Genomic DNA, 1,153,433 nt, shown 5'->3' with positions numbered 1-1,153,433 from the left:
TAAGTAGATTGCAACATAGAGAGCTAATTTTGACACTGCACAATTCTGAAAGCAAGATCAGTCATCTCCAAACAGTTCAAAGATCTCCAATCAGTTACTACTTGTTTCTACTTATAAAACAGAGCCAGGCCTTAGCAGGACAATTATTTATGTCAATCATAACACATAGGGCCAGCTTGACCGAGATTAAACAGAATCTTTCTATGAGGCACTAAGAAAGTGTCTTAGCCATAACAGAGGGAAAATTCCCACATTTGTTGAAAAGTGGAAACAAACCATGGGTATTTAAGAGTCATCCCTGTTAATTGTGCTCACTCCAACAGTAATAACATTAAAATGTCATAGAATTTCAAAATTTAAGAACCCAACATGATGATATCTGCCATACTCTAGTGTTGTGCATAACCAACATCAAACATACTCTTAAAATCAAAATATGATTTTAAAATTTCCATTTTAAGCATAGATATGATTTGTTTCAAGTCATTACAACATGCTCTTTCTTCAACATGTTGAGATGAGAGAAGCTTGGGACTTCCATGGAGTTTCCTTATCGTCCAACCTTCTCAGTACCAAGTTCCACTCTGAGTACTGAAGTGCCAATGTCTCTGCTATGCAGCACAAACCCCTCCTGACCAATTGCATCTTTCAATCCACTGCAAAGTCAGTAGCACAAATTCAACTACCACGTAACTTTATTAATCTTTTAAAAGTAGTCAGATGAGTATACTTTTAATCAATGAAGAATTAGCTTTGCCATCCCTTTTGTTTACTCTTGTGTTTCTTCACACTGTACCCTTTGGATACATGGATTTAAAATCTGTGAAGTCAATGGAAGCAGAATAATATACTTAACACAGCAGGCTCTGGAGTTAAATCCTGGTTATACCATGCCTTTTAGTGATGTCTTAAGCAAGTGAATGCATATAATATTCTGTTGAATGGGAATTTAAAAAAAATAAACACCAATAGTTTCTTAGGTTTGCTGTAAGAGTTGACAGAAGGCACATCAGAGCTCCTGGTACTGTGGCTGGCACATAGTCAATGTCTGAAAAATAGGTAGTTATTACTGCAAATGATATTTAACACATGTAGATCCTCAGTCATTGTTGACTGATAGGTAGATAGATAGATAGATAGATAGATAGATAGATAGATAGATAGATAGACAGACAGATGGTTGGTTGAAACAATTGGTGCCTGCAGGCAAACAGCTCATGGTATAAACATAACTCTCTCTCTTAATCTGCTCACCATTGTTCATCTGTCTGGACAGACTGTGGATACCAGAAATTTGAACAAAACAATTCCGAGAAAACATCAGCACAGCAGATTCATTCAAGAGCATTGGGGTGGCTAGATTGATCAGTTCTGCCAGTTCTAAGTTCTGTTTCCTCATGTTTTTAGTAAACATAGATCATTTTCCCCTTTTATTCAAAATACACTTTCTATCCTGATTATGGTTTCCCCTCCTTCTACTCCTCCCAGTTTCTCCTCACCTCCCCTTCAATAAATATCCACAAACAGCCTTCTAAGGGATAATAATATAATAAATTATAATATGATAAAACAAAAACCAACACATCAAAATTGGACAAACAAACAAACAGAAGGAAACTACCTCAGAAGAAAGTAAAAGAAACAGAATGAACACAGGTTCACACACTCAGGAATCCCATAAAAACACTAAACTGGATGCCGATATGCATGCTGCTTCTGTCATCTGAGCTTTGATTATGTTGGTCTAGAGGGCCTTGTTATCTTGTTGTCCTCCATACCCCCTGCCTCTTACACTCTCTCTGCCTCCTCTTCTATGGGGCTCCCTGAGCATTGAGAAGAGGAATTTAATGGAGACATCCCTTTTATTCTCTACATACTGTCTGGCTGTGTATCTATCTATTTGTTCCCATCTGCTATTGAAGAAATCTTCTCTATGGTGGCTGAGAAAGGCACTGATCTACATGTATAGCAGAATGTCATTAGGAATCATTTTATTGCTACTTTTTTAGAAGAGTGGGAAACAGTAATGTTTGGCTTTCCCCTAGGTCTCTGGGCTGTTTAGTCTCAGGTGCAGTATATAGGTTCCATCTCATGGAATGAGCCTTAAGTCAAATCAGATATTGGGTGGTTATTCTCACAAGTTTTGTACCATCATTGCACAGCCATATCTTGCAGACAGACCTATTATAGATGAAAGGGTTTGTTGCTGGGTTGGTGTTTACATTTCTCTTTTGGTAGTGTGCAGAGTACCTTTTTGTACCAAAGATGTTAGACTATTGGGATGAGGGTGCTATGTAGGCACCAACTCAACTTTTCCATGAGGGTGCTATGTAGGCACCAACTCAACTTTTCCATGTTCAATGAGTTGTGTAGGTGTTATCTTCAGCAATGAAGTCTTACCTTTAGTTTGCCAGCAACCTATAATTTTGGCAACAATGTGTGTTATTTGAAATTCCCATGGGACCCTTTTGGCCAACAACACAATTATATATAATCCAATCTTGGGACTGTATACTTCATTTGGTGACAAGAGATAGACATTTGAAGCTCTGGCTTCTCCCATTATTTGGTAATTTCAGATATATTGTCTTCATAAATGTATATATTTTAGGAAGCTTTTACTGTATTAGGTTCATGTTCTACCACTCAAAAGGCCCTTAATTTTAGCTGTCTCTCCCCATATTCCCTCCCTTTCTCTCCTCTCTTCTTACCCTCCCCACTTACCATCATGCTCCAAAAACCTCCATCCATCCATAACTATCTATTCTGTTTCTGTTTTCTAATGAGATCTATCTCTTTTCGCTGGCCCTTATTCTATATCTAACCTCTATGGTTCTATGGATTATAGCTTGATTATCACTGTCTCAACAGCTAATATGCACATATATTATTTAATGCATATAATATCAAATAGATATTATATTTCTCTTTCTGGGTCTGGATTAACTCACTCAGGATGATTTTTTTCCTAGTTCAACCCATTTACTTGCAAATTGCTTGATTTCATTTTTTTTAACAGCTCAAAATTACTCCATTGTGTAAATGTATCACATTATCTTTATCCATTCTTCTGTTAAGGGACATCAAGCATGTTTCTGATCACTGGCTATTATGAATAGAGCAGCAATTAACACGGTTGAGCAAGTCTTTTTATGGTAGCATGAAGCATCTTTTGGGTATATGCATAAGAGTGGTATAGCTGGGTCTGAGAGTAGATAGATTCCTATCTTCTTCAGGAACTGCCATACTTATATCCATTGTGAATGTCCATGTTTGCACTCCCACCAGCAATAGATGAGTGTTCCCTTTATTCCACATCCTTGCTAGCATGAGTTTTCATTGTGTTTTATTTATTTATAGGCATTCTGATGAATTTAAGATGAAATCTCAAAGTAGTTTTAATTTGCATTTCTCTGATGACTAAGGATGTTAAACATTTTTTTAGGTGTTTCTCAGCCATTTGAGTTTCCTCTTTTGAGAATTCTCTGTTTAGAGCTGTACCCCATTTTTAATTGGGATATTTGTTTACTTAATATCTAGTTTTTATTTCTTTATATATTTTAAATATTAGTCCTCTATTGTATGTGGAGTTGGGAAAAATAAATTCTCCTACTCTGTAGGCTGCTGCTTTGTCCTAATGACATGCCATTTGCTGTGCAGTTTCATGAGTTCCCATTTATTAAAAGTTGATTTTAGCATCTGTGCTAATGGTGTTCTGTTCAGAAAATCTTTCTGTTCCAATTAGCACAACTCTGTTCCCCACTTTCTCTTCTATCAGGTTCTTTGTACCTGGTTTTATAAAGAGGTCTTTGGTCATTGGACTTGAGTTTTGTGCTGGGTGAAAAATAAGGGTCTGTTTGCATTCTTCTTCATGCAGACATGCAGTTTTACTAGCAACATGTGTTGAAGATCCTTTTTTCTGATGCATATTTTTGGTTGCTTTCCAAAAATAATCAGGTATCCATGAATGTGTGGATTTATGTCAGTGTCTTCAATTCAATTCCATTAATCAATATGTTTGGTTTTGTGCCAATAACATGCTGGTTCTCCCCCTCCCCTTTACTAAAAATGGATTATTTTCTCACACAATATATCCTGGTTATGATTTACTCTCCATGTACTCCTTCCAGTCCTGCACTACCTGCCCTCTCACCTGGATCCACTCCTTGATTGTCTCTCCTTAGCAAAGAACAGGTTTCTTTACATTATCTCTCATAAACTAGGCTGCAACTTGGAATTAGGGATAGTGATTCTGCCCACGGTTCTTTTATTCTTTAAGATTGTTTTAGCTATCCTGGACTTTTTGTAGTTCCAAATGAGTTTAAAATTGTCCTTTCTGGATCTGTAAAGAATTGTGTTGGAATTTTGATGGGGACTGCATTGAATCTGTAGATTGCTTTTGGTAGGTTGGCCGTTTTTACTGTATTAATCCTACTGATCCATGGGCATGGATAAGCTTTCCATCTTCTGATATCTTCTTCCATTTCTTATGTCAGTGACTTGAAGTTTTTATCATAGGAGTCATTCATTTATTTGGTTTCTTGGTCTATTTGTCATTTGTATATAGGAGGGCTACTGATTTTTATGACTTAATTTTGTATTCACCTACTTTCCTGAAAGTGTTTATCAGCTGTAGGAGTTGGGCAGAAATTTTAGGGTCACTTATGTATACTATTCAACTTACATAAATTGGTAAATATAATCCATCTTATAAATAAATTGAAAAACAATATCTATATGAACATCTTATTAAGTGCAGAAAAGGAATACCTTTGACAAAAATCCAACACCCCTTCATAATAAAAGTCCAGGAGATATTAGGAACATGAGGGACATACCTCAACATAATAAAGGCAGTTTACAGGAAGCCTATATCACATATCAACTTAAATGAAGAGAAACTCAAAGCAATTCTACTAAAATCAGGAACAAGACAAGGCTGTCCACTCTCTCCATATATGTTCAATGTAGCACTTGAAGTCTTAGCTGGATCAATAAGACAAATGAAGGAGATCAAGAGGATACAATTTGGAAAAGAAGTCAAAGTATCTTTATCTTTATAAAATATTTTTACTAATTTTCCTTTCATTTATAAAGCACTGACTTCCAGCTGTGGTTTCTAATTACTAATCATCTAGTAGTGCTTCCTGGTGTCTTCATGATACCACTCCTAATCTCCCCCTGAAGAGATAACTGGCCAAGATTTCGTTATGCTCACTTGTTTCCATTATTAGCTCTAGGAGTTCCCAGTGGAGTTTTTAGGGTCACGTATGTATACTATGATATCATCTGCAAATAAAGATATTTTGACTTTTTCCTTTCCAGTTTATATCAGTGGCCTATGGGTTCCCAGGCAGTGCTTGCTGTAGTTAGAGGATAAATTAAAGCAATGGGGGTGTAGGGGTTTAGGAGGAAAAGATTTGTGTGATCCAGTGAAGATGGGAGGGGGCCGTGGTCTCAGCAGATGGTCTTCTGCAGAGCTAGAGATGAGACTGGAAGATACTATTTGCAGGAGCTGAGGAAGAGGTGAAGACATGCAGTTAGCCTTCCTGCTTTCCTGGCTGGTGTTTTAATTGGTAGGTAAAATTATTTCCATTTTAGGTGTTCCCTCCCAGGCTCTGAAGAGTTTTAAAACATGCTCCACTATGGACATTGATTTTTGTGAACTAAGAGAAAGACACTTTCAACACCTACAATGCATAAAATGTTCCTTACATCTCTCTTAACTACATAGAAATAAGGCATAAACTTCCCTTTTGTAAAAGAAATGACATTTATCAAGGTAATTTCCTTTGTTTACCTAATGCAGATACCAGGAAAAGATTTTCTGGGACATCTTCTATTACCTGACAGATTTTTAGCTACAGAACAACAATTTACAGATATTTGTTTGGTGCACATTCCCACATCCTTTCAATTTCCGTAATTTGTCAGCCCACTCCCACTTAATATGCTAAGCCGATATCTCCTTAGCTCTTCCTCCAGTTCAGCACAATAGGATGCATGTCCTAGTTTCCTTTCTGTTACTGTGATAAAACACTCTTACCATAAGCTGCTTGTGTGAAGACAGGTTTATTTTGCTTACACTTCCAGGCCACAGTTCATCACTGAGGGAAGTCAAGAAGGCATTCAAGCAGAAACCATGTAGGAAAGCTGTTTACTGGCTCTTTCATGTGCTCTTTCTCACAAGACCCAGAACCACCTGCCCAGGAATATTACCTCCAGATCTACAGGGTCCTTCTTCATCAATTAAGGCAATCAAGAAATCCCTCACAGACATGCCCAGAGACCAACCTGATAAAGATTCTTACTAAGTTAAGAATCACGTTGTAGGTGATTCTAGGCTGTATTAAGCTGGCAGTTAAATGTTCACTATGATTGTATAAACCTCAATCAGTTGGTCTGTTCTTTGTGTTGCTCGTTTTTATAAGACTTGTGTGTGTGTAATTAATTAATTTCCATAATCTTTTGTCATAGCTGTTACATGCATGAATTTACAACAGGTGTGGGCACCTGAAGAAGATCTGCTCAAGATCATGCCAGAATTAAGAAAAACAAAAAGAAAAAAAAAATCCAACATGAAGAAGGGAGAAATTTCCAATGCCCTGCCTCCTAGCTGAAGAGCTATTGGCAGCTGATAGCTACTTGAGGGTTCACTGGTAGGTTTTGCATGAACCAGTGGATGACCCCATACCCATACACTAATTGGACCAGTGAGTTACTAAAATAAAAAAATAGAACAATAATCTCTTTCAGAAGGGGAAGCTACAGGAAAGAGTTGAGGTGTCAATTATGATTAAGATGCATTATTTAGAGTCTTCATAGATTACACTTCAGTTAAGAACACTGGCTGTTGTTTTAGAGGACACAGACTTGATTCCCAACACATACATGGCCACTCATACATATCACTCCAGTTCCAGAGGTATCCAATGTCCTTTTATGGCCTTGGAGGGCACCGGAAATAGAGACAAGTATATTTCCCGTGCCCTCCATACACATAAAAGTAAAATAAGAGATTCTATGACATTCTCAAAGAGTAATTGAAAATTTTTAATAAGTTATTGATAAATAAATGATTGGAATATGTTCAAAAACACCTTTTGTCAATTTAACTCATAGAACATCCAAAGACCCTAGAAGGATATAAGGAAGCATTTTTTTCTAAGGAGGTACTGACTTTTAAATTTTCATCTAAAGTTCTGTTGCATTTATAGTAATGGTCTGTTCCTCATTTTCAATTCAAAGCACTAGTAAGTCTTCTGTTTTATAGATTAATAAATCAGGAGGTAGGGTGATTCAGGTAATTGTTCAAATATATGCCTACCAAAGGGTAGACTCAGACCTCAATTCCAAACCATAGAATTTAGCACCAGTATGGTTTGAGCATTATTTTAACAATAAGAAGATTTTAATCCTTTCTACATATAATGACAACATCAATCCATGTGCGAATGTGAATGGGAGACATCTCACAAGGATCCATCCCTAGATGGAAAGCAATGGTCAGTGGCTGTTTAAGAAGAATCAGTTTTAACCCTGGGATAAGCTCCTTGATGGGTTATTCATTCAATTTAAAGTGTCCATTCCCTAACCACATATACTTAAGAACAATACTAAATGGACTCTGTAGGGTGTGTGTGTGTGTGTGTGTGTGTGTGTGTGTGTGTGTGTGTGATATCAGAGAGAACATGTTTATGTGTGCCACAGTGGGCATATGGAACTCAGAAAGAGTTTCTTCCACCATGTACCCTGGGGGTCACACTCAGGTCTTCAAAGGTAAAGTGATCAGCATGTGTTTCTACTTGCCAGTCTATTACAAGCCATTTAAACAGAAAGTCAGCTAAACTTTTGAGAAAATGTAGTGGGTGGGGTAGTTTTAAGGACATCAATGATTAGATGTATAGAAGGCCTCAATCTCTAGAGATGGATATCTGAAAACAAACAGGAAGCCTGGGCAGCAGAAGTTGTTTCCATCTAGGAGTGGAACAATACAAGGACGGTTGTTCTCTTTGCTCCCCTATGATTCCCAGATTGTGCCACATGGAGTAGTATTATATGCATTTATTTTTAAATTTCCCTTGGCATAGTGTCTTTTGGTTAAAATATATCTATAAAGAGCATTTGAAACAAGCCAGGAGCAGAATTTAACACACAAAGCACATATTTTGAAATGAGATGGAGAATTTTCAAATTGCATTTAAGTCAATACAACTTCTAAAGCTAATGAAAGAACAACAAAGATGAGCTCAAATTAGTTGCTGTTGATCTTCAGCTCTTTGCCTTGCCATGACTGGAGCTCCTTCCCCTTAGGTATGCTGAGCAGATGTTAAATCATTACACACAACGACCTTGTCCTGCTTCTTCAGTCTACCTGCTGTCAAGGCCCCTGTGCCCCAAGGCGCAAGAGCTCAGCCACTTTATACATGCCAAGTCCAATCTCAGTGACAGGTAATGATGCCCATGGTCCTCAGCTCTTGTTGGAAAGAAATGGATCTAGAAGGTGAACTTGCCTAGGGGAATAGGGAAAATGACAAAACCTATGTGCTGGCTCAGACTGTGGCACAGCTACTGATCATCAAAGAGGGACCAGAAGGCCAGCCTCATGAGTCAGAAAGATGGAAAGAGGCGATTCCAGCTATTTGGGAAGCAAAGACACAGAAAGTTTTGTCTTCAGCCAAGGTTAGACACTCAGTCATCTGAGGCAATGCCACCATGTATCTACCCTGTCAATAAGGTGAAAGACAGAGGAGATAGAGAAAAGGATATGGTGGCCCACTGCTGGTGGTGTCTCGCAGAGGGACAATTCAGAATTATTTCTGCACAATTCTTTCTTTCCCAAGGCTTTCTCATTTACTACAAAGTGTTGGTTACATCTGACCTTGTATACAAATGCCCAAAGTGACTCTGAGTTATTTCAAAATCCAAAATGCATCCCACATTTCCCAGCTGGAGCCCTGGACTGACAGAGTGGAGAACATGGCCCAACCACCAGCTTCCATCTCTCTGCTTCCTGACTTCAGACACAATGTGGCCAGCCACCTGTGTTCTCACTGCCATGCCTTTCCCACCCTGAGGGACTGCATGCTCTAAACCATGAGCCAACATATGTCCTTCCTTCTTAAGTTGTTTGTATCTTGTCACAGCAATGAGACAAGTCACATTATATCCAAGCATACTTTTTTTTTAAACCATTCTTTAAGCTAGTAGCTAGTCTACTAAGACCTGCAGACAAAAAGCAGGCTGACAGTAAGGGGAAAATTTAGTTATTTTAGGTTGGAAGTAGAACAGGATTCAGAAGGAAACAAGTACACAGGTAGACTACTCCAAACAGATTTTAGAATAACAAGGATAAAATAAAAATAAGAACAGAAAAGCCTCCATAGAGATGAAACGATAATGTTCTTCAAATGAATAATAATCTAACTGGTTAAATAATTGTTACCAGAAACATCAGGGGCTGATACAAGCAGTACAAGTACACTCTACTACCTAGAAGATTAAGGAACAAAACCATTAACATTTTTGAAAAAAATAAACCGTTTACAATTGGAAATGTGTCTCATTAAATTTGAGAATACTTTTAAAATTTATAGCTAATGAAAACATTTTACTTTTTCAGACAAAAAAAATATACTTGCATATGTGTTCAGCTAGACAACTTAAACTTAAGCAAGACATTAGTTTCATACTGTATGAACCTAATCAAAATAATTCACTCGAATGAGATGGAAACCTGTGCATCAGCGCAAGGACCCACAGGTCTCTGTGTATCGCATATTTGCAGAGCCCAGTAAGGGGAGGTTGCTAATGGAGAGTGTTGGTCAGTTTTATGTTGCTTTGACCAAAAGAAAGAGGAAAGCAACTTAAGGGAAAAAATGTTATTTGCCACCATGATTTCAGGGCATTCAGAGCATGGCAAGATGCATCCATTGCTTTGTGCATGACGTGAGGCAGAGGATCTTGGTGCCTCATGGCGTCTGAGAAGCAGAGAACAGGAAAGGGGCTAGGCAAAAGTTATGTCTTTCCAGGGTATGTCACTGGTCACCAGTAACTTCCTACAACTATATAATCCCACTTCCTAATTCCACCACCTTCCCCAAATGCCACTTTACTGTGATCCCATCAGTGGGTGGATTACAGGAAAAGTTTATTCATGAACAGTAAATCTTATTCTCATGTACTTTTTAAGTGTCATACAATACTATTTACACTTTATTTTTTAATAGTGTGGATTATAAATATTAGCCAAGAATGATACCTATTATCCCAGGCTCTGGAAGCTGAGGAAATAGGAGTGATTTTGAGGTTACACTGGGCTACCAAGCGAGTTCAAATCTATCTTGGACTACAGAAGGAGACAGTCTCAAAAACCATACCTAAGTGCATATGTGTGTTTACATCTATATTAAATAAATATATTTATGCTATTAATGTAAATACATAGCTCATAGGCTGTACCTCTCTTGATGATAAAAACTAGAAAGCTAAGAAGAGATGTGTCTGAGGGTGAATATAAAACATCTATTTATCCTTACATGATTACATAATATTTTAATTTATTTTACCTATTACTCATTATAATTAGCACTGACTGAGGGATTTGTAATCCACAATATTAAAAAGACTATAAAATTTCTAAAGAATCAATAACATGAGATGGTCTGATTTGCTGCTCTTAGTAGAGTGGTTCACAACCTGTGGGTCACAACCCCCTTAGGGGGTCACACATCAGATGCCCTGTATATCAGATATTAATGTTACAATTTATAACAGTTTCAAAATTACAGTTGTGAAGTAGCAATGAAATAATTTTATGGTTGGGGATCACCACAACATGAGGAACTATATTAAAGATTCGCAGCATTAGGAAGTTTGAGAACCACTGCCTTGGCTTGATCAAGCACTTCTGAGAGCAGGGGCTCCTTGTTAACCAAGGGGACTGGATGGGAGATGTAGGCTGAATCCGGGTGGAACAGAAAGGATTCCAGGTCATAGGAGAAGCAGGTTGAGTAGCAAGAGCACTGAGAGCTGAATGAGTGACCCAAGCAGTGGGGATGGTGCTCAGCCTAAATAGCAGAAGTGGAAAGGTCAGAGGGTTCTTAATCTCTGGCCCCTGGATGTGGGGTAAATATAGTCATATGCGAGGGCCATGTTTTGGTCAACAACAGACCACAAATCTGACAGCAGCCCCTTAAGTTTACCATGAAGCAGAAAAAAGTTACATCATCCTAATTTAGTTTTTGTTTGTTTTCCTATTGCTGTGATAAAATACTCTTATAAAAGCAACTCAAGGAAGAGTTCATCTGGCTAACGTTTCCAGATTACAGTCTATCACAGTAGGAAAGTCATAATCTTCAGTCAGGGGAAGAAAGCAATGAATGTTTGCATTTGTGCCTCTCAGCTTGCTGTCTCCACTCACACAGTCCAGGGGCTGCCTAAGAAATGGTGCCACCCACAGTACACAAGTCTTCCTTCTTCAATCAATGTATTCAGGATAACTCCCCATAAACATGCCCAGAGGTCCATCTCTTAGAAGATTCTGGATTCTATCAAGTTGGCAATTAACACTTTACATCACACTCAGTGTTTATCATTTTGTCACAAGTGTCTACAGTATTCATCAGAGTAGATGCTATGCAGGTTGTGGCCTAGGGGCAGTTGCTATCCCACAGTACCTTCAGATGTAGCAGGATACATGCAGTGCAGTGACTATGTTTCTGTAGGTACAGTCTATGATGTTCATGCAATCAAATTAACTGATGTGCCTTTCTTAGAATAGATCCCACTGTTAAGGAGATATGTAAGTCAAAGCATATATCTGTACCAACAGATGGACAAAAGAGCAGTCTAGTCACAAGTAATATGCATCAAGTTCTACTATAAATAAGTAAATTTATATTTGTCTTAAAATACTAATAAATTAGTCTAAATTGTATTGTTTCTATTAAAATACCATTTCTCCAATAGAGAAGTAAACAATTTTTTGATCGTTAAATGAGATTTTGACACAGATAAAGTCAGGAAGGTGCATATTACTAAAAACAGGAGGGTCTATCCTCCTACCAAATCTCACCAAGAAACTGACACTGCTACATAAAGCATCAGAGCATGCCAGCCACACCACAGAATAAAAACACTCTTCTAAGTGACACATGGGTGACAGAGACAATAAAGCAGAAACTCTCAGGCTTTCTAGAAAGGAACAAAAAATAAGTTACCTGTTAAAACCTCTAGGCCAAGATGAGAACAAGTTTTAGCCTCTTCCAAGAAATGCAAATTTTCAAAATTCAATTTTAAAGGAAATGGAAAAACCCAAATGGTCCTTAAAACACAAACAGTACTGAAAATGCTTTTAAGTAGCCACATTTCAAAAGGACTGTCCTTCTAAAGGATAGATTATGCCTGTCATGTTTAAACTGCTTCAAAGAATATGAAATGATAACCATTTTCTAACAAAAATTATAAGAGCAGCATAACCTAGATACTAAAATTGGAAATGGATAAGAAAAGAAAATAGAATCATAGACAAATATGGCTTATGAATGAGGTGCTAATAGGCAGTGTTTTATGCATGGAGGCATTGAAGCCATCCTTATTATAATAAATAACATGTAATGACCATGTAGGTCTTACTCTGGGATGTTTCAATATTAGGGGGAAAGGCATATAAATAAATCAAAGAAAAAACACCAATCTATCATGTCCATAATTAGCCCCACCTCAATTCCACAATGGAAATTTATACTTTAATACTATCTGATTAAGAAAATGTAGACTAAGACATCATAAATGGATTGGGTAACACTTTTAAATGAGTTTGACCTCCCTTAATTATATCAGCTAATTTGATAAATACAGTGAGCAGAAGCTTCAACAAGCTCATAGTGAAACATTAGGAAGATAACTATCAACTTCATGACTAACACAAGAAAATCTGTGAAACTGAGGTTGTTCTAGAATTTAAAAGGGGGCAGGATTCCTTACAACATAAGTTTATTTCTCATACTTGGTGGTATTTACTTTAAGTCTGAATGGGCCCCCACTGTTGTGGAATATTTGTTTAGCTATGCAAAGATGTGTAGTATTTAATCATGAAAAGATGTGTTGCTGTTTTTACCTTGCCTTCCTAAGTCACCTGATTGGTCTAATAGAAAGCCAATAGTGAAGATGAGGTATAGGCAGGACTTCAGGGCAGGGAAAGTAGGAGGAGGCATTTAGGCTCAAGGGAAAGAAAGAAAAAGAGATGCCAGTGAGACACCAGGGGCCAGCCAGATATGGAGGTAGCATGAAAGTAGGACAGAAAGGAAGGAAGAAAGAAAGAAAGAAAGAAAGAAAGAAAGAAAGAAAGAAGGGAGGGAGGGAGGGAGGGAGGGAGGGAGGGAGGAAGGGAGGGAGGGAGGGAGGGAGGGGAGGAAGAAAAAAAAAAACCATGGCAAAATGCAGATGAATAAAAACAGGTTAAGTTAAAAGAGCTAGTGGGACAAACATAAGCTAAGGCCAAGCATACATAATAAGTCTCTGAGTCTTTATGTGGGAGCTGATTGGTGGCCCAGAGAAAATTCCAGCTAACCTGCAATATTTGGGGATGCCAAATTCTTTTTCCTTAGTCCTTATTTAACAATTATGCAAATACATGCACAATATTTAGTTTAAAGATGTTTCCTGAAACTTTGCTTATACAAAAGTTTGGAAGCATCTTAGAATCTCAGTCATTGTCCCTCTTGTTCTGTGGCAGCTTCGGCTCCTTGGGTTCAGTGGTCCCTTCTTTACTGACAGTCCCACCTCTGGTCACATGAGACAATCTAACGTATGTCCTTAGGATCCCTTGTAGAGTGTTCTGGTCCCCTAGAGACCCATGACAAATACAACTTCAGATGTCTAGACAGTCACCTTGTTTGCACATGTGAAGAAAAAACAAAGCTCTCTTTCTTGAGCCACCAGATTCTGTGGTCTCTTGGCTACAGAAAGTCCTCATCAACCCTCTTATCAAATTACCCTTTTACTCCCAAACCTTAAGGCATCATGTGCATTCATACCTTCTCTCCCTCCACTCAGAGAGCAGCCTCTAGTAAAAGCAATTAGTGCTAGTAAACTAATTCCAATGGCTAGCACATACTAAGATAAGCCCTGTCAGGGCACTTGATTTTAAAGATATCGCCAGAAGGTTGGCTTCCTGCTTAATTTAAAGCTTAATTTTAAAAAGATGAATAAGATATTTCTTCCAAAATTTTAATAGATGTTCACCCTCTCATTTCAAGGAAAGTGACAACAAACAGCAGAGCTCCTAGTAAAATGCTGAAATGTTATAAGGGAATGTCAGAACGATTAAGGAATTCATTTATCAGGTCAATTCCAGACACTTTCAAGATGTATATGATCACCTCTGGAATGAACCTCCTGACAATCTAGAAAGTTGCTTTTATTCCCAGTAACCTGAGAGGAGAGCTGCAACCCTGCAATGGCTTAATTTACCAATTATTTAATGACCATTTAAGGAAAGAACAGGAAGCCACCCCTGTCTGAAAATGTCTGCCTGCATCTAATAAACAAAATGTTTTATTCTATGAAAATGAACTTTGTGTCAGCATCCCCCTCTGTGGCTTTTCATTTCAATGGTGAATCACTGTGTTCAGGCTCACAGCAATGCAAGTCAACATTTACATAATGATGTGACCCATGTTATTGAAGCAATGTCAACACACACGAACCGCTCTCACAAAAGTGCCCGAACTCCATTATGTCAGGGCAAATTCCAGTCAGCATATGAACGACCTTGGGAACTAAGAGCATCCTGGGAGAAATTGAGATGTATTCACAGTGGACAGATAAGTAACCCCAAGGCCAGGCCATGGGGAATGGGAATGGGAACTGTTGCCTAACTCCCCCCAAGAAATGTAGAAGAAATATCTATTCACCTTCCCAAAGAAAACAAAGGAAGTGTGGTGGTTTAAATAGCAATAACCCCTCCAGCCATAGTGCTCCACCTGAAAGTCAAGGTTGGTGCCACCTAAGTGGGTTTCTGCCACAAGGAATTTGAGGGAATCCTCCTCCTTCATCTGCAGGACATTAAGGGCTCCAAATATTGTTTAAGTTTCCCTTTAAGTTATGATGGAATTGAGAAAGATGTATGGGCCCATTCAAGGGTATCATGGAAAGGTGGCTCAAATATTTGAATGCTTGGTCATCAGGGAGTAGTGCTAGGTGACAGGAATTAAGAGGTGTGGCCTTGTTGGAGTATGTGTGATCTTGAAGGTGTGTCACTGGGAGTGGGCTTTGGGCTTTCAAACACTCAAGCCAGGCCCAGTCTCTGTCTCTGTCTTTCTTTCTCATCCCTCTGTGTCTCTGTATCTCTGTCTCTGTCTCTCTCTGTCTCTGTCTCTCTCTCTGCCTGCTGCCTGTGAATCAGTATATAGAACCCACAGCTACACTCCAGCACCATATCTGCCTGCCTGCAGGTCAATATGCTCCCTGCCCGTTGACAGTGGTCTAGACCTCTAAGCTGTAAGCCAGACCCAATTAAATGCTTTCCTTTATAAGAGTTGCCATGGTCATGGTGTCTCTTCACAACAATAGAACACTGACCAATATGGGAAGATTCTATCAAGTCTGGCTTAGTAAAATGAGTAAGTTTATTAGCTTATAGCAGCATAGGTCACACATGAGCAGTGGCACAGCCAAAAAGTTCTACTTCCAGTCCAAAGCAGACCATGAATGAAAGAAATGCCTTAACCAATCTATCCCGATTACATCTTTATTTCATTTTAACCATCTGGGTGTTTTGCCTACACAGAAGCCAGAGGAAGGCACATCAGAGCTCCTGGAACTGCAGTTATAGATAAAGGTGACAGGACTCAAACCTGAGTTCTCTGCAAGATTAGCCAGTGCTCTTAACTGCAGAGCCAGCTTCCCCACTCCTTGATATTTTTCTCACATTCAGCAGGTATTTTGGAGTACATACTTATGTTCTAATACAACTATAGGCAGATGTCTTCAGGAAACTCACTTTTGATGGGACTACTATTTTTGTCCCTAATTTAAGATTAGTAAAAACATTAAACCTAAAGATGTTTAATTAGAGAGTCACAACTTTCTCATCCTACGGTCCAGGTAAGAAGCACGTCCAGTGAAGACATGACAAAACACAGCCCTTCTCACAACGAATGTCACGGTCCTCACATAGAAAGCACACTGACAAGTGTGATCAGCTGTTTTTAGCACAACACCTTTTTTAGAACATTTGTGGTAGTTAATTATGACCATTTCTAGCTCACAGATGGTATGTGAAATTGAAGTGCTATGTTTTAGGTAACAGGGGGGGGGGTGGTATAATAAATAAATCATTGTGAAATCAAAGGGCACAGTTGGTGAGGAGCGTGATGGATGGCTGTTTACACCGCCCAGCACCTTGGCTGTTAACAGTGCTTTCTACTCGGTTTCTCAGCACTGTTACATCTGCCTCTCCATCTTTTGCATGGTCTCCAACACATTTCTCTTCAGTGTCTCCTTTTCTACTTGTCCTGTCATACCTGGATCCTTCCACCTGGGGTCAAGCCTTCATGGTCAGACACAAACTCATCACTTGAAATCATTTCCCTCTGTGCTCAACAAGCACCCATGCCTTCTGCTCATTGCCCAAGAAGGATCCTGCTAATGAATTCCCACCAAATACATATATAGTCTATTCTCCTTCCTTCTACCAAAATACACCTTAACATACCAGCATCTCCAAGAAGTAGTACCAATTCACCAATCACCACAGTTTCCTGAGTTCCAAGCATATACACAGAATGAGCCACCTAGTTTTACATCCACTGATCCATGACTATGGATCATGCAGATCTTAGCTAAGGAAGAGTACACCTGCCATGCTCTTCTGTGACCCAGCAGATGCAAATATCAGAGGAGGAAGAGCAGGAGGTCAATAAATATCTATCAGGTGTCTAACATATACAGAGTTTCAGGACTTTCTGGTTTATTTTCTTAAAGCACATGGAATCCAGCTGCTAATAGAAGGGTTCCACTGCTCATACAATAATCCTGAAATATACTGGCCTACAGGCTGTCAAGGGCCTCTTCAAGTTGTCAGCTGCAAAGACTTGGTGTTCAAAGGCTCCAGTGGTCAATATAACTTGGGCTGTGCAATCCAAGTGACACTGTTCAAATAAAGGGAAGCATCTCTCTAGGAACCAGCAGCTATCAGTAACTATTTAGGGCCATGTGTGTTGAGCCATGAATTTGGCACAGACTTTTGGTGATCCCTCCTAATTCACCCAATACTACAGAGTATCTACTGTTGAGAATATTTAAATTGTTAGGAGATTCAATCTGTTATAAAATGATTAACACTTCAAACACTTAAGGTTTGAAAACAAAAATTTGTCATAGACTATTATAAATGAAGAAAGAAGGATGTATCTGTATAAGGAGTGGTTATATATATATATATATATACATATATATATATATATATATGTGTGTGTGTGTGTGTGTGTGTGTGTGTGTGTGTGTGTGTGTGTGTGTGTGCATATATATGTATATATGAGAAAGAGAGAGAGATGAATCAACTCTAATGGAGATTCACAAGGGTAGCCTAGATCATGCTGTAACATTGTTCCTTACATTCCATCTTGACTTGGAGCCCCACAGTCCTCTTCACCTGCTTCACCTGTGTGTGCTTTCCTAATGTAGTTATTCCAAGCATTCCTTCTGGAACAAGCTCTTCCTTAGAACCTGGGATAAGAATCAATGGAAAACACCCAAGTGACAGCAATGACACACCTACAGGCAGTCTATATTGACAGCTTAGGTGAGGGAAGTCAGCTGGGCTCCTCCTCCTGCAGTTCCTGTAATTGTTCACACTTTAATTAGCCCAGTAGCCACCATGGAACCTGCCTTGCCAGAAAAGCTGTGTTGAAAGGAGAGGCTGCTCACAGGCATATCCCTCTCAGAATGCACTTTCAGTCCTTTCTCTAAGTTTCCATTCTATCCATGTGACATCTTTTATTCTAAATAACATAGATGTCTCAAAATGCAAGCCAAGTTTCCTATTGCTGTGTATGCATGACAAGGTTGGTATAGTGTGGAACAAACTAGATGCAGTAAGATGCATACTTTGCAGTTCATTGTGTTATAACCAAATCTATAAACCTTGTGCATAAGGAAGTAGTGTATAAGTAAATGAAGAGAGAATAATCTATTTTTATAGATCCAATTACTAACTGCTATATTTCCTATTGACAGTTTCCTCAGCAATAACAACATATTTGAGAAATTTGAGATTTTTCTATTCAAAGACATCAGCTAATGATGGACACCCGTGCCTTTTAAAAAGAGAGATTTCTTTATGGGTAAGAGGTTTTCCTGCATGTCTTAATGGGATGTCTTCTGTACTGGGTGGTTTTGTGTGTCAATTGACACAAGCCAGAGTCATCAGAGGAAGGAGTCTCAGCTGAGGAAATGCCTCCTTGAGATCCAGCTGCAAGGCATTTTCTCATTTGTGATCAATGGGGGAGGGCCCAGCCCATGACGGGAGGTGCCATCCCTGGGCTTGGGTTCTGAGGAAGTCATGGGTAGGAAACCTGTAAGCAGCTCCCCTCCATGGCCTCTGCAACAGCTCCTGCCCCGGGATCCTGCCCTGTTTAATTTCCTTTCTGACTTCCTTCAGTGATAAACAATAATGCTGAAGCGTTAGCCAAATAAACCTTTTCCTCCCCCAACCTGCCTTTTGGTCATGGCGTTTCGTCACAGCAATAGAATCCCTAAGATAATGTCCATGCAGTGTCCACAGAGGCCAGAAGAGGTCATTGGATCTGCATGCACTGAAGCTACAGACAGTTTCAAGCCACCATGTAAATGCTGGAAACAGAACCTAGGTCCTTTACAAGAACAGCCCATGTTAGATCCCACGAAGGCAGCAGCCTGCCTCAGCCACTGAAGCAGTTCCATCATGACCTGTCACCAGGTGCCTTTCTGCCAACGGCTATATAACATGTGCACCCTTTAAAAGTGTCTGCCAGCCACAGCCCCTTGTCTCTACTCTCTCTTGCTCCTCCTTTCTTGCTCCTCCTTTACTTTTCTTGCCTCTCTTGCCTTTCTTGCCTCTTGCTCCTCCTCCCTGTTGTCTGTCTGTCTGTCTGCCTGCCTGCCTCTCTCATGACCCCACTCTAGCACTCTCCCTCCTATCTCCCCCTATATACCTCATGCACGAACTCTTTTGCATGTGGCTTGTTTGCTTAGTGGCATACCTTGGCAGGGTCCGCTGGAAGGTGCCCACTTGCTTTCCTTTTTTAAAATCATACAGCCAGTGCTCTTAACTGTGCATCCCTACACATGCCTTTTTTTTTTTTTTTAATGTGGGTAAATTTTATTTTTCATGACTCTCTTGCCCATTCTTCTCCCTTCACATTCTTTCTTGCACCCAATTTTGGTTGACTCTCTTGACACACATAAACTTATTCAAGTTTCAAGAGACACTTTTTGAGCATGATTCCTAGCTACTATTCCCCAAACTAAAGATAACAACTAATAAAGTACAGAACGGCTAAGGATGTGAAATTGCCTGTGAGACTGACAGCCCCTGGTGACATGAATGAAGGCTGAGTGAGACACTGCTACCAGAAACCAGCTTTGAGTATCTGAAGAAAAGCCAGGACCAGCTAAAGGACTATGTCTTCCACTGCCTTCTGTTAAAACAAATACTGTTTTCTATCCAGAAGTTCTTTTGAAGACAAAGGAGACTATAAATGGAATAACAGGTGTGTGGGCACCATGTGTAATTATGTACTAATAGAAGATTCCTTTCCTATAAGGTTCACTATGATTGAGGGTGTAGTATATAGTTTGTTTTTAATTACAATCATTTTCTCCTTGACATTCTGGTAAAGTGCCACTATTTTTAGGTCTATGACAAATCATATATTCTGTACTAATTCAGAAATGTTTTTCATTAAATAGCTTTTATCAAATGCTGCTTCAAGGAAGATACAAATCCTCCTGGGATCCAGTGGATTGGCCCCACTTCAAACAGAAAGGAAATTGAGTCCATTTGAAAAGTTAACCCCATGGTGAGAGATACAGGAAATACCAATCTTAAGACTAAGTCAAGAAGTCACACATAACATTTGAAATAGACCCACACCCACAGTATGGCTCCCCAGTGGAGTTGTTTATTATTGAATTTCCTTAAACAAAAAGATGGTTTGGAAGATGCAGTACTTCATGCCTATAATCCTAGTACTGACACATGAGAGGCTGAGGCAGGAGAATAGGAAGTTTGAAGCCAACCTGAGCTACATCCTTGTCTCAAAAACAAATAATAAAGTAAAATATAGTCCTACCTCTAAATTACTGTTGAAATACAAATAGTTCTGGGCATGCCTATACGTAAGTCTATGTACTAGAGTGAAATGATATCAGCTGTTTCCTGATATAAGTTATGGGAGAACTCATTAGAAAAGAGGGCAGGGAAAAAGAAAAACGTTCTTCAAAACTGAAGTTTAGGTTAGAACTGATACTGCTTTGGGGTTGGGTTTCTTGGTTTCACATTGTCAATTACCTAAATTTTGGTATGAGAGGATTTTAATTTCTATCACACACACACACACACACACACACACACACACACACACACACACACATTCATACACATGGGGAGAGTTATATGTTCAAATCTTCATGGAACTTATGGTTTGCTTTAAGGCTAGTGTTTAAAACAAGTGTACAGTGATGTTTCTAAAGTTCTATTCATGACACAAATGTAATTATCCTTTTGCCACATGGAAAAAAAAAAAAAAAAAAAAAACAGGCCTCCTCAGATGGTCCTCAATTCACCCACACAGGCTGGTCTGCCAAGCTGTTAGTAACTAAAATACCAGATGAATGAGTCAATGAAAGAAAGCAGAAGCAAGACCGGAAGCTGCTCAGTAAGAACCTGATGCTAACTAATTACACCATTCTCCATATACCACTTCCACCACTATGGACCTGCATGGCTCTTCAGTTCTGCCTGTGAGGAAGCCCTTACTTACTACGGTTAAAGCATTGAATGGTGACACAAAGATTTACATGTTTGATGTTCTGTCATCATCTAGGAGTACTGGGGGTGGGGAGTTCATGTAACTTCAGGAGGGATGGAGGCTAACTGAAGGAAATCTCCCTTTCTCTCACCCTTCCCTTCCCTTCCACGCTGCCTCCTTTTCTTTTTCTAACCTTCTCTGCTTAAATGTCCAGGCATGAACTGGTTTGCTCTGCCCTCACCTCCCCCACCATAATGGACTGATTCCTCCAAAACTATGAGCCAAAATAAACCCTTGGTTAGGTTGTTCCCATCGGATATTTAGTTACAGCAACACAAAAGCCTGACCAGTACACCACTTTTATTGTCACACCATAAAGTCAGAATACTAAGCCAGATAGTAACAGCTGCAGTGAATACTGTCACCCCAGTCTACCTGCATGATGCCCACAGTGTCACCCCCAGCCTAACTGAAAGGCATTTACCATGACACCCCCAGGCTACCTGCAGGCTGCCTACAATGTCACCTTCATGAGGCTTCTCAGCCTTCATGCTCAACACATTGCTATATCAAGCAGAAAGACATCAATGGAAGGTAGAGATTACAGTACCAAGCCAAGTAGAATTCTTGTGGGTGCTAATTTCCTTGAAGATCCTTTTGTGCTGTTACTCTGAAGACTTTGATGTGGTCGAAAATCAATCTCTCACACTCCCTTCACACAATTTTGTTGATTTTTTTTTTTTTGACATCCCACATATGCAAAAAAAAAAAAAGAAAAAAAGAAAAAGAAAAAAAAAAAGAAGAAAAAGAAAAAAAAATCATTTACTCAAAGTGCTTGAGAGGTGGAAAAATTAGAGTTTCATGCTCTGTGGACTGAAATTTATATAGATTTTTTTAGAGCTTTGCTTTTAAAGAAAAGAAAACGTTTTTTGCACTCTAACAGATGGGCCTATCTCTTCTACTGCTGTTCCTAGTTGGTTTATGGGTAAAGGACTCTGGACATGGTTATAAATTTGAGATTACAGGAACAACTGAGGGGAGGGTTCCTTCCTTCCTTCCTTTTTTCCTTTTTTTTCATTCTTCCTTTCTTCCCTTCTTGCCTGTTAGCCTGCTTGCTTGCTTGCTTTAAAATACAATGGCGGTAAATTACAATGAGGACACAGTGGTAGGATCTAGAAATTGAGGGAATGTAAAAACCATAAAAAGAGTAGCTTCCTTTTCCTTCTTTGAGATGTGAGCAGTGAAACATCAGTTAAGTTTATCTAGTCTCCTATTATTTATAATGATTAATCTGAGGCCATTTTCCCAGGAGGGTAATTAGCTAGGCAATTACTTCAGTGTGAATCAGCATTCTGATTAAGTATAGCTTTACACTTACACATATCCAAACATCCAATAAAGCACAGAACAGGGCTTGCTTGCTAGATCGCTTGCTTTCCTTTTTCTTTTTTTTTTTTTTTTTTTTTTAATTTTATTTCTTCATCTATTTATTTATTGTAGCTGAGAGGCATTGGATCAACAGAAATATGGTAGGAATAGCAGGCCCATCTAACTCCAATGAAATGTTGAGACAAGTAGGAATCCTATTAAACAGGAGCCAACAATGAAATACTTTCTGTTCTGTTATGTTAGGCTTCTGTACATTTTGTCTATTCCATGCTCAACCTACAGCCATGTCCCCGGTGCATACACAAGTTTTAAATGGTGAACTCATACCTATCTGTCCATTAAGGTGTTTGAGGGTTACTTACCAGTCCCCCGCTTCCCTATTATTTCTAATATATTGCTACCAAGAGCAGAACTCCCAATAGCCAACTCATACTCTATTAATCATTGGGTAAAAATCTCTTGAGAAATAGTTCCTCTGGAACCACAGAGTCAAGCCAAATCTTCCTAGAACAGCCTGGACTATTCTTGGCCTGGATGCCACCTACTCTTCTGTAAGTGCTGGCCCCAATGGATTCTTGTTTGTTTGATTGATTGGTTGATTGATTGATTGATTGATTGATTGATTGATTGATTGATTGATTATGCTGCTGGTGGTGCTGTTGTCTGCTTGGTTTCTCATTGGCCCAGAGATCTCTAATAAAACGAAGCTGGCTGTGTGGCCCAGGGATCTTGATATGTTCACTTCCCCAGCACTGGGATTACATGTGTAACATCAAGCCCAGCTTTTCCTCTGAGTTCAGGGGATGGAATTTGGGACCTTATGCTTGCAAGGCAAGCACTTTACTGGCTAGATTATCTCCTCAGCCAGGAAGTATATGTAAACTGTTGTTTTAAAGGCTTCATTGTTTATAATATACACAAAAGAAAGTATCTTCTCTGTTTTTAAACCTGATATCCATTGTTTATTTGTTTTAACTTAGTCTACAAAATAAAAGTGGCTCATTAACAAATATAACATATCATGCTCATTTTGATATGTAAATGAAATGTTAAATACAAAGTGTACATGATTAAAACATCAAATGACATACAAAAAGGAAATGTCTTCAGGACCAGACTCTGGAAAACTGTCCACAGTGTGGTCAACAAGCTGATTTTACACATCATGTTTGCTTTCAGAAAGTCATCAATAAACTGATTCTACACACATTATATTCTTTCTAAACCTAATATAAAAGTGACTGTGTTATGAGTTCTACCATCAGAATAAGCCCAGGATCTTGTCTCTTGTCACCTCCATAGAAGCCAACTGTCCTTAGAATATTTCCATGGGCCTGCAAATCCAAGGCCTTTGCATGCTGTGAAAGCCCTATGGCCTACTTTGAACACAGCCCTGATGCTTCCATATACTCCTTGGCTCAAGGTCTTCAATGATGCCTCCCTCAAGAGGCTTTTGGAACCAGGTTTCATTAACTTGACTCTAGACCAGTAGGTAGCCTAGCTCTTACAAAAACTTGACAGTCTTATTTACTATGTAATGATTGGGTTCAATTTCTGTACAACCTTAATCACCACCCTCACAAGTCCACTTTTTGCCTAATGGCTTCTAGGTCCACACACACACACACACACACACACACACACACACACACACACACACACACACATTTGAGAGCCATCAACATGTCTTGGCAGGTACAGATACTTTTCACCAAGACTGATGACCTGTGTTCCATCCTGGGATAAGTAGGAGACATGAGGTCCTTGTGTTCACAAGTAAGTGCTAGGAAAACCAGGAATGTTAAATATGGAGAGCTATCTCTACAAAGGAAGAGGCATATTACCTGTCTTCTGCCCTGAAGGCTGGGAATGGATGTGCTTAATAGCCTGGTGATCTCTGCACCATGGGTTTGGCCAGGCTGGTTTCCCCAAGTTTATCTTAGTCAATCTATCCCCTCCTAGACTCTTCTCACAAGCTGTTTACCTTGACCCTGCATTCCCAGTCAACCTATAGATCTCAATTTTATGGAAGAAGTCACACATACTTAAAGAGTTTTCGTATAACCATGTCTTATACTTCATCATACACACAGCATTGAGTTAATTATCACCAAGAAACTTTTTCCAAATTGTACTGTGCTTAAATGTGCCTGAAATAAACTCCTCAGTGTCTTGTTGAATCAGACTTCCTTCGCCATGGTATTTACAGAGATCCCCACAGGGACCCACATAGTAGAAAGTCAAAACTGACTTCTATATATTGCACTCTTGCCTCTACAGATACATGGTAACATACATGCTTATCCTCCACCCACCAACCACACACACACACACACACACACACACACACACACACACACACACGCATGCACACAAATAAATGTAATTTAATATTAGAATTTTCAACAGCATTGATTTTTGTCAGTGAATATTTCTAAAGTGATGTGAGATGAAATTATATGTGTTGGTTCATAACAAGGTAATAGTATGCTCTGTAATGGCACTATTAGTCTATTCAGAGTTTTGGATTTCTATGACACAATAACTTGGGCTGGGTAATTTATAAAAAACAGAAATATATTTCCTCATAGTTCTGAAATCTAGGAAATCCAAAATGAATGTGCTGACAGGGTTGGTTGTTTGCAGACTGATGCTCCAAGATCTTACCCATGTTCTCCAGCTGAGAAGCATAGTGTATTCACACACAAAAGATGGAAAAGCTAGCTAAGGCATGACACAAAAAGCCTTCTGTACCCAATCAAAGGCAAGTATCCTCATATCTAGTCACCTCTTAGAATTCCCACCTCCTACCACCTGAGTGTTAGAGGGACAAGTTCAAACCATAGCAGGCACCAATTTAACTCTGTTCTCATACCTCGTTACTGCACTCTGAAGTGGGAGAGATAGCTTCACTTGAGGATGTTTTCAGGATTAGCAAGTTGGCTCAGGGGGTAAAAGCACTTTACAGCACAAGCCTAATGACCCAACCTGGAGTCTTGGATCCTCATAATCCACAGTAAAAGACAAGAACCATCTCACTCACACACACGTAATAACAATAAAATAAAACTAACAGTACTGGTTTTCATTTTGTTGCTGTCAGCTTTGACTATACCGTTTTCTTCTACTCTAGGAGATAAAGAGGGATGTATACACAAAGCATCTTGCCAGGTCTGGGGCACTTATATATGTTAAACACCATTTTTTTTTTTTTTTTTTTTTTTTTTTTTTTACTTAAAAGAACAGTTGATAGACAAGCTATCATTGTTCATGTTGTGTCTCTGGGAGATGCCTTGCTGAAAAAAAAAAAATGAACAAATGATCTTGTCACTTCAAAGAAAGGAAGCCACAGAAATTGGCACTAATATTAAAATTTAAGATATCAAGGGAAAATGAGAATTTTAGAAGACTCACATCCACCATTGTGAGATTTGACAGCTTTTGAATACTTATAAACTTTTTTGATGAGGTTGGTGATATCAGTGAACATAGTCTTTATCATGTACAATAAAATGTGTCAACATTTAGGAAAAACTTTGTAATTCAGCATAACAATATTTTCTAAATGACAACTTCATAATCTTACCAAATTAGTCATCAGTAAAATGCATTCATAGTAAAATACAGACAAATGTATTTTGGTGTAACATAGAACAAAAAGTTAATAAATATAGTTTTAGATTCTGTCATAAGGTAACCTTGAAATTTTGGCACAAAATCAGAGTAATGTCCTCAATTATCATAAATTCCTACCTTTCCCAAGAGTGCATCTTTATCTCATATGCAGAACCTAAATTTGAAATAATGTGTGTGTTTATATTTGCATAGCCATAGGTCACAAAACTAGAAAGGGAATTTTGAGAGGGGACAAAAAGATAATCAGGTAGCTGGGAATCCATCTATGGGACTGACTCAGGCCCCCCTGAATATGGGTCTCAGCCAGAAGGACTGAGCAGTCTAAGAGACCTCAGACAGTGGAGCCAGGATGTATCCCTGGTGCACAAAAGAACTTTGCGAACATATCCCCCATGGAGGGATAACTGCCTTAATCTAGAGACAGGAGAGAAGCCCTAGTCCCTACTTCACAGGACCTGTCAGATCTACATGACCCCAACTGGATGGCATTCCCCTACATATGGAATTGGGGTGGGGGGATGGGAGGGTGTTTAGAGTGCATGTGAGAGGGCAGAGAGGATAAAAGGGAAGGAAGGAGAGAGGGAGGATTGGGGGGAGGGAGGGAGGGAGGGAGGGAGAGGGAACTGGGATCGACATGTAAAATAATAAATTAAATTACAGACAAGTTTCTACAGCAGGTACAGAAATTGCTGGGTACCTATGCTCACCTTTGTGTTTTAACTCCTGAGGTCTTCTGTGACCACTGAAGTTTCTATGACTGCTTAAAACAACTCCCTCAGGCCCTTCTTTCATTTTGGTTTTCTACATTTATTATCATCTCATATACTATATATTTTATCTTTTTTTAGTTGTGTTGTCTGTCTTTCTGCTCTTGAGCCCAGGGTCATGGAAGACAGGAATTCTATTTTCCACTATATCTCACAGGCTCTCTAGAAATGCTGAAGAAGTCTAGACCTGCTGCAGAGATTCCTTATTGGTCTTTGTAAGAATGGCAAGGAGAAAAGACAGGAAAGGAGAAGAGCAACCCAACCCCAGTACAGGCTTTATGGGAAAGGACCAGTGGCGAGATATCTAGTATAAGAACCAGAGAACCAGAGATCACTGTCCATTTACAGGCTCAGTCGTTGGTATAGCTAAGAAGGTGGGGTGTGTAGTGCATTGAAGGCTACTAGACTGACAATGAACAAGTCTTCTGGCCAGCCACTACTACAGTCAACAGGGCAGGGAGGTAAGAATCTAGAAAAACAGGTTGGAACCAAGTTACTTTTCATTTGGAGGATTGTCATTATTTAACTAAAATAGGATAGCTTTTCAAAATAGTGTGACCATGATTAAGAGTCTTGAGGAAGCCAGGCAGTGCACCTTTAGTCCTGGTGCTCAAGAGGCAGAGGCAGGTGGATCTCTGTGAGTTCAAGGCCAGCATGGTCTATAAAGCTACACAGAGAAACCCTATCTCAAAAAGCCAAAAAGAAAAGAAAAAAGAAAAAAGTCTTGAAGAACCTAATCTTTTCCAGTCTTATCTTGAATCAGATCTAGATAAACAACATAGGCACCCAGGCCTATGCCATCCTAAACCTGTGATCTGAAGACCATGCTTCTCTACAACTGCTTTCTGTGAGTTTTGGTCAAGCTGCATGCCTACATGGTTGCTCTGCTAGGGTACCTCTGCTTAATGCTATAGCCCATATGTCACTTTAGACTGGCCAAAGAGCCTTAGCTCACACCCATCCTTTCCTTTTAAAACATCTCCTTCTTTACAATCCTCTAACTTTCTGCTCTCTTTAGGTTAATTCCAAGCACAGTAGTGCTGTCCAAAAGAACATTCTACAAGGATCTCTAATCACAGAGGTGGTCTGTCTCTGTACTGTCCTCTATGACAGCTATTGGACAAATGTATCTACTAAGTACTGGCTACCACAGTTGAGTTGATTTTTTTTGTTGTTGTTGTTGCTGTTGTGGTCATTTAAATTTGAACAGCCACATATATATATAGTGGCTACTATATAAGACAGAATAACATTATAATTATAGATCAGCCCAATTCTCCAGATTTTCAGACCACAGAAGAGTCTGAGCTATTGTACCCTAACACTGGTTCATTAACTTAGAACAGACCCAATGAATCTGGCCTGTTTCAAACACACCTGGACAGCAAGAATTGTCCATATAAATAAAATAATTGTAAATGAATTAATAGGGGCTATCTAAAAGGGTCTTTGGATATTAAACTAAATCCAAAGACAAATCTTATCCGAAATTTCAATCATAACCAAAATTATCCTATTAGGAAGGAATATGAAGCCAAGGATCTTTTATGATTGAGCTGGAGCTCCCTAAGGCTCTGCTAACAACAGGGGCTGTCCCTAAAAAAAGTGGTCTGCAGTAAGAAAGCTATTGAGGTTAGCATCCGGTACATCTTTATATGATCCTACTATTAACCTACTAGCTTCACTACCATTTATGGAGAACATAAGGAAAGAACTTCATCTAATAATCTATCATTATCTTCACAACAATCCAGTAAGTAAAAATAGCTACCCCATTTCTCAGAATTATTTGGACTCTGAGAAGCATGTTTTAAACTCCCCAAGTTGGTAAATGTTGGAGGCAGTTCACACGACAACCTAGGTGACCTGGAAACTTTTTTCCTTTCTCTTGTCATGTCATTATGCAGGTAAGAAGCATGAAGGTCACTGGGAGTCATCTGAATATCATGCTTCATTGCCTCCTACTCCGTAGCCTCCCTGAATATGAAGAAGGAACATCTGGGTTAATTCCTAGGCAGAAATACCCAGGAGAGCTTTGAACAGAAGTAAGATCCCTTACAATATAGACAGCCCCCAAAGGAACCCATCTTAAAGTGAACACAACAGCAAATTATATTCATATTTAAGGAGAGGGGTCTTGTAAAGACAACCTAAAATATGCCACTACAATTCTTTGGAATGTGTTCAGGAGGTGAAAATAACTGAAGAAATTGGCTCCCTTTTCTTATCACACAGTATTCCCAGCCATCTGCTGTGTGTGCTTATGAAGATGGTGTGCAGTGCTTAAAATTCTCATCAAAGGAAATGTGAATAACCAATTTACAACCTGTGAGGGAAAAGGAAGGGATCTGTCCTTCCCATCCCCACAGTTCAGATTTATAGTGAGCATGTGTAGTTGTGGGTGGCTGTGCTTGTTGCTTTAAAGAAGATTAAATTGCACATACCACAAAATAACAAAACAAAAGGGGGAAAATGTGTGTGGGAGAAGGGAGTGAGATGCTAGAATAATTTAATTACTGTCAGGTGGTTTTCAAGCTGTACTGGGGTGAGGGGAGCCTTGAATAGAATCTATTACAGAAAAAAACAAATGAGCTTACATCTTTATACTCATTTTTATTGCATGATACCAAATGGTTTTAAGGACATAAAAACTAAAGGCTATGATGCTAAATGGAATAAAGAGAGTGGTAACCTCAAGACAAGACCCCACCCAGCTAAGCCTCCAATTTGTGGAAAGAATAAAGAAAAGCTTAAGCAGTGAAGGAAACCATCAACAACAGAAACCTGATGCAAATGTAATTGAATGAGGGGTTCAAGTTCCAGCCCCAGCAAGCAGCAGAACTTGGCACCTTCAGCCATGTGGTTCTGGCTTCAGAATCAAGAATTCAAGAATCTTCCTCTGTGACCAAAGAAAGCTGCTGAAGCCTGGAGTGTCCATGCAAAAGAGGCCCAGAGAAGCCATTTCATTAATCTGTGGGGGTTAGCCTGAATTGTGTTGATGACCCCCCAAGATGTTGGAGATGCCAGAGTCATGGGATACCTCCTAAGGAAAGCTGCAGACTATGTATGGAATCAGCCAAAGAAAGAAAAGTATTTTTTCAACAAAGTCAACATAACTGGATGGAGTTTTGACATCAGACATGGAGATGCAGAATTTGGAATCTCCCTGCTGGTTTTGTGAGTCCCAGAGCAGTTTGGCTATATTGCTGCCATGACAGGCTCAATAGAAGCCAATCAAAGAATAGGCCTAAATTTCAGTTTATCTTCAGGTAATACCTACTTCCAGGAAAGACCACAAACTGAGGCCACCCAGGCACCATCCAGGAATGGGCCAATCAGCATACAAAGGGAAAATACCTAACATTCTAAAGGAAATACCCATTCTTCCAACTTCCAACCATTGTGGACAGGATCACCAGTTGCCTTAGCCCAGAATACAACTATTACCTCTTGATAAGATACCCCTAGACAACTGTCAGCCAATCAGGGGTCATGAACCTTAGAAATCCCTTCATCCCAACCTCTGCTATGATCAAAAAAAAAAAACAAACAAACAAACAAAAACAAAAACAAAACTTCACCCCAACTGAGCTCAAAGCTCTCCAGTCTCATACCACTAAATTGGACAAGCAGATGGTCTAAGCCCAAGCTTGAATAAAAGCTCTTTGCTTTTGTATATGGATTCCGACTCCTTGGTGGTCTTTGGGGGACTCCATGACCCGGGCATAACAGTTTTTGGTTTTTTCTTTTCTTTTTTCTTTTTTCTTTTTTTTTTTTTTTTTTTGTCCAGTTCTTCCTCATTATGTTGTCTTTCCTCCCTTTTGGAATAGTAATATATATTCTGTGCTGTTGTATGTTGGAAGCATGTGATGTGCTTTTTTAATTTGATTTTACAGAGGGTTATAATTAAGAGACTGTTCTGAAGAGACTTTGAACTTTTAAACAGTGTTGGGACTGATAGACTACAGGGACTTTTGAAGCTAGGCTATAATTGGCTACTGGCCAATCAGTGTTGTATTCATCAACCAATAAGAGAAACATATATACAGAAATATTAGGAGGTATGACCTTGTTGGAGGAAGTATGTCACTGGAGATGGGCTTTGAGATTTCAAAAGCTCATGCCAGGCACAGTGTCACTCTCTGCGCCTGGGGATCAGGATTTAGAACTTTCACCTAGTTCTTCAGAACCGTGTCTGCCTGTGTGCCACCATGCTCCCCTCCATCATGATAATTGGCTAACCTCTGGAACTGTAAGCAAAATCACTATTAAATGCTCTCTTTTATAGGAAATAAACAAACAGACTTAAGGCTGTTAGATGAATCAGTTGTTATTTTTCTCTTGGGACAAATCTAAAGCAGTCAAAGTCTCTAATTAGGGATCTATAAGTAGCTTCTATCCTGTAATATAACTACAAGTTGTTTTATAGGATGCTGACCATGGGAACACCATCTAATCCCTATCCCAACACCACACTTACCATACTGTGTACCATCCCATGAACCTTAGGTGCCAGGGTTCAGATAAAGAATGGAAAGTTTGCATTTATCTATGTGGAGACCCAAGATTTTGAAAGAGGGGCTCATTTTGCTGTGATAGGCTCATGAGTACTGTGTTATGGAACTGAAATGTCACTCAAAGACCATGTGGTAAAAGCTTAATTACTAACCTGTGGTGATACTGGGGGTGCTGCATCTTTTACAAAGAAGTAAAAGGAAGTTAGATCCTTGGGAGTGGGCTAATGAAGTCTCTCTATCTGTCTCTAACTCTGTCTGTGCTCTTCCCTTCTCAATTACCCCTCTCCTCTTTCCTCCCCTTGCTTCCCTGCTGTCATGGGGTGAGCAGCATTTTGGCCACACACTCCCCACAGCAATGATTCCCCATGCAAAAATGAACATGAACAAAGCCAAGGGCCCAAGTAAACCTTCCCTAGTTTTTTTTTTTTTTTTTTTTTTTTTTGAGTGATTATTTCATTTGCTTTATCACAGTATCTGAAACCTTAATAACATTAAGGGTGACTAAGATAGTGTAAATAGCTTCCCAACAACAGAAAATAGTCTTCCCTAATAATAGAGATTAAAGTACATATCTCAATATGAGCCGAGACCAATGGGGTATGGCCTACTTTACTTTTCGGTGATGACACTAAAATAGAACATGGACATAGCCATGTGTCCTGAAGAGTAACCAGACAGGGCACTCAGCCTTGAGTTCTGTTGTGACCACATGCCACACTTTTGTAAGGCTGGGATTTATGTGAGCCTGAAGGCTCTGGCAGTGACAATCTCTGTAGCAGTAGAGTGCTCAAAGACCTGTTGCAGGGAAATTCAGTACTGGATTGGTAACTTGGGCCATTCACCAGCCTTAGAAAAAATAATTTACACATCTTCTGGGGTGACAGTGGATAGAACGACGACTCTGAATCTCAGCATGCTAACAACGTGGACCACCCTCACCTCATTTCTTTTCTCACAACCACCCTCCAGATTAGACTCTAATGTAAGAATCAGCTACTAAAAAAAAGGTAAATAAATAAAACTTTTTGAAATGCAATCAATATACCTTTTGAATTTGGCTACCAACAGATCATAAATGTTGGCAATAGCCATCAAAATACTAAAATGTCATCACAAAAAAACTATTTACAAACAATATCAAGGCCTGTATATATTTTTGAAAAAGCCAAAGATTACAACTGTCACCTACACACATTACTACGTTAATTATATACTAATAAAGGTCTCTGTGGGCATGGGCAAGGGGGAGATATACCCCTACACCTCTCCACTCCTCATCTCCACTCCCCACCCCCTCATCCTTCCATCCTCATCCACCCCTACCTCCCAGCTTACAACCATCTTTAGTTCTAGTTCCAGGAGATCTGTTCCCCAAAGACACTGAATGCATATGGTATATGCACATGGGCGTGTGTGTGTGTGTGTGTGTGTGTGTGTGTGTGTGTGTGTGTGTGATAGAAATTAAAATCCTGTTTAAACATGTATACACACACACACACACACATTCAGGCAAAACACCCATAAACATTAAATAAAAAATAATTTTTAACTATGCTTAATTTTAGGAAATTCTTAATAAACATGTTGAAAGAAATAAGCCCTGGAATAAAAAATAAGGTTTTTATTCTCACTACCTGTGCTACTTGGACACATTACTTAACCTTTCTGAGCATCAGTGAGAATAATTATTCCCATTCTCCAGCATTTCTGTAAAATCCAGACAAAGCTAAGTTCTATAAAGTATGCATTATGCAAGTCAGCGGTTACTGCCTGGTGGAAGCTTTTTGCTATACATGCAGGGAAATGTTTCAGAGACCCACTTTTGGCAACAAATTCTGGCTGGTCAGAGTGATTCTAGATTTAGCCAGATTCCTGGAGAGACCAGTGCCCATCAGGAGGCCACCACGCTCTTCAGTACAACTGCTGAGGAGCCTCCAACATCAGAATGACTTGTGACACCCAGAAGTTATGGGGATTGATATCTCCAGGCCTGTCAGATTTGGTTTGCTAAAGTTCTCAGGTCACTCAGTCTTACAATTAATACATTTTTTTTTTTTAAACAAATAAGAAGCTTTGTTAAGTACTGTCTAACCACAGTCAGGTCCATACCCCAGAAGCATGTTCATTAGTTACATTAGTCAGGGGCTTATAAAGGCAAAACTCATAAAGCTGCATACTTCTTGCCATCATCCAATAAGAGGCAAGCATACATCCTGATGCACTTCCTTCCTACATACTTCCTGCCTACCTGTGATAAAGCATGCAATCTGCAATTGGGGCAACCAAGCTTGTTTACAGAGTGAAAACAGGCAGGCTTGTTCAGGTCAGCTGTTTCTGTGGGTTTTTCCAGGCAGGTCTTCACTCCTTTGCTCATCACTGCTCCCTATCCGCAACTGGATTCCAAGAGTTCAGCTCAGTGTTAAGCCGTGGGTGTCTGCTTCTGCTTCCATCAGCTACGGGATGAAGGCTTTAGGATGGCATATAAGGTAGTCATCAATCTCATTATCGTGGAAGGGCATTTAAGGTAGCCTTTTCACTATTGCTTTGATTGTTAGTTATGGTCATCCTGAACATTTCCCCAGTGCCAGATTTCCCTTTAAACCTATAATGGCTCCCTCTATTATAGTATCTCTTTTCTTGCTCTCCTCTATTCTTTCCCTGACTCAATCTTCCTGCTCCCTCATGTCCTTCTCTCCTCTCCTCCTCTCCCCTTCTCTTTCTCCTGACTCCCTCTCCCCTCCTACCCCGCTGCTCCCAAATTGCTCAGGTCCCCCTTCTCTGGGGAACCATGTATGTCTCTCTGAGGGTCCTCCTTGTTTCCTAGCTTCTCTGGCGGTGTGAACTGTAGGCTGGTGATCCTTTGCTCTATATTTAAACTCCATATACGAGTGAATACATAGCATGTTTGTCTTTTTGTGACTGGGTTACCTCGCTTAGGATAGTTTCTTCTAGGTCCATCCATTTGCCTGCGAAATTCAAGATTCCACTTTTTTATTTTTTGTGATGGGAGATGCCATTATGTATATATGTTTCTCATACTAGTTAATGAATAAAGCACTGTTGGCCAATAGAAAAGGAAGATAGGAGGGACTAGGAGACAAGGAGGAGAAGAAGTAGTAAGGAGGAGTCAGCATGGAGAGTCTGGAGAAAGCAGAATGCCGGCCAACTCCCCAGTAACAGAAGACTACATGAAAATACATAGATCAGCAGAAATGGGTTAATACTTAAGACAGAGCTAGCCGATAAGAAACTAGTACGGGGCCAATTGCATTATATCAAATACAGAGTCTCAGTGTGTTATTTGGGGCTGGCGCGGCGGCGTGACAAGACCAGCGGAGGGCGGAAAAACCTACTCCTTACATTTTTGTTTGTTTTGTTTTGTTCTTTTCTGAGTAGTTACTCCATTATATAAATGTACCACTGTAAGGAGTATGGTTTTTCCACCCGCCGCCGCTGGTCTTGTCCTGCTGCCGTGCCAGCCCCAATTAACACACAGAGACTCTGTATTTGATATAATCCTGTTGGCCAGTTACTAGTTTCTTATCGGCTAGCTCTATCTTAATTATTAACCCATTTCTATGTATTTCCACATGGTCTTACCGAGAACAGAGGAATGGCGGTTCTGTTCTCTCCAGACTCTCCATCTTGACCCCTCCTTCCTACTTCCTATTTTCTCCTTATCTCCTAGCCCCTCCTATCTTCCTTTCCTATGGGCCAACAGTACTTTATTCATTAACCAGTATGAGAAGCATATACAGAATGACATCTCCCATCATACCACATCTTTATCCATTCTTCAGTTGGGGGTATTTAGGTTGCATCCAGGTTCTGGCTATTACAAATAATGCTGCTGTGAACATAGTTGAACAGATGTGCTTGTTGCACAGATGTGCATCTTCAGGGTATATGCCTAAGAGTGGAATTGCTGGATCTTATAGTAGACTGATTCCTATTTTCCTGAGGAACCTCCATACTGATTTCCAAAGTTTGCACTCTCACCAACAGTGGAGGAGTGTTCCCCTATCTCCACATCTTCTCCAGCATAAATTGTCCTTGGTGTTTATGATTTTAGCCATTTATAGGTCTCTTAATCACAGATTTTTAAACTTAAAACATAATATTAGCCATCATAGGCTAATTTTTTTCTTTACACATTAAAATTACCATCACATAAGCAAGATGAGTGATTCAGATTGAAAAGTACAATGATGAAGCTTCACAGTTACATTAGTGTGAAAATATTTTCATTAAATGAAACAGGTTGGGATATAGGGAGACTAAAAGCTTGTGTGTGCTACAGGCTCTTCCTGCAAATCTGTGGGCCTTCTCAGTAAAATAAGCATTTGCATGCAACACCTGGCTACTCATTAACAAACAACGTTTGTGTGTGTGTTGATGCCTTTCTGTTTAGAATTGTGCATTATAAAGAGAAAGAGGCTCCAGATCACCACTCATTTCTTAGGTAACTAGCTGACCTGTCAGTTTAACAGTTGGATAGGTGGTGGAAGTTTTCAAGAAAGACAATTTTCAATTGCTGTTGTGTGTCCCTCTTTAGCATTTGTAACCTCTTGGCAAAGAGGCTGCTTTCCTAATCCCACAGGAAACAAAAGGTGTTCTTTTCAGTTTTCTGCCTGGCTTGCATAAAGGACCACACAGAGAGAGGATTTCAAGTGGCCAACATATTTTTGCTTCTCCACCTCTCTGCTCAGAACAGACTGATCCCAGGAAGTTGGAGGATGGGGGCTGAGGTTGAGTCCAGATGGCTCTACCCTCAGAGCTGTCTGTCTCCATGGAGACAAAGGTATGCACAACAGAAGACACCCAGCAGGTAGAGCCTGTGCAACTGGGAGGTGGTGAAAACAAAGGAGAATCTGGGTTGTAGCTGGAGGGAGAATTTCCTTCCTGGTTTTTTTTTTGTTTGTTTGTTTTGTTTTTTGTTTGTTTGTTTTTTAAGAAGAAATAGAGGGAAGAAAGGGAAGGGAGGGGAGGGTAGAGGAGAAGAGGAAACCTCAAGCTTTCACTGTTAATTTAATTACAGTCTCCTCTGGGTCAGAGTGTTCTGTAATCATGTGAGAGCTTATAATTGTGGATCTGCTTGGCTTCATCCTGGAGAAGTAGCTGCAAGAAAGTGGTTGATTGTGAGAACTACTGCCCACACTCAGCACACTGTCAGTCCCAGTGTAAAGCCCCCATACAGCCCTGCACATGATGCAATCTGCTTGGTTCCTTCCTTTTCTAGCATCGCATTAATTTCAGAGATGATTTCTAATGATTGAATCTCAGAAATTGTCAAGAATCATTTGGTTTTTTTTTTTTTTCATTTTTTTTCTTTCTTTCTCCTTTTGTTGCTTGTTGCCAAGCAAGAACAATCTTGTAATGACACCACTCACTTCAACATGTATTTTCATAATGAGTAGTCTTTAGGGGGATGTGCAACTTATGAGAATTAAGAAAACAGCCTGCTACATTCCATAACATCAAAACCATAGAAACGTAGTTCTGCATGCATAATACCATATGGTAATATTGTCTGCAGCATGTGAGGCTGTACCCTGCATAAACTGTGAGCTATCACGGATTCAAACAAGTACAGTATTGCACTTGCAAATAAGCACATATTAAAATAATTAATATCATTTGTTAGCATTTCTAAGGACTGGAGAATAAAAGATAAATGAAAAACATCAAAGCAGTCTTAGCCACAGTCTTAGCCACACCCCCCACAATTCTACTAATTCGTCATGTGTCACAAAAGCTAATGCCTAAAAGGCAGGAAAAATGGGTTTTTGTTACATTTTACCACCCTGAGGATTAAATTGTCTTAAGAATTGCTTTCAAAATAAATTAGTGAATGATGATCAATGAACGAAAAATAAGCTTGTCAATGGCATGTGCTTATCTATAACTCTCTATCATTAGAGAGCAAGAATGGCTTTCAGCTTGGGACTGGCAGAGCAGAGCTGACGGTCACTGTCATAGTAGTCAAAGGAGAAAGGCACTGATGGTCTTGAAATACTGCAGGATGCCTTTTTAAAAATGGCCTTTAAGTTTATTCTGGGGAAACAACATTTTTTATGATATTGCAACATGAGCATGTCACATCTAAAAACTGTTAGATACAGCTCAGACCTGGGATGCCTCAAAATATTTTAAAAGGCCTGATATTTCATCTTATTAAGTACACCCACAACCAAAACTTGAGGACACTCTAATTTCCCCTGTTCGGTATCATGGTTAAGTTTAATTCATGTGATCAAAGTTGGGTCCTGAATGTTTGAGCCAAAGGAAAATATCCTTAAGCCCAAAAGATACTCTTTGCTCTATGGGAAGTCATGTTCATTGAACTCATACAAATCTAACTAGGATATCTTGGTTACCAACATTTTGGCAATTTCAGCAAAGCTGCTGAGATCAACGGTGAGCAGGTTTTGAGAGGGACACGAGTATCCAATTCATCTGAGTAACTACCAAGAAGTATGATTGCTGGATCCTGTGTAAGAGTATTTTTAGTTTTGTAATAAACTTCCAGAATTATTATTTTTACAAGGTAAAAACTGAGATTTGTCAGATCCCAGAGAAACCCAGGACAAGTCTCCCTCAGCTTCTGTGGCTCCTCCCAGCACTTCTCACTTCTCTTCCCTAAACCTCTCCAGTCCTGAGTCTGGGCTTCACTTCCTCCAGGCTTGCCTTTTTTCTATAAACCCCAGCCATTTTGACCACACTCTCTCTTGGTTCCCACATGCCCTCTTGGCTCCTGGCTGGCTTGCTTTTGGCCTCTTTGCCCTCTCTCTTCTCTCTGCCCCTCCACTACTCTCCTAACCCAGTTTAGTCTGATCCCTTCTAGATGCCTCTGGCTGAGCTCTCTCTCATATCTACAAAGAAATACTTCTCCTCAGCCATACCTAGGAGCAGTCATGCCCTCATTTTCATTCAAGATTCAGACAGAAACAAAGCTGGTATGTTTTAACATGAACCCTTTTCCCAGCTTAGGGGACTGTTTTGAGGAGCTCTAGAAGCTTTGGCTTTGGAAGGTGGAACCTGCCTGGAGGAAGTAGGTCACAGAACAGGTGGGGGGGGGGCCTAGGAGTGCCTCATCCTGGCTCTTCTCACACCTGCTATTTCCTATCCATCTAGAAGTACAGAAGAGTCAACGGCTTCAATGTTCACTGGACTGAGAAACAGATCATTTTAACTGTGAGCCAAGATTTATCCTTTCTCTTCTAACTTGTTTCTGTCAGGTACTTTGCTCATAGCAACAAAAAACTATCTGATAGAACAAGGATATATTTGGAACTCACTATTTCAGCTTTAAATGACATTGCCAAAAAACAAAGAAATCAAACACTACAGAATTTCAAACATGCAGAATTGTAACATAGGACTTCCTTGCAGGTGAGACGGTGGTCACGGAGGAATGATATTGTTCTTAGAGAGTTATGCACTTAGACATTTGTTTCCTAAGTCACTTTCTTGTGGAGATTACTTTAAATGAACTCTGTGTGCTTATAGTATAGCGCTGTAGCTCTCAGCCTTTGTAATGCTGTGATACTCTAATACAGTTCCTCATGTTGTAGTGACCTCCAACCATAAAATTATTTTGTTAATTCTTCATAACTGAATTTTGCTACTTTTATGAGTTGTAATGCAAACATATGTGTTTCCCAATGATCTTGGGTGATCCTTATAAAATGGTCAATTGAGCCAGGTGTTGGTGGCACACGCCTTTAATCCCAGCACTCGGGAGGCAGAGGCAAGTGGATCTCTGTGAGTTCAAGACCAGCCTGATCTACAGAGCTAGTTCCAGGACAGGCTCCAAAGCAATACAGAGAAACCCTGTCTTGAAAAACCAAAAAAAAAAAAAAGCCAAAAAGGGTCAATTGACCCTCAAAGGGATCACAACCTACAGGTTGAGAACTACTGGTATAGAGAAAACTAAGGGTACTAAGGATACAAACATGAAGAAATTACTGTATGTCCTTTCTAATGACAGAAAATCCTGTATTTCATGTATAAATAAGAGAATCCTCTAAGTGATATTTGTCTTAGTTACAACCACTGATTGGTCAGTGTCTGCTTCTCCCATGATAGTCCATGGTCCTTACTCATGAGCAGAGTGTGCCCTGCTCACTTTGTAGATGCCTGGGTCAACAACAACAATGCCTGACACCAAAGCAGGGCTTAGTTCCTTATGTGATGATGGCAGTGAACAGATGAGTCTGCAGCTTGGTCTCTGACTACACTTTGTGACATGAATCATTTTGTAAATCCTGACAGGGCAAGGACAATTTCACACCCTTTTCCACATTATTCAAGTCTCCAAACAGGATGACACAGATACTATATGCTGGGTTATTGGAATGAATCCCATGCCTCTCCTCAAGCCCCTACCAGAGTATGGCACACCTATTTTCCATTGTCATGATTCTGTATATGCAACTTGAGCCCATGATTCTTTTCCCAGCATCTCTGTTCTAATAACCACAGCCTTCTAGGACCCAGTACTGTCTCTTCAATAGGCATTTAAGGCAGGATTTGCTGTTGCCATAGCAACCAGCCTGCTTGCAACCAAATTATTGGCTTATTCATCTGTTTCATACATTAAATAGGTTCTTTGAAGGCTGTGCTTTTGACTTTCTTGATTTTTAGTAACATGTTATCTCACCCATAATGAATGTTCATTAAATAGTTGTTAAATGAGTAAAGTCTCTAAAAAAAATAAATCAGTGGACTTTCTGAAAAAAAACTACATAAACACATAAGTTGTTGTTTATCTATTAATAACATGTAGACCAACTATTAGCCAAATTGGAAGTAGCAAACAGAAATTAAATGTCATATACCAACAGAGGAACTGAAGTTGGACTCAGAGTAGGGAACCATTTTGTTTTGTCTGTGTCTCCAAGTTACACTGCTCTCAGTTTGGTCTGAGAAGCACAGCTTAAGATTAAACTACATCATACTGAAATTATTCTCGGTCTTTTTGCTGTAGCCATGACAATCCACAGCTTTAAATTCTTTCTTCAAAATTAGGAGATGAGAGGAGGACATTTTCCTAGCATCTTTTAAACTTCATCTAATTACTAGTCACATCAAGAAAGTATTCCTTATCAAAATTTTCCTTTGGTCTATTGTACTAGGTTCATTTTCTCTGTCATGTGAAAGTGCTATAAATTTTGATAGAGGACCCAATTATAGTTTTCACAAGGAAGGTTAGTAAATCTTTTAAAATATCTGTTCAAGAGAAAAGCTGATGCATTTTTAGACATAGACACTGCTAGCTGTATTTGTCTTGTAATGGGTTTCTTTTTCTCGAATTTACTTTTGTTGATTTTTTTTTTTTTTTTTTTTTTTTTTTTTTTGCCCATTTTCCTAATCTTGAAAGCCTGAGATAATCTAATCTTACCTACATTCCTGCCAGCAACTGTTCACACATGAAGAGGACTGGAATACACACCCTTTGCTTAAGAAAGTATGAATTTGAGGCAAAGAAAGTTATGAGAATTAGCATGACCCGGCATACTAAAAATAATTCAAAATTAATACCACAAATTAATCTTGGAAATGTTATAAAGTGGTGAATGGTTTAGAGCTTTCAACCAGGAATCTGATGGAGACGGGAAAAGCCAAGGCGTAAGCTAGGCTGAATGATTCTTTTTAACCTAACCAAAATGAGGGTGCCCTAGAAAACAGACTTCAAATTCTATTTTTGACAATGTCAAATCCATTTTGTGAAATTGAAAAGTTCTACTAGCAGCTGAACATTAGAGCATGGAAAGAATTGCCCAGGACATCATTTCTTAAGGCAACATGTGTTAGTTCTCCACCTACAAACAAAAGAAACAGAAATCCTGTGATTATCTTGATTGTAATGATGTTTGAATAATTATTGTAATTTTTAATACTCTTAGATCATACTGATCTGCTCTTGGTAAACTACAAATTTGAGAACAAGAGTCAGAGGTCTGGGGGGAGGAGCTTCACACCTAATGTTTGAGCCCACTGTTCCTATGGATAACTCCTTTTGTTGTTGTTTGTTTAGGGTTCCAATTTATCTGTTCAGAAAGTGAAGAGTCTGAATAAAATCATCCTAGCACATGTTTTGTAACTAGAGGTTAAGTTTAGTTACCTTTAAAAATTAGACTTGCTTTAGACTTAGAAACTCGAACAAGACAAAGTTCTGGCAAAAGAGAAAAATGAAGAATTGAGTTAAAAGACGAAAAGTAGGGCTGGAGCTAGAACAAGTAAGAGTGCATTGTCCTTGCAGAGGACCTGACTTCTGTTCTCAACACCCACACCAGAATGTTCACAACTACCTTTAACTCCAGCATCAAAGGATCTGATGCCCTCTTCTGACCTCAACAGATACCTACACTCACAAGCACATACCCCCACACAGACAGACATAAATACTTAATCAAAAAATAAAATAAAAATATTTTATTAAAAGGAGAGCAACATGTATACATGTATTGTTATGCGGATATCTGTACATAAGATAAAAGTTCAATAGAGAAAAAAGAAGTTTAAATCTAAAAGGGTAAATTAATTTCTAACTACCTGTCTATTCCACTTAGGTTGGGAGAGGCCAGTCTAGAACAGAGCTTTTTAAACTATGGGTCTTGACTTCAAATGTGGTCTCATAACTGAATGTGGAGACACAAAATTTTGAAATCAGCAATAGGTTTCTTAATGCTCAAAAGTTAAAAAAAAAAAAAAAAAAAAAAAAAAAAAAAGCTTAAAATATAATGAACCTAGAATGTTTCTGTTCTGGCTGGCCAACATAGCTTCATACTGGACAGCAATCTTGGTTCTGAACACACAACCCAGATGCTTTGCACTGAAAATACTCTCATGCCACAGAACACAAATACACACTGCTGTATTTGTGCTAGAGAGATGGCTCGGAGGTTAAGAGTACTGACTGCTCTTCCAGAGGTCCTGAGTTCAGTTCCCAGCAACCACATGGTGGCTCACAACAATCTACAGAACACTGTATATATAATAAATAAATAAATAACTACATCTTAAAAACAAACAAATACATACTTCCTGAAACACCATGGATCAAATTCATGACTATACTGTGAATGGCAGTTTTCACTATCCACATAAACCTTTACTCTAATGGAAACACAGTGTTCCATTTACACAAACAATGACTGTTGCACTGACCTCTCATCATCCTTCACATGTAGCAAGCAAGTGTACTTTTAGTTGTATTATGTTAGGATATTTGATTTTTTAAAACATTGCTGCTGAGTTCCTGATGGATTTCATTTTAAAAAATCATTAAATAACTTTTGGCTTAAGATTAGAACACAACTTCTAATAATTTATAAAATGTTCCTAAACACACTTCTGCCATTTTGTCCTACATATCTATGTAAAGTGGCATTCCTAACACTGACAATTAGATAACAAAAAATATTGATCAACTCTGAAAAGCATTGATGATGATCTATATGCCATAGTATTAAGTATTCAGGCAAGATTTAATATTTTTTTCTGTACCTAAGTATTTGTATATGAGTGCATGGTATATTTATATAAGCCTATGGTCAGAGGGAGGCTTTCTGGGGTCTGTTATTACCTTTTCCTTTATGTAAATTCCAGGGATGGACCTTTGTTCTTTGGGCTTGTAGAGCAAATCCTTTATCCATTGAGATATCTTGTAAAGCCCAAGCTCTAATTCTTTACATATAAAAATCAACAAGAGTACCAATTTCATTCATATACAAATCAGCTTTCATCTTTAATAAATGATAGATATGTATATAAAAGAACATTCTAAAATAAATTTATTTATGATTTATTGTCAATAAATATTAACCTTGAATACTCATTTTAGGTTCTCATGTCCCTGGATCATGTACAAATTTTTCAGGAAAAAATGGTTCCCAATTGGTTAAAATTTAAGAAGTCCTTGTCAGAAAAGAAAAGAGTCTAAAGTCGAGACTCAGTCTAATGGGAAAGGATTCTGTGTTCTGTTAGTAATGTCTGCAAAAACTAGGGAGATGAGGGAGGAACATGAGCAATAATTATCACTTAAATTCTCAAAAGTGTCTTAACTATGTTTAGTACACACTTGTCATTCTTTTCTGAATATGTCCAAAGTCCTTAGCTCTATCCACAAATAATACAGCATATAATCTGTCATAAAAATATAATAAAATAGAACTCTATAATCCAAGTAACTCGTTTTAGACCTTACTGCTCTATAAATACAAGATGAAAACTGAAAACAAGTGAAAGGAGCAATTGTCTACACATCTCCTAATTTTCAGTACTAATAGGAGCCCCAATTTCATTTCAGCATACCTATCTAGAATAAATACACAAAGCATATAATGTTTTGGTCAACAATGCGCATATGACAGTGGTCCCCTAAGATTACAATACAGCTTATGGGAATAGGCTCTCACATATAGGTTTGTTCTGTGGTATTTGTACTACAATGAAATCACCCAGAGAGGATTTCTCAGAATGTTAGGCTATACATGACTGTGCTATTTCTGAGTTTCTCTTGCCAATAGATGGGACTAGGTGACTAAGTGCTGACCAATGAGGTGCGTGCAGAAGTGATAATGAGATATTTCTACATTGGAACCAGAAATGGAAGGACTACATCTACCTTCCATTCTTCTCTTCTTTCTGCTGTCCAAGGCAGATTGGCTAGTGGTGAGCCATGAAGGGTGTGAAGATGAGGCAACACCCCGGAGTCACCTACAGAAGTCACATCTAATAGGTATTACTTTCTGGCATCCTGAGCTATTATTAATTTAGGTTTCTGGTAGACCAACAAGATTCTGCTATTTCTAATAAAATTTACCTTGGAGTGTAATGGGAATATGCATAAAATTTTATGCCTTCTTATGGGAAATGTGACATCACTGATGAATTGATTTCCAATGAGTATACATTTTTTTTTTTCCTGGAAGTGATAGCAGGTGAAGGGAGTAGAGAAGTCGATGAACCAAGATTTTATTAGAGTTGAGAAACTGTGGCCCTGGGTCAAGTTAAGCCTGTATTTATAAACAGGAAACTTACCATACTTGCTTACACTTTGTGTCTGCAGTTGCTTATCAAGTTGCAGTGACAAAGCTAAGTTGCTGTGACAGAGAATATGGCCCTTTGATAGTTATTCTTGACTGTCAACTGGACTGGGTTGAGAAATGCCTAAGTAAAGCACACTAAGAGACCACAGATGCCAGCCCAGACCACTATACCCAGCAAAGCTTTCAATCACTATAGATGGAGAAACCAAGATATTCCATGACAAAACCAGATTTAAACAATACTTACCAACTAATCTAGCCCTAAAGAAAGTTCTGGAAAGAATACTCCAACCCAGAGAAGTCAACTATACCCATAAAAACATCCCAATTTACCGACAGCCAAAAGAAAAATGGGGGGAAATCCACACCTAACAGCAACAAATCCAAAACAAACAAGAATTAACAATCAATGGTCATTGATACCCTCAATATTAATGATCTTAAATCGCCTATAAAAAGAGACAGGCTAACAGAATGGATACAAAGACAGAATCCATCCTTCTGCATATAAGAAACCTTCCTCAGCTTCAAAGACAGACAATACTTCAGAGTTAAGGAGTGGGAAAACATTTTCCAATCAAATGGACCCAAGAAACAAGAGGGTGTAGCAATCATAATGTCTATCAAATTAGACTTTAAACTAAAATCAATCAAAAGAGATAAATATCAGTTCTTTTCATCACAGGAGAAATCCACCAAGATAAAGTCTCAATTCTGAATATCTGTGCCCCAAATACAAAGAAGAAATAATACTAAAACTCAAGTCACACATGAAACTTCACACTCCTATAGTAGGAGATTTTAATACCCAACTCTCAACACTAAACAGGTCCATCAGCCAGAAACTTAACAGAGAAACAAAGGAACCAACAGAAGTTTTGACCCAATTGAGTTTAACAGACATTTATAGAACATTCCATCCAAACACAAAAGAATATACCTTCTTCTCAGTGCTACATGGAACCTTCTCTAAAGTCAGCCACATACTCAGCAATATAGTATACCTAAATAGGTACAAAAAAATTGGAATAACCCCCTGTATCCTATCAGACCACCATGCTTTAAAGTTAGAATTCAACAACAACACAAATTGCAGAAACCCTACAAACTCATGGAAATTGCACAATGGGAAACTGCATTATCATTCCTGGGTCAAGGAAGAAATAAAGAAAGTATATACTTCCTAGAATTTAAGGACAATGAAGATACAACATACCCAAACTTATGGGACACTTAGAAAGAAGTACTAAGAGGAAAGTCCATAGTACTAAGTGATCACATGAAGAATTTTATTGATTTCAGCCCTCACTCTGATTATTCTCTGGCATCTACTCCTCTGGGGTGAGTTTGTTTATTTTTGCTCTAGGGCTTTCAGTTGTGCTGTTAATTCTACTAGGAAACAATACAAAGGAAATGGACAAATTTCTGGATAGATATCACTTACCAAAATTAAACCAAGAACAGATAAGGAATTTAAATAGACCTATAAACCCTAATGCAATAGAAGCAGTCAGCAAAAGCCTCCCAACCAAAAACAAAAACAAAAACAAAAAAACAAAACAAAACAAAACAAAAAAAAAAAAAAAAACCAAAAAAAAAAAAAACACTAAAATCAGCCCAGGGCCAGATGGCTTCAGTGCAGAATTCTACCACAAATTCAAAGTATAAATAATACCAATACTCCTCAAAGTGTTCCACACAATTGAAGCAGAAGGGTCATTGCCAAACTCTTTTTACAAGGCTACAATTACCTTAGTACTCAAGCCACACAAAAACACACAACTAAGAAAGAGAACTGCAGACCAATATCCCTCATGAACATTGATGCAAAAATACTCAAGAAAATACTGGCAAATCAAATTAAAGAACACATCAGAGAAATCTTTCACCATTACCAAGTAGGCTTCATCCTGGCGATACAGGTTCAACATATAAAAATCTATCAATGTAATCTACCATATAAACAAACTGGAAAAGAAAAGCCACGTGATCATTTCTCTAGATGTTGAAGAAGCCTTTGAGAAAATACAACACCCCTTCATGATTAAGGTATTGAAGAGATTAGGAACAACAGGAACATACCTAAACATAATAAAAACAATATACAGCAAACCAACAGACAACATCAAATTAAATGGACAGAAACTCAATGCAATTCCTGAAAATCAGGAACAAGACAAGGCTGTCCACTCTCTTCATATCTCTTCAAAACTGTACTTGAAGTTCTAGCTAGAGCAGCAAGAAAATAAAAGGAGATCATGAGAATACAAATTAGAAAGGAAGAAGTCAAACTCTCACTATTTGCAGATATGATAGTTTAAGTAAGAGACCTTAAAAACTCTACCAGGGAACTTCTACAGATGATAAACACCTTCGGCAAAGTGGCAAGATGCAAGCTTAAATAAAAAAATCATTAGCCTTACTATATAGAGACTATAAAGAAGCTGAGAAAAATTCAGAGAAACATCACCTTTTACAATAGCTCCAAACAACATAAAATATCTTGAGATAATGCTAACCAAACAAGTGAAAGACCTATATAATAAGAACTTTGAATCTTTAAAGAAATTAAAGAAGACACCAGAAATGGAAAGGTCTCCCATGCTCTTGGATGAGTAGGATAAACATAGTAAAAATGGCAGTCTTGCCGAAAAGCATTCTACAGATTAAATGCAATCCCCATCAAATTCCCAGTACAATTCTTCACAGACCTTGAAAAATATACTCAATTTTATATGTAAAAACAAAAGACCCAGGATAGCCAAAAACAACCCTGTATAATAAAGGAACTTCCAGAAGCATCACCATCTCTGACTTTGAGCTCTATTATATAGTTCTGAAAACAGCTTGGTATTGTCATATAAACAGACAGGTAAACCAATGGAACTGAACTGAAGACCCTAATATTAACCCACACACCTACATATACAATGGAAAAAAGAAAGCATCTTCATCAAATAGTGCTGGCATAACTGGATGCTGACCTGTAGAATACTGTAGATAGATCTATATGTTTTGTCATGTACAAAACTTAACTCCAAATAGATCAAAGACCTCAACATAAATCCAGCCACACTGAATTTCTTAGAAAAGAAAGTGGGAGGTACCCTTGAACAAATTGGTACAGGAGACTGCTTCATGAACATTAACACCAGTAACACACTAAGATCAACAATTAATAAATGGGACCTCCTGAAATTGAAAAGCTTCTGTAAGGCAAAGGACACAGTCAACAAGACAAAATAGCAGCCCACAGAATGGGAGAAGATCTGTACCAACCCTACATCTGACAGAGGGCTGATTTCCAAAATATACAAAGAAAACAAGAAGCTAGTTATCAAAACACCAAACAATCCAATTAAAAAGTGGGGTACAGAACTAAACAGAGTTCTCAATAGAGGAATCTAAAATGGCTGAAAGACGCTTATGAAAGTACTCAACATCCTTAGCAATCAGGAAAATGCAAATAAAAACAACTCTGATATACTATCTTACTCCTGTTAGAATGGTTAAAATCAAAAACACCAAAGACAGTTTATGCTGGAGAGGATGTGGACAAAGGGGAACCCTGCTCCGCTGCTGGTGGAAGTACAAGCTCATACAGCCACTTTGGAAATCAGTATGACTGTTCCTCAGGAAAATCAGAACCAGTCTACCTCAAGATCCAGTAATTCCACTCTTAGGCATATACCCAAAAGGTGCACATTCATACAAGGACATCCATTTAACTATTTTCATAGCAGCATTATTTGTAATAGGCAGAATCTGGAAGGATTCTAAATGCCCCTCAACTGAAGAATGGATAGAGAAAAATTGGTACATTTACACACACAAAAAAAAAAAAAAGAACAATGGAATCTTAAAATCTGCAAGTAAATGGATGGAACTAGAAGAAACCATCCTGAGTGAGGTAATCCACTCATGAAAAGACAAACATGGTATTTACGCATATATGGATTTTAGACATAGAGCAAAAGATTACCAGCCTACAACATACACTGCCAGAAAAGCTAGGAAACAAAAAGGACCCTAAAAAAGACATACACAGTCCCCTGGAGAAGGGGAAAGGGACAAGATCACCCAAGCAAATTGGGAGCATGAGGGGGAGGGGAGAGGGAGTTAAGAGGAAGAGGAGGGGAGAGGTGGGCATGAGGGAACAGGAATATTGAGTCAGGGAAAGAACAGAGGAGAGCAAGAATAGAGATACTATAATAGAGGGAGCCATTATAGGTTTTGACAGAAATCTGGCATTAGGGAAATATCCAGAGACCTTCAAGGATGACCCCAACTAATAATCTAAGCAATAGTGGACAGGCTACCTTAAATGTCCTTCTTTGATAATGAGATGGATGAATACCTTATATGCCATCCAAGAGCCTTCATCAAGTAGTTGGAGGAAGCAGAAGCAAACATCCACAGCTAAACACTGAGCCAAACTCCTGGAATTCAGTTTCAGAGAGGGAGGAGTGATGAGCAAAGGGGCTCAAGACCAGGCTAGAGACAGAAACAGCTGACCCAAACAAGAGGGAGCTCATGGACTCTCTCTCTTCTGATAGTTGGGAAACCACCATAGGACTGACCCAGACTTCCTGAACTTAAGTGTCAATTAGGAGGACTGGGCAGTCTATGGGGCCTCTTGTAGTGGATCAGTGTTTATCCCTAGTATACAAATTGACTTTGGGAGCCCATTCTGCCTAGATAGATACTCCCTCAGCCTAGACACATGGGGGAGGTCCTGAGCCTTGCTTCAAATGATATGATGGACTTTGAATATTCCCCATTGAAGGCCTCACCCTTCCTGGGGAGAAGTAAGGGATTGGGATGGGAGTTGGTGAGGGGAACATGGGAGGATGGAAGGGTACGAGAACTGAGAATGATATATAAAACAAGATCATTTCAAATTTAAATAAAATAATTATATAAAATATTTGATGGATGCAAAATGAGCGAGCACAGTACTATTCCATCACACACACACACACACACACACACACACACACACACACACACATATATATATATATATATGAATGAAAACATTTGAGTCCTTAAGAAGTAACAGAAACTTCACAAAAACAAAATCTTTTGTTAAAAATAATAAGAAAATGTAACTTGGTTACTACATGAATACTAGTCAATACAAGAGGAATATATTGTTCCTTTATTTTAATAGATTTTAAAACTTAGATTCATTTCATTTTAAATGTTCATAACTCATGACACAATATATTTATTACTTGTAAGACTCCAAAATCCAAATTCCATAATTAAATATGTATATGTGCGTATGTTCAGAAATATTGTCAGAAGTATGCTATATGCATTAAAGTCATCATAATTGTAGTGTTCATGTTGTCTCATAAACCCAGACTTCCTAGTAAGGTAGATGCCAGTCACATGTTTGAAGTCCTATTAATATGGCAAACGAGGCCCATGATCATATGGCAAACATTGTGGCTATTGAAGATTTAGATAAAAAAAACAACATAAAATATTACAAACGTCTTACTTTTGATTATAAGTTGAAATATATTGGAATAGGTAATGTACTATTGATGTCAGTAGTTTAGCTTTTCAGCTATGACTACTGGAAGAGTTTAAATTATATGTGAGGCTTGTATTGTATTTCATCTGGGCTGCACAGCTCTGGAAGATCATAAAAGATTCTTTCTCAGAGGCAAATGCCAGCTTACAGAATATAAGAAGCAACCATGACAACAATACTGGCAATCATAAAAATTGAATTTTATATCAGTTACTTTACTGAGATGAGAAGTCATTTTGTGTAATCCCAAAGATCCTAATTAGGAATGCAAGAATATCATATCCAAATTCTAGCATTCTATTCCTCTCATTTTAATATTATTGATCCCAAAGAGGATATTTTATATATATTCAGTGCAAAATGTGTGTCTTAGTTAGAGTTTCTATTACTGCAAAGAGACACCATGACCGAGGTAACTCTTATTAAAAAAAAAAAAAAAAAAAAAAAAAAAAAAGAGAGAGAGAGAGAGAAACATTTAATTGGTGTGGCTTACATTTTTAGAGGTTTAGTTCATTATCATGGTGCAACATGGTGGTGTGCACACAGAAATGGTGCAGGAAAAGTAGCCAAGTGTCCTACATCTTTCAGAAACAGGAAGTGAACTGAGTCATTGGACAGTACCTTGAGCATACATGAGACCTCAAAACCTGCCTTGACAGTGACATACTTCCTCCAATAAGACAACACCTACTCCAACTAGGCCATACCTCTTAAAAACACCACTCCCTTTGGGGGCCTATTTCTTTCAATCCATACAAAGTGTTTATTTGTTATAAGCAGTTGTTCTTCACTTTCCTAATGCTACAACAGTTCTTCATGCTGTAGTGACCCCCAACCATAAAATTATTTTCATTTCTACTTCATAACTGTAATTTTGCTACTGTTGTGAATCATAATGTAAATATGGAGATAGAGGTTTGCCAAGTGGGTCTCAATTCACAGGCTGAGAACCACTGGTTATAAGAGAAGCACTAGATGGCCAAATGCAGCTAAATAGAAGGAAGAAGGCATCCAAGCAAATCAAGATAGCTTGACCCAACTTAACCAAAAAAAAAATTACTTTGAAGAACAAGACTTCAGTACTTTACACATCTCCATACATGAAAACTGTTTTCATTGTTGCTCATCTACAACCAGAGCAGAGTGCTAACTTCACAGGTCATAGAAGGACAAATCTCCCACCGAAAACTGTGGCTACCTCTCAAGTCCCTCCCATGCTTGGCTCTCCACAGATGATTGACACAATCTCATTCAGCTATGGATCTTACAACAGCAATTTAAGAGTACCTTCCTTTGCAGAAGGAGTTCAAAACTTCTAACATGCTTTCTGCCTTCTGGGTTTGCCTTTCTTGAAGTGTATCACATAACAGATTGGCAAGTAACAGCTCTCAGCATGCCCTGAATGACTGTATCGGGCTGTTTCCATTGTTTTCAGTGGCTTATGCAGGACACAGACACTTGACCCACTGAAAGGCCATCTTTTAGACTTCCTCCTAAGACCCACTTGAAAGTTACCTACCACTGCTTTTTAAGTGTCAGGCACTGCCAAGAATAAAAGTTCTAAGTCCCTCACTCCATTGGTTTTTACTTTTGTCCCCAAATCAATGTAAAGTCCTTGTTCTTACTTCTAACACAGCTCCTAGTTCAGCTCCCAGGAGTAAGAATGCCTAACAGACTGCATTTTTTTAAATTGATCATACATTTTATAGACACTTTTATACATTGTATAATTGATTATATATTTAAAGTTATATTCATTTTTATATAGTTGGGGAAAATACCCTAAATATGAGAATGCTGCTTCTTAGTTGTTGAAGTCTTGAGGCCAAAAAAGAAGCAATATTCTTCCAAACTCAAAAATGTAAAAGACACTGCATTTTCTTCATTTAATGTTAATTGATAAGACAACTAGTAGGTGCACAGAGTACTAGTAATGAGAACAAGAAAGACCTTATTCCATTCCATTATGTTTCTGGTGTTGTAAAGGTAACAAAGGGTACCACTGAACTGGAAGCCACAACATGTGTGCAGAGGATCTGGTGCAGACCTGTGCATGCTGCCTCAGTCTCTAAGTTCTTATGAGCTTTGACTGTGTTGATTTAGACCTCCATCCCCTCTGGCTTTTGTATTTTTTTCTGCCTCCTCTTCTTGAGGTTCTTTAAGCCCTGAGAGGAGGGATTTGATAGAGACATCCCATTTTTGGCAGAGTGTTCTAAGGTCTCTCACTCTCTGTATAATGTCTGGCTGTGTGCTCCCATCTGCTGCAGGAGGAAGCTTCTTTGACACCAAAATTTAAGTTTCCCCTCCTTATTAAAAACAAAACAAACCCAAAAAGAGACAAAGGGCAAAAGTTCCTTCCAGCTTAACCAACCTGCTACAGGATTATACAAGTCTTATACACTCAACCTGGAACTGCCCATGGGATCAGTATGCAGGCTTCTAGGATTAGAGTGATAGAAATGAGGACAGCTTGTATAAGGGCAGTGTGAGAGAAGAAATAAGAGTGGAAAAGTCATGATGTGACAGTTATTACCAACTAATTTCTAAGACTTCATCTAGTCTAGTGCTCCCCAGAAACAGATGGCAAAGTCCTCATTATGTTGAGATATGGTCCTTCTCTTCTTAGTTTTTTCAGGTGTCTGTCAAAAAGGTATGAGATAGGGCTGGAAGAGATGGCTTCTCTGTCAGAGGACCCAAGTTCAACTCCCAGCACATACATGGAGGCTTACAAGCATCCATAACTCTATTTCTAGGGATCATAAACTCTCTTCTGACTTCTATTGGTGGCAGGAATACATATGGTTCACAGATATATATGCAGGCAAAACACCCACATACATGAAATGAAAATAAATAAATCTTTTTACAAAAGCATGATGTGACTTTCTGCAAACCTAAAGGCTACTTCATTATGAACTTCATTATTTTATGTCATTTTCTGAAATTTAACAAAAATAGGCAGAAAGATAACAAATAGAAATGATATGGGCAATTTGATGAGAAAAGTTGTGATACAAACTGAAATATAAGTGTCTAAGGAGCTGACCCAGATATATATGCAGATGTGGTAAAGTCAGACTGGGATGGGATGGTGTGGTGAGGATGGCCCATGACTAAAGGAAACTGAAGCATTAAGAGTGTGTGTCCTAGATACCACGATTACTCCCTTCCTGTATGGATCTCATGTTTTCCCGTTGTAGTCCTATTGTTCTGTGGTCACATCTTAGCAACTGCAAAGTCAATGTGTTGCCTTAAACATAAAATCTCTTCAATAAAGAAAAAGAAACATTTTTGAGATGATTGCTGTGTACTGTTGTCTCAATCTCTGTGCAGCAATACACCATGAGATTGTGATTGATATCAACAAAGATGAATTATGGTATGGAATCTGTCCCGCTTACAAAATGTTCTGTGGGTATCAGCTGTGGCCTGTGCAGCCAGGGCAGTATCAGGTAAGTAGATGGCAGAGATGGTCAAATAGGAAGAAGTCTGAGGCAAGGTGTGAGTGCTTCAGAAACTTAGGAGATTCTGAGGAAAGAGAGAAAAGTAGATGCATTGTGAGGTTTCCTAGTTTATTCTCAGAGCCTGGAGGAGCCAAATGACTTCAGATTATGGGAAATTTTCTATCAGAAAATAGAGGTCAGAATGTTTGGAACAATAAGCAGAGAAAATAAAAACCATCCTTACATTTCAGATTAGAATGTTTCAATTCAGTAGCTATTTAAATATTTATTACATTATTACTAGATTGATGTGGTGTTCATGAATGTAATAATAATTTGGAGGATGAATCATTTTAAATTTTTCCAAGGAAAGGTTATACTGAAACCAACCTGTTAAAAAAAAATCCTGATTAAAACACTGCCAAATAAATACAGCTATTATAGTTGTGGATTTCCTCATGTGGACTAAAATTTATATATATATATATATATATATTGTCACTACATCTCTACTGATATTTAATAGTGATGTGTTTTGAGATTTGTCCCAGGAGCTCAATAAGAACAGGATGCCTTGATTTGTACTTCACATGTTACTTAAGAATACTCAGGTCTCTTATAGAAGACCAAAAAGTAACAAGAAGTTCTGAGCTCATAAATTGTTGGTTCACAAAAGACAAAAGAAATAAGCAATACTCAGAAAACAAATCAAGTATAGATAATGAGTAAACAAGGAACTTGTAAGGCATAGGAAGAATTCATGTGCTATGTTAAATATAGGCAGTAATGTATGCCAACCATCAGTCCATGGGATAAATTCAAAATATGTTAGAGAAAATTGATCTTCTTAAATAGAAAGTGATGTGAAAATAAAATTTTTCCCTCTCTAGGATAACAGCTTAGGTGAATCTAAATTCGGCATCCATTGATGATACCAAGTATTATCTCAAACAGACTCATGTCAGCCCAAGTAGAGGAGCTATATACAATTATTACAGGACTTATGAATCTTCTGATATTCACTAGAACAGCATCATTGGGGAATAATGTATCCTTACCTTCTCTCATTTCCTCACTAACAGACAAGGTATATGAACAATAGGATGGCCAAGATTCAGATATTGTGTCATCTCCAGTTACTTGAACCCTAAACTTAGCCCATGTTCTTACCCTGGCTTTCCTTGTGTGCTGACCCAATAAACCATGGGACTCTACTGTTCCATTTAATTTGGAGCCTTTATGCCCTATGGCCTCTAAGTTAGCGATCTCACAGTGTGCTTAGATGCTCTCCCTGATCCAGTATAAATCCCTATGTGATGGGTCTGATCCAAGTTGTTCTGATCATTTAGGTGAGTATCATGTAATCCAGCCAGCCCTGTCCTCAGTCACCTTGGTTTAACACAGTAAGTTCAACTCATGTAAAGTTTCAATAAAAATAAAGACCAATAAGATGAACTCAAGTCTTCAGCTTTGAAGAAATGTCTCATATCTGTTTCTGGAATCTTTCTAAGAGCCATCAAAGGCAAAAGTCATATTTATCTATTGTGGTTATTTGTATAAGAATGGTCCCTTGGGCTTAGTCACCAGGGAGTGTAACTCTTTGAAAGGAGTGGAAGAATTAGGAAGTATAGCCTTGTTGGAGGAACTGTATCATTAGAGGTAGGCTTTGAGGTTTCAAGAGCCCATGCTAAGCTCAGTCTCTTTCTCTCTGCCTGCAGATCAAGATACAGCTTTCAATTACTGCTCCAGCACCTGCCTGTCTGCCACCATTTCCCTAAACCTCTGAAGCTGTAAACAAGGTCCCAATTAAATGCTTTCTCTTATAAGAGTTGCCATAGTTATGGTGTCTCTTCACACCAATGAAACAATGACTAAGATATCTATATATCTTCATACCAACTGTCATTAGTAACAGTATGAATACTCATTGCACTCCTATTAAATTAAAGAGTGTTAGTACATTTTCATAATGGAGTCATTTTCATACTGATATTTGTTGACTTCGACAAAGCTCATTAACATACCCAGAAAATGGCTTTGTTGAAAATTACAGGTATTAAATCAATCATTCAGGCGGTGACTGTCATAAGGAACAGCTGATGTCTGTTTGGATTAGTTAGACATATGAAAATGACTTCAGAGGACCAGTAAACCTCAAGTCATGTTTCAGTAGATTATGAAAAATATCCTAAATCCACTATTCATTGTCAAAGTGTGTGAACAAATAAATCTGACAATCACAGATATGGATTGGCAAACCCATGGCATCAGGCGCTGTTTGCTCAGGCACAGTGGCATAGAGTCAATGTGAGCATTAGGGCAAGGTCCAGCTGTGGTACATGAAACAAAGTGAGGTGTGGAGAGAAAGCAAAATGGAAGTCTCCCAGGTTGTGAATTTTCTCAGGTGTTTGTTCAATCAAGGACATGTCAGATGGACTACAGTTTGTTCATACAACAGAATATCTATAGCAGTTTAAGGAGATGGAAAATGGCTTATGGAATGATACAAACAGTCTACTAGATCCATTACAAATAGAAGTTCAAGGACAGAAGGAGTTTGTATGGCATGTCTTATGTTTCAAAATATAAATACTACTTACACATGTGTACAACTCCAGAGAGAACATGCAGTTCTCTGCTTATATTGTTTACCCTAGGATGAAGACTCAGGTACATGAGATGTACTGCAAAGATAAGTAATGTTTCATTTTTGTGCAGTTTTACATTTTTTTATACTTTTTATTCATTGTGCTTTGGTTCAAAAAGTAAAAGAATAAAATAATTTGTTAAAATTCAAGTTGATTTTTTCTAAAATGCTCCCTAATTAAAACTGTGAAGCTGAATCTAGGAAGCAAATATGTTCCTCAGTGTATTTATGTCTACAGCATCCTGGAAAAGACAGTAGGCAAGTCTTTACTTATTGTCTGATAAAACTCCCAAAGTCAAGCCAAGTGTGGTGGCTCATGTCTATAATTCTTGCACTGGGCAAGCAGAAGCAGAAAGACATCCGAGGCCAGCCTGGGCTACAGAACAAGACCCTGTCTCAAGAAATGAAAGGAAATGTCTCTTCTAATTATGTTAATTGAGTTAAACCTAGTGTTGAATATTTAAGTGTTTGGAACATTTTATTTACACTTCAATGGCTATGCCACTAAGGACATTGGTTTACCATCTCTATTCAGCTTGGAAGTTTCAGTAGCATTGATTGGACAACTTTTAAAAGCACAGAAAATCTTTCTGCAAAATAAGACTGAATGCTTCATAGGGTCCTCATGAAGTCCCAGGCTGGACTTGATTCCTCACAAACACTGGGGAAGAAAATGAAAGATACAAAACTCTGTTTCGTCATCTATGAAATGAGAATAATAAGAGTGCCTAGCTTGATAAAACACACACACACACACACACACACACACACACACACACACACACAAAAATAAATAAATGGTAGTTGTAAATAATACAGCTTAGCAGGCAAGGGAAGATAGGTCTGTTCTGAGTAAATATTTAAACTAAATATAAGCTTATTGTCTTATTTAAATAAAACTGGACCTGGTTAATAGTGCTTAGCAACGGCCATTGCCCGCCCTTAATAGCTTGCTAAATATCTCTCCCAAATATCTATGATTACTGGTTTGAATCAGAAAAGCTCATCTCCCAGTGTATTAACAACTAGCTGCTTTTGATGGTGTTGCAAAGCCAAATAAGCCAGTTATAGTTCAAATTTTTTGTTGTGAGAATAACTAAAATAGCTTCTAACAATGTAGAAGGTAAAAGAAACTTAAAGATTTGCCATAGGAGTGAGGAAAAACTAGAATTAAGATAATAAAAATAACAAGAACTCATGTTTAAGAAGTAAGAATTAAATGTATCTTTCTAAAGCCTGATATGAAGATGAGTTTGAAAACAATTCATTCTGATTCGGTTAAATTGACCACGTAATGGCCCCACAGTCTATTTTCATTGTGCTGGTAAACACTGACACAGAATCGTTTATTTGGAACTACAGTGAAGAATCATGTTGGTGTCTAAAACCATCTGAAGAAGCTTATGTGTAAATTATTAGTCCCTGAAAACAGAGACAAACCAGACTCAATCACCTTTGGGTATACACACTGTCAGCCAGCAATTATCAGATCAATCTTTTGCTTATGCCTGAAACACAAACTAATTACTTTGAAAATGATCAGCCATGGCTGTTTTATGAACATCCTGATCTATTGTCTTACAAGGGAGAGAGAAACAAGCAGACCTAAGCAGACTGAAGACACACAATTAGAAAAGAAGATAATGACACACAATTAGACAAGAAGATAAAGCACAGGCATGGGGTGTTCACCACCAAAGAATGAGGAACCAGTGAGCTCTGACTTCTTCCACACCCCTAGTGATGCTGCCCCAACCAGGTTCACACCCCAGAAAGGAAAAGCCCAGCAGCAGCTGCTTCTAAGTGCTCATTACCTGTCAGTGACACTAGCAGTATTCAGCAGCACTTCCTTAGCTAGAGTGAAGTTCTCCTGTAGTCAGCCAAGAGCCTCCATCCAAAAATAGTAGATGACAAATTTCAGAAGTGAAAAAGCCCTAATTGTGTTTTCATCACATGAGGAGCAGGCAGCTATGACACTAAGAACGTGGGGGGGGGGGGATTTGTGCCTCAGAAAAAAACAGCCATTGTGACTTCTATCAGATGAGAACTTGCCTAGACTCAAACTATCTGAAGCCCCAAAGGGTGCATTTTAAAGCTATACCTTACAGACAGGGTAATATCTCTCTTTTAAGCCTCTGGAAGTGGTCTTAGGACAGCAAAGGCCATCACATATTAACAGAAACACCACTTCAACCATAACATTTATGGTGAAAACCATTTCAACAGCCATTACCACTGAATTATGAAAAGAAAATGAGAACATATTTAACCTCTTGACCTAAACTCAGAGACACTGAAAGTCATGGGTTACCAGAAAATCAATAGAATGTTCCAAGTCTTCTCACAGGCAGAAAGAGCCTGTTATTTTTTCCTCTGATGTTTTCATCTGATCTCAGAGACAGGGCTCTACTGTGTGTGGGGCCTTCCTGTATAACTCATAATCACAACAGAGGAGGGATTTAGAATGGGAAAGCATGAAAGAAGGGCCTAACACTGTTATTGGTATACAAAGCTGTAAGCATAGGTAAGTATAAATCTTTCAAGGGCTGTCAAGTCTGGAAAGGGGAGAGTTAGTTATATAATAGAATTCGAGAGAGGAGGGCTGAGGTCCTCATGCAGATGCAAGCTGATTAAAATTAGCACTTCATGAAATTGCTTTTTTTTTTAAATGAAAAGTGATTGTAAGTGGGACATAGCTATAAAAGTAAAAAGCCCTCATTTTTCAGTCTTTGCTAAAGGTTCTTTGCATGTGTGACCTTATTTGGTGTTTCAGTGTAAGGCAGCAAGAACTTTTAAAGGTCCTTCCCCCTTTTTTCTTTTTTCCTGTATTGTCATGAAAAAAAAAATGATTCTGTGGAGTCAGGGTAGATATGGTTCTAGAAAGAGAACTAACATAACTGTGGACAACTGCCCTATGCTCTAGTGGGAGATTCTTCAGTGTCCATCCATGAAGGTGCTAAGAGAAGGTGAGTGCACACGTAACAGCCCACTTTTCCCAGGGCCTGGCACTGCCCTGTCATTACCAGTATATAATATCAATGGCAGTAGGGCCAGTGACATTTCTCTTGCTGTCCCCTCACATTTGTCATCTGTCCTATCCTCCCAGCCAAACAAGCCCCTCTTCATGAGTTCAGCTGTGTTTACTCACAAAAGATCATCACAGATTGATTTATCACCTGCTGACCATCCCGCACAAAGGGGTGGGACCAGGAGGGTTACTACTAGGCTCTTACCCAAGTGTCAGCCCACTCTTCTAAACCGAGTTGCATGCATTCTATTCCGATTGCATGTGGCCTCTGGGTCTCAGAGAAGAGCTAGCTTACAATGGATAGGAAGGATTGAAGGAAGGGGCTCCATTCCCGCAGCCTTGGGAAAGAGACTATCCGTGCTGGTGGCAGATCCTTCCTGTGCAGCTAGCTGCCTTGAGGCCACCCCAGATATTGTCTACAAACTTTCCTCCATGCTTTGGAAGTAAGATCAATAAAAGCGTAAGTTCCCCAGGGTGAATTTGGTTTTTCATTAGAGCTGTAGAAGGAGAGTGAGGCATTGCCTAGTCACTCAGGGAAAAATTTTCATGACAGGTGGACAGAAAGGTAAATTAACCAGAGAAGAACAAACAGTTGTATTGACATAATAGCCCATATACACTTGGGAGCAATCAGTGATGACAGCCTCAAAGGTGAGCTAGAACTGGGACCTCTACAGACTCTCTTTGTGGTGAATGAGACAGAAAGCAGAGACTTGGATCTCCTCAGGGTACTTAGAATCAATGACAGTTGAGGGATCACCTCTAAATAGGACATTTATGCCACCACCTGTAAGGCTCTGGGGGACAACCCATAGGATACAGTAGAATATAAAAGCTAAATGATAGAGAGAAGCGCTATGAAATGCCATATTCAGAGTATGACTCAGCCATCGCAAACAAGATCTCACTGTAGCTCTGGTTTACTCCACTGGGTCTGCAGAAATATGGACCTGTTAACAGACAATTATGGGTCAGGAAGAGGGAGTGAGGGTCTACTCCCTGCTGAATTATTGGCTGCTGGTGGATTCTGAGTAAGGGAAAGTCATTGTTTTCGGTTGTGTATCCAATGTGAGCTCACCAGGGTCCAGTGGATACTTCCAAACCCACTGGCACACACAGGAGGTCCTGCTTATACTCAGTGCATAACAAAACAAAACAAAAAGTCATAAACATGGAAAAGGAGCCTATAGGGGGACAGGGAATGACAGGTGTGGAAGCAAGACAAAAGGGGTGGGGCTGAGTAAACTAGGTGCTGTATATATGCATGAGATTGTCAAAGAACAAATTTAACAAACCAAGCAAAATAGTCAGGGAAGTGCAATCAGTGATCAATAGAGCATTGAAACAAATGGAAGGTACGAGCAGATTTGATTTGCAGATCCCGCTGGCCTTGTTCCTGGGCAACACATCTATAACCTCATGCCTTTGTATAAAAAGAAACAGAAATTGATGAAAGACAAAGGGCTTATTTACAGTTTGACTAAACTGGGAAGACAGAGATAGCCTGCATTCCCTCCACTTGTCCTGTAGTCACGTTATAGTTTTATAGAAAAGAAGAAACAAACACCAAGGAATTGTTAATTAAACTGTGAGACAAGTTGTCAGAACTGTGTGAAAGCTCTTCTGAGGCACAATCTTCCTCGGGCTGGTGCTCTGACTCCAGGCTTTTGAGTCTTTCTGGGCTTCAGAGAGGGAAGCTTTTATCCTTTGGGGTCCATGTTTTGGGGTTCCTATTTCAGCAGTCTAATTGCTGAAGGGCAGGGCCCCAATGTTGCAAAGGTTTCCATGTGAGACACAAATGGCATTGTCCATGGGCTGTGCCTCTGGTGACTAATTTCTGTCCTTCCCGAGAAAGAGGCAAAATCTGTGCATTCATGTCCCACTTCAAGGCAAGGGGGGGGGGACCATTTTATTCATATCTGCTTCATTCATATCAGAGCTTTATTCATATCTGTTTCTCATTTACATTCACCTCTAAATAGTCCTGTGGCAAAGGTGTGAGCTGCCCTTTTCCCACCCTGAGTTATTTGAACTCAGCTAACTTGATTGGCTACCTATACTATATCAGGTGCTGTCCACTTACCTGCAAGAAATTCATGACTTCACAATTACGCAAATAACTTGAGTCCATCTGATTTGAAAAGAGAGAAGAGGTTAAGATCAAGAAGGAAATGTAATTAAAATTGAAATTCCCCCAGACTGTTGAGTCAAATCCATTACTGTGTACTGTAGTGATACTGCCGAGGCTACAATCTAGAGCTTCTAAAAATCCACAGCAGGAGATTTAAAAAAAAAAAAAAAAAAAAAAAAGGTTTGTTTCAAGCCTACTTTGTCCCATTAGTATTTCTGCAATTGCATATCCTTCTGAGCTACCCTCTTATGTGGTCAAGCTAATTGATGTATACCCTGTGAACTTCACCAATTACTCCCAAGTGTCTTCTATCACATACTTGGACGATGTCTGATGTCTGTTTAAGCTTGCTCTGTTCTGCTGACTCATCACCATCAAAAGGATTTCATACCACCATCCCTGGCACTTTTCAGAGACATATAAATTGGACTGAAATACTGACAATTAATATCTCCACTCTTCCTGGCATGACACATGCAATATTGTAAGTGGTACTTTACTTGTGTAGAAATGAAAGGAAGTTACAGAAAAAGATGAACTTTTTAAAAAGACCAAAATCAGTGGCAGGTACATTTTACTTCCACTTGTGCTTATAGAGAATAAAGACAATGTCAGAAGTGTGCTATATCAGAAATGTAGACAGACATACTTATATCTTTCTACAATGTCAGAATTTATTATTACTAAACATCCTTGGCTTCAACTTGCTAAGTAGTCCCCATTCATCTTCCTAACAGCTAGGAAAGCACAGGTCCTTCTAGTTCAGATATATATATATATATATATATATATATATATATATATATATATATATGTATGTATGTATGTTGCGAGCCTAGCCTTTAATGGCTGAGCCATTTCTCCAGCCCTAGTCCAAACTATTAATATTAACTCTCAGATTATACACCACACAGTGTCTACAGCTACATTTATGCATATGTGAAGGTTACAGAATGGCCACAAACAGAGGCCCTGGCATAGCACAAGGAGTCCAAAGAGGCCTTATAGAAAGAGCAGGTTAAAAGTTGATAGTGATTCACAAATAGTCTCTGCGAAGGTTAGACAAGAAACCTTGCTGGAGACATCCTGAAAGCCACACCATTTGGGGTTATAAGTTGGATCAGAGCCTCAGGATTAAACTTGAGCAGCAGAAGTAAAATGCAGGATTGCAGAGGATACAAATTTGATTAAACATACTGATAGAAACTTAAGAGTGTGAAATCACAGCTTGATTCTTCAATTATTGTGCATGTAAACAGCACCACTTGTTTACACTGATAAAAAACATATCCTAGAGTCAAATGCTGCTTAGAACACTTCTCAGGCAAGGCACAGCCTGGAAAGTCACTGTTTTACATAAGACACCCTCATTTAGGGCAGCACACAACTTGAACTTAGCCTATCATAGAGTGAGGTTCATTTCTTATCACTTTTTTTTTGAAAACAACTTAAACAAGACATGAAATTGTACCCCTGCCATTACATCATTTTAAAATCCATAAAAGGACCTGATGAGTGGTTTCTCATTTGAATGCTAGAATTACAAAGCACGTGACATGAAAGTAACACTCCCCACCCCCACTCCTTACAAATTATAGTCACACCCAAACTTTATCAGCCTTCTTTGGCATCACGGATGACAATGTGGTAGCATGCCCAAAGCTCTGCCTCTGGTAGCGTTCAGGCCCATGTTGGTCTGTGAGATATTTTTCCTCCACACCCTTCCCTTGGAGGGGTCTGGAGGACAATTATGACTCCTTCCTCACCTCCTTCAAATCTTTACCGAAATGTTACTTCCATGAGCAATTCTAGGCTACCTGTCTTAAAAATGCTAACACCCCACAGTTCCCTCCCCTGCTTGATTCTTTTCACTACTTCCCATCTTTAACACACTTGACATATTTATAACCCTTTCTTCTAGAATTAAAACATTGCTGCTTATCATCTCCCTCTCTCAATGAACTCTGTAGTCCATTAGAGATTTTTGCCTATGTGGGTCATTGTTACATCCCCAGGGCTCCATGATACATAAGAGAAAATAATGTTTGTTGAATGCATGAAAAGATACCTAGACCTAGACCTTTGGAGTTTTCAGACCCCTGCAAGTTCCCTAGGGCTGCCTACCAAGGTATCTTACATTGATAAAACTAACAAAAACTTGGAAATAAGTCTGCTTACCTGCCCACACGGCTGTTTCTGTGATGAAGCCAGTGACTGAGTATTACCTAGTGGGGATGAAATCACACCAAGGAACAGTACCAATTGTCCTTAGGACTGAACTCCATGCAGCACCTATTGGAGCCAAGACAAGCTAAGTAAAGGGAACACAAAGCACCTGTGTGAATTCTTACTCAGAGCAGGTGTGTCATAAACTAGAGGCTGGAACCCACTTTCAGAGGCACATCCAGATATCAAGTCAGATCCAGAGTAGAGGCCAGAGCTAAAGCAAAAACAGCATGTACATCCAGAGCTAGAACTAAAGTCAGAGTCAGACCCAGACCCAGACCCAGATTGTGGTTCAAAATCATCAAAAGAAGGGCTTGGAAGGATGGGCTGGTAGGCAAGAATGCTCCTACGTGCATGAGAATTTCTTTATTCAAAATGCAAATAACCAGTTTTTTTGTGTTGCTTTTTTAATGAGCATATTTTGGCATTTTGGTCAAAGATCAATGGCTGTTGCCATGTGGATTTATATCTGGAGCCTCCATTCTGTTCCACCAATTGATCAATATCCATAGCCATCAGGAAAATGAATTTCAAAACTATTTTGAGACTCCATCTGACCCACATCAGAAGGGCTATCATCAAGACAACAAATGACAAAAAATGCTGGCAAAGATGTAGGGAAAGGAAAAGTGTGATTCGCTATTGTTGGGAATATAAACTGATTCAGGGACACTAAGAAAATCAGTGTGGATGTTTCTCAGAAAGATAAAAATAGAACTGCTGTATGACCCGTCTATATTGCTCCTGCTCCTGGATAAATATAACCAAAGGACTTTATATTTGCATATCTGTGCCTACTCCAGCTCTGTTCACTATAACAAAGAAATAGTCCACATAGATGTCCATCAACAGATAAATGGATGATGAAAATGTGATAATGTACACAATGGAATTTTATTTAGCCATGAAAAACAAAACAAAACTATGACATTTTCAGGAAAATGGATGGATCTAGAAATTATGAAATAAAGTAACCCAGACTGAAAAAGACAAATACTGGATGGTTTCTTATTTGTTGTTGTCTTAAGCTTCCGTTGCTGTGATAAACTGACCAAAAACAACTTAGGAGGAAAGGGCTTATTTGGTTTACAGTCCATCATCAAGGAAAGTCAGGGCAGGAACTCAAAACAGGAACCTGGAGGCAGAAACTGAAGCAAAGACCGTTGAGGAGTGCTGTCAATGGGCTTGCTTTCCATAGCTTACCCAAGAGCTTTTGTACATCCAGGACCACCTGCCCTGGAGCAGCACTGCTCACTGTGTACGAGGGTGCTGGGCGTTCTTCCATCAATTGGCAATCCAAAACATGTCATACAGAAATATCCACATGCCATTTTGATGGTGGTAATTTCTCACTGAGATCCCCTTTTCTCAGACAAGCCAAATAGATAAGCAATAATAGCTATCTTAAATCTATCCCTTTGTCAACTTAACATACAAACATTATTTTAAGCCTACTTTTTTCTTTCTTTTTGTCCCTATAATCTCACATTGATATCAGGATATAAAATATAAGTTTAAAAGTCCCAGTGTTTAAAAATTCTAATGGTTTAAAAGTTCAGTATCCACTTAAAATATCCAAAGTCTGTTAACTGTGGACTCCTATTTAAAAAAAAAAAAATGAAATGCTTTCTCATTCTAAAAAGTAAGAACCAGGGGCTGGAGAAATGGTTTGGTGGTTAACACCACTTGCTGCTCTAGCAGAGGACCCAATTGTGGTTCCCAGCATTTTTATGGTGGCTCAAATTATCAACTCCAGGTCTGGAGGTCTTGATGCCCTCAGGGGTATTGTAGGCATGTAGTGTATAAACATGCATGCGGGCAAAACATCAATACACATATAATAAATGAATCTTTTAAAAAATTGGCAAGAAGCAGAGCACAAAAACATACCAGTTAAATGAAACCAAAGTCCAAGCATGTAGCTCAATGTCTGAAATCTGGGACTTACGATGTTCTGGATTCCAAAAGCCTCAGGCAGTCCTTCCTCTCCAGCTCTGTCATCCACAGCACACTCAGCCTCTGCTGAGGATGGTTCCATACTTGCCACTGTTTTTACTAGACACTGTAGACATCCAAAACCCTGGAAACTCTGAGATCTCAAAATCTTCACTACAATTCACAAATGGACTCTCCTAGCCTTACATGATGCCAAGTTTCAGTAGCTCTCCACAACACATTCAATCTTACAGTTTTCTTGACACCAAAACCAATGCCACAGGGGACACTTACGCACATTATCAAGTTCAGTTGAAATGCAGTGGTGGCACCTTCTGGACCACAGGGTGCTGACTCTGAGAAAATGTTCCCTAAAAATTTTTCACCCCAGTGATGCTGATATCTTCTTGATAGCAGCTCATCAGTATCAGTTGTATTAGTAACACTTCCACAGATGTCATGTAAACAGCCTGGTAGAGTCTTTGCTTTCCTCAGAAAGTTCACAAGTCTGGCTTCCACCTGAAGTCTCTCAGAATTGTCTTCCAAGTTCATTATGCCTGATTTTTCCAGGCCAGAGTTCCAAATTCCCACAACTCTCCAAAATAGATAGGTCCCTCACAGCAATTTCCTACTTACTAGGACTAGTTTTCTGTTCTAGCAGGCTTTTAAGTTGTTGTGATAAAATACTGACCAAAGTATATTGGGGAGGCAAGGGAGGCTTACAGATTACAATCCATTATCAAGGAAAGACATCTTAATTAATATTCTTTTGCTGTGAATAGACACCATGACCAGGGCATCTCTTATAAAAGAAAGCATTTACCTGGTGGCTTGCTTACAGTTTTAGCGGCCATGATCATCATGGATGGGAGTAAGCAAGCATGGCACTGGTGGAACAGTAGCTGAGAGTTTTACACCTGATCCAAAGGTAACCAGCAGGGGTAGGGGCACTGAGCCTGAAGTGAGCTTTTGAAACCTCTAAGCCCATCCCCAGTGACATACCTCCTCTGACAAGGCCATTTCTCCCAACCCTTCCTATACAGTTCAACTAACTGGTGACTAATCATTCAAATATATGAATCTATGGGGGCCGTTCTCATTCAAATCACCATAGAAGCCAAGAGAGGAACTAAAACAGACATTATGTAGAAATGCTGTTTATGTTGCTTCCTGCTTCTGCTCAGCTAACTTCCTTATACAGCTCAGGACCACCAGCCCAAAGGTGGCACTACCTACAATGGGCTGGGCTCTTCTGCATCTATTAGTCATCAAGGAAAGGCCCCATAGACACACCAACAGACCAATCCATCTAAAGGATACATTTCTTCCATTGAGGTTCCCTTTCCCATGTGTGTCAAGTTGACAACCATGAATAGCCATCACATATATACCTAGTTTTAAATTTATTTGTAGATTCTAGTTTTTAATTTATTTGTGTGTGTGTGTGTGTGTGTGTGTGTGTGTGTGAGAGAGAGAGAGAGAGAGAGAGAGAGAGAGAGAGAGAGAGAGAGATGGCTCAGCAGTTAAGGGTGCATACTGTTCTTCCAGTTAACCAGAGGTGTTTTGTTTTGTTTTGTTTGCCAGCACCCACTTAAAGTTCACAACCACCTCCAACTCCAGTTCTGGGAAACTGATGCCATCTTCCACCTGTGCAGTTATCTTCACTTACAAGCACATACCCACAGATATCATTTAAAAATAATATTTTATAAAGAAATCTTTTTCAAAAAAGTCAAAATCTTAAATAATTCTTAGCATATAAAATTTTTGATCATTCTTGAAAACTCTACTGCCTTGGGTCAAAAGCATTGTTAAGTTAAACTCTTGATTTTTATATAAGCATAAGGTAGAGAGACACAGCAAAACTTGTTTATGCATTAACCAATGAAAGAACAAAGAACCAGAGAAATATTCTAGGAGTATCGAAATAAATTTTGTAGATCAGTGCATTTGTAGGTTAGAATAATGCTGAAGACAGACAAACAAACAAACAAATGCAAATTGGCATCTATGAGGAAAAGATTGTCTCTCCAGTAGAAAGGTGCAGTTTCTGTATATGTTCATGAATAAATCCATTTATGCAGCTAGTTACTTACAGCTAATGGGGTTAGCTCTAAGCCAATGAAAGGCAGACATAGTCTGGAGGGTGCAGAGACTAGAATATTTGATCTTTATTTACCCTGTTTCTAAATCTTTTTCAGTTTACCTTCCTATTCGGACACCCAGTCCTGCCCTCTCCTTTTTCTGCTCCATGAAATTTGGACTGACTGTCCCTTTGCCACATTAGCACATTGATCCACATTTGCACTAAGAAATCAGAATGGAGTGCTCCCATTCTGCTAATTTTTTCACAGCTGTGTGCAATTACCTTACGAGGTGTGTTGCAGCTTCTTCCACTTTACCCACGTAGTCCAGCTGAGAGACTCCCGAAGACTCTGAATTGATTGGAAAAGAAGATATTGATGGAAAGTAACTAGTCATTTGTTAATCAGATATGAAAGCCTCTCTTGCCTCTGACAGTAAAAAAAAAAGAACCAAAGTCAGTACTTTCTTAACTCTACCCAAGGCTCTTAGACACAACCCAGAGGGTCGATGTGCCTTGCTTCAGGCTATGAACAGATGGTGCTCCAGACTCTCAGGACCCTGGCCTCTTCTCCAGGATCTGGCTAGTAGGAGAACCCTTGATCTTGCGTACTTCTTTTGTTCTCTATGTTACTTTAAATACTACATTCTGCTTCCATGTTGATGAGCCTGAAGGCAAGAGCTGCAATTGGCTAAAGGCATCCATTACGTATTTCATGAAGACATATGCAAATATATACAAGTAAAGCACACCACAGAGTATTTAAGAAAAAAAATAGTATTAAATAGAACACCAAATAATAGTCTTAGAAGACATAATTAAGTGTATTGTCTAAAACCACTTCTTTTGTTAGCTGACTTTTTTCTCAAATAAAGAGGCGAGTCTTTTTCTTAGCTTCTCTGACAGAAAGACAATAAAAAAAAAGAAATGGATTTGCTGTTAGCCTCATTATTACCTACAACAATATAACCAAACAATTTTATTAACTAGAGAAAAAGTAAAGCAGAAATGAGGCAACAGTCATGAGGCTTTTCATGATCTAGCTGTTGTTCACCATTCCAGTCTCCCTTCATCCCTAGGCTCTTTCACAATCTTCAGCCACTTCTACACTGCTTCTTCAGATCACACAATCTTGTCATCTTAGCCTACTGCCCTGTGCAAGGTCATCTTTCTCCAGGTGAGAAGCTAGAATTCTAGAACACAATACCTGCTGTGAAGGCTACTGGCATAGGGTTAATATTCCTTTTGTATTTAATGTTTGAATGCATATGCCTCATTCCTAATCTGATCCCCATTCTTTCCCCAACCCTCCACATTCTCTGGGATATGTTATGTTAGGGATTCAAACTTAGGTCTTCATGCTTGCACAGCAAATACTTTATCCATGTCTGTTAGGAATTAGCAGCCAGCTGACCCCCGCCCCCAACGATGGGCTGGATGCCCATGGCCATGGCATCGCTATGTCAAGTTTACCTGGCTTCCAGAGGACTTAGTTATACATGTGCAAGCCCCCTTTTAAAGCAAGTGTGCCAAGCGCACCTCTCTCTCTCTCTCTTCCTCCCCTGCTTTCAGTTGGCCACCAGCTACCCCCTTTCTCTCCCTTCCCTCAATAAACTCCATGTAGGCGCTGAGTCTCGGGTTTGGGTTTCTTAGGCAATAGTTGTATCAAAAGAACAACAATGTCCCCAGCCTAAAGTGTCTTTAGTAAAACTGTAATCTCCAAACTGGCTAGTCCTGAAATTATTCTTCTGTGTTAAGCCACAAACCCTAGGTTGAAGTTCCTAAAACATTAAGAGAATTTCTCAAACTGTTGAGGGTGACAACCTGGAGTTGTGCCTCTGTCCTGCCACCTTGGTAAAGTAACCTATTGAAGATGTGCTTTGGAAGTGAGCTTTTTCATTCCCTTGTATTCTCTACTGTACAAACCTGATTCACAAGCCCAAGACTGAGTTAAGTGCCTTTTGGGTTTACAGATTCCCAAACTTTTAGATGATGAAGACGTTTACTTGTGTTGCTTTTCTACTCTGGTAGTTAATTAGAGCTTTCTCAAAATTTTTGCAAGAGTTATGTCAAAGGAATAGTCTAGTCCACTCACTTTTTGAAATAATGGAGTGACTGACTGACAGAGATCCTTTGTTTCATGAAACTGTAGTTATGCTTCTAAACCATCTCCAAACTCATCTGTGTACTTCCTGGCAAAGTACAATTTATCATTTTGGCAAGTAGTACCCCATCTGTAATATCACCTTCCACGTGTGATCAGGTGATGTCTGTTCACCTTGCCCTTCTTCATGGCCATCCTATTAAGTCATTTGAGCTAGAATCTTCTTTATCATGTTACTTCCTCTTAGTAATTGTCTACCCAGGGCCCTGACCCTGCTGCTTGGCTCGCTATTAATCCCAATTGCCCATGATCTACTGGCAATTAAATCCAGTTCTATGATGAGATCTTTTTCATATCATATTCTTGCAATACTCTCAAATAATGTTTTTCCTCTCTAATTTAACCTCTGTGATGTCCCGGGTGTTTCTTTGATTTTACCCAAGTCCCATGGCTGATTGGTAGAAGAGCTGGAATGTGATTTCTAATGCCAATTTCTATTGCTGCATCCTTTCCACCACACCACTCTACTTTAGGTCTCTCAGCCTTGCATTTGCTTGTAAATATTTAAACAGCCCTCTACAGGGCTACAGGAGAACAAAGAAACCATGCTTTAAACAATCTAGTCTTATCCCCAAAGGTCCATTAGAGCCCAAACCATGAAATTAATAGTTACTTACTTACTTAGGATCAATACATTCCTTGGCTGAGATGACGGATTGTTTTTTAACATAGCATAAATGAGATGGAGAAAACTTGGCAATGCTGACAGATAGAAAAGCAAAGTAAATTTTGGGGTGCCTACAAAAGCAAAAGGGGCAGACACTAGCTCTAGCCATGCCAGGCCTCCAAATCTGTGGCCTCACATGTCCCTAAGGTGGATAGAGATGGGAAATGAGGAACTGAGCCCTTGAGACTAGGAACTCTGGGTCAGAAAACTTTTAAAAAACCTAGTCTTAGGTCTGAGCCTCCATATTGTCAGGATCTTCTAATTTGAGACTCAATACATAAATCAACAATTTTTAATTGATCAGTCTTTGTGAATGTCCCAAAGCATAAAGTGGATCTGATCTAAAACCTATTAAAAGAAAAGAAAGCTGGGGATTGTAGGGCATGTCTATAATTTCAATACTTAGAAAGCCAGGATCTCAAAGTTAAATCCTGTCTCAACACACACACACACACACACACACACACACACACACACACACACACACACACGAGATTATCCACATAGTATAGCCCTAGTTTAGGATAAAACATATATAGGTTGTAAAAATTCCTGAAATAAAACAGCCTCAATCAAATTACTTTATCACACAATAAGAAACATCTTAAAACATCATCATAAGAATGATTCTAACGTAAAATTCCCTGTTCTTTGTGATCCAGCTCCTCATTTGAACTATGTCAAGAACAGACTGAATGCATCCCTTTTAGAGACAGAAATAGTAAGTACACCTTTCCCATGTTAACTATATTCTTACTACATAGAAATAGCATAATCAACATTTTAGGGTGTCTATTTTCATCTTGATCAATGTGTTCATTACATTCATGAGTTACCTATAGTAGTGTCTTCTCCATTTTTCTCCTTTTAATTAAAAAATTAACTTGATGAATGTAGGAAGACAAAAGTTTCTGTCCAGCCAGGTCCCACTGCCCTTTAGCCCCAAATAAGCATGGGATGCTATATTAATTTATACATTGTTGGCCAATTGCTAGGGCTATATCTGTCTTAATTATTAATATATAACTATTAATCTATATATTTTCACGTGGTCTTGGCTTACCAGAGAAAGGCAGGACCTGTTACTCCTTTTGAGGCTACATGATGTCATCTTCCACAGCCTCTCTCTGCCTTCTCCCTGCAGAATTCTCCTGGTCTCCTAGCCCCACCTATCTTACTGATTGGCCAATAGAGAAACATATACAGAAGGACATCCCCTATCAAATGTACAATAAAAATGTGCTATTTTTGCTGCTCTATTACTTATAAAATATATTCCTTGAATATTTTAATATTTTAACATTATTGAGTAACAATTGTTCTTTATAGTGTTGAGAATCCAGGACTTTCCAAAAGATGATTTAGTTGATATATGTCCTAGATATATGTGGTAAACTCTGCAAGTAAATGTTTTCTCTGTATTTATTGTTTATTTCAGAGAATTATATACAATGACCATACTTTTGGTTTTAAGTGAATGAGTTAAGTATATAGTAAGCCAGAGTAAAAGAAGACATAGCAAGACATAGATATATGATAGACAAACAGATAACAAAATGCCATTGAACTGGGTGCTCTGAAAGACCAGAAAAAAATCCATGTCAGGAAGCCCCATTGTAGTAATCAGCAGGAGTTCCCATTTAAGAGCCCCAGGCAGAACAGAAAGTCTCCTCAGGTTGAAGGGTTTAAGCTTTCCAACTGGTACAACTGAATTTAGGTTTCAGTTCTCTGAGAGGGGCAAACAGATGTCTCTCCAAGCAAAGGGCCATTTATCAACAAATTACATCCAGGGTCCAGGGGAGAGATCAAAAGCAAGGCCCGAGTCAACCCCACAATGTCTCAAAGGCAGTTCCTGCAAGCCCCTTAAAACTTACCCAAGTATGTCCAAAGATAAACCTCAGCCAATTAAAAGTATAAGAACTGCTGCTTACATAACCATTTATGTTTGAAATGACCTAACCACTCCTGAAATTCCCTTAGCTGTGCTCAAAAGAGGCTGCACACTTCTCTGGGCTGTGTCCATTTTGTACAGGTGAAACACCCCACATATGCTGTTATAAGGATTAACAATCTTTGCTCTTGCATACTATTTGTGTCTGGGGTCTTCCTTCAGCATTTCTTCGTGAGGTTTCCAAGTGAAGAACTACAGCAACAGATGGAGATCACATAATCAAATCAGGTATTTACAACATTCTGCAGACACCTGCTGGGGAAGCTGAGGTATCAGCTGGAGTTCTGGACTGAGCTTTTTCTCCATGGCTGAACTTCTGGCTTCCCTTTCCCACTGTGGATCCTTCTTTATCATCAACTTCCGATCTGGTTTTCAAGGACATGATGTTTCCACTCAGGCTGTTCTGTCCTCTTCCCCCTCCCCTAACACAGTTGGGGTAACCCATGCCCTAAGACAAGGGGCCTTGGAGGATACTTTGAGACACACAAGGGTCTGAAATGAGGGCAGCAGGGATATAGAGGGCCTTCAAAGATCTCTAATAGTCCATGACTATTTATCAATATGATGTAATTACAGTTTTTTAAAAGGTAATTTTCAGGAAAAAGTAAAGTCATTATCTTTCATTACAGATATGAAAACAATTGTGAATTTTTCAAATGTTACTCATTATTAGCAAGCTAGGTAACAAAGACTTTCTCCTTGACCAAATTCAGGTTTCTCTGAGATCTTTTCTAGACTAGGCTCAAACTTACTTCATACCCTTGCCAAGTTTTCATGGCCCAGGATTGGTAAGAAACTGCTAAGGCAATTTACAGAGATTTACCCTTGATATCTGATCACCATGACTGACCTTGGCCAAGATTCCTGTTCTGTGGGTTCAGCAAGACTCTCCCCTGCCTGTTGATGTCTCACTCAGCCTCACTCTACCTATAGGTGGCCTTTGTTGCACTTGGAGTTGAGTTTCTCACCTCTGTTGAGAAAGCCATGGGACAGCTGGGCATAGCTGCATGCCTTTAATCCCAGCACTCCAGAAGCAGGGGGATTCAAGAGTTCAAAGTCAGCCAGAGCTACAAAGAGAAACCCTGTCCTAAAAAACAAAACAAAACAAAAAGCCATGAGTCATGTTGTGATGGTTCCGAAAAGAGCCTTCCTTGCTTTTAATAGCATATGTTTAATCCCAGACAGACTTACTACCAGTTCAAAGGAAACATTTAGAAACCAAATATTTTTTAAAGAGTAACGGAATCAAATTATAAATAAAAGAAAAACTTTTTTTTTCTTCAAGTCTGCAGGTGGCAGGGAAATTTTTTGGGGAGGATAGAAGCTGCGAATCAGTCCTTGATCACTTTCTAAGACTTCACAAACCCCTGCAAGGGTACGCTATATATGATATTGTTTTCCATAAAAATGTTTCCATCCTAGATCACAGCATTGTGACTGTATTAGCTACATTTGTTGCTGCTGCTGCTGCTGCTGTAATTTAATTCCATGGCCAAAGGCAATTTAAGAAGAATTTATTTCAGCTTGCAGTTTCAGAGGGCCATTATGGCAGGAAAGGCAATAAAGCAGAAGCAGTAAGGTGAGAGATCACATCTCCACTGCACACAAGAAGCAGTGAAAACTGGAAGTGGGCAAGGATATAAACTTTCAAAGCCCAGCCTGTTACATACTTCCCCCAGCAAGGGTTCCATCTTGAAAGTTGCATAACATCCCCAAACAGTACCACCAACAGACACCTGAGCCTGATTTCCATTCAAACCACCACAGAGCTTAACATCCCTTAAACATCAGTGTTGCATCCATCCTCTCTGAAGAACTCACAGCATGATTTCTTGTGACCTGACTACCCATGATCCATTAGGAAACTGGCATTTGAGGTCCTCAATGAAGCATGCTCTATACAATTTGACAAGAATTGTCTAATCCACAGAACATTATTACTGAGAAAACTGATTTAGTAAAAGCTATGAAGATCACCTAGTAAGAACAAGGAAGTTAGGAACTGAAGTCGTTATGGGGAAAGAAAAGACAGTTTTTCAGGGACCGAGTTAAATAAGGAAGGGGAAATTACCCTTATTACACTGACTCTGTACTGGTACTTTCTCAGTTCAGAAAAACATCACTTCTAAAGTCACCAGCTCTATAGGAACCTCTTACCTCTCACATAGTCCATGTGAACTGAGTGGTTGAAGATTGGTGCAACAAGGAAGGGTTCTATTCAGACTTCAGGGCTTTCTCCCCAAGGAACTCATATTGGAACATAATTTCCATTGTAGCAGTGTAAGGAGATGGGAGTTTTCTATGGTGGTTAGGCCACCAGGGTTCTGTGGGATTGCTCCTGGTATAAGAGGACCAGACAGTTTCTCATTCTTTCTGCCCACCTGCCATGTTATACTGTTGTGGTTTTATGACAGAACAGGGATGTGCTTCCAGCTGATGTGAGCATCTTGATAATGGCCCCTAGAGTACTAAGGTAACAAATTTCTGTTTATCATAAATTACTCACTTTAGCTAGCTGTGACGGTATCTGCCTGTAATCCCAGTACTCAATAGGCTGAGGAAGAAGATTGCAAGTTCAAGACCAGCCTGAGCTGCACAGCAAGATCCCATCTCAAAACCAAATAAAATTTATATTACATAATAAAGTTTATATTATGTTTTTATAGCTCAGGTATTCTGTAGTATACAATGCACTAAGACAGTTTTCCTATAGTGTAAGCCAAGTGCCAATTTCCACGAGGTTCTCTCTTTACCGAGAAATTTAATTTAAAAATCGCTTTTAGATGTCATGACCAATTGATGTTTATTAGGGGACCCTGTGATGGGCATTTCATTTATTTTTTCTTATAATATCTGCAACAGTCCCTGGAGGCTATCCTCATTTTATTAGAAATGGGATGGGAGAAAGTTTCACTTTGCTACCTAGATACAATGTTGTGTATTTTGTGTCTGTGCCATTGCCTCCTTTCTGGGATTAAACTCAGCCATCCCACTGCTATTTATAAGACTACTATCTTGTAAAAAGGAGGTTTCACATAGGGAAGTTTTAAAAAAAGGTCTACAAGTATCTATAAAGTCTCATTGTACTGAGGATCTTAGCCTGTTCCAACCAGCTCAGCAGAGATTCCTTGAGAATAGGACAGATTTCCAGCACCCTCAGCCCAGATATACTATAGGATCTAGCCCAGTTGCAGAGGTTTTGCAGACCTGGCTTGCTTTCATGGGGCTGGAGAGTACAAGCTTATATGGCCACCTCTGTTCTCCTCTGTTTACTATCCAAGCACAAGTTGCCTACCTTGTCTCAACACAATTCTGCATCCTGATTTCCTTTGTGGGGCAGTTTCTGTCTTGAATGTTAAGAAGATTTTCCCTTTCCCCTCTAAGCTCTTAAAAATGAAAAGTATTAACTTTCTAAACTGGTGTGTTCCTCACATGGGACTCAGGGCTTATTCTAGCTATCAAAAACCGAACACCCTTTTGTAGAAAAGAGTCCAAATTCTCCCAAGACTATTTGAAGGACTCCAAGTAATACAAGCAAGGAGTATTTTGGGTAAAAGACCAAATTGTATTTTAGGATTGTGGGCCATAAAGAGTCTCATCAAATAGTGACCTGTTTCATTTGAGTTTTTTGAAACCACAGGAACCATTCTTCACTCCAGCATGTTCTATGGGCCACAGGATTCACTTGGTGACCCGTATTAAAGAAAAAGGCAAGTTCAGGGCATTTCTTTGTCTATTTGTCTATACTGTGTTCAAACAAATTCAGAATTTCAGAACCAATTGTAGTAGTTCTTAGACTGGTAAATTCTGTATTTCAGTACTTATGTCTGATCTATGCCCAAAATTGTAAAATTAGGTTACAAAAGGCTCCTTTCTAAATATCCAAATGTATTTCTATGTCTTTTCTGTATGTTGTATACATATAACTCAGAAAAGTCCTAAAATTATTGTGCAAATTCTAATTCTTTCTTATCTTGTAAATTAGATTATAAAATCTCTTAAATTAAAAGACCTCTATCGTGACTGACTTCCAGAGATAAGTGTTTATAAAATTAAACATTCCTAAAACTTCCAAATGTGAAGGAAATTGAATTTCCTATAATTTCAGTGTTCTAAAAAAAGAATTCTTAATGCAACTAATTTATATAATTACTTACATAATTCAGCAAGTCTTTTGCAAATGAGACTAATTTATTATTGTTGGTTTAATAAAAACAAATTATGTCTTCTCTGAGTTATCAGCATTAATTAACATACAAGACTACATTTTTATTCTATGTCAGTGCACAGTTCATGAGCTTCTGCAGGTTTATTGATAGCATAAACTAACATAGCTTCTACTAAATATTTAAGATTATGAAAAATGCAAATATGTGTTTGACTAAATTAAATCATCATTCCAACTAGATTTATTCCTATTGTATTTACATTTTGTGATATGCTGGATGGGTATCTTCCAAGGTCTTTAGGTGACCCAGAGTCTGAGCTCATAGATACTAACCTAAATATGGATGGATATTCACTGGCTCTTTGGATCATTTCCAAGTCAAATGGAATGGAGAAGCAGTAATCACTAAACATAATTTAGTGTTTTGCTTTTTATTGCTTATTTTTATATGGTATAGAGAAGTTAATTTTTTTTACTACAGAAATGCATGCATTCATTTTGCCACTTTAAAAAAAATTATACTGAAAGGACACATGCAGACAGAAAATTGCATAGATTATACTTGGCTATAGGTTGATGGATTTATTTATAAAATTTTCCAAAGAAATCCCTAATATCAAATGTTATATTGGGGAAGAATTAAAGTTTAGATTTATCTTTTAAAATTGCAAAGCCTTCTTGGATTACTATTTGGATCATATAGGCAGTTCTAAGTATGTATGTATGTTTTTCATATAATCTGCCAAGGTTACAAGCTTCTATAGCACATGTCTTTATTATTTAATTATATTTCTTAGGAGCAAGATAAAACTCTTTTCAATAGTGGTAGCTATTATATTTATCAGAGTTTTCCAGAAAAAAAGTAGAAGCTACAGAAGGAAATTTATCACATGGATCAGCTCTCAGGATTATGGATAATGTCTCAGAAACAGGAGGGAGAATAAGCTAGGTCCCGTTTTGAGCTGGAACATCTACCCATCTTTCCCCATCCAGAGACACTGTGTCTTCTCATTTCCTACCCTTGGAACTCCAGCAGGACAGGACTTACTTCACAGGCTCTCCTGGCTCTAGCGTCTTTGAGCTAGGACTGCAAGCATATCACCAGCTTTGCCAGACCATCTCCCTGACAAAATGCTAATACCTTCTGCGAACATGCTCACAAATATACTCAAAAATAATGCTTTTCCACCTATATGAGCATCCAGTCATGTTGCTTAAAATTAAGCAGTATAGTTCTGTGAATAGGTAGGTCTATCATGACTCTAAATAGTTGGGGAAAAAAATACAAGTCACTCTGTAGTATCCTTTGACTTCATCCTAATCGAGAATTCAAAGCTCCCAAAAGATTTTCATACTTGACTTTCCAAACTTCAAAACCTCGATCATATCCCTTGTACCTTGAAAACATATCTGAAATAGCCCAGAGGTTGTCCCTGGAAAATCACAAGGAATTTGTTCTTTTGTGAGTGAAAACAGAAAGCACTATAGATAATGCTTATTTCTGTTACTTTAAGTTTTGTGGACTGACATATCAAGGCAGAAGGCTAAGAGAATTATCCATCCCATGTGACTCAAAGCTTACTTGTAGAAATAGTTGAGTTATTGTACGCTGATGGGAGCTTCCTTAAGAACTTCCTATATCCTTACCACTGATGACATGCATCTATTAATCAGTATCTTTGTACTGGTTTCCCTACTGACAGCTTATAAATAGTAATTTCAGCTATTTTAAAATGTTACGGGGTGGCAACATCTTTGATTTGATGTAGCATCTTTTGAGTCCAGTGCTTTCCTTTAAAGTTTTACATTGCTTATCTACATTTTATTAACACACAGAGGCTAAAGATCTGCATCAAACTCACCAAATATCTTACTTTATTCTTTATGTGTCCTTAATATTTTTGGTGTATATTTTTATTAATTTTGTATGTATGAGTATATTTCATGTATGTATGTATGCATATACGTATGTATGTTTGTATGACCACCACATGTGTGCAGTGCCTGCAGAGGCCTTCAAAAGGCCCTGGATCCCGTGAAATTGGAGTTACAGATGGTTGTGAGCCATCATGTGGGTCCTCAGCATAGGCTGAACCATCTCCCCAGCCCCTGAAAGTAAGTTTGTTATATCTATAGATATTTTAAGTGAATCATATTATTATGTTTTGGCAGCTATAAAAGCAACCAAACTCCTCCTCGACCCTATTACTCTTGGAATGAAGTCCCATTAGAAGATATACTTTTGAAATGCCTCACTCAGTTGCTGAGTGTAGCAACTTAAACCTTGTCTCAGATAGTTTCAATTTTACTTTGATGTTCTACTGAAAGCATAAGCCCCTATAGGACAAGGTGTCTGCTCTTCAATAAGAAGTATCATTCCAGAACTTGCTCACCAGGTTGTTCTCAACTTCATAACTGTCTTGCCTCAGCTTCCTGAGCCACAGGGAGTGACAAGCATCAGCCACCACCCTGGCTCTCTGTACTTCCTGATAGCTAAATTTTGAATGAACCTCCAGTCTGCAAATGCCCCTTTTAGTCTTTCTAGCTTCATTCTTTTTATATTATTCTGCTGTTACTTAGTAGAACTTTAAGAAAGCATAAAATCTATATTCAATTTGCTTAGTCTTTTTTTCCCCACCACCCTCCTTCTACCCCTGCTTTCATATTCCAAAGAAAATGTCAAACTACTGTTATGCATAAAACTTACAACGATGTTCTAGTTTCCTTATGCTTAATGCATTTTTATTTGTAACATCAAAAGTTGTCAACTTTAGATGTTCACCAAGAAAAATGTATCTGTGACTCTGAAAGCCCTCTCAGTTGAGAGAATTCAGCTCCCAGGTCTATAACTCTCTGGAAGACATTATCAGTGAGAAGCCCAGTGTTTGGAAAGGCATGTCAAGTGTGTGTCTAAACCTTAATTTGTTGATGGTAGTTTCTAGCCACCTAATGAGCTCTGAGCAGGCATGTTGCAGAAACTATGGTGAAAGTCAGAATAGGAACACGAAGCAGGGCCCACCGCAAATAAACACAGTGGACATGCCCATTTGCTCACAGATGAATGGCACAAACCATTGAAATCTTTTCTAAATTTTTCTACAAACATGAGCAAAAATAACAACAGTGGAACAGGCATGATCTTTCACTGCTTCTCATTTTTAATGGACTGCTTGGGTCTGGTCATTGGATACCTGGCAGGGAGCATACTTCATGAAAATTTGAATGCCCTAGAGTTTTGCATGTGATGGAAATAAAGTAAAGGGAAGATTAGAATAGTTTCCCAGGAAAACCGAAAGGCTTTGTAATTCTGGGGCATCCCACCTACAGGAGAAAAGAAGTGGTAAGAGCACTGTACCAATGATGGGGAGCAAGCCCCCATTCTAGGATCATGCTCTTGAACAAGTTCCCAATGTATTCCCTGAACTAAGATCTAGCTATGAAGTGATGTAACACTGAGTAGGAGGACCAAAGGGATTGACATGCAAATATGCTCTCTAGGCAACCTACAAGGCTTAAATTCTGCTCAGGCAGGAATATTTGGGGTGCTCATTTGCATTGCATTGGTTAGTTACCAAAAAGTACATTGGGTTCCCAGACACTTTAAAACACTCCTTGTCAGATCCTGAGAACAAATGAAAATGTCTGAACAAAGGTGACTGAGCAGTGACTTCTCCATCTTAAGTCAGAGAAAGACAATACTCCTTCTGTTGGGAACATAAATGTTCTCTTTCCATATGCATCACACAGAGGCCACAGACTAGTGTGACTACCTCTTCTTAAAACAAAACTCTTAGACCTTTTAGCTCCTTTTCAGGCATAATCTCTGGTCCCGCATGTCACAGTGCTTCCAATTGAGTTCCTCTTGGAGTCATAGCTCAGACTAATGTTGTTGCATCTTCTTCCAATTTATAAAAGTGCACTTTAGGAAATGCTCCTTTCTTTAATTCACAACAGTATTTATTGCTTCAGGGAAACCCTAGGCTTGTCCTTTGGCAAGCTCTCGGCTCTCAATTTAAACAGGCAAAGCAATGCATTTCTTTCCTTCTTTAAATGGAGACTTTGTCTCTGCAGAGTTTGGCTACTTCATTGTCAATTTTTTAAAAAGTGAAAATAAAAACCATGAAATAAAATGATCATCTTAAAGTCAGGTCATTCCCAGAAGGTTCTTTTCTACAGAATCTTTGTATATAGCATTTCAGCTTTTGTGGTTATTCTTGGAATCGTTCTGTTTATTGTTTTGCTTAGGTTTGGTTAAGTTTCATTTTTGAGATGGGGCTTCTCACACTATAGTCCAAGCTTGCCTCAGACTCAATCCATCTGCCTCAGTCTCCCAAATATTAAGGTTACAGGTATGAGCCACAATACACAGCTTACTCTTGTCGTTTCAGTGGCTATGGTACCTGACCTGTGCCAGCTGCTGTTCAGAGTACCTGACTTTTTGCTCTCTAGCTTCCAACACTTTCTGGGAAAATAAACTAGATCCATTCAGTAATATACATTAGAATACTTTCTCATAAGGGGACACAGTCTTCTCTGTAAGAGTCTCAGAAGTTTCTGTTTCTGTGATAAACACCACTACCAAAAGCAAATTATGGAGAAAAGGGTTTCTTGGCTTACAGTTTACACTCCATCATCAAGGGGAGCCAGTAAGGAACTCAAGAACCTGGAAGCTGTCACTGAAGCAGAAGCCATGGAAGAATGCTGCTTACTTACTTGCTGCTTCTGGCTTGTTCAGTACATTTGTTACACAGGCCAGTGCCACCATCCTAGAGATGGAACTGCCCACAGTGGGCTCAGCCCTCCTATATCAATTAGCAATTAAGGCAATTCCCTACATGTTAATTTAATAGAGGAGGTTCCTCCATTGAGGTTCTTTCTTCCCAAATGTGACAAACTGACAACCAAGATGGTGAATGGAGATGGCATGAAGGTATTTGCTTATAAATATGATGGATCAATCATAACAAATCATTCTGTTGGACTGGGGGAGGTTGTTTTATTACAATGGCCACTTTGGCTATGAATAAAAAAGAGCTGAGAACTCCCTGCTTCTATTTTGTATGTACAAGGCTAGTTTTCCAGAAATGTGTATGTAAAGGGGCATAATTATTTCAAGCATGCTTGTGTAATAGACCATATCAGTCCCATTAACAACACTCATTTCATGTGGCTCTACTACCAAGTATACTTTGAGAATTCCCTGGAGTTAAATCCTAGTTGCTTTAACTAGCAATACTCAGGAAGAGACAAGGATTTGATTTCTCAACTTTGAAGTAAAGGTCAAGGCACATAAAACACACAAAAGTAGCCCAATAGATCACATGATTATTCACAATATCCTGCAAGCAGACACCTGTTACAAGCAGTTTCCTGCCAGCCTGGTCCCAGAGCTGCATCAGTCTAAATATAACACACAGAGACACTGTATTAATTATGAAACTGTTGGCCAGATACTAGTGTTTCTTATTGCCTAGCACTGTCTTAAATATTAACTCATTTCTATCAATCTAAGTGTTTCCATGTGGTCTTCTCTTACCAAAGAAAGGGTCCCAGACCTCTTCTGTCACATCCTACATCTTGACTCCTCTCTACTACATCTCCAAGAATCCTCCTTGCCTCCTAGTCCTGCCTATCTTGCTTTCCTATTGGCCAACAGGGCTTTATTCATTAACCAATAAGAGAAAAATATTTACAGAATGACATCTCCCATCATCTCCTCCTTTCTGTCTAAAATAAAAAGAAGGGATTTAACTATAACATAGTAAAGTTACATATGACAAAACAGTTATCAAATAAGAACTATAGTTAACAATATTTAGCCCATTAACATTATCAGGAAGTAAAGAAAATTCTATCATCTTTCCTATCTTTGTGAGTCTAAAGTTTTATATGCAACTTATCTTTAATCCTAAGGAAAACTACAACCATAACTATCTGTCTTCAACTCCATCAAAGACCACTGAAGGATAATATATAAACTCTAGAAATAGCAGAGACAACTTGGTGCCTGGGAAGTCACCTGAAGTTCTTCTGCAATGGTCTATCTTCAGCCTATAGGCCATAGTGTGTTTGGCAAACTCCTCAGCAAAGCAGGAAACTTTAAATTGTCCACTTGTATTGGCAGTTTGTCAGTCAATTTTCTCCGTGACCTGCAGATTGTCTGGCAGACTCTTCCATGAAGCAGGAACCTGGTAGCACTGTCCATCTTGTTTTAGCAGTCACTTTTCTGTGGTTCCTGCATGTTCAGTTTATACAGCACAAAGTCAAACAGTCCAGACAAGAGCAATATCTTGCCCAAATGGCTAGTCTCAGCATATTGAAAGCAAACTCCATAACAAGTTTTTTTGATATCCATCTTCCTTTCTGACACAGTTGGTGTTGCCAGTAGCAATTGTGCCTCACTGTTAAGAAAAACCCTAAACCATTTTAAATTCCATATTCTGGGGGTCTTTGAAAGGTTTGAAGAATGCCTATTCTATTGAACTATATCTCTAAATATCTAGAAAACCTAACCAACCTAACTATGAGCTTTGACTATCACAGGTAACTATCTACAATCTGTACTTAATTATATATTACATTATTAAATGAGCTACATAAACATAATACCTAAACAAGAGGAAAAATATACATATCACAAAATTGACCCTAAATTGTTTCAATAAATGGAAATTCATTCCAAACAAAGTATTCATTTCTACACCCTAATCCTCTTTTTACCTTTAAGAAGAAATTGGTTTGATCATTAACCATTTATAACCAACCCCATTTAAATTAAAACAAACATGTATAAACAATATTTGGGAATTTAGATGTATTTATTTCTAAACTGCTTCCTGTTGGTTGGGGATGCTGTAATACCATGGGAATCTTAAGAAGTTACAGAAATCCTGGCTATAGTCTGCAAGGCTGCCTTGTCCCAGCTGTTTTGAATGTTGAATCTCCTGGGACACTCTTTCAGGTCTTGCTTGATCAAACCATGTTAATGTGGAAGGAATCCACAGCTTTTCATTTTCTGTGGAAACAAAAATAGAAATTCTTTTCCCCAGTAACATGTCCTTAGATTTAAATTTTAAAGTCAAAGCATTTTTAAGACATATAAATTGGATTAATTGATAATCAAGTGTGTTTTAGCAGTTGTTGTTCCTTCCTTAGCAATTGAACAATTCAAATGCAACACGATAGCATACAGTATCCAGACTCTCCGTGTATTTCTCATCTTTAGATAGCATTTTTTATTACTCTATTTCTTTTATTTTTATTTTTTTATTTTTTGAGACAGGGTTTCTCTGTGTAATGTTGGCTGCCCTGGAATTCACTCTGTACATCAGGCTGGCCTTGAAATCGCAAAGATCTACTTGCTTCTGCCTCCTGAATGCTGGAATTAAAAGTGTATACCACCACACTCAGCTACTCTCCTTCTTTTCTTTCCTTTCCTTTTCTTTTTTTCTCTCCCAAGCCTATGTATATTTTTGAACATATATTTTTAAACACACTGTAAACCTTTGGAAGTTTTTCTTTACCTAAATCTGTCTTTACTGTAAATCTTTATCTTTTTCTGGCCACAAGTCTTTTATCTGCTAAACAACATTGCTAAAATTAAAGTCGCAGCTGTTTTAGCCACAGGCTTTCCAATATGGCAGGGGTGCATTTACCACCAGCACTGAGAGCTGTGCTCACTGCCTTGGTCTATGCTGCCACCAAGCACCATGCTGCCAGCTTGGACATGTGGTCACTGCCACTGTCAGCTCTTGTACACACCATTGAATTGTTTAACAAGCAGGGCTTGTTAAAAGAGCCATGAGGTTTTTTTGTTTTGTTGTTTTAGTTAGTTTGTTTGTTTTTGCCACTTATACTGAGTCAAGAAATCTCCCTTAAAGGAGTCACACAAGTCTCTCTGCTTGTCTCTAGCAAAACAGAGCCCACTCGAGAAAAATGTTGCTACCAAGAAGCCTTGCTTGTATCTGTTCTTTTGCTTTGAAATCCTTTTTTAAGCTTTTGTTAAGTTTTAAGTGTAAGTCTTAGTACCCACGTTGTCGGTGCCATTTTGTTATGAGCAGTTTCCTGTCACCTGGTCCCACAGCTGCTTCAGCCCCAACACACAGAGATGCTATATTAATTATGAAACTGTTAACTGTTTACTAGCATTTGTTATTGGCTAGCACTGTCTTAAATATTAACTCATTTCTATCCATCTAAGTGTCCCCATGTGGTTTTATCTTACCAGAGAGAGAGTCTCGGACCTCTTACTCCTCTTGTTCCTACATTTCAACTCCTCTTTTCTACTTCTCCCAGAATCCTCTTAGTCCCATCTATCTTGCCTTCCTATTCGCCAACAGTGCTTTATTCATTAGCCAATAAGAAAAACTTATATATAGAATGACATTTCCCATCAGCTACCCTTTAAAGGAAGCTTTCCTATGTTCGTTTTTGATCATCACATACTTTTGGTCTAGGAGTTCCACTCCACTTGGGCACAGTGCAAAAAAAATTTTTTACAACAAGCAAACAAGAGCATAGCATACTTTCTAACTTTATAGTCCCGTGCAAATATTTGACATTGATCTCTTTTTCTTATCTTCAAAGGACTTCTATGTTAGACAAATAGTTTTTAGTTTTATTCAGTAGACAAAAGAATAGATGAGAGATTCTAAAATAAAAATAGAAATGAATACAAATATGGTCTGTGGCAAAGCTAAAATCTGAATTAGAAATGAATAAGGTATACTATTCTCATCAATGTGGGTATAGCCATACAGTTCTTGACCAGAAAAAGCCACCGAGGGAGTACTATTCTGTGGGAAATATGTACTCTACAATGTTTCATTGGTTAGAAATTGAAAAAGTGTCTTTTCTCCTAAATCAGTTGTTGTTCCTATATCTTCACCAAATTGAACAAAATACAATCAATGTCACAATTATCTTCAGTCTTTGCAGTTCTTGAAGATAATCTGATGAATGGATTTTAAATTCTGTACTGGTTTTGAGTGACATTGTTATAGCTGGATGTTGTAAGGTCTTAGTCTGTTTTGTGCCTCTTTAACAGAATTTTTATAAGTGAGTGATTTAGAAATAATAGAAATGTGTTTCTCACCATCTTGAGGTTGGGAATCTCAAGCCAAAGTGCCATCATCTACCTGGTAGCAGTCTTTTTGGTGAGTTATTCCATGGCAGTGGCATAAGAGCAATGGAGACCACTCCTACAAGCACACATCCACACAACAACACTGATGAATCCATAAAGAGATGCATCCAATGTCTGAACTTCATGTTCCAAATATGTGGGCTTCAGGGGACATCCTCAGAGCACAGTGGCATTTAAGCAGCAGCTTCTTATATATGAAGGTAAAATATTCAAACTTTTAAGCTATTCCAAGTGCTTACCAGACCAACAACAAAACTACTAAAATATTTAAATGCTTTTTGACATTGACAGTACTTAGCAGGAGTAAAAATTTGATCAACAGAGAAATCTTTTCACAAAGCTAACATTTATAATATTAATAATGTTTAACATGCTGAGTTATTTGAAATAATTCATACTTCTTAGGCACTTAATACTTTCTAAGCAGAAAGTCCTATTCTATTAACCATTTAATTTAGGTATGAAATCAATTCCTTTTCTAAAAGCAAATTCTGTTCAAAAGGATCATGATTTCAGAATCTAGAGAAGGATTAATTTCTATAGAAAACTTAACTATTTGAGGCAATCATATTGTTAAAGACACATCTTTAGTTTTATTTTTACAAAAGTTCTGACACAGTGAACCAAAAGCAAAAAGAGACAAAAAGATGTACTTGAAAACCATGTATACACAATGTCTTTCATTTTCCCTAATGAAAAGCTATGGACACATATCAGTTCTCCCTCGATTAAAACAAGATCATTTTCCCTATTTTCATATTGGTTTCCCATCATGGCCACCATTTCCCAGTCTGACAAGAAACAAAACTTTAAGAGTGATTGAATTACAGAGAGGAGAAGAAATAAAATATCTGTGAGTCCCAGAGAAATGAACCAGGCTTGAATGACATGAAAAGATCAACTTGGAAAGAAAGAAACAAATAAATGAATAAATTAATACATAATAATGTCTCCAACCAGGCACATTTACAAAGTTTACAGCCATGTTGTCACTTGTTAAGGATCTCACAGGCTCCAAAGAGTAGAAACAGAAAGAAAGACCCACAGGGCTCAGTGCTAGGATGGAAGGCTGCTCTTCACCTTTCAGGCACATAGCTTCAGTCTTTCAGCTGCTCTGCTATGGCTACAGCTGTAGATTTGTAGATTGTGACATATGCTAGGAGGCTGAAGCAAAAGAATCAAGAGTTTGAGGTCACTTGAGCTACATAGCAAACCTTATCTCAAAATAAAGGGAAAAAAAAAAAAAGCAAAAATCTGCTATTTCTTCCCTGAATCCTTGACAGGTAGCCTCTCACTCCAGAGCTGCGTGAGAAAACTCATTCTGACTGCCCCAGCTGGGGCTATGCATCCAGATTGCAATGGTTTGGATACCTGTCCACCAAGGACTCTGTGTTAAAGCATTAGTTCCCAGGTGGGGGTACAAGAAAGTGTACTTGAGGAGGACATTTAGGACCTATTGAAAAATTCTCAAGTCACTGAGGATGTGAATTCAAAAGAGATGACAGATCATGCCTTATTCCCCGTTCTCTCTTCTTGCTTTGCTGACATGAGATGACAAGTTTTCCTCTACCACTTCCTCCTCACCCAGGTGCAAAGCAAAAGGAACCAACCAAAAACAGTCTGGAACCCCCAAAATGAACCTCTCATTATAAATTGAATATCTCAGGTATTTTGTTACAGTGGTTGAAAGCTGGCTAACCCATCCCTTGTTAGCCAATGCACACACCTTTCCAATTAGCTCCACTAAAGATACAAATCATACATTAATGATGTTGTCCCTTCTGAACTATATGAGAGCCAGGAAGTATGTGACAGCACTAAATAACCAGCATCCACTTACTTCATTGAATAAACACTGAGGATTTATAGAAAAACTTCTATTTGTTTACCAAATTCAATCATTGTATTGAAAGTTTGTTGTTAAAACTGACAGTGAAGAGGTAATAGGATCAGGCCAGTCATTTTAAAAAAAAAGGGGGGGGGTAAATGGGAGATGTCATTCTGTAAATATGTTTCTCTTATTTGTTAATGAATAAAGCACTGTTGGCCAATAAGAAAGCAAGATAGGCGGGACTAGGAGACAAGGAGGAGAGAGGAAGTAGTAAGGAGGAGTCAACATGGAGAGATGGGAGAGAACAGAACCAATGGCCCCCTCTCTCAGGTAAGATGAAAACATGTGGAAATACTTAGATTAATAGAAATGGGTTAGTATTTAAGACAGAGCTAGCTGATAAGAAACTAGTAACTGACCAACAGATTTATATCAAATACAGAGTCTCTGTGTGTTATTTGGGGCTGGCGCAGCAATGTGGTCAGACTGGCAGGGGGAAAACCTTACTAGTAACGGAGGGGGGGTGTAATTTAAATTAGCTATAAGAAATATAAAACAGGAGCTCTTAGATGATGGCCAGAGCAGCACACACAATAGACCTTGTGTGTTATTTTTGCTTAGAAGAGAATATTACTCACTACCTTTTTACAGCATATTGTACTACAGAGATTGGTATTTGTAAAATGCTGTAAATAAAAGCTGTTAACTATTATGTATGAGACAAAAGGAAGGCTATTAGGACAAATATCCAAAGATCACAAGGCAAAATGGTCATGTATAAAACCAGAACCTTAAGGGCAAATCTGTAATCTTCTCTGAGTTACTATGTTTAATAAGTTTACAAAAATGAATAAACCTTTGATATGTATTTGATGCAAAATTCCTTAAACATCAAAAGAATTGGAGCTTTCTCTTTGGAAAGCATTAATGGTTTATGATACCTTTAATGTGTCAAATACAGATTTTTCTCAAATAAAGCTAACTTTACTCTCTTGGTTTTTTTTTCAGAACTCATTTGTAGGTAAAACACATTAAATGATTGTCTCCAAACAGTTTTAATAGTTTTTAATGTGTTAAGGAATAGTAATAAATTAAGTTAAGCTTGGCATATTAATGGAAGATATTACTGAAAGGGTCTTTTCTTTTGGTTTTTGTTTTGATTTGTTAGAACGTTTCCCATGTCCATGCATTTAAAGCTTCTTTAATCTTTGACATTTAACCTTGTAGCAAGAGGAAGCTCCATACTGTATGTACTACATTTGTTCCTTCAAAACTACATGTGAGCAGCGAGGGCCAAAGCAGACTCATGAGCATCATCAGCATGAAGAAGTCTGCATATAAACTTCTGAGATGCTTATTACACTCATCAATGTCTGCAACATTGCATGCATGTATGTGTACATACAATATATGTATTAGTACAATAACAAGTTTACAAAAAGCTATCCCTATGCAATATTGTCCAGTGTTTTCATTTCTTTTCCCATCCCAGTCCCTCTTCTAAAAAACACTCATCACAAGCCTGTAAATTGATTCCACAAGCCACTAATGAGTTGCAATCTATAGTTTGAGAAACAATGGTCCAAACCAATTAAATATTGTACTTTACTCTGAAAGTCTTCGATTAATTGGGCACACCTGGAGGCAGATGCTGCCATTTGGAAATGATAGCCTAGGCCAAATTATGGTCATAAATGTTCTTCCTAGCAACCTATGAAGCCTTTCTCTGCAAATTAGTATGGCTGGTGTCACTGTAAATCTTGAAAGCATTTCCTTTATCTGAAGAAAGTATCTGCTTTCAAATGGTGAAGAGAATCCCCACTGAAAAACAAGCCAAGCCACATAGTAAATCCAACAAAACGTGACTAATGGAACTGGCTGTCAGCAGAGTCCAGCTTTCTTCCCTTAAGAAGTATAAATAGGACCTCAAATCCATCTCTCTCACTGTTTCCACATAGGGTGGTGGTCCAGAGATACATTTGCTAGTTAATCATTAATCAGAAGACTCACTGCCAGTGGCCCAGAAGGGAAAATGAGTGGGTAGGGTTTTTTCTACATAGAGACAGCTTTCCGGCAATGGCACCATATCATGATGTCTTAAAGATATAGGAACAATAACACTTAGAAAATCTGAGCTATGTTGCAGATTTAAAAAAATGTAATCAAGTGTTGTTCTCACTAACCCAGCAATGCTCGCTAATACACAGCACCAACCTTCCTGGCCACACACTTGCTAAACCATTTCTATTGTACAATGTTCTGAACTTGTCCGTTAGAACATTTTCTTTTTTTTGACACTGCAATTAATTATTCTTTTGTGGCTTCTTTAGGGTCTTCTATCCAACTTAAGGAAACTCATCTAATTCATTCTGGAGTCCATCCTGCCCAGTGGCCAGAACAAGACTAATACTCAGTATACATTTGTTAGGGAGGAGAGAGGCTGACAGACACAAAGCACTTCTTAAACCTGACCAGCAAAGTTTGATTCCCAGATCCCACAGTAAGACAGAAACAACGCCCAAAAGAGCTGGAAGCTACAGTTACAAGCAATGGCTGCTTTTCTAGAAGATCTTTGTTCAAATCCTAGCACCCATATGGTAGCTCACAACCATCTGCTCTCTTCTGGCCTCTTCAGGCACCAGGTATGAATATGGTACACAGACATACATGCAAACAAAGTACCTAAACTCAGGAAATATTTTTTTCAATTGTTCTTTATTTTCTAACACACTGTGGCACACATGGACACACAGACACATGGGAACACACAAATAATGACTAATGTTTTAAAATTATAAATAAATATTTGGTAAATGAGTAAATTGGTAGATTAAAGTGAATGAATATACTGACAACTCAGATTACCTTTTGCTTTGTACTCAGAAAGAGACATAGAGAGATCAAGCACCTTGGTGATGGGAGATGTCATTGCGTAAATATGTTTCTCATACTGGCTAATGAATAAAGCACTGTTGGCCAATAGAAAAGGAAGATAGGAGGGACTAGGAGACAAGGAGGATTTGAGGAAGTACTAAGGAGGAGTCAGCATGGAGAGAAGGAAGAGAACAGAACCTCTGGCCCCTGCTCTCCAGTAAGACCATGTGGAAATACATAGAAATGGGTTAATAATTAAGACAGAGCTAGCCAATAAGAAACTAGTAGCTGGCCAACAGCATTATATCAAATACAGAGTCTCGGTGTATTAATTGGGGCTGGCACGGTGGCAGGACAAGACCAGTGGCAGGAGGAAAAAACCATACTCCTTACACCTTGGCACACTGTTCATCCACTGAATTTCCTCCTATTAAGTGAGCCACTCTGATTATGGTCATTCACACACACACACACACACACACACACACACACACACACACACCACAAACACACACTTTTGCCTCTGCATTCCATTTAACTAGTCCTTATTGGGTTCCCACCACTGGCCACAAAACAAAGTATCTTTCTGATATATCTTTTCCTCTCCATTTCTTGTTCCACAGCCTCAACACTTCTTTTGGATGATTTCAATAGCCTTTGAAATCTTCCCATCATTCTTCTTTCAGTGGTACCCAAGCCGCAGACTTTTTGACTGCCCAAGTAATCTTTCAAATATATGTGTATATATGTATGTATGTACATATATATGTATGTATGTATGTGTGTATCTGCTAAAAATAATTCTCAAATCTAAACATCTAGGTGTAGAGTACAAGGCTCCTCTGTTATCTGGTTCATCCCTTTATCAATTCTATACCTCACTTAAATCGCAAAACCTTTGCACTTTGCTGAAGGATCCATGTTGATGTATCACACTATAATGTGGGAATTCTACTGCTTTTAATTTACTATTCCTCCCACTTTCTGTAATGAGATATTTCTATTCTGTTTTAAAGATCCATGGCTGGGTGTGGTGGCACATGATTTTAATGGCAGCATTTAGGATCTCTGAGTATGAGGCCAGCCAAGAAAAAAAAAAAAAATCCAAAGAATTCACTTGTTTTCCAGTCAATCAGTCAATCATCTCTGATCCAATTATTCTTCTAGACCACTACTCCTTATTGGGGTCTGTTTCATGAAGCTTTAACAGTCATTTTCCTATTAAAATGCACTGTTGTTAATTTACACAGCTGTTGTTGCCTTTCTCTGTATGACTGCAGAGTTGTTTGAGATTAAATCAAAGCAAGCAAGGATTGAACATGAATCCAGTTTTGCATCTGGGGTACCTACCATAGATAGTGGTATCCACCGTTTCTAGAAATATGCATTGCAGCTATTTAAGCAAGAAGAAAATTATTTCAAGGTTCTAATGACTACAAAACTCAGGAGACACCAGGTTGTGTAGCTGGGATGCCCCTCAACTAACTAGTCTCGGTGAACAGAACACTCGGTTACTGAAATAGACAGCTCTGGCTGAAATCTCACTTCCACTGTTTCAGACTTGTGACGTTATCATCTACAGTTCCTTCATCAGAGTTACCCATGAAGAATCAAACACTTTACCATCAAATACCAGAAGATTCTTTACCATCCATACTTCTTCCTTCCAAATCTTGCCCACAAAAAGATTGTCACACTGCTCTGTACAAACCCAAAAGGAGTCATCTCATCATAAGGCACTTATAAAGCATGCTATATGGCTCCTATGTAGAGTCCTCGTTGTAAAGGTCTGGGAAAATGTATTTTGTATAGCTTCCTTAAATTGTCTTGGGAGCCATGCTAGAAGTGAACTAAAGTGGATGATAAATTAGAAAGCCATTTTGAAATTCCTCTCATGTAAATGTTTACTAGGGATTGGAGAGCTGGCTCAGAGGTTTAGAGCACTGGCTGCTCTTCCAGAGGTCCTAAGTTCAATGCTCAACAGCCATGTGTTGGCTCATAACCATCTGTAATGAGATCTCCTGACCTCTTCTAGCATGCAGGCAAACATGCAGGCAGAATACTGTATACATAATAAATAAATCTTTAAGTAAATAAATAAATGTTTACTAAATGATGAGCTAGAAAGAGGAACTATGGGCTGGAGGGATGTTCTACAGTTAGAAACACAGACCACTCTTGCAGAGAATGCGGGCTTGGTTTCCAGCATACACGGTGACTCATAACTTCCTGTACTTCCAGTTCCAAGGTACCGGATGCCTCTTCTGGCCTCTGTAGACACACATGTTACACACACATAGATGTGAGTGAACACTTAGCACATTACCTATAATTAAAAACAGATGAACTACAGAGACCATAGTTATTATTTTAATTCAGTACATTAAAGATAAGCATTTCCTTTTTAAAGTATTGTATATCAGAAAATTATTTTTGCCTGGCCTTTAATGAATCAAAGGCTTCTAACATTTTCTAATTCGCTTCTTATGTGTTTCTTCTATTTCAACTTATCAGTTAAAACACATTGTATTTTTTATTTGTATGTAGACATGAGCCCTTTAATTATAACACATATTGATTCTGACAATAAGAGACGCTTCAAGTATAAAACCATAACACAAAACACTTATTTCTGCGAGAACAGGTAACATTATTTATTTCTCCTTTGTACTTGGTACCTATACAGTACATTAATAACAACAATTAACCTGTCTATTTTAGACACACTAAGTATAATATTAATGTATTTTGGATATAGGAACTACAAAACACTTTTTAAAAATCCCCATAAGCACAAATATATTCCTTTTAACTCATATTTTCAGTTTAACTTTTTTCCCATGGATCAAGCCCCCAGTTCACAATCTTCTGACACAGTTACAAGGCATGTCATTTTGAAGACCCAGATCAAGTTTCCAAAGATGGGACTCAATCCCCACAAAGACACTCTGCTAGCCACATCATGTGGTTGATGCCACTGTCTGCTGGATTAACAGCAGGCCCCTTTGATGTACAGCCACAGTGATCTCTGCACACCTGGTCCACTGAGCACAGTGCAGTGGGTCTTAATGAACAGATTCCCAGGGAGTCTATATAAGCAGGGAACACTGTAGGTACTCACTTTTCAAAAGAGTCTCTCAGATGGGTTTATTGTTTCATATCCCAAGACTAAGGTGGGTCATCTCTGTTCAGCTTTGAGATAGCCTGTTGCTGTTACATGGATTCTTTTTCATGGTTTCTTTTGAATGGTACTGATCTCTTCAGAAACCATGTCCTCCTTGGCTCCAACTCTACATTAGATTTTTTTGGCCACACCATAAGATTTTTAGACCCTTTTCCTCTGTTTTTCACTCTCAAGTCTTTTCCTTTGTAATTTAATTTTTCTTATATATGATGATTTGTCTTTATATATGTGTGTGAATACCATGTGCATGCCTGGTGTGGTAGAGGCTAGAAAGGGTTGTCAGATTTCCCCCACCCCTGAAAATGGAGTTATAAATGGTTAGGAGACACCAAGTGGGTTCTAGGAATTGAACCCAGGTCCTCTGGAAGAGCAGTAGGTGCTCATAAACATTGAATTATCTCTGCAGCCTCTTGTTGTCTATTCTAATATGAATTTGGCTAATAGCATCCAGCACGGTCTAAATTCTGTTCTGCCTTGAAATTTTCTGCACCCAGTTAATTAGTCTGTCATCTTCAAACTCTGTCTCTCTCAAAGTCTTGGGTCTGGGACAAGATCTTTACTGTAATGTAACCCGATGGCCTCTCCTACCATTCCTCTTTGTTTCTATCTGAGATCTCAAGAGTCTTTACTGTTTATGCTTATACTGGCATCCTAGACTGCTGCACTCCCAACAGACACACATGTTCACCCTTACAGAATTCTGTAGCTTCTCTATTGCACATCTCTAAAGTCTTTCAAATCCTCCTGAAAATCAAATTAAGAACATAGTTAGTTTAGTCACAACAACAGCCCACTTCTCTGAGGCCAGCATTCTTGGGTGGTTTGGTTTGTTCATTGTGACAAAATATCTGACATAAACAACTTAAATGGGTTCTTGTTGTTGCCTGAGTGAGTGAAGGTTCACGGGGAAATGACAAAGCATTCCCCTAGTCCATGTGTGGATTTTGATGGTGTGTGTATATGTCCACCATTGCTTTCTCCCCAAGATGTTTACAGTATGAAGACTCCTCCCTATAGAGTCAGTTACGACCAAGATCGACTAAACCTGTCTCCTTGTTCAGTTGTATATAATACCCTGCTTCTTTATCTGCATGTACTAAACCTGCCTCCTTGTCAGCTGTATGCAATAACCCTACTACTTAGTTCAACTCCATATTATAAATGCTCTGTGTTCCCTGGACACCTGGGCTTCTCTAGCCAAGAGCCTAGACCACCTAATCCCAGATTTGTCTATCCAGGTGTCTGTCTTTTCTTCATTCCCCTGCTGTCCCAAGCCCTGTAGCCATGCTCAAAGTTTCAAAAGTTTGAATCTACATTCTTTTTCTTTGGGTTTTTTGTTTTGTTTTGGTTTGGTTTGTTTTTTTTTTTTGTTGTTGTTGTTTGTTTGTTTGTTTTGTTTTGTTTTGTTTTTATGGTTCTGGGCCTGTGGTGAGACAGAGTATAGCAAAGTCACAATGGTCATGGTCAAGATAGCCTCAAGGACCCAACCCTAGCACTTAATTCCTCTGGGCCTTATTCCAAAATAGTGTCAGCAGGTAGGAACCAGACCTCCAGTACCCAAGTTTTGGGGAAAAATGTTTTATACTGAAACCATAACAGCCACTAATCTTTATTGTCCAATACTTCGGAACTATGTGACAGGTAGTATTTTAACTGTAGAAAAGCTTTTGAAAAATAACAATAAAACTGGTTCAGTAGGATCAAGTGAATATTTTATTATAAGAATAAATATACAACTTCATTTTTATATAATCCCTTAATTTTTTAGAAGCATTTCTTCTATTTGTCACATTTCTGATAAGCAATCAGGGATTATGTCCATTTTGAAGACATTTAAGTTAAGTTTCAAATATAACTCAAATCAATGGAAGATAAAATTAATTTTGAGCAGCTAGAATACACTAACCCCTGGAGTAGGTGCTCTGAGACAAAGTGGGAAGGTTAATGTAATTAAACCCTGTTAAGCATCGAGGTAGAGTTGGATGAATGCCCTCACTGAATAGAGCAAACCCACAAGTCAACTCAGCCTAGGCTTCCTGAAAAAGCAAAAGTAGTATCTGAACAATGTTAGCCAAACCATGGGAATCTGGGAGTCCACTTGACCCATCTTACCCACTTCCCAATACCTGACAACATCTGAACATACTCGAAATACATTCTCATTCATCTTCCTTCCCATCTCCTTTCCTCTTTTCTAGTGATGCTGAGGCTTGAACCCAGGGCCTTCTACACACTAGGTAAAAGCTCTACCACTAGGCCACATCCCTGGTTACTGTCACAACAATCAAAGAAATTTCACTGGTCCCTAATGTGAAGCCTCTTTCCTGGTGTTCCCCTTTGGACAAACCCTTTACAACAGCACAGAAAAAAAAAAAAAAAAAAAAAAAAAAAAAAACATTCCAAATGTTCCCACCACAGCTGAGACCTGACTTGAGAGAAGGAATGGAGGAGGTGACTAGGTGAGTAACAGTGCAGGCAGGATGGAGAGGGTAGAGAGCAGCAGCATTCTAGAGAGGGTCTTGTGAAGGAGATCATTGACAGTTTATTCACTCACCAATGTTTTTATGTTAAAATACACACAGTGTGTAATTTGCCAATTTAACCATCAAGTACTAGGTTCTGTGATGTTAAATATATTCAAAACTGTCACAATCATCTGTCTCCAAGCCTTCCATCTTTCCACTAAATTCTGTATCCACTAAACACTAATTTCTAAGTCTACCCGCTCCTCAAAACCTCAAAACCTGGCACATACCACCCAAGTTTCTATCTCTTTGAACTGAACTTCTCTGAGAAGTAAGAATGGCGTATTTCACTACAGCCTCATGTGGTGATGTATTATTTATGATTTGATAAAGATTGCCTGAAGTATCAGAAAGAAAATCCAGCCACACTAGTTAGCTATAGAAGCTAGGCAGTGGTGGCACACACCTTTAATCCCAGGACTCAGGAGATAGGCAGATGGATCTCTCTGAGTTCAAGGCCACCCTGGCCTACACAAGAGTAAAGAGTAAGAGAGCTCATACCTTTCATCCCAGTTCTCGGGAGGGGGAGACAGGAGGATATGGCTTGGTGAAGAAAGAATATAAGAAGGAGGAGGCAGGAATTCAGAGATTTTGCCTCTGAGGATTCATGGAGACAGGATTGTCATTTCAGCTTGATAGAGGTGAGATTTACTGGCTTGGCTGCTTTGCTTCTCTGATCTTCAGTTTGAGGTTTGAACCCCAACATCTGTCTGAGTTACAGCCCTACTTTAAAATAAACAAGTTCTACTCTGCTCAAAACAAAACAAGACTTTGGGTACTGGTGATTCATGCCTTTAATTCCAACACTCAGGAGACAGAAGCAGGAGAATCTATGTGAGGTTGAGGACAGTTTGGTCTACAGAGTGAGTTCCAGGAAGCCCAAGACAGCCAGACAAACCTAACTTGGAAAGAAGAAAGGGAGGGAGGGAGGGAGGGAGGGAGGAAGGGAGGGAAGGAGGGAAGGAATCAAAACTAAATAAGACTTTCATATGACCCAAGTGCATAGTATCTGTAGATCATGCTCTGTGAAACAAATAGAACAGTTTCCTCACACCCAAGACAACACTTATGTAAATATTGTTTAAAACCTACTTTGAAATGAATGACTGTCTACAATGATCTACAAAGATACACACTTCCATTGCCAAAGACTTCCTGCTCAAATAACACAAGTTCTGATATTTTCAACAAGATGACATTTCCCTCTAGGTGAATGAACACATCCTCTCCTGTAGAACTAAGACCTTGACACCATTCATGTGTAAAGATCTATCAAAAGTTTTCCATGAAAGAATGTGAAAGTGACAAGGTCTGCCATAATCCAGCTTAAAGTACAAACTGCACTTTTTCCTGAACAAGATGAATAAGTGATGTTATAATGTTTATATTGGGAGATAATAAAATTACTTTCTGTTTTGTTAAACTCTCATTTTATCTTTTACTATAATGCAAGATGCTGATGAAGTAAATAGCGAATCAATATTCTTAGTCTTTAAAGCACTTATTAAAAAGGGGCCAGTTTTGCTTAATGTATTTACTCCATCAACAAACAGTGGCTGAATACCTACATGAAAAGCATGGCAGGAGCTATGAAAATTGTTATGTAGCACCATAAAACTAAACATTTGCCTACATACGTTAGCTGATTGCTTTAGAATAAGTTTCAAAAACACTGCATGTGAAAATATTTAACATGCATCAGAGAAGCCTTAACCTATTAAGGATCTCTTCATTACTACCAGGGCATGTACCTCTTACATTCATCATCTAGCACTCAAATAGATAAGTTCACAAATATATCCTTAATAAAAGATTATAGAAGTAAAAAAGGACTTTGACTGCCTTGTATCTCAAGGAATCTCTCCTAGTAACTCGTTTCTTTTGTAACTCCTCTGCCTTCTTTGTTAGTAAACAGTCAATACATTCTTACTGATTGCCAAACACCGTGCTCAACATTGAAGATGCAAAGAGAAGTGAGAAGGATGAGGTGGATGAGGCATGATATTTACAATCTGTTGGGGGAGGCTGCTTTAAAAGAAAACAAAGTCACAAAATTCCCAGACACCTGGGGGAGAAGGTGAGTTATCCATGAGCATCAAAACCATTACATCCAGCATAGTAGTTAGAGATGGACAAGAGAAATAGTTGGGGAAGATGAATTTGATTCATCCCTCAGTCTCATCATGAGGAGGGGGAAACTAGGTTTTGGACCTAGAGTTTGTGCACAGATCTATTTGACTCTTGGTTGCCATACAACTGTTACTTTCAACCAGCTCACTCTTGGTCTTGTTGCTTCAAATCTATCGCCTGAGAAATTTGTGGCAGGTCCAGGGCATATACCTAAAAGGCTGCAATGTTGTCTTCTCACTCTCAATGTTTTCCTGCCTTGAATTTAGCAGTGGATTTCAATTCTTCCTGGGAATGTGACAGTCTTCTAATACCAAGCAGTTTATCCAGTTCCTGGGTCCACTGCCTAGCTCCAGCCAAATTCTTTTATTATCTTTCCACTCTTCTCAACCATCTAAGGCAGTGGTTCTCATCCTTCCTAATACTGTGTCCCTTTAATACAGTTCCTTATGTTGTGCTGACTCCAACCATAAAGTTATTTCATTGCTATTTCATAACTGTAGTCTTGCTACTTTTAGGAATCATAATACAAAAATATCTAGCATGCAAGATATCCAATATGCAGAACCCAAAGGAATAACAAGCCGTAAGTTGAGAACCACTGATCTGTCCTGAAAGTCTTTGCTGTGGGATAGATGCCAGAAAAACTCAGCCAGAAGTCTTAAAAATCATCCTTAATCATGTAGGGTTATGTGCATCACTTAGTCACAAAGTTGTAACCCAAACAAGTCATTTGAGCTTGTTTGAGAAAAGGAAAACACATATACACATTGGAAATAAATTGAGTACTTAGAGAACTAAAAGAAAATCTAAAACAACTCCAAACTTTTGTTTTTTAAGTCAAATAAAAAAAAAAGATGTTCCAAGTGTGAAGGTAAAGGAAAGATGGGATGGCCTCTCGAGGAGGCCATAAGCAGGATGAACAACTGAGAACACACCTCCCAGACTCACACATCATGTCCATTGCTGCAGAACCTAAATGGCCCATTAGAACCAGTTTTGTTTCTTGAGAGGTGGGGGTTGCTCTTCTGAGTTGCAGTTCAGAAGTTTCATAGCTCTTCTTTGTATTTACTTAAATAATAGAATTTAGACACGCCCTTCTAAACAGGTCCACCAGGGCTGTCAGCATCTTCCCACCAGGAATCTGACTCTGCAACGAACATTTGCAAATAAGGACGTATGGACTAAGGGTATACTGTGTGACTCACTATGTCACACCACAATTTCATGACAAGATTTTTCTTTCCTTTCATGTTTTTGTTTTTCTCTTTTCTTTTAAATTTTATCTTGTTTTGTTTTTGGAGGGGTGGTTGCAGGCACAAGGGCAGATGGGGGGATGCAAAGATAGTGGGACTGAGATGCATGTTGTGAAATCCACAAAGAATCAATAAAAAGTTAAATTAGGAAAAAAGTATATGAAGTGTAGATGGGTGGTGGTGCACTCCTTTAATCCCAGCAATCAGGAGGCAGAAGTAGGAAGGTCTCTGTGAGTTCAAGGCCAGCCTGGTCTACAATTGGAGTTCTAGGACAGTTACACAGAGAAATCCTGTCTCAAACAAACAAACACAAAACCCCAAAGCAAAATGAACGAACAAAAATGTGAAGTATAAAACAGGAAGAGAAACTATTTTAGGAAAAACTTTAGGACCAGCCACATGGAGAACCCACTGACAAATCTTGTTATGGGCTTTCTTTTAATCTATGTTCTTATTATCTATAACAAATCCTTGGGGAGAAAGTTCATGACAAGTGCTGGGTCCACTCCTCAACAGTGTGTCAGTGCTCACTGATAAGCCCTCTTTCTACGGAGGATCTAAGAGCTTTTTTGAACCATTTCCGGTTTGCATTTCTAGGAACTTTCTAAATAAACAGGGCATACATTTTTTTCCCACTGGGCTCTCCCCATTAACCCTCACATTTACACATATGTTCCACAAGGTATCTATTCATTCTTTCTTCTTGTTTTCTGAAACAATTTTGAGAAAGGGTAGGAAACACTAGAATCTGTTTTCCATTTTAATTTTCATTTAATCAGTAGTTCCTGAATGTTGGTCTTAGTGACAAGTTACAGTGGGTTTTTGTTGTTGTTTTTGTTGTTCATTACCTGAATATGCAAGGCCTGATACTTGTCACTGTGTCAAACTTCAGAACAGAGAATCCTAAGGAAAACGGTGATGTTAATAGTCAACATGCATAAACATCTACTATGCAGCTGCTAACTGAAGCATTTTGTGTGCATTATACTTCCATTCCAGTGGAGGTGAACTAGGAACAAAGGGAAACAGAAACAGGAGAAGGGAAAATCACTGGGATCAAATCTAAGCAGATGCAAGTGATGAGACTATGGAATTCAGAGTTCTGTGTTTGACAATTCAATACTTTGCTGCATAGTATCTGTTAAAGAAATGAGCAGATGGGGCTGGAGAGATGTTCCAGTGGTTAAGATTACTGGCTGTTCTTATAGAGGATCTGAATTTGGCTCCCAGCACCAACAATGGTGGCTCACAACCACTTGAAACTGTACTCTCAGTAGGTCTGATGCTCTCTTCGGGCCTCTGAGGGCACCTGCATGAATGAACACACACACATAAAACAATACTAACACATTTTTTGTCAAAGGAAGAGATGAATAGAGGATCCACTAACATACATATCACATATATGTCGGTTGTCCTAACATAGTAACACACCCTTGTTCATTGTATTCCCATCTCTGCTCTGTGTTATTGGAGAGGGGAAATCTCAATGTCTGTCCTGCTTTTGAAATGTGGTATTAAGTGTTCTCACAGAACAAGCAAGACACCACAACTGCTCTGTTCCAGTGTATTCCCAGTAAGCAGAGAAAAAAAAAATAAAAAAATAAAAGAAAAAAAGAAAAACCCTCAAACACTTAAGGGATCTCAGTGTCTAGTATTGACTGATTCTTTCCAGCATAAAGAAGATTAAAATACATCCACTCTTTCTCAAATTTCTTACAGCTAATTTCTCACTAATAGCTTTATGGCATCTTCATTTGCATTTAATTCTTTTCATTGTGTGTGCATGTGTGCTTGTGTAGCACTTACATTAAATCTGAAATGCTCTTAAGAAAGTGTCTGGAAAAGTAGGTGGAGAAATACAAGTTCTAGAAACTGTGTTTATCACTACATTCCAGTAACCCTTATAGAACACCTCCTCTTTGTTAAATGTTAGAATTACACTAAGTGTTGCATTAAGCATTGCTCAGTCTTAAACTGTGAAATAATAAAAATGATCCATTTCCCTATTTAGTTCAAATATGGGTCACATTGAATATTCTTCCTTGAGAAGCAAAACAGAAGAATGCTGAATTATGAATTAGTGAATATTAAGTTTTGATGCTCCATATATCTAGGTCCTTATGGATGGTGGGGGGGTGGGTGAGTAACAGTGTAACCTATCCCAGCTCCTTGCCTAGATCAGGGTGTAATTTCTTTAACAAAAACTATGATGCCTCAGGAAGTGCTGGTTGCAAAGTAAAAACATCATTGTCAATTTACTTGACTGAGAAGGCTACTTGGCATTTCTCATATTTCTTTCATTTTCTTTGATAGCGTCTCCACTATGGAGGCAAAGCTTTCAACTGTGAGCACTAGGAAAAAGAGTAGAAGCCTCTTAAATAATCAACAGAGAAGAATTAATAGTAAACAATTTAACTGTCAATTATATTAAGTAAGTCATGTTCTACATATAGAATGAAACAGTCTGTTCTTCTCTAAGGGAATCGTGGAGGTCACAGGGTTATTCTGAGCCATGCCATAGGAGCCAGGCCCTCTCCTGGGCCCTATCAACTGTGTTCATCAGGATTCTCACAAAACACTCTGAGTGTTATAAACCCCTCTTTAAAAAGAGATGTTGAATATTGAGGACATCTAGTCCCATATTGTATTAAAATAATGTATCTTCAAATTTTTATCATTACTGAAAGTGTGTGTGTGTGTACATGTATACACATGCACTGTGGCAAAGGAAGACCATGAAAATAGAAAAAGGAAGATCTCAGATAAATGAATGGTAAATAGGAGGACATGACTTTATATGTTTGAAGGATTCTAACAGTATTATTTGACGTAATGTAGTGGTAAAAGTCAAGGGGAAAATGTCCTCAAGCATCAGATTGGGTGAAAATTGTTATATCCCAAACACAAGGCCAAAATTGTAGAAAAATTTGAACAAACAGATGACCTAGTTAATTTCTTTATCAACGAAGGACTAGAGACACAGCTCATAGTTACGAGTGTATATGTCAAAGGACTTGAGTTTAGTTCTCAGCACCTATGTCAGGCAGCTCACAATCACCTTTAATTCCAGTTCTAGGGTATCTAGTGCCCTCTTCTGGTCTCCACAGGCACCTTCACCCACATGCACATACCCATACGTAGACAGATACACATAATTCACATAATTAAAAATAAATCTCTAAAAGAATCCGTTATATAGAAAATGGGTAGTGCCAATATTAGTGAACACAAAGAAATTAGCAACAGGAAGGATACTGAACAATTGCCATTCAGGAAAAGGTGAGGGCCAGAGAGGGTTGATGTGTCAAACAGTCCAGTTTGTTGAGACTGAGCCAACAGAGCTTCAAAAAAAAAAAAAAAAAAAAAAAAAAAAAAAAAGATGTTGGATGTTGGAGAAAAAGCCTAAGTGACCCCAGGATTTGCCAGAGCCACAGATACAGTATTTGTCACCAAAACAGAAAACACCAAGGAGGGTCTGCTAATGAGAATACAAGGAAAAGCTTATATTTCATCCTGTTTGAGGTAGCCAGTAACATCTAAGTAAAGATGTCAACTACTGGGGAAAGAGGTTGGAGTTTGCCACGTGTGACATCAGGCACCCTTAACTGCAGCACTTGGGAGGCAAAGCAGGGTGTGTGTGTGTGTGTGTGTGTGTGTGTGTGTGTGTGTGTGTGTGTGTGTGTGTTCCAGGCCAGTCTGATTTACTTAGTGATTTTGACTGCATAAAAACTTTTGACTTTATGGTAAACAAAATAAAAAGACACATCACACCCTGAAATAGCATACTCAACACTATGCTTACAATAAACATAACTCATAGAGTAGTATGTAGAAAATGTAAGGAATTCTAGTATGTCGTGAGAAAAGTAACCTCATGGATAGATGGGTGAAAGGTTTGAGTAATCTTACTATGAAAGGAGCTTCCAAGGGACTGATAGTTCCTGTTAGTCTTACAGAACCAAGATGGAACTAGAATGTAAGAAATTCGTCAGTTCAAGTCCCAGCACAGAGGAGGGAAAATGGTCACAAAGACCCACCGAAGCCAAGAAGCTATACAACTGCCAGGAGAGCAAAATCCATTTTCCTCCATGGATTACACTGGGTATTACCAACCAACCACACTCCAGAGCAGGCCCCATGCTCAGGAATAGCTAGCTGGCCAGCATAAACACGAATCCATGTTTTTTTTTTTTTTTTTTGTGCTTTGTTTTGGTTTTGAGTTATGTTTTTTAGTTTCTTTTAAGACAAAGAAAGAACAGGAAGTTGAGTGGGGTAGGGAAGTGGAGGAGCATCTGGGAGGAGTTGGAGGAAGAGAAAACTGTGATCGGAATATATTAAATGTAATTCTCAAGGAATAAATAAAAACATTTTAAAAAAAGAAAATGAAATTTGTTAGCAACAATGACTGTGAAGGACAGAGGGAAGAAACAGGCAGGGTAAGTTACCATAAAGTTAGAGGTTTTCATGGTGTCAAAGTCACTATGTAAATCAGCTATCCTGGAACTCAGCCATCTACTGACTCTGCCTCCCAAGAAAGGGAAGCAACAGGGATGAAGTGGGAGGTGGGGCACAGACTGCAGCATCCTCTGAGGAAGTTGTAGTTGAAATGGTTAGGAATCCTTGACTCAGAGTCACAGCTGTGGTTTGACTGTATCTCCAACTCATGTACAACACCTGAACTAGTGCTGAAAATCAGTTAGAAATGAAGACCAGGTCAGGAATGTCAGGATCACAGGGGTGGGACTTCATGAAAGGATTAGTGTCTCCCTGAGATAATTGTGTGAGCTGGCTCCAGATAGACTTCTCACTTTTGTGTGATCTCTCTTGCACTTTCTACTCAAGTTGAAGCACCACAAGGCCCTCCACCAGAAGCCAAGCAGATTCTAGATTAATGCTCTTATGTGTCCCAGTTTGTAGAGCCATAAAATTAGCTTCTTGATACATTAGCCAGGCATCCTGTTAGAACAACAGTAAAGTGTAAGGGAGTCGGGGTGTGGAAGTAACACGAGAGAGAAAAAGAAACTCTAAATTTATTTGTGGTATTTTTCTTTTCTTCTGAAGTTCAGTAGGAGAGACAAATTATTACCATGTTCTCTAACTGGTTGACTGATTTGCTGTGAATATGGGTTTAAGACATGAAAACAAGGATTTTATAGAGCCCAGAAATGGGATCAAGAGCTACCTACCAACTATGGCCTTCAGTTGCTGGTCTAGTTTACTGGGAAATGTTGAAACATAGGGGGGGAAATGTCACAAATTAAAGCTTTTTGTATGATTACAGGATGTATACCAATGCTCAAAGGAGACAAGATCATCTCAGAGGGCTAAACTCAAGAGGAAAAAGAGAGAGATAAGCAAGTTTTCCAATGATGGGTATTTCTCAGTGAGAAGCAAGCTGCTTGGCTAAGAGAAAAAAGGGAAGTGGTTTTGGAGGTTGGAGAAGAGTATAATTGCTAGGCACTCCCTAGGGCTTACTTGAGGTTTGCGGTGAGTGATTTGAAATACCACTTGGCAGGCTGGCTGCTCCCTCCAGCCGTGATAAGCCAGGGATGACACTGTTGTTTAATCCAGGCAAGGTTTTTCCAAACAAGTAATAGAAAGAGGAGATGAAATATGTGAGGGATTTGAGAGGCAGGAAAGGAAGTATCCAGAGAATGGAAGAGACAATTACAATAGTGGTGGGAATAGGAAAGCCAACAAGAAGAGAAAGGACTGGGCATCCCTAGCACTGGGTCAATGAACAGGACAAGTGGCACAGCTAAGAAACAATGGTCAAGTACGTGCTGCTGAAAACTGTGAAACTGGAGGAGTAGCATTAAAAGGGAGTTGGGGTGTGTGTTGACAGGGAGAGAGGACTGGGACAAGTCAATGAAGAAACCCAGAGGCTCTTGTAGTGGACATCTGTTTGTATGGATATCAAAGTCACTCGATCTAAGGACAGTTGCAAAAGTGAAGGAGATGCTGAGCCAAGTTCTAAAGTGTTCAGTGACTAAGCGAAAGTGATTAAAAGAACTACAAACTAGAACCAGAAAACTTTAACCAAAATGTGCAAAAGTAGGATTTGTTGGCAAGGATAAAATGTTTTTCTTGGACAATAATTTTCTTCTATTTTTTATTGTCTTATTTGAGGCTGTCTTTGAAATATTCCTTTAAGACTTTTTAAAATTTGTATTACTTCAAATTTAAATTGTGTGTGTCATTAGTATAGCACCTGCTGAGGCCAGATGAGAGTATTAGTTTCCCTGGAAATGGAGTCATAGGTGGTTATAAGCACCTCAACACACACACACACACACACACAACACACACACAAACCACCTCATACATATGCACACATATACACAATAATAGAAATAAATAATAACAAAATTTTAAGACCCAGAAAGGTCTTGAACCTCACAACATTCACTTGGCCCCTCCCCAAGTTTACATGAGCCATAACAACTTCTGAGAAAGGAGACTCTGTCAGCTGGCCGTATTTGTCCAGGAAGCTCCAGGGATGTGATTTTTATGAGTTGTTACCCATGCTGGCTGGACTTCTAAGTGGTAGAGCCTTTCACTCTCCCATGCTCCTGTAAGTAACCCCTTCATTATTATGCCTATACATAACCCCACTAAATTCACTAGTTCACTAAGCTGATCTAGGAGAATCATTTACTTGGTCCTGTCATAGGTGCCCTATCTGGGGGTGAATAGAGATTTGATCACATTTCCTTAAGTATTCCAATTTCATATTCAAATTTCTCTAATTATTCCAAAAAATTTTGAAAAGCTTATTTGCTCTAAATTGGTTTCAATCAAGAATCTCACACGGTATTCATCTGTTGTGTCTCTTAAGCATCTTTATAAACAATGAAAATTTCTCCTCCCAATATATGAAGACATTTTTATGACACTGAATTGTTACATATAAATCCAGGCCACACTTCCTGCCAAATGGTCTGCTTTGTGTATCTTATTGCTCTTCGTGGTAGCATTCAAATCTTTTTTTTTTTCCCTCTTTCTCTCTTTCCATAGTATTTTCTGCAAGCTGGAAGTCAGAGCTAAAAGCTGGATTTGTTTCAGCTAAGCAAATCTGGACAGAATAGTTTGTAGGTGAAGCTGTGAATCTCTTCTTGCCCTACATCAGGACCACAAAAGGTCCATCCCACTGGTTTTGATTCTAAGATTTATCCCCAAGAAAACAATAAGTAAACAGGGGAACCCACTGCAAAGTCTTGCTCTGAATATGTGAGCCTTTAATTTTGTTCAAAACACAAGTAAATAAGGTCTAGGAAGCAAGAATATGGAACAAACATAAAAGATTCAAGAAAAGGTTACAGGAGTTTTGACCCTGAAGAATCCACTTGCTGGAGGCAATTTTATAGTTGTGGTTATTAGAAGAGAGAGACCTCCATGTGGGAAAATTATGAAGACCAAGGGAATATTATGTGTTAATCTACCCCCTTCCATTATTACTCCAAACCTTTTGCTAAGTGACAGCTAAAATATAGATCCTCTATGAGAAAAAAGAAAAAATTTAAATCCATGAATCAGGCTAAGAATGATTTTAAAACACTACTATATACACTGACTAAATAACTAATTCTTGAGCTGTGTCTGGGAAAACAAGACCAAGAATTAGTAAAAATTCCTTCTGGTATTTTTTTTTTTTTTTTTTTTTTTTGGTAAAAATCCTGGGAGGTCAAAGACCAAAGAAAGAAACAATAAAAACACATTTTATATGGTTTGTTAACAGTTCTATGGATACAGAAACTATTTCAGCCCTCCCATGACTAGGACAGACTGCAAAATTAACTTTAAACATACAGTTTCCGAGATCAGACAAGATCGGGTGTGTTCAAGGTGGTATGGCTATAAACGGAACATACATTTCTTGAATGTGAACTTAATCAACAGAGCTCAGAGGCTGTCAACCTGCTAATGGCAGCTTCCTGCTGTATACTGGCGGCCTATTTGAGGAAGCAGAAGGAAGCCTTTCTAACGTCAGGTGTGCTAGGCCAGCAATGGCCCTGATAGCCTTGGCACCATCCTCAACTGATAACAAGGAGAGACATTTGGGGGTCTCACCTGGGATAGTGCTCTGGAGATGTTCTCTGTGCATCCTCAACTGAGGGATGAGTTCTAAGAGAGTCAGGATTCAGATATGACACAGACTGCTTTGTTCTGCCCTCCCTCCCACACTACAGCTGAAATGAGAGCAACTGCTTCTCTGGCCAGGCTCAACTCTCAGCCACCAGGGAGCAGAAGAAAATTATAAATTCTCTGCCCTTATCTGCCTGTGATTTTACTGACAAATCTGAGAAGAGGCCCAGATTTCTGGAGCAGAGCCCTCCAACAAAAGCAGCACCCTCCCCAGATTTCCCCAGTAGAACCCTCTAACAAAACAACACCCTCCCCAGAACAGGTTGTTCTAACGTTCCTTGTTTGCCCACGGTAGCAACCATGGCAACCTCCTCTGATCATACCAAGTGTTCCAATTCCTATTTTCCATATTGAGACATCTCTCCAAATAGAAATTTTTCTGATCAATCTTAGGTTGGAATTCTGTAATACACAAATGAGCTACACCAGGAGCTAAAGGGACAGAACACTGATTTTATATTTGATGCTCATTTTTGTCACTTTGGATCTGACTAATTTTTTTTTTTTTTTTGGTTGGTTGGTTTTGTTTTTTGGAGTTTCTCTGTGTAGCCCTGGCTGTCCTGGAACTCACTCTGTAGACCAGGCTTGCCTGAAACTGAGAGAGATCCACCTGCCTCTGCCTCCCGAGTACGAATACTGGAATTAAAGGTATGTGCCACCACTTCCCAGAGGATCTGACTAAGTCTTTTAAAAATAAGTAACAGATTTACCTTTTTATCCCAATTACTGATCTATATAATTTAGTGGGTAAATGTCCACAATTGTCTTGGTAAATGTTGTCCTTCTCATGTTTATTGCCTATGACTGCTTTTGTTTCTTTCATCTACTCTTACTTTGTTGTCATTGTTGAGGTCAGTCTTTGTTTCTTCCCTTCTTCCTACCAAAATTAATTTACAGTTTTCTCTCTCCTTTCAAATGCACTTGTGGCCTATATCTTTAGTAACAACTTCTTCCATCAAGATGTTTTCACTGTCAACCTTCCCTCAGCTCTGAAAACTAAATATGAGCCTACGCTTACCCCTAACTTAATTTCCTCACATCACTGCTACCTTTAATTTCTTTCTGTGTTTGACCAAGATCATCTAGAACATCAGCTTAGTTTGTCACTGGGTCTTCTCTTACATGTCTCAAAATGCTACTTGCATTAACATTTTCCATTGATATTACAAGTATCAATTCAGTTATGCAACATACAGAAAATAGATTAGACCGGTAGATGGCAGTTGATAGATAGATGATAGACAAGAGAGAGATGATTGATAGAGTAATGATAGAAAATAAAGATGATAGAGGATACATAGGTAATAGACAGATGATAGATAGATAGATAGATAGATAGATAGATAGATAGATAGATAGATGGTAGACAGACAAATAAATGAGAGAGGAAGGAAGAAAGGAAGGAAGAAAGGAAGGAAGGAAGGAAGGAAGGAAGGAAGGAAGGAAGGAAGGAAAGAAGGAAGGAAGGCAGATAGGCAACATTTTTTTCTTCCTGTGTGGAAAAACTACCTTCATCAAATCACTAATATTTTCATGTTATTCATTTTATTTTTAAGTGATTTTCTTCCTCAAAATAAATAAATAAAAGTTTTCTTCAGCTAGGCATAGTGGAACACCTCTGCAACTTTAGCTGCTTAACAACCCGAGGGAAAGAATCACTTGAGGTCCAGGAGTTCAAAGCCAATCTGGATAGCATAGCAGAATCCCACCTAAAAACTTATCTCCTTTAAAAAGTGTATATGTGATGGAACCAGATGTAGAGATCCACAACCAAGAACCAGGCTGAGCTCCTAGAATCCAGTCAAAGAGAAGGGGGAGGGAATATATGAGCAAGGGTAGTCAAGATCATGAGGGAAAATCTACAGATAGCCAAACTAAGCTCATGGAAACTCATGAACTCTAGATTGTCACCTGAGGGGCTTCCATGGGACTGAACTAGGTCCTCCATATGTTGGAGACAGTTGTGAAGCTTGAACTATCTGAGGGATCCCTGGCAATAGGACAAGATCTAACCCTGGCACATGAGCTCACTTATAAGGAGCCCTTTCCTTATGGTGGGATGCTATGCTCACTCAGTCTTAATGCAGTGGGGAGGGGCTTTGTCCTGCCCCAACTTAATATGCCAGACTTTGACTCCCATTGGGAAGAGCAGATGGGCTGGAGAGGGCAAAGGAGTGTGGGAGGGGAAAACTGTGTTTGAAATGTAAAATAAAATTTAAAAAATAAATTAAAAAAGCAAACATTCATATACATAAAAAAGAAAGTATGTGAGAGTGTAGTTTTTTATAGGTATACATCTGTGAATAAACAGCCTATAGTAATTGATAAAGATCTATGTTAATTTTTCTGGGGGAGTGGTACATGTGCCATGGCAAAAGTGTGGTGGTCAGAGCAAAACTTGCTAGAGTTTTTCCAGCTTGTGTGTCCCAGGGATCAAACTCAAGTCATCAGGCTTGGCAGCAAGTACCTTTATGCACTGAGCCATGTCAGCTGCCTCTGCTTATTTATTTATTTATTTATTTTATATAACCAAGTCCATTTAAATGAAAACAAACATTTATAGACAATATTTGGGAATTTGGGTGTTGTTCTTTCCAAACTGCTTCCTGCTGGTAAGGGGCGCTGTCATGGGGGATTCGAAGAAGATTCAGAAATCCTGGCTGTAGTCTGTAAGGCTGCTTTGTCCAGCTGTTTTGAATGTAGGATTACCTGGTACTCTGTTTCAGGTGGTCTGGCTTGACCAAACCACATTAGTCTGGAAGGAATCCACATCTTTTCATTTTCTGTGGAAACAAAAATAGAAATCCTTTCCCCAGTAACTTGTCCTTGAACTTAAATTTTGGAGTCAAAGCACTTTTTTTTTTAATTTAATTTATTATTTTACATGTCGATCCCAGTTCCCTCTCCCTCCCTTCCTCCCTCCCTCCTTCCCTCCCTTTTACCCTCTCTGCCCTCTCACATGCACTCTAACCACCCTCCCCTCCTATCCCCCCACCCCAATTCTATATGTAGGGGAATGCCATCCAGTTGGGGTCATGTAGGTCTGACAGGTCATGTGAAGTAGGGATCAGGGCTTCTCTCCTGTCTCTAGATTAAGGCAGTTATCCCTCCATGGGGGATGTGTTTGCAAAGTCCTTTTGTGCACCAGGGATACATCCTGGCTCCACTGTCTGAGGTCTCTTAGACTGCTCAGTCCTTCTGGCTGAGACCCATATTCAGGGGGGCCTGAGTCAGTCCCATGCTGGCTTCCCAGCTATCAGTCTGGTGGCCCGTTAGCTCCTCCTTGTTCAGGTAAGCTGTCTGTATGTGTTTCTGCTACCTGGTCTTGTTCTCTCCATCTGCATCTGAGTTCTACTTCAACTCAGTGTTTATGTATGGGTGTTTGCTCCTGTTTCCAACAGGCATTAGTTGAGGGCTCCATGGATAAGTTAGTTGTTGAGATCTCTGCACACCATCTTAACCACATAAATTTCCCTTAAATCACAGTCCATATCAGATTTAATCCCTACTGTCTAGCAAATGCAAGTCTTATGCAGCCTCTACCATCCTTAATGATTTGCCTTTGTCTCTTCTTGGTTTATTTTCCTTTATAATAATTTTATTTCAATTTCTTCTTTGACTCTAGAAATCCAAAAGATTTTTAATCAATCTTGGAATTTAGAAATATCTCCAGCATATACCCATGTATGTGCCTTTTACACTTATTATTAATAATGAGTTATTATTAATATTAACTTTTATTGTTAGCAATATTAAGATACATCTGGGCTTTATATATATATTTTCAATGCATTATATCAAGTATTTTTTTTTTAGTTTTTCATAAGCTTGAGGAAATTTCTTGTTTTATTCTTACTTTTCTGTCAGCCTACATCTTAATATCTTTCTCTCTCTCCCTCTATTTCTCTCCTATCCTGAAATCCTACTATGACACAAGTTAATCTCTATAAACATACCCTTCTTGTCAATGCCTATCTAGTCTTTACTTTTACATGACATTCTAAGGTATTTTCTCAGTCAATCTCCAGAATTCTCAGCAATGGGTAATTGCTTCTCAAAGTCACTTGTGAGTTTTTAGTTTGGAAAACTGCAGGTGTCTTCTATTCATATCCAGTAAGCTGTCTTATGATCTTGTATTTCCTTGGGAGTCATTATATTTTTTGTTTTCAGTCTTCAGTTAGCTGCTCCTACTCTGGTCACTAGGCTTTGTCCCCCTCCCTCAGGTGACTATGACCTCTTTCATCTACTACCCTACCTGATGTGCATGTCTCATGTTTATTATGTGTGTGCTGTCTGGTTCTCTCCCCAAAATGCAAGTTAACGAGATGGGAAACTTTGTTTTCTTCCTATTCTACAACAGAACATGGAATGCATTGGTTGTTTACTACACATTTTTAAATAAATGCTGATTAAGTGGCTTGTAGCCAGACAAAGTGGCTTACATCTTAATCCTAGCCCTCAGAAGCTGAAGCAAGAGGACCAATCATGGGTTATAAACCAACCTTCTCTACACAGTTAGATTAAGGCCATCCTATGTATATATACACCCAGAAACTCTCTCAAACGAAGGTTTTAGATGATTATTTGTGCTGTGTACCTGCCAATCCTGTAGTAGCCATTCATATTTACGGATGCAGGCAGCTGGGGTGGGTTCTCTATATATACAAAGATCTACCCTTTTGGGGTAGGCAATGTTTCATCTGTGTACTTGGAGATGAGGCATTGTGGACATTGGACCATGACCAAACTCCACCACAGCCAGTATAGTCCAGCTCTTTAGGTCAGCATGATGAGAGCCAGATCCTGGTGTGGCAGAGTCAATACCACATCTCCAGAGAGTAAATCATTTCTTTGAGGTACAGTTCTGAGTTTTGTATGAAGATTGAACAAACAAGGTCAGGGACTCCTTGTGTGGTTGATGGAAGGATAAACAACAGTAAGAGAGGAAGGACCAGGACATCTCTTTCTAGCATCTTCCTTTACATGATAGTCCCAGTAAGTACCTCCTTGCAATTTTGCTCATGTCTATGGACAGTCTTGTCCTCTGAGTGATGAGCATTCTTAAGAAGGGACTGTTCTGCACTGCAGACTTCTGCACATGTTTGAGATAAAGTACCTTCTACTTTTGTGTATTCCTCTGTGTGGTCCTGTCTGCTTTCATTCTTCCAGAATGTTTTCTATTAAATGCCTACCTGCTGATGCTGCTGTGCACACTGTCATCTTCTCCTTATGAGCTGCCCTGCTGCTGTTGCCCCCACTGCTTTTGCCCCACCCCCATTCTATGGTTTAACCATGGAATGCAACAAGCTGGCTGAATAAAGAATGCTTGTTCTTATCTTGCACCAGAAAAATCCTCTGAGGAAATAGTGGTACTAGTTACAAAGAAAAGATTTTATTTGTAGTAGATTTCCCCCAAAACTGAAGTGAACTCTATATAATATAATGAACTTTAACTTAATAGGTTTGGCATGGTTTGGTTTGAGACAGATCTTCACATAGCCTAATCATGATGTAGTTAAGGATGGATGGCCATTGAACTCCTGATTCTCCTGCTTTCACTTGCCAAATCCTGGGATTACAAGTGAGTACTAATACTGATTTAATAGTATTAAACATCCAAGATGGATATATAGTCATATATATGGATATATATAGTCATAGTGATGCCTAAGCTACTCTTTCCCCAAAGGTCATAGTCACCATCCACATCAATTTGAGAACAGCTTATAAAAATGGGTAAGATAGGATTGAGCAGCAGAATGATTCTACCATCCACTTAGAAAGCTCTGAAGTCATGCACTTGACATACATGTCATACAAAAATCACCTATCTGGCTTACTGCAGAATTCTTTATAGAGATTACATAAATCCTTTAGTTTAATACCATCTTTGTATTCACAATACCCAAAAGGCAATAGCAAAATTGATTTTCTAACAAATGCCATCATTTTAAAATATGATGCTTTTTATCCTCAGTAATAACAACAAAATGTTAAGCTGGCAGTTTTTAAATGTATGTCAACTTCCTTTTGTGATCACAGAATTGGAAAATATTTTTAAATGTGCTCCCCAGTGATAACTGACAGTGCCTTTGGAATTCTAAAATCTTTGATTCAAATATGTCAGAATTCTTAAGAAACATATTTCAGAATAAATTTTTTGAAGATTAAAATTTCCTTATATATTTAGCTTTATCTAGTGGTATGACTGCTCTGAATTTGCCCTAAGTTAATTGTAAAATAGGGTAATTATGAACTAGATTGCATTACAATAAAAGTGACATGAAGTGCTTATGGTTTTCCATGTTAGGTGATATTTTATTTATGATCTAACAAATAAACCTTGCCTGAAGATCAGAAAAGCAAGACTAAACTTTACCTCTTCCTCAGATGTAAAGGGCAATCCTGCCTTTAGGAATCCTCAGATTCCTCTCCACTGCTCAGACTCACTGAGACTGCACTGAGCTCCTGCCTTATATTCCTCTCTAGTGCTGGGATTAAAGGCATGTCATCCCAAGTGCTGGCATCAAAAGTATGAGCTCTGTTTCTCTTTTAGACTGATTCACTCTTGTGTAACCCAGGGTAGCTTTGAACTCACAGAGATCCATTTGCCTGTCTCCCGAGTGCTGGGATTAAAGGTGTGGCTACCACTGCCTGTCCTCTATGGCTAACTAGTGCCTTAAGTGTGTGGCTAATTAGTGTCTTAGCTCTGCATTCTGATCTCCAGGCAAGGTTTATTAGATCATAAACAATATATTACCATATCCACACAAATACTTCAGATACTGTCTCCCTAAGACATGTAGTTTTCTCCAACAGAAGTAGAATCTGCTCTCATGTAACTGTAAAGCACTCTGCACAGTAACATACAAAATGTTGCTTCGGGTATTGCTTTAAAGTCTTAGCTGAAAACCAAGGAAAGAGCAGCATCCACTAACAAACCAAGTGACTGTATGCATGGCTTGATTTGCAGGTGGCTCCAAGCCCTTCCTGTGACTGAAGTGTCATTCCTTCGAATTCATAAGTTGGGAACCATTCTCTTTAGGAGGTTCCTAGAAAGACTGAAAATGTCTTGGAAAGTAGAACTCAGTACAGGAGAGAGCTCAAGAACTGTGCATGCCTGATTTTGCCCCCAGCTGTTAGCAATAATACCATCAACACATCTGTAACTCTCCTATTTCATTTAAGGCTAATATAAATTAATTTTAAACCTTGACTCCTTTAGAGAGAGAATTTAGTTTTGTTTGTTTGTTTTTGCCTTTTGTTTTTTCAAGACTGGGTTTCTCTGTATTGCTTTGGAAACTGTCCTGGAAATAGCTCTTGTAGACCAGGCTGGTCTCAAACTCACAGAGATCCTCCTGCCTCTGCCTCCTGAGTGCTGGGATTACAGAAGTATGCCACCACCGCCCGGCTGAGAGAATTTGTTTTAAATTCAGTTTATTATCATTGGAAGCCAAGAAAGAAAAATCTGGGTTCAAGGATGGGAAGAGTCAAGGCAAGAGTGAGGGAGAGTTGCCCTCTCTCCACCTCTCTCCACTTTCCGTTCCTGGGCACATTTGACGTTCAGTTTCTCTGCTTACATGGCAGCTCCTCATGGGACCCATAAATTTTATTAAAGCTACTTCCTGCCATTATCCCCCCTACACACAAGGTACTTAGTTCACAATTAAAGATTGTCAAAGCATAGCATGTGATGATTTGACCTACATAAGTATTTTGTAAATGGAACCCCAATCAAGTTACCTAATACACAGATAGCTACTGCAGCCCGTGAGTTCAGGCCTGGAGCTCTTTGACTTACACCTTCCCACAGCCTTTTCCCCAAGGCCTGTGTAATTACCATCCTATTCTGCTCCTAAGAGTTCGGCTTTTGAAAATTCCAAATGAAGTGAGATCATACAAGATTTTTCTGTGTGGCTTCTTTCATGTGGCACAGTATCCTCTGAGTTCATCCATATTGTCACAAGGTACAAGATTTTCTTATTTTTTTGTGGCTGAATAATATCTATATTATATAGACAGAGATAGGGATGTACATGTAGATACATATCCAGTCATGCACTATTCAACACAGGGGGCACTTTACTGTCTTATCTATTGTGAATGATGCTGCAATGAAGGTTGGGGTACACATTAGTAGATTTCTCTGGTTTGGATCCAGAAGGTAAAAATAAGATTATGTTTGCTTGTCTTTCCAGACTAGACCATTCACTCAAGCCTTGGATCGCATGTATCAGTCCTGAGCCATGACCCAACCCCTGCAGCCCCTAGGAAGGAATATGGCTACACAGATATGGCCCATCCTGCTGAAGGGCTCAGATAGCACTGAGGCAGAAGTATCTAAGTCTTTAAAATACTTTCTTAGTCTCAATTTCTCATGTAAGGAGTGTGGTTTTTCCACCCGCTGCCTGGTCTTGTCCCGCTGCCGCGCCAGCCCCAATTAACACACTGAGACTCTGTATTTGATATAATTCTGTTGGCCCATTACTTGTTTCTCATCGGCTAGCTCCGTCTTAAGTATTAACCCATTTCTGCATTTCTGTTGATCTATGTATTTCTCTTACCGGGGAGCCGGCCAGCATTCTGCTTTCTCCAGACTCTCCATCTTGGCTCCTCCTTACTACTTCCTCTTTCCTCCTTGTCTCCCAGTCCCTCCTATCTTCCTTTCCTATTGGCCAACAGTGCTTTATTCATTAACCAGTATGAGAAACATATACAGAATGACATCTCCCATCATTCTCATCTCTAAAATATAGACAAATAATCTCTCACACACATTTTCCTTAGGATCAAGCTCTTTTGTTGACTTTCTACATTAGAATGGAATATTATCTTTCAGTGCTTTTTCAGCAAATGCCACTGACTTAATTAATTTAATATAATGGACATCACAATGGTGACTGTCCTCACATTTAGTAGACATTCTATATTAGCATGTGTATAGTTGAGGCCAAAGTACAGAGATCTTGCCTAACTTCTTAGCTTTAGTGAGATCAGTTTAACTTTCCTTCTATAAATCAATTATAACCTACAAAGCCCTCTGGATTGACATCATTATTTCTGTGACAATCTTAGTGGTTGTGGAAGACATAGCACTACTTCTTTCCAAGGCCTTGTGTTTCTGTTTCTGCTGAATCGAAGTTGCCCTGGATGTGCTGTTGAGGTATATTCAAGACAGAAAGCTGCCAGATGTGTAATACATAATTCCATTTTTAAAGTGATTTAAAAAATGCTGGTCAAGTATAGTAACACACACTTTTAATTTCAGCAGAAAATATTTGAGTTCAAGGCCAACCTGATCTATATAGCAGCTCCAGGATAGCCAAGGCTACATAGTGAGAGCCAAATAATACTGTTCTGCTAAAGTAACAGGAATGTAGCAATAAAAGTACTAATGATATTCTGCTATACTCATAGATCAGTGCCTTGCTCATCCATTAGCAGAGAAGCTTCCTCCTGCAATGGATGGGAACAAACACAGAAACCCACTACTGGATATTTTGTAGAGAGTGAGAGACCTTGAAACAAACATTCCTAAAAGTATGCCTCCATCAAACTCTCACTTCAGGGTTCAGGGAACTCTGAGCAAAGGGAGTCAGAAAGAGTTTAAGAGCCCGAGAGGGTGGAGGACACCAAGGAAACAAGGCCCTCTGAACACAGCAGGACACATGAACTCATGGACCCTGTGGCAGCATGCATAGAAGCTGCATAGATCCATACCGGAGGATGGGGTCCTAGAGCTGAGGAAGTAGACACACGCCCTTATCCCTAACCCAGAAACTATCTCCAATTGATAACTACTTGCAAATGAAAAATTAGGTTTCTCCATGCACTGGAGAAACAAACCACACTTAAACATAGGACCCATGTCCAGCAATAGATGGGCAACCCAAAATGAGTAGCATCTTTGGAGGTTCTTTGTCTCATATCATTGTGTCAGGGTGTTTTTGTTTTCTTTTTAATACACAAGTCCTTTGTATATATATTGTGGATTCTGTTTTTGTGTTTTGGGGGAATCCTGTGTATGTAAATGCATATGTCTCTGCATATATATGCTTTTCTCATGTCATTTCTCTGGCTCTTCTATTTGTTTGTTTTCAGTTTTGTTTTCTATTGTTTTATTCAGTTTTATTATTATTGTTTCTTAGATGACTGTTTCCTAACAAGAGACAGAAAAGGTGTGGATTTGGATGGGAGAAGTGGGAGGAAGGAACTGGGAAGAGTTGGAGGGAAAACCATAATCAGGATATATTGTATGAGAAAAAAAAATGTTTTCAATAAAAGAAAAATAATTAAAAAACAAACAAAAAGAACCAGGCACCTGAAGAAGGCAGCACTTTAAAGACCTACCCCCTGTCTCTCCTCTCTCTGTCTCTGCCTGTCTCTGCCTCTGCCTCTGTCTATCTGTCTCTGTCTTGTTTGTGAAATCCTATATAGAAAATGGCATTCACATATAATAGGACCCATTAATTCGATCATGGATTCAATATAACACATGAATTCTATAACATAATACAATGGCAATTTTGACTGGAAGTGTTTCTTATCAGTGGTTTCCAAACTCATCAATTATTAAAAGATTTGAAGCAGAAGCTAGGTCTCCAGTGTCTGAAACATTTATTTGAAACTACAATAAGAACACAGAGAAAGAAGGGCAGGAAAGGAAAGCAAGCCAGCACCCCTGTGGTATTCTAGATGGAAATGCAGAAAGGTAATCAGACAGTCTTGCCTAGCTGTGTCTTTTGTTCTCCAGTCCCTCAGACTATTCTTATCCTTGTCAGGAATGATAGGAACATGTGCTATCTTGGCTCTTTGCGTGACTGGTGCTGGTTCCCCATCATTCTCTCTCTCTCTCTCTCTCTCTCTCTCTCTCTCTCTCTCTCTCTCTCTCTCTCTCTCCCTTCCTCCTTTCCTTTTTTTCCTGTCTTTCTAGTAGTGGAAAGAGAATGAGAGAGAGAGAGAATTTATTCAATGTGTCCACATTGGGAAGAGGGACAAAGAGATCACCCTAAACCCACAACTCTTACCTTCAGTGTCCTGATGTGAGATCAAAATTTAACTAGAAAGCCAAGGACATGCACTTCTAAGCAGACCCAGTCAAGCTGTGGGACTGCCCACAATTGACTCATTCTCCCTAGGGCTTCATTCACATCCTATAAGGTGGTCAGACAAGTTATTAGAACTGCATGGAATATTTTTCCAGCAGACAAGTCCCATTAGGTGGGAGGCTTTTCCCTCTTCCCATGTGAGATTCGTGGGTAAATTCTTATTTCTTTGGGTTCTTGTTTCAATAGTCTGATAATTACATGGAGCAATTATCATATGATAATTACAAATGTCTCTTTAGGATATCTTCATTTCTGCCAAGACAGTCATATATCCCCACTTACTGTTTGAACATCTCCACCATGAGGCAGAATATGTCTGTGTCTGAATCAAACACAATAAACAGAATTTGAGTGGGACCAAGGTCAGAAGACATTGAGCCATACATAAGAACATTTTTTTCATAATCTCTTAGCTTTTAGTTACTTTTAGATGGGCTGGAAAAAAGCAACTTCCTCTTACTGGCTTTAGACAGGGTGTCCCCATGAAGTTCAGGCATCCTCAAACTAGTATTACAGGCAAGGACTACCTTGTCCATCATGTTATTTAATCTTGGCCTGATCACTTAAGTGAGCATCTGGTAATACCTGATTGACAGTCTGTTGAAGATAGTAAGTAGCATCAAGCACAAGAAACAGTGCTAAAAAGCTAAGACTTTCTCTTCAAAAGCTGAAAGTAAAAGTGGATTTATTTTTCTCCAGAAGCCAACAAATATGATTTGGTTTGGTTTCCTTTGTAAGTTTGTTTTTTTATATGTTCGTGGTTTGTAGAGCTGGTTATGGTTTTTTTTCCTTTGTTATTTTGTTTTCTCTTAGTCTGCAAGCTAAGTCATTTTCATTTTTCAGCTACCAGCAGCATGGGAAGGTGTACTCTACATGTGGTGCATTCCCTCTAGATCACCCTACCAGCTTTCCCTGGTTTCTGCTTCCACTATTCTTAATGCATGCCCGGATTTTACTGGTGTTTTTCTCAAGGTTCTTCAGCTTCTGGCTGTAGTCCAATTTCATAGCAAAGGCCACACATAGGATTTTATTATGAAAATGATTACTTCTAGGACTCAAGTCTTTTGTGATTATCTCTATCTGCATTAATGAACCAAAACTCCAAAATTCAGTAGCATTAAAAAAAAATCAAAACCAAACATTAAGTTATTATGTTTGTTCATAAGTGAATATTTCAGTGATTGGTGCTTATTAGGTTTTTCAAAATATATGTAGAATTGGTTAAATAAGCATCAAGTGTTTAATAACTATGCACTGACATCTTTTCTGACCCATTTCCTGGATAAACATGGTGTCTGTGGTTTACACAGTCTTGATCTAACAACCCCTTTCTTGTTTTCCTGTCCTGGTTGGCCAGAATTAAGAAGCTACAAGTGGGCAGACTGCCACTGCCCAGGAGCATCTATGTATAGGAAATATATACACACTTGACCTCACATACCTGTACAACTGATTTCATAAAGGCATGTAATAGCACTCCTGTGCTGGCTAATTTTATGTCTACTTGACATAAACTAGAGTCATGGGGGCGCGGAACTCAGTTGAGAAAATATCCCCACCAGACAGATTGGCCTGTGGGCAAGCCGTAGGTGAGTTTTCTTTATTGATGTAGGAGGGCTCAGCCTGCCATGGGTACAGCCACCTCTGAACTGTTGGTCCTAGGTTCTATAAAAAAGTGGGCTGAGCAAACCATGAGGAACAAGCAGTAAGCAGCATCCTCCACAGCCTCTGCTTCAGTTCTTGCCTTGAGTTTCTGCCCTGACTGTACTGGATGATGGACCACAGCTATAAACTGAAATAAAGCCTGTCTCCCTCACATTTCTTTGGGTCATGTTCTTTCAAAACAGTACTAGAAACTCTAAGACAACCCCTTTCTATACAGCTAATGAAAAGGTTGTATCAGTGGCCAGTGGCACCTAATATAATTTTTTCATTCCTTTTGGTCACCTTTCCTGAATCTATAGAGTTCAGAATCCTTACCTCAAGGTGAGCATGGTAGTACTTTGGAGGCAAAATCAGGCAGGTCTCCATGAGTTCTAGGCCAGCCTGGCCTATGTAAAGTGAGTTACAGGATAGCCTTGGATAAATAAATAGATGATATATATATAGATAGATGATAGATTAAAATTAATTATAATTATTCATAAAATACAATTATTCATATTATACACATTATTATAATATATAAATTATTTATATGTATAAATAATTATTTAATTATCTGTTTGTTTATTTATGGACTCTTGCCTGAGTTCTTTATGCTTGTGTAGTATGGTAGCAAGGAACAGAATTCAATGTTGAAATGTGTCTGCCCACTATCAGTTTCTCTATGACCAAATCATCCCGATGAGTTTCCAAAGTGCTCTTAATCACAAGCATCTGGAAAATAATTCCAATGATTTTTTCAGTCAAATTTTTAAACATAAATATGGTGAATAAAAGCCATATCACCAAATTCAAGGCTAAATTTAACCCTGATAGTGTCCACCTTGCTTCTGCTTCTGTTGCAACACAGAATAGTTTTACAGTCTTAATAAAATTTCAAATGTGGAAACTAAAAGCCAGAAATCAATCGAGGGATTGTGAATATACGCTTATAGAAACAGAGCAAATTTATATATTTAAGGATTCTTCAAAAAGATTATTAAACTACAATATTTACAGTGATTGGACTTTGAAGCCAAACAAACAGAAATCAAAACAGAACATCATCTGGAAGAGGTAAAGCCTCTGCAAAACGCATGCATCTTCTTATATAAGATACTAGAAGATTAAGACTCCCAGAATTGGCATGGGAAGCCCCTTAAAAGTGCAATCTTCAGATGTAGATTGCTCTAGGTAGGGAGTCAATATTTTTACTGAGTCTGTTTTAGTTGTCATCTATTGGAAAGGAATACAAAAATAAAATAATGTCTGGAGAAAGAAACATTCTTTGGTGTCAAAGAGTAGAGATGAGCAAGTGTGTGTAGGAGACAGTAGAGCAGTAAGTAAGGACACCAAACTTGTACAAATCAAATCAGAACAACACCATGCAAATCCAAATTCTTCTATTTACCTGTATTCTGAGGTCAGAAATTTCACTGAAATTTTTCAATCATCTCTTTTCTTCCAAGAATGGAAATAATAGTACCATATAATGTAAGGAGTAGGTTTTTCTGCCTGCCGCTGGTCTTGTCCCGCCACTGCGCCAGCCCCAATTAACACACCAAGACTCTGTGTTTGATATAATGCTATTGGCCATGTACTAGTTTCTTATCAGCTAGCTCTGTCTTAAATATTTCTATTAATCCAAATATTTCCACGCGGTCTTATCTTACCGGAGAGAGGGAACTGGCGGTTCTGCTCTCTCCAGTCTCTCCATCCTGACTCCTCCTTACTACTTCCTCGAATCCTCCTCATCTCCTAGTCCAGCCTATCTTGCTTTCCTATTGGCCAACAGTGCTTTAGTCATCATTAACCAGTATGAGAAACATATTTACAGAATGACATCTCCCATCAATATAAAATCATTTTGGAGTTAATGTGAACATAAAACCAATTGAGATAATTCATCCAATAGAGTCTTCCAAATCTAAAACACCCCAAACATTATCATTACCACATACTATAATTTTACAACTTTACCCTCCACACACTAACAAAATTAAAACAAAAATCATCATCTGTAATGTTGTTGCTAGAAGTTCTTCCTAAGGGGAGACATGATCAATATCTACCCTTTACCCAGTCCCAATGGTAAACCCAGGCACTTTCATCCAAAATTCACCCTGGGGAAACAGTGGGTTAATCAGGCTTCCTTACAGACCGCAGGTGAATGGTTACATACAGGGTAGAGGGTCCTCCTCCCCCTACAGACAGGCTGTTTCTGGAAAGTCTTTACCCAGCAGAGACAGGGGTTTCCCAGAGCTGCATAAATGTAGTTCCTCTCCCCTAGTGTCCCTCAGGCTATATATTCTAGCCCTCCCAAGGGCACTTGCAATTAAGATAGAGTTGCATACCATAGGTGGTAGTGAGGAATGAGATACTCAGGTAAGGGTCTTTTGACCCAGCCATCCCTCCATCAGGGATGTAAATAGTCAACAAGTCAAGCTAGTGTGATTCTTTTGTAAGAGTGCACAGATGAACTCTCCAGGATAATGGTACTTGGCTTGGGGGATAGTCATATACAACATATGTTATAGGAAATTTCAAGTCATATGAAAATTAACACATTCATATTGCTTCCCAATGGTGTCCTATTTTATAAGAAAAATAAATCACTGCAAGTCAGTTATAACAGATAACTGGGACTCATAAACAAATAATGTTAGAGTGGTAAGAGGGAAGAGGCAAGACTATGACCTTAAGACTAGGGAAGGGACTCACTGGAGAAATTCCTTGGTTCTAGAATTACAGACATTTTAGAGTAACAGACAATCTGTCTAAAATGTAAAACAGCTCTGGGAAATGAAATATGTCACCAAATCCATCACAAAACAATTAAGAAAGCATAAAAGCTAAATCATAGTTTAATATATCTAAGCAATAATTGGATATTTCATTTTTCACAATAAAATGCTAAACTGTGAAGAATGGTTCCATAGTAATAGCAGTGATATTAGGTAAATAAGTTAGAGTCCAGACCACAAGATTCAGCTTTCATTCAGGTTCCCAAGACTGACATGACTTGAATGCTGGTTTTTCAGTTTTTGTTTGTCTTTTGTGGTTGTTCTTCTTCATTTCTATTATTACAAAATGCAAAATAAATGTAAGTTGACTTCCCAAATATCAAATTCTTTCAAGATTCAGAGAAGAAATTGATATACGGTCTCAGTGTCCCCTAGAGTAAGGACACCTCTCTTTTTATTATTTTATGTACATGGTATTTTGCCTACATGTGTATCTGTGTACTGTTTGTGCCTGATATCAGAAGAGTGTATTATATCCTTTAAAACTGGAGTTATAGATATTTGTGAGCCACCGTGTGGGTGCTGAAAACTGAACCTGGGTTCTTTGAACAAACAGCCTGTGTTTTTTCTCTTAACTGAGACAATATCTCTACAATACTCAGAAGAACCCTTTTTAGCAGCATGAAATAATCCTCAACAAGATCATTCTTAACTGAAGAATGAAGAGGGAAGATCTCTCATGGGAAAACTGTGAAGGAATAGGGCCATCCTCACTTCAGTCCATTGACCTCTGAAATTCCATACTTGCAAGGGGTTTTGCAGTTGTTTGTCCAGTGTTGTGATGGTTTTAATGTAAACTTAACAGGACCTGGAATCACCTGGAGACATGCCCCCCACCCAGGCACACTTTGGCTGATGAGCCCTTGCCAGTACCCAACCTAGAAATGAGTACAAGTACAATTCTGATCAGTGAGACATAAGATAGATGGTATATTCTGGGGGGACCTTACTCATTGACTTAAAACAAAAGAGTGACACAAAACAAAGACTCTTCTAGTACAGTGTTTTCTGATTCCTATAATACCTAGAGCTATCTGTGGTCATATGCAAAATTGTTCTATGGATGAACCAGTATATCAATGACAGCAAAGGATAAAATGGAAATAACTCACATCCTTGATGATTGTGAACTAATTTTGTCCTAACACAACCCTACCCATGGACCTCTTGTTATGTAGGATAGCACATATTACTGCATGGCTCACTTAAGTTGGAATTTCTCTATAATTTGAAGTAGGACTTTATACAGAACTTGTTGATAGTAGCAATGTATTTGTGAATTATCTCAATCCCCCTTCACATCTGGTAGAGAAACATGGATTGAAAGATACTTTAACTTGTGTGGGCCTTAGAGGATTCCATAATTGGGAGTAGTCTTTACCAATCTGTCTCTGAAGTAGTTTTGTCCTTAGCTTTTTCTATCACATATTGTCATCAATAACTAATGAATACATAGACAACATAAAACACAGCCTGTAAGCCATTCTAATAAATCATATAATATATGTGTTATTATATACAATCACAATATATACATATATTTTATACATAATATATGCATCATATATATATATATATATATATATATATATATATTACCAATTCTGTTCCTCTTGAGAACCCTGACTAATACAGTGATTAATACAGAGACCCACAACTGGTCAGTATGCAGAGAATAGGAAACTTCTGGGAGCTCACCCTTGAATGGGACATCTGTACCACACCCCTTCCTTTCCAACTCTCACTTCAGAAAGTAGAACATATAGATTGTAGGAGATGGAGGTGAGAGTGATTTCTAGATATAACAGGGCAGTTGCATGGATGAACTCATGGTAGTTGAGACATTATGCACCAGGCCTACACAAGTTCAATGGAAACAATCCGGCACAGAGAGAGGAGGTGTGTGGGCGAAGTCCCACGTCTGGTTGAGGAGCTATTGACAGCTTCTAGAGGAGGGAAAGTCAAAGGTTGTTGTTATTGTTGTTGTTTTAAGGCTCTGACTCCTGTGAGGTCAATCAAACATTACAGGAGGATCTTGTGCCCAGAATATTCAGGCATCAAAAATTGGACTCCACAGGTTTCAAAAAAAGGAAGACACGTAATTGGGGATGGCATAGTAGGTGGGAATGAACTGGGAAGGGATGAATATGATCAAAACATACTATATAGAATCCTCAAACAATAATAGAAGTAGTATTAAAATAAAAACTTCAAAAGGAATTAGAAAAATAAAGACAGAAAATTTGAGTTCATATTCAGTAAAATGGAGGAGTAAAGAATATCTCAGCTGCTGTTCTTCTGACTTAGCCTTGTTCTGTTGCTTCTGTGATCCATTCATATATGTGTTTGTACATTCATGGCCAGCAGAATATTATAAATGGTCCATGTGTTTCACAACCTTCAAAACAGCTCTTGACAGCACATCGAATAACTTGTGTTATGCTTTAAATACCAATTACTATGTACTTCCATCCCTGTGAAGTCACCTGGTAACCTGGACAGAGTAAGTTGAGCCTTCAGCATCTCTGCAAAGACCTGTGCCATACAGTGGCGTTGTGGAGTACCTAGTAATAAAATGTAGCCCCTGTGTATACTCCTATTCCTTCAAGAGGCTATTTATAACATTTCACTTTCCAACATCTTCTACTGCTCCTTTTCACAGGATCATGAGAAAACCTAAAACGGGAGATTTAGGCTATGTGTTAACCCTGTATAATCAAGTTCAATTATATGCTTCTGGAATACTTAACCATTACAAAAATGCTGTATGTGTTAAGAATTAAAGAAATCTAACCAATTAATTTCAGAGGAAAATACAGAAGTATTGTTTTCAGAGAATGGAAAGAGTCACAGAAATGAATGCTTTGTTTTAAATCAAAGACTCATTCATTACAAATCAAATCAGACTACTAAGTCTGTTTGCTGAATAACAAAAACCTAACATAAGACTTTTATTTCATCATCAGCATGATATTCTCTACATGGGATGGGCCTTTGGTCATGATCTTATTTAAAACTGTCTTATTTACAGATAGGTAAAAGTTAAGCCAAGAACAAGCATGAGTTTAAATGGCTGAACATTCATTATGCATACATACACCCAAGAAAATACAAATTTACTTCAAATCAGAAGAGATGACTGTTGTGGAATATTACTTTAACTAGTTAAAGATGTATTACATTTGTTTATGCTGATTGACTGACAGATGTGCAACAAACCTTTCACGCTATTATTAATGAATATTGTATTATTTACCTTTCTAATTGGTATGACAAAACTCAAGACAAAAGCAATGTAAGAAAGGAAAAGTTTATTTGGACTGGCAGTTTGGGATTATAATGGAATGTGACACAAAACGTATGGAGGCAGGAACATGAAATAGCTGGTCACATTACATTCACAATCATGAAGCAGAGAGAGATGAATTCTGGTTCTCTACCATCTTTTTCCTTTATATTTTGTCCTAGAGCTCAGCCCAAGATGAACTGCAACAAATGTAATAGATATAATAAATATAAAAGCTAATAAATGATGAGTTATCATAATAAACAGGGTCTTTACAAAACAAAGAACCTGAAGAGACAGCTCAGTGTATAAGAGCACTGGCTGCTCTTCTAGAGATCCCAGATTAAGTTACCAGTACCCACACTGTGGCTCACAACTATCTGTAACTCCAGTTCTGGGGAACTACCTGATTCTTTGGGTGTATGGCCTTACCCTGGTTTTTTTTTTTTTCTATAAACATTTGAACATATCTGCTCTCATCTTTCTCTGACCAGTTACATTATGCCAGTCATACACACACTTTTTTCTTATAATGTTTTATTCTTATAATTGAAGAATGTTGAAGAAAACATTTTTAGCTTGCCCAGATGAGGGAAAAAAAATCTCTCTAAATGAAAGGAAAAAAAGGACAAAGTGAAAAGCAAACATTTGACTTCATAAAAATAGAAACCTCCCATGTGTTAGAAGAACCAAATTAGTTAAATTAAAACTGAGGAATAACATAATAAAAAAACCCTTTCTAGCTATTATGCAAATAATTCATGCAAATCATTAATGAAACTCTAGCTTTCTGGTAGAAATCTGAACTAAGATATAAACAGATAATTTACAATATTAGTCAGAGAAATCATTGCAAATTTAAACTATAAACCCTTTCTGTCCTAGCAAGCTAGCAAATAGCTGTTTTAGACTGGTCAAGTTTGATTAAGACCTAGATTCATATTCCTTTGAAGAACTTGGTCTAATTTCCCAGAAATTAACATGGTTACATAAATGAGAAGTTATAAAAATATTTCCAATCCAGAATCTAAGGAAACTTAATTATAAATAAATAACCACATTCCCAACAATCAAGGTAAATTGGTATTTGTGTGTGTGTGAGTATATGGTTTTATCACTTCAAGTATTTCCTAATAAGCTGAGAACATGAAGGCAAAATAATGAGAGTGAGGGGGTAAAGGATATTCTGAGAGTACCTTCTGAGTGTCAGTAGTCAAAGTGTGGGGTGCTGCGAGGGACATTTTTATCTGCAATACTGTTGGGGTCCAGAAAAGGGGACCGTGGTCACTACCTGCCAGAGGCACGAACAGAGCCTTGGCAGCCCACACTCACTTTTGTGGCAGCCCAGGAGTTTCAAACACTAATTTGCATACATGTATATGCAAAATCACTAAACCATGATTCCAGATAGTGAGATTAAGCTAATTCAGTTTCCTTTAAGCTTTTAAATTTTTCAGTGCTTTTGTGATGAGGCATACCGCCCTGCCCTGAAACACGGTTCCTTGGCATATTGACTTTTTAAGATAAAGGAATTTGAGAAAGTGTGTATCCAGGAAGGATCCTTGGTTCTCTGATGCAGGTTGGTGAGACACTCAAGTGAAAGGTGCTCTCTCCCTGCAGTGAATAACGGAGTTTCCTAGCCTCTGAAGCCAAGAGGCACTCAGAAGCCTGAACAGGCCCGCAGCTCATACCCCAATGGGACCCACCCCATTCCTGTGGAAGGTTCGGCTCTTCGCCAAACTCTCCATAAAAAAATATTCAGGTTTGACCTCAGCTTTCATGGTGTTTCCCATGTCACAGGAAACTTAGGATTTAGGTAAGTACAGTGTCCTAGGTATGCTGAGGCTTGGAGGCCTTGGGTCCTGGAAAATCAAAAGTAACCATATGTTAGCAACCTGTGGGTTTTTGCCTGGTGAATTCAAAGGACAAAATTCATCATATAGAAGAGTGCGTTTCAGAAAGTAATTTTACTATAGGAATGTGAGTGGGTAGAGCAGGAACAGGTCACCCAAAATGGGATACCATTGAGCTCTTAGTACAGAGGATTTTTTTACAAGCTTTACAGTAACAGAAACTGCAATGGGACATGGGGAGGAATAAGCTGTTTAGTCCAATTGGTCAATCTTCCTCTTAGTCTTGATCTCATCTTCATGAGGGGCAGTGTTTCTCAATCTGCAGGTTACTATCACTTGGGGATTGAGTGACCCTTTCACAGGGGTCACCTAAGACCATCAGAAAACAGATATTAACATTATGATTCATAGCAGCAGCAAAATTACAGTTATGATGAAGCAATGAAAATATTATGTTTGGGGTCACCACTACATGAGGAACTGTATTAAAGGGTTGCAGCATTGAGAAGTTGAGAGCCATTGAGAGTCTCCAGGCAAGCATATTCACTTAGAGTGAAACCAGACCTCCTTTCTGGCATTCCTGGCCTTTGGTAAGGACAGACTTGCTGACAGGATTGTGCTGGTTCGATTTTTGTTTGTTTGTTCCTTTTTGGTAACTTGACACAAGCTAGAGTCATCCAAGAATAGGGAACTTGGATTGTGGGATGGTCTCCATCAGATTGCCAATAGGCAGTCTATTAGGATTTTTCATAATTAATGACTGATGTAGGAGGGCCAAGCCCACTGTGGGTGGTAGCACCCCAGGGGGTAGTCCTAGATGTCATAGGAAAGCAGGTTTTGCAAGCCAGTAAGCAGCATCCCTCTGAGGTCCCTGCCTGTTTCTGTTTGAGTTATTGCCCTGCTTCTGTCAGTGTCTCTGATGGAGACATGTAAGCCAAATAAATTCCTTTCTCCACAGTGACTTTTGGTGATGGTATTTATCACAGCAATAGAAAGCTAACTAGGATAAGGACGAAGGATGGGTCCAATGACAAGTGTCAAGACTGCTAGTTCTCAACAGTCATTCTCTTCATACTACCTGGCCAGTCCCTAGTTCCTGTGTCCATCACTTATGTTTAATACTATGCAGGCTTTTCTCTTATCAATCTGCCTTTTGTTACAAAGGTTCCAGTCGATGACCTGGTCAAGGCAGAAGAAAGCACTCCTTTTCTGCTGCTTCCACACTGAATGCATATTGCTTTTTCAGTTTTGATTTAATCCTCAAATTGTCCAAGTGATGTTTTAACCAGTGTCACATTCAGTCTAGGGAAAGCTATAAAGTTCAAGAAATAAAACACAACTGCAAATGAATTGCAGAGACATTCTGAACATACTTTTCTTTCTTCTTCCAGAATAAATTATTAGAGGTAGAAATGTCTTTCCCTGTACAGGTTAGCTCTAAATCTCTTCCAATTTGGTTATGAATATGAATGTGACCTTTTGTCTCCTATAGATATCCAAGCACTTAAAAGAAGATTTCTGTGAATGAGCTAAAAAAAGAATGCAGTTTTTTTTGTCAGTATAAATAGCCAAAGGACCTGAAACTAATGAGTTCTACATTTGAAAGCACTGGTCTTCTGATGAGAAGTTAAAATTTCAAAGCAACGAGTGACAATTTGAGGTTCTCTTACTGATTTGTAAACTGCTGTGTCATCCCCATTGAAAGCTAATTTTGATATATTCTCAGTTCAGATTTCTGTGCAGAGAGCACCTACCAGAAGAAGCAACAGCAAGCATGATTTTGTAGGATGCCTTCTGGTTGTGAGGCAGCATCACATAAGCTTTGGGGAAACCATAAGCTTTGGGGAGTGAGGGTCATTAAAACTCATGTGTAGCTTCACTTTAATTACCTCTGTGACCCAAGACAAGTCAATCGTTCTGTTCTTATTCAGATTTTCCACATCTGCAGTATGAACATATACTGCTACTTGCCCTCCAAAGCATTATATATGGGCATGAATTGAGTAAAAAATGTAAGCGCCAGAAGCCAGCAGGCAGCAATCTTTCCTGACTCCCAGACAACTACATACAAATGCCTCCTAGGGTGCTAGCTGATGATTAGGATGTTAACTAGCACCCAAGAAGCTGGGGGAGATTTGTACTTCTAAAGTGGAATTAATGGAACTGTCCAAAATATGAGGATTGATCAGCAGGGCCAAGATGGTCCAGTATGGACTCCTGGGAGCTCAGTGGGGGAAATCAGTTACAGTCCCTCATTGGCTTCCCCTCCATCTTGTGAAATGAAAAAGTCTACAGGATGGTTATGTGCTGTGCTCTATGAATTCACATTTACCAGAGTTAAGTGACTTCTTTACTTTGGTCTCAGTGGGTCCTTGCCTTCATCAGCTCTTTCAGCTTGGTCCTAGAAATGCCTGAGTAAGTGTTAATACTAACCATAGTTTAAAATAGGATCTGTATGGATTTTGGGGTGATATGTAAAAATGAATATGACAAGATGGCCAAAATTCACATTGCAGAGTCAGACAGACACAGCCTATTGAATCTAAAGACACACACACACACACACACACACACACACACACACATACACATACACACACAAAAACCATCACTATAAACAAAGGCAAAAACCAAACACGATTGAAGATAGTTAACATCTAACAAGTTGATATCTGTAGTTTCTTTCTTTCTTTCTTTTTTGCATATCCTAAACTAATCACTTAATACATTACATGTGTTTCCTGAGAAGCCCTGTGACATAGCACCTCTGTCCAGCTCACCTCATATGTACCTGTGCTCCTAGAAGATTCCACAACTGCTTAGCCTTCACAGCCATTACAAGACATATAACAGACACATGAACAGATAAAGGACACCACCACCATCTTTCTCATGGACTGTTTACTTCTTTCTTCACACAGCTTCTATTTCTACATTGCAGACTTTTTTTGTAATTATTTAAATCCAAACTGCCCAAAGCATGAAAGGACTTGCTTTTGACTTGTGTAAATTTTAATAAGATATATATGCTAGATGATTTTAACTTTTATAAAAAATAGTTTAATTGTATTAAAACTATGCTCTAAGCCAGATATGGTGATATAGGCCTATAATCCCAGCACTTGGGAAGCTGAGGCATGAAGACACAGAACACATATTTTAAAAAACATAAACAAATAAAAGTATGATACACATCTACCTATTAGGGGAAAGGTAGCACAAACTTTGTAATATAAAACAAAACTAAAAGGGCTGGAGATATGGTTCCGTGGTCAAGAGCACTGGCTGCTCTTTTAGAGGACCCAGGTTCAGTCCCCAGTACTCACATGGTAGCTTACAACCATCTGTAGAGTGCTAGGAACTCTATAACCACTTCTGGCAGCACCAGGCATGCGTGTTAGACATACATGAAGATTTAGGCAAACTACTGAAACAAATAAAATAAATTCTCCTAACTCCTCAAACAAACATGAAGGATAACGTGAGGGATCAGGAAGATCAAGTCAAGGGAAGAATAGAGAATGAGAGCAAGAAAAGAGATACAATAATACAGGGAGCTATTATATGTTTAAGAAGAAATCCGGCACTAGGGAAATGTTCAGAAGCCTACAAGGATGATCCCAACTAAGAATTTAAAGAAAGGTCTAGAGACCTACAAGACTGCCGCCAACTAACAATTTAAGCAACTGTGGAAAGGCTACCATAAATGTCCTTCCTGGATAGTGAGATCAACAACTAACTTGTCCACCATCATGGAGCCCTCATCTAGTACCTGTTGGAAACAGAAGCAAACACCCATACCTAAACACTGAGTCGAACTAGAATCCATATGCAGAGAGAGAGAGGACAAGACCAGGTTGCAGAAACACATAGAGACAGCTGACCTGAACAAGGAGTAGCTAACGGGCCCTCAGACTGATAGCTGGGAATCCAGCATGGGACTGACTCAGACTCCCTGAATATGGGTCTCAGCCAGAAGAACTGAGCAGTCTAAGGGACCTCAGACAGTGGAACCAGGATGTATTCCTGGTGCACAAAAGGTCCTTGCAGACACATCCCCCATGGAGGGATACTGCCTTAACCTGGAGACAGGAGAGAAGTCCTAGTCCCTACTTCAAATGACTTGTCAGATTTACATGACCCCACCTAGATGGCATTGCCCTACATGTGGAAATTGGATGGGGGGATGGGAGGGGAGGGTGGTCAGGGTACATGTGAGGGGGAGAAAGGGTAAGAGGGAGAGAGGAAGGGAGGGAGGGAGGGAGGGAGAGGGAACTGGGATCGACATGTAAAATAAAGAATATTAATAATTTTTAAACAAGGGGAAAAAAAAGAATCTAAGCAATAGTGGAGAGGCTACCTTAAATGCCCTTCCCTTATAATGAGAATGATGACTACCTTAAATGCCATCCTATAACCTTCACCCAATAGCTGATGGAAGCAGAAGCAGAGATTCACAACTAAACACTGAGCCAAACTCCTGGAACAGTTGTAGAGATGGAGGAGAGATGAGCAAAGGGTTCAAGACCAGGCTGGGAAAACCCACAGAAATAGCTGACCTGAGCAAGTGGGAGCTCACAGTCTGACAGCTGCAAAATCTGTGATGTCAGTTGGGAGGACTGGGCAGTCTATGGGGCCTCTGGCAGTGGAACCTGTATTTATCCCTAGTGCACAAATGGGCTTTAGGAGCCCATTCCCCATGGAGGGATACTCTCCCAGCCTAGATACATGGGGGGGGGGTGGCTAGACCCTGCCCAAATGATGTGACAGACATTGATGATCCCTCATAGAAGGCCTCATCTTCCCTGGGGAGTAGATAGACAGTGGGATGGCCACAGGAGGAAGGGAGGGAGAGGAAATGGGTTGGTATGTAAAATAAGATTGTTTTTAACTTAAATAAAAATTTATAAAATAAAAATAAAATAAATTAATTTTAAAAGTCTTAAATTTTAAAAAATCAGAATGAATACATACATGGCAATAGAGCTTATGATGATGTTTATATAGGACTAATGGGGGAGCTTCTAAGATGGATTACTGGGTAAGAACATTGCTGTAAAAGCACAAAGCTCTGGGTTCAAAACCCGAACATCCACATGAAATATCTAGGCTTTGCTGTACATGCCTATAGCCCAACACTAAGAGGCACAAACAGGCAGAGGTTCACAGGCCAGACAGCCTAGCCGAAAAGGTGAACTCTTGCCTCTGTGAGAGACACTGTCTCAAGGCAGTAAGGCAGAGAGTGATACACACATGCACCTGCACAGTCACAGCATGCAAACACAACTCTCACATGTGCAAATTAAAGACATTATTCAAACTTCCTTCTGTTCCAAGGATGTCTATTTATTTACAACTCAAGTTTACTATTACCATGAAATGTTGAAAAGAACAAAAGCCAAAAGCTCACCCAACGGGAAAAGCCTCTCAGAGATTTTAAGTGTCATTTGTGTGAATACCTTTTTAAAACAATTTTTATTTGTTGAGACAGAGTCTCACCATGTAGAATTTGCTGACCTGGAACTCATTATGTAGACCACAGGTCAGCCTCACTCACCTGCCTCTGTTTCTCTGGGATTCGAATCATGCACCACCCCACATAGCTGTGCATATGTCTTCTAAAAAGTGGTTATTCTCCATAAAGGTGACTAGAGACAGACCATTTATCCTATGCTTGGCTTATTAGAAGCAATACTTTTTCAACTATGCAGTCTTATAACCATTTTCTATGAAATACTAAACCCTGAATTTCTCCTCTTCTCAGGTATCTCTCTTCCTTGTTATTGCTATATTCCTTCTCTGAAAAAAAATAACTAATTAAAAAAATACAGTCCAAGTCTTCAAGAGACCAAGTAACTCTGGAATTATATTTTGTGCTCTACTACACTGCATTTATTCCTGGGAAGTGACTGTATACTTGCAACAAGTTAGGTGATCGTGTATCATGCCAAACAAACCATGAGGTAAACCCCACCCTAGACTGCCATGAAATTGCTGCCAAGAAGGAGCCAATTAGACTCCTGGAAGAGCAGGGGCTTCTTGGAGCCACATGGAAGAACATAATTGGTGGCATGGAAGGTTCTAGGGTATAAACTAGTAGCAGGGACATAAATGAAATATGTCAGAAGGGGAAGGTTCAGATATAGGTAAGACTGCCTCTGAGCTTTAGTGTGCATGTGTGTTTATGAATAGTTTAATGTGGTGGGAATGTTCACAGACAGTTTCTCAGGCATAATGTAATGCCCTGGGCATAAAGTTATAAAGATAGGCTTTCTTCTTGTCCATGGACAATGTCCATTCTTTATGAAAGGCTTCCTTTGTAGTAGACTTGACACACTGGAAAGACAGGTTAAGGTTATTTCCTGGCAACTCAAAGGCAAATGCCCTCTCACTTGTTGGTAAGTTCCAGTCCTCTCTATTGTGTTTCTACTCCAATCAGGGTTAAACATACCATTCTAAGTTTAAGATTAGTAAGTTTGGGGGATGTATTCATGACTTTTCTTTTGCTGTGTTAACATACCAGAAACAAATTTTAAGAAATAGAGGGTTTATTTTAGGCTTATGGATCGAGAGGACAAATCCATAAAGGCAGGGGAGGCACAGAAGCAAATAACTGGTACAGAAAGCTAAAAGATCATATCTTCACCACAAAGACAAAGCAGAGAAAGAACTAGAAGCAGGGTGAGGCTATAAACTCTCAAAGTTATCCCCACTTATACTTACTACAGCAAGACTGTACCTACTCCCAAAACAGCACCAACAACTGGGGATCAAGTGTTCCAATACCCAGGCCTATAGAGGACTCCTTTTTATCAAAACCACCAGGACTAATTTCATGTGAATCTTACAGAACACTGCAGGAATATGTCATACATCCTTCCCTCATTTACCACACTATGTAAAAACAAAGAACAAGGGAGCACTGAAAATTATTTTAAGGAACTGGGAAGATGGATCAGTTGATAAAACACTTGCCACACTTTATCTAGATCCCCAGAACCAAGGTAAACTATAGGCGGGTATAGTGGCTCACTTGTAATTTCAACACTAGGAAGGTTAAGGCAGAGGAATCCACAGAGACAGAAGTATCTGTCCAGCAAGAGAATAATCAAGAAAGACATGTGCCCATGTAAACATGCTCACTGACACACTTGTGAGCATGTATATACAAATACTATAAACACATACATATGCCAAAAAGAAAAATATGTCATACACACACACACACATTGCCTTCAAATCCAGCATTTATTCATCATCTATAGGAGAGTGAATCCTATGCAAGACACAAAAGTCATCTGATTTAGTAGAAAAAGAAACAAGACAGCAAAACTATAACCTCAAAATTCATAGCAAAGCATTGGAAATGATAGCAAGGTATTAGTAAGCACACCAGGAGAGCAATAGTCAGAACTAGCCCAGAGGTATGAGGAAGTGTCCTGTGCCTTTCACTGACTTGAGTCACTTGGTTGAGTAAGAGTCTCTTGTGCAGATGAGAATGACCAACTGCTTCCTTACTGCTTCTATTTCCTCCCAGTTCCTGTTCAGCATGCAGCATGAACCTTCTAACCTACAGGTTGGAGAGAGGCCAGCAAACAGGGGATGGTGTAGTGCTGGTTCTTCTGGGTCCAGGCCAAAAGTTTCCACCCATTCTTGCCCCTTTTTTCATTCAGGACATGGGAGACTGGAGTCAAGTGGGAAGATCATAACATAGTGACTTCTGTAAAGACCATTGCTGGAAGACATGAATGACACCATAACCATAATAACTTGTATAAAAGAAAGCATTAATTGAAGTTTGCTTACAGTTTCAGAGTTTTAGTCCATCATCCTCATGGCAGGGAACATGGCAGCATGTAGGTAGGCATGGAGCTGTAAAAGTTGAGCATTCTATATCTGGATCCACAGTCAATACGCAGAAAGAGAGAGACACTGGGCCTTGCTTGAGCTTTTGAACTCCAAAGCTCACCCCTGACACCCCAGTGACACACTTCCTCCAAAAGGCCATGCCTACCCCACAAGGCCCCTCTCCTAATACCTCTCAAGTAGCTCCACTCCCTAATGAGCAAGTATTCAAATATATGAGCCCATGGGTGCCATGCCTATTCAAAGCACCACAAATGCTAATAACACGAAAACTAAAAAGGAAAATAAGCCCTTGCAAAAATCCAGAAAACCCTGCTGGAGATTAAGAGTCGAAACAGAAAAGGGGAATTCACAGACATGTACAAGAAGAACATTGTTAACACGATAAAATGCTGCTGAGGAATCAAATAAGATAATTATGGAGAATGTTCATTAGTTTTAGGGACACAGAGGCCACTGATGGCTTTGCAAAGAGCAGTTTTAATGAGATAATAAGAGCAGAAAACAAATTAGAGTGCCTTGTGGAGAAAGAACTTGAAATGCAGGCACCAAGTATGCACAATTGATTTGCTAAGTATGCCTTTGAAGGAGAGGGGAAAAAAGAGTAGATAGAACAATACATGCAATGGACATGGTGTGACAATGGAGACAGAACATCAGTAATAAAACAACAGTGTTGAGCTAAAAAGCATACAGATGTGAACCAGACCAATCACAATGGACAAGGGAAAGGAGGAAATTGGAGCAAATGAGCAACCAATGAGCACTTGACTGTCTACAGCCTAGAAAAAGGGCACCCTGGAAGTCAAGTCACTTGAATTCTAACTCTTTATCATTTTTCTTTTATGTGTATGAGTATTTTGCCTGCAGGTATGTCTGTGTACCATGTTCAGGAAGATCATAGAGGGCATCAGAACTGGAATTGCAGATGGTCATGATTTGTAGGTGCTGGGAATTGAATAGTAACTGTTCTTATCTGCTGAGACATCTTTGAAGATCCAAGTTCAAATTCTTGTTCTGGCATATATTAGCTTCTTTCATCTTTGAAATAGGAATAATCTCTTATTTTTTCCAAACCATCCATTTTAAAAGTACATTTTGCCATCCAATTAAAAATGTATGGCACACACCCAAAATCTGTATGATACATTAGGTATCACTTTTTCTTTCTGTATGTTAAAACAAATGTTCAAGAAGAATTGAATATAACATAGATATGTAAAACACATCTTCATATATGAATTCTAACATTGTCATAGTTGACTGGTTTGCACATTTTTGGTTTGTTGTTTTTCCTATGTAAGACATGCCTTCTCTGTGTAACAGTTCTGGCTGTCCTGGAACTTGTTGTGTAGACCCGACTAGCCTCAAACTCAAAGGGCTCTGCCTGCCTCTGCCTCCAGAATATTGGTGTTAAAGGTGTGTGCTACCACACCGAGCACCTTGTCCTATTTGAAATGTGCTGTGTTGTAGGATATTGTCACGGTATGCTGATTATTTTACATCACTTTAAAACACAGTCCTTTACTTCACTTTTATCTCTCCACAACTCTGTGAAGCAAGTAGGGCAGGTGCTATTGTGCCTTGTTACAGATAAAGAAACTGGGGCAGGCTGAGGTGAAGAAGCCAGGCCTCAAGAGCCCAGCCTCAGCGGCTCAGTGATGGCTGGACAGCATCCGTTCCTGGAGTCTTGGGCTCTCCTTTCATTCTGTAATACATAAGTCGGGACCCTTTCAGGAATCAGCAGTGCATAGAACAGTGGTGAAATTCATTATTTCTTGCACTTGGATTTTTCAGGGGGTAATACAGCACATCAATTTAAGTTTTCTTCAACCATAGTTTTCCCAAGTATCCCCAGAGTGACTACTTCTCTGGCATTGCATTCTCCTTGCACTGAACCTGGCTGAGCACTACTAGCCTCATCACTGTAAAGATCTGGGGAAAGAAGGTGAACAAGGGAATCATGGGTCCATCTAATAGGAATACAGTGTCAAGGAGGGAGGAAGTCTCTAGCTAGAGGAAACTACAAAGAATACAGACACCAAACCAAAATACTGCCACCCTAGGAACAACAGCTATTTATGCAACATTATTTTAGTGACAAATATGTCAATGAAGACCTATTCATGAATAGGTGGATGAACATGTTTATCTGCAACTTTAAGTGAAATGTAGTCATTATGGGGGAGCTCATGGACTCCAGTCTGATAGATGAGAAACCAGCAAAGGACCGATCCAGACTCTCTGAATGTGGGTGTCAGTTAGGAGGACTGGGCAGTCTATGGGGCCTCTGGTAATAGATCAATATTTATCCCTAGTATACGAATGGACTCTGGGAGCCCACCCCAAATATAGGGATACTCTGTCAGCCTAGACACATAAGGAAGGGCCTAGGCCCTGCTCCAAATGATATGACAGACTTTGAAGACTCCCCATGGAAGGCCTCACCCTCCCTGGGGAGCAGAAAGGGCATGGGGTGGGGGTTGGTGGGGGGAAGGACAGAAGAGGACAAAAGTGTGCAGTAACTTGGATTGACATGTAAAATAAGCTTGTTTCAAATTTAAATTTAAAAAATTATCAAAAATAGAACACTGTAGAAAAGGAAACATAAAAGGAAAAAATTAAGTAAAATAGTTAATTGGATCTATTCCTTGAAATATAGATAATGAGAAAGGCAAGATGGAACTATAAACAACAGGATAATATACACAATATATATTCTTGGTCTGTCTCTATGTGTCTCTCTCTCTGCCCCTCTCTGTGTATGTGTGTGTGTGTCTCTCTCTCTGTCTCTCTGTCTCTGTGTGTGTGTGTGTGTGTGTGTGTGTGTGTGTGTTTACTTTCAAGTCTTCTCAGTCTTTGTATTTGATATTCCCCACTTTGAATAATTTTCCTTCTTATTCTCTCTTTTTACCTAGGAAATTTATAGCCCTCTTTCCCAGCCCCATCTAAGGGCCATATTCTCAGGAATTGATTCCCCCATCTCTTGGCTAAATTTAGGGCCCCTCCTTATTAACTTCCTTATAATAGCAATTCCTCTATTAGAGCTCTTGTAGCACACTGTAATGATTGTTGGGATTGTCCACATTTCCCACTAAAGTATGCTTTGTGCAAAGACAGACTTGTTACTAGTAGTTTTTCCCTGCCACCAGTCCCACCATCACACCAGCCCCAAATAACACACAGAGACTCTGTATTTGATATAATACTGTTAGCCAGTTACTTGTTTCCTTTCAGCTAGCTCTGTCTTAAGTATTAACCCATTTCTATTAATCTAAGTATTTCCACATGGTCTCATCTTACCGGAGAGCAGCCTGGTGTTCTGCTCTCTCCAGTCTCCCCATGCTGACTCCTCCCTACTACTTCCTATTTCCTCCTTGTCTCCTAGTCCCTCCTATCTTCCTTTCCTATTGGCCAACAGTGCTTTATTCATTAACAAATAAGAGAAACATATTTACAGAATGACATCTCCCAGCACAGACTCCTGATATTAACTGGGGGCTCAGAACTCAATTAATATTGACTGGATGATTGCATGGTTCCCTTTAAGCATCTCAAGGATATTGGTGACATCACTTCATAGATGTCTTGTTCCACTCTTAGAGAGTGTTCTGGAGTCTACTACCTCAACAAGATCTTACTTATTAAATGAATTTACATGTACTACAATCTTGATATGTGGATGATATGACTGTGTCCAATAACTGACATAAATGATATTCAAGATGCAAGACAGTAGGAGGTAAGAGAGAGAAAGAGAGAGAAAGAGAGAGAGAGGGGGGGGATGGGAGCAATGAACAAGACCTTTAAGGACTAGGACATATCATAATGGTGTAAGTCTGACTTGAGGCAGATTAACTGTAATTTTTCCTTTGCAGATCATTTGACTATTATGGAATATGTCTACACATAGTAGTCTCAGTGAAGGGATGGGTTTCTGCAGCCTCTGTACACCTTGTGGCCATGTGCCTACTACACCTATATGTAAAGCATAGGCACATGGCCCAAAATGTCTACTTTTATTTTCTCCCAAAATGAAGAACTGAGAGACTCTAGGGCTAAATAATACTCAAAATTGGGGCCAATTCTGCATGAAGCCAAGGAAACATCCATGTGGAGAGAGAAGAAAGGCACCTGTTCACAGCAAAGAGAAGCGGATAAATGGGAAATGCCAGCAGGGATGACTGATTATCCAGTATAAAGAGATGCAAAGATAGTAGTCCCACTTATCTGCCCATGCACTCATCCATTCAGATATCTGGTGCATTTGCTAGCAATCCTATACTACTACAAGTTCTGAGGACACAGGACTGGATGGAATAATCAAATGGGGCTTGAAGTCCTATGAAAGCTGCTATGATAAAGAGTCACAAGTATTATGACAGGGAAATTTAGGAAGCTATAGAAACATTAGCACTCATCTTTGTGTAGTATCTGGGAAGGCTTCTCAGTCTCTACACCATGGAGACCCATTGTCTTTAATTTTGTCTCTCAGTTCCTGTGAGGTTCTTCTATTGCTTCTACCATGTGTTGCTTCTCCCTGTGGACTGGTTAATAGATTCCTGATTTCATCTAGTCAGCATCTCCTAGCTGTTGTCCCATCAGGAACTGGTTTTCTCTGCCTGATGGAGCTGTTGATCATAAGAGACCACCTCTCTTGCCCTTTCAACCAGCTGATTAAACCCTCCATGTTTTGAGTGAGATGATTGGCTCAGATGTTGGCACAAAGACTACTGTGGATGACTCAGTGCTTATTTGTGAGGACTGATTGGGGAAATGTGAAAAGTGTCTGCCCTTCTGAAACTGCAAGCACAGGGTCTTTTGGAGTTCAGTGTTCATTGCTAGCATTAAAGAGCACTTTCCTATGTATGAGGACAACAGGGCCCAAAGATGGTGACAGCTCTTTAAGCACCTCTTAATCTTCCTAATTCCCTGAGACAATCAGTTCCCTTTCCTGTAACATATTTGAGTTTCTTTTATTCATAACCAGAAGTATTTACAATATTATACCTGTCTTATATATATTTCTGTTCTATGCCCAAATAATGTGTAACCATGAATATAGTGGGCTGGGTATATCGAGAACAAAGTTGACTTATGCTCTCTTTATTTCACTTTTTCTCAGATTGTGAAAGCTCAATGTGTAACCCTTAACACAATAGTTCTTCAAACAGTTTCCAATAGCAACATTGGAGAGACGGTGTCATGGCTATTCCTATCCCGTGGTGTTTTTCTAAGGATAATTAGCTACAAACTGGCTGGTTTGGTACCTGCAATGTGTTCTGGCACCAATGTCTGCCACATCCCTCATAACTGCTCTGCCTGAATCTTATCCCTCTATGATAAGCCTAGTATATTTAGTCCTCTGCTTCAGCTCTGTTCTCTTGGTGTGCAAACTAAAACATGCCAACTGGAACATTATGAATCTATTTAATTATCCTTTTGAAAAATTAAAACCATAACATAATTTTTATTACTCTGTTAGAGTCAAATTTTCATATGCAAATTTTAATACATTAATAGTATAATCAGATTTCCAAGGCATTTAAATTGTGCCAGTTTACATTTTAATGCAGAGGACAAATGCATTTCTTTGAAACGTGATAAAAAATAATCTGGAAATAGTTACAGCAACAATCAGATGCAGGTATCCATCACATGAAAGAAAAATCACTTTTGTCCAGATTCCTTCCTCTCTGTAATACACAGCAGTCCTGAGCTAAAAATAGAGAAAACTGTAGCTTTCTATTTTTTAAAAGAAAATTTCCCAGTAGTGGTATTAGATCAATCCTTAAAACTATGTATGAGATTTGGGAGAGAGAAAAAAGTTTTCCTTCTATAACTTTAAAATATTCCAAAGAAACATTAAGTTGGAACATTTAAAACACTATTTATTTCTAATTTTTATGGTTATTAAACTGATATTAAAAAATTATCACACTTCAGTTTCCAGACAACTCAACCAAACTAAACTCTGTTATAATTACAGAAGTTTAGAATTCCATTTGGATAGTATGTTTGTAATTGTTATTTTTTTTTTTTTTTGTCACCTTGACCCAAACCTACACATACCTGGGACTAGGGAATCCTAATTGAGGAATTGCCTCCATCAGACTGGCCTGTGAGCATGTGTGTGAGAATTTTATTAATTGATAATTTATGTGTAAGGGCCCAGTCTACCGCAGGCAGTGCCATCCCTGGGCAGTCAGTCCTGAGTTTCATAAGAAAAATAGCTGAGCAAGCCACAAAGAGCAAGCCAGTAAGCAGCACTCCTCCATGGCCTCTGCTTCTGTTCCTGGTTTCAGGATCCTGCCTTGGCTTCCCTCAGTGAAAGACTGTGACCTGTAAGCCAAATAAACCCTTTCCTTTCCTTTTTTGGTCAAAGTGTTCTGCCACAGCTACTGAGAAGCATTATAGGACAATATTGCTATTTTTTGCCAGTCCTTGAAGAATGACATAAGACAGATACACTCTAGTAATCATACCAGTACATAGAGGCCATCCCCACTTTGTGTGTGTATAGGGGGTGTGTGTACATGCACAGGTCACAGCACTTGTGTGGAGGTCAGAGGACAACTTTCAGGTGTCTATTCTCTCCTTCTGCTATGGTGGCTGCAAGATCAAATACAGATAAGGCAAGTACCTTTACCTACCAAGTCATCTTGCTGGTCCTTCCAGCTTTATTTTAAAATATAAAGCATTGCTATATTTATGCACAAACATAGAGGACATTCATATTTGTATTCATAAGTCATATATTCTTTGTTAAAATATTGTATTTAATATATGAAATAAAAAGAATGGATGAATAATTTTCCCCAAGCCCTTTAAGAAACCCTATTTTTTTGGCTGGATATATGGATAAGCCATTAAAGGATAAGCTTACAACAAAAACAATTAAAAACTCTTTCTTGGTTTTTTAAAGATAAATATTTAAAAATTTATCTGAACTTATCTCTATTTTGTCTATGTGAAGATTACCCATGAGACAATGTACAAACCAAGCAGACATAGTTCTGTGGGGTAACTATCTAAGCACTATGATTCTGGAAAATCTCCATCTCTCAATATTAATAATACTTAATACTGTCTGAGAATAGAGACCTTGATGCCTCCTTATACTATTGTGGTCAACCACTAAAGTCTGACCACAACAAACAAATCATGATTCCTCTAAGTGTGGTATGCTAAAGGACCAGAGAAGATACAGATGAGAATAGATTAGTAGAGTAGAAGCAGAAAAGAAAGCTCCAGAATTATCTGGAATGATCTCTGAGCTGCCAGGGAGCATCAGAGAGGCCCTAGATCCCCAACCTCCAAGGGAGCAGGGAAGGCACCCAGTGAAAGAGATCAACAAATCATTAATTTTACATTTTAGATATAACTAGTTCTATTATATTTTATAACATTTTCTAAATATGCTATTGGGATCATGGCATTGACAGCAGACTTTGAATTAAGGGACATTTTTTTTCTCTTGCTGATTAATTAATGCTTTCCTTAATTAATTATCAAAGATAGTTGGCTGACTCTGGCAATGACATTATTCTTTATTCCATTCTCTCCTATGCACATGCTGCTACACCTTACTAAACAAGCTGAAAATTCAATAAATAAATGCATTTGTTAATGATTTAGTGGAATGCAAAAGGAAAGGAAAGTTGCCAGATCCACACCATGGGTCTCCTACTTTGCCAAAAACGATTACAGTGGTGTCAGGGCTATTGATGCGAACCCAACTGCAGGAGGCAAGGATACTGGGGAGGCTGCTGTTTCTGCAGCTGTTACCCTCAGAGCCCTGCTAATGGGGGCTGCTCCAGCCCCAGAATCTGCACACTTGTGAACGATAAGCCAGAGGTTTGAACATGTTCATGTCAGGGTTTCTTCCTTCTGCCCCTTCATACACAGTGAAGATATTCTACTGAAATTCAAGACATCAGCTTAGAATATGTTAATGTTCATAAATTAAATTGCTCACAGAAGGTGATCAATTTTTAATGTTTACACTCAAGATGTTCTTTTTAATTAACACTTAGCTACATTTGTTCTCTGTGTGATGCAGAAAAATGTCTGAACTTGCAGAGAACTGCAGTAAGTTGTTATACATCAAACTGCAGTAATTTCCATAGTTGCACCCTTCCACTGAAGAAAAATGGCTTAGCTTCAGATGGCTGACAGCACAAAGAAACCTGAGTTATACTCAGAAGTAGCAGGAAGTTATTCAGTAAACACAGACATTTTTGGAAAATTACTCAAATTCCTGATAAAGAGGTGGAAAAATATCCCTCCCAATGACCTGGGTTGCACTTAAAGATAGATATTTGAAAATTGAAAGAGATTTCTCTATTCAGCCCAACTTAATTAATTTAGAATCCACTTATATGACTAGTTAGCTGTATAGAAATAGCATAAAAAAGATGAGACTGTTCATTGGTAGTGTGATCATGGCCAACTCCTTAGGAAAAAAAAAACATGGTCTGTGATGAAAACAGATATATGTTCATGGGCCAAAATGGGCAAAGTAGCTTCCATGATAGTGTTGCCAAGTGTCTTAGTTTAGGTTCTTTTGTAGTAATAAAGACTATTACCAGAAACAACTTAGGTAGGAAAGGGTCTATTTGGCTTATATGTCCACTAAGGCAGGAATTCAAGGCAGGAACATGGAAGCAGGAATTAAAGCAGAGGCCATGGATGAATGCTGCTTACTGGTTTGCTCACTGTGATTTCCTCAGCTTACTTTCTTATAAAAGCCAAGGGTGGCATCAACCACAGTGGGTTTGTCTCCTCACATCAAACATTAATCAAGAAAATATCCCACAGCTTTGTTTACCAGCTGATCTGATAGAGACATTTTCTCAATTAAGTCACTTCTTCCTAAATGACCTTGGTTTGTGTCAGGTTGACAAAACAACAACAATAAAACAAACAACAAAAAAAATGAGATCAGAAGGAATAGCTTCTGGGCCAATGAGATGGCTCAGTGAGTAAAGACACTGCTGCCAAGCCTGATGACCTGAGTTCCATCCCCAGGACCTGTCCAATGAAAGGAGAGGACTGACTTTAACAAGCTGTCCTTATACTCCACATGCATGCCATGGCACACCATACCCCTCTCTCCACACATGCACACAAAATAAATAAATATGCAATTTAAGAATATATATATATATAATGATTTCAAGTCTTAGTTGATGGTACAGAACAACTCTGGCATAAATTATGACAATAATTGGCACAAGTGTGAGTGTTGGGAACAAGACAGACTTTGAGGGTGATGGAAGTGTGATTTTGAAAAAAAAAGTGGATAGAAATTTCCATTTATGCATATGTTCCAACTAGATGTTGGGTTGACAAATACTTCACATAAATGTTCATGCTTCACTAATAACTGACTAGCTAGATAAGAAGATGCTAAGCCACATATTTTCTACTTAGAATCCTCAAGTATGAATTTCTAGACTTATAAATACTTTCCATTATGCAAACAAAATTCTAATAATTCACATAAACCTTGCTTACAGGTATATATGCAAAATGTTAGTATGTGACCTACTAAAATTACTACTTAAATCCACAACAAGTCAGACTATATATGATGTGGTGATATATTGTTTATGCTTTATAAAAGCTTGCCTGAGGATTCAGAAAGCAAAGTCAGCCACAAGCTATAGAAGCCAGGCAATCACCTTTAATCCTAGAAGCCAGGATTAAGAGATAGATGGATCTCTGTGAGTCTAAGGCCACCTAGATCTACACAGGACTGAATCAGTCTAAAAGAGAATTATAGCTCACACCTTTAATCCCAACACTAGGGTGGTATATATGATAGAAGAAAGTTCTCAGAGAGACATTCATTCTCCAGCCATGCTAAGGAAAGGTTACAGTCTGAGGCTTGGTGCAAGCTCTTGGAGACAGGACCAGCCCATTCAGCCTGAGGTAGAGGTAAGAAGCTAGAGGCCAGCTGCTTTGCTTTTCTGATATTCAGCTTGGAGCTTGAATCCCAACATCAGTCTCTTAGTCATTTATTTATTCATGTTACAATATGAGACAGGAATAGTATATTCCTTTCTGATCCTGAAAATCAGTGTTGGGAGAAGCTTCCTAGTCCATATTTCTGGGGTATATTATAATTTATTACACATGAAACTAGAAAGTCAAAATGATTCATTTTAGCTTATCCAAATTTTCTTTTCTTTTATTTACAAGAAATTTCCTCAAATTGTTAATTGGGGTCAGTCTTGTAGGTCTCTGGACATTTCTCCAGAGTCAGTTTTCTCTTCAAACCTATAATGACTCCCTCTTTTATGCTCTCTCTCTCTCTCTCTTTCTCTCATCTATTCTTCCTCTGACTCAATCTTCTAGTCCCGTGTGTTTTTCTCTCCTCCCCTTCTCTTTCTCCTAGCTCCCTCTCCACTCACTGCCCCCCCCCACTTCCAATATGCTCAGGATCAGGATACATTGTCCCTTTACCCTTCTGTGAGGGACCTTATATGAACCTCTTAGAATCATCCTTGATCCTAGTTTCTCTGGAGGCGTGAATTATAGGCTGGTGATCCTTTGTTCTATGTCTAAAATCCATATATGAGCCAGTGCATACCATGTTACTCTTTTTGTGACTGGGTTACCTCATTCAGGATGTTTTTTTTTTTTTTTTTCAAGTTCCATCCATTTTTGTCTGTGAATTTCAAGATTCCATTGTTTTTTTTTCCTCCACAGAGTAGTATTCCATTGTGTAAATGTGCCACATCTTCTTTATCCAGAAAGGCTACCATAAATGCCCTTCCCTGATAATGAGATTGATGACTTAACTTATTCACCATCATAGCGCCCTCATCTAGTAGCTGATGGAAACAGAAGCAGACACCCACAGCTAAACACTGAGCTGGACTGGAATCCAGATTGGGAGGATAAGACCATGCTACAGAAACCCACAGAGACAGCTGACCTGAACAAGGAGGAGCTAATGGGCCCCCAGCCTAATAGCTGGGAAACTGGCATTGGACCGACTAAGACCCCCTGAATATGGGTCTCAGCTAGAAGGCCTGGGCAGTCTAAGGGACCTCTGACAGTGGAACAAGAATGTATCCCTGGTGCATGAAAAGACTTTGGGAGCACATTCCCCATGGAGGGATACTCCCTTAACCTAGAGGCAGGATGGAGGGCCTAGTCCCAATACCAAATGACTTGACAGATTTAGATGCCCCCTCCTGGAAGGCATCACCCTACATGTGGAGTGGAAGGGGGGAATGGGATGGGAGGGTGGTCGGGGGGCATTATGGAGGGGAAAAGCTACAAATAGTGCAAGTCTAAAAGACCTTGATGGTAGTCTCTGTAGCACACCACCTGACCATCCACTCTCTCTCTCCCCCCTCTCTCTTACACACACACACTAACATTTGTAGTTTTATCATGATAGCCTAAAATATTACTTATTTTAAAAAATGCTGTAGTGGATTAGCCAACTAAGTAGCTAATGTATATGGTTATTAAAGAAACTGCATAAATAAGAATGATCAAAATAATAACTGCTATGCTTTTGATGAGATTATCATTTCTAAAGGGCGGTTATTAGTGAATTTCATTAACTATTATCTAAGCTAGCTAATATAACTTTATAAATTATGCCTAGCAAGTACAAAATGATCACATAAAAATTTCCTAGCGCTCAATGCTAGAATACAGGAACTGTTTAATTGTTTCATAGGATATAGCACAGTCATCAGTGGGACATGCTGGGCATACTGGGTGTCTTATTGCTGTGAAGAGATACCACAGCCATGGCAGCTCTTATATAGGAAAACATTTTATTGAAGTTTGCCTACACTTTGAGAGGTTTAGTTCATTGGTATCACTGCAGAAAGCATGGTGGTATGTAGGCAGACATCATGATGGAGAAATAGCTGACAGTTCTATACAAGGATCCACAGCCAGCAGGAAGAAACAAAGACACTGGGCCTGGCATTTGAAACCCCCAAAGCCTAAACCCAGTGACACACTTTTTCTAACAAGGCCACACCTAGTCCAAAAAAGCCAGACCTTAAATCCCTCTCAAGCAGCACCACTCCCTAATGATCAAGCATTCAAATATGTGAGCCTATGAGGGCCATTCTCACTCAAACTTCATATATATGCAGAAAGGGGTCTATTATAATGATTTACAGGTTATAGTCCAGCTAATCAAACAATGCCTGTCTATGAACAGAAGGTTCAAGAATCCAGTAGTTGATTTGTCCATGAGACAGATGGTCCTCTGTACATGCTGAAATCTTGAAGAAGTAAACTCTAATGCCAGCAAAGGAATAGGCTTGCTATCCAGGACAAAGTAGTGAGATTTCCTTCTTGTGTGTCCTTTACAAGGCCTTCTAGAAGGTATGGCCCAGATTAGAGACAGGATTTCCCAATTCAAAGATCCAGATTAGAAGTGAATCTTCCCATTTAAAAATGATTTAATTAACAAAACATTCCTCACAAGTATTCACAGCCATTTTGGGGTTTTAGTTAATTCAAGATGTAGTGAAGTGGACAACTATATATCCATCACACTGGGTATATACAGGGTCCCTCTCCTCTGTAGGCAATGAATAACTAATAAATTATAACTGTGCTCAAATGTGATCTCACAGCATTTCTTAATATGGTTCTAGGTACACACACACACACACACACACACACACACAGCTCTTTTCTCCATGGATCTGAATGTAATTCCATCGCCACACTGAAGAGTATGCTGATCTGCAGAGGTAACAGTGAGTCACATGTCACATTAGAGGTTCAGAGCATGGTAGCCAGCCATGTCTCCAAGGCAGGCAGGCAGGATTTTGTATAGCACATTTGAAAGAAAGCAGATTCTCCAGTCAACAGATAAAAAGTTGGTAGCTAAAAACTGTTCTTTGAGCTTATTCAAATGGAAATACTCAAAAATTTTCAACATCTAAAATAAACCCTGAAGCACAGATTTTAAGGTTGCTAGTAAGGAACTAAGATATCAAGCATGTAAAGGATGTTCTAAACTGGTCCCGAGCTGTAGTGATTAAATGAGATGCCTCCCCATGGTCTTGGGCATTTGAACACTTGGTCCCCAGTTGATGTTGCTGTATGGAGAAGTTGGAGAGGTGTAGCCTTGATGCAGGAAATATGTTACTGCATGTTCCTCTCTGATAGCTGATGCTGGCTGTCTCTCAAGCAATCTCTGTCTCCATCACTTGATGTCTCATGTGCTAGATGAACTTCCTTCATAAGATGATGTGGGGTACATTCTGAGAGAACAAAGATCAAGGCAACAAAGCTTAGAAGTTACCCTTACACAAGGCATATTAGGTACATTGTATGGATCAAAGTAAGACTTTGAAAGTAGAGGAAAAAGACTCCACCTCTTAGAGGTAGAGGCTACAAAATGATGATGTTGTATTTTTCAGTCTGCACTACTAGTGGGACTGTAGTCTTCATTAACATATTCCCTTTTTTTATTGTTAAATCCCAAATGAAGATCTTCTAATTAGCAAATGCTGGTTAGCAGAACTAGGTGAGGCCTCTGATACTATCTTAAGAACCTGATTTTCAGAGTAAGTGTTGATGAGTGGGGTGAGGATGAGTGGGTATGGAAGAGTGAGTGTGGGTAAGTGGTTGTGGATGAGTGGGTAATCTAATAAGGGTCTTTCAGAATAAAACTTTCTTCTTTCTCCTTCACTTCCTGGTTTATTTAATCAGTTTTAAAGAAAAGACCTTATATGGCATCCAACTCCATAAGACAGTCAGTTCAGTGTGGCGCATATTTTTTACTTCTTTAAAATAATAGGTGAAAGTCCATGGAGGAGGGTTCTATTTTCTACAAATAGATAACCTTCTTTAATAAAGAATATATGCAGTGAGTTTTTTGTTTGTTTGTTGGGCACCAGAGTTATAATATCTAGCTATAATTGATTTAGACAAAAAAAGGCAAGCATCAAGACCACAGTTTTGTTCTTCTGGATGAGAAACAGGGACAGGAAGTTCAAGGACACAAACCTACCTAATAGAAAAACTGATGCCTTACATCATCAGTATTGGTGCCATTTTGAGTTTATTGCCTGAGTGATGGTTAGCAGCCCTTTCCTGTAGAAAGCAAGATAATATTTCAGACTCTGCAGGTCACATGAGCTTGTGCAGTTCTATGCAGCTCTGCCAATCACACAGAGCAAACATGGACAATGCAACTAAAAAGGAGCATACTTGTGGACCAATAAAACATCATAAAAATGGACAAATTCTAGAGAGAAAGGACAGTTGGTGTCTCCTGTGTACTTCCCTGGTTCCTGCCCTGTAAACCTTCTGTCTATGCTGGTTTTAATGGGTGCACTTTTCCTCGAATGAGTTATACAATTGTGAGTGTAAGAAAGAGCTTTTCTAAATTTTGTGACTAATATTGAAACTGAAGTTGTGGGGAACACAAAACATAGAATTTTTATCAAGCATACATAAATGGAAAAGTTAAGAGTGGAGTTAATAAAGTCACCCTTAAATACACATGTAAGGATCATATCCTATTCTGCTGTCCATCTGTTATCAGTCTAGGAACAATGCCCATGTGAATACCTCCCAGGCTCCTGTATAGTGTGCAAACCACTGTGACAGGTGAGAACCAGAGAGACTATAACACGTAATCATGTCTTTTTTAAAACTCTCCAGGAGATGGTGGTGGCACACACCTTTAGTCCCAGTACTCGGGAGGCAGAGGCAGGCAGATCTCTATGAGTTTGAGGCCAGCCTGGTCTACAAATCTACACAGAGAAACCCTGTGTTGAAAAAAAATCTCCAGGAAATCCTAATATGGCATCAAAAATGGGTTGACACCCTGTTGCCCTGGTGCCTGGAGTAGCTCCCTAGAGGAGGTGATTCCTCCCAGGAAAAGATGTAGTATTTGCTCTGATGCCTTATTACACAATTGAAGCCAGGGATATTTAGGTCCTGGCTTTTATTTCAGCCTTTCTACAAACTATAGCATGGTTACAGAGAAGGCAGAGAGAAACTCAGAACTTTTTTCTGTTCTGGACCAAAGTATGAATATACCCATTTCCTTTACTGATTCCTGTCTCCCCAGTTGTTTGTTTTGATAAGCTGAAGTAAGTAGTATGCAAAGCCCAAGATTCCTGTAGCTTTAGGTCCCTCTTTTTGGTAAGGGGATATCAACATTATCACTGGTTCCCTGACCTATTACACAGAAAGCTTGCCTTCTAGGTTCTTCCTAGACTAGGGGTCACATTTTCAGATGAGCCATTTATTTTCTGTGAGTCACTGAACAAAAGCCACACACTCTCTCTGGACTTAGTTCCTTTCTCTAACAGAAAAAGCAGCAATGACTACAAAAATGACTGTAAAATTCAACAGAGACAATGTATGTGTAAAGGAGTAAATACGCTACAGTTCATATACCACTAATCTCCTTGCCAAAAAAGATACCGTCTTCTGGGTCCATCTCTTTCCCCTCTCCCCCTTCTCAGGAGGATTCTGATTCCCATGTTCAACATTGTGGTGATATACAATCACTAGAAAGAAAATGTTAGAAGGAGAGGTGGCTAGGCTATGGAGCATGGAAGAAAAAGAAGGTGCGGCATAAAAGGGAGGGGCTTGGGAAAATGTTTCTTCTATAAAACATTTGAGAGGCATAAATATGGACCACTAGACTAACAACTTATACCCAATCTTAGTTGACAGAAAACAAAGAGGGTTGTTGGGGGAATAATCTCTCTGTTTCCTCTGTGGGTTGAACCAGATAATCCCAAAATACCTGCACTCCAATTTGATTTGTTTCCAGATTCTCATTGAGCTCTCCTTAAGTTCTATGTCCCTTTTGAATTTTTAGATGTATTTATTGTTATTCTATAGGTGAGTGTTTTGCCTGCGGGTGTGTATATGTGCAACATGCATGCAATGCTTGCAGAGGCTCCAAGAGAGCATTAGATCCCTTAGAACTGGAGTTTTATCTCAAGGTGTGAGCCACTCTGTGGATGCTAGGAACCCAATCCCAGTCCTCTGCAAAAGTGGAAAGTGTCTTTAACTATTCACCAGCTCTCCAGTTGGAGCTCTGAAGCTCTGATTTGGGCTTCTAAACATTTTTAGAAAAGAGTATTTTTTTTTAATATAGAGACTTTTCAGTGCAATGAAACATGAGGTACTGCATTCATAACTTAATGCCAGAAAAATTTTATTTCCATAAAAATATAGTGTCCCTCCCCCTATATGACTATTGATGGCTCAGATCAGAGCCAAATTTGTAGTTCAAGCATAATGATTTAAGCTCTAAGTTCTTTCTGTCTGCATTTGAACTGCCTTCTTGCTTCTGTGGTCAGACAATCAGGAAGAAACAAGGATTTTGAAGTTGCCGTGAGAGTGTGTGGACCAGATGGCATTCCTTTGTGTGGCAGCAGGACAAAGTATCAGTGCAAGTAGACTTCAAACATGTGAAAACAAACTGATTCGGCAAGCCAGCAACAACCGAGCAGTCGGGAAACGCAACACAAAAGACCTGGTGATGCAAATAAATAGAGTATTTTGGTTTTTAGAATTTAGAATTTCTCTGTGCAAGAACTCAATTCGTGATCAGGTTGTTGCCAAGTATGTTTTTTTTTCAATTCTAGAACACCAAGTAACTGAACTTTGGGTCCTGCTGTCCCCCACTCCCCATCTCCTCATCCCCCCGGAAGAATATAAACGCATTTAAGGATTATGGTTTAGAGGTTTAATCAGTGGGATGTGAAACAGTGTGCACCTGAGCAGCCTAGAGCTATGGTTCTCCACCTTCCCAATGCTGTGACCCTTTAATACAGTCCCTCATGTTGTAGTGACCCCAACCATAAAATTATTTTTGTTGCTACTTTATAACTATAATGTTGTTATGGTTTTGAATCATAATGTAAATATTTTTGGAGATAGAGGTTTTTCAAGGTGGTTGCAACCCACAGGTTAAGATCCACTGACATAGATGGTTATGTGAAATACCTGCAGAGTACCCAGAACTTGTCTGTTATTATAGTATCAAACAAAGACCTTGATTTAAAGTGAAGCAACCATTTGAATTTAATGCTACAGAACCTAATACAACAAGGTGTGTGTGTGTGTTTCTTGTTTTGGGGGGGAGGGGTAGAATGGGGTAAAATTGGCTTCATTAACAAAACCCTATCCATCTACTTCAGTTCCCCTGAGCTGAGACTTTAGTGTTCACTACACAAGCTCCCTGTTTAGTCAGAAAAGCATAGTTTTCTGCTTCAAACAATTTGAAGCTACTTTTGCTGCAAAACAAAGACCCAACAGTCAATTCTTCATGCTATCCAGGTGATGGTTAATTTTTATTGTAGAATGTAGAATCACTGGAGACAAGAGTCTCAGTGAGGCATTTATCTAGTTAAGTTGGCCTGTCTGTGGGGCATCATCTTGGTTATGCTACTTGGTGGGAAGACTAACCCATTGTGGGTGACTACAAGCTCTAGGCAAGGAATTCTTGGATTGTGTACAGGGTGGAGAAAGCAAGCATGAATATGTTAATTCTTTGCCCTCTGCTCTTGACTCTGGATGTAATGTGTCTAGCTACTTCAAGTTCCTGTCACTTTGTATTCCTCATAATGATGGACCTTATATAACCCGAAGCTGGGAACCTTCCTCCTTTTTGCTTTTGCCAGGGCATTTTACCAAAGCAAGATTAAAAGAACTTCACAATTTACACTTGCATTTCCCCCAACCACATCTAAATTATTCAACTTGAACACTTTAGATTTGAAGTGCCTTCACAACTTAAATATCCCTTAAAGTTCCCAAGCCTCTTTATTGAGCATATTTGTTAACAAATGTCATTTTAGAACTTGTTACTATATGTCTTTATGCATCTCTTCTGTGGTTTTTTTTTTTTTTTTTTTTTTTTTTTTTTTTTTGACTCAAGATTTTCTTTGAAATCTCCTTATACCAGTATTTTTACATTTTCCAGCAAAAATTCAGTTGGTTCTTTTAATTTCAGAAATGGAATCTACAACTATCCATTGTCTCTTCCTCAGCATGGAAAGCAGATTCTTTGGTTGGCACCCTACTTTTCCTTGCACTCTCTCCCACCCCAGGCTGTTTTCAGTAAGTCTTCTGTGTCCTTGTTTTCATTCCACTCCACGTACCTGTGCCATTTACCCAATCACCTCAGCCAAGTGCAAGGAAAGATGGAGAGCTGGATCAAAGGCACATATGAGAGTATTACAGCTATTGTTTGAGAATCATGATTAGCCTGACAGTGGTGGTGTATGCCTTTAATCTCAGCACTTGGGTGGAAAAGGCAGGTGGACCTCTGTAAGTTTGAGGCCAGCCTGGTCTACAGAGCAAGTTCCAGGACAGCTTTTACACAGAAAAGCCCTGTCTCAAAATACATAACAAACAGAAACAATCATGATTAGTGGGATAAGTGGCATATACTTGTAATTCCAATACTTGGAAAGTATAAACTGGAGGATCAGGAGTTCAAGGCCAGCTTCAGATACATAATTTGAGCCCAGCCTGAGGTCAAAACAATAATAAATAAATAAGAATCATTATTAAGTTCTGTTTTGTTTACTTAGGTCTCATGTACCCCAGGCTGATCCTCCTGCCTCCAGCTTCCCAGTGCTGGGGTTATGGTTATTTGCTATCACACCATTTTACCCAGAGTTGAGAAATGAATCAGAGCTTCATGCATCCTAGGCAAATATTCTATCAACTGAACTACATTCCCAACTCCTATTTTATTGTTATTAATCCTTAGTGGATCCCATTCATTTGGACTCTGCTCTTGCAACCTGTCTCCCCCCCCCAAAAAAAATTAAATTTAAAAGAAAAAATCTCTTATCATACAGTATGCTCTTTTTAGTTCACACATCTTTACTTGCAATGAGTCATTGGTCTGGTTCGAGGTCTCTGGTTTCTGCTACACTATGGATACTGGGGTCTCACTGGGACTCTTCATGGATATCCTATTGTTGCCTTGTGTCATGAAGATTCTGCAGCTTTGGATCTGCTGGATGGCCCCTTCACATGCTCCAACAGATCATAGATGGGGTGGATGTTGTGGTGATCCAAGTCATAGCTTGGTTCTGGGCCTAGGTGGTAGCTGGGTTGGTCAGCCTGCCACCTCTCACTTATATCAACACCAGGGTGAACTCTCCAGCACTGCTCCAGCTAGCTCATCCAATGAAGCATGCAGCAAGAGGTAGGGCCAGTACTCCTGCTCTCATGCCCTCAGGTATTGATGTTTAATAAGGATCAGGAGAAAACAGGCTGAATAGACATTCATTCAGGGAGAAATAACTTACAACATAGACAGATGAACACCATCAGGTTCATGGTCCCAAGGATGCCTCCGGAAGTGCTCCTGTCCCTGTGCTGCAAGCAAGAGAACTCTCCGAGCCCACTCCTCAGACTTAGATCCCCCAGGTAATGTCCAGCCCTGTCTCTACCCCCAATGGGCGTGGTCTATGCCACAGGTACCCCACAAGGTGAATATCTCACTACACTCAGGGCCAGCTCTATTGCGCTGCTCAGCGGAGGTGCTGGGTCTGCTTTCTGGAGTATTGCAGCTAGTGACCAGCAAGGCTAGCTCTTTCGTTCTCATGACCCTGAGGCCAGCTCTTCTGCCTGCTGCAGGTGGGCAATGGGCAATGGGCAATGGGGGGCACCTTTCTCTTGCCCACACCACCATATGGCAAATGGAGGGGTGGAACTAACTTTCCCACTCTCTTGCCCTCTGGGCCTGCTCACCCTCACCCTGATAACAGGGCCACCCCTACTGTGCTGTTCTGCTCTCTTGACGGAGACAGCCAGTAAGTGGCAGGACTCTGTGCAGGCCTTGGCTATCAAAATGATCCCAGATGGCAGTCCAGACCAGGGACATCCATATGGCCTTTGGTGGTGACATGGGCCATTGACATCGACACAGACCACTACTGTTGCATGGCCACAGACCCAGACATAGCCCCCAATGATTGCCCAGGTCAGGACTTCACCGTGGTCTCAAGTGGCTTCACAGGCTGCTCATGTGAGCTGTTTGCTCAACCTTCAAGCTTCCAGTTCCACCTTACTTCATAGTGCAAACTGCTCCCACCTATTTGCTTGCTTTCTCTCCCATCACTCCACAGCCTACTTACTCACTTCCTACCATGCCCTGGGCCACAGTGTTGTCTGTTGTTGCACTTGGAGGAATACCTGACCCTTCCCTCCACCCAGGCAGCATGGCTGGCTTCCACCTACCCCTATTTTATTTCTTAATAATATACTCTCTATCAACATACAAAGGACAAAGTTTCTATTGTTTCATTTTTATTTTTCATTATTTGTCCTTGCTTTATAAGAATAGTACTTTTGCTCTATTTTTTACAGAAGGAATATAATAAAAGGTAATGAATATTTTTACCATTAAGGGTTAATTAAAATAGGTAGCTCATTTTCTCAAAGTCTGAAATTATAGAAGACATTTTGCAAGGATTAAATCCTCAAGGTGTTAGTGAGCTAAGATCTAGAAATTTCTCGCAGATTCAGTCAGAGATGCAAGCAGTAATAACATAGAATAGCTTTCATTCCTTCCCTTGATTAGGTCCTTATTATGAGATATAATATGAAAAACTGTTCAATTTTATGTTGTTTTTCAATCCTCTTCTTAGCAAATTTGTTGCCATTTAGTATTCAACAGAAGCTACAATTTAGATTATTGCTTTCTCCTTAAAAAGTTTTTCAATCTGTTATTATCTCTAGTATCCCTTCATCCTTAGAGTTGGTTTCAGGGTGTCAATTTTCAATCCTATCATTAATTCTTCTCAGAATACCTCAGGAGCATGTGTCTCAAGGTGGCAATTCTGAAGTCCAGCCTACAGTGCACAGCCCTAAAAATCCAGGCTATGTTAGAGCTCTTGATATTCTCATTCTTGTTCTTTGACCTCCTGGTCTACAGCATCTGTTATATTGAAATTATGCTCATTTAATTGCTCCATGTATACATGAATTAAATGACTGTGTTAGTGTAGTTTTGTGTTGCATTATACTTCTGATTATTGTTCTGTGCATATACCTTTAAAATCATAAGTCCTATTAATTCTTAGCAACTTTATTATTCCTTAAAACAATTTGCATAGTAATCATGTGAATTGCATCATAATAAGTATATACTTTTGATAATAACCGCCTACTTTTGCTTATGGTAAAACCAGATTCTTTTTCTCTTTTTGCCCTTCCCCCTTCTTTTTTCTTTCTTTGCTTCTGATTTATACCAAATACCATTTCCTCGCTTTCTCTTCTTTTTTTTTCCTTTATCCATTCCTCTGTCCCTCCCTCCTTTCAACCCTCCTTCCCTTGCTCCCTTCATTCCTTCCTTCCTCCTAATTGTACATCATTAAACAACCCAATTTGGAGCCAATGAGATGGCTCAGTAGATAAAGGCACTTGTTACCAAGCTTGGTGGCTTGCATTCAATCCTGGCACCCCACATGGTAGAAGGAGAGGATGTGTGCCAGAACATATGATGCCCACCTCCATCCTAACCCTGCCACACACAACGGATAAACGTTTTAAATAATAAAACAACCTGATTCTTTCAAAGTTTTGTCTCATTGAATCAAAATTCTCAAAGTGGGGGAAATGATGTTTTCTAACTTTCTTTTCCTCCTTCTACTTTAGTTTTCTGGTAAAGTTATATGAGAAAGATACATTTTTTTGTTGTTTTTGTTTTGTTTTTCTGTCTAAGGTTATCAGCCTGACAAGGGCCCACATTTCCTGCACCTTCTCCCTTCTTTGCGCAGATTAGCCAATGACATCAAGTTAGGCATCCACCAATTGACTGAGATATTATCACTACATATGTCAAGAGTTAAAAGACAGAGGTCATTTTGAGGAATGTGTTCAGTTTCGTCTCTTGGCATCCTTTTTGCTAAAATAAATCAGCTTAAGGAGTTACTTTTGTGTTGTTTGACTGCTTCTTCCTTGTGTATGTTCTTGACTGATTCTCATTTGAACTCTGGGTATTCATAACATCATGAACAATTAATAAATAGCTATTTCTAAATTAATAAGCTTTGTCAATTATTATAAAACATAGTTTGTAATGAGCAACAGTCTTGGGTGATGGTACTCTTTGACTGTTTATTATATTTCAACAAATATCACCAAACATATCTCTAGTCATTAATGTCATTTTTAATAGATTCAGATATACTTAATGAGAAGTCCTTAGATTGTTCAAGTGAGGCTTTATACAAAACTGAAATATTAAAATCTTACCTTTCTACAAAAGCTGCCATTAAATAAATTTCTTGAAACAATGCTTTAGTTTTCTGGTGCTGTAATGATGTTAATGGTTTCACACATGACAAGACATGGTCTGCTCAGCTTTGTTCCAATTGCTTAGTTGTTGTCCTTCACATTTTCTCTACTCCTCTGCAGTATTAACAACTTAGAAATTTTTTTCCTGTCCACATGAATATTGAAAGCTGTTTTTACTCTTATGGATCTTTAGCATTTTTTGGCTTTTGGAGGGGCCCACCACCAAACTCCCAAATATATCCCACCTGGAGGCTTATTCTTAGTTGTTAATGCCTGGCCTTAGCTTGGTTTGTTTCTTGTAGCTTTCCTTATCTTAAATTATCCCATCTATCTTTTCCCTCTGGCCTTTTGTCCTTCTTATTTCTGTATATCTTACTTTCCTTCTTACTTGCTGGTTGGCTGGCTGGCTGGCCAGCTTTGCTATCCTCCTCTCCTTGTTCTCTGGTTGCTCCTTTCATTTCTCCTTCTATTTATACTCTGTGCTTGCCAGCCCCGCCTATCCTTGCTACTATTGGCCATTCAGTTCTTTATTAGACCATCTGGTATTTTAGACAGGCACAGAATCACAGCTTCACAGAGTTAAACAAATGCAACTTAAACAAAAGTTACATACCTGAAAATGATATTCTACCACACATGAATGCCTATTTTCTTCTTTCTTGTTGAAATACCCTTCCACCTGACATGGTGAGGGTGCTTAACTTATTATATTGCTTTCTGTATTCAGCAAGCACTGGATTTAGTTGCTGTAGTCTGGACACATTTTATTCAATCCAGAAATGTGAACAGCCTGGTGCTATTATGTCACTTCTTCTGTCATGTCTTATATTACTCAGTAAAGTCATTTCTCTTTATGGTCATGCTTGGCTTTATTCTTGATAACCTTCTATGATGATCACTGCATACTGAGTTAAAATAGATGAACATATCATTTAAACTTATTTTTCAGCCCTCTAACAGGCTTTGCCTGCTGCTTAAGGCTTAGAAACTAAGTGGTAATGACTTATACAATAAAATAATTCATGTTCATAGTTCTCTCTGAGTAGGATTTCTTAGCACATTAGAGACATTTTTTTTTCCTTTATAGAGCAGAGGATAGTGAGCATCCCTTGTCTGAATGCTGGAAGTTACAGAAAAGAGAACCCATTCCCAAACGAGTTAGGGTTCAGCCTTTCACCTTACCAGTGGGGCCACTATCCAACTTATAAACAAGAAAGCCAAAAAGCTCCTTTTATTACTGGCTTCCCTCTGTTCCAAGACTACAGAGAACAGTAGGAATAACTAAAATACAGAGCCCATTTACAAGGTTACAGTGGGTTACTCCCATGTTCTCATTTATTTGTAACTTTTCATATTCTCCTTTCTAAAACATAAACTTTGAAAATGTAAAAATGACTCCCTGTTTCCTTTTCCTTCAGGTATCAAAATGAGTGGCCCCAAGCCTGGCACAACTGTGCCCTCTATGTTAAACTGGCTTGTACTCTGTTCTCAGGTGACCTCTCATTGTTTTTGTATCTTGAATGTGTTTATCTAAATGATAAAGAAAGCATTTCCCAGAAGGTAGATCAGAGATTCTGCCATCCCTTTACAGCAATTTCTTGTAGTTTTTAAATAATGAAAGTTGACGGAGGGAGCTTTTTATGCCATCCCTGTTCCCAGAGTTTTCCCCTTAGGGAGGTGGGTTCTGTGAAAACAGAAACTACTTCTCAGTCTGTGAAACCCTGTCTTAGGCACCCTGTCCAAGTCATTTTCATTTATTCGGTATAGATCTGTTGAATGCCACCTGTGTAAGCGATGCTATCTGGGACGTTTCAGGGCAAAGGAAAGCCCCTTCTCCAGCTATGAGAAAGAACACTCAAGATGAACAAATGATGAGGTTAAATGGGCATGAGCCAGCTATCAGCAATGTAAAAGGAAAGGTGAATCAACAATCACTGAACTATACTCACACTCCAAAGGAAGAGTGCCTCAGGTATGATAGACTAGTAATCCTGGCTGTCAACTTGACACACCTGGAAAGAGGGAGCCTCAATAGATATATCAGCTTCAACAGGCTGACTTATGGGCATGTGTGTGAGCATAGATTCCAGAAGGCTAAAATAAACTCTTTCCTTGGTCTTGGAAAGCTAACTAGAACAACAGACAAATGTGAACAGCAGGCACAGGCTGGGGCTGGAGCATGCCCAGGTCTTAGAAGAACAGCAAGGAGGCCAAGGTCAGAACCTGAAACTATAGCACTTAGGTCTCCTGTGACTGGTAGTTCCTTGAAATCCATAAGAAGAAAAAGAGAGAGAGAAGATTGAATAGAACTTGCTCAATGTCTTCAAGCTTTCTTGATCCTTCTTGTATTTGAGGTCTCTGAGCTGTCTAGGGGCACTTTAGCACATACCTGGCATTAGACACTTTCTCCATGATTCCTGAAGCTTAAGGCAGTTTATTCTAAGAGCAACCACTGTTGCTCTTCTGTTTCTTCTAAGTGTACTGTCACTAATGAAACATGGTGGGCATCAAGTTTGGTTTTTCTTACTCCTGGCTGTGTTGTTAATTGCTAATGATGGCATCTCACTGACAGATGCAAAGCTGCTGAGATCATGCCAGTCTCACTAAAATAAAACTGGCTGGCATCTGAGGGGACCTTGCCTGGTCTTCTGGACTCTCTCTCTATGCTCTCACTCTATGCTTATCTGTGCCCTACTTTCAGAACCTAACTACTAAGGGAAGATGTTGAGTTACAGGAATTCCTATCGAATATTTCTCAGCTCTGATGATATCTTAGGACCATAAAGTAGGGACAAGATTCAGCCCCCAAACAAGGGCCTCATGAGGGAAGGTAGAGAAGTGGAGATGGTGGTAGTGTGCCAATGTCTGCAGAGGTTTTGTCTATCAAGAAAAAGAGGAGAATGAGTGAGAACCATAGTAGCTTCTGCATCTTTAGTTCATTCTCAGATCTCACCATTGCTGCAGTGGGTGTGTGTTGGGGGGGGTTGCTGTCTTCAACTTTGATTTCAGGAGGAGAAAATAATAGTTAAGCAAGGATGGCTTTTATCTAAAAGACTAAAGATGGCAAGTGCTGGTAAGATGTAAAGAGAAGGAATGTTTGTACAATCCTGCTACAATTAGTAAAGCCATATGGAAAGCAATATAAATGAAGATTCATCAAAAAATTAAAATAGCTACCAGTGACCCAGGGATCTCACTTATTAGGATACATTTCCAAAAGAAATAAAATCAGTGTCTGTGTTCATTTAAGCACTCTTCATAATAGTGAAGAGATAGACCACCCCAGTAAGACAATGACATTGCCATCTCAGTGACCCAACTGGTACCTAGAGGGCTGGAGGAGGCTGGTTTCTTTGCTCCATCTGGCTGCTGTCTGGATTCCTGACCTAGTTTGACTGTGGCTCTGGATTTAATCCCCGCCAGCACTTTGAAGTGTTACATTCAATGGTTAATTGTCTGGAAAGGCCTTGAGAAGCCTCTTGGATTGAGTAATCTTATACCAGAATCCCTGTGTTGTGAGCACTGTAAGATCTACCTATTCCACAGCCTCAGTTTTCCTCCTGGGAGGCCTCTAAGAAGGTTTCTCAATCTGTGGGTCAAGACCCCTTTGGGGGGTTGGACAACCCTTCCACAAGGGTCACCTAAGACCACTGGAAAATAGATACTTACATTACAATTCATAACAGCAGCAAAATTACAGTTATGAAAATAATGTTATGGTTGGGGTCATCACACCATGAGGAACTGTATTAAAGGGTCACAGCATTAGGAAGATTGAGGATTACTGCCCTGATGGCTTCTACATCCAAAGGGAGTCTGTGGATTTCCCAGGCTCAACTTGACTCCAGGCTGGGGGTGATCTTAGCCCTCTGCTCACTTTACCATCTCATCAAGGTCCTTCATGCTCCAAAGGCAGCCGAGGACTTTGCAGATTCTGTTGCTCAGCAAATTAGAAATGGTGTGTCAGATCCTTACTCAATTGCCTACAGCTGCAAAACTAAAAATGGTGGTTTACAATGTTTCCCCCTTATAGTCATGTGGTCAGAACAAATCTTCCACTCATATAAATGACCTCTTTTCCCTCTGTGTGCCCTCTCCTGAAGTCTTCTTTTGGCAGCAAAGACAAGGATTGCTCTGTGCTGGCTTTATTTGCTTCCTCCAAGGTATGTGTGTCTATATGAGTTCATGTATATTCTGCCTTCTCTCTTACATGACATTGCATAGCCAACATTTGGTTTAGATGCATATATGATTGTTCTCTCAGTCTCTGCTGCACAAACGCCTTCTCTTGTAAGTTCTAAAAGGGTCAGGCCACTTTCTTGTTTATAATCTTCAAGGTCCTATCACTTTCAGGATGAGGTGTCAATTTTTTGGCTTAGCTCACAATACCCATCAAAGTCCACTGTCTACTTATCCTAATGAATAGTATAGATACAGAAATAGAGACAAGTTGCTTAACTGTTTTGTGCCTTTGTTTCCATCCCTTGTAAAATAGATACACAAATAGCACATAAATATATGATTATTACAAGTGTTGGATGACACTGGGAGTAGAAAAATACTTAGGCAGTGTCTAGCACACAGAAAGCAAGCTGTTTCTGTTTACACTGAATATCCGGCACATAGGTAACACCAAACTATCATTATTAGCATCCTTTTCATCTCATCTCCCTTTCTGCCTCCTGCCATTGGCTATATTGTCTTCTTTTCAGAATACAGCTTGTGACATGATTTTGGAGGAGTACTTGTGTTGCTTTCTCTGTTTTCAATGCCTTGTCTCTTTCCTTCCTCTACCTAATACTTTGTCTCAAAGACACTGAACATATAGCATCTTCCAGGAAACCTGCCTGCACCTTTCTGCTCCAACCCACTGTGCTGCCATAGCTGATTAATAACTCATTCACTATGCTGAAATGAAGGCTTCACCACAAGTCTGTTTCCAAGACAAGATCAGGTCCCTTAGAGACAGGAGGCAGTCACAGGCCCGCATTTCCCAGAAAGCACTGATGTTGTTGAACTAGGGGATTAATGAATGGTTGTTGGAGGCTGGAAAGATGGCTTAGCATGATAGCTCTTCCTGCACCTCAAGAGAACCCAGGTTAAGTTTCCAGCAACTATATATAAAACCACCCATAACTACAAGATTTTGCATTATTAGTTTATTGTTAGTGATGAAACTAAGCTGGCCAATAGAAAATTAATCAATTATAATTATATATATTATATATATAATATATAATATATAAAAAATTAATAAATATATTTTTTAAAAGGATGTTCACATTATTTTTAAATGAAGGACTTCTTACAACAGTATGAAGTCTACTGATGGTGTTTGTATTAGTTGCTTTTATATGGCTATGTTAAAACCATGCAAAAGACAACTTGGAAGAGTTTATTTATGCTTACAGTTCTAGAGGAATAAGAGTCCACAGAGGAAGGGCATGGTGGTTAGAGCAGGAAGCTGAGGGCTCACAACTTGAACCAGAAGTAGTAATCTGAGACAGTAACTTTGAAATAGCACAAATATTTACATTCTCAAAGCCTGCCTCCAGTTACATACTTCCTCCAACAAGCTATACCTCCTATAGTACCACTAATGGAAACACAAACATTCAGATGCCTGAGACTACACAGGACATATTCAAACCACCACAGTATACTAATTCAATTTTTAAAATTGTGTGTGTGTGTGTGTGTGTGTGTGTGTGTGTGTGAGAGAGAGAGAGAGAGAGAGAGAGAGAGAGAGAGAGAGAGAGAGAGGAAGGGAGGGAGGGAGGGAGGGAGGGAGGGAGAGAGAGAGATGTTGGGCATTAGGAGTATTCCTGCCATTGTGCATGTGTGGAGGTCAGAGAACAGCTTTGTGAAGTTGGTTAACTTCTACTTCTACTTGGGTTCCAAGGATCAAACTCAGGTTGCAAGTCTTCTACAGAAAGTATTTGCCCACTGAGCCATTTCTTTCAGGCTCAATGTTTTTATACAGATAGCAGTACAATGAGGTAGGGTATTCATTCTATGTGGGAGTATCTTAAAGGTCTTCAAATAACACTAAGTGAATGTATTAGTCAGGGTCCTGTAGAACAGTGTTCTCAACCTGTGCATTGTAAGTCCTTTGGGGGGGTCACACGACCCTTTCACAGGGTCACCAAAGACCACGGAAAAGCACAGGTACTTACATAACTCATAACAGTAGCAAAATCACAGTTATGAAGTAGCAATGGAAATAGTTTTATGGTTGTGGGTCACCATAACATGAGGTACTATATTAAAGGGTCTCAGCTTTAGGAAGGTTGAGAACTACTGCAGTAGAGGAACAGAAACAATAGGATGTGTATACATACATACATGCATACATACATACACACACACACACACACACACACACACACGTTTGTTTTAAGTCAGCTAACATGGAAATATTAACAATAGCTGTCTTATGTGTGAGAGGCTGAGAACCTACTAGTTGTTTGGTCCTTGAGCCTTAGTGCCTCAGCAGTTCCAATCTGTCATTAAAGACTGAGAAGTTTCCTGGAGAGCCATGGGTCCTTAGTCAGCTATGGACTCCTGGAAACACTGTTTCTGATATCAGTGAAGGGAACATCATCATTAGCATTATCAGGAACAGGATAAATCATCTTGGTATCGAGAGGGAAGACCAACCAAGCAAAGGGTGAGTCTCCTGCCACACTCTTCTAGGCTACTAGCAGATGATCCCATCATACTTGAGTTAGATCTTCTAATATCAATTAACAATCCTCCAAGTGAGGATCTCAGATCACTCTAATTTGTGTCAATTTGATATTAAAACTCACCATCAAAATAGATGTCAAACCTCATAGCTGTGGACCTATTACATGAAGGGTTTCAAATGAGAAAGCATCTAGAAGCTTTTCATAATTAAGCTGAGGCATCGGAGCAAAATCAATAATAAAAATGCAGCACAGCTATAAAAAGGAATAAAATCCTGATGCATGCTACATATGAAATGAAAGATGACAGACAAAAAGCCATATCTTACATTAATTCACTTTTATGGAATGTCTACTATAGACAAATACATCCAGACAGAAAGTATGCTTGAGCTGGGGAAATGGAGAGTGATTCCAATGAGTTTCTTTAGAGGCTGATAAAAATGTTCCAGAATTAGACAGTGGTTGTGGGTGCACAACCTTGTGAATATATTAAAAGTCACTGCATTGTACATCTTGTATGGGTCATATTTATGGTGTGTTGAATTATGTCACAATAAAAACATGCAAAAAAAACTCAGCAAAGTGATACACCAAAATAATTACAAAGAATGGGGGAAAAAAAACAACACATGCCATTTTATCATTGCTATTAAAAGACCCACAAATAAAACCACATTTTCAAAATATGAAGGATTATGTAGCCAGCCACTTAATGGCATCTATAAAGCATTTTTATATTTCTTTTCCTCGAGTTTCCCAGAAGTCATCTGCTATACTGTTCCTCTCATTCAAGGGCTCCAAAGACTGCAACTGTCAGTTGGCTGGTATATTGTTTTTTGTTTTAAACTTTCAAGGTTTCTTTAAGTAATTTCTTTTGGCTTTATTATGTTCCCTGTTAAGTCCATTCAATAATATATTAAAACCAATGCTAGTTTTAGTTAAATTGAAATGTTCCTATGAATATTAATTATATATATGTACATATATGTATATATATATTTATGCCAATGTGACAGAATGATATAATTAATAACATTTTATGCTTATTTGTATTTACCATTCTCACATTTACCATTCTTCCCATTACTGATCACTATAAATGTCAGTTGGAAAGAGGCACAAGCTGAGACATTCTTTAGAAGAGAGAAAAAGTATTGGTATCTTGCTTTTAATCTCTTTCTCAAAGATAACATGAAGCTGAGAGGTCATGTGTAGGCGATGGCTCTCAGCTTGCCATAGTTCAGAGTGTGTCTTGAAATACAGCTATTCTGATTCACAGGTTCAGAAAGTTTTAATGCATCACATAAGTCAGCAATAATAATATGCTAGTCCAACAATCTAATGTCCCCCAGTGTCTATACAAGTCTCCACTGTCCAGTTGGTTGCATTCTTGTGCTGAAGACTTAGGATGGAAAGTGGGGTTTCCTTTACTGTATTCTTTTGCATATTTAAAGCAAGGGTTATGTTATGTAAGAGTAAACACCCATAACCCAGCTATCTCTAAAAATGTCTAAAATGTTTCTATTCTATTTTCTGCTAATAGCAATCGTAGTTCCTCTTTTGCAAACCTGAGATGACATCACCAACCTCCTCCATCAATACTTCCTTCACATGCAGGAAGTGCATATTCACCCCATTGCCTCAGTTATTTGACTTTGACTCATTCTGTTAGTTTCAAAGCACCAAAATCTAATCCAGGACTCTGTATCAGCCAACCTGAACTGCCATAATAAAATAGCACAGATTGTGTGACTTAAATAAGAGGCCCTGGCTTTCTGACAGTACTGGGTTCTGGCCAGGTTCAGGGTAGAAAGAACTTCCTGGCTTTCATGTAACTGCTTTTGTCTATGACCTCACTTGGTACAGAGAGCTCTGGTGTCCCTCCTTTTTTCATGAGGCCACAAGCCCTAGTAAATCAAGACCCTATCTTTATTGTGACATTATTCAACCTTTGTTACCCCTTCATGCAGGCACACTGGGGATAGTGCTTCAACATTTTGAAATCTGAGGAAAAGGCATAGTTTAATTTATAACATTTCATTCCTGGCCCTCCAAAATACATGTCCTACTCACATGCAAAATAGATCAATTTCAGCCCCAAAGCTCCAAAGTTCTTAACTCATACCAATATCAACTTTTAAGTCTTGAGCCCAAAGCATCTATGTTAGATATGAGTGAGACATATTTTATCCTGAAGCTAAATTCCTTTGTTTCCCCCGAGCCCATGAAACCAAATGAGGCATTATCTTCAAACATAGAACTGTGGACAGAGTAAGATAGGCAGTCACATTCTGAAGGGGAGAAGCTGTACAAAAGAAAAGGATTCCAGATCACAAGTGTGTGTGTTAGTTATCTTTCTCACCACTGTGACAAAAGACAGAAGCAGTTTAAAGGTCTATTTGGGCTCAGGGTTTACAAGGGTATAGACTATCATGGCAGGGAAGGCAAGGCTGTTAGAGGGCTACAACTTAACAGTCTGAAGCAGGGCTGGGCTATTTATTGCATTTAAAGAACTATCCCCAGTGACTCACTTCTGCTAGCCAGGCCCCACCTCCTCGAGGTTCCATAATCTTCGAAAACAGTAACACTACCTGAAGACCAGGTGTTCAAAAGTAAGACCTTGAAGGGTCAGGGGAAATTATGGATTTTGATGTGATTTTCTGTCTATCAGGCCTATTGGAATGACTGTATGACCCTGTGGACATCTCTGGCTGGGCAGTAGGTGGAAGCATACCTACCTACTGCAGCCAAGTAGAAAACCAAGGTCGATTCAGTCTTGTCTTGCAGGGTTGTGGTGGGAAGGACCTTTAAGTGACTTTCACTTCAGGGTTCTTTAACTGGAAGAATAAAGTAGGCTCACAATCAAATAGGTTTTATCACCTGACCAATAAGACCTAAGTTCTCCTTAATATTGCTTCAGTGCTCAAGTGATAGTCCTGGCACACCCTCGCCATTCTCTTTTGAGTAGTCTTTTTCATTCTGTGCAATATGAACAGGATGAGGATTTCCCATGGCTTTAAATTCTGGTTCCTCACAATCTTGTCATTGTCCTTTTACATTTCACCATAGTGAAAGGAGTCAGGCCACATCTTCAGCATTTTGACGAGAAAAATGACTCAGGCAGATACATGTCTAATTTTATTATATATCACTTCTATCTCCTGCAGTGTATTGGAACAGCCCAGTACTTTGTCCCATTATAATAAAGACCACCATTATTCCACAAGAAAGCTTCTTGTTCTTACCTGGGGCCTACTCAGGTGAGTTCTTGTTCTGTCCTGGGCTTTAATATCTATGTTTCACCAACACCCTGCTCAGGGGGATGCAGTTTCTTTAAGTTTTACCCACTGTTGAAGCACTTAGGTTGACAGCAGTACCCCACTTTATGGTACCAAGTCTACAGTAATAAAGGTTTTCTGTAAAGAAGTGGAAACCACTTCATTTTTTTATTTACACATGTGTTTATACATATAATACAATATATAATGAGTTTTATATTCACATGTATTTGTATAGTTACATGAAGAGATTTATAATGAGAAATTGGTTCACACAGTTATACAAAATCTCAGCTCTGAAGTCAGTGGCTGTGGAGACCCAAGAGGTTTGATGATGTGGTTACATTTGTAGAAAAACTCCTGCTGAAAATTCTCATCTGAACGTTAATGGGTTTAGGATTCAAGAAGAACTGATATACCAGCTCATGTAAGAAGGTGGGGAAAAGCTGGCACTTCCTGATAGGCAGGAAGAGTATCTCTGTCCTCTTGTACTACTCTGGCCTTGCTGATTACATGAGGGCTATTCACATTAAAGAAGGCCATCTGCTGTACTCAGTGTATGAGTTCACACATTAATGCCACCCAAACACACCCTCATAGCCACAGAGTAATGCCTGATTGAATATCTGGGCATTGTGTGACCTAGTTGTCATCTTGACACCATAAATGGATGGGTCACAAAATGCTGATAGGCCAGATACAAGAAAAATGGGACAGATGTACAAAAGAGAGATGGTTTTACTTAGGTTTCTGTGTCCTATGGTGCTAAGGCACCTGGGGTACCAGGCTCACTTTACTGTCTTCCAGGCCATTGTTATTTTCAACATCAAATACCACCATGCTGCATGTGAATTTTGCAATTGTGCTAGATGGTAAACACAGCTGTAGTCCTTTTTTTTTTTTTTTTTTTTTTTTTTTTTTTTGAGAAATTAACACTTTTTCTTTCTTGGGTGTTTTTAAGATCCTGTTTTAATGCAATTTTTGAGACTGTCAAGTAGAAAAATTATACCTTATCCTATACAGCATAAGACCATGCATGTGGTGGCAAGGTGCATCCTTCATTATGTGACAGGATACATCTGTATACCATTGCAGCATGGATAGGAAACACACTCAGGTTTTCACCACACTCCTTGAGAATCCTGAAAGGCAGATCATTGTAAGGATGGCAATAAGGAAAGTGAATAAGGTATCGGCATTATCACTTTCAAGGAGTTTCAGATTCATTTGGGGAGAATAAAATTTACAGGTTAAAAATTATAAAATAATACAAAGTTCTTCAAGAGCCACAAAAGTGGATGTCACAAATATTTGGAAAGGGCTTTTGTAGAAACTGGTTGTACGGTTGAACTTTGAAGGGTGCTTTGGGGCAGACAATGAGAGGAAAAGAGTGGTGGGGGAGGGGCAAAAGAGGAGGTGGGGACAGAGAAGATTGTGGCTGTAAGTTGAGTACTTAATATCAGAAAGGGCTGACTTGCAAAAAAAACAAAAAACAAAAAACAAAAACAAAAACCAAGAATGGCTTTATTTTCCTGCTTTTATATAATTTTTAATGAATCCACAATCCCGGCTTTAGTGTTAAAAATAAATCAGAAATCTAGATGCAAGGCCTTGTTCTTGCCCACAAGCTTCAGTTATATGAGGTAGAAGACAAAACCACAAGATTAGAAGGGATGACAATTATACTTGCAAAATGCCTGTGGAGTCCCTATGGGAGAATGGGATGCTGAAGCAGACAGAGTAAGGAGGAACAGACTAGAGATGTTACAGATGCTTAACTATGTCTTTTTGTTTGTTTGAGATAGAGTCTCACTATATAATTCTGGCTGTACTAGAACACACTTTGTAAATCAGGCTGGCCTCAAATTCATAGAGATCCACCTGTCTCTGCCTTCTGAGAGCTGGGATTAAATGTATGGATCATTATGTCCAATTCAGAAGTTTTGTTACCTCTTGTGCTCATATTACTCTGAAATTTTAACTTTTTCAGCTGCTGTCACTGACTTTTGATTCTCCTAAAATTATTTCTCTTCATAGTCTTGAATGATGTTTTGCATGTATAATTTTGGATTAGTAAATATGAGAATCTTGTTGATATAAAAGTGGATCTGTAGAATAGCATCTTAGGCTGCTTTCTTCTGTTGTACAGTACAGTAGTGTTCAAGAACACGGATTTATTTCTCAGAATTCTAAAAGCTGGTAGGATGACAGGGGAAGGGGCCATCACAGCACAAGACAGAGCAAGGATGCTAGCTTAGGATATTTTTTTCTTTTTTTTCTTATAAAGCAATCATGTGCCTTCATGACCTCATCCAACCCAAGTTTCCCTCTCCATATACCACCAACATATAAATTTGGGGGTTAAGTTTATAAACTATGAGCTTCTGTGGAACACAGCAAATCATGACACTCAGGATTTCTGGCCTAGATCCCCAGGTTAACCAGCTGCCTACCTTGTATGTTCACCTCACAAGGGCTTCATAAGCATTCTGTAAATCATCATTTTCATCATCAGCCTCTGACCCTGTTTACCCTCTCATAAGGTTGCAAAAGCAGTTTTACACAGAACAAATTATAGATAAATGAGAGCAAAAATATCACTCCATGAATGGCTGGAAAAATGCCTGATACAGCAAGGACAGCCTTTTTAAGAAGTCTGGATTGGAGACAGGTTTATATTAGGCAGCCTATTCTGAGCTTTCCATCCAACTCAGTCTGTATCCTTGCCTCCTATATATGCCTGCATACCCTCCTGGGCACAAATTTATGAGTGTCTGGAGCAAAAGAGGCACAGAGACACAGAGAGAGTGACAGAAGCAGAAGTACACACAGAGAGTACTGAGAAATACATAGGGAGAGAAAATGCAGAATAGTGTGGCATAGAGACACACTAAAAAAAGAAAGAGAAAGAGAGAAATTAAGTAGTCAGTGTGATATAGAGACACGTACACAGAGACGGAGGACAGAAACAGAGAAAGGGAGAGATAGTGTTAGAGAGAGAAAGGCAGACACACAGAGAGGACAGACACAGAAACACACAAAGCAAATGCTAAGGACTCAGCATGGTACACACATACACACAGAGAAGACAGAGAGAGAAACATGTAGACACACATATATACACAAACATATACATACACACAAACACACATATGCAGAGAGAGAGAGAGAGAGAGAGAGAGAGAGAGAACACTAAGTAGTCAATATGGTAGTTATCAAGGTGATCATTTATCAATCAATAGACAATCCTAGGAGGAAACATAGTAGAGAAAGAGAAAAACCTGTCTGAGCTCATGCAAAATGAAGATCCTAAATAGTCTATATCCTATGAAAGCCAGTTTGAGTGTCTCAAAGGCTTCATGTCCTGAAAGTCAAGCCCTGTTGAAAGGCATTACTAACATAGAAGTAGTCATAATGTTTAGTTCAGATGTGTGGGTAGGAGAGTGATTAGGGTTAGACTCGGTCCTTATGGTGGAGCTGCATAACTGAATCCTGGAAGCTCTTTAAGAACAAGGGAGAGCAAACAGAGACATATTCTACCTCTTTGTTGCAATGTAATTCCATGTGTCACCTGGTAACTGTCAACAAGAAAGCCATCTTCATGTTAACCTGCCTTGGGTATTTCATTAAAGTGATGAAAAATTAATTAGAAAGGATGACAAGGAGGAGATTATTACCATAACTATACCTAAAAATGTGGAGGCAGGGTGAGAGCTGGGAACACTGGCGGAGGTTGGATGATTTTAGAGGAACAATCTAGAAATAGTCTAAAATGTTGAAAGGAGAACATTGTGGATGATTTTTAGTGAGGGCTCAGAGGAAGGGAAATCTAGGCTAGAGCTGGAACCGGCTCTTCAAAATGTCATGCTAACACATTCGCAGATGCAGCTGTTAGGAACTGGGGTAAAAGCCACCCTTGTCACAACATCACAAAATACTCTGCCTGAACAGTATCTGTGCCCTAGAACTTTAAGGAAAGCTGAAGTTACTATGATGCACTAGGGTGTCTGGTGGATCAAATATCTACACAAAAGAATCCAGGTTGCTGCTTGGTTATAGTAGGATTAGGGAACAATGTCAGGACTCAAGGGCAGAATGTATAATTACAAGAAAGCAGAGTGGAAAGATTTGGAAAAGCCACAGCCTGGCACAGGAAGGAAGGCAGAAAAAGTGAGGGTTGCCTAGAGAAAGTGCTTGCTAAAGTGATTAGCAGCATAAAAGAGAGCTAGTGCTTTGCATCACAGCAAGAAAAAGGGCCTGAGGGCATCTCCATGCTCTCAAAGGCTGCACAGCCACAAGGCATCTCAGTAAGAGTTTTCCTGTGAAGTTCCAAGGCACTCAGAAGGGATTTAAAAATATTTGTTTTCTTTTTATTTATGTGTCTCTGTATGTGGGTATCCCTAGAAGCCAGACCAGGGTGTCAGATGCCCTAGAGCTGGAGTTACAGGGGATTGTGGTTCTGAGAACCAACCTGGGCAAGAACAGCAAAGCTCTTAACTACCAAGTCTTCTTTCCAGCCAGCCCCAAGAAAGGATTCTTTATTGGAGCTCAGTGTTGCCCAAGGATTCTGGTCAAGTACCACAAGTCCTGTGAAGGCTTGGTTCACATGGGCCTAGGTGTGGCTTCTGCTGGTTGTAAACATGGATGGCATCCACACGAGCAAAATGTAAGTTCTGAGATTGTGGCAAATTCCACTGAGATTTCAGAAGTCATAGGAGTCTGGACAGAAGCCTGCTATAGTTGGAACCTTTGCAGGGAGAAGTTGATAGGTCCTTGCCTGTAAGTGCAAACCCTAGGAAGGAAGCCATATTAACAAAGCCAGTCCTGGAAACCCAGCAATAGTAATGTCCAGCTCTGTAGAACAGCCATGGGTATTGGAAACAGAACCATCCTAGGAATAGGCTACCCCAAGCTCTAGGGCCCAGCCTATGCTGTAATGTGTACAAGATACCATATTGGAGCTTCAAGATTTAACATATGTCTGGCTCGGCTTTAGTCTTGCTTTTAGACCCAGTATTCCCTTCTTCTTGCCTGTTTCTTGAAATTTCATTGAATCATCACTAGATCTGACTACTTGTTTGTTCTGTCAGGCCCCTATAGGGTAGGCCCATGAGAGCACTATCTCCTACACTGTGAGATCTCTAGTACTTAGAATAAGTAACCCCTTATAAACCTCTGTTGACGAATACCCTAAGCAGGTTATCCCCAAAGGGAAGAGAAGGCATTTCTCTGGACGTTTGTGAGGAAATCAGCATTTATTCTAAATTGGAGTCTTACATGGAGAAACATAGACTAATATGAGGACTTGCCTCATGCTCCTGACCTTACTCTAGGGCAGACACTCAAGATCCTCTTGCCTTTTATTTTCACAGCTGAGTTACTACGGTTCTAACTCCAGCAATGATAATCTGGATTCTTTCTAGGATATCTCTATCTCTATATTTATATGTATCATCCCACTTCCTTTTCCTGGATCTCTTTGTGGGAGATTTTTATTTGGTGCTGTCCATGAGTATGGACAAAATAAAATTATGCCATCATTTTAGGTTTAAGAATCTCCTCTACAACTGGAGGAACTGCTTACAACATCTGAAGAAGCCATATGTGGCACAATTGTTGCTCCCTCAAGAAAGTTGTGTCCAGGACTCTGAAACACCCTCAGTGCACAGTTTGTAAATTGCCTAGTTAAGTCTGAACTCAAACTGTGTTCCCCACTTTTAAACTGTGTTAGATTCCTTAGCACTTTATAGAGTTGATAAGCTGAGCCCATTACTGTAACAAAAAGATTACCTTTAAGTTGATGCTTTACTATAAGTAACTATTTTCCTTTAGTGGGTCTAAGAAAAGAGGGTTATCGTTTATTACCTGTGGGCGAGATTAAAGAAATCTCTGAACTACGTGGATTCCACCAAGGCAAATAAAACCAACTTTCAGTATCCACCGGGGTTTGACTGTAGGTTCTCTAAAAATAAAATACATATATGTACAAGTCCTTCAATAAGACAGCACAGATTTGCATATGTTATATGCAACTCCCTGTATTCCTTAAATCATCCCTCCATTGTTCATAATACTTAATGCAATGTAAATGCTATGTAAATGCTCCTATACTGCACCAATTAAGGCACAAAGAGAAAGATGATGGGCCTATTCCATTAAGATGCAATTACAAAATGTTTGATCCAAAGTTGTTTAAATCCACAGATACAGACTTTATGGACGTAGAGGACCAACTGCAGCTGTGTTTTTGCACATGGTTTAAATTAAATTGGTGTTATCCTGGAAATATCAACATTGGGTATTGATAGGTATTCAAAAACATATCATATTGTATGAACTTAAATTAAAAAAATTGAAAATACTTTCTCCTGATAGACATAAGTTTAACTATTTAACATTCTTAAATAACAATAGCTTTGAAATTAGTACTCATTAAAAATGTTGGCAAGCATAGCAGTAACTATTAAAGACTGACATTTAAAAAAATTAATAGTCAAAGGATAGACCTCTTCAAATTGCATTTATTTATTTATTTGTATGTTGTCATTAATATTATTTTTAGTCTCCTTTTCATGACAATGCTAATTTCCTTTAGTGTAACCTTTTTCTTCCTATAAATATTCCTTTTCTACATTCCTCTGGAAGTTGAGATCCATGCCAAAAATTCTCTGAAGTAGTCTCTGTATTTTACATTGTATTTTTCAAAAATCTCTTGGGATTTGGGCCATCTATGTGCCACTTAATTTTGCTGTAGTCTTTTAGAAGTGTTCTAACCCCTAGAGTCTCATCACACTTCACATGTCTTTCTTGAGAAACTGGCATTGGATTTCATGTTGATTTTTTTTGAGATCCCTTGGCAGGCATGCTTCTTGAAGGCAACACTTGATTCTAATGGGAAAAGGCACTGCTAAATGATATAGGAAAGACATATCTGAATGGTGAGGCTCACTAAAAACTGATAGTAGGTTCTCTTAGTGGACAAGATTTTATTTTATTAACAAAGGGAACTTATTTTATTTCTTATGATGACATCAGAGAATTTTGCTGTTATTTAAACCCAAGCTCCTACCTTCCACCAAATAATTAACTTCAGGAAATGGGGGTGCTAGCAATGAACTTATTGTATACTTTGGAAGAAAAAAACCCTAGGGTTTTTGTGGGGTCAGTCCTATACATACTTCTTTAGAGGACCCATAGTTTCATAACCTTAAGGATGACATGTGGTGATATTTTGTTTATAATAAACAAATAAAGCTTGTTTGAAGATCAGAGAGGCAAAGCACAAGAGAGGTGGAGACAGGAATGATATGGCTGGGCGGAGAGAGGAATAAATATAAGGCAGGAAGAGACAGCGGGAGCTAAATGACTCCTAAGGTTTGGTAGAGAGGAGTACAGTCAGAGGAGCAATGGAGTGTGGAGAAGCAATTTGAGGACAGGGTGGCCCCTTTGGTCTGAGCATTGGTAGAGGTGAGAACTGTCTAGTGGCTAGCTGCTTTGCTTCTCTGATCTTAAGGCAAGATTTGTGTTATATGATAAACAAAATATCACCACATTGATGTGAAAAAATAGTAGGCAACTAACTTCAAAGCATTTTGTTTTTCTGTTTGCTTGAAACCCAGGTCATTTATCCTATACACTCATCTCTGTACTCCCTTGCTAACCAGATTTCTTTTCCTCTGAAATGTTTCCATTGAAATTTCTAGCCCTCTGATATGCTTCTATTGAAATTTCTAGAAACTTCATTTTAGGACATTCACTCCACTCATTTGTTTTCATTTAATAATCATTCCTTTTTTATTTCATGTGGTTTCCCTTGAAAAAACATTCAATTGGTCGTTTCCCCAAAGACTGTGGAATGTCATATAATGTAAAAGTGTGTTGCTATATTTTTAGGTCAGTGTTGCCTATTTCAATTTGATGCCCCTCTACTATAAAGAACTTCATCTTTAAGGATCTATCCATGGCCATGGTTATGACAGAATATCCTCTCCAGCCAACAGCCATGATTTTCACTTGGCTTTTCCAAAGCCTCAAATTTACAGAATTCTTGATGTGTTCAGCTCTGAAACCTGCACTGTTTCTTGCATTCAATCCCTTTTTGTCTACATTCTATACACTTTATGGCCTCCATGATTTACAATATAAATCATAAACTTTAGTACTCATACCTCTGATGCTCATGTTGATCCTCAGATTATACCATTCCTTATTTCCACTCTACTTGTTCTCTGATCTCAGAATAATCTATATTTCTTGTCAATTTCCAAACTCACTAACTACTTCTGCCTTAAATTTCTTGTTTCTTTAGACTGAATCACATGCTATTTTACATTATATAACACAAAATCTAACCACACCTAAGTGATGTCTTTAATAGCTTTATTATGCAGGTGTGAGTTATCTAGAAATGTTCTAACAAACAATTGTCAGCTTCTCTGTTTTCATGGACATTGCTGGAGGGCACCCAGGGTGCATGAAGATGTGGTTCTGTATCTTTACAATCTCTACTCAGATGATTCCCTACCAGTCCGTTCATGTAGTTGAATATATAACATTCCATCTATCACTGGTTCACTTTTAACACCACTAACTTCCCTCTCATTCTACCACAGGTTTCTTTATTCTCATCAGACCACATCCTCTATCATGAGATTAATTTAGAAAACCTCAAAGAGGGGAAACGGGTACAGTTTAAATAAATCATTTTTAGCTCAAACTACCAATCAATGATCTAGGAATAGTATTTTTGGCCATTGCTTAGAAGTTAGTAATCTTTGCTGAATAATGTGTTTGTGTGAGAGAGAGAGAGAGAGAGAGAGAGAGAGAGAGATTGAAAATATGTGTATTTGTTTATATGTTGGCTAGGTGTACATGTGCATGAGTAGGGAAACTAGAAGTAAATCTTGGACATTGCTATTTAGGAGTCATTTACTTTGCTTTTGAGACAGTATCTCTCAGTAGGTGTGTTAATTTGAATGAGAATGGTCCCCATAGGCTCATATTTGAATGTTTGGTCCCTAGTCAGTGGAACTGTTTGGGAAGAACTGGGAGGTGTTATCTTGTTAGAGGAGGTGTGCCACAGGGGTGTTGTTTTAAAAGCCCATGCCATTCCCAGTTCTCTCTCTTTCCCTCTTCCTCCCTCTTCCTCCTTCCCTCTTTCTCCTCTCTCTTTCTCTCTCTCTCTCTCTCTCTCTCTCTCTCTCTCTCTCACACACACACACACACACACACACACACACACATGCATATACCCTTCCCCACCTTTCTCTCTATCTGCCTCATGCTTGTTGATCATATATATGCTCTCAGCTACTTCAGCTACTTCTCCAGGACCATGGGCACCTTCCTGCTGCTATGTACCCAGTCATGGGTCCTAACCTTCTAGAACACTGAGCACCAATTAAATGCTTTTGTTCAAGTTTCCTCAGTTGTAGTATTTTGTCATGGCAATAGAAAAGTAATTAAGAGACTGGGGCTCACCAGCTTAGGTCTGGCTGCTCAGTGAGCACCAGTAACCCTTCTACTTTCACATCTCCATGGTTGGGATTACAAATGCACAGCACCATGCCTAGCTGCCCAGGAACTCTCCTATTTCCTCTTCCCATTTCTGTGAAAGTAGCATTATTACACAAGAAGTTTTAATAGAATTATGGTAAGAAATTAAGAAAAGCCAGAAATCATTTGAAGCATTATAATCTTTCTCATTCTTGCCTCATAGAAAACAATTCTACTTTCTACAAACCCTGGGGTCATTCTTAGAAAAATAGTACAAAAATAGAGGACAGACGGACACACACACACACACACACACACACACACATGCTGAGAGAGAGAGAGAGAAAGAGAGAGACAGCCTGTTTCTATATACTGAACTCTTCATTGTCTATAAGTTCAGTATATCTACTTGTGTGTAAGAATGTATAATATTATAGCCACATAGTTTTTCCTTTGAAAAATGTCATGTTATAAGTAAGCCTTTAAATGGAAGTGAATGATGGTGTTCTCAGTTTCCTAGTTTTTATCCTCACCCCAAAGAAAACTATGAGAATGGGCCTTTCCACAGTAGTCTTTCCAGTGACTTCTGCCACTTTTAATAGAATGTTTAATTAAGCCAGTTATATTAGTTAAGATGTAACTTTGGCTGATATTTCAAATGTCTAAATTAACAGAAAGTTCCCAAGATGGAATTCTGTGTCTTTCTCATTTTACCATCCTAGGTGGCATTGTGGTTTTGTTCTACGTTCACCCAATGACCATACCCCTTTTGTATGCTTTGACTAGGGTGGTGTCTTAATTTGGATGGCATCAGGTAGCTTGCTAGCATCTTCACTAACCAGTGGAAAGGGGAGTAGACTGCTGTAAAGGATTTCTTAGATAATAAAGGCCTTGCTTTTGCTTTATTGGTTGTACTCTGTGCACAGTCATTTTGAAGAGGTTAGCTAGTGTAATGTTTATCAGGAATAGTCAGAAGTCCACTCATTGTATTACTATACTCTTTAAAAAAAGAAAAGAAAAGAAATAGAAAGAGGCCAGGCATTGGTAGTGCATGCCTTTAATCCCAGCACTTGGGAGGCAGAGGCAGGTGGATCTCTGTGCTGTTCGAGGTCAACCTGGTCTACAGAGTGAGTTCCATGACAGCTAGGGCTACACAGAGAAATCCCATCTCATAAAGACAAAAACTAAAAGGGGAAAAGATACTGAGAAACTGTTGGTTCTCTTTCCCATCACCCTATCGTCTCTTCAGCAGCCCCAGCATTCATACCTGTCCTTTTTTCTATAAGTGGGGTATGCTAAGTCTACATAGTCCACAAATAGCACTTTATAAATTAAAGGCCAAGTTATGAACTTCCTCTGTATTGGATCATACACTAAGAACAAGATAGCTATACTAAAGACTTTCTTTGGGGTAGGAAAAACTAATAAACATACAGATTCCTTTAGCTTTTATTAGTTATAAAATACTGGCAATTATCAAATGCTCAGATTTCCTGTCCTGGAACTAAAATTCCTTGATTGGCCTCTGAATTTACTCTTTGGTCCTCCATGGCCAATATTTAGAAGGTCTTCCCTGCCTTGTCTATATAGGAATTGGCAAAGAGAACAAATTCCTCTGGGGTGCCAAGGATGGGGTTGGGGGGGGTGGGACGAAGAGAACACATAGTTCTGTAGCTGCCTTATGACAGGGATATTGGGGCCCAAGATTTGTTTTAAGATTATATCTGTATGATTTAAAAACTTTTAGGTTTTTATTATGATGGTGTGTGTGTGTGTGTGTGTTTACGTTAGTATATGTGCATGATGTGTGTGTGGTGCACATGCCATACTGCATATAAGAAGGTCAAACAACAACTTTGTGGAGTTGGTTATTTCCTTTCACCTTTACCCAGATTCCCAGGGAAATACCCAGGCCACCAGGAATGCACAGCGAGTGCCTTTACCCTCTAAACCATGTTGCTGACCTAGTTTTCTGTGTAATTTTTGAAGGACAGATATATAATTCTTTCAGAATTGTAGTAGATTGCCAATATATTTGCTTTTGATCATTTAGTAGGTAAGCTAACCCTGCCAAAGATCTTATTTCAGTAAGATTACATCTGAGAACATGCTGACTTTTAGTAGCTTTGGGGCTCTGTCTCTTTCCCAAACATCTGTCAGTAATAGCAGCACTTCCAGGCAGATGTCTGGTGTAAAGGCAACACTTTTATTCTGATGTTTTCCACTGAGTAGGAGAGGCTGGGCCATCTTAGTTTTGGGCCAACCACTTCTCTCTTTCTAAAGTAGGCAAGTTGTTGATTGCTTTCCTGTGCAGCTCCTCCAGATATCATCCAATTCAGTGCACAGGCCATAGGTAGAGAACCTTTGTAATCACAGCTGTGACACTTTCCTCTGTCAGGCTTTAGTAGACTAACTCCAACATCAGCCTCAATTTTCAGTTTGCTACAAGTATCCTGATATCTTTGGAGTAGTACACTCAGTTGGCGCATGCTTACATGCCATGACATCACAGATCACAGGTTATACCTTTTTGTTTTGTTTTTGAAACAGGTTTTCTCTGCATTGTGTAGACCAGGCTGGCTTTGAACTCACTGAGATTAAAGGCACGCTCCTCCACTGCCTGGTTGTAGTATTGTGGATTGTTTTCCATGGCTTAGCAGGATTAACCATTTATATCACTCTCACAAGTTCAGAGAAGAATAAGATAATGCCATATATTTTTGATCCAGGGTTCTGCTCTTCTTACAGATACTGAATTTTACATCATGGTATAGGTTTGGTGGTTATGATATTTTCAGTAAGATGTTCAAGGAGTAACTATCAGCCTATCACCCTCATCTACTCTAATACGGAGACATGTGAGACAGGTCTTAATTAATATTCATAAATTGGGTGAGTTGGAAAAAATAAACAAAAACTAAACAAGCAAATACAATCAAAGATCATTTTAAACTCTATACTTTTACCCTATTGACTGATGAACTTTCAGCTTAACAGAAATAAGAGGCAAGAAATAGCAGGTTAGAAAGATTTTGATTTAACTTTGCTTTCAAAATACTTTCCTGATAAAAAATCCAAATGTTGGATAAGAACTTAAGTGTTATTTAATTCTTCCTTCCATTTAAGCATTTAAGATAGCATAGGTAATTTTCATGGGAAGACTTCCGCAGAAAGATGCTTCACAAACACTCTGTATTGAATTTAATGTCTCTACATTTTCTTGCAGAATGAATCCCTTAAGCTGTAAATTCTCCTTACATAATGATCCACACTCATGGAGAACAAATTATATATGAAACTGACATAGCACTGGCACAGAAACACTTTGTGATGTGAGGTTTGCATCTTTGTATAGGTACACAATCGGCAGTCCTTTCAGTTCAATTACTCCTTGTGTTCCTCATGAGTTTCTTGAGTGAATACTTTCCCATCTTCAATTTTGTCACTTCTAATATCTGAGAAAGGAAACCAGGACTCTACACAATGCCACATTTCATACACTGGCATGGCACCAGATATCAGAGAAGGGAAGATGGGACTCTCTTAACATTGAGTCTTCCATGACTAGAGAACAGGGAATAAAGAATAAAGAGAGGAAACAACAACAATAAAAACTAGGCATAGTGGCAGATGCCTATAATACCAGCATTTGGGAAGTAGAATTAGAAGGATCAGGAGTGTAAGGTCAGTTTCAGATACACAGGGAATTTGAGGCCATCCTGGCTTATATAAATTCATCTCTAAAATTAAAAATAAAACAACAGAGAGAGAAAGATATATGAAAAATGAGGTTTATTTTAAACTTCATAATGGGAAAATTACATATATCTTTTAAAAGAATAGAAGACTTGTCAGTTAAATAAGCATTTTTCTGTTTTAGAATCTATATTTTTTATGTATTAATATGTTTTCTGTGGATATACTACTCATTTTAAAAATAATTCATGTATTAATGTGTTAGATAATTTATACAACATAATTATGTTAGTGACATTTTAACCTGTCATATGACTATGTGTAGATGTGTAGTTTACTTCCTGTGAAAAATGATTAAGTTGTTGTTTTGGCCATGGCTATTACCTCTAATTTTGAAGATCTTCAACTTGATACATTTAGAATGACCTCTGACATTCTTCCAACTATGGTTTCTTCTAGTGGTAGGTGAGTGGGTTTTATAAATTGGTCTATACCATGTTTGAAGTCTAAAGCAGAGATGAAAAAAGAAAACTCTGAGTTTACACAAAAAACAATAACACACAATACTCCAAAATATTTCACCTAAGGAGAGGATCCTTCTCTTTCTAGTCTTATATTTCATAAGAACTCAATATTCTGGTGTATTTCTTCTAACTGTATGTATTTAGAATCAGCATGTAAGGTCATAGGTCATATCACATCTTGAAAAATTGAACAACAAAATAGTCTCAAAAATTGTCTTTAACATATTAGATTGATACATCAAATGATGTAAAAAAACATACCCCACATAATTTTTAATGTTATAGTATTCTGACATCACCTGCTTTTTACCTAAACTTTGGGATGTTCGAAGAGATAATTTAGATATAGTATTAAATAAGAGATAATAATTTTAGATGTTATGTAAGGAAATTAAAAATCTAGCCTGAATATTTTTGGTCAAAGTTACTTATTTACGGGGGGGGGGGATCATATCCCTTGGAGCCAGACTTTCAGAGTTCCCGGTGATTGTGAGCCACTCAGCATGGTGACAGGAATTGAACTTTCATCCTTTAAGGCAGCAGCAAGTGATTTTAAACACCGAGCTATCTCTCTTGCCTCCAACTGCTATTTCTTAGTTACTATTTCTGGCTATAAAATGGACAAAAAGATTATTTCAATTGTGTCTTTGGGTGTTGCCAGTTATTCACATGTTCATTCCACAGGTTTCCTTAGTGCCAACAAAGCACTGCCAGGGCCAAGATGAACATTGGAGTAGTTATCTCTCAGCTATCAGGGCTGCAATGGAGGCAGTGGAGAGAAGAGTCACAATTTCTTGTTATGTCCTAGCTACTGTGACAGATGAAATTAACCCATTTCATCATGATAACAACTCATTGAAAGAGGTGCTGTTAATCTCAGGAGGAGCTAACATTTAGAGAGATTGATTTTCTTCAAATCACAAACTGATATGCAATAGAGCCAGGAAGACAAATCCAGCTTGCCCTGCATTACAATCACTCTCTCCCTACTTCATCAAGCCTGCTGAGCTTTGTGTGCCTCTGGCACCCTGTTAACCTGACCAGGGGTCTGAAAAGATGTCATGAAGAAGGGGCAAATGGAATCTTCAGAAATGAGTAAGAATCCCAGAAATAGAGGTAGCTGTGAGAAGCTTTCCAGATTATTGAAAGAGCAGGTAAAAGACACAGGACATTATGAGAAATACCATGTATGTGTATTTTATATGATTAATTTCAGTCATCCAAAAATATCTTTTTGACATCAGCATGAAGAACAGACAGGTTCTCTGATTGTGGCAATAATACAGAGACAGTCCCAGAGGGGTATGAACTGTGCTGACACAGGAGGTCTGACAGTGCCTAGAGGGTTAGGAAGTAGTAGCTGTAGGACCTCACTGAAAGGCAGAGAGTAGGCACAAGCTAAGGAATTGGTGGTGTCAAGTCTACAATAAGAGAATACAGGAAAAGAAGCAGACTCTGGAAACATTGTTTAGATAGTAAAATCAAATCCTGTTAAAACAGTATATGAATACATTCAGTCACAAAATACAGATGCAGTTCTGTTTGAAAGAGCTACCACAAACTGAATTTGATCAATTTACTTTGGAATATGCTGTAAATGTAGCTTATCCACCAAAAATAATATTCATTAATATTTTTGTATTGCCTATGTGTGGAACTGGTAGTAAAAAATATGTTAGAATTAACAAAATATATATAATTAATGTAAAAAAAAAGAGCTACCACAGAATCTGGTAACTCTAAGTTTAAAGTTAAAAACACATTTCTGAACAAGTATCTTCATTACAGAAGAACACAGTTAATGTTTTATTGGATAAAACTAATAATATTTGATATATTTTATAGGTAGCTTTAAAAATGTTGCTAAAGGATAACTAGCCTACAATCCACACTCCAGAGAAGCGAGGAAGCAAGAAGGAGGACCCTAAGAGAGACATACATAGTTCAGGGACCCACGTGGATGACCCCAACTAAGAATCTAAGCAATAGTGGAGAGGCTAACTTAAATGTCTTTCCTGATAAGGAGATAGATGACTACCTTATATGTCATTCTAGAGCCTTCACCCAGTAACAAATAGAACTAGAGGCAGAGATTCACAGCTAAGCACTGAGCTGAACTCCTGGAATCCAGTTGTAGAGAGGGAGGAGTGATGAGCAAAGTAGTCAAGACCACACTGGGAAAACCCACAGCTAGTGGGAGCTCACAGCCTCCAGACTGACAGCTGGGGAACCATCATAAGACTGAACCATTCCCCGTGAACATTGATGTCAGTGGCGGGAGGGGCAGTCTATGGGGCTTCTGGCAGTGGAATCAGTATTTATCCCTAGTGTACAAATGGGCTTTAGGAGCCCATTCCCTATAGAGGGATACTTCCTCAGCCTAGACACAAGGGGACGGTCTGGTTCCTGTCCCAAATGATGTAACAGACTTTGGTGATCCCTCATGGAAGGCCTCACTCTCCCTGAGGAGTGGATGGGAGGTGGGATAAGGAGTTGGTGGGGGGGGGGAGGATGGGAGGACAGGAGAGAGAGAGGGAACTAGGATTGGTATGTAAAATAAGATTGTTTTTAATTTAAATAAAATTAATTTAATTAAATTAAATAAAATTAATTTAAATAAAAAATTTTGTTGCTAATTTGTTACTGGAGACAGAACTCAGGGCTTTGTACATGCTAGCAAGCACTGTACCATTAAGTACACACCAACCCTACAGGAAATTTTCTATTACACATACTTTTATGTGAGGTACAAACTCATGAAAGAGAGAGCATACACAAAGGTTAGATTAGATTTATTAGTCAAGAATGCAGTTCAAGCAAGAATAAATATTGCACATCCAAATAGGAAGAGGAATATAGTCAACACTGTCAGACCATGATAGGGTCTTCCTAAATCTAGAATGTTCTGGTCTTGCTATGAATATGTATGTGGATGACATCTCATGGTACAAACAGCCATTATTTATTGGATTATTCTACCTAGGGAGAATCTGTACCAGCCACTGCACAATCTTCTATTAATGTGGATATAGAAGAGCATAGCTGTTCCTTGGATGTAAACACAACTTAGGATCAATAAAGCAATCTTTCTGGAAAAAAAAAACAATTTCATCATATTTTAAGTCATTATAAGAATTGAATAAAAGCTAACTACTGGTAATCAAGTGTGTTTCAATGTGACTAAGCAATAAGATTGCAGGTATTTACTTTAAAACAAATCCCCTAATTCTCACACCTACAGAAATACTGCTGAACATGAACAGAGCCAACTATTTGTAGGGTAGTAAGATGTTTTCAGACATCTTGAACATTTATACATTTCTTGATGCCTTGTTCTCATTCTCTCTCTCTCCTCTCTCTCTCTCTCTCTCTCTCTGTGTGTGTGTGTGTGTGTGTGTGTGTGTGTGTGTGTGTGTGAAGGATGGGGTGTGCATGAACCACATGCCAGTGGAGGTAATAGGAAAACTTATGAGAGACATTTCCCTTCTCTCATTTTGTCATTCTGGTACTGAGAATTTAACTCAGGTCATCATGCTTAGCAATAGGCACTTTTACTTGCTGAGCTATCTTGCTAGCCCTTAATACTTTGCTTTAGGTATGAACATTTATCCAATGAATAGTTTCAATGGCAGGTTACATCTTAGAGAAACTTAAATTTTTCTTTGACAGTTTCAGCACCAGGGAGAGTAATCTTTCTGGCTACCAGTGAATATCACAATGTAGATGAGGAAATGCTAGGTTTCAAATTAATCGCTAGGTTCATATGAATGAGTATAAGATGATAATGAAGGACACAGGCACAGAGGAAATATTTGATAAATGTACCCCCCATTCTTATTGCTGCTATTCTTGTTATATGGAAAGTTTATGTAATAAAAGTACTAAAATTTCTTTGTCACAAATACCCAATATATTTGGGAAATTAGTGATCAACTATATATTTGTAGACTGTACATTCTCACCTTAAACATAGCATAAGATGGACCAGCATTTTTCAATACTAGAAAAGTACAAAACATATGCAAATCTCAAGACAGCTGGCCATGTAGCATTTGTGAGGCCTTGTGTTCATGCCTTGGGACTGAAGAAAAGTATGAATTGAATATCTTCAAAGTTCAGTAATGCTTATGAACACAAAAGTAACACATTAAAGAATAATCATTTATCTTCCTAAACATAGCTATAAGATTTCTGGGAATTATAGCTTTTCATGGAGTTTTTGGTTAGACTTTTTATATGCTTTGAAGATAAAGCAGTGATCTATTGACAAACTATATAACATGCTATATGTATTTCTAGATGGCATGGGTGGGGCAGAGACTAAAACCTTTAGGTACTAAGCTTGTAGGATTATTAGCACAAAGAAATTACCAAAAAGAAATCTATGCACTAGAATTTCCTCATTTTAACCTACCTCTTCAATGCAATTATTTTGATGGAGTTGGCCATATGAAAAAAAACAAAACTCTAACATTTAAATAAACATGTATTAATTAATAACTATTCTCCATTAGTAATGAAGTTGGGTACTGCATAATTAATGTTGCATTTGTTTGCTTACTAGTTAATATGCTAATCTAAAACATTTTGAAGTAAGCAATACCTGAGACATTTTTAATGGTGATATCTTTATATTGACACATCTTGGTTACTATGTCAATTTAAATTTAACAGATGCCTGAATGTAATGATAAAGTTGAAAAGACAGCATTTGTAAACCCAATTACCAGAAATGCTCTGTCAAATGGCTAAAATTTAGGGAATAGTCAGGCACATATTCCCAATGGTCCATTATCATCATAGCCTATAACTATTCTCATGAACTGAGGGGAACAAAGTCCTTTGGAGAAGTACAAAGTATTTGCGGAAAACAAAAAACCAAAACCCAATTTGATACTGAGCTCTGACACCTTACCAGCATGCCACTTTTCCATCATTAAGAGAGCCTGGCCTGCGGTTCATGGGTGATCCTACTAACATCTGGCTTGCACATCTGGTAGTCAGTGTTGAATTTAGAAATAGAAATCAAACAGCTACCTAATGAGCCTAATTTGTCCCCATGCACAGGAGCGTTATAGCAAGCATTTACATGAAACATTTACATGAGTTTTGCTTCAGTTTATCTGTCAACTAACTTGAGGGAGTAAGTTAGTAAATTTAGGTCATAAGACACAAGAGCAGAGAAAATGTTTTCATTTTCATCTGAAATCACACATATGGAGTTTTTAATGAGTACATAAACACCTGATTTAGTCTCGTTACTTTCAAAACATTTTACTTAATCGTGAAAGCATAGCATAACACCTAAGGGGAATCTGTCTATAGAGCCAAGAAAGCTTTGTCTTGCTGTCCAGTTTTGCCAAGGTTATTCTAGGAGAAACTTGTTGACTCTATGTAGATTTCCTTACCTCAAACAAATGCTCCAGGGCATCTGTCCTTCAGGGATTAAGGCTCATCTATGAATACCTGGAAATGAGGTGCAAAATTACCAGACAGCCTTTAAAAGCTGTCAAACTTGGCCTCTTGTTTACCTTTCATTTTATTATGTTTCCAGGTGTTTGCCCAGTCTGAGATCAGTTTTTTGCTTTGCTCTGGGGGATTCCTGGCTGCCTCAACTATCTTTTCTGGGTTTGCCCTAAGTTTGTGGGGTTTTTTTGTTTGTTTATTTTTTTGTTTGTTTTTGTCTCAGAAGTTTAGATTCTTGACCTTCGTTTCCAACCACTGGCTCTGAGCATTGAACTTGCCAATTCCCCTTTTTACAGCCCTGACACCATGTATCCACATTTTGACAAAACCGGTTTTCTGTTTGGAGTCTACTGCCCTGCATTGTTACCTGGTCTGCAGATCTAGGTGATTGGTATCTCTGTCTCACTTTAGTAGTGCCAGAATTAACATTATTCTCTCTGTGACACTGTGTACTTCTTAAAGCGTGATCACATCTAAGTTTATTATAATTCCATTACTATTTCAAGAGTAATCAAATAGATCCAAAGTTACCACACAATGATGATTACTCTGCAATTTTGAGGATTTCAATTCTTATTAATATGCATGTGTAAAGGAACAGAATCTTTTATTTTGATTTAAGAGCTGTTTCTTTTAATAGTTGAGGTCACCTACATGTAATGCAAGTAATTTATACCATATTGGTGAGACTTTTGAGTTGTTCACATTTCTATTTTGAACTTCTTTCACTTTATTTTTCCTCAATACAGACTTTATCAGTGCCACTTTAGAGCCACTGAGCTCAAACTATTGCTGAAAACTTTTGTTGGAAAGGTATAGTCTCTATATTCAAGTAGTTGCCAGCCAAGTGTAAAAGGCCTAACAAGAGACTACAACACCACAAGGTTACCATCCTCTGAAACAGTATTATTCATATAGATTAATCCAGTTCACTCTCTTCAAGATGCTGCACTCTACGCTCTTGTGACTTCTTCTATAAGCGTGGGGACTTTGTGCATTCACAGTTTTAACTCCTTTACTGTAGAACTTTCCATGTCTAGCAGAACACAATTCTGAAGGTTTGAATGTTCAAGCATTTGGGTATTTGGCCCCTGGTTTCTGGTGCTGATTAGGGAGGTTAAGGGAATTCTAGGAGGTGGAGCCTTTAGGAGAAAGTGTGTTGCTGAGGTTGGTCCTTCAGAGTGTGTAGCCTTGCCACACTTCCAGCTGTCTCTGCTTCCTGTGTATTGATAAAAACATGGGTCTGTTTTCTGCCTTCTCTGGCTTTGTGCCACCATGCCTTCACTGACATCATGGGCTTTTGTTCTGGAACCATAAGCCAAAATAAGCTCTTCTATAAACTGATTTTGGTCATGGCGTTTTATCACAAGACAGAAATATAACTAATACAATATTCAGTAGATCTGCATAGTACTGAATTCCTGTTGTCTTTTATACTTTAGTCATATTATATTTTTCACAATGAATACAAATTTTTATTCCTTTGTTTTCTTTGAGACAGGGTTTCTCTGCATAGCTGTGGAGTCTTTCGTGGAACTCACTCTGTAGACTAGGCTAGTCTCAAACTCACAGAGATCTTCCTGCCTCTGCCTCCCAAGTACTGGAATTAAAGGCATAAGCCACCACTGAATGGTGTTTTTAGTTCTTTTAAAAAAAATTTCTAGTCTTATCAAGCAGGCCATATGGTTTATATTATTCAAATAGTTTACAATATTATAAGTAATGTATATATAGTTAGATATACATAACATTTCTTTTGTTTTGTTTTGGAGGCAGGGTCTCTCTCTGTATCCCTGTCTGTCCTAGAAGTTTCTGTGTACACTCAGCGATATGCCTGCCTGTGTATCCTAAGTACTAGGATTTAAAGTATGTGTCTCCATGCTTCTTTAAAGTTGTTCTATTCATGGTTAACAGTTTTTAGGACATTCTCCAACGAACTTTTCTTTGATGGTATACAGTTGTTACTCTGTAAAATATTAATATCAGTACATTTAATTTACAGTTAATGCTTATTGAGTGGTAGGGGTCATAAAGCTCCATGGCTTGCTATTTCAAGTGTATTGACTATTTTATATTTACAGGTGCTGCATTTTAAGTTTCCATGTACCTTGTTCCTTAGCTTTTGTATCTGTGTTTTTGTTCTATTTCCCCTGGCATTTTTCTTACTTAAGGATAATAGATTATATTGTACAGTACCAGAGATGGGGTCACATCTGCACAGTTATCTTTATGAGTAGTTAATACTATCACTTACACACACACACACACACACACACACACACACACACACACACACATATATATATACCTTATAGTAATCCAATATAAGATACTCTAAATTTAGGAATCAGTAGAGGTTATTGAGACAACAAAAGACACTATAAATTTCACAGACACAGACAGCATTAGTAAAATAAGACACAGAAATACTGAGAATTCACATTTTAAAAACTGGAAGCTATATGGATAATAAGGATATGGCATAATAATTAATAATCCCATGAAATCCACAGAACCCTTTGGAAAGAAAACCAGGGACAATTCTCTATCCAGGCATGAGCTTTAAGTGGTAAGTCTATTTACAGAGAAGGCAGTACCTAAAGATTTTAATGAAAGTGAATAGTAGATAAATAATTTACAAAATAAAAGCTTGGCTTAAGCCACTGCAGACTAGTTTGGCAGATGGTTCACTCCTGGGGGTTATTAAGTTACAAAGAAATATTTCATTATTATTATTGGCTTTTTGTTTTAATAAAATCTCAGAGAAAAGTACATAGTTTATAATACCCTTTTTCTACCTATGATTAGTACAAACCAAAGTTACCTTGTTAACTTTTTTTAATTCACCTAATAGACATGACACATTTATGTTCAAGAATGAAATGGAAATTATCAGGATTACTATGAAATAATCAAATGATACACACACACATACACACACCCATGCGCACACATATATACATGTATGCTGCACTATTCATTAAAAAATAAAAAACTGAGGGAGATACATGTTCTATTTGGGTTTTGATAAAAGAGAAGTCAATAAATAAAGATAAGGTAAGTGGAAATCATATAACTTGAAAGTTCAACATATTCTCTTAACTATTTCTGTCAATTTATGAACACAATTTTTGCATCCATGGAAAGTGTCATGAATCTTTATTTTATCTCTTTAAATTCTTTAAGTGATATTCATGAGATAGTTACATAGTATTAGAGCAGTGATATAAGGTCAAGGATAATTTACCATAATTTGAGTTCAATCTGTATGTTCCCATTTTGAACCCCACTTTTCAGTCATCATGTCATAATTTTCAGATTATTTAGAGTTAGGATCAGTATGGTAAAAAAAGAAAACAATGACATGCTTGGGGAAAGAAAATGTTGGACTTTATGGCATAGTCTTGTGAGCTGTCTGTGATGTTTATGAATGAAAAAGTATGTGTTCTGAGGAAAAACTACTACTTTAGTAGGCTTTGCTAATGTATCTGGGAACATGGTAGTTAGGTGTTGTTACTGCAAACAAAATCTGGTGGAGCTTGTTTTAATATAAACAAGGAAACTGATGACACAACTATAGCCAACATATGATATTTCATTTACCTCTTGTGAGATTAGATCAAACAAAAAAGAGGCTTTATATACACCACTATGTTTATATAGCACACACCAATTGGTACATATCATTAAGCACTTTGTTCCTGGAGAACTCCTTCAGTTGTGAAATTGTGGGTGTGATTCGATCTCATGGAGATATCAACTCCATAGCAGCTCTGCAAAACAGATACCTCACAACACTTAAACTGTTAGATGAACAGAACAGGCCAGATACCATTTCTTTTTTACTCTAGTTCAGACTTCCAGTGAAGTGAAAACAAGTAAAGATAAACCCTAAGTCATCTCCATGTATGTACTAATTACTTGTACATTATGGATAATTCTTGTGATAGAATACCTGGTGAAAGCAGCTCAAGGAAGGAAATGGTTACTTTGACAATTTGGGAGTACAATCTATCCTAATGGGGGAGGGACAATAACAGGAGTGTGAGGCCCTGGTCATATTGCCTTTTCAGTCAGGAGGTAGACAAGGAAAAATGCAGGTATTCCACTAGATTTCTTCCATTTTTTATTCAGTCCAGGATCTCAGGTCATGGGAATGATGCTATTCACAATAAGGTGCTATTCTGTTCTCAGTTAAACCTCTCTGGAAATGCTCTCACAGACAAATCCAGAGATGTGCCTTCTACATGATTCTAAATGCTTTCAAATTGATGATCCAGATAGTCACAATGCAGTAACTGCTTATGTGTCAGTCAGTTGTTTCAAGTCATTGGTACAGTACTAAGCTGTGATTGATTCTATACATTGCTAACTAGTTTTGCTGGAGTTTGGTGAAGGTGCTTCCTCTTATCTAGAAGTTTCAAATAGTATGATCATCATTTCAAAGGATCCCTGGATATTTCCTCATAGCATTTCTTGTCTTCCTTCTACCCAGGGTACACATTTTATTGTTGTTTGTTTTGTTCTTGAGAGTAAGTCTGGCTGTGTAGTCTTGGCTGGCCTGAATCTTGTTACATCAACTAGATTCACCTCAAACTCAGAGATTTTCCTGCCTCTACCTCCTGAGTGCTAGGATTAAAAGTGAGAGTCCCTGTCCCTGGGGCAGTGGAGTGGGTGGGGGTTAAATCATAATTATGGAGATATGTAACAGTAATACTTTCAACAAGGCCTAGATTATTAGTGGTCAGTGAGGTACATAACAAAATCTTTACAAGTACAAGGGTTGGCATACTAAATGTGGTTTTAAAACAAAATTCTGATTAATCTTAGTGATTAACATAATTAAAGCAATTTATTTACCCCATATGATTTTTGTCAAACTAAAATGATTCCTAGGAATCAAAATGGCTAATGGGTTATTCTGACTTCAGCTGCTGGGGATGGAAGCCCAGGCATACCAGGCAAGGACTGTCAATGATTTAATAGACAGCTTTTAGTTGTGAACTTTTAAGACAGACAGAGATACAAGACCCTCTTGATCATCTCTTGGTGAGAAGCTTTATCAAAACTCACAAAACATGTATGTATACATATACATATACATATATATATATATATCTGTTGTATTGAATCTTTTCTTAATCTCATCAGTGTATTTTATCTGGTAAGATTAGTAGAAATGAAATTATGAAATTGAGGCTTTTGTCTTGATTGCATGGTGAAATGTATGAGAGACTGAGCTCAGTTAACCATAACTAGATAAAACCCTAGTTTTTCTTTTGAAAAGGGGGATAATATTTTACTCAAAACACTATAATGAGGGCTAGAAACAACACTAAATGTAAGAGTACATGGCACATATAAGAGGAATAGTGCCTGACAAATGTAACTGTTAACAGTAATTAGCCAGTAAAATCTGTATACATTGTTAACATACTTTCCTTTCTCCAGCAGATGTATACCATACCTGATATTGCTGTGGAAAACAAAACCATTTGATGTTTGTTAGTGTAAAAATATTATACATTTAATACATAGATATGTATTTTTGCTTATCAAAAAAGGGATTATATATGTGTCTACATGTATTGGCCTGTGATTTTCTTACTCTTAGCAAATAAGACAGAGAAAATGGAAGTAGTTTGTTTTATTTAAGTGAAAATTTGTCAACCTAGGCTCCTGGAAAAGCCACAAACATTTCTCTTTGAATGCTGAAAATGGGTATAGCATTTCCTGATACCTAGATGGGATCATGAATATATTCATGAAGATAGCATTTGCACTGACAGGAATTTCAATGGGGTTGATGAGGATAGTGGACAGGGATGAGAGCATAGTACAGTCTTTGGGCAAAAAGGAACTTAGGTTGGCTAAAGCTTTATTGTCTTAATCTTGGGACCTCAGAGTTATTCAAAGTGATCCATAAAGCCTTATCTACATTAGTTATTGTTTATAGACATAACAGAATCACATTTATGGTGTATGTGTGTGTGTGTGTGTGTGTGTGTGTGTGTGTGTGTGTGTGTATTAGTTTCTCAGGGCTGCTGTAACAAAGTACAAGCTCGGGTTGGGATGGGAGTAGGAGTGGCTTTAAACTGCAAAGATTCTCTCACAGTCAAATAAAGTCAAATAAAGGCCATCTCAGGCCACCTCTCTCTCTGAAGGTACTACAGGAGAGCATTTCCTGGTTTCTGGTGGTAGTCAGCAGGCTGTCTTCCTTGTCCGCCTGTGGCATAACTCCAAGGTCTAGCTGGGTATTCACATGGTGTCCTCTGTTTCTGCCTCACTTCCTCTTCTCTGCATCTTTGGCTTCTTTGTCACTTTTTATCTTAGAGGGACACTAATCCTATTCAGTTAAGACACACTCCATTCTGTACACTTGTATCTGAACTTACCTTTACAGCCATCTTCTTTTCTAAATAAGATACAAATGAAAAGTACTGGAGATTAGAACTTGAACATTTTCCTTCTAAGTATATAATAATCTAGCTCGTAATACACAAGTGTGCCCACATGCATGTGTTTTAAACATATGAGGTGTATGCTATATATAACATAACATTTTGATCTACAGACACGGCTCAGTGAGTAAAACGAGTTTGCCAAGAAACACTGACCCACCTGTGTTTATCTCCTAGATATCACAGTGGGAAGAGAGAATGTTCTCTGGTGACCTTCACACACCTGTGTACCTGTGAGTGTTGCATGCACACATACACACAAACTGGAGTGCACACACCAACACAAATAATAAAATTTAAAAAGTAAAAGTAATTTAAATGTTTATATATAATTAAAAGATGAAAGCAGTTCACTATTTTTTCCAGCTGATGGATATTAAATGCGTAAATCTCTAGGTAAGAATCTAGGAGTCGGATAAACATTTTCAAGTAATGAGAAAAGTGTGCACACTCCAAAATGTTGAGAGTCATAGATAAAAGATTCCTGTCAGAAATAGAATGAAGTAAAGCTTGAAAAAAAGCCAAAGCATGGAGGGTTTTTGGCACTCATCAGATGAGCATTCTATGTCAGAGCATTCTATGTTAGACTGGTGATGTTTTAAACAGATGATGTGGATGAAAGTAGAATTTATAGTGATTAATAAAGCAAGCATTCTAGATCACTAGCCACTCATTAAAGGCAGATTTAAAATGTATTCATGGGTTGCTGGGCTAGATAGTGGATGCGGAATTCAGAAACACTGGTATAAACTTTCTAGCAAGATAACAGTAATGAAAATGAGAAGAGTGGCATATAAGGCAGACTGTACTGCCAGGAAGGATGGGCCAAGCTACTGCTGGCTTAATGGTAGAAAGGTATGCATGTGGTACAATTGCATAATTATGCCATACATGTGTGCATTAGGGGACCTGTAATGCTCTTTGATTTTTACCTTCCAGAATACTTATTTTATAACATTGATTTGGTTCATATATATATATGTGTGTGTATATGCATATGTACATACATATATGTATGTATGTACATATGTATGTGGATATATACATATATTTCTTGGTTAGCTTTTTATGTTCAAGATAGTATTTCTTTAAATATAAAATACTAAAATCATCTATTTCAGCTAATGCTTTTCAATTTTTAAAAAAACACATGCAAGTATCTGCTGGTTGGTAATGATTAGCTTGGGTCAAATGAGATAAAAATGCTGAATTTCTGTGTTGTGTTTTTGGTCTCTGTTTAGGAGAATAATTAATAGATTTAAAAATGGGTGGAAGAGTCCAATGTTGAAAACTAAAGTTTAAATTTGATGAAGAAGTTGTAAACATGTTATAATTAGTCTTGCATGTGTATGTATATAGGTGAATCAACACACATGGTTCTGGTATATGAAAGACACAAAGATGAATTTTACTATATGCTATCTAATGCGAAACTGACATCATTTGATTGGATTCTTCCCTGTAGGATAGGTATTATGTCTGTTTAAAGAATGAGGATACTGAAGTTCACAGAGTCTAAGTAGATTGCATAGATAGTTCAAGGGTGATTCAGAGTCCTGTCCATTTTCTACACGGCAAGGGGCTGACAATCTACAGAACACTTTAATTAGCAAGCTTAAAAAAAAGTATGCAAAAGTGAGCTTTTCCTACTTTGTGTAGTGATTATTTCTTTACCTATTTGCACATCTGTAGTGAGCGAAAATGAACAAAGACCAAACATACACAAAAAACAAAATGAACACACCTATTGCTCCAGACACAAAACAGAAAATTCAGAGCTGCTAAAGGATGTTAAGCTTTTCATTAAGAGAGAAAAAGGAAACTTCAGGCTGTCAATGTCTATCAAAGCTTTCATTCAAGATGTCTAGAATAAAGCAAGAGGTACAACACACATATGTGATTTTATATATTATATATATATATAATATATATATGTGTGTGTATGATTGTGTGTGTGTGTGTGTGTGTGTGTGTGTGTGTGTGTGTGTGTGTGTACACATAGATAAAACTTTTCAGCCTGGTTTTACATGATTTAAAAGAGACACGACATTTTAAATCTGCAAATAAAATAGTTCGCATAGAACTAGATGATGCGTACCTGCAGGTAGTTCTAAACACAGGAGTTCTTGTCACACTATGAAGTCTTTTGCAAATTTCTCAAGCAGTTTCAATGACATTAGCACTTTATAATTCTTTTGCTATTTCATTTAAACGGACATATCAATTTATCACTTCTTTCAGTTATTTTTTTCTTAGCTACTTTAATAAGCACATCAATACAGTGGGAGTTTAGACTACTAACATACAACTAAGAACTAATTATAAGCACAGATATTAACAAAGTTTTCCTGTGGTACTTCAGAAATGTTTACATGATCCTATATCCTGGGAGTTGACCGAAGGTCCAACAAAGCAAGATTAATAAAAATAAAAATATGATGAATTTGTATATTGACTTTTTTTTCGTTTGAGATGATAAAATGACTTGAAAGCCCCTTAGGATTTCTAATCTTTCTGGTGACTGGCATAATAATTCTCTATTGAAAAGGGCAGACCTCTTGAAATATTAAAGAAACTACATCCTTGGTGTCAAGGAAGAAGCCAGCAGTCATGCTTGGTTTTAATTAATCGCCATCAGAGATGTTACTATGTGCGTGTTAATGTTTTTAATTAAAAGCTCTCCACCGACTAAGGCTGGTCATGACGACCCCCATACATTCTGGTAATCCAAACAAATCTTGTGAGCTGCATAAACCTGTGGAAAAGGTCGACATCACCAACCTGCATCGTACCTGAGGATCCTTGGGGATTTCTAGCCTGGGATGTTCAGCTCCCACCCAACTACCCCACCGGCTAGGCTAGGAGGCGAGTTCGAGAGCCAGCTCGGCCGGCCGGGAGGCTCCCGATTTGACAAGTTCTATTTTTAGTCAAACCTATATGCGCAGGTGTCAGCCTCCCCAGTGGCGGTGGAAAACGCATCGCGACATTGCACCTGTCTGCAGACCCCGGCAGCTAGGCGGGGTCGCGGACCCACGGGGGGGTAGGGGGGTCCAGGCGGTCCAGGAGGGGGTGGAGAGCAGGTGGCCCGCCACTCCCCGCACGTGGCTCGCCACGCAGCGAGGCTGAGAAGGACGCCGGGCTGACGCGCAAGCTGTGTCCTTCCCCTCTGGGCTCCTCCCCGCGCACCTGCTCACCTGTCTGTCCGATCCCGGCGCGTGGGGGAGGGACGAGGGGTGAGGGATGCGGAGGAGGAGCGCCGGGAGAAAGACGGGGTGCAGCGAGGGCCCCGCCCCCCTCCACCCGGACGCTGCGCGCAGGCGCAGTGGCCGCTACCGCAGGCAGGGGGCGGCAACATGGCGGAGTGAGCGGCGGCGTCGGGGCTTCACAACAACAGCGGCGCCGGACGCAGCGGCCCGAGCTTCGGCCCCCGGCGGAGGGGCGGAGGGCCGTGCGAGAGGAGGCAGCATCCCTGCGGGGGCCGGGCCGGTGGAGGCGAGCCGAAGAGACCGGCGAGGAGAGCGCCGAGGTGATCCGAGAGGCGAGCGCCGAGGCGGACCGTGCGGAGAGCTGTGGGCGACAGCTGCGGCAGCCCGTGAGGACACCCGTGAGGAGACCTGCGAGCCGGCCCCCGAGGCGCACTGCACGGCCGCCGGGCCCGGCGGAGGCGCGGACGGGAGCGGGCCCGGCGCCGCGGCGCTGGTGGATGCTGGGGCTGCGAGGCGCCGGCCGGGGGGCGGGGGCCGCGGCGGGGATAACGGAACCGGCGGAGGCGGCGCGGCGGCGCTGCGCGGCTCCTCAGCAGCAGGGCGGATGGCGAGCGACAAGCCGGGCCCGGGGCTCGAGGCGCAGCCCGCCGCTCTCCTGGCCGTCGGGGCCGGCGGCGGCGGAGGCGCCATGGGGGAGCCGCGGGGGGCGGCCGGCTCGGGCTCCGGCCCGGTGGTGCTGCCCGCGGGGATGATCAACCCTTCGGTGCCGATCCGCAACATCCGCATGAAATTCGCCGTTCTCATCGGACTCATACAGGTCGGCGAGGTCAGCAATAGGGACATCGTGGAGACCGTGCTCAACCTGGTAAGGGCCCCGCGGGCGTCCGCGCCCTGCCTCCCCGCGTCCCTCAGCCGCCCGGCCGCCTGCGCGCGGCCACGGCCATCCGCCACCTCCCTCTTGCCACCCGCACGATGCCCAACTCAGCCCGGCTTTCTAGCACTTCCGACGACCGTCCATTCGGGCCTGGACTATGAGTGGAGGGACGGAGCTGCCCTTGGGTCCTCTAGGGCTTTTTCTTCCCAGCCTCTTAATTGTCCATGCTGTGGCTGCGCGACGGTGACAGCCCGGCCCCTGGGGCAAGACACCCCCCCATCCCCCGCGCCTCCCGCTCCCCAAATGTGAGAAGCACACTCGTTCCAACTTGAGCAGCTGAGGTGCTGTTTTCCAGGGAGGGCGATGAATGATGCAGATTTTGCATCTGTCTTTAAATGCATCCCAGGCTGTGATGGAGCTTGTGGTGCCTGTACTCACCCGGATCCCCATCTCTAGGCAACCTTCCCCTCTTTGTAAAATCGCCCTAGTTACGCTGTTCTCTTAGCTTTTGGGGGGTTTGGGGCACGGAAGGTGTTAAAATGGAAGGGGCACCCGATCATACAGGTTGGTTTCTGTGGTTGCCTTCAGGAGCGTGGCTTGTGGATAAAGAACAGAGGAAAGGATTTCAAAGGCAGCCTAGGTTTTGGCTCCTTTCATGGTGAGAGAGTTACTGCAGAACTGTGTATGACTTAATGGTTTGCGCTATCTACAGGGAGTCTAAGCAGTGTTCCTGATGACAGGGAAAGAAATAAGAACAGGAAAATTCTGAATAGAGAGCATAATTAAGGGTAGTTCATAGATTCTGCGATTTGTAAATGCAGTGGTTTGTTTTTGTTGTTTGTTTTATTTTGTTTTTTTTTTTTTTTTTCTTTCTGCAGCAAAGCTTTTAAAACAGGTTCCTCTGCGATATCTAGCCTTTGACATTCAGTGAGGTTGGGTTTTGGAAGGCCAGGTGTAAACAGAGGAGCAATCAGTTGACCATTGTACTTGGTGTACTTGGTGTGAAGTCGCAGGAATAAAAAAAAAAAAAATGCTTGCTAGGGGATTTTTTTTTTTTTTTTTTACAACACTCACACACTCCGCATTTTCAGCGAAGCAATTATTTTTATTTGATGTATTGGAAAATGGAAAGAAAACTGCAGCTATGGTAGTGGTACCCTGAGACACGGATTAGATAACGTCAGTCAGTGGTATATGAACCTTTGAAATTCACAGAAAACTTGAAGCACTTGTTTTTGCTAGTGTGTTAAGTCAAAGATAGATTATATGTCTTTGCTTTCCTATATTTATGGCTGCTTGAATACAAAGCACCCCTTTTTACTTTTGTGTACCCTTCAAATAAATCACCACAAAAGTCAGTGTAAGTTTGTGAGGTTGTCATCCCCTAGGGATAACCATTTCTTTTCAAAACACTAGTGGGAATATTGTTTTCTTTTTATTTTACCTTGCTTCAAATAGGCCTATACTTATATCGCTCCTTTTTTTTTCTTAAAGAAGGTAGGCAGTCTCAAGTAATACATTCATGAGCTGCTACTCAATTTATGCATATATAAAGGAACACATACATTTTAAAGTTTTCCAATTTTTACTTTAGATGATGTGATAATGGTATTTGTGTGCTTACCTAGTACATTATAACCTGATGAGAGGCCATAGGGCTCTTATAAGCTGGAAACTGATTTGAATATGGAACCAGTATGGACTCTGCAGCAGCCTTGCCTGCTGGATCAGTTCTTAACAGATGGGTGTTTTAGATACACAGTAGACTGAAAAAAGAAGTGAAGTATTTCTCTTGTGGTAAAAAGAAATTTAACTCTTCAGTGAAATGAATTCTACCACAAAACATCTAAACATTTATTTTTCTTTTTATATATTTACTCTTAGCTTAGACATATTGAGAAACCAAAATTGTATACACCTCAGTCCCCCAGTTTGATTTTTGTGATAGAAATACTAAATTTTCTTTGCAGGGGTTTAAAGAATGAAGTCTGTTTTTAGATAGGAACTTTTTTTTTTTTTTTTTTAAGATAGGAACTTTTGGGTTAAATAGTAGATGACAAAAGGAGCTATTTATTATTATGTTACTGGCTGTATTGTAGTTCCTGAATTAGCCATATCAGGTATAGGTTTTTGAATTGTAGGTTTAAGCGTTATTGTTCAAAAATTTCCCAATTTCAAGTTGATTCTTAAAAGTATATTTGCATCACAAAACTTATCAAAGCTTCATTTTTATTTAAGAAGTAATCACAAGTAAAATCAATTTAGAGTACTGAGTGATGTGTTAGAAGTTGAGCTTTTAATATTTCTAAAATGAATTTATTTTATTTTCAATATTAAGTTCAATGTGAAAGAATAATGTAAGGTGGAAACAGTTAAATATCTGATACATTGATCCATGACAGAAAAGGAAGGCAACTAATGAAACTTTTGAGTTTTTATAGTATGCTTGGCATACTTACCTTTGGCAAAATATTTGTTTTTTTTTCCTGTTTATTCATTCATTCTGTACAATGAGAATATTAATATTTGGTCTTTAGGTGCTGTTCCACATTTCCCTTACCTGAAAAACAATTGCAAAGTAAAGTTTAGATATATAGAAAAATATAGGACTTCACTATAGGTTTGCTTGGAATTTTTCTGCTTTTTATCAAAGGCAGAGGACATTTATCCTGCTCAGGGGTTGTAGTGAAGAATCACAGTGTAATAGATAAAGTGAATGATGTCATTGTAGGTGCTTGCATTGTATATCATTATGTTGTAGGTGACGCAAGACATTCGACTATGGGACAGAGCTATCAGGAAGATGATTGAATTAGTTTGAAAATAAAGTTACATGTCGAGTATGTGGTCAAGGATTTTGCCTTGTGGCTCTGCCAGTGACAGAAACTAGTCAGGAAGATGGCTTCAGGAGGAATTTTTTATGGGGTATCATAAGAGAGTTTTGTTAAAGAGGTTATATTGGGTATCTTTCTCTTGTAAAGCAGGCATACTCAAGTCTATTGTTTCCTTTGTAAACATACTTGACATGCATTTATAGAAAGTTTCTACTTCCTTCAAGTGAATGCTATGTACATATTATGTTTATCTTTGTTTATAACATGGAAGTTTCTTTTTAAAAAAATTTTTAAGGAAAAATAAAAATAAAATTAATATTTAATGAAATAATTACAATAGTGTTTATAATTATAAATTAATTATAATTGCAGAATTTAACTATAGTCTTATAGATTTGTTTCATGAGTCATTGAATTTGATTTTTTTCATGAGTTTTTAGATTATTTTAAAGTAATTACTATGAAATGTATCATTGTGTCCTTAGTGGATGGAATAATATTACTTTAACTTCTTAAAATATATAAGTGGAATAATTGTTTAGTGTATTGAAAGATGCAACTGAATGCATAAGAACATTTAGATTAGTAAATTCCTCTGGCATATGGATCATGGTAATTTTGTGAGAAGGGATATTTTGTTATTTTTTTTAACTAAACAATGACTATAGCTCTTTTTCCTTAAGAGTCTATTTATTTGCAAGTTAATTTATATCTTACTGACATAGTTTCATAAACCAAGTATATATGAATTGAATTTATTAAATTTATATACATAAATTAAGTTTATTAAAAATATACAATTAGTAATGAAAAAAGAGGTCATGAATCTGATAGAGAGTTGGGAGGGATTATGGAAGGACTTGGGGGGAGGAAATGGATGAAGAAGCATTGAAATTAAATTAGAATCTAAAAGATAAATGACAAAAATTCACAATTGCATCTTAGAAGTTACATGAAGTTATATTAAAAATATTTCTTGCATTTTAATATATATTGACATATGAACCTATCTTTAGTACCTTGCATATTTATTCTGTGTTCAGTGTGGAAAATTAAATGTATAACTAGCATATATATATATAAAATGTAGTTTTCTGTGACCAAGTTTTTATGGTTTTAAGGAAATACTTTGTATATAGCTATTTTGGGTACCAGTTAGGCTATTGTTTGAAAGTGTCCCAAGGGTCTTTCTAGACTCTTGGTATGCATTTTCCAAGAACAGTACAGTAGATTACATAGCTGAGTTTGCTTATACTGCTTCAGGGAAGATCAAGACCCTAAGATGAGGGTTAAGGCAAGACCTATTTCTGTAAGACTGAAACTTAAAAACTGAACCTAAATTGGTATCCTGAATCTCACCAAGACTTATTGTTTTGATTACTAATTCAAGATCTTGATTGTAGTACATGACTGAAAATTCAGTAAGGTTTTAGGGAAACTACTTCCACAAAGTACTCAGCCTGATCAAAAGTCCATATTCATCTTCTTTCTTTTTTTTGGTCAGTTGTCTTTGTTATATTTCTGTTAGAACACAGCTGTATATAAAAGCAACCTTTAATGTGATAGTAGCTGAAGTTGTATCTGCTGAAATAGTAGAAATCAGCCTAGGAAGACTGATGGAGCAGAAATAATTGGCCATTCATACAGGAAAGAGCAATTGAAGAAACTATTCTATTCAATTCTTTTAATTTAGATACAGTACCCAAAAGCTGAATGGGTCATATTCTAATGATTATACTTGTTTTCATTTTATTGAAAAATAGATTTTTTTTCTTACATAATATATCCCGATTATGTTTTTTCCCTCCCTCTACTTTTCCCAATTCCCCCTCACCTTCCCTTCCCTTCTGATTCACTTCCTGTCTTATATTAGAAAACAAACAGGTTTCTAAAGGATAATAATATAATATAATATAATAAGATAAAACAAAAATTAATGCACTGGCATTGGGTAAAACAAACAGAAGGAAGTGATCCCATGGGAAGCAGAAGAAACACCGACTCATTCATTCCCACACTCAGGAATCCCACAAAAAACACTTAAGTTGGAGTCCATAATATATATGCAGAGGTAGTGTAGACCCGTGCAAGCCTTGTACACACTGCCTCAGTCTCTGTGCGTTCATATGAGCTTTGCTCATGTTGATTTGGAAGATCTTGTTTTGCTGGAGACATTCCTTTTAGGGCTGAGTGTTCCAAGGTTTCTCATTCTTGGCATTAATGTCTGGCTGTGGGTCTCTTTTCTTTGCTCCCATCTACTTCATGGGAAAGATTCTCTGATATGCAAGTTCCTATTCTATGAGTATAGCAGAATGTCATTAGGAGTTACTTTATTGGTACTTTTTTTTTTTAATTTTAAAAAGAACGTTAGTATTTGGTTTTCCCTTAGCTCCCTGGGATGTCTAGTGTCAGATACTTGGTCATCTAAGAAGTGTCCAGTTTGAGTTCCATATCGTGGAGGTGGAGTGGGTGGGCCTTATGTCAAATCAGATATTGCTTTATAAAAATCAGGTGTGCACAGGTGTGTGGATTTATGTTGGGATCTTCAATTAGGTTCCATCAACCAGTGTGTTTGTTTTTGTGCCAACCCATGCTGTTTTTATTATTAAAGCTCTGTAGTACATTTTGAACTTGGGTGTGTTGATACCTCTTGTAGTTATTTTATCATTCAGGATTGTTGTAACTGTCCAGAGGTCTTCTTGTTTGCTTTGTTTTTTACTAGGCAGTTCTTATTCTAAGCCTCTGAGACATCTCAAAGAAGTGGGATGCCTGAGCAGTAGACCTGCTAGATGAAAAATCTTGTAGGTAAGATAATGGAAAAGTGAGAGAATAAATAGGTGCTTCCAAAAGTAGCTGCCTGAAGAATTCCCATTTTCCAGAATGTGGAATTACAGCTGTTTTGATCATGGATACACATAGAATTTGGTACCATGATTTACTTTACAGTCTGTTTGGTTAAGTGACAGTAATCATGTTTTTTATTTTTTTTTTTGGTGGGGGCTTAACTATTGCATATTAGCTCTATGGAGGATATTTGAATTTTGAATTTCTTATGTAGATATATATTGTCATCTTCTGTAGTTACTACTGAGAAAGATGCATGATTTGAGGTGACTAAGAATGATCTTAGTAATAGTAAAAATTTGAGTGGGTGCAATAACTTGACATTGTGCCTTTTTTTTTAAATTTATTTTCACCTGATGATGGTAAGGTGGTGAGTATATTTTCTGTTTCAGATAAAGACAGTAAAAATATTGGCATTAAAAAGTTCTATCATCCTAGGGCAGTGAGGCACATACCTTTAATCCCCCAGCACTCTGGAGGCATAGGCAGTTGAATCTTTTTGAGTTCCAGGTCAGCCTGTTCTACAGAGCACCAGGAGAGCCAGGGCTACACAGAGAAACCTTGTCTCAAAAAACGTTCGTTCGTTCGTTCGTTCGTTCGTTCGTTCGTTCCTTCCTTCCTTCCTTCCTTCCTTCCTTCCTTCCTTCCTTCCTTCCTTCGTGTCTGTCTGTGAGTAATTTCTTGGGGCTTTCGTGGCTCAGTTCCTCTTTTTTTTTTTCTTTCTGTTAATAGTTTCTGATATTCATTTGAGGAATCATGTTTTCTTGTTTTTTATAGTTTGGAGTCAGTGAACCATACATGAAAACTGACAGTTGGTCATTAAAAACAGATACTGTTTATAAAATGTAACTATACTTTTTAGACAGTTTGATGATGTATTTTATTCTGTTTCAGGAATTTTCAATGGGGTTGTTGAAATGTTAGAATGTAAATGTAGACATGACTGGTAGTCCACCACAATGAAAGGAACAGTCTACTTGATAATGGAGGTAGCACAAAGAGATGAATCAAGAAGTGGATTATAGAGAGCATCTTTGGAACATCTCAAGTCTGTCGGTCATATGTTCAGATATTTCAGCACATTAAGCTAACACATTTCCTATTTTGCTTGTGTTTGTTTGAGTCCATTTTCTAATGATTGCATGTCAAAGACTCTTAATATTTTAAATTATTAATTGAAAAAATCCCTTAGGGTATTAAATACTATAGGATAAACAATAGAAGTATTGATTTTTCAAAGTGCTTGTTATATTCAAAAGGGAGAAATAGCATGGTTTAATTACTGTCAGCATTTACTTTCACCAAACAAGAGCATGAGGTAATAACATGAACAAAGTGATTATTGTTTGTCAGGGAATGCCAAAAATCTTAAATACTGTTGTTGAGCATAAAAAATGTTATAATTGTTCTGAATATCATTTTAGCAATATTTATCAAGAATTTGAAATAGCTTCCTGTACTTAAATCTTGTGTGTTTTCTTTTTTCTTTTTTTTTTTTTTTGTTTGATTATTTAATTTTTTTTGAGATGGGCTGTCCTAGAGTTCTCAGTGTAGCAGGATGACCATGAATTTCTGTTCTGGCTGCCTGTGCCTTCTTAGTGCTGGGAGTACAGATGTACTTAATGACACTACATTTATGTGGTGCTGGGAACTGGTACATTGTACCAACTGAACTTAATAACTTAATCCCTAGCCCTAGGCTTCTTTAGTTTAGGAAAATTTACCTTTGGACAGTTTAGAGACTAAATGTAGTTCAATGTTATAAAATAACTAACAACAATCTTAACTTTCCAGTAGTAGGAAAAAGTTAAATAATTTTACAGCCAGGTTATACTTATCAAGTGGGTTATCTACCTGATTAGATTGTTGTGTATGTAAAATGAAGTTATTACATGCAAAGAGGTTAGGGCATAGGTAATATTTACTACTTATTGTTGTTAATACTCCTGGTCTGAAAAAAAAAAAAATAACTAAAACAGATTCACAATACCTGAGCCTGGGAACCTATCAGAAAGATCTCAGGTACCTGCTTCGTATGTCCTCCTGAATCCTGCCCCCATTTCAAATGATGCCTGTGGTACTCTCCCTTCCTCTTTTCTTTTCTAATTTCCTATTTTGAGGAGTCTAGAGAATAGGAAAGGAATAGGTATGAAGTAACATATAGTTCTTGACCTCTGCTGCTCTATCCCTTTCCTCACATGGTTGAGTCTTACATGAATATACAGTAGGGCATGAATGATGATCCCAGGCAAATAGTACCTCCTTCTGGGAATATTTTCTTAAATATTTGGAAAACTAATTGTGTAACAAGCCTAAGGGGCAAGTTAGAGGATTAAATATTATTTCATGATCACTTAGTTTTAGAAAATAAATTCAGTGACTGACAGTTACAGTGCATAGTTCAGTCCTTAGACTACTGTTTCTTTTGTAGATACTGTGTTTTATAGGTAGGTTAAGAAAATAATACTGCAAGAATGGGAAGCAGTTAAACATTTTAGACAATTATTGAGGTACCAAGTAGCTTTTCTAGACTTAGATCCTTAGATTCTAAAATAAAGGTTCTTTCTCATTACTAAATAAATATTGGTACCCAGAGATCATCTCAAAAACATCATTGTGTGAGGAAATGTCAATGACTGGGAATGGGTCCCATTGGTGACCCAAGACAAGCTGAAGAGAGAAGTAAAAATGCATGCAGGATAAATGGATGGATTTACATACAAAAGTTACTTAGCAAAACATATATTGGGAGCCATTTTTGAGTTTGAAAATGATTTATTATACAGTATTGTAAATGACTTCTTTAAGTTTTTACTTTTTTACTAGGCAAAGTGGACCATATAGGTAGTGTTTGGAAACAAAATTAGTGGTATGGATTAATGTATTGCAGAGAAAAAAGTAGATTTGATGCCATTCTTGTTGAATATTAGAGGCAGTATAAGAACCATCATATACATGTGCCAGAATATGCATTGAACCACTCTACTTACTTGAATGAGTAATGTAACTTCTATTATTATGATTTCCCTCTTAATTTGCTAATGAAGAACAAACATTGATACAAAACTTTATGGGACTATAAATGTTTAGATGTGCTTCCTTTTCACAAGTTCTTTCTTTTTCTGAGGTAAATTACTTGTACTTAAAGTTGATGTATAAACATTTTTAATGTAATGCCAAGCTTTTCACTTTTGGGAGAGGAATTGGCATTTATAGGTTGGGCTTGCATCCACATTATTATTCTTAATGTTCTTTGCCAGCTCTTGGAGTAAATGGGGATTTACTATTGTTATAAACAGTTGCTTGCTTCAGGGATGCCCTTCATAACTACATATTCCATTTCCAAGTTTGTTGTTGCTTAACTTTTATAAGCAGCGTGCTAAGAACATTTATTAAATCTTTATATCTCAATTGCGTCATCATTACCTGAGATGTAAAGGCATCAAAAAGAATATTTGTTTTCCCAAGTTAAACAAATTCTTTTATGCTTACAGAGAATGAATTTTTTAAGCAATATAAACTAATGTAAGAATATATCTCCTACTTTAAGAGTTATATCATGTTGCATATTGTCTCTGAAATTATCACTTTTTCAGTTCTCATATTTTTTCTTTTGCCTAAAAAATTTCTGTTAATGTTTTAAAACTCAGTTATTAAATATTAGCTATTTAAGCAAAGTCTTCTCTGGTATCCCTCTAAAACCTGCTCCTCCCATTCTGCCCTATTGCATGTTTTGTTTATATCTCAGATTCAACACTTGCACATTCTAATTATTTGTTTATTAGTTGAACTACCTAGAGAATTATAATCCTTTGAGATCATTGTACTATTTTTTTTCACCATGATATTTTGACTATTTAACACAGAATCTGGCATTTTATGGTTACATAGTTACTCCCCTTTTCTTTCCGTGTATTTTTTCACCTTTGATATAATCTCATAAATTGGCTTGTTTTGGTCATGTTCTACTTGGGAATGAATATTATGTTTGTTTTACTTACTTATTCTTTTGATTTCTTTACTGGCCATTTGCTTTAACATTTCTGTGTTTACTATTACAAGTAGAGGGACACTAGTGATGACTAGGTTTACATAGGCATGGTTCATGTTTAACAGAAAGTTATCTGATCACTTAATATGGGTAAGGAGCCATGGTGCCTCCAGACAAGGTGAAGAGTCTGACCATTCTGTCACTTGATTAGATGAGAATGTTGTTTGCTATCCTAAGTCTTTCACAGACTAGGAATTAACCAGTTCCTTGACCTTATCCCATCCAGCATTCTTTTCTGTTCGTCTTGGTGATTAGTTCCCTTTACTTTATTTGTGGTTCTCTGGTTTATAACTTTCAAGTAGAAGCAAGCTATTTACATTTTTTTTTTGACAGATGGACTTTCTTGCCAGTTTTGTTTATTATTTATTTTTATAGGGCAAATTACATTTTTAAAAAATTATCTATCTATTTTACATAGTATTCACAGCCTCCTCCCATCCCCTTCACTCCTTCTCTGAAACTACTCCTCCTCCCACCCATTCCAAATCCTCTCCATCCAGGAAAGGGCATATTCCCCCATCAGTATCAATAAAAATGGCATATCAAATTCCCTATGTATTAAGGCTGGACAAGGCAACCCAGTATGAGGAGTAGGGTCCCAAAAGCCAGTAAAAGAGTAGGGTGACAGCCCCAGTACCTACTGTTAGGAGTTTTGTAAGGTGACCAAGCTACACAGCTGTAACATATATGCAAAGTGCTTAGGTCAGTTTTCATTCAGGCTCCCTGGTTGTAGGTTCAGTCTTTGTGAGCCCCTGTGAGCCCAGGTTAGTCGATTGTGTGAGCCTTCCTATGGTGTTCCCCCACATTCCTTTCTCCTCCTCCTCTACAGGATTCCTGAACTCAGCCTAATGTTAGGCTGTAGGTCTCAGCACTTGCCTCCATTGGTTGCTGGATGGTTCCTCTCTCAGCACCTGCCTCCATTGGTTGCTGGATGGTTCCTCTCTGATGACAGTTGGGCCAGACACACTAATCTGGTCACAAGGCATCTCTAGTTCTGGCTACTTATCTGCTATTGCTAGGAGTCTGAGCTGGAGTCTTACCCATATTCTCTGGGAAGATTCTACTGCTCCAGGCTTCCAGATCAATCTCCCTCAGCAGTCTCCTCCTCCATGTCCCGCCCCCCAGCTCTGATCCTCATGTTCAACCATCCCCACCTGTAGTGGCATCTTGTAACCTTGTCTTCACCCTCCCTCATTCCACTCACAAAATCTTTTCTATTTCCCCTTTCCAGGGAGATCTGGGTGTCCCACACAAACTCTCCTTGCTACCTAGCCTCTCTGGGACTGTGGATTATGTAGCATAATTATCCTTTACAGCCAATATCTGCTTATGTGACTAAGGTCTGGTTGACAGCTGAGTATTCTTTGGCTGAGGGATATTTAGGTTGTTTCTGTGTTCTGGCTATGGCAAGTAAAGCTGTTAATGAATATAGTTAGTAAGTGTCCTTGTGGTATGATTGAGCATCCTTTGGGATCTTGAGGTAGATTGATTCCCAGTTTTCTGAGAAACTGCCACACTGACTTCCAAAGTTTGCATTCCCACCAGTGTGGAATACAGCAGTGGAGGAATGAAACCCGTGTTCCACATCCTCTCCAGCATGAGCTGTCATTTGTTTTTAGCCATTCTGACAGGTCTAAGATGAAATCTGAGTTGTTTTGATTTTTATTTTCCTGGTGGCTAAGGATGTTGAACATTTCATTAAGTGTTTCTTGGCCATCTGAGATTCTTCTGTTGAGAATTCTGTTTAGATTTGTATCCCATTTATTATTATTATTATTATTATTATTATTATTATTATCATCATCATCATCATCATTATTATTATACATGTCAATATCATCATCATCATTATTATTATTATACATGTCAATATCACTTCCCTCTCCCTCCCATCCTTCCATGACCCCTGACCCCCATCCCTCCCATCCCATTCGCCACCCACTCCCCAGGGAGGGTGAAGCCTCCCCGGGTTCATCAAAGTCTATCAAGTCATTTGGGATAGGGCCTAGGCCCTCCCTCCTGTCTGTAGGCTAAGGGAGTAACCCTCCAAGGGGAATGTGCTCCTGAAGTCCTTTTGTATGCCAGGGATACATCTTGGTTCTACTGTCAGAGGTCCCATAGACTGCTCAAGCTGAGACCCACATTCAGGGGATCTGGGTTGGTCCTATGCTGGTTTCCCAGCTATCAGTCTGGGGTCCATGAACTCCCCCTTGTTCAGGTCAGCTGTTTCTGTGGGTTTCTGCAGCCTAGTCTTCACTTTGCTCATCATTCTTCCCTCTCTGCAACTGGATTCCAGGAGTTCGGCTCAATGTTTAGTTGCCAGTGTCTGCTTCTGTTTCAATCAGCTACTATATGAGGGCTCTAGGATAGCATATAAGGTAGTCATCAATCTCATTGTCAGGGAAGGGCATTTAAGGTAGCCTTTCCACTATTGCTCAGGTTGTTAGTTGGTTTATCCTTGTAGATCGCTGGACATTTCTCTAGTGCCAGTTTTCAAACCTATAATGGCTCCCTTTATTATGGTAACTCTTTTCTTGATCTCTGTTCCTCCCCCAACTCAATCTTCCTGGTCCCTCACCTTCTCCTCTCCCCTCCTCTTCTCCCCTTCTCTTTCTCCTAACTCCTTCTCTATTCACTGCCTCCCCCATCTCCCTCCCCCCCCCCCGCCCTGCTCCCAACATGCTCAGGAGATTTTGTCCCTTTCCCCTTCTGTGAGGGACCTTGTATGTGTCTCTTAGGGTCCTCTTTTGTATCTTAGCTTCTATGGTGGTGTGAATTGTAGGCTGGTGATCTTTTGCCCTATGTCTAAAATCCATATGAGTGAGTATGTAGCATGTTCCTCTTTTTGTGACTGGGTTACCTCACTCAGGGTGGTTTCGTCTAGTTTCATCCATTTGCCTGAAAATTTCAAGATTTCATTGTTCTTTTTTCTTTTCCAGCTGAGTAGTACTCCATTGTGTAAATGCACCACATTTTCTCCATCCATTCGTCAGTTGAGGTACATCTAGGTTGTTAGCTATTACAAATAATGCTGCTGTGAACATAGTTGAACAAATGTCTTTGTTTCATGGAGGAGCATCTTTTGGGTATATGCCTAAGAGTAGAAAGAATTGCTGGACCCTGTGGTAGAAGAACAGCCATACTGATCTCCAAAATGGCTGTACAAATTTGTAGTCCCACCAGCAGTGGAGGAGTGTTCCCCTCTCTCCACATCCTCTCCAGCATAAACTGTCATTGTGTTTCTGATTTTTTAGCCATTCTGACAGGAGTAAGATGGTATCTCAGAGTTGCCTAGATTTGCATTTCCCTGATGACTAAGGATGTTGAGGACTTTCTTAAGTGTCTTACAGCCATTTTGGATTCCTCTATTGAGAATTCTTCAGTTCTGTACCCCACTTTTTAATAGGATTATTTTGTGTTTTGGTGACTAGCTTCTTGATTTTTTGTATATTTTGGAGATCAGCCAGTCCAAATGGATCAAAGACCTCAACATAAATCCAGCTATACTGAACCTCTTAGAAGAAAAAGTGGGAGGTACTCTTGAATGAATTGGTACGGGAGATCGTTTCCTGAACATAAATAACTCCAGTAGTACAGACACTGAGATGGACAATTAATAATTGGGACCTCCAGAAACTGAGAAGCTCCTGTAAGGCAAAGGACACAGTCAACAAGACAAAACAGCAGCCCACAGAGTGGGAAAAGATCTTCACCAAACCCACATATCTGACAGGGCTGATCTCCAAATACCCCATTTTTAAATTGGGTTAAGAAGCATGCTTTTTTAAATCGAATCTGACAAGAATACTAAAAATGATTAATAATTTACTGAATAGTCCAAACTAGTGTTCTAGTGGCAAAGTGAAGACATTCATTGGCTATATAAAAACTATTATGTATTTATTTTGTTTTTTCAAGACAGGGTGTCTCTGTATTGCTTTGGAGCCTGTCCTGGAACTAGCTCTGCATACCAGGCTGGCCTGGAACTAAAAGAGATCCCCTGCCTCTGCCTCCCAAGTGCTCAGATTAAAGGCGAATGCCATCAATACACAGCATAAAAAACAATTTGTAATCTTTGCTTTCTAATAGGTGATAGAAGACAAAAAAAGATAAATTACAATAATATAAAGCAAAATTGCAGAACTATAAATGAAACTTTGTAGTGACTTACTTTATTTGGAGAAATCTTTAGTGGGTGGATGATTTGTGAATTGTTTCTTGAGCTAGTACCTGTTTCCCAGAAACGAAGGAGTAGGAATAGAACATCTCTCCAAACAAGGAGGACAGCTTTCACAGGGTCTTTATAATAATAACAACTATAGTTTTTTCTTGAAGAAACCATATTTCATCATTCTAATATTCTTTAGCTTTTATGTTATTTTTTTTAAGTTTTTTTTTTCCTTTTTGTCTTATCAAGCTTGTTCACAGGAAATGACAAAAATTTTAGGGCCCAATTTATTACATTATGTAGGAATTCTATTTCTGTATGTTACCTCTGACATACAGACTCAAACCAGTAAGAGATTTTATATATGTTAACTAAGGAATTTGCTGCAAAAGATAGTTTACATAGTTACGGAGATGAAGTCCTTAACTACATTTTTGGTGAACTTGAAATTAGGACAGATGATGGCATACATGCTTAAATTTAAAAACTTGAGAACTAACTAAGCTAATGGTGCTTATTCTACATACACAAAAACCAGAGAATAGGTGCTTGCAGGACCCTATATCCTAGCTCAAATACTTAGGAGTCAACTAGTGAGGGGGGGGTCTGCTTTTTTGTAATATTTAGGCTTTTAATTGACCCATTAGTTGCCCATATTGGGGAGGGCAATTTTCTTTGCTCTCTCTATTGATTTGCATGTTAATCTCATATGAAAACACACTTGCAGGCACACTAACTTCTGAGCATCCCATGGTTCAGTGTAGTTAACATGTGAATTAATCCTCACAGGGGATTAATAGGATATCTTTCCTATCCACTCTTCTCCTCCTCTTTTTTTGGCATTGGCTGTTGAAAGGTATATTTTGTTATACTATTTCAGAATAATTATATCCTCTTGCACTTAAGCATTCAACAAATACTGAATAAATGGCATATAAAAATAAAGAAATAATACACTGGAAAAAAATAAAGACTATAATTTTGAATATGTCATAATCCTGATATTAAAAATTAATAGATAAAAATTAGAATAGTTTATGTCCCCAATCCTTAGCTGCTACATTCTACTTTCTCTTTCAGTAATTTGACTATCTAATGTAAATGGAAAGACATAATGTTTGTTATTTTGTCTGGATTATTTCCTTTATAATAGTATCTTCAGTGAGTCAGAGGTTGTGAACCCAACCAGTGTCTATTGGCAGTAGAGATGAGATACTGCATCTATTTGTGGATGCTATGTCTGACACCCATGATTGACTGACTCAGTGTTCTAGTAGAGACAGAAATGGGCAAGTCAGTAAGAAAAAGTAATGTCTATCAGATGCTGATTCTTTTTTGCTTGTTTCTTTATTATGTGAAATAGATAACATAGACCATAGAGTCACATTTCTTTAGAAATTATATTCCCTTGTTTATTTTTTTCCCTAATGTAGATGTTTTCAGTGTATTATCTTGGCACTTCTACATATAACCCTTACTAGCCCCAACCTTGTATTATTCATAGTATTTCTTTGTCTATCTTACAAAACCTAAAATAATTAGAGTGGCAGGGTAGTCCCAAAGGGTGGGGAAGGTGAAGATTGAGCAAGAAAGCCAAAATTCTCCTGAGTAGGCACAGAGGGAAGAAAGACCGAGAACATTCTCATATTATTTTTGTCTTGTCTTCCAAAAACTTTAGTGGTAAAAGCAGTTAATTTCTTATAGGTTGCTACATATTGTGATTTTAGTTCTTTCTTGATTGTCCAACTCATTATTCATCTGAAGTGAAAGTCCTGCAACTCACCGTTTGTTTCAGAGGCTGTTAGTGTACTTATATTCGACAATGTACACTTTAAAATTAAACAAAAAGTTTATTTTACTAGCTTCTAGAAGGCATGCTCTATACCTCTTTGAACTCATTTTTACATATGTTTCTGAAGATGGGTCATTCTTTTAAAAAGTACATTTGAAAATTTGTGTATGTGCATATGGAGATGAGATGACAACTTTCAGGAGCCTGTCTGTTCTCTCCTTCCACCATTGATCTGCAGCTTATTCCTTTGTAAGCTTTATATTTGGAAAGCTTTATATTGGAAAGATAAATCTATCTTTTGTATAGTTTTGTAAGTCATAGACAACTATCATAGAGTCACCCTTTACCTTTGGAGCAGAAAAGATTTGCACTTAGAATGAATTAGAGGAAGTTCATAAGTAAAAGGTGGGTGGCAGTTTGAACATTTCACATATTTTTAAATGATTTATTTTTATTTTATGTGCATTGGTATTTTGCCTCCACATGTGTCTTGTGAGCTGCAATGTAGGTGCTGGGAGTTGAACCCTGCTCCTCTAGAAGAATAGCCAGTAATCCTAACCAGTGAGCCATCTCTCTAGCCAACATTTCAAGTTTCAATAGGAGTAAGTAAGTGATAATGGGAAGAGACCCCTGCTGAGCCATGTTGTTAGGCATGGTAACTAGTAAGTACTTTCTAAACACCAGCTTTAAAATAGTAGGTCAGGTTTTGAAGAGATAACCATGTTGAAGGTGTATTATCCCATGAGTAAGTACAGTTTTGGTTAAGATATATAGGATTGGAGTTAAGCTTTTGGTTGTTGTAGTTGTTGTAGTGTGAAATATGAGAAAAAGGAAAAGCAGAGAAATGAGTTAAAGAACTGAAAACTTAGAAATGATTTATGATTTCTAAATTGCAACAATATAAGTTTAAGTTTTCCTTAGCTGGTTTGGTGAGATTATTATTTTGTCAACTACTCATTTTTCCATAAGAAAATTTGCTCTCGTCCTTTCTTTAAGGGCAGATTTTTTTCTTTCTTTCTTCAAATTATACTTTTTCAGTTACTTTATAAAAGCGAGTATATATTATAGAAAAATAAATTGGAAATCAGGTCTGAAAAGTATATGTAATAATGCATCAATCAATTATAAGGCAATATATTTGTCTTATTGCTGCCATTATTATTGTTATTTTGGCACACTTTGTACCCCTGGCAGTCCTGAAACATGCCATATTACAAGGATAGCTTTGTATTCGCAGAGATTTGCCTGTCTCTCTCTCCTGAGAGCTGGGATTAAAGGTGTACTCTATCATGCCTGCCCTTATTTGTACTTTGTATTTTGTTTTTCAAAATAAAAAGTTTCTCTATGTAACCTGGCTATCCTGAACCTAGCTCTATAGACCTTGTTAGCCTCGAACTCATAGAGACCTTTCTGCTTTTGCCTCTTGAGTGCTGGGTTAAAGGCATGTGCTTAATACAACTTAAATACACTTCTATTTAAGTGTTGGTATTTGCCAGGATTGAGTAGCTGTAAAGGTTTTGTTCTTCGTGAGATTACTCAGAAGTGCATGTGTAAATGATATGTTGAAGAAATTGCCTTTATTCAGGTTTGTTGAGTTTTTGCATTAAAAGAGAAATTGCATATATACTGGAAATAATGCTTAACCTGATTACTGATGTTCACTCTGAAAGATAAAGTAATGTATTTTAGTTACAGCATGAGAATGACAATGGAATCCAATACATTGAAAATTATGCTGCCAAACTCTGAAGTAGAAAATATGGAGCGTAGACATCTACAGTAGAAGTTTTGACTTCAGAGTAAAAAGAATCCAATGATAATGAATTATATACTTTACAATGTTAATTTCTGTATATGAGGAAGGATAAAAGAGTTTATGAGAATAAAAATGTAATAATCAGCCTTATTGCACTTGTGGCATGGTATTAGTTGTTAAAGAGGGACTCCATAAATGTAGCCTGTTTTGAAAAAAATTCCAGAATTCTTACAAAAGCTTTCCTTTTATTATCAGTACACAGGCAAATATTATACACAAGTAAGTTTTATTTTTGAGTTACATAATTTTCCAGTTTGGGTTTAGTTATTTAGGATGAGTTACTATTTTACAGATTGTAAATGGAGTTCTTAATTGGTGTAGATAATGAAAAGCCAGAGTCAGATATAGAGAGAAATGCTGAGAGATCAGAGAGAAGGAGCAAGCCACAGCACATCTTACCTCCATAGCATCTCAGTAGACAAGAGAACAATTTCTTGTTTCTCCCTGGTTATATCCTTTTTCTGCCCAGCTACCTCACTTCCTGTCTGTCTGTACAGACCTCTAGCCCTCTATGATTAGCTAGTGGCAAGTTCCATTCTCTGACCCCTCACACAAGCTTTATTAGTTCAAGCAACATATCACCACAACAGATATTCCAGTCCTTATGTCCCCATTTCCTTATCTGTGGCCCCCATTTTACCCTCACTTTAAAAGCAGTCTGTTGGTTCTGAGTATGTGTATTCATTTCCAGTAAAATTTCAGTTTATTACACAGGTACTTATGGAATGCTTACTGTATAATCACACTAAAATCTCTGCCCTAGTGCTGTAGGATTGAAGATACAGGCAATTAAATATGTTAATTATTTTATAGAAATTAACTCAAATAGAAATGACCAATCTTTTTACAATGTGATATGATGTATTTGTCATCTACAAAGTTCATGCTCAAGAATCCTACAGTCAAGCTTAAAAAATTACCTCCCCCAATCTCATAATGTTTTAATCAAGAATTACAATGTTGTGTTGGACCAAATTCATAACTGTCCTGGGTACATATGGCCCCTTGGGCTGTAGGTTGTAGATACCTGATAACTGGCCATGGTGAAGAAAGAAGTCTTCAAAAAGAGTTAAAAAAAAAAAATAAGCCTTTCTGAGGATGAGGATTTTGAAGACTAGGTACAAAAAGTACGATATTCAGTACTAATTTCATGTTGAAATTATTTTTTTTTTGGAATTGGAATTACTAAATAATATTTAACTTCATTTATCTCTTTTTTTTTTCTTTCTACAAGGCTGATAGAAAATTTAAGTAGAGGTATGTGGGTTGTATCTGTGGCATGTTACATTTTTATTGGATACTGTTTGTTTGGAGGAAAAAAAGTTACTGAGGTACTGAGGTTTTTTTTTTTTTTTTTTTTTTTTTTTTTTTTGTCTATTCCAAATATAGAAACATACTCTAGAATGCTGTATTTCTCTATATGCCTATGCCTACATACATGAGTGTACACATGTACAAAACGTTTTTACATTGTTCAAGCCATTCATATTTTGCGCTTTCCTGTTTTGTGTCTGTAAACTTCATCCTAACTAATGGCATTGACTTAATAGCACAATTTAAAAACCACATGTCACAGGGGAAAAGCTTGTTCTCCTTGCTGTGGTAAAAATAGCCTAAATAATTCATGGAAATCAATATGGCAACAAATTAAAATGCATTTTATTGTCAGCAGATACTATGGTGGGAAAATTGTAAATGTTGCTGCAGAGTTGATGGGAAGCAATTGGTAGAATTAAGTGAAGCAGTTTCTTTTATAGTGAAAGGAAAGTACTGTTATTTCCAACATATATTGTTTATACCGTTTGCTGGAATGTATTTCTTAATGAAATAATGAAAAAAACCTGCTGTTTTTTCATATTATGCTTACCTTAAAACTAAGAAGTCAAGAAAAAAATCCTAGCATTACCTGAAAAACAGGATATTTTGTGAAGATATTTTTGGCTGTCAAAAATTAATCTATTTTGAATTAAAGTATCTCATGTCTGTATTGCTACTTTAGTATTTGTTGTTAGGGGCACTGTATTTGAAGAAGGCCTCTGAAACCTTAGAGTGTTGGAATGCTATTGTTTCATATGATTTCAAACCTCTGGATATTCAAATGTAAGGATCTGAGGAACAGAGTAGTTATAGGTCTAAATTAGGCAGCTCTATTTTTAAATTTGGGCCTTTGAATTTCTAGTGCAGCAGCAATTAAATTTTTTTTTTTTTTTTTTTTTTGGTTGTATTAACCTGGGTATCTCGTACTTAGCTGACATATTATTTTGTTAGGGCTGCCAAAAACAGATGTGGTGGCTTAAATGACAGACATTGTTTTTCTTCTAGTTCTGCTGGCTCAGGGCCCAAGGCCAAGTTACCTTCAGGGCTGGGCTCTTCTGAATGATTCTTGGACTTCAAGTTGTTTCCCTGATCTTTCTTTTGTGTGTCTGTGACTTAATCTCTGCCATATGATTAGAATCTACTCATCTGCTTCATCATTGGATCTTAATATATTATCTCTTTAAAGTTTATGTCTTCAAATTTAGTGGTGGGCTTAGGTTCTGAGAGTCAGTTCTTGATAGGATATTTGAGATGATGCAGTCCTGCCCATACAGCTAGCCTTAGCCTGAAAGATGGATGATAGGAGTGCAAGATCTTTGTTATTGAAGTGTTACTGCCATTTAAAGATGTTTTAGTCTGAATCCTCCATTCATTTCTAGTTTTCTATTTTTCTTTTCTTCCTCACATATTTGTTTTTGTATGCATTTTTCTGTGCACCCTAAGGCATAATTCACTGTTATCACCTTGAGTCCAGTTTTGATTTTTTTTCTTACTTCAGTATTATTCCATCTTTTTAAATATCTCTATAATATCCCAGAAAATGGAGACTTCTTTTTCTTTTGTGATAGCAATACTAACACTAACACTAACACCAGCACCAACAATTAGTTTCTCTTAAAGTCTTATTATCGGTTAGTGTGATAAGTGCTCTATTGGTATTAAATGTCAGGATACCCCTGAAGGATAAAAGGAGAGCAAGTAACCCCTCTCCTCTTTAGGTTTGATACTGAGGGCAGCATTTGTTATGTTTACTGCTTTAAAGTAAAAACTATATATATTTTGTTATTTTATGTGTATGTGTGTTTTGCCTGCTTTTATGTATTGATTCCCATGTAAGTAGAGTTACAGAATATGTGATCCTATGTGGGTGCTGGAAATTGAATCTGGGTCCTCTGCAAGAGTAACAAGTACTCTTAATTGCTGATCCAATTCTTCAGCCCCATACTGCTTTTAAATGAAAAAATAAAAATTAAGAATTTGATTTGCTACTTTCTCAAGTTCTAGCTATATAGTTCATTGAAATTAAGGTATGGAAATAGATTTGTACACTTGGCTGTGGAAGTTTAAATAAAAAATTTTGATTCCTTTAGCCCCCAATAATGTGTTTGTATATCTGGGTGCAAAATCATTCAGTGTCTTCTCTCAGTTTATAAGCACTGATGCCAGTAGCACATGTCATGATATGCCCTGTCTCTCTAGTGACAATTGTTTTTCATAGAGTCTACATATTTTAGTTCTATTAAACTTCTACATCTCCTTGGGGTACACATATACATCACACAGTAATATTTTTATCTTGATCATTTTGGTCCAGTCCAAGGTGTGTGTGTGTGTGTGTGTGTGTGTGTGTGTGTGTGTTTGCTTTGTTTTTGCACACTTGAGAGTGTTTTTTATCCCCCAAAGAAAATTATAAGTACAAAGTAGGAACTGTTTCCAAGCTGGTGCAGTCTGCTTAGAAAAGACTCTGCAAACTTTTATTTGTATTGAGCCACTGTAGCTTGAATGAAGGGAAACAGAATGAAGCAAGGTTGTAAAGGAAGAACACTGAGCACATCTAGATTGCTGGGCACATGCCACACTGCATCTATGGAGGTCAGAGGGCAGCTTACAGGAGTTAGTTCTCTCTTTCCACCATGTTCTTCTAAATATGTATATTGTATATCTTTATCTTAGATTGTAGTCCATTTCTCTCCAAATATTTAATTCCCCTATTAACTTAAATACATTGCCTTTTCTTGGTATTTTATGCGAACCTAGCGATAACCAAACTTGAGGGAATAGGAGGATGGAAAGATGACAGCTATATTAAGGATATCAAATTCCAATGAGATGGAAATATACATTTTAAAAAATGCTAAAACATGTTAGGGCTTTTTTGGTATAACTAATTTGCATTTAGAATTCAGCTCCTGGTTCTGCCATATCATTTTGCTTGTTACCCTGATTGCGTGTATGGATTAGATGTTGCAGCTTTCTAGGGAGTTATTAGCTACTTGGAGGAGTCAGGACAGATTTGAAGATGGAGGAGTCCCTTGCAGTTGGCTTGGGAGGATTAGTTGGACTTTACTGAGTAGACTGAGTGGAGTAAAGGCATTCTAGAGAAGGAAATTTCATCTGCACAGAGTGTTGAAATAGAGTTTGAACATTCTTAATCTCAAAATTTGAAATGTTTTTGAGAACATACATAGTTTTTGGATTAGGGATGTTCAACTCCTAAGTCTTTGTAAATATAACAAAATAACAACAAATAACAACAACAACAACAACAAAACCGAACAAACTAAAACTAAAAACTATTTAAAGAAAACTTCTCCAAAATCTGACTCATTTCTCTTCCAGTCTTCTAGTTTTTTTTTTCTTTCTTCTTCTTCTTCTTCAGATAAAGAGTACTCAACTTGTACACTTTTTTGCAAGTCCCAATATCCTTTAGGTCTAGTTTTCTTTATCTGCTATAGATTCTTTTCTAGAGGAGCCAGTTCTATCTTGAATTCTCTGTAATAAACCAGGTAACTTTTCTGGCTTGATCTTGCATTTTCTGCTTTCAGTTCCTTTAAAACCAGACTGTCTGCAGTCAGATTTATAAATCACTGTGTAAATGCTGCTTTGAATCATGCATCTTGGTTTTCTATAATAGCTTGGCCTTCATGGTTTGTCTAATGTGAGTTCAAATCCTGGCTCTGTCTTTACTTTACCTTGTGCCCTTGAGCCAAACATTACACCTTTTGAAGCCTTTATTTCTCACTCTCTTTGTAGATCTATTATTACGTATTTATGATTTTGTGTGTGTGTGTATGTGTGTATGTGTGTATATGTACATACATACATACATATCTTTAATTTATTTGAAGACAGTAAAGGGTGTTACTTTCATTTTTTCCGTTCTCAGGTGGAAACTGTATATGAGAGATGTAGATTATCTTTAATAGCTTCTCTGCAGAATGCACATTTAGTGCAGTGCTGTTCAAAATATGGTTCTCATGAGGTTTGCATATTTATGAAGAGTTCACTGTCCCAAGGGAGATAGGAAGATTGTGTCAGAATTAAAGTCAGCTGTGTGCCTGCCTAAGCTTACTGCATTTATATGGGCTACTCCATCCCACCTTGTAAGACCTTCTTGATGAAGATAGTACTATGATAACTTATTTTATTGCAGTCTTCTTATTGCTTGGCACTCCAAGTAGCATGAGTTTAGACTATTTTTAATGGCATTTAAGCAAATCTTTAGTTTTATTTGTAATACTTTCCTTTTGATTTGTATTGGTTGAAAGGTTTTGCTATCCTTAGTAATAAGATGATAAATTTGGATTGGTATTCTAATCTGCTGTTAATTCATTGGGTAAGTCATTGCCAGAATCCAGGCCTTATTTCTTGACTGTAAATGAAGTTGGGTTAGGTAATAGTTGTGGTCTCTGCAGACGTTAATATGCTAATTATCTGATTTTTAAATAGTGTTTTAAAAAACATAACTCAGGTCTAGTTAAAGTAGTCAGTGAAAAGGTAAGAAGCCGTGGAATAGAAACATTGTTTAAGAAACATCTTGTTGTTTGGATTATTAAGCTTCTGTAAGCTGAATGTTAATAAATTGGTGCTAAACATATGATTTATTATGCAGCTTGTGACCTTAATTTGTGATTTGAGTTCGTTTTTTGTTGCTATAACAGAATAGTTGTTGGTTAGTTATACAAAATAGAAATCTATATTGGCTCTTAGTTGAGTTCAAGATTAGGTGGCTTTTGGTGAAGGTCTCATGCTTTTTCTTGTGCAAAGTAGAGAAGCAGGAGGTTGTATGTGAAAGAGAGAAAATCCTTTACAACAATGCTCTTTTGATGATTAATGAATTCCATGAGAGTTAAATTCACATGAACAGAGAAAGGCACATTCCTAAGGGCTACATTTCTGTGAGCCAACATTCCCAGTGGGTCTCACCTCTCTAGTACTGATGCATAGAGGAATTAAGGTTTGACCCAGGGTTGGTGATAATGGCGGATCATTATCACCATAAAATCCAGTAAACAATAATATGCTAGGGGAAAATAGATAAACGATTCTATATCTATACATATGCAAATACATAAATATAATAGGCATCAGGTTAGACATGTAGGCCAAAAATACATGGAATATGAGAGACTTTAGACTCTACAAGCAGCAAATTTTATGTAAAGATACAGACTTTGAGGACCTTGTGCGCCACAAGTCATTTATTGCAAGTAGTCAACACTGCAATGGTAGTGGTATACAGGCAGTCCTCCAAATGAGAATACAGTATTTTCAAATACCAATTTTCTGACATGAAGTTGGTATTCTAGAATTCTATGAAGAACTGATACTGAAGTTAGTGTAGAACATTGAAAGTTAGGGCAAAAATGTTCCAATTCCAACTTAATTAGTTGAAATTAGTATAAATCCCATAAGTTGAAGGACTTACACTTCAAGACTGACTACCTGTGCTTCTGCCCTGATGACTGCATATTTCAGGGGTTCCCTCAGCCTTAATAATTGATAGAATTCCTAAGTGCCATACTTAGAATTATAATTTTATTATAAAGGATGCACTCTGGGGACAGGCACATGTTACAGGTGACATTATTGAAAGGGAATGGGCTGCAGAAAGGGTACCCTCTCTGGTCATGTACATTAGTGTGTTCACAAATCTTTGTTGAGGAGTCAACAAAGACCTAATTGAATTCAAGCCCACTCGTTTTTGCTTGATCTTTTTTCTGTGACAGTCCCTTCAGTGAAACTATCTAAGGGCTTACCTTGAGTCATGGTGTCAGAATGAACTAGGTCTAATTGAGTCTTTCAATGTTGCCATTCTTCAAATTTCAAGAACTTTTAAATCTCTGTGTCAGGAACAGGATACAAAGAATAAATAAAAATTTTAAATCATATTTAGGGGATATTACTAACATGTCAATGAATGTGTGATGGGAGATGCCATTATGTATATATGTTTCTCATACTGATTAATGAATAAAATACTGTTGGCCAATAGGAAAGGAATATAGGAGGGACTAGGAGACGAGGAGGAAAGAGGAGGTAGTAAGGAGGAGTCAATTTGGAGAGTCTGGAGAGAATAGAACCTCCAGCCGCCTCTCGCTGGTAAGACCACATAGAAATACATAGAAATGGGTTAATACTTAAGACAGAGCTAGCCTATAAGAAACAAGTAACTGGCCAACAGCATAATATCAAATACAGAGTCTCTGTGTGTTATTTGGGGCTGGTGGAGGGAGGAAAAACCTTACTCCTTACAAATGTGTGTAACTGCATTTTAATATGACCCCATTCATAGTGAGGAATCAAACTAGACGTTATCTGTAGGTAGATTTGCGGGCTTCTGTCCTAGGGAAATAGGAAATGCTTTTCAAAGGTGATATTTGAGCCATGCCTTCTATTTCTCTTAAGATTTTTGTTGATATTATATAGTATTTTATACATTTTTTATGTTATTATTATGAACAATAGTTCTCATCCTGGCATTTTTACCCATGTACATAATGTAATTCAGTTCTTACATATTCCCTTCTTATTATCATTATCCCCTTCCCACCCCAGATAGCATCTCCTTCTACTTGTATCAGTTTTGTGTGTGCTTGTGTGTGTGTGTATGTGACTCGATGAGATTTATTAATTAACAGTAATATGGGTGAGAATTTGTTTTCTGTAAAACCCTCCAGTTCATTAGAATGAATACCATATGTTAAAATGAGTTAAACTTCAAGACTTACTACCTGTACTTCTGCCCTTATGACTACATGTTCTTGGGTTTCCTCAGCCTTAATAATTGACAGAATTCCTAAGTGACATATTTGGATTTATAATTTTAATTGTAGTTGTTAGGAACTAGCAGCCAGCTGACCCCCGCCCTGACAATGGGCAGGACGCTCATGGCCCTGTCATCCCTAGGTCAGCTTTACCTGGCAGCCAGAGGACTCAGTTACACATGCACAAGCCTCTTTTAAAGCAAGCCTGCCAAGTGCTTCTCTCTCTCTGCTTCTTTGCTCTCTCTTTGCTCTCTCTCTGTTCTTTCTCTCCTGCTTTCGGTTGGTCACCAGCTACCCCCTCTTTCTCTCCCCTCTCTCAATAAACTCCACGTGGGCGCTGAGTCTCGTGTTTGTGTTTCTTAGGCATTAGCTGCAGCAAAAGAACAACAGTAGTTCTGAAATTACCACTGGAAAAAGAATTACTACCACCCATTGATCACCCATTAACTCTCGTAACTATGAGCCCTGTCCCCCTTCCAGAATAGGGTATTGACAGGGTTACTGTTTATGAAAATCACAAAGGCTGTGAATTCAGGAGTGTAACAGCTGTGTTACTTCCAGAAGTCAATATTCTATCTCCCCCTCCCCCCAACACAATACACTTCCTCTTTCAGTCCCATTTGTAGTGTTTCCTAAGCTTTTGGGGGTGTGTGATATAGATGTCCCTCTGATGGCTGAGCATCCAACATTTGTTTATTCTTAGTTCTTTGAGGCCAGTTATGAGAAGAAAATATGACTGATTAGACAAATGAATAAGTAGAAATGACCACTAATTGTATAAAAAGCAGTGTATCATTTTTAATCATGAGGGAAATGCAAGTAAGAATCATTGAAAATTTATCTCACTTCAGGTACTATAGTTTACATTAAGAAAATAAAAGATAATGTTTGCTATTAGTGGTAAATGCAAATTAATTTATCAACTATGGAGTGAGTACGAAGATTCCTCAGTAAGTTAACAATAGAAGTACCTATATACTGCTTCTGGGTATATATCCTAAGTATTAAGGTCATCCACTATAGATTCTCCTGAACACTTGTGTTTGTCACTGTACTATATGTAGTAGTGAGGTAGTGAGTTATGGAATTAGCTTACTCAATGGATGAGTAGAGGCAGTACATGATATGTGCATAGTAGAGTTTATTCATCCATAAAGAAGAATGAAAAGATAATAATCTTGGAGACTATTCTGTTAAATGAAATAAGCCAGTTTCACATATTTATCTTACATATGAAGTTTAGTTGGGGGGAGAGAACATGAACGTGAGGCTAATATGTGTGGCATTAGGGGTGGGTATAAAACCTGTTACTTTGTATAATTTAATATATGCCAATGAAGGAATGAATGGATAAAATATAGGTTCTATGTGGAAAAAGTAAAGAAATGAGGATTGTTTGCTTATATGAAATCATTCAAAAGAATGCCTACATTAAAATCCAGTCATGTCAAAGAGGTTTACACCCATCAGCTTTTTAGTTGAACAAAGGAATGAGAAAATATACTGTCAAGCAGGAGGTATTATTTTGGATGATTTTCCTAAGTATATTTTTTGTTAAGTGAAATAGAAACATTCCAGATAATGTGAATATTGCCAAGGTTGGCTCCTTCCAAGTGTTCTGTACCTCACTATACTTAATGGACCTGTACACATATTTTGCTTTCAGATTACTTTGTTTTAATATTATCTTTCAACAGTGTTTTTTATTTCCAGGTTTGTTGTATATGTGATTTGTTGTGCTTGTCTGTTACTATTTTATTACCTTTTTCCATTGGCATATAGGATCTCTTTCATGGGTTTTGATGGTTGGCTTAAGGTTTTCTTAACATCATGTATAAACTTATATAGGAAATATATATCCACTCTTATATCAGATTTTATTTATTCAGCAATTTGTATATTCATGCCATTATAGCAGTCAGAATATACATTGTTATAGAATCACCAGATTATTTGTATTATCTGTGATACCTTAATAACCGAATCTTACATAATCATGATTGATCTTGACTATTTTAAAGTCGTACTCTCCAATATTATATATGCTATTAACAGCAATAACTTTGCAATATTTTCAAAACGTTTATAAATATTAGTTTATTGTGGACAAATGGGAATATAAAAAACATAATTATAAGAAGCATTTATAATTCTCTCAAAGTGGCCACTCATAATATGTATTTTTGTTTGGTTTTAATAAAATGTTTTAATACACATTTTAAACAAGAGAGTTTTGGCAGGAAAAGAGTTACTGATGTAGAAAAGAGGAACACACCAAGAGCATCGATGTGTACTTCTTTGTGAGAATCTTACTTTATTGTTTTTATAGTGCTTGAAAGTAAGATTTTTTTAATTAAAAAGTTAGTATAATTGTATGTGTGTTTACACATTTGCATTTGTAAGCATCTGTGTGTTCATATACATAGGTAGAGATCAGAAGATAGCTTTGAGAAATTGGGGTTCTCTCCTTTTCCTGTGTTGGGCCTTGAAATCAAACTCAGATTGTCAGGTTTGCAACAAGTGCTTTTACCCACTGAGCCATCTTGCCAAAATGTTTTTGGAGAATTTGAAGCTATTATTTTCTAAATGTTGCTAGGAAACCTAAACGAGATTGCAGGGCTCCTGTGGGATACTTGACAGGCTTACAATTGATAAGGTCAAAGATTCAGAAAGGTAAGATATTTTTACTGTAAACACCGTTAATGATCTTGTTTGAGATTCCCAGAAAACATTTAAGGAAAGATATGATGTCTTACCTAAAGTAATATATAATACATTAAGTTCTTAAGCCTGGTTTTTATTTCTATGTTAAAATTAAGTCTCCCTCTGTAGAAGGAATATTATGTGTATATTATGTGTATATTACTAGCATTCATAGAATTTTTGCTTTTAAACTGGTAAGAAGCTCCTGTTTCTTTTCAAGTCCCCACATTTCCCCTCTCTTCCTACACTGCCTTAGTTTCTTCATTTGAGACTTTGATTCCTTGATAGTAAGGATGTTTTGCTTTCCAAATTTTCCATTCTGAACAGGGATGTGGGCCCTACCTACTTCAAAGGTTTCCGGTTTACCTGATCTGAAATGGGCATGAGAAAGTTGGATTGTTGTTATTTAAAGCGAATCTGGAAGAGAGAATGTTACTGAAGATACCAAACCATGTAGAATTAATAAAGCATGCAGTAGATTATTATGGCTAAGATTAGTACCAAAATAATAGCAGGACCTTTTTATCATGAGTTAACAGTATTAGTATGATCAAAACTGAAGGCAGAGTCTGACAGATTTTATTTGAATATATGTAAATCTTTGAGATCTAGCGGCATACTGTCCCAGTGATCAGGAACATACACACACACACACACACACACACACACACACACACACACACACACACACAGAGTACTCGCACAGGTTTATTACTCTTGATATTGTTAGAAGTCTTGTTAGATAGCTCTCCTTTTATTAAATAATTTCTTAACATAGGCAGTCTGTCTCAAAACTCAGATGTTTAACTCTTAAAGAACCAACTTTCATAAAGGTAATATAAAAATATGGGCCTGCCACATGTGACTCTACCTGTACTTACCTATCTATTTACATATATTTATTATATTTAAAAACACCAGCAAATTATCTGTAGCAATATTGGTTTCAGAGCACTGCACTAATATTTTTAAAGGGTTACTGAGGAATAGAATATGTCTGAATCTAGTAATATCCTTTCAGACAAATTAATGTTTTAGAACACAGTATAAATTTTGGGCACACAGGGACTCAAAAAGTATCCTGTCCAGAAATCATAGATGAATAAATTACTAACAGATGTCTTGTAGCAAGAAGTGTAGTGGAAAAAAAAATAATAATGGGCTATAAGATGTAATGATGTACAATGAAATGAATAAAACATGCTGTTAAGTTTAAATAAAATTAACAGATTTTTACCTGGGAAGTAAAGGAGAGCAAAATTAAGATTGGCTGTATTCTTTGTTGAAGAAAGGTAAATATGCTTACTGACATTAGAGCTTGCCTTGTAAGACAAAGGTAAAGAATTGAATGTGCAATTCATACATTCTTTAGGAGATGTAAGAGAGAACACTGAGATGAGGAAGTGTGAACATCAAGAGGGTATCTGAGCTTTATAGATGCTAGGAAGTGTGAACATCAAGAGGGTATCTGAGCTTTATAGATGCTTTTAAATTAAAATGTGTTTGCATATTACTTAGGTACTTTTGGTTGTAAAAATTTCATAGCATATATATGTGTTAGTGTTTTGTTATGACAAAATACATGGAATGAACAAATTAAATCAAGAAAGGTTTATTTTGGCTCATGATATCAGAGGTTGCAATTCATGTTGGCAGGGTCAGTGATTTTAGACTGGTGACATGTCAGAAAGTCATGACTGAGGAAAGTTATGATTTCATCCATGGCAGCCATAAAGGGGAAGGGAGGTTAAGGTTAAGGAAGAGACAGGTGGGGGACAGTAAAGAAGAGGGGAAAGACTCTATTAAGAAACTGTCCCAGAGACTTACTTTCAGCCAGGCATACCTTTCACAGTTTCTTCATCTCCCTATAGTGCATTGAATTGAGCACTCATGATACAATCATTTTCAAAGGCTCATCTTTGAAAATTGACTTGAACATTGAATTGGGAACCAAGACTTCAATACTTGAACCTTTTTGAGGCTACTTCATATGCAAGCTATACCAGACACAATAATGATGAAATAATTGAACACAAACATGGCACAGGGTGAGGGTAATCAGAAATACCAGCATGTAAGAAGTATAGGGAAAAGAGTGTAGGCTCAATCAGTAAAGTGATACTTGATAATAAATGATGTCTTGGGAGGGCAGAGAGGAGAAAGTGAAGCTACTACCTATCAATAACAATGCTTACAGTTGCATGCTTAGGCATACTGAGGGAGAAGATTGAATATATTACAATAAAGGGGTTTTAACAAAAATATATATATTTTTTAGTTCCACAAGAACTATAAAAAACAAAACATCAGGTAATAAAGGAACTGAAGCCTCATATTCATTTGGAGGTGCTCTTGTGAAATAACTTAGAGGGTGCATTACTAATACCAATAAAAATGGGCTTACTTCACCTCTTAAAAGTTTGAAGTTGGTTCATAGGACAGATTACAAATCTGCATACTGTGTGTGGCAGATGTGTATACTGGGTATGGAATGACAGGCTCATAATAGAAACACAGTCATAGGAAATGTAAATAAAATCACAGGAAAGATGGGCTTTTGTATTGAACAAGATGGTCTTTAAATTATAAAAAATTGAAAGAAAAATGAAAGATAATATAATACTGAAATTCATAGTCCACACTGAAATTATGAGAATTATTCTTGTACCATGTATATCAATTTTGCTCTTAAAAAGAAGAAACTGCAGAGTATATAAAAATGAGACATTGGGCAGCCTTTTCTTGTTCCTGATTTTAGAGGAATTGCATTGCCCACTCTCTCCATATCTCTTCAATATTGTAATTGAAGTACTAACTAGAGCAATATGAAAACAAAAGGAGATCAAGGGGATACAAATTGGAAAAGAAGAAGTCAAACTTTCACTATTTGCAGATGACATGATAGTTTATATTAATGACCAGAAAAACGCTACTAGGGAGCTCCTACAGCTGAAAAACACCTTCAGCAAAGTGGCAGGATACAAGATTAAATTTTAAAAAATCAGTAGCCCTACTATATACAGACGATAAAGGGGCTGACAAACAGAGAAACATCACCCTTTACAATATCTTGGGGTGACGCTAACCAAACAAGTGAAAGACCTATATAGCAAGAACTTTGTGTCCTTAAAGAAAGAAATTAAAGAATATACCAGAAAATGAAAAGATCTCCCACGCTCTTGGATATGTATGATCAACAGAGTAAAAATGGCAAGCCAAAGATTCAATGCAATCACCATCAAAATCCCAGCATAATTTTTTACAGACTTTGAAAGAACAATACTCAAGTCTTTATGGAAAAACAAAATACTGAGGATAGCCAAAACAACCCTGTACAATAAAGGAACTTCCAGAAGCATCACCATCCCTGACTTCAAGCTCTATTACAGAGTTATAGTCCTGAAAAGAGCTTGTCATTGTGAAAAAGGTGACTTTTTATTTATTTATTTTTTCAGTTCTTAAACAATATGCTTCCTTTTTTTGGAGGTGATATTCTTCTTAGTGCTTCTTTTGAAAGTGATTTTTATTCTTGTGTCCTGTCTCCCCTCCACCCCGAGAAAGTCTTTATTTGTAGCCTGGGCATGCTTTATGCTTACTGTCCTCCTGGATCAGCTCCCCAAATGCTGGGATTCAAGTGATGTGTTACCATGCCTGGCTTTTATTCTTTTCTTTTTTTCCTTCCTTCCTTCCTTCCTTCCTTCCTTCCTTCCTTCCTTCCTTCCTTCCTCCCCCTCCCTCCCTCCCTTCCTTTCTTCCTTCCTTTCTTTTCCGTATGTGTAGTTGTGGTTTTCTTTATATTGGTGAAATTGATGACAGAACAGAAGTGATTCTAGAATCTACAGCTTAATTAGTTTTTCAGAATGCTTATCCAGTTATCTTGAATCCAGTTGGTTTTGTTTTTTCTTTTCTTCTCTGCTTGTTTGGAAATATCTCAACATAGGAAAGTGTTGTGTAACAGTTTCCTTCCAGATTGAAACATACCACTTTGCAGAAATCTCCTTTAGTAGGAAGGCAAACAACTCAAACTAGGCAATCCCTGAAACTAACTGTATTCATGAGGTCCCTTTCTTGCCAGAGTAAGCAATAAAAGCTGTTAAGGCACCTCAGATGCAAGGAAGCTGAGCTGCAAAAGATTATCAATGAGGAAAGCTTCAAAGAAGAATCTAAGAAGGGGCAATTTGCTAAGAAGACTCAGACAAGCTGAGCTGCACATAGAACTCTGAGACCATACTAGCTGCCTGGAAAAAACAGAAACAGCCGAGTTGCCTGGAAGAGGTTTAGACCAATTGAGGTACCAGGATAGGATACTCACCAATTAGTTAATTGTCAATTTATTAAATACAGAATATGGGCTGGGCTCTGGCTAGATTTAGTTTCTGCAAAACAGACAAGGATTTGCTGTCAACATTTTAGGGGCAGGTGAGTACAGATACTTCTCAAATGTTTTATGTCAAATATTAAAAAAAATCATATGAACATGATAAAATAGAAAATAAGGATTGGCAATATTGCTAGATACTAGTACTGTTTTAAATGAAGTCATTTAGGAAACGCCCATTTGCTAAAATGACATTGGGAGAGAAATTGGGAAAGAGGCATATGGAAGAATGTTAGGCAGGGTTAACCTCAAGTCTAAAAACCTTGAGTCGAGAATGAGCTGAGCATATCTAAGCATTATAAAACACAACACAGAGAAACTAAGCCTTGTGGAACTGCAGGTCATGAGTACTGTTCTGCAGGGTTAGATTTAGCAGAGTTGGCAAGTCGTTGTGTTTTGGGCAAAGAAAAGACTCAGTTGATATCATTTCTACCATCAGCAGTGTTTTTAGACCTGATGTAATCATTGGGAGGTGAGGCTGGACACACAAAAACTATTGATATTCTCGAAGTAATCAGGGAATGAGGGAGGGAAAGGTGCTTCAGGTTAGAGTAATGATAATGTAGGATTTTAAGTATTTTTGCCTGCTAAAATGCTGAATTATCATAACTGTTAAATAAAAAGAATAAATGGAAGGGGGTATGTGGTAGTATAGAAAATCTGATGCAGTCCACTTAATTACTGCCAGCAGCTTGGACTCAGAATTTCTTCCTGGCCTTCTGGGTGCCTGTTGCAGTTCTAGTTGGTCCTTCATGATTGATTGGGTTAAAGGGATGGCCTTACCTCTGCAGTCCTTCAGTGAGCAGGTTATGAATGCTATTCTTCTTTCTGGGAGGTCTTGAAAGAGGTAGAGGTTGGGTTACAGATGCTTATTCTATCAGTGGGTGATATTTCACAGGTCAGGTCACAAATCCTAGTCATATTCTGGAAAGTCTGAATTTAATTGCTAATGCTTGCCCTTCTCCCAGGCTGTCCTTCCAATTGTACAACTCCCTTTGACCCAAAGTTCTTCACCAGACTTTGTTTCTGACATTGTCTGTTGCCCAGTTTTCTGTATACAGTCTCCAAATACCTGCTCTGAATTTCCCAAGAATGGGTCTGGGATTGTCAATCCTTTGACTCAGTAAGAGTGTTTTAGAAATATTCTTGCGGGTCTGGAGAAATGGTTCAGCAGTTAAAAACATTTGCTGCCCTAACAGAAGATCCTGGGTTCAGTACCCACATGATATCTCACAACCATCTGTAGCTCCAATTTCAGGAGATCCAATGCCCTCCAGGCATAAACACAGTGTATAGACATACATGCAAACAAAACATTAATATATAAAAATAAATCTTTAAAAAACCCATCTTTTTTGAACTCTGGTTGGTTAAGCACCTACAGGAGAAGGCTTTCTCAGGTACTGTCTTTATTTCTTAGCTGCTTCTGCCTGCAACTTTAACTTCCCCTTCTCCATACTCCTCCTTAAAGCATTTCTTTCTTTTTTTAAATTATTTTTTATAACCAAGTCCATTTAAATGAAAACAAACATTTATAGACAATATTTGGGAATTTGGGTGTCGTTCTTACCAAACTACTTTCTGCTGGCGCTGTCATGGGGGATTCTAAGAAGATGCAGAAATCCTGGCTGTAGTCTGCAAGGCTTCTTTTTCCAGCTGTTTTGAATGTAGGATCACCTGGTACTCTGTTTCAGGCAGTCTGGCTTGCTCAAACCACATTAGTATGGAAGGAATCCATAGCTTTTCATTTTCTGTGGAAACAAAAGTAGAAATCCTTTTCCCCAGTAACTTGTCCTTGAACTTAAATTTTGGAGTCAAAGCATTTTTTTTTATTTAATTTATTATTTTACAGGTCGATCCCAGTTCCTTCCCTCCCTCTCTCCCTCCTTCCTTCCTCCATCCCCCTTCCTCCCTCCCTCCCTTCCTCCCTCCCTCACTTTTACCCTCTCTGCCCTCTCACATGCACCCTAACCACCCTCCCCTCCCACCCCCACCCCAATTCCATATGTAGGGGAATGCCATCCAGTTGGGGTCATGTAGATCTGACAGGTCATGTAAAGTGGGGACTAGGGATTCTCTACAGTCTCTAGGTTAAGGCATTTATCCCTCCATGGGGGATGTGTTCGCAAGGTCCTTTTGTGCACCAGGGATACATCCTTGTTCCACTGTCTGAGATCCCTTAGACTGCTCAGTCCTTCTGACTAAGACCCATATTCAGGGGGGGCCTGAGTCAGTCCCATGCTGGCTTCCCAGATATCAGTTTGGTGGCCAGTTAGCTCCTCCTTGTTCAGGTCAGCTGTCTCTATGTGTTTCTGCAGCCTGGTCTTGTCCTCTCCATCTGCATCTGGGTTCTAGTTCGACTCAGTGTTTATGTAGTTTATGTATGGGTGTTTGCTCCTGTTTCCAACAGGTATTAGATGAGGGCTCCATGGATAAGTTAGTTGTTCATCTCACTATCTGGGAAGGGCATTTATAGTAGCCTTTCAAGGGATGCTCAGATTGTTAGTTGGCAGCAGTTTTGTAGTTCTCTGGATCTTTCTTTGTGTTCAATTTTATCTTCAGACCAATATTGGCTCCCTCTTTTATGCTCTCTCTCTCTCTCTCTCTCTCTCTCTCTCTCTCTCTCTCTCTCTCTGTCTGTCTGTCTCTGTCTCTCTCTCTCTCTCTCTCTCTTTCTCTCTCTCTCTCTGCTGTCTTCTATTCCTAACCAGGCTCAATCTTCCTGGTCGCACATGTTTTCCTTTCTTCCCCCTCATTTTCTCCTACTTCTCTCTCCATTCGCTGCCCCACCCCCCACTTCCCCTGTGCTCTGGGGGACTTGTCCCTTCCCGCTTCTGTGAGGGACTTTATATGAATCTCTTAGAATACACCTTGTATCCTAGTTCCTCTGGTGGTGTGACTCATAGGCTGGTGATCCTTTGCTCTAGGTCTAAAATCCATATATGAGTGAGTACATACTGTGTTCCTCGTTTTGTGACTGGGTTGCCTCATTCAGGATGTTTTTTTCAAGTGCCATCCACTTGCCTGTGAATTCCAAGATACCATTATTTTTTTTCTGCAGAGTAGTATTCCATTATGTAGATGTGCCACATCTTCATTAACTATTCTTCAATTGAGGGGCATCTAGGTTGCTTCCAGGTTCTTTTTTTTTTTTTTCCCCAGGTTCTTGCTATTACAAATAGTGCTGCTATGAACGTGGTTGAACAGATGTCTTTGTTGCATGGATGTGGATCATTTGAGTATATGCCTAAGAGGTGGATTGCCGGGTCCTGTGCTATACTGATCGCCAAAATGGCTGTACGAGTTTGCACTCCCATCTGCTTCTCATGGCTGTCAGCCTCCTTCCTTCTTTCTGTCAAAAGGAATGTTTGAATTTTTGTAAATTAATTATGCAACACCAACAAATCAATACTGAATAGAGAACAGGGGTATGAGAAACTGAGTCATACAAAAAGCCCGTGAAAAATTTGGCGACACAGAAAAATGTACAGAAGATGGGATAGTGGCAACAGGTGGGTGGATTGTTTTGGAAGTGACCCAAATATGTATATGAACAGAGCAAAGAGGAGAGATACAGGAGTCTGTAAGTAGGTAAGTCAGATATAACACAGTTAGGTATAAATTACCCATTTGGTAGATTGTGAGGATGTTTGTTTTCCACAACAAGAACTTTGGGAAGCCATTGAAGTCTTTTGGTCCCTTACAATCTGAAAGGATCTTATTGCAGGAGTGGACGCAGGCACAAAATTAAAATTTTGTTTTGAAGAGACTGGGGCTGGGAATATAGCCCAGTGATAGAGTACTTGTCTATCTTGCTTTAAGCTCTAGGTTTAGTCCCTAGATGTGTGTGTACATGCATGCATACCTCTGTGTGTGTGCTTTAAGGAAAAGTCTTTAGTGTTAATAACATCCTTACTGTTTCTGTTATTCATTTTCTTCAGTCTTCTTTCAATTATTTTCTTTTATATGTGTGTGTATTCAAATTTCAGTTTTTTTTTCTGTAGACCAAGCTGGCCTCAAACTCATGGAGAGCCGCCTGTCTCTGCCTCCCAAGTGCTGGGATTAAAGGCATGCACCACCCCCACTTGGTGAAATTTCAGTTTTTTATCTGACTGAATGACTTATAATTTTTAAAACAAAAGTCTATGAATAGGAATATTCTCAATTTTTATTTGTTTACAAAACTCCCTCCCTCACTCACTCTCTTGTTCTCATCTGTTCCTCCCCTGACTTAATCTTCTTAGTCCCCTGTGCTTTCCTCTCCTCCCCTTCTCTTTCTCCTAGCTCCCTCTCCACTCACTGCCCCACCCCCACTCCCAATATGCTCAGGAGATTTTGTTCCTTACCCCTTCTGTGAGGAACCTTGTATGAATCTCTTAGATTTCTCCTTGTATCCTAGTTTCTCTGGGGTGTGAATTATAGGCTGGTGATCCTTTGTTCTATGTCTAAAATCCATATGTGATTGAGTACATACCATGTTTTTCTTTTTGTGACTGGGTTACCTCATTCAGGATGGTTTCTTCAAGTTCCTTCCATTTGCCTGCAAATTTCAAGATTCCATTGTTTTTTCTGCTGTGTAGTACATGTACCACATCTTCTTTATCCATTCTTCAGTTGAAGAACATGTAGTTTGCTTCCAGTTTCTTGCTATTACAAATATTGCTGCTATGAACATAGTGCACAGATGTCTTTGTTGCATGAATGTGGATCATTTGGGTATGTGGCTATGTAAAGGGTGATATGTCTCTGATTTCTTTCTCACCTCATTTCTCATCTATATATAGTAGGGGTACTGATTTGTTTTAAATTTAATCTTGTATTCTACCACTTTGCTGAATGTGTTTATCAGCTGTAGGAGTTTCCTGGTGGAATTTTCTAGTCTCTTATGCAAACTATCTTATAATATGTGAATAGTGATAGTTTGACTTTTTTTTTTCCAACTTGTATCACTTTTATCTTCTTTTGTTGTTTTATTGCTCTAGCTAGAACTTCAAGTACATTATTTAAGTGATATGGAGAGATTGGGCAGCCTTGTGTTGTTCCTGATTTTAGAGGAATTGAATTGAGTTTCTCTCCATTTCATTTGATGTTGGCTGTTGGTTTGCTGTATATTGCTTTTATTATGTTTAAGTATGTTCCTGTTATCCCTGATCTCTTTAAGACCTGTATCATGAAGAGGTGTTGGATTTTGTCAAAGTCTTTTTCAGCATCTAGTGAGATGATCATGTGGTTTTTCTTTTTCAGTTTGTTTATATGGTAGATTAAAGTGATGGATTTCCATGGTGAACCATGCTATAGGTAATTTTCTTAATTGATGGGGCAAGTGATGGGGAATTGTGGAAGGGGCCACTCCTGGGGTGGTGTTACTATGTTCTATATAAAGCAGGTTGAGCTAGCCATAGAGAGCAAGGCAATAAGCAGCAGCACTCCTCCATAGCCCCTAATCAGCTCTTGCCTCCAGGTTCCTGCCCTCCTTCATTTCCTGCTTTCACTAATTTTGATGATGAACAATTATTTGGAACCTTAAGTGGAATAAACAACTTTTTCTCCAGGTTGCTTCTGATCATGTTGTATTATAACTATTGTAATCCTAACTCAGATGCCTTCCCAAGTCAAGAGTATATCCCTTCAATTTTGTTTCCTATGAAACCTTAGCAATGGAAGAATAAGGAAGGCAGCAGAGGTTCATAAAGAGTCGAAAAAAATATTTTTGGTTATGTAATTACCTCTACAGCCTTAAAAAGAAAGTTATATGTATATGGGAACAAGTAATTCATTGTTGATGGAAAATAGAAATGTCCAGTACAAAGGTTGGCATATAGCTTGAGAACTGGCCTGCAAAGTAAAGCTTTCTAACCTTCTGCCTTTCTGTCTTTTCAGTTGTGACCTCTCTTTCTCTCTGAATTATTGAATAACTTATATGTGCCTGGCTGTGTGCTTATGGTATAATATATGGTAGTGATAAGATAGAAATAATTCTTGTTCTTAAAAAGCTTAGCATAATATGTGAGATGTAAAGCAATTCCATAAAACGTGATCATGTTCTTTTCAGTCTAGAAAGCAAATTCATTATATAGTTGCCCATTTGTTTTACGTGATGTATAGTGAATCAATCCATAGAGTTCTAGAAGAAGCTTGGAGTTATTATAGTCTATTGCTATCATAATGGGTCTGGTTGAAAACATGTCTTAGAGATATTGTGGAGAGTCTATTTCACCTAGAAAAATATAGGATTTCTAATTTATATCATGATTGTTAACATAGTTGTTTTAAAGAGACTCTTGTAGAAAACTAAACTATCTTCCCAAATCAGCTAAATACTCATCCTTTCTATTTAACAAGTGATCCAATAGTTATCAGCAGCTACATCATGTAAGTAAAACCAGTCACATTATTCAAACAACAATCTATCAATATTGTAAAGAAAAAGTGTAAATGCTTTGAGAGGGAAATTGAAGACAAGTGAATTCAATTTGTCTTGCATCAGACAGAAGTGGCAGATCCTGGTTTCTTTCGTAGATAGAAAGTGTCTTTTATTTCATATAAATTCAGAAGTGTAGATGTGGAAAGCCACAGTTATATTTAACTTTAAATTTCTGTGCTTGAAATCTATAAAACAAACACTATTTTGACTGGGAACTTAAGACCACCTGACTCAGTTTTGTGGGTCTTCATCAATATTGGGTCAGATGAGTCCATATTTTAGATGGAAAATTGGGGTTTTTCCATCTCTCCTAATAACAAATTTCAAACGAATGCTTACTGTTCCTGCCACTGTGTCATGTAGTTATGTATGTGTGTGAGTTTGTGAATGTGTACATTCTTGTGTGTACACTTGTATGTGGATGCTGATGCCCAATGTTGACACTGAATAACTGTATCTTTACCTTTTTCTTTTCATTTTTCTTTTTTTAATGGGCTCATTATGCACTCCTGCTTGGCCTAAACTCACTGTGTCTATCAGCCTGGCCTCAAACTCAATAATCCACTCACCTCTGCTGAGTTTAAATATTCTACCACACTGGGCCTTTTACTTTGTTTTTTGTTTGTTTGTTTTTGCTTTTGTTTGTTTGTGTTTAGATAAGGTTCTTTCACTGAACCTGAATCTCACTGATTGTGCTAGACTGGCTGACCAGTGAGCTATAGGAATGCTGTGTCTATATACCAGACAAGGGGTGCCATGCTCAGAATTTTTTTTTTTTTTTTTTTTTTATTTAGCGTAGGCAATCTTGACCTCTCATGTCCTTATGTTTGTGTCCACCAAGCATTTCACCAACAGAGTCATCTCCCTAGGTCCCGTGCTAAGTACTTCTAGCAAAGTCAAGCTCACTTAATTCTCAGAGCAGAAAAGAGCTCCAATCACTGTTGGATTTCTGTGATTTAGAAAGTGGCTTTACCAAGGTCATATAGTACTGAGTGATTTAGATTGAATTTGAATGCAGGAAGTTTGAATTGAGAGTTAGTTGTTTAATCACTTTTGTAGCAATTTTCATAAATAGATTAGAAATAATAGTTAAGGTTATTTCAGAAGCAAAAGTGCAACTGGAGAATAGTTCAATCAAAGTTCAAAATTTATTAGAGGTGCTAGTTACTTGAAACTCAATTTTGTATCATAGGTTAAGAACCTTCATTGTACATAAATTTTAAAATTTGAGAAATATGTGTAATTTTATGACTTAGAATAATCCTAAATGATATTTTATTGCTTATACAAACTTTCATAAAGACAGTCTTTTTGTATTTGGACCTGGAGCCCCCACCTATGTTATGATAGTCCTCAAGTTATTTAATTCTGTAACTGAGATTCTTTGTGTCTAAAGTAAAGGTGATATAAGTATTTGTGTAGTACTGATGCCATGCTATGTGAGATGGTGGTGCTATTATCATTTGTCCTGTTACACCACATTTTATCTAGATTTGGTAATGCTTTTCTGTTGTAAGAAATGAGTTTTTTTTTTTTTTTTTAACTTTTAATTCCTGTCTGTTCCTAATTTTGATTTCTTTTGCTTTCACTTTTAGTAATTCTTATGCTAGCCTTGGTGCTAGCATATTTTATAGATTTGCTGGTTTTGAATATGATAGACTGCATATAAGCAACTCTTCCTGGAATTTACCACTGTTTGTGTGCTAACCTTTTCTTGTCTACTTGTATATAATAGATCTTAAAACAGTTATTACATTACATGCTTATTGAATGAAAAAATGAATATTTTCAAATATATCAATTTTTAAAATTTAATTTGTACCACATACCGTTAAAAGTCAGAAGAAACTGTTGATTTCCTGGGACTGGAGTTAAAAGTGGTTATGAGCCACCCTGTGTGCACTGGGAATTGAACTTCGGTCCTCTGAGAGAGTAATGCAAACTCTTAACCACTGAACCATTTATCCAGCTCCCAAATATATCAAGTTTTTAAAAATAAGCAATTAGTTTTCCCCAAAATATTTCATTTGGTAGACTGAAAGACTAGCCAGTTTATATTGTACACTATAAATAATGCTTCTAGCTGAATATACTATGAAGAGACACCATGCCCCCTGTAAATCTTGTAAATGAAAGCATTTAATTGGGGCTTGCTTAAACTATCTGAGGCTTAGTTCATTGTCATCATGGCAGGGGACATGGTGGCATGCAGGCAGACATAGTGCAGAAGAAATAGCTTGAGCGTTCTTCATTTGGATCTATAGGCATCAGGAAAAGAGAACCATAGGGCCTAGCTTGGGCTTTTGAAACCTCAGAACCCACCACCCCTAGTGACATACTTCCTCCAACAAGGCCACACCTCCTAATCCTTTCAAATAGTGCCACCTATGGAGGAGGCCATTCTTACTATAATTGCCACAGTTATAAATGCGTGTGACTTGATCAACAGAGAGTAAGCATATTATAGTATTTTATTCTCTGTGTGTTCATCTATTACTGTGCATTTCAGGGGGGTACTGGTAACAGTCTTTAAAGTAGCTTGTTGATTGGAATAGCAGTACCTTTTGCCACAAGTCATGATGTTGACAGTACATCATATTTCTCTGCTTCAATTTTTCTGGTTTATAAGATTATAAGTCCATATGTATTTTTTCTATACAAATTATTTTTTAATGTTTAAACATTTACTGTAAGTTGTTCTTTCATCAGTTTCTATTTCTTCATTTTCTATTTTGAAATTGAGCCAAACTACTTTTTTTTTTTACTACATCTTTCCTCCTATAACCTCAGTAATTAAAAATTAAAGTGAATTTGGCCTTAATATCTATCATTAGATACTGTATCCCTTTTAATCTTTTTAAATTGGAATTTGACTTGAATCCTACCCTGTAATTATTTGCTGTAATTTTTGTGTTTCTCTTGATTTGAATGTATTATTTTTCTCCCATCTCTGTAAAATTTAGACTTCTTCTTGCGTGTCTCTTTTCTTATATCTATAACTCTTAAACTTTGATCAAAATTTGCTTCATGCAAGATGACTTAGAAAATTTTTAGTGTTCATACTTCCTTTTACTTGATTGTTGGTATTTATTGTTCTATGTTGATGTTGTAAATCACCTCCCATGTCATTTCTACTTACTTTTATTTTTTCCTGTTTTCTTTCAGCTGGTTGGTGGGGAATTTGATTTGGAGATGAATTTTATTATCCAGGATGCTGAGAGTATAACATGCATGACAGAGCTTTTGGAACACTGTGATGTGACATGTCAAGCAGAAATATGGAGTATGTTTACAGCCATCCTACGAAAAAGTGTTCGGAATTTACAGACCAGCACAGAAGTGGGGCTGATTGAGCAAGTATTGCTGAAAATGAGTGCTGTAGATGACATGATAGCAGGTATGCCATGGCCTGACAGAGAATTAAGATTTAAATAGTTAGAAGGTTTCATGTTCTTCCTTATATTCTACAGTAAAAATGAATTTGTAGAAATTGCCTTGACTTAAAAATAAATAAATAACTAAATAAATAGGAATATATGGACAAATTGACCTTTATGTTAATGGATATGTGCAAACTGGAAGAGAAAACTGGGCAAACATTACTAGATCCCCCCCCCCCAGTTTTATTAAAACCTTGGTACTGTGAAGTACTAAGTACAATAGAAAATAATCAGAAAGATAAGCAGCATTTTGTATGTTACATATAACTAACTATAACATTTAAAATATCACAATATGTAAGTCAGACCCATTTATCAAGTTACTCAAGCTCTGTGCTTCTTGATCTGCTGTACCTGGAACCTGAAGAATCAGCAGGGTATATCTTTTCAAAGCACCTATTTTTGCCTTCATTTATTGAGGAACACTTTTCTATTAAATCATACCTAGCGTTTTTATTATTGTTATACAATGCCACAACCAAGGAAACTTACGAAAAAAAGGGTTTAATTGAATTTATGGTTTCAGAGGGTTAGGGTCCATGATTGGGGAGCAAAGACATGGCAACAAGAACAACTGCGAGCTCTCATCTGGATTTGCAAGTTAGAGGCAGAGAGAGATGCACTAATAGACTCGGCTGACACACCTCCTTTAACAAGGCCCTGCCTCCTAATACTTTCCAAACAGTTCCACCAACTGGAGGCCAAGTTTTCAAATATTTTGAGCCTATAAGGGCCAATATCACCAAACATAGCCCATATTGCGGAATAGAATATAAAATTTATATAAAGAGGGTTTATGTTGCTTATTATTTGAGATAATAACCTTGAAATCTTAGATTTATTACTACCAATTCTTAGCTGTCAGCAAGGTGCGTCTCCTCTGTGGGCGAGTATGTTTCAATAGAAATGTTTTGTCTGATGATCCCGCAAAAACAGTTATTTCTAGAAAATAAATGCACTTTTGAAAAATCTGTTTTTTGTTTTGATTGTGTTTACAAATATATATATATACATATACATACATACATATATAATATATATATTTAGGCCTTACAAATAATTCAGACCCAGAGAATTTTTTTATGTTTTCACATGTGGACTTAATTTTTAAATTTTCAGAGTAAAACATCAAGAAAGAAAGAAATGAGCAGCAAAGTTAACAAGAATGGATTTTAAATAAAAAGTCAAAATTTGGTGTTATTATTTTGAAATCATGTCCAGAGTAGCATATATTTCTGTTGAGCATGATTTTGTATGATTATAACATGACAAAAACGAGGTTAAACTTGCATTACTTTCAGAATCTAGAGTTATTTTACAGGAATTGTATAAGTGTAAGTGTGTTTGAGAATATGGTAGTATAGTATATATTGTTTAGAATATCATGACCTTTCAATCCTGATAGCTGGACTTAAGACCTTTCCCCCTTGTTGTTCTTGAATAAAGTGACTACTGCTTTATTACAGAATAGCTTTAGAGTGTTCAGAATTATATACAGAGTGGTTTATAGTAGTTACTGGAACTCAATTTATGAGCACCAAGATAAGAGAGCAGTGAAGGCATGTTTAGACATTCCCTGAGGTTCTTTAATTCTCTTCCTCCTTCTTGGTAGGATTTCCTTCCTAAAGAACTTGATAGTTGAAGTATGTGAGAAAAGAGAATGAGTGTCTTTGGGGTATAAATAACAAGCATGCTGCTTAACTACTTATAATAGAGAAATTAAAATTGGATACTTTATTGAAAGTTTAAATGAGTACAACCATACTATTAAATTCCCACCTTAGAGCTCTGTAGTATGGTCATAGAGGTACTCTAAAGTTAGTAATTTACTGTATCACTAAAATGTGGTTAAATATTTGCAATAAATTAATAACTTTTGTAGCAGTAGTAACTTTTCCATTCTTAAAAATTTTATGGTTGCAAAATTATTTACCATAATAAAATTAAACTGAACTGCTTATTTATGTGTCATGTACAAATTATAATGTACAATATATAAGAAAAATTTAAAAAGTAACTTACTACAAATTTTGTCTCCTTTATTCTGATCATTGTAAATGCAGATTTTTGAAAAAATATTTTTTATGTAAATATTTAAAGAAATCTTCAGTGATAACTATTTCAGCTAAAAGGTTCCAGCTTTTAAGATTTTTGATTTTATATAGAATTTCTTCTTTGAAAGAAGCCTGATACTATGCACTAACATTTTCGTACAATTTTATTATTTAATAATGAGACATTTGCTTCATGTAAAGATCTCTCAAAAATGGTATATACTGTCAATTTTTTTTCCATAGAGATTGCTTACTCATTGTGCTAGTAAGTAAAAATGAGTTATTTATTGCTGATAATAACTATATTGAATTTTGAAAAATGTACTTTAATTTTCTAAATTCTAGCCATTAATCTGTGTATTTGACAATTTAGATTTTATAATCTAATCTACTTTATATTAATAGGTGATAAATTTTATACACTTTTGTGTCAGTTTGCATTAGCTTGCATATGATATAAGCACTTTAAAATGTGAGATGTATCACAATCATAATATGTAGTGTAGGTTATCAGACAGATTAACTTTGTCATTATTTGGTGAGTTGTGTCTGTTACACATTCATAAGCATTCACATTAGCATAACGAAAATCACTAGCATTGTTTTTAAATTAGGTCCAGTTGTAGATTAGTGAGTGTCAGTGACAATTCATACTGCCTTGCCTTGAATACTAATTTTGCTGTTTGCTGGGCATGTGTTTTGGTTAATGTGACTAAATTATCTGGGCTATAATTAACCAATTTTAAAAAGGGATGATGTTATCTAAAATCTCATAGTCTGATTTTGAGGGTTTCTGATATTAGTACATATAAAGCACTTGGAGTATTGTCCCATGTAGAGTAAATGGTCAGAATTTTTAGTTACCCAAGAACTAAATGATTCACTATCTTGTTTTATTGGTCAGCTGCCAGTTTGAAAATAGCCAGTGTACAATGCTAAGTTTTGGTAGTTTTGAATATTTTTACTTCTTTTTCTCTACTTGTAGCAAATCTCATTATGAATCAGAATAGGGACACAGGTATATTAGATTTTTTAAATAGAAGTAATAGAAGTAATATTTGGCAACTTTCTGCCCCTTCAAAAATATAGCCCATGCCTAGAGTGTGGTAGATTAACTTCATTCTCCTCTGCAGATCTTCTAGTTGATATGCTGGGGGTTCTTGCCAGCTATAGCATCACTGTCAAGGAACTGAAGCTTTTATTCAGCATGCTTCGAGGAGAAAGTGGAATATGGGTAAGCTGTGGTCAGAGGGAGCAGTCTTTAATACTAGTACATTAATATTTAATGTTCATCAGATTGTTCCTGGGGAGCCATGTATTTGAATTGGTTATGATAACTGTTTCCTTCTTAAATCATTTAGTAAATCATTTAAGTGCAGTTTTCTCAATAGTTACCATACAGTCCACTGATTAAAACTGTTCTAGTAGGTATTGTTGCTAACTTTGTGCAATGACTATTTCTTTCATTGTTTCCTCAGCCAAGGCATGCAGTAAAATTATTGTCAGTTCTTAATCAGATGCCACAAAGGCATGGTCCTGATACATTTTTCAATTTCCCTGGGTGTAGTGCTGCGGTAAGCTTAAATACATTGTATTCATTTTTTTACTTATTTCTCTGTTACCCGAATTTATTTGGTATTCCATTAGTTTGTCCTTTCTATATTGACCTCTGCATAAAAAATGATAAAATCATATTGTATGCATCTATGGTTCTTTTATTCTTGTTTTTTGGGGAGGGGTTGTAGACAGTCTTGTTATGCAACCCTGACTGGCCTCTCCTCCACAGTCCTCCTGCCTCAGCTTTCCAGAGGCTGAGATTGTGGATATGTGCCACCATGTGCCCTGTTTACCCATTATGTTTGAGTTGGCAGTCCTTTAAAGCTTGTCCCAGACTCAATTACATTCTCCACGGCAGGTTTTCTCAGATTTACTATTCCATCTCCATTAAGAAAATGAAGTCCTACTAAAATCTAGCATAAAGCATCAGAATCAGAAAATTCTGAGGAATGTTTGTTAGTCACATGTTTATATTGTGGAATTAGAGACTGCAGCACAGTCTGGAGCCTACTTAGTGCATGCTAGAAATGATACTTAGTCTACTATGTGCTTTATCAAACAGTATATAGAGATTATTTAAATGAAATAATAGTTTATTTCTGTAGTTGTTTGATTGGGGGGGGTGGAGGGAAGTTTGACTATAGTGACTTTGTATTTCACATACTTGATAATTTACCTAATTTCATTGTCTTGTAGGCAATTGCATTGCCTCCTATTGCAAAGTGGCCTTACCAGAATGGTTTCACTCTCAACACTTGGTTTCGTATGGATCCATTAAATAATATTAATGTTGATAAGGATAAACCTTATCTTTATTGGTAAGCAATATGCTTAATTTTAGAACTTCTGTCTTTTATTATTTGAATTTTGAAATTAGAAACTACCATAAAGCCTATAAAGCTAATATTTATTTCTTTACTAATAATTCTAGGTTAGTGTCTTCATTTTTAGTTTTCCTTCCACTTACAGTATAAGAATCAAAGATAAATCTGTTAAAGGGATCATAGGATTACTAGTATCTGATGTAGTAGATATGATACCAATTCCCACTAGAGTTTGTCTTTCATTTCTATAATTGACATAGGTGTGAAAAATAATAGCCAGGAAAGAAATTGTAACCAAATAGTTATATTTATGTTTAGTATTTATGTTCTTATTTAGACATATATGTATACACACACACACACACACACACACACTCCCACACTCACTCAGCTCTCTTTTTGGTAAGATCTTTTGACATAGGAGACTAGGAACCAATTTTTTATTGTCTAGATGAACTATTTTGAAATGAGTTTTGAATGGACTAAGTGGAGATGGTCCTTCATAGTAGGTGATGTCTGCCCAGTAGATATTTTGATCATTAATTTTTTTTATGTCTATGGAGTTTTACATTTAAGTATAAAAAGTTTTTATGATCTATTATTTTTTGAATTAAGTTCCTTATATTTCAGTTACTATAACCTTATGTTTTAGTTTCTATTTGATCAATGTGTTAACTCTGACTACACCGAATTAAGTTTTATTGTGTAACGTTTTAGTAGGCATTGATATGATTCTTTTAACTAGAATTTTTCTATTCTTGTATTAATACAGTTTTCGTACTAGCAAAGGAGTTGGTTACTCTGCTCATTTTGTTGGCAACTGTTTGATAGTTACATCTCTGAAGTCCAAAGGAAAAGGTTTCCAGCACTGCGTCAAGTATGATTTCCAGCCACGCAAGGTAGGGCAGAGTAGATGCTTCCCTTGTATTCACTTTGTCCTAGTGCTTTGCTGCTTTGACTTGTGTAATATTCTTTAACTTTTCTCCTGACTTTCAGTACTTTTTTCTTTCCTATAATTTCTTCTGACCTTTATATGTGATATTTTGTAATTTGTGAGAGGTCTTTTGACCACTTGTGTTGTTTCTCTCACACTTGTTCATTTTCTGATTCTGATCGAATTCTTCCAGGAAGTATGTGCTGAATATTTACGAAATACCATATCTGTAGGCACTAGGGATGCGACAGTGGACAGAAATGGAAACATCTCTGTTTGTTTGTCTGTCTGTTTGTTTATTTATTTGCCACTTAAATCTTACTGGGGATTTTTACAAGTTTCATTATTGCTTCTACTCTTATTCTTTGTCTTCTTACCACCTGTGAGATGTTACCACTTGGATGTCTTTTCACCCCCAGATCTTAGAACATAAAATACACTGAGTTTCCTCTCTTTAAGTCCACATCCACATATGTATGAAATCCTCTGGTTTAGATGCCTACCATTTTCATTATAATTGGGGCATGTTTTTCATCTTCTTTTGATTACTTTTTCTAGTACTATATATTATGTCTCTGAAATACATCTGTTTCCATCTAAAATTTCCTTATTTGCTGCTTAACTTTTTCATATTGCCTTCTCTTTATCTGGAATGATTTTTTTCTTTCCTAAACTATTTTATACACTAATACTAGACTTATTTTCCTGCTGACATTTATTTGCTTAAGTTAATAATTAACTTTTCTGTAAGTAAAAAATAAATTAAATTTTATTGATGTGCTTTATGATCTGAATGAATTAGGTTTACTTGTTCAGACAGTTCTGTCTTTAGAATATTCTATTCTATCAGATATTCTATCAGAATATTCTACTTCACGCAACATTTCTGTGCAAACTTTTTCTGGGTTCTCTCCCTCCCATACCTTTTCCCCTCCCTCCCTCACTAGGGATCCAGCCAAGGAGATACATGTGTGCTAGTCAAGCACTATATCAAAGAGCTGTAACCCCCACCTGCCTATTATTTTCAGATATTATTAATCTATTCTTTTTATAATTAAAAAGACTTCATTATTCATTTATATGCTCATTTAGTGAGTGTTGAGATAAAAATCTGTAATGGATTCTTTTCTTTTTATCTCTCAAATGACTTACAGAATATTGAATCCAGTAGAATGTCAGTAAATTGAGTAGCTATATATAAAAACGACTTAAACAAGCTGGAGAGATGGCTCAGATATTTATGAATACTAGCTTTTCTTCTAGAGGACCACGGTTCAACTCCTAGCACACACATGGCAGTTCCCAATTGTCTTTAACTCCAGTTCCAGGGGATCCAATCCTCTCACACAGACACACATAACTTAAATAAAGAGGTTTTGCTTTCTCAAGACATATGTTTTATCAGTATCAGTTATCCTGTATATCAAATGTTTACATTATAATTCATAACGGCAACAAAATTATAGTTATAAAGTAACAATGAAATAATTGCATGGTTTGGTCACCACAACATGAGGAACTGTATTAAAGGGCACAGCATTAAGAAGGCTGAGGACCCTTGATCTAGAAAGAAATGAGATTATTAGAATTGCAAATGTTAGGAATATATATTTTTGAAAAATACTATAATGTCCGTTTTATTGGAAATGGAACTTTTTAATACAGTGTATTCTGATTGTTTGTTTCTCCTCCTCCAACTCCTCCCAGACCCTCCTACATTCACCCAAATCCTTAATGGAAAGTTTTAAGAAAGTTATCCAAAATATAACAATTACAAACATTAGCTAGAAGTTAAAAGACAAACAGGTGAAATTGTTATTAGTTGCAATCCATTTGTTCACATTTTATTTATTATTCCTGTTTGCTTATGAAAACCCACTCTTATTTCTCTTATCATTTTTTATTTAATTTATTATTTTACATGTCGATCCCAGTTCCCTCTCCCTCCCTCCCTTTCTCCCTCCCTTTCTGTCTCCCTTTCTCCCTCCCTCCCTCCCTCCCTTTTACCCTCTCTGTCCCCTCACATGCACCCTGACCACCCTTCCCTCCCATCCCCCCCCCCCAATTCCACATGTAGGGCTTCTCTTAACATTTTCAATAGAGGGATTGCAAAGGGTTTGGGGAGGAGTAGGGTCCAGGGATTACCACTTCAATAATTTTTTTCTGAAAAGATTCTAATAAACCTTGAAAATGAAAATCATAATTATAATTATTTGGCTTTGTTGTTCCTTATTAGTACAGAAAAAACTCATCTAAATGTTTTTCTTTAATTTTTCTGGAGATGTGGTAACTATATTCTTATTATGCTTCAATTAGGAAAAACTATACCTCAGTAAATGGGTTACTGGCCTTTGCTAAAAAGACATGAGCACTAAAAGTTTTGTTTGCCCATTTGTACCATTTATGAGGTTTTTGACCTTGTAAAAATTATAGTAAACATTAGCATGTTACCTGGCTTCTAGTGATATTTGTGTAAATATTATGTTGTTCTCTTTCTTATTTATCATCTGTTTTCTTTAGTTGTAATATGTACCTTAGAAATTCTTAGTATCAGTATATGTATTTTTCTTATTTCTAGTTGTACACTTTTGTATATAAGTTTTGGGGTCTCAGATTGGTCATAGTATATATGGTTAGTGTCAGTGTGTGTATATACTCTCTAGTTCTGTTACTGTCTTTAACTTAAAAGATATCAAACATTGGGGTCCTTTAATATGGTGAACACTCACTTGTATCCACTATATTTTGATGGTCTCATAAAACAAAAAAATAAATATAACTTAACTGAGTTTAACTTATCCAGTAATTTATACATTCATGTTACTTAATTATGTTTATGATCCAAAATAAATTCTGTTACAGAACTATAGACTTGTTCATCATGTTTTACTAAGTAAGTTAATGGTACCAATCCATTTAAGTAAAAGATTAGACACCATTGAAAACTTCTAGTATTCTTACTCAGTGCCTCTATTGGTGCCATTAGTTAAGTGCCCCTCCCCTCCTTTACCTTATCAGTGCATTTGTCTTCTAAGCTCAGGCTACTGTAGCTCCCTTTTTGAAATTTTATAGGTGTATCAGCATCCACTTCCCCGGCAGCTATCTCATGTCTCTCATAATCTTTACAGATTAACCATTATGCAGAAAACACAAGGCCAGTTTGCTACAGATGTTGCAACATCTAAATACTGAGGAAGGTTCATAAAGCCTCAGTTCTGAACTTTATAAGCATCCTTTTGCTTGCAACATTCTTTCCCTCTTGTTCATTCAGCATTTCCTTTTCATCCTGAGTGTTTGATATGAAGTTAATCTACTCATAGTGGTTCTTCTATGATTGCTTTCACATGTGTGTGCCTTTCCATCAGTTCATAAGCAACACTTCTTTTTCTGTTTATCAGTGTTAAGGACTGGGAGTACCCTGGCTTCTTTTTTCACCAGGGACATAAGAAATGGGAGAAAGGGATATGAGATGTAAACTCCTTGAGATCTCTTGTAGGGACGTGCAAAGGCTGTGACTGTATTTTAGACAGTAGTAACTGAACATGATATTTGACAACTTAGTTGTTGTATTGCAGTGGTACATGATCAGCATCGTCCATATCTACAATCGATGGAGAAACAGTGAGATCCGTTGTTATGTTAATGGCCAGCTGGTATCTTATGGTGACATGGCTTGGCATGTTAACACAAATGATGTAAGTTTAAATTTCTTAAATGTTTTTATAATATGTTCTCTCTCTGTAATATAAGTAATGGCTATTTTTTAGAAACATGCAAATTTCTTTTTGAAAGTTTTTATTAATTTATATTTAATACTTAATTTATATTTATATAATTTATATTTAATTTTTAATATAGTATGCATTCGTTTCAGACACATGGGTTAATGATATTTAAAAATTTAAAAATAGGATGAGGTTATGTAGTACTCTGGGATTAGGCCATATTGGTGCCTCATATGCAAACATAGGCCTGGGCTTGCCATGTGACCCAGAACAAAAAAGCCTCCCAAGTTTATATTACAAAGATTTCAGTCTGGCTGGGCATGGTGGTGCACACCTTTAATCCCAGCACTCAGGAAGCAGAGGCAGCTGGGTTTGAGTTGGAGGCCAGTCTGGTCTACAAAGTGAGTTCCAAGACAGTCAGAACTGTACATAGAAACTCTGCCTCAAAAATCCAAAAAACAAAACAAACAAACATGCAAACAAAAACAAACAACAAACAATCCAAAACAACCTCAATATGGCTGCATTACTTAGAATCCTATGGCAGAAAAGGACTGTAAAATGAGAAGGCAGATAGATGAAATACAGGATTCTCTGTTATCATAACACTGAGATACTTGCTTCACTTTGTGTGTTTGTCATGGAGCAGGTAACACTGGAGTCTAGATAGAGGAGACATGGAGTTCAAATCTCAAGAATGCTTGCTATATCTATAGTTTGGGTTTTCCCTTTTCTTCCCCCGGCATTTTAGGGCCAAGTAAAACATGGTTTGCAGGGCCAAAATTATCTTTTGAGGCCAGTGGTATACAACCCAGTGTACCTGGTTTTAATAGTGATGACTTGCTTTTAAGAAAAACAACTAAAACATCCTTCTAAATTTTGTTCACATTTCCTTTAATTCTAATTTCTTTGAGGGTAAAGGTTATGGTGTATTCTTTTGTTCTGTCTTCTCTTAAATGGATAGGATTATTTACATTGTCTCCAGTGTGTCTGTAGATCAGTGGGTGACAAGTTGTCCTCACTTGAATTTACCTTGGTTTTATATGATCTGAAACTATGATTCTTGGATTTTCACTAAGAAAATTTTTAAACGACACAGCTGAACAAAGTAAATCAATATGAATATGCACAGAAGCTACATGGACATGCAATACTTAGAAAGTTCCTGCCTATGCTTTACTGCCCAACAGTCCCACAGTGGAGCCATAGGCAAATAAGAACAACTCAAATAGAATTCTGCTTCCTGTCCACTGATGTAAGGGGGTACAGTCTCTTTATTACTCACACACAAGGAATTCCCTGTAGTTTTATTGACTGACATTAGCAGGAGAGACAGTACTTAAAACAAACAAAGATGAAAGATTTTAAATTCACTGTGATAGTACTTCAAGAAATGGAGAAGCCTGAGCATGTATACATTCTTTATGTAGTGAAAGTTTTAGTTTCCACAATTTAAATTAAACTTGTATATTTAGTGATGAGTCCTTGTTTTATATTCCATACACATTTTGTTATTGTATGAGTCACAAATGGGACTTTATATTTGGTAGATCTATCTCTCTACTAATTGATTTCTCTATGGCTCTGTCTAGATTGATAGCTGAATATTGGTGTGCTTATTAAAATTAATGTGTGGCATATCCTGAGGGAGGCCACTGGGCAGTAAGTACTGTCCCTGGCTTCAGTAGTTGGCATTGAGAGAATGTAGGTGTGCCATGCTTTTTAGATGAGAGAATGTTTAGGTGGATGATATTCTGAGCAGATTGAATTATTATTGTGTGTTTGCTTCTGTATAATTCCTACTCATAAAAGAAGAGACTAATTTTTTTTAATCATTGCTGATTTAGTACAGAAAAAGAGGATGGTATATCCATGTGGAGAAATGAAGTAGACTTTTAATAAATTTAACACTATGGATTTATTGTAAATATCTGATAAAGTTATTCCTTGGATCCACTTTAACCTCTTTAAATTTGAGCAGCTGTGAATATTAGCAAGTTAAAATTAGCTTTGCTTCAGTAAACAAGTTATAATTTGTTTTCTGAAGTATAAAATTCAATTATAAACAATTACAAACTCTTTGTCTTCAAGAGTTACACTTTCAAAAGGTGGTCAAGTCTGAGGATGTGATGGTTGTGGTTTGCTTAACTCCTATTTAACTGACTTTATTTTCTCTAAAACTTGCTCATTGACTTTTACTATTAAAATACCTGAAAAATAGCTTACATGGTGCTTTTCTCTATTATTGGTATCTTAAAATACTTCTCTTAATGAAGAAATGCATATTTAAATGTTCTGTCATTACAAAATAACAATTTAATTTTTTTTCTGTGACTTTTAAAAATAGAGCTATGACAAGTGCTTTCTTGGATCTTCAGAAACTGCTGATGCCAATAGGGTATTCTGTGGCCAACTTGGGGCTGTGTATGTGTTCAGTGAAGCTCTTAACCCAGCACAGATATTTGCAGTTCATCAGTTAGGACCTGGTTATAAGGTAGGAATAACCACATTATTATAAATTCCCTGCAGAAATCTTGTTGTATATAGTCTGCTATAACATTATAGATTTAGTGAAAATTTTTGTTCAGTATGAGTGTCATCTCAACTTTTTGAACCTTTCTGTGATGCTCCTTTTTATTTGTCCTTTCTGTTTTTAAATATTGTCCTTTCCTGAACCTTTTTTTTCACCACAGAGGTGTTCTAATATTAAAGACACGTCTTTAGTTGCCAATTTAAAAAACTGTATATTGCTTATTAAAGTGGCATTAAAAATCTCATATTTTGAAATATCTACATTATTATTATTACAAACAGACAAAATGACTTGTTATATTATAAAAGTATAAAATGACTTTTCGAGGTAACAGTGGTTAAAAGGCCTGGCTGATCTTCAGAGGTCCTTGGTGGCTTACAACTATCTATAACAAGATCTGATGCCCTCTTTTGGTATGCAGGTATACATGCAAGTAGAACACTCAAATAAAATACATACATAAATGAATCTTTAATAAAAATGACATGTTGAAAAGGGGTACCATGGAGAAAAGAGAGATTTAGAGGAAGTAGTGTCAAATGCTGTGTCCCATTGAGATCACTCATTTTATACGTTTGCATTTACTTGTTCCTTATAGTCATTAAAGAATAATGAGTATATTCTTGTCACAAAACCACAGATGCTTATTTATCATATTATTCTGATTTCTATTTAGCTTTTGAATTAGTTGCATTTTCGGCAAGATACAACATTGGCACCTATGAATTTGTTTTTAATGAGTACACTTTGGAATGTATGGGTAGATTACTTAAATCACATTTGGATTTGTGTAATTTCAGACAGTTTTGGAGGTGAGACAAAATTAGAGATTGTAAATCAAAGTTAATAATGTCAATAACATGTCTTGAGTTAAAGTGTTGCTGGTTTTTAAATGTTTAATGTTTAAATGGAAGATTGTTTTGGAAGAGTAAGAATAAGTATTAAAATATTCTTTTAAACATTTTTATATTCATATTCAGGTTATATTATTTTGTTTTGTAAGTAACAAAATTACTCTTTTAGAAAGATCTGTTTGTTCCCAGTGATTTTAAAAACCAGAATGCTTAACAAGATTCTTGCTTTTTTTATATCACAGTGACATTACATGTTGCTACCTTGTGTCATTTTTGTTTTATTTGTTTCACTGGGCCTAGATATGAATTACTCTAAGTATAGCTATGTTTCCTTCTACATCAGTCTCCTTTCTTCCTCCTCTTTTATTGAAAATAGATTCCTTTCTCACGTAATATAGCCTGATTACAGTTTTCCTTCCCCCTATTCCTTTCAGTTTCTCTCTACCTCCCCTCCCATCCAGACCCACTCCCTTTCTGTCTCACATTAGAAAACAAACAGACTTACAAGGGATAAAATAAAATAAAATAAAAGATCAAACAGACACTAATACAACAAATTTGGATCAGACAAACAAACAGAAGGAAAAGAGCCCAAGAGAAGGCACAAGCTTAGAGATTCACTCCATTCCACCCTCAAGAATCCCTTAAAAACACTAAACTGGAGGCCATACTATATGCACAGAGGACCTGGTGTAGACCTATGTAGGCCTTGTTTATATTCCTTAAGTATCTGTGAGTTCATAGAAGCTTTGATCATGTTGATTTAGAGGGCTTTGTTTTCTTGGTGTTCTCCATTTTCTCTGACTCTCTTATATTCCTCCCTTTTCCTCTTCTGCTGGGTTCTCTGAGCTCTGAGAGGAGGGAATTGAGGAATTGATGGAGACATCCCATCTAGGGCTGAGTGTTCCAAGGTCCTCTCACTCTGCCTATTGTCTGGCTGTGGGTTTTTTTTTTTTTTTTTTTGTATTTGTTTTCATTTGCTGTAGAAGGAAGTTTCTCTGATGTTGGCTGAACAAAGTGCTGATCTATGAGTGTAGCAGAATGTCATTAGGAGTCGTTTTATTGCTACTTTTTCTTTTCTTTTTTTTTTTAAAAGAACATTAGACATTAGTATTTGGTTTTCCCCTAGGTTGCTAGCCTATCTAGTGTCAGTTTCGTAGTCTCCCAAGCAGTGTTGGGTATGGGTTTCATCTTTTGGAGTGGGTATTAAGTCAAATCAGATATTAGTTGGTTACCCTCACAAGCTTTGTGCCACCATTGCAGGAGCACATCTTGCAGTTAACCCACTGTCTTGTAGCTACCAAAAACAACAAACAAACAAACAAAAACATGTAAACACCAAGTTTCTAGTAACTAGATTGGTTCCATAGTATTGAGCTGTTAGCCAATGACTTCCTATGGGAATCCCCAAATAACCCATGCTGTTGCCAAAACTATAGGTTGCTCTCCACAAACTGACAGCAAGGTCTCATTGGTGAAGACAACATCCACACAAGTCACTGAACTTGGAGAAGTTGAACTGGTGGCTACATAGAGCCTTCACCACTTGTTTTCCCTTAGATAACTTTGCATGGGGGGTCTTAATATTTTTAGTTTAGTATGTATCTAGTCTTCTGTCTTTGTTTTCTTCATAAAATATTTGAGTTAGCTTTTCTTTAAAGATTCACGTGTGTGTGTGTGTGTGTGTGTGTGTGTGTGTGTGTGTGTATGTATGTGTGTGTTGTGTTTACTTGCATTTATGTATGTACACCATGTGTGTGCCTGGTGCCCTTAGAAGCCCAAAGAAGGCACTGGTCACTTGGAACTGGACTTGCAGATGTTTCTGAGATATTGTTTGGGTTCTGGGAATTGATCCTAGGATTCCTACAAGAATAGCAAGTGCTCTTTACTGATGAGCCATCTCTCTATGCTGTGAAATAACTTTTCTTAAGCACTAATTAAGTGATATTAAATATAGTGACAAAATATAAAGGTGAGAAGGTAATAAATAATGTAAACTATAAATCTGTAATCAATGGCACCACATAAGGGAAAGAGTGAGATCTAAATGTTACACATTTCTTCATGAGCACAGATGAATATTCTCTATTGGAAATACAAAACACAGTTATTATTCAACAGCATATATATACAAAACTCTTTGATACTGACAGGTTTTTTCCCACTGGAAATTTAGATAATATAAAGAAAGAAAATAAAATCAACCACTTTCTGACAGGAATGTTTATGTACTTCACCCCAATGTCTTGGTAGTGAGCAAGTCACTACTTTCAGGAAAGCTGTAGTTAGATTATTCATAGTATGTAGGATATAGTAGTTTATTGACTCTCATGGTCCTATGTTACACACGAACACTTTGACACAAGAGCCCATTGTATGGTGTGGGCCTTACCTCCCATTCCCATTACTTTTGGACCCTTACCCCTGTATCTCTTTCCGTACCTTTTTCCATTGTGACTCATCATTGTCACCTACAAAGTTCACATTTATGAACTGTATACCATTATAGAAATTTACAACAACAAAATTCTCACAATGATATAACTAGGTATATGTCTTTATGTTTAGCTGCACTCATAGCTGCTCATGTGGGCTGTACAATCTTGCAGCAGCTTTGCTTCTACTTTTATGTCACACACAAGCATGACTTCCTTAATCTCTATAAAACACAAAATCCACAAATGACATAAAAACACCATTTTTATGAATCTGGTTCAAATTTATTAATATGATTAGCTTTTTGTTGCATCCACTTTCCTGAAAATGACACGGTTTCATTTTTTATGACTAAATAAAGGAATTCCATTGTGTATATGTGTCACATTTTCCTACCCATTATTCTGTTGTAGGACACCTGGGTTTGGTTCCATAACTTAGTTACTGTGACTACAGCGGTAATGAGAACTTATATGCAAGTGTCTCTGTGACATGTTGACTTGGAGTCCTCTGGGAAAATACCCAGGAATGTATAGTTGGGCTATAGGGTGCATCTGTTTTGCATTGGCTAATTAATTTCTATATAGATTTCTGTAGTAGTTGAACTATCTGCTTTTGGGCCAGAATCATACTAGTTTTCTTACTATGGCTCTGTGTTAGAATTTAATATAGTTATGACCATTATTCCTTTTCTTAAGTTTGTTTTGGTTGACTTTTGATTAACTTTTGGGTAACTTTTAGTTAAGTTTGATCTGCGTGTTGGGATGTCTAATATTTAAAAATAAGTGAAAGTGACAGAAAATTGTATCTGAAGTAGCAATGTAAAAATATTTCAGTTGTGATAAGTCTAAAGGCCTTGGTAACTCCACTTAAAATAATTTTAAACAGGGTTAAGCACTTGAACCACTTTGACAAAAAGATAAAACAGCTTGCATGGGGCTACTGCAAGTGCAGAATATGTGAATGCCAGCTCCAATTGAAGAAGCTGGAGTTTGCTGAGGCACAGTGCTGTTTGAAGAGCATCACATCTTGTGAGGAGTGCAGCTGGACCAGCAACTGGAAGAGATGGACAGGGTGTTCACTTTTGTGTATGCACATGCTATTGTTAAGTGCTCTTGTGTTTAAGGAAACTGTAAGAATGGTTTGATTGTATTTTGTGTGATGGCTCCATCAATTGTATCGTTAGTGCCAAGCCAGAAAAGGAAGAGGAGGTGAGGGTATACAAACACAAGACCTTTGTGGAGAAATGGGAAAAGTAGGTTGGGCATTTCCTTCTCTTCCATCTGGGAAAACAGCCAGAAATACCTTTCAGTCAGTGTCTACCAGGTATTTGAGGAGCCAGCGGATTTATGTTTCATCCTGAAAATGGAACAGGCCAAGTGTGCTCCTACCAGCCTATATTGATGCAGTTCATCTGGCAACTGGCCAAGAGCATGTATTCTTGCCAGACTGTTATCTATAAGGCCAGAAGCCAATATAGGAGGAGGAGCACAAGAAATAGCTAGGACCTGCAGACTGGACACTGGAAGTCTACCATTCTTTCCCTGCAGAACTCCAGAAGTACTTCAAGTGAGGACCTGTAAATGCTTCAGGATTCATCATTAGGATTTATACCATCAGTGCCAAATACCAGGTGCAGTGCTGCATCTAATCTGGCCTCTTGTTTCCCAAATCCAAGTTCAAGCTGGACAAGAAAGGGAGGAGGCTGGTTCTGGGGACCTATTCCTGGTCACCAACCGAAAAGCAGGTGACAATAAAGAAGTCAGTTTGTGACACAAGCCACTGCCATCACTGGCCTACAGGCCTCTGTGAAGCCAATCTCCTGTAAAGGAAACCCCAATACCATGTCTACAGCTTCCACCTTCCTCCACTTCTGCTCCTTACACCTTAGCCAAAATGCCTACAGTGTCCCAGTTGGCCCTGTCCCAAGCTGCCATCTGCCTCTCTGCTCTGAGTTAGATGGCTCAACTACCTGCATTTCTAGCTCCTTCTGTGTTGTATCCAACTCCTGGGGAGGGAGAGATATCACATGGTAAGCTACAATTACCTTGGTACTCAAGCCATGCAAAGACGCAACTAAGAAAGAACTACAGACCAATATTCCTCATGAACACTGATGCAAATACACCCAATAAAATACTGGCAAATCGAATCCAAAAACATATCAGAAAAATCACCATGATTAGGAAGGCTTCATCCCAGGGATACAGGGATGGTTTAACATACGAAAATGCATCGATATAATCCAGTACATAAACAAACTGAAAAAGAAAAGCCACATGATCATCTCACTAAATGTTGAAAAAGCCTGTGACAAAATCCAACACTCCTTCATGATAAAGGTCTTAGAGAGATCAGGGATAACAGAACATAACTAAACATAGTAAAAGCAATATACAGCAAACCAACAGCCAACATGAAACTAAATGGAGAGAAACTCAATGAGATTCCTTTAAAATAAGGAACTATTTTTCTCCATATCTCAACATTGTACTTGATGTTCTAGCTAGAACAATAACAAAACAAAAGGAGATCAAGTGGATACATATTGGAAAGTAAGAAGTCAAGCTTTCACTATTTACAGATGATATGAAAGTTTACATTAGTGACCTGAAAAACTCTACTAGCTGATAAACAAAGTGACAGGATACAATATTAAGTATAAATAAATAAATAAATAAATAACCAGTAGTCCTACATATACTTAAAATAAAGGGGCTGAGAAAGAAATCAGAGAAACATCAATCACCCTTTACAATAGCCACAAACAACATAAATTATCTTGGCGGTACCGCTAACCAAACAAATGAAAGACCTGTATAATAAGAACTGAGTCTTTAAATAAAGAATTTAAGGAAGATACCAAAAAATGGAAAGATGTCCAATGCTCTTGGATAGGATCAACATAGTAAAATGGCAATCTTGCAAAAGGTATCTACAGATTCAATGTGATCCCAATCAAAATCCCAGCACAATTCTTCTCAGACCTTTATATGGAAAAAGAAAAGGCCTTGAAAGAACAATACTTAACTTTATATGGAAAAACAAAAGACTGAGGATAGCCTATACATCCTTGAACAATAAAGGAACTTCGGGAGTCATCACCATTCCGGATTTCAAGCTCTATTATACAGCTATAGTCCTGAAAACAGTTTTGTGTTGGCACAAAAATAGACAGGTAGACCATTGGAATCTAATTGAAAACCTGCTATTAAGCCACACACCTATGAACACCTGATTTTGACAAAGAAGCTAAAATTATATGGCAGATAAAAGAAAGCATCTTCAGCAAATGGTGATGGCATAACTGAATGCTGACCTGTACAAGACTGCAGATAGATCCATTTCTGTTGCCATGCACAAAACTTAAGTCCAAATGGATCAAAGACCTCAACATAAATCCAGCCACATTGAATCTCTTAGAAGACAAAGTAGGAGGTACCCTTGAATGAATTGGCACAGGAGATTGCTTCCTCAACACAACACCAGTAGTACAACAATTAATAAATGGGGCCTTCTGAAACTTAAAAGTTTCTGTAAGGCAAAGGACACAGTCAACAAGACACAAAGGTAGTCCACAGAATGGGAAAAGATCTTCACCAACCCCACATCTGAGAGAGGGCTGATTTCCAAAATATACAACGAACTCAAAAAGGTAGTTACCAAAACACCAATTAATCTAATTAAAATTGGGGTACAGAACTAAGCAGAGAATTCTCAATAGAGGAATCTAAAATGGCTGAAAGACAATTAAAAAAGTACTCAACAACCTCAGCCATCAGGGAAATGCAAATCAAAAGAACTCTGAGATACTGTCTTCTGTAAGAATGGCTAAAATAAAAACCAAAAAGACAGTTTATGCTTGAGAAGATATGGAGAAAGGGGAACACTTCTCCATTACTGGTGGGAGTGCAAAGTCATATAGCTACTTTGGAAATCAGTATGGCGGTTCCTCTAGAAAATGGGAATCAATCTACCACAGGATCCAGCATTTCCACTCTTAGGGATATACCCAAGTGATGTACATTTATACAACAAAGACTTGTGTTCAACTGTGTTTATAGCAGCATTAGTTGTAATAGCCAGAACCTGCAAAAAACCTAAATGCCCCTCAACTGAAGAATGGATATAAAAAATGTGGTACATTTACATAGTGGAGTATTACTCAGTGGAAAAAAGAAAACAATGGAATCTTGAACTTTACAGGCAAATGGATGGAAGTAGAAGAAACCATCCTGAGTGAGGTAACCCAGCCACAAAAAGACAAACATATTATGTACTCACTCATGGATTTTAGACATAGAGCAGATGATCACCATCCTTCAATCCATACCTCCAGAAAAGCTAGGAAACACGGAGGACCTTAAGAGAGACATACATGGTCCCCCTGTGAAAGGGAAAAGATCTCCCAAGCAAATTGGGAGCATGGGGCAAGGGGAAAGGGAATTAAGAGAAAATGAAGAGAAGAGGAGGAGGAGAAGAGGACATGAGGGAGCAAGAAGATTGAGTCAGGGGAAGAATAAAGGAGAACAAGAATAGAGGGAGTCATTATGGGTTTTAAGAGAAATCCAGCAATAGGAAAATGTTCAGAGATCTACAAGGATGACCCCAACTAACAATCTAAGCAATAGTGGAGAGGCTACCTTAAATGTCCTTCCCCTATAATGAGATTGATGACTACTTTATGTGCCATCCTAGAGCCTTCATCCAGCAGTTGATGGAAGCAGAAGCAGACACTCACAGCTTAACACTTATTGGAACTCCTGGAATACAGTCTAGAAAGAGAGTAGTGAAGAGCAAAGGGGTCAAGATGAGGCTGGAAAAACCTACAGCAACAGCTGACCTGAACAAGGGGAGCTCATGGACCCCAGTCTGATAGCAGGGAATCCAGCATAGGACAGATGCAACCCCCCCGAAAGTGTGTGTTAGTCATGAGGACTAGCTAGCTGTGGGGCCTCTAGTAGTGGACCAGTATTTATTCTAGTATAAGAGTAGACTTTGGGAGTCCATTCCACTTTGAGGATACTCTTTCAGCCTAGACACACTGGGGAGAATCTAGGCCCTGCTCCAAATGATAAGACAGACTTTGAAGATCCCCCATGAAAGGCCTCACCCTCCCTAGGGAGCAGAAACGGGATGGGATAGGGGATGTCTTGGGGAAAGGGAGATGGGAAGGGTGAGGGACCTGGGATTGACATGGAAAACAAGAGTGTTCAAATTTAAATAAAACATATTTTCAGAAAACAATATTTCCATAAGATTGGGCTGTTGGTAGATAATCTATGGAACATTTTCTTAATTAGTGATTAAATTGGATGTGCCCCCCCCCCCTGGGCTGGTGGTCCTAGGTTCTTAAGAAATCAGGCTGAGGAATTCAGGAAGCAGCACTCCTCCATGGCTTCCGCATCAGGTCCTGCCTCCTACCCAGGTCAAATTTTTCCTTGACTTCCTTCAAGAGACTGTGATTCGGGATATATAAGCCAAATAAACCCTCTCCTTTTCTATAAATAAATAACAAATCACTAACAGGAAATTGGAGAGGGGCTAGAAATACTCTTATTTGCTGAATAGTTTCCACATTTAATGTTTAGAAATAAATGATTTGAGATGGACTGAAATTCAGTAGCTCATTTGAACTGAGTAAGGTCAATGTTACATGCTTTTCTTGAGCTTTGTAAATAATCAGACATTTCCTTACAGCAGACATTTTGACCTCTCAAATCAAAGGTAGCAGTTACTCAATTGAAATATGAGCAAATTAAGAGGTGTCAGATAATGGATAGGGCAAACTAAATAGGAACAATAACATTTACTGTTCCATTCATTTATTCTTTCAGTAAACATTGCATAAGTGAGCAAGAGAAATTTACAGAAGTAAATAACTTATCCTCTGTCTTAACATAAAACAAGATTTTTATTTTAGTACAGTATCTGACTGTATATCTATCCTTGCCTGGCATGCACCGTCATGGTTGGTATTTCTTGTGAAGTACAGGAGGAACACCTGGTGGTTAGCATTTAAGAGGACCAACACAGTCGGGACTTGAGAAAGCGGGTGCTATGGAAGATCTGTCTGCTGAGTTAGAAGACTTTTTTGAGAATTATTTTTGGAGATGAGCATGGTGTGACTCCATGAGTCCTAAGAAAAGCTATTGGTTTAATAGCAATACCAGGAGTTCTGTTTTTAGTTGGGGATTTTGGAGTTTTGATCCAGGGAGAGTTCATTTATATCCAAATCTGCAGATGTTCTGTAATTACTCCAAAATGAATGACAACACTTAGGAAAGAAACTACAGCTCTTTCAACTCTATGTGTGTACATTGAATATATATATATATATATAAATATATAAAATACATGTATGTATAAATTCACACTTCTTTCAGTTTGAGGCATGTCTGTAAGTTATGTCTCATAATACCAAATTATTATTCAGTCTAACTTTTTTAAGTTCTAGTCTACTAAAATACCCATCCTTCCAAGACACTACAGAAATGTTACAAATCTTTGGTTATAGTAGAAGAATCAGTTTCAGTAATGGCTTGGTAATGCAAATGAGACTCTGGAGTGTCTTTTTGTAGCCAGTGTCATTGTGTTAAATGACATTGTCCATTGGACAGTGTATTGTACTGTCCTTTTCTAAAAAAAAAAAAAAATTATGAAATGTTACAATGATTATTCAGCCAGTACTTGACACAACAGGTAAACTGATATATATGTTATCATTTTATTGGTTTAGTCATTTTTTGCTACGTTAAAATACTGACTTGAAATTTTCTTTATTAACTTTGTCATTTATTGTCAAGCTTGTAACTGTAATCCTTATTCTCTTCAGTAATCTTACATGTTTGAGGTTGATAATGTTGACTCCAGGGCACTCAATTGAAAAAATTCAATATATTCAATATTTATTAAATTCAAAGAAGTATTCTAAGCTTTGGGGATTAATATGATTTAGCTTATACTCTTATGAAAATATAATTGCATTCCTAAATATTTATAAATAAAGCTTGTTATGTGTATTAGAAAGGAAATATAATACAAGTATGATTAGATTTTTATTCTAGGATAGTTAATTTCAACCTAAAAGATTTAAGAAATCTTACAAAGACAGAAGATTTTTTTTAAGAGTTCTTAGAATAAAAGGCAGTGTCCGAGATATTTGAGATCGAGGACATGATTGATAGGATGGAAAACAAATATGTACAGGATATTAACGGGTAGACCCATGATTAGGTGTGATTTGATGGTAGAACACTTAGTGGGAACATTAGTTTTATAATGAAACTCAAGAATGATTTCAATAGAGGGAGCCATTATAGGTTTGAAGAGAGAACTAACTCTAAAGAAATGTCCAGAGACCTTCAAGGATGATTCCCAACTAACAATCTAAGCAGCAGTGGAGAGGCTACCTTAAATGCCCTTTCCTGAAAATGAGATTAATAACTAACTTATATGCCATCCTAGAACCTTCATGTAGTAGCTGTTAGAAACAGAAGCAGAAGCAATGTTTGGCTAAACATTGAGCCAAACTCCTGGAATCCAGTTTCAGAGAGGGGAGGAGTGATAAGAAAAGCGGTCAAAACCAGGCTACACAAATCCACAGAGACAGTTTACCTAATAGCTGGGAAACCAGCTTTGGACCAACTCAGACCTGGGAAGTCTGAGGGACCTCTGACAGAGGAACCAGGATGTATCCCTGGTGCACAAAAGGACTTTGGGAGCACATTCCCCATGGAGGGGTGCTCCTTTAGCCTAGAGACAGGAGGTAGGGCCTGGATCCTACTCCAAATGACTTGACAGATTTTGATGATCCCTCCTGGAAGGCCTCACCCTCCCTGTGGAGTGGGTAGGGAATGGGACTGGAGTGGGGTCTGGGGGCCTGGGAGGGAGAGAGAGGGAACTGGGATCGGTATATAAAATAAGAAAAAATAATAAATAAAAAGAGAAAGAGAAGAATGCTTTTAATAAACTTAGGTTGCTCAAGGCTTTGAATATCCAAGTACTAAGTCTGGACCATACATATATTTTGCTATAGTAGTATTCAAAAAGTTTATAGCAAGGTACTTTTCAAATACAGGGTTCAATATGCAACTTTTAGAATCTATGATTTTGTTTTTAATGACCCAAGATGGACTTTATATTTGTCTTTAAAGGGAAATTGTCAAATACACAGCTAGCACCAGGACATACTTATTGAGTATTGCAGAGTTATTATAATATTCTGTCAATAATCTTCAGTATGTGTTACGGGGAGAGTAATAGGTATTATCCTATATAAATGTGGTAGTTAGGTGTGGCTCATACCTCTTAACCCAGAAGTTTGAGGCCAGCTTGTCTCAAAAAGCAAGTAAGCAAGAAACAGAGTGCCTATATTCTTGACATTAGTAATGCTTTATGGAGATCAGTATTGCAGATACCATCCATCCTGCGACTTTCTTGGCAGTTAGACTTAGCTATTTAGTTAAGCAGCATTTTAGTACATTTTCTCATGTTTATATTAGGCAAATGACCTGATTTAGGGGTTTATGGGTCTACTAAGTGAGGCCCTTCTTCCTTAGTTATTTTACAGATACTACAAATATACAAGCTACCTGTATTATATCTTCTTGTATGTACATTGTATTAGTATGCCATCTGACTTCAAAATATGATCCTCTTGTCTTAGTCTTTTGAGTAATGGAATTTTAGATATCTATCCCAACACAACTGAAAACTTAATGCATTTTTTTTATATTTTCAAGGTTTTATTTTATTAGTTTTTCAAGCTTCTCTTCAGTAAAAAGTTTTATTGTGTATATAAATTGCTATTAAAAGTTTTCTCTGATCTTTAAGATTTTATGACTAAAAATGTCTGGATGTGATGAACAAATGTATAACCAGTAATTAATAAACACAATGGCTAGTTTTATAAAAGTAATATTTCCTTTCATGGCTTTATTTTGGTAACAAATTCATACCACTGTATAAGGAGAGACCACAGTCCTTATGATGATCTATAATAATGGTTATTTCTAAACTACTCTCAAAACTATCTGAATTGCCCATGCAATGTCATGGTCAGGAAAAAGGATTGTGCTCACCGTGAAAGTCAGACTGAACTTTTGATATTTTCTATTAAAATAATGCTTTCTTTGTTTTCTATGGGATTGTACACTGACATGATTTTAAAGTCATGTTGTGTGCTATTTGAGCATAGAAAATCAAGCTGAAGATCCTATGGGTCAGTCTGATGGAGGATATTCAGAAGGTGTAACTTGCTGGCTGTTTTCCATGCTGTCATTTATTAACATCATATACTGACTTGAAGTATCTTTCAACTTTAGTCTTTAGTGAAGGCCAACTGCTAGTCTTTTTTAAAGGAAAAATTATTATATAATTTAAAATTCATTAAAAAGGGTTGAGTTTGCCACATGTGCATATGTAATACATTTATATCCTTTGTGCATGAGTTATTAAAAATGAATGCACTAGGTAAATATGAAAAAAATTAAACTTCCACTTGGAATTCTATGTAATTCATGAACAACTGTGAAAGTCGTCTGACTGAAGGCACCCACTAAATTTGATTGCCCCTGACTTAAACTCAGATTCTCAGAGGAGTCTTTGATACATGTAAGTTGTTGAACAGAAATTTAAATTCAGAATGTTAGGGATATATGTCATCTTATACTGTTTACCTATTTATTTCAGTCTTGTTTTATATTCTCTATTAACTACTTATATTCTTTGGACATGTTTTATTTTTCATAAATCCAATAAATTTGACATAATTGGATTAAGATGCCACTGTTCTATTTCATGTCTTCTCACTGTGGCATGCTGACAGACAATGTGTGGTCTCATAGGAGTGATAATGTAGAGCAGCAATACATATTATATGTTATCTGTGTGGGAAGTTTCTATATTTACTCATATTTTGATATACATTTGTATTTTTCCTGAAAATTGGAGAAAAAATAAAGTTATAATTTTATAAATATATTATCATGTATTTAGAAAAAATTTTAAAGTACAGATCTATTTTGAAAGTTAAGACAGAAAATTTTCCACTTTTATTTTTATTATAAATAAATTCTTTATTATTATTATTTTTTATTTTGCATGTCGATACCAGTTCCTCCCCTCCCTCTTTCCTCCCCCTTCCCATCCACCCTCTCTGCCCCCTCACATGCACCCTGACCACACTCCCCTCCCATCCCCCACACCAATTCCACATGTAGGGCAATGCTATCCAGTTGGGGTCATGTAAATCTGTCAAGTCATTTGAAGTAGGGACTAGGACTTCTCTCCTATCTCTAGGTTAAGGCAGTATCCCTCCATGGGGGATGTGTCTGCAAGGTCCTTTTGTGCACCAGGGATACATCCTGGTTCCACTGTCTGAGGTCCCTTAGACTGTTCAGTCCTTCTGGCTGAGACCCATATTCAGGGGGGCCTGAGTCAGTCCCATGCTGGATTCCCAGCTATCTGTCTGGGGGGGGGGGCTGTTAGCTCCTCTCTCTATGTGTTGCTGCAACCTGGTCTTGTCCTCACTCTCTGCATCTGGATTCTAGTTCGATTCAGTGTTTAGGTGTGGGTGTTTGCTTCTGTTTCCAACAGGTACTAAATGAAGGCTCCATGATGGTGAATAAGTTAGTTGTTGATCTCATTATCCGGGAAGGGCATTTATGGTAGCCTTTCCATGGTTGCTCAGATTAGTTGGCAGCATATTTGTAGGTCTCTAGACCTTTCTTTAGGTTCAGTTTTCTCTTCAAACAAATACTGGTTTTCTATTTTATGTTCATTCTCTCTCTCTCTCTCTCTCTCTCTCTCTCTCTCTCTCTCTCTCTCTCTCTCTCTCTGTCTCTCTCTGTGTCTCTCCTGTCTTCTCTTCCTACCCTGACTCAATCTTCCTAGTGTAATGTATCTTGATTACAATTTCCCCTTCCTCTGTCCTCCCTACTCTTCCTCACCTCCCTTCTTATCTGAATCCATTCCTTTCTGTCCTTCATTAGAAAATTGCAGGCTTGTAAAAGACAACAAAACAAAATAAAATAAAATACAGTAAGATAAAACACAGTAAGAAAAAACTATCACATCAGATAAGGCAAACCAATAGAAAGAAAAGAGCCCTAAGAATCTTCACATACTCAGGAATCCCATGAAAATGCTAAACTGAAAGCTCTAATATATACTGTAGGAGTTGTTTTTTCCTGTGTGGGCACTGTGCTTGCTGCTTCAGTCACTGTAAGTTCATAAGAACTTTTCTCAGTTGATTTAGTGGGACTTGTACTCCTGAAGTCCTCCATGCCCTCTGGTTCTTACACTGTTTCAGCTCCTTTTGTGGGGTTCTCTGAGCTCTGAGGGGAGGAATTTGATGGAGACATCCCATTTGAAGGTGTGTGTTCCAAGATTTCTTACTCTTTGCATAATGTCTGGCTGTGGATCTCTGTATTTTTTTCCATCTGCTTCAGAAGGAAGCTTTTCTGATGGCTGGCTAAGCAAGGTTAAGTCAGGTTCTCTGAACCTTGAGTTTGGTAACAAGAGATGGCCAGTTGGGAGTCTGCCTCTTTCATTATTTGGAGACTTCATTAAGATTGTCTTCTTTCATTGCCTTAGGTTTCCATACTATCTGCAAATGCCCCTCAATTTTAGCTGTCTCCCCCATTCCCTTCCTCTACCCTATCTCTCCTGCCCTCCAATGCCTGATCCTCCTGTTCCCCTTCTCTTTAATCCCAAGCCATCCATAAAATCTATTCTATTCCCCTTTCCCAGAGAGATCTATGCATCACCACTTGTCCCTTACTGTATAACTTAACTTCCTGGGTCTACAGATTGTATGTAGCTTGGTTATTTTTTATGTAATGAATAATGTACACATAAGAGAATAGAAAAACTACAGCATTTATGTTTCTGGGCCTGGGGTTAAATCACTTAAGATGGTATTTTTCCTAGTTTTATTCATTTGCCTGAAATTTTTCTAATGTCATTTTTAAAAAGCAGTTCATTACTCCATTATATAAACTTGCCACATTTTCTTTATTCACTCTTCTGTTGTGCAAAATCTTGGTTGTTTCCAGTTTCTAGCTATTATGAATAGAGCAGCAGTGAACATAGTTGAGCAAGTTCTTTTATTGTTCAGGATTGTTTTAGCTCTCCTGAGTTTTTTTTTTTTTTTCCATATAAAGCTGAGAATTGTTCTTTCAAGATCTGTTAAGATTTGTGTTGGGATTTTGATGGTGATTGCATTGATTTGGGAGATTGATTTCCATAGGATGGCCATAAATTAAATTCTTATTTTATAAAATTCATATTACATATTTAGAGAAATTCTTAAAATATATATCAATTTAGAAAGTTCTTAAGAGAAATTAACATTCAAATTTTATGTGAATGAATTGAGAATCTTAGTATATTTTAAACAAGCAGGGAGTTTTATTTTTTATGTTTTTACAGCTGTGGCTTCTATTCAAGAAGCATTTTCACACATTATTGTTATATGTTAGTGTACACATTAGTGAATATGTAATTTAACTTTATTACTTGTTCATGGATTTTTACTATCCTAGTAAATGCTTATGAGTACATGTTTATGCATGGACTCATGAAGAAACAATGAGTATCTGCAGTTGAAAAATATAGTATGTTTTCAAGATCCTTATGAAAGTAGTAGAAACTCATGTTGGGGATTTATGTATATTTGATTTGCTAATTGAAAAATCAACATACTCCATTCAATTTTAGAGAATACTCATGTCTTACAATAGGAATTAAAAGAAAATCAAATAATTAGGAATCAAAAGAAAACATTTTTAAAACACTGGATCATCAGTCAGGTTATCTGATGCTTGGGACACATGCTTCAGAGGGAATGTTGCTTTCTAGGGTGCTTGGGAACAAGCCTAGCAAACATTTTTGTTTGTTTGTCTTAGGCTGTATATTGGACAGGAGTTGCCCTGATACCTTTGCAGTTTCCCCATGTAACTAGCTGCAGTAAACAAAAAATGTGAGAGACTGGATCAATGAACATGCCACACTAGTTAATCCCTTTGAGTGTAGTCTTGGACTTCCCCTTACAGTCTCATCTTAGTCTGTGGTTCAGATATCATGGAAACTCTTCCTTCATTGAAGAGGTTTGGAAGTGTGCTACTCCGGTTTTAGCTAGTGCTCCCTGTGTCTCCCTGTGCCCAGAATTGCAAGCTCTGCTCTACCTGCATACACTACAGCTCTGCTCTTGCCCACTCAGCCCTGCAGTATTCCCTCTTTTTCTGGGTGTCTTTAGTGATTCTTGATTCCTTTATCTTCCATAAGATAATTTTGTTGCTACAAATTAATTCATGCCTTATTCTCTGGTCTGCAACAAAAGTCAACATGCCAATATTATTTATTAAATGGTAGTTTAAAATTCGTAGGTTACATTTAAAAATATTTTAAGAAATTCTGTTTGCAGGTTTCTTTTGTAGTATATATTAGGGTCAAAAATAAAATTCTAGTTTTAAAATGGCATATTTTGAAACACGTTTATCTTGAGAAGTGTGAAGCAGTGAGTTTTAAAAAGTCATTAAAATTGGAAGTTTTGAGGTGAGAAATAATGTTCTATATTTTACTTAAGTAGAATGAAACATCTGATCCAAATAGGGCAGTTTCACTTAATTCTAATATTGAGATAACTAAATATATTTTAATATAAAAGTGCCATCCGTAACTTTGAATACACATGATTAATTATTCATGTTCCCTTTGTCTTGACTTACATGTAGTAATTAGTAGTTTGAAAATTACTGGTTTGTAGTCAGGCCATAGGCAGAAAACTACTAGAATTTGACAAGACATACTTGGTCTGCAGTGTTTGTAAGTATTTGGATTAATCTAAAAATCGTAGATATTCTTTAAAACATTTATTGTTAATAAATCAAACAGCTCTCAAAACTGAAGTGAAAGTAGTGAAATATATATCACTCCTGTCTAGTGCCAGATACTTGGAGGGAATGCAATAAATATTACTGTATTACTGTTTGTCTGCTTTAAAAATTCATAGTTTACTCTTATTTTAAAAAGACTTTTAATGAAGCTTTATTTTTGCAGAGTACCTTCAAGTTTAAGTCTGAGAGTGATATTCATTTGGCAGAACATCACAAACAGGTTCTGTATGATGGAAAACTTGCAAGTAGTATTGCCTTTTCATACAATGCCAAGGCTACTGATGCTCAGCTTTGCTTGGAGTCCTCACCAAAGGAAAACGCATCTATATTTGTGCATTCGCCTCATGCATTGATGCTCCAGGTAAGTGGATGGGGGTGCTCATGTTGTCAGCACTGAGAGTGTCTGCATTTCCCACAGTTAGCACTACTCACCTACAAAAATGGTTTTTTATTTTGACTTCTTAAACCAAGCTTTTGTCTTTACCTTTTTTACTTACTTATAAACTTGTTCTGTCTGTTATGTGTTTCTGTATCCTTTGAAATAAATAATCTTCTGACTTCTAAACATGAAGTTTCTACGTATAAAAAACTCTTATTTGAAAATGTCTAACCTGCCAACTTGAAAATTGCTTGAATGTCCTTAAATATTTCTTTATTCTAGAATAACTTAATTTGTCTTCATAATTTTGGGATAAAGTCTTCTCAGCTTATTGAAACTTTAAAGATGACTAGTCAAAGATACTTAATTTTTACTGTACATATGTATGTCTGTCAATAGTTAAATGCTTGAGAGCTCTTACAATATAAAAAATGCTAACCATATAAAGATGCCTGGGCTGGGGAAGGGAATAGTGATGAAAATCATGTCATGGAAGTTTACTAAATATTTTTGTCTTTGATATAGGATGTGAAAGCTATAGTGACACATTCAATCCATAGTGCAATCCATTCAATTGGAGGGATCCAAGTACTTTTCCCACTTTTTGCCCAACTGGACAATAGACAGCTCAATGATAGTCAAGTGGAAACAACTGTTTGGTAAGTTTTCTTTGAATGTACAGTATGCTACTGTTTACATGCTTAGTTTTTTCATGTATATTCCATGTTATTTAATATATTATAGTATTTGTGTCTTAAGTGCTAGTAAAAATGTTTTTAGAGCTGAGGCAGACATATATCTCCATATTATAAAAAAACCACCAATGCCTAGATTCTGATTATCATAAAAAGTCCCTCCCTTGGAAATTAAAGAAATAATTCTAGATGTAATAAATTGACTACGATATACAATTAAGAAAACTGTTTAGTCAGTTCCAACCTTACCCATGGCAAATATTCATAGTTCTGTCAGATTATATTAAAAAACTAAGGTAAGATATGTTAATAAGTTATATAGTTTATAGCCTAAAGACTTACTCATTTTATAATCCTATGTCATGATCAAAAATTAGAACAGTATTAAGTTTTTCTGTAAATATAATTCATTTTTGAGGGAACCACAAAGATGGTGGTGTGTTCATGTTCAGGTAAAGGAAATATCTTTTTAAGGAAATTGAATTAATGTTTACTTCTCATAATTTCCCTTATTTTATCAAAAATTCCTTATGTATCAAGCTCTAATTTTCTATATTTTCTAAGGTTGATGATACATTTTAACACTATATAGCTACTTTGCTTTGGATTTTAAGAGCAAGTTCTAGAGACAAATATTTTGTAGTCCAAAAAATGCTCCATTAGGATGTACATATAGTATCTTTTTAATGGGTTGTTGCATTTTAAATAAATGGCAAACTAGTAAATGAAGATGTGGGAAAAGTTTAATATTCAGTAAAATATATGGTTTTATCAGATTAGCTGAGTTGACTTGGAAAACTTCTGTGTTAGTATTGATAGTAGTGTTCTTCCTGTATTAAGAATGTTATTTTGTAAGAAACATGTTTAAATATAAAAGTGGTACTCATTTATGACATTCAGTGCCTATCTGTAGGTTATCCTTTTATTTCAATGAAATATAAAGGTTGGAATTTTGAAAGTCAAAAGCTTTGAAAGAAAAACGAAACCTGAGGTTGTGTTCTTTTGGGCTATTACTTTACAGTGACTATTTGCTTATTTTCAATCTGTGGTAGATCAGTTTAGTGAAAATAGACACATAAAAACAAACCATGCATTTATGATCCTGAATTTGACTAAAAACTGTTTTGTTGTTTATGCTTATACTTAAGGGGAGTGTGATGCATTATGACCTATATTTTAAATTAAATGCTATGAGAAAAAAAAAAATAGAGAAAATGCCTTGCAATTTAAACAGTCTTTAGGAATTACTTGGGATTCACAAATTTTTAACCTGAAAGAGATATTTTCTATAAAAGTTTAGAAACAAGAGTATAGATTGTTATAACTAAGATTACTATAATTATGTATTTCTTTATGGACAGCTGTTATAAAATTGCAAATAACACATGTCATGATTATTTAGGCCTTTTCACCAACATATGGAATTTTTTTGTGTGTGTGATATCAAACCTCATTTTAGCACTTATGTTTATTTTAATATTTAAGTTTTGTTTATTTAATCAAGGAGGTTAAAATGAAGAATTCAGCATTCTGATTTATTTATATTGTTATCATCCGAGTTCCCCCTTATGATTACTAATTCCAGCTTATTTAATTATGTGCATTATGTCCTGAGCTTACAGCTGATTGAAACATGTCACAGGGAAGATATTCTAGTCCTCTTTAATAACAATGTGTATCCACTTCTAGGACTCTGTGGGATTCCATTGTGTGCTCCCTTGAATTCTTTGTATTTTAATTCATGAGCATTTCCAAGTCCTTGATATCTGAGACATGATTTTTATAAACATTCATTGTTAGTTGTATAGTTTATTTTTAAATATTCATTCTTCACAGGGACCAGCATAAAATACAGTGTGTGTCAGCAACACCACCCTTTATACATAAAATGCTAAAAGAAACTTGTTACAGAGGATTTCTGCTTCACTTGACAAATACATGTACTTTTAGCTATATAAAGGTTTATAGAATTCCTTGTTTAATGTTTATTAATAAATAAATAAGAATGGGACCTTAAAGTAGGATTGTCATTTTAGGTTAGCCAATATTAACTTTTTCAGATAGACAAGAATCACTTTAAATTGTTTTAAGTGTCCAATGAAAATTCAGTGTGCTTTTTAAAATTTTGTGTGTTAAAAATACAACAAAATTGCAATAATTTCACATTTTCAGTGGCTTTTAAGAAAAAAATGAGCTAATCTATAATAAGGTTTTGCTGTGGTTTCTATGTTTTATTCTGAAGCATTTTGTTTTCCATGCATTAAATAGTACCTTTTTATAAAACTTTTTACTGTTTCCATAGCCTCAGTTTTGGTTGAATGTGGGGTGATGCAAAATTAAACTCCCTCACTGAGGATAAACTTGCTTTCTGGAGTTTGGATAGGTGACTTACTTGTGCAGGATGATGTTTCTATATTATTTTATACTGAATGTTGCATTATTGTGTTATTACTCAATTCCTGAACTCTCTAGTAAATCTAGGATTCAAATCTTGAGCTTAATATTGATTATTAGTGCAATTATTAACTCGTACCTCAGTTTGTGACTTTGGGACTTAGAGTTACGCAGAATAAGTACAGTAAAATATGTAGGTAGATCCCTTGTGCCTTCTAGGTTTGTTATTAGGGTAAGTGAGCTAAGTGATGCTACAAGGTTTTGTCATATGCCTTATGTATTTTCAACACTGTATATCACCATTATTTTTAAGTTAGTATAGCAAAGGCTTATAATACTTTATATGTGACCTTCTTTCTATTTATGATGTTACTTATGTTAGATAAATACTTAAATATTGAAATAGGACTAGGACTTCAGCTTTGGATTTTGATTGTTGTAATGATAGTATAGAAATCAACATTAGATTCAGAAACCGAAACATTCTAAGATGATTTTTCTTTAGTTGGCATTGGACTTGCCTTCTACTGTAGTACTTTATCTTCAGGAGTGATTGTCATGATTTACTTTTAAGAAAATACATAGTTGTAACCTTCATTAATGTGCAAAACTGAAATGGACTTGTGGATAAATAATACTGAGCAGAGCCAAAAGCTTGGTCAATACATGTAGTAATTGTTCAGGAATTACACTAGTGTGTTATATTGGTGAAATTATGTGTTCCTTAAAATCATTGACCATTTTGAGGAATTATTCATCCCCAGGAACATTAAAACATTCAAATTTCTTTGACCACATCTTTGGTTCAGATAAAATTAAATGTTTTGAAATAAGAACGAGCAGTTAAAACCATTAGGTGATACAAACAAAACAAGTATTCTTTCTTCATTGTGTGTCAGTATAAATGTGTTTTGAACCAATATTTAAGTTCATTTTTTTCTCTATGAAACAAAAAGTACATTGGAAGTGCTTAGCAGAAATTGTGTGGTACAAAGTGAAAGGTTCTTTTGGTTCCAACTCTCTTCTGTGCTCTTTGATTTCAGATCACAGAGTTGATCAGGAGTTGAAAGAAGTTGTATATAACATTCATTGAGTACTTACTCTTGCATTGTGTCTGCTTCATCCGACAGTTGTACTGTCACTTTACTAAAGATTTTTCAAATCCAAACTATCCAAATGTGATAGTTAAGTGCCAGCAATATATTATTTCTGTAAAACGTAAAGAAAATAAGCCACTATCATTTGTATTATAGCCCAATAAAATGTCTTAAATACTATAATTGTGTTATGTGACCTAACTATATTCTGATGATGATGATGAGAGTGAAATTAAACAATCATTTTTATGAGAGTGGATTTAATGGTTCTGATCATTAAGGCTTGATTTTAGAGCCATATGAAGAAACTTATGAATTCTTCTGGAATCCCATTTTAGTGATATCTTAAACTATAATATTCTATAAGTTCAACATTAATTTCAATAGTAATTTAAATGAAGTCATGTAAATCTGTTAGTATTTCCTAGACAAAGAGTCTATAATTAGACCGTAGGGTTTTTTTTTTTTTTCCTAGAATAATGGAATGTAAGACACCATTCATAGAGAATTTCACTGAACATTTGCATTGCATCAGTGATAATGTATTTCAAATGTCCTCTTACAAGGTGAAAATTGGGATTTGTTACTTAATCAAGTTAAATAATTATTTTCTTTCTGTCTTAATTCATTCTGTCTTGACTTACCAAAGTTATTTCTGTAATTAAGTTGACTTTTATATTCCCTTAGCAATAATCAGTCCTAGTTAGCTCTTTTGTCATACATAAAACGACAAAATTACCTTTAAACTTCGATGTTTCATTGTCTATTTTAATCTTATTGTATTCATAAAAGTGACATATTTTTTCATTTTTAATCCAAGAAAATATACTGCTATACATAGATTGTTAGCTTTGTAATATGTGCTTTTAATCCAACTAGCCAAAATATAACATGTGATTGTTTGTGCTTAGCCAAAGAAGTAAAACCAATATTCTTAAAAGATGGTTTCTCCTATTGGAGGTTGCCTTTGTCATTAGAAAATATAAGTAGCACTTTTTATTTTGAATTTTATTTATTTAAATACTTTATTAGATATTTACTAAAGTAGCTCATTTAATTTTCTTTTCTTGATTTTTTAAAATTCTTTTTAGGAAGAACATATTGCTGCACTTAATAATCTCATTTGCACATGGACATTATAGATGGGAAGTGGCCATTTATGTTTTATTCATGTAGACTAAAAACTGGATCATGATTAGCCTTTTCTAAATGTATTCTTAAATCCTTTATAGATTTGGGGGCTCCATAAACTATTCATTTTTAATATTGGTTGCTTTTCAGTTTTTCTTCAGGAAGATTCAGAATCTGAATGTGACTAGAGCCTGAATATTTTAGAGCATCAGTTTTATTTACCCTTCACTAGGATTGTAAGTCTTTCATTGTGTTTGAGCAAACTCATAATCAGTTGCTATGAAAGTCTCTCTGTACAGTAAGATTTTCATCACAATAAAATGCTCCTTTTTCTGTTGATTACCTGATGCAGAGAAGACCATTTGGAATAATTCTTTTGAGACTTTAATGTGAGATATCCTAAAAAGGTTAAAAAAAATACTAGTTATTTCCAAATTCAAGTGTGTTAATAATTTTTCCTTTGTGTTTCATCTGTTATATGTTATTTCAGGCAACATCATTGAGAATCTCTCCCTTGGTAATCTAACATTTAGAAACATGGAAGGCCTTTGTACAATTGCTTTTATATTACTTTGTTGGGATATCATTTAGAGGTTTTCATAATGGTCATATTTTATTTTTGGCAGACAGATTAATTTCTTTATGGCCAAGTTAATAGCAAAATCTCTGCTCATGAGTCTAATCTCTTATTACACAGTAACCCAGTCTGAAACTGAAAGGCAAGAGCACAATAAGGCAAAGATGGAAGAGAATCTTGCTAGAAAGATTTGGAGATACTGTTTCTTTAAAGTTACAGTGGGCTCAGAGCTGTTGCAGATTTTACATGGAAGCCAGGTTTACTAATTACTACTTTAGTATGTTTCAGGCACTGTTGAATTAAATAATGAGAATTCAAGGATTTCCAGTACTGATCAGTTCCTATGAAATGAGCATCTTATATAATGATCATGTGCTAACATACATAGTGCCATGAACTGGTTATTCTACCATACTTTCTTGTGTGGCTAGGAGATAATGCAACATTTCCTCTAAGTCTAAGAGGAACTTCAGTGAGGATCCATTTTCAGAGTGTAGTAGGTTCAGCCATTGGTCACCTTTATTTATAATGGAGTCCTTGTAAAAAAGGCTGTCTTGACACCATTAATTTACGATTTAAAAGCAAAATACAAAAACAAAACAAAACAAACAAAAAAAGCAGACTAGTGGATAGATTGCTGCCAAGGACACAGAAGAAAGTTTGAGATTTGTCCTCAATAATTATTTGAATATTTTTTTTCTCACAAAAGTTAAGACTATCTGTCTTTTGGACTCTGATTTCTGTATACATCCTTGACATTTTTTTTTATTCTGTTTTGTGATTTTTCTATGATACTTTGATGAAATCATTAAATTTGTTTTACTTTAGATCCTTTATTATTGAGCAAGGTTACTTTGAATCTGAGTTTTGAAGATTTTTATTGACAGCTTTTATGGATGAAGAGACTCAAAGCATATTGAAAACATATTTATGTTTTCGGGCAATTAATTCTTCATGGAGAGAAATTGTTAATATTCATTGGTTTCCAAGAAAATGAATGTGCTGTTCTTTTGTTTGTTTGTTTTTAACATGCCTATCTCAGTTGCATATCTGGTAAAAGACAGTGGGCCTGAGGGACTCAAGAAAAATTCTAGAGCATGTCAACACTCTCTATTAATTTTTTTTGTGCCAAATCTTATATAAAATAAAAGGCATTTTAAAAATATTAACTGATAGCTGTCTGTGGGTATTTGAAGAAAATTTTGTTTGTAGGAACATCTAAAACATCAGGCATTAATTAAAATATTTCTGCTAACATTGGTGCCTGGTCACACATTAGGAAAATTTAAAACTCAACTCTAGAAAAGACCAGAGGGGGAAAAATCAGTAGGTACTGAGTTTCAGATTGATGGGAATGAGTAACTCTGATGTGCTTGGTATTGAGACTCTAGAAAAGACTGCAATGAGAAGGGACCATAAGTGTCTTTACCCTGAGTGATGCATAAGGATGTAGATATCTTTTTTTTTTTTTTCCTTTCTGGTTTTAGTTTTTTAAGACAGGCTTTCTCTGTAGTTTTGGAGCCTGTCCTGGAACTTGCTTTCTACACCACGCTGTCTTTGAACTCAAAGAGATACTCCTGCCTCTGCCTCCAGAGTGTTCGGATCAAAGGCGTGCACCACCACTGCCTGACTTAATATCTTAAACTCATTTAACAGCACACAATTATACCCTGATAATATGTATAGTTATTCCTTGTTTGTGAAAAGTATTTGGAAAGAGGAACTATTATTAATACCTGGGCCAAAGTATGATCTGTAGTTAAGCCTTCATGGCCAGTTTGGTCTACAGTGAATATCCTTAACAATTATAGGAGGGAGTAGCTAGTTGTGCATTTTGATTAACATGTCATCAAAGTAACATGCAGTGAGAGTTTTATTTTAATCAAATTAGCAAATTCTTGTTACCTTGAGAAACAAGGATATATGTATGTACTGACAGCCTCAACTCCACGACTTGAATAAATTTCTCAAAATGAAACTTTATTGCTTCATGTAAGAACAGATGACCCATATAAGAACCATCTGTAGCCAGTGTCTCTTATAAACTTTAATTTAGGTACAGAAAGTTAACATGAATATTTTTGAAGTGGAATGTTTGTGCTGCCTTTTCTATTTTGATCAAGTAGTCAGGGATTTTTTATTTCTTTGCCCATAGCTGGAGGAACTGGTTGATAGGGGACACTGAGTACGGATGATATAATCCAGAGAGGAAAATCAGTTTATATTGGCTGAGCATTAAAAGGGATTTTTATCATTTGCACCTAGGTTGCACTTCATAATTTATATCTATCCCTATTTAGTGAAGTTACAGAAGCAAAAGACAGAAAAAAACAAAAACGTAGTTTTGGAGTTGAAAATTATTCTCATAAGGCAGCATTCACATATTTATTTAAATATTAATAAAATAATCTAGGTTTGGTCCTCCACAAGTCAATGTGTATGTTTGTTAACAGTGTGTAGTCGTGGTTACTGAGTATCATGAATTGCTTTTGCAAGTTATTGTAAGAACTGAGACACGTTGGGTGTTGCTATAGTTTTCTGACCAAAGTATAGTGGAATATATAATGTGAAGATAAAAAAAAAATAGAATTAAGTAGGGAGAAAATAGTGGGACAAAATGTTGAAGTACATAGTAGTATATAATGTTTTGTTTTTCCTCAGGTCTGCTTGTCTTAGGATAGGAAATGCAGTGTCAAATTATGCATGAAATTTGGTGGCTTTCTTTAAGAAAGATATATTGTTAACATGGACAGGTGCAGTTCCCTCAAAGATTTATTTTAAGTCTCTTATTCAGAGGAGCCAGTACTTATTTTATTAGAAGAAAGAGATTAGAGAATTGCACACGAACTCTCTACCTTTGTATACCACTAGAGACTCCTGTGTAAGGAGTAAGGTTTTCCGCCTACCGCTGGTCTTGTCCCACCACTGCGCCAGCCCCAATTAACACACTGAGACTTGTATTTGATATAATGCTGTTAGCCAAGTACTAGTTTCTTATTGGCTAGCTCTGTCTTAATTATTAACCCATTGCTATGTATTACCGGGAGAGGCGGCTGTCAGTTCTGCTCTCTCCAGACTCTCCATCCTGACTCTCCTTCCTCCTTCCTCTTTCCTCCTTGTCTCCTAGTCCCACCTATGTAGCTTTCCTATTGGCCAACAGTGCTTTATTCATTAACCAGTATGAGAAACATATTTACAGAATGACATCTCCCATCACTTCTGCTCTCAATTTGTTCATTTAGACCATGACTATAATGGAGCTAGGGAATTTAGCAAAGGAAGCTAATCTGGGAATTGGTAATAACTAGCATCATCTCTGGCATACTGATTTCTTATCTTGTGAATTTTATGAATTGCCATAGTTCTTGGTCAGAATTGCAGCTCAGTATTATGAAAGGATCTGAAGACAATTGGCACCATGACACTATATTCACTTGATTAACTGGTGATGTTCTGTTATCACTGGTCTTTCCCATTTGCATATGAAAATTACAATAGTGAATTACATTGGGCCATCATAGTTTGAAGATTCAATTAAATTAGTAAGAATAAAAAATTCTTATAGTGAGCATGTTCTATCTTTTTATGTCTCAGTATGTTAGAAGAATATCTTGTATTTAGCAAAATACATTGCCTTGCTCTTTGAGAGCTCTGAGAAGTACACAGTAGTAGGTAGAGTGAGTAAATAATGCAGACTTCTTCGTACATTTAAGGTAGTGTTCTTTATACTCAAGAGTGAACTATGTGCACTAGAAACCTGGAATTGAGGAAGGAGGTGTAGGTGTAGTATTTTGAGAGAAACCATAGACTATGAATGAGAATGACTATATCTCTGAGAGAAGCCCTCTATTTTTAGTATAAAAGTCACTTGTTAATTTTCCTTTCTGCATTCTGCCTTTTTTGTGTCCTAATTTCTAATAGTCGGTCTCGTCTCAGTGAAAGCCCAAACTATACCAGCCAAACCTGAGGGGGACATCCTTCCCTTTGACCAGTGAAACAAATCATCTTTGAATTTTCTTTTTAAATTTTTTTTTATTTCTTGTTGTCTTGCTTTTCCTTCTTGTATCTCTAGATATGGGAAGAATTAGAGGAAAACATAGAAGAGAGACAAACAGAAGTCTTAGTTTTTGATAGAAAACTGGAAGTGTCAGTGAGATCCTAGAAAGGGGAGAGTTCTTTACTGTGAGCCTTGGTGGTTTTTAAAGCCTCTGATGTGTTTTATAACTATATCAGTGGGTCCAGCCAATGCTATAAGACATAAAACCAATGAGTTACAGAGATTGTAAGCAGAAAATTACAATTACAATGATCAGTTTTCAAAGATGACATGAATTTGTATAAACCAATTCTCAAGGAATTGACACAGATTCAATTCTAGTTTCATTTTAGTAGTTTTACACTCTTTAGCTCGTCGTGTAAGATAAAATTTTCAGAAGCAAAATTATTTTTCTCTGTATCTATTAATGTGCTCGAGAACAATAAAAAAATACTTTCAAGATGATTTTAGAGACTAGAGAGATAGCTTAGTGTTTAAGAGAACATACTGCTCTTGCAGAGAACCTGAGAACTAAGATTGTTTCCTAGCGCCTGCATCAAGTGGTTAACATCCATGTGTAATTCCAGCTGAAGGGAACTAGTACCACTGGTCTCTGAATGTACCTGCATGCACATACTGAGAAAGGCAGACTGTGAATTTGAGGGAATTTTAATTAGCTGACTTTAGGAATTCCCATAAAGCTACAATGAAGACACATACAAACATTTGGATTTTTTCCTCTCTCTCTCTCTCTCTCTCTCTCTCTCTCTCTCTCTCTCTCTCTCTCTCTCTCTCTCTCTCTGTGTGTGTGTGTGTGTGTGTGTGTCTGTCTCGGTGCAAATACACTTTGAAATAATGCCAGGAGGGGTCTAGAGAGACAACCTGTTCTTCCAGAGGTCCTGATTCAGTCCCCAGCAGCTACATGATACCTCACAACCATCTATAATGGGATTTGTGTATATATAATAAAAGAAATATCTTTAAAAATGTCAGGAAATCACCTGTCAAAGTTAGGCAATGTATCCCATGTAAAATTTACTTTAAAAAAAATGCCTAAATAAGAGGAAATATAAGAGGAAAGGTTTGTAACAGGCTGGACAAAGTCTTTTTAGTTATGACACTAATTCATGAAAGAAAATATTCACACTGTATCATCAGAATCAATACTCCTGCTCTGGATAAAATGTGGTATAGCATGAATAATAAATCCTCACAGACAGGTATTGGGGTTAAACCTGAAGATTGAGGAACAAAGCTGCCAGCCACTAGAGTTCAGACCAAAAGGACAATCCTGTCTTCAGACTGCCTTCTACCTAGACTGCATCTGTCTCCACCAAACCTCAGACTGCCACCTGCAGTCTGTCTCCTCTGGCTTTATATTCCTCTCTTCACCTCCCTGGTGCTGGGATTAAAAGTGTGAGCTTCACATCCTAATCCCTTTTAAATAGTGTCACTCCCTGCTGACTAAGCATTCAAATATATGAACCTATGGGGTACCATTCTCATTCAAACCACCACAGTGGTGAGCAATGTCATCTGGTAGTAGCTTTTTGAGGAAGCTCTTAGCCTATTTTCATAGTGGCAGTAACAGTTTGAAAAAGCTTTATCTTCTATATAGCTTCCTAAAATGCATAATATGGCTTTTAAAAGTTTAAGGAGGTACACTGTAATGAGGGAACAGTGCCTATTCCAGATACTATAACTCAAATAAAAACTGTGGTACAAGGAATGGGTTACCTTTTTTTAGGTGTTCAGTGGGTTCTCATAGACCCTCCCCCAAATATTGCCATTGCTCTTTGTTAACCTCCAAAATTTGATTTTAAGACCCTTTTGCTGAAGACACCATATACTTGAGGTATAAAACATAAACAAATCAAGTTAGTACCCATTCAGAATCTGTATTCCTACTTGGTGTTTCTTATAAGCTGGAAGGAGTTATATACACTACTGGAGGAGGAGATTAATGATCAGTCTTACTTAGATGTGAACCCTGCAGGTGACTTTGCAAAATATGCTAACTGTTTCAGTATTGGCACACAAGTGAATAATTAATTACTTCCTAATTTTACTTAAGACTTACTCCAAAAGATGGATCTCATTCTTGGTACTATTAATGGAGCCAAGGACTTGTAGGTCATAGGCCCTAGGAGAAAACATAGATATAGAGAAATGGATACACTATTAAAGTGACTCCTAGAAAGTTATTATAGTCATAGACTAGTGAACCTTTCAGTTCACATCAGAGAAACCTCTTACTACTGTAGATGGCAGTTAATACAGAGATCCATGGCTGGTCAGAATGCAGAGAATAAGAGACTTTTGAGTGCTTGTCTCCAATTGAAACCTCTCTGTATCATACCCAATCCTCCATCCTAAGGTTCAGTAATCATCTGGGAAGACAGACAGGAAGATTCTAAGAGCAAGAGTTAGTGGAAGACTACAATGAAACTGATTCTGAACCTAACAAAAAAGCTGCACATTTGGACTCACAGTGATTGTGAGCATGCATAAGACCTAAATCCCATCATGGAGGTGCCGATGTAGTCAAGAAGATTCCACTGTAGCTGAGAAGCTATTAGCAGTTGATGACTGCTGGGAGAGAGTCAGTCAGTTTTCTTTCAGGGACTGCTCTTGAGAGGCTCACCATGCTTCAGTAGATGGTTCCACATCCATGCCATACTGGCAGCACTAAGTGGCCTTGATGAACTTAAGAAAAAGAACACATGAAAGTTGGGGAGAAGTGTGGGAAGGGAAGAACTTGATCAAAAGCATTATATACATGTATGGCATTCTCAATTTAAAAAAAATGTAATAAAAAGACATGCTTCAGATAGAAACAAGATAATATTCATTTCTTATTTGAAGAAGGGTTTCTTTCAGTTGTATACAGTGCATTGTTAGCTCTCAAATATAAAGAAAAATCCAATTAAAAATAATCAAAGAAACCTCACCTAAGGTCGAAATATTAATAAAATGAATGTGCCAGAATAGCTCAAGGTTTTCAACACAATTAGCTGATGGAGGCTATCACGTTTATGCACACCTAGTAGAATGGCCAGAGTTAAAAAGAACAACAACAACAAAAACCTCCCAAAACCAAACAAACAAAAATCCTTGGGTGCAGATGCAGGCAGTGATGTGCCACACAGCAGAAACCCAGTATTAGTGGGATTATCGAATGGTATAGCATCTTTGGAATATAGTTGGGCAGTTTTGTGTAAAGTTGGCCATGTGCATGTATATTTTATCTAACTACTCCTTGGTATTATTTATGAGAAAAGAACAGAAACTTCTCACTTGCAAACCTTCCTCTTTATTTTTGTAGTAGCTTTATTCACACTGCCATCCTGTAACCCTTGTGGTGGATGTCCAAAGTGACCATCAATTTCTACTATGAAATATTTAAAAACTAAAAATAATCTGAAATATGTATTTACCATACTTAATCTAAAATGTGGTTAATACATGTAAGTCTGGAAGAAAATCTTGGAACATCATGTACTTAAAACCACTTACATGAGTCTCTTAAGAAGTCAGAGCTGTAGTGACAGAGAAGCATTCTTGCTGCATTACAGGTGTTGAGGTGGTGTGAGTCCAAAGCAGAAGGGTGAGCACAAGGACATTTTAATTTGTGGGTGCCCAGTGGAGGCTGGAAGAGAGCACCAGATCTCCTGGAGATACAAATAAGCCACCATGTGGGTGCTGGGAACCAAACCCTAGTCCTCTGCAAGAGCAGCCAGTGCTTTTCATTGATGAGCCATCTCTCCAGGCAATGTATATATTTAACATTTTTGTTTCTTTTGTTGATATATCTAAATAGTAAAATTTAGACTTTGAAGATTTTTTTAATCAAATATAGAATGTTGAAATATAAAGTCACAACCTGCAACAGATAAAGACATAAATGCTCAGTGACTTGAGTTGTAGAACATCCTTGTCCTATCTCTTATGTATTTTCATGTTTAAATCACCTGGATGAAACTATTGAAATTAACGAGCAGAGATTTCATGGCGAAAAATACTCAAAAGATACCCTGTCTACCAGCCATTCTGTCTGTCCTTTACCAATGTTGCATTTGCTATGTCCTCTAAGCAGTTACCTTTGTTGTGAAGCTTCTGTGCACACCAAGTAAAGTGGCATTGCCTTCCTCAGTGTTTCCTTACATAACTTTGAAGTGATGTATTTAGAAGTGCCAAGTTCAAAAACTGCTAACTGTACTTGCAGTTAGAAACTTGCTTTAGGCCTTTCTCATTCTGAACTGTGAAAGAGGTTAACTTTTCTGATAAATTGATTCTTTTATTTCAAAAAAAAAAAACATTTTTAAGTGCTGGGAATTAGATCTATTGCCTTATAGCATCCTAGGCAAGCATTTCTCCCCCACCACCCACCCTCTGGCCCCCTCCCCATTTTATGTTTGTGACAGGGTCTCACAAAGTTTCTTGGATCAGCCTTGAATTTTCTTTGCAACCCACACTAATGATCCTCTTGGCTTGGGAGTGACAAATTAGTATAGAATCTGTGGTGTAGTAAGTATTTTATATGATTTTAACAATCTTTGAAAGTTTTAGTGTATTTTAACAGTAGGCTGCTTAAAGAGATGAAAACTGAAAATTTCAAAAGATTGTAAGGATCTCTTAAATCTTACTTGAGACTTAATCTACTATTGAATTTAATTTGACACTCATTTTACCTATAGAGTTTTTAAGATATTAAATACACCATTTTAAAAGTGGAGAAGAGGGTGTTGCATCTCAGCAAAAATCTTTAAGTTTTTCATAGGTTTGTTACATTCTTTTTAATAAAAAGATGCTTATTTTGAAAACCAACTTACATATATCTTTTTGTTTTAATATGAAAATCAAACATTCAGATTTTATTTTATATGGCATGGCTTTATAAATGTTCATAGATTATCTATTCATTCCTTCTAACTTGATTTTCAAGGAGGAATATCTTTGCAATATTTTGTGTATATGAACACTAAAAGTATCCAAAGATATTAAAACTCTCTTGAGTGCATCAATGAATAGTCTACGTTAGTGATTTTTGAAATAATACTTGGAAAAAGCACTGGAAATAAGTCAATCTGTATTCACATATATTTTAATGTAATGAAAATACTTGTATTTTCATTTAAAATTATTTATCATTATATATAGTAGCTAAATATTCTCGTATGTTGTTCAAGACTACTAAGATGGTGAGCAGGTCCTGACAACAAATATATGGAGTTTATGGAGTTGTTATTGTTATCATGCTACCTCTTACACCCCCTGACATTTAGCTCTCATAAATAATGATATGTGAATATTATTTGCTAACCTAATAAAGCTTATTAATAATTGGAAAATGTTAATTAAGTTTTCAGGAGAAAAGGTCCCATAGTAGATTATTAGTGTCATTGTCCTTCAAAGGAGACAGGATTTTAAATCCCCAACCATTCCTAAAGTAGGACAGTAACTTAAAAAAAAATACATTACATTACTTTTATTAGAAAAGGTTATCACTGCATAATAATCTGCCAAGGAACCTGCTGACAATGACTGTCTCTGGCTAGCTGAAGCTGTACTTTGCACAGCTGTGTTTTATGTTGTGTTGGTTTTGGCTGACAGAGCTGCTTGCCTTTTGGCTTAGTGTATATGTTTAGACCCTCTACACATGAACTGATGTGTTCTAGACAGGAAGTGGAATGGAGGAGATATAGGAATGGGCTGAAGTATGCTTTATATTTGCCTTTGTATCTAGGGGAGTTGGAAATAGGCAAGAATGGAGAGAAATTTTGTATGGCAGTACACAGAATTTTGCAAGTTTATTGTGAGCCCTGCAGCAATCCGATGCATTTTAGTTACTGGTAAGTTTGCTAAATTATGTTTGAAATTGTACATCTTCGAAGATGGCCATCTATTTACTATTAAGTCCACCATGTCAAAAACACCTTATTTTCCTTTCTTTTTTCTTTTCTTTTCTTTTTTTTTTTTTTTTTTTTTTTTTTTTTTTTTTTTGAAAAGATGTGGTACTATTACTGCATTTTGTCTTAGGTACAAATTAAAAAATATTTTAGTTAGTAAATGTATTTGAGTTTTCTGTTGTCATGGGTAATACCAAAGTGGATTCAATATTTTATGGACAACATGATGTGTTCAGATTTTGGAATCAAAACAAATCTATCTTTCTACTTTTGCACTGTAGTGGCACTGTATATAGAGGTCTGAGTTCACACATTACGTGACTGCAAATGAATAGTTGTGTGATATAGAAGATTTTTAAAAGTCCACGGCATCTTTGTAATTTTATGTGTATATGTATGTGACTTTCTCAAAGAATACTTCCAGCTTTTCTTTAATGTATCATAGGGACCACTGCAAGGCAGACTTGAGTCTTCCCTTTTGACAGTTCTGATGCTTAGGAATCAGATCCCCTAACTCCTGTGTAGGTGAAAATCCATGAATAGGTTAGAAAATTGTGGAATGTCTATGTAGTTTTCTTTATTTTTAAACATTTAAACAGAAGTGTTATGTAATAGAGGATTTAAGCACTTATTTGTGAAGTGGACTTGACTGTTGACCCAATTCATTTAAAATCAACTAGATTGCTTAATAACTTCTTTACGGAATCCCAAGGGAGTCCTTGCTAGTTGTGTTTTCTTAGAAATATTTACCTTTGGCTTAAGGACAAAGTAAAAAGAATATCACTGATTGGTAATGTAAATTTTCATTTTTGTGTGTCTGTATGTTTTAAGGATGTTGAACTAGCTAATGTGATTGAGTTTTAACTTCTTGTGATGAAGTACTTTATTTCTGGGTAGTATGTTTTTCAGAATATCAAGTAGTTTGTTTAGTCATTGATTTTTATAATGCTAGTGGTCATTTTGCTGTTGGTACTTGTTATGATAAGTTTTTATCCTAACTAATCAATAAATAAACAATAATCCAGATTACTGGAGAAGTGTGTTGTCAATACTTTTAAAACAAGGAGAGCTAAGGTAAGTGAAAATCCAATTAATTAGATTTCTTTAATAATGGTTGAGCTTTCCTCATTATCACATTTTCTTAAATATTTTTTAAGAGTGAGTACTGCTGTGTTTATTATAAATAGGCAATGTAAGCCATTTTATAAGACATTTCAGATAGATATTATTTCAATTTCAAATGAAGCCTGGTATATGTCAATTTATCATAACTGTATTAAGCGCACATAATGAATATTTTCATTCATGTGTCAGTGCTGCTGCTTGAAAATATATCTCTAACTAATGAAAAAATACATCATCAAAGCTTAATTCATTGGAATCACTTTCCTTTTGTTTCTCATTTACTCATTCAGTATACATGTAAAGTAATTATCTTTGTCTGGTATCTACCAGTATCTTATATGTTTGTGTGCACTGCATAAGTAATTTTAGCAGCTTCTCATTTCTTTTATACATGAGTCATTTATTTGCTTTGCTCTCATGAACTTTTCTGAGGGCATGTGTGGACATAAGTGGTATGTGAAATTTCTCCGGTTGATTTTTTTGTAAATAAAATAAGTGCTTATAAGTAATAATTCTAAAGTAAGTTAATGAACTGGTTTATGTTCTTCAAAAACTATTTCCTGTACATATTTAAAAATTTTGAAAGCCTGTTTCTAACTGTAATATTATGGTTTTTATATTATAAAATAGTGAGATGTATCTTTTGCTAGGTTCATTTAAAGTAGGAAGTTTGTTTTTACATGCATATAGATACATTTTATGCTTAACAGGGTTATAAATTATACAGTTTTTTTAGTTTATTGTTTTTAATTTGAAAGATAAAACTAATCACATCTTTTCTTGCTTGTGCGAAGATACATGTAGGGATATTAAAAGCCATGTAGCATTTTTTTTCACAAAATTAAATTTGAGTGCTTGTTATTGTTTTGTAAAACAAATTACTGAACTGGAGTACTATGTTTATAATAAATATATAATGACTACAAAATGAAATTGTCTGTACTTTACACACAGTGCTACTCTTTTGGCATTCCTCGTGGAACTACTCAAAAGTTCAGTAGCCATGCAAGAACAGATGCTGGGTGGAAAAGGCTTTTTAGTCATTGGCTACTTACTTGAAAAGGTAAGTGATTCATATTGATTGATGGCTTTTGTATGTACAGTTGAGAATCGCTAATCATATTTTCTTAAGTTACCTTTGGATCTGTCAGTGGTAATATTGATTGGTAATTAACGAATGCTTTATATTATGCTTTGAATGTAAGCATTGACATCGAATTTAGAAATTGTGAATGAAAGTAGAAACTGGAAACAAAATTCTCTCTGAAGCCGAGGTAGGAGAAATACAAATTAAAGATTAGTCTGGTTTATTAAGAATCTGTCTCAAGAAAAATCAATTTAAAAAGATTTTTCCCCAACCCAGTGCTTAAGGAATGACTGTGAATTACAACTTTGAGTGACCAACAGTTACGGGGGGAAATGCAAAATTTGAAGTGGGCATGTTGCTAAAATTCCAGTGTAGTAGGTGAATTTATGCACTTTTGACTTATGGTACTTTGCCTAAAGTTGTAAAGTTAGTTTACTGTAATATAACACTGTTCTGGAATACATGCACTTTTGTCTAGCTAATCCATTAATTTGAAAAGGTAGTTTTCTCCTGCACTGCAATGTCATCTTTGCTGTAAAACAGGGACCTTATTTTTTATTTTTTTTTGGCACTATATGATTTTTGTATAGCTTCTTAGTACATCTTAATAGCTGACAATTCAGTCATCTGTCTTTCCTATTGCTCTTTAAGATTGCCTAACTTCTTTTGTTATTGTATTTTCCTATATATTAACTCATCAGCTTTTACAAAACAAGCAGTTTCATTTTGTTATAGTGATATTCTTATTATGCCCTTCAGTTTATGTGTTAGTTTCATATTTTTAATGACTTATGATATCTTCTATTTTTGTATGTAGAAAATTTACCAGATTTTGATGGATTTATTTTCACCCAACATATTTAATGTTTAACCATTTCTTTTAGTTTTTGATTTGTCAAATAAGTAGAAATATAATTACTGATTAGTTCAAAAAGTTTTTGTACTGCTGATGCTACTCCTTCATTAATTATAGGCCTTTGTAAGATGTCTTAAATTTTGTTTGTAGAAGCAATATCATCCAAAACTGATGACTTCATTTCTTTTCTGGTAACTGTTTCTCATGTTGCTTTATTGTATGTAGTATCTGAAATGTCTTTTGCAGTGTTGACTAGAAGTTGAATAATTGACACCTCTTATTACTAATCTCACAGACAGCACATTTAATAATTGCAATTTAAAATATATTGTAATAGATAACATTTTATAGGTTTTTTCAAAACCCAGTTGAAGTCTTGCTTATCATTTCTAAAATTTTGTTTGTCATAATCATATTGATTTTTAAATCTTTTTTCCTGTTTGATCTTATGAAGTTCTAATGTATCTCTTACTTTGCAAACAATATTCATTGATTTCCAAATAGAAAACTTTCAATTTACTCATATACTCTTGTCCCACCAATGCTTTCAGGTCATGACCATACTTGCATTCATATTGCTGAAACCTTTGCTCCACTGACCTTGTTTTTTTCTTGGTTATTTAGTTTATTTTTATTTTACATATTGATCTCAGTTCCCTCTTCCTTCCTCCTTCTCTCCCTCTTCCCTTCTCTCCTCCCCTTCACATGCACCCTGACAACCATCCCCTGACATCCACCCCCCACTCCACATGGAGGATGATGCCATCCAGGAGGGATCATCTAAATCTGTCAAGTCATTTGAAGTAGGGACTAGGAGTTCTCTTCTGTCTCTAGGTTAAGGGAGTATCCCTCCATGGGGGATGTGCCTGTAAGGTCCTTTTGTGCACTAGGAATACATCCTAGTACCACTGTCTGATGTCCCTTAGTCTGCTCAGGCCTTCTAGCTGACCCATGTTCAGGGGTGTCTGAGTCAGTTCCATGCTGGATTCCCAGCTATCAATCTGGGGGCCCGTTATCTCCTCCTTATTCAGGTCAGCTGTCTCTATGAGTTTCTGCAGCTCCTCCCTCTCTGCCTCTGGATTGTAGTTCGGTTCAGTGTTTAGTTGTTGGTGTTTGCTTCTGTTTCTAACAGGTTCTAGATGAGGGTTCCATGATGGTGGATAAGTTAGTCGTTGATATCATCAATGATAGGCATTTATGGTAGCCTTTCCACTGTTGCTCAAATTGTTAGTCTTGTAGGTCTCTGGACATTTCTTTAGGTTCAGTTCTCTTCAAACCTATAATGTCTCCCTCTTTTATGTTCTCTCTCTCTCTCTCTCTCTCTCTCTCTCTCTCTCTCTCGTCTTCTATTCCCCCCCAACTCAATCTTTCTAATCCCACATGATTTCCTCTCCTCCCTTTCTCTTTCTCCTAGTTCCCTCTCTACTCACTGCCCCTCCCCACTCCCCATGTGCTCTGGAGATCTTGTCCCTTCTGTGAGGGGTATTATATGAATCTCTTAGATCCCACCTTGTATCCTAGTTCCTCTGGCGGTGTAAATTATAGGCTGTTGAGCCTTTGATCTAGGTCTAAAATCCATATATGAGTGAGTACATACCATGTTCCTCTTTTTGTGACTGGGTTACCTCATTCAGGATGGTTTCTTCAAGTTCCATCCACTTGCCTGCAAATTTCAAGATTCCATTGTTTTTGTCCACAGGGTAGTAATCAATTGTGTCTATGTGCCACATCTTCATTAACCATTCTTCAGTTGAGGGGCATCTAGGTTGCTTCCAGGTTCTTGCTATTACAAATAATGCTGCTATGAACATAGTTGAACACTTGTCTTTGTTGCATGAATGCCTAAGGGGGATTGCCTGGTCCTGTGGTCAACTGATTCCCATTATCCTGAGGAACCTCTATACTGACCTCCAAAATGGCTGTAGGAGTTTGCACTCCCACCAGCAGTGGAGGAGTGTTCTCCTTTCTCCACATCCTCTCCAGCATAAGTTGTCATTGGTGTTTCTACTTTTAGCCATTCTGCAACATTATATTCCAGCAATGTCTTTTTTCAGTTTTGTGTTAGTTTCTCTTAATGATTTTTTGCCTTGTTTTATTCCTACCTGTACTTCTGAATACTACAATCCGCTGGTCTCATTCTTATAAACCTTCTCTTCTATAATTCATTATTGAGATAATCCCCTTGGTTCTTGTAATTCTCTATAGATACTGATTATTCTTTTGTCGCCTTTATTTCAGTTCCACTAGGATATTCAGTGATCTGCATAAATTTCTGTAACCAAGTGGTTTCTTCTGATTTTTCTCTCAAATATTATTGTCCTTTTTATGTTAGGACCATTTAGCTACACCTAAGACTTCAATCCATTTATCTCTGGTTTTTCTTATAATAAATCCAAAAACTCAATAGTATTTTTTAGCCTTCAGAATATATCCAGAAAAAGGGACTGGAGAACACTTGTTGCTTTTTCAGAAGACCCAAATTTAGTTCTTGGTACCTGGATGGTGTTTTATAACCATCTATCATTCCAGTTACTGGGGACCCAAAGCCCTCTTGTGACTTTACTGGTCCCTGGGCATACATGTAATACACATACATACATGTAGGCAAGACATTCATACACAAAAATACAATAAATACATCTTTAAATCTTCAAATTAAGACTATATGCAGAACCCTTTACTATTTCCTATTCCTTACTCTCCTCACTACATTCATGGTTACCATCTTAGTCCCAACATCATCCTCTTTCCACATGAGTTACTTTTATAGTTTTTCATTTGTTTCAGTGTTGTGATAAAATAGTGAACAAAAGCAAGTTAACGGAGAAAGGCCTTATTTTATTATATAGGCTGCTGCGTGTCATTGAGTTAGTGAGGGCAGGAACTTAGATGGTATGGTGACTTGAAGCAGAAACCATGAAGGAATACATGCCAGCTGGGTAAGTGGGTGACTCAGACTCATGCTTAGCTAGCTTTCTTTATAGCCCATAACTACCTGCCCAGGGAATGGTGCTACTCATAGTGATCTGGGACCTCCTATATTAATTAAAAATCAATAAAGAACCCATGGGTGTGACCAAGCAAAATCTAATATGCCTAGATCATCAATTGAGTCTACATTTTTAGGTGCTTGTAGGCTGTTTCAGGGTGATGGCTAAAACTGACCAGGATATTTACATATTGCATTCTTTACTTATGATCACACTACTTCTTTAAATATCTTACTCCTTATTTAATTGAATTGTTAATCGCATGCCTCTGACATATTTTTACCACTCTCTTTGACTTCATTGTATCAGTCCTCTTTGCTGTTCTCCTAGCAATAAATATGTTCATGTGCATGCTGGTCTTTTGAAGTACCTTGCTCCACTCTTTGCTTTGCTTCTGTATGTAGCTGAATCCTTTGCATCTTTCTAGGGCATGCCTGTAGTGACTACTTCTTCTCATTAGATGCCTCTTTTTGAATATTCTATTACCTTTTATAATAGTGCTCCTATTTAGGGGATAAACCTACTGTACATGTACATGAGACTAGATAATACTTCACATTCAAATGATAACAATAGCTTATCATTCTTCATCTTGGAAAGAAGCTGACAGAATATTCAACTTGAGTTATTAACAAGAATTTAATTTCTAGCTATTTAAAAAGTAAGTTGTAAGCTTTGTTCAGGGGATTTGGCTAGATCTGGATCATGATGAGAATGATTATTTAGTTTAACTCAGAGAAGAGTGTTGTACTTGAGTCGATTGATGTCATCAGTAAAGTAATAGTGTATTGATTTGTACAACAGTGTCCCCACTTCATTTTCTTTCTGTCCGTTAATTATCTGATGATTGTCAAACTATTCAAACTTTAACTGGATACCACAGGCAAAAAACAAAAACAAAACAAAACAAAACAAAAAAAAAAACAAAAAAAAAACATAAAAACCCCACAGTGGTAAGGAATGTTACAGAGCTATCTAAACAGTGAATGCAGTGTTAGGCTTGGTTATCTAAGTCTTAAATAATATCAGACACCAGGTTTGTCTATGTCTCTTTTATGCTGTGTCTAGGATTGATTTATACTCTAGCTGATCTCCTTTGTGTCTGCAGGGCTTTTGTTCTATAACTTCACATCCCTGTTTAGAGACATATTTCCTTTCTTGTATCCATACATGATCCTTCCCTTGTAATTTATCTGTCACCCTAGATCTCACATTCCTTTGTATCTATATTTGTTTTGATGGAAATGCCAAAGTATGATTCTGGGTCTCTGAAATAAATGTTGTCACCTGACCCCCAACATCAGATGATTAATATGATTTAGATTGGTGGATCTCATCCTTGTTATCCTAGAAAAACAAAATTTAATACTAAGGTTCAATTATTTCATGATATAAATTTACCAATTAAAATAATTTCCATAGTTCTGTAACATAATTATGCATGTTTTATGTATTGAATGGTTTTTGCCATAAAGTAAAAATTTTTGGTAAGCCATTACTTCCTGTAAATGTTGCACAGATATCCTTTTATTCAAAATAAGTTGCTCCTATTATAGCAGTCAGTGCTACTATTTGCGGTGTAGTTACTTTTGAGTAGACACTGTAATTGTTTTTTCCAGTATTTCATATTCTATTTCCAGACACATTTACCTATACAGTTAATGTATTACATAGCCTTCCCCTTCCTTTCCTTTTCCTCCCTTTCTTTTTTAACTATTTACTTATTTAGTATATGGATATTTTGCCTGCATGTATTATCATTGTACCTGTTGTGTGCCTGGTGCCTGCAGAGGCAAGAAGAGTTCCCCTGGAATTGGAGCTACAAACAATTTTGATTACCATATAGATAATCAAAATTATCTACATGCTAGGTACTAGGATTTGAACCTGGATTTCTGGATAAACAATGAGCCTTCACCTCAGGCCCCTTTCTTTCCTTTTGAGATAACCTTTAGGTTGGCTTTCCTGGAAGCCATCATCATGCCTTGAGTTTCAGCTGAGATTACATGTATGCATAGCATTTGGCTTTAGGTATTTCATAAGTATGTGGTCATGGTTGGCTATGTCATGTCTAGAAGACACTGTTTTACAGCTGTCTTCCTTGACCTTTTGTAAGAAGGATTGGAACATGACATGTTGATAAGGGGTGGCAAGAATTAAAATACATAGAAAAATGTATGAAATTGTCAAATAAAATAATAAACGAAAATATTCTAATGTCATGTGACTCAAATCCAGAGTTTACACTTCTATGATGTTGATGTTCATATTGTGATGCTTCTGACTAAGATTAATTTCTATTAATTGGCCAATTAAAATTGTGTGTATATGTGTGTGTGTGTCCAAATGGCTCACACATAGGAGAGGAGCACTCTACTATTGAGCTACTCGTCTTGCTGCATCCTTTTAAAAGATTATATGAAAACAAATTGCAAAAGAGAAAAAAATGTAAAGCTATCAGTTGAAGTAAACACTTTAAGAACAATTGAATTTTTTTTATCTTTTCTCATCTCCCAGTTTATCTTTTGTGTTCTTGCTTACTTTTTTTAATTAATATCTGTAATGAGTAAGGATTTCCTGCCAGTCATGTCCCACCGCCACACCAGCCCCAATTAACACACCGAGTCTCTGTATTAGATAAAATTCTGTTGGCCAGGTACTAGTTTCTTATGGCTAGCTTGTCTTAAGTATTAATGCATTTCTATTAATCTAAGTATTTCTATGTGGTTTCATTTTAACAGAGAGAGGGGGGCCGGTGGTTCTGTTCTCTCCTGTCTCTCCATGTTGACTCCTCCTTACTACTTCCCCTTACTACTTCCTCTCTCCTCCTTGTCTCCTAGTCCCGCCTATCTTGCTTTCCTAATGGCCAACAGTGCTTTATTCATTAACCAGTATGAGAAACATATTTACAGAATGACATCTCCCATCATCTCTTCTTTTTCTGTCTAAAATAAAAAGAAGGGTTTTAACTTTAACATAGCAAAATACATCACACAAAAGTTATCAAATAAGAATCACAGTTAACAATATTTAGTCCATTAACATTTAGTAAGATTTAAGAAAATATTCTATTATCTATCCTATCTTTGTGAGTCTAAAGTCTTATATGTAATTTATCTTTAATCCTAACTAAGGAAAACTATAACCATAACTATTTGTCTTCAACTCCTTCAAAGACCACAGAAGGATACTATATAAACTCTAGAAATGACAGAGACAACTCACTGCCTGGTCAGTCACCCAAAGTTCTTCTGTAATCTTCCATCTTCAGCCCATTGGCCATAGTGTGTCTGGCAGACTCTTCAGCAAAGGAGGAAAGTTTAAACTGTCTTCTTGTATTTGCAGTTTGTCAGTCACTTTTCTCTGTGTCCTACAGACTGTCTAGCAGACTCTTCCATGAAGCAGGATCTCTGTAGCAATGTCCATCTTGAATCAGCAGTCATTTTTCTGTGGGTCCTGCATGTCCAGTTTATACAGATTAAAGTCAAACAGTCCAGACAAGAGCAGTATCTTGTCCAAATGGCTAGTCTTACCATATTGGAAATAAACTTCATAACTTCATAATCGATGTCCATCTTCCTTTCTCATGCAGGTGGTGTTTCCAGGAGCATTTATGTCTCCTGTCAAGAAAAACCCTAAACCATTTTAAATGCCATATTTTGTAGGTCTTTGAAAAGTTTGAAGAATGCCTATCTATCTCAAATACATCTCTGTGTATCTTGAAAAACCTAATTAGCTTAACTCTAAGCTTTGGCTATCATAGGTAATTATCTATAATCTGTACTACATTATATATTACATTTCTAAATGAGCTATATAAATACAATACCTAAACAAAAGGAGAAATATACTTATCTCAAGATTGACCTTAAATTTGTATCAATAAATGAAAATCCATTCCAAAACAAAATATCCATTTCTATACCACAATCCCCTTTTTACCTTTAAAGATATTGGTTGTTATCATTAACCATTTATAACCAATCCCATATAAATTAAAACAAACATTTATAAACAATAGTTAGGAATTTGGGCGTCGTTCTTTCCAAACTACTTCCTGCTGGTAAAGGGTGCTGTCATGGGGAATCCTAAGAAGATGAAGAAATCCTGGCTATAGTCTGCAAGGCTCCCTTGTCCAAGCTGTTTTGAATGTAGGATCACCAGCGACTCTGTTTCAGGGGCTCTGGCTTGATCAAACCACATTAGCTTGGAAGGAATCCACAGCTTTTTTATTTTCTGTGGAAACAAAAATAGAAATCCTTTTCCCCAGTAACTTGTCCTTAGACTTAAATTTTGAAGTCAAAGCATTTTTAAAATATATAAATTGAATTAATCCAGCAGCATTTCTTTTATCAGTTGTTATTTCCTCAGCAGTCAAACAATTTATAGACAATAGAATAGCATATAGTATCCACAGTTTTTCTGTACTTTCCATGTTTATGTGGCTTTTTTATTACTCTGTTTCTTTTACTTTTTATTAAAGAAGGGCCTGGAAGATAATAGATCAATAACATAATGTGCTCTCTTTCACAAGGAAAGAAAGGTACACAGATTACTTAGAGGGTCTGAGACATAATGAGTAAGTACCATTCATAGGCAGAAGTGAATGCTATTGCAGAGAAAGTACACATGGTAAAATTGAGTAGCCAACTAAATTTGAGTTTAATCTTTTTCTGTAAAGGTTAAGTGTGGTTCTAAAACTACTGTCCAGTAGCATTAATGAGCATAATAAGACATGCATTTTTGTGTAGAGACCCCATGTGAAGTTTTTGAGGATGCCTTTCAAGGTATTCAGCAAGTTCAAAACCTATTTGTAAACTGTGAATTACTGTCAGTTGAAAATGGTCATAATGCTTGTTGATATTGGCTGGATTTTGGTGTTTGACTTTATATTATCAGTTTTTCAGAAGAGCCATATATTTTCTATGGTATCACATTTTTGTTTGAAATTACATTATAGGGTAGCATTGACCAAAAACAGTATAACTCAAGAATCAAATGCAAATTAAAATGTTTACTAAAAAAATTATAGGTGAATAATTAATGTATTTTTTAACTGTACATCCAATATGTTATTATAGTATTTGATTAGTTTAAAAGTAAGAACACTTTAAAGCATTATTTTCCTTATATGCTATCAAAATCTTTATTATGTTCTCATAGGACATTTCACTTTGGACAGGCTTTATTTTATATGTTCATCAGTTATGTAGGATAGTGTCTACTTTATGAAATCATCTTGAAGAGTTGGCACGAGTTACAGAAGCTGTGTTTAATGATAAGTCATATATTGGTGTTAGCAGTTCAGTATTTGTGATGGGAATACTCTATATAAAAATGTTATGCAATGCTCTGAGTGTCTTCTAAAGAGATATTTCATTTGTAGTGAAAATAAGGCAGAAGTCTTGATTAATTTGAGAATTGTTAAGTAAAATGAGAACATTGTTTCTAGAAAAGTCAGGTCTGATTTTATGATGGCCTGGCAGTTTGTGCAGAGGCAAGCAAACTGTATTTGTCAGTGTTGACAATGCTTGGAGGAGTAGAACATCAGGTTCTACTGTGCTTGTTGTGAAATACTTTGAATAAAAGCACTCTTTTTCTCTGTTTTTATTATACTTATTTTATGTTAATTTCTGTAGACCTTTTGCCATTTTTGATATTCTTATTCATAATTTACTTCTTTATATTGAAATTACTTATAGATAACAAGCTGTCACTCAAAGAAATATCACAAAATTTTGTATTACTATATTTTTACTAACAGAGACAATGTAATCTTTTGTACTTTTAATTTAAACTTTTGGACTACTTGGATTAGTCCTATAAATAGTATATAATTTATAACCACGAACATTTCTAGATAGAACTTCTGTTTCTGCTTTTAGTCATCAAGAGTTCACATAACTAGAGCTGTGTTGGAGCAGTTTTTATCATTTGCAAAATACCTAGATGGCTTATCTCATGGAGCACCATTACTGAAGCAGCTTTGTGACCACATTTTATTCAACCCGGCCATCTGGATACACACACCTGCAAAGGTCTGTATCCCAGGTTTATTCATTTAATTTTAGTTTAATGTTAGAAAATAAAGCTAATGATACACTTTACAGTTATTGAATCTAACGTATCCTGTTGAAAACATTGAACAATTTTTGTTTATTTGCTAGTTAGTGAAAGGCAGAGATAAAAATTTTAGTGTGTGAATATAATAAATGAAACTATAGTTAAACATAAAACTTTATGTAGAATTTTATGTGAGCTTTTTGTTATTAGATATGACTCATACCTTGTCAACACAGAGTACTGTGTGCACTATTGAAAGACCATGGAAAGAGAATAAACATTTTGATCATTTAGACTGGGAAGTTACTTTCATTTTGAACTCAGATGTTTTATTATGACATATTTTTAAATAAGCGTACATATAAGCCACAGTTTTATTTTAGAAATTTGCATATGAGCCTTATATCATATAATTGAGTTTAATCCTAACTTATCCTAACTTCACTCTATGTGAAAGATATACTGATTTGGGGTTATCTTCTGTAGCTTTTAAATCTTTTATATCACTGAGTAATGTTTAACTCTTGGTTTTCATAGAGCTTATCTCACTATATGGTACTAAATCCACAGCTAATGTTTGTTCACCCTTCTAATCAGTGTGCTTGATTGTCATGTCCACATGGCCAAAATCTAATAATAGCTCTGTGTTATGGCAATATATGGATAAAGCAGAGTCGCACACCCTTGAGCATGTGTGATGGCAATATACTCTCTGCAGCTGCTCTTCTGGGGGAGGGCATGCTTAATGAAATGCTGACAGATCCATTTCTTAGGAACAGTCCTAGGCACCTACATCATTTTATTTCCCCTAATATTAGCCCCAAAGGCTCATTTATAACTGATAGTGGCTATTCTCTTTAGGTAGAGAACCTTTTATTCTAATTAGGTTATGTGGATTATCTTTATTGAAATCAGTTGTGTGGGGTGTTTGTTTTGATTATTACTTTTTAAAATATTAATGGCTATTACCAGAAGTTATTTTAAAATACATAATAAATTGCAATATATTATCCTTTTCCAATTTGCATTTGAATTAAAATAGAATTTATATTTAATAACAGTTTAAACTTACTTTAATTATGTATTAGGTTCAACTTTCCCTATATACCTACTTGTCTGCTGAGTTTATTGGAACTGCTACCATCTATACCACCATACGAAGAGTTGGGACAGTATTGCAGTTAATGCACACATTAAAATATTACTACTGGGTCATTAATCCTGCTGACAGCAGTGGCATTACACCAAAAGGATTAGGTAAGTACCCCTGCCACTGCATTTCCATTTTCATGTGTTTGTCTATATCCTGGGTACTAGTAGAATGGATACATGGACAAGACTAGTTACCCTTTAGCTCTTTTATTTCTTATGAGGTAGAATATTATCTTAAATTGTATATGGTTTTTTAAAAAAAATAGGTCTATGATCAGTGAGAAAGCTGGGTGCTTACAGGCATTTGACTCAAACCATGTACACTGGGTCTATTTTATTATTTACATTCCAAACAGTCTTGTTTTACATGTCAATCCCAGTTCCCTCTCCTTCCTCTCCTCCACTCTATCCCTCCACCCCCACTCCCATCTCATCCCCTTTTTGCTTCCCAGGGAGGGTGAGGTGTTCCATGGGGAATCTTCAAAGTCTGTCATATCATTTGGAGTAGGGCCTAGGCCATCCCCTATGTGTCTAGGCCGAGAGAGTGTCCCCCTATGTGGAATGGACTCCCAAAGTCCACTTGTATACTAGGGATAAATACTGATCCACTACCAGAGGTCCTATAGACTGCCCAGTCCTCCTAACTAACACCTACATTCAGGGGGTCTGTGTCAGTCCTTTGCTGGTTTCCCAGCTATCAGTCTGGGATCCATGAGCTCCCCCTTGTTCAGGTCACTTGTTTCTGTGGGTTTCTCCAGCCTGGTCTTGACCCCTTTACTTATCACTCCTCCCTCTCTGCAACTGTATTCCAGGAGTTTTGCTCAGTGTTTAGTTGTGGGTGTCTGCTTCTGCTTCCATCAGATACTAGATGAGGGCTCTATGATTGCATATAAATTAGTCATCAATCTCATTATCAGGGCAGGGCATCTAAGGTAGCCTCTCCACTATCGCTTAGATTGTTAGTTGGGGTCATCCTTATAGATCTCTGGATACTTCCCTAGTACCAGATTTCTCTTTAGGACTATAATGGCTCCCTCTATTACAGTACCTCTGTTCTTGCTCTCCTGTATTCCCCCCCCAATCAATCTTGCTGCTCCCTCACATTCTCCTCTCCCCTCCCTTCTCCCCCCATGCTCCCAATTTGCTCATGAGATCTTGTCCTTTTCCCCTTCTCTGGGGGACCATCTAGTGGTGTGGATTATAGGCTGGTAATGTGTGTCTAATATCCTTATAATGAGTGAGCGCATACCATGTTCCTCCTTTTGTGACCGGGTTACCTCACTCAGGATGTTTTCTTCTAGTTTCATCCATTTGCCTGAGAATTTCAAGATTGCTTTTTTTTTTTTTTCTGCTGAATAGTACTTCATTGTGTAAATGTACATTTTCTCTATCCATTCTTCAATTGAGGGGCATCTATCTTGCTTCCAGGTTCTGGCTATTACAAATAATGCCATTATGAATATAGCTGAACAGATATCCTTGATGTGTGAATGCGCATCCTTTGGGTATATGCCTAAGAGTGGAATTGCTGGGTCTTTATGTAGACTGATTCCCATTTTCCTGAGGAACTGCCATATTGATTTCCAAAGTGGCTGTATGAAATTTCATCCCACCAGCAGTGGAGGAGTATTCCCCTTTATGCACATCATCTCTAGTATAAACTGTCCTTGGTGATTTTGATTTTAGCCATTCTGACAGGAGTAAGGTGGTATTTCAGAATTGTTTTGATTTACATTTCCCTGATATCTGAGAATGTTGAACAATTTCTTAAGTGTCTTCCTATCCTACTTTTTAATTGGGTTGTTTGGTGTTTTGGTGAATAGCTTCTTGAGTTCTTTGCATATTTTGGAAATCAGCCCTCTGTCAGATATGGGGGGGTTGGTGAAGATTTTTTTTCTCATGCTGTGGGCTGCTGTTTTTTTTTTTTTTTTGGACTGTGTCCTTTGCCTTAAAGAAACTCATCAGTTTCAGGAGGTCCCATTTATTAATTGTTGATCTCAGTGTCTATGCTACTGGTGTTATGTTCAGGAAGTGGTCTCCTGTACCAGTCCATTCAAGGCTACCTCCAACTTTCTCTTCTAAGAGGTTCAGTGTGGCTGGATTTATGTTGAGGTCTTTGGTCCATTTGGACTTAAGTTTGTGCATGGCAATGGATATGGATCAATCTGCAATCTTCTACATGCCGGCATCCAATTATGCCTACACAATTTGCTGAAGATGCTTTCTTTTTTCTATTGTATAATTTTAGTTTCATTGTCAAAAATCAGGTGTTCATAGATGTGTGGGTTAATACTAGGGTTTTCATTTCGATTCAATTGGTCTACCTGTCTATTTTTGTGCCTGTATCAAGCTGTTTTCACGACTCTAGCTCTGTAACAGAGCTTGAAGTCAGGGATGGTGGTGCCTCTGGAAGTTCCTTTATTATACAGGGTTGTTTTGGCTATCCTGGCTCTTTTGTTTTTCCATATAAAGGTAAGAATTGTTCCTTCAAGGTCTGTGAAGAATTGTGTTGGGATTTTGATGGGGATTGCAATGAATCTGTAGATTACGTTTGTAAGATTGCCATTCTTACTATGTTGATCTTACTTATCCATATTCATGGGGGACCTTTCCATTTTCTGGTATCTTCTTTAATTTCTTTCTTTAAAGAATCAAAGTTATTGCAATTCAGGTCTTTCACTTGTTTGGTTAGCATTACTCCAAGATATTTTATGTTATTTTTGTCTATTTGTGAAGGATGATGTTCTTCTGCTTTCTTTCTGAGCCCCTTATCATCTGCATATAGTAGGACTACTGGCTTTTTGAGTTAATCTTGTATCCTGCCACTTTGCGAAGTTGTTTCTCAGCTGTAGGAGTTCCTTGGTAGAGCTTTTTGGGCCACTTTTGTAAACTATCATGTTATCTGCAAATATTGAAAGTTTAACTTTTTCCTTTCCAATTTATATCCCCTTTATCTCCTATTGTTGACTTATTGCTCTAGCTAGAATTTCAAGTACAGTATTGAAGAGTTATGGAGAGAGTGAACAGCCCTGTCTTGTCCTGGTTTTAGAGGAATCTCATTGAGTTTCTCTCCATTTAGAGTGATGTTCACTATTGTTTTACTGTATATTGCACTTATTATGTTAAGGTATGTTCCACTTATTCCTGATCTCTCCAAAACTTTTATCATGAAAGAGTGCTGGATTTTCTCAAAGGCTTTTTCAGTATCTAGTGACATGTGTTTTTCATTTTCAGTTTGTTTATATGATGGTTTAGAATGATAGATTTTCTTATGTTGAACCATCCCTGCATCCCTGCATCCTTGAGATGAAGCCTGCTTGTTCATGATGGATGATTTCTCTGATATTTTCTTGGATTCAGTTTGCCAGTATTTCATTGAGTATTTTTGCAGCAAAGTTCATGAGGGATTTTGGACTGTAGTTCTCTTTGTCCATTGTGTCATTGTGTGGCTAGGGTACCAAGGTAATATATACTGTGTCTTTGAGCCTTCTCTGATCTTTCATGTCCTTTACATTTTTGAAAAGGACAGACAAGTTTTGTAGATCCCTTCATTTGGTTTTGTTTATATTTTTACTTGGTTATTTGGTTTTTTCATTTTTGACAGGAATAGCACAGAAATCCCGTTTCTGTCTCAGCCTCGTCTATTATGGAGATAGAGGATGATCAGCTGCCTTGTGTCTAGTGGTGTTAACTGCGAATGCTTGTCTAGGGATTTGTCTCTTTGTTCAGAATGTGTACATATGCTCTTCTTCAGGAAAACATCTACTTATTTCAAGATAAATCATGATGGAATTTCTCTTGCTTTATCAGCTGTCAAGAGTGAAACTTTGTAACATAATAGTTTGCATACTGCTATCAGATAGTGTGTGTTTTTCTTCTGTATTTGTTTTTCAGGGTTTTTTTTTTAACCATTAGTATGGACTCTTGAATACCACTTTTATTCAGTTATTATATTATCAGCTGGTAGCTTTCTCTGAAAGGACCCTGTACTTTAGTTTCCTGTTGCTATAAAGTCTGTTATATACAGTGTGTTCTGTTGTGTTATTTCATAAGCACACATGAGCATGCTATACAGGAATGAGTATGGCATAGTACATTGCAGCACAGAAACAAGTTGATGTACCAGCGCCTAGATGGTATCCTTACATCTTTTGATGCTTATATTCTTCCAGATCTATTCAGTAAGAAGCTTCACAGGAAATGTACCTTTATGCAGAGATCCATAGTTTTTAGTATTTCCTTATTGCATAACACAAAATGTTTTTGATTCTTTTAATATCTTTCTTGTCCTAACCTTGGTTCTCCAAAGAACTCTTGCTTGCTTAGTGGATATGAAAAACAATATATGAGTTTAGTTGTGCCAACTGTGTTTTTTGTATATCCTCTTTTGGTACTCCTAGTGGATATGTCTAAGATAGACAACTGTATTGTTCAAACAGCTGTAGATATATACCATACCCTGTTAAAGTTAAGTGGACCAACACAGCCTTAAGGTTTTGGGTATGTGTAAACTTTTCTCCATAGTGGTAACTGGCTCCCATTAGATTTATTAATATATTAGCATATTTTCTTGTTTTACTTGTTAAACCAGTGCTTTAACATTTGTACCATTACCTTACTTTTTTGAGTTTTTTGTTTATTTTTGTTTTTTGAGACAGAGTTTCTCTGTATAGCTTTGGAGCCTATCCTGGGACTCACTCTGTATACCAGGCTGGCCTGGAACTCACAGAGATCCGCCTGCCTCTGCCTCCCAAGTGCTGGGACTAAAGATGTGTGCCACCACCGCCTGGCCCATTACCTTACTTTTAGTAATGGTGTAAAGCCAGGGTTTCTTAACCTATGGGTCACAACCCCTTTGGAGGTTCATATACCAGAAATCATGCATGACAGATATTTATGATTTATAACTAACAAATTTTGTTATGAAGTAGCAACAAAATAATTTTATGGTTGAGGTCACTACAATATGAGAAAATATATTAAAGGGTCACAGTGTTAGGAAGGCCGAGAACCACTGATATAAAGTTAGGATTTGTTCTGCAGTTAATTTTAAATTTGTTCAGTAAATCTTTTATTTTATATTTTTCTTTTATTCTACTAAAAATCGATTCATGTTAAAACAACGTGAACATAAGTGTGTTTCTCTGCAACATGCTGTTCCCATTATAAAGAGTGTGACAGTTGTATTTGAAGCTAGTAATTACTGCCTGTTTACAATTTAAATTATTGACGCACTGCCTCACTGCTTCACACATGTTTCACACACATTTTGTCCTAACATGCCTTATATTACCGAAATTCCATCAGTTTCATCCTTACAATGAAGTAAAAACTAACCAGAGACATTTGTGTATTCTTTGTATATATTATAAATCACATTGAGGCAGGCTTTTCTTTTTTAAAGTAATGTCAAATATCAATAAGAAGGGTTAGGTACTTTGCCATTGATTGATAAGTGTGGGCAAAAATATGGCCAACACCTGGAAAATATGGAACAGACTTGTTTCTAATAATAGATGAATACACTGGGTGACAGTTTGCTTGTAATTGCAGTAATTTGTATGAAATATTTGTGAGTGAATAATCATATTTAATAAAGGAATTATGCTTTAAAAGTGTATAAAGCAGTGACATTAATTCTTGTTGCCTTAAGAAATACTTGATGTCATACAGTGCACAGATCCTTTCAAATTCTTATTTTTACTGACAATTAGACATTCTCAGTTGAATCCTTTAAACATAGAAATGATGGAATTGGTAATGTATTTTAACTCCCCGAGCTTGATTTAATTCAGTGACTCAGGATTTGTTGGTGCTTACTACAGGCAGTGTGCATTTCACGTGGGTGAAAAGGGTGCAAAATTCATAATTATGGGGAAGTAGAGTGGGACACTTTTCTATATGATGCATGGGATTGAAGGAAGACTATAAATGGGGAGAAGTTTACAGGCCAGAGATATATTAGGAAATTTGTTAATAAGAATGAGAGAAAAACATCTGTGTTATCATTTAGATTTGCATTTTTCAGTGGAAATGATATATTGGAATCTTAAAGCAGCTCTTTCTCCTGAATCTAACATTCAGAAAATTTTATCGAGTTGCCAAAGACGTGAAAATAAATTTTATTCTTACATTTTTGAAATTGTAAAACAGCAACAGTAACAATTATGAGTTTAAGAACATTTAATAAATAATTCTATAGAATTGAAATATAACTGCATTAAGCTTATTTAATGGCATGACTTATTTTCTTCCCAGATGGTCCTCGGCCATCACAGAAAGAAATTATATCACTTCGTGCTTTTATGCTGCTTTTTCTGAAACAGCTCATATTAAAGGTAAAATAACTTTATTTTACAATTGCAATGATTTGGTGAAAAGGAACTATTGTCCAAGTTTAAATATCATTGTGATTAAAATATTAAGAGTGCCTTTTCCTTTATCTCTACAAACTGTAATAGTACCATTTTTGAACCTAAATTTGGTTAAATACGTATTAAGAAGTCCCATGTTAAAAGATAATTGATGTGGCATTTGATAAAAGGAACACGTGAAAAAGAATTGAAAAAAAAAACATTATTCTAGAAAATGGCTTATGTTGTTTTTTAACTAAGATTGCAGAGTCATGAAGAGTTTTCAGGAGTAAATGGTTTAAAGGCAATTCATAGGTAAAATTATATGGCAGTAAATAAAGGTGATCCCACAAGTCTTGAGTTTGCATTGCTAGATGGGAACAATAGATAACAAAATCACAGTAACATGACACAATCATAGTCTACTAACTTCTTTTGTTGAGCTGATGTCTTGTTTATGTAGTTCTAGCTGGCACTGAACTTAAGATCCACCTGCCTCTGCTTCCTGAGATCTGATATTAAACACTTGGGCAAGCACTCCTGACCTTAAGTTTAAATAGTTTCAATCAATTTAAAACATTAAATACATTTATAATTTTCTAAATAGTTAACTTTTTAAACATGAAATAAAATAGTATTTAAACTATAAAACCTGGGGTAATTTTAATGAATATATTGCTCTTAAGTTTCTGTTTGTTTGTTTGTTTGTTTATTTTTGAGACAGGATTTCTCTGTAGCTTTGGAGCCTGTCCTAGAACTCACTCTGTAGATTAGGCTGGCCTTGAACTTACAGAGATCCATCTGCCTCTTCCTCCAAGTGCTTTGATTAAAGGTGTGTGCCACCACTGCCCAGCATTTATTTTTATGTCATTGATTTTGATGCTTTTCTTTAAAGTGTTATTTCAGATTTTAACTAATTGACAAAATATTGTTAATTAGGATCGAGGCGTGAAAGAAGATGAACTTCAGAGTATATTAAATTATTTACTTACAATGCATGAGGTAGGGCATATTCTGTGTCTTTCATTTTAATTATTTTATTCAGAGATTTTTCTAAATCAGTAAAATTTTAACTAAATACTGTTATTTCTTATTATGCAGGATGAAAATATTCATGATGTATTACAGTTATTAGTGGCTTTAATGTCAGAGCATCCAGCCTCAATGATACCAGCATTTGATCAAAGAAATGGAATAAGGTATGATCTTCATACCAGTTGTATTATGCACTCTAGATCATCCTATAAATGTAAGAAGGGAGAAAAGAGAGAAGCTTCCAGTTCTCATATTCTCCTGGAGCAAATGAACTGTATAGAAGTAGTTTCAAGTATTAGGCTGAGTGATTGTGATTGCTACATTGCAGGCCTTTGCATAGTAGGAAAAGCAGATTTATTTATTTATTTTTGCAAGAGTGCAGTAAAGAACACAGTGTTTTTCAGAAAAAGAAGATGCAAAGGAATTATGGAGAGAGAGAAAGAAAGAGAGAGAGCACAAATTCAGTGACCTATATCTTGGTCGTGTGTGTGTGTGTGTGTTTATAGTCAGCAACACCAATGAGAAAAGAAAAACTAATAAAGTAAGAATACCCGAAATTATTTTACTCATTTCATTACTTAGAGGTGATATCCTAAGGCAGGTGTGGTAGTTTAGTCATGTAAATTATAGATTTGAAAGATACTGTAGAACCAATTAATATAATTTGAAAGGTGACTCTAGACTCTAGTTGTGGTAATTATGAATTATCAATAAGAGAAGCACAGTGTCTTAATTAGAATTCTCATGAACTTAACTCTATAGTTTATCTCCTAGAGATTTCCTTTAAAAATTTTTTGCAGTTTCAATAGAATGAACAAAAACTGAAAAACGGATATATATCACTTAATTCTTGATATTTTATTTATTTTATTTTACTTGTGGTGCTGGTACTCAAACCCACAGTGTTACACATGGGAGACAGAGCTTACCACTGAGCTATATCTCAATATTGCTCTTAGTCTAGTTGGACATAAGAAGCCCTGGTGATAATACACTACTTAACTGTTCAGCTAGTAATGTGACATATATATCTGAAAGGCCCACAAGTGTTTGTGGTGAATGCAGTAAACCTGAAAAGGTATGTTGGGAATATTAGTATTTATATCACATGTCAGCATTCATAAATGCATTTGTATGTGCTTTTTTTTCTCTTGATGTATTACCCTATGGTGAGTCCCTGTCCTTTTATAATATTAATAATAATCTCTAAATTTTCATGATGGAGAAATAACAAGTTAGGTGTCTGCCTGTGGTTCACTTTGCAGTTGCAGAAAATGTTGCAGTCAGCATGTTCAGGTGTTAAAGTCCTAAGAAAGGTGGAGGGAATTGGGGTATTTTGTCCAGCAATACTTTATAATGTATTTGTAAAACACAGTTTCCTTTGTCATATTAATTAGGTGCTTAAACAATCATTTGTTTTTTAGGGTGATCTACAAATTATTGGCTTCTAAAAGTGAAAGTATCTGGGTACAAGCATTGAAAGTTCTAGGATATTTTTTGAAGCATTTAGGTCACAAGTAAGTTGATGTTTTCATAATGAATTATAGAAATAAGTATTAAAATTTTTAATGAGTTTTGTATTTCATTTAGCATATGAGGTTTTATTTTAAATGACAGTATAATATGGAAAATGGAAAAATAAATGTATCATAAAATAATGTTTTATTAATAGTACATTATAGGACAAGATCACAATTTATGTAAGATAGTTTCCTCTGTCTAGTGTAAATAAATTATGAATTTTAAGAATATAATGAAATAGACTTGTTTAAATGAAGTATATATCCATATGACGTCAATGAAAATTTCTGTGACCAGGAATGCTGTGTACATTGAGTTCTCCAGGAGATGTACTCTCAGGCTTGCACACTGACATGGTAGTTTTTTTTTAAATTGTTTTGATTCTTTTCTAACAATGAGTGTCATTGATATTTTGTGATTGTACATCTTACAATAAGACATTTTCCCAAGATTCTTTTTCTGTAAGCTGCAACTGTTGGCCATCTTCTCCAGAACATAAGTATTCTCTTTAAAACAGAATTCTATGCAAATGGAAATGGTTGATACCATCATAAGTCTGATTTCCCAAATCTCAGTGTTGCCAATTTTGTTTGGCACCTCAGATTAAATTGAAAAAATGAACCTGGCTATATGTTGCTCTAAAACACAACTGAAGACTACAAACAAAAAGGATGCTGCCACAAAATTTGTGAACACACAGGGAATTGTTTCTGTGAATAATTCTTGGAAAAATTGATGCAGAGATCAGCCAATTCTAATGAGTGGAAAATACTAATTAATGCTGGCAAGTACTGAGAAAATTTAGTTGAAAGAAATAAGAGGAAAACAAGCATTTAAGTTACTAGAAAGACTAGAATTTACCCCTTTTATGAGCTAAAAATACAGAAATAACAAAACTAGAGGGACTTGGGAAAGACTTGGGAAATAGGAGCTTGGAGTAAGTCAGGAAGTCAAAGGCCTAAGTGTTTAATGGTGAGAGAGAGATTTCAAGTAACAGCAAACAGTTGACTGTTGTGACTGGTAGTTGTGAAAATGCTGTCTAAAACTGGAGCATTATTTACCATTTTTAAATTAGAAAGGTAAGTATTTTTACAAAGCTATAAAGCTTTCGAATATTGAGTATCTATGTGGATAAAACCAAGAAGAATCCATACAGTGGAACTCTTAAAAGTGAAATGTAGGGGGCTGGAGAAATGGCTCACTGGTTAAGAGCATGTACTGCTTTTCCAGAGGACTTGAGTTAGATTCCCAGCATGCTTGTCAGGTGAATCACAACCACTCTAGCTTCAGGGATCTGACACCTCTGCTTAAACACCTGCACCCATGTGCATATCTCCCCCCCCCCCAACACACACACACCCAGAGACACATAAACATAATTTAAAATCAAATAAATATTAAACAAAGAGTGAAATGCAACTTAAAATGTGGCATATGTAACAATAGACATTATTTGTAAAAGGAAATGTAAAACACTTTAAAATCATCATTCTAGGTAAAACTTTGTTCCATTTGTATGTATAATACTCAAATGACTGAGACAGAGATTTAAAAAATGAGCAGGGAAGGCCACATAAATGTAAAGCAAAACATGGACGGAATCACGATCTTTGGATTTGACCTTATTAGTATGCAAGCCAAGAAGCTTGAAAAGATGAAGTATACTTTATAATGTTGATTGTTAGAACATTATTAAAATAGGACTTAGAACCACTTGTAATTTATGGCCTTAAGATAAACTGACTACAGCTGTCTCTGTCTGCAAAAGTCAAATGAAAAGTATGTAAGATGAGCATGACATACTTTCACATGCCCATGAAAACTTTGTGAAAATTTCTAGTGTTGTAGTAGATATCAGTGAAAAATTCTAAGTTGAAACAAACTGACATTTTCTTACAGACTTGAAATAAGTTGAAATTAAAACAAAACCACAAATCAGATAGTTTTTCTATCCAAATATTTAAAAGTTGGGGCTGGATTGATGGCTCAATAGTTAAGAACACTGGCTGCTTTTTTGAGAACACAGGTTCTTTGCTGGTTTCCACAGGAGCTCACCACTGTATGTAACTGTAGTTCCTGAGCTTCTGATGCTCTCTTCTGGCCTCCATGAGCACTACATGCACATGATGTTCAAACACCTACACACATAAAATAAGTGCTTAGAGGAATATGCATAGCTGTCATTTCACAAATGGACAAGAATGATGATACAAGAGAATTTAGAACAAAACAAACTCAAATGAATGAATACAGTAAGAGAGAAGTAATAATTAATGATTCAGAAAATAGGAGATTATGAAGGTTGATTTTAATAAAAATGATAATTTATAATTTAAACACCAAGAAAATGTGAATATATAAGTCATATTTATTAGAGATATGAAAAGAGTTTTCTTCCAATAACTAATACTCCCTGAGAGCACCATTTTACCACTTAGGTTTGGTATCCTGAAGAACACTACTAAACCTAGCAAAATGATTTATAGAGTGCCATGCGTCATAATCCAGGTGTGCCATATATTGAACTATAAAACAAACTGCAGAGCCATCAAGGAAGTCTTGGATCAAATAAACTACATCTCAGACAAAACCAGTATTAAATCAGTTTAAATTAATCAGTAACAGAAATGGACATCAGAGAACTTGCAAGATACTTGAAGAGTCATCCTTATAAATATCCTCTGGTCAAAAAGGATATCACAGAAATGTAATGTACCATGTGAAAATAAACCCAGAAAATAAGATGGTTATTGAATTCTTATGGGTTTCTATAAGGGAAGTCTTCAGCAATGTTCTAAATTTTCTTATTTCTTAAGAAGCAAGAAAATAACTTAGCCTTTAGCGTGGTATTCTACTTCAGAAATTGGAAAACATGTTTGCATTTCTCATTGCTCTTGTGTATTCCCAACAATTATTTATGGTTAAGTAATGGGAAGAATCTATCATTTATGTGAATTCTCACAATAGTATGTGTGGGCAAAAATGTGCATCATTGGGAATTTGACAATTACTGAGGAAATTATATAGCAATAAACTTATGTTAGAAAACAATTTATCATTTTTTTGACATAGGATTTCTTTGTATAGGCCTAGCTACCCTTTAACTTTCTTCTTAAACCAGGCTGACTTCTAACTCACAGAGATTGGCTTGTTTTGCCTCCTGAGTGCTGGGTTTAAGGCATGTGCCACTACTGTCTGACAATGTAATAATTAAAAAAAAAAAAAAAAGACCAATACTTGTGCTGTATGCCTAAGTAATTTTTTTAATGTAGGGGATGATTTTTTAGCTGTGGAGATATCCATGCAGCATTGCTACTAATAATGAGATATTAGAGGCAACATGATAGACCATAAACAGGAGAAAAAGTGTTTAATTGGGAAGGTGTCTCAGTCAGCATGAGGACTTGAGATTGGATCCCTAGCACCTATTCAACACCAGGCCTAGTGGTACATGTCTGTAACTCTAGTGCTAGAGGAGTGGGATACAACAATGGTCTTCTAAAGGTTGTATGATCTTCCCAAACAGTAACCAAGTCTTTACATTCAAGAGCCTACACATTAATTATACATTCATACCCAAAACAGGAGGGGAACATTGGGATCAGTAGAAGTAAGCAGAGCAGTGTTATTATCATCAGTGGGCAACTGCAGATATAAGCACTGATGAGATGGAGGACTGTTTCTCTTGTAGTCCAGTATCAATTGTACATGTTCACTTTTACCATCCTTTAGATTGTTTTAATCATATTAAAATTAACTGCAGACTATATTAGAGACTGGGAATTATGTGTTCTGTGGGTTGAGGTTAAATTACTAAAACCTTTTAAATAATTACTAGGGAATGGAAATAATAGCAGTCAATCATCATGTATGATTACATAATTACAAAATATCTCATATTTTAATTAGATGGAGTATTTCCTTGAGGACTGTTTAAATAAACATGTAGGGTATTATCAGATAACTGTGTTATTAACTGTTGCTGCTTTTTATAGATGAAGTTTCATAAAATAATTAATTGTATGATTCTGCATTTGTAAGAGTTTACCTCCATTTTCTTCAGGCGAAAAGTTGAAATTATGCATACCCATAGTCTCTTCACTCTTCTTGGAGAAAGACTGATGCTGCATACAAACACTGTAACTGTCACCACCTACAACACACTTTATGAGGTAAAGTAAAAAAAAAAAAACTGTCATAAAAATTCTTAGTGTATGTGCTGGAACCCTCTGTGTATGAGGGAGATCACTGCTTAAACTAGTTAACATCCCAGTCACTACAGATGAGGATAAATACTGTGCTAGTTAGTTTTTGTCAACTTGATACAAACCTAAACAGATCTGGGAAAGGGAAATCTTAATTGAGAAAATGCTTAAGCATGTGGGAAGGCTTTTCATTAGAGATTGATGTGGAACGGTTTAATCCACTGTTGACAGTGGTAGTCCTGGGTTATATAAAAAGAAGCGGGCTGAGCATGCCAAGGGTAGCAAGCCAGGAAACAGGATTTTCCTATAGCCTCTGCTCCAGTTTCTGTGTTGAGTCTCTGCCCTGACTTCCCTCAGAAAGGGAATATGAACTAAAAGTTATAAGCTGAAACAAACCCTTCCCCCAAGTTGCTTTTGGTCATGATTTTTGTCACACTAGAAACCCTAACTAAGACAAATGCATAGTTTATATTTCCCTTCTTTTAGAAACACTTCCACATGCCTATGTTGTCTCAGGGCTTTTCTTTGAGTATAGGTTTGCTGGTTTGCTTCATGGTCTTCCCACACAGACAGTATTCACATTTATTGTGAATGTCAGCTCTAATTCACATCCAGGACTCTCCTCCATTTCTAATATGCAGTAATTACCCACCTTAAGAATGAGTTGATAGTGAGATGAAGTGTAGGTGAGAACCATTTGTAAAAGTGATGCCCTGAATTGTGTTAAACTCATCATTTCCATATAGAAACCCTCTCTCAACCCTTCTTACAAAGTGTCTTAGTCACTCTATTGCTGTGAAGAGACACCATTACCAAGACAAGTCTTTTAAAGGAAAGCATTTAGTTGGGGTGGCTCACTTACAGTTTCAGAGATTCAGTTCATTATCACATCAGGAAGCATGGCAGCATGCAGGCAGACATGGTGCTGGCTACATCTTGATCAGAAGGAAACAGGGAATAGACTGTAACACTAGGAGGTATCTTAAGCATAGAACTCAAAGCCTGCCCCCACAGTAGCACAATTCCTCCTGCAAGGCCATACCTGCTTTAACAAAGCCACAACCTTATAGTGATACTTCCTTGGGGGGCCATTTTCTTTCAGATTTCCCTCCCAAAACTTACAGCCATATCATAATGCAAAAATACACTCATTCCAACTTCAATAGGCCCTATAGTCTACTTTCGAATCCCCTATAAAATTAAAATAAAAAAGGAGATCACATACTTGTAGTAGGCTTTTTCTTTTGGACCACCAACCAGTTTCCAAATCATGACACAGAGACTTACTAGGTTTGAAAGCTCAGCCTTAGCTTAACTCCCATTTTAACCTGTTTCTCTTTATCTATGTTTTAGCTAGCTGGCTGTCCCCAGATATCTTGCTTTTTTTCCCCTTATTCTCTCCTATCATATTTTTCTATCTAGATTCCTCCTTCTATTTATTCTCTTTGCCTGCTAACCGTACCTTTCATTTTTCTACCTAGTTCTTGGCATTGAGTGTTTTATTAGACTAATCAGGTGCTTTAGGAAGGCAAGATGAAACAGTAAAACCTCTTTTTTTTTGTGATTTCCATGGTGTTTTTCTTTTTTATTGTTATTATTTTATTTAATTTTATATAACAAAGTCCAATTAAATGAAAACAAACATTTATACACAATATTTGGGAATTTGGGCTTCGTTCTTTCCAAACTACTTCCTGCTGGTAAGGGGCGCTGTCATGGGGGATTCGAAGAAGATTCAGATATCCTGGCTGTAGTCTGTAGGGCTGTTTTGTCCAGCTGTTTTGAATGTAGGATCACCTTGTACTCTGTTTCAGGCAGTCTGTCATGATCAAACCACATTAGTCTGGAAGGAATCCACATCTTTTCATTTTCTGTGGAAACAAAAATAGAAATCCTTTTCCCCAGTAACTTGTCCTTCAACTTAAATTTTGGAGTCAAAGCACTTTTTTTTTAATTTAATTTATTATTTTACATGTCGATCCCAGTTCCTTCTCCCTCCCTCTCTCCTTCCCTCCCTCCCTCCTCCATCCCTCCCCCCTCCCTCCCTCTTTCCCTCTGCCCTCTCACATGCACTCTAAACACCCTCCCCTCCCATCCCCCCACCCCAATTCCATATGTAGGGGAATGCCATCCAGTTGGGGTCATGTAGATCTGACAGGTCATATGAAGTAGGGACTAGGGCTTCTCTCCTGTCTCTAGATTAAGGCAGTTATCCCTCCATGGGGGATATTTTCGCAAAGTCCTTTTGTGCACCAGGGATACATCCTCGCTCCACTGTCTGAGGACTCTTAGACTGCTCAGTCCTTCTGGCTAACCCATATTCAGGGGGGCCTGAGTCAGTCCCACGCTGGCTTCCCAGCTATCAGTCTAGTGGCCATTAGCTCCTCCTTGTTCAGGTAAGCTGTCTCTATACATCTTCTTTGAGGGCCTCTATCATTTTTATGATGGTAATTTTTAAGTCGTACCCTTCTGCTTCCTCTGCTTTGTTGTTGTGTTCCACTTCAACTGAGCTCTGGGGAACTTGTCCCTTCCCAGTTCTGTGAGGGACTTTATATGAATCTCTTAGAATACACCTTGTATCCTAGTTCATCTGGTGATGTGAATTATAGGCTGGTGATCATTTGATCTAGGTCTAAAATCCATATATGAGTGAGTACATACTGTGTTCCTCTTTTTGTGACTGGGTTACCTCATTCAGGATGGTTTCTTCAAGTGCCATCCACTTGCCTGCGAATTTCAAGATACTATTATTTTTTTCTGTAGAGTAGTATTCCATTGTGTAGATGTATCACATCTTCATTAACCATTCTTCAATTGAGGGGCATCTAGGTTGCTTCCAGGATCTTGCTATTACAAATAGTGCTGCTATGAACATAGTTGAGCACTTGTCTTTGTTGCATGAATGCCTAAGGGGTATTGCCTGGTCCTGTGGTAAACTGATTCCCATTTTCCTGAGGAACCTCTATATTGACCTCCAAAATGGCTGTAGGAGTTTGCACTCCCACCAGCAGTGGAGGAGTGTTCTCCTTTCTCCACATCCTCTCCAGCATAAGTTGTCATTGTTTCTTTCAGTGTCTGTGCCCCTGGAGTTATGTTCAAGAAGCGGTCTTCTATAACAATTTGTTCAAGGGTACCTCCTACTTTCTCTTCTAAGAGGTTCAATGTGGCTGGATTGATGTTGAGGTCTTTTATCCATTTGGACTTGAGTTTTGTGCATGGCGACAGACAAGGGTCTATCTGCAGTCTTCTATACACCCTCATGCAATTGTGCCAGCACCATTTGTTGAAGATGCTGTCTTTGCCCCATTGTATAATTTTAGCTGTTTTGTCGAAAATCAGGTGTTCATAGGTGCGTGGATTAATATCAGGATTTTCAATTCGATTCCATTGGTCTACCTGTCTGTTTTTATGCCAATACCAGGCTGTTTTCAGAACTATAGCTCTGTAGTAGAGCTTAAAGTCAGGAATGGTGATGCCTCCTGATGTTCTTTTATTGTATAGGGTTGTTTTGGCTATCCTGGGTCTTTTGTTTTTCCATATAAAGTTGATTATTATCCTTTCAAGGTCGGTGAAGAATTGTGGTGGGATTTTAATGGGGATTGCATTGAATCTGTAGATTGCTTTTGGTAAGATTGCCATTTTTAATATGTTAATCCTACCTAACCAAGAGCATGGGAGATCTTTCCATTTTCTGGTACCTTCTTTAATTTCTTTCTTTAGAGTCACAAAGTTCTTATTATATAGGTCTTTTACTTGTTTGGTAAGCGTTACACCAAGATACTTTATGTTGCTTGTGGCGATGTTTCTCTGATTTCTTTCTCTGTCTCTTTGTCGTCTGAAAAAAGTAGGGCTACTGATTTTTTTTTAGTTTATCTTGTATCCTGCTAGTTTGCTGAAGGTGTTTATCAACTGTAGGAGTTCTCTGGTAGAGTTTATTGAGTCGCTTATGGAAACTATCATATCATCTGCAAAGAGAGACAGTTTGACTTCTTCCTTTCCAATTTGGATCCCCTTGATCTCCTTTTGTTGTCTTATAGCATTAGCTAAAACTTCTAGTACGATATTGAAGAGATATGGAGAGAGAGGACAGCCTTGTCTTGTTCCTGATTTTAGAGGAATTGGCTTAAGTTTCTCTCCATTCAGTCTGATGTTGGCAGTTGTTTTGCTGTATATTGCTCTTATGTTTAGGTATGTTCCTGTTATCCCTGACCTCTCCAATACCTTTATCATGAAATGGTGTTGAATTTTGTCGAAGGCTTTTTCCGCATCTAGGGAGATAATCATATGGCTTTTCTTTTTCAGTTTGTTTATATGGTGGATCACGTTGATAGATTTTCGTATGTTAAACCATCCCTGCATTCCAGGTATGAAGCCTACTTGGTCATGGTGGATGATTTCTCTGATGTATTCTTGAATTCGGTTTGCCAGTATTTTATTGAGTATTTTTGCATCGATGTTCATCAGGGATATTGGTCTGTAGTTTTCTTTCTTAGTTGTGTCTTTGTGAGGTTTGGGTACCAAAGTTATTGTGGCCTCATAAAAAGAGTTTGGCAATGAACCTTCTGTTTCTATCTTGTGGAACAGTTTGAGGAGTAGTGGTATTAGTTCTTCCTTGAATGTCTGGTAGAATTCTGTGCTGAATCCATCTGGCCCTGAACTTTTTTTGGTTGGAAGGGTTTTGATGACTGCTTCTATTTCATTGCGGGTTATCGGTCTATTTAAGTTGTTTGTCTGTTCTTGATTTAATTTTGGTAAGTGATAGTTATCCAGAAACTTATCCATTTCCTTTGAATTTTCAATTTTTGTGGAATACAGATTTTCGAAGTATGACCTGAAAATTGTCTGGATTTCCTCTGTGTCTGTTGTTATGTTCCCCATTTTGTTTCTGATTCTGTTAATTTGCATGTTCTGTCTCTACTTTTTCTTTAATTTGGATAAAGGTTTGTCTATCTTGTTGATTTTCTCAAAAAACCTACTCTTTGTTGCATTGATATTTTTGTATTGTTTTCCTGGTTTATATTTTTTTGATTTCAGCCCTCAAGTTGATTATTTCCTGGCGTCTACTCCTGCGGTATGAATTCGCTTCTCTCTGTTCTAAGGTTTTCAGTTGGGTTGTTAATTCTCTTTTGTGACTATCCTCTGTTTTCTTCATATGGGCACTTAGTGCAATGAATTTCCCTCATAGCACTGCTTTCAAGGTGTCCCATAAGTTCGGGTATGTTATATCCTCATTCTTGTTGAATATTAGAAAGGCTTTAATTTCTTTATTTCTTCTTTGACCCAGGAGTGGTGCAATTGCACATTGTTCAGTTTCCATGAGTTTGCAGGTTTTCTGCTATTTGTGTTGTTGTTGAATTCCAATTTTAAAGCATGGTGGTCCGATAGGATATAGGGGACTATTCCTATTCTCTTGTATCTGTTGAGGTTTGTTATGTCACCTAATATGTGGTCGATTTTAGAGAAGGTTCCATGTGGAGCAGAGAAGAAGGTATATTCTTTTGTGTTTGGATGGAATGTTCTATAGATGTCTGTTAACCCCAGTTGAGACATAACTTCTGTTAATTCTTTTGTTTCTTTGTTGAGTTTCTGATTTGTGGTCCTGTCTAGTGTTGAGAGTGGTGTATTGAAGTCTCCCACTATAAGTGTGTGAGGTTTTGTATGAGCTTTGAGTTTTAGTAGTGTTTCTTTTACGAATGTGGGTGACTTTGTATTAGGGGCATAGATGTTCAGAACTGAGACTTTGTGTTGATGGATTTCTCCTGCGATGAATATGAAGTGACCGTCTTCATCTCCTTTGACTAATTTTGGTTTGAAGTCTAACTTGTTAGATATTAGGATAGCTACACCTGCTTGCATCTTATTTCCATTTGATTGGAAAATCTTTTCCCAACCCTTTACCCTGAGGTAATGTCTATCTTTGAAGCTTAGATGTATTTCTTGTATGCAGCAGAAGGATGGATTCTGTCTTCATATCCATTCTGTTAGCCTGTGTCTTTTTATAGGTGAGTTAAGACCATTAATGTTGAGGGTGAGTAAGGACCATTGATTGTTGATGCTTGTTTGATTTAGGTTTGTTGTTGGCAGTGGTATTGTGAATATATTAGTTCTGCTTTACCCGTAGTTTCTGGTGTAGTTGGATTATCTGTTGCCTACATTTTTGTGGGCATAGTTACCTTCCTTATATTGGAGTTTTCCTTCCAATACTTTCTGTAGGGCTGTATTTGTAGATATGTATTGGGAAAATCTGGTTTTGTCATTAAGTATCTTGTTCTCTCCATCTATATTGATTGAGAGTTTTGCTGGATATAGTAGCCTAGGCTGGCATCCGTGTTCTCTTAATACTTTTAGAACATCTATCCAGGATCTTCTGGCCTTGAGGGTTTCCATGGAGAAGTCAGGTGTAATTTTGATAGGTCTGCCTTTATATGTTACCTGTCCTTTTTCCTGCGCCGCTCTTAATATTCTTTCTTTATTCTGTATGCTAGGTGTTTTGATTATTATATGTCGAGGGGTCTTTTTTCTTTGGTCCAGCCTATTTAGGGTTCGGTATGCTTCTTTTACTTTCATGGGCATGTCCTTCTTCAGATTTGTTGAATATGTTTTTGGCACCTTTGAGCTGGGCTTCCTCACCTTCATCTATGCCTATTATTCTTAGGTTTGGCCTTTTCATGGTGTCCCACATTTCCTGGATGTTTTGTGTTAAGGATTTGTTGGATTTATGATTTTCTTTGGTTGATGAATCTATTTCTTCTAGTTTATCTTCTGTGCCTGAGATTCTCTCTTCCATCTCTTGAATTCTATTGGTTATGCTTGTGTCCATAGTTGCCGATTTTTTTTTTTTTTGCCCAGCTTTTCAATTTCTTGCCCAGCTTTTCAATTTCTTGCATTCCTTCTGTTTGTGTTGCCTTTATTTTCTCAATTTCAGTTTTCAAGTCTTGAACCGTTTCCTTCACCTGGTTAATTGTTTTTTTCTTGGCTTTCTGTACTTTCCTTAAGGAATTTGTTCATTTCTTCCACTTTTTTGTTTGTTTTTTCCTCCATTTCTTTAAGGGATTTTCTCATATCTTCTTTGAGGGCCTCTATCATTTTTATGATGGTAATTTTTAAGTCGTACCCTTCTGCTTCCTCTGCTTTGTTGTTGTGTTCCATTCTAGTTGGTGTAGATTCCCTAGATTCTGGTGGTGTCATGTTTGTCTTTCTGTTGTTAGGTGTTCTTTTTTATTGCCTTCTTCCCATAGTTTCTTCCAGTAGGTGTTGGTGGTGTCTCTTCCCTCTCTCTATGGTCCTTCCCCGATGGGCTTATGTGGGTCTGAGATTCATTATCTGTAGCTCTGTGTGGTCCAAGCTCTCTAGGAGGTTTCTCCGCAGACAGGGATCCAGGGATGGGGTCAAGGATGAGGATCCAGAAGAAGATTCCAGCAGGTACTCACAGTGGTCCTCTGGCCAATAGCTCTGGCCAATAGCTCTGGCCAATAGCTGGCAGAAGAGGGCAAGGGCTGAGCTGGAACTTGAGAAGGTTTTGCAGGATAGTGGGATCTCACTGGAAACTGACGCTCTCCAGCTGAGACCTCGTTCTTTGGCAGAGGCCAGGATTTGGGGGTCAAGTATCTTGCCCTCAGGAACTCCGAGTGGACCCACAGAGATAGGGGGATCTCTGGGAGGGGCCCGGGACTCCAGCAGAGGACTGGAGGCGGAGTCAGAGACCAAGCTGGTGGAAATTACGGGTGGTTCAGTGTGGATAGTCAGGTCTCCTTTATTCAGAGTTGCTCAGAGAAGTCTCAGAAGTAGGGTGGACTGTTGGCTCCACCCTCTGTCCCAGTGCTCAATCAGAGTTGCAGGACCATTGGTGGGGTAGGGCACAGGGTGGGGGGGGGTAGCCTGGCGGTGGGGATGGGTGGGGGTGTATCAGAGCTCCAAGGGTGCTCTCGATGGGGATGGGAGACAGGAGCAGCAGGATCAGGGGCCAACCCAAGGAGTTCGGGCAGGGGAGGGGGGAAAAGAGGTTGTAGGGGACAGGCATCCCTGATTGGGCCCAGACTCACCTCTGGCCAATAGCCAGCAGAAGAGGGCAAGGGTTGAGCTGAAACTTGAGAAGGTTTTGCAGGATAGTGGTATCTCACTGGAGACTGCGCTCTCCAGCTGAGACCTCGTTCTTTGGCAGAGGCCAGGATTTGGGGGTCAAGGATCTTGCCCACAGTAACTCCGAGTGGACCCGCAGAGATAGGCCAGTAAAACCTCTTTTCATAATTAAAGAAAAGCAGCATAAATTAACCGTTACACAGTTAAAGTAATATTTTGCAGCATAAACAAATATAACACATCTTTTCTTAGTTAAAATAATATTCCACAACACACACTTCCAACATATAATGGCACAGGATATATATTACCATTTCAAAACATAGGGGAGGAGGCATATTGAGGAAATATTGGACCAAAGCAAGATCTACTTCAAACAAGGTCACACCTCCTAATAGTGCCGCTCCCTTTGGGGTCCATTTTCTTTAAAACCACCATGGACACGATGGCCAAAGAAACTCTCATGAAAGAAAACATCTAATTGAGGGCTTGATTACAGTTTCAGAGTGTTAGCTATTATCATCAGAGCAGGAAGTACAACTGCATTGCAGGCTGGTTCTGGAGCAGTATCTGAGAGTTTTTTGGGTAAAGAAAGGGTAACACTATGACTTGTGGCTTTTGAAGCCTCAGTGTCCACCCCAAATGACACATGTTCTCTAACAAGGACACACCTACTCCATCAAGGCCACACCTCTTAATCTTTCGAAACAGTTCACCAGCAGGAGAACTAAACATGCAAATATATTAGCCACAGAAGCCATTCCCATTCAGACCTCCACACAAAGTTACCTGCACATATACTGCCTTAAAACCACCAGTAAAACGTCAGGGCTATTCCTGTATTTTCGTCTTAATTCTACTTTCTTCACTTTGTCTTCAATGATTCTTTCTTGCTTATGTAAATGAAGGGTATTTTTTATCTTCTTAAGTGTTGGAAATAACCAAAGGCAAACTAATATGTGGTGTTTAAAATGTATATTAGATGCAAATTTCATGGTCCATGTATAGTTTTTTTTGGCTTAAAGCTGATTGTTTTTGACACTCCTGCAACAGTGTTAGCTAGCCTTCCCTGATTTTGCACTACTGCCAGGTGCATTAAGAATCCTGGTGGTGCAGTAATTCAGCAGTGATTCACCTGATAGATACTTGACTTACCAAATCTTACTTTAATTTTATTTTTTAAGTGACAACGTGTACATGTTATTTATGAATAGAAAATCATTATTTCTAAACTCACAATTTAAGAGACATTGCATTGTAGATTCTTTGTTGTGGATATAGACAGCAAGGCCTTGTGTTTCTTACATGGGAGCCATAGTTATACCAAAATATTCAACATTATTAAACTCAGAAAAGCAGCTTTTGGAAAATATAAGACAGTAGATCATCATTATAGATATTTTTGTAGAGTTCAAAGTAATATAGGGATAATTCCAACTCCCCTTTTCTTGTAAATTGTGGTCCATATTTGGTTCCAGCCTAGATTTTGCACAGTTCTCAAATGAGATGTTTAGTTATGTTCATTTTCCATAAATACAGCTGTAAGTATAGTCATAATTGACTATACTAACAAGTATGTATCATAGGATTATTATCTATATCATACTAATATTTTCTGACCTTTGCACTACAACAGAATAATGTAGCTCCTTTCTGCTGTTTTTATTAAACACCGTATTTTATTCATAATGATATACAAAGAGAGCTAATGTGCATTCGTTATAAACATACAAAATAAAATGTACCCGTGTCTCCATTACTACTCGAAAGTATAAAGATTCTCATTTACACATACAACTCCATAGAATATCATCTTATACAGAGTCTTTATACCTTTTCAATTTTTAATAATATCTCTTAATTACAGTATATTGACTTAATAGGAGGTAAAAGTAGTCATTTCTGATAATGAGATGGTGATGAGACAGAAAATATATTTAGGCTTTGTGAGTTACATCGGTAGTATGACTCAAATGGGCTGTATTCGAGCATTACAGGAAAGTTTGGCTTCATATGGCCCCAGGCTTTGGATCCCTTCATCTTCAGCATTCCCTTTTCCTGTTTTATGCCATCTTTTCTTATCTGCTCCCATGTACAGATGTGGGAGTTGGTAGCAGTCAAACATCTTGGTCTTTCTGTTTTACTGCTTCTGAATTTAACATGCTCACTTTTGTTAGTTATTCCTCAATTTGCTTGATTGGAAGACTTATCATCTACCAATGCCATTATGAATTATTCAACTTTGCCTTTTCTAGTAGTACATACAGAACTGAATAAATACCCATAGAGTGGATTATACTGTACAGTGTGGTGAGCTTGTTTCCTTCTGTTCTCATTTGTGTTTTGAGACGTGTCTGCTATTGTATTTCTTCATAATAGTAACTCCCTTTTGTTGGGTACTTCTTAGGACATTACCCCTTGTGAATGCTGTGTCCATTATGTCAGGTCTTAAATTCAGCATAAGGTTAGTGATATTTTTATTGTCTCTTAAAACAGACATACTGAGACACAAAGATTAAATAATTTGTTTCAGGAACATATGCTCATGAAATAGGTAGGTTACATGTACCTACAAGAGAAAAAAATAACAAAATTGCCTGCAGTGAGTTACATGAAATTTTTCTCTTGAACCAAAGCCGTGCTACCTTGTCAAATCTGGGCCCTGAATATTGATATCTAGTATTGATTTACTTTGTCTGTGTCTTCATTTCCTAACCAGTTAGCTTGCTTTGACTTATGATGCTCTCTATATTTTTCAGCATTTATTTATGTGAATTTTTGTCCCTCTGCTTGTTTTAAGTTATTACTGACAATAGAATAGGAAGTCAGGATAGTCAGTGAATAATTACATGGAAGTAACAGTGCAGCATAGCATAATATGCTCTTAGTCTTAAAACTAGAAATACCATATGCATATTCACACTCACATTTCTGTCAGACTTCTTCAGACAAGCTCAGTGGTGAATACAGCAACATCGTACCAAACACCTGCACATGTTTTGCTCCTGGGATCCAGGTTTGGGACTCTGTTTAAGTCTTTATTAAGCAAAGCCAAGCTGTTACTGACTCTATAGAGTGAAGAAAACTCAATAGGTGTGAGTACTCTGACAGTGAATGATCCAGAGACTCTGAAATAGGGATTAAAAAAAATACTGGCCTCTCTTGTCAGTTAGTCACTATGTATGTTTTTAAATGATAATCATGATGGATAGTAATTATTTTATATTGTAAACTGTTTGGCCTATGGCTCAGGCTTCTTATTGGCTAGATCTCTCTTAATTAATAACTCATTTCTATTAATCTGTGTATCACTTGACTCATGGATGATGCCTGAACCTCTTCCTTCCTAAGCATTTACATGTTGGCTCTCTGACTCCACCTTCTACCTTTCTCTATCCCTGTTTTGATTTCCCACCTGGCTAAAACCTGCCTGAACCATAGGCCAAACTGTTTATAATTAATATAATCTTCTATGTGTTTATTTGGGACTAAAGGGCTGTGGGATCAGATGGAACAGAAACTTGCATCCACAAATGGCACCTGTCATGGAGTATGAATCACAACCCTGAGATTAAGTTTCATGCTCTACTGACTGAGCTATCCAGGCTTGTATGGTTAGCTAGGGGCTGAACTCATTTCAGAAGACAGAATTAATGTAAATATACTAAAAGTTAGGAAGACAGTATCTGTTCAGCTATGCTGATCCTACTCACATCCTAAGTTTCTTCACTTATGCTTTACTCAGTGATACCAACAGAACATGTTGAATTTTGAAATTGTGCTTGAATGAATTGCTATTTTGGGGTCATCACAATTTGAAGATTGTATCACTTGGGGCTGCTGTCATTTACTTGAAAACAACTAAACTCAGCCAGGTGGTGATGATGCATACCTTTAATCTCAGCACTCAGGAGACAGAGGCAGCTAGATATCTGTGAGTCCCAGGCCAGCCTGGTCTGCCAAATGTAACAGCTCTTGAAAAACCAAACAACAACAACAACAGAAAACAAAGAAACAAAAACAAACAAACAAACAAAAAAAAAGACTAAGCTCATGATAAAATTAACTGACAGTAATCAGTTATATGTTGTGTAAGTCAGTGTTCTGAGAATCCAATTTTGATAAAAATTATTTCATTTAAATCTCTCATATTTGAGATGATTTGTACATGAAATAGTGGTTATTAAACTCTATGATCAAGCTTTTTGGCAAGCATTTTTTCATTAATTTGATTTTTTGACTTCTCATGCACAAATGTATGTAATTCATTATTGTTCTTCTCTACCCCACATTACCTTCTCTCATCCTCCCTTGTGGATGCCTACTTTCCTTACCTGATCTTTTCCAAGATTCATGACTTTTGGTTTTATTTTGTGACCCATTTAGCTTAATGAGGGCCATCTGTGTGACCTCAAGATTATGATTTTCTATTGGAACCTGATAGGGTCACAGTGCTGAAGCAGTGACCTCCCATTCCCTGAATTGATTAATAGATGTCTTAGTTACTTTTCTGTTTCTGTGATAGACACCATGATCAGGGCAACTTATAGAAGAGTTCATTGGGTGTTTAAATTTCAGAGGGTGAGCTCATGCCATCATGGTGGAGAACAAAGGCAGCAGGCAGGAAGTCAGGCATAGTTCTGGAGCAGCAGGTGAGAGCTTATATACTTACCCACAAGTAGGAGGAAGAAAGCCAACTAGGAATAGCATGCGCTTCTGAAACCCCAAAGCCTGCTTTCAGTGACATCCTTCAACAAGGCCACACCTCTTAATTCTTCTCAAACAGTTCCACAAACTGCTGACCAAAAATTCAAATTTATAAGCCTTTTGGGGGCCGTTCTTATTGAAATTACCACAGTAGGAACTTGTTTGATGGGGCCATCCCCTGAATACTTGTCCCATCCTTGCCTGGCTGTTGGTGGGGCATCCTTATGCAGAATGAGTGTAATCATCCATAGTTGTTGGAAGCTTTTGATCGCAATGGATGTATATTGCCTAGAAGATGGCATTTCTCAGCCCTCCCCCCACCCCCATCTTCTGACTCTAACATTCTTTCAGCTTCCTCCTTCACAGTGTTTCATGAGCCTTGAAGAAAAGGGTGTGAATGTCTAGTTTAAGTTTGAGCACTTGTCTATCACTCATTCTCAACACCTTGCATATCAATGAGTTTGTGTGTTTTACCACCATTCACTGGAAAGAGAGCTTCTCTGATTCACTGGAAAGAGAGCTTCTCTGATTAAGGCTGAGAGTGTTAATTGCCAATGGATATAAACATAATTTAGAGGGCAGTTGGGTGTTATGTCAATTTAGTTAATCAACAGAATTAAATTACTCCCTAGGGCCCAGAACTCCCTTGTCATGGGCTTTTGAGCAAGCTATGGATTTTCTCTTATGGAATGAACCTCAAATCTCAGCAATCTGACTAATTGTCTTCTAACAATCCTGCCACTGTTGTATATGTAAATTTTAGCAAAATTTTCTAGTCAACATCATGTAAATTATGAGGCAGTGAAAAATATCTTTTGTTAAAAGCAGAAGCAAACAAACAGAAAACAGTGACAAAGATAACCTGTCTCCGGTGAGCACTGGGAGTCAGTATGTCACAAAGGAAGCTCCCATAGCTAGCAATTTAGACCAATGTCTTCCATTCACACAAAGAATATGGAATAATTACGAAATATAAAATTTAATGTTTAACACTGCACTCAGATCTATATCTATAAATACCACACTAATAAATTTACCTCTGTGCTTAGAAATGTAGTCTTCTCTATCCTTTGCAACACAACACACCCTGTCACATGTGGTTTCACTGTAAGTGTTGAATGCATACAGAATTCATGGGGACTCCTCCATCTTATTTTGTTTTAGTTTAGGGTAAGGGCTTAACTTATGTATATCCCTCATATAAGTCAGTAGAACCTTCAGGTACCACTTTGAGTCTTAAACTGCCATTAAAAGGTTTATGCCTATATTCATCTCTCCTTGTTTTATACACATTATTTCTTTCCGTCTTGTAAAATCTCACATTGGTTCTTAATGAAAGTTTCCAATGTTTTACTGCTTAATAGTGGCATGCATTTCTGCCTGTCTCTAGAACATTAATTAAGTAAATTGATGCTAGAACTGTAGCTCCACTTAACAACCGTTTTCCATCTCCAAACATTAAGTGGTGTGTGAGCATGTAACTGGTTCTTAACAAATACATGCTGAAGTCAGTTCCTTAATATATTTGTATAACTTTTATAAACCTTTCAGAATATGCTATAGTCATGAAACTGTTCTCATACAGGGACCCTATAATCTTTGTAGCAGGTTTATGGATAAACCATTACTATTCTCAGTGTCACGTAATAGCAAAGCTTTAAAAAGACAACAGGAAAAGCAGTGGCACTCTGAGCCAAATTTTGTTTCCTATACAATGTAACTTATTCCACCTTGGTTGAGAAGGGTTTAAACGTTCTATCATAAAGGAACATGGTCTGGTGTTTTCCCTGCAAGTATGCAGTTATTTTGAGTATCATCTTTATAGTAAGAATTATTTGAAGTCTTGTCTTTTGAGATTTTGGGGGAAATTGGTATGGAAACCCTTTTAGTTATAAAGAGGCCACTGGTTTTTGATATATGTTGTTCAAAGAGATTTTTATTTCATGTGATAGCTCCACATAGACATCTTTGTTTAGAGTACTGTTCAGAAAGCATTCTGACACTATTTAGTTTAACATTGTTTATTTTTAAGCAAAAATGTATCCAGTATTTATCACTTAAGTAATAATAGAACAGTGCCTTTATTTCAATAATTTTTCATATATAACCCTTATTTATCTATGTAAATTTTCTGTTCTCTTTTTAGTCTGAGAAAAGTGCTTCCTTTCTAGATGTCATGGTTCTCTTCTCAGAAGCCAACATCCCTATATCCTAACTTGCTTTTTGCAGTCTAGCTTTTACCTTAGAGCTCTGCAGAACTGACCTCAACATTAACACTAATATTTTTGACACAATTTTTGTATTGATAACTGTGGTGAACTCTTTTTAAAAGGTTTATTCAGAGTTTAACATGTTAGTTCTAAGTAGAAAATTAAGCTGTTGATAGAAAACACAGCCTTTAGTGAAATGCATATCTACTGAAGTACATGTACAGACAAGACAGGTAGGTAGATATATATAAGGATAGAATCAAGGATGGATAATGCCTAGAATACATGTGTGGCCACACACATTCATTATTTTTATGTGACTCAGTTGTTCATTATGTCACTTAATGACAACTTATGTGTCAGCTTCTGGTGCTAATCATGGGAACATAACAAAGGTATGCAGAATTATTCTTGATGGTTCTGAGCCTACATTTTAGATTTTCTGTGTGAGGCATAATTTTGTTAACATTTGCTGATTTTTTTATTAACATCACACAAAACATCAAATGTTTATAATTCAAAACAGGGCTGTATTAAAAGTATATACTGAAAGCATATTTCAAATAGAACAAATAGTTGGCTAATTATTCTTTCCTTCTATAGATACAATGTCTGGCTTTTTTCTTTATCCAGAGTAAGTAAAATTTGAGGTATATAGATTTTAGAGTTTAGGGATATATGTAATTTATTAGAAAGCTCTATTGGGAGAGATACTTTTGATTTTAAATTATTCTAAATCTTTTAGAGGTTCTTTACTTATATGGCTGTATTTTGCAATTTTAAAATTTTTTCTCTAAATGAAGTTCAAATTTTTCCTCTTTCAGATATTGACAGAGCAAGTGTGTACTCAAGTTGTACATAAACCACACCCGGAGCCAGACTCTACAGTGAAAATTCAGAACCCAAGTGAGCAAATACTACTTTTTGCTATCCATGGTGGTTATGTGAGGATGTGTGGGAATAATTCAGAGCTTGTCTTCACTGTGTAGGTCCTTCCAGTGTCTGCATTCATTGTCAGAGCTAAGTACTTAGTTGAAAATTAGTGAATGTGAAATGTTCTAGTTATCATTTCACATTTTAATTTAGATTTTGTTTGTTTATAGTGATTCTTAAGGTGGTGGCAACTTTGTTAAAAAACTCAACACCAAGTGCAGAATTGATGGAAGTCCGTCGGTTGTTTTTATCTGACATGATTAAGCTTTTCAGTAACAGCCGTGAAAACAGAAGGTAAACAGTGTGATTTTTAATACAGCTTAATATTTCTTCTGTCCTTGATTTTCAATCATTTTCATATAGAAAGTCAAATATTTGTTAAATACTCTTAAACATTTGAAAAGGCATGCTTTTATCAATTTTATATGTTTTCATTTAGTTGTCCTAGTATATTTAACTAAAGATATGTATGAATATACAGATATGTAGGTTTGTACTTAGGATGCAGTCAGCTATTTCTGATACCTGTCTGTCACCAACAATGCCTTAATATTCACTGTGTTGGGTTTGTGCATATTCACCTTTGTTGTCCTGTCATGTCACTGATTCTGAATATGCATTTAAAGCTCTCTAGCTCAGACATGCTGTGCAATCTGGTGCCCAGGGTAGTAAAGTTGGATTAGGGTGCCTATAGAGCAAACTGAGTACATTGTTAGTGCTAGTTATGATGAGATCATTCAGAAACAATAACTGATTCTGACCAGGAAAATTAGGAAGTGATGCCAATTAATAATTCAAATTTTCTAAGGAAGAAATTGATGGAAGTCACAATACATAAAATAATGTTGTACTCAGATGATATTTTCATTATTTTATCTACATGTCAAAGTAGTAAATTGTAATTTTGATATTTTTAATGAGATCTTTTTCCTACTTAGATGCTTACTGCAATGTTCAGTGTGGCAGGATTGGATGTTTTCTCTTGGCTATATCAATCCAAAAAGTTCTGAGGAACAGAAGATTACTGAGATGGTCTACAACATCTTCCGGATTCTTTTGTATCATGCAATAAAATATGAATGGGGAGGCTGGAGAGTCTGGGTGGACACACTCTCAATAGCCCATTCTAAGGTAATGGGGACCTGGCATGTTCTTTCATTGATGGTTCAGCAGTGGACTGTGTCGAAAAACTTTCATCTGGTGCCACCTGGTGGACACTCTTAGTTATGGCCCCTTCCTTTATTCCAGTTGTGACTTTATTCATTTTCTGCCCTTTGGTGGGATTCCAGAGCTTGAAGGTGGTTTCAAGATCATTAAATCAAACACAAAGTTTGTAAATTAGAAATATTGTTTTAACAACAGTTAAAAGTTAAAGTTTATTTGTTTGGGTTTTTTTTTTTTTTTTTTTTTTTTTTTTTGTGGTAGGGTTTCTCTGTGTAGCTTTGGAATTTGTCCTGGAACTCACTGTGTAGACCAGGCTGGCGTTGAACTTACAGAGATCCCCTGTCTCTGCCTCCAAAGTATATGCTTATTTCCACACCTTCTTTAGTAGAGTTATTACCATAACAAATCAGGTCTAGGAACGGAATGTATATCTCTCATTTTGAATGTGAAGCCAAAGACATAGGCTCATTCTGTGTGCTTTCTACACAGTTGTGTATTGTGTATATTTAGTTGTGTATTTAGACTTCTATGAATAATTTATCCCATGTAATTTTATTTTATTATTATTATTGTTTCATTGTTTTTCAAGACAGGGTTTCTCTGTGGCTTTGTAGGCTGTCCCTGGAACCAGGGTGGCCTCAAACTCACAGAGATCCACCTCCTGACTCTGCCTCCTGAGTGCTGGGATTAAAGACTTGCACCACCAATGCCTGGCCTCATGTGATTTTAATGAATGTTCCTGAATATTTAAAAGCACAAAGTACTGTGGCTTTCTACACAATAATAATAAAATCTCCTGAAAGTGTTAGATTATAAAAATAAATAAATAAATAAAGGTTAAAGTGTATGTTTGTATCTGTGGAAGTCAGGATGGTTTGTAGGAGCTGGTTCTCTTATTCCACTTTCTGGGTTCAGGTCATCAGTCTTGGTGGCAAGCACCTTTCCCTTGTTAGTCATCTCAGTGTTCCCTCAATTGGAAATTTTACTATGTATGTTTGATGTGAGCAGATGTGAGAACTTAAAGTATGAACCATTTTTTTTTAATTAACCATTCTCAATTTTCACAAGCATATTTCATGAATAGTAGTTGAAATGTACTTCTAAAGATGCTTTTAAAGTCATATTTCTTTTCATTCTCAAGTGAATAATAAATACTTGTAAATAATAAGTAAATAATAAATGGGCCTTGGCTGAGTGAAGAAAGTACTTTCTATACAAGCATAATGACCTGAATATGGATCCCCTTCATCCATATAACAGGCTAGGGCATGGCTGTACACACTTCGCCTCCAGTGCTGGAGAGCGCAGTGGATGGGTAAATCCCAAGGACTCTCTGGCCAGCCAGCCTCTCTAGCCAAAATCATGCATCCCAGTTCAGTAAGAAATACTGTCTCAAAAAAATGAGGTGCCAAATGTGATTGAGAAGACATCTCAGCGTCAGTGACTTGTGAATGTCCTTACCTGGTGCCAAGCTGGCCTGAAATTTACATAGGTCTCTCTGCTTCTGCCTCCCCAGTGTTGGGATTAATGCAGTGCACTTTTAACAATATTCTTAATTGTAGTGCAGTAGTCACTGTTCTGTTGCTATGAGGAGACACCATAACCAAGATAATGCTTATAAAAGAATTTTGGGTATTGCTTACTGTTTCAAAGGTTAGTCCATTACCATCATGGCAGGAAGCATGGTGGTAGACAGGCAGGCATGGCGCTCGAGAAGTAGCTGAGAGCTACCTGCTGATCCATGGGCAGTTGGTACTGGACCTAATATGGGCTTTTGAAATCTCAAAGTCCACTCTCAGTGACACACTTCCTCCAACAAGGCCCCATCTATTCCATTAAGGATCCTCCTGATCCTTCTCATCCTCCTTAAATAATGCCACTCCCTGGTGACTGAGCATCTAAATATATGGATCTATGGTGACCTGGGGACCATTCTTGTTAAACCACTACATTTAGTACCTTTTAATTCGAAGATTCTATCTCTCCCTATTAAATATATTTTGTCTTTGATAAGGAGAGTTATACATTTATGCACACATTATATTCTAGTAATTCAAAGTGGTGTGTCCTCAACCTATAGCATCACAGACGAAACATAGATATCCAAAATTACACTGCTAATCCAGTTAAGTTGCAGTTATTTTTAACAGGAATTAGAAACAAGATAATACATGTTTAGGTTTTCTGGTCTGCCTCTGATGAAGCTTCTCAACTCACCAGTTTGGTGTGAAAGAAGACAAAGAGAATAGGCACATCAGTTAACATGGTTGTATTAGAAAACAATTTTACTTACCAAAATAGATTACAAACTGATGTGGCCTTTGAGTAACAGGTTGCCAGCCTCCATGATTGAGGAATTTTTCTGTAGGAAACAGGTTTCATATTGTTAAAGAAAGGTCAGCCAAAATACCTGTTAGTCCACAGGTTAAAATTAATTTTGTGTGCCTGTAAGGAAAGATTTTTAACATTAGAAAAATTTAGAAATTATGATACCTGTTGTAGTCCTACATTTTTGCAACATGCACACTTTTGCGTTTGTCATTGCTTAGTAAGTTGTGATATAACAAATAAAAAGATATTACAAGTCCTTGCATAGAACATATCCTGATGTTTCTAATTTAGTTACCTGTCTATATGTAAAACTGATGCAGTGCCTTATAAATGTTTGTTTATACGTGCATGTGAGGTACTTTCAGTAGTGGTGGTGATGGGTAAAAACATTATAGTAGTCATATGAAAGCTGGCATAGTAATGGTAGTTGTGATATTGGATATTATCATCTGCCAAGTTGTTAAGATGTTGCACAAGTTCCAATAGGTATTAATAATAAAAACCCAGAGTTAGATATTAGGTGGGGAAAACCGAAAGATCAGAGAAGCAAAGCAGCCAGCCACTACCTCTAACTCAACCTCAGACCAAATGGGCAATCCTGTCCCTATGATCCCTGAGACTGTATCTCAGATTGAATCCTCAGACTGCTTCAGACTGACTGCTGCTCAGATTGCACTGTGCTTATGTCTATTACGGATTGTTTTTCCTGCCAGCCTGGTCCCACATCCACATCAGCCCCAAATGAACACACAAACACTATATTAATTATTAATCTGTTGGCCAATGATTATGGCTTCCTATTGGCTAGATCTGTCTTAATTATTAACCAATTTCTATTAACCTAAGTATTTCTACATGGTTGTATCTTACTGGAGAACACCTGACTTGTGTCCTCTCTTTCCAGGATCACATGATGACTCCTCCCTGCCTATACTTTCCAGCATCCTCTTTTGTCTCCTAGTCCCACCTATCATATTGCCTCATTGGCCAAACAGTGCTTTATTCATTAACCAATAAGAGAAACATATTTACAGAATGACATCTTTCTTCACCTGTCTCCTGCCTTATATTCCTCTCTTCACCCAGCCATATCATTCCTGTCTCCACCCTCTAGTGTTGGGATTAAAGGCATGTGGCTCCAAGTACTAGGATCACCCTTGTAGTACTGGAATTAAAGGCATGTGATCCCAAGTACTAGGATCACCTTTGTGTGAGCTCTGTTCCTCTTTTAGACTGGATCTGTTTTCTTAGCTTAGGGTGGCCTTGAGCTAACAGAGATCTGTCTGTCTCTGTCTCCCAATAGCTGGGATTAAAGGTGTGTGCCACCATTGCCTGGCCTCTATTGTTAACCATTGTGGCTAGTTCTGCACTCTGATCTTCAGGCAAGCTTTATTCATTACAGCATAAACAAAATATCACCATATTAAGCCTAAACATTGTTCACAAGTTCGATATCATATGATTTGGTTAACATTGAAATACTTAACCTGTACAAAGGAATCTTAATATTACATGTTTCCTATATGATTAGAGACAAGTCAGGAAATAATTTATTATTGTATTTCATCATTGTTCCCAATTATATAATAAACCAATTATTTAATAAAACTAGATCTTAAAATAATTGTATTATTTTTGCTATTATTACTACTTTATTACTCTTTTTTCTATATTTCTCTTGAAATATACATGGTACCTCAGTTTTCTCTTTACTTATTTCCTAGGTTACTTATGAAGCACACAAAGAATATCTGGCCAAAATGTATGAGGAGTATCAACGACAAGAAGAGGAGAATATTAAGAAGGGAAAGAAAGGAAATGTGAGCACCATCTCTGGTCTTTCATCACAGACAACAGGAGCAAAAGGAGGAATGGAAATCCGGGAGATAGAAGACCTTTCCCAAAGCCAGAGCCCAGAGAGTGAGACAGACTACCCAGTTAGCACAGATACACGAGACTTGCTCATGTCAACCAAAGTCTCGGATGACATTCTTGGAAGTTCAGATAGACCTGGCAGTGGAGTGCACGTGGAAGTGCATGATCTTCTAGTTGATATAAAAGCAGAGAAAGTGGAAGCCACAGAAGTAAAGCTTGATGATATGGATTTATCACCAGAGACGTTGGTGGGTGGAGAGAATGGTGCCCTCGTGGAAGTGGAGTCCTTGTTGGATAATGTGTACAGTGCTGCTGTTGAGAAACTCCAGAACAATGTGCATGGAAGTGTGGGTATCATTAAAAAAAATGAAGAGAAGGACAATGGTCCATTGATCACACTAGCAGATGAGAAGGAAGAGCTTCCTAACAGTAACACATCTTTTCTCTTTGATAAAATACCCAAACAGGAAGAGAAACTGCTTCCAGAACTTTCTAGCAATCACATCATCCCAAATATTCAAGACACCCAAGTACATCTTGGTGTCAGTGATGATCTTGGATTGCTTGCTCACATGACTGCAAGTGTAGACTTAACTTGCACTTCCAGCATAATAGAAGAGAAAGACTTCAGAATTCATACAGCTTCAGATGGAGTGAACAGTGCCTCTGAAAGAGATTTAGCATCATCAGTTAAGGGGTTAGACTATTCTGAAATGACTGCTACAACTCTAGAAACAGAGTCATCCAATAGCAAAATTGTACCAAATATTGATGCAGGAAGTATAATTTCTGACACTGAGCGATCTGATGATGGCAAAGAATCAGGAAAGGAAATCCGAAAAATCCAGACTACTACTACAACACAAGTAAGCCATCCCATGTTAATTCTAGAAGTAACCAAAAGCACCAGATAGGCATTGAGTTGTTAGCTACAAAGTGGTTTCTTAGAATGACACTACACTTAAATCAAAGTAATGTATAACAGAACTGAGTACTACGGCATGTACATATGAAATTCAAATGATCAATTGTTTCATATGGCTCAAATGATTCCCAATTCTGCCATATTTCTCTAATTCTACTCACCCTCTTTGCACCTCAGATTCTCCTGCCATACAAGATGTTGTAATAGATTAAAATAAGAATGTTAAGGTATTTTGCCCATGTTTTGACTACATTTATACCTTTGTCTTGAGATCTTCATTCTAACCTTGTGCTCCAGGCCAGCCCTGTTCTGGGGATTGTAGAAAAGAGGACTTGTAGCCAGCTTGAACATATGCATGAGCAATAGGGAAAGGGGCTGTTGTCTATGTGCCTATTGTGCTCCAGACACTGTGGTAAATGATTTCAGATTCAGTTCTCACAATACTCCTGTGAGGTAGGTAATACAGCTGAGAAAATTTGTAATTTCTAGCAACTTGAATCTTTCCATACTAACATGGAGATAGAATTTGTTCTTTTTTTTAAAAAAAAAAAAGGATGCTGCTTAGGCCTGGTGTTAATGTCAGTGCTGTGGTTTTGGCCAATCTGTAGTAAAGTTAAAAACCACTATGTCTTCTGAGATAAACTTGAGTTGTGACTACTTAATTTTTGGACTAAACTGGTACATTATGGTTACGATTTGTTGAGATAATAGTGACATTTAAGGATTTGAATTTTGTTAATCCTGTGGACTTGTCTTTATATTTCATTGAAGGTAAGTTTATGTTTCCATTCCTCCCATATTGGATAGAATAAACCATGTCTTTGTATTCCAGTAAGAATACTGTATTATATAGTCTGAACGGGGGAAAGGTGTTTATCTTTTGTTTCTTAACTGCCAGTTTCCATTTTGGTGGCAGTTGTACTACAGTGGTAATTGGCAGAGAGAGATAATATTGGATGAGGTAAGATCATTGCTTGCTGGGCGTTACAATCCCTAGGCTTGTCTGTTTTTCATTGAGAATGCACAGTCACTTTTATGGCATCTTTTCCTACATCATACAGTGTGTTTATTTTTTATTGAAGTATTGTGAATGAAATACACTTTGAAGTTAATTTGAGTCCCCTCCAGCAATATTTTTTTCATCATGAGTTTTTAGTTATAATCAATTGATGTTGTGTATCCATTGTCCCCATTCATGCATACTTCCACAAACGGTATCTTTTACTATTGTGAAGAACCTGTTCCTAGGGAAAGAGGATCTGGTTTTTAGTGAAAACTTCAGTGCTGTCTCTTGATGAACTTTCCTAGATTCTGCAGTATCAAAGCAGAAGTCTCACTAGTAGACTTTGGATGAATCTAAAGGATTTCTGTGCAGGTGTTTGAAATACACTCACCCACTTAAGTCACATGTAAAGCACCCAGTCCCTTTATTATGCACACTGGTTTTTGAATCTCACATTTCTTTTGTGCTCCACAAAAGTTTACCTTCTCTCTTTTAGGCTGTTCAGGGCAGGTCTGTCACCCAGCAAGACCGAGATCTCAGAGTTGATTTAGGATTTCGAGGAATGCCAATGACTGAGGAACAGCGGCGCCAGTTCAGCCCTGGCCCCCGGACTACCATGTTCCGGATTCCAGAGTTTAAGTGGTCTCCAATGCACCAGCGGCTTCTCACTGACCTATTGTTTGCATTAGAGACAGATGTGCATGTGTGGAGAAGGTACAACCGTTTCTTTTCTAAATTTTGAGCACCTTTAAATTGAGAAAATGAAATTCTTAAATTTTCATTTCATATACATGTCTGTTTTGTTTTGTGTGCAAGTCTGTGTACAATGTGCATGGCCTGGTACCTGCTTAGGTCAAAGGTGGGTGTTGGATCTCCTGGAGTAGTAGATGGCTGTAAGCAAGCAATGTGGGTTCTGGGAATTGAACCTGGGTTCTCTGCAAGAACAGCAAGTTCTCCTAACCACTGAGCCAACTTCCCATGCAAGAAAATGAATATTTTTATTGAATGATTTATGTCATCTGATGGAATTTACAAATTATATTTGATCAAACAATTAAATATTTAATTTTTTGATAGATAAATATTTATATAAAGTATATTTTTACAATGTTTGGAGATATATAACAATTTAAATGAAGACAGTTAAGCAGATTTTTAAAATCTGGCATTGCTTTTTCTACACAAAAAAGAATTAAAGGCCAGCTTTGGTTTATACTCCTGTAATTGCATCTGTTCTTGTTAAACTTAATACTATGAACTATATTATTGTTTAGTAACAATGGTATTATAACACTTTGTACTAAAATAAATATCAAAGTAGCCTATAACATGAATGTCATTAGAACCTATTACATGGGAAATAAGAATCTGAGACACAATATAGGCCGATGGATGTTTATTTGAGAGAAATCAATTATACCAGAAACAGATGACTGCCACAGGTTCTTGCTCCAAAGATGCACCTGATACTCTCTGTCTCCAACCAGGAAGTAATAGAGTGAGCTAGTCCCCACTGGTCACATCCACACCTGTCCCCACTCCCCTTTGGGCGTGGTCAGTGCAACAGGCATCTCACTACAAGAACCTATATGTATAGGCATTTAGTGGATGTTGGTTTGAATCTATCTGAATTAAATATTTTCTTTTTTTTTAACTATTCAGTACAGTTTTCTAATAGCACATTCACATTTCTCAATCGGGGGATGTATTATTTACATGTGCAAGTGTGTAAATTGATTTTCCTTCAGGATTAAGGATGGACACTTGAGGCTGTCAGCATTTAAAGGCAGGCTTTCCTTCCTTTTTCTCTCCATCTTCTTATTCTTTTCCTTTACCTACCCTATTTATTTTCCTTTTCATTAACATTTTTTTTCTATTGAATGAAGTCATTTAAGAAATTTCTCCCATACTGTCTATCAGGGTTGTACATTAATTTGGAAAACAACCCCCCATGACCACCAAAAGAGACGGAATTCTTATGAGTAGGCTGTGTGGATCAATTCTGATTGTAGATCCAGTACCTGATGAGGCCAAATAATCTATGGAACAAAACCTGAAATGTTCTTGTGGGGAACATGACCTGACTGTTGTGGAAGTTGTCATTATATCTGCCAAGGGAGTTTTTGTGTTTGATATGATCACTTAGTTCATAAGCTAGGCATGAGCTCATGATAATGTTGCTGCATTTTATGTACCCTGAAATAACTAGGGAAGATAAAATAGCATGAAAGGCATGACTGCAGATGTGAAGGTCAATGTGTGAGGTGAAAAATGTGATGTGTCTTTGCTTTCTTTATTGATACTCATGAAAGTTTCTAAACATAAGTGTATACAAATTTTTAACATTATTTTTAGGATAGAGGAAACATCTAACCACAATAAAACATTGTACTTCTTTATCACCCTCATTTCATATTTTATAGGGAATACCCTGCTGCTGACTCACTCTGTGACCTTCCTTTTCATATGTAGTGACTCTTGAACTTCTGCAGTTGGCTTCAGTAATGCTTCACTTTACGCTTTCCCTCATGGTGAGAGGTTCTCTCAGAGCCACAACTGGAACTTTCTCACTGCAGGCTCTCAGCTGGTTTGCTTCCTAACACAGAACAAACAGCTGCAACCAAACTAATTTTAGTTAAATTCATGGAGCCACTCAGATGTCTTAGCAGTAGTTAATACTCAGAAATGTGAAATGGAGGATTATTATCCTGGGCTACCTTCCTGGTGAGTTTAGGCCCTGGAGTATTGATGTCCATTCTTAAACCAAGAAAGAACAACAAGAATATCACACACACACACACACACACACACACACACACACACACACACACACACACACACCCCTTGCAGAAACATTTTTAATAAAATGTTTGAATTGTGATTTGTTTTTGTGCTAATAATTCCATATCAAATTTTTCTAGCACTTCTCTATTTTGTAATTGTTTTCACTTTAAAATTTTTATTCTGAATAATTTACATGAAGGAAATAATTAATCATGGTTTTTTTTTCAGCCATTCTACAAAGTCTGTAATGGATTTTGTCAACAGCAATGAAAACATTATTTTTGTACATAACACAATTCACCTCATTTCCCAAATGGTAGACAACATCATCATTGCCTGTGGAGGAATTTTACCTTTGCTCTCTGCGGCTACATCACCAACTGTAAGTCCTTTACCTCCACCTAGTGGCTATATTTTGTAATGACATGAATTGAGGAATCCAGTCATTTCAAATACAGGAAATAGGCAGGTTGTTAATAATATCTCCTACAGGAATTTTTTTTAAGCCATTTATTATATTTATATTTCAGTCTCTTTTATTTGCCAGTAATTGGGTATTCCTGTACATATTTATTAGAGCATTTCTCAGTTATTTCTGGTGAAATCTTTTAAGAACTAGAGTTGTATTTTTTTTACTTTTATATGATATGTATCTCATTAAAACATATATAGTAGACTGTTAAAATTAATTTGTAACATATAACTTTTATCAATTTTCCATTAAAATATCTACTTCTCTTTCTTTATAAAACATTGAAAATACTAATATAATCAATTTGGAAGCATTTAATATTGATCATGTCCTTTAAAGTACAAAAGACCAGTGTTAAGTTATATGTAACTTTCATTTTATAGGTATCTTTAGTTCTGGGCTGTGGTGTCTGTATCGGAGTGTTAGTACTTATGTCTAGCATTTGTGGGTATTTGGTTTGATTCCCATAGTCAAAAAAATTTTAAAAATATGTTTGACTTATCTCAAAATGACTCCATTTAGGTGTAACTTGCTTAGATGGGAAAGAATATAGAATTCCACTTGCCTTGTGGCCCATCTTGCTATTTCTCATAAGAAATGCTTTTGTAAGCCCTAGAATACACCTTTGCCAAATACAACCCTATAATTTATTAACCCATCTATTGCTTAGTGAAGAATGCTTTCAAATTAGTCCATTTTTTTATTTCATCAGTAACATGATTTTCCTAAATGTCTCTTCTACTCTGTTCACTGGAATAGCACTGAAGTTAAAATATTTGCTGCAACAGACTGTAATCTCACACACTTCACCCAGGCACAAATACTTGTGTTCATGATGAATTTATCTGGCAAGTTACAGGCAAGCAGACTAGTTTTGGGACAGATCAGCAATGGGTCCTGTGGAATTAATTAGTAACCAAACCAAGGAAATGGCCTGGAAGTAACAAAGAGTTGTGAAGGCTGATGCCTAGCATTGGTTTTTCACCCCTCTGCCAGTTTCAGCATTCCTCTAGTGATGTTTACTAAACTCTGGTAAACTGCTGCTTTGTCTTTACATCCAATACTAAATACAGTACTTTCTGTGTGGAATCTTATATATTGTCATTTGTTTTCAGGAAATTTTAAGATACTGTGTTTACTTTAATATGTATATTGAGTGCTTTTACACTTTTGTGCAGAACAAAAATGATCATTCTATAACATAATTTAGTAATAAGTTATTAAAATTTGCAGAGGTTTGAAATGTCCACATTATTAAATACCTCCAAAATTTTATTGTTAAATATTTCTGTTAGTAAAGTATTAAATAAATGCAGTAACTCATGAACCTGTTACATATACTACTTTAACACTCAATATAGCTTATTTTTAAATTAACAAATACAAAGTTAAGATACTGGCATTTTTTAAGTTTTGCTCCAAAGAATATTTGCATATACTACTATAGTTTGGGGTTTTAAAGTAATAATTTTCCTTTTATTTAGGCTGTTCTTAGCAGATTTAGAAGTTAATTTTTTTGTAGAAAATTTTTTGTCTTTATATTCCTGTTAATTGGTCCATTAACTGATGGTACATATGCTTGATTATGCAACACACTTGATTTTGTATATTTATATGACTTGTCAATGCATTTTATATATCAATTTATTATTATTTACTAAAACATAACTATATTTAATATATAATATAAATATATTTCTTTTAAAGAAAGTTTTATATAATTATATATTTGTGTATATATATATATATATCTTTAAAAAGAAACATCTATACTTGTTCTCATACTTTCTAGATTATGTGGAAATGTGAAGGATATTATTTTCTTTTAGTGTTACTGGATTTTTTTAGTGTTCTTGCTATGTAGTGGGAAAAGGAGGGAGGAGCCTGAATAAAGAATGAAATCTGCACTGAGAACATGAGCTTTTCAGCTCAAAACTACCAAGTACAAACCCTCAGGAGTTCTGGAACAGGTGAGAGGGAGGAGACACTAGGGTTGCTCTGCTTTACCAAGGGAGCTGTCATATACGAATGTCAGAATATCAACTCCAGATGCATGAAGCAGAAACCCTTTTTTACATTTCTATGTCTGTGAAGCTTTCCATTTTTTAATAACTGGGAGTAATGATGGCAAGGTTTCTGTGTGGAGCCAGATAGCAAATATAACACAGGGATTTGTATAAAAACATTATTATTATAGAACAGTCAAAAGTTAGATAAATTTATTCTTATAAAAATAACTTGAATTTTACTCAATGACTATTAAGTATGATAAACTCTTTTAGCAAATGTAGTTATCTCTTAGGAGATACATATCTTATTTATTTCTTGTCATTAGACATTTTTAATGTACAACTATATTAAACTTTAAAAAGATAGAAGTAGAATGCAAAATACATTTTGTAGTTCACTATTTAAAAAATAACAACCTAAAGCTTAACCCAGAAGTAAGCCTGTGTTTATTTTCAAGGTAAGTGCTGTACTCTGTTGTTGGGGTGCTGGCCAAAAACAAACTTATATTTTCAGTGACACTCAGATATGAATTTTTTGTAAAGCTTGGAATAGATGGAAATGGTATGAACCTCAGAATGAGATCTATCTAGGCTGTATTATTTGCTGGGCATGGGCCCAACCTTGGTTTCATTGGCTGAACAAATAATAATTATACTGATCTCACAGAAAGTGTGAAAAATCATGTTTGGTAGCAGATGTCCTATGTAGTAAGTGGGGAAGCCTCCTAGAGCTTTCTTGAATTCCTTCAATAATTACATTTTTTACATATTTATCTGATGGAATAGTCATCCCAGTTTATTTTAAAACCTTTCATTTATAAACCTCTACATTTAGAATGTTTAAAATAATATAGTTATTATAGATAATTAATTTTGATAGCAAGATATTCAATCAAAAACATTTTTGCTTGCTATTTCTAGGGAACTGACCATTTGAAGTTATCTGTTTCCTCCCTAAAGCCATAAATAAAAACAGCAGTATGTGTGTAGTAGGAAAAACATTTCTGAATTGCTTTTATGGTGTTATTCTTCTGAAAGAAAGTTTTGAAGTCTTTAATTAAAACATTACCTGTAAGGAGATTATTTAATGTAGATTTTAAAAAGACTAGGGATGCTCATGGCTTATAGTAAGCCAGTCTAAAAAAACAGTATTCTATTGGGGTTTTGGATAACTATGTTATTAAACTGTGTTATGGTAAATAAGTCACAAAAATGTTTTAATTAAAAATAATCCAGTAATTGTAACCTTAATATTCAAGATAAAATTAAAACACTTGACCCAGCATGGGTGGTGCCTTCCTTCATTTTTAGAGAAAGCAAAAGCAAATCTCATTAGAATTCTTCTGAGTTTGAGGCCACCGTGGTCTACATGTGAGTTTCAGACTGCCAGAGCTACATAGTGTAACTCTATTTGTAAATAAAAAAATAAACACAATTGGACCACTTAATATGCACTTTGATCAATGTTTACTTTATGGAAGAGATATTATTTTGTTGAGTTTTAGGGTTAAATTGTCATTTATTTTCTACCACACTGTTCAAGTTTTATGAATGAAGGCAGAGAATTTGAAGGAAACCTTGAAAATAAGCAAAGAACATTGTCAGTCATACATTACTTCACATTTTGTTATGATTACTCAATTTTTTTTTCCTTTTGGTTCTTGGGTCAGGGTTTCTTTGTGTAGCCCTGCCTATCCTGGAACTAACACTGTAGACCACGCTGGCCTCAAACACAGAGAGACCCTCCTTCCTCTATCTCCCTAGTGCTGGTATTAAAGGCATGTTCCAAATCTCGTAGTGCCCAAAATCACTGCTCAACAATCACTCAAAATTTTAAGTTGACCATTTTAGTCAACTATCAGAATACAGTGTCAAACATGGTTTAATTTTATTCTTCCCAAGAAAATAATAGAAACTGACACTTCTAGATCTTCAAATAATTGCACTATCATAAAGAAGGAAAGCAACATTTTCATCTGTGTCAAGCATGGTGAATGTAGTCATTAGTAACTGGGTGTAGGGTTGGAATATATGAAACTTTGGTTTTGATATTGTTTATCACTTAGTAATTATCCAGTTGGTAGTCTCAGGATTCTTGTATGTGTTTTCCTAGTGAAGATAACATGAAAATAGCTTATTTTCAAATTAATACTTGCATTTATTTGTTGTAAAAACTGGAAGATTGGAATTTTTAGTTTTGTGGAAAAAAAATCTATAATGATTTTATCATATAGACCTGATTCTTAACAAGGCTCTGAAACTTTTAGATAATATGTATTACCTAAGCTCATATTATAGGCCTTATATAATTGTACCAGTGAGTTACTTTCTGACACAGAAAGTGTATTTTAAAGTTGTTATGGCATAAATATTTTAGTTTTATATAGGAAGGTTTGAATATTTGAGAAAATTAATTATGATTAACTCATATAAAAAGTTTAAATAATTGGTGTAAAAGATACATCCATTTCCCTGAGTCATTTCTGCTCAAGTTCAAACTGAGTTAGGGTTTGAAAAGGGGCATTCAGTATTCACTTTCTCATTAATCATGCACTAGGAAAAGATACTTGTTTTGTAAAATATAATTTGCATTCTTTTTCCTATATTTGCTATATTCACATGTGTTTATTTGGGGCAGTTATTAAAAAAATTTAAATGTTTCATATGTAATCTTAATCTTATTCATGTACTTTTTAAAGTGAATATATTCTGAGAATTTTATTTTCCTAAAATAATCAAATATAATTTTAAAATGTTATTTTGTGTTTCAATTTTACATGTATTTTTATTTAATTTTAATACTTTCCTTTTTCTTGTACTTTTTTGGTCTGTTGTCTGTTTTGTCTAATGCATGTCCAGGGTTCTAAGGTTAGTATTACTTTTGCAGTAATTTTTTTAGGATTTTTAATTTTAAATTTTATTTTTAATTATGAAAATTTTACTTGGTTATATTTTGAGTTTTCATATCATCTTTTAATCTTTGTATATTTTAAAAATTCATTAAAAAGATTATTTTCCTAATACATTGATGTATTTGTTTTATTATTCACAACCATAACTATCATAAACATGAAAACAATATAGAGTCCTATGTCAATCAGATTTCAATTATATGAAATTGGATGAGATATATGTTAATATTTAGTGAGAATTAAATTAATTTTATCATAGGATGCTTATACAACATCATGTTTGTAAACTATATTAACAAAAGAATTATTTTCTAAGTTATTCATGTTAAGAATATCTTTTACTTTCAGTTTTGATATTTTGGTAGAATAAGTTTGTCAAATTATTTAGATAATTTAATTAGGTAATTAATATTTGTATCTGATTCATTATTTCAAACTTAGAGCATATTTCACTAGATTTGTAGATTCCAATTGGAAAATAAAGCCATAATACAGTGAAGTAGGCCTCTCAAGATTTCAAAAATTTAAAATGATGAAGAATGTAAGAATATATCTGTAGATATTATTAAGATTTTTTGGCTGATAGAAGCAATGGCCGGTGTTTCATCCTAGAACAAATGAAAATAGATTTGCAATGAAGTATTTTCTTATAACTGTTAAGCTGTGATCACAGCAGTTTAATTTGATGCAAGCAGGCTGCATTTCCAAAGACAGTGTGAAAGTCAGTAAGATCAGGAATCTATTCCGTGCATTCACCATGAGCTTGACTTTACCATTTAGTTAAAGATAAGTCAGTATGGCTAGTGTGTATTTTCAGAAACTTTGAACAATGTTTTTTTATTTACAAAGCATCTCTTTTCTTTGCTCCTTCTGACTCTAAGAAAATTAATTCTAGTTATAAGAAAATCAAAATAATTATAGAGTTGTTAGTATAGAATGAAAAATGAAATGTTGCCATTGCTTATAACTTACGGAGTTATGTATTCTAAGAAATGGAATAGATTTTAATATTCCTTCTGAAAGAAGGAAATTACATTGCATCACAGAATATTTTAGTGAAAGTCTAACTTTCATATTAACAATGCTACTACTTCTCCTATAGCTAGGGTTTCATAGCTTATCAAATAAATATCTAAAGGAGTGATCAGTTTGACCTTACTTTTATGGCATGCATGAGATCATGAGTGTTTCAGTTTATTATTCTAAAACAGATAAGTCATTAGTATGTATTCTAGTTTGATATTTGATAGCAAAGAAAATTATTGTATATTTTTCCCATTATTCATTATAGTTGTAAGAAAGGAAAACACATCTATTTGTATATGAAAATGAAGATCTTAGGAAAGGCCAATTTTACACTTCTTTTATAGTAAAACAAGAACAAAAAGATATGTGTGGTTGTCTTGAAGTATCTTTTTGAAATCATATGAAGTTCTTTATTCAACTAATACAGTATTTTTTAACTAGTACTAATTTTAAAATGGGCTTTTTATTTAAGAAATGAAATTTGGCAAGTTCTTGTGATAGGTGGTATTAATTTATTCTTTATATTCTTAGCTAACCTTTCTAAACTTCTTTTCACCTATAGTATATGTAACCTGTACCATATATCCCAGTTTTAAACAAAACTTACTCTCCTCTTTTAAAGACTGAATTGGAAAACATTGAAGTGACCCAAGGCATGTCAGCAGAGACAGCAGTGACGTTTCTTAGCCGCCTCATGGCTATGGTTGATGTCCTTGTGTTTGCCAGCTCTCTAAATTTTAGTGAGATTGAAGCTGAAAAAAACATGTCTTCTGGAGGGTTAATGAGACAGTGCCTAAGGCTAGGTAAGTATACTAAGACAGTAATATACACTGTGTAATTAAGAGGACTTGTGCAGCTTAGTAACTGTCTTGTTATCCCCCGGATTACTCAGATTTAAAAACTTGTATCATTTCAGTGGAGATTGCATGGAATCATTTACTGCTTCAAATGTAGACAAATATATTTAGAATATTTTTAAAAATCAGTAAAACTGGTACATACCATTGAAATTATTTTGATGTAGATCCCTTTGTGAACCTGGTTTGTGTTCTTGGGCTGCAAACAACTGAGGATATAGTATATAGTAGAGCCCTTACCTAAAATAGGAGATCCATGAGTCTAATGGCCAGTGTTAATTATCAAAGGAAGGCAGAAAGGAAGTGAGAGAAATGGTGGCCCAAAAATCTGTATATTTCCTAAGGTAATGATTACGTGCCAGTCTTCCTGCTGTGCAGATAGCTATTAAGACCTTTAGAATGGATGATGCCTGAAGTGAGAGGGTGTGCTCTGTAGAGTCTCCAAGATAGGTAAAATAACGACAGAGCCTAATCATTAAACATTTTAAAGATTGATATGAATTCATATGTGTATTATGACTGCATATATGTATAGCATTGTGCATATATGTTTGGGTATCTCTATTAATGTATGCACACGTAGAAGTCAGAAGATGATGTCCAGTATCCTTTCCTGTCAATCTCCACTTTTTTCCTTTGAGACAATCTCTCACTGCACCTGGAGCTATGGTGTTCTCTTATATTACTGGGGTTACAAGTATAAGTGATCATACCTACCTTTTTATATGGGTGCAAGGGATATGACCTCAGCTGCCCATGCCTGCACAGCAAATGCTCTTATCCACTGTACCATCTCCCCAACACCTCCCATATGCATTTTAAGTTGCTAAAATTTTTACTAATATAGACCATTTTTAGTAGTGACTGATGGAAAGTATAGAATTAGGAAGACTTATTTGGGGAGCTTGAAAGGCCATGGTGACTGTTTCTTTTGACTGAGTGTACATGAATATTTTATTTAAATTCTATATTATTGTAACTTCATTATTATATTTCATAATTTAAAGTTATCATTTTAAAAGTAATACTTTATAGGAAAAAAGGAAATATGAAAATAAAGAAGTAAATTTAAAACATGTTTCTATGTCAACAATTTATGTTACTATCTTTCTGGTTTCTTAGTTTGTTGTGTAGCTGTAAGAAACTGTTTAGAATGTCGACAGAGACAGAGAGACAGGGGAAACAAATCTACCCATGGAAGCAGTAAACCTCAGGAAGCTCCCCAAAGTGTGACTGCCACAGCAGCATCCAAGGTAATCAGCCATTTCCTCTGTAGTATGCAGTCCTTTTTCATTTGTGAGACCATGTATCTTGGACCATAAAATGACATAGGCTGATGCTCTGCTGCTGGCTTCTCTGCTCCTTGGTTGTATCTGCAAGGTTACCTAACCTCTTAAGATTTTTCACTGTATGTTATTGAAGAGGTACTACTGATAGGGTTCTTAAGAATTACACTGACACATAGCAATGCATATTTCTGGTATTTCTTTTTTAATTCATCTTTTTAAATTTATTTTACATACCAAACTCAGTTTCTCTATGCTTCTCTCCTCCATTCCCTTTCCCCACCTCCCTCCTATGCCCTCACCCCATCCACTCTTCCTCCACCCCATTCAGATGAGTTAAGGCCTCCCATGTGAGCCAGCAAAGCGTGGCATATCAAGTTGAGGCAGACCAAGCTCCTTCCCCATGCATCATTGATGAACAAGGTATCCCAGCATAGGTTATAGATGTCAGAGAGTTATTAGCTCATGCATCAGGAACAGGTCTTGGTTCCACTGCTAGGGACCCCACAGAAGACCAAGCTACACAACTGTCATTCAGATGCAGAGGGCTTAGAGTGGTCTCATGCTGGCTCCCTAGCTATCTGTCCAGAGTACATGAACTACCACAAGCTCAGGTCAGCTGTTCCTTGGGTTTCACAGTTGTCATGTCATGATTTGACCCCTTTTGCTCATATAATCCCTCCAACCTCTCTTCAGTGAGACTCCCTGATCTCGGTCCAGTATTTGGCTGTGGTTCTCTGCATCAGTTATTGGATGTAGGGTCTATGATGACAATTAGGGTAGTCACCAATCTTATTACAGGGGAAGGCGTTTTCAGGCACCCTCTCCACTACTGTAGGAGTCTTAGTTGGAGTCATCCTTATGGATTCCTGGGAGTTTCCCTGGCACTAGGTTTCTCCCTAACCCCATAAGGCTTCCTTTATCAAGATCCTCTTTCATTGCTCTCCTGACACCATTACTGTGTCCTAGTCTAGGGACAACTCCTCTGATGATTTCAGTAAAACCAGCATATCTCTTTATTACTCACTGCACTTGTAATTAAATGTTCAGTATTGACACATAATTTTTTCTCAACAATTGAAGACATACATAGAAACTTTTCAGTTGGTTTTCTAAGTTCCATGGCTCTGTATTGCTAAAGATTCTGCTAAGCCAGCTGCACATGCATAAAGTCTGTTAGTTATTTACAGTGTTGCAGCCTCTTTCTTGTTTACTGCTGTGAGGGAAATATGGCCCACATATTATTTTTCTGCTGAGAAGACTCCATAGTGATCTTCATTGCTTGAGAAGTTAAGTATTAATGTGTCAGCAGTCTTGCTCATATTCACTGCATAGACATATTAAAGGGCTAGTTACTAGAGGGTGGTGACCATATCTTGTACATCTCTGCGCCTTCAGAGCATTTGTGATACTGTAAGTTGTAAAGAAATGTTCCTGAGTTATATTCTAGATTCTGCCACGTAGTGTAGAGGATCCTGAGGCAAATTTCCTTATCTTCCATGTCTCAATTATTTAGTATTTTATGTTAGAATTTTAAATTAATGATAATCTTAACTTACATGATGTTTATTTAATTAAATTCAAAAATATTGTATTAAAATACATAGAGGTTTCTGGAGTGAGGTGGTGAACATTTAGATGCTACTGATGCCTCTTGCCTTTCTTAACACTTCAATGAGTGTAAGTAATCCATTGCTTGGGAGAGACTTAGGTTTTGTCTGTGTCTGTACTTTTCTTTCTTTCTTTTTTTTTTTTTTAATTAATCAGTTTACACCCCACCACAGTTTCCCTTCCCCCTGTTCTCCCATTCATTTTCCCTGCCCCAATCTGCTCTTCTATTTCTGCTCAGAAAGGGGCAGGCTTCTCATGGGTATCAATAAGCATGGCATATCAAATTGCAGTAAGACTAAGTACTTCCTCTTGTACTTAGATTAGGCAAAGCAATCCAGTATGAGGATTAGGTTTCCAAGATCCAACCAAAGCATTAGGGACAGCCCCTGCTACCACTGCTAGGAATCCCATAAATAGGCCAAACTACACAACTGTTACATGTATGTAGAGTGCTTAGGTCAGTCCAAAATTGGTGAATACCCTAATTATCATCAGAGAGCCTTCATCCAGTAACTGAAGGAAAAAGAAGCAGAGACCCACAGCCAAGCATCAGGTCGAGCTCAGGTGCCCTGCTGAATAGAGGGGAGAAGTACTGTAGAAGCCAGAAGGGTCATCACCGGAAAACCCACAGAAACAACTATCCAAGCTCATAGGAGCTCAGAGTCTAAACCAACAGCCAGGGAGCCTGTGCTTTTACTTACTTACTTACTTACTTACTTACTTATTTATTTTATATAACCAAGTCCACTTAAATGAAAACAAACATTTATAGACAATATTTGGGAATTTGGGCTTCGTTCTTTCCAAACTACTTCCTGCTGGTAAGGGGTGCTGTCATGGGGGATTCGAAGAAGATTCAGAAATCCTGGCTGTAGTCTGTAAGGCTGCTTTGTCCAGCTGTTTTGAATGTAGGATCACCTGGTACTCTGTTTCAGGTGGTCTGGCTTGATCAAACCACATTAGTCTGGAAGAAATCCACATCTTTTCATTTTCTGTGGAAACAAAAATAGAAATCCTTTTCCCCAAAAACTTGTCCTTGAACTTAAATTTTGGATTCAAAGCATTTTTTTTTATTTAATTTATTATTTTACATGTCGATCCCAGTTCCCCCTCCCTCCCTCCCTCCCCCCTCCCTCCTTCCTTCCCTTCCTCCCTTTTACCCTCTCTGCCCTCTCACATGCACCCTAACCACCCTCCCCTCCCATTCCCCCATCCCAATTCCATATGTAGGGGAATGCCTTCCAGTTGGGGTCATGTAGATCTGACAGGTTATGTGAACTAGGGACTAGGGCTTCTCTCCTGTCTCTAGGTTAAGGCAGTTATCCCTCCATGGGGGATGTGTTAGCAAGGTCCTTTTGTGCACCAGGGATACATCCTGGCTCCACTGTCTGAGGTCCCTTAGACTGCTCAGTCCTTCTGGCTGAGACCCATATTCAGGGGGGCCTGAGCCAGTCCCTTGCTGGCTTCCCAGCTATCACTCTGGTGGCCCATTAGCTCCTCCTTGTTCTGGTAAGCTATCTCTATATATGTTTCTGCCACCTGGTCTTGTCCTCTCCATCTGCATCTGGGTTCTAGTTCAACTCAGTGTTTATGTATGGGTGTTTGCTCCTGTTTCCAACAGGCATTAGTTGAGGGCTCCATGGAGAAGTTAGTTGTTGATTTCACTATCCAGGAAAGGCATTTATGGTAGCCTTTCCACGGAAGCTCAAATTGTTAGTTAGCAGCAGTCTTGTAGTTCTCTGGATCTTTCTTTGTGTTCAGTTTTATCTTCAAACCAATATTGGCACCCTCTTTTATGTTCTCTCTCTCTCTCTCTCTCTCTCTCTCTCTCTCTCTCTCTCTCTCTCTCTCTCTCTCTCTCTCTCTCTCTCCTATCTTCTATTCCTAACCAGGCTCAATATTCCTGGTCGCACATGCCTTCCTCTCCTCCCCCTCATTTTCTCCTACTTCTCTCTCCATTCGCTGCCCCCCCACTTCCCCTGTGCTCTGGGGGACTTGTCCCTTCCTGGTTCTGTGAGGGACTTTATATGAATCTCTTAGAATACACCTTGTAGCCTAGTTCCTCTGGTGGTGTGAATTTTAGGCTGGTGATCCTTTGCTCTAGGTCTAAAATCCATATGTGAGTGAGTACTTTTTGTGACTGGGTTACCTCATTCAGGATGGTTTCTTCAAGTGCCATCCACTTGTCTGCGAATTTCAAGATACCATTATTTTTTTCTGCAGAGTAGTATTCCATTGTGTAGATGTGCCACATCTTCATTATCCATTCTTCAATTGAGGGGCACCTAGGTTGATTCCAGGTTCTTTTCATGCCAAATAAACATCAATGAGTAACAGGAAGTCTTTTAGAATCCCCTAAGTGTGGTTATTATATTATATAAAAAGCATTCCCAATGAGACAAAAGTTTGTGTTGTTTAGTTGAGTTAGTGAGTGTGTCTCTGGCTAGAGATTTGGCAATGAAAAGGAGCTAAGTGCTAATACTGGAATATTAGAAAAATATTTGAAAGCAAAGTATGTCAGTATAGAGAATAAAAGTCAGTGATGCTATTTTATGCATGCATTTCATATGTGGCACTTAGGCACATAAACCCTAGTTGATTTTTAATGTAGCAGAAAGGAAATCTGGACACACTTGCATGAGTGCTGTATCTCCATGGAGCCTCATATCCATACTGTGTAAACACCGGAACAGCAATTTAAACCTGTCCTCACATAACCTTTCCAAGGTCAACTGGGATTAAGGGAATCTTTGTAAAATGAAAAATATATTAAAATATTTCCAGTTTTCCTACATGTGCTGTAGATTTATCTATTCTATAAATTACATGTAACTTTTAGTAATTATCCCATGCTAAAATTATCAATTAGGTGATCCAGTTGGATATGGTGCAGTTACAATTTCACATAGAGTACATAAACTTGATGATTTTAATGGAAACCATGTAACTGTCAGACTTCAAATACTGATCTTTTTCCTATACCATGTTCCACAGGAGCTTCACAGCATCCTTTAGGGATGAAAAACCGCAGTGGCATATGTAGGGATTAGGAATTAGACTGCAAGCACATACCTGTAATATGCAAAACTGGCATTTGCATTTTATATGCATAAATTGTCAGATTTAGTCCAAAGCATTCTTAGCACATCGAGTAATTGAAAAAACACTAGATTGAGCCAGAGTAACTTGATGCACTTTCTAATTTATGTTATGAACATATTATCTAAAATCTTTAGATTTTTTGGTTCTTCAACTACAGAAAATCATTTCAATGACATATTCTCTAATGTCTATCAACTATATAAGTTTATTTTAGAGTTTACCTTTTAAAAATGTTTATGAAGTGACCACATATGCAATTGCATAATGTTAGATAGCGATATATTAATCTCAAATATATATATATATACATATATATATATTCATTCATGTTGGATAAATTAAGAGAATTGAAGACATTTATTAACTGGAAATTTTAGTAATAAACATTAAGCCAGATAGCAGAAATGTGCACTCAGTTTATCTGAAATGCAAGATCATGTTTTCCCTACCCAGCCTTAATAATATGTTTGTGAGACCATAGAGGCACCTGTGTTGATAGCAAATAAGAACTTCGAGAAGAGAAAGCATGACAGGCAAAGAACAGAAAATAAACACTGCACTAGTTTTATGGTCACGAATTTCAGTGAGGAGGCAGGAAATGGTGTGGGATGATCAGCCTAAGGCAGAAAATTCTCTTAATGATGCTTTTCTAGAATATGGTATTTCTTCATAATTCTCTTTTGTTTTAAAGACTCCCTTAGAAAATGTTCCAGGTAACCTTTCTCCTATCAAGGATCCCGATAGACTTCTTCAGGACGTTGACATCAATCGTCTCCGTGCTGTTGTCTTTAGAGATGTGGTAAGTTATATATCTGTTTGTCTTCTTTGAAAAAACAAGAATCAAACAGTAACAACCACAATAAAACCAACTTTGAAATTTAAACAGTGTAAAATGTGTAAAGAATTGTTATCGCTACCAATTATCCTCTTGTTGGATATATATTGCATATTTCTGATGATAAAATAATTGAGCCTTAGTATTTTCCAAAAGGTTTTTTATAGTTTACTTTTGAAAAATGGTATGCACAGGCCTGGGAACTGGCTCTCTGGGTAAAGTGCCTGCTGAAGAAGCATGAGGACCTGAGTTCAGATCCCCAGCATCTACATAGAATCCATGCATCGTGCTGAACATGCGTAACTCCAATGCTGGAGGTACAGATGAAGTTTCTCAGATTCAGTGAGAACCTCTGTCTAAAAAATACAGAGCGATAGAAGACTCACAGGAAAGCAGACACACACATGTGCATACTCGATTGCTTATACAAATGCTAAGAAATTTTGACATTTATTTCATATTCCAAATTAGAAGTAGCCTTGAAGCACTGTTTGACTTTATCTTAGGTCATGTGGTCTTGCTGTTTATATTCTTTACTCCATTTCCACATTATAAATATGTTGTTATTCTCAATGTTTCTTTTATTAGACATACAAAGTTACCTCATCAGATATTAGTGAAAGTTGCCCTTGGGTATGAGAAGATATTTGATTTCATTTTTTTAAAATATTAATTATTATTATTTATGTATGTGCTCATGATGCATGTGAAAGTGGTTGTTAATACTACAGTGTACATGTGAAAGTCAGAGAACAACTTTGGAGAGCCTGTTCTTACCTTCTACCTTTATGATGGCTCTAGGGATTGAACTCACTTTTCCAGGCTGAGCAGTAAAAGCTTTTACCTATTGAACTATCTCATTGGCCCCTACTTTCACAAATGATGGTAGCTGTAGGAATCTTAATTAGAAAGAAGGCTTAATAACATTCAAAGAAAGAGATAGCTTAAGCAGGGTTTAATAAAACTGTCTAATCCATGACTGCTTACTCAAGACAATTAAAAGTAAGATTGACCATTTTATGAACTGTGTAGAAGTACAGTGTTTCACAGCAGATTAAGCAATAATAACAGTTTTTGATATAGGCATTAAAAAAAAGGTTAGATTAGATCCTGTGGTTTTAATTACAATTAATGATTCAAGGAATATTTAAAGAACTGTATGTTTTAAATGTATATATAACAATTAAATGGAGTGCTTCTGTTGTTTACAGTGTGGTTGCAGTAAGTCTAAGCCATGTGGTATGATGTTTCATGCTGTGGATATATAAGAAATATTAAATCTTATAAGTCAACTGGAAAATTAACAGCCAAAAAGATAAATAAGAAAATATAACAGAGTTAAGTAATAAATACAAAAATGTAATATAAATCAAGAACATAATTAAAAAGTATCATTTGTGGATAACAGAATGAAAATGAAAAGGAGATATTTTCAGTAGTAAGTCTACTAAGACATAAATGATAATGCTTAGCCTTACAAAAGGGAGTAATCAGGCCTTCTATGTAATCATTGCTGTATAAGGATAAATTGGACAACCTTTTGTATAGTTCTTCACAAATAAAATATTAGGAAAAAGAAAAAAAAACTCTTTCCAATACCAGTGTCTCACAAACCAGCAACTGTACTTGAAGTTATGTAACAGTATGCTTGAGCTATAAGCATCAGGCAGGTCTGCATGAGATTGACAAAACACATTTGTAGAGTCAGTGTTAACCTATTTTTCACTATGCTTCTAGATTCCAAATGAATCTCTCTCATGGAATAATCTGGAGCTTTGGAAGTGCTTTTACAATTGTTAGTGTGTTAGTTGGTTGTATTTATTAAAGATAAGAATTCTACTCTAGTTTCAAAGGTTTTATAAAATAACAGTCACATATAGTATATTTAATTTCTGAAACATATCAGACCTCAGATTAGGTTTTAGGAAATATACATATGCACATTACGTGTGTGTGTGTGTGTGTGTGTGTGTGTGTGTGTGTGTGTGTGTGTGTGTGTGTGTGTCTTCAGAGGAAAAATAATTGAATTTTTGACAGCAATTTTAAGACAGGAGCTTTGGCGCTTCCTTGAAAATCTCCCAGCTGTTTTGCTTTTCTAGCACATAAAGTTTTTAGAATTATAGACTCTGTGTGTGTGTGTGTGTGTGAGAGAGAGAGAGAGAGAGAGAGAGAGAGAGAGAGAGAGAGAGGGAGAGAGAGAGATTGGGATTATTGTGCTTTTTAAGGACGTCTGAGGGTGTGGAGGGCCATGAAACAAAAAGAGTCTATTACCTGTATAGAAGGAGAAGAATTTTTTGTGTAGAAAGATGAAAACATTGCTTAAAAACAATCTGATGAGTTAGATGACTCAGCAGTTGGTGGAGGTGCTTGCTTGCAGGCCTGATGACCTAAATTCAATCCCCAGATCCCACAAAGTGGTTGGAGGGAACAGACTTAACTTGCAGGAGAGCTGTCTTCTTGATTCCTACATGTACATCACACATTAAGAATTTAAGATTTCTCCAGTCTTGGTGGCACAAGCCTTTAATCCTAGCACTGGCGAGGCAGAAGCAGGCATATCTATGTGAGTCCAAGGCCAGTCTGGTCTTCAGAGCTAGTTCTGGGACAGGCTCCAAAGCCACAGAGAAACCCTGTCTTGAAAAACAAAAACAAAACAGAACAAAAAAAAAAAAAAAAAAAAAAAAAAAAAAAAAGAATTTAAGATATCTGAAAATTTTTCTAGAAAAGAAAGTCTGTGTTTAAAATGTTCTCAATGAAAATGAAATTATGAACAAATTCATTTTGTTTACTGTCCCCACCAGAGACTATATTTTATAAGATCTCCTGAATTTCAAATAACATAAAATTTAGTGAGTTTAATACTTCAAAAAGTACTTGGAGTACTTTTTATAGCCCCAGTATATGCATTAAAATCTAAAGGAGTTACAGTGCTAACCACTTATTTATTCAAATTGTGGGGTGAAAAACAGTAATACACAGACAAAAAAAAAACAGTTCATGTCTTTATAATAATAAAATACCTCTAAACGTCAGTTAATTTGTGTAAAATTAAGTCATTCTTGAGGTGTTTAGCTCCTGTTTATATGGTACTTTATTTCCAAAGACACTGGAAGTAAGCAGTGCCAATTAGGAAGGAGATGTAAGTTGGCTACCAGTGCAGTTCATGGTGGTGCTTATATGGTAGCTTGTATTCATTTGTTCTATATGTACTTATTGAATGGTCTCCAGTTGCATGAAGCAGAATTTCCTGTGGTAGAAACAGAAGTATTGTGGGAAATAGGGTCTATTACAGCTTGGAATGTGTGAATTCATTCATGAATGGCTTCTTTTGTTGGTAGGATTATACTTCATTTTCCTTTGTAATAACTGCTTAAATGTTTGATTTTTGTCACTTCTGTTTGTATTAGTCCATCTGCATGAAAATAATACCATTATGCACTTTAAACACTTCATAACAATGTATTTCCCTGTAAAGCTCTTTGTCATTCATGGTGTGTGAAACATTAAATTTATAACCCTTCAGAATAAATTCCATTATTTTTATCATTTTTCTGTTACTATATTTAAGACTGTTTCAGCATAGCAAATCACCAATAAATATTTGTCATTTGTTTTCTTTCTGACAAATTACATAAATTCTGAATCATATTAGGATTTTGCTTAAATGCCATAGTAAATATAGACTGTTCATTAATGAAGTAACTAGAATTGAAAGAGTTTTATTTTCTTTTTCTTATTTTTGTCCTGCTGTACAGCTGCTGCTCACTATACTTTTGGTTTGGAAATAGCAGTCTTACTAGCTGATCAAAATTTACAAGATGGTCTAACAAGGATGTATTGAGCCTTCATGGTGTTTCCCCTAGAGATGCTTTTGCCAGCTTTTGGCTTTAGGCAGCTCAGTGTATTTTGGGCTAACAACGCTGCTACAATATTGTCTTTCCTGCCAGACCTCAATGCTTCTACAAGCTATTGTCCTATTTTTTAAACACCTTTTCTTACTTTACTGTACTCTGGAAGTATACTATTTCATCTTTAGATATGGAAAAGAGCACATCAAATATCTGTAGTGTTTGAGAATTTATTTTCCCTTCCAGAAAAACTGTATTGTTACATCTTTTTGCATATTAATGCAGTAAACTTTAATTATTCATCACATAGGTTACCATATAACATTCTGTTTTTATAATAGGATCGCATAAAATTCTTATTTTTTTCTTAGTGAAGTTTTTAAAATTTTTTTTGAAGGTTTTTTTTTTCTTATTTTACATATCGATCCCAGTTCCCCTCCTTCCCATGCCCCCCAGTCTCCCTCCCATCCCGTTATGATTGCCATTGTTTATCTCTGCCATCTTCAACCCATATAGCCTCTTGCTCAGGTAGTAGTGTGTTTTGTAGTCGTAATTTTTCTCTATTAATCATATTTATAATGCTTAAATCCTGATATTTTTTAAAAACTCAGGACATTAATTTATCTTCTGCATGTTTTATAAGGAAGTCATACAGATAAAAATGGCAAGAGAACAGGGTGATATTTTTGTAGCACACTGAACAAAATCATGTTACCTTTTAAAATTATTTGAACTTATAACTCAGATTAAACATTTTAGGTGGTTTGTGTGTATCTTTAACAGGATACTTAGTAAATAACAATTTATTTTAAAACTGTTAAACTACTAATGTTCTTTGAATGTATATTGTGTGTGTGTGTGTGTGTGTGTGTGTGTGTGTGTGTGCATGTGTGTTATGCACAGCATCCGCACACATGCTCACTTGCCTCAGTGCATGGGCAAAGGTGGGGGACAATGTTACAGTGTTTTCTGCTACCATGTAGGTGCCTAAGATCAAATGCAAGTGTCTTTTCCCAATAAACCATCTGGGCTGGCTTCAAAGGTTTATTTTATTTTATTTTATTTACAGTGTAAATGTGCTTGTGTCAGTCGTGTATGTTTGGTGCCCAAAGAAGCCACAAGAGTATGTCATATCATCAGAAGAGGGAGTTTTGAATTATTGTGAACCACCTGATGTGGGTGGTTGAAACTGAACTCCTGTCCTCTGTAAGAGAAGCAAGTGTTTTAACTACTGGTTTATTTCCCTAGCCCTCCTTCTAGCAACTTTTAAATCAAAGTTTAAGGTCTAATAATAGAAGAATAGTTTCCTATATTTTATGAATTTATATCTTAAAAATTTTTAGTGTCAAACTGCTTTTTTATTTTGCACAGGATGATAGCAAGCAGGCACAGTTCTTAGCTCTGGCTGTTGTTTATTTCATCTCCGTTCTGATGGTATCTAAGTATCGAGACATATTAGAACCCCAGAGAGAGACCGCAAGAACTGGAAGCCAACCAGGTAGAAACATCAGGCAAGAAATAAATTCACCAACAAGTACAGGTACTTAGTATTTGGTTTCCATTATTTGGTATTATACTAGTATTTATTTCTTTCCTGCTCTCTCTCTAATACTTTTGCATACGTGCTTGAACTGTACTTACTTTATAGATACATCAGATGTTTACAGACTTGGTAGAGATGCTGATTCAGTATTTGTAGATCAACACAAATATACTGGATATATCTGTATATATTAGCTGTCATTCTCATATGTCAGTGTAACTTTTACTTTTTGATTTCCTAATTATGACTTCATATTATTAGGATATGCTATTATTTAATATGCAAGGGACTCATGCTTTTCAACACATCTTGCGAATCTTTTGTAAGCAGGAAAATAGGAGGTACTAATAGTAAAGGTAAAAAAATAAGGTAAAATGCCAACCTTTACAGCTTAACTCAGATATTCCTTCCCTCCCTTCTTTGCTCTCTCCCCTCATTCTCTTCTTGAAACTAAGTGAATGCTTAATTCAGCATCTAAATATTATATCAAATATATAATATGCAAAGAAACATTTTGAATTTTGTACAAGTTAGAAAAAGTGTACACAAAGTAGTTTTAATTAAAAGAGTTCAGGAGAAGTGAAGTTGCATCAAAGACAACAGTGAGCCACCTTGGGTTGTATTGACCTTATTTGCAAAATACATGGCAGGAGCTATTGCATTATTGGCTATCTCCACTCTAGAGGCAGTGGTATCTGGGAGAATGGAGCCACCAATGAATGAGGTGGTCTAAAGTCTCATGCAGTAGCCAACTTTATTCATAGCTTCAGACAATTTATACTCTATGGGTTAAAAAAAAGTTCACATGAGTAAAGTTTTCATTAGTTAAAGGACAAGGACAACCTGCACATCGCAAAATCATGTTTTTCCATCAAGGCATACAAAGGATAGTTTAAACATTTAATTGAATAGCAGCAAGCAATAATATATAATCTGAAGTAAACTCACTCCTAACTGCTCCACTTGTGAGGAGCACAAAAATGCATTACACAAACAATTCTGTGTTTTGAAGAAACTGAGGTCACAGGATTCTTGTTTTCTTGAAGTGTTCTCACAAACATTCAGATTTTCCTCACAAATCCATTCTTGAATCCTGACTACTATGCTTGGTCTTGACTACTATGCTTGAAAACTATATGTTTTGTGGCAACTTATCATTTGCATTTCCTACCAAGTATATCAAGATTATTTTCCTGTTGTTTTCACTATAATCTTGCTAACTCAGTGGGTATTTCTTGTGAACAAGGTATAGCTTTTGTCCTTGCATTCAGTTATATTTCTTGGATTAACATTTTCAAATTAATGCTACTTAATGCACTGTATTAATATTCACTGTGCTGGCATACACTAGATGTTAACAGTCATACCACAGTAGTGCAGTTAAATTAGTCTGAAATGTAGCGTATTTGGGTATGTTACTGAATTAATTTATGGGTGTGATTCTTTACTAAGTGAACACATGTTTTATAAATGGCTGTTTTAAAAGTGAATGGATCTGTCTGTGGTCAAACCAGTGCATCATTGTTAAGTGTAGCAACCTCAATTACTTTTTACTGCTGTTATAGAGATGGATCACATTTTAGCCACAGGAATTTTTCATTGCAAGTCACACTATTTCATTATAACACTATTATTTTAATTTTATTCTGCCAACTAAACATCACCTTGCCATTCAGGTTGATGTTCTTTTAAAGCATGAAGTCTTTATGTTTAATATATGTATAAAATGAGCACTTTTATAGTGAACCTTCTAGGTCTAGTTTTCTCATCTGTGTGTCTGTTTTTATGTATATTGCTAAAAGTACTCTTCTCAGTGAGTATATTGCCTACTTCCTTTCTCTTAAAATCTCTTTCCTGTCCTCATAGATATGTTCTTTAGTATTTGTGTCTGTTGCAATAATACAGAAATGCCATGAGTCTCTGATGTTGACTATATTACTCATTTTCTTTCTCAAATATGGCTCCATGATTTTCTCCACAGTTGTGGTTATACCATCTATCCCTCATCCAAGTTTGAATCATGGACTCCTTGCCAAGTTAATGCCTGAGCAGAGTTTTACCCACTCATTTTACAAAGGTAATACTGACAGCGCCTCATGGCTCATTTGGTATTCTTGTTTCATGAGTTGTTTTAAAATTAATATTCATGAAGTATTTATATAAAAAAAGGTGTGTTGTATTTCTATACTGTGGCTACTAAGAACCAGTTATAGCTTTTGTTGCATTCCATTATATTTCTTGGGTTAACATCTTCAAATGAATTTATTGTATCACTATGCTGGCATACACTAGAAATTAACAGTCATACCACAGTAGTATAGTTAAGTTAGTCTACAATGCAAATTAACTAGTTTAAAAAAAATTGAATGTAACTCTGGACAAATTGTCCTATGGTTCTATGGATTATTTCACATCTAGTCAGAACATAGTCTTAATACTCTTTAAAGGAATGCAGAAAAGTCTTGCATGAAAAAAATGCATGAAATGTAATGCTAAATATCCAATAATACATTACTAAGCATGTTAAGAGGCTGGAAAATTCAAGCATAAGAAGAAAAGAAAATCATTGAACAGAAATAGACTTGTAAGGAACAATGAATAGTAAAAATTAAGGAATTAAAACATCAACCATTAGAAGTGTATTTAGCCATGCTTCAAGTAATGAAAAAGTGAGAAGAGAATGAGGTCCCATATTGAAAAATACCACTGAAATATCAGAGATGAAAATTACAGCAGCCAAAATGATCATATCATTGGGTCTTAGTAACAGAGGGTTAGCTGCTACAGAACCAGCATTTTAGCAGGCAGAGCTCTCCTTTCAGTGATCCCAAGATTTTCCTGTGTGCCCACCTTACACAATTCATGGGGTGTTAAATGTGATGGGATTTTCTCCTTTAATTGGTTACATTGTTAGTTAAATTCATATTTAATGTAGTGATCCAGGTTGCAAAAGAGGAATTCAGAGACACATGTGAATTGTGAGCAAACCCCTGACAGCAGCTTATAGGAGCTAATAGCACTACTCAGATAAACTCCAGCAAGATGTGAAATTAAGGCCTGAACTAAGAAGACCGTGATTTCTGCTGGCAATTGGAATGAGTTTTATGGAGGACCCTGAGCCCCAAAATGAAACCATAGTTTGATGTATTCCATACCTAACTAATGACGTTCTAGTACAACTTTAGAAGAAGTAATGCTAGCAAAGTATTTTTGATTATACCCAGATGAGTTCTCATATTTTGAGGGAGGAGAGGAGTAATGGGCTTTTTAACATTGTGGTGAAATGAAAATTTCAAATTAGTAACATAAACATTATGTGGAGTTTGTTTGAGAATAAATGTATTCCTGAATGACTAAAAATCTTCTAGAATAATTACCAAGATTTAAGGAGTTTGCTTTGGAATATCCATGCTCATCAGGAAATTTTCACTCTTGCAACATTAAACTTATCTAAAAATTTTTGTGATGACAATAAAAAAGATAGCTAAATTCAGTCTTCATGACTGGCAAAATGGTAAATGATCTTAACTGTTGTTGTATACTGTAGTGCTGTGGTTATTCAGGGAAAAACTATTGGTGACAACAGAACTAAGTAAACACTTAATTTTTCTACAGGATGGGAAGACAGTTTGGTTTTACTATCAAAGATGAATAGGGCTGGCTTTTTGTTGAAGTTCTAAAACATTTCCATAAATTCTGTATTTCCAAGTGGATAATGAAAATGTTTTACATGTAGCTAGGAGAAAAAAGGAACATGAAAGCTAGAATGTAGTTGGATATGTGGGTATACACCTTTAGTTCTTGTACTTGGGAGATAGACGCAGAAGGATCTCTGTAAATTCAGAGCCAGCTTAATCTTATTATATTTTGAGTTTCAGAACAGCCAAACATGGCGATATGTGTGTGGGGTGTGTGTGTGTGTACACACAAACTTGGATATATATATGTATGTGTGTGTGTGTGTGTGTGTGTGTATACATACATACATACATACATACATGCATGCATGCATACATACACATATTGAGAAACACAGTTTCTCTTATATTGTGTTATTCTCTCGCCATCTAAAAATAATAAAAAATGAAGTATGGTCATGGTTGGTAATAACTGGATTATACTCATCTCCTACATGTTAAATGTCTATTTTGTGGCTTTGATAGAATGTTTTAATTTATATCTTTCTGTAATGGAAGATACAGTCAAAGAGAAGTCACAGATCTATAGTCCTTTATTTGGAGGAATACTATTTTGGTTGTTAATATTAGTATTGAAGGTTGAGTACTGAAATTTGTAGTACTGGAATTTCCCAGCTGTCAAATAAAGACAAGAAGCCTCATTAATTATGAATGTTCAGCCTTAGCTTAGGCTTCTCTACTAGCTCTTTTAACTTAATTCAACCTTTTTTTTTTTGAAGTCACTGCAAGTTTGTTTTTTTTTTTTTTTAATTCAACCTTTTTACCTTGGGCCTTTTTAACCTTTCTTTCATTCTGTATGTCCTAATTTCCTGCTTCCTCCTCGTTTGGCTATCTGGAGTCTCCCTGGAGTTCTTTTTCTTTCTTCTCCCAAGCCTTAGTTCTTCCTCCTGCTTACTCTTATACCTGGTAGTTCTGCCTATATCTCCTCCCTCACTATTGGCCATTCAGCTTTTTATTAGACCAATCAGGTGCCTTATGCAGCGTAGGTAAAACAGCAACACATCTTTATATAATTAAACAGTGCAACATATCTTTACATAATTAAGCAAATGAAACACATCTTTGCATAGTGAAATATTCCACAACAAAAATTGACAAATGTTAGCATATTCTGATTGATTTGTGACTCTGGGGGTTAAACTTGGGATGTAGTAGATACCTTGTTTCGTGCTCTATCACTGAACTATGCCTCTTGCACCTAAGATATAGTTCTCGTTTCATTTTGGAAATAAGTTTAAAATAAGCACCCCAATCTTGAGTTGTCATTCCAGCAACAAACTTCTTTGACACTTCTTTTTTGAACTAAAACAAAACAAGTTAGTACATGATATTCTAAGGAGCTGTGTCATTGTTAGTTTAACTTGGGTTCGATATGTTAACTGGTTAAAAGAGAAAAAAAATTGTCATGTCATACGTTTCAAATATTTATATTCCCAGTGTTAGTGGAGCTGGAGAGGAAGGTCAACAATTAAGAGCACTTCCTGTACTTTCAAAAGATCTGAGTTCTGTTTTCAGGACCTAGGTTTGAGTCCCAGCACCCACATCAGGCAGCTCTCAACTGCCTGTAGCTCCAGTTCTAGAGGATCTAATGCATTTTTTTCTGCTCTGCAAGTGCCAACATGCATGTGTTGTACCATATATTTTACTCAGGAACACATACTTATAAAGCAATGGATACTTAAATGTTTATTTTAATCATATTTGCTTTTTTTTTAAATGAACTATTCTTTGTTTCAATCATTTTCTTTGGCTGTGAAGTAATAAAGTGAAGTTATAAACGTAATTGCAGAAGCCTATCCCCATTGTCATCTTCTTGAACATAGTTTCTGCTTACTTCCTTTCTTCTGCTTCAGTAGAATGAGTACTTTGAGAGGGTAGCAGTGACTGTCTATTTATTTGATTTCTTATGTGATGAAAAGTGTGATGTTTTAAGATTTATATATAATATGGAAAGATTGCACCAAACATTTTCACATGCCACTCGTTTAATATGTGGGTCATATTTTTGTGGTAAACATTAGGACAGGTTGGATATTTAAAACCCAATTTCATAAAATTCATCTTTTTGTTTCAAATTTTCCGTGTTTTTATTTAAATTTAAAACAATCTTATATTACATACCAATTCTGCTTCCCTCTCCTTCCTATCTTCCAACTCCTCCCACCATCTTCCCATCCCACCCTCCATCCTCTCCTCAGAGAAAATGAGGCCTCCTATAGAGGATCATCTAAGTCTGTCATTGATTTGGGACAGAACCTAGGACCTCCCCCTGTATATACGCTGAGAGAGTATCCGTCCATAGTGAATGGGCTCCAAAAAGCCAGTTCATGCACAGGTATAGATACTGGTTCCACTGCCAGTAGCCCCACAAGCCCCCCCCCCAGAACTGACACCCATGTTCAGGGGGCCTAGTTCAGGCTTATGCAGGTTTCCCAGCTGTCAATCTGGAGACTGTGGGCTTCCACTTGCTCAGGTTGGCTGTTTCTTTTGGTTTCCCCAACATTGTCTTGACCCATTTGCTCATCATTCCTTCCTGTCTACAACTGGATTCCAGGCTTCAGGTAGCATCTGCTTTCTTAAACTCATTTTATACAATGCCCTTGAGTTTGACTACTTTTTCACAAGTAAAGGATTTTATTGATGTTTTGTGGCTGAGTAATATTCCATCATTTATATGTAAGTCATTTTTTCTATGTAGTCCTCTGTTTATTCCACATCTTAAACATTGTGAAAAGTGCTGTATATGTCTTTAAACTACTTAATTTCCTTTGCTTTGTACATAGGACCAAGACTATAATTGCTGATTACTTTGCTAGTCCTAGTTTTTATCTATTTTTGTTTAGAAGTGCCTCTATAGTATTATCTAGAATGCCTAGACTAATTCACATGCCCAGTAACAGTGTACAGTTTTTTCTCTATATTTGTGATGTCGCACTCCATTGTTGTGATCAGACCATTCCATCAGGAACAAGGTGATAGCTCATTGTGGTTTTAGTTGTTATTTCTAGTTGATTAGTGATGTACAATTTGTCATCACTTTTCATCTTTTCATCTTTTTAATTTTCAAATATGTCTTTTCAGATCCTATGAATATGTTAGAAATTATTTGTTTCTATAATGTTATTGTTATAGAATCCTTTTTAGTTGCTTATGTTTATTTTGACTTTTTCTCATTCTATTGGTTGTTTTCTGTCTTATTTACTTATTTATTGTTACTCAGAAGCTAGTTTCAACTTTCTTTGTTCCTTTTGTTCAAAATATCACTTTAAAAAACTGTCTTATAATCGCTTTCCATTTTCTTGTACTAGTTTTAGTTTCAGGATTTTAAACCTTTAATATATTTTGAATTGAGTTTTATAGGTGAAATAATGAATAGGGATTTAATTAGTTATTCTGAATATGGAAGAAATTCTTCCTCCATCCTCAGTTCTTGATTCTTTGTCAAAAATCTGTTGGCACCAGGTGGTAATGGCATACACTTTTAATGCCTTTAATCCCAGCACTTGGGAAGCAGAGGCAATTGGTTATAGGCTCCAAAACTACAGAGAAACCCTGTCTTGAAAAAGGTAAAATCCGTTGGCCACAAATTTGTAAATTTGTATTTGTGATATTAATACTAATCCATTTTCATATCAGTACCATTTTATTTTTGTTGCCATAAATTTGTGCCATACCGCATATTCTAAAGTGGTACAATTGTACCACTATCTTTTTCTTCAAGATGACACTGGCTATTTGCAGTATTGTCTAGTTTCTTATAAACGGTTCTTCTTCTATTTCTGATAAATGGTATTTTGATGTGAATTATACTGGATTTATAAATTTGCTTGAATAGTGTACAGACATTTTAGCATCATTAATCTTCTGATATAAGAACATAAAATATCTTTGTGTTGTCTTCAAATTTTTTGTTTGTATTTTATCATTTTTCTTGTATAAATTCTTCATCACCTTTTACTAATATATTCATTAGTTTACTGTCATAGCTAAAAAAGATTGCTCTCTTTACTTTTTCAAATAGTGTATTCTTAGAAATGTTGCTGATTTTTCTGTCTCACATTGATTTTTCTATCCCATGATGGCTGAATTCATTTATTGTTTCTGACAGGTAGGTGTGTGTGTGTGTGTGTGTGTGTGTGTGTGTGTGTGTGTGTATATATGTGTATATATGTATGTATACATGTATGCATGTATATAATCTTATAGAGTTTTCTATATAGAAAAACATTCCAACTGCAGAAATGACTTTTTTTCCTTCAGTTTGTATACTTTTGTTTGAATTTTGTTGCTTATTTGTTCCAGTTCAGACTGGTAGTGCTGTATCAAATCAAAGCTGTCTTTCTTTACAGATGCAAGGCATTTCCAATATCTTGCATGTGAAAGTGAGTGCAGGAAATAGTTTTCCAGTACATTAGTAAGCTAGTGAGAAAATTAAGTAATATTTTATAAAGGAGAATATTAGTATTATTATGGAAATATAATTAATAAGCCTGTCCAAACAAGAATCTTACTTGGTAACTTGTCCTGTATGGTGATAAAGCTATATGTTAATGTTATTAATAAAGCCAATAAGTTTGGATAAGTGTAACAGATATTTCAAAGATGTTTTTCTACAATTTATGTTTAAGACAGGAACAAATGAAATAATGAACGGTTATAAGAAAAGACACAAGCATTAAATGTCTTAAGTACACTAATTCTGTATGTTAGTACATGATCATTTTATATATTTTTAACTTAGTTTTCTAGTCAGATGGAAAAAATATTGCTTTACAAAGGAATGTGTAGTATATCTTTAAAAAAGAAACATTTCTTTTCTTTGTTTTGAGGTTTCTATTGAGATAGAATCTTGGTATATAAGTTGGAAACTATATTCTTTCTCATTTCTTTTATTATGCCATATAAATTTTATGTGTGTTAAAGTTTAGTGATAACAATGAAACTGTGAATGTAATATGTTTACTATTCTAGTTAGTGGCATGAGCCTGGTAGAGCAGGGCCTAAATCGAGTTGGATTGAAGTCTCATATCGTAAACTTTATTCAGGCCATCAGATTATTTACATTTTGAGGGTTAAGAAGAATCGCATGAGTAAGCTGTTCAACCACATGGCAAAGCATGCTTTTCCATAAAAGACATATGAACAACAGCTGGAGTAAACTCACTCCTATCTGCTACACCTGGGAGGAGCACAAACACATTCCAAGAACAATTCTGTGTTTTGAAGAAACAGAGGTCACAAAACTCTTGTTTTCTTTGAGTTTTCTTACAATTACTTCGAATTGTCTCAGGACTACATTCATGGGCTGTGTTCTGACAATAAAGGAGATTTGAGTAAATACTTGTGTGATTAGAAACATTTTTGGGGGGGTGTCTAATCCATGGACTAGGGTCATGTGTAACTGAGGACTGCTATTAATGTGTCCCAATACAAAATAATAAATATACTTAAAATATTACAGGGTGTGTGTGTGTGTGTGTGTGTGTGTGTGTGTGTTCCTTGGTTTTGGGGCTTAAATTTTGTAAATGATGACATAATGTCTCAATATCAAAAGGCTGATGAAGACACCTGCCTTGCCATCAAGCCTAACATCCTGAATTTTATCTCTGGTATCTACTTGGTAGAAGGAGAGAATTGATTCCCACAAGTTGTTCTTTGATCTCCACACCCACATGCAGGCAGTGTCATGTACATGTACATACACTCACTCACACACTAAGTATGTAAATATAGAAAATGTTTCCATGTCTTTATAAACAGGGTGCAAGTTTTATTTTATTTTATATTTGAAAAGTTAAAATTGTCTTAAGTATCATGTCTGAAAGACATTAGCAAAATTTTATGTAAATACAAATACGAAGTATTAGATATGTCTGTGATTATTAATAACTTCAGCAGGAGAAATAGCTCAGTCTGTAAAATGATTGACACACAGGCAATCTTACTTCAGTCTCCAGAACCTAGGTTAAAAATAAACTGAGTATGGTGGCAGTGTGGTGGCAGGCTCATGATACTAGAGTTGGAGAGGTAGAGGCAGGCAGGTCATAGAGCCTACTATCCAAATAACTCAGTTGAATCAGTATGCTCCACGCCACAAAGACTGTGTCTCCAAAAAAAACAGGCAGAAGGCTCCAAAAAAACAGGCAGAAGGCTCAGAACATCTGAGGTTGACCTCTTGTTTCTACATGTGCTCTCACACACATACATGTACCTACAAAAACATGTGCCAACTTGCCCCCCACAATGAATGAAAACCTCTTACATATAAATTAGAAGAACACATAATGTGAAAAAAAATGGACAAAAGCAAACATGACTAAAAAGGAAAAGACAACAAATAAGCAAATAATTATTACATTTACTGATAACCAAGTAAATTTACATAGAAACAAAATTGTAACTTCTCAAACTTCAGAATTTGGAAGAGTATATCTAAGTATATATGCTTTTTTCTGTTTGTTTGTTTGTTTTATTTTATATAACCAAGTCCATTTAAATGAAAACAAACATTTATAGACAATATTTGGGAATTTGGGCTTCGTTCTTTCCAAACTACTTCCTGCTGGTAAGGGGTGCTGTCATGGGGGATTCGAAGAAGATTCAGAAATCCTGGCTGTAGTCTGTAAGGCTGCTTTGTCCAGCTGTTTTGAATGTAGGATCAGCTTGTACTCTGTTTCAGGCAGTCTGGCCAGATCAAACCACATTAGTCTGGAAGAAATCCACATCTTTTCATTTTCTGTGGAAACAAAAATAGAAATCCTTTTCCCCAGTAACTTGTCCTTGAACTTAAATTTTGGAGTCAAAGCAATTTTTTTTTATTTAATTTATTATTTTACATGTCGATCCAAGTTCCCCCTCCCTCCCTTCCTCCCTCCCTCCTTCTCTCCCTTTTACCTTCTTTGCCCTTTCACATGCACTCTGACCACCTTCCCATCCCCCCACCCCAATTCCATATGTAGTGGAATGCCATCCAGGTGGGGTCATGTAGGTCTGACAGGTCATGTGAAGTACGGACTAGGGCTTCTCTCCTGTCTCTAGATTAAGGCAGTTATCCCTCCATGGGGGGTGTGTTAGCAGGGTCCTTTTGTGCACCAGGGATACATCCTGGCTCCACTGTCTGAGGTCCCTTAGACTGCTCAGTCCTTCTGGCTGAGACCCATATTCAGGGGGACCTGAGCCAGTCCCATGCTGGCTTCCCAGCTATCAGTCTGGTGGCCCATTAGCTCCTCCTTGTTCAGGTAAGCTGTCTGTATGTGTTTCTGCCGCCTGGTCTTGTCCTCTCCATCTGCATCTGGGTTCTAGTTCAACTCAGTGTTTATGTATGGGTATTTGCTCCTGTTTCCAACAGGCATTAGTTGAGGGCTCCATGGATAAGTTAGTTGTTGATCTCACTCTCCGGGAAAGGCATTTATGGTAGCCTTTTCACGGAAGCTCAAATTGTTAGTTGGCAGCAGTCTTGTAGTACTCTAGACCTTTCTTTGTGTTCAATTTTATCTTCAAACCAATATTGGCTCCCTATTTTATGTTCTCTCTCCCTCTCTCCCTCCCTCCCTCTCTCTCTCTCTCTCTCTCTCTCTCTCTTCTCTCTCTCTCTCTCTCTCTCCCCCTCTCTCTCTCCCCTCTCTCCCTCCCTCCCTCCTCTTGTCTTCTATTCCTAAAGAGGCTCAATCTTCCTGGTCACACATGTTTTCCCTTCCTCTCCCTTGTTTTCTCCTACTTCTCTCTCCATTCGCTGCCCCCCCCCCTACTTCCCCTGAACTCTGGGAGACTTGTCCCTTCCCGGTTCTGTGAGGGACTTTATATGAATCTCTTAAAGTATATATGCTTTTTATACCATGAAAAAATTTCCTCGTATTGCTGTAGTAATTCCTCTTTAGTACTATTTTAGGAAACAAGTGTATACCAATAACTTAAATACAAAGATTTTGTTAACCTTTTTTATTATATAGTTATAAATATGATAAACTATATAAATTATTACATTTACATAAATTTCACTGTTTCAGATTATAAAGTCACTTGTTTTGTCTTACTATCACAGTAAGCTTTAAAGTTTAATAGCCCATCTTATAAATGTGTCATTATTTGTAGACATTCTAATATATTATTTCTGCTACTTGGAATATTAATGCTGAAAATGTTATAAATGTTATATATTTCATTATGCAAAGTAGAAATCATGTTTATTTTCATGATGATTTCTTAACTTGTTTAGTGTAATTTCCTGTTTTCAATTAGTCAAAGCATCTTTCTTCTCTCTTATACTTTCTGTTAACTTCATAATTCAGTGTATTCTAATTTCCTTCATTATATCTATTTTGAGTTAGTTAGTGATTTCCTACCTACCATGTTATAAGTATATGTAAAGGGAACAGAAAATATCTGTATTTATCTGAAAAAAAAAAAAGGTCTAGGATATGTAGTAACCACTTCTAGAAATCATATACTGAAGTGCATTTTTGCAAATTATGGTCTATGTTAAGGAATAAAATTTTGAGAAGCTCAAGAGAAGAAATGTAATTTGCTTTGGGCATAGGGTATGCCTCACAGGAAGTGATATTATGCCAAGAACTAGGCATATTTGGTTAGTTTGGAAAAAGAATAGAAACAGTGATTGGAGGCAGGCTGAGAAGTAGGCCAAATGTCCAGAAAAATTTTGTATTATCTGTTGGTTTAATATATTAATCAAAGGAAAATGAAACTGTCAGAATTGCTTTCATAGATGGGCAGCAACCAGGTTATATATTACTTATAAAAAGCTATATTAAAGAATTCTTTTTAAACTAAGAATAATACCTTATTTGTTCCTTCTTTTGTTGCAAAATGTTAACAAATATTTAGGAACTTAAATCAAATCTGGATTTATTATCCTATAGACATTTTGATTAAAAGTATAACATAAGTTATATTGGGCTAAAATTGGCACATCAGCAAAACTTTTTGTTTCCTTGAGTGTCCAGGTTTCCTTCCCTTTCCATCCATCTTTTAGAGGCAATTTTATTCCTTGACTCAAAGTCTTCTTCCTTCATGGACCAGTAATTGGTGCATTATCAAAACATTCTTTTGTTGTCTCACTTTATTCTGAGTGAAATTAGGAAAGATTTTCTGTTCAAGGGACTCATTATAGTTACCTCACTTGAATAACCCTAGGTAATTCTCATTTTGAAGGCCCTTAAATTTAATGTTGCCTTGTAAGACCAAATATTTTCAAGTTATGAGAATTAGGATTTAGATGCTGTAGAGGTGTTTTTATTGTGCTGCAAGCTGTACAAAGAATAATTTAAAAAAATAATGTTGGAGGGGCATGCAGGAGACTGGATTATTAGGGAGTCTGTTGCTTCTCACTTTAGATGTTATTGCTTAAGAAAATGATGGTAGAGTTATGGAGATAAAGAGGAAAGTAACTAGGGGAAATACTCTGAAGGTCAAATGAATGGGATTTGATAATGGGTTCAATATAAGAGATGAAGAAATGTGATGTTTCAGAGATTACTCTGGCTGTCTGGTGAGAAACACTAAGGTGATTAAAGAACCAGTTGATAGAGTCAGGATGACTACAGGTGGATGGGGGTGTGACAACAATACTAGTGATGAACTGGCATGTATCTTAATCCTTGCAACAGATGTGAGACTAGTATCTTTCAGATATAGTCTCTTTGAGATTTTAGAGGGTAGCTAATTTGTCTGAGGTAACATGGAAAAATAGTTGTAGATGCAGATTTTGATCAAAATAGCAATTTGATCAGTTTAATTAAATTCGCATTACCTTCCTATTTTGACTTCCAGTTCACCTCCAACAGAAAAAGATATCTCAAAGTACTTGCTTGAGACCTGGAAATATGGGAAGAGAGGATGAGATTATAGATGAGTAGAAGAAATAACTGGTAGTGATACAGTGCAGGGGTTCTGTATTTTATGATGGTATATGACAGTGATGAGGATGGCAGCAGGAAACAAAAAGGTTTGTAGTCATCTTACATTTTATTATATACACTTATGTAGTCTTATATTAAAAGCCACTGTAATGTATGTATGATTCTGTACCTGTGTTTTAGATAATGGAACCAGGCTAAAGAAATGAAAATGACTCATTCTAGTTTACAGTGGTAGTTAAATAAATTTTGAAAGAAAGTAAAAGTCAATCCAGATTTCAAAGACTGTACTCTTGTATAATATTCAAATTGCTATTGTACTGTTGTATAATATTCAAATTGCTATTTTTCTAATTTATAACCTATGCATTTAATGTATTTGGCTCTGTGCCATTTTGCGCAACATTATTAATGCTAATAGTTGCTTCTATACAATAAAATGTTTCAAGAACAAATCAAGGCAAAATAAAAGGAAAAGTGATCACTGTAATAATTTTTGATAATTGATTTAAGATGTGGAAACTGAACTACATTAAAAATTAAGTTTTAAACATAACTTAGAGGTGAACCTTAGCTCTGCAAAAATATTACTTCTCCAGAAGAGGCTGTGGGCTCACTGGCGGAAATGTGTAGCATCAACTTCCTTAGTACCTTAAACTTTAATAAAAGACATAAGACAACCAAAGAGGTCAAGCAGCTGTGGGTAGCCACAGATTTGTAGGAACTAGGCATTGTTTGTAGTTCCTAGAGCATTGAAGATTATGGGCTTCTCAGAAGAACCTGAAAATCTCCATTCATAGGACTTGTCATTATTTTACTTCTTTTTAGGCTAGTGGAGGTGAAGACCCTGTGTCCCAGACTTTTGTTGGAAACATCAGCAGCAGTTCAGTTTGCATTGTTACCATCTAAAACTACAATTTGTAACAGCAACAATAACAACAAAATCTCATAACATCTTAAAAAAAATAGCACCTAAGAATGAAATCCAAACCTGTCTCAGAAAGATCTCGGAAGCACTAGACTTTTCCTTTGCTGACCTTTATGCATTACATATTTAGTGCAGGCAAACTGGCCAGGAACACAACCAGAGCCTGTACAGAAGAACAGTGGTGATTTAGGGGTTCAGTACATTTAAAGCATTGACTGCAACCATAAGGTGATCACTAGCATGACTGAGGAGAAATAATTTTGACTATAAATGATAACAAATACATTTTACACAATTAATTTAAAAAGCCAATAAACAGAATAATAGACTGTGTGGAAGGGGGTTGATTTTCCAGGTCTCTGTGCTATTTAAAATGTATATTTATTAATTAAAAACTCTGAGACAAAGAACCGAAATAGGTTATCAGTACAGACAGTGGAGAAAATAGTTGACAGAAAATGCTGCTCGTAAAGCCCAGATATTGGATATATGTTTCAAATAAGCAATTATGGTGATGTGAAGAATTGAAAGTATGAGGATAATGTCATAACATGTTCTGTTGAAGGGTTAAGAGAGTCAGAAATAAAACTTTATTTATTAAAGGCAATTGATATGAGAAGGTCACTAGAGGAACTTTAAGCCTACAACAGCAAAAAGGATTAGTGTATTTGAAGTTTGGCCACTTGTGACTGTACAGATCAAGTGATGTCTTAATGACTTAAAATATCATTAAACCAATGTTCATATACTGAGAGTCTTGCAAAAGAGGAAAAAAAGGGGCAGCTAAATATACAAAACAAAATTATGAGCTGGGCATAGTGTTGCACACCTTTAATCCCAGCACTCAGGAGTCAGAGGCAGGCAGATCTCAGATTTGGAAGCCAGTGTAGTCTACACAGTGAGTTCCAGGACAGCCAGGACCACACAGAGAAGAAACCCTGTCTTGGAAAACAAAAACAACAAAAGTAAAAACAAACAACCCCCCCCAAAGACTATGAAAGAGCATGGAAGAAATAATGACCTGTATAAAATGTTTAGTGCATTATAAATAGGATAAAATCAATGTGACCCATACCTGGGCAGTGTAGTCACACAGTGAAAGATTTTCTCAATTTGTGATTGTATCATCTCATTTTCTCTATTGTATTGTTTATTAATCAATTATATTCCCACGGCTGTATTCTTTTTATAACTTTACTATAGGAAACAAATTATGAATAATTACTCAGCTTTGCAGTCTCACTTTATTTAATGTATATAAAACAGATGTTTACATTGATTTTAAAAATCAATCTGTGAGTTAAGAATGATTTTTGTATGCTAATCTTATATTTTTAGAATTAATGTAGCTAATGTACAAGTTTTAGACTTCTATATTCCATTTGAGGCCAGGATGTTTAATTTGCTTGATATTTAAATAAGTAGATGCTTAACCTAATTTTCAGTGCTATGCTAATGTTTTAGTTACACTACTACTGTAGAAAGTTAGGAAGACAGCAAATTCAGTTCTTCAACAAGTCAAACATATTGAGATCACTATGTAACAGGAATTTTTAGGAAAGGAATGTGATGAATGAGGTAAGTTTCTAAATTTTATGTTCTTTGTTGAACTTAACCTCATATTTTTTTTTCAATACATATTAGGTGAATTCATTACATTCAATGAAAAACACTAAAAGGCATCTGGCATCCAACTGCCTATTTCTGACAAGGCTCAGCTCACTCAGTCTAGTAACATTTCAGCTTTGTGTAGTGGTTGACCTATTGCTACAAAAGCTCATGAGAGCTATTGAAAACTCTGATGCTACTGTTGTTACTAGAACTATACAGATATCCCTAACTTTCTATTATAAAGTTTTGGTATTAAATCCTCAATGTACATAAGAAAGCATTCTAAAGGGGGGAAGGGGAAGCATTGTGGAAGCTGAGCTATAATGTCAACTGAGAACAAGTTCTGTGACGGATGTTAGAGTACAATGAAAAATTAAGGTGGGAATTATGTAATCAGTTTTTTTTCATTGTTGTTGATGATACTTTTTAAATTACTTTTACAGTGTTTTCTTTGTGCGTTCACTTTTACTTCTATATGACATGATCTCAGGGTGTGCTTTAAAATACTTAAGTACAATTTTTATTAAAATTTCAGAATCATTACTCTATTTTAAAATCATTCAAACTCAGTAAATTACAATGTTTTTATTGGTGTGTAAATATTTTGATTAGCTAATTAATTAAAAATTAATAAATTTTCATCATAACTTGGAAATCAAAACATGCTGAGTTCTGAGTAACTTGTAAGTTAGAAATGTTTAATGTTAATTGAATGTCAGTTAGCTGACCAGATAAGAGAGAAATAGTGTAGACAATATTTAGCTATGGGACTAGAGTGAGAAAGTTGAGTAGTTGGTACTATTTGTGAAGAACAGACTTTAAATTCCAGAACCCACAAGTAGGTCTATCTTTGGGTCTTTATTGCTGTGAAGAGATGCCATGACCACAGAAAATTTTATGAAAGGAAACAGTTTAAGAGGTTTAGTCAATTAGTATCATGGTGGGACCTAATGGCATACAGCCAGACATGGTGCTGGGGAAGAAGCTTAGAGTGGAGAAAGAGTTACAACTTGATCCCACAGGCAACAGGAAGTAGACTGAGACACTAGGTATGGCTTGAGCATATATATAAATAATACCTCAAAGCCCACCTCCATGGTTTCTCCAACAAAGGCCTACTCCAACAAAGCCACACCTCCTAATAGTGCCCATTCCAATTAGCTTATAGGGGCCAGTTACATTCACATTCCATGAGGACCTTCCAGAAAGGTCTATAACTCCAGCTGTGAGGAATCTAATATCCTCTGGCTACCTTAGCATATGTATTCACGTATACTCTGTCTCTGTCTGAACCTCCTTCCTTCCCTTTCTCCTGTCCCTCCCTCCCTCTCTTCTTCCCTCTCTCCCCTCTGCTCTCTCATACACACATGTGCATACACACACTCAAGTAAATAAATAAATGAATAAATCTGGAAAAATCTTGGGTAAGGTACTTTATGAACCACAAATTAAAGATAATTTTCTTAGTATATTTACTGGGGAAATACTTTTTGCTCTAATATAAATTTTTAAAGTTTAAAATTTATGTGTCGCTTTTAATGCAACACATACTATAATATTGTTGGATTTCCTATAGTGTAAAGCCAAAACTCTGGACCATATCTGTAAATCTGTAAATTTAGATCAAGGGCTGGAGTATATTCCTGGTATTTTCTGGTGGTTAAACTGTGAGATAAAATTGACCCATGCTAGTGACTGTTGATGACTTTGTTGTTTTGTTATTGTTTTTTGGAAGTTCCTTTATTTCACTTACATTCCTGTCATATGTTACAGAAATGTTGTAAGTGCTGTTCAGTGCTCTATTGGTATTTTGCTGAAGTTGAACAGTCTCAGCTGCCCTCATTCCTCACTCTGTATCCCTAAGTTACATTATCAACTTCCAAAATCTACTCTTACTGTGGTGTGAATGTCATCCAAATATATGGCTATTTTCTTGGTTTTCAGGCATAAATATTCCAGAAACTCTCCAGATTCCAGTGATGAAAAGTGAATTTGTATCTTTGGAAACACTTTCCTATTTACATTGTTTGCCAGTGGTTCATTACCAGTCTTTATTCTTCATATAATCTGTATTCCCAAAATAATACCATGATTTTATGTATTCCTTATTCCTGATGCTATAAATTTTAGTTTTAATTTTTCTCTTAGAAGGTTTAGTTTTGTTAAATCTTAGTTATAATTTTAACTCTTGTTCCCTGGTGCTTTTCCAGATATTATTGAGATTGCATTCTCAAAACTGATAAATATGTTTCAACTTTTAATCTTTAAATAGTATAAGAGACATCTTGTGTATTTTTAATCTTGATTATTAAGTGTTAGATTAATCTTTTTTTATTCTTGAGGAAACTTGAAAAATAAGCAAACCTAAACCTACTTAATAAATATAGGAATAACTATAGAATAACATTACATTATTGGTTATGTTTATTTTCCCTATTTAAATGAATATTGGATAGTGCAAAGTTTAAATGAAAAGTCGTTAAAATTTTCTATTTTAATGCATAAGCTTCAGCATATAATAAAGGGGACTATAGTTTCTTTGACTCTTGAAGTATGGTGAATTAATTCTTAAATTAATCTGGAAAAGTTAATAAAGTCATGTTTGTGTCACAGTATTCTTCTGCATTCACAAGATTAGCAACTCTTTAAACACAAACCAAAGAGCTGAGCCTGTTATTGGTAACTATTACATGATTGTCAGCCTAATGTATGGACAAACTTGCAGCAGGTTTTATCTTTGTATATGACAGTATCTTTGGAACAGCATCCCTCTGTGCTTTCAATAGTTTGTCTCATAAGGCTTCTTGAGCTGCATGCTGATATCAGGCCAGCCGTCTTCTGTTTGATTTCTTATTGACCAAACTTTTTAAAATACAGAAACAAACATCAACAATTTTAAATACTATAAATAATTTACATATAACCTATTAATAACTTGTTTTTCAACTTCAAAATGATTTTGTTATGCTAGGAGGCTGTGGCATATGCCTTTAATCCCAATACTCAGGAGGGAGAGGCATGTAGGTATGTGAGTCTCTGAGTTCAAGGCCAGCCTGGTCTACAGAACTCATGGTCAGACAGGGCTAAACAGAGAAACCCTGTCTCAACCCTGTCTTTAAAAAAAAAAAGAACAAGCAAAAAGATTTTATGTTAAAGACTGTTTTATACACATACACACACACACTCACAGACACACAAACACAAATACCAAGTACATTTTCCAATGCTATTTAGAATTATTCTATGGAAGACTTCATTATATAAACTTTTGTCATTGGAATTGGACCTTTTCAATAACTATTTATTTATATCTCCACATTGTGTGTGTGTGTGTATGTGTGTGTGTATTTGTGTGTGTGTGTGTCTTTTTCTGTGTCTGCATCTGTATGCACACTCCTACATTGTAGTTGTAGAGATCAGAGAACAGCTTTGTTGTAGTCGGTTACCTCTTGTTATATGAGTTCTGGGAATCAAATCAGCGTATCAGATTTGGTCAAGTACCTTTATGTACCATCATACTGAACCAGATTTGACATTTTAAAGATATTTTTAATTTCACCCATTTAATTGGTATCATGTACATAATTCCTGTTTATGAAGACAAATGTGTTTCTGATTCTGTTTTTACAAGTAGAAGTCAATATTTATCCACAAAAAATTAGGCAAGAGTTTCTAAAATAATTGATAATAAAGGCAGATTTAGACTAATTTTTTTGTAGCATACAGTGGTATGATCAAAGAATTTATCTTTTTGAAGTAATCACTTAACATTTAACATTTTGAAAAATACACAACTTTATGTGTGTAAATTTACAATAATGTCTTTAGCTAATTTAAATATTTAGGGCATTTCTTTATTGAAATGCCAAAAAAGGTAATTAAAATGACTTTACTTTTAAGAACAATAATAATTTTTAAGGAAATAATGGGTTTCTTTTCTTGTGTGTGGTTTGAAAGCTAGCAATGAATGTATAATGGGGCACTGATATAACATTTTTGATTGCTTTAAGATATTGGATGAGTTATGCTATTAAAGATATGTTTTAGAGTGTCAGCCAGTTGTTTTTTCTTTTTTGTTTTTTTCCTTAAGAAGTGGTGTTGTTTTGGTACGAGCATAGAGATGTTGTATATAAGCTGAGTTGTGCTGTGCATGTTCAGATATACTTATGGAACTTTTCATTTGTTTCTTAGCTGCACATGAAACCTTTTCATGTGGCCAATTTCTTTCATTACAGACACACCTGCTACATTTCCAGACACTGTAAAGGAGAAGGAAACACCAACCCCTGGTGAAGATGTTCATCTAGAAAGTTCAGTTCCTCACCCAGATTCCGGAATGGGAGAGGAGCAAGTGGCTAGCATCCTGGATGGAGCAGAGCTAGAGACTGCCGCAGGTCCTGATGCAATGAGTGAACTTTTATCTACTTTGTCATCTGAAGTAAAGAAATCACATGAGAGCTTAACTGAACATCCCAGTGAAATGCTGAAACCTGCACCATCCATATCTAGCATTAGTCAAACCAAAGGCATTAATGTAAAGGAGATACTGAAAAGTCTTGTTGCTGCTCCAGTTGAGATTGCTGAATGTGGCCCTGAGCCTATTCCATACCCAGATCCAGCACTGAAGAGAGAAGCACAAGCTATTCTTCCTATGCAGTTTCATTCCTTTGACAGGTATGTTACAAACTTCTTACCCACAGCGCTCTGACTGTGGAAAGAGTATTAAGTTCTATTAGTTTACAAAACAGTAGGAGGGTCTCAATAACTTCTCATTTGTGAATGCCAGTTTTTACTACAAAGACTATCAACTGTTAGTTCACAGGATTGAGACTGCGATGAGGCAACATGTGGTAAGAAGTAAGTAGTAGCACATTGCTTAGAATCTGCCAATGAAGAACGATCACACATTGGGGAATCTGCTCTTTTCTTTTGCTTTTATCATTTTCTACATGAAATGAATAAGCTAAGACTCAAAAGTCTATTCTGACTCTCAAATTCTATTACATTATAAAGTATTGTAATATTTATAGAAGATTAAATAAGTAAGTAGCCACATTTAATTTGAATTTTTAAGTTGATCTTTATTGAAAACTACAAAAAGGTTTGTGATTGTTTCTATTGTAATTCTGCCATCAGTTTAAAAGGTTTATTTTGCCAGATTGGAAAATAAATCTACTTAGAACATGGCCCATATGTCTACTTTTAAATACAAAATAATTCAGAGAATTCAGAAGCAACTGTTCCCTTTTCCTAACCCCTTATATACGCAATTTATAGTTCAAAGAATCAAATTAAAATGTAATAGATATAAAGATCATTGCATTCAATGTATCTTTTAATTTAAATCAAGTATAACATCAGAAAAACATTACATGTGTTCACTAATTACCAACAAGAGTGTTTGAATGCTAGTTTTTACTTTATACTGCATACTTTATGTTAATATGTTGATATGTAAACTAAAGAAAGTGTTGGTTTACTGTATGGATTAAATGTTTGTTATTGATATTTAAAACATATTTTCATACCAAAGAATTGTGTATGAGAGAGATGATTGATAAGGAAATGCTTTCCGATTTAGTGATAAATGTTTAGTTTAGGAATCAGTCTATCTTAAGCTAAAAAAGTCAAGATTAATATACAGAATAAGTAATACTAATTTACTACTGAGTAGTTAATGTAATTTTCATCAGTAATCACCATGTAAAGATACATCATGTTAACAGTTTCTAAGAGGTAGCAAATTGTAAGACTGAAATGTCAATAACGCTTTTCTGAAAAGTATTTATGAAATAATTGTTAACTCTGCATTCTCATGTTTATCCATACAGTGATTATACCTTCTTGTGTTTCAAATTACATCTCTATTTTACATGTTCAATTTATGTTTAAATGATATGAGTGTGTTTGTGCCAGTATGTTTGTGTCAACATATGTCTTCTATATGTACATAAGGCTATCAGTGTCTATATACTAAATACCACAAATTAGTAAGGTAATTGAGATTGTCCAATTTAATTTTAAATTATCTTTAAATTTTATCAAAATACAAATGAATAAATAGATAATTACTGGGATTTGCAAAAGAACATTCAGTATAATTAAGCAAATTTTCTTTTGGTGATTTGGGTTTTTTTTTTTTTCAATTAAAAATTACAGCTGTTTTCTGAATGGTCACTATTCTTAGCTGCACAGTATTTAAACTTTTCAGAATATTGTTTTGAAACAATGGGACTTTCCATTTGTTTCTGGTAACTTTTGTGCCAAGTATAGTTTAGAACTATACTTTATTCTAAATTGTATAAGTATAATGAAAGCGAAAAGCACAAAGCATGCTTTTTATGTTTTTATTCTTTTGAGGAAGAGTCTCCAGTGTAGTTAATATGTGCATTAGCTCAAGTACTAGCAAATGTAAATGATGAGGTGATATTGATGAAAGGAGGGGATTGAGGTCTCTGGGGGCACTGATGACGGATTGAACAGAAGCGGCCTTGCACTGCACGTAACTCAAGTCTGTCGTCTTCACTGCTCAAAGCCATAATGGAAGGTGGCAGTCTGAAATGAGTTGCCACGGCGAGGAGTATTATTTTTGAAATGCTTTCACACAAATCACTATGCCCTGCATACAACTTAGTTTCATGCTTTAATGTCATCAGGAGGCACAAATTGGTGTGTCTAATTGTTTGCCACCTGCCAGCAAAATGAGCTGCCAGCCAGACAGACGGGTTTGATTGTCTGTCAGCCATTCAATAGATTGAGAGTGACAACATCAAAAATTTAACTTCAAACTCTGGAGCTTTGAGCAGCATTTCATAGACATCATCCCCACAAGAACTTCTGGACTGGTGCATTTTCAATTATATTTCCAGTATATTGCTGACATTTACTTATCTGTCTTAAGGTAGTTATAATTGCATTATGAGGTATATAAACATATTACTGAAACACTGAAGTCTGAAATCCAAGTTATGACATGTCTCTTAACAACAGATTGAATTCTTTGAAAAATGGGATCCAAGGTGACAGCCTTTAGAATGAAAGTTCGAAATCTCCCAGTATTGAACAGAATTACCACAAGGCTTAGTCTATGAATAACGTATTTTACTTTTACTTTTCGTTGAAATTGCTGTAAACTCAGTTGCTGAACTCAAACTAGCACTGTGTAATTGCACTGGAAATCATCTGTGATATTTCTTTTGGTAACCATTTGCTTATTGGTCTGTCATAGTCACTGCAGCAATGTATTTCTTATGCTTACTCTAAACTATAAAATGACTTGCTTAAACAAAACTGAAGCGGCCAAAGTTCTGGTCATTCATTTACACTCTTCACTCATCTTTCCACTTAGGATGTAACACTGAAGAAATTTTGTGTTTTAAAGTTTATAAAATTTTAATATATAAATAGCAACACCAAATTCTAGAAATGTTTAGGTCTAATTAAACTTATTTTAGAATTTGATATTTCTTCAAATTGTATGTGGCATTCTTTACATAGATTTTTCTTGCCTACATGTACACAAACTAGTGGTTTCTTTTATTTCCTCTTGGAGTCTGTGCAGATTATAAAACATGTCTTTGGGAGATGAGAGATGGCTCAGCTATTAAGAACACTGACTGCTCTTCCAGAGGACTTGGCTTCAATTCCCAGCACCCACATGGCAGCTCACAACTGTCTGTAACTCCAGGTCCAGGGTTTCTGACACCATTATACCAATGCATATAAAATAAAGTAAAATAAATTATTAAAAAGTAAAATGTGTCTTTGATTACAATGAGTTACCAAAAGGTATATGTATGCATATAAACATGCTAGGAATTCTCCAAACCACTGTGCAGTAAGCACAATGTGTGTAGAGATTGCACTGGATTTTTATTATTGGGTGAAAACATTTATAGTTTTGTTTTTTACAGAAAAGTTTAGTATTGTCATCTGGAAAGTGATACTGTAAGTTGCAGAATTCTCCACCAACACTGCCTCTCTTGGTATACCAGAAGACCATGGTTTATTAATAAATCTAGTCAAGCTGTCATTAACTGTACCACTGTTAGCTTTTCTCCAAATCTGCCAGTAAAAGTTTGCCCCCCACACCCTCCTTTTTAGCTAAAATTAAACTCTGTATTTCACATGTTTATCTTGGGAAGAAAATAAATAGAGAACACTGTGGCTCTTTGTACATTTTTCTTGTTACTCTTAGAAATTGTTGCAAATTTAGGCTATTATAGAAAGCTTGCAAATGTATTGCTTCCTTAACTAAGAGAGGCCAGTGTGGGTAATATTATATTAATTATCTGTCATCATTTTTTGTTTTGTTTTTTGAAATTGTTTTACATTCAAATTATTAGGTTTGATATAATCAGGAAAATTAGTAATGCATTTTCTTCACTTTTTAAATATTTTGCCTTCAGAGCATTTTTCTTTCATTAAAAAGGAAAACATCCCTGAAATAAAATATGTGGTTAAAATAAATAATGCTAAATAAAAATTTACTTAGATTTCCCATTTTAAACAAAGTATAAGCTTAGTTTAGGTATAGTTTTCCTTCATTAGATTGTTAGCATTGGCTTTAGTGAAAAATAAAAATAGAGGACATATAAAAAATGTTCATAAGCAGATCTTATTTCTTTAGCCATAGAATTAAGATTATTTTTAAAAAGTATATTTGTGTTGGTGTTGTGTTCCCACTTTTTATTTTGATTATAACACTTAAAAGAAAAAAAATATATTTAAAATTAATTATAAACCTGCCAGCTTGTACAAGTCAAATATTCCATTGTAATCTTGGTTTTATCCTGCCTGGGGTGGACTGGCTGTGATGAAGTTTTGACTATGTAGCTATAACCTGTGTTCCCTTTGTTTTTCCTGCTATCCACTGAGACCGTTTAAGTGAATTAAATAATGGATCTCTTTTTAGTAGGTTAATTAATGAAATAGTTATTTTAAACACTTACTGGTATTCTCAAATATTTTATCAAGAAGAGAAACATAATAGATGAAGCAATAGATCAATAAACCTGTAATGTCTTGTGAGATTCAGTAAACAGCTGCAATTCTGAAAGTATTTAGCATATTGTATTTCTACTCAGTTTCTGTTTTTTACATAAGTCTCATTGGACAAAGTGTGATAATCTGGGAATGAATAAACCTGGTTATTAATAGTTGTCCTCTATGCAATCCATTTTTGCTGTTTACTCCCAATGTCCTCTCTGCTTTTGTTTGAACTCCACTACAATTAGATCTTTGCATATTTATGCCAGAGACACTTTTCTATTTTATGAATATTTTTTCTTTGACAGTTTAATAGATTTATGGAATGCTTTCTGATTGCTCTCACCATCTAGCCTCCTTTATCTCCCTCACACCCAAATTCATGACTTTGGATTTTGTTTTGTGACCTATTTGCTTTAACTAGATTATCTGTGAAAGTATTAGAACTATTGCTAGATCCTGGTGGGCTCACCATTGTGTACACAACTCCTTGAATCTTAGAAATAATTCAGTAGTGAAGAATAGGTCCCTGACCCCTTCTCCATTTTTAAGCAGACCCAGTGCTGTTATCGTAATTACTGAGAGGTTGGATTGCATCACTCTTGCACTAATGAGCACATCTTGCCTGGCTGATTCGTCTCATGGAGTATTCACAGGATGATAAGAGCATTGAGATACCTTTCCCCGCCCAGTGGTTTGGATAGCACCTATCAGAACTATAAAAGGTAGCCAGTGAAGAAGATTCTAGCTTTTTGTCCATCATTCAGTTAATGTATGTGATGTACTCTGTGATAGGGTCTTAATCTATTTCTTATGAGCAACCAAGAAGAATGGCAAGAGCCGTATTATTTTAGAAATATTTTGAAACTTGAGTACACAAATGAGAGAAAATGTTGGCATGTGCTTTTTAGAGATTCAGATATTTCACTTATTTTTTTAGTTCCATCCATGCTGTGAATTTCACTTCTTTTTAGCTAAATTCCATTTTGTGTATGGACCATATTTTCATTATGAATCCCTTGATGGCCATATAGACTAATTGCATTTCCTACATTTTGTTAAGAGTGATAGTGAGCACTGATGAGTAAATATCTCTGTAGGGGAATATGCCCAGGGATGGAATAGCTGAGATATATGGCAGTACTATTTGAAGCTTTTTGAGGAATATTCACACTCATGCCCATAGTCAATATGACAGTGAATAAGGGTTACTTTACCCTTACATGCTTGCCACCTTTTTTTGTCACTTGATTTCTTGATAATAGTCATTTTTTCACTAGGTTAAGATAAAATATCAAGATGGTTTTATTATGTATTCCAATGATGGCTAGTGATATTAAACTCTTTTTAAAGCTGTTTTTTCATCATTAGTAATTCATTTGAGAATTCTTTGTTTTTATCTTTAGACCATTGTTTGATTTGTTGGTTTTCTTAAAATGTTTTTTGTGTATTCTACTATTAATCCTCTGATTTATGTATGACTGGCAAAAATTTTCTCCCTTCCATTCAAAAAACTAATGACCCAAGTAAAGTCTTTAAACTTCCCTCAGAATCTTCACAAGCCAGGCCTCCATCATTTTCATTGCTCACAATATTCTTATATTTCATGCTCTGAAAGAATTTCCCAATGAGCTCTCAACATTCAATGTCTATTCTAGTCACAGTTTCATGTCCTTCCACAATCCTCCCCAAAGCAACATTATTAGATATGTCACATGAATACCTTGCAATCTTTGTACCAGCTTCTGTCTTTGCCCATGTTCTATTGCTGTGCTGTGAAGGTACATCATGATCATAGCAACTCTTATCTGCCAATGGCATGGTCAGGCCTGTCACAATAATACCCCACTCCTGGTACCAATTTGTCTTAGGGTTTCTGTTGCTGCAGTGAAAGACTATGACCAAAAAGCAAGTTAGGGAGGAAAGGGTTTATTAAGCTTATGTTTCTACATCACAGTTAATCATCAAAGGAAATCAGGCTGGAAATTTAAATAGGGCAGGAACCTGGAGACAGGAGCTGATGCAGAGGCTATGGAGGGATGCTGCATATTGGCTCCCTCAGCTTGCTTTCTTATAGAACCCAGGCCACCTGCCCAATGGTGGCCCCACCAGTAATGGGCCAAGCCCACCTATATAAATCATTAATTAAGAAAATGCCCTACAGGCATACCTACAGACAGATCTTAGGGAGGCATTTTCTTTGTTGAGGCTCCTTCCTCCCTGACAACTCCAACTTGTATCAAGTTGACACAGAAATTGCCAGGACACTTATTTCCATTCTTCGGCTGCCTTTTCATTTGATTAACTAGTTTTTCGTTGTTGTTGTTGGGTTTTTTATTTTTCCTGTACATAAGGATTTTAGTTTCATGAGGTCTTGTTTATTGGATATTTTTCACACTATTCTACCAATCTATAAGCAAAAGAGATCTTTCTGACTTCTAGTAATTTCCTCAGGTTCTTTCTTCAAGATTTAAAGTTTTCATTGCAGAAGGTCTTCATCTTATGTTTAAGCTTACTCTGGGGCTTTTGTTTTGTTTTGTTTTAAGGCTGTTATGAAATGGAGTTGTACTGATTTCTTTCTCATCATGTTTGTTATTGGTATGGAGAGTGAATATAGATTTCTAAATGTTAGTTTTGTTTCCTGAAACTTTGTTGAAAATGTTAGTTCTGGGACTAGTCTAGGTCACTACTCTTGTGTATAGAATCGTATCAGTGACAAACATGAATTCTCTAAATTCTTTTCCTATTTGTATCTCTTTTATTTCTTGGATCACTATATTGAAGCTTGGTCAGGTCTCTATATAGGCTAGTCATTTCCTGCAGAGCCAATAAGAAGAGTGAGGTTGATAAGGAGTCCTGGTGAAGGCAGGTGGGGTCTTGAGTTTCCTATGGGGAAAAAGAAAAGGGCCCTAGCCAGAAGTGAGGTCATCAAGGAGTCCAGAATATAAAAGTATGCTGTGTCCTACCTAAGTGGCCTAAGGAAGAAAAATGATAGGTATAGTCAGCACAGGGTCCTGGGTAAAGTGGGTGAGTGTTAGGAAGTCTCTGGGAATTTAGAGAGCAATTCCTTGGCAGAAGGTTGGCATAGCATCCTAGGAAAGATAGGAAGGGTTTTAGGGAGTTCTCTATTCAGCTTTGGAGTTGGAAAATGACATTAGGGATCTTGGGCACAAGAACATTCAGTATTGTGATGCTAGGCCAACAATATGGTCATATTAACTAAAACAATGTGTTTTCACAACTTCATAAAGTTATTGATGAAGAAAAGTATCTGTGAAATCAGTCAAACATTACTGTTAAAATCAGTTGAGCCCTAATCACATTGTCATCTCAGCCATTGATTAGTATTACAGAGATTTATTTGTGCTGATGGTCCTAACTTGATATTTTCAGATACATAGAAGTGTCATTTTATTACATGTCTTTAGTTACTACATGTTTTCTATACTTTTTAAAGTCTTTTTAGGCTACCAAGACTTTGTTATCTACATATCCTGTCATAGGCATTCCTTTTAGTTATGATAGTATTTGTGGTTACTGTTCAAATATGAAAGCCTTAAACTGCTCATATGTTCTCACTTAGGAGGACAAAAAGGGAGAAGGTCACAGGATTATAGCTTCCTTCAGTCTGGGTACTGTTGCTGATGATGACCTGTCCTGCATCATCACTTTTGAGGGTTTCATGGTAATATAAATAGCTTAAAGTGCAGAGAAGATCTGTAATATGCAGGTTCTGGGCCAAGTACTTTGACAGCTACCTCATGCAGTTCAAACCATTGTGAATCTCATTGTAACAGTGAAGAAACTCACTTGTTCTTTTGTCAGATCTAGACTGCTAACCAGGTTAGGACACTTAGAGGTGTGCTTTCAGTCACTGTGCTTCACCAAACCCAATGGGGTCACTGGAGGGTTTCACAGTGAGGTTTTTTGTTTTGTTTTGTTTAAAGCAAGAAGTCGTTTGTGATTTTTGCATTTTATTGATAAACATTCAACACAGAATTTTCATACTTATTTTTCATAATATTTCTCCTAGTTTCTGCACAGGACACAATACTACTGATAAGTGTTTCTACATGCTTATAGAAAATCTATACTGGAAGGTTTGCCCATATTTGATAGTGTTATTCAGAAATCTGTGGTATTAGTTTTCATCTTACAGCACTGCCAACCATATATCAATGTGTCTTTGTGTGTGTGTGTGTGTGTGTGTGTGTGTGTGTGTGTGTGTGTGTGAGTGAGTGTGTTACAAGTTGATGTCAGTTATCTTCCTCAGTTGTTTTTGAGACAGGGTTTCTCACTGGTCTTGAGCTCACCAATTTGGTAAAACTGGGTGGCGAGCAAACTACTGGGACCCTCCTTTCTCTACCTCCCTGGTGTTGAGCTTACAGAAGCATGCGGTCTGCCTTGTGCCAGTCTTTGTACACACCTCCATGGGGTCAAGCTCAAATCTTCATGCTAGCACATCAAGCACTTTATCAATTTAGCCATCTCCTCTATATGTCTTCATCAACAAGAATTTTTGAGAGATGCAAGAAAAACATGGGATAACTTAACCAAGAAATTATTTTTAAATTAAGAAAAGTTTTGTTTTATTGTTAGGATTCCAATGGAATAGTAAGCATCATATTATTCTGAATCATGTAAGTTTAACGATAAACCAAATGTATCAGTATTTATTTTCTTTCTTTTTATGTTTGGAACTAGATACCTTAGATCCCATGGGTAGGAAGTTCCTTGAGTTTAGAGAGTGAAAATAGGTGCTAATAGATTGAAGTTATTTAATAATTGATCAAGTCATTCTGAAGAGCAAGTCCTATCTTTGATAATGGGAAACTGGAATTAGAATTATACAAGCTTGAAGATATTCAATTCAACTCTATGTTCTCTGGTATCCCATTGTTTATTCCTTCTACAATGTCATACTTCACTTTGGGGAAGTAAATGGAGTCACTAGATGAGGACACATTATAGGTGGATTAAAAAGAAAGTGTGTGTTTTAGATGATTGAAAAGTTGTTACTTCAAGATTGAAACTAAAGCATTTGACTTTGTTATCACTAGAAAGAAGAAAAGTATCCTGAGAAATTGGAAAAAAATTTATGGCACAATTAATATTATTTAATATTATAATACCTTTGACTGGAGAGATGGCTCAGAGGTTAAGAGCACTGTCTACTCTTCCAGAGGTCATGAGTTCAATTCCCAAAACCACATGGTGACTCATAACTGTCTGTAATGAGAGCTGATGCCCTCTTCTGTTGTGCAGGCATACATGAAAGCAGAGCATTCATATACATAAAGTATAAATGAATCTTTTTTAAAAAAGATTTAATGCCTTTAATGTTAAAAAAGCTATAAGAGCTCATTAAGAACAATAAAACAATAATAATCACAAGGTTAAATTTTGAACACTGAAATAGTTACTGAAGAAATCAACAAAATTTCCTCTTTGGAAAAAAAAAAGTTTTTTGTTAAGGAAAGGTAAGAAGTGTGGGCCTGAAAATTATGTTCATACAGTTTCATTGAGTAGACTCTACTCATTCAAAGTACAAAACAGGTTACAAGTACACTTCTTCATTTTGTGGAAAGGTTGCCACTCAACTGTTTAGAGAGAAGCCATCCATGTTGATGACTTCTGCTTTTACCTTTATGAGTGTAAAAATGACAGCTTGACAAAGACAGCTCAGAAAAATAAGAGCATAATAATAAATGGGCATATTAATCATAAAGTGTACAGGTATTAAATGACAGTGTGCATTGAAGATTTTCATGCTGTCAGTCACTATTTTTCAATTTTTCATGCTTTCCATTTGAAATTAAGTCATCTTGTAAATCTTTTTCTGGAAAATCAAATATAGTTGAGCAGTGCTTGGGAGATATTTATGAAATAAAGTTTGCAGTGCTATAAGTTTTAAGAAATACACATTTATAACAAGGAAATGCAAGTATGGATTGTATTTTAAAACTAATATTTTAAATTTGAGCAGTATCCATATGCTTATCATTTGAGTTTTAGACAGTATGATGTTCAGAAGATTTTTTAAATTAATTTCATATAAAAGTATTGAATAAATATGGGAAAATAATGAATTTCTATGTTACAAAGTTAAGGCATTTAAATTAAGTGTCACTTTTGCTCTAATTTTAATTGCCTTGTGTTATAGAAAACTATTTTGATGAGAGAACTAAAATACAAGTTTCTTATTCCCTTGGTGTGTTTTGTTATCCCTCACTGTATTTTTCATTCCTCGCTGTATTTTTCAGCATCATGTTTTCCAAGTATTTCTTTGGGTTTTTTGTTTGTTTGTTTGTATATATAATTTGGAAATCTAAGGACTTTGTGGAGCCAGTTCTCTCCTTCAAACTTGCTGGAAAGAGGGGAGTCTTGATTCTGTTGGACTGCATAGCATGTATAGGCTGTCTGGGTAATGAGCTTCTGGGTGATTCTCCTGTCTTACCTCAAGAAGTGCTGGAATTATAGTGCTTCTTTACTTGGGCTCCAGGGCCTCAGGTATATGAGGCAAGTAGCCAAGTAAAATATTGGCACCCCAATTTCATGGTCATTTTACATATATGATGGCATAATAGAAAGTAGATATTTTGTGTACATTTTATCGCTAGATTATTCCAAAAGCATGTGCAAAGTGTGTTAACCTGAGCATTTGTTTCTCTGATTTGTGATTATTTTTCATTTGTCATTTTAAGACAGATTTGCAAACTCCAGATTCTACACTAGTGTTTACCAAATGAATATTTAATGTCATAAATTTCCCAGTGTTTGCTTAAGTTCTTTATCCCTTTCACCAGGGACCTGATTTTTACCAGTTAACAGTGTGGAGTCAGCTAAGGAGAGGAAAGGACTGAGGGGCAGGAGCTCAGCTGTACTCTATTGTTGGCTTTGTGTATCTCTGTCTACATTAGAACAGGCTCTCAAGCTTTGGTATTGTTTTCTGTCTTTGTCTGCAGGAGTGTGGTAGTGCCTGTAAAGAAGCCACCTCCAGGTAGTCTATCTGTCACTACTGTGGGAGCCACCGCTGCAGGAAGTGGGCTGCCAACAGGCAGTACCTCAAGTATATTTGCTGCCCCTGGAGCTACACCAAAAAGTATGATTAACACGACAGGTATCGTCCTTAGAGAATTTTGTGAAGCTTCATCCTTTTTTCTCCGTTTGCTGTATCTTCATTTTCCCATTTGATCTTAACAACTAAAAAGCTCAGAACATTTAGGGTTAGCTTAGTCTTTAGTGTACTGCACCCTGTTTGACAGCTTCTCATCACTTGTTGCTGGCTCTAGGACACAGATACAGTGCTCATTTCAAGAGACATTACTGGTGTTTGTTTTGAGTTGTCTCAAAACATCATAGTCTACTTTCAGGGTACAAGCAGGTTATTGGAATACATTTGAAGAGCAAAAGTTGACTTAGATACTGGAAATGACGGTTGAAAATGAACTTATAAAGCATGTGAAAGTGCATCAAACATGTTAGTGCTAGAAAATGGATTTTTAGGATTGAACCCTAAGATGTGTCCTTTGCTAAATCCTTAAAGGAAAGGCAGATTTTCTAAAAATACAAGATACACAAGAGCCTCAACTTTGTAAAAAGAGCATATGAATAAGGACTGTTGTCTCACACTGAATTAATTTATGTTCTCAGGTTTTAACTGTATCCAATTCATTGTCCAGCTGTTTTCCTATGATTCTAGAAATCAAAAATTCCAATTTAAAAGTCTGACTAAAATCAATCTCTCTCTCTCTTCTCTCTCTCTCTCTCTTTCTCTTTCAATCTCACTGTCTCTCAAATTTCCAGAAATGTTCCTTTTGATTATTAGCAAAATAAATCCTTACCCAAATCTTTGTGATTCCATTTTAGGTATTTATACAACGCAAGATGATCCCTGACTTTCCTTCCCTGACTATAGTAGTCTTCTGTTCTCCAAACTGTATAGCCTTGAACTTTTCCATTTATTATCATTACTTAGATTCTTCCCATTTCTATTGATTTCGTAGCTCCTTTTTGTGCTTTCTGTATCTATCTTGTTTATCATGCCACCTGAGCCTGATATATCATGAACCACATTTATGGGGTGTAGTAAGTAGAACACTCACTTAAGCATCTATACTTGTCTCATTCATTGAGCAGCATTGATGACATTTTAAAATTTGTAAGTTTATTTTTTCAGTTTTAAAAATATAAGTTTAGTAGAATCTGTACTTAGTGATATCTAGTGAGTAAAGTCCTTATTTTACTGCAGTAAATTGAAAAGATTAAATCACTTTTTGTCTCTGACAAGTTATACTTTCTTATAATTTTTGTTTTAAAAATTAGTTGATATGTAACAGTGTACATTTTTAGATAGTATAAAATATATATTACATTAAAATTAAAACTAACCAATAACTTTCCTCTTTAACATTTGATCATATAGAGAGATATTAATGTGAGGTAACATTTATACTGGGCAGAGAGGACAGTTTAGATATTGGCACATGGCCCTGTACAGCTGTTACAGTGGAAATCCAGTGAACAACTCCTTTGCTAGAATTAGCAGGAGATATAATACTTAGGAACACTAGATGTCCCTCAACTCCAGAGCTCTTTGAAATACTCACATGACATATTATGGAATAATCTCTAAAATTGCATCTTCGTATCATTGAGGAGAACTAATTATTTTAAAATCAGGTACAGCTGTAGTCATGATAGGGCTTCTGAAGCTATCATTTTATAAAAGTCAGAATTTAATGCTGCAAAATGACAAAATTATGTTCCCAGTGCTCTAAAAATTATGCTTAGATCAAGAGGTCTAGGAATATTACAACATAGCAGTAAAAGGGGGGACAAAATTTTCACATTTAAATTTACATTGTTTTATCAGCTTCATTTAATCTAGATTTTTTTCATCTGTTGATGTCTTTTATTTATATCCATTTGTAACATGTAATTTTGTTAGATTAGCATACGTCAACTGGACTTTAATGTATTATATATTACTTAAAATCATGGAATTTGTTAGTATACTAATGACCAAATAATTTTGTCAAATTCTCATTAGAAATTCTGATGAGTTATTCTTTGAAAATCAAATAGAAATGAAGTAATAAAGTTATTTTGTTAAATAAATTTATATTTAAAACTAAAATTATTATTTTGGGAACAGGTGCTGTGGATTCAGGGTCCTCCTCCTCATCCTCCTCTTCTAGTTTTGTGAATGGTGCTACCAGCAAAAATCTTCCAGCTGTACAAACTGTAGCCCCAATGCCAGAAGATTCAGCTGAGAACATGAGGTATGTATAGTGATTTATTTCATATACCATTTTTACTTTCCTTTTTAAGACACAGCGAGGTAAATATTCAGTGGTGGGTACACATAAAGTAAATATTCTTGGGAATGTCAATTAGCTACATACTCTTAATATATTCATAACTGCCTAACCATGGTTCTTGGGGAAATTACTAAAAAGTCAGTGTTATATTTTCATATGAAAACTGAGGGGTCTTGATTAAAAGTGCTTACAGAGCTTTTAATTCTTTGTAGTACAGAACATACTATTATTTCCAATAGTGGTTCAGATGTGCAAAGATAGCATGGTAGGAATTGATTATCTCTGAGTGATAACAGTTTAAGCCATTAGATTTGAAAATTAGTCTGTGTAATTTTACATAATATGTATCCGTGTACCTCAAGTAGCCAACATTTACTTTATTTTACTGCCCCCTCATTATGAAGTGTATGAACATTAATAATTTTCCAGTTTTCACATATTTCAAATAATGCTTTTTTGTAAATGACAATGTAGGTATCTATTATTGTCTGGGCTTATGCTGTGCTACTGTGCATATCTGTTTGACAAATAAAAGATTTAGAGTGGAATTGCTACCCAGCTTTTCTGTCTGCTGTGACTAGACTATTCCAAGTAATTTTACTGAGCATTTGTAGTTCACTGATGCAGTAGCTGAAAATAGAAGGCCAGTTCACTCTCATCTTGGCTATTTTCCAGTGTTTGTTTTTTTTTTTTTTTATTTTATTTTAATCATTATCAATGTGGCCTGTTTGGATCAGTAAAAGATAGATAATGCTTTTTGTGTTGTATAAGTATTTGCTTTTATTTTCCCACTCTTTCTGTTGAGTTCCATAACCAGCTGGAATGGTTTTTGACAAATGCATAACAAGAAACAGGGAAAGGAAGATGGCCATCCCTCATTCGAAGATTGCTTTATACCATGATCCTCCACTTCTGTCACAAGTTATATCCTTATATTTTATTTGGGTCTCACACGCAGTTCTTCTCTATCTGTACATCTTCTGTTAAGCTGACAGAAGTAGCTTCAGATTTAATAATGACAGGGACTTGCCCCTTTCTCTTGAAAAAGTGGGAGTTCTTCATACTTCATGTTCTCTCTCTTAGAACTTTAGAATCAGGGTTAGGATACCAATTGCTAGATACAAGTATGCATTTTGCCATAGAATGGGGTCTTCAGAGACCATCTCTGCAGTGTGCTGGACCTTTAGTTCTCTTCATCTTTTCATTTCCAGACTATGAACATCAAATAGTCTTTTCAGATTTTTAGTTTTTCTTAAACTAATAGTTCTTACCAATTATTTATATTTTGCTTTGTATAAGTCTTAATATGTTTCTGATTTTCTTCCCTTTAAAGGCGTTTAATATTATGTGTCTATATTTTTCTCAAGTTAGTTTTCATTTCAACTTCATTGAGATAATTTGTTTATGTTGCTGGAACTCAATAAAAATGAACAGAATGCACATTTGAATGGTTTTTCTAGCTTATAGTCTGGTAAAAGAACATTGCATATTAGGATAAAAGAAAATAATATCTGTCACCTCAGGAATTTCTACATTTCTATATATAATATATCCTATCCCTGCCACCAGTAAACACTTAGGTGCTTTTCAGCTTTTTATTTTGCATTCAAAAGTTTTGAATATCATACGATATGAACTGGTTCTTGTCAGTCTTCTTTCACTTGTATTATTGATTTGTTCATTCATTTATCTCTTTGCTTATGACTGTTCTATTCATGTTTAGTACTAAGTATTATTCCATTTTGCGACTCACATTGAGTTTATCTACTTACTCAATGATAGACACTGGAGTTTTTCCAATTTTGGCATAATTAATGCTGTAAAAATTCCTAAGTCTTGGGATTCCCAAAACCTTTCTTTTTATTTATTTATTTGTTTGTTTATTTATTTATTGCTGGTAGAATAGTAAGTAAATGATTAAAATATGAGAAAATGCTGAGCCACTTTGCAAAGTGACTGTTACTGTACTTCTGGGGCAATGTATGAAACATGCCATGCTTTACATTTGTTAGAACTTGCTGTTGTCACATTTTATAATGCTGGGATAATTGTATTTCATTTGTTTTTATTGCTTCTGGCTTTTGCCTGCGTTTATGAGTCATTGAACACTTTTCCTCTGTTTTAAAATGGAGTTTTTCTTAAAATATGTAGGGGTTACTAGTGTACTCTGCACAGATATCCATTGTCAGCTAAATGTATTCCATTGCTCCATAATATAGACTGTGAAGAGCAAGAACTTTCTAACTTTCATGACTCAAATAGTCATTTATTTTGTGATCTGTGACTTCTATAATCCCTAAATTATCTTTATTAACCCACAGCATCATGTACTATTACGTTTCCCTCTAAAAGTACTGTATTTTTCAACAATGGTGACTAGGTCCCTGATTTGATGTACATATAGGTAAACAACTGGGTAAACTTTGGGGTTTGCTCTTAGTTATGGTGGTTGAAAATTTCTTTTATGTTTTTTGTTTGTTTGTTTATTTGTTTTTGAGATTAAAACATTGTTTTTTTTTTCTTATAAAGTAAAACACTTTATTGGGGTGGCTTACAGAACAGAGGTTTAGTCCATCATCATCATGGTGGGACATGGTGGCATGAAGACAGACACAATGCTGGAGAAGGAGCTGTGAGTTATACATCTTGATTCAAAGGCAACAAGAAGTGAATTTCAGAAAGTGACACACCATGTGCCTTAAACATATAAGACCTTAAAGCCCTCCTCCAGTGACACATTTTCTTCGACAAGGCCACACCTACTTCAACAAAGATATATGTCCTAATAGTGCCACTCCCTATGAGCTCATGGGGCCAATTATATTCAAATCATAAAACTGTCCTAACTTCATAGGCTTTGTTGTTGTGTTTGTTTGATAACCCACTAAGTCCAATCAGTGCTGCCCATATGTGCATGTGTGTGGGGACATTCAATGGAACAATAGATCCTACCAATGGGCACATCCTCAATACAGGATGATTTCCCCCATGAGCAACTCTTCACAGCCCAATCTTCTTAATAAGGGGTTGAGTGGGAGATCACCTAAGCCATCCATGCCAGGATTTTGGCTTAAAACATTATTTTTATTTGTTCTAAACTTAGCATCCTTTAAAAGCTTCAAGATTATTTTACATATCAAGATTTTACATATCAACCCCCCCTCATTCCCTCTCCCTCCCATCCTCCCATGCTCCCTACCAACTCCCCCAACCCACCCCCCTTTCTCTCACCAAGGATAGTGAGGCCTCCCATGGGGTGTCATCAAAGTCTGCCACATCATTTGGGGAAAGACCTAGGCCCTCCTTCATGTGTCTGTGCTGAAATAGTATCCCTCCATAGAGAATTGGCTCCCAAAGTCCATTTTTGCACTGGGGATAAATACTTGTTCCACTGTTAGAGGTCCCATGGACTGTCCAGGCCTCCTAAATGGCACCCACATTCAGAGGGCTTGGTTCAGTCCAATGCTGCTTCCCCAGCTTTATGACTGGGATCCTTGTGCTCTAAGTCAGGTCAGCTGCTTCTGTAGGTTTCTCCAGCATGGTCTTGACTTCTTTGTTCATCCTTCCTCCCTCTCTACAACTGGATTCCAGAAGTATGGCTCAGTGCTTAGATGTGGGTGCCTGCTTCTGCTTCCATCAGAACACTCTAGGATGTCTATTAAAGTAATCATTCTCATTGTAGGGGAAGGTCATCCAAAGCCTTTCCACTACTGCCTAGACTCTTAGTTTGAATCATTTTTGTGGATCTCTGAACATTTCCCTAGTACCAGATTTCTCTTTAAACCCCTCCTGGCTCCCTCTATTATGGTATCTCTTCTTGCTCTCCTCTATCCTCCCCTGACTCAGTCTTCCTGATTCTTCATGTTCTCCTCCCCACTCCTCTTCTCCCCTTCTCTTTCTCTTGCCTCCTTCCCCCCTCTCCTCAGTGCTCCCAATTTTCTCAGGAGTTCTTGTCCTTTCTCCTTCTTTGAGGAGCCATATATTTCTCTCTTAGGGTCTTCCTTGTTTCCTAGTTTCTCTGGTGGGGTGGATTGTAGTCTGTTGATCCTTTGCTCTATGTCTAATATTCATATATTAGTGACTACATACCATGATTGTCTTTCTGTGACTGAGTTACCTCATTCAGGATGGTTTCTTACTGTTCCATCCATTAGCCTGTGAATTTCAAGATTACATCTTTGTTTGTTTGTGTTTGTTTTTCCTTTTTTTCCCTCTTAGTAGTGCTCCATTGTGTAAGTGTACCACATTTTCTCTACCCATTCTTTGGTTGAGGGACATCTAGGTTGCTTCCAGGTTCTGGCTATTACAAATAATGCTGCTATGAACATACTTGAACCTATGTCCTTGTTGTGTGAATGTGTATATGCCCAAGAGTGGAATTGCTGGATCTTGAGGTAGACTGATTCCCATTTTCCTGAGAAACTGCCATACTGATTTCCAAAGTGGCTGCACAAGTTTTCACTCCCACCAGCAATGGAGTTTTCCCCTTTCTCCACATCCTCTCCATCATAGACTGCCATTGGTGTTTTCGATTTTAGTCATTCTGGCCAGTTTATGATGGTATCTCAGAGTTGTTTTGATTTTCATTTCCCTGATGTTGAACAATTTTATAAGTGTCTTTCAGCCATTTTAGATTCCTCTATTGAGAATTCTCTATTTAGTTCTGAACCCCATTTCTTAATTGAACTATTTGGTGTTTTGGTGACTAGCTTCTTTAGTTCTTTGTATATTTTGGAAATCAGCCCTCTGTAAGATGTGGGGTTGGTGAAGATATTTTCCCATTCTTTGGGCTGCTGATTTGTCTTGGCAACTGTGTCCTTTGCCTTATAGAAACTTCTCCGTTCTAGAAGGTCCCATTTATTAATTGTCAATCTCAGTGTCTGTGCTAGTGGAGTTATGTTCATGAAGTGATCTACTGTACCAATTCATTCAAGGGTACCTCCCACTTTCTCTTCTAAGGCTTTCAATGCAGCTGGATTTATATTGAGGTCTTTGATCCATTTGGACTTAAGTTTTTCTGCATGGTTACAGATAAGGATCTATTTGCAGTCTTCTACCTATCTACATCCAGTTATACCTGCACCATTTGTTGATGGTGCTCTGGAACAAAAACAATCAAACTCACCCAGGAGGAGTACACAACAGGAAATAATCAAATTGAGGGCTGAAATCAATAAAATATAAACAAAGAGAACAATAGAAATAATCGATAAAACAAAGAGTTGGTTCTTCAACAAAATCAACAACATAGACAAACCTTTATCCAAATGACCAAAAGACAGAGAGAGAACATGCAAATTATCAAGATCAGAAATGAAAAAGGGGACATAACAAAGGACACTGAGGAAATCCAGAGTATCATCAGGTCATACTTTGAAAACTTGTACTACAAAAAATTCAAAAATTTAAAAGAAATGGACAATTATCTGAATAGATATCACTTACCAAAATTAAAACAAGAACAGATACACAATTTAAATAGACCTATAACCGGCAATGAAATAGAAGCAGTCATATGAAGTCTCCCAACCAAAAAAAGCCCAAGGCCAAATGGTTTCAGTGCAAAATTCTTCCAGAAATTCAAAGAGCTAATACCAATAGTCCTCAAATTGTTCCACACAATAGAAGCAAAAGGGCCATTGCCAAACTTTTTATGAGGCTACAATTACCTTACCCAAGCCACATAAAGACACAAGTATGAAAGAGAACTATAGACCAATCTCCCTCATGAACATCGATGCAAAAATATTCAATAAACACCTTCAGCAAAGTGGAAGGATACAAGATTAACTAAAAGAAAACCAGTAGCCCTACCAAATACAGGTGATAAATGGGCTGAGAAAGAAATCAGAGAATCAGCCTTTACAGAAGCCACAACCAACATAGAATATCTTGGGGAACTAACCAAATAAAGGGAAGACCTGTATAGCAAGAACTTTGGGTCTTTAAGGTAAGAAATTAAATAAGATACCAGAAAATGGAAACCTCTACCATACTCTTGGATTGGTAGGATCAACATGGTTTTATGTGTTTCTTAAAAAAAACAAAAATGGTGATGTTTTCATTATAGCTTCATTGATCCTTTAGGCTCATGGAGCATTAATATATACTACTGACTATTCCTATTCATCATTGTTTTCTGTCATGCACTTGGACTTTGTAGTTTTTATTGTAACAATCTTGAACTTTTTAATGTGTCTTTAAAAATAGCTTCCATGTCTTTGAATTAGGATTTCTCTTTGATATTCTTCCCACTAGTACTTATGTTGGGTTAATGCAGTTTTCTTTTCCTTTCTCCCAGTTTCTCTCATTGTTAATTTATTGTTTCCTTCAGTTTTAAATATTTAAGGTTTTTAATGTTGGAGTTTTAAACTAGTACAGTTGTATAGAAGTATTTGCTTGTAATTGTTCGCAGAAGACTGCTCTTGTAAGCCTTAATGCTAATTTATCATGCTTCTTGTAATAGTTCCGAGGAACTAAATTGTGGCAAAGAGGTATACCTTCTTACCAAGCATGCATTCTGTTGTGTGGTTTAATCCCCAGCAGAAAAATAAATTAAAATTAAAATAGATAAATCAAAAATAGATAAATCAATATGTTGCTATTGTTTTGTTCAAGACAGTTTACTTGTATTTATTATTTCTAGCACTTCTAAATTTATATAAATCTAAGGTTTTGTCAGGAATCATTCTCTGTACTGGAAGCGCTCCCTCAAAGAGTTCAAGCTAGCTTCAAATATTTTCCCAACATTTGTTTTGAAAAGCTCCTAGTTTTGCTTTCATTTCTTAATGACTTTCTGACTGATATAGAGCTGTTGACCTGTGTGTTTTGGAAATGTGTTTGAAATATACTTTGTTTCATATCTTTAGGCTTCCATAATTTTTCTGAATAGAATGCCATCCTTTGTTCTGTGAAGTGAGACTTTCATCTCTGATTTCCTCAAATTTCTTATTATCTGCATGTTAACCGTTTATGACAAAGTTGGTTTATTTACTATTAAATTTACTATTAAAATTCTCTTGGGTGTGTGCTTTTAGTAACTTTCCTTGTTTGTGGGACGTTCTTAACTGATTATCATATATTTATTTTTCTATGATTTTCATTTCCTTAGTTTTGTATTGTAGTAACATGAAATTTGCAGTAATATAATACTCTGCAACTACATGTTTATTAATTCCCTCAGATCTACAGGCTTAATGTCTAACATACTAAGACTGACTTCATAGCTGAACAACATTCTTATGGAGACTAGGTTCAACTTCCAGATTATCTGAGGCTCTAAACAAATTCAACTGTAATCACATAGGACTCATAGACCTCTTATTTTCCTTGTCTGTCTAGGCCATACTTGGCACTCAGCATTTTCCCTTTTCCTTGCAGAACCAGTAGACTTGTGTTCCAGGTGCTTCTCATTCTGGGATTCTGTTATTCCTCTTCTGACTCCTCTTTCCTGTCTTTATGATTCTCAGTGCTTCTCCTGGAACCACAGAGGTATCCAGTCTTTATACTCCATGTGTTTAGACTGAGCATACCTACAGGCTAATCTCCCTGTCTTAATGTACATACTGTTCATTTTATTTATAAAGACAATTTTGACATGATACATGCCTATCTGTAGGTTCCAGGGGCTGTGGTTCAGATGTCTTTGGACACTTATTATTTAGTGTAGTGAACTTCTGGGATTTAGCAATACCATAAAAGATTACTTCTTAACTTTCCCAAAGCTCTTAAATTTCTGTGTGATAAAATACTTAAAATCATATCTTTTAGCTTTAAAATGTGTGGGACATTGTGTGTGTGTGTGTGTGTGTGTGTGTTTGTGTGTGTGTGTGTGTGTTGCATTATTATTATTATCTAAAATCACCATACTGTGTCATTAGAACTTACACTTTCTAATTGTAATACTGTATCCCTTAGTCAGACTCCCATCCTCCCTTTTCCTCCCTCATCTTCAGCCTATGTAACCATAGTCAACTCACAATTTCAGTTAGACTGAGTTCTTTAGGTTCTTTGTTATATGTGCAACCATACAGTACTTATTCTATATGTGATTTATCTCATGTTGCATATTGTCTTCCAAACCATGTTTGTTGCAGATGACTTGTAGTGACAGAAAAGTAAGTATTCTGGGTGTGGTCTACATACCACCTCTTCTGTATACATTTATCTGTTGATAGACACTTTTGTCAGCAGCACTATAGGAATCCTGAAAGTCTTTAAAGTCACTAATTCTTCACCTAGCTTCCTTAACTTTCTTGATTCATCCATTGAAACCATATTGTATCCTTAATTATATTCTTCATTTCTACTTTTGTTTTCTTTATAATACCCCTTTTCTCCTACATACTGGCTGACTTGCCATGTCTTAATTCTTACAGATGCTAATAGTGCTTGCTTAAGATTCTTAGATAGTTCTAGAATCATATTTGCTTATAATCTTGGTTGTATTAGCTTCTCTCTTTTGTTTTCTTCTGCTGCTTTGAAAAATTGTAATTTTGGTTGAAATGAAATTGTAGATATGATGGCAGCATCTTAGTAGCATTGATTCCTGAAATGTGCCATGTTTTTAGTGTCAGAAGCCAAGTCATCCTAACTTAGAGTTTAGCAAAATTTTATTTTTTTACTCTTTTGGCTATTTTCTTTGAACTTCAGCTCAGACCATCTCTGTCTTTACCTTTTACTTAAGTGGAAGCTGTTTTATCACCTTTTCTCAGGGTCTTGTATTCTCTCTCTGTAGGCTGCTTGGGTGTTGACTCATTCTCAGTCATGGTCTACCCTGCCAGACAGATAGAGAATTCTATTTCACATGGGTTCTTATCACTACTTCTCAGTGATGGGAATCTTGAAATATTGAGGTCTCAGAATGTTTTCTTACCCCATTCTGGGTACATAGAATTTTCCTGTTCTGGCACTAGTAATGTTTAGACTTTCTTTAGTTTAGTCCTGAATTGGCAAGATTGACAGCTTTCCCTCAATCTCCATTAGGCTGTTACCCTGTTCTCTGGGGGAGATTTAAAATGATTCCTAGCTATGCCTTGTGCTTTCTTGCTGCAGCTATTGAAACATCTCAAGTGGAGAGGAAATAAAGGAAGATTATTTTTGCACAGTCTATACAGTCTTTCTTCATCCATTGGTGAGGCTTATAGAAAAGTTTGAAAGTTTTAGTATCCTGCTGTGTTTACCACTCAGAGAATTTTACTGTCTCATTTTAGAATTCTGTCACTTCAACTTCAGAAAGTTCAAATGTTAGCTGAAATGTTATGTCCAGCTCACATAGTGCCTTGTTTCCTCTTCCTGTTAAGAAGTTCTTGTTTTGATATCATGTTCCAGGTTCATAGCTACCTGGCAGCATATATATATGCTCTAGTGTCAGTATAGAATTCTGTTCATTGTGTGAATCCTTGAGTGGTTGTTTTGTGTGCAACTCTGGGGTTCTCCTTCACAAATAGATGTCCTTTACCTCACCTTAAGTATTCAAGTTATTTGTTGATTTTTCAGCTTATATTTCCCCAAAATACCTATGATTGAATGCTATTCTAAAAGCATACTAAATGACTACCTCAGAAAGCAGCTTCATAAGCAAACCAGTGCATATGTCTGGTTTACTGAGGAATGTTCTTGATAAAACCACTTATAAAGGGTTGGGGAGTAAACATTAGTCTGAAAGAAAGGTGACACAATTTCAAGAGAAGACTCAGGGCATTGTTTGGGAAAGATTCAAGACTGCAGTAGCATCTAGAGAGGCACAGTCAAATCAAGGCTGGGTCCCTTCACCTGTTCATTGACCAGTTTTGGGTGTGGCCTTGGCTGAAGCAGCCTCCATTCTAGAGAGGTTTCACAGCCTAGCTCATAGCTCTGGTAGTAGAAGAGTCAATGAAACAGCTCCTGCTTAATTTTTAGGAAGTTTATTACAGTTTCTATATCAGTGATTTCAAGTACAGTTATCCTGGGCCTTGAGCCTCAGTTAGTGTTTTATTTTCTTGACTTTATGTTTTTGTTCACTGTAGGGAAATTTGGTGACATTTTGTTCAATCAATTAATTTGAAAGGAGTATTTGCTGCATTTCCATGTCCAGTTATTTCCTTTCCATGTGCTGAACATTCAATTAACAATTTCCAAAAATGCACTCCAAAAGCTTTTATAATTATTTAAACACATCCCTAACAGGCATCATGTTTCTTAAAACATGAAAAATGTTTACTTGGAATTTAGCTTACATTATAAAGTAATAAACTTCTTATATAGAAGAATTCTGTTCAGCCTCAATTTCTTAATCTTGTGTAATTCTACCTACTTTTTAAATGTGTGCATTGTGCTTTTAAAGTATACATTATTCTGTTTGGAAGAAATCAGCAGAAAATGTCAGCTTTTGATTTATAAGATCATGGAAAAATAAAGTAAGCACACATTTCTTTTTTACAGCATATGTTTTACTTAGTGGTAGCAACCCTAGAAACTTACAGCTTAGAAACTGTCTGACTGCATGTTACTGACTCTGAAATTTCTGATCTGTTTACCCATCAACTCTCTAGTATTCTTACTCATGTTTCTTAGCAGTAATTGAATGAAAGCCTGATAAAATGTTTAAAGCCAGAGCTTGTCAGTTACTAGTCACAACATGTAGCTGATTGAACAACATTGTATGGCTGGCTTCTCTACCATAATACTCCCCTTCTTATGCATTTTCTTTAACAAACCATTTCACTTTCCTTTGTCTTCATTTCCTAATTCATATAGGAACATTTAATTGGTGAAGTGTTTCTACCACAGAATTCCCTAATTGAATTATTTTCTATCTGCTGTATCATTTAGATACATTATTTTACATAATAGAGTTACTTACCTTAGCTTTTCATTCTTCTGTTATAATTGCCCATTCCTTTCTGATTTTAAGGAAGGAATACATTTTAAAACTTTACAAAAAATACTAATTTTTCTATATTCATGAAATTATGAACTGTGATCCTACAAAAGAATTGACATTGAGAGTAAATCAAAATTACGATTTTATGTAGTAGGACAATTATAATATGGAGTTTATTAAAAGAAAATAATACTTATAATTTCTAAATAGTGTGGGTAATCACAGGTTTTCTAGGAATAAAATAGCATGAAGGAAGTCTGCAAATTAATTGTTCATAAATCTTCCCCATTCTGCTGGCATTCTTCTTACAACCACCATGACTTGGATGATACCTTGAGGTCAAATCTTTATTCAGAAAAAAAAAATGAGTAAGTATTGTAGCCATGGGTTTTTAGACACTGTTTTCTCCCATGGCTTAATTTACTGAGATGTTTTAAATACATATTAAAGGAAATGCTAGTTTGGTGTAGTAGCACACCCCTTTGATCTCAGCATTTTGGAAATAGAGGCAAACAAATCTCTGTGAGTTCAGGGCAGCCTCATCCACATATTGTGTTCCAGGATAGCTGGAGATTAATAGTGAGACCCTACATTAAAAAAAAAAAAAAAAAAAAAAAAAGAAGGAAGAAAGAAAGAAAAGTACCTAATTGTGGTTTTTTTTTTTTTTTTTTTTTTCTCTGTGGCTTTGGAGGCTACCCTGGAACTAGCTCTTGTAGACCAGGTTGGTCTCGAACTCACAGAGATCTGCCTGCCTCCGCCTCCCAAGTGCTGGTATTAAAGTCGTGCACCACCACCCAGCTAAGTAAGAAAGTGTGTGTGTGTGTGTGTGTGTGTGTGTGTGTGTGTGTGTGTGTGTGTGTGTGTGTTCTTTTAAGAAACAACATTAAGTATTGGGGACAACATTGTTTTATAATTAGATTGCATATATGTAGACCCTTATCTGAAGCATCATTACCTTGTTTGAAGGTTTAATTTCTTCCCTCTAGTAATTTTGTTAAAATGGTTGATAGATTGCTTCAGTCACAGGCATTATTTTCTATATAGAAATCAGTGGTACTCTTTCTTAAGAGTTTTTGCTCACTACCCAGAAAAAAGCCAAGTTCAAAGGAGCCACTGATGTAGCCTCATGAGCATCTCTAATGTTTAGTTCAAGTAAAGAGTGGGGAGGAGAGAAGTCAGAAGCTTAAACAGTTTTGGTCCAGCCCAGGGGTAATTTCTGTATTCAGGGCAAGAATTTCCCCAAGCATTAGGAAGTTGCTAAAGTAAAGTATGATTGGAAGACTGAGGGGCCAGCTCTGTAGTTGTTGCACTGTTGTGTTCTGTGCTCCAAATGAATGGGGGTTTGTAAATGAAATGAACTCTCAGGAAAACTGAAAAAGAACTATTTCCCCTGAAGTAAATAAAGCATGCTGCTATTTCCTGAACAATAATTTTCTTCAAGGTATTCTTTGATTTTTTTTTTCTGTCTGTTACATTTGTTTCTTTGTGGTCCTATATTGTGACTCAGTCTGACCTAGGACTTGCTATTTTCTGCCCCCATTCCTCTAGTGTTTATATGTACCCACCATGCCCAGCAGTTCCTTTTACTATGTCTTTGAGAGAAACATCTGTCAATAGGACTGAAAGCCATGGGTTACCACTGGGTTATCATTTCTTTGTTTCATGTTAATTGTTTTCTCATGTACACCATGAAATTTCAACAGTTAATACCGTGCTTTTCTCCAAGAAGAAAAGGAGATAGTAGAAGTGCATGCCCAGCGTAATATACCTTTTTATGTGGAGGGATTGAAGTCTTTATTTGCCAAGAAATAAAGGGGCTCTAAATTTCAATTTTATTTCTGTTCCATTTACTTTGATAAATTATGTATGAATGAACACAGTTTACACTCTTTTGAAAACACACTTGGGGTAATAGGTAAATATCAATATTAGCAGCATCCTGCTTTCGTGCTATGTGAGAAGGAAATCTAGCAATATGATTTGGTGATGAATATAAACCTCCAGAATCTTGAATTTTTGTATTTCTGTGTGTTTACTTGTGTTAATTAAGTACAACTTCATATCAGTGCTTCTTTCAGAAATCAGCATTAGGAAATAGTAATTATCTAGATCTATCTCATTTTTATAATTGTAATCTCACAGATAGAATTACTTTATCTGGGAAGCTATGAACATAATCCTGCAGATGAAAAGGATTTGGTGAAATAGAAGATGGGGGGAGCTCTATTTGTGGTTATAAAAAGTCAAAGAAAATCTATAGTGATGGTGAAAATTCTGAGCCTTCAGATAGACTTAACTCCTTAGCTTTTGTCTTATCCTTCCTTAGCATCAGTTTCTCTTTAGAGCAATCAGTGTCAGAGTGGTCCCTGATCAGCATCAACATCACCTAAGACTTGCATGTACGCTCTCATATTACAGCTCTATGTGCTCAATCAGAAACGGGTGCCTGGGCAGTCTTTGTTAGTATGGTCTGCCATGATTCTGCCTCACCCCACAGCTGGAGGGTCTGTCTGAAATAAGCACATCACTGTTAACTCCTTACTGCATCTCTTCTGTGTGGGCAGTGCACACATCTAACATTGTATTGATTTTGTTGTTGTTGTTGTGTAATGTATCAGAGTTGTATTTCACAAGAGTACCTATAGGTGGATTTTATTCAAAATATCAGTTACAAAACTAACATTACTGACATCTCACTATGTACTGGTTGCTTTTCTGCTCAGATTGTGGCTTCCCTGGTTAATCCCCACTTGGAAGATGTTAGGATCATTGTTCTTCAGGCAGTCAAAACTGCTGTTCATAACATCACATGGCATAGCCTGTATTCCTGTTTAAGCAGTCTTTCTCACCAATTATTTATATGAGAAATAGATATATAGCCAAATTATTAACATGCCCATATAAAAATATTTTCCTTTCCCATTTTTTTCTTTTACTTATATCATATACCTGCAATACAACTATGTAACTTGCAATGCTGAGTGTTATAAATACTATTTTAGGGATTGAGAAAGTAAATGGGTTTAGGAAATTAAAAAAAAAAAAAAAGTTACTCTGACAAAGCAAGTCACCTGACTTCCAGTTACTTCTTTAGTTGTCCTAATTTACAGGAAATGCTTTTTCAGAACAGAGTTAAAATTCTTTGTAACTGGTATAGTGGGTGTCAAAGCCATTTTCATGTGGAGATATAGAACTCATTTGTTCTGACATCCCTAGATCTGTGGTGTTGTCTTTGGTCTCTTTAGGTGCAGAACTCAGACTCTTTTTTTACAGTGTAGTTGTTCTCATTCAACTTTGGTCTACAGAGTAGACACTTGTCTGTGCAAAATTATGTCCCTTCCATATTTCTACATGAAGCTTCCTGTTTTCCATGGGCTAGGACTGGACGTTTACTGTGATTTATAAATATTTTAATTTAGAACTTAAGTTTATTTGGCATTTATATTGAATTATATTTACTAGTTTTTATGTCTTAATTTCAACAGCATCACTGCAAAACTTGAAAGAGCTTTAGAAAAAGTTGCTCCTCTTCTTCGTGAAATTTTTGTAGACTTTGCCCCATTCCTATCTCGTACACTTCTGGGCAGTCATGGACAAGAGCTATTGATAGAAGGTATGGTTTCTCTATATATTCTACATATTTTACTTTCATGAAATGTACCTATTAATCATGGCAATATCTTGTGCATTTAAAAAGATACATATGGCCGAAAGAATTTAAAGATACCATAGCTGCAGAATCTCATGAGACTTGGTGTGTATGCTTTCTCTTTACTCATTTTTAAATGCCACTGTGCTAAGTCAATGCCAATGACAGTATTCCAAATGAGGAACTTTGAAAGGTCTTAGAAAGGGCAGCAGTGGCTCTTCAATCCCAATCTTATTAGCGACACTATACATCCTTCCACTGGGACAGCATTTATTAAGCATTGGTCTCTTAACATTCCTTGCTGTTTTGAGAGCCGTGATTCATCAAATGACTTTTCTTATCCATATGATGGTTTTAATGTAAGAAGCTGTAACCAGGAAGTGAGTAAAAACATTAAGAAGTTGTCTCCTCAACGGCATCTTATGTCAAGTAGTGAATAATGATGATTTAATTTGTACACCTGTAGTAGAAGAGGAGCTTTGAAACTACACCTAAATGAAGCTTTATTTCATTAAACATTTCAGTGTTTTACTGTTTCTGAGATTCAGAAAGGGAAGATCAACATCAAGATGGCCCTGCAAGTAAAAGGGGTTCTTTACACCCTTTTAGTGGCCTTTGGAATTAGTGCTTGTAGCTTTCACTTCCAGCTCACTGAGAAGCAAGGGCATTTTCCTTTTCTGGCATTGTTCTCTGCTTCTGCTCAGTGTTTCTATGAGGTAAAGTGGTGATAGCCAATGTCAGCCCATGCAACCCACTACTTTTGGCTCCTGTTTCTACTGTATATTCTATGTCCTTTGGGAATTGCTGAGTTACTGTAAGATGGAGTATTTGAATAAAAATTAAATTGCATAATGCATATAGTTTCCAAACAAGGCAGTGGTTTAGGAGACCAAGAAAATAGTAGTGTCTTTTGGCTGAAGCAGCATGGAATAGAAAATACCCAGAGAGAGCTGAAACATCTTTGTCTTCACCTTGAGTGACTGGCAAGCTGTCAAAGTTGTGAAGAGTGAGAAAGTCATTGTTTCTGTCATTACTTACACCCACAAAATGAAGTAGAAAATGTTGCATGAGTTAGGACACTGAGCATCACACTAATTAAAAGCTACCCATTAATGAAATTCATGCTCTTAGAAACTTGAAAACTTCACCTTGCCTACAGATTATGCTTGTCTGAGTACATTGTTTCAGATGTGTGTGATCCATTGAACAATATGTGTCTCACGGATGCACTGATGCACCTGTCCTGCATACTGTGTTGGAAAGACCAGATGCTTCCCTGAAAGAGCTTACAGTCTAACAAGCAAGATCTATGATTTAGAGCATATAGGACATAGAACATAGTGAGGCCAAATGGCTGGATGACCACATATGGTTCTAGTTGGATCAGAAACAGGTGTGTTCCTGGGCTTACTCCTGCCTGCTCTTAGAGCCTTTTTCTCATCTTCTCAGAATTTTTTAGTATCTCTTGCTTGTTCATTTCTCATGATAGCCCAACCCTGTCTTAGGAATTATAGACAGAGTTTGAGCCAGATGCCCCATTAGATGTTAGATATTAGATATCTGTAACCAGATACCCCATTGCTAATTCAAGCATGCTTTCAAAACTTTAGTCACCTTTCCTCTCAGATAGATTTTCTTATGACATTATCCAATTGTTTTGTTATTAATATCACTATTAATGTAAACATTTGAAAAGTACCAAATTGTGCTTGTTTTATTTCTACTTGATATTTAAAGTAATTTAGTAAGAAATGATGATTTCTAAAATTACTAATTTGAAGCCTCGTTCTCCAAACAGTACTGCAAAAACTTTTTCAAGCTGTTTGAAAACCTGCTAAGATGGTGGGAATGATGTTATGATAGCTAAAAGTAGAAGTGTTGTACATGTAGATTGCAAGGGGGGCTAATTTCCTGCTGGCCTGCTGGAGTCTTTCTCATTTTCGTAATCCTTTTGGCTTGTTGGAGTATTTTCCTGAAGAGCAAGAAAGCTGGTAATTTATGCTTTCATGGGTTTTGTAACATGATAATTTTATTTTAAAATTTCAATAAATATTAATTGAAAACTAATACAAAGGTTTTCTCAATACTTGCAAAATATTAAACATTTTCTTTGTTTATGCATATCTTTTTCAAAGTTTATAGAAATTAGAAATGCTAATTGACGATAAACTAAAGGAATAAAGATAGTAATACTGTAAAGCTATGTGATGGGCCTTATGTTGTTATTGAATGTAGCCACAAATTTTACATGTTTTCAAGAAGCTAGAGCATCAGTAAAACTAGAAAATTAGAAGTTATAAGGTTCAGGTATGAGCTGCATCCTTTCCCTTGTATATCTTGCCAGCAAGACTCCATTGCATATCACAGGATTTGTGGGTATATTGATGTACTGAACTCCCTATAGATAGGTCTTAAACATGTCACGCAGTGCATCTTCAGAAATAACTGCTGTGTAGTATGTCTGTAAATGGACCATTGCCAGTCACTAAAATTGAGGATAAGTTTGATCAGCTGAGAGAGCAACTAACAAATACACATAAGCAGCTACTTGAACACTCAAATTTCTTCCTCATGTACATACTGGGACAGCTGCCTAGCATATCACCCAGTGTACCTTTTCCGAAGTTAAGCACTGAACCCTGGTATGATTTCTAGGATCTTCTCCCTTCCCCAATCTTTTTGAAACTGTCATTATTAAAATGAATCTGTGATTTTTTTTTTAAAATAAGCCTCACATTATTGGGTCTTAAGTGAACATAGTTGACTATTTGAGGTTCTAAAGAATTATTCCCAGATAATATTTTAGCTACTATAACTTGAACAAAAATACTCCCTTTTGTAGCAGCCTTTCCAGAATTTTCTACAGCCAGACATTTGGATTTTTTCTTATACCTTTTTCACCAGTAGGTGAAAGGCAAGAGAAATGGCTGGGTGAGCTCTTTAAGTCTATCTCAGATATTCTAAAATGAATTGAAGACTGTGAGCAGTAGGCCTCTACTGGTAATAGTGATGTAATATGGACTTATAAGTGAGTACTGTAGAGCTGAAATACTGCAAGAAGTTAGAAATTAGACATTCATCCCCCCAGTTGAATATAGTTTATCCTGTAGTTTTTCTGTTGTCAAATTAAAATTCTATATAATAATCAGATCCTTCCTTGCTAATGTAAAAATGGCCCTTCTTTATAATAGAATATAGCAAATGGTAGCTCTTTAAGCTGTGAATTTTGTTTTTTAAATGCCATTGCTTGGGAAAATGAAATGTTGATAACCTTAATCCATTACCCTGAAAATGCCCCATCCAATCCATGTATCTAGGAATTAATGCTCAGTAACAGAATGAAGTCCATATCTGCCAGTTTGGTTGTTACTTTCCAGATTCATCTATTCTCCTTCCTCTTGCTGTAGACAGCAAGTAAGCAGATCATACATCATACATCTTTTATCAAGTTTTTTGTTTTATGTAGAGTTGCTTTCCTTTTATATAGGGGTCTCCTCCTTTTATATAGACCTACTTTCCTTTTACATGAAATTTTCTTCATTTTACATATTGTCCTCTTTCTGACTTTTCCTCATTCTTTGAGTCCTGTGACAAGGTCTAAAAGAAACATTAATGCACTCTCTTCAATGCTTCTGTGGGACTTTTTATTCTAGTAATAGGATTATTTTCATTTATTAATGAAAAGTATCTTAATACTTTGTTGCCATTTTCTTACTTAAGTCTTATTACATAGCTAAAATCTTGTATTTCCCCTTTTCCTTGAAAGGACTCTGTTTTTACTACTGATTTATTTTTGGCAGAGGTAAAATTTTGTGTTCTTTGATAAGAATTCCCAGTGTTGATCTGCTGTCCATACCCATGAGTTTTCTAATTCATTCTAGATTGTTCTCTACTCTACCCTCTAGAAGTGCATGTTGTTTCCTGTTCTCGCTTGCTTTTCATTTGGGGGGTCAAACCCAGGATCCTAGGTATGCCAGGTGAGTGCTATAGCACTGAGCTCATCTTCAGCCTCCACACACTTAGTCATACTTCCATCCTTCCATTAACCTCTGTCTAATGTGACATCTCCTCTCTCTTGAGAAGCAAGACTGTCAGACTATTTTATAGAAGCTAGGGAAATTGCACAATCTCCTTATCTCCTTAGCCATTGATTATTTCTGTTTGAGATATTGCTTACCATCGATAAATCTTGTGACTTTTTACTTTATCATATATGTATGTCTAAAAGAAGCAAACCTTGAATTTATGTAACTGAAGCTAATTTCATGTTTTAAGATAAGAAAATTGATTTCATTATCTATATAATAAAATATGTTTGAAATGTATCCTGTTGGGTGTTTTGTTTAGTTTTCTTTCTATACATATAGTTGCTCAATTTTTCTCCTCAGCAATCAATCACCACTACTTTCAGTTGTGTCAGTTCTTTACATACAAGATAAAACACTACCATTCATTTTCATATCTACCACTGTTATTCAACAGGTTTTGTTAAACGTATTTTGTGATTTCAGAGCAAGTATTAATGGTATTTTTATTTTGCCTTTGGTGGATAAAACTGTAGTTATTCAAATCTTAGGTTCCTTTAAAAATGTTCAAATTCTTTATGAACTACTGTGTAAAAGTCACTTAGAGTAAATGTAGATCTAAGTGTCTTAGCCCACAGCAAAGATTACAGAAAAATAATGAATGATCAAAATTGTTATATCTGTTTGGCTTGCTGCAGCAATGGAAACTGCATGCCAATGACAACAGAAAGCTTTTCTTAATGGTCCCACAAGCATGGGAAACAGAATTTGCATTCCCAGACCCTGTATAGAAGCAGGTGTGACATCCTGCTTGTTAAAGCAGTGCTGAGGACACAGACTTAGGGAATTCCAGGAGACAGCTGGCTGACTAGACTAGCCATATAGGTGAGCTCTAGGCTCAATTGTGAAACTGCCTCAGTGAATAAGGTCCCTCACTTACTGGTCATCCTCTTTACTCTGCTTTCAAACTCTGTCAAGTCTGTAGAACTGTTCTAGCTCCTGTGACAGCTCAGGCTCTAGCCCTGGAAGACACTTTTAATCCTTTATATGACTTCATTCTGTGAAAACACTCTAATTTTTGCACCTCCCCCAATGGTCTGCCAATTAGAGAGGGCCACTTAATAAATCTAACCCTCAACAAATTTATCTGCTCCTGAACAACTACAAGTCAATGACCTTGGAGGATCCAATTTTTTTTTTTAGGCCTAAAATATTTTTATAGTTTTTCATATGTAATGCTCAGAACTCAATATAAAGATAACCAGGCCTATGAGGTTGTAAAATATTTGAAATAAAATTGAGGCAAATAACAAACAATGCCAAAGGACTTGTAGATTTTTTAAATAATTACGTGATTAGAATCAAAGTTAAAACAAACATGGATAGTATGCTCAGGAAGATAAAATATGCAACATGGATTCAAGGAACCATTATTGAGATGTTTGATAATTCTTCTGGCTCTATAAATATGGAAAATTATATTAAGAGAAGAATCAAGGTTAAGCACAGTCATTTTAGCTATTTCAAAGTATATTCTCTGGTGGTTGAGGTGGTATGAATGAGAGTGACCCCTGTAGGGTCATATATTTGAATATGTGGTCCCTTGTTGGTTGAACTGTTTGGGAAAGATTAAGAGCTGTGGCTTTGTTGGAGGAGGTATGTCACTTGGGGTGGGACTTGAACCATTCTCTGCATAATTCTTGTTTGAGGGCGCTTGAACACTCAGTTATTGCCTTAGTACCCCACCTGCTACCTGCTATGCTCCCTGCTATAACAGTCATGAACACTAACCCTCTGGAACCATAGACGGAGGATCCAATTTTAAAATGAAAACTTAAGTTGGCATATGCTTTTGATTGTAATAATATCCACATCATTGTTATTTTCCAGCTTAGCAATGGCTGTTATTAAAACAGTAAAAGGTTTCCAGTGAATAAGGTAAAGAATAACCAAGCAAGACTTCCTACATTATCCTGAGCCTTACATATACACACAGATGTGCTTATACAAAAAACAACATGCACACATAACACACCCACCCATAAATACATATATATGTAGTAAATAAATTCATGATGAATAAATCAATACAATTTTGAAAAAGAGAAGGAGAACTAGTCTAGTATAAATTTAAAGAGGTAGGCTCCATCATGAATCACATGCTAATTGTCAGAATGTGGAATACATTTTGACCACTTTTATTTGTGATAACAGGTCATGAAGTTTCCACCTCCACCAAAAGAGGGTGTCACTGAACTATTGTCAGAGGAATGAGCTTTGTCAGGAAAGTACATTGCACCCATGTAATACTATGGTCACAGTGAGAAAATATCTTATCTGTTTGTATTTTTATCTGATAGAAAATTATGTAAAATGTTGTCGATTGTTTTTTACTCTTACTCTTTTGTTCTTTTAGGGGTCCACAACCCAGATCCCAAATAAGTGCACTGGGACTTATTCTTTTGTATGAATGCCTGGCCTTAGCTTGGCTTATTTCTAGCCAGCTTTTCTTAAATTACCATTGATCCTTATTTACCGCAATATACCTGGTCTTCCTTTTGCTTCTGAACTTTTGTCAATATCTATCCTATATAACTTTCTTTACTTCTTACTTAGCAACTTGCTGTGTATCTGGGGGCTGGCTCTTGATGTCCTCCTCTCCTTCTCCTTTTCTTACTCCTCAATTTTCTCTTCTCAGATTTATCCTCCTATTTTTTTTCTCTGCCTGCCTGCCCTTTATCCTGCCTAGTTATTGACCATTCAGCTCTTTATTAGACCTATCAGGTGATATAGACATTCAGAGTAACACAGCTTCACAAAATTAAACAAATGCAGCATAAAAGAATGCAACACATCTTCGCATCATTAAACAAACATACCACAGCATAAATAAATGTAACACATCTTCAACTAATAATCCACAACATTGAAATGTGATTTTTTTCTTACTACTCTTCTGTGACTGAAGTACGCATATTCAGCTTTTGCATGTGAATGGTTATGTACATGGAGGACTAGAGAAGTTGATTTTGAATACATCCTCTACTGGTCTACCACCTTACTCACTGAGACATTCTCATTCAGACTCAGAGTCACCTTCTATCTCACCTTCCTAGCCAGTGTGCTCTGAGGAATCTCTTGTCTCTTGTCACCTTAGTGTTAAGGTCAGGGGATCAGAACTGTAACCCTTTATGCTTTAAAGACAAGTGCTTTTGCTACTGAGCCATCTCTTTAGCACTAAAATGGTTTTTAAAATAGCATTTTAAAATTGCTATAATGGAAACAACAAATTTAAGTAGATTGCAGTTGGGCACATATTATATTTTTATTATCAATAAAAAACCTGTAGAAGAGAAAGTAATAACTGTAAAAATAAAACAAATGAACATTTAAAACATGACTAGCTTACAAAGGTTCCCATTGGTCCGTATTCGGGTCTGGGAGTTATCTGTCAGCTATAGAACAGGATGTGGATCAATACCTGGAGCAGGCCATAGGATGTAAATGAGCCTTTGCGGACCTGAGTCTGCACATCCTTAGTGGAAAACCCCAATGTCAGCTTGAAAATACCAGTTAAAAGAAGAGAGCACCATGTACACTACAACAGATAATTTCAAGGGTGCTGTGGTAAGCTCAGACACAGCCAGAGCACTCCAGACCCCATGAGAAATTAACCACAGTTCCCTTGCAGACAAGGAGTTCACAGTAAAGAGAAACTTCTATGAATAGAATTTCCACTAAGCAGTAGAAAGACAAAAGTAATGGAGAAAAATCCAAATAAAGCTGTAAAACAGACAAACAACAAGTTAAGAAATTAGCTCATCACATTTTTTAAAACTACAAGTACAGTAATTTTGTGCTACTGTGACAAATAGCTCATGTTTAAACAACTTATAAAGAAAAACTTTTTTTTTTTTTTTGCTTATTGCTGCTGTTTTGTTGCTCGTGGCTTTTAGGTATTTTATTCTGTAGTCATTTGGATCCATTGCCTTTGTGCAGGACAGCACAACACAGTGGGAATTATATGCACACAAGATTATTACTTCATGGGGAAGAAGGGAAAGCTAACATAAAGACAGATAGGTAGAGTTATGGTACCACAGCCTTCCAAAGACATGTCCCCCCACTTGTCCTAACTTCATTTCACTATCTAAAGATTTTGTCAAAAGCTGGTGACAGAGCATTAAACCTATGGGCATTTGGGTGACACAGTAGATCCATACTGCATCAACAATAAAACAGCAAGGCAAAATCTGAGACTAAAGAGAGAAGCCAAAGGTTATGTAAAAAAAGAAGTGTGAAATTTAAGAAAATCCTTATCATGTAAATTTTATGTATTGTAGTAATACATATTAATTTTATGTATTATAGTAAAAATAATGAGAATGAGAAGAATATCACATTATAAACACGTTTAAGTAAACTAAAGAATGTTAGAAAGGTTAAGGAAGGTAAAAGCTATTTGAATCAGAATTTAGCATTTATAATTCTGAAGAAACAAATTAGAAAGGAATTAAAAATAAAGGAGAACAGCATTGAGATGGAGTTAGAACAAATAAATGATGATAAAAATCATTAAATAAGGCCATAAGAGTACAAAAAGAAGAAGAAACGATGTAAAGACCAAAAATGTAATGACTAAAAAGAAAAGATGAGAATGGATCAAGACACATTTAGATTATCTAAATTACTAGAAATACATACTTTCTAACAAGGAAAACAAGGTCAACTAGAATCAATAACTCAAATTGTTCAATGAGATTGGGAAATACATCTCAAAGCCTGTGAAAATTAACTTCAATAACAAATATTGATGCATATTTATAGGATACTTAGGAAATTTAGAGAAAACACTTTGTACATACAATAAATGTAGAGTAATTGACAAGTGAGGGAGAAGCAGATTGTCATGATACTTTTTAACACCATGTTTTTCCTTCAGGAGAAAGTATAAAATGGGCTTTGTCTTTACAACTACAAATAGTTAACATGCAAAAAAATAGGAAATAAGTCTTCCTATTTTTTTCTCACTGAAGTATTTGCAGTAATATCCAGAAAACACTGATTTGAGAAATCTTAAACTAAAAGTATCTTAAATTCATATATAGAAGTGTTTAGAGAAAGTTGTAAGAGAGAGTATAACTAAGTCCTAAGTCTGAAAACTGACAGAGAAAAACTGTCCATCTTCAGTGGCAGAAGTTTGCATCAGGTGCGGTTATTATCTTTTTCTTGAAAAAAAAATACATCATCTCTTAAATGATGGAGTGGTGAGGTCTTCAAATAGTATTAGACATTCTCAAATAGTAGATCTAAGTAAGAATTTCAACTTCACAAAGAAAGAGGAGCAAGTTTACAGTCAGATAGGCAAAATACTATCTTGAACTTTACATAACTGAGTGAGTAAATAATGTGAATGCCTGCATAACCTAAGTATTGAATTATACCATGGAAGTTCAGTCATCAAATTTATGCTGCTAGAATTTCTGTGGTCTAAATGACTCAATTTCTTTTTCCAAAAACCACATGTTGGGGGTGGAAGAAGTGGAGTCTATAGTTTGAGATTAAAAGATATGTCAAAATTAATTAGTAAAGCTAAGCTATATATATACTATAATTTAGGTTGTGAAGCTGTAAAGAGAAGGAAGATGATTATCATAAACGGATAGTGGTTTATAGGGGGAGAGAGTTTTAATTAATATAACAAACAACAAGGGGATCTTTAGGATACCTAGCAAAAATCAGTTTCTTTAGCCACACAATGGTTAGACCATTATTTACTTAATGTTAACCTATTCTGATAAAGGTGAATTAAATCATGCTATTAAAAATTATCTTACTGGAGCTGTGAATTGTTGGAGGCCTGGAATACATCAAATACCCAGTCTACCACTGAACTCTACCGTCATCTCACAATGAAGTATTTTTGATATCCTCTGTGGTGTAAGTTATCAGATAATCTTTCAGTAACATTTAAAAGTAGATCATCTTTCTGGAAAGGAAACTAGTTATTTTAGCCAATGTTAAACTGCCCATGTCAGAAAGGCTTCATCCCAAAGATGCATATGAAAATCTGTCAATGTAATCCAACAAAACAAACTGAAAAAAATAACAACAAACAAATCACATGATCATCTCTTTAGATACTGAAAAGCCATCAACAACATCCAACACCCCTTCATTATAAAGGTCTTGAAAAGATCAGGGATAAAAGGAATATACCTAAACATGATAAAGGGAATATACAGCAAGCCAACAACCAACATAAAACTAAATGGAGAGAGACTAAATACCATTCCTGCAAAATCAGCAAAAGAGAAGGCTGTCCACTCTCTCCATATCTCTCCAATATTTTACTTGAAGTTCTAGCTAGAGCAATAAGGCAACAAAAGGAGATCAAGGGGATACAAATTGGAAAGGAAGAAGTCAAGCATGCATTATGTGCAGATAATATGATAGTTTACATAAGTCACCCAAAAAATTCTACCAGGGAACTCTTCAGCTGATAAACACTCTCAGTAATGTGGTAGGATACAAGATTAACTTAGAAAAAAAAAATCAGTAGCCCTCCTATATATAGGTAAGTGGGCTGAGAAAGAAATCAGAGAAACACAACCCCTCACAATCTCTGCAAACAAAATAAAGTATCTTGGGATAACTTTAACCAAACAAGTGAAAGACCTGTATGCTGTATGACAAGAACTTGAAGTCTTATAAGGAAAGAAATTAAAGAAGATACCAGAAAGCAGAAAGATCTTCCATACTCTTGGATACATAGATCAACAAGTAAAAATGGCAATCTTACCAAAAGCAGTCTATGGATTCAATACCATCCCCATCAAACTTCCAGCACAATTCTTCAGTGTTACTGAAAGAACAATACTCAACTTTATGTGGGAAAAAAACAAGATAGCCAAAACAATCCTGTAAAATAAAGTATTAGCTGGGGCATCACCATCCCTGACTTCAAGCTCTCTTATAGAGCTGTAGTAATGAAAACAGCTTGGCATTGGCACGAAAACAGGTTGAACAGTAGAATCAAATTGAAGACCCTAGTACTAATCCATACATCTATGAACACCTAATTTTTGACAAAAATGCTGAAATTATACAACAGAAAAAATGAAAACATCTTCCACAAATGGTGCTAGCATAAGTGGATGCTTACATGTAGAAGATTGCAGTTAGATCCATATCTATCCCCACGTACAAAACTTATGTGTAAATGGATCAAAGACCTCAACATAAATCCAGCCACACTGAACTTCTTAGAAGAGAAAGTGGGAAGTACCCTTGAACACATTGGCACAAGAGACTACTTTCTAAACATAACATCAGTAGCACAGACAATGAGATTGACAATTAATAAATGGGTCCTCCTGAAGCTGAGAAGCTTTAGTAAAGCAAAGGACACAGTCAAAAAGACAAGATGGCAGTCCACAGATTGGGAAAGTTATACGACAGAGGGTTTGATCTCCAAAAAATACAAGAACTCAAGAAGTCACCAAAACAAAATAATACAGTTTACAAAATCGGGTACAGATCTAAATAGAGAATTCTTAACAGAGGACTATCAGATGGCCAAAAGGCAGTTAAGAATGTGTTCAACATATTAACTGTAATAGTATCTTGCCTTGCTAGTGAACTTATAGTGGTGGCCACACCCTTTGGGCATGGTGTCAGGTGCAGATGTGAGCAATTGTAAGGTAGAAGAGGGTCTGGCTCAGCTCAGTTGGGTTGAAGAGAGCATTGGAAGGGCAAAGTCTGCATCTTCTGTAGTAGGAAGAACACAGCACAGTGGTTATTTATTCTTATCTATATAAGTGCCCCCCTTATAAATATGTGTGTATCATTTTTAAAAAAGTGCTTAACATCCTTAGCCATCAGGGAAATGCAAATCAAAATGACTCTGACATACCATATTACACCTGTCATAATGGCTAAAATCGAAAACACTAATGAAAGCATATGCCGGGAGTATATGGATTAAGGGGAACACTCCTCCATTGCTGGTGGGAGTGCAAATGTGTACAGTAACTTTGGAAATCAATATGGCAGTTTCTCAGAAAATTTGGAATTGATCTACTTCAAGACTCAGCAGTAGCACTCTTGGATGTATACCCAAAGAACACACACTCATACCACAATGACATCTGTTCAACTATGTTCATAGTGGCATTATTTGTAATAGCCACAACTTGGAAGCAACATAGATGCCCCTTAACTGAAGAATACATAAATAAAATGTGTGTATTCACAGTGGAGTACTATTCAGCAGTAAAAAAAAAAAAAAAAAAAAAAAAAAAAAAAAATGACATCTTGAAATTCGCAGGCAAATGGATGGAACTAGAAACTATCCTGAGTGAGGTAACCCAGACACAGAAAGACAAACATGGTATGTACTCTCTCATTAGACATAGAGTAAATGAAATGGTTATTAGATATAGAGTAAATGATAACCAGCCTACAATGTACAACCCCAGAGAAGCTAGGAAGACCCTAAGAGAGACATACATGAAGCCTTTCCCCAAGAAGAAACTAACCAGATCTCCTGAGTAAATTGGGAGTATGTGGGGAGGGAGAGGGAGTGAGGAGAGAGAAAAGGAAGAAGGGGAGGTGGGAGGAGAACATGAGGAATCAGGAGGTGGAGTTAGAAGAAGGACAGAGAAGAGGAGTAAGGAAAGAGGTACCTTGATAGAAAGAGCCATTATAGGTTTAAAGAGAAATCTGGAACTAGGGAAATGCCCAGAGATCCCATAAGAATGACCCCAACTAAGAATCTAAACAGTAGTGTAAAGGTACCTTAAATGCCATCGTAGAACCTTCATCCAGTAGCTTATGGAAGCAGAGGGGGGAGTGATGAACAAAGAGTTCAAAACCATGTTGGAGAAACACACAGAGACCTGAGCATGTAGGAGCTCATAGTCTCCAGAATGACAGCTGGGGGACCTGCATAAGACTGAACTAGACCCGCTGAATGTGGGTATCTGTTGGGGTGCTTGGGCAGGCTGTGTGGCCTCTGGCAGTGCAACCAATATTTATCCCTAGTGTATGAACTGACTTTTTGGAGCCCATTCACTATGGATAAGTACTTTCTCAGCCTAGATACTCAGGAAAGGGCCTTGGTTCTGCCCCAAATGATGTAACAGAGTTTTATGCTTCCCCATGGGAGGCTTCCTTCTCTCTGAGAAGTGGATGGGATATGGTATGGGTCAAGGGTGGTGGGAGAGGGAGGACAGTAGGGAAAGAGAAATGTGATTGATATGTAAAATAAGAGTGTTCTTAATTTTAATTAAAAAAAAAAACCTGAGTCATCTGCCAGTTTATAATGTAAAAATACACACACACACACACACACAAAATAATCAAACAAAAAACCTTACTGATGAAAAGTGGGCACCAACTCATCTAAAAGTGACTTGAAGACAACATTTGGCTGATGATGTTGGAGGCCCAGAAGCCCCTGGAAATGTTGGCATCATTAGCAAATAGTCATGTGTAACAGCACTCAATCACTACAGATACATGGAAGTTGTTAAAATAAAGTATGGGCTATAGCAAATATGGGGGAAAGTAAGGTGTCACTGACAGCTTCATCTATGGCTCTCAATGTGGCTTTGAGGATGCAAAATGATCCCCAGGGGGATTTAGGTTCTCTGAGTTAAACAGACATTTGCTGTATAAACCAGTAATCTCATTCTTAGGTATTTTCCCAAGGGAAATGAAAATTTCTTCTCATGCAAAGTCATGTAAGTGAATGTTCGGAGCAGTTGTGTTGGTGATAATAGCCAGAAAAAAAAAGAGACCACCTTTCTTCTTAATATAAATTTTATTTAAATTAGAAACAATCTTATTTTACATATCAATCCAAGTTCCCTCTCTCTCCCATCATCCTGTGCCCATCACCAACAATCCCATTTCATCCCCCATCTACTCCCCTGGGAGGGTGAGCCTTCCATGGGGGATCACCAAAGTCTGTTACATCACTTGGGGTGGAGCCTAGTACCTCCCCCATGTATCTAAGTTGAGAGAGTAGTTCTCCATGGAGAGTGTGCTCCCGAAGTCCATTAGTGCACTAGGGATAAATACTGTTTCCACTGCTGCAGGCTCCATAGGCTGCCCAGGCCTCCTAACTGACAACCACTTTCAGGGGACCTTATTTGGTCCTATGCTGGTTCTCCAGCTGTCAGACTTGGATGGGTCCATGAGCTCCCACTTACTCAGGTCAGATGTCTTTGGGTTTCCCCAGCATGATCTTGACCCTTTTCTTCATCACTCTTCCCTCCCTACAACTGGATTCCAGGAGTTTGGCTCAGTGCTTATCTATGGGTATCTGCTTCTTCTTCCATCAACTCGATGAAGGCTCTAGGATGACATTTAAGGTAGTCATCAATCTTATTATTGGGAAAGGCATTTAAGTTACCCTCTCCACTGTTGCTTAGATTCTTAATTGAGGTCATCCTTGTGGATCTCTGGACATTTCCCTAGTGCCATATCTCTTTAAACCTATAATTGCTCCCTCTGTTAAGGTTTGCCTTTTCTTGCTCTTCTCTATTCATCCCTGACTCAATCTTCCTAACCCCTCATGTTCTCCGAACCCCTCCTCTTCTCCCCTTCTCCTCTTCTCCCTTTCTCCTACTTCTCTCTCCCCTGCCCCCAGTGTTCCTAGTTTGCTTAGTAGCTCTTACCACTCTCCTCTTCCCCAGGGGACCATGCTTAGGGTCCTCCTTGGTTCCTAGCTTCTCTGGAGGTCTGGATTGTAGGCTGTTAGTACTTTGGTCTATATCTTATATCCATATATGAGTGAGTTCATACCATGCCTGTCTTTCTACGATTGGGTTACCTCACTTGGGATGGTTTCTTCTAGTTCCATCCACTTGCCTATGAAATTCAAGATCTCATTGCCCTGCCTGAGTAAAAGTATCACATTTTCTTTATCCATTCTTCAGTTGAGGGGCTTCTAGGTTGCTTCCAGGTTCTATTACAAATAATGCTGCCATGAACATAGTTGAATAGACATCATTATTGTATGAATGTGCATCCTTTGGGTATATGCCTAAGAGTGGAATTGCTGGGTCATGAGGTAGACTTTTTCCCATTTTCCTGAGAAACTACCATACTGATTTCCAAAGTGACTGTACAAGTTTGCACTCCTGCCAGCAATAGAGGAGTGTTCCCCTTTCTCCACATCCTCTCCAGCATAAACTGTCATTGGTGTTTTTCATTTTTAGCCATTCTGATAGGTATAATATGGTATCTCAGAATTATTTTGATTTGCATTTCCCTGATGGCTAAGGATGTTGAACACTTTTTAAAGTGTCTTTCTGCCATTGAGAATTCTCTATTTAGTTCTGTACCCCACTTTTTAATTGGATTATTGTCTTTCTGGTGACTATCTTCTTGAGTTCTTTGTATATTTTGGATATCAGCCCTCTGGTAAATGTGGGGTTGGTGAAGACCTTTCCCTATCCTGTGGGCTGCAGTTTTGTCCTTTAACCCTATTTAGGTTTAAAGGGACTTAATCACAAAAAGCAGTTCTGTTTATTTACATATTTTATATTCTCAAAAAAACAAGCTCAGTGATAGAAAATAGATTAGTAATTCCTAGGGGCTATCAATGAGTAAAAGACCTCACTATGTGAGATTTCTTAAGCAGGGGACACTATTCTGTGCCCTGATTGTGATGGCATGACAAACATTAATATACATGTTAAATTTCACATTATAAAAAGAGAATCTTGAATAAAGAAAACCAAAAATCATTGTGGGTAGAAATGAAAATCTAAGTAAGACTCAAAATGAATGAAAGCTTTACTATTTTTATAGCATCAGTACTTTCCAAATTTGCCCACAATTCATTGCTGTATTCATGAAAATCTCAGGTTTTTATGTAGAAATAGAAGAATCAGTTGTAAAATTCAGTTGAATTCACTAGTCAATAATAGTAAAGGACTGTGACACACTGCTTTAACTGACACATCGTGTATTCAGATAGACATTTGTGTATTGCTATACTTTGGACCAAATAGGTATCACATAGCTCTCTCTCTCTCTCTCTCTCTCTCTCTCTCTCTCTCTCTCTCTCTCTCTCTCTCTCTCTCTCCTTGTTGTGCACATGTGCGCATGTGTTCCCAGACACACAAACACATACACAGGTTGACAAGGGGGAGAGCAATAACACATTCATGTAATAGTTGCAGAATATATGTTGTTTTTGCTGTTCTCCTCAGCCCACAGAACATACTGTAGGCTAGTTAACATTTTAGACAGAAAACAAGTCTTAATATAAAATAAAAAGTTTCAAAAAATGAGCACTTATTACTTCAGTGTCTAAAACAAACTAAAAGGAATTTCACAAACACTGAAACTCATCAACATGCTCCTGACAACACATCAGTGAACAACATTTCAGAGGAAATTTTAACATTGCTTGAGAAGACAGGAAATGGAGACTGCAGTGTATGCAATATTACTAGGTACTGCAAAGAGCAGGTTTAAAAGGGAATTTATAGAACTAAGTGCATTCCAAAAGGGTGAGAGGCTTGGGCAACGTGGTAAAGCACAATGAAACAAATTTTATAAAGCTTAAATCTTGTAAAATGAAAACAGCAGTGTATTAAATGTAAATGAAATACAGCTTTAATCTTGAAAAGGCCAGAACATTCACAAGAATGAAATGTGTGAGCATGTAAAATGTCTTTGGGTTTTTGAGACAGTCTCTCTGTATAGTCCTGGTTGACCAGAAACCCACTCTTCAGATCAGACTAGCCTTGAACACATAGAGATCCATCTGCCTCTGCCTCCCAAGTGCTGGGATTAAAGGTGTGTGCCACCAATGTCCAGCTAAAATCTCTTAATGAAGTGGTCATGTGCATTTTGGTGTATGTGGCTGTAAAAATCTAGCAAAATAAGACTCTGCTTGAGACCTAGAGCCATAGAGACCCAATGGCCCAGATACCAGTAGTACACCCAGACTTTTGGATATGAATCTAAGTTTAAGGTAGCCATCTTGTAACAAACTAGCCACACAAAGTGAGATTTACCACGCTCATCAACTCATCAGGCATAACTGGAAAAATAGCAAACTTAGCCTGAACAACTATTACCCTCCATTTCAGAAAGACCTCTGTTGAGCTTGCTGGTGGGTTTGCAATGAAGCAAACTCAGCCAGGACATGGAAAATGAACACTCATTCAGCTTCAGCACCATTCTTCCAGTCTCCGGGAAAGGTCCTCTCAATCTGTATACAGGGAGGGAGACATGGATCGAGCTCAGAATCTGCATGGGTACTTGAACACTTGTTGCATGCTGCTAATCAGACAAGAGAAGATTGCACAATAGTTGGGCCAGCACTAGCAGCCAGAAGCCAGAAGGACATTTTAGAGGTATGGCTAGTATCTGAGATTCCACTTGTGAATGAGCATCCACAGCAGATCATATCTGTAACCAGAGCTCCAAAGGGAAGGCCGAAAGTCAACATAATTCTGAAAGTCTGGTGACAAATAGGTTGTAAAGTTTTCAGACTCTGTACCCTATACTTTCTATCTCCGTGTCTCTGTCTCCTTTTCCCACTTTTTGTTTTTCATTTTCCTCTCCCAAAAAATATAGAATGATCATATTTTTTATTACAGATCCCTGTACCTCCAAGCTCTCATAAGCAGGAATGGCACACTTCATTTGATTCATGTAGAAGTCCTTCTTCTCCCTTTGCAGTCAACCTTTTCTGAAGACTGCCTCACCCCAATCTCCTTTGTTTCAACTATTCCCACTGGAGGAGGGGGTTGGGGCTGCCTTGGCCTGGAGTTTATTTGGCTGCCTGGAAGGTAACTGAATGAGTGTGTAACTGAATGGGTGTGGGGTGTGTAGGAGCACTCCTGTTGATTACTATTCCCACTTTTCTGTGTTTCAATCTCTTTTTTTTCCATTTCTTTTTCTGATAATAATCACTAGCCTCACCATGAGTGTTCCCTTTATATTCACACCCAAAATAATTAATATTTTAGTATACAGACTACTGTCAGTTATACTTCACTTAATAAAATAGTTGGCATTTCTGGGATTATTAAATTGTAATTGATTGACCTCTTTCATTTAGCTACTACCCTTTGACAATGATTGCTTTTGCATGTAACAGGAGGCATTTAGAATATTAGACAGCTCCAAAATTAGCACCCCCATCATATTACAATAAACAGAACAAAGAAAATATATTGTCAACAGAAGAAGAGAAATACCAAGCCATATATAAAGGCAGGTGTATCAGAATAGGCAGATTTCCCAAGAAATTCAAAAGCCAGAAAGGCTTGAAATTACATATTTCAAATTCTGAAAGAATAACAGCCCAGACTATTGTACCAGCAATGTTACCCATCATAATCAATAGAGAAAAAAAGAAAACTTTTCCATAGTAAAAACAAGCTAAAGGAATCTATTGCTAAGCCATCTCTATAAAATATACTGATAGAAATCCATCAGACTGATAATAAAGACAAATACATCCATGAGGTTACTGGGAGAATAAATTACTATAATAATAATAAGCAAAAACTTAGTAGGATAAACTGAAACTAAAAAAAAAATCAAGAAAATGCCAGGAATTAGTACCAATCAGTGATAACTGTGAATATGAATGAACTCAATTCCCAAATTTAAAAGATACAAACTAGCAGATTGGAAATTAGGGCATTTCTCTTTGTTGCTGCCAAGAATTGCACCTTACTGTACAAAAGTGAAAAAGACAGATGTTTCTCAGCGGTGAAAGAATGGGAAAAGGTATCAAATAAAATGTACCTATGGAACAAGTGGTTCTCACTGTTTTGTATCTGACAGAATAGCTTCAGACTGAAAATGGTTAGAGGAGTTTTGGGCTTGTTTGGGATTTTTTTTTTTTTTAGTTCATTCCATAATGATTAAGGAAATAATGCATGAAGACAATGAAGAGGAAGGACATTATGATTCTAAACATACAAATACCAAATGTGTGGACCCCATTTTATACAACAAATAAAACTAGCTGTAAAGATACAGATGGACCCTGATACAATCATAATGGGTGATTTCTGCACTTCACTCTCAAATTTACATCTCAGTCCATCTTATAAATGTCAGAGAAACATATGAATTACATGTCATCATAAATCAAATAAGCTTAACAGTAAAATAGCCATCCACACACTGAAGAATACACATTTATCTCAGCAGCCTACAGAGATTTTTCCAAAGTAGATTATAAAACACTAAGTAAAGCTTAGCAAACAGGAAAATTGAAGTCATTTCTTCTGTCTGATCACAGTAGAATACAACTGGAAACAAATATTAAGAGAAATTATAGAAAATAACATAAACTCATGGAGGTTAAACAATACACTATTTTATGATGAGTGGGTCACTTGAAGAAGTCAATAGGTAATAAAAATCCAGGAATTAAATGAAAAGAAAAATATAGCAAGCCAACTCCAATAGGATACAGTGAAAGCAGACATAAAATAAAATTATATTGCTGTGAGTGTCTGCATGAGATCTCAAGTAAACAACTTAATAATATACTTTAGACTCTTGGAAAAACAAAACCAATCCAAACCCCAAATTAGTAGACAAAAAGCAATAATTAAGATCAAGGCAGAAGGTCCTGACATTGGGGTAAGAGTAAAACTAATCATGAAAACATATTCTGTACATCTGAGTCGAATTCCATTGTGTGTATGTGCCACATTTTCATTATCCATTCTTTACTTGAAGGACATTTAAGTTGTTTCCATTTCCTAGCTACGGTGAATAAAGCAACAATGAACATGACTGAGTAAGTATTGGTGGAATGGAATGTCAAGTCCTTTGGACATAATCCAAGGATAGTATAGGTGAGTCATATGGTAGATCTACTTTTAGCTTGCTTTTAAGAATTCTCCTCACAGATTTTCATAATGGCTTTACCATTTACAATCCCAACAAAAGTTATCATTGATTTCTTCTTGTTAGCCATTCTGACTTGGGTATAAAATCTCAACTAGTTTTATTTTGTGTTTCTCTATTTGCTAAGAATTTTTAATACTTTTAAATATGTTTATTTCTTAGCCATTTTTATATCTTCTTTTGAAGACACTTTCTTCAGATCCATAGCCAATTTTTTAATTGAGTTTTTTGTTGCTTTTATTTTATTTTATTTTATTAGTTCTTTGTATGTTCTGGATATTAATCCTCTATCTGATACATCCCTGGCAAAGATTATCTCTTACTCTGTTGATTTCTTCTTTGTCCAGTTCATTTTTCCTCTACTGTCCAGAAGGTTTTTAGTTTAACAAAGTTTTATTTGTATCTTTTAGGGTATTGCCAGTATTTCTTCTAGCAGTTTTAGCACTTCGGGTCTGTGATTAATTTGGAGTTAGTTTTTGTGCAGAATTGAAGATATGATCTAGTAGATTTTTCTACATTTGGTTATTCTTTTCCCAGACATATTTGAATAAAATGCTGTCCTTCTTCCAAGGTGTGATTTTAGCATCTGTGTCAGAATCAGATGGCTGCATCTATGTGAATTCATGCTTGGGTTTTCTGTTTTGTTCCATTGATCTAAATGTCCATTTTTGTGTTAGTACCATATCTTGGAAGTAATCAACAACTGTCTAATTGGACTCAAGGCCTGATCAGTCAGAGAAAACGCTCAACTGTAAATATAAACCTAGCTAACTACTTAAGACTGATGAGGTAATTGATGCTAGTGGAGAACCTACGACTGCTCTCTAAACCAGTGTAATTCCCAACTAAATACTTATCCTTATATCCACAGATAAGTGTAACTCTCACCACTCATCAAAGGAGCTTTCTTTTTGCAGCAGATAAAGATTATTACATAAATTCAAAGTGTTCAGAATGCAAAGAGCTACAGACTGTGGATACTCAAACCCAATAGATTCCTCTATAATGTACACTCTATAGCTAAAAGTGAGAATATCACAAAAGAAGTGATGGAAAGAGCCAGAAGATCAAGACATCTGCTAGGAGAGAGTGTTCTCTATATATGTTAGGAAATCTTAACACATGAAAACTCAAAAAATACCATTACTTAAGTAGTACATGCATAATAAGAACATCAATGTGTTGACATATCAATGCAGATGGGAAAAATCTCACAGGACTGCACTTCTAGATGAAGAGTGAGCAACAGTTAATTGCTACTGAAAAAGGAATTCTAGTCTTCTCCAGAAAGAGCTTCCTGATAGGTTATTCAATCTCAAGTGATCAACTCTAAACACATACACATTTGAGATATCCTAAAGGAACTCCACAGGTTGTATAGGGGTGTGTATGTGTGTGTGTGTGTGTGTGTGTGTGTGTGTGTGTGTGTTGTAAAAACAATAATAATTGAAGAAGAGGCCAATAATTTGAAAGATTGAAGGGACACAGGGAGGCTTGGAAGTACGTTAAGGGAATACATAGTGAAAATGATATAGTACTTATCTATAAAATTCTCTAAAATTAAGAATTAGAGCCTTCACTCATCAAGCTGAGCTGCTTGTGACTGGGAGACTTTTTTGGGAGGGGGGACGTCTTGTGTTTTGTTTCCTGTAATGCACATACTACAAAATAAATAAAAGCTCCTTTTAAATGCTTTAAAAAAAAAAAAAAGAATTAGAGCCTTCATTCAATACCTGATGGAAGCAGAAGCAGACACCCACAGCTAAATACTGAGTACAACTCCATGAATCCAGTTGCAGAAGGGGCAGAGTGATGAGCAGAGGGGTCAAAAACAGGCTAGAGAAATCCACAGAAACAGCTGGCCTGAACAAGGGGGAGTTAATGCACCCCAGACTGATAGTTGGGAAACCAGCATAGGATCAATCCAGGCTCCCTGAATGTGGGTGTTAGTGAGGAGGACTGGGCACTCTATGGGACCTCTAGAAGTGGATCAGTTATATTCCTAGTATATGAATGGACTTTGGGAGCCCATTCCACATAGAGGGATACTCTTTCAACCTAGACTCATGGAGGAGGGCCTAAGCCCTGCTCTAAATGATATGACAGACTTTGAAGATCCCCATGGAAGGCCTTACCCTCCCTGGGGAGCAGAAAGGTGATGGGATGGGGGTTTGAGAGGGGACTGGGATTGACATGTTAAACAAGCTTGTTTCAAATTTAAATAAAAAATATTATTAAAATAATTACATTAATAAAAGTACAAGACTCTTAAGTCTTTCTCCAAAATAGAGTTCCTCTAAGAAAAAAGAAATCAGCAAATTCTTATGTAAAATGACTACTATAAAGAGAGAAAAGACTCACACTAATTAAATCTAAGGTGAAAAGGGAACTATTATGATAGATTCTAGTGAAACTCAGACAATTATTAGGACCTACCTTGAAATGCTATATTCCATTAAATTGCAGAGGGTAAGATAAATGAATGAATTTTAGATGCATATACTTAATAAAATTAAATTAATGAGATCATTAAAACAGCTCCATCTATAACAAGCAAGGAGAGTGAAGAAGTAGTAGAAATTTCCCCAGTAAAATACACTGTAGGTCCAGATGAATACACTCCTGTGTTCTTACAAATGTCAAGGCAGAAGGAATACAAATTTTCATTAATACAAACAGCATGGTACTTATACAAATGGCCAGACAATTCTCAAAAGAAGTACCAACTAACATGAACTATTTGGCATTAGTAAACCAGATCCAAGTTTAAATTTTAATAATGCCAATAATATTGTCCAGTTCTTGGAGCTTGGGGCAAGCTCTAATAGTAAAAGGACTCAAAGAAAATGTAAAAACTGACTACTATTTACCAGCAACTTTCTGAATGTGAGTGACATCTACCCAGATTGCATTTTAAATAACAACTCTGTACAGACATGCCATGTAGACTTTTCCTGGGCTCTCAGATATTCCTCCCTTTCTCTCTAGTTTTAGGCTTTGAGGTCAGGATGAGGGCAAGTCAGATTTGCCCGTTATTAGTCTCCTGTCAGTCTTTCTCAGTGTCAAAATACAGTTTTACACAAATAGATACTTCTTAATTAGGCGAGGTTGCCACAGATTAGGGAGACTTGATAACAAGAAAAACAAGACATAATGAACTAATTCTCACTAAAGATGCCTGACAAACATTAGACAAGAAATGAACATTTGCCCCTTTATGTTTATACTGTCCACAATGTACATGGAAAGGTGACAATTTTAATATATAAACATATTTTCCAATTTTTAATTTACTTAGAACAGGTTTTGTTTTGAAAATTTGTTTGTGTATATAGTTAAGTCCTGTTTATCAAAAAAGATTGTCTACTTGACCAGTAGACTGTGAACCAAAATGCTAGCTAGATATATTTCAGTAGTTTTGCAATAGCTTTCAAAACTTGTAGATTATGGACTAAGGAAATATATATTTAAAAATATTTGAAATGCCATACAAATAACATGTGTTATGATTTTTATTGAAAGTTGCCAGAATTCTTCCAATATTTTGCATATATATTGATAATACCTGGTGTTCAGAACTCAGTGCTTTGAGTTTTTTTGTTTTGTTTTGTTGTTGTTGTTTTGTTTTGTTTTTTTTTTTGTTTTTTTTTTACAAATTACAGTCTATATGAATACCTTGTTCTTTCTTCTATCTCTGAGTTCCTAATGGCAGAGTTTTAGGAATGGGAACTTTCGTTATTTCTAAATTGGAAAGAAGAATCCTCCCATTATTTCAGCCATCCCCACTCTAGCTTTTTGTTTCTTCCTCTGCAGAAATCCACGCTCCAGAAACCTTCACGTTTGCAGAGTGTCTCTGGTACCCTGTAACCATTTGCTATACCAGATGCTGTTCTGATACTTTCCTGTAGATGAACTGTTTCACTTGTGCCCTCAGACATTGTTGTGCCGTATAAGCTTCCTATTTGGACTGAAGATTATAAGGTCATGATTGCATCTTTGATTTTTTTTTTTTTTAACAAGATAATACAAACCATGATTGTGCTATTTTTTCCATGCGTAGTAAAAACTTGATCATCAAGGATCTTTTTGTTGTATTATACTGATTTTTCAGGTTAGTTGCTGTGTTAAAGCTATGGGATGTTCCCTGAGGCTGCTCTAAGTTCTCCTGTTCTCATTGTCTGCTGTATGCACATCATCAACTCCTGTAGAGTTGGTTCTCTCAATCTAGTTTTGCTTGCTATTAGACTAATGTAATTCACAATTATGTATTAAATGAATCACTCAGGAGGTAGGAGAATGGATTCTTAAAATCTCCAGTTTATATTTGGTGCTGGCTTAGCTGTTAGATTGTTCCTGCCCTTCTCCATGTGGAAGCAGAGCTTGTGATTCATGGTGCATGTGTGTGCCATCATCATCTTTTCTCTACTTCATGTGGCTGTTCTAATCCTACAAAGTCCAAGCAAAGATTTTTTTTCCTATTATACATGTAATTATTTTAACTTTGGGACTATTTATTTAAAAGCTTACAGATGAATTTAAACAGCAGAACAGCAAAGCATCTAATTGGAATGTTTTGTTTTGTTCCTTTGGTTTTTCGACACAGGGTTTCTCTGTATTGCTTTAGAGCCTGTCCTGAAACTCACTCTGTAGACCAGGCTGGCCTTGAACTCACAGAGATCAATCCACCTGCCTCTACCTCCTGAGTGCAGATATTAAAGGCATGTGCCACCAGTGCCTGGCTGGAAAGTTATTTCAAACAATGATGTTTTGTCTTTTTACATACTTGTTTTGTAATGGAGAAAATGCTTGAGGCTAGGTACACTCTCAGAAAATACTTTTATTATATAAACATCCTATTTAATCAAAACATTTTTGGTTGCTGGTCTTAGAATAATCCCCTTATCACACTCTCTACAAATTAATGACAACCCACTAGCTCAAGTTTCATATTTCCTGTTGATTCCTTGATTCCTGTTAGTGCCACTGGTTTTGTTGTTGTTGTTGTTGTTGTTGTTTTCCTATGAAGGAATTAATTAAAACATTATTTATCTAGATCACTGTCCTAAAATTCTGCAGAAGTAAACCTTACTGCCCTCACTGAAAAGTAGTTAGTGTGTTTGTCTGGGTCTTCCACTAGAATTGAGGTTTCTCTAGGAAGTAGTACTTTCTTGTTTCATTTGTAACCTGACACATGATAACTGTTTAATAATATTGTTTTAGATATTATTAAAATTACCAACTGTCTTTAGTTCTTGAAAACCACAGATTCTACCTTTCTGATAGGTGTACTTCATAGTTTCAAAAGAGAAATATCTCTTGTTCTGAGATAAATTAGAAAGAATAGAAATACTGTTTACTTTTAGTTGATGTGTTCTAATACTATATTTCATGTCTGCATAGATAATTGTATACAAACTTCTGTGAATGATTCTTGGACTACTGGTAGATAATATAATTTGACTCTAAAATCTTACTTGAATCATAATTAGATTTGCATTGGATGTAGGATATTGTGGTTAGACAAGTTAATTTTTATAATTTTACTCATTGTTATTGTATATATGTGATGATGTGTGGGTGTGTGAATGCTGTGGAGTACATGTAGAGGTCTGATGATACCTTTATGAAGTTAGTTCTTCTCTTCTACTTTTATTTGGGTTCCAAGGATAAAGCTCAGGTCATCATGTTTCTGCCTTTTCCTGCTGATCCATCTCTCAGGCCCACAATTATACAAAATAATTTTAATTCATAATTAAATTAATAACAATATGACTGTTACTTTGTTTACACACTTTGTGGCATATCATGCCAGTAAGTTGTTCCTTTGAATAGAATATGAATTTAATATAATTTCTGTGACTTTTAGGGATATTTATAGTGGGATCCACCCCTCCCCCCAGACTGATAGCTGGAAAACTAGCATTAGACTGACTCAGACCCCCTGAACGTGGGTTTCAGTTAGAAGGCCTGGGCAGTCTAAGGGACCTCTGACAGTGGAACCAGGATGTATCCCTGGTGCAGGAAAGAACTTTGCAAGCACATCCCCCATGGAGGGATACTCCCTTAGCCTAGAGGCAGGAGGGAGGGCATAATCCCTACTCCAAATGACTTGACAGATTATGATGATCTCTCCTAGAAGGCATCACCCTACATGTGTAGTGGAGGGGATAGGAAGAGGCTTGGGGGGGGGGGAATGGGAAGGAGGGAGAGGAACTGGGATCAATATGTAAAATAAGAAGAAATAATAAATATATAAAAAAGAAAAAAGAATATTTATACTGTTATATAACTTAATTTGCAAGGCCATATTTCATTGCTAATATTGAATAAAAGCAGATTCAATGCTCACATTTAGTGTTTTGCTTTAATGTTAGATTTGTGAAAGAAGCGCAGTCTGGCTCAAGTCTGAGAACTTACTGCTCTGAGCACACAATTCTTAAAGGTCTAGTTTATTTTCTCAGATTGCATCCACAATTCAAATCTGAAATTTTTGGATAAGGCTGAGAAAAACTCTTGAGAATTAATGAGGTCACCTGGCTAGCCTCTTCTATTGAGTTGTTGCCTTAACTTGAAAGCATTTTCCTTTTATGCTTTCATCACAACAATTATCAAGTAGTTTCCTTTTAGTAATTATCTCATTAACTTTATGAAAACTATGATGAAAAAGAAAGTGATACCCGGCATTTATATTCATCATGGTTTATTATTGTATTTGAAAAAATTGTTATACAAATATAGAGACCCTGAGGGTTCATCATGACTGTTAGAGCAACTTTAAACTTACTTATATTTCAGAACTTGATATATTTATTTGAGTTTTAAAATTAATGAGAACTAGAATATAAGTAATTTGGAAATAAAACTTTATATTATTAATTTTTATATGCTATAGCTAAGAGAATTCCATCATTTAAAATATGTATTACTTTAATATAAATATTATTGTATAACTTTATTTAAACTGTTTATGTACTTATTAAGATATTTATGTGATATCACATGATTGGTGCATTTCTCTTTTGATTATTGGTGTTTCACTTAATGACATATATAGGTAAAATACATGGATAAATTTTTATAATTATTTGGCTTAGTCTTTTATGTACAATACTGAACTTGAAACAGATATAGTTAGCAGTGTTTGCATTGAATTGAGGATTTTAGAATCTGAAGTTGCTCAGGGAGAAGAGAGAGATATTTCACAGGGACTAACATAGAGCTAACAATCAGCATTATAATCAAATTTAACCCAGAGAGCACTATAAAGGCCAGATGATTTTAACAATGAACATGTCTGTTATGTCCCTTATTTCAGCCTCCCTCATTGCAGTTTAACTAGATCAAAAGGTCAAGAATAGGGCAAGACATTCCAGTCATTCACCATTGCTTAAAAAAAAAAAAAAAAAAAAGTTTGAACTAGGATACAAGATATATTCTAAGAGATTCATATAAGCTCCCTCACAAAAGGGGAAGGGACAAGTCCCCCAGAGCACATGGGAAGTGGGGGGGGCAGTGAATGGAGAGAGAACTAGGAAAAAGAGAAGTGGAGGAGAGGAAAGCACGTGCGACTAGGAAGATTGAGATTGAGTCAGGGTAGGAATAGAAGACAGGAGAGAGAGAGAGAGAGAGAGAGAGAGAGAGAGAGAGAGAGAGAGAACATAAAAGAGGGAGCCATTATTGGTCTGAAGAGAAAACTGAATCTAGATACCTACAAGATTGACTCCAACTAACAATTTGAGCAACAGTGGAAAGGCTACCATAAATGCCCTTCCCGGATAGTGAGATCAATAACTAATTTATTCACCATTATGGAGCCCTCATCTAGTACCTGTTGGAAACAGAAGCAAACACCCACAACTAAACACTGAGCTGAACTAGAATCCAGATGCAGAGAGAGAGGACAAGACCAGATTGCAGAAACACATAGAGATAGCTGACCTGAACAAGGAGGAGCTAACGGGCCCCCAGACTGATAGCTGGGAATCCAGTATGGGACTGACTCAGACCCCCTGAATATGGGTCTCAGCTAGAAGGACTGAGCAGTCTAAGGGACCTCTGACAGTGGAGCCAGGATGTATTCCTGGAGCACAAAAGGACCTTGTGGACACATCCCCCATGGTGGGATAACTGCCTTAACCTACAGGAGAGAAGTCCTAGTTGCTACTTCAAATTACATGACCCCACTTGGTTAGCATAGCATACATGAGGAATTGGGGTGGAGGGATTGGAGGGGAGGGTGGTTAGGGTTCATGTGAGGGGGAAGAGTGGGAGGGAGAGGGAACTGGGATCGACATGTAAAATTAAAAAAAAAAAGAAGAAGAAATTTGAATCTAATCTTAGGGATAATAGTTTCTTACAGAAACCTTAGAATAGAATAGAAATGTTAGTGTTTAGCTGTAACTCTGTTTTTAGTGTACAGTAGATACTTTCAGCATATATGTGTATGCCTTTTCTTTGTAATTGATCTGACAGCTTCTTCAATCCAAAGACTATGTTGGCTTCCATATGTCACAGGCCCTTCCTCAATGTAAAATCATTAACATTTGCTTAGTTGTAGATTCAGAAGTAAATAATTTAACTGAGAATATTGCCTTCCCGTATATGTTAATATAGAGTAATTATTACAACCTATTTTTAAAATGTGTAACTAAATCAAGTCAGTGAACAGAAGTGTAAAACTCATGAAAAATGGCACTGACCATCAAAAATTACCAAAATGTTTTCAAAATATTACATTTTTAATAAGATAGCACAAATCTGTAGTCAACTTGGGGAAGGATGAGTTGTTACCATAGATGGGTTATCATTTTATAGAACACTAATCTTTGAGTTTGATGACCTTTAAACCAGGCAACACACACATATACACACATGCGTGCACGCATTCACACACATGAGTCTGAATTAGATTTCTAGGGCATATGAACAGAAATTAGAAAGATTATGTCAGTAAATCAGTCAAAATGATTATGTGGGTGCTATGTCACTATTAGTTCAGGAACCTTTGTTTTTGGCCAACACAGGCATTTTAGATGTTCAGGTTGGTTCTCACTCAGTAAGTAAATGGGCTTTAACTTCCTTTGACCGAATAGAATTTTCACTATATTTATTTTATTAATATTTAATTCCTTATTTTTTTAATATATTTCATTTAAATGAGTACCACTACCTATGGATATTAAGAGGCTAAGTGACATGAGAAACATTTTAAATCAATATTTGAAATCCCTTATTCAGGATTTTAAAGCTGGAAACATTTTATAGTTCAGACAAATTAGAAAGCTAATAGTTACATATAAGTTACTTGATAGCCTCTTCACAAAGGCTGAGATAGATGGTGAAGCACTTTAGGTATTCAAATTGGCATGCCTTCTGTGATGTGAATATGCACACTAAGGGTAATGATGATTGTAAATAGCATGTTACTATTCAGATGGAAATTTGACATTAACCCAGTTTTTTATAAACTTAAAAGCATTTTTTTCATTTTCAGTAGATTTTGGAATTTTAAGATATCATAAGTGTATATCAAATTATATCCCCTGCAGTTTTAAAAAATCTGTCGACATTTACCACCCAGGCCTCTACAGAGAAGGATACTGATCCGCAGTCTTAATACACCCAGGCTGCCATTTTGTGGTAACTGAATTGTTAGTTCACTATACAAATCAGCTCTCACCAGGTCTACAGTATTTGGATGGGCTTTGTTTTCAAATAAAATTTATTATTTTAATGTAAAATAGAATCAGTTTGCGTTTTATATGTATTTAATATTGTTATACAGTCTTTAAGTCATATTACATTTGATGCTATCAAATTGTCAGAAAAAAAGATTTCTAGTGAAGTGTTAGCTCGTACTATGTCCACACATGTTAGCATTATTCATAGTAATAATGGAATTCTAATTCATCATTGGTTTTTCTAGTAATGTTGTAATATTGTTCTTGGATTCTTATTTTCATGTTTTTAAATTTAGGAATCCACATTACACTCTGATGATTTTTTAAACTGAAAGTAAATTTTACAGAGAGAACTCTGCCAGTGTTAGAAGAAATAAATAGTATCTTTTAAAAACAAAAGTAAAAATGTAGTGAAAAATGCAGGAAATGATTGTTGTACCAGAAAGATATGGTGCCTTTGCATGATCTGGAAGTCACTCTCTGGTGGTACTCATGTTACGGCATGAGAACTACAAAGGTACTAAGGCACAAGAAGCACAGTGGGTACTTTTTTCTACTCTTCTTACTCTACAATGATGGTTCTCAACCTGTCTTTAGGGGTCACATGTCAGATATCCTGCATCTAGATGTTTATGTTATGATTCATAACAATTAACAATAGCAAAATCACAGTTGTGATGTAGCAACAAAAAAAAATAATTCTATGTATGTTTGGGCTCACCTCAACATGAGGAACTGAATTAAAGGGTCACATTATCAGGAAGACTGAAGACCACAGCTCTACAATATTACATTCTAGTTCATTATTGTGGTTTGGTGGTAGTTGCTGTTTTTGTTTTTCATATTTCAGACATTTGTTCCACCCTCCCCCCAACGTATGGTCAACACTAAGCAGACAAATGGCATCCTTCAGATGTTCCCACACAAGGCTGCTGACCTTGCTGACTTACTGTACCCTCCTGCACTACACTCCTCACTTTTATTAAAATGAAGCTCTCCAGGATATTGAACACAATGCTCAGTATATGCTTTCTACATGAATTGGACTCTTGTTCTTTTAATTTTCTTACTTTGGCCCCTCCACTATCTTACTAAGCTTTTTTCCTGTCAACTAATGGTGATTTCTAAATACTTGATGAAATTCTTTGTCATAGATTGTCTGTCAAAGTCTCCTGTTTCAAAATAATGCCCTTCTTGAAAGAGGATGTGATGTTGCTTCCAAGATGAATCCCTTTGCTTATTGTCTATTAAACTTAATAACCTGCTCATAGCTCTTCATCTTGACTACCCAAACCATTTATAATTTTCATTCTTCCAGTCTTTGTCTGAATTTTAACCTAGATCCCCAGTTTTGCTTTTCAGCATCCTCATCCATCCCCAAGGTACAAATCTCTGTTAAGATGTTTCTCTTTGTTCCTTGATCATGCTATCCTTGTTGCATAATGCATTGCTTCCCATTCCCATCTGAATGAAACATGCTACCTTAACCAAGGAAGCTGTCCAAGTCACTCTGGTTACACTTAACCATCAAGACCTTCATTATCCTATTGCCATCATATAGATGCTGGATTATTATGTAGAAAACATAAAATAATCATTCTAGTTAAATTATGTTATTTCAGGCCCCAGTTCTGCCACTTCCTAGGTAAAACACGTTGGTCTCATCTCCAAATATTTTCATTTTATTAGTCTGTCAAATGCTATAATGATAACTGGTTCAAAAGGTTAATATTATAAGGTATTTTAATTAAAGCCTGGAATGCTTGCTGAGCTGTCATTAGTAAATTATTATTTATCACTGTAAAGTACTCACACTTTATTCTTAGAGATGTTATCAGATGCATTGACTCAGTCACAGATTTCTTGTCAAATACAAATTAGATGAATTCAGTGTCTACGACCTGCATGAGGACACCATTTGCCATTGAGTAGTTCATAGCATCACCAGATTATTTTTACTTACTTGAGCTTATGATTGAATTTCCAAGCTAAAGTTTATTGATTTTTAAATTGCAAATATGGTGATGTTGTTAAGAATAAAATGCTATTGTATTCTGTGTGTGCATCTCATTATCACAGGCATCACACTGCTGTCACCTGTTTGTCTTGTTTGTACTCCTTCTAACCCTTAGGAATAATTCACAGCAAGCCATGATTCTAGTCCATTTCCAGAATTTTCTTAGCTTATACTCTCATCATCAGTGTCAGGTCTGTTTTTACTTACTGAAGGTTTGTTCTTTGAGAACAATTGACTCTGACCAGAACTAATTAGTACTGGTAAAAAGTGAGGTTCTGTGGACCTGAGTTCCTGTTCTTTTACAGACATGAGAAGGGATACATTTGCAAATACCATCTTGCTATTCTGTCAATTTGTCCACATTCCTTTGGAAAAAAATACATTAATAATGTAAGCTTTTATCTTTTTCTCATGACGTATTGATATTTCTAGGAGTTATGAATGTGACTGCTGCATAAGAGTTGTTTAAAAATTAGTACTTCCATTTTTATTATAAGGTTTTACTTAGTATAATGTATTCAAAATCAAGACAGAATAAAGATGGAAAGTTCTTACAGCAGAGTAGTATTAACTGTGCTAATATGCCCCCATCTTAATTATGAACCTATGGCCATTTCCTTAATGTTTTCTTTGTTAGAATCCAAGTGCTTGATCAGCCAACAAGCAGTAAATGTTCCATTGATCTTTCTGACTCTGTAGCTTCCTAGCATGAGGATTTCTGACCAATCACACCACATCTCTTAAACAAGCTTTTGCAATTGGTCTCTTTATTTCATTAGCTAACTAGCTGCCCAGGATCTGATAATATGGAGTACCAGTGACTTTTTACAGCTTGTTCTGTCTGTATGTATGTATGACATGGGTAAAGAAAGTCTTTAGCAAAATGAGCACAAAAGGATTTTTTATCAACTCCCTGCAAAAAATGCACATGCTAGTGTCAACAAGGCACTTGAGACTGCTAGTTGAAAACAAAAAAATAACACTGTTGCTTCAACTTTGCATTTGTTAACATTTCAACATAAGATCAAAGCATCTCTCTCTATAAGATTATTCACTAGATCAGCAGGTGGGCTCAGGAGGTAAGTACCTTTGCACCACAGGCCTGGAGACCTGAGTTCCAGCCTCAGAACCCACACAGCTGTCCTTTGACTCTCACAGGTGTTACATCTGTGCTTACATATTCATAATAAAATTTATTTAAAAGATGCCTTTTTGATTGCATTTGTACTTAATAAAAATTTTCAAAATCTATTCATTAAGCTCTTTTTCTGTTAAAAAACAGGTCCATGACTTGGACATTTATTTTTAAGTAGCAGCCATTATAACTAATATGCTCATCAGAAATTATTATTTTAATAAGGTAGTAGCCACTGTAATTAATATGCTCATACAGAGATTATGATTAAGTCTAATTTATAATCCCTATTATTGTACTTTTAGAAATTTGCAATTATGATCTACTTTGTTATTACATATAACATTTCACAAATCATCCTTTATTTAGGAGAGTTGAATAATTAATATCCAAGCCGTTTACAGATTTTTTTTTTCACCTGAAGACTAGGAATGTCATTAGCACATAATGTGACTTGCATGATATGGTGACCTAAGGTACTTAACACAGACCCCATCAGACACTGAGTCACTGATCCTTGTGATCACACACTCATTTTGCTCATTTTTTTCATTCTTTGTGATCCTGGGTCTGTGAGTTAGGACCATTTAATAAGTTGTAGTGAATGAACTGTGTGTACCTTGTTTAATTTTGGTTCTCCAAGTAGAAAACGCCAGCAGTTCTTCCATAGGTGTTCTCTGCTCAAGGAAATACACAACAGTGCCTTTGGATTAAAGCAATTCTAACTAGCTCAATTTCATCCCTTACCTTACATACACATTTTAAAATACCATGACATAATAAGAACTGGAACATGAATCAATATTTAGCAACTTTCATATCATTTAGAACATTTAAATATTTTAAGTTGATGTAGAAGAGTATATGGATGAATAATTCCATTCACTTAATTTCTGAAGTCTTGTTTCACAGAAATGTTTTATAATTTAAAATCAAGTAATTCTGTGCCTGTCGTGTGGTGACCTTTGCTTTGATCATTTGCTTTGACCTTTCCTTGTACAGGCCTTGTATGTATGAAGTCCAGCACATCCGTGGTGGAGCTCGTCATGCTGCTTTGCTCTCAGGTAACTTTCATTCACTTGTTCACATACACCTGCACTAGAAATTCTGATGCATGTATATTAATCATAATTTAAATTTTATCTCTCAATGTGGAGAATGCAGAAGATAGTTTGCCTTGAGGTCCATTAAAGTTCCTTTTTTGTCAGTACTAAACTCATAGAGTCCAGCCATTGGTGAGTCATCTTTGACAGGAGCTCTTCCAATTTTATATAGAATTTGGATGTATTAATAAATCTGAAAGTCCACTGAGTGGTCATTATCTTTATTAACAAGTATTAAAAGTAAGTGGTTGGATATTGTTTTTATTTTTTAATCATACAAACACACACACACACAAAAACTTGATCTAACAAAAGCTTGAGAAGAATCATATGTATTAACCTTTTGGATAACTAAAATAGAAATTTATTGGTCTTTCCTTTCATGGCACTTCAGAGTCTCCCTGTTACCATATGAATATGAAATATTACATAAGAGGAAGTAGATACATGTTTGTAATAAGTAGTTAGTATATTTATCCCTGATCTCTTCAGTAGAAGGGTAAACACATTTGACCATAACTGACCTATAGTCTTCTTAACACCACCACCAAGCCAGATAAGCTGACTTCAAGGGTCTTCAAACATCCCAGACTAAACAGCAAAAACTTACGTACAGACTTATCCTTGGTCTCCTCAGTAGAAGTGTGAACACATTTGACCATAACCAGCCTGAGGTCCACCTAACGCCACCACCAAGCCAGATAAGCCTAATGTGACTTGGGACTTTATATATCACAGAGCAAACAGTAAAAGCTTACCTACAGATTTCCACGTTCACGTTTACTTCTTCAGGAGTGTGTTCATGGGAAGCCAGGAATACAGTTGAGAAGAAACCATAGAGAACACCAGCTCTGGGAGGAGCTCATCTCAGAGCCTGTGAAAGTCATACTCAGTGTAGAGGTCCTGAATTCAGAGGAAATGGATATTTTAGGGTGATAAGAATCCAAATATTTAGCAGCTCTTGTGGCAAGGCATAGTTTAGAACGCCTTCTTTCTTAGCCCTGGCTATCACTGCAGTTCAGAGAAATAAAGAGGAATGCTGCATTAGGATCTGGTGTCTTTAATGGCCTCATCATCTAATCGTAGGTTTCACATCACCCATTTGCTGGCTCCAGGAATTCCTGCCATTAGGGGCCCTAGAGATGAAACTTTGCCTCAGATATTGATTGGAAGGAAGAGTGGGAAATGTAAGCTCTCTCTGTGGTACACTTTCCTCAGTGTCAGCAAGACAGCATGATAAACAGGCCTCTTAGATTGATTTTCAAATTGAATTTTAAAAATAATTTCATGTTTGGACACTGAAAAATTTAAATGTTTCAAGTGGTTTATTGGTTAAATATCCCTCACATATGTAACTTGAAAGGTCTTCACATTAAAAATAACCCAGACTGTTTTGTTGTTTTCTGTTAATCACTTTCTACAAAGCACTTTTAAGAAAACAAATGAATAATTTTCATTCCATCAAATTGTTGTTGTGTAAGTTAACTACTTCATTGTGAAATTAAGTTTATCAATCTGTCATTACAGATCATTAGTTGGTCCACAGATGTTTTCAAACTTTGGCTTTGAAGTACTAAGAAAGATAGACACACTTCAAAAGGTTCTTAAAATGCTATGACATTTTGCTCTAATACTAAAATTAATGTTTTTTTGTTTGTTTGTTTGTTTGTTTTTTCCAGTTAGTGAACTTTTCTTTGGCTGCCTTGTATTCCTCTTTGCTGCTGTTCATTACATGCTTTTACGTCTACACTTTTCATTTCCATGTTGGAAATTCTTTGTTAAATAGTACATAATATTAAGGGAATTTGATTTTCTTTCCTTCTCTTCTGAGCACCTAAAAAAATTGCTCTTGCCAATACTTTGTCCAAATGTGGTCTAAATTCACATGAGATCACATTACAAATGTTTGAAGATACTTGTCAAGGGTAATTTGGTTCATATGGCACCCTCTAAACTCCAAGGGGCATGGCATCCAATTTACCCCAGTAGAATTTTGCATTTCTTCAAAAACATAATTTAAGTTTCAAGAACATATTACCATTCTCCATTATAATTTATTTATTGTTCCAAAAACAGAACAATTTTTACTATTTTACTATAACTTTTCCCCGTGTACATCATAAATTTTAAGAATTAATTATTTATTCTTCACTCATGACATATCAAAATAGTTGCTATCATCTTATTCCCAAAATATTTTCTTATCATTTCCAAGTGTAAGGAACTGTATACAGTGGTTAGCCATGTTCTCCTTGGCAAAGAAGCCAATGGTTCATGTCCTGCACAGGCTCCTTAGTTGTTGTGGGTAATATGGTGTCAGACTGTTTATTCCTGCAGAGCTGTGGCTGAGGTGCTCCCCACCTATGTCCCAACATTTCCTTTTCTCTTAGCTTATCCTTAGTGTACTACATTCTTAGATGAATAGCCGACTGGGTTTCTCAAGTAAACTTTTTTAGGTACTATAATAGTTTCTAATTATTTCCAGATTTTCTTTTTTTAGGAGGTCTCCATGAGAAGAACACTAAGAAAAATTGAGTGTTGTTACCCACAGGATTTCTTTAAGTTTCCATCAGTAAAGCTTAGCAGATGCCACTTGCATTTCTCTTTGCCTTATGTGTCAAGAGATAAATTGAGGGACTTCCTGTAAAAAAAAAAATCATATTCTCAGTATTTAGTGCTTTCTGACTTAAAGCACTGATTAGGAAAATGCCTGCTTAATAAATCATTCCTGTTCTCATTAAAAAATTTAACATACACAAGTTAAAAGAAGGACTCTTAGAATCTATGTATAACATGCGCAGCATGAATTATTTTGTGGTTTGTATTACTTTGTTCTTTTCTAAATACTTCATATACTTAACTAAAAGGATTTGGTGACTTCACTGGTGTGGTCAGGGTGACCCAGTGCTTTAAAACAGCTCTCACAAAGGAGCCACAACTGAGGAAAATCCTTCGCCTTTCAAGTGATTTTGCCTTTGAACATTTAATTTTTAAAACTTTTTCTCCAATTTGGTGCAGTTTAGTCAGATGCTACAAAAGAAAATGATTTTCTTCTAGATATAATAAAGCCAAGATGAGGTTCTAAGGCAAGGCTGAGGTTGATTCAGAGGCCTGATAAATGTTTTCATTCATATGCACTCAGTACTGTAAGGGCTTGAGGCAATTTAATAAGATGATAAATATGAGAAATCCAGAAATGGATCCTGCATTTTTCTCCAGGCCTTTGGAAATAATTTTAGATCCTGATTGTCATGGTACAATTCTGTCACATGTGAGTCAGTGCTTAAGCACTCTGTGTGTCAGTACAACTTTAGTGACATGCATATACTCCACTAGAAAGCTAGGCTTATCTGAGGCATTGCTAATTACAAATCTGAATTTTAAAGCAATGAGGCTGAATTTTTAAGAAATATACACATGGCCTGAGATTATTAATTGATATAATCAAGTAGCATGCATGTGTGACTCTGAAGAATGAATGGTCATAGAAAGCTCTATGGAAATGGTCCCAAAAGCTAGTAGGCTTTCTTTGCTATAATAGCAAGGAAGGAGACACAGCTCTTAGAGACAGTCCAAACAGGTCTGTTAGTCTGTCCTGTTGCCTGTCCTCAGGCCTGGGGACAACCTTATTTATTACACATCAAAAGTTAAATAACTAGGATCAGTAAGATGGTACCACACATAAAAGTGCTTGGCTTGCAAGCTGGACAATCAGAGTTTGATCCCTGTAACCCATGATGAGAGAAACAAATCCATAAAACTATCACCTCACTTCTAAATGGAAAAAAAGAAACAAAAGAGAGGCTATTAATGCTACTAGGTATGACAGAGGAGGCAGTTTATTGTAGATAAAAGGGAAAGCACAGTAAAAATGAGGGAGAACATAGCCAGAGGTATTTGGAAGGGTCTAGATGAATATGCCTGCAAAATAAATCAGGCCATGTGAGGAGAAAGAGGGCGGGAAATCAGGAGCAATATCCAAGAGAAAAAAATGTCCCAAAATGCCAAAAAAAAAAAAAAAAAAAAAAAAAAAAAAAGAGGAGTGAGCATAGTCAAAATGGCTGGATTATACAGGGAAGAGCAGCTGGGTGAAGTGCAGTCCCAGCCCCTGGACACGAGAGTTTAGGGTGGAGGTTGAATATGCCAGCCAAGAGGACCCTGTAACAGGTAGGGACTGAGGGATGCTGGGAGAATCTGGCAGCCAGCATCTGCTTTGACATGTTGATAGGCACTTCAATAAGTCATTTGTCTGGGTTTGAGACCACATGCATTCCATGTCACAAACATACTGATGATTATGATTAATAGTCATAATTTTTATAAAACAAATCATTATATTTACCGTGTTATGTAGAGTATTTCAAGTCTTCCTGGGTTGTTTGAAATGAAGTTTACACAATTTTAGTTAATTTTTTCTTAATATTTTAACAATTCATCCTTTTGCTTGATACTTTCTATAAGTTTCCTCTCTTTGGGCTCACGTGAATTGGTTTATCTAAAAAGATGTGGATGCACACTCTAATACAAAAGGAGCTCCAAATGGGACAGTCAAGGAAATGAAAAGGTGTACGTTCTAGATGTGTTAATTTTTTTTAGATAGTGTTTCTTTTATGAAATTAGATGTCCATTTGTTTGTGGGTAAATGTCTAGAACTGTAATATATATCCTCTTGGTAGATTTTTCCTTTAATAAATATGTGTATTTATGTTGAACATGTTTAGACTTAGTATTGTAATTCTTTAAGACTTTTCATTGTCATTTTTAAAGTAATGCAGTGTACATCTGCAGGTGTGGAGTGGAATACTGCACAGGTCCCTTCGGGCTACAGACAAGTCATTGCATTTATATAATGGGAAACAGGTTACCAGGAACCCCTTCCTCTATGATGATAAAAGATTCAAAGAAAAAAAAATGCAGTGTATCTATATAGCATTCATGTCATTATCTTTGTACTAAAAATGTAGTGATTATTTATATTGTACAAGGAGATGTACTTGTATATAAATACAACACCATTTTATATGAGGGACTTGAGCACCTGTGAATATTGGCATGCTTATTGCCTACTTGTTTTTACATGATTATCCTTATATTAGTAATCTCCCTAAATCCCAAATTACTCACTGATTTTTTTTGTTTTTGTTGTTTCTTTTATTATTTTTCCCATAAGCTTTAAGTGCAGTGTTCATGAAAGTAAGACATTAAAAAGAAAAAAAAAACTTAAAATGATTTACACATATACACAGATATGCATTAGCTTATCTTTCTGTCCTAGATAGCTTTAGCTTTATGGCTTTCTTTTCTTCCCTTTTTTTAATTATTATTTTATTTAATTTTATATAACAAAGTCCAATTAAATGAAAACAAACATACACAATATTTGGGAATTTGGGCGTCGTTCTTTCCAAACTACTTCCTGCTGGTAAGGGGCGCTGTCATGGGGGATTCGAAGAAGATTCAGATATCCTGGCTGTAGTCTGTAGGGCTGTTTTGTCCAGCTGTTTTGAATGTAGGATCAGCTTGTACTCTGTTTCAGGCGGTCTGGCTTAATCAAACCACATTAGTCTGGAAGGAATCCACATCTTTTCTTTTTCTGTGGAAACAAAAATAGAAATCCTTTTCCCCAGTAACTTGTCCTTCAACTTAAATTTTGGAGTCAAAGCATTTTTTTTAATTTAATTTATTATTTTACATGTCAATCCCAGTTCCCTCTCCCTCCCTCCTTCCTTCCCTTTTACCCTCTCTGCCCTCTCACATGTACTCTAACCACCCTCCCCTCCCATCCCCCTACCCCAATTGCATATGTAGGGGAATGCCATCCAGTTGGGGTCATGTAGATCTGACAGGTCCTGTGAAGTAGGGACTAGGGCTTCTCTCCTGTCTCTAGATTAAGGCAGTTATCCCTCCAAGGGGGATATGTTCGCAAAGTTCTTTTGTGCACCAGGGATACATCCTGGCTCCACTGTCTGAGGTCTCTTAGACTACTCAGTCCTTCTGGCTGAGACCCATATTCAGGGGAGCCTGAGTCAGTCCCATGCTTGCTTCCCAGCTATCAGTCTAGTGGCCGTTAGCTCCTCCTTGTTCAGGTAAGCTGTCTCTATACATCTTCTTTGAGGGCCTCTATCATTTTTATAATGGTAATTTTTAAGTCGTACCCTTCTGCTTCCTCTGCTTTGTTGTTGTGTTCCATTATAGTTGGTGTAGATTCCCTAGATTCTGGTGGTGTCATGTTTGTCTTTCTGTTGTTAGGTGTTCTCTTGTATTGCCTTCTTCCCATAGCTTCTTCCAGTAGGTGTTGGTGGTATATCCCCCCTCTCTCTATGGTACTTCCCCGATGGGCTTATGTGGGTCTGAGATTCAATATCTGTAGCTCTGTGTGGTCCAAGCTCTCTAGGAGGTTTCTCCGCAGACAGGGATCCAGGGATGGGGTCAAGGATGAGGATCCAGAAGAAGATGTAAGCAGGTACTCACAGTGGAGGGGCCAGGATTTGGGGGTCAAGGATCTTGCCCTCAGGAACTCCGAGTGGACCTGCAGAGATAGGCGGATCTCTGGGAGGGGCCTGGGACTCCAGCAGAGGACTGGAGGCGGGGTCAGAGACCAAGCCGGAGGAAATTATGAGTGGTCCAGCATGGATAGTCAGGTCTCCTTTGTTCAGAGTTGCTCAGAGAAGTCTCCTAAGTAGGGTGGACTGTTGGCTCCACCCTCTGTCCTAGTGCTCAACCAGAGCAGCAGGACCGTGGATGGGGTAGGGCACAGGGTAGGGGGGTAGGCTCGCTGTGGGGATGGGTGGGGGTTTATCTGAGCTCCAAGGTTGCTCTCAATAAGGACCAGAGACTGGAGCAGCAGGATCAGGGGCCAACCCAGGGAGTTCGGGCGGGGGAGGGGAAAAAAGAGGTTGTAGGCTACAGGCAGCCCCAATTGGGCCCAGCTTCCCTTTTTTTTTTTTTTTTTTTTTTTTTTTTTTTTTTTTTTCTTCCCTTTACTTTTTCCTTCCTTCCTTCCTTCCTTCGTCCCTTCCCCCTTCCCTCTCTCCCTTCCTCTCTCTCTCTCTTTCCTTTTTCTTTCTTCTTTTCTCTCTCTCTCTTTATTTCATTTTCTATAATAAACACCATGACCAAAAGCAGGTTGTGGGTCAAAGGGATTTATTTCAGTTTATGCTTCCAGGTCACAGACCATCATGAAGGAAGTCAGGACAGGAACTCAAGGCAGAAAGTTGAAGGCAAGAACCATGGAAGAACACTGTTTATTGACTTGTTTTCTCCAGCTCATCAACTACCAGCATTCAAGGCAGAACACAGACATACCCATAGGCCTATCTGACTTAGACAATTTCAGTTTAGGTTCCCTCTTCCCAGGTCACTTTCATTGGTGTCAATTTAGCAATAAAAACTAATCAGCACACTTTCAGATTCATTAAAAAATGTGTGGGTCACTACTTTTATTATTTTACACAGGATTCTTCACTACAGTTCTTGTTCTTACTACCTTTACTAGCTTATTGCTTGGATTTTCAGCATGTCATCATCCTTTCAGTTACAATGAACATTTACTTTGAAGACTTTAAGAACTGCCATCACTTAAGTGATAGCTAATGTCAAGTAGACCTTAAGGATACAGGAAATAAAAACTCAATTTTCAATTTCCAGAAGACTTTAAATCTATTCTTACCATCTTTGGTTTTCTTCTAATATTTACCATATTTTCAAAAATTTTAAGATGGATTAAATATCTAAGGTTATTAAGTTGGGATTTTTAATTTTATACAAAGAAGGAGGAATGTATATTGAGTTGACATAGATGAGGAGAAACTGATGGAAAGAATGGTGTTCTGGGCCTGAGCTGTCTACCGGTCATCCAACTGACATAAGAGAACATAGGGATTTCATCGTCATCCTTCTGGAACTTATTTGTCTTCAAAGTGTTCCATTTCAAAGGGTCTTCACACAAGATCCAGTTCCCTGAGAAAGTCCCTCATGTTAAGGAAATTTTATGCATCCATAAAGAACAGTTAAAAATGGTGACAAAGCTGGTTTAAAGACTTGGCAGTGCTCTGCAAGAATTTTAACTTGAAATTAAATGTTTCCCACAAAGATAAAGATGTGATGTGGGATGTTCATGTACCCGGCAGGATGCAGTCATGCTGCTCCTCATGAGTTTATGTTGCACAGGGTCTCTTGGGGCAAGATATAGCCTGAGAAAGTATATATTTCACACAATACAGAATAATGTAGATCAGCCCACATCCTAATTGCAACATTCTGTTCAAAAAAAATTATAGAACACTGGCCTAAGACACAGATTTCTTAAATGAAGTCTCATGCCTCTATTATCCATTGTCTTATATTTAAACACCAACATCCTTGCCTTAGTTCTGATTTTTAACTACTATTTCTGTATCAAAGGTTATAAAATTACCTCTGGCCTAAAGGCAGATTACAGATACTTTTAGTGTGATCTAAATGGTTTTCAAAACATTTACTCTGCTCATCTTGTACATTGGAATATTTGGATGTGTCCTATAAAATGTCTGTGAGTTCTGTTTTTCAGGAGTTTATGGTGCTTGAAGAACTGTAACTTATCAACAGAACCATAGTTCTCAGAAGTTGTCTCTAAGACTCTACTTCATAGTGAATGGTTACCACAGTAAATGTCAAATAGTTCTGAAAAGCTAACATATTTTGTGGACTCTTGATTTGCAATAAATGTACTTAAGATCAACATTTAAAAGGACAGTAATGTGATACCTCCTTAAATTTTAAGAAAAGAAGGTCTCTGTGATTTTTTAATAAAGAGGAAATTGAGAAGCATTCTGGAAATAGAGTAGCCTTATCAAGGTGCTTGATGGCTACAGCCCAGTGGCTTTGTGCTGTCCCCAAGTCTTTTCCCAGTTACTGATTCTCTTAGTGCATAAAGTGTAGACTTATGGTTTTCCTTAAAATAATCATGTATTGATTTGCTTCAATTCTTTAGTCTCAGCACAAATGCAAAGCTCTAAATGGGAATATGATCTATAGGGAAGGAAAAGGTTGTAGTTGAGAAGACATGTGAATCATGATTCATGGTTAGAAAGCAATTGAATACCTCTGAATAGCCAGCATTTTCTATTGTAAAGAAAAACATGAGTTTCTCTATGATGAGCTAAATGAAGGTTTGTTCCAATGCGGTGTGGTTATTTATTAATAATTAATCACTTTATTAATTATTACTATCATAATAATTCAGAAGAGACTTGCATTAGTTTACTTATGTACTTAATATCAATTTGAGTCAAAACTTGGATGTAAGAACCTAATAAATGACATTTTATTATAATAAATAATCATGATACCATATCAGTTAAGCTGTAAAAAAAATATTACATAAAACAGTCATTTCCATTTGCAGAAAAAAACATGTCATGAAATAGGATTTGTAGATGAGTGACATGAGTATTTAACAGAGATTATATAATGTGTGTAAATATTTATAGAACTACTGAAAGTAATATAATTTTCAATAAAAAAGCTTATTTGCCAACTGTATTTTTAAGGAAGCTGAAGTTACTTGAATTAATCCAAAGACAAAACTGGATATTTAAATTATATTGCAAATTTTCCAAGTGAAGTGTATAAAATAAGCAGCATTTTTCCTAACCCAAAACAATGTATGAGAGTTGTTGGTGTTCATAGTGGTGGGCCATTCTCTGTAGGTCCACCAGATTCAAGCATTTAGCAAATTTGGCTAGTCTCCAATTAGCAAAGAGAGATTAGAGTAATATTTTTACTATTAAGTATTGTGTTACACATGTGAAAGTAATAAAGATGTAGCTCTGTGCTGTTTCAGTCTTTTTTAAGAGTCTGACTACAGCAATTTATTCCCGAGACAGTCTAAAGATATGGACCGTAAAGGTACAAATGCATAAATGTATAGATCCCCTAAATACATAGCAACATAAAGGTTTAGATACATCAATGCATAGATTGCATAAAGTTACAAATTCATAATGGCATAGGTACATAAAGGCAAAGATGTATACAGCTACAAATGCATAAACGCATAGATGTATAAAGACACAATTGCATAAAGATACAGGTACATAAAGGCATAAGTGCACAAAGGCATAGATGCATAAAGGTACATGTGCATAAAGGTATAGATGCATAGACATATATATACATTATTGTGGTTTAATAAGGATCAGGAAAATCAAATAGGTTGAAATAACTTACAACATAGACAGATGAACACCAGCAGGTTCCTGGTTTCAAGGATGCCTCCAGATGCTCTTCTGTCCCCGTGCTTCCAGCAAGAGAGCACTCCAAGGCCCCTTCCCCAGACCTAGTTGCCCCAGGTCACATTTGGCTTGGTCAGTGCCACAGGTGGGGACAAAGTGAATATCTCAGTAAATGAGTGTGTAGATGTATAAATATACAGATCTATAAGCATATAGATGCATAAAGGCACAGGTGCATAAAGGCATATTGAATACACGTAGATGCATAAAGGTATAGTATATAATCTATAAATGCACAAATACATAAAGATGTCTGGGCCTGCCAGCTAATCTTGGTTTGTACCTGAGAAGGGGAGTGTGAATTGAGGAAAAAATACAGACAAGAAACAAGAGATAGTCTGGAGGGCAATCAGTGAATACTGAATCACCCAAGATTATTGATCAAAAGAGTGGGAGGATGCAAAAGTCTTCCTTTCCAATGATACAAGGAACAGACTAGTTAATTAACCTCTTCAATACTAGAAGCATCAAGTAACTATATCCTGAGTTAAGTATTCTGTTGTTTAGGCAGGACATGGAGTGACCACACCTTAGGCCAAGAATTCTGTTGCATCTTAGACCAAACATCCTTGTTGTTTTACCTTGGAAGAAAAGGGCAGGTAAACACTGTTGTGACTATAAGTCAAAATGGAATAGATACATAAGCATATAGATGCATAAATGCAAAGTTACATAAACATATAGATACATAAGTGCACAGATGCATAAAGGAATAAATGCATAAAGGTATATGTGCATAAATGTATAGATGCAAAAAAGCATTTCTAATTTTACTTCCATTTATACTGAAAACTCTGTATTAAATGACTAAAATTTTCAGTAATATAAATTATCTTTTCCTTGTGCATAGCTTCAGCCCTCTGTTAGTCATTTGTTCTTTCCTAGAAGGAAGTTTTGTGCTGAATGCCCCCCCCCCTTATTTATTGTCTTATTTTCCAGGAAACTTCAGCTTTCTGGGAACCAAAAGCCACCTTCTAACACTTGTTATAAAACCTTGCAAAGACATTTGAAAACAAAGTATCCTGGAGGTTACTAACAGTGTCTTTAGATAGTTACTGTTTCATTTGCATGCTCATTTTTCTTATGTTTGCTCTGGTTTGTCCCTCCAGGAATGGCAGAATTCTATCCAAAAGAATGCAGGCCTTGCATTTATTGAACTCATCAATGAAGGAAGGTAATTAATTTTACACTTTTTGGGCAACTCGACAGTGTGCATTTGATTCCACTGGGCAATTGTTTTATCATACCATCTGTTCTAAAAATTGTATGAAAATAGCTTTGAATCACATAATTCAACATGTAGGTACTTAAATTTCAAATTGACAAATTTTAGATGTTAAATATTTAGTTTTTTGAGACAACGTATATATGAAATACTATTAGATTTATGATGTTTTGTGAGATTTGAACCACATTTTACTGGGAGGTGAAGTCGTGTTAGATAGATCAAGTGAATGCAGTCTGCAGTCCCATCTGCCACCCCATCTGTTTTCAGGCTAAGCTCAGTGTTTATGCTTGAGACTCTCATCAGTTCATGGGAAGTGGCTTCGTCTGATCCTGTCATGCGATTGATAGCTGGCTGGAAGTATAAGGGGTGTTCAATACAGAAGGTGTAACAGCCTTAGTTGGGAGTGTCTGTTACCATTGTTAATGATGCCGTAGGTGATGCTATGTTTGAAACCACTGTTGTATTTATCACTGTCATGTGTGGCTGTTTACTATGAGTTTTGCAGTGCTTTATGGGGGGTATACATATTAAGGTTGCTAGAGCTGTCACCCTTTGATATGTGTAGTTTCTATCAACCCAAGGCATTCAACTATTAAAAGTTGAATTTCCTGTATGATATAGTAGGAAATAATTACTAAATATTTGGTACGATGTTTGCTTTTTTGGAACAAGCTTTATGTATATTAATAAGGCAGTAATGCTTATTGTATAAGAACTCAACTTTTTCTTCAAGAAATAATGATCCTTCAAAAGTAGTTTATATGTGGTATAAAAACTTAGTTTTTAGGATTTCTTTAATCACTGCGTTGTATCCTAAGAAAGTGTCTCTGTTTGTATAGTATCTTATTGTGCATTTTTTCTAGAAATTTCCTTTTCCAGGAGTAGTTTAGGGTTTGCTTTATATTGAGAGGAATTGCAAATAAAGAAAATACTGATCACTTTTTTAAATAAATCAGAAACTCTCAGGAAGAACTCATTGTTCCATACAAGCTTCACTACTTAGAGGAAGAAATAATATGATCCTAGTTGAAGGTGATTTTAGAGTTGACAACTGTAAAGATAATTTTCAGGTGAAAATATCGATCATTTAAAAGCATAGAGTGTGAATGAGGGGAATATCTGCTACAGTGCTTCAAGATGGCCTTTATTCTAAACTGGCTTTTATCTTGACAACATGTTTAATGCTGAAAGAACCATGCCAGTGAGAAGAGAATATCATCTTAAATGTGACCTGAAGCACAGTTAAAAGACATTTACACTGGTGGAGAATAACTTTAGGGATTAGGACTGGAGATGGGGCTCAGTAGATACTTCTTGCCTTAGCATTCCAGAAACCTAATGTTTGAACCCTAGCAGCACATAAACTGGGTGTGGTGAAACATGCTTGTAATACATCTTGAGAGTTGCACAGAGGACACTTAGAAGTTCAAGGTGATGCTCAGCCATACAGTGAGACTAGTCTAAAAGACTTTTGTCCTAAAAATCAAGAACAAACTTGTAGACAATGTTATGATATAGTGCAAAGGCCTGCAGGCCTGTGGTAACAAGGTATGCTGCTAAGGAGGCCTTTTCACTCATCCCACAACTACTGGATCTTGTGCCACAGACTCCCCCAATACAGGGTCCTGTCATGAGAGAACTCTTGATGCTCTGGGTGCTGAGGATTAGGCATTGTATTCTGAGTGAGCACAGATTCAAGGGCTCAGCATGGAACCAGATCACCCTGTGAGGCTTCAGGCATCTTTTAAGGCTGATGTAACTGTGAGACTAGAAGACAGAAACACATTAGAAAGTATCATTTGGAAATTAGATTAAGAAGATTGTGACGAAGGAGAGAAAAAAAAAAACAAAACAAAACAAGGAGAGCCTGCTAATGGATGTCATGTAATAGAGGTCCAGCTCACCCAGAGAGTGCAGTGCAGGAGCGTGAGGTTTAGTAAGTATTTTGCTTTGGATTACACTGAATCTGTGAAATGTCCAGTTACAGAGGTTCAGAAGGTATTAAAATACTTGGATCCTGAACTCTTCACAGAGCAAGCTGGAAGGGTTTTAGGTGAGTAGAAACTCAAAGGCAAGCTTCCAATGTGTGGGGCCCATCTCTTCCCCCAAATCTTCATGTATTTGCCTCTATGTATCTTCTAGAGTTAACTTAGATACACAGACATTCTCATGAACAGCCACTTACATGACATCATCTCCAGTTATCTTCTTGGTCACCAGGTTGCAGGTCTTCACCCTTTAATTCTTTCCTTAAACTTAGATTTTATTTGCTGTCCTGCATGTGTAAAGACCACCATATCTCTTCAGCCTGGATTGTTGAAATTGTCAGTATAGAAAAAACAGGAGAGAAGTGACTAAAGTAACCTCAGAGTTTGTGGGATGGTTTGGAAAAGCCTTTGTTGGGCTCTGTATTTATAATGTCCTCCTATAGTCCAAGGTTGGTGGGAAGAAGGCGTGAGCACATTCCTCTCTGCACTAAGCTTGTAAAATAAAGTCTTTTCTCCTGCTCCCCTGCCCCTCGCCTTCCCCCTGAGCTCACTAGCCCTGTGTTTCTTAGGGCTGTTTGCACAGTACCTAGTCAGATATGGCACAAACGTTTTTTATACCAAGATCACATTATCAGCTCTTACACTGGAAAATGTTCTTATTCTAAGTATTTAATATAATCACACCTTCACTTTATTTTAGAAAATGATCTAAAATGGGGTAGCACCTATTTCTCTGAAGGTTGAAAATAAATCATATGACTTTTATAAGAGCTGCTGATAAACAGTCAGGATGAAAGGCTCCATTTGCATTGTTACATATTATACATAATCAAAATTCCCTGATCCCCATCTGGAGCTTGGGTCATTTTTCAGTTTGGTGATTTTTCTTGTGTAAATTCAAAATGTTAATATGGTTTCCACAGGCCAGTATGTAATGAACATTCAGTTCTTATAGTAAAATCACATCCCTCTGTGTATCTGCTACTGTGAGTGCTCACTGTGTGCTACATACAAATTCAGTACTTCATATTGTGTTAGCTCAATTGGCCTAACTCTCACTTAGCTTGGCTGTTGGGCTGTCCATTTATTTGTTCTGGTAGGAATGGAAATAAAAACCTCAAAGTAGAAATTGCTGTAAATGTTTGTCCTTAACAGCCATGAATACAGTCTATCAATCAGAGCCTGAGAAAGCATATGTGAGTCAACTACTATTAACAGGAAAACTGGCTGATGAATGTGCAACTGAACTAAAGCACACCCAGGACAGCCTGGAATTACACCCTGGGTCATTTAAAGAAATCTAACAAAGAATCCTTATCATTAAAACAAAGCAAGGTTAATGGAATGTAAAATTGCCTATAATATCTTGGCAATAATAATTAGAATTTAAATTATTAAAATATGAATCAAAGAGGATGTATATAGGAAAGAAAATATGGGATGTGACTAATCCTTTGAAATGCATTAATCTTTTCCCTAAATAAAGTCCTAAAACCATTTTGAAAGGAGTATCAGATGATATTAATGAATATCATATACAATTAATGAATTCACTGTAAAAATGCAGGATGCTTATGTTTAGTGCTGATATAACTTGGTCTCATAATATTCCAGATTTTATTTTATGAAGGATAATAGATAAACTTTAACTCTTTAGGATTGTAAAAGGAGGAACTTGATCCAAGTGGTCATTAATAATTATAGGCTCACTATTTGTATGCCATTTAACATTTAAACTGTTAAGGGTTAAGGTTTGGTTTGAGTCTGTTTCTCCAACAGACATATTTAGTCACTCACACTCAATCACACACACACACACACACACACCAGGAATTTCCAAAGCTGTGGTCTCCGAACCATTTCCTTGAAGCTGATGTTTTGGTTTAGTTTTTAACCATTAATCTCTGAGCACTTCAAAACATAAGGTCTTTTTCTGTATTGTTTCATCTAAAGAACTAATATGACCTTTTTCTTACTATTCTCTCTCTCTCTCTCTCTCTCTCTCTCTCTCTCTCTCTCTCTGTGTGTGTGTGTGTGTGTGTGTGTGTGCAATAAATTATGAAATGCTGAGTTTTGTGAATAAATTAGTAAAACTGTCTTGTGCTTATAAAATTACTGTGTAGTTCCTTTTATGATTTGAACACTTTAAACAGTGTTGATAAAGTATATTTAGTCATAGCTTAAGTGAGTAGCATTTAGTAAAGGTTAAATTTCACATTTACTTGTGTTAATTTGCTTTATGTTAGTATAACAGAACACTGGAAGCTGGCTAGTTTAGAAGTAAAAATTTATTGCCCCATGGTTCTCAGTGTTGGGAAGTTCAAGATTAAGGCTCCACATCTGGCAAGGGTCTTTTTGCCACATGGTAGTATGAACGAAAGCAAAGAAGGGTGCACTTAGTTTTGTAACAAAACTATTCTTGCAATAACATTAATCTATTCATGAGGCCACAGCCCTAAAGACCTATTAACCTCTTAAAGTCTCCACTTTTAACAGTGTTGCAATGGGGTTAAGATTCAGGACCTTCAGGAAACATTCAAACAATAGGGATATTCCATCTTACTTGAATTATATTTTAACCATACTTAAAATATTTCTCTAGAAAAAAATTGTATTTATTTAGATATGTTTATCTTTGGAGAGAAAATTTTTAAAATTTAATTCTGTCTTAACCACCTCAGTCTATGCCAAGGTTCTGAGCTTTCCTCCATACATCAGGGAAATGGAATCAGCAATTGCAAAGTTGAGTAGTTCATGTGTTGGTATGCAGACAGCACAAAGGTGATTTTCCTCAATAATACACAGTACTGAAAACCCAGCATTACTCCTTTCCCCTTCCCCATCTGGGAAACACTCCCCTTCCCCATCTGGGAAAAGACTAAGAAAAAGGTTTTATTCTTTATCTACTATAAATATAACACAACATACACATAGGTAACCCTGCATATCTCTGCACACAGCATTGAAGTCACAGCTTCAATGAAGACTTACAAAGCACATCTTGTTTAATTTCAGCACAGAGAAAAGTGCTTTTGCACATATTTCTTCTGTCCAACTAACTTAAAGTTGAGAAGTTTGGATTTAACCTAAAGAAAAATTAACCCATTCAAAAATATCCTACTCAGAATATCACTAAGTGCAAAATAACCATGTCAAACTCCCATGGTGTCATGAATTGTGACTACAGAGCACATTTAGGAGAGGAACTCAAAGCCATACTGATACCGGTTAAGATTATGGAAATATAAGTGGCCCTAGTGATTACTGTAAGGGCATAAAGAGCCCCGCCTTTCCCATCATAAGTAGCAGATGCAGGCAAGATCAAAACTGTATCGTGATCTCTGTGGTTTATATTAGCCTCCCATGCACATTTTCATGACTTGAGTGTTGACCAGTAACTCACTTATTGCTTAGTCCTCATAGGGGTTCATAAAATTTATCTATGTATATTTAAGCATGTGCAACTTCTCTAATTTTTCATATCTTAAAAGCATTATTTGTAAAGAGACATCAATAAAATAAATTGTACTGTTATCTAGACTTCCGTATTTGTAGCATAATGAAAGAAAAGTAGTGAATTTCACTTAACTAAAGAGCAGAGTGGGTATTAGTAAAAGATTTAAATATTTTATGAATAAAAATACCAGCTTTATGCTTCACACCTTCCAGACATACAAAGTGATTCCCAGATCATCTTATGAGACTCCTACCCTCTTCACCAGCATCAAAGTCATTTCAAGAACTGAAAGAAACTGCCTTTCAGTACTCATCACAAACATGTGTATCATCTACACATGGACTTATGTATCACATCCAGCAACCTGTGAAAATAATTCTACAAGAAAGATTTTAGACAAAAAATGTAGAGTTGGTGTGGCATTCAAACTGTTATATGCTGCTCCACTCTTACAGACTACTGTGTGTGAGCATTCTCAGAGATGCATTCAAGTATGGAGTCATGACTCTCATTCTTGAATTAGGACTGAAAGTGAATTTCCTGAATGCAGTGATGGCTACAGCAGCACAGCCAACAGCTTGTTAGGGGAGACAGTCTAAATACTCTCCTTCAGAGCTATAGCAAGACAAGGAGCTTTCTATCATTCAGCACTTGTATTTGGCACTCGACCAGAGGTTTTAGCAGTTCAGTTAGAGAGACATTCTCAAGAAGGCCAAACAATGAACTAGAACTACTAAATGAATCAAGAAAATAGATAGGATTCAGCATTCAAATACTAGTATGATAGCATGCTTATAAAAGAATTAAATCAAAAGTAAAGCAAATATTTAGGAATCTCCTCTTAATATGCAAAAGAGTTGTATAATCAAAACTATAATTTTTATTTTATAAAAACTAAAAATTAAATACACAACTCTGCTCTACCCAAGGATCTTCCTGAACTGATAACTCTGACCTTGGAGGATTTTTTAGTTGTTGATGATGATGTTGCTTTATATTTTTGTTGTTGTTCGTTGTTGTTTGTAGAGATTGAAAAGCTGATTTAAAATTTTCCATGAAAGGAAAAGGGACTATGAGAGAATATAACTAGCTTAGATGATTTATCCTACTTGATTTTAAGACTTCTGGCAGGCCAAGACTGAAAAGACTGCTACAAATGCAGCCTAAGACATAATTATAAATGTGCTTTAAATATTCTAAGTTGTTGTTTCCCTAACTCAGTTGAGAGGTTCTAGAGTGTGAAGTTTGTAGATGGCAGTGTTATATTGTAATGGTAAAGGCTATTTGCCAAGTTGGTGCAGTATTAGTGTGAAGGTAGAAATACCAGTGTGAGAAAGGGAAAATTTATATCTTACAAGTCAGTGAAGAAGTCAGGCTGTAGATCTTCAGGCTGTACAACTGTCCTGTGCAGGTCCCCTGCCATCTTGTCCTTTTGATTTGTCAGGCTGCTGGGAGATTGTTTTGTGCTGTTTGAGGCATGAAGAATCTAACCTGAGTAGTCCTTGGGCTTGTAGTATTTGTTTCCCGTGCCTGTGGAAATCCAAGGCCTCTGTTCACTATGTCAGCTACAAAAATACAACCAATAAGAACTGCAGTGTTGCTTCAGTTGATCTTCCTGGTACCAAATTCCTAGACTAGCCAAGCCAAATGGAAAGCTCCCAACCTTTAAAACTTCATGGTTTCTGTTTCTCTGACATTGATGGATTGCTCATCTCCAGTCTTTTGAGGCATTAGTTTATGTGGGTTGCAGCATCTTACGAGCAGAGGTGGCAGGTGGAAATAAGTCTTGTAGGGACAATGTGTAGCTAGTAAGTATCATACCAGCACTTCATTCTGCCTATACCTATGGTGAGCTGTGCACACTCATGTAGCTAATTAATCCTCACACAAAGAATTTTCCACATTTTATAGATGACTACATAAACCAAAAGGGCAATAATTTGTTGAAGAGTGCCCTTCAGAAACAAGGCCAGGATATATGATTCTTCATGAAAAGGGGAAATGAGGAAGATGGTGTGTTTGTGTGTGTGTATGTGAGTGTGTGTAAGCATATATGTGTGAATTAAAATAGTGACTGAACAAAGGGGAAATAGCCATAAAATGCCACAGTTTATAAAATTCAGATACATATAAATTAATGAGCATTGTATAGTTGATAATTCATTAGCTCAAATATGATTTTAGGTTATATGGAAAAATACTACATCCACATCTTTTAGTTGAGTTTATTCTTCATCCTAGGATCATAATGATAATAAAAAAGGAAAGAAACAAGAATTTCAGACTTAGTGGATATAAATATCAGGATTCTGTGGACTATAGGATACTGGACTTCCTTTGTGTATTATAAAATATACAGTCAAACTCTCATTATAGCAATCATTAAAAGATTGAGCAAAAAGTTCAGACACCACTGAAATCAGTGTATATAAATGGTCAGCCATCATTTGAAAAGATGTAAAATATCTTTGTCATTTGAGAAATTCAGTTTTGAACCATCATGAAACAGTGCCAGTGTGGTAAAGTTGAACACCATATGGCTGGAATGCATAATTCATCCACCTGGAAAACTGATTATCAGAATCTTAGCAGGTCAAACATACACTTACTTTATGACACAGTCATTCTAAGCCTGCATGTAAGTCTAACAAAATGAAATGTCCATATTAAAATGTGTGGGTGAATTTCACAGCAGCTTTATTCGTTTTAGCCAACATTGAAAATATTCATACCAACAGAAGGCGAATAATAACCAAACAATAATGTAGCATCATAACGGAATACATAATCAGCAAGTGAAAATATTTCTCAATTATGTGACAACGAACAAAAGACAAAATTATAGACTTAGAAACTGTGTCACTGGTGCTACATGAGGCAGTTTATATGAAAAAGTTTATTTCACTAAATTTATCAAATGGAACACCTAAGTTATTTTTACTATATACAAGTTATACCTCTATGAAAGAGCTTAGGAGAAGATGGCTTAAAAGCACTGGCTGTGCAAGCCTGATGACTTGAGTTAAACTCTAAGGATACACTGTGAAAGGAAGGAGACAACAGCTCCCAGAGTTAGCCTCTGACATCCAGATGTGTACACCAGCAGTTTGTGTATGCTTGTGTACAGGTGTGCACTAAATGAATAAACTAATAAACATATATTTTTAATCTACACTTCATTACTTATGCTCTGCAATGTAACTAAAGCCTGGCCTTATCTGGTCTTCTCTCCTGCTGCGCACTGGACCAGGCACATACTGTACCTCAGTGCCCTGCTTATAATGTATTTACCAACATAAAACAAAGTTAATAAATTAAAATAAGATCTTGATTCTGCTTCTCTTTCCTTTCTTCTCTCTGAAAGGTGTTAAAACTCTAACCTGGAAAGATGATTCCTGAAAAGTCAAAGACACAACACTTGTTTCTTATGTAAATAAGAATTATTTGTGTTCCTTTAATAATATAACAAATGAGGTAGGGATCAAATAACTTATGCAAGGCACTAAGTCTAGTATGTTGTCAGTTCTCCACGTTCTTGAAAAATAGGAAGAACTCAGGAAATTTCACTTGTTTCTTGTCAAACTTATGAAATACCACAACCAAAAAACAAGCTGGGGAAGAAAGGGTATATTAGGCTTACACTTCAGCATTTCTGTCCATCATGGAAAGAAGTCAAGACAGGCACCCAAACAGGACAGGATCTTAGAGGCAGGAGATGATGCAGGGGCCATGGGGGGGGGGAGTTGCTTATTGGCTTGCTTCCATGGTTTGCTCAGCCCACCTTTCTGTAGAACCCAGGACTAGTGGCCCAGGGATGGCACCTCCCACAATGGGCTGGTCTCTCCCCCATTGTTCACAAATGAGAAAAATGCTTTACAGTAGGATTCAAAGAGGCATTTGCTCAGCTGAGACTCCTTTCTCTGATGACTCTAGCTTATGTCAAGTTGACACAACAAAACCACCCAGTACAACTGACCCCTTGTCATCTTGACACACAACATATCACTATTAAGCCATACCCTGTCTTTATTATTCATCCCCATGATCTTAAACATCTTTAAAAGTCAAACGCATTAAAATTTCTGTTCCTTTAAAATAGTCAATCTCTTTAAAAATCCAAAGTCTTTTAAAATTCAAGTCTTTCGACTGTGTACTCCAGTAAAATACTTTTTTCCCTTTTTTTGTTTTTGTTTTGTTTGTTTTTGTTTGTCTTGTTTTGTTTTGTTTTTCAAGACAGGGTTTCTTTGTATTGCTTTGGAACCTGTCCTGGAACTAGCTCTATAGACTAGGCTGGCCTCAAACTCACAGAGATCCACCTGCTTCTGCCTCCCAAGCTAGGATTAAAGGCATGTGCCACCAATGCCCCAGCATAAAATGTTTTCTTACTTCAAGGGAAAAATCAGGGCACAGTCACAATTAAATCAAAGCAAAACAAAATGCCAACCTTCCAGTTGAAGGTTGGGATTTACTCACGATCTTCTATACTCCTCCAAAGGGCTTAGGTCACTTCTCCAGCTCTGTCCTCTGAAGTACACACAGGCTGGCTCTACTTCATTGCTGTTCCTGGTCATCCCATGACACTGGCATCTCCAGTATTCTGGGGTTCCTTGCTGCAGCTGGGTGCACTCTCACCAATAGCCTCTCATAGGCTCTCTTCATGGCTCCCATTGCTGCATTACAGCAGCCAGGGCTGGCCTGGCTTCTTAAATTCAGGTCCTGATGGGAGCACAAGTGCTCTTGACCACTGAGCATGTCACCAGCCCCATAAATACAAGTTCTCTAATATAGTCAAGCCTATGCCATTTCAAATTGACAGTCTAGCAGTGAAAAATGATTCATGTTATTAGTGAACTATGAAAAACCAAGACTTGTGATCTTGAAAATAATACCTCAGATTGAAATCTCAGCAAAGATTAACCTGGCAATGAATAATATAAACATTAAAATTGGATAGTATTTTTAAGGATTTCTTTATTGTGTATACAGTGTTCTGTCTGCATGTTTCCCTGTAGGCAGGAAGAGGGCACTAGATCCTATTAAGGATGATTGTGAGCCACCATGTGATTGCTGGGAATTGAACTCAGGATCTCTGGAAGAGCAGCCAGTGTGTCTAACCTTGAGCCATCTCTCTAGCCCTGAAATGGAATTTTTAAAAAATACTCAGTAATATAGAGACTGATAAGTGAGGATTCTTATACTTACCACATAAGGAGGAACTTGGTAAATTTGCTCTTTAATGAAAAGCCAGAAGTACTTAAAGTTTACATCTTCATATATATATATATATTTTTCCTTTTAAAATTACTTGTTTATTTTTATGTGTATGGGTGCTTTGCCTGCATTTGAGTCTGTACACCATGTATATGTCTTATACTCATAAAGGCCGAAGAGAATATCCTATCTCCGTAAGTGGAATCACAGAAGGTTCTGGGGCCCCATGAAGGTCCTGGGAATTTAACCTGGGTCTATTAGAAGAACAGCCAGTGAGTACTCTTAATCACTGAGCCATCTCTCAAGCCCCAGGATGATTTTCTTTTTTTTTTTTTTTTTTTTTATTTTTTATTTAATTTTATATAACAAAGTCCAATTAAATGAAAACAAACATTTATACACAATATTTGGGAATTTGGGCGTCGTTCTTTCCAAACTACTTCCTGCTGGTAAGGGGCGCTGTCTTGGGGGATTCGAAGAAGATTCAGATATCCTAGCTGTAGTCTGTAGGGCTGTTTTGTCCAGCTGTTTGGAATGTAGGATCAGCTTGTACTCTGTTTCAGGCGGTCTGGTGTGATCAAACCACATTAGTCTGGAAGGAATCCACATCTTTTCATTTTCTGTGGAAACAAAAATAGAAATACTTTTCCCCAGTAACTTGTTCTTCAACTTAAATTTTGGAGTCAAAGCGTTTTTTTTTATTATTATTATTATTATTATTTTACATGGCGATCCCAGTTCCCTCTCCCTCCCTCCCTCCCTCCCCCCAAGTCCTCCCTCCCTCCTTCCTTCCCTTTTGCCCTCTCTACCCTCTCCCATGCACTCTAAACACTCTCCCCTCCCAACCCCTCACCACAATACAATATGTAGGGGAATGCCATCCAGTTGGGGTCATGTAGATCTGACAGGTCCTGTGAAGTAGGGACTAGGGCTTCTCTCCTATCTCTAGAATAAGGCAGTTATCCCTCCATGGGGGATATTTTTGCAAAGTCCTTTTGTGCACCAGGGATACATCCTGGCTCCACTGTCTGAGGTCTCTTAGGCTGCTCAGACCTTCTGGCTGAGACCCATATTCAGGGGGGTCCGAGTCAGACCCCTGTTGGCTTCCCAGCTATCAGTCTAGTGGCCCTTAGCTCCTCCTTGTTCAGGTAAGCTGTCTCTATGTACTTCTACCGCATGGTCTTGTCCTCTCCATCTGCTTCTGGGTTCTAGTTTGACTCAGTGTTTATGTATGGGTGTTTGCTCCTGTTTTCAACAGGCATTAGTTGAGGACTCCACGGAGAAGTTAGTTGTTGATCTCACTCTCCAGGAAGGGCATTTATGATAGCCTTTCCACGGAAGCTGAGATTGTTAGTTGGGAGCAGTCTTGTAGTTCCCTCGACCTTTCTTTGTGTTCATCTTTATCTTCAAACCAATATTGGCTCCCTCTTTTATGTTCTCTCTCTCTGTCTCTGTCTCTTTCTCTCTCTCTCTTTCCTATTTTCCATTCCTAACCAGGCTCAATACTCCTGGTCGCACATGCCTTCCTCTCCTCCCTCTCATTTTCTCCTACTTCTCTCTCCATTAGCTGTCCTCCCCCACTATACCTGAGGTCTGGGGGACTTGTCCCTTCCCAGTTCTGTGAGGGACTTTATATGAATCTCTTAGAATACAACTTGTATCCTAGTTCCTCTGGTGATGTGAATTATAGGCTGGTGATCATTTGATCTAGGTCTAAAATCCATATATGAGTGAGTACATACTGTGTTCCTCTTTTTGTGACTGGGTTACCTCATTCAGGATGGTTTCTTCAAGTGCCATCCACTTGCCTGCGAATTTCAAGATACCATTATTTTTTTCTGCAGAGTAGTATTCCATTGTGTAGATGTGCCACATCTTCATTAACCATTCTTCAATTGAAGGGCATCTAGGTTGCTTCCAGGTTCTTGCTATTACAAATAGTGCTGCTATGAACATAGTTGAACAGATGTCTTTGTTGCATTGATGTGAATCCTTTGGGTATATGCCTAAGAGGGGGATTGCCGGGTCCTGTGGTAAACTAATTCCCATTTTCCTGAGGAACCGCCATACTGATCTCCAAAGTGGCTGTATGAGTTTGCACTCCCACCAGCAGTGGAGGAGTGTTCCACTTTCTCCACATCCTCTCCAACATAAGTCATCACTGGTGTTTCTAATTTTAGCCATTCTGGCAGGGGTAAGATGGTATCTCAAAGTTGTTTTGATTTGCATTTCCCTGATAGCTAAGGATGTGGAGCATTTTCTTAAGTGTCTTTCAGCCTTTTTGATTTCCTCCATTGAGAATTCTTTCTTCAGTTCTGTACCCCATTTTTTAATAGGGTTATTTGGTGTTGTGTTGACTAGTTTCTTGAGTTCTTTGTATATTTTGGAGATCAGCCCTTTGTCGGATATAGGATTAGTGAAAATCTTTTCCCAGTCAGTGGGCTGCCCTTTGGTCTTGTCAACTGTGTCCTTTGCCTTACAGAAGCTTCTAAGTTTGAAGAGGTCCCATTTATTAATTGTTTCTTTCAGTGTCTGTGCCCCTGGAGTTATGTTCAAGAAGCGGTCTCCTATACCAATGTTCAAGGGTACCTCCTACTTTCTCTTCTAAGAGGTTCAATGTGGCTGGATTGATGTTGAGGTCTTTGATCCATTTGAACTTGAGTTTTGTGCATGGCGACAGACATGGGTCTATCTGCAGTCTTCTACACACCCTCATCCAATTGTGCCAGCACCATTTGTTGAAGATGCTGTCTTTGCCCCATTGTATCATTTTAGCTGTTTTGTCGAAAATCAGGTGTTCATAGGTGCGTGGATTAATATCAGGATTTTCAATTCGATTCCATTGGTCTACCTGTCTATTTTTATGCCAATACCAGGCTGTTTTCAGAACTATAGCTCTGTAGTAGAGCTTAAAGTCAGGAATGGTGATGCCTCCTGATGTTCTTTTATTGTATAGGGTTGTTTTGGCTATCCTGGGTCTTTTGTTTTTCCATATAAAGTTGATTATTATCCTTTCAAGGTCGGTGAAGAATTGTGGTGGGATTTTAATGGGGATTGCATTGAATCTGTAGATTGCTTTTGGTAAGATTGCCATTTTTACTATGTTTATCCTACCTATCCAAGAGCATGGGAGGTCTTTCCATTTTCTGGTATCTTCTTTAATTTCTTTCTTTAGAGTCACAAAGTTCTTATTATATAGATCTTTTACTGGTTTGGTAAGCGTTACACCAAGATACTTTATGTTGCTTGTGGCTATTGTAAAGGGTGATATTTCTCTGATTTCTTTCTCTGCCTCTTTGTCGTCTGATAAAAATAGGGCTACTGATTTTTTTGAGTTTATCTTGTATCCTGCTAGTTTGCTGAAGGTGTTTATCAGCTGTAGGAGTTCCCTGGAAGAGTTTATTTGGTCGCTTATGTAAACTATCATATCATCTGCAAATAGAGACAGTTTGACTTCTTCCTTTCCAATTTGGATGCCCTTGATCTCCTTTTGTTGTCTTATAGCATTAGCTAGAACTTCTAGTACGATATTGAAGAGATATGGAGAGAGAGGACAGCCTTGTCTTGTTCCTGATTTTAGAGGAATTGGGTTAAGTTTCTCTCCATTCAGTTTGATGTTGGCAGTTGGTTTGCTGTATATTGCTCTTATTATGTTTAGGTATGTTCCTGTTATCCCTGACCTCTCTAATACCTTTATCATGAAAGGGTGCTGAATTTTATCGAAGGCTTTTTCTGCATCTAGGGAGATAATCATATGGTTTTTCTTTTTCAGTTTGTTTATATGGTGGATCACGTTGATAGATTTTCATATGTTAAACCATCCCTGCAATCCAGGTATGAAGCCTACTTGATCATGGTGGATGATTTCTCTGATGTATTTTTGAATTCGGTTTGCCATTATTTTATTGAGTATTTTTGCATCGATGTTCATCAGGGATATTGGTCTATAGTTTTCTTTCTTAGTTGTGTCTTTGTGAGGTTTGGGTACCAAAGTTATTGTGGCCTCATAAAAAGAGATTGGCAATAAACCTTCTGTTTCTATCTTGTGGAACAGTTTGAGGAGTAGTGGTATTAGTTCTTCCTTGAATGTCTGGTAGAATTCTGCACTGAATCCATCTGGCCCTGGACTTTTTTTCGTTGGAAGGCTTTCGATGACTGCTTCTATTTCATTTCGGGTTATAGGTCTATTTAAGTTGTTTGTCTGTTCTTGATTTAATTTTGGTAAGTGATAGTTATCCAGAAACTTGTTCATTTCCTTTGAATTTTCAATTTTTGTGGAATACAGATTTTCGAAGTATGACCTGAAAATTGTCTGGATTTCCTCTGTGTCTGTTGTTATGTTCCCCATTTCGTTTCTGATTTTGTTAATTTGCATGTTCTGTCTCTGCTTTTTCGTTAATTTGGATAAAGGTTTATCAATCTTGTTGATTTTCTCAAAAAACCAACTCTTTGTTGCATTGATTTTTTGTATTGTTTTCCTGGTTTCTATTTTGTTGATTTCAGCCCTCAAGTTGATTATTTCCTGGCGTCTGCTCCTGCGGGTGAATTCGCTTCTCTCTGTTCTAAGGTTTTCAGTTGTGCTGTTAATTCATTTATGTGACTATCCTCTGTTTTCTTCATATGGGCACTTAGTGCAATGAACTTCCCTCGTAGCACTGCTTTCAAGGTGTCCCATAAGTTCGGGTATGTTGTATCCTCATTCTCGTTGAATATTAGAAAGTCTTTAATTTCTTTCTTTATTTCTTCTTTGACCCAGGAGTGGTGCAATTGCACATTGTTAAGTTTCCATGAGTTTGCAGGTTTTCTGCTATTTGTATTGTTGTTGAATTCCAATTTTAAAGCATGGTGGTCCGATAAGATACAGGGGACTATTTCTATTCTCTTGTATCTGTTGAGGTTTGTTATGTCTCCTAGTATGTGGTCGATTTTAGAGAAGGTTCCATGTGGAGCAGAGAAGAAGGTATATTCTTTTGTCTTTGGATGGAATGTTCTATAGATGTCTGTTAGCCCCAGTTGAGACATAACTTCTGTTAATTCTTTTGTTTCTTTGTTGAGTTTCTGATTTGTGGTCCTGTCTAGTGTTGAGAGTGGTGTATTGAAGTCTCCCACTATAAGTGTGTGAGGTTTTATATGAGCTTTGAGTTTTAGTAGTGTTTCTTTTACGAATGTGGGTGGCTTTGTATTAGGGGCATAGATGTTCAGAATTGAGACTTTGTGTTGATGGATTTCTCCTGAGATGAATATGAAATGACCGTCTTCATCTCTTTTGACTAGTTTTGGTTTGAAGTCTAGCTTGTTAGATATTAGGATAGCTACGCCTGCTTGCTTCTTATTTCCATTTGATTGGAAAATCTTTTCCCAACCCTTTACCCTGAGGTAATGTCTATCTTTGGAGCTAAGATGTGTTTCTTGTATGCAGCAGAAGGATGGGTTCTGTCTTCGTATCCATTCTGTTAATCTGTGTCTTTTTATAGGTGAGTTAAGACCATTAATGTTGAGGGTGAGTAAGGACCATTGATTGTTGATGCTTGTTTGATTTAGGTTTGTTGTTGGCAGTGGTATTGTGAATATATTTGTTCTGCTTCACCCTAGGTTTCTGGTGTAGTTGGATTATCTGTTGCCTACATTTTTGTGGGCGTAGTTACCCTCCTTGGGTTGGAATTTTCCTTCCAATACTTTCTGTAGGGCTGGATTTGTAGATACATATTGGGAAAATCTGGTTTTGTCATTGAATATCTTGTTCTCTCCATCTATATTGACTGAGAGTTTTGCTGGATATAGTAGCCTAGGCTGGCATCCGTGTTCTCTTAATACTTTTAGAACATCTATCCAGGACCTTCTGGCCTTGAGGGTTTCCATGGAGAAGTCAGGTGTAATTTTGATAGGTCTGCCTTTATATGTTACCTGTCCTTTTTCCTTCGCTGCTCTTAATATTCTTTCTTTATTCTGTATGCTAGGTGTTTTGATTATTATATGTCGAGGGGTCTTTTTTCTTTGGTCCAGCCTATTTGGGGTTCGGTATGCTTCTTGTACTTTCATGGGCGTGTCCTTCTTCAGATTTGGAAAGTTTTCCTCAATGATTTTGTTGAATATGTTTTCAGCACCTTTGAGCTGGGCTTCCTCACCTTCCTCTATGCCTATTATTCTTAGGTTTGGCCTTTTCATGGTGTCCCACATTTCCTGGATATTGTGTGTTAAGGATTTGTTGGATTTATGGTTTTCTTTGGTCGATGAATCTATTTCTTCTAGTTTATCTTCTGCGCCTGAGATTCTCTCTTCCATCTCTTGAATTCTATTGGTTATGCTTGTGTCCGTGGTTTCCGATTTTTTGCCCAGCTTTTCAATTTCCAGCTTTCCTTCCATTTGTGTTGCCTTTATTTTCTCAATTTCGGTTTTCAAATCTTGAACCGTTTCCTTCACCTGGTTAATTGTTTTTTCTTGGCTTTCTGTACTTTCCTTAAGGAATTTGTTCATTTCTTCCACTTTTTTGTTTGTTTTTTTCCTCTATTTCTTTAAGGGATTTTCTCATATCTTCTTTGAGGGCCTCTATCATTTTTATGATGGTGATTTTTAAGTCGTACCCTTCTGCTTCCTCTGCTTTGTTGTTGTGTTCCATTCTAGTTGGTGTAGATTCCCTAGATTCTGGTGGAGTCATGTTTGTCTTTCTGTTGTTAGGTGTTCTCTTGTATTGCCTTCTTCCCATAGTTTCTTCCTGTAGGTGTTGGTGGTGTCTCTTCCCTCTCTCTATGGTCCTTCCCAGATGGGCTTATGTGGATCAAAGATTCAATGTCTGTATCTCTCTGTGGTCCAGGCTCTCTAGGAGGCTTCTCTCTGGCCAATAGCCGGCAGAAGAGGACGAGGGTTGGACTGGAACTTGAGAAGGTTTTGCAGGGTAGTGGGATCTCACTGGAAACTGGCGCTCTCCAGCTGAGACCTCGTTCTTTGGCAGGGGCCGGGATTTGTGGGTCAAGGATCTTGCCTGCAGGAACTCCAAGTGGACCTGCAGAGATAGGCGGATCTCTGGGAGGGGCCTGGGACTCCAGCAGAGGACTGGAGGCGGGGTCAGGGACCAAGCAGGTGGAAATTACAGGTGGTCCCACGTGGATAGTCAGGTCTCCTTTGTTCGGAGTTGCTCCGAGAGGTCTCAGAAGTAGGGTGGACTGTTGGCTCCACCCTCTGTCCCAGTGCTCAACCAGAGCAGCAGGACCGTAGGTGGGGTAGGGCACAGGGTAGGGGGGGGGTAGGCTGGAGGTTGGGATGGGTGGGGGTGTATCAGAGCTCCAAGGGTGCTCTCAAAGGGGACTGGAGACAGGAGCAGCAGGATCAGGGGCCAATCCAGGGAGTTCAGGCGGGGGAGGGGGAAAAGAGGTTGAAGGGGACAGGCAGCCCCGATTGGGCCCAGACTCACCTCTGGCCAATAGCCGGCAGAAGAGGACGAGGGCTGGGCTGGAACTTGAGAAGGTTTTGCAGGGTAGTGGGATCTCACTGGAAACTGGCCTCATATATATTTTTTTTTAAGTCACACAATAACTCCTAGTTACAAAAAGAAATGTTTGTAAAGGGTGGGGACCCTGGAGACATGGTTAGACAGTTAACACACCACCTGCTCTGGCAGAGTACCGAGTGGCTGGCTATAACCTGTAACACCATCTCCAGGAGACATGATGTCCTTTTCTGGTCTCCACAAGTATCCATAAAAATATGAACATATTCATACAGACACACATACAATTACACATATTTTTTTAAAAAAATCTGTTTTAAAATATACAAAAAAGTTTTCACTATTTTCAGCTGACAAAACAAAAATATTTCATTGTTACTCAAAGGGAATGGCACAAAGTAGTTAAAAATACAGGTTTTACTAATGTTAATAAAGATGAAATGTATAAGTGAAATTAGGAGTTTTTCACGTTTTGACATGGGACAAGGCACTTCATTTTCCTGATTGCTGATTTCTTTTTTTTAACTTTCTTTTTATTCTATGAGTCTGATTTCTTTCTTTTTTTTACTTTCTTTTTATTCTATGAGTCTGATTTCTTTCTTTTTTTTTTTACTTTGTTTTTATTCTATGTGTCTTTTACATCTTGTATCTTGACCCCATTCATTTTTCCATCCCTTTGTATCCACCCTCTGTCCCTGCACCTCCCCCAAATAAAAAATAGGCAGAAAAAGGGGGAAAGAGAAAAAAATACAGTAAAAATTTCAACACAGAAGCTGCAGTGTGACTCAATGAGTCATGCAATAAACTCCCTTTTCCGTGTATCTTTACTTGTAAGTATACATTGCAAAGAGTCACTGTTCTGGTTCAAGGCCTTTGGTATCTACTACTTTATTGATGTTGGACCCTCACTGGACTCCTCCTGGATATCCTGTTGTTAGGCTCTGTTGTGGAGATAGTGCAGCTTTGGGTGAATCAGGTCCCTTTATGTGTTCCAGCAAATCACAGATGGAGTGGACTAAAAGTTAAAACCCAGCTGTAGGGTTGGTTCACCTACCAGCTCTCCCTCACCACCAGGGTGAGCTCTCCAGCATTGCCCTTCCTAATTCACCTGTTGCAGCATTGAGCATGGAGTGGGGCCAGTTCTCCAGCCTTGGAGTCCTCAGGGTCTGCTCTCCCGCACCTACACCATCAGGGCCAGCTCTACTGTGTTGCCCAAGTGGGGTACAGAGACCACTCTCTGGAGTACTATAGCTGGTGGGGGGCAGGATAGCCCTCCTGCTCTTATGACCCCAGGGCCTCTCTCCTCCACCCATGCCACCGATGAGTAATGGGAACAACCCTGCCACAAACACACAACATCAGGGCTAGGTCACCGTCACCTCTGACCACCCCTTGAGCTCTGCTGTGCTGTCTAGGTGAGGAACAGGGCCCACTTTCCTGAGTTCTGCAGCTTGTAAGGGCAAAGCTCAGTTCTCTGTCTGTTACAAGCAGTACAAGGGGTCAGGGAGAGCATCTCTTCCCAACCCATACTGTCGCATGACAGCAGAGTAAGTGGGGACAGCTATCCCATGGTTACAACTTCAGGGCTGGCTCACCCATGCCTCTGCCAACAGAATTTCCTCTATTGTTACCCAGGTGAGGTACAGGGCCTGCTCTCCAGAGTGGTGCAGCTGGTAGAAGGCAGGGACAGCTCTCCTGCCCTTGTGACCTCAGGGCCAGTTCTCCTACCTGCCTCAAATGATGGGGTAGGGAATGGGGGAGAAAGAACTCTTTCCTGCCCATGCCACCACCAGACGGATGGGTGATAGGAACAGTACTTCCTTGCTCACCACCTCAGGACTGGCTCACCCAACCTGCACTAACAGGCTTTGCTCCATTGTGTTGCCCAGACAAGGTCTCCCAAGTGCTTCCGCTGCTGGAGGTCTTACATTTAAAAATGAAAGTGATACTCCTGAGGATTCTGTGAGGGTGAAGAATTTTAACCGTTGGTCATGGAAGTTTCAGCCAGTATGGCTGTCACCATGAACCAGAGATTGCTGCTTTCTCACTGTGGTTCTCTTTTGCCTGGGTTTGCTAAGCAGTTCTTTGGTCTTATGGAATTTCCAAACCAGATATTACCTGCTAGGTTGGCTTGAAGCTGAAACTTTTTATGGACTTGGGGACTGGAGCATCTCTATGGTATTCAATGCTTTCTGTGTGATGTGGGCTGCAGCTTGACAGCTGACTCCAGAGAGAGTCCCAACAAAGTCAAAAGCTGGCAGCCATCCTATGCCATTAACCTGAGTGACATGGCATCACTTCCTCATTCTGCTGTGCACAGGAAGCTACAGAGCAGGCCTCTAAGGAAGCAGAAGTAGGAGTATCAAAGTAATACTGCACAAGAGTGTGCCCTTCTAGAAAGAACTGCCTCAAAGAAGATTGAGGGAGGTCCCGGGTCAGTCAAAAGATCTCTAAGACAGGTCACTTTGAGGAAAGCAGATTGCTGAGCATACCAGCTCCACATGAAGCTGATAATCCTGGGGCAACTCTATGGTACATGCCAAACACTGGAAACCCATGGAAACAGAACCAGTATCTGCCTGTTAAGATCTGAAGCTGGGGAAATAGGGATGCAGGAAGTAGCAGTTGACTGTCCATTACATTAGAAAAGCATGGGTTTTTAAGAAGTAGCTTAATAGTGTGCCCTACTGTAAAATTTGGTTTTATTGTAGCTCTAAGAATTTAGAATCTCCTCATTTGGGAGCTTTAAAAGACCTTCAAGCCTCTCAGTTGCCTTGATAAACATGCTACAGTTATAATTAAAATATATCCTCTCCTTTATAATTAGCTTTACATAAATTTATGCATAATTTTTGAAATAGTAAAAGTATATTATTGAAAAGTAATTGGACAGTCCTCCCAAGAAAAAAACTATCAGGGAACAGTGATTGCAATGGTCTTTGTCCTTTCAGATTGCTGTGCCATGCTATGAAGGACCACATAGTTCGTGTTGCTAATGAAGCTGAGTTCATCTTGAACAGACAGAGAGCAGAGGATGTGCATAAGCATGCAGAGTTTGAGGTAAGGTTGTAAAGTCAGCATCACCTCTTTTTTACCTGACATAGGACAGAGTTAAGAGGGAAATACCACTGATGGCATTTTATGCCCTGCTTTTAAAGATTCCTCAGTGTCAATCAAAATACTGATACATCATACCATGTCACTCTGTCATGTTCCTTCACCATTGGGAGAGAGTGGGTTGACATCATTCTCAACTACTATAAAGAAAGAACCTTGAGATTCTAAAAACTTTGTTTTCAATCTACTAGAGCTCTACATAACAACTAGGTGCATGTGGCTGCTTGGTGTGGTTTGATGAATGAACACATATGGGTTTCAACAGATCTAATGTTTCACTATATTAAATACAGCAGTTTAGTATTTCAGATCTCTCAATTTTAAAGGGAGTATTTCAGAAATATATAGATAGTTTAATAGTTGACTTACACAGGCTCCTGGTGGCCTTAGAGATAATAACTGCAACAATTCATTTTCCTGGTGCTTCATGCCAATATGTGAAGCTATAGAAGACAGCCTGCCATTCTAGTGTCCATGTGGTTTTTATCTCAGTACAGCAGCTTACTGAGTCGTGCACATTGGTGGACTAGGTCTAGTCACAGATAAAAAGCATGTGACAGAAAAATAGCTGTTGTCAATTCATACACAGAGTCACCCCTTGATTGGTCAGATGGAGAGCAGGTTCTTTCTGTATGATGTTTTAAATACTGTATTTAAAAAAAACTGCTTGAAACATCAATAAAAAAGTGTAATGACAGGTAGTTTCCCAAAGTTAAGTTTCATATCACTTCAGCAATAAAAATGTTGGATACTTACCAGGGTATTGTGCAGTATTTTATATGGCTAGAAAAACTGAATTATTTCTTTTTTTTAAGATTATATTCATATATGAAATGTCAGAACTCAAAAGAGTCTTTAATTGCATTTCAACTATGGTAGTAAATAAGATTTAGAATTTTAACTGAATTGTCTGCTGGATCAATTTTGAGGCAGTCATATTTCTCCAAAAAAATATTAGGTTGTTTTATGGGGATATAACAGACCAATATTTGTCATATGAAACATTTCAAATATATTTTCAGGCATGCAGTTATTAGCTATGACCCTTAGCACATATTTAAGCAAAGGGGCATATAAACAATGAAACAAGGGCAGTGTTTCTTTCTCACTTAGTTATAACTGTACCACATAGGGAATATTTGGGCATTGTTTTGTAATTGCTCTGCTGACCACAATGGTCAGCATTCTGCCTGTGTATCCTGTGTGCATCTGTGGCTTCCCTAGCAGAGAAGTAAGATTTTCTCAGACTCACCCCAAGTATTGCTTTTTTCTGAAGTAGTGCTGAGTTTGGTGCCCCTGTGGGTGTGCAGCAGGGGTAGTGAAAGCTTCTGCAGTAGTAAACATGAAGGCTGGATGTTTTTAGGACTCAGTATCCAGTATCCGCAGTGTATACTGTCAGTATAAGTCTAACTTTGAGAGAATAGTCACTAATACTTAATGGATACCCACTCTTTTGTTTATTTACTTCATGTTAGAATGTTAGTAAATTCACTGGTATGTGTCTATCTATTATGTATATATATACACATATACATATATATATATATACATATGTATGTATCTTTGTGCTTGTGTGATAATATGTCTGTGTTTGTGCATCTGTGTCTGTCTGTATGTATGTATGTATATATGTGTATATGTACTAAACATAGCATTTTGAACTACAAAAAAATTGCAGAAGGTATGACATTTGACTAAGCTTGACAATTCTCTGTAACTATCATAAAACCCTGAAGTTAAGGGGAAACATATTTAATTTGATCTGGGTACTTCACAGTTAAGAATTTTTTTTCTTAGCTAATACTGTAATTGTTAACAAAGAAAAATGAAAATTTAATTTTACCCTCCAATGACCTAATGAAATATTAACCTCATTATTGCAGCAGATCTTTGTACTAATTGGTGATTCCCTGTACAAAAAGATAAATTGGAAAATGAATTAATCCTTCTTAGGTTTCTATGGGTTCTTTTTACTGAAGAAAAAGCTTGTCCATAGTGTGTGTCAGCAGACAGGACTGTGTCCCTATGCCTCCTATGCAACAGGGCGTTGCATAGCAACGACAACTGAAGCTGGTTACATGTATTTCCTTACATGTTTGAGATGTAACTCTAAAACCCTAGCCTGAGCCAGTCTGCACAGTAGCTATTCTAAAACTCAAGTCTCCTTTCAGCTCTGTGTCAGAGATTGCCATAACAGGGTCTAATTGATCATCTGTGATGCTAGCATCAGGAAGCAGGAATAAGATGCAGTCATAACAGCTGATGGCTGTGGAATTGGGAAGATGAAATAAGAATGCCTCTTGTAAGATCTTTTGAAGCACTAAATATTAGAGTTAGGAGGGAAACACCGGGAAAGCTTTGTCTCAGCCCCTCATCTTACAGATCAAAAATTAAGTGAAAAAAAGCAAATAGAGTCTGCTTAAATGTGAAATAAAATCCCAGTCTGCTAAATATCTAAGTAATTTTCCTTCTATACTACATTGTTTTTCAGGAAGCAAAAGAATTATATGGCAAATGACAATATTTTTTGTTTTCAAAGTAATTATTGAAATAATATTCTTATTTTAAGTGAGGCATGACTTAAGTTTTAGTGAAGCATTTCTTCTTAATGATTAATTTTGACATGAATTCAAATTGTAAAAAGTGAACCAGAGTATAAAAGTTGTTAATTATGTTAAAATTTTTCAAGGTATTTTACATAAATTTTTCAAAAGGACACATTGTTTTCCAATTTGAAAGGCAGTCCTGCCTTCCTTAGAACAAAGTCTTAACCTACGTCAAATGGGGGGGTGGTTAAATTCAGTTGTTGTTCCCTTTAAGGCTAGAATAACTTCCCTTAAGGGTAAGCATCATTGTTTCATTCTATGTAGTAAATATGTTCTTACTTGTTGCATGCCTTCACAGTCACAGTGTGCACAGTATGCTGCTGACAGGAGAGAGGAGGAGAAGATGTGTGACCATCTCATCAGTGCTGCCAAGCACCGTGACCATGTGACAGCAAACCAGCTAAAACAGAAGATTCTCAACATCCTTACCAACAAGCATGGTGCCTGGGGGGCTGTCTCACACAGGTGAGTGAGGATGGGTGTGGAGGAAGAGAGTAACACATGGTAAAATATACAAGAGGAAATAAACCCATTTTCATGACCACACATTTATTACTGAAGTAGAATTTAAACTATGAAAATGGGTTTTAATTTATTAGTTTAAATCTTCATTTTAATGGTTTAGATGAGAACCTAAATGATGTTTCTTGTTTGTTCTGTTGGTTGGTTTTTGGTTTTTTGAGAAGGGGGCTTCTCTTTCTATCTCTGCCTGCCCTGGAACTCACTTTCTAGACCAGGCTGACTTGAAACTACAGAGATTCACCTGCCTCTGCCTCTGCCTCTGTCTCAGGAGTGCTGGATTAAACTTGTGAACCACCACCATCCAGCTAAAAACATAAATGTTTTGAATTTTTCTCTAATGCCACTAATTTCTATTTTAGAGTAATATGTAGTAATATAACATTTACTTATTCAGGAGTGTTGGGTGTAAGATGTGCCCCTCTTTTTAAAGGAATTTTAAAACTAAGTTTGTGTCATTTTTACCTTTTATTGTATATGGTAATGAAATATAATCATTTTCTGTAGAGAAGCGATCTTTCACTCTCCATGCAAATTTAGGGATTTTTTTCATCTTATATTTATGTTGTCATAGCACAATTAAACCAAAATTGATCATTTATGAAATATAAATTTTCTGTTTTCTGAAGTTCATGGGCATAAAAGGTGTTTTGTTTTGTTTTTGTCTATACACAATGTTCTCAAAAAAAACTACTGAAAAAGGTCACTTCGTTTAGATTACTAGTGTCATCTTTCTTCTCTCTTTTATTGAACCTGTCACTTGTTTTTACTAAATTTCCAGCCATGTGGTGATTTGCGTAGTATAGACTGGACGCCACTGTGGAGCATTCTGGAAGAAGTGATTCTGTTAGAAGACACTTGACAGTCTGTCATGGGCTTACAAGAAAGATTTAAGAAAATCATAGTGTTTTTGTATTTAAGGTCATACTATCTTAGAAAGGCCTAACATCTTAGAAAAAGATTTGCCATTTATAATAACCACATAGCAACCATACTTGTTACTTTCAGGGACTGTATTATCTCCTCAGGCTCTTCATTTACAAGGCAGACTCCATCAATCAAGAGACCTACCACATTTGTGTTAACCTAAGGATGCTCCACTCTCAGGTGGCTCAGCCTTGGCTGCATATCTTATCACCTTTCAAGGGGAAAATATGCAATGCCACTATGTCAGGGCGGTGGTGCACAACCTCATGTCACACAGGATTGTCCCTTGTGCCACCCTTAGACAGATCATTCTCAGTTATATGTCTTATCACCCATCTCATGGGCCAACTCTTCTTTGGTTCTATCCATTACTATACAGGTGCCATTTGTGTGCCTTTTTCTGGAAAGAAATGAACATGTGTCTGTTCATCCTAGAGAGGGCATCAAGAACAGACTAAAGAAACAGATACACACAAATCTAGCTTAGTGACTGACTGTAAGTTAATTGGGACTGTTTAACAGGAGCTTACGTAAGTGAAGAATTACTTCCATGCAATGACAATAACTCATGCAGGCTGCATTCTTACAGCTCCCTACACAACTTGAAACAGAATACAGATCTGAGGCCTCCTCTTCCCATTAACTGTCACTGTCTAGAGCTGTGGGAGGCACTTGTGAGTCTTTTATATTTCAGGAGCTTCCTGAGCCTGGTATGTTTTCTTTACAACCTGAGTTCCATAAGCCTCCTTCGAGAAGGGCATACCAATTTAGAAGAAAGTCCATCCAACAAACACCAAAAGTCTTTGTGCCTGCATGAAACAGTCGGCAATGTTTTTCTTAAATAATTGTGTGCAAGCCTAGCAGCACTTTTCCTATATTCCAGTGGGAATCATGAATTTCAAAATATGTCAAGGAAATATAAACTAACACTTGCTTTTGAATGCTTTCTTGTGATGTTACAAATGTAGCTTCTGGGGCCAAAGAGATGGCTCAGTGAGGGAAAGCTCCCAACTCTGAACATTTCGATTTGACCCCTGGACCTATGTAATGAAGGAGACAACTGACTCACACAAATTGTGCTCTGACCTCCACATGCTTGCCACAGTGAGCACACATGCATACACACTAATAAATAAACAGATAAATGTTTTGGAAAGATTGGATTTCATATAAATTGTCAGCTTTTACATATTGTACATTAGATATAAATATTGTGCATATTGCAAATTAGAATCACTTTATAAATACAAGAACATTGGTTCTCACATTTCCCAATGTAATTCAGAGAGAAATAGAATTAATTGCACATTGGAATTTTTATATCTTTCTGGGTGTGGGTGGGGGGACTGAAAAGCATGTTTCCAAGTGGAGCAGCCATGTCTTATATTAGAGTTCATTTTTCTGGGCTGCTTACATGTATTTGATAATCATAAGGCTAAGGCTCTGTGCTCCCTTGATTACTTTGGTTTCCCTGCTGTCTTTTGGGTCTCCTGTCCTCATGTGTAACCTCACAGTTTCACAACTGGCTTCCCCTGCTGTATCCACACTGGCTTCTGCCTGCATCATGAGCAGGCTGACCTGACTTTGCATGTTGTCCTCTCCTAGTCTCTCAGACTCCAGTGTCTCTTTAGATCACCTTTCTCTGATCATTTTGATCAAATTATCACACTTCTTGTCCTTTTACCACTTCTCTGAATTTATTAGCTTTAATCTCTTTCATGACCCTTAAAAGTTTAAATGTGTATTTCTTTCACCTGGTATTATGGACTTTGACTTTCAACTCTATACCCAGTGTATAGTAGTCTATGTATATAACACATGCTCAATACATAGTCTTTACATTTATTTATGTACTTTTATATTTTAATCAAAATAGAACTATAGCCCTTTCCTCCCTTTCCTTTCCTCCCTCCTTTCACCTGCTTCCATATTGTTCCACTCTCAAATAAACAGCTTCTTATTCTTTGATTGTTGTTATTACATTAGTAATATAATGAATGAAACCTGCTGAGTCCATTTTTGTTGTTAGTGTGTATATGGTTTCAGGGATGACCACTTTGTATTGGATAACCAATTAGAGGGCTTGTGCCTGTGATAAGATAATTCTCCCTCTCTCAGCAGTCATTACTTGCTGTCATTCTTTCTATAGGAACCCAGTGAGATCTTCTCCCTATCCCATTAGTGTGTCTACTGATATTATTCCAGTCTTGTTTAAATAGCCATTTCTAGCTGACTTCCTGGTATTCTGGCTCTTAGAATTTTTCTGTTCCCTCTTAAATGGTGTTCTCTGAGCCATAGATGCAGGAGCTGTGTTGTAGATGTGTTCATTTTGACTGTATTCTTCACAATACATTGATCTCTGCATTGTGTCCAAAAATGGCGTCTGTGATGGTCTCCATTTGAAGATGTGTAGGAGCTACATTTATCTGTGGGTGTAAGAATAACTCTTAGAATATAGTTAGCAATTATGCTGGTCTAGCAAAGTGACAATAGTAGATTCTTTTTTTTACTTTTTTTTAAGAATATTTTTTTAATTTTATATAACCAAGTCCATTTAAATGAAAACAAACATTTATAAACAATATTTGGGAGTTTGGGCATTATTCTTTCTAAACTACTTCCTGCTGGTAAGGGGCGCTGTCGTGAGGGATTCAAAGAGGATTCAGAAATCCTGGCTATAGTCAGTCAGGCTGCTTTGTCCAGCTGTTTTGAATGTAGGATCACCTGGTACTCTGTTTCAGGTGGTCTGGCTTGATCAAACCACATTAGTCTGGAAGGAATCCACATCTTTTCATTTTCTGTGGAAACAAAAATAGAAATCCTTTTCCCCAGTAACTTGTCCTTCAACTTAAATTTTGGAGTCAAAGCATTTTTTAAATTTAATTTATTATTTTACATGTCGATCCCAGTTCCCACTCCCTCCCTCCCAACCTCCCTCACTTACTCCCTTCCTCCCTCCCTCCTTCCCTCCCTATTACCCTCTCTGCCCTCTCACATGCACTCTAAACACCCTCCCATCCCCCCCCACCCCAATTCCATATGTAGGGGAATGTCATCCAGTAGGGGTCATGTAGGTCTGACAGGTCATGTGAAGTAGGGACTAGGGCTTCTCTCCTGTCTCTAGATTAAGGCAGTTATCCCTCCATGGGGGATGTGTTCCCAAAGTCCTTTTGTGCTCCAGGGATACATCCTGGCTCCACTGTCTGAGGTCCCTTAGACTGCTCAGTCCTTCTGGCTGAGACCCATATTCAGGGGGACCTGAGTCAGTCCCATGCTGGCTTCCCAGCTATCAGTCTGGTGGCCCATTAGCTCCTCCTTGTTCAGGTAAGCTGTCTCTATGTGTTTCTGCCGCCTGGTCTTGTCCTCTCCCTCTGCATCTGAGTTCTACTTCAACTCAGTGTTTGTGTTTGCTTTTGTTTTCAACAGGCATTAGTTGAGGGCTCTATGTATGAGTTGTTGATCTGACTCTCCGAAAGGGCATTTATGATAGCCTTTCCATGGAAGCTCAAATTGTTAGTTGGCAGCAGTCTTGTAGTTCTCTAGACCTTTCTTTATGTTCAGTTTTATCTTCAAACCAATATTGGCTCCCTATTTTATGTTCCCTCTCTCTCTGTCTCTCTCTCTCTGTCTCTCTCTCTCTGTCTCTCTCTCTCTCTCTCTCTCTCTCTCCTGTCTTCTATTCCTAACCAGGCTAAATCTTCCTGGTTGCACATGTTTTCCTTTCCTCCCCCTCGTTTTCTCCTACTTCTCTCTCCATTCGCTGCCCCCCCCACTTCCCCTGAGCTCTGGGGGACTTGTCCATTACCATTTCTGTGAGGGACTTTATATGAATCTCTTAGAATACACCTTGTATCCTACTTCCTCTGGTGGTGTGAATTATAGGCTGGTGATCCTTTGATCTAGGTCTAAAATCCATATATGAGTGAGAACATACTGTGTTCCTCTTTTTGTGACTGGGTTACATCATTCAGGATGGTTTCTTCAAGTGCCATCAACTTGCCTGCGAATTTCAAGATACCATTATTTTTTTTTTCTGCAGAGTAGTATTCCATTGTGTAGATGTGCCACATCTTCATTAACCATTCTTCAATTGAGGGGCATCTAGGTTGCTTCCAGGTTCTTGCTATTACAAATAGTGCTGCTATGAACATAATTGAACAGATGTCTTTGTTGCATGGATGTGAATCCTTTGGGTATATGCCTAAGAGGGGGATTGCTGGGTCCTGTGGTAAACTAAATTCCCATTTCCCTGAGGAACCACCATACTGATCTCCAAAATGGCTGTATGAGTTTACACTCCCACCACCAGTGGAGGAGTGTTCCCCTTTCTCCACATCCTCTCCAACATGAGTCATCATTGGTGTTTCTAATTTTAGCCATTATAGCAGGAGTAAGATGGTATCTCAAAGTTGTTTTGATTCGCATTTCCCTGATAGCTAGGAATGTGGAGCATTTTCTTAAGTGTCTTTCAGCCTTTTTGATTTCCTCTATTGAGAATTCTTTCTTCAGTTCTGTACCCCATTTTTTAATAGGGTTATTTGGTGTTGTGTTGACTAGTTTCTTGAGTTCTTTGTATATTTTGGAGATCAGCCCGTTGTCAGATATAGGATTGGTGAAAATCTTTTCCCAGTCTGTGGGCTGCTGTTTGGTCTTGTCTACTGTGTCCTTTGCCTTACAGAAGCTTCTAAGTTTGAAGAGGTCCCATTTATTAATTGTTTCTTTCAGTGTCTGTGCCCCTGGAGTTATGTTCAGGAAATGGTCTCATATACAAATTTGTTCAAGGGTACCTCCCACTTTCTCTTCTAAGAGGTTCAATGTGGCTGGATTGATGTTGAGGTCTTTGATCCATTTGAACTTGAGTTTTGTGCATGTCGACAAACATGGGTCTATCTGCAGTCTTCTACACACCCTCATCCAATTGTGCCAGCACCATTTGTTGAAGATGCTGTCTTTGCCCCATTGTATAATTTTAGCTGTTTTGTCGAAAATCAGGTGTTCATAGGTGTGTGGGTTAATATCAGGATTTTCAATTTGATTCCATTGGTCTACCTGTCTATTTTTATGCCAATGCCAGGCTGTTTTCAGAAGTATATCTCTGCAGTAGAGCTTAAAGTCAGGAATGGTGATGCCTCCTGAAGTTCTTTTATTGTATAGGGTTGTTTTGGCTATCCTGGGTCTTTTGTTTTTCCATATAAAGTTGATTATTATCCTTTCAAGATTGGTGAAGAATTGTGGTGGGATTTTAATGGGGATTGCATTGAATCTGTAGATTGCTTTTCGCAACATTGCCATTTTTACTATGTTTATCCTACCTATCCAAGAGCATGGGGGATCTTTCCATTTTCTGGTATCTTCTTTAATTTCTTTCTTTAGAGCCACAAAGTTCTTATTATATAGGTCTTTTACTTGTTTGGAAAGCGTTACACCAAGATACTTTATGTTGCTTGTGGCTAGTGTAAAGGGTGATGTTTCTCTGAATTCTTTCTCTGTCTCTTTGTTGTCTGAAAAAAAGTAGGGCTACTGATTTTTTTTTTTTTTTTAGTTTATCTTGTATCCTGCTAGTTTGCTGAAGGTGTTCATCAGCTGTTCGAGTTCCCTGGTAGAGTTTATTGGGTCGCATATGTAAACTATCATATCACCTGCAAATACAGTTTGACTTCTTCCTTTCCAATTTGGATGCCCTTGATCTCCTTTTGTTGTCTTATAGCATTAGCTAGAACTTCTAGTACGATATTGAAGAGATATGGAGAGAGAGGGCAGCCCTGTCTTGTTCCTGATTTTAGAGGAATTGGCTTAAGTTTCTCTCCATTCAGTTTGATGTTGGCAATCGGTTTGCTGTATATTGCTCTTATTATGTTTAGGTATGTTCCTGTTATCCCTGACCTCTCCAAGACCTTTATCATGAAAGGGTGTTGAATTTTGTCGAAGGTTTTTTCAGCATCTAGGGAGATGATCATATGGCTTTTCTTTTTCAGTTTGTTTATATGGTGGGTCGGGTTGATAGATTCCCATATGTTAAACCATCCCTGCATTCCAGGTATGAAGCCTACTTGGTCATGGTGGATGATTTCTCTGATGTATTTTTGAATTCGGTTTGCCAGTATTTTATTGAGTATTTGTGCATCGATGTTCATCAGGGATATTGATCTGTAGTTTTCTTTCTTAGTTGTGTCTTTGTGAGGCTTGGGTATCAAGGTTATTGTGGCCTCATAAAAACAGTTTGGCAATGAACCTTCTGTTTCTAACTTGTGGATCAGTTTGAGGAGTAGTGGTATTAGTTCTTCCTTGAATGTCTGGTAGAATTCTGCATTGAATCCATCTGGCCCTGGACTTTTTTTGGTTGGAAGGCTTTTGTTAACTGCTTCTATTTCATTGCGGGTTATAGGTCTATTTAAGTTGTTTGTCTGTTTTTGATTTAATTTTGGTAAGTGATAGCTATCTAGAAATTTGTCCATTTCTTTAAATTTTCAATTTTTGTGAAATACAGATTTTCAAAGTATGACCTGAAAATTGTCTGGATTTCCTTTTCCCCTTTTCGTTTCTGATTTTGTTAATTTGCATGTTCTGTCTCTGCTTTTTCATTAATTTGTATAAAGGTTTGTCTATCTTGTTGGTTTTCTCAAAAAACCAACTCTTCATTGCATTGATTTTTTTTTTTGTATTGTTTTCCTGGTTTCTATTTTGTTGATTTCAGCCCTCAAGTTGATTATTTCCTCGTGTCTACTCCTACGGGGTGAATTCGCTTCTCTCTGTTCTAAGGCTTTCAGTTGGGCTGTTTTATTCTCTTATGTGACTATCCTCTGTTTTCTTCATATGGGCACTTAGTGCAATGAATTTCTCTCATAGCACTGCTTTCAAGGTGTCCCATAAGTTCGGGTATGTTGTGTCCTCATTTTCGTTGAATATTAGAAAGTCCTTAATTTCTTTCTTTATTTCTTCTTTGACCCAGGAGTGGTGCAATTGCACATTGTTCAGTTTCCATGAGTTTGCAGGTTTTCTGCTATTTGTGTTGTTGTTGAATTCCAATTTTAAAGCATGGTGGTCCGATAAGATATAGGGGACTATTCCTGTTCTCTTGTATCTGTTGAGGTTTGTTATGTCACCTAGTATGTGGTCGATTTTAGAGAAGGTTCCATGTGGAGCAGAGAAGAAGGTATATTCTTTTGTCTTTGGATGGAATGTTCTATAGATGTCTGTTAACCCCAGTTGAGACATAACTTCTGTTAATTCTCTTGTTTCTTTGTTGAGTTTCTGATTTGTGCTCCTGTCTAGTGTTGAGAGTGGTGTATTAAAGTCTCCCACTATAGGTGTGTGAGGTTTTATATGAGCTTTGAGTTTTAGTAGTGTTTCTTTTACGAATGTGGGTGACTTTGTATTGGGGCATAGATGTTCAGAACTGAGACTTTGTGTTGATGGATTTCTCCTGCGATAAATATGAAATGACCATCTTCATCTCTTTTGACTAATTTTGGTTTGAAGTCTAACTTGTTAGATATTAGGATAGCTACGCCTGCTTGCTTCTTATTTCCATTTGATTGGAAAATCTTTTCGCAACCCTTTACCCTGAGGTAATATCTATCTTTGAAGCTTAGATGTGTTTCTTGTTTGTAGCAGAAGGATGGATTCTGTCTTCGTATCCATTCTGTTAGCCTGTGTCTTTTTATAGGTGAGTTAAGACCATTAATGTTGAGGGTGAGTAAGGACCATTGATTGTTGATGCTTGTTTGATTTAGGTTTGTTGTTGGCAGTGGTATTGTGAATATATTAGTTCTGCTTTACCCTTGGTTTCTGGGGTAGTTATATTATCTGTTGCCTACGTTTTTGTGGGCATAGTTACCTTCCTTGGGTTGGAGTTTTCCTTCCAATACTTTCTGTAGGGCTGGATTTGTAGATACGTATTGGGAAAATCTGGTTTTGTCATTAAATATCTTGTTCTCTCCATCTATAGTGATTGAGAGTTTTGTTGGCTATAGTAGCCTAGACTGGCATCCGTGGTCTCTTAATACTTTTAGAACATCTATCCAGGACCTTCTGGCCTTGAGGGTTTCCATGGAGAAGTCAGGTGTAATTTTGATAGGTCTGCCTTTATATGTTACCTGTCCTTTTGCCTTCGCTGCTCTTAATATTCTTTCTTTATTCTGTATGCTAGGTGTTTTGATTATTATATGTCAAGGGGTCTTTTTCTTTGGTCCAGCCTATTTGGGGTTCGGTATGCTTCTTGTACTTTCATGGGCATGTCCTTCTTCAGATTTGGAAAGTTTTCCTCGATGATTTTGTTGAATATGTTTTCAGCACCTTTGAGCTGGGCTTCCTCACCTTCTTCTATGCCTATTATTCTTAGGTTTGGCCTTTTCATGGTGTCCCACATTTCCTGGAAGTTTTGTGTTAAGGAGTTGTTGAATTTATGATTTTGTTTTTTTTTTTTTTTTTTTTTTTTTTTTTTTTTTTTTTTTTTTGTTTTTTGTTTTTTGGTCGATGAATCTATTTCTTTTAGTTTATCTTCTGCGCCTGAGATTCTCTCTTCCATCTCTTGAATTCTGTTGGTTATGCTTGTGTCTGTAGTTGCCGATTTTTTGCCCAGTTTTTCTATTTCCAGCATTCCTTCAGTTTGTGTTGCCTTTATTTTCTCAATTTCAGTTTTCAAGTTTTGAACTGTTTCCTTCACCTGCTTAATTGTTTTTTCTTGGTTTTCTGTACTTTCCTTAAGGAATTTGTTCATTTCTTCCACTTTTTTGTTTGTTTTTTCCTCCATTTCTTTAAGGGATTTTCTCACATCTTCTTTGAGGGCCTCTATCATTTTTATGATGGTAGTTTTTAATTCGTTCCCTTCTGCTTCCCCTGCTTTGTTGTGTTCCATTCTAGTTGGTGTAGATTCCCTACATTCTGGTGATGTCATGCTTGTCTTTCTGTTGTTAGGTGTTTTCTTGTATTCCCTTCTTCCCATAGCTTCTTCCAGTAGATGCTGGTGGGGTCCCCCCTCTCTCTATGGTACTTCCCCGGTGGGCTTATGTGGGTCTGAGATTCAATATCTGAAGCTCTATGTGATCCAAGCTCTCTAGGAGGTTTCTCTGCAGACAGGGACCCAGGGATGGGGTCAAGGATGAGGATCCAGTAGAAGATGCCAGCAAGTACTCACATTGGTCCAGCAGAGATAGGCGGATCTCCGGGAGGGGCCCGGAACTCCAGCAGAGGACTGGAGGTGGGGTCAGAGACCAAGCAGGTGGTAATTACAGGTGGCCCTGCGTGAATAATCAGGTCTCCTTTGTTCAGAGTTGCTCTAAGAAGTCTCTGAAGTTGGGTGGACTGTTGGCTCCACCCTCTGTCCCGGTGCTCAGTCAGAGCAGCAGGACCATGAGTAGGGTAGGGCACAGGGGGGGGGGGGGAGCAGGCTCGAGGTGGGGATGGGTGGGGGTGTACCAGAACTCCAAGGGTGCTCTCGATGGGGACAGGAGACAGGAGCAGCAGGATCAGGGGCCAACCCAGGGCTAATAGTAGATTCTTGTCTAAGATTCTTGAACTCGTTAACTGTGGGGCGCTGACCAGGTTTCTAGAACCAAGCATGATTTCTCTCCTGTCTAATTAGACAGCTGTTGGTTACCACAGACATGTGAGTATCTGTTATTGCCCTTTTACAGATATCTTGCTGTGCTGGTCATTGTTGTGCTTCACAGGTGTCTCAGTTGTTTATGGCTATTGATTGCTTCCCTCCCTTGGCAGCTTGTCAGTATTTTCTGGTACTATAGAAGTTGGGCCACAGCATGAGATCTAGCTTAAATTAATTGAATGCTATACACTAAAACTACAGTGTCTTCAGGAATAGGTGCTTACCATCAACCTCTGAGAGCAACCAAGGGTAAAAGCAATATTGTTTAGGGTAGTGTTCTCAACCTGTGGGTAATGCCCCTTTTGGGATCATGTATCATATATCCTCATATCAGATATTTTATTATAATTCATAACAGCAAATAAGTGTTATGAAATAGCAACGAAATAATTTTATGGCATGAAGAACTGTATTAAAGAGTGGTAGCATTAGGAAGGTTGAGAACCACTGATCTAGGGAGTGCTGGGACTACCCTGTGAGTAATCATTCAAAAGCAAGTTTTTAGTGTGTGATACTGGGGCTTGTGTTAGTCTGTGGTCCTTATCAGGAGTATTATCAGCCCAAGAGCTATAACGTACTAACGTACCTGTGTGTGTATGTGTGTGTGTGTACATATTTATATTCCAGACTTCAAGATGTATTCTAGCACAATAATATAAAAACAATATATTTAGACAAAAGTAAAGAAATATAGATCAACCAAATAAAAGAGCCAAACATTTTTACTTATAACTTAAGCCATTTGATTTTTGAGACAAAAAACAAAACAGCAAAAAATCATACATTAATGAAAATGTTGAAAAGCATTTTTTATTTTATGGGTTTTTTTAAATTGATTTATTTTTTACATTCTGATCCAATTTTTGACAAAGGTCCTGAGAAAACTCAAATGTCCGCATGCAGAAGAATGAAATTATATCCATATATATCACCCTGCACAAAAGTTATCTCCAAGTAGATCAAAGACATCCATTTGAAACCTGAAGTGCTAAAACTTCTAGATGAAAACATAAGTAGTACCCTACATTATATGAATTTAGGAAAGGACTTTCTTCGTAAGACTCCATGTCTCTGGGAATTAAAACCAACAGTTGACAGCTGAGACCTCATTTAAAAAAAAAAAAAGCTTCTGTTCCTCTAAAGAAACAGTCAGATAAAGAAGAGGCCTACAGAATGGAAGAGTATCTTTGTAGCTATATATGTGACAGATTATTATCCAGAATATAGGAAGAATTCAAAAAACAAAGAGTTGGAGGAAAATGACTCGATTTTAAAAACTGGACTAGGAATCTAAATAGAGTTCTCAATGGAAGAAATAAAAATAGGTAAAAAATACCTCAAAAAGTATTCATCATTCATAGCAATTTGGGAAATGCAATTAAAACAACTTTGAAATTTCATTTCTCCCTAGTCAGAATGGATAAGATCAACAAAAGAACTGGTAAAAATAAAAGGCTGCAGAGGTTGTGGGGAAAGAGACCCTCATCACAGTGATGGGAATGCAAATTTGTGCAGCTGCTCTGAAAATTAGTATGGAAAATCTTTTAAAAATGAAAATAAATCTTCCATGTGATCCAGCTGTACTAACCCTTGGCAGATGCCCAAAGGGCTGACATCCTACCCCTCCAAGACTCAGCAATATTCATTCCACTCTAGTCACAATAGCTAGTAAATGAAAACAACCTAAATGTCCTTCAGCGAATGAATAATGTAAATGTGGTATATAAACACAACAGAAAACTAATCTGTTTTTTAAAAATTATGTCATAAAATTTTCAGGCAAATTGATGGAACTAGAAAGAATATATGAGTCAGGTAACCCAGACCTGGAAAGACAAGTGCGTCTATAGTCTCTTGTCTGTGGTTCTCAGCTCCCAGTCTTCAGATGTGAATATATGTCGTGGAATAACAGCAGAAACAAGGAAAGTAAAAGGACCCAGTGGTAGTGGGGGGAGGGGCTTGAGAGGGAAATAGCATGATACAGGTTCTATGATGCAAGGGGGATGGGCAGGGAGATTCAACTGGAGAGGAAGGAGAAAGGTCAGGACAGAAGGAGGAGAGGAAGGACAAATAAGAGGTAGGTTGTTTGGTAGATCCTCAAGGAAAGTTAAATTCAGTATTATTTTTCAAACAAATTCATTCTTGAAGATATCTGTGTGTCATAATTCCATGTGTCAGTGGCGTTTTGGTTTGTTTTAGAAGTGGTCTTTATTAAACAGGATTTGAGCTTCATGGCATGCAAATTCTGTTGTTTGTTTGCTATGTGTTGTATTAACCTTCAACAAATAACTTCCCAGCTCCTCAAGTTGTTTAATGAATAAAATGGAGCAGTTTCCACTTTATTAGTAAAATGAACTAATGTGTGTAAAATGCATGATTTAAGATGTCCAGTACGTCTTTGTTCCTTTTTGGCTACTTACAAAGCACCTATTAAATGCAATTAACACTCCCTTATATGTTGTTTATGTTACCTGTTTTTCATCAACAAATTAAAGCTTGACTCCTATCTGTGCTAGCATAGTTGTAAGCAAACTTATCTTCTAGCCCGGGTTTATTGGCTATCAGAAAAAAATAAATAAATGGTAACAGACACACACACACACACACACACACAGCAAGGATAAGTACAGGACTTATCCTTATTCTATTATGGAAGAGTTCTTTGAAGAAGCTCTGTTTAAGTTAAAATTGGAAGTGATAGCTAGATGGGTGTCTGCAAATAGTGAGATTTAAGTCATTCAGGAGACAAATATTTAAAACTTTCATGATGTACAAAAGGACCTTGCGGACACATCCCCCATGGAGGGATACTGCCTTAACCTAGAGACAGGAGGGAAGTCCTAGTCCCTACTTCAAATGACATATTTACATGCCCCTACCTGATAGCATTGCCCTACATGTGGAATTGGAATGGGGGGATGGGAGGGGAGAGTGGTCAGTGTGCATGTGAGGGGGCAGAGAGGGTAAGATAGAGGGAGGGAGGAAAAGAGGAAGAGAGAGGGAACTGGGATCAACATGTAAAATAATAAATAAATAAAACTTTGATGTGAAAACTAACAGGATGAACAGAAAAAAGAAGACTTTGGTGCATAATGAACAGTGGAGATAGTTGCTTGAAGCTAGAATTTTGAAGTAATTTGAAGAGTCAACAGGAGAGTAACATACAAGCAACACGATCTGTGGCCTTATAGATCATACTGAAAACGTGTGACTTTGTCATAAGAGGCATTACAAATAACAAGAACTCTGAACTGTAGGGCCACAGATCTGACTTGTGTTGATAAAGATAAGTCCAACTACTCAGTGAAGCTATGTACAGACAGATGAGAATGTATGCTCACCCTGTTCAGACCTGCAATCTGCCAATCCAGTGTCTCCTGTGCCCAGAGCACTCCTGGCTGTCTCTTACTTTTCTAGCCCTGTTCCTCCATGTTTACTGTCCTCTCATCACTCTGTCAGAATTCTGGCTTTGACTTTATTTGAAAGGCTTTCACTATGCCTATCTTTCCCAGGTTATCACACAGCGTTCTTAGTGTGGGAATGGAATGCTAATCATGTCTAAAGTCTGCTTATTAACTCTACATTAAATATGAAGTCATGTCATCACTATCATAATCTACCTTCATGTAAAAGTAATTACTTTTAACATAGATATGCCAATTCTGGTCTTTTACTCAATCATGCTATGGAACCTAACATACTTTAGCATTTAAATTAGTTTTGTTTCTCTTTTTTCTGCCTTGACTAATGTCTAAAATTTAAAAATTCTTTTTTAAAATGTATATCTCAAGTTTCAGTACTATTAATTATAAGCTTGGGGTATTTTTTCTTAATGTTAGTTTTGAAGATTATATTTCCCATTCTTACATGCTATAACTACCTTTTAAAAACCAAAGATTCTAGTATATCCTTAAGTTTAGTAGGCCTGTGTCTTAATTTTTATTGAGCTTTATCATGAAATATTAAGAATTGAGATTCTATTTCCTGGTAAAATACTAATGTGACAACTTACTGGATGCAGCTATTTATGAGCAATAAGTATGAGAAAGACAATATTTTTCCATTTTACACATAAAAAAGTATGAAGCTGATAGAAAGTTAATGTCCTATCCACCGTCATATAATTACATAATAGTAGAGGCAGATTTTAATCTAGATATGTTTTACTCTGGAAGCTGAGGTCATTCCATTGTTGAAATTAATTACTAATTATTTATATTGAGTATTAAAATTATTGATTGAAATAATGAAGTAGCTCTAACTAAATGTAAAGGAGGCTTAGAAATATGGGGCTCTACAAATTATTTTTACCATCCTTTTATCCAAAACCTCATTTGAACTGGTTCTAGTAGTGCTACCTAATTAATCACGGCAAGGTAAGGCAGACAGTTTTAATTGACAAAAAAAGCTAAAGTGAATAGAAATTCTCCATAAGAATTTAATGTCACCCAGTGCCCCATAGCATCCTTTGGTGTCTTCCAGAATTGCTTAGTGAACAGAGCCAGGAAAAATCTCGCCATTTCTCAAGCAGACATAATTAATAGTTGCTGAATCCAGTAATGCTGTAGATGTGGAACTGTCAACAATTTCAGTGCAACCATTCTAACCAACATTTAAGAAATAAAGGCAGACTATCTTTTGGAGAATGGCCAAGAGTAAGATCTTGACAAAGAGATGGAGCTCAAAGGGGAAATGAAGTCACTGACATGAAAACGTGCTGCATGCACTCAGTAGCAGAAGAAAATTGACAGGGGAAAGAGCACAAACATAAAGATACATCTTGAACTTTCACAGTTGAAGAACATAGCGATGAACAGACACCATAAACCTATAGCACAGTGTCAGAAAGTCTGTCATTCGAGTCAGTGGAGAGAATGGGGGCATAAAAATTAGTTTAAGAAAATAGTTAAATAGCCAGGTGTTGGTGGTGCACGCTTTTAATCCCAGCACTGGTGAGGCAGAGGCAGGCAGATCTGTGAGTTCGAAGCCAGCCTGGTATACAGAACAAGTTCCAGAACAGGCTCCAAAGAAATAGAGAGAAACCCTGTCTCGAAGAAAACCAAAAGAAAAAGAAAGTAGTTGAAACATAAAATTTCATAGAACATACCAAGTTAGAAACTTAAAGTATAGACACTCCAAACAGGAAAAATATAATATTAAAAGATGTATTTAAACATATCATAATGAATCTGAAAACTAAAGATAGGAAAATTTTGAAGGAAACTATGTAAGGACAAATAAACAAAATGTACATTACAGCTAGTGGAACAAGAGCTCACATGATTATAGCTTTCTTTTAAAAATCATAGAGCCCAGAATAAAACATTGTTAATCCAAAGTTTTTATAGAGCAAAATCCTCACTTTAATTATGGCAAAATGAATGTGTGCTCACCTAAATTGTTACCAGAAGTCACATTCTCAAAGATGTGCTAGGGACATTGTTCCAGCACACAGGCACCAGAGAAAGCATAGCAACTGGAACTTCAAGAGTAAAGAGAGTTTGTTGTTGTTTGTTTGTTTGTTTTTCAATCATTGGCATGTTGTTTGTTCATTTGTTTGTCAATCATGATATTACAAAGGCATTATCCTAGAAATACAATGGACTTCCAACAAATATTACTAGAACCACATTAAAATTGGAGCAGACTGTACTGTGGCCCCATATAAAACTTAACTCAAAATAGGTCTCAAACTTAAACATAAAATGTGAAATTGTAAAGCTTCTAGAAGAAAACAAAATCTTTATGATCTCATCTGAGTAGATTTCATCTTGTCCAATGAGTGATTAATCACTAAAACTCTTAATTCATAAAAGAATTTTAAAAATCAAAGGAATGGATAGATAGCTCAGCAGTTACAAACACCAGCTAATCTTGCAAAGAGCCAAGATTCCATTCCCAGCACCTGCGTGGCAGCTCACAACTGTCTGTAACTCTAGTTCCAGGGGATCTGATGCCCTTTTCTGGTCTCCATTGGGCATCAGGCAGTTAAATGATACACAAACATACATGCAGGCAAACACCTATACAGATGAAATAATGTTTTAAGAAGAAAACCATCACAAAATGGTCATTATCAACTAAATATCTATATTCAGTGAGACAAAAACACTCAAAAAACCTAAACGTGTGGAAAGATATCTGCACTAGACTGGAAGAAGATATCTACAAACCCATTTACAGGAGACTTATACCTACAATATAGAATGTAATTTCCATACATAATGATACAAAATAGGTTTTGCAAATTATCAACCAGTAAAGCTCTGGAAGAGACACTGCACATGAACAAAATGGCAGATAGACAAGAAGCACATAGAGATTAAGTATCAGCTCCTATAAAATGTCAAAACAAGATTCAATCATGCATTTATTAGAATGTCCACAAATGAAAACAACAGAGATGGACTGGCAAAGTAGTTCAGCAAGTAATGGCGTTCATCACCACGCTAGCACTGGAAAGGGTATGAATGAAGCATATGTAACCCTCATACATCCCTAAGGGAGCATAACCTCTTTGGTAATATTTCAGATGGTTTAATTTTCAGTAGGTATTATAAAATGTGTATCTCATAGTAGTATTCAGTGTAAAATAATAAATTACTCAGGAGTGAAAAGAAACAAATTTGACTAGAAATATTCAAATAGTTTAAAAGCTCAAGTTTTCATCTAGATATGTGTTACATGAAATTTTTTTATGGATGTGTGTTGCTGAGCTATTGGTATAGTAATCATACTATCTTTGGCAAGTAAGGCATCACTCATTAGAATGTCGATCCTCTGAGATCATTATGGAAGAAGGGAGGGGATTTAAAGAGCTGGGGAGACAATCGGGGCAGAAAGAAGCGAGTTGTAGATTATGAAGACCAGAAACAGCAATCCAAGACTGCCGCCTGCAGCATGTGGTGATGAAGATGATCAGGTTGAGGGGCAGTGTCTAAGACTGTGGTGATCAGGTTAAAAAACTAGTAAAAGAAATGCTGTATTGGGTGCTGACTTTGGATTATTCAGGGTAATTCCAGTATTTAGGGTAGAAGGGGAGATTTCAGTATATTTTCAATTTTCCATTTCTAAGAGGAATGACCTGAGATAGGCAAGGGACTCCAAGGAGAAAAATTAAAAGGCTATGGCTATGTTTAGCCAGAATTTAAGTCTCAAAGTTCATCAAGGTGGTGGTGGCATATATCTTTAATCCCAGAACTCCAGAGGCAGTGGCAGAGACAGGTGGATCTCTGTGACTCTGAGGACAGCCTGATCCACAGAGCGAGTTTCAGGACAGCCTGGGCTACACAGAGAAGCATTGTCTTGAAAAACAGATAGATAGAGTCTCAAAGTTCATCTTCCTGTAAACAAAATAAAATACAGATGTAAATAAAAAGAAATATAAAATAGAGTGCAGCATAGCAGGCCTTAAAGGGCTGACACAATGCAACCCCTAACAGAACTCTAATACAGGGCACACTGCAGAGCACTCATCTAGGAGGACTTAGAAATGGAGATTATCTCACTAGAGTCCTACTTGGGTGTGAGGGACTGTGCTGTAGACCCTGACCCAATTGGTTGGCCTAAAATATATAGATTTTTTAATTAGGATAATTATTTTTGATCCGTCTTTCAGAAGTCTTGTTAAACTGTGTAACAAGCAGGTGCATGTAACTTTCTTAGCCACAGAACACTTCAATGTCTACCTTTTTTTTTTTTTCTCAAATTCACAGAATTGGAATTTCTCCTTAACATAAAAGGGGCATAAAATTGAAAACTTGTGATCATTTCCCCTTCTTAAAGTGAGTTTGTTGCCTCCTCTAGTCCTTAATGCAGCTGTTGAAAAGTATACAATCGCAAAGATGTAAAACAATGCCATCAAGTAGTACAGTTGGACAGAGCCTAAAGCTTGTTTGCTGGAGTAATTGAAAATGATACTTTATTTAGATGGTGAAATAAGTCTGTGTACTCTTTGAATTTTTTCTCTTGCTTTTTGATACAGATAGTTTCAATTAAATATCTGAATTCCTTGAAACAGTGTGCTCAGCTCCCTTACATTCTTCTAGCATGAAAGGTGGGTTAAAGGGTTAAGGCTGAATCCCAGTAGTTCCTGTATGAATATACTGTTTTATAACTGCGTGTATTTTTGTTTTTATAATTAAAATGAATAAATAGATAGATGGATAGATTAGCTTACAGTGGTGGCGTGTTGTGATGTAGGTACACTAAAACTGCATGTGTTAGATTGCGATGTGTGCTTATAAGAAGTTCATTGTTACTTGTCAATGGCAAAGGTTTACTTGCTACTTAGAAAGTGTCTTTGCCTTAGAGCACTGCATTTGAAGTCATCTGTCATGAATAGCTTGAAGAGCAATGACTATTTATGTTTATGGCATTTTAAGTAACTAGGCAGGAACCTTTAGAATACAGGGGGAAAGGTTGATTTACTGTCATGTCTGTTCATTTTATTCTGCAACCTTGACAACATTGTATTCCCATAAACTTCCCTGTGGGGGAAACTCAGTAAAATAGATGAACACCAACACTTAATAATTGTTTCCACCTTAGGAATTACTAGTGTGAAAGAGTAAATATGGCTAGATGGGTGTTATTGCCAAAGCACTCCACCAGACCCCTTTGCTAATATATACTACTCACTTGAAAACAACTCTTGATTTGTAACCTGTTTCCAGACAGCATTTGGGGCATTTGATAGTATGTTATTAAGAGATAAAATTTTGTGTAAAGGATGCAATGCATATGACTGTTTTTAAGTCAGCTTTAAATTTTGTTCTTAAAACCATGATATAGAGTTTTTGCAAAGTTATTTCAGTGTTTATTTTGATATGATGTCCTATTGCATTACCTGTTAATTTATTTATAGATACATGTGATTATGTAATTTCTCATATGTTAATTTTTAAATTCAGTAAGTCACCTATCTCTCCATTCAGAAAAAGATTGGATATACAAAATCCATTACATAAGAAAATTAACCTGTAACAGTATTGGGAAAATTAATGAAAGACCAGAAGGACTTTCCATTCACTCCTCCATGTCTTGTGCTCCAGAACCAGGCTTACAAACCACTAAAGTGTGGATTTACCGAAACACCATCCTATAAGCAAATGGTATAAGGATGCTCTTTGCTTTGCTATAGCTGTAAGATTAACAATCTTAGCATAATATGTTTGCCTCCCACCAGTTCTTCTATGTTAGAAATAATGTGTTGTTTCGGCAGTTTAATTTGCTATGACAAAAATCTCTCTTTCTTAAGTGGAATTTTATATTTGACATTATAGTTATAATTCTAAGTGTGTTATTTTATATTTGAGAAAACAACAGAATGTCTTATATAAAGATCATCATGAAATATGTATGACATAACTATGAAGACCATTGTGATCTTTGATAGTAACTGCCTAATTGAAATGGAAATCTAAGAGAACTGAAAGCTTCCATTATGTAAGCCTTTAGAAAACTCAGCTAAATGAGTTATCTCTACTAAGTGTAGACCACTGACACCAAGGCCTTTACACATTATCCATAAAGAAAGACCTAGTAGTGTGTCACCACTAAGTAAATGATCTGCTGTTGTTACTATAGGGTTATACAGGTACGTCCCAAGAATATCATCTTCTCTTTTTAACAACTTTCAAGCTGATATAAGTCCTAAAATCTAATTTACATGATTTATATGGAAACTATAAATTGTAGTATTTACTTGGGGGAAAGTGTGAAAAAAGTGAGGAACTGGTTTTCTACAGCTAATTATCTCTCATATTGCCATATTCAACAAATAGTTACTAATCTGTAGTCAAACACAATAGACAAAGTTACTATTCATAATTAGGGCGAGGCTTTACAGAAATAGCATTCTGTGTTTTTTCTCTTAGCATACAGATTTCTCTTTAAACCTATAACGGCTCCCTCTATTTTTCCCCTACTCAATCTTCCTGCTCCCTCCTCTTTCCTCTTCTTCTCCCATTCTCTTTTTCTGACTACTACCCCCTTACCCCCCTGCTCCCAAATTGCTCAGGAGATCTTGTCTCTTTCCCCTTCTCCTGGGTCCTCATTGTTTCATAGATTCTCTGGTAGTGTGGATTGTAGGTTGGTGGTTCTTTGCTCTATGTCTAAAATCTATCTATGAGTGAGTGTGTACCATGTTTGTTGTTGTTGTTGTTGTTGGTGGTGGTGGTGGTGGTGTGTGTGTGTGAGAGAGAGAGAGAGAGAGAGAGAGAGAGAGAGAGAGAGAGAGAGAGAGAGATTGTGTACTTCACTCAGAATGGTTTCTTCTAATTTCATCCATTTGCCTGTGAAGATTTTATTGGTTTGTTTGTTTGTTTGTTTGTTTCTGATGAGTAGTACTCCATTGTGTAGAGTACCAAATTTCCTTTATCCATTCTTCAGTTGAGGGGCATCTAGGTTGCTTCCAGGTTCTGGCTATTACAAATAATGCTGCTATGAACATAGCTGAACAGAGGTCCTTGTTGCATGAATGTGCATCTTTTGGGTATATGCCTAAGAGTAGAATTGCTGGATCTTGTGGTAGACTAATTACCATTTTCCTGAGGAATCACTATAGTGATTTCTGAAGTAGCTGTATTAGTGTGCACTCCCACCAGCAGTGGAGGAGTGTTCCCCTTTCTCCACATGCTCTCCAGCATAAACTGTCTTTGGTGTTTTTTATTTTAACCATTCTGACAGGAGTAATATGGTATCTCAGAGTTATTTTGATTTGCATTTCCTTGATGGCTAAGGATGTTGAGCATTTTCTTAAGTGTCTTTCGGCCATTTAGATTCCTCCACTGAGAATTCTCTATTTAGTTCTGTACCCCACTTTTTAATTGGATTATCTGGTGTTTTGATGACTAGCTTCTTGAGTTCTTTGTATATTTTGGAGATCAACCCTCTGTTAGATGTGTGGTTGGTGAAGATCTTTTCCCATTCTGTGGGCTGCCATTTGGTCTTGTCAAATGTGTCCTTTGTCTTACAGAAGCTTTTCAGTTTCAGGAGGTCCCATTTATTAATTGTTGATATCAGTGCTTGTGCTACTGGTGTTATGTTCAGGAATCGGTCTCCTGTAAATCTTATAAGAAAAGGGAGGGAGGGAGGGAGGAAGGGAGGGAGGAAATTTTTAGGAATAAGCTATCAAGTGTTATTCTCTTGACTTTGACATTTTGTTTTTCTTCTTACGTATTTTATTTTTACTTTCTCCAAATACATGTGTAGCTATTTTCACAGCAATAAGGTCACTGCATCATCATTTCAGTGTCTGCAGATATGAATGAAGCGGCAGGTAGATGTCTATGTTCAGATGTTGTGTACATGAAATCAGTACTCACAGGCTTAGAATTTATAAGAAGGAACAGAACTTGGAATTTTTAAAAACAAGTTGTCTTGAAAGTATTGTTAGAAAAATTAGGAAATTTAGCAAATCTTCACATCCATCTCACTGCCTTAATTTTTTTTTGATTCATAGTTACCCAAATTAATATGATTCTCTGTTGTTTACAGTTGTTCAATAGAAGAGTTATTGTTTGAGAATTTAAACTGTTAGAATTTTTTTTTCTTCTTGGGTACATTTATAAGAAACAGGATTTGGTTTGTTAGGGATTCATTGGATATTAAAATTCCAGGCTTTTAGTTTTATCTGTTCCTTTGTTATGTTTGCCTTTGATTAAGTATGTCATGGGGATGGAGAATTCTCCATTTTTCCATTATCTAATGATTTTGTGGCAGCAGCTGAGCATATCACTTTTACAATGCTACATTACCTTTCCATTGCAGGTACTGTCATAAAGTACAGAGGCCTTAAGCATCATCAAGTTGCTATCTGATGTTTGCTGGTTGGTGTGACTGCCCTCTATTTTCTGTCTTTCTCAAATGAAAACCTTCATTAAAGGTTGACTCTTTCGGTATAAACTTTTTGTAATTTAACTGCACTGTTAAGATTTAAAAGTCTGTAAACATTTTTGTAAGCCTAATTTTCACTTATTTAGAACTTATGACACTTCAAATAAAAAGTAATTATAATGTATCTATCATGCATAAAACCCAAATTTGCAAATAACATGATTTGGACAAGAAAAAAAAAATGCCAATTATTTGGTACCATGAGTGTGCTTTAATTAGTTTTTTTTCTTTTAATCTTTTATATAAATTACATTAGTTGTTTGAAATTGCTTAAGATCTAAGGAATAGTTTCAGGAGACTGGTATCTTATGCTTAAGCTCATGATAAAGAGCAAAATTTTCTCCCTTCTGGATTGGTAGGCTGTTGAGAGAGAGATTCTGAGATATATAGAATAGTAGGAAAGGGGACTGTGCAATTGTGAGAAGATACTCCAGTAAGAGGAAGCTGCAATAGATAGATAGATAGATAGATAGATAGATAGATAGATAGATAGATAGATAGATAGATATAAAAATTGTCCCCCAGCTGTTCAAGTAACTGGACCTCTCAGGGCCCACATCCTGGCACATTTGCAGGTCTCCTTCATCAATTCTATGATGACAAAGAGATGATCTTTTTTTTTTTTATGTTTTCTCAAAAAGGAAATAACCAACAATCAAGCTTCTACTAGGTAACACATTGATTGTAGTTTCTTTTGCATTCTGGCTAATGTGAATTGAAGAAACTCTGGAAGTGAGCTGCAGCTGAAGCAATGTTACTGATGATCCAAAACATGAAGCTAGTGAGCAGCAAGGACCAGCCATGGTGAATGAAGACTAGCAGAAAAAGGATCCAGGGAGGATGGCAGGGTCAAATAAAGTTGAATTGCTGAGCTTGACAGTGGGAAGAACCTTCCCTTTGGAATTTGGAGCCTGACAAAATTACCCCTTCTTACATAGCAATAATTTCTAAACACTACAGCTCTAAACTTTTACTATTGCTAATTAATGTAAATATATTACAGTTTACAACTTTATACCTAACACATCCCAAATTCTTCAATCCTTTATAACTGAATTACCAGGAAGTAGTAAAGTGTGATATCTCACTCCTTAGACTCTAATATACCTTAGCCCGTAGATCGTAGTGTTCCATGCTTGTCCATTATAGCTAGTCAGTCCTCCAGTTGTGTCAGGATAATTTTACATTTCTTTCTTGACTTTATTTCTTGACACAGAACTTTACTGTGCACTGCTATCTTGGAATAAATTTTGACTAACTTTCACAGTAATTTTGACTGTAGCGTTCACAGTAACTTCACCATAAATTCTAATGTTTTCCACCAGTCAAATTCTCACTGAGACCTTTCTTAGTCCCATCTTTGACCTCTATACACACACACACACACACACACACACACACACACACACACACAGAGAGAGAGAGAGAGAGAGAGAGAGAGAGAGAGAGAGAGAGAGAGAGATAGGGAAACAGACAGAAAGACAGAGACAGACCGAGATTCAGAGGTGTTTAAATTCACCCTCTTTTAAGCATGAACACTAGCTTGGAACTCCATCAGCTCTTGTGTCCTCTCTGCCCTTATAAGCCCATCACTAATCATGTGGAGAGAAGCAACCCCCAAAAGAAAGTCCCATTGCAGCATCTTTCAATGAGAAGATTATTTCCATTACTGGGTGTCTTTGGGATGTGAAAAAAAAAAAAAAAAAAAACAACATGGCCATCAGATGTTTTTCTTTGGGGAGACAAGGAAATTTATATACACGGTATTGGAATGAGCATGCAGATGTGTGTGTCACTGTATCTGGGGAAAGGCTTGTGTGAAGTCAGTATGCTTTTGCTTCATGTGACCTCACAGTTCAGAGGTCTCATGCTTCATTGCCAGCATTCTCTTACCAAGCTGGCATGGCTGTGGAAGAACAAAGTCCTTATATATTCTCTCTTCCTCCCTCCCCTTCCCCTTCTCTTTCTCTATCTCACACCACACACACACACACACACACACACACACACACACACACACACACGGAGTGGGAGAGGCATAAGACTGTTTTGCTAAGGAAATCTGAAAATAAAAATTCTTGGTGCATAAGATATGGTGTGGGCTGGAGATGTGGCTCATCCATTAAAGGCTAGGCTCACAAACAAAAATATATTGAGTATGGTCAACTTTTTAGAAATACTCAGTTACTCTAATTAAATTTTAGGTATTTCTTTACATAAGCTGTATCTAGACTTTGGTTTGCTACTTTATAGCCTCAGCTTAAAACATTTTTAAAGTTTGTGTACTGATAAAGAATACAGAGGACTAGTAATACAGCTCTATTACTAAAGTGCCTTCTCAGGACCTAAATTCAGATTCCCAGCACCAAGGTAAAAATATCAGGTGTGACATCAAGTTCCTGTAACCCCAGCATTGGTAAGTAGAAGTAGGCAGATCCTGGGGTCTTGCTGGCCAGCTAGTCTAGCCAGTATGGGGGATGCTAGGTTCAGTGAGAAATCCTTTTCCAAAAATAAAGTGGACAAGCAATTGAGGAAGATGTCCTGATGTCCATCTCTGGTCTCCATGCTCAGTGCATCAAGGAATGCAGCATCCACACACACAAGGATATGCTTAGACATATGTTCACATAGAGAGTAAGAGTGGAATTCTGGTGACCTTGAGTAAAATTTAACATATAAAATGAGTGGCTTTAAATTTACAATATGCAGTGAAATGGACTACAGATTACCACAGAATGGAAGAAGTTGTCACATGGACGTCCCCCCTTCATATGAAAGTGTGACACAAAGCAGAAGAATACACAATATAAATAGAGCACTTCAATGAATTACACAATGGACACTCCCTATATGATCACTTAGGTGAAGAGAGTGCTACCCAAACTCTAGGACCACACCCCCACCATTCTCCTGTCCTAACAAAAGTAGCCAAATACAAGCATTGATTTGTACTTGGGGTAACCTAAGCATTAAAACCATGTTCCAAATTCAATGAGTACATACTTTTTACCTACTTATATATTAATGTATAGAATCTCATGACATGAATTTGTTTCTGTGGTGTTGCTTGTCCAATATTTGTGACAGTCCATATGGCATAAGCTTTTCAGATTGCTTAGTGTTCATCTATATTTAGAAATACATTATGTGAATGTATCTGAATTTATCTATTATACAGTTTTGCACCATCATAAGTAAAGTTGCTCTGATGATTCCTATGTTTCTTATTGTTTTATTTTTCATAAAAATGTGTGTGTGTGTGTGTGTGTACACACACACACACACACACACACACACACACATATATATATATATATATATATATATATATGTCATATATATCTGTTTGGAAAAACAGCTAGGACCAGAATTATTAAGCCCTGGTATTTATATGTGTAGCTCTTTTAGTTAAGTTTCCAAGCTATAACTCTATCTTCTGTCTTTTTTCACTTTACCATTTGGGTGTCAGCATAATACATTGCATTATATCTTTGCAATTTTCTGGTATCTTAAAACCTCCAGTACCACTTATGACCAGTGTCATTTGTCTCATGTCTTAAAAAGATTTTTGTTATTTTTTTAATTGTATTATGGCTGTGGTACTGTGTGTGCATATGAGTGTAAGTGTCCATATGGAGGAGAGAAGAATTGGATACCCTGGGACCAGAAGTTAAAGGTAATTGTGAGCCACCTGATGTGGGTTCTTGAAGCTTGTGTTCTCTGCAAGAAGTATTCATTCCTAATTACTGAGCTGTCTTTCCAGCCCTTATTTGTTGTGATCAGTTTTCCTGCCAGCCTTGTTCCAGAGCCACATCAGCCCCAAATAACACACAGAGACCCTATATTAGACATAAAGCTGTTGTCCTGTTACTAGCATTACTTATTGGCTAGCTCTATCTTAAATATTAACCCACTTCTATTAATCTGTGTTTCCACATGGTCTTATCCTACCAGAGAGGGTCTGGACCTCTTCCCTCAAGTCCTTACATCCTGACTCTTTTACTACATCTCCCAGAATCCTCCTTGTTTCACAGTCTGGCCTATCTTGCCTTCTTATTTGCCAACAGTACTTTATCTATTAACCAGTAAGAGAAACCTATTTACAGAATGACATCTCTCATCACTTACTGAATCTTCTGTTGAGCTGTTGTTACTCTGATTTATAGCAATCCATTATATGTTCTGAATTTGATCTTCAGTGGAAGTGAGCATTCATGTGTCTCTTTCCCACCACTCACCTTCCCTTCAGTTAAAGCAGGTCTTCTAGTCCATATCACCTTTCTTTTAGGATCGTAATTTTGCTTCTGGAAATGTCTTTTTGTTGTTAGAACACTATGAAGAGTTTCTCCTAAGTGTTCTCAAAGTTTGGTGCTTTGACTTTAACTTATATGGAACTTGTTCAGGAGGCAGAAGTTAGTATTGATAATTTTTTGCCAGATATCCAATAGACCCAGAAGTATATCAAAAAGGCCATCTACCCATGTTCATATGTAATAATTTCCTGTGTCTGGGTCAGTCTTTATATTTCCAGGACTTGCTTTTCAGCACTCAGGGCCAGTTGTCTGTTTTATTTTTAATTATGTGTATTTGTGGGGACATGTGCATGTAAGTGTGGGTACCCACAGGCCAGAAGAGAGCATCAGATGCCATGTAGCCTAAGTTATCGGTTGTTTGAGCTACCTTTTGTGGGTGCGTGGAACCATACTCCATTCAGAAAGTATTCTCACTGCCAAGCCATCCCTCCAGCCCTGTTCTATTTTTGAACCCAACTGTCTTGATTACTATGACTTTATAAATAAGACTGATACATGGCTCGTTTTCAACCCATGGTTCTCATGTTCACCTGGATGTTCTTGTCCTTTGCAATTCTGGGGAAATTGTTGAAATTTTCATTGAAATTTCACTGACTCTTTACAACACTGGCAGCTTCATAAAGATGGTATGCAAATGTGTTTGTGTGATAAGCCTTTGCTTATGCAAGCCGTCTCTCATTGAGGATGATAGGTAGTTTTCAGTGTGAAAATACTGTACATCCTTTTATAAGATTGCTTTTAGGGTTTTGATATCTTTTGAAGCTGTAGTAATTGTGTGTGGTTTTTTGTTGTTGTTTATTTTTATTTAAGAGTGAGCTTGGGACTGATTACTAGAATACAATTGTTTCATATTTCATATATAGATTTTTATCCAGTAACCCTTCTAATACTGTACATTTCTTAGCTGTTCTATTATCTCCTGAAATACTAGCAACATTGCTCCCTTTACAGTTTGCATTCACTGTTTTTATACTCTCCTATTCAAAGACCTCTGTGTGCTGCTTCATTGACTATAACAGTGATGTTCTTTCTTTGTCCTGAAGGCAAGGGCAGTTTCAAAAATTTACAATAATTTAAGCATTTTATAAGGTTTTTGTTACATTTTTGTTTTTAATATATTTTATTTATCAGACAATAAATGATTCCTGCTTTGTGCTTTGGTCTATGTAGTTCGTAAAAAAACAGTTTTTATGATGAGTACATGGTTTTTCTTTATCCTTTTTCTGCTGATACAGTAATTGAATGGAGAGGAGTTATAATATTAAGTTCTCAGCAGTGGTTTGGGTAGCTTGGCTTTTCAGACTCTACACTGTTTTCAGAGATTTGCTTGATGACCCTCTATCAGTGTTTGCTGTTAGCTAGATGTAGTTTAGTTAACATATCCCAAATAGGATGCAGCAGGCTGCTGTTCCATGTAAGGTAACTCCTAGCCCGAGGGAGCTCTCCTTTGTCTAATCTAAGAAAGCATGCCAATCCTTAGTAATGGTAACGTTACTAAAAAGCAGTATTTATTATGGAATGAAGTATTAACTAGCCTACCAGGCTAGTAGAGAAATAGTTCAGATTTCTAGTTTCAAGGAATGACATAGGATTAGAACAGCAGGGATATTTGAGAAATGTTAAATTAAAGATAAGACTGAAAGTAGGGTTCAAATTCAATCAAGGAGGATCTTGATTGCTCACACAAAGATTAGGCCTGGTTCTTTAGCAACTCAATTTTACAGATAAGAAAATGCATCTTGAGAGGTCATGACCTGCCTTTGGTACTAACAAATCAGAACTGCAAATTCATAATAAAAAGAATTTAATCACACTAGTCCTTTATAAAATAGATTGCAACCTACTAACTAGTTTGTATGCTAATTATTTTATTTGTACTACCTTACATTTATAAAATAGATTTTTAATTATGTTCCTCTTTGTCTTTGCATTCTTCAGTTGTAAAATAAATTGATGGGGACCCAAACAGAACATTTATTCTGTAGTCATGACAGAAGTAATAGGTATTCATCTTCTGTGATCCTGGATGTTTAAGCAAGGTCATGGGGTGCTAGAGAAAGAGAAACAATCCATATAGTATCTCTGGGAGATTAATGTGAGGGGGCATCTCATTTGGGGTTCTATCATTAGTTTTGTGCTAACATTAGTTTTGAAGTCCTGATGACACATTGCCTGTATGCAGTGAACTTCCTTCCTCATGATTTCGTATTTGCTTTCTGCTTTCTTTAGCTAGAGGCTAAGAGCTGCATGCTTCAATTGAAATGATGACTGTCTTTTTTTCCTTATCTCTGTGTTGTACTCATTGCCTTAGTATTTAGAGCACATTTATATATGGCATATATATAGATATAGATATATGTATATCTATATATATTGGGGTCAGGTTCTCAGGACATAAGTCAGACAGGACTTAAACTCACCAACCTTCTACCTCAGCCTCACAGTGCTGGACTTCAGGTGCCTGCCACGATGTCTAGTCTTCTATAGCTATCATGTATTTAAGCACCTGGGGTAAATCTTTATATTCAGATGTTATGAGGAGACTAAAAGGACGAACACGTACTAGTGAATGCAAGTCTAATTGTTCTTATTCTTATGTAGCATAATGCCTCTGGAGTAGGAAATAATGTCTTTCAGATAGCATTAATTACACATAACAATTATGAATGTATGGTTGTAAAATGAATAAATTACCAAAATTTATTTTTGTTTTTGTCATTTCTACAAAATCCTGGAAGATTAGGAGGAATCAGAATCTTTTCTGTTACACTGACTTTAAGAGGTGTAAAAGATGGGTTATTTTAAAAAGAGAGAAAGAGGAAGAGAGAGAGAGATGGGTTATAGTAAGTTAATTTTAGTATTGTAATTATTTGTGTTATCTATATTAATAATAATATCTATATTTGTAACACTAAAAGTTCATAAGCCTCTTAAAACTGAAAATGGTTAATTTTATTAACAAAGGAAGTGTGGTTCCTTTTGTAACCAATAATTCAAATTTAAAGTTTTGCCAGCAAAAATGCACACTTAATTCTGCTCTTAACAACACTCATAACATAAAACTTCCTCATGTCACACAGCTCTTCACTACCTTTAGACCAGTGGATACTGACCCATACTGCAGTGCTACTTGCTTACCTGTTAAACTAATTAATATTGAGAGGATATGTGTTAGTATATACTGATTTGAATACTGGTACCTTAATCCTGGAGAAATTAAAAGTAAAAGAAAATTCATAGAAGAGAAACTTAGACACGACCTTTGTAAAGAATTAATCAAAGGGCTGGAGAGATGGCTCAGCCGTTAAAGGGTAGGCTCACAACCAAAAACATAAGAATTTATCAAAAAAAAATCTCCAAACTAGGAAGAGTCCTGTAATCAGTTGATTAATCCGGCCACCTTAATGTGAAGCATTACACGGCCTGGCAGATGTTTCAGAACAGAGTTGATATGGAAGGAAGAATGATCTCTCAGATCCGAAAGTTCAATAATTTCACCCAAGAACAGGTTATTCTGATCAATATATGAACTGAACATAGCATGCAGTTTAAGGAAGTGATGGACTAGCCACCATACCTTAATGTCCTTATCAAGTAGTTGTGTTTAGTGGGGAGAAGTAAGGCTCCATCTGCCCAAGTGAACACTCTCAAGTTAGGCAATTTCTCCACAAACATTTACAGTGAAGCCCCCTGTGTGATGGGAGGAGCTAAACTCATAAACAAGGGTCAGCAAATGGTTATAATTTCCAAATCTATGGCATAGAAGAATAAAATAAATATGTAAAAGTTTGAATGACAAAACTAATACTAAAATTTGACCATATTTTAAGGCAGAGGGAGTAACAACTTGCAGTAGAAGTTTTCTTTTTATACATCTTTTAACATATTCTTAAGTATTTGAAGTACATGTATTATTTATGCTCCTTGGAAGGTTACTGAAAAAGCCAGGCAGATGGGTGTTGCTGCATGTTGACTGGCTATGAGAATCCAGTATAGAATGTAAATCTGGTGGAAGTCTCAGTTGAGGTCCAGAATTAACCAAGGTATGCTGGAAAAAGTGGCTCACTCCTTTAATTCCAGCACTTGGGAGGCAAATCTTGTGAGTTTGAGGCCAACCTGGTCTATAGAGTGAGTTCCAGGACAGCTAGGACAACAAACAACAGCAACAAAAATAATCTTTCTTGATTCTCAAATATCTTTATTACACAGTCTGAAGTTATTTTTTCATATATATATATATATATATATATATATATATATATGTTTGTGGGTGTATGTATATATATGTGTGTTTGTGTATATGTGTGTGTATGTATAGATATATAATTTTTTCTTATTTTACATATTGATCCCAGTTCCCTCTCCCTTCCTCACCATGCCCCCAGTTCCCCCTCCCATCCCACCCCCCACCCCCCACCCCCGCCACTCCACAGGGAAGGTGATGCCTTTTAGGAGGGAATCATCAAAATTTGTCAAGTCATTTGGAGTAGGGTCTAGGCCCTCCCTCCTGACTCTAGGCTAAGGGAGTATCCCTCCATGGGGAATGTGGTCCCAAAGTCCTTTCATGCACCAGGAATACATCTTGGTTCCACTGTCATAGGTCCCTTAGACTGCCCAGGCCTTCTAACTGAGACCCACATGAAGGGGGTCTGGTATGGACTCTGTCTGAAATTCCTTCAAAATATTTTGCTTTTTCTTTTCACAAATAGAAGTGCTTTTGATATTAAATGAAAACTGTAAAAATGTTACCTGTTTTATTCCCAATATCTAGAATAACACTGTAGCATTAAAACTTAAACTAACCTGTTACTGCTTCCAAGTGTCTGAGAGGCTTTGAGTCAATTCTCATCTATTTATAAGAAGGAGCAACAGAATGAAAGCATGTATTATTTCCTAACATATGAAAATATTAGCTCAGTTTCTTAGTTAACTAGATTAAACCATTATTTTGTAGCAATTATGAATCATCAAGGCAAATAAACCCAAATTTTATTTTATCACTTTACTTTTGTTGTCAGTGTTTAAAATATATTGGTATTTTGTGATTGTTGATAAATGTGGCCGAACTAAGCTTACAGCAGAAGATCAATGTTTTCAAAATTGAAACAGTATAGGTTTGTATTGATTAATGTGGTTAAATCAAAACAGGAGGCTTTGTAACAGCTTTCTTAGACAGGCCGCTCCCCAGTAATGGCAACCTATCCATTTTAGTGTTCCACTGATAAATCAGCTTGAAAATTGGATGTCAAAATTTTTTTCACTGAAGTAGTGATTTTTTTCTTGCCCTTTAACCCTTTCTGATATATGAGATTGGTTTATAAGACTAAACTCTATCTCAGAGAAAGCAGTTGTCAAATTGACAATTTGATGAATTTTTTGATGACTTTAACATGTATTCATCTATATATATGTATGTGTGTGTATATATGCATATATATGTTATGTCTATGTATGTTAACATATTCTAATGTCTGTGGATATTTTTTTATATTGAAATGTATATTTCAAAACAGTCAGCATGCTATTTGTGGATCTTAGGAGTTAGAAAAGGTCAGAGTTCTGACTGGGCAGTTGCTCCCTGCTCCTACATTGCTCTCAGTTCTGTTCAGTGTGGACAGTTTTTCACATGAATTAAATATCTTTTCTTGGAAAATATCCCTGGGTTTATCAGTGACCGCTCTCAACCTGGCATGCTTTGTTACCATAAAAACAAGAAACAGAGACCAATGGCACTCTCTTACTTCTCAGAAACCAGTAGTCGGGACTTAAAATAGTGCTGGAAAGATATGATTAACATCACAGAAAAACAAGATTAATTTGGATTTTATGGGTTAGACTTAGATGATGGCTAACAAGACCATACTGTCATGCCTCTATAGTGGACTCTATGTTTGCCTGTAAGGTATTGATTGTGAAGTTTCTGTTGTATAATTACTTTTTTTTCCCAAGAAAGAAATGCATGGTGTATTGATCTTAATGGAAGCCTCTAAGTAGCAGCTTTCCTTGGCTAACAGTGAGTGTCATCTTTTGGCCATGATAAATGGTAACACACTGGCCCCACATAATTACTTTGTGTGAAATGAACCTCCTATCCTGTTCTCCCTTCCCTGTGCAGAGATATAACAATCGTTTTCATCTGAAAGCTGTAATTTACTGGACTAATCATCCTTTTAATAGGGGGACATTCGTATCCCCTACCCTAGAGTATGTCCTGCGTTGGCTGAGACAGAAACACCTTTAAAATGAAGGGGAAAAAAAGATTCCACAGTATGTAGCATTTTTACCAAATCATTTGTTTTTATCCATGCTTTCGGCTGCCTATTGACCTTAAATATTCAACCTTAAATTTTATACTGGATATAAGTTAACAAAGGAAAGATAGAGATAGTCAGTAGTCAAATGCTTAGCTTGCAATGCAGGGAATGATTTATGTAAGTTAATCTATTAAGTTTATGAAACTGACTACATTTTGTAAATTTTTTAAAAAAAGCAATATTTAAGTAACACTTGTTTTGAGAAAATCTCAACGTACAACACTTCCCTGTATGATTGTAGGTCTTAAGCAGAATTTCTATTTTGTAAATTCTTCTTCTTTGACCATTTCTTCATCAAGCAGCAAATAAGCCTCCTTAAGTGTGACAACCACTCCATCCCTAGCCATTCTAAAAGACTAAAATGATTTGGGATGCTTGTCAGGGTTTTGACAAAGATTCTCAGTGTACTCCCAACTCTTCCTAAACCTGTGTTGGGTTTTGACAAGCAAAGACCTCTCCTGCGTGCCCCTGCTATAATATTTCCTCCTGCATAATGACTTTTATTTAAGTAATGTTATTTAAAGAGTGTCTGGCAGTCATTTTAGATCATTGTAAGACTGCGGTAAAGGGTTACGTAAAGGTCATTTTTAATGATTGCGCTTACTTAAATAAATGTATAAGTTTTCACAAAGGAGTCTTACTTTTCAGTCACAAATTCCCTCCTATTGCCTCTGGAAATACCAAGTAAAATGTAGTTGATTCCACCTTTAAGGCATGTGTTCTATATTTCCCTTCTCTCTGTTAATTTTCCCCTCCATTTCTGTTTATTCCCACAACTGAGTACAAACGTTTTATTAGACCCATCACTTCTGACAGTTGGTGGTAACCCTGTATGTAGATATGAATTAATGTTAAAAAGGATTATTCTTTGCTAAGACTTATTAAAAATCACTACTTTAAAAAAAAATTAAACAGTTATCCCTTGGATGTAGCACAGGTTGACAGTTTCTTCCTACCCTGGCCACAGCTGGCTTCTTGCTGTTCACAGCTAGCAAGTGAAATCTATGCAGATGGAAGCCATCCTGATCCTATGTAGTCATTTCCCGTCACTTTACTAGCCTTAAATTACTTCCATGACCTAGCACTGCTTATCAAGAGAGCCCAGACCCAACTTCTGCATTGAAATGTGCTCCAGGAAAATGATACTTCCTTAAAGCCACTACACTGTGGGTAGCTCATCACCACCGTGTCATTTTCTAAAGTAACTATTGTATTTGCTCCCCGAGGAAATAATGTCTCTAATCAAGTCATTTATCACTTAAATTCTAGAAATCTGTACGCTAAAGGAACGATGTCCCTTTATTTTAATTGTTAACATGCTTTTAAAGTGTGTAACAACAACAAAAAAATGTACTATAATGCCTCAGGTCATAGTCTCATTGATCTAGTATTTTCTTAAATATTTATTTTAGCAAATTAGATGGAAAGCTGGATTGTAGCTGAATGCTTCAGAAGTCATGGAAGTATAGTGAGTTTGATGGAAAACAGCTTTTCTCCTTCCTATTCTTAATGGTTCCTACTTTGATTACAAGCATTTATTATAATTATCAAGAGATTAGGCTCATAGAATCCTAGTAATGGAACCATTTAAAAGGAATATAATGGCAGTTTATTGGATTCTGAAAAAAAAAAAAAAAAAAGAACATGGCTAGAGTGGTCTGTTTTGTTCACTGCTCCAATCTTGGCTGAGGATACTCATTTCATTATTCCATCTCCTTTCATTTAATAGTTTGGGGTGGCTAAGGGTGTAATGTTCTCTAATATGTGAACTGACCTTTGGCCTTTCTATGCTTTCCATCTTTTGTAAGGCACACATGTGTGTTGACTTTTCAGTGTTAATATCTTAGCCATGAAAACAGTGCAGTTGATGCCCGGTTAATTCCTCAGAAATGAAAATTGTGGGCCTAACCATTTTCATTGAATATTTTAATTCATTTGGAGACACGCACTCACAGAAGATACAAGGTTTTTAGGGAGGCAGGGAGAAAAAAAGAAACTAAATTCAGTGGAGTAGAGTTCCCTGAACTTGTAAGTAGCAGAACTGCAGTGTGTGCAGAAATGCAAGAGAACTGAAGTCTGTGAAGAGGCGGACTGAGGTGCTGATGCTGTCTGTCAGAAGTGCCTGTACTAGGAACGGGCTCAAGTTCCACAGAACCCTTTCTTCTTGTGTGAGACACTGAGAAGGCTATGCTCATGAGTCTGGACATCCTGAAAATAAAACATCTCCAGCCAGCTTTCTTGCCTAACTAGCATCCTGTGAATAGCAAGCCTTCAGAAGTATTTTTTAATTTTTCTGTTTTTGTCAAAGTAATAAAGTAAATATTATTTTTGCTTGAAAATATTATTTTTATTTAAATGGTTATATTTATGTTGGATATTTTTAAGCAATAGCTTTTTATTTATTTATTTATTTTTTGACAGTATGTTACTCTGTAGTGCAGTAGGCTTTGAACTTGAAATCCTCCTGCCTCAACCTCCAGAATAGCTGGGAAGCTGGAATCGCAGGCCTGCCACACTACTTTGCTCTACCCTAAATAGTATTTCTTTGAAGCATTTCAAATTTGTATTTTCTACTTTAGCTGTATCGTGTTATCAATGTACATAGTGTTATTTTGTTGCTGTTGTTACTAAACAAGAGTGTAAAGTTTTAGGTGTCATGGTCCCATCCCTTAAATTTAGCTGACAATTCTTAAACCATTTGGTATGTCCCAGAGGTTTTAGCTGCTGTTCAAGGTTTCTAGAAGTTCTGCCTAAGGCTTCTTGTCTTCATTGCTCACTTTCTCCTTGTCCACTGAGAAGAACTGGAGATGTAGTCACAGGCCTAGCTGCACTGACACACAAAGCATGGAACAGGTGATTCAAATGCTTGTGTCTCACAAAAATGGAGAGAATGCTCAGTAAGCCAGCTCTGTTCTGTTAAGCCAGCTGCCTTCTGACACAGTGCTAAGTCTTATCTTTAAAATAGTATGTGTAGTTTGTATACTGTATTGGATAATGTGCACATACTATGTAATGTGTATTTATATACAACTTTATTATACAGTAGACTCTATCTAGTATAGACAATTTAGATAAATAAAAAAATTACAAAACATCTCGGTCCCAACAGGGTACTTACTTCACAGCTATAACCCCAACACTTGGAGGACTAAGGTAGAAAGATCACCAAGAGATTAGGACTATCCTATGACACTTAATGAAGTAATGTAGGCTATCATGAACCACAGAATGAACCTGTCTCAGATGAGGTGGGAACATGGAATACTAAAATATCTTAAGAAATAATTTCTGGCTTCCTCATGATTTTAATAGTACACAAGTAAACATAGAAAAATGAAATTATTCTGTGTCTTTTAGTTAAAGACTTCATCTGTGTCACTGACTGCCAAGCTAGGTCATTAGGAATCTATTCTTTCTCCACTTTGATATAATTATATGTGTTAATTTGTCAAACTGCCTGTCCATATGACTTAATTTCACTTTTACATATATTGTATATAATAGTGCTTTTGATAGTGGAAATTGAGTAATAGTGGCACAGCCTGTGTGCAAGGAGGACATGAAGACAGTAGTGGTGGTTTGGTAGGAACAATGACAAGCAACTTTTTGCTTTAGTTTTCTGTTAACAAATCAGTTGTGAACTTTTCTAAAATTACTATTATTCATATTCTGAGGTTTCACTGACTTTCTTTAGTAATGCAAAGAGACTAATGGATTGTGATTTCATATAGGGGTTTGAAGGTATGGGCAAGGCTTATGTTTCCTTGGTAGGCCTGCACCAATTCACTGGAATCATTGATAAAAAAGCAACTGGACCCCCCCCCAGAAAAAAATGGTTCAGATCTATGAATTCTCTTAGGTATCCAATCGTTTTCTAATGTCTAAAAACAATATTGTCTTCTTGTAGGGAATGTATGTGTCTTGTAGACAAAATTAGAAGTAAGCTAGTGTCTTGTGTTGATTTGTTGCCTGTGTGATGCATGCCATCCTCATTAGGACATTGATTTGTAGAAATGCCAGCTTGGGTGATTAATGAACACTAATCCAAATGGTCCAGATTGCCAACAGCTAACACCTAAAATAGTACGGTTTGCAAAACATGAATCCTAAGGGTCTCAATAAAACTCAACAGTACAATTGGCAGGGCAGAGCTGCAAAGTAAAATGGAGAAGTCAGTAAGGAAATGTGAAAATGTCATGTGGATGAATGGGACTTTCTGTTCTCTAGATAATTTCTAATTTAAAATAATGATGGTGTAGTACTAGAGATATTTGGAAGCACGATGATGCTATGAACTCTGCAGAGTGAGCAATATTCAGAAGGGTTCAGATGGATGCAATGTGACTGTTGATGACCTTCCAGGTCACCTTGGATCATTTCATTTTGAGCCACTGCCTCCCTGTTGTGTAGGACTTAGCCATCTTGAGGGGTTCCTTCCTTAGAGGCCCCTAGGATAGGCCAGTTTCAGCTGGTGGGTAATTATCCTGATTTGTTCTGCAACAGAAAGGCAGGCTAGCAATTTCAATTTCCTGAGCCCTGTTGGGTGTCCTAAGACAGTTCACCTGAGCAATACAGGGAGCTTCCTTTCAAAGCACATGTTAATGATTTATTTAAAATAAATGAAGGATTTTGAAAATTGTCCCAGTAGCCGTATAATCTTTAAGAGGCAAATGTTTCTTTTGTTAGAGTGAAATTCAATTACCCGGACATTGCATTTAAAAAGGCTGCTTCTGTCTTATATATGAACACTAACCAGAACCTAACTCCAGTTTCTTGTGAAAAATTTTCCTGTCTTGCATTTTCACATTGAAAAAGCCTTGAAGATTATGAAATCACTTTATTCTTTATGCTACTAGAAAAAACAGACTTAAAGGATGTGGTAGTGTACCCAAGAGGCAAAAAGAGGTAGATAAATGGAGTTTTTCCCCTCAAAAACTCAGCCTTCTCTGAGGAAAACAAAAAGAAAATCAAAAGCAAATTAAAAATCAAATGTATCAACACCCAGATTCTAGCAAAGGGTCTTTATTTTGCATAGTTCCAAACTTAAGTCCTTGAGACCTTTGATATAACTAATTATTTCAAGGGAAGAATAAAGATTTCCCCTTACGTGATTTTTCTCTCTCCTTATCAGATAGACGTGTCTCCCCTTCACATTAATAGTAGAAATAAGATCTATCTTGTTGGGCAAGTATGACCAAAGCATAACACAGACATATGAGAGAGACTAACTGATCCCCATGCATGACTCTATACAGTTAACACATGCTAATATGAGTTCTTTAAGGAAAAATAATTGTATCCTTCCTAAAATCGCTGAGTGACATTGACTTTAGTTTTTAAAGTTCACTATATCTCTCCTGTAATTACCAGTGTTCATCCAGCGTAGTTGGCTCCACTTGAAAGGAGGCAGGAAATAGCTGTCTTCTGTATCTCATCCTCAAGAGAATTCTTTTCTCATTTGCCTTTACAGCAAGTGTAGCTAAGAAATCCGAGTACCAGAGAACACACACACTTGCTCTGCCACCAAGTGGCTGCTTGCTCTCGCGAACAACACCTCCTAGCCTCTATTTTCTTATTTTATAAGGGTGTATGTTGGTGTACATACACCCTTAATCCCAGCACTCAGGAAGCAGAAGCAGGTGAATCTCTGGGAGTTCAAGGCCAGCCTGATCTACAAAGTGAATTGCAGGACAGCCAGAGCTGTTACACAGAGAAACACTGTCTTGAAAAACCAAATAATAATAATAATTATAAATCTAATAATAATAATTATAATAAAAGAAAAGTGTTAATTTTCTCATTTGGAGTTTAAGAAGACTAAATAAGCTAGCATATGTGGAATGATTAGACCCATGCCCATCATCCTGTCTTGGTTACTGTCCTCTCAATTTATCTCTTGGGTTATGACAAACAACCTGTACATCTCAGGAATTCAACTCAAGAACATCTTAGTTCTTACTGACATCCATGTCCAACACAGGTCCTCAGAATGGCAGTGCTCCCAGAAGTCACTCTAGCATTTGAAACACTAGATGGTGTTTGAAGGGAATGACACATGGGGCCCTATGCTTTATCTACTATCTCTGGGACTCTTGTCTGAAAGTGACTTGCTAATGCTCACAAGTAACTGGCCAAAAAGTCACATCAACATGCTTTTCTTCAACATGTATATAGAGTTAGGCATGGTGGCCAACTCCAGTCTCCTAGCATTTGATGCACTGAGGCAAGGGCATTGCTCAAAGGTCAAGGCAAGCTTGAGCTACATAACAAGATCATGTCTCATTTATTTAAAAAAAAAAAAAGATAAAAAAGAGAAGTAGGTTGGAGAAATACAATCCATAGTGTGTCCAAAAGGAGGCAATGACACCTTTATCTTAATATTAGCTTTATTATAATGTAATTTATACATGATATAACCTTGCCATTTAAATTATGTAGTTCAGGTATTCAAATTAGTATATACCATACTGAAGTGTATAATTCAGGGCTTGGTATATAGCTCAGTTGTAGAGCACTTGCCCAGCAAATGCAAAGCCCTGGTTTTAGTCCTAAAGGAAAAAAAAAAAAAAAAAAAAAAGCAGACACAGCTCTGGTTTTTAATATGCAATCTTCATTTGGCATATATTCACTGTATGAAGTCATAGGTTTCATAAAACTACATTATATATTTTGTGCCTCTTTGTGTGAAGATAAATTTTAATTGCCCATCTGTCAGATACATGTTTTTGTTTGATCTGGGCAGGATTAGATTGCATACATGAAATTTTTTCTTGGGGGTATGCGTTTTGAGACAGATTTTTCACTATGGAGCCATGACTGTCCTGAAACTCACTTTGTAGACCAGGTTGGCCTCTGCCTCTGGAGTCATACACAGAATTCTTGATATCAATGATTAGTAGGTGGTAATTTATGGAAGTGAAAGACCAGACGCTCATGGTTCTCATGTGTGTTTTTAGTAAAGTATGTGCTTGTTCTTACTCTGACCTTTTGTCTGATCTCTTGAATAATTTTTATTGCTGAATGCCCAACAACCAGTTACTATCTTTCTTTGTCTAAGCTTATGAGAATAATCTACACTTTAAAAAATAAAAACAAAACCTCAAGCACCATAAAAACAAAAACTAAACAAGGAAATTGAAACTGCAAGCAAACCCTCAATTAAATGTCTTTTTTAAGAGTTACATTGGTCATGGTATCTCTTCACAGCAACAGAACAGTGACTTAGACAGAATTTGGTACCAGGAGTGGGATATTTCCATGACAGACCTGACCATGCTGTTCTTTAGAGGAATATGGAAGACTGTGGAACTTTGGCCTAGATAAGTACTTGGCAGAACTAAATGTGCCATCCTAGTAGGAGCATAGAAGACAGTGCTGAGAGCTAGTTTAACTGTGGGGGTCCAGCTCCAGAAGTTCCAGAGGGGAAGGATATTAGTAAGTGGCCTAGAGGCTGTTCTTATGATATTTTGGCAAAGAAGGTGGCTGATTTTTGTCCTTTAAATCAATCAATTTTGGATTAATGGCATTGAAAGAGGAGGTTTCAAGTAGCCTGTGTTGTGTGATTATTAGTGGCCACTCTTATGCACTCTATAATTAAAAGGAGTAATCTAAGCAATGAAAAATACATAATGTACAGTTTTCAGGGTTGGGATGGGGCATCAGGAACATTTCTAAGTCCAGTGTTCAAGGAGATAAAAAGTTTGAGGAAAAGCCTAGTGTTAAATGAAATAAACAGGATGGTGACTTCAGGTCAAGACCCCACACAGCTAAGCTTCTAACTTGTGAAAAAGAGTTAAAAGGAAACTTAAGCAGTGAAGGAACCTAACAGCAAAAAGCTGATTCAAAAGTAATTAAACAAGGAACAAGTTCCAGGCCCATAAAGTAGCTTTAGAGTCAAGGATACAAAAAGTAAAAACTCTAACTTTAGAGGCAAAGATAAGAAAGGGATTGTGGAATCTCCCTCCAAGACTAAGGAAAGCTGCAAAGGCCAGGCATGTGCTAGGGTATTGCTGCATGGAGGCCCAGAGAGGCCATTGCCTGAAGCTGTGAAGCTAGAGCCTGGATTGCCTTGGAGACACCAAGATATTGAAGATGCCAGAGTTGTGGGATACCTGCCAAGGAGAGTGGAACCAGCCCTTGAGAAAGAAATATGCTGTAGTTAACAAAGAGGAAAGGGGTTGGAAATCTGAAGAGCATTTTTATATTACACATATAAGAATGTAGAGTTTTGAGTTTGCCCACCTGGTTTTTGGCCTTGCTTTGGTCCAGTATTTCCTCATTATGCTCCATTCCCTTTCTTTTGGAATAGTAATGTATGTTCTGTGGCATTGTGTGTTAGAAATGTGTGATCTGCTTTTTTATTTTGATTTTACAGCAGCTTACAGTTAAGGTCATGAGTCTCAGGAGAGACTTTTACACTTACAAACGGTGTTGATACTATGATAGACTATGGGGATTTTTGAAGTTAGACTGAGTACATTTTTGCATTATGATGTGGCTATTAACCCATGGGGGGGTTGTTGGATATTCCTCGGAGAAGACTGCTCAGACATGAGTTTAAGCCAATAGGAAGTCTTTATTAGCCAGCCAGTGACAGGCTAATAAAACCATATTCCTGGTTGACATACTCCAGTTAACTAGAACAGTTAGACAGAAGTGGAGCTGCAGAAGCTAAAAAGTAAGGTTAATATGTTTGAAACTTTCCCAAAACTGTATGGACTTTGATGGATTGGGCCTTTTGTTTTAGCTTTGTCAGGTAATGCTGTGTATGTGCTGAGTTTTCCAGGCTCAATGGCAGTCCCATTATGGAGTCAACTGTGCTAAGATCTTGGGAACTACTATGGTCTGGGGCTCCATTACAGGGTCCAGGATGTGGAATGTGGTGGCTTGAGTAAGAATGATACTTATAGGCTCATGTATTTGAATGCTTAGTCATTAGGGAGTGACACTCTTTTTTAGAAGGAAGAAATGTTGGGGTAGGATTTCAGGTTTCAAAATCCCGTACCAGGCACAGGGTTGCTGTCTCTCTCTGCCTGTGAATCAGAGTGTAGCTCTCAGCTACTGCTCCAGCCCTGCCTGCATGCTGCCATGCTCCCCACAATCATGATAATGAACTAAACCTCTGAAACTGTAGGCAAGTTTCCACTGTGTTTTATAAGAGCTGCCTTGTTCATGGTGTCTATTCACAGCAGTAGAATAGTGACTGAGATAAACCCTCTCAAACTGGAGTTACAGACAGCAAGTGTTCTAAACCCCTAAGCCATCTCTCCGACTCCAGACTATAAGTGTTTGGAAGTTAAGAAAGTAATCTGTTGACTTCTTGTTAAAAATATATTTGTTCCAGACTTGGTGCTAGAGATGCAGTCATGAGCAAAACAAAACTAGGCCCTGCCATGTTCTCCTGCAGTGAGATGTCAAAATAAAAAGTGAATAAAATCTATGAAAGCTTTCTGCTTGTTTTTTTGAATAGTGATTATCACAACAATATCATCTTTTTGTTATATTAGTACATGTGTAAACAGAAAATCTAACTTTTTAAGCCAAAGTATTTACCACCAATGTTTGTTAAAGTTAAATTGAAAACTAAGTTTCATAACAAAATGCTGTGTTGGACATGTAATGTGCATGTTTCAAGTAGTTTCTCAAATGCACTATGGGTTTTAATAATGGTTCAGCATGTATAAGACAATGTTACCCAATGATAACTGTAGTTGTTAATGGTTTATATTAGATGAAAGCTGTAAAATCATCTGAGGACTCTTAGCATTAGAATAATAATTTACCAAGACAATTACCCCATTCTGGAAATTTTTTACAACTCTAATTTGGTATTATTAATAATGGATAAAATTGCACTTTTCTCAGGTTGCTATGGGCAGCAGGGATTTACTTCAATGAATATTTCAGCACATTATTTTAATCATTTCCCTACCAGATCCACATGGGCAATATTTTATTCTTCTTAATTTAGTCTACTGAGCCACAGATATTAAATTGCAGACTATTTGTAGTATAGTCTAGTCTGTGATTTACAAGCTTGTTAAAAACTGTAAAAGAAAGGAAACTGCCATTAATGCTTGCAATTTGATGTTGCATTTGTTACTAAACTCCCAATGATCAATGTTTTGGTAGAGAAAATAATACTAAAAAAGGAAAAGCAGCCAAGTGTTTACAATGGAAGAGAATCAAGTGTGAGAATGCAACTATTTTAACTTCCACTTTAACTTCTCTTTGATTGTGGTAGTAATAATCATGCAAACACGGTTGTCTTAATTTCCCAGAGATACCAATGAAATAAAATTTTAGGGAACAAATTAATTTCTTGTTTTGACTTTTTGATAATAGCGTTAATGTCATTTATTTCTCACATCTAGTCAATTACATGATTTCTGGCGTCTGGATTACTGGGAGGATGACCTTCGTAGAAGGAGAAGATTTGTTCGAAATGCCTTTGGCTCGACACATGCTGAAGCATTGCTCAAATCTGCAATAGAGTATGGTGAGTACCATTACCTCAAAAGTAGAATCACTCCTGAGGCGAGGGCCCTGGTAGTATGTATTTAATTTCAGTGTAATATCCACTGTGCTAAGTGTCAGGGATAAGACGTTTACCTTGCCCTTTAGCACTTTCTGGGCTAAAGTGAACACCGTATCTTAGATTTATTCAAGAGACTTCATCTTACTGTCAAAGATAAAAATATCCACATCTGGTCATATGCTAACACCCCTTTAGATAGCCTAAAAGTGTAGTAAAATGGATTTTTCAGTGTCTTTCAAACTATAATGACCACAAGTCATGTAAACATATGTTGTAATCCTGTACTCAGGTGTGGTTGTATATTTTGTATATTTTTCTCCTATGGGCACTGCATGGGCCCTACTGCAAGATCTGTGTTTTTATACGTGTGTGTGTGTGTGTGTATGTGCGCACACACATGCAAATATATACATGCATAGACACACATGATGATCTCTATTTACATATATACATATATATGAAATATTCTGTTAGTAACCTATTTACATAATATTCCTACCCTATTTTTTTTAACTCAAAAAATTATCAGTCTGGGAAGATGGCTCAGTCAGTAAAAGTCTTGCTGAGTTCAGAATCCCAGCATCCACTTAAAAGTAAGTTAAAGAAGTGTACATCTTTAACTCCAACATTGCAGAGCCAGAGACAGGCAGATTCCTGAAGATCACAGGCCAGCTTTTCTAAGCACACACTAAACTCCAGATTTAGAGTGACCCAGTTATACAAAACAAGGTAGAAAGTAATCAAGGAAGGCATCCATGGTACCCACATATACATTCATACATGCACAAACAATTGAAAGTGAACAACAAAGACATGGGTGGCATCCACATGCACATACACACATGTGACCACATAACCACATGTATATATGCAAACACATGCATATAAATACACCACATACATGATACATAAATAGATGATAGTTTTGTTCTGTTCAGCCAGTTCAGCTCCTATGCTTCCAATGGACTGCCAGTGAAATTTGGGCATGATAGTCATACATTTACAATGCTATCAACAACCACACTACAAGAAAACTGTGGCCCCAATTCTCTTTTTTAAAATGCTTGGTAAAAATATAAGTATAATTTAATAAAAATGCTACTTTAGATTATTGTCTAGTGAATTTTCTTAATTACATTTCATTTACCCATTTTTAAAATCTATTACATTTATTGTGTGCATGCATGTGCTCATGCTCATGTATGCACAAGTACAGACACATAAGTTTACATGCCATAGCTCTTGAGGAAGTCAAAGAGAGTCATTTTTCTCCTTTCAGCATGTGTGTCCTGCGTATTAAATTCAGGTTCATCAGAGTTAATGGCAAGCACCTTTGCCTACTGAGCCATCCCATTGGCCCCATTTACTCATTTTTAAATTCTCTGATAAGTTTAATTCTGATTGGTCATGTTGTAATAATAATGAGCCCTGTCTATATAGTTTGTGTTGTCTAGAGTTGCTTGCTGTATTTATTTTCATTTATTTGAAGGTATTAAGTGAGCTATCTATTTTAAGTTTACTTCATATGTCCAATAGTTTTATATCATGGTATAGTTTGTATCATGCCATGCAATTCTAATTCTTAATGAGGTGAGTATAAAAAGAGACAAATCATTACCAAATAAACACTGCACCTAAGGGTTTCAATGCAGCCATTATCCTAAGAAAAAAATTACAAAGTAATTATACAGTGGAAGTAAATATTAAAAGTATTTCAGTAAGTCATAGGAGTCCGTACTACAAGGAATTCTCAACTCTAAAGCCTATCTAAGGATTTTAGCACCCCAAGGAATTGTAGCCAACTTAAAGTGAGTTGTTATATTCATGATTCACAGAAATGCTGTCTACTTAGGAAGTGTACACTTAATGGTACTTGGAACTGGCCTGGAACTCACTATGAAGATGACCCTGACCTGGAACTTACAGAGTTCCACCTGCCTCTGTCTCTGGAATGCTGGGATTAAACGTGTGTGCTTTAATTACTAATTTAAATCTTTCTTAATCAATTCAGCATGAATTTTCTAATCAAAAAGTAGAATTCTCTGCAAATAATTTGTTGAGAGCTTAGGCTAGGGGACATCGTGATAGTTATAAAAGGTTCATTTCTGTAGACACTGCTATCTATTCTCTACAAGTTAACTTCAAAAGGGTGCTATTATACAAATATTCCTTTTGTTTCTGCTTTAAAAACCCTTTGATGGAGATTCATATTTTAGTCCCATAGAAACTGTTGTTAATAAACCTGGACTAAAATAAATAGTACTTACATCTTGAAATAAATAAGCCCTGCTAGCAAATCTACTATGTACTACATGGGAATTTTAAATATGTTATTTTCATAAATTTTACATGCTAGATGATGAATATTATTCAGGATCCTTTGTCCCTCTTGTGTTAGATTTCTTGATGAAGAGAAAGAAGAGTATTTTTTGTTTGACAAGTATTAGGCACAAACATCATATCTAGGCCACATGTATTTAAAACACCCTTACAGTTCTTATGGTAGAGTCACATGATGGTCACTCTACAGGGTTCAGGTCATAGTGTGGAAAGACCAAAGATAACTATCACAGCTCTCCCTCCCTGGACACATACAGAGTACACCTTTTCAAGCCTTCATCAGGACTCATTACCTGTGGGCCATGGGAACTGTGGAGAGGGTTGGTAGTCAGAAAAGGATCAGGGGACAGAAAAAGGGGAAATATTCCAGGGAAAGATAAATGTAGACAAATAAAGGGAAGATTACAAACAAGCAGGATTCCACACTTCTTTCAGCCCTGCTTGCCCCCTAAACTGTGCATGAAGTATTTCTTCAGAAGAAAGAGGAAGTAACTGCCAGTAATGATTACAAAGCACTTCCTTCAATAAAAAATATAGATGCTTAGAGACTTAATTGAAAGCAGATTCTGTTTTTTAAAGATAAGCTTTATATTCAAAACATATATATAAAGCCAAAAAGAAAAAAGGAAAAAAAGTAAAAAGAAAACCAAACCATATAAAACCCAGCCCATTGTCTGAATACCATCTGATAAACATTATAGTGTGTTTATGTATGTGAAGTCTGGAAGGTGCAGACCAACAGCCACCTTGTAGACCTGTGATGTTGGATAGACAGGTTAGGGTACCTTCATAGGACAAAGCTGCAAATTCCTAAAGACCACCTAGGACAAATTGAAATTCAATGTTTTCCTTCTTCCTTGTCAAATAATTGCATCATTTCTACCTCCCTATAACTAAATGTTTTAAACCCTAAATTGGCATTAGGCTTTGAATATGCACAATCTCTGCTGTGGATTTTGGGGAAAACTTTTTTTATGTATCCATGTTATAGAAACATAAATGTTTCAGTAACCAAATAATATTTTTCCTAGTAATTTCGAGTGTGAGTAAAAGAATTGGATTCACTGATAAAATGGAATTGTTAAGGACTTGAAAACTGAGAGAGCCTCTTTCAATTTCTTAAACAGGTAGCCTTTCCTTAGTGGATAAAACATGTCTGGATTCCAAAGCCCAAGATGAGTCATTTGTTAGTGTAGAACGTGATTTTGGAGCCTAGGAGCCTCCATGAGGGTAACAGAAGTGAAGGGGAGGCAGGTTTAGTGGACTTCAGGGTTAGTGGAAATGCCTTGGATCACTTGATCTTTCTTGATACCATAAATCCAGCCACACAATTTAGGTTACAATAGAGTTGTACTTCTATAATGGTAAGAAGGATTCAGCTATAGTTCAGATTCATGGCATTATTTTAAGTTTTCTTAGAGTCTCAAATAAAAATGTTAATTCTTACTTTAAATGAGTAAACAATCAGTTGGATATAATTTTAAGGAAACAAAAGACAATAGTTTTATGTCATAATGATTTTGAAAGTTTACTCCATTATTTTATTATTAAAACTTCTAGTTGACCTTTATCAGTTGGAAAATAGCCTTTTCAGTGATGGAATTTCTCCTGCTTTTTAGTAACACTAATGAGTTGAATAATTTATGAGGTTGTCGTGTGCAGAAGATTCAGTATGATTTGACATAGTCTCGGTCTCTGATGTTGGAATGTGATTAATAAAAACCTAGAGGCATATAATTTTTTCTTGATGTATAATGTGCTAATTTTGCATGAACTGAATGAGTTATTTATGAGGTTTTTTAGTGGTAAAATCTCTTTCAAGTGAAAATTTGATTATCAGGAATTTTACAAACCATAGCTGTGAAATTACATAAAAAAAAAGATGTTTTCAAACTCATCTTCTCATCTGTATAGTTTATTCTTTGGGCAGATTAGCTAATAGATAAGTAGTTGAAATAGTGGGCTTCAAGTGTTACATACTAAAATAAAACCTAGTCTCTTCAACTTCTGGTATATTCTAGTGTGTAAAGATACTGGCTGACAAAAAATAGGGAAAACTCTTAGTAAGTTAGGTTCTCTTTGTTGGGTGTCAGTCATCATTTGGGCTTCTGTTTCCCTTCCATAAAATTACAGTGGAGCTACATTTCATCAAAGCCTAAGATCGCAAGTGCTTCATGTCTGTGATCAAAGACATCATCTTAAATAGGTCTGATCTGGCACTGCAGAAGAGGGCAGGCTGCCTCAGCCTGAGGGAGGAAAAAGAAAAAAACACAGAGCAAAGATGACAAAGTTAATCAGTCATTTCTTTGGCAATAAATAATAAGATATGCTGAGAACTGCAAATGAGAACATTCTTAGGTTCCTCAGAGATCTGTCTGCTTAACACCTGATTTATCTAAGCTTGTGAAGCCATCAAGTTATGACCTTGATGCACAGAAAGCAGCCCTGTAATGAGCTGGAATTAAATTAGTCTGCTGCTGCATTCGTGGCTACTGTAATATGTTACATGCAGTCATCAAAAATAGGAAGGCACTGAGAGTGGGAACAATGCTAGGCAGCAATGCAGCCATTCGGGAAAGAAGGAAAAAACCCTATGAAATTTTCTGTCTTCATTCTTCCCAGAGTTGCAATTATTACAACATTTGAGAACGCACACCCTTACTATGTAAAAACATGATTAAACCTCCTGCTTAAGTTGGTGCATTATAAATTAGGTCTCTGCATTTGGAATAAAAATTAGTGGTTTGAATTAGGTTCCAATAACTCCTGAAAAATTAATGATGCAATTGTTTTATGAAAAGGAAAGACCTGCAGGCAGTTGTCTGCCAGCTCTCCTACCCTCGTCTTCACCTTATGGTTTTATGAGCTAGTAAAATTACTTAAATAGATCTCCTAAAGTGAGGTCAGAAAGGCTACAAATATGCTTATAGCACCCGTTTACACATACATAGCATTTCTCATATCAAAAACTATTCCAACAAGCTACCTGTTCTTATGCTGAAGATTCAGACACATGGGATTTAAGCAGATTCAGAAGTTTAACTACGCCAATTGGAAGGCACTTATTGAAGAGTTTCTGTGTACCACACATGTTCCAGACACTGGATTTGGGAACTGAGCATTTCTAAACTGGAGGAGCACAAGAGACTGGCTAACCAGAAAAGGTATCACAGAGAGTAGCTGATGTATAAATTACCTCAAGAGAATATTCTGCATTTACCAGGTGACAGGAAGTCACCAACATGGAGAAGGAAGTGAGGAGAACACAACAGGACAGGACAGGACAGTATAGGACAGAATTCACTGAGATGTGGAGGCTTAAGACCTTGACTTTGGAGGACTCTGTGTTTGTTTTAATGATAGAAATTCATGAAGTATTTGTATTTAAGATGGGGGACAGAAACCAATGGCCTTTTGGGGTCATTTTGGATACAAAGTTATTTTTATTTTAGGTTATAGATAAAATAATAACTTAATATATATTAAATACACATAAATAATTTTATTTTAGATATTTCATATTTTCAGACAAAAACCACTTACAAACCAAGATCAGATTTCTCTACGTATCCCATTAGAATGCCTATGTTTTGTTTTGTAGAACTGGGTGCTCTACAAAAACATCTTTTATTTCATCTTTTATTTGATGAGGTCCATGTACCACATTTAACCACATATTTGAACAGTTTGGGAAACTGAATCAAAGGATGAATTTCCTAAAGACATACCAACAAGTGCAGCATTTTTATGAGATGAAATAGGTTGTTCATACCTTATTCTACTCCAAACATCCTGAGATGCTAGAGATAAAGCTAGGGTAAAGTTCAGCTAGTGGACTTATGCCAAGTAGCAAGGATAACATATTTTTTTTTACTGCTTATTTTAGACCAATTTCAGGTAACATCCACACACAACTGCATGTACACAGTGTAATAAGTAATTTTTTTTTTTTGCAATGTACTAACAGTGCTGTGAGCTCTGAGACAGTAAAACATGAACTGAATTCTTCCAAATCATTGAAAGAGTGGACATGTGGGAAAAAAGGTCAACACCACACAGAGTAATTACCCAAAAATTGAGACCAGTATCACATGGAGGAAGCAGAGTCTCATGTTATGGGGGCATGGCATGAAAATGAGACTATGAACAGAAAGAGAGCTATTGAACGATTTATGTTTGGGAAAGGCCACAGAAATTAAATGATGTAGTGGGCCCAAGCACACCCCGTGTGTACACTTGACCCTGTGGAATGTTTCCTCACATGGAGTTTACTTAATGATACCTGCTAATTCTCACAGCATGTTACCCATGAGGATGTTGTGGTATAGGCCACCTTAGTGTCATTCATGAGCTTTATATATTGTGTCCCTTCTGAAAACGTAATGTAGGTTTGTTTTTGTTTCTGTTTTTTTGGGGGGGGTTTCTTTTCCAATTTTTCTTATTTATTTGTTAGACTGGCTTTATTTTTATTTATTTTTATTCATTATTTATTACTTACTTATTTTTTGTCTATTTGGGTTGATCCTAAGTCACCACCAAGTAAAGTAACATCTGCCACTGAGTTGCGTGCCCTGCACTTTTGTCTGTTTTATAGAATGCTGTTAAAATAGCCTGCACATCATCAGTAACCTAGCTGTGCCTTGTTTTAGTAACAAGGAGGAAGGCACTAGTTACCATTTTCTGCCCCCTCTCTGAGCCATTTCCCTGCCTGCCCATTCAAAGCACTTTCTACTTCTTTCCCTGTAGTCTGAGATTCTAGAAGTAAGTCTCCCATGTTGCTCTAGGAAGTGTCCCACCTTTCAGTTTTCTTTCATGTCATCTATTTCATGTTTATTCCTTTTCAAAATTTACCAGGATTCCAGGCTTACATTCTGCTCCTCTGGGCACAAGATTTAGCAGGCTTCTTTCCTTTCCAAGTTCCCTCCTCAGCCCATCCCTCTCTTTTCTTCTAAGGGAAAATTTGCTGAAAGGAGGAGGAAATGGCCCACTATTATTCTATTCTGATATACTCATCTCCCGTTACTAGTCTTCTAAGCACTTTACCAGGAGGATCAGATTCTGCAGTGAAATCAGGCAGAGTTGAGGACACATAGCCCTGAGCAGTTTGTTTTTCCTTAAGAAAATATGTCACATGGTTTGCAATTCAACAAAGTCCTGTTCTTAATAATTACACATCACCCTAACTTCATGGCTAGTCACAGTTCTATTGAGAGACATCAGTCCTAAAATACATAAAGAGTTGGTGTAATATATATTTTCTAAAAAGCATAGAATACAGTTTTCTGAATTGACTGTTACATTGTTATATTAACATTTCATAGTTATATTTGAAACCACTTAAATGCAGTAACATTTTCTTGTACCTTTTTAATTGCATTTTTCTGCTTAAAAATTCTGTTTATGAATACCCCCTTTGCTAGCCTGCTCAAAAAAAATATTGCTTACATATGAATATTTTGAATTAGGAATAAATGAAATTCTGTTTTTGCTGTCAGAACCAAATTGTGAAAATGTATTACATGTCTTTGAAAATCAGTATACTCTATTAGCAGGCCTGTCAATATAAAAAGTGCCTCCCATTTCCACCTCCTGCTCTAATAACCTGTGTTACTCTCAGGCAGTCCACATAATCAGAGTATATTGTCAGCTTACTGGGGTTGGGGAAGCATGAAATGAAAATCGCGTTAATATTGATCCAATTCTTTTGCTTGCAAGTGTCCTTGCTGTCCTTTCCCACTGAGCAATAACTGTTGGTGTTAGGTAGCCATTTTCTTCTTTCTTTCTTAAATTCTAGTCAGTTGTTGCCAGCATAACTAATCTGGATACTGGTTTAGCACTTTGAATAGTTCCTTTAGCCACTGCATCTTAATTAATACACAGATTGCTAATGCTAAATGTTTACTTAGCTATTTCCTGCAGCTATTTATAGGACAGCCCACCTGAAGGGATAAGGGATGTCTGAACATTCCTCCTTGGTAGAAACACAAAGGATGCACTGTTCCCATTGTATGCAAGGGAATGGTGTATCGTCAGTAGTGGTTCAAGACCAGGTGCCATTTTTTAACCTTTTATTTTATGGAACTCTGTGTCAGTAGTAATGAATTGTGGTAGGAATGATGTTTAGATCTCCTTTATCTGGACAGAAATACCACAGCTAAAAGAAGGAGCATGAAGTTTGATCTGACAGCTTTTACATCTGACTTATTAAACTTAACCAGTAATCACTCTGCCTTTATATGAAGATGTTGACGTAACACAGAGAATTTATCTGTTCGAGTGTGAGCAGCCTGTTTCACTTGTGGGGATATTTTTTCCAGAAAAGTTTATGCAGATGGGATGAAGCTTCTGGGGGATGGATAACATATAAAAAGAGAGTAATGTACTTCAGGATTCCAGTCTCTTTAATTCAGTGGAGTTTTCACCATTGGGACTTTCCTGAATTTTTTCCTTCCTTTCTTATCCTTCCTTCTTTCTCCCTCTCTCTTGATATTCTATTCAGACAATGGTTCAGTTAAAAATAATGTTCCCTTTTATATCTCCATCTTAAGGAGGAAATGTGTTCCATGTTTAAAATGAAACTCTAAAATTACATCTAAAATTTAAATTACTTAGAAGGGGAATATTAACTTGCTAGTAAGCAACTGTTATGGTGAATATCTATATATGTGCCTTTAGCTTTCATCTCACACATTCACTATGCCAGGCACCCATAGTTGGTAGCAGCATGTTTCTCTTTGATTAAAAAAAAAAGTCCTTCATCCTTTGCTGTCTACTCTTCAGAACTATATGGCACTCAGTAATGGACTAATACATACATGTCATCACATGAGATCTTATAACTGCACCTAATTAGATGAAAGGTTCATTAATCTTGACCTCTTTTTCTTTGGGTGGCATTTAATAATACTATGTAGAGCTACAGTAAGCACCATCCTGTAAAGGTATTTGTTGTTCTGACTTGAATTTTAATGAGAAGAAATAATCTCTATTTTTAACATTTCCCAAAATATCCATATTGAAGATTAATCACAGTATTTTATCTGTCATATTAGGGTAGTTTGTCAAACACATTGAACAAGATAAAAAAAATATTGTGAAATGATGAGTATTACAAAGAATTTTTCTTTGGAAAAGAATGCCCTCCTGTGAATCTAATTTCCAGATGTCAGCAAACATTAGATTTTTCCAAGCATACATTTAGGCAAAGTTAAAATTAGACCTCCTTCAAAAGATGGGAAGATACTATGTTAAACTTGTTTTTATGGAGAAATCATAAGGTCTTTTCCTTCCACATAACCAAGATTTGAGACATTCATTTTGTTAGAATAGACATGTATAAAATTTCAAAAGCCATCAGAAATGTTGATGCAGTGCTGGGCTTGGTAGCACATGTCTGTGATCCCAGCAAGACCAGAGGCTATGTTTGGAATATCACTATCTCAAGGCTGTCCAGGTCTTCCCTGTGAACTCAAGGCTAGCTTTGGCAACTTTATGAGATCCTGTATCAAAATTTTTCAAAAACCAAGGAAAATGGACTGGTGATATAGTTTTAGAGTGCTTTCCTACCATGAAAGAGGCCCTAGGTTAAAGCCTTAGGCCCCAAAATATGATGATGATGATGCTAATGATGATAAAAAATTTTAAAGATGTATAGCTTGTTTAATAATAACTTAATGAATGCAATGAATAAAATGGTACAGGGGGAAGATTATTTAAATTTTGTTCTGTTTCACAAGAACTTAACAGCACATGAGCTACATATTCTTCTTTGTCTGGGAAGCAGCTATTTAGACTAGCTGAGGGTGCATTATGCTTTGTAGTAATTATGAGCACGCTCCTTGGATAGCCAGGAAATCTCTCACAAGGCAAAGGGAACTGATGTTGGCCCAGCAGTGCACTTAGGACTTCAGAATCAGGCTGATATTATTTTAGGTTTATGACCCTCACATTTGCTTATTTTATTTTCTCCCTTTGTATAAATCCAGTAATATGATGACCAGTAAAGCTTAACTTAAGTTAAATGAAGTTCAAAATGCATAGGTACCCACTTTGTAATCTTAATTTTTCAGTAATACCTTGAGACTTAGGTTGGCATGTTCATTATTTCTCTTTCACTGATTGGAAGCTAAAAGTAAGAAATTGGTGTGGATTTTTTTTAATGTTTAGGATGGGTAAAAAATGAAAAATGAAGAACAATAAATCATAAAGACCAAATTCCATTATGGATAAACTGAAATACATACAAAAAAAAGTAAATTGAGCAACGGTGTATTAAAGAATTAGTGGGTGAGTTACAGCAATATTATTTTCATGTGCTTTCTCAACAAACATTTGTTTACCCAGTGCTGAGATAGAAGTTAAATCCCACTAAGATAGTGAGGACATAGATCAGTTGCCTTGAAAGTTGATGGCCCTGGCTTCCATCCCAAATAGCACATCAGCACTAAACAAAGGGGAGAGAAATGGCATTAAGAAAATAAAAAATAAAACATTTCAAAAATACATGATGATATATTAAACCTATGTCTAACAAACAAACAAAAATTTGACATCAGAAGATAAGCCAGTGGACAAAGAAGTTCACCTGTCAGGCTTAAAGGACTTAATCACTAAGCCACCTCTTCAGCCCTATGACTGCTGCTCTTTTTTAGTATCTTCAATTAACTGTAGAATAATCCCTTAAATGAAAATAAATCATTTTCTATTTCCCTTCATTGTATTTGCTTATCAAAAAATAATATAATGACAACAAACTAATTGCTATATCTTGATTTTAGTTGTTGATGTTGTTGTTTTTTAGACATGAACCTAAGCAAGTGTGCCCACTATTTCAATGTATTTTAACTTAGGGTTATTCAAGACAATAAAACTAAAGCTGTATGGTGCTGGCATATAGTAGCAATGCTGGAGACATTTTAGTTCTCCTTTCCCTTCACTTTTAAAAGATACTTTATCAGAGCAGATGATTCAGCTCAGTGATGAAGGGCTTCCTAGCATACATGACCCTGCATTCAATTCCCAGCAAGGCAAACAGGAAATTACTTAATTAACTTAATTAGAATATACTTGGATTCTCATGGTTTCCTGGTTACTAAGAGAAACTTATGAAGGAAAAAAGTCTTCAGGGCTTGACTGTGTCTCTGTAACTACGACTAAGTCTATGGAAAATGCTTTCCTGTGTTAAAATGTTATAGGAAATGAAAACAAATCTGATTTTGCATTTGGCTTCATTCATCCACAAGTCTGTGGCACTTTTTTCTTCTGACTCTTTACTTTCCCATTCCATTTTCATAGTTTCTTGGGAGATAATCATCCCTGTCTCTCCTGTCTAGCTTTAGTCATTTTTTTGTGATTGCCATTTCACGTCTATTGCGCTCCGGTGGTTTGTGGCATTTGCTCGTTAATTTCTTGATGAATGGCTAAAGAGGCCAAGAAGTGCATTCAGATCAACATGTCTTCTAAGACAGATGATCTCAAATAAATTCTTCTCTCAATCAGATTTTGATTTGTTAGGTGATAAACCCATTCCTTCTAAGGACAGTGTTTACAAGCCTTGTAATGAGTCAGCCCTCTGAGACCTTACCTCCTTTTGCTGTAATGTTGATGGATGAAACTCTAATTCATAAAGGATATTGTGATTGAAAAGCACCTTTAAATCTCATATACTCTAATCTAGACAAATGTTTGTTTCAGTTCCACAAAACTGGTAAGTTCACTGGGTGACAAGCTGGTAACACTTCAGCGAGGTTGGTCAGGTGTGTGTGTAGGTACCAATTCCTTTAGCAAATATGAAAAGACTTGAATGTTTTCTGCTTCAGAGTTGGAAAAGATCAGACAAATCTTTATACATTTCCAAGTTCCTCCTTCTACTTCATGTTCTTTATAGGTAGATTTTATTGTTAATGTAGAGTCACATAAAGTTGTTCTTTTTCTTTTTACATGGTAGTGATAGAAGGAAGAACTTGCTTATTAGGCTGACTGAAAATTAATGGGTATGTTACCTTAATGCAAATACTGAGCTCCATTTCACATAAATTAATTAGCACAAATTAGTGAGGTTCTGAGGTGTTTTGGGGAAATTTTGATTTAGAGATATCCAGAGATGAGTCCTGTGCCTCAGTTCACCCATTGGGAATTTATTAGTGCCTGTTCCTTACCAGGCAGTGTGTTAAGTATGAGGAATACGGAGACAGATAATGTGATTCTAGCCATCAAAGGGTCTGAGGAGGTCAATATGCAAGCAAATGCCAGGTGCTTGAGCTGGAAGATTTATGAGGTGTGGGGAGAGCAAAAGGAAAAGAGTTGACAAATCATGAGAAGAGAATGGATTTAAACCTGAACTTCAGCAGGTTTTGTGTGTACCTACTGAGTGTCAGACCCTTATGCTGCAGAGATGACAAAGTATCAAATTTCAGAGGATATGCTCATAAGAGATTCTGCCTCCAGTATGTATGCAAATATCAGCTGTGACAGCATACAGGTTACCTAGGACAGATGTCTGAAGGAATAGAATTGTGAAGGGCAACTAGAAAACAGGAAAGGAAAAATTATTACCCCTTACACTAGGCATAACATGGATCAAAAGGGATGTGAGTACATGGCATATTCCAGAAGTTATCCTTGACCCAGTACTGCTGTGGGCCTGTGGGAAGAGGTCACAATGTGAGGCTGGCAATGAGAGGCTAAGAGGATTTGGTCAGCTGTGCCAAGGAGTCTAGATTTTACCCTACAGTGTAAGTCTTGCTCAGATTGTTGATTACAAAGCAAATGAAATGAAACAGGAATACCCAGCATACTTGTATGATAAACATTCTGAAAAGATGCTGAGGGTCATAGGAGCCATGCATGGATGAAAGCCTCCTTACCAGATAATGACTGAAAGTAGTGCAGTGGCCAGAACCACTCCAGATGAATCCTCAGCCTTTGACCTAAGCAGGGAGAAGGAGGAACTAGCTGATTAGCTTAGCTGGGGAATACATGAGTACTGTTAAGCAGGTGAAAGAGTTCTGAGTTGCTTATCATTGCATTTGCATTTTTTGTTAAAGAAAGCAAGCTCAAAGTTTCTCATATTAAGTTACTGCCCAACTAACAAAATGAGACTATTACTCTCCCTACTGTGTGGGGTTTGTGTTGGGATAAGAGTCTGAAATATTCTCAGCCTTTGTCCTTCATCTTGTGTTCCAGAAATAAAAATCAACCATGGACCAGTGAAAAAAGTACCCCTGTGTGACTCATGTATAGTCTCTAGTGAAGTGTTGATTTTGCAATAGCAGTATTTGTCTTAAGTTTTTCTAAGCATCCAATGTCACTGTGTAGATAGCTGCACTGTGTATTCACCATATTCTCTAAGGGCTGTTGCCCCAGAGGGCTTGAGTGGCAGCTTATCCCTACTACAGCTAATGGCACTTTGCATTAGTTCTAATATAACTGTCCTCTTCAGCATGTGTTTTTATTATTTTTTTTGTGATCTTTGAGTCAGTTTGTATTTAGCAGGCAGAATTGGTGACCCATTCTCTACCAAAAAGAAAAACTACTATGTCTCAAAAAAAAATTAAAAAAATGAAAGAAAAGAAAAGCTACATAGGACAGTGAGAGAAGGAAGCAGGAACAAAGGGTGGAGAACTGGCTCACATGCTGTTTTTTCAGTGCAAATTTTACAGCACCTAGATGTGCTTCCAGGAAGGCAGTTGAGTAACACCAGCATTGATCCATTATTAGAAGACCAACTGACCAAATAAATGTACTGTGAATTGCATCAGGAGAACATTAGGCCAGAGCTGTAACATGTCATGGGGGCAACATCACAGAACCTGGCACTAAGCACAGCACCATGGCATAGGACTGATTTCTAGGAGAATATATACTACATGCAACATCCTACTAGTCAGTGCTTTCTTTCATGCCCGTACCAGGTGCTGTAAGTAGAGCACAATGTTTTCCTTCAGATTGAACTTCAGGGACACAGACAAGATTGTCCATGTTCAGCATGGCATGCCTTAGACGGAAATAGTATGAAATAGAGCTTTTCCTATGTGGATTAGTTAATGTCTGCATGTATGTGTCCAGTTTATTTGTAGTATTAATAATTTTAGGTTGTATCACCCAACGCAGGTGTTTGAGAATGTGGAAATGCTTGTCAAGCAGTTAATTTGGATATATGAATTAACATTGCTCCTCTAGAATAAAACCAACTTGGCTTTTTGTATGTTCTTCTTCATATGTTCTTTAATTCAGCCTTACTAGTATAATTTATCTTTTGTTTTGTTTTTTGAGACAGGGTCTCTCTAGATAGCCCCAGATATCCTGGAACTCACTATGTGTTTTACTATGGTTTTATATTATTTTCTATACCAAAGCAGGAAATAAATTCAGAAAATCCATTTTTATTTCGTCAGTTGGTAAAGGAACCACTTTATGCAGTAGGCCTATTGAGCATCATTCTACTTTCACCTCCTTATACTGTAGCCCAGTTGTCACCATTTCTTAACTAAGAAGTGAACACTTTGCCATTTTCTTTATACCTATTTCATCAACTTGCAAAAACTGATTAGTTAGTTAATTCATACAATAATTTGGTTATATAATTTTTTAAAAAATTATACAGATCAGAAAGCTGAATTTGAAGGGAAATACAGATATTTTGTGGAGCATGCATGATTCTAGAGTCACAAGGAATGAGTTATAAACTGGACCTGATAGAGTAGGCTTGCATCCCTGCTACTTCAGGTTGCTCAAGAAAAATCACAAGTTCAAGGCCAACCTTAGCAAGTCAGAGAGACCTTGTCTTAAAAAGTAGAAAGGGCTGTGGGTAAAATCAGGACAGAGCATTGTAAAGAAAATGGAAGGGTGGATTGTAGGACCATGGTGGGCCAGTAGCTTGCTCGCTCCCATTACTTCTTCATCTATAAAGCAAGGGATAAATCTCCAACTTTACTCAAAGAAATCCAGACAAACAAGATAGAGAAGTATTTTTAAATGTTCTGTAGTTGTAAAGAAATAGCAAACATAGCATATAGTAAAGAAAATGTTGTACTTGATGTCTACTAAGTGCAAATGCATCCACAGTAAATAAAAATCTATTTTGTGTGTAGGCACTGAAGAAGATGTAGTGAAGTCCAAGAAAGCATTCAGAAGCCAAGCAATCGTAAACCAGAACTCAGAGACTGAGCTCATGCTGGAAGGAGATGATGATGCAGTCAGCCTGCTCCAGGAGAAGGAAATCGACAACCTTGCAGGTACTTGCTAATACGCTTCTGCTTGTTGTAAGGAACACATAAAGCCACTGACCGCAAACTCTATCTCCTGGTGAAGAGATGAATGCCAGTGGTTGCCATGGCACTTATTCATATGAGTGTGATAATTTAATGTGCCTCACTCTCTTGTATTGAACCAGAACTTCAAGCAAGTGCTCTTTACTGACAATAAATATGCAACAGCACAAATGAGCAATGAGGAACAGTGCTTTAGATGGTAAATTAATTCTGAGTGCATACCTCAACATAAAACTGCTGCTGCCACTCAGAGATAGAATAGGATAATGAATCCCTTGAGTTCTGTTCCTCTCACCTGCCAGCAGCCTTGGAAAGTGGGAGCTTCCTCAAGGTGAGCGCACCATTTTCCAGCTCCTCTAGGATGAATTATTTGGAATGTTCTGCTCCTATTTTACTCTGCCCTCACATTTCTAAACCCCTGTTACTAACAGTTAACTTCCCTTGTCCTACCCTTACCTTCTTTTTGCCCTGCTGCTGGTCTGAGGTCATTCATTGCAAAGGGGAAACAGACTTCCATCCTCCCATTTATGGAGGATATACTAAGCAAGGTTATTATAGTGCCAGGTCCTAGAAATGACCATTACTACATATCTGTATCATAAAAACTATTTTTCCTACTTCTAAAAATCTATTTCCTGTTTGCTGAATCTGAAATGCTGTCTCAAATTCCTAAGTAAATGTTCAAATGTTGCTTTTGGAAATGAAGACAGACAAAGGCTTTTGCTAAGTTTGACAGCAGGTATGACTCTTTTCTTGGACTCTTTCCTACTTTCAAGGTCATACAAAACTCAGATGTTTTCTGACCTGGCTTTTCCGCATTCACCTGTACTTTAGTTTGTATTACTTAGCACTTTCTTTTTATCAAAAGTAGCTGATTCAAGTTTGATTAATCTCTTGAAGCTTATGCTAAATCTGCTTAGTATTAATTGTTAATGTATCAATCATACAACCTACCAAACAGTAGTAACTTTGCTGTGTTTCTGTCCTTTAATGGTAGCTAACTTTTAAGTCCTGATCATAAGCATAACAGTGAAAACATTAAGATTGGACCCTGATGATCCCTTTCCTAGTCCATAGAGTTCGTCTTTAAAACAGTGGCCCAAAGTGTCACCTGCAGCTTTGAATAAAGGAGAATGTGAGTGTTCAATAGAAGGCAAAGAAAAAGACAGAAATAGTGTACAGAATTTACAGAGTATGTATGTTTTGTAAGTGCTGAGTTAATTATTTATCTCCACTGTCATGACAACGTTGCCACACAAAACCCATTTCCAGAAGTTAGCTGCAGACCAGGATCCCCAAATGTAATGAAAACAACTATTAATAACATATAAATGGGTAACATTTTTGCTCTAAGAAATAATTGTCCATCTCAGACGACAGTAAAATTTTAAGTAACAGTGTTTTGAGGTTTGTTTGTTTGTTTCTGTTTTTCAAGACAGGATTTCTCTGTGTAGCCCTAGCTGTCCTAGAATTTACTCCGTAGACCAGGCTGAACTCATAGAAAGCCTCTGCCTCCCTAGTGCTAGGATTAAAAGTATGCATTACCACCATTCAGCTAATATTGTATTTCATTCTTTTAACCTTCTTTTTACTTATTCTTTGTGTCTTTCACATCATGCCTCCTGATCCCAACCATCACCCCCCTCTCCAAATAAAAATAAAATAAAATTTAAAAGGAAAAAGGGGCAATCTAACTATGGAAGCTGCAGTGGACACAGTGAGTCATGCAGTAAACCCTTTCATCCATACATTTTTACATATCATTGGTCTGGCTCAAGGCCACTGGTCTCTGCTGCATCATCTATGCTGGGCCCTCACTGAGACTCTTCCTGGACATCCCATTGTTATCCTGTGTTGTGGAGATCCTGCAGGCCTGGGTCCACAGGACTGACTCAACCCCCATCCAGTGCTCCAGCCAATCAAAGATTGGGTGAATGTTGGGGTGGGCCAGCACATAACCCTGATTCTGGGCCTGGCTAGTTGCAGGGTTGGTCTGCACAGAAGCTCTCCCCTGTCTTAGCCACCAGAGTGAGCTCTCTGGCATTGTCCTGGCTAGTTCACCCCTTGCAGCAATAAGCACAGGGTGGGGACAGTTCTCAGGATTTCAAGTGCTCAGGTTCTCTTCTCCCACACCTAAATCTTCAGGGCCAGCTCTACTGTGTTGCCCAGGGGAAATGTAGAGGCCACTCTCCTGAGGCTGCAGCTGACGAAGGGCAGGGACAGCTCTCCCCCTCTTAAAACCTCAGGGCCAGCTCTCCCACCTGTCTCAGGTGTTGATGTGGGGAGAGGCAGGGCGTCTGTGTCCCACCCATGCTGCCACATAACAGATGAATAATGGGGACAGCTCTCCCATGCTCACAACTTTGGGGCTAGCTCATCCACATTTCTACCAACAGTTTGGCTCTGTTGTGCTGCCCAGGCAAGGTGCAGGGTCTGCCTTCCCAAGTGCTACAGCTGGTAAGGGGGAGGTTCAGCTCTCTTGCCCACCACAAAGGCGGAGAGGGCATCTTCCCCTCACCCTTACCACCACATGGCAATTGGGGGCGGGGCAGCTAGCTCATTCTCACACACTCAGGCCTAATCTCACCTGCACCTCTGTCGACAGGGTCAGGTCTACTGTGCTGCCCAGGCTTTTCTGAGTGTTTCGGATGGTGAGGGGAGGGTCTGCTCCCTCCTCTGTTTCCTAAATCTTTACCCTAAATTCCCTGACAGTGCTATACTACCTGCAGAGAGCTTCGCCATTACAGGAGACAGGTCCCAGTTAAGAGCACAAGGGCCTAAGGATCTGTATGTAGCACTGACACCATCTCATGCTCACTTGCTGTCTCAGAAAGCACTCTATGAAGTCCCCGTCTTCTGTTTATAGCTTAGAAATGAAAACAGCGGTGCTTCACTTCTTAATCTAACTCAGAGGTTTGTCCACATATTATTTATATAAGAAGTATAGCATTGGGGTTGGAGAGATGGCTCAGTAGTTAAGAGCACTTGCCGCTCTACCAGAGGACCCAAGTTCAATTCCTATCACCCACATGGCATCTCACAGCTGTCTGTATGTAACTCCACTTCAACTGATCCAGCACCCTCACACAGACTATACAGGCAAAGCACCAATGCACATGCAATAAAAATATTTTTTAACTTAAAAGAAATATGCCATCATAATACACAAAAGTAACTAGATAACCTTAACCTGTTTGTGGGCAGAGTCCATTGTCTTCTTGTTACAAAACGCTACTTTGCTGACAGGCACAGCTAAGCAGACAGCACCACAGTCTTCACATGTAGCTATAAAACCAGGGCCCTTTCCCTGTCACCCCATCTTAGCATATCCCATATTAATACTCAGAGGTCCATGTATATGCATAATAGCTAGAAATGATAATTTTAGTCTTAATAATAGTCTACATGTTTCCTAACTCCATGTGTTGTTTTTTCTGTATTTTAAGAATGCTTTTTAAAAAGCAGTTTCACTTGAATGTTGTTGGCTGTTTGTTGTGTTTATCGTTTGGTACTTTCTGCTTTTAATAGAAGTAAATGTTCATAAACTCTGTAGCTTCAATGTCACATGATTTTCTTTTTCATTTTTAGTTCCCTTTCTTCCCAAGCTGTTCATCTCAAGAGGCAAGTTAAATGTGTGTGACTACTAATCACTCCACTTACTATGTTTGTAGCAAGCAGCTAATAGGATTTTAATATAGAAGTCTGCCAATCAACTGAGTAATTATTATATTATTAACATCTAATCTAATTTACTTTAATTGCTGTTTTAGTTCATAGTGATCCACCAAAGTGAATTAGCCCTAAAATTCCATATGTGCCTAAATATTTCATCTTACTAATTACATTTTACTTGAAATACTGAAATAAATTAGTATAAGCTAACTGAACTTAATGGAAAATGGCAATTATTTTATTTGAAATTTAGCAAGTTGTTTCTTCCAAAATTTCAAGTAATAAACTTAAATTAAAGATTAATTTAGGGCTGGTGAGATGGCTCAGCCATTAAAGGCTAGGCTCACAACCAAAAATAGAAAGATTAATTCAAATGTTTGTGAGTAGACAGGCGATGATTGCATTCAACTGATAAAATGCCAACCAACTGGTACAATGTGTTTCATTTCTTTTAAAGAGTATTACATGGGGCTGAGAAGATACTTAAAAGAACTTTCTGCTTTTAGAGGGTACCTCGGTTTGGTTCCCAGCACCCACATGGCAGCTCACAACCACCTGTAACACCTTCCAGTGGCTCTCATACCCTCTTCTGACACCCAGAGGCACTACATACCATCATACATGTACTACATGCAGGCACATACACATAAAGTAGAAATAAATCTTTACGAAGAGACTCATATATGCTGAGTGACAGTAGAAATATTTTTACATTGAAATTCCTTTATTGTTATTTTCAGAATTTAGTATTACAAATTTAGGGAATTCTACTGAGTTAATGACTATAATGATGTTTTATTATCAGTTCTTTGAGGAGTAATAATTTTACTTATTGCTGTTTACATAATGAGCTTTTATTACCACCCATTTAATGTCTAGCATATGAGATTTTCCATAAGCCTAATACTGAAACTTTATTCATCAGAAATATTATTTCTTTCTCTCCACTCTATAACCTCTCTGTGAGAAACCATAATCCTCACTTCACAATAAGAGAACTAGAAATTAATTGTGGCAGAAGTGAGGCTGTTTATCTTCTTAACTTGCAAAGTTGGGCATCAGTCTAGTATTGCAGTCATGCTGACTAAACATAGAGAACAGTTTTTAAATAGGGCCTATTGCATACCCCTTCCTCCTTCAGTTGAAAAATCAGGAGGAACAGTCTTAACTTGTCATCTAAATCCTTCCCTATGTCACTAAAACGTTTTCTTTTATTTAACAGAAACCATGTGTGGGTTCATATCTACATTTTACATTGTGTTTATTTTAAACTTTATTAGATATGACCTTGCAAGCAAGCTAGGCTTTTATGAATACTTCTAAATTCTGAGTCTGGGTAAGGGGATAACTTAGCAGTGTTGAGAGAGTCCGGAACAGCTATAGACTAACAGGCATTCACAAGGTCCAGTGTTTTCTGCTCATTTGCAGCTGGGTTTTTATAAGCTGGCTTGATGCACCTTTGAAAATAAACCATCAGAATTCTTCTTATATTCTTATCTCCTGTTAGATAGAACCCATCTCAATTTTAGGTCCATTTAAAATACTATTTACTGGCTACTCTTTTAAGTCTCTTAAATTCTTTTGACATTTCTTGGGAAATGTTTGTTAACTACATCACAAACCAGTAGCAAATTGATGTATATGTATAATAATGATTTTATTGTACACACACACACAAACACACCAATAGTATTTGGGTTTACCCTAGGTCCTTGGGCTATCAAGTCTCTGGTTCCTGCTTACCCAAGCAGTGTCTGGTATGGGTTCCATTTCATGGAGTGGCCTTAAGTCAAATCAGATATTTGTTGGTTACTCTTACACACTTTGTGCCACCATTTCCCTAGCATATTTTTCAGGCAGAACAGATTGTAGATTAAAGGTCTGTGGCTGAATTGGTGGTAATATTTCTCTTTGTGTAGCCTGTACCATACCTTTGTGTAGCCTCCCATACCAAAGAGAGGTGGAATGTAGTGCTGGAGCTTCTACATAGGCACCAGCTCAAGCTCTCTATGTGTAATGAGTTGTGTAGGTGTTATCTTCAGCAGTGGAGCCTTGCTGTCAGTTTGTGGGAAGCAAATCATAGTCTTTGCAACAGTCTGGGTTATTTAGGGATTCCCATGAACCACTTTGACCACCAACTCAATTGGATGTAATCCAGTCCCTACACAGGAAGCTTCATTTGGTGACAAGAGATGACCAGTTGGGATTTTGTCTTCATCGTTATTTGCAGACTTCTCTAGGATCTCCTTCACATATTTTAGGTTTGCACTGCACTAGGTTTCCATACCACCTCTCATTTCTAATTCTCTTCCCTGAATTCCCTCCCTTAACCCCATCTTCTCTCCCCCCTCCACACCTAATACCCCTATTTGCTCTTCCCCACCACCACCCACAGTCAACCCATAAAAATCTATTCTGTTTTTCTGTTCCAGGAAAATCCATGTGCCTCCCCCTTGTTCCTTCTTCCTTTTATCTAACCTCTTTGTATCTGTGGATTTAACTTGATTATCACTTATTTTGCAGCTCATATCCTTATATTCATGAATATATACTGCATTTATCTTTCTGGGTCTGGGTTACCTCACTCAGGATGATTTTTTTTCTTAAAATTGCCTGAAATTTTTATGATGTCATTTTTTCTTCAAATTTATGACCATTTTATTCTTTGTTGTTATTGTTGCTGCTATTATTATTATTATTATTATTATTATTATTATTATTATTATTATTATTATTCACTGGTACACTACATCCTAACTACAGTTTCCCCTCCCTCTAGTCCCAGTTCTTCCCTACCCTCTCCTCCATATCTACTCATCCTGTTTCCCTTCATAAAGGGCAGGCCTTCCAGGGATATCGACTGAACAAGTTACAATAAGACTAGGCACAAACTCTGGACAAGGCAACCCAATAGGAGAGAAAGGGTTCCAAGATTAGACAAAAGAGTCAGAGCTACTCTCCCCGTCTCATTCCCACTGTTAGGAGTCTCACAGAATAGCAAGCTACACAACCATAACATATATGCAGAGGACCTAGTACAGTCCAATGCAGGCTCCTTGATTGTAACTTCAGTCTCTTGGGCCCCATGAGCCCTGCTTGGTTGATTTTGTGGGCCATGTTCTCTTTGACCTCTTGCTCCTACAATGCTTCATCCTTAACTTCTGCAAGGTTTCCTGAGCTCCACCTAATGTTTGGCTGTGGGTCTCTGCATCTACTCTGATCAGTTGCTGGATGAAGCCTCTCTGGTATTGGTTGGGTTACACACCAATCCATTCTTCTGACTGGTGTGTCCTGTGTGCTGTCATTTTTAACAGCTTAGTAATACTCCATTGTGTAAATATAACACATTTCTTGATTCATTCTTCTATTGAGAGACATCTTGGTTGTTTGCAGTTTCTGGCTATTTTGAAAACAGCAGGAATGTATATGACTGAGCCAGTGTCCTTGTAGTAAGATGAAGCTTCCTTTGGGTAAATGACCAATAGTGGTGTAGCTGGATCTTGAGATAGATCTATTCTCATCTTTTTGTTCATTTGGGTCTTCTCTATGTGCCTTTTAGTTAATTTGATAAAGGTTTATCAATATTACTGATTTTCTCAAAGAACCAACTCTTTTTTTCATTGATTCTTTGTATTCTCTTTGTTTCTATTTCATTGATTATGGCCCTGAGTTTGATTATTTCTATCTGTCTATTCCTTTTGTGTGTGGTTTGTTCTTTTTGTTCTAGAGCTTTCAGATATTCTGTTAAGTGTAATGTGAGATCTCCTTTTTATGCGGGCATTTAGTGCTATGAACTTTCCTCTTAGAAAGCCTTCATTGTGTCCCATAAGTTTGAACATGTTGTGTACTAATTTTCATTAAATTCTAGAAATTCTTTAATTTTTTTCTAGTCTTATTTTTCGTCCAGTTGAAAATTTTTTGGTTTCCATGAGTTTGTAAGCTTTCTGTTGTTCTGTTGTTGATATCTAGACTTAATCTGATAGGATGCAAGAAGTAATTTCAGTTTTCTTATATCTGTTGAGACTTGCTTGAGCTGGAGAGATGGCTCAGCCATTAAAGGCTATCTAAGACTTGTTATGTATGTGGTCAGTCTTCAAGAAAAGTCTCCATGAGGTGCAGAGAAGAAGGTATATTATTTTGTATGAGGATAAAATGTTCTATAAATATAAATATCTGTTAGGTCCATTTGATTTATTAAGTCTGTTAGTTCCAGTATCTCTCTATTTTGTTTTTATATGGATGACCTGTCTGTTGTTGATGGTGTTGTACTGAAGTCTCCCATTGCCAGTGTGTGAGCATCAACATATGATTAAAGTTGTAGTAGGGGGTTCTTTTACAAACGTGGGTGCCCTTGTGCTTTAGGCATAGATGTTAAGAATTGAAATGCCATCTTGGTGAAGTTTTCATTGATGAATATGTAGTTTTCTTCCCTATCTCTTCTGATTAGTTTGGGTTTGAAATCTATTTTGTACAATATTAAATGCCTACATGAGCTTGTTTCTTAGGTCCATTATCTTGGAGTACCTTTTCCCAACCCTTAACCTGGGGTCATGTCTACCCTTGATATTGAGGTGTGTTTCTTGAATGGAACAGAAGGATGGAGCTTGTTTTCACATTCATTCTGATAGTTTGTGTCTTTTTTATTGGGGAATTGAGGCTATTGATATTGAGAAATATGAAAGACCAATTACTATTTTGTTGGGGGTGGTAGTCCCCCACCAACATCAATTGAAAGTTTTGCTGGGTTTAGCAGTCTGGGCTGGCATCTGTTGGTCTTTTAAGATCTACAGCACATACCCTTCTGGCTTTTAAGCATATGCTCTTCTTCTGGCTTTTAAGTCTCCACTGAGAAGTCAGGTGTAATTCTATTAGATCTGTCTTCACTTGTTACTTGAACTTTTTCCCTTGCAGCTTTCTTTGTTCTGTGTGTTTAGTGTTTTATTATGTGCCAAAGTAACTTTCTTTTCTGGTCCAATCTATTTGTTGTTCTGTATGCTTCTTTTACATTTATAGGCATCTCCTTCTTTACATTAGGACAATTTTCTTTTATCAATTTGTTAAAAATATTTTCTAGGCCTTTGAGCTGAGAATCTTCTCCTCCTATTCCTAATATTCTTAGGTTGGTTGGTTTGTTTTTTTATTGGGAATATTTTAGATTTAACGTTTTCTTCAGCTGATGTATCTATTTCATCTATCATTTCTTCAGTGCCTGACATTTTCTCTTACATCTCCGTTGGTGAAGTTTGCTTCTGTTGTTCCTGTTGGAATTCTTAAATTTCCCATTTCTAGAATTCCCTCAGTTTGGGTTTTCTTTGTTGATTCTACTTTTGTTTTCAGGTCTTGGAGTTTTATTCATTTCCTTACACTGTGTTTTCCTGGATTTCTGTAAGGGATTTATTCATTTCTTCCCAGTGTGTGTTTGTGTTTCTATAGATTTATTTAAGGGATTTATCCACCTCCTCTTTAAGGACCTGTGTCATCTTCACACAGGCTGTTTTAGGGTGTTTTCTTCAGCTACATTGGAATTCTCAGGGCCTACTGTGGTAGGGTTGCTGAGATCTAATGTATATGTATTGCCCTGGCTGTTAAGTGCTTTTAGGCTGGTGTCTAGGCATCAGGATTTGTAGTGATTATAGGTCTAGGAGCTGATCTGGCTTTGTCTTTGTTGAGTGGGTATTTTGTTCCTTGGTTTATGTTTTCTCTCTGGATTTTAGGAGAATGTGATGGCTGTGTTTTGCTTGGTAGAAACTTTCCTGTGGACCTGTTAGGTGTGACCATTGTGGGGTTTCTTATAAAATGTGTTTCTGAGTATTGGCACCTGACACTTAGGAATGGTCTCAGGTTAGGGATCCAAAGAGGTTTTAAACAGGAGAGCAGAGTGTTCTACACCAGGATCTCTTTATTTAGTCTCCTTGGACTAGGGGTTGAGAGTGAAGAGTAGTTACCCAGAAAGTCTGCTGTACATCTGGGGATGAGACTGAAAGACTGGATCTGAAGTAGCAGGAGAGAGTGGAATATCCATGTGCAGCCTAGCTGCTTCCCTGGTAGGAGTGGTCTGTGGATTAGCAGAAGGTGCCTGCTGGAGTTAGGGGCTGAGCAAGGCTAAAGTGATGAGTCAGGGGAGCGAGGTTAGGAGGGGAAGTCCTGTGGTACCCATAAGAGATCTGGACAGTGGGAAGAGGAAAACTGCAGCAGATGTTCTGTTGCAGAGCTAAGGATGAAACTGGGGGATTGGATTTGGAGGAGAAGAGAAGGTCTTCGGTTAGATTGCCTGTTTCCCTAGCCTGTCCAGCTGGTGTGTTCACAGGGAATGTTTACTGGAGTTGGAGACTGGAATAATGAAATGAATTGGGGTAAAGAAGGTTGGAAGAGAAAATCTTTGTGTTCATTTGGGGATGGTCAGAGAGGAAGGGGAGACCACAAAAGATGTTATGCCTTTTGTGGGGATGAGCTGTGGATGAGACTGAGGAATTGGATCTGGAGGAGCAGGAGAGGTGAAGATCTTCAAGCAACTTACCTGCTTCCAGGAGTCTATGGTAGGGAAACTTAAAGCCAACCTCATCTTCTCTCCATTCTAACTTCTGCTAATTATGTCTTTATTAACTGAATGCCCTTGAGGGTTCTCATTTATAAGGCCAAGATAGCAATATTGCTCTCAATTAAGAAAGGTCTCTTTATTGCATAGGAAGTGTGTTCTATAACCAACATAATATACTTTAAATACATTTTTAAAAGAACAGTAAGAATTTTTAAATAGCAGTGCTGGGACAGGGATTTTACAATGTAAGCCAGACTTTTTACATGGATTTTTTTTTTCAAAGTAAGAGGCTTATAATCCTTTATACAAGTACTTGTACACACATCAATCTTATAGCAACTGGAATTCAGAAAACATGAACTTCGTGAATAAAGAGTAAGAGATATACAAAAATAAGAACGCACCTAGTAGGATATGTGCTGGGTCCCAGAACCTCCCTTCTTCTCTCTAGAATCAAGCTCTGTGTTTGTTTAGTGTTCCTAGCCACCACTAAACTAGAGAAACGGATTCTGGGAAATAGACAACACATGGCAAGAGTGAGGAAAGACTAGGGGAATAATATAAAGGAGACAGCACAATGCTACAACCAAAGAGTTTTAAGAGAATTTTTTTATTTAAAACAAATCAAAGTATCAAAGGCACAGATTTATTTGACTTTTGAACAAAACCAGGTAAATGTAAAGAAAGGAAGACACCTTGTTCCACACTTGAGTGCATATCCCTTTGTCCAGGTTCCCCTGCCCAGGCCTGCCCCTCCCATGCTGTGCAGTTTTAGCATGGGAACAGTATGCTTTGCTTGTCTCACCAGCACACAAATAGTTAAGATTCTTCCATATGTATTATTATGTAATTTTAGTTATAGAGTCTAACTAGAATTAATTTGCCAATATTCGTATTCAGAGAAAGATGTCTCTTAGACATTCTGGATTCTCTAAAATGTATTTAACTCAGGACCCCCTCCATTTTGAAAGGCATGTGTATTTCAAGGGAAATTTAATCCATATGTTCCTGACTCACACTTAACTCACACTTAACTCATCAAAACGTTGTTTAGTAAAAGCTATTTGATGTTGGGAAAGCCTTGCAAGACTTTCTAAGTCCTTTTTTTTCTTTCTTTCTTTCTTTCTTTCTTCCTTTCTTCCTTTCTTTCTCTTTGAATTAGGAAGTTACTTTGCCAGTCATAAATAGTATATCCAAAGGGTTCACATTCAGCTTCAAACAATTCACCAAGCACTTAGGGATAACATTCACATGCCCATTTCTTGCAAAAGCTAAAATAACTTTATAACTAATTTTTGTGTGTGTGTTTGATACAGAGTTGTAAAATAGAAGTTCCATCTTGAATATGTGGTGTTTTATCTTTGATTCTTATCATTATTCTCAGAAAGTCAACAAGCCAATGTAGATCTTCAGGCATTATATTGTAGCTACAATCCTATGTTTCCAAAAATACATGTTCTTCTCAACTATGAATTCTGTAGATTATCATATAAACAGATTTAATCTACTCTTAATAACTATAACAGTCCTGCTAACCTGAGTATAAATTTAAAACTATAATAGCAAAACACAATTGAACTGTGTCCATTATACATTAGCCGTGCTTCAAATCATATATAAAATTCTTGAGTACCTTTTATTTTAAGAATAAGCCACTCTTTGGTCAAGTGTCTTATAAACCCCAATAGTAAGACCTTTTCTTTCTAATACATTGTTTTAGTTGAAACATAGTTGTTTGGGGTTTGTTTGTTTGTTTGTTTTTCACTTCTTTCTCGGTATGTAAAATTTCTAAGAGTTTATCATCATACCACGAATCTGAAAAATATGACAGTAACCACCTAACTTATTGGTAGACCATGGCTCTCTGTACATGAGGCACCAAGGTTTCATACTATGCAAGTTCTAGAGATCATGAATAAAGATATTAATAAGAACTGCTTTCCATTGAACAGACTGTTCACACTAGCATCTTGTAGCAGAGGAATGGTGTGCATCGCAGAAGTGCCTAGGTCCTCTCTTTGAGAGACATTAGCCATGTTGGAAAGCTTAAGAGAAAGAGCACTTTCCCCTATTCACTTAGAGCAGTACTGTACAAAGGATGATCAATCTTACTGCAGCCTGATGGTGCTTTCAGCCATTTTTCTTCTTGTAACTTAGTGCTGCATACAGAAGCTGGAGCCTATAGAAAGTCCATAGCCATAATTACTCAGCTTGGAGAACAAGAATTTTGATGTCAGGCAGAGTACAAACACTCCAGGAGAATATACTTTGTTGGTTATGTTAGTCTTGTGACAAGACTCAGGACTAGTTAAGAGTCTTGCTGCCCCTCCAGAGAACCTGAGTTTGGTACCCAGCAGCCACATTAGGGGACCTAACACTCTTTTCTGACCTCCCTAAGCACCTACAAGAACATTGCATACAATAGAATAGATACACGTGTATGCATAATTTTTGTAAATTAATAAGATTAATTGATTTATAAATATAGAAAAAACATGTCTAGACCTTTTTAAACTGTAAAGAGAGGAGATTTGAATAAATTTGCTGTCTAAAATGTTATTGTTTAGAATTTTTCAGACAAAATATTCAGGCAATTTTATAGTGATTGAAGTATTATTCTTTTTTATTCAGAAGTTAAATTTTTCTTTCATTTTATATTATTAGCTTATCAACCAGCTAAAAACAGCCAAACTACTCCTCCAGTTCAGCTTATATCAGAAATTCAAAGAGAAACTGAAAACCAAACAGATAAATTCTGTCTCTAAATTTGGATTTGCCCTTTTCTGAATAGAAATAGAGGAGTGGATAGAGGGAGGTGAGAGAGGCCTTGGAGGAGAGGAGGGAGGGGAAACCGGAGTCAAAATATAAAGTAAAGAAAGAAAATAGAAATACTAAAATAAAAATAAGATTAGATTTTAAAAGGTCTCCGCTTACCAAACAATATTTTCTGAGGAGAGTGATGTAGATAAGTGTACATGTGGATGAGAGACAGAACTAACATTTACTAAGAGAAGACATTATTATAGACTGAAAAGTGACAGTCTGTGGCTTATGCATACCGAATTTTAGAAGTTACGTTGCAGCAGTGGGAACACTGACCCACCATTCAGCCTAGGAGATTTTGTTTCTAGGCACCTGTATTCATTTCCTTATAGCAATGTAGGGTTTTTTTGTTGTTGTTGTTTGTTTTGTTTTTGCACTTTTCAGTTGATTAACAAATCAAGTAAGTGGATTATTGCTATCTTTATTGTAAAGTAGATTTTAAAAAACAAACAAGAGAACGGGGCCAGCAGGATAGCTCAGTGGATTTAAAAAGACACTTGCCACTAATCCCCACAGCTTGAGTTCAGTCTCCAAAACCCACATCATGAAAGACAGGAACCAATTCTCAACAAGCTGTCCTCTGTCCTCCACATGTGTACCATGAGATACACATGCACAAAAAAACAATTCTGTAAGTGCTTTAAAAAGAGAATAGTTTACAATAGGAGATGTCCAGACTCCATTGTAGTACAGGCAAGAGCTGGGAAGACATGTGGTCCTTAGCCACCATTTTCAGATCCTGACTTCAGTTTCATTGTCGTTGTATGTGGTTCTCCAACCAAATCAAATATAACTACTGCACATTTCTTAGATGTAAGCCATGATGATATAAGGAATAATGATACATGATAGGACCCCTGCTCTTGAGGACCTGTCAGTTGGATTTACAAGATTTTCAAAAGGATATTAATGATCTAAACTTAGAAAACAGAGTTCAGGTTGGAGTTCACAATTTAGACCACCGAGGTCACTAAGGAAATGGATAATACAGAGAGCAGAAAGCCTCAGACCAGCTGCAGAGCTCCAAGGAACAGCAGGCTTCCGGCCAGTGAAGACAGCTGTCAGCAACACTGTAGAAGCCAACCCAGATGAGAGCAGCACAGTCCTGTGCCATGGGTATCAAGGCCCTGCTTCAGCAGTTTCAGCCTGATATTTCTTGAAACATAGGTATTTTTAAAGCCACAAGCACAAGCAGTCCCCTAGGAAAGTGTGTCTGAAAGATTATAGTAAAATCAAAAGTTTACAATTTTGTTTCCTAACTCTGAGAACTTATGCTTATTAACCATAGTACATTTCGCAAACACCTTGGCAACAAGCCAAGTGCGAGTATAGACAGAGAACTGGGGAGAAAACCTGATGTTTAACCTCGGGCAGTCCTGGAGAGGACACAGATAAGAAAGACAGCAGCTGAGGTGGCAGGGGAAGGTGACATCAAGCACACAAGCAGAGAGAGCAGCTGACTTGCTAAGAAAGGAAGATGCAGTTCCCAAGAAAATGGACAAAAGGAGATGAGGATAAGTTGGGTACAGAAACTGTCAGATAGAGGAAGACATCAAGACAAGTACAATGTTTAATTTTTCTCCAAAATATGAATATTATAACCGGGATGGATGCTTATAAAGCAGCAGCTCTCAATGTGTGGGTCATGGCTTTTGGGAGGCATCACATGCCAATATGCTACATATTAGATACTTACATCAAGATTCATAGCAGTAGAAAAATTACAGTTATGAAGTAGTAATGAAATAATTTTATGGTTGGGGTCACCACAACATGAGGAGCTGTATCAAAGGGTCACTGAGTTAGGAAGGTTGAGAAGCACTGTTGCAGAGGATGACCTTCCCTAAAAAGAGGCCTTTATACTTACTAGTGCTCTCAAAGGGGTATATGCATCCTTCCTATAAAAAGGATGCAAACTACTGCTGCACACGGTGATGTCTGATCCCTACTGCCATAATCTAAGCACATCTGATACCCAAAGCTTTGTGTGCTTTCTGTGTCATCTCCCACTGCTCCCTTTTCCTCATTTGCTCTCCAACCAAACAGATTTCAGGTTCATGTCATTTGCAACTCCCTCACATTAACTACCTGTCATACCCATACATCACATTCCATGTCAACTGCCACCACCCTAGTGAAAATTATTTCACTTCAAGGAATGTCCATAGGGTTCTTCTCTACCTCATCTTTGATAGGAAGCCGAACATGTAAGGATGTATAACCTAACTTTAGCATCATGTATAAACCATACCTCTGATGTGGAGTAGTTGAAGGATCTTTCTAAACTACCTTCATTCTCATTCTCTCCTCTGTAGAATGAGGACAATATCACTAGCTGACACACAAGGTTATTGAAAGGAATAAATAAGATGAATTCATGTGCTGTGCTTTATATAATGCTCATTTGAGCCCTTCTCTCTATGACATAATTATTCATGCACATTTCTATTTCATTTTACCCCATATTTTTACTCCATAGAGGTCCTTCTTTATGAAATTCATGGCTTATACATTACTGTATTCCCTTTAGATCCCAAATGAATACAACACACAATCATTACTTTTTGTTGATTGCATGAATGAATGGATGCTGAGTTTAATGCTTCTGCATCTAATTTCTGAAGAAGGAACAGATTATATGCCAGTTATAGTTATGCCATCTTGATGAAATATATATATATATATACATATATATATGGTATATATATATGGTATAACTAGAATAATCAAATACAATTCCCATTAGATTTTAAGTGTATTTTCAATTTTTATTTTCTCCATGATTCACACTCTTATGCTTTTAAAGCGTAGTTTGGAATAAAACATAAAAATTATTACCTTGTATTTTAAATGACTTTTACTTTTACATACAACTGTAACTGTGGCATGTATCACTTTCTGAATTCTATTCCATAAATGCAGAGTGCACTCTGTGAGAGAGCTTTGTGTTCAGTGAAGAAGAGATGCCCATCTTCAGGTTCCTTATATAAACTAGAGGAACAGATAAGCATGTCCAATGTCTTATGAGAGCTGCAAAGAAAATGCGCCAGGTTCCCTGGGAATAGGAAGGCTGGCTAGTATGAGTCCAACCTAGAGTTTCGGATCCTAAACCTCCTGCACATGTAGGTCTAAATCACATCCTCTGGTTTATTCACACATCTAGTATAGTAGGAATTTACTCTTCCCAGATACAAAATGACATTCCAATGCCATAAAATAGGCCTAATTCCAGAAGATGAAAGATGTCTCCCATATGTCGAACTAAATGTAATGTAACTGGAAACACAAAACTCATTCAGCTCACCTGGGAGGGCAGATTATCACTAAAGCCCCAAAATGATCACTGCTTTTCCATAAAGATTTTGTTCAGGACATCTCGGTTCCATTTTATCTGAACCATGTACTTTTTAAAGTTTTTCTTTCCAAAATCCATGATAATGCTACATATTTATTTATTATATTGTTAATAATATAATACATAATTATATGTATATATTCATATATATTACACATATATACATATATACATATACATATATATATTATGACAAAGAACTACTTGTTCTACAAATAAATTGGGGAATATAAAAATAAAAGGATAAGTCTACCAGATTGTCTCTTGGTGCTTAAGATTATTCGTGGCAGGTACATTAAATAAGATGTAGCTTCAGATAATATTAATTGTAAGAGGTTCTCTGACATGCTGAACAAACATTGTATTAAAGTGCAGTGTTAAGTTGCTTGTCATGAAAGAGGTCTCTCATTTTTCTCACATCTGTTTCAGAATGTGAAAAGTTGACTCTTTCCAGTGATAGATTTACTAGGACTCCAGAGATTAATATATGCTCTTGAGCATCCAATATTCTTGGGAAACTAGGAAAATGGAGGGATGATCTGTTACTGTTAACTTCAATGTTTAAAGCAGAGGGAACTCAGGAAGTCACCAAGAAGCATCAAAGGCCACTTTCTGGGTACAAGCTTGTATACCCCTGGTGAGACTGTTTGGGGGCACTGTGTACCGAGGATTCTGGGGAAAATATTGTTAAAATTGAAGTGCACAACCCTTGAGGAATATTCAGTGAGTTGTTGGAAGTCATCATTTTCCAAATCAAGCAGAAATGCCTTTTGAAGTTTTGAAAATGTTGTAGGCTTCTTGTGATCATTTCTTTTGGATATCTATCAATATTCTCTATAAAACATGCATTGAAAATAACTGGAACACAAGGAAGGAACTGTCCTGGATGATAAAAATCTAAGATTCATTATTTTCCTGAGACCGTTCCTCTTTCATAGACACATATTCAAACACTTAGTTTTGTATTTTAAATTATGTGTGTCTGTGTGTAGGTATGTGCACTTGAGTTCAAGTGCCTTGGAGGCCAGAAGACTGTTCGATCTCCTGATGCTGGTGTTATAGGTGGTCGTGAGGCACCTTATAGGAGTGCTGGGAAACAAATTCAGAACCTCTAGAAAAGCAGTGTGCACTCTAACCATGAGTCATCTTTCCAGCTTTCTTCTACTTCTTTTTGCTGTTGTTTTTCAAGACAGGGTTTCTCTTTGTAGTCCTGGCTGTCTGGAACTCACTCTATAGAGCAGACTGGACTTTTAACTCAAGAGATCTACCTGCCTTTGCCTCCCCAGTGCTGGTAGGCAATCACTACCTATCTAACCTATATTATACTTAGTGCTTAAAGATTTCCTAGGATTTCAAAACAAAGTTCCAACGTCTCCATATGCTTCTGAAATATGCTTTGAAATTAAAGCACTTTAATCTTTTTTATTAGATTTTCCCCACCTCTAGTTTTCCTAGAAACATAGTTAAAATTAAAGATTTCATAAAGTAGTGATTGTGGTCAGTGTTTTGGCCACATTCTGTTATCCACACTTTTATTTTCTCAGAAATTTTGTCACCTTATTACAGACTCAACTAAATATTTACTCCCTGTTCATATTTTAGTCTTAATTTTTTGAACCACCCTAAATACAACAGCTTTCAAATCAGCTAAGTGTAAGAACTATTAGCTCAGCAATGGTGCCCCATGCCTTTAATCCCAGTACTCAGGAGGCAGAGTCAGGCATATCTCTGATCAGGCCAGCCTGATCTACAAGAATGAGTTCCAGGATAGTCAGGGGTACACAGAGAAAACCCTGTCTCAAAAAAAGAAAGAAAGAGAGAGAGAGAGAGAGAGAGAGAGAGAGAGAGAGAGAGAGAGAGAGAAAGAGAGAGAGATCCACTGATTCCAACATACACTTCAATTGCACATGCCCTAAATAAGGTAATTGCCAGCCATATGTCTAATCTACTAAGTCTATAATGCCAGTTATTGAACTTCAATTTTATTTGACTCCATATTCCTTGTGCTGTTGGAAGTGATAAATGAAGTTTAGTATTGTCTGCAAATGTAGTTGCTATACTTGCCTTTTGATAACTAGGACTCTATTGACTCTCCTAAAACATGGTTAAATCCTGCATCAGAGCAAAGAAAAGCACTTCTGATTTGTGGGAACTGGCCTTGGTGTTTCCAGGAGCTGGTCTGGAGGTCACAGCTAAGCCAGGGTGCTCTTATAAACATAACAGAACACCATCATCTATGATGACACAGTAGACAACTTAATAATTTGATCTAAGCTCAGACAAAAGCAAGATCATGAAACACTAAACACCCCCTCTCCTGGCTGAAGTGGGTAAATGTTGCTTCCTTACAGCCTTAGCTTGCTATTGAAGCAGTTGCTAAAGTTGTCAATGCCCAGTAGCTTTTTTTTTCCAGCAGATTCTGCTGCACAACAGTCTTCCTTCTTGAGTCATGAAATTCTGCAAATCCCCTTACCAAGGTCCTGATCCTACAATTAGTCCTTTGCCACCCAGGCCCCCGGATTTGCCACTACTCCTCCCTTACAGTGAGCAGTCAGCCTTTGGTTCTGCTGCTGGTGCTCACCATTGTGACACCAAGAGCCCAGGTTGACCTGTACCTAAATGGAGATGGGAAAGACTTTTGTAAATAGAAAGATTCTATTAAGATGTTAATGTGTGTGGTTTTTATTTTTTATTGATTTCTAGACTTGGAGTTTTGATTTTTTTTTAGCAACACAATCCAAACCCACACATATTTAGCATTCTTTTAAAATACTGTCAATGGCATTCTTTTAAAATACTGTCAATGGCATTCTTTTAAAATATATTCAGTGACTATGTGTGGTGGTACACACCTTTAGTCCCATCATTCAGGAGACAGAAGCAGGTGGATCTACAAAACAAGTTCCAGGACATCCAGGACTGTTAACACAGAGAAGCCCTGTCTTGAAATAAAATATATTCCTTGAGCATATGTACTTCTAACAAATCCGTATACAGTGAGCTTTGCCATGGCCTTGGTAGAAGTATGGCCTTAAAGGGAAGCTCCTTCTTGGCTCCTTACTGATGCCTGGTAGCACTGGTTCTAGAATAATTGCAAGTAGTCCCTGTAGCCTTAGCCTTCCTTTAAAAGCAGTCAAGGGGCCCATAGCCAATGTAAGAAGTAAATAACATTTGCTCCTTTTTTTTTTCTTAATTATTTTATACATGGTAGAGTTTTAGATTATCATATGTGCCAATACATTAGGAAAAGGCGTTTTACATTCTGTAATATTACTGTTCTGTGTGTGCTGAGGACATTATTGTAATATATTCCTTCATTATTAGGGAGCTATTGGAATGAATGTATTTACAGTCAGTTCCCAGTTCACTATACCAAGCAAAGTTCTGGAGGTTAAACTCATAGTGCTGAGATGGGGGATGGGCTAGAAGTGAACCAACCACCATTGCCCACACTCCTGGCAGCAGGGATACTGCCCTTCAAAATACTCGTGAAAAAGACTCCAGGTTTCTGAATCACTTGGTACCTTATGGAAAACATGCTGGCTTGTGATTGTACTTTATGTAAACATTTTAATATAGAATCCCTAAAATCCAGGGGCTCCCCGAAGGGGATTAAAGCTAATCCCCTTTCTCTACCGCTGCAGTGGATTAACTGTAGGCTCTCTGGCTGCTTTGCTCCCCGGAGGCTACAACAAAAAGGCCCTGTGCTGCTCCTACAATCTACGGAATTGGGAGTTGTAATTGGAGATTTGGCGGGGGGGGGGTGGGGGAAAAACATCCTTCTAAGGTTGAATGTTTCGTGATGTGTCTTTCTTAAATCCTTTTTATAAACTCCCAGAAAATCGCAACTCAATAGAAAGAAATTGGAGTAGAATCAAAAGGAAGCGCAGCCACGTTTTAGAAATGTTTTACAAGCTAAAAACTCCAGAGCTGTGTATGTAAAATTCGTGCTGTATTTCAGTAAAAAACGAGTATAGCTTCGTTAACTCCTCTCATGATCTTTTCTGCTTTTTCAATTTTCCAAATTTATTATTTGGATGTTAAATTGCTTTTTAGGAGAAGGATGCGGCTCTCCATTTTTAATATTTTAATGACTGTTTTCCTCCAAATGTCAGACATCTAAAAACCCAAAGCGAGCTCGTCGGTGTTTAGAATGTGCTCTCCTAGGTTGTTTTGATGGTGGTGGTGGTGGTGGTGGTGGTGGTGGTGGTGGTGGTTTGTCTTTTGCCAAGCCCAAGTTGTTTAAGACACTTTGTTTCAGATGTGAATACAAGGAACGTTTCAGAGGGAGCCAGGAAACCCGCGCCGGTTGCAACGCTGCGGTGGCGCAAGGGTTAAGGGAGCGGCTCGAACCCGCGGGCTGGAGCGGGGGAGAAGAGGAGGGCCCCGGGGGCTAGAGGCGCCGGCTAGCGCGGACCCTCCAATAAACACAAAGGAGGGCCTGGGGAATAGAAACCCAAATCCACTTGTAATCGTACAAGAGATTCGGGCATAATTACTTGAGCAACCTAGATTAAGATTGATGATCCTTTAAAGTAGCGCTCCAGACCGGCCGCCTCGCCCCTTGGAAAAAAAAAAAAAAAAGCTTCCCACAAGCCGCTGAGGACCCAATTCCGCTGGCCGCACCAGGAGTCCGGGCCGTCTTGCTAGTCTGCAAGGCAGTGGGACCGCTGAAAGTGACCCCACTTAGTCTATGCGGGCCGAACTCTGAAAACCCTACCAAAGCCGGCCTAGGCCTTGGTCCTCTGCATCCCCTCCGAAATAGCGGGACTCTGCGAGTCCGCTGGCTCCAGAAGCCTTCCTGGCTCTGGCCGGGGCCTATCTGCGTGGCGCGCGCGCAAGACTCCCCCTGGTCGCCTGTCTCCTGCTGTGTACAGCAGCTAAGGGCGGGCATTAATGACTGGATTCTGTTGCTTGCTCCCAAGAACCTAAAAGACATCAACAAAGCCCATATTATTTCTGAATTACGTGTGGTATGTTTAGATCAATATCCTTGAGAGGGATTTCAAGTTCTTGCCCCTCGAATCAGTATTCTAATTGAGAAAATTCAAGTGAGCACTCCACTCGGGTATGCACACTTTGCAAAAAATCTATTAACTCCTAATTTCTCTGAGTTTAAAGCTGAGAAATTGCACTTTACATCGACTTTTCCAAAAATGGTTTTGTTTCATCGTTTTTCTCACATGTTCATCTTTGGTGTGCTCTGGTGATAAAACTATGACCAAGGTTTTATTTCCTTCATAAGAATCCTAGTTAGCTTTGTACTCACACCAGTGAATGTATCCCACCTTAGGACACGAACATTGAAACAACCCTTCCTAGCGATTGTGATTTGTATCTTTAGCCGCTTCTCCCCCCCCCCCACACACACACACACTTTTTTTTTTTTTTGTCACCCCTCCTTGGGGTAGAGCCGCTAGCTACCAAAAGGATTGGCTTGTGAGATGGTTGGTCTTTGGGGTCATTACCCACTGCCTAGTGTCTCTTGGAGAACTATCGATGTTCCTTGAAGAAGCAGGGCACCGAAGCATCCTTTCTGCTCTGCACTTGTTAAGTCGGATAAAGGCAGTACCTCACCAACCATGTGGATTTCTAAGCAGAGGATGCAAACTTGCATGTTATGAGTCTATTATTCAACACTCTGAACTCCTCAGTTTTTATAGAATTTCTCATTTTAAGGTACCATATAATTGCTAAACAGACTTTACCTAAAATGAAAAGACCTTGCATAACATAACTATGTCCTCTGGAAGGGAGTTTGATAGCATCAGAGAGGCCCAGCCTGAATCACTGCCCCTGTCTTGCAGGCCCTGTGGTTCTCAGCACCCCTGCCCAGCTCATCGCTCCTGTGGTGGTGGCCAAGGGAACTCTCTCCATCACCACAACAGAAATCTACTTCGAGGTAGATGAGGATGATGCTGCCTTCAAGAAGATCGACACAAAAGTGAGTTAGAGTGACTGAACAGCATTGGGGACTCTGATGGCAGGTTGTGGTTTTCAGTTTTGCTTGGTTTTAAATGACTGGAGAGGGACCCATTCTCATCTTTCTCACAGAAAATAAAACGAATGAAATAACACATGATTTCTTTCAGAATTGAAGATTGTATTAATGAGCTTAAATCCTAAGCATAAATAGCAGAGCATGATCATTTGAGCAGTCTTCCTATGTGCCTTTGTGTGCACTTATTTTGTGTTTAAGGCAGTTGTTCCGGGATCCATGGGGCACAGTGTCTCAGTTCCTGGGAAGACGAGGACAGGTCTTGTGAAATTTTGTGTTAATATCACATTTAATTTCCAAAAGTATATACTACAATATGAATTATTATTTATTGAAAGGTTATAAGGAAACTGGGGCAGGAGTCATTTACATATAATTTCATTTTCATTATTAAATCCATTTTTCATCTCCTGAATTAAATGGATTTTACATATGGATTTAAAAGGAAGGGAAAGAGATTCTTTGTAAGCTTTGATTTAAATGTATATACACAGCATACACTAGTACTCACATGCCATCCCAGAAGCTGCACATTTGGAGCGTTGGAATGTCATACATGTTTGCTAAATCTTATCTTGTGGATTTAGCCTCCATGACCATCAGAGAAACCCTACAGCCCAGCACCTTTCCAAGATGCATTTCTCTAGTTTCATATTTATGTCACTGTAAGGTTTGTAAATTTCTTCTGAGGGTAAGAGGTTGAGATAATAGGGTATTCTACTGTAGCTTTGAAAATATCTTCCTTTAAGTCATTTCAAATCTGTTCTAAAATAGGTAGATTTGAGCCTTATTATTTATATTAAAGATATACAATAAATAGCATATTATAGAACATTATTTGTAAATGAGCAAAGGAAACTCTAAAGTTTATGGCCAACTGAATTAGCTAATGCAGAACCTTAGTCTCAGGCCTCTCAGCACTTGTTGATCAGTGAGATAGCAGCAAAGGACCCTCTCACTTCCAGCTTCTAAAGCCATGGGGTGTGTAATGAGTGAGTGTGCTGTGTTTAAACAAGTAACAACTTGTCTTTATAGTTTGCCATTAGCTTCCTCTGTGTAGTAAGAATGAATTGTGGTTTTCTGATTTACTCTAATAACAGGTTGATAACGTATATTGGTTAGATTTCATATATAAAATTCAAAATTTTATTGTGATTTTAAGTCAAAAATTCTCAGAATTTGATGCTTTTAAGCTTAGTAATCTCTATTGCCATGATAGATTTTTCCCCCTATATTGTCAAGAAGCTACAGAAATACTAACCAGAAGTAAGTCTCAAAAGTAGATTATAAATGTGTCAGTTGTAGAAAAGAACCATGTAGTAATTTAGGAACTGAGGGAATGGATATTTTCTATAGCTACTTAAAAAAGAACCCATGTAATGTGTATTTTTAAGTGATTTTATTACCCTGTCTGTCAAAATATTTAAAATATTCCAGTTGATTTTCAAAAGGAAGCATTGCCTCTTAACAAAAAAAAAATTAAAATGAGACACAACAGTTGGGTATTTTACTTCATTTATTATCTTCTAATTAAATAAAAATCAGCAACAGAAATTAAAATCTAAATCACAAAAGTAATTATCCAGTGTATTTCAAGTGCATTTTTCAAATATATATAATTCAGATATTCAAGCGTTAATATATAAGCTGAATTCAAATTTCTTTGAATATATTTAAATAACATTTCAAGTATACTTACGGAATGTTAGAACAAGCAATATATTTGAAAGAAAATGTAAACTTTTTTTTTTAAGTTCAGACACTTCACAGACAGGTAAAGTACCAGGAGGAAATCTACCTTTAAATGCATCTCTGTTTGTGGAAAGTGTCTGGAAGTTTCCAAATGACAATTTCAGTTCTGTTTACCAAATCACAAAACACCAACATCCACACTTTCAAAGACAACATGAGATCACAATTTTTGTTACAAATCAAAATATACATTACACGCTCCTTCCGATCCTCCCGATGGCCCATCCAGGTCCCGTTTACTGGAAGGCAGATGTGCATAAGTCTCAGGATTGTTGTCATCCTTGTTGCCGGCTGGCTGTTCTTGCATTGTTGCAAGCTCTTCTCGGGTTTTGTGTACTTTCCAGGGGAGATGGGAGATGCCTGTGTGGTATAGGTTTTCCCGTTTCCCTACTCCATTCCCTCCTCTTTTAGGGATGTGTGAGATGATGTGTAAATGTTGTGCTGTTACTCCTTTTAAAGGAAGAGATTTTTTTTTTAATTTTTGCACTGTCTCAGGAAATACTAAATAGGAATCAACCAGGAAGTTTTCGTTTCGTCGGGACATTGAGAAGAGTGATCTTGTCGGCTGGATTAGGTCATCCTCTAGAGTTTTTCCAAACTTTTTGGGTTGGTCAGGATCTCTCTTGCAAGTCGCCACGTTTGTTTAGCAGCGTTTTCCAGAGCTGAGTGCGGTTTGCCTTGAAACAGATCTAAGTTTGGTAAGAAGTAGTGGGGACACCGCCGGCACTGCAGGCATGAGATGAGCTGCAGCAGAATTCCATTCAGCCGGTCGCCCAGGCAAGATTCGTCCCAGTCCGACTCCCGGGGATGCTTCTCACACTCATAGGACACCAGAGTTTTCATGTGGTAGTTGTTGAGGGGCTGTCCTGGCAACTCCAGGTGGCGGTCGCGTAGGGTTTTCAGGATAGAGAGACATTTCTTCCTGCAGCCCCCCATTTGCAGTCTGTTCTCAGCCTCTGCAAACTGCAACACCCAAGCATCGCTCTCCGCGGAGCTCTGCTTGCCGGCCAGGGAGTGGCACTCCTTGGACAACAAATTGAACCCTTCGGCCTTGACCTCTGCCACCCGGTTGGGTCCCGGCCATGGGATGTGGGGAAGCGGCCAGTGGGCAGCACTCCGCGGCCAGATTCCCGTGCATTTAAAGGCCGGGGTGATCTGCACCACGTACCTATCGCGGATTCTCAGTTTCACTTCGCTTGTGTCAGCCACCATCTTTACTACATCTCTGTAGCTACACTTATCCACTGCCTGAGCCACCAGCGTCTGAAACCTGGAGCGGATTTTGCGTGCTGAGAGGTAGCCAGAGGCGGTGATGAATTCTACCCAGAGGGACATGCTCCTCTTGCGACCGTCGCTCAGCTTCAGCACCGCGCAGCCAGGCAGCGAGCCGTCGTCCACGAAGTTAAACACCCCCATCTGGTTCAGATAGAGTACCACCTCGAACTCGGTGGGAGAGATGACCTCCAGGCCCTCATAGCGGTTGTCCATCTCGTTGAGGGAGCTGATGAAGCGCGGTTCCTGCACCTCCACCTCCTTCAGGACGTCGGATACCACTTTGCAGACTTCCCGGATGGTTTTGGCGATGGCAGCTTTCCTGGCTTGGCATTTCTCGTTGTAGTACTTATTCAGGTGGTAGACCAGCTTTGCCTGGGCCGCGATCATGTTGGGGCAGAGATCCGGATTGTACACCGGAGTCTCACAATAAGCTGTGGGATCCAATGCGGCTGCTAGTGCTGGAGCCAACTTCGGAGGTGAAAGGGGGCCACGCGTAAAAGGCACCGAGCCTCTCTCGGAAAGGATGCAGAAGAGGCCGCCCTGCCCGGCGGGCCTTTTATCCGCGAGCCTAGTCGGTCTTAAAGTGAAAGGCTGCACTCTCCTACTTTCTCCTCCGCTAAAGAATCCGTGTCTGGGAGAGACGCGTGGAGAGATCACCTTCTCAGTAATAAAAACAAAAGTTGCGCTGAATCCCAGCAAAGCTCTTCCAGTAGTCAAAATAATCACCCTTTGCGTATTTATTTAAGTTTTCCCGTAATCATGTTGTGTGCAGGACTGTTAATCAGAAGGAGGAAAAGTGTGCCGAGTGTGTGTCGGGGTGAGTGTGTGTCTGTCAGAAGAAGCTGCTGTTGGTTTGTGTAAAAGCCCAGATGCACTCGTGTGGAAATTATAAAGGCAGGGCCAGGCAGGCGGGCGGCCAATCGCCACTGGGCTCGTCACGACAGCCTCCCCCAGCTTCAGCCTGGCTAATTAATCCCCCCTCGTGGATAGAGGCACAGAAACCAAAGGTAGGAAGCTGCTGCTGGCAGAAAACCACCCAGGCTACCTAGACAGGTTGGAAAATAGGAGAAAAATCTGGCTTTGGTATAACTTGAAGCATATTGACACTTGGAAAAGATTTGGCCATGAGAATTCTCTCTCTGTGCTGTGAAACCTGCTTGTCTGTTCACCTCTTATGTGCTATCCAGGTGTACTAATGGTCACCCACCAATTAGTGAAGTCAAAGGGACTTTCTAGAACAAAGTCACTAACTTGCATTTAGAGGAAGGTAATTAATGTCCGTTAATCCTTGGGATCTTTTTAATACAAGTTAGAAGTTTGCTGCTAACAGACTGCTGGCTTCAGATGGAGGAGTACTCCAGTTTTTCTCCATATTGGGTGTTCCCAATCAGAACATTTTCTGAAACCTTTTCGGAACTATGCTCTCTTTTTACCTAGGTTCCCCCCCCCCCACTTTCATTCGCTGAGAGGAATCTGAAAATTTCTGCTGAGTGGGGTAGATAATATCTACCCAGTTAAAAGAGGGGTGATTAAAACATGTTCACCTGTCTGCTGTTCCCCTTGTCTGTAGCTAGACTGGGCCAGTGCTTTAAAAAAAAAAAAAAAAAAAAAAAGTGGTGAAGTCTGCCTGCTCTTTCGGGGAATACCTTCTACAAGATCTCTGGGATTTAGATGAGCTAGATGATTCACAGAGGTGGGCTTAACACTGAGATCTTGAGGGTGTGCCCATTCAATCTTGTTTGTTCATGCAGGCTTGAAGACAGATCTCCCATCTCAGGTATTCTTAGTGGTGACCAACAGTAGGTTGGTCCCAATCTTTTGGGACTTTATAATTTGATTATGGGAAGATGGCAAAGCTTCAAAAATTAATTTGTAACCATTCAAGTTTGAGTTTGTTGGTTTATTTGTTTTAATTTAAATTTTATTCTGGAAATTTTCAAAGAAATGAACCTTTCTACATTTTGGAACCCTAAGGAGGTTTTTGGGTGTTTTTGTTATTTTGGTTTTTTTTTTTTTAGGGAGCTTCTCCTCCCGAATACCATCTCTGAACGAAGAGTCCTCAGTGTACACTAAAGAAAGCGTAGTTAGGGCTTAGTTTTCAGTTGCCTGCCTTTAGTGCAGAGGTATGTTTGTTTTGCATTAACAAAATTTCTATTGTAAGACTAGAGTAGCACCTGTGTAAGCACTGTTTATGGACTTCTGTTGAGGATGCACAACTTTTTAGCATCACCTCTAATTTAGGTTCTTATTACCCCATAGTGATAGATCCCTTTTTAAATTAATATAGTATGCAAAATTTGGGGCTTACGATGGCCGTCTATTCCATTCCCGAAGACCTGTTCCCTTGGGAATGTGGACTAGGAACTCTCAAAGCCCCTCCTCAGTTTGCAGGCTTCGCGGGTGAACGCACTGCTACCTTTTGGCAGTTGAAGAGGCGCTGTGTGAGGCAACCCACAGCGCCAGACCAAACGAGAAAGAACTATGCAGCCAGGAGAGGCTGCTGGGGATGCGTGGGTCATCAGGGTGGGGTGCGGCAGGCAACCTCTCCCCGCGGGCCCTTGTGTCTTCTCCAGCTCTCTTTCTTGGCCCATCTGTTCTCGGGCTGATTGTAAAGCTTTCTGGATATCTGGCTGTCCTCGCTCTCCTCCACTACTGCAAACCACGCTAGGTGCCCTTGCACCACTCTGCTCTCGCCGCCTCCCCGACCTCAAGTGTCCCCGGCCTAGTGTGACTACGGCCTCAGTGCAACCCAGGGATACTTGGCCCTGGCCTTTCCGGGATACCATGCGCCCGGTTCCTCAACCTGACCTACGGAGCTCGAAGTAGCTTCAACGCCAAGGCCCTGGTAGTTTCCTGTGTCCAACAGAGGGACTCGGGAAACCGTGGCCGCCGACTGCAGCCTGGCGCAGGTGGCGCATCTTTCTGGGCTCGCTGTGCGGCTTAATTGGGTTAAAGCGAAGCTAAACACCGAAGCACTTTGTGAAAACTAATTGATGCAACCGAGGCCCTTCCCTAATGATTTTTCACTAGGAGCAAGAGAACCACGAAAGACATTAGTCCTAGAGTGTTGCGCGGTAGTGAGGCTACGGATTTCTGGAAGGCCAGGCCAGCCGGCGTTCTGAAGCACCCACCACGCCCCGGTACAGACAGTGATTTACATAAAACTGGACTCCAGGCGGCTATTGTCACTGTGGGTTGACCGGGAGGCTTAGAATAACACTGGATTGCCTTTCTAGCTAGGGCTACCCAGATCGGCTGCTACCATGAACCCGGGAAATGAACTGCGCCTGTAGCTGAAACCATTCTGCAATCTCAACAACCCTCCTTGTTGAAGGAAAACTAAACTGCAGTAATGGCTGCTTCCTTTCCTCCATGCTTTCTTTAATTGAATTGTCCGTGGAGAGGAATTAAAATTAACGATGTATCTTTGTGTAATTCACCTGACTTTCTTTAGTCGAGGTTTTGGCATTAGATATGTTTTGTAAATTATTCAACTACTTGATATTAATTTTAATTTAAAAATCATTCGACCTATTGAATTGTTGGATGATGATGTTAATACACAAGTGGTATAAATATGTTTTATTATATGAAAAGTCTGTATAAGAACTGGATTGATGCCAGTCGATTTTTTTACATACAGTCTTATCTATAAGAAGAAAAGCTTGTATGTGCCTTGTGTTTTCACACATAAATTAAGAATTGTTTTCAGTGGTATGCATGTAGGCATCCTTGACATGAGCTAATAATAGAATGATAATTGAAGAAAAGTGACCTAATTGGAGGGAAAAGAAATACCCTAGAATCTCATGATGTAACCACTGAGATGCTTGCATGGAATGGTGTTTAGGGTCTAACTAAGGCAGCTTGGATTTAAAATATTCCAGTTAGGGAAAATAAATCCAGCAAAGACACAGCCTGCTATCATAACATCTAGCCATATTTGTGAACATAAAACAAATGTTGTGAACTTAAACACAATAGAACATCTCAAATAATAATGACAAGACAACTATTTCTGAAGTGTAGCTTCCTGAGTGACTGTCCCCGTGGGGGTGCACTTTCATGGCCTGTGCAAAGCCATGCAAGCAGTCTCCTACAAGAAGGTAAAGAAAAACTGCATTGTGTTCAGAAGTGTAGGAACCTGAGGTTTCTGGTTTGCTTTGTTTTGTTTTTTAATGACTATTTAAACTTGATTTGCAAGTTCACTGCCTTCACCAGTGGCAACCTTCTGGAAGCTCATAAGGGATCTGAGCAGTCACGCTGCTCACATGCACACTATCCTCCGTGTTTTCTTTATCTGCTAGCAGCTAGTTTAGTCACAACTGTTCAAGAACTTAAAGTTGTATTTTTTAATATGTGCTTATTACTCTGGAGACTTCAAAAGAATATGAAGTTGATTTTATCAAATTATTTATCTCTACTGCTGGAGTGGCTTTGAAGGCTCATTGTATGCATCTGATTTCTTCCCTTCTCTCTTTTCTAAAAATGTACCCAGGCTACTTTAACTGTTTCTGTCTGCCAGACACAATATATTCTCCCCCTTTACACTAGAGAAATTAAAGACAGATATTTGTGCATGGTTTTCTTTACCCGTCGTATTAAATAAAGTAAAACAGAGGAAGTTTTTCTGGTAATTTGATGGCATCTATCTAATCTTTCTTCCTATTGTGACTTATGCTATAAAAGCACTTAAACAAAATAGCTTGAAATTTCAGGGATTTCTTAAAGTCATTATTTCCTGTTTGAAAATCAGATTCATTACAAAGTCAGGCAGGAGATTAAGGTCACTGTTTACATGTCATAGACCTGTTCTGTTTCTTCAGTCTGAGCACTCTAAGAATGGAGGTTAATTTTTAAAAATTTCTTGAATGATGGAGTCATGGCCTTAGTGTTCTTTGTTACCCTAGTGCAAGTCACATGGTCACATTTGTAGTGGGAAATACTTTTTTCCTGCACTATTGCTGAGTGTTACCATTATAAGTGTTGAAAAGAAAAGTAACTTAGAGACCAAAGATGCGAGTTGTAAGTAGAGTTCTAAGGATCACTACTCCTGCTTGATTGATAGCCAGACTTTTCTTTTTATAGATAAGGGAGTTAAAAGCCCAGCTTTTGTATGTAACCCTCTCAGTTTTCTCTCTTCATTTGAATATGTACATAGAGGTGCAGGATATTTCATCGTTGTTTCTGTAAATTGGGGCAGGGATGGGGAAGAAAAGTTTAGGAAAAACTCATCAATGAAAAGAATTTGTTACTGTCCATGATGAATTGTGTCTCTGATTTCTTCCAAGAGTCTTTGGACAATGGGATTTGCATTCACTTGAGTATCATGGAATGATGATATCTCTATCCTTCCTCAGAACCCTTGGTAACATCCCCAATATCAGTATGACAAAAGTGAAATTGTTTTTGTTAAATTTCAGCTTGTATTCTTTACTCAAACATTACAGAAATAAGCAGATAGGATAATTGGGCTCATCGCTTCATTTTTTCTTTCTGTATGAACAAATAAAAGACAAGGGCCCCCCAAAAAATAACAAACATGAATTTACAGAATTTTATGTATGTGATTGCAGCCCCAGTGCTGTGAGTAGGCTGCATTTTTTATTGCTCTTAAAGAAAACAGTGGAACCAGGTGTGATTAGCTTGTTAATCTAGGGCTGCACTGCTGTTATTATCACTTCATACTGTGCATGATTAAGCCACTGAAAATATTCAGCATGACCTTGAGACTACAACATGGTTTCTAACTAACCAGTAAGTGCTTATCTAAAATAATCTCTCCCTTTTGTTATTTAGTGTTTGGTTTTTTTTCGGGTTTTTTTGTTTGTTTTGTTTTGTTTTTTATGAACAAAGCATGCCTATAAATTGGGCTTTATTGTAATTTTCAGTAATTATTAACTGAAGAGCTAATTTAAAATAATTATATCACAGAAAATGATCACCTCTTACCTCGTTTTGGTGTCAAATATTTTGCAGAAACGGGGACATTAGCATGCAAGTGGGAATTGTCTTCTATGTATAGTTATAGATGGTAAATGTTTGCAAACAGATACCCTATATGATATTTTGTTTTCCCTTCTGACTATACTACTCACTATACTAAATTCGTAAATTTTAATTTACCAGTGTTTATATTTCCTAAAAGCACATTTTTTTATATAGTGTCATGTTAAAAATATCAAGTGGAAAGTAGAATTGATATAGTATTTTTAAATCTATATAACCTTTTTATTTTAGCTGAATAAAAATTAAAATCAAAATTAAGTGCATAATTTAAAAGACAGAGTGTTTTAAAAATAAAAATTGAGGATCCTGTTAAGTAACATCACTAGCTTTACTCTTATGTGAAATCTGCTTCATAAATTTGGGTATAGGGCTGGAGAGATGATGCAGCTATTAAGTGCAATGGCTGTTCTTCTAAAAGACCTGGGTTCAATTCCCAGCACCCACGTGGTGACTTAAAACCATCTGTAACTACTGCTTCAGAGGACTGGCACCTTGTACTGGCCTCCTTAGGCACCAGGCAATATTTGAGGCATATTTGTTATTTAATACTTTTATGGCAAAAGAAAGAAATCTCATAAATGTCAGTATTTGTATTTTATTTTGAAGTTGCTTTAATCTTTCTCTTACATGATATAAGATGATATAGGGAGTAATTATAGCTAATACTAAATAATATGTACACATTCTTGCATCATATACTTCAGATCCAAGTTTCATATCCTTGCATATTGTCACTTAAACAAAGAATTAGTGAAGTGCCCAAGTAGGGACTGATGCTGCTGCTCTCCTAGATGCTCAAGTAGAAATTGTAAGAACACAGATAGTCTTTAATTCCCTCAAGATATACAAATTATTTTAATGCTTTTTGTTTTATATTTTTCTCTACAACTAAATAGAAATTTTAATGTTGTGTGAGCTTACAGGCCTATTAAGAAAGAAGTTATTGCTTCCTTCATAATCTTAAACCATTTTATGAAATATTCATTTTAGTGTTTATAAAATAGCTTGTACATGCACACATCCATGTATGAGCACACAACACAAACACACAAAACCATAGTGTTTCAGATAGTAAAGGGTTGAATTGGCTTTTTGTCAAAAGAAAACTGACTAAATATAGACTTCATTTGCAGGGACATTTCATAATGTTTGTTGTTTTGGGTTTTTTTGCTTGTTTGTTTAGTTGGTTGGTTTTGGTATTTCCAGTCAGGGGTTCTCTGTGTAGCATTGGGGCCTCTCCTGGAACTCACTCTGTAGACTAGGCTGGCCTCCACTCCTAATGATGTGTCTGTCTCTGCCTCCTGAGTGCTGGGACTAAAGGCATGCTCCATCACTGCCCGGCTTGGTTTTTTGTTTTGTTTTGTTTTAGATTTATTTTTATTTATGTGAGTGTGTGTGTGTGTGTGTGTTTGCGTACGTACGTACGTACATACATACATACATACATACATACATACATACATACATACATACGCGCACGCCTGTTTACTGTGTGTGTAGGTAGCTGTGAAGTCCAGAAGAGGATATGAGATGCCCTGGAGCTGCATTAGGCAATTGTGAGATGCTTGATGTGGGTGCTGGTAACCACACTCAGGGTTTCTAGCACCAGCAAGCTTTCATCCATAGAATCATCTCCAGCCCCCATGAACCAGTTCTTTCCAGTTTTCAGAGATTGTTGGCAAATGGATTTAAAAACTACCAAGTAGAAATTCCACAATTTCTATCTAGTCACATGCATTTCTGTGCTATACACTTTTTGTTGTAAGATCAAGAAGTTTAAATGTCCTAGCTATTCTGTTCATAAAAACATACTTCTCAGACATTCACTTGGATTGATAACTACCCATGCACATAAAAATGTCTTTACTAATTTAAAGGCACTTTCTACTTTTGCAACAAACCAAGGTTAAATTTTGTAACCTTCACCTGTATTGGATAAGCAGAATGCATAATTCATTGGGGAAGGGTGGGTGTGGGTTTGTTTCTGGGTTGAGTTTCCTAGTAGGCAGTGAAGTTCATTTGTTTTTCTCTCCACGCTGCATTAGCACGTTTTCCCCTGTGTGCATCTGCCAGCACACAATTTAGCCACGGGCATCTGTAGACCTTGTGGTGATCAGTATTGCAGGCAAAAGCCATATGTGTTTAAATAAAAAAATAATCTCTTTATTTCATTTGCTGTTTTAACTGGATGGATAACTTTTGTGCCTCAAGACAGAAGAAGAAAAAATACAGAAATAATTAATTGCCTCTATTCTTAAGGCAGTTTCATTTTCCCCCTCCAATATGGAATGCTTGTCAGCTCTCCTGATAAATGACTGCATCTATTTGCATAGATTTTACATTAACACAAAAATTAGTTTTATTTGTGAAAAACTAGTTTACATAATAATATAAAGTCAGTGTTATTGATTACTTTTTTAAGCACTGATGACTATGGAGAGACTATATGTAACATTCTAACTTTTCAAAGGTATGGTCAGCCTGTTCCTTAATTTAAAATTTCTCTTTAATTATTTATGCCGCTTTATATTAAGTAGATTTAAAAGTGTAGTTATAAAGTTTTCAATTTAAACCAATATCTTTAAGGTATTGATGACAGCTATTTCAGACACATTTGGATAAAAAATTACTTTTTTAAAAATATTCGTTATGAACTACCTACACTTCTAATAATTGGAGGAGCATGTCATGGAAATGATCTAATTTTGATATTCATGTTATCCCAAGAGTAAGTACCATATTGGATGTATGTAGTTGAACTCTTTCCTGGGAATTTGTCTCTAATGTATCTGAGAACCATCATCTCCATCTTTGTTCTGCTTCCTGAAGTGTATTTATTTAATTGAATATCCTAACCCAGTCTTAACATGGAATTAAAAAAATCATCAACAACAGAAACAAAGGGGGGGAAAAAACACTGTGCTGGAGCTGTCTGGGTTCTGAAAAGAGTCCCCGTCTAAGAGGCAGGCAGGAAGCTGATGATATGGCATCTTGTTGTCTAGAGGCACCTGCTAATTACATGCCATCCTTGTATTATCCATGTTGTGGAAAATGCAAGGATGTTCAGTACTGTTAGTTACATCACAAAGCTTTTCATATCTTTTCTTGATCTTCAAGAAACAGACTATACTGAATGGCAACCAAAACCCAGAGTGTCTCTGCCACTTCTTGATTCCAGGCCACCCTGGGTGCCAGCTGTCACAGCTCAGCTAATGATGACAAATGCCCCTCTCTATGCAGATTGCCAAGCTTGCAGGCTGCTGTGAAAGGCAACCAGATTACCTTTCTTCAGATAGTAACTTAACCTTTTAAGCTCATGTCAAAAACCAAATGATTGGTTGTGATAGTTTCAATATCTGTATCTTTAGAAAACCAAAATCAAAATATCACCTTATGGTGCTATGAAATTTGTTTCACTGTATAATTGGCAGCCTTTACCTTGGATGCTATAATGTTCTTAATGAGACCTCTGTGGGATATATGGCACACCCAACAAAGAATATATATTTGAACCAGCCTTAAATCAGGTAATAGGAATAAGTAAGAAAAGATGGTGAAATTCGGGGGGGGGGGGGAATATGTTCTTTTTCTCTTCATCTGAATGCTGGAACCTTTCTCCCTCTATTCATAGATCCCACATTCTCCAAGAGAGGATGCTTATTCTTTATACTTAAGTCAACACCAGAGGAGAGGTTAGGTGGTGAACAATAGTCAATGAGTGTATGATCTCATTCAGTCTGCAAAATAAATAAATAAATAAATAAATAAATAAAATAAAAAAAAATAGGCCTCACAAAGGAAGAAGGTTAAGAGTTGGGAAGGTTAAGAGTCCCACCAAGGGTCACACAAATAGTTTCAGAGCCAGGTTGATGTGACGCTACTGGTGTAAGCTCTACAGCATGTGAACTACATTATAAAGACAAGTATGTGTGGGTTCATGTGCTGCCTGGTATTCTTCATAGCAGAAACTGCTGTGCTAAGTACTCTGAAAAGGAAACTAAAGGCCTGCTTTAAAGATACATTAGCATAAGGATATGATCGATGACTTGTAAACTCCTATTATAGAGATCTTATTTAATATGTTATACATTTTCATTTTATAACTTGTTGGTCTTCCACCCAGGAAAAATATTTAGGAAGAATATTTACTATTTAATGAATATAAAATTGTACTGATTCACCAAAAGATCAATTTCCTTCTCAAACCAGTTGATTGGTAGGCCTAGTGAGATGACTAGACAGCTAACGGCATTTGCTGCCAGGCCTGATGACAAGAGTGTGATTCCCAAGATCCAAACAGAAGAGGAAGAAAACTTAACTCCTGTAAGCGTACTTTTTATTTCACATGTGCTCTATAAAGCACATGTCCCACCCCATACACATTAAAAAAAAAAAAAACAGTAACTTCAAATATAAAAGTAAAAACAAAGTTCCATTGATAAGTTTCTGTCTTGTGGACCTGTCTAGTGTTGAGAGTGGGGTGTTGAAATCTCCCACTATAAATGTGTGAGGTTTGATGTGCGATTTGAATTTTAGTAATGTTTCTTTTGCGAATGTGGGTGCCTTTGTATTTGGGGCATAGAGACTTCATCTTGATGGATGGGCTGTATCTTTTAACTATAAAAAGAGATTAGAAATAATTGCTTCAACAATTTTTTGGAAAAATATATACTTCTGTAGGGTTCTTTTATTCATATTGTGTCACTGTGATACCAATGAGCTTTATAAGCAAAACTTACATATAACTTTTTTTCAAGACTCATTGAAAACTCCCTTCCATCACTAATGTGCAGCCCTTTCCAAGAATAACCAGGTATACAGGAACAGAGGTGTCTGTCTCTCATTCACCTTAAGTTTGGATTCAGCCTGGCCTACATAGTAAATCCCAGGCCCCTGTCTCAAAACTAAAATCAAATCAGAACAAAGAAAGCTTTGGGAGCCCAGGGTGCCTTCCTCTCCAGCCCACACCAAATGTGTAGATTGTTTTCAATGCTAGGCATCTGTCTATTATGTTGTAAAATTTTCATATACCTTTTAATTATGATACTTAGAATTCCCAGTAAAACTAATGCTTAACATATGTAAATGCATATAAAGCTTCACTGAACATCTTGTACCATACCATGCAACTAGTATGAGGAAGAATAAACTTTGTCTCCTGAGTCTGACATGCTCTCTCAGGGCAGAAGAGAAATCCAAGGAGTTCCATGGTTCCTCCCTTGGCTCTGAGTCTCCAATCCCTTTGCTGAGAAGGAGCCTATCACCCACCCAGTAGATATTCACTAACAAGAAGGAATTGTTAAAAAGTGCTTTCTGATGGGGGGGGTGTCAAAGTCCCTCCTTGAAACTCTTATCTTTCAGTAAGGATTTTTTCTCCTACAGTCTTATAACAGAAAGAAGCCATTTAAAGTAAGTAAGGTCTGTCACTATGTTACGGCTTTTGTTTGTTTGTTTGTTTGTTTGTTTTGTTTTGTTTTACTCTATATTAGCTGTTAGTGGGAATTGCTCTTGAAAATGATCTCTTCCTGGACCAGTGATGTGTGGTCCAGCACTCTCTCAAGATGCTGGACAGTGGCTGGGGAGCCACAGCTCCCATTGAGCACAAGTCATGGGGACAGATCCATCCTCTGAAGTACACTATGCCACTAAGCTATGATGTCTGGCAGGTTAATTGTAGTCAATGTATTCTCGCCTAGTGATGTTTCGATTAGCAATTTCATTGTCTGTCAATAATAACTATATGTCAGGTATCAGACTGAATATATGTGTGCCCTTAAGTCCTTGTATTGATACTGTGTTTAATGATACCCACTCCCCTGTTCAAGACCCAAACTTTGCCATATGGCTTATGGCAAATATGATGACTAGAATATATTACTCCCAGATGAACTGGGGACTATAGAGGAGCTTACAATATGTGAGACTGTTAAATCAAAATGTTGGGCATTAATATCCGGTGTGTGTGTGTGTGTGTGTGTGTGTGTGTGTGTGTGTGTGTGTTCATCTGAGTACAGGGATGTATGTTCCATGGACATTCATGTGAAAGTCAGAGGACCATCTCAGGTGTTAATCCGTGAACTCCCACCTTGTTAGAGACAGCAACTTTTTGTTGTTCCCTGATTCATAAACACCGGTATCTTATTAATTTAAACATATGTAACTAGAATGGTTTTTTGAGACAGGGTCTTAGAATTTGCTATGTAGACCAGACTGGCCTCAAACTTACAAAGAGCCTCCTGCCCCTGCCTCCTGAGTGCTGGTATTAAAGGCATACTCCATCACTCCAGTTGTAACTAGAACTCTTAAGTATATGAAGTTTGTGTTTTTCCAACTCTTGCTACTTTTAGGTATTTTTCTAAGGTTTGACTGAGAATAAGTTACATATTATTATTTTAAGTAACAACAAACATAACAGTTCTTTCTAAAAATTTGTGGAAGTCTACAGATGCAGTGTCCATAGCAAAATAGAATTTAGCTAAATTAATTCTAATATATCAGCTTATCCTAGGCATAGAAAGAGCTCAATATGTAGACAGATTAAATTCACTAAATATTCCTTGTGAAATACTTTAAATTCTGCACTGGGGAAATGCCCCGGTCCGTAAAATACTGACTAGGTAAGCATGAAGACCTGAGTTCAAGCTTAAGAACATACATAAAAAAGCCAGGCATGCCAATTATGCCAGACATGGTGCCACATGCCTTTAATCCCAGCACTCCGGAAACAGAGGCAGGTGGATCTCTATGAATTTGTGGCCAGCCTGGTCTACAAAAGGAATTCCAGTACACCTAGGGCTGTTATACAGAGAGACCCAGTCTGGGGTTGGGGTTTGGGAGGGATTGGTGGAATATGCTTGTAATCATGGCACTGGGAATGCTGAGACAGGCAAGTCCCTAGGTGGAGACTATCAGGTGAGTCAGGCTTAGTAAAAGATCTGTCTCAAAAAAACACAACAGAAAGCACTCGAGGAATGGTGCCTGAGGTTGACCTCTCTGTTCTCCTCATGCACAATGCATATTGCACAAGCACCCACACATACGAACACACACAAAGATGCTTAAAATTCTAATGTAGTTTCCATTTGGAGTGAAGCATACATTTTGATCTGAAACGCCTTTTCTGCCAGTAGCTTTTGTGTCTGTAAGCAGAATCACTAGGATTTAGACATGTTTAAAGCACAGAAAAGCAAATTAACTTTAAGTGCAAATGAAGAGTGCCAGGGCACACGAACTGTTATAAGAATCCTGTGAGTTGGCCTGGTACTATTTTCATTTTGTAATAGTTACAACAGTTTTGAAATCATTTAAAATGAGTAGAGGAAATGCTAGTAAAATTTGATATAGTTAATGAGTTAAAAACAACATGAAATCCTTTAAACTTTGGAACACCTCACTGTCATTTGACCTGGGGTCAAATGACCTGGGTTGTTTTTTGTTTTTGTTTTTGTTTTTTTTCTGCCATTATTATGGTATTTAGGTAACAACTTAAGACCGTCTGCCTGAGCTTTGGCCTTGTTACTGTGTCTTGGATAGAGAATAAAGAAGTCCCAACTTTTACAAAAGCAGCCTTCAGGCCACAGAGCTGCTCCTTCTGTCTCATCTGGTGGCTTATGCAGCAAGAGGCATCTCAGTTGTTTTATGAACTCTGTCTCTGTGCTCAGAGGAGTTTATATTTTGCCTACTCTATTGTGCGTCAGTCCCAGCAGACCCACGCACATTCTGCTGAGCATATTCGGTGGATAATTAGAACTAATGAAGCCTGGAACAGATCTAATTCTCTAAGTGATTTATTCCCATGCTCTTGTCTGATGCCCAAGAATTCTCCAGATCATGATCTAGCCCATGTATTGTTTTTCCTAGCTTTGTGTTGTCAGAGCTATTCTGTTTTTAAGCTTGTGTGTTTGTTTTCTTTAACAGACATTAAAAACACATCAGGTTCCTAAAAAGCTGAGAAATAATATCACGTCTTCATCCCCAAGGTAGGGCACTGCCAGCCCTTTGCTGCCTTTTGTTTATGTTTAGACTGAAGATGATCATGGCACTGGAGAGTATATTAGCAGGGTAGGAAGCCTGGGGTGACCAGTCTTTATCAGAACAGGTGCTGAGAAGTGAAACCTGCAAGGGAAATAGTGCAAATCTTTGGTGAAGTATTTCTGTTGCTGATACAGGTTTCCTAGGAAAGTCTGGAGGGTTTTAAAAGCTATTGGGATGGCCTTCATGTTTCAGAGGTCTGTTTCATTAGCAGAGCTTCCCTGTTGGCAGAGCTGAGAGTGACATTTCTCCATATGCCCTCACCAAGTAGCTAGTGATTCAGTGGCCTATAGCACTTTAAATCCCATCAGCTAGCTTTCCTTTCCTGTTATAACTGCTTCAGTGAGTGGCACTTGTGTTATGAAGATTAAGATCTCTGGGGTTTATGGAGGGCATTCTAGAATGGGGATAGACACAGTTACCAACAGGAAAAGGCTATGAATGTGTTAAAGCGGTGCCATAGTAACAATGATGCCTAAGTCTTTTCAGGTAGCTTTTGTAGCCTGTGTCCTTCCTCCCTGATTGTACTTCTCCTCCCAAAGAGCCAGAGCAGAGTTTATTAAGAATTGGCACTTTTATGTATTGATCCCAGTACTTTATAGTCTCTGTACTCTGAACTTGAGATGATAAACAGCTTAAGGGCCAAGACTAGTTTATTGCATGCGCTGAAATACCTAGATCAGTAAAGTCACCAAGCAGGCTGCTTAAGGAGTATTGACAGTCCTAAGATATTGACATACTCCTTCTGATAAATGCCAGTCTTAACTGTGTACCCTAGCCTATAGCTTCTTCTCCTCAGATGTCACTGCTCTGCCTGGAAGGCAGCCAAACACTCAAATAACTCATCTTGGGATCTTGATAGGAAAAGTGATCTGTAAAATTTTATCTCATTTAAAAAGACAAAAGCTGTGGTAGAAGAACTGCCATGGATGACTTCCCCGTATTGTAGATATCCTACAAGCTACTTGTACTCTAAGAAGCACTGTGGAATGAACACTGCTTCCTCGTTCATATTGGTAAGACCCTGAAACACAGGGCAGCCCAGTAGTGCCTCCACACAGTCAAAGCTAGGTGTCTGCAAAGTTGTGATTTGCATCTGTGTGTGCTGCCTCCATAGCCCAGACCCTACTTTCTTGGTTTATACGTTAAACCTCTCTAAGTTTGTTTACTCATATGCAAAATAAAGATAAGAATATCTGCACTGTGGGATTATTGCAAAGATTAAATTAATACACTTCAAATGCTTAGACTATTTTAAAATTTGTGTGTACCTTACAGCTAGTATTCAGCATTTCTGACTAAATCCCTGTGCTTCTTGAGAATGGCTCTTGAGGGATATTTGCTAAATGTCTAATTGAGATAGTAATATCTCTCTTGTTCTTAGTTGAAGAGTTTTTAAATTCTACTAGTTCTTTTTACTACTTACTGAGGTGTTTGTAAAATGAGTAAATTTTTCATTCTCCTCTCTAGAAATCCAGGTAACTACATTGATAACTCTCAAATTTGCATCTCCAGACAAAAGTATTTTTCCATAGTCCAAGCTCATTTGTCTTTTGGTTTCTACATTCTCTCCCATATCTAAGACACATTTCAGACTAATATCCAAGCTGACTGCCCATTACTTCCCAAGTGACAATTCCTTTGTTTTCATACCACATATATATAGCACCAGTAAACCAGTTGGCATCCTTTCTTCCTTCCTTTCTTGGGGTGTGTTACACAAACATGAGTGTTCATACACATACATGCAAACACCACAGCAGAGTGTTGGTGTCTTCATCTTGTTCTCTGCCTTGTTTCCTTGAGATAGGGTCTCTTAATAAACCACAAGTGCCGATTTTCAGCTATGTTGGCTGGCTTGCAAATGCTCAAGCTTTTCTGTCCCCACCCCTCACCTCAGTTCCAGCTGCCATCCTGTCTTATCCCTTCCTGCAATAGCCTTAACTCCATTTCTCAATATAACAGCTAGAACAGAGTGAAAACATGGCAGCACAACAGCTGAGAGTTGCCTTCTTCATCCACAGGCACAAGACAGTGAAAGCTAGCTGGGAATGGATGTCTTTTGAAACCCCAGAGCCTAGCCCCAGTGACATACTGACTCCAACAAAGCCACACCTCCTAATCCTTCCCCAACAGTTCCATGGACTGGGGACCAAGTATTCAAATTTATGAGCTTATAGGGGCCATTCTCATTCAAAACATCACACCCTGTCTGTCTCTTTACCCTTACATTTTCACTGAGAAGAACTGCATTTCTTCCTCATCTGAATGGTCTTTCCATGTCGCTTTTTAACCTAGACTTCCCTGAGGTTAGTTTGGTGGAGATGAACACTATTGAAACCTAAATTGAGTTTTGCTTTTGTATTTTTGGTTTTTTGATTTTTTTTTTTTTAATTTTATGTGCACTGGTGTTTTGCCTTCATTTATGTCTATCTGAGGGTGTCCGATCCTCTGGAAATAGAGTTAGATTGTTGTGAGCTGCCATGTGGATGCTGGGAATTGAACCCCAGTCTGCTGGAAGAGCAGGCAGTGCTCTTGACTGCTGAGCCATTTCTCCAAAACCTAAGTTATTAAACTGCAGATGCCTTACTTTTCCAGGTGACAAGCAGACTTCTTTTCATTTGTCCCTTATCACCAAACTCTAGCACAAGATTACATATGAGGATCTCTATGCAAACATCAGATGAAAAATTGAGGGGACAGATTGGGGCATGGAAGTAGTTAAAAGAATAGTTGCTACATGATGATTAGTAACCATTTCTTTTTTATGCAGATTTCAAATTTAGTTTTCACACACAGTATTTCACCTTCAGTATTATGATAATTACACGTCATAACCCATTCTATGTGCTGGTTTTTCATTTTCTCTTCTGGTAATTATTAAAAATCACAATTTCGTGAGTAGGTTGAAATGCTCAGACATTTCAAGCTGTTACTATTTCTGTTGTTAAACTAGACCATGAAACAAGTTTGGAGTTTCATTACTGATTTGTATGGCTACAAGTAATCATTTTTGAGAAAGTCCTTTGTCATCAGTCTTTTCTTAGGCCAGTCTGCAGCGTAGTTCAAATGTGTCCTTCATTGCATGAATTTAAGGGTGTGAAGATAAATATTTTCACTTTTCATCATTCACAAAGTTATGAACTCGCTACTACTGAGTCTGTATGTAAACAGTGTCTCAACTGTACAGTCTTTAGGCTGCTAGTGGGGAGTGGATGTGTTAGACCCAGACATGCAGGCTTATGTTGTTTGTATGCTTTGTCAACACAAGCCTGGGGACATGGAAATGCAGTCCTGAAATTCCTTGTACTGGGCTTAAGCAGGGAGCCTAAGACATTCAGTTATCAGACATCTTAAAGCTCCCCACTATTCACTGTGAAACCACCCCTGCCTCACAATCCACAGGTCATTAAGACTGCAAACCACACAGTTGCAGTGCAGCAAGCACAGATCCCAGTAATCCAGAAGGAGGTACTGCAGAGCTGTGAAGGAAGGGTATCCAAACACAGCTCAAGAAGGGCATCTGAGTAAAAGCCTGAAGAATGGGTGTGTCTGTCTTATATAATGTTCTGTTTCCATCCTCCTGTTCTCAAGCATTGGAACAACTAATTCAGGCATAGGCCACATATAGCTCAGAGCTCCTAAATGGACAACCCTGCAGAAAAGGTCGCACAGCAGGAAAAATATTTGGTACCTGAGTTGACTCTGATGTTTGGGTGCAGAAAAATCTACCAGTTGGCATAGAAAAATACCCACATGAGTGAATTTTCTAGAAAGAAGGTAAGCTCAGTTTTAACCATTGATCAAGAGGTTATCCAGAGGAAAAGATGAAATAGGCAGTCTGGTGGAGATGAGCTGACTCTGAAGCTTAAGAGAAAGATGGAAGAGTCACCAATCAGAAACATGCCCAGAAGCATGAGAACATCTGCATGTCTGCAAGAGACAGTATGTAATGAGACCAGTACAAAGAAATTATTTGATTGTGAGGAGCTCCAGCAGAGAAACATGGGACAGGAGGAGTGAATGGGAAGCAGTGTTCAGGAGATAAGGAAGGAAGCTAACAAGATTATCGAAAAGCCAAAACAAGAGAATGTAGTGAAGAGCTGAGATCAACATTAGGGACCACACATAGTTCAGGAAACATGAGGAGTCCCTGCCTCTCCACATCTGTGTTTGCTGGATTGTAGAGACAGAAGGCAACCAGCCAGATTGAAGAGAGCATAGGAGATAGAAAGTGAATCTAATATAAATGAGATTTTGTCAAATCATGACTGGGTCACAGAAAAAGAAGCTATGGTTTTAAAAATTGACAGGAAGGGGAAATTCATGGAGCTGGTTTGTTTTCACATTAACAGAAAGGAAATGTTACAATTTTCTTATTGCCACAAACAATTGACATATAGACTGTTTACTATGAGGTAATGTATATAGTTCTTACCATTTCATTTCATTTGTTCCAGTCATATGTATTAATAAGTGAAGTGGTTTTGGAAACTCAGCCAGAGGTTTGGAAGAGTAACAAGAAAGGGTGTTGCATCATGGGAGGTAATTATGGATGGGAAAGAGCTACTAGCTGGTCATTCCCTTTTCTCCTGTTTATAAATACTTTGGGACCCAGGTGAGAGTGGTGGGAGGACTGGACTGTTTCCAACCATCACCAAGAGGAGCAGAAGCCAGCGACTCTAATAAAACCAAAACAAACAAAAAAGCAGTGGGTGACTGAGGAGTAAAGAGCCACCATGTGCAAACAGAATTTGTAACAGCATCAGTTTACATAAAGTCAGAATTACTCATACCACACAGCTACCTCATGTGGAAGAAGGGAAAAACAAATGACTGGGTACCCAGGAATGAGGATTTATGGAGAGCTTAGGGCAGAAGGATGTGAGTGCTGTACTGTAAATTGTGACTGCTAAACTGCTGGATCCAAACTGATGGGAATAAACTGTAGTCAAGTTGACAAGATGGAAGAAAATGGGACGATAACAAAAACCCCAAGTCTTGTTAAGAGTCAGGTAATAAGATTTATAAACCCTGTCTAGTTTAGCTTGAATTTCATTGTTAAATCCAAATCTAAATAGGAATCCAGTTGGGCAGTTTATCTGGCAATCATGGGTGGAGGTGAGCTATGGATGTGAGTTCTTGAGCAGGTGGGTGGGAAAGATGTCTAGAAGGCAGGAGGCAGAAGAGACTCAGAATGAGATAGAACATGGCTGTAAGTGTGCAGAGACTGCTAGGATCCAAAGGGCAGGGTTCCTATATGGAAATTGTATTCTGTAAGAGTGTTATAAACAATTGAGATGCAAAAGGGAAAGGAGCCAGAAAGAATAGAGTGAGTTATGCTTTGTGACTGCAGTGGCTGAGTCAGGGGAGCCTACAGGAAGGCATGCACATCCTGGTGGCTGTCTGGGGTAGCAGGAGCCAAACAAGCTTCACAGAACCTGTGTCATTTAGAGCACTGAGTGCTCTAATTAAGATATTTAATTAATAGTTCTATCCCAATATCTGAAGACTGTACAATTGGTAACACTCCCTGCAGCCTGGATAACCATAACACTGCCCTTACAGGGCGGTTGGGACACTGCTGCCTTCAAGCTGGTGCCCACCCGCTACCTTTCCCCTGAAGGTGGCATTGCCTGTGAAAGCACCTCCATGGGTCAGCTCTGGCTTGAATCCACTTAGTCTGCTTGTTTCCAGGGTTTCCTAAGGAGGAAGGAGCCTGCTGTGCTGGCTGTTACTTTTGAGATATGCAAAACTGACTAATGCTTTCCCTTTGTCTTTGCTCCTTGGGTAACTCCTTTCAGAGAAAGATGCTTTTGGCCAAGGTTCAAAAGGTGGGGTGCTGGGGCTGGAGTTTTTGAGTGAACTCTGATCTTTTAACTGGCCATTTCCTAACCCATCTGATGAGAGCTTTGAGGAAGATGATTTCTAAGGCCCCTTTCTGCCCCTCTGCTTACTTGGTTAAACTTTTATTTCATGTTGAGGTCTGTGCACCAGAGCTGTTTGACCTTTAAACGTGAGTTTCTTCCTCTAAACCACGCTATAATCTGAATTACAGTAAATATCTAACCAAGTTGTTATATTAATGTTTTCTTTATACTATTTCGTTTGTGACTGAAATCTTTAGTTTTCATGTATTTTTAAGACATATTGAGGAGTCTTCCTTTCACATAGTGTTGGTGTTAGAAAGGTCTGATGCCTCTTTTCTGTCTTCCAAGTGTCCCCAACCCATCACTGTAGACAGTGAGCCAAAGCAACCGAGTCCTCACTGGAAGATGAGAAACAGCAGCCTGCCTCGTCTTGAGCTTCCAGCCTTCAAACTGTAGACTCATTAAACTTTGATTATTTATTAATCATTCAGTCTCAGGTATTCTGTTCAGTAATAGGAAATGGATTAAGACACACTTTTAGGAGTTTGAGAGATAGCCCAGCAGTTAAGAGCACCTATCGCTTGCCTAGGATCTGAATTCAGTTTCCAGTTCCTATGTTAAACAGTGTGATCCACCTGCAGCTCCAGCTACAGGAGGTTTGATGAACTCTTCTGGCCTGCATGAGTACTTTCAAACACACACACACACACACACACACACACACTACACATAAAATTTTAAATGATTTTTAAAGTATCTAAAGACACAGGTTTATATGTTGATCTTTCTGTAATTTTAGAAAATACATGGTGGTTATTGTGAACTAGAAGTCAAAGTTACAATGACAAGAAAATAGGAAAAAGTGTAATAAATCATGCAAAATGAATTCATAGCTTCAGGGTACTAAAAGAACTTCTGAGTTTAATCAAAGAACCAGTCATTGAGGAATAATAGAGAACATGAGATGTGTTTGAAGACATGGTTGGGGAAATATTAGAGCATGTGTGTTTGATACCTCTTACCAACATTGCTCAGCAAGGTGTGTGAAAGGACATGAGGAAAGAGTAACAGTGCAGCCTTACTTCCCTGGAGAAGAAAACAGGGTCTAAACTTTCAACACAAAACCCTACATTCTGATTAATTAAGTATTCTATAAGGTCTGGCTCAGTCTCTAAGGAAGTAAAAACACATGTGGGCATTGCTGTTCCCACGGGGAAGGGATTCCCTGAGCTCCTGCAGCACACTGATAGTTGTTCAAAGCCCAGATACAGAACAGCACAGGATTTGTGTGTAACTACACATCTGTATCCTTAGTCGTCTCTAAATTACTCATAATCTCCAATGGGATATAAGCATTGTATAAATAAGCATTATATATTTAAGGTTAAGGAGATGTACACATGTTGGTACAGATGATTTTTTTTCTGAAAATATTTGATTTATGCTTGGTTGAATTTATAAATGTGAGTCCTATGGGTGCAGACACAGAAAGTCAACAGCAGAGTAATAAGAAACAATTAAGGGGCTAAGCATGGCAGTATACACCTTTAGTCCTAAGCACACAGGAAGCAGAGGCAGGAGGATCTCTGTGAATTCCAGTGGTGTGGCTTGGTGGCATATAGCACTTGCCTAACATGTACTATGTCCTGAGTTCAGCCCTCAGCACCCCAGACAAAAATGATTAAAACAAAACCTCACAAAGATATAGGTGATCTAAAAATAAAAGGATAAGAAGATATGTTATATAAGTAATAACCACAGTGCATTAGAATGGCAACACTCATAACAGACAAAACAAATTTCCACTAAGAAGTAGCTAAACTGGACATTTTTAAAGAATAAATGCATCCATCTGGTATACAACTGCCAATAAATCCCAGTGAATATAATGCTGCTCACTGGCCTTCTAGCTCATGGGTTGCTCTGCCTTATTTCTTAGAGCATCCAGGGTGGTACCACCCTTGATTGGGACCTCCCAATCAAGAAAATTCACTACAGATTTGTATAAAAGCCAGTCCTGTGGAATTGTTTTCCCGATTAAGATTCCTTCTACCCACATGACCCTCACTTATATCAAATTGACATGAAAAGTAGCCAGCATAGCATATCTAGTATAGGTTCGTATCTCTCAATGCACACAGTGGAGCCATTTCTTCAGTGTTAGGCTCTGAGTCCAGTGCTTAGCTTTTACCCCTCTGCCTCCTGAAGAAACCCTTCCTTCCTGTGAATTCCCATTGCTGCCCTTGTTTATTTGCACAGCTTCTTCCTCCACAAGCAGCTGACCCCTAGCACTCAGAGCAAGGGGGTCAGAGACAGGAGTCCTGGGCTGCTGACACCTAGTTGGGGAGGCCAAGGTGATACATCACTCCAAACTGTAGGTGGCATCAAGTCAGTGACCAGGAAGCATGGATGACACTTGACATTTGATAAAATCCTCTCCAGGGAAATTTGAAGAAAGATACAGATCTGTTGCCCAATCCTTTCAGGGTTCTTGCCCCTGGTGTGTTTGACTTCACAAATCTAGAACTATTTTTGCTTAACTCTGACTCTCAATAAAAATTATATTAAAAATAGGAGGTTGTATTTTTCAGTGCTATATGTTAAATGTTCTTTTCTTATTATAGTTTAAGGAAATGGGTATTAAATTCTCCGTTAATTTTTAACCCCTGGTATTAGAGTTGGCCATGCCTGGTCTAAGTAACATTGTACTGGGTTTTATGGGTTTGTATTGTTTTTGTTTTTCTGGGTAGGGTAGCCCTGGTTGTCCTGGAACTTATTTTGTAGACCACATTGGCCTGGAATTCAGAGATCTGCTTGACTCAGCCTCCAGAGTGCTGGGATTAAAGGCGTGTCCCACTACTGCCCATTTGGGTTTTATGCTGTTAATGAATATGTTCATGACCTGTTCGTTGGGATTTGTGTATTTGTATGATTTAAAGAAAGAGTTATTAAGTGAAATGTGTATAACCACAGCAAGTAATTGATAAGTAGGTGTTAGTCCAGGCCTTGGGTGTGTAACCCAAGTTAATAATTACTTGTAGAAGAAAATAGTCTTCCCATAACAAGCAATTTGGGCTTCTTTTTGCTAATGAGAGAAGAAGCTCTTGACATTTCATTTTACAGGAAAGCATCAGGTCTGTTTACCTGATTGAAACTCAGGTTGTTGTATTGTGGTGTCTGTTCTTTGGTTTTGGCAGCACTTCTGAAATGTCTGTTCACTCCCTTAGTGGATGAATGCTGGTGTTGACACCACCTAACAAGCAGGGATTATGTGTTTACAGAAGAAGTAATATGATAGGTCAGGTCTAGGAGGCACTTCTCAAGAGCTTGTGCATAATGAGTGGCTGGCAGGGAGGGCAGAGCTGACACTCTGGAGGGCCTTGTTGACACCTGCCTCTCTTCTCCAAAGCTCTCTTGATCATGTTCAGCTGCTCTGTTCTCATGTGGGGAATAATAGTAGAGTAAAGCTGCTTTTCGGTCTCATTTTTCTTGCTAATTTACACATTCAAGCCATTTTTTTGTTTGCTACCCTTATTTGCTATTCCCTTTTGTCAAGAAGCTGTTCTCTTTCTTGCCTCAGGCCTAAGAACTAATTTGAGCTTCTATAATTACTTCATGTTTTACACCTGTCTGCATATCGTGCGCCCCCTTCCTCTGCACTTAAGCTGTATATTTCTTTGCAGGAAAGCTGGATTTTATATACAAGAACTGCTCTGTTTCTCCCCTCAGACATGGTAGGGAAGACAACACAATGAAACTGTTGCAATGCCATCATCTGCAGCGTGGCTGACCTCCACAGTTCATGAAGGACAAATGGACGCTGTCTGCTCAGACAGCTTGTGTTAAGATGTTGTAGAGCAGAGAGGCTGAGCTTTGTCCTCGTGAATGAAGCAGTGGTTGTAGTCATTTTAGAATCATTAAGGCTTTGAATGCAGCGGCTCGCTCTGCAGTGTGTGCTCTGTAGCCGCCCCCCTGCTTTAATAACGGCTGATTAAATTTGGGTCAAGCGCACTCTGAAGAGCATTACAATGAAGAAACTGTTGTAAAAGTTACCTGTTTAAAAAGGCAATTGATTAGATGTTTAACTTAAGTGACAGCTGCAATTCATTTCCCGTTCTTGGTGCAGTCCTGCAGCCTGGCTGCCTTTTGTAATTTGGGCTTCATTCTTAAGAACACTCTTGAATAACCCAGGGTTGCTTTCCACTTGAGCCTGCTCCAATCCAATTAGGAGTTTAACAAGGGTCAAATTAAGGAGACTTTACACTCTGTGTTTGCATCATTAGTCATAAGACTGTTTGGTGAGCATGTGACTGGTGTCAGGAACCAGGGGAAAGACTATAGTATGGGACAGACCAAGGCTGTCATCCACCATGTGCTTTACCCGTTGGCTGATAGAGCTCAGCAGGCTAGCAACAGTGTTGCCTTGTCAGATGCTGCTGTGCAGTTGTTGGGAGGTACTGGCCTGGCTAGCTGATAAAGTGTGTGTTTTCTGCCTGCTCTCTTCCTCCCCTGGCAGTCTGTTGTGATTGGGCAGGCTGCTGGGAAGGCAGGAAGTTGAAACCTCTTGAGCACTCATTATTTTTGATGAGCTGACAACTATCTAGGCTCCTTTCTCTCTTCCTGCTCTTTCCTACCTTTTTTTTTTTTTTAAACATAATTTTTGGTTCTGTAAAACATTAGCATAGGACATGAAAATGTAAGAATTTAGAGTTAGTGCCATAGAGGTCTTGTGAAAATCACTTCCCTGCCATTTGAAAGCAGAATTCATAGGGGGTATTTTCAAAAATTTCCTTACTGATGGCAGCATTTTTCAGACTGTTCCATTAAATTATGTTTATAGTTGTTAATGTGCATCAGCCACATTATGTCACTATGCAGAGAAAATGACCTGTTTCCAAAAAGAAAAGAAAACTGTATTCTGCTCACCAGAGGCTGCATGCGTGGGATATTGCTGGGGACTGCTGGCATGCCCATGAGCAATGCTTTGTGCCAGAATACAAAGTAAAGACTTATCTAAAAATAACACTTCCATTGTTCCTTTCTTACCTCCTCAACCCATTAACAGGTGCTTTAGTATCATGAGAGTTTTCATAGTCTAATCCCCTTTCAGAAGCTTTTCAGAATAAAAGCCCTAAATGGTCCTCAGTATTAATTTGATGTGACTTCTGTACAATGTGATTTAAGGCTCTCAGAAGCACATTTTCACTGCTTACTCCTTTTCAGTAGAGCAGAGTGTGGAAAATGCAAGCTACTATGTAGTGTAGTCTCAAAGTGAACCATTTTGTTGTTTCCTTACATTCTTTTCCAGTTTAAAAAGAAGTATTGTCTCTGCGTGTGACTGTTAATCCTCAAAAATACTATTTTGGTAGTACATTTTTTAAATGTATTCTTAATGCTTTTCAAAGCTTTCACTCGAGTCTTGGATTTACCAAGAATTAAGAGGTATGATGAAGTCTGCCTGGCACATAGCAACTGAGTGTAGTGGTGTGATGTCATTACATCTTTGTTTGTACTTAAGCAGATTCACACCCAAGCCTCCAGTGCTGGCATCTCACCTTGTGTCAAGGACCTTACAGGCTTCGGAAGATAATCCTGGAGAGGCGAAGAATAAATGAAACTCCAGTCAGTGCCATCTTTGCAGGCCCTGGGTCAAAATTTCCAGAGTCTGACCCTGTGGTTTATCCTTCTTATACATTTAAGCATAGTAAAAGTTTGGGGAAAGGCTTTCATATAACAATTATCACAACAAAGCTCTAGGCTTAGCTACATGGACACTCCCTAGCAAAGTAGCAAAGCACCTCTGACTATTACAATAAGAATAAGTTCTGTTGGCTGATAAACAGAGCTCAGGGCTAGGGCCCAGAGAGGAAGGATTTGTAATAAACATAAGGATTGATTCTTTTGGTAGAGGATACAAAGTACGTGGGACCTCTTTTGCAAGGATGGTTCTAGTCACTGAGAGGCTTACTCTCAGCTGTGCTGCCTACAACCTTGCTCCTGGGTTTTGTTGCTTTATATACACATCAACCTTCTGATGCATTGATACCTGGCAAACATAAACCTTATTGTCTACAAATAATTTAATTTTGGTCCTGTACATTTCATGCCAAATTCTATTTTCTTGCTGTGTCATCCATCAGCATTGCTTTCCAGAATGGGAATAAAACCGTAGTCTTTGAGTTCTACATTTCATCACTGACTCTCTTAGTATTTATGTTCTCCATGAGGATAGCTAGCTCTGTGGGTGTGTGTGCATATAAACATCTTTCTATGGGCAGAAAAAGTAGTCTGTTTTTAACAAATACCTTGAACAATTCTGTTATGAAGCCAGAGACTAAGCAAGTAATGAAGAGAACGAGAGTTATGTCTTGCCCCCTAGAGCTTTAGTAGACAGAGACAGGCAAAAATCAAGTAAGCACACAATGCAGTGCTCATGTGCAACTGTGAGAGAGAACACAATAGCTCGGAGGGTGACATATAAACTAGCTTAGGGATGCCTTCCTGAAGAGCCCAGAGCCCACTTTGAGCTCACCTGATAAAAGCACCTATTTAAAAAATGTCTTATTTCTTTCTAAATAACTGCATAGGCATTTGACATTTGCAGCTCTGATAGCACATTAACTGAGGAGGGTCACAGAAGCATCTACAAAGAGTCAACAATGACCATAAGGATATCCCAAGGGAAATTCATGGAAGCTGCAGGTGGTGTTCATAAACAGTCCTAAAAATACATAAGTTCCAAAACTCTTTCCCCTTTGCTTACAGTTTCCCTGGGTTTTATTCTCTCTTCCAAACAGTTTATTCCACAATTCATCTGCATGCCATGTTGGAAGTAGATAGGAATCTTCTAGTCTTGAATCAACGGTGTGCTGGGACTAGGTTCCCTAAACTGGTGAGAGCCACACATCCACTGCTGTCTACTCTGTTGGAAAACTTAGGATCAGAAACCTATAAAAGCTTCATAGAAGCTCCATCTGTCCCAGCCCAAGGGTGTTTCACACCTTCCTATACCCAGAGACTATGTAAAAGTCTTGTTCTTAAAAATAGAGTTGGAGAAAGCCTGACTTCTCACAGGTTCCCTTCATTCCTCTGTGAGATCTAAGAGGGTAGAAGTGTTTGTGTAGATCTCAAAACACTAATTATTTAATGACCTGTCTTGATCCAAAAAGGTACCCAGATTTTTGTCATCTCTCTCCAGCTGCACAAATACAATATAGGGTGATGTCTCCTGGACATTGTTTACTTGCAGATAAACAACCTGATAGTATGTTAACATTCAGAATGGCTTTATTAAACACGCCATCATGACATTGTCATGTACTTTTTCCATCATGATCATTTATCTCGATATCTTGTGCAGGGATAATTTTAGTAGTTTATCCTGCAGAAATGACAAGAGTCTTCAAAAACTCCATTCTTTTTGTTGTTTCTACATGGTTAATCTCATCTGAAGTAATTCAGTGGCTATCATTGGCTAAGCACCTACATACTTCCGTTTTGTCTCTCCAGAAGCACAGCAGCACAACCCTTAAAGAAAGGAATAGTCATCTCAATTGAGAGATAAAGAGATAGAGGTTCAACAGTAAAGTTCAGTCATATATTACATAATGACTTTTGGACATGCCACATGCAGAATGATCTATAAGATTATGTTTCAGCTGGGCTATGGTGGTGCATGCCTTTAATGACTTTAATCCCGAGGCAGGCAGATCTCTGAGTTTGGGGCTAGCCCCGACTACAGAGTGAGTACCAAGACAGCCTACTGTTCAAGACAGAGAAACCCTGTCTTGAAACATCCCCCCTAAAAAATATTGCCAAGATATGTCATAGCCATGTTAGTTTATGTAAGTATACCACATAATATTCATACAACAATGAAATTGCATACATGTACTTCTCAGAACATGTACCCTGTAAAACAGCACATGAATGCAATTTGAATAAAGTCACAGGGCTGTAATAGAACTGGTTGTAGAATTCAGATTTGTCTAACTATAAAGTTTTGTTCTATGACTACTGCATGAGAGGGCCTGGAGGCCAGAAAAGGGAAATATTCTGGAATTTTAAAGGCCTTTAGTGTATTAAGGTGGTTTGTGGGTCCAGATACCCACAGGTGTAAGAATGGAATACTCAGTTTTGAAGGAGATCAGAATCCATATGCAGGAATTAGCATTTTGCCATCAAGTGGGAAAGCTGATGCTTGCTCTTGGGCTGGAGACCAGGTTCAGAGGGTGAGGTGTGTACTATAGAAGCATGAAGCCTTGAGTTCAGATCACCAGCACCCCACATAAAAAAAGACACACATGCATCTTTAACCCCATGGTGGGGGTGAGATAGGTAGATCTCAGGGGCTCACCAGCTAACCAGTCTAATCAAAACAATGAGCTCCAGATTCTGTGAGAGACTGCCTCAGAAAGATGAAGAGCAAAAGTGGAAGGTGCTAACAGTGACCTCTGACTTCCACATGTATTTACACTGTTGAGTACTCACCAACACTATGCATATACATCACATACAACACACACATGCATTGTATTAGAAAGTAAAGATTGCCCTTGATTTTAGTATGAGGAAAACATTTGAAGACAAGAATTATGAGTTTTCAGTGGCTTATGAAATAGCATGCATGAATGGTTAAATTTGGAGAGTTTAGGAATTAGACAAATAGAAGCTGCCAACCTCCACCTCTTCTGAGACAGCACCTCACCATGTGGCCCAGGCTGACCTCAGCTCTTAGGACCAATCCATCCTCTTGCTTCTGCCTGCTCCTGAGCTGGGACCACAACACATGCCTCCATGATTGGCTGTGGATAGAACTTGGAAAATGATTGGCTGTGGTAAGGGAGGGAGATGACTCTAGCTTTTCCAGCTGAGTTGTTGGTGGTGTTCCCTGAGATGGAGAAGTGGAAGGAACTGGGTTTGAAGTTGATCATGGAGATTTGATCACTTTACATAATGATCCTGACAAGACTCCGACCACAGGAGCCTGTATTCGGTGGAGTGGAAACCTCAGGTGAAGGCACAAATGTGACAGACACATCAGAAACTAAAGATGTGGGCCTGTGTGAACAGACAGGAACTATTTTTGGAAGCTTCCTACTACAATAATGCTCCAATACTAGAATACTAGCAGCCTTGTCCAAATGAGAAATGAGTGAAGGGAGAGCCAGTATGCCTTTCAAAGAGAGGATACTTCTTTTATTGGCCTAAAGCCTAAAAGTCTAACTATGTTGGCAGATGCCCTTGTATGTTTTGTTTGACCTGTGTCTAGTGAACTCCTGTTTGACCATGGTTCTAGGACTAGAAATCAAACCTGTGTCCTTGGCATCCTAGAGGGGAGGATAGCAGAGAACTAACAATGTATATGAGGGTTGGGCTACAGTAAGTTATTGACAGGTCCTTGAATGAAAGCCCAGAGGTCATCTGTTTGGCCCAAGAGCCTATGTGAGTTCACATGTCTGACCACTGGCTGCAGCTGTATACTGATTCTACTTCTAAGGCCCAAGCAGTAGCCTTTACTGTGTTATTCTTGTGCATTCCACGATGTGTGTATGTGTGTACACATAGGAGCAGCAGAAATGAAAAAGCAGGTGGCAGTATGCACACCAATGAATTAATATTATTCCCGGGCTGGGATGTGAGCCAAATGCATAATCACATTAAATGTAACAGAGGGTGAGGAGGGTGTGACCTGAGTGTCTGTAGACCTCCTCTCACTTTATTACTATGCAAGTGAGAACCTCTTTCAAGCTCTTCAGATCTTTTACTGCTCTGTAATAGCTCCAGACAAGCTCTACAATGGCTCTTTCAATTTCCCTTCACCCCTCATGATCTTATTCTCCCCCATACAGAAATCCTAGCATCACCTAGAATAAAAACCACCTAAGTACTTTCAAAAATGTGCGAGGGATAATTAACAAGTATTTGGGTCTAAGGAGAAATCTCAGTTGGAGATTCCTCTATAGGACAATCTCTTAGGCATTCACATTCAGGAGACTGGAGATAAAGGTCAAAGGTAATTTGAAATCTTCGAGATAGTGATTTCTACCTTGTGCAGTTGGGCTCTCAACAATCTGTTGGAGAGGTGCTTTCTGTTACAAGTGCATGCTTGTCCATCTAGTTCAGAACTCCCCTTCATTTCTTACTCAGGTGGCACTCAGATTTAGCACCGCTTAGTCAGTTTGTCCTTCTGGAGGTCTTCTAGTAGTCATGTACCACTCTTCTTAGTTTACCCCATTGTTCATCTGTAGCAGGTTTTATTTTGGGCTACCAACTAGCTCCCAAATCATGGCATGGAGACTTATGAATGTTCGTTCTCATGCTTGTCCCAGTAGCTTTTGTAACTTAATTCCACCTGATTCTCTTCATCTACATTTTACCTTGGAGTATTTTTACCTTTTTTCATTCTGTATATCTTACTTTTCCTGTGTCTGGCTGGCTGGGAGTTGCCAGGTTGGCTGTCCCTGGGCAGCTCCCATTCTCTCCCTCCCTCTCTCTCTCTCTCTCATTCTCTTCTCTCTCTCTTCTGATCCTAGAGTACTCCTCCTACTTATTCTCTTTGCCCACCAGCCCCATCTAGCCATCTATCCCTGTCCTGCCTATCTATTGGCCGTTTAGCTTTTAATTAGACCAATCGGTGCCTTGGCAATCGAGGTAAAACAGCAACACATCTTTCCATAATTAAACAAATGCACCATAAACAAGTGTAACACTTTTATATAGTTAAAGTTAACACTCCACCCCCTTCATCTGTCTTTAAATATCCCCTGCCAATACTTCTTTCCCATGTGTACTTTGGACATTAGCAAACTGGGGCCAGTTCTGTAAGTAAAGACATTTTTCTCCAAGCCTGGGTTTGATCTCTAGAACCAACTCCTGAAAGTTGTCCTGTGGTCTCCTAGTTTGAACCAACATCATGTACACACACTTTTTAAAAGATGTCTTTATCACTTGAGACAGGACTGCCTACATATTGTAGGTCTCTTATTCTGTAGATAGTTGTGCTGCTAAAGTGTGGAATTGGGAGGAATTTTGGCCACATAAAGACCTTTACATACCAACTTTATTATATTTATTAAATATTAGCAATATTCAATACATTTCTTTTATGATGGCTTGACATTTACTACTCAGTTAACTGAAATAGATAGTATAGTGGAGAACTATGAAAAATTTTGAAAACTTGAATGTGAAATAGGGAGTGCAAATCAAAAAAGAAAACAGTATAATTAATATTGGATTGTTCATCCTTACATCTAGTACTTGAAATCTTCACCAGGTCTGAAGGTAGTGTAGATATACACTTTATAGTATTCTAAATCAATTAGACATCACTGTAGGCACTCACCAGTGGTAAGCACACCTGCTGATAAAGGCAAGACAACCTTCTGGTTTATCACACTGCTTATTTCAGCATGCTGTTACCTCAAGTTAGATAACTCTTTTAGTTTGTTATCCTCTTTACTCCACACCTGGCTTTTCCAAGAAAAAGATTATATACTCCATGTTATTAAGTATAGCAGTCAGACTATTTAGCTAACTGAAAACACTAACTGCAAACAACTAGAAGAGTCCAACTTGAAATGTGTCCTTCATCAATGCCCTTACCAAAGTTTTTGTTGTGGTGATTGGAATTAACAGTGGAGATTAAACTCAGGACCTCTTCTGTGCTAAGTAGACATTCTACCCAGAAGTTACAAGCCCAACCCTAACAGTTTTAACTTTGTTTTTACTATCCATGTAGACACCTGATCATTTTGTTTGTTTGTTTGTTTGTTTGTATGAAACTTTGTAACTGTTACTAGAGGAGTAGTAGAAATATGAAGTTAGACTTTTCCGTAGCCTGCTTTAGAGAGGACTCAGACTTAGTCTCTCAAAAAAAAAAAAAAAAAAAAAAACTTAGCTCCATGTTAATCTGTAAGAGAAATGAAATGGTCTGTGATACAGGCAGTCATTTTTAAAAAAAATTTCCCCCACAAAGCTTGTCAGCCTCCAACTAGTATTGAATTGTCAATGAAAACATGATTTTGCTTTTACTTTCCAGCACATACTAGTTTTGCTTCAAGGGACCACAACAAGAGAAGATTTGAGCATGCAGTTGCCTAACGGCAATTAAAATCTCTGAGTTGAATGGTATTTACAGAATGCCTAAAGGCTAAGGAGAACATTTATTGCTAAATACTCTGTATTCTTGATCAGTAGTCACTACAGCCTCTAAGATGGCTCATTTTTTTTTTTTTTTTTTTTGATTACATGGAGTAGACCACACAGATATGGTAGCACAACCCTATAATCCCAGCACTTGGACTTTTGAAGGGAGTGAAAGGAAAGGGAAAGAAAGTGGGGGAATAGATAAAGGGAAGGGCAGGGTTTTATATAATGGTATTTGTGTGTGTGTGTGTGTGTGTGTGTGTGTGTGTGTGTATGTCTGCATGTCTACATAAGTATGTATTTATGTATGTTGTCAGGTTTATAGCTCTACCTGGGATTAGCTGCCTTCCACCATTGGTTAATAAACTACTTGTTAGTTTCTGTTTATTCATAGCTTTGGTTTCTCTGATTTTTTTTTTTTAAATCTTGCATCTTGCAGGGCCCTGTCTTGCTTCTTCTGGGCTCTCACTTATGTATTGATATTTGAGCTTTAACCCTGCTGCCAGTCTCGTAGACCCTTTTGCATTTTTCTATTTCCAGTTCCCTTCAGAGTTCCTGTAGTCTACTCAGAGCAGACCTCCTGATCACTGCCATTCACTCAGCCTGGACAGGCCTTGCCTGCAGTAGGCTCTGAATATGTTCTGTGAGAGTCTGTGAGAAGGCAGACCTGGACTTCCTGCTTCTATCTTTATAGGACTGATTTTTCTAAATTATTCTTTCAGTAAATAAGCCCCCAAACTGAAACTTGGGTGTCAGGGTGGAAGACATCATTCCTTATTCTGTAACAGTGTTCTCTTTTGAAAATCTCTGGCTTACATTTATTCTTGCTTTAGTCTTGGGAATAATTATTCCTGAACTGCCTTGTTTTTAATCTTTTAACTTTGTGCTGAAGTTGTTACTTTCCCTACCTGCCCTATGGGATTTTACACATTTGTGTCCCAGACACAGGAGGTTTCAGTAACTCTACAGTGTCCTTTTGTTTGTTTGTTTGTTTGTTTTTATCAACCTTATACCTTGATCCATGTTGAGCTTTCTGTTAGCGTTTGTGATCTAACTTACATTTTATATATTCCTACATAATCAAATGTAGATATAAATTACATAAATTGTAACACATTCAGTGATATATTAAAGTTTTTCAGCTCATTTTTAGTTAAATATGAGCCTTTTAAAAAAAAGTTAACGGTAATTTTAAAGAATCAGCCCTTCCGTTGTTCTGTGTTTACATAATTTAAGTCATCTAGTTATTTTAAAAAATAAAAAATTCCTATGGGGCTTAGAAATACCTTTCAAATATGTTCTGACATTTGGATTAATTTCATTATAACAAAATCATTTTAACATAGCTTTGTAACAGATTCTTGTTCTGAGGAAGGTTTGCATAATGAAGGTAATATTAACTTTTAACTATCTGGCTTTACCCTCTTCCTGAAACAGTAGTCTGCACCCCTAACCATAGCACTCAGGAAGTATTTTGCTTTCCCTAGGCTCAGCTTATTACTTTCTCCTTCAAAAGAGAAAGAAACTGACATGAGCTTTATATAAAAGCACCCTTAGGGGTAGAAAGTGAGGGAAGGCTGCATGATTTTATAGCAGACAAAATGTCGCTTGCATTTTGCTGGTCAGTAGTTTGATATGCTTGTTTGCTGATGTGAAATGACTAGGGCTTACAAAACAAGGTTTTGTTTTTTAGCTGCCTGTGGACCTACTGGGGCCTAACAGAACCTAGTCAGCAGGTCATTAACTCTGGAGAAAACAGCTTGCATTAATATGCTCTAATCCGGTATAATTAGTCAAATTACTGCACGCCGACCAGCTTGTCATGTGTTGTCAGACTTGGCATGCACACTAGATTGCCTGGGTCCCTCTGGAATGCCACCCTCAATCAGGGAAAACTGCTCATTTGTAGTGGTCTTGAACTCTGGAGAGAAAAGCCCCTACACAGTGGTCAGAGAGGAGCTTAACTAATTCTTAAAGTTCAATTACTTTTTCAGCAAAATAATTTATGTTTTGGTGATTGAAATGGAAGCTTGTCATTTCTTCAATCATGTTTTCTGAAGCACATCTATGTAAGCCAACAGTAATTCACATTAGTGCCCAAAGAGATCTTAAATTATTACCAGTTGACCATTGTGTAGGAGAGTGTGTTTATGTATGTTTGTGTATATGTGGGTTATTTTCCTGTAGGGTGAGAGGTTATTAAACTCTAAAAGGGCCACATTAGCATAAATTTACAAGAGCTCTTGTTCTGGAGGCATGATAAAAACCAGTGTTACCTTTGCATTAACACTGACTCGCTTGTTGTGCTTTTGGCAATGACAGATAAGTCAACGTAATTCCCCATTGCAACACAAATGATGCTCCAGATTCCAAACGCATCCTGAAGATGTCACTGACAATAATCTTCAAAGAGCGGCCAGTGAGAGTGGGCTGTGTGTTTGTAGGATGATATACTGCAAATGACAGGAAGAATTATGTGAGTGGAGACGAATCTGTAACATATTATTAAGCAATTTCACGAGAATAACAGGGATAAAAGGATAATGGATGAGGGTGTCATTATTACCTTCATGTAGTGGGAAAGCAAAAGCAAAGGTAGAGAGACAAGATTAATTGAGGAAGGCCGAAGCGTTCATTGCTCATCAGCTCCTTTGTGCTCCCTGCTCCTGAAATTCCGGACCAGAGAAAAGGTGCCCAGAGCTGCACTTGATGTGGCTGGCTGTAAGGAGTACAGGCTGACAAGGCGCTGTTTAGTCACCTCTCTTTCTTTCTCAAAGCAAGACAGAAACAAAAAAACAAAACAAACAAACAAAAAAACATTTAAATGTTCTGAAGGCAACACAACAATTTGGAAACCATGTTTCTCTGAGTCTGCCACCTTTCACTGTTAGTCATGCTCCTAAACTCAGAAAGTAAACAATTTCAAAATGCATTTTCCATGTTTTGTCAAAAATGCTCTTTTAAATTTGGAAATTCAATTTGGTTTATAAAGTATTTCAAAATCTGTAGTAATATTTGACTGTCCTAAGATCATAAAAAATAAAGCAAAATTGGTCATCAGTTTTTAGACTGCATTCTACGTATGTATCCCATTTATGTAGCTTTTCAATAACAGCAAGTAGACCAGGAATAGTCTCTTGTTTGGTTTTGTTTGTTTGCTTGTTTGTTGTAGTTGTGGTTTGGTTTTGGTGCTGTGGATTGAACCTAGGGCCTCTCATGCATGCCAAGCACTCTGAGCAGCATACCAGCCCCTAGACTGCCTTATGTACTAATGTGTAAGTTATCTTCCTATGTAACTTACCATACTTAATCCTGAGCAGTCATATTCATTGTCCAGAGAGGATTCCTATTTGTTATAGAAATAATGAAAACTATGGAACTGAAGATAAAATGGGTTTTCCAAGAAATTTCACAGTGAGTGATGCTTCTAAGAATAAAACAATCTCCAGACACTTCATCTAACATACTCTAATTTCCATTCATGCCTTGATTTTTTTTTGTCATGATTATTTGCATATGTGTTATTTATTGACTTGAAACTCACTTCACTTAAAAGCATCCTGGGGTTTGGTGTGGTGTGAGAGGAGAGACTAGCATTTGTAGGTGGTTGAAACTCTGTACTCAGCCCTTGGAATATCAGCATTACCAATTCATAAAGGAGGAATCTAAACTTTAGAGACATATCTCATTTGTCTGAACTCACAACTGGAAGGGTAGTAAATTTAAACCTAAGTTTTCTTGCCTCCAAAGCTCATAGGATTTTGTAGTTTGTTTGCTTGGTTGGTTGGTTTTTGGTTTAGTTGTTTAATTTTGTTGTTGTTGCTTTTTTTTTTTTTTTTTTTTTTTTTTTTGGCCTTTAACTCTCCTTTCTGCCTCCATGCCACTACCAGCCTGGCCACTTCATGCTCTAACACTGGCTAGCCCTGCTCTCTTTTTACATTGTCCTATTTCTCTCTATCTGTCCTATGGCTCAGTGTAGTCTGCTGCTTCATTGGAAACACTTATCTTTTTGTACAACATTTGACTCAAATTTATTAAATATACCACTGATCCCTTCATGTTTATGAGACGTGGGGATAAAGGCAAAGAATAGAAGTTATGTTACTATATACTTAAAGGTACTTTTTTTGCACTTGTTTACATGGAGGCCGGAGAACAACTTACTGGACTCAGTTTTCCCCTTCTACCTTGTGGGTTCACAGGATCAAATCTAGATTGTCAAGCTTGTCTCGAAGTACTCATACTCTCCAAGCCAACTCACCAGTCTCTTTTTAAAATCCTTATAGCAACTATAAAATACATGCATTTTAAAACCTCCATTTCATGTACACCTTTAATCCCGGCACTCAGGAGTCAGAGGCAAGTGAATCTCTGAACTCAAGACTAGCCTGGTCTACAGAGTGAGTTCCTGGACAGAGGTACACAGATAAATCCTATCTTGAGAAACAAACAAAACCATCCATTTCAGAAATGTAGAAAAACATCAGAAACAGAGTCAAAGGAATTTGCTTCAAATCACAGATACAATGAAATGAGAGAAACAGGTAGAACCAGAAGCTCAGTTGGTACTGGAGCCCCAGCCTTTTCACAGCACCACATGGCTCTACTCATCTTTCATTTTTCTAGCTACATGGAGGTTCTCCTGTAGTCATTCTTCCACTTTTGTGCTTTCCCATTTGCCAAAGCTTAGAGCTAGAGGAGGTATTAGTGGTCATGAATGACCAAGTAGAAGGCCTGCTGTGCCAAGGAAGTGGCTTTTGTATGCAAATGGCCAGCAGGGTGAGCACAAACCTCTGATCTTCCATGAACACCAGTCATATGATCCCAATTTTCCATTCCAAGCAGGAGCATGAGGAGGGAGCACATTTTTAATTTTCTACATTTATTTATTTAGGCAGAAAGGTGGAAGTGGAAGCGACTGCTTGCAGCAGGGAAGCAAGCAAAGGGCCTGGCTTGTTCTTCATGACCGGGTCTGTGAACTGATAACACTGCCTACTCCTGTGAGACTGTTCATGACCCAGTCACCTCATCACCTTTCACTAGGCCATGCATCTTAAAAACCTCACCACCCTAGTACTGAACACTTAAGCCTCAGCGTGAGCTTTGCTGGAGACAAGCTGCATCCAGGTCACAGCACACAGAGTGAGTGAACGACAAGAAAAACAGAGTACAAAGAGTAAATCAGTGTGAAATTGCTTAGGTTACAGTTGTACCTACAGTGCCAGCTATTCCAGCCATACAGTCAACAGGCATAAAACTAGCTCAGTAAGGTAGCCTCATCAGGCTGGACTGTAGGTGAAGTGACCCTGTAAGGTTGACATACTGCTTACCTGAGTGCTGAGACAGAGCATCCTTAGACAGTAACTGACTGTGAAGATGAGAAGGGAAGATGCAGCAGTTGTGGTGCCTAGCTAGGGGCAGGTTAAATTATGAGAGCTGAGACTCTTGCCATAGAAACTCTCAGGAATGCCCTTCATTCTCTGTCCCTTTCTCCTCCTTCTTCCCCTGTTTCCTCTTTCCCTCTCAGCAGCTCTAGGAATCAATTCCCCATCTCTCTTTTCAAGTGCTGTTATATATTACCACTACCTCAACTTTCTTTCTTGACCTGGTAGAGGGAAAGACCACAGCCTTCTTCTAGTTTCTCCCCGTTCATCTTTCTGGTAACTTCATAGGAATAGTCGAAGTATTTACATTGCTCCATTTAGAGAGCTTCTCCAGTGACGTTCATAATTTATTTGTGGAGTGTCACAAACCAACCTTTCTGACAAAGGAAATTTGTGTTGAGGGGAAGGCTTTTTGTTCATTTCTTATCATCTCCGCCTCATCCCTAGAGAAGAAATGACTGCATGAGCTTTCGATATACCTTGTGGGAAGGCACTGCTACTTATTTTTCTAGAACAAGCCTTCAACATTTCAGATCTCTCAGAGCACAGAGTTTATAACCATTTCTGCCAGACCCACCCAGCACTTGGGTTGACTTTTCTTATAAATAAATAAATAAATAAATAAATAAGGGTTCGTTTGGGGCTTATTTCATTGAATTTCATGAAAAGTTTAGCTGAAGAAATTTGTGGGCACTGCATTGAGGGTATGCAACTCAAAAGCTGTGTGAACTGGACCTCACTGGATTGAGACACCATGGGTTGGCATGGAATTAAGAAAGAGGCCATCAGAAACAAGAGAATGCACAGAGAAACGAACTTGCTTGCCTTTGGGGCAGAGGAGGGGCTATGATGTTATAAATGAGGATTCTGTTTCTAATACTCTGTTGTAAGTTTCTCAGGGCATTTGATTTTAGTTATACGTCTCAAGAAGTCTTGTTAGCCATTAAGTAGTAAATTAACCTGGTAACTGTAAGAGTCCCTTTCCATCAGTGCTTGGGCTCTACTTTTAAATTTATCCATTTTGTCTTTTCACAGAACAATATTTACACTCTCCATTTTCATTCCCTAAAGTCTGAGCTTTTGTGTAGCTGCATTTCCTTCTTTATTCTGCTATTTGATATGTCCTTTTGATTTTAGTACTTAGCCTGTGTTACATGTAAATATTTTTCTTTTTATTATAGTTGAAATATTTAAAACTAAGAGTTTGTATTAATGTTCTACTGTTACCACTCTTTATTTAGACATGGCAACTATTTCTTTAAAGCTGCCTTGGTATCTATGTTCATACCTCAGAGAGTGACATGACTCTAGTTGAATACAATGGCTAAGATGCTTTTGGTGCCAAGATCTTTCTGTGGGACCCTAGAAAGGGTAAAACATGGATCCCGAGTCTACACCAACCAACAAAGAACACACAAGGAAGAGCTGTGATGTAAACTCAAAAGAGGACAAGATCCTTTGTATTAGCTCAGTGGGTTAGCTCATCTCTAAACAGAATGGTCTGGTCGAGGAAAAGGGGTAAAGGAGACCTCAGCCCTCCTCCCTCTTGCTCTTTTGCCTCTGCTCCCATTAAGTACCGGCATTTTCACCTAGCGCCTAAGTCTACTAAGTACAGTTGCTTAAAGTATGTAATTTGCCATAGTGTCTTGTATATCAGAAGGTTGACTATTTATTGAGATGTACATTAAATGACTGCAGAGATTGGGATCAAACACTATATTATGAAATGAATTTAAAATCCAGCCAATTAATCTGCTTATCTGAATGTGTTTCTGTAAAAATTTAGGAAAAACTGGCAGTAGTGACCCCATGTTAAGGACCACTAAAGTTGTTAAGGTCCTGGGAAAAGGCTGTGATGTTGAAATGTTAGGGAGAATTTTCATAAGTTTTTTAATGAAAATTTCATTGTAACTAGTTCTAAGAACTTAATAAAACTTGGAAAAAATAAATTGCATGGACTTTTTGAAGAATTAATAAATAACTGAGGAAACGGAAATGTACCCATATTTATGGGAAAATGTTCTCTGTATGAAGTATAAGGTAGGATCGTTGTCACATCTGTCTGAATTTCTCTACCAGACTTTCAGACAGAATTCATTGCTTCGTTGTACAGTATAGGAAGGACAAGTCAAAGTGCTGGCAGATTGGTGCCTGGTGAAGGGTGCTCTCTCTTTCCTATAGGATGCCTTCTGTGGCCCTCCATATTTGGAGGGAGGGGAAATGGGATCCTCAAACCTCTTTTCTATGGACTAGAATTCTATTCTTGAACGTGGAGCTTCCATGACTCATTCAGTCACTACCTGAATACTCCTCCTCTTAATGCCATCATCACGGGAGGTGGGTTTCCTTGTGCATACTTTGGAAGAACAAGAGTATTTAGACTGGGCCTCTTTGGGTCTCAGCTTTGTTACCCTTAGAATTTCTGTGACCGTGATGAAGCAAATGAACATCACCTCTTTCCTTCCTTCCTGTGAAATAGGAATAGAAATCGCCACCTCATTGACTGTATTTGGATAGAAAGAAAACTGCTGGGCTAAAATAACCAATGGTGTATGATCAGCTGTTCAACTTGAGCATACCACAAAAATTTTCCACATCTGCTTTTGGCTATTTTTAAAGACTAAAATAGTATGGATACAAAAGGTATCTAATCATAGTTCTACACTGTTCTCTCTTTTTCTAGAAAGTCCACATTATTTTAGGAATGCATTATACAATTTGGTCATGCTTGATTTAATATTAATATTCAATTTTCTATCTCTCATAAATCCAGGAGTAAGTCATCCACTAAAATGACTTTATCTGTGTGCATATATCTGTGTTATGTAGTTCATGTTCTGTGTGCATGCATGTAAGAGTGTACATATACATGTGTGGAGACTGGAGACAATTTTTGTGTCTTCCTCTATTTCTTTCCACCTTATGTTTTTGTTTTGTTTTGTTTGTTTATTTGTTTGCTTTTCAAGACAGGATTTCTCTGCCATCCTGAACTCACTCTGGAGACCAGGCTGGCCTTGAACTCACAGAGATTGGACTGCTTCTGCCTGCCAAGTGCTGGGATTAAAGGTGTGCACTATCATTGCCCAGATTTTCCATCATATGTTTTGAGACAACCTGAAGCTCTTTGGTTGGGTACAGCAAGCCTCAGCAATCCATCTTTCTACAGTCCCTCAGCACTGGGGCTTCAGGCATATGCTGCACTGCTTGGTTTTTGTGTAGGTACAGGAAATCCAAACTCAGGTCTGCATTCTTGTGCAGCAAACGCTCTCCCCACTGAGCCATATTCAGCCCCTGTGATGACCCCCAGCATGAAGGCAGGCCAGTTACATGGTCTTCCAGAAATCTCCATTCTTGTCACCAAGGGAAGATGTAAACAGCCTGTTTGCCTTTTGTTTCCTTCTAAGAGTTATATGATGGCAGACAAAACCAAAACACATCATGTGTCCCCAGTGTGAGCTCATTCACTCAGCATGTTTATTTTAATCATTTCTCCAAATGGGTAAAGTAAGACCAGAAGCAATTTCATAACTTGATTAAAGCTGCTGTGCCTAGCAGATTTCAATGACAAACATGGATATTTGCCATATCGGGAATAAGGTTAATACTTTAAAACAAGGTTGACAAGAGAAAAATTGTCTTAGTTTGCAAAAAGGATATTTGTTTCTTTAAGTGAAAATTGGGGTCAGTAGGTCAGAGCTCTCCATGCTCCTACATGACTGAAATGAATTAAATAATGCTGCAGAAAAGCCACAGTGAGCAAGCTAATGACAAAATTATACACGGGCACTTGAATAAAATCATCATACATTGGAAACTCTTGGTATGAGAAAATATGAAATGTTCGCCTTCATCACCTTAGTACAGCAAACCTGAGTCCCAGCCCTCCTGTATTCATGGACTAGCCCTTGATTCATGTCCAGGAAGGGGCAAGCCTTCATCTTTGGGACATTTTCATTCCTTCTTCCTATATACTAATTTCCACATGAAAAGTAACAATTATTACTGGTTCGGTTAAAAATACTCCAGTCTATTTACCATCTGGGGTGAATATTGTTCTGTAAACCCGATTGTAAGTTGTTGATTCTCCTCTGGACCGACCAGCTAAACCACAGCAGCTCTTTGAAGCTAACATGGTTCCCACCATTTTTGAGACAGAAAGGTCAAACCCTTGACTGAAGTGATGATGCTTGTGAATAAGTTACTACATGACAACTCCATGTGTGTATTGGTGACATTTCACGAGTGTGATGCATATAATAATGCTTGATTTAGTATTGACTTTAGAGATGTAGTGAATTATGAATTCCTATTATGATAGGAATGTATTTTTCATAAACAGAATAAAGAGCACTTCTTTCTGAGTGTTAATAATGCCTTATAACACAGCGTACATACACACAGAGCATTGTATTTGGCTCTTTGAACTTTATTGATAATGCCAGCAGTTACCCTGTGGAAATGGTTTTGTTAATGAAAACACTAATTGTCTGGGACACACTTTATTATATTTACTTGTGTGTGAGCACACACAAAGTTATGGACAACTTTGAAGGTGCATGTGAATGTACGAGATCCATACCGTGTCTGTGGGATAATGAAATAGCAAGTTGCCTAGTGCAAAGGAGGTCTCTCCAAGCACTTGAAAACACAGTCCAGCTTGCTTTGCCCTTTGTGGATGCATTTGTTCATAATGACACTTTTCCAACAGTTCCAAAGGCAGATCATTTATCACAGTTATGTGTAAATACTAGTTTTACCTCCTTACTCTCTTCACGTGTGTTGATACTCAGAACACAGGAATGAAACCAGCCCTGCTGCTGCTCATCCTTGCAAGCTTGGTTTTGAAAACAAGCAATTTGATATCAGTAAACAGAATTGATAATAGAGTTGAATTTCCAACTTGTAGCTTGTGCATTAATGGAAACAGAGATGGCTTGACCTTCCTTTTCTCTGTGCCCATATTCTCAATGAGACCCTTTTACCCCTTATGATATGACTTCTTTTTACATCACTATAAAGCAACATGCATTGGGCCTGTTATTAGGCATTTTTAATTACTGTGCACAACTAAGTGCAATTGAAACAAAAAGCATTGTTTCTAATCCTAGTTTCTTTCCGCAAGTCCACCCTGTCAAGCTGGAAGCGTGAAAGTTATTTTCTGGTGGTGTGATTAGATTGGGGCTGAACTCTCCAGCTGGCAGGCCTGTCTATGACTGGCGGCGGCCTGTCCCCAGTGCTTGTCATTTCGTGACATGCCTGACAGGATGGGGACAGCCGCCCCAGATAGGTTCATTAGATGGTGTTTTCTACAGCTGAGCTAATAAATAAATAAATAAAAACCTGGTGCTTTGTCAGGGCCCAAGCTGTAGGGCCCTTCTTGTTGGTTTAAACCAGGGCTTGTTTTGACAAATTTTGATCAGTGTGGTTTTTAGATTTTCTGACACATCTTTGCTGCCTTCTCCTTTGGCCTGCACTTGTAGTCTCTGCCTTGTTGCTGCTTCACAGTCCTAACACATCTTCCCAAGAGAAAAAGAACTACAGTTATGAAGGGTCTAACACACAAAAATAGGGCACTACTCTATAAAATATCAGTAGCTAGTCTATTTCCATGGTGACCTACACAGTGGGAGGAGAACAGCCCTAATAGTGCAATAAACCAATTACCAGAAAGGTTAGAGTTTTCACAGAGCCAAGAACATTCTACCTACATGAGAACACAGTATGGTTACTAGCTGTCTATGCTGCCAAGTTGAGCTGTCTTTATCTAGGTTTTGAGGAAGCTGGCATGTTCTTCCTGGGTTGATAGGCTCTTATGCCAGAAGAGAAATTAGCAAAGATTATAGAATACCTACTCATTAAAACCAGAAGTAAATCCCAAATCCAAATTTAGAAGCCTGTTTCTGTGTTAGTGATGGCCCCCACTACTGTTCACTGATTTGATCAAATCCAGTTTGTGTTTAAAACATAGGAGCATGGCAGTCGTGATTTACTGTCTTTGCCCGACATTTAACCTTTTTAAATGGCAGATTTGGAAAAGAAAGGGACCTTTATCCCAAAGATTATTTTTTGTGGGTCATACCTGTAATTAAAAAGTAGATATTGATGCTTCCTAGCTTGGCCAGTCACACTGTTTCCCCTGGCCTGCAGGACATCTTAGGGCAATTCTTAGTAAGCTGAAAACACTAGACCACAGCTTCTTAATTCCAGAGCCAGTATCAACTGTCTTTGTTTTCCCGTCATGTGCATATACTGAGTGTAATAATGCTGTGTCTCGGATGCTGTCACTGGTGTAATAAACGGGGTCCAAGAACACAAGAAGCTCCTCAGTCTTGGAAACCCCAGCCTTTACCTTTCCTTTGTGTTCTCCCTCCACTGCTCTCCTCCCTGTCTCTATGACAACTGTGTAAATTGGGATGGGCAACTGTCATCTGGAGTATTACTGAAAGAAAAGTGTTAGTGAACACACAGCTCCCATAGATGGAGCATTTCAATATAATCCAATTTTAATTGAGCTCCAGAGACTTTGATGTGTTGCAGAAGGTTGGGCGAGAGCTATTCCAGGGAGAAATTAAAGCAGCCTGGCCAGGCTCCCCGCTCCAGACTGTCACCATCTTAAGCCGGCATTAGCATCAGACCTAACCTGCCCCTATGGAACATCTCACTCCTCTTTTCAGAGTCTCCCTGATGTGTTTTGCCATATGTAAAGCAGAGTGCTTTCATCTTTTTATATATGTTTTTATACCCATTCGATTAGGTTGAAAGGCTTGTAGCAGTCCCGAGACTCATCCCCCGCTGTCTATTGGGCTATGCTTTTGCAGTTCATGGGTGTTTAAAAAAAAAAAAAGGAAAGGAAAGGAAAGCAGGGATTAGTGTGAAATTGTCAGCTATCATATATTAACTTGCTTTTTTAATATTGCCATGTGAGAGTCAATCTAGGAGCTAAAAAGTTGAAGGAAGTGTAATTTTTCTTTAGCATTGATTTTCTGTTTTGCTACCCTTCAGTGTCTAGATCCTTGGGCATTTATCAGAGGTAAGGGTTCTTATTTCAGAGTGCATTAAAGAATATTTTCCTCATCAGAGAGAGACAGCTATAGATTCTCACACAGGCTTATCAGTCCTTAGTGGAGAAACTATGAATCCTTTTTTAAAAAAAATAGGAAAATAGGTACTTTTCATGTACATGCTAAAATATTTTAAAACATAATGCTCAGTAATCATAAAAATGACATAAGCTCACACCATGAACTAAATTAAACAAGCATGAAACAGAACACTCTGCGAAGAATTGAAAGGCATTGTTATCTATTGATAACATCCCCCAACCTGTCATCTTTATTGCCAAGTTAGAAAAATCAGTGTAAAACAGTGAAGAATTAGGTAAAATTATAATGATGTTTCAGGGTCAGTTTGAGAGGTGTATCCTCACAGATCCCTGCAGTGTAAACCATACATGCATGGTAAGTTCAGTGGCCCAGCTCAGGCCCCACTCACAAGAGCCTGATGAGAGCTGAGGGCTGTCAAGAATTGTGGGCTGATATGAGCTTGCAAAAACACCCTAGGTGGGCCCAGAAGAAGAGACCCTATTTTCTGCTTCCTCTGAGACTTTTCTCCCTATAAATTAACATGCACTTACTTAGGTTGTGGGTTTTATAACTTTGTAGTCCTTTTTTAAAATATGTCCACCATAAAATATGTTCACTGCACAAGGTTATTACATATTTTCTAATTCTCTCATGGGTGACAGAGGGGCTGCATAGTGCTGTAGTGAACACCATCACACTGAATACTCCACCAGGTACTTAGTAAAGTTACTGTCGTGGGAAGATCTCCACATGACACACCAAGGCCAGGATCAGAGACATCTGGGTCCCAGCAGTAGCCTGTGCATTTTAGATTTTGATAGCTCACACCAACGTTCATGTGTGTAGTGCCGTTCACACTTGCCAGGAACGTAGGACACAGTTGTTTTCTGCACAGCAAGTTCAGTGTTGGCAAGCCTGTGGGGTGTGTGGCTCAGTGAAGGAGTTGTAAATCTGTGGTGGTCTTCCTGTTCAGATGAGGAGGTAGAGTGTGCTTTAGTGGAGTAAGAGCAGCGTGTCCTGTAATGTGTTCTTGTTGTTTCAGGCTACCCTGTCCATAGGAAATTTATAAACGGTGTAATGATCACACCCCCCCAACACACATTTCTGTGCATTGGAGGTCACTATATTGTAATGTATAATACTTTTATACATATACATGTATCTTCCTTTTTCATACCAACTTTGTCATTTCTCTATGGAATGCTCATGTAAATTGTGGTAGCATCATTAGAATGTATCTGCCTACCCAATAAGAATCATTCTGCTCTGACATAAAGGTCAATGATGTTTTTTACTTCCAAATTCTGGCACAACCTCAATGACATTAGTTAAATGTACTAACACATGTGTAGTTACTACGCAGGATTCTGTGCCAGATGGGCCTCATTCTTTATAAATGAATTTGTGATGTGGATGTCTCTAGTATGCATTTTGATTTCTCTTCTAAAGCAGGCAGGCATGGTGGAGAAGCATACATGGGATGGGTGTGCTGTGGAGCTGCACATGCAGAGAGCCCTTGCTGTGTAGTTCATGCCAATCCATACAGAAGGAAGATACTCTACACAAGCATGGTTCCTGAGGAAGACATAGAAATAGCTTTGTGTGGGAAGAAAACAATGCTACAGAGAAAGCTTGTTCATATCAACGGAGAATGCAACTTTAATAGTAATTTTAATATGTTTTCTTTACTGGCAGTCATCCCAGATGAGGGTAGGGTCATTGTTTTTGTTGTTAACACATTTTTGCAGAAACTCCTGACTTTAAGAGTAGTAGGTAAGTGACTGAACCACTTCTCTTGCTCACAGTATTCACATGTGCCATAATCTAAATCTAGAGATGACAGAGCAAGCACTCCACTTACCTCACTCTGGAGTCAAAGATACCTGCAGCACCTCTAGATTCTCCGTGACTACCAACACATACTCAAATTGGTCTGGCACACAGTCAGTCTACGTTTCCTCTCCTCTCCTTCTATGCCTGTCTGAAATGAAGTTTCACCCACTTCCTTCTTCCTTACTTGAGATCTGAGGGTTATCCTCCTAAACTCATTGTGTAGCCAGCCTCCACAGCATTCTTTCCAGAATGTAGATGGACCCTGGGCTTTGATGCTCTTCTGCCTGGACAGAGTTCCAGAACTTCTCAGAGCTCACAGTGACTCTAAGCTGAATTTGAAGTCAGTTTCCATGTGTCTTCAGTGCGTGCTTTGAAAGGCCTCTTGCCTCTAGAAGCACCACCTTATATCAGACGAGCCTGTGATAAGAACAATACATAAAGTCTCATTTCATTCTTTCTGCAAGCCAGTCAGATGCAGCTGTCCTGTTTGCCTCACAGACTCACAGACACAGGCTGAATGTAAGGTGGGACCCCTCTGTCCTGTTTAACACCGTTCCCACTATCCAGCTTCATTCCTGAAACTTAGTAAATTCTGACCCTTGAAGATTTTGTATGATGCTCAACTCATGTGTGATTCTGGAAGGCATTGCCTAGAGACAGAGAACTTACTTGTTCCTGATACTCACAGGCCAGTCCTCCATGAAGTAGAACTATGCTATAAATAGACAGCTGTTGTAAGGGCTTTATAGTAAGCTGAGTAAACACAGTACAGGCCCAGACTGTTCTATCATGCCCCTTATGCCAGCGAGTACTGCCTTCAAGTTACAAAATTCCCAGAGTTCTGTTTTCTCTTCTTACGAGTAACAATCATTCATAGCAAAGAACAATGGGATTTTCTTAAACAGCCAAACACCCTCCCATGTAGAGAATTGGGAGCAGAAGTATAAAACCCATGGCAAAATCAGGAGCCAAACTGTCTCTAGTTGAAGTACTTTTTTTCAAGATAAATTCCACACATGACAGACATAGTACTGAATGTTGCCTATTAAGTAGTATTTAAGAAAAAAGTCCAGTACATAACCAAAGTTAGCTGGACCATAAGAAGCTCTTTGGAACTCAGTCTGTAGACCAGACTAGCCTCACAGAGATCCACCTGCCTCTGCCTCCAGAGTATTGGGACTAAAGGCATGAGCCACCACCACCAGGCTCCAAAAGAAACTTTAAATTGGAGTGTACCAGCCTGGAAAAGGACTAGAATGGGAACAGACTGCTCCTTCCTCTCAGGTTGTTGACTGTCCCTGAGGTTCTGGTGGGAAGGACCTTTGAGTTCCCTATTCAGCATAGCACAGAGCACCATGCTGTGCCGGGCTACCTGCTGGGGACAGCTGATTTACTGGCTTAATACTCTCAGTGCTCTCATGCTGTATGAGGAGAAACTGTTGGTAGAAAGTTACAAGTACTTGATCTGTTACCTTACAAAGCCCAAGTTCATACCTGCAGCATGACATACAAATACATAAAAAATAAAAAGTGGTTTACTGGTTTGATGTATGTTTGTAATCCCAATCCTTGGAAGCCTGAGGTATGAGGATCATGAGTTCAAGTCTTACTTGTCTCATAGAGATACCCATCTCCGGAAAAGAATTATTTTAGCCCAACAATATGAGAAAGTGAAACTAAAGAGCTCCATGTAATGATGTTCCCTGCCTCCAGGTTGGTCTCACTGTAGCTACTCTTGCCAGGAGAGTAGAGCCAGAATCTCACTGATGGTAAGAAGAATTCTCTTGGGAATCCCTTATATTATGTACTGTCAAGGCTTAGGAGTCAGGTTTTCATGGGCAAATACATTTCACAAACTCTGAACTCAAATTTTATTAAAGCACTTTTCATCTGCTAATTACTACCACGAAAGAAAGTCTTTTCACTAGAAAACCATTCATATTCATCTTGTGGTCCTGGTTCTTGGTGATCCATGTCCTGCCTGGTGGGCACTTGGTAGATAGCTGATTATCCTTTGAATAAATGCTACTTAAAGCAGGAGATTTTACTAGTAGGACTTTACCAAGCAGATAAGGAGAACTATAGTGAAACACGATATACAAAAACATTTAATACCTACATATTTTAAAATTCTAGTAGATCTCATTGTCTAGGGCTGTCTTATTTTTATGGACAACTAAACTGATAATATATACTTTGAGTGTGTGTGTGTGTGTGTGTGTGTGAGAGAGAGAGAGAGAGAGAGAGAGAGAGACAGAGACAGAGAGAGTTAGAGAGACAGAGAGAGTGTTTATGCTAGGCTTTTTCCTTCTATTAAAAGCAGACATGTAGATAGGTCAAGAAGCAGACTTTGTGTCAGCTCAGGTGTGGAAGGAAGAGAGGACCAAATGGAAGTGGGTAGAGCAGGGAGCACAATAAAATTCAAGTAGAATATTCCTTTTTGTAAATTACATTTGTGTATTTGGTGTGTGTATGCACACTCATGCATGTTGAAGTCTGAGAACAACTTTTGGTAATTGTTTTTTCACTTCTACCATGTGACTCCTGGGGATCAAACTCAGGTCAAAGGGCTTAGCTGTGTGTACCTTTACCTACTGACTCATTTCACTGGGCCAGAAATGGAAAATTTTTATTGGACCTGAAAAACTGGAATTTCACTGACGGTCCAATAAATCACTTTATTTTATTTATATAAAATATAAAACATTATTAAACAATAATTAATTAAATACTACTAAATTATAAAATAGTTTGTTATTGCAATCATAGATGCCAGGTGTCATTAAAATGATATGTACACTCTGCCTTTGTTCTTTTCCTGCCACACACTGATTCTGTATATACTTAATAATTCAACAAAACCATTTTTGCTGAGTTTCAGCACTGAAATGGGCATTCTACTAAGTAACAACAATAGAGTAATGAGAAATAAATGATTAAAGTTTGGAAGAAATGCATTGATAAAACATGTAATTGGTTCACAAGATTAATTTTGGGTGCATGCTGTAGAGGGAACTCTATATGGTGCTATGAGATCATGCAGTAGAAATTAAAAGTAGCCAGAGAGGTTGGCTAAAAAAAAAAAAAAAGAAGAAGAAGAACAGGTAAATAAGAAGTGAACTAGGCAAAGAGAGGAGGGAATATGCTTCCAGTGGGGGAGGAACAGGTTTTTTGGCGATCATAGGAAGCAGCCTGGCATGTTGAAAACAAACCCGTATGGCCAGAGCCAGGAGGGCTAAGTGGCACCAGATGCACCCAGAGCCGGAGACAGGATGCATGCACCGAGACCCATCTCATCTGTCTTGGCTTCTGCTCCTCAGAACACCAGCTGCTCTGTGGTTCCTGCTGACTGTCTTCTTGCTGCTTTTGGCTCCTTCCCATTCTCCTGCATGGGTGTTTAAATATCTCACATTCAGATTGTCAAGAGAGATTATCTGATTGGGTCACACAGCCAACACTCATGATAGTGTGATTCTGGTGGGCAGTGATTTCACAGCCATCAATCCCAAGTTCCTTGTCAAGATAACTGCCTTTATATGAACTGTCCATTCCAGTTCATTCTACTGTGGCTAGGATCCTGGATTTGCTGCTTTGTAAACCCAGTACAAAGGAACGTCTATATAAGTCAGGGTTCTCTAAAGAAGCAAAACGTACAGTGACTTACAGACAGTGATCCAGTTATTCCAACAATGGCTATCTACCAATAGAAGGTTCATGAACCCAGAAGTTATTTAGTTCACAACGCTGGATGTCTCAACTGATCTTCAGTATACATTAGAATCCTGAAGAAATGAACTCTAATGCCAGTGAATGAATGGACTTGCCAGTGAGAGCAAGCAGGCAAAGAGAAAATACTTTATATAGGCCACCACTAGAAGGCATGGTCCAGATTAAAGGTAAACTTCCTACCTCAACAGGTCCCGATGAAAAGTGGTTCTTCCCTCTTCAATTGATTTAATTAAGAAAAATCCCTCATAGGTGCTCTCAGCCACTTGGGCTTTATTTTTAATTCCAGATGTAGTCAAGTTGACAACCAAGAATAACCATCACAGCATCTCAGAAAAGAGTAGCATCTGTGTCCTGCCCAATCAAGTCCTAATAAACTTGGAATCAGTCTATGGCCTTCAGATTCTTGCATGTATATATGTTTTCTTTCATAATGCTAAGGATTAAGCCTAGGGCCTTGAGGATCCTCTATCACTGCCCTAAATCTCCAACCCAGTTCTTATTTATTTGTTTAAGAATCTCCCAATACAGCTCAGGCTAGTTGAGTTATAATCCTGCTGTGAGTTCCTAGTCTTCTCTCCCAAGCACTAAAACTATAGCCACCATACCTTGGTTGACTTGGCACTATTAATAACTGAGTTCAAATGAAACAGGACATATTTACCAAGAATTTTTGGGAGGCTCTAGAGAAATGGCTTAGCAGTTAAGAGCATTTGTTGCTCTTACAGATGATCAAGGTTTAATTCCCAGCACCCCGATCCATAACTCTAGTTACAGGGGATCCAGGGCCCTCTTTTGCCTTCCTCAGGTACCCAGTACACAATGCAGGATGCACAAACTTGCCTGTTAACAAAACGCTCACACCTCACACATAAAATAAATCTAATAAAAATGTTAAATGTGACTTTGCTGATCATATGTACTATTAAACACAGATCAGCGAAGGTATTAGTGATGTTAAGTAATTTGCATGTGTTGGGTGGCCTCTGTGTTCAGTATGACTAGAAAATAATAAGATGCACCTAGAATTCCTGTCCTCGGCCAGTCATAGAGTCACAGGTGTGCAAGACACACCAAGTAAGCCAACAATTATAGTGGTTTGCTTTGTTGTGAAGGGATGGATGCAGGGCTCTCTGAAGGAGCAGTAGAGTCTCTGAGCTTAATCATTAATGGCAGTTGATGAGCAGAACATAACAGTGAGGGATTGGCAGGCAGAAGAAATATTATGTGCAGGGGCACTGGAGTGTGACAGAACATGGCACATGGGGACCTTAAAAGTATTCAGAGTGGTTGACTTAGGAGCTGGGCAGCAGGCAGGGGTGGATAAATGTGGGCTTTCACAGCACTATTAGTAACTGTAGCTGCCACTTGGTGTGTGCTGTATGCTTCACAGCAGCTCTGGTGTATATTGATGAAGTGTTTGCTACAGTGTTCTTGATGTTTAAGTTTTGTGGGTCAGCATTGTGAAGACATTAATGCTTCTTTTTGTGCAGTTTCCTGCAGGTTCATATAAGCATATGCTAACCAGGGACTAGATGCTTGAGTCTTTCATTTTAAAAATAATTACGATTTCTCACTTCATTTGACACTTTCTACTTTTTTGTGTACTTAAATACTTCACAGCAAAAGTTTTAATATTACGGGAGAGTTCTCTCATAGCACAATTAGATCACCAGCAAAAAGCAGTTCTCTTTTCTGTCAGCTTTGTAAGCATTGACCAATACAACAGTAATTACACTAGCATCTCATCTGATACATTTTCAAAAGGCTAAACAACTTTGCTGACAGTTTACAGTATCCAAATAACAGTTTGACCACATTGGTTCAAAGAAAGCATGCTAACTCAGAACTGAAATTTGAAGAAAGCATGTCTAAAAATAAAGGACTTATAAATGAAAACATTAAAAAGTTGTCACTGTTCAGAATATTGCAAGGGAAATTAACATTCTAGTTTCTACAGACCAGTATTTTTTGTTGCTGTTGCTGTTGCTGTTGCTGTTGTTGTTTTATTTTGTTCTGTTTTCAAGACAGGGTTTCTCTGTGTGGCCCTGGCTGTCCTAGAACTCACATTGTAGTCTTGAACTCAGAGATCATCCTGCCTCTCCCTCCCCAGTGCTGTCTGTGATCAAAGGCCTGTGCCACCACACCTGGCTCCAACAAACTAGTGCCTTTACAATTGTGTAAGTTCTTTTCTTCCCTGTCCCTAGTCCTTTAAAAAAAAGAAAGAAAGAAAGAAAGAAAGAAAGAAAGAAAGAAAGAAAGAAAGGAAAAACACAGCAGAGAGAAAAAATGTAAAATTTTATAGTGTGTCAAGTTTGAGGAAATTAGGAAACAGCCAAAAGATATGTTTACCTGTAAGGAGTAAGGTCCTCCCCACACACCCCACCCTCCCACCCCCCCACCCCCGCCACCTGTCTGGTCCCACCGCCATGCCAGCCCCAAATAACGCACAGAGACTGTGTATTTGATATAATGCTGTTGGCCAGGTACTAGTTTCTTATCGGCTAGCTCTTTCTTAACTATTAACCCATTTCTGTTAATCTACATATCTACATATTTCCATGTGTTTTCATCTTACCGGGCAATGGGCTGACATTGTGCTCTCCGCGTCTCTCCATCTTGACTCCTCCTTCCTACTTCCTCTTTCCTCCTTGTCTCCTAGTCGTTCCTATCTTCCTTTCCTATTGGCCAACAGTGCTTTTATTCACTAACCAGTATGAAAAACATATATACAGAATGACATCTCCCATCATTTACCGATGGGGATATTCATGATTAGGACAAAAACAAATCAGCCCCACCAGCATCCCTCCTCTCAGGCCATACTTTGGAGATAAAGTAGACCATAGAAGACTTCCATTATAGCTCTGCTCATTTGTAAATTAAACTGCTAAATGTTTTTTAGTCAACAAAGTGATCAAAGTGTCCTGTATGGAGGCTTTGTAAGAAATATTTAAACAGACTCTCCCCTCACCATCTCTACTAGTTGTCCTTGATGCAGGTAGTAAATAGACTCGTTTAAAAGCACTTGCCACAACATAAGATACTGCAAAGGACACTAATGGCACTCTTTGGAATAAGTTCATGAATTATTAAAAGTAATTATGACTTACTATTTATGTATATTATTGGACCTACCTCCGTTTTTCTGTTAAAATCCCTTCATTGTAGTCACATTAATGAATTATTTTTTATAATTTATTTAAATTTATTTTATGTACATTGGTGTAAAAGTGTTAAATCCCCTGGAACTGAAGTTACAGATAGTTGTGAGCTGCCATGTAGGTGCTGGGAATTGAACCCAGGTCCTCTGGAAGTACAGCCATTGCTCTTAACCATTTAGCCATCTCTCCAGCCCCCTAGAAGTGATTTCTAAAGTGCTAATTTAATCATTTGGCATATTTGTATAAAATTCTCAAGTGGCATGTCAGTGTTCTCAGCCCAGGGCCCAGACTTCACGTGGCTTGCCTGTTCAAGCCTTGTGACCTTGCTCCCACCCACACTTTACCACTCTTACCTTTCACCTTCCCTCTTCACGATACATGCCAAGACACCTAAACCCATAGCCCACTGTGCCTCATTAATATACATCCTTCCTTTCCCATGGGACTCTAATCCCATGGGATCACCAGAAGGGCCTCTGCTGTGCACTAGTCACTCTTGGTGGTCAGGTCATAGTATCCGTTAAATGAAAGTAACTGAAAGGTAATAAAATAGCTAAGTCATAATGAGAAGATTGGTAGAGCAAAGACAGTGGAAGTTTCCTTACAGTTTTTTACAGCAGATGACAGTAGTAGCTGTTGCTCTAGGCCTGGGCTTTAAGATCAGAGGTGTTAATTCAAGTAATTACTAGGCTATAAGTCACAGCTAAGAAAACAGATTGTGGTTTTGATTCACTAAGGAATTGTATGAAGTTCTTTATACACATGTTGATGTTATTACTGATGAGTAGGACCAGATATTATGTGTATATTTTTTTGTTTTTGTGTGTGTGCACACGTATGAGTGTGTACACATGCAAGCACACATATGCACACATGTGTATCTGTACACACGAAGGTGGGGTAATTATAGTAGCGTGAAATCCTTTTTTGAGCACTTCCCATGTGCTTTTCTCAAAAGAGTGAGCTTACATGCTCTCACAAGCATCTTATGAGGTTAGCTAGTGTATTCTTTATCTTAAGCAAACCGAAGCATCATAACTGCTGGAGGTCTCACTACTAGAGAGGGGGCAGACCCTAGGTACAGAATTGGTAAATTACAAAAAAAAAAAATTAATGTATAAAAAGCTGTCTATGTGTGGATTAAATACTGCTTTGTTTTGTGTGTGTGTGTGTGCGTGTGTGCGTGCGTGCGTACGCGCTTTGAACCTTAACTACCCTAAAATATATCAGTAATGATAGTAGATGTGCACTGTCAGAACTATAGCAACATAACATATACCAATAATGGACATGATAGTAGACATGTACTAATCAGAATTAGAGCAACATTGTTTAATTTTGTTAGGATGTATTTTAAATTACTACATAAAACCTGAAGTAATATTAGAAATTCATCTCAATGAGGTGACTAGCTAAAGTGCCTGACAGTAAATATTACTTCTTACAAAAATAGAAATAACTATGAAAATAACTATGAAATATAAATAACTGAAATTTTTTGGCAGCTCTTTTCTTTTTTGTTGTTTTTATTTTAATTTTTATTTAAATTAAAAGAAATCTATTTTACATACCAATCTCAGTCCCTCTCCCTTCTGTCCCCCCATTTCCCCTCTCCATCCCCCTATCCCACACACCATCCACTCCTCAGGGAGGGTGAGTTCTTCCATGGGGGATAAACTCTGAGATACCATCTTACACATGTCAGAATGGCTAAAATCAGAAGGACCAATGACATTTTATGCTGGAGGATGTGGGGAAAGGGAACATTCTTCCACTGCTGGTGGGAATGCAGACTTGTACAGCCACTTTGGAAATCGGTATGATGGTTTCTCAGGAAAATGGGAATCTACCTCAAGATCCAGCAATTCCACTCTTAGGCATATACCAAAAGGATGCACATTCATACAACAAGGACATCTATTCAACTATGTTCATAGCAGCATTATTTGTAATAGCCAGTACTTGGAAGCAGCCTAGATGCCCCTTAACCAAAGAATGAATTAAGAAAATGTGGTACATTTACACAATGGAGTACTACTCAGCAGAAAAAAAAAACTATGAAAATTTTAACTGATTTCCTCTCTTAAAGATGTATTGAAAATTGATCCAGGGAAAGGAGAGGTGGGGAGGAGCTGGGAGGAGTGGAGGGAAGGGGAACTATGATCAGGATGTATTGTATGAAAGAAGAATCTATTTTCAATTTTAAAAAAAGAAAAAAGATATATACTGGCATATACATGATTTTTGTCGGGTTGTTGGTAGAAAAGGTACTTTAGCAATTTACATTCCAAGTTGAATTTCATTATCTACAAGTAGCATAATATATGACTAAGGTATTTAGGAAATCATTAAAAATAGCATTGAAGAAAAAACCAAAAAAGATGTGTTGAAAATTATATTCACAAACATAGAGGAATTGCCAGATTTCATTCTCAAATGTTACTCAGTGTTTTAACATGCTGCATGTTAAAACTCACCTAGTGATCTATCATCAAAAATTACTTGTATCTTTAAGATGGCAGTCCAAATAGTTTGTTTTGAAGAGAAACAGTTGGGAAAACATTTGACTTGTAACAGGATTTTTTTTAATTTACCACCAGAGTGCAAAGGAGATCTTACATCTGCCAAGCTGAAATGGCAATCCTGTGCCACAAATCCTCAGAAGCAAAATGCTTTCAGTTCCTGTCTCCTCTTCCTTTCATTCCTTTCCCTGCTACTCCTGTTTCCACCTCCCCGGTGCTGGGATTTCTGGGATTAAAGGTGTATATCACCACCTCCTAGCTTCTATAGCTAACTAATGTGGCTGCTTTGCTATTCTGATCTCTAGTGGCTTTAATAAATCATAAATAATATCACTACACTCAGCAGATCTTATACCCTAGTCAGAGCAGATAACTCTTTGTATTTTTAGCAAGAGGCTGGAAGTGTAAACATAAAATTGAAAAGAACCCTCTCCTCTTATTTCTTCTTGAATTTGTTGGGGGAAATAGCATCACCAAGAACAGGCATGAGAAGCTGGAGAATATGTCACACATGCAATGATTGACAGCTCCTTCCATCTCCACTTCTGCTTTTCTTCTGCGTGAGGAGTCTTCCCACTTCCGCTAGCAGAAGTGGGAAGAGTGTGTATACTCATGTATGAATAGAAACCTGAAATTTCTTTAGAACTATTCTGTCTTGAATATATGTGCTGCAATCCTGAGCCATTTGTAATTTACATGGAATTACAAAAGTAATGGGTACATGTAACTTGATATTACATTACAGACTTTCCAATTAAACTGTTGGAACTCAAAATGTTAATAAAACATGAACACTGAAAGGATATATCCAACCTCTACAGCATTTTAGTTTTTCTTAAGAGCATCTGCTTCTTGATTCATAACTTGTATTTCCCATATCCCCAGAGGAAGTATATTGCTGTTCATCCTACAGTATGTGTTAGGTGACTTGAGGTCAGTGAGGCCATCACCAAACAAGAACTTTTGGGTTGCACAGTATTACCTGCCTCTGAAGGAAAATAAAAGACAAAACTGATTTGACAGCTCCATTCATGTTTCTGGCAATGTTGTACATGTCTGATACAGATGAATGCACATCAGCCCTATTTTTCTTCAACCGGATCACCAGATAATGTGATTGTTAAGCATACATTTTGGGAAGGTGGTTTACAGCCTGGTGTTTCATCCTGCTTCCTGTGTGCTTCAGCTCACAGATGAACGAGGATGGCCTCAGTGAACAGGCTAGCATAGTCTTTACTTTTGTATACCAGGCACTGAGCTCAAAATAGTTAGTGGCCATTTTGAAAAATGACAAGATTCCCTAAGATTTGGGATCAAGATGCTTTACTGTTCATGTTTATGACCTATAGAATGTAATAAAATTCATGTTTATTCAGCTTTCAACAAATGGAAGCAAATGAGGTAGTTGGTAGTTGTTGATTAGATTCTATAATGTAATTTGCAGAGGCAGGAAGACACAGCCAGAGGACATGGAAACATTGACTTAAAGAAAACAAACTACAAGCCTCAACTGTTGATAGAAGTATTTGAATGATGTAAGAGAATATCTCGTACTACAAGGAAAGCAAGTTAAAGCACTGCTATAGAAAATACTAAAAGTTAGATAACATTATGTAACAAGTAAAGGTATAAATAAAACACAGACAGCTTTATTGTATCAGTTCATATTTCAGACCTGGGCTTGGCGCCCAGATTTTTATAGAAACATGCGGTAAACTCAGCATTCAATTGACTATAAATGATACTCCTTTACATTTCTGAAATGCACACCAATAGATTAAACTCCTCATCACATGCCCCAGTAATATCCCATCTGGCCACTCTGCCACTGCATGCACCGCCTTCTATTCCCTCTCACACAATTCCCCAGTGTTGTCTAAAATCTTACCATATGACCTTCCCACTGCCTTTCAGGAACTGTTTGAATCCAGGCAGGGGAGAGAAACCACATAGCAATTTCCATGGCTGAAGTGCAATATAAATAATTATAATTAAAACAAGAGATTGGTGCTACAAGGGAATGACTAATAAGAAATAAGGAAACTGTAAGAACTATAGGAAGCCTGTATATAAGGAGAAGGGGTATCTTGGACTCCTTAGAAGCCCAGGATGAGGCCCTTCTGCCTTGCTGTAGCTTCCTGAGTGCCAGTCACACAGGGTACTGCTGGAATACTGTCCACTAGCAATTTTTTTTTTAAATTTCCCTCCAAGGAGTTGGTAAAGCTGTCCTTGGTGCCTCACCAGAGATGCTGCTCTAGAACTGCTTGCTGGGGCTGGGAATTCATGGAAAGTGCTGTTGGGGGGGTGTGTGGGTGGTTGTTAGTTGGGTACCTCAGTATCTGGCACTGAGACCAGATACTACTGAAGGAGTGAACTGCAGGAAGCAAGCCCATCCTCCATGTGGCTACTTGGTGCTTTTGACAGGCTTTATCCGCAATCAAGCCAGCAGAGGGAACAGATTTAAAGGGTAGTCATTTTAACAGAGCAAGTACTGGACGATTAAGGTAGTCTCAAGAAACTGTTAAAATTCCTGCTGACAGAACTTCTAATTTCATATGGGACACCTACAGATTCAGGCCACTTTCCCCAGTTACCTACTTGATATATCACAGCTCCTATAGACAGACATGAGTGTAAACATACCTGTGTCTGCTTGTACACAATGTACATTTCATGCCCAGTAACATAGTATGCTGTTATTAATATGAGGGACCCAGCACAGGCTTCACAAGGAATTTCCATGTTTTCCTCATTGGACCTAATTTCAATGGTCTTAATTATTTTTTTCTTGGTGAAATAATTATATGTAGCTAGTTTTCAGCTATTTGTCTTGAGATAGTTGTTACTTCACACATGCAGAGGGTGTTAGTAATCTTGTATTCTTTCTACTCACCCATTGTGAAAAAAAAAAAAAAGCTAGCTATACTAGTGTATGAAATTCAGAATGGCAGTTGATTATAGTTACCAGAGAATGTGTAAATAAGAATTGCAGTGGGTCACCATAGTAACCATTTTGTAAAATGCATGAGAAGAAGTTTTGCATTTAGAAACCGAGACCAGTTGTCATGTGCTAAGAACAACTTCATAGAACTGGCCCTCCATTCTGTATTCACTTCTCTTTAACTAGCAGTGGGTGTTATTGTCACCACTTTTCAGAAAACAAAATCAGAAAACAAAAGGAAGATGGACTCAGGTCATTTTTCTAAGATCTAAAGCTAGCAAATGTCAAGGCCAAGAAAGAGTCTGACTGATTCTGAATGTCTCAGGAGTTAAAACATGTACAACAGCCTCTGAAGACCTTCAGGACTTAAGAAGACTCAAACCATGTTAAGAACTGGAAATGGGTCCTGAGGAGCGTTCAGTCCTAAAGTGCCTGCCACAGAAGCATGAGGACCCAACTTTGGCTCCTCATAGCAGCCACATAAGGAAGAATAAAATAGCTGGACATGGTAGCGTCTTACCATAGTCACAATGTTAGATCAGTAGAGACAGGAAGATCCCTGTTGGCCAGTCAGAGTAGCTGAATTGATAAGCTTCAATTCAGTGAGAAACCCTGCCTCAAAATGTAAGGTGCAGGGGCTGAGAGATGACTTAGCAGTTAAGAGCACTAACCTTTCTTGCAGAGAACCTGAATTCAATTCCCAGCACCCACATGATGGGTCACAACAATCCATAACTCTATCTTCAAATGATCTGAATGCCTCTTCTGACCCCAGGCATGCTTGTGATGGTGCACAAACATATGAAAGCAAAACACTCATACACACAAAATACTTTTTTAGAAGGAAAGAAGGAAGAAAGGAAGGAAGGAAGAGGAAGGTAGGGAGGAGGGAAAAGAAAATTAAGGTGAAGAGCAGTTGAGGAAGATATCTAACATTGACCTCTCTGACCTCCAAATATATGCAGGAAGGAGTACACACACACCAGAATTAGAGACACTTATTTTGCATTTGTTTCTTAGAAGAACCATGAAAGACCTCCATAGCTTACTTTCAAAGCAACAGAAACCTAGCATATGAAACTTAAGAATTACTTTCTGTTTTCAGCAAATTAAGGGCAGGGACAGATGCAAAAAACAAAACAAACAAACAAAAAGACTATTCCTGTGTTAGCATTATTTGTGCTTCAAACAGAATATGATTTGCATACTCCACAAATGTAGCTTCATAAACTGTGATCTGATCTGTGCTGAGGAGCAGGCAGGCTAGGTGCTGGGTATTATGTGGGGTGTTCTGCATTTTCCAACAGCCCAGTGTGGGGCCAATCTGGATGCACCTCCATGGAGTTCCTCATGATTCTCCTGTGCTGCTATGATGTCAGCTGTTACATCTCCATTCATATAAGGAAAGCAAGAGAGTGTCAGCCTTCTGTGACTGATTTTATCCGTATTTCTAAAGCATGCTTGGCTGTCCTCATTAGCTGGGTCAAATGTCCTACCAGAGTTGCAAGGTAGTTTGGGAATGGAATAATGTTATGGTTGCCCTAGACCATGGGTCAAGCCAAATTCCATCCTTATTCCAAATTCAACCACCATGACTGCTGACAGGTCACCAAGGAGAAATAGAACAGTTACAGCATATAACAAACCTAAGAACATCTGCAATCTCACCTTTTATTAGAAAAACCTTGCTCAGACCAGTCAGAAAAAACTGAGCACAGTGGTAACTGGTTTCCATGAAGTAAAGGAGAAAGAAGGAAGGAGGAATATTTGGCAGCACCAATAGTGTATGCCACAGAGAGGAGTTAAACAGAAATTATTCTGTTTAAGTCACAGAGTCTTTTTGAAATATATAATTATTCTTACACTTTGTTTCCTCTTGAGTCAATCAAGAGAGTTTAGAAAGGTGGAAATTGTGCAGATACACAGTATCAGGTGGTTGACAGTGCCATGATTATCATGAAAGCAGACAATAACTCATTTAGGATTTTACATAGCACTCTATATAAAGTGTTCCCCAAGTCTTAAGTTTCTACTTTATTGGTTACTGTTCTCTCAACCCATTTCTCTTAGGTTCTTGCATACACTGAGGGACTTCATGGGAAGTGGATGTTCAGTGAGATCCGAGCTGTGTTTTCTAGACGCTACCTTCTGCAGAACACAGCCTTGGAAGTGTTCATGGCCAACAGAAGTAAGTCTCTGAAGGAGCCTGAATGATATGCTCACCCTTGATACTGTTCATTTGCATGTAAAACACTTTGATTGTTGTCTGCATTTCCTTCTGTGTGCTATCACCAAACAAAGTGTGTTTGAAGATATTCATTTTGGTTCCATATGGACAAAGCTGTAAAGAAAACTTATTGACATTTCAGAGAAGCCACAGTATGCCCTTGAATATTGTGTCCCAAGTGGGCAGCTCTCCTGTGGTTTGCTAAAACTCATTCTTTTCTTCTACCGCAGCCTCTGTGATGTTTAATTTTCCTGACCAAGCAACAGTTAAAAAAGTTGTCTACAGCTTGCCTCGGGTTGGAGTGGGGACCAGCTATGGTTTGCCACAAGCCAGGTAATTATGCCACATTACACATTATCTGCAGTTTGTTTACATCAAGTAATTTCTAAGACCAAGGACTTTTCTTTCTCTATGGATTATTTATGGGGAAGGAGATTATGGAAACCTCTGCACTGAGAATTAGAGAATGCCTAGGGCAGACTTATTAAAAATTTCTCCAAAGTCTGCAATGATTACAGTCACAGTTAACATATAAAGAAAACTTCTTTTGCTGGGTGGTGGTAGAGCATAGCTTTAATCCGAGCACATGGGAGGCAGAGACAGGCAGATCTCTGTGAGTCTGAGATCAGCCTGATCTACAGAACTAGAACTAGTTCCAGGACAGCTACACAAATAAACCCTGTCTCGAAAAACAAAAAAGCAAAATAAAAGAAAGACATAGAAGAGGAGGTAGAGGAGGAGAAGAAATCTCTCTAGTTAAAGGCATATAGTACTAGCATACCAAAAGCCTCTAGTGGTGTTTGTAATTAAGTACTAGGTAGGGAATAGCATATGAATTATGGCTTTATAAATGACTGTTTATTAAAGTAATAAATCTTGGAATTTATTGAGAACAGTAGTTATTCGTTATGATATAGTTTTAACTTTTACTTACTTGGTATTTTTGAAGAACTGTTAATAGTCTTATTAAATGGTACTAATCTAAGCAGAAAACACTAATATGTGTATTGTCTGTGCTTGACTCCATGAAAGTAAGTACCTGGATAAAAGTAATTTCTCTCTTCTCTCTCTCTCTCTCTCTCTCTCTCTCTCTCTCTCTCTCTCTCTCTCTCTCATGTGTGTGTGTGTGTGTGTGTGTGTGTGTGTGTAAGAGAGAGAGAGTGTGTGTAACAAAAAGGCTCCAATGTTAAGACACCACTGGTCGTGGTTCAGATAATTCAGGGATATTAGCAATCTCCATTGGTTTTATGATCACAAAAATCACCATGGCTGCCTCAGGCACAACCAGTAGAGAGAAGACACAGCTGATTTCTCTTTAAATGTTTGTCTTAAATGTATGTCTTAAAAAGGAACATATTTCATAGAACCTTTTGAGAATCTTTATCACAAGTCCCTTTGGCTAGAAGAGATCATCTTACACCTCTAAAACAGCTGGAATGTTTGCTGACTTGGAAAACTTGCCTGTGATTTCTCGCCACCACCTCCCTGAGTAGGAGGAGGATTATATCCACAGGCTGGTGTAGGTGTGCTCTGCATAGAGAGACAACACTGTGCATCACAAACTGTTAAATCCCAGAGGACTAATGCAGAGCACACCTGTGTGGAAAAGCCAATCCTTGTCCATTTTCCCTGAATAGATATCAGACATTCTAAAGGTAGGGATTGTGTTTTATTTATCTTTCAACTTGTAGCTCACAGCTCAGTGCATAATTGGGAAAATGCTTTCTAAGTGTTCTTCACTAGGGTTCCTTTGCATTCTGTCTGACTGCTCTCTTTAAGCTCCCGGTACAAGAGCAATGCCTGTACATGCTCAGCATGTTCATGAAGAGAATGATAAGATTAAACCAAGACATTGGTAGATAATGAAGCATGTATAAACAATTCAAGTCAAAGAAAAATGCATTTAATCTATCAAAAACAATGAGAGAGATTTGTAAGACTTGTTCTTATTGATTGTATCCAAGCTGACTCATAGTAATCACTACTCCCTTCCCAAGTGCTCACAGACTATACATTTAATCATGAGTTCAAGAAACTTTTCCAGGAATGAACGTTAAGAATACACAAATAGATCTATCTTTCTCCTGGTTAAGTGTGAGCTTCTGCCCCTAGCATCTTAATCAGTGACCATGATTCTGGAAGGGCATGTCTGGTTTCCTGTGATACTTTGAACCTATCTGAATGTGACTCATTTAACAATCAGTAACTTTCTTACTATCTTACTATGGGTATCAATTCTCTTTGACTTCTGAAAGATTACTTTTTTGGGGGTAGAAAAATACTCAGTAGATTTGCCTTTTATGTCATTTTAGAATGTCCTGGTCTTAGAACACCACTTTGGTCTCTTGGCTTGTTTTCTCCTTGGAGTCTATACTCATTTTTACTTTCTTGGCAATATTCTTGCAGGCTCAGTTTGCATATTTCTGAGACTTACAGTCTTAGAGGTAACAAATGAAGCTAGGAGAACTATATGTAGGCCTACACCTGCTACCTACAACCTTGGCAATAATAAGGGTCCTTACCATCTAGAAAGAACTTAGTATTTAGTGGTTAAAAGAATAAATGATGCTAGGCAAGAGGAATGATATTCTCATATACTATAAAATAGGGAAATATCTTTGTAGGGGCACTCAAATTGAAATATTTTTTAAAAGACAAAGAAAAGGCACATCATAAATTATAAATGTGTAGTACAGTATATACTTATATACATCTGTGCATGTACCAAAGATGAGGGTGCAGAGGTGGGTAAATTAATGTACACAGACCACTTCCTACTCCCTTAGGCTGCATATGTCTGCTGTGGAAGATCCTATGAGGTTTAGAGAATCATCAGAAGGAAGGAATGGTACTGTGCTCTTCCAAGGAGGAACTCTCAGGTGTGTCCCAACAGAATAACAAAGACTGAAGATATCTGTGCTGTGCTTTCTTGACACCTGCTTCTGTCAGTATATGCAAATTAAGTCAGCTCTCGGGAACTTTCATCTGAAGCCTTCAGACACTTAATTTTCAACAACAAAGCATTATCAAATTCAAATGCAGCTACCTTCCCCAAACAACTGACTTCAGCATCCCCTAGCCTAGTGCAAGGCAAGGTCACCAAGGAGGTCACATTGCAAATCAGATTGTTGCTTAATAAGCAAAAGTTCAGGACTAAAGGACGATAGCATAGTCTCATGAATGTCTCTCTGATTAATTAATATTTATAGTGTGATTCACCGAATACCTCCCATGTGTGAGAAACAATTTGTGTCTTAATTTCCCTTAAATCTTAAAGCACACATATTTTATAACAATAATGGGTTTCTAACCAAATTTACAATGAAGAAAACTTAGAATTAGATAACTTAGAATTGCTCCCACTTTCCTAATTCTTATTTTTCACCTTCCCTCAAGGTGATTCATGTTGGTCCTATAAAACAGTGTTTTCACCCTGAAAAAATATTATTGGCAAACACATCTCACATGTTATTTTAACTGATTTCTCCTGTGCTTTCTGTCCAGACACCAGGATCCAAAGTAAACACCCTGATTGTACTTAAAGTTGATGGCCTTAAGCTATCATGGTTGCTAGTACCTGATATTTTTCATTTCTCAGTTTCAACATTAGGTAGCCCTCATTCTCCATACATCTTTAAGGGAATTGAGGTTTGTTTTGGTGTTTACCGGGCTCAAAAAAATAAGATCCCTGCGAGGAATTAGTTTGGATCCAGAGAAGTGAAAGCTGGAGCCTCAGGTTTGGTTCCAGTGCTTGAGAAACTGGAAAGAGCTTAATAGGTGTATGCCCTTTCAGAAACTGCAGCTACTTAGAGGGAACCCCACCTACAGTACCTCCCTATGTGTATTCATCAGCATTAGACTTGTTTTTAGGATACTGACTTCTGCCTTACCTAACCTTACCACACTACACGGAGGATCTTATGCTGCACAATACAGAGAAAGGAGGTGTGTTTAATCACAGTTCCAGAGGCAGGTGGTCTGCTGTCCAGTTTCATCTGTTTAGCAGGTAGTGAGGACTCTTTGGGGCAAGAAAGGAAAATGGCCATGTTAGATGGGCCAAACATGCAGAGCTGCCTTATTAGATCAGCCTGTTGTCTTAAGAAATTACTTGCTTCATAAGACCAGCATTAATTCCTCCTGAGGACAGTGCCTTTCATAAAGTCCCTCTTCTTGAAGATGACATCTCTTCAACACCACTGTCCTGGAGCCAAGCTCCCAGCTCATGAACCTTTTGTAGACATGCTCAGATCATACCCAGACCATAGCAGGCATTGAATTCTGAGTGAGTGTTTTGACCTGTTTAGTGGACTGAACTGCTAGGTGTTTCTCTTGGCCAAGGAGCACTGTGAAAAAATTATGGCAACAATAAAAGTAACAATAATTTTAACAGTTTCAGGAACCAAGTGGCTTTATCATACTTTTATAAATATACTAGGCTTCCCCCTAATTTTCAGATGAACACTTTGAGTCTGGAAGAACACAATGATGCTGCTGATCTACTCCCCAAAACTATGGACTTGTATATTTTTCCAAAGGTCTCTTTTTGTTGGTTTTTGTTTTGTTTTGACGTTAGTGGTAGGTATAAATGGTGCAGATGGAAACTGCACTTTGTGCTTCCTTTGTTGGGCGACAGGCACCTTGCCACTGAGATGCAAGGCTGATGCTTGCAGGCAGGCACTTGTGCAACTGTTTGTTGTCATACAGTAGATTTGCTTGGTAGTTTAAAGTCTACTGTGATTTATTTTAAGCACAGTTTTATCATTTTTGTTCCTGTGTACTGTAATTAGCCATTTGCAACTGTATTTTCACTGTTTGAGCTGCTTCCAGAGTTGGCCTTTAATTGTCCTTTTCAAGTCTCAAATACAGCTGGTTTCTATAGCTGAGTGTTTTATAATCCACCCATGAAGGCCAAGCCACAAATTACTGAATGATCTCAAACAGGAAGGTTAGTTGCAAATGGACTTTGGACAGCTGTGACTCAGTGTCTTTCTGGTCTGTTTCCTAATAGGAGGATATCACTGGCCACTCCTCGACAGCTTTATAAGTCTTCCAACATGACTCAGCGCTGGCAAAGAAGGGAAATCTCCAACTTTGAGTATTTGATGTTTCTCAACACTATAGCAGGTAAGGTGCCTCGATTTTCAGACCATCAGAGTACTAGGTGCTACAACCTGATAGGATGTCTTGTTTTCCTTGGTGCTCAGATGTGTGGGGTAAACATGGATGTATTTACACTGGAGTCTATCAGGACCTGTGAAGCTGATATCAAGATATTAGATGCTTTCCCTTGCTCTCCTTCTGCCATGTTCTTTGCTGGCAGCATTGTCTGGAGGTTTATTAGAGTAAAAAAAGCTACTGCTAGACTACCTAAAAATAATAATAGGCAAATATTATTTCACTCCTTGGTTATTGTCAGCAGAGACAACCATACAAGAGTATAAGAGACTCCTGCCTAGCAAGGATGTTACCTGGGTTAGGCCATGATTGTCTTACAGCATCCCTTCTCATAAAGTCCTCAAGAAAGAATAAAAGCCCAGATTTTATTTCCTAACTGATGAGCATGGTCATTTTTCTCTTAATTGTAAGAGAACACAGTGGTTTATTTTCTTTCTCCTGGTCAGAGGTTGTGGATGGCCCAGTGGATGTTGATGAGACCTGGTCCTTCCATCTTTTTTATGTAAGCTGAGCTTCAAAAGCCCCGAGTCATCCTGATTTGTGTGGAGCCCTACAATGGCAGATGGATCTCAGCAATGGCATAGATGCCTATGTCATATCTGTGATTACTGTTGGGGTGACTCCTCACAATGGATTCAGTAGTACCAGTCCCCGAATCACTGTTTTTAAAGGTGACTGCATTTCTGTCCTCCTTTTAAATCTGGACATAATATTCATGTAGATACTATAGGCACTGGAACGTGGTTGGTTAACACAAAAGGAATAAGCTTACTTGAAATATTATTTTCATTTTACTCATAAATATATGTTAATATGTGTATTCACATATAGCAAACATATCTTTCTTTAAATAGTTTTTAAATTTAAATTTGAAACAAGCTGTCAATCCCAGTTCCCGAATCCTGCCCCCCCCACCTCCATCCCATCTCCTTTCTGCTCCCCAGGGAGGGTGAGGCCTTCCATGGGGAGTCTTCAAAGTCTGTCATATCATTTGGAGCAGAGCCTAGACCCTCCCCCATGTGTCTAGGCTGAGAGAGTATCCATCTATGTGGGATGATGGGCTCCCAAAGTCTATTCATATGTTAGAGATAAATACTGATCCACTACCAGAGGCCCAATAGACTGCTCAGTCCACACAGCTAACACCCACATTCAGGGGGTCTGGGTCAGTCCTATCCTGGTTACTCCCCCTAGCAAACGTATCTTAAAGAAACCTGTTTGCTCCCCAAAAAGTAAATGAACTATTAAGTTACTGTATCATTTGCACACACAGATGAAATGAGCATAAATGACTGAAAGGGAAACAACTTCATTTCCTTGGTGAAATCCCTCAGCACTATGACAGTTAGTGCCCAGAACCCTGTGCATAGCAAAACCCAAGGTTGCATAGGTCCTGTGAGCCCCTCCCACATCCATGAACCACCTGTATTAGATGAAGTGCCTCACACAGCATGAGTGTTGTATGAGCACATGCCACCCTTATCTTCAGACAAGAACAGGACAAGGGCGGTGTAGGTTCTGGATAGGCGCATTTTTAAAAGGGCTTTGGTCCTGTTTGAACTATGGACACCCAATTCACAGTTGCAGAGAGCCAATGCTTCTTAGGAAAGTACATGAGATCACAGCAAAGCATAAACTCCCACCAAAGAGAAGAGGAGCCTGAACCCCAGACAGCTGCGTGACTCCAGACAGAAGCTGGCCTTTGAGGCTTTCCCTCTTTCACAGGTTTTAATCCTTCAGAAGAAATGTGCAATGTGGCACATAGCACATTTGGTTCTATGTCATATTTTTATGCTGTTGCTTTTAATGTTTGTTGCTTCTACTATTATATTTTATGTCATTGACCACAGAGACTGCTTCCCATGTGTTTAGTGATCTAGAATGTAGGGGTCATTCTATTAGTTCTCCTAGAGAATCAGTTAAATTTTTAGCAGCCTCTAAGCTGTATTTCTCTGTCTTCTTGTATTTTATGTGTGTATGTATAATGTCTGTGCAGTCATGTGCACAAAGTATTCAGCTGTGTCACTCTCTAACTTAGTGATTTCAGAAAGGGTCTCTTGCTTAAACTGAAACTAGGCCAGCAGCTAGTCAGTTTCTTCTTCATCCCCCACAGGCACATGAGACTGACCACCCCAGCTTTCTCATGTGGATTCTGGGAACTTGAACTCAAGTCCCCATACTTGAGCAACAAGAGTTCTTACCCACTAAACCACCTCCCCCCAGCCCTGTTCCCTTATTATTAAACTAAAATATGAATCAATTTCAATTACTCTTACATGATTTTAAAATGTTTACTTGGCTTTACATTCATTTTTTTAAAAAAATATTTATTTATTATATATATATATAGCTCTGCCTACCTGCATGCCTTTGGGCCAGAAGAGGACACCCAATCTCATTGTAGGTAGTTGTGAGCCACCATGTGGTTGCTGGGAATTGAACTCAGGACCTCTAGAAGAGCAGCCCGTGCTCTTAACCATTGAGCTATCTCTCCAACCCCTCATTTTTTTTTATTTTTATAAGTATAATTTACCATCTGTGTCTGAGATTATTAATGCTTTCATTCAAAATTCATGTCTTTCTGTATATTAAGAAGTGTTTCAAATTATTAAAAGATTTAGTTTACAAAGCATATTATATTTCAGGTGAATAATTGCCTGATGTTTAGAGGGTAATACTGTTTTTTATGTTTGTCTGCAATATTTTTTCTATATTCTGTGTTAAGACTTGTTTATTAAGGTATATATTAAATAAGGCAAATGTCTTCTGCAGATGTAGCTAGTGTCCAGCGCATACAAGACCTGGAGTGCAATTCCCCATGGAGCAGGAGGAAAGAATAATGGATCACTTTTTCCTCTACTGGGCCTAGCTGTTAGATAGAAAGCTGAAGAGCAGGGTGAGGCACTTCACCTCGTTTGGTTTCTAGACCAGCAAGTGTTCTTATGTTGGTTCTCCTATTCTAAGTTGGAATGTGCTATACCCTGTGCATGTAAGAGTTCATGTTTTACTGTTTTACAGAGCTAGTTGCTGTCCTTGCTGATGCCCTTAGTGACTGAGTGTCAGCAAATTCCAAAGCTGTGTGCAGAACAGTGCCCACTGCAACCACATCATGCCTGTTGTTTTCTGAGAGTCACTTTATTTGACTAGGTCAGGATGTTTCTTCTAAATCTGAATAAGAGATAAGTTTGCAGTCCCTTCTGCAAGTTACACTTGAAGCCAAGTGTGGCACATGCCTGTAATCTAGAACATGAGTGGCTGAAGCAGGAGGATGGTGAGTTTGAGGGCAGCCTGAACTACATAGCAAATTCAAGGCCAGCATGGATTCTCTTTCAGTAAACAGTGAACAAAGTCAAAGTTTGAATGAATGTGATAAGCTATATATGAACAACATAGAAACCAGCATGCCTGCTTTTGTTCCACTTCTTAGAAACCTAGGGTTTCTAAGCCAGAGTTTGCAGGCTGAAAGGGGAGGATGGGGTAGAATTTGGATATAAGCAGTAGCAGTGAGGTGATGAATAGAGAGTAAAGGAAGACGCAGAGTATATGTTGTCAAAAAATAGCCACCCTAGCTTCCTGTGCTCCCTCTTCTTACACTGAGGCTATAGCCAACAGCACCTGCACCACCTAGGAGCTTGTGACAGATGCAGATGCTCCTGTTCTTCTGCAGACCTACAGGATTGGGTCCTGCACTGGACACAGCAGTCTGCCCTTTGGCAGCCTCCAAGTGGGTCTCATGCAGCATGTATGTTTGTGTACCATTATTCTAGCCACCTGGAAACCAGTTGCCCTAATAAGCTTTGTATACAAAGATGATTAGAATACCAGGCATAGTTGTGTACATCTCTTTGTGTGTGCACACACATGCAAGTACAGTGTATTCATGTATGTGCATGTATTCATGTGACGAGTACACTTGGCTAGGGGTTGACCTTGGGTGTCATTCTTGGTCAGGGAACTCCATGTATCCATCTTCTTCACCTCCCTACACCCAGCTTTTTCTTACAAGTGGGTGCTAGGGATAGAACTTAACTAATGAGTGCTTTACCAAATGAGGTATCTTTTCACCCCTGGAAGCATTTGAGATACTGAGACAAGAGCATTTAAAGTTCCAGGCCAGCCTGGGCTATGGAGCAAAACCCATCTTTTCAAAGGAGAGAGCTCACAAAGAAGCAAACCATTTTATAGCTGAGTGTGATGAAAGATTAGTTGGAGATACAGACTACTCAAGGAAGGTTTAAATGAACTCTTCAAGGATTTTGACAGATGTCTGTGATGATTTAGGCAAAATGAATGCTTAGAAGTAGAATGACTGTGTAACTGTCCCCAGAAGCTCTACTCTTAATCATTTCTCTCTTGTCATCAACCATGAAATTCTAAGTGAGTGCCAGTTTGTACTGTGCACCAGTACTGGTACTTTGAGCAGTGTTTTTAAATAGATTTGGTCATTTATGAATCTTTGTGAGTGTGGTTCACTGTATGAATTCACTGGGATTGTAGGCATGGGGTTCCTGCAACCAGACCTAAGCCAAGGAGCAGAATCAGAGTCTAATATGGGATGATACTTTTGATAAAAATAGGTCAGTGTAGCTTCATAAATTCCATTATGTTTTCAGCATTTTGGTTGTAGTCTTACACACTCTGCTTTATCATCTGTGCTGAAACAGCTTCCCTGAATCATAAAATTCCATCGCACCACCCATCCTGCAGTGACCACTTCTTAATATCTGTTTGACTTGCCTGGTTTCCTTTCTCATTTCTAGATGCTTGAAAACAATGAGACTGGAAACATAAGGCAGCTGCATTATGGCATCAGGACATAGTAGACTTTTCAACCCTCATATGATAAATGTCCTATATGCACACACAGATACAAACAGTAGCATATATACTAAAGAGGTTGCAAATATTCAAAAAACATGATTTTCAGAGAACTTTCCTAAAGCCCAATAATGTGTTCAGTCTTTGTCCTATTTGTAAATTTAACAAATATTCACTAAGAATATGGAAGCGTTAATTAAGAACTAAGTAGCACCTAAGCCTAGCTGTGTCATAGTTGACATCTTGGTGATTTCGTCTGCTCTCATTCCGTGTGCTATGTCACTAGGAACCTGCAGCACATGCAGGTTCTGGTAGCACTTTTCCTGCCTCCCTAAGTGTTATTAGGACAGTGTCTCTCTGCATCCTAGACTGGCCTGACCCTCCTGCCACATCTTTCAAGTGCCAGGATTACAAACATGTATCTCCATGCCCAACTTTATTTAGTTAACTATACCTTGAAGGCTTAGCTTTCAAAATGAATGAGAATCCAGCTTAGAACCATGGCATAATCTATTTACTTCTTTCTTAAATACTTGGGATATTTTTTAAAAATGTTAAATTATAGTAGATTATGTGAAATAATTTTAATGATGCTTCCAGTTTAAGTAGAAATAGACTTTCGGCCTCTGGCCCCCAGAGTTGACTTGATTTCTGCTCATTGTATTCTGGGAGATACAGCCAACACCTAATTCTGAGATAACACTAGGAAAAAAACAGTAAGAGCTGGTTTTCCTGCATTAAAACAAACAACAGCAGAAAACTGCGGAGTGATTGCTAACATAGCTTTGTGTAAATGATCCCCTTAGATTTGAGAGGCTTTTTTTTTTTTTTTTTTTCTTTAAGGCTTTTGAGTTGTTTTTCATATGATCAGCTAATGAATTCAGCACAACTTTCCCAGCCCTGGCCCTGTTCTCCTGGTTAGCACTTTCCAGGTTCTTACTCAGTGATGAACAAGCTCTCCCTGGTTAATTATGTATATATTTAGCTACTGCATGTGTTGGGCTTATTATTGTCATCTAATTAGATGTAACTTGAACTGCTTGCTTCTAGAAAAATCATTAAAAATTCTTTCCTAATGACCTAGAGATGACAAAATGTCTGTAAAGTGTGAAGATGCCAACAACACAGGAACAGCATTCTTACAGCGTGCTAATCCAGGTGCCGCCGCCATCTCATTAAACGATATTTTGCTGTCATTAACATTTTCACCAAGGAATTACAGTTATAATTTCCTTGTCAGCTGTCTCTAGATCACTTTACCTTCAAAACTAAAGTGCCATATAAAACATTAAATTGGATGGTTTAATTAAAAAGTTTTTTTTTTTTTTTAATGAAGAAACATATCCAGTGTTTCTGAGCTCTCATTTACTGTGCTTCACTTTTATTGTTTGAGTAGATTAGTGTCATGGGCTCCCAGTATTAGTATGCATCTTCTGAGATACATCCTCAGAAGCATGGTTAGCAGAATGTAATATGGTGGGCTCTTACCACCACTAGACAAGTACATATGATACAGGTCTGTTTGTTACATGTGATCTGTATGGACTATGCTCAAGAGAAAATTGAAAGCAGCCAACAAGTAAACGTTAGATGACCAGAGAAGTATTTCCCTTTGGGGGATGTATACACTTGGTTTTTTCTCCTGTCATGAAGATGTTCAGTAAAATAAATAATACTAATTCATTGAAACTTAGAGTGCAAACTTCTGAAGTACCACTTCATTCTTGTTCTTCTCTGTGACCTCTGGCACACTATGAATTGTTAATTGAGTAAAAAATATATATATTGACTGTCCAAGTTGCAAGAAGTAGAAAATTTTACCAAAAATGAGTTAATGCCATTACATTTTAAAAAGTTTATTGTATTGTTCGATTGAAATGATGTTATAAAGCCATAGTAATGCAAAAATTATTGAAGTTTTCTTATTATTTTTATAGAACTTTCCAGGGATTATTAAAAATGGCTTACAAAAACCTCAGGGTTAAAGAAGTTGTCCTGAGCTGTGACATTTAACATCATTCATTTTGTGTGTGTACGAGTTTTTAAAAGAGGCTTTCTTTATAATGTTTCTGAAAGTAGCATAATATCTTCTTTCTTTCAATTTATTTATTCGTATTTATGTACATTGTCATTTTTCCCGAATTTATGTCTGTGTGAGGACATCAGATCCCCTGGAACTGGAGCTACAGACAGTTGTGAGCTGCCATGTGGGTGCTGGGAATTGAACCTGGGTCCTCTGGAAGAGTAGCCAGTGTTCTTAACTTCTGAGCCATCTCTCCAGCCCCAATATCTTCTTCTTTATTATAAACACATTTATATTAAAATGATAATGTCCTCAATATGTGCTCTTTTTATAGTATTCATTTACAGGAACATTTACATCCTGACTTAATGTATATTGGTTTTTATTATTTTAACAAGCTTTCCATTGCTACAAGTAATAAATAGCACCAAAAATTTAATATCAGGGACTGAAGAGATAGCTCAGTGGTTAAAAGCACTGGTTGTTCATTCTGGAGGATGTGGTGATGTTATTTATGATTTACCTGAAGATTCAGAAAGCAAAGTCAGCCACAAGCTATAGAGGTTAGGAGGTTGTGCCACACACCTTTAATCCCAGGACTTGTGAGAGGTATTTAAGACAACCAAGGAGGGGTCCCTGTCTCCCTGCCTACCTGAAGCAGTTAGCCATTTCTGTCAGTTTCTGTCTCCTTCCCAACCCATCTCAGTTTGAGGCACAATCTCACTGTGTGGCTCTGGCTTGCCTGTGAGTCAACATCCTTCCTCCCCAGTCTCTTAGATGACTGTAATTTCAAGCCAGTGTCATCACACTCAGCTAGGACACCATCACTTAAATATGGTAGCATCTTTGGTAGCATCTTTTGCCTAGCGAAGTAGGGGAGTCATTGTGCTCCCATGAAAGCTTCCACATTCCCACCATGCTTTGGATTCTACTGAAGATATGGAAACACTCTTTTCAAACTAAGCAGACAAGCCCAACAGTTCTACAGTTCTCCACCCAGGTACAACAATATCCACATTCCCACCATGCTTTGGATTCTACTGAAGATATGGAAACACTCTTTTCAAACTAAGCAGACAAGCCCAACAGTTCTACAGTTCTCCACCCAGGTACAACAATACAGCACAGAAAGAAAATACAACTTAAAGGGGGAAAAAACAGAGTGTGTTTGGCGCCTGCCTTCTTACTGCACCCTGCTATCAGGGCGCCTCCCAGCATTTCCCTTGGATTTTCGGGCCTGCTGACAACCTAGGCCTGACTCATTCCAGGCAAGCACTACACCACTGAGTTTCATTCCCAGCCTCTCTCGACTGAGTCTTGATGCATGCTTAATATAGTGTGTTTACTGACAGTGCAGTTTTAACATCTATCTTCCTTCCAGTAGAATATCATCTGATATTAAGCTTCAGACATGCAGCTCAGCAGCCTGGCGCCCTCCATGACACTTTCAAGGTCAAGGTCCTTGGCTGACAGGGTTCTGCTTCTAAGCTTGAATTTTATTTTTGTCACCATCAACCAAAGTTGGGCAGGCTCTGTGGACAAGGCTTCAAAGTGATACAAATCACTTCTGTTCACAAGTTGATGAAACTAAGTCACATTTCCAGGACTGCTGATAAGAGAGGCTAATCCCAAGGGAAGGGATCATGGGTGATGACCAGGCAGTTGTGTCATCTGTGTGAAGCTCTTATTGAATTGTTGAGGGAAGACACTTTAAACACGTGGTTATGAGAGCACTTCTGATTAAACAGAAACTTAGACCAATAAGAGAGGTCTTTTCTTCTGAAATACAATGGTTGCCTTACTTACAATAGACCCAAAACTGCTTTTTAAGAGGTTAGGGCATACACATTTCACTCGTTTTCTTTTCTCTACTAGGACGGACATATAATGATCTGAACCAATATCCTGTGTTTCCATGGGTGTTAACAAACTATGAATCAGAGGAATTGGACCTGACTCTTCCAGGAAACTTCAGGGATCTGTCAAAGGTAACAGTTACATGCACATAAATCTCTCCTCTACAGCAGCTTCAGCAGAAAGGGTTTCTGCTGGAGTATACAAACCCCATGAGTCTGTGAGAGTTATTCCCAGATCACACCACAGGAATTATGCAGCCACCAATGATATCGTCAGCACTATCAGGGAAACAGTGAGTATTTGAGAAAGTATGTTCAGGAGGAAGTTGCTTAGGGTCAGTCATGGGAAGAAACCTAAAGTCAGTACAAAGCATGACAATCACTCACTCACGTGCTATATTCCTGAGAGGAAAAGGAATGTTGTCCTGACCACAGTAGCAGGTATCTGGTGTGAAGGGCTTGGCAGGAAGGAGGAAGGAAGGTAAGTCAACAAGGGTCTCTTTAGATGGAGAAGATGGAACCCTCAAAAGAGGACTCAAGATGGGGATAAGGAATACAGTGCAGGTTCATACACTGTGCATGCTTGGTAGTCCGCATTTATGGTGTGGGGCATTAGGCAAAGTTATTCACTTTCTTTTTCCCTCAGTTTTTTCATCTGAGTACTGAAACAGTGATTGATAATCAGGTCATAGTGATGAGTTGGTATATATGTGTGGCCTGAAACAGCTAATGCTGTGTGTATAATGGTTAGAATTCTCAGTCGTTGCCATAAGCCACACATTCTACTCTCTGAAACATCTTTCAGTAGTGATAATGCCAACAGTATACCCCTACTGTAGCGGTTATGATGGAAAGACAGGCACTTTACATGTTTGCCAGGATAGAGGGATATTCATTGGACATGAAAATATAACCTATATGGTGCAAAGGTAACAATTAAAGTTGCTCTTTAAAGTCTTGTCTGTGTGGGCCAGAGAATGACTCAGCCTCTGATGGTAAAGGTGCTTGCCATCAAGCTGACCTGCCCTCTTTCTCCAGGAGAGAACAGACTCTGGCTCCACATGGGCCTACACACATACACATATGAACACATATACACACAAACATGCCTATAAAAAAGGTAAATGAGATTTTTAAAAAGATGTAAATCATGTCTTTTTAACATTAATAGATACCATTTATTAGATACTATGTGTGTGTCTATAGAAATGAAATTTTATACTGTATATTTTCAAGGACCATAGCACATTGTATGCTAACTTCATATGTTGGTTAATTTTTGTCAACATGATTTAAACTAGAGTCTTCTGGGAAGAGAGAACATCAACTGAGGAATTACCTCCATCGAATTGGCCTGTGGGAATGTCTGTGGTACATTTTCTTAATTGCTAATTGATGTAGAAGGGCCCAGCCCTAGGCAGCTGGGTTTGTCTGGGCTACATAAAAAGTAGGCTGAGCAAGCTGGTAAACAGCATTCTTCCATGGCCTCTGATTCAATGCCTCCTTCTTGGCTCCTGCCCTGGCTTCTCTGGATGATGGATTATGGTCTGTGATCTAGAATAAAACCTCTTCAAGGTGTTTCTGATCGCAACGTTCTATCATAGCAACAAAAAGTAAACTAGGATATCTCATCTGCCAACTACTACAGCTTGTGCCTGGTAGGCAATGTCCTATACCAAGCCACCTTCAAAACCCTCCTTTTCTTGGCCTCCTGCCTAGCAGGTGTGACAGCCTATGCTTCTCAAGTAATTGGAAGAATTGGCTTCATGCAGCCTGTTCAGTGTGCACCTCCTATGGGAGGCTTTGCCTTTGTGACTCATATACTTCCCCAAATTTATGAAGTGTGAAATAAATAGCAGAGGCAAACAGGAGGAGCCTGAGTTAATCAGGGAACACAACATGAACTATCTCCTTTTGCAAGCATGGAATTGGCCTTTGGTACTGGGCTGGTTGAGTGTATGAGAGAGAAAAGAGAGGTAGCTTTTGCATTCAGTTCTCCCATCGTGCAGACCCACGCCTTAGCAGTCTGTTATTTACACTCTGTCACACTGACAGGATGGGAAAATGTTAGCAAATTAAAGTCTCTTGATATGTTAATAAATTACCCTTGCATTATTCCCATGGTTCACTGAATTTCTTAACAGGAACTTCCATACAGATGGTCTAGGAACCCAGTACTACCCTTTATAAAACCCACTAATACACACGATTTTAATGTATGAAAATATATCTTACTGTATGCCAGTGGGAGAGTGACATTAGAATTATTCTATACTGGGAAGAGAAACTACAGTGGTAACAACACTCCTGCATGAGGAGGCACCACCAAGAAGCACATGGACCTCTCACAGCCATAATAGATTCGGCAAAGGTACACCAGTGGAAAATCTGTTTCACAAAAGCTCAAGAAAGAATTGAGATTATAAATGTATCAACTGGGATTATTTTAATAAGAAAAGTAGTTATTTTAAAGACGAAGATTAGGAGTCTTGTTCTAACTAGCAATTAGAGAATTAGCAGTCAATAACCTCAGTTGTTTTCACTAATACTTGAGTTCCCAAATAGTACCACATTCCTTACTGCTTATAATATTAGAGAAACTATAAAATATACAAGCATGGAAATTTAAGTGTTTATTTATACCACCAACTTTTACACCTTCTCTGTGGCTTCTAATTATATCAGGACCTTTTGAGTTAAAAGGTCCAGAAAACTCAGCTAAAATAGTGCAAACATCAAATCAGCACCATTGGTTCTTACAACTGAAAGATTCAGAGAAGGGTTTGGTTTTTCAGCAAGATTTGCTCAGTGGTTCAGATAATGCCAACATGAAATTGTTTTTGCCATTCTAGATTTCATATTTACCTTCCACTCCACATCCTGTAGTAGTTCAGACATTCTCTCTCCTTTCTTTAGTAGTAGGATGGCTGCAGGAGTTCCTGCCTCATACTTTGATTCAAAAGAATCCTAGCACAGTGGAAGAAATGGAAACTTCTTTCTCAGCAGATGTCACTGCTCCTGCTTGAGAGGGCCAGGGCAGACACTGAACATGGAGCTGGAGGTCAGGTCAGGGTGGACCAGGGACCCTGGGCTCCCCTGGGTGATGGGGAAAGAGCTGAGCAGTGACTTCGAATTCCTGTTCCTGAAGGAAAGGAAGGCACTTTCTGTTACAAAGCCTGAACTGGAATACTCCTGTATGAGTCAGTGAAAGAAGCACAGATGGAACGTGTATACATCTGGCAGATGCATAGAAGTTGTGCATTTTTGATGTCAGAAAGACCCTCATGACATAGCTGTTGTTTAGGCAGCCACACATTTCACACAGATGAGTATAAGATACGATGCTCAGTGGAGTCACATCTGAGTCTACCAGGAAACAGAAGCTTAAGCTTCGACACCTCATTTCAGGGGCTTCTTCCTGTACTTTGCCCTCTATTTTAGGAACATAGTGTTAAGTTCAATTTCCATAGGAGCTCATATTAGTCACTTTCCTGTAGCTGTTATAAAACCACTAGGGGGGAACTTAATGAAAGCATGGACCTGTTGCGTACCTTGTTGGAAGTGCAGGGGGATATAGCAGAGAGGACTAAAGTCAGAGGAACCTGTGCACCTCGTGGGGGCCTGAAAACAGAGAGAAGGGGCTTGCGAAGGCATACCTCCAGGAAGCTAACTTCATTCCTTTGGGCTCTGCCAGAGTCACACCTGCCACACTGGAGCATTTGTGGGTGGCACTTTGAATTCAAAGTATGACAGAGGCAAATTGTTTAAATCTCAAGTTCCATGAAGCCTGGAGTCACTGTTAGTGCTCAGGAAAGAGTTATCATTCTGGTGATCATGGGCCTTTTCACTCAAGAAGCAGGAGAGCAGATCCACGGAGGCTTTAAACACTGAGATCCACCTGGTCAGGTATATCTCCCCATAGGAGATCCAGACCCATAATTCAATAACTGTGTACTTTTTAGTTCTAAATAACTTTTAATTCAAGTAAGGGAAAAATAATATTATTCAGTAATACATTTTCCATGCCACAGATTTCTCCATATATAACAAAACACTGGCCCTAAGTATTTATTAAAATGTGAGTTGCTCATTTATATGAAATTAATTTTTTTTATATAATCTTATTCTTTTCCTGGCCACTTTTATTAGACCAATGAAGAACATGGGAAAGGGTTTTTTATTTAGACTTCTTTTTTTTATTAGACTACACAGGCTCAAGTATCGCTCATTTTTAGATTATATTTCTTATTTAACAAATAAAATGGTCTGTCATTGACCAGTCTATTCAGTACCAGTCGCCAGCTGGTGGAGAGATTTTTTTTCCCTTCAGTTTATATAGATATTCTCTATGGAAATGAGAGCTTGTTATAAAATTTGTCTTAAAATAGGATACATGTTAGTGCCTCAGTTATTTATATATACTCACATGAATTTGACTCCCAGGTTCTAGTGGTTACATGATTTTTGACATAAGTCGTAGTCTTTGCTCATTAAAGTACACATGGGATTTTCCGTTTCTCAGTCATGCCTTCTGATAAATGAAATCATTTCATGACAAAAGAAAATCCTGGTAATATTGACATAAACATAAGACATCACACATGTGTACACACACATTCAAGTACACATACCTATGCGCACACACACTCATTCAAAAAGTGGAAAAATCTTTGTTTGACTGGCAGATGGGGATGAACTTAAAAAGAAGAAGTGGTAATGCCTGGGGCTTTGAAGCATGGCAGTGCAAATGCATACGCTGAGCTGCTGCGGATGCTTCTAGATGCCTGTGCACAGGGAGTGGAGGCTATTGAGCTGGGATGCTGCTGGATGCCTGTGCACAGGGAGTGGAGGCGATTGAGCTGGGATGCTGCTGGATGCCTGTGCACAGGGAGTGGAGGCTATTGAGCAGGGGATGCTGCTGGATGCCTGTGCACAAGGAGTGGAGGCAATTGAGCTGCAGCCCACAATCCTATGCAACATAAACTTATGCTTATGTCATGGTTGTGGAGACCTGGTGTTTCTAGGGAATCCAGACTAGGTCAGTTTTGGGAAAACCTGCTCTAAGAACATCTCCATTGCATCTCTGGTGTTGATCTGACCAGCTCTCAGTAATACAGCAAGGAGGTTTTTGTAGCCACACCAGAGATGCCTTTCTTCCCATTGACTGGCAGCCAAGTTTCTTTGGATCAGCTCTCATCATAGGTAGGTAGGTGTGTGTGTGTGTGTGTGTGTGTGTGTGTGTGTGTGTGTGTGTGTGTGTGTTTGCACAAAAGTAGCCATATAGGATTTTGACAAACCTGATTGACAGTTTGGGGTTGTCAGGTGTCAGCACACCTGCACCAGGCGTGCTGTATGAACAAGGAATCGTTCATTAAGGAAGGAGGAATATACAGAGGCATTGTTGATTGCAGAACCTGGTCCAAGGTGTAACTACATTGGGAATTAGTACCCTTTCCCCAGAATGCACTTTTTGCAGATGCTTTGTTATTGCACTGGCCTGTACATGCCTTTCTCGCTGATTCTCAGAGCTCTTCGTTATAAGAACCTGCTGCCCTTGATATGTCCTCTAAATGTTTCCACTTTGTTGTTTGCCTTGTTTTATGACTAAATTGTTTGTCTAAAATCCCCTCATTTTACATGGTATTCTAGAGTCTTTATTCATTCAGTGTTTGTTACTTAGCTAAAAATAAATAAATACATAAATAAATAAGCCAGGTACTATACTGGATGCTGAGAAATCAAGACATGATTAGTTTAGCTTAGCTATTTCATTTAAGAGTGAGTCTACAAAGGGCAAAATGAGTTACAAACTCACTTCACTGTTACTAGGCACTGTCTGTGAAACTTCCAGAATGAAATCTGAACCCCTTCCAAAAGCATGAGTCAGATAAGAGAGAAGCAAAGGGCAGAGGGGTCTGTAGGAGTGAGTGAGTCCTGCATTGTGATGAAGATGTTTTTCAAGATGATGTCGTGTAGCTCATAATTGAAAAATGGAAAAGATAAGAATTTGTGAGGCCTTTTATGGATTTTCAAGCCCTTGGTTATCACAATGAAAGACCACTTAGATATATCAGAGCTGTGATGTGCTAAGGATGTTGAAATATCCAAAATCTCTCCTTAGAAACCAAACACAGTGACTCAGCTTCAAGCTGCTTCTAGCACGGCACAGCGACTGGATCTGTAAACTAGAGAGCTCCTCGCTACATTTGAGATCAGCTTCCTCATCTGTAACGCATGGACATAGGACTAGGCAAAGGTTCTCACCCTTTCCTCCCTTCCTCCCTCCTTCTCTCCTTCTATCCTTTCACCATCCTTCCTTCTTTGTTTGGGTCTGACCTCCTGCCTCTGCCTCCCACATGCTAGGAATATAGGTGTTTACCACCATGTCTAGCTGGTTCCATCTGTCTTTGAGAGTTTTTGGTGGATAAGGAAGCAAAGAGGCAGTTATGACGAAAAATAGTCACACAGAGAGTCTAATTTGAGAGCATGAAAGTGCAACACAGTGATGTAAACCAGAGGTCATCAGGTATCCATTTCTTTCTGGTGAAGTTAGGTAAAGGGATGCCTTGCAAATTACACTTGTGTAAATCACTCTAGAAAATGGATGAGAAAACAGTATCTTATGCAAATATACAGTTCTTTAACAGTCATAGTGGAAGGTAGTGGCATAGCAACATTTTAAGTGATACAGACAGAATCTTGGTACTATGGTCACTGACATGTACATTTCTAGGTTTTAGTGATGTTCAGTGCTAAGGTTATTGTAATGGACATCAAGCAGACACCCAAAGCTAAACACTGAGCTGAACTCCTGGAATCAAGTTGCGGAGAGGGAGGAGTGATAAGAAAAGGGGGCAAGACCAGGCTACAGAAACCCACAGAGACAGCTGACCCGAACAAGGGGAAGCTCATGAACTCCCAGACTGATAGCTGGGAAACCAGCATTATACCAACTCAGACCCCTCTCCCTGAACTTGGGTCTCAGTTAGAAGTCCTGGGCAGTCTAAGGGACCTCTGACAGTGGAACCAGGATGTATCCCTGGTGCAGGAAAGGACTTTGGGAGGAAGTTCTTCATGGAGGTACATACCCTTAGCCTAGATTTGACAGATTTTGATGATCTCTCCTGGAAGGCATCACCCTCCCTGTGGAGTGGGGGAGGAATGGGATGGGTGGAAGGGAGGGTGGGGGAGGGAGGGAGAAGGGGAGAAGGAGGGGGAGGAAGGGAGACCTGGGATCGATATGTAAAATAAGAAAAAAAAACCCTTTTAATTCTTAAAAATTATAGTCTGCTGGGATGAAATTGATCATTGTTTAAGTTAGTGACATTTATATTTTATTCAAGTCAATTCAGCTTTGTATCCAGAGTTTTCTCTCGGTGCTCTAGTTTTTCATACAATATTTATCCAGTAGTATTTTTAACTTACAATTTTTTAGTCTATTCTTAAAAGTAACTTGATATAGCTTAGGAGGTTTTAAAGTAGAAGATATTGATAGATCAAAGCTAAAAGAACAGAAAGAGAAAATAGAAAAATAAGTAAAATGGAAAAAAGTACTCTTTGATATATCAAAAGAATTCTCACCCAAATGCATCAAAGTACAATCTCAGTAGAGCCTGTTCTGATATGTGTTTGTAGCAGTTATTTGTTTAGATAGATAGATAGATAGATAGATAGATAGATAGATAGATAGATAGATAGATAGATAGATAGGAAGGTAGGTAGGTAGGTAGGTAGGTAGGTAGGTAGGTAGGTAGGTAGGTAGGTAGGTAGATATGACGTACTAAATAATGTAAATTTATGCTGGCATCTCTCAGGATATTGTTTTCCATACAATATAATTGCAAATTTGTTCAAGAAAAAAAGCTATTTTTGTGGCAGATTTCTCTTTTGGGTCTTTGAGAATGAATGATAGGGGATACAAGCAGAAGAACCAAGCAACATTAGTTCAGTGGATATAACAGTGTTTTGTTGCTGCAAATAAACCCTTCCCAATTTTACTAGGTATATGAATGTCTGGACACATGTCAGTTCATTTTCTTGAGGTGTCTTTAGTATTTTAGCAAGTTGTATAAGCTTACTAGCCCTTCAAAAAACAACAGGGTTTTATAGGTCTAGAAATCATATTTTTAGTCTCTGCCTGCCCTTTTGTGCCCAATTGTATGCCATGTGTCACTGTTCATTTGTAGCATACAACAGTAGTAGATCTAATATCAAGTTTTAAACTATTTAAGTGGAAACCACAGAAATGGCTGTATCTAAATGCCACCACTGATGGGAAAGGAGACTAGTTCCTATTGCCAACTACGTGTGTCAACCTCAGTAAATACAATTGTATGTTTCTACCAGCATTTTAAACTATATCTGCCTGCCAGAACATGTGGAATTCACACTGCAATACTTACCTTCACTTTAAAAAGATGCCAGACTTACAACCTTATCAATACAGAGATAGACAGATGTTGAAAGGAGGATCAGAGAATCTGATGTCCTTTTGATTGAATAAGAAAGAATGCAATCTATTAACAGAATTCCGATCTCCTCCAAAACATCTGGGGAACCTGCATGGAACTGAACTAGGCCTTCTGAATGTGGGTAAGAGTTCTGTGGCTTGGGCAGTTTATGGAGCCACTGGCAGTGGGATCAGGATTTATCCCTAGTGCATGAACTGACTTTTTGAAGCCCATTCACTATGGAGGGATACCTTGCTCAGACTATATACAAGGGGGGAGGACCTTGGTCCTGTCTCAGTGTGATGTGACAGACTTTGTTTACTCCCCATGGGATTCCTCACCCTCTCTGAGGAGTAGGTGAGAAGTAGACAGCTGTTCTGAAACTGAAAGATCCACCAGTGGTTAGGAAGACACCAAGTTAGGAAGACAGCAGTTAGGAAGGTAGTTAAGTGGACATCTAGAAGACTCTAGATCCCATTCACTATGTAATTCTGTTTTTTTTTTTTTTCCCCCTACTTGGTAACATGTCCTTTCACCAGCCATAAAACTTGTATTTGTTTTAAATATTGAAAAATTTACATAATGTTTGACAAAATGCCTTCTCCCTTTACATCTGGGTAAAGAGATTTTATAGGTAAGTGGTGATTAAGCCTTGTAGTATTTAAGTGGAAGGTTTATACTTTATCCCAGGAGTCACAAAAATGAAGCCAATGGCTTTGGAGCTTTAAAATATTAATACTCTTGTACCCAAGAAGCACAACTTTTAAAACAATAAATAATTAAGTTGTTTAATATTGGTTAAGTCATAATAAAGGCTAACATAAAAGGAACATACTTTACAAATAACTTCAATATTCAGGCTAAGCACCCTTACAAATAAGAGCTTATTATGGAGGCTCTAGCAACCCTAACTGCTGGCATCATTGTGTTGTTTTAAATTAGTCTTCTGGGACCAAAAGAAAAGGCTCACAGCAATTTGTAAATGAATTTTTCTCTCTTGTGTAACATTATATGTCCCATTGAAACACTCATTTTCTATGACTTCTCCTGTTAAGATAAAGCTTTAGGGGAACTCCATGCTTAAGTAGCAATATTAAATTTGTGGGTAAAGACTGATATACTTAATATTTTCATTTTTCCAAGTAAACACTTATTTTATTTGTACAGTATGCAGCTGAAAACAGTAACTTGTACCTAATTCATATGTGTGGACTTCGTTTATGAAAAAAACAAAACTAGATAGAAAATTGAACTAAGGCAGTTTGCTATCTGTACTCTTGAGTACAAAAAAAAAAAAAAAAAAAAAAGAAAACCAACTGGGACAAATGGTTGTCAGTGGTGCCCATTAGCCTATTAGCATGCCAAACTCAGGCTGGCCCCAAGGCTCTCTCAATACCTGTGGCACCACTCAGCTCTTCTCACTCTGTCCTCTACCCTAAACTTCTCCAGCTCATGGGCTTTCTTCACCTTAGCTTCTGGTGTCTATATAACCCTGACATTTCAGCCAGGGACTCTGCTGGACCTCTCTCATGGTTCTCTCTCTCTCCCTCTCCCTCCCTCTCCCTCTCTCTCTCTCTCTCTCTCTCTCTCTCTCTCTCCCCCTCCCTCTCTTCTCTCTCCCCTTTTCTCTCTCTCTTCCTCACCATCACCCCTCCTATCTCATCTCCTTTCAATGCCTGCACCATTCTGCTGCCATTCTGTTCAATGTACCACTTTCTCTCCCTGCTGTGGATGCTTCCAGATGCCTCTGGCTGTTCTCTCCCTCATATCTACAGTAAAAACCTTCTCCTCAACCATACCTTGGAGCAGTCATACAGTGAGGATGTGCTTTTCCACTCATGGAAAGTGCCGACCATTAGTGCTGAAGTCCTTTCGGGGTAAAGCCTGGTGGGCATCTAGGATGTTGACTGTTACTGTGTGGAACAGAACATTTCCTTTTATCTTTTTACAGCCAATTGGTGCTTTGAACCCAAAGAGAGCAGTGTTTTATGCAGAGCGTTATGAGACATGGGAAGATGATCAAAGCCCACCATACCACTATAATACCCATTACTCAACAGCAACTTCTGCTTTATCGTGGCTTGTTCGAATTGTAAGTATCATCCTTGACTTAGCCATCTCTAACTCCAGTTTTCAGTGTAAGTAAATTATATGCAAATCAAGTGTATTGAATTCTCATTTTAATGACTAAGAGACAAGTGCGTAGAAAATGGACACTGGGTACCCCAGGGAAGATTCCAGCTATGATCTTCCTTCTCAGCTTCCCAAAGCCTGGGATTAGAGATGGGTACAGCCACACTTTGCTCTGATTTTTTTTTCTTCTTTAAATGTATGGTCTTTGTAGAATTAGGTTAGGAAGCCAGTTACTTAAATATGTACACTTACTTTTGAGCTGGAGATTAGAACAAGGCACGTGTGCATGTACACAACACACACACACACACACACACACACACTTCTATCTCCAAGTGAGTCATAAAGGACTCTCTGATATACATCTTTAATTTTATATCAACTGATATAGTAATGAAACACACCCAAAACTGACTTTAAGAAAGAAACCAACTCAGTATTTGTAAACCAGAGGTGAAATTGTGATGTCTTTTTAGATCAGGGTTTTGTAATTAGTCTCATTTAATTAATCTCTTCAAGATTCAGCTTAATTGTGTGAAGTTTGAAGTTAAGGAAAATATTAACTGTATTTTTGACCCTAGAATAATTAGATTAAAATACAGTTAATATTTTCGTAACTTCAAACTTCACACAATTAAGCTGAATCTTGGAGAGATTAATTAAATGACTCTAGAATAATTAGATCTAACTGCAATTTTGAGAGCATCACACTTTGGCCAAGCCTGGTTATGGGAACAAGTCAGAATTTCTCTCCTTCAGTTGACTGTCACAGTGCTCTCCATAGGCAGAAGGTACTTCACACTCAGGCAAGAGAAGACACCCTCTGATTTCCCCCACACACAGAGTTCATGGAATTCACCCTGTGGATCCAGCCTTGGAACTGAGCAGACTACAGACTGGTCAATCAAGATTCAGGGAAGCTGATTTCTATAGCCACAGACATAAAATGTGGTCTTAAGTGATTTGCACTCAGAAAAAGGAAAACAGATAAGAAAACAAAACGACTGATAAATTCATTTCTCTGATCACCAGATATTAGGCCCCACAGCTAAATTTTTAATCAGTATCACTACTAGTGGGGAATGACCTCCTAGGCAGAATGAACTGCAAGCAAACAAAACTCAGTTTGGGAAGCATAGATTTAAAATCTAGGGGAAAAGAGTGTCTGTAAAGTTCTGTTGGCTGATTTCTGTGTGAGCCAAGAAGAAACATTTGGCTGCACCTAAGCAGGCCAAGAACTGCCATCCCCAACCCACACAGCCTATTGGGTTCCAGCAGGTTAGTCCCTCTACAGTTCACAAGAGGCCACCAGGCCCCCAGAATCATGGCATAAACACATTTTTAGAAAACATTGAAACTAAAAGATTTCCCTCTGAGAGGACTCAGCAGAGTCTATGATGCCACAGCCTTGGTGAGCCACCACAGCGAAAGGGAGGATACCTCACTCAGGTCTCTTGGAGATGGAAGAAAGTCTGGAGCTGTTTGTGAAAACAACAACAGTGATGTGTCAGTTGGGTTGTCTTGAGATTTAAATGAGAGTAGTGTTTGATTGCACCTTGGAATAGACATAATGGTGTTACGTGTTCCTGTGAATGCCAATTAGTCAAATCTGGAGACAGACTGGCAAAACTCGTTACAAGAAAAACACTTGTTCTCAGCCACCTTATTTATTTAATATTCTTCTCTTCCAAGAAAGCTAGAGCTTTTCTCCAGTGACAAAGCAGAAGCGGTCCCTGGCTGACCTGCTGTTCCAGTGGGTGGAGCACAGGGCTGGTACTATGCAAGGGCCTGACAGTGATCTTCCATGTCTACCTCACAGAAAGCACTGTGGTCTCACAGCAAACCCCTGACTCTCTCACAGCTTCTAGTACCCAGCCCGAGAAGAAAAAGAAGTAAAAGCTGGAATAATTTCATACATGTTAAACCTGGTATAACCAGTGTTACTTTTTGGTCATGTAACCAATAAAAAATTATTTATGCAGTGTTTAGTATTTTGAACTCGTTTCAGGATCCAAAGACTGTTATATTTCTAGCACAAGGTTCCATCTGTTGGCAACTGTATCTGACAACGTGGATACCTGGAGCTGCTTTCATTGGCCTAAATGCTTCATGGAAAGCTATTAGAGATGAAGTACTGAAGTACTGTGGTCTAGCAGCTTACGGAGCATCAACTAATGACCCAGGGAACTTTGCTTTCTTCACTTCTATCCTAAGGGACTTTATGAATTAGAAAATACATTTATAATTTGTGTCACTAAGAATCTGTTCATAAAATATAATACATATTAAAATAAGTGTCCGCCCTCTACCTTTCAAGCCTTTTAAACCTAGTCATTAAATTCATTGTCATTCAATATATTTAGTATAACAATGATGTTAATTGTATAAAAATGCTAATTAGTTATATACCTCATTACTTTAAATTAAGAATATTCTTTTAGGCAAACTACCAGTGAAATCACTTGTCTGGCTTGTCAGGCTCTAGAAAGACTGTTCTATTGATGGCCAGAGAGGTGCTAAATAAACCCTCATTCCAAATGGGATTTCCTAAGATAACTAATATACAGAACACATTGTACTTGGACTTTTGTCCTCCCTGGACCTGAGATATTGCCCCGAGCAATCACATGCTACTCATTGACTAGTATAGCCCTCAGTGACCAGCTTTCCTGGCCAGCTCAGTATGCTGACTATGCTCAGCTAATTCTTCAGACATTTAATAACAATAATCCTTAGCAAGTTAAGGAGGTAACATTCAAAATGTTAGCATCTACATGTGTTTATAATTTAAAAAATTCCTTTATAATTACAGATTATTTAGAAAGCTTACCCTAGAAACTCAGCTGTAATGTGTCATTAAAAATACCTGTTTTTAGTAAAAATAGCAACAGTACTTTCACAAGCATCACCATGTAGTCTACCCAAATAAAAGGTTTCAATGTGGTTATTTTGATGTTGACACCTAAAGGCAGCAGTGCATATCCACTTAGAGGAAAACAAGTGATATTTATTCAGAAGTGTGATATACAGAAGTCACATAGGTTAATTAATGCAAATTCTGGACTAATTCTAGAGTTGTTTCTTTCAAAAGAAATGAGAGAAAATTATACATCAAGCCTCAACGTACAGTAGAGCTAGTCATACCTGCCACACATAGAAGTGTGGCCTTGAACTTGCTCAGCTGCTGCTGAGGAGACAGTGTGGGGGTGCCAGCCCAGACAGACAACAGGACCTAGCACAGGAAGGTCTCAGCATCAGTTTCTCTCCTTCCCTCTGTAAGGTTCCACATCACTCCAGATCTGCATCTTTCCTTTGCAGGGATTACACATGATTGGGGTTTGATTTTGGTTTTTAAATGGAATGAAGAAAGCAAGAACAAAACCAAACATTTCTGACATGGAATTAACTGGTCTATAGAGGTTGCAAGGCAGGAAAGGTGGCCAGTGTCCTTAGAAGAATTCAGTGAACTGGCCATCTGGGTACACAAAGCTGGTTGTTGTTTTGTACTTTTGTGTCAGCAAGCTTCCTCTTTGTTATTTCACTTAATCTCGTCTAATTCTTCAATTACCCCAAAGACTATATGAGTGTCAGCTTGCACTGATGAAGTATCAGAAGCAATTCCATGACAGAGTTAGGTAAAGGAACTTGCCCAAGACAGGTAGATAGTTCAATCAACTTTTAAAATTAGTCAGACATATCTTGCTCAATTTATCACTACTATTTTCAATTTTTAACATTTCAATTTTGATTAATTTAATGAGCATATATACCACATTTACCATCTGACTTTTCTTAGTAAATTAAAGGTCTACAAGGCAAGTTAATCAGTCAGAGACAAGTCAGACAGCTTTTATTCCCAATTGTGACAACATCCATTAGTCTTTCATATAACTTAAAATATCAACAGGGTGGACTTCCAAGCTGCATATTTGATTTTCAGGTAAAATAATTAGTTTCCCCTTTTCCTGTTATATCATTTTTGCTATGACATTTGTGATCTTACCACTTCTGTCTTACTTTTCTGTCATTAAAATTGAAGATGATGTATTACAAACTTAAGAAATTGATGGCATCTATTCTCACTGAATTTCAAGATGATATTGAAAAGGGAAAATATTTCTGGTTGTTGCTCAGTTGCTCTAAGATTAGTGGCAAGGAAAGGAGGATAAAGGGACATGGGAAATGTCTAACATATTTAAAAAATGAACATAGGTGCATAGTAAAGAAAAGAGACAAATAATTAGGAAAATGCTCCCCGCAGAATTCTTAGCATCATCAAACTTGGGAATGATTTTTGTTACTGATCTTGCCCATCATGAGCTTCAGAGAAAAAAGAGTTAAGTATGGCAAAAGAAATACACATTTGCTTTTGCTATACTTGTAGGTAACTAAGGAATCCTTAGTGAGAATGAATATTATTTACCCGTTTGGGGGACAAATTTAGTGATGTCAAGAGCAATGCCTCCTATTCAGCCTAAAAACTGCAGAGCAGGCATTGAAGTAGGATAAATGCCCGAGTGTTGTGATTGCATTCTCATAGGGTTCCTGCTGCAGGAGATGTCCTCATTGATAGACAGTGCTCAGGATGCTAACCAACCAAAGGCAACAGTCACAGAGTACTGAAACTGTCAAGTCTTATTTGCATTCACTTTAGTTCATTTCTTATGGAAAGAAGAATCTATGCACCAGGAGGTAAGCTGGTATTGGAGATGAAGTAGAGAGTGAGCTAGACAGGGTTGCTTTCATAGTGGGGAATGCAGTCAGATAGCTGTGTAAACAATGTTCAGAGTCTGAGGAGATGTCAGCTTCTCAGAACATACAGGGAGAAGCCAGTGAATCCAAAACAGTCTTCAGGGATCCATAGCTAGTGAGGAAAAGATGTTTGCGTCTGGCAGAAGGGAGAGATGTGCCTAAAGGGCCAGAAGCTAATGCAACATGCTCAGACCCCAGCACAGCAGAAGGTAATGTGAGAACTCAGACAGATCACATAGTTGAGGCTTCCTCCAGAGCTCCCTGGAGCTATCAAGATAACTGAATAGGCATCACATTTCCAAAGAACATCAGACCATCATGTAGAGCCTGTGCTTGGGTGGCCCTTCCTAGCTACTCCAAGGGTGACATCACCAAACTAATTCCCTACTACAGAGGACAAGCTAAGAGTGTCTTCTTGCAGTTAATGTGTATAGGATGAACTACTAAATTCACCCTTATAAATGCCATGAGAATCATTTATAAAGAGATCATAGAGTACATCATCACTTTGCAGATGAAAAGACATGCCAGGCTATGGGAGCAATTGGCTACAAAGGCACAGTCAGCCCAGACCCACATCTCCTGACACCTTGGTATGAGCTTTTACCCAGGGCTCTATATTTCTTCTGCCTATGGAGGGCCTCAAAGATACTAGTGGTTTTTGTTTTGTTTTATTTTGTTTTATTTACAAAGAAATGACTATAGCTGTGTTTCATGTGATCCAGTGACTGATTGGAATTGATCTTTTCTTTGCTCAGGAGCCATTCACAACCTTCTTCCTCAATGCAAATGATGGGAAATTTGACCATCCAGACCGAACCTTCTCATCCATTTCAAGGTCATGGAGAACCAGTCAGAGAGATACCTCTGATGTTAAGGTACATAGATTATTTATTATTTATAATCATGGAAATCTAAAACTTGAAAATTTTATTTTTAAGTATAAATGGAGATATATATATATATGTATATATATATATACATATATATGGGATTTTACATTATGGCTTTGCATCATTATATTAAAATTGTATACTATATCTAATCTTAATGAAAATCTGTTGTTGTGTGACCCATTTAATTTAACCAGAGCCATCTGTGTGACAGATATTTTGGAAATATCCATTGGAACTTGATGGGGTGGTCACCAGTGGATAAATAAAAAAAGGAAATGATCTCCCTTTCCTTAAACCTGTAGGGAATATTTCAGCAGTGAAGGGTAGGGCTCCATGAGACCCTCCTCCATCCTGGCTGTTGATGGGCCCATTCATGTGCAAACATGGTTAGTCATTGGTTGTTTCTGAGAGTCATGACTATAATTACTGTGCATCACCTAGAAGGTGGTATTTTGCAGTCTCCCTGACCAATCACTAGTAAGGAGAGGTGCGCCATACACTAGCACTGGAGTTTTTGTTAGTATCAAGTATCAAATTAAGAACCACTAAAAAGTAACTCAGGATTATTTTGTTTTGATCAATTAAGGTGTTTATATTTTTTCCAAAAAAAACCCTATCTAATCCAAATTAATCAGGACGAGGAAAGAAAAATCCCATAACTTACCTTTCCCACTGTTCACTCAATATTTGGCCCATTGCATAAAACACCACGGTGGGAATTGGATCTGACCTTAATGTGTCACAGTGTTATAACTGGCCCAGCTTTGGGTTTGTGTAGCCTGGGGCAATTAATAAAGCATTAATGACAAGACCCATTTAAAATGCAGGCTTTTCTGTCCAGCCTTAGCCTTTACTTGACTGCCTGGGGATACTATGCAATGATACATATTAGATTAAACCAGAACACACACAATCCCAGAAAAAGAGCAGAGCAATCTTACAGTTGGTACAACTTAACTATTATTGAATACAAAGATTTGTTAATTGTTTATATGTGCTCTTTTTTTTTCCAAAGAAAAAAGAAAGGACTGCATGGTCATGATTGATGCATGAGGAAAATGAGCTTCTTTTCTCTATCTGATAGTGAGGTCACTTGATGAAGTTATTACAGAGGTGGTTTCTTCTTTTAAACCCTTTTCCTTTATAGCACCTTTTCCCACCACTGCCACTACCGCAGTGCAAAGCTGTTGGGTGTCTCTGAGTTTAGGGGTTAGTCCCACAGAAGGAAGCCAGTTAAACTCAGCTGTTTAATTTGCGTATCTGTAGCTATCCAAAATATTTATGCAAGGCAATACAGGGAGATGCATTTTTTGAGTAAATGGGAGCTGTGCATTCACTTCTTTTTCAAAGCAAATCACAGAAGAGGTTGAAGCATGATGTAGCGCATCCATGTTTTATTTGTTGCTATTAAAGTTTATGAGAGTCAGTCTTAATTTATGACTATAACATTCACATTTAGCAAAAGTAAGGGTATATCCTGCAGTCCTGCTGAGTTAAATGTGGTGACCACACTTATCTAACAGTCTTAACTTCTCTGAGAAATTAAGCTAAAATATCCACAAGATATTGTTCCCGTTGACTGTCACCAGAGAATTCAGGGAGGGGCCCACTCCCTGAAAAGGAAAACTGGAAGCTGCAAAGCACTCCATGAGCAGCAGCAGCATCTCAACCTCATGTTGCAAAATCACCTAATGAACAATTTGCATGGATGTATAATATTCTTTTATATAACTGAATATTTCCATCCCAAGTCAGAGATGTTTCCTTATGTTATCAAACTATTTCAGGTAGAAATACATCCTCACTGTTACTTAACAAAGAATTGGCATTTCACTTAACTCAGAGGTTCACACACACACACACACACACACACACACACACACACACACACACATACACACACACACACACACACACACACACACGGTCAGTTATTTCTAATTTATTTATGTAATCACACTTCTCTTCTCAACTTTGCTTTTCATCCTGAGAACTGGGTCAGTACTTCAACTACCAGAGACCTCAGCAAGCTGCATTTCAGTCCCTAAATCCCTATAGCCTTCCTCTTATTACCATTTAAGGAACATTCACATTTTTGTTTGCTTGGTACTTGACTACCTGGAGTCAGGCATCCAAAAAAAAAAAACAAACAAACAAACAAACAAACAAAAACCATCAATGTGACTATCCCTAACTTGGAAGTCTTTTTGGTTTTCGTCCCCAGCAGCCATACCGAATGTCCCCCCTCCCCCCCCAACACTTCCACCACATACTTAGTCCGTTTATAAGGAAGGAGTACATTTCTTTTCTTTCTTTCTTTTTCTTTCTTTCTTTTTTTTTTTTTAGATTTGGTTTGTTTTTAATTTATTTCTTCTGTTTACTTTACAAATCGATCTCAGTTCCCCCTGCCTCTCTCCCTCCCTTCCCTCTTTCCCTCTCTCCTACCCTCTCATGCCCCGCCGAAAACCCTTCCACCCCATACACCCCCACTCCACATGTAGGATGATGCTCTCCAGAAAGGGTCATCTACATCTGTCAAGTCATTTGGAGTAGGGACTAGGACTTCTCTCTTGACTCTAGGTTAAGGGGGTATCCCAACATGAGGGATGTGCCTGCAAAGTCCTTCTTTTTTTTTTAATTTTATTTAATTTTATATATAACAGTCCAATTAAATGAAAACAAACATTTATACACAATATTTGGGAATTTGGGCGTCGTTCTTTCCAAACTACTTCCTGCTGGTAAGGGGCGCTGTCTTGGATTCGAAGAAGATTCAGATATCCTAGCTGTAGTCTGTAGGGCTGTTTTGTCCAGCTGTTTTGTATGTAGGATCAGCTTGTACTCTGTTTCAGGCGGTCTGGCGTGATCAAACCACATTAGTCTGGAAGGAATCCACATCTTTTCATTTTCTGTGGAAACAAAAATAGAAATCCTTTTCCCCAGTAACTTGTCCTTCAACTTAAATTTTGGAGTCAAAGCATTTTTTTTTTTTTTTAGTTTAATAATTATTTTACATGTCGATCCCAGTTCCCTCTCCCTCCCTCTCTCCCTTGCTCCCTCCCCCCAGCCCTCCCTCCCTCCCTCCTTCCCTCCCTTTTTACCCTCTCTGCCCTCTCACATGCACTCTAAACACCCTCTCCTCCCATCCCCCCACCCCAATTCCATATGTAAGGGAATGCCATCTAGTTGGGGTCATGTAGATGTGACAGGTCCTATGAAGTAGGGACTAGGGCTTCTCTCCTATCTCTAGAATAAGGCAGTTATCCCTCCATGGGGGATATGTTTGCAAAGTTCTTTTGTGAACCAGGGATACATCCTGGCTCCACTGACTGAGGTCTCTTTGACTGATCAGTCCTTCTGGCTGAGACCCATAATCAGGGGGGCCCGAGTCAGTCCCATGCTGGCTTCCCAGCTATCAGTCTACTGGCCCTTAGCTCCTCCTTGTTCAGGTAAGCTGTCTCTATGTGTTTCTGCAGCATGGTCTTGTCCTCTCCATCTGCATCTGGGTTCTAGTTCGACTCAGTGTTTATGTATGGGTGTTTGATCCTGTTTTCAACAGGCATTAGTTGAGGGCTCCATGGAGAAGTTAGTTGTTGATCTCACTCTCCGGGAAGGGCATTTATGATAGCCTTTCCACGTAAGCTCAACTTGTTAGTTGGGAGCAGTCTTATAGTTCTCTCGACCTTTCTTTGTGTTCAATTTTATCTTCAAACCAACATTGGCTCCCTCTTTTATGTTCTCTCTCTCTGTCTCTGTCTCTGTCTCTCTCTCTTTCCTATCTTCTATTCCTAACCAGGCTCAATATTCCTGGTCGCACATGTTTTCCTTTCCTCCCCCTCATTTTCTCCTACTTCTCTAAGGAGTACATTTCTACACCTTGATATTGTGCAGACTGAATTGTCAGTTCTCTGTGATCAGCATCTTTGGCCCTTGCATACTATGTGATTCTATCTTGCAGTCTCTTTCTTCAACAAGACTGCATGTTCACAAACACAGAAATGTACTTCTGTATCCTGAAATGGGGCTCTGTGTACCTTCTATGTATTTTCAAAGGGTGATTCCTAATAATGGGGCCAGTGGCTCAATGCCATCTGCCTGTTTAATTTTTAAACATATTATCAAACCATCATGCCCAGTGATGACAGTTCCCTCTCTAAAACCATATGTTAAGCTGCTCCTTCCCCATCCCCAAATCATCCTGTTGTAAGGAGTAATGTGGTTGCTTTGCTGCTGCTCTGGAAAGTGCATCAGGGTGTGGGCAACACTGTCTCTGAATTGCCTCCACCTTTCCTTAGCCACAGCACTTTTCTGCACTTCTTGACCATAATATGACACATGCAAGCCAATTTCTGAGTCTACAGAATGAGTTCCAGGACAGCCAGGCCTACATAGAGAAACCCTGTCTAGAAGAAAAAGAGGGAAGGAGGGAGGGAGAGATGAGAAGGGGAAAAGAAAAATCAGACAATATGGGTTCAGTCAGGTTTCTATTCCATGTGTGTGCACACCTGTAAGTGTTGGGGGAGCAATCACGTATGTCCACATATGTTCTGATACTTTCTGTTACCACATCAGAATGTGTGTCTTATGACAAAATGTTAGAATATACGAGGTCTTTAAAAATAATTAGTGGTGAGTTGAAATCTTTAAGGTATTTTTTCACTCTAAAATAGTGACTGATTTAGCAAGGTAGAGTGAGTTACTGGGAATAATAACCCCACTGACTTTTGGAGCATGGATTTTCATTTCTGGTCTCTACTGTGTAAAATAGCACTAGACTTGTTTTCAAGGAAATGTGTTTTTGTTTCCAGAGAAGAAAACTATCTCTGCACTATCTACTGACTTAGACAACCTTGCAAGGGAGGCTGAGAATGCAGTGGATGGTTTCATTCTGTCTCTCTCCATTAATGTCAGTTTCTTCCTGTGCTAATGAACACAAGATGAGTAGGAAGGGGAGCTGCCCAAGTGACCTCTGAAGAGAGGCCCCAGGAGTGGAGTCAAATCAGTTAGTTTTGGCTCTAGGGTTTTGTATTTTGATTTCAAATTTCTTTCCTTCATCCATGCCCCTCAAGCAGAACTATTCCACTTAGAAATGTTCTTACGCTAATTTTTCTTAATACCTTCCAAAGTTGTTAGGTTACTTTCTGAATAGCTATGTAGATGTTAGAAAAGGTGGCTGTGACACAATGTCATTAAGGTGACATAGTGTAAATTAATGCAGTTAATGGAGGTGCTCACACTGCCTCAGTGACCCATTATGAGCTCTCATGGAATTAACAGATGCCCAGGCATCAATCTTTTGGGAAAAGGATAGAAAAGCACTGGCAGCTTTAAAACCTCACAGTGAATTATATTAGGAAAGTGAAAACGGCTGGGTTAGATTTGATTTCACCAGGAAGCCATAAAATGGTGCGGCTCTCAGCAAAATATATTAAACTGAAATGTCAGATTTGATGCAATAGGTACACAATTATGATAGTGTTAATAGTGGTCTTCTATCATCCTAAGACATACTTTCCAGTTCAATTTCTCAGCAGCTTGAACTTGTCATAAGCTTATAAATTAGAAATTGTGTTTGAGGATATTTTCTTATTTTTGACAGAATGCATATACTACTATTAACTGTACCGTAGGGTTTTAGTATAGCTGTTAAAATAAACTAGAAATCACATTTGCAGACACAAATGCCTGTTACAATATCCAGTTTGCCATTTCTTTAATAATAGCCTGTACCTTTCTGTACTGTTTTTCATTTAGTGAAATTTAAACTTGGAGTTTTCCTTAAAGAGAAGCTGTTTAACAGTGGGGGCTGTGCAGTAACCTGAATAGCGGATACCTTGGTCAGCTTTATCTAACATGCCTGCCTGGAGGCAGAGCAGACTGTGTTCCTTTTGAGAAACACCTCACAGTTTGCAAACATGCTTTTGGTTGGTTTGCTAAGTGCTCAAAGCAGCTTATTTTGAAAAGGAGATTCCTAGACTTAAAGAGGCTTTGAGAAGCTCTCAAACAGGCAGGTAGACAGGAGACCAAAGCCAGCAGGGCCCCCTAGGTGCTGGCTGTCTGGGGCCCCCCACTCCTAGTACCTCTCATCCTCTGGGTCATTGGCTCGGCCTTCTGGGTCTTTTCTTTTTCATGCATTGCCTCTCCTAGAAGTTGAATGCTTTTCTGCCTGCCTCCTTGTAGGAAGTTGGGCCAAGGTCCCTTTGCCTGTTGGACTAGCAGCTATAAAAATATGCAGCCACTCTGTATGTTTAATCATAGTTCAGTATTAGAAAAAAATGTTTGAATCCTGTTCAAGTGCTTTAATATAGGGTTACTGATTTTTCTTATTTATATTAAAAATCATTAATATACTACATAATTATTAATGTAATATATAGTTATATTAAAACTGATTCTTAATAAACTTAGCTCTATTTATCTAGACAATTCATTTATGTAAACCTCATCATGTTCACATAATGCCATAGAAAATGAATTTAGTTATTGATTTCTTGTCATTTACAAAATCATAGAGTCAGTGTAATGAGTTTCACACAGAGCCTTGCTAAGATAGACACTGCCTGGAAGAGTTGTATCAGCTGTAATGGAAAATGTCATGAAGGAAAAAAATCCTTGTATATAAGTTTTTAGAAAACTGAAGTCCGATTATTTGCAGACTTCTCTTCTAGTGGTTTATATTTCTCCTATCCATCCCTTGGGTGACCGCCCTAAGATTCAAATTTCAGGTAGTATTCTTTCAGCATGGAGCCTAGGACAGGCATTAATGTTGTATTTTTTTTACAACGTAATGTAAAATAAATCTAACGCTCATCTTGAAATTTAAGAAGATGTAGATAGTATATCTGGGAACCATTGTAATTTAATTTTTCAACTTCTCTAGTTACTTACCTAAAAACCCCAAAATAATACTTTTTAAGGTCTTAAATAATCTTTTTCTGTTCAGATTTATCCCAGTGAGGCATAAATCTCACACTGAGACTCAGGTCCATCTTAAATCTATATATTTATGCCACACACAGATAGTAAAATAAGTAATTATTGTGTACAGCTATCCACAGCCTGTAATTAAACTTGATTATAATATTAGTCCTATTGTAATCAGTGGTGTGTATAACATAACTAGGTTGGAGTTGCAGTGTTTTTCTGGTGAGTACTGGCCCGGCAAATGCCAAGGTTCTAACCTCAGCACTGGTTACAAAAATTATTTTGTAATTAACAAGTAAGCAAAATGATGCATGCCTATAAGTACCATGAATTATAATTGCTACTATAATAAAAATCAAAAGTAGCAAATGTTGTGATTTTTTTTTTAACAAATACTGGCAGTGACATTTTAGTTGGGATAACTTGTTAGTATGCATAAAAGGTCCCTAAGAAACATAGACTTGCTTTTACAGCTTCATATAGTTTATCTATTGGCATTTTTGTAAACTGCTGTTACTTTGTATACCCATTCATCACTGTTTTTGTTTTGTTTTACTTAATATTGAACCTAGGGCCTCTCCAACATTCTAAGCAATGGCTCTCAACCACTGAGCCACACACTCCCTCAGCTCCCTGTACCTGTTTCTCAGAATGCACAGCAAGGAAAGGATGATTAAGTTAATTGTGTAAAAGGAATGTTTCATCTCCTTGGATTATTAATTGTTTTCAAATGGAGTCTAGAACAACTAAAATTAGGTCAAGGATTTGTCTCCATTTATAGTTGGCAAAAGTCAATTGTTAACTGATTTTACTAAGGTGCATCTCTTTTCTGCACAGGAACTAATTCCAGAGTTCTATTACCTACCAGAGATGTTTGTCAACAGTAATGGGTACCAGCTGGGTGTCAGGGAGGATGAAGTGGTGGTGAACGATGTGGACCTTCCCCCTTGGGCCAAGAAGCCAGAAGACTTTGTGCGGATCAACAGGATGGTAAGAAAACTGGTTTCTGCTAGAACAGGAATGAAGAAGTTTGTACCTATTGCCAACTTCCTTACCATCTATAATTACAATGTTCAAACCTAAGAAGTAGTGACAGACTCCTGTTGTAGTCTTCTGATTGGGTCCTTTGTTATAAAGCAGACCCCTCTGAGGAGGGTCAGTGGGGAGGTATTTCAGTTCTGTGTTTCCCTCAAGAGGAAGCAACAACACAAATTTCTGCTGATCAGTGTCACTCATTCTGAAAGGTTTAAAATAAATGCATTTTTGTATTTTTGTTTATTGTAACCAATGCATCTGCATACTTTTTCTCACTGGTAAAATATTCTAGGCAGGAGAAAGCTACACTTGGAGGACTTTATACATTGGAAGTTTGTGCTGTGACACACACCTCATATAATGCACCTGGCTTGGAAGAAAGCACCAATCTTACAGTGTTTTTAAAATACACATGACAAAGGTCCAGGTGCTCAAATACATATGCAAATAATGTCTGACTGTGGAGATTTTAATATATTTTACCACAGCTAAGGGAATTTTAATTTTGGTATAGCTATGGTACATGGGATATGAGCCATGCTGTAGTGTTCTGATAATGTTAATAATTGTTAAGACAATGGAGACATTGCCCCCCCAAAAAGCACATCTTTAGCCCTATTTTGAGTACTCTCAATCTCTTCACCTGTCCCATAAATCTGTTTTCCTCTCTTGAGCAGGTAATTTTAAATCACAATCCACATAATTTCCATACAGTACATTGGGAGACATGTAACCCTTTTGAAAATAATATTATTGATATAAAATTAGCATATTGAGTAATTCACACACTGAGAGGTTTAACATCAGTGATTTTGGCCTGCTTGGAGCTGTGTAGTCTTCACCACAATCAGTTTGGAGGTATTTTGTCACTCCATAAAGAACCCCTGACCTGTTGGTATTTCATCCTATTTTCCCAATTTGCCCATCTAATCAGCCATGACAAGACCACAATAACCTGCTTACTGCTCCCACTGTGTTTCTGATCTTCTGCCGTCCAGTCAGCCTCTCTGCCTCTTGTAGACATTTCCCATGTACAGTCCTAAGACACAGTTCTGTATGTCCTTCCCATACTGTGCTTTGTATTGCACAATCACTAACAACTTTTATTTTATTGCTGCATTTCCTGTCTTTTGTAGTAGTTTTGTTTTTGTTTGTTTTGTTTGTTTTATGGGTTTTTGGTTGGTTGGTTGGTTGGTTGGCTGGTTGGGTTTTCCAGACAGGGTTTCTCTGAGGCCTTGGAGGCTGTCTGGGAACTAGCTCTTGTAGACCAAGATGGCCTTGAACTCACAGAGATTTGCCTGCCTCTGCCTCGAAAGTGCTGAGATTAGAGGCATGCACCACCACTGTCCTGCTTAAGTAGCTTTGGATGGATGTACTTCATTTTAAGGAATTGTTGCTGATATAAAAGACTTATACTTAAAAGCAGTACATTAAGGCTGGGCAAGGTGACACATGCATGTTTTTAAAAAATATTTTTCATTCCAAATGCAGTTTTTCCTCCCTTTATCCCCCCAGTCCCCTCCCCCCCCCAGACACTTGTCCTCCATTTCTCTTCAGAAAAAGGCAGTTTTTTTTTTTGTGGCCATCAACAAAACATGGCATATTAAGTTGCAAGAAGACTAAGAACCTCCCCTTGTATTAAGGCTGGACAGGGCAATACAATATGAGGAATAGGTTCCCTCAAGCCAGAAAAAGAGTCAGAATCAGTCCCTGTTCCTGCTGTTATGAGTCCCACAAAAAGACCAAGCTACACAGCTGTCACTGAATGCTGCTTCAGAGTTCCAAACAAGGCCACATTTCCTACTGGCAGAATGTCATTCTCAGTGCCACACAGCTCATGAAGTAGGAAGGCATTCAGAAAGGGGGTTTGCAATCTTTGTTAAAGGGTGGGGGGACAGGTTAGTGAGAGTGAGAAGTCTCTGTCAGGAAGAACAAAGACTTAACTTTAAAGATGGGACAATGTCCCCCAGCGTGTCATCCACCCTATTGGCCTCATGTCTCTTCAGGAGGACTCACTGTCTGTGGTAGGCTGTGAAAAGCATAGAGACAACTTGTTTGAGGATCATCATCTATCCAAGATTGCCTTTTCATTGCATTGATTTGGTCAAACTTCATATAAAGGAATGAAGATACTAGAGAGAAAGGTGATATATGGCTACCTCCTTCGGCTTTTCACAACAAGCCTTTATTTTACATTATCACCAACACATTCCAGATAGAAACAGAGCAGTGCACTACTCAGGTACAGTCAACTAGGTACTGAAAAAAATAGAGAGGGCCTGTACAAAGTGTTCTTCAAAAGTAGGAGCACAGGGATTCAGTCGTGAGATGCTGTCTCCTGTGAGAACCAAAGTGGTAGCAGCAGGTGGAAGGGCCACTGCTTGTGATGGTGTCTGCACTGGTGGTTCCAGCGCAGAAGCAGAAGCAGTGGACAGGATGATCAGCCAAGGCCTCAGGGAAATTGTTCCACAGTAGAAACTGGTCCTGCCTCTTCCTATTGTCCTCTCTGCTCACAGATCATCCTGGTCAGTTCACTGGTGTATTTGAGTAGTTCAAGCTGGGAAAGGCTTTTAAAACAAACATACATACACAAGTGTAAACAAATAAATATTTTTTAAAAATCTGAAAGACTGGGTCCTGAAATTTAAAGTAAATAGTAAAAAAACAAAAAATACTAAAACAAAAATTTTAAAACATTTCTTAAAAACTGAGAACAAAATATTCTCCTGTTCCCCCAATCTTCTTCCTGAGCAATGTAGTCTGCTGGATAGTTATGTCTTTAAAAGTACCATGTTACTCCAGAGCCTCTCCTACTCACCTGCATAGGCAGTCATGATGAGCTCTTATTCCCCTTAGGATCCAAATCATTCCTTGCTTGTATCTTTGCTGTGTGCATATATTGTGTGTGTGTGTGTGTGTGTGTGTGTGTGTGTGTGTGTGTGTTAACATCACATAATAAGTAACACCAACCAATTTCACTAATTAGTTCCTGCAGCAAACTAATGTTTGCATATCTTGACTCTATTGAGTAAGGCTGCTTTGAACACTGAGAAATCATCACTTTTCTATTATACAAGTTTCCACAAAAGGATAGACTTTTTAATTGTTTTAGAGTACATACTTAGAAATTGACATGCTCACAGAGTAAAATAACTTATGGAGTAAAATGATTTAAAATTCTGGCAAGCTACCAAAGCATCTTCTATAGTGACTGTCACCTTCTATCCCCACTCATCACCTTCACCCATTCATCACCACCTGGGTTTTTTGTTTTTGTTTTTTGTTTTTTAAATCACAGTCCTACCATTGGACATGAAGTGATGTACTTTTACATTTTTAACTTATAGTTCTCAAATAAATGATATTGAATACTTCATTATGTGCTTATTAGATGAGAAAACATTTTTACATATATTAATAAGGGGATGAATAGTGACTTATAGATACAACCTTGGTATTCTTCATTGGAGTATCTTATATGCCCCCAAATTAGTAATCTTGTTTCAAATATGCCTAATGAATAGAAAGGTGGATCCTGCTTTAGAAGACAAATCCCCAAGACAAGCAGTATTCTGCCCAAGGATTTGGGATGTAGTAAAAGCCAATAACTATCTGGACAAGAAACCACCGGGTAATTACTGTTTGTAGAAACTAATCAAACAAGATGATACATTCTTAATTGAATCTTCAGAAAAAAAGTTCAGTGTGTCATTTAGTGTGTTATATGGCAATGCATCCAACCCTGTGAACTTGCCACAGGTATATTTCTACACTTTCTATAAATGGAATTATTTGTGAGATTGCTATGTTTAGTTTTCTAAGATGTATTGCCACTTGGATCCCTTCTTTTCCTCCCCATGAGAATAGTCTTTAAACATTTACCCACATTTAGAAGACAGTGAGCTTTGTAGATTGATAAAAAACCAACCCAAATTAGAATATTGCTGTGTCTGCCATGATGCATGCTTCACTCACCTAGTGTCAGCGACATAACCCTTCTTCCCCTTCAGTCTGCAGCTCTTTGGGGGCATGGTGCCTGCCCTCAACAACCTGACTGTGGCACTGGCTTTTTTCACTTGGGATCCTGAAGATCTAACTCAGGCAAACACTTTACAAACTGAGACATCTCCTGCCTAGATTTCCCCTTTAATTCTAAACCATATTTTCTGTTATCTTACCAATGAACTTCTGAAGACTTGTAAAGCAACCCATTGCTGCATGCTAGATATTTTGGGACCTTCCACTGCCCTGGTCTCTGCTCTCTGTCACCCAGGAGCCATGCCAGGATAAACAGATGGTTTGCATGAAGATTCAGCATACAGTAAATGGCTTCAGAAGTCTTCCTTCTGGATCTTCTTTGAAGCAATCCTTGGTGGCTTAAAGAAAGAGCTCCCTGCTTATGACCTGGGTGATAGGTCTGTCGCATGTCAGTGGCAGTCAGTTTTGCTTCTGGGTTAGTGCTACCTCTGGGACTTCCTGAGTAGCAGAGTTATAAAGGGACTTGTCATCAAGTGTAGCTGCATCCACAACTACCATTCTCAGGGCTCCTCTCCTGCATGTCACCATCTTGAAGTCTACTTCCGCAGCACAGGTCCTCTGCTCTGGCCAGGTTCCCTACCTGCTTTTAGGGGGTGATCACACTTATCTGTAGAAACATGACAAACAATGTGTTAGTACTAAATATCACCAGCTTGCTACATATTTCTAAGTTTTGCCAAAGGTACATCTATTTGGTGTGTGTTTCTAAAATATAGAAAACCTACATACCAATAAAGTAAGATGTAGAAACATTTACATCTTCCCCAAATTCTATGATGACAACTACTATTCATTCAGTGTTTGGATAAAGTTTCTGTGTACTTACTGGGTAGTTCCTATAGGATTTAGCTACTCTGAAATAGGTTTGGAGGGGAGTATAATGTGCTCTGCTGTTTATAAATGTAGGCTAGGATTATCTCCAGTTATTCACAAGAGTTCTTTGTACCGAGCCTAATGTACAAAATGAGAATGTCATATATCCCAGAGAAATGACATTCACTGTGATAAAAGTCCTTCATCTCTTTGTGTGGATTAGTATTCTGTATCCATGAACATCCCTCCTTCTTTCAAGCTGTCATTAAGAAATTCAAGGCAAAGAAGAGGAAAATAATTGTATGAAGGGGAAAGCATCACTGGTTTAAATGTGGGCTTTGCCATAGCTTTGGCAGTTGGACAGGTGTCTGATGTGTGAGCAGAAACCTTTGCCTGTCTGCAGATCATTTTCTAGCATTGAAAATGAAATTTTTATTATTAGTGTGAGGTGATTGCTCAAAGTTATATAGCTTATACCTGTCTGTAATGTTCTTCGATCCTCTAGTGTTTTGGTGTGTTCTGATGGTCTTAATCTATTGTTGTAGTTAGTGTCGTTGCTTTTGTTGTGACACTAACACATATAGCTCCTTGTGTGTTGTGAATACAGTGACCAAGATGTGAATGTAGTGATGAAAAGTGTTTCACAGATTAGTTGTAAAATTTGAAATTTGGTCTCCTTAGAAAAAATCCTGGAATGTAATGTCATTAATTTTTGTAGACATCTCAGTAAATTCTAAATGCTTTGTTTGCACAGCAAGCAAGCACTAGCTTAATTTATCTACACACAGCTAAGCTGACCACAGCCAACTTCCTTATGGAGCATTGATAAAACCTTGTGTTCAGTTCTAACATGGTTAGCATCTGACCTCTTGACAAAGGACAGAAATAAAAAGTCTTTCTGATAGTATTACCCTAATGCTGGCTTCATCAATCATAATCTACCCATTTATAATTTGTTTTAGAAAAAAGGGCCTTCCGTGGATGTGAAGTGATAATGTTGCCCAGCCCTCAGCCTTGCTGTGTCCCTAGTTCTGTTGAACCAGATGAAGAACACAGGCCACATGAGGCAAGGCACACTGAGGGCCTGTGCTTTTGCTCATATTGTTTCATGTTTTTTGAAAACTTCTCCTATTTTGAAGAAAATATATAATAAGTAACTGTGAATTTGTAAGTAACACCTTGCTTACAAAAGAAGACTGGTAAGCCCACTTTGCTTAACAAGTAGCTAGTGAGCACTCCAGACAGTTCTTCTAATTTAGAGTACATCACTGACCAGGCAAGAATCCCTGTTCTCTTGGAGCTTCTTTCCAATCAAGACAGACAAGCTTCCTTGTGAATAATGAAAGGGAATGAGGGAAACAGCTTGGTGAGTAAGGTGACCAGTTCTAAGTTAAAGAGAAGCAGGAGAGAAGGACATGATGACGTAGGGAAGGAAGAGGTTGGTGGGTCTATTTGAAGGTAAGATTGAGCAGAGGCCCTAGGTAAAGGGGTGAGCCAACAGACTGCCTAGAGAAAGTCCTCTGCAGGCAGAGATATCTAGACAAAGTCCAGGGACGGACATGCTTGGACGCAAGGCCAGTGGGCCAACATTCAGTGAACAGTGCTACATATCAAAAGAGAACTGAGCAGCAACAGGACTGGTCACATTGGGCAGACTCCATAAGCTCTGAGCGCAGTGCAGTGACATCAGCACTGTTTTGAGCAAGAGGGTGACAGGGTCTACATTCCAAGAAACTTACTTCAGCAGTGAGAGTGAGGCTAATAAAGTAGAACTGGAACTCTGTCAGGAAGTGTTTCTAGAGGTGACAGGGACATGGAGGGGAGAGTGAAGGTTCCTAGGATCTAGAACACCCGTCTGTCTCCAAAGCATACTCTCTAACTGGGGATGTGCACTATACTTTTGAAACAGTGAAGTACTAGTTTGTAATAATCCATAGTTTTGTATTACACTTTCTAATTTATATGTAAATTGATTTCACATGTCACTGTGTGTGTTGCTGCCACTGCTTATGACAAGAGGGTGTTTGTAAAGAACATGTATGCCCCTTGTTCTCACAGAAGAAAAGACAAGCGAGAGAATAATCACCTGACAAAGAATGGGTTCAACTCAGAAATATACTAGATGAAATGACTCTTGGGCCAGTGACAAAAAAGGGACAGTGAGACATGGGTTCAGACCTAGGTTCTGTGCCTTTTGCCACCTCGAATGCCTATGTGCCAGAGCCCTGGTCTGTATCAGAATATCCTGGGAAAACTCCAGAGGCAGAAATGGGACAGAGTCTGAAAGAATGGGGTATCCAGGGTTATGCTAGCTAAGTTATGCAAGGGGGAGTCTGGTGGAGTTAGGCTATAAGAGAAGGCACAGGGCATGGTAGCTTTTGAAGTCTGCTCCATTAACAGACTACCATGCACTAGGGGGTAGAGAAAGAGGCCAGGTGTATTGCAGTGGGCCATTTGGAGAGCAGTGAGGTCCATGAAATCATGGTACATCCAGCCATCAATCAAGTAATTTAGTATTTATAGAATAATTTAACACACGTCCCCCACCACAAATTATTTAAAACAGCTTTGTTGAACTGGGTGTATAATCCCAGCACTCAGGTTACTGAAACAAAAGGATCACTGCGAGTTCAAAGCCAGCCTGGAATCTATGGTGAGTTCAAAGCTGGCCTGGACCACAAAGTATGACTATATATGTATACATATATGCCCAATCATGTTTCTTTATAAACATTATATATAATACAAAGCATATATATGTAACATACATGTTCAATTATGTTTATTTAAAACAATAACTGAATAATTAAAGTTACAATGACTAAAATTTTAAAATACAATCATGTGAGAAAAAAGCTAGCCTAGACATTACAAAAACTCAAATGATTTTCTGATTATCTGCTTAAATACACGCATCACTATTCAGAGACTGCCTTACTACCAAAAGCAGATCTTTGCTAGAATAAAGGGATGGAAGTATATTTACTTAGTATAGAAGAGATAGAACTCACATTCCGGTATATAAAAGAATTCACACAATTAACTTCCTTGTTTCTTTTTCCTGAGTTTTAAAGAGGCTTTATCCCCAGTGCATTAGTGAAAGACTTCTCTCAAATGTAATACCCATGGGCAAAGATGGGTATGAGATTTAGGTGGGTGCTATCCATCTGAAAGATACCACTCTAGCTCTCTTCACTTCCTTCCTCCTACATCCCCAGGGTAGAGTTATGGATTGGAAATTGGGTTATCTAGGCTTAAAGCAATTGCCTCTGCCTTGAGATGTGCAAGGAGATGTTCAAGAAGCTATTAGGGCCATTACAACACTAATAGCTTAGTAATCAAGTATTTTTTCATATTTTCCAGTGTAAGCACTGTACTAAAATCTTATTTCAAAGTACAGAGTGGGTGAGTGGGTCTGTGCATGCAAACACAGCCCTGAAAAAAACAAATAAGCACAGCCATGTGTTCAGCAGCAGGTAAGTACTGTTTGGAGTGCAGTGAACAGCCCTGGGGTGGACTGCTGCTCTGGGTGAGATGACAGTTAATATCCAGTTCCTAGATATGCATTTGACTTTGAACTAGATTTAGCTTTCAAGTGTTCTAAACTTGGGTTTTCTTTTCCTCTTTCATAGTGATGAGCAAGCTATTTATAATAAAATTTGTCATCTTCACTTGTACCTCATTTAATCTTATGAACGGAAAAGCAAAGCCATCCAAAACATTTAACTGCTATTGTCAGTTGATTCATCTTGCTGCCTCTATTGTGTAGACTATATTGGAGCAAATAACAATAACTATCAGAAATATTTGGAGTTTAATTAAATATTATTATGAGAACTATGAACTAATAAGGTTCAGAGCTGAGAGGAAGTGGATTAATACCAAGCAAGATATTAAAATGCAGAAATGGATGCCTAAAAGCCTTAGAGAAATTTAATGAAATTCCCCTGCACCCTCAGAAAAATCAAAGGCTTCTATTTTTTAGGTGAATTCTACCAAGTTTTCTAGAGATAATGAACTCAGTTCTTATACAAAGTGCCCCCTAGAAACCATGGAAAGACATTTTAGGAGGATAATAGGATTGTGATTCCAACAGTAATTAAAGGGGAAATTAAAAAAAGAAAAAATGACAATTTCATATACATGGAAAGATGGCTGAGATACTAAGAGTACTTGCTGCTCTTGCAGAGGACCCAGATTCAGGTCTCAGCACCCACATGAGTCTGCATACAACCACCTATAAATACAGTTCCAGGAGAAGGGATATGGCCTTCTTGCATCAGAGGGCATTTACATGAACATGGGAACATCCAGTTAAGCTCATCATGTACACTTTCACTTAAAAAGTTAAAAATACAATACTCAGGAGGCAGAGATAGGCAGATCTCTGGGTACAAGGCCAGCCTGACCTACAGAGTGAGTTCCAGGACATCCAGGGCTACACAGAAAAACCTGAAAAAAAAAAAAAAACACTAAATAAAAATAAACTTAGCAGAGAGTATGAATAGGGAATTTTTGGGAGACTCAAGAGACCAACAAGTTTAATATATCAAATTTGTTAGTAATCAGAGGACTGCAAACTAAAACAATTCATTATCATTTTGATTCTATCATAGTAGCCAGAATTAGAAATCTGGGTAACATCCAAATTGGGGGGGGGGGTACATACAGAAGTACCATGAGCGACTAGAACTGGGGACAGCACAGCCATGGAATAGATCCTAGGCCATGGCTATAGAGCAAGCACACACAGAACAGAGGAGGCTTCATTAGGACAGAACAGAAGGAAACCATAAATACTTCACCCTTGTTGCCTGTGCCGGAAGAGGAAGTGAAAGGAGGTACTGGGATGAATTCTAAAATTTCAAAGTACTGCAAAGCCATGATTTTCTCCATCCCTCATTATTGCATTAGCCATTTCATTCAATAATGGCTTTGTTCAATAATGGCTTTTATTGATAGCGCTAAGATTTATTTCACCTGCTTGCTGTCTAGAAAATCACATGGTAAAAAAATTAATAACCAAAAACTTTAGGTATTAATTCAACGGCTATTCTCAGTTCTTGGGAAGAGATTTGAATGTGACCACTCAACAGTGATCTGCATGATAGTGAGGTTTTTTTTTATCCTTCCATCCATTAGACAAGGCATTGAAATTATCACTAACAATTATACTGATGTTTTAAATTGACTATGATACTAAATTGACAAAATCACACAAACTATAACGTATAATCTACAAAAATTTAACTGATCATTTTATTTTTGTCTCATTTGCCCATTTTCTGGTCTGAATGGTTATTTTTAACATCAGTAAAATGGAGCATAAAATTCTGTAAGTAAATGCTGGTTTTACAAAATCTTAGTATTTACATTTCTACATGAGAATTACACAGAATGATTGTTATAATGACATTCTTAAAAGAGTAGTCAGGGAAAGAATTGCAGGGAATGAAGTTCTAAGTGTGAGAAAAGTTAAAAAGCTCTATTGAGAGTACAGTTTTGAGAGGATTCCTTTGAAAGTTATTTGTGAATTTGTGAATTATATGAATTCTAAAAGTGGGTTCCCACCTTAGAAACCAGGGCAAGCAACCAGAGAGTGACTTCATTCACACATTTACTGACAGCTGTGTTTTATGATATATGCAGAGAGAATTCGCCAAGCTGAACACAGAACTTTCTGTGTGCATGGTTGGCGTCCTGCCTGCTTTGACTGATTCAGAAGTAAAGGAGTGAACAGATTACTCCCAAGCAGCAGAGCTCCACTACAGTTTTTATAAGGGCTGAACCAGGCTCCAGCCCACCTGTCTAGTGTTTCCAGGGAGCTTCTAGCAGTTCTTAAATAAAATCACATTATTCTACTTAATAATCTCACAACTAAAAACAACACAGAGCTGAGGTGATTCCTGGCACAGAGACAGTCTTGCTTTCTAGACATCTCAGGGGCAAACTGGCGAACTTCATTGAGGATGATAAACCCATCTCAAAGTTTCATATAAAATATTTTAATTTTAAAATAATGTTTAAAAATTAGAAATGAAAATAATTATAAAATGGCATTAAAACAGCTATTGCAAGTTATTTTTTTTTTCTTTTGAGCTGGAGTGTGTTTTTGTAAGAAATATATTTAATATGAACATTCGTGTTGTGTACATAATGGAGCCAAGAGAACGGCAAGCATTTTGTTCTGTGTCTTGTTAAAGATAGTCTTTTGCCTCTTCTAGGGACTGAAGATCTAATATGTACAAATCAAATAGAATGTCAAGGCATAATGTCCTTATTTATACGGAATATTTCACAGTGAGGAAGTGACATGGAACCTTGCTACATTTGCAGTCTCATTATTCCTTGATTCCTTTCAGGCCCTGGAAAGTGAATTTGTTTCTTGCCAACTCCATCAGTGGATCGACCTTATATTTGGCTACAAGCAGCGAGGGCCGGAGGCAGTCCGTGCTCTGAACGTTTTCCACTACTTGACCTATGAAGGCTCTGTGAACTTGGACAGCATCACAGATCCTGTTCTCCGGGAGGTAGGTATCCTGAGCTGCTCCCAAAGTGTCTGGCATCTCTCAAACACAGATCTGACTTCACATCTCTTTCTGTGTAAATCTCCTTTCAGCCTAACTCTTTATTGAACATAGGTTTCAGGCTTTTGACAAATGTAAAAAAAAAAAAAAATGGAAATATATTAAAAGCAAGCAATGAAGTAGATATGTTGGGGTTTTTGAAATTCAAATATTGTAATGCAGAACTGTAATTCTACTTCCAGATCGTCGTTAAAATGCATAATTAAGTGTGGTGTTAATGGGTAAGGCTTAGATGAATATTTAACTAAGAGTAATTCACCAAAATAATCAGCAGTATAAGCTTTTAAAAACAAAAGTAACTTTGCAACTTTCTAAAAGGAACATTCAAAACAATGTAATGGATGCTATTGTAGTATTTTATTTTCATGTGTTCTCAACCTGAACTGTCTGTAGCTAACTGTTGGGGATTATAAGTATTTTTAAGTGAAAGTAATCATATTAAATAGCATTTAAATAACTTCCCATGCATAAAATTACTTTGGCTAGGTGGGCAGAGTAAAGATGCAGCAGCTGCTAGGTAAGTATTGCTGTAAGGAGACTATATTCCTGCCCTTCATCCTAACTGCAGTCTGCCATCTGTTGTATGCAAAACAAGCCATTGTGGCTATATCTCCAGGCAGTGGAATGCCTTTTCAGTTTTCATTTGAGAGGTAGGAGACGTGCAAATTTGGGGAATGAAGCTCTCTTTTTAAAAAAAAAACAATCTTGTATCCATTTCTTACATATCCTATAAACATTTGCATGACTCCAAGCAGAGAAGAGAGAGAGGGCACGAGATCCCTTTGGGGCAGACACATTTCAAGCCTGTTATTAAAGGCAGTATTGCACAGTAGTGTGAGCACAAGGGAATGGGAGCAAATAGAGGGTGAGTGATCCAGGGAGAACCCAGGTATTGTGAAATTGTTTGCTGAAGTGAGAAATATCCTCCAGAGACCCAGTAGTGCCCTCAGTCGTATATTAATTTTAATCAGGCCCATTTTATATTGTTTACAAACAAAATTCATCTTTTTCAACCTACATTTTTCTTTCTTTCTTTCTTTCTTTCTTTCTTTCTTTCTTTTCCTCCATCAGGACCTTACTATGTAGATAGACCATTCTGGGCTGGAACTTAGAGAGATCCACCTCCCTCAGCCTCCTGAGTGCTGGAGTCAAAGGTGTTCACAATCTAACCCAACCAAAGTGAATACTTTCATAATCAGAAAAGGGAAAATTGGAGTAGCTCATCCTTACAGTTCAGGCCCAAGTCCAAATTAATTCATAAACTCCATGGACATCTTTGGTCCTTGGTATTTTATTGTGCTTTTTTTTTTCCTTCTACAACAAAGTTCTGTATACAGAAGGAAAATTACATGCCAATTATATTGGACAAAATACAAATTTGAGCTTATTGAATATGAGGAAACAACAGGGTATTATTCAGATTGTGATAGGAAAATAGCAAGGTTTTTTTTTTTAATTTAAATGTCAATTGAAAAAGAGACAAATAAGCCAGGAAAAAGACAACAGAATTAGAATTGAGACATTCCTTCCGTGATTAGAGTACATATTTGAACCTCACTGAAGGTGTCTGTTTCTTCAGCCATCACACCATTATTCTGGACAGTGTCAAAGCCAATTAGTTGTTCACAAGCCTTATTCATCACACTGTGGGAGCCATAGCACATAATGTGTTCTCTTCACTGATTTGCTGGATGAAAACAGGTCCAGCCTCGTGTTTGCTTATTATGTAGATGCTCTGAACAGAAATTTTACATTATGGATTTTTATTACCCCAAGTAATGCTGACTGTCTAGTGCTAGGCAGGATGTCTTTGTTTAGGACTTGCCTCCTTTGAGCAGTTCATTCTGAGTAAACATTTGCTGGATGCTGAAGCTCTGCCATCCTCAGAATCAAACTTGGATGTGCATCTTCCCATCCCCAAATCTTTGCCCAGGCATCTACAGTGTCACCTCTTACAGCTGGGAGGAGGCACACTCTGGCAACACACCTCCTCCAGCTAGCACAGGTCAACAGAGCTGTTTGCACTGGCTTTGAAGATCTCTATCAACTCAAAGTTACTGAGGAACCTGCTTCATTCATCTCCTTGAGGGCAACAAGAGACCATTAGTGTGGTTCAAACAACAGACTGAGGGTTTTTAAGGAATATGAATTAACTTTTTTCTCTCTTATTCCTCACCATCATTCCCACTCACACATTAATGTCAATAAATAAATTAGAATGAAACATGTTCCTACCCCCCCCAAAAAAAATCTTGTACTACTACCATTTAAGAGCTCAAAGAACAGTGCTCTCCAAAGGCTAAGAACCACTCAAGTGCTACAAGCTAGCTGAAGACAGCAGAATTTGGAATCTCACTCATTGTCTCAGTTGCTCTATAAAGGGAGAAATAGCACTTCACCCCATTTAGGAAAACTCAGCCTCCACAGTCATGAGACACAACTCTGCAGATAGTGCAACTAAGGTTTGATGGTCATTTATGCCCCTCCCTGTACTTTATTATTGCAAAAGGCCCCTGGGGAGGTTCAGTACCTGGTTTCAAAGGGTCCCTGTTGGAACCCTGTAGACCTGCCTAACTAGACCTTGGCTTGAAAGAGATGCTTTCAGTCTGAAAGTTTAAACAGACTCCTAAAAAAAAATCAGAGCTCAAAAGTTAGCCTGTTCACAATGTCTCTACTCATTTTATTATAATGATTATCTTGGTGTTTTTTTTTTTTAATGAAAATACCATTAATATGTAAAACTACAGGATGTCTAGGTTTTTTTTTTTGTTGTTGTTGTTTCATAATGCCAATTTGCCTGATTAAGGTAATTTTTTAAAAAATGCTAAGCATCACCATAAAAGACAAACATGTCCCCTTTGTTTAAAAATTCTGTGATCCTAGAATTGGGAGCTTTGAAGTTAGTACTAAATTTTGAGAAATAGCTTCAGGTTATTGATTCATTCCTCCCTGACAGGTGAAGTCGTGAACCAGCACTAACCACAGCAATTATGGCATTAAAATGTCAAGAAATTAGAGGTCAGAATAACAGATAATTTTCTTCTCTGTGTCAGATTAAAAATTGGCATTCTTTGACAGTTTAGGATCTCTGGCAGCGAAAATGATGACAGCTTAACTTATTTTATTCTTGTAAAGCAGTAATTGATAGTAAACTTTATCTTGACAGCTTCTGGGCAGAAACATGACAGCGCAGTTCTGGTACAAAGCTCCTTAATATGTAAACACTAGGTCCGTTGGAGAGTAGAGATTTATTTAAACAGTCTTAGTCTTGTCTTACATCATTATCTTCTGGGATCTTTTCTCATGATGGCTCAACTATTTGGGCAGTGGTTTTGAAGTGTTATAATGAATGAATATTCTTTCTTCTCCTTTTTCCATATTAATAAGAACCACCATTTTCTTCATGTTTATAACTACCAAGTGACTTGCATAGGAACATCTGGGTGCTGTGGTTTTCTTCCTCCCTGCTCCTCCCCTGATCCAGAGCCTAACAGAATACCAGCACCTGGGAGCTTGTTAGAACCTCTGGCTAGAAGCTCAAGCTTCCCTAACATGACTCAAGAGATCATTCAGCAGGGCCCATGGGGGACTTGATGTTAGTGACTTAGTTTTCTAAACCTAATTGGGGGGGGGGGGAGAAAATGCATGTGTGCGTGCGTGCGTGTGTGTGTATGTGCGTGCGTGCGTGCGTGTGTGCGTGTGTGTGTATAGTATTTATATATTTGTGCTTGGGTACCACACTGTGCGTGTGGAGGTCATAGAACAACTTAGGGAAGTCAGTTCTCCTTCTACCGTATGAATCCCAGTCATTGAACTCAGGCTTTCAGTCTTAGGGGTAGGTGTCTTTACCCACTGAGCCATCTCACCAGCCCAAGAAGATGAAGTTAGAGGTTTGTTCTACATTAGATATGTTAGAACTACCTGAGATGCTTTTGCTTATCCTATACATGTAGACAGAATAGAGAATAGCATACTGGAGATCATCCAGTTTCATCTCATCACATCTGTGCCTCCAACCCTGGATCCTCCATTTTTGAAACATACATTGCATGCCCATATAACTATCTTAGCAACAGTCACCATGTCTTTCTTCCCTGTCCCATGGACATTAAGAATAACATTCCGTGTCCTATTCTAAGTTTAATATTTCTGTCCTTAATTATTTAGAGCCATATTTTTCTTTCAATGTCAATAGTTTAGTGTTATTTAAAAAGTCATTGAATGTATATGTTTCTGCTTAAGTTTATATATGCACTACATGCCTGTAGTGCCCATGGAGACCAGCAAAGGGCATAAGACTCCCCTGGAATTGGAGTTACAGGCAGTTGTGAGCCTCTGTGTGGGTGCTGGAAAACAAATCCAGGTTCTCTGCAAGAGCAGCCAGTGCTCTTAACTGCTGAGCATCTCTCCATTTGCTTCATGCCATTTGTTTTCAAGAAGTAAGCTAGCATAAGTATGGCACTGGTGTTAGGAAAAAGTGGAGTTGGTACCCTTACAGGAGCTATAAGCTCATGCCAAATAAATGACTAAGAGTGCTAAATTCTGAGCTGACATAAAACTTGTCATCATACCTATTACCAACCTCACCAAAAAGAAAAATGATTTAAATGACTACCCTGTGACAGGGAGAAGTAGCCACATAAGCCTGCCAAGTAGTGTGTTGTGTAGCTGGTACCTAGAACATGTGGGCCATGCAGGTGTTTATATATTTACAGATACACTCATCAGTTTTGAATTTTAAAATATTCAATACATTTTAATATTACGAGCAATCACACACAAAAAAGTGCTATTTTCCCATCCTGCTGTCTTTACTTAGGCAGGCTCTGCTTTGATCTCTCTTTTGATCTGCCGAGGGTAACAGAGCTGCTCTCTGTGTGCTGTGAGGAGAGGAGAGCGTGCCCACAGGAGGTGGCCACACTTCAATTTCACCTCATTTTCTTGCTGAAATGTTCCTTGCTACTACAGAGCACTAACATGATGGGGCTGTCAAGAACCAGCAAGACAGATGTGTCTGTATCCGAAACAGCTGCTGCTGACTTTCCCAAAGAGATGAGCTCACAAAGTTCATAAGGGAAAAAAGTCAACACACTTTTCATTTTCTGATGTTGAAAAGGAAAAGACTGGCAGCACCGCTGGCCCTATCTTCTGTGCGCACCCTCCTCTGAGTCTGTCAGCCTTCCCTCCCTGCACTCCTGAGGACTTCCTTTGGTCTAACCAGGGATATCAACAGGGATGTTGCCTTGATCCTCTAGATTTTATGTTCATGAGATCGGTTTTGTGTTTGTGAGCCATGAATGAGCCACCTCAGTGGGCTGCAGCATAGCACGTGGCATTCACTCACAGAGCCACGGGCCTCATTGTCTCCATATTGGTTGACTAAAATTCCGCTCCTAAACAGCTTTTCAGAGAAATGATTGCAACGAATGAGCAAAAAGATAGCTGGCGATGATCGCCTAAACCACCTTCACATTATTCTTTAATATATAGAAATTGTTAACAATTCAAAAATCCAAATTAAATGCAAAGAACACCCCTATGTTTTGATTAGTGACACACAAGTAAACATGAGGTGTTCTTCAGAGTTTGTGTTTCGTATCTGCAGCATTGAGGCTTACATGCAGATTTGGTTAATAAATTGTAAACATAGAAATTAGTATCAAAGAAATTGATGGCATGCATTGAATTGCGCTTAGCTAATCTGTAATTTGGTTTCTCTTTTCTCATTGGATCTTTACAGTGTCCTTAGCTAGTTAAGGTCTTGATCTCCTCCGTGAAAATATGAGGTGCAGCTAGTCAGCCTCAGATGTGTTTCAGACCCTTTTTTCTCCTTTCTGTGTAAGTTTCATTTTGTGCTACTGAGAAATGCTAATTATCGATTTTCAGAAATCAGCAAAAGCTTTCATAGTTCCACATCCATTGATAATGGCCCAACGTAAAGCTGTTTGAAGCCTCAGTGTAGTCTTTCTAAATTATTGTTTCCCATGTATGATAAACAAGAGGACATCTTGTTCTGTTGAAATAATGCTGTGATATTTTGAATATGAGTTTGGCCGGGTAACAAGACATGCTTCATTTTGGAATGTTGATGTCGCCACATTTGTGTCACTGTGTTCTGCACACCAAGCCAACTCTTGAGCTTTTTATCTTTTTTAGTAACTGTCTTGTGTGATTAGACACTCCACCTTACAAGGCTACCACCTGCATGCCTGTCCCCTCTCAACACTTTCAATACCTGCCACAGCTTCTTCTGCTCCTTCCTTCTCCCTGTCTCCCGAGTCAGGCAGAGAAGGCATTTCACAGAAAGCTGTTCAGCCTGGGCAGGTTTGACAGGGGTATTGCCCTTGGGGGTTCAGTCCTCTTTATGAAAGAAGAGGGCTGAAGTGAGCAAAGAACCCCAAACACAAAAGCCTCCTTAAGACATCATCTCTTCCTGGACATTAGTGAGTGCAGACTGTAAGGGGACCCTTACACTGTCAGGGAGCTCATACAGGGCCCTATAAGGCCTCCCTCAGTAAAACGGCTCTTGGTGGGGAACAGCTTTACCTAGTCTGTCCTGTCTTGACCTGTGGCAAAGGTAAGCAGCTTGTGTCACTGGTCATACTTTCATACTAATCTCTGGGGAATCTCAGCACATGACCTATCAGAGGTCATAAAGTCTTCCTTTAAAAGAAAACTGCTGCCACATTGATGAACCTTGGGAATATTGTCCTAAGTAAAATAACTTGGTCATAAAGGAAAGCAAAACAAAACAAAAAAGGCAACAGACAGCCCACCTCCACCTTCCCCCCCCCCCACACACACATAGAAATACAACTACTCCACTTAGAAGGGACATCCACAGCAGCCACTGTCACAGAGGAGGAAACAGAATGGTGGTTATCAGGGATTAAAAGAGAGGGAGGGATGGGCTTTTATTTAGTGTGTACAGACTTTATTTCTTTTTTAAAGAAGATCTAAGGAGCTGTGTTGGTAAGTTGCACAGCAATGTTAACTATATTCAACAAGCAATAAACCATGTTTTATGTGCATCTAAAATTACCTTAAGAGTTTAATAATGGTCCTTGTTACAGAGGTGTGGGCAGGATAGAGAGGATTAGGAAAATAAAGCATAATATATGAAAGCTAACACACCCAGGCCCCAGGTATAAGGGGAAAGTTCTGGAAGATAAGATAGCAAGAGGTATGATGCCCTGCATAAACTGTGATCTGAGCCAGAAGAGTCCAGCCTAGCCACTGTTAAACCAAGACCTGGCAAGGAGAGCCACACAGGAAATGCCTCAGCCTCAGTCTTCTGTATTGAGCTGTGTTTAACCTGGGGGAAAAGGCCAAGTGCAAGGTATGTAGTGATGAGGTTTGTAGAGGCTCATGGATCAGAGCCATAAAAGGAACATGTCCATCACAGCATCCATCCCCTTTGAAATGTTGCTTCCAGCTAAGCAAATGTGTTATAGACATCCAAGGCAGGTCAGCCACTACCAGCTGCATTAAAGACCCATGCATTGTTCTTGGACTTGAGTACATGTACACTTCAAGTACAAAATCAGAGAGAACTTGCCATCAGTAGAATTGGACTAATTATAAAAAAAAGAAAGTATTCTGGATGGGAGATATTCTGTCAGGATAAATATCTGTTAAGTGGTTTATGTAACATCATTACAGTTGACCATTCCAAGGAGCTGGAACTGCAGACACAATCAAAAACCAAGGCAGGATACAATAAACCTGAGCTGCTCCTGCTAGCCTGGGCTAATACAGCCTTCCAAGACAACATCACAAATCAGTTCTTCTCTTTTAACTGGAGTTAGCAAATTGTTGCTTACATATTCAGTAATTTTGCCAGAACAGATTTTTTAGTCTTAATGTAGGTGATTATGAAATCAGTAGTAATAACATTTGTGTTTCTGTTTGTGGCTTCTCTGAGGAACTAGAAACAGTTGACTATAAACTAGCACTTTAATTTTTTATATTCTTTAATGTTTAAAAGCCAGAAATGATAGAGTGTACGTATTATTTCCTTGATTTACTTCGTTCTGGTTTTCCAGCATTAAAAAGTAATGCTTTATATGATCTTGTTTTATCAGAACAATAGTCCAGAAGCAAAGCTTATCAGTTAAAATATACTCCATCCAACACTAAGTCCCCTTTCTTTTGAACGTTCTCAAAGTTGCATTGTTTTCTAATGTTTTATGTGATATAGGCAGAATTACAGGTAGAACAGAAAGATGATACATGTATTATATTTGTCATGTCAGATTTATATATGTATATATTTTGTTATAGAAACAACAGCAGCTCTTAAGTGTTAAAATCACTGTAACAATGAGATTACACACAACACTAGGTAAAATGATCAATATTTTTTCCTGTTCTCAAATAGCCACTTCCATTCCTCCCTCCCTCCCTTCCTACCTCCCTTCCTCCTTCCCTCTCTCTCTTCCTTCCTTCCCTCTTTCCTTCTTTCTTGCCCTCCTTCTTTCCTTCCTTCCTTTCTTAATTTATTTGAAAAAGGAATAGAGTTGGTGGCCCTAAAGCAGACACATGGAAAGTTTGTGTCTAACACAGATGATAGCTCTGCCTTGCTCAAGTGGATGGAGCACCTCTCAGTGATCCTTCCCCCAGGCTATACACTCCTACACCTCAAGGTGACACACACCTCCAGCAGATCACTTACAGTTAGAGTATATTTGCATATAAATGGATGGAGGAGCCTCTGGATACTCAGGCTTTGGTCCAGTGACCTTCCCCAGCCCTACCCTTTCCATAAGAGAATGTCAGTAGTTCGCATCAGATAGCTGCTAGCAGGAACAGCAGATGTGATGAAGACAGCAGCTTTTGAGAGGAGCTTTTTTTTTTTTTTTTTTTTTTTTTTTTTTTTTATGTCAACCAGGTTAACAACAGAGGGTTACAAGGAGAAGGGAGAAGGCAGAGAATAAGAGAAAAAAAAATAGTTTTAAAAAATACATCTAGGTTGACTTTACCTCCATTATGGGCAGAACAGAGTTAACTTGTTTTTTATCTATTGCACAGCAAGGGTCTGCTACAGGTGTCCTAGATCTAGACTTTCTCCTTGTTTAGGTAGTCTTTCCTCTGCACAGGCACATATAATCTACTTGTGTATCCCGTCTTCTGTGGATTTAGTGGCAGCTTGTTCCCAGAGGAGGGATTTTTGTTAGGAGGTGCCTTAGTTCAGGTTTCTGTTGCTCCGAAGAGACACCATGACAATGGCAGCACGGCATCTCTTATAAAGGAAAACATTTAATTGAGGTAACAGCAGTTTCAGAGGTTTAGTACATTACTATTATGACAGGAAGATGGAGACTGGGAGTTTGGCTGCATGCTGGTAGACATGGTGCTGGCTACATCTTCATCTGAAGGCTAGAAGAGATGGTCTGTGACACTGGGTGGTATGTTGAGCATAGGAGACCTCAAAGCCTACACCCACAGTGACACACTTCCTCCAACAAGTTCACACCTCTATTAATAGTGCCACTCCCTATGAGATTATGGGGGACAAGTACATTCAAACTACAAACTACTACAGAAGTGAGGCAGAGAGTAAAGAAAACATTTAAGCAGGGTGACCAGCAGATCAGGGGAAGACAGTGTGCTGCATTGTAGCTGTCGTACGAGGGTCCTCTGTGCATGTGTGTACTGTGTACGGCATCTCTTTAACTCATGAATTGCAAAAGGTCCTTCTTGAGAACTGAGGCAGTTTATGGCTCCATGTGCCTCTAAGTGGGCACCATTGTGTATCATTGACTAATGAGGAAGACAAATCTAGAAAATGTTATAATAAGGCATGATGGTAGGACCTTGACTTATCCCATGGCCAGGAACAAATACACCATTAGGCAGAACTTACGAGGAAAGGAAGCTTTGTTGGAAAGGGAGTGGGGTAAGGCAGAGAGAGGGGAGAGAAGAAAGAGAGAGAATGTGTTTTACTGATAAGAGCCTAAGAAGATGGGACAATCAGGACAGCAGAGAAAGTGGTCCTTTTAGGTCCTTTCCCTTATGGGGACTTTATATTACAGCTAAGCAGATAAGACCAGAGATCATCTGTGCTCGAGGTGCAAAAGTTACCTGTCACCATCTCATTTATTTCTCCAACCTTGCATAGCACACAACACATTTCTGTGTCCTTGCCTGCCCATCCTTGCAGGATCCTGAATGCAAAAATCTCCGTGAGGTGTTAAACACACCTGCTTCATGACAGACCCTTGAGAGACAGATGCTGAGTGTTTAATGACTGACTTGTGGATATTATTCTGAATAACAACAACAACCAAAAAAAGTTCAGAATCACTATAGAACAATTGTAAGGTTTTAAAAAAAACAACTTGAATTTTTATTTCTATCTGCTCAGTTCACAGTAGAAAGCTAAAGTGGTCTTCCTAGTGTAATCAGTTGGTGAGAAAGCGAGCTTTAGCATGTAGTAGTTACAGTCCATGAATACCCTAGAGACCACACAAACCCAAATGTCTTCTTCATTTATAGCATTGACAGTTACATTCCAAGTTCACGGTGCAAGTACACAAATCAACACCACCACGATTTGGAGCACAACTGGCCATTCAACCCATGGCAGCCTCCCCAATTCAGGATGCAAATGCAATGATAATGCTGCCTACCACCATATCAAATATTCCTCCAGTGGTACCTGCCTATCCCCATCAAAAATGTGCAACATTTTTCTGAGCTATTTCTAAATAGCTAGAACCATTTCTAAAACCTGAAACTACTAACAGGGAAATTTCTAAGTTGTGCTAAACTGATAATGGCACACTGCCCAACATAAAAGTGAATAGTGATGGATACAAGAATGGATGCCACAGACATTGTGTTGATTGACAAAGGGCACACAAGTAAAATGTTTACCTTACGGTTCATTTTCTAGAAATTCCAGAAAATATTGGTAAGCATGAAAATAGTAGTTAACTTGATAGGGTATGGATTGAGACAGTTAGCTAAGGAGAGATAGAAAGCTGCCTATACACATGTTCACATTCCTGTAACAATCACAAAGATCAATATAAGTAAACTTCCAATTCCATCCCTCAGTCTTCTGTCTTGATAGAGAGAAGAACTGTATGTCTACTTTGTCTTTGTCTTGCTTGAACCTTAAATACAAACTTGTATAAGTGTGCTGAAAACTCCCAAGATTTGGGCCAGCAAGAAGGCTCATCAGGCAAAGGTGCCAGCCACTGAATCTGAGACCCAAGTTCCACATGGTGGAAAGAGAGAACTGACTATCTCAAGTTATCCTGTGATCTTGACATGAATGTCATTGCGAATGTGGCCCACATATGCACAATAATTAATATAATTTAAAAGCCCATGATTCCAATTTTAGAGGTCATGAACCTAATAAGCAGTACAGCTTTCTAAGAATAAACCAAGCCATGTTTTCGTGTCACCAGCCAACCCATTGTGCACCAAGGGCCCTGTGCGTTACAGCTCTGAGGAGAAAGATACCCCTAATGCAAGTGTTGCAGCTCTGAGGGAAAAAAGTTTCCCTAACGAAGGTGTTACAGCTTTGAAGGGAATATCAGGAGCCAAGGAATACAACAAAGCCACACCATACAACAAACTTCAAACAAGAGATTTATTGGGAAAGACACAAGAGGGTTGCTGTCTCTACTCAGGGAGAAGCAGCAAAGGACTGAGAAAGAGACAGAGTTTTCCACAATAGAGATTTCCAGGGTGGGAACTGATAGGATATCAAGTCCTGAGCTGGGGAATGCCCAAAACTGGTGGGATTTTGGGTTTAGGGATTGGTGGGTTTTCAAGTCCTAAGCTTGGGTTTTTTGTTTGTTTGTTTGTTTGTTTTTTGTTTTTTGTTTTTTGTCCTGTAGAATGGAGCGTGACCACCTATCTCTGGAGGGGCTGGGTCTGTTCTATGAGTGGACCCTGTCGGTTGGGGGTTCTCAAGCAGGGCATGCACCTCACCTCAAGGGGCTTATACCCTGTTTTCTTTGAAATTTGTAGAACACCAAAAGCTTGGTAGCCACATTTGTTTTTGAGAAATCTCAAGTGCTGTGCCTGTTACCTGTGTGGATTGTGTTTCATTCAGGGATTGTTACTAGAATTCCTTGACTCTCAGATGTACATCTTCTAATAGTGGATAGCTTCTCAGTGAAAAGAAATTGAGTTGGCAGACTATTTCCAAACTGGATAACTCCTTAGTAAAGGAAGTTGGGTTGACAGAGTCATTTCCAGTTCAATCTTATGCCATATACCTTGCTTATTTATACTCCTGAGCATTCAGAATGACTAGCCTATGAAAGCATTCACAACTGCCAGCATCTACGATAACCAGGCAGGGATGAAGCAAATGAAACGTGCAGTCTGGGCTTGTCTCCACCACAGTCCTCCTTATTGTATGCAATCATGTGCATTTCTGATTTCCTTCCGGGGCTGCAGACTTCCTGAGGGCATTGTGGATGTTGACTAAGCATTCAGATATTTGTGAGCCTAATTGCTGCAGTGGCACTGAACTGTTGTAAGTAATGGGCTCTTGTGTTTTCTCTACCCCAGTGTCCATGTGCTTTTCATTTGCTGGACCAACATCCAGCTTGGCTCAGATATCCCACTAGTGCCCCGCTTTTGTAATCAGCAAATATTGGAAGACTGAGCCACAGTCCTCACCCGCAGAGAGTCATTCTAAGCAAACATAGTCCTGTGTTCAATTTCATAACAGGGAGGAACTGTACACTGGGATATGGGGGAAGCTAGTGATGATGTATAGACTTCCCACCCAAGGGTAACATCAGTAGAGGACTTACTCCTACATGAGGAGGATCGCTCAGGATGTAATCAGATTCCTTAGCTGTATGATGGCCCTACATCACATGCTATCCCATTATCTATCTGCTCTATAAGGAGACACCAATGACTCCTTTAAAGGGATGGAGTGTGCAGGTGCAGAGGGGTAGAAAAGAGAGCCAGCAAGCTCCCCTGCCGATGTCTGCTAACAGACCAGAGGTGGAACCATGCTTTTCTGATGTGAGTAAGAGCTGAAAATTTCTAATATAAAAGGGGAAGACTACTTGGAAGGCAGGAACACAGAGTACCTAGTAGAAAAAATTTAGAATACAATCCTTTGGTGCACAAAACCATCTGATACAATTCACAAGAAAGAAAGAACAATCCCAAAAGAAGAATGTGGAATTTGAATGCATTGCCTCAGTCCAAAGAGACCACCAAAAAAAGCATTAAACAAGAAATTCCTGTAAATTAGACCTGTATCCTAATATTTTCTGGTATAATTTTAATATTCTGTTTGTGAAACAAAAAAGTAAGTGGGAGATGATTGCTGACCATTCAGTGAGTGTCTCGGGGCCCCCTAAGTACAGGGTAGTGACTCAAGGACAAGAGTGCTTGACTTTAGCCCCATCTTCTTGCCCCCATGAGGTCTCTTTTTCCTGGAAGAGTCAAAGTGTAGACCACAGTGTCTGTTGATAGAAAGACTTTAGTTAATATTGGACATTTGCTGGCCAGGACAACTTTAAAGTAAAATTACTGCTTTACTCCACAAATGATTCTCAAGAGTTATTGTAATAATGTAAAGCCAACTAGAAATGGTCTCTTCTCCCCCTTTTATAACCATAAATCTTGCAGTGGGAAGACACAATATGGTGGCACCTACATGTATACAATTTAGCTGGATAGTCTTCACTTAGCATTTGAATGGACATCATGAAAATAAATGTTACATTAAAACTGGACAGCACTTAAGGAGATTAAATAATTCATCCCATTGTCACTGCAAATAAATGAACCAAAGCCCCTTTATGTAGTTGTTAAAATATGGTGGATAATGATCCATTCATGTTTAATATTGCTAATAAATTTGAAAGTTCACATTTTTACTGATAAACATTTTCTTGAAATGCAGTGTAGGAGGAAAGATGGTTAAATTTAAGTACTTTATAAATGAGCATTGTAGATAGTGATGCGATTAGTAGCAGTGTTGTGTCAAGAGCCATCTACCAGCTTACCTGCTCTCCCTCCAGCGCTCAGCAGTGGGTTTCGTATTTCACTTTTATGTGCACCAAATTACACATGATTGTAGGGAGAAACTAGCATGGTAACAGAGTAATGATCGTAGTAAATATTGTGCTTTTCCTTGTTGACTTAAATTACACATTTACAATGTCTCAGGAAAAATCTTATTAGTCTAATTTAATATGTTGAAATATTTTACCTATAAAATTTATGTTTAGGAGAAATACTTCAGTCTCTAAACACACAGTTGCGCATATACAGACATATGAGCATGCACATGCATGCAGTTATAATGTGTGTTCCAAACAGTTTGAGGTGGAAATTGGTTTTTCTCCAATGGGAGCCATACAGTTTTAATATTCATATCTGCACAGGCTTTAATACAATCCTGTATATAGCTCAAGATAGCCAAAGAATTCTTTCCTTTTTAGTGACTTTTCTCTAAAGTTTATATGAGGGAAGCTGAGAGAAATTAATGCATACCTTATAAATAATTTCCCCGGGATCTGTCTTAAAGCACTGTAGCTAGCTTAGATATATTTTTTGTATGAAAAGCTTTTCTTTATTTGATTGTAACACCAAAGCCTTAGAGTTCTGACCTTGGTTTGCACTCTGTGTTGACTGGAATGCATGCTTTTCTGAATTTTGTGTCATGTCAGTGGTAGACATTATGTCTCATTCTCTTTTCCCATGAAGATTCCAGAAGCTTATTTCATTAGAGACCCCTATACATTCCTCCTTACAAAGGACTTTATTAAGGTACCTGTGTTGTATCTAGTGATAAAGGTGTTTTTGCTCTTTAACTGCATGCATGTATGTACAGATTAGCATTTCCACATTTAACCCCAGTTTCTTGTGATGGGAACAGTGCTGTACCTAACTGAAGCATGATTAGAAGAAGTGAAGCTTGTCCCCAAAACACTAACACTCGGAGGGTTATGCACCCTGAGAAAAGAGCACTTGTGGAACTTTCTAGACTCCTTTTATGGCTGACTTACTTGAGCTACACTTGCATTATCAAGAGTGTGTTGATTTCTCTTTTGACACATATTGATTGTGACAGTCACCCTCCTTGCCCTGCAGGCCATGGAAGCACAGATACAGAATTTTGGACAGACGCCATCTCAGTTGCTCATTGAGCCACATCCGCCTAGGAGCTCGGCCATGCACCTGGTAAGGCATCAGCCTGTGGAGCAATTTTTCTCTATCTCCCTTGTACCCAGGTTGAAAGCAAATAAAATGGTATTTCAGTGATGTTTTCAGAGGCTTCTCCATTTATCTGTTGCCTCTGAAGCTCAAGGGCATGCTAGAAGGAAGTGTGATTTCTCCTCTTCAGTCCTGCTTATTAAGTGAGCCCAATCTTGGGCTCACAAAGCAGCGTCTACTTCTCCATAAGCCTATTAGTGTACACACAGGCACTCACATACTGGCCCCAAATTAAATTAGATCTGTAAATTACCACGCACTATAAACACAAGCCAGCAGAAGAGTGGTTCATTTTAAGAAAAGTGAATGATTCTAAAGGCAATTTGTGGCTCCTGCCAAGGGGCTGTGGGACAAAACAGGCTGGTTACAAGTAAAGGCTCCAAAGTCAGATATGAACGGAATACCATTTCTGCCACTAACTGGTGACTGTGGCTGAGTACTTAGCAGCTGTGTGCTGACATTTCAGCCTCTGAAGCAGAGGGGTGACATCCCTGCACTGGCAATCTAAGGACCACTTCTGAACCTCTCTTAGGCCAGCCCCTATGATGTAACTCCCCCACCCCTGGCTGGCCTCATCAAGAGCTGTTCCTGTTGGACCTTTAGTCCTACTTTTCAAGGAGAAAATTGTCTTTATGTTTTATTCTAAAACATCCTCATAACAAAGTAGTCCGTATTCAGTTTATCAGCAAATAGCAAACATTCTCCCTTTTATTTAGTTCAATGAAGGCAAAAAACTTGCTGAGATACTTTCAATGTATTTTTTTAAACTGTGATCTTTCACTATTTTTTCTTTTAATAAAAAGTACAAATGTTTCGAGAGAGAATCAGTTGTAAATGAATTCTCAGATGACCTATGTGTATCCACCATCTTAGAGACAAGCACTTCAGTGGGGTGAAGAGCTGTTAGATAGGATAGCAGTGGGTGCATGTCAGCAAGGCTGTAAGCCAGTGTTTCTCTAATGGAAGGAATTTTTAGTCCCTTCATTTACTTAATGTAGTTTTGAGCCATACATGTGTGACATGACCAAGCAGTGAGGCAGTGTCAGGTGTGGCCTCCACCAAGAAGCAGGCAGACTTCATCTGGGGAAGAGAGCCACATGCTTGTTTTAACAAACCTTCTCACCCCAGCAGCCATCCACATAGTCTCAGTGCAGTAGGCACAGTGGGTGTCTTTGAACAACACAGAAAGATCTGCAAGGAACACAAGTTATTCCCAGATGACTCTCAGCCATGATTCACACCAGATATGTGGTCTCAGAGGGCCAAGCTCCACACTGCCTGAAGAGTCTCTTACACCTGTTGTATGAAATGGCTTGGTGAGAGAATTTTATCCCACTTGGCTTTTCCCTGTTTTTGATGATGATGATGATGATGATGATGATGATGATGATGATGATGATGATAACTACCCTGGGGGAATGCCCAGTTAGAACTCATTACCTTTCTACAAGGAATTATCAGATGCCAAATTGGCATGGAGCTGTTAAAAGAAAATGAGCTTTCTAAGCTTATTCTCCATAGAGAAAACTCTCAAACACACATGAAAGCCAAGTAGTAATGATTTCCAGCATTCTTATGTTACGTTTTCGTATAATAGAGTTTGGAGTGCTCTGTACTGCTTGTAGTATCTGCTGTCACCTCATATGCTAGATGTTTAAGAAGAAAAGCTCAAGAAATCAAAAGGATTGGCCCACAGTAAACTGAACCTGTAAGAGAGAGAAGGCATAAGCCCTGAATGGTAGGTCAGTAGCACAGAGCCCAGATACGTGAAGACACTGGCCAGAGCAGAGTGCCAGGGTACTCTGCAGGTAATTTTGTATTTTAATCATTTATAATATGGCCCTAGGTTAGCCCCCCACCCCCCAAAAGATGACAGCAGTAAAATCACTTTATATTTCATGCTAACAACATCAGCCATCGATTGACTAATTTTTCAACAAATTAATGTTTAAACTTCTCTGCGTCTTGTGGCTGTCAGTGAGCCGACTGTCCACACGACAAACTGGCTGTATACAAACTGAGGCTGACTCTTAGCAACAGAGTGTACTGCCTCAGTGACTTAAGAGACCCTGCTTTCTTTTCTCCGTGCCTTCTTCAGGTGAAGCTGCTGTATCTGTGGTGCCATGGCCAAGGAGACAGTTCCAATGGCTGGGAGGCCGTGCCTGTGCTCACGTTAGCCTTGTCTGTCTGCACCTCCTGTCCCCAGACCTTCAACTAACCGAGTTATTCTTTCTGTTTCCTTCTGTCTCTCCCCTTTCTACTCAACAGTGTTTCCTTCCACAGAGCCCGCTCATGTTTAAAGATCAGATGCAGCAGGACGTGATAATGGTGCTCAAGTTTCCATCCAATTCTCCTGTGACCCATGTGGCCGCCAACACCCTGCCCCACCTGACTATCCCTGCCGTGGTGACAGTGACCTGCAGCCGACTGTTTGCTGTGAACAGGTGGCACAACACAGTAGGTACGTGGGCCTCAGCACTCACCACAGGGCTAAGGTGAAGAAGGTGCCAGGAGCTCACATGTCATTGCATACCGATAGCAACAGGACAGAGTGCCATCAGACCCGGGTAGCAGCACAGTGTGTCCATCCTACAGCCCTACAGCGCTATGCTAGTGCCTTAGGCTTGGCTCTGTTCTTTCTCTGTACCTCAACAAGCTTCCAACCAGAGTGAGTCTGTCTGGATTTTGTAGGCAATAACTTCCGCCTTCAATGTCATTAGTTTATTTAGCCAATATCTCCATGCCCGTTATGTGTCAAATAGTCCTGGGCTTTGAATTTCAGTGGGAAACAAAACAAATATCTCTCCCTTTGTGGAGGTTTGTCGGTGAGAAAATGAAAACACTGGAATTGTCCAATGCTTTCACATGTGTGTGCTCCACACTCATCCTGGAGAGCTGCAGCCAGCACATCTTGAAGTGATATAATGTCATCGCAAACATTTAGACATACTGATCCGTATTTAACCGGGGCAGACAGGGATGTGACCAAATGATTTAGTTGGCCCAGTTTACCACTCACGGCTTCCTGCAAAGCCTCGGGACTTCACTGTCTCCAGGACTGAAAAGATGAGTCCTGCTGACTTAGCCCAATCTTTCTATTCCACTGATGTCTGTCTCACTCTGAAAGGGGCAGTGATTTATGCCGTACTTTGCTTCCATGAGTTTATATGTGCCTGGCTCTGGTTTATGGTTATTGGTGATGTTATCAACAGGGGGTGGCGCAGCTTCTGCTGGCCCAGGAGTGTGCAGCAGACATCTTATGGGACCTTGGCCTCTAGGAATGTTTTTCATTTAAAAAAAAAAAAACTATAAAGGGCTAAATAATTAAATTGTTTGAGAATATTATGTATAGTTATTTCATGACCACACATGAAAATATGACAAATGAACTCCATCAAACCCCAGATGTCAGTCCAAAAAGTAGCTTTAGTGGGATGAAAGTTTTAGGTGTGGCTCAACTTATAACATGGGTTGACTAGTCACATTATTGGGGAAAGTCTCTTGTAGAAGAGCCACATCTCCTACCTGGCCCCGTGCCACAGAAGCCCAGCCTTGTCTTGTATTCCAGGACCACTGGTTGCTTTATAAGAAATGCTGTGATGCTCTTTTTGTCCAATTTACCACTCTTCTTGGCTTTATACATCTCAAGGAAAACTTGAAGTCCCTGCTGTGGTGACTCTTTAGGACTCCTCAATGAAGTCAGTACAAATTTTGAGCAAATGCACACCTTACATGGGCATCATAAAACAGCCTTGTTAGGAAAGGCTTCTTTTCAGATAACCTCATGGCAGCTTTCTATGCTCACCTCTTTAGGCCTCAGGGGAGCCCCAGGGTACTCCTTGGATCAAGCACATCATCTTCCCATTGAGATGGACCCATTAATTGGTAAGCTAATATGTTTGTTACTTCCTGCGGCTGTGGTAAAACACATAACCAAAAGCAACCTAGGGAAGGAAGAGTTTGTTTTTGCTTGTGGTTCCAGGGGTGAATCCATCATGACTGGGAAGCATTGTAACAGGCAGCCAGAGCAGGAAGCTTAGAGAGTGAATAGAAGGTGAGGTGAGGCTGTAAATCCTCAAAGCCAGTTCCCAGTGATGTGCCCCCTCCAGCCAGGTTTCTAAGGGTTCCACAACCTTCACAAGCAGCAACACCAGTTGGAGACCAAGTGTTCAGATGTCTTAGCCTAGGACAGCCATTGCTCATTAAAACCATGGCAGCTAACAAACATGCATTTTAAAATCTCATCTCTCTACACATCCCTACCTGGTTGTTTGTCTCAAAATACCGCTGAGTGATATATTACAACATCAACATGAAAATGACATCAAATTGCCCCAAGGGCTTTGCCAACCTCCACATGCAATCCAAGAATGCTTTGCTATTAAACCAACTATTTATGACATTTTCTTGATGTTTTAGGAGATCATCTAAGTTGAATAGTAAAAGGCAAATAATTACACACTGCTCTTTGTTTGAACCTCAGATATTCTTAACTGCTTTATATTAAGGTTAAAAAAAATTGTTAATACTGAAAAGCACCTTCTATGAAAATTTCTATTTGATGGTGCTAAACTTGTTTTTTAAAGTAAAGGTGCCTGAATTGCAAACTGCAGAGTCACAACCACTTACGTGCATGTGGTCCATAGGCATTCTATGCCCCTTGATTTTTGTATTTTTGTTTTTAGTCTGTGAGGTGGTTTATGGTGATTTTTATTCTCCTAGTTTGTGGCATTATTTAGAAAATTAAACTAAAAGAAACTTCGAAATGCTATAGAAAGTTCCTCAGTTGTGTATAAGCAGTGGTATTCTGTTCTTCAACTGAGTCAGCTTTCATTTTGATCTGACAGACAGGTCTTGGCTTTTTCTGATTCTCAACCCCAACAAGACAGCCTTGCAAAGATGCAAGCGTTAGGACTAAGAATATTTCTGAGTCTATCCTCGTTCCTCTGTCCACCAGACACTGCCAGTGAAATAGGTAGCTAGTATGTGACCATGGGACAATCAAGGGCTCTGCTCTCAGTGACCAGACACCAGTTCTGTGGAGTCTTGCTTGCTCTCCCCTTACCTATGTTTCTAAATGGCAACTCTCTCTTACTGTTAACCCTAACTGAGTAATTATTTCAGTTATTTTGCAGCTGAAGTAGATATCTACAAATAGCAGTGTGATTTAATTGGCAGTAGAGCCTAGTGCTGGTGACCTTCCACATCTGCACTTCTGTTTAAGAATTCAGGAAGGGATTTTGCCTGAAAGGATGGTGCAGCTTAAGGGACAGGCTGGCATCCAGACAGGCACTGGGGAAATCATAGATGTCTCTGAGTTCCCGGCTATATTCAGATTTACTCCCAGGGCCGCACACTGATTCTTTGCCTGTCTCTCTCTCCCCCAATCACTTTCCCATCTCTTTTATTGGTCTCCTCCCCTGCCAGCCATGCTGCAAAAGCCTTGTGTTTGTTGACAACTCAGGTCTTTAAAGCTACTGACCTGAAGTTCCCTGTGGGCTTCCCACATCTCACCAGCGGCTCTCGGGCAGCTTTTCATGTGGATTGAAATGTGCCGTGGGAAAGTGACAGATGGAACAAGCATTAAGATACTTTTTGATAGTGTACAAGATGTACCTTTACCTGGTTCTTACTGGACACTAATGAAATGGAGCATAGTGTGCATGTATAAAACCAAATGCCTCTAAATACTATTAATATGTTTTAAATTCATTATCTTGGATTCCTTATCTGTTCTCATTTGTTGGTGGAAGAACTGAGTTTGCTGTCATAGTTTTTAAGTATATGATATCGCTGAATAATCATTTCTACTAAAGAAATGTATATTCCTGGAGGACAAAAATGTCTAAATCTTAACTATTTTGCGTCATTGGAAGCTCATTGCTACATCAGTGAAGGACAAACCTGTTTTCCTTCCATGAGGACATGATGAAACTCTTTGGAATCTATCTTCAATTTCTTCTGTTTGTTTTTAGCAAATAATTCTGGTGTGAACAAACGGCAGATAACAGACCTTGTGGACCAGAGCATCCAGATCAATGCCCACTGCTTTGTGGTCACAGCAGATAACCGCTACATTCTCATCTGCGGGTTTTGGGATAAGAGTTTCAGAGTTTACTCTACAGAAACAGGTAATCTTTACACCAAGTTTATTCTCAGTGTTCAGGAGATGGTGGGGGCATGAGGACTTCTGACCCAGCACCCACACACAAGCCTGTACTCACCTATACCCAGCACTGAGGAGACAGACACAAGGATCTCTGGGGCTCTGTAACCAGCTGTAACCACTCGTGTGCACACACATGCACACAAACACATGTATATAACACACATGTACTCACAGAGAATGTGTCCTCTCTAATGTGAAGTCATGATAGTGTAAAGATTCCATGCTTTGTCAGCTCCAACTGGTCTAGGCTCAGTGACCATGTTGTAAGGTAACCAGCTAGTTCTGTCTCAGAAATGAATTACTGCTTGAACTCACTACTGACCTGACTTTATACCTCTATCACGCCTCCCCACATTCAAATACAGGATAAAAAGTAAAACCCTCCATTTTCAGACCCAAATTCTGAAGAAAAAAAGAAAAAAACCAATATGGTCTCATAAGATCATTCCTTAAAAGTCACCTGTGAATGGATTTTCATATTTTGAAGTTTGGAGGGTTTGAATTCTTTTCACTAATTATTAAAACAAGATTAAGTCTCTTTCCACAAAGACAATGAGTCTAAGTGATGTCATTCTGTGTTGTAGGGAAACTGACACAGATTGTATTCGGCCACTGGGATGTGGTCACATGCCTGGCCAGGTCGGAGTCCTACATCGGTGGGGACTGCTACATTGTGTCTGGGTCTCGGGATGCCACCTTGCTTCTCTGGTACTGGAGTGGGAGGCACCACATCATAGGAGACAACCCCAACAGCAGTAAGTGTTTCTGACAATGAGTGACTTAAATGTGTCTTGTTGTTTTATGTCCTTCATTTTAATGGAATCTATAAAGAACTTAAAATGTAAAAGCTTAAGTAGCAAAAGAAAAGTGTAAACATGAGCAATTACTATGACTTGAGGAGAGTCCCAGGTCTTCTCGTGATGACCACTGATCATCTCAGCTACTGTCCCCAACACCCAGATGTCCCCAGGCTTCAGAAATGTTACTGAGGCTATTCAGTCTCAGGGTTTCTCTCAGCAAAGATAATCTCAGCCTTCCTTAGTTATCTGTGCCTCGGTCAGTCGAGTGGCTCATTACTTTCTCCATGTCCGTGGCCTGGGACGATCTCTCCTGTATGTCCATCAGGCCCTGTGTGAGGAGGAATGGCAAGAATGGCCTTTATGTCCCGTGCGTCTTCCAGCTTGTGTGAGTTTTATCTGGGATGCTGCAAAAACAGGAGATGGCTGTTGATGGATAGGAATCAAGGCCCTATCAGAATAGAAATTACAGAAATATGTACATGTATTGAAGAAGTTGGAGTTTGATCTCAGTGTCCATAGCTGGATTTGGAAGTGTGCTGTGAAGTGATGCTTATCTTTTGGTGTAGGGGTGAGAAGAGTTTGGAAACTGAAGGCCTCTAGCCTACACTATGGAGTAGGTGTGACAGTGACTCAGAGGTTTTCTAACATGTTAAAATAATTTCTTGCCAATTCTACATTATCAATGAACATGTCCTGATAAATTTAAACAAGGTAATATCCTTAAGTTCACTTCTAAAACAGGCATCTCATCTGTAGCAGAGTTCTATTGTGTGTGGTGGTGTGGAGGGGTGGAGGGGGGCTGTCACTCCACACATGAAGTGTTAATATATGTGTTTTATTGAAGCATACCACATCACATTTCCAAGCACTCCTTAAAATGTCCAAGCATCAGGGCTTTGTGTCATCTTATATAGACAGTGACAGAAACTAGACCTTATAAGAAAAAGGAATTTTAGCTGGGTGTAGTGGCTGACACCTTTAATCCCAGTATTCAGGAGGCAGATCTCTGTTAGTTCCAGGCCAGCCTGGTCTATAGAGCTAGTTCCAGGACAGGCTCCAAAGCAATACAAAGAAACTCTGTCTCGAAAAACAAAAATAAATAAATAAATAAATAAAAATAAAAGAGAGAAGAAAAAAGGAATTTTCAAAAGCAACAGAACAGAGTTTATACCTAATTAAATCTTCAAAGTGAAGCTCAGAGGGATAATTGAAAAAGGGAATTCCTGGGGCTATAGAGATGTATCTGAGGACCCAGATTTGATTGCCAGCACTCACCCACCCATCAGGAGGCTCTATCACTGTAACTCCAGTTGCAGAGAAATCCAATGCCTGTAACTCCTGTGAACACCTGTACTCACATGTGTGTGCCCTACACAGATCACATACACATCATTTAAAGAAATAACTCTTGAAGGGGAACTCACATCTTAATAGGGATTTTATGTTACATACTGTCATTAGGCACAGAATTTTAAAGAAACACTAAATTATGGTAACTACCTGTGTTGGTTAAACTATGATCTAAGGTGTCTTTAACCCTATAGATGGCAAGTGCTGATACATCAGTAAAGGTAAATCTAACAACATTTAGAATAAAGTCCCTGGTAACAGAGGCTATGTAAATGTCCAGTGCTTATGTGAATCAATAAGAGTGAAGCTATCAGTATAATGTTTATTTTTGAAAACAGCATTTTTAGAGGCAGGGTTTTACAATGTAGCCTCGCTTGTCCTAGAAATAGGTATGTAAAACAGGCTGGCCTCAACCTCACAGAGGTCCACTTGCCCCTGCCTTCCTAGTGCTCAGATTAAAGGCATATACCATCACACTCTGAGTTAAAACGCAGCATTTTATTTCAACCTTAAATAAAGATAAGATTATCCTTTAAAAAGTCAATTACCAAAATGTGCTTTTCAATATTTCTTCCATGTATAAGAATTTTTTAAGTCAAACCTCCTTGTCGTCGTTGGACCTACACATGTCCATGAAGGACACTGCAGTCCTCAGCCTGGCATGAAATGTGGCCATGGGTGTGTGTCTCCTGTTGTCCTCAGTGGAGGGAAGGGTGTTCTAGAAAAAGCAGGAGGAGCAGATACAGTACAGGCAGAGCAGTTGATCTGAGCTTGTGTCTGCCATCTGAGATTGTGTCTGTTGTGTCCCTACTGAGACTCTAAGTGGCTGTAGGTGCTAAACAGAAGAAGCCCAACCCCCACCTTCAGGAGTTAAGTCCTGTCTCCTGAGTGACTAAGCACATTGAATACTTCCATGACTCAATAGCTCTATCAAGTAATATCAGTACATGAACACATACCCAGAACTTCACATTTAGGGTATGGATTTGTGAGTTGCTAAATGGATAACCACAAGAATAAAACCCTTAAATGGGTAATAATATTTAATATTTGATCAATTTGATACTTTTATGCCTTTCTCTACAACAGTCTGTCTTCACAAAATATCTATGCTTGACTCAAGCAGCTGAGTCAATTTATGTTTTTAAAGGCAGCCACAGCACTGAATACATAGACCATCATACCGGTGACAGCCATGGTACTGCCATAGACATGCAGTCATTATCATTAAAAAAAAAAAAACAAACAAACAAACTGATGATAAGAAAGAAACTGTTGAATTTAATCTAGTCTAGCTACTAAGTCACAAGGCAGAGGACCAGGTTGTATGTGCTTTCTGTCTCAAAATACATTGCTGTTCTATACCAAAAGGGTAGTTATGCTAAACTGGTAACAATGTATGGCATAATGTTCTTGGGTTTGGAGGGTGTATATATTTATCTAGACCTAAAGGGTGTATATATTTATCTAACCTAGCACTGTTGCCCAGTAGCTGCTTCAATCTGGGGATTAGCTTACCTTAGACACTGAATCATTTTCTATGGTGTAGAGACAACACCAGACTCGTTCATCAAACCAGCATCATGGGATGAGGATTTGTGTCTGATTTAATGTATGGCTGAAATCTAGCCAGGAGGTCAAAGGGCCTTAATATACTTGTTTCTTTTGTACTGTCAGCACTACATAATAATGGATGCCTTTATTCTACAAAGAAAAATGAGTAATGTTTGTAGATTTTTAGGCAGCTGTAGAAAGGTTAGTTTCATTATGTCAAATAAATTGTTGTGACTGATTTAGACATCTCCGAAGTCTCCTGCTGTCTTGTTTTGTTTTGTTTTCCATTTCAATGGCTATGTCACAAAGACAAAGACAATAGAAATTTGCAGATTATGACACAGAATTCCGGACTATAAAGGAACAGGTTACCTGCTCATGCTACAAGTCTGATGGTCCTGTTAATGCATTTTATACTGATGATGCTATTGTTGTTCTTTCCTGTGGTGGTGAACATAGAAAAATGATCCTGGAGATTTACAATAGGTCCCTGGCTAGATAACACACTTGCAAAGACATGAGGGACAGGTGCTTTCATTTGAAACAGCCTTACACAAATTCTGAAACTAATTTGGAAGTGATAAAAATTAATTTGCGCACTTTAATTGGAAGCAGCCTCCTGCATGAAAGAACGCAGAGCAGGGCAGGCAATTTGTGCTAGGAGCTGATTGAATTTTTTGTCAGGTAGGTGTCTTGGACTTGGCCGCTTATCCTCCAGAGCCCTTCTTTGCAATATATTACAGCCCATCTCTGCCTGGTGAGCTTTAACCAGATCAATGCTATTCCTGTGGAATCCCCAGGGCGCAAGTTTCATTGATCTTGGGACTTGACAGCTCTCATTACGTGCTGTAGCTTCCAACAAGATAGTCACAAGAGGAGCGAGTTAACATCATTGTGTCTTCAGTAGACCCAGAAAATGTATTAGGACCTCAGCTCAAGACCAGTCTGCTTTAAAGAATGTAATTTAAATGTTTATTTTGATTGATACATACATATGAAAAATTTTAAAACTATAGCAATATAAAACCCTGGAAGGGGATTCAGTGCTCATCTTCCAAATCAAATCCAGCAATATCCACTGAGTAATATGTGTGAGAAAGTTATATGCTGTTCTGATCCTCTTTTTAAACCCAGGTCTCTCTGCCCATGTATAAACACTAAGCAGACTATGAAAGGAGAGGACTGACAAGGGGTCCCTAGCTGTGCAGACACACCTTCTCTGGCCTCCCATTGTGTTGGACTCAGCCCTGCACACCGACTCTCCCATCAGCTGCAGCCTTCAGCCCAACATCTACCAAACTATGTTCACCTCTTTATTTGCCAGCACACCTATTATCCAAAGACAATCCTAGAGCTAGTTCCTCAGCCACCACTGACCAACATTGTGATACGCTCTAGATGAGACTGGCCCAGAAGCAGTCTTTAGTTAAATATATACATGAAGCTAGTTGGCTCATTTCTCAATCCAAGGAATCTTATCTAGGGTCATAAACATTAGAGTGAGCAGCTTGTGATACTACTCAGTCACAGGACGTTCTGAGGCCACATGGATATGTCCATAATGGATTATCCTGGCTCAGAACAGGAAGGGATGAAACTATCTACATAGTGTCCCATATCATTCCTAGAGACATTTTTGGGCTTGTGACAGGAGTGGGACTGCTTTCCTCTTGTTCTCTGGTTGTCTTCTCCTTTTATAGGCCCGAGACTCTAAGAAAGGTGTTTAGCCTATGTTGGATATAACATCAAAATCAGGAGTGACTACTTTGTTCTCTGACCAGACAACTTTGGCCCATAGACTGGGGTATTCGAGCATATTGTGGCTGTTTTGTAGAAGAGGAATAACCAGAAAAAATACCAAGTCCTGATCCTTGTGAGGGTGTGATAAAGGACACCCCATCATGGGCCAGTCTGACAGTCATTGTTTTTAGCTTGCTAGTCCAGGAGATTTCTGGTAAATATTTGAAATCACAGTGTCAATGGAATTACTATAACATCTGATACTTTATTTTGGAACTTTAAATTAAAATTCCATTATATTTTTCTAAGTGTAAGTAAGCATGAATGAAAATGGTTTGTACCTCGATTCAGCAGTGGCATTACGACTGTGTCTGTAAGAGGCTCATCCTCTGATGCCCCAGACCGGCCCTGAGGACTGTGGGTCCCCAAGCCTCAGCACTCATTCCTTAGCTGATTAGAAGGGTGTCAGTCCCCTTATTTCAGTAGGAACCGGAGCAACTTTGTGCTCACCGTCCTCAAAGCTACAGGCCATCGTAATGAGAGCACTCCTGTCAGATCTGTGTGCAGCATTTGTAGCTTTTCCATCTGTTTCAAAGACACTGAAATGACTTTTGAGAAAGGTGAGATGGACACTGATTATTTAAGCCTTTTCTGTATAGAAATCCCAGTGCTTGACTGTGAGGACCAGATACATTTGTTCCTTATCATCCAGAGCACCGGAGTGAGGCAAGATGAGGTTTCTCATCCTTGAGGAAATGAGTGGGGAAGGGGTGAAGTGCCATGGTCCTTGGAGAGTAGGTCTCACCTGCACCTCCCTCTGTGCCAGGCCCTTTAACCCTGAGCTCCATCCATCAGCTGTGCTGTGACAGTGACAGGATATTACCAAGATCTCGAGTGACTGTTGGGGTGTGTGACATCTGTCCCTGGTGATGAAATATAGGAAAAGCACTTGTCCTTGCTGCAGATTTTCCAACTCAGAAGCTTTGAAGAACATTTTCTTTACTTTCACAGCTGAAGCTGGAACAGTTTTTGAAAAGAGCAATGCTTCCAGAGCCCCAAACAGTGCCACTTAATGTTTAGTTTCCATACCTCCATGATCTGAGATCATAATGAAAAGCAATTAGATAGCTCTTCAAAGAACTTACTTCCTTGTGGAAATAAGGAATTTAAAATTGTTTTTGTTCATTTTTTTCTTAATTCTTTACCACTGAATGAACGCTTTTTTTTCATAGAATATTAGGAAAATAAACATTTTAACAATTTGTTAAAGATATAATTTCAGGATTTTTCAGTGTACTAATATCTCCAATATAATCTGAGAAACTAAAAGTATGTCTGGGATAGAAGACAAAGTAGGTAAGTACAGTTAACCAAGTAGGAGGGAGTCTGCATTTGGATTCCACAGCGCAGCACACACTGGGGTGGTCAGGAAGTGACCTTACACATCTGCCTCCCCAGCTCTGGTGGTCACTGGCCAGCCAGTCTAGCCAAAACATCAGGCTCCAGGTTCATTGAAACACTCCGTCTCAAAAATGAGGTTAAGAAGCAATAAAAGACAGTGGATATCAGCCTCTGGCCTACAAGTGTACACACACACACACACACACGCACGCACGCACGCACGCACGCACGCACGCACGCACGCACATTACTAATGCCTAATTATCTCTCTAACAGGAAACTCAAGTTATCTTGGAAGCACAGTTTTTCAGTTTTGTAAATATGTTTCAGACAAACTTAAGGTTGACAGATACCTTACCATTATTCAAAGACCATTACCACAGTTTGTCCATTATTATAGATTTAGAGCTGATGGCAAAGTGCTGTGGGCTACAGTGCCCATTCCCCCAATCTGCATTTCAGAAATGCATCAAAAGGAAAATTCATGACGATAGATCTGAGAAAACTCAGTAAACATGGGTAATCTCCAAAGAAGCAGAAAATTGTCAACTCTCCCAGGGTTACATCAGTGCTAAAGGGGCAACTGGGCAGCAGATGCACATGCCAGCCCTTGAGCCTTCATGTCCCCACAACTGCGCCTGTACTGTGAGTGCCAGGTCTCAGGCCAGAGCATGGTTCTTGGGAAGAGGAGTGCCAAGACCTAAGGCCAAAACCAGGGCAGTTCTCTGAAAGACAAGATGGGGGTGTGGGGAGGCACCCATCCAGAAGGAATTCACAGGAAGAAAGCAGACAAGGAACTCAAAATCTTCCCAAGCTGAACAACCTACTCCACAAAAACAAACAAACAGTAAACAGAAGAGAGAACTCAGAACTTCCAAAAATGTGTGATGCTCTTTAAGATGTGGGAAGGGTGTGTAAGCAGTTCTACATTTCTTATGCAGGATTGAGGACAAATGAATTCATTTTATTTCCTTAATCTTAAACATATAAATACTTAATGTGTAATAAATATTTAAAAAATTCCCCAATTCCAGAAACAAAGGCAAATCTAGCTGCTATGTTGCAAGAACCAACTTGGTTCTCTTACATCTTGCAATGTATTCTTGGACTCCTTAACCCTAGCTAGAGAAAAAAAGCCTTATTCACAATTAATCTTAAAGCAAAGTTCCACAGGAAAAAAAATTTATAGCAAATTATGACCACAAAGGGATTTCATCTGAGTAATTACCTGAGAGAAGTTTTAGTCTCATTGGAATGAATAAAATTTAGTACAAAATATAGAATTTTCTGTCCTCAAGAAAATACCTACTGATCTTGATCTGTTAGAAAATAATTTTTTTTTTAAATTTTGAAAGGGTTAGCTGCAGTTATAAGTTACAGTATGACTCTTCAAGGTGCAACAACAATGGCTTGTGAAGCTAGTGACTCAAAATGAAGTTGTTGTGTTCAACTATACACACAAAGGTGGTTTTCTATATACATTCTCTTTGCTAAAATGATACTACAGACATCCAAGATGAACCAGTGGCATAGACCATATGAATTTAGTATAATTGCTTTAAAAATGAGAAGAAGAAAAATGAGACATGGCTGAATATAAGCCATGTAAGATTTGAACAAGTGTGTTGTTCCTGGAAATTGGGTATTACAAGCTATCATTAACATTACTACTGAATGTTACATATCTTCACTTTTGATAACTCGGCCTCAGCTTCTGGACAGTTGAAGGCAACCAGGCAATTGGAGAGTGTATTCAGAGTGAGGTTGTCAATGGGGGATGACTCAGCCTGGCTTCCTAGCTAGTTTTGTTCCTAAGAAGCAGAAAATTGAGATACTTGTTTTTCCTTTGCAACTTTTTCCATACTCCCTCCCGTTTCCCCTCTCCTCTTCCTGTTTGCCTGAAGAGATTTGGGGGCTGTTTTTAAGTGAGTTTGAGAGCATAGGATTCAGACATGGAAGTTGCCACTCAAATCCAGCTCTCATCACACTAGGCACTCTGGAAGGGGATGAGTGGCCCTACAGAGCCTTGTGGTACAGACTGTGGTGGAACGGAACAGTTTCTTAAGCTTTCTCCACTCTTGACCCCTTTGCACCCATAACATTTTTGTATAAGCATAGTTATACAGGTGTAGAAATGGTGTACAAATCAAACATTTACCCATGACAAGTCATAGACATTTACTTTAAAACAGTTCTTTGGTAAACTTTTAACTTTACCATTTATTACAGGAGGAAGAAAAGACTCATCAAGGTGATGTTTCTGTTTTAACATGAAAACTTAACTGAGGGTTGAGTACTGGACACTGGAAGATGTAAAGAATTGTGGACATTTTTCAGAGTCCATGGACATTCTGATTTTATACTCTCAATGCTGAGAATGCCACTTTATGTAAATCCATATTACAGGCAGGAGCATGTTTAGTCCCTTTCAAAATGATTTGAAATACTGTTTTAATCCCAAATCAGAGTTTACTTAATGTATTCTAACAAAAGTCATATCAGCACATTTGAAAAATCACAGTCTGATGCAATCCAGTCTAAATGTATATTAAGTTGATACAGGCTGAAGATGACAGTAGGCATAGGTAACTGAACTGTCATGTGTCTGTAATAGCCTAAAAAGGTACTTGTGATAGAAAGAACTACAGTCCCTAACCTGTGCTTGTCTGGGATCTCAGTCAGACTTCAGGAAGTTAAAGTTTTGTGGCACACAGTGCAGGAACACGTGTTCAGAACCATACCCACAGTGAGGTGAGCCACACATCATCATTAGGGTTTGAGTTAATTTTGGTCACTGTGCATTCAGACATGGTTTACTGTTGCGCAGTGCTCTGGGTCTCCCATGCTCATATTCAAGCTGGAACTAGAAACAGTGAGATGACCTGACCTCACATGATGTTGCCATGACTACATGATCCCACATATAACTGCCTGTTTGAGAGAACAGCCCCTGACACCTCTGAGCACACTATGGATTAATTTCTCTGCTGTCCCTGTAGTAGGGACAGTAGTTATGCCATATCACATACGAGGGACAGCCAGAAAGGTAAAGTGAGTTGCTCTGCTCATGCAGCTAGTAAATGTCCTTCCTCATGGTTGATGGCTGTTTTATAAGCAGCTCATCGTGTCTGCACTCATCTCCAGTGATGTCCTCCTGCTGTTTCTTTGTAGGTGACTATCCTGCGCCCAGAGCTGTCCTCACAGGCCATGACCATGAAGTTGTCTGTGTCTCCGTCTGTGCGGAACTCGGACTTGTTATCAGTGGTGCTAAAGGTCAGAAGCCATTTATTTCATGCTCTGTCTCTAAGCAGTGAGCATTTTCTAGCTAAATGTGACTCTTGATTTCTTTCAGAGATTCAACACAGACAGGTGTAGCATCTGGGTTCTCTGCAGTTGCTTAGCTTTGCCAGAGATTAGTAATATTTATCAGCATTGCCATAAAATATGGTCAGAAGTTTATGACGTGGTCAGCAGCATTCTACCCCAGACACTGGTAAACTAACTTTGCAATGAATCCATAGGATGCAGCTATGACAGGGGGCATTTAAAGGGCAATGGAGGCATACCACTAGGACTTCTACTTCCTCTACAGGTGCCAAGCTGACTGCTGAGGGAGAGTGGGAAAGGGGACAGACCTTGCTTCTTTGCCTTTGTGGAAGAATTGTCATCTGAAGAGGAAACTTAGGTGGCTCTTCTGGGCTCTGCTGACAGGGATTACATTCTTCTAAGGGAACTCTCAAGGCAGAAAGACGATGAGGGCTGGAGTGTAGGAGACTGGCCAGAGCTGGGCAGAGACCTGGAGCCCAAGATGTGGGAGGGCTTAACATTGGTGGGAATTCCTTGAAGTTTTTTTTGGGGGGGGCGGTTGCTGCTTTTTTTTTTTTATTTTAATCAAGGCCTGAGAAACCAGTTGACCAGATACTGTTGTGAAAGATTTTTCAGCAACATTATAGAATGAGTATGAGCAGTCTGAGAACAAGACATCATTTGCTTTGCATTTCAGAACAAGTGAGCCTAGCTCTGCAGTTGCTGGCAAATGCTACTTTCCTACAAGTAGTGACAGCAGAGGGATTCGCTCTTAGCCACAAGTCTCCATAGCCCTCCCCGTTTTAGTCAGAGGAGTGATTAAGTAGAATTTGATATTGACACCTTTTTGCATGTAAAACTGTGGCTATTCAAATCAGTTGACTAATAAAAATGTAACCACAGTTTTGCAGGCTTTGGTTTTTGAGTGAGCAAAGAGGCAGGCATATAGTATGAAGTTACAGCATTTGTTTCCAGGATGAGGTCAGTGAAAACTTAATATATTTTCCAAGGTCATAAAATTGCTCTGAAGATAAGCCTTTCTAGGCACCCTTTACATTTTTGCTCCACTGTTAATATTAAAAGGCAAAAATATTTTTGTAGTCTGAATCAATCGATTAACTTCTTAATTACACATTTACATTTTACATATAAACCACAAAAGCAAAGCTTGCTTGGTAGTGGCATCTCTATACTGTGATGCTGAAATCTGATGCAACCAGATAAATTTAGCACCAGTTCTAATCATCCTCTTAATGAGAACCTTCTAAGACACAGCAGATAAACTTGGGCACACTCTCTGCTCACTTGACTTGGGAACTAAAGCCTGTTGTGATGACTGTTATTGGAAGTGGAGGAAGAGATTAAAACCTTACAGCACTGTAGATACTGCATTACTGTGTGTATGAGTGTAGGTGAGTGACATGGGTGTATATGCATGCATGTGTGTGCTATAGCCATTGCATACCTCTGTTATCCTCATCTCCTTTAACGAACTCCAGTGCCCACACAAGTGTGATTTTGGGTTGGTGGTCCAGGCATTCTCTCTAATTGGCCTGGCATCTGTGTTCCCCACTGCAGAGGGCCCTTGCCTTGTCCATACCATCACTGGAGACCTGCTGAGGGCCCTAGAAGGGCCAGAAAACTGCCTGTTCCCACGCCTAATTTCTGTATCCAGTGAAGGCCACTGCATCATATACTATGAGCGAGGACGGTTTAGCAACTTCAGCATTAATGGAAAACTTTTGGCTCAAATGGAGATAAATGATTCCACTCGGGTAAGTACACATTAGTGTTGAGCAGCAAGAAGCCATGGCATTCAAACTTGGTTGGCATAAAAGTGGCTTGGTGTAGAGCTTCCCCAACATCCACTTAAACATATGCTGGTTTAAAAGCATGCAAACTCATGTTGGTGGATGCTATGAACAAACCCAAGATTCCTCAGTACTGAAAAAGCAACTCAATAAGTGAGACAGACTCTAGAGACCACAGCTGTTTGCCTAGAGAAGAGCATTCCAAACCCCTTTCCTAACAGTGGTCTCAGCTCTATGCTTCCCAGGTGTCCTAGTTAGGGTCTCTGTTGCTGTGATAAAACACCTTTCTCAAAGGCAACTTGGAGAGGAAAGGGTTTATTTCAGCTTGAACACAGTTCATCATGAAGGAAAGGCAGAAACTCAACGCAGGAACCTTGAAGCAGAGACCAAAGAGGAACATTGTTTACTGGCTTTCTCCTCATGGCCTGCTCAGCCTGCTTTTTTATACAAGTCAGAACTACCTGCCCAGGGGTTTCATCATCCCAAGTGGGCTGGGCTCTCCTAACTCAATCACTAATTAAGAAAATGCCCTACAAGCCTGCCTACAGCCCAATCTATGGAGACTCATTTTCAATTAAAATTCCTCCTTCCCAGATATATCTAGGGTACTTCCAAGTTTACAGAAAATGATCAGGACATGTGGCACTACAAAACAAAGATGCCTTGACTACAGTTCCAAGTTCATTATTGGCCTCATGAAGTACAATGGCTAGTGACTCAGTACTAAAAGTTATTGTGACATAAGCTAGGCCTCCATTAGTAACACTCAGAGCTTCACAAAATGCAGTGTTCCCACAGATTGATAACATCTCCCAATGTTCTCCCTAGATAAGATTGGCAATAATATTCTCATTGTGACTTTCATAATTTTGTAACTAAATTAGCTTTAAAGATTTTTATTTTAATTATGCTATATTTGGGAGCAGGGAGTGTGAAAACTTGAATTCAGAAACAGAAGAGGTCATCAGAACCCCTGGATCTTGAGTTACAGGTGATTATAAATCATGGGTGCTGAGAACCAAACTTGTGTCCTCTAGAAGAGCAGGAAGCACTCTTAACCACTAAGCCATCTCTCTTTCCCCTTAAAAAATGTTCTTTTCCAGTGGCTTTAATAGACCCTATGTATTTGTTAATAAATAAATACATAAATAAATAACCTTTGATAAATTCCATACTGAAAGTTCTGTGAATTGAATCTAGGAAACTTGGACAGTTGGCTCAATAAGGAGATAATGTTGAGGAGATTCCAGATTGTTGGTTGGTAGTCTGTTGGTTTCTTGGTAGGTGGGTAGTTAATTATTCGGTAGTTGGTTTTGGTTGGTTTATGGTTGGGTAGTGGCTGGTGGTTGGTTGGGTGGGAGTTAGTTGGTTAATTGATGGTTAATGGATGATTATTTGGTGGTTGGTTAGTGGTTGGTTGGCTGGTGGTAGTTGATTGGTTGGTAGTTGATGGATGATTGGTGGTTGGTTAGTGGTGGTTGGATGATTAGTAGTTGGATGTGATTGGTGAGTTGATGCCTGGTTGTTTGTTGTTTAGCTGGTGGTTTGTTGGTTGTTTCATAGTTGGTTACCTGGTGCTTGTTTGGTTGGTGAGTGGGTGGTGGTTTTGTATTGGTGCTTGTGTGTTTTGTTGGTTAAGCTTGTATACACTAGGGAAAATGCTTGACTATTCAGCTAATTGCTGATCAGTCATGACCATTGACATGAAACAGCAAATGAAGAGATCATTGGTATCTGTTTTTTTTTTTTTTTTTTTCCTGAAGGCTATTCTGCTGAGCAGCGATGGACAGAACTTGGTGACTGGAGGAGACAATGGTGTGGTAGAGGTCTGGCAAGCCTGTGACTTCAAGCAGCTGTACATTTACCCTGGATGTGATGCTGGCATTAGGGCAATGGATTTATCCCATGACCAAAGGTAAGCCATGCCAAGGGCAGTGTGATCACAAGAATAGGCTGGAAACTTGGCATTCTCCTCATCCTACCCAGATTGAGGAAAGAGCAACACAGAAAGGGCAGACTGGAGATGAGTAACAACACAAGGAAGGTACAACTTTTCAACTGTAGAAAAGTTTTCTTGGAAGAATATTGGCTTTGAAATATTTTAAGAACTAACACATATAATAAATGTAATAAAGCATTTTTACAGTATAGTAGAATGGTACAGAGGACATCAAGAAAAAGATGTACATGTTCAATCAGTAAATTGCTTGCTGTGTAAGTATGAGGACCCAAGTTCAAATCTCCGAACCCACATAAAGAAGCCAGGCATGGTGCACACTTACAACCTCAGCCCTAGAGAGATGGGACATGATGATCCTGGGCTTATGAGCCAGCCTAGCCAAGTCCATGGGCTCCAAGAGAGAGCCCATTTCAAGACAGAGCGTCTGAGACTTGAAACCAAATTAGTTCCCTGTGAGCGCACGCGTGCGCACGTGCACACACACACACACACACACACACAAATGATAAAAACAGTGTGACTTGATGCAGTCTGAAGAATAAAAGTTTTTAAGGAAAGCTTATAGTTACTATTACAGTACCAGAAAATAGATGTGGCTTATCTCCTATTTTTTTGTATGTGTACATGAATGTTTTTTAATGTATTTTAAATGTCTTCTCAAGTAGATTAAATATTTGTCCTTCAATTCATTCACATGCTTTTTTGCAAATATCTATTACCCCTATTTTAGCTGAAGGATCCAGCAAAATGCTAAGAATGAATATATATATGTGCGTGCGTGCGTGCGTGCGTGCGTGTGCGTGTGTGTGTGTGTGTGTGTGTGACCCATCGCATGATCCTAATCTAATTTCATGGTAGGGGAGCAGGTCCAGATCCTGGGAAGAGATGATTGGCCATGTGAGAGGAGGCTGAGGTGGGGCCATTTGTCAGGGTATCTCAGAGTGGCCATCAACAAACATATGCAGAGCCATAGTAGTGTAGGATAAGTGACAACTACTTACCTGTTCACATTTTAATCCCATTCTTAATTTTGATTATGTGTACTGTGCAAAGCAGGGCTGCATTGGGATAGTTCCTGAACAGAAAGTATAACTGAGAAATACCTGCTGGAAAAGTATGTGCAAGACACATTTGTCTGATGATGGTCTGGATTAACAGCTAAGCACACTGCTCCATCAAGACAGAAATCATAAGACTTGAACTCAATCAGTGGTATTGAACCTTCCACAGATAGGAGCCTCTGGTTAGGAAGCACAAACAAGAGGGGATAGAGATAAGCTCACCTACATGGTGACTATAGTGACTCGTGATGGATGTGCTAAGTCGGGAGGTTTTCTGATACTACCTGCTGTGTATAGTGGCTAAGCTATACAGGAGACAAAATGAAATTGGTACCTGAGGCTTCAGGATGACTTGTGGTTCACATGTCCACCACCACCCCCCATATTCAGGGTATAGAGAGAGTAGGTAAGGGATGGAGTGGTTAAAGTACACTAAAAACTAAAGGCCAGAATTCCACAGAAAAGCCCGGGGTTGGTCCCCGAGGAAGATAAGGATAGACCATAAATACAAACAGCTGAGAGGCAGTGGAGCCCAGGTCATCTACAGTGTGTGGTTTTATTTTTATGGGCCTGACTAATGCTGTCCAGCAGGGCTCTCTACTAGCTGAGTAGGCTCTTGGCAAAATCAAGAAGAAACGCTAGACCTCTGTCAATGAACACAGTTAAGACTTGAGGACTTTTGAGATAAGGCCTGTGTCCAGCATAAAGTGGCAAGTTCGTACTGTTTTCCTCTCTCTCTTTCACCGATGTCTCTGCTTTTACAGGACTCTGATCACAGGCATGGCTTCCGGCAGCATTGTAGCTTTTAATATAGATTTTAATCGGTGGCATTATGAGCATCAGAACAGGTACTGAAGAGAAGCTGCAGAAGCCGCGTTCAAGTGAGAGCACACGTGCTCTGTGGAAAGGCAGTATCTCTGGTGGGGACACTCGTCTGCATCGGCTCTGTTTGTACATCCATCCACCCAGCAGTCACCGAACATCATAGTCAGGAGCCATTTCACCCTGTTTTTCCAGGACTGAACACCAGCTGCTGTCAAGCAAGCTCATATCATGTAAATTATCTGAATTAGGAGACGTTTTGGTAATTATTTCATATATTGTCGTTTATTGAGAAAGGTTGTAGGAAGCCTCACAAGAGACTTTTGACAATTCTGAGGAACCTTGTGTCCAGTTGTTACAAGGTTTAAGCTTTGAACCTAACCTGCATCCCATTTCCAGCCTCTTTTCAAGCTGAGAAAAAAAAAAAAAAAAAAAAAAACGAAACCCACGTTTGATACTTTGTACATCATATGCATCTTATTTAAAGGGATACTTTTGTAAAAGTGAAACCTTGTATAAAGAAAGAGCAGCCTTTGTTAATTTACTGTGGAGTTACAACCTGCATGCTCCCTACTCCCCACGTTTTGATGGAACTGGTGCATTCAAGCTAGGAAACGGAAAGGACACAGCTTGTTCAAAGGGTTGAATTTGGGCTCAAGCGGTAATTTTGACATTTTCACCACAATATGATTTAAACTTTTTAATCTGAATTCATCCCTTCTAAGTGAAGTTTGCTCATATACCATTTGGATACTAAGCCATTATTTGCCATTGTTGGTACTGTATACAAAAAAAAATATTCAGCCCTGCCCTTTAGGACCTGAAGATGAAACAGAAAGGAAGCCTGGGATGAGGGCCTGGCTTCTGCTGTGTAAATGGGAGTCAAGATCATTAATCCCATTGCATCAGCTTCCCAGTAACTAGACATCTCTTCCCTGGTGTCAGCCCACTGACTCAGTCTCCATGCCAGGGGGATGAGGATGCTAACATTAACCCCTCCTCGGTTCTTAAATAGCTTAGTTTAATAATGAGTGAGGCTTGATTACAACAATAACTTTCGTTTCTTGTGAGATTCTCACCTAAAGCCACACTCCTAGCCTAAGGCACTTAATCTTTTACAATATAAAATGATGGCTTTCAAATGATTTCTCTATTATTCCTCCCTATCCAGATATCACCCAGGGGTCTATACATTTTCTTCATGTTTCTTCTTTGTATATTTGGTGACTGTATTGTCATAGATGTACATATCGTGTTGGTAGGGCTATGAGGCATGTTACAGGAATGTAATTTTCTCAGAATTCACTCACTTGCAGTCATTTCAAAAGATAAAACTGGATAATGGGTTCTTTGTATTGGCACTTTGCACCAGACACATATCATTATTTATTGCTGTGATTACTTATTTGTCATCCACCTTGTACTAGGAAGTTTTAGCACTGAATTATTCCTTCTTCATTGTTGTTTGTATTTATGAAATTCTGAAATTATGGGGAATCAGTGTACTGATTACGTTATTCATCACCAGGCTGTGAGCAATATCTTGAGTTTGTAGCTTAGAATTGGGAAGGCACTGAACATCTGGAAGACAAGGTCATTTCATCTTGAGATCATGGTGAAATATTTTGGATATATAAATTCCTTAAGCTATTGTAACCATGTTTTATTGCAAAGATGTAAAATATGCCAGATGTGTGTGAGTTGGAAATCAAAAAAAGAAAAATAAAATATGCAAAGAATTCAGATTGCTTCACATGTCACTGGATACCTCAGTGACACACATTCCTTACACTGGTCCTTGGGTTTGAAAAAAAAATCAGCTTTGACCCAGGTAAGGGCCTCACATACAAAACCACAAACAGAGTCCTAATAAAGCCGGCAGTCTTCTTGGATTTTGCCAGGAATGTGGCCAGTGGGGTCCACAGGGACAGGAACCAAGTGGTAAAGGCAACATCTTCTTATGTGAGTATTATCAGATAATGACATTTTTATCTTAAAAACCACACTTTGTAGAGTTCTTCATCAAGCCAGGGTAACTCAGGCAGGGACTGAGGTCTGGAGTAGAGGAGCAGCTGCTGGCCACAGCAAGATGATGGGTGACTGGCAGGTAAGGCTGCCATCTGCATTCCTGTAATGGAAAGGACATGAGCAATGGGACCCCAACAAAGACTGGCCCTCTTTCCATCCTACTCCAAAGCCAGAAACTTGTCGGGTGCCACAAGCTCCCTGGCTCCTTCACTCCGGCCCATGGGGAACTGTCAGTTATTCCATCAGGTCAACCACTGCCAGCCTAAAATACCCAGAAACTACACTTTGCTTTCCCAAACCATCACTACACTGCCCTGAACAGTGTACCCTGCTCAACATCCTTCAGTTAAAGTCTTGGAAAGCATAGTGTCCCAGCCCTCACATGATCAGACCCATTGCCATTGATTACTTCTTAATAACCCTGTCCAGGCTCTAAGCCCTGAGTCCTTCAGGGGGATGCAGATGGCTCAGTCACACACCTGAGCACTCTCTCTCTCTCTCTCTCTCTCTCTCTCTCTCTCTCTCTCTCTCTCTGTGTGTGTGTGTGTGTGTGTGAGACAGAGGGAGGGAGGGAGGGAGGGAGGGAGGTCACGCCCTTGGCCAGTCTGTCCATTTGCAGAGGTGGATGTAGCACAGTTGTCAGGGTACCTTTATTCATGTACAAAACCCTGGGTTCAAGCCTCAGCATGGACTAAACCAGGAGCAATTTATCCCAGGTCCTCTTTAATTCCAGTTCTCAGGAGATCTTGGCAGGAGGATCAGAAGTTCAAGGTCATCATCAGCTACATAGCAAGTTCAAGTGCAGACTGTGCTGTCTGAGGAACTGTCTCAGACTCAAAACAACCACACATTTACAATCCTCCTGGAGTGCCCGGGCTACTCACATCAGCCCATTTAACACCTCATTAAAATTAATTTGAACTCACTGGGTCATACATAGTCTTGGTTAGCAGACAGATATACCCTCAGCCCCATTTCCATGCAACCTTATAATGAAAACAACTTCTAAAATATGTGAACTATGACAAACAGATATGGTCTCCTTTGAGGTCAGTGAAGTCAGAGTGCCATTTGAGGTAATGTGACAACCATTTGCACCAACGAGACAGCAAAAATAGATGCTCACATGTTGTGGAAACTGGGTTCTGAAAGCCTTATAACACAGCATTCAGAATTGCCTCACCCACTTGTTTGGGTACCACCATTCTAAGAGTGCCTAAAAGGCTTCAAGAGTCTTATGCTGTGGTCATGAAGAAAGGCAGGATAAGACTCTGAGCGGGTGAATTCATTTGTAATCAACACCCTAGATGTCAGTGAAAGACCATTTCTATCATCTTGTATGCTAATTTAAAAACTAATTATTATCTCACCACCAATAAGCCATCCTAAGGCTATCGTATGTATCCTTACCATGCTGATTTGCTCTCCCTGGAGTTGAGTTTGGGATGACAGCTGCCCAGTATACACAAGTGATCTGGAGTGTGAATCCTGAGTGTCCACAAGAGGTGATATAAACCAGGACATCATGTCTGCCACAAATGGCATGGTGGTCACATGGGTGAGGTGGCCCCTGTGATGCTTTACCAACACTTGGTGTGCTCCTGTGCAGGGTGATATTGTAACACACTGACATTGTCTCCTTCCTGGGGTCATAGGCTTCTGGGGCACTGGGATAATCTTACAGCCTTAGGGCAGTATTTGGGATTTAAGCTTATCAGCATACACTAACAAACCTGTGATTGCTGAAAAGAAACAGGTGACAAAGCTCAGTGGGATGGTCAGCAGTCCACAAATTTTCTATAGCCCAGCACCCAGCCTTTCACTGCCTTCTCCCACTCTGCACTGTGGTACCCAAGAGCCTCATGCTTCTGTCACCATGCAAATCCTGGGCTCTCTGCCCATCTCAAAAATACCACTTACAGTAAGCCCCAGCAAGCTGCAGAAGAGGGACTGCTGAGGTGTTCTGATTACTGATTTTAATCAAAGTCCACATAGTCATTGGAAGAAGGTAGCACTGATGGAGGATTTGGGTGAGAGCTTCTTTCATTGGGATGTAACAGCAGAAAAAAAAAAAAAAAACCTGGAGGCCTTCCTTTGTAAATAACTTGCTACTTCCATCATCTGTTAAAGATTACTTTATGTATCAAAACACAATTGTGTGCCCTGGTAGAGCCCCTGGCTCTCAGGAGCTCACACCACCCCTGCTGTCCACAGTCAAGTGAGGATGTATTCTCATTGCCCAGCATCCTTTTCCAGTCTTAACCACTATGTATTTTCACTGGGCTTTGTTCCTATCATGACATCTATTGAGATGTCAGACAGTGACGCTTCCTGATGACTCTACATTCAAATATATGAACCTGTGGGGCTATTATTTAGATCACTACACTGGCCATAAAGAAATACTCTGGCTACTTTCCCAGATAAAAACTCCCAATCCAGAAGGCCTCCTGTGCCATGGCTTTGAGAAAAAGTACAAGAACTGAGAGACACAGAAAAGCCAAGCAAGCAAGCCTGCCTGCCTTTCCTCGATGTCTGATACTAGATCAGGACAGTTATCTCCACTAACTACACAGCTAATTGAAGACAAGTATAGAAGACCGGAGTCCAAAGTTGGATGCTCTTAGCAAGTATTAGCCAGCACTGTGAGCAAGCCATTGTGTGTTCATGTGTTGGTTTGTTGGTATTTGTTGAGTTTTGTTTGGAGAAATGGGACAGCATTAGCTCTCTCAGTAGAGGTGAGATCTAATGTGAATGTGAGCCTTACAGGCAAGTGTGTAGACTTCACACAACACACATACACCCAGAGATTTTTCAGAGAGCAGAGGTAAACAGCTACATCAAACAGCCTGGTGCCATTGCTACCTATGAACATCAAATGAGCATTGAGCACAAACCTGGTGATGCAGAGAGGCCATTGACAGCCCCCTAGGCGCCTCATAACTTGGGTGACTATCATTCTATCCTCCCAGTAGCCCATAAAATTGACATTATCATTCCAATCATTCTTAGGAGAGATGTGAGACCCAGAGAGGTCAACTGTATCCTTCAATGATATGCACAGAAATTATCACCACATATGGGACACTCAACTTGAGATGATCATTCCACTTCTGCCTACTGAGTGCTGAGATTATAGGTATAAACCTGTAATCATGACTTTTTCCATAGAAGTATTAGGTAAAGCCCAAAGATGCATCTGAATAAAGCTTAATGAGGTTAAACCTTGAACTTATTGATCAAAGGGTCCAGGTATAGCTTTCAGGAAGCCTAGCTTTGTGCAGTGTCTCTTGATCAGTTCATTGCTAGGTATTTGGGAAGAGACAACCTTCCCTAAAATTTTTGTCTTTAGGGGAGGTATAAATGGCATCTACCCTTACTCCTAAAGTCTCAAAGACAACCAAGGCATGACTCCATCAGAGTTCACTCTGGGGAGCCCATGAGTTTATCAGGCTTCTTTACAGAGCATAGGGGAGGGCTTATAGGCAGAAGTATGGGAACCTTAAAGCAGCCATACAGAAGGGTCTCTATCCAGCATGGATGGTGGCTCCCTCAAGACTAAGTCCACCACCCTCATCCTTCCCTACCCTATTCCCTCTCCCTTCTCCCCAAAGGCCATACTCATTAAGGCAAAGTTATAAACAAGTAGTTAGAAGGGGTAACTGAATACTCAGGCAAGGGACCCATTGGGAAAGGTGAACTGCCATCAGGTCAAGCTGTGGTGATCATTGTCAAGCAGGCCCAGCAGAACTGAAGATGGCACCAGTTTGGCTTAGAGGACTGTACCATGTAACCTCCCCCAACAAGCACCCAAAGGAACCTGACTACTATGCTGGTGTTGGAGGCAAACCAGTTTGTCACTACATTCTAATTTGAAAAACAGGGATAGTGTTCTCTTTCAGGAGTGTTGAGAGTGGCTGTTCTGCACACTGTTCCAGTCTTCCCGAGTTACTTAGTGTTGAGAAAGCTTAGGGTTGGGGGGCGGGGAGCAGGATAATGAATGTGCTAGTTGGTTTTGTGTGACTGTGACAAAAGAAGGAAATCGTTATTACAGATCCCAGTTTCAGAGGGTTTGGGGACATGGAAAGAAAAGTATGGAGAATTCATGGGCAACAGGAGCAGGTGGCAGCTCCTTGAGTGATGCTGACGGGGAAGCAAGGCCAGGGACCAGTTGTAAGGAGAAAACTGGCACACATTAGAGGGGAAAATACTAATGTAAGTGAACAGGGATGTGGGATACTGACTAGGGATATCAGAGTGACTAAGGCTTAAGTTTATAAAGAAAGACAACTAACACTGTAAAGGTTCAGAAAAAGGAAAGTAGATGGCACTTGGCAATATGGAGGGAGGCTTAGCTAGTTTAAAAAAAAAAAAGCTATCCCACTGCAAAACCCGAAAACATTGAAGGTGAAAGGATGGGTGTTCAAACTAGAAACCAAAACCAAGGCTGATTTATTGAGGAAATTAATTCTAAGGGCCTGCTTTACTAATCCTACTCTCCAGGACTGAGGGGAGCAAAAGTTAAAGATGCACCTATCAAAGCAAAGTTCGAACAGAGCAATGACCCCCAGCAAACCCAGAGCAGCCAAAAGGTTATTCTCAATATAAAAGAGCAAACAACAGCAAAACTAAAGAACTTCCCTTCACTGAAAATATATTATCACAGCCTACCCCACCCATACGGGGAAGGTGCCAATGGCCCTGTGTAGGCTTCAACGGAAAGCCTTCCCAGTTTGTCCTTTCTTGGATACTTGCAGAGAAAAAAAAATGCAAATTTGTGTCTGAGAACAATAGATTCCAAGTCTTCAACAATTCCCCATGGTTACATTTGCATAAATATTCTCTCTCCCTTCCCCTCTCTTTCTTTCAAGGAGAAGGGCTGGAAGAAACAGCAGCAACAATCACCTAAGATACCAGAATTGCCAAAAGCAAAATGTGTTTAATATGCTTTAAATTTGAATATATTTACATATTTTGAAGTGTTATTGGCTATTCCTAAGCAATTTAAAGGGAAAGAGAAGTATGGATATGGCAGGACAATGCTTTATTTTAAAAAGAAAAAGGAAATTAAAAAAAAAAAAATAACCTAACCCAATAGGGTACCCAGCAGGTTAGACTCAGCTGCAGAAAGACTTTGTGAAATGAAATTTAAGTCTTAGGAAATTGTCTAGAATAATGTAAGAAAGAAAGCAAAGACACAAAAATAAAGTCAGAGAAGAAAGAATATTCTACATATGTTTAGCTTGAGTTCAAAAGTAGAAAGCAGTATTCTAGTATTCAGAGATGGCGGATAAAATATTTAGGTCTTTAGAGCAGGAAGCAAAATGTATAAGCAGAATCAATTTGTAACAACAAACACTGAAGAGGAAGTCCCAATACTGAGAGAGGACATTCCTAGCTGAGAAGCTATTGCACATACGGCCACTGGGAGATGTTTACTACAGGGAAGCTATTCCTCAAGGACACCCATGCTCTGGAAGGGGGCCCTCCTACACCAGTGTTTGCTCTAACAACACTAAGTAGACTCTGTGAAAAAATAAAAAACAAAAATAAGAAACTACATGAAGCTATGAGAGAAAAGTGGGGATGGGAATGGGGGAGAACTGGAAGGGAGACGGTGGGATGGCATGGATTTAAACACACTATATGTACGAAATCTTCAATAAAAAGCATGCCAATAAAGCCATCTCATACTCAAAAGATCCTGAGAGTGAATACTTCATCGATCATCTGATACTACCATTGGACACCTAACTGACTTTCAATAAGAAAAAAATAAAACCACAAGATGATAGAAAACCATTTTTCAGGATCCCTGAAAAGAAAATGACCAATAATTTGTGCTCTGTCACAATACAGGCAAATGCTTTTCAAGAATGAAAATACACTAAAGACTTTTTTCTTAGATAATCAAAGAATCTAAATAAATTTCACAAAGGCACCCAGGCAGAAAACAGACAGACTCCAGATAGGAAAATGAAGCTAGCAGGAACCAGGTACAGACACAAGGGAAACTAAGCAGGCAACTGAACAATGACAGCACTACCATCCATAGGGAGAGAATGAAGACAAGGAAGTTATTCTTGGCAGTGGTACCTACCACAAAAAGGGGAAGGCTTTGTGTGAAACCTTCTGGGAGCCTTGTGCAGCCTTCTGGGAGGCAGCGAGGGAAGACTGCCTACCAGCTTTCTAACATTGCTGCCTTAAACTACCTGAGGTATCTTACAAAGGAGAGAAATTTATTTTGGTCCTAGCTGGAGACTCCACTCCACAATGCTTCAGGCACATCACACAGAAGAGTTTGAGGGGAGCCTTTGGTAGAGGAAGCCTGTATACCTCATAGCAGAGTGTGAAAGAGACCAGGATGCCACAATCCCTGCAGGGATGCTGTGGATGACCTAAGACCTTCCAACGGAGCCCAGCTCCTAAAGATGCACTCCCAGTAGCACCATGGGCTGTGAACCAAGCCTTCACCACATGTACCTTTGGAAGGAGTTTCAAATTCATACCTGGGCACAGGTGGGCCTTTCACTGATGCTGATGCCTCTGAGGTGCCCTGCACCTGTAAGTAACCCTTCCCAATAAACTCATTGGCTCATCTGGTAGAACTTTGGCAGACCAGTTAGTTACTTTGATCTGCCAATGGCTCCCTATCTGGGGAACCAAGGATGTCTCAGGACAGAGAACCAGAAACAATAGAGCCGAATGTCCATGGACCAAGACCTCTACAGCCAGAAATAAAATAAGCATTCCCTCCTTCAAATGGATTGCCTTGGGCTTTTTTTTTTTTTTTTTTTTTTTTTTTTTTTTTTGTCTTAGTGACAGAGCCCTGATCAGCAAGCCTTACTAAAGCAAGAGAGTCTGTGACACATAATCTTATCTGGAAACTCCCAAGTATCACCTAAGCAGGTTTTTGACATTTTTAAGTCAAGAGAAAGAAGTTAAATTTACACTTTTGCTGGAATTCATAGTTTGCGGCTGATTATGGTTTTGTGTTCAAACACCTGATCATTTCTTTATACCATGAAATCCTCAGCTAGGGAACTTCTCCAAGGGGCAGAATATAGCTCAGTGATACAGACTTGCCTAGCATCATCATCATGAGGCTCTGAATTCTCCAGTGCTACAAAAAAAGAAGGGAAGAAAGAGAAAAGAACCACCCCCTCCCAACGGACACACTGATGTGTCTGCACAGAATAAAATGAAGGCAGGTATCACAAGAGTGTGGTTCCATAAAGCTGTCCCTGGTCAGATATTGTAGACTGGTGGCTTAAAAATCCCAGTGTATTTTCTAACAGCTGCTGACAGGCTGAACTTCAGTGAGCCCTTCCTTGGCATTTGGAAGGTGCCTTTTTGTCATCATGCATGGCTTCCTACATGTGAGCATAGTGTAAGAGGGGAGAAGGTGAGAGAGAGATGTGCACATGTGTATGCTGGTGCTTGCACCCATGACTGAGCATTTGGAGGCCAAAGGTCAATGTCTAGTGTCTTTGTCCATTGCTCTCCACCTTATTTTTGAGGCAGAGTCTCTCAGTGACTCCAACGCTCATCAGTTTTCTCCACTGGCCACCTGTGAGCCTCTGCCATCCTTCTGCCTCCTTCCCAGGCTGGGACCACAGGAACACACCATCACATTTGCCTTTGATGCTGAGGATCTAAACTCAGGTCTTCATACTTGTACTAATACTTTACCCACTAATCCAGCTCCCCAACCCCAAGGGCCTACCCATTAAAGACCCTATCTTTAATACAGTCAAAATGGGAAGTTCTGGATGGGTACAGTTAATGTCTTAACAAGAATATTGTTTAACACATGTTTATGGTGATATGTAACACTATGGCAGGAGCCTACACTTCTATATGCCTCCAGCCTGAGAAGATAGGCATTTCCTTTACCTTCACAAATTTGGTTTTGAACTTTCTATGGTGTACCTTAAAAAAAAAAAACAAAACAAAACAAAACAAAAAAAAAAATCAATGACAGACAACTTACGATGGAGAGGATGTGGAGAAAGTGGAACACTCCTCCACTGCTGGTGGGAGTGCAAACTTATACAGCCATTTTGGAGATCAGTATGGCGGTTCCTCAGGAAAATGGGAATTAGTTTACCACAGAACCGGCAATCCCCCTCTTAGGCATATACCCAAAGGATTCACATCCATGCAACAAAGACATCTGTTCAACTATGTTCATAGCAGCACTATTTGTAATAGCCAGAACCTGGAAGCAACCTAGATGCCCCTCAACTGAAAAATGGATAAAGATGTGGCACATCTACACAATGGAATACTACTCTGCAGAAAAAAAAAATAATGGAATCTTGAAATTCCAGGAAAGTGGATAGCACTTGAAGAAACCATCCTGAATGAGGTAACCCAGTCACAAAAAGAGGAACATGGTATGTACTCGCTCATATATGGATTTTAGACCTAGAGCAAAGGATCACCAGCCTATAATTCACACCGCCAGAGGAACTAGGATATAAGGTGTATTCTAAGAGATTCATATAAAGTCCCTCACAGAACTGGGAAGGGACAAGTCCCCCAGAGCTCAGGGGAAGTGGGGGGGGGTGGGACAGCAAATGGAGAGAGAAGTAGGAAAAGAGAAGGGGAGGAGAGGAAAGCACGTGCGACTAGGAAGATTGAGTCAGGGTAGGCATAGAAGACAGAAGAGAGAGATAGTGTGTGTGTGTGTGTGTGTGTGTGTGTGTGTGTGTGTATGTGTGTGTGTGAGAGAGAGAGAGAGAGAGAGAGAGAGAGAGAGAACAAACATAAAAGAGGGAGCCATTATTGATTTGAAGAGAAAACTGAACCTAAAGAAAGGTCTAGAGACCTACAAGACTGTTGCCAACTAACAATTTGAGCAACCGTGGAAAGGCTACCGTAAATGCCCTTCCGGGATAATGAGATCAACAACTAACTTATCCACCATCATGGAACCCTCACCTAGTACCTGTTGGAAACAGAAGCAAACACCTATAACTAAACACTGAGTCGAACTAGAATCCAGATGCAGAGAGAGAGGACAAGATCAGGTTGCAGAAACACATACAGACAGCTGACCTGAACAAGGAGTAGCTAATGGGCCCCCAGACTGATAGCTGGGAATCCAGCATGGGACTGACTCAGGCCCCCCTGAATATGGGTCTCAGCCAGAAGGACTGAGCAGTCTAAGGGAACCTCTGACAGTGGAACCAGGATGTACCCCTGGTGCACAAAAGGACTTTGCAAACATATCCCCCATGGAGGGATAACTGCCTTAATCTAGAGACAGGAGAGAAGTCCTAGTCCCTACTTCACATGACCTGTCAGATCTACATGACCCCACCTGGATCGCATTGTCCTACATATGGAATTGGGGTGGGGAGATGGGAGGGGAGGGTGGTCAGTGTGCATGTGAGGGGGCAGAGAGGGTAAGAGGGAGGGAGGGAGGGAGAGGGAACTGGGAACAACATGTAAAATAAAAACTAAATAATTTTTAAAAAGGGACAATAGATTATTTAATTGCCATCAATATGGTATAATACCGAAAAAGTAATATTATACATGAAAGAACCTTTTTGGTTCATGATTTCAGTCTGTGGTGCTATCATAAAAGAAGGGAGTGTTGGGGGAAAAACATGCTTACTTTGTAGCAGCCAGAGATTAGAGGGAAAAGGGGCAACAGAATAATTGTCTTAGTTTTCAGGTTAGTTTATTTTTTCTCATTTTGCTTGCCTCCTAACAGCTGAAATGCCAGAAATCCATCTTTTCTCCAATCCTTTTGCTCCTAAAAGGGTTTTTAAAACAGGACTAAGACTGAGAAACAAATATGTGTCTTTCACAGAAAGGACAGAGTTTCCTTCCACGGCAGTCTCTACACACAATCCCTTCCCCTTTCCCAAGTGGTGTAGTGAATGTTAATTGACACTTTTCTAGAAAGCACCCCAAGCTGAAACTCTGACTTGGTTCAACTTGGTTATCCAGACTCACATTTAGAAATCAAGAAACTTCCATAAAGAGAGAGTGTGTGTCACACACACACACACACACACACACACACACACACACACACACACTTTTTGTCCTGGCTTTTGTTCTCAGAAGGTCATGGGGTGGGGGGTGGGGGGAAGGGACCAGAGACGAAATTAGACCTGTGTTTACACAGGTCTTCTCATTGGCCAGGACATAGTTTTTGAAAGTTTGTAAACTAGCCTTCCAATTTAAATTGAATAAGTAGGTGCAGCTGAGTAAATGGAGAGACCTGGGTTTGCAGCCATGTGTTTTCACTTTAAAATTACATTGATGGGGAACAGAGGGGGCTAGAAATGAAAATAAGAGAGATAGAAGACAGGCTCTTTAAAGGGAAAATGTGAGAAAACGAAGAGTCAAAACAGAAATCCTCTCTGCTGGGCACTGTGGGGGCCAGCATTGGGACTACAAGGACAGTCTTGCAGAAGGCTGCCTCCTCAAACCTGCCTGAGATCTGAAGACAAGGGACAATGCCCCTGGGGAAAAGATCCAGAACACCCAGAAGCCAGGAGCCAGACAGGACCTTAAAGCTTGAGGGATTTCCTCAGATGGACTAGAATTAAGACGGTGCCAACTGGGAGTCTTCCCAGAGGCCCCCTTAAAGAACAACAAACAGCTACCTGGTAAGAAGAGCGATTTATTCCGGAGCCATGTGTCAATCAAGTGTCCCCACCCCAGAATCTTTACTGAAGCCCCATGCTCCACACAGCACAACTGTATATTTGGAGATTCAACCCTTTAAAAAGTCATTGGGTTAAAAAGGGGTAAGTGGAATTTGAAAGAAAGTTATAGGGACACAGCAGAGAAGGAAGGAGAAATGGGCTCCCTGATAATGGCCACTTCCTGTTTCCGGTAAACATTGCAAGGAGAAATCAGAAGGTATGGAGGCAGGCTTCTCAACAGCACCAACAGGGGTAAGGGGGTGACCAAGGGGCCTCATGTCCATCCTTAGGCCTGCCCCATCCTGAAGGGATTAAGATGTTACTTTCTCTTTCTTGGGGCTTCAGTTCCTGTCTCCTGTCTCCTGAGCCTATACCAGGCTCAGCTTCCTAGGGCCTGAGAGGAAGGGGTGCTTTGATCTTTTATGGCTGAAAGGTGATTTCTCTCCCACCCCTCAGGGCTGGGGTGGGGAGGGGCTTAGCACTCCTAAACCAGAACCAGGGCATGGGCTTAGGCCAGTACTCCTAAGCCAAGAAACTGGGCAAATGTGAACCAAGGAACTGCTCATCCTCCCAGAGGAGTAAGGCTGGAAGGTGGCAGGTTCCTTTCTCAACACACCACAGAGATGGGCAATCCTCTGCTACATGGCTTGCTCACCCCACACCTGGCTTCTGGGCCCTTGAGCTGTGAATAGCTAAAGAATCCACCTGGGGTACACTGGGGTTAGGAAAGAAAACCAACCCCACCACACCATACTCCATCCCTTTCTTCCTCTGTTCCTTATACCATTCTAGCATGCAAAGTTCTGTGTAGGAAAGCTAGTACACCCAGGAGCTTTAGCTGTTGTCCAGAGCCCACAGGGCAGAGCAAAAGCTTCCTTCACGCACTCCCCTAGTCCTGCAGGCCTGGAAGCCGATGGGCAGCGGAGGCAAAAGTACTGACTGTGATGCTGTGGGTGGGGCCAGGAGAAGACTTCTCTAAGACTTCTCTGAACATACAAAAGGCCCTGGGGTCCACTCCAGCACTGCCATGGCCAATCTATAGAGGAAACACAAAGGCTGTGTGCCTCAAGGTCAGTGTTTTAGGCGCCAGTAAGCTAGGCAAGGAAGATCCCATCCTACCTGGGAGGGAGGCTGCAAAGGAGTACTCCGCTGGGTCTTAATGCCCGCTCTTTCTGCCTGCCACATCCAACTTCTTTACTTGAGTGTTTCTGTCCTTGTTGCCTGCTTTTGTTCCTGCCCTATTGCCCTGGGTACCCCCACTTTTGTTTTCTCTTTCCAGTTGCCATGACATTAATAGACTGAGGAAACCCTAGAACTATCATGCATGCCTATTGGGAATTAAGGTCACAGGGTACCAAGGAGTGACAGAACAAATATTCTCAATAGGACCCCTCCCCTCACAGCTGCTAATAAGGATGGAGAGGCGACAGGTGACAACACCTATGTTGGTAAAATCTCCCAAGGCTCTCCAGAGAGCAAGACAAAGGTCTGGCTGGCTTGATCTGACAGGACAGTCATCAGCAAAGCCTCCCATAGACTGTGCCCTCACCCACCGGGATATAGTTGATCCGTGGGCCTTGTTTTCTTCACTGGCCTTGTCTGAGTATAACTAGATAAAAGCATCCTTTGGTGGGAAATACCAACAATGCAGAAAGCCCTCACGGCCGGGAGCAGATCCTGGCATACATAGGTTAAGAAATTAGATGTGGCAATTTCTCACTGGGTGAAGCTCTGCAGGTTGTTGCTCACAGTTCCTGTCAAGTGTTGTCAATAAAGGAGCACTTACAGGGCAGCTCCTGGAAGCAACAGCAGGATGGGCATAGCAGAAATTAGTGCTACTGGCTCAGGAGAAGTCAGGGTTAAGCTCAGGAGTAATAAAGTGGGCCTGCCCACTGCTGCGAACACTGGATACGGTTGTCATTCTAAGACCTTGGTTAAGAGGGTGTGTGTGTGTAGCATCTGCCTTCCCTGCTGCCTTCCTAGCTTTTCACCCAGGGTACCACCTTCTTGGCCTGTCACTGGCCTGGTACCTACAGCCAGGGGATCTCTGGAGATTTCAAGATATTGTTATTCTAGTGGTCAAAGGTGTCCTTGTAGATGTCCATCCCTTGCCCCATAGGCCCTTTGTGTTGGTTGGTTTTGTGTCAGCTTGACTCAAGCTAGTGTCATTCGAGGAAATGCTCCCACCAGACTAGCCTGTGACGGCCATGAAAACCTGGCTGAGCTCCTTTCCAGGCAGGGCTGGGATCACTCTCCTCTGGACCACCTCCTGCCCTCCTCTCTGCTTTCCCATCTGCCTTCTTCCCATCCAGCTTGCCCTGTTTATTGTCAGGAAAAAACAATGGGGCCACATGTAACTTCAAAGAGCAAGCAGCAAGAGGCTCCTGTTTCAAAACTGCAGAGGCCCCTGCCTTAGGATGGCTTTGTGCTCCTGGCTCCCCTCAGCTCTGGGAATCTTATGGGGTCAGGGTGAGGTCCTGTGTGAACCTCATCTGGAATGACACTTCATGAGTTTCCCTGCTCTGTAGGGAACTTCATGATTTTCCCTGCTCTGTAGAAGAACCGACTGAGATCTGCCACTCAGGTACTGCCCCTGCAGTAAAGGGGCACTGTGGAATAACACTTCTGTACATGCTGAAGACATGTTGCTCTCATTGTTAATAAAAGGCTGATTGGCCAGTGGCTAGGCAGGATTTTCTGGGCAGAGGGAATGTGGGGGACAAGGGCAGAGTCAGAGGAGATGCCACGAGAGCATGGGAAGTGCATGTATGAGTAAAGGAGCCTCAGGGCAGCAGAACATGGGTTAATAGAAATGGGTTCATTTAAGTTATAAGAGCTAGCTGAAAACAAGTGTAAGCCATTGGCTGAGCATTTATAATTAACATGAAGTGTCTGTGTGGTTATTTGGGGAGCGCCCGTGTGACAAAAGGTGTGCCTACAGGGTTGGGATTCGGAGGATACCTGTGAAGCCAAGCGGTTTTTCTTGCACAGATGTGCTCCGAAGCTGGAAAACAGCTGACCAGCTCACATCAATTTCACCCTACATCCAAACCCAAAGAGAAGCGTCCCACCCCTGGACCACTCACAGGTAGATGATGAGCAGTCACCCTCCCATCTGCTGTATCAGAACTGGGTTGCTCCTGGGTTTTGCTCATTCTGCCTCACCTTACAACAAAGTGAAGGCTCAGTTCCTAGTTCCTGAGCAAACTCCAAATGTGTTCTTTTCACTCTTGTCCTTTAAATACATTCCCCCACTATGTTAACCCCACCGACACCCCGTGTTTAATATCCCGGCCATTTTTAGCCTGCACTGCTCACATGCCAGGGTCACTTGTGGGGAAGGGGAAGCAGGGTGGTCGGGCCCCATGCCACCTGAGCTCCACCCCGGTTGTGCCTCTCTGAACAAGATCCATAAGATATTCAGAACACTTGGCCAATAGTCGGGATGAAGTGAGACAGTCACTGTGCAGATTAGCTGTGAATGGGAGCCTGTGGAAATAAAATACCAGAAGTGGAATCAGATATTCAATTGAACACTTGACCTTTTTCCTCTTTGTCCCGAACCATGCAGGCAGATGATAGGGCACCAGAAAAGTGGCACGTAGAGATACCTGTGCAGAGTCTCATCCTGAGTCTGTTGCTTTCAAAATCCACAGCTACATCCTGCACCCAAGAAGGCTGAGGGGCACCCTAGCACAGGCATCTCTGAAACGCGAAGTTGCACGGGACCACATCATGAAATGATTTTCCTTCCCTCTTTATTTCCTTTTTCCCCCCTGTGCTTCTGAGACAAATGGAAAAATAATTTGATCTCCTTGATTCTGTTCACTCTTGGTCTTCTCCCCCTTCACACGGAGTCCCGCCCCTTGATAAATGAGAACACATGTGTTGAAATCCTGGCCTTGGCTCACTGGGCTCGGTCCTCCTCCTCCGCTGGGGGGTGGGGGGTTACTTTCCAAACTCAGAATTAAATTTATCACAAAGGAAGAACATTGCTTTTCTTTAAAAATTGGGGGGGGTGTTCACAATTACACCAATTCAGAGATACAACTTTGCACTTTAATCTAGAAGTTTCCTCTCTCCAGCTCCAAAGTCCCTGGTGGGTGGGTGGGTGGGGGTGGGGTGGGGGTGCAGCAGACTCAACACAGCTGCTTTTGCCAAGTCAACGCTGATTCATTATGCTGGAAGCCAAAGGGTGACGCATGCATATCTAGGACATTACCCTATATGTAGATTTATTTCATCCAGGCCCACTCTAGGCCCTTCTGCCTCCTGATGGATTCACACGTGGACACTTCCACTGTTTTATTTTGTATTGTAAAGACCAGTCCTCTGTATACTCTAATTCTGTCAATGACCGCTAAATTTTCTGAAAATTGCATTTCAAAAGTTTGCATGTGACTCCATCATAGTCCTTTAGTATCTTGGTCTCAGGGCACATAAATTTACCTCTTTTCTTTAAAAGCAACCCACAGTGACAAACACTGCAGAAATGAAGCAGTTGGTTTGAGCATCGCCTGTAGCTGGCATCCAAAGCAGGATGCCTTCTTGAGCCCATGCTGAGGAACCCTATAAACTTCCTTACACTTCAATTTAAACCCATCTTACTAGAGTGGTGCATTCAGCCCTTGCTGCCAGGCGACTCACTGTTTATGTGGCCTTTGTTTATGCCCCGTTAATATATAAAAAAAAAAAAAAAAAAAAACCTCTTCTTAACAGACTACTCAAGCACCTCCTTGGAAACTAATTCTCTTTCTATCGCAAGAGCTTTCTGGGAAGGAATAAAAGAGGAGAGTGGGGCTGGCAGCCCTCCATCGTGTGGCCGTTTATTGTCATGGAATGTAGCAGAAGAGGGCTCCTGCTAGCTCGTTTTGATTTCGGTGTGTAAATCTGCTCTCACCTAAAGCTTGACCACATGACAGTGCAGACACACATTAAACTGATTATTTTAGTCTGCGCTATGTGTAGACAGTGCACTCTAAATTGCACATAAAAATGCTCTCCTAAACCATACCACCTGCCTGCACAAAGATCATTTTCTTTCATAAAGACAGACTCTAATATGTTTCTGAGATGCTGGCCTCCAGGCTCGAGAAGATTATCTCTCTGCAGGAACTGGGTTGGGGTTATGGCTTCTCTTGGCTGCCTGGTTTCCTTTCCAAAGAGACAGTGATGCTGTTTGGCATGATGGTGCCTTGGCCTCTTGCTCAGGAGAATGTCTATCTCATCCCCTTCCATCAAAACACTGTCCTACAACAGGCTGGGCTGGTGAGCAAACAGCCTGGATGAGTGTGGCACAAAGTAGCATGTGTGGGGACAATACAAACCACCACAGCCCAGGAAAGAGCATTTAATGAAAACGCTGTGTAGGGGGTGTGGGGAGGACCTAGGGAAGAGGGAACTATGGGAAATAAGGTCAAACTAACATGCTCCCACCTTGTTAGGAGAGGTTTCACAGCTGACTTTTCATTATCCATCTGTCCTCTGAGAGAGAGGCTCAGGTACTACAGGGGCACAGTGAAATTTTGCTGCTGTGGATATTACTTCCTGAGCTGCATTTCCAGAATAAAGGGAGGTGCCCAACTCTGACTGAAGGCTCTAGCCTCCTGGTTTGGGGGTTACCTGATAAAGACCCGAATCTCACCCCCCCTTAGGCTCTTGTGGGGGGGGGGGGGGAGATTCCCATTAGACTTAAGACTCTGCTCTTGACCCTTCTCACTTTGAATCCCCTTAGTCTCTGAGCTTCCCAACACCATTCTTTCTCTGTTAATTCTTCAGCTCCCTTCCAAATTCCTGATCTCTGGTCCCATGAGGATTGCTGTTTATGTGGCAACTAGAATGGGCTACAAAGCACCCAGATATTTGGTCATCAATCATTCTGATGTGTGTGGGAGTGTCTGTATAAAATGAATACTGGAATTGGCACACCAAGGCCCTGCCCCTATAGGTGGGTGTCACCCCATCCTTCAAAAAGGCCTAATAGAACTAAAGGCTAGATAGGGAAAAATCTGTTTTGTCCGCCCAATGGTCTTCAAACCCAGGCATCACTCTTCTTAGATTTTGCATTTGGCCTGAACACCAATGGCCTTGCTCCTCAGGCCATTAGATTACAGACTTTGAGATTGTTTGGATTCCATCATCATAAGGTGATCTTTATTGTTCTTTCTTTTATGCTTAGAACAGAACCCTGGGGGGCTCATACAAGCAGAACATATAATATACCCAATCATAGCAAACTGCTTTTTTTTCTTTAACATGTTCTTATGGTGTGTGTGTGTATACACTGTATACAACACAAATGTGGAGGTCAGAGGACTAAACACTATCATAGTGTCCTTATGAGGAAAACAGAAGATTTGACACAAGCTGGGTTAGCCTCCCATTGCTGTGACAGAATGCTTCAGGCAAACACTTTAAAGGGAGAAAATAATATTGTCCCTTCTTGTCAGGTGTCAGGTCAAGGTTAGTTGACTATTGTGCTGAGGCCTGTGGGGGAGGGGCACACATTATGACAAAGAAGAGTTGATTACCTCAATGGTGTCAGGAAAAGGGGAGGTCAGAGAAAGAGAGGAGAGGGTTCTAATGTCCCCTCAAGGATAGAACAGTAATGACCTGGCTTCTGCCCCCTTAGTTTCTATCATCACCGAGTAGCTGCGGCAGTCCTAGGATCAAACATTGAACACATGAAATTTGGGTCAGGGGCTACAGACTGTAGCCCAGTGGCAAATCATAGCGAGTATGTACCAAGCCCCTGGTTCAATCTGCAGCAGCACACATACTCACTTAAAACAAGTGACAGAAGAGGGGAAAGGACGGGATCCTATGTTTGGAGTGATAAACCATGAGCCAAGGAATGCCCCCAGCCTAAAAGGCAAGGGGGACTGATTGTCTCACAAGGGCTTCAGAAGTTAGCAGGCCTGCTAACACCTTCATTTTATGTAAGTGAAACTAAATTTGGACCTCTGGCTTCCAGATATGCAAGGAAACACATGTGTCTTGTTTAAAGGCACCAAGTGTGTGGTGATTTGTTGCAGCAGCAACAGGAAACTAATACACTCTGCAAGATCTCCACACCTCCTGGTAGGAGGGTATGGCTCTGCTGCCTGGGATCTTCAAAGCCTTCTTTTCCCTTGATCTCACTTCTTAAAAACATACTCCCATACTGTTTCTCCAATCTAATCCCAGAATAGTTCTTAACTCAACTCTCATAACTCCAAGGTCCCACTTTGCCAACAGGCCCTGAGTTCAGGTCCTCACCATCTCTCACCAGCGTTACTCTGTCTCCTTAGTTTGTTTCTAGTCTCTCAGACCTTGGGTTACTCAGCATCTTCACCAAGCATTAACCTGACCACACCCTTTCCTGATTAAATCCCATTCTTATCCCCAGTACTCTCTTCCCATCAACCTTTCCTTTTCTATCCAGGGTAAGCTCAGAACCAGCACAGGTTTAGTGGGACCAGCATAAGATATGGTGTTAACCCACTGATATTTAATGGGGAAAATGCCTTAACCTATGATGTTTAGACACATTTAAAGTTCTGACATCAATGGGTTTAGTAAGACAGTTGTACAACAACCACAGTCAATGCTGGAATATTTTCATCACCTCCAAGGCAAACCTCAGCTCACTTTACTATGTTCTGTGCATGTGTGCTTGCCTATTCTGATGTTTCAGGTAAGTGCCGCTATCAACCACTCTGCTAAGGTTCCCGAGGATGTTTCTATTCTTTTGGTCCACACTTAGGAGCAGAATGCAAGCTCACAGGAACAGCAAGACCATTTGGGGGAACTGCCAACCTATCTTCTGTGAGGGCTGCACACACCCTGCATTGTTTTGCTTTCTTCCTGTTGTAATTGTGTTTTGAGTTTAGCCATCACAGAAGTGAAGTGGCATCTCTGGGTGGCTTTGTGGCTTTGTACTTTGTCATTGCCTCACATAGAATTAGTTTTAAATGTGGTAAAATAGGCCAGACTTACCATTTTCCCATTTGTTCGCACTGCTACAATGAGTGACCAATAGTCTTGGGTGTCTTGTCAGCAGTGGAAATGTATTTCGCACATCTTGGTGGCTGCAGTCTGAAAAGTGGTGCTGGTATGGCCGGGTTCTGGTGAGGTCTCTCAGCCGGCTCACAGGCTGCTGGCTGCTTCTTGTAGTCTCTTATAAAGAGGTCCTGGACAAGGTTTCCCAAGGGCCTCAGGGTATGGATCCTGTTCATATAGCCTCTGACCTGATGGCCTGACCATCTATCTTCCAGGGGCACCACCTTGGGGATGAGGGCATAGAGACACTCACTGTGGAATGACCTTAACCAATTATGTGTGGAACATGTTGTGCAATCATGCTCATTCCCACACTAGGATTCACTTCTTCTTTCCTTTCTTCCTTCTGCGTGTGTATGTGTGTGGCTGTGCATGCCTGTGAGTATATATGTTTGCATGTGTGTAGAGGTACATGTGTATGTGAAAGCTTTAGTTGGCATTGGATGTCTTGCTGAGTTGCTCTCTGCTTTGCTGAGGCAAGGTCTCTTGGTAAACCCAGAGCTCACTAATTCTGGGGTAGGACTGTCCCAGGACACGCTGTCTCTTCCTTGTAAGGGCTGTTGTCGGTCCCATCAAAGCTCTAAGCACTAACTTCTCATTTTCCCTCCCTTCAGCCTCTCTAAAGACCATTTTACTTTCTTCCTCTATAAACGTGACTACAAAAGGCAAATGACATCAGTTAACTACATGGTATTTTTCCTTTAGGGATGTTTTGTGTCATTTTAACATAACGTCCTCCAAGTACATCCATGGTGTAACACAGCAGAACCTTCTTCCTCTTTGAGACCAAGCAATAGTCCATTGTGTATGTGTGCTACACTCCCTTATCCATCTGATGGATGTTGGTGTTACTTTGTTTTAAAATATGATCAGCATGGAAAGGTTAAATCCCATGCCAGGATTTCGTGAGGGGGATAATGTCATTAGCATCACTATCATCATTGTGTCAGAGCATGATGGTGTGCCGTGAGGAAGACTGAGTGTGGCGGAGCCACCACACCTGGCTTTCTCATGATGGGGCCGGATGTTGTCGAGTTCTAGTGTCAGGTGGCACACTTGCAGCCCTACTAGTGACACCTTGGAATTATGGAATACCTCGGGTCCACATTTCCTCAGGTCACAAAGTCCTCAGAAGGCGTAAAGATGGAGTGGGTCTCTCTGTGATGTGCAGGGCCCAGGCCGACACCAGACTCCTCGTGGTGACATTCTCAAAGATTTAGGAAACCCTATTCACCATTTCCCTCCACTCTCCATAGACAGCATGCATGGGGCAGGCACTACATCACTTGGTCTTTATCCTTGGAAATGGATACTGCTACACCTGAAATTTAGATGTTCTGGTGAGCTTTAGGGACATTACATGATGTGCCTGCGGTCCCTAAGGCCCTCAGCTAATCAGAGGGATCACAGGGCTGACACCTGAGCTCTGCTGTGATCCCATTGGCAGAAGGAGAGGACCAAGTGGCAGGGCCACACCCTGGAAAGTGCCCCCCTCCATGCTCTGTATCTCTTGGAGGTTTGGGGCTGAAGGGAATTCCCTATTAAAAATCGACTTCCCTGTCCACTGTGTTTAGGGTAAGCAAAGGAGGAAGCTGAGTGCATGAAAGTAAAATGAAATTAAGAAGGAATTTGGGGTGAGGATTGATGGTATTTGGGCCAATCCAATTAGGAAGAGCCTTAGTTTTAGATTTATTTAAAAAATAACTTATTTACTTTTATTTCATGGATATTGGTGTGAGGGTTTCAGAACCCCTGGAACTGGAGTTACAGACAGTTGTGAGGACCCATGTGGGGGCTGGAAATTGAACCCAGGTCATCTGGAAGAGCAGCCAGTGCTCTTAACTACGGAGCCATCTCTCAAACCTTGTGTGTAAATATTCACAAGGGGCAAAGTGTACACACTCATGTGAGCATTTTTTGTTTATTTAAGGAGATTGAAATAAAGTAGCCTCCTCATCTCATCTGTGGAACTCTAAGGGGTGGGTCTGGAAGGGGGACCCCCATTTGATCCTTGCCTGTCCCCCACATCTCTTCACATCTGTTGTTCCCTATTAGCTACTTGTTCCTTTTTTCCCCACAATCCGCATGATACCCACCATTTCCCTCCACTCTCCATAGGCAGCATTTTCTGTCCATCTCTCCTGAAGGGTCACAGCAACAATCATTCCTCCCAGGCCTTAAAAGGTGGCTCCCCAGGCTCACTCATCAGACCTCGTGAGCATAAGGGAGCTCCCAGCTGACAGACCTTTCAAAGCCAGGGAGAGTCTGAGATTAAATAATGCCTCCCCCAACTATTAAGTAGCTCAACTGGCTTCCAGAGACAGCTGACTGTTGTCCTTTGCTGTGCCTGCCACTGGCCACAGATGAGAACAGGAGACTTGGCTAGCAGGAGGGCACTAGCAGGATCTGGTGAGAGAGGTTGAAGATATAGAAGAAAGGACTTAGAGTCCAGATGGAAGGTGGAAACTTAAGAGAGGGTTCCTGTGGGACCAGAGGAAGGAGACTAAGACAGAGCAAGGGTTAGCAGATGCCTGGATGTTGAGGTGGTGTCTCGAGGGGGAGAGCCGGCTCTGTGCCTTTTGCTGGGAGATGGGGATCCTGGACAGGAGGCATGGATGGCTTCTTTGCTGGATGATTTTCAGAAAGCATGGAGGAAAGCCTTACTATGAGGTAATGGGTTTCCGGATATTTCTCCAGTGGCCCCAAGCAGTCCATGGGAAAGAGCAGAGGAGGCAGAGGATTGGATGTCCCAGTGGGTGGCATGAGAGGAAGCTAAGGTAAGAGACTAGTTGTAATACTGAGTTGTGGCTGGGGTTGGGGGAGGAGAGGGGAATCCTGGACTCAGCATCATGGACTCTGGAGGGAGTAAACAGAGAGGCAGGCTTGTGAGTAGCAAGTAGGAGCATAGTGTGGGAATCTGCAGAGAACGACTGAGCTGCACGCAGTCCAGCAGGGGCAGAGGAAGTGGGGGACCATGCTAGGACACAAAACAGGGAGGCCTCACCACAGAGCCCTTGGTCTATGATGGCTGAAGTAACTTTACACGATGTTCAGGGTCAGAACACAGATACTGTCCCAGGGTAGGAGAATAGTAGGTCACGTGGATGCAGGCACAGAAGGAAGAAGGGAAAAGAGCCCAAGGGCTAGCTGGGGAGAAGGGGAAGGCACAAGATCCTGCCTAACACTTTTCTGCTTCAGCAGAGAACACAGAGAAACATGCTACCTGTTTCCCTGTGGCTTGGGGCTTGGCTTCTCTGGATGCAGTTAAGAGCTCTAGAGGGCCTTGTAGTTGTTTGGCTTTTTTTACTTTGTTGGCTCTTCGCTCTTTGGGGGCCTACTACCCAGCTCCCAAATAAAATCACACACAGAGGCTTATTCTTACTTATGAATGCCTGGCCTTAGCTTGGTTTGTTTCTAGCCAGCTTTTCTTAAATTATCTCATCTACCTCTAGGCTTTTATCTTTCTCTGTTTCTGTGTATCTTTTCTTTCCTTCTTACTCCGTGGCTTGCTGTGTAGCTGGATGGCTGGCCCTTTCTTCTCTCACTCCTTGATCCTCCTCCCAGATATCTCCTATTTATTCTCTTTTCCTGCCAGCCCCACCTATCCTTTCTCCTGCCTAGCCATTAGCTATTTAATGCTTTATTAGACCAATCAGGTGTTTCGACAGGAAAAGTAACACAGCTTCACAGAGTTAAACAAATGCAACATAAAGGAATCTAACACATCTTTGCATCATTAAACAAATATTCCACAACATAAACAAATATAACACATCTCACAATAATATTCTACAACAGGGCCAGAGTTTAATTCCCCACCCACATGGCAGCTCACAACTGTGCAGTCCATAACTCCAATGCCTTCTTCTAACTTCTGTGCGTACCAGGCAACACATGTGGTACACAGACATACATTTGGGCAAAACATATGCATACAAAGTCTTTTAAAAATATTACAGAGTTCCTTCTTATTTTTCTGAAATTCAAACTTAACTAGGCACCCTGTGTCTTATTCTGGGGACCCTAATTCATAGACGTCCATGAAATAAAACTTCTTCCCCCTCAGACATGGTAGACTGAGGGGTCTAGTGTTGTTTGCTACTGTGAAGGAGCACATATAGCATCAAAGATATAAGAGACAGGATCAATGGGATGTCCCTTCTGGACAGTGGGCTCAGGAAAGATGTCATTGAGAGGCCTGCAAGGTTCTTGGGGATGGAGAGAACGGATAGAAAGTGATGAATCTCCCACAAAGAATGCAAGTGGGACACTGCTTTGTGGGAAAGAAGGGCAGCTACTGGGAGATTAAGTTGTTTTACATTTCTATCCACTGAGTTCTGCTCCCTGTACTTACCAGACAAAGAAGTATCTCACGACTTGGAACACAGCTTGGTCCCTCCTTGTCATTCAAGCCATGGTATTGGCTTTTTTCTATCCTGATCACTGTGGGGACCCTTTTGCTTCAGAAATGTAGTCAGATCCATTTGAAGACCTTGGACCTTGTCTCAACCCTCTTTCATGATATTGCCTGAGCTCTGGTAGTGTGAGATGCCCAGCACAGCTGTCTTTGAGGACAGTCATGTCCTGGTGGTCTGTGCCCTTGTGTGTAGGTCTGGGTCTTCCTTTTAGCATCAGAATTGCATGCCCATATACTTCTCCTAGAGACATCTGTCCTTCACAGAATAAAGGATTGTTTCCTTTCCCCAATTTCTTTTCCATTAAGAGCCTCCCTTCTTTCTCCAATCTTAGAAAAGGTGTTTCTTTGCAGAGATTCTATTCTCATTTTTCTTTTACCTCTATCTGTATGTGGTGTGTGTGTGTGTGTGTGTGTGTGTGTGTGTGTGTGTGTGTGTGTAACAAGAGGGAGGGAATGAGATACTTTAAAGAATTAAATGCAATCTTTACTTAAATAAACTTTCAACCTGAGTGATATATCTGTAGCCAGAGCTTACCTCAGAAGATGAGGTGGAAATACCCTGAAATTTAACCAGCCTGGGTTGCATTAGGAAACTCTACCACACACAAAAAAATAATATTAAATATAACTATCAAATTTCATGATGTTTTCATTATCTTCAAAAGAAACTGTGTCAACTAGAAATGCCTGTCACTGTGACAAATACCTGAAGAAAAGATCTATTTTTGAACCAGACCTGGTGGCACACATTTTTATCCCAGCACATAGGAGGCAGATACAGGTGGAACTCTGAGTTCAAGGCCAGCCTGCCTTACAGAGTGAGTTCCAGGACAGCTAGGGCCACACAGAGAAACACTTTCCTAGGGGAAAAAAATGGATATATTTGTCCATGGTTGTCTGCCTCTTTTGTTCCTAGAGAAATAGCCATGCTGCTTACCTTGTGGCATCCAGAAAGCAGAAAGTGCAAGGTTGGAAGGGGCCAGAGCAAGTGTAGCCCTGAGGATATGCCCTTCTTCCAGCTAGGTCTTATCAGCCAAAGTCCAAGGCTTCTCTGAACACATTATCACCTGAGCTGTGAGCCCTCCACACAGGCGCACCCTAGCAAACCACAGCACTGTATATGTTGGTAGTCATTCCTACCCCTACCCTGCCACCCCAGACTCTGGAAACAACACATGGTCCTCATGTCTCAGTTCTTAGCATAATGCTTTCAAAGTTCATTCAGTCTGTAGCCTAACTCGATGTGGCATGCCTTGCATGGAATAATGGCCTAACTGTAGATGTCTGGGTATGTGCACAGCTGATTCTGTTTATGTATCCAGCATTTGGTGAGCATTTGGGGCTCTTTCCACTTTTAAGCTTCTATGAATAAACGCTACCATAGATATCAAATGCCAGTTTTTGTATGGATGTGTGCTCTTGTTTCTCCTGGACATATATCCCTAAGGAATAGCATCCTTGAAACATACATCTCCTTCTTTGACCAGGATTTCTGTTAGTTTACATGCCTTTATCATGCATTGTAAGATTTAAATCATTAATAAATCAGCTATGAGGATGCATGCACACATCTTTTTGTGGACAGATGCCTTTGTTTCTTTTTGAAACCCTGGGTGGTTATGAGACTGGTTGAAATTTAGAAGTTCTGGTATGACGTGATAAAACAATAGACTGTCATGATATTACAAAGGGAGAACCTTGTCTATTATGAATGAGCCGTGATTCAGCCTGAAAACAGGACACAAGTACACCCACATCCCCCCCTGAGAATTTATCAGGAGGAACTGCCTGGCTGTGGGCCTTCCAGGGGAGTGAAGTTCCAAACAGTTTCTAAGAGCTTTTGTTTAAAGGAGATCAAGCCTATTTAAAGCCCTTCCAGCTACCAAAGTTAGGCTCAGCCTCCATAGTCTAACCCAAAGCCAACCAAGGAAGTGAGTATTACAAAGGGCTCCCTTCTCCTTTATACCTCCAGGCCTTCTGAGAGGAAAGGTCATTTCTGAAAACACACCAGAAAGCATGTGAGAAATGCAACCAGCTTCATAACCCCCCCACAAAGCACAAAGCCACCACACCTAAGCATCCCCAGTTTAAAATCTAAGTTTGCACTTGATCACAGGATCACAGGACCGACCATTTCAAGCCCATGGAAGGGACATTGTTGAATGGTTGCTCCCAGACAAGACTTTCTCTTGACTCAGATGGTAGAAACTGTGGTGAGAGCCCACAGTGTGACCTTCCTGAAGCCGGGAAAACTGGATCCCTGAAGGAATTCAGGAGCAGAAGCGAAGCAAAGCAAGTGTCTTTTTTTTGGTAGCGCACAGGACAGAGCAGTGTGCCCAGCGCTCAGAAGTTGAGTAAGAGTAGCTGAAATTGAAGTAAAATCTAAGGTGGGACCACTGAGTACACTGGGCCCTCTGCGCACGCCCTCTCTGCTTGTGGCTGACCTGACCAGGACTCGTAAGAAATTTAAGATGTCAGTCCTTGTGCTCCTAGTGTGGACCCTGGATCCACACACCAGTGTTGGCTTTTCAGTTTTCAGGAGCGTTTGCTGTTTTCCAAGACACGTTAGACATCTGGCACCACACAGTGCTTGTTCACACCTGGTTCCCTCCGAAAATCTCTGGCAGAACCATCTGGGTTCATGCAGAGATTGATGAATGGCGCTCAGGTTGTTTCACAGCCTCTTCCACAGGGAGCTTTAACCTATTTTATTCCCCCAGCTAGTGGCACTCCCAGAGCTGTTGGCCCCATTGAGCCAAAGCATCCAGCTTGTGCCCTGAGTCCCCTATGGCACCTTCACAGTGGTGAATGTAGGCCAGTAGAAATGGTGCCTGGCTAAATGCATCATCTTCTCACTGGAATGTTCCATCAGGAAGCAGAGCTGTCATTGTGTTCATCCCAATCTAGCTTCCGTGCTGCTCAAGACAGAAGGGACATCTTGCCGCTTTTGGCCCTGCTGGATCTCTCCCGTGCTTAGGGCAGCAGTGTGAGTTTTAAATGGCACCAAGCAAATGCTTGCAGATGAAAGGTGAATACAGGACAGAATGATTTTCTGCCACTTGAAGGAGGTCAGGAGTGACTGGCCTTCGCTTCCCTGTAATCAGAATCAATAACTGGGCTGAAGTTAGACACAGTGAAGGGCAGTCCTAATGGACTGGCAATGCACCACATGTAGGGTTGGAGAGCTAGCTGCAGGACTGTCCAAAAGGATACTTTCTTGTTTTTAACCTACTGCCTCTCCTGCCAGGAGCTCTGCGGGAGTAGAGACAGGCCCTTCTCACCTGGCACACAGCAGGCATACACAATCAGGTGACAAATAGGAAGACAGGTTCTTTGTGTCATTTGGTAAAGCATATTTAATTCGACACCAGCTTCCTAGGAGGCAGAGGAAGTATGCCACGATCTCTTTTCCAGAAGGACTAGTTCTGACTATGAACTAGGATGCACACAGGCTGTGCTTGTCAGGCATTCCTGCATTCTGGGCTGTGTTCTACATTCCTGAGTACCCTTAAAAAGCTAAGGAACTAGAAAGGTCTCAAGACCCACATGTCTCACAACCCTCTGTAAATCCAGGTCCGAGGAGTTAGATGTCCTCTTCTGGCCTCTGAGTGTTTTACCTGCATGTGTGTGGTACACATACACACATGCAGGTAAGCCACTAATACAAATAAAATAAACCTAAAAAATCCTCCAAGGTAGGCACAATGACAGTGTTCACTTTACAGCAAGGAAACACGTGCATCATGAGTAACTATGGAGCTACTGGGTAATCTGGTGGATTACTTGCCCTATCCTTTTTGTCTAGACTAACAGAGACATTAACAGGTACCCACATGCTAGCTGCAAATTCTGATCAGAGACCGTAAGCCAGGAGGGAGCCCAGAGCTAAGAAAGCTCTTCCTTAATTAAACTCAACACCCTAATATTCAGCTTCCTGTTTAAACTTCTCAGCAACCTTCCAGCATGTCCCTCTCCCTCAAAAACCTTCTCATCATACACCTGTCAAGAAACCCAACAATCCTACTTTGGAGCATTTACCCAATAAAAACCCTCACAAAAGCTGATGCCAACTCTTACATTGATGATTTGAAGCCCATCTCCTGGTGAAAGGATATGCAAGTCACTTCTCCTCAGACGGCAGTAGTCAAACAAACAGGGACAGGCAACTGCACGGACAGGGATGGATCTCAAGGCTGGAAGAAGCCAACACCAAAACGCCCTCATATGACGACTGACAGAAGGCCAACCAGAGGGTTCCAGGGGCCAAGAGTGGAGAAGGACGTTCATGACAAGGGGGCATGGGGAACTTTTAGCGGGAAGGAGCTGGAAGCTTGACTGTGGGTGTTACACAGATGGGCTCTGGCTTCCATGTCACACACTTAAAAAGGTGAACCATCATATGCAAGTTGTACCCAGCAAATGTCCCCTTTCTCCAACCCCCCCTTTGCTCACTCTGGAGAAGGAACCCATGGCTCCCCAATCATTAGACACATCCCCAACCCAGCAAACCCTTTAAAATAACGTTTCTCTTTTATCCTGATGTAATCTTTCTATGTACTTTATTTAATCTTCTGTTCATTTTCAGACATAGTTTCCCTATGTGCCTGAGGCTAGCTTCAGACTTACTAGGTAGGTCTGGAATTCTCCATCCTCATCTTCCCCAGGCTGGGATCATCAGTGCACACCACCATATCTGTCTTTCTTTTCCTTTTAAATTCAAGTTAAGAGATTCACACTTGAGATACTCTCTTCCAGACACGCATGTGATGTCCACACGTGCATGCAGGCTAAATACCCACACACAAAAATAAATTTTTGTGTGCACTATTTAAACACATCAGTAGGTGAGTAGACTGGCAAGCCAGATGGAAACTGCCCCCAAGGACAGAGGAAGCCTTTCCATACCTGCTAGTCCAGCTGCTGTGTGCAGTCTGAGGACAAGCCTGTGAGAAAGCCTCAGGCCTGAGTGGGTGTAGAGGAGCTTTGTACTATTCACATCCCATAAGGTTACCTGCCCTTTGTGTATCCTCTGGTGGAATCCCCAGCGGTTTTTTGTTTGTTTGTTTTGTTTTATTTTATTTTATTTTTTGGTTTTGTTTTGTTTTGTTTTTGGAAAACCTGCCCACTCTTAGTGAGTTTTACAGGGGACAAACCATTTATTATCCCGAGCCCCAGCCCCAGCCCCAGCCCCTCATCCCTGCAGGATTCCAATAGGTCTAAGATAGCTGGGAAAGGACACTGGATTGGTGCAGGCCAGGGTCAGTGTTGGGGCTAGGTGATTGGCAAGAGAGCATGTGATCTGCAAGGGTTCCCTCCCCCAACCCTCAGCCTCCCCTCCTGGGGACTGGTGCCTTAGCCCCAGGCAACAGAGGCAGCAACACAAATAAATAGAAAAGCTGTTTCATTAAAATCGTTCTAAGACAGGGTGCACTCAGGGCTCGGTCTCCTGTGACCCCTGGAAGAGAAGAGGCGGGAGTGTTAAAGACAGGATTGCCCCTGAGGCTAGTCTCTAGAACAGACACGGACAGGGCAGCTGAGGGTCAGCCAGGGCAGCTTCCAGCTGGAGGGGGACTTCAGGTCCCAGCAGCATCAGCAGCTCGGCAGGGAGAGGTGGCTGCAGCAGCTGGGGCAGGCAGGGACTTGGTGCAAACAGTGAGCTGGCAAGATTGCCTGGCCCCCAGACCTTAGAGCAGGGTGTGAGAATGCAATGCTGAGACAGGTTATTGCAAAGTGAATAGATCCCGAGTTTCTTACATTATAATGATTTTTCATGTCTTTTCCACATCACCCAGCTAGTGTGTGGCTGGGGATAGTACTAGTTGTAAAAGTCATTTATAAGTAACAGGATTCTAGGCCCTGTCACAGAGGTGGGCAGTGCATCCCACCTCCCATCTTCCAGAGTTCTCTGTCTATATATAATAGAGACTCTAAAAGGACTCTAAAGAGATCCTTTTAAACAGAGATCCTTTTAGAGTGTCTCCCCCAGGGTATGCATTTCCTGCAACTAACATAGCATCCAGGCTGGCTTAATTAATAAGACAAACCTATGTACATCTGTAATCTTTCCAAGCTATTACTAACCACCCAACCCCTGTTTTACATGGAATTCAGCCTGTTAGCACACAGAAAAACCAACAATTCACTGAACTATGTTTCCGCTCATTTCCCCTTTGAAATATGAATTGTTTTGGCTAAGACCTTTAGGTGTTTCTTTCTGCAAATCATCTCCACTTGGCATCTGAGTCACGAGTTCTCGGCACCGAGGAAGCCTATCATTTCCCAAATAAATGAGTTGTGGCCTCAGGTCTGTTGCTCAGTCTCTTGATTTTTCTACATTTAAACAAAGATAATAAAACACTCTTGCAGGATCCAGGAGAGGATTAGATATATAAAACACATACTATCTTGTAACCCTTGGAAGAAATGGAACTTGCCTATGAATCCCAGATCTGACACTAGATTTTTTGACCATCAGAAAACTGTTTAATCCTTTAACTTTTTTTTTTTTTTTTTTTTTTTTTTTTTTTTCAGTTTTTCAAGACAGAGTTTTTCTGCATAGTGCTGGCTGTCCTGGAACTTGATCTGTAGACCAAGCTGGCCTGGAATTTACAGCAGAGATCCTTCTGCCTCCTGAGTGCTGGGATTAAAGGAGCATACCCCCCACTGCCAGGCTAACTTTTTAACAACTTTCTAAAGAGAAAGAAAAAAAAGAAAAGAAAAGAAAGAAAGAAGAAACTACTGATACCTTGTCGTTGCTGTGAACATAATGAAATTCTGTAGGTTGAAGTAGGTTGCTGTAGGGACTGCTACTCCTCTCTTACAGCCTTATGCATTCCCTCGAAGTTGTCTAACTTTACTCACTTTGGGGAAAGACTGTACTTAACTATGGAATGGGCAGGCATTTCTCTAAGATGGGTTGACCCACCTTTGCCTTCATCTCAGCTTGAAGGTCATCAGGAGCAGAATCCTGAGCCCCTGGGGGGGGGTGTCTCATAGCTCTGCTGAAAAATGTAAACACACTGTGTCCATAAATAAGCCCGAGGTCCTTCCTTTTCCCTTGGCACCTGACACATAGCTTCCCTTTCCTGAACCTTACTCTGTGTGGAGATCACTGCCATTTGTTAGTTCGTTTGTATTGACTGATGACAACACTTACTCCTTCAGAGGATGCCTGCCCTCGCCTCATCCTCTGGAGCTGCAGATCTTCTAGATAGTTCTTCTTCAGCATGAAGAAGATGCTTGTCACTGGGAAGCAGCTCAGGGTTATTGCAGCAAAGCATGGAATGGTCAGGCAAACATCTGTAAAACTTGGCGATCTGTAAAAATGTGGCTTTGATGAGCTCAGCGTCAAGTTCTGAACAGACTGTGAGGTCCTCAGAGAACATGGTACAAGGAAGATTCATGTGCAGGTGAGGTGGGATGAGAAATCTCACTTTTGAACTTTAGTTCCAGTGTAGGAATTGGTCCTAATTAGGAAGCTCAAATCACTACCTAGCCTCAGCCTCTCCTGTGTTGACTGAACTGCCCCCATCCCATCCCAACTAGTCCCTTTGGTGGCTTTGAAAGGCTTTTTCAAAGTGCTTTGAGAGGAGGTACAATCTGGACCTGGCTCTCCAAATCCCCGGGCTCCACAGACTGGCCTAACCTCTCTGCTCTTACACACACACACACACACACACACACACACACACACACACTACTTTCTCAACTTGAGATTCTACTTATTCCAAGATATGAAACCCAAAAGGACATTAGGATACTGTTTGGAGTTGTATTTGTCACTTTTCCTGATAAAAAACAACCTTTTTAAAAGAAGGAAAAGCTCATGTTGGTCCCAGTCTGTGGTTGGCTGGCTCCATCGTGTTTGAGACTGAGTTGAGGCAGATCACCATAGGAGGGCATGGAAGTAAAGCTGACGACCTAATGGGCATGGTGACTGGGTCAGACAGAGAGGGTAGGGCTCTGCACAATTGAATACTTCTGCACTGGGGACTAACCCTCAACACACAAGCTCAAAGCTAGGGGAGCATACCAGGCACCGGGTCTTTGAAGGGGGGCTGGCATGTGGGTCTTTCTTTAACCCCTTTTCTTTTAAAGGCACCATATTTACCATTTTCCTTTGAAGCCTAGATGGTAGATTTCCTTGTGATCATTGAGTTTCAAGGTATGGACTCCAGAGCTGGAATGTATTTTATCTGGAAAAAATCCTATATCCAACAACTGCCTAATCCTTGGCCATTGGGGTAGAGCCATTTGCCTTTCATAGACCAGGGGCACTATGTTTTCATGGGCTCCTTCATTAAAAAAAAAAAAAAAAAATCAGCAGTTCATTTTTTAATAAATATGTTTGACATAAGACAAATATCCACGCTAAGTTCATTGTTATGTTCATGATTTTCTTTTAACAGAATATAGAACCATTTTTCAGTGTCCCCGTAAGTCTGCCTGGTCCATTTAATGGCTGTGTCATCCCCATGTAGAGCCTGCTGCAGGCTGCACTGGTATTATTTTATCTTGCATATCACCTTCATGGCCGCTGGAGGCACTCTGGAGCAACTTCACTTCTGAGCTGCTGCAACTGGAACCTAGTCTCTGCTATTTCTCCACCCCCACCCCTCACCCCCCACTCCGAGAAAGAATGTGTCAACCCAGGGAGGGCCTGGATGAAGGATTACAGAAAGGCTTCATCAAATCCAGTTTGGAGAACTAACAATGTTACTGGGGTTAGTCACAGAATGCCAGGGGAGGGGTTAGTTACAGGAGCATGAGCAACTCTCATAGTTGTGTCACCAAAAAGCTTGACAGCCAGCATTGCTGATAGCTCACACAGCTGCATACTGCAGCTGCAATGACTTCTAATCTCACTGAAGAGTCTCCTTTCACCTGCCACTGTTTGCTGCTTATATAACCCGAGGGAAGGGCCTCTTGTGTCTTGTTAGGCTTTTTGTGAATTTCATCTGTCTCCCTGGCCTCCTCCCTTTATCCAGGAAGGCAGGAATTTTTTGCATCAGTTTTCCTTCATCCTACTCTGCAGGAAAAAATTGAAAGATTAGCAATGATTTCCCTGTTTGTAACGATTATTTCAATTATTCTATTATTAATAAAAACACAGGTGTCAGATAGTAGGTACAAACCTGGCATAGATTCAAAATGCAATGGAGAAAAGCCCAGCTGACCCTCCTCTCTGCTTTTTCAAGATCCAAAAAGGCCTATGAATTTCTTAAGCCCCTCCCCCTCCCTCCCTGTGTCCCTGTCTTCCCATCTGAGTCTGCCAGAACACTCTATGGTTTATTCTGGTCAGCTGAACATGGACTCCATCCTCTCAATCAAGGTTCAGTCTATTGACAGTTTCGGAGGACAGAGAGAACAAATCTCACCCAGTACCCTTTCTAGTTTCATCTCTGTTGCATAACAAATACCATGACCGGAAGGAAGGGCTTATTTAAGCTTATAGATGATAGTTCATCATGGACAGAAGTCAGGAGAGGAGTGGCACATCTGTTATTACCTCTGATTAAGGAACTCACTCAAGCCAAGGAAGTACAAACAGAAGAAACCACAGGGGACTTTGCTTGCTGGCTCACAGGCCAGTTTATACTTTGCTAGCTTTCTCATACAGTTCAGGTCTACCTGCTCAAGGGAATGGTGCCACCCACAGTAGGCTGGACCCTCCTAAGCCAATTAATAATCAAGACCTCCTCTCAGATGACTCCAGGCTTTGTCAAGTTGACAGGTAAAGCTAAGTAGGACAACCCTTCTGCATCTAAGTAGATAAAATACTCCTCAGGGGATGAGAAAACCCCAACGCAACGTGATGTTCTGAAAGGAGGCCTTAGAAAGGGAAGACCCTAGAGCAGGTTTACAAGTGCTGCTGAGCCCAAGACCACAGTTGCTCTCTGGGCAGTCTCACAATGAGGGGCCTGGTGACCTTCATGCACAGAGGACACAAGGGTGGCTGCTTCAAAAAAAAAAAAAAAGTAAATTTCTCATAATCAGGTAAAACATGTTTCTGACAGTCAGGTGGTCAGTGTAGTTTAGGGAAAAAAAAGGTCAGGGTTGGAGATAAGTGAGGATGGAGGCTTCTGTTCTGCCTGGTCCTGCAGCCGATTTGCCCCAAATAAATCCACAGATGCTATATTAATTATAAAACTTTTGGTCGATGGCTAGGGCTTCTAACTGACTCTCTCTTTCTTAACTATAAATCCATTTCTATAAATCTAAGTATTCCCACTTGGTCTTATCTTATTAGAGAAGGGTCCAGACCTGTTATTCCTTCCTGGGCTACATGGCGTCTCATTCTACTCCATCCTCTCATAGCCCCCCACTCTCATCCTTCCTGAATGGCTATTGGATAAACAGTGTTTTATTCATCAACCAAATAAGAGAAACATTTATACAGAAGGACACCCCTCATCAGATAAGTTTCAGTGGTTTAGAGTACACACTCTGAAGTTTAATTCCCAGGACTCATGTTGGGCATCTCACAACTACCTATAACTCCAGCTCCAGGGGATCTGACATCCTGTTTTGGACTCTCTGTGCATGTGCCACAGAGAGACACTTGAAGTATGTACCCATACTCAGACATACACTTGTACAATTTTTTAAAAATCTTTTAAAAATTTCTATTTCTTCCATTACTGAGTTTGTGGGTGCTCCTCACTCTATTTTCAGCAGCAAGGGCTTTGCCAGAAATATCAGCCCTCACAGTCTCACAGGACAGCAAAGGTCTGGGCAGAACCTAGTATCCCTTTCTCCAGAAGACCATACTTTGAGTCATGCTTAGTTGGCACTCCTTTCTTGGGAGCAAAAATAACTTGTAAACAGTCCTGGCAGAAATGATGTGCATGTACTTGGCATTCAAGCTGTCTGCCAGGTCAGCAAACCTTGGCAGTTTGTAAAAACCCAATTCAAACAGGTGATCAAAGGATGTCTAGTCTTTAATGGGCCGAGACTGTTGGACTCAAGGCTTTCATGCCCAATGTACTCCACAACCTGGATAATCACAAATGCATTTCTTTGTCAGCAAACCAAGTCTGAACTTCTTAGAAAGCTCTATTTGTTCTTGGGGTGTGGGGTAGAATAGTCCCTTGGTATTGAGGATCTCAGACATTCAGGCTGTAGTTCATGGTTCTGGCCTTGGTCCTCTCAGATGCCACCAACCAGATGACCAACTTTCAAGGCAGAGTGTGGTATCTGGTCTTTGTCTGGAAACTTCCTTAGCTATGTACAGACTTCTTGTTCCATAATATGCTGCTTACTTGGTTCTTGCCTCATACTGTGTCTCCATTTCAAGCCCTGGTATATGAGAGACAAACAGCAGTACTTTATGACTTGAGAAGTGACAAGCTTGGCTCATCAAGTTTGGGTAACAGCTGTGCAAAGTACACTCCACATCACACAGGGGTGGTAGGTTGGCAATTTCTGGCTGGGCTTATTTTTAATACAATGTTTGTGTGTTTAGAAATTCAAAGACTTTGGCATTAGAAGTTTCCAGTAGAACATTTCTTTCCTGCAGAAAGATCTTCTGGGCCTTGTTTAGGAGTGTTGGAGTCCATGGCTCTACTGCTCACTACGGTGTGGATGTTGGAAAGAGAGGAGTCTGATTATCTCAGGGGATTCTCAGAACTGAAAGAGGACTCTTGAAGCTTGGCAAACAGAACACAGCCGAGTAGATTATATAGGATGGGTTAGCTGTTTCAATGGGGTTGGTTGAAGGCTTGCTTTTTCCTGGACCATTCCCTAGGGATTGGGATAGTACACAGGTGCCCCCTGATGGTTTGCCTACTAAACTGCAAAACTCTGAAGATGGCCCCTAGTGGGGTGCATGGCTTGTCCACAAGAAGAGTAGCAACATGTGTTAGGCAAAGCAAAGAATCAAGTGATGGGGGGAGAGCACCTTAATTAAATGCCTGACCTTGAGGGACAGCTTCTTAGTGAATCTATGCCCAGTTAGTCTATGTGGATTGATTTTGTGATTACATCATGAATTCCAGCCACCAGGAGCCTTGATAAAAATCTTTATACGTACATCAGGCATGGAAGCCAGGTAAGGACCTTGGAGAGTTTGCCATATGTTCCAGCAGATGAAGGCCCCCATGGAGAAGACCTGTCTTTCAGGGTTGACTGGAACTGTCAGCTTCAGTGGCCAAAAGGCTATGAGGTGACATTGGGACTGGCACAGACCTGCTGGAGAGCTTGCTGAGGAGGCTTGCACAGCAGGCTAGGAGCTGTGGAACACCATGAACCTTTTATCTCTGACCTTGTCCTGTGGAGCAGAGAGCTCCCACACCCAGTTCACCAGCCACTTGGTACTGAACGTTATTAGGACTCTTCCAGTCAGGCAGGGATTATTCTACAGGTTAGAATTTAAGCATAGGAGAAAGCAAAGCTCACTCCCATATACAAATGAATCAAATCAAATATGGAATAAGCCATCTTAAATTGCAGGGTGCATAGCTCATAGGTGAGCAAGGCTTGTAGGCATGTCATTTCTTATAAAACACATGGCCAAAAATAATTGCAAAATGACGTTCTTATGTTCTGGATCTATGATATCTGTTAAGTCTTCCCACAGCCACTGTCCCTTGTGTCCCTAACTTCCTACCAACAGTTAGGATGACCTCTGAAAGGATAATGGGGAAGGACATCACTAGGAACTAGAATAGCTTTCCTGATAGGCAGATAAGGAGAGAGGCCAAGAGGGTAAACTTCAAAGAGAAAAAAGGTGTGATTTCACTGAGGGGCACAGCTCAGTGGGGGAACATGTGCTCAGCATGCTTGGGGTTCAAGGTTCAATCCCTACAGCACAATAAAAATGCAGTGATGATGATGATCATGATAATGGTAAATAATGGGTTCACCAATCTTTAGAGATCCAGACAACCAAATGAGCCATTAAAAGCCCAAATGATCACATTGTTTTAAAAAGTTTCAATACTAAATTCTAGTACATACAATGGATTTTGTTGTTGTACCTTTATAAGTTCCCAAGCAGTTGTTGCAATATTGGGGGACTGGACAGAAAGTTGGCTCTGTAAATAAGGTACTTTCTGTCAAGTCCAATTGTTATGAGCAGGTTTTTTTCACCCACCTGGTCACATAGTCGTGCCAGCCCCAAATAACCCACAGAGACGCTGTATTAGATGTAAAGCTTTTGGCCTGTTACTAGCATTTCTTATTGGCCAGCTTTGTCTTAAATATTAACCCATTTCTATTAATCTAAGTATTTCCATGTGGTCTTATCTTACCAGAGAGAGGGTCCAATGTTCTGCTCTCTTGGACTTACATTTTGAGTCTCCTACTACCTATCCCCAATTTTCCTTGTCTCCTAGTCCCGCCTATCTTACCTTCTTATTGACCAACAGTGCTTCATTCATTAACCAATAAGAGAAACATGTTTACAGAATGACATTTCCTAATATCCAGTGACCTAAATTCTAACCCTGGGACTCACATGGTGGAAGGAGCAAATCAACTCCCACAAATTGTCCTCTGACCAACATACTCATGCTGCTGTACATGTTTGAACACTTAGGCTACACACAAATGAATAAATAATAGCTCTGACATTTGAAACGCTTACTACAAGTTTCATTTTTTAAGAAGTGCATGCTGATTAGCCAAACAGATTTTAAAAGTTCGGGCTGTGTTGTGGATCTGATATCCTGGATTCACTCTCTAGAACCAATGAATAAACAAATAAGCACACAAACAGATCTGCTTATTTTATTAATCGCCCACCCACTTAATGGATGACTAAGCTGAGGTTTTGTGAACCTGAAGCTTTTTCAATACTGAAATGGAGAAGGAACAAAAGGAGGCGGCCTCACACCCTTCACCCCTCCCACCTCAGGGGGCACTTCCTCTGACCACGCCCACATGCATGACTCTGGAATTCAGATTCACCTTTCACCCTTCCTCCTGTTTTCTTGGGAAAAGTCCTTGAGACATGATGCTTGAAAACAACAACATCCCTCCATGAAAAGCAGGTCATAAAACAAAAAAGGGCTCCTGTCCTTTTCCCCAAATAATGTATCTCCTACTAGATCCCCTCTTTCGAAGGTTTCATAGGACAAAGGGGCCGAATTTGAAACATTTGCCGAACTGAAGCAAAATTGAGCTTTGCCAGGATCCTTATGGGCCTTATAAATATTTATATGCAATAACATCTGGGCCTGGGCTCTAGTGTCTGAGCTCATGTTTGCCCAATAGTCTGTTTTTGCTTTGTTTCTTGAATGGGAAAGGAGCCTGCACAGGATACCTTCAGTGTTTTGAGTCAGCATTTGTGCTCATTTTTCTCATTGTATCTCATAAGCGCCAAGCCAAAGTCAGGTTGATTTATTCTTCTTATTAATCAGAAGACACAAAAATGAAGCAAAGTGGGGGGAGAGGGGATGGGAGGTGGGGCTCTCTTAGAACTGGCTCGCACAGCTGAGGGTTGCACAATTATCTGCAAATGTCAGGTCCCCAAGTCCGGTTTTGCCTGAGCAATATGATTGACTGTCCCAAAGGCCCCGAGTTTCCTCTAAATAATTGCATAATGTTCTCACTTTGTTTTAGCTGAGGAGACTTAGTCATGAGAATCGAACAAATGCAGCTTACTTCAAGTTTTCCTAAAGCTTTTCAAGGCCTGATTTATTATTTTTGGATAGGTTGAAATGAGCCACGTTTGCATAGCCAGAAAGCAATTATATCTTTTTTAATTCAAAGGGGGGAAAAAGTGTGAACGTAAATGAAGTCACTTCTCAATTTTCTGCTCTGGAGGAAAAGAAGGCTGCTAAAAAGTCACTTGCTTTTTCATTTGGAAAGTGGATTTCTGTTTTGAGTCTCGTTCAGTGTACTTGATTCCCTCCTTCATCTTCAGTACAGGAAGAACTCTCACCTTGAAACATCAAAGGAACTACAAGGTGTCCTAGCTCTGTACCCGTTCACTCCTCAGTAAGACTGGGCCAGTGGCGGAGGGGCTCTCAGAGTTAAGGGAGAAAATCGCTTTCAGATTCTCTGGAGGAAAACTGCCACTATAACATATTGTGAGGGGTTTCCCAGCTTCCTCACTCTCCAAACATGGATGTTACAGAAAAAGCAAGCAAAGAGTCTTCTAAGAAGTTTTGGCCATTAAAGTGCTTGTCATATAAACCTGGGATCTGAGTTCTGATTCCCAGGTTGCACACGAAACCAAGGAATGAAAGTGAGGTTCTCCAATCACAGTTCTTCCCAAGCTCACTGGCCGCCCAGCCCAATCCGGGAGTTCAGATTCCCTGAGAAGACCTGCCTCAAAAATGTCAGATAGAGGACCATTTAGAGAGACATCCTGACTTTGACCTCTGGCTTCTACATACACCACACATGCATGCTCACCCACAAACTCACATGAGCACAGAAACACACATGCAACAGGATATTACACGTTAATAAAGGCAGAGTTTAAAATATGTTTGCTGCAAAAGGAGGGAGCTGTCAACTCAAAGCAAATGGCAAGTGCTGTCCACTGATTGGAAAGGTTTTCCCCAAGTACAGGCAACCAACCAACACTTGAGTGCACACATACCCACACCCACATACACACAGGCCAACAGGAGGAAGTCGTTTTGACATTGGGAAGAGAAGTTAATGTTCAAGGTTACTGCTTGGGAGTCAGTCTCTTGGCTGTCTGCTTGTTTTGCATGAGCTGCAGAGTGTTTTTCATGTTTTCTGTTCACCAGTGGAAACATGAAACTTTAATAATTTTTAAGTGGGACTGGGGCTAGGGGATGCTGGGAATCAAATCCATTGACTCCTAACTGCTAAGCATTAAGAGTGCTATCACATTGAGGTATACTCCTAACTCAGAATCTCATTCTTTTGTTTTGTTTTTGTGAGACAGGGTTTCTCTGTGTAACAGCCCTAGCTGTCCTGGCACTTACTCTGTAGACCAGGCTGGCCTTGAACTCACAAAGATCCACCTGCCTCTGCCTTCCAAGTGCTGGGATTCAAGGTGCATGCCAGCACCATCAACATTTCATTCTTAAAGTGAGGCTTTTCAGAGTTAGAGCCTCTTTGGGTGACTACATCATCTCCCTCGACAGCCAACCTGAGTCTTTGATAAGAAGCAAAAGGTTTGAGAAATAGATCCCTTACTCATCCTGCCCCCTTACCTGAGCTCCTCCTCCCAAACATGACAAAATGAAGGAGAAATGTCCTCACTCTATACTTGGAAGCTGTTTTTGCCCAAAGATAGAAGCAACCTTTTAAATGAGATAGAAAGTATAATTCACCCCTTCCCTAATGATTATACTAACTTTGGAAAAGAAATCTTCAATATGATCCCTGAAGGAATACATCTACTATATAATTTGAAGTCATAAAACATTCTTGCTGTAGGGAAGCATGAGGGAACGGTGAGGAGATTAGATTTATTTTCCTGTGTTTTTTTTGTAAGCAAGGTCAAGAGGCAGGAAGAGGGCATCGCCTACTTCATACTAATACTCTGACATCGTGTAACTATGTTCTTAGGCCCAGATCCAAATGGTCCTCAGGCTGAAAGTAACCCAAGCTGAAAGCTGAGAACTATCCATCCTGAAGCTAAGCATTCTCAAATGCTTTTTGAAAGCTGAGTATGCACATGATGCCCAGAGCCTCCCATGGTTTCTAAAGGCTGGGGACTCTGGGAATGTGCTGATGAAAAGAAATCTCAGGGGCAGTTGACAAAACGTAGCCTTTGAAACAGAGGCTCGGGTTTCAGGGATAAAACAAATGATTTTGTTTAGCCTAGTCAGAAGAAAGCGAATACTACTTAAAGTTTTGAGTGTGCAGACCTGCTTATGCCTGACAGGTTTCTAGAGGGTATTTTAATATGACAAAGATAATGCATGTAAGATATGAGCTCAAAGAAGCTGGCCAAGATAAGAGTCACATGAATGTTCTGCACAGAGTGGAACAGACCTCTTTAAGTCTTGACGGTTCTGTTGAACGCATTCTCTTAGGATGATGGCTGTCTTGTTATTGTGCACTTGCTACCTGTGAGATACTATAGCAAGGGCTTCCTAAGGATGATCCTCATTAATTCACAGGGCAAGACACAAGGTGCATGTTCTTATTTACCAAATGGGGAAACTGAGAGTAAAAGAAGAAATGCATTGGCTCCTAAATCATTCATCTGATATCTGGCATAGCCAAGATTCAAGCCCAGTTCTGTGTCCCTATTAAATGGGTAGAGCTGACTCCTGGAAGACATCACTCTAATAAATCAAGGTACCTTCTTCTTCTGATAGAGGCAGAAAGGAGAGAGAGCACGGATAGAAACAACACATAACTCAGATGCCCAGTGCCAGGGGGCATGAGAAACCTAAACCAACTAGACATCTGGGTCACCATTCCAGAATTATAGGGGAGTGAAGGACAAGACTCTATGTTGAACAAAACAGGCATTTCAAGGGTCCATCAGAAGGTAGTGAGAAGCCCTGACAAGGCATGTGGCTAATATGAATAATGGTTAGATACCATCCAGAGAGGGCAAGGGAGAAATTCTCATACTACATTAACTTGGGCTAAGGAAGCTGCAGAAGAGAGGTGTGTAATTAAGAGCAGAGAGTTCATTTGGGGGAGAGCAAAGGGGAGCCTTTCTGACAAGCTCCAGTGCCAAGATCAATATGATTATCTCATATTAAAAAATAATTGAAGTTGATATGAGTCTTTTGCTGAGGCAAATTCACCATGACCAGGAGGTGAACAGGGGGTGGAGCCAGCCAGCAGATGAGGGTAGTAACTGCTTTTCAGTAGCTGGAGAGGAGAAGAAATGAAATTCAATATTCCAGGAGCCAGGGCCTTGTGCTTGTAGAGAACAAAAGAAAACACGCCTGCTAGAGTAGAATAATGCAGGAAACAGTGCATTCAGAAGGAATTGGGTCCTTCAATGAGCTCTGTAAATGGTCCAGGGGAATCATGGCTGTACACCTGTGAGGAATTACTACTTACAGGTTGCTCTGTGTAGTGAACCTGGCCCCTGACAATGCTAGGGAAGTAAGTACCAACACCATGATGGCCTTAAGGGATTAGTGTCAAAAGCTACCGCCTGGGAAGAGAGCAGTACAGCCATGTCCAGGGTTCCCTCCACCTGGGTGCCTCTTTAACCATTTGGTGTGGAATTTTTGAGGTGGTCTCTTGAAATATAAGTTTACCATTCTCGCCTCACACATTCATACTGCTAATCAAACAGATGGCTGAGGTCAATATCCTGCCACTTGGCATGACAAATGGAATGTGGATATCTTTTTACAGATGGCCAGTTTTTGAAGACTGAAGAATAGATTAAAATGACAACTTTGCTTAGATGTGCTCTAAAGTAATTTTGAAAAAGTTTGTGCCTGTAGTTTTCAGTTGACCTCTGCAGCGGTTCAAATGATACTTGTCATCCTTAGGCTCAAGTATTGGAACACTTGGTGACCAGTAGGTGGTGCTGTTTGGTGAAGGTTATGGAACCTTGGGAAGTAGAGCCTTGTAGGAGGAAATATGTTACTGGAGATGGGCTTTGAGCCTGTATAGTCTCCCCCTACTTCTGGTTGCTCTCAGCTTCCCGTGTATGGCTGAGATGTATTCTGCTCTCATGCTGCCTCTGCCCCTATACACAGCAGCCCGCTGGAACTGTAAGCCAAAGGAAACTTCCTTAAGTTGCCTTTGGTGGTGCTATTTTATCACAGCAGCAAAAAGTAACTCATACAGACCCTATAGTTTTGTTTGTAACTGCAAGTAAAAAAACAAAAAGCAAATTATCTAATTTTTGCATGCTCTGAAGTCCTACAATTAAAAATATGGTTTATCAGAGTTTCTAAATGAACCAGTTACATGATTTACCACCCATCATCATCTGTTTTAAGAATATAAGAACAAATCCACCTCAATAGATGGGATCCACTTATAATTTACCTTTGTTCTTGACACTGATGCCCACTCCACATGTTCTTCATGTTCATGCATTGTGTTTTGTGCTTGTTCTATCACATGTTTCTGAGATAGATATATGTATGTACATGTATATATTCAAAAATGTAGCGTGGGAGCCTGGAGATATGAGCACTGAAGAAAATGATAGGCTTAAATGCTTCATTTATTTTCTATTTTAAGACAAGGTTTCACTATATAGCCTAAACCATTCTAGAACTTGCTATATAGCCCAGTCTAGTCTTGAACACAAGGACCCCCTGCTTTAACCTCCTCCATGCTGGGATTTCAGGTGTGTCATACTATACCAGTTACATTTTACTCCATATTGAAATTTTGCAATAAAGAGCCATCTCCAAATTGCATAAAACTAAGACTTTAATCTTTCTTTTATCTTTTTTCTTTTTCTTTTCTTTCCTTTTCCTTCTTTCCTTCCTTCCTTCTCTCCCTCCCTCCTTCCCTCCTTCCTTCCTTCCTTTCTTTCTTTTAACCATGCTTGGGTTCCATCCTAGTGCCATAACACACAAGGCAAGCACTCTATCTCTGACTCTGACCTCAGTATAGAAACTCACTCCTTACAGACACAGGCCTTTGCCAATGAAACAAAGGGGGTTTCTTCTTCGGAACTCACAGCAATCTTGCCTCACGCCCTGAGTGCTGGCATTACAGGTGTACACACCATGCCTGTTTTTTGGTGGCTAGGATGTATACTGCAAAGTGGTTTTTGTTTTTATTTTATTTTGTTTTTGTCGATTGTGCCTTAAAAAGTGGGTGAAGTGGTAAGGGAGGGGAAAGGGGTCTCTTAAGCTGATAATGTTTAGGAGAGAGGACCCTCAGGAAGAGCTGGACATTGATTCTTTTTTATGTAACAATGGTAATTTATGTATTTTTTCCACTTTTTAAATTTTTTAAATTTCATTTTACATTCCAACCACAGTTCTCCTTTCCCCCTCCTCCCACCCTCCTCACTTCCCCCATAGCCCACCCCCAGTCCACTCCCTCCTCACAGGTAAAGGCTCCCATGATGAGTCAACATAGTCTGGCAAAATAGGTTGGGGCAGAGTCAGGTCCTTCTCTCATGCATTAAGACTGAACATGGCATCTTACCATAGGGAATGGGCTCCAATAAGCTAGCTCAGGTACCAGGTTTGTATTGTGGTCCTACTGCCAGGGGCCCCTCAGATAGTTCAAGCTTCACAACTGTCTCCCACACTTGGAGGGCCTAGTTAGGTCCCCTGGAGTCTCCACAGTTGTAGGTTCATGAGTTACCACAAGCTTGGTTCTCTGTAGATTGTCTCTGTAGATTGGTCCATCATCATCTTGACCTTCCCTCACTGCTATGTTCCCTCCTCCCTCTCTTCAACTGGATTCCCAGAGCTCAGCCTGGTTCTTGGTTGTGGATCTCTGCATCTGCATCTGGTTTCATCAATTACTGGATGAGGGCTTTATGATGATAGTTGGGGTATTCATCAATCTGATTATAAAGGTAGGCCAGTTCAGGCAACCTCTCTACTATTGCTAGGAGTCTTAGTTGGGGTGCTCCTTGTAGATTCTTGGGAGTTACCATAGCACCAGGTTTCTCCCTAAGCCCACAGTGGCTCTCTCTATTAAGATATCTTTTTTATTATTCTTCCACCACATCCCTCCCCACCTAGGCCATCTCATTCCCTCTCTCTTCCTCCTTACTACCTCCCTACTCCCAGTCTGTCCTATAGCTGTCATATAATTTCATTTACAAGGATGATCCATATGTCCCTCTTAGGGGTCTCCTTGTTACATAGCTTCTCTGGAGCTGTGAATTTTAGGCTTGTTATTCTTTGTTTTACATCTAATATTTACTTATGAGTGAATACATACTGTGTTTGTCTTTCTGAGTCTGGGTTACCCCACCCAGGGTTTTTTTTTTTTTTTTCGAAGTTCTGTCCATTTGCCTCAAAATTCCATGAGGTCACTTTTTTTTTTTTTTAACCGCTGAGTAGTACTCCATTGTGTAAATGTGCCACATTTTCCTTATCCATTCTTCTGTTGAGGTTGTTTCCAGATCTGGCTGTTATAAATAATGCTGCTATGAACAGCATTGAACAAATAAATGGTCTTTGTTGTATGATTGAACATCCTTTGGGTAAATGCCCAAGAGTGGTATCACTGAGACTTGAGGTAGATTGATTCCCAGTTTCTTTACAAACCATCTTACTGATTTCAAAAATGGCTGTACAAGTTTCAACTCCCACCAGTGGTTGGGACTTTACATCCTCTCTAACATGAGCTGTCCTCAATATTTTTTATCTTAGCCATTCTGACAGGTATAAGATGGTATCTCAGAATCAGTCATTTTGATTTGCATTTCTCTGATTAAGGATGTTGAGCACTTCCTTAATATGTCTTTTGGCCATTTGAGATTCTTCTTGTGAGAATTCTCTGTTTATCTCTGTACCCCATTTTTCAATTGAGTTACTTTGTATTTTGTATTTTGATGTCTAGCGTCTTGAGTTCATTATAAATTTTGGAGATCAGCCCTCTGTTAGATGTGGTGTTGGTGAAGATCTTTTTCCATTCTGAAGGCTGAAGTTTTGTCTTATTGACTGTATCCTTTGCCTTACAGAAACTTTTCAGTTTCAGGTGTCGTTTATTGATTGTTGCTTTCAGTGTCTGTGCTACTGGTGCTATATTTAGGAAGTGGTTTCCTGTACCAACGCTTTCCAAGCTACTTTCCACTTTCTCTTCTACTGGGTTCAATGTACCTGGATTTATGTTGAGGTCTTTAATCCTCTTGGATTTGAGTTTTGTGCGTGGTGATAGGTATGGATCTATTGGCAATTTTCTGCATGTTAACATTCAGTTATGCCAGCACCATTTGTTAAATACATTTTCCTTTTTCCATTGTGCTATTTTGGCTTCTTTGTCAAAAATCAGGTGTTCATAGGTGTGTGGATTGATATGAGGGTCTTCAATTTGATTCCATTGATCCACCTGTCTGTTTTTTATGCCAATACCAAGCTGTTTTATTACTATAGCTCTATGGTAGAGTTTGAAGTCAGGGATGGTGATGCCTCAAGAAGTTCATTTATTGTACAGGACTGTTTCAGCTATTATGGTTTTTTGTTTTGTTTTGTTTTTCCATATGAACTTGAGTAGTTCTTTAAAGGCCTGTGAAGAATTGTGTTGGGATTTTGATGGGGATTGTATTGAATCTGTACATTGCTTTTGGCAAAATTGACATTTTTATTATGTTAATCCTACCTATCCAAGAACATGGGGGATCTTTTCATTTTCTGATATCCTCTTTAATTTCTTTGTTTAGGGACTAAAAGTTCTTGTCATGAAGGTCTTTCACTTGTTTGGTTAGTGTTTCTTCAAGATATTTTGTATTTGTGGATATTGTAAAGGGTGATGTTTCTCTGATTTTTTTTTTCTCAGCCCCTTTATCACTTGTATATATTTTTCTGAGTTAATCTTGAACCCAGCCACATTACTGAAGGTATTTATCAACTGTAAGACTTCCTTCCTGGGTAGAGTTTTTGGGGTCACTCATGTATACTGCCATATTATGATATCATCTGTGAATAGTGATAGTTTGACTTCTTCCTTTCCAATTTGTATCCCCTTGATCTCCTCTCTCTCTCTCTCTCTCTCTCTCTCTCTCTCTCTCTCTCTCTCTCTCTTGTTTTATTGCTCTAGCTAGAACTTCTAGTACTAAATTGAATAGATAAGGAGAGAGTAGACATCCTTGTTCCTAATTTTAGTGAAATTGCTTTGAGTTTCTCTCCATTTATTTTGATATTGGCTGTTGGCTTGCTGTATATTGCCTTTATTATGTTTAGGTGTGTTCCTTTTATCCATGATCTCTCCATGTCATGAAGAGGTGGTAGTTTTTCTTTGTTCCTTTTAGTTTGTCTATGTGGTGGATTACATTGACAGATTTCTGTATGTTAAACCAACCCTGCATCTCTGGGATGAAGCCTACTTGTCATGGTGGGTGATATTTTGATGTGTTCTTGGATTCAGTTTGCCAATATTATAACATCAATGTTCTTGAGGGAAACTGGTTTGTAACCCTCTTTCTTTGTTGCATGTTTGTGTGGTTTGGATATCAGGGCTACTTGTAGCCTCATAAAAGGAGCTTGGCAATGTTCCTTCTATTTTTATTGTGTGGAACAGTTTGAAGAGTATAGGTATTAGCTCTTTGAAATTCTGGTAAAATTATGTGCTGAAACCATCCAGACTTGGGCTTTTTTTTTGGGGGGGGGGAGACTTTTGATGACTGCTTCTAGGGGTTATATGTTTATTTAATTTATCTATCTGGTCTTGATTTAATTTTGGTATGTGGTACCTATCCAGAAAATTTTGTGGAGTACAGGTTTTCAAAGTATGACCTGATGGTTCTCTAGATTTCCTTAGTGTCTGTTGTTATGTCCCCTTTATCATTTCTGATTTTGTTAATTTGAATATTCTCTCTTTTCCTTGGTTAGTTTGGATAAATTGTTTATCTTGTTGATTTTCTCAAAGCACCAACTTTTTCTATTGTTCTCTTTGTTTGTATTTTATTGATGTCAACCCCCAGTTTGATCATTTCCTGTTGTCTGCTCCCCCTCTGTGCGTTTGATTCTTTTGTTCCAGAACTTTCAGGTGTTTTGTTAATTTGCTAGTGTGGGATTTCTCTAACTTCTTTATATAGGCTTTCAGTACTATGGACTTTCCTCTTAGCACTGCTTTCATAATGTCCATAAGTTTGGATGTGTTGTACATTCATTTTCATGAATTGTAGGAAAACTTTAATTTCTGTTTTTATTTCTTCCATTACTCAAGAGTGATCCAGTTGGACATTAGTCAGTTTCCATGAGTTTGTAAGCTTTCTAGAATTTGTATTGTTGTTGAATTTTTCTTCATCTGTTGAGATTTGTTTTGTAACTGAGTATGTGGTCAAATTTAGAGAAGGCTTCATGGGGTGCTGAGAAGAAGGTGTATTCTTTTGTGTGTTGGGTGGAATGTTCTAGAGATATATGTTAAGGCCATTTGAGTCATAACATCAGCTAGATCCCTTATTTCTCTGTTAATTTTCTGTCTGGCAGACCTGTCCACTGGTGACAGTTGGGTGTTAAAGTCTCCCGCTGTCAGTGTGTGGGTTTGATGTGTGATTTAAGCTTTAGTAATGTTTCTTTCATGAATATGGGCGTTCCTGTATTTGTGGCATATATATTCAGGATTGAGACTTCTGGATGGATTTTTCCTATGATGAATATAAAATGTCCTTTATTATCTCCTTTGATTACCTTTATATTGAAGTCTGTTTTGTTAGATATTAAGATTGCTATACCTGCTTGCTTCTTAGGTACATTTGATTGGAAAGTCTTTTCCTATCCCTTTACTCTGAGGAAACATTTGTCTTTGAAGATGAGGTGGGTTTCTTATATACAGCAAAATGATGGATCCTGTTTCCTTATCAATTCTGTTAGCCTGTGTCTTTTTATTGGCGAATTGAGTTCATTGATATTAAGAGACGTTAATGACCAGTGATTGTTAATTCCTGTTATTTTTTTGTTTTGGTGGTGGTCGTAGTAGTGTGTGTGTGTTTCCCTCTTTGGGTTTTGCTGTTGTGAGGTTATCTGTTGCCTGTGTTTTTATGGCTGTAGCTAACTTGCTTGGGTTGGAGTTTTTCTTCTAGTGCTTTCTATAGGGCTGGATTTGTGGATAGGTATTGCTTAAATCTGGTTTTGTTATAGGATATCTTGTTTTCTCTATCTATGGTGACTGAAAGTTTTGCTGGGTGTAGTAGTCTGGTTTACATCCATGATCTCTTAGAATCTATATAATGTCTGTCCAGGACCTTCTAGCTTTGAGAGTCTCCATTGAGAAATCTGGTGTTATTCTGATGGGTTTGCCTTTATATGTTACTTGGTCTTTTTCCTTTGTAGCTCCTAATATTCTTTCTTTATTTTGTATATTTTGTGTTTTAGTGGCAAGGAACTTTATTTTTGGTCTAGTCTATTTGGTGTTCTGTAAGCTTCTTGTATCTTCATAGGGATTTCCTTCTTTAGGTTGGGAAAGTTTTCTTCTATGATTTTTTTTGAGTATATTTTCTGTGCTTTTGAGTTGGTATTCTTCTCCTTCTTCTATCTCTATTATTCTTAGGTTTGGTATTTTCATGGTGTCCCAGATTTCCTGAACATTTTGTGTTATGACTTTGTTGGTTGTAATGTTTTCTTTGACTAAGTATCTATTTCCTCTATCATCTCTTTAATGTCTGAAATTCTGTCTTCCATCTCTTTTCTGTTTGTTATGCTTGCATCTGTATTTTTTGTTCATTTACCAAGATTTTCCATTTCAAGAATTCCCTCGTTTGTGTTTTCTTTATTGCCTCCATTTCAATTTTCAAGTCTTGTACTTTTTGTTTTGTTTTGTTTTTGTTTTTGTTTTTTCTTGATTTTCCTTAAGGGATTTATTGATTTCTTCCAATTTTTTTGTTTGTCTTTTCCTCCACTTCTTTAAGGGAATTCTTCCTTTGTTCTTTAAGGGCCACCATCATCTTGATCAAGTTATTTTTAAGGTTGTTTTCTTCTGCATTGGGAGGTTGAGGTCTTCCTGATGTAGTACCACTAGGTTCTGATGTTGCCATATTGCTCTTCAGGTTGTTGAACGTATTCTTGTATTGACATCTATCCATCTCTTCTTCCCCTTGGTGCAGGTAGTGTCTTTGCTTCTTGATCCAACCCTCTTAATCGTATATCAGCCCTCTGTGCAGTGGATGTCTGTGTCCCAGGGAGCTACTGAGGTCACCAGGGATGGGTGAGATTGGGGGTGGAGTGGGATTTGTAGATTACAGGGTCCTGTGGGAGGGGGGCTGTTAGTGTAGCCTGCCTGCAGGAGTCTTTCCTACTGACCTTTGGAAGTTGAATCTTTTATGGTTATCCACTTGAAGGTCCAAGTGGGTGGAAAAGTCTTGATGTAGAAGTTGAAGGGAGATGCCAGCTGGCCTGGAGCTGTGGTGCAACTCTGTCCTTTTCCTCAGAACCTCAGAAGTCATCCACAGACCCACAGGTCTATTCAGCCTTGCTACTCCATGACTGTGCATGACTCTGACAGCAATGAGCCCTTCCAGGTTCTTGGCTTGAAAGGGATCTACTAAGTCCCAGTAGGGCTGCTAAAGGCACTGATGAGTTAATAGACATCAGCATGGGTGTAGAAAGTGAATGCATCATGTTTACTAACATTCTTTGCAGCTAAGGAAATGTTCTGATTGTTTGATTTACCTACAAGAATGTTTATTATGGAGCTGGAGAGATGGCTCAGAGCACTGGTTGTTCTTCCAAAGGTCCTGAGTTCAATTACCAGCAACCACATGGTAGCTCATAATTATCTGTAATAAAATCTGTTACCCTCTTCTGGCCTGCAGACAAAACACTATATGCATAATTAATAAATAATTTTTAAAAAACAGAATGTTTATTATATTCTTCTCATTTCCCAAGGCAAACATCCGAAAATGGTTCTCTACCTCTATTTACTGAGTTGGATACCACCAGGAAAGAAGAAAGTGATCTATGTCTTGGTTCCCTCCTCTCTCTATGTTGGACATCACATTGGAACCAGTCCTATCCTCAGCACCCCCCCATGAGGTACTGGTGTTCATCTTCTTCCTCCTCTGTTTTGATACAAATTCCATCTGTGTTCATAGAGGAGGTGCTGTATGTACAGAGGCATCCTGTCATCGTACTTGGCATTCCATCCATTTTCATGACAAGCTAACCACTATTTGGATTATTACATAAAAAATACATGTATGATTGTTGCTTTGCAGTTATGTGGATCTCCAATTATATAGAAAGGTGAGTAGGGATGGGTACCCTGTCCACATTTGAAGAGGCAGAGGGAGCCTGCTAAACTAAGAGCCTTCTCTACTATAGTCAGACAAACACAACTAGGCCTGTGAAACAAGACAAAGATTAAAGTCCAAGTGTAGACACTTCCATGTGTCATTTACCCTCTCTAAGGCTAAATTAACAAACACAAAATGTGGCCAACATTACCACTTGCTAACATGGCTGTTGGGAAGGTCTAAGGAGACAAAGCAAAAGCTTTGTACATTGTCTGGAAGGAGTAAGCACATAGAAAACACTCACTCAGATTTCAAGTCAGGGAATTAGCAAATAAATTTTAAATAAAAAGACAACCATAGTAGAAAAGGAGTTAAACCCTTTGTATTTGTAGGAACACTTTAGGACATCACTTGACTTTGCTAACCTTACCTTTGATAATAAAATCCAGACTACAACTGTCAGAGCTGTTCTTAGACATCAATTGTCCAATTTTGTCTTTTAAAACGTGTGTGCCCTTTTACATGTATTGAGTTACTGTGGGGAGGGAAGCAGGTAAGTGAGGGCCTGAAGACAATTTGCAGGGGCCAGTTCTCTCCTTCCACCAAGTGCATTTAAGGTATTGGGACTTGGGTTATCTGTTGGTGACAAGCACCCTGACTTGCTGTGAATTTCAGTAAATTGCACAAGTTCTTGAAACTTGGACTATGTGGTCCCAAAATCTGCATCCAAGTAACCTGTATTCGCCTCTAGCTCTTGTTCCCACGGTCTGTGTTTTCTTGTTAGCAAAGCCACATAGACATCCTTTGTGGGAATGTTTCCTGTTTAGTGTTTCCTTTGGTTGAGCCCGTGGTTTCCTGTCACAGTGTATTCTCAAGCAAGGTGATTCATCTGTATGTCTTTGCCATGTGGTAAGAAAGAGGCTGGTTCCCAAATCGTAAGCTTTTTCTTTTATTATACTATGTCATGTAAGGCCATTTCCCACATCTACATGGGTGTATAAGGTTCTTTGTGCACACCCCTCACACTTCCTACTTCCCCTGGCATCACCACCCCTGCTTTGCTCCCTGTCTGCATCTACTCTGATGTCATATGTACGAACATAATTTTGTGTATGTATACAAAGTCTAAGTTTCACATATATTAGAGAAAACATATATTTGTCCTTCTGAGACTTGTTTAATTTGCTTAATATGATGGTCTTCAGTTACATTCACTTTCCTGCAAGTGACATAACTTCATTCTTTGTGGCTGAAAAACCCTCCATTGTGGTGGTTTGAATGAGGATGGCTTCCGTAGACTCATGCATTTGAATGTTTGGATCCTAGTCCGTGGAACTGTTTGGGAAGAATTATGGGGTATAGTGTGGTGATGTATTATTTGATTTTATTAAAGCTTGCCTGAAGATTCAGAAAACAAAGTCAGCCCAAGCTCTACAGATCAGGCAGTGATGGTATGTACACACCTTTAATCCCAAGACTCAGGAGACAAAGGCAGATAGATCTCTCTGAGTTCAAGGCCACCCAGGTCTATACAAGATTGAATCAGTTTAAAAGAGTAACAGAGCTCACAGTTTAATCCCAGGACTAGAGAGGTATGAAAGATAGCAGCAGGGTCTTCAGTACTCAGTCTCAGGAATCTCCAGCCACTTTGAGGAGTGCAGTAGCCTGAGTGAATCTGAGGGGCAGGGAAGTCAGGAGCAGTCTGAGGGTTGGTCCTTTGGTCTGTGCTGAGCTAGAGGTATGAGCTAGTGGCTGGCTGCTTTGCTTCTCTGATCTCTAGCTTGAAGCTTGAACCCCAACATCTGTCTGTGGGTCTTTTATTTCTCATGTAACAGTATAACCTCGTTAGAGAAGGTATATCACTGGAGGAAGGCTTTGAGGTTTTAATAGCCCATACCATTACCACCAGTTAGCTCTCTCTGCCTCTTGTTTGTGGATCAGGATGTAAGCTCTCAGCTACTGCCTGCCTAACTGATGCTATTCTCCCCACTATGATGGTCATGAAACTGTAAGCTAATAAACTCTCTGAAACTGTAAGCTAGTAAACTCTTTCTTCTATATGTTGCTTTCATCATGATGTTTTATCATTGCAATTGAAAAGTAACTAAGACAACTGTGTAATTGCACACACCACAGATACACAGGCATACAGACACAAACACACACCCTGCTTTCCTTATCCATTTCTCTGCTGACAGACACCTAGGTTGTTTCTATGACTTAGCTATTATGAGTAGGACTACAGTAAATATTTATATGCAAATATCCCTGGCATAGGTGACTTGGGAACCTACAAAAAAAAAAAAAAAAAAAAAAAAAAAAGGAGATTGTAGAAGGCTCAGTAAGGCCTGAGAGGCACTTTTTCAAAGCCAGCATCAAAGCTGGGAGAAAACCCAGACTATGGTTCTAGCAGAGATGTTTCCTTGGAATTCAGTGTCTTGTAAACCATGTATTTAGGTCAACTCAGTATTCTGAGAAAGGACTCCAGGATTATTACTCTACTGGGAGGAACACTTGTTGATATAAAGGAGTGACCCTTCCTGCCAAAGAGTATATTTTGATATTTAAAGGACAGAAACGAAAATGGCAGCCTGAAGGGACTCCAGACCGTTGTGCTTAGTGGCAGTTGGCTTGTAGGTAGAAATTGTGTTTCTTTTTCTGCACGAAGGCAAGAGGGAATAAAACCATCATTATGTTCTAGGTTTTAATTGAAGCAGGGTGGCAACAACCCAGGATGCTCACAGGGGTGCAGCATCCCCACCACTATGATGAGGAGAGATAGTAGTCCCAGATCAGCTCAGGATCGTCACTTGGCAACCTGTACCCCTTGCTCCAACCTTCTGCCAAATGGTTTTGTGTTCCGGCAACATGCCCATTGCTTCAGGCCTTCTTGGTGCTGGCTTGTGGAGCCCAAGTGTCACTGAGGTGGGCACAGGTCTCAACTGTGCAGACATCTTGCTAAAATCAATTGAAGCATTTGGCATAAGAAGAACTTGTCACATTGTGAGCTGTTCATGTTTGGGCTGAGCAGCTGGGCATTTGTTTTAAATGTAGTGGAGGAGACTTTGTTGAGACATGGATTCTTACTGACTCTGCAACTGTGTCAGTACCAGGCATTGTGGGTCTACCTAGCACACATATACTAGACAGCAAAGGCAGACACTATAACCCAAAGCTAAACACAGTGTAGCCTGTTGGATTCCTGTTTGTGTAAACTGAAGCTACAAGACAGGTCATACTGAGAAAAACTCTTTTTTGTGTTGTAAGCTGTATGTTCCTGTTTGCTTTTGACAAGCACCTCTGTGAACCCTACCTGGCTCTGAATGGTCATTGTTTGAACAGAAGGTTTGTATTCCCTTTTATCCACAAGCTCATTCGTCTTTGTTGTTGTTTGATTTGGTTTAGCTTTTTTGTTTTGTTTTCCAGGTTTCTTTGAGACAGGGTCTCAATATGTAGGCCAGTTGGCCTGAATTTGTGATTCCCCCTGCCTCAGCTTCCCCAGTGCTGGGACTACAGGGGTGTTTGCCACACTCTGCTCTTCACATTCATGGTATAGCTGTGACTCTCCTTTTGGCTGGATGTGAAGATGGGGTCTCTAGCGAGTCAAATAAGCTAACCTTTAAGTGAGGCCATATCGTGGAGCCCTGACCAGAGACAATCAACTTCCCCATCTTGGTTGCCAGCACACAAGAACTGAGAAAAGGTATGTGACTCCCAGGCAGAACAACTGTCTATTGCCTTAAGGATATATGTGTATGCATACATTCATGCGTTGGAATATGTGTGTGTGTGTGTGTGTGTGTGTGTGTGTATGTGTGTGTAGAAGCCATAGGAAACCTCAACTGTCATGGACAACATCCACTTTTCCTTTGAGATGTGTCTGCTTTATAACTAGAGCTCACCAAGTAGGACAGGATAGCAGGCTAGAAATCCACCTGCCTCTGCCTCCCACTCCCCTTGGGTATTGAGATTACAAGGGTGCATCACTGTAGCTGGTTTTGGGTGTGAGTGCTGGGAATTGAACTCAGGTGCTTGTGCTTTCAAGAAAAACTCTTAACTATTGCATCATCTCTTTAGTCACCATTATAGTAAACTTTTAAAAAGTGAAATACACAAGTAGTTTGTTTTTAAATATTACCCATGTATCTTACAGAGTTTGTCTATAGTGTTTAATCCTCAAGAAATGACAGAAACAAAAACACCCAGGTGTGTTTTCCTAGTACCCAGTGAAGAACCTGGTTCATGATCTGCTCCATGTGCAACCAACCCATGGTAAGGGGGACTCACAGCCCTGGAGATCACCGCCTGGGGGCGGCACTGAATACTATTGTTCAGTTACATTAATGTGACATCAAGCTACTTTCTAAATATTTATGTTGACCATAGACAAATGGTACTCTCACCCTTAAATTGAGAAACCTCTTTTGAGTGAACAATGGTAATACAGAGAACCATGGCTGCACGCAGTGCTGAGAGTACATGATGACGTGATGGAGGAATGCTTAGCCCTGAACAAGACATTTAGATCCCTCCCACTAAAACCTAGGGACCATCAAGAAGAGGAGGTGGAAAGAATTTAAGAGCTGACTGGTAGGGAGAAGGGCTTTGAGATATCATCCTCTGGCCATGATGCAGCCTTTGCAATTAGGAAATCACAGAAGCTGCAGAGGTCATACCTAAATGGGGTCCAGGCAAAAGTGGGCCCATTAACAGTCAGGCATGCTGGAGCAAGGGCTCAGGATGCCATGCCTTTCACTGCTGAACTATTTGCTGCTGAAAGATTCGGGGAGAGGGGAAATCATTGTCTTCCATTTTGTATCCACTGGTGAACCTACCAGGCTGCAATAAATAGTCCAATTCAATGGTTGCACAGATGGCCTTTAGTCACAAAATCAACCCAAACGTCTTGGGTAAGGATGTAGGAGAGGTAAAGGGGATTATGGAGTAGTAACCAGAGTACATTATACACATTCATGAAACTGTCAAATAACAAAATCAATTTCAAAAACAAAAACAAAACAAAAAAAAAACCTAAAACAAAACAACATAAATCCTTCTTTTATATCAGTGACTTCAGGTATTTTGTTAACAGTAATAGGAAACTGACTAATGCATAGCACAGAATTTCTCTTTATTTACCTTTTGTCATAGATGGCCATATTTAACTAGCCCCGCCACAACTCTTGTCTATTCTACAGTGTTTACTGGGCTGGAAATGCCTGGCAATGTGCGATTGGTTTAATCATGATTGCTGTTATCATTTGCCCCTGGGAAGCCCCCAGCAAAACCTTTGCTTTGAGGTGTACTGCCTCATTTTCACACAGGTGTATACACCTCTTTCTCTTCAGCCCCCCCCCCCCAGCTTGGGGATTAAGGCCTGTAATCACTCTCTCAATGTCACTGGCCTGATTTCCACAGCTGCGGATACTTCATTATTTCTCTTCCCCTGGGAAGCTCATGATCTTATTTCTTCCCTCTGCACAATTGAGGAAAGGCATTAAGCCAGCAAACCTTTATGCTCTTGTTTCTTTTCGAACATTCTTTTTTCTGGTTGAACAAAACCCCTCAGTGGGTCCTGAAGTTAGACCTTGTCACCTGTCCTCTCCCAATTGTTAGACCTTGGATTCTTCCCCCCAGGAGAATGAGGTTGTTGTATTTTGTAAGAATGGTTTTGTCTGTTTGTTTTGAATCTTTGTTCTTGACTGCCCCTGACCCCCAAAGGTGTTTTGTGTCTTTCAGTGGACTCAAATATACTTAGGTGTGTGTCTGTCCTTGGTGTCCAACCTGTTGGATCCAGGATTTATATCCTGATGTTGACACCATCCTTTTGATTCTGGGTTCATTTCTTAGCAACTACTTGGCATAATTTTGAGAATTTAATATAGGGTCACCTAAGAAGGTGTAGATTGCAACAGTAGAGGGGGGATAGTAGCTGCTCCTTTCATCTTTGTCTCTTTGAGACTAAGATTATTTTCAGCCCATGAGATATTTGCCCTCATCTCAGTCTTTGACTGAGCATGACCTTAACCTAGGGTACAAGAAAATTGATGTTCATTGTGGTGAAAACATGAATGAAGTATGTCTTCTGAATAGCAATTTTGCCACATGTAGCAACCATATTAAAAACATACAGACTGCACTGGGGGATTGCTAAATCTGAGAGGGCTAACCCATAAGCATGAGGACCCAAGTTCAGCTCCCAGAACCTATGTCAAAATCTAGGCACACTGGTGTACACATTTAATCCTAGTGTTTGGGAGGGAGACAGAAAGATGACAGGCTTTCTGGACAGTCTGCCCAGCCTAACTAATAAGCTCCACATCTCAGTGAATAGCCCATTCTTAAAAGTCAAGCTAGATTAGCTGTCCTGTCTTAGCATTTCTATTGCTGTGAAAAGACACCATGACCACGACAACTATTATAAGGGAAAACATTTAATTGAGGTGGTGGCGGCTTACAGTTTCAAAGGTTTAGTCCATTATCATCAGGGCAGGGAGCATGGAGGCTAGGAGTATAGTGGTATGTAGGCAGACATGGTGCTGGAGAATCCTACATCTTGATCCAAAGGCAACAGGAAGTGAACTGTCTCATTGGGCATGGCTTGAGCATATATGAGACCACAAACCCTGCCTCCACAGTAACACATTTCCTCCAACAAGACCACATCTATTCCAATAAGGCCATACCTCCCATTAGTGCCACATCTTTTGGGGGTCACTTTCTTTTAAACCCTTATAATGGCCATGATAAGGAACAGAATGAGGTTGACCTCTGACCTCCACATGTGCACAGACACAAACATACACACATAGGAACTGTCCTAAAAGTTCTGATTCAGGCATTTATACTAACGAAATAGTTGTTAATCATGAAGAGTTTTGCTATGAGAACATAAAGGGTATGGAAAAATAAGTGGTTTTTGCTACTTGAAAGTGACAAAATATTTATCACAGGATACTTCTGTAGCCATATTGTGTGTGGATCCCCCTTCCTGCCCTACCAAGTAACTTTAGGGAACATAAGTAAGTACCCCAAATTCTGACACATTCTACCTGCAGACAGCATTAGATTCTTCAGCTTAGGGGCCCAGTCCTGTAGGACTGCCCCAGCCACTTCAGATGCCAGTCACAATTTCCAAGCAGTGGCTCCACAAAACAAGCTCCTAAGATCCTGTTGGATGGCTCATAGCACCCAGAGAACAATGTACATAGATTTACCATTTTGTTAGAAAGGACACCAGTGAAGCAGATGAAGATATGTACAGGCCAGTTCTCCACAGGGCTTTCTGTAGACTTGGGGTATGCAGACTTCTAAGAGCATGGGCATTGTTATGGTTTGAATGTGAAATGCTCCTCCTCAAGGCTTGTATGTGTGAACAGTTGCTTTCCACACAGTCGTACTGTTCTAGAAAGCTGTAGGAGCTTTGGTACATGGTTGGGACACAGGACCTGCCTAGAAAGAGGTTACTGGAAGCTTGTCTTTTGTTCCAGCCTGTACTCCCTGTTTTGGATTCACTGAAGTGTTGGGGGGGGGGAGCTGGTTTCACACATTTCTGCTGCCACAGTTCTCTCAGAGACTTCCTCACTGTGGTGTGGAATGCTCTGAAACTGTGAGCCACCTACCACCACCACCAGCGACTGGCCCACCATATACACCACTACCACCTTGTTTCCAGATTCAAGCATTTTGTTACAGAGCTGTGAAAAGTAACTAACTACTCAAGCATTTGCCAACCCAGAAGCCATCTGAAGCCCTTGGTTCTTATCTACTTCTCTCTGGGAGTTCACCAGAGGTGTCTTGATTAGAAAAAAAAAAATCTTACTGCCATGGCCTAAAGGAGACCTTTTGACCCCTACCTCCAATTCACACCCATAACCACATGCTCACTATGACTTTTACCCCAGGTAAACTACCATCACCTCTATGAACCATTGCAATTGCCTGTCATTGTTTTTCCAGTAGCAGAGTGAGCCCACCACAGCACTGAATCCAGGTGGAGTTTCTTTCACTAACACTTTCCACCTCATTCAAAGTTTTCGTGATCTCCCTTCCCATCACCTCTGTGAGAATGTAAAATTATTTTAATGAGAGCAACACCAAAAGCCATTCACAATGGCATCTGGAGGTCAGTAAGGACAAGGGACTTCCACACCATGACCACTACAATTGCTTCCTAAGGAGGTGGTCCTTTGACTGTGGGTACCCACCACGGAGTTACTGGAGTCTTGGTTAACAGGCATACTTACTGAGTCTAGATAGTTTTTCTTTTGCCTTCTCTTAATCACAGAGCTCCAGCCACACAGCACCTACCCTTCCTCCTTTGCAACCTGGTCCCCTTTTCTTGATTCTTCTTTCAGACCTTGCTTCCTCTGCAGCTTTGGGAACACCCAACCAAAGCTCTTGGAACCCAAGTCTCCAGAACTGTGATTTCAGAGATCTCAAGTAAAGAACTTTTGACTTTTATGCTACCTCTGGGTTTTATCTGACCTGCAAGTTGGGTATCATCTCTTACTGCTCTTTCTGTCCTCACCACACTTTACATTTCATGAACAGACAGGCAGATTCTTTGTTTTGTTTTTTGGAACAAGGTTTCTCTGTGTAGCCTGGGCTGTTCTGGAACACACTCTGTAGACCAGGCTGGCCCCAAACTCAGAACTGCCTGCCTCTGCCTTCTGAGTGCTGGGATCAAAGGATCAAAGGCATGTGTCACCATGCCTGGCTACAGGCAGATTCATTCATTCATTCATTCATTCATTCATTCATTCATTCATTCATTCTTTATTATTTTTTTTATTTTACATATCGACCCCACTTCCCTCTCCTTTCTTCCCTCCCTCACTCTCTCCCTCCCATGTACTCCGACCACCGTCCCATCCCATCCCCCCCCCCCAGGGAGGGTGATGCCTTCCAGGAGGGGTCATCAAAATCTGTCAAGTCATTCGGAGTAGGGCCTAGGCCCTCCCTCCTGCCTCTAGGTTAAGGGAGTATCCCTCCATGGGGAATGTGCTCCAAAAGTCCTTTTGTGCACCAGGGATACATCCTGGTTCCACTGTCTGAGGTCCCTAAGACTGTCTAGGCCTTCTAATTGAGACCCATGTTCAGGGGGTCTGAGTCAGTCCCATGCTGGATTCCCAGCTATCAGTCTGGGGGTCCATTAGCTCCTCCTTGTTCAGGTCAGCTGTCTCTGTGGGTTTCTGCAGCTTGGTCGTGTCCTCCCTCTCTGCATCTGGATTCCAGTTCAGCTCAGTGTTTAGCTGTGGGTGTCTGCTTCTGTTTCCATCAGCTACTAGATGAGGGCTCTATGATGGTGGCTAAGTTAGTCATGGATCTCACTATCCAGGAAGGGCATTTATGGTAGCCTTTCCACTGTTGCTCAAATTGTTAGCTGGGGTCAGTCTTGTAGGTCTCTGGACATTTCTCTAGAGTCAGTTTTCTCTTGAAACCTATAATGGCTCCCTCTTTTATGGTCTCTCTCTCTCTCTCTCTCTCTCTCTCTCTCTCTCTCTCTCTCTCTCTCTCTCTCTCTCTCTCATCTATTCCTCCCCTGACTCAATCTTCCTAGTCCCACATGCTTTCCTCTCCTCCACAGGCAGATTCTTACTTCTGGATTTTGCTGTTGGCTATTCCGGTCTCTCTTCAAAACTCCATCAAATGTTCATAACCTTGGTTCCACTCTTTGTAGTGAAGTCACCCTGGGTGCTGTATTGACCTTGGTTTTCCTATTCTGGGCACTTCTGATCACCTTGCTCACTTATATATTTTTATGTATGTGATATATAAATAAGTTATTATATATTATAGAAGCTATGACTTTCTAACTAGTGGATTTCACTGATTTATGGTGTATATCTTTTCTACAGTTAAATATCTCTAGTATTGAAATGTATCTGACAATTACTGGTGTCTCTTGTCCATGAACAGCTTTCCCCCTTTTACAGTCATCTTAGAATTACAGATCATATAACAATGGTATGTCTTAAAACTGATGACGTGGTAGATTGTTTGCAATTATTCTCTTCCTTGTAGCCACATCTGTTTTCAATGTAGTTCTGTAGGTCTTCTGTTTCTCAACCCCTTAAATCTTGCCTGGCATTACAGCTTGCTTTGATCAATTGATGATGGCAGGAATGACGATCGGGTTCGGAGCCTGGACCTCAAGAGACTGGTGCACTTCCTTTCCCTGCCTTGGAATTCTGCCATGGGAGAAACCCTGAGGTAGCCTGGTAGATGATGAGGGACAAATAGCCCTGCTACCTCCATTGTAAGAAGTGCAGCTGTCTCGCTGACAGGCAGATGACCACATGCACCATTCAGATGAACCTTTGAAAATGGCCCATGGAACAGGGACCTATATAATAATAATTATTATTTTAAGGTGGTTTATCAAGATATAAACATACAACAACTATTGATGATATCGCAAATGCAGTGAGAACAGTGGATGATTCTTATTGTGTTTATAGTATATATTTCTTAAAACGGGTATAAGGAATAAAACAGCTACCTCTTTACCCATTTATGGCCAACACCCCTATAACAAAAGGCTAATCAACTAATAAAATCGTAAATATGTATTGAATACAACTTTTATGTTTCGTAGAAGACTTCAGGGAGCATGAGTTTCATAGGGTGCTGTGAAGGCATGTGACTGGAAGGCTAGAGGGTTTGATATAATGATGCTGACTAAGCCTGTTGGTTTTGATTCTCACTGACTTCCAAGCAGAAGGAGGGTGCCCTCCCTTTGATCTTAAAGCTTGTTTTATGAACTGCTTTGGGGAGAAAGGCAGATCAGAGAGTGAATTTCTGGCTTCTGTGACTCCCTCCATTTCCTTAAGCTTAAAATAGTCAGTAGACCAAGCTTACATATTTTGGGTTATCATGTCCTGAACCCTAACATAACTTACAAACCACAGGAGGGACAGGATTTCACATTTTCTGTCATTTTTAGTATACTGTATTTCGCTGGTGACTTTGTATTCCTCTTGGCTGAATTCCGGGTAACTCACTATTTTCTTTTGTTCATCAGATAGCTTCCTCCCTCCCTCCCTCCCTCCCTCCCTCCCTCACTCCCTCCCTCCCTCCTTCCCTCTCTCCCTCCCTTCCTTCCTCCCTTCCTTCTTTCCTTCCTACCCCTTCCTTCTTCCCCCATACTTCCTCTTTCTTTTCTTCCTCCCTCCCTCCCTCCCTCCTTCCTTTGCTTTTTGTATCCAGTCCTCAGTTTGCCCTCCCTCATCTCTTCCCCCTACTTTCCCTCCCTGTGTCCCTGCCCCCCCCCCCCATCCACTTCATGTTTCTCTTCAGAAAAGGGCAGGCCTCCTATGGATATCAACCAGCTTGGGCATATCAAGTTGCAGTGAGACTAGGCACCTCCTTTCCTATTAAGGTTGGCATACAATTTCCTGCAATAGCCTTTTCTTAATATTCTTTCCTTTCATTTAATGCCTCAGTGGATAAAAACAAACACACAAAAATGTCCCATTAAAAACAAACAAACAAACTTACAATCCCAGCACTGCTGTGTGGAGATGGAAAGAAAGCATCCGTTTGTGTATCTCCTCCATAGAAGTGTGAGCCCAAGTCTCACTGATGCAGAGAGAAGTGAGCTACAACACAATTTTGACCTTTGTTGGATGCTTCTGGAACTGTCCCTTCTTCACCAACACCTTCCTTCCTTGTAGGAGAAAATGTGATTTGAGCCTGAACTCCAAGCCACTTCTTTGAAACTCACTCATTTTCCCTGGGACATCACCTATGTGCACAAGAGGCATATGTGTTTTGACTCGTTTTTCTCTTGTATGACCAACTCCTTCACATGTGTATTGCTGTGAGTTCTCCACCAGGATAAACCTGTACTTACTCTTGAACTCTGAGCCAAAATGAACCCTTCTCTCAAGTTAACTTTCTCAGGCATTTGCACTAGCAACAAGACAATTAATACAAAAACTTTTACATTTGTAACTCTTTCTGGCTCACAGATTAAAATCCTACTGCATGCTTGAGTCTCTTGGCTATATTTCAAAGTCACCTCAAAAATAATACAATTAAAGTTAAGGTCAGCATGTACCTCCATTGCCCCAGCCAATTTGTCTTGGAGATGGGATATACCCACTTCTATAGGCAGGAAACATGGGAATATATCTGACTACTGTTATTCAAAACCCATGTTAAAGTCGTTTTTAACAATAGCTTCTAAATATCCATTTTCTTCATTTTCCACTTTCACTAGCTGGAAGTAGCACCTTCCCTGAGACAGAATGGAAAGATGGGGCATTAAGAGGACATTGGAAGAGAAAGGAGCCTCTCAATTACCAGGAACTGCAAAACAAGCTTCCTGCACGAGATTAAATAATTCATTTTCTGAAGAAATTTCACAAACAGGACTGCGAAACACATTTACAGTAAAAACACATGCATCGTGACATAGTACCGTAAGAATTCCTTTGACCATTTTAGAACAGTATTTTTTTTTAAAAAAAAATCTTATCAGCCTTTGACTCTTTTTGACCAGTTTTTAAAAATCTTATCAGCCTGTAAACCTGTATAGTTCATTTCATAAGCCACCTTATAATCCCATCTACTAAAGAAACTTCTTAGATAAAAATAAGCATGCCAAAACGTTTTTTGCTTAATCTTTCAAATTCCTTTGAACAACATAGCTTGAAAAGCCACCACATCACATCCATAGCTATTGTTCAAATAGATGCAAGTTCTTCTGGAGAAGTCCACCTTCACTCTGCTAGCACACTGCATTGCAATTAACTTCCATTCTTTCTTATGGAATTTATGAACTCTAACAAAGATAAGAATATGAAAAAACTGGCCAGAGGTCTCCATCCTCTCTCTCTCATCTGAGACATTCCCAGCTTTCACCCACTGGTGACATTTTCTTGTTTGCATCACTGTCTGCCATTTCCCTAGCAACATCAGCATCGCCTTAGCTTTCTAGAATGCAGCCGGAGTGTTCTTTGTGAAATGGGAATGTTAACACATCAGCTGTCTCCTGCTTAAAACCCATTGGTGATGTCTGCTTACCTGAAGGACAAACACTAGACCCACTTGGTTAGCCCATTCTCTCTCTAAACTTCCCAGAAGTTAGTGCCAAAGTGGTCTTGCTTGCTTCTACCCCTGAAGCTCTGCACAGCTGTTCCCTAAATGCTCTGTTTCCTCTTCTTTGTCTAAATGCCTTTCTAATTTCAGTTCATGGGTCAACTTCTCTTAGAAGGACAGCCATTAAACACCCTCATATAATCTCTCATAAGGTCTCATCTTCTTATTTATACTCATTATAGTTGCAACTTTGTAAGCTTATCTCCTACCTTTGTTGTTTTTGAGACATGGTTTCACTGTGTAGTCCTGGCTGTCTTGGAACTCACTTTGTAGACCAAGCTGGCCTTGAACTCACAGAAATCTGACTGCCTCTGTCTCCCAAGTGCTGGAATTAAAGGCTTGGGCTACCACTGCCTGTCTTATCTCATACTTTTTAGCCTGCCTCTTAGTTGTAAAAGTCAGGAGGCAGGGAGAATTCCTTGATTATTGCTTATTCCCCCCACCAAAGTCAGCCACAAAGCTGGCAGAGATTACAACAGCTTTATCCCACCTTTCTGTGTAAGAGAAATTCCCAGAAGGGATTTCTTGGATCAACTCTCTCTGGTTGTAGGTCATAAGACCTCCTATTCCAGAGAGGAGATTGAATATCTAGAAGGAGGAAGTGCTGCACACAGAGGCCAGGAGGAATTTGAACACGCAGGCCTTGATGGCATCCTGCATACCACAGTGTGTTACTATCTTCTCAGCAACTGCACCTACCCCATGCTTCACAACTGTCCATGCTTCATTGATATTAACTCTTACAACTTTGGATTCTCAGTATGAAGGCTTCCATGTCACATGAAATCATGAGCAAATAAAATTGTTATGCTCTCTCTTGTTATGAGCATTCTTCCCACCAACCTGGGCCCATAACCACATCAGCCCTAAATAAACACATACATGCTATATTAGTTATAAATACTGTTGGCTGTCGGCTTGGGCTTCTTATTGGCTAGCTCTGTCTTAATTATTAACCCATCTCCATTAACCTAAGTATTTCCACATGATCTTATCTACCGGAGAGATGCCTCACTCTGTCTGTCCTTTCTTCCCCAGGCTCACATGATGACTCCTCTCTGCCCACACGTCCCAGAATTCTCCTTGTATTCTAGTCCCCCTATCATCCTGCCTTATTGGCTACAGTGTTTTATTCATCAACCAATAAGAGAAACATATGTACAGAAGACATACCCTGCACCTTCTTATTAACCTATCTTTTGATACAGGATTGTTGCCTCTTTTTCTGTCCCTACAGCAAGTCTGCAACTTTTACTAAGTCCCCAGGAGCCTAATCTAGTGTATCTTGAGAGATCAAATGGATGATGGCTAGGATGTATTAAAAATATGGGTCTCTAACACATGACCTGTAGTTTCATGCCATGGAAACTACCCTAATACATCACTATAATAAATTGCCCAGGAAACCAGCTTACTCTAATCCATATATACAGGAAGCCAGGTTGCTATCTCTAGTCATAATCCCGGAAGCCTAATAGTAACTTCTAGAACATTCAATCAAATGTCTATGACTTGGCAACTAATTTGAGTAATTCTGAAACCTTCTCTAATTTTCATCCCTATCTCTAATTTAGGACCCACTACAGAAAGCCAAATATGCCCCTTAATGAGTCCTACAGGATGTCCCACTACCTGATAGCCCTTCTCCAGATCCTTTATACTGTTGACAGCTTGCATCTCGATATACCTTTATAATGGACCAGAAAAAGCACTCCAGAGCTCCCCATTCCTGTCTGCCTTTGTGTCTCTATCCCAGCACAGTGCTGATAGCTCACTCTCTGATGGAGCAATCTCAGTAAGGAGCTTTGATACTTCTATCTTGATTGGTATTTACTTTTGCAACCTCATTTTCTACCTTCCAGAATAACTCAGCTGACTTTCACGCTAAGGGTTACATTCTCTGAAATAACTTCTTTTGAGCCCCCACATTTTGCTTAAATTCGTGGTCCCTGATGTCTGTGATGTCTCTTCTGGATTCAAGTGTCTGCTCTTTCTTGGGCTTGGGAGCAGGGTGTGTCCTGCTTGGCCTTCTTCTCAGCAGGGTGTGTCCTGCTTGGCCTTCTTCTCTACCACGTGCACACATTTCCTTTGGTGATGGTGCCCAGTCTTCAAAGTTTCCATGACCATTTCTGGGTTCCATTCACCCTGTTCAGCCCAACCTGTTCCTACTGTCTCCTCCCAAAGCCCCTAAACCAATATATTCAAAAGCCACTCCCCCATTATAGTTAGCTTCACCTCCCAAAATGACACAAACCTAGGGCCACTCAGTGAAGAAATTGTCTCCATCAGATTGTCTGGTGGGCATGTCTGTACAGGCATTTTCTTCCCCTTTGATTGCTATTGGAGGGCCTAGCCCACTGTGGAAAGTGCTGTCATTAGGCAGATAGGTCCAGGCTATATAGGAAAAAGTAGCTGATTGTGAGCCTGGGAGTGAGCCAATTAGCAGCCTTCCTCCATGTTCCACTTCAGTTCTTTCCTCCCTCTGGTTGCTTTAGGTCATGGTCTCAGCAAAAGAAAGCAAACTATGACACTCCTGAACCCCACAGGTGTGCACAGGTGTACACACACACACACACACACACACACACACACACACACACACACACACACATACACACACACACACACATTTTAGACTCATATAGCACAGTGGCCAAACTACCCAGGTGATATCACTTACTGCTGGGGGTCCATTTAGCCTCCTTTGCATTTCCTGAGGGCATTGACTTCTCTCTGCTCTTATCACTGCTGCTTCTCTTAGGACCTCTGTTAGAGTTTGGATCTGACTTGTCCCCCATTAACTCATACTTTAGACATCTGGTCCCCATCTGGTGGCATTGTTTGGGAGCCTGTGGAAACCTATAGGAGGTAGGGTCTTCTGCTGGAAGTAGGCCTTTAGGGCTGGGCCTTTGAAGGTTGTGCCTGCCCCTAGTTCCAGCATGGCTCTGTTTTCTGATCCTCTGTGATGTGAGGCATCGTCACCGCCTCCATAAGCTTCTGTTGTCATGAACTTTGTCATGCCTTCCTCACCAAGAGAAACTGAATCCTTTTGGAATCATGAATCCAAATAAGCCTTGTCTCTTTTGGATTACTTTCCTGTCAGATACTTTCGTTAGAGCCATGCGAAGGTGTGTGAGTTAATTTTGGTTGCTGTAATAAAACGTCATGCCAGGGCAAAAGTTTATCTCTGGGTGAGAGTCCCCAATGGTGGGTGGGCAAGTCAGCAAATGGCCAGAACAGGATGCTGAGAGATCACATTTTTAACTATAAACACAAGTAGAGAAGAAGAGTGAGGTTATAAACCCTCCTTGCCTGCCCCCAGTGATGTACTTCCCGCAGTGAGGCTGTATCTCCTTAAGGCTCTGTATCGTTCCCCAAACAGCGATGCCAAGCAGGGACCAAGTGTTCAAATCTTTGAGTCTATGGGGGACATTTGTCCTTCAGATCACCACAGCTATAACTACCATGACCTCACTGTTTCTAAAGTATTACAAGGCCCCTACCTGGTTTTCTCCTTGTCATGATTCTTCCCTCTGAAACTAGCTTTTCCCTCTATTGACAGGGGCATCTTTAAAAACACAACTCTGGATGTATCTCCTCCTGCCTTTGAACTGTTGATGTCTCTTCATTATTTGCTGTGACAGCCAGGGTTGCCACGATATTCTCTAGTGGTAGTCCCTGCCATGTCAGACTTTGAACTAGATGCTCTTTGCTTGGACTCTCGAGACAGCGTAAAGCTTTGCACATGCCTTCAGGTTATGTCTGAGACTGGTTATATAACTTCTTACTTGTATCCATATTGAGATCTCTGCTCATGTATCTAGCCACCAAGAAGACCATGTTGCACCAAAATCCCTGTGATTTGTCAACCCAGGAAGTATATTGGAAACCTTTGTTTATACCTGTGGCATGAAAACCACTGGAAGGAAGTTGGTTTCTGTCCAGAAGAAGTGGAATTTCAAAAGCTTGCCTTGAGTTTGCATCTGTTGCACAAAAAGAGTCCCTGCTTACACTCCCACATATGGTCCTCTCCTTCCTGGGCCCCACGGATGTTCTCTGCCTCACAGATACAGGACATGGCAAGGCCCCTCGATCTCCAGAGATGTGTGTGTGTGGGGGGGGAGCTCTTCCCAGCAGAGATTCTTCTGTCAGCCAAATCAACAGGAAGAAAGAAAGTCAATACGAGGGCAACTGGCTGACTGCTCAAGTGGGCCTTATGTGGAAGGGAGATAATGGTCTGGGGATCCCACATGTAAACATTTTTAAGATGCCAATAGCCAGCAGGCAGCCTTTCACATCAGATATCTGTGAAGAGCATGGGCAAATGGAAGAAGGCTGGGAGACAGAGACACCCCCCCTCCGCAAAAAACAAAAAAAATCAGCTTCTTCAGAAGAAACAAAAAGAAAGAGCCCCTTCCCAGCACCAGACCCTGCCCTCCTGATTTACAGCAGGACTTGTGAGGCTGAGAGCTCAAATCTAAAGTTACTGCAGCTGCCTGTGTACTCGTGTGAATGATAAAGATGGGGTAAATAGAACACCGGGAGCTCCATCCCAAGTTACCACAGTCTGTTAGGAGGGCACAGCAGGCTAGAACAGTACTGTTCACAGTGATGCCGTCTGACAGCAGCAAGCTGTCAGTGCTGTGGGATGCTGGCCCATGCAGTAGGGTGTCACGGCCTTCAACACACACTGTGGAATGCTGGCCCATGCAGTGGGGCATCACAGCCTTCAACACACATGTGCATATGTGCATTCTTACATGCCTACACAACTATATACAGCTAAACAAATATTTACAAGCCAAGTAATTTTTAGACAGTGGACACACCTTTGGGGACAGTGTGGAGGGATCCCAGATGAGAGGAAGTGGGTTCAGGAAGGGACCACAGCTGGCAGTAACTATTCCGAGTTAGTTTCATGATACTGTGGACCCTGTGTCACCTGGAAAATTCTCTCCTGTACACAAAGTCCTGCTGACAGATGGAGGACTAAGCCAGGAGTTATCACTTGAGCCCCAGGGCACTCACTGCCTATTAGTGGTTCAGGGAAGCAAAAAAGCTATAGGCGGTTGACACTGATGCTACCTAAAACCTGTCAGTGCATAGATGCAGTCCTTCTATTTGCTTGCTGAGGCCTGGAGGCTTGGCTCTTACCTGCTCACCTAAATGCGTTTCTGGGCATCCAGAAAACTGCAAATACAAGTCATAGTTGCTTCCCCATCCTTGGCTTTTCATCAGATGTTTTCTGTGCAAATGCACTGAGAAGGGAAGGTTCTGTCACCAGATGGCTCCATGTGGCAGCATGCTGAAGCCACACCGATCTGTCAGCAACATACGTGTGCAAAGGCGTGCCAAGGTGTGGGCATTCCAGGAGAACCCTCCCAAAACAACTGGTGAGAGGAGGACTCTGAAGAAGTGGGTAGATCCATGTCTTAGCATGAGGCCTCCCCCTCAAGCAAGGAAGCTTCAGTTTTCCACTTCCAGGCACTGATGCGAACCGTTACCTTCCTCTGTAAAGTAGGTAGGTGGAAACAATAGCAGCTTTTATGAAGCAAAATCAGCTTGCTCAGGGAGACAGGAGCTGAGTTAAGAATGTTATTAAAAGACATGGGGGCGTCCACATGGTGAGAGAGGAAATTGAAAATGTCTGGGTTGGTTGCAGCCTTGATTTAGTTGTTGAAAATGAAAGGATGTGCAGAATGATGAGCCCATGCTGACAGGCTCACTGCTTAATCAGAAGAATCCAGCAAATTAATAGGTAATTCTGGTGGAAAAATGAAACCTCTCTTGGGTGGAACATTAATTATCACTTTCCTATCATGGAAAGGTGACAATGTGGACTTGTCTAGAAGGAAGGTAGGAGAGAGTGATTTTCAGGGTCAGTGGCTCTCCTCCCTGCCCGCACCTTTTCCTTCCTCTCCCTCCATTTCTCTCCCTCCTCTCTCTCCTCTTCCTCCTCCCTTTTGTCCAGAGCAAAGAGAAACAACCTAGGAGAGAATATTTTCCCCACAGGAAGAGAGCCATTGCTTCACAAACAGCATTCCTGGTTGGGATGGGATTGCATGTGGCTGGTTCTTTTGTTTGCCTGGGAAGCTGCCTCTGTTATAGTGAGAGAGCAATTTCTATTTCAGCTCAAGGCTGCTGTTGAGGCCAGGCTGTGTCAGGCTCTAAGTTACTCGGTGTTGTATAAAACCATGGTTTTTATTGTTTGTTTTTTTTAGGCTGTGCTTTGCCTTGGGAAACTGCATTTTACAAGCAGGTATCAAAAAACAAAACAAAACAAAAAAACGAAACAAACAAACAAAACCTTCATTTTGAAGGCAGAGAATGATGGCAGCCTCTGAGTGGACCCAGAAATTCCAGCATCTGCCAGGCACCACCCATCCAGCACATACTGGGTACAGAAAAGGGGCTGCCTTGTGAATTTATTGTGGGTGAACTGAGATTACAGGGCCAAGCAAGTACATTAAGATCATATAGGGAAACAAGTCCCCAAACTGAACTGACATACCAGATTGAGGAAAGGGTGTACCTCTCCTACCTGAACTCTATAAAGAGATGGACACAAACACTAAGATGGCTGGCTGCACACCAACCTGTCATCTGATACTTGTGTGTGCCTCAAGGACTTGCCTACTTGAATTAAGTAACCCTCCATCCTATCCCCTCATAGGCTGGAGTAACCTACAGTGCCTGCATCCACCTGTCTGTGCCTAGATATGACCCATTTCCTGCTCTCACTCCACTACCTGCTCCAGACCCAGCCCAGCCCTTTCTAGGGATTCTCTAGCTTCTCCCTCAGCAGCTTCCACCAGCAGGTCTGGCTTATTAGTTTTCCTATGCAGATTTTTTTTTCTCAATTTCCAAAGCTTTTAAAACTCAGTTGCAGCTGTTGAACTTGTATTCCTATACAGACAAATCCACATGCATGCATACCTGTGTGTGTTATGAGAGTTAATATTAGTAATTCAGATGGGAATAAAAGAACCCATAGTTGCCTGGGTCAGGCTGCCTAGTCAGATGGGTTTTACGACTGGTTGCTGTCATTAAACACACTAAACCTTATGAATTTGTAGTTATGCATTAAGTTCTGACATAGTGGGAAGATGATGGCATGTTTGCCTACATTTCTGGCACAGCATATGCCAGACAGCCGGGCTGGCTTCCTTAAAAGCCTTCTTGTTCCACTCCCTCCTTGGCCAGTGCTAGGATGGGAGTTGTTTGGTTTTCACGCAGTCATGTAGCTGTGAGATAGGCTGGTCCCACCCTTTCCTAAAACCATAGTGGTAGTTGGTGAGGCCCAGCTCCTGGGCTGTCTGCTGCCTCAGTGGGGATGAGCTGAACCTCCATTTCACCCACGCTGGGGTCGTTCATGTTTTTCCGAGTGTCTGTGCACTGTTCTCATGGCTATGTATGCCTTTTTCCAACTTCCTTCTTATTCTTCAGACCCTGATTCAGGGACTCAGCTTGGGCTTGTGTATAGCACTCAAAGATTCTCCATGGGAGAGCTAACCCTCACTAGAGTCATTGAGTCAAAAGAGCTAGGGTCTTTTAAAGACAATCCAGATTGCATACAGTTATAGAGTGGGTTCCATGATTGAATCCAGGTGACTTTATAAGTAGAGCATCCAGAGCATATACATATGTGTGCTCCCAGGTTCTGGCCATGTTGACCCTCCATCCAAGTCACCTCTGCAGTGTGCTCAAGAGAGGGTTACACTAGATGTGGCTCCTTGATGTAATATCTGCAGAACTGTGAATCAAAATAATTTCCCTTTCTTTATTACTCAGACAGTGGTATTTGGTTATGAGTAACAGAAACAGACCAACAACAAGATCTCTTCCATGAAGCCATCTGTGAATGCCTAACAACAATTAAATTGGTCTTAGAAATTCCCAAGTGTCCCATTTGTGCTTTTACTATAATACCTGGGATCACACTGGATGGCTGCTTTCTTTGAACCTAGAAAGGTGGTAGTGAATCATATATTTAATTGCCCCAGGGATGACCATGTGACAGGGACTTAATTGGAGGTAAGAGTATATGACTCACAGGGAATGGGAATGTGGGGTCCCAGGCTGAACTTCTGCTAGGTATGTTTGGTAAGAAGAAGAATAGGTCCAGGTAGAATGGATAAAGAAATGTGTCTTATGATAGGGTGTACCAATAGAGCTATTTATGGCCTCTTATTACTGTTCACTCCATCAGAAGGGCACAGTACTCCTGAATGAAGAATGTGGATGGCACCCAAAGTTTTAGAGCCACACATCAACCCAGAACATCCTTTGGCACTGGTTTGGAAGAGTGCATTAAGTGAGAGATAACTTCCTTTCCTTTCAACTACCTATATGATACACCAGGAGATAAGACTATGGCAACTTTGGTTTCTTCCACACTTAGTGTCATCAGCCCTTTCTCCCTTTACCATCTCCCCTTCTTTTCCTCCAAGAGTACAATATTGTGGGTAGACCACAGATCTAGTTTGACTGATGGCTGGATTGCCAGTAGCCTACACCATCTACACATGCTGAGAGCCAGGGCCAAGCTGGTAGGGATGTTGTGCCCCTGACAGGCTGGTATTTGGCCATCTGTGAGTGATAAAACAGTAGCTCCACATGACCAAAGAATAGCAGATTTCTTGCTAGAATGAAGGTCTTAAGAACAGTTATAATATGGTTTCTTTTAGCCCAAAGTATGTATCACTCATAGTAGCTCTTAGTTAAGTTTGTTGAATCCATGGGCATATTACAGTATTAATGTGGGATGAGAAGTTAAAATCTTATGCTAATTCCAGATGGCAGGGAGAACTTTGGGATGCTGTTTACCTCAGAGCCCAGGAGCCCAGGAGCTAAGCCAAGAGCACCATGGGGTGTGTACCACTACAAGGGCAGATGGCAGACACACCTTTCCAGAATCAAAATTGTTGTAAACATACGAGGCCTTGCTAGTTGTAGACAGGTCATCTGGGTGTTGAACCAAGAATCCTAATAAATAGCATCTATGTCAGCCCAAGTATGATTTCTTGTTTTCCAAGTCTTCTGACCCAAAGCAAAAAAAATAAAAGAGTGGTTTGGTTTTTTTGTTTGTTTGTTTTGTTTCTAAGCTCAAATGAAGTGTCATCCATAGTTCTGGCACTCACTCAAGAAACACTTGAATGAATGATTTGAAGTGCAGGCAAGCTGGCTTGGACATCTGTCACAGTACTGATGGCCAGCATGGATCTGACTGTTCCAGCTGGCTGGGTGTGGCCCTGTGTCTTGTCTTAGTGCCCCTCTTTGAGGAGACTGGGCCAGGCTCAGGCTACCTCTTAAGACAGAGGAAAGCCTTTCTTATTCTGTTCAGGAGATGTGATATGGAAAATTCCATGATGCTTCTATATCTGTTTCTCATCGCCCACTTACCTCTGTTTCTGTAACTGTCCACTCTCTATACAACATGTCCTGCCTTTCCAACTCCCCAGTCCAATCAGCCTGCAGTCAGGGAAGGCTATTCCCTCCTAATTATCCATGTGTGGCAGTTCTATCATTTTCAACATCAGAGTTATGACCAGGACTTTCCTCCTATTTTTGAATGGCAGATCATTGTCAAGGTGACCAGTCTCATAAAACAAGACAGAAGTCCTTAGGAATCAATCGTTTCATAAAAGTTGCCAGAAGAGTCAAGAAAAGGCCTATTGATTTCTCTACAGAGAGCAAAGGGGAAGACAGGTGCTTTAATAGCCCATGGGTGGCAAGGAAGGTAACTGCTAAACAAGAGCTTGGAGATCTTCATAAAATATCATAAAAATGATATCCACAAAAAGATATTTATAAAAGTGACACCGGGGACCTGTAGTCACTCTTGCTGGCTGATTTTTCAATCTGAAACCGCAGTAGGAAAGAACTTTCTTCCATCATACAGCTCTGTAACCTTAGAAAAAATTATGTGGGGTACCTAATGGGAAAGGGCAACAAAATGGCAGGTAATTACAAGTTAGCCGCTAAAATAACAGTCTCTTCTGGTGAGCTTGTATGTGTAGGTTGAAGGATAAAATAAGGCTAAACAGTATTTGATTTCTCTGTGTTTGTCCAAGTCACTGGCCCAGCCAGGAAGGTAATATATGAAAAGGGACATTTTTGGAATAGTTGTTTTTGAATTATGCTCATGAAATCCATACTGTGCAGTGGAGGACATGTGGGAAAGCTACATTCTGACCGCATGACTAATTTTTAAAGCCTTGTACAGAGAATACCCTGCCCCCCAACCCTGAACACAGCTGGGTTATTCCTCTCTGGACTGAATGTGTCAATTCTGAATTGAACTGAAATGAAATTTTACTCCATGATGGCAATGTAAACGGAAGAGCTGGCCCAGCAGCAAAGGGCATTGTGTACACCAAGAGATATTACTTTATTAGTTTAAGAACGTGTTTTACATAAAAACAGGCAACATCAAAAGAGCTCATTTGGTAAATGAACATAATATATCACAGATGATTTCATTCCACAGTCACCTACAATTTATGAGCTTAAACTGAAGGATGAGGGGGGAAATGGGTCTCATTCCACCTTTAATCATGGGTACAAATCGTTTGAAAGTTATTTCACTGGGATTCCAAAACCAGACACTAACCTACGCCATCTGATCCATGCAGCAAGTGACGAAGTCAGAATGGAAAGGAAATGTTGGATACTTTTTTCTCCTCCAAATCAAAACCTTTGGGGAAACTTGTTAAATGTGTCAAGTCCCCAGCCCATTTCTTTAGTATGCAGAAGCAAAATACTATTTAATTTCACGCACAACTAGCCCTTTAATAATTTTCTTTCAGTCAGAATGAAAAAGGCTAATATTAATTTCCTAATCAAAAATTTTAAAAAGTTGCAAGGATATGACTCTAACCTTGGACCAGTTTCAATTTCTTTTTCTTTATTCTTTGAATACACCAAGGATTTAATGTCAAGGGCGAGTGAGAAGTTGCCCCAGTGAACCAGTAAGGTCTGTTCCTGACTATAGCTGATTGACTTGGGATGAACTGAACTTGTTAGGATGTTTAACACCACTTTAAAATCCTACTCTTAACACCATAGTTCTGAAGGCTTAAGCACTAATTACTTTAAATTAATTAAAGTATGTCACAGTCAAAAATATACAACTTTACATCAAAGTAACATTAAAGGTCTCAGTTTAATTGACCAAGAACAAACAAACAAAAAAAAAGAAAATGTTGAGGAAATTTACAGGTACAGTTGAGAGTGATGGCCTTTTCTTGATGGAAAACAATGAATCTCTATCCCTCATTTGTCTCCATGGGCAAACCGCATGATCACCACACCTGCCAGTTAGATGCTCACTTACTGAAAAATGACCACAGAGGCCTCCCTGTTAAAGGTAGCAACAATAAAAAAACAAACAAAAAATGCCCCAGCAGAGGCATTCTAAATGTCCACCTTAGACTTCCTGTTTCCCACCAGTTTATGACCCTTAATGTTACTGGCTGGCTGCATATTTGAGATGATTAAAAAACAAAAGAGCAGCTCAGAGCACCTCCCCCATCTGTATGTAATTACATACGAACTAAAGATTCCATCTGACGTCCTGGGGTCCCAGTTCTTAACTGTTCCATGTGTAAGCACCGTAGAGCCCAATTGTAAAGCACTCTTGCAGTCATCAAATGTTTCATATGTCCTCAAGTTTCCCTGATTTATTTGCCTTTAAACAGGAGAGGATGAAGTGTTGTTTTCCGCTAGCTTCCAATCTGAGTTGACAAAAGTGTTAATTGCGGGGGCACTTTTAGCCACTATTCTCCCAGCAGATGAGAGTGGCTTCATGATGTCTGATGATTAAACTTGGAAATCCAGATTTCCAAAGAAATATGTGTCTAACCCTCCATACAGCATTCAAAGTTCTGTTGGGTCAGGGAGATTTTTCCCAAATTACCAATGGAAGTGGCAGGCAGCTCACGGGAAAAGAGGACCTCTGAAACTTCAAATTCTTAAAAAAAAATTGACCAAAAAAAAAAAAAAAAAAAAAAAAAAACACAACCACATAGTTAGTGCACATTTTAAAAAGACAAATAATAATTTTAAAAATTTATAATATATGCTAGATGATCCACTTTTTAAAAAGCATGTCCAAATGAGTAATTATGTTAAAACTACCATCTTGGGTCTTGGGGCATGCCAGAACTCTGGAATCACAATGAAGACAACGCACTAGAATTCTCAGTGTTGAGTTTTCCTCAGGAGTTGAGAAGTTGAGAAGTGTGAGATGTGCCCACCACTCCAAGTACAGGCCCTGAATAGAAACTTCACCCTCAGGCACATTTTTATGGTCAAATTAAAAACCTTCCAGAATAGGAGTTTATCATGGAAATGCTGACAGGACTTTACCCAGAGAAGGGCTAGAGGCAACACAATAATGTGAGGAAAGCTCCCCCTCAGCACAACTGCACTCCAGCACAGGCTATAGAGTTGTCTAATGGATGCCTTTGGCCAGCAAACAACCGTGATTTAACGCACTGAGTCCTGGTAATTCCGTAGCTCTGTGACCCTCTGAGCCAATTTTTCTTTCCTCCCCCCCCCCAACTGAAATATGCCTCAAAGGGTAAAGGATTGCAATTTCAGCCTTCATTCACAGATGTTCTACTCTCTTTCAACAGTATCTGACGGGCCTGTTAGCCACTACTCATAAGAGAGCTACACAGGTTGTAGGAAAGTCTCAGTGAACACAAAACATTAAGTGTTTTCCATTGTTTATTCACATTCCCTCCTCTGTTTATGTTAATACTCACCACGTGTGAGTTAGAGGGGGCTTGGCCAGACATTTCCAGGGACTGAAGTTCTTAACTTTACCTTCTAATGGTTTGGAACAAATCACCTATTTATTGGTCATGACAAATAAAGTGGTTTCTGCTACAATGCTGAGGGGTAAATGTATTCATTAATGTGAGCAGGTCTCCTTTATAGAATTGACTGTCAGAAAGCAAGTAATGAAGGTTTGCTCAACTACTCTACTCTCAAACTGAAAGCTTCCTTTAAATACCACAGGGCTCATCCCGGTAGTAAAGAAAGGGCAATCCCATCACAAGACTACCACTATAGAGTTATATTCAATACTCAAAAATATGGAGGCACTCAAGATGAAGAAGTGGGTAATTACAGAGCTACACAGCCATGATGGCACAGAGGTGTTCTATGATACACAAAATAAAAAATAAGATTGATTTGATTAAAGAAATTCAAAGAACACCACCACTTAACTGGAAGTATTCTGAGGATGTCGAGGGGAAATAAAATTAGTGTTGGCTAAAACCAAAGCAATGTGGGCGCAGGGAGTCACCCACACGTTCCTGTTTGTTCACCCTCCGAGATACATGTCTGACATCTAAGATCTCAGTAGCTTACTACTGGAAAGATGGCTGAATTACCACATTCCATCCAACTGATCGATATTTCTATTTGACAGGTCACATCACGCTATTAATTCAGCATAGATCACTGAAACTCTATAGGGGTGTGCTGCGATCTTCCTTCTGAGTGGGCTCTGACTTCTTCTGAGCTGCCCTTCTGCAACATGATGAGGAACCCTCTCGAGTTCCCTTAAATGATGATAGACAAAAGCCAGAGCCCTGCACTATGGGCCTGGAGCCCTGGATGCTGTGGCCATATGTTAATAACCAGGGGGAAAGCAGTAATTCAGAGAAAGGAAAAGTAGCACTCTGCTATTGCCCATAGGGTATTTTATAGTCCCATACATGGAGTTGAGGTCAGCTATGCTGTTGCTTGTTAATCTTAGGAAAAAAGTGCTTTGCTTTTCTGTTTCAGAGAAAGTAGTGGTTTCTGACCAGTTCTAGGTCCTTTACCAATATGAACTCTATCTAAAAATCAACACCCTTCCTGGCGGTCTGTGCCCTGTCTACTCCCAACACCCAATTTAAATAATATGCTGATATATTCCACTTTGTGATTTTATATGCTATAATTTCTGGGTTCTCTAAAAGAAAAAAAAGCTAAATAAATGTTGATTTAAATGTGAAGAATCAGAAAATGTGGGATTATGTCCTTTAAAAGTTTATATGTGCATAGAACATGGTTTAAATACTGTGCATAAACACAGCAGTTGAAGATCAGTGTGGAGTTAGAAAATAAAGACCTGACAATGAAAAGATTGTTCATAACTTTCAAGACTTTAAAATACATTCAAAATAAGAATGAGAAAATAAGGATCACCTGTAACCATTCTGGAGTCTATCACTCTTTCTCCTGGGTCAAAGCCGAGAAAACATTAGGGCAACATTTGACTTGGGCCCTGCCTCCCAGACACCCTGAGTCCTTTTGGGGCACAGACACAAAGAACAGGAAGTTACAAGCCCATATTCTGAAATTCAATCAGCTCCCAAAGAAACTCAGGTCTAGGGAGACAGATTGGGTAACAGGAGTGGAGAACCAGTCCCAATCAGGCCCTGGCCCCAAACCACAAAAGCAACACATCTCTCCTGGATGGCTAGAGACCGCGCTATAATAAAAAAAATCATGAGAGGGAGTGGCAGTTTCAGCCTCCAACCTGTCTTCTGGGAGACTTGCAGGTGCCTAGAGTTACTCATGGAATTGGATTTATTTCTATGAAACCCATTTTCAGAAGCTTTTGGATTGTGTGCCCACTGTACTTTCTCTTCTGTCACTTTGTAAATCCCTTGCCTCTTGCTACCCCTCACCCAAGATCTTTCATATTCTGTGTTGGTTTCACACTGCTGGCTACAGTCCTGTGCAAAAGCAGCTGAGAAGAAGAAGGAGAAGAAGGAGGAGGAGGAGGAGGAGAAGAAGACCCCACAGATCTTGCTTTCCCTTGCTGGATGGATTTCCAGTCCCTGTAGAGCACCTGGTAATTTATTGCTCTTTTCACCAGTAATTTCTAGATCTTTTCTGATCCTGAGCAGACAGATCCCAATTCACCAAGCACAAGCTAAGGCTAGGTGGTTCCCCGAGGGTCTGTCTGGCACTAGCAGCAGCTAATGGGGAAGCAGCATTTCAGGGGCGTCATCAGCACATCTTTGTATGGAGACAGGGAGAGACACCGTCAATCACTTGGGTGAGGCTGACACAAACCTAATTCCCGCCAATAAAAGCAGAGAACTGGCTACAGCTAACCAGCATACTACTTAGGAAAAGGACCCCCTTCTTCATAAGATGGTTAGGAATGAGGGGTGCACCTGCTGACATTATAAAACCTGTCATGTTCTAAACACACAGAAAAGGATCACAATGGACCAACCTCCATGCTCTTTTTGTGTGGACATTTTAGGGTCTTAATGACGCCCCTTGGCCTGCAGCAAAATTAAGAAATGTGTGTGAATATACATAGCCAAGGTTCTGAAAAATTCCCCAGCAAGGATTCTAAAGAAAATTCTATGCACTTAGAGGGCTAATATGTGCTGTTACATATTTCAGATCCTAGCTAGACTGATGAAAACATTCATTGCTTCTATGTTAAAAAAAATTTGCAAATTAACCTTAACCCTTTAATGACCCCTATTAGCAGCAAATTACCATCATCACAAACATCACATGCCTTCTCATTCAGTAAAGGGAATTTGCTACAAAGGTACCCAAAACATACTTTCTGTTCTGCCATTCAAGCATTGAGTGCTAAATAGATCAGATGAACCTGTTTTTTACAGAAGTTTGGGGGAAGGGGAGTCTCAGAGTCTTAAAGGGTTAAGCTAGGACTTTGAGTAAAAGGGTCTTATTAAAAGGGCGAGTTGGGGGAGCGAACAGTCTCAGAGGAGCTGGGGGAGTAGTCTTCTGATTCCGAGTTGAGTTCTGGTGGAGCTGGCTGTGCCTTGTACCGGCTCCTCACATCCTGGTTGCGTCTTCGTCGGAAAACCTGCCTCTCCTTATCAAGAGCGGTGGTCTAGCAGGGGCATAAAATGAGAAAGAGGACAATTAGGCCAGGGGACATGGCAGGAGAGAGTCTAAATGTTTTACAGTTGGAAAGTGTGCTGGCCAAGCTAACCTGCCCATTACCGCTCACTTATGCCAACAGTCACCATTCTCGGGGAGCTGGTTAAACGACCTGGTCATGAAGCCAGCAGGCACAGGCAATGTCTCAGGTTGCAACCTACCCAGTGCTATCACCCAGTGGCTTCTGGAGTCAACCCCACATTAAATGGGAGCTTCAGTCCTTTGTTTGTGACAGGTAAGAAAGCCTCTTAGGTCACACTGGCCAACAGGCAGCTTAGGACGCAGGAATAATAAGGCTGGAGGATGATGAAGTCATCAGAGATAGAAATGTAGCCACAAGCTCTCCCTGCTGTGTTAGCAGTTTCCATTCTTAGTGATCTCATTGTCTGTTGATGAGTGGTGATGGCAGAGCCTTGGGAGGGGCAGGGTGAATTGTAATGAAGCCAATGTCAGCCAGAAAGGACCTCATCCTATGGGTTTTACTTTACAGTGTCCATTATCATAAAAATGACCTTTTGTTTTGTCTTCTTTGAGAATTCCAACATCTTGCCTCTATGCCCAATTTTATCAAGGAAACCTCAGATGATTTCTGGGATGTGCTACCTGGTTGTAACCCTTGAAAGTTATTAGAACATCAGTATGGGGATACAGTGTGACTTCATCTCTTATTTAGTGGGTGTGGGGAGGGACTGGCCCATTATAGCAAAAACCTTAACAGAAAGCAGAAGAACAGGCACAAAGCCTAGAGAAAAATACTGAACACAGGGGAAGGTGAAGGTGTCCTTGCCTGAAACTCCCTCTTTAAAGGGAGGTAGCCTGGAGGCTGCTCTGTTTTTAAGAGGTTACTTTCTCTCTGGGAGGATATCTGCCGCCATTTTTTCCTCTAGAAATTTTACTGTTGGTTTCTTCAAAGAACTGAGATAAATTTATAGCCAGCCTGGTTCTGAGAACAAAGTGAAAACTAAGCCCCTCATATGATTGCAGAATAGCATTAGAACAATCTTACATCTAAAAGAAAGCAATCAAAGTTCCAAAATGAAGTAATAAAGAGCGAAATAGAGACAGCGTGTAGAACCAGGGCAGTAAATGGCTTACTTAGGCTGAGCAGTTTCCACTTTAAAAACCATGCACACACTGAGTAACAGTGTTAGAAGCCAATGAGGGCGATAAACTTTAATAATTTACTTCTCGCTTCGCAGAACAGCTAAAGCATGAGCCAATGGCCCCTCTGTTGAAATGTCTGCCTTAATTCTGCCCTCATTGAATTTTAAAGGACCTCATATGTCTAGTTTTGGGTCTCATACCCACTGATTTCATGAAAAGTCAGCCTCTCAAACCTAAATTCCTAACTTTATTTAAAACACTGTAAAGTCACAACACATGGTATTTTGCTTTTCAAAGCAAACTGAGAACTCTCTGTTTGTGTGGAGGTGGATGTTTGTAGAAAACAGATGTCTATTTAGTCTGTCTGACATAAAAAGCATTCTGTGGTTAATCCAAGGGTAATATAAACTCGTCTCCTGGTCATAAAAAATATAGTTGTATTTCTACCTTTCTGTGGATGAAAAAGGTACTGGCCCTAGACAGAATGCTGATAGGGAAACACAGGCGGTAGGTCAGTCATGGAAGGACGCACAGGGAATGTGCACTGCTCTGTGTGGCCCATTCATCCAGTTCCATCATTATGCAATATAAGGGGCAGGCATGGCCTCTTTTCACACTTACAGAAGTGCTGCAGATAAAATTGGATGTTTGAAAATGTTTAGGCAGCCAAGGCTTGCAGAGGTGTGAGCCACTTTCTTTTCCCCTTCGTAATTTGATGTGAGATACGATTGTAAAAGTAAGCAATGGAAGCAAAGGAGTGCCCCTATCACAAGTTGACTCAGAGAGACCGCCCACCATCCCCCACCCCACCCGCTCTGTGCTCTTGCCTGGCATATCTCCTCGTGCAATAATTCAATCACAGACTTGTTGAGGTAGACTTTGACTGTGATTCTCCCTGGTGAATTCTCAAGGACTGTCAAACATTTAGTTCTTGACCTGCCTTAGATGGCCATGATTAGCTGTGTGTTCAGCTGCTCTAAGTCACACACCACTGAAAGAGGGCGTTTCTCCAGAAACACAGACGCTGGTGGCTCTCACATTGAGCCTGTGCTCAGATGGTTCCTCACTTTAACCTTCCTGTCTTCAGAGTTTCCTTCTTGCTCCTTTGCCTAGGGAAGCCCTTCTCTGTCTTGCTTAAGTGCTCAATTCCACATGTCTTGCCTTTCTCTCTAATTAGTAGCTTTCTAAATGGTCACCTTCCTAGATAAACTTCTGTGTGCTTACATGCTCCCACATTTCAAAGCACTTCTTAGAAAGGTGTATTGGTCCTGATTTGTATGCTCTGGAATAAGGGTCAGGTGGCAGTTTCTAATGGATTTATAGATGCTTAAGAGAGAAAGAGCTGTTCAGAGCATCTCTGCCCAGTGCTCTGTCTTGATAGGACTGAGGTTGAGGCTCAATATGTAGAAGGATTTACCCATGTATCACACTAAGAATATATCTCATGTCTCTTGCACAAGGCCCAAGCAAGCATTTACTCTGTAATCTGCTGAAACAGGATAAAGCAGAGTCTGTGTGTTCACAGCTCACCCTGTCTCTGTTCTCATCCCAAGTAACAGGGGAAGACCTAACCACAGACAGTATCTAATACCAAATGCTGAGGTTACCCTTGGGCTGATGATCAATAAAATCTTGGGGAGCAATAAGTCAGGACCTACCCAGTCCAAGCCACTTTGAATCTGGGGGACCGTGACCTTCTAGATGCAGTGCTTACCACAGAGATGAGGGTTTCCTATCTGCCTGGGCCACTGTAGCAATTATCCATAGCTGCAACCAAAGACCACATTTCTAGCCATAGCCTCTGCTCCCTGAGCCTGAGCACATTCTGTTTCTAGCTCTATGGGCTGTGGTTCATTTTAAGAGGTTTGTCCATCCCCATTTATTGTGTGCCCTGAGTAAATCAGGACTGACCGTTTTCTCCCCTACCTTACAGATTCCTTAAAGGGCCATGATCAAGTCTTAGGTGCCTTCTCTGCATTCTCCACAGCTCACAGTACACAATAGATACATTATGAACTTTGTGGCTATTGAAATATGAGGAGTTCCAACAGAGGTCACCCACTTCCCTCTGGGGTACCCAATCTCCAGTACATCCTGCAAGTAACTGACAGGTCAATTTTCACAAGGTCCAGTTTATTTACAATTCCTCATAAAGTCTAAATCCTTGTCTCAGCCTTGCCAATGCATTGACAGTAAAATTTTCCAGTGTCGAGTTCCTATTATTGCTCAGAACTGATTCTTGGCATCACTGGACCCACTGTGTCCCTTTAGCAGACAATGGCTCATCTAGAATATCACCCCTTTGCCTTATTCTTTTCCAACACCTTTCCAATCCCATGCTGACTCCAGTGAAGGTGACCCTACCAAATCTATCAGAGAGCAAATGGTGGGCTTGCCACTAGAAGCAAGCCTAAGCTGACAGGTTCAGGATAGACACCTCCCCACATCAACAAGACACCTTGAAACTGTCTCTGGAATTTTATCTTCACAATGAATGCCAGTTTTCCAGATGATGGCTTCTCAAATCAATACTACATGGACTCAAGAGAACTCAGTGAGACAAGTGTGAAGGACAGAAGGGAACTGGGTTTTGAATGAGCACTCTCTACTTGCTGCAAAAGACAGAATCCACTCACAGACCTATCTAGTCATAACAAGTGTTTGTGTGTCAACCAGTCCGGTGTGGGCTTTCTTCCCATGCCATCAAAACAGTCCACTGGCAAACCTCTGAATTCACTTGACTGTCTGCATCCAGGCTCAAGCTGCTCCTTGCCTGACAAGACTTCTCTGCCCAGCCCAGTGCATGTTCCCCAGGACCTAATCATAATTCATCTACTGCAGTGCATCACCCCTAAACTCCTCTGGCAAGAACGTTCTTGACCAAACCTTTTGCCTTTAATTGCACACTGGCTTCTTCCCACCTTTTCTGTGCAGATTTCTCAAATTTCATGTAGATTCTGCTATGCTACAACCAGAGACTTCCAGAATACTTATCTGTCTGTGGAATACTGGCTGGGCATGTATCACAATCACACACTTCTTATCCAAACCAGAATTATTTCAGGTGATTATGCACTTTCTGAATAGTTTTATAAAATAGAACCCCTAACAGCTCTACGAAATTACAAGCAAGAAATTAGTAAAGTCAATACTTCAGAATCAATCTGATTTGAATATTAGCAAAATGATTCCTGTATCATAGAAAGTATTTTTTTTTTCTGTTATTCATGCATTTGCCCATTGCCATTTCTGATCGCAGTTAGTGCTATGCCATTTGTGATTTCTTTGGAATTCTAATTAGAGCCCTCAAGACTGACACACCTCTGAAATACATCCAGTTTACTAGTTACAGCTGGATTCTGTAGCCCCCTTAGCATTTCAGAACTGATAGATTCAGCAAGTAAACAGAACTACTTGTAGTGATGTACTCTCAAGAGAGATTGTAATGCAAATGTGACAGACTGGAAACTCTTCCCTAAGCATTTGAAGCCTGATTTGTCCTCTAAAGTGTTGTATCACACATTCAAATTCCGGGCCATTTCTGAATGGCTGAGAGGCAGCTTTACTTATTCTTTCCTTTATTTTTTATCAATCATGCAAGATCGTCAGTGTCTCCTCCTCACTGCCTGCCTTTGCAAGGGAGTGTGTCTTAAGGTACAGCCTGGATGCCCCGTTAGCACATGAGACTTCCTGACAGATCTGTTTTGTAATTTACTCTGCTCAGTGTTTGTGGTTTTGTTGTGAACAGCATGAATAGACTTGCTATTGAAATCCCACGAGTCTCCTCAGTGAGCCTCCATTTCATTAAGAGCCCCTAAGAGAATCTCAAGACTGGAGTATCACAATTGGGTGTTAATAACCACAGGTTAGAGGTGGGCAAGGGCCCCTTAGGACTTTCTTCCATGCTAACCATGGTAACCAACTGAGTTATTTCATATGTATGTGTGGCCCTGGTCCCCATGCTGTGTACTGGGGAGCTTGGTTGAAAGAACATATCATTGGGAAATGAAATGATATAGAGAAATGAACTAATAAAGGCCCATCCTACATAGAAGAAGCACCACAAATACCCATCTAAAACTGCTAGCTTTTGACTCTGACAAAGCCCCTGGCTGCTCCTGTAGCAGGTGATGGATGGCTGTAATATGCTAGTCACCACAGCAACTCAGGTAACTGCACACAACATAGCTGGAAATGTAAACAGGAATTAATATCTGTCCTGTTTTTTGGCTTACCACATGACCAAGCACACTGAAATAGAAGGCGACCCCTGTCTAAACAGGAGAATTATTTGGCCAGTGAATTCTTGTGTTGATAATGAGTGAGCCTGTGCTCCACATTCTACTTGGGTATTTTAAATCCAGTTTGTGACACTAAATTTGAAAATATGGACAAGTGAACTTGCACTTTATCTATCTGGTCCTTGTGCAATGTTAAAGAGGGAAATACTACAATGGCAGGGGAAGGCTGGGCAGGAGTCGGGAGTATGAATTGTAATATCAGCCTTGTCTTTGCAACTAGGAGGCATCACAAACCTCTGTAATGCCTGTCTTGTCTGCAGCTTTAGTTTAATCCTCTTGGAAGCAGTAGTGGGTAGAAGTTGGGAGGATTAGCTTTTTGTCTTACCTCAGCTAATAATGTGACCTTGGACATGCTCCTTCTTATGCTGCCTTCTAGATTCCACGTGCATGTACTGAAGTGTGTGTGGGGGTATCTCCCAATGCCTGATCCTTAGAAGGTTCACCTATGAAATTCTACCAGAATGCTTAATATCACCATCAATCGACTGTAATGGGCTGTGTTTTCTCTTAGCAAATAATAGACCTTACAGTCTATGGATCAAAAATATTTCTCCTCTGCAATACAGGCAGGATTCACAAGGGATGTACTTCATTTCTGTTGTGCGGCGATGTTTTCTGTCATGGCAGTAATTATTGGATTTAAGAAACTACATTTTTCAAAGGCGCAAGTGTTGATGACTTTCCCTCTTTGGCTTTTTCTAATTTATTGCCAGCCATCACAACGAGTCTTCATTTCATTAATAAAAGAACATTATTGTGCATTTTGCCTTTTAGCCCATCCATTATTCATACTACCTAGGAGGCTGAGACATTAATCTCAGGAAACTGCTCCTTGCTAACCCTCACTCTGTAGGGACTAAGTTATAATTTGCTTGCCATTAAAATTAAACTAACAAATCGATCTGGTATCCCTCCTCATTTTATTGTGTTTATTGTCATGCTATTACTGTTCTGTTTTGTTTGGTTGGTGTTTCCTTTGGGGGCCTTGCCAGGAATTGCAAAGTACCTGGAGACATGGCATAGGTTTTCCCTAGAGTAAAAGTCACCATTAAAATGGCAAAAGGAGACTTGCACAAGATAAAACCAAACAGCTTTCCATGCAGCTTCCTTAGGTGACTTTCTGAGGTATTAGTCCCCATTTTCCTGGGAAGGCTGATTGAGCGTCCATGTCACCTAACTTGATCAGACACAGAACTTTGAGACTAGGTGCTTAAAAGGAACTCAACTGGCCTGACTCTACCATCTTCACAGCCTCTCAGCAGAGGGTTTCAATGGTGGCCATTGCAGGGCATTGAGCTCAGGCTTCCAGGGGCTTGAATTTGCTCTGCAGCCTTGGGTTTCCCTATAGATGAGAAACTGAACCTCCATGGGACTGCTTCTTACCACACTGTAGAACTAAGGAATTACCACAGACAGGGTTTGTCCTATGCAAACCTGAAAAAACTTTAAAAATAAGCTAAGTCTTTCAGGTGTGTCGATGGCTGCCTTTATTGCAAATACTATTCTAGCTTAGCCGAAAGGCTTGCAAAAATACTTCTGAGTTGTTAAAAATGAAAAATCTCTAGAGTATCTTAGATGTGGTCTGATTACCACAACTTTACCTCTTAAAAAAACCCACCCAACCTAAAAATTTCTTCTTTGGAGTTCAACTTTTCATTCATTAATTTAGCAAAGATACCATTTCAAGTAGCTCCTATGTCTAGTCTCATGGAATTTTCATTTTTAATTGATGGTATTTTTAATCTAGATCCATCCTTCATGGGGTCAGAAGACTTCTTGCAATGGGCCAGTTAGGCAAGAGTTTTGGGTTTCAGGTCATTCAGTTCTCTGATACAACTTTTCAGATGTGTCACAGAAGGGCATAAGCAGCCACAGGCAATGGCTGTGTTCTAATAAAAGTTAAAAAAGAAAGAAATGAAGGAAGAAAGAAAGGAAGAAGAAGGAAACCAGTAGGAAGAAGGCTAGATTCTATCCCTTGTTGTAACATGCCAACCCTGTTCTAGAGGAAAGCCCTTTAAACCTACTCTTTGTTGTTACTTTCAGCTCTGGACACCAGAGTGGAGGGAGCTCTCTCAAGGGCTCCGTGAAAGTTAGGTGCTTGCACCTCAGGAAAGTACTAGGAAAATTCATGATCCCACCTCAATAATTATCCATTTTCTCGGGAGACTGTCTCTGCTAGGCAGTGGCTTTCTCTCAGAAGTGAGTGGAACACAAGGCAATCCTTCCTGAATTCTGTTTTGGGGCTGGGACAGATGAGGGTACAAGAAAGGTTGGCTCAAACCCCAGGCTTTCTGCCGCCAAAACTCCCTTCTCTTAAGGGTTGCCAGGTTTTGACCAAAGTTCAAGTCATCTCGATTTTTAACATGGTGTGTGCTTCTCATGTGTTTGAGAATCTTTGACCCCAGCTTACAAACACGTATGCCCTTTCCTGTGGAGCTTATGCTGCTCCCTGGGAGAGAGGCTCCCTTGCCTTCCTGCTTATTAGTGTGTGACGCCTGAGTCTCATCAGGGAGCATGACTGAGGCCTACTTGCAAAAGGTGACAGTAATGCAGAAAAGACTGTAGATGTTTACTTTTAAGTGAAAAAGAGGGACAGTGAAGTAAAACTAGATATCAAGCAGTATTTAGTAGACATCAAATTGTCCAGGACCCCAGGGAATAGACTCTCTTCAATTCATACCCACTGAGGACTTGGGTGCCACAGTTTTGTCTCCTTTCTAGTTACAATTTGAATGTACAGAAAGACTTATATATTGTTGAAATGCTCTCAGAAGAGGCCTCTGAAAACAAATGAAATGAAATCAAAACAGCTGTCTGCTTAGCTTGGTAAACCATGAACCAGGTGGCTCACTATTCCTGGTTATATATATATTATACATATATATATATATATGTATATATTTATAATATATATACATTACTAATTTTTGAGGCAAGGTTTCACTGTGTATTCCTGGCTAGTCTGGAATTTGCTACATAGACCAGGCTGGCCCTAAACTTACAGAGACCCACCTGCCTCTGCCTCCCAAGTGTGGGGTCAGGGCTGTGTACTGCCATGCTTAGATATCTCTGCTCTTCTTGCCACAGCAATAGACAGACATGGACTGCTCTGAATGTTTTTGAATCTGGCCAGAGACCTCAGGGGTTACTAAGGAACAACTGCAGGGCCCAATGCTCACTGTTTTCTGGAAGCTTCTCTGTCATTTTGAAGTTGTCTATGACCTTTGTAGATGCTCACCCCTCTGTTACTGAAGAAGCCAGGGTGAGGCGGAGGCTGGGAGTGGTCAATCCTATGTTGTTACAGAAGCATCAGTTCTCCTCTGGCAGCACAGCAAGGCCAAGGCAACTCACCACCAAGCAGGCCTTCTTGGCCATGGCTGGCAGAGCTCTGTCTGCTGTAGCTCACAGCATGTTGAGAGTCCTATCTGCTGTCAATAGGGGCACCTCTTTCAAACCTGCACACCCACACATTTACCAGACCCCATTCCTTTCAAGAGCCAAGCATGACAGCATTCGATGGCGTCCCCAAGCCAGTGCCAGGCTGCTGGTGGCTCTGCCTCCTTACTCACTGTTTCAGAAGGGGGTGTCGACACTGTGATATTTTAGTCACATCATGCCTGGGAACTCAATCACCCCTTCGTCCTAGCTCACCTCCCCATTTCATCGTATTCAGCATTGGCTCCCTATTTTGACATCTTATTTAACTGAGTTACTTCATTTTAGTCATGGCCATGGTTTGCACATTTCAGTTGCAGAATTCTGTTCTGTGTGTTCTTGGCCATGGCACCAGCCACAGGGATGTCTGTACTTGGGAAAGGCAGAAATGATGCTGCGACTGGGTCCCCTTTGAGATGGGGAGGGGTAGGTCAGGATGTATGTGTCCTTGTACCTTGAAGTAAGGAGAAGCATTACTTTAGGGGCTCAGGGGGGTGGGACAGCCTAGTGAGCTTGGGCTCTGGGTGGTAAGACCTCCTAGATAAATGAGTCAGCCAGAGTACAGTTCCCTGGCTGTAGGCAGAGGGTGGAGGGGCATGAAAGAGAAAAAGGAAAATGGACCCCCATCATGTTGATACTAAAATGTCAATTAAGAGGATCCCACCGATTTGGGGCACCTCCCGGAGATGGTTTTACCAGCTCACACCCTCATGTGAGCTACTTTGTAAATGCAAGTGGGACTGTGAAGTGCTTTGCTCAGAGGCAGTGTCAACAGCCAGGAGCACTTATAAACACAACAACTGGGAGCGGGTGGGGTGGGTCGTTTGCCTGAGATGATTGTTTATGTTGAAAAGTTGGCCTGCCACCCTGGGTAGATGAATGCTCCCACTTCTGTGGAGATAAAAGGGAAGCATTTGTGATCAGCAAGGAGAGCGTGTTCATTCTGGGGCTAAATGGCATTATAAAACTTCCTAATTAAGCATAGAAGGCAATGAGATTTTAGTGTCATGTCTCCAGTTTAGCTTTACATACTGTGTACGCTGTTTAGTGCGGCAGTAACTATAAACATTGTTGTTACTGCCCCCAGCTGGAAAACAGAGCAGTTCATGTGTGGAAGGAAAAAGAAATTATCTCCCATCTGCTCCTGCCCGTTATTCAGGGATGTGTCATTTTGTCTGTGGATGGGAACCGCCACTAGCTTGTAGTTAGTCTTTTTAATACCGGCTCACATGTATTAATTATTATGTTTCCTTGACACGTTGAGCCTACCCTATGAGTTTTATAATTCCTCAGGATTTTCCTTTTTCTGAAATTAAATGGATTTAGGGATGCCCCGCCCCCTCTCTAAACACAAATAAGTATAGATGTAATTAGACACACTCCATGCCTATTTTTCACCGTCTAACAATTCTACATGTTCACATCTGGCTGATATACCCTAGGACAGGAGACCCAGGATAAGAAAAGCTGCAGCATGGTACAATTCAATTTACATAAAGTATGGAAGGGAGCAAGACTAATCACCACAGGTAGACTTTTCAGTTAGCCTTTACTCCTGGGACAAAAGCACCCTCTGGGAAGTGCCTGGGAGTGTGTTTCCAGGGTGCTGGGAATGGTCTGTGCTTGGTACAGAAGCTGTTTTATGAGTGTTCACAGTGTGTGAAATCTACTGGGAAGACTAGCTTTTGTGAAATGTGTACTCTTCTAAATTATCTTCAGTGTTAAAGAGTCAAAGGCTGGGTCTGTGTGCAGGCAAATCATAGGGAACTCCCCCTCCCCCAGAGCTAATTTACTTAGGTAAATGAAGTGCTGGCTATGGGACCCCTCCCTTAGACCAATCCTGAAGGCATAAAAGCACCTTCTCTGGAGAGCTCACTTAGAAGTCTTACTGAGAGGCAGATCTAGAAATGATCATGACCTTACCACATTTTTGATTATTTGTCAGAGTGTGTCTTGTTCTGGTTTTCTAAACCTTTTGTTTCGAGACCCTAATTATTTTAACAAATAATTAGGAGCAATAATCAGAGGGAAAATTTATACATATTACATATAAAGTATATATGTATCTAATCACACGTGAGTATAAACTTATTCTGATAAAACCTGGCAGTTTGATCCATGAGACAGTGTCAGGCAGACCCTATGTTGCTGCCAACAGCATTTGAGGACAACAAGCTGGGGTCAGGGGCTTTTCTTGGCTTTTACCTGGAGACCATTTTGGAGACATTAAGGTGAAGAGAAGTTCCCTAGAAACTTCTCAGAGTTCATTTCTCAAACCATCAAAAGTCATCATGCTTGTGGGTAACTCTAGAGAGATACACACACAATGCCCCTTGCAGAAGATGCCAGGGCCATTGACTAGAATAGGGAACGATGGGATAGAATTCATAAGCTGGTTAAACAAGTCAATACTTCCCAAAGACCCCCCCCTTGCTCAAGCAGATAAGCCAACTAAATAATCTGACAATTACAAAATATCAGAAAGTAAATTCATGCAGTAGCTAGTACATAGAGGGAATTTGGGGGAAGGGAGAGAAAACGGTAAAACAAAAACAAAACAAGAAGGTGAAGAATTTGAAAACACAAGCTTACCAACACACACAATGCATTCTGAAGCCCACTGTACTAGGAGGCATTTCTACTGCTAACGTGTAAATGCATTGTTCCATCATCTAAGGTTAAGGCTGGGCTGGATGGCTTTAAAACGACAGTATATACTTCTATAGCGTACACACTAAGGTGCTTCTGTAGTTCCATTTATTACAGGGCAGAAGAGCTCTGGAAACATCACTGTTGCAATCAGCAACAACAGGCAAATGCTTTGGCATCGACATGGAATATACTGTCCTTTTAACAGTAAGAGGAAATCGATACTGAGCATGTGCGATGGAAAGAAAGCTGGCAAATGTCAGTGTGAATAATGGGTGAAAAAAAGGAATGAGGGGGTGTGGCATCTCAATCAAGATTAAAATGAAACTGATAAAGCAGCATATGGACTGGGTAACAAATCAAAAACATGTTTATCCACTGAAGGAACTGGTAAATGGAGACTGCCAGCACGTTGCCATGGAAACACTGACTGTTGAGCTGCACCATCTCATACCTTATCCAATACATTCCTGGTTGCTGGTAGTAGTCCAAAGACCCTGATCTCTTGATGGTAAACCCGTGGTCCAGCTGAGCAGAGAGAAATGGGGCAACTCAGTGGATCAACATTGTGCTCAAGAATTAAGACTCCAGTCCAAGCTCTTCATTAACTACATACGTACGTACACACAGTGGCGAGGCCTTTTCTGCAGAGCAGCTATCTAATAATGCAATCTGCACAGTGAAAATAAAATAAAAAACAAAAAAACCACAAATCCCTTACAAGTATCTTTGGATGCCAATTTGTTAGGATAGCTTTAGTCTGTCAAACAAGTTTTTGAATACACATTAAACGATGTCCTCAGTTTCAGAAGCTATAAACACCTCTTCTGTTTATACAACAGAAAGTGCTTACAGTTAAACTAAATCAGCATTAGTCACTGTGAACCTGCTGATTGGACACTCTCCCCAACAACAGCTAGTAGGCTCAAACTCACAGCTTTGTAACTAAGAAATAAAGAGGAAAAGATGAGGTTTGAAAACTGCACGGGTCACCAACATTTAGACTTAAGAGAGAGTTGATCTTCAAAAATATAACTATTTTTAATTATACTCCTGAACTAAAGAGATGAGATAGCACAGTTTCTCTGGTAAAATAAATTTAAATGAGAAATAGCTTTCTCTGAACAGTAGAAGTACATACGAACAGGTAAGTGCTTAGTGGTAACAAAAGGCACAGCAAACACACCACCAGGTAAGTTCCCAATACTGTCCATTCCGGAAGGATATGTCATCATTTGGCTACCTGGGAATAAAAGCCTCAGTGCCAAAATCTGGAGAACAATAGCCTAGCTGCTTGCCTGTGCCGCTGTTCTGCCCACCCAGGATACACCTTGCTTTGGAAACAGAGACTCTGAGTCCTTTCAAGTGCCTCACCAATTTGATGTCCTGACAGTTTCTACTTCTAATTCACAAAAGGAGGCATTTCAAAAACATGCCAGGGCACCAGGCATTTAAATTAAAAACCACTGTGAAGATTGGGAGATCTGAGTGGAAACTGGGCTATACTAGTGTTCAGAGAAAGCAATGCGAGGTTTTAATCTTCAAGATGTATTCTTTCTTTCTTTCTTTCTTTTTTTTTTTAAAGAATAAAAATTGGTAGCATACTTGCTCTCTGGTAGCTGATTGTTTGGCCTCTATTTTAGGCCACAAAGAGGGTGACAAGTAACTAGTTCTTTACTGCCATCTACAGGCAGAGTGTCATAGAGCAGGGCGCAAGGGCTATTGAACTAAGCTTCCCAGCATCACATATTAGCTGATTAGTATGGATTTGTTCAATTAGACCGAAATGCTCTATTTGCATGAACAAAATTCAAAAGGACGACGTTAAAGCATTAGGAAAATTATCAACTAAAACAATAAACAGCACTAAGTGGGGAAAATATTGGAAATGTCATCTTAGTCATGGGTTCTTCATCAAACTGGGCAAATCTAATCATGCCTCCCTCCCGTCTCAGCTCTCAGAGAGTCCACCGTTAAAATGTCATCTCTAATTCCATTTCATGTCTATAAATTGCATTTTAATAACCTTTTGTTTCCCTATTTCTTTTCCTTTCTTCTTCTTTTTTTAATCTCTCCCAACTGATATGAAAAGTGTCAGGACAATGGAACCCTTCTTGGAGGCAGACTATCTTGACCATCTCGTGTTTATGGACAGCTTGGATCCTTCCTTGACCACACTGCCTGATTCAACAGCATTAGGTCATTTTCCATTTTTTCAGAAGGGCCCCATGACCCCCAAGATCTCCGGTTGGTAATTACATTCCCAGCCAATTGGGGGCCTTTGTCACATGAAGTTGCCACTTGGCCTTCCCTTGCTCCCAATAATGTATGGAATGAGAAACAGGGCAGGAAAAGTGGCAACATGGACAAGCCAGTGTGGTTCAGATTGTGCATTTGTATCAGACTACAGTCATGTCAGGGATGACACCCAAGAACGGAGTGTGCATGTTCAGACTGCATGCCCTTTTGTTCTTTTGTCAATCAAGAAAACAAACATGTCACAAACTCCTCTATAATCATTGTTGCTTTGTGGCTATGTAGATTTCTAACTAAGGAAAGACAAGTCCTATGTAAATGACTATTTCCAGAAAAAAGAAGAAAAAAATAAAAGAAAGAAAAGAAAAAAATTCCACAAACTGACACTCCAATCTAATTTTGAAAGATTCCAGGAGTGCATATAATTAAACAAAATAGGACTATGTAAGATAAGGACAATTTAAAGTAAGATGCATGTGATGTTTCATAGTCTCCTGGGAGCACATATATTTTAAAGGGAAAAATCCGTTTGAAAGAAACTTACTTTTCACTTAATTTATCAAATAGAAATCACCACTGTGTTATATTTATTGGAGAAGTGCTTATCATGGGGGAATAAAACTAGAATTATTAAGTTGTCAAGTGGTCTTTATAGACTATACCATTCATAAAAAGAATTTAGTTTACCTCCCACCAAAGTCCCTTCCCACAGAAGATTATTGCTTTGTGGTCATACACGGAGTTTGGACAAGCATATTATTTAACACTAATGTTATTTAATCTTGTGATAGACCTGCTATAAATACTTAGTCTTTATACTTAAGACCAGAACCAAGTTTATGGAATTTGCCAATGCTACTCTGAAAGCTAAAAGCAAGGCAGTCCTAATGGCCAGCTTCTAATTCCCAGCTCTGCCCCATGCAGATCCCAGGGATCTTTGTAGAGGGTGGAGATGCTGGTGTGGGAAAAGCCTCCTGGAGAAGGCATGTCAGTTCAGTTCCTTCCTTTTGACACTGACATGGATGATATCTTTTTCATACTTAAAATTTGAAAGGCAGTGTTTAACATGCAGATTATTCCCAAGTGCTGTATAATGGCCAGAGTTCCTTAAATGTACATTTAATTCATGTGTATCTCAAAGTCAGCACTCTGTAACTCATATTTATATTGTGCTTTGGTCGACATGGAAAACGTGTTAGTGATTAAACTGAGACCTCTACCTTCACAGCAGCATTCATGCTGGGCACAGTGACTCACACCTCAGGAGTCGGAGATAGGAAGGCTGCTTCAAATTTGAAAGAAGCCTGCCTGAGCCACATAATGAGTTCTAGGTCAGCATGGTGTACACTTGAGACCTTGTCTCAAAAACAAAAACAAAAACAAAACAGTGCCAACAATAACAACAGAAAATCAAAATCCAAAAACAAAACAAAGAAAACTATTACATTCAAAATGGTGTAGTTGTAATACTTAGAAAAAAATAACCAGTGGCAACTGATATTCTGTTGAGATATTTCTATGAAGTTTTAACAAATCCATAAATTAATAAACTCATAAAGATTTGGTCTCAGAATTTATCAGTGTTCAATTAAAATAGCATTTGCCCTGAAACATGAATCATTTGCTAACTAAAAAAAAAAAATCACAAAGCAGTTTCTGTCCATAGTCATTAATGGACTCCAAGAATACTGTAAGCAAATCATTTCTAAACAGCCAAAGCAAACCTGAACCAAAGACCAATAAAATGAAAAAAAAAAAACCAAAACAAACAAAAAACAAAAACAAAACAGATGACTCGGGTGGGAAAGATATTCTCTTTAACAGCAACAAGCCATGAGCAGGAGCAGAGAAACAATCCTTTTTGTGGTAGGGTGCTGGCAATCCATTCCAAAACGGTGGCCCGATGGAGCCAAACCTTTTGAAATAGCCAGACCTATGAAAATACAGTTTTGGCTTCACCGTATATCCTCAAGAGATAGTAGCTTGCAAAAATTCCTGGTGAATATTAGCTGATGACAAAGGACACTGACACTCTGGAAAATACGGAGGACAGTTGATTTTTTTCCCCACTGAGTTAGTTTTCTTGGAAAGAGATGAAGAGAGTGAAAAGGAAGAGCTTGAGTGTGTAAAACCTCAGTATTGGTAGGGAACATCCCAAGAAGTTTCCAGTCTATGGACATCTGTTCACTCATGTATCATCACCCACACTGTATTGAAAAAGGTGCCCGGAGGACTGAGAGATGCAAACAGCAAGAGCAAGCTGGCCTTTGTGCCACTTGCAAAGTCAGGAAGTCCCTATCAGACAAGTAACTATCAAAGCGGTCCTTCCATGGCACTCTAGCAAGATCAAAAATGAAAAGGAAAACAGAGCACTGAAGCATCCACAGAGGGGGTTAACTACGAGCCCTGCTCAGGAGGTGAGCACTAAGGCTGTCTGCAGCAGCAATACTCTCCCAGGAGTCACTATCACCCTGACTGAATGCTTTGTCGAGAAAAGGGGAACAGCCTGAGTGTCTCTCACAGGGGGTGTCCCGCTAAAACGTACATAGTCTGCCTAAAGAGGAAATTGTTAAAAACACAAGTGATCTGAGACGTGGATATATATGTGCACTCCAGAATTTGACACCAGGAAGTCGGAGGTTTTAGTATTCCTCAGACCAATTTCATCTTTGTTAGAGAAGCTATCAAATTACATATAGTGTACGCATGCATGCATGTGTAGAACAGGAAAAAAAATATCCAGTGCAACCTCATCAAATAAAATGGTAAATGATAAAAGATGTCAACTGAACAAATTCCTAAGGAGCAAGACATGTGACTTCACTGGGTGTTCCCAGCAATTCAGTCTCTCTGAAAACCCCTCTGTGTTTGCTTCTGCTTTTTGCCTTCCACCTAGATTTAGCATAAATGTCTGCATTGCTCCAGACTCTGCTGTGTTGCCTCCCTCCCAGCTCCCTTCCCCTTACAGATCTTAGCTAAGGGATAGTGAAGGCTTCACATGAAAGTCAAGTTTACACTGGCACAGAGTCCAGTTTGGGGAGAGGTTTTCTTTTTCTTCTTTTTTTTTCTTAAAATATATATATATATATATATATATATATATATCATGAAATTAATCTATGCTGCCAGATACCCTGGAGGTGTTGGATAATGAGGCACTCAGGGAGACACGCCACACACACACCACCTCCCCTGCTTCCTGAAGAAATGACCCACTATGCTGTGTCTGGGAGGAATCTGGAAAGAAATGCCTGTCTCTCGGGTGGGCTGCTTTTAAAAGTTAGAGGTGGATATTTCAGATGCTTACTGCTATGACAGAAACTCCAGCTGCCGTGCTGTTCGGCTTGGGGCCTGTGTTGAAATGCTTCTTGATCTTGCCAGCTACTGACAGCTGATGCTCATTTTCTGGGAGTCCGTCATCCTGGAGGATAAAAAGAGTGAGAAACAAAGAAAAAAAAAAGGCAAATATGAGATACATGGAAGTGAGGTCGAAATCTGAATCTCAGGTCAGGATCTTAGAACTGGGAGAGGTCAGAGAGCAGTCAACCAAGGCTTTCTCATGAGGCTGTCATTAAAGAGACCCCTGCCCACTGTCTTCCTTTGCCTTGGTGTTTTAATTGCTGGCTCTGTACCATCAGACCCTTGGAGGTATGCTTCCACAACCAAAATATTCTGACTTTGGGTTCCAATAAAATCTATTTTCAATGTTGGCCCCATGGACATATGTTTAAGGAAAAGCCAGTATGGCCAACTCAAAACTCCTGGGCTCAGCACGTCTTCCTCTCTTTCATAGCCCATGATTTAGATCAAAAGCTAAGGAGATGAGCACAACTGGTCACATGTGTGGCCATAAATACTCCCCCCCAGCTGCTCAATTGGCCATTCTAAAATCCCAGACAACCCCCTAGGTAAAAGTTTTCCCCTAAGTTTTAAATCATCCTTACTGCCTTCAAATCATTCGCTATTATGACTCTGTCCTTACGATGTAGTCCCTGTTAAAGCTCCTTTTAGCTAGGGCTTCTGCCATCTGCTGTACAAACCACTCTCCTGACGGTGACCAGGGATGCAGGCATGCATCACCACTTACTGGTTCACAGTGAAAGGCTGCATGATCCTTGAATGCAGGGACTGAACTTTGCTCACTGTTGGGTCCCAGGTCTTAGGACAGTGTCTGGGCACATGCCACACATTTAATAAATAACTATGGAATAGATGAATGAATGGACAATAGGGTGTGTATCACTGTCTGGTAAAACCCAAACCTGGGAGAGATGTTCATTTTCAGACTTTTTTTCCCTTTCCTCTTCACCACTTTACACATCATTTCTTGTCTCTGTCCAGAAAAAGAAATCTGCTGTTCCCCAATGTTCCCCAAGCACCACACACGTGTTATGAATGAGCTGCTCTTGAAGGTGTCTTGTCTGTGAACCTGTAACAGTGGCCACAGGATCATCTTCTTTGGGACTCTGGTCCTTCCTTTTCTTGATGATTTATGTTCAAATAACCTGTTCTAAGACATTTTCCTTATTTAAGCACAGTTCATTCCAATGGTTTTCTTGTTAGGTCCCCAATGCCTTTTACTTTGTCAGTTTGCTCATATACTTGAATTTTCTGGTATTAAGTTATCTCATTAGTCTATCATATTGTATCTGTCCATCACATATCTATTACCTATGGATCTACCTGTTCATTATTAGCATTCTCTACCACCTTTTCCAAGTTGTCTGCAATCGTTATTGCAAGCACTTGGTTCTTTGACATGGGTATTCATGTTATAATAAACATATGGATTGAAGGACTTAGCTAATATGCTTTTGTTTGTTTGTTTGTTTGTTTTTTGGCGAATGGGACACAATCTGGAGGAAGAGTTTCCAACAATGAAGAGGGGAAAAATGTTCCCATTTTCCGGGATGAGCTAGAAACACATGAAGTGGGATGATACTTGGGGAGGTTACAGAAACAAGGACGGGTGAAATACCTACTATGTGGAGGGCTAGATTAGGGATGCCACCCTGTGGGAGAAAGGAATGACCTCTACCCACTACATGCTATTAGGGAAAGAAAGGACACATGCTGCACCAAATTACGAAAGAGACAGCTAGTTCCAAAGCTTGGTGGGAAATCCTAGTGTTGTTGAGAGGAACGAAAACATATCCCCCCTCCACCACCACTGTGAACAGGCTAAGAAAATCGTTCATGGGGGATGGATGTGACCTTCTCATTAATGGTAGTGATAAGATTGACAGGCAGGAGGGAGAGGAGGTGGTATTTTGATGCAGTCAGTGTGGCCAAGTGGTTATGTTACTTCCTGCCAAGCAATGAATTACCCAGGATATCTCAAGGTAAAGATTTATTTTGAAGAATAATGGCAGATTAAATTAAACAGAAAGAACCAGTGGAGTTGTATTCTAAAAATTGGGTGGGGGGGGGAATAAAAAAGCTATGCTTCCTTTTTATTAGGTTTATTTTGGTTTTATGTGTTTGGGTATTTTTTTTTCTGCATGTATTATGTACACCACATGTTTGCAGTGCTTGTGGAGGCCAGAAAAGGGTATCAGATTTTCCAGGGACTAGCAATGGAACAACAAACAGTTGTGAGCTGCCAAGTGGATGCTGGGAACTGAACCCAGATCCTCTACAAGTGCAGAAAGTACTCTGAACCACCAAGCCATCTTTCTAGCCCCCTAGAAATGTTATTTATTTATTTATTTTTATTTATTTATTTATTTATTTATTTTAAATAAGACTGATGTAATGAACAGCTTCCTACTCAGACATCTAGGTAGTTCACTCTCTAGTTTTTTACTCTCTCTGCAGCTGGATGGTGATAACAAATATGTGGCCCAGACTCTTAAACATGGGGCAAATTCAGCAGTGTATATAAATGCCACCCCAATGCTGAATTATAAAATGGTGCTTGAAATTTAAGACAGTCAACCACCCTTGGAATCTAAGCTTACTTACACATTTCACAAGCCATGAAATGAAATGGAAAGTCTTACCAATATTAGCATTATGGTCTAGTTGGGGGTTCTTCTGGAATTAAAGGGATATCTCATATAGCGATGCCCTATGAGACACTGTTACACTTCACTGCCAATGTTGCAGATATATGCTACCCGTGTCTTATTACCTATGGTTCCAGGATACCTCAAGCAGAGAGATTGGTGATGACCTTTGGACTATGAAATAGGATGAGAAACTATGTTGGGGAACCAAATTTCGGTCAAAGAAACTTGAGTCCAGTTGTAGTCTTAGGGTGAGCTAGAGGAGAAAAGAGACATGACAGATAGCGGAAAGGAACAAGGCAAGAAAGTGGAAGCAAAGAGGAACTTCTGAAGAAGGGCAGTGTCTTTGTTCCAGGCAAGTGGAGACAAGAACAAAATAGACAAGGTGTGTGTTTAAATGTAGTAGGCTTGCTATCAGGAAAATCCAGACAGAGAAAGGTGAAGGAAGGGTTAATTATTGGTGGCCCCATGCTAAGAACATACTTGATTCCCTTTTTCCTCAGACTAGCACCTACTATACTCATTATCTGTCCCATTTGAAGATGAACCAACTGAGACTCAGAGTGGTGACATCATTTGCTCAAGGTTAAGTCAAAAGTGAACTGTGTCTGAACTGTTCTACCAAAGTATACTACATCAATAGAGGATATCTACTCTCATGGAGTCCTTCGTGCCTAGACTGCAAGTTAGTTAAGTGCAAATATTCAATGAGTTGCCTTTTCTGTGATGGAAATCAAACAGCAGTGAGGTAGAAGGTGAGTTCGATCAGGGGCAGAAGGAACAAGCAGATATCTGGATGGGCCTCAATCAAGCCTGAGAATGCAGAGGTCAGTGAGAGTGGTGGTGAGCACGTCAGGGGAATGTTCCTGCAGGACATTGTTAGAAACCTCTGTATTAAGTGATGAGTGGGCATCCATTCATCTAATAGGGCCAGGGCTCTTGGGTTGTAGACATACTGGATAGTGCCAGAAGGGCCTGGCTAACCTTTCATGAAAGGGAAGTGATGCATTGTTGATCGTGTGGATCTTACTGATGAGCTGTGTTTAATAGCTTAAGTGCAAACAAGAAAGAAAACAGAGATTCAGTAGGTATAGCCATCATTTTACTCCAGAGACAGATCCTTGCCAGTTTCCCTTCACCAGCTTCTCCCAAGCAAGTTCTTGAGGAGAGGATTTGCTTCCACCATCTCGCAGTGGGCTTTCTTCTCATTTCCCAGCCTGATTCTGGTCTGAATCTCCTGTCAAATCTTTCATTGACTCCTTCTCCATTCTGGGGCTGGAGATTCAAGCCCCCAGCCTTAAGTTCCAGTGAAGGTGTGAGCTTCCCTGGGGCTCTCACATCAGTTGACATGGAGCCAGTGAGATGGACTAAACTACTCTCAGAGGACACCAGAGACATTTGAACTTCATAAATTGTAGAACAATTTTGCAATTAAATAAAGTGTCTTAACTATAAGAGGTCACACACACACACACACACACATTACTCACACATACACTCACACACACAAATACACACACATCACTCACACATACACTAACAATACACTCACACACACACATGATCACACACCCACACTCACCCCCCTCACACACACACACAAAGCTCACACACCCACACTCACATACTCTCTCTCACACACACACATTACTTACACATACACTCACAATATACTCACACACACACACACACACACACAGCAAACAGCAGATCTGTGGCATTTCTTGATAAATTATTAAGGTTTTGAGCATAACAGGATTAAACATAAACAATCTGATTTTCAGGGTTTGGATGTATTCGAAGCCATATAGATTGATGGTGGGAGTTAGCTAACTTTCTGCCTTGCATAAGTGCAATAAATAGGACTCACTAAAACATGCATTTTTATATATACATCTTTATCACTATTACTTAGAATAGATTATGTGCCAAAAAATGTGCTATGAATTTTCTAGATGTGACAAGCCTGGCAGTATTTTACAAATAGCTGTAGTATTATTACCATACGCTCTGGTTTGGGAGTCATTTCTGAAGTTTGACTCAGGCTGGTTGTGGTTTAAGGCTAGTGGTTTTTTGATTTAGAAACTCCCATCCACCACTTGGCAGAACATTGCAACTGACAAGAACAAAATTAGTTTGCAAAATGGAAAATGAACTCTCCCAGCTGTCTGCAGGAGAGCTAACCTCCTGGTCTGCATCCTCTCAGGGTTGCTGAGGAAGAGCTGTGGTGAGGAGAGAGTGGGGGCTCGGATGTGAAGTCACTCAGTAGAGTGAATTCCCTCTTTCCTCAGGGAAGCATGTCAGGGCCATGCATTAGAAAAGCTGCCTTCCCCCATGGCTTTTTGGGTTTGATTCAAGGATCTGGTTTCCAGCCCATTTATTGCCAGACTCTGTTATTAAAAATATCTGTAGATTTATGAGAAGCAAGGCAGCCTTGAATAGTTTACTATGAGGATATTCTGATTTAGTCTAAAATAATCTCCAGTTCATTAACATGCTCTTCAATAACCGTTACATTTTACCTCCCAGCACGTTGCCCCCACTATTCTTGTTAACATCCGCAGCCTCACACTACACCCAGTGCTTCCAGCCTTCAGCATGCCTGGAGTCTACAGTTCACACAGCACTTAGTATAAGGAAAGAAAATGCCCAAATGGAAGCGACTTTTCATGTCACCTTTGTAAGTTATGAATATAGATAAGTAATTTTACATTTAATTATAATGTCACTGGAGTTCATTAACTCATCACCCATTCCATCAGCACAATACGGGGAGTACATCTGTATTCTTGTGTGCTGATGGTTGAGTTCTATCATGGGCTTTCCTAAGATATCATCTAGGCTTCCTTTTTCTTCTTTCTCTTCTTTTTTCCTTTGAGTGTCTTGGCTCAGCACTATCTTTCCAAAGGAATAATTAGGTAAGATAAAGAAAGCAAGATTAAGTTTAAAAGCTAAGAAAGAAACAAGCCATCTCAGCATGGTTCTAGACCTAGCCTGACTTATTTAAACCAGTCCTTCCATTAGGACAGAGTCTCAAAGCTGCTCTGGTGTGGTAATCATCCAGGAGCCTTGAGAAGTCTCTACGTTCAGACACAGTGGCAGAGCAATGAAACCAGAGCCCTAAAGGGCAAAGCCTGTGGTGAGACCTGCATGAGCTCCTCTACTGAGCTTCATGCTCTGATACGCTTGTGCCTTAGTTTCTTCATCATGGGACTCAGGAAAATAATGAAGAACATGTAAACTTACAAAACTACGTGCCAGAGAGTATTGGGAAAATGACACAGGCTAAGGTGGATTAGCATTTTGAGAACAATTAAAACACACACACACACACACACACACACAGAGCAGTGCATAGTTTGAACATAATGCTCATTAGATCCTAATTATAAATAAGAGGTTTTGTTTTGGAAGTGCCTGGTTGTCCGAAATTTCCCCCAAGATGCACTATTTACCAAAAAAAAAAAAAAAAAAAAAAAAAAAAAAAAAAAAGCCTAATTTCAGGGAAAGTTTCTCATGTCTGATCATGATCAAGATATGCTATGGTCTGTTCCTGTTAGTCACACACCGTGCCTGCCTACATCCTGGGGCTCTACAAGAAAGGGTCTGTGAGGTGAGTGAACTTGACTGTGACAGTTCCTATTGGCATTTTGCATCCATAGATAGGACTGCTGTGCACCTCACTGAGGAGATGCTTGTGGCCAACAAACAGGATCATTTGGGGGCTGATGGGTTTCCTTCCTTAATACAGCTACCCTCATACCAAAACATATCACAATTATCATTGTGTCACTGTGTGACAACAGATGACATATTTGCTGGTTTTATCTAGATCAAATCCTATGTTCCCAGTAGTCTGAGCTTCAGACTGTTACCTTTAAGCATATGATCTGCTTTCCATCCTCCTAAGAGGTAGACAAATTGATTTTATCCCTCTCCCATTTTCTCTGGCAGGAATGAAGCCTGGGAGAGAAACAAACTTGCCTAAAATTACACAGGTGGGCGAGCTGCCATTCCTCTCTCACATAAGAGGTTTCATATAAAAAAATGCCTTTGTTCACGTGGCTCACTGGACCTACCTGATAAGCCATCCATCACCCATGACTCTTTCCAGGCCCCCCAAAAAAAAAAAAATGAAGAACAAGGTAGAGTTGTTGGTACCCAGAGTGTATTAAAAAGAAACATGGGCTTGCTTAAAGGATGCTCTGGGATGAAGGTTAAAATAAGTGACTTCTGCTGACTCTTTTTTTTTTTTTATTCTACTGCCTTTCTGCTCTACTTTCTGTTTCATATGAAATCACTTTTTCAGTTCCAAGTGGGCCAGGTGGAAGGTCATTGTATAAACAATACACAGAATCAGAACTAATGAGAGGGCAGGAAATGGTTTCTACAGACACCCAAAGGGTTTACGTAACTATTATTACTTTTAGTCCCCTCAGGGAAACGCTTTCCGTGGTGGCCAGATATAATCTGATTGCCAAATGCAAAATGTCTTGTTAAATTTATGTCCCTTTAAGTCTCTAATTCATTTATTTTGATGGTTTGGCCTTTTGTGTGCTGACCTTTACAAGGCTAAGCACTGGTTACCCAAGCTTACTGGTCAAATTTATTATTTGGAGGCAAAACAACAGTAACAACAACAACAACAAAAGAACAAAACAAAACAAACAAACAAACAAACAAAAAACCAAACCAACCAACCAAACAAACAAACAAAAAAACTCCAAAAAACAAAAACAAAAAAACTAAGCAGTTTCTAACTTAGTTGTTATAAAAGATAATTTCAATGAGAAGTTAACATTTTCTACACCAGATTTTAAAAAGGTTTCTCTAAAATCAGTATGTATTTCCCCCCCCCCATTTCAGGATGTCAAGTTTACTTTATCTTATTGTACACCTAGATGATATATTTGATTTTTAAAGTTTCTTGAGAATCTTAGAAAAAATTGAAAAGAAGCATAAATCCAAATGTCCAGAGGTTCAGAACTGTGGAATGGAATGGTCAGACATAGGGCATGTGTGAGAAACTGTGTATAAGACAGCTGAGGGGGACAGATGTAGTGCTGAAATATATGGGCTGCCCCCTACAGAGAATAAAACAGGAAGGCATCTTACTTTGTGTTTCTATCCTGGTTGGGAATATTATTAGTAGTGTGCTTTGTAATAAGATAAAAGAACTCTTGTTTCTAGCTGTGTCTAGAACCCCTCATATATACAGACCCATCCACAAGGTTGTCTTGCCATACATACCCATGACCTGCTAGAGCTGATCTCTGGTTACTCCTTCCAAGATCCCTAAGAGACTGAGCTCTCAAAGTTACCCCAGTCAAGCCCTCTATAGCCTTCTCCATAGAGGCTGCTGACCCAGTCCTGCTCACTGCCTACAGCTGTTCAGTTGGGTGAGACAAAGCTCTTGGAGGGCAAGTTGAAGAGACAGTGAAACTATGTTTCGGTATCTAAAACGGCTCTTGTCATCTCCTTTAGAAAGTAATGCTTCAAATTTTACTGTTAAGTCTGTGTGGTCACCTGCCTCAGTTTTTCCCAGCCTGACATACAATTTGATAAGTTGTGGGTCATGGATGTTAAATGAACCCACAAAGATCATTCTAGATCAATTACTTCCTGCAGCTGGCTTGTAGCTCTTCCCTCTCACACACCTGGAAGAAGGTGTGACCCCTGAGTTAGAACAACTAATCTCAAAGGGAATTGAGGTAATATTGCCATGATGTCAGTGTCCATATGGCACTCTTCTATATTTCCAGGGTCTTCACTTACTACAAGGGCAGACATAGTGTGGTACTCTGGAATCTCCAGACTTTCATCTTGAAGCATGGGATGCTTGGCTGAAAATTCTGCCTCAACTCCAAGTGTGGCTACTTTAGGAAAATCATTCCTTATGGCATCAGTCTTCTTGTTGTAAAGTGGGTACAATAATACCCACACTGACTGTCTTGTAGGCTTGTTATCAGGCTCAAACAAGATGCAATTGCAACTTTTCTAGTTTAGAGTAAAAGATAATTTTGGCTTAGCATCCTGATGTACACACAATGGTTAGTGGAATTTGGGGTGAGTATTTGTGAGTGGGAGCTGCCTTGCCTCACTGTTCCAAGAATGAGGAGCTGAGTACCTTCACACATCACACAACATTTGAGAGACTGACTCACATCTCTACATGCTCATATTCGTTAACATTCTTCTGTTATAGAAAGATAACTTCACCATGGTGTTTGATTACATCCGGACATGGGAAGTATTGGACTGCTGGACCATGACCACCAGCTTCCCTAGCATCATCAGGAAGGTCCTGCATGCACTTCCCATTTGAGCTTTGTTCTCCATCACTATTTTAGAAGGAAGCCACATGATCGACAGGGATATTTTCCTTTGTCTTCAACCCAGAGCTTCATCTAGCAGAACAGTGGGGAGGCTGGCTGTGTCAGTGAGCTAGTGATCCTGTGAGTGTCCTGCTGTTTCTACGCACAAATCTGTAGCTACGCTGGTGTCAAAACACATTCAACCTAATTATGAAGCCTCTCTGTCAGTGGGGGCTGTATGGTAACTGGGGTAGAAAGTTATCAAGTGGTGGCAACAGAAGTGATTAATTAACTTATACAGAGTGCCCAAAACAGTTCCACAGACTCTGGAATTTATGCCCTTTATGACTATTAATCATTATTACTGATTAGAATTGTCTAATCATTGTAGAGATATACAGGGCTGAAAATTAGTGATTGTTCTAGAGGACAGATACACTGCTAAAGCACTACTAGTAGATCTCAAAGGACTGCTATAAGCAACCACTCCAGAGCTTGGGAACACAGAGCCTCAAAGCTGGCACATCAGGTATTTTGAGCACACTCAGGCTTGAGCGATGCTAAGCTGAACTTGCAGGTGCAGGCAGAAACCCTTGGGTTGCTTGTATTCTGGTATGGAGACTGACTGAGAATATCTGTGCTCTCTTAGTGGCAGTTATCCAGCCCTGATCTCACCACAGAGAGCTGCTATGAGGCAGGAGGACCAGGACCACACCCACATCAACCTCCCTGTTGGAAGGCAGTTCTTCGGGATGCAAGTAAGAGGGGCACATCAGAAGCCTGCATGGAATAAATGTGTTATCTTGTAACTAGCCTGGCACACTTGGAGTGGGGAACCAAGCCAAACGCACTTCAAGAAAGAGGCAGTACCATTAGGAAATCTGTAAATATATTTTTTCAAGCAATGCTGGCAGTGACTACTGAGAAAGAAAGTTACTTACATTAACCCAGGGATGCTCAAGGACCTGCAAGGCTGAAAATCTCTGGTCCACGTTAACCAGCAGCATCATGTTGATGAGCTCCTGTGAAGGGGAATATTAGAACTCCATTTATACAACCCAGGAGGGGAAAGCTAGGGGTTTGCAAATTCAGGACTACAATCTCAGCTTGGAAAAGCATTTCAAAAAGCTCACAATCTAAATCATGTCACTCCACTTACCCACAACTAGCTGGATCCCACCTTCAAATGTTAAAGAGACTGTAAACTTTTGGAACACAAATATACAGCTTAGTTGATAGCAGAAGAAAATGAAATTAATATTCACATAAATTACATAAAAACTTGTACAAGCAAAAGAATTGCTCATGTTAAATAATAAGTGATCCACCTTTCTTACTTGTATAGAAGTCACATTAAAAATAAAGAGCTACTTTGGGGCTGGAGAGATAGTTCAATTGTTAAGATCATTGACTGCTCTTCCAGAGGGTTCAAGTTCAGTACCCTCATGGTGGCTCAGGACTTGTAACTCCAGTTCCAGGGGATAAGACATCCCATCCTGTCCTCTATATGTACTGTATTCATGAGACAAATGTGCACATATGTAGGCAAAACAGTCATATGCATGAAATAAAAATAAAGTCTTTAAAAAAATTAACTTAGCTGGGCGTTGGTAGCAACTCCTTTAGTCCCAGCACTCAGGAGGCAGAGGCAGGCAGATTTCTATGAGTTCAAGGACAGCTTGGTCTACAGAGCTAATTCCAAGACAGGTTCCAAAACAATAGAGAGAAATTAAATTTCTGTTATGACAGGGAAAAATGGGTCCTCACTCTAATTTCCAGGCAGCATATTTAGGATTAAAGAAAACGAATGAGGGATGGATTGTCACAAGCTAGTTGATAAAGTAAGCAAACTATTTTCTGGAGATACAGCTTTGGGGGATACAACAACTTTGTCCGGCATCTGTCCATTTTGGATTATGAATGGATAGATACATGCTAGCCAGTTCTTTATGGATTATATGGGATTCCTACTGATATAGGTTTATGCCTTCAGTTTCTTCATCTGTCTTCTAACTTGCACAATTATTTATTAAAGCAGTGGGTGTGTATCTGGTACCTTTCTCTGGGTACTGTACAGGGATGAGAGTCAGTCAGTGATGCTAAGCTCTCAGGTTATACCATTGCTGGCTCAGGAGTTGAATGCATTCCTGAAGGGCTATGTTGAGGTGTTGCTACATCTCTAAATCTCTGCACTTGGGGGTTAGAGTCAGGAGTGTTCAAGACTGAGCCCAATCTGGGCTACATAGTGAGACTATATTTATAGGGGAGAATGCCTTTGCCTGTCCCCAGATCCATCACCATGGGGGTGTTCTTTACACTTCTCTCAACTCCTGATGTTTCCCAAAGGTGGACATGGTGAAGAAGATGAGAGGTCTGTGTCCAGCAAGCATCATTTTGTGTACACAGAGCTCCTGTCTGAGCAGAAGAGTTTTAAATTGGACTCTGATTCAGGAGAGAGAGAAAAAGTCATATGCACTGAATGACCAGAAAATGACCAAGACCTCAACATTGAATTTTGGAGAACTTAAGTCAGCATTCCCGCACTCAAAATGACTTCTGAGTTTTGGATTTTTGTCTAAATTTTGTGATAATTCACATAATGGCATCTTGAGGATGAAGCACAAATCAAAACATAAAATTTAATTGTTTCATATGCACTTTATATAAATAGTCTGAAAAATACCTTTCCATGGTATTTTTTAGCATGCCTGTATTTAATTCCAGTCTGTCACAGGTGCAGAATTTTCCATTTGGGATGACAAGTGTTGTCACTCAAATTTCAGATTTTATTGCATTTTGGATTACAGGGGTTTCAAATTAGGACTGTTTAATGTATAGACATTGAAAGAGATGAAAATATCCTCTCCCTGAAGTCTATGGATATACCAGCTAAAATTATTTGTTTTCTTAGATGCAGATATATTTTTTTAAAAAAAATATGTTAAATACTCATGAAGTTACCACTTTGCTCACATTCCACATCCATCTCCATGCCATCCCTACCATCCATCAGAGGAGCTGATCTTGATTCAGCAGGATAAAGAAACATGAGTTCCATCCTTCCTGCCTCTGAGCCCCAGTCATCTGATAAGGTCAGACTTGAATGATGGCATCTCCACAATGTCATTTTTGGATCATTTCAACAGAGGCTGAGGCTGAGTTCTCTTCCCTCTGATTGATTAGTTACTCAATTCACTTATTTATATATTTCTCATTTATTGCATTCATAGGATCACTGGTTGTGTACTGGTCATGATGTAGGAATTGATGATACGACAGTGAACTAAATGGGCAAAATTCAGAGGCTAGAGGGACAGCCCCGTGGTTAAAAGCACTTACTGCTCTTACAGAGGACCTGAGTTCGGTTCCCAGCACTCCCATCAGGTGGTTAGAAACCACCTGCTACTCTCTTCCCAGGAAAACACCCAAATGCATGGAAAAGATTTTAAAAATTGAACGAAATTTTTAAACTTCACAGAATTAGCATTCTAGTGGGAGAGTCTGAAAATTAATTGCATAAATAGGATTAGATCTCTTACCTACATAGTTTATGTAGGTAATATATGTTTTAAGTAGGTAGATATAGGTGAATGGTTATATTCCAGAAAGGATGGACATGAGAGTTTGGTAATATACATTGTACATAAAACAATAAAACAGAGGAGTAGGACAAGGCAAGGAGGAAGATATAAGGTGAGTCAGGAAAAAGTTAAGAGCCACAGCAGGCACCAGAGGCCAGGAGTGGCTTCCCTGAGAGGAACCATGCAGGGAAAACAGCGATACTGTGATGGAGTGAGACTTCAGTGACAACAAGGCGGTGGTCCCTGGACAAGCAGGTTTGGGGACCACTGAGCCCCGATGCCTGTGCAACCTTGGAAAACCCAGTTATTCTATGTAAAGTGTGTCCCGGAGTCCCATTTTTATCTTTCGTCTGTTCATACATGCTGATTTAGAGTCAACACTTCCATTAAAGCACCAGGCTCCAGGGAACAGGCCAGTGATGGACCCCCTACCTTAGCAGAATCTGACACGTTGTCCCAGTACGGAGGTGGGAAGTCCACTTGGCCCATCAGGATCTGATCAAAAAGCACCTCTTGGTCATCACCACTTCTGTGTAGACAACAAGACAAAGCAGAGCTCAATGCCAGCTTGCCACACGCCCCTTAAATGTGCAAAGTATACATTTTTTTTAAGCCACTGAAAATGTCAGTATGCAATTGTTTTGGTAAGTTGACAAAGAATGAGGTTAAAGACCACGTGAGGAAGATTTATGGAAAGCAAGCAAATTAGCATGCACCATGGGAAAAAAATGGGAATTGCAAGTGGGGCTCTTATTATATTCCCTGCTGCTACAGGCTCCTTTGTGTGCGAAGGACGAATGGATCATTCAGAGAACAGAGAAATGATTTGTTAGTGCTGAATAAAAGATTGCTGCCCATACCCACGGAACGGAGGGAAACCGCACAGCAGGATATACGTGATCACACCAGCTGCCCAGATGTCCACCTTGAGGCCATATCTGAAAAAAGAAATTATGTCGGAGTTAGCAAAGTTAGCTAGGACAAATTGTGCAGCCACAAATCACTACTCTTCCACTGCCAGCCCGAGGAGACCAATCAAAGTTGTAAAAATCTGACAACAAAACTAAAACTCATTACCCCTAAAAGAGAGTTCTTTCATAGTACTGGAAGGTGCTATGCAAGCTGCCAAGGGAGGGAAGCAACCAACAGTCCTACTTGGCTGCGGTGCCTACGAACCACAACAATGACCGACTTGTCAAGACAGCTCTAAGGATGCAGTGGCGGCACTCCTCTCAGTGGTAACCAACAGCGGCTTTATTAGACTTAAGGCTTCATCAACAGGATGGAAATCACATCAGACACCCAGGAAGAGTGTGTACAGTACAGTACAGTTCGTGGATGCATTCTAATTATTTAGTCTTATATCCGCCTCTCCTCAAAGAAGTTTCTCTCTGCTGCCGAAATAGACCATTGCAGAAAATCGCATCCAGTCAACTGCTTGTGGAGAGACCAGACCTAATGGATGCTTGCACAAATCATGCACCCAAGGCACAGAGAACATCGTGGAAGGAGGGGCAGGAAGATTGTAAGTGCCAGAGGTTCAAGAAATCTGGTGTGCAATTATGTGTCCTAGATTTTGAATTGTCCTAGATTTTGATTGGGAAGCTTCAACAGAATGGAAGTTTATAGTTGTCCAAACAAGGCCCGAATAACGGCAGCACCAGTGGACATGCTAATGGGGAGGAGGCAGATCTTAGGGTCTCCAACCCTAGACAAGCAACCAAGGAATGCTGAAATCTGAGGAGAATTATCTTCCCTAGGGATGAGCATCCTAGCTAGTTATCTGATGCAAGTGGTCATCCCTGAAATCATATACATACAAGTAACAATAAACTGACCCATCAGAGGTTGTACTTGAGTATGAATGCACATATATAAGTAATAGTAACAAAAAAAGGAGGCTATGAATTACAGAGTGTATGTGGGAATGTGAGGGTCTGGAAGGAAGGGGAATATGATATAATTATATTTTAACTTTAAAAAGGAAGAAGGGAAACAAAACAGTACTGGAGAGATGGCTCAGCAGTTAAGAGCAGTGGTTGCTTTGCAGAAGACATGGATTCTGTTCCCTGCACCCACATGGCAGCTTACATATGCAACTTCAGTTCCAGAGACTTGATGCCCTCTTCTGGCCTACATGGGCACTTCATGCATGTGGCAGATAGACATACATGCAGGCAAAACATTTGTAAACATAAAATAAATAAAAACAAATATTTAAAAAAACATAAATTGAAAAGCCTGAGACTCATGAGTATACACACACACACACACACACACACACACACACACACACACATACACACATGTGCACGCACACACACATATCAAATATTACAAGCCTGGGCTGATGTGTTTGCTGTGGATATATTAATTTTTAGATGAGGCTGTATCTAAATGCTCTCGATTTAGAAGCAGCAATTAAAGATTTTTTTTTAAGTTTCTAAGTATGATATACATTATCTTATTTCTTCCTGCTCAAACACTAGACTGGACAAGATACATATTGCCTATTTCATAGAAGATAAAATGGGTGTAGTGGGTGAGTGATTTTGCTCATGGTCACACTATTTGTCAGCAACAGAACTGGGTCCCACCCAAGCACTCCACCAAATCCTCTTTGTCCCAGTGCACACAGCCTTCACCAAGGTATGTCCTGGCCAGAAAACTGCTTGGTAGAGGCAGTATTACCAAGGAGTGGCAGCTGAGGTACTTGTGTGAGCTTTCAAATCACTCAAATGTGGCTAACAAAATAGTCCCCAGGACTGAGGAGCCGGCTCAGTAGGTCAAACAGGTTTCCTCAAAGGCTGATGGACCTGAGTTTGATTCCCTTGACCTGGGTGGTAGAAAAAGGACCCACTCCTGAAAGGTATCCTCTGACCTCCACCATGCCTTCATCAAATAAAAAATGAATAAGGAGCCCTGAGGATTTCCCCACCAGGCTTACCTGCTTGTGTGTTCTGTCTTTTGGGTGACTACCTCAGTATAAGTTTAAGTCATGAGTATAAAGAATACTTGAGGCTGGGAGGGTAGCTCAGGGGGAGAATGCTTATGTATGTAAGGCTGAGGCCCAGGATTCACATCTTTGTAGGAGAAAACAAACAAATAAACAAAAGTAAGAAAAAGAGGGTTGCTTTCCTGTTTTCATACACCACTCTTTCCATTCTTTTGGTGGAAGGATAGCATTTCAGATCTCTGGCTGTGGCTCTTAGTAACAGAATTAAAACCAAACCAAACTAAACCAAAATAAAACAAAAATTCTGATAGAGCCTGTATTTTAAGTCACCCTGAGTTCAACCCTCAATTCGGCCACTAGGAAGTCATATGATTACATGACACCTAGTCCATTGTATGAGAAAAAAATCTCAACATGTTCACCCGGGAAATGAGAGGAGCACTGTGTACCACCAAAGTGAGAATTAAGTAGAGTTTAAGACTTAGCACATAGTAGGTCTGTAAGGAACAAGTTACTTCGCTCTCAACCTGCGGCAGAGACTGACATGCATTCCATTCCATACAGACACCAGCAGGTAGCCAAGGGTCCTCAGAGGCCCGAGACGTTTGCTTTCCTTAGAGAAGTGATAGCTCTCTAAGATCACTAAAATGGGGCCAGGGCATAAAGCTAGGTGCGAAATATGACCAGAGGGGAGTTTATAAGTGGATAAAGGAGTGTTTCGTTCTTTTCTATTTAAAAGCGATTTAATTACTATTGCTATGTGTTTCTCCACTCATCTGGACATTTGTTAAATTTTTAAATGGTTAATAGCTGTTTTACTTTTAGCAGAGAACAAATGCAAGCTTTAAACAAGATGACAGTCACTGGCAACTTGATTGGGAAGACAAAGAAAAAATGGCTTGAACAGGGAGGGGGAGGGGGAAGGGAGGGAAAGAGAGAATTGATGGCTAATTCTGTCCAAGTGTGACAGCTCTTTAATGGTTCTCATGCCTCTGCACTCACCCAGTCTCTGCAATGATTTCCGGAGCCACATATGTTGGGGTGCCACAGACTGTGTACAGGGGGCCGTCGACAATAGTGGCCAGACCAAAGTCACCCAACTTGAGTGACTTACTGCCATCCTGGTGCTCATACACCTAAAGAAAAAGTTAAGAAGCGTAAATGTCTTAACGTCAAGAGCATTGTGGTAACTTCATGTAAATGATGCAAAAACCCAGGCAATTATACTTGTGAAGTGAGGATAAGGGCTTCAGGTTGTTTTGTATATGTCCAATATATCCATTAAAAATACATTTGAGTTCAAAGTCTGAAATAACATAGCACTGGCATTCCTACTCTGGGAAGCAATTATGAAGATTTCTCCCTTTGCTTATCTGAATGTGATGCTTTCCACAGAAGGAATACCAGAAAATCTCTACCTTTGAATTTACCATTCATGAAAAGTCACTTCACTTCCGCATGCCACCCTTCAGGAACAGAACGAAACATCTACACAGATATTAAAATACTTTATTTTCAATGCCCCACATTTGCAGCAAGATCTATTTATATTTTTATTAATAATTGAAGAGCATGTTAACATTTCATTTCACCTGTGGCAATTTGGAAAGATTTATGGGGTGTAGCGTCAGCACTTGGCCCAGCTTCCCTTATTAGGGCAGTAAGTCTTTCTCTGAACAAATCAAAACAAGCAGCAACCTCTTGCCTCTTACGCAAATATGTAAACCCCTTAATGTTAGCCCAAGATCAAACCAAAGAGACATTTTTTTTAAAGCAGCTCAAACAACTTCATTGATTACAAAGGATAAAAGGGCATGCAGAATTCTAACTCACTGCCTTCTCCTTGACTCAGTAAGATGGAGAAAGCCACAAGTCAACCCTGTTTCCAGATTGGAAGAGCAATCTTCAAGAGAGCCTCCAAAGAAATGGTCAAGTTTTCTACAATCATCAGAGTGATTTATCCGGCATATTCGGGCTTGTATATCCCTGCTATCACTTGCTGAAGCTGTCACTTGCTGAAGCTGAGCGGGCCTCCTGCACAGCAAGACACGTCTGTCTCCATGTACTGGGGCCACCACCACTGTGTACTTGCTGCCTCTGACTGCCTTTGCAGTCACTGGGGCAGATGTTTGGCCAGCCCGGCTGCAGCGTCAGAGATGACCAATTGGAGCCAACTGTTTAGGCAGAGGCAGATCTACTTCTCTGGGGAGACTGTCTTTTCTACATCTTATCCACATTAATAATGGGGACGCTTTGTCTCTAGGGTTCTGGATCCTGATCAAGTTTGGGCTGTCGTGGGGTAGACATCCAAAGAGTTAGGCAATCACCTGCAGTTTGGCTGCTAGGGCAAAGACAGCCACGTGTCCAATTGTCCTCTGGGGTGGGTACTATCTTCTCTAGTTAATGAAGCATCTGTGCGGGTTTAAGTTAGCACTTGGAGGCACCAGATCTATGAAACACTATAGTGTCTCCAGCCCAAATGTTATTGTGCTAGCAGTTCTGGTCATCCAAACAATAAGCAAATGTTTTCCATGAAAGGAAACCTGAGATGGGAACATAGAGATTGGCTGTCTAGTTCATTTCCCGTATGGGCCAGAGCTGTTTACCTCCTGAATTCCATTTTGGTATCAATAACTTTTCTAAATTGCACAATGCCCTCTTGCTTTGATGTTGTGTGGGGTCCAAGCATTCACGATGTGTACTTTGTAAAGCTGAGCAGATTATGATATATTCAACCCCATTTATACAGGAAGCTTCCCACCCCTAAACACAGTATCTGTATCACCTAGCTTTATTCAAAAGTTTGATGAAACCAGATGTTGAAGGGCCCAGTCATCAGAGGCCTGTGTGGTTCTGAATAGGACTCTGTAATTTCCTCACAGGAGGAGGGTTACTCATGATTGCCATTTTAATAAGAATTCTGTCTAACTGCATACACATTATATTTAATATACATGAGCAATATAGTTGAAACTAAGGAAAAATGTAAGGACTAGGGTTCAACACCCAGCACTGAAAAAGCCATCCAGCAAAAGGAAATAAAACACAAAAATGCTACATAAAATAATGGAGGTATCCTTTAAAATATTAATACTTCCACAAACTGCACAACATTTAAATATGTTGAAGCTATAATTTTATATTCCTTTTTATTTCTTTAATCACATACATGTGCAATCCCCTACTGCTTTTTCTAATATTTGAAAACTATGCAGTTTTCATGAGTATAAGAGACTCAAGTTATACCCAGGCAGAACAGACAAAAAGAGCTTGGAGACAAAGGCCAATTCCATGTAATTGAAAACATTTCTAGACACGAGTCCTATACAAATGCTTCAACAGAATGTTTTTTGCAGGTGAATGGATGCCTGTCCAGGCAGGGCAGGAAACCAGGTTCCTCTGAGGTTTTCCCTCTGTCACCACTGTGGGAGAAGCATGGAGAAGAGTGTACTCTGGGTTTGTTCTCTTCCAATGGGAGCGCCCCTTCTTTTGTGGCACACAGAGCTTTCACGCAAATGGGGCTCATTAGGAGTGCTGGCTGCAACCAGAAAACATTAATTTGTTGTTGTCTTGTTTTGTTTTTTGGAAACACATTTTCTTTGTGTAGCCCTGGCTGTCCTGGAACTTGCTCTGTAGACCAGCCTGGCCTACGAACTCACAGAGATCTGCCTGCCTCTGCTTCCCGAATGCTGGGATTAAAGGCGTGAGCCACCACCACCCAGCTGGACATTGACTCTTATCTATCACTCCATCTACTGTTGACAGACTTGTGAACCAGTGAGGCCACTTGCAAATGTAATTAAGACATTATTGGTTTTTTTTTTTTTTTTTAAATCACAGCTTGCTCAATTTGTTTGTACTGTATGCATGCGTTCATGTACAACACACACTCCCCAAACTATCTCTAGACAATATTTCCAGTACAACCCTAAATTCACTGAGTCAAATTTTTAATTAAAAGTTCAAAAGCATGAAGGTTTCTCACTAATTCCCAATTAAGATGCTAAGTCTCAGGGTGGAAGAAACTGCTCAGCCAATAAAAGCACTTTCTGTTTTTCCAGACGACCCAAGTTCAGTTCCCAGCACCCATATCTTGTAGTTCACAACTGCCCATAACTCTAGCTCCAGGGCGTCTGACACCCTCTTTTGGTTACCGTAGGCATTGTACTCATATAAACACACATACTTAAACATAAACATTTAAAGTTTCCCCTCAATCTTCACAAAATAACATATAAATTTACTAAAGAAATGGCAAGTCTCAGAATAAATTCTGAATTTTTTTGGGGGGGGCAGCTTTTTATATCGTGACCTTTTCAGAAAGGGTGTTAGCAGGCTGCTAGTACAGACCCTGACAGCCTAACCTACTGAGCTGGGCTCTGGTGGAGGGGGACCGATTTTTGCCACAACTGTATGTTAAAGCCTCTATAAAACATGACCCACACGTTTAGCGGGAGCACATTAATTGACAGTCAAAGAGTTCACAACATGAGGTATAATTTAACATTCATCCCAGGCCCCTTAAATACTATAGCTGTTCCCCCACATTTTAAACACCGAGGGGCCATTAAAAAGATGGGGATTAGTGCAAATTACCCAGCATGTAGTGCTCTCACTGTTTTAACTAAGCAATAAAACTGTGTAATTGTACAACACTAATTGAATGCAGCTACACGTAATTGTGGGCTGCCATATGTATCCTATTACCATAAAGACTGTCAGTGTATTGTAAGCTACCCTTGTGATCATTGCAGATGGCTATAGTCAGAGAAGTAGTTCTCTTGGGTTTATTATATGGCCATAAAGACATCTTATGATTTGACAGACTAAATGTGTCAAATGACAACAATTATGGGAAAGGTTTCAATTAGAAGCTGAGGGCACACCCTACTGTAGTGTATCAATAAACTGAAATTTCATCATATAGATTAGGGGGATGTTGGTATTTATTTTTAAAAGTGGTTTTATTTTTGTGTCTTTGTAGGTTATCTGGAGTTTCTTGTCAGCCATAACTTGTTGAATAGTAGGTATTTGGGCATCTGCTGGCTTCCCTTGGATGGGAAGCTAAAGCCATTTGGAACAGTTTTTTGGAAAAAAATTAATATATACTCATAAAACTGCAGCAGTGACCATAAAATATAAAAAACTCACAGATAACCTGAGTCGGGTCAAGTGGTTTCTGAGATTTGTCCTATGGGGGAGGAAAGGCTGACTGATAAAACAGATGTGTTAGAACCACACAGCTCTCAGAATTGCCACAAATTCAAGGCTAGTCCTGCTGGAACAATAGCCAGTGAATGTTAGTAATCACGGAAATAGTTTCGCAGAGACACTCAGTAGGAACTAACAATGACTTACCAAATCGACTTGACAAAGTGGCGTGAAATGGGCAAAGCTGTGGGAAGGGGTCAGTTTTCCTTTAAAAAGAGGCTGATTTCCCTGAAGCCTGGCATATGGCCCTCACAGAGCTCCTTAAGACATGTTTGATCTAAGTCTTTAACCCTCAAGAAGCAAAGGAGAGCAACACTTCAGTGGGGAATTGTTTTGCAAAATGTGCTTTATGACCATAGCACCTTAAGTTAGACTTCTTGGGGAAAAAAAAACCCCTAATATGAATAAAAAACCATTTCTGTTCCCACACGTCAAATATTTCAGAAACCACGAGTTAAATAAAAACAATGAGGTTGATAAGAATTTGATACATGCCAGAAATGAATATGCAACGGGAGAGGTTGCCATAGTAAGAGAAATAAAATCTCTTGTCCAAGTGCTGCACTGGTGATATCCGGGAAGAAAAGGACAGGAATGGAAACCTCAGGAAACCCGATTCTCACTCCCAATGTAAAATCATCATGAAGTTATCTAACACAGGGTTGATGCAGCTGCAGGGGCACATTCCAGATCCTGTTAGGAATACGATCCTAGGATTTTTGCCCAAACCAAGGGAACTTAATATCACAGTGATTATAAAAAAAATTCATTAGATTTTAGTCATACAATTAGTAGCTCATATATCACTGTAGGAAAAATATTAGGGAAGTTAGATCACTATAAATGAAAAGGAACTGACCGTGTAGATTCTTTATACTATGGGTTGTGGACTTGCAGAACTTTCCTTGCTCTTCTTCTACTTCTCATGTGTGATGCCTAAGGATTGGGTAGAAATCCGCTGGTGACATTCTGTCCGTGGTCTGTATGTAGACTGGCCCTAATTGTAATCGTTGTCTGTACCGATGCTAATAATCCCACCTCTAAATGGATTTATTTGGGGATTGACAGTCTTGGGTGGAAACTAAGTGGTGTCAGAATACAAACAGACCCTGACCTTGGGTGAGCTACCCATTGACTACAATGACAAGAGCTGGGGCACACATGTTATTCCATAGGCATCATGAAATTGCAAGAGCATTTGGGCAGAGGGCTTTGAGAGTTTCTTATTAACAGAAGCAGATTCTCAGAGAAACTACCTTTATCTGTGGATATCTGTCTGTCTGTCTGTCTATCTATCTATCGATTTATCTATATCATCTATCTCTTCCTATGGCATCAGGGAATATACTTTTTAAAATTTGAAGTCAATCTGGTTTTTTTTCTATATTATAAAACATTTCATCTACTTATGTTTTTGCCAGTAATGACTAAATTTTTGAGGTGTATGTAGATTTTATTTATTTATTTATTTTTAGGACCCCTAAAAGAAACAGTAGTTGTGATGGATGAGTTGCATTGTTGTATTGTCAGGGGATTTTACCATGTGTTGGTCACCCCTAAAAACTTTGTTAATTACAGTTTAGGTTGTTTTCCTTTTTTAACTTTTTTATTATTTGACAATTTCATACATGTATATGATGTGTTTTGATCAAACATGCCTCCCATTTTCTCTCCTTCAAATTCTTCCCCTACACAGCATCCACTTTCCCCTGCCAACTTCATATGTTTCTTTTCTGAAAACCTACTGCATTCACTTTGTGTGTGTGGGTGCTGGTCAATCTACTGCACCGTTTAGCTTCTTAGGGCTGGCATCATTGAATAAAACTGACTTTCCCTGCACCAGCGGTCATCCACTGTTCCTCTGGTGTGAATGAGATTTCATGAGCCTCTCCTCATGTATGCTGGGATTTTTGGCTGGCATGATGAGGTGCAGGTCTTGTGTATGCAGACCCAGCCACCTTGTGTCCTGTGTGCAATGGCTCTGCTGTGTTCAATGAATAGCATTTTTTGTGTTTAAAACGGTCCTTTAGGCATCATCTGTTTTGTTTGGCGCATGCATACTGGTCTCATGCAGGAGTGAGGCTGTACAATCCCTACCCTCAGAGAGGCTAATATGGGAGCTTTTTGTAGCTGAGGAGTTGAGACGTGGCCCGAGTCCCTCTGTCCTCCATTCTTTAAGGAAGCACTGCTCACTCCATGATTCCCCATCCCCTCTATCACCCTTTTGTCATTCATCCATTTGATTATTAGGTTCCGGGTTTGATAACAAGTAAAGCAAATAAGCACATGAATGACATGGAGGAAAAATGTTAAAGTTGATACAAGAGTCAATTTCTAAATTCTGTTTTTACTGGGTCATTTGTCAGTTCTCCCCTAAAGTGTAGCAGAACACACTGCATGGGGGGGTCATGTTTTCCGATTAAAATACTTTGACCTTATCAAAGACAGATCAATCATTTACATGATCAGTGCTGATCTTAAAAGCTATGCTACATTTTAGTATTTGTGCTATTAGAGTTAAAAGTAAAACATACCCAGAATTCTGTATACCCAATTACATTACGTAAAATGAAATCTGTATGTGACATTTATAAAAGTCACTACAAAATTCTCAATCAAACATTTAACTAGCAAAGGACTTGTTAACAATGTAACAATTCAGAAGGATTTAGGGGTCCTTTAATGAAAGGAAAAAGCAGAGTGTGGAATGAGGGATTTGTATGTATTTGCTAAGTTTCCTTGTAGGCCGTAAATACACTTAAAATTTTTACACTAACTTTACTGCAACACCTTTCTATGATAATCTGTAGGTCTATGTTTGGCCACAGAACAGAAAAAAAATTACACATGGGTGAATAGTAAAAATTTAAAAGCAATGACAATAAAAGATGAAAGGAGGCGTTTTCCTATGTACGATGTTACTGTGAGGCTGCTTCACTTTCTTGCCACAATAAAAGGGAGATAAAATAGGAAAGCACCTGACAGAAAATCCACCCTGTGAAGGAGATTTGGAGGAATTAGAGAGCTTGTTCAAGGTCACAAAACAGCACTGGCTGCAGCTCCTATGAACTCTGAGCATGTCAAGATGTGGCCCCGTGATGGGTGCTTTCTCTTCCCATGGAGAGCTCACCAGCATTTGGAACCAAGAGGGACCTCATGTGCAATTAGAAATGTCATCTTCATTCCTCTAAATGTGCTCTGCTTTTTATTTACTCTGTGATAGATTTATTCAAAAAAATATGCACCAACTCCATCTCCCCACAGTAAGAAACTACTACAAGGGAGAAGCGAATCTATTTGTTTTTCATGTAGATATTTTTAAAAATTATGAGTTTCTTTAAATATTTCTAATCAAAGCAGAAAAGAGGGAGAAAAAAGAAGAGAGAGTATCCATATTTTCTTTCGGGTTCGTTTAAGTTAAAGTATGTTCCAATGAGCATGGGATTTAAAAATATCCTGCAAATTATAACTTGGGGGAAAAAAAGCATGCTGCTGTGTAATCATAGAAGGCATTTACAGAAATAGACAATGGTCTGGTGAGGAACAAATAGACAATGGATGCCACAAAACTGTGGAGGGAAATGAAGCCTTACTTTCTAATCTGAGGTTTGGAGCCTAGAGAAGTTACTTAACAAAGCCCCACTTGTAAATCTGTTCCCATGAGGCAATGTTACATGAATCAGGATGCAGGAGTAATGACTGCAGATGACAGAAAATTACTGCAGTTCACGGAGGCAGCTATGCAGAGAGAATGTTTAGGCTGCTGCAGAGATTTGGAATTTGAGGTGCAATTAAGTCAGACCTCTGCCATTTGACCTCAGCTGCTTGCATGAGCCAGCCACTACAAGATTACCGACATAATTGCAAAGAGCTAATTGTGTGCATATTTATTTCTTGAATGCCCGTCTTTTATGCTTGAATGTCGACTCCATGAAGGAATGCGTCTAATTCCCTGGCATGGGACCTGGCCCACAGTGGCACTTGATTAGTCTTCTCCTAACTCAGAGCCCACTGCCACTTGGGGGCTTTGTGCATTGGAACTCAATTGAGTTCTTGCGTTTTCTACTTGTATATTATAACCTTGGGTAGGGAATTTAAATTCTAGGTACCCAGTTTCTTTACCCAAGAATTGGAGGAGTTACTAAATTTACTCCACATGGTGAATGTGGGGTTTAAGCAAGATAACAGGTATTTTTAAAAGCTCCTAGTGTGAGGCTGAACACATAGATGGCTCTCTGTAGTAGCAGACCTCATCAGTTTTTGTTTGTGAAGTGGGAGTTAAGATACCCTTGTGGTTTTATTTTAAATTTTTGAGACAGGGTCTCACTACTTAGCTCTAGTTATCCTGGAACTCACAATCTAGACCAGGTTGGCCTTCAACTCCCAGAGATTGATGCCTGCCTCTTCCTCCCCAGTGCTGGGATTAAAAGTGTGTGCTACCACACCTGGCATTCACGCATTCAGAACACTGCAGGCAGCTGACTGCAGTGTGGATTTCTGTATCCTGTCACCAGGCATCACTTTCTGATTTAGTCTAGCTGCATTGAGGCCCAGGAATCTGCATTTTAAGTAAGTTCAGAAGTGAAAAACAAAAGAGAAAAAAGTTCATCTTTGGGTGGATAGGAGAAAAATCGCTTTCAGTTTCTAGCCTGAAGACTCAGTCAAATTGATGCTACTCCATGTTTCCTAGTATAGCTCCTCCTACCTGCTTACTGCTTCCTTCTAGGCCACCTGCACTGCCAGCAAATAGGCTGGAGAAGGAACCTTGTTGTTGGTGTGGAGAGGTCAGACAAGGAAATTATGAAGAGCAAAGCAAATAGAAAGAAAAGAAAGACATCAGGAATGTGGGCTGTTATCTGCTTTGTTCTGTTTTAGACAGGGTCAGGAAGTAGACCATGATGGCCTTGAACTCCCTATGTAGCCACGGATGGCTTTCAACTTCTGGTTATCACATTTTCTTACCTACCAAGTGCTGGTGCTACCGGCTTGTACCACCATACCCGGTTTTATGCAGTGCTGGGGGTTAGAACCCATGATTACATGAACAGTAGGCAAACATTTTACAACAGAGACACATCCCCCATGACTCATTCTCTAAAGAATCTTTTTCCATGATTTTTGTTTTTTTTTTTTTTTTTTTGGTGCTGAAGTGATAACATCTCATTCTTATGGTTCATTTCTCTTTGCTTTTAGACCATAACATAAAGATGCACAGCAGGGATAGTAAAAGAAATACTGGTGGACAGGGGCATGGCTCAGCCAGTAAAATGCTTGCTGTGCACTGAGTTTGGATCCCCAGTAATTACATAGCAGCCAGGCATGATGGCACATGCCTGTCATCCCAGTACCAACCAGGAGGTGAAGATAGGCGGACACTTGGGTTTGCTGCTCGTCAGCTCAGCCAGACTTGCTGAATAAGTGAAGTTGGGCTCTGGTTTCAGTGAGAGACCCTGTCACAAACAGTAAGGAGGCACACACACACACACACACACACACACACACAGACTTTAGGTCCCACATCTATGCGCACATGCGGACACACACATCCCTCCCTCCTCTCCACACACAAGGGTTTCCTTTCTCTTACATTAGAAGAATACAAGTGTAGCCACAGAAATGATCACATTCACTATTTGGTCCTAGCCCATGATGTTAACCGTAGACAGCCTTTGATAGTTTTTAGAATGTTGTTCCCATTTTTAAAAAAAGTCAGCTCTTTTTGAGGATATAAGAGCTCTCACTAGATCACCTTAAAGAGAAACCAAGTACCTTGGAAATGAGCCCAGGAGGCAAACAGTTAAAAAGAAAGAAGAGGTAAAAAAGGAGAGAATGCCCATTCATTATGGAGGGCTTGGGAGTCAAGATGCTAGAGGACAGCTTTCCTCTCACCAGCAGGTTTTCCGGCTTGATGTCACGGTGGACAATGTTCAGGCTGTGCAGGTATTTGATGGCACTGGCCAGGTTGTACAGCATCCCACTGGCATCTCGCTCTGTGTATTTGCTAGTGGAAGTGATGGCATCGAAAAGGTCTCCGCCCTGGAAGAGAGCAGCTGGCTGAGTGGGATGTTGACAGATGGACAGATAGGCTGCCCGTGGAGGGGGCTGACAAACCAGAAAGGACGTGAGCAATTGACTAGAATTTGGGGCTTCCTAAGGGCTTTCTCTGCTACTGTTTTTCAAAAGACCAAAGACTCTGGTGATTTCTGCCCTCGGTATGAAAGAATCTGACATTTTATCCTAAGTTTAAAGAGAAGAGTAGAGGTAAGGCTCTGACAGCAGACACATGGCTGTCTCCACAGCCCCTCACCAGGGAAGAGGAGGTAGAGCTGGGTTCCCTTGGAGAAGCCTCATGTTGGGGGACTCCGGTGACATGTGCTACCTGCCACATACCAACTGCTAGCTCAAGTGCAAATTCATAGTCCTCAAACTCCCCCAGAAAGGCAGGTAATTCTGCAAACTCCACCCTTAACACAATGTTCTCCTGCCTTTGAAATTATTAGACACGTGCTAAACACATACGCTGTTTCTCTCTCTCTCTTTCTGACTTGCTACTTTTACATCTCTTAGAGTGGGTGGTTGAGCTTTCTTTTTCAATAACGTGTTTCTCTGTAAGGAATGGAAAATGGGACCCACAACCTGTTCTGAGGACAAGAAAGACAGGGAGAGAGGGAGGGGAAAATGGGAACACCACAGATCCTATTATCCTAATTTTTGTTTCCAGTGTTCCTTTATAATTTATCACTACTCGGTCAAACAATGATTTGGGGGTCAACATTAAGTTGCACTTATCTGAAGTCCTTCCAGAGAATTTGGGTGTGCTTTACTGAAAGCATTTACATCGTTCTTGAATGTTGACTACAAAACAGCTGAGCCCAGAGCCCAAATGCATTCATATGTCACTACATAGTGAGCAATTTAATTTCCCCTTTCAAAACAGTAAAAACAGAACACAGCCCTGCAGGCTGTCAGGTTTCAGGTTTCATAAACTGTGCTGGCATCTCTGTCCCCTGTGCAGTGATCACCCTGGAAATTTCTCTTTGTTGGGCAAGCAATGTTTTTTCCACAAACAAACCTAAACAAATGTTTTATCTCTCTGCTTCCTGTTTTTCTCAAAGATGGGGCTGTCACACAGGTATGAATTTTGTTTCTGAATGTTCTCTGTGGTCTAGTTGGATCCCTTACCCTTGATTAGACAGCCGGGCATAGATGGCTATATGTAAACACTTAAAAAGAGCCAGGTGTTGTCTGGTCACCCAGGCTCCAGGTCTCAAGGCAGTTCTTTCTGGCTCAGACAGGACACTTTACCACCCCCCCCCCAGCTGAGACATCTTAGTTATGCAGAGAGAGAGAAAGAGAGAGAGAGAGTTCATGAAGACTGTTCAAGGCAATGAAGGCTTCCCTGGAATCATCTGATCAGTTGACAGTTGGCCCTTGGACTGAGATCTGTACCCAAAGGCATCATCAAAAGCCTCTATTTCTCGTCCCCAAATTTAACTTGGGCTCACCACAAAATCAGCCTACAGGGAGCTAGCCAATAAAAATAGTGGGATTAATCATGTTTTTAAAAGCACACAGCAGGACCACGAGAATGAATTGAAGCTGTTAGTTGAAAGAGCCATGCTATGGTGAGATTCTATTCTGTGAGCTGGAGACAATATAATTTACAAGATGAACAAAGTAGTGACTTGCTAATAAAATGTGTTTATAAAAATTTGAACAAATAAAAGGACCTCTCTTTGTTAAAATGTCAGTTTAACACTTTTTTACCATAGCATTGATGTGTTTTGGTCATCCCCAGCTTCAAATATAACAAAGGAAGTAGTTTTTCTTTTAAAAAAAGAAAACCAGAACACCGACCTTCACTAATTCCATGACGAGGTACAGTTCAGTGGGCACATCCATTTCTTCGATCAAGAGAACGATGTTGGGGTGCTTCACCCTCCTTAAGATAGACACCTCATTCTGGATCATGTGCTCCTGTGCAAGGGAGAGGGCCACGTGAATAAGCGCTGACAGAATAAATCTTAGATAACAAATACAAGGGAAGAAAATAAAGCGAGCAAAGAAGAGAAAAATAAAATCAAGTCATCCCAACTCCTTTTATCCCAGGTATGTGTGTGTGTGTGTGTGTGTGTGTGTGCGTGTGTGTGTCTTAAGCTTGTGACATTCTTTCCCAGCAGAATTAATCTCCTGGGCTGCACTGTGTTAAGAAGCCAGTCTGTTTCTCACTACCCTTGAACACAAACTTCACAGGAGTAAATCTGGTACGCACTTTGCCTCGACATTTACTTTTCTTGATGATTTTCAGGGCATACTCCCGAGCAGTTGACCTGCAAAAAGAAAACTTTTTAAATAAAACTTAATTTTTGGAGTTAACTTCTTGCTTGTAGGCTTCAAGGTTTCAGTTTTTGAAAGGGCTCTTTTCTTTCTGTACAAAGAAGTCTACAGATTTTTTTTTTTGATAATTTTTTTATTTAAATTTGCAATAAGCTTGTTTTACATGTCAATCCTAGTTCCTTCACCCTCCCCTCCTCCCATGTCCTTCTCCCATCCCCCATTCCATCCCCTTTCTGCTCCCCAGGGAGGATGAGGCCTTCCATGGGGGATCTTCAAAGTCTGTTATATCCCTCTATGTGGAATGAGCTCCCAAAGTCCATTCCTATACTAGGGATAAATACTGATCCACTACCAGAGGCCCCATAGACTGCCCAGTCCTCCTAACTAACACCCACATTCAAGTGGTCTGGGTCGTTCCTATGCTGGTTTCCCGTCTGCAGATCCTTAAGCGTTTACCCCACTAGGGTTAACACAGACATATGTGGAATCATGCAGCCATGTTTACACAGAAAACAGCGCCATTGTGGCTGCTGAAGCCCTGAGAAGCTCTGTCCCTTCTGGAAGGCCCTTGCGGGGTGGCAAAACACATGTCTGTAATTGTCCTCTTTGCCACTCTTAATTACCCCTCGCCCATGCCACATACAGGGTCTCCTTAAATAGCTGGCCTCAAACTGGTGATCTTCCTGCGTCTGCTATCAGAGTGTTGGGAATCTAAGTGTGATTTACTGTGCTCAGTCTTTCCTGGGGTTCTCAGTCCCCCAAGACTGATTGTGACAGTTGTCTAAATGGGTCTCAAGGCCACCCTGAACACTCCTGAGGAGTGGGATGCATTCTGTAGATGTCCATTCAGTGTCAGAGCCTGAGAGTGAACTGTTAGAGAATCCAAGAGTGATGAGACTCAAAGAGGGTAGAGAATGATGAAACCAATTTTGAAGCTTTCCTGGGATCCACTGGGCCTTTTGTGGCTGTCATTCACAGGACAAAATGGAAAGGATGGCTAAAGTCAACTCACTACCCTATAGCTACATGGCAAGGATAAAATCATACTTCTCAGATTGTGAGCTTTCCATATAGTCCAGCCATATGCTTGACGGGTGCTAATATGGACTAGTATTTTAAGTTATTCTGGCATTAAACCTAAGGGCATGGCTGTGGTCAGAGGACACAACACGTGGCAAATTACACAAAACTACAAGTTCTGGAAGAATTAGCGCTCATTTCTGGCACAAAGCCAGCAGAACCAGCCTTTTACTTATAGATAGGAGTCATTTATCTGTATCCAAATGGTTGTGGTTGGAAGGAGGCTGATGAGAGAGCAATTTGGAAAAGGGAATTTCAAATTCTCCAGAACGGAATTTAATTGGATTCCCACTTACATGCTTATAGCAAAGAAATGATTTTTCGATTGACAAATTAAGAAGCCGAGTATTAAAATATCTGTTTCATTGGCATTTTAGAAACTAATAACATGTATTATTTCTAAAAATGCTTGTTACTGTACCTTCAGGCCTGTCACAGAAAATACTCAATAACCTTACAATGTTATGATTGAACTGGGGAGTAAAGCCAGAAGGTAGACTTTGAAACCCCCTTTCTCTAGTAGAAGTCTTTCATAACAATGGCTGCTGTGGAATATGGGAAAGTGGAGCTTTCCCTTTAGGTAGGTAGACACCCTTAAGCCGGTATCACGATTTTCTCCCAGAAGGCCAGAATCTTACATTCTGTCCCAAGCCTATCACTGAGGGGAAGATGAAAGCAAGTGTGGGTTTGGTGGCCTCGGGGTTTATAAGGAAGTGCATGGCATCTCTCCTGCTAGAACATTTTATAACACAAACATCCCACCAAATCTAATCATGTCAGACAACACACTCCACCAAGAACCACACTCTCCAAAGGGCCAGGCATCACTGTGGAAGAGGTGGTGGGAAGATTGTAAGAGCCAGAGATGGTGAATGTCTACAAAGAAACATGAACATACAGCAGCTGAGACAGTGTTCACAAGACCTGCAGGAGTTCAAGCCAGACAATATCCCAGCACAGAGAGGGGCAGAGCAGGAAGTTCCTCCCTTGTTGAGGAGCTACTGCTAATTGATAGCTGCTGGGTGGAGGAGAGTGTTTTCCTTAAGGGTGTGGCTCCTGGTAGCTCTAACACAGCCCACTGAATGTCCACATGCTAAGAGCTCTTAGATGACATTAATGAGACTCAACGGATTTCAAAACAAAACGAGGAGGACATCACACTGGGTGGCTGTGGAATGGGGGATGGATCTGGAAGGAAATGGAGAGATGAATGAATATGATCAAAATACAATGTATGAAATTCTCAAGGAATTTATAAATAAATTAAAAACATCTCAGTGCAGACAGCAAAGAATATGTGCTAGCAAAGAATATGCTAGAAGGCCCACAGAAGAGAAGGGCCATGCCACTCTGTTACTGTATCTACTGTAGAAAATTGTCTATGATGGCATATTATTCCAGAGGGGGATCATCTTTACCCATGCTGATACACATTCATCACCCCAAACATAGCAGAATGCACCCACTAGCAGCATGTGCCATTCACAGCATTCTTAGCTTGTGTTTATTTTCTTGGATGTCTGCAAAGTATTAAAAGAATGTTTCATAATATCTCTGGAGTGAGAGGGCACCAGCCATATGTCCTTGCTCAGCAGGAGCTGGATGCTGACACTTTTGGAGCAATCTGGTATTTAGACTCTGAAGTTTCATGCAGTGAGCCCAAGATGTGAGCTCATACAAAATGAACACAAGCCAAGTGACAAAGAAAGAGGAAAGAGAGAGACAAAGACAGACACACACACACACACACACACACACACACACACACACAGAGAGAGAGAGAGAGAGAGAGAGAGAGAGAGAGAGAGAGAGCAAGAAAGAAAAAGAGAGAATTCTGTGTGGAGAAGTAGGAACTGTGTTCTGTATGAAGTGGAAATTGTGTTCTGTATGGAGAAGTAGGAACTGTGTTCTGTATGAAGCAGGAACTGTTTTCTGTATGAAGTGGGAACTGTCTTCTGGGTGTAGAAGTGGGAGCTGTCTAGTGTGAGAAGACTGTGATCCTAGAACTGAGACACCATCCTGGTCCAGGACCAGCTAGAACAACCAGCAACTCATCCATCAGCCTAACAGATGAGTGCTGGCGAATGATTAGAAAGCCCGAAAAGAAAGGCCATGCCAGTCTTCTGAAAGAAGACACTTCCTGTTTAGAATGCCTTCCCTTATTTAATCTCTGCCTTATTGTGCATTGGAAAAGTGATGTGGGTAAGTTCCTTATTAGACTCTTGTGGGGAATCCTCTATTAGAAGCAGTGGGGTAGACAGACTTAAGTGTGTGTTTGGGAGCAAAGTGCTTGTGTATGTGTTTAGTAGATGACTGACCCTGGATATTTAATGTCTTCCATCTATCTTTTAATAAAATGAGAACAGCAATACTGACCTGACTAGAGCATTATAAGTCAGTGTAATTTAAGGACCATGAGTAGATAGGTGCTCAGAAAATAGTGTTTCATCTGGTTTCAGGATGGGTGGGAGCCAAGGTGTAATGGAATGTTTTCTATATCTGCCAGTTGGGCAACTGAAGGCCAGGTTCCATAGGTAGAGGCTGGGGACTAAGCGGGAGGAGAAAGGTGAACTGGCAGCCTCAGTAGGGGATGTTTCTATGCTACCAACTACTCATGACTCTGCCCCATGCACAATCAGTGCCACAGTAGGCTGCTATGCCCTTGTGAACATCCCAGCACAGCTGGAATACTGACATGAGCCAAATCTGAGAGCTACTGTATGAAGGTTACTTAATGGGGGCTTTGTGGTCCTGAAAGAAGAAGCCATGCTGAGGTGTGGTATCTAGGTAGATGCTGATTCAGCTAAATCGTGGAGATGCAGGCCTCTGGTTCTAAATGGCTCAGATCCAGCCTTTTTGGTGTTACAGCTTCCTCATCTGTCTCCTGGACTGAGGTGCCCTCTCTAAGTGAAATAACACATGGCAGGGATGCTTATATGGGCTCCAGGAACTCGAGAAATGTCCAATTCACTGAGAGGAAGGGGGACAGGGAAACAGATGCTTCATTCAAGCCAGCCCCCAGAGAACCAGAGGGATTCCTTCAAGGGATGAGCTAAACGACCCCCAGCAAAGCTCCGAGAAGATGCAAACTGTCCATATCTTGAACACAGGCAACTGCCCAGAACAGACCTCCAAGTCTGGCACTAAGGTGAGGTTTTGAGGTCACTTCCCTATCACCAACACAGTATTCGTTGTCACTTCTCTACTGGGCATCCACCAGCTACTGTCCTTGAGCAGTGGTTTAGAGCCTGTGCATAAACCATGCATGGGAATATGCCTGTAGTCCTAACACTCAGAAGGCAGAGGCAGGAGGATGGTGATTTTGAGGACAGCTTGAACTGACCTTGACTCTAAACTCACTGGGTCTATAGTTTATCCATCTGAAGACACCTTCATAAATCGAGTACCATTTTTGTAGACTCAGCACACACCACTTTAAAACCTTTCAAGGTTATTTTCATATATAACTTTATGATGGTACATATTAAAGATCAAACTATAAAAGAATATTCTCTTGAGGAGATGTATAGGAGGAAGTCTTCAAAAATAACTTCTCAAGAATATAACATAAGAACGTTACCTGACAGAATTGGAAAGCTTTTCTAAATACACCCAGTAAAAATCAAAATCTTTATGTCTTAGAGGACAGTCTGTTTTTAGGTGACTTTTGTTTATTATTATTTTTTCTTTGTATCTCTGGGGTTGAAACATTAACTTATTCCACATATGTCTCTGTCTGAAAATAGACACTGGACAATGAAACTTACAAATTCCAAGTGTTTCCTTTAACTCCCCACGTGAACATGCCCTGCTTACCTCTCTATACATTCCTTGACAACAGCAAAATTTCCGTCTCCTATTGTTCTCCCAACTTTGTATCTTTCTGTTATTGTGGCAGGAATCTGGAAGCCTTCCTCGGACTCTTCTGAAAGAATTATTAATGTGTTTTTACTGATAGGGAAGGGGCCACAGATGTTGTATGAAAGATACATTTCTAAGCGTCATCTCACAGACTGGAACCAATTCAGAAGTCCCGTGGGCAGTCCCCCTCACTTGCAGGCTTGTACAGACTCAATGGTTTTTACCAAGGCAGACAATAAATTAAAAAGAAAACCTATTGGGCCCACCTGGACTGATATCGCTAAAGCTTATGTTTTCTGCTGCAGTGGGGATTCAGGATAGGAAATCCTGCATTTCAGACTTCATGCTCATTTGACCAACAGCTTTCACTGAATACTCATTGTATTTGGAGAAACGACCTTCTTATGTTCAAGGCAGAGAAAAAGGCATTTCTGGGGGGATGCTGAGCTGTTTGACATTGTACAAGCACGAAAAGGTCCTGCTGTTTGGACACTGAGCTTGACTCCATCCTGAAATGGATATCTCTGCAAAATTCCTTGTGTACTCAGGGTTGCTGCCCCCCCCCCCTTGTATCAACGAGCAGATTTTAGACAAATGTTCTCACCAAGCAACCTGCATGGCAGATGTCGAGTTTAAACCCTGGTATCTATTATGTCTGTGGGCAGAACAGTTTTTGTAATAACGCAACATATTCTCCCTCTGAAAATGTATTTTGAAGTATTTTACAAATGCCTAATAATGCTTTAAATATCCAAGGCTATAAAATTAAATAAGCCATGCTTGGGTCACATAAATGTGGTGCATCGCCTTTAACATGTCAAGGGTATAAAAAGCCTTTTAAATCTGGGCTGTAAAATGTACATGCTTTAAAGTTATAAATCCCAGCTCCCCCACCTCCCCAGGTAACCCCAGTGCAAAATGTCATAGGAGCCCAGTAAGCTTCCTAACAGTGTTCTTCTCCTAGCTTGTCCTCATATCCCCAAATAAATGTGGGTGTAAAGGAGGTTTCTGATGAGTTTTATAGTTTGTATTTCATGTGTAATACTGGGGAAGAATGAATGGAAATTCATCTGAGGCCCTTTGTGCTGGCCTCACAGTACTCAACCTGCACAACTGGGGTGGCTTTTCTAGAAAGTAAAGTCAAAATGCAGGGCCACTGTCTCTACTTCACCCCTGTGCACCTCACAGCCTCCACACTGTGGATGGCAGCTCCCTCCTGGATGGCTGGAAGCTACCTTGGCAGTGCCCAGCATATAGTGAGGGCTGAAGCCAATGCCTCCTCTTCAGGAAAGAGCCACAGTTTTCTTATGTTTGAAAGACTCAACCTGGGGATTTTTGTCTTCTCCTTGGAGAGGGGAGGAAGTGGTTGTGGGTTATCTGAATTTATAAACCATCTGCCAGATGACAGGGTCTTAGGCTCTTTGTATCTGGGCAATACAGTGGCTGTCCATGGCCTTTGGGATAATTGTGATCCTACAGATGGGGCCATCTGTCTTCTCAGTGAAAACATTCACTGGGACACCTATCCAAGATACAACACTTGAGATTTTTCTACCAACTATTGATAAAGGATCTGATTCCTCTAGACTCAGCCTAGATTTAGTCAAGGACCATCACATTCCATTGGGTGAATACGGCACACTAGAATGAGGAAACTTCTAGATGGCTGAACTACAATTCCGACAAATGCAAGTGTCTGCTATAACTATTGTAAGAAGCAAATGATTCCCATGTGAGTCATGTGTCTTGTTTATCATCAGAGAGTCCCATCAGATGGTGCACCTTAGGGAAAATATCAAGTCATATCATTTGAAACACAGGAGCTTGTTCCTAACAGCAGCAGCAGTGGCTTCATCTCAATATCCTTATTTTTTTCAAATTATTTCCCCTCATTGATTGGAACCTGATTACAACCCCAGCAGAGTGGGAATGCTGACATTTAACAATCTGCATTTCTACAGAAGGGCAACTAAGATAGGGAGAACCAAAGAGGTTTGTTCCACACCATCCAGCCAGTTAGTAAAAGTGACAACTCTGCAATCCAGGTAGTTTTCTTATATCATAAACGAATTCTAATGTGAATTAGTTTAAGGGACAAGTATGATGTCTTTTCAGCTGCCAGCAATGGCTTCTTTCTGTAAAGTTATAGTTTGATGGATTGAATACCCTTAAGTTGGTACCCACCCTATAGGGCTCTCACACATGACATAGTTGTTTTTTCACTTACGGAAGGGAGGCACAAAGGGTCTTTCTAGGCACCACACACCCACAGAGGATGTAAAAAGGGCTCAATTAGGCCAACTCCTTCCCATTCTCAGACAGTGGGTGCCAATACCTGTAGGAGTTACCTGCTCTTGTCCCCAATGATACCTCACCCTGAGCTGCTGGGGTCTGGCCACTCATTGTGTTTTAGACATTATAGTTTTCAGAGTAAATTTAGCTAACCCCTCCTCCATTCCCCTGGCAAGCTGTGCTTTCTCCCAAGCTCATCACCTTCCCCAGGGCCATCATTCTCATCCATCGAGCTGCAGACTTTTGTGGATGAAAGTGAAGTAGAGGAGCCACCATGCTGAGAAATCTGGAAAGGAACAGAAACAGAATAAAACCCGGGTCAAGAGTGATAGAGCCTCCACACACCACACCCAGCCCGGGATCTCAGGAGCTAGTGCTGCCCCTCCCAGGGAGGAACTGGTCTTCAAACTTTGTAAAGGAGGCCTTGAGGATGTCCAGCGAGGGCCATAAATCCCGCCCTCCCTATTAGCCAATATGAGGTTGCATTGGTTAGGGATCATTGGAAACCTGGATGCCCATGACTTCTTTTCTCCAAATTAGCATCTTTGAGCTGTGGGTTGCCAGACTTTAGACATCTCACTTCTGTCTTATAATCTATGCTGAGAATCTCAAGTGTGGTGCCATTCTGGCCTTATTTCTGTTTTTACCATAACAGAAAATCTTTTAAGTTATTTATGGACTATTCTTAAAAAAAAAATACCAACTCAGCTTTAGTAAAAGGTTAAGAGAAAAGAAGAAGATTGTGGGTTTGTTACTCTCCCTTTGATAAAGACACAGTAAACAGGAGACCAGCTTGGCATATGTTACATAATACATCTGAGAGGAAGGTAAGAATTAAAGCCTAGGCCAGGAGAGTCTCCTGTAGATGGATTTTGATTGAAGACCCATAGAGCAAACAGGTTATTGACTCAGAGGGAAAACATTCAATATTAGAACTGGCCGGGAAGAAAATGTAACAAGGGATGCTTCCGTCTCTGCCCCTACTTCTTGAGAAAACAGTTTGCACACAGTTATGCTATTTCTAAATAGTGAACACAGCTCATCCTAAAAGATCTTCCTTCTGTTCCCCTGGGTTTATCCACTTGGTTGGCCTGATGGGAGCAGGAGGCGGTGAGGGGGCGGCATTGGCTCATGGTGCTGGCTGTCTGTGGAGCAGAGAGAAGGGAGAGCGGCTGTAGTTGCATTGATCACGAAGTGGTGATGAGAAGCAAACTTGACCTACATTTCCTCTGCTTACCTATCTCCCATTCAATCTCCACCCCATTCCATCCGGCTAGAGCTGAGCACAGGAGGGCAGAGGAGTTTGTGTGACTCATGCCCAACAGTCTCCTGCACAGAAACCCCAAATACCTGCTTCTTCATAAAACAGGTCTGTATGGTTGTGGATCTACCATCTAACCACTCCAAGGCCATCTGAGGCAAGCACCACAGAACATTTCTTGAGTGACAAAGGGACAAAGATGGATATATCCCATTGGAGAGTTCAGTGATGGTGACAGGTGACAAGATTGGAGTGAAAATTATACTAATAGTGATACTTCTGCTTTCTTGCAGGACATTATAGAAATTTTAGTATTAATATTGTATACCCGCAAATGTCATTTGGTCTGTATAATGTGCCCTGTACTTCCCTGTATCACAAACATCTTGCCGCAATGAGCTTGGTGAATCCAACTCGTTTCCCATCTTTTCTCAGCTATCCTCCCTTTTGACTAGGGACATCACAGATTCAAAAATCCTAATTTCCAAACAGAGTTTTTTATTTCTGTTTGTTTGATTTGTAAGTATGACAGTACAGACTCAAAACCCACCGTGTTGAAGACACAGCGAACATAAATCAGCCCAGAAGCCACAATCTACAGACTCTCAAGAAAGCCTGTGGAAACTTTATACGTATAGTATCTGCATGGAAGGAAGACTGAGACAAGGCAGATTTGTTATGTTGCTGCCTGGAGAAAATAAACATCAACAGGACCATACTGGAGGGGAAGGTGTGTGCTTTCCAGAACAGCAAGATGATCCCCCGCATCATCCCAAAGGCAGTGATGATCCAGGCAGAAAAGCATGAAACAAATTGGATAGGCTGGAGAACTTCTCTTCTGGGCTTTCTAACCCTTGGATTTCTTCTCTTGGCATTGCAATTGATGTTTAATAACATAACTTTGTCATGGTTTGGATGTGGCAACTTCTGCCTTGCCATATTGTATTCCATATTTTACATTTTTTCTTTTTCTTTTTTTTTTTTTTTTTTTGCACCCAAGTTAATGGACAATAGTGTCCTCTGCAAAGATATAACAGTTTATACACTCAGTTTAAAAAGCTGCTTTCCTTAATAAGGCCATCAGGTGCTCTGCACAGAACTCTGACCTGAGTTCATGGTGACATCTCTTAAAAGGTAGCATTCCATAAATTTGCTGTATATTATTCAGTAAACTGTCTTATTGATTAATGAATTGCATTTTCAACAGAGTAGCAAATATCTGTTGCCATGAACGCCTGCCATACTGCCAGTTGTGTTTGTTCTATCATATGAATAAATGTCCCCCAAGGTTTCTAAGCTCAGTTAACTTTGCATTTATTTTTTTAAAGAGTGGGGTCAACACAAGGATGATGGTATCTACAATTGCTTTTGCTTTTTCAACTCTAAATTTGTGTTTTTGAAAATGTAGAGCATGGCATTTAAAATTTCCTGCTGGATGAGACTAGTAGAGAGAAAGGCTTAGTTATGTATTAAGAAGGTACTCTTCAGATGGAAAGTTCTAGTTTTCTTTATTATGCTCAAGTACAGTGCAATTAATCTATTGACCTTCTAAGGGCATTATCTTGTCTCTCTCCAAAGAAGAAGCAGAACACTATACAGTTTACAAAAGCAATGATACCTTACAGACTTCAGGGGTTAAACTGGACCTTAAATGCAACCCCTGGGTTTATTCACTACAGAAAGGTGCAGCCAGTAATATGGACACTGTCTATTCATAATTCTTATTGCCAATTTCTAGGGTTAACCTGTATGAATGGAACTTCAGGCTTTGGAAACAAACAGGGCTCCCTCTGGGCCTCCTTTCTCAATTTGCCCATGCCTATCTTTTCTTGTTCATCATGTGATAAAGATACATGATTCTCCCTCTTCCTGGAGGCATGCAGGGCTATCAATCCTCTTTAAGCCCAGTACTCAAAACTGAAGGCAACTGTTTAAATGTGTTCTAACTAGCACTGAACCCTCTTTATCCTGAATAGAAAATTAATTCACTGCAAGATCACACTGGCTTCTCTGTAGTCCCATGTTTTAATATTTTATCAACCTCACAGGAGAACCCATTTCCCTACTTGAGAGGCTGGTTTTATGGACCAAGCATTGAGAGTTTATTTATGTTAAATGCCATTCTTAGTGATATTCATTTATTTTATGTTTTCTCCTAGACCGTTAACTTTTGAATTCTGGATTTGCCATCCCATCGACTACCCTTTCCTTTTCCCTCCCTTCCCCCACTCCAGTCATGGGCATTCCTAGGTATACTTAGACCGTAGCCTCTCTTGGAACATTATGATTTGTATTTGCATGTTTGGCTTGAAAACAGTAATGAGCACATATAATGAGCTCTTTAGAAGTGACCTAATGAGATCAGCCAGTCCTTCATACTGCCTGACAGACACCAAAGAGACCGACTGCTTCTAAATGAAGTTGTTCTACCTACTTTTATTGTAAGTGGACAAATCACTGTAGAAGGTCCAAGTTGGTGAGGTTTTATGTTGATTTCAGTTAGTTTGCTAATTTGGAGGCATCTGGGCCTATAGTACAAAAACACTCGGTTATTTTAGAATTTAACACAATTAGTTGCTCCAAGAGGTGCCATGACATTTGAGATGTCATCGCCTCCCAGCAGATTTAATGAGAACCATTTGGGCAGGTTGCTGACACCTGGAGGCTTTTATAGAACACCTCCATAAAAGCACTGCACTGAAAAATAAGAACACACCCCAAGCACAATGATTTAGCCTGGGATCACATAACAGATGGGGACGGACGTTGCATACTTTTTGAAGTAAGTGAGAAAGCTGAGCTAACAGCTCTAACCACATTTTACCAAGATGTATCTGACGACTGTGCAGTCAAAGAAACAGTTCATTTTTAAATGTTATGAGTTACTTATGCCATTTGTATGAATGTTGTCACTCAGCCAGGGTCCACACTGCATCAAGATTTGGAAAATATCCAATTGCTACAATTGACTCAAGCAGTGTAGACAAATCTATTGCACAACCCAGATTTGGCTGCATAATGGTACTATCTCCAGATTCTGCCTTGCAATATGATGTGGAAAGGGGCTAAAAGAGCCAAGAAACCAAGTGATGGCTCTTATTTGAGTTCTGAATTAACTTTATAAGGGAAACATAAGAAATAAATGCTTCACAAACTAACCACTATCTGAATAATCTTGACACTACATCTACAGAGATTTGGAAGACAACCCAATATAGAAAATGAAAAAAAAAAAAGTTTGTGTGGGCCATTGGAGAGTAATAAGAATTTATGTTATAGAAAAGCCATACATTTATTTACTCCCCAAGTGGTTATAGAACAAAAGGATGATAGCACTAATCTGCAATGACTAACAGGAGCCCACTCTTTAAAATAAGGCAGATTCTCTCTACATTATTGTTAATGTGTTCATCCTAAATAAACTAGGAAATACACAATCAAATTAATAACCAAAAATAAATATTTGAATTTTTAAAAATTCGTAAAGATTCAGTCAAATTGTTTAAAAGATCAGAGAACTATTACTCAGGAAACTGGTTTGTTGATAGGAGGAACACATGGAAATGATGGCCTTGGATTCTGTCTTTGCGAGAGAGACCACAGGAGCTAAGACTTCAAAAGTGAATGGATTCATTTACAGTACAATCTCTGTTGCATCAGGTAGTCTCCTTTGCCTCTGTTTTAAAGCCAGAACTCTCAGGTAAAGATCCCCTCACCTGCCACGTGAGCCACTTATCCAGAGCCCATTGTAATGGACAGCTCAGCTCCCCTCCCCCAGCCACTCTTCACAAACCCAAAGCTTCGAAGGGGTTAAGGACATCATCTTCTGTACCTCATGGAGTAGAGTCATTCCCTTAGGTATTTTCTCCTCAAGTAGAGTTTCAGTCTTTAACAAGGACAGAGAGCTACTCTCTGAGGCATTTACATTCAATCCCTGTTACATGAAGTATGAATGCACTTTGGCATTATATATAAATTTGGTAAATTTCCTCTAGGTGCACCATTTTAGCCATAGATACTGAATAAATTTTTATGGAAACAAGAATGAGAAAATTACAGCCAATTAATATTAAGCTCAACAGAATTCTGGAAAAAAAATGTTAGTTTAAAACTGTAATAATAATTTTTCATAATTTTAAAAGATTTATTTATGTATATGAATGCTCTATGGACTTTATGCCAGAAGAGGGCATCAGATTCCACTATAGATGATTGTGAGTTACCATGTAGTTGCTGGGACTTGAATTCGGGACCTCCAGAAGAGCAGCTCTTACCCTCTGAACCATCTCTCCAGCCCTGATCTTCTATGGTTTTAAGTACTTCTCTTAACTTGTAATTTATTGAGTATATTTTTCCAATATTAAAAAAATAAGTAGCCTGTATACATGCACATATATACCCGTATACATTTTCCCACTGAAACTTCTATGACCTTAGGGAAAAGGTTATTAATCCCAGGAGAAAGCTAAATTGCCAATTAGTCTTACAAGTTCACCCTTAAGGCAATCCTGAGAGGAAGGTACATTGCTAATTACAATGCAACCACCGGAAACAGCATTTCCCTCAGATAATCATACTTTGTTTCTCCTGTCAGCATTCTATACTTCATGTGTGCTAATTCTGTAGCCTGTCTAGTATCACCTGCTGTTATTACTCAGCACAAGAAAGCTGTGTCCAAGGCGATGAAGGCAATCCTTGCCGCACACAGTTATTCCAATTTTAGCATCTAAACAAAGAAACTCACTGAACAACATAGGCAGTTTTTCCTGTTTATTAACATGATTTAGCTAAGCTGCTAAATGTCACAAAGGTAAGTTCAGGAAAGGGTAACATGGTTGCATGTGAAACACAAGGTACAACATTTTACAAGGAAACTATAGCACAAAGGCGTGAAAACTTTCCAAATTGGGTAGTTCAATAAAACATTTCATTAGTTCTCATCTCTACAAAATTCTGCAGGTTGCCTGGAACGATGTTATTTCCCAATATACTGTTGCTTAAACCATTTTCATACAAAATGCTTTTTTTTTTTTTTAAAGAGACTATATATTCAAGCAACTCCAACTGCAAATTGTATGCAACTTTTCTTTTAAAAATCCAACTTTATAATATTCATAGTGTTTCAAAGAGTCCTCAGAAAAAAAATGGGAACTAAGTTCCTTGCCTGGCAATGAGTAAAAATGCCTCAAAAACACATCACAGTAAAATTAACATCCATATTCTTTGCCTATTCGCCTTGGAATATCTACTACCCTGGCTTTAAAAACATTGTGTGGCCATATAGAATACAAATACCTAGTGTTTCATGCTTCACTTATACTCTACCTCAGAATTTATCCATCACCTTTTATTACAATAAAATATATTTCAAAGACACCGTATGTCATGCACCCTTAAAGTTATAGTGAGGGCCTCGATTTCCAGTTTTCCCTACATGCGTATAGACACAAAATTACAAATATCTTTCAGCTGACAGTTTAGTATGCTATATCAAGAAACTCATATAATAATGAATTTAATGTATTTCTGATTTCCATACTATTCCTCTGTGGGTTCAATCTACTAAACACTGCTGTCACTAGCATGCAGAATTAGAGGTGCTGGGCAAGGTGAATGCAAATAGGCACAAATGAGCAAATGCACACAGACAGTAAACTTCAGTCGATAAGCATTTTCAAGTGTGTATACACTCATGTAGACACACATACACATACAGCAAGTATCTTCAAAATATTTTACCAGTTTATAAACATGAAAAGAACACACAGGATGGCCTTACATGTTATCTGGCTTTGTAACTAAACTTCAAATCTACTTAGACTTTTTCTAAATTTGTTTCAGCATAACACTCAACTACCCACAGGTCTAGAAATCAGTTTGTTTAGTGAACATTGATTCATAATCACTGGAGTCATCAATATACATATAACAAGAAAGTGTCATTTCATTCAATCAATTTACTGACTGGACATCAAGAATTTCCAATAGAAGCACCAATGAGCATTGACATTTAACAATCAGTGAAAGATTGGATTTGCTTGGATTTCAGTTGTTTGTCTAGATTTCAATTAATCTGGGAAAATCAGTACATGTAAAGATTTGGAGCTGTTTGATTATGCTAAATTAGAAAACTGATTTTGAGCTTAAATATGCGCCAACTAATATGCCTGTCTCAACTTTACAACATTAAGCTTTACATTACAATTGTACAGGAACCAGTAACTTATAAGGCCACACTATAATGCCATTCTTTATTCATCATGTTCTGTATACACACACAGATGTTCACGTAGGCACACCCACATGTACACTGAGCCCTGCAAATGCACACAGATACCTACAAACCTGTATAGATATATGGCCACCATAAAAATGACTTAGTAGTTCAACAGTTAAAATATATGGATTTATCTTTTAGCTTTGTTTTTATACATTTTCACTCACATTTAGTTTTTAAAATGAGGCTTTTAGACATCAGTGTTTTTAAATGGAAACAAAAGCACAGCCAGGTAGGGATGCAAAGTCTGTGAGAGCAAAGCACCCTTGCTGCTTAACACAGGGCTCACAGGCAGGGCGCCAGATGTTTGCAGAACATGGAATTTGAGTCTGAATTGTTAAGGTGGCCTCATATGTGCATGCAGCCATGTGTACAGATGGGTGGACCTCAAACTTCTAGTTTAGAAACCTATGACAGTACAGATCTTCTGCTAAAACAATAAGTCAAGACAGTGACTATTACACACAGCTTTCAAGTTCAAGCTGAACACCACGTTTTGTGTATCGCTAGGTTTCTAGCTTCTAAAATGCTGAAAGCAGGGATCTCTTTGCAACATCTTTCTCTCTAGCTATGTCTTAAAAAAAAAAATCTAACCACAAATGCAAAAGCCCGAAAAGGTCAACACAGTGTAGTCTACCCTGAGAGGTTCATCAGCAGGAGAAACCTGTGTGACTTTTGGATGGGGTCCTATCCTGCTCAGAAGGGCATTCTTAAAGTTCAGTGTCTAAGGTTGTAAAAAGAATTGTAAAAATAGCCACATCTTAAGTGACTGTAAATTACCCACTGAGTTTGCCGCTTGGATGGTTAGAAATTCTGCTTTAATATAATAGAATTATTTCCTGCATAGAAAAAGATCTCAGAGTATGCTGTTTCCATCTCGGAGGGACTTTAGTTTCAAAAAGTAAATGAGATATATGGCCCTTGAACAATCCTCTAATAAAAGTCATATGTCCAAAGATGAAATGCTATGGAATAGCACCTCTCTGGAGCTGCTTGAATGGAAAGTTGGCCACAATACCTCCTGGCAATTAGTTCAAGTCCACTCTCTTTACGTTGTGTCTAAACAAAGCCACGGGCTTTATAGCAATTGGCAATCGCTGCTGCTCACACAGAACAAATAGAATTTATTGGGCCTCTCTAAGCAGTAGCTAGTTGTCCATAAGACTACAGCATGGGGGAGCTGAAATTACTGGAATTTATATTTTGTCCCAGACCATCTGACCCACTGCTTTCTCTGCATTTTTGACAGGTTAGTCAAATACACACTAATCTTTTACGGGCTCAACTATATTAAGTAATGCATTTTACAAAGACATAACACTACAACAGACAGCACGGGCATCCTCACAGATGTTTACTGTCTCAGCTAAGACAAGGCAGCCCTTTGATCTCAGCAGGAGTCTCTGTTCATGTCAATTGGAAACAGTTTTAAAATCTGAAGTCTGGAACAGGTATGATTATTTTCTGTCCTTTCAAGATGGAGGGATCAGTCTGCAGTTCTCAAATAACATGCCAGAGAAGTGTCCCCTCTTTAACAGACAGGATAATGAGACACTAATTATTATTCGGCTAAATTTTCAAATGCTGGTAGGATTCCTGGACATTTTATTTTTCTTCCTCAGTCAGAATATTTTATTCACTTGTCAAGTGAGATGGTAACATAGGTAACTATAAACCAGATGGGAAAATTTGCTAGTTGAACAGTCTACTGAGGGAAATAAATCAATAACATTTGAAACTGTATGACAAGGGAATTCCTCTCCATCTTGAATCAGGCGTTTTCAAATTGTTTTCAAGAAAAATTTGAAAGAAATTTTGAGTAAAAGGCTCCAAATGGCACCATACATTTTAAATCTGTCACCCTACTGAGATATGTCAAGCCTGGAGAAAATAAAATCCATGCTTTGTTAAGCTTCAAATTGTTAGTGTTTGAGCTAATAAAAAAGAAATGGTCACGGGGTATCGTCTAAATACAATACACCATACACATTGATTTCTAACATTCAGATTTAAAAAATAATTGCTTTACATTTAAGCAAAGCTGTCTTAACACTTTTGAAGATAGAGAGCTAGAGGAGAGGAATTAGTAGGTTAATGTTTAACAGTAGGTTATAATCAGAGACATACTCAGTTGACACAAAAGGAGTTTTGCATATGAAAATTTCCCAAACAAGATCCAGAAATGATCAGAATGGAGCTTTGGATATCTGGGGGCCCAATGTACCTAAGCACCATTTAGAAGAATTTCAATTCTCAAACTGAGTTTATTCTTTGAAAAAAAAAAAGTACAAGTCCAATTATTTTTAGGTCAATATATATATATATATATATATATATATATATATATATACATATATATATTTGTATATATATGTATATATATATATTTGCTGCTTTAGGGAAGCATTGTATAATTAATAATAATAATGTCAAGGTTTTCATGTTTCCATGAAGCTGAAACTATTTTTGTAAAAGATAATCTTGAAAAATAAAATCCATGTGACAAGAAAAACAGGACATTCTGGCAGACTAATGTTAGTCTGAGAGATGTCTCTCACAGGAACCCCTACTTATTTCCAGTCATATTTATTTGGAAAGATCATAAAGAACTTTTCTGTTATTTTGCAATAAAATAACTAAGTGGCCATATGATTAAAAAAAAAAAAAAGAGTGTACCTTTTGAAAAACCATGTCTGCAACTGTTATTTGAATTTGCTTAATATTTAAGTACAGAGAAATTATATTTATGTGTCTATGATGATTAAAAAAAAACCTCATTGATGAAATGGTGACTCTAATGTTGGATAACTAGGGTAGTTCTTGTACTCAATATTAGATTCATATATGAAATTTACCTGGAGCCAGACCTTAGTCATAAAATCTTCAGCGATGGAACACATATTATATTCAAAGCCTCCACAGTGCCATCAAATGGAGGAGATACTTAAAAATTTTCTTTTATAGAAGAATACCATGAGTAGAAAATGTCTGCATACTTGCTTCTGTAGGACTTAATTACTTATGCAAAACTCTTTTGTGTATTTTGCTGTTAGACATTTGCTTAGGAAATGGGAAACCTTGATCCCATCACAAACCATACACATTGCTCCATTGTGTCTTTTACACTGAGTCTCCTACTGAGTCCAAATCATCCGATGAGAGGGGGCGATACAGGTCCTGTAAGATGAAGGGCAGGACAGATTCGTTTACTCATCTTTCTTGGGTTCCCTGCTGCTCTCTGGGGAGCAACTTGGAAAGGGATGGGTCCTTGGCTTCTAGCATCATTAGAACTAATCAAGTTTGTGTAAGAGAGAAGATTACATAGGCAGAGTGATGATTTCATTTCACTGGAACGAAAAATGCTTCCTGAGCTATCAGGGGTTCCTGCCTTCCATTGTGTCCAGTTGAGTTATGGCCCCAGCCACCAGCCAAGACCAACTGTGCTTTTCTATGTCTAGGCAATTCTGATATGGGTATTTTCTTCCCATTGTGGGTAGAAGAATGTGATTACCTCATAAAACAGCTTATCAGACACAGTGTCTGGCATTCAGAATATTCTGGGATGTAACTCTTGCACACAGTGCCTTTCATAGTTTTATATTTGGGTGACTGGAATAATTCTCAGTTATCCCTATCCACATCCCATCCCATTCCATCCCATCCCATTCCATCCCAACTCTCCTTCTAGTTCCCAACCCTTTATCTCTTCCTGACTTCCTCCAGCCTCTGTCTGCTACTATATCTCAGTGTTGGTAGCCAAGCAACCAGCTCAGTTCCACCAAGAGCGTCTATAGTTGGCTTTTCTCCAGTTTTGTGCCACCCACTCCGCATCATCCAATGGATCAGTTAATCTACAAAAGTTAGTGATGTGGGAGTGTAATGAGAACTTCATTCAACCTACACAACACAACACCTTTTTCTTGATGTCTTGAGAAAAGGGGGAAAAACATTCATGGAGGGGAAGAGAGACTCCAAGTTGACTTCTGAGGCTGGGCAGATGCTTCTAGATGGCCATGTGTAACTAACTATGCTTTGTATAAGTAGGAAAGGTACTGGGTCCACTGTTTGCAGTGTATTTTTGAAGAAAGAACTCTGGTATGCTGACCTGTCTCTCATATGACCATATTCTAAAATGTCAAAGCAAGTAATTTAGAAACATGATCTTAAAGGAAGGAAAATAGCTTATGAAATCATAGTTAACATAAGTAAAATATAGGTTTTTTAACTCATAGAAGTCAGTTACATATCTTAATATTCCCTTTAAAAATTAGCTTCTGCTCCTGTATTTTAAAGTGTGTGTGTGCGAGACAGAGAGAGAATATGTGTGTGAGAGAGATTGTGTGTGTACCTGTGTATGAAAAAATGTGTATGTGTGTGAGAGAGAGGTGTGATAGGTGTGATATTGTATATCTGTGTATATGTGTGAGTGTGTGTGTGTGTGTGTGTGTGTGTGTGTGTGTCCAGATGGCTTTGCCACCTCATTTTCTGGATATGTTACTAGGAAACATAGAAAAAAAAAATAGAAGTGGCTACTGTTTTCTAATTTGCAATAAAAGGGATTAATTTATTCTTTGAAGTGTCTTCTTTTAGCTTATGCCAGCTTTCACTTATTTTAGTATTTCCTGCACAGAAGTATAGCCAACCATTTGAAAAGAATATTAACCAAATTTGAAACAGGAACAGTTTTTAGGGATATTCTGGTCCCATTTTGACAGGGAGGGGTTATTCGATGCAGTTGTCTACACAAAAAGATGAAAGTGTCTCTCACCAAAGCAGCTGGAAATGTCTCCATGGTACATAGATGGAGGGTGTTCATAAATTCAAAGGCTTGAAAACAGAACCATCTTTGAATACATGTAGCTAAATTCAAAAGCCTAGAAACTAAACCATCTTTGAATGCATTCAGTATCCTGCTTACAACATGTGTTTAATAAATGTTTTCAGATGGTGATAAACTCTCTGTCCCCTTAAAAGAAAATGAGAAAATTTTGGCTTCCTCAGTGATAGTGCTATCCTGGTAGTTTATATGGCAAGATGAAAAAAAAAAAATCTGTCCGGGAGCCACACCTGTTAGTTATTTCTGAAGTGCTACAAAGTGTTAATTATGTAAGTCAATGGCGACAAAGCTGGATGAAATGTTTCTGCTTTAGTTGAATGAAAAATCCCACTGAAGCTGAGAAGAAAAAGGTGCAAATTCTGGTCTCACCCTCCTAGTACAGGACAACTAAGCAAGATATTTTACTCCCAAGATGGAAGGGGTCTCCACAAGACACACCTAGGGAGAAGGCCTGGTACATATTCCAAAGCATCCTGAATTTAGTCTCAACAACTAAACCTTCCCGAGATCAGTAAAGCCTGAGACTCAGGTCAACGGATCTAAAGGTTTGTTGGCTTCGACTCTAGGTGTGTTCTCTGAGGCACAAATACACTTCAAGAAAGAGGATATTCCTGAGTCATTTTCAATGCTAGATCTCTGGCTCTTTGTACAGAGTGGAACCTTGCTGGCTAGTATTTGTGAGTACAGAATGACCACAATGACTCTTTCCTCACCTAAGGATAATTTCTTAAGATACTGAATGAATGTGGCCAATTCTGCTTTGAGTAGTTCATTGATGATTCCTGAAATCACTCAGGATGGATGACAGGTTTCTCTAATAAAAAAAATAGTCCCACCATTGACCAGAGAAGCAGATACAAAATCACAGGCTTTAACAGACTAAATAAGCTCAACTCAATGCCAGGAGACTTAGCAGAGGAAGATATTTGGGTCAAGAGGTTCAAAGTGACCACAGACTAATTGATTTCTTTTTGGCCCCTATTTAAAAAATGGCTGTTAGGTTCTGGCAGCCTAAAGATCCAACTCGTGTAGAAAACTTGAAAGAGAGGTACTTCCATATTTAATGTGCTTACATTTGTCAAATTTAGAAGTGTCATTTAAATGCATAATAAGAAATTAAATTAAAAAATTCTGATGTTTAAATGCAATGGCTTCTGAAATGTTTCTGTTGCTTAAACTATTCCAGTGGGCACCATCCTATAAGTCACCTAGGGATACATATCTGCCTGCCTCTTTCATGAAAGCAGAATACTGAGGGATTTTCCAGCGTGGCCTTCCATATTTCCCCTTCCCAGTTCTTTCTGGCCTTAGGATGACTGGGATGGATGAGCAGCATAGGGAGCAAGGGGGAATTGGAGTAGGTTTTTTCATTCCAGATAAAGAACTTGCTTAGCCTGGAGAAGCTAACAAGCACTATATCCAGTAACTTTTACACACTTGTCTCTGAGCTCAGTTAATTTCTCTGCTGTTACATGAGAGGCTAAAAATAAATACAAGAAAACATGCTCAGTGTTCCATTCACAAAACTTGTACCCTGCATTCCTATGGGCACTGCATGGGTTCTCCAGATGCTCTGGACCACCCTGCTTGCCACTGAGTAACTTTCCAGGAGGACTCTGCCTCCACTGGCTCTTTCTTTCCCCCAAGAGGCTGGTGATTAATGGCAGTATCTAATGACAGTAATGACAACTAAGGACACTTGCATACATAATAAAGTATGTACATTATGAACAAACAAGGGAATGTTTAAAACAGAAGCAACAATTATACATTCTACTCAGAGGTAAGACTGGGAAAATCTGTGGAAATTGAAAGACCTGGGTTCTAGCTGAAGCACATCAATGGTGAGTGAACCACATCTAGTTACCTCTTGCCCTCCAGAAAAGCTGTACCTTTTGCTGGCACCCATGCCACTCTGCACTGAACCCTAGACAGATCTTAAGTAGGTGGCTTGCTTGTGTCCTTACCCTCTGCTTCCGCAGGCTTCCGGGGCTGGTGGGCGACGGACTCGGTGACTTGCCCGAACGTGGAGTGGAGAGCTGACTACCAGGGGTTCCATTAACTAGAAAGAAAAGGAATCACACACAGAGAAAAACATCACATTAAAGAATTTTTCGTGACAATTCATCTTTTCAAGGAAATAAACATCCAGAGAAGGGACATCAGCTAAAAATTGGACCCATCATCTGACTGATGACTTTAGGGAATATCCCTCCCCAGACATTCACTGTCCTGTTAATCTTGTGTTTAATACAATAGCAGGTTACATAATTAAAAAAAAAAAAAAAAAAAACACGGTGCTTTGCACAATTTTCCAGTGATGACTTTATTTGAGCCAAGAGAGATTTTCATGAGTATGTTCAAGGTTTTGAGACATTTTTTGGTGTGTGTCTTTAATTTAGTTGCCCAGTGGGGGGAAAAACGTTCTAACAGCTCACAGGTGGTATTCCCAGAGACTTTTACACATTCCTATATTCATTTATGTCCTGTCTATGCCTCCTCCTCCCGCCAAGCCAGATTCTGATGGGTCTGCCCAAAACAGGACAAAATAATTGCCCACAGATGCAGAGAAACCCCACATAGTTTGTCTTTGTTGCTATAATAAAAAGCTGCCAACAGGTCCCGAACTCTGATATTCTACCCAACACTTTAGTCGTGGAAAACACTGTCAGTAAGCCTAGATGAAGCCACAGAAGCCAGCAACTCTTTTCTCTAACTAGCACCACCTCTGAGAACACGTACCCCTGAAGACATGATTTTATAAAGATATCAGACGCTGCCACTCTTAACTTGGCAACATTGCAATGCACAGGGAGAGAAGAAGAACCAGGCAGGAGAAACACACATTCTGGAGGAAGCCCTAGGGGAGAGCCATCAGTGCATTCCACTTACCTTCTATGAGTTCTAACATGGACACAGTCTTAGTGTTTGACCTGATAATAGCCAAAGCCCGAGCCTCCTTTCAGCACCAAGCCCAGCACCCGCAGACAAGGAAAGCAGTTGGACTAGCTAGGGATAGCTAAGGCTGCTCGGGGAGCAGGCTGAATGAGAGGCAGGATTCATCAGCAGATGCCTTTTCCTGCGTAAGGCTGACGTCTTAGCAGCGGCAGTGGGAGGTGCGGGTTCTGTCTTAGGCTACATCAAAGGTGTCAATTAAGCCTCATGCCAACGCATTGCCACCACAACCCCCACCAGACACACACTCACTCCTCACTCCGGAAGCCCCAGCCGGCTCAGTCCTTTGCACTGAATCATGAGGAAGTGCCTCTGGGGGCAGGCAACTCAGTGACTCACACAAGAATCAAAATGACAATAACTCGTCCAAAGCCCAGCAAGTTCCAGGTGATAAGGAAACACAAAAGGCTGTGTGCTTGTGATTTTTCTTTTCTTTTTTACTTACACTGAATGCTCAAAAAATGTAATGGGCCAGGGAAACGTGTGTGTGTGTGTGTGTGTGTGTGTGTGTGTGTGTGTGTGTGTGTGTGTGTGTGTACTTGGCTCCTTTTGTTAGCTGCTCCAAAGGTCTTTAAAATGCCACACACTACACTAATTGGTAGCTTTTCTTTGGAAACTTATTGATGACTATTCTTAAAATTCTTTCTGGGGGGGGGGTTGTTTATTGATGTTGTTTTGCATAGCACTACAGCAAGCTGTGAGTGTTTTAATTTGCTTGCATGCTGGGCTGTCTTTATTCAATGAGTTCCTTGTATATGGCTTACTGGACTAGACTTTCCAGACAGTGGCTTCTAAGGGAAGGGCTAAGAAATAGAGCAAGCTTTCAGCAATGTAGTAGATGCTGAGTCCACACCTACCAGAGAGGAGATGCTGTCCCTGGTGGTTAACTAGACGGCACCTTTTATTAAATTAATATTCAAAATGCCTACTTTAAATCTGCTTTACAACTTAGTCATACCTAGAGGCTATATAGACTGATGGGGGTGGGGGCAAGCTGGAGGGATGGGGATGACCAAAGGCAGCAAACACAGAAGTGAGTCTTACATTAGGGATTCTGGTTTGTTGTTGTGTTTTGGGAGCCAGGGACAGAACTTGGGGGGTACCAGTGGGCACTCTCTGAGCAAACACACACAAGAAACTTCTGCTCAGCAAGTATAGATGCTGTTAAGTAGCTTAGTGTATCATAAACTTACGTTCTATACACCAGGCAATGCATTGAACCTTTAAAATACATCATCTATTTAATTCATAGTGATTTAATAACACAGGTAGTATTACTTCTCCCCATTTTACAGACAGAGGAATTGAGTCACAGACTATGAGCTGAGCTGGAATCAGCACGCAGGGAATTGAAATTCATTGTAAGGAGTTTGGTTTGTATCCAAATGACAACGAGAAGCTATTGAATGATTTTAAGAAGAACCAAGGGTCTAGGTTTGCATTTTATGAATGTTTAAAAGAGCTTTTACTCTGTCAAGAATGAATTAGAGCAGCACAATATTGTACCTGAGACTATCCCCTTACAATAACATTAAAGCAGGGCCAGCAAGACGGCTTAGCAGGTAAATGCATTCGCCACCAAGTCTGAGGACCTGAATTCAATCTATCTTCTTTTTCCCCTTCAACACAGACAGAAAAGCCTACATTTCCTTAATAATAGGAAGCACAAATTTGAGGTCTCATTCCAACCAAATAGCACATGTCGTACACACTAAAAACTCTTTCCTGTGGGAAGCTTACTACTGAATATGAAAGTTCCTAAAATATCCTAGATTTTGGGAATAGCTGACCAATTCATTGCTTCTTCTAAATGGCCTTAGATTCTGTTCGCACTCACACACACACACACACACACACACACACACACACACACACACACATTTCCTTCTTTCAGTTGGATTCCTTGGGCTCTCAGACACCAGGTACCATGTGAATATTTTCACCAGTGAAGCTGGTGAAAATGTTGCAAGACTAATTGAGAGGTAAATGGCTTCTCCTTTTCACTGAGTAAAAATATTTTACTATGTTTTTGACATGATCAGATTGCATGTTTAAAGGAAGGAGGGAGTAGGACATGCTAGGAAAGTGGAAAGTGGATGCTAGAAGGAGAAAGGTTTAAGTGTGGAAGTGCTGGAAGAATTTGCAGGGAGGGATATGCAACACCAAGGAAATGTGCAAAGTCATGTGGAGACCTATTTTTACAAGTTAATTAAAATATAATTTAAAGAAGTTGAAGCAAAAAAGAGCATGGCAGGGGATTAATGATCCTTCCAGAAACTATAGGTTATTAAACAAAAATTCTTACTGCTGATATGGGGTCTCCCTAGGAGCTGATGGTTAAGGAAGTGCTACTGGTGTCTAAAACAATACAACTTATTGGCAATGACCTCGCTGCCCACCAGAAGTTGATGTCCAGACCCTGTTGCAGATACCACATGCTATGGATGCTTATGTAGGCTTATCAAGCAAGATCTGACCTGGAAGCTTCCTTACTGGTAGCAGGCTGTGGTGGTTTGAAAATGAATGGTTTCCATGAGCTCATATATTTGAATGTTTGGTTCCTAGTTGGTGAGCTATTAATATGGAGTAAGAGGTGTGGCTTTGTTGGAGAAGGTGTGTCACTGGGGTTGGGTTTTGAGGTTTCAGAAGCCTACCCCAGGCCCAATCTCCCCACCCCTGACGCCATCTTGCTCATAACATATATTCTTTCATCTACTATGCCAGTTGCCATGCTTGCCTACCTGCCACCATGCTTCCTGCCATAATGATCATGGGCGAACCCTCTGAAGCTGTGAGCAAGCCCCCAATTAAACGCTTCTTTTTTGTATTAGTTACATTGGTCATAGTGTGTCATAACAGCAATAGAAAAGTAACAAGACACTGAGTCTCATGGTGCTAGAAGGTACTATGCAGGCTACTGGGGGAGAAAATCATCACTCAGGTGGGACGCCTCTAAGCTACAGTAAGATTGGGCCTGGCAAGGTGTGCCTATTGTATAATAGTGGCATGAATATTATGGTAGATAACCAACTACGTTTTAATGGCATTAGAGGCTCCCCCTCAGGAAGGAACTCTTGCCTGGTGCTATGAAGCTGGTCAGGAGCTGATGGCCAGGGAAACTGTAAGCCATGTGTGTGGGGTGGGACACACAATTATCACTTTGCTAAACAGACAATGGAACTGTTTTTCAAGTAGTCATGTTTACATCCATACATTGGCAATGCTCTCAGCCTTCCTCAGAGAAACCTCTTATTGAAGCTGGCAGCAGTTAATGCAGAGATTCCTAATGGGTTAAAATACCAAGCCTAGGAACATCCTGGAGGAGGAGACAGAAAGAATGGAAGAGGTGGAGGATGGGGAGGAGGGCCAAAAAGGATGCCTTTTGAACATGACATGGACCGTGGTACCTACAAACTCACTGCGGGTGTTGTTATTCACACAAGATTATGCCTGTCAACATTTCATCATGGAAGAGGGGAGGTCTTGTGAGGCCCCAGTCCTCCTGAGGGACTACTGACAGTTAATGGTTACTAGGGGAAGGGGCACCACTTCCTTCATTCACGTAGTCATGGAGTTTTCCATGCTCCAGTAAACAGCCCCAACTCCCACAAAGGCAAGCAGCTCTAATGAGCATAACGGGTCACACATACATAGAAAGATGTAAAAGTGGGGTGGGGACTTGCTGGGAGGAAGGGTTTTAGCAGGAAGGGAGATGACAGAGAGTAATGGAGAGAAAATGACTAAAGTTCATCAGATGCATATATGAAACTTTTAAAGAATAAAAGAAGTAAGCGAATAAATAAAAATTGTGGAAAGTTAGGTATGGTGGTAGAAGACTACAGACTTAGCAGTCATGAAACGGATGCAAGAGAATAGTGTTTGAATCAGCCCAGGAGACACAGTAAAATCAAGGGAACCCTGGGTTATGTAAGAAGTCCCAGGAGAGGTAGAAGGGCTTGAGGACACTCAGCTAGACTCACTACACCCTAGAGTTTGCCCATCACTAGGAATTAAAAGGAGAATTGGGGAGGGGAAGAAAACCCACCCATCTGTGGAGGTAGGGACTCTCCTGGGTGAAGAAAATGGCTGAGAAGTACATCTAGGCATAACTAAGGGTGTCTATGTGTCTCCAAGACACATAGGGCACAGAGGGCTGAACAGACTCTCGTGATTTGAAAACACAAAGTCCCGAGAAGCAGTATCAGTGCATAGCTGCTTCCCATTTTGTCCCATTCAGTTCTCTATGTTGGAATCAGAGGGCACAGGAGCTTTTGATCTGTCTTTTCCCTTTTCTGGAAACACAGACCAAATGCGGCTATAAAAAGTGCACACACAGAGAGGATAGGAGAATATATGAACCACTGTGATGCTCTACAATGTAAGAGATGGTAAAAGAAACTACACATTAAATCCACTCCATTCTTACAACCACCTCAGCTAGAAGCCTCTACCCCTTGTTTGCTAGAATAACTAAGCTTATGCAGGAACCAATAGCTGCCATGGTTTCCTAAGGCTGTATGCACATTTGAAGATGTTTATGGGACGAAAGGCAAAGCGCCTATAGCTCCATTTGACCCTCAGGACTTATCTGCAATTTTTTTTCTACAAAGTATTTGCATTTGTAATTTGTATTACCTTCAAACAAAAAGTCAATTGGAAAGTTTTATCAACAACTTACCAGAGTACAAAAATATATGTATTATAAAAAGCACTAGAAAAAATGTTTAATAAAGAGAATATATTACTTAAAATTTCATGAATTCTATGAAAAATTAAATCATCATTATTATTTTAGTTTTTGGAGGCAGGGTCTTGTTCAGTAGCTCAGGCTGGACTGCAATGTGATCTTCATGTTTTCAGCCTGTTGGGGGCTAAGGTTATATAGTATGGGCCACTATGCCTGGCTTTACAATAGAATTTTCTAAGTAAAAATAAATGTCCAAGTGTTGTCTTCAATAGCCATTGTTCTGCTCACCCTTCGGACCACATATATAAGTTTCAAGCTGTTTGTTATGATGAAAAATTCTGATTTGTCCTTTTCTTCTGTTTCTTTTTTAATTGCTACATGGGCACAAGTGGAATGAAATCCACTTGCCATTTCCCTGACATCTTCTAACGTGGAAACCATTTAGCTCTGGCATTGAGAAGCCAGGATCAGGGAAATAAGTAGAGGAAATGCATATCTATCTGTAGGTTCCCAGGGTGGGCTGTGCAAGTAAGGCTCTAGCTGCCTTAGACTACCCCTGCCTTCCTGAGCACAGCTGAGACTGTTTACTGCCCAGAATCTCTTTCTGAGCCACATGACCATGGCTTGGCACATTATCAGGGTGAAGCAGGAAAGAAGAACAAGAAAGCACATGGACTGAGAGAAAACAAAGGTGGCGCTGTAATAGCTTTAGAACTAGAATTTAGGTTAGAATTAGAATTTAGATTTTGAAATTAGAATTTAGAACTAGAATTAGAATTTGCAATTAGAATATAGGTTAGAGCTAGAATTAGAAATTTTCAGTTCTAACTTCATAGGTGAGATAGAGCTTTGGTGATTACAGAGAGACCATCTACTGGGTCACCAGGAGCAGAGGTGAAAGGAAAAGAGACATGGTCCTGCCAGTTCATATTAAAGTACATACTTATGAGAATGCACTAGGCTCCTCCATAGCTCCTAATATTCCTCAGTTCATTCATGTATGTTGTCAGCACCCACCAGAAGGTACCGTGAACCCAATATGTTAGAAGATGGAAGTTCTGAGTTTCTAACAGTTGATCTAACACTGTGGTTATAGAGAGAGGGTTAAGTACCATAAGCATCATATATCAGCCCCTTTGAATCTCCATCCACCAATTGAGGCAGCATATCCTCCCACCTCAGCCTGGGGCAACTTAATCATGAAATCATGGAGAACATTCCCAGGCAAGCCCCCAAAGCTACATGGTCTGGTGTGTTTGAACAGTTACTTCCTAGTTGTATCTTCACTGTGGAGACCCTATGAACTTCTTGCTATGTGGCCTTTAGGATGGACCACCTGTGCTTTCCCTCCACCTCCAGCTCCCTGCATTTTGGGCTATTACTTCCCTCATAGTTTTCTAGATCCTTCTGATCTGCTCTCAGAATGGCAGATGTTCCTCAGGGTTCTGTTTTCATCTTTGCAAATCTCTGGATGGGGCAGAAGAGTCTTACATTTCTATTGTGGAATAATTGCTTTATGCCAGGGTCTATGCTGTCAGCTCAAATCTCCTTACTCAAACGTCATTCATGCTTCCTGATATTTTGACATCACACATTTCTCTGTCTCAAGTGGAACTCCCCCCTTTCTCCCCCCCCCCAGACAAACAGAATCTGTCTCTGAGTTCTTGGGTTCATACCCTTTGGAATTTCCTTCCATTTCTAACTAGGTTTCAGGTCTCTTCTGCTAATTTCTTCTTAGGTAGACTATAGAAGCCTTCAGAGCCTTCCTACCCTTGAATAGAGTTGTTATAAGATGGCGTTTTGTTGAACTCAGCTGTGGTCCTCTTTCACCTCCTAAGACCTACAACAGGAAACACATCTTCATGGCCCTGTGCAACCTGACATGCAAACTCAGATGTGTCATGCTTTCTAGACCTTTCCAGAATTCCGTTCTGTGATTTCATTTTTCAGAGAATCTTATTGTGTAGCCCCAGAATAGCTGCAAACACCTATTCCCCCAACCTTTTGAGTGTTGGGACATTAGGCTGGTACCACCACGTTCAACTCCTTATCAAACTGACAACTGTTCTTTATACTTTTATGGCTTTGCAACTTCATTCAATTTGGAGAAAAATCCTCCTGTCCCTTCTTATCCTAGCGAGATTCTTCCAGGGACAATTTATAAATTCGAGATTCCTAGAAGCTTACTCTGACTGAGTCAATGATGCTTCTCCTCTCCTTCTCCCGGGCCATCACCACATGACACTCAGTGTACCACAACAGTAAATACCCCATCCCACTAGAATACAAATGAGTTTTTCAGCAAGAATTGCAATTTAATTGTTGTTGCTCTTTGGGGCCTAAGGCATGATGGGACATGGCAGACACTCAGGAAGTGTCTAATTAACCTGGCATTAACAGTGAGGAATCATATAAGACAGTTGGTACCACCCCAAAGTAAACATTAAGTCATGGTAATGGTTCAGAGCTATAAAGAATATCTTTAGGGACCTCACCGGGGTGAGTGCTGAATGGGTGAGAAGAGAATAGTTGTGAGAATAAGCTTTAAATATATGAAAATTTGGAAACACAAGGGATGGACTACTGGGTTCTTGCTGAATTTTATCTCCAACCATTCTGTTGGAGCCTCCATGCAGAAGTGCTCCTTTCTACAATGCAGACAGCCAAATATCTGCACTGAAAGAAAGGATGGAGCTAGCGGTTTGCCTTTGAAGGCATCTGATAGGAATCAAAAGAACTTGCCAAATTAGTCTAGTGAGCTGATTAAAATTCTCTGCACTTCCCCAGCTATGATTCTGGTCTTCTCTGCATATGCTGCATCCATAAAAATGTAAACTTTAAATAGCATAAATACAAGACCAGGGTTTCTGGAGCCACTATAAATAAGTTTTATGCTTGTGGCATAAGACATAGTGCTTCAGTCACAAGAAAAATTCATGTGAAGGCTTTTCTCTTTTGACTGCTCTCCCTCACATCAGTAGCACTCAGCACTGACCCTCCACAGAAATTCTCTGTTCATTACTGACCACTTGTTACCTGGAGTGTTTCTATACCACAGTTGTCCCTCAATATCCTTTGGGGGGTTGGTTTGGTTCCTCCTATGAATACCCCAATCTATATATACTCAAGACCCATACAAACTGGCATGATATCTGCATATGACATATGCATAGCTGCTGGATTAGCTCTAGATTACTTACAATACATGACAAGGCATAAACAGGACATAAACAGTGGTCATATCCCATTACTTAGGGAATAACGACCCCCAAATACATTGCCTATCTGTACAGATGCAATTTCTTTTCTGGGTATTTTTGATCCATGGTTGGCTGAACAGGCAATGGACAATCTGCAGACATAGAGAATAACTATCCTTTAGACTGTGTGCTTCTGAAGGTGGGGGTGATGAGTTCGCTCATGCTAGAACTGAGAGATGTAAGACACCTGTGGTGGGCACAGTTATGTTTGCCATGATAATCTATGAAGCCAAAGATTCTAATTAGAAGATATAACTAGACAAAAGGCAGTTGTCCATGTATCTTCCATGGAATATAAACTCTAAAACAGACCTCTTGCCCCAACACCTATATGAGATCTAAGATGAGGTCTACATCTTGAAATTTCCAAGTTTTGGGAAGATAGCAAAAAAAAATGCAGTTTCAATTAGGAAGCTCTGCTTTCCTCATAGATTCCACATTATGAAACAATGTGAAGGTGAGCAAAACTCTATTGATCCTTATTTAAATGAAGTCAGTTCATATTACAGTCTTCCTTTGTGTGTGTGTGGTGCATGTGTGTGAGAACACACGTATGTGCTAGCATGCATACCTACATGCTGAGGCCAGAAGGGTGTTAAGTATCCTGTTCTCACTGAATATGGTTAGCCACCTGGCTTTGGGAGGTCTACTAGTATTTGCCCTCCCCCCCAGTGCTTGGGTCACAGGCATATACAGGTATGCCTGGATTTTTTACGTAAGTCATAGGGATTCAAACTTGGGCCCTTATTCCTGTCACCAAACAGTGGAAAAGCTAAACTTTCACAGGGGAATTTGAAATGCAGCAGGTCCAGAATCATGTTGCCATCTCAATGTCTACGACTAGGCTTACAAGGCTGTTATTTCCTTTCAGTTACCAGCATCCAGTGGTACTTAAACTTATGAGCACATCAGAATTACCTGGAGGGTTCTGGAAACTCCAGCCTGCTTGGTCCCTTCCAGAGTTTCTGAGTCAGTGGGTCTGAAATGATGCTCAAGGCTCTATATGGCTGGTGTGTTCTCAGGTGGTGGTAAAGAGGCTGAGAATCACTGCTCTCACTGTTGCTTGAAATGTGACAAATGACTCTTAAATTGAAGTCACCTGAAAGACTACTAAAGCAGAGCTTCATATCCTTGGCATCTGAGGGTACAGGAATCATCATGTCAAACTTCACCTCTTACCAAGCAACTCCTGTGTGATGGGAGATGTCATTCTGCAAATATGTTTCTTTTATTGGTTAATGAATAAAGCCCTGCTGGCCAATAGGAAAGCAAGATAGGCAGGACTAGGAGACAAGGAGGAGGGAGAGGTAGGAGGAGATTCAACATGTAGGACCGAGAGAGCAGAGGCCTGGACCCTCTCTTTGGTAAGATAAGACCATGTGGAAACACTTAGATGAATAGAAATGGGTTAATATTTGAGACAAAACTAGCTAATAAGAAACTATTGGCTAGTAACAGTCCAATAGCTTTATATCTAATACAGAATCTCTGTGTGTTATTTGGGTCTGGTGCAGCTGTGGGACCAGGCTGGCAGGAAAACCTGCTTGTAACACCCGTGAGCTCTAAACTTTGAGTCTAGTGCTATAGAAAAGTCTTATTTTATGGTCTATCATACGAAGCTGAACTACAGCAAGCAAGGAGCTCTCTGCCTATGCCTTAACTTAGCAATAATAAATAAACCACAAGCATGTCTCAAGTGCCAGCCACAATCTTGCCAGTGCATAGTCCTGACTGACTATGAGGAAAGCCACTCTGTGTGAAAAGAACTGTGACTGCTTTCACCATTAAAGTAATTGCGAAGGGAGAAGATGGTCTCTGAGAACTGACTATGGAACAGCAGAAGTGTGAAGAGCCTTCCAGGGAATGTGGGTCTCAGAGAATCTGCCAATGTTGCCTTTTAGACCACCAAGCCTGTTCTTTTTGGTAACTCTCTCTGGACCATTGTAGAGACAGAAAAGGCCTCCCATAGGTTCACAGATCTTGTGAGCTATTTTGAAGAGCTCCCCTATTATGAAATCAGGTGACAGCCATGCTGTTGTACTCACCATTGATACTTTCTATTTCCCAGTTTATATCCTTCAATCATAATGAAACATATTTTATACTTGACACTGAAAGCCAACACCTTCTGACTGACTTGTGTCTATCTCAAGACCAGAGGAAGTGGGAAGTGAAAATGAATGAAATTCACCTATGAGTGTATAAAACTATAAACAATAATAAAAAGGTTATAACTGCAAAACAGCATATATAAAACAACCTAAAGGCGATGACAATGGGGCTGAGATGTTCTTTATCCCAGCACTTCCAACACCAACATCTGAGCCCATTCTGAAAGTGACCCAGCCAGGGTCACTGCAATGGCATACCTCCCCCATTCCAGGCTCCTTGCTCTTAGCCCCAGAGCCATATAAGGTAACCTGGGTCAGTGTCAAAAACATGAAAAACAGGTTCAGCAAAGACAAACTGGAAACCCTCCATAAGTCAGCCCCAAGTAGAAGCAATGCTCCAGTGGAAATTTCTAGAGCCTGAGAGATGAGCCAGGTAGAAGCTGTGGCAGCTGGTGAAGTGCAATTTGTATTTGAAGCAAATCTGTATTTCCTGAGTCTCAGTAACCATGCTTTTTCTAAGTTTGATTTTTTTTCCCTTACAGCCAACATGCTAGACTTGGGCAAATCTGTTCATCCGCTTGAACATGTTCTAAAATTATAAACCAGAATTGACGCCTGCTTGAGAGCCTCACACTCTCTCTCCACATACCCTCCACTGCGTCAGAAGCCAGCCGGTGGCTGGGGAGGCTCTTAGTGGCTTTACCTGAGCTGGTGGAGGCTGGGGACTTGCTTCGCCGGGAAGGTCCTGGGCTCTTGGTTGTGCCTCTGCGGGACGATGATGCTATTTTGGTGTAAGAAGTGGATTTCACCACACGACATTCTGTGGAAAGAATGAGAAGACACTTGAAGTTTGGGGGACAGCCAAATTAGGGACATACCAAACCTCCAAATTTACAATACTTACACTAGTACTATGAATAACCTTGAATAGTCTGATAAAGGGGTGCTTTTATTGGGGTTTTCTCCAGGGATCCATTCAGGTATCTATGGCTAAGTAATTTTACTATGAGTTCTTTCATCCAAGAGAAATATTAGAAAGAAAGGTCAACTTTACAAAGCAAGAAATGTGATGGAAAATTCCACCCACCTTGACAGTCAGGCCCCAGTGTTTGTCCTGGGGTCCTTAATGGGGCAATTGTGCATCTTTCTGAGGTGTGGGAACTCTATGTGGGTTACACTGGAGATCAGGTGTTACCATCCTACTTACAACGAAATGGCAACCTTCAACACATCACTGTGTGCATCTGCAGGAGAGCTTGCTTTCTGTCTATGGAATTATCTTGCTGTGAGGATGAAAAAAATCTCTTCTATTTTTAAATTTTCAATTTTCATGTTCATCAAATTCTGTGCTATTTTTAAATAATAAAACATTTCTTATTTTTCTCTCAGTGAACTTTCTTTATTAATTATGACATGCAAATGCACAATTTCTTGGTCTAATAAGTACATCTTTAATAATTAAAGCATATGTTTTTGGAATGATAATCAATAAGATTGAAAAATATAAAGTATAGTAAGAGTACCCAACAACTCAAGATCAAATAATACCTTAGTTTTGAAGGTACAAGACTATTTTTCTATTCATTTATATTCTTAAATAACAATGGAGTTAAATTACATGTTGGCCTGTAGCCAACCCTTTCCACACTTCAGTAGTTCTTAGAGGTACTGTTTAATTTCTGTTAACTTGACACAAGCCAGAGTCATGTGGGAAGATGGAATTTCAGTTGAGAAAGTGCCCCCATCAGACTGTCCCAAGGTCAAATCTGTGCAGTATGTTTTTGATTGATGATTGATGGAGGGTGTGTGTGTGTGGGGTTCAGCCTACTGTAGGCAGTGCCACCTCTGTGGTCTCAGGTGGTTAAAAAAAGCAGGCTGAGCAAGCCACAAGGAGCAAACCAGTAAACAGCACTCCTCCATGGTCTCAGTTTCAGTTCCTGCCTCCAGGTTCCTGTCCTACTTGAATTCCTGCCTTGGCTTCCCTCAGTGATGGATGCTAATAGGGATAAATGAGCCAAATGAACCCTTTCTTCACCAAGTTGCATCGGGTTGTGGTCTTTATCACAGCAACAGAAAGCAAACTAATCCGTGGGCATCTTATTGCATTGATTGTTCTAGTTCACTGAATCATTTAAGCTTTAAATTAAACCGCTTCCAGCATTTCATTTTGTTACTGTAATAACTTAGTAGCACCCTATAAAGCATTTACTCACCCAATTATATCCTTCATATATATTCAGGGCTTAAAACTTGAAACTCAATTTTTAGTAATTAGAAGAACACATTATAAGTGCTCAAAAATATTTGCTGAATGAGTAAGTTTGATGGGTTGGAAGACAAGTAACTTTTCCTTAAAGTATCTTTAATTTTTTTCTATTAGGTGTTTGTGTATGTGTACTGGCTTGCCTGTATATGCACCATATGCTACAGGGCCCATGGAGGCCAGAAGAGGGACTGATCTATTATGCATAAAATGATGTTTGTAACACTTTTTTTGTTGGCAGTTGCTGAACTATGTTAGCCTTTTTAATGTTTTCAAGTATAGTAGTTAAAAAAATTAAAGAATGGGTCTGTGGGATGCCTAGTATTCTCAAGAGCCTGGGTTTAATTCTCAGAAACACACACACACACACACACTCACACCTCTAATCTGTTCATTTTTTTAGTATATTTTCTAAGTTAAGAATTCATAGTTCTACTCCCCCATTACTGGTGGGAGTACAAATTTTCACAACCACTGTGAAAATTAGTAAGGTGAAACTTAGAGATCAACCTACCTTGAGATCCTGCAATACCACTTTTGGGCATATACCCAAAGAAGGCACACTTACACCACTAGGACATTTGCTCAACTATGTTTATAGCAACATTATTCCTAATAGCCAGACCTTAGAAATAGCCTAGATGTTTCTCAACTGAAGAATGGATAAAGATGAACAATGACATCCTAAAATTCACAGGCAAATGGACAGAACTATGAAAAAACCATCCTGAGTGAGGTAACATAAAACCAGAAAGATGAATATAGTATGCACTCACTCATAAGTGGATACCAGACATAAAGCAAAAGATACCGAGCCTACAATCCATTAACCCCAGAGAAGTTAGAACCCTCTTCCAGAAACAGATGGATGCAGAAATTTATAACTAACCATTGGGCCAAGCTCCTGGAGTATAATCGAAGTGGGGGAGGAGTGATAACATGAACAAAGAAGTCAAGACCATGATAGGGAAACCCACAGAATCAGCTGACCCAAGCTAGTGAGAGACACTGACTCAGGTCTGACAAATGGGGAACCTGCATAAGACTGAACTAAACCCCCTTAATATAGGTGACAATGGTGTGACTGGGATAATATATGAGGCCACTGGCAGTGGGTCCAAGATCTAACACTAATGCACAAACTGACTTAGTGGAGCCTAGACAGGGGTGTGGGGGTGGAGAGGTGCCTTGGTCCTGCCTCAACTAGATGATGGGGCAGACTTAGTAGACTTCCTAGGGGAGTCTTACCCTCTCCATGGAGCAGATGGAAGGGGGAGTAGTAGGGGTAAATGGGAGGAGAGAAAGGAGAGTGAACTGGAATGTAAAAAATAAATTAAAAAAAAAAACTCCCAAAATTTAGCTTTATAACTCATGGAAAAACAAACAAACAAACATACAAACAAAAACCAATGGAATTGTGATCTGGATCCACAAACACCAATGCCTGGCTTCATGTCCCTATCCATGAAATTTGTCATTTTCTAAGTTCAAAATATGTTTCTTTACCTTAGCTACTTTGAACAACATGGTGGCCATTGCCTAGTATAGGAAAGCCAGATGCACATAAGAAACATCAATGCTATGAGACTAGAAACAATAGCCAGGACAAGAACAGAGGTGAAGTGGAATGATTTAATGAAGGGAAGGAGAAGGGCAGAAAAGAGGCGAAAGCAAGGAGGAAGAGGAGGAGGAAGAATCCTGCCTTGAGGTCTGAGTATGTGTGGTCTCTTCTGAATGCTTTTCATAGTAAAAGGAGAGAGAAAGAAATTGAGGCCAAGACCTATCCAAGATCAGTTCAATTTCTTCCAGTGCTTACTTGGGGGCACTGCTCTGGCCTGCCCAGGGAGTCTCACAGTAGGAATTGTTTCTTCAAAGACTTGAAACAAAACAAAAGAAACCGCTCCTGTAGATCTATCAACACAAATTCAAAGGAAGGACCAAGAAACAACACATGTAACAATGAAGACAAAATCAGAGACAGTGGGTTCATTCACATGATGTAGGACTGCAGTGGCTTAGTGTGTGTGTGTGTGTGTGTGTGTGTGTGTGTGTGTGTGTGTGTGTGTGTGTGTTAAACCCGGGAGGTTTTAATTCACAAAGCTCTGCTTTGGAAGCAGAGAAGAAAACCTCAAATTAGCTGAGGACTCTGTCCTCACAGCTGACAATATATTCTGGAGTTTGTCCTAGATTTTGGACAGCTGCCCCGTCTTCTGGCAGCACATTGACTACTAAACTGAGTCAGCACAGTGTGAATGGTCTATGGGCATGCCTCCAGTTACATTTTTATCAAGAGCCCACTATGTGCCAAGCGCCTAGGGCTGCAGGCAGGGTGCTGAACAATGCGAAATTGGAGCTTGCAGCACCAAATGGTAGTGTTGCTTTATTAAAAATTATTATTGCTAATTTTTGTTTCATAAGCCACAGTGTTTGAAAACCATTAGTTATTCCAACAAGTTGCTGTTAAATAACTATAGATTCTTTTGACTTTAAATCAAAACCAAGGTTGTAATAAGGGTGGGATAACTGGGGCTTTTTGTTTAAGGTCATGGGTATCTGGAGGTCACATCCATTTAAATTAATTATTTTGAAAGCTCAGTTAGTTAGCAGGAGTGAGTGAGCATAACAGAAAGTACCAGATGGCATGGGCTGTTAACGCTAGCCATCCTTGAGCTTTAGCTATGAATTCAAATGTTTGTTTCAGGATTTGCCTCATAATGTCTGTCACTGAGTGGCTAGCTGTAACTCCAGCTCCCAGAACAGCAGAACCAACCTTTCCACACTAACTTGGGATTCTTTCAGCTACCGGAAGTGTCTCATACTGTTGATTCAGAAAGTGTGGTCTGATCAGAGGAAAAGAAGGCATTTCAGTGACTTTTAAACATTGCATATCACATTATTAATTGATCAAATGTGGTCACGCACTGCTCTGCTCCACTCTCTTACTCTGCTGAATACTAGCAAAGAAGACCTGGTTTGATATTTGTCCTGTGAGAACTTGTGTGAACTCCCTGTGTTCATCTAACCCATCCACCCCCTTCCCACACAGACACTTTACAAATGAGAAAAGCCAACTCTCGGAGAGCTAAGTGACTCACATCAGAACCCAGATCTCTAGACCTGTGGCTTTGACCCCATTTCCATATGTGATTGATATTGGGGCATAACTCTACTTCTCCATTTGTGACACAATCCTGCTAAATTTGTATCAGTGCCCAGGTTTAGGGGACGATGAGTGAATAAAGGACTATGGTTCGTGGTAAGGGTGACAGAGAAACCAGTTAAGAACTCAAGATACTAAATCCAACTTTCTACCAAACTGTCCAATGTGTCATAAACAAATAATGAATTGACTTTGAGATGTAGAACTATACAGAAGTGATAATGTGAGGCTTAGGAGTCTGAAAGATGATCACAAATAGCCCCTTGCCCCCAGGGTAAGAGTGAGGCTCTCTGAGTGACACTGGGGATTAGTCTAACTCTGAAGCCTTGGGTTGCATAACAGAAAGAGAAACAACACAAAATTATATGAGTGACTTTGTTGTTGTTGTTCTCTCTCTAGGGTCAAAATAAACTCAGTTAAACTCAGTTAATTGAGGCTAAGATGTGTGTGTGTGTGTGTGTGTGTGTGTGTGTGTGTGGTGATGGAGAGAGTCCTCCAATAGCTTCCCAGTTAAAAGTTAAATTTTCAGTTATTTTTTTTTAAAATTGGGATTCCATTTTATAATTGTAAAAAAAAATGTCGTGAGGGAAAACAAATGATAAACTCCCCCAGAGAGAATGTCAGAATTCTTGTCAGTTTAAAACCACTATTTGAAACACGGGGAACAAACTGACCCAAACATCCAGCAAATACAATGCCATTTTGTTCACATAAATGATATTGTCACTGTCTCCAGCTGGGAAGAAATTGGTATTTCACATATGGGGACAACCACCCTTAAGCAATCCCATCTTTTATTATGATTAGATTACATATTTGGACTTTACTGGTCATGTCTGTAAGAGGCTCCATGTTCAAATATGCCTCAAAGACACTAGAAAGATGACTGCAACTCACATAAGAAATGGCCAGACTTGCTACCAAAGATCACAGCCTACTGAGTGAGCACTTGTCCTTTGGTTTGTGTGGGGTTTGGTTTCAGCTCCACACCATATATACCAAAGTCTGTGAATACTGGTCTCTTGTCTAAGATTGTGTCAGATTTAACATAACCCACACATAGCCATCTGTGTAGAGTTTAGATCATTGCTAGGTTAATAAACTACAATTGGGATGCAAACTCTGGTTCTATGACTTTATTTAAACAATAAGGATAAAGAAACAGGCCTGAACATTTGAATGAGAATGTCCCCCATAGGCTCAGGTGTTTGAAGAGTTGGTTCCCAGTTGGTGGTGCCATTTGAGATTTAGGAGGTGTGTCCTTGCTGGAGGAAGTACACTACAGGGGCAGGCTCTGAGCATATAGAACCTTGCCTCATTTCCACCCTGCGCTCTTTGCTTCTTGCTTGTGGTTGGAGATGTGAGCCCTCAGCTTCCCCCTCCTGCTTCCATGCCTGCTGCTTGCTACCGTACCCCACTGCCATGGTGGCCTCTTCCTCTGTCTGAAATCATAGCCTTAAAACCTCTTTCTCTTTCTTCTGTAAGTTGCCTTGGCCATGATATTTTATCACAGCAACAGTAACTATATAGCCCTGGTTAGTCCCCCTTATCATTTGGAGCCACAGTGTTCCCCATGGCTCACATGCTGAAAGGCTTGTCTCCTATTGTTGATGGGTTGTGAGGGCATTGACTTCAGAGATGAGTTCATCCACTCATGAGTTCATCTTGGATAGATCAGGAGGTAGGGTCTGCAGAAGAGAGGCCACTGTGGCCATGACTTTGCTGGGCATATCTTGTTTTGGAGTCTTCCCTCACCTTGCTTCCTGGATGACATAAAATGGGCAGACAGTTTTCCTCTGCCTCATTTTTCTCTCCTGGGAGCTCTGCTTTACCTCAGGCCTCAGAGTGATGATGTTAAGTAATCAATGACTGACAACAATGAGACAAAGGAAATTATTCCTGTCTTCAGTTTTTCCTCTGAAGCACTGATCCTGGAGACAGCAGTAAAGTCCAGATGAATTTTTATTTATTCCCTGCTCCTGGAGATTAAGCCAAGGGATCTGAACAGCTGGGCAAGTGTTCTGCCATTGTGCTCCTTTAAAACGATTTCCAATCCATGCTTTTCTTGGTGGAGCCCACAGATGGGAAAGGCTGACTGCACAGTTGTGAATGGGTGCTCGAAGCTTGGATCTTAGTATGATGTTACTGGGAGCTGGGGTACCATTGAGAGGTAGGGTCTAGGAAAGGGCTCTAGGTCCCCGTGGACATGCCACTAAAGGGGACAATGGGACACTAGTTCTGTTCTCTTTCCGCTTGCCGGCTTGAGGCTTAAGCAGTTTGTTCAGCCACATGCTCTTTCTATAAGTCACTCTTTTCGGGGGCCCAAAGCAAGGGCCTTGCCCACTTTTGCCTTGAAAGCCCAGAACTGTAAGCCCCAAACACCTTTTCTAAGCTATTGTCTCAGAATTTACTGAAGCAGAAGGCTGACTACATACAGATAACACACCGAAGGCATGGACGGTGGTGACTACATCAATAGGCGAGGCTTTGGAAGTGTTTCTTAGGGTGAAAGTCAGCATCCTCCATGTGGTGCGCATGGCCTGTGCAGATATTCACTTTGCAGATGTCTTGAGGATTTGAGTAGACGGTAGTTTAAGGTTCTCCCATTTCCATTATGCCACTCTAGAAATGGGCAGATTGAGAGAGACAACACAGATGGCGAGGCACGGGGGAGGGGTGGAACATAGTCTTTGGCAGTGTTCCTGGTGGCATGAGAATCTCCACCTAGGCAGATCCTCCCTGCACCGGGGAACAGTTGGTAGGTAGGCTGAAGCGCTGCAGAAGGCGCCACCGAGGGACAGAAATGATTCCAGAATGGCGCTGCAGTGCCAACAGCTCACCTGCGTGAGTGCATCAAAAGGTCACATGCACCTGCTACAGGTGAGCATCCCTGGTTGTCCAGACAACCCTTGTGAGAGGCTGTATGCTGGGTAGCAAGCAGTCTTTAAATATAGAAAGATTTCATTACCATGATCTCTTTTTAACACCACTGAGAATGAAAGTACTCCCGGGCAGAGGCCTCCCGCATATTTTCTCTACATTTAGCTTCTCTGAGCTGTTGTGATGACTCCATTTTACAGAACCCATTACAAGTCCTGGATGTTGTGTGCCCTATCCTGATGACAAAAGCAAGTTCCCTCTTAATTTGGCAAAGGGACAGAGCCTCCAACTGGAATAATATTTGTCTCTGTTGCTATATATGCGAGAGTCAGGTTCTATTAATTATGTTAAAAAATAACAAACTCTTGTTGCAGAGAGGAAGAAAGAGGGAGAGGAAAAGGGAGAGGGAGAGAGAATGTGTGTGTTAGCAGTTCTACCTGCTAACTCTCCAAAAGTTGCCCTGAGATGTTCGTGTTCTCAGAGTTAGCGGAAGCCTCTGAGAATGTCAAGGTCACCAGTAGTTACTCAATTGACTCTTGGTTTCCAGAACACTCTCTTCTTAGACAGCTGAAGATGGCTGTCCAGCTCCTCCAAGTTCTTCCAATGCCTAAAGGACCGACCAAACTCTGCCTCATGGATTTTGAAGCCTGATCACTCTCAACTAGTCTTCAGTTTGCCCACATGGGTGAGCCAAACAGCTCTGCTGGGATTACTGATGATCATTACTTCTTCTTGTAATGTATCGGTTTCCACGCTTCTCAGCAGCTTTAAATACAAATGAACACTCCTTGTAGGAAGGGGTTCTGTGCATCTCTCCAGCCAAATGTTCCAGGATGAACTGGGTCCCAGCCTATTCTTCTGCCCCACCTGGCTTCTGAATCGACACTGACACAACAGCAAGATACCATCATGGCTGCCCGTGGGTCTGATGAATGCTACTTCCCTGAGCTCTTAAGAGACATGTAGCATGTCTAAGATAAATGCATCAAAACTGAGACATTGGAACACAAAACATTTTCCAAATAATGTCAGGAGCAAACTGAATTGGAGGCAAAGGCACAAGTTTGGTAGTTTCACAGGAGAGTAAAAGATCCAGCAGATTTTAAAAGTGTCTTCTAAAAATACAGACACGTGTGGCTGGCTGTAGCAGCACCTCCAATGATGCCACACAGTTTTCAGAACACCAGCTAAGCACTCAGTCAGCGCCCACGTGCTGGCACACCTCGTGACTTTGGAGGCCCTGGTGAGAGCTGACACATTACATAACATCTGTGGGAGGCCCGATGGCACGGGCATTGTCTATATTAACATGGAGACGCACTCCTCAGATCTAGTGTTTCGGTAGCAACAGTGAATCCCTTTTCCAAATACTTTCTTGATTCCCTCGGTCAAATGACAGAGGTGTTCTCCCGTGTAACAGTCCAGAGTTGTGCTGTCCTGAACTGGGTAGACAGTTTGGCTCCTGGAGACTGCTTGGTAACTCAGGTTCCCACGCTTATTTCTATCCCTTCACGTGCTCTCACATGCACAGTCCCTGTGGCTGCCTCATCTCTCTATGCCTCAATATTAACCCAACGGGAACAGAGAGAAAAGGGGAAGGCCTCAAAACACCAAGCAAAGCTGTGCCTCCTCCCACCAGATCTTCATTTTCTGAAACGGATGCTCTCCTTTCTTCCTCCCATATGACAAATACAGTGGAGAATTGCCCACCGGTAATCGCATCCTTGGCCTCTACCTACTGGATACCCTCTTCCTAGTTGCGATGACCTCAAGTATCTCCACACACTGCCCAATAACCTGTGATGGGGACCTGCTCCTCTCACTGGGAACCATTACTCTCTGTCTCCATTAGGTAGCATTTCCTGGGGTAGCCCTAAGTTAGTTCCTCCATGAAGGAATTAATGACAGCATTGCCTGTCATCTACCTGGACCACATAGCAAGGCGTTTTTAAAATTATTTCTGCAGTCTTAGCTACATGAGTTGGTTGTAAGGTGAGTTCTTTCCATGCTCTGTTACTACTGAATGGGTTGCACTGCTCTGCTGGTTTCCCGTTGAGAATGTGGACACGAGGAAGGTATAGAGTCACAGGGCAGAGAAACTTAACTTCTACCATGCAGAGGGCAGGCTTCAGTTTTACAGATGGGACTGGAGCTCAGCCTAGGATCAACCACTAAGCAAGACCTTTTCCTGGCAGATTTCATTTGTTATCTTCAACTAACCTTTTAGGAAGGAGCCAAATGCAGGGATCCTGAGCCTCTGTAGCTGATTCCATTCAGGAGACTTTTTTCCTCTTTACCCACACTTGAAGTCAGAACAATAAAAATGTCAGACTACTGTCTCTAATTTCAGCTCAGGGAGCCAAACAGTCACCTCCAAATCAGCCAGACTTCAGTGGCCAGAGTTTAATAGTTTAACTGACGGCTTTCTTAATTTTTATTATCATCTCCAGCTTGGGACTAACTGGCCAAAGCCAAATGTTACCCCTAATCACGCCTCACTTCCAGACAGCCTGCCTGCAGTTTTCCCTCACAGACACCTCCATGGGGCACACCTGAGCCTTTCCTTCCTCCCACTATAGATCTTCCTGCACCTCTGCCTGCCTCTGAGTTCCTGCCAAAACGCAGATGGTGGAGGCTCACTCTCTGCTATAGTGAGCTCTGAATAAATAGCTTTCCCTTTTCTCACCTAGTTGGTCCTCTTCTATTTCTACCATGCACATGGCTGTTCTACAGCTGTGACTGGACCACTAAGTACCTGGGCCTGGGGGATTTTATGTCCTCAGTCATACCAAAGACTCTTGTGGCCATGTCTATGTGCCACCTGCAGGTCTGCATACCATTCCTCTCCCTTTCAAGATCTTTAATTCACATTTAGGTTCAATGACCCCTTTTCCAAATATGGTAACTCTGCAAGGTTTTGTCTTTAAGTGGCTATTATTTTATCTATCATCACACATATGAGGTCACTTTGGTAACAATCATTTTAAAGAATTTTTGTCAGGGAGGTTGATGCTCCACTGCTTAGAACCTTCAATGGCACCCCATTTCCTTCAAAGAGCCTCTAAGGGACCTGTCTACCTCAGCTCCCTGCCCCCATTTCCTTTGGGTGTGTGTAATTTTAGTTTCTTAAATGTGCTAAGAATCCTCTTGTCTCTAGGTGTCCATGCAAAGAACATTTCCTCTCTACTGTGAGCCACTCCTTAACCCCTGCTTAAATTTATTCTTCAGATATGTTCTGCTATTTTAAGTCCTGGGATGTGATTTCTAATTAGACAACAAGATGCTTACTTGGAATCAAGTGGTAAAGATGGTCTGGAAAAGGACAGAGGCAACAATATCTGCTGATTAGAGAAGGTGTTTGCGCAGAGAGGACTTTGAAACTGGGATGCAGGAAGAAGCTAGCCATGAGTAAATGAGAGGGAAGGTAAGAAAGTGGGGGCCAGTGAAGCCACAATTGGGAAGGTCAGGTCAGGAACCATTTTAATCTAAACAGAAGGTGAAGTTATAGGAGAGGCTTAAATAAGGGAAGGGATAGCATCTACAGGCACTCTAAATGCTGTGATACTCCAAAGGTGTAATCTGAGTAGGAAAGATGGCAGCCTGGCTGGAAGTAATAAATAAATGTAAGAGATGGACATGAGATGTGATATGAGGATGAACTGTGGGGAGACATGGGTACACTGGGGCATAACAATCTAAGCTTACACGCTTACTCTCACTATGCTGGCATGTCCCGATGATGCAGCACAATGGCTTTCTGTGCCCACATCCAAGAAGGACTAAGAACCTCACCTACCGCTGTCCACAGCCCTCTCACAGGAGAATTTATCCCTTTAAAATGCAGTCTTGCCTGTCTCTGAATCTCTTGCTTTAGAATCAATGGAGGTTCGGCTCAAAATATTACAATTAAAAATACAAATGGACCCAGTGATGTGTAGCTATGGAACATGAAGCCCTTTCTTCTATGGTACTAGGATAAGAGGAATGTTGAGAAAACCCCAAGGCTTGGCATGAGACATAGTTATGTATGTAATACAGCTTTTAGACTAAAGAACCAAAGTAAAGAGGAAACAAATGAACAAGCCAAATCAGTCCTAAAAGACCACTATCTGTCCTACTTTAGATCCTGTCCCAACCCATGCTTGCAGAAACAAGCCTCTGCTTCTGAGACCCGGTTTAAGTGCAGACTTCTGAATAACGACTTGCAGCATGTGACAATCTGGCTCTCACTAGCTGAAATCTATGTTAAGAAGTATATAGATGTATTACATGGAGCTAAGAGCTAGAAAGTGAAGAATTGCCTCTTGAGAAAAGAGATCAAAAGACACTATCATCATCAACAACAATAACCCGTAACAAAGAGTGAACTGAAATAAAATTCGAGGACTCTCTCCTTAATTGAAGCCCTCTCATACCTTGCTCTGTCCCACTCATGCTGATAAAATATATATTTTGTGCGTACTAGCCTTGAACACAGACCCAAGTGTGTCAGAGATCAGGAGGCCCGGAAGAGCTCCCTGGGAGGCAATAGAGATGTAATTGGACTTCCAGATCACACACAGCATCCTTGTAGTCTTCAAGTACTATGCCATTCCCAAAGGGTAAGGTACGGTGGTTGAATTATCTTGTATTTCTTCAATGTGTTTATGATGTGTCATAGTATGGGTAAGGGTAGGTTCTATTCTTCCATTTGCATATTCCATGTTTCCTTGCTGTCCACAATAGCTCAAGGCATTTGGGGCTGGGAAGCTGTAGAACGAGTAACCTCTTGGAGAATTGAAGAAGTACATACTCTAACCCCCCCCCAAATCCAGCAAATATTAGTAGTAAAGAGCCTCATTGCGAACACACAAACAAAACCTCATTTCTGAAATCATTCTAAGAGTAGGTCCAGGGAGATCTAGCAGAGAAATAAATGCTGCACATAAATTAATGTTCTGTCAGCAGCTGTACTATGGGCTTGGCTACTCTTTGAAGAAAGCAACATGGAAGAATTCGGGGAGAAGGGATGAAATAGGATTCTTCCTTTTTCTGCAACTCAGTACAGGAAGCAGACAGTGCCCACACAGCAGGGCAGCATCTGTAGGGTCTGTAGATAGATATCCAGATGCTTCTGTCCCAAGTTAAAGATTAAATTGGATAAAAAACAAAAACAAAAACCAAACAAACAAAAAAACAAAAACTCCAAACCCTAGCAACTTAAATTAGAAATGGGGGTCTGGAGAGATGGCACATAGATGTGCACCCCTGGGCATGTGCACACACACACACACACACACACACACACACACACACACACACACACAGGTATTATATATAGTTAGCAATCACTGCAGTGATTAGTGGTCTTCATGGGAATATTTCAGAGGGTCAAGTGCCACACAAGAAATCTGTTGGAGGGGTGGCCGGATTAATTAAGCCACAGAAAGCAGCTGAAACAAGTGGAAAGGCGTTTGTAGTGCATGTCTCATTACTAGACTGAACTTGCTCACTGAGTCCCCCCAAAGGGGCTCTGAGTACACAGTAAACCCCTAAAGCTAGTTTGCAATAAGGCAACATATTTGCCTCATCTTTGACATCCATCTGTCTGGTTTGTTGGATTTCCAGTTGAATCTCTAGTGGGCCACAGACCCCAGTGACTGATGAACCTGCCTCTCAGCTCTGCCCTTGAGTCCAAGTTCCTTTCCAGGAGGCACTTGTATGATAAGAATGGTGAGAAAAGAGGAATACTGGAGTTCTGCCTGAGGAGAGGCTTGCAATATCACTTCAATGACTTTCTGGGCTAGCCAGATGGCTCAATAGGTAAAGGTGATTCCTGCTAGGCCTGATGACCCCAGTTTGATCTCAGAGACCTAGATGGTAGAAGGAATAACCAGTTCCTACAAGTTGTCATCTGACTTTGTTGTGCATGTCATGTCATACACATACACACACACACACACACACACACACACACACAGAGAGAGAGAGAATAAATGTAAAAGGAATGTTTTTAACATCTTAATTGCTACTTTTTCATTTTGTGAAAAAGAAAATGAAGGAAGATCTATGATCTCATTTATGTCATGGGGGGCTGGGACATTGTTTTTTGTTATTTTTGTTTGTTTGTTTATTGATATAGAATCTCACTTTCAAGTTAGCCTCAAATTTGCCAGTCTCCTGTCCCAACATTGAAAGTTCTGGGACCAGGCTGTTTTTGAAAGTACAAGACTATGTCCATGAAAACATACAAGTGGAGAGGAGACTATGTCAGCACATTTGTGGAATGTAAATGGCTACATGCAAAGTTCTGAAGTGAAACAAAATTCTAAATAATTTCCTATATTCTTTCACATTTCTATATGAAAGAGAGATAAGTTAATTGTAGGTTAATTCTTGGGAATAATTCTATGTGTTTTACTCAGAAAATAAAGCATTCCCTGTACTCATGCTCCCAACTATGTACTGTGTGTTCTACTGTTCCCCATGTTTGGCCCTCTTGACTTAACTTGCCACCTAAGGAGACCTATCCTTCTCCCATAGCTGCCCCAAACCATGGCTGACTGTACAGCTTAATTATAAAGAAGTATTTTCATAAGCTATTGATCTCTTTCCCCTCCTATTCCAAAAAGCAGACACGAAATTTCTTCTCTGGGTACATGTGATTAATCTTCAATCCAGAAGTGAAGAAAAGAGGAAAAGGTTAGGGACATCTAAAGCCTCTTTTTTTTATTATTATTATTAGGAGAAAGCAGGCTTTAGGTTGAACATGTGATTTATCTCCTTTAAATCCACTTGAAGATCACCTTTACAACAAGGGTCAAATGTGGCTTGAAATGAATTCCCTGTGCAGTACTTAGGCAGCTCCTAAGTTATAGCTTTTCAAGGCTAATAAATACTGTAACCATGTGACAGCAGCCATCTAAATGGCTGTACATAGGATTCGGGAGGGATTGTGGTCTTTCAGTGGAAAGAAGGGAGACATTAGAGTTGACTTGTGGCCAGACTGCTTGAAATCAAATGATATTCAATTTACATTTGGCCTTCAGCCACCAAATAAATGAGTCATTACTGCAGTCCGCAAGGCAGTTGTCTCTGGCAAAATGATTCACAAAAATGACTTCAGTGGATAGCTTGTTTTGGGAACAGACTTAACGTCTTCAAATATTTACTGGGTTAATTGCAATTGTATGCAAATCACAAGGTCACTCTGTATACTTATAAACAAATTTTGGTTTTTTATTTCCAAAACAGAGAGTGTCAAGCTGTGGTCAGTCTCACATGGAAATGGTGACTGTTCCTTTCCAGAAACATTGACTGAAGTGTATTGAAATATTTTTTGCTCTTATTAAGAAACAAAAAACCTTGGCTTGTTCCATCCTTGGCACATCTTGTGTCTAATAAAAAAGTAAAGAAACCTGAAACATCATTTAGGCCAAGAGAGATGTGGGATACTTGGTGATCCTTTGGCCACAGCAGGATTCCAATGAGTTCCACAGGACTCACCTTAGCAAACATTCAGTGAATAAAACATAGTGACTAAAAACATTTTAGGAGAATCTCTCACTTTTGGGGGTAGAAAAACTTGTGGAAAGAAGTTCCCGATGGATTTGTCACTTTTGTAAAGATGATCCAGCTCTTATAGAAATTCAGATATGCAAAAGTTAAGAGGATATAGTTATCGATAACCAAGATAAAGATTAGGAGCTAGGCAATGCTGTGTCCCCTAAAATCCCCTGCATCTTTTCCCCGGGTCTAACTTTTAACTTCTTAATAATTTTGTAAGCATCTGTTAATACTTTGATTTTTGTTCTTTTCCCAAATTTTCTTCCAATTCGTGGTGGGAATAAAATGAAAAAGCACCGGTGGGCTGTAGCAGCTGCAGTAATATAACAACATATTCATTTAAAATGTATTATGAAGTGATGTTAAATGCCATGCAATATTTCCTAATGGAAAAAGAAAATTATATAACAGAGCAGATAGCGGCAAATATTATGCAACATGGCTAAAGGATGCTGACACCATGCACAGGCTTCGAAATACCCCACCTCATCAAGGAATTTGACTTTTGGTTTAGATTTCATTCATTTCCAATACTCTACAATTTACAGTGGTTGCTTTTTTGAATGTGAAAATAATCTTAAATTTTTAAATGATTTTTAAAGTCTCAGCTAAAATACCTTCGAAGACAACAGTAAAACCTGCCTCCTCCTTAGTTCCTCCAACTCTTAGCTCAGCAGGCATGGGTAAAGAGACAACAGCCCTTAGGTAGCTTGTCATAAATGGCAGTGTGTAAAATATCCATTCATTTCCCCCACTTAATACAATTTGGGCCCATTTAAATTGACCTGGTGCTTATTAGTAACAATGTGTTTTCTTAAATAGTTATTTTGTAATCTGTTTAGCCAAACTTGAATTAGTAGTTAGTTTTTAGTTGTTTTCTCTAGATTTTTGATTATAAAGAAAACAGTAAACTTCAGAGAGCATTTTAGCATATTGTGGTCACAATCTTTATAGACCGGATCACTGAATAAATGATGAGAGAGACTTGTGCTTTCAATGTGTTTGTGGACTGATGGTGGGACTGTCAGCCTCACCAGCTTTGCACAAGGATGGGATCCCTGTGGTTTCAGAACACTTTGTCTTTCAGGAGGAAATGGGCCTTTGCTGTTGTGTTAGTTAGTGCACATTTCTTTCCTACAAGGTGAATTTAAAACTTGGCCCATGCATTTCATAAGCCACCTGTACTTTCTTTCCTACAAACAGTGTGTTAATATCCTACATCACTTTCTGGTGTCTGTCCTTTCCTTTTTCCATTAGCTAATGTTCACATAATAGAAAATTCAGCCCTTTTCAGAACATATTTCTTACACAGTTTCTTTGCCCCTCAAGTTCAGCTTTCTGTGGCATTTTCCTATACAGACTTAGTTGTTTTGGCTAACCTTTCTTTCTGTAGGTTCTGGGAACTGATTACTAAGGTGACCATCCAATACGGTATTTGAGCAAAGGTCACAAAGTATTTTCAAGGAGTATGCTCAGCACGTGAGTGACATTACAGATGGTTTAGGAATGGCCAATAATGTGCATTACTTCAGTGGTCTGTGCAGCAGAGTAGCCTCAAGGAAGTAACACACAACTCTAAGTTGTACACACATTTAGAGAAAGAACAGAAATGTGAACACAGAAACAGGTTGGATTATCTACTATATCGAGGACTTCCAATTTTTCAAGTTGTCTTAAGTCAGAGGTTTTTTTTTTAAATCTCCCATTATAACATTTTTTAATAAAAGGTGCTGGTATAAATTTGTGCTTTCAAATAAAAGATTCCCTTTTGTGATTGAATCAAAGTGATTTGGCATCACCGGCATGTATGGGGTTTATTTCTGGCTGTAGAAAGGGCTGTAAATGGACTGTAGTGATGGATGTGTCCTCTGACTGTACCAACAACCACCACGTTTAAGTACGCAAAATATGTAGAGCATGAACTGCATCTCAGGAAAGCCACTATAAAAAAATAAAGTGTGATGCCTGAAAAACAAAGGTCTCTGCTGGTGCTGCTGGTACTGCTCTGTGTCTGTGCTGCCCCAAGAATCCTCTGGCCCAGGCAGGAAAGGATTCTATCTGGAAACAAGTTTGCCCAGGACTCATCCTGTCTGTTTTCTGCTGCCCTCCCTGCTTGTAAAATTCTTCTACTCTCTGGGCTGGGTAGAGGACAAAACTGGTGGAGGGATGTTTTTCGGTCTCCCTTTTACATGTTTACTGTTCTGTGATTCTTGGGATTCTATCATTTTACTCCATGATCTCTACCAGCTACACAGTAGGATCCAACCCAAAACCTTGAAGGAGTCAAGGCATTTTATGGTGGCTGTCATCAGTTGTGTATCATGACGGGAGCCTCTTGCCTTCTACTTCATCTGCCCTCACATTCCTGAAGAATATGTGACAATCCACATTATGTAACCACCTTTTCTAAGAACAGTTTCTCTTCTCTCCTAATTGCCTGCCTTCTCTAATTGGTAGTCTTTTGTACACTTTTTTTTCTTCAAGATCTTCCATTAAAATGTAAGGCAATCTATAGGCATTACTGCATTATTTCTAAAAGCTGCGATAACCTCTAACATTAGTCAGTACATCCCCAGAGTATGCCTCAAAGTCAAGGCAAACCACCATTTTCTTGCCACAGATCTAAAATGAGTCACTGATGAACTAAGGTCTTTACAATTAGTTTAATTTAGTGGAACCATCCTTCAAACACACAATGGGAAACACTGTCAAGTTTTTTGACCCTTCCAACTCTTATATTCTGAGTCTTTTCTGTGTTTTAGACTTCAGGCAATGTGAGTCAGTTAAAATTCAGTTAAATACCAGTTAAAATTCAATAGGCAGTGATCACAAAATTAAACAACTGTTCTAGAGTATTCTTCAGGACCCCACAATGGATCCAGGACCTACTGCCTGCCCTTAAGGAGTTCACATTCACAAGATTTCCATCCACATGTGGCTTTTCCATGGTCAGTGGGCAGCTAACTCGTGTACAACCATGAGTAGTGTCTGCTTCAATCCTGTCTTATTGCTCTCTCCATACCTCCTGCTAAACAACGTCGTCATCCACTCTACCTGGTTATTGTGATCAGAAGATAAATTATCTGGGCTAGAAAGAGGAATGACAGGGTCTGGAGTTTCCCAGGAAAGAAAGAGGCATATGAAATATGTTAAAGCATGGACAAAAACAGATCTCCTTGTGTGATAACATGCAAACACCCAAAGTCCATTTCCAGCAGTGTAATGGCAGAGGTGCCTCTCACACCCGAAGCTATACTGGACATGGATAGGGGAGCCCAGGACTGTTAACTCCCCGAGTGTGAATGAAGAAACGAGACAAACATAAAGACATCTACTGCATGCAGTAGCTTCTGGACTACAAAGGAGGCATAGGGCTCCACAGGTGAAGGAGAAGGAGGTAGAGAGGGCTGGATGCAGATCTCCCATAATGACATGAAGTTTCCCTGCTGTTTGTCCCAAACTCCACTCTAATCCTGTTCCATCCACTTGGCAAGCATTTCCTGAGTAGCTACTATTTTCCAGACACAGATATTTACAAAACAGAACAAAACAAGTCTCTAGCTTTAAAAAGGGAAGCCAGACACATAAAAGTTCCAGCAAAACCATCAATATCTACCCCTCCAGATCATTTCTATGTGCCAGGCCCTATGTCAGTTCCTTTATGTGCACGGTTTTATTTCATGTTCTGAGTAGATGCCAATGTGACCCTGCTTTAAAGGTGAAGGACTCTGGCGATGACTGACCCAGGACAATAGAGTTTCCTAGAGCCCCGGAGAGACTAGTGCTTGGTGCAGTCTGCCCACAGAGCTCCAGAGTGGAACTGGCAACCTGGTCTGGGAGGGGACTTTAGCTACAGAAAGGAGGGAGTTGCTCTATCCCAGGTATGGAACAAATGCTAAAATGTTCCAAGCATCTGATGCTATAACACACTCCCCTACTTGAGGCACATCTAGGATTGATGTATTAAGCAAGACAGATCAGTGTGAGGAAAGACACATAGGCACAAAGTACTCATAGTGTTCCAGGAGCACAGCAGGCAGGGTGGGGTGGAGGTGTAGAAGGAAGGCCATGTAAATCCCTGAGCCACTGTACATACACATACCAATTCTTTCCTTCCTTTTTCTCCCTCCTTCTCTCCCTTCCCCTTCCCTCCTGCTTCCCCCCCCCCCTTGCTCCCTTCCTCTCTCCTTTCTTCCCAGTCCCCTCCCTCCTTCCTTCCCCGGCCCTCCCTTCACATCAGTGTGTGAACTGCAAGAATACACAGGACCAAGTAGATGAACGAGAACTGGGATTGCACCAAGGTTTGTCTTCAAACTCTCACAAATGATGACCTTCATTTTCAAACACTTGGGTGTAATGATGACTAGTAGAAAAAGTGACTCCAAATTGGAGAGCAATTGCACAGGCAATAATACTTAAGTGGTCTTGACTGCCTGTTTTTCTTACAGGAAAGAAATAAAACCTCAGATGAAGATTCCTCAGATTGATTTTTAAGTATGTTTTGATATTCAGAACCATTTGTAACACCCATTAATACAAACAAACAACAATCACCATTTATACAAACAACCAACAATCGGTCAATTGTGGTTAGAAGCGTGTAGTGTTCTCCTGGAAATACTCAGTGTTAGCTTAATTCCATTTTTTTAAATTAACTATAATTTTCATTTTATTTCATGTGTGTGAGGGATTTGCCTACATGTATGTCTATGCACCATATGCATACCTGGTGTCACAGAAGCCAGAAGAAGGAATCAGATCCCTTAGGTCTGTAGTTACAGTTGGATATGAACCATCAGGTGGTTGCTGGGAATTGAACCCAGGTCCTCTGCAAGAGCAGCCAGTGCTTTTAGCCTCTGAGTCATCTGTCTAGCTCCAGGAACCATATTTTCTAAGTTGTATCTACTCAAAAGCATAGTTTACCTTGACTTCAGATGAAATGTCAAACACACAAACACACCCACACCTACCATGGGAAAGCATATTTAAGATATTCAAAAAGAGAGAGAGAGAGAGAATGGATAAGATGCACATGCAGAACAGCAGATTTAAGAGATGTTGATAAGACCATACACAGCAGTAACAGAGCAGGTAAAACCTTTAAAACTCACTGTTACACTTTAGTACATAGCACAAAGCCAACTGCAGATAACCTGTTTTTATTGGAAGTAAAAAAGAGAGATGGATGTTCATGTTAAGAAATCCTGCAAGTCTCGATAACTAATTTCTCTCTCCCATCTCCTTTGTTCTCATTACCAGCACACTAAGATGAAAAGATGCAGCCCTCACTTCAGGCAAACCTTTAAAGAAGGATGAATGCACACTTGTATAATTTCAGCAATGTGGTTGGTGTGCTGGAGGTATACAGAGGTCCCTCTGGAAGCTGAAGCAAGAGACACTTAATTCATCAGGGGATGAGTCAGGGGAGGCCAATGGTGCAGGTAACAAGTCAAATTCAGATACTATGTTTTGAGGTGGATCTGAAATGTCACTCAAAAGCTCTCTGGAGAGGGCTTGGCACCCATAGTGGAAGTATTCAGAAGTGGGGCCTCTGGGAAGTAACTGAAAAGTGAAGGCACTATGTCGCAAACAGGCTAAGAAAGTGATAGTTAGGTGCATTGACGGCACTGATGTCATGAACAGGTTAATCTACTGACAGGTGCAAGTCTTAGTGACTTATTAGAAGGTGAGGGAAATTTGAGGAGGAAGGCACAAATAGGAGTTATTCACTAAGAGGTGTGCTTTTAAGGCTTCCAGCAGTGGGACTGGGACACCAACCCAGCCATAAAACCTTCAACCTACAGTCTGTCCTGCTTCCTAAATGTGCTGGGGAAATGGTGATGAATAATCTGTGGGAGTGGCCAATCAATGACTAATCCAATTTGAGGCCTATACCAGAAGAGAGAGCTTAGCATGGCATGCCTGAATAGCCAAGAACCAGAGACCCAGGACAGAACAAAACATGGCTGGGGAAAATTCAATGAGATGGTTACTAATGGTATCCTGCTATACTCATAGGTCAGTGTCTAGCCCAACAATTGGTGCCCAGTTGCCATCAGAGGGGTGTCATCCAGCAACTGATGGGAGCAGATGCAGAGACCCACAGCCAAACATTAGGCAGAGGCAGGAAGTATGGTGGGGATTGTAAGAGTAGAGGGGTTGAGGATACCACAAGAACACAGCCCACAGAATCAACTAACCAGGGCTCACAGGGGCTACCAAAGATTGAAGTGACAGTCACAGAACCTGCATATATGTTATAGTTGTTTAGCTTGATGTTCTTGTGGGACTCCTAACAGCAGGATAGAGCTGTCTCTGACTCTTTTGCCTACTCTTGGGACCCTTTTCCTCCTCCTGGGTTTTCTTATCCAGCCTTGATATGAGGGTTTGTGCCTAGTCTTATTGGAACTTGTTATGCAGTATTGGTTGATATCTTTGAGACCCCTGCTCATTTTTTGTGAAGGAAAATGGATGAGAAGTGGATCTAGGGGAGTGATTAAGACTAGGAAAAGTGAAATGAAGGGATGAGAAACCTTTTTCAGGATGTACTGTATAAGAAAAGAGTAAAAGAAAAAAAGGTATGTCTTTGAAGGGTGCATTGAGGTATCTTTCCTATGGTCTATTCTCTGTCTCTTATCTATACCTGTCTCTTCTCTGTACTTCTCTCTCTCTCTCTCTCTCTATTTCTCCCTTTCCCTCTCACTCTCTCCTCTGACTTTCTCTGTTTCTCTATGGTTCTCTCTGTCTACCACTGTCTCTCTCTGTGTCTCTAAGCTTCTCTATGCCTCTCTCCTATTTGTGTCTCTGTCTATCTCTGTTCCTCTCTGTCTCTCCTCCCCCCTTAACCACTCCTTTCTGGCCACTTTGAGATGAGCAACTTTGCTCCATTACATGCCTGTAATGATGTACCTCATCACCACAAATCAGAAATGACAAATCCAAGTGACCATGGACTGAAACATGAGCCAAAACAAACCTTTCATCCTTATGTTAATTTTTCTCAAGCATAGTAATGGAAAGCTAACACAGACTGTATACTGATACAGGAAAAGACAAGGGAGGGTATGCCAGAATGTAGAACAGCATAGTCAAGAGAGGGAAGGGTAGAAGGCAGCCCAGTACAGAAACTGAACCCATCAGGTGCAGATGGAGGCAGGTATGGGCCTTTGAAACTAAAGGGGACAAGGGGATCTACCGACATATTTTGAAGAATGAGAATAATGTCAAAAAAACTGAATGCTGAAGAAAACAGTTAGTGGCAGTTTGGAGGACAGACTGAGGTGCAAGATTAGCATCCAGGGGATGGTAATTATGTGAGGAGAAATTAATAGTGCCTTGACCCAATCACCCTAGAAAGTGAAGCAGATGAAGCTTCAGATAGGATGTGCCAGCTGAAGGTGGCACTTTAGTATTTCAGTGAAGACTTGAAGGATGCACCCGCCAAGATGCAGAATGACACTTGGGCCACTTTGTTCTGGCTATGACAAGCAGCACAGTGAGTCATCCTCTATAATTCTTTCCTTATCAAAGCTTATTCATTAGATCATGGATGGAATAAGGAATAGGCACTCTTCCGATGAGATACTTCAACCAACTTTTTTATTATCCAAAGGATTTTATTGGTAGTGATGGTACAGAAATGTTGGTGTCTCCACAAACCTAAGTCATCCACTTAACAAAAACAAAAACAAAATAGTCGTGAGTTTGACTCAGCAAATTCCATAGACAGTTACACATCAAATTCTAGAAAGTATAACTAGATGCATTGTGGGTGACCATCATGTTCCTAAAGGAACAGATTAGTGTTTCTTACATATTTTCATTTCCACCTTAATTTTTGTGTTTATAAAAGAAACTTTCACTCAGAATTGAAGGGCCATTTATCACAACATTCACAGGAAGTATCAGTATGGAAGAGGCCTTCAAGTCAATGTGAAATAAATAAATAAATAAATAAATAAATAAATAAACTGGAATACTGGATGTGTACAAGTACAGGCATGTGTAATTGATTAGATTTTTCTTTAGCTTTTTTCTTGGGTTTCCTTTAGCTTTAAAAGGTCTACTTTGAACTCACACTTAAAGTCTATGTAAGCCTAAATAAGTCCCAATTAAAGCTACCAGAATTACCAATAAGTCTATGAAGTACCAAATACCAATAAATCTCCTAGTCTGGAAAATTGGGCCACAATATGACTTCTCTTCAAGACACACTGAACAGTGGTCAAAGCCAAGGCTTCCAGGAAAGCCAGTGGGAGACAAATAACGTATGTTTTTCATTGTTCCATGTCCTTGGAAAGAAATTTAATTAAGTACTTTGGGTAGGTGTATAAGGGGACATCTGGAACCCTTGTTCTTTGGAGTAAGAGCAAACATGAGCAGGAGACACTCCTAGACTACAGAGATTGTATCACAGACAATTGAACTAGAAGAAAGGGGTTTGAAGCATCCAAGCAAAGAAATTCTAATCACCCTGATTTGATTAAAACACTACATGAATTATCATACCATACTCAGTGAAGAGGCAAACTATGTGCTAATTAAAAAGAAAAAAATAAACTTAAAGTAAATTTGGCTTTGGTCACTGATATTTTCTTTTTAAAGAATTTGTGTTATTTTTAATCATGTGTATGTAAATGGTTATACGTGTGTTGAGTCCAGGTGTCCAGGAAGGCCAGAAGCAATGGATGGCCTTGAAGCTGGAGTTACATATGTGTGGCTTTGAATCACTTGATGTGGGTGGTGGAAACTGAACCGGGTCCTCTAGGGGAGCAGCATACTATCTTAAGCCAGGAGCCATCCTTCCAGCTCCAGCTTCAGCTACTCAAGTTCTCAATAAGAAAGCTTAAGGCTGGTATGATTTAGTGCTGTTTTGTTTATGTATCAAAGAGTAACTAACCCTCTGTACTCTTAATTTTTTAAAAAGTATAGTTTTTTAGTGTGCATGTGTAAAGGAGACACATACACACATACCTCCCCACACAGACACACATGGGGGGGCACATGTATGTGTGTATACAGAGGCCAGAGTAGCATGCCATGTCTGCCTTATTCCATTTAGACAGGTTCTTCCACCAAACCCAGAGCTGGTGGTTTTGTGTCAGGATCCCTGTCCATTAAACTTCTGGGGTCCACTTGTATCTGTTCCCCAGTGCTGGCTTCCTAGGCACAGGTGTCTGTGCCGGTCTTTGACATGAGTACGAGGAACTCAAACTCAGGTCCTCATGCTTGTTCAACAAATGCTCCTACCCACTGAGCCATCTTCAGTCCCAGCTTCACGTTCTCAAGCTTAGATTATGGTTTTTTAATTCCTTAAAATACAGACAAAACAATGTTGCAGTGGCTACAAGGGAGTGGGTCAACTATCTACAAAGACTGACAGGGGGTGCATCTCTGCATTCTAGTCTGTGTCCTCCCTTTCATAAAACAGTGAGTGTTAACTTTGAACTATCGAAATGATGATGAAAATAGAAGGCACTCATTTGACTTTTCCCCCCTATTGTTCCTAAAAGCCAGGATCCTATGAGATGAGGCTGAAGGGTGTTTCAGCATAAGTATGTATGAAACACTTAGTATAAGTGGTTTAGTATTAAGTGTGACTGACCGAGGCTCTCTGTATATATGTTCCAGTTGTGTAGCTTGGTGCTCTTTTGGGACTCCCAATAGTGGGAACAGGGGCTGTCTCTGACTCTTTAACAGTTTTTGGGGCATCCTGCTCCTCACATTGTGTCACTTTCTCAGCCCTAATACACTGGGAGGAGCTTAGTCTTACTGCAACTTGGTATGCCATGTTTTATTGATACTCATGGGAGACCTGCCCTTTCCTAAACAGAAAGAGGGGTGGGGTGGCCTGGGGGGGTGGGAACTGAGTGTGTGATAGGGGAGGGACTGGGAGGAGAGAAGGGAGGGGAAACTGCAACCAGGATGTAAAATAAATAAATAAATGTATTAAAACGTTTGTGTGAATGAGAAAGCTGAGAGGGAGAAATAAGGACCATAGGAAAGAGAGGAAACACAGCAGGGTGCCCAGTACTATCCAAGGGGGACACTGGAAAAGCGAAGAAGCAGGGGGAGCCGACAAACGTTTGACTGTGCAGAAGGAATATTAACTGCAGTTATTTCTCAACACTGCTTGCCATATGCCTACTTAAAATGCAGCGCAGATGAATATGCAAATCATTCAGTATGTGTCAGATTAACCTGATCACGTCGTTCTTTAAAAAGTTATCTTATGTGTGTGGGTGCTTTGCCTGTGTATATGTCTGAGCACCACACAAATGCTTGGTACCCCCAGAAACTAGAAGAGGGTACCAGATACCCTGGAAACAGAGTTAAAGACATGGGAATGCTGGGAATTGAGCCCAGGAAAAGTAGCTGGTGCTTTTGACTTTTGAGCCATCTCTCCAGTCTCTCTAAGTAGAATGTACCTAGGACACTGTACTCCACTCAGAATAGTCAGCCCTCACAATGTCGCATGCCCCATCCCTGAGACTAACCAGTTTCAGTCTTAGGAGCTTATATGGAGTGACAATGTAAGGAAGAAATAGAATGAGTATTTAAAGGAATAATACATTTTGAAAAATGGAATATATAAATGAAGACAAAAAGGAGGTAACTGATAAATGATATGCTTGCTGGTCTGTATTATAGACTGTTTGCAAATTAAATTTTCCTTAGATGTAGTGACAGCTTGGGGAAATGGACATACTAGTAAAACTTCATCATCAAATTCTCAAAGAACAAACAGCTAGAACATTGTGTAATCATATTTCTAAAGAAGCTGCAGTTAGGTGTTGATTAGAAATACAAATAAAACATAAAAAACAACAGCTTTCTCTAAAAATCACACCTATTCTATAATGAATAGAGTTAAATGCATTTCTGATTTTCTTATTTATTTATTATCATGCAACACCTTGGGAAACACATGTCACCAGAATTAAAGTGAAGTAAAGCAATGTTAATAAGAAAGTGGAGATCACTGATTGCACGCAATGATAATATCCAGGCTATGGAGATGGACTCAAGGGCTGTGAGGCCAATGCCAATTCCTGTAGCTTTAATAAGATTTACTTTCACTGAAATAAACATAGAAACTATTTCTCAGGTTTTGTGAATTAGCCACATACAGTGTCATCCTACACTAAGACAGGTTTCTCAGCTTCATGCTGTTGATATTCCGGGCTGGATAACTCTTTGTTGTTGGGTGATGTTCATTGAAGGATGTTTCCCAGTTTCCCCAACATCTACCCTCTAGATGTCAGTGCTACCAGCTTCACAGTTGTGAACATCAAAACTGTCTTGCTGCTTCATAGAACATGGGAAATAAAAATTCCATTATTCTATTCATCATTGGAATTCAAACCCAGGTAACGGTCTTATACACAGGGAACATTTTCTTTGACATGAATTATTAAGCCCTGAAAAAAATATCATATTCGGCATAAAAAGCTGAACTTTTTTTAAAGGCGGACATTTAAAGAGTGAAAACCAAGAATGAGTGCATGTTCTTTATTGTTTACAAAATTAAGAACATGGGGCATAATTTTGAAAAGAGCTCATCATAGAAGCTCACTTCAGTTCCGTGTTATGATAGATACCGGAAGATAAAAACTGAAAGACAAAACAGAGCAGGCCTAAGTAGGAGAAGAGTGAGCAGGCAAGATGGCAGAGTGGAGGGCCACAGAGGCAGAGCACACGGAGAATTTAGAAGACTGAGATGGAATTGGATAGTGATGCTTTTAGACTCCTCTGTGCCTATGCCCACAGACTCTGGACCAGCATCCTCGACCGTGGCATCCTAATCCCCAGGCCAGATGCTCACCCTGATTCCTAGAGAAATCTGGGGATAGACTGGAAGAAGGGAAGGATGATCACTCACTGAGATGACTGGCACACTGAGATGGGTAATGGACAGGGTGGAAGTGTGCTTCGCCATGAGGGAACCCTCCCCGTGTTTGAATGGAGGACAGAGAGGAAGCTACGTTTGAAGAGCTCATCTCTCATTATTTCCCTTTCTCGGTGAGAGATGTGATTTTGCCACAGACCCAAACAAAGAGGTCAGCTCACCAGGGAGGGAAACCTTCCTGGTGTTGTGACCCTTTAATAGAGTTCCTCATGTGTGGTAGACTCCCAATCATAAAGTTATTCCATTGCTGTTTCATAACTACACTTTTGCTACTGTTATGATTAGTAATGTAACTATGTGAGTTGCAGGATAGCTGATATTCGACCCCTACAAAAGGTTCATTCCACCCTCCAAAGGAGTCATGACTCACTGGTTAAGAACCGTTATTCTAAAACCATAAGTCATGGGCTGGAGCAATGGCTCAGTGGATAAGAGCACTGGCGGATCTTTCAGAGGACCGGGTTCAGTTCCCAGAACCCACATGGTGACGTACAGTTAGCAGGGGATCCTTTGGCCTCTTATAGTTTGCACAGGTATTACACACCTATGGTGCATATAAATATATGCAGGCAAAGACCTATACCTTTAAGATCATGAGCCAAAGTAATCTTTTTGTCTTTAGAGGTTGAATGCCACGATTTGTTATAGTGACAGAAAGCTCACTGACATTGCTAGTTGGTCCCCTCTTAAGAGCCTGGTAAAGGCATTAGAATCCTTCTGAACGCAAGGTGCCAGGGGCCACTCCAAGTCGTCCTTTCTCTTTCCTGACAGCATACTCTACCCACTCTCCAGTGAGCAGGAAGAAGAAAGCCACAGTGAGGGAGGTAGGCCCACTGCCATTCTCGTGGATAGTGGTATGTTAGAAGCCAGGGAAGGATGTGCATAAATGGCTGTGTGCACACTGTGACAGGTATTGAAGCTGTGAGCAGCAGATATGTGCGTCCAAAAGACACATTTGTGGGGGAGATGAACAGGGAGGGGCTAAGGCTCCTATTTGCTAGGTGCTTCTATGTATCATTTTGCAATGCAACAAAATATCTTGTAATGAAAATGATTAGCAATAATGAAAAATCACAGTTCCCGCATACCTGGTTTCTGTGTGTGTGTGTGTGTGTGTGTGTGTGTTTTACTCAAATGAGACCCACAGTAGTTTCTATAGAGTTCCACAAACAAAATATTAACCCTGCAATGTTTAATCAAAAAAGGTGATTTGAGTTGCCTTCACTGTGAGATTAACAAAGTGAAGACTCCCACCACATCTAAGATTTTCCTTTAACTCCATCATGCTGGGCACATGTAGTAAATTTAACAGAACACCACTGGCTATGTCACTCATGACTGGGAGGCAGGGGCACCGAATGCAGGAACCTGCACAGGAAACCTCCCCAGGAATGCTCTAGCCTCCAAACAGTTGTTTGCTCTATTCTTTGGCATTTATTATGATTCATCTTGGCAGTCTGGTTTTTAAATCTTTACCTCATTTCCTCCTATTTCATCCATCCACTTCATGAATGTCTAAGTTAATCATAAAGAGCCATTTTGGTGCCATATGGCTAATGTCAGTCAAACAGTCTTTAATATTTTCTAAGTAACAAAATATTGTATTGAATGCAATCAAACTAATTTCAACCTAAAATTCTGAAGGTCACACACATATGCACGCAGGCATGCACTCATGCACATGTTCTAGAATGGAAACTCTGCTTTTTCAAAAATCAGTTTTGGTATAAGACCTTAGGAAAAATGAAATGTGCTTCATAAAAGGACTACTAATGATATATTTGTACACTGTGAAGATGTGTTTCTGTGATTGGTGTGATAAAAACAACAACAACAAAAAAAAAAAAAAACAAAACAAAACTGAATGGTCAATAGCTAGGCAGGAGGGAAAGGCAGGACTTAATGAAAAAAAAAAAAAAAGAGGAACTGGAGACAAGAGACACTAAGAAGACATGGAGTGAGTCAGACATACAGAATGACAAAAAGGTAAAATGCTACTAGGCAAAATGTAGATTAATAAGTCTTTGTGTTGTTATTGTGAGCTGGTGGCCTAAATAAAAACCTAACTACAACTCAGTATCACAGAAAACATAATTTTGATTCAAAGTATAAACTCACTAGTGTTCTATTTGCCCAAAGCACATCAAAACCAAACAGCTCACAAATTCATAGGCAGAGCTCACAATGGTGGTTCTGTGAATGCTAGTGAATTATGCCCATGGAAGAATATTTTGACCTTAGGAATTATTCATGTAGCTGGTTTCTTTCTAGCAGTCTAGACATCAAACACAGCCTTGAACTATTTCTTAACATGCTTCCTGGTAGGTATTAGTCTGTACGAAAGCTCGGAGTTCCATTTGTTTCTTAGGAACTTAAAGCTGCGTGCATACACGTCAAAAGGGACCAGAAGCATTTCATCACTAAGGATACTCTAAACTAAATATACTTCAAATAGCATTTCAAGTGGCTCAAAATACCACAGGACATTTTTAGCAGCGGCAATGCTTCATGAGTAGTGGTTTTAGTAGGGAAAGCTTCTAAGGCCTCAAAAGAGGGGATCTCTGTTGATGATTGGCATTTGCTGCTCTGGTAAGAGAAAACATGCGGTGACAAAGGGGGTAAGTGCTGGCTGGGTAGGGACTTGTGGTTTCAGTTCTTCTGTTTTCATTCTTTATGCCTCTCAGAACAAAAGAGCCAGGCAAAGCAGGGAGTATTCAAGAGCCAGGAAGTTATATCCAGGAAAACAGACTATGAACACCAAGGTAAAGGGGATGAGGTTTTCCTCTGAAAATTTCAAACATGTACACAATGAAACACAATCTCATCTACCCTGATTTTCCCACTCTTGTCTCCTCCCATATTCCCCCCATAACTCCCTGCTCCCAACTTCACATCCTTTAGCCTAGCTAGTGCTGTGCACATGTGTGGTTGAGAGGCCACCCACTGAGGCATGGCGAAGCTGTCAGTGTCCATGTCCCCAGTAAAGAATGATTCACCCTACCCCTTGCCACTGTCTGCTGCCAACAGCATCTCAGCATAGGGAGGGGCCTGGAGATCACCTACATTACCTGTGCCTGCCTTGATCTTAGATAACACACCGCTGCTGTGTAGTCATGATGGTGACAGACACCCCGTGTCCAGAAGGCAGTGTTTCACAACGCCCCTCCCCACCCTCCAGCGTTTACTTCTGTCTGCTGTTCCTCGAGCCTTAGTGGTGTAGGGTTGGGGATTAAATATAGATGTCCTATTTAGCTCTGAGACCTCAGTCTTATTCTAGCACGTTGATCAGCCATGCATCTCTTCCACTGACAGCTGTCCACTGAAAAAAAAATGGAGCTTCTCTGACCAAGAAAACCACCTAGGTCCTCTGCTGCCATTTTTGGCTCAAATTATTCTTGACATCTCTTCTTTGGAGCGGACAGCCCCCAGCAGTCAGCAGGTCAGCTAATGCCTTCAGCAAAACTGCAACATCGTGGGGGTTTTGCCCTTGTCCCATGCTTTCTAAAATCTACTTACTTTTTCTTTTCCTAACTTTTAAATTTGTATTAGTTTGTTGAGAATGTATTCATTTTTGCAGTGGACAGTTGTGAGCTAGCCTAGGACCCTTCTCAGCATCTCTAAAATGTTGTCTTCCATGAGGAAAAACATTTTCTTTAGGAAAGGGACAGCCTTGAAACAAGAGACTAGAACACACCTGAATGTAAGCAGGGGACATCAGAACAAGTAGTTGGTAAGATTTTATGAATCGCCATTATGTTCAAAAGTAACACTTCTACAAACATTATTTTTTCCCTCTAGATTTTACTGCTGCTCTGAGGTTTCAGTCTAGACTATCTGTCTAGTTTATCTTAAAAAGTTTGTGATGATATTACATAACTAAAGAAGGAGTAGTGGTTTGGACAACCTTTGTTTTGCCTTTCTCCTGAGGAGGTTTAATAAATTAGAGTCAGATAATAAAGAGCAGTCCAATTATGGAAGGAAATTTAAAAGGGTTGAAGACATCAATTTTAAAATCTCAAACATTTAAATAGACATTGGAATTAATAAACAGATCATAGCCAATGCTATCTATTGTTTCTCAATAGAACATGAGAATTTTCTTATCCAAACAGGAAGAGAATTTCATTTTCATTGCTATTTTATGTATATAGGTGTTTTATCTGCATATATGTCTATATACCAAGTGTGTGCCTGGTGTTTCTGGAATTCTGAAGAAGGCATTAGATTCTCTAGAGCTGAGTTGCAGACAACTGGGAACTACCATGTGGTTGTGGGAACTGATTCAAACCCGGGTCCTCTGGAAGAGCAGCAAGTGCTCTTAACCTCTGGGCTACCTCTCCATCACCACACCACACCCAAACCCTCTTGTTAATCAAATCAAGTAGTAGAAAATGTTGCATTAAGAACAATGAACAAAAGATGTGGATTTTGCTAATTCTGAACTAGCTTAGACAATAGATGCTCTCTGTGTTCTGCCCTTTCTTATGGCGCCATCATTTGTAGGGACATGATTTAGGTAATCAACTCCTATTGTTGTCTTTTAATTTTCTTATAATTTGGTGCCAAAGAAACCGGATACAGATGTTCAGACTGTCTTGAACAAAAACCATAAAGCTCCCCCCTTCTTGACAACAACAACAAATATGTTTCTAAAAAGTAGCCAGAAATAGAAAATATGTTCTCAGAAGTTTCTCTAACTCTAACTATCTCAAGCCCAGGACTCCTGAGCTGCTCTGAGCTTTGGGTAAGCAGGCTCACATTGCATCAGGCCCAACACTTCCAGTATCATGACTAAGGGTATCTAACATCACAAAAAGAAAAGAAAGGAAGAAAGAAGTGAGGGGAGGAAGGAAGGAGGGTAGGAAGGGAGGGAGGGAACAAGGAAGGAAGAAATGAATGAAGGAAGAAAGAAAGAAAAAAGAAAGGAAGGAAGGAGGGAGGGAGAAAAGACGGACTGATTTGTTAATGCCCTTATTCAAATACACAGATTCAGGTACACAGAGAGCCAGAAAATAAACACACTCATATTCTCTATTCTCTATTCTCTCTCTCTCTCTCTCTCTCTCTCTCTCTCTCTCTCTCTCTCTCTCTCTCTCTCTCTCCTCCCCTCCCTTTCCCTCCAGCTCTCTCTTAGCACAGGCCTTTTGGGAATACCACCTCCTAACTATATGCCTTTTGTTCACTTAGCCTCTGTCAGCTCTGTGCATTTCTGAATCAGGATTGCCCTCACTGGCGGGGGTTCTGGACGGGATTTTTGAGCATGTATGTAATGAGGTGATCCTGGTATGTGACAAGCCCTTGATAGATCCTGGCCCTGCATTGCTAGGCCTCTCTCTCTCTCTCTCTCTCTCTCTCTCTCTCTCTCTCTCTCTCTCTCTCTCTCTCTCTCTCTCTCTGTTTCCCCCTACCAAGGCAAATGGAGTTATTTCTACCAACGGCTTCCCAGGGAGTTATCCACGAGGGTTTTAAATGTCACATATGGGGAAGGAAGGAAGGTTAGGCAGATTTAGAGGGCAAGTAGGCATCTGGGGTAAGAAATGGCCTTTTACATTACTAAGCAGAGTATCCAGAGTAAAATCACGTCAGAGTTTATTATACCTTGAAGGAAAACAAAATCTCCCCTGGGTGTCAGATGGAGATTTCCACAACAAACAAACTTGGCCCTACTGCACCACAGTTAGAAGCTTCTAGCATTCAGCTTCATGCCCTCTGCTGCTACTGCCACAACCTGCTACCACCCCCACCCCCACCCCACCCCCCGTGTTTCCTTTCCATGGTCCAGGCGCCTGCACCTCGTGCTTCTTTGTCTCCTCTGGGCATTATTTCCTGAACATCAGGACTAGCACAGGCTGCTAGAATTATAAACCCCTGCACACATTCTCCTATCCCTCTGGCAGAGCTTCATTAACCATGGAAACAACACAGGAAAGACCACTGCCTGCAGCCCCCTTCGCTATAACCCGCTTCCAGATAAAATCCATCCACATGTGGCGCCTGCAGCGGTGCGGTGCACTAACAATCAAATATTGCTCTCAGAGATAGAGAGGACAGGGCTGCATTTCCAAGTTATTCTCAGACTGAACTCATGGTAGAAGAAGATGAAAGAACAGTGAAGACAAAAGAATTTGATGTGAACAGGGATGAATCTTAGACCAATCCTGTACTGAGTAAGAAGGCCATTGTGCCTCATAGAAAAGAGAGAACACATCTTTTTCTGTGCTGCAAATAGGAAAGGGCATCACATATTTTCTTCCCTCAAAACAAAGAGTTCCATAAAACGAGCAGCCAATTCCCTTCGAAAGCCCACAAGCCTGTTTCAGATTTAAGAGGAAACTAGCACCATAGCTGCTCCTGGGGCCACTGCGGCAGGGTTCTACTGAAACAGAATGGAAACAAAGACATTAATGTGACAACCAGCCTGCACAGGGGGGGACAGCTCAGAAATTGTGTAGCACACAAAAAGCTGTGTCTGTGTCAAACACACACAAAAAAAATGCTGGCTTGTGTAATTTATCATTCTTAGTTGCATGAGAAAATGGGATTGAAAATTGGCTGATAGAAGATGTGAGAATAGATGGGATTTTTAAAAACTCTGATTGAAAATTTATCAGTGGCTTCAAATCTTAGGTCTACAGAAGTTGCTCCATTTTGTACTAAGTATCTTTTCTGAAATGGACAATTGTACCCAGAAGAAGGAAGTTTGCGCTCTGAAAATGGCCCTGTCTCTCCAGGGATGGCAGTCCAGCACATATGTGACACCCAGCAGTTCTGCCCTTGCAGAGGTGGTAGGAGTCTGTGACATTGTCCCCTGGTGTCTGAGCTACTCCTAGGTATGGGCTAACCAAGAAGGGTCACATAACTCTGGCCCATATCTTGTGTGGCAGTCTTTATGCATTACGATGGGGCTGAGCACAGAGCCAAGAGTAATGGTGCCTCTCGATGCAAAGCATCCTCTGCTTAAGTTGCCCTGTGCATTTGAAATAGAGCTGCTATTGGGCTATGAGTTGCACTTACAGCCTCATATATTTGTGTGCTTAGTTCCTAGTTGGTGAACTGTTTGGAATTGATTAGAGGGTTAGGAGGTGTGGCCTTGATGGAGGAACTCTGTCACCGGGGACAGGCTTTTCAAAGACCTATGCCAGGCCCAGTCGTCTCTCTGTCTCTCCTTAATTAGTGATAATTAGTGATTCATTGAGAGGACCCAGCCCACCCACAGTTGGTGGTGCCACCCCTGGGGCTGGAGTTATTGGGATCTACAAGACAGCAGGCTAGACAAGCCATGAGGCCAGGCCAGTAAGCAATACTCATCCATAGCCTCTGCATCCAATCCTGACTCCGGGTTTCTGGCCTGTGTGAGTTCCTGCCTTGGGTTCCCTCAAAGGACTGTAAACCAATTCCTCCTAAGTTGCTTTGTGCCATAGTGTTTTATCACAGCAGTATAACCTTAACAAAAATATACACCTTTCTAATAGGTCCATATCAAAAGTTTACACACACACACACACGCACGCACGCACGCACACACACATGTTTCCATTGGCACAGTTAAACTCACAATTTCTCAGCTTTACACTGGCTTGGCTGCACACTCATATAGATCCTAAAACACGACCTCTTGGAAGCCAAGGAAGTGTGTAATGCTGTGTCACACCCCCCTCTTCTCCCTTCAGGAGACATAACTGTTTTTTGCTAGAAGTAGGTTGTAAGTCCTTGAATAAGAAATGTTGCCCCGAGGCCTGAAGGAAAGAAACGTCAATAATTCTGAACACAAAGAGAAGAATATGCAGAAACAGGACTGACTTGAGAGTCATTCCTCACCCAGCTCATTTCCCTTGCTCTGTTCTTATGACTGTACACTCTTCATCAAACCCAGCTTAAGAACACACAGGTCACCCAAGCCAGGTGTTGACGGCTGTGATCCCAGCTCTCCGGGAGGCTGCGGTAAGAGGAATTCATGTTTTGAGGCAGCCTAGGTAATGCAGTGAGAGTCTGTATTAAATGACAGAGTCCTTGCTTAGCATGCACGAGGTCCTAGGAGCAATCCCAAATACTACAGAAAATTACAATAAGATTTTTATTATTTAGGGTTTCTATTGCTATTATAAACACCATGACCAAATGCAACTTGGAGAGGAACGGGTTTTCTTCCTCTTTCAGCTCTCAGGTCATACTCCATCACTGACGGATGTCAGGACAAACCTCAACTCAGAAATCTGGAGGCAGGAACTGAAGTAGATGTTATGAAGCTTGCATGGTTTTCCCAGACTTCTTTCATGTACAGCTAAGGACAATCTGCCTAAGGGATGGTTTCTCCCACATTAATCATTAATCAAGAAAATGCACTATTGTAGAGACCACCTCATGGGTTTTTTTTTCCCATTGAGATTCCTCTTCCACAGATAACTTTAGATTGTGTCGAAAAAAAGAAAAAAGAAAAAAAAAAAGAAAGAAAAGAAAAAGAAAAAAGAAAAAAGAAAAGAAAAACTAGCCAGCACAAAGGTCTGTTTATTTGGATCTTCATTCCTTTTTAAAGACTCCACAGAAACCCAGAGCTTAGGTGAAACCATGTATTTGTGTTTCTCTTGTCAGCCTGCCTTTGAATACAGAAACCTCTTCCATGGATTGAGGGGGTGACTGCTTCTCTTCCCCCTTGGCAATGGCACATAAATAAAGTCACCGCAAGGGATGGAAGATGGGCTGGGACTGTTTTGCTGTCTTTGGTGTTGCTGCTCGGGCCCAGAATCTGAATTTCTGGTAGTGAGGATACTGTTCCAGTTGTTCCCCAAATCTGCAATGCACCGACCTCCTGAGAAGGAAGCTTTCAGACAATCCTAACCAGGACATATGAGGTGGAAGACACAGCTTTGTGGGGGAACAAATCAAAGCAGAATGCAACCCAGCTTGGAGCAGACCCAGTGTTTTCTTGTCATGATTTTTTTTTTTAATTGAAAAAAAAATCTTGAAGACTAAAAGAAAAGGTACACTTTTAAACTGGGTATCGACTTTAATTTGAATCACAGCTGCATGACCCCCACCTACATGTTTGCAGTGTAATGGCAACATGGCATTTCTTAAACCACTAGTTATCTGGAGAAGGTGTGAAGCAGAGATCAGTGCCTTGCCGGAGGCATTTTCCAGCGGCTGGAGGTTGTGCTTTTGGCCCAGCACCCATTCTGGATTCAGAATTCAGGGAGACTTTCAGAGGGTGAGGCAGGCATGGTGAGAGAAAAAAGCTCACAAACTTTAAAGCCAGAAGTGGAGAGAATGAGCAGAGGCCATATTCAACACCTGCCAGCCAACGGTGTGCTCTTTTCTAAACGGCCACCATCAAATGATATGTCTCATTTATAAGAGGCCTTTTATGTTGTAGAATCTTTCAAGTGCCAAGAAAAAAATAACTAACCTATTCCAGGTATTTCCATATTAACTAATGTATAGCATATATCTTTATTCTTCTTTTACAAATGCATCAAATAATGAACTTGAAATAAATATATTCTTGAAGAACCAAGTTATAAATTATCAATTGCATCAAACGCTCCTATATGGTGGCTCATACCTTATAGTCTAACACTCAGAAGGTTGAGTCATGGTCATCAAGAATTTGTGGCCACTGAGGGATCCATAAAAAGAGACCAAGAAACCAAGAAGTTAAAGCTAAGTAAAACAAACAAACAAAACTGCATCATGGTTTGCAATAAAAGGCATCTATGGGTATTACAAGTAACATGGGCAGACACTCCATCCAAGATATTGAATAGATTCAAACCTGAAATTTGAAGGACTAAAGCAATGTATGGTAAGGGGTTTCAAGTTTGTATAATAGAGGATAGCATTCCAAACATGAAGTAAGATCAAATGCAAAGCCATCAATTTCCCAGTGTCCTTGTATGGGTTTCAATAGACTGCACTTTTTTTGTCATAGAAAAGACAGAATGGTTGTAACTCCATCTCTGGTGTTGCAGGGCTAGGATCCCAATGCTATCACTTCCTGTCTGAGTTTAAGCTTTCAATTTGATCAACATATGTTTGTTTGGTAACCCTGATGTGTTAGACACTGAAGAGGAGTACCCTCACAGGAGCCCACAGTTGCAGGGGACCTTGTGTTTTCTTCTGGCATCTGGGGGCCCTGTATGCATATGGTGCACATAAACTCATGCAAGCACATGCACATACACATAAAAGTAATAAAAACAAAAATACACTTCAAAAGTTTACTATTTCTTGTCAGTTGTACCCCTCCTGTGTTATGGGAAGACTTTTGTAGGCTCAAATAATTTAAGGCAGGGAGGGCTGGTACTAATTCTAACATCTTCAGCATCCCATTCAATTAAAATCCTTGGATCCAGCAATTCAACTCTTCCCTAAGTAGGGGATTCTTTCTTCAAATCTCATTCATAGCCAAAATATATAGACAGATGCCACTTGGTTGCACTAGCTTATGGAAAGGGCTGATTGATCTACTACTGGTTGTTGACCCTGAGGCTTGTATTGGAACCCCAGGGAGGCCCAAGTCATTTTGAAAATCTCCCCATTTCTATGGTTTAATATGTAATGGGGGGACTTTGAGGGACACGTGCTAGACTTTCATCTTCTAGAGTTCCATCTTCAAACCTCACTTTTCTGTTCTGTGTAATGGGGCTAATAGCAGTAGCATTCCATTGGATGGTGGGAAATTCATAATGTCACCCACAGGAAGTTCTCAGCACAGCATCTGGAAGGTTCAGAGCCAACTTACTAATTATTATCAATTATTTTTCTACTTAAAATTGACCCACATGTAATAGGTATATTAGCTTTCATAGATTGTTGCATTTCATGTGTCCTTGCCCCATTTCAAACTTTATAGCACATCTTTGTTAGAGCACAAGCTTTATAACATGCCTCTTTGCTATTTTATGTCAAGTACATGACACATCACTTATCCTTACCCTATAATGGATGCATGAGTGCAGGTATACGCATGTATGGATGCCTCACTATAACTGCAATTGTAGTTAAATCTACACAGATGCCAGCAAGCTCCACTGCCCCAACACTCTCAGCTGTCATTTTACATACCTGTGTTCACATGTCTAGATTTAGATCAAACAACTCTGTAAAGACCATGGGGCAATGGCTAACTACATAAGTATATGAGAATATGTATGTTGGTCTATTCTTGTCAACATAACCTAGAGTTGTTTGAGAAGAGGGAACCTCAACTGAGATAATGCTCCCATCAGAGTATCCTTTAGGCAAGCCTATTAAACATTTTCTTAATTAAGAATTAATGTGGGAGGGCCCAGGCAACTGTGAGTGGTGTTATCCCTAAACAGTTGGCCCTAGCTTGTATAAGAAAGCAGTCTAGGAAAGCCATGGGGAGCAAGCCAGTAGGCAGCATTCCTCCAAGGTCTCTCTGCTTCAGTTTCTACCTCCATGTTCCTATCCTGATTTCTCTCAGGCATGGGCTGCAAGCTGTAATGTGAAATAAACCCTCTATCGCAGCAATGGAGACCCAACTAAGTATATAGATATGACACGCAAAATGCCTAAAAGGAGAAAATACCCACAACCTCAAGTAATGTGTGCCATGGCTACAACACTAGTAGCAAGAACAAACAAATCAATCATCAGGAAAGGCTGGAAGTGTTTCTGGGGAAGGAGGCTTAAAGTGGGAGAGGAAAGGTCTATAACTCAGGCAGAGGATGGTGCATGGAGATCATGGAGGGCGCATGTGACCGTTACAGAAAGGGTCATGAGAGACAAGCTGAGTTCAGAGATAGCAACTCTAGTTCACTGAAAATTTCCTCAACTGCACTCTAGTCTAGTTTAGAAGGAACTGAGGCAGGAGGATCAGGAGGAAGGGCATCAGGACATCTGTTCTGGGGGCTTTCCGCCCAGTAACCACATCTACACAAAAAGGACTGTTCCTTCTTCCCCCCCCCCCCGCTCCTCCTCCTCTCTCTGCTCCTCCTCCTACCTGTTTCTCCTTCCCCCTCATTCCTCCTGGTGGTCCTGTCACAGTGCACCAGTGCCATCGAACGAGAGCCTAGCAAGCAGACTGCCCATCTTCCTGTCATCCCTCAGTCATTGCTACCGGCACATGCCATATTCAGTAAGTCATCGTGGCAGCAATCTTTGCCTGCAAATGTTTAATTCTGTTCACTAGTGTCTGTTCCTGCAGCCAGCTACCCAAAGCATGTTGCCAGCACCTCTATGACTATTTCAACTACCACCTTCCATACCATTCCCCTTGGGTTCCTCCAACCCATTCTTAGCTCTGTCTTCAAAGAGATTTTTCAAAATATGTACACTGTAAGGATGCTCTTTACAGTGTCCTGTCACAGTACATCCCAAACCTCTTCTATCGGTGCTGTTATTCCTCCTTCCATTAGAGCCATATTTGGTTTCTTTCAGTTCCTTCACTGTGTAGTATTCAAGAATGTGTTCCTTTCACTAAAATCACTTTCCTCTCATCCCACATCCATCCTAACACCATGCCACTCCCACACTCACACGCCCACTGAATCATCCTGTCCCACCCCCGTGGCCTGGTTAACACCTCCTGTTCCTGTAGGTTTTCAGCTTAAAGTTGGCTGCCTTCCCTAAATGTACACCTTCCAGCTACAAGGCATAGTCCCCCAACCTCTGCTAATTCCTTCTTCAGAGTGTAGACCCTTGCTGTTGTTTAATGTTTGCATCTCATACTAGATCTGGCAGACCACCAGGAAAGGACCATGACTGCTTTGCTGCTTTGTGTAAGATGTATAACATGTATTGCAGTCAGAACTGACTAGAGTAGGTACTCAATGAATATCTGTAAAATGAACCAAGAGTGGAATTAAGATCACTTAAGTGCCTTCTGTGGTCTGAGAAAAAAAGAAGGACGTGGAGACATTTGGGAACCCTACACATGGGACTGATAACCGTGGAAAGGTTGCAGCCTGCAAATCAGGAGTGATTGTGTCAGCCCAGTGTCTGTGAGGAAATGGCATCAAAGACACAGGATAGCTCTACTAGAAATATGTTTTAAAATTCAAGTACAAATGGATAGAGACATACAGGAGTCATCCCCCAAAATGTTCCATATACCTTTGATTAAGATGGGTTCCACCTAACCAAAAAAGTTTACCAAAGTCAGAAACCCTGCTCTGCTTTTGAAACATACATAACTGGAGGGGGTGGATTTATTGTTTAAATTATGACTTGTGCTGAATCATATTTTAATTTCAAACCTTTCCCTTAAGATTAAGTATGAAAAAAATGGCTAGGGGAATGAATCACATTTTACAAAATGAATAGTAGTTGCTAAATTTCACAGCCTTGGCCACAGTGGATAACTGATGGATACTTCTCTGGGGGATGGTAACTTGTTTCAGGTCTATGTTGCCTGTCAACTCCATCTACCCATGGACACCTTGAAGTAAAGAATAGTTATCATCCACACAGCACCAAGCCCAGAGCAGAGCATACAGCAAGTAGTGACTAAATATTGATTGGCCATCTGAAAGATGCAGAAGTATGCACTCAATGGAGGTTAGATGTTGGTTTTGAATCTGTTTCTTCAGCTGTGTGACAGAACTAAATGCCTTTGTCCATGTGCAAGGTAGCCATGAGGTCCATCACATATAACACACATAAGAGTCACGTTTCAAAGGGGAAAGAACCCAACTGCATACTTCCCTTCATTCATATGCACTGGGATTTCAGTGGTGTATGTTAATGGGGAGAGTCAGGATGCTGACTCTGTTCAATGTGAATCTGAGTGAAGGAGTGTGTGTGCGTGTGTGTGTGTGTGTGTGTGTGTGTGTGTGTGTGTGTGTCCAGTCCTCATGATAACCCTAATGAACAAATGAGTTTGAATTGCTAGACACTTCAACAAAGTCATACAATGTCAAGTGGGCAAACTGTATTACATTAAGTGACCTCACGCTGATTGCCATCACAGGGAACCCCAAAACTCATCTTACAACTGTTTGTTATTGTTGTTTTCCTTTGTCTGAGATTTATTGATCACTTGACTTGCTAGGCACAACTTTGGGTTCTTGAAACATGGTAACAAAAATGTGAGCTCTTACACACAGCATATAGCCTAATGGAAGACAGGGACACAAACATGCCCTACAAAATGCCACACGTCTAATAAAACTAGAGTGCTAGGCTGAGAAAAAAACATGACAGGAAACACTGGGAAGAATAGGGATTGGGAATAAAGACAATGAAGATGATAATAGTGACAACTTACATTAAATGACACCAGGCTGTGCTCTAAATTCCTCAAATTCATCAACTTACTACCTTAGTATATGCATGAATAACCTGTCACTTTGTGTTGCTATAGAACATCTAGTCGATGCCACTGCATACTTGGGATGCTGTATTGAGTTAAAGGACTAGTTTGTTTAACTTTTACAATAATTCACCAATGATGTCTTAATGTCTTTGTTTTTAAGTGAAGGAGGGCTAGAGATGTAGGTCAGTGTAGAGTACTTGTCTAGAATGCAAGAGGTCCTGGGTTCAATCCCAATGCTGCAAAAACAGGAAAGAATGATATAAAGAACCAATGACACATTTGGTTGTTTGAAAAGATGAACAAGATCAATAAAGCCTTAGCCATCCAAGTAGAAGAAAGATAGAAGACACAAATTAATAAGCTTATTGATGAAAAGGGAGACAGAACAACAGATACTATGGGATTCAGGCCATCATGGCACACTTTGAAAACTCAAATGGAAAAAGTTAAAAATCTAGATAAAATAGATGATGCGTCTTGAATTTATATTATCTACAAAATTAAACCAAAAGAACATAAACAATTTAAATAGGTTTTATAGTGAGCAATGCAATTGAAATAGTAATAAAAAATTAGTTTTCCAACTAAAAAAGTTCAAGGTATGATTGCACCAATAGCCAGCAAGAAAAAAAAAATGGCATAGATTGGACTAGATGTGTTTTGTTTTGTTTTGTTTTAAATGAAGACACAAATTTGGATAGGGGTGGAAGGGGCATGGATCTGAGAGGAATTATGGAGGAGTAAAAATGATCAAAATACAACCTATAGAATTTTCAAAGATGTAATACTTTTAAAAGAAAGCCTAATAACCAATGCTGGAAAGGATGAGGGGAAAGGAAGAAACCCTTATGGAGCTGAAAGTAATGTAAATTAGTTCACCACTATGGTGAACATAAAATAACCATGGGATCTTAGCTATGCCACCCAAGTGAAAAGATCCAGGGTAACCTGTATTGGTAGACACCAGGAAAAACCGGCACATTCACGTTTACTGCAACAATGTTCACAATATTCAAGTTATGGGATTATCCTGTCTATCAAAAGATGAATAGATAAAAATTATGACACACATACACAGGAACTTTATTCAGCTGTAAAGAGGAATGACATAACATTTAATGCCATCTTGCAGGAAAATAGATGAAACTAGAAACATTAAGTGAAATAAACTAGACTCAGAAAGACAAATATTGTTTTCATCTTATAACACACACACACATACACACACACACACACACACACACGAGACATGAAAGTACAAACGTGACTATGTGGGCAAGGCAGAGGGAAAAGGGAAGAGGGAAGAAATGTGATATAGTGGAATGAATATGGCCACAGTACATCATACACTTGAATGAAAACGTCTATAAACCTATCACTATGTACCCTGAACATATGCCAATAAAGATGAAAAGAATAAAAACATGAAATAAATAAATGGGAGGAAACTAAATAAAAGAGAGTGAAGCTGTGTCCCAGGACACAATGTCTGCTGCTGAGGGTACAACCGTGGAGCAGCTTGGTCCCTGTAGCTCTCTCACGGTCCCTGTAGCTCCTTGAGTCCCTTGTGTGTTTATATGAACCTGGGTGCTACGTGTGAGAAAGAGTTACACAGGGACAGGATGCTCTTTACACTTTCAAGCTACAGGAACTCAAACCGTTCTGTTCCTGACTCCTGCATGGACTCTAACAATGAACCCCAAAAGGAATCCTTCCACTCCCCAGATTATTGATGCCAGGTGTCTGTCACAGAGGAGAAAGGCAACAGACTGGTTCATGTTACAGGGCTTCCCCTCCCGTGATCATTTCTTTCCTCAGGTTTATCTCTTTCACTGAATCAATTCTGTGAAGGTCACAATTTTTTTTTTCCTGTTGTAGCCTCAGTGCTTATAAAACGGTACACACACATTAACACAATTCTCTGGCAAACTTCAGATTAAAACCTTTTTGCTTGCAATGCACTCTAGATCAGCAGTTCTCAACCTGTGGGTTGCTACCCTTTAGAGGGTTGAACGACATCTTCATAGGGGTTGCCTAAGACCATCAGAAACACAGATATTCACATTATGAGTCTGAGTCTTGACAGCAGCAAAATTACAGCTAGGAAGCATCAACGAAAACAATTTTATGGTTGTGGGGTCACCACAACATGAGGAACTACATTAAAGCATCACAGTGTTAGGAAGGTTGAGAACCACTGCTCTAGATGAAAGCCTGGGCCGTCAAGAATATTGCAATTTTGTCAGAAAAATAATTCAGTATAAGGTGATCAGTTGCACCAGGCATGCACTAAGCATGTGCAGAAAACAAATCTAATCAACTTAGGCTTTTGTGTAGGGCACACGTCTCTGGAAAGCCAGTTCCTGTCACTTCAGCTCCATTCCCTCTGGCTCTCTGCTTACTGGCATTCACTTTGTTGGAAGTGTCATGTCTATACCCCACTAGACACATTACCTGTGCAAAGGTGCATTTCCCAAATGACACCATTCCCAAAATCGAAGACACAGGAAGTAGAAGTCGGCCTCAGTATGAGGCCCCGCCTATCACACCATAGAGATGGTATGGCTAGAGAGCAGAGAATAGACTGTTGGTGGACCAACATTCCAGAGTGTGATTGTGACTCTAGAGAATTCATTTGACCCCAAACCTCCCACAATGATGGAGGATGAAAATCGTAGTCTAGGGCAAGCCAGCTACGAAGTTGGGAGTGCTGGGCACATGAGAAAAGAAACAATAGCTAGCCAAACAGCTGGCCCTGACCTTTATAGGATAGGGCCTGGGAAGGGCAAAGCCATGGTCCCAGGAGGGTGAGAGGAGGCAAGATTCCGAGGGCAGGGCTTCAACAACTCTGAAACCAACTATGAACCCCCAAAGACCAGCGGTCCGAGTTGCTATCTAGCCAGCTATCAGTGTTTATTTGACGGTGGAGAAAATGAAAAGACTTCCAGTTGCCCCAGCCAGAACTAAAGTACAGTGCAACTGCCAGGCTAGTTTGTCAGGGCTGAGTGAACCCCAGACTAGCTGGACCGAACTAACTCATGTTTACTACCAGATGGCTAAACGTCCTCTGCTTCGAAGCTTTGGTCCTTTGGCAGTAGCCACCAATCAACTCCAAAGGGGCCATAGTGAGAGCTCATATTCAAGGAGCATGATGGCTGAGGACCACAGAAGTTCCTTTCCATTGCCCCCATATGTAGCTGGCATAGGCAAGTATTTCCAGCCACAGACACTAATGGAGTTCCACAAGGCTGAAGTGGGGTCAACTCGGAAGTCGTGTAAGAATATGAAAGAAACTCAGGGACCCCAGGAGCAGCTGGAGGACACCAGGCAGCCTCAGGAGCCAAGAGTGCTGGTTCAGTCTGAAAAATCCTTTTTAGAATGCCTAATCAAAAACCATAACCAACACAAGAAGACTCAAGAGAAGCCAAGGAAGGGCTGTATCCAAGAATGTGGTGAGACAGAGAAAAGAAAGTGCGTGACCTCAGGGCACATGCAGCAAACCATAGACCCTCAATCTCAGGACAAAAGGAACCAGACTGATATCCAGCAGCCACTGCAGGAAGTGACAGGACAAAGAGCATCACCAGAGGAAAGCCCAAGTGAACAAGAAGTTCTAACTATGGTGCATATAGAAGAGGCACAGCCAAAGACAGTTCAGGAGAAGACCCAGGCCTGGGAGTTTTTAGCCAAGGAGAATGAGTCTAAGATCTACCCTTCCATCAACAGAGAGAACCAGCAGCTGTGGAGGAAATTAGAGCAACTTGCTGAAGATTACTACAGAGTGGAGGAAACGAGGAGGCAGCTAATGAAACAAAAGCAAGAACTGAGGTACCAACGATGGGACTCTGTGATCCGTGGGACATCAATAACGCTGGCAGAGCGCGAACATAAGCAACGGTGCCCCAAAGAACCTGAGGTGCCCAAGACCCCGGTGAGTTGTCCCCTACTCCCCACGATAAGAATAAATCTGAATTTATCCCCACAATACCAGATGCAGTAAGAATAACAGAGGACGTAATTTTAGACCTGAGCGAGCAAGACACAGTACAAGCTGCCTCCTGGGAATTATGCAGCAACCAACACTGGGCTGGAAAACCTGGACTCTAGTAATGAGAGCCCATCCTATTGCCCACATTTCTGAAAAAGACTCGCCTTTTTTGCTTCCACCTCAAGGGACTAATGCAATGGTTTTTTTGGGTTTGCTGGCCAGTAAAAGAGTGAGAAAGACGAGCAGTGAAGACCTGATGTTCAGCACTAAGTGAAGCCAACAAAACTGTTACAAGAACCCGCAGAGACATAGAACCCGAGGTCTCAGAGCTCGGAAGAGGGCTTAAGTGGCCTGCTGAGGTCACACTCTGGTCTGGTTCAGAAAGGAACTCTCATCCCCAATGCACCCTGGAACAGAGCCTCAGATGCGACCAGCCTCACTGTCATGTCACTTTCCCCAAGCTCTACAAAGGGAGCTGAGTCACTGGGAAGAGGCCAGGGCCTGGTGGGCTGCCCTCGGCTGGGTGAACAGTCTGAAGGAGGAGACTTTGGGGCGCGTGGGTGTTGAAATGCTCATGAGAGATCAGTGAGGGGTAGACATGCTACGAGACAAATGACACAGTTGGTGGCACAAACATAAAGGACACACGCTGCCTCAGTCCCCTGAGTCACCAATGAGTCAGCATCTGTAAGCAGGAAGCACAGCCTTGAACTGTATTTTGGAAAAGGGCAGTGAGATAGATTTCCAGACATTTTCTGTGTTCTCTTCTGCTAGCAGTAACAGAAAGAACAACCAACAGCGATAACAATTACACAGGGGCCAAACTTTCATATTAATTAAAGGCTGTGTAATATATATCTTGGCCAAATTTTCATTCCCAGGAGCTATAATTGGCCCCAGTAAGAGACAGCTTCAAGCCAAAGACAATGCAGGGCCTGACTTGCAGATCATTGTTTACATTCTGGTTCTGCTATGCACAACCCATGCATTATGGGAGGGTCACATTACCTCTCCAATACACCCTGAGAAAGCTATCTCTATCCCAGATATAGGAGCGCATGCTGGTTAGCATGCAGCACGCCATATTCAGTGTTCAATAAAGGACAATAGCAACAGTAGTGGGAGTGACAAAATGTCCATGCTATGTATTTCTCTCTGCTGTGTTTGCTGGAATCAAAGTGTTAGACATAAGCCTCGTTCCTGTTCTGGAAAGTGACTAATTCTGTGGAGAATTCAGGAAGGAAGAAGAGACTATCCAAGGATATTACAAAACAATTCATGGTATTTTGATGCTAACACCCGTGAGACAAAAGCAGAACAAATTCATGGCCTAACATGACCTGTTCCAGCAAAGGAGAGGGCACTGTGTAGCAAGACAGTCTGATAGGACTCACAAGGAGGTGAGGATGGCAGCTGGGGACACCCATAATTTATTCATGTGTCACAACTGAACTTCCTCTGACCTCTATGTGTCCTCCGAATATTTCAGATCTCCCAACATATTCTTAAAGGCCCTTGATATGTGTTGCCCCTTTAATTCCAGACCTCCACATATCCATCTAAATATCTGAACTACAGATGTGAAGTCTAGAGTTTTTACATAAATAGGAAGAAAATGTTTTTATTTTTTAATTCTGCCTTTCTCTCTCTCATTCCTTCATTCTTTCCTTCCTTTCTTATTCTTTCTAGAACAGTTGCCTCAGAGAACCCAGGAGGAAATTGTAAAAGCCTTGCCAAAAGTAGGAGGAGGGAGAAGGCTGGGGAGATGGCTCAGTTGTGACATGCTTGCTTTATAAGCGTGAGGACTTGAGTTCATTCCCCAGCACCCATGGTAGAAACACCAGGCATAGGAGCCATGTCTGCGTCTCAGGCCTGGAGAAGAAGAGGCAGGATAATCCTTGGGCTTAACACCAACAATTATGGCTGAATTGCTGAGTGCTGGGTTCAGTGAGAGGCTCCATCAGAAGATAAGATGGAGAGTATGTGGTGATTTGTTCAAATTGTCAGCTTGACAGAATCTAGGAAATCTCCATAGGGAATTATCTGAATCAGATTGACATGTCTTTGAAAATTATTTTGATTATTTTGAAGTAGGAAGATTTGCCTACTGTGGGTGGTACCGTTCTTTAGGCAGAGGGTGCTGGAATGGTTTGGAGTGGAGAAAGCAAGCAGCCTTTGACTGTGAATGCGGCTTGTGGCTTCAGATTCTTAGTGTCTTGACTTTTCTGCTATGATGGACTTTAACCTGAAATTGTGCTGTTTCTGCCAGGGTATTTTATCACATAATCAGGAAACAAAATTAAGAGAGAAATCAAGGTAATTATAGAAGATACCTAAGTTGATTTCTGCCCTCCACTGCACACATATGCACCTGTGTACTCTTGCCCACGCATGCGCATGCTCACGCACACGTGCACGCACGAGCGCGCGCGCGCGCACACACACACACACACACACACACACACACACAAATGATTAAAGTAAACATTAGCAAGAGGGGCTAGTTCTTGCTGCACTGGCTTCTCTTGCAGAGGACCTACGTTTGGTCTCTAGCACCCACATGCAGGCTAAAACTGTAACTCTGTTTCTAGTGGATCTGACTTTCTCTTCTGGAATACACATGTGGTGCACTTACATGCAGGCTACACACATATACACATAAAGCAACAATAATAAATCTTGAAGAAACCAAACCATCTGCAAGATCAAGAGTTGATGATTTGGCTTCATGGATGAGTTTGGGAGGTATTAATAGACAAATGACAGAAAGACAGAGAAAGGTAGGCAGATGGATGATGGATGATGGGTGGGTGGATAGATGGATGGATGGATGGATGGATGGATGGATGGATGGATAGAATGATGGATAGATGGATGGATTATAGGCCAACACATGATAATCCTTTAAAACTTTAGTGGTATTATGCTGTGTGTACACTTGCCTGTGGGCATGTACCTTCTTTTCCCCACTTCTGGAGCTGAGTTGTGTTTTATTAAGCCCTTGTGAAGAAGATTATTCTCCAGAGACTGAAATAAAGCCAATGATTCCGACTAGGACTCAGCAGACTGAAACCTGAAAGTCATACTGAGCCTACTGCCTGCTCTGGTAAGTAGAGCTGGATTCATCTGTTGTTGAGGCTGATTCACACTACAGTACAACTGACTAGCCATGGTGATCACATGACCTATAAAGCCTAGTTCTGACTCCCTTGTTTTTACAGAAAAGTGGTGGTGACCTCAAACTGAGTTGCTGTTTTTAGAATCGTCCATTATAGCTGAGCAGTTGCTGGCCAATAATTCACCAGATATCTAAAAGTGACCAAATTATGTTATAATACCATCTTTCCTGCTCCAATTGGTGAGCTCATAGATCAATTACCCTGATATAGCTTGACTCTCATCTTATCCTCTTTGGAATAAAGAGTGGTGAGAACTCTGAGGAAGCTCCCTGGGCCAGGCTTTCTTTTCAAACTGCCGGGGTCAAGGTACATGGGCAACAGAATTGTTATCACTATAATTCAAACAGGCTTTGTAACTGTTGTCTCCAATCCAAATATGAACAGTTATAATTAACAGCAATTCACTTAAAAGACAGTTTGAAATGTGCTAATGGTCTCTGCATGTTACAGCAAAGTTTCAGACCCACGTGATGTCCTCTTTTCTTAACCTTCAATGTCTGTCCAGATAGAGAAACACCCCATGAGCATTTAAAAATAATGCTATCAATCAAACTGCTGAAAGGCTGGGTTTTCTTTCTGCTTATTCTTAAAGTACTTCTTTTCCAGCACAGTACACCCTCCCTGCCTTGGGCTACAACCTTTGCTTCATTTTAATACACACTAAACTGCTTGCCTATATTTTCAAAGCGTGTGTTTCATGGGCATGTTAATTTTATCATTTTTAAGTTAAGATTTTTATTTTGGATCACACGGTTTGCTTATTTGTTGGAAAGTCAGTCAATGTGTATGTATTGTAGCTGTATATCCATACTCCTCATCCACTATGCAGAAAACATGTGAACATTAGATTGCATTCAATATGCACATACGCCCAAAGCTACGTATTTTGTGCTGCTTAGGTTTTTCATGCTTGAAATTTAAGAACTGACCCTGCCATTCATACCAGAAGCTACTTTGCTGCAGCTAAACATAAGATTTATATGTAAATAACTGTCTCTTGGGTAGAGGTGAGGAATGCAATTACCTGTCAGGACCCATGGAGGACTGGCACCAAGGTCTCTGTGCATATCGTAAGTTGTGCATGCTCAAACCTTTTAAAGGATGACCCAGCCTACACATACCCTTTCATATACTTCAAATCATCTCCAGATTGCTTATAATACAAAATACAGAGCTAAAGCACAGTCAACTATATCAAGTATTAGTCAACAAATCATGAAAAAGACAATGATTGTATTTATCAGAGACTCAGTTTCTCCCCAGGGTTGGTTGAATCCACAGATACAAGTGCCATGAGCATGCATGGGCAGGGTATAGGACAGCTTTATTTGCAAACCGAATCTCAATATTCAAGAGATCATCAGGAACCAATTCTATTCAATGATGTGACATGAGCTAGAATTTCTAGGCCCTTCTTTTTGGGTTCCATGCAGCCTTTACTTCACTTTCCAGTCTAAGTTTGCTAAGCAAGGGCAACCAAACATGGATGGCCTCTCTCTGGGAGATTTCTGTGAAACATTTTTTCATCCTACATCAGTGTTATCCACACTTAGTAGCATATTGTTCAGATGAATGTTTTTAATAGCTCAAAATAAGGATCTAAAGTCTGTTCCAGTTTAACCAAGATATCTCTAAGAAGTGAGATAATAACAAGCATTCAATATGCCCATCACATTATAGTCTTATAGGATGGATTTTGCCCCTGTTGCTGGTAGAGTCCTCATGACCAGCCTTTGTGATTGGCTCTGGGTTTTCTCCATTTTATTAATGGTCATCAGCTCAGAGAGGATAATTTATCAAGGACCAGCATACCATGATAATGTCCCACCCATCTTCAGGACCATTTTCCTCTGGTGTGATGTGTTGGTTGACTGAATGATGGAAGCAAGCCTGGACTCGAGCCAACTAGCCACTTGCTAGTTGACTGTGGCAGGCATCAACCCCCCTCTGGGATTTGGCTGCTCTGCATGTTCAGTTAAATCAGCCTTAATGTTCTCCAGCAACCAGGAATGCTGTTGAGCAAGAGAAGTCACTTCACAGTTGACCCATCTGAAGGATAGGGATGTGCACAGCTTGGAGTATAAAGCTGTCTACAGCAAACCAAAGGGGCATTGCACTATTTCCATTTTTGGATGGCTCAATGTAAGACTCTATTTATACAGGGAGCTTAATGCTAACTGTATACATAGGCTCTTATGCAGAAATAAAATTTATGAAACCAGCCTGTCAAAAAAGAGCACTTATATCACCTTGCCTTAGTTGGATGCTGGTCTTTCTATGTAGTCTTGACAAGCCTAGAACTTAGTAGGTAGACAAGGCTGTCCTTGAATGCGTGGAAACCCACCTGCCTCTGTCTCCTGAGTGTTGTGATTAAGGTATGTGCCTTGATACCCATCAAGATCCAGAATTTTTGATACATCTGTTGCTTTTGCCACATTGATTTTCCTTCCTGTGAATGTTGTCACCACTCATGACAAAATTGACAGGGTTATTTCCCTCAGATCCTGACAAAGCCATGCTATATAATGAACGAAAGAAACCGGTCTTGGATTCTTCAAGGACGCTTCTACACTGTTTGAATTTCCCTCGAAACCATCTCTTTTCCCATGAACCACACCTGAGTTGACTCTGATGAAATGACTCAGGATGGCCTTCTTACAGATTAGCCATGTGACTGGAAGGTTGTATTCTGTGAGTTGCATGTCTACCAGCCTGGTGATCTCTAGAGTGGAAGGCAAACTCAAAGGTAAGTTCAACTACATATAGCCTTGAGCTAATCAGCCACGCTACATAATGATACCTAATATAAATTTTGGTCTCCAAAGCTGGCTGATTTTCCTGGATGGTCAACCCAACCAGGAAGGAGGCATGAAGCCTTGCTCGTGGAACACTCTTGCATATACTTTAGGTTGTCCTGGTCTATGTGCCTTGCAGCTGGCTAGCCCTGATTTGCAGCCTTTAAAAAAAATGGGATAGAAATGTAGCAATTCCAGAGCTCTGTGAATACATAGCATATTATTAACTCTGAGGGATCCATGGGAATCCCTGAATTTGTAGCCAGTGGGTCTGAAGTGGGGACCCCCATAGTGAGCGAAATCTTGTTGGAAGTCAGCACCCTTAACCCTGTGAAATCGGTTTAGCATTGGACTCACAATGCACCCCTGTAGCCTGCTGCTACCTCAGGGTTTTGCATGGGGACATGCCAGGCTTCTCACTGTTCCCTCCAGAGCATTCTTCTCTAGAGATCTACACAACTTGTTCCATTGTCCTCTCAAGTCAACTGAAGTGTCACCACTGTCTGAAGTATGTGCCCAACAGTTTTCTACACCCCTTTCTCTGTCCCTTCCTTTTTGTTCTTTGGGGTACTTGATTTCTGATATACTGTGTTAAGAGGACTTCACATATTAAGCAAGTCTCGGGGAAGATGTTTGCTCTCTGGGGTAAGACTCTTCCTGTGGGCATTGTGATGTGCCCAGGACTCCTGACACTGTCCTGCCATCCTATATGCATTCATGTAACATGAGGTAAATCAGGCTGGAACATATTTATATGCACAGAGACATGCATGATCCTTCTTTTCATATTTGGGAAACTTAATGCATGTGGTTAACACTTTATATGAAAGTGTTCATTTTTCTATACTTTTTCTCTTAATATATAATTCTACTTTTGATGACATTCTCAGAATAACATTTCACAGGGTGTCAAATGTTAGACAAATAATAGTATTAGAACATAAATTTGCTCAATCTGGCATTAGGGTGGAGTGACAAAACTATATAAGAGGTTTGTTTTCTCTACAGAAGATCAATTCAGAAGCTACCAGTGAGGTATCCTAGCTGTCCTTTCACAGGGGAATGTAGAGTGGTCACTGTTTCAGTTGGTTCTCAAACATGTGAGTGACCTTAAAGATTTGTCTTTAAGGTACACCATGGCAGTTTCTGCCCTGACCATTGATGACCTTTGCCCTTAACTTCTTTCCTTCTCTGTGATAATACCTGTAGATTCTGTTTAAGATTACTTCTGTTTTTGTATGTGTGCCTACATGTGTATGTATGCCCCACGTGAGTGTAGTGCTCACAGAGCCCAGAAGGCACTGGATCCCTAGGAACTAGAGTTGCAGATGGTTTTGAACCACCATGCGGATGCTGAGAACTGAACCCAGGCCCTCTGCAAGAGCAACCACCACTCCTAACAGCTGAGCCATCTCTTCATCCCCAACACACAGAGTCTTTATTAGGATTTATGTGGATTTAGGACTCTAAGAAATGACATGCTTATAATTTCACAATTACTCTGCCCTGCCTGTTAAAACACATGTACTTGTCATCTACATACTTTTTATCTAAAGACAATCTTTTTTTTTTAACTTTCAAAAATTGTTGAGAGAGAAAAATCTAGCCTGAGGCAATGAATAGTCACAGAAAATCAGTGTCTGCTATATTTTATGGAATCCGAACACTTAAAATAAAATGTATTAAAACAAACCATCTCAACGAAGACCAAATTATCATCCACTTTGGAAAGTAAACTTTAAAAATCATTTCCACATCAAGTGCTGTATATCCACATTGGTTTTAACTTTTCTATAAGCTTATATATTTAACTTAAAAAATAATTTTGAGTCCCAAAAATACTCTGCTGAATAGGCTCCTAATGTGTGCATGGCGTGGTGAACTGAACTGACAGTCAAAGAAACATTGGCTAAGTATGCACCCTTCTACCGGTACCATGAAGAACGTTGTGAAAGAATTCCTTACATTCAAAAGTACATGTGGATCAGGTCAAGATAAAAGGGATCTGTTTTATTCATCTAAGGGACTTGAAAAAAGCAACTGGACGCAATTGGATGTGGTGTATTGTTGGCAAAGATTCTCTCCCACTCTGTGGGCTTCTTCTTCATGTTTCCTGGTTTTTTCTCTGCTGTACAGAAGCTTTTTAGGTGTATTAAGTCCCATTAGTCAATGATTGAGATTGATTCCTGAGCAAATAAAGTCTGATTCAAAAGTGTGTATATTGTGTAGGGCACCACCTACCTATACTTTCTTCTGGTAGCTTCAGTTTTGGATTTCACACTAAGAGGTCTTGGTCTGTTTGGAGTTGACTTTTTTAAAAAATAAGATTGACTTTTATATGTATGAGAGTTTGCCTGCATGTATGTATGTGCACTACCCTGTGGAGGCCAGAAGAGGACACTAGATCTCCTGAAACTGAGATACAGACGGTTCTGGACTACCATGTGGGTTCTGGGTGCTGAGGCCCAGTCCTTTAGATGAGCAGCAGGTACTCAACCATTAAACCATCTCTCCAGCTGCAAATTGTAGCTGATTTTTGTGAGAATGATTACATACACACATATACATATATGGTCTCATTTCATTCTTTTCTATGTCCACATATTTTAGGTCATGAATTTGGGAGGAGTTGGAGGGTGAAGATGATGCAAACACAGATACACCACTCTATTCAAATGACAACTGCCTTGCAAGTTGAGATACAGAACATCCTAAAACTCAGGCCTAATCACAGCTGGCTACCTTCTAACAAGGGACTTTCCAATGGAGTGACCCAAATAAAGCTGCTGCTCCATATTAGCCAATTATTTCTTTCCATTGCTTCCAGGAATGCCCTATGAAAGTTTCCCTCCTTCAGCCTCCTGTCTTCTGTAAGAGTCCACACCACTTCTGGCTCACTACAGTCCAACTCATGAATTGCTCCCAGCCCAAATATATTTCTTAAAAATTCACTAATTAGGAGAACTGGGCAGTCTACAGGGCCTCTGGTAGGGAATCAGTATTTATCCCTAGTATACGAATGGACTGGGAGCCCTTTCCACACAGAGTGACACCCACTCAGCCTAGACACATGGGGGAGGGCCTGCTCCAAATGATATGGCAGACTTTGAAAACTCCCCATGGAAGGCCTCATTCTCCCTGGGGAGCAGAAAGGGGATGGGCTGGGCCTTGGTGGGTGTGATAGGAGAGGATGGGTGGGTGAGGGAACTGGGATTGACATGTAAAACAACTTTGTTTCAAATTTAAATAAAAAAAAAAGGAAAAAAATGACTATGACCAAGTTTATCCTATAACAGTTTGTAGCCCAGCTGCTGGCAGAAACTGATCCAATCAAGTGTATTCACCGGACCTGATGCTGCCCATGAAGAAACCTGTGAGGGTTATTTCAGGTTTTAATCTTTTTGCTTTTTTCTGGGCGCCTTTGGACAACCACATTACTGGTGTTTGGCTAAGCAAGCTCCAAGAAACACAATTTAGTTGGTAAAGGAAGGGCTTGAAACACAGATCTTATTTCAATTCCTTCCCCAGGATTATGATTCCCTGGGGCAGAATTTGAACCTCAAATGGACAGAATTAACACTAAAATTGATAAAATGTCCTCTGGTGTGAATACAGTTAAAGAACTGGATGGAAGTTCAAATCTGCGACAAAGCAAGTAGTAACCAGCTAGAGATCACATCAGACAACTCCAGAGAGTTTAGCTGTCCCTAAGATAACTGATCCCAATATCTGGCTATGGATAAAAGAAAATAATCTATCCTACTCTGCATTAGAATAAATTTGGGGCTCCTATCAAATGTGTTTGAAGGTCCTGTGGTGGACTGCATTCTGGATATCATTTCTAGGAGGCTACGTTGGTGACCATGGGGTTTATAGAGGGATGGGAAGATGGTCTTCGGAGAAGGAGCTATGGGAACTTTGCCCAGTTTCAGGAGTCAGGCATGGTGGTACCTGTCTCTAATCCAGCACTCAGGAAGCGGAGGCAGGTGGATCCCTGTGAGTTTGAGGTCTGCATAGTAAAACCTTATGTCAAAAATGAAATAAGCTCAACTTTGTGGAAGTGTTGGACTACAATCCTCAAACATCTAATGGGATGAAAAGAGAAACAAGGACCTGTATCTCTCAATCCAAATAGCACATCTTGGGTCCTTGCTACATTCATGGTGCTCTATAGGCAAGGTGAGATATGGAGATTAAAGATGCCTCTGCCTAACATGCAGGTGCTTATAATTAAGTGAAATAAGATGAAAACTATGATTCTCAGTTCCTACCAATTCCATTAGCCATTGGCTATGTGATAATAATGATTTCACCTTCTGTCTATTCACCTGGGCCACAGAGCATCTATATTAAACTTTATTTCTGGGTGTTTCTGTGGAGGCATTGCTGGATGAAACTGCCATTTGCTCAGATAGACTCTTCATTGTGGCAGGTGTTCTCTGAACTGACAAGAGTCTAAATAAAATAAGAATAACTGGGGGAGTGCACCCCCTTCCCTCTCTAGCTTGGGACATCTTTCTTACACTGCTGTCCATGGGCTGGGCTTTACACAACTGTGAGGTTCTCATGTGTTCACTCATGGATGTAATTGTGCCACTCTGTTATTCCCAAGTCTCCAGCTTAGAGTCAGATCATAGGATTTTTCACTATGTTTACTTGAGCCAATTCCTCTCTCTCTGCCTCTCTCTCTCTCTCTGCCTCTCTCTCTCTCTCTCTCTCTCTCTCTCTCTCTCACACACACACACACACACACACACAGACAGACAGACAGAGAGAGAAAGAGAGAAGGAAGGAGAGGGAGGGAGAGACATCTTAGGAAGGTATGGATAGTTAGGTATTTGTAACACACAAATACAATGACCTCTGGCCCTTAATTTCTTTGATTTTATTTAGAAAACACTATAGTGTTTTATCTGAAACATAAATGTAATCAATATAAACTGTGTTCATTGCTTTTAGGAAGGCCTTCAGTGTGAGGCAGAATCACTAAGATGTTACAACAGAGAAATGGGACAAAAAGCTGGGAAGAGAATAAGAACTGGGGGACTGAGACAAACCGAAGAGACAAGGTCAAGCTGTGTAAAGAGCATGAGTTTTGTCAAAGAACAAGAAGGGTTTGGGTACGGTGAGAAGGAAGACAGTCCCAGGTTTGTGAGACTGTGGCCTGAGGTGGAGATGTCGAGAACAAGTGGTACTGAGGAGACCAACAAATATTCCTTGGGCTGGAGAGAGCAGAGGTATCTAAAGTGATGGCAGCAGCTGGACCCCGGGAGGGGGGGGAGAGTAAGTTAGGACCATCTTCACTAGCATGCTAAGGAGTCTGGGTTTACACTGATCTTAACAACAAAAACCAAGAAACAAACAACTTAGGAGAGCCAACCTGTCCAAATAAGGGGTGGAATCATTAGCCCTAAGAAAGCAAGTTAATTTGTCTTTACAATCACCCAAGCAGGAGACAGAAGAGACACTACCATCCATGCACTGCAGACTGCACAAACTCGGTGTTAGAGAGTGGGTATCAGAGATAAAGACAGATGGCTCCATGTCCTGAGTTTTTGTTCTGCAACCTCTGTTACAGAGAATGCTGATGCTGCGGACTCACCCAGGAAATCAAAAGGACAACACAACCAAACAAGCTAACCATCAGGTGATGAGTTCACGTGTGGGATGCACTGAAATTTCTGTGGCCCGTGGCTGTGGAATAATCACAGATGTGTCCAACTAGAAAGTTGGCCATAGGGCTACTTAGCTCATGTGAGGAATCAAGGCTAGACATGTAGACTGGGAGGTGGTCAGTGAATTCAGAGGTTAAAATAAATGCATTATCAGATGTAGACAGACTTGGGTTTGAATTCTGTCATCTATATCAGCTAGCTGTGTGGCCTCAGACAAATTATTTATCATCTCTAAGCCTTAATTTCCTTAATGGCAAAATGGGGAAAATTACACATACTTCAAAAGGTTCTGCTTATTGCTTACCATCTGGCTGCCATTTGTCACCATCATTGTGGGCCATCACCATCATTGCTGAAGCCATTAAAGTAGATGAACTTGGCCGGGAGCAGAGTAATTAAGAAGAAAAAAAAGATGCAGAGAGAGTCTCAGGGAACAGTCACTAAGGATATATGGCAGACAGCAAAGCTGGAAGAAGTTCAGAAGCAGTCAAAACGTAGACAGCCAGGCTGGGGGACACCATGGAGTTCCAGGGGACACAATTTCAAGGAGGGGGTCACCTGAAATGCACATGCCACAAAGAAATCGTGGAGAAAGGAGAAGAAAAAGAATATTCAACACAGTGGTCAGAGGGTTGACTACTTCCTGGATTATTAAGTATATGGCAGGTGGGAGGGAGTCAATCACAAACATGATGAGATTCAAAATGCAAGACTCAGGGCTGGAGAGATGGACAGTCATTCAGCGCTATTGCTGCTCTTGCAGAGGGCCGGAGTTCAGTCTCCAATACCTTTGTCAGGGGTTCACAACTGCCTGTAATTCTAGCTCCAAGGGGTATGACACCCTCTTCTGGGCCCAGTAGGGACCTGCACTCATGTACTTGTGTTCTCTCTCTCTCTCTCTCTCTCTCTCTCTCTCTCTCTCTCTCTCTCTCTCTCTCACACACACACACACACACACACACACACACACACACACACACACAAATGAAATGAAAGTTTCACCCAGACCCCAATAAAGTAAAAGCTAGATCCCAAATGAACTTTGAACTGGGTTACCTTCCAGAAATTTCAAAGCATTTATAGACACATAAAGCCTTTAGGCCTATCATCCATTTCAAGGCTGTCAAAGGCTTAAGCCCTTGGCGAGAGCAAGATCTTCAGGAAAAACTTTACTTTTCAACATAGTCTTTTGGTGTTGTGAGAGAGGAAGCCTTACACCTTACACATGCTAGGAAAATGCTCCACTACTCAGCCTATGTGGAAGGCCCTTCAGGCAACTGTGATGGGACCCATCATTCTAAAACAGAAGCAGTGCTCTCCCACTTCACAATAAGTGTTGCTAGAGACAGACAGCAATAGGTGGGGATTCTCCATGAATATCAGGGATGGCAGAAGTGGATGGGTGTTTTTACACCGTTCACTTTCCCTTGAGCATTTCAGAGTAAAGGGTGCCTGGCTGCACTGGTTGGTTGGGACATGGGATGAATAAGTGATTTGATAGATCTGTGTGGAGTTCAGTGACATTCTTCCCAAGAGGACCATCTGAGGCCAACATGGACTTGAGCGCTTTAGAAAATACAGCCAACATCAGAAAACATTGAATGTCAATGTCACACATCAGGGAAGAAGGCTGGAATCTCTCTTCCAGAGTCTCCAAGGAACCCCAAAAGACAACCAAAAAAGGAAATTGGCTTTTAATAAGCAGTGATGTGATGGGAGATGTCATTCTATAAATATGTTTCTCATACTGGTTAATGAATAAAGCACTGTTGGCCAATAGGAAAGCAAGATAGGCAGGACTAGGAGACAAGGAGGAAATAGGAAGTAGTAAGGAGGAGTCAACATGGAGAGACTGGGGAGACCAGATGCAGGCCCCCTCTCCCTAGTAAGAAGACCACGTGGAAATACTAGATTAATAGAAATGGGTTAATAATTAAGACAGAGCTAGCCGATAAGAAACAAGTAACTGGCCAACAGCATACTATCAAATACAGCGTCTCTGTGTGTTATTTGGGGCTGGCACCTGGGTGGGACCGGAGGTGGAAAAACCTACTCCTTACAGTGGTGGCCTGGGAAATTTTAGGAGTCGTAGCACAGTCAGTGGGGATGTCCACCACTCCTTCCCCTCTGTCTACTCCATTCCTTACCTTATACAATCCTGCCTGGAGGGAGCAGGCACAGCAGGGTGCCTGGGAGCAGAAAGATGCACCCTTTGTGCATATGCACAAAAAAGTTCCACTGGAAGGGTTGGTACTTAGAGCCTGATGTTTGCAGTTCTGAATTAGACAGTAATCTGAGCTAGAAGAGTCCAGAACATTTTTATTACCCTAGGAGGAAGCTGACGAATCCAAAAGGCCAATGGAGGGCAGTTTTTAAAAGTCTGATAAAAATCCCTTAATCTTTTGTGTTGAATGTGGCAGTAGCCCGAACTTATGAAAAGTGAGTCAGAATGAACAAGGAAGTGAAGGCTTTGAGGATACAACTTACTGATTAGTTTTAGCAGATCCACAGAGGAAATCAGCCTTGGTGACTTGGAGCACTAGCAGAGAGATGGATGCAGGGCAGGAGGAACCTGGTCTTGACTTGCTTATGGTCAATTAAATGAACATGTTCTTTATTTCTCCTTTGCTCGATGTTTTTGTTTGTTTGTTTGTTTGTTTTGTTTTTTGTTGTTGTGTTTGGGTTTTGTTTTGTTTTTTCTGAGACAGGGTTTATCTGTGGCTTTGGAACCTGTCCTGGAACTAGCTCTTGTAGACCAGGCTGGTCTCTAACTCACATAGAGAGATCCACCTGCCTTTACCTCCCGAGTGCTGGGATTAGAAGTGTGCACCACCACTACCGATGTCTCAAAATAAAACCAATATATAAGTACATAAAACAAATAAAAAACAAGACAAGAAAATCAACCCCCCAAAACCTAAAATAAAAACAAAATAATTAAAAATAAAGTAAAAATTAAATTGACTAAAAGCAAGTGGAAACAAGAGCCCACCAGCATCTGTGTCCTTTATTCGGAACTCAGACAAATGACCCAACCCTCTACTTTAAACAACAGGCCGAATTCTATAAACCCAACCAACACAATTGAAAACAATGAAGAATGGGCATGCCAGGCTTGACATGCTCCTCTAGGAAGACAGTTTCTGTGGGCCTATTCATTCCTAGAAACAACTTCTGAAATAGTAAAATCATACACCTGGGAGGAATCTGCCCACAAGACTCCTTGCAAACCAGCCTCATAACCCAATTAAAGCTATGAAGAACTATTGGTCTGCTGTGAGCCATTAGTCATTTTAACACTATGTTCTCCCAAAGGTATAAAATCCATGAGAAGCAGCAGAAATATTTAATATTCTAGATCAAAGTTCAATGCTGAAGAGCCTCTGGTCCCTTTAAATGTGAAGGACACTCAAGGTTAATATGAGACATTGTATTTGATGACCTACTACCTACAGTTATTTGTTCCTGGAACACTTTCTGCTGCATAATACATTTATAAATTGAAGAATGTATTGAATAAATGAATGAGAGGGTTTCTCTGTATGGTTTTGGAGCCTCTCCTGGCACTTCCTGTGTAGCCTAGTCTGGCCTCAAACTCATAGAGATCTGCCTGCCTCTGCCTCCTGAGTGCTGGGATTAAAGGCATGCACCACCATCACCCAGCTAGAAATAATAGGGAATTTTGACAGCAGTAATCTCAAGATACTTTACAGGGAGTCCTGGTCTTTATCAAGTTTCATTTTTCTCAGTCTTTTCAAAGACTGTGTGGTTTCCAATCACCATTAGGGCCAGGATGGAGCAGTGGGCATACCCAAGATCTTTGGCACCCAAACCAATATGGACAGATGGATAGATGGATGGATGGATGGATATGGATGGATACACCACACACACACAAACACACACACACACACACACACACACACACACACACACACACACACACACCATTCCCAAAGTCAGAGATCCTGAAGGCTGTTAGTTTTCAAAGTCTGATTTGTTTTTCTAAATGTGATTTTAAAAAATATTATAGAGATCCGCACCAGGGAATGGTGGAGCTCTTCAGAGTCCTGCCTCATACCTAGCATGGGATAGAGTGAGGAGATGGCCATGGAAACCATCTTCTAAAGCAAATCTCGGTGATGTCTGTACCCAGCGAATTCCCACAAATATATCTGTGCCCTACTCTGGCTGCAATCTTCTGGGGGCTTATTTCAGTGATGGGAGTCTGTTTGGAGGTTCTTTGACATTTATTTATTTCATCTAAAGTTCATTCCAGCACTCCTCAGTGTGGAGCAATAGATACAACATAGGAAGTAGAATGAGGGGTAAAGACATCACAGATAGAAGGACCTGGACCTTTGGTAAGACCTTTGCCTTCCAAGGCTAATCAAATGCTGTTTGAGCTACTGTTCATTTTAGCCCTAGTATCACTCAGAGAAGGGAAAAGTGATAGAGACCACCACACTGAACGGCACCTACTACAGTTCCTGTCATCTCAATCTGATATGGAGTAGTTATAGGAACATCTACCAACGAGGCCATAGGTACCCAACACCATGGGAGTCTTCATGAGAAACTGAGGAAATGACCCTTCTAGAGAGATGCAGAACACTGCATTCCAGATGGTTATGGCTGGAGAAAAGCTAGACTCATGCTCTGCTGATACAAGACTAGTGTGTGTGTGTGTGTGTGTGTGTGTGTGTGTGTATGCACACACACACACACATCACACTTCAGGGTTCTTAGAGAAGTCTTCAACTTTTATAACCTGACAAGTTTAGTCTCTGTGCCTCATGTGTTGACAGACACTTATACGTGCAGCACTCTGGAGGCTTAGCAGGAGGATCTTAAGATGAAGGCCAGTTGTGAGTCTATGGCTAGTGAGTCCATGGCTAGTCTGACCTACATAGTGAGACACATCTCAAGAGAAATATAATAGAGCTAGAGAGATGGCTCAGCAGTCAAGAGCACTGACTGCTCTTTCAGAAGACCTGGGTTCAATTCCCAGCACCCATGTGGCTGCTAACAACCATCTGTAACTCTAATCCCAGGAGGATCTGATGCCCTCTTCTGGCCTCCACAGGGACTGCATGCATATGGTGTCCAGACACATAGGCAAACAAAATACCTACACACACACATTATTTTTATATATAATGTAGAGCACTACAGAGCTACCAAAGCTTAACTATATATTCTATTCTTTATTCCTGTATTGTTTATGTATATACAGATTTGTCTGTAGATGTGTATAAATATAATTTTTGTTTCATCTCTCTTTATTTAAGAAGATGAAATATAGACCCATAGTACACACAGGAAATTGACCAAATCACACATCTGACATTAAGCCTGCAGTTAAGAAAAAGCAATTTTCACACATGACTGAGAAAAGTGACCTGATCCTGGCTGACAAGAGCAGTCTGTCTGGGAGCTGCCTTTCCCTGCTTTTTATTTCCATTTGAATCATAGAGCACACACTCTTGTCTATACTCATTCAATCTTACTTTCTTAGATGGGCTGGACTCCTTGCAGATTATGTCATCAGCCTCCCTCCCAGGTGACTTCAGCCACTCAACCTTGGTGCGATCAGATGAATATCTCTCTCTCACCGTGCTAAGCCACACAGAGCCCAAAGCAGACCCCTGTAGTGTGATGATGTAGGTAGTCCCTACCTGAACTAACAGGCTTTCCATAGAGATCACTGGATATCAGCTACACATCAGTATCTCTTGGACTGGCAGTTGAGTCAAGGAGACACACAGGCCCCTGTGGCTATGAGAGCATTCACTCTCAGCATAGACAAAGGGTTTCAGGAGGGGGCTTGGCCACCTGGTGCTGAAATTCCCTGACAGCATTTGAACAGCCATTCAGATGAGGGGCAGCCCAATGATAGCTCTGTTGTTGGGAACTCTGCCACTAGACATATTGACATTATTACACAAAGCCAAGGATAGTGGATCAAAAGAAATTCGGAGTGCAGGGGCTGGCATGATACCTCAGTGGCTGAGAGCCCTTGCTTTTAATGCAGAGTACCTGAGTTCAGTTTCCCAGCACATATGGTAGCTCACAACCATCTGTAACCACAGTTCTAGGGGATCTGATGCCCTATTCAGGCCTTTGTGGGCACTGCATGAACACCGCATACATATACACACAGTACCCTTTCGATAATTATAATTTTTTTTTTCATTAGAGGAAAGAATTTTGGTCCTACTAAAATCTGGTTGGCCCTCACACATTTCTGTTGTGGGTTGACATATTTGCCCCCAGAGAGCCCCATTTAAATCCCAACTTCTAGTACCTGTGAAGGTGAAGTCATGTGGAAAGAGGGTCTTTGAAGATGTCCTCAAGATAAGAGGAGGCCACACTGGATGAGGATAGTCCTTTATCTAACAACTGGTGACCTTGTAGGAAGAGGGAAATGGGATAAACATACGGAGCCCCCAGGATGGAGGAGGAGGATGCTTTCACAGGCAAGGATGCAAGACTGCCAACAGCAGCCACCAGGTAGAAGAGGGGTGTGATCCTGCCTTGTACGTCAGACAGTTCTCACCTAGGACTTCATTTTGGACTTTCTACCTCAATAGCTGCAACATAATAAGTCTCTGGGTTTCCCCCTGGTATTTGAACATATTCCTGGGACATAATGTGATATCATGCAATATGATGTTTCAATATATAATATAGGATGATCAAGTCAAGGTAATTTACCTACCACCTCAAATGTTTTTTCACTTTTATCTTAAAAACAAAACAAAACAAAAACAAAAACAAGAAAATGCGAAGTTGGAAGTCATGAGTGGGGATATCTAGAAAGGCAGGGGGGTTGTAAATATGGTCAAAATACATTGAGTGGTTAATGAAATTCTTAAAGAACTAATAAAGGTATTTTTCATCTTTTGGAATAACATTCATGATCTTTTCTAGTACTTTCTGTTGTTTTAGCTGTCTAGTTTGTGGTAGTTTGTACAACAACCTTAAGAAACCATTGAAATTCAAGAGGTGGAAAGTCCACAGCCTTCAGATAATGATTCCCTGGTATGAGTTTCAAGATCTCAGAAAACTAAGAGAGATTTAGGCTTTGAAGCAGGCAGTTGGCTGGACAGTAGTGAGCCACAAGACCACAAGATGAATGGCAGAAACCATGAAGGGTGGGGACATGGGTTTTGAGGATGAGGGGCTAGACAAAAAGATGATGTATAGGCCAGGCTCATCACCAAGGAGTTAATGTGGGCCAGGGAGGCACTACTCAAGCAAACCCTGTCACCTCCAAATGGCAACAAGTGCCACACTCACTGGTTTGTCATCAGTGTCTAAGCAACATTGTGTGGACCTTCCTGTCTCCAACTTGGCCTTTTCCTTCACTGTATTTCCATATTCTATATCAGAGAGCAAGTGCCCCAGGGATGGATCTGCCAGCCTCTGCTGGCCTCTATATATAGCACTCTAGCCACCGTTAGCAAGGTGCTGAAACTCTCATGATGGATGACACTCTGCTAAAATGGTTACATTCTGAATTAGAACAAGAAAGGCACCCCACATAGCACGTGACATTGGGGAGGGGAAGGCATATTTATGGCTATTCATTTCTGATGTTGATCCTGCTCCCATATGGCCCTGGGAAATACATGTCTTCTGCAGCAGAAGTCTGCATTGGAAAGCCCTTGTGCAATGTCTTTTGGAGATCGCTAGTGGCACTCGGGGGATGTGTCTTTCCTAATCCCAGGCACACTAGTAGCTGAGTTCATCTCTAAAGATAAAATTAAAATGCTGCCTTGTGGCACAAGGCTACTACTTCCTGATGCCATTAAATCAAGTGTGATTCTGCACCAGGAAAAAACACTAATTCTGAAGATGTGGCCACACACCTTCAAGGAAGTTTACTGTGGAACTGACCAAATACAGCAGCAATGTTCAGATACAACTTAGTAAGTAGATATGGGTTGGGTTAAATCACACTCAGAGCATTTATAAAAAGATGCACATTTTAATACATTAGCCCAGAACATGCTGTACAAGCATCGGAAAATTGCAGTTGTCAAATGTGCGAATTTAGTCTTTGGGTAAGTTCATCCGAGGAAGTAAAACCTCAGTTTAGATTTATTTTTTCTTTAGTCGATCTCCTTTGCCTCTCCTGTGCCCACGTGTTTCTTCTAGAATGGGGGAGGACAAGTTACACAGTAAATATAATTCATGCAGAGAATTGGGTAGGACATATTTATCAGGAGAAAGGAAGTGAGGAGCTCAGCAAAATGGCTTGTCAAGCTATCTCAAGGGTCTAAGTGTTAAAAGATGGCTAGTATGTATATGTGTGTGCACATGTGTGTATGTTTATGACTGTGTGAGTGCGTTTGTGCGTGTGCATGCTTGTGTACATTTATGTCTGTGTGTGTGTGTGTATGTGTGAATGTGTGTGTATTTATTCCTGTGTGTGTTTGTGTGTGTGTATACGTGTGTGTATGCATATATGTGTGTTTATGCCTGTGTGAGTGTTTGTGTACATGTGTGTGCATGCATCTGTGTGTGTGTTTATGCCTGTGTGAGTGTGCCTGTACATACACTAGTGTTATATTTAAAATACTTTTATTTCTTTTTATTTTTTTGTTTTATGTATATGGGTGTTTTGTCTTCCTATATGTCTATATGCCACATATGTCCCTGGTGCCCCTGGAGGAACGAAAAAGGTATTGGGTCTCTCAGAACTGAAGTTAAGGGTGGTTGTGAGCCACCCTGTGGCTGCTGGGAGTCAAACCCAGCTTCTTTGCAAAAGCATCCTGTGCTTTTAAGTGCTGAGCCATCTCTCCAGCCTCTACTTGTCTTTTCTTTAGCAAGGCTGGGGATGGATCTAAGGAAGTGCCCTATCACTGAGCTACACCCTCATATGTCTTTTAATAAAGAGGGGATTGTTTTCTGGCAGTTTTCTGTTGACTTTACAGAGAGTCTACCTGCCTGTGGTGGTGGGTGGTTGAAACTTGCAGGCTGACAGCATATCTTACCATATCAGTAGCAGTGGCCCAGCCAGCTGTGTGGCTTCCTGAGATGGGCCAGGTGGGAGTGATGGCCTGAAGTCAACCTGATGGCTAGATAATGGGAACAGAGGCCTTGCACACCGGTGGCCAGCTCTGCCGATTTGAAAGTAAGCCATACTCCAAGGCAAGGCAAACAGGCTGTCCTCAGTATCAAAGCAGCAAGTGGGCTTTCATTTCAGAGCACATCTGGTGTCCTAGGCCATTCTATCAAAAGCAGCTATTTTCTTTAAATTGAAAGTCAAGGCCATTTATTTTTCTCAAAACCCGTGCTGTCAGCTTTGTGTCCTGGCTGGAAACATTTGCTTGTTCCACACAATGGCAAAGCTGCTTTGTCCTTAAGCAAGGTGGGACGTTCTCCTCCCTGAGCATATCTCGTGAATGATACATTTACATAAATCCTTGCCCCAAGAGGACATATGCATCAGTTAGGATATATTATGTTTAGAGAAGACTTATTTGGAGGGAAAGAGATGCCAGAGTAATCCTCCAGTTAGGACCTTGCAGGAAAATAAATCTTGTCACATGGCACATTCCTGTCATCTCTGTGTACATCCATTGATCACTTGAAGTTTTAATGATGGAGGGCAGTTTTCCTTGCCTACACTCCCAAAGTCATGAATTAGTAACTGTTTGAGTGCCTATCATTGATGTTATATATGAATATGTCTGTGTCACTTAATGATGAGGGTATGTTTTGTGATGTGCATGTTTGGGTGACCTAGATTGGTGGGAACAACATGTAATTTGTTAATAAAGTAGAATGGCTGGCTATGCCGTGCCTGAGCACCATATTGTCATGAGACTCCACCGAGTGTGGCATCTGTCATTGAAAGGATGTCCACATGTCACCCATCCCTACACCACATATAATTGATTCCATGTGAGTATTCAGCTGAAGCATTAAGGTAGAGCCAGGCTGGACAACACTTGTGCATAAGTCCACCCATTTTGTCAATCTACCAAGCAAATTCACTTATTCAAAAAAATTTCTTCAATTAGATGGAACTTGAAGTGTCAGTAACTATGTAACAGCTCAACTTAGAAGTAAAATTATCAGGCAGTATGTCTTTGTCAATTATTTTATCTGTGATACCGTAAGATTCTGAGATGACTCCCAGCCCCCCCAAATAAATCATTCTGAAAATCATAGCCTTTTACATTAATCCCCCGTTTATCAGCACCCCCTGCTTTATCAATCACTGAGGGTCACATTTAGTTCATTAATGGAAGCAAGCCACCATTCTGACATGTCACAGATGTTAATGACGTATAAATTCCAGTGTACTTCAGGGAGTAAGTACCAAGCCATTTTCTCAGGAATTAGAGAAGCCACATGAAAGACAGGTCTGGAAGCACACTCAGTGATTTTATGATTACAAATCCATCCACTATAATTTTTTTAGGAAAATATATAATTAAAATGTAGAAATCTACACTGTGGCTCTCTGTAAAGCATCGGCTTAGTTATTAAATAGCCATAAATTAGCCATTAAGAATGTATTCTTCCAAATGGATTAACCTTTTCAATTATCATTTCATCTGTTTTCTATATTTAAAAAAAAATCAAAGAAATTCAAGATATAGGAAAGACAAGGCAGGAGAGGATCTGAAACTGATTTGGTGGCTTTGGAGTTGACATAATCTTGGCCTGGTGCAGTTCATGTTGGAAAGCTGCCTCAAATTTCCCCGGGTTTTGAACTTTTTTTTCCTTACCACTTTCATCTAGCAAGAAATCATCCTGGTAACGGAACTTCTCTGGTCCACATGCAATAAAAATGTCATCGTCACCAAAAAAGTCCTGAAGGCACATCACCTACAAGAGAAAAGCATGGTACTCAGCTAGGGGTCCACACAACAGCAATCACAACACCCCTCCCCATAGACCACTGCATAAAGCCATTTCCCTCTAATGGAATCAACAGGGGGATTTCAAAGGCTCGGCTCCGGCATCTGTTATTGGTAAGGAACGCGTTAGTCTCAGGTCTGCAGGAAGGCAGAGACGGCAACTAGCCCCGGTAACTGTCACATTTATGACTGGATACATCAACAGGCTATGAGGCAAGAGCTCTTTGTTTCTATAGCACCAGGGATTCAGCTACTCAGAGGAGCACCCCCCCCCAAATCCCCAGCTTCTGAATGTAAGTTCCAATAGCAACAGGCGCCAATGCATGGCTTTAACAGCAGCCATGCTTTTGTTGATAACTGATGGCATTATGGGCTCCCAACAATCACCAAGAAAAATGGTATATTAGAATAACCTGTAGATCTATTCCATCTCTAGTTGAGGAAAAAACTGAAACCTTTATAAGAGGAATAATTTGCAAAAGGAGTTTCTGGTGAGGTTTAGATATAGACACTAAAGAAGCTATGTTCTTCTCTCACGTTACATTAAACACTAAAACTCTCAAACCCTATACCCAAATACTTTCCAGTGCTGGGGATCAAGGCCAGAATTTGTAAGCATTAGACTGACACTCAGCTACTGAGTTGTGTCTCTAGCTTGTTTATTTGACACAGGGTCTCACTATATACCTAGAACTAGCCTTGAACTGTCCATCCTTCTGCGTCGGCTCCCCAGTGTTAAGATTATAGCCTGGAGCCATCATGACCTTTTCCTCACAGTTTCTCATTGTAGAATTAAAAATAAAAATCAAACTAGAGCCCATGTGTCTATCATCTTAGCACAGGGGAGGCTGAGGAAGGAGGACCACCAGTTTGACTTGAAGGCCAGTCTGAATATCACAGTGACATTCTGTCTCAAAAACAAATAGAAGGACTCCATGCAGTCTATTCCCAAATGAGAACTTCAAGGTAAATGTCATTTTGCAGTGAATTGTGGTTGGGTTGGAATGACTCATTTTCAAGCTTAAAGATGCTTCTACAATGATTTAACACGGGTTATGCTAATGTTGGAATGCCGCTGAACCCTATCCATTCCCAAGTTCCTGTCACTGTGTTGGCAAATCCTAAGGTGACTCTACTTCATTTTCTGTAGCTGTGAAACACTGACCAAAAGCAAGATGGAGGAAGAAAGGCTTTGTTTGGCTTGCAGGTTACATCATCAAGGAAAGCAAGGCAAGGGCCTGGAGGCAGGAACTGAACCAGGCTGTGGAGGACCACTCCATAGGCCCCTGATCCCATGTGCATCTCAGCTACCTTTCTTAATTAGCCCAGGCCTACCTAAGGGTGGCACTGCCCATGGTGGGCTGGGACCTATGGTATCAATTATCAGTCCAGAAAATGCCCCACTGTCATGCCCACAGACAAAGCTGATGGAGGCAATTCTTCAACTGGGGATCCCTTTTACTAGGTGTGTCCAGTTGACATCAAAACTCACCAGGACAGAGCTGTGCAAAAAACAGCCTTTTGAATGGCATTTTCCTCTACACGTGCACCAAAGACCACGTGTGCAGGGTGAGATGCTAATGCCCCGATGTGATGTGAGTGTCAGCATCTCCCTCATCTACAGTTTAGCCATGGGTGCCTGTGGAACTTTGTGTCTTTGGCACTCTTTAGTAGCGCTACTTTGTCACATCACACAAGCTGCGGGACTCAGAGCTGTGAGTTTGGAGCATATGGCATTCTCTGTAGCTCCAGGTGCAATGGCATGTGGGCTACCGAGGGTCTCTCAAGATGTCTCATTTCCAAATAAGGGCTTGGCTGCAATTTTTTTGAGTAAATTTCTCCAGGGGTTTGATGAGCAACATTAGTGTGAATCAGATGTATCCATGGCTGTTTTATTTTTTTCAGCCATCTAAAGTTTGAGAGTATGGGTCATTTAAGAGGAGGGGGGAACCCAAGGTTTCATCACAAGCATGGTATTAGAATGACGGAATTTCCATTTTCCTTAAAAAGAAACCCTTGGGTGGCAGAATGTGTCCTCTATACAACACTTTCTCTCTCATTCCAGTTCTGGTCTCACTCATCTCAACATCCCAGCTTCCTCTATGGGTGTTGATGTCATCTAGCCAAACATCCACAAGGCATTTACCTTTAATATGCATATGTTTTTAATGAATGCATGGTAGATGTAAGCTAGCTCATTGCACAAATGTACAAAAATGAGTTAGGCTTGTTACACAAACACAAGGACCCAAGTTTAATCTCCAGAACCCATGGGTTTTGTTTGTTTGGTTTTAGTTTTGTTTTACAAAGGCCAGGTATAGTAGATCTTATAATCTCCATGTTGGGGAAGCAGAGACATATAGAGCCTAATTGATAAGCTCTGAAAACACGATAGAGGGTGCTCAAAGAGAAATGGTACCTAAAGATACTTTCTGGTCTCAACAAACAAATGCATACACATACACACAAATGTGCACAAAATGTACTCATACACAAAATCTCTTATAGATTAAAAAAATAGTTGTATTATAAAGGAGATATTCCTTGCTTTCTACATATTCCAGCATTTCCTTACAGGATATCAGGTGACTACTCAACCACACTCAACTGTGTTTACAAGCTTTTGCTAAGTGGATAAATGACCAGCAGGACTACCACATCCAGCATTCTGCTGATGACCATTCTCTGAGTTTGAGGCTTAAAGAACACAGCAGACAATGGATGATCCATCTTGGACGGTTTAAGCATGATTCTGTTGGCAAGTATGAGATGAAACATGATGAACTTTTGATGTTCTTTCCAACACCAGGGTTCCAAGAATATGAAAAGAACACAGCGATTGCTAAAGAAATTATCTGTCATCACACAGCAGAAAAGACACGGGAAGAAGTCATTCCAATGTCAAGTAATATGTACTCATTTACCGCCCAAGCTTCAGTGAATGGAATCAATGAAAGTGTTGAATTGTCTGACACTCCGGGAGTTTTCAGCTGAGCATCGTTTTGTCTCTTGTGCTTACAACATCCCACTGGAAAACAGCAGCAAGCTCCATAGATTAAATTAAAAAACAAAGCCATCCCTTGTGAGACGCCATGACAAAAGAGGTGAGAGTAAAACAGATTGAAATTTAGGTTGAAAGGAAGCTGGATTGAGGGGGGAAATGGTGCATTTCAGTTACCCACACTCTCATAGGTTGAGAGGCCACTGTAACGTAGTCTATCCACCATGAAAGGGTAACAGGTGAGTTTAGACCCCATTTTCTCTTGGAAAATGCAGTGTGGGAATTTTCCTTGAGGTCTATTTGAGCACTGTGGAGTTATAGAAAGTAGAGAAATGTAAAACAAGTTTTGCATGATAATCTGATCTTATATTTATGAAGTGTTAATCACTGTAAAACTTGATGAACTCAAAACTCAGCTTGGTTCAGGGGATCATGAATACGGACCTCATCTGCCCCTAAATCTCTGCTCAGTTGTGATCAGAAATATCCACCAAGATGGGGTAAGAGAGATAACAAGTTTGAGGAAGGCGGTATACCTAGACCATGAAGACCTCCTGTCCAAGCCGTCCTGTTTCACTGGCAGTATACTTTTACATACACCAGCTCCCCAAGCTGAGATGTTGCTGTCTGTTCTTTGCCATTCTTACTCTGGCTGTGTGTTAATTCCCTGCAACACCTCAAAGTCCCAGGCAACCCCAGCCCTCCTCCCTAGAGCTGCCATCATCCTGTCTTCCTAGAGCCCAGGAACCTCCTCCAGTGACCTTGGCAAAAGGTCCTCTAGAAGTCCAATTCCCTTCCTTTCTCTGCAATCCATTCTGTTTAATTTTGTCAGTCTGCCATGCCATAGTAGAACTTCAAATTCTCTCTCTGGAGCTCAGAAACCATCAATGGCTTATCATCATCAACTAAAAGCCTGTTTTTTGGAGCTGGCGTTCCAGATGCCCTCACATCTGTCTCCAAGTCCATCCACCAGGGCCACCAGTATCTGATAAGTAAGAAACATCAGATGGTTGGAGGGCTGGGTGGCTGGGCAATTTATGCACTGAAATGTATGTTTCAGTTGATTTGATTCTCTGAAAGGGGTCTTATTCTTCCTACTTGTGTGCTTCTTCTTCCATAAGAATACCCCTGTTTTGAATCCACTCTCACCTTGACTTGGTCTAAGTCCCTTCTTGGATCAAGGCTTGGTTGAGGGTTCAAGCCCTATCTTTCCCCATTCTGAAGCTGTTGTCATCATTCAATAAATGTTTGTTGACCACTTATTTGATAGTCTCAAGAATATGTGGAATGTGGTTGTCAGGAGGATTGGGCAGTCTATGGGGCATCTAGTAGTGGATCAGTATTTATCCCGAGTATACAAATGGACTTTGAGAACCTAGACACATGGGGGGGGGTGCCTAGGCCCTGCTCCAAATGATATGACAGACTTTGAAGATCCACCATGGAGGACCTCACCCTCCCTGGGGAGCAGAAAGAAGATGAGACAGGGGACCAGTGTGGGGGCAGGGGAGGAGGGGGCAAAAGGGAACTGGGATTACTTGTAAAACTAGATTTGTTTGTAATTAAAAAAAAAAAGAATATGTGTCCTCATCTCTTCTCTCTTCTTTTTCACTCTATGGGGCTATAGACTCGAAGTCCTTATAACTCCCAACACAGTGTTTGTTGTGAATCAGTAACTCACCAAAAATAACCCTCATGATTTTCTAGTGACTTTTGCCAAAAGTTTGAGGCTCTGTGTCTGGATTGCTCTGCCATCTCTCAGCTGTCCTGAAATGAATTTTGTTTATGGAGATTTCAGATGCAGTCAGGAAAGAACAGTCTCCTGGCCGATGCCCTCTTTGGTCCTACACCCATGCCTGCTGTGGCACATTCCCCAAGAGCACTGCACTACTGACTGCCTGGGCTGTGACTGCACCCAGTTCTGCCACTGAGCTCTGAGCCTCTTTGTGACTTAGTTTCTCACATCAGTCATTTTAAGGACTTGATGTCTTAAGACCATGAATAGGAAACAAATACATTCTCAATAAACTTTAGCTATTTTTGAGCCAAAAGTATTGTTTTAATCTTTAAGATAAGTATGAAGCAAATATAAACCTACTTCAAATGAATAGTTTCTAAGTCAGAACCCAACATAGTTGCATACTCCTAGATACCACACCCACAGGCTTCTTTTCTAAGTAGATTTGAGCAAAATATAATAAGTGAATGTCCCATATTGCTATGGGAGCAAAGATTCTGTTAGGACTGCCAGTTTGTTTCTATTTTGTTTTGTTTTGAACTAGGGTCTCAGTATGTAGATCAGGCTGGTTTCCAGCTCTTAGAGATTCACTTGTCTCTGATCCACCATGCTGGCTTTTTGGGATTACAATTTTGATGAAAAGCTTGCAAAGCTGATAAAAGTTACAAACACAAAGATGGAATGTGGTCCTGTCTCTGTCTTTTCTTTGGCTTTCACTGCTTGAACCCGTAAAGAATCATTTACAAGTCTGCTCTCATCTGGGACCATAATGAGAGTTGGACAAATCATTGTCTCAACTCAGAGACTCAGGGGTCAGGGAGTCTGCCACCAACTCTTAGATTTGTGGGGACCATAGGTTTGTATTATTTTAGGAAAAGTATCCTGTTGGAATACCATATTAGAAACATTAAATTCTATATACATCAATTGCAGGCAGAAAGGAAGTGATCTGTTCCTGCTACAGTGCTCAAGTCCTATCCATGGATACTTGGATCCATAGTACTTTGGTTATTCTATGGAAATTTGACTCCAAAGAAAGTTCCCTGTTCATTGTGCGAGTTTCTCTTGGACGGTGGTTAGGACAGTACTGGAGCTAAAACACCTCAAAACCCACAGGTGCTTAGAATTGTCAAACATGCTGACAAAAGCCACTTGAGTGTGAGAACAAGAGCTTCTGAGCAGGGATCGGGAAATCTGCTTTCCAGGTTAGCTTTTTGTTACCTGACATAGGTTAGATTCAACTGAGGCAACATTTCCACCAGATTGGCCCTTCTGATGGTAGGTAACTCTGTCGCATTTTCTTGATTGACAACTGATGTGGGAGGGCTCAGCACACTGCAGTTGTTGCCCCCCCCCCCCCCGATAGGTGGTCCTGGGCTGTATAAGAAAGCAGGCTGAGCAACCATAGGGGCTAAACTAGTAAACAGTATTCTTCCATAGTCTCTGCTTCAATTCCTCACTTGAGTTCCTGCTTAAGTTTCCCTTGGTGGTGGAAAGAAGCTAGTCGTAAGACTAAACAAGCCTTTTCCTCTCCAAATCGGCTTTGGTCAGTGTTTCATTATAGCAACAAAAAGTAAATTATGATTCTAAGCTCAATTGCTATAAGAAACTTTGCAAAGCTAATTACATTTTCTTGTAAGTTTCTGCATTGCTTCTAATATGTTATACATGGTCATTTAATTGCTCTTGCTGCCATTTGGGACAGTGCTGTTGGCTGACCCAGAATCCCCTGCATGTTAGGCAAGTTCCCTGTCCTGAGGTCCAGCTCCACATTCAGTCTTCCACACACAATGAAGGAGACAGACTGACAATTGCTAGATGGTTGCTATAGCTTGAGTTGAAATTGCCTCTTTCCTAGTCAGGGGCATTATTGTTGTGATGAAACATCATGGCAAAACAAACAAACAAACCAACCCTCAGGAAGGAAAGGGTTTATTCACCCACATTTCCATCAAAAGCAATGAGGGCAGGATTTCACACAGGGTGGGAACCTGGAGGCAGGAGCTTATGCAGAGGCCATGGAGGGATGCTGCTTAAGGGCTTACTTCCATGGCTTGCTCAGCCTGCTTCCTTACAGAACCGAGGACCACCAGCCCAGGGTTGGCACCACCACAATGGACTGTGCCTTCTGACATCAATCATCAAATAAGAAATGGTCTACAGATTTTCCTGCAGCTCAGTGTTATGTGGGCATTTCTTATTTGAGGTTCCCTCTTCTCTGATGACTACAGCTTGTATCAAGTTGACACAAAGCCGGGCAGCACAGACTCCCAGCATGGTGTTATTGGGAGCTAATACAGCTGGTGGCAGGTCCTTGGGTCACTGAGGGCACAGTGCACCCTCTGCTCTTCTGTTTAGTTTCCTGGTCACAGCTTTCCATCTCCCTCAGTCCTACCATGACGGGTGCTCAACCTTGTCAAAGACCCAAAAGCAATCACCTATGTACTGAACCTTCCCGAACTGTGAACCCAGCTCAACCTTTCTCCCCCCAGGATGATTGTTCCACGTGTCTGTCACAGTGGTAGGACGCTAAATTACTCTGTGGTTTTGAGAACTCCAATCTGTAGATGAAGAAGGCAGCCTGGAATGGAATAGAAAATCAATAGAACCCAGGTCAGTTAGAATTCAAATGCAGTTCCTAACTGCCGAACCACAGTAAAGTAAATCTTTTTAAATCCATAGAAACCTACACCCTGGCATGTGTGTCTCGGCCATTTCATTGATGAAACCTTTGCTGTGAGTAGTTATCACATATAATAATAGTATAAGCAAGCGTCTAATAAAAACATTTTCTTTATTATTTGTTTGGCTGGAGAAAAGCACATTTCTTTTTCTAGCTGTGAATTCCTGTCTCTTATTGACTCATCATGCCAGCAAACGCCTCTCGAGAGACAGATGTGTACAGAGGAAACAAAACCGGGCAGACAAACATGGACTTCCTCAGCTCTGCTTCCGGCCTGAGGTGCTCCACAAGGGCAAAGATTGAAACAAAGGCAGTAAAGGTTTCTGCTGGTTACACATTTCCAAATCAGGACCACAGAATCCATTGCCGGCACTGGAGTGTGGTCTCCATGGCAACAAAGACAGCAGGAAACTGGCCTAGATTCTTATCAGGGACCTTAGCAAGGACATTTTCTTTACAAGAGCGCCCTCTACACACCAAATGGAGGATAGCTCCCAGACACTGCTGGAACCCGAGTGAGACAAGTACACTCACAAGTATACAAACAAAAGCCGAGAAATTCAGTCCAATTATTGAATTCTTGATTATGGTATAATCCTCATCTTTTTCAAATATTTATGGGTAATTTCTCACTCCTCCTGTTACCAGTTAGAGAGAGTGGGCATACGAATTGTGTTGCTTACGTTTTTGAGATTTATTTTTATTTTATTTGTGACTGTGTGTCTGTGTATAGATGCCAAAAGAGGGTGTTGGATTCCTTTGAGCTGGAGTTCCAAGTGACGCGGCATGATTGCTGGGAATTGATCACTGGTCCTCTGCAGAGGCAGCCAGGTCACAGACCAGCTGAGCCATCTCTCAGGTCCCTGATGCCCCGTGAACTACTGTAAAGTTAACAAAAGAACTCTCCTTGTGATGTACTTAAGAAGTCAAATCACTAGTTCCCTCTTGATGCTGCATTCATGGTGTGACCATCACAATCAGGTTTCAGTGAAAATGTGGCAGGCACAGGTTTCTCGTTCTCCAAAGCTAAACTGAGATAAGGCATCTCTCTCAATTTTATCCCCTGCTTGGCCTCTATTCTGTGCTAGCACTGAGCATTCCTATACTATACAGTGTTGTAAATCAGCTAGTTTGCTTTTATCTTTACAACCCATTTTGAAATATGTCTACAACTCATTATATGCTCACACAAAGCTTTATAAATTACTATGTATTTTCATAAAAATACATCATCCTTGTATTTTTATTTTATCCTTTTCATTTCTTTGATGATAACCACATGCAAGTGGTAATGTATTTTATAATGATTCTAACAAAAGTTTCTAATTTAAAAAAATCTTGAAAACTTTCGTTCTTAGGCTGGGGGAATAGCACAGTTGGTAGTGCTTGCATTGCTCTGGAAACAATAAGATCAGCATGGTAGTATTCTAGTATGCCCCTGCACTCCCAGAGATGGGGGAGGCAGAGGAATATCCCCGAAGCTCATTGGCCAGCTGAATCAGTGAACTCCAGGTTTAACAAAAGACCCTGCCTCAGAAAACAAGGTAGAGAGTGATTCAGTGTGTGTATGTGCATGTGTGAATGAGTGTGTGTGTGTGTGTGTGTGTGTGTGCATGCACGCTGAAGTCACAGAAGGATGACAATGCTCTACCACTCAGCCTCGCTCTCTTGAGACAGTCTGTCACTGAGCCCAGGGTGTGGCCAGCAAGCCCTGGTGATACTTTTGTCTACCTGCCATAGCACCAGGGTCACAGGCGCTCACCTAGCCCTGTCTGGCGTTTCACAGGAGTGCAGGGGTTCTAATACTAGTCCTCTTGCTTGTGAAGCAAGTGCTCTTCTTACCCACTGGGCAATATCCCCAACCTCATTCTTCCTTTGACACAGCAGCAATTTCGTTTTGTTAGTTTAAGAGAGAGAAAAAAATTGTAGAATTGAAAGTACATTTCTTCATTGACTGTTTTTTCAGCCACTCTCTTTCCACAGACATCAGGCAGAGCTGGTAAAATCCAGTCTGACCGAGCTGCACAGCCTTTATGCAAAAATCAGTCATTCACAGACTTGGATAAACCAAAAACAAGCAGATGCCAAATGACTGTTCCTTTATTATTTAATTCTCTCTTTTAATAACTTATGGTGCCACTTACAGTGATTTGATTTATAATTTTAATTTTCTGACTTTACAGTAATGTGAAGCCATTTTGCATCCCTGTAAAGATAACACGATGACTATATGCGTGATAATGGTGGAGACCCGTTGGACCCTTGTTTTTAACTTTTAATAGAGTGTTCATTTAGTTACATGGAGTACTGAACACTTTAAGATAACATAGGCTTTGTGTCTGTTAAATGACTTTTCTCAAAGGTAGGCTAGTGTGAGAGTTCTAAGTACACAAGCTGGGCCAGCAAAATTGGGGGTTTAACACATGTTCAAGTTTCAAGTTTGCACATGGTTATCAGGCTGCGGTCCCACTATGATTCCATGGGGATCTGCACTGACAATTCTCCTTTATCATATGTGTGTCTTTGTCCATGCTGGTTACCACAGCAAAGTACCATTGACAAGGTGACTTATAAATAACACAGAGTTTTTTCTCCCAGTTCTAGAGTTTGAAGTTTAAGACCAAGCTGACTATGGGTCTGATGAGCCCCATTTCCTTATAGACTGTATCTTCTCACATTAGCCCCACCTGATGGAAGCTTCTAGCATCTTCTCTAGGACCGTATAAGGACCCTGACCCAATCATGAGCACTCCCAAATGTCTTTCTTCCTACAGCCATTACTGCAGTTGGGAGTAAAGGTTGGGATTTCTATTTATGAGTTTCCCAAGTTTAGGCACTGTACAAAGTGACCTCTAGCAGCCAACACTGGGTTCCAACACTAATGGGTGGTTTGGGGCAGCTACTCAATACCTCCAAACCTCAGTTTCCTCACTGATTAAATTTAACTGTAAAATTATATTACTGTGTAGGTGTGTCTTTGTGTGCATTCATGGGGATCAAAGGACAACTTGAGGGAGCTGGCTCTCCCCTTTCACTGTGGGATCCAGGGCTACAACTCAAGCAACAGGCTTGACTGGCTGGAGCTTTTATCATCTTGCCTGCCCAGTTTCCTTTTATTTAAATAGCACTACCAATCATATCCTTTGGGAATTCAATGAAACAATGCATAGAAACCATGCCTGGCTTTCAGAGAATCCAAAGTATGACCATATTTGCTATTAGTGGTAATGGCATCAGTAAGGGGCATTGGGTGTATTGAGCATTCTTCTGGGGTATTTTGGTCTATGGTTTAAGAAGATAAGGCATTAGGGGCCAAGGAAGAGCTGGGAGTGAGAGCTATGGAAGCTAGGGTTTAGTGCAAAACCTTTCAGTCTTTGTCTCTTGACAAGTAATAGCACATCAATCCTGTTCCTGTGTTTGGTTTCTCCTACTCCTTTAGTGTTGTCTGACACATTGTTAGAGTCACTTATACTATACCATTAGACACTAGTTCACTGACGAATTAACTCGTAGACCAGGAAGGCTGAAACTATTTCACAGTCATCATTTGGGGGCAGGTGTAAGCAATCATTGATGTGAACTCAAAAGCAAAACTCCTACTAGTTATGTAGGCTGGTGTTCTAGAAGAATGGCAGCCCCTCCCAGGAGCTGGAATATTTGAACAATCTGATTGAATTCCGATTAGTCAATCAGGGATAGAAAATTTCTATAATTCCACACTGAGAGCATCTCTCCAGTGATCCATGCACACAGGTAGCTGAGACAGCGGCTTGACTTTGAATCAGGCAGATGTCTCTTTAGAGTCATACAAATCATACAAAAAAGGCTCCTCTGGCCTGGATTCTATCCAAGCAGCATTGGATCTATAGTTCAAAATTAGCTCCACCTTAGAAGAGATTTTCAAAAGCCTATTCTTTTCTAAATGCTTGTTTTATGATCCTGTGGGTGTGAGGCTGTCATTTGTAAAAGGAAGATGAGGAAAAGAACTGCTGTTCTGAAATAACCCTAACACGTTTATAAGGAGCTTGGAAGGCTCCATTAATCACATGGGCTTGCAGCTAAATGGACTCACAGCCCAGGAATGAGTCACCAATCAGCTATTACAAAATGCTCATTGGAAGTCTTGTCATGCAAGTAAGGACACAAAGGTCAGGTGTCAAACCCATAGAACAAAATCCAACCACAAAATCTGTGTGGCAACACCCTCAGGTGGAGTTGATCAGAATTAAAATACTTAAAGTAATGAGTTCTGTCTCTGCTTGAATTGCTGATGCAGAATCTTGCTATGTTGCCCAGGCTGGCCTGAAAATCTGTGATTCTGCTTCAAGCAGCAGGTTTACAGGTGAACACATGACTCTGTGGGGTAGCTTCCTCCCTCTTCCAACTCCCTCCTTTTTCTACCTCTCCACCTCTTTCTAGGGCTATGGGCATTGTAGGCAAATGATCTTCCATGGAGATATCTTCCAAGACCTCTTCTCATTTTTTTTAAAAAATCTCTAGACATCATTTCACTGAATTGCTCTGGTTGGTAGTCATCTCACTCTATAGCCCAGGCAGGCCTTAAACTTGTGGGCCTACTGTCCTTAGTCTCTGTGTGATTGAGAAATATAGGCTATTTAGGCCACCAACCCCAACAGCAAATGCCCTTAGATAAAGTCAAATTCTTTGACAGCTTTGCAAAAAAAAACATAATCTTAAGTATTAGTGTACATGTCAAGGATAAAAAACAGAACTACTTTCCTTGTATGTGTTTGTGCACTGGCTTATTGTCTGAAGTCTCATATAATAATATCCCCCAAACAACAGATGAAAGTTCTTGCTAGGAATATTTATAAATCTTGCTTAACATTAAAGTATGGAGTTGGTGGCTTTAAATGTGTTCATATCTATATCTAATTTACTGGTCTGTATATACAGCTTGACACTAAAAGAGATATTCAAATTAGTTTTCTCAAGTGATTAGTTTCAAGGGACAATTATTCCATAAAGTTGACATTTGCAAACTGTTGTTAGCAACACCATCATCACCATCAGCATCAGCTTCAATGTCCCATGATCAACAACACTACTAGAAGCCTTACCACCATCCTTACCCCACCATCACTATCTCTATCACAATCACCATTTACAGCATCACTACCATAATCACCACCACAACCAACACTAGTACCGCCATCACTATCATAGTCAACACCACCATCAAAGCAATCATCACCACTACCATCACCATCATCACTATCACCATCAACCAGCAACACTACAATCACACCCTCTTTCACTACCATCACCACACTATAGCCAATACCATCAGCACTGTCACCACCATCATCATTATAACCACCACCACCATAGCCACTATTCCTGTCACCATTGACACTAGCATAGCCACCCCCATTGTCTCTACTACCACTACTTCTCCTATCACCTCCAATATATTTAATTCCCTCCTCCAGTATGAATACCACCACTCCTGTTATCATCCCTATTGCCACCATCAATCACTACCACCCTCCCACCATCATTATCACAATCACATCCTCAATTACAATGAGCACCCTCATACAATTCTGCAGTGTATTTTTGTTTTTGTTCAGTGCTGTGAGAGCAGAGTCTTTTGTCTCTTGTCTGTTCTGAGCAGTAGTTAGCTACTGTTCTGCTCACTGGGTGCTTATTAGTTTCTAATTGATAATAATCATCCCACTTGGAACCCACACAAAGTGAAGCTAAAATGATACTAGTAATAAATTATATTTTTTTACCCATGCTCATTTGTAGCTGGTAGATATATAAATATATACATGACTTTGAAAATATTATTGAAAGTTTTTTTTTTTCTCCCAAAAGATCCTTGAGAACCAATCAGCTTTTAAAACTACAAATGAAAACATTCTCTGGCACTGTTTGAATAACAATTCCATTTTGTGTGATTGCATTCGAATCTAAGAAGAGCTGATGCAACCAACCGTGAAAAAAAGAGATGACTACAGTAAGATTTTAATCAGCGTGAATAGCTCAGAATGAAGGATTGGCTTCAAGACCTTACAATTTTTGTAGGTAAATGCTAATCTAGTATGTAGTCCTGAACACAGGCTTAGAGCTATCCTTGCTCAATGACCTTCAAAAAATGTAGATGTGAGGAGATGGCTCAGTCTGTGAAGTGCTAGCTGCATAAGCACTAGGACCTGTGTTTGATCCCCAGTTTCCACGTAAAATACTGGGCAGTGACATGTAATTGTAATCTCAGTGCTGGGTAAATGAAGACTGGCAGATCTCTGGGACTCACTGGCCTACCAGCCTAGTATAATCGGCGAATTCCAGGCCAACGAGAGACCCCCAGGCCAGAAACAAGGTAGACAGTTCCTGAGGAACAACACTTGACATTGTCCTCTGGCCTCTTCATGCATGCATGCACACACACACACACACACACACACACACACACAAGCACAGGAACTAAAGCATTGCAGGTCAATATTGTTTTTGTCTTAATCCCATTCTGTGTACATGGGAGTTTGTATAGTTCTTTCTTCTCTCAGTTACATGAATAACACAGGACTGGCTGTCATGTTCTCAGTATGTGAGTTGAAGGAGAGAAGCTTCCCACCTACAGAAGCCTCTTTACATACACAGTAAAGAGGGCCAGGCATAATTAAACACGGCAAATGAGCCAGTCAATGGCTATTAACCCAGATGGAAAATTGATGTGGGCTGCACAAAACTGCAGCACTCTTTGCCCAGCTAAGTCAATACTTGTCATGCAACAAACTAGCTCAGATTAATTATTTTCTAAAGAAGAGCAAAATCAGTTTTTTTTTACTTGAAAATCTCTCATTTTTATTAGGTGTGTGTGTGTGTGTGTGTGTGTGTGTGTGTATTCATGGGCATGTACTACTGATGCTTTTGTGGAGGTCAAAAGACATCTTGCAGGAGTCTTTTCTCTCCCTCCATCATGTGGGTCCCTGGGATCAAACTCAGGTCTTTGGCCTGGAAGGCAGGGACCTTTACTTGACTACCTCACTGGTGTGTGGAAATCTGATTTTTAAAAATTGGCAACAAATATATTTTTATGCACATCAATGTACACTCTAAATAAAACACACCTACGACCTAGAGAGGACTCATGGGCAGGCAGTCCAATCTTGGAGAAGGAATTACGTACTCAATGGTCATTAGCTGTGGTTACTATGCACTAAGGCTGATCAGAAGTCTGGAGGTAGACTGCTTGCCTTTCCCACCAACCCTACTACTACCTCCTGTAATTCCCAAAGAAGAGTAGGATAAATTCAAGTACATAAAACCAATATGTCAAGTTTCATGTGCGTATATGTACTTGTACGTAGTGTGTGGCATGGATAGCCACAAAAGCTTATGTTGAGGTCCTGGCCAAAAAAAAAAAAATGTGAATTTACCAGCTGTGACTGTTTTCTGTGTCTTTTCTTCCTTCCCCTAGATGTTCCTGTCATTCCTTTTCCCCATAGAGAATCTATGCCACAAAATCTCAGCACAGACACTACCAATTCAATGGAGATGAACAACAAAGTTAGCTTTCATCATAAAAGCTCAGGTCCCCAGTCACCCTGGCTGCAGGGATGGGCGATAGTTTCAAAGCTCCAAGCTTCGTCTTTATAGTGAAAAGTCTATCTTTAAATATAAAAACCAACCATATGCAGTCATTTTCATCCTGGCCATCTTCTGTGCTCAAATGTGGAAAACAACACAGGCTCATTGAAAGCCATTAGCACTATTAGCTACAGCTGGAAGAAGTGAGGTATAGAAAACACAGTGGCTTGGGGGATTAGCCATTGGGCCCAAGGCATCAACGTGAGAGGACAAGAAACCACCTGTACACAGTTTCTAGTGGTTGGTTCTTATTTATTGGATTTCTTGAATGTCAGGAGTAAGCTGCAATGGTTATTTCCTTCTGCAGAAGTGTCTTGTACCACTGATAGCCTTCTGGAAGTGTCATGCTAGGCTATGCATGACCCCTTTAGCCCAGTCTGCTTTTGCTCTCCATATCTGGATGAAAGCACATCTGTTTTTATCTATGTGTATGGACTGATATTGCAATCAATAAAGCATCGATGTAGGATGGCACGTATCACTGGGTCTGAGTATTGACTCTGCTATAAAGAAAATTGGGGTTCAACTCCATTAATGGGTTAGCTACTCAGTACTGAGAAGCCCCATTTCTTTACAGGACGCATGTAGACAATTTAGTACTGTCCTCCCAGGGTGATAGAAAGAATTCAGAATTTGACAATTCATAGGTATGTAACAGACATAATGCAGATATGCAGGGAGAGGCAACCAACCTTCCTGAAGTTACTGCTGGTGGAACCCACACCTCCAAGATCATCCTTGGAGAGTCAAGGGTCAATGGTAAGAGGGCCAAATAAACCTGTGGCATCCGGATAGTCTTTTTCTTGTATTTGTTTTTACAGTGTTCATTCTAACAGCTGTCAGACTTTGGACAACTGCAAGGAACAGGAGCTGCAATCAACACATGAAAAATAGCATTCTCTTGCCTTGTATGTCATCTGTCCCTCCTCCCTTTGCACACAAAGAACACAGTACAATAACTACATTGATAGAAGCTCTCACTGTACCTTCCCCGAAAATCATATTCTTTTCAAGTGCCTGATAGGCAGGCGACTGAACAGACCCTTTAGGCTAAAACATTTGTCCATGCCAATCATAACTTCCTTGAAGGCAGAAGAAATGAGATCCAGGCATGAAGTGCCTTGGCTTAGCATCAATTTGAAGCTTTGAAACCACAAAAAAGGCAGAATCATTCAACACAGAGCTTGAAACGGAGGGCCCCTCTTGTTTGTCAGTGGGTCAACTTCCATATGTAATTCACTAGCATTAAGCCTTAGTCGATCTGCATCTGAGTCTTAGTCAATCTGAATAGGTTAAAAAAGCTCATACGAACAGTTATGCTATAAATATATTTAAGTAAAATCACCATAACTTAATTTCCAAAGTAAGAAAGCCATATGCTTCTCCCCACCTTACTCTAGTGATGTTACACTGCCTCTCAGTGTCCGAACATGGAATATTGGCAAAATGTTTTGAAGCCAGTAAACAGCTTTATGTGAACGTTTACAGGTAACAAAACAGTTGTCTCATTGTTTGGACTATCTTGGTGAACAGTCTTGCATGAGGTTGAATTGAAGAGAATCAGGTTCTATTTGGAAACAGGGCCATTACTGATGTACTTAAACACTGAGTGATTCTGGATTCTGCCCCTAATCCAGTCGGACTGGAGCCATATAAGATGGGGAAATTCAGACATAGGCATGCACACAGAATGAAACAGAGAGGCAGCAATGATTTCCATAAGCCAAGAGATACCAGTACTTGCCAGCAAGCACCAGGAACAAAGGGCAGGACTGTGCCTGTCACCCTCCAAGAGATACTGACCTTTGCTAAAACCTTGATCTTAGATATCTGGCTTCCAGAAATGTTTTAATAAATTCCTGTTGTTTAATCTGCCCATGGTACTTTGTTACAGTAATTTTAGCAAACCAACAGATGTGTGTGACTAGTGCACACAAAATATAGAAAAACAAGTTTTCTCCAAAATGCACTCATCTATCTCACTTTGATTAAATGGTAGGAGGAAGGGTTCAAAGCCCATGGAATTAACCAATGGGAACCTCAGCTGTTAATGGCTTCACATTTCTACTGGTCTTATGATATAAAGAGTTTTAGAGACACTCCCTAAAACCCAAAACATTCTGCCAAGTCACTGTTTGTGCTTTGCTGACCTGAGGGGAAGGTGGGACAGTTAGCATCCACTGTGTGTGTGTGTGTGTTACATGAACCATACCTTGGTAAGTATTGCTTGTAAGTGCTTCTTTTTTCCCTTTCTCTGCTTTGTTCATTGTTAGCAAGTTCCCATTATATAAGCAGAATAAAGAATTAGGGAAACAAGCCTTTATGAGACAACTCCTTGGGGCACAAGAGATGGCTCAGAGGTTAAGAGTGTTTACTGCTTTTGCAGAGGACCTGATTTGCTTCCCAGTACCCACACCAGGATGTTCACAACCACCTGTAGCTCCAGTTCCAGAGGATCTGACACCTTCTTCTGGCCTCTTCAGACTTTTTCCTGGTATAGTACACATAAACTCAACACACACACACACACACACACACACACACACACACACACACACACACACACACATTTTGCATGGTGTGGTACACATAAACTCAACACAACATGTACACAACACACACACACACACACACACACACACACACACACAAATCTTAAGAAAAATAAGACAAGTCCTTGATTTCTAGAACTTGTTTGTTTGTTTCTCTGTGTAGCAGCCCTGGCTGTTCTGGAACTTTCTCTATAGACCAGGCTGGCCTTGAACTCAGAAATCTGCCTGTTTCTGCCTCCCAACTGTTTGGATTAAAGGTATGTGCCACATTGCCCAGTTCTCATTTGGCCTTTTTGAATCACTATGGTGATCCCAGAGCATCTGAACTCCAGTTCCATCTCTGATGTGAGGGTTGCCTTGAATGGAGAATGATTTTCTTCCAGTTTACACAGGAAATGAGTAAAGGGCAGACTAGGAGGCAAGGACTTCTTAGTACCTCACCACACTGGGACACTAATGGAAGATGAAGATTATTAGTTAAGTTGCTATGGAGATTTGGAGTTAATCAATGGGGACATTGGGAAGATAACGAAGACAACATACACTATGAGATGTTACTGCTCTTCTTGGACCTTCTGGTAGGGAGAAGAGTGCTTCCTCCCAGAAATGTGCTTCTGGACTTTGAAGACCCAGATTGCCAAGAATTAATTTCACAATGTGAGGTTAAAGCTTTTCATCAAACTTTTGGCATGCTCTAATTAATAACAGGAGGCTTCAATGTTCTAGGTGTTTCTAGAATCATGAAGTAGCTAATTTCTTACCACAGTATTACAACAATTTAGAAAGACAGGTTTTTTGATGAAAAGATACTTCTGGCACCAAAAAAATTATCTGGTTAAATTTCACTGTGTTTTAAAATTAAATCTTGGGAGATCACCTTTTTCATGATAAAAATTCTTTAAGATGCAGTAAAACCATTTTGCATGAAATTATAATAATTGAGAATAATCAAGAATTATTATAGCTTAGCTCCTCTGCAGAACTGAATTAAATTTAGAAGATAAGTGGGTGTCTAAAAAAATTGCAGAATTAAATGCATTCAAAAGGAATATGCTAGGAAGTGCCAAGTTCTCAGAATTTTGGGTAGTGAATTAGAAAAATGGAGGGGGGGGAGAATCATTAGCAATGAAACTATAAGAATTCCAGAAGCAAATATTTTATAAAAGAAGAGATGAACATGCAAATTACATGCAAATCACACAAAGGCATGATTTCAGAAATCATAAGGTCTATACATTTCCACCTTGCCTCCCTTTTAGATAGGCTTACTTTCACCTGAGTCTCTGCCTTGGTGAGCCCCTAAAATCAGCTGATCAGATCACCAAGGCATGCAGAGGAAACATGGGTGGTTTAAATTTCAACAATTCAAATCTTTGCAAATGACTTCTTAGAATATATATAATTTTTCTTGATACAAGTTTTCTTGCACATGAAGAATAAACCATCAAAAAATCTTGGAAGTCATGACTTCCTAGGGTTTCATAAATGATCTAGGGGTTAAATCTGGCCTTATTGCCTTTAAATTCTTTATTTTATTTAAGTTTTTATGTCTATGTGAGTTTTGCCTGTATGTATTTCTGTGCACCATATGCATGGTTGGTACTTGAAGAGGACAGAAAGGGTGTTGAAGCTTCTAGGGCTAGAATTACAGATGGTTTTGAGCCACAATATGGAAGAATAGACTATTAGCCACTGAGCTACCTCTCAAGCCCAAGGAATATGAATCCATTCTAATACACATATACATGCACACACACAACTACTGTATGGACTACGAATAAGGAATTTTTAATATGGTGAGCATTCTAATTTCAGTGTCTAGGAACAAAAACCTATTGGAGCACAGCTCCATAATTCACTGATGGGTGTGTATCAGAATAGTGTTATCCCTTGGTCACCTCCCAGCTCAGCCCCAGATAGTGTCACTGGCAGAGAGTCCAGGCCTTCACACAAAATGGTGCAGCACTTGCATGCGACCTTCAGACATCCTTCTGTATGCGTCATGACATCTCACAGTGCAGGACAGAGTGTAAACGTGTGTGAACCCTTGTTACACCACAGTGCTTAAGGAAGCGTTTATACCTGTCACTTGGGTTTCAGTACTTTTCTCTGCGTGTTTTCCATCTGAGCATAACTGAATCTTCAGATGTGGACTTCATGGGTTCCCTCAGTCCACTGGAGCTGCAACAGGGACTGTGTATATTTTTAGCCTGAAATATTTTCTACCTGAACTGTGTTTGGAAGAAATTTGCCAGCTCTTACTTGTGTAACAATGTAAGTTGCTTTGACATGAAGCCTGCATGTAGTTCCTCTCACATCCTCAGATACCACTCTGGGGTCATGCTCTGGGGACCTTTCTCCACCTGTGCTCTGAAAACTGCCCAGGTCTTTCAGGCAAGTGCCAATCGTGATGCTAACAAGGTCTCCACGCAGCAATCTTTCAGGGTCAAAGGGATACTCCTGTCTACCGGTAAGGCTCTGCTCCGGATGACCCAGGAGCCAGGCTGGCATGCACGGACACCTGAAGACCTTTACGTGTGTGATCAGCTGCTATGAAGGAGAGTTCCATTGATTCTTTGGCTGACAGTTAACGGAATTAAGAGGAGGATCTAGGGTTTTGGTACTGTGTGCATACAGGCTTCTATTCTATTTAAGGCCAGCAGGCTCTCTCCCAGACAAATTTCATTCCTGCGATTGTAAACTGCCTCTCCCTGGTTAAAATATTTACTTTTTAAGTTTATTCCCTGTTCTGTCAAAGCACACAGGAAGGCCCTGCTCACGGAGCACCCCTACTACCTGCACAAAAGGAAGTTATCAGCAGTAGTGAGAACAGTTAGGAGGCCACACTACGCTGGCTAGTTTTAGTCAGCTTGACATTAAGAGAGGGTCACTTGGGAAGAGGGAACATCAACTGAGAAAATGCCTCCACCAGACTGGCTGTGGGAGAAACTTTGAGGCATTGTCTTAATTAAAGATTGATGTGGGCAATGCCACCCTGGGGCAGGTGGTTCTGAGGTACATAAGAAAGCCACAGGTAGCAATCCCGTAAGCAGTGTTCCTCCATGGCCTCGGCTTGACCTCCAGTCCTGACTTCCCTGAATGAGGAACTACAAGCTGTAAGGTGAAATTAAACCTTTCCTCCCCAAGTTGTTTTTGGTTATGGTGTCTTATCACACTAATAGAAACCCTAACTAAGGCAGAAATTGGTACACAAGACAGGTCGTGTGTCTTGGGGAGGATATGGTGCCATTGGAACCTTTGGGACTGGAAAACCTTCAAGTGCTCGGAGCTCGGTGGGCTGCTCTGTGGGAGCTCGGAAGGTAAGGCTTGCCAAGTTTCAGAGGGCAGGTTGAGAGTCCATCAAAGTCTCATCGGGGACATCTGAGATTGTGAATTGAGAATGGCTAAAGTGAACCTTTGCTTTGCTGGGTAATGCTGGTCATCTGGGGCTGCAGAAGAGACCAGCACACACCAAGCTGCCTCTTCCAAGGATCAACCCATACTGATCCCTCTAGCCATTCTTAGTCTCTCTTCCTCTCTTTCCTCCCCTCCCCTATAATCTTTGTAGCTCACTGTGCTGTTACATTTTAGCCAATACTTCCACCTTGCCATCAGGGGTCCATAAAAAGTAAAAATTGACCCTGTCACACATACATTTATTTCAAAATCGCTCAGATATTTGAATGATCTGAGTAGCGGCTCAAGTATAAACTAATACACAGAATAAAGCTCTTCTACACATTCATGTTCTCCAAACCATCCAATCTCTCCTCTAGGGGTGACTGTGCTTAACTGTTGTTCTCAGAAAAATGTCAATCATCTTACATTAAATTGTGTCTGAGAAACAAGGCACATGGGTGCTTAGGGCTTCAAGAGGTCTGAGTCATGAAGCAGGGCTGGTTATCAGATCATATTAAACGTGCACAGTAACACACTGTTACTGTACATGAGAGTACCAAAACCTCACAGACAACATGTAAAGCCGCGTTCTCAAAGCAAGTGCAGAGTGCTGGTCCATGCTGAAGAGCAGGTCCTGATGAGAAAGCCATATAGCATAGTCCTTGAGGCTTACAAACACATATGGGGGTGAGGGACAACTCCATTTAGGAATGGGAATCAAAAGGATCCCGTCTGTGAAACTAAATGTCAATTAATCTGATGAAGGCCACCCACAGCTCGCTTGGAGGGGCCTGCAAATTCAAAAGGGAAGAAATGGGGAGAAGGCTGAAGGGGTGAGGGGCAGTGAGGAGCTGGGGGGGGTAGTGCAGTAATGCCTTTGGGGGGGTGCCTTCCTACTCCAAGCAGCAAAGGTTTCGTTTTCTTCTCTTTCCTGTCACATGAGGATGTTCCGATTTGCAATGATACTACTTGGCAGAAAGTCAGGTTACCACCAACTCACACTGAAAGCACACAGCACTGCTTTATTGTGGCCCGTGTGAGACTTGGTGCTAGAATATCCTTGAGACATAACTCTAAGTTTGCCGATGCAATTCTTCTCTCCCTCTAGTTCACACACAGTCACACCGTTAGTTTTGCTTTCTCCTGAAGCTACTCTCGGGAACAGACAGCAAAGCTATGCGCACTGATGGAGGGCTCACCCCTGAGTTGCAGTCCCGGCCCTAGGATAAGTTTCTGATTTGTAAATCATTCTTCTGATGTCTCAGATCCATGGTTGCATTTGCTAAGAGAAAGAAAAACGAAGGAAAAAAAAAAAAAACAAGGACAAAATGTCCCTTTGTCCAGATCAAGTGGAAGGGACACCTGCACAGGTAATTGACGCCTTATGCTCCACTCTGCACAGAAGCATTTTCCTGAGGTCTCACATTGAGTCTCCAAGCCCTGATGTCCTCCTGCCAGCTCATCCTAAAACCAGACAGAAACACAAAGAAGGAAACTGACCACTGCACAGTTCAAAACAAAATCCTCATAGACAGTTTTGCAGGATCTGAGGTAAAGTTCTACCGGTCAGAAGTTTAAAACCTGGAAAATTACCCTACCATAAACAAGTATGCAATGTGGGCCACGACTCTTCCACTTTGTGCCACAAAGAGCACAGTTTTGCTCTGGCCAGGACACACGGAATGTGAAGTGCCTATGGTCCTGCAGTAAATCCAGAGCAGGGTCCTGAGAGGAGACCACACTAAATTAAGTGGACTGACTCTCTTTAAACCTAGTGCCAAGTGGCAGCAGAACATAGAAAGTGATGTAAAATGGTGGCTGATATTGATGTGATGTTGGCCTGGCTATGGTCCAAGAGCACTTGCCAACACCAGAGGCTAGGAAAGAGAAGAAAGACTTCTTCCCAAGGCCCTGGAGGAAGTAGATCCTTACTGCCCCCCAGATTGGCATCTGTAACCAAACAAATATGTCTCTGTTATTTACATACCAAATGGGTGGTCTTTTGCTATAGTCATAGAAGCGCATGCAGCATGCCCTCCAGGGCGATGCATTCCCTCTCTGGGAGCCCTCTGTACTGTAGGACAAGCATATGCCCATGAAACACACACTTGGATGTCCATGACTTTAATGCATATGTCCCTCTCCATGCCTCCGAGCTCATAGGTTGAATCCTCACCCACCCCAGTATAACTGCAATAAGAGAGAGGGAAGCTTTGGGAAAGAGCAGTGATGAGACGGGCCCCCATGAATGGGTTAGTGCCCTTGTGAAGTCTCTTTTGGCATGTGAGGATACACCATGAAGTGCCATACCCTTCACCAGCCAGACAGTGTTGTTCTTACCAGACAGAGTCTGCCAGCATCTTGTCCTAGCATGGACTTCTACCTCAGAGACACCTTTCTATTGCTTATGCACTATCCATTGCCCAGAATGTACACTTTCTTCTAATATTTTGTTGTGACTCAGGTGTTGCTCAAGTTTCTCGCTCTATGGACCTTTGCTTTCCTTCCAGTACTGTGATTTTCAAGGTTTTTTGTTTGATGTCTAGGAAGCCTCATTTTCCTAAGATGGTGAATCCTAGATTTGCCCCAGCCAGCAATAATTCTGGTGCACACTACCAGATTAAAGGGATGTAATTTCCTATGTCAGAGACTGTTCTCTTGCTTTGACACTATTTTTGTGAATGAAAAGGTTTTCTCATCTAATCCTGCTTTTAATATTTTGCCCAAAAGAATGAAAGTTAATTTCACACATATTCTTAAGACCTAAATTTCATTTTTGACCAATGCATATTAATCTAATTTATTGATGGGGTTTTCAGGACAGTTCCTAAGTTCACTGAAATTCAGGTGGAGGGAGAATTGATGGGACAGGAAAGTGGAAATGTAGCCCCAGTTCAGTATCTGCTGTGTTAGTCACAGAGGAGGTCTACCCATATGACAGTAGGAAAGGAGACTGGGCAAGCCATGGGCAACATCACAGAAAAATGGCTTCAGGGTAACAAAGATGAGCCCCACACACACACACACAAGCACACACGTGGTAAGGACAGGTCCCCATGATCACAACAGACTCGGTCTGAAAGGAGAAGTGAGTCACAGCTCATTTAGTTGAGACCACCAAGCAGAGCTGTCAAACACCATTCTTAAGAATAGCGTTAGGGCAGGACAGGATGAGAGGTCAGTGTAACTGGAGCCCTGAGATGGGAGGATTAAAATGGGAGTTTCTTTCTTGAGGAGAACTTGTTCATATGATGCCCATGGCAGCTCCTGGGAGCCGAGAAGCCATCTGATCAAGGGGTCAGGATGAGGGCATTTCTGGAAGCCAAAGGCTGCCAAGACAACCCTGATGAAATTACATCCCTCACCTTCTCATGTCTCCTTGGCCTCTTTCCTGGGAGTGGTAAGAGGGACATGTGTGCCAACCACCTGGAGCTTGCCCCAAGTAAGGGACACCCACTTCATCTTGTCCTCATCCCCCTCTGCTCAGCTCTGCCAACATCTGCTGCTGACTCCCTTAGTATGGTTGTTCAAGGAGACTGAGGACAAGGAATGATTGGATCTAGAACATTCTAGATCACCAACATCAACTGTGAGTCAGCAGATAGTAAGTCCAGGATACACTGCAATTCTCAAGGAAGAGATTCAACTCTAGATATCACACCAAAGGTATGACAGTGGCAGGAGGTCATTTAACTCTTTCCCATGGACAAAGTCAAGGTGGAAGTCCACGCTGCAGCAGCCTGGGCCACCCACACCTCAAGCATCAGCCCATGTTCAGACCCATAGATTACAGAAAGCAGGATGACCATTTGCCCCCAAGGAGGTCTTAATGGCTCATTACTATGGCTTCATTATAAATTGGCATCAATTTCAAACATGTCAGTGAATCTCCATGATATTAATAATGTATGGTAAAACCACACTCTGAAGAATTGATTTTTTTTCTTTGCTGTGTAACTTACTTTTTCCTTTGTTATAGAATAACTCTATGTGTGATGCTTTTATTTATGCACTGATTTTAACTATTGATCTTTAACATTAGATTATGATAAGGTAAAACAGATATAGTAGAATGATTTGCCATTTTAATAAGGAAATGGATATTTTAAATGTTCAAAGAAACAACATGCGATACCACAGTTGTCCACATGGTGGCACGAGAACACCAGAAAAGTCAAACTAGGCTGAATCAATTACATTGAATTCTATACACACACCTCACCCTTTACAAGCACCATTTCATAAAGAAATACTCCAAAATGACACCAGTTAGCAGAATCATGGGCTTTCTTCTACAAGGGTTAGGGAATCATCCTACATCTTAACGACTTAAAAATCTAACTACAGTAAGAACTACCAATGTGCTGAGTCTCGGTGACTGCTAAACCCCACCCATAAATCGCCTTCCTTGGCCCTCTGACCCTTAGAACAACTCTCCTCCTTAAATGGAAGCCGTGTGTGTGTGTGTGTGTGTGTGTGTGTGTTTTAAAGATGAGGAATGTGAGCTCTCCAGAGTTTAGTCACTGGCCAAGCTGTTGCAATATTGCCCAGGGCTCTGCTAAACATTGGGAGAAGAGGAGGTCAGTGGAGCCAAGTGGCTGCCACACAACCGGGGAGAAATGGATGATGGAGCCCTGATCCCAAGAGATGTCAGCCCATCCCTGCAGGGCTCCAGGACCAGGACAGAAAGAGAGGAAACATGCAAACAGGGCGAGAGGTAAAGAGCATCTATAAGGCACAACTGTCGGCCTACTGTCCTCAGAGCTCTGCTTTCCTGCCTCCTCCCAAACCCTGTCACCTCTCCCTCCTTCCCAACCCCAGTGCCAAAGTACTGACTCAGCCCAGAGTGAGGGAACTGGACACTTCTTTCTTTGAAAAAGATGCTGAGTTGGCTCCATCGTCAAGTGGTGTTGATTCATGGGGAACAAATCCCGGTGGCCACAGGCCAGCCCTGACCATTTACCTCATTCAAGTCTGAGCTGCTGGAGTGCAGCAAGCTTTTGCAATGCATTACTCTGTGGTAAGGACTCAAAATGATCTTTGTCTCTATAGAGGGGACCACATGCAGGCCACCGCGTCCCTCTTGCAGGAAATATGAAGGATTCTTTGCACAGTGCTGGTGTTGAGCCAGCTGGATCCCAGCACACTGGCCCTTTTGTAACTCCAAGTAAAGGATGTTCCAGCCTGACGTCTGCCATCAGAGACAGAATGCAATCTCCTAGTCTGGGGTCAGCTAAAAAAAAATTTATTTTTATAGTGTGGTAAAACTGCCATCACACAGAAGTCACCATCTTAAATAATTTTATTTACTTTTTTATGTGACCACCACTATTTTATCTCCAGACCTCTTCATCTTTTGAGAATGAAACTAGCTGTCAACTGCTTCCTCATTCTTTCCCTCCTCTTACCTTGGCAGACACCGGCTACATCCTATGTCTATGACTTTGAACACTCCAAGCATCTTATATAAGCCAAATCACATAGTATTGGTCTTTTCTGCCATAATGTCCTCAAGATTCATTTCCTGTGATGAGATTTCCATTTTCATCTTAATATCTTGTTGGTAAGCCTTTATTGAGTAGAACTGCTTTAGGTATGCAGCAAAGTCAAACAAAAGCTACAAGTCCCACCTGCTCCACACACACAGCCTTGCCTCCTATCCACACCTCCAGCAGAGTGGTATGTCTGTAATACATAAAGAACCCATACAGACATATCATGACTGCATGGCTCATGTGATTAGTGGCTTCTCCTGGGTTGTATGGTTCTGAACAAGCTTACAACATGCACCCTCTATTTTAGTGTTATACAGAGGAAGTTCACTGCCTCAGGAAAGTGACTGCACATCTTTTATATTTTTTGTAAAGATTTGTTTATGTTGATTTTATGTATATGAGTGTTTGTCTGAATGTATCTAAGTGATGCTCACATGCGCAATGCCTATAGATTCCAGAAGATAGCGTCAGAGCTCTGGGAACTGGAGTTCTGGATAGTTGTGAGTTGTCATGTGGGTGCTGGAAATCAACACAGATCCTCTGCAAGAGCAGCCAGTGTTACAACATACTGAGCCATCTCTCCAGTCCCCTGCCTTACTTTTAAAAAGTGGAATAACATTCCATTGCTTGTTCTTTCTTATTTTTTATTTTTCTTCAAAGCTGGGAACTTGACACAGGGCCTCGTAAGCATCAACCAAGTGCTGTGCCCCTGAGCTCAACCCCCAGTCTGCTGTCTGTGCTTTCTGTTGGTGAGAATTCTTTCTATGCCCTCTTTTCTATGGCTGTTCATCTCTGGACTGATCAGCTTCTGCACCTAGTGGCCATTCTACAGCGTTTGTGAGCAGAGTTCAGATGAAGGATTTGCATTCAAGAATAAACTAATGAATGTAAACGACAGCAAGGGCTCCAGTCATCTGGTCTACCAGGGCATATTGTCTAACCTCCTTAAGCCTTGAGTTTATAAAATGCATAGGTACCAGTCAGCACTCACCACTATTAGCACAAGCTAGTGGGTGTGAAAACTGCCTGTGCATGACAGGGAGTTAATAGTGCCAGGCTGGAACCAGGGAGCCACCGCCTTTTGTAACTAGAGACTGCAGAGAAATCCCCAGAGGAGGTTCCCTTTGTCTATGGCCCTCAGAGTGGTGCTTGACTTTTAGCTCAGATGTATCTTTGGTCACAAAGGAGTGTGACTATGAATAGCATGGAGTGCACTGGGTGGGCATCCTCTCACAGCCTCTGAAATACATTGGCAGCCTAAACTGGGCCATCCCTTCGTCATTCCTCTAGGCGAGATGACAGGGCTGTGAGATAGCTCTGGGTGCTCTTCATCTTGGGTGGATCTGAACAGAGCCCAGAAGATAATTAACAGCTTCATATGACCTACACATCTCATGGCGGAGGGGTGGGTGGTTTGTCTCTTCTCCAGCCACAATGCTGAACAGGAGGAGGCAGTGAACTATTAACCCTGGGATTCCAGAAAATTCTGAACTCTACCCACCTCTGCTTGCTAAGTCTGCTTTCTTTGTCATGTCTGTTGTGCTACTGCACACCTTTCAAAGCCCAGGGGCAGGCTGCTGAGAGGAGGGGCTCTGTCTTGTTTGCCTTCCCTTGTTTCTATTCATAGTTCTTTTCTTCCATTTTCTAGAATTCCCCTGATCCAGCTCTCACCTCTCCTCCCTCCTAAGCTCTGCCTTCCTCACCTGCCCCCCCCATTCCCTGCCCCCTTTGGTTTTTACAGCTGCAAGCCACCCTGCCCCACCCCCAAACACACACACACACACACACACACACACACACACACACCAGGAGGTCCCTTGTGACAGCACCCTGGTCCCAGAAGCACCATAATCCTGCCTCTGCAGTGCCTCTTGTCACCATGGAAACGAGCATTCACAGGCACTACAGATAGACATAGCCATTACTGGCTGGTACCTGTCAATCCACATGTGAGTGTGTGTGCTTAAAATAGAAACTCTGCAAATAAAAACAGCAATTAGGGAAATCTGCACATCTTTGTGGATATGCAGAGCTGGGCTGACAGTGGCTTCCCTTTCCCATCATGCCTCTCCACCGCTGCTCTTCTTGGAGGTGCACAAAACCAGATAGCAATGTCTCACTGGAAACAATGCTCCGGCTAAAGAGATTAGCCCACCTTGGGACTAGAGCAGGTTGGCAGGATCAATTAGTTGGAGTAGGTGTGATACTGGCAGGCCCCTCAGAAAAGCTGACATCGATCCCTGTCCTTTGTGTAAAGCAAAACGAAGAACAATGAAGCAAGTAAAATAAGAAACTGGAGAGTCAGTGCTGAGGGAGTGAAAACCAGGTTAGCAAGCTAATGCCAGGAAAGTAGACGGCAGTGAATGAAGGTCGTAGACTGTTCATCTTGCAATTAGTGAAGGCTGAGTTACTGAAAGGCAACTGACAGTTCTCCCTGCCACCACTCAGTGGCAACCTGAGGTCATTTCCTTTTTCCTGTCACTGCAAGGGGAAGACTTTGGCCCTTAGGGAAGGCTTTTATTCCAGAGAGACAGCTGTTGTGACAGTGCAGTTTCTTCCTTCCCCTTTCAGAGACTTCCACCCCTCTGGCCAACACACAGTGCTAACTAGCAGACCATTGCCCCAAATAAAAATTAACATTATACAGGCAGAGCAGATTATATTTAAGTTTCTCTCTCTCTCTCTCTCTCTCTCTCTTTCTATCTCTCTCCATATATATATATATACACATATATATGTATGTATGAATATATATGTATGTGTGTGTGTATGTAATAACACACATATATAGTATTGATGTACCTATATTGTTAACATATATAATGTATTGTATATATTGTTAGACGTTAATATAATAAATATTAATATATACAACATATAACATAATACATACATGCATTAATAAAAATTGAAAAGGGCATGAATTTGAAAGAGAGCAATGAGGGATATATGGGTTTATCGGGAGGGATGGGAAGGGAGAAATTCTGTAATTCTCCAAAAGAAAATAAAAATATTTTATATTTATGTCAAGGAAGAAATAGTTTAGTAAGCAATCTACAATAGTGCAATGGTATTGCCATTCCTTAGGAAGCATATACTCAGGGCCAGCGATGAGGTTCAAGTGTTGACCCCGGCTTGCACATGCTTGGAGGTTCAATCCCTAGGACCCTATAAAACAGTCATGGTGCTTGAGTGGAAAAAATGGCAAGCAGGAATTTGTTCTGTATAGCATAGCCAGTCTTAAGGCCAGCCTAGGCTATATGAAACCCTGTCATAAACAAAACAAAACAGAGAAAAAAAAACTTCAAATAATGACCATTGTAAAGCTGGAAAAGAGGCCAAGAGCACTTTAGAAGGCCAGAAAAGCAGGCAGGGCCTGGAGGTGGAGTCCAGTCCTGAATTCACCCAGGGGTCAAACAGTTTCTCTCATCACATTTTCCTCATGGAGCCTCACTGACTGGCTCTACACGCTTTAAACCAGATCCGACTAGCCAGTGAATCTGTGTAGAAAATCAGAAGCTAGTACCAAGTGGGGGGTCTCTCACATACATGCTCCTTGCATGGTCTGACTGGCACCATCTGTGGGCTCATCACCGTCACTTCACTGCACCGGAGTGGACTTAGCAGGTGGAGGTGGTGTGGCATGAATGTCAGTCCTGATAGGACACTCATGATCTGCGCAACAGACCCAAGACTTCCCTAAACTGGGCCACATTTTCCAGCTCAGGGCATCCAGTAGGGGCTTTCAGGCACAGAGATGGGCACGCTATTCAGAGGCTAACTCACGGAGGGCACACCACATCTACAAAAGAGGGGAAGCCTGGAGAAAGGCAGGCTCAGCTGACTGCAAGAGACCTAGACAACAGAGTCAAAGAGGCACCCATGTCAGCACTAGGGTAGTATAAATAACGTTCTTATAAACGGCATACTCCATGTTTATAAAAATAGGTGCCACAGAAAAAACATTAAGATACATTCTCTTCCCAGTGTTGCCATTGACTGGGTAGACGAAGGGCTGAGGAATAATGCTACATAGAGCCAGAGGCTGGCTCAGAATTATGTACTGATGGTGACGTCACAAAGGGAGTGACATCATCATATGCAGATAACAAGCAGCCTGTCCCACCACACCATCACAGAGAATGCAGACCTTCCTATTTCCTGGGCCTGCCGCCCGGCCAAGATGTACAGAAAGTCTCGGGGGTCTCCAAGAGACCAGAGCCTGCCTGCTGAGCCATAGCCCCAGCCAGAGGGCCACCACTGCTCCTGGCCCTGCCCAGGAATTGCAGCAAATCTGTGCAGGCCGAACCACTACAAGAGTCATAGATAAACATAGAAAAACAATGTTCGTTCCTTCCATGTGCATTTTCTCACTTCATGTTGAAAACACCCCTGAGGGGACTGAGAGGGACACAGCCCCCACCCTGTCAGTGTCAAGGCAACATGGAACCTGCCTTTGCCCCCTTCTTCTGCTGCTGTGGTAACCTGAGACTGGCCAGGTATAAACCGTGGAAGTTTATCTGGCTCTTGGTCCTGGAGCCTGGGAAGTCCAACTGAGCATCCAGCAAAAGCTTTCTTGCTGTGTCATTCAATGGAGGACACAGAAGCTGGGGTGGGGGTGGAGTGGTGAAGGGTGGGGGAGTAGAGGGGTGGGGATGAGCAAGGAGGGGCTGCTTTTAGACCAGCTCCCCTATTTCTCGGTAGCAGCCACGCCCACCCCCACCATAGCATTAACTCAGTCGTAAGCAAGCCCTTAAGCCCTGTAACCTCATCACCCCCTAAAGAGCCTGTTTCCTAGCAACACTGCAGTGGCAAGGACATCTCCATGTGAGTTCTGGAGGGGTTACTGAGACTGCAGCACAGCCCCAGCCTTGCTAGCTTCCTTCTGGCTCACCTTTCCATCTCCAGACTGTGTCTAATTAGGCAATATTAAAGGTCGGAAGCCAGGGCTGGGGAGGTGGCTCAGTAATTAAGAACAATGGCTGCTCTTCTAGGAGACATAGGTTTGATTTGAGACACCCACATGGCAGCTCACAATCATCTTAACCTGTGCTTCTGACCGTGCTTCTCTTCTCTGAGGGCACCAGGCATGCACAGGGTACATAGATGTTAAAGACAAAACACTCATGCATGTTAAATTTAACAAAATAATGGGACGCTTACACTATTATTTTGCTATTATGTTACTGAGGTCTAAGTGACTCTAGACTTTTTATTGTCAGGTCTCAATGTTTCTGTCCACATCTATTTCGGTAAGACAAGGGTCAGTCACAACATCCTCCAGTCCCAGCACAGCCCCCGCCCCATGCTGTGCTGGGAATGGTGCCACTTTGGGTGTTCCCGGTCTGGAGGGGCTAAATAGCTTTCCCTCAGGCTTCTCCCCTCTGCCTCTGAGTGCCTGAAACATCCCATCCCCAGGGCACTATCCCACCTGCTGGCCAGTGTATTATGTTGACACTGGCACCCACAGGGTGACCACATGCCCAGGCTGTTAGCCATGCTGTGTCACTGATGCCCGCATGGGGCAAGAGTGCCCATTTTGTACCAGCGCTGTGCAGCCAGCTGCTCTCAGCTCCCCTAACATCATTGCCGACCCTCCTCCTTGCAGTCCAGGGAAGCCACCTGGAAAACATAGAAGCTGTACTCTTCACAATGTGGCTCACTCAGTCACCGTTCTGGGCTAGGGTGGTGGGCAGGATGTAACTTCAATTTTCAATTGGAATCTTACAGCTGAGTATTGACTGTGCCCTTTATTAGCTTTTTGTTTGAATTCTGAAGGATGCCCCACACAACTCCGCACTGCACGCAGATGGTGTTCCTGTACCCATTCTGTCTCAATCTGTGCTCCTTAAATCTATTTTCAACAGCTGACCTGAAGTTTTGGAAACTGATTGGTCCTCACCCAGTCTTCTGAAATACTAGTGGGTCTTGATAAACAGCAGTTTCCATGGAGATGACCAAGGAACGGTATACCCATGTTGCAAGGAGCTTCTGATTTTATCTCAAGCCATTAGCTTTCACGCACGCTTCATTCATTATTCATTTGCTAAGAGGAAATGGCAGCAACCCAGGCTTTTCAGGAGACCGGAATTGGTGAATCAGAGCAGCATGGGAGCACTCGCAGGAATTGGTGAATCAGAGCAGCATGGGAGCACTCGCAGGGCAGCAGCCGCTCTTCAGGCCATGGGGAGGCCAACCAGGGATTTAAACACAGCTCAGAAGTGGGTAGACTCCCCCTGCAGGCATTCTCTGGCACACAAATATACATCCTCAACAAAGGAAGAATTGAAAACTTTCCAAGTTCCCTGGTGATTGAGGGGGTTCACAGAGCCCAGAATTCACAGCACAGCTAGTCTGTTCTCCACCTTCTGCAGTGTGTTCCTGCCTGACTTGACTAGTCCCCCAGCCACACCCCACAAGATCTGTGACCATATATGCTACCCCAAAAGCATATATTTCATAAGAGATTAAACCACGACTCCTATGGAAAGGGGGGCTTTTTAAAATGTCTTTTGAAGAAAACTATGGCATCTTAAAAACCTAAGAATTATTTAATCATAATACAATAAGTTCTCTCTAATATGTAGTATACACATGAATGCATGCGTGCTCGTGCACACGTGCGTGTGTGCGCGCGCGCACGCACACACACACACACACACACCACACACACTTTATTTATGTAGAGGCTATTGTAGTTATAGGTCAGGAAACTAGAAACAAGACCATGAAGTGGGGGGGAAGTAGTTTTTGAGGAAGAGGCAAAGGTACCACAGAACACATGGCATGAAATTGGAAAGGGGAGGGCTGAAGGCGCAAGGGTACAAGGGGAAAAGAGGGTAGAGGAGGATGAACAAAAGCATGTTACATATGAACATGCCATAATGAAACCCATTACTTTCTACAGTAATTTTAAAACAGAAGCAAATAAAACCGGGGGGGGGGATACCCTAAACAATCTGAAATGGGGCACATTCCTTAGATCTTATTCATTATGAACTGCATTCATGAATGCAGTTTATAAACATACTTCACGGGACTTTCTACTTAAAATAAAATCCAACAAAATAGCTTTCATTTTTCCTGCCCTAAATATAAAAAATAAAAGTAAGGCAGGGGTTGGTATAATTTTCTTTAAGAAAGCATGGCTCCAGGGGTAGGCGGTCTTAATGATGCTCTTTCATAAATGTCCATAAAATAAAATCACTTCCGAAGGCAGCATGGCTGTGAAAATTGTAACATGCATAGAGCATCCATTCACAGTCCTGGGTCCTAGCTTCCGATCGTGTTTCTCTTTGTAGAATTGTGTTTACTGTCCCCATGCATATAAAAGTACATTGAATATCGGTGTACAATATGCCTTAACATTAGATAGCACGTGTTAAGAACAACTGATGTATGTAAGGGATCTTTATATGGCTTTTATCCATTGCCTGAATTTTGGAGTAGGAGAAATCTGCAACCCTCACTGATTATACTTTGAAGCAATCCCGTCTACATTCTTCCCTAGAGAACCATAAATGTGGTACAGCCTTACAGGCAGCCCAAGGTTTCTCCAAAGCTCAGCTGCTCTGTCAATAAATCAAGGCAAGTATCATTTCTGGGTAGGAAAGGAGTTTAAATTTAGCAACACATTTTAAAGTACAGTGATCCCTCACTGTTGGTTCTAAGACCTCTAAGGCTAATAGCAACCACAGATACTAAGTCCTTTCCATGCAACAGTATATAGTATTTGAAGATAATCGCCATACCATCTACCCTAACATGAGATAATACATGTTAAGAACAACTGATGTATGTAAGTGATCTTTGTATGGCTTTTATCCATTGCCTAAATTTTGAAGTATGAGGGATCTGGAATCCTCACTATACTTTGAAGCAATCTGTAGATACCCTTTAAGTCATCTTTATATTATGTACTGAAACTTCATATGCTATAAATGCTATGCAAGTCCTCATTTGGGAGAACAAGAGAGGGTTCTATATAAGCTTGATGCAGATATGACACTTTTGTAACTTTTTTCACTCTGGTAGGTTGAATCCAGGGACTCAGAGTCCAGAGATCCTTAACTGAAAGCAACTGGAAAACTTTGGCTTCAGGTAGAAACAAAGGATCCAAATATTATGAGCTAAAGATCTTGCCATTCTGCAAATGCCAAAGCATCACCAGCATGCCACACACCCTCCTATAGTGAGATATTCACTTTGTCCACAACTATGGCACTGACCATGCCCACTAGGGGTGGGGACAGGGGCGGATGTGACCTGTGGAAACTAGGTCTGGGGAAGGGGCTCCAGAGTGCTCTCTTGCTTGTAGCACAGGGACAGAGGAGCATCTGGAGTCAGGACCAGGAACCTGCTGGTGTTCATCTGTCTCTATTGTAAGTCATTTCTCCCTGAATAAACATCTAGTCAGCCTATCTGTTTTTTCCTGATCCTTATTAAACCACGATACCCTCCCTGTCTCCTGGGACTTGGAAGCACATCCTCCCTCAAAGGAGACACTCTGGTCACAGGCTTGAGTCCTATTGGCTCTTGTCTCATCGGTTCCTCTTCTGCTCTTAAGTGGCTGGTCTCTGCCTTTGCTCCCCACCACAGCTTATTTCTTGGCCCCAACTGTAGGTTCTGAACACTTCTCAGAGCTTTTCTGTACAAGGAGACAGTAGCTCTCGGTGTTTATAAATGTTTTGTTGTTGTTTGTTTGTTTGTTTTTGTGCTTGGGCCACAAATGCAGCATGCATTATCTCCACCTGGTCTTAGAAATCTTGGAATTCCTTACCACATCGGGGCATAGCTGTGTACACACAGGAAACATTCCTGATTGAGCTGGGGGCAAATGGTCTCTAACCATTGAAATCTAAGGAAGACTCCATTTGTATTTTTTTTGGGGGGGGGGTTAAGCATATATTTCAATTCTGGAAAAGTTTTAGGAGGATATATTTTAATATTTCTACCATGGTTTTTGTTTTGTTTGTTTCATACAAGGCTTACCTAGTAGAAATGTAGACTCTAAAACTGACTATGGAGAATAACATTTTCCAGCTTTGTCACAGGTACTGACCTCCGTGTGGACTAGTTCATGACAGAGTGAGAGGACATGTCCTTTCCTGATGACAGGGCTTTGTACAGATTACTTCACCTTGGGCGCTGAGGAGATGGCTCAGGGGTTAGGAGCATTGCTCTCGTAGAGGACCAGAGTTAAATTCCCAGAACCTATTTGGGGGCTCACGACCATCTGTAACTCCTGTTCAGGAAAGCCTCCTTGGACACAGCACATACATGTGGTACACATACATACGTGTAGGTAAAACACCCATAAACATAACATTAAAAATATGTAAGGCATATTGGAAATCGGAAAACAAAAGAAACAGGAAGGGAGCCAAAGACACAGAGAATCTGCCCACAGGCCTTGCAAAGTCTGACCTATACATCACTATAATCTCTTGTCCTTTCTCCTCCAGCATTTCTCCTTCAAAACTACCTAGCCGAGCCATACACAAGTCTAATCGCTGCATAAAGTCTTCATGTCTTTGCTGGGGCACCTGTGTCACGGAAAGATTACATTAGAGAAATCTGTATGTTTGTTTTGAATCTGTCCTTTGTTTTAGTAGCCTCAGGAATGAGCCCAGAATGGGCAAGGAGAAGATACTTTCCTTCCCCTCGACACCCAATGGCAAACTGAGGTCTGCTTTGAGTTCACTCTGTTAAGCTTCCTGCTCTGTTCTGTCCTTGTAACAAATGGCTTAGGTGTTTTGGCTGATGCTAAGCAGACACTGAGAGAGCTTTTTCCAAATGCCTTGAAATGACAACACACATCACCTAAAATGTCAAATAAAAATCTTCTGACATTTTAAATCATGGAAATTATTTTATGATTATACTGCCCTGAGACTATTTTGGTTTAATTGCTTCTCTGAGACTCTCAAGGCAAATGGTAAGACAGGGCACATCTTCCCTGGTCTCAGCTTCATCACAGATAATAACTTGGTCCCCACACTTTCGCCTTTCTGCTTCACACTTCCTCCTCCTGAAAATCCCAACTGCTAACAGCTATTCAGCCCACATTTAGCTCTGCTGTTTTGAAAGCCAGGGCTGTACTAACCAATTTAGGAAACAAACTGTCTCCATTTATGTGGGGAACAGGCAAGTCTTTCCTTTGACAAGCCAAATCTCCAAAGAGACCTCTGGTTTCTGATGGACCATCCAGGCCCAAGTTTGCAAATTAGAGAATCACTGTGCATCCTGCCAATAGCAGGAGGTTCCTTCCATCCCTTTCATGATGATCCCTTTTTGTTACCTGGTCATTCGTTTCTTATTTCAACTCTCCCATTTTTATGAACCACACTAATTCAGCACTACCCTGTCTGTGACCATCAAATCTCCAATTATTCACACCTGTGAAGTGGTCGCTCTAACACCAGATGTCTTCTGCTCTAACAGAGAAAGTCCGAATCTGGGCATTTAATGTCTTTCACATACAGGTCCTGTGCTGAGTCTCCAGGCCCGTTTCTAATCACTCTCTTATGTACCTTGTGGGTGTACAGATGCATTGGTTTGGTCCCCTACACACCATTGTACATATCTGTATTGTGGTGGGCATAGCCCAGATGCTCCATCTGAAGGCCTAACCTCCTTTAAGACTGAACACCAGCCTCAATTGCCCCCTTAAGCCTGAGGTTGCTGCTTTCCATTACCTCTCCTGAAGGATATTCCAGCAGCAGGTATCCTCAGAGCTGGCCAGTGCATAGTCCAGTGCACTGTGCCTCATCTTGAGTCTGTTACATCTTCAAACATGCCTTGTTCTCACCAAAAGCAGCAGGCTCCCCTCATACAGTCAGCCCTCTGTATCTGTTGGTTCTACAACCATGATGTCAATCAAAAACTGCTCAAGGAAGTACTCCTAATTTGTAGTTTGTCTTATCATCCGTCTTCCTGAATCATATCACATAACAAATGCATACATGTCATTCCCATAGTTCTCATACTACGAGAAGCTCACAAATGGAGTAAAGCAGAGGAACTAAGCAAACACCACGTTGTTTTATGTGAGAGACTTGAACATCTGCAGACTCTGCACACAGAGGTACTACTGGCACTAACCCTACATAATGTCTAAGGAAAGACTATGATGTTCTTCCCCTTCCACGTCCACCACCCTGGCCACACAGTTGGGAAGCAATAGGGCTGGGGAGCTGGCTCCACGGCTGAAAGCACTGGCTACTCTTGCAGAAGGTTGGGCTCTTAGCATCCAAATGGTGGCTCACAATCACCTGTGACCTCATTCCAGGGGATGTGACACCCTCTTCTGGCCTCTGTGGGCAGGCATTGCAGGCATGTGGTACACATACATACATGCAGGTAAACACTCATGCACTTATAATTTTAAAAATTAACTAAAAAAAAAAAAAAGCAATAAAAGGAAAGGTTCACCTCAGATCTGCCACAAAGCTTCTTCTTAGGTTGGCATCACAGGGCTTGAATTCAATTTCATTACACAGCGAAGAAACAGAGTTAGAGAATTACCAGCCATGAGGATAGCACGCTCGTGCCTCCCTTTCAGTGGAGGAGCCTTTGAAGACCTGACTATGGAGCTTGAAAAGCAGAGAGAGGGAACAAGAGGACGTGAAAGCCTTGGGGCCTTCAGGTGTCGCAGACCAACTTTCTTTCATCTGCAAAACATCTTAGGGGAGACAGTAGACCCAGTGCCACAAGCCCTTTGAAAACAAGAAGGCAGCGAAATCACAGGCATCCTCAAAACATACAGAAATAAGAGGAAAGAAAAAGTGAAAGTCATTTGATGTGTGCCCATTTTGGAATCTATCATCGTGCCATATCATAGCATCTCCGGGCGGGGCTGAGGCAACTGATGGTTGCTTGTGGCTGGAGTCATGTGAATTAACCAGATAAAAATTCAAGCATGAAAGCAAGGAAGTGGTTCCAGGGCTGCTTTCTTGCTAGAAGCTTCTTGCCCTACAGCATAGTCAATCACATTGTAACCCACAAGAAAAGTCCCCAAAAAACAATGTCCACTGGACCTCAAACCACAGACTCTTATCTAGCAAGCCCCCTCACAGCAGCCCATGAGAATACAGACTCTCAGCTAAGAAAGGTTACCAATTTTGTAGGACAGTTTTTGTCCTGTAACCACACTAAAAATAAAAGCAGGCAGCCAATTAGTGAGGCTATCTTGTTCCTTTAGGAAATACAGTTCATTTTCTTCTGGGCTGAATTTCTATGATTGGCTTGGATGAATGAGGGGTTTCCAGTAGCTTCTGCTGGAAAATGAGGCTTGACAAACATGGTATGATGTTGGCAGCGTGCAAGCTCTGATTCAGTCTTCAGATGTCTGGCATTGTCCACAAACTTCTTAACCTGACCTGAAGCTATTATAGCTTTAAACTTTCAAGCAATTGTACCATTAAGCAACCAGCATGTGACTGCATTACAGTTTTACCCACTGCCCACAGACCACAATGTATTGGAGGGCAATTGTTATAAATCAATGGTGAAAGGAGCAGAGGATGACGAAGACAAGCAGCCCGTCATTAAGATCCATTCGGCAGCATCTGGGTTGTAACTGCAATGACGATTCAGAAAGCTGTGAGGAGCCATTTGTGGGTGTTCACCAAATAGCAAATTTTCTGGGCAATTTACCCCCAAGTGTTCCCAAAGGTGGCTTTACAATAAAAGGGTTCCTTCTTTTCTACTTTTATTTTTCACCTTTGCTCCAAGGAAATAAAGAAAGCTTCCATGTACCATTATAACCGTGGGGGTTTATTCTAACATCAAATTGACAATATGCCCCCATTTCTCCCCTATCATATTGGAAACATACAATTTAAATGTCTGGGCTTATAAGCCTTCAGTGGGGGGGGGGGAAATATTTGAATGAACTGAGATCATTTTAAATACTAAACCTAATGTTATACATTTTTTTTATTATCCTAGTTAATATGGGATGCATTTTTAAAGTGCTAAACCAATACAGTAAAAGCAATGGGCATAATTGCAAGATTAATAAGGAAGAGACCAATCCCAGAGTCTTGTTAACAGAGAAAAAGAACATTTTGACTATTATATGAAGTAATTTCCTTTGATTTTTATTGAGGGCAATTCAAATATGGGGGAGCAATTTGGTAGCCTTAGTTTTATCAACAATTAACAGGAAATTATTCTGAATGAAGATTTCTCCTATTCTAAGACACTAATTAGGATAGATTAGCTTTTCTGACTGAATCACAGGTGTGGGAATAAAGAAGAAAATTGCGTGTTTTAGTGGCAGGCTGTGGTAGACACCAGAAAAGGATATCAACTTTCTAAAATCATTCATTTTAATGGGTAAGTCTTTGCTAGCTGGTTCTTTTATGTATTTAAATTTTACGTATTTAAATTTTAAAAAGTTGTATGCATTTGGATGTTTTGCTTACATGTGTTTGTGCACCAGGTGTATGCAGTGCCCATGGTGGCCAGAAGAGGGCCTCAGATCTTGCAACTGCAGCTGCAATGATTCTGAGCCATCATGTGAGTGCTGGGAGTCACATGTTTGTCCTCTAGAAGAGCAGCTAGTGAACCCAACTGCTAAGCCTTTTGTCCAGCCCCTGTTTTAAGTGATAATCTGTGGGAACATTCCAAACCTAATGAAAAGTTTCTCTGAAACACCCTCTATGAAGACTTTTCAGAGGGACAAGTTATTTCAATCCATTTTTGTTTGAAATAAATTTAACACTTTATTAAGTGTAAGAAAGACAGGTCAATATCTCTTCTTTGTGATTTATCCAGTTGGGTTACATTCATCCACATGTGTGGTACCACAGTGTTATCCATGCCACAATTAATTTTATGTATGGCTTAATGCCAGACGTGTGGTCAAATATTGCTCTGTATGTTTCTACGAGAGTATTTTTAGAGGATTGATATCGACATTTCAGTCAGTGACTGGAATAATGCAGAACATCCCCCCTATTGCTGAGGGGCAGGTGGCTCACTCTTTACTTGAAGGCCTAAATATAACAAGAGACCAACATAGCAACATAGCCAGGCAAGAACCCATGCTGCCCTAAGTTCTCCCACCTCTCCAGCCTACTGGCCTATCCTCATTGTTTTAGATTTTCAATTGTTTCCACAGTCTTGAAAGCTAATCCCATGGAACAAATGTTTCTATGTACGTGCATACCCTATTGGTTCTGTTTCCCTGGGGCACACCACCTCCAGGAAGCTCATCATCCACTGTGTGCATCATTCTCTGTGCATGGATATGGAAAGCAAATGCCATTTTTGTGCCTTTTTGGAGAGTGAATGTTCAAACTATTGTCCAGGATGTCATAGTTAGATACACAGAATGTTTAAGATTCTGGTGCTTTTTGTTTGGATTAGAAGTAAGTCCTTTAAAGCCACATAACCACCTCCCTGAACTTGGGGCAAAGAAATCAGTCTCTTACTTGACTTGGGTAAAGCTTTACCTTGAAGGTAGGGTGGGAAAGACTGAGCAGTTTCCAGAATGGCTGTCCTCTCCTGGGGTTCTATCCTGTGATGTGGAGTCTATTCCAAAACAATACTCATCCGCATACAAATGCAAAGCCAAGGTTCATCCACTGTGATGACCTTAGCCCTGAGCACGAACACATACTGTGTAGCTAGTATTTTTTTTAAAGGATGGAGAAATGTGAGCTGCACTATTGAAGATAGGCTCCAATCCAGCTGAAAGGTCCACTGAAAGAAAAGCTCTAATCTCTTCTCTCATCTTCTATTTTGAGAGGGTGCAGGGAGTTGGAGTGAGGCAGAAGGTGAGAAATTTGCTTTGAGGTCAAAGAACACATTCACTTTCCTGTGTGAACCAAGCAAGCATGGCTCTGATTTCAAGGGTTGATTTCCCTCTGATGATGGAAGGCAGTAATGAGCTGATCTCATACTCTCATCCTTCAATACTTTTTAATGTCTGTGCTCATGAAGGGATGTTGGCCTGACTAGGTTTTTTGACTAGATTGAAAATGGCTTTTTCCTCTCAATGAAAACATTCATTTCCTTCCAGAAAGTTCTAAATAAGGTTGTAAGTCATGGGACTTGCAAAGAAATGGTCTTTAGAAATAAAAAGAACATTCCTCCCCCCCACAACACATACACAAAGGCTAAGCAAAACAAACAAAAACCAGGAAAAATAAACTATGCTTCTCATGGATTAATTACAGCTGGTTCCTGTGTCCATTGTTTTCCATTGTTTGGAAATACTCAGACTTCAGACTACATGGGCCCTGAAGTGTTCTGGTCAGCTTGGGACAGTGGTCTCTCATTCATCATTGTTGCTTAAACATGTGTTACTAAAAATTAGTCTCACATCCAGCCAGGCTAGCTGCCTGCTAGGCACAGTCAGCTGCTCGCTGTGTTCTAATCACTGGTTCATACCACTGATCTGCTGGTTTCACTCCCTAAATTCTCCTCTCAGCATATCCTCCCAGCTTCCTAGGGTTTCTGTTACTGGTTCTCTTTCAATTTCCTGACCCTTCAACTACCCTAAAGCTGCTATCAAATAGTTAAAAGTTTTCACATAAAAATCTTAACAGTAATTCCCTACATAGGTATCATGTAAAAGATGCCAGGTGTCCTTGTGATCTGTTATTAATTCACCCTGGCTATCACAAAATATTAGAGTACTCTGATCTATAGTGTTAATAATTATTAAAGTAAACAGTGCTTTAGAACAGATCTGGATTTTACCATTCCTACAGATATTTAAACAACCTTACATATTTAGAAAAAGAAATACTTTTAATGTTCTATCATTTTGGAATATTTTCATGTACAGATTGAGACCCCTGACCTAACCACACAATTCGCTTATGTTTCATGTGCACCTTTTTGCACACAAAAAGGTGTAATTTTCTACCTTTTTAAAATACGGATAATTTTATATAATGCTCCTAATAATCTTCACAAGATTTGATGGTGTGGTATTTTCCATTTGTATCATGTCAGTGCCCACATATTCCAGATGTGGATGCATTTGGGACTTCTAGGTTAGGGATCCTTAACCTACACCATTTAAACCCCTGTCCCCTTCAATTCAGCTACACAGAATCATCACACTGTACAGCCAACTCTGATATGCCTTCTAACTGCAAGCTTCCAACCTTCTCCACTATTTCCTGTCCTTTGGGGTGTGCTGGCATCTCTCACAGACATGAACTAGCACACACATCCTCACACCACAGTCACTGGACACCTGTCTGCTGTGTGGTGCTGCAGTTATGCTAACTCATTGTTTCTTTCAATACACACACAGAAATAATTCCAGATGAAAAGAAAATGTACATGGAACAGAGAGATGCAGTTAATGGCAACTTCAATCATCACATTTTTCAGTAAAAAAAAAAAGATAGTGCAAACAATGACTCGTTTCTTTGTACTAGACCCCAAAATATATGGGACATGAAATAAATGATCATGGACTTTAAAGAGAAAATGTGAGAAAAAGCATTTTCAGGAGCAGGTATCATTTTCATAGTCACCAAATTAAGATCTTTACTCCCAGAATCATAATTTCTTGTGGGCATTTGGTGAATGATGCTGAGGGCCTGGTTATACTTAGACGTCAAACCCCTTTTAAAGCTGGATGGTGACAACCAGTGTGGCATTAAGGGCCTCAGCCTTTTTCCTTCTCTTACTCTTTCCCTTCAAGAATATTCCAGAAGAGAACAATCCTGCCCTATCCTTTCAGATCCAGGGGAACACATCTTGCTACCTAGGTGAACAAGGTCTTCCCTTCAGCATCTACATGGAGGTCTCTTGCTTTCATTCCTTCCAGACCAACTTCAAGAAACAGAAACCTAACTTAGCTAGGGTCTCAAAATGGCTGCTAATCTTAAAATGGAGTCAGGCTGGTTTCTCAATGGTAACTCCAGTGCTGAGGCCAAAGGAAGGCAGGTCTTTAAGCTCACTTCATCTGGGCCATCCTCATTAGAAGTCTGTCTACATAAGCAGCCACCAGGCACTGAGGGGTCAAATTCCATAATAAAATAGAGTTTTGACTTGTAACAGCCTCACTTGTAAATAAGCTTAAAGAGAAGGAAGTCAAATTCCTGTACCTAAAAATTAATCTATTGTTAAATACCATTATTTGAATTGTTTTGCATGTCAGTCTCAGACTATTAAATGTCTATACTTAAATGACTAGAAATAACCAAGCATCGGAGCTGTTAAAATTTGTTTGCAATATGTTTCTGAGAAACCTCATACATAAACAATTATATATTAACTACAAAAGCAAAACAACAACAAAAACCCAAAGTTATTTTTACAACAACAAAAAGCCTTGGTTATCTATTTCCTTTAATGTTAAGGGTCACCTACTATTTGATTTTATATTGGCAAAAGGTAGTGCATAGGTTACAAAAAAATATAACCTGTCCCTGCAAGAAGATATTATGGGTATTGCACACCCATTGCTATCATTAAACATCTACATAACTGGTTCCTTAGGCACATTAACAAAACACTGAGAGAAACATCTACAAGCAGAATGGTGCATTTTGATCAAACAATTCTTTCCATGTCATCAAACAACTAAGCTTAGTGGGAAGAGGCACCTATCTATGAGTCATGAGGTTGAGTGTAAAGAAAATGTTTATGTAACTGTGTGTGGGGTCATTTCACTTCCCAGACCTTAGTTAGTCTCCTCATCTGCAAAATAAGGGGCTGGGCCAGATGACCTTCCAGTTTCTTTCCAACCCTGGCAATCTGAGGTTGCCATTGCTTGCTGGGGGCCGGTTCACTGGACTTTGAGGTTAAAATGGAAAAGGACACATGGCATGAAATAGGATGTGGACTCTACATATAACAAAGTCAGGAGACACAAAACCAGCATTGTTTTGAGAACACAAAAACTTCATGACTCATCACCCCAGAGAGTCTCTGGACAAAGCTTGCTTTTCAGCTTGTTTTGATTGAAGGTTACAGTTTTTCTTTTTCTTTTTGCAAGATGAAAGGTCAGAGCCATGGTGTCTTACTGTGCCTCTTAATTAACTAGGAATGAAAGCCCATCATTGTTCAGAACAAGTTCATTGGATGATTTGCTCAACTCTTTCAGTATCAGCTTGATGAAGCTGGGATGCACTCTTGCCTTTTGGATGCCACACAAATAAGTGTTTCAGCTTTGATTACCCACCTTATCCCTTTGGGGGAGTCTAAAGATGTTAGGGGAGGTCTCCTTTAAAACAACAACTGTACTCAGGCATTACACTATAAGAAATATTCAATATTCAGTTTCAGCAATGGCCAATTCAAGGCTTGTCTTAGGCAAGAACCAAAATATACTAACAATGTTTTTGGTGTTTTCAACATTTTTTTTTTCTTGTTTAGCCAAGTGAAGGGAAACATATATCTAAAACAAGTATGATAAAATCAAGGTGAGGGCAAGTTTCACGTTTCCTAAGCAGTTTCAAACTTTAGTTTGGTGTCATCTAAACTAAAATTTGTTTGTCTTTTTTTTTTTCAGTAAAACTAGCAGGAAATATTTGCTAACATAATATGTGCTGGGGAAATGAAAACAGTTTGAACATATTCGCAATATATATCTATCATACATAATACTTCTCTGTGAAGCACAGACATATATGTTTAGAGAAAGTAATCCTTTTCTAGGATAGAATTCCAGACATAATGAAATGGTAATGCTATACTCAAGTGCTTAGTTTTCTTTAAGAGTGGGTACACAGGAAAGTTGAAGTGGAATTCTATATGGGACACAGAAGGAAGTTGGTATTTCCTGGAGGGCTGAAAACTAAAAAGTACTGAGGTTAATAAGAAAATATATCAACTCTTAGCTCATTAGTACATTGTACATGTACATATGTACATGTACATGCATGTATGTATGGATGTGTGTATTATACACATGCTTCTCCAGGTTGTTCACTTCAACTATCTGACGTTCTCATGAACAGCAATCAAATGATTGTATAGTCTTTTGTTTTAAACTCTGTGGGAAATTAACAGAAGAGTCACTGTTCCTAAGAAACCAGAGGTGGGGTTCCTACAGAGGAAGCATTCGCTGAACCCCAAGAGCTGGAGGAAGCTCATCAAGGCCAGACCCTGCTTTGACTTCTCCCCTTCTGCCACTCGTGACCATGGTCTGCAGTTCTATATCCTATTCTCATCTCTTTGTCCACATGTCATAGGAGATCTATTCTCATCTGATGCTGGAAATCTGTTTGCATCAACTCCTGAATGTCCTTCTGATAAGAAGCAGATCGCAATGAACCTTGTGCTTGGAGTAAACCTGTGTTGAAAACCTTGGAATCTGGGAAGGAAAAGGAGAAGTTGACTTTCACTTGTTCTCAGTTCCTGAAGATAAAAGAATAAAAGGATTGGAAAGGGATAAAAATGACATTTTGGGGGTTGGAGAGACAGCTCAGCAGGTAAGAGTGCTGGTTGCTCTTACAGAGGACCCAGGTTCAGCTCCCAGCATCTACTTGGTAGATTATAACCATCTGCAACTCCATGGAATCCAACACCCTCTTCTAGCCTCTATGGGTACTGAACACACATGGTGTACATGCATAATATAGGGAAAACACTCACATGGGCTAACAAGAGAAATTGTATTTATAATTTGCTTTTTATGTGTTCATGTAATCCATCCTACCTAAAATTCCTAGGCTGAGAATAGACCTCAATAGTGGAATGCTTGTCTAGCATGCAAAAGGGTGCACAGATGGCCACACCAGCAGTGGCCACCAGAGACATTGCTCCATCTTGGCTGCTGCTGGAGTGGCCATGAGAGTGGGAGATAAGGTGTAAATGGGGTAGGCTGGGAGCCGCATAAGATACCCTAGAACTGGAGTTACAGTCAGTTGTGAACTGCCAGGTGTAAGTGCTGGGAATCAACCCCCAGTCCAGTCCTCTGCAGGAGCAACACAAACTCATAGCCACGGGGCCGTCTTGAAAGCCCCTGTTTGGAAATGCTGCCTCATATGTCCTATATTGTTGCTGTTCTCCCCTTCCTCCTCCTCTTCACCAGCAATTAGTCTTTTTTTTTAAATGTTATTTTTCAGGCCCTAAATTTTTGTATAGGCCTACATTAGTTTGTGTTGTCAATATGCTATGGCAACTATATAACTGGGTACACTTTTTTATTCTATGTAAGTACCCTGACCATAAATTCTAATCCCATACCCAATACCAAATATTTCCTTCTGATAAACTGCTGGGAATTAAGTGGAATAGGCTAGACATTTTATACTCTTGATATATACCACAGAATTGCTTCCTTAAAAACATTGTTGCATTTTACATTTCTCTAGTATGTGAGGACCCAGTTTCTCCAAACGTATGACCATTTGTGAGATGGAAAATTGCTTGTTGTTGTTGTGTTTGGTTTTATTTCTTTGTGGTTCTATATAGTCTTGATAAATAAATAAATGGCAAAAGCAAGAATAAGGAAATAATAAAAATAAATATAAACATAAATATAGTCAATTTTTCTGGAACTCCTTCTATAGTTCATGCAGACTTGGCACTTGAAGATCTGCCTGCCTCTGCCTCCCTACTCCAGTGTTGACCATACCCACTGTCATCCTGCTCAGCTGCCCAACTATGGTTTTACCATAGTTTTTTTTTTTACATAGTTTTTTTTTTTTACCAGTTGTTTTACAAGGCGGGCGGGGGGGGGGGGTCACTGCAGCTGCCCAACCTGCCCAGATAAGAGCAGCTTGTGTAGTCCTGGATGGACAAAAGGCCCAAAGTCAAAATTCTAATTACAGGTTCCATTGAGTGTTAATTCATTTTGCACATCTAAACGTCAAAAACTCTGCAAGACACATCATGATGTTGGGAGTATTTACTTGCTTCTGAGTGCACTTATTTACTGCTTTATGAAATTAAAGTTCACAGCAGCACTTTAGAGCATGATGTCTTCACAGATTGAATGCAGGAGTGGAATTGCAATTTTGAATAGCTAGCTGAAATTAATATAAAGAGACTGATAAACCTAATAGGCCTTGGGTGAGACGACATGATACAGGGTTCTTTCAACAGGAAAACAGAATATAAATTACAAAAGCTATATTTATGTAGAGATGAAATCAGATAATTATATCATGATCCATAAAAGATGAACAAGAGGTTTGAATACATGCTGGTTTTTAGCAGGATATAATTTAAAAGGGCCAGTGAGAGTGGGGAGAGTAGCTGATATTCCAATAAATGATATCTCATCTCAGCATGCAGAATGACAGACACAAATGTCTGTCAAAAAGAAAAGACTTTACAGCCGTTATCACAATTCTTCCCCCTGATTGTAGGCACTGGAACGAGGAAAATGAGGGTTTCAAAGAAGGAAATTTTAATACATAATCACTCATCACATTGCAAATTTTCACTTAGCCCTAGGACAAGGCATAGGCATTTAAAAAACCTCTAAAAAAGACTTTTAATTAACTTTGCAGGCATCTCTAGAAAAATGTTATGAAAGGATACAAGAAATGATGGTGCATGTTACTGCTATTGCTGATGGTGATGATGGCTGCAGCATGTAGTGACCCAGACTGGGACTGCTGAGGATGCTTGGATTGGAAAAGGAGAGAAAGGGAGCTGGGGGTCACAGAGACACAGAGGATGGTTAGGGAAGCCAAAGCCTTGCACAAACAGGAAAAGTGCTCAGTTGTACAGTCTTTGTCTAGAATGAACAGAAATGGATGACAGAGGGAGAAAGGGAAGGAATGAAGGAGGGAGAAAGAAGAAAGGGAGAAGGGGAGGGGCAGGAGGGAGGGAGGGAAGATGAATGGAAGGGAAGGAAGAAAGAAGGGAGGGAAAGAGAAAGGAAGAAGGGAGGGAGGGAAAGAAGGAGGAATGGAGTGAGAGAGAAGATAAAAGATGAAGTTTTGAGAGATTCTATGGAAGAAAGCCTTAGTTCAGTCTAGAAGGAACCCAACAGCCATACACGTGAAATCATATAAAATAAACACCAGAATGATATATAGTGCCGTGATATTATGAAGAGTTGTTTTTATGTTCAAAACCCTCCAGTGAAATGATTTTGGTATGCTGTGAAAAACATGTGTACAAGCTGCCATGTGTAAATGGATACACCGAGGGTAGGAGAGATGTGTAGGCAGTTAAAGGAGCTTGCCACCAAGTCTGATAATTTGAACTCATTGTGGATCTCATGGTTAGTGTTTGCCAGAGTCCAGCAGAGTGAGAGACACACACCTATGTTGTATGAATCACAGGGGCAGTTATTCCAAACCCAGAGGCCTCTGTGAGCACCTACACACATGTGCACATACCCACCCATAACCATACCCATGCCCCATGATTTTGGCATTGCAGGATTAGTACTGTATTAGGATCATTGTTATACAAAACATCAAATTTTGTACATAAGCTTTTTATTAATTTTATATTCTTTGCCATCAAATAACTGAAAAGAATCTCTCAAGGGAACACACTTGATCTATGACAAAAAAATTCATCATTCCATTTTTTTTTTTGTAAAATCCCTGACTCTAGTTAATAGTTATCACAAACATCCCTAAGAAATTAGGTTGAAACATTTTCAAGAGTATTAAAAAATCCTTAATCATCTCTTAGTCATCCTCAGACCAACTCTGCCAAATGTTTGTACAATTCATTTTTGCAAGATTGCTCAATTGAGCAATTTTCATGAATCAAAATTACCCTTTTTCCTTTATAGGCAACTAGATCCTATTGAGTTTGATTTCAAATATGCTAACTTACTGCTGTCATTTTTGTAAGGGTATAAATAAAGGTTGTTCTCATATGAAATTATTTATAGGAGACTACCATATTTGGTTCATTTTATTTATTTATTTTATGAGAAAACTGAGTTATCAACAATTTTTTAAAGATTAAGATAGCTCACATTTTAATGCTTTCTCAACCAAGTGTTTCCTTCATGTACATTTGATATGATTTCACAGAAATCATGCACGTTGTAAGTGAACTTGTGTGGCTGTTCTTCTCCAAGTTCATTTTAATATTTAGAAATTTCTGGTGGCTCTTTCCATACAACCTTTAGTTGGATGCATTTTCTTCCTCTAAAAATGCTTGTAGCAATATGCTTACATAGTCATGAAACCAAGTGCTGATGTCAGGAGTTTAAATTTACCATGAATTGTGTGTGGTAGCTTCGTGTCTAATCAGTATGCAAATTTATCTTCATTTTGTTTTTTTCTACATACTCCACCAGAATGAGTTGCTTTCCTCCCATGATTAATGTCAAAGACATTCTCCAAACTAATTTCTTACTCTCATTTTCTCCAAGATTTTAATTAAGCTGATGCTAATTTATTTATTTAGTTATTGTTGGTAACTACATGAGGGTCCCTATGATTAAAATCAGATTGTTCTATAGTCCCAATATCCAAGCTTATGTAATTGACATATTAACAGACAATGATATATCCCAAATCTTGCCAAAAAATGGTGCATACAGCATATATGCACCACTAATATATGTATCTATGTAACTAAATACATGATAGTGTCACTTCTTTCCATGTGACCTCTGTGTGTGTGTGTTTCTGTCTCTGTCTCTGTCTGTCTGTCTGTCTCTTTCTCTCTCTCTCTCTCTCTCTCTCTCTCTCTCTCTCTCTCTCTCGGGCTTTCAAGGCAGTGTTTCTCTGTGTAGCTTTTGGAGCCTGTCCTAGAACTTGCTCTGTAGACCAGCCTGACCTTAAACTCACAGAGATACTTGGCTGTGGCATCTCTCTGTATATCTAAAACACTCATATACCCAAACACTTGGCAATTCCAAAGGTTGTTAATGAAATTTCATATATGAACTGGGTTTATATTGTGCTCAATATTTTCTTCTTACTTATTTCTTAACAATCTAATATTCAATGCCTCCAAATGTTATTGATGATACACAGTGGTAACTACAAAATTAATTAATATATTTGATACCTGGTTTTATACTACACAAAAGCCAATCTAATGACCACCATCATTTTCAATTCCTAAAATATATCTCAGAGTATAGTTCAATATTAACATATAACTCCTATAAGACAACATGATCTCTGGGTTGAGAGAGACAATGAAAAGAGGGTTTGTTTTAAATAAGCATATAGTGAAGAAACACTTCTGAAATGTTTATCCCATAAAGCCAAATAAAGCAATGACAGAGTGATTAGGATAGACAAATGTAGGAGTCTGAGAACCTATCAAAATCTTGCACCAATCTGAGGAGCAAAGAAACAGCTGACTTCATAGACCCGTCTGTGAGCTCTGTGCATTTTCCTTATCCTATTCCTGATCATTTTCCCCAGCAGAGTGAAAACTAGATGAGGAAAAGAATGAAGAAAGTCCAATGACCCACAAGATACTAACAAACACACACACACACACACACACACACACACACACACACACACACACACACACACAGAGGTGTGCGTGCACGCGCACCAGGAGTCTGAATACTTAAAGAGACAATGATTGCAGTTTTTCCTAAATGATGAACATCCTTGATCTGCATATCTGAGATCACTTTCCAGATGTATCATGGTTAAAGTATAAAATGCTAAACACAAAGAATCTTGAAAATAACAAGGAGAACACAATTCACCACACATGGCAAATCTTATTAGTAAATAGAAGCTATCATTAAATACAATGGGGAATAGAAGGCATGAGATGACATTGACACAACATTACAAGATCAACTCATAACTGTACATCCAGCTCAACTATTTTTTCAAATAAAAAAGGAGATAGGCAGAAAAATGGTTCCCAACAGTTAAGTCTTAACATACAATATCAATAGTCTTTTAGAGTAAAGTTGAAGGGTTAGACATTAACTGTGGCCCACATGAAAAAAAAAATCAGGAATGCTGACAGAGGTCACCAGATACAAAGCAAATAGCAAATGAGAAATAAATCCAGTTTTATTTGTAATTGTTTTCTTCTGACTCATAATGCAATACCATAAAACAATGACAATTGTATCAGTTTAGAAAGGTAAAATATTTATGATGTAATAGCACAATGGGAGAAAGAGATAAAATAGCTGTACTGGGATAATTTTGAGAACTGTACAAATATTAAGATAGTATGATACCAAAAAACTACTTTGTTTTGTTTTAAAAATGAGGAATTGTGGTCCTCAGTATGGTCACTATAAAAAATAACCAAAAATGTAGGTAGTAAGAGAAATAATAAGTGATCTAAAATTTTGTATTTAAGGGGCTGGAGATATTGCTCAGAGGTTAAGAGCAGTGGCTGCTCTTCCAGAGGGCCTCTGTTTGATTCCCAGCACCTACTTGTTGCTGGCATCCACGTGCATCAACACACATGTTCTTTACAGTCATATGTGTATACAAACACTCATAAACAATATATAAATAATTTAAAAGATATATTTGAAAATATTAATTCAATAGAAAATGTCTCAACGGATTAATAGAACCACAAAACTTTTAAATATATGAATAAGTAGCAGAGTGGCAGGTGTAATTTTACTTGATCTAAACTACATCAATAAATGTACTAAACACTTTAAATAAAAGGCAGAGATTGACAGAAGGGTTAAAATACAATTAAACTATATGCTGTATGCTATAAGCATCATAGAACTTGGTGCTTGTGGATCTCTGTATCTGGTTCCATCAATTACTGGATGAGAGTCCTATGATGACAGTTGGAGTATTCACCAATCTGATTACAGAGGAAGACCAGTTCAGGCATCCTCTCCACGATTGCTAGGAGTCTTAGCTGGGATAACTCTTGTGGCTTCCTGGGAATTTCCCCAACACCAGGTTTCTCCCCAACCCCACAATGGCTCTCTGGATCATGATATCTCTTTTATTGCCGACTCCATCCCTCCCCTATCTGTGTTTCTAAAGGGCTCACCCCAACAGCAACACAAGGGTGGACAGTACACTATTAGAATTACAACCACTTAAAAATCAAAGTAGGAGAGAATTAAGGCTTCCATTTGGGAGGGAGGAGAACAAAGAAATGGATGCGATGAATCAAGAGTCACTATCTTTTTGACAACCAATTCAGTTTGGTAAATTTAGCCAACTGTGCACAATCAGAGGACATTCACACCCCTGACACATCTACTGATCTTATGTCCATTACTACTAATGAAGTCTAGTAAATAATCTACAGGCTTTATGTCTTTCAAATATGCCTGTAACAGTGAGTAGTGGGTGATCATGCCACAAAGGACTCCAAATAAGTTAAGATCATTGCAAAGATTTTTGGCACAGCACAAGACCATCTTATAACCTGTCTCCTTCTTTGTCCTAACACAAACTAGAGAGGAGGGAATTTCAAGTAAGAACATGCCTCCATAAAGTTTCTAGTCCAGGACATTGGTTGGGGTAATCAACTAACTTATGTTTTGTGGACAGTTATAGTGACACATCTCTATTCTTTTAAGAAGATCTATTTACATTATTTTTTTAGTAATGTGTATATACGTATCTACATGTGGGTATGTGCAGATATGAGTGCAGCGCCCATGGAGTCCAGAAGAGGGCATCAAATTCCCTGGAGCTGGAGTTACACATGGTTTTTAGCTGCTGGGCATGGGCAGTATAACTGGAACCTTAGTCCTCTGCAAGAGCAGCCAAGTGGTCACCAAGCCATCGATCCCTCTAACCCTGTATTTGCTTTTATAAATTACCTGATGTTTAAAAAAATCGGCATTTTAGCGTTTCAGTTTTGCTCACGTTATTATGATATATAATTTGCATTTCTTGTGAATTCACAGACTATGAAAAAATAGCAAATCAGTGGTTTTTTGTAAAGGATGTACCACATATGGGTCCAATTTGCTTTTCTTGTACGCCAAATGCATGGCAAACTTATGATTTGATCTTTGATCAGTATGATAACATATATTCTGCTTTGATTTCCCACAAAAATCTCTGATAGAGCCCTAAAGACAGCTTTTTTCTTTCACATTATATATCAATTACAACCACTCATGGGCTTAAACATGCACAGGACCCTTCAGGTTCACATTTACCAACCTCCCCAGCTTCACCGGAGGCTCTCATTCATAGTTTTCACATTCTGAGCTTCCTGTGCCTCTAATTTTTCTTGCTTTTCCTCCTTAAGCCCTTACGCACACATCCACCTCTGCAGGGGAATGGTCGCTGACACATTCTGTACCCAGATGACCTCTAACCTCTATACTTTCTTCATTCAGCAGCTCCAGATCCCATTCTCAAACCTCCCTTGACACAATACAATTTCTGTCTTAACAAGAGTGATCATTGCATGTGTATTTGTGTGGCTGGTGGATGTCTGTTTCACCTAAGAGCCTGTCATTGCTATGGCAGAAGAGATTGCATTTGTCTTTCTTGTTCTCTCCACTGTGCTTCCTGTGTCCTTGTAGCATCTTAGGCTCTATTGGAAAATGAGTGCTTGGACCAGCTATCATCCCATTATCTTAATGTCTGTGTTACCATCGCACTAGGTAAATTCAAAGTACTTTCAACACAAATACTAGTCTGCTATAACTAAAGCCACTGAATATTACAGTTTAGTAAAGATACACACGATAACACACAAATCCTCCCTTTGAGACACAAACAATCACAGGAAATGAAAAAGCCTGCGAGTCAAGTTGAGACAACCAATAGTTAATATTTGGATTAAAAGCTACCTCCATAGCATGTGGTAAAACAGTAAAATGGGAGACATTAAACAAAACGTGCTTTTCAAACATTTAAAATTATTTGACTGTCTTTAAAATTTTGGCATTGATGTCTTTTGTGATAACTTGATTCCATTTTCTATTGGATAGAAACAGTTCAAGAATGATCTAGTGCTCTTACCAATCATGAAGTCTTAGGGAACCTCCCCAGCAACCACAGAAGGCACAGATAATTAATCTAGTTCTATGGGTACATTTCAGCCAGGCTGAGTAACTTGTTCCAGGCAACATGGACAACTGTGGCAGATCAGGGAGCTAGAGTAGTGACCCAGTTCTACAAAGTCAGGGACCAGAAAACATTTTGTCAATGAGTTATAGATTATATCCAACCTCCAGAAACAACTGCCCATTTTGAAGCTGTCAAATACTGAATTAAAAAGAGGTTTAAACAACTACATCTGCTGTTACTCAGCATCTGATACAAATCTCGAGATTGCATGCAGCATCCCCAGAAGGTCATTTGCAAACATTTTAGGTTATTAGGTAGCCAGAGCTCCTCGGTTCTCCTTCTGTTTTCACATTTCTTTTGAATTATTTTTCATGAGTATGGGTGTACCCACATGTGCACCATATGTGTGTATATATATATGGGTACCTACATGCACACAGGTGCACCATGGAATCAGAAGAGGCCAGAATTGGAATTTGAAAAACAGGCAACCATTTGAGCAGCTATGTGGGTGCTGGGAACCAAACCCAGGTCTTCTTCAAGAGCTGCTATTGCCCTTAACCACTGAGACATTGTCCAGCCCCAGCCAGAGTGAGTTTGTTTTTCAAAGTCAGGGAATGTAATTAAAGTGCTTGCCTGGCATATGTGAGGCTCTGGGTTGATTCTTCAACACCCAGGAAGAAAGAATGAAAGGAGGAGCGGAAAGGAAGGGGAAAAGAGGAACAGTGTTGTATGGGGTTCATCTGTGATGTTATTGCCTGTCCGCCCCAGGTTATTTTCTGGTAACTCTCTGGATGATATAAAGATGTCCTATTGTTACTAGACAGCTAAGATTATCATCTGCTAAGTCATAAAGACAAACCGAGTCACTGTGGGCCTCATTTGTAGTGGCAGACTAGATGAATTAACATTGGGCTGTTACTAACTTATCATAAAAATTATCTAGCATGATCTTTTGGATCCCTCTGCAGTCTTTCATTGTAAAATTTGAGGCTGTAATGTCTCCTACTTTGCTAAAGGCTTCTTGTGAGCCCAGCAGAACCTCTGAGAACACACCCTCCTGGGCTGACTTGCTAGACTAGAAGAGAGAAGGGAGGGTCCAGATAGATGTGCAGCCTGACACTTTAGCAGAAGCAGATGATGTGTGGGAACGCCCCTCCCCCATCAATCACTAATTACTCTTTTCCCCACTGGACTGTCTGGCTTAGAGCCTTCAAGGTAGGTGGTCAGCTGACTGGAAATTTGTATCTGCAGGCTTGTTCTCCTCTAAAAGTCAAACACCTTCAACTCCTGTCAGCAGAATTGGAGAAATTTAGATTTACACTATGGTACTCATGTTGGGTCTTTGATTTATTAATGAAACACTTCCTTTTACAGGGAAGTTTTGCAAATAAGCAAATGAAAGCTAGCTTGTCTTTTTTCTGTTCCATTCAGCCATGATCCTTTGAGATACCTCACTTAAGGGAAGTGATCTAGGGGTTCTCAACAGGGCATGATCATTGCAGCCTAACCTGACTGACACCCCTCTACAACTCTTCTTTCCTGGTGCCATCATCTTGCATCTTCTCAACTTTCTGACTTCATTTTATTACAAATGCAAACCCTAGGGTAAGGATGACTAAAGTTCTTTGGGTGACAGAAAATGAATTACCCTCAACATTGATAAAAAGATTTCCTGTCAGCCCTTTCCCCTGGCAGACACTGTGGACTGGGAGTTAGGTGCTATTTCCACACAACAGTAGAAACAGAGGACATTTTAAGAAATGGCCTTTCCAGAAACAACAGGATCGATCAGCCAAATGCCGACTAAAGCAGAGAGACAGAAACAGCAGCTTATCTCTTGGGCAACTTCCAGGCTTTTAAAGTAAGAGCCCCTTAAAGACATCTATATGAGGCTTGTGTTCAATCCTGAAGATGCTCTTATCTTGAAATAACAACCTCCTGAAGTTCAACACTAATGACCCATATGATGACCTCATTTTAATTTTGATATTGCACTCTGGGGGAATTGAGAGAACCCCCCACACACACACACACAGAGCTATCTGATTCTGAATCACTGGTTGCTGCTAAGCTCTTTTAAAAATAAACTTAAGCTGTAAAAAGAGTGGTAATTCCTACTCTGCATCTTCATGAGTTAATAAGATTAAAATCATAAACTATAAGAAGCTACAGAGTCTGGCTTAAAGAGTTCAGACATTAAAGTCAAGCAATTTAAAGCATTTATGCTGAATAATGCTGTCACCCTGGCCAAAAGGGATCTAACTTTTCTGAGCAGAGAGTCATCAAAGCTACTGAATGAGGTTGCTGTGAGTTTTTAGAAAGATAAAATGCCAGCCAGAGTCGTCACAGAGTTGGCACTCAATAACCATTAGGACCATTCAAAACCACAGATCTTCATCAAATAACAAAGCTTGTTGCTTGTTTCCTAAAATAATATGAGCTTAATGAATAAATGAGTCACTTGTTCTCCTGTAAATGACTATGAGACACCATATCGAGGACAGGGAATCCAAAGAAGATGAGGTCACTGGCCCAGGCTTGGCCACCAGTGAACAAAAGAATTGGTTCAAAGTTAACTTGAAATGTTACCATTGAAGTCACCAATACAAAAAGCATAAGATGAATTAATCATTAAATAATAAATGAATCATCCATCTATAAAGAGGTATAATTATATTACCATAATCAAAAAGAATTTTTTAAAAGTCAGGAAAATATACATTTTGTAATTATTTTCACCCTAAACTAAATGCATAATTTTCAAGTATATGGTCTGGCAAAATGAGATTTTGAGTTTGGTATGACTATGAATAAATCTGTGTGTATAGTTTTCCTGTATCTTTGTTTTTTTAATTCAAAAACAACAGATGTGAGTTGTCATTTCCCAGCTCTACTTCTGGGAGGATCTTGGAAGTGTTCATTCCATACACTGATGTTTAGACCTTGAGTACTCTCGAATTGTACACTTTGTGTGGGGATCAGTTTTATTCTTGACATTTGAAACAATTTAGGCTGGGACACAAATCACAGCTATGAATGAATGAAGAAAGAACAGAAGGAAGTTCATGCAAGTTCCATCCAGCCAAACATGCTGGCAAACTAGCTCACTGTAGCAAAGCTCTCATCTGAAAGTTGCCAGGTGTAAATGTTCCCAATGTGCTTGCTCCTAAGCAAACAACAGGTTCACAGACTTCTTTGTATTTGTCATGAAGTAGGAAGCAAGTTCCAACATGAACCACTTCATACCTACCATCTCAGAGAAATGAGCAAATAAGCCAAAGATGGTGGGGCTAAGGAAAGACCCCCTTGTGGAAGCAGAAAGGCTCAGGCTAGGTGTGGTGGGGATTGGTCGTCTAGTTAACACAGTGCTGCTTGGGCATCAGACCACTGTGGATTCCTCCTGTGCTGAAACCACCCTTTAGGACTATACTGGCCAAAAGTCAAGGACAACACAAAGCCCTGCCATCCCCACCTGTCCACTCCTGCACACTGAAGCCAGCACACTGAAGCCAGCTGTTTTGCATCCCTCAATTTGTGAGTTTTCTAAAGAATGTGTAAATCCTAATGTGATGCTCCACAGCTTCAGAGTGTCTATTCCAACTGTACAGATTGTTGAGATGTGTCAGAATGTGTAAAGTGACTGGCATGGGGACAGGTGCGGGCAGAGTGGATATCTCACTACAAGAATGGCTTCTCTAATTGTACAGGATTTCATTGAGTTGTGTAGGCTTTGGATCTGGTTCGTTTTGGTGTTTTTTTTTTTTTAATTTGAAAATTCTTTATAATGAAGCTTTAATTAAAATATTTTTATGTTGGCATCTCTCCCCCTCCCTCCTTCCTTCCCCCCACCTCTGTGTGTGTGTGTGTGTGTGTGTGTGTGTGTGTGTGTGTGTGTGTGATGTGTACACAGGTACCCCACAGAGGCCAGACAAGAGCTATGGATTCCTTGTGGCTGGAGCTGCCCACAGGCAGTTGTGAGCTGCCCAACATGGATGCTGGGAGTCAAACTCCAGTCCCCTGGACCACAAGCACCACTCTCTCTGCATCCTCCAAGTTACCTTTTTAATAGTAAACTCATGCTTAGTAATTGGGCACTACTTCTTTTTCATTTACAAAATAGTGGAAGGATGGCATAAGGAAGCCAAGCCCATGTAGCTGGGGGTGGAGGTGGAGGTGAGGAATGTGCATATTAGAGATGTGAATGACAGTTCTCTCATTCCAAAGCCAATGGTCTCCATCACCCTTCTTGATCAGTGATCATTATGCAAAATGTCTACTGTTTTACAATTCTCATCATCACACTATATGGCTAGTGAGGACATCTCACATGACTAAGCCGTCATTGTTAAAGGCATCAACTTCCAAAAAGCCATCCACACATCCAGCTGTCCTTGCTTTAGTTATTCATTTTACTTTAAAAGTGACTTTAAGAAAAGATATAAATATCTCATTTTGGGTGAGGAGCAACTACAGAATGGATCCAGAAACTTAGAGTTTCAAAGCTCATGAAACTTTAAAAGAAAGCTCCAGAAATAACTCTTGGCCACAGTGTATTTCTGAAGTGTGAAGCTGAACCCCCTTTGCCAGGCCTTCCTAACAAAATCTGTGAAAAAAAAAAAATCAAAAACATAATCTTTTAGGATTTCTTCTGCCACAAGAGCTACACTGAGCTCAGTGTGATGCTGCCTACAATGTTCCAGACTTCCACAAGAAAGCAGCTGGCCGCAGTAAAAAGAAAAAAAAAAAAATGCTGAATAAAATTCACACTCCTCAAAATGTGCTAATGTCTAATGTCCTCAATTTTACCCCTTCAGCACCCATTTCTAACTAAACCAAGGAGGCAAACACTGATGTTTTAAAAACTTCCTTTTCAATTTAAATTTCTGTCAATTTTCTTGGTAAAATATTGTGTTTATGGCAACGAGTAGGCAGAGCTAGCATGTGTGCATGTACACACACACACACACACACACACACACACACACACAGCCCTTCCATATTACAAGATTGATAGAGAGAAATCTTTATATCTGCTAAGCAAAGACCTATTTTAAGCATCAAGTTAGGAAATACAATGGAGAGATACACAATTGTTGCTGCGTAAAGGGGTAAACTTAGTGACATCATGGTTCTGAACTCAGTATCTGTGTAATGCTATTTAGCATATGTTTGAAATTGAGATGACCCTACATTGTAACAGACATTAACATAAAGTAAATAACCTTTAATTTAATAGGTCAATTAGACCCAGTCAAAAATGTGAATTATAAATCTCAGACTCCTCTTGACCCAGGGTCCAGTTAAACAACAATATTTATAGCCACAAAGAATATATAAGAGTGTCTCAGGAAAATTACACACCTTCTAAATGTAATTTTCTAAGTAAGATTTTCTCAGTTTTTTTTTTTACATTTTTTTAGCATCTTTACAATAGAAGTTATAATGTGTATATAAGATTATTATTTATAAAACATTTGAAAATTTACAGAAAACTACAGGACACAGCATTTGATAGGTTTCTTATGTACCCCTTTTGATTGTGTCCTCTATTATAGCTCATATTATTGTTAAATACTATATTCATATTTGAATTAAGCCATGTTCCTTTCCCCCTCATATTTATTGAAATATAGCTGATAAATGAAAAATGTACATGCAAAAAGTGGACATTGTGATATCTTGACACCTGCAACTGTTATATGCATTGTGGGTTTATAATTAAATTAAAATAATGAGCATATCCATTACTTCAGGTACTTATCTTCCTACCTGTGGCAATTTTCAAGCAAACAACCTGCTATTACTACCTGTAGCCATCACATGCTACATTAGGTCTCAAATAGAAAATGCTAAGTTAGGTTTCCCTACCATGTACAAAGGTTCTCTTCCTCCAAATCCTCCGTAATATACTTCTTTTTCTGAATTGCCATTCTCACAGGGGTGAGGTGGTATGTCATTGAGGCTTCAATTTGCATTTCTCTGATAAGAAGTGGCACTGAGCAGATTTTTTTACACCTCTAGGCCATTTGTGTGTTTCCTTTAGAGAAACGTCTGTTTGGGCACTGTGTGCATTTTTTTTTAATCAGTTTATTTTATTGTTGAGTTCTTATATGTCTTATACATTACTCTCTAATCACGTGTATTATTTGCAAATATTCCCCTTTCAATCGATTATCTCTTAACTTCATTACAGTGCAAAAGCTTGGGTGTTTAGCAACTCAAAATTAATTAAAACTTAAAACACAAATCTGTAGAAATACCAGAAGAAAGCAAAGACAAATGAACAAATTTTGATGCATCATTTACATTTCCTTAGCCTTTGCCTAGATCCTAAGCACTGTTTCATATCAGATCTTATCCCTGGTATAATCCCATTAATTAACATGTCTCCTTAGGTTCTTTTTGGCTATGATGATTTCTTAGACATTGTTTCTTTGTTTTTTTTTTTTTTTTTTTTTAATGACAAATGACAGTTGTAGGACCTCAGTTTAGATATTTGTGGAGTGGCTTCCTGCTGATGTCTAATGTCTTCCTCATACTCCAACAGTGTTGTAAGTTTGGGGAAGGAAGACTAAAGTGATGAAGAGAAATTCTCATCACTCCCAGCCTAGGAAGTGCATGCTGTGGGAAGAGCTCACTATCACAGTAAGTTATCTCTGTTCATGCCAACCTTGACCATAATTCTCCTCAGCCTGTTTGAGTGTAAAGAAGACGTCCTATTCTATCACATTCTCTTAGAGAATGTGCAGTTCATACTTAAATGGTGGGGAGTTGTACTCAACCTCAAAGACAAAAGATCCACAAGACACACTTAGGATCCTTTTACAATGAAGAGCCGTCTCTTGCCCATCTGTTTAACACTCATGGTCAGAGGAACTTATCATATCCTTTGGGTCACAATCCAAGATCCCTGGACTTAAAGTGTTGCCCAGTTTCTTCCAACATGGCCACCAAGAGTTTCTTCACATGGTACCTGTGTCCTTTTGAAATAGCTCACTATTGCAGTTTGATTTCCTTGTTCTTCCCCACCTCCCCAAATCTAGCTGCTTACTTCACAGCATGACCAGAGTTAATCACTCTTCTAATGTCCTCAGTCCCTGGTCTGATTTTGTTCATAAATGACATTTAAAAAAGCAGGATCTAGGCAACAGACACGTTTATTGCTGGTAACATAGCATTGCGTCTATGCTTATCCAACTGATAGAGAAAATTCTATGTGTGTATACTATCCCATACATTTGCTCACATCTATAAATATTTCTGAGCATAGCCATCTGTGCCTACTCAAAACTATGTATGAGTTCATACCAGTGCCTCTAATTCTAATTTGAACCAGTTGGGTCATTTTCACCTTTATCTTGTTTATTGGTAAAATTTCACTCCAGTAGCGACAAACCTGCCATGCAGTTAATTAATTATCCAGGTCCCCTTAGACACATGCAGTAGCATCGGGATATTTCACCTGCATCTCAAAAGGAAACAATTTATCAGCTATTGGTCACAATTATTTTTAGCCCCATTTGTCTTCATTTATTCACTTTAGTGACTTTAAATCCCTTCTCAATTCAAAAAAATGTGTCATAATTTGCTACACAATTAGATTGTTTGGTTATATGCAGTGTACATTAAAGTGAAAAGGAAGCCAGCATATTAATACACCTCATTTCATCCTCTGTGCCAGAATATTTAAAAGACAATTACATTTTATTCTAGATTCTGAAATACTTTCAGCTCCAAGCTTAATTAATCTCTATGGTCAAAGAGTTTTGTTTACAGTGGGTATAAGTGCATTCACATATATGCACATGGGAACTGAATCTACCCATAATCCACTCACTGTAATGAAATATTACATAAATTAATATTTTAATATTTCACATTGCACTTTCTGATAAGGTACACTATTGCAATGTGAACAGGTATTAGAAAGAACACAAGACAAGCTAAGTGGTAGCACACATCTTTAATTCCAGCACTTGGGAGGCAGAAGCAGGCAGATCTCTGTGAGTTGGAGACCAGCCTGGTCTACAATGCTAGTTCCAGGACAGCCTCCAAAGCTACACAGAGAAACCCTGTGTCCAAAAAAAAAAGAAAGAAAGAAAGAAGGAGAGAGGGAGGGATGTAAGTGGTGACTCCACTAGGCACACACTCACTTTCGATAAGAGTTGAACCTGAACTTCTGCAGAATACACAGAAAGAGGATAGCTGATTTAAAAAATGATTAGGGATGTCAAAGTGCAGGGAGCCATGAGTCCACAAAGCACAATTAAATATTAAAACTGACTTGCTAAGGTGGAGGCTTCCAATGAGGTCTCTCATGAAGTACCTCCAGCAGGCATGCTATGGGGCCCTACTGTAGACAGTGTCTAACCATCTACTCCCTGGAGGAGCAGAGGGCTCATAAGGAAAACCCAAGGGCGTTCACTTCAAAGGAATTCAAAGCAAGAAATCTAAGGAAATGTGCTATCTATTTCACTTATGTGAACTTTTTCTCTAAATGAGGTAGCTGAGAAATTCAAAAGGCTTAATGTGATCTAATGTTCAATTTTTGAGATTAATTCTCCACTTTCATGAAAGTGAGTATTGATCAACATACTAAATTTGTGGCTTATTTAAAAAATGACTAACAATATCACCATGCTTAATATTCAGGGATTCAAATTTATGTTGTACCTCATTTAATAAGTTAGAAGAAATCTATTGCCAGGCAGGGTATTGCATGCCTTTACTCCCAGCACTCAGGCAGAGGCAGGTGGATCTTTGGATTCGAGGCCAGCTGGGTACATACTGAGTTCCTCTCTTAAACAAACTAAAGTATCATAAAAGATGGGATAGCGGTTGTCAGTGGCTGGAGGAGAGGAAGATAGGATGGTAGTCATAGAACCTGGGGAAGGGAAGAAATGGGAAGACATGTCACTAGGTACAGAATTTAAGTTAGAGAAGTCAGGCCAAGTAATACATCATAGCGATTGTGGTTAGTAGTCTACTGTATACTTAAAAACTGCTTAGATGATAGGCTTTAGGCTCACCATTAAGAATGGAAAAATGGACTGGAGAGATGGCTCTGAGGTTTAGAGCACCTCTTGCAGAGGACCAGGGTTTGATTCTCAGCACCCACATGGTGGCTCACAACCATCTGTAACTCCAGTTCCAGGGGATCTGACACTCTCTTCTAGCCTCCATGGGCACTGTACTCATGTGATGCAAACATTCATTCATCTAAAATAAAATAAATAAGTCTGTAGGAAGTTAAGACCTATCAGGCCAAGAGGAGCCAACCTGGAGTCTGCCTGGTGCTGTCAAAGGCCCTGATCATGCCAGCCAATGAAGGATGACCATATTATACTATCTGAGCCCTAGCAACAGGCACTGTCAGAGGTCCCGATCATGCCTAGTCAGTGAGGGGCAACTATGCAACATCAGATGAGGATGCCTGGGTGCTAGGAGAGTATATAAATTTCTATCCATTGCTAAATAAATGAGTCTTCTGTTTCTCCTTTCATTTGATTCCCAGGGTCTGTGTTGTTGACTCTGAACCTTCTTACCCCTTCCCCTAAAGGAGCCTTTAGGTCCCAGCAACGTTCATTTTCTAATGAAAATAAACAAGCTTGACTAAACTATCAATAGTGGCTCAAATATTCTATACATATCAAAATAAAACAATGATTATTACAATATTATATGTTTTTATCATGTTAAAAAGAGTCTGGAAGCCAAGCTGGAACTGACCTGACCCATGCTTAGAATTGGATATGGGCTCAAACTGGAAACTATCAGAGTGGAGGCATTTTTAATAAAGTTCTTCATATTGGTTTAAACTTTAGCCCAAGCAGGAGACAACTATAAATAAATGCTAATACAGTTTTATTTTTATATTAATTAGAGAATCAATAACTATTTCATATCTTAATGGGGTCTTTAACACGATATCATTTTACTTTACACAGTCATTCTATGTATATTTTATTTTACACACCAACAGTAAGTACATCATGTTTCAATGTTCTGTTTCAAAATCAGAGTCCCCCATTGATAAAGTTGGTATGTTCTCAACTCTTGTGTTTTCTTTACAGTGGTAAAATTCTGAGCCAATAAGAGCCAGCTAGCAACTGTCTCTTAGCTCAGTTAAATTCCTGGGAAATCCACTGCCTTAAACTAAAATTGTACATTCAATTTAGTGTTATCTAAGCACAAGGCACTGAGTTGGGAAATGAGAGACTTTGGTATCAGCTTTACCATAATGAGTGGTCTCTGGAAAGCCAGTTTTCCTCTGGCTGAGATACTCAAAATCCTCCAGAGCATTCAAATAGCCAACTGTGTTAGTCTCAAGGCTTTATGAGCCGAGGTCTCAGAATATATGAGCACCCTTCAGAGTCCTTGGGACTTGAATTCTCTGTCTCCTACTCAAAACACAGACCTGGCTTTGTGAAGCTCTGTGGACTTGAAAGTACATGGTGGGGGGAAGGGTGTGGAAGTGGTATCATGTGTAATTTCCTATGTAGCTTGAACCCTGTTTCCTTGTGTTTCTTTGGCCCTCTGTTTAAATTCAATCTTGTTGCTTTCATGCACTTTTCATCTTATCTATTTCCAAATGATTTTACAAAGATAACAGCCAGCCTGAGAAAATGAGATGCTGTTCTGTGTGAGGAGAAGGCTTTGCTGTTTGGATTACTGACTATAAGATGCCAGATGCTGGGCCACAGAGCAGCCTGTGCATTATTTTAGACACCACCACATTGCATTCTTTCAAGTACGTACAGCTACAAAGAAACAGGAGCATGTTCTGATTATTTCTATGAACTATCCAATCCATTCCCAAACTCTAATGACCCCAAAGATAGATGCCTATCTAGAAGCATCAAGCACACCTCTTGCACTGTGAACATGGAGACATTTACATGGATCCATTAAAGTACTATTTTCTAAGGATTTATTCATTATATTTGCTAAGGCTTCACCTGTTCCAATGCAGACAATGACTTGCTAGGTGGCTTGACAAAACTCTTCAAACTGCTACTTTAATAATTTAAATAAAAATTTATACTTCCTACCTTAATTACCCATTAATATTTATGATATTTTATGTACTATATTTCACCTCTGAAAAGTCTCATCTTAAGTTTTATAAGGCTAAAAACTGCTGTATTACTCAAGTTTGTGATTTGTTTCAGGAATTTTTATCACACTCAGAGACTGTTAAATAAAGTTTACATTGAATCAGGAGGGGAGCTATCGACTAGCCAATTGGAATTGGCCATGGAGAAGCCAGCAATTTGGATAGAGAAGACACACAGGAAGGAAAGGATGGGAATTGAGTTTGGCCCTTTTCTTTTGGTTCTAGGACAATGGAAGAGCCTTGTCTTTTATGGTGTCTCTGGCCAAAAAGCAAGGTCAACTGGTTGCTACTCAACCTCTGTGACTAAGCAGTTTTTCACCCCAGCCTTTGACTCCTGGGTCTTATTGATAAATAGAATGATAGAGACTTGATTTAAACCTACATATTACAGCTGTGGCAAAGCCAGGGCTACTGGACTGGAAGCCCTGCCAGGCCATAGCCTTAGTGGCTGGCAAGGTCCTGACTGCAGGGCTATGGGATAATTAAAATACCAGTAGATTCATGTGCAACCACCAAGCTGACAGAAAAACATTAGTAATTTATTTAATTTTCTTTGAAATCACATTTGTTATTTTTTTAAGTATATATCAAGACTACATAGAAGTCTCTACCATCAAGAAATGTGTTGTGGAAAGATTGCATGCAGCAATTATAACAGATATGTCATGATGTTAGGTAGCTATACACATTAACAGGATGGATCCCTACCTTGAGAACTTTAGGCTCCATCTCTTTTTCCCTGGGAAGGGCTGGCAAAGAAAGTACCTTCTTAGGATTTAAATTGTCTTATAAAAAGTTGAAGGCATCTGGACCTTGATAATACCATTTCCTCCTGGTTATAAAATCTAAGCCTTTAGGAATTAATCCTGTTGGGTATGCCAATCACTTGGCCGGAAGTGCAAACCCCACCTCCTCCATAAAATCTGCTTCCCCTAAAGACACACTGAAGAGGAAGGCTAAGTATTCTCTTAATGAGGTAATATACTTTGCCTCCTGTGGAGCCCCTCCCCTCAGTGCACCTTCTTGCAGGGCCTCTTGTTATGTAGGATCATGATGCATCCACCATAGAGTGTATGTGTGTGTGGGGGGGGGGGCTTCCCACTTCTGAAAAGCAAAAGAATACTTTTTCTCTCTCTATCCTTTTCTTTCTAACACTCTGGGCTTTTTCACTGGCTCTCCAAAGACTGACCTACCTTTCCACCATGCAGCTGCTTGCTGAACTCCATCGTTAAACCTGCTGGCTTCCTTAGACCCTACTGGGAAAGGCATAGCTTTCTGTCTTCTCCACCAACCTTCTTCAAGCAGCTGCCAATATTTACAACTCATCTGCCCTGTTGTTTTTCTCTCAAATTCTAATGAAAGTTCTTTCAATAACAAGACTAAGGGATGAAGTGGGGGACTCCAGTTTCTCTAATAACATAGGACACCCAATGTGAGATCTCTAAATTTCCTCAGTAACAGTGATGATAGATTAAAAGTTTCTGATAAATTATACTTGAAGTCATTTAATCAAAATATGACAGTCAGAAAAGTACTCATGAATAATCAAAGACCAACTTTGGGGCGGAGAGAAGCCCTACTTTATATCAACCTTTGAGGTTCATTGTGGGAAAACTTCTAATAAATCCTTGATCAATTTACAACTGACTGGAAAAAATTTGAAATGTAGCAGACAGTTCAAGCAAGCAAATGGCTACTGAAAGCTTAGTAATGACTCTATCTAAAGCATTGTTAAACTATATTTTGTAACGGATTTAACAAATATGCCAGCATTAGGTACTGTAAACCCATACATGTTTGGTTCTTTAGTAACACTCACTGCTCAAATAACTAGCACTAGCTAGCAAATCAGGAAAAAAAATAATTTTCTTAGTCAGCTTGAAGTGTCTTGAGGTATAAAATGCTGAGGAAAATGAACAAGAATTGAATAACAGGTACATCATCTAACAGAGATCCTAAGGCATTTGCTATACTGCTTGAGCAGAATTGAAACTGAGCAGCTTTAATCCCAACAATGCTTCTATCAGTGCCCATCAAGGCTGCAAGGTAACAAAGCCATAATTTGGTTGCATTCTTTAAGAGTCCCGATGCCAATTTCCATATCCTGCTGCAGCATCTACCCACTTACCCACTGGGACAATCCTGACTTGGGAGGATTAGGCCCCATTATTCCATTTGTGTTTTGAATGTGATTTCCATTACAGCCAAGGATTAAGTTAAGACCTTCTTCTGTTATGCCTGAGGCTTGAGTTTTTCCATAAATGATGGGCTTTGAGCTGGCGCACACTATCTCAACCTGTGCCCCTAATGATTACCCTGACTTTCTTCATTTCTCTGTCTTCTAATGGCCAGGAATTATGTCAGGCACTGAGGATTCAAGGGGCCTCAAAGGCAGACCTTCCTCTCCGATGGTCCACTGAACAGTTCAGAGCCAACTAGTGTGAGGAGTGCCAGTAAGTTCTACAAAAAGCATGAAAAGTTAAGTTGGCTTCTGAAGTCCAGGTACTTTCCTCAAGTCATCTGGAATGGTTAAGGCTTACTCAACAACAGTGGATGATGCTAAAATAAAAATCCCAAACAGGTGATAGGTTTAATGGGGATGTAGATCTTGTTTCCTTTCACACTTTATTATGACATAAGATATTTAAGAACTTTCAAAAATGTTTGAGTATTGGTAACACACTTCTTTAATCTCAGCACTCCAGAGGCAGAGGCTGACAGATCTCTGTGAGTCTGAGGCCAGCCTGATATACAAAACTAGTTCCAGGACAGTAAGGGCTACAAAGAGAAACCCTATCTCAAACAATAAAACGAACAAATAAAAATAATTTTCAAAAATGTAGTTGGCAGGCATTGAAAGCATCACAACACCCTCTCTTTAAACACTAACCCTCCTCACTCATGCCTGCTAAGTCATTAAAGAACCATCTTTGTTATAGAGGTCCTTGGAATCTTCAGCACTTTTATTTAAAATGAGAAATATTAGGGATTCCTTGATTGCCTGACCTCACCAGCCATCCCATAATAATAATCTTTATGCTGAACCACATTCACACCTTTGAATAGTAAAGGATCATTTGTCTTCATGTACAGAAAATCTTTTTTTTTTTTTCCAGTTTGGAGCAATAAAACACCCTTCATCCCCTGCATTCTCCTTTGTAGATAAGAGTCACATTTTCTTGAGATTTTCTTTTTGATCTGTTCACTCATTTACAAGACTTAATCCAGCATGTGCTGGATTGTCCTCCAAAGCTTCTTGATGAATCAGAGTAAGAGCTGGCATTATTTTAATGGAAAATCCAAGCAGATCTGGGAGTGAACAGTGAAGGGCTTTTCAGCATCAGCTTTCTATAGACTAAAAGCACAGTCCCTCTTTGTCGCAGAAGCAGCTTCTGAATTTCAACACACTCCTTATTGTAGAGATAGCCATCTAAGTGAGCTGTGTTTACAGGCTAATGATAATTATTAAAGAATGACTAGAGCTAGACTGGAGAGATGCTTGGCTCTTAAGAGCACCGATTCCTGCACATGGCTGCTAACAATACTCTGTAGCTCCAGTTTCAAGGGATCTTATATCCTCTTCTGGCTTTCTCAGGCACCAGGTACACACAGTGCACTGAAACGCATGCAGACAAAACACTCATATCTCATACACATAATATAACATTAACCTCAATTAAAAAAAAACAACCAAATTTTAAAAAATGACAACAACAGAAATGCACACATCAGAAAGAGACCCAAAGCTATGTAGAAGGGAGAAAACAATGAATACAAGTTTGATTGTCTCATTAGAACTAAAGGTTGTGACTCTCTGGATGTAAGCGGATTCTTCCCACCCATTTTGCACTGATCTACATTTTTTTCAGATTCTGCTTTGTGCTCACACAGCTTCTTTGAGGGAGGTAGAACTTGCTATCATCTAGACACTCACTGTAATCATGAAGTTTTAATTGTTTTCCCTTTTACTCTTTCAAATGTCATCAATTGTTTCCTCCAAAGTTGGTTAGAGAATGCATTCCAATTGCCCAAAATGCATAGCTGAGTAAATATCAAGGAATGCTAGATTCCAGGGTGTCTGCTCTCTTCACTTACAGTGAAGTGCAATACACTTTTATCCAGGGCTGTTCTAGCACTCTAGAACTATAGCAGCTGCTGAAAGAACAGACAGACTCGGATCTCAGGGAGCTTACAGTCTACTGAGCAGTCAGATACCCATGATGATAACAAAAGCTGGACAGAGCCATCACCACAGAGAACTGGTCCAGCACAGTGAAGTTTTAACAGATGGTGAGATCACTTCCCATTTACCAAACCTGAAAACAGCCATGGAAAAAGTAGAATACAAAGTTAACACACAGAGTGAACCAATGATTACTCATTAGCTGTGTGCCAGGTAATGTGTGGAAGTCTGAGGATGTAACAGCCTATTAACATCCGATCTTTATTCTTTGAAAGTCTTAGAGGGGACAGACAGATGAGAGGCAGCTAGGAGATGACAGACAGATAGCTCATAGATGACTGATAATTAGAAGATAGATAGATGATGGATGGATAGATAGATAGATAGATATAGATAGATAGGTAGATAGATAGATATCACAGGGAAATTATGAGAAAAGGACACTGCTGCTGGGAGAGTCTAGGTAAATAGAGTCTAGGTTTCTATTCTAGGTATAGAAAGGCATCCCCATAAAGGATAACTCTGCTGTTAAAAAAAAAGTTGAGTGAGCAAGATATGCAGATATTTGGTGGGAGAGATGGTTCTTGAAGCTGAGCTTGGGTTTCCCCTAGGAGATATTAGAATAAGAGGCAGGCAGGGAGACTCAAAGAGAAGAAGCTACGGAGTACAAAATGAATGAGCCAGTGCTAAAGCTCTGGTAGTAGGGGCTAAAAATACATCACATAATAATAAGAAAGAAGAGCTGAATGGCATTTGACACCCTGCATGGCTGCTAACAGCTTTTTTCATGGATTTCTTTTTAGCATGCATGTAAACAACAGTTTTAGAAGACAAGGGTCATGTTTGATTTTGGAGTGGAGAGTATGTGTGTCTCCTTTTAGGATAATAAATGCTTCCTTTTAAGAGTAATGAACCCATTCTAAGACTGAGGTAGAATTTTCAATGATGACACCACCCCACTGGATTCTCAGGTTCCTGTGGACTTCCTCCCATTATCCTCATGGTCCTGATGGGAAGAAATAGAATGTCATGAAGGTTGTCCCCTCAGCTGTGCTTATAACATTCTTTGTCCAACCACAGAAGACCCATGTCCTTGGTCAGAATCTATGGAACTATTACAATGTAAGTCGTTATCTTGTAAAGTGACACAAAATCAGAGAATCTTCTTATGGGTTAGTAGAAAGCTATGCTGAGAACTGAACATTTCCATTGGGAGAATGAGAAAGTGATAAGTTATAATCAGAATATAGTTTCATAATATTAAAGGATTAGAGTGGCTTAGGGTGAACTAGAGGTAAAAATAGTGATGGAGACTGACCGCTCCCACTTTCTGGACAGACATTTGACACATGATCATATTTAACTTTCACAATAGATTTCATCTTCACATTCATCCAGCCAACATGTAGAGAGAATTTGCTATGTTTGAGTTTTTCAAGAATCTGAGATACAAATATCCTTAATGAATACTGAGATACAAGAATAAAGAAGACCACAGGAAAGATCCCATCTTGTGGTGGCTTAAATAAGAATGGCCCCCTATGCTCACATATTTGAATGCTCAGTCACCAGGGAGTGGAACTGTTTGAAAGGATTAGAAGGATTAATAAGTGACCTTGTTGGAAGAAGTGTCTCACTGGCTTTGAGGTTTCAAAAGCCCATGCCAGGCTCAGTCTCTGCCACTCTATGACTGTCTCTATCCCTTTCCCTGTTTCTGCTCTGTGTGTGTGTGTGTGTGTGTGTGTGTGTGTGTGTGTGTGTGTGTGTGTGTATCTGTACATAGAACTCAGCTACTTCTCCAGCACCATGTCTGCCTGTGTGACACCATGTTCCCCACCATAAAGATAGTGGACTAACCTCTGAAATTTTAAGTAAGACCACAGTCAAATTCTCTCTCTCCCTCTCTGAGACAGGATTTCTCTATGTAACAGTCCTGGCTGTCCTAGAACTTGCTTTGTAGATCAGACTTGCCTTGAACTCAACAGAGATCCCCCTGCCTCTGCCTCCCTAGTGCTGGGATTAAAAGTATGAGCCATCACTACCCAGCCTAAACTCACTCTTTTATAAGAGTTGACTTGGTCAAGGTCTCTGTACAGAAATAGAACACTGACTAAGACACATCTCCATGGGAATCCCCACCAGTCTCAGTTTGAATACTGACAAATAAATCCTTGATAGAATGTCAAGTAATCATAAATGTTTAAAGAAAAACAAAACATGTTAAAGCAACAGAGTAACATGGGTACTCTCTTAAAACAGGGAGGGTAATTGAGACTTCTCAAAGAGGTACATATGAGCAGGTGCATAAAAAACATCAGACAGAAGCAACAATTCTAAATATCAGAGATGAGGACATGGAACTTCAAGAGGATTTATCTTGCTGAGCTCTTGTTCACAGTTCTAGGTACAGTAGTAGCCTTTAGGCTGCCACCTCATGTACCCCATAGTTGCTCTTTCATGCACAAGGCAATAAAGACAAAACCATGGCATTTCAGAAGAACAAGGAGAAGGGACAGATATGAACCAGACACATTTCACAAAGCTGGCCACTGGGTTAGAAAGGCATGAAAGTCTATGAGTTTGATGGCCAGGGGCAATTGTACTCAAGAGGAGGTGCCCAGCTGGAGGGGTGCTGAGCAAATGGAAAAATAGTGCTTTACACTTTCTGAGATAGCAGGCCTGATACATTAGCAGAACAGCCTTGACAGTGTCCCTCAGCTTTGAGAATAGCATCTGCTTTGATCCTTGGCCCTCTCTTGCAGCTTCCATCAGACTCTGGTAATGCCCCAGCCATTGATCACTATGACAAACCAAATGGAGGAGAGAACCATTCTAAAACCTGACAAAATGTCCACAGTAGTATGCAATATTTTCTATAGTAAAGAGGATAATTTAAAAGCTATTTCTATAAGTGAGATTTCAATATTTAATTTACAGAACCTATGTGAAAACTTTTCTTTTTTTTTACTAAATTTTATCACATTAGTGTAATAAATGCCTCCCAATCAATAGTTCATTCCACCATTTATTGTCTGCTCCATATCAGGTTACTTGATCATAGCCAACAAAGCTGATTGCCCTTTGCATACTATATGAAATAATGGCAAGAGGCATATTTGTTGCTGTTGTATATGCCTCAAAATTAGAAAAGTAATCATTTAGCTCTCTTTGATCAAGTAATGCATGTGAAACTTGGACATAACATACATTTTATTTATCTGATCAATATGGAATAATTAATTTTGCTTTGCATGCCATTATTGTGTATGCGTGTGTGATGGGTATAGAGTGGCAAAGATTTTCAAATTTTCTATAGTAGACTTAAACTTGTACTCAACAAGTATCTCCATCAGCAAAATAACCAACAAATAGCTAATAACTAATTATTTAAACAATGTATGGTTAGAAATTAGATTGCAGGCATTGCAGAGATGGCTCTCAGTGGTTAAGAACACCTGTTACCCTTGCATAGGATCTGGGTCCACTTCACAGTAGCCACGGGATGGCTCACAACCATGATGTTTTCTTCTGATCTCTGGAGGAACCAGGCATTCATTGCTGCACACACACACACACACACACATAGGCAAAACTCATACACATAACATAAATAATTCAAAACAATTTAATTACATCGTAGCTATCATTTCAATAAAATTGCTAACCAAACTATTTAAGATAAGATGACAGCCAAAGTACTGTGTGGTTGTTGCCACAGCAGGAATACAGAGAGGAAACACACAGAGCATTTATCCTATGCCCCTAACAACTCCAGGGCTCAGTAGCTATAAGAACTACAGCAGTGGTGCACAGTCAACAAAATAAGCAATTGCTGCCAGCTGTGATGAATGCAACAACTGTTTAGGGATGACTTGTGTCTAACTACCCAGTTTCCTTAGGAAAGAAGCACACTGGGTTGAGAAGGACAAAACAATTATCTCAGATTATGGAGAGCTCACAGTCTTTGAGGAGAGAATGAGATGGTACAGCCAGTCGCAATGGTGCAGTGTGATGATGCAGTGGTGATGGTGCAGTGATGACAGTACAGTGATGGTGCAGTGGTGATGGTGTAGTGGCAATAGTGCAATGTTTAGGGAGGGATTAAGAAGCATGATGTTTGATGAAATTCCTAAGAGAGAAATCATCAACAAAGAGGAACCATGAATCCAGAACAACAGCTTGCTCAATAACCCCCATCCTGTTAGTCTTCTTCTAGGGAGATCTGGGACTTCTTCCCAACTCAGGTCAGTCTAATTTCTCATCTGGAAGTCATCACTGTCACATTCAAGAAAAATAACTTGTTGCATGTCACATTTTGTTATAATAAGAAAAGGTAAGGATCCTCTTTACACATATTAAATATCTTCTCTGATGTTAGAAGATTTGATAGGTGGTTGTTTGCAGAACATAGATGGTTTCACTCCTGATGGCTAAGAGAATACTAAAGCTGTCAGCAAACACTTTACAATTGTCTGCAATTTTCCATTTGGAATTTGTTTTAGCTACTTCCTCTCTTTCTGCCCAAAGAGTGACTCACCAATAATCCCAAAATGATATACCAGCCCATACAACAATAAAGACAGTCTTGCAACTGGAAGGAAGTTTGCAGACATAATTTCCAGCTGAAGATGCTTGGATGTAGCTTGGCTTGGTTTCCTGTTTGACAGAGAGCCCAATGCATCAATAATACTCTGAAACAGCCATACTCTTAATACCCTATATCTTTTTCACTCAATGAACTTGCATCCAGAGACTTCCTGTCACTAAATCATAGCACAATACATTTCAATATCCACCATCAACGTGTCATCTTTCAGAACATATATACCACTTGGATCCCCGAGACCCTTAGAAAACCCAAAAGCCTATCTTTTGGACTGTTGATCAGCCTTTTAAGTGTACTGTCAACATGTGGAATGTTTCTGCCAGGTTCAATTCTGCTGAGTCTTTCTTGAGATTCTTCTGAACTCTTCCTTTCATTTTCAAATGCCATTCTCAAATGGGAACATCACATTCACTCACACAGTGGCTTCGAAGTTTAAGAAACATCATACATCATGCTGAGAAGCCCAGGGTTGCAGACTTATCTGGATGACACTGAGGAAGAGCTACATGAACACTTTCAAGCCACTCAGAATAATCCCCTTCCCCTGTGCCTCTGAATAGATGGTGCCTGGAATCCACTGCAATATGTGCCAAGGGGCAAGGGTTTGCTGTCTTGGTTACCACTCTGGAGCCAAATCTAAAGCATAAGAAATCATTGCTCAACGATTCAACAGCTCAGTCACCACTAAGCAGAAAAAAGATCAATCCAGTGGGGTGCAGTACAAGAACACATGAGGAATCCTGTGTGCTGGGGGAAAAGGGACCTGGGGTCTGGGCGTGACAGTTTTTTTTAACCTCAGTTTCCACTCAGTATTCCCCTTTAAATTTAACCCTATTGTGTGATTATTAAAATAGAGATCATGACATCTTGGGGCAGAAAGTTTTCTATTGATTTTTTTTTAAACATTTGACAAGTTCATACTTTTGTACGTGAACTTTCATATATAGGCTTGTATTTCTCTTCCCTTGTCTCTCTCACTCCTGGTGAGCTTCTTCTTCTGAGTTAGTCCCTCTCCATCCTCTGCTCCCACTCTGTGCAAGTTGTATGCCGGTGGTCACAGATGTTGTGTGTTTATCACTGCAACCACCATTTCATATCCAGAAAGCAACATTCCTGTGCATTCCTCCCCATCCTCTGTTTTTCCCAGTCTAAAATCCACACCCTTTCCTTCCATGTTCCTTGAGCTTCACAGAGGGGACATTAAGATGTCCCATTTATGGATGCACACTCAGCATCACTTATTCTCAGAACTTTGATCAGCTCAGAGTCTCTGCATCGACCACTGGCCAGTGCCAAAAGCGGCTTCTCTGACCGATGTGGGTGGCACACTAGCCTACGAAGTGGCAGGCACTCTTCCCCAGCTGAATCTTTGTGAATGTTAAATATAATTACATACAGTGCCTGCCTTACATAAAAATACACCCACATAATAGAGATGAGGACACTGCTGGCAGCAATTAACAATAAAGCAATTGCTGATGGTGGGAATTTAAAAACAGAGAACTGACCACAGATAAAGACATCATGGGAACTTCTAGAGGAGACATGATCTATCTGAAGTGAAAGTCTTAAAATATGCAAACTGTGATTTCAGTTTGATATTACAACTTGAAAATACATTTGGTCACTGAGGGTCTCCTAACACCAAGAGGCCAATAACCCTGCCCTACTGTATCTGCAAACTACAGGAGTCATTTCTTCAGGCAGCCACCCACCATGTAAGGTCCTGCTGCCCTTGTGCTCCATGACTGCCTCTGGTGTCCTCTGGCTGCGTATCTGTAACATGAGACAGGACCCGTGTCTATTTGCCTGGACCTGCCTGGAGCTAGCACAGCACCACATGTCTGTTAAAATGAAATGGTTTTGATATTGATCATGATTTTTAATATCTGAGCTATGATAATAATTATTAATTCTTAATAACCTTAGAACAGCTCCTATAACATTAACAGCATATTTTTTAAAAAAAAAAATAATTGCCTGTGGGGCCGACTTAGAGACCTTGTAACATTCTAGATGACTTTTCCTCAAGCTGTAGTTCCAATGGTTCCCAGGGTCTCAGGGATGTTATAGGGAGTAGAATGGGAAGGAGTTGTAGACCCAGAAGGGTTTGGCATTGCTTTCCTCCTAAATGAGCTCACATCTCAAGAGGACACTGGGGTGTTAGACCATAGCATTAGCTAGATTTATAATTTGCAAAATATATAGAAGATAAAACGCTGTGTGTGATTCTGCTTCTCAAAACCCTGGAGACACTGATTTGGGGAGAATGCATGAGAGTGGTCATTTTGGGAAAGCAGGAAAGAGACTGAGGAAGAGGACAGGTGTGCCCACTACTTCATGGTGACTTTATCTGTTAGAATAGTCTCTTCTAATAAGAAAAGGGGCCAGAATAGGAGAGCTTACTTCATTTTGTCTTAAGAAGATTGGCATCACTTTTGAATAAAAGATGCAAGGATCTACATGCATCCAATGTCTTGTTGAGTGATAATGTCATTTCTCTTTCAGAGTGGATAGTTAGGGACTTAACCTTGAGTGGCTTTAAATTAGCCCCATGCCCACCCCATGTATGTACACACAGTTCTGAGCTACAACTAAGCATCTAAAGAGAAGGCAATAATACTTTTGCAACAATAAATTACTTATGAGTAGTTACAAAGACTCTCCAGAAAATACTCCATAAATCCATTAAAACTATTATTTCACTTTTAAAACATGATCTTCTGGAGTGGTTTGGCTTCTTGGCACCTATAATTAATCTGTAATGATCAGGCAAAACAAGGAATAATCAAAGTCTGATTAAATAGCTGTGGTGGGTTGGATGAGACATGACCCACATTGTTCAGGGAAGTTTAGCACAGGTAGCCTTATGGCAGGAAGTACTTCACTGCGGGCAGGATTTGAGAATCTAAAGCCTCACCTCACTTCTTGTTCACCTTCTGCTTTGTGCTTGTATTTGAGATGTGAGCCCTCAGTTTCCCACTCTGCTCGATGCCATGATGGACTCATAGCATTCTGAAACCACGTGCACATCTAAACTCGTTCTTTTATGAGTTGTATTGCTCACAGTGTTTTATCATAGCAATAGAACAATAGCTAATTTAATAATCTAAGCAGGAAGGTAAGATGCTGGCAAGAACTTTTAGTATTTGGTGAATCTGTTGATATAACATGTGCTTGCTTGCTTGCTTGCTATGAACAACTCTGGTGAAGTCATTCTCTGTATTGAACTAATAAGAAAAAAATGATTCCCCTTTCTGAAGAGTGGATGGGGGAGTTGGAGGGGAGGTGGAAGGTAATAGGAGGAGGGAAGGGAGGAGAACTGTGGTTGGTATGTAAAATGAATAATAGTTTTAAATGAAAAAGAAACTCTTAAAGAATAAAAAATGACTGACCCATGAATATTAAAACAAATATTAGGCATCACTGAACATGGTACCACAAAGCTAATGGCCAGAAGGAAATAGTTACCATGAACTACTGATCACAAATTTATAGTAATTCAACACTGACATGTATCTCTTAACTTCAGAGAAGTCGGAGGCCCATATAGATTATGTCTGTAAATGGGTGAAGGAAAAGCCAAGCATGGTGGCATTCAGAAGGATGAGCAGAAATATCACAAGTTTGAGGGCAAAGTGGACTACACAAGCAAGTTCGAGGCTGACTGAGCCAGGCAGTGAAGACACAACTCAAAAACCAAGGGCTACAGATGTGGTTGAGTACCTATCATATACAAGGTGCTGTGCCCAATCCCAAGCACTGAAACAGACAAACAAACAAACCTAATAAGAATTGAAGAAGAAAGGGTCATTGTCATCTTTACACTTCATAAGGAGTTTTCCATACCAAGACAAAGAAATGGAACATGAAAGTCCTATGTAAAGCCATCCAACTTACATCATATTAACAGTATTTTTCTCCTGTTGTTAGATTTTATTCTCCTGTAAGCACAGGTTTGGATTCAAACACTTTGACTTCTGTTACTTCCTCTCTGTGTTTAAACACTAAAAGGCAGTGATGGTAACTTATGAGTCACTTGGATTTCTAAATAAGGCTGGAAATATTCCAGATAATCACTCTCCTACAAAAAAAATAAGTAAATAAAACTTCTCTTGACATTAAACAGACTGCATTTATGCAACAAATGAAGAAAATGGGCTGCAGCAGACTAGTCAGTAGGTTTCTCCTGGCTCCCCATGCCAAATGTTCAGCCTCTCACAGGGAATGGATCTGAGTCTAAACTCCACTTCCCTCATCTACTGTGAGACTTTATGCTACTTGGCCTCAGTGACCTTTGACTGACAGGCTGTTGTGAGGCATGGAGGAGAGGCTGCACATCAGCATATGCTGGCTACAGAACAGGCACTTGGCAAATGCTGGCTGCTGCTGCAGTGGCCTGCAATTACACTTCCTTGTAGGGCAAGAGGAAGCTATAGAAGGAGAAAAGGTTTGGACAAAGACTCTTAATTTCTAAGAGCCATCTATAAAATTTACAGCAATTTACACTTTCAAGACTCACCTGGATAATATGACACATTTTTTTAAAAATGTCCCTGAAACCTAAATAGCCTACTCATTGAAATCATTTTGCCAAGTGAAAAAGGTAATAATTTCATTATGTCAAGAACAGATGATACCAAATATGCACACCCAGCTGGTGAGTCAATGGGGACGCCATTCCTGGGTTGTGACACACTGGAGTAAGGAGTAACAGCACTTCCTCAAAACAGGTACAATTAGAAACAAGGAACTGTGCTGTGCTGGTCTTTGACACCATCAGTAGCACATCCCTCTCTTCAATTACCATTCACTAGCATCTATAAAGAATTCAGTATGCCAAGTAAGTGGGTGAACGCATCCTCCTCTGTCACAGAATCAGAGGTCAGGAAGGAATCTGCACTGGCCTCAGGCTGGTGTCTTCCCATTCTGTTGTTGTATCATTTAAAAAAACAAAGGCATTAAGCTGCATAAGGAGTGGCAGCTTTGGTACCACACTGCAATGTACTTCCCTACGGGCAAACTGGGATGCTGTGACCCTTTTCTCAGTAGGATTCGAGAGCTATATCCTCCCTTCCTAAAGATGACATCATCACATGGAAAATTCATTGCTACCCACTCCTAAATCACCAAGCTCAATGAGAAGAGTCCCTGACTTCCGTAGGAAAACAAGATTATTGTGTACTGTAGCCAGACAATTCTTTTTGGCATTATGGAATTTGTTCTACCTTAAAAGGAATTTTTACCAGTCTGTAAAGTAGGGAAAGGGAACAAAACAAAACAAAAAACATGCACATTAAAACAAAACAAAAAAACATGCACATTAATAAAATTAAGTATGTTTTTATGCTGGGTTTGGGATGCATGCCTATAATCTTAGCAGTCTGAAGACTGAGCCACAGGTTTCAAGGCAAACTTGTGCTAAATAGTGAGTTTCTGGCTAGCTTGAACTACATAGCAAGGCCCTGTTTCAAATAAAACAAAGAAAAATGAAACAAGATGCATGTTCTTAAAGTGAAGGGAGGGCAATGTTTTACAAAACCACATCCATAGAATAAAGAAAACTTGATTAACATTATAAAAAATAAAACAAAAACCCACATACCACCACCTCCAGAAATTAAAAAAAAAAAAAAAAAAAAAAAGAGAGAGAGAGAGAGAGAGAGAATTTTTTTACTCCGAATCTTGAAATTTTGTGGCTATAAAATAGCCAGATTTGCTAAGCCTGTGAGAGCATTCTGTTCCTGTTCTCCTGGCAGTAAATGATCTGGCTGACTGCACTCTGGGAAGCAGTGATAAATTTCCCTGCATCTAGTTTACATGCCCCAATGCTGTGCATAGCCCGGCTGACCACACTGTCTTGGTCTCAGGTTCTAAAGAAGAGGTCACATAAATCAATCCTCAACTCTTGCTGCAAAGCCACAATGAAAACAATTTCAATACTAGATACCTAAGTACACCCAACCCAGCTTTGGGGGAACTTCTTTAAGAAAACTAAAATGTCGCTTTTACAGTTCCCAAACTCAGCCTTTAGTTGTTTTTGTTTTGTTTTAAATTTTAGTCTTTTTTTTTTTTTCAGATTTGTTTTCATTTAGATATAGGTAAGTTCTGGCATGTATGTATGCCCACCACATGTGTACACACTCCTGTGGAGGTCAGAAGAGCCCTTGGATCCCCAGAAGTGATTGTTTTTGGACCTGAGTGGGAACCTCAAAAGGAGCCCAGGTCCTCTGGAAGAGCAGCAAGTGCTCCTGACCCCAAGTCATCTCTCCAGGCCCTTGTGTATCCACTCCTACTCTGTGTCTTTGCCTGAATCTTGGTAGAGCACAATTTTTACTAATGACTGTTTCACCTGACCAACACAGACAGCTCTTAATAAATTTCTCTTGACCCAGGATAGAATAAGGTAGAAAAATATTTCAAATTAAATGGAACTTAAATGGTAAACGTCTGGAGTAAAATAAGATTCTGAGTCTGGATGCATAGTTTGTTTCATTTTTGCCAAAGCAGGATTTTAAATCTTTTTTTTCTAAGAAAATGAGTGCTAGCAGCTACAGAATATATGGTCTTTCAAAATATGTTGAAATAATCAATAATAGGAATAAGAATAATGTGAAGGTTAGCCAAGACAAAGAGAAAAAGTACAATTTTATTTGTGTGTCCAAATCTAGCAGACATATTAAAGTTAGAGAGTCTCATGTTTAATGGTATAATATCACTTTGGAGTAGCCTAGTGCACCCCCCCCCCCTTGGGCATACATTTTCACATGACCTTTTACTGGTTTAACATCTAGTCCATGTGACTCTGAGCCTCACTCTTGGTCTCCTAGAAGAACTCTGCACTGATAAATAAAGAGTAGAGCTTTGCTGGAAAAATCCAGCAAAGAGTGTTTGGAAAGTATTGGCTGGGACAGTATTAAGTTGGAAAAGAAAGCCTCAAGGGACACGGGATCTTTTAAAACACAACCCTCTTTCATCATTCAAATGGCAGAAAGACAACATAAGACAGAAATGAAAGCAAGAAACAGAGAACTAAGAGGTGGCACGGTTACCCAGGTAGTGACAAGTGGCAGCTTCTGGTTTGCTGTCCCCTTGCTGGTGGTACCTCTCTTCCCTAGCTCCACTGCCTTCCTTCACTCCATGTTCTCTCCCACAGGTTCATCCACCTAACCCTGACATACTAATCTCTTCCCTCCTTGCTCTTTGCAAGGAGGAGAGCCTTGATATCAGCCACCGTTTTGTCCTGATCTGAATCATCATCAACTCACTCTTGTTTGTCCCTTGCTTTGGCCCTCACAGAAGTGACACTGAACTTAAGTCTATTTCATAGTGACCTGAATACATATATTCTAAAATGTTTAAGTTCCAAGGCTGAAGAGCAATCATAGTGGTCAGCAGTAAAAAGGAATTGTAATTATCACAAGAGCTTCAGTGCCTGCTTGCCTTTACTGCAAGTGGCTAATGAGCAGACACTTCTTTGAACGTCAGCAAAGAGAGTGTGGTGGTTTACATAAGAATGGCCCCATGGGCTCATATATTTAATGCTTAGTCACTGGGGAGTGGTGCTAGGTGAGAAGGATTAGGAGTTTAAGGCCTTGCTGCAAGAAGTATGCCTTGGGGTGGGCAAAAGCACACCTAGTCTCTCTTCTCCCTCCCTCCCTCCCTCCCTCCTTCCCTCTCTCCCTCTGTCTATATCTCTTCCTCCTTCCCTCCTCTCTCTGTCTCTCTCTCTGTCTCTCTCTCTGTGTCTGTCTCTCTCTGTCTCTCTGTCTCTCTGTCTCTCTGTCTCTCTGTCTCTCTCTCTCTCTCTCTCTGTTTGTGGGTTAGGATGTAGTTCCCCATTACTTCTCTAGCATCACACCTGCCTGCTGCCATGCTTTCTGCCATGAGGATAGTGGACTGAGCCTGTGGATCTGTAAGCAAGCTCCAATTAAATGTTTTGTTTTGTAAGAGTTGCCTTGGCCACGGTGTCTCTTCACAACAATAGAACAGTGACTAAGATAGAGCATGAGATTAGAAGTGATCTTTGGTTTAAAGGTATTCTAATTTTCTTTCTGTTGCTGTAATAAAAGGCTACCCAAAATCTACTTAGGGGATGAAACAATTCATTGGTTTCACTTTCCAGTCACACAGAGGGGAGTCAGGGAAGGAACCCAAAGCAGAAACAACCCAAAGCAGAAACCATGGATCAGCCCTGCTTTCTAATCCACTTGCAGATCCAGCCTTGACCCACAGGGGAGCAACTTCCAAAGAGAACATTCACACTCCAGCTCTTTTTAAAGTACATATAATGCTAGTTTCAAAGTCCTCTCACTGACAGTTCTAAAAAAAAAAAAGTGTGGTTATCTAAGATCATGCTAATATTTCTTTCTTTTTCTTCCTTCCTTCCTCTTCTTTTTCTTCCTTCCTTTCTTTCTTTTTGTTTTGTTTTTGAGATAGGGTTTCTCAGTGTAGCTTTGTAGATCAGGCTAGACTCAAACTCATAGAGATCCTTCTGCCTCTGCCTCTGCCTCTGCCTCTGCCTCTGCCTCTGCCTCTGCCTCCTAAGTGCTGAGATTAAAGGCATACACCACCATTACCTGGCTTCATGCTAGTATTTTAGAATATTCTATAAAGTATGCTTAGTAGCAACAGCATGAGTGATTATTGTCCTGCTGCTCTGGTGGATGAACAAACGGGCTCAGAGTTTAGTCAGATTGTATGAGGTTGTAATAGAGTTTATTAATCAGGGTCAGGCTCAGTTTTTATTTTGCACCATTCTTGCTTAGAAGATTTCACTGATGTTGCCCATATTCTCCCTCACCTTTGTTTTTTGCCAGCTGTCAAATATCATTTTTCCGTCTTTATAATGAAATTTTAGAGACATTGTATTCTGGCAGAGATATCAAAGGCAGAGATACTTGCTTGCCCCCAAGAAAGCTAGTGCACTTGGGTGAATTAAGGCAGTCTTGTGTAGAAAATCAGATTTATAAAATTTCACTTATGTGTAGCTGCACTTCGCCCGTTCTCTACTTGGAGCATTTTAACACTTCAATTTCCCCCCCAAAGACAGAGTCTTGCATTCTTGCTAATCCATCTCCGTTCCTTTCTATGGCATTGCTTTACCACACTTAGAGCCGAGACTTATTGCACATCTAAGCAGATAAAACTGCAAAGGGATACTATGATTTTCTCTTTCTTCCTTTTTTTATATATTCTTTTTTTCCCTTTTGAGACAAAGTCTCACTGGGTAGTTCCAGCTGTCCTGAACTTACTGTAGACCAAACTGGCCTCAAACTCATTGGTATCACCCTGCCACTACCTCCATGCACTGGGATTAAAGGCATGCCCCTCTCACTATACCTGGCTTTGGTTTCTTCTTTCTTAAGATATAAATCTAGAGAAGAGATGTAATTCATAAAAGGCACTGTTACTTTAAAAAATAAGATTGATGTTTTTAAAATATAATATTGAATTTTATAATATATGATGTATTTTGTAATTAATAGCCTATAATTCTTTCATTGATGGATATATCATTTAACAACAACATTGTTATTAGAAGCATTCAAATATGATGAAAAAGTTCAACAAGATTAAGCGATTAAGCAAGATATGCTGATGGTTGTTGGTGGCAAGCAAACCATGACTGATTCCAGAGCCTAGATTATTTTTACTACACTATGATACTTCATGGCAAAATATAAATGAAAGCCATAATAACAGCTAATCTTTAGCCAGAAGTTTATATGAGATGAATTGCAATGCCTTAGTTCATTACATGTCACCTAATTTGAGCCCTGTAACAATTCCAAAAGGCAAGAATACTGCCATCTCAGTTTTATAGATGAAGAAACCAAGGATAAGAAAAACTAGAGAAATTCTGAGCACACATAGTTAACAAGGAGTGGAACACTCATAATTTGATTTGAATGACAGAGAATTCATGTTCCTCACCATAAGGCTGTACAGCATATGGTTATAGGACTATTGTTACAAACACTTTAACCTGAATTTTGTTGTTGAGGCTGACATATCAAAACTTGAAAGTGCATCAAAATTTCCTGGGCATGGTAGCACATACCTTTAATCCCAGTGCTCAAGAAGAAGAAGCAAATGGATCACTGTGAATTCAATGCCAGCTCAGTCTCCATAGCAAGTTCCAGGACACAAAGGACTACATAGAGAGACTCTATCTCAAAAACAAATAAACCAAAAAACCCCACACAAACAAACAAATAAAAAAAAAACTTTGAATACTATCAGTGAATATGTTGATCAAACCAAGCATAACAAATATATTAAAATATAAGTTTGCCCATGTAGACAATATTATGAACATTTATGCATTCAAATATCATATTAAAACCATCCATATTTCATACTTCATTCACCAAATTTCTTCTCCATCCCCCCTTCCCGCAAATTGGTTCAACTCTGCTCTTTAGTGTTTCCAAAGCCTCACTTGTTCATCCACAGCAGGTTTAGATACATATATTTAATGCACACATAGTACCCACACAGTGGGTATTTACACAGTGCAACAGTATATAGTTCCATTATACAAGCACACATGAGCAATGAGCAACTCAAGGCAATTAGCATTCCCGTTTCCACAAATCTTTCCTATATATTGAGGATCTGGTTTCTTCTGTTCACTCAAATTATTCAAAATTATAAGTGGCCTGTAGACTGTATTTATTACCCAATTGTTTCTTCTCAGGGCCATCTTATCTGACCCATTAACAGCAGATCCCTGATGTACCTCTATTCTTATAGGTACACTTGCTTTACAGGATGTCCCATACTGGCTCTTCCCTTGTAGTCAATCACTCCTTCCCAGTCCTCTAAAATAATGTTTTTCACCCCATTCTCTCTCTCAAAGAAAGATGTATTTATTTTATTTTACACGCATGAGTGTTTTGCTTGCAGGCATGTCTATACACCATGTGTATGCAGTGACTTTGGAGGCCAAAAGAGGGTATTGGATCCCTTGGAATTGGAGTTATTGTTGTGAGCCACCATGTGGGTGCTGGGAGACTGAACCCAGGTCTTCTAAAAGAATAGCCAGTGCTCTTTACCACTAAGCCATCTCTCCAGGCCCTGTCTCCATTATGGAAGAATTCACAGTACAGTCTAATAACTCAATGTCTTTGCCAACTTCATTTATTTTATGGCTTTCAATGATCATCTGCTTGCCACTGTCTTCCTAAGTGTACCCTCAGGTCAGTTCTGTCTGCTGAATCCCAGACTGTACCCTACTATCTTTTGTAGCATCTGTTACATGACTAATGGGAACCTCAAACTTACCATCTATCCCTACATCTAGGATAATCACTCCTAACATGTAGAAAGTACACAGGAAAGCTGTTGGTGTAGTCAGATACTCAAAATCTGTAGTGATAGCCTAGGACTGATAAATACTCTGAATCATCTACAAAAACACAGTAAATATGGTATTATAAAAGTTGAACTGTCCATAGATCTGCAAAGTATATAACATACTGATAAGAACAATCATGATTATTTTGTTGTATCATAATATATAAATATATATCATTCACACTCATCACTATAAGAGTTCTGGGATATTTGGGGTTAAATAGCATATTATTAAGTGTTACAATAGTCCAGCAAAACTATCACATGACAGGCTAGAAAGATGGTCCAGTGGTTAAGAGCACTGGCTGCTCTTGCAGAGGACCCAGGTTTGGTTCCTAGCTCCCACATCATGGCTTACAACTATCCATAAGTCTACTTCCAGGGGATCTGACACCCTCTCTGGGACTCTACAGGCACTATATACATGTGATAGACCATCATACATGCAGACAAAACATTCACACACATAAAATAAAAATACATCTTTAAAGGAGACCTATAGGAAGCAAGGTTTAATATTTTAATTCTGCCTATAGTAACTACTTTCTGAAAAAGTTTCAGTGAGGTATAATTTATACACCATAGAATGAGCCCATCTTAATTATTCAGTTGAATGGGTTTTACTAAACAAACACTGAAAGGCCATCACAACAGCTCAGTTTTGAACATCTTTTGTCATCGGTCCCTGCATCTACCTCAAGCCCCAGGTAGCTACTGATCCATCTTTACAGATTTGTTTTTTTTTTTTTTTGGGGGGGGGAAGCTCATGTGATTAAGGGCTCTGACTGTTTACCTAAGCAACATTCATGTGTGTTGTCCCAATACTACAGCAGCCATCAGTGATATGATTTTAGACTGAGAAAAATCTTCCAACCTGCCCAAAGACAAGCAAGAGTATTTTAGCTTGCAACAGTAACCTTCCTCTAAAAGCATGTGAAGACCCAGAGCAGGATGCAAAGAATACACAGGAGGCCCCCATCCAAAACAAAGTGAAGAGCATGAATGGTACTCCAACTTGGTTTAACTCTATCTTCACTCACCATAACATAAGTGAGCCCTCAAAGACAAGACAGTTCTGTCCAATTTGAAGCTGAGCTACGAAAAAGGGCACACACTTGACCTTGAGACCAAAATGAGGATGTTACTATCTCAACCTCAAAGAGCAATGCTTATCCATTAAACCAAGGCATATGGATCATCAATGACAGACTGATATGTCTTCAAATTCTGATGCCTAAAATAGTGTATGAGACCATTGAAAAACAAACCTATACTGGCAAAGTTAGGGATATATTTCTTTAAGAACTATAACTTCTCTTATGTACCAACTTAGAAAACATTGAATATGGTTTTTTAATTGCTAAATTGGGTGACCATTTTGTGACAGTATTATATGAAAGATAATTCTTAGTCAGACTAAATGATTATAAAATACAGATCAGACATATTCCAAAGTCATCATCCTCATCCAACCATGCAAAGCAAACAGCTGCTGGTTGCCTTCCCCCAGGCTGGCCTTGAACTCAACACCTAGTCCTTCTGCCTCTATCTTCCAAGCCCTGAGATTTCCTTTCACTGTCTCACAATGTTAATTCAATGAATAAGACAGCAAAGTTGACTTGAAATCTCATCACTGAAGCAACTGATTCCTTTTGTTGAATAAATCATTGCCATCCAGTATCTGATGAAAGAGAGATGAGAACCCAGATGCTCTGAAAGCCTCCACAAGTTTCCATCCCTATACACACCCATAGGTTTGATAACTGCCAGGAGAATAATGTCAGGAGAATCCATAAGACTCCCCCAGGCTGAAAATCAAGATGGGGGCCTCCCTTGACCAAATCCTTAGGTCCCCACTGCCTGTCATTGCCAAGGATGAAGTCACTCAGCAGCCAACTTGCAGTTTCTTAAGCTTTGTGCAGCAAAGGCTGTTCCTTAGCAACCGATGTCTACAAATGGGTTTCCAAGGAAACCAGAAAGCCCAATTTATAAAGCTATGAAACAAAGCAACTGTAAAGGCAACACTACACACAGAAGTGACTATTCTTATCATCTCTACTGACTAACTGACAGAAAAGTGGTACAAATGCTTCATTTTTAAATTTTAATGGAATAAACCATGTTGAAAGCATGCCACATTCCCCACCCTGACCTCAGCATCTCCCGCTGTACATTTTCAGATTCAAATGAAAGACATAAAATGTTTGTGCACTTTTAAAATGATGTTTCTTGAAAGTGACATATTTTTAGAATTATCTATAAGGTATGAAATTGTTTCCAGATTCCAAGCAGAATTCTGTGAACTTCACTTCCATGTAAAATAAGACGTCTCTGCCATCTCATATTCCTTGCTTCTAACAATGCTTACTATAGCTTCCTGAGCAGCAGCTTTTCCTCACAGAGGAGGCAATAGGTGGGTGTGCAGAAAAGGGGGAAATGAAGAGGGGTGACGGTTATTAAACATGAGTTTTACATTTGAGCATTCTATTAGTGAGAGTTCTTGCTCTAAGTAACAACAGAGCCAAATGTGTTGGGATTCTGAATTTTTCTGATTTTAGAAATAAATATACAATATATATGTCAAAGGTGTTTATCACCAACAATGGGCTCTAGACTACTGGCCATGTCAAGCCCACTAATTATCTCACAATATCATGGACACATTTTTGCAGCAATGAGGGATAAATGTAACTTCAAAGACCTCATATCACCCGAGGTCAGTTTTACCACCGCAGAAAGAGAACTGATGGTTTATATTTAATGTGATGAGTTTCTAAGGAAGGGAGGCTAGAGTGGAGGGACCCAAGGAGGAAAAGCAGGAAGCTGAGCCAATGCACCAAGGCAAGCACCATGTCAAACCATGGCAGAGACAAAGGAAGAGACAAAGATGAGATGGAATGCTTGGCCATGCCTAAGCATCAAAATGGGAATTAGGGGCTATGCAAGAAGTTTCTAGGTCATCTCGAGTTCTCTTACACAGGCTGAAGACAATAAAACACTCAGGAAATACTCACCAAGGCAACAATTTTGGATCTGATTTTTTCGTTTCCTGCAGGAGGCTGAAATTCTGCAATGTTCTAGCTTTTCCCAGACATTACTCATACAGGGCTATACTAATCCTGGTCTGAAAATACTCTGTACAGAAATATGCATGTTTTTGCTTCTTGCTTTATCCAATATTTGGCTGTCTTGGATTTTGAATTTTATGTTATCTAGGACATTAATACAGAAGGTTTCTAGTTTTCAATCCTCCATGTGTATTTTCACCAAAGATAGAGGAAGGGTGTAACTGATTTTAAATCAATGGTTCTCAACCAGGGGTGGGTTTTGCTTCCAAAAGAAAACTGACAAATTCTGGAGATGGGGTATGAGAAGGTGGGACATCCATGGCCATCTGGTGGGTGAAGGTCAGGTAATCATTTTTAAAAACAAGCAGCCCCTGCAACAAAATCTAACCTGACCCCAATTATCACTAGGGTAGCAATGAGAAATCCTGCTTTACCCAATTACATATAGAACTTGGTAGTTTTGCATTGTCTATATCACAGAATAAGTATTAAACACAAAATTTAATATAACATTAACTAAATGGCTAAAACAAGTGCAAGTTTTAAGGAAAAAATAGAGTTGAAAAATTTTTAACAGAATAAAATTAAGAATCTGAGGTGACTTAAATACATTTTCTACTAAATTGTTCCTTCTCCAAACACCTTATTAAATATAGTCTGCTATCACAAAGGCTTAAAAACGATGCTAATTTTAAAGACACAGTCTTCTTACCTGCTGTATTACTGAATAAAATATAATGAAACAGGAAATGTGTGCAAAGTCACATATTTGATAAACCCTTAAAGTCCCTAGATCTTACCGAAGAAGACCATCCACAGTTCAAAAGAAGAGGGGGCAGATTCTGTGGACTTCAAATGAAGATTTTAATAGTTTCAATTTAAAGGTCACACCTATTGCAGCTTTAAAAGCTGGGTCTCATTTTACATGATTGGCATTCTTGGAAAATTTCATCCCTCTAGAATTCTAACTGGTGTCCAAGCAGAAAACACAGTAAAGGAAGTCAACCTGAGCTCAAGCCTCCCCACCACACATGCCCAGAAGTCCTTACAATGTACAAAGGACAGCATCAGTATTCCTTTAATATGCACTTTTACCTCTTCAATGTCACTGGGAAGACTGTAGAAATTAAACAGTGAAACGGTGGGAGTGGGCTGTGTGATGACTTCACTGATATTTTTAACTAGAATACCTCTCTCTCTCTCTCTCTCTCTCTCTCTCTCTCTCTCTCTCTCTGTGTGTGTGTGTGTGTGTGTGTGTCCCAGCTTGTATGCTGGGATTACAGGTACATACCACACAGGTTCCTAAACTAACCTTACATTTGCTAGAGCCTGCTAGAACAGGAAACAACAATTCTGGAAGTCCAGGGTGACTCTGAGAGCGCAGCGCCTTACAAACCCAGGCATGGAACACCTACCAACTTGCTGAGACTCTCAGCTCCAGCAGTGCCATCTTAGCAAGTGCTTGATGAGGCCATTTGTCACTTAAGTGTCAAACTGAGAGTATAGACTGGAGTTATGCTCCTCAAAATGCCCTGATAGTGCCACCTATACCCTCTCTCCTAGAAACATCAGCCCGGGGCAGCTGCAGCACTCCAAGCTCACATAAAGACAGCACAGCTTCCAAAAATAAAGAGAAGGCTGTGAGCAAGATATCAGAAAGGGAACTGGTCACTAAGGCAAGCATGTCCTAATGGCATCCCACATACAAGGCTGCTCCACTGAAACAGTGAAACACCTGTGCAGAAACTGGCATGCAATCAAACCCTGACACCATAGAGCAGTGCTCCCTTTGCGTAGTGGGAAATGCTTGCCTTCAAAGTGGTTCACCTGAATAGATGAGGACTGTCCAGCATGGAACCCTGAAGGGGACTCCCATACAGCGGGGCTCCTTCCAGGACCCCAGATTAGGTACAAACCACACTCAAACACCTGTTTCCACAGAGAGACCCGTGATTAAGCTGCAAAGAAAAGTTAAAGTGACTGCTTTCCAACTCAGACAGAAAACAGCAGCCATTTTTAAGAGGAGGAAAAGGAGGATCTGTGTTAGAATGGACCAGGATGCGGTAGTAAAAGGAGGTCGGGACCAGGCAGAAGGAGAAGGGGACAAGAGAAGGGGGAAGGGATATTTGTTCCGGAGGGACAAGGTAAAGAGGGAACCCTGTGTTAGGATGAGGTGTTTAATTTTAATTGGAAATGTTAATTAGGTGAGCCAAAGGGGGGCTTCTGGTTGTTGGACTTCAATACTTTGATAGCTGGACCTTGGTAGTCAGTCCTAGGTGGAGGAGGAAGTGACCAAATAAGGGAATAGACCTTAGTGGCCGCTTTAGGAATGTAATTTAACGATTCTTATCAAGGCAGGAGGAAATGGGGAGTGGGCTAGTGTCCCTTCAAGCCCTGCAGCCCATCCCTATACATAGTAGCTGCCTTCTGTTGCTGCCTTGCTCACCACGGGCACTTGGAACTGTGCTAAACAAGCCTGCCTTCTTTTCGCTCTGATCTAAAATGTGAAATTCTTTCACCAACCCACCAAATCTCTCTCCAAAAACCTCACCGAGGCTCGTGAACAGGGGCAGAGGAAGCTCTGAATGAGTGAAGTCCTGTGTGTGCATTTTGCATGAGCAAGGCTGGGTGAGGACTAAGACCAACTGAGCCATGGGAAGTTGGCAAAACTGTCTTGTATAGGGGTCCCTGGCTCAAGATGGATGGCAAAGCTTCCCTTGGGAGTATGAGCTAACATCTATCAGTGTGTGCACAGAGCAGCATCTGCAGCTTCCTGCTCCTGGTGTTCACAGCCTGAGACTGCTCTCCTACAGAGACAGACCTCCTACCAAGCCTCGCTAACCACTCCTGCTGTGCTGTACTTAATGAACATGCTGAAGTTCAAGGTTGCTCCATGCTGTAGATTAGAGAACACTAACAGATCCCAGCTTCACAGTTATGTGTGTCTGTGTGTCCGTATTTCATACTTCATGCCCCCTAGCTAATGCTCCCAGACCCAAGCCCCTCTAGACTAGGAGCATGAAATTTACATAAAACACTACAAGAGACTAAATACTTTCATTTGAAAGAAAGATAGGCTGGGCATGATGGAGCACGCACACAACCCCAACACCAGAGACCAATTGTCTTAATTCTGAGTCTGAGGCTAGCTGGTGTCATATTGTAAGACTGACCTGGAGAAGAATAAAAAGTGGAGTGGGGAGAGAAAATGTGAAGCAGCACAGGGAGAGAGGAGAATTCAATGGCCTGGATTAGACAAACTGCGGAGCTGGGTGAACCCCAGGTTCCAGAGTACTATTTTCTCTTCTCTTCCATCCTCAGGGAATATAGAGAAGCAGATGGTCATCCTCAGAAAGGGCAGCAGTTGCCTCCGAAACCAATTTTCCAGCTACCTTTTTGGTGTCAACTAGCATACCCACCCGTTACAAATGAGTGTTCAGGAAGAAGGTAGTTAAGAGAAGAGAAGAACCGATTTTTATTAGACCATAAGAAAGAATTGTATTAAAGGAGCAGGGACACCACACATCCTAACGGAACACAAATCCTCTCGCCACATATTTGTTTCTGATCAGAGACTCTGACAGCCACATCAGGACCATCAAGGGCTAGAAAGTTTAGCTCACTAACAATTCTGCACCATAACTGTCCCTCTATTTGAGTGTTATAATGACAGTTCCATCTTATATTTAAAGACATTGTCAAGTTCCTTCTCAATTCACCTCAGTTCCCAGTCTGAGAGACTAATTACTAGCTAAAATATCAATGCTGGAGTGGAAAGGACAGACTGATGGTATCTCTTTCCTCATTAGCGACTGCAAATGCCCAGGGACTATCACTGGCCCAGATGTTGAAAATTGAAATTTAAACGGTGATGATAAAAATGCATGTTAACTGACTAAAGTGCCTGCTGATATCCAAGCAATCATCAAAACATGGAGACTATATACATTTGGACCAGTGTTCTCCAAGGACCACTGGGTTAAGGTTTGGGTAATAGCATAGCACTATGGCGAGCCACAGAGCATTTAGGACGGGACGGGGCCTATCAGGAAGCCCTTACTTCAGCGGACACTCCCTATAAAGGGTTTTGAGGAATCCCAGGTCTTCTTAGCCTCTCTATTGTATCTTGGCTGGTGATACCAATCGTTGGTTCTGACATACATCCTGTGTCATGTGTTATATGTGTCAGAAACTCAAAACAGCAGGCCACTTGATCATGCAGTGGATATTCCAGAACTATGAGCCAAAAATAAAGAGTTTTCTCCTTAGGTACTTCATTATAGTGACAGGAAGTTGGCTAATACAATATTATAAACATTAAGGGGGATGTTTCAGTAAGATCAAACATGGAGTCAATGTTAAGAAGAATGCAATGGTGTCGTTGGTATTCCAGTGGTTTATAATATAAGGGTAGGAAATAAATGGCCATAGAATGCCTGTGGCAATGATCTTAACTTTGAGATTCTTTCTAAGATAGGTTTTTTGTTTTAATTGAACAATGGCTTATAGAGGATCCACAGTGCATCATCTCTAGTCTCCTTGTCTCTCCCTGCAGGCAGTCCTTGAAGAAAGTTCTTCACTGTGCTTTGGTTATTCTATTAAAAACAGGATTAAATAAATCCAGTCAACAGGTTGGTTTTTGCATGGTTTTCCCCATGTTCTTTTCTATTTTTGTAATACAATAAGATGTGCTGGAAAATAACAGAAATGGGTAAAATTGAGATTTCTCTTTCTCAGACAACTGGTTTTATCAAAAGGGGAAAATGAAATTTATTTGTTTCCTGTCTAAATATATTAGGAAGAACAGACATGTGGGATTGGACTATCACAGAGAAAAAGTCAGGTAGTTCCTGAGGCATTCAAAAGCAGATGCAGAAATGTCAGTAAACATACATGAAAGTGGCTCTGACAGAAGGAAAGGGCAAGGAGGGGCCAGGCCTAAGAATCACCAAGCAGACAGCATCTAGGGATGCATTCTGCCCTTTCCTTATCTCTAGATCATTAATGATGCTGGTTGGGGGAACTGGACCACAGGGACAGTCAATGTGTGTGTTATGTTTCAAATCATAGCTGTACCTAGGGCTCATCCTCATAGCAATTTCCAAAATTCTTATGCATAGAATGCTGAAAAGAAATTGCTAAGAAGAAGAGACAAGACACAAAATTCAAGTTTTGAAAGGCTTCTTGCAAGAATCCCTAAGCTGACAGTGCAGGCATAGAGATGACTGGAGTCTAAGGATGGAAGATGAGAGCCCAGGTCTGGAAATGTTCATCTATTTTGAAATCTGTCCTGAAGAAGTGAGCTTCACAAGCAGTTAATTACACCTGGAGTAGCTGCAGCCATGGTACCCATTACCCATGCTCCCACTAATACTCTACCAGAAAGGATGCCTACAAAGGAGCAGTACAGAACATTAAAGAGGAGAAGGGAACAGACACACGGCTAAAAACTAACATGGGAGTAGCAAACTAACACAAATTTTCTTCACTAATACTGGTGACAGGGACCCAGTTTAGTTTTTAAGTATTCCTATTATAGACTTATACTCTGTCATCAAAAAAACAAAACAGAACAAAAACAAAAAACAAACAAACAAAAAACATCGTTAATATCTCATTTCAAAAAAATATCCTGAAGTCATTGAAAGAAAGGTGAGACTCTGAAAAGAAATTGCATACACACAAATATTCAAATATTATAATCTAAAATCTTTAACAGAGAACAATTTCAAGTTATTAACAATAAATCAACAATAAATTACTAAAAAAATGTTTTCTGCATACATCCACTTTTAAACTTACTTACATATATGTGTGATATATGTGTGTTTATGTGCACAGGGGATGTATGTCATGCCTGTTAATATCAGAGGGATACCTGCTGGAACTGGGTCTCTCCTACCATTAGGTCCCGGGAACCAATCTCTGGTCAGTAGGATTGGAAGCAAGTGCCTCTACCTGTTGAGTCACCTCACCAGCCTTAAGTAACCACTTTTTAAAAATCATGTAATTAAAATCTCAAATAGTATATGTAAATTGCTTTAACAAACTAGTACTTACCAAGCCCCTAATAAAAGCAAAATATTGGCCAACACATCATCACTCAGTAACCCTACTGAAATCCAAGTACTTGCGTTCTCAGATTTAAATTTCTAAAAAATTTAAATGATGTTGATCTATTTAAAAGAATCACTTATTTATTTTATCTTTGTTCTTGAAGCACGTGTATGTGCATGATGTGTGTAATGAGCCACAAACCTCATGGTAAAATACAAAATAATAGAAATGGGTTAATTTAATCATGAGAGGTAGTTAGTAACATGCCTGAGCCATAGGCCACGCAGTCATAAATTAATAGTAAACCTGAGAGTGGTTATTTGGGAACTGAAGAGCAGGACAATAAATGTCCATTTACACCCCAGAGTATGAAGAAGTCTCTCACCAGAGTCAAATATTCCACACAACTACCAGCACTTTCTATGAAGATTGCTTACATGGAGATATACCTCTTTTATGAGGACATGTTCAAATAAGAACACTAAAATAGCAATGAAGCATGTGTAAGATATAAGAATGCGTGACCTGCAAGAAAAATCTCATCTCCTTCGCTGGCTGTAAACCTGCATTTTTCCAAGAATCTCACAAGAACCTCTACTTTCAGTAAGGTGTGTCTTCAACCCTTGGTCAGCCCGGAAACCTTTACTGGCATTATCAGATTGTAACCCTGCCCAAAGCACCTAAGGAGCCACACTATAATCTCATTTGTAGAAATGGGAAGATGAGAATAAAATAAGAGGGGGACTTTTAGAAACAACAATATGATTCAATAATTATATATGCTGACATGATTCCACAAACTTCCAAAATCTAATATCAGTTAGGGCTAAGTCCTTTAAATATGACTGCTGAGAAGCCCAAAGCCACACATGGGCCTGAGTTATCTTCCCTGAGTCTCTCTATTAGCCCCTATCCTCTCATCCATGTTAAACTCTCCACCCAAGACACTCTAGCTTGGCTTCATACTGAATTCCCTGAGACTGTCAAGCATTCTTTCCAGAGAACCTGGAGGCTGCTGCAGGGGGAGGACAGCACAGGATCTTCCCTGCTATTGGTAGTGTGACTATGAATTTATTAAGGTCATTGCCTAAGACAGCTACATGGCATAAATTTTATGACATATAAAGTATACCTTAATAAAACCGTAATCAGCCTTTGAGATTTTTTAAAGCTGACGTGTTTTAAACTTAACAACATCCCACTCCCCCCCCAAAAGATTGTATTTCTAGGAGAAAGTTCACATTATAAATGTCCTTTTGTAGAAAGAATGTGCTTTTGCCATCGCTGGAACAGTAAAGATTTGCAACAATCTAAAACACAATGTCACTAAGGTTTTTTGTATTTATTCCAACTAGATTAATTTCATAATGACAACCACAAAACTCACCAAAATAGCAACAAATACTTAAAATAAAAAGCATAAGGGTGTTTCAATTATTTTATGTTCACATGCTTTAATACTAAAAGAGCACCAGAATTTGATGTTTGGAACCCTTAAGGATAATGAGATAGGAGCAACCCTAGGACAAAAAGATGCATATAAATTTTATGCATTAAAACTTTTGGAAAACACCACAAGGCATCATACACAGCGTTGTGGTTAAGGATGGCTCTGTGTCCCACCTGGTACTAATCACAGCAGCCATTTACTTCTATTCTGTCGCTGCATCTCTGAAGTCATGACAGCAATAGCATTTACCACACAGTGCGGCTGGCACTGTAAAGGAAGCTGATAATGCTTGGCATAAGGCAAGCATGCAGGTAACTGGTGCAGGCCTGTTCTTGTCCCTTTAATAAGCTGAGGTTTGTTCTGATGGGAAGTCAAGTGCCCTCTCCCTTGGGCTCAAGAATGTTAACATTTTGTTCCCACTAGGTGGTGCTGTTTGTGGGGGTTCTGGAACCTTAGGGAGTGGGAGCCTCCTTGGGAGGAGAAGTCACTGTCTGCTGTTGGGGGGCCTTTGAGAGTTCATAGCCTCACCCAACATCCTGTTCATTCTCTCTGCTTCCTGCGTGCTACTGACATGAGCCCTTCCAGCTTTTTGCTCCTGCTGCCTGCTACCATGCTTCCCTGGACATTTATGGACTCTAACTCTTTGATCTCCTAAGCCAAAATAAACATTCTTCTATATGTTGCTTTTGGCTGTACTATTGTATCACTGCCACAGAATGGTAACCAATACAGCCTCATCCCAGTCCTTTGCCTTCCTGGGGGACCAATTCACTAGTCATCTTGATGCCAATTGGGCATAACAGAAAATCTCTTCCAACTGTTGATTCCTTCCACACAGTGTTACTCCCATTCTCCAGCACAGAGATGGTGCTAAGTCTGAACTTCCTTCTGACAGAACTGAGAGAACAGAACAAAAAAATGCTGAGCTCATACAACAGGATCACTTACATAGCCTGTCCAAGTGAGAGAAGTGTAAGAAAGAGGGAAAATAATTTAAGTGCATAACTCAACTACAAGGGTTTTTCTCACTTTTGCAAAACACACGCACGCACGCATGCACATGCACACACACACACACACACACACACACACACACACACACGCATGCACGACTTATTTTAAGACTTTAAAAATAAACTGTCTTTACCAAGAACAAACCGAAATACTGCTGTTTTTTTTTTTTTTTTAAGCAGCAATAAAATGACTCCTGATGACATTCTGCTATACTCATAGTTCAGCCATCATCAGAGAAGCTTCTTCCTGAAGCAGATGGGAACAAATACAGAGAACCACAGCCAGGTATCATGCAGAGAGACCTTGGAACACATATCTCTAAATGGGATGTCTCCAACAAATTCCTCCCCTCAGATCTCAGGGAACCTTGTGGGAAAGGAAGTAGGAAGAATATAAGAGCCAGAGAGGTGGAGGACCCCGGGAGAACAAGGCCCACTAGATCAGCCGAGCAAAGCTTGTATGAACTCACAGAGACTGAAGCAGCAAGCACAGGGCTGTAGGGTCTCACCAGGCCCTGTATTGTAGCTTGCAGGTTAGTATTTTTATGAGACTCTCAATGGGTCTCTGATTTTTTGCCTTCTCTTGGGATCTTTTCCTTTTGATGGTTTACCTTGTCCAAATTCAATGTAATAGCTTTTGTTTTACCTTATTAAGTTTTACTTTTGTCGTGTTTGGTTGTTGTCTCTTAGAAGCCTGTTCTTTTCTAATGAGAGACAGAAAGGAGGTGGATCTGGATGGGAGGGGAGGGTGCAGAAACTGGAAGAAGTAAAAGGAGGAGAAACTGTAATCCAGATACATTGTATAAAAATAATCTCCCCCACCCCAAGACAGGGTTTCTCCATGTAACATCTCTGGCTTCCCGGGAATTTGCTCTGTAGACCAGGCTGCCCTTGAATGCACAGAGATTTGTCTGCCTCTGCATCCCTCTTGCTGGGATCAAAAGTGTGTACCACCAATACCTGGCAAAAGAATCTATTTTTAACAAAAGGAGAAAAATTTAAAAAACAATAAAGGTTAATGTCTTCAAAAATAGAAAAACAGAAAAGAGAAGAAAAGGAAGTGTCTTTAATGTTAATTATCAATGGATTTCCAATTTCTCTATACCTTCTGTTTCTCACATGTGCAGGTCGCCTATATTGCTGTGATGAACATGGAAGTCACTTCTGCTTTTTATGATCTTGAAGTTTTATTTTTTTAATTATGATCTTGAAGTTTTAAAACCTGCTCCCACTTCATTGTGAGGAAATGGATGGAGATGCCACCACTCTGACTGCAAACATGCCCTCATGGAAGACAAAAGGCTAATAACACTGAAGGCTTGGACAGTTACACATTATTTAAAATAGGCCACAGACTTTAAGAGCAGGGACTGGTTTTAATGAAAGTCATTTAATAGTACATAGGTACCCCAAACTAAATCTTTGTATTATTTGAGCTCTGACTGCATTAGCCAAACAGCTCTTGTACTCATCAAAAACATGAGGGCAATTTGCCTACAAGTATTTCCAGACACTATAAGGTCATTTCCAAGTAAGACCAACTCTACCAATCATCTGCTACCTACAGGAATATACAAATGTGATAATGTTGGTTTATCTTGAAATGATGTCATTGGAGAGCAGCTGTTTTCAGCACCTGTGCAGTGCTGAGCACACACAGCATGATGTTTGCTGACCTAACAAAGCTATGAGAATACACATAGCTAGTACTTGGATGGGAAAACACACAGTCTCAGCAAGAAAACACATTTAGGTTAAAAGAGTAAAGCACCTTCTTCTCCTGCTGCTTCTGTTTCTTCTCCTCCTTTTTTTTTTTTTTTTTTTTTTTTTTATGTGTAGCACAGTCTAGCCTTGAACTTGTGTTCCTCCTGCCTCTGCCTCCTTCAGCAAATCCTACCTGCATGTGCCACCACAACCAGCAAGTACCATCTTCTTGATAGAATCCACATGAAACTGTTGATTCAATATGGCCAAACCAAAGGGTCATTTGTTCATGTAGATGGCTTGGTACAGGCCTATTGCATGGTCACTTTCATCAACAAGCATTCTTCATGATGAACTAATATTTGAGGTCTGATTTCTTTCAACTAAAAGAGGTCAAAGAGATGATCCTACTCTCCCTTTTCTTGCCCTGCTTATTAGGGTCCCACATGTAATGATAATTTAATAAAAGTGTACTCGTATTTAAATACAGAGAAACTAGGCCTATTGATTTGAAATGAAGTACAAATAAAACAGAAAAGAAACTTTTGATGTAGAAAAAAACTAACATGATGTTGCGAAGAAACAACATGACCATTTTTCCCATGCCAGCCTTTCACAGGACACCATCCCCAGAAATAAAACAAGAATTATGGAGGCAATTCCATTTGTCCCTGGACACAGCATCAAGCAACCAGGAGAAATGAGACAATGAACTGGGTCTCCACAAAGAAATGGAAAACAAAACAAACATAACACCAAAGTCTTTAATTTACATCTTCAGTTTAGAGTTCAGGTCCTTTCCAAAAGACCCACTCACACTTTTTACCTTGGTCTGGGGGTGGCCAATGCCTCTGCCATACAAGGCTACCTCATTATAATTTACCCACATCACCTCATGATTTGTTTTAGTGGGAGTTCATGATCTGACTTAATGCTGAAACTCATTATTTTTTACCTTCCTATCCAAAAGACCCCATGTTGACTGGGTCACTAGATTCTTCAAAGTGTTTGCACAGCTTTGTGTGCCCTGACTGTGGTAGCATCAATGAGAGTCCACAGATGCATCAAGCAGGGACACCTTCTTAGTCTATCAGCCTTCTAAACTGCACTATAAAAAGACTGCTTACAGCCATTTCTACACAGGGTTTACCCCATCCACTGTTCTCAGCAGGCAAGTCGGTGAGATGTAAGATCCTTGGCACTAAATAGCTAGGCACACTGGCAAAATTACCTTCAAAGTTACTTGCTCTTCCATTTCCTGAGCATATTAAAAATGCCCTTGAGTTTGGGTATCTTCCATGTTGAGAGTTATCTCAAGTGTAGGATCTGTACCTGGCAAAAGTTGAAGATCTAAATCCAGCTCTTGTGGAGAGTTTTACTGACATTCCCTTACCCCCAATGAAGACTCCCAGAAGATGAATGATGTATAGGTATGGGGAGGGACACAGACAGCACCTAGCACCATGCGCACGGACTCTGTGGCCATGGTGTCCACCAATCTCTTCCTCAAAGTTGGCATATCCACAGAGTTCTCACCATTCCCTGAATCTCCTAATCACCATCTAGTCCTCATATCTCCCATCAAGGCTGGAAGAACACATCAGCAGGAACACATTTCATACTCATGCCCAGGATGCTTGCCCACTGACAATTATGCCTTGCTATCTGATTTGAAGACTGACAGTAAGGGAATGTTGGTGAAATTGCTAAATCAGCTGAAATTGATGTTTAGCTCTGTCTACCATGCAACAGTCAGGGTTTCACCACCCAGAGGCCTTTGGACTCCAATGTTACATGTGCACCGTTTCACTCCTGCACTGTTGTTCTCAGGACTGGGTGTCACTACGCATCACTGAAAATCTTGCCGAAACATCCTACCTGATTCAGTGGATCTAAATGGACAGACTGTCTGCACAATGGCCTCCTTCCAGGGACATCACTGTTGCTGCCTCTAGTCATTTGTTTTACAGGAATTTTAAGAAGATGGAGTGATCCTGTTTTTAGTATATAGAATTGTTTACAGTTTTTCTGTTGTATTAAAAAGCTTTTTAAAAAATCCTACACCACTACTGAATAAAATCTCAAAAAGTAAAACAGCTACAGCCTTGGGTTGGTTAGACCCTGCATGGGCCAGTACTTTCAAGCATATACAGGGCCCAGTGTTCTATACCCAGCCATACAAAGAAAAAACAAAGTAATGAGCAGGAAATCAAATTATGCCAAGTAGAGTTCTTATTAAAGAAAAAGCAAAGAAAATGGAGCAAAACATGGCCGAGGGTCATCTTGTCCATCAGACTAGGAGTAGTTTTAATTTATCTTAGTATTTTCTCATTTACATGGAAATTCTTATATTGATTACATATTAATATGTGATGGGAAATACTAATTGAAAATCAAATCTCCCATGTATCCTTTTGTTTTCAAGGGCATGATAATTATAACATAGTTTAGATATAAAATTGGGGTTTTTGAAGTTCCATTTAATTTCTGAAACTGTTGGGTTTTTTTGTTTGTTTTTGTTGTTGTTTTGTTTGTTTGGTTGGTTTTTTGTGTGTAATTTGATTGCAAGGATTTAAGCTAATCACAGAAATCTGTCACCACCCATGTTGATGTCCTCAGTTCTGGAAGTTTGAAGTTCCCATTGGGGCAGATACTTTCCTTGACTCTTATTAGCTCCTCACCAGTTTTTAAATCCATCAGTCAGGCCTTCCTTTAGTCATTGAGTGACCAAGGCAATCTCTAGAAGATTTAGGTCAGGTCATCTGACTAAGGTGGTGATATCTTTCTGACAGAATATTGTTCCCTCACAGGACAAAACATCTAGTGGTTCTCAGAATGCTCCCAAATTGCAGATAGATTTTGTTTTGTTTTTTAGTTGTGTTAAGAATGTTTCACAAGTAGGAACTCAAGATAGGATGCAATGGCCACAATGGGCAGCTCACAGTCTGGTTAAACTGCCAGGAAGCATTACATTTGCTAATTGGTCCATGCCATTGGAGCCTGAGGTGACCAAAGTCTTCCCTCCATGGCCATGGGTTCTGTGCACTTTGCTGGACACTGGCAGAAATATGCTAATTCAGTGAATGTAGTCTGGGACAAACTGACCAATTATCCAACATGATGGTTTGAATGAAAATGCCCCACATAGGCTCATGGGGACTGGCACTATTAGGAGGTGTGGCCTTGCGGGAGTAGGTGTAGCCTTGTTGGAGGAAGTGTGTCACTGGAGGTAGGCTTTAAAGTTCCAAATGCTCAAACCAGGCTTGGTGTTTTCTCTCTGTTGCCTGCAGATCTGGATGTGGAACTCTTAGCTTCTTCTCTAGCACCATGTCTGCCAGCATGCTGCCATGCTTCCCACCATAATAACAGACTGAACTTCTGAACTGAAAACCAGTCCCAATTCAATGTTTCTCTTTATAAGAGTTGCCATGGTTGTGGCATCCCTTCATAGCAACAGAACACCAGCTAAGACGTCCAGTCACTGAGACATCAGATCCCTAACTCATCAAAGCTTTTACCAAGTCAGGCCTTAGAGATTCAGAAGCCAGAAGAATACCTTCCTGTCCACATGCCATAAAATCTTAAGGAAGAAACAGGCATAAACTATACCAACACAATGAGGAGTTAAAGTCTATATACAATAGTAGTGAATGAGTCCCAAGAGATAGAGCTGGGAGTTCTCACAGGAAACAAAGAAATAGTCTGTAGGTAAGATGACTTTTCAGTGGAATCTTGAGAGATGAGGGAGTTTTCACTTTCCAGAGCCAAATGGCGGTAGTTCAAAGAAATGTGTTGAATCATTGAAGTGATAATATTCAGTATAGATGTGAGTAGTGACTGACTCACAGAAGATATTCAACAAATGATACAAACAATCTCTCATATAGACTTATAATAAAATAGATGACTAGCACATTGATATCCATAAGGAATACCCTGTACTATCGAAGAAGCAAGTAAAGGAAATAAGATCCAGGTTGCATTGACAATTGACTGACTATAAGTAGATTTTCAAAACACCATCACTGAGAGTCCATCTTAGTAGCTTAGTTACAAAGGGAAACAACACAAAAATGGCTAATTATATGCCTGTAGTATAACCACTGTAATGAGCAGTGACCAGTGACCTTAGGAAATCCTGGAAACAAATGCAGAAAGTAAGAATAGTATATGTAGAGTATGTACCACAGCTCAAGCTATTTCATCAGTGACAATCCCCAAAAGACAAGGTAAATGTTATTATAGCAACTTTAAAGATGAAACAAATCCAAAGAGTTTGATTTTCCAAGGGCCATACCACTGGTGCGTATTAGGGTCAGGATTTGTTCTTCCGGTTTCATTCCAAATATCATGTTCTTGGCATCATTACAGGAATTGTTTCCATGTAAAAAAGACATTTACAAAGGAAGAGAAGATTGGCCATCATTAAAGAGTAATGTTGAATAGTGGATTCCTGTTGTATAGTTCAAACACCATTTTTCTCAAACCAAAAATAACTAAATAATTAAACCCTTGATATTTCAATGTAACTATTGAAGGTAATCAGTAACTGCCATGGTTCATCTTTGTCAAATTAATACAAACCTATTCATACCTGAGGAAAGGGAATCTTTATTAAAGAATTGTCTCCATCAGACTGGTATGCTTATGGGGCATTTTCTTGGTTAACAACTAATGTTGGGGGACCCAGCCCACTGTGGGCAGTACCACCCTTAGGCAGGTAGAACTAGCTTAGTCAAGAAAAGTAGCTTGAGGCTGGGACAGGATCTAAAGCAATACAGAGAAACCCTGCCTCGAAAAACAAACAAACAAAACAAAGAGTAAGGCAGAGAAACCAGTGGGAAGAGTTCCTCTGTGGTCTCTGTTCCAGTTTTTGCCTTGGCTTCTCTTGGTGATGGGCTGTAACCCTTAAGCCAAACAAACCCTTTACTTTCCCAGGTTGCTTTTGGTCAGTGTTTTATTATCTTAGCGACAGAGAAACAAACTAGAAAGCAACCAATCATGATACTAAATTTGTTACATTTCCTTTAACACTTATGACAATTAATAAAGCAGGCATTATCATTATAATAAACATAGGAGATAAAACAATATCATCAGATAGTTAATTGCTCCCACTGGGAGATTGTTTTTCAAGTCTCTCAGGTAGAGGACAGATTTTTGACTCAAATCTAACAGCCTACTAAACCAGTGTATCTCTTCTGTGTCATGTAACTGTTTCTGCCTATACTTAAATAAAATACACAAACATCAAAATTCCTCATCCTAAGCAAATCCAACATACAGGATTTTAAGTTTTAAATAATCAGTAAGTCAGTTGGGGTGGTTTGAATAAAATCCCCCCACCCCAGTATGCCAGTGGGCTGTTTAGGAAGGATTAGGAGGTGTGTCCTTGCTAGAGGAGGCTTATCACTGGAGGTGGCCTTTGAGGTTTCAAAAGCCCACACCAGACACAGTCCTCTCTCTCTCTCTCCCTCTCTCTCTTCCTCTCTCTCTCTCTCTCACTGTGTGTGTATGTGTGTGTGTGTGTGTGTCTGCTCTCTGTCTCTCTGTCTCTCTCTGTCTCTGTCTGTCTCTCTCTCCTGCCCTCTCACCCTCCCTTCCTCTCTTTCTCCCTCTCTCTGTCTACCGCTGGCCCCTCAGGGGATCGCGGAGTAAGCTGTCAGCTAGCTCCAGAGCCTGCCTCCTGCCATGTTTCTTGTTTCCTGCCATGTGATCACAGATTGTAAGCAGACCTCCAATTAAACTATTTCTTTTTTTGACCCGGCATCTCCACAGCACTAGTACAGGGACTGAGATGTCATCATATTGGTCAGCTTTTCAGTACTATAACTAACATTTGAGATAAGCATCTTACAAGGAGAAAAGATTTATTTTGGTTCATGGGCTTAGAAATTCCAATTCATGGTCTATTGGCCCCATTTCTTTTGGTCCTGTGGAAAAGCAACACATCACGACAGAGAGCATGTGGTGTGGTAAACCACCCACTTCATGGCCACCATCCCACTAGGGTCCCCAGTTCCCAACCAGTGGTGAGGCCAGGCCGTGCTATCAGCCACTGTGATGCACAAGTCACCACTACCGGGTAGTCTTAGCGCTCCCTCTGCACCCTTCAGAGGGGCCTTTGGAGAATGGATGTTCAGCTCTGCTTTAGGACCTTCAGAGCTTGTACTTCCTATCCTAGAAAACTGACTTTTGTTGAAACTACTGCTTCTAGAATACACACCACTGTAGGCACTCATCATTGATTACAGCAGGGAGAAGAGGGTGTAGCTCTTCCCAAATTAGAAGAATTAACATCTTCATAAGAACACTTGTAGGACCTAAGTCTTGATTAGCCACCAAACAGACATCATCTAAAATAGCACACCCTATTCTGAACACTTCAATTCTCTAAGTAAAATGTCATAATTATTTTTAAGCTCCCCTTTCTTTGAAATCGGTGAAGATATTCCCATCGACTCCCGGATCCGGTGAGTTGGGAGGATGGCTGGCTGAACATGTGCTTCGAGCTTTTGTCGAAATTTTAAATCTGACATTTGAGAAAGCAAACTAAATTACCAGCATAACTATTTTTTATACTAACTGCAAACAAAGTTAAAATGTGCAGCTCATTTCCCCATATAGATAATAAATCATAATAGCTAAAAACTGTAGATCAGAAAGAAGGATTTAAACATGCCAATGGAAATAAGGGCTATCACAGAAAAGTTATAGATACAGAAAATCTTTTCAGGCTCAATGAATTTTATTTCTTACCTTTTATTTAGAAGCTTTCAATTTTCACATTTTTATCCTTACTGACAGCCAAGGGCAGCTATTTAGTGACATTGATTTCTTCTTATACTAAGAGGAAGGTGTAGTTTATTCTACAAAGACAATTTTTGAAAGATCCTTTATGTTTTTAATTACTCATATTTAACTTACATGTATGAATGTTTGTTTGTAACTGTGTCTATGAGCTATTTGTATGCAGTGACCACAGAGATTAGAAAAAAGGCGTTGGATCCTCTGGAACTGGAGTTACAGATGGTCACAAGCCACCAAACACAGGCCCTCTGCTAGCGCACCTATCTATCTTTCCAGCTCCTACACTCAGTTATCTTTTCTTCAGATTAAAATTAGATATCTAAAACTAATGGTGAAAAAAAGAAAAGGCAATCTTAGGATATGTGCTCCGCTAATTCTTTAGACATGATAAGAGATCAACAAAACAATAAAATGAAACTATTACAACAATATTCTGCAATGAGTTGTGTGCATTAGTCCCTCCCCTCTTTTCCTCCATAACTGTGGAATTTTTCATTTGGTATTTTCAGGCCATGATTGACCTCTTGGGTCACTAAACACATGGAAAAATGAAACAACTGGTAAGGAGGGAGTACTGTGCTTCAGCCAAATGATTCTGAAGATTTTTCACAGAAGAAAGATGATAAATTGCTTGCTCATTCTGTCATGCTTGTGGTAGTATATTTTGCTTTTGCTTAAATACCTATGAGATAAACATGAAGCATCCCTGATTTTTTTCCTCTGCTATCTGAGCATGTTCCAACACTATACATGCCATATAGTCAATGTCTGAAAATAAGCAGATCTACCTGTGTGTTTTCTCTTAAAGACTATCTGGTTTACTGTCGCTGTATTTTGGGGAGGCGGGAGAGTCATTGGAATATGCCTTGCCTATGATCTTCTCTGTACAAATGACCAGCTTGGGCACTTGCTGTTCTTCATAAGGAAGTGTCAATAATCATGACTTTAGAAGATTTACCAACTGTGGGCAGCCAGAATGACATTTCCATAAAAGGATTCAAGAGCTATGCTATGCTTGTATGAAATCTTGTATCTCTGTGGCTTAATAACTTTATAAAGTAATATTTCAAACAACCTCCAAGAGTGACAACTTGGCAAGATGAGTGAATAGCCAACACTGAGAATGCAAGACAGAAAAGGTGGCTCTCAGGCTCTCAGATTCTGGGAACATCTGTGAAATGTGGAGAAAGGGGATGCGACTTCAGCTTTAGTTTGCAGATGTCCTTTCTGCATTCTGGAAGGCCCGATAAATAAAGCACTACCAAAAATAGGGTTCGGCAAATATTTCTGTGAATTCTGCAGCCACAACAGCTGATAGCTTGATGACATGAAGAGTAGTCATCCCAAAGCTGGTGGAGTGCAGTGTGGGAAGAGAAAGGTTTTAGCTCAGCAGTTGTGAATGCTTCTGTTCATGAGCTACCATGGCCATCTTAGCCAACTTCAGCTTCCTATAGACACTTTAGGCAGTGAGGCATTTCCAATATGTTGACTTTCTTAGTTCCATCTAAAAATATCTCAGCAAAAAATGTGCCAGAGGCTTAGTGAACTCTGAGGCAAGGGCTTAATACAGCGCTGGGAGGCAGCAATTTAGGAGGCCACATGGTAGCAAGAACTCATGAGAACAGAGTGTGGACTATGCCCTTCAGTGTCTGTTTCCTATGGGTAACAGTAAACAGTGGGCACAGTTTTCAGTTTCTGCTGAACCGCAGCATCAGCTGTTGCCATCCACAACACATCTGTGTGCTTCCTGAAGGTGATAGTGAAATCATTCCAGTTTGTAATTGTCCTCACTCCTTCCTGTGCAGCTACCGAGAGCACTCAAGCATTCCTTTTTATAAACAGTTCTATTTCTTCAATGCAAAAATACTGTCTTTTGATGTTTCTTTAAGTATTTTCCATTCTGTTTATGGATTTGATGCAGACCTGAGTAAGCAATTAAAATTAAATAAATAAAAATATGGGGTACCAGTCAATGAGAAGTTAGCTTAGTTGGTTAGAGGGTGGTGCTAATAAAAATTTGTGCAAATCATCATAAGGCTGGTTCCCGATGCAGCATATAGACAGATGGTCATGCCATCATGTACTAAATGTGCTGACTAGTTTGGTATCAACTTGACATAATCTAGAGTCATTTTGAGAGAAAAACAGTTAAGAAAATTTCTCCACCAGATTGCCCTGTGGGCAAGCCTGTAGTGCATTTCTTTGATTAATGCCTGCAGTGGGAGGGCCCAGCCCCAGCTCACTGTATGTTATACCACACCTGGGCAAGTGGTCCTGGAGTGTGCAAGAAAGCAAGCCATGAGAACCAAGTCCGTAAGGAGCGTTCCTCTGTCACCTATGTTTCTGTTCTTTCTCTGGATTCCTATCTTGAGTTGCTGCTCTGGCCTGCCTCAGTAATGGTATTGTACATGGCAAGAGTAAAATAAAACCTTTCTCCCACATGCAGCTTTTGGCCATGGTCATCACAGCAATAGAAACCGAACTAAGTTACAGAGGTAAGACGCCATTCCCTACCCTGAGTGTCACTCCATAGGAAGGCTTGGAGAACCCAGCTGTTTCTTGGAGGCTTCACATAACAACCTGTGTCTGCCAGAACTATCCAAACACTCTACTTGAAGGAACTATTTTTGGGGCAGATTTTCCTTTTGAACTGAAATGATTCAAGACTCCTGGGGTCCATGAAGAAGGGCTTTATTTTTTTGCTACTGAGAATTCAAGAAAAACTTCTTTATGTTCTTGACTCTCTCATCTAATTCTTCTGCACATAAAAATATGCTTCTAAAATTACACCCAACTTCAATAGTCAGAATAGCTACAGTGGATATGAGATATCATCTGTCTTGACTATGTATCTACCTATCTATCTGTCCTTCCATCCCTCCATCCCTCCCTATTCTGAAAACATTCAAATGAGAGTCCTTGGTGAAAATGCTTCATGATAGTTTAGATCTTGAACATCCTCCACAGGCCTCATTCATAATGGCTTGTTTCCCAGGCTGGTGCTATGAGAGGTGGTTGAACCATTAAGAGGTAGACTACTGTGTGTTATTTTGATTGTGTTCTAATAAATAAAGCTTGTTTGGAGTCAGAGGGTGGAGCTAACCATAGAAGTTTGGAGGACTGTAGAGAGGATACAGGAAGTAATAAGGCGGGGCAAGGAAGAGATCTCAGTCCTTTTGGATGAAGGAACTAAAGATATAGGGAGCTACTAGTGGCTTTCCCTGTTCTCTGATCTTTCAGCTTCTTACCCCAATATCTGACTCCTGATTTTGTATTGATAAAGGTTAACTAGGTTAATTCTTCAGTAGACCTTCATGGAAGCCTGGTATTGCAGATACATCCTAGAAGAGGGATGAGGATCCTTTGTGGCCTCTTTCTCACTTTCTTTCATTTCCTAGATGTCAGATGAATGGCTTTGCTCACTTGCCGGGGAGTTTCTACCATAGAATGCTACCTTGCTACTGGACAGAGGAATGGGTAACCTTGTCATGGATTAACACCTGCAGACCTAGGAATCAAAGTACTTTTCTCTTTGGGATTCTCAGTGGGGTGATGGAATGCTGCCTGTTCCTATTCCATTCAAATTTTTTCTCAATAAATTCACAGGTGTTCTTTATTTATTAATTTGTTTTTTACATTCCAATCCCAGCTATACCTTCCTCCTCTCTTCCCACTCCCCATACTCCCCCACAACTTCCCATCTGCTCCTCAGAGACAGTAAGGCCTCTCCTTGGAAGTCTACTAAGTCTGTCCTATCATCTCATTGAGGCAGAACCAAGGTACCTCTCCACTCCCCCCCCCACTCCCTGTGTCTAGGCTGAGCAAGGTATCTCTATAGAATGGGCTCCACTAAGTCAGTTTGTGCATTAGTGTTAGATCTTGGACCCACTGCCAGTAGCTTCATATATTGTCCCAGTCACACCACTGTCACCTATATTAAGGGGGTCTAGTTCAGTCTTATGCAGGTTCCCCATTTGTCAGACCTGAGTCAGTGATCTCTCACTAGCTCCAGTCAGCTGATTCTGTGGGTTTCTCCATCATGGCCTTGAGCCCTTTGTTCATATTATTGCTCCTCCCTCACTTTGATTGCACTCTGGGAGCTTGACCCATTGGTTAGTTGTGGATTTCTGCATCTGCTTCCATCTGTTTCTGGAAGAGGGTTCTAGCTTCTCTGGGGTTGTGGATTGTAGGCTGGGTATCTTTTACTTTATGACTGGTATCTACTTATGAGTGAGTGCATACTACATTTCTCTTTCTAGTTTTGGATTACCTTAGTCAATATGTTTTTGTTGTTGTTCTGTCCATTTCCCTTCAAATTTTAGAATGTCATTGTTTCTTATAGCTGAGTAGTATTCCATTGTGTAAATATACCACATTTTCTTTATCCATTCTTCAAATGAGGGTCATCTAGGTGTTTCCAAGATCTGGCTATTATGAATAATGTTCACAGGTATTCTTGACCTGATCTTCCCTGACAGGAATCACCATAACAAGCCTTGGAGTGTCACTGGCTCAAATTCCAACTCCATGTTAGTTTTAATCATGTTTTTAAAAACACATTTAACAAATTATGTCTTTGTATGCTTCTCCTTTTAGTAAGAACAATAATCCAACTATTGTAGGATTAAACATGCTCACACATGCCATAGGCTTAGATTAATGCTTAACAAACCTATTATCATTATTATACTCCAACAGTTCTGTCCATACACTGTCATAGTTGAAGCCATAAGCACTCTACAATCCAGGAAGTCACATGTTTTCAAAAATCACCTGTTGAAAAGCCAAGATTTGAATACTAATCTTTGGCTACTAAGCACTGGATTATTTCCAATTACACTGAATTGTTCACATCAATTATTTACATTATTCCATAGTGAACATAGCCATTGTGAAATGTTGGTATTAGGCAAATTCAGAAAAGAAGAAATAATAGAGAGCATTATATTGAATTGAGGAGAAAGTCAATGATTAGTTGATACAAGTATTAACTAAAGTAGTGGCCCCTGACTCCATGATTTAGCATATAGCAATTTTGAATACCTCAAATTCTAAATGAGAAAGAGCAGAAGAGGAGGAGGAAAGGAGGAAGATGAGGAACACTCATAAATAATTCAATTTTTGAGTTAATTAAATTAACATAAATTAACACACAATGTAAGAGGTTTCATTATAGCTCTCTCATCCACACTTTGTTCTCATTCATTCCCCTCTCCCACTGTCTGCCTGTGTCCGGTGTCACCCACCCATTGCTGGTCATCTTTCTCTACCCACAGAGTGCCCCCATTCTGCTTTCATATGCATGTATTTTATTTTTTGTCTTAAATTTTTACTTTTTTCTGAAACAGGTAATGCCCATCTTGAAGGAAACCAGCTCAGGAAAATGCAGACTTACAAGGTAGTTACACAGCCTAAGGTGAAATTAGATGTCTAAATATGATATTCATCTCCTTGTTGTCACCATAATTCACAAGCCCATGCTGGACTTGCTGGCCACTGATTAAAAAAAAATAACATTTAGGCCTCTTAGTTCTCAAAGGTGGAGAATATTACCCCTGCGAATCCTTATCCACATGCAATTTTTATGAGACAAACAGAAGATGGTCAATACTCACAGACAACTGGCACAATCCTTCCTTCCTTCCTAATGAATTTTAATACGTTAGGACATTTAAATGCATCCCTGGGGGAGTGATTCTTCATGACTGACATTCTTTATAGTATTAGCATCTATCTATTCTCATTCATAAACTTTGGCTGTGTTTGCCTTTAGGAACTTTCATGAGAGTTCTATTTAGTATAAGTCTCTTCGTTATGAATGTAGTATAGGTCTTAAGACAAGCTAAACATGCAAATCCTTCAAATTACTCTCGATTTATAAAAAGTCATACGGAAAAAAAATAAAAACTACAATTCAGGGATGGTTTCTAAGGAGGAAAGATGATTTAAAGGTAAAGAGGCCTCTGGAAGGTTGACCATGCACCAGTGGGTAGTCCCATACCCTTGCATGTATGAGCAGAACAAACTGGATTCAGTGAGTTACTACAAAAAAAAAAAAAAAAAATAGAGGGCACAAAATTGGAAGGAAGTGAAGAGGTGGGGTGGTTTGGGGAGGTATTAGGGGAAGTAGTAGGAGATAATATATTGCATGAAATTCTTACATATGAATACAAATATTTTTCAAAAACAAATGTTTTGAGCAAAAGTACTAATGCTTAAACAGTCATCAAGAACAAGCAAGCACTGTTCATTTCCAAAAGAGTAGAAACATGTGAGCATATGAACCAGTATGAACTTTCCCAGTAGTTCCCAACTGACAAGCCTTCTTGGATTCGCCTAGGTGGAAATGTGCCCTTCCATAGCTATAGATTTTAAAGTCTCTACAGCTCCATTGAATCTGATTAATGACTATTTCTGAGACACAGGATCACAAATTGTGATTTAGCTCAACAAATGCTTGTCTGTTTTTCTCTTTCAGCTTCGGCTTCTCTCAGAGTCTTAATCATCTTTGAGGCTCTAACAGGCCTTCAAGGTCACAGGACTAATTTGAAATCAGTAGACAGAACAGCACTATTATGCTAAGCAAATAATTACAGAAATAATAAAAATGATGATTTTCTCTTCAAAGATAGCCTTTCTCCCCCCTTTTGATTATTTTCTTTATTATGATGATCAATCTATCTGATACCAACAGTCAACTAGTCTCAGATCAACAAGTGTTAGTGAACTAGGTGATCCAGTGTCTTCAACACCAACAAAGCATGTGATTGAGGTCACCACTGTACGCCAGGCACAGCCCCCCAATTTCCTGGCTCCTGCCCTTAAAATCAGGGTTCCCTGAGCTCCACCCTTACCTGTTTCCCATCCAGAGTGTACAGGCGCTTCACCACACCAGAGTCCAGCTTGATGGCATCGGTAATGTCAGTGAGAACCTGCTCGAAGGAATGAGCGGTCTTCTTGTTCAGCAGGATCCTGACAGCCTTCCGTGGCTTCACCCCACTTCTGATGATAGTGACCAGCTTGGGTCGAATGAAATCCTTATTCTCCCGAACCTCTGAGGGTCCCCCCTTGGCAGTGGCCAGTGAAGACACTGCCCGGGAGGCTGAGGTGGTCTTGACATTCACGGACCAGTTGGGGTTCACATTCTTGGTGTACTCCAACTTCTTAAATGGCTCAATAGAGCCGCAGACATAGCTTTCCCCTGAGGAAGAGAGGAATGATTTCACAGTCACACCTCATGGAATCCATTTCCTTCACCATACTCAGTCTTTTATTTCTCCCTTTCTATGTAGAGGCAAGAATTGCCTATGACTTTCACATAATGGAAGAACTATTGAGAATTAATTTAAAATACTATTTCCCACTTCCAATATTTTTTTTTTTTTTTTGATGCAGACTAGCTTATTGAGAAGGAAAACAAAAACAAAACCTAAAACACTATTTCTCTCACTTTGGTTGATGGTAGAAATACCAATATGCATGAATTGGCTTCTGAGGAAAATAAGAACCAAAATTCAAAATTGAGATTATTTGTTGATATTTACTGGCATTTAAATTTTCAGCGAACTTTAAAATTAGAAGCACTTACATCTGGTACCTGAGGTAATTGGCAAACTAAAAACATATCAGTATGCGGCTTCTTAAAATAGGTAATATGTAAGTTTAACGAATGTATAATACAAAAATTCTGGTTAGCCAGGTAAAACTATAAAATCTAGCAAAGGTAATCGCCCTTATTTCCTGTTGTCTATGTCATGCTGCCAGAGCTACACACACAAGGAAGTCAGTCCAAACTTGCTTATAGGTTAAAAGGTAGAGAGTGACTAGCTTAAAAGCTGTAGCCGCACACATGCCCTGTAATATCATAAAATGCTTATTAATCAATGAGTCAAGAATGTGCTAATGAAAACTGTCTGCAAATATATAGATTATTCACAAAAGAGTACAACACAGGTGCTGGGAGACAGCAAATTGTGAAATAACTGATTCTAAATACCTATTTCACAGGGTAAGGCAGAAACACTTTAAAATTAAACATTTTATCACAACACTCCCACCTCACCCCCACACCTTATTAGTAAGCCTTTGTAATCAGAAAGGTGACTGCAAGAAAAGCGGCCCAGGCCTCATCTAGCACAATCTACTTACTGTTATCTAAGTCCTACTTTTAAACTAATAATGCAAGCATGCAATGCCACAGAATTAAGCAGCTACATAAAAATAACCCAGCCCCAACTGGGAGCTTCAAAAATAAAGTGACAGTCGAATATGTGTCTTAGTTTGCCTCATATTGCCGAGGTTAAACACTAACCAAAAGAAACTTGGGGAGAACATGTTTATTTCAGCTTAAAGCTTATAGTACATCAAGAAGGGAAGTCAGAGCAGGAACCCAAGGCAGGATCCTGGAGGCAGGAACTGATGCAGAGGCTATGGAGGAGTGCTGTTTACTGGCTTGCTCTCCATGGTTTGCTCGGCCTGCTTTCTTATAGATCCCAGGATCACCTGTTCAAGGGTGACACTGCCCACTGTGGTCTGAGTTCTCCTATATCAATCATTAATTTAAAAAAATGTCCCCACAGACTTGATATGGGCAATCTAAATGGTGGCATTTTCTCAATTGAAAGTTCCCACTTCTCAGATGACCCTAGCTTGTGACTAAATAAATAAATAATAAAAACAAACAAAAAACAAACAAACAAAAAACTAACCAGCACAATTTGCGTGCCAATATTTATTTTGCTAAGGATTTCAAATGATCCTTTCTAACAAACATGTTTATTGCTTACCACAAAAAGCTGCAAAATTAAAAATTTATCCACCCCTCTTCATTGACAGAGACTGGTTGATCCCAGGTATATTTTCCTCAGTATTTAAGTAGATATCATACATACATAAGCATGTGCTTGCATATGTGCATGTCCATATGCATGTGCATGTATGATGCTGTTACAGGAGTGTTTTTCAAAGTTTGTTAAAGGATTATGATCTCATCGGTAGGATGGGCTATATGAAAATTCAGACTGGAAACTGTGCTGTGTACACATGTGACCTTGGACCAGTCCCTTAGATTTCAGGGTGGTGGTTGCTCAGTGAAACTCCACTGAGCTTTTAGAAAGCCTGGTAATTCAGCTTAGTACACACACAACAAAGAGGCCTGGGTTCAATTCCATCCTTAATACCCACCCTCCTCCAGTAGACAGTGGACATGAAAGTATCACAAATACATAGTTGTTCTAAAAGTGATCAGAGGCAGCTCTACTCTTAACCAAGCAGTAGGCTTGAAAGGACAATTTAGAACAGTAAGTTAGCCATAGACCAGAGCATGTTCTAGTGCAAGCCATCTCACCAGTAATCTGAACCACAGCCTAAGAGTCCAATACTGTTTGCCTGTCACTGTAGGTCACATTGAGGCACAATGACCTAGGTAGGTCAATGACTAGTAAGGATGAAATCAAGATTCAAACAGTAATTGGTCTTACTCCAGAGCCCATGCTCTTACCCATGATTCAGTGTGTGTGTGTGTGTGTGTGTGTGTGTGTGTGTGTGTGTAAGACACCTGTCTGAGCTGAGATAGAAGCTGTACTTGTTAGATTTGTGATTGTTTGTTTGTCAACTTGACACAAGCTAGAGCTGTCTGGGGAGGTGAACCTTGATGGAGAAAATGCCTCCATCAGACTGGCCTTCCAGAAAGTCTGTAAGGAGGCTTTCTGATTGAAGACTGGTGGGAGAGGGCTCACCCCCTTGTAGGTGATGTCACCTCAGGCAGATGGTCCTGGGTAACAATAGAAACCAAACTGAGTAAACCAGAGGAACAAGTTAGAAAGCAGAATTCCTCTGTGGCCTCTGCTTCAATTCCTGTCTCCAGGTTCTGTCCTTGAGTTCCTAACTTGACTTCCCTCCATGATGGAATACAAGATGTCAACTGAAATAATACACCCCACACACACACACTGTTTGCTTATCACAGAGCAAGGAAAGCAACTGAGAGAGAAGAAAACAGGGACTACAGTTAGGTTGTAGAAAGATGAGGTAGTTTTGCTTTTCTTTTTTCATTGTTCAAAAATTTTCTGCAGGAAGTAGTTTGGAAAGAACGACACCCAAATTCCCAAATATTGCCTATAAATGTTTGTTTTCATTTAAATGGACTTTGTTATATAAAATAAATAAATAAATAAAATAAAAAATTCTACAATGTTTGTTGTAGAAGTATGTATTTCTCTTTCAGTCCTAAAAATGGATGATATTGTAATTCCACAGTATTAAAGTCTTGGAAGCTTTCACATAGCAGAAGAAAGGAGAGAATTCATTGAAGAAATGTCTCAGTCAGAGCGAACAAGGCTTAGTATCATCTTGGATTTGAAAGGTAAGAGAGGGAGAAGTCACAGGTGACATTAAATTAGGTGCATCTTCAATCTAACCAATAGTGGGGAGGCTACCTTAAATGCCCTTCCCCAATGATGAGATTGATGACTACCTTATGTGCCATCCTAGAGCCTTTGTCCTATAGCTGATGGAAGCAGAAGCAGACACCCACAGCCAAACACTGAGCCGAACTCCTGGAATCCAGTTGCAGAGAGGGAGGAGTGATGAGTAAAGGGGTCAAGACCAGACTGGAGAAATCCACAGAATCTGCTGACCTGAACAAGGGGGAGCTCATGGCCCCCAGTCTGATAGCTGGGAAACTAGCATAGGACTGACCCAGACCCCCTAAATGTGGGTGTTAGTTAGGAGGGATGGGCAGTCTATGGGGCCTCTGGTAGTGGATCAGTATGTATCCCTAGTATATGAATGGACTTTGGGAGCCCATTCCACATAGAGGGATACTCCCTCAACCTAGACATGTGGAGGAGGGCCTAGGCCGTGCTCCAAAGATATGACAGACTGTGAAGATCCCCCTTGGAAGGCTTCATCCTCCCTGGGCAGCAGAAAGAGAATGGAATAGGGGGCCTATGGGGGGTAGGGGAGAAGGGGAGGGAGATGGAACTGGGATTGATGTATAAAACAAGCTTGTTTCCAATTTAAATTTAAAAAAAGAAAAAATAGGTGAATCTTATTACATTCAGGCATTTATGCCAGAGTTCCATGGGTATTTATTTCTGGAGGTTCTAGAAGGTGGCAGTCCAAGATCAAGACTGATGGATTAACAGGGCCCTTTCCTGGCAGATGGCACCGTCCTGCTGTGTCTTCATGGGAGGGAATGGGCAAGGCAGTTCTCATAGGTCTCTTTTTTCAAGCATGTAATTCAATTTGTGAGTCCAGCCTCATGATCTAGTCACAAAGTTTTTGTCTATTAATGCCATCACATCAATGGTTATGTTTCAGCATAAGACCTTTTGGAGTTTGCAAATAGTAGCAACCTAGCAGGTAATGACATCACCCAGAAAGGTCTGTAAGAGAAGAGAAACAGATTGTGGACAAAGGGGATTTCACATTGACACTGCTGAGTTGGACGAGACTAGGGGTTCATTTTAATTGAATACATTCAGTCAGCCAAAGTACAGAAGAGAAGTCTGGCCTGAGGAGACAGGTCATTATTTAGTAGTGGCCTTAAAATAATGGGAGCTGATCAGATCCCAGAAAATGATCCAAATATAGGAGAATGGAGGGAAGGCACCATGTCTAAAGTGTGGCAGGTAAAGAAGGAAACAGAAATTACCACAGCAGTAAACATTACAGTTCTACTGATAAATGCCCAGATGTGTAAGTAGCAGCTGAAGGAGAGACATGTCTACAGTTCTCCTACAACATTTATCCATAGTCAAGAGAGACACGGTAATTTCAGAATAAAGAATTTCCTAAAGTTGCTGACTCTGAGTAAGGCATGTGGACAGAATATTTCTCTGAAATGACACCCCCAGAATGATGTTGAGTTACTTCTGTGGAATCTCTATACCAAATGGTTAATACCAAATCAACCATTAGACCAACACAGAGGAGCATTCTGCAGGCTAATGAAACAGTATTCAAAAATCTCAAACCCTCAAGGGCTGCCATTACTCAGCAGAAGCAACAGAGACATGACAGCTAAATGCAATGTCTGTTTGCATAACAGCAATAAAATCCCCAAACTCCACAGGAAAACTGAGGGAACTCAGTTGCTGTGCTATGTTGCTCCATCCATGACTTCTTGGCCTCAGAGCTCACAGCATATGCCATAAATTGAAAGATTAGCATATTTGATTATATAGATTTTTTTTAATCTCAATTTTGTACCTAGAGCATGTAAAAGACATTAGTTAGTCCATGAGGCCAGTTATTGGTACTGTATTTCTGACTGTGCAGCCCAAACAAATTTGTCATCATCCATTATTAGAAAGCCTTCCTACCCTTTGCTGATTTCTGCTTCTTTTTCTAGCCCTGGCAGGACCTTCTCACCTGGTCATGTGACCATCTAACCCCCCTTATCTGTTCTTTGTCAGGCTGAGATACTCCCATCACCAAGTCTCTTCTGCTTCAGCAGCCAATCATGACACAGATTATATAGATTTTTTTGTGTAAATCTACATGACAAAAGACATAATCAACAAGGTCACTATGTTAAGATGAATATGGAAAAATCACTTTAAAACAAAAGAATAATATTTTTTAAAAAGAAGGATAGATTCTATGCCACTAAAGATGATTCCAACGTGGCAATGTTCCAATGTGGCAGAAAAATGATAAAGGATACAAAGCAAAAAAGCATAGAAAAATATATAAATGTCCTTTTAGACACATGAGATAATGAAAATTAAAACCATAAAAGATAGAAGAGGGAAGAATCCTGCCATATCTCTCTCCTGAGCGTCTGAAGGATTTAGGTGTGATAGTCTGATTTCTCCACAACAGCTGTATCCCCAAAGTAGACTCAAAATGGCTCAAAACTGGGGAAGAAGGTCACACCCCAGGTGAGTCACTGCCAAAACAGGGCTGCAGTATGGCTGTCCTCAGTGAACATCGTGGCTTGTGAAAACACATCAAGACCATTTTGAAAGCATATCCTTGGGAATGCCACCTTCAATACACTCTCAAGTACACATGTGTACACACGTGTCACCATCACATTTTAATATAGATGCAGACACACATTCACTTTTTACATAGTCTGAGGTCAGAATCACTCTATCAGTGTGTCTTCAGTACACTTACTCATAATGATCAGAGTCTAATAATAAGACAGTGTATCCATACGATTTATAAATAAAGCCCACATTTGTCATAGCTACTTGGAATTCTTAGCCTAAGATCAAGTAAGAAAGAACAAACCTTAAAAAAAAAAATGAAAGCCAAACACACTCATATCACTATACTGACTAAAGGGATTAAAATTAAAACTCTAACTTTGTCACACTGAGAGGGGAAGTACAAAGCTGATAGCTGATATCGTGAACTGATGTTTGTATAAATTAGTTTGTGAAGTGAAGGATGTGGGCCTAAGGAGGATGATGCAGCATTTTTCATTTTAATGGGCTAAGCAAAAAGTAATAGACCAAAAAAAAAAAAAAAAAAGCAAATATCAATGCACACTAATTGTCAGTATTATGAATAAAAAGTGTTTTTAACTGAAAATTCAAAAACATATGTAGACTCACACATCACACTAAAGATATCATTCAACCAGGAAAAAAAGGTATATTTTTTTAAAAAGCTAAAACAATTTTAAACATTATAATATTATATCTGCAGTTAATTTATATTTCTTAGAGGAAAACTATTGAGAGAAAATCAAAACATAACTTTGGGAGCTGTAAAGACATCTCAGTGGCTAAGAGTACTGGCTGCTCTTTCAGAGGACCCAGGTTCTATTCGCAGCAACCACATGGCATCTCACAACCAGCTGAAACGCCAGGTTCAGGGTATTCAATACCCTCTTTTGTTCTCTTCAAGCACTGCCCACACATGCTGCACATCTATATATGCAGACAAAACACTCACACATTTAAAATAAATAAATATTTTCAAAAGATGACTATTTCTGAGATCATCAGTGTCCATTTTTAGAATTAAATGCATAGTAAAAACATTTCAAGAAAAATTGTTTCCCAAGAATAGTAGAAGAAAAATATTCTTTCATTGAGTTCATTGAGATCAACTCCCAGGCACAGGAATAGGCAGTCTCTAGGTAGATTTGTACTAGAATGTCTGCCTTCCCAGTACACCAGAAGAAAATTAACACAATGAAACAAGCACAGAATGCCTTTTGGAGGAGCAAAAGTCACAGCATAATGCATCTTAGTGCCTGCCTTCCCAAATTCAATCCTACCTCTAATGGGCAATGTCATTCTATAAATATGTTTCTCATACTGGTTAATGAATAAAGCACTGTTGGCCAATAGGAAAGCAAGAGAGGAGGGACTAGGAGACAAGGAGGAAATAGGAAGGAGGTCAAGATGGAGGGTCTGGAGAGAACAGAACGGCTGGCCCCTGTTCTCCGGTAAGAAGACCATGTAAAAATACGTAGATTAACAGAAATGGGTTAATACTTAAGACAGAGTTAGCCCATAAGAAACTAGTACCTGGCCAACAGCATTATAGCTAATACAGAGTCTCTGTGTGTTAATTGGGGCTGGCGCGGTGGCAGGACAAGACCAGCGGCAGGAGGAAAAACCCAACTCCTTATGTACCTCTACCATTTCCTGCTGTGTGGTGTGGCCTCTCAGACTCACTGTGCAAACCACAAGGTCTTACACACTCAAGAGGGCTCTAACTAGGGCTGGACACATGCTTAGTAATTTCAACCATCATAACTGTCTTCAAACAAGACAAACACAGCTCAGAGCAGGTGCTGTATTATGGTAAAATAAACAGGAGAGTGAGGAGAGATGGTGGTGACCAGCCATTGCTAGGAAGGAAGTACCATCATCAACCACTTCCTATGGCCACCCTAGGACAGAGTGAGGCATCAATTCCCTAGCTACCTGAGTCCGTTGCTAAGATCTGAGCACATTTTTCTACAGCACCATTACCCCTCACAGGATGTGTTGGTGACAGGTCAGATACTGGACCCATTTGATCTTCTACAGAGAGTTTGGACAACACTGCCAAACATTTTACTTTCCCTTATATTTTCCAAGGTCATACAAAGGACATGGCACAAAAATCAAAGTTGACACAGAGAGATTTCATGTCAGTCTTCCCCTTTAATTTGCTGGAAGTACCGACAACCTCTGAATAAAAGGAAAAAAGCCAAGGCTACAGGCGTCTTGGCAGAGTGACAAGCCACCAAAGAGATGTGAATTCCAGAAAAGTAAACACACACAGCTCAAGCTGCTCACACACCAGCTAGAGTCCAGTCATACTGCGCCTGGACTGGCACTCCTGCCGAGGGACCAGGGCAAGGCAGGGATCACACATTGCTCCCAGCTACAGAGGAAGACAAGGGGGCTCTGCCTGTATGCAGCCATGTGGCTGCAAGCCTGGACTCCAGTCAAGCAGGATGGAATGCTCCCTGCTACCTCCACAAGCTGGGGACCCAGCTGGACAGCGGGACCTGGCCAAATACTGCTGGAAGAAAGATGAATTCAGAGTGACAGTAGGCTGTCTTTGGTCTGATGGTGCCACCTACTCCATCCTCCTCTTCAAAACTTAAGCTCAGAAAGAGCTCTCCAAAGGAATCGTAGGGATGTGCAGTACCAGTTATTGTACCCAAAGTTAGTGAAGTTGGTTATGATTTCTACAGCAATGAATGATATCATGCTGTGTTCTAACAATGGTGAGCCAAGCCTCATTCTTGAAATCAAACTGTCCTATTTGCACATTAAGTGTCCACAACAGAGTATCTGTTAGAATGAAGTGGATTTTAAAATAATATAAACATACTAATTTCTTCTTGTTCTCAAATGTCAGAGGAAGATAATAACCCTCCCCAGGAGTTGTCCAGTGGAAAGCTTTATTAGAAGACCCTATGTTTGGTCCTGTGATCACCACTAGCTTATCATATAAGCACAGACATACCATTTGAGTTTTCTGGGTCTCGGGTCCCCAGTGATAAAATAAATGGGCTTCATATCTTTCCAAGGTCCCCTTCCACTCTAAAATTTCATAGCCTTTCTTCAAGGCCTTTTGAGCATCATGATCCAAAAGCTCTAGAAACACCCCTGCACTATACAAATGAAGACACAGACATGAGCTTTAAAGGTTAACAGGACATGGATTTGAGAAAGCAGGATGCTTTGGGATTTGACACTTTTTCTTTCTGCCTGTCATTATTAGGGACTACCTGGGTAATTATCATTCATTTTCTACTCATTTTTACAGAACAGGAAACTTAAGTATGTTAAACTGTAAGAGGCTACTAGCCATGGGCTAACAGACAAGTGACCTTCAGTGGCCTCAGTTGCCTGCAGCATCCCCAGAGGTCCTCAGAGGCTCACCTTCCACCAGCTGGTCCAGACTGGAGATCTTCTTAAGTCCATCGATGGTGTAGATGGTTCTCACCCCCTGGGGCAAATTCACATTATCCGAGAGAGTTCGGGTCAAATCAGCCAGCAGGGCCTCAAAGGATCGGAAGCGGTCTGGGGAGATGGCATACACAATCCCTTTGAAGTAGCGGTCACCATTTCTGTAGAAGCGAACCTTCTTGGCTTTCTTCTCGGAGCTGAGCGTCTGCAGCGTGCGGGTGCGGTAGAAGCTGCAGTGGGCACTATGTGTGGGACTGGGTAGACCGTTCACCCGGGACCCCCTGCTATACCTCTGCGCCTTGTCCCGCTCATCAAAATGCTCCAACTCCATATCTCTGCCGAACGACATGACTGGTTTGTGTGTGGAACCTGCAAACCCGAGAAAGAGACACAAGACCCAGTTACCTGAAGATCATTGGTTGGGAGGCTCTGAGAGCAGCTGGGAGGAAACATTGCAGTGACTGGTGATGTATTTGGGTTGTGGAGTGGGAGAAAAAGAGGAGGAGGATAAGCAAGGAATAGAAAAAACAGATCTCAGTGGTAACAGCCTATTACTCAACCACCGTTTGGTTATACACACTCCCACTGCTGTCTGCCTATCATCCCTCAGGCTGCAGTCACAGTCTCTCAAGGTGTCACCTGCATATTTATAAGTAGAGATGCACTGAGGCCTGGGATATTTCCTCTTATATTTCTCCAAGTAATACAGTTGAGAGCTACTTCAACTAGGGACATTCTCCCCCACTCCCATACCCTATAAGGCTCATGTGAGCTGTGCCCAGGCAGTGAGCTTTCAAATACTAAGCAGGGTGGGGAAATGAAGGGGATCAAATTTAGTGGCCAGACTGCAGGAGTTTTAATCAGTGTGTGCTCCCTATGGCCAGGTGGAGAAGACATTTAATCAATCTGGAGGTTCTAGTTCCTTTTAAGAAAGACTCTGAACAAAACATGTGTCCCATTTGCTAAAAAGTGACTTCACCTCAACCCCTTTGCTTGTTCTTAGTACTAGAATGGGCTAAAAGGGGAAGAGGACAAAAAAGAGGGTGAGAGAAGAGGAGGAGGTGGGGGAAGACAAGAGGAAAGAGAAGAGAAGGAGGGAAAGGAGATAGAAGAGAAAGTGAAAGATGGCCTTATTTGGCAGCAATGTTCCCTGTCCAGCTAAGGGTCACTCTATCTCTCTGGTTAAGGAAGCCAAGGCTTCATTGCAGCTGTTGAACGTACTTGACGCAGTATTAACTATATAACCTGACAAATCTACCTGACTGGCACAAGTAAAAACTCAGTTAGAAGCGGGAACAAGAATAGTAAGAATAGTACCTATTTCATCATTCATATTAGCTACTAAAACATGCAAAGCTTGCATGTGATGAGCATTGATTTATTTACATAAGGTATGCTTTCTATTCCACAGAGATAAGTAGTGGAAACAGAGCCATCCCCTACCCGCTCTTGCAAGGCAGGCACCTGGTTGCCATACCATGAGCCTCTGGAAAAGAGCTCTGCACTGAAGAAGTCCCCATTCTGCTTTCTAGGAGGCCCTACTGTCAACAAGCTTTATGGGATAAAGCCATTCTTGCTAGAAGTTAACTGATAAAGAATTGTCCTCCTTGCAGGCAGATTGGTGTTTGGACCCCACAATCTGGAGAGTGGAAAAGCCTCAGTCAAAAGGATACATTTTTAATGATAAAATTCCAGGTACACTGAAATAGTATATTAAATGAGATTGAAGTATGAAGGAACAACCAAGCTCTCTCTTGTACGTCCTAAGTCACTGATGGGAAGTTTCTCCTAACTCAACAAAACTACAGTGTGCTCTTGTGGCTATTTTTCACATTCAGCAAACTGACCCCTGAGCCATTCAGAGTGAATTTACATAAAAGCTCATGTATCAGCTCAGTAAGTGAATTTAAAATTTGTGATGGGCCATCGTCAGCTACATAGGAAGTTGGAGGTCAACCTGGGCTATATGAGTTCCTGTCTCAAAAAAAACTCTAAACTAATTAGTTAGTTGATTAACTAAAACTTACAGTAAGAAAATGCATACACAAAATCATAGCTAGAGAATTTGCAGTCTAGAAATGAAGTAAAAGAAAACAATATTGGTATCCAGGATGCAATGAGCCTAAGAATCAGCAACCAGCTAGTTAATTGCTAAAGTGACAAACAAAAACCTCTCCTAAAAACACACTCCTAAAAGCAGTCAGTTAGTCTCATCAAAGCTAGATCTGGAAAACTGGATTTACCCAGTCTCCAAGTTACAATTGAAGGAACTGGCTTTATCATGATTCCAAAGTAGGTGCTCTAGGCCCAGTCCCATGGGAAACATGAGTTTTGAAGCTATCACACCTGTCTATCTCAGTGACTTTGTGCAGGAACCCTTGTGTTGTGAAGGCTACTGAGAGGGTTTGGGGCACAAAGGGGACACAGTATGCTTAAAACCCTCAGTTCAAGTTCAGTGCATCTTTCCTTCAAACAGAAAAGCTGCCTCTCATGTTTCAAATAATCAATCATAATCTAATTTTGCATCTTTATTAAAACTACCAGCTGTAAAGTGGTTTGTTGATTTTGAAATAAATAACTTCAAAACAGTCACCACTGGGACCAATCCTGTAGGTGTTAGCTGCATAACAGAACCAAAATTCTATTCTGATATTGGTACTGGCTTCTACTTTGTCCATATATTTGTTAAGTAATTTGTCTTCACAAAGGTATGTGGGTTGAGGATGAGGAGTTGAGGAAAATGGGGGAGAGGGAGGAGGAAGAAAGGGAGGGGAGGAGGCGGGGAAGAGGGAGAGGGGTTGGAGGAGCCTGCTATGTTGAGCCCACTTAGTAAGCTTCAGAACTTCCTAAGTAACAAAGGCTGAGGTGGCTTTTGATTGGGTTTGTCTCCTTTTAAAAGGTATTGGCCATTCTTGCATTCCTAGAGGCTTCTTCCCAAATAGATATAAACAAAAGGACATAAACAGGGGCCTAGCAAAGGGTGACACAGTGATGTGACCAGAGACAGTGAAAATCAAATTCTAAGGGTCTTCAGCAGTTCACGGTTGCCAAGAAGTGTTGGCAATTGTTTGAGCTGGGAATGCTTTTGAGAACAAGAATCCAAACCACGTGAAAAAAAATCTAAAGCAGAGTTCGTTTGGTTTAATCATGGGTTCATACAGGACAGGGATGACCTCTCCAGCTTCCCATCAGTGAGCAGGAAGGGAAGGTGCAGAACTCTACTCAAAGTGCAATTGCTGTCAAGGCCACAGCTTTCCCTAAGTGAAGGTCAAAGCCAGCCTTACATACTTGAGTCTTCTGGTAGTCATGTGTGGTGTGAAAACAGGTGCTCTCTCCTTGCCTTCGCTGGCTCAGCTTTCAGAGACTTAGTCATACATGTGAACTAAGAACTCCAGGAGAAAATTCGAACTTCCTGTAGAGGCTGTTTCTAGAACACACTGGACCAGCGTTCACAGACTATGGGTGGCTAGAGGTCTCATGATACATGCATACTGACACCAGTAAGGTACTTACAAACCTCAGCCACAGACACCACAAATCATGGGTGGAGAAGAATGTGAACATTTCCTATAAATATCACAAAGCTAGAAAAACACCATTGTTCTTTGTGGTATTTCTCTCCATTCTGAGGAATAAATATATACTTATACATACATACATACATACATACATACATACATACATATTCACCTTTCTTTCTGTGAATGAGGTACCATTTCAGCAATTTAGAAACACACACACATACACACGCACGAATATAGCATAAACCCTAGCTATCACATCTGGAGATGCAAGGCATATTTCAGCAGTCTGATTAGGACTCGGGTGAATGGAGATGCATGGAATAAAAGACACACGCATGTATCTTCTGAGTGCGTGCACCACCCCAAGTAAGCATCTTTTAAATTTTCCTGCACATGACCTCTCTTGAAATCCCTCATAACCTGCATTCATGCAACATTAGATACCTAAAATGCTGCCCTACTTTCCTGTCTCATTGAAAAGAGATATATTAGGTACAGTCACGACACGTTTTTTGCGGAACACCCTGCAGTGTGGCAGCAGAGAGTCTGTCTGCACAGTAACCTGGGCACACATTCACAGGTGCACTCAGTGTGGGAGCCGGTTTGAATGAAACCTTCTTGTTGCTTCTCTCACCCACAAGCATTTCCTTGCCAGATCCAGCGGTGATGCCTCCCAAAACCTGGTTTTCAAAAGCTGCCTCTTTTGTGGGGCAATGCGGTGCGGTGTGTGTGCCCACCCCACCCCCCCAGGAGGAAAATGTCTTTTCCTCTCTGCATGCTTTTAGCACTGCAGGTACTAATTTGTACACGAGGCTGCCTGGCTGTCCCCAGAGGAACTTGAGACCATGCATAAAGGTACTTGAATGCCACACTGCAGCCCTCATCACCAGGCACATGCCACTCTCCTGGGCACTCGGGATCTCACAAGGCATGCACACAATAAGAATCCAGGCCCAGCCACTCCTTCCTAGCCCACTTGGTCCTAGCTCCAGCAGCCAGTCCTGACAATGACAAGCACCTCTCCCAATTCCTCTGCCCCAGCTCTCCATCTCCAACAACAAGGCTATGGAAAGCCTGGCGGGCTCAGCTTGCCAAACTCCCTATTTAAAGCCGGGTGGCACCAGACAAAAGAGGCAGGATCCAGCAGCCCCGAGGCCGCGGACACACAACGTCCCCGGGCCGGTCCAGACTGGCTAGCCCTAGGCAGCCGCCTTTCGAGGAACGGCGGGCGGGGCGGCTGCCGCCCAGTGGGATCCACCCTGGCCGGGGCCACCAAGGCTGCGGGCAGATGGCACCGCGAGGCCTGCCCGCTCCTTCCCCAGCCCAGGCAAAGCACGCACCGGTCGCGGGTGGTTGGATTGTCTGTGGCTGGCTGCTGGAGCTGTCCTCGCCGGGCTGGGCGCGGCTGGGGCTGAGGAGCACGGGCGTCTGGGTTGCAGCCGCTAGTGCACGGATGCGCCTGGGCTGGTCCTCATTGAAATGCGGTTCTCTGCTCAGCCTCACTCCAGCCTCTCTCCCGAGGAGGGCGGTGGCGCGCAAGCTTTTCTTGTGTCTCACTCGCTCTCACGCCCTCCCTTCTCCCTCCTTCTCCTGCTCCGCCCTCCGCCCTCCTTGGCAGGGCGCACCCACCCACCGTAGCTGCGTCCAGGGTCCTCCTCCCTCCTTCAGCCAGGCTCTTGGATGGAATGATCTTAGTGATCAGGCTTGCCTGAACACCCCCACCCCCCGAAGCCTGCCGCGCGTGGCTAGAAGGATTGCCAGAGGATGGGGGTGGAGGGGTTGATTGGATGGTGGCCGAGGGGACTGAGAAATATGGGCAGAGATGGGTCTGAGCCAGCACTTGCACAAGACAGAGGGAGGACCCAAAATTGAGGTTACCTACCTCAAAGGAGGATTCCCCCACCACCACCACCACACACACACATGCACACTTGTATCTTCTAGTATGGAATCGTGGTCTGATACACCCCAGGATTAGAGGAGCAGTGGGGTAGCCCCTCAAAACTGCTTTTCCTGACCTCTCCCTGGGTACCAGATCTAGATCATTCAAGCTAAGCGTTGTGATGTAACTAACCCTCAGTACTCCTACTTGAGAAGCCCTACATCCCACTCATCATCTGCAATGGACCCCAAAACATGATTCACAGTTGAGCCTGTGACCTCCTGCTGAGGGCTTTATTTCACAATAAGCCTTTGATAACTTAAGGGTCATACTTTACTCTCGGAGGCCTCTTGGCTGCCAAGGCTGGCAGTCTGTCAGGGTGGAAAGCCCCAAAAGCTTACACAAGCCTTCCCTCCCAAGACAAGAATGTTCTCAGAGCCCAGATGTCCACAGCTTCCTCGGAATAAAAGTATCCTTTGGAGCCAAGTCCAGGCATTGGAAGTCCATCCCGGGTATCTCTGGTTCAGTATACAGCCTGGTCATTAAGTCAAACAAAACAATGGCAACAACAACAATAACAAATATCTAATGGTTCTCTACCTTTCTAAATCTGTGACCATTTAACACAGTTCCTCATGTTGTGATGACCTCCAACTATAAAATTGATTCATTACCACTTCATAAATATAATTTTGTTACTGTAACTAGTTGTAAATATCTGTGTTTTCTGATGGTCTCATGCAATCCTGGTAAAAAGGTCGTTTGAGCCCCCCAAAATGGAGTCATGACCACCATATTGAGAACTGCTAGCCAATACATAGACATATGCCAATATACATATTTGTCTTTCTGATTCTGCAGGTTCAATTGAAAATTCAAAATTATTTTATCTCCTGTCCACTAAGCCCAGTTATGTATTTTACTCTTAATCATTGCTAAAAGTTATTCTGATATATGTACCAAGTATTATGCTCATGCTAATTACCCTTTGTTAGAAAATGCAGCTAAATGAGATGCATGCTACATATTCAACAAGTGATGGGACATTTACTTTTGAGCTATTTAATAGGCCAGGGACAAGCTCGAAATAAACCCACCAAATTAACTAGATGCCAAAAGTACCACACTCAGCTTCTTTAAATTCGGGTGCAAAATTCAGCCTCCAGGGGTAATTGACAGAAGAGATTGACAGAAACCAAGTCTGTTTTATTGAGACTGGAAACCAGGTCTCTATTTAGCTTGCCAGTAACAAATCTCGAGTGATTTCTGCCAAGAGCCCAACTCTGCAGTTTGGTGCCCTCCATCACCGATACCATGGACCCGTTGCTGGGTCATTTCATAGTCTAAATGATTTACTTAATTTAATTCTATGTGTATGAACGTTTGCCTGCATATATGTATATACATATATGCATTCCACATGTGTGCAGTGGCCTTGGAGGCCAGAAGAGGATGTCCTATCCCCTGGAACTGGAGTTACAAGTGGTTTCGAGCCACTGTGTGGATGCAGGGCACTGAACCAAGGTCTTCTGCAGAAGGAGTAAGTGCGCTTGACTACTGAGCCATCTCTCCAGCCTCCTCAGAGTAATTGACTAAGCATTTCCTATGACTAAACCACATTTTACCTTTGTCTTAGGGGTTCTACTTGAAAAATGAAGATAATGAATAAAAAGAAACAAGATTGTCCTTGAATGTTTTGGTGGGAAAGTCTCTAGACATCATTTACCCTTTCCCCAAACTAGAATACAAGTGACAAGTAATTGGATGAAGAACCCTGGTGACCAAGCTATGGCCATATCACAGCAGGAAAGCAGGCTGGGTAACCCATACCAGGAACCTGACTAGAGTAAAGCCTACAGTTGTTCCAGAGAAACAACTTTAGAAAATATAATTCATATTCATTAATAATTCTTCATTTTAATGAAATGAAACCGGTAAGTGAGCAATTCAAGGAATTTTTATTTGTATTTACTTTTAAAATAGTATTTTTATTCTTTAAGAAACTGATATAAGGTGTTTTGATTATATTCATCCCCTCTTCCATAATTTCTTCTCGATTTACCCTTACCTCCCTACCCATCCAATTTCATGTTTTCTTTTTAAATCCCCGCCCCGACCTCCACCCCACTGTTAGGTAACAGCTTCCTCTGAGGTTAAAGCATCCTATCCTGCTGGAAACTCCTTAATCAGGAAGGTAAACTGCTCAAAATAACTTCAGAAAGTCCAAAAACTGATCAGATTCACAAAGCTCCTCCCTGCCAGGTTAAGCAATAACAACAGAGAGTCCCTCTCGGACAAGCCAAGCTTCAAAGAAGACTCTCAGGAGACCTGGCCCTGCTGTTTGGAAGAGGTCTAGACCAGAGTCACGAGAAAGGACTTTCCAACCTGCAGGCTGTGCAGGTTGCTATAGGTTTCCTAGGTTTTGTGAGCTGTTACCCATGATGCATCGCGGCGGGCTTTGGTGATTCAGCAGCTGTCTTTGAGTCATTTCTGGGCCTATAAGTAACCCCAGTATAATTCAGTGGTTCACCAAGTGAGAATTTTGCTATCCACACTTTGGTCTGTCATGGATTCCACAGATGGGGAAAGTGAATGGATGTGTGGCATCTACCATCTAAGAGTAAGTCTTGTCACACAACACCAGTCCAATTTGTGTTGTGCAACTTCTTGGGAGTGAGGCACACACCGTAACATCATCTACCTATCAGGGTCACACCATTTAAAAACAAAAATCTGTTCTTTCTCTCCCAATAGAGGGTGCCAGTATCTCCTTGCCTGGGGGGGGGGGGGAGAGGGTGAGTTTGATTTTTTTTTCCTTTCTTTTTTATGCTCACCTCCCAACCTGTATTGGGATTTTTTGGTCTGGTTTGAGCTCCAACGGGTCTTGGGTCTTGTGCACCTTTCCACAATCACTGTGAGTTCACATGGGCAACTATCCTGTTGTCTTCTTAAGTGTCACCACCTTTGACTTATAGTCTTTCTACCCTCTCTTCATCAATTGTCCCTGAGCTGTGGTGGATATGCAACTGAGATCTACTTCCCTGAAGTTTCTCTGTTGGCCCCAAGTCTACCCTGTGAAGACTCAGCCTCCTGCTCTTTCTCATATTACATAGGTTGGAATCCCTGCAGCCACTTGGTTCTTGTCATCTCCCTATACCTCAGCTTCTAGGGGCCTGAACATGGCAGAGCAAGGGTGGTCCGCCCAGGGAAACACTATGCTTTCTAAAGGTATTGACACATTCTCTCTAATGAAGGACCCCAACATCGAAGCAGTGTCTCTGGCAAGCTCACCATGCTATTGGCTCAGCTAGTGAATTAGAATCTCCATACCTTTCAGGAGTAGGTCTTAAGAGTCCTCATTCCACATCTGCTCATTTATGGTCAGGGAGCCCAGTGTTCTCTCTAATTTCTTCTAAGTTATATATTGTTCCTTGGTCCTTGTCCTGACCTGTGTTGTGAGATCCTTTTGGACTCTGATTATAATACCTTGCACCTGGTTAGCCCCTTCAGCTGCCCATCAGGCTGATAGACAGGGCATCAAGGCCCTCATCCCTGTAGCTAATAAAAGCTTCCAGCAGGAACATGGTCCCAACAGGCTCTGTCAGTACATTTTACGTGATCTCTTTGCAGGTAATGGTTGGTTCCCAGTAGCTCTCTCAATGCACTTGGGTAATTATGTAGCTAGTCATGGTCTCTGTCACAAGTAAACACAGAGATCCAATGGTACCAAAACTCACATTTGTACGTAGATTACCTACTTGGTGCCATGTGGAAATCATGAATATCTGCTGCCGATCACCTGGTTTTGTAATCATCCATTCAACAAATAAGTTCCGTATCCCACCAACATGTCAGTCACTGCATTGGCAAGAGTAATCCCATCACGAGAGAATTATAAGAAATGTGCCTTACTGTGGCAGAGCTTGGAGAGTCTAATGTTAAACCTAGCTTACACAAATAATCATTTAAGTTCTACTATGAAGGAGAGAAAGAAAAGAGGTTTATTTTTCTCATGCCCAATGAAGAAGTGATATGTAAATAAGACTCAAAGCTAGCTTCCCAATAGAGGGAAGAGTACTTTTTCCATCAGAAGGGCACGAGGGTGAAGTTCCGGTAGGAAGATGTGTCCTGGGGGAACAAAAGTGGAATGGGACACCTGGGGCCTGGTGGAAGGAAGAGGGGAGTGAGGCAGCTGAGAAGGCTGGCATGCACTGCACTGGAGCTTCAGGGTCTTCTACAGAACAAGGAACATAACAGAGTTTTAAGCAGAAAAAACGATTACAATCCAATGTGAACATGTAAAAGCCCTCGTAGCTTCTCTGGGCGTGTTAGAGAATAGTAGAGAAGGGAAAAGGTGTGTAAGCAATTTCAGTGTCCAGGTCATAGCTGGAGAAGTAGAAGGGAAGCTTCAGTCATTACTCATGGACTTTGGGTCTGATGTTATGGGTGTATTAAGGTTCACACCTTTGGAAGCATATTGGTCAAATACAACGTTCCTGCGTATAAATCAGTATCATGTAGGTTTCCAGGCTGTTCTCAATGCAATAATTTCGGGAAAAAAATATTTTGAAAGTGTATATTTGTATATTTTGTGTTTATATATGTATGCTTGCATGTGGAAAGCAAGAAGGAGCCTCAAGTGTTGCTCTTCAGGGCATCAGTCCCTTGTTTCATGAGAAAAGGATTTGCCACTATCCCTGGAGCTTGCTGATAAGGCTAAACTGCTTAGTCAGAAACCTCAAGGATCCACCTGTCAGTTCTAGGGTTACAAGTGCAGACCACCAAGCCCTGTTCATTTTAATGATTGAATTTAGGTCTTCTTGACCTCACAGAAAATAGATTACTGCCTGAGCTGTTCCCCCAGTCTCCCATATAGAGTAGTCCCTCAAGTAATGAAGGATTTAAGGATTCTAAAATGAACCTAAAGATAGCTGCTACTTAGAGTAGAGTTTTCTTTGACTTCCTTCTGCCAGAAGTTTGTTAAAGAGACAGAAAATTCACTCATTATATTCATGAAAGCACTTGTATTAAAATCTACGTCTTTGCTAATTAGCATTTCCTGTGAACTCTCAAAGCTCCTATAGAGCACAAACATAATACTTAAGAAGCCATAACAGCTGTGTTAGCACTCTGCAATGCAGCAAATTTCACCGGAAACAAATTTTTGAGACTGAGGCTCAGAAAATAGTGAATATCTTTTCATTGGATCTGTCTACCAGCTGAAGAACTTCGTCAATAAAGTTGAAGAGCCTTGACCAGGTTTTAACAAATCTCAAGGTGTCTAGTAAAACGTAAAATCTAAGTATGTTTAATTTTTATTTGGTGTAATTTCAAATTTTAGAAGTAGATCTGTGTGTGTGTGTGTGTGTGTGTGTGTGTGTTATGGGTGTTGAATACACAAGTGTGTGAGTGCACTAGCTTGTGCAGCTATGTATGGAAGCAAGAGGTTTACATCAGGAAATCTTTAATGTAAGATTTGTTTATCTCTGTGCCCCACTGCTGGAGTTACAAAAGTATGCCACCACATCCAGATTTTTTACTTGGATACCGGCAATTTGAACTCATGACCTCATGCTTATGCATCAAGCACTTTCCACATTTAGCCATTCTCTAGCCCTTGGAATGGATTCTTAAAATTATCTTCCAGGTATCAAAACACTGTGTCACCACATAAAACTCATTCAGAATACCTTCCCAGATGAGTTCCAAAACCATCACATAATGTTTAACTCAGTTAAAATGCTGTGTTGAGCCCCAGTCATAACTAACCTGGGTGCATGCAGTCTGTGGTCCTTGGGTCAGACAGTCTTGTAAGGGGTAAGTAAGGCATGTAGCTTAGTAGAAGAGAACTTGCAAAAGGCCCTGGATTGGATTCAAGTTTATCAATGCTGATAAACTTTTAAATTAAAAAAAATCAAAATATGTGTGTTTTTTAAAGCTATTTCTTCCACGTGTGCTTAGGCTAAAGCTGTACTTTTAAATTAAAATATGCGAGATGCCAATATATTAATGTTTAGCATTTTTCACTTAATAATTAACAAAAACACATCAGATATAACCAAACGTGTGTCTGCTATAAAAACCTCTCAAACAAATTATGAAGGAAATAAACTCTTTCTGACCTTTGCTTACCCAGAGGTTGTTGAAAAAAAATGCAAATCATGAACCATACAGATGTCTGTATGGTTAACTTCCACAAAATGTTAAAACTTACACTCTTCACTCTTATACAAACAACTCTTAAGAAAAAGAAAAGTATATAAAGTAGAAATGATTTCCAAAACATGTTGGTAAGAATTCTCAGTTTCAGAATAAAGATCCCTTACAGGTCAATAATAAAAAATATAGGAGATGGGTTATTTTTAATAAATATACCACACAAGAGGACATGAGTGTTCATCATTAGTCACCAGGAGAATGCAAAACAAAGCCACAATGAGACACCAGTACAGCCCCGACAGCAACCCACAGTAAGATGCTTGGAGTGTTGGAGAGGACAAAGCCCTTCTGCTGGAACAAGTTGCTGTTACTCATCAAGATATAAAGTAATACAACTATGTTGAAAAGTAATTTGCTGGTTTCTCAAGTATACAGCCATCCTGCCACCAAACAATTCCATTTCTGGGCACAAAGGCTGGCAAGCAAATTTTCATGGAAGCTTTATTCATAGTGGCTACAGTTTATCCAAATGTCCATCATATGGTAAATGGATAAACAAATTGTGGTATAGCCATACAATAAACACTATTCAGCTATATTTAAAATGGGCAAACAGGACCACATAACATACAATGCCATAGCTGTCAAGCAGAAAAAAAAAAAAAAAAGGTTTTAAGTGAAGGAAGTCTGACCCAAGACAGTTTACCCTTAACTCTCTCTCTCTCTCTCTCTCTCTCTCTATATATATATATATATATATATATATATATATATATCCTAAAAACTGAAGAAAAAGTCAATGGTGACAGGGCTGTAGTTTGGAGAAGGTTGGCTGTAAAAGACACACATGAAATTTGGGGGATAAGGAAATAGTCTTTATCATCATTGGATTCTGGCTACATGGCAATTTCCATTTGTCAAAACTCACCACTTTACATACCCCAAATATGTCATTTTAAACTCAATAGAGCTGATTAAAAATTTCCATATGTCAAATACAAAGTCAAAAGACAATGACAGACTGTGAGAAAATATTTGAAAGGCATAGGACCAACAAAAATTTCTGGTTCCTAACTGAAAGTCTGGGTGATTATAAACAAGACCGAAATGAACTTCACTTTCCCTCATTGGTCTGGCGTTTACAGGAGAGACTGATAAGAATTTCTGGTGAAAATGTGAGGAACAGAGATCCTGATGCAACTGTGATAATTCTCTTTGGAAAGTGAATTATAAGTAAACAGAGACTTGGATCCAGGAGACATCACCCTATCGAATTAAAGAAGACTGTGAATACAGATGCTAATTTCTGTACTTTCCCAGTTTGCAAATAGGGCAATGGCTGAGTACAGAATATCACACTGCTACTAAGGATATGTGTTAGGCTGTCTGTACTGACAAAAATGAATGTGCTGTTCTGGTCTATGAAAAGCAGAGCTATAGAAATACATAAAGGTAAGCATTGTTTGGCAATGAAAATAAAGAAAACCTGCATTATGTGTCTGCTGGCATATGATCCTATGAGTTTATGAGATTAAAAAGTTAAGCATACACCTGAACTATCGACATCAGCCACTTAGAGATGAGGGGAGAGACAGGTTGGTGAACTTTTCTTCATGCATCCTGGTCATCTCCTGCTGCCATGAACACTTGCTGCTTTGATAGTCTGCAAAGGAAATCCTTCTGAGAACTGGGTGCAGAATAGAACTTGCTTTTTCACTCATGTTGTTGGGAACTTTAAAACCTTAATGCACACAGATGCGTGTGACAGGGACTCAGAAATGTATTCCATCCTTGGTTCCAATAAATTGGAGACCACCAGATAGTATTGTAGGGATTTTTATTGGCATTGTTATTTGTTTTTAATTCAGAAAGTGTGGTTCAATTAGCAAATATATGCAGAGATGGGAAAGGAGTTAGATTGGGATTGACCTGAGTGCTCTGGGCTTCAGCTCTTACAGTTTTATGGCGAAGCATGGGTAACTTGAATCACTGACTCAGAAACCACATAGAGCTGTGACCTCAGAGAGCTACATCCTCAAGATGTTGTTATGTCAATATCTGGTGCTAGACAGAGGAAGAAAACATTTTCCCTAAGAATTTATTTATACAAACTGATCTTCATATGGATCTGTGAGCTAACTATCCAAACCTGAAAGCTACTTATTAGTTCAGTCTAAAATGAAATAAGACATGTTGGGGGAAATCAACTATAACCCTCGCTGGGGAACATGCCATGAATATAGGTGTCAACAAGTTGTACATTCCTGAGGACCATAGGTTGGTGGTTTTAAAGTGGTATAAAGACAAAATAGATCAGTAAAAGAGTATTATAAATAAATATGAGAAGGAACCAAATAGAAACAAAACTAAAGTTAGCCCTGGTAATAGTATTATCAACGAAAAGATATAAAATGCATATAGAAACTGGAAAGGTGGCTCAGTGGTTAAGAGCAATGGCTGTTCTTCCAGAGGACCTGGATTTGACTCCCAGCATTCACATGGCAGCTCACAATTGTCTGTAATTACAGTTTAAGGAAACTAATTCTTCTGGCCTCTGCAATCTTTGCACATGTGGTGCACATAAACTCATGATGCTCACATATATGAACAGACATAAAAGTAAATAAAAAGGTATGTATGTTTTATGTATTATGATTAAAGAGATAGAAAAAAGATTAAAACTGCAAATAAATTGGGCTTAGGACAGGATTGTAAGAGGAGTTATTTCAAAATTAAATGTGTTTTTTAAAAAATCAAGACTTGATTTAAATATATTAAAATTACTAAAATATTAACAATGTCTTTATTAGCATATCTGACAAGGCTGAAGGAAATATTTAGAAGACTAGGAAGCAGAGTTAAAAAGTTAATCACTAATGTAACACAGAGAAACAAAGCGATGGAAGACACTAAATAAAAAGTAAGAGTCATAATTGATAAGGTAGATTGCTTAAAAATATGTCTAGGTAAAGATCCAAAAGAGATACGAGAGACAGAATTGGAGATGAAATATTTGAAAACATGGGTGAACATTTTAAGAATTAATGAGCAATATTAATCCCTAAATATGTTCCTAAAATTGTGAGAATGTGAGTTAAATAAATGTGTAAATGGCTAGAGCACCTAGCCAGAAGGATGAGCCTTGAGCAGGAAGAGCATCCATTACAAGGGCATCCCACTCACTGGTTCTGCTCTGGCTTCTCTACCTCCTTATTAAATTTATTAGGAATCTTCAGACAATACTTATAGAACGTTGATGGTCATTCATAAGCATGTAGAAAGTGACAAACTGAATGACTGCATACACTGGTTCCATTGAGGTTGACCTTGCTTCAGCCTTATAAGTGCATATGTTTACACAGTCTATTTAATGCCATATTTGCCTCCATCTTCATGGATTTTGTTGGTAGTCTTTGCTGTCTCAAATGTGTGGAAGGAAAGTCACCAGTATAGAGCCTTCCTATACAGAGAAAATTCAAAGAAACTTCATTCACATGTGAGTTATGATACAATGTTGTAATGTGTTAAAGTTGATGTCTTTTGGGGCTGGAGAGGTGGTTCAGTGGTTAAGAGCACTGGCTGCTCTTGTAGAAGATCTGGGTTCAGGTCCCAGCACCCACATAGCTCACAGTTGTTTGTAACTCCAGTTCCAGGGGAATCTGACACCCTCTTCTGGCTACTGTGGGTACTGCATGCACATGTTACACATACATACATATATACATGCTGACACTCATATACATCAAATCAGATAACAAAGAAAGGGTGTCTTTAAACAGAAACCCACATCAAATAATGTTATATATTATTTACTTGGTGAAATGTGATCAGAAGCCCATAGGAACATGAGCCTGAGTTTTCTTCAGACACTGTGACCAGTTATCTGCTAATTTAGTTTTCACTGAGTTTATAAAATGTAAGAGCTGCAAATGTTGATTATCACCTGCTCTGAAAAGGAAGGAAATGGAAGCCAAGCAATAGTGGGATAAAGTCTTCAATGTGGTGGCCACTGTATACTCTGCATGCTAAAGAAAATTATTCTCAAGAATGAACCATCCACCCAGTGAATAGCCAAACAAATTGAACAGATATTTCCCAGTGATTATGTGAGGACATGGTCAGCATCTTCAACCATCCTGGAAATATGAATTGATAACTTCTCCAAACAAATGCCTGAAGGATTCATAGGGAAACGAATCCTTTACACCCTGGTCGGGGAACAAACTGATGCAACCCTTATGGAAATCATTGTGGAGGTTCCTCAAAAACCTAAACTATCACACAGTCATCCATTCTGGGGAATATATGCAAAGGATTCTAGGTCGGCACACTACAGAGACACTTACAGACCTGTGTTTATGGCAGCACTGTCCACAAAAGACCAGGTGGCAACCAGCCTAGATGTCTGTCAATACGTGAATGGGTAAAGAAACTGTCAGGATCCACTTAACTCTGGTGAAGAGTTAAGAGACACATCAGCCTGTTAGTATTTCCGTGATTGCTAATAGGTGCAGTACCCCAGGCCACTGTGGGCATTACTATCACTGGACTGGGAGTTCTACACTGTATAACAGGGCTAGTGGGGAAGAACCACTATGGAGCCCTTCTCCATGGTGCCTGCCTTTACTGTTTGTATTCCTGCCCTGACTTCCTTCACTGATGGACTGGAAACTGTAACATAAAATAAACCCTCTCCTCCCCAAATTGCTATTTCAGTCATAATGTTCACTGCAGAAACTGAAAGGAGAATAGAGCTGCTACCAATTAAGGAGCAAAAATCTGCTTCCTCAAGAACTCAGTGTTATTTCTAAAACGACAGGTACATCAATAATAAAATTCCACAGACACTTCCACAAATAGCTCCAGTATTTCTAACTAGTTTCCCGAATTACAACCCAAACAAGCAAAGTTTTAAGAAACCAGAGAAACATTTATTTATGTAGAAACAATAAAGGAAAAATCAGTGAAATCAAAAGATTTTGGAAAACATAAGGTTGATACTCCCCACAGAAATCTGGTATACAAATGAGGGGAGGAGTTACAAACAGTGACCAACCTCAGATGTATGAAAGGATCTGTCACTACAGACCTTATAGAAATGAAAAGTACAATTAGGAAATATTATGACTAACTTTATGGAAATGATCAAAGCTCATTCAAGAAGAAATAAAACCTGAAGTAGTCCCTTATCCAAGCTATTGAAGTTGTACTTTAAACAGCCCTCATACAGAGAAAACTCCAAGTCAAAATGGTTTTCATGATGAATTATGTGAGACAATTAAATAATAATTTGTACATACACTTCCAGAAAAGCAAACAATAAATAATTTTCAGAGACAGTTTCAAATACAGAGAGAGAAGGAGAGAAAGAGAGATAGAAAATATATGCCACTCATGATGACAGGTGCAAAATTTCTAAACCAAGTTTTAGGAAATCAACAATGCAAGGGATTATATTGCATATTCAATTTAACATTTATAAATCAAGCAATGAATTTAATCTATAGAAAAAAATAAAAAAATAAATTTGAATTTCTATAATCATTCAATAGACCAGAGAAGCATTTAACAAATTCCAATATCCATTCACCCATACTGAGTGTTTCTTAGCATATCCACTAAGTTCATGAGATGGCCTCCACAAAAGAAAGGCAACTCCAAATCACTCAGGTATATGCAATAGTAAAAGATTGAGTCTTTGCCCCAAGATCAAAAACAAGACCAGAAATTCAATTTAAAAAAATATATTTCATTTTTTAATTATGTGTGTGCATGTGTGTCTGTGCACATGAGAGTAAGTCTCCTCAGAGGCCAGAGACACTAGATCCTCTGGTGCTGGAACTACAGATGGCTGTGAGTCACCTGACATGGGTGCTGGGGACCGAATGCTCAACTTCTGCATGAGCCACCAGTGTTAATAACCTCTAAGCCACTTCTCCAGCTGGATTTCAGTTCTTATGCCTTCTACCGAACATGAAGCCAGAAGTGTAGCTATCTGTCATGCAGCAGCACAGTACGACAATATAAAGAGACATGTAGGAATAAAAATGTAAGTAAATATCAGAATAATTTTCATCAGTTCAGAGAAACTGGGCAAGAAAAATAACTTCTCCATGGTTTCACTCACAGCAAGTCAAGAAAACACAAAATGTGATGAGGGGCTCCCTTGCATGGGGCTCAAGTTCAGAAAGCAAGGAGCATAGACACTAACAAGAGCCAAGTGTTTTGCACACCTGTAATCCCAGCTCTTAGGAGGCAGAGGCAGTTGGAGACCAGGCTGAACTCTGCAGTGAATTCCAGGCTAGACAAGGCTATAGACAGGATTGTCTGGGTCGGGTGGGTGGGTGGATTGATTGTAAGGATGGGTCCATGTTCTCATAATGCTTTCTGTACTAATCTCTGCTGTTCTTCGCCGTGCTCCAGGGTAGGAAAAAAATGAACAAATCATCCAAAAGACATGAAATACTTCTAAAATAAAAGCAAGGCAGGGATTCCTTCTAAGAGGCTCTATAAAAAGAGCCCTGTGAGAGAAAACAGTATCTTAAATCTTCACTTAAGATGCAACAATAAACTCCAGAAGACTAGTCGGTTCCAATCAATACACATACAGACCTGGCAGCATATCACAGGTGAGTTCTGCAGGGACCAGTGTGGGTGGACCTGCACAGCCCACTATCAGTCCAGGGTGAGGCAGCCATGCTTCACATGTGTTCTGTTTTGGCTTCTGCTGCTATAATAAAACACCATGGCCAAAAACTTCTCGGGAAGGAAAAGTTTAGCTCATCTTACACTTGCAGTCCACCGTGAAGGGAAGCGGTTCCTGCCTTGAGTTCCTCCCCTTCTAGGCTTACTAGATTGATTCCTACAGATTGCTCAGTCTGTTTTCTTATACAGCACAGGGCCACCTATCCAGGGGTGTCCACACCTATAGTTACCTGGGTCCTCCAATCTCAGTCATCAATCAAGAAATTACCCACAGACTTGCCCATGGGCCAATGTGACAGACAGTTCACAAGAGAATCACCTTCCAAGGTATGTCAAGTCGACAGTCAGGATGAGCCACCTCAGGGCACAACCCTTTCAAATAGCACAGGGCCAAGTTTTGTTATGGAGGTCAATTTGAAATTTGTTTTATTTATTTTTTTAAATCTTGGTTTTAGCCAACACGTTGTAACATTCTAGTGAGATCATGCAGCTTGTCCTTCTGGTCCTGGCTTATTTCACTAAGCACAATGTTTTCCAGTTCAATCTATGTTATAAATGGTAGGCCTTCATTCTGTTGTGAGGAAGTAACTCTTGATATATATTTATATCAGCTGGCTATGTTCCCTCATTCACCGATGAGCACTTAGCTTGATTTTAGTATTGTGAATAACAGTGATATAAAACTGGGTGTGGTGGTGCACACCTTCAATTCCTGAACTCAGGAAGCAGAGCCAGGTGGATTGCTAGGAGTTCAAGGCAAACCTGGTCTATAGAGTGGGTTCAAGACCAGCCAAGGCTGCATAGTGAGACCCTATCTCAAATAAACAAGCAAACATCCCAGCATCCCAGCATCCCAAGGGAAGATAGGAAGCAGAGATAAAAGAATCTCTTGGAAGCTGGAGGGCAGCCTTTTGGGAACAAGAGAGATTCTGTCTTGAACTAGGAGAAAGATGAGACTTGATCTTGGTTTTCCGATCTTTATATGCAGGTCACAGCACACACGCATGCACACATTCTCTCCTTTCCTTCTCTCTCCCATCCACAGGTAGGCACTATACTTGCTTTCTGTTTTTGTTTTTTATTTAAGTGTCAGTGTGTGTATGACACATGCATGTGAGTGTCCAAGAGAGAAGAAAAAGACATCAGTTTCCCCTAGAAGTAGAGGTATAAACAGATGTGAGCTGCCCAACATGGATGCTGGGAACTTAATTCACGTACTCTAGAAGAGAAGCAAGTGCTATTAACCACTGGGCCATCTCTCCAGCCCATGAGTTTAATTTTGTTTTTTAATTTTAAGTGTATGAGTATCCACAAGGCTGTATTGTATGTGCACTGTGTCATGCAAAATCTTAAATGTTTTTTGTAAGTTATTTAGTGTTTCAGGAAGGTTTGCACTTTTATTGAACTATTCATATTTTTGTCATTGACAATTCTAATAATCGGGAACTCTTAGTGTTTCTCTTATTTAACAAGTATTTCTTCTTGTGCCGCCATCTCCATTTCGTGTCATTAACTCTTTGCAGGCATATGTTATTCTTAGTCTTTCACTGAAGTTTCCCTGGTTCCCTGTTAGATGAATAAGCTTCCTAGAATTCCCAGAAAGGGTTTTGTTTGAGTTATTACACACACAGATTTTTCTGTAAGTAGTTTTGGTAACTGCCAGCCTCCTTAGTTACATAAAGGAATTCTGACATTGCCTGTTTTCCTTGGAAGCCTTGTTTTGTGATGACTGTCCCTGCAAGTTGCACAAGGAAATAACTACCTGGTTCTCATAGAAGCAACTTTGTTTCTTTTTCTCAGCAATCCTAAGAACTTTTCTGTTTCGTGGGATGTACACCACAATTGCTATTTGCAGATACCTGGTCAGTCTGTTCATCAGAGAACTAGTTACCCTCTTATTTGTAGAATGAGTTCTTGCACTATTGTTTAAAAGATTACTTTGTCGGCTATTTTGCTTCTTTGGAAACTTGATTAAGGTGTATGCTGGCCTTTTCTTGTTTGCTGTTTACGCCACTTTTTCCTGCTGATCCATTCTGCTTTTCTGGTCTTACTTTAATTTTCCTGTCTTGATGTCTGTCACAGTTAAGGTTTTGATAGCTGTGAAAAGACATCACATCATGACCATGACAACTCTTATAAAGAAAGCATTTAATTGGGGCTCACTTGCAGTGTCAGAGGCCCAGTCCATTATGATCATGGAGAGCATGGCAGCATGCAGACAGGCATGGTGCTGGAGCTGAGGGTGCTGCATCTTGCAGGCAACAGGAAGTTGGCTGAGCATAGGAACCCTCAAAGCCCACCCCCACAGGAACACGCTTCCTCCAACAAGGCCATACTCATTCCCACAAAGTCACACCTCCCAATTGTATCACTCCCTATGAGATTATGGGAGTCAATTAACATTCGAACTACCACAATGTCTTTTATCAGATTTCCATTTAATTTCTCATCTCTCTTGGTCCCTTAAAATGTATCCCATAATTCATTTCTAAATCAGTCACTATAAACAAAAAAGATTATCAATAACAAGCACAAAATAGGCATTAGTGGGCAAATCCACGTATAGAATGCATCTCCCTAGGTTTGGTGAAGGCACAAAGACCATAGATATAGTTCTGTTCTCAGGGAGACAGATTAATATGCTAACAATCAGAGATGCAGCAATTTAAAAGCGTATAGAGCACAGAGACAGAGATGGGAACCTGGTTAAATCTAGAGGGAGGGCTGTGAAAGGCTTTTAGATGAGATCACATAGCCAGTGGTATCAGAATGAGAATGCATGTGACCTGCACATGATTGTGATTTATGCTGGGTTCTCAAATGCACTGATGACTGTGTACAGGCGGCCCAGGAGTCCTGCTTGCCATGCACCCACCTCTGCATGTTCCAGACACTTGCTCCATCACTCATATCCTCTTCTCATCTGTGGACTCCCTTTGTGCTCCAGTACCTTCTCTGATTGTTAGTGTTTCTCATGATAATCTCAAGAATCAGACAGGGAATTATTTCCAATCTTCTAAAGCCAACTAAGAGTCCACCTGGCTTTAAAGAAATCTAAATGTACTTGAAAAGGTGACAAGCAGAGTTGGAGAGTTGCATAGCAGGCTCAGTGGTTAAGTTCTTACTATGCAAGCATGAAGACCTGAGTTCAATCCCAGCTGTCACATAAAAACTAGGCTACCACAAGATCCAGCAATTCCACTCTTAGGCATATACCTAAAAGATGCACATTCATACAACAAGGACACCTGTTCAACTACATTCATCGCAGCATTATTTGTAATAGCCAGAACTTAGAAGCAACCTAAATACCCATCAACTGAAGAATAGATAGAGAAAATGTGGTATATTTACACAATGGAGTACTACTCAGAAAAAAAAAAAAAAAAAAAAAAAGAACCCACAAGGGAATTTGCAGGCAAATGGATGAACTAGAAGAAACTACCCTGAGTGAGGTAAACCAGTCACAGAAAGACAAACACAGTATGTACTCACTCATATATGAATTTTAGACATAGAGTAGAGCAGAGAATCACCAGCCTACAATCCACACCTCTAGAAAAGCTAGGAAACAAGGCGAACCTGAGAAGGGAAAAGGGACAAGATCTCCTGAGCAAACAGGGAACACGGTTGGGGGGGGAGAGGGAGTTAGGAGAAAGAGGAGGGGAAAAGAGGTCATGAGAGAGCAGGAAGATTGAGTCATGGGAAGAATAGAGGAGAGCAAGAAAAGATATACCGTAACAGAGGGGACCATTATAGGTTTAAAGAGAAATCTGGCACTAGGAAAATGTCCAGAGATCTACAAGGATGACCCCAACTAATAATCTAATCAATAGTAAAGAGGCTGCCTTAAATGCCTTTCCCTGATAATAAGATGGATGACTACCTTATATGCCATCCTAGAGGCTTCATCCAGTAGCTGATGGAAGCAGAAGCAGACACCCACAGCTAAACACTGAGCCAAACTCCTGGAATCTAGTTGCAAAGAGGGAGGAGTGGCTGGAAAAACCCACAGAAACAGCAGACCTGAACAAGGGAGAGCTCATGGACCCCAGTCTGATAGCTATGAAACCAGCATAGGACAGACCCAGACCCCCTGAATGTGGTGTTAGTTAGGGAGACTGGACAGTCTATGGGGCCTCTGTTAGTGGATCAGTATTTATCCTTAATATACAAATAGACTTTGGACGTCCATTCCACATAGAGGGATACTCTCTCAGCCTAACACATGGGGGAGGTCCTAGTCCCTACTCCAAATGATATGACAGACTTTGAAGATCCCCCATGGAAGGCTTCACCCTCCCTGGGAAGCAGAAAGGGGATGGGATGAGGGTTGGGGAAACAGGGGAGGAGAGGGTGAGGGATCTGGGATTGACATGTAAAACAAGCTTGTTTCATATTTAAATAAAAAATATTATCATAAAAAAACTAGGCATGGCAGCACACCCTTGTAACTTGAGCATTGAAGGGTGAAGATGGGCAGATCCTGGGAGCTCACTGGACCAGACATTCTAGCAAAACACTGATTTCCAGATTCAGTTAGAGCCCTTCTCAAAATAAAAGGTGGAAAAGTTATTGAAGAAGCAACTCCATGTCAACCTCTGGTCTCTATACATGTCTACTGGGGTGAGAACACCCATCTATTTATGTGCACATGCGCACACACACACACACACACACACACACACAAACAGTCTTACAGGAATTCAAGTAGACTGTAAACATTGACTATAATGGGATCTGCATGATGAGGCTGGCCTTGAGGGCAATGCATCTATTCTGATCTGTGATCCTGCTACCGAGAGGTACTAACATGTCACTCTGGGATGAAGCTTCTGCAAACACTCAACAAATATTGATATTGGATCAAATAGTAAAACAGTCTTTGTGCCTTAGTTCCTTGACCTAAGCTAACCATCACCTATTCTCCAAAGAAAGGGTAAGCATCTGACAGGATCCTCAGAATTGAAGCCAGGAACCAGTATGTAATAGCCCCTTAGTGGCTATGTACTAGTATGCGACAAGACTGAATTCTGAGACACCTGGATGAGGCATTCCCCTAAAGAACTGGTGTTCTATTGAAAAGCAGGCTTTGTAGTAAATCCCTTGTCTTTAATAAAACAATGCTGCAGTTTTGAAGATTTTTATTGATAGTATTATTCTGTAGGAAGGAATATTGAGAAACAGAGAAACCTTTCTGCCAGGGTGAAAGATACAAGAAGAATACAGTCCTAACTCCATTCCACTGGTCGTATGTCTCCTTGCCAAAAAGGGACTGTGTATTTGGAAGGAGTTGGCTCCATAGACCCATTCCAAACCACTGCTTGTTAGATGTGTGCCCTACTGAATTTCAAAGTGGGGAAGCTATAGGTTTTACAGATAGATATTTGTATAGATAGGTATATAGCTTCTTTTTTCCTTCTCTGCTCTATGGTAAGCCAATATGCACACACACATTTGGGAGAGTGTAACTTTCCCCATGGGTGCCTGGTGCCATCACCAGCAAATGCCAAGATCCCATGAATAAGTGACACCATTGCCACATGCTCTGACAACTTACTGACTTGTTTGAGTGACCAGTATTTGATTTTTTTATTTATTGTGACTTTGACTATGTTACTATCCGAGCCACCTCTCCTGCTTAAAACTGACCAGTTTACATCACAGTAAATACTATTCCTAAGGAAACACTGGCACATTTTATATATAAAAAACTTCATGGCAAACAAAGGACAGGGAAGGCAAAGTTAAAGGGGGAAAATGAATAAAAGAAAAGAAAATTGCAGCAAAATGGCACTTTATTAAAATATATTTTAAAAAAAGATTCATGGGGTTAGAGAGATGTCTCAGTGGTTAAGAGCACTGCCTACTCTTGCAGAGAACCTGGGTTCAGTTCCCAGAACCCACATGGCAGCTCATGACCGTCTGTAACTCCAGTTCCAGGGTGTCTGGCATTCTCTTCTGGCCTCAGTGGATACTGCATGCATGTGGTGCACATACATATATGCAGGTAAACATACACATAAAATAAATAAGACTTACAAAGAAAAGCCTTCATAAACAAATTCATAAAAGTCAGTCAAACAAATTCAAACATTACTGTAGAAATACGGCCTTCTGTGAATCTGCAATCCTCGAAAGAAATACAAATGGCATACATACAAAAACGCATATTTGCATGTACTTGAATATACGTACAAAGTGTGCTAAAATAAAAATTAAAAGTAAATAGCTACAACAACATGACTTACTGTATAGTATTAGATCATCAAGGACCATAGTCTATCAAGTGGCGATCAAGACTGGGGGAAACAGAACCCTTAAAGTGAAAATGTGAATTGTTACAGGTCCCTCCCAGTGAATTTCAGAGAAGGAACTGAGGCAGTGACAGTGAGGGCTAAGCACGGGCTCATGGAAGGCTCAAGGCCGCTTAAGCCACTTTCACCGGGACTGTAAGCTTCCTCCTCTATCTCAGCTGAAGTGGCCTGGCGATCACTGATGTAATCCCTAACAGTGATGGAGTAGAGGTTAACAAAGCCGGCACACGGGAATTCAATCAAAGCTCGTTTTCCGTGGCACTGATGTGGCAATAGCAGATAGGCTTGCTACTGATATGAGGGTGAGTTTCTTGGAGTCCCACACATGATCAAAATTAAATTTAAAGGCTTATCTTAGAATTGAGGGCCAGCGTTTTGCAACAGTCAGTTGTGATGCATGTGAGTGACTTTCATAGTCTGGTTATTGCCAGCTGTGGCAGTCATATTCTGTCTCCGTTTTCCTGGTCGGAAAGTGGGAAAGATCACGAGAAGGTAGTAGAACAGTTCTTCCTCGGGGAGCAGGGCATTTCTGAGCTACAGCAAGGTCTCCAGCCCCGCCTCCCGGGGGAAGGGGTTAGAGCTAAGCCCCACAATTCAATCCTATTTCAAATGCAAAAGCATTTACAGAGCTAGGCCAGGCGCCACCCAGTGGGTGGTGTCAAGATGACTAATCACTAATTACTTCCTAGGAGTGACAGCCAAGGCGGGTAAGCCTGGGCGTCCAGCTGTCAGGCGAAAAGACAGAGGTCAGGAGGGAGTGGCTGGTGACAGGTGCAGTTGAGGGGGTGGGGCTGACAGCCTCGGCAAAGCCAAGGGGCGGTTGTGGGATTCTGGGGGCACAGTCTGGAGGATCTTCAATGCAGGTGCCGCCTTCTCCTGGTTCCCAAATAGCAATGGCCAGGTGCCCTCACTCCAGCCCTGGCCCCAGCCAAGCCTCTCCAGGGCTCTGTCTGTCTTCTCAGGAGTGAGCTAGCCGACCCACAAAGGCTGCTCAGGTCTGAAGCAGCACAATAAGGAATGAATATTTCTATGCAGGAATTCACAGGATGCATGGTTTCTACACGACTATGGATTGGGGGATGTAAAACACCCCGAGCTGATAAAGAGTTTTGTGCACTGAATTTTCAAACAAGTCATGGCTTCCCAGACTCTACCTGAAATCATCCCTACTTAGGTTCTGAAGAAGCAGGAGCAGCAGATGTCAGATCCCTGGCCTTTGGGGAGCTTGTATTTTGCTGTCTCTTCAGCACAAGTGGCTTGACTTTGTGCTTCCCTGGACAGTTTTCTGTAACTGAGAGTCCCTGACCTAAGAGCCGATAAAATACATGAGTCAACCAGTACTAGTGTTAAACAATGGTTACAAAGACAAACACCTGTGTGTGTGTGTGTGTGTGTGTGTGTGTGTGTGTTTTAAGTGGATTTAAGTTCCTACAGTCTCCATATGACCGGCTCTTTAAAATAAGAAATGTTTTAAAATGGAAAAGTAACCATGTGTTGAAGATAAGGAACAATAGACAAAGAAAATTTACCTCACCATATTTCTGAGACATAAGCTTCCCATGTGGGCCCTGAGATCCTTCTTGAAATGATGCAGTTTTGGCATTGCAGCTTGCTTGTGAGTGTTGGCTACAGAAATGAAGGCATACATTCAAAAGGTGAGGGTTCTACCACAGCGAGGCCTCCCAGCAAAGACCTGAATGAAATGTTAGACATGCAATGTCTGCAAGTTTGTGGTTCACTGAAAAAGAACAGTAAATGCAATGGCCTTGGGGAGGCTTCTGGCCAGGACCCCTGGGGCTGAAGCACAACAAGAAAGGCAAAGAGTTGTTGGAAATGGAGTTGGGGTAGGGGGATCAAGATTGTAAAATGTCTTCTAGTCTCATGGTCAAAATTTGTTTTTCACTGAATGGCTTGGGACCCCAGAGCTAAGGAAGAAATGAGATATTCGGGGGCTGGGGCTATTGCTCAAATTGGGGCTGTTGGCAAAGTGCTTGCCTAGCTTGCATGAGGCTATGGTCATAGCAGTGCATGCCTGTAATCTCAGAACTTAGGGTGGGGGGGTAGAAGCAGGAGGCTGCAAGTCCAAGGTTATGCCTAAATATGAATTTGAGGCCAGACCCTGCCAAAGAAAAATTAGTAAGTAAATAGGTAAATAGTAAGATTTAAACATTGAAAACCATGTTAGTTAGTGCAGGAACAAAATCAGAATTTTAGTAGCAGGAGGCCTAGGTGAGACTAGCTGCAATGAGGGTGACTTTCTCTCATCAGTGATCACAGCAGAGTGGGTGGGAAGTAGCCAGCTTTAGCCAGTGAGTGCTTTGAAATGAAAATCAGCCAATCACATGGAGAACGAGACCGAGCCAAGCACAACCCAGTGTTTTCTGGCTTATGAACAATGGACTTTGCCTTTGGAAAGTGGTAGGGAGGGCAAAGGTTGAACATATAATGAAAGGGTCAGCTTCTCTCTCTCTCTCTCTCTCTCTCTCTCTCTCTCTCTCTCTCTCTCTCTCTCTCTCTATCGGCCTCTCTAACCCAGTGTCTTCCTACACAGTATTTTAGTAAGCCATAAACCGCGTGCATGACCACCTTGTCCCTTAAGTGAACAGAAAAGCTTTTTTGAACAGTATTTTCAATGGGGCAATGGGGCAATTCCTTTTTTTCTCTTCTGTGTGAAACATCAGGCAGTGAGAGCCACTTTTTGTTTCACTTGAGCAATGAACTCCTGTTTTCCAAGCAGGTTGTCAACTGCTAACAAGGTAGCACACCTCAAAGCATCTTCAGGCAAGAGATCTCTCCAGGGACAGGAGGGTCAATCAGGCTAAAGCCCAGAGTACAAAGAACGAGCCCCGAAGACATCTTCATGTGCTTCCTGGCCATCTATCTCTCTCTGCCTGCTCCACATTCAGAAATGGGCTTGTTGAACAGGTCAGAATGAGCGTGTACGGTGTCAAAGGAACTTTGTACAACATAAACAGAGGCACACACATCATTGGAGAAAACTAATGTGTATCTCCATGTGACTGGCTGTCACTTGCTTTTGTGTCTAGAGCTAGGGGTGTAGGTCAGTGGTAGAGCACCTACCTAGCATGTGTGCAGTCCTAGTTTCAATCCCCACACACTAACAAACAAACAAAGCATCTTTTGCATCTAAAGAAAGAATCTGGTGGGCTGATGGCCCCAGTGCTGTGGGTTTCATAGACTCTCGTGAACCACAGCTCTTGTCATTCCTCAGGTAAGTGACACCCATTTTTATAAATCTATAGAAAAGAGACTGAGGCCAGCATTGTGTTAAGGATTCCATGCATAAAGAGAAAATGAATAGAGAGTTAATGCTACCATTATCCACATCAGGGGTGCTGGTTTTCAGGCCTGCCAGGACTACCCTCATCATTCTTTCCTCTTTTGACTCTCCTTTTCCTTTCTCCTCTCACACCCAGGATTAGTGGTTATCATCAAAGATTTTGACTTATGCCTGGGTCATGCAGGAAGTGGTCCAGCAGCTGCTAGACCAATTCTGGGAGGAATCTATTGATGCAATCTTCCTTCCTCCCATTGGCTTCAGACAGGAACAACAATGACATCATCAACACCAATAATAACAGAAGCTGACACATATAGTATTTCTGTGCACTTGGCCCACAGCCTTGCCAGGCAGGTCCTACTAATTCTGTTTTAACTGACCAGGACACTGAAGCATAAGGATCTAAGTAAACCTGTGTGGCTACCCACAAGTAAATTGTGTAGGCCAAGCTTCAGCTTGGGTTTGTGGGGCTCCAAAGTTCTTGACTGTTGGCTTCCTGTCCAACCCAAGTTAAGATTCTCATTTAAATGATATTATTTATTTAGTCGGAAGAGAAGGCAAAGGAGCTATCTACTTCTGAATGATTAGCAAAGGGACAGCCATGTGCAGGATTTGAGTTACTTTGATGAGACCATAACAGAGACAAAAGTCTGTTGGGGTGAGTATAAATAAGCCTCTGGAAGATGTTTGCTTCAACAGAGGGTGTACTCGTTGATGTGGAACTCAAAGGGACAGGACATTCAGGAGAAGGCAGCAGCCACAGTGCTGTAGTTGGTAAATTAGCAAGACCATTTTTGAGACTCTAGTGGGCCTCTGCCAGTCCTCCAGCCATGACATGACTACTACTTTCTTTAATCAGAGCAATATGAAGGAGATATTAGTGAGATCTTGACTATTACATGACCTCAGAGTCAAGACCATCAGACTCTCATCTGAGGCTCCAGCCTCCACTCCCTCCCAGTTTCATGTGCTCCTATGGGAAGAGATGAAGTTGATTGTGGTATGATGCTATAGTGATGTAGGTTTCCTAAGCCTTCTCCCATGCTGAGGTAGAACTTTTTCTGTCATGTAGTTCTTCAGAGTAACTCAAACTGCTCTAAGTGATCCAATTAAAGTCATCAGTTCACCAAGCTGGACTTGGGTGGGATTGGGTTTTTTAGCCTGTTGGGTGGTGTCCCATCTCAGGAGACTAGACACTTCTTTACACCTTCCCAGGAGAAATAATCCAACAGGGACTAATTAAAACAAAACAAAACAAAACAAAAACAGAATCACATTTATTTGTTGAATGTGCTCCCCCTAGAATGCCATGGCACATGCATGGTACAGATGTCAGGGGACAACTTGAAGGTTTCAGTTTTTTCCCTCCACTGAGACCTGGAAATTGAATTCCAACTACCAGGCTTGGTAGTGAACACTTTTACCTGCTGAGCCATCTCACTGGCCTGAGACCATTCTTCAGATGTTGTCATGCTATGAGGTCACCAAATGTCTCTACATCTGTCCCACTGCCCTAGGCAGGTTATAGAATTGGACAAAACAGGATGTGTTATTATCTGTCACACTTTTAGATTTAAAATAGATCAACAGGCCCACTTGTCCCAGAGTCCTTTGAAAACAACATAGTCCCAAATATATAGACCTGTAAATAAGTGAAACATTAAATTAAAATATCAATATGCATTTCAAAAGCTTAGAATTCAGCACCAAGAAAAAAATGTTCAGCCCTAAATGGGAACTAGACTCTGGCTTTGTCTGAGTAGTGTAAAGGTGCTTGTCACCAACCCCACAAGATTTTGTGATGTCTCCAATGCTAAGAATGAAGAGTAGCTGGGCTGAGAGATGGCTAAAGAGTTGAGACAGCTTGCTTCTCTTCTAGAGAATCTGGGTGTGGTTGCTGCAGGATGTCTCACAACTGTCTGTAACTCCAGTTCCAGGGGATCTGACACCCTCTTCTGGCCTTTGTGGACAATGCACACACATTGTGTACATACACACAGAAACAGGCAAAACACTCATACACATGAAATTTAAAATAAATAAAGGGTGAGTGTGAATAGCAATGCAAAATCTCCTGGCTGGATTGCATCTCTGCATTTCTAAATATCATCTCTAGGGGATCCATGTTTTTCCCTCTGCCAATCAATCAGCTTTTGCCTAGTCATCACTAACCTGCCCTTGCCAATGTAATTATTCTGGCCCTTTGTAAGCTTTCTGTGTTTGATAAAGTATTGATTTCTAACATCCAAGGACTCAGAATATTGAAGCTTCTATTTCTTCTCAGCCATAAAGTATCCCATTTACCTTTGAAGATGTAGAGTTGTTTCCCAAAGCTATTTTTGTTGTGGGGGTGTTAATTATTTTCTGGAGTTAAGTCGTGACAGCTGACCTAATTATTGCAGGCCAAACCCTGGGATTGTTTTAGTTCTGACTCAGCTCCCTTGAGGCACTGACCTAAAATGTCTTTTCTTTTTAAAGCTGGAAAACACAATCCTGTGATTGGTTTATCACCACAGTCTCCATCCTCTGGGCCTTCATCTTCAACTCACCCTCCAGCCCACAGTCTTCCCTCCAGGTGGCAACCAGATGAACCATGTCAAAGACACAGTGTAGCTCTTAATTCAGCCAGAAAAATTAAAAAGAACACTTAGGCCCTGTGTGAACTGACACCCCCACCCCCCATTAGGTATGACAACTAATGCTAAGCAAAAGAAAATGTGCAGGAAGAAGAACAGCAACATTCTAAGATAACTGTCCATAAACAGGCAAAGAAGTGTGTTGTATTCAAGGCAATGGGTGTTAGTGTTTTGGAGCAGCAGGACTTGGAAGTGTGAATGACAGTCTATTTCTTGTCCTAGGTATTGTTCACAGTGTTTGCTCTGTGATAGCTGATTGAGTCATGGTCCGAGGATGTGTGAACCTTTCAGCAGAGCAATTACACTCGGGCACAATGCTGAAGGGAAAACTGGAGGCGAGCAAGGGAAGAAACAAGTGTAAAATAACCCTTTTCAGGGACTGCATTCTGGGGGAAACAAAACAGCAGTGCTGGAAAGAAAGGCTGGTGGAACTACGAGTAGGTTGGGTTTTATTTGTTGAGTGGGAGACTTTAGGGATGCTTATTTTGGTTTTAATGGGAGGCAGAATGTGGACAGGGCAGTGGTGGGTGAGTGACATGACAAACCTTGTCTTCAGATTGTAAGCAAACTGAGTAGGCAGCAGAGTGATGGGGCTGGTTATGGTGACCTTTGATGTGACCATTTCTAGTCACAGCTCTTTGGGGACTAAGTTCAGCTTGGTCTAGCACTGGCATGTGATGTGCTGGAAAAACCTCTGGCAGCCTCTGCAAGAGGGGAAACTTAACCAGCAACAAATTCCTAGAAATGAAAATGTGAAATTCCGAATATGTGAATTTAGAATCTAGAAAAATGCCATCAGAGAAGTAACTGCAGTTGAAATCCCCGTCCACATGTGATATCCTCCCACACCCCACCCCCTGGGAAACATAAAAACTTATAAACTGCCAAAGAGGTGAACACTGCTCAGCCTTTTCTTTTACCAACTGTTATTGTTAACATCTTCTCAAGTATATATTTTCTTATGGTGCTCCCTAAAGGCAGGCTAGCCATGACCTCTGCCCATTTCTCTTGCTGGTCTCTTATCTTTTCTGTTTGAATTTGAAGAGTGCTTTGCATTTTAGGGAAACAAGTCATTTGATAGTCATATTTACTGGGAAAAAAGTGTGCATGGGTGGGGATGGTTAAACATGCAGACCTAGGGTTCATGGTTACTCTTTGAAAGAAGCCACCACTATACATACATACATACATACATACATACATATATACAGGACATCTGTTTTTATGGGTTTTAGATTTATTTTAAATTTAATTTCCAATATCTATCATGTATCAGGGGTTGATTTTGTTGGGTAAGTTTCAATGTAACTTTATTCATGATTTTTTCCTCCGAGTGGCTAGCCAGTAATCCCACTGCCCTTCTATATTATGCTGCTTTTCCTTGGTGTGCTAAAATGCTAACTTTATCCCCCATCTTAAAAACTGCTTATAATCTTGTAATTCAGCTCACGGGACAGGCTCATCTGGATCCAGTGTACTTCATCTGCCTAAGGACTTTAACTTTTCACTTCCCACACTTACACATGGCTCTGAACTCTGTGTCTGAAACTACATAGCTTCTGTGTCCTTAATGCATCAAGGTTCTTCTTGGACTATTTATTGCCTGGAGATAGATGAGTGATCAGCACATAATTAATTAGGGCTCTGGGAAGATCTGTAAGTCACTGGAAATGGTCGATCTTTGTAAATAATGTTACATCCTTCTTTAAAGAGCTCACACATCCTTTCCCTGTCTCATTTCTTCTTTCATTGACTGTGCGTGTTACACCACAGTAATGTGATTGAAGCTTCCAGAGAAGTGTTTATTGGAAAGAAGTCTACCACAGTCACTAAAATTAAGTTCATGCCTTAACCTATTTGTCTTCTGAAATGTTCACACAAATGGGAATCTCTACTTGAGAGGCCAGTTTGTAGTCATGGTGGATGAGTCCTTTCTGTATGACCATAGAGAAGCCAGAACACTCAATAGCCCAGGTGATGTCAGCAGCCCCCACACACTCATCACTACAATCTGGCTTACTACCTAAGCCATGCATCTCTTCCTCTACCATCTGCTTTGCCTTCTTCCCCTGCTCTCCACCCCTGCCCTTCCTCCACCCCTGCCCTTCCTCTACCTTCTGCTCCTCCTCCATCTTGTCCCTACCTATCATATACACTTTGGTGTCAACATTTTCTTTTAGAAACAATAACTTCTTTATTGACTCTTTGGGAGTTTCACAGCATGCACCCCAATTCCATTCACTTCCTGGTTCCTCCCATCCTCCCCCTCTTCCCTGCCACACCCCACACCAATAAGGAAGCAAATCAAAGAAAACAAGCATAGGAACAAAAGCAAAAGAAAATAAACAAAACAAATCTCAAATTAAGTACCCTACCAAAACCAAAACAAACAAACAAACAAGCCCAAAGTAAAACCCACAACAACAGAAAAATTTCTTTGCTTCTTTTTTCCTGCTTCTCCAACACCTCTCCATTCTTCCCGGTGGCAATGGAGGCATCAGTGAGGAATAGTACACCTCTTTGCCCCATCAGTTTTACTCGCAAATGTCTACTGCAATGAGTCACTGGTCTGGTTCAAGACCCCTGGCTTCTGGTACTCCACCATCACTGGATCCCCACCGAAATGCCTCTGGGATATCCTGTGGCTGCCATGAGTCTTGGAGATCTTGTGGGTGTCATTCCACAGGACCAGTCCCGACACCAGCCCCAGCAGGTTCTAGATGAGGTAGATGCTGCTGGGTGGGTCAACCCAAGGCTCCACTGTGGGCATGGCTGGTAGCCAAGCTGGTCAATCTGGGCCCCTGTGGCCACCCACCTGGAACAAGTGGGTGGAGTCAACTCCCCTATGTGCAGGCCCTCAGAGTCCATGGTAAGGGATGAGTGCCATCTCTCCAGCATGCAGGGGCCAGCTCTCTTGTCCAGTGAGAGGCAAGGCCAGGTTTCCCGGGGCCAAGGTAGAGCTTAGCTGGCTCAGTGTGGTCTCTGATTTCTTCTCCCATGGTTTCTAGGGCTTCCTGAGGCAACACAGGCCACAGACATCCACATAGACCCTAGCTGTAGCTGGACCATGAATCTAGCCATGGCCCTTGACAGCAGCTTGGGCCAGGTAGACATCCTGGCTCTGGGTAGAGGACCTGGCCACTCAGGTGGAAATGGTTGTGGCCCTAACCTTCTGCCTCTAAGTGACCTTTGGTGGCAATGCAGGAACTGGGCTTCAGCACAGACCTCTGCCATGATAGAAACATGGACCTTGACATGGTCCTCAACAGTGTGTGGGTGTGGATGTGGATGTCACTACTGCTCCAGCAGAAGTATGGCTCTGAGACACAAGCATAGCCCTTGAGCTCTGGTGTCTACTTGGCCTTCGATGGCAACAGGTGCATCGGACATCAGCACAGACACTGGCACAGACCCTACAAGGCCCTCAGCTATAGCTCTGGCTCAGATGTCACCATGACATTGAGTAGCAGAGAAGGCCACTCAGATCTGGATGCATCCTGGACATCCTCATGGCATTTGTTGGCAACAAGAGTCCCATACATCAATCTGGATCCTGGCCTCTATAGGGCCATAGACCCAGACACAGCCCTTGGCAGCAGCCTGGGCCCAGATGACAGCATGACCCCAGCTGACAGCGCAGTCCACCAATATCTGTATGGCCCCTGCTGTAATGTGGCCCTCAGACTCCAACCAAGTCGAAGTCTCTGGTCCAGATCCCAGGACTCTGTATTGGCCCTGGTGGCAACTTGGGCCACAGACTTCAACACCAACCCTGGCTGCAGATAGACCACAGACCCATACATGGACTGAGGAAGCACCAGGACCTGAGGACATCCTATCTCCAAGTGGTAGCCCAGACAACTCAGATCAGGATGGCTCTGGTAGCAGTATGGCTCCTAGACATGTCAATATTTTTAATAAGATTTTATTGTTATTTACATATACAGGTGAGTATTTGTGCGGGTGTATGGCATGTGTAGCTGCCCACAGAGGCCAAGGGAGGGCTTCTGATACCCTGGAACTGGAGTTATGGGAGGTTGTAAGCCATCTGACATGGGTGTAACACAGCTAATCACTGAGCTATTCCCCCAGCCTCCTGATATCAACAACTTTTAAATAGAACTGAGCCCCAACCTGCTGACAGTCCATTTCCAGCAGCACCCCCCCCCCAATGGTGCCCCCTTTCTTTCCTCCTCCTCTCTGTAATCCTGCCTTCCCTGCTTTCCTTGTAATCAAGTCCTTCTACTTGACTCTGTATGTACAGACTTTCCTGTCAACAGTTCCTGGTAAAACCTGCCCTAATTGACCCCATCTACAACACGCCACAGGCCCCTGTCTCCCTGAAGAACACAGATGCTCTGAGTGGTGTACTTTACACCCACAGCCTGGGACCTAAAGGGGGTCCCCATGCTGCCTGGATCTGGCACACTCATGTAGTTTGCTCACTCTCCCACAGCCCTCGAAAAACAATTTTGGATGCTCCTTCTCTTCCTACTTTCCCCAGCACACACCATCAATCACCCGTATCGCCTGCATCTGACCTGGTGCTTGTTGCCTACCCTGTACTCCCGTGACAGACTGCCCCTGTGGTACCTCCACAGCCTCCTGCTGCCCAGTACCACAACTACAGCAGTTATACTCTGTTACACTCCAGGGCCTTCACTCTTCACAGGGTAATTCCACGCAGGCAGGGAGCATGCTGAAATTCCTGCTATCTTAAAACACCCTATCCCAGCTCCATGTGTTCCATGTTTTTAACATTCTACACACTGTGGCAAAAGAGAAGTCACCTACCCATGCTACCTCTTCTCTTCATCCCTCAAGCGGGGTCACTGTTATTTAACAGCCCTTGCAGGGCCTGCTCTTTTATCCAGATTGTTAGATTGTTGCTTTCCCAAGCCATTGCCTGCCTTGCTTTCTCTTTTTAGTTTTTTTTTTTCCCAAATGCCCCTTTATCAGAGTATCTTCCCATATTTCCATCTCAAACAACATCCTGCCTCACCCCGGCCCTGCTTCCTTTTTCTTCAGGGTATTTAAGACTGTGAAGAGACAACTGGAAAAGCATTGTGTATCTATAGCCATTTATTTATAATCTCATGGGCTCCCTGCTGGATTTCCTCCTGTTCCCAAGGCCCACCTCCTCATCATATCCCAATGATGCTCTTCCTCGTGGCCTGGAACCTTACTTCACAGTGAGTACCACTTCCCCCTGAGCATCCACAACCACCTAGCTGGTGTTTCATATTTATTGCCCTGTTGATTTCATGAATTTCCTGATAGATTATTCATCCCTTGAAGTGAGGAATGTTGCCAAAGTATTGACTGTTAATTAAAAAGGACTCAGTAAAATACTTAACTATTGTAATAGTATTTGGGAAAATGTACAAAGTGGGTATCCATATCCCGATCATTGGAAAACTAAACATACTTTGAAATACTCTTAAAATAGAATTCTCCATCAGTTAAAAAAGATCAAATCATGATTCCAATTATGTGCCCTATACATATATTTCATATAGTTTCATCCTGCATGTCCATTTAAGAATAATCTAGAAGGAAATGTGTCAATATGTTATGAGTGGTTGGTTACTTTGGTGGCTTCTTTGAGACAGGGTCTCACTATGAAGTTCTGGGTGGCCTAGAATTGGCCATGTAAGTCAGACTAGCCTTAAATTCACAGAGATCCTACAGTCTCTGGCTCCCCAGTGCACCAAAATGTCCAGTAAAAAAAATTTTTTTTTAAAATATAGGGGTTATTTGCTCAAAGAGACCAGAAGAAGGATTTAGATCCCCCTGGATCTGGAGTTAAAGCTGCTGTGAGCTGCCTGGTGTGGTGCTGAGATCTGAGCTTAAGTCCTCTGAAGGAGCAATATGCACTCTTAACCATTGAGATCGCTCCAGCCCTGTGAGTGGTGACTTCTAAAGAACAAACAGCAAGGGCAGTGACTCCATTTTATGTCATTTGTTTTGTTTAAATGTTAGGGGCTCACAGTTTCATAACATAGATTAAAATATTTTTCAGATAGACTACTAGTACTGTTTGTTGATATTGTCTACAGTTCTGATTAGGGAGGCAGGAACCTAGAAGTTTCAGGGGAGCCTGGGGTGCTGCACGTTTTGAGAACAAAACTTATGGAAAAAAGGAACAACTGAGTATAATTATCATATTTTATTTATTGATCTCTACTATGGGGAATGCTGTCCTCCATGACATGGTACACACAAGTATATTCTCTAAGCCTCAGAACAAACTTGCAAATTAGGAATTAGCTCAGTTGATAAGAAGCAAAACTCAAGAAAATGATCACTAAGGAGCTTAGAGTTGAGATCAAGGTCTGGAATTCCTACCTGCTACACTGCCTTTCAAAGACATGGGTCTCTGAGGCAGGGATCAGGTGGTAGACACAACAGGATGGAGAAGGGCAGACAAGAGGGTATCAAATAAAAGTGATGTGGGGCTAGTAACAAGGGGGTGGATGATGCAGGACTCTATCTATCTATCTATCTATCTATCTATCTATCTATCTATCTACCTATCTATCTATCATTCTTTCTATTTATCTATCTCTATCTAATGTGTATGTGCAAGTGTATCTGAATGCATGTGTGTGTACCTGTATGCATCTATGCATTCAATGCATGCGATAGCCTAAGGAGGTCAAGAAAAGATATCAGATCCCCTGGAACTGAAGTTACAGGTGGCTGTGAGCTGCCACGTAGGTGCTGAAAACAGAAGGCAGGTCCTCTGGAAGAGCAGTAAACATGTTACAGCTAAGAACTGACATTGAGGGAAAGAATCCTAACAACTGGATGCAACCCAAATGTCCTTGCTGTTTAGTCATTTGGAGCTGGGAAGAGATACACAAGAGGCCTTAGGAAACAAGATCTGTCCCTTCTTGTGCAGTATTTTAGTGAGCACACAGACTGCAAAGAGGAAGGTGGCATGCTAGATGCCATGTGCTGAGGGTCCAATAGATATCAAGGACTTTGTCAACTGTAACCTTAATCTTGAACCTTGATAAGGAAATTAATTTGGTTATTAACATTGTGGAAAAGGAAACAAATGGAGAAAAATAAGTTACCTAGTGTGTCCAGAGAGATGGGATGCAGGTTATGATGTGACTGTGACTTCTAATCTGGTGCTCTTCCTGAGACATGTAGCTGCTTCATGTGTCAAGGGACACAGGCTGAGAGCCAAAGAGTGGATAAGCATCATTTATTGGATGATACGGAGACAAAGCTGTTTTTCATGACAAAGGGAAAGTTTGGGAAGTAGAAAAGAATGGTATTGAGGATTCGAGGATGTGGGGCCTGGGAGTCTGGGGAAACAATTGCCAATAGTTTTACCCTGCTTTTGTGTAAGTGAGAGCAGAATAGCCATGCAGACAGTGAAAAATAATTTTCAGGTGGAAGTTTGCCACAACTGGTGTGGCTTTGCCAGCGGGACCTGATTAGTATTCTCGAGCTCTCTGTAGCATCTGTAGGAAATACCCAAATGACACAAACCAGTTCTAGTAGCAGGGATTTAACATTTTAACCCAATTCTCTTTAACACAATTAACCTGTGATGAAATGCTGGTCAGGCATCTTTTCATAGTCATTTGAGGCCTCAGCATCCAGACTATTTCCACAAACACAGGGGCATTCACCCCTGCTGAGACAGGCCAGGGGTCCAACAGGCATCATCATAGAGTGGACTCCTACTCACTGCTTTTTTCCCCAGATTCGCCTGGATCAGGGCCAAGGTGCTACATGCAAATATCTTAACACACTCTCCCTGTTTTTGTCCTCTGCTTACATAATCCAGCCATTTTAATGCATCTCGGTTGTAGAATTTCCATTTCAGGAAGAGTTAACAGTGATACCACATGTAAACACTTTCTCTGCCAGGCAAATCCTAGGGTAGGTTTCTTGAAAATGCTCTGGGAAGTCTCATGACCAGCAATAATATTAACATTGCAACCCCAGCAATCTTGGTTCCCAGGGTCGGGGCAATGGTGGCCAAGAAAGGAATTCCCTTCCCCATATTCAGTTTTCCACAAGTCTCAAGACAGCTAGCAAGGGTTTTGAGCTCAGTAAATCATGCAGGAATTTCTCCCAGGCACAGTGGTAAGTTTAACCCTTTAAAATGCCCCTTTATGCCAAGACAATCTGTTCATGTACATATTTTTCAAATAGTAACTTTTGCTTCTAGAAGACAATAGTTTTTTTCTGGAATCTTGCTTGTCTCTCTTTCCCCAGACTCAGTCAAAGGCTTTGGGGCACTTTCACCCAGCATTTGACTCTCTGTCACTCTGAAAAAGAACTTACTAATGTGACAGAAAAAGAAGATTACAGAACACACTTTAGCAAGGGATTTAAATATCAGTATTTTAGGAGCTGGAAGATGGCTCAGTGGCTAGGAGAACTGGCTGCTCCTGTAGAGGACCCAAGTTCAGTTCCCAGTACCCATGTGACAGCTCACAACCATCTGTAACTGCAGTCCCAGGAGATCCAGCACCCTCTTCTGGCCTCTGCAGGCACTAAGGATGGAAATAGTCCCCATACACTACAGGTAAGTCACACGCGCACACACACACAAGTCTTTTAAAAGTCAGTATATAGAAGTTAAATGTCACATGATAGTTTAATTATATCACTCCATTAAAAGATAAAACCAGCATGTCACTTTGACATTTTTTTAATATAGTAAATAAAATACACCTCCAGAGTTTAAATCCATGGGCTTCCTTCTCCTTACCATCTCCTGCACGTGAGTGTTAGCATGGCACAGAAGAGTGCCAGAACGAGCCCATAGCAGGAGGGAGAGCCGTGCACGCTTGGCTCTGTGTACAGACCTCAGTGCACACATGGTATTTTACTTCTCAACACTTTCTATTTCAAACGAGCCTGTGAGGAAATAATCTTTTCAACACTTGCTTTGTTAAGACCTCTTATAGGGTTTTTTTTTTTTTTTTTATCATATAGTTTTGCCTAAATACAAAGCCTATTTTTTTTTAAAAAAAAAAAAAAATGAGCTATTATTTTCAGGGAAATGGGAATAGCCTAAGGCAGGCTGAAAGGATTAAGAATTTAATGTTTTATAAAAATGCTATCACTTCTCCCTCATGAAATGAATTCTTGTGGCTATCAGGGGAAGAATTAAACTGTCAAGGAATACTTGTTTGCAAAGACCACTTTTCAAAACAAGTTGACCTGAACATTCTAGAAATCCATTTCTCTGGAGTCTTAGCACACAGTACACCCACAGTCCAACCTTTGTGTTGGAAAAAAAATTCTTAAAAAAGCTTTATCAGAGTCTGAGAAAAACTCAGCATCATATAAGACCCTGTTGTTTAACCAATCACAGCTGCCTATGTTCTCCAATTATTTTGTTTTCAGAAAGATGATTATCCTGGATTGTAAAACCAACCTTGAAAAATAGAGATGAAGGGTTTCTCAGTCTTGCACAAGGGTGTCCTGTTTCCATGGTGATGAAACCAGCTCTTGATACCAGATTAACCAAGATGATCCTGGGTTTCCCACTTTGCTTCCTCATTCCACATACCAGAGAGCCCACAGAAAGGGGAGGGAGAGCCAGAGGTCAGTGGCACTCCTGGGGGCTCCACAGAAAACTGCCAAGAGGCTGGTGACTGCTGTCAGTCTGCCAAGGCTGTCGGTGTTGTTTTTATATATATGGTAGTCTACTTTAGACAATACCTTTAATAAAAATTCAAAAGCAGCTTTCATCACCCAGTTCCATGCCATCTGGATACACTCTGCCCTTCATCTCCTGATTTCAGCCTGCCACACCCTCAATGAACATTATTATACAGGTTACAACAACAGCACCCTACCTTGTGTGTCAGAATTGTCCTGTGGAGTGCTGGGCTCTGTCCTGGATGTATGGAGCCAGGTTGTTTTTGAGTAAATCTATGAATGCTGCCTGGTTTGGGGGAATCACTGAAGTTTGACAATGTGTCCATCCTTTGTTCATGCGCCCCACAGCTATCTGCATCCATTTAAGTGTATAGGGTGTGTTGAGGTAGGATAATCGGATATATGCTAACACATCTGTCAGGGTTCATTGGCTTGCAGAGTGCTAGGTCCCAGCCTACCTAAGTCTTCCACATCTGACTCTGGGAGTTATGGCCTGGAAATTGATCAAGTTCTCTCCCACTCCTAGATAAGCAATTACTCATACAGGAGAAACACTGATCTTTTAAGAATCAAACTGGAATTCTTGATGGATGAGGCATCAGGCAGACTGAGTGGGAAAATGACCAAAGGGAAGTGAATCCCTTTCAAAGGGGAAGCCACTCCTCTATAGATGGCTCATTGCTGTTTTGCATAGTAGACAGAGACCTGGCATTGCCAAAGCTTTACATTGTTTAGAAGCTAGAAATAAGGAGAAATTTAGTTTCCCATGACTCCAACCACCAGCAAATACCCAGCAGCCATTGCCATCTTGTGTCCTCTGTCTTTGGAGGTTTTGTCCCATCTACATGGGATCTCTGGAAGTTGCCAACATAGAACACCATGAGAAGCCTGACCAAGCGACTCCTTAGGATGAATTAGTAGTATGAGAAAAGGATGACATCATCCGCCATTTAGGGTTCCTGCCTGCACTGGCTGTATCTGGATGCAGTTAGGCAGCCTCCATAAGGAAGCCTGCTGCACCACAGATACTAATTAGTCTGTTGTGCTTTCATGCCATTCTGCTAAGTGATGCTTTCCTGCTTTCTCAATGAAGATGGAGACATGGGTGTCTGCCTTCATCCTTTGCCCTTCCTCAAACCCCCACACTGGATATCTATCAAGACTTGATAATTCTACCAGTAACAGAAACCGAGAAGCCATCAGTCTAGACAACCTCCTCGTATAGTTTTCATATTACACTGCCTCATGACCTGCCAATTTGACGGTTTAAAGAAAATCCTGGGGCTGGAGAGATGGGTCAGTGGGTAAAAGTACTTACCTTGCAAGCTTGAGGATCTGAGTTCAAATCCTCAGTACACAGGTTAAAAGCTGAACCTAACTATGTGTGCCTACAACACCAGCTTACAGGGGTGGTAACAAATGAATTGCTAGCTTGAATAGGTGAGCTATGGGTTCTATGAAAGGCCCTGGCTCAAGGTAATAAGGCAGAAAGCAACAGAAAAGACACCTGACATCTTTCTCTGCATGTGTATACAGAGGCATATGTGCCTGCACACTCACATGTATACACCACAGACACATAATATACAGCCATGCCCAAAATAAAAATAATAAAATAAAATAAAATAAAAAGAGTCCTTCTTTGGGCTGAGGCCTGCTGAGTCTTTGGCTGAGACTTGAGCTTATTTGGAAGAACATAATTTATTAAAAATGAAGTTCTCATTTAGGCTTTGGACACTTGTCTGAAGTTGAGGACGCTGGAGCGGGCTGCTTGTGTGACTATCCTCCATTGGCCACTGCCATCCTGGAAGTCCAACACTGCCTTAATCGCACATGGCTTCAGGGGGGAGCTACAGTACAAAGGCTGAGGAAGACTAGAGGGAGGAGGCTCCATCTATATGGCTACTGGACAGCCATCATCCCTGCTTTGCAGACTTCCTAGGTGTAGCCTTTGCTGGAGGGGCACGACATCCCTGGAGTAAACCCTCACAGGTGTTTTGTAAGGGAGCCTAATCAACTCATTGGTTCCTCAGAGTGAACTCTGGGGGAATCACGCCTCTGTGACCTCTGTTTGTGGCTGGAGATTTGGGAGGAGTAAATGTTGTTTATGTCTGCCCCAAGGGAAGGAATTTCAGCAACACCAACCTTTAATTTAAAAAGCTGTAAGTATGGACCAAGCAGGCTCTGCTCACATTGAAAGGGAAATGGGGACTTAGGGGCCTTAAGCAGCCAAATGGCTCCGGGAATCCTGCTCCAAAAGTCTTTTCTCCTAGGATTCCTGGTTGCAGCCTCTCTCAGAACCCATGTGTGGATCTGGAGAAAACCCATTCAAGCAGCACTTCCAGCAATAAGGGAGGCCAGCCAGAGACATGACAAGGCTCACAGAACCTGAAACACCCCAGTAACTTCTCTTCCAATGCCAAAGCAACTGCAGCTGAAACTACAGTCATTTCCACATGAGAAGCATAGGCCCTCACTTGGAAACTCCTACTTCCCTCACATAGTGCATTCCATATCTGCAGTTTGTCATTTTGGCATCTTCAAAGAACTTATAACAAGAAAAACAAAAGCTGAAAGTAATTATTAGGCTTCTCAAAAATCTAATAGAATCAAATTCCTTTCATACTGTTATTAAAAGAGAAAACATTTTATTAAACAAAACAATGGATTGCCGGGTAAACCTTAACACTTTAACACTTCAACAGTAAAACTTTTGTGTAAGAACATTTCGGTAAAGTATGAAACAACCGTACCTCCCCCTGTTTCCAACAGTTGCTCTAATACCACTTAGGAAGAAAGGACAAAGCAGAAATCTGTGGGTCTGTAAATAAAGATCCTTCAAGGAAACTGCCTCTCTAGCTTTCATCCTACTGACATGGTTGCAAAATGCAACCAAAAGCATATTAATGTAGGCAGTCACCAACTGGAAAAGCAGGCACCACTCCATACCCCCCCTGGATAATTTAGTTTGGGAGATGAATGAAGAAGGGGACTCTTTAAAATGCCAATTCTAGAAAAAAAAAATCAACTAGAAATCAGTGACAGAAATGAGCAGGCTGCAGGATCTGTGCTTGGTGGCCTGAGAGTATCTTAGCTGTTTACACCCACATGGGTCTTCTTCGTAGCATGATTTTCACAAAGTGAACAATAGTTTTTGGTAGAATGAATGTGTGTGGGTCACTCAGGCTGCCAGCAGGGATGAAGATGACTGAGAACACAAAGGTATCACTGCCATCCACTGTCTTTCTATGTATCTTTGAAGATTCTAGCACATTCATCAGAAGCCAGGGTCACCAGCTTTCAGAAATCTTTCTTTGTCCCTTCTTCCTGAACTGAAAAACTGTTCTCAGCATGTGGTCTAGAATATGAGCCGCAAGCATGCATTATTAATATGCACCAGACTGTTGTAAAAGAAGGAGAAGTACACATTACCTGAAGCCTGGCTCATTCTTAATGTCACAAATGCATTTCTGTATCATAAAATAGTTTATAAAGCCAACTGGAGTCTACAAGCAACTAAATCTACAGGTTTTCAAATATTTACTTTTCTTGATGCTGGGGAGATGGCTCAGCGGGTACAAGCGGTAGCTGAGAAATCTGATGATCTGAGTCTGAATCTTGGGACCCACGGAAGACGATGCTGGATGAGGTAGCTCGAGAACCCACTGGAAGCTCATGGCCTGGAGTACACTGCACAGAGACAAGAGAGACTGCCTCAACAAGGAAGAAACGAGAAAAAGAAAAAGCTGTCCTCTAACTTCCACATGTACATTGTGGTACACACACACACACACACACACACACACACACACACACACACACACCTTAAAAAATAAGACAAAAATATTTTCTTATAAAAATTACACATCAAAAATATATACAATAAGTAGATGTCAACAACTAAAAACTAATCAGGTGTGTGAGCCTGTAGTTCCCAGTGTGTCAGGTTTAGAGTGTGAGCCTATAGTTCCCAATATTTTGGGGTGGTTTAAGCAGAAAGATCATTTGAGGCTAAGAGTTCAAGACCAGAGCAGATAACAAGGCAGGATCTCATATCAATCAATCAATCAGCCAGTCAGTCAGTCAATCAGTCAATTAATCAATCAGTACTATAGCATCCTCTTTGTCTTGGTCTTCCTATTCTGACCATCGCTAGCACTATTAAATCTGCAACACTCATATTCTAAGTTTACTCTGTAATTCCCTTTGGGATGTCTTTCTCACAGTGTATCTTAAAGCAGCCACTATTATTCCTGTCTCACAGATGTCACAAAGAGTTGACAACACTCTGCTCTGGAAGGGTTGCATTAGGTATTGTCAGACCATGGCTTTTAAGTACACAGAATACATGGCTTAGTTATGGCCTCCAAAGACTTCATTGTTTATGCTGACCCATCCATGCTTCTCTTGCTCATCTCTGATTCCAGACCCCCTATGTGGTTAATTCTTTGTCTCTGGATCTTGACTTACACAGTAAGCACTTCTCCAGGGACCAACAGTAACCGACTTGACTATATGTCTTCTTCCTACATGCTCCAACCCATATCACAGCTACCTGCTTCTCTGGCTTTATCCCTAAGACATTTCATGAGTGTGAGCTTCATGTCTGTAGATACTACCTTCCCAGAGGTGCCAGTAAGCACATGTCCAGAGCATGAGGGTACCCAACGACTGTTGTTTAAAAACTGGTGTCTGAACTCAGCCTGATGGTAAATGGAGGATGGGTTTTCATATAATGAGAGTAACTGCTGCTGAGATAACAGAAGCAGTTATGGGCTGAGAACATAGAGGAATGGGCTGCAGTGTCCTAGGAACTCTGAATGGAAGCAGAGGGGATAAGGAGGGGTATCCAGACCCACAAAAGCACGATTCCACTTGGTCATCTAATGCTAGACTAGCTAGGCCATATCCAGATTCATGATATAACTAGAAACCAGGCCTGCACCATGGAGAGTAAGGGCCTGGGTTAACTCCAGCATTTATCATCACTCAGAAGGAGTGACTTAGAAACCAACACAGTTCCTGGGGTACAGACTATGAGCTTTGAGACCGGAGCATTAACAGCAAAGTGCAGTTCACAGGCTGGAAGCATCCAGTCTGACTCACAGACCCCAGAACACTTACCGGACAATTGGGACAGGTTGGGCAAGTTTGGCAAAACACAGAACTGCAGTGCTGAGGGAGAAAGTTGGAAACACTGGACACAGTGGATGGTACATAGATAGGAGCATTCTGGTTTGTTCTGGCAGCTGCATCATGGGGAGGGACAGCCCCAGAACAATATCTGACAGCATGGAAGGAATTAAGAGAGAGCGTTGTGCTGGGGACTCTCGTTTTATAAAGATCCTCAATAGAGCTCTCTGAAGCAGAGCTTGACTGACCTGTAACAAGAAAGAAAACAGGTGTCTGTGAACACTGCGCACAGTACTGAGACTCTGAATTACAGCATGAGAACTGGGTGGCCCTCGATTTCATTTCCCCATGTCACACACATGGGCAGCTGCACTTAAACACCTATGGCAAAAGTGTGCCATTCCTGTAACGACATTTAACTCAACATAACCATTGTATGTTTATGATTAACCATGAGAGATTTTAGAAAACAAGCAGATCTCTCTGCTTGTGAGTGAGTGTTTGTGTGTGTGTCTACCATATGTCCTGGTTAGTTTTGTGTTAACTTGACACAGGCTGGAGTCATCTGGGAAGAGAGACAATAAAGACAATTCTTCCAAAAGACTGGCAAGTTGATAGTATATTTTCTAGATTGATGTGGGGGCCCCAGCACACTTGGATAGTGCCACCCTTGTATGGAGGTCCTGAGTTTATAAGCAAACAGGCTGAAAAGTCAGTAAGTAGTGTTCCTCACTGGCCTCAGCTTCAGTTCCCCATCTACAAGTCCCTCATTGAGCTCCTGCTTTGCTTTTGCTGGATAATGGACTGCAGGCTATAAGATGAAATAAACCCTGTCCTCCCAAAGCTGTTTTTGGCTGTGGTGTTTTACCACAGCAATAGAAACCCTAAAACCATTCTTATAAAGCAAAGAAGAATGTGAGATAAACCAAACTACACTCAGTTGCAAAGGAAGTTTGGCCGATTTTTTTTTTTTTTTTTTTTTTTTTTTTGTGACTGAAGTAGGCAAGACCATCAGTTATTTATTTTAGTTCTACACAGTAGCTAGAAGAAAAAGATTCTTAAAATACATAATGTTTTAAAATAATTTTTAGGGCTGGAGAGATGGCTCAGTGGTTAAAAACACATCTCACTCTTGTAGAAGACCTGAGTTAGGCTCCTAGCACACTCATGACACCCTCTAATTCCAGTGCCAGGGGATCTAACACCCTTTTCTGGCTCCCAGGTACCACACATAGATGGTGCATATACATACATGCAGGAAAACACTAATACACATAATAAATAAATAGCACATAAAACAATAAAAATAAATAATAAAGAATATGAATCTTTTTTAAATTATGAAATAAAAATGGGATGACCAATCTACAGAAAAATATATATAAGGAAAACATAATGAGTATGGTCAGTTATTTTTCAAATACGTAGTAACTAAATTGGGGATTCCCAATCCCTTTGGCTTTGCATATCCTATAAGTCTACAGTACTAGTATAGCTATGTCTTCCTAGAGTGGTCTCTTCATGTGATGTGATCCCACAAAATAGGCAAGCACAGAAAAGTGTGAAGTTGCACCATCAACAGTTTTTGCAGAACGGTGTTGTATGTAAAAATACATCCTTAACAGGCATTGGGTATGAATTGGGTATGACCTCACCTGACATAGTTTAGATCAGTTGAGTCATGCCATGTTACACTGTGCCACAGAACTTACTGTAGCTTGGAGGTGACTTTTTTTTTTTTTTTTTTTTTTTTTTTTTGCTATTCTCCTCCCTTTTCCCCAGGTCAAGAAAAAGGCCTAAACAGACCACTGAAATAATCTGGATTTTGTTCTTTGGCTTCGGGACTAAGGGGGTTTGGTTCTATTTTGGCTCCTCTTATGACTTTAGACACAACTGTAGGAAACGTATTTGTCTCAGAGCTCCCCTGATCCTAGAGACATGCATGTGGTGCATTATCCTGCACTTAAACACACTGGGTGGACCAGTTTGCTTCTGTGATCCTGTCTGCCACTGAGTTTCAAGGCCCACATGAACAACTCCTGCATCTATCTCATCTATCCGTGTTTCCCCATCTCTGAGGCAGGGATACCAAGAACCAGAGCACAGACTTGCCATTAGTGGGGAGAGTGATGGTCAGGATGTTCCCAGCACAGCAGGATGCTATCACAACACAGTTCCTTAGAAGAAGGACTCGGGAGACTCATGAGAGACTAGATAAGGAGAGGGGCATCCCTGTCACTCAGCAGCAGTCACTCAGACTGGACAGGCACCTCTGTGAAGATTATCCTCCATGAATACCAAAAGCCATACACTTGCCCTCTTTTGCTTTGGCTTTGCTCCTTCCCATCCTTATTTCCAGAGCTACGTGGAAATGCCTAGGATGGCATGAAAATGTAAAGGAAATGCCTCTGGAAGGAGGGCTGCATATGTCCAAGTGGGTATTTGTGGTCTACGTGTTTCACGGCCATCACTGTTCTAGACACTAAAAATGCAGCAATGGATAAAACAGGAGGGGGGAGCCCTGTACCTTCATAGACAGCCAATAATAAGTCATGGGAGTAAATGACATTAGCAAGTGATGAGTACCAAGAGGACAAATCCAACAGAGGAAGTGGGTTCAGTGTCCTGTAGAGTATGTAGCTTTAACTAGGCAGTTGAGGACTCAGAGTAAGTGGCCTTTAAACAAAGACTCGAAAGAAGGAAATAGATTAACATTCTAAATGCTCAGCACACAAGCTGCACTGCACTGAATTAATAAGAGCTCAGTCAGTCCTCTGTATCCTTGAGCTGGCATTGCAACCATGGACTAAAAATACTAAAAACAAACAAACAAACAAACAAACAAACAAAAAACCCCAGCAACAGCAAGTCCACAGAAAACATGGACAGACTTTGGTCTTTACAACAATATAATGTAACAACTATTTGTGTAAATCTACATTGTATCAGGTGCCATCCAACCCACAAAGATTTAAAGTAAACAGGAGGATGTGCCCAGGTTATATGCAAATGATATTCTGTCTTATAGAAGGGAGGTGATACTGAAGATCTGGTGTCAGCAGAGGGACTTGAAACCAATCCTCTAGGTACTAAGAGAACTATGCTTCGTTGTAGATTTCATTTCTATAAGAAATAAATTTATTAACATACTTATCTGCTAGCAAGATAAACATTCTGGCAATTGTGATCAGTTTTGAGGCAGTTCATATTTTTTTTTAAATTTTATGTGTATGAATGTTTGCATACATTTATGTACACTTATCATATGCATGCAGTACCTGCAGAGCCCAGAAAAGGCAGTGGATCCCCTGGAACTGGTGGTACAGCCTGTTGTGAGCTCTGCCATGTGGGTGCTGGGAACCGAACCCAGGTCCTTTGCAAGAGCAGCCAGTGCTTCTGCTCCTGAGATAACCCTTGTGGTTGAATCTGAAACTCACCCCTGCCCAACCTCATTTTGAAGACATGATCCCCAGCTGGTGGCACTGTTTTGTGGGGTTGCGAAGCCGGCTAGAGCTGCGACTTTCCACCCGATTCCATTCTGTTCTGACTCCTGATCCCTGCTTTGTGACGTTCTACCATGGGAAAGCTGCCATGCCTGCTGTTGCCAACACAGACCAAATCCTCTAAAGTGACACAAAAGGAGCTAACAGAACTCGATTTAAAAACTGCAGGATGAAGCCAGGACCCACGGTGATGTTTCAGCTCCACCTGACCACCTGGCTATGGAGGGAAGCGAACAGGGACTCGGGGGACCCAGGGGCTGCAGAGCCTCCATTCAGGCCCATGTGCTCTGTGAGCTACACAGGGTTAGGCATAGCTCACCTCTTACAGCTTCCTCTAAGGGCCCTCCTGCAGCAGGGACAGGATACACATTCAAGTGCTGATCAGCCAGGAGCTGGATCTCCCGTACAGATGAGTAAGTGCTTGCCAGCACACCATCTTCCCTGCAAAGACAAGAAGAGTTCACTCTGAGCATCTCTCCAGGAAAACAACAAGAACAATGCTGAGTTCAAAGGCTCTTCTAAATTGTGTTTTTAAAGTTATGTTTATATTTATGAATGTTCTCCTGCATCTATGTATGTGTACCACATACACGCAGCTCCTGCAGAGGACATCAGATCCTATGAAACTGGAGTTACAGCTGACTGAGCTACCGTATGAGTGTTAGGAACTGATCCCAGGTCCTCTGCAAGAGCGGCCAGTGTTCTCAACCACTGGGCCGACACCCCAGCTCTTCCAAGGCGTTCCTATTAGTCAAGACCTGAGAAGCCCTGACAGAGCCTCCGCTATAGATTATCTAGGTAGAACGAAGAGGTACTCAGGACGTTGAATGATTCTTCAAAGGTCTGTTTTGATTTCCCTTTGCTTGCACAGACTCATCAGTTTGAGTAAGGAAGTCATCACTTGTCATATCACATTTTGTGTCAGTGAGCTTAAGGACTGCGTACTAACTGGTTTTACATGCTCCACAGCCCTCAACCTCTGCCAGAGAATTATAGGCTCCATCCTGCCCCTGCTGGACAAGCAGAGTCAAGCTGTATTTTAAGGTTCTCACGGGTAACAAAGACCACAGCCCAGAGAATATTGTATTCGTTTATCACAGTAATGAAATGATTAGTATGTGCAGTAGGAGACATTCCCAGATCCTTAACCTGGGCTCTCACTGTGTATGCTTTCAGTTCCTGTCCATTCATTCAGCATGAACAAGGAAGGAAAAACACACACAGACTAAGAATTCACACAGCGCTGGCCATACCTCTGTGATGTGGCTGCACGTGGCAGGAACAGCTCAATGGGCATCTGCCTCTTAGAGAACCTTTTATTGTTCTGGAGGGTTTCGGTAATCTAAATGAATACAAAGATGCATATGTAAAAACAGACTTATGGACACATTTATTTGCAATTACGAAAACAAAAATAAAAATTGGTGCCCGAAAGCAGTGCCAAGCAAGGACTTTAGAAACTGAGTACCTGGGCCATGACGGCTGGAGAGATATTGTCCCGGACGTATTTCACATAATCGACTGTCGCCTCAATAACCGAAGCCACATCACTCTTTCTCCCCTTGACGTATGGCAGAAGGGTGCGCAGCTGCTCACAGCAAAACTTGATGCGTTCTCTGTTCAAAGAATTGTGTGGAAATAAGGGAGCATCAGTCTCACTTTCTTCTTTGGTCATAAGGATAAACAATTCTTCCTGGGTTTTCTGTGAAAATGGGACTGTCCCCATCTTCATCTGGTCCCTGTTTCAGAGGCAGGCCATGTCCCCAGGCCAGCAGTCCTCACAGCCCTTGAGATCACAACCTTCAGAGTCCCAACTTGAATGCAGCACAGGTTGAACAACTGCCAAAATACAGAGTCTTTACCATGGCAGCCCCGGCTTCCTCACCAGGCCCAGACAGTGCAGGCATACCCCTCACAGCCCCTAAGGATCTGTAGAACCCTGCCCTTGGGAAAAGAAACTCATGCTATACAGACATCCTTTTTTTAATTCACACTAGAAGCCTAGCAGGCTAAGGAGTCAGGATCTGGGCCTGAACCATATTTTTAACAAGAGGATGGTGTTTTGTGACATGTGTGTTTACACATGCTGTGGCCTGAGCTGAAGGAAAACAAGAAGAGAGCTTTCCTAAGCAGATGAACTAAAATGCAAAGGACAGTGTCTGAGCTAGGATCCAAAAGAGAGATACACAGGAAAAGTAGATCCAACTGAATTAATACAAGCCCTTGGGATTTTTTCTGAAGTACTTGTTTTATCTAGGCATGGCCTTGACATGTGCAGGGCAACCAGCTGGAACCTGAGGCAAGTCCCTACTTTTCTCTTAATTTCAGAAAAGAAGAAAAATTAAACTAAAAAAAACTTGTTTGACATATATTTAGTCAGGGTGGAAAATATGTTGACAAGTGGTATTTTTATAGGGCTTCGGGAGCTCTAGGGTTTGGCAGAGAGGTCTCGGAAACTATTCTGGGGGGAAAGCATTAAGGAGTCAACAACTGGACACTATTATTGGAAGGCTTTTCACAGAGAACGTTCGCTTACAAAAGAACTGAAGATAAAACACACAGCAAAGTTTTCAAAGCGATCTCTCAGTAAAATATGAAAAGCTGCCTAAACATGTTAAACAGGAGGAGGCCTTAAGAAAACTATAGTCTATTAGATCTTCAGAATTTCATGTGCAGTGGGAATGATGTTATAAATCTTACTGGGAAAAGTAGTATTCAAGACAGGGTATAAGATGTATTCCTAGCCATCAAATAAAGCAAGAATAAAATACAAAAAGGACTAAAAGCAAAGATATTAAGCCATTATTATCTACAGATGACTTAACTGTTAACAGTATCTCTCCCTTTTCTATAGTTTTGCTAGATATATGCCACTTCCACAATGAAAAGCACCATTGTATATTGTTCCAATGTGCATCAAGAAAATGTGAATCCACAAGAAGCAGGAGGATCACGGGCGAATATGCGCATTCTCCCACCACTCAGAATCCTTACTGTTCTCCAGTCATGCTTCGGCACTGGCCCCTACTCAGCTAGCTGGTCACTCAGGTGACCAAATGGCCGAAAGGGCGACATACATTTAGTAGTCACATTTACTAGTTTCATTTAGACTAATGTTAGTAATGGTAAAGTTAGGAAACTCTATTTCTCTACGCAAAGGAACAACCATGAAACCAGAGGCTGCGTAGACATTCACCTCCTCAGCTTTTCTTTGCTTGAGTGAAGGGCAGATGTCTTCCTGTTTCTCTCGGGACGTGGCAATGGGGCCTTTGCTTCAAGTTCTGTGTCATTTTTCAGCTGCTCAGTGCTAGGAGTAAGTGAAAATAATGCCACATATTAAAGAGGAAAACTGTCAGGCAATTGTCAGCAATAAACGCCAATTCACTAACCAGATGGAGACTAATTCTCTTGCTTCATACAAAAGGGGAAATACATTAAGTCACTGGACCTGACACATTTGGTACTGAATCTTTACTTCCAGATTTCAAGGTATCATAAATCCAATGATGAAAATTCTAAAAATATGTGGATTAAATAGAACATATATTCGGAAGCAAGACATTCTAATTTTATCAATTATGGCTATTCCAAAATACAAGCAGTCACCCACAGACAATGCTTTTTTTTTTAAAGCTTCATGTTGTTGTAAAAACTTTGCAATATCAGCCTATTTCTCCTTCCAGTTGTATTTGATAAATTACATACAATAGTTGATACCTGGACAACTTGCTATGAAGCAGACTGAATCAGATGGCTCCCGCCCACCTGTAAGTTAGCATTAAATATTCTGAGCATATTACAGGGCAGGCTATGTCAGACAAATCAGATGCAGTTTTTACCTACAATATTTTGAAATGGGTCTTATAGTCCCTCTGTAAAACAAAGAGCATGACTGTATCTACCCTTAAGAAGTTAAGGCACATGGGGCTGGAGAGATGGTTCCGGAACTAAGAGCAAAGGACACGGTTTCCATTTCCAGCACCCACATGGTGGTTCATAACCATCTATAACTCCAGTTCCAAGGTATTTGATGCCCTCTGCTGGCTTCTGCAGGTAATACATATCTGAGGTACACAGACACAAGTACAATAAAACCCATTTACATGAAACAACAATGTAAAAGTTAAGGTCCATTACAGAGAAAAGAACAGAACAACTTTACACACCCTACTCCAGCTTTATCAGCAAAATTAGTTTCTCTCCCTTTTAAATTTTCTCCTTTAATGGACATTGTTCTGACTACTGTCCAGATTGTAGAAATTCATGGTTTTGCAAGATTTTATTAATTTTTTGGTGTATGATATGCAACATGTGTGCCTGGAGCTCACAGATGCCAGAAGAGGGGACAAGTCTGCTGGAACTGAGTTATAGACAGTTGTGAGCTGCCACACTGGTGCAGGGAATTGAACCTGTATCCTCTGGAAGAGTGACCAATGCTCTTAATGTCTGAGTCATGCCTATAGGGTCCATTTGCATTGTTTTTTTAAAATTTAAAAACAGTCCCACTTTGTGTGTGTGTGTGAGAGAGAGAGAGAGAGAGAGAGAGAGAGATAAGGCTAGAGATCCCCTTGGTTTCTTTCCTTGGGTGCTATTTATCAGCTTTTGAGATAGTCTCACCCAGTGGGCTAGACTGGCTGGCCAGTGCCCAAGGACCCCCCTCCTGTTCTCACCTCCCGGGGTTCTGGACACCCAGGCCTCAAAGCTTTTGTGTTTGAGTTCTGGGTTTCAAGTTCCCATGCTTTTGAACAACTGCTTTATTAATCAAGTCATCGCCCTAGCCTTATAATCCAATTGTCTTTATTCAAAAGAGTGGGACTTGATCAGAAATTTTACTTTTATTTACAGTGGGAAGATTAGGAGGGAGAATAAAGAAAAATTCAGAACTAGCAGACACTGAAACATGCTTTCACGAGGTACACCCTTCCCCACCTCACACCAGACAGGGGTCATCTTTCCATAAAGCTCTTTGAGGCTCAGCTGCTAATTACGATTCACAAAGCTGTTGCTCTCCATGCAACACTTAAGTGAGATCACCTTTGGCTGGCTATACTGAACTGGCTGCCAAGTCCCCTCCTTGCTCCAAATAGTGGACGGCTACATTCTACACATTCTGAAAGTGCCTGACTCAGAATTTCCCCAGCATCAGCATCCAATGGACCACAGTATGTGTTCATTCTGGGAAGCTCTAAGCTCTATTAAAAAAAACCCTTAAGGTGTAAAAAGACAGGGCAACATTCACAAAAAAGCTAAATAGGAAGAGTCTGATCTCAATTGTCTGTGGGAGGTGGGTTTGAATGCCCACTCTAGCACACAGATGTGCAGACACTGAGACAGCTTGCCCATTGGCTCCATAAAAACAAACAAACAAACAAAAACACCGAGAGCTTCCTTCAGGATGTATAAAAACCTCCCCTAATCACTGGCACTCAACACTTGAAATGTTGAGTTTGTGAGTTCAAAGCAGACAACAGGGAGAACGTGCTGTAGACATAGACTAGGTTAGGTTGTGTTTGTCTGTCCAAATACCAGAGTTTCAAACGTGTGCTTGACAAAAAGGGGGTCTACTATTATTTTATTTGAGTATCAGTGCACTTTCTTCTGCTGCATTGAATCCTCTTGTGAGGTGCACCCTGATCTCAACTCTAGAATCTGGAACTGAAGAATGCTTCCCGTCTTCCGGGCAAGAGCCTTTCCCTCTTCGCCACTCTCAGCACCAGGGCTAGCATCCTATCATGAATTTCTTTGCGGTATCTTTAATGAAATGCACACACAGTAAGCATATGTAATATGGAAAAGTAGGGGAAAAAATAAAACTAACCAAAGAAACAGATCAGGAGCAAAGTGTCCCCCGAGTTCAGCACAGGCAGTCTGGAGGTGCAGTCTATATTCTGGAAGGCTCTCGATGCTTTCCCCATCTGCCAGGATTTTAGAAAGAGGCTCATTTCAGTCCTAAAATCACCACCAATGACTTTTATAAAGCAGAGTTTTTAAATAGAAAGCAAATGATAGATTTTGGTTCAGGAGGCATAAAACCACTCAGTTTAGTACCTTTAAACAGCTCCCCATGCTGTACCCCAGGGCACCCTTTTCAGTCAGTACCTGGTAAGTCAGTGACTTCTTTTATAAAGCAGCCCCAACCAAGCTTATGCATCACCTTCCTATTTCTAAATAAATGTCAAGCAACTGCACTGCCAAGATATTGCCTCAAGGGAAAAAGAATGTGCAGCTGTTGGTCCTTGGAGCAATGATAAAACATTTAGAGAATGACTGTGACCCATCAAAGATGCAGGGCAGGTGAGCAGCAGCTGCTGTTTGCACTGAGGACCAGAGAACAGATTGCAAAGGGACCTTGACCACATGCTTCATCATACCCAGGAATACCTCTGAAGCCTGAGGGGTTAGGGATTGGGGGTGGGGGTGAGGAGCTGCTACAAATTGAACTCACTACACTGACCATGGAAAACTAACACTATAAAGAGGCAGACATTGATTCCAGAATGTGAATTTATATATAATGCCCCTCAGTATGTTTCAAAAAAAATATTAATTCTAAGATTTAAAAAAGGTTGCAGATCTACAGAGATATAACTGAACTCTCTCTGTGTGTTTGCAGTATGTAGAGTTGATAAACATATATGCTGTAAACATAGCACAATCAAGTTAGTGTATTCGTCATCATGTCACCTTACATAATTATTTTCATGTGCATGGGATGCAAACATTTAAAATGGATACTCTGAGCAAGTTTCAAGCATTCCACACAGTGTTTTTCACACAGCCTTCAAACAGTATCTTAGGTCTTCAGAGTTTACTCATATGATGCAGCACCCCTTGACCAATGCTCTCCATCTGCTATCAACTTAATTCTGAATGATTTCTCGGCTAGTAGCCCAACCTGCAGCAAGCATAAAGTTATTGAGCCACACTAATTCCAGGACTTGGGGGCTGTCAGCTATCCTTTTAGGATAAGCTAATTTAATTAGTGCTCAAGTGTTGCAATACACACAACACAATAGGTAAGGGATTACAACGGAGAGGTCTAATTGAGGCATAGACATTAATGCTTTGTTATCTAACCTATGCAAAAGAAAGAATGACCCTGTATTCATTTCAAGAGGTAAATAATTACACAAGTGTTTTGCAAGGAAGGAGTTACTGTTCAAGTTAATGCTTCTGCTTTTTTTTAAACATCCCTGTAATGAAGTAACCTAATCAATTATATTTTAATAGCTAAGCTATGAGAGCAGCCAGGTTACCAATGAAAAGAAACTTAGAAACAATCTCAAACAAAAACAGAAACAATTATTACACAGCTATCATGCAACTCATTTGAGATTTCTGAACATTTCAGCTTCTCTTACAGAAAAAGAAAGTAAGTTTTTTTCTCCTTACTTACACTTATTTCCTGACTATGATTAAAAACACACTCATAAAACACATAGCAAATTGTTAATTCACAAATAAAAGGCTTAAGTGGGAAGCTAAAAATGTGCAAACATTGGCTTTTGTAGAATTTAATGAGAATTTCTTAAACCTTTGCAAATATATTTTTAACTCACCCATATCTGTGAAAAATGTTCTCCAGTAGTTTACCACCATGTTCATTTTTTCCAAGGTCAATGGCTCAGTGAAACTTATATCCACTCCATATTCTGAAACACAGCCTAAAGAAATTGTGTTAACACCAACCTTGTAATTCCCGATTGAAAACGAAGCACACACTACATGAGGAAGTTAGATACATACCTTTAAATTTTTCAGGTATTACAAAAACAAACAGCAAATGTGTGTTTTTCTTGAGATATCTGAGGGAAAAGTGTTACCAAGAAACAAAATCATCATTCAAAGAAAATCAGACTCAAGGGTTTAACTTACTAGAAACTAAACTATAGATGCCTTTAACTTGGAGAATTTTAAATGAGTTTTAAATTCAGCATCTTAAATCAGGGAGGAGTTATATAATAGACTTCTCTTTCTTAACTAAAGAAAATAACCTCAACCTTATCCATATTTTCAAATTCTCATTAGTTTAAAAAAGGTTGAGAAAAAAAAAGCACATTAGAATAAAATCGGGGGCTAGAAAGATGGTTCAGTGGTTAAGAGCACTGACTGCTCTTCCAGAGGACCAGGTTTCAACTCCTAGCACCCACATGGCAGCTCACAACTGTAACTCCAGTTCCAGGGGATCCAATACCCATAACAAAACACTAATGCACATAAAATAAAAACAAATACATTTTAAAAAAGAATTAAGTCAGCAAAATCCAGATTGGAGAAAATTACAAAAAACTCTTTTTAAACACATAGATGTGTGTGTGTTTGAAAAAAGATACATATGTATAATTTAAGACAAAAATACAAGGAAGATAAATTTGAAATTTGAATTTGTATCAACAGGTGTTTTCAAAATCAAAAGCAGGGATCACTGAACAATGATTAGATATTTCAGCATTACAGAATTATTAATCTATAGCTGTGTCATTGGTGCCGTGGCTTTTGTTGAGTTCAGTCTTACCCAAATATTTACTAAAACACAGATGGATGAACTAAACAATGTCAGATTTGCTGTACAATCCACTTGCAGCAGAGTTTTCTGGAAAAGGGAAGGTGTCCCACCAAGAACAATCAAAGCTGCACTGAGGACTTAGCAATTCACTGGTCTGTTCTTTCTACTTTCATATGCTTGAAAATATTCAAACCAAAATATACTGTGAAATAGTTAACCAGTTAACTGCACAGTATGCCAGCTAGGCGACAACTGATCCTTCAGTTCACAAGCTTGGGCCTCATGGAAGAGGGAACCTCAACTGAGAAAATGCCTCCATTAGACTGGCCTGAGGGCAAGTCTGGAGGGCATTTCCTTAATTAAAGATTGATGTGGGAGAGCCCAACCTACTGTGACTGGTCCACCCAGGTCCCGGTGGTCCTGGGTCAAATAGAAAAGCAGCTGCACAAGCCATTGGGAGCAATCCAGTAAGCGGCAATCCTCCATGGCTACTGGGGGTATCTGAGATGATAGGGTCTGGACTCACATCAGAACCCAGGAGCCTTATCACACCCCAGAAACAGATTCAGGCCACTGCCAGCTCCACACAGAACTCAGAGTGCTTGCTTTCCTATCCAACATAACTCTTAACAACTCTGAAAAGATGTGCCATTTTAATGGCAGTTATTAAAAAAAACCTTAAAGTGGACAAATTTTATGTCAAGCATATCAATATACTGTATCTTGTGGATTTAAGAAATGGATTTTAAAGATGTAGAGTCAAGATTGGAAAAATTTTACCTAATTGACTTGACAGCCTCCAGTTCTTCCACAGTTAAGGTGGAAGTCACCTTCAAGAAAATTATGTCGAATGAGCTTGCAGCCAAAAGCGTGGGTACCTTCTTCACATTGCTAATGGTCAAGGTGACATGTGCCATGCTGGCAAAGAATTTCTGTACAGAGCCAGTCAGGAAGTATCTTGTGGCATCTCCAACTAGCAAAAGCTCTAGTTTTCTCTGAAAGAGAAGAAAGGAATCAGAGGCCACATGTAATTACTACCAAAGGGACAGGAGTGAGAAATAACTCAAGGGGGCTGGCAGCACACCCTGCCAGGAAGCTCTTCATTGCCTCATGCCCAGGGCTGTGCTGGGGTCTGAGAATCTTGCTACTTTGTTAAGATCCTGCCCACTACAGGCCTTTGGAGTGCTTTCCCGGTAAACTTCTCTCTTGTTCCATTAACAGATAAGATTATGATTGTTTCTTAATTGGACTTTTCTGTTGGAAAATGTATTTTTCGAGAAAGCCAAATTGATTAATCTTGCATTATTCATTTTTCTAAAACCACTTTTGGAAGAACAAATTTTTTTTTTAAAAAATCTAAATTTGTTGCTAGAGTGATGACTCACGAGTTTTGAGAACCCTGGCTACTCTTGCAGAGGACCCAGATTTGTTCCCTGCACCCATATGGTGGCTTACAGCTCTTGCTTAAGGACAGTTACAGAGGACCTGGTGCCCTCTCCTGGCCATCACAGGCACCAGGTATACATACCATGCACATACATACATGCAGGCAAAACATTCATACAAAAACATCTCATAATGTTTTAAGCGAGTTTATGTTTGTGTGTTGGGCCTTGGCCAAATGCAAACCATGGGTCGACAGTTGAAGCCTTGCCTCTCTCCACATAAGGGAGCACCCTGCACATGACTATCTCCCTCTCCCCCATCCTCCAAGCACTTCTGCTGGGAGTGCCTGGAATTTAAGACTTTATTCTATCTCTTCTTGTATTTTCCATTAATATTTACACACAACGACTTTTGTTGTTGTTTCTTTGATCCATACTGTTCCTTGTAGCTTCTACTTGATTTTTCCTGGGATCTATTGAATGTCAGTACAGGCCCAAGAGATTCTTCTAGGCTGAACATGCTGTCACTGAATTCTCACAAGTCAGCGCTAGCTGGTCTAGGTCAGAATCGCCCTGTCTCTGAATTTGGAAGATGATGCTCTGTCCCCTTGTGATTTCCAGAGTGGGGAGTGGTGCTGAAAGCACCAAGCAACTTTGATGTCTTATGTCCTTTTGTATCTTCTGTGTTCTGATAGTATCTGAGTATTAACACTTATTATGGGCTCTGGAAACTGACTGTATTTCTTCAATCATGGATCACTTTTTCCTCTCTGTTTTCTTTCTCTCTTCTGTGACATTCTTTTACTCCACTTCTCTGTCATAAATTAGATTGCTTGCGTGGCCTTCAGTCTTTTAAAAAACAGTACTGAATTTAAAGCAAATTGTACTTTTTTTTAAGGTTTTATTTTTTGGTCTCTTCATAACCTGGTGTTTCTGGAATGTGACTTCTCTGAAGACAGTAGAATGTTACTTGTGTCTCTGTGTGTGTGCATGTGTGTGTATCTGTGTGTGAAATTCACAGGACAACCATGAGTGTCATTTTCCAGTAGTGTCCACCTTGTTTGTCAGGATAGGGTCTCTTGAGTTTGGGCTTAGAGTTGCCCAAATATGACAGTCTGGCTGGCCAGGAATCTCCATATCTTCACTTCCCCAGAGCTAGAATTACATGAACATGCATCCATGCCTGCTGTGTGTTCATTTCTGATTGCACACATGTATGCCTGCAGGTGGTGGGTAGAAGTCTATGTGAGATTTCTCTCCATCTTATTTTTTGAGGCAGAGTCTCTCACTGAACCTAGAGCTCAAAGACTTGCCTAAACTGGCTGACCAATGAGTTCCAGGGGCTCCCCTGTATCTTCTTAAGGCAAAGGGTGGGGGGTAAAAGCTTGAGACAGTGTGACTGGTCTTTACACAGACACTGGGTCCTAAATGCTTGCACAAACCCCCTTTTCCAAATGACTTCAGTTTTCTCTTTTACAAGGGCCCAAACAAAGTTGATTATGAACAAAACAAATTTCTTTCTTGTAGCTCTGGAGACTGGAAAAGATCAAGATGAAGGTGTTGGCAGATCCAGTGTCCAGTGAAGGCATGACTTCAGTGTGCTTTTAGGTGGTGCAAGGACTGATGGGTCCAGCTTGGTCCTCTTCTAAGGTAACACTAATCTTATTCTTGCTGGCAGAAGTACCCTAGTGACCCTAATCACCTTGGAACAGCTCCACCCCCTTGTAGTGAGGACATCAGGCAGTGACTTCGGAGAGGACACCAACACCCATACATAATAAAGCAGACTTACAACACATGCCTGGTAGAGCTGCATGCCCAAACCCAGGACCCTTCCCCTAGAGAAACTCATGAATCAAGAGCTGAAGGGTTGTAAATGTCCCTAGCAGTGGCTTCCTTTAATGGAAATTGATTTGGGTCCAGTGTTAGGGAGCAGGAAATTAAAAATCAGACTGGAGAGCAGAGGCTGGGGCTGTGCCCTTTCGTGGCCACACAGACAACTGGAGTTACCCACACCAGGAGTCTAGATCCCAGGTGCAGCCACTCTCCGGAGAGAGCAGTTCACAGGCGTATCTGGAGGCAAAAGCATCCTTACTCTGGTCAGATGAGCGCAGGCACCCTGCACACAGCTGCTTCCACACCAGGTGCTCATCCTGGTGGACCTTTGTTCCTGTCCATCTGCTTCACCCCAGCATCTCTCCTCATCCTGTCTACAAAGCTGTAGTCTTTCCCTGTAGTGGGCATTTGATCCTGGCAGTTCTAGATTTCAACTCTGACTGTGGATTTTAGCTTCTGAGAGGAACTGCAGTGTTGGGACCAAGAGTCCATGTAGAACTGTGGATTGTATTCTCTGGCTCTGGCTCCTTGGAATTTAATGTAGAATTGCCCCTCCCCCCTTTTTTTTTGCAGTGATATTTACTTGCTGGAGGCCTCATTACTTCAAAAGTGCCTCCTGCTGTGGAGTTCAGAACCGAGGACTAGGATGTGGAGGAAGCATTCATGTTCAATCCACCTGCAGGAGCCAGTCTCTCATCTGCTCCACCAACATCAGCTCCACCAACATCAGCTTCACCAACATCAGGACGGATGAAAGTGTCCACTCATCAATGTGCTGTTTTTGTTTTGTTTTTTGCAAACTGACATCAGCCTGCTTCACCAAACTTACTTCTGTTTTCTTCGAAAACCCTAATACTTTCAAAACATGCCACAAACCTTTTCCTTTAAAAATGATTATTTCATTAATTACTCGAGACACCACCTTGGTATGTTCCCTAGATTGGCTTGAAGCACTCAGTCCTCCTGTCTCAGGTCCTGGAAACTACAGAGACCCAGGGAGAATGTGGAGGCCCTTGAAATCTTTCACTCTATTTGAAAACCACACCATAGGTCAGTAGAATTTCAGGTGCAATTCATTAGTGTTTGTTGTCCAACTACACTGTATCACTCAATATTCCAGCACCTTCCTGAGAGCCCCTCCCCAAAGATAGGTGCTGCTGTAACGTAACAGTGATATGTACTAAAGAACTTACTCTGAGAGTTATAGTTTTGTTTTGTTTGTTTTTTAAATCATGTGTTTAGTAGAAGCAACTGTCAATATGCAGTATAATCTACCTGGTACAGTAGGGTAACCACAAAATAATTATATAAATATAGTGTGTGTGTAATGTGTGCATGTGGTATCTGTTTATGTGGTATGTATGTAGTGTGTGTATTTGATGTGTACATGTGGTATGTGCTTATGTGGGGTGGTATGTGTGTGAATGTATGCGTTGGGTGTTTGTGTGTGTGGTACCTGTCTGTGCATGTGATGGGTGGGTGGGTGGGTGTCAAGTGTCTTTTGCAGTTATTCTCTACCTCATGTTCTGAGGCAAAATTTCTCACTGAACTTGGATTCAGGCATTGGACTAGACTGGCTGGCCAATAAGCACAGGGATCTCACTGTCTCAGCCCCCTCTGCCTAAGCACTGGGGTTACAGACGCGTGCTACTGATGTGTCTGGCTTTTATACGGGTACTGGGTACCAAACTTGGATTCTCATGCTTGAGCTGCAAGCCCTTTCCCATCTAAGCCACCTACCTCTCCAGTCCCTTAATTTTTCTTTTATCTTTATATAGTAATTTTTCTCTCACTGAGCCATTTGAGAATAAAACAATGTGGTATGAATAATGACACTAAAAATAGGTACAAACCAGGGGGCTGGGGCTGGGGCTAATTTTCTATTAGGAAGTTCTGTTCTTTTAGTCTTCTCAAAGACCTTGCTACTTTGTGCTCCTGCTCATGTGTGCTAATTACTCTCCTCACAGGTATTTATTGAGCCCTCCTACTGGGCAGAGGCAGTGCTGGCAGCACAGGGCAGCCAAGCACCCAAGCACATGCCTTCTCTGTGGCAAAGACAGCAGGGCTCACAATCCTTGGAACGAAGAACAGTGTGTGATCCTTGGTTACCAGCCCATTCCCAACATCTGACTCAGGGCCAAGGGAGGAAAAGGCTTCAGGGCAGGAACCAGCATCTGCCTCTTGGTTCCAGGTATCACCACCGGCTCTAAAGTAAGAGACACGACCTGCATTTGAAGGGCAAACTCACAGTGCAAGGCCCTTTGCATGGTAGACACCTAAGCACCTCTATATTTACACACACACACACACACACACACACACACACACACACACAATGCCATTTCAAGCTGAAAGGATGGGAAAGAATTACAGGGATGTGCATTCAGGTTGGGCAGTGGAAACTGTTCTCCCCACTGTATGAGTCACAGGTTCTGAGAACAAAAGCAGCTATCTATTTGAGCCTTGTTCTAGGTGGCACCTGATGTTCTAACTGCACGAATCTCCTCCCAGGCTCCTCTCCCAGCGTCCCCAGAATCTGTCCAAGAGCCATAAGAGCCAGAGGAGACTGGGGGAGGTAACTAAGATGAGGTGGGGAAGTAGCAGCATGGGAAGCCGTGTGCAGTAGCCTAGGGTTTGCGAATGTAATGTGCTGAGGAACACAGTACAAAACAAAGCAGTTCCAGAAAGATGTGATTGGTGCACTTGCTTCTTTCCATAACCTACAAAATCAAAACTACAACATACTCAGGGTATCGGCAATCACAGATATGAACACTTAGAATGGCACTCAGGTCCACTATCCAGTCATGTAAATTTAGCAGATAAAGTATAATTAGCTTAAACCTGAATGTTGACTCAGTACCTTGTTGATGGTATAACATCTGAACACAGGCAATAAAAAGGTTTGCCAACAATGAAAGAAAAGCAATGGAAAGTTCTAGCATACTTTCCTTTGCAAAATTGCCTTTGATCATGTTTATAATTTCCACCTAAGGACACAATTGGCTAGATTTCATTTGACAGGTTTTTTTTTGTTTTGTTTTGTTTTGTTTTGTTTTGTGTGTGTGTGTGTGTGTGTGTGTGTGTGTTTTGTATGAATTGCTTAGTGAATATTTTTAACCAATACACATTCATTGGGAATTTTAAAACGAACAAACAAACAAAAAAACCGAAGTGAAAATGAAATCTCTTGGGGTGTGCCCTATTAACACACTTCCCCTTGTCCTTTAATTATAGCCAGTTTCATAACCAATGCCCTTATCGACTCTGTCATTTCTGGCCACAGCACACAGGGCACTGCAGTCCCTACAATTTAAAAGCACTAGGTTTCCATCTGCAGTTGGTAGCATTCTAAACCCTTAATTAGTAACAGCAGGTGGTGAAGTGCTTAGCGCAAATCACTCCTACATTTTAGTGAGTCATTATTTATGTCACTCTTATCAAGGGGAGCAGCACTGACAACCAGCCCTGCTGTCTGGGCCTGGACTCTCAGAGGGCCATCACTGGCCTCCGGTTTCCCAGACACCAGGGGATTTAGCTCTATCTGGAGACTGAACTGTGGTGCTCGCCAAGAGGGCTCCACACTCTCCTGGGTCAGAATCTACAGTTATTTGTGTTCTGGATAAGCAGGCATTTTATCATTTTTGTGCAGCTCTGCTTAATCCTGAGCCACTGGAGTATCTTTCCTTAGAGCTTTTGCGCTCGCACAAACAGCTCGCCTGGAATTACCAAAACCCAGTTAAACAACCTACAGAAATAACTCCGTTTCCAGAAGCTTCTTCCTAAGCAGTCAAAGCATTCAACGGGATTTAACAAAGCTCCTCTAGGTATAAGTTAACCCTCATATAATGCTGGCTTCGCTTTCTGGGGTGAGTAATGCTCCTCTATGCCTCTATGCTTCTCTAGCCAGGCCATGAGCGACCCTGCTTTTGTTTTTGTTTTGTCTTGTAGACAAGGTCTCACACTATAGCCCAGGACAGGCTTTGAATTCATAGCAATCCTCCTGCCTCGGCTTGCAAGTGCAGGCATCGAGGATGGGTTTCACTTTCCTTTTTTTTTTTTTTCTAAAGATCTTGTACAGTTAATAAGGGTCTGGTCAAAGTGCGTTTCTGGAGCCTCTATCTGCAGAGTACGGATGCTGCGAACAACTGGCAAGCAGGCTTTGTTTGAGCAAGGCCACCTTGGGTCGCCATCTTCGAAAGGCGAACAATGCAAGGACAGGGACTCCGGAAATAAATGCAGATAAATGCGCACTCCTATAGCTCAAACCTTTCCTATAGGAAACCTCAGGCAGGGTCTCCCAATTCCAAGACTAGCCTGAGGTTCTATTCTGAGCTTCGGGGTCAGGGGTTCGAAGTTTGGCCTGGTGGCTTTCTTGCCTGAGGCAACAGCCCCACACCGAGCACCACCCCAGACCCTTGAAGGAGCCTCCTGAGTGTGCTCCCTCAGGTGTGGCTGTGCCTGTGGGGCCAGGCTGGGGTGATGCTCACTGCCGCCTCCCGACAGCTCCTACCTGCCCTGGCCTCCGGCCTAGCTTCTCACTGCTGATCAGGTCGGCCATGGCGCCTAGTGCTCTGCAGCTTCTTGGCGGGCCCGCGCTGCGCTGCGAGGGGCGGAGCGAGGCGCAGGGAGCGCCCAGGGGCTGTGGGAGCGCTGGGCAGAGTGACGTGGACACCCCAGGCCCGCCACTCACGCCTCAGGCTGGCTTGCTCTACTACGCATGGGCAGAGGGTGTGCTGCCATGCCTGGGGTGGGCGAGCAGCTTTGTGTCCTACAGATGCGTGCGCTTGTCCTATAAAATATATTTGCCTGATTTCTGTGCGTATGAACAGCGCTCTTATGGCAACTGCTTTAAGTCAGGATTTTGGAATTGCTCTGTTTTGTACTGCGATTTAACACGTTGTCCCCATTGTCTTAGCTGAGAAACTGAGGCAATGAAGAAATTTCTGGTGGTTGCTGACGTGAGAAGCAAACCCATTAGTCAGCCTTGGCTCAGTATTTTCTTGAAAGCTGTTGAGACAGGATCCTTCTCTTGTTACTGTGTCTAGGCTTTTTTAATGCTTAGAAACCTGTTTTGTGGTGACACATCTTCCTTGGACACAACATGACAGAGCTTTGTGAGACCCACCACGGCAGGTGGTCTGTCTCCAGCAAACCCTCAGACTATCCTGCACTACTGCTGCATTCTGCTCTGGGAGCCTGATTTAGGTTATCAGAGTATACAAAAAATAGTACTGTGCCTCTCTGTTATTTGGATGGAAAGAGGTGAGATAAATTGTTTTGGAGCTCCTCCTTCATCCATGATTCTACCAACTGTGGGCTGAAAATATTAGAGAATACTGTCCAGGTGTGGTGGCACCCGCCTTTAATCCCAACACTGGGGAGGCAGAGGGAGAAGGATCTTTTGAGGCCAGCCTGGTGTATCTAGTGAATTCCAGGACAGCCGGGAGTGAAAGAGACCATCTCAAACAAGGAGAAATATTAGACTTTACAGGATGTCCCTTATCTAAAGCCTTCAGGTCTGAAACCTTTAAGAAATGTAGGAATGCTTTCTTTCATATATAAAATGAGACATCTTAGAAATCTAAGCATCAGACTCAGTCTAGGCAACACAATGCAGATTCAGCCCTTACAGATGATGTTCAACCATGTTCATTAGCATCTTATACTCAGAACCAAAAGGTGACTTTATACAGGTTTTTAAAGTAATTTTGCACCATGAACAGCTCCCCAAATGCAGTTGGGTATGGAAAGGAAGATCATGTGACATCATGTCAGCAAAGTCCCAAGTTTCAGAAGAGTTTAGATTTTCAGATTTGCTATGTTCCACCTGCAAAAGGCAATCTGGAGTTGATTTAAAATCTTTAGAATGTTGTTTATATGCAAAATCACCAGCATTTTATATAAAGGACCTGAGTACTAACAGATCTTAGTATCTACAGGGGGGCTGAAATCAATGCTCTGTACTCAGAGTGAAATCTGTATGTATGCATATTAATAAGCCTGAATCCCACATCGCTTTTGCCTTCTACCTCCTCAGAGCCTGAGAGTAAATAAATGTCTGTGAAGCAGATGGATGGCCTCCTTCATCGGCATGAGATATGGGACAGGGGAAAAGCCATACCCAGACATGGGGAGATAGTGTGAACAGTTTTCTCTTGAACAGTAACCAACTTTCCTTTGTTCCAAGGGTAAGGAGCAGTAACTATGGGACTAGAGAGATTAACACAAACATATTTAGTCTGAATTAAAAATGGCCTTAATTAATGAAAGAAAGTCATTCCTGGTTGGGGTGGGGGGTTAGTTTGTTGTTTTGTTGTTGTTATTTTGTTTCTAGAATGTGAAAGTCTAAAATTGAGAAGAATCAAGGTAGATGCTTTCATTTTTAGCATTTCAAAAGAAAGCTTAATTTTTAAGTGGACAGATACCTACAGTTTTATAGTGGATGTCCCTGAAGGGGATTTGTGGGGCAGGTTTCTCCTGCCTGACATATGGCAATGTTCAGAGACACTGAGGTGAACTGGCTTCTAGCTGGCTGGCTGAGTTCAATGATGCTACTAAATAGTCTGCAACGCTCAGGGTACCTTAGCAGCATCTGCCCCAGAGTGGTGTTAGTGTGAGATGGTGAAGACTTGCCATCAACCTGTTCCCTATAAAAGAATATAAGCCATAAATATCCTATGTCACCTTTACCTTTCCTAAGCTATTTTTGTGTGTGTCACCTGAGACACTTTCCTCAGTCCCCACAGCATCAGCATACTGAATATAGAACCATGACATAAAATATTGTAACACTAATTCTACATTGATAAGTTAGAAAAAATGCACCTAAAATTACCAATTCAGTCTATCCTACAAGATGGCTAGGCCTGTGAGTTTTGCATGATTCTCCTAACTGAATTATTACTGTATACTTTTCTTTCTTTTTTGGTTCGGAGGTTGAACCCAGGGGCCTGTGTGCACTAGGTAAGTACTATACTACTGAACTCTGCCTCAGCCTTCATATTTACTTTTCATTTTGAAATGGGGGTCTTACTAAGTTTCCCAGGCTGGCTGAGAACCTGTAATCCTCCTGCTGTATAGCTAATATTACAGGCTTGTGCCACCAGGACCAGTTAATTGTTTCTTTTTCATAATATGCATATGGAATATAAGGTTTGTTCAAATGAACTCTTGTGTTTAAGAAAAATAAAACAAAAAACCTAATCTTTCACTGTTTGGAAATCTATGTTGGTATGTCCTAGTGATTAGCACATAACATGTGTCTAAAGTTGTTGGTCATCTGGCTTATTTTCAAAGCTGTCTCTTTTCAAAGATAATAGGACTGAAGAGAATATTTTCTTAAGACTATAACCACAAAAGTTGAAAGCCAGAGAATTCACCAATTTCAGTCATTTTACTTTAAACCTTTCCCATGTAAGACACTAATGTGTGTGTATGCATATATATATACATGAATGTGTATGTATACATACATATTAAATATATAAGTCATAGCATATATTTTCAACAATATAAGAACAATAATATTATTTGCAATATGCATGACTACCAGAACTCCACTAATCATGAACTCCATTGTAGAATTATAAACAGAAATATTTCTGTAGTGTTTAAACTTCTGCTTCTGCTTTCATCTCCTCCCATCTTCTCTGGAAATTCACCAGAAAATAGCCAGAACCAAGGCTTAAAACAGAAGCCAGAATATGAACGCCTTTTCTTAAAACCTCCATTAAAAATGCCCAGAGATTCTCAATCTCTGGTCATGATGCCTTCTTCTTGTCCTATTCTTTGTTCCTCTCATTTTCTTTCCAGATAATTCTCTGCTGTGGCGACACCTCCTGGGCACTCCCATCAGAATGGAGACCCTTATTCTATTTTCTGTGCATTGTTTACCCTGATGTAAATAGCACATTTTTAAAATCATCTCCTAATCTCTAGAATAAAGACCCAGAAAAACACCTGACTCATAGCAGACATTAAAATATTTGAATCAAAGAATTAATTATGGAGCTGGAAAGATGGCTTAGCTCAGAGCACTCACTGTTCTTACAGAGGACTCGTGTTTAGTTCCTAGAACCCACATGGCAGTTCATGACCATCTGTAACTCCAGTTCCACGGAATCCAATGCCTTCTTCTGGTCTCCCAGGATTTCTACATGCATGCAAACACATACATTCCCCTCCCACACCTCTCTTTCCCTTTCTTCTGCCCTCACATACTTACTCTCCCTCTTTTCCCCCTCTTCTCCCCCATATACACATACCCTCTCTCCTTTCTCCCCCCCACATAATATACCTCTCTCTCTTCCTCTCTCTCTGCCTCTCTCTTTCTCTCTCTCTCACACACACACATGCTTGAACAATCATAGGCACACTTTTATCTCACACATATACATATAAAAATAAATATATTTGAAGAAAAGGGTAAATTAAAGGCATTCCAGTAGTTGATTGACACTAGTGGACTTTCTTCATGACTTTAAAGGTATGAGTCTGTAATCTATTCCATTTCATAATGCTGCCCATTGTGTAGTAGGAGACAAAAGATAAGATTTGTCAGAAAGGGAAATAATTGCATAGACAAAATAAGTTCATTATCAAAGTGAATGTGCTATGATCACATGGTTAGGGTCACACAGAGAGAAAAAGTACAGTTTTAATCTTGTCCTTTCGAACTTACATATGTGCAAGATCCTCTCTGCTTAAAAACTTAATTCTTTTCCTCAGTGTGACAGTATCAGGCTTTCAAAACTCAGGGTGTAATCAAATCAGCCAAAGAACTTTTTTGGTGCTATGGATGAACCTTATGAAGCCCAGAGAAGTCCCCAACTATGCTTAAAGACAGCATTGGCCATCAAACCTCTGTGGGCCACTTTGTTGACTTAACTGTACTTGCTCCCCGCTAAAGGCTCATTTACCAACCATTCTCACTTCTGCCTGAATTTTCCCATGTCACTTTCCCTGCATCTGACAGGGCAGACCCTCTCTTGCTTGCATGTCTCCTTCCTGATTCAATCTCAGCTTTCATAACTCAGAAGTGTGGTTCTAACAGCTGCATGGTCTAAATTAAAGATGCCTAACCATGGGCGTTCTCATCTGTCCTACTTGGACCTCTCCACAGCATGTACCAACTCATGCTTTCTTCTGTAGTCAATCTGTGAAAGCAAGAAAAGTTGCAAGGGAATTCCTAATTCTCTCTGCTGCAGATATTCCATATCTCCCTTAAAATTGTTCTGCTGAGATTCTGGCTCTGAGATGATGGTATTAGGAGGTGAAATCCATGAGATGTTATTGTGTCATGAAGAAGGAGCCCTCATTAATTATATTAGTGTCCTTATGAAACAGAGGCCTGAGGGGTCCCTAGGCTTTTCCACAGTGAACAATGAGAAGATGCTGTCTCTAGAGCAGGAATCCCCATTCCATTGAATCTTCCAAAACACTGACCTTGGATTTGGCAGCTTCCAGAACTGGAAGAAATAAAATTCTGTTTTTCCTAAGCCAGTCTGTGGTGTTTTGTCAGAGCAACTCAGTAGGAACCCTCTTATGCCTCTGCTCATCAATTTCAACTATTTTAGCATCAAATGGCAGAGACTTTTACTAGAATTTGTATCCCAGCAACTAGTAAGTTGATAACAACTTACTACATACCCACCATAGGTTAAGACATATTTCCCTTAGGCAGCAAAAAAGACGACATAGAGACTGATTATGCCCAGCAGTAGACTGTAATTGGTCTTGACAGCTTCCCCATCAACTAATATACTAACTTTCAAAAGCAGGAATTGGCTCTAGTAAATCTACCTCATTTCTAACCTCGGAGCCTTGTAAGAGTATAGAACTAAATGGAAGTGACAGGAGAACTATGGCTGAGGCTGTGTCACATGGAATCCAGAGTGGCCCCACTCCTGGGCAAAACCATGCCACTGAACCATAGAGTCAGCAGATTCCTCAGAGCTTCTGTGGATGTGCTGCCTGAGAAAACAGTTACAGAGGGTCTTGTTTTCCTTTAGCCGCAGTGACAGCTGGCCCAAGCCAGCAGGAATTTCTGTCACCAAAGATTCAAGCAATCTCAAAAGGAGAAATTTCTTGTTCATGAATGTTGAGAATAACGCAAAGTAGAAAAGGGGATATCTTGTGAATAGTGGGATATATAGTCATAGGAGAGTAAAGTTGACTGTATTAACTTTGAAACTCTCATAATACCCAAGGGAGTGTTGTGTAATATAAAGTACAATGATATGGGTACATATTGATCCTCTGACACTACCAATGATTTGAACTCTTAGACATCTCAACATACACCCAGTTATAAAGTCTTTCTATAATTACTTATTACTTCTATTGATGAAGCCAGATGTGATCATCGTATAAGACAGAAAACCTTTTTTGTGGCACTTCTGTCACCTGAAGTTAGCTGCTGCATCAACAGAACTCTGACACAAGTGACATTAACTCAGCAGCTGGTGGTAGGGGATAGACAGACACTGAGGTTTAGAAACCTGAAAACTCATTTTCCTTTTTTTACAGAGGACTAAGTATCAGCAGACATGTAGTCCCAAGAAAAGATGCTGGGAAAATATTAGTAGTGAGTGTGGGGTATTATCAGTTGCCTTTAGAAGGTAAAGACAGCCATTATGGTCTACAGAAAGAGATCCAGGACAGCCAAGAAACCCTTGTCTAAAAACAAACCAACCAACAAAAAAAAAGTGAGTTTGGGTGCAAATAACCCATTTTCAAGGAAAACCTAGAAATGTAGGACATGTAGGACTCTGAAGAGTGTGAAAGTATTGGAAAGTTTAATTACTTCTAGGGTTCCCAAAAGACTAAACGGAAGTGTTTTGAACACCCCGCAAAGGCCACTAGGACCCAAACTGCTGCAGCAGGACTGTCAACTTTACCCTCGGGAAGATTTTTCTTTTTAAATATATATTTGGTGGCTCTCATGAGAAAGGGCAAATGGATCAAAGAAACAAATTATGCTTGGAAATTATTACTATTATACATAGAATTAACCCCTCCTTACTTACTGTATGGTGTGTGTGTGTGTGTGTGTGTGTGTGTGTGTGTGTAGTGTGTGTGCACAGAGGCCAGAGGTTGGTACTGAGTATCATCTTAAATCACTCTCCATCATATGATTTGAGACAGAGTCTTTCATTGAACCTGGAGCTCAAAATTTGGCTAGACTGTCTGAGCCGTGAACTCTAGGGGGTCCTTCTCTCTTCCCCAGTGCTGAGATGACAAGGCAGACCATCATACTGTCTTTTTTATGTGAATGCTAGGCATCAGACTCAGCCAGTCAAGTGCTTCAGCAACTGAGCCACTCCCCCACCCAGCTCTCTGCTACTATGTAGATGGAATTATATTATCCCCCAAAAAAACTGTAAACCTGGAAACAGTGTTTTTTAAAGGGGCTCTAAAGTCACCTCTGTACACCGCACTTGTTTGGGGAATGAGCCCTGGAAGTTGTGCATACCCAAAGGGCAGCATAATCCTTGGCATCCACTTCAAAATGTGAGCAAGATGACTGGAAAGAGAGAAACAGAGTGAAGCAAAGGCTACTAAGAAAACATAGACAGGAGTGTTCCCCTCAGAAAGATTCAGAACCCAATCAGGGAGCCTCCAGATTCCCTAGGAATAAGGACTTCCCTGTGTCTGCCCACTGGGGTTCCATGAAGATCATGGGCTGGTGAGGCTGTATAATCCTATCCCAAATGAAGCGATTCTGCACATTTCCCATTCAGACAGATATTAATGGAAATAGAAAGATATTGTCTAGTTAAAAAAAATCATCATCATTGTTCTAGTTACTGTCAGAAGACTAGAGGGTAGGGTTGGATTCAATTTTGAGTGCTAGTTGAGAATCCTTGGGCCAAAGAACATTACATTCCATGGATGGCCTGATTTATGTGTGATTGTGAAGATTTTAGTAGATACAATTAGCTAGTAAAGCACCCAAGACCACTAAGATTTATTAGAAACATTACTTGGTGCAATATAAATGAGAACAGGTTAATTGCTTTAGTAAGTAAAATCCAAATATTGGTGGCCAGACACAGAACACATACAAGGATAGAATGCTTTATTAAACACACAACAGCCAAATGAGGGTCCGTGTGGAGAGCAGAAGCAGTCTGCTATATCCGATGATTCAGGGACCTGAGAGTCTTCCATGATGCAGGGCTACCGAACAGCAGGGCTTAGAGATTTGCTTCTTTGGAATGTGTAGTGCCAACACTTCAGGAGCTGAACAGGAGGATGGCCAGTTTAAGGCTAGCATAGATATTCTCATTTGATTTTCTGTTGCTGTGATATATAACCGACCAAAAGCAATTTGGGGAGGAAAGGCTGTTTTTGTTTCTTCTTTCCCATCTTCTAGCTCACATTTGAAAGTGGTGAGGGGTATGCTTCCTTTTGGATTACACAACTTTCAGGGTTCGTTCTCTGGATGAACATGGGTGCTGAAAGGTGCTTTTAGAGCCCTTTGCAAAATCACTGTAGTACAACTTTATAATTTTTTGAATAATGTAATTCCATCTATATAGCAGCAGGGAGCTGGGAAGACAGCTCAGTCAGAAAAGCACTTGCCTGAGGACCTGAGTCTAATCCCCAGCATTCATACTTTTAAAAAATGTAATCTAAATGCTTAAAAGAATGAAGCTCAAAAAAAAAAAAAAAAAAAAAAAAAAAAAAAAAGATCGACAACACTAATGCACAGCATCAGTAAAAACTATATAATGGGCAGAAAATGAGATCAGAAATTAGAAGAAAAATCAGCCATAGAAACAGACTGGATAAAGGACATAGAAAATGAGCCCATTAAAACCACTGCTGTGTTTCTAATATATGCAAAAAGCATAAGACGACCAGGGTGGGGAGTAGGCACAGCCAAGGAGAAGGACCCTGCAAGTTTTTGTGGACCAGTCCTAGAAATGACATACATGGTTGGTGCTTAGATGATTGGTCTGGCTGTGCGTGGTGATACATGCCTGTGGTGTCAGCAGTTCAGAGGCTGAGGCAGGAGGATGGCAGTTTTCCAGCCTAGGAGTTCTAGCTTACTTTTTTGTTGCTGTGTGCTAATGCTTTCCGAACATAGTTTAGAAGAGGGTTTATTTGGTTTACATTGCCATCTCACAAGCCATCTCTGAGTGAAGTTGGGGCTAGAACTTGAAGCAGAGGCCACAGAAGAATGTGACCTATTGGCTGGTTCAGATAACCTTGTTTACAATCCAGGATCACCTGCCCAGGTGTGGTGATGCTCATGATGAACTAGGCCTGCTTCCATAAATTAACTAGCCAGAAGAAGCCTTGCATATAATCCCATGGACTGATCTGATGGAGTCTGTTCAATTGTGTCTCCCACCTCCTAGATATGTTCAGTTGACAATCAACCACTACAATAAGCTGTATAAAAGACAATGACAAAAACAAATCTATAAAGACCACCAGAAAGAAGACAAAAAAGAGTGTATCTGCTTGATACAGGGTCACACACAATTCTTTACCTCTATCACTAAACACAGCCACATGCTCTTGAACAGTGTTTCTAACACACACAACAACACAGTATATATGAACTACACACTGGTAAACAGAGTGCTTCCCACCTGTGAAACATGATCTTCATGTGTGTTCCATGGAGAATGGGAACTGCTGGCTGAGAGTAAAGCAATCTAGGCTATAGATTGATCACCAAATACTCTTCTTCTTCTCTTCAAAAACAGCACTCACTTCCTTTGCAAGGAAGACAAGACAAAGCCATGTGCCTGATTTTATTCAGGCGCTGACACATAGAGATATAATGGTTGAGAAACCAAACCAGATTTTTATGTTGGATTTTAATACAATGTATTTGCTTTAAAAAAAAAACATTTTAGTATCAAGTGGATGAGTTCTTTAATTCTGGCCTTTAAGGAGTGGCAGAGCCAAATTTATCCATTCGCTGTGACTAAACAAAGGGGTAGATGAAAATAGATGAGACAGTTGTTTGCAGGCAAGTTGTTTGTAAGAGTGTGACCCTTGAGAAGTGAAGCAAGCCCTACACCACTTAGTTCCTATCCCCCAAGCACATCACAGACCTCAGAGAAGGAGGTCCCATGCTACCAGGACCACTTCTTGCAGCTGAGGAGGCAGATGCCGAAGAGGCTGATGCTGCAGAACACAAAGACATACAAAACAGAATCCCAAATCTTCACAGGTTACCAAGAGCCCCTGCTGGACACCAAAGCACAAAGAGCAAGGCAGTGAAACACAATCCCTGCAAGCTGGGGCCAGGCAGAGCTAAGTGTCATTGTGTGTCACTCAGGGTATCTTTACTAGGGCCTCAAGCTAGCTAGTCTTAGTAACCAAGCTCACAGGGAAATGTACTCACTCCAACAGAAGTCTGGGAGATTAAGCAGAACTGTAAGCACCTGAAATGCTCATAAAAACATTATAATCCACAATTACCAAGTGTGAAATTAAAAATGCCCAATCCAATAAAAATCATATAGATACAAGAAGCAGAAAAGGATACCCAAAGCCAGGAGAAAAACTAGTCCCTAGACACACACTTAGAAATAAGAGAATAAGGGAAGAGAAAAAAAAAAAAGTACATTAAAGTCACGATTGTGCCTGTATTCCATTTTATGAATAGAGTTTATTGAGAATTCCATACACACATACAATGTTTTTTATATACTACATACCCCATTTCTTCCCAGATCTTCCCATAACCACCTCCCAACTGTATACCTAACACACACACACACACACACACACACACACACACACACACACACATTCTGTTGAAGCTAGTAAGTACTGCCCATAAATGCATGGATGTGGGGCCATCTACTGGAGAATTGCAAACCTACCAGGAACCACACCCTTAAAAGAAAATGTACTCTCTCCTCCCTGGCAACTCCTACCTTCACTAGTTCCTCACCTGGGGGTGGGGCCCATGTGCCCCTTCTCCATTGGAGCAGGAATGTTGACTGATTTGACCTTGTGCAGGGTTTGTGCTGTGAATTCACAAGTGCAGCAGCAATTCAAACCTCTGCACATATTACACATATGTACGTACATACACACACACACACACACACACACACAAAAGTCTCTGAGTTTCAAGAGACATGTCACATATAGAAGGAAACAAATGACACCTCTTATCCAATCCAGGCCAAAACATCACTTGCTACAACATGTACAGGAAATTTAAATTCCAATAATTTCTCTTATTAAAATTGGCAAGTTACTTATATGGATTTTCCTGGCCTAGATTACAGTTATAAAACTGTCTAAGTCACAAAAATACCTACACATGAATAGAATGCATTAAAATTCCTGGGTCTTAAAACAATATCTCTTCTAAAATTCTCGCTCTATATACTGCTAGTCTTCAGTATCCCAAACTCTTGACAAGTTTGATCCAAAGAACTAGACCACTGTTGTGTTACTGCACATCACAAAATTACTTCAATGCCACATGCTCAGTGGTGGACCCCTGTGCCTGCATATGCTTTCTAGAATGGCAAGAAGTCTCATAAATTATACAATTTACCTCAGTCATTTTATAGATGTGGGGAAATTACCAGCAGAGTGGGGCCCTGTGAATGAGGCGCGTGGCTGAAGTTATTGGCAGCAGCTCAGTCACACTCTCATGTGCATGTGATCTGTGATTATGTGGACACTTTGATTTTAAAAAGCTGAGATGAGTGATCACGATGCAACCTAAAATCACAAAAAAGGGTTTTTTCTATATGAATTTTTAGCTAATGGCCAACTTAGAAAGCAAACACACAGCGGTGCAATCAGAGCAGATCAGAAACACCCTGCTGACAGTATTGGAATGACATCAGCCTTCCTTCCGGGTCCCTCCTAGGACACAGTAAGAACCACAAGCATGGGCATTGGAGATTTACAGTCACTGGAGACACATGACTTTTATACAGACAGAGGAATCGATTTTTGAAAGAGCGAGAGAAGCCGCTCTTCCTTATCTATTTCCTCCCCTGAGAAATATGTTGAACGTCAACCTCCTAAACTGAAGATTCTGGATGAAGAAAAGATGGAAAAAATAGAAGTCTGCCCAGCTCTGGAATCACGGGTTGAGTTTTGGAAGATGGTTTGATCTTGAAACCTTTTTTACAGGTCCTTTCTTGGTATTCATTATCTTCTGATTAACGGGATTGTATCTTCCACTGAAATAAAATAAGCATTGATCATAATTTTTCTGTCATCGCTGTCTGCAAAAAAAAACAAAACAAACAAACAAACAAACAAAAAAAAAAACAAACGCCAAAACAATAAAAAACCAGCATATGCCACATATGGCTGACCTATCTCCTCTGGTCTGGAGGAAAGAAGTCTTCATTGACATGTTCTGCAGCTATGGGGTAACCACTGCAAATGCAGGCATTCAAAGGGTGAGGCTCCAGAAGTCGCCAGTCAGGTACTCACCACGGAAAGCCATGTCTAGAGAGAGGTGAGGGGTGCCAATCTGCTACTTACCTTTTAATTTGAATTTGTGTTCTTCTCTGAGATAGCAGAGGCTGCTTCATCTATGGTGCTTTTCAGATCTGTCTTAGAGAGTGGTCTCAGCCAAAGTGACAAGACCTGTCAGTTTCCCTCTAAGGAGGGAAACTTTTCTCTCCCCCAGACAAACAATGAGAAGTTGGCTAAAAGAGAGTGCCTTAGAGCTCTAGAAATCAAAAATCTGTAGGAAAATCTCAAGAATTCACAAAACAAAGAAAGTTGGGGACTTGATGAGAACACTGAGCTGTTCAGTATTTAATTACCCCTAGTCCTACTCCTACCCCTTACCTCCAAGAAAACTAAGAGCCCAAAGCTACGGTAAAACCAGGCACCAACAAATACGACAGGAGCTGCCAATCACTGACTGCAAAACTCATCTTTGGCCTTCCCTGGACATGGTCCAACATGAGCACTTCTCTTGGAGACTTTGCCAGAACAAACTGAAGCTATCATTTAATTTCATAGTTACTACCATCTAAAATTAAGCTAACCAGGAAAGTTAAAAGGCTGGGGTGGTTACTACTAAATTCCCACACATGTCTTGGGAACTGGAACACCATATTCATGTGTAACTATACATATCTAAACTCATGTGTTCCCAGGAAAGATTTCAAAAGGTCCTAAACTCTCACCTTGGGCTATATTTGAGGCACTCCAAGAGCAGAAGTGAAGGTGATGGCAGAGCTGTGCTTTTCCTGACTGAGTATAGAGAGCCTGTCCAAACACATATGCTGGGGCCCCAGGAAAGAAGGGAGTTATTGGTTTCAAGCACTTTAAATTTTTCTGTTAATCCTAAAGTAACCACTTAGCTAATCCAGCAGAGTATGAAGTGGCCACTCATGAGAAAGGACACCAACTCCACAGAATGAAGGTTACAAAGTCTTCAGCCCTGGAGAAGAGAGATGGCTATGTGATCTTCTATAAAATATCCAGTTTTGATGAAACAGAAGAAATAACCAAAGATACAGACACAATAAAGCTTGAATGACAGAGGAAAAATGAAGCTGTCAATAAAGCCTCAGTTTAAAACATGAAATGCTGAAACCACCATACTTAAAAATCAACACCAAAAGAGGTGAGGGCAGCACTTCAACATACAGCCACGGGTATTGATTTTCTGCCTAGCAACCCGGCAGCAAATGGGATCACAGGAAATTAAAAGCCTTGTGCACAGCAAGGAGACAACCAGAGGAGTGGAGAGAACCACAGAAGGGCGGACGTCCTGAAAAGCTATATTTCAGACAGGGAATTTATATCTAGAATATACTAAGGAATGCAAATATTAACCTCCCAAGCCCCAAAACTGCCAGTCAATAAATGGGCCAGTGAACTGAACAGTTGGTCCTCAAAAGAAGAAAAATAGTGCATTAAAAAAATTTGAAAAGGTATCCAACATCTTTGTCCATCTGAGAAATACAAAGAAAATGACTGTGAGATTCTGTCTCACCCGAGTCAGAATGGCTTTCAGCAGGGAAACTAATGACAACAAACATTGATGAGGATGTGTGGAAAGATGCTGTTGTTGGTAGAGGTACCAACTAGTACAGCCACTACAGAGAATGATGTGGGTGTTTCTCTAAAGGCTAAAAATAGTTAGCACATGAATCTGCTGTGCTACTTCTGATACATAACCAAAGGACTCTAACCCTGTGACAGAGATACACACACATATCTATGTTCACTGCTGTCCTGTTCACAGCAGCAAGGAAACAAGAGTCAGGCTAGATGTCCATTAACAGATGAATGGTGGAAACGTGGGACATACACACATCTGTGAAAATGAAACATAGATGAAAATGTAAAACTATTAAAAGAGGTAATGCAGGACTAGAAGACAAGTGCCACGTGCTCCTCCTATATGGATCTCAGCTCCTAATTTTTATGTGTGTTAATCTTGGAATAGTGTGGATGCCAAGAAACTAAACAGAGGCCTTTACATTTGAAAGGAGAAGAGTGGGAGGGAATGAAAGTGGAAAGGAGCATTCTGAGGTTAGAAGACTATAACAGAGGTATGTAGGCCATTTTATTCTCGATTTTCCTTTTCTTAGAGCACACTTGTTATTCACTGTTTTGTATATAGTTTTGTATTAAGCCTAAATCTTTTCTTTAGACTAAAAGGGGAATTGTAGTGAGATAGTCCTTCTGTGGCACTGACCATGCCCATTGGGGGTGGAGCCATGGGTGGAAGTGACCTGTGGAAGGAAGTCAGAGGGAGAGCCGGGAAAAGCTCTCTTGCTGGCGTGACTCAGACAGGAGAGCATTGGGTTGAATTTCCTGGTGTTCATCTGTCTAGGTTGTAAGTTATTTCTCCCTGAATAAATATCTATTCGGCCTATTTGTTTATCCTGATCCTTATTTAACCGCGGTATCTGGTGTCAGAAGTGGGATGTCTCTGTCATTTCTAGAGCTTATATATTATCCTTCTGTGGTCTTTGATGGAGTTGAAGACAGATAGTTATGGTTATTGTTTTCCTTAGTATTAAAGATAAGTTACTTAGACTTTAGACACAAAGATAGGATAGATGATGGAATATTTTCTTCAAATCTTGCTAAATATTAATGGACTAAATATTAACTGTGATTCTTATTTGATAACAGTTGTGTTATATATTTTGCTATGTTAAGGTTAAATAAAACCGTTCTTTTTATTTAGACAGAAAAGAGATGATGGGAGATGCCATTCTGTATATATGTTTCTCATACTGGTTAATGAATAAAGCACTGTTGGCCAATAGGAAAGGAAGATAGGAGGGGCTAGGAGGTAAGGAGGAAATAGGAAGTGGTAAGAGGAGCCAAGAGGGAGAGTCTGGAGAAGGAAGAACCGCCAGCCGCCTCTCCCTGGTAAGACCAGGTGGAAATACATAGGAATGTGCTAATAATTAAGACAGAGCTAGCGGATAAGAAACAAGTAACCGGGCCAACAGGATTATATCTAATACAGAGTCTCAGTGTGTTAATTGGGGCTGGCACAGCAGCGGGACAAGACCAGGCGGCGGGCGGAGAAACCTTACACCTTACACAGAGGGCTCAGAGAGAAGCAAGAGAGAGAGGATGGGGGTTGGAGGGACCACTCAAATCTAAGTATATGTAAAAATGCCACAGGGAAGCCTGTTACTTTGTATCCAAATAAATAAAAAGTGCATATAAAACGTTGTCAATAGTATCCATAGCAACATTATTCACATTATCAGAAACGTATAAATAATTCAAATCCCCATCAACCGAGGATTAGATAAGCAATGGTCTATAAAAATCTGGGTTGCTAGCTAATCACCATGATAAATCTGACTGTGCTCAACATGGATGATCTTGAGAACAAAAGCTAGACTGGCAAACCACACCCTGCACACTCTCAAATGACATGATAGGAAAACCTAACAGAAATAGAAAGGTTAGTGACCACCAAGAGCTACAGTGTGAGAACTGACTAATAATAGGTATGACACTGCTTTGGGAGTTGTAGGGGGGAAATGTTCTTGAGTCAGTAGTGATGGTTACTCAACCTAGAAAGTACACTAAAAACTACTTGGCTTTACTGTGTGTGACTGCAGATTGCTTCAGGTTACAATATTGTTCAGCTGTGCTGAACCCCTTTATATCTGGGTATTACAGAAATGATTCTAGCATAACAGTGTTACATAGTTGTTGTTTGCAAGTTCAAATACTGGTCATACTTTTTTTCCTCCCTTGACAAATGGTTGCTTTTTTTATTTTGCTTACTCTTTGTAGTTACTAATGTACTACATATTAGAAAGAAATAAAATTTGAAAATATTTATCAAGTCAGAAGTTTTTCAAAACCTTCTAATTCTCCTATCAATTATCCTTTATAGGTTTTACCCCCATTTTACAGGGGGGTAAACCGAGTCTGAGAGTGATTACTCATATAAAGGCACATTGGATACGCGGTAGAGGAAAACTGATTTTCTGTCTGCTCCAAAACCAGTCAGTGCAAACCTTCATTAACCATCATGCTTCTTGCTTTATTAAAGGAATAATACTGAATATACTGTTATTTTGATTTGGAGACTTCCACAAGCTAACTTATCATGGAATTTTTCTTCATTTTTTACTCTCATCAAAGTAATATAAAATTGTACAATTCATAAAAATACTAAAACTTGATAAATACAAATCATCTATAACCATACCAAATTATTTTACACTATACTTTTATTATAAATATTTCAACATCAGTTATATATTCTAGAATCTGCATTCTAGAATCTATTAGAACTTCTTAATGCTGTCAGAGTTTATTGAATGATTGTCTTAAGGTTGCAAATGGCTGTATTTCCTATATCTGCTTCTTGTCTCAAAAATAAGTTCTCCAAACAATCTGTCCCTCAGTGAGCCACAACTAATGTCCCACAGATGCTTTTATTCAGGAGCATGAAGGACTGCTCTGTCTTCCTTGAGTGCCTTCAATATAAAACTTTCATCAACAAAACAAAAAGGAGGCTGTATCACAAAGAAAAAGAAATGTCACAGTTGGTTCTTGGACGAGTTGTTGCTGTGGCATCCATCGCCATTGCAAAGTCTGATTTTCATGGCTAATATCCATGAATCATAGTCCAATGCTACCTATCAGCTTTGTAGAATTTTGGGAGTAACTTTCAAACCTATATCTAAAGAGTATTTCCCTTAACTATCTTGGTAATCCTTTTAAAACTCTATGTGCAAGAGGGCTTAGTGTAGATCTTTCAGTGAGATAGAGATACCTTGTTCATTTACAGTCACAATTCATGAAGTCAGAATATAATTGATAACATTCAACTGGGCAGAGTCTCTTTGCGATTGATGTTTTAAATACAATTTCTCTTAACTGGATCTCTTCTGGTACTCTGATTTATGCTAAGTGTCAAACAATATCATCAGCCAGTGTCCAAACAGTGGTGTTGCTAATATGGATGTTGCTGTGGCCCAAAGGTCCATGTGCAAAGTGACCCCTGGCAGTACCAGTGGGAGGGAGGCTGTGGGATCTGTGGGGGTCTGGGGCTGGTGCAAAGTCTCGGGGTCACTGGAAACATAACTCTGAAGCCAACGGTGGGAAGCACCGTTCCTCTTCGCCATTTCTCCCTGCCTTGTGTGTGGCAGTTTTGCTCCACCTTGTACCACCTGCCGTTAGTGGGCTGCTTGACACAGGCAGAGCACAGTGAGGGCAGCCAGCCCTAGACCAGAGCCTTTCAAACTAAGGCAAAATTAACCTTTTTCAAAAACAAGTGAATAACTTCAGGCTCTGTGTTACAGATGCAAGTTGACAAGCACATATGAGAATGTCAACATAGCAAACATTAAGGACATAGCGCTTGAGTTTTAAAATATCATCCAAACCATGGCATGTACGAAAGTGTGCAGACTATAAGCTCAAAGACCCAGGAAGCATCTTAAGTTTACACTCCAGTAACTTCTCCCCAGTCTTATAGATAAAATACTTCCATCCTATTGGAAGGCCCTCCTGTACTTCCTAATTCTCAGCCCCATTTGTAAGGACCATCCTATGTTCCTATACCCGCTGACTTCTCCCTCTTTGTATTTTATGTGAATGGAAACACATGTATATATTCCTTTACAGAAGACTATGAGAATTATCCAAATGTTGTATAAATAGTATTTTATTACTATTACTTATATGGCATATATGCATAGACATAAAAATATCCATTTCCTGATGAACATTTTAGGATTTTTCCACCTTTGACTATCATGGATAAAGCTGCTATGACAAGCATGTATATAGGTCTTTCGGTGTAAATGCAGAAGTAGAATTGTTGACAGACAGGATAGGTGTAGGGACATCTATAGAAGTGAATACTAAGCACCATTCCCAAACAGCCATCTAAATCCACACTCCACCTGCCCCCCCCCCACTCCAGTGTTCAATTCTGGCTGTGCCTCACAGTCAGTTGCCACTCTCCCCTGAAGGTGAGAGATGGTGCTACACCTCCTCCTAAGTTCATCAGCCATGTGCGGTCAACTCTGCTGTGAGGGGTTTAGCACCAATGTTGGTTATATGACTCAAATTTGAATAACCAACAAAAGAAGGATATCACAATCAGTGGTCAGGTCAGTAACTCAGAGACAATATTTTAAGGCAGTCTCAACTACATATGTGTATTCATATACCTACTCCAAAAGATAGAGATGTCCCTATTGGGTGGGGTCTGAGGGTGGCTGAGAGTTACAGACAGCGAAGGCCGTATTAGTCCACTTGGGTGCTTGACCTCTCATCAGCTCAGTAATCCTTTCAGAGATTCTTAAGCAGCAACCTACAGTGGAGAGTCTCTCCAACATTCAGATTAATCAGAGACAGGATGGATCTTGGTGGGAATTAGCAGCTCTGAAGGTTGTGAGGCAACTGAATGAGAGAGGTCCCGGCCCATGGCATCCACCTCCTACACCAGCACCTCAGGCTCAGCTCAGACCTATGTATCAGGGGCCCCAAACAAGCAGATGGAAGCATAGTGTATGGCCACTGCTCCACAAGAGGGCAGGTGGGGCTGGGCACCTTGGTGATCTTGAACATCCTTCAACCAAACCTGATGAGTTCTGGCAGGAAGCAGGACCCTCAGGCTGGTTATGACATGATTTCAGAGTATACTCTCTAATACAGCCAACCTCAAGAGTATTCAGTGAAAATCCAAAGTGTCCTCACAGTCACCATCTGGAGATGCTTATGGATCTGCACAATAATGTGGTGTGAATAAGGCTTGGGTTAGCTTTCCGAGTACCTTTTCAGTATCAAAGAAAATCTCAAAGTATTAGCAGTAGTATACTTTAAAAAGAGATGTGGATTAAAGGTAAAAATTAAAAGGTAGTTACGTAAGGTGGTTGTACAGAGAACAGATGAGATAGCAGCTGGGAATAACTATCCCCGGGAAAGATTGCCCATGAGGCACCTGGTGCTAACAGTTCCCTGTCCTAGTAAATAAAGCCTTGCCCTCGGTGTAGCAATGCCATCCTGTGCCTACACTGTCAGTCACACCTGCTTATCTTCTTGGGATCTAGAATGGTAGTAGGAGTTAGGTAGATGGGTGACCCTGGCCAATAGAAACCTTGGATGCTATGCAGCCAGTGAACCTCCCCAGGAGATGAAAGCCTTGTGTGCTGTTAATGTGCCACTGTAACTCATTCTTGGAAAGACTAAATGCCTGCTTAGACAGAATTTCACAAGCTGGCACCTAGTTCTCAAAGTCTTTATTCCAGGAGCCCTTCCCCTTGTGGACTTTAATTGTATCTTTTCTCTGTGACACATTCTAGCTCAAGCACAAATATGTCCCGAGTTCTAGAACCTATCATTGAGTCTTTTACCACCAAGATGGTCCTGGCAAAATCAGACACAGCGGTTTGATTCTTTTTCCATGGAGGTCTTTTGTCAAATTTTACTATTTAAAGTACATTATAATTCCATGATGAAAGTGTGTAAAGATAATTAATTGCAATTTAAGTAAGTAATGATTATTAATGAAAAAATATACTTCAATCTATCTATCTGAGAATTGAGCAAAATTGGGCTACATCATTAATCTTTACCAAAGAAACCTGTCTTATTACATATCCCTTGAGTACCTCTTGTCTTGACCATGGCTGGACAGGATTAATTTGTAACTAACTTACATCTTGGTTTAATTTTTCAGTTTCTATGTGAATATGCTCCTACACATGGGGGATAAGGTTATATAGGCAAGAATCTGGTGATTTCATATTTTCTACTGGACCTGGAAAGTTCACTCGTATATAAAGCCTTAGAAATACCTAAAAGTTCCTTTGTTCTTCATCATAAAGTGGCTTCGTTTACATGGGATGGGTAGTTTAAACTGTACCGTGTCCATAGCAACAAGCATGTTTCCTCTCTGAAAAGGTCAAGGCAGACACTAATTGTTTCTGTTATGTTATTAGTGTAGTTTTAAATCTCTCTGTTCTGTGCTGCCTTTGGTTAACATGTCACCTAGTGTGGAGACTAACAGTGCTTCTGGGAGCTCATATCTCATGTGTATGGAGTGTGAGGCCACTCGCTTCTCTGGAGTCTCTTACATGTGCATTTTTACATATTGCTGTAAAATCTAGAATTTCAGCTTCCAAAATATAAAGGACACCTGTTGCATGAATGCCGCTTGAGTGCCAGTATAATTAGTTAGTGCGGGGAGATCTACCTAGACGTACGTTTTCACCAGATTCTCTTTCATTCTAGGCAGCGGGTCCGTCTGTTGCCTTTTAGAAACTTGATTTAAGCCAGAAACCTGAAATACAAAAACAACATGTTTATTTTCTTACTTTCCAACTTATTTCTGGGCTAAAGCCACCCATTTTCAGTCAATTTCTTTTACAAATATGTTTCTTAGCATGTGCAGAAGAGGCTAAGAGTGACAGGAAGGAAGTTCATCAATTTTCTAATAGGATCCACCTTTTAAGTTTCTGCACAAACTCTCCCTTGGTCCCATAGTCCATGTGATTTTTAATTTAAATGCAGGGGAAAAAATTATGAAAACCAATCACTCGTGTGTATGGACCACTAGGAATTTCTGTGGTAGACATTAAACATACATAAAACATGGAGCAAGGCAGAAAAGGCAAGGAATAATATATTTAGTGAGAAAGCAGAAAGGTACTATAGTACTTCCATTACATCTATTTTGTAATTTTTCCAGCGTAGGCAAATGGATGCCTTAGGCAATTCAAGAACACTGGAGGCTGATCAACTTCTGGGTGGCTACTGAAGCCTTGAATGAATGAATTCATCCATCAAGGGCAATACTGGAAAGAATAAACTCAGTGATAAAAATCAAAGACAACAGCATCTGAGGGGCCAGGAGTGTCACACAAGATATCATGTCAACAGTAGGGAACCTACCCAATGCTGTCAGTGAAGATCCCACAGTTACCAGCTTAATGGGATCAGTGAGAGGTCCTATCACGTTAAAGTAGACTGGGATACCTGGTGGCCCCTCTGGCTTCCACTTGTACTCATATATTCTTTTATGAATATACCACACACGAGCTAGATGCAACACACACACACACACGTAAAATAAAAGAATTTAGAATTTCTGGACAGAGACTTGGTCTTTTATCTGAAACCAAAAGCATTTCTATCTAACACTCTCATACCCTTTGCTAAAATTCAGTGTCAACAGAACAAACACCAAGACTTTAGTTTATCAGGTGTCATAGCACTCTGGAAAGGCAGTCCTGCTGCATGCACTCTTTGATAATTTCTGCATCTGTGAGTCCTGGTGAAGCAGGGCCTCTATACAGTGTTAGTGGAAGACCTGTTTATGGGGAGCCAGTTTAAATCAAAACACATCCATCCTGGTTGTGAAGTTACAGTTTAGATATTAGCACACTTGAAAGGCACAGGAGTTGGACCCTCCCTCACAGTCAACAACTTGAAACCAAGAACTAAAACAGACTTTAATTATTGGCTAGAAAAGGAACCCAAGTCACATCTTTGGCCTGAGCTCATGAATGAAGAACTAACTAAACCTGGCTGAAGGTTTCCTAACCCTTTATAGGATGCTCTATGACAGGAGGCTTTCTGATAAAGAACAAAGACATACCATTGCTTCCTCCTCTAAACAGAGAACCAAACAGGCCTGTCAATCACCTGGACAGGACAAAGTCCCTCAGGAAAAGCTGCTTGTCCTGGAGATCTTAGAAAAATAGTATAATGGCTGCCTAGTGTGTAGGTCAGGCTCTGGGTTTCTGTCCATTGTCTGCTGACACCGCTTGAGAATGCATTTACTGTGCAATAAGCCATGCCTGTCCTCTACACTGCTCTCTTTATCTGTCTAAATTCTTCCCGTAGAGATCACAGGAAGGTGAGACAAGGAGAGCAGAGACCAACACAGGTGATGAGCACAGCGGATGGAGAATGAGACAGCCAGCAGGAGCACTACAGACGTATCCACAACAGACTGGGCAAACACAGTTCCCACGGGATCAATTATTTATGCATTCAGTGTGGGAAGAACAAAACTCACCCATTAACCTTCCCAGGCCCTGCAGTCTGCACATGGCCCAAACCACCTTTAATAATAAAGATGAACAATTCATTCTAGAGTGAAATCCTCATTAACATTTATACTGGGGACAGGATTAACAGCTTACTAGAAAGCTGTTGGCTTTGATTGTACATTCAATGAGTCTGCACAATGAGGAGGATTAGTCAGCCTAAGTGATTTGGGGGGGGGATAAATAAAGGTAAATGGATGTTTCAGAGGCAAAGACTTTCACTTTTAACCTTAGTCAAAGCTTCAAAGGTGTTTTATATGAATGAACTTTGTTCTGGTCATGGGCTTTTTATTATCAGTTGTGAAAATGCTTCTAAACACTGATAGTCTTTGTGGTAAAAAAAAATAAGGTGACGGGCATTCTATATGACCTCCAAAGGGACATATGGTTGAGCAAAGCAAACACATGTGTTCACTATGAGAGACCAGAAGGCAAATAGAAACCCCATCACAGAGCAAGAGCCTCCAAAGATCGGGAAAGAATGGGAAGGTAGCATCCTCCAGTCCCTGGAGCTTGGAGCCTCTGATGTGTCAGACATTTTACTCTGCTCTTCACACACAAGGCTCTTTCTTAAAGTATTCCATCAGACTGGACGATTGATGCTATTAGATCCTTCCTCAAGGGAAGGAAAGAAGTTAAGGTCCAGAAAGATCACACAGCAAGTAGGGGCTGGGGGGATATCTCAGGACCTAAAGGCTCAGAGATTGCAAACCTGAAGACTTCGGTTCAAATCCCCAGCATCCAAGCAAAAACCCAGACATGGCTCTACCCACCTGCAGTTTAGCTGGAAAGAGGAGAGGAGCAGACCCCCAGAGCTTTTTAACACAGCCTAACTGATATGGTAAGCTTCCAGCCAGAGGAAGAGGAAGACTATCTCAGGGTCGTGATGCAGAGGGCAACAGAAGACAGCAAGTGGCCTACTCTCACGTGTGTGTGTGTGTGTGTGTGTGTGTGTGTGTGTGTGTGTGTGCGCGCGCTCTTCAGATCTATGTCCCTCACACATGGTCCCTACTGTATCTCATTCCTTCACATGTCTGCAATTACCATCTATGTGCCAACAATTTCTAAATTTCCCTTTCCAATCTAGAATATCTTCCTCAGATTCACACATCCATCTGATATCCAGATGCTCCTGCATGGGTAATATTTACTGAAGAGTGAATGCATGCTCTAATCTTAAAACACATAGCAAAATAAATTTAATATAAATTAAATATGCATACAAGCATCCATTATCAAGGTGTATGTGTGCATGTATGCATGTGTGTATATTTGTGTGTGTGTTTGTGTTATGTGTGTCGTGTATGTGTTTGTATGTGTGTGTTTATGTCGTGTGTGTGTGCATGTGTATATGTGTATGTGCACACATGCATTCCTGTGTACTCATGCACATGTGTGTGCTTGTGTGTATGTTTGTATGTGTATATGAGTATGTGTGTGTTTGTGCGCACATGTGTGTGTATGCATGCATGCATGCATGTTTGTGTCTGTGTAGGTTTCTGTGTGTGTGTATGTGTGTGCACGCATTCGTGTGTGTCCGTGCACACATATGTGCATGCTTGTGTGTTTGTGTGTATGTGCATGCATGTGTGTGTGCATGAGCCAATGTGTACATGTGTGTATGCACGCATGCCTGTGTGTGTGTGTGTGAGAGAGAGAGAGAGAGAGCTGAACAATGTGGTGGATGTTATAAAGCATTAAGATGAAGATGATATTTAAAGCCATTAGGAAACCCAAGTCACAATGCTGGTGATGAAAAGCATGACCTCTGTGATGCTACCAGTGTCACAGATGAAACTAAAGTCAAATGGCAGCTATTAAGAGTCAGACACACATTGTATTGATCAATTTCCACTGATAGCCGTGCTTGGCCTGTAGCTCAGACCCACCACCAACAGTTAGGAAGTGACATGACTGGAACTTTATGACACCTGAAGGTTATCAGTTTATCTGCATCCTGGTTATTACAATCAAACTACACAAACTTGTCTTTCAACTGAGGAGACTGTTTCACCTCTTTATAAAAGTTATGTCTTTTCCTCTCCACTTTCCATATTTAAAAAACCCAGTCTGTTTCCTTTCTTAATTCCAACATTTGTTTCTCTGCCAAATAAACAAAAATGTAAAAACAAAAGGTTTATAGCCAGAGGAAACTTTTAGAATTTGCAACTAGAAGAGCTACCTGAGACATTTCTGCGATGTACGTCCGGCGCTCGTTGTTGGTCCTGTGGTACGCCTATTAAAAGATACAAACAGGTAAATCCTGCATGAGACAGGGATAGCCACACTACCAGTTCATTACCGAGTCTGGCTTTATGTCTCTTACTTTTTATATCACATAAAACAGTTTTACAAAAACTTCATGATTGTGAAATCAGTTTATAGAAAATACTAGAACCAAGTTGCAGCTTCAAGAACATTGCTACACATGGAGTTAAACCAACCTTGGATTCCTGCTCGAGTTTAAGCGCGTAGTCTTTCACTTGATTTTCAAGACTCCTTTTTTCTTTTTCTAGTTGTTTAAGTAATATGTTTAGAGATTCCTGAAAATATGAACAGTGAATTTTATGTACTTGTAATGCTAAGCAACAATTAAAAAATATTCATTAAAATGTTCACCCGAGAATGACTGCTACAGCCACATGTGACTGATTTCATGAGCTGCACTTGGCATTTTTAAAGTAACAACAATAATACGTAAAGTAATCATCATGTTTATTGAACTCTGTTCTGTGAGTTACATTAAATACCTTCTTGGTTTATTCCAAAATTACACCTGTTGTCCCAAATTGGACTAAGACTCAGAATTGTGCCTCTGCATGCAAGTTCCTAGTGAAAGGTAAAAAGCTTATAAAGTCTGAAGAGAAATCAGAATGTATGTATTTTCCATAGATGACTTCCTTTGGTTTGAGTCATGAGACAGCGTGTCTTTCTTTTTGATGTGGAGAAAACCACAGCCACAGGGGTCACATAGTTTGACCAAATATGTGTGAGTGATCAATGGAACCAGGACCCAGGTAAGATAGTTCTTGGGTCACACACACTGAAGTTGTCACACAACTGCTGCCACTGCAACAATGTGGTACAGGCCAAGACTCCAAATCTTCTGCCAACTGTACGCTCCCTGTCTGTTTTATACACTGGTGTAAACTACCAGACACCAGGCATCCACAGAGAGAAATAACTGAAGGTTCCTCTCCCCAAAAGAGGAGATGAAGCAGATCACGGTGACTAAGATCAATAACACTATCCATATTAAAGAGTTACAGAAATGTATGATTAAAATGCATCATGTAAATCTGTCAAAACCACTAGTTTCCTAGTAACATGGGCTCCAAGCCACTGATGATGAGGCCACTCTCTTGCCTATGAGGTGCAGGAGGAGCTGCAGCGGCATCCTCAGGGTCCTCTCCAGAGGCACTGTCACAGTTCTGGGATTCCTGTTATCCCTATCAGGACGCTATCCTTCACATAACAGATCCACCTGGCCTGGACACTCATCTGCCTCCACAGAGTGGCCTTCAACAGTGTCCTACCTCATTTGCTCTCCTCCCACTGTGGGACGGAGGCTTCACAAGAGCTCCCAAGAATTTTGTCGGGTCTCAGGCTTCAGATCTTGCTCATTAACAGGATGCAGTGCAACAACCCAGGAACCCTGTATTTCCAAAACTCCTGCCTTGAGGTTTCCCCCACAGTAACCTGACTGCTAGAACATGTTTTAGGGTCATGGTCAGGTCTTAGGAACCCAGCCGTCTCCCTGACCAGTTGGTATAATATGTACCAATCAGGACAGAAAGGAAGTTCTACCAGCAACCTCTTTTTTTTCCCCCATCAAAACTAATGTTAATTGCTGTGCTAAAGAAATAAACCACAGCAATAATAGGCAGGGGTGGGTAGCTACAAGTTAGAACATCGCATGGGATGTTTTAAGAGAGAAAAATGACAATAGGACTTAGTTAACCTACTTAGTTAATGGCAGCCACAAACAACACTAGCTCTGAGAAAAAAATCTTCACTGTGAGATTACAAGTGCCCCCTTGTGGGAAATTCTGATACATACACACACACACACACACACACACACACACACACACACACACACACACAAATCACATTGTCATCTTTTCTCTCTGGTTTGAAGCCATGTGCCTGCCTACAAGTAAACTGTTTTGCTCTTTGGGAGAGTGCAAATTGGGGGATGCATGCATTGATCACAGGCCTACCAGAATCCAAGATCAATTCATTAATCTTTTTATGATACACTTGTCGCATCAACTTAATATACTTTATACAAAATGTAAATTTGGGCGTCAATAGGCCTGTAGAAACCAACTTAGCGTTCAAACTAACTGACATCTGTGGTAGAATATTATTTTCAGATGAGTGTCTTTTGTTTATGCTGCATTTGTTTAACTCCGTGAAGCTGTGATTCTTTGCCTGTCTGAAACACCTGATGGTCTAATAAAGAGCTGAATGGCCAATAGTGAGGCAGGAGCAAGAAGAGGCGGGGGCAGAGAGCATAAATAGAATGAGAAACTAAGCAGGAGGAGCAGTGAGAAAACTAGGAGAGGGGGACATCAGGAGCCAGCCACTCAGTCACCCAGCCAGCCAGCCACAGAGTAAGAGGAAAAGTAAGGTTAATATAAGAAAAGCTGGCTAGAAATAAGCCAAGCTAAGGCTGGGCGCTCATAACTAAGAATAAGCCTCTGTGTGTGATTTATTTGGGAGCTGGGTGGTAGATCCCTCAAAAGACCCTCAAAGAGTCCAGAAATCAAGAGTTCACAAGCAACCAACAATAGAGACACCAAGTTCATGAGTATGTCTGCAGGAGATGTACCTAAAACTGACGATCCACTACAGAGATGGAGTCTGAAACTGGGGCTGGAGAGAGGCTTGGTGGTTAAAAGGGCTCTGTGATCGTGTACATCACACTTTTAGTTCCACACCAGGAGGCTCACAACTGCCTACAATTCCAGTTGCATGGAATCCAATGCCTTCCATCCTCTTGTGATCTTGGGACTTGATCAACAGCACTCCGAAGTCAGTGTTTGCTGCTCAGTCCTTGGGGAGATACTGTCATGAACAAGACTCTGCCTTGTTCCTTGTTGCTAGATCCCCAATGCCTGCTGCTCAGCAAACTACTGTTACTAAGAAGACATAAACATTAAATGTTTGTTATGTGAACTACAGACTCTTTCTGAAGGCAGGTTCCAGGCACGAAGAAGCAGGTGACCAAAGAATTTGCTTCTGTAGGAAGTATTTTACAGGTCCTATTCAAAGTCTACCTGTAACTGAGGAAGGGCACTTACAATAGCTGTAGCAGTCATATCTAAAAGTGACACAAGAGGGCGACATGAGCTGCCACAGAGGAGAAAAACCTGGCTTTTCCCATTTCAGAAAGAGGAGGGAAGGATGCTTTCCTTACCTTCCAAGGCATGAGTATTTCCAGGTCAGAGATAACAGAAATGTAGGCAAACACTACTTTCCCCTCGATTTGTCATGAACGAAAAAATGTGAGATTTCTCTGTATTGTTCACTAAGGGATGGCAGTTACTCAATGAAAAGCATTCGTATGTCCCCAGGTCCCCAGAAATCTGTGAGTGCACACAGTGCTCTGTCTGGAGCTGCTCAATGCAAGCTTGTCAGTTCTGACGAGCAGTTAGACTGTGGAGGAATGCCAGAGGGTAAGGTAAGACTGGCTCCATCTTAGGCAGGGTGGCCTGCCTGTCTGCACTCAGTGTCACCTGCTGCTATAAGGGACATTTGGCTTTATCTCACTTGGTATCTTGAGACTGGGATAAAGAATAGTAAATTCATTTTGTACCTTGTACATTTAATTAAAGACGAATACCATTACAATACCGAATCCTACAAATTCAGCTAAGTATCATATTAATATTCCCCCCACACAAAGTACCTTGTCCCCCAGCATACCACTATGCTTTTGTCTGGTTAATTTTCAAGTAAAAGTTCAGCATGGGCTCTGAGGAATGTCTGTCCCTCAGCAGCAAGAGCCGAGTGTGCGTCATGTCTTGGAGCATTTCTACTTTTTCAAGGAAAAAATTCACATGAGTAGAAAAGCACACACACTCTACAAAGGATAAAATATGTGAATGTGAAGGATAAAATGGGAAAGGATGTTAGGGCAACATTGAGAAGAAGGCCCAGTCAAGTTTTCTGTCATCATAGGGCAATCTTGGTTGCTTTGCTGATTTTGTGTGTACTTATGTATCTGTGTATGTTTTTGTATATACAGCCCTGTCTATATGTTTTGAGTTAATGTGGAAACAGAGGAACACATTTAAGATATGTAAAAGATGGTACTTGGTGGTCAACAGGCTTCTTCAGATGGTGTGAGGCAGTTGTCTTCAAGTTCCCAGCAAGCCTAGTATTTTACCCTGTATTCTGTCCTAGCCCAGGGTTTAAGGGCTGAGCTAGCCTGAGGCCTTGTTCCCTGTCCAGCTCCCCTGAGATTTATTCAGGTTTTGCATCAGTCTTTACAATTCTGGATGCCACTCCATGGTTCTTTTCAACTAGTCACCCTGTACTTACCACTGGCATTCTTTCATAGACACGAATGGAAGATAGTCTGTCTGCAAAAGAGCAAAACCAACAATTAGTATTGTTCATGGCTCCTCCACAGCTCCTCCACACACGGGGATTGCAGCTTCTGTACCTGAAGGATTTCCACGGACCTTTTCCATTTTCTCTTTCAGAGACACGATTTGCTTTTCCAATTGGTCATTCAGCTCCATCTGGGTCTCATACCTGGTTTTCCATTCACTGCCTGAATGAAAAAGGGGGGGCACAAGATCACACTAAATGCCACTTATTTGTTCATTAAAATAATACAAATCAGGGCTGGAGATAGTTCAGGTCATAAAGGGTCTGACGTGAGCATGGAGGACCTAGTTCCGATCTCAGCACACACACATAAAAATGAGGAAGACAGAGGAGGGCTTCTGTTACCCCAGAGCTGGGGTAGGAGCAGAGACAGGCAGACCGTGTCAGCTACAATAGCACTGTATTTAACAGGTTTGTTTTTGTTTTTGTTTTGTTTTCACTGAGTTTATGACCTCTGAGTTCAGTAAGTTTTAAGTCTTTAAAATTAGAAAATAAATAAAGAAGATGTGCTGGGCAGTGGTGGCACACACCTTTAATCCCAACACTCTGGAAGCAGATGCAGGCAAATCTCTGTGAGTCTGAGGCCAGCCTGGGCTACAAGAGTTAGTTCCAGGAGAGCCAGGAGTGTTACACAGAGAAACCCTGTCTCAAAAAAAATCAATAAAACAACCCCCCCAAAAATAACAAAGCCAAAACTAACTAAATAAATGAGTATTGTCTGCTGTAAGCTGACTGTGTTACAGTAAAAATAAAGATGTGTCATCACAGAAGCCAAGCATATTGGGCATATTGACCTCTATTCCTCACATGCATAGTGAGTTACCCAACACTTGATACACATATTAGAGAAGAAAGGACTGAACGCTAGGCCATTCCAAGTCTTGTTTTTAGAAATCTGGATGATGAGAAATGTCAAGTGCCCAGTACACAGGAGGACACAGAGAGATTCACACCCCAGAGGCCAAGAGAACAGAGTGTTTCAAAGATAAGTTTCTGATCAATGCTGGACACAGGTCCGGGGTGAGGACGCCCGGGGACTGT

The 1,153,433-nt window shown here is 39.4% G+C and overlaps 4 protein-coding genes, 1 long non-coding RNA gene and 1 other non-coding gene across 13 annotated transcripts in view; 3 read left to right on the top strand and 3 right to left on the bottom strand.

The window, feature by feature from the left end:
• LOC127216380 (uncharacterized) overlaps positions 1–6,549 on the top strand; it is a 20,449-nt gene extending 13,900 nt beyond the window's left edge. The window contains exons 3-4 of the long non-coding RNA XR_007834016.1: positions 5,479–5,576; positions 6,478–6,549. This is a non-coding gene — a long non-coding RNA (uncharacterized LOC127216380). The remainder of the gene's footprint in view (positions 1–5,478; positions 5,577–6,477) is intronic.
• A 190,601-nt stretch (positions 6,550–197,150) lies between these two features.
• Nbea (neurobeachin) lies at positions 197,151–708,785 on the top strand. 5 transcript variants are annotated; one of them, XM_051176972.1, is made up of 58 exons: positions 197,151–197,996; positions 240,265–240,496; positions 243,727–243,827; positions 244,072–244,167; positions 244,847–244,968; positions 245,747–245,873; positions 249,484–249,603; positions 251,981–252,127; positions 269,521–269,718; positions 270,262–270,395; positions 287,655–287,763; positions 297,519–297,671; positions 298,785–298,953; positions 305,107–305,186; positions 306,141–306,203; positions 306,303–306,400; positions 307,661–307,753; positions 311,821–311,929; positions 327,783–327,864; positions 328,062–328,185; positions 328,830–329,022; positions 333,111–334,127; positions 335,686–335,903; positions 338,202–338,355; positions 345,015–345,195; positions 346,372–346,502; positions 351,940–352,047; positions 357,303–357,471; positions 359,456–359,551; positions 377,819–378,257; positions 389,537–389,673; positions 391,729–391,855; positions 406,244–406,371; positions 440,173–440,234; positions 451,657–451,721; positions 472,827–472,935; positions 475,897–476,063; positions 519,547–519,671; positions 535,142–535,285; positions 538,910–538,942; positions 557,517–557,653; positions 621,517–621,634; positions 621,904–622,006; positions 626,682–626,797; positions 635,565–635,677; positions 645,947–646,087; positions 651,639–651,758; positions 659,538–659,690; positions 670,949–671,116; positions 686,264–686,353; positions 688,655–688,847; positions 690,200–690,271; positions 692,362–692,517; positions 693,140–693,310; positions 702,572–702,673; positions 704,285–704,481; positions 706,281–706,432; positions 708,303–708,785. In XM_051176972.1, exons 1-58 carry the CDS (start codon positions 197,166–197,168, stop codon positions 708,391–708,393), a joined length of 9,384 nt encoding a protein of 3,127 aa, XP_051032929.1. In that variant the 5' UTR covers positions 197,151–197,165; the 3' UTR covers positions 708,394–708,785. The 5 variants fall into 5 exon arrangements, with proteins under 5 accessions (XP_051032929.1, XP_051032928.1, XP_051032927.1 ...); XM_051176971.1 differs by having other exon boundaries at positions 389,537–389,691; positions 688,670–688,847; XM_051176970.1 differs by having other exon boundaries at positions 389,537–389,691.
• Positions 388,121–388,254, top strand: LOC127216395 (small nucleolar RNA SNORA69). The gene has a single exon (XR_007834018.1). It is a non-coding gene; the product is annotated as a small nucleolar RNA SNORA69 (small nucleolar RNA).
• On the bottom strand, positions 559,794–561,724 carry Mab21l1 (mab-21 like 1). The gene has a single exon (XM_051176975.1). It carries the CDS (start codon positions 561,119–561,121, stop codon positions 560,042–560,044), a length of 1,080 nt encoding a protein of 359 aa, XP_051032932.1. The 5' UTR covers positions 561,122–561,724; the 3' UTR covers positions 559,794–560,041.
• An 80,125-nt stretch (positions 708,786–788,910) lies between the features above and the next one.
• Dclk1 (doublecortin like kinase 1) lies at positions 788,911–1,063,910 on the bottom strand. Of its 4 annotated transcripts, none has more exons than XM_051176966.1 (18): positions 1,063,579–1,063,910; positions 1,058,688–1,059,083; positions 1,049,190–1,049,536; positions 936,485–936,584; positions 868,772–868,888; positions 857,023–857,117; positions 842,834–842,966; positions 840,344–840,452; positions 835,383–835,440; positions 834,968–835,087; positions 833,000–833,146; positions 822,902–823,035; positions 819,804–819,881; positions 819,376–819,472; positions 816,304–816,384; positions 806,348–806,461; positions 801,239–801,312; positions 788,911–789,245 (listed from the first exon to the last, which is right to left on the bottom strand). In XM_051176966.1, exons 2-18 carry the CDS (start codon positions 1,059,061–1,059,063, stop codon positions 789,188–789,190), a joined length of 2,238 nt encoding a protein of 745 aa, XP_051032923.1. In that variant the 5' UTR covers positions 1,059,064–1,059,083; positions 1,063,579–1,063,910; the 3' UTR covers positions 788,911–789,187. The 4 variants fall into 4 exon arrangements, with proteins under 4 accessions (XP_051032923.1, XP_051032925.1, XP_051032922.1 ...); XM_051176968.1 differs by having other exon boundaries at positions 842,882–842,966; XM_051176965.1 differs by lacking the exon at positions 801,239–801,312.
• Positions 1,063,911–1,102,417: 38,507 nt separating this feature from the next.
• On the bottom strand, positions 1,102,418–1,152,557 carry Sohlh2 (spermatogenesis and oogenesis specific basic helix-loop-helix 2). Its single transcript, XM_051177034.1, has 18 exons — positions 1,152,445–1,152,557; positions 1,152,321–1,152,361; positions 1,148,213–1,148,311; positions 1,147,951–1,148,004; positions 1,143,921–1,143,997; positions 1,135,329–1,135,424; positions 1,125,825–1,125,890; positions 1,123,754–1,123,928; positions 1,116,800–1,117,014; positions 1,115,260–1,115,318; positions 1,115,073–1,115,177; positions 1,113,332–1,113,428; positions 1,110,710–1,110,820; positions 1,108,982–1,109,129; positions 1,108,767–1,108,855; positions 1,107,833–1,107,954; positions 1,104,002–1,104,312; positions 1,102,418–1,102,567 (listed from the first exon to the last, which is right to left on the bottom strand). The coding sequence occupies exons 1-18, from the start codon at positions 1,152,521–1,152,523 to the stop codon at positions 1,102,418–1,102,420; spliced, it is 2,094 nt and encodes a 697-aa protein (XP_051032991.1). The 5' UTR covers positions 1,152,524–1,152,557.
• Positions 1,152,558–1,153,433: the final 876 nt, after the last annotated feature.

This window comes from Phodopus roborovskii, unplaced genomic scaffold (assembly GCF_943737965.1).
Source record: "Phodopus roborovskii unplaced genomic scaffold, PHOROB, whole genome shotgun sequence".
Taxonomy (NCBI): Eukaryota; Metazoa; Chordata; class Mammalia; order Rodentia; family Cricetidae; genus Phodopus; species Phodopus roborovskii.
Note: the sequence above shows the minus strand (reverse complement) of the source record. Positions and strands in the feature narration are given on the sequence as shown.

What these genes read in the sequence shown, in the direction of transcription:
- Nbea (XM_051176970.1), top strand. Translation starts at nt 197,166, where the DNA reads ATGCGGAGGAGGAGCGCCGGGAGAAAGACGGGGTGCAGCGAGGGCCCC. An exon ending in TCTCAATAGCCCATTCTAAG is followed by an intron (nt 329,023 to 333,110) that starts GTAATGGGGACC and finishes CTTATTTCCTAG; the next exon opens with GTTACTTATGAAGCACACAA. An exon ending in GAACTCATCAATGAAGGAAG is followed by an intron (nt 451,722 to 472,826) that starts GTAATTAATTTT and finishes TTGTCCTTTCAG; the next exon opens with ATTGCTGTGCCATGCTATGA.
- Mab21l1 (XM_051176975.1), bottom strand. Translation starts at nt 561,121, where the DNA reads ATGATCGCGGCCCAGGCAAAGCTGGTCTACCACCTGAATAAGTACTAC.
- Dclk1 (XM_051176965.1), bottom strand. Translation starts at nt 1,059,063, where the DNA reads ATGTCGTTCGGCAGAGATATGGAGTTGGAGCATTTTGATGAGCGGGAC. An exon ending in GGTTTCCCTCCGTTCCGTGG is followed by an intron (nt 819,473 to 819,803) that starts GTATGGGCAGCA and finishes TTGTCTACACAG; the next exon opens with AAGTGGTGATGACCAAGAGG. An exon ending in ACGTGTCAGATTCTGCTAAG is followed by an intron (nt 816,385 to 819,375) that starts GTAGGGGGTCCA and finishes TCCCCTTCACAG; the next exon opens with GAGCTCATCAACATGATGCT.
- Sohlh2 (XM_051177034.1), bottom strand. Translation starts at nt 1,152,523, where the DNA reads ATGGAGCTGAATGACCAATTGGAAAAGCAAATCGTGTCTCTGAAAGAG. An exon ending in ACATCGCAGAAATGTCTCAG is followed by an intron (nt 1,143,998 to 1,147,950) that starts GTAGCTCTTCTA and finishes TTTGTATTTCAG; the next exon opens with GTTTCTGGCTTAAATCAAGT. An exon ending in CAACCTGTCCCAATTGTCCG is followed by an intron (nt 1,102,568 to 1,104,001) that starts GTAAGTGTTCTG and finishes GTCTCTGTGCAG; the next exon opens with TGTACTCCAGGCCATGAGCT.